This window comes from Rhineura floridana, chromosome 9 (genome assembly GCF_030035675.1).
Source record: "Rhineura floridana isolate rRhiFlo1 chromosome 9, rRhiFlo1.hap2, whole genome shotgun sequence".
NCBI classification, from domain to species: Eukaryota; Metazoa; Chordata; class Lepidosauria; order Squamata; family Rhineuridae; genus Rhineura; species Rhineura floridana.
The window spans coordinates 109,529,788-110,594,381 of record NC_084488.1 but is presented as its reverse complement, the minus strand read 5'-3'; the positions used below and the strand labels follow the sequence as shown (position 1 = coordinate 110,594,381).

At 43.5% G+C, this 1,064,594-nt stretch overlaps 6 protein-coding genes, 2 non-coding genes and 3 pseudogenes across 17 annotated transcripts; 7 read left to right on the top strand and 4 right to left on the bottom strand.

Moving 5' to 3' along the window:
* The first annotated feature begins 81,351 nt into the window (after nt 1–81,351).
* Nucleotides 81,352–87,389, top strand: PRDM8 (PR/SET domain 8). The gene is made up of 3 exons (XM_061584796.1): nt 81,352–81,570; nt 83,414–83,645; nt 85,930–87,389. Exons 1-3 carry the CDS (start codon nt 81,352–81,354, stop codon nt 87,387–87,389), a joined length of 1,911 nt encoding a protein of 636 aa, XP_061440780.1.
* A 74,905-nt stretch (nt 87,390–162,294) lies between these two features.
* Nucleotides 162,295–202,954, top strand: FGF5 (fibroblast growth factor 5). 2 transcript variants are annotated; one of them, XR_009757928.1, is made up of 3 exons: nt 162,295–162,683; nt 167,967–168,176; nt 179,170–179,247. XR_009757928.1 is itself a non-coding variant. In XM_061584794.1 (3 exons), exons 1-3 carry the CDS (start codon nt 162,308–162,310, stop codon nt 202,952–202,954), a joined length of 834 nt encoding a protein of 277 aa, XP_061440778.1. In that variant the 5' UTR covers nt 162,295–162,307. The 2 variants fall into 2 exon arrangements, 1 of the variants encoding a protein (XP_061440778.1); XM_061584794.1 differs by lacking the exon at nt 167,967–168,176 and adding an exon at nt 202,601–202,954 and having other exon boundaries at nt 179,170–179,273.
* Nucleotides 195,742–195,860, bottom strand: LOC133364614 (5S ribosomal RNA; annotated as a pseudogene).
* A 49,577-nt stretch (nt 202,955–252,531) lies between the features above and the next one.
* CFAP299 (cilia and flagella associated protein 299) lies at nt 252,532–720,530 on the top strand. 3 transcript variants are annotated; one of them, XM_061584792.1, is made up of 7 exons: nt 252,532–252,673; nt 273,858–273,988; nt 401,259–401,385; nt 634,569–634,711; nt 712,864–712,993; nt 717,572–717,713; nt 720,483–720,530. In XM_061584792.1, exons 1-6 carry the CDS (start codon nt 252,554–252,556, stop codon nt 717,665–717,667), a joined length of 747 nt encoding a protein of 248 aa, XP_061440776.1. In that variant the 5' UTR covers nt 252,532–252,553; the 3' UTR covers nt 717,668–717,713; nt 720,483–720,530. The 3 variants fall into 3 exon arrangements, with proteins under 3 accessions (XP_061440776.1, XP_061440777.1, XP_061440775.1); XM_061584793.1 differs by lacking the exon at nt 720,483–720,530 and having other exon boundaries at nt 401,259–401,349; nt 717,572–718,218; XM_061584791.1 differs by lacking the exon at nt 720,483–720,530 and having other exon boundaries at nt 717,572–718,218.
* LOC133364641 (5S ribosomal RNA) lies at nt 267,859–267,977 on the top strand. Its single transcript, XR_009757992.1, has one exon. It is a non-coding gene; the product is annotated as a 5S ribosomal RNA (ribosomal RNA).
* On the top strand, nt 630,315–630,433 carry LOC133364748 (5S ribosomal RNA; annotated as a pseudogene).
* A 27,239-nt stretch (nt 720,531–747,769) lies between the features above and the next one.
* Nucleotides 747,770–812,856, top strand: BMP3 (bone morphogenetic protein 3). Its single transcript, XM_061583222.1, has 3 exons — nt 747,770–748,561; nt 784,084–784,994; nt 807,170–812,856. The coding sequence occupies exons 1-3, from the start codon at nt 748,237–748,239 to the stop codon at nt 807,359–807,361; spliced, it is 1,428 nt and encodes a 475-aa protein (XP_061439206.1). The 5' UTR covers nt 747,770–748,236; the 3' UTR covers nt 807,362–812,856.
* Nucleotides 812,857–819,737: 6,881 nt separating this feature from the next.
* On the bottom strand, nt 819,738–910,580 carry PRKG2 (protein kinase cGMP-dependent 2). 5 transcript variants are annotated; one of them, XM_061583217.1, is made up of 19 exons: nt 910,514–910,580; nt 904,996–905,526; nt 885,666–885,832; nt 874,221–874,334; nt 871,768–871,873; nt 869,211–869,274; nt 856,679–856,756; nt 852,266–852,360; nt 848,171–848,239; nt 843,723–843,821; nt 839,893–840,043; nt 838,522–838,658; nt 838,181–838,270; nt 833,121–833,262; nt 830,884–831,047; nt 829,484–829,606; nt 826,321–826,383; nt 826,045–826,111; nt 819,738–824,044 (listed from the first exon to the last, which is right to left on the bottom strand). In XM_061583217.1, exons 2-19 carry the CDS (start codon nt 905,511–905,513, stop codon nt 823,949–823,951), a joined length of 2,343 nt encoding a protein of 780 aa, XP_061439201.1. In that variant the 5' UTR covers nt 905,514–905,526; nt 910,514–910,580; the 3' UTR covers nt 819,738–823,948. The 5 variants fall into 5 exon arrangements, with proteins under 5 accessions (XP_061439201.1, XP_061439202.1, XP_061439203.1 ...); XM_061583218.1 differs by lacking the exons at nt 869,211–869,274; nt 871,768–871,873; nt 874,221–874,334; ... (1 more) ...; nt 904,996–905,526; nt 910,514–910,580 and adding an exon at nt 857,019–857,179; XM_061583219.1 differs by lacking the exons at nt 856,679–856,756; nt 869,211–869,274; nt 871,768–871,873; ... (2 more) ...; nt 904,996–905,526; nt 910,514–910,580 and adding an exon at nt 852,718–852,787.
* Nucleotides 872,998–873,115, top strand: LOC133364663 (5S ribosomal RNA). The gene has a single exon (XR_009757994.1). It is a non-coding gene; the product is annotated as a 5S ribosomal RNA (ribosomal RNA).
* Nucleotides 910,581–947,210: 36,630 nt separating the features above from the next.
* LOC133364672 (5S ribosomal RNA) lies at nt 947,211–947,329 on the bottom strand (annotated as a pseudogene).
* A 50,134-nt stretch (nt 947,330–997,463) lies between these two features.
* RASGEF1B (RasGEF domain family member 1B) lies at nt 997,464–1,044,101 on the bottom strand. 3 transcript variants are annotated; one of them, XM_061584776.1, is made up of 14 exons: nt 1,043,552–1,044,101; nt 1,026,315–1,026,497; nt 1,019,748–1,019,870; nt 1,018,225–1,018,362; nt 1,012,151–1,012,363; nt 1,011,941–1,012,015; nt 1,011,056–1,011,151; nt 1,010,187–1,010,289; nt 1,009,448–1,009,527; nt 1,007,590–1,007,685; nt 1,004,642–1,004,737; nt 1,002,108–1,002,231; nt 1,000,977–1,001,049; nt 997,464–999,455 (listed from the first exon to the last, which is right to left on the bottom strand). In XM_061584776.1, the coding sequence occupies exons 2-14, from the start codon at nt 1,026,489–1,026,491 to the stop codon at nt 999,431–999,433; spliced, it is 1,419 nt and encodes a 472-aa protein (XP_061440760.1). In that variant the 5' UTR covers nt 1,026,492–1,026,497; nt 1,043,552–1,044,101; the 3' UTR covers nt 997,464–999,430. The 3 variants fall into 3 exon arrangements, with proteins under 3 accessions (XP_061440760.1, XP_061440759.1, XP_061440761.1); XM_061584775.1 differs by having other exon boundaries at nt 1,043,577–1,044,101; XM_061584777.1 differs by lacking the exon at nt 1,043,552–1,044,101 and adding an exon at nt 1,042,156–1,042,175.
* Nucleotides 1,044,102–1,064,594: the final 20,493 nt, after the last annotated feature.

The window sequence follows — 1,064,594 nt, the reverse complement described above, 5'->3', positions numbered from 1 at the left end:
CTTGTACCTCTTATGTAGAGTTGCTTCTCCTGAGAGAGACAGAATCACAGAATAATAAGAGCTGGAAGGGACTTCAGAGGTCATTTAGTCTGACCCTTGGCTGATGCAGGAAAATTTGCTTCTATATTATCACTGATGGGTAACCAGCATCCAGCCTACTAGTAGAGTAATGCTAGGCTTTGCAATTTCAAACTAACAGAGAACCTGGAAGTTTGTATTTAGGCTGGCAGCTGAAATCTGGGAGTTTGTATGTAGGCTGGCCCCACCACATGCACTGCTGCTGCCTGCTCTGACAAACTAGTCCAGCATTTTGTTTCCAACAGTGACTAAAAGTTTCTTGTGAGCCACCTTGGGAGGCTTTGTATCAAAGGTGGGATTATAAATAATGATGGTAAATAAATAAGCTCAGGTAGCTTAGGTGGGTTTCCCTCTACCCATTTTATCCTCAACCCTATGGGATAAGTTAGACTGAGAAAGAGTGTCTGGCCCCAGCGAGTTTTGTGGCTGACAGGACTGAACCTGTGTCTCACTGGTCCTAGTCCAATAGTCTAGCCACAACACCACAGAGTTCCCTGGAAACAGGGATTGATTGTTAAACCACTCTGAGAATCGCAGCTGTGTGAAGGGAATAGGGATCTCCTAACAGCTCTCGGTGCTCTTCACAAACTAGAGTTTCCAGGATTCTTTGGAGGAAGCCATGACTGTTTACAGTGGTATAATACTGCTTGAAATGTCTAGTGCAGATGGAGCCTTAGAGAAGATCCACAATAGCTCCCCCTGCCCTGTTATTACTGTTTCTGTTTGTGATGCATGTGATACATACTCCCACGTGTAATACTGCTAGTTCTGACCCTTTGTTTCTGACCCTTTGTTGTGGGATTTTTCAAACTATTACATTATGATGACTTCTTTGAGTTTTTTTACTTTGGCTGAGAGGCAGTGACTGGCCCAAGATCACCCAGTGAGCTTCATGGCTATGTGGGGATTCGATCCCGGGTCTCCCAGGACATAGTCCAACACCTTAACCACGGCACCGCACTGGCTCTTTTTTTCATTTTCACTTCTGCTCATGTCATGTGTACCTGCTGCATGGTATTATTACTACTATCAATTAAAGTAACTTTGATCCAGCAAAAACAGTTTGGCACCCTTTTCACCACCTCGCCTGCCACTTCTTTGACTTCTAGCTTCAGCTGGTGCAAGTGTGGCATTTTGAAGAAAATTATAGCAACTGTTTAGTGTTTTACTCATGAGGTTGAATTGAAAGGGCTAGATTTCAATGATGCACGTGCACCTCTGCATCTGTGCATGTCAAACCCCTTTTTTTCCTTCACCATTCATGGGGTGGGGTGGGGGTGCAGGAACTTATGGGTATCCTTCCAACTTCAGGGTGGTGGTGGATTTTTGTGTGTTTATTTTCATCTCCTTCCTTTGAGGGAGTGTAAACACCACTGCTGTGCATTAGTCAGAAAACAGAAAATGTTGCCGCTTCAGTAATCACTGATTCATTCAATAGTTGAATCGCTGATGCAATAGCTCTGTCCCAAGAACTATTTTGATGCAAGGAAGAAAGGGTGATCATGGCCTACTGAGGCACAATTCCTCATTTCTATAGCCATACCCATAGGTAGAGGAAGCTGACAGCTCTCTTCAATCCTTTTTCCTGCAGCAAAACTGCAGCCAAGGGCCGCTATAGTGCCTGACAGTTCCACTCCCCTACATCTGTTGTTGCTCTTATTATCAGATTTGTTTTTAGCCATTCAGCACACACCAAGAAAAACAGCCCTCAGTTTAAATTCACTGCACATATGTAGCAAGCAACAAGTCATGTCAAGAAATGCAGCTGTTCTGATATGGAAGAAAAATGTGGTATTACTTAATGTTAGATGGCTCCTGATGATTTGAACATGCAGCAGATGTTCCAAGATGCAGAAATTAGTTGACTGTGATAGTTTATTACACCTTTTCTTCTATCAGCTGTCAATTTTCAGCACAATTAAATTCAGCTAGTGCTTTGGTACCCCAATCCTAACCATCTAAGCCCTAAACAACTTTGGTCCCAAATATCTGAAAGACCGCCTCCTTCCCTACAAACCCTCCCGGGTGTTGAGCTCAACAGAGAGAGCCCTTTTGGTAATTCCACCACCCTCAGACGTTTTCAGGGGTGGTGGCCTGGGAGAGGGCATTCTCTGTGGCAGCTCCTGAGCTGTGGAACTCCCTCGCCACCAAGGTGCATCTGGCAACTTCATTGTACAACTTTTGGCAAATGCTGAAGATGCACCTCTTTACCCTGGCCTTTGACACCTGAAATGTATATTTTTAGGACCCACCTTATTTTCTGGGATGTTGTTTAGGCTGTTTTTAACAGTTTTTAATTATGTGTTTTAAAATTGTTATAACCCACCCTGGGACATTTGTGTGAAGGGCAGATAAATCATCATCGTCTTTACTTAACCATAAGACTCATTGATTGGGATGGAATTTACTTCTGTTTAAACAAGTTTAGGATTTTCATCTGAGGCTGCAATGCTAAGCATACGTAACAGGAATTAAATCCCATTCAATATAATGGGTCATACTTTCCAAGTCAGCAAGTTTAGGAGTAGGCTACAACTCTCCTATGGCATACCTACACAACATATATCAAATTAACTCTTTAACTATCATGGTTTCCCCCTAGAGCAGGGGTTCCTAAACTGTGGTCCATGGACCACCAGTGGCCCACAAGCTTCATTCAGGTGGTCTGTGGCACATCTGTGGATTTGTCGCTGAAGCCTCCGACCATGAAGGTAGAGCATAGCCATCATGGCTAGTAGCCACTGATAGCCTTATCCTCCAAAAGAGGATTCAACTCTCAGTCCGGTTAGCTTCTGATAGGGAAGATGGAATCATCTTGTCCTTTACCTCAAGCAACCATGTCTCTGGGACTGGCCCTGACCTCAACCACTTTTTTTCCCCATGCTGAAGCCAGTGTGGTGTGGTTAGAGTGTTGGACTATGACCTGGGAGACCAGGGTTGGAATCCCCACACAGCCATGAAGCTCACTGGGTGGCCTTGGGCCAGTCACTGCCTCTCAGCCTCAGAGGAAGGCAATGGTAAACCCCCTCTGAATACAGCTTACCATGAAAACCCTATTCGTAGGGTCACCATAAGTCGGGATTGACTTGAAGGCAGTCAGTTTCCATTTTCACAAAATGGCAAAGGGCTCTTTAACCCCTTCTCATCCAGTGTGAACTGCAAACAAGCTCATCTTCAAATTGTCCCTGTATTACATCAGCTACTCGCTCCTGTACACAAGCCGAGAAGAGATGGGGGAAGAATCATGAGCATCCGCAAGGAAGAGGTCTGTCAAAACCTCCATTACATTGGAGGATAAGGGATAAAGAGCCCTTTCAGTGGTGGGACTTCTTTTTCAAGAATGAATCAGTGGGTAGACCCCATGTTGTTGGCCCCTCTTCAGTCTTTGCGCAGTTGAAAATATGGCCCCCGTTAAAATGTAGTTGACAGCCAGAGGTCTAGAAAATGACTTGCAGCCCATAATATATATCCCCAGGCCTCAGCAATGGCCAGCTGTACCATACAGAGTCTCTGAAGAGGAATAGACCTTTGTGAAGGTAATGGATAACAGCTAGTGCCTTTGAATGCCAAAACATTTTTCAGAGAGGGGAAAGCTCATCCTTTGAATGACACTCTGGCAAGTTTCGCAAATCCATCTTTTGAAGCTATTTGGCTACCATGAAAAGGCAGGACTTCCAACAAAAATTTCATCTGCTTCAATGTCCAAACAGTGAGACATAACTCAAGAGGATTCTGACAGTCTGAGATGAATGTCACCAATAGGTTATTTTGGACAAATATATTGCTTTACAGAGTAATTGTTTAGTTTTTTTTAACCTCGTTAAACCTCCACTCTTTGAATTAACAGCTTTCTTGTTCATACATGATAAAACACAAGAAGAATCATGCAGCAGTCACACCAGTGATAAGCTAGCAGAGCCTATACCTTTAACATCCATCATTTCCTTGACACTTCTAACAAAATTCTTTCCCCACACTGAACTGACAGTAAAAAATGAACGGAGGTGGAGGACTTCACACAGAATTTTAAACAATGTGCTTGTTAGATTCAATCACAACACCATTCCACTCTTGTGAGATCAAACACATCATTTCTGTTTTCCCCGATGTAGCATTATGAGCAAAAACAATCATTTAGCAAGAAGCCTACAGTTTAGCAAGACACTGCCTTCTAATGGGGACCTTAGGATGCTCATAGCAAGTTTTCAAGTTGCACAGAATCGTTCTTGTGCTTTGGATGTTTGGGGGGGGGATGTTTAAAAACAGATTGTGTGTGGCTAAGATGAGGTCTATCTGGCCAGGTCTATTATTCTAAAGAACATTCACTTCCTGGCATCTCTAGGTAGGACTAGGAGAGACTCCTGCCTGAAACCATAGAGAGCATCTGCCAGTCAGGGTTGACAATATTTGGCTAGGTGGACCAGCGGTCTGACTCAGGCCCCATCTGCCCTATACATTTAAAGCAGTATATTACCACTTTAAACTGTCATGGCTTCCCCCAAAGAATCCTGGGAAGTATAGCTTGTTAAGGGAGCTGAGAGTTGTTAGGAGACCCCTATTCCCCTCAGAGAGCTAAAATTCCCAGAATTCCCTGGGAAGAGGGATTGGTTATTAAACCACTCTGGGAATCGAAGTTCTATGAGAGGAATAGGGTCTCCTAACAACTCTCAGCACCCTTAACAAACTACACGACTGTTTAAGGTGTTGTGATACTGCTTTATATGTATAGTGCAGATGGGGCTTCAATAAAAGGCAGCTTCCTGAGACAGATGTACCCACATCCAACAAAAGCCGCACCTCAGGGCGCAGCCACGTGTGAAGGATGTAGAAGGTTCTACCACATTTTTTAAAAGTTAATAGTAGTCTGTTGAGAATATAACCTAGAATGAAGAAGTTCAGCCAACATGGTGCCCTAGAAATGTTGGAGTCCAATTCTCATCAGCTCCAACCAGCATGGCCAGTGGTCAGTGATGATTGGAGATGTAGTCCTGCAACATCTGGAGGGTACCACATTGGCTATCCTGGACCTATCAAATCTGCTGGTTCACCGCTGGGTGATTGGTGGTAGAACAACAAGGTTTTCTAACTCTCAACAATTTAACAATACCAAGAAAAAATAGTGATTAATTTTTTTAAAAAAATCTTCCATGGTTGGTTGGTTATTTCTCAGCATCGGTGTTCCTCACCAGTAAAACAATAACATTTGAGTATTAATTGGTTGCCTTTGACCTGCTCTTTGTGCAGCATTCCTGCTCAGTTTTAGAGGTTTATATTAGAATCCCTGTTTTATAGTGACTTAGATGTAGATTTGCACATTTATTTATTTATTAGGTTTACATCCCACCCTTTCTCTCAGAAGGAGCCCAGGGCAGCAAACAAAAGCACTAAAAATACTTTAACACATCATAAAAACAGTCTTTGAAATATATTAAAACAAAAGAACCATTAAAAACATATTAAAACAAAACATCTTTAAAAACATTTTTAAAGGCTTTAAAAACATCTATTTTTAAAAACAGAAAGTTTAAAAACATATTAAAAAGCAATTCCAACACAGATGCAGACTGAGATGTCTCCACGTAAAAGGCTTGTTTAAAAGAGGAAGGTCTTTAGGAGGTGCTGAGAAGATAACAGAGATGGCGCCTGTCTAATATTTAAGGGAAGGGAATTCCAAAGGGTAGGTGCCACTACACTAAAGATCCATTTCCTATCTTTATTTATTTATTTATTTATTTATTTAATTCAATTTTTATACCGCCCATAGCAAAGCTCTCTGGGCGGTGTACATCAAGTAAACACTTTACATTCAATTTAAAACCACCTGGTCATCAAATCAACAATTTAAACATACAACAAAAACTAAGATTAACATAATTAAACCCATTAAATACAAGTCAAAAAGTAATTAGAAAAAGATGAGCATATAACTATCTTTACAACATTAAATACAAAATACTAAAATATTAAAATACTAAAAATACTAAAACGCCTGGGTAAAGAGGAAGGTTTTCACCTGGCGGGCGGAAAGATAGTAATGTAGGCGCCAGGCGTACCTTGTCAGGAAGGGTGTTCCATAGTTCGGGGGCCGCTACCGAGAAGGCCCTCTTTCTTGTAATCGCCTTCCGGGCGTCTTTCTGAGTAGGCACCCGGAGGAGGGCCTTCGATGTTGAGCGCAGTGTACGGGTAGGTTCATATCGGGAGAGGCGTTCCATCAGGTATTGCGGGCCCGTGCCATGTAAGGCTTTATAAGTTAAAACCAGCACCTTGAATCGAGCCCGGAAACATATAGGCAGCCAGTGCAAGCGGGCCAGAATCGGTGTCACATGTTCCGACCACTTGGTCCCAGTTATTAATCTGGCCGCTGCATTCTGCACAAGCTGCAGTTTCCGAACCGTCTTCAAGGGCAGCCCCACATATAGTGCATTGCAGTAGTCCAATTTCGAGGTTACCAGAGCATGAACAACTGAAGCAAGATGTTCCCTGTCCAGATACGGGCATAGCTGGGCACCAGCCTAAGTTGGTAAAAAGCACTCCGTGCCACCGAGGCCTCAAGTGACAAGGACGGGTCCAAAAGGACTCCCAAGCTGCGCACCTGCTCCTTCAGGGGGAGTGTAACCTCATCCAGAACAGGTCGAACATCCATCTGGTCAGGGGATCCATTTACTAACAGCATCTCAGTCTTGTCTGGATTGAGCTTCAATTTGTTCGCTCTCATCCAGTCCATTATCGCAGCCAAGCATCGGTTTAGCACCTTGACGGCCTCACCTGAAGAAGATGAAAAGGAGAAGCAGAGCTGCGTATCATCAGCGTACTGATGAGAACGCACTCCAAAACTCCTGATGACAGCACCCAGCGGCTTCATATAGATGTTAAAGAGCATGGGGGACAGAAACGTTGTGCAGAATGGACCCCTGGTAAGATGGTATGTGCAGGAGGCCCTAACCTGCAGAGCACAGTGATCAACTAGGTATATAAGGGATAAGGCTGTTTTTCAGGTATCTTGGTCCCAAGCTGTATAGGGCTTTGTACACCCAAATTAGAACCTTGAACCTAGCCTGGTAGCTAATAGGTAGCCAGTGCAATTCTTTCAGCAGCGGGGTAATGTGTTGGCGATACCCTGCCACAGTGAGCAGTCTCACAGCTGCATTTTGCATCAGCTGCAGCTTCCAGACCAACCTCAAGGGTAGCCCCACAGAGAGCACATTACAGTAATCCAGCCTGTATGGATTACTGGGATATGTAGATTATCCCAGCATATGGTTTATTGAGGGTTGTGTAATAAATAAGCCTCCACCCACTATGCCATGAATTTGCACCTGGCTCCACCTCCTGCCACTGTTTTGTGATTGGTTCTGGTTGGTGGACCTTAGGGCTCCAGCTTTTAAAGAAGGATATGCCACAAGCCTAAATCTGTTCCCCTCTGTCCTAGAATGTGTCCTGTGCCCATCTGGTGTAGCGGTAAGATTGTCAAAGTAGGACTGGGGAGTCCCAGGTTTAAATCCTCATGTAGCCATGAAGCTTGTTGGGTGGTGGTGGGCCAGCCACCTACTCCCAGCCTAACCTACCTCACATGGTTATTGTGTGGATGACCATGTACACCATCTTGAACTCCTGGGAGGAAAGGAAATATCTAAATATAATAAATATAATTTGGTTGTGCATTGCAGAAAAATACCAGTAATTGTAGACAAGCTATCTTCCAAGCAAAAATCATTTGCGTAGAACAGAACACTTTAAAAACACATCAGCTGTAGCCTAGATAAGTTATACAAATTTGTGAGGACTAGCCTCAGTGACTCATTTCCTGTGTTTTACAGATTTGCAAAATCTACCTCTATACACATTGGGTTTGTAACTTAAATGATGAGACAATCCTCTTAGACCCCTCCCCCATATTCTCTACTATGTCAGAGTTTATTTCTCATTTATAGTTACTTACAACTAATCACTGCAGTGTTCATGTCCAAAGTCCTTACCATCATTGCCTTGTTTATCCTCATAAAGATGCTGATGTTTGTGATCTTTTTTATTTTTGATAGATGCTGAAATTTGGAGATAGCAGCTTGGCCAAAGGCCAGCCAATGGGTACATGGATAGTAGGGTTGCCAGGCTCAGGGCCTGAGACTGATCCTGTATCTTTAGGAGAAGAGAAAGTCAGCCAAGTGCAGGTATTCTTTCAACACTGTAATGGGAAAAACCACAAGGTGGAATTCTCCTTTCCCCCTGCACAACTTTTAAAGATACAGAAGACCTCTTGGAGGCTGGGCCTGGCAACCAAGAGGTCTTCTGTATCTTTAAAAGTTGTGCAGGGAGAAGGGAGAATTCCACCTTGTGGTTTTTCTCATTACAGGATTGCAAGAACACCTGCACTTGGCTGACTTTCTCTTCTCCTAAAGATACAGGATCAGTCTCAGGCCCTGAACCCGGCAACCCTAGCCACATCCTGTAGCAACCCAGGGGTAGCCTTGTGTCCTCCAAACTCCAGCTTCCATCAGCCCTAGCAGTCATGTCCAATGGTGAAGGGTGATGGGAGTTGTAGTAATCAAACAACATCTAGAGGGCATCTTGCTGGCTAGCCCTCTAGTAATATAATCCCTTCAGTTTGGGTTCCCCTAAAATCTGCAGCCTGTTCTACTAGTGCCAAAAACTCTTGCTAGAGAAAGTTAACATCTGTGTTGTCTTTTCCCATTGCTGGCTACAACAAAACTGCTGGCTGCCTCCTCCCTGAACCTGCAAAATCTGGGGATTTTTCTGCCAGTCCTCACTCTAAAAGGAAACTGCATTGAGCCAGGATGTGAAGAAGGTGACTACCAGGAAGTGAGGAGAGAAGCCACTGAATGCAATGAGTGCCTCTCCATTTCCTGACACTCTCATGAATTAACATGCTACCTCGACTCTGCTTCTTGTTGATCTCAGAAACACAAAAGACAACTGGAAATAGTAGGATTTTATTTCACTTTGTCTAGGTTGCATTGCAATGTTCTAGTTCTCAAAACTGACATCTGTTAGCTGGGCTTAACACTGATTTGAATACACTTTATTTTAATCCCTCTCCCTTGCACACTTTGTACCCGTTCCTCCTAACTAATAACAGAATGAGAAGATGGGTGGGCAGGAAGGATTTGGTGCTAATTTCTCCAAGACTACCTACAATTTTCAATCAAACGGGGGAAAATACCAATGCTAAGTGAAATCCAGTACTGCTTTACTGCTTGCAGAATGGCTTTTGATCCAGCAATGGCATCCACTAACACTTTCCAATTCTCCTCTTGCAGAATATTTTTGACCTTGGGTCCCCAGATGTTCTTAGACTGCAACTCCCATCATCCCCAGCCATCTTAGCCAATGGTCAGGGATGATGGGAGTCACAGGCCAAGAACATCTGAGGGCCCAAGGTCAAAAAGTTCTGCAAGAGGATAATTGGAAAAGGTTCAGAAACAGACAACCGAAATGATAAAGGGGATGGAGCAACTCTCCTGTGAGGAAAGGTTGCAGCATTTGGGGCTTTTTGGCTTAGAGAAAAAGGGACTAAGAGGTGACATGATAAAAGTGTATAAAATTACGCATGGCATGGAGAATGCAAAGAGAGAAAAGTTGTTTTCCCTTTCTCATAATATTAGAACTCGTGGACATCCAATGAAGCTAAATGTTGGTGGATTCAGGACAGACAAAAGAAAGTACTTCTTCACACAGTACATAGTTAAACTGTAGAATTTGCTCCCACAGAAGGCAGTGATGGCCACCAACTTGGGTGGCTTTAAAAGAGCATGAGACAAATTCGTGGAGGAAAAGGCTATCAATGGCTACTAGCCCTGATGGCTATGCTCTCCCTCCAGTATGTTTCTAAAAACCAGTTGCTGGAAACCACAGGAGGAGAGAGGGCTCTTGCGCTCAGGTCTTCCTTGCAGGCTTCCCATGGGCATCTGGGAAGAACCACTGGTGAGAACAGGAGGCTGGTTAGATGGGCCATTGGCCTCATCCAGCAGACTCTTAGGAGGAGAGGAGACCATTTTCTTTAGTTCTGCCATTCCACTACAGCTCTTTACGCTTCTGCGCCCCGTGAAAATCTATTCCAGAGGGCTGGGGAAACCTCCAGAACAATGTGGAAGGTGGCATGGAGGGGGTTGCAGAGGGAAGGAGGAATCAGAGAACGTTGCTTCTCCTCCTCTCCCATCAATGGATGATTCTGCGGGATAGAAAACAGTTCCGCAAGCAGGGCAGTAGTAGTGGGTTTCATACAGACGTATAGCATTGCAAGTGTTTCTCGCGTATTGCCTCAATAAGCCTTATTACAAGCCTGTAAGTAAAGATGGAGAGAAATTTGACTCATTTTGCATTTAAAGGTGAACCTACCTAATGCCTATTTCTGAAACAAAATGCGAACTGAAATACATGCATAGTTCCAGATTCACACTTTTCTGAATTTTGCAATGCAGTTCTCCAGCCATGTGTACAAAAATGCACGTATTAATGAAAATAACACCAAAAAAATGCATTATCTTAGGGATCTTTGCTTTGCAAAAACATGAGTATTAGGCAAATGTGCATACAAAAATGCATATATTAGGAGAAATTCACCTTAAAATGCTGGTGAATTTTCATGACTTAAAAAAACCCATAAACTGATGTGGAAATATGGAGAAATGAACTTAAGAAAGGAAAAATGAGAAACTGGAAAAATGAGCAACTGAGAGTATCCAAAACTGACAGATTCAGCCATCCCTACCTGTAAGAGAAGTCTGTCTGATTTATCCCCATGATGCAGATGTGGTGGGCTGAGGGCTGAGACAGATTGGCTCGCCTAAGGCCTCCTAAGGTGAGTGTATTGTGAGCCGGAGACGTTGCATAGCTCATGTTCATAGTCATCTTATTACAGCAGTGATTGCACTAGAATGAGTACCAAAATCACATGACCATCCTGAACGTTTGTCGGCTGGCTGTTTTCGTTTTATTTCACCCTCAAGGATGTGATACAATCACATCTGCGTGCAGTTGGCCACATGTGGCTAACATGTTAAATGTGGAAGCAAAAGAAATACTGTCAAAAATATTGCAGATGTGACTCAGATTTACAAGACAGGAAGTTTGAAGCTGTCAGTGTCCTTGCTAGTCAATTATTTTCTGTATTATCTCCTGATGAGTATCTGCAAGAAGCCCTCAACAGGAGAGTGCAGTGATTGACTGGATCTATAAGGGGTAAGACGATATTTCAGGTATCCAGAAGGGGGGAGGGTTCAGCCAGGCAAAACTACTGAGGGGGGGTTCAAAGAAGGGCTGGTGAGAGGTGTCGCCTGGTGAGAGTCCCAAGGACCAACTAGAGAAGCCTGGGGAGCCTCATTCAGCCCCCCAGTCCTGAGACTCCCCCTCCCTTGGGTTGCCAACCCCCCAGGAAAAAAAATAGCCAGACCTGCCTCTAACAACAGGCAAAGCTGCAGTGGAGTCTTTCCATAGCACTGAGAAAAACATCACCAACTGCTAAGGCCTGCCTATAAAGCCTCTGTTAGAGACACAGCTGCAGGAGCTCTCTGAAATATTGGCAACCTGAATCCACATGGCTGGCATGAATAGGCACAAGGTCACAACAGCATGCTTTGGCATCAGTGCCACTTATTCTGCCATCTGGAGGCAAGAGGGAACAGAGTTATACATGTCTAGTAATACATGACAGAGTAGTTTTGTAATCTGACTGTTTTATTATCAGGGCAACTAAATGGCTTAAGGCAATTCTTATGCAAAAATAACAGTCATGTTCTAGTGAGTAAGTTGGGAAATCCCATTGAACTCGGAAGGGTATACTTTTGAGTGAACATACTTTGGGATAATGCTGTTAGATTTTTATTTTACCTAAAAACTCTGAATAGGTACCAACATTTCAAAAACCATATATAAATGACAAACAGCATCCAAAGTGTTTGGAAAATAATCTCACTGAGGAAGAAAATATCCTCACATCTCCCAATAAGCAACACAAGCCCAAACAAAAAGAGATTGCATCGTAAGAGGTTAAAAGATAAATCGTACTGGATCTTCAAAAATATGACAGGTGGTGAATATCTGTCTAGACAAACAGGGTGGGGCTTATGTAAGTTTTAAATTCCCCAGCAAGCAGTCTTTACATGGATGATTAAAAATGTCTCTATGTAGAGTATTTTTCATTAATTCTTCAAATAATGGAGGTGGGGAAAGTCTCCACATACTAAATTGTGCTTGAAGAAATTAAATTTGTTAGGGCAATACAGCACGCTTGTAGAGATTGCTCAAACTAAGGTTCTGAAATGTTGGGGATTCCTTATACACCAATCCAGGCTTCCCCGACATGGTGCCTGCCAGAGGTTTTGGATTACAACTCCCATCAACCCTAGCCAGCACAGACTTTTGGGTTGCAGTCCAAAACACCTGGGAGGAACCAGGTTGTGGAAGACTACTCTAATCCAACAGCATTAAGCATGCCTAAACTGAAATAAATGAATTTAAGGCTGCAGTCTGATACTCTTAATTGGGAGTAGCAAGCAGAAAGCCATGGAATGGAGTATTGCAGGGGCAAGACTCTGGTAGCTTTGGATCCACCTGATCCAACCAGGAGTGTAGTGGCAAATTCAGACGTGCAGAGTCCCTTCATAATAATCACAGCCATGCCCTCTCACAGGCACGCCCCCTTCTAAGATAGATAATATAGCCAGGCTTGAATACTGTTTTCTGTTTCCCTGTCACTGTCACCATTTCACCGTCCTTTCTCACTGTCGAGATATTGCTTGAATTACTGGATTCAGGGCCTCCACATTTCTCTCCAGCTGCTGCCAAACTGCTTAATGATGTCTATGGGATGCTAACATTGGGATTCACTGTCTCTTCTACTCACCCTCCAACTTGGCTTTTTGAAGTAGGAACTAATCCCTAGAGAGGACCAATCCTCAGACCCTAGACTAAAGTCAGCAGAGCAACAGGGAGAGAGAACTGTCCTTCCCCTTCTGTCCAGGATGGAGCAATGCAGCAGGGCTTGGGACGTGGCAGTCAATATCTGCTGCTCTATTCCTCCCTGGCCCCATTTACGAATTACTTTGCCTGCTACTTTGAATTCAGTGGGATTTCTCCCTGAGTAAGCTTGCATAGGATCAGGCTGTGATTATGGCGCCATGAAGTCCTTCCCCTCCATTTGACTTAAACGTTCTTGACATAACACTTTTCATAGTCTGTTTTTAATGTGCGAGGAACAGAAGCAATATCATTACCATGTGGATCAACATCTGGAACAGATGCAGATGCTGAGCATCTGTTCATAAAACATCATCCAGCTATCCCTTTGATGGGCTGCTACACTGAAAATGGAAATGGACTGCCTTCAAGTCGATTCCGACTTATGGCGACCCTATGAATAGGGTTTTCATGGTAAGCAGTATTCAGAGGGGGTTTGCCTTCCTCTGAGGCTGAGAGGCAGTGACCGGCCCAAGGTCACCCAGAGAGCTTCATGGCTGTGTGGGGATTCGAACCCTGGTCTCCCAGGTCATAGTCCAACACCTTAACCACTACACCACACTGGCTACACTAAGAAATAAGAATGAATGAATTGCTTTATTACAGTCAAAGACCAGCCTAAGAAATAAGAAAAAGAGCCCTGCTGGCTCAATCTAGTCCTGTTTCTCCTTCACCTTCAGGCACCTTCAGGAAACCCACAAGAAGGGTGTGAAGAGAACAAGTTCCCCTCCATTTCTCTCCCTCCCCCAGCAATTGGTGTTTGGTGGTATACTGTCTCTGAATGTGGATGTTCCTTCCATATAGCCATCTTGGCTAATAGCCAGACAGTGATAGGCCTCTCCCAAGAACATAAGAAGAGCCTGCTGGATCAGGCCAGTGGCCCATCTAGTCCAGCATCCTGTTCTCACAGTGGCCAACCAGGTGCCTGGGGGAAGCCCACAAGCAGGACCTGAGTGCTAGAACACTCTCCCCTCCTGAGGCTTCCGGCAACTGGTTTTCAGAAGCATCCTGCCTCTGACTAAGGTGGCAGAGCACAGCCATCATGGCTAGTAGCCAAATTCCTCAATGAATTTCTCTCGGAAAGATTCCAGTATGAAACTCTGAAGAGCCACTGCTGGTCAGTATCGATCTGAGTTCCTGAATCTGGTGCTTTGTTGATGCACTTGAATTGGGGGGGGGAGAGATGTAAATGAAATATTGTTTTATCCTTCCAGTGCTTTAAAAAAAAAATCTGTAGAGTTTTAGTACTGCAAGCACTCTTAAGTGTAGGGGTCCCTCTCGCAAGGATGGGAGAGAAATCTGATTGAGTTTGCATTGAAAGGTGCATCTCCAAAACAATATGAAAACCAAAACACAGACATCCTTGAAAATTCACACATACCTGAATTTCACAATTCAATTATCCGGCCAATGTTTACAAAAAGCATATATTAGGAGAAAGTGTGTATAAAAATGAATATATTAGTGAAAATAACATACAAAAATGCTTATTAGGAGAAACTGCAAAATGTGCTCATTAGTCAAAACTGCATACAAAAATGTGATTATTGGGAGAAATTCACCTAAAATGCTGAATAATTTTCATAAGAATTTTTTTTAACAGCAAATTACCTTAGAAATGTGGAGGACTGAATTTAACAATGGAATAATGAGAAATTGAAAGAACTAAAACTGGCAGATCCTTCCACCCCTACCCTCTAGACAACCTATTTATTGAGCATTCATCCTGATTTGCTTGCACAAAGCTTACACAGAGATCAGACTCTATGTGTCTTTATAGAACATTTGGTCTGTGTTCTTTATGAGAGAGCTTCAGCTATGGGGCGGTATACAAATGAAATAATGTTTTTGATTGCTGTAAACCGCCCAGAGAGCTTCAGCTATGGGGCGGTCTACAAGCGCAATAGATAGATAGATAGATAGATAGATAGATAGATAGATAGATAGATAGATAGATAGATAGATAGATAGATAGATAGATAGATAGATAGATAGATAGATAGATAGGGTGGTTATATGACAAGGATCATTCATCCTGCATTCATCCTGATTTACTTGCAGGGTGTTTACACATCTTCCTATTATTCATTCATTCCACACTTTTCAATGTATTTCCCCATCACTTTCCAAACCACAAAAAGCCTGGGAGGGTTTTAAGTGGATTTGTTGCGCTAGGGCAACAGGGTGCTTTAATCCACTTTAAATGCACAAACTGAACAATCTGGTCTGAGCTTTTTCTCCCATAAAATATTGACATTCTCTGGAGGCACCCTGGATCTATACGACCTCTCACCTAAAAAAGTGACAGGGAACATGACTGTGATGTATTAAATTATGCATGGTGTGGAGAAAGTGGATACAGAGACATTTTTCTCCATCTCTCATTATACTAGAATGCAGGGTCATCCAAATTGGTCTGGTTCACATAGAACGCTAAGCCCTGGTTTATTAAAACATGGATTAGTGTTATGTATGGACCCAGTACAGCAGCTTAACTATGGTTTATTAACTATGGTTAAAGGTTGCTCAACCAAGGGTTGTAGCTGGTAAACCTTAGTTAATATTAGCCATAGTTTAGCATTATATGCGAACCCCCGGACCTCTTCCTTAACTGCCCAAAAGCTACTGAGCCATGAGTGAAAAGCAGCAAAAATTCAAACTGCTGTCAACGCTCAGCTGCTCTGTGATGTAATAAACCAAGGTTTAAGTTATCATCTGCCAGATGCCTCAGCTTTAACTACAGTTTATTAACGATGGTTAATGTTAATCATGGCTTAGCATTATGTATGAATCAGGTCAGTGAAGCTGAATGTTGGAAGATTCAGGACAGAAAAAAGGAAACACTTCTTCACACAGCACAGAGTTAAACTATGTGTACCACAAGACGTAATAATGGCCACCAACTTAGAAGGCTTTAAAAGAGGATTAGACAAATTCATGGAGAATATGGCTATCAGGGGCAACTAATAAGGCTGGCTAATTTGCCTCCAGAATCAGAAGCAGCATGCCTCCGAATGCCAACTGCCAAGGAACATGAGTAGGAGAGTGTTATTGCATTCATGTCCTCTTTGTGAGCTTCCCAGAAGCACCTGGTTAGCCACCATGAGGACAGAATGCTGGACTAGATAGGCCTTTGGTCTGACCCACCCACGCTCTTCCTGATAGTGTCTGGCCCAGGGTCACCCAGTGACTTCTATGGCTGTGAAGGGATTTGAACTTCCCCGGTCTTATTCTGATCACCACGCCACGCAACCTGTCTTTAAACACCTATCTTTAAACACCCATGTACGTATATATAGAAGCCCAAGCCAAATGAGAATTCCTAAACAAATGTGGATGGTTGTTTAAAGATATAGGGTGTGTCATGCACACTAGTGTACATACAGCAATCATGTTTGCTGCATTGAATACAGAACTGCCCCTGAGTTTTGCTTTAAACTTTCCCAGTTAAGAATTAACCAATGTTTAATTAGCACGGAAGGCATTCTTCCAGAGAGAGACAGAGAGAGAGGGAAAGGGAAAGTGAGAGAGAACAGGATAGAAGGCAAATATTAGGATGTTAAGTTATTTCCTCTTTCTCGGGATCAGGAGAGGGAAGAGAGAATTGCACATGGGAAGAAAAGTGTTAAAAACAACTGCTTCTAGTGCTGCTGCCTGGAGAAAATTATGTAAATATTTATGCAGAGACATCTTTGCTGAGCACATCGAGCGGCATCTTCTTGCCAGGGTGCACATTCAGCAACACAGTTGGATCAACAGCCTGAAAAGCAGATGTGCCATTTTCCTGTATCTGATTGTGATGATTCCTAATTACAACAGAGCTGTGGCAATGTCCTTTCCTCCTTGTGTGACTCCTTGTCTTATTCCGCTTTGGGTTCTTGTTAGTGCAATCAAGGCTAGATTAACTAGGAAACATCCTATATCGCAGGTGTGAGAAACCTTTCACCTTCCAGAGAGTGCTGAACTACACCTCCCATCATCTCTGGCCATTGGCCATGCTTGCTGGGGCTGATGGGAGTTGTAGTTCAGCACCATCTGGAGGGCCAAAGGTTACCCACTGCTGCTGTATTGTAAGATTCCATCCCACCATATTAGATGGTTTTAAAAGAGGATTAGACAAATTCATGGAGGATAAGGCTATCAATGGCTATTGGCCATGATGGCTATGCTCTGCCTCCATATTAGGAGGTAGTATGCTTCCAAACACCAGTTGCTAGAAACCGTAAGAGGAGAGAGTGCTCTTGCAATCACGTCCTGCTTGTAGGCTTCTCGAGGACATCTGGTTGGCCACTGTGAGAACAGGATGCTGGACTAGATGGGCCACTGGCCTGAGCCAGCAAGCTCTTCTTATGTTCTTATATCAAGACGACAACAACAATTACTAAGGCTTTGTTTACATGGTTATTTATTTCAAGGGCACCATCACTTAGTTCATTGATTTTCTAGGTGTATTTGGGACAGCCTCAGGCTTCCTCGGAAGCTTGTTGGGGACTTATCAATGAAAAGATCAAGAATGACAGACAAGCATCCCTGACAGACAGAGAGCTTATGGCAATTGATCTTTCCCTGCAGTATACAGCCACACAGAATGTAGACTGTGTGCTGATGTGCACTCTCATTTGTTCACATGCAGCAACGATGAGGCTGTATAGTCTTCACTAGAGCGCTCTGTGAACTGACTGTGTGCTGTAGAAAATGGTTCTTCAGCCTTGGATCCCCAGATATTCTTGGACTATAACTCCCTTCATCCCCAGTCAAGGGTCAAGGGATCATGGGATTTATAGTCCAACAACATCTGGGGGCCTAAAGTGAAGAACACTGTGTAGAATAATGATGAGGAATCTGCAGCCAGTAGCGGATGATGTGGTGGGGTTGTGCCACACACCTGACCTCTCTCAGGCTGACTCACTGCTGCGTCCTGGGATAGAGAGGGGGAGTGGCAAGGTCAGCACAGTGCCAATGGGCCAGCAGGAGCACCAGTTAGGCTTCACCAGCATTTTTGCCCCTCTCCCTCTCCATCCTGGTATGCAGCAGCAACTTGGCCAGAGGAAGATCAGGGGAGCAGTGCAGCCCAGCTATGTAGTGCAGCCCTCCAGATATTGTTGGATTACCACTCCCGTCATCCCTGATCATTTACCAAGCTGGTTGGGGCTGGAGGGCTATAGGTACCCCCCATCTTTGCCATGCAAAGTGCACCAGAATCCTTAGGTGATGTATAGGAACTCTTGAGTAGATTCAGCAACGTTGAAACTAAAATGAGGTAGCAAGTCTGAAAGCCACTGGCCGATCTTGTTGTTGCATTTGTGGATTTGTTCCAACTTCAGATTTCTTTGCACAGCTGTGCCCTTGCTGTGGCATGCCTACAGGTGGAAGGAAGGTTCTTCTGCTGGTTTATTTCTTGTTGTTGTTGTTATGTGCCTTAAGTCGATTATGACTTATGGCGACCCTATGAATCAGTGGCCTCCAAGAGCATCTGTCATGAACCACCCTGTTCAGATCTTGTAAGTTCAGGTCTGTGGCTTCCTCTGTCCATCTCTTGTTTGGCCTTCCTCTTTTTCTACTCCTGTTTTTACCAGCATTATTGTATTTTCTAGTGAATCAGGTCTTCTCATGATGTGTCCAAAGTATGATAACCTCAGTTTCATCATTTTAGCTTCTAGTGAGAGTTCTGGTTTAATTTGTTCTAACACCCAATTATTTGTCTTTTTCACAGTCCATGGTACCCGCAAAGCTCTCCTCCAACACCACATTTCAAATGAGTTGATTTTTCTCTTATCCCCTTTTTTCGCTGTCCAATTTTCACATCCATACATAGAGATTGGGAACACCGTGGTCAGAATGATCCTGAATTTGACCTTCTTATTGCTGGGATGTGATGCCCTTGGAAGAGCCATTGCAAGTTAGAGAAGACACTACTGTTCTAGACAGAGCTTGGAAAAGTTACTTTTTTAAACTACAATTCCCATCAGCCCCAGCCAGCATGGCCACTGGATTGGGCTGATGGGAATTATAGTTCAAAAAAGTAACTTTTCCAAGCTCTGGTTCTAGATAGAACAATGGCCTGACTCAGCCTAAGGCAGCTTCATATGTGGCATATATGATGAATGAAAATGCTATCCTGTGATACTCAAAGGAACACAGGAAGTTGTCTATACCAGGTCAGAGTATTTGTCCACCTAGCCCAAGATTGTCTACTCTGACTGGCAGGAACATAGGGCACTGTCTTTTACTGAATCAGACCATTGGTCCATCTAGCTCAGTATTGTTTACACTGACTGGCAGTGGCTCTCCAGGGTTTCAAGCAGGGAGTCATTCCCAGGCCTAACTGGAGGTGCTGGGGATTGAACCTGGTACCTTCTACACGCACGGCAGATGCTCTGCTACTGAGCGATGGCCCTTCCCCTCCAGGGTCACAAACAGAGGCTTTTCCCATCGCCTGCTACCTGATCCTTCTATGTTGATATGTCTGGGGACTGAACCTCAGACCTTCAGCATGCAAAACATATGCTCTGCCAATGAGCTGTTCTTCCTCCCCAAAGGGCCATGGAAGGAGGATGGAAACTAAACCACACCCAACTCTAAAGATGGCCTAGATGGCCCACAATAACCCAACAGATGCACACCGGGAGTGTGCTTCTAAGACAGGAAAAATGCAACATGTAGGTGGCTCAGCACAAATGTGATATATGTAAGCTGTGTGGATGGCACAACCCCAGGAGAGTGCAAAAGAGCACAGGATGTGGTACAGGATGCAACTTTCAGCTTCCTCAGATGCTCAGCTTTCATTTTAAAAAGCAAGATTCTACCCCTTGCAGACACTGAGAGCAAAGATCATGTGTGTCCGGTATGAGAACCAAAGGCAAGGTAAGGGGAACAATGCAAACTGTACAAACTATAACCAGGATATACTGTAGTAGAAGCACAGCCTAACACATGGAGAAACTTCTGTCTCGCTTATCATGGAAATAAAGTGTTATGCCTTCATTTCCATTTTGTGGAGGCAGCGCATATTAATTCTCCCCAACACACTAGTACTCCCAACTTCCATGCACTACATCCCATCTGAGCAGAGAAACTATGACAGGAGTGTGTGGGTGTGTGTGCATTCAGGAGTGTGTGTTGTGCTAAAGTCGTAGCAAATATACAGGCTTAGGAAAGATGGGGAGGATTGGAGAAGGGCTGCAAAAATAGATTGCTCCCAAATCGCAGATATAGAGAGTCTGTTGCATTCCTAGCCTCCCGTCAGTTTTAATGTTGCAACTATTTTTTCCTAAAGACATCTGCTATGAATGCCAGTGCAGGATTGGCCCAGATGCCCATGACTGTCTAATGCCTTGTTGAGCCCTTGGCAGGGGTCCTGCTACTCAGCCTGTCTGGAGCGCAGATGGAGAAGTTGAGTTCTGGCCAACACGTTCGACCATCGTCTCTTCTCTCCTAGAACATCCACAAATGGGTAGATTGCCCGTTCCCGTTATGTCACCTCCCCAGGCTTTACTCTCAGATGGGGATGCCCTCCTAACAGTGCCATATTTGCCAAGGGTGCAATAACAAGCAGTAGTGTAGTAGCAAATTCAGAAGTGCAGGGTCCCTTCATGATAGTCATGCCATGCCCCCACCCCTTTTTTGCTGCCGGGTTGAGAATGAGATCTTTGTTAACACCTTCTCCCACAACAAAGATGTCCCTAGGAGCCAATAAGCAAGAACAGGGGGAGTGTCAGCTACTCAAAAGGGTCTTCTTAGTGGCTGATTTACCTCCTTGCACTCTGATTCTTCCAATCAGCAGGAAAGGACAAGGAAGAACGTTAGAAGACTCTTTTCAGTGGCTAGCATAGTTACACCCTTGAATATGATGCAACACATAGGAGGGCCTTCTCAATACCAGCACCCTGACTGTGGAGTGCCCTCCCCTCATAGATTCTATTGGCTCTGACTCTGCCACATAAGAACACACATCCAGGCCTTTGGCCAAACTGGATGTGGAGTAGGGTATCCTCCGCATCCACACCATGCATTTAAAGCACTCTTATACCCCTTTAAACAGTCATAGCTTCCCCCAAAGAATCCTGGGAACTGTTGTGTCATATTTATTGTATTTTTAAATGGTTGTAACCTATCCTGTGATCTTTGAGTGAAGTGCAGGGAATTGATGATGGTGATAGCAGTGTGTTAATGGTGCTGAGCGTTGTGAGGGGACCCCTTATCAAACTACAGTTCCCAGCACCTTTAACACATTGCAGTTCCCAGGATTCTTTGGGTGGAAGCCATGCAGTGGCATAAGAATGCTTTAAATGTCTGGTGTGGATATGACTCGCTGAATTGTTGTTATTAAATTTATATTCCTCCCTTTCTCCTAAGGAGCTCAAGGCAACAACAAGCGATAAAACAATAGACAAAAATCTTTAAAACAATTCCAGTACAGCTGCATGTGATGATAACTTTACTGGTGTTTTTTAAAAAAATGCACTTGGGTTTTACTGTGTATTACATGTTTTATGTTTTATATTGAACCCTGCTCTGGAATTATTTTTAAGGAAGAGCAGACTAAAAATCCCCAAATACATAAACAAACATGAGGCATTTCACCTGCAAGTAATTTTATTATATATCATTCCCATGAGATCCTGCGTGTGTTTGCTCGGAAGCCTACAGTGTTCAGTAGGGCTTTCTCCCAGGTAAGTGTGCATAGCCTTTCTGTACACACCTACAGTGTGACACTTAAAATGAATGTATGTACATATTGCAACTTTAAAAGATGGGGCTGCAACTTTTATTAAATTAAGCAAGTAAATAAATTTGGCTTTAAGCGCTTGAATCAAATAAGAGGGTACTGTCATGGATAGGGATGGGGCTGACATTCCATTCAGTTTGCATTTAAAGGCAAGCACTTTCTGAAACAACATGCACATTGAAACACAGCCAGTCTATGAAATTTGCACTTCTCTGGATTTTGCAGCGCAGTTCTGCAGCCAACTAATCTTTTTTTTTTTAAAAAAAGAATTTATATTAGGATAAAGTGTGCATAAAAATGAATATATTAATGAAAATAGCACACAAACCTGCATTATATTAGGGAATGTGTATACTATGAGAAACTCACACTAATACACTGATTAATTTTCATGGGGACTTTTTAAATATATATATATATAAAACAAGCTAATGTGGACATGTGGAGATCTGAACTTCACATTAGAAAAATGAGAAATGAAGAGAAACCAAAACTGACAAATTGGCCCATCCCTAGGCACAGTTTCTGGGACCCAGCCCCTCAGAGCTTAAGGCAGCTGTTCCTTGCTTCATCGAGAACAAGCTGCACTCCGCTGTCTGTCTTCCCATCAGACCACAGTAACCGTCCTCATGGAGAGAGAGAGATAACCCAGTCTGCCACTCCCCACCAGTTCTGGGGGGCAGATTCTCTTCTCTTCTCCCCATGTCCTTTTCCCTTTCTGGAACTGCCTTTGTGGCTAACAAGCCATCTGGGGGCATCTGTACACTTGCAGCCTTTCATCAGCTCTATCCTTCCTTGCCCATCTGGGCTGATTACTGGTCAAGCTGTCCAAGCGGCCGGTCTAGCAGCTTCTTACCTGCAGGTACACCCAGGTGACTGGACAGCAGATTTTAACATGTATAATGGTTTTCTTAAATAAAAAGAATGTGGAAAAATTGCAGATGGTGAGCTCTATCCCCAAAAGAAGGTACTTGTTCACGCAGCACGTAATTCAACTGTGGAATTCACTCCCGCGAGATGTAGTGATGGCCTCCAGCTTGGATGGCTTCAAAAAGGCTTTAGACAAGTTCATGGGGGAGATGACTATCCATGACTGCTATGTTCTGTCTCCACTGTTGGAGGTAGTATGCCTCTCAGTATCAGTTGGGTCCTGTTTGTGGGCTTCCCAGGGGCATCTGGCTGGCAACTATGAGACCAAGATGCTGGCTTAGAAAGGACTTGGGCTTGATCCAGCATATAAATAGATTTATATTAAGTTGGTCTGCCCCTAGAGACTAATGGATCTGGATGGTTTCCAAACAGCTCTGGGGAGTTTTCCGGCTGATAGGGCTGGAGCTCCTGTCAAAACCCTGGTTGATCTGTGGAATACAGAAATGACCCAGGTGGTTGACATGATTGCTCCTGAGCGCCCTCTCCTGTGTAGAGCTTGTACAGCTCCATGGTATACCCCAGAGCTGAGAGCAATGAAACAATATAGGAGACGGCTTGAGTGCAGATGGAGATGAACTCCTAGTAGATGCAATTACACACTGGTAAGTGCCTATGGTAAGCTGTATTTAGGGGCACTCAGGGCAGCAAAAAAACTATTTTGCTGCCACTATCAAATCATCAAACTGTCGCCCAGCGGAGCTCTTCGGGATTATCCGTGGGCTATTACATGCTCGCCCCAAGGACATGGTAGAACCATCTGAGGCCCGCTGTAATGAATTTGCTAGGCACTTCCAGGATAAAATCTTTAGCATTCGCCAGGACTTAGATTCCAGTGTTATAGCAGGTGAACCAAGCGGGGTATCCAGAGCACAGCCTTGTCCCAATTTTCTTAGATGAGTTTCAGTTGGTACAGCTTGAGGATGTTGACAAGGTGCTTGGACAGGTTCGTGCAACCACTTCTGTGCTGGATCCTTGCCCTTCTTGGCTAATAAAAGTTAGCTGGGATGGAACAGCCGGCTGGGCCAGGGATGCGATTAATGCCTCTCTGCGAGAGGGGGTGGTTCCTGGCTGCCTGAAAGAGGCGGTAGTGAGACCACTCCTGAAGAGACCCTTCCTGGACCCAGAAAATCTTAATAATTATAGGCTAGTGGCAAATGTTCCATTCCTGGGAAAGGTCCTTGCACAAGTGGTGGCAGGCCAGCTCCAGACACTCTTGGATGAGACCGATTATCTGGATCCATTTCAGTTGGGTTTCAGGCCTGGTTTTGGCACAGATGATGACCTCTGTCACCCTATATGATGACCTCTGTCGAGAGAGAGACAGGGGGAATGTGACTGTTGATTCTCCTTGATCTCTCAGTGGCTTTTGATCAGAGCTTGGAAAAGTTACTTTTTTGAACTACAACTCCCATCAGCCCAATCCAGTGGCCATGCTGGCTGGAGCTGATGGGAGTTGTAGTTCAAAAAAGTAACTTTTCCAAGCTCTGCTTTTGATACCATCGACCATGGTATCCTTCTGGGAAGACTGGCTGAGTTGGGAGTGGGAGGTGGTGGTTCCGGTCCTACTTGGCTGGTCAGCTCCAGAAGGTGGTGCTTGGGGAACAATGCTCAGCACTCTGGACCCTCCAGTATGGGGTTCCGCAGGGGTCAGTTCTGTCCCCCATGCCGTTCAACATCTACATGAAACCGTTGGGTGAGGTCATCCGGAGCTTTGGAGTGCGTTGCCATCAGTATGCTGATGACACGCAGCTCTATTTCTCCTTTTCATCTTCTTCAGGGGAGGCTGTCAATGTGCTGAACCGGTGCCTGGCTGCGACAATGGACTGGATGAGGGCTAATAAACTGAGGCTCAATCCAGACAAGACTGAGATGCTGCTACTGGGTGCTTCTTCTGACCGGATGGTGGATGTCCAACCTGTCCTGGATGGGGTTGCACTCCCCCAGAAGGAGCAGGTTCATAGCTTAGGGGTTCTCCTAGAACCATCTCTGTCGCTTGAGGCTCAGGTAGCCTCGGTGGCATGGAGTGCCTTCTACCAACTTTGGTTGGTGTCCCAACTACGGCCCTATCTGGACAGATATGACCTGGCTTCAGTTGTCCATGCTCTGGTAATCTCCAAGTTAGATTACTGCAGTGCACTCCACGTGGGGCTGCCAAGTTCGGAAACTGCAGCTTGTGCAAAATGCAGCGGCCAGATTGGTAACAGGGACCAGACAGTTCAAACATATAAAACCAATTCTGGCCAGCTTGCATTGGCTGCCTGTATGTTTCTGAGCTCGATTCAAGGTGCTGGTTTTAACCTATAAAGCCTTACACGGCTTAGGATCACAATACCTGATGGAACGCCTCTCCCAACACGAACCCACCTGTACACTACGCTCAACATCAAAGGCCGCCCTCCAGGTGCCTACTGTGAAGTAACCTGGGAAGCTAGCAACAAGGGAGAGGGCCTTCTCAGTGGTGGCCCCCAAATGATGGAATGATCTCCCTGACAAGGTGCACCTGCCGCCAACACTGTTATCTTTTAGGTGCCAGGTCAAGACTTTCCTCTTCTCCCAGGAATTTTAGCATATGTTTTTAAATTGCTTATTAAAAAATGTGTTTTTAAATTGGTAAATTTGTTTTTAATGTTTTTAATTGTTTTAAACCGCCCAAAGAGCTTCGGCTATGGGGCGATATATAAATGCAATAAATAAATAAATTATATCCCACCCTCCCTCCCAGTAGGAGCCCTCTTTGTGTTCTTATGTTCCATTTAAGAAGAGGCATTCTGTACTGTGTGTAAGAGAAGCAGGAATGCAACCCCCAGAGGATGCCTGCTGTGACATGTGCGCATCAGGATCCAACCCTCTTCCCCAAAAATAGGTTTCCCTCTTCCTCCTGATTCTTCTCTTTTTCCTCCATTTCATTTATAATCATTTCCTATGAAGTGCCTCAAAGCGATTTCACAATACAACAAAAACCGCATACAAACAATTGTATATAAAAAAACAATTTTAAAAATTGCATATAGGAAATACAGTATATGCAACTGTATATATGAAATATTAAAATAATTTATGTATAAAAAGAATTGCATATATAAAAACAATTTAAAACAAATATGCAAAGAAGACAAATAATTGGGTGTTAAAACAAATTAAACCAGAACTATCATTAGAAGCTAAAATGATTAAACTGAGGTTATCATACTTTGGACACATCATGAGAAGACATGATTCACTAGAAAAGACAATAATGCTGGGAAAAACAGAAGGAAGTAGAAAAAGTGGAAGGCCAAACAAGAGATAGATTGATTCCATAAAGGAAGCCACAGACCTGAACTTACAAGATCTGAACAGGGTGGTTCATGACAGATGCTCTTGGAGATTGCTGATTCATAGGGTCGCCATAAGTCATAGTCGACTTGGAGGCACATAACAACAAACAACTGTAAACAGATTTAATTGATTAATTAACCAGTCAATCAATTAAAACTGATACAATGAACTGAGGGTTTTTTTCAGCCTGTAAGGACAACCTTGCTCTTGGAGGTCACTGATTCATAGGATCACCATAAGTCGTTGTCAACTTGGAGGCACATAACAACAAGAAAGGACAACCTAAGACCTAGTCTCAGGTGGTTGTTAAGAAGAGGAAGTGCTACACACCTGGCCCCCCATCAGCTGTGTCGCTGCTCTTTATCAGGTGGGGGAAGGCAAGGTAATGGGGAGTGTGGTGCACTGCAGCTGCAGTGACAGGGAGTGCCAGATTGGCTCCACCTCTCTGCTCATACCACGCCAGCCTCCCCACCACCTTGCCCCTCCCCATCTCCCTCCTGGTAAGCACAGTGACACTGCAGCAGGGAGGCCTGGTGCATGACCCTGCTCCTCACCCCCAGCCGCTCCTGCCTAGTTTCAGAAATCTTTTTTCCCTTTGAGAGATCCTCGCATAAATGTATGCAGCACCTCACAGGATGAAGTACTCCACGACACTGAATACAGCAAATCTGTAAACAGTATCTTGAAAATAGTTTGACAGGATGTTAACAGATGTTGGCGAGGAGCGTGAACTAATTACGCTGCTTCTACATCACGAAGCTGCTTTGCCACACAAAGCTGCTTATTAGTTTAATTGCACAAGAATGCAAAACAAAACATACACAAAACCCCACTCTCGCCAAACCTGTGATAACTTCCCAGAGGCATAGAAATAAGGTTGCTGGTTTGAGGGGAACAGGTGTCCTGTGTTTTCAATGGCAGCAGGGCAGGCAGAAATTCAACTGAGGAAGCGTTTTCCTACCATAGATATTCAGTGATGAGGAATGCTTTACCTATTAATTTTTTTCCTGGCATGCAGCTCTCAGGCGCAGGAACCCTGCCTGCATTTAAACCTCTTGCCAGATTTATGCTGGAGGAGGACAACTGGATGTGTGAAAGAATAAAGTATCAATGCTGACAGGTTAGGATGAGGTTAATTAAATGTACAGTTTGCTTTCCACTTAAGAAGCCCCAAAGCGATTTACAATCAAATTTAAAAATGCAGTGATAAAATCATGTAATCGTATTAACAACAGATTTAACAATTCAATATCATATCTTTGGTGCTACTCTAATACCCAGGAAACCAAAAAGGTTGTCTGGCACACAAACAATGACAAGGGTGATGCCAGGTGAGATTCCCTGGGCACAGCGTTCAATAAATGCAGGGGGGCTACTACCAAAAAGGCCTGTTCTCTCATTGCCACCCTCCAGACCTCCCTCACTGGCACACAGTGAAGGGCCTCTCATGAGGGTCTGGGCAGGTGCATGTGTGGAAAGGTTGTCCTTTAGGTATAGCGTTGCGTGATAGATACTGTGGAAAACTCATCCAGGACCGAGACAATGTAAAGCTGACTCCATTTTAAAGATGGGTGAGAAATCTGATTGTTTGCATTTAAAGCCAAATTCATCACATCTGCACTTTCTAAACCAATATGAGAACCAAAACACAGCCATTCTTTGAAATGTGTACTTATCCGAATTTTGCGATGCAGTTCTCCAATCAACCAGTGTTTATAAAAATGCATAGTTTAAGGGGCAATTTGTGTAAAAATTGATGTATTAGTGAAAATAACATACAAAAATGCATTACATTAGGATAAATTGCAAAAATGTGTACCTTAGTCAAAACTGCATACAAAAATGTATTTATTAGGAGAAATTTGCACTAAAATTTTGAAGCCTTTTCATGAGTATTTTTTTTAAAATCCACAGATTGCTGCAGAAATGTGAAGAACTGAATTTAAGGTTAGAAAAATGAGAAACTGAGAGAACCAAAATTGACAGATCATTCCATCCCATAATTTCAGCGACATCTCAATGAAGGTTATGCAATTAAGATACACTTATACATACTTGCTGCACAAGGCAACCACATTTAAAATGAATCTGTCACAGTGCAGTATACATGCTAGTGGTTATTCAGAAGCTTCTCAGTGATGAGATTGCTAGCTGAGGGTATAGACATATGTGGCTAGTGACCCTGTGTTGAGCTCTCTCACCCTGGGGTAACTTGGCCAGTTTATTTATCTATTTGCAAACATTTCTGTACGGCCAACACTAAGAAAAACTATCATGGCAGTCTAGAAGCAGGGAATCAAGAATTGTTTTGTGAGCGTACACAGAACTGAGCAATTACACAGAATCATAGAATCACAGAATAGTAGAGTTGGAAGGGGCCTATAAGGCCATCAAGTCCAACCCCCTGATCAATGCAGGAATCCAAATCAAAGCATTCCCGACAGATGGATGTCCAGCTGCCTCTTGAATGCCTCCAGTGTCAGAGAGCCCACTACCTCTCTAGGTAATTGGTTCCATTGTCGTATGGTTCTAACAGTTAGGAAGTTTTTCCTGATGTCCAGTTGAAATCTGGATTCCTGCAACTTGAGCCCATTATTCCGTGTCCTGCACTCTGGGATGATCGAGAAGGTGTAGGGACTCTATTGACCTTTACACCATTCACGATTGTATGATACAATGTCAATATACTGAAGCTGAGATTCCATACCATATAGTCACTGTAGTACAGTGGATCCACCTTTCAATGTTTTAAAAAAGTAACCATAAAAACCAAGTACGGTCTGTGCACTCATCTGGGCCCAAGTGTCAGCAAAGTTGCTGCAACATTAAAACATTTTTTTCAGTGCAGGCCTGCTGGTGACTGGAACAACTTTTCAGCCAATCAGATGTTTGGAGTGTACTTTCAAACTTTCACTCCACCTGCTGCTATTTATAGAGAACTGCATGTAAAGGATAATTCTTTGTTATGTGATCAGTTCCTTTATTTTTCTGGGTAGGAAGGCAAAGTCTGTTGCCATTCGTGTGCTGTGGGTGCTGCTGCGTTAAACAATTTATAGATGGATGAAATGAGACCAATCTTATAATTTTGAGGATCTGTGTAAAAGGCAGTATGCTTATATCCACCACCACCACATCAAATATTATTAATCAGATTCAAACAATGGATGAAGAGAGGTGGGGCAGTGGGGCAGAGCACATGCTTTGTATTTAGAAGGTTTCTGGTTCAATTCCTGGCATCATCAAGTTGGGCTGCAAACGGCCCGTCTGAAACTCTGGAGAGCTGCTGCCTTCACCAGCCTGGTCCTCGCCAAATGGCTAAGCTGACTGGGGCTCATGGTTGAAAACATCTGCAGGGCAGCAGATTGGTGAAGGCTGGTGAAGACAATACCGAATTCCATGGGCCAATGTTCGGACCTGCTATAAGGCAGCTGGGAGGGCTGTCATTCAGTGACAGAGCATCTGCTTTGCATGCAGAAGGTCCCAGTTTCAGTCTCTGACATCGCCAGCTCCGGGTACAGCTGAGAGAACCTCCTGTCTGTAACCCTGAAGAGCTGCTGCCAGTCAATGTAGACATTACTAAGTTAGATGGGCCATGGTCTGACTCACTATAAAGCAGCATCTGGGTTTATTCTAAGCTTTTTTTCCCCCTACTGCACGAGCAGCCAGCACACTTCCTGCCCCCAAACTAGTCTCACAATGTACTATTAATATAAGGTCATGAAGAATTTAAAGGAGCCAATATTTATTTTCATTTTCTATTTCTTTTTATATTTTGTCATCTATTTCTTTTTTAGAAACTACCTAGCTCCTCATTAAATTCCATATGCTCAAATGCACAAAAATGTATTTTACATAGCACTCTTTTTTTTTACACTGCATAAAATGTGTCTAGCTGCACTTTAAAATAAATCCTGGGCAGTTTCCTGTGTTCCTAAGGAGTGGACTTCTTGTGCAAGGTCTGTGAGTTCAGCTCAGTTGTGGATCTGAAAACAAATTCCTAGGCTCAGAGGTGCCCTGTTCTTTAACCCCATTGTCTTTTGCAACTTCCTCTGGTTGATAGATTTTGGGATTCCTACACAAAAAAAGTAGATCAATAAAGCCTGAAGTCTGCATATTTAATATGAAAGTATATCAGGAGGAAGGCCGAACAAGAGATGGACTGATTCCATAAAGGGAGCCACAGAGCTGAACTTACAAGATCTGAACAGGGTGGTTTATATCAGATGCTATTGGAGGTTGCTGATTCATAGGGTTGCCATAAGTCGAAATCAACTGGAATGCACATAACAACATATCAATATACTATTTATAAATCTTCTGACTCTAAAGCACTCTGATTATTTTTTGTTTGGTAAAATTTTTCAAATTGGTCTTTTAGACTGTCTTGCTTTAACATATATATTACATATTTCCTTGTTGGTTGCCTCAGATTGGCTGTTTTAGAGTACAATCCTGCTGGTTTTCCGTAATTTACACTGCAAGCCTACCCATGTCTATCCATGTAAGTCACATTGCATTGGGTAAGCAAGTGGAAGAGCACAGCCTAGTTCAGCTTTGAAGGACATAAGAAGATCCCAGCTTGATCAGACTGAAGGCCCATCTAGTCCAACATCCCGTTCTCACAGTGGCCAACCAGATGCCTCTGGGAAGCCCGCAAGCAGGGCCTGGGTGCAAAAACATTCTCTCCACATTTTCTGCACGTGATTCCCAGCAACTGGTATTCAGAGGCATGCTGCCTCCAACAGGGTAGGCAGTAGCTGAGGGGCTATAGGATTTTGGCAGACATATGCCACTGCCGTGGAAAATACACCAGCTGAGCATCTGTGGAAGGCTTCACCAAAGGTGTTGTTCCACCAGAAAAGTGGCTATAATGGGGTTGAGCTGTGAGTGGAACATGAGTGGCACGGGGAAGGAATACTCTTACACCATATACTCCATCTCTTCATTCTACAGTCATGTTTCTCATCAGTGGCACAGCTTGATAGCAGGCCCAGACCAGGCAGGGAGAATTTCCCTCCCATTGATTTCTACACCCTGTTTTAAAACAATAACTTTTGATGACCTTTTCATATAATGCAAAACAGGTGCTGATGGGGCACTTCCAAACTGAGGACCTAGATATGATTCGTCTTTGTACTCCTTATAATTAACATCTGTATGAACATTCTAAAGCAGGTGTGGGGAACCACAGGCCTGGGGGCTGAATGCCACCCTCCAGGTCTCTCTCTCGGGATTCTCCCTAAGCCACACCTCTCCCCTGTCCTGCTTTGCACCCTCCTTGTGTGATTTGCCCGACTGGGACATGCCTTCGATACTGACTCTTGCTTGCCTGAATGGTGAATAGAGAGGGGTGTGAGAATAATAGCCTACTGTAGAAAGGTAAATTATACATTCAGATTGTACGGCACATTACATTACATCATAGAATCATAGGGTTGGCAGGGGCCTATAAGGCCATCGAGTCCAACCCCTGCTCAGTGCAGGAACCCAACTTAAATCATACCCGATACATGGTTGTCCAGCTGCCTCTTGAATGCCTCCAGCATTGGAGAGCCCACCACCTCCCTAAGTCATGGGTTCCATTGTCGTACCATTCAAAAGTTAAGAAGTTTTTCCTGATTTTCAGCTGAAATCTGGCTTCCTGTAACTTGAGCCCATTATTCCATGTACTGAACTCTGGGACAATCAAGAAGAGATCCTGGCCCTCCTCTGTGTGGCAACCCCAAATACTTGAAGAGTGCTATCATATCTCCCCTCAGTCTTCTCTTCTCCAGGCTAAACATGCCCAGTTCTTTCAGTCTCTCCTCATAGGGCTTTGTTCCATTCCCTTGATCATCCTCGGTGCCCTGCTCTGAACCATTTCCAGTTTGTCTGCATCCTTCTTCAAGTGTGGTGTCCAGACTGATGAGGATGAGACCTAACCAGTGCCAAATAGAGGGGAACCAATACTTCACGCAATTTGGAAACTATACTTTTGTTAATGCAGCCTAACATAGCACTTGACTTTTTTATAGCCACATCCACCCTCTTTTGCCTCCACCTACCACTGGAGTCCTCCCCCTCCCTTTTGAAGATTTCCCAGAAGGGAATGTGGCCCTCAGGATGAAAAAGGTTCCTCACCACCATTCTAAAGTGCTTCACAGATGAACATTTAGAGCTTTTTATTTTACAAGAAAAGATGGCTAAGGAGAGACACAACAGAAGTTTATAAAGTCACATGGTGTAGAGAAAACAAGAGAGACTGAAATGTTTCTCTGAAATAACAGTAAAATTCATGGTCAGCCAGGAATTCTGACTGGCCATAGATTCAGAGGCCCTCCAGACCAGGTGTGTAGTCCTCTAGGGTCTCTGGTACCTGGGCTTAGACCCCTTACATTTGGGGAAGCCAGGCCCCAGCAGAGTCCCTATGTCTCCAGCATTGTACAAACCAATCAACGTGAAAGGGGAGTGTGTGAGCCACTGAGAAGAGTCCCAATGAATGTCAATTGCAAGCAAACCTTTTTTTAGTTCCTACTTCAAAAAGCCAAGACAAGTTGTGGAGAGTGAGTATGCTGTAATTTCAGAAGAGACAGTGACTCCTGGTGATAGCATCCCATCTACATCATCAAGCAGTTTGGCAGCAGCAGGAGGTGAACGTGTAGACAGTGAATTCAGTAACTGAAGCAATATCTCTGACAATGAGAAAGGACAGTCAAATGGTGACAGTGATAACGAAGCAGAAAGCAGTATTCAAGCCTGTCTAAATTATTAGAAGGTTGTATAGTCTTAGAAGGGCGCATGGCTGTGACTGTCATGAAGGGACCCTGCACTTCTGAATTTGCCACTACACTACTCTTCTGCTGCAGATGACCTGTTTACTGAGCATTCATCATGATTTGCTTGCACAAAGCTTACATGGTGATTAGGCTATGTCCGGTCTTTATTGAGCATTAGTTCTGATTTGTTTGTAAGGTAGTTATATGACAATGAGCTTACATCCTGTATTCATCCTGATTTGCTTACATCCCTTCATCCATCGCACACTTTCCAGCTTTGCTAACCACAAAAATGCCATTGTTGATGCTTTGTTGTTTCTGAGGAAATCAACTTGTTTATACAGGTATTGGAAGTTTGGAATTATTTGTTGTTTTGATTATTGTTATAATTGGTTTTAATCTGGGGACAGTTTTATATGTGAAATGTTGCTTTGGTTTCCTGACTTTTTGTCAAATTGACTGCCCCAAAACTTTTATAGGTGCAAACAGTATTGAAAGCAGGTTTGCGTGTGACTGTCCCAATATCATCATAAGCATAAGTCATCACGAATACAGCCATTAGTTTGTGGTTTTAATTTTTGTGTATATGTTTTTATATTGAATGTACCATGTATTTTATTGTACGCCGCCCAGAGTGGCAGGACAACCTGCCAGATAGGCATCTAACAAATCCAATAAATAAATAAATAAACAATAAAAAGATGTTGTAAGATTATTTTAAAAGAGATTAGACCAGGAGTAGCCGACATGGCAGGGTGTCCACTTATCAGGGATGTTCTACCAGTGGATTTCCTTCATCGGCACGTGTTGGACTGGATGACCCTTGTGACCCTTCCAGCTCCTACGATTCTATGTTCATGGCATCATGTGATGTAGTGGTTAGAGTGCTGGTCTAGGACCTGGGAGACAAGGGCTCAAATCCCCACTCAGCCATGAAGCTCACTGGGTGTCCACAGCCCAATCACTGTCTCACAGGCTAACCTACGTCACAGGGTTGTTGTGTGGATGAAATGGGGAGGCAGAGAACTATGTGTGCCACCACAAGCTCCTCGGAGGAAAGGTGGGATATAAATGTAATAATATTTTTAAAGTATTTTTCATGTTTTAAAACTTATATCCCACCTTCCTTTCATCAAGAAACCCAAGGTGACATACATGTGGTTCCCAGATGGCTTCTCATTCTGGCATTGCCCAGACCCAGATCTGCTAAGCTTCAGCAAAGTGGTGGCCTCATGTGCCTTCAGTCCATACCCTGGTATCAACAACTATTACCCATGGCAGATAAATGGAATCTCCAGGTCTTATATGCAAGTAGCAGTGGAAGGCTTTTACCTTCATGTCCTGCACCTGGGCTTCCTCCTCAAAACTTCTGGCTGTATTCAGCTGGAAATTGGATGCTGGACAACTGTAGAGTTTTGGATTGATCGACAGATCTTTTCTTATGATCTCAGTGATGTTTTTATAGAAATCTATATGGTAGGCTGATGTTATATTACAGGTGGGAGCTGAGAGCTAGCCACTTGTTTGATAGGGCTACCTTATAAGTTTATGGTTTGAGATGTGATTTGGCTCACAGGTAAGGATGGGGAAGACACTGGGTTCAATTAGTATTTTAATGCAAACCTCCCCAATTCGCACTTTCCAAAGCAATGTGTGAACCAAAAAACAACTGTCCTTCAAAATTCACACTTCTCCAAATTTTGTAATGCAACTCTCCAACCAAACCATGCATACAAAAATGTGTATATTGGGGAAATGTGTGCATAAAAATGCATATATTTGTGAAAATAACATATTGAACGTATTAAAGTAGGCAACACTGCTTGCATAAATGCGTATCAGGCAAAATTGTCCATTAGGAGAAATTGGCACTGAAATGATGGCAAATTTTAATGAGGTTTTTTTTTTCCATTTTAAAAATGTACAAGCTGATGCAGAAATGTGGACATCCAAACTTAAGGCAGGAAAAATTAGAATCTGAGAGAAATTGACAAATTCATCAGATTCGTACGAGTCACAGCTCACACACTATGATATGCCAGTGCTAATTTTATCTGTCGTTGTTGGGGTAGTATTTTTAATTCTTGTATTATTATTGTGAATCACCTTGAATCAAGTTTTGATGAAACGTTTAAAAGGAATAAGTGGCCAGCCCTGGGACAGATCAGAGTTTCATATAGAGCTGGTGTAAGCTAAGTCTGCAATCCTGAACACACTTACCAGGGAGTAGGGATGGAAAGATCTGTCAATTTCTGTTCTCTCAGTTTCTCAGTTTTCCAATCTTAAATTTAGTTCTCCATATTTCTAAAGCAATTTGCATGGAATTTTTTTAATTCTCATGAAAATTCATCAGCATTTTAGTGCACACTTTCCCCTAAGATATGCGTTTTTGCAAACATTGGTTGGAGTACTGCATTGCAAAATTCAGCTAAGTGCAATTTTCAAAGATTGGCTGTGTGCTGGTTCTCATATTGTTTTAGAAAGTGCATATTTGATAGATTGGGCTTTAACTATGAATCGAAATCATTCCCCACCCCATTGGAATAAGCCCCATTGAATATATTGAGATTTCTCAGTAAATATGCATGGGCTTGTGTAGCATAACACATATGAATCAGGAAGTCCCTGGTTTGAATCTTGTCTCTGCCATGAGCTCACTAGGTAGCCTTAAACAAGCCACTCTCTCTCAGCCTTATTCTCCCATCTGCAGTGGGTGTGTGATGATTATGATGATAATAGTAACAACCTTACAGGGTTGTTGCAAGGATTACATTTAGATCAGAGGTCACCAACATGGCACCCATGGGTGCTGTGGTGCCTTTGAGATCTTTTCTTGATGCCCACAAAGTCTCTGCATCCCCCCATCACTGCCCCCTTCATCATGAGGTGGTGAGAGTGGTTACCTTTTTCTCCCTTGAAAAGTACATAGAGCTGAAGGAGGAAGTTGGAAAAGTGACACTCTTTCCTTCTTCCTCTTTCAGTTGTTTGTGCCTTTCAAGGCTCAGATTAATTCTATGATCCAACTTTTACACAGAACACTTGGAAACGCAAAGTGTGTGCATGTGCATGCTCTCTACCTTTCAGTCTCTTATGGGGGTGACTGTCTCGGTGGGGGTGACTGATCTGGAGGAGGTGGTGAGAACTGACTAGAGGCAGTGGTATCCACAGCACTCGCTCAAAACTCCAAATGTGTCCATGCACCTAAAAAGATTGGTGACTCCTGATCTAGATAATGCACACAAAATGATTTGAATACTTGAAAGCAATATCCACATGTTAAACAGCACTGGCTTCGTATGTATCCTGCTAATTTCTGTGTGAGCTGCTGCTGATTAGACTTCATAAAACAGGTGCTCACCCCTATGAGAACATTCTCCCCTCCCAACTTGAATCTATTTGTCTGTGAAAGAGAGTTAAAAAAGAAAACACAAACGTCAGTAAACATCCGATGCTTAATAAAAAGAAACTTTTTCAAAACCAGAACTGAAGCAACTGTGGCTTTGTAGCTGCACTAGTTACAGAATGGACAGCATATTGTATGTGCTGTGTTAGGGTATGTTATGAATAACAAAAGCACTGGAGCATTTACATATTTGTTTTCAGCAATGCTGGCAGTTGGGTTTCACCATTCCACGCCTCTCTGCCAGAATCGCTAAACAGCTCTACATATGGCTTCTGAAGTACCATATGCCCTCGAAAATGTTAGCTGATGCCTAATGCTGCTGCTAGGGGCTGCAGTGGGCCACAGTCTTTATTTAGATTTGCGTTTGCAGTTTTGAACAAAGAATATGACTGAGCAGGCAGCAAAAGCCAAAGTATTTGCTGTGTACTCGAGAGGACCAAAAAGCAGGACATATTTTTATGAATTAGGAAAAGTGGCAGCCATTGTATTCGATGCTACGAGTTCCATGCTAGGAAGAGCAGCTCCCTGTTATTGCAAAGATGGCTCTCTGCCTGGCATCAGAAAAGCCACATGCAAAATGAAACAAGGGAAACATACATTCAAAAATCCCGTGGAAACGCAGCTATTGAGTCCAGTGACTCAGAACATTGCAGCTGCATACACAGCCTCCTCTCCTTTACAAATGAGGTGATTTGCTATGGAGGAGAGAGAAAGGGGGATGCTTAACCCATTCCCTGCCAGCAGATTTGCCCTGAAATTCCGTCTCCCCAAGGCATTTTTTTTACCCCCATCCGATTCCAGGCCTGTTTTCTGTACTAAAATCTATGCCAAGATCTATTTTAAAACATAATGTAGAAGAATAATCTTGTTACCTGTTCAAACAATGCAAATCTGAAAGTGCTTGCTGGTTTTCCGTAATTTACACTGCAAGCCTACCCATGTCTATCCATGTAAGTCACATTGCATTGGGTAAGCAAGTGGAAGAGCACAGCCTAGTTCAGCTTTGAAGGACATAAGAAGATCCCAGCTTGATCAGACTGAAGGCCCATCTAGTCCAACATCCCGTTCTCACAGTGGCCAACCAGATGCCTCTGGGAAGCCCGCAAGCAGGGCCTGGGTGCAAAAACACTCTCTCCACATTTTCTGCACGTGATTCCCAGCAACTGGTATTCAGAGGCATGCTGCCTCCAACAGGGTAGGCAGTAGCCAGGCATCACAGCTTGTGGGCAGTGATGGCTGATGGCTCCGTGTCAGTGGAGCACTAGAATCTGCTGAAGCACCTTGGATAGCTTCTTGAAAGTTTGGATTAAAACCTGGAACGGATTCCACTGCCATGGAGCCACCAGCCACCACTGCTTGTAGGGATGACTCCACAGTCTTTCCTTTAATAGAGCTTCCTTTTTTTCTGTCCTTAATATCCAGTATTCCATTTCATTGGATATCCCTGATTTCTAGAATTATGCGGAAGGAAGAAAAAGTCTCTCTTTCCACTTTCTCCACAACATGCCTAATTATATGCTCCTCTATCATGTCCCGCCTTGCTTCCCATTTTTCTAAACTACATTGGATACCAGGACAGCTTCCTATCTTCCAGATACCTTATACTGAGTATGATCATTGGGCCATCTAACTCAGATGCTCAAGTATTTTTAAATAATGGATACTATAAAAATGAATAAAATGCAATAAGAAATAAAAGAAGCCCAGTTTGAACCTTTGACCATTGAGCTAAATCCTACCACACTGACTTGAAAGTTATCAAGCCAGCATCTAATCACAGAATCCTGAAATCATAGAATCATAGAGTTGGAAGGGGCCTATAAAGACATCGAGTCCAACCCCCTGCTCAATGCAGGAATCCAAATCAAAGCATTCCCGACAGATGGCTCTCCAGCTGCCTCTTGAATGCCTCCAGTGTTGGAGAGCTCACCACCTCCCTAGGTCATGGGTTCCATTGTCGTACCGCTCCAACAGTTAGGAAGTTTTTCCTGATCTTCACTTGAAATCTGGCTTCCTGCAACTTGAGCCCATTATTCTGTGTCCTGCACTCTGCGATGGTCGAGAAGATATTCTGGCTCTCCTCTGTGTGGCAACCTTTCAAGTTCTTGAAGAGCGCTATCATATCTCCCCTCAGTCTTCTCTTCTCCAGGCTAAACATGCCCAGTTCTTTCAGTCTCTCCTCATAGGGCTGTGTTTCCAGTCCCCTGATCATCCTCGTTGCCCTCTTCTGAACCCATTCCAGTTTGTCTGCATCCTTCTTCAAGTGTGGTGTCCAGAACTGGACACAGTACTCAAGATGAGGCCTAACCAGTGCTGAATAGAGGGGAACCAATACTTCACGCAATTTGGAAACAATACTTCTGTTAATGCAGCCTAAATAGCATTTGCCTTTTTTGCAGCCACATTGCACTTTTGGCTCATGTTCAGCTTGTGATCAACAACAATCCCAAGATCCTTCTCGCATGTAGCATTGCAGAGCCAAGAGCCAAGCACTGCAGAGCCAAGAGCCAAGATCCCCTATCTTATAACTGTGCATTTGGTTTCTTTTTCCATTTCAGCGAACCAGTAATGACCTGTTCTTCAGTGGGCACCTCCAGATGGGTTTTTGTGGGAGCGTGAGTAGGTGTATGCTGCAGCATGCCACTGATACAATGATAATGCATTAGCTGTGGATTTATACACATCATTCCAGTTTATTAGCTGTTCTGCAGTGCTTTCCGAATGCTACTGCATTATCACCATCTGGAGAAGCAGCAAAAGTGGGACAAAAAGTAAACCGGAACATTTCTGGTATAAAAAGTTTCAGGATTTCAGCAGGAAGTTACAGGACACGCAGTGATTGAAAACGAGGCAGTATAAACAGTAGTGTAGTGGCAGTCCAGAAGTGCAGGGTCCCTTCATGTTAGCCACAGCTATGCCCCCCTTTTGCTGCTGGGTTAAGAATGAGATCCCTTCTCCCACAACAACAGATATCCCTACGAGTCAATCAACATGAAAGGGGAGTGTGTTAGCTACTGTGAAGAGTCTTCTCTGTGGCTGACTCACCTCCTTTCACTCTGATTGGCTCCAATCAGCAGAAAAGGACAAGGAAGCATCTTCTCAGTGACTAACACACTCCCCTTTCATATTGATTGTCTCATAGGATGCTACAAACATCGGGATCCTGCTGAGACCCTGCTCCAAAAAAAAGTAAGGGGTCTAAGACCCCCCAAGACCCTGGACAACTACATCCCTGAGTATAAACATCCCAAAACGTTTGCAGGCACAAATAGTATTGAAAGTTGGATTACATATAACTGCCCCAATACCATCATGAGCACAAATCAGCATGAATACACAATAAAAAGGACCTCTGGAGGAGCCCTGTGAGCCAACAGCTAAGAGGTATGTGGTTGAGGGAACTTCCTGAACTGATAAGCTCAGTGTTGTCAGCACACTAGATGGAGTCTAAACTCCACTCTGTGCTAACCAAATAGGCCATGAAGTGCATGGTTACCTCACTGGCCTCTTCTCACTGTCCTTGCCCAAGTTTGGTGCTTCAGCCCCTTCCAACCATTGCTCTGCCCCCAATTTGTACCCCGGCAGCAGCCATGCCTGGAATTTCCCCATCGCCGTTTTCACATGTCTGTGAGTTGTTAAAGAAGTGCATGCTCCCCTCTCGCCGGCCACTGCATGAATGGGCCATCACAGACATAACACCGCCAAGACAGAACTGTCATTGTTCAGCGCTTTTGAATGGAGATTGTTCAGATATTTAGCTGCCTGCTATCAAGCTTACAGTATGTTAAGAATAGGGGTGTATAAGGGGGACACAGACACACACACACATTTATTTCATTCATTTTTATTATTACATGCTTCATGTGTTTAAAATTCATTTATATGGTTGTTCATTCATTACATTACATTACATTACACTCTCATCTTTTCAAAAGGTCTCTCTCACTCACTCACGCATGCACGCACGCACTCACTCACAAACACACACACACACACACTTTCCCAAGCACTGCTTAGCAGTGGAGACTGCTGGCCCTGATGTCAGTGGGACAGTGAATCTACTCCAGGTTTTAGTTTGAACTTTTGAGGAGGTGTCCAAGGTGTTGAAAGCTGCCCCACTGACATTGGACCACCAGTCTCCACTGCTGCTTGGGCTGGCAGTCACAGCAAGATTATTTCAGTAAACCAAATAGATCCCTCCCCACACCCCTAGAGGTCAAGGTGCAATGGACCCCATGGCCTGTCAAGTTATTTTGGCACCTGAGGCAGAAACCCCCACAGCTATCTCTCTGCCTTTCTGGCAGTAAAAATGTGACAATAAAACATTAAATAATTAACAATTTGATTGCCGTTTCATGAAACTCAAAATTTGTTCCCTGAGGCAGCCATCTCATTGTGCCTAATAGTAGGGCCAACCACGCTTGGAATAATGTAACTGTGATGTTCCATATTTCTGTGTAAATCATTGTTGTGGATTTATTTCAGTGTTTATTGTAAGTGAGGTTTTAATAGGTTGTGTATGGTAAGTAGTGAGAGTTGGGAGGGGGAATGAGAGTATGGAATGTTGGTGAATGCTGCGCATGATTGGCTGGGTGAATGTGGAATGGCTGATATATATTTCAAAGGTTTGACAGTTGACAATTGGGTAGGGATTAAAGTTGGAGAGGGAAAATATTTAACGTTTGCAGGGAGAGGGCTGGAGGGTGTGTGTGGGTGTGAGGGAGTTGCAGAGGGTTATATGGGCAGGTTAGTATTAACTGACAATACAGTAAAGACTGTTGGAACTGTATAAGAACATATTTAGAAACCACATGCTTGAGTACTTGAAATGTAAACAATCTTGCTTAGGAAACATCTGTTAAACAAATAAACTTATTTGTTCGTGTTAAACATGCCTGGTTCTTGGCCAGCTATTACAAGACTACAAGGGTGGCAAAACATAAACAAAAAGGGGAAAACCAGTATCAATGGTGGCAGCGACGTACCTGAGAAAGTAACTGTAGCAGGTTACAGAGGACCAACCCAGGTCTGTTATCTTTGAGAGTCATAACAATACGCACAGGGATCGAAGCTTGACTGGAAACCTGGATGCTTATAACAAGGGCTGGGGGAAACAGGCAGAGCCCCTAACAACAGCTTTGTTACAAAGGGTCGTGGAAGAAAAGGGAAACCACGTCTCCCTCTGCTTAAGGTGGAGTATTGGCAGAGTGGTGATGTGACAGTCACGTCTGGTGCATTCTGGGAAAATAAAACTGTGCTCACACAGTAGCCACCTGCTAATTTAATTTACCCCGAATGTCTAGCTGGGGCACTCCATTTTGGGTAAACTGAATCGGCAGGAAGCCCAAGTTTGCCTCCTGTTCAAAAGCATCGCCACCACCTGTTCACCACTAAGATAGCCATCCAGGGGCCCAGCAAGGAGGACAATAAGGCTGGACAGGAGGATTGGACCAGTGAGGAGCCTTTCTGAGCCACTGGAGCCCTTGGCCAGAGCCCGACCTAGCTGACTGCTGGCACCAGGCCCCGTCACTAGGGGCTGCCACTGAAATCAACTCCACTGCCAGAGAAACATAACTCCCCCTGACCCGAATGAGTGACAAATGGGTATAAATATGAGTGCTAAAACCAAACCCATTTGTATTACTCGTGGCTAGTAGTGGAGGAGTAATTTGATTCAGTTCATATTTAAAGGCAAACTTATCTGATTCACACTTTCTGAAACAATATGCGAAATGAAACACAACCATCCTTCAAAGTTCACACTTCTCCAAATGCTGCAGTGCAGTTCCCCAGCCAACAAAAGTGTACAAAAATACATCTACTAGAGTAAAGTGTGCATAACAATACATGTATTAGCAAAAATAACACACAAAAGTACATTGCATTATGGAAAATTGCTTTGCAAAAGTGTGTGTGTTAGATAAAAATGCATACAAATATAAGTTTATTAGGAGAAATTTGCACTAAAATGCTGAGGATTTTTAAAAAAAAACAAAAATTGCAGTCTGATGTGGAAATGTGGAGAACTGAATTTAAGATTGGAAGAATGGGAAACAGAGAAAAACTAAAACTGACAGATTTGCCCATACCTAACCACTGCATTCATTTTGGATCAAATGAAAACTGAACCAAGCTCCTTTTGATTCCTCCCCTCCCTCTTCTGCCATCATTTAATCCAAATCGCTGCAGCAAAGGGAGAGACTGGAGTGAGAGACCACCTCCAATTGGGTTCTCTACTTCCTGAACTGCTGCCATTCAAACTGGTCATTGTAAGATTTTTGTAGCTTTAACAACTGGTACCTGAGTGTGCTTGGTTTCCTCTTCCCATCTCATCCCTTTTTCCTTTTGTGATGTGTCTGTTCAATAATAACCCTTCTACAGAACTTATGTAAGCCACTCTGGAACCTTTTCAGCTGAAAAGCAGAGTACAAATGCTTTTAAATAAAAGAAATAATAACATTTATGAGTCGAATGTTTGACCAAGCGCCATTGAAAAGCCTTACACTCCATTTTGAGGTGATGAGTCAAGAGCGTTTTATCCGGGGCACTTGATCTGCAATGGCCCTTTCTCGCATGCAAGTTATCACCAGGGAATTTTCTGAATATCTCACTGTCAAGGTTATTTGCACAATTTTTTTTCTAGTTGCCATCTTGCTCTTTGACTTCAATGAGAAGTGAGTTGTTTTTTACTGGTTCCACTAAAAATCCAAAACAGTTTTTGCATAATATACACATTATTATATGCATTATTACACTCATTAATATACATACAATATTATTGTAAATAGTCTTGAGACACGTAAAAGGCAATCCATAAATTAATAATAGTAGTAGCAGTAAATACATGCACTCCAGGTTTCCTAAAGCAGCCAGTGCATACAAGCAACAATGCATATAATTGTATAAAAATACTCATATCCTAACGGCTATAAAATTATGCTGCAGAAATATAGTACCTCATGGGGTTTAACAATTGAATACATATTATTTGTATAATATAATATGCATCATTTTCAGCATATTCATAATTAACCGGGGGGGGGCAGTGCCAATGCACAGGTGGTTCAGACATAAACTGGCACTGGATGCAAGAGTTGGTCCAGTGCAGACAAAGCTCAGTCAAGTCAGAATCACCAAGTTCCATGTATATATCCATTTGTAAAATCATCTTTTTGCCCAAGTTTGCTTTGATCCATAAGATTGTGCCTTGTTTTTATCCGTTTGAATTCCCCAAATCTCTGTTTTTATTAGTTTTCATACACTTTTATATTACTGTTTTACTGGTTTTATGTTTTAATGATATTGTTTACCACTTAGAGCTTTTTAAAGCGGTTTATAAACGTTTTAAAAAATAAAACAGATCCTTCCTCCACCCCTTGGTTATCAAGTGATGAACGTGCATGTGTGACACAAGTGATTCGTGTCACTTCTCCAAGTGCCTCTCCTTCCCCCCCCCCCATGCAGTTGTCTTCATATGACTGGCAAATCCAAAGGCGAACAAGCCATCCCTTGCAGGAACCATTTCTGCCCCCTCTAGGGCCTTAAACCAGAGGAAGCACCCAGTGTAGAATATGCCCAGCAATTTCCTCTGTGCCCAGAGCCAAGGTGTGGCAAGATGCCATCCCCAAATGGATTGGAGAGCTTCTGGATTGGCAGCAAGCAAACGAATGGCATCAGGCACTGTGGCTGTCAGGACTCTGGCTTCTCCGTGAGTCGAAAAACCTTGGCTAATGGACGCTACCCACACCTAGCAGATGTGCCACTCTGTGACATTCCAAATCTTTGACACACTAGAGCACAGCTGGACACCAGACAGCTTTAGGAAAGCTGTGGCAGTTTTCCATCCTGTTTTAATGGAGATCCAACCTCTCTGCAGGTGGGGGGGGAGGTACAGACCAAAAGAGCAGCAATAAACCAACGCTTCCACCTCCATCCCATAATTTAATGCTCTGCATAAATCATATTAGTGTCACCACCACACATACAACGGAGTCTCCCCTTCCCCCCCCCCAAAAAAAGCAGAACAAGAACGCACTTGCAAAGCTGGCATAACATGCCAGTTGTTCTGGAGCAGCTCCTAGTAGTGACTTGGCTGCGGCTAGGAATAATGTTCCTTTGATGGAAAAGCACCCAGAGCCCCATCCAGGCCAATTCAACATTGAGCTTTCAGTATGGGGCAATACAGAAACGTAAAGGCTCTACTCTTGTATATATTTAAGACTGAATTCCACACAAAGTGTATTTTTAAAGTATTGGTTTGTTATTATTTTTTATGGGTATGCCACGATTCCACAACAGGGTAGGAATCAGTGCCAGTCCCAGAGAGAGAGAGAGAGAGAGAAACAGTTCTAACTATGCCTGCTCAGAAGTCAGCCCTATTGAAGTCAATGGACCTTACTCCTAAGTAAGTTGTGTAAGGATTGCAGCCTGATTTTCTAAGGCTGCAATCCAATACATGTCTGCTCAGAAGTAAGTGCCATTGGGTTCAATGGGACTTACTCCCAGGTAGATGTGTATTGGATTGCAGCTCAAGTCTGGTCATGAAGAGCACCGAGCTTGAAAGTGGGTGAACCATGCCCACTGACCTCTCATAAGCCAGAAGAGTGGCTGAATACAATTTCTCAAGTTGCTAGGCAGGGCTTCAGTGTTTGTACGCCTTGCCCCTTGCATCTCCCCACCTTCCTCCCTAGCAAAACCAGAATAAATTCTACCAGCTTGTACTAATGGCAGGGTAATTGTGCAAATGAAGAGGGAATATGCAAAAGCTGCATAATTTGTACAATTGATGCAGGCCACAGAAAACTGAGCTTCTCTTGGAGCAGAGTCTGGATTCGCTTAGTGAAAATGTCTCTTCTTTTTGTAGCAGGAAGACCAAAGAGCCTTTGCCACAGCCCAGCAGAGAGCATCTGTTTTGCATACAGGAGGGTCCCAGATTCAATACCCAACATCTCCACTCACAACAATCTGTGGAACAGCAGACTTGGGAAAGGCCTTCGCTTGGAGATCCACTGCCACTCAGAGTAAACAGGACTAGTCATAAGAACATAGGGAGAGCCAGTGGTGGCTGGTGCCCGTTCGGACTGGGAGGGCAGAAGGCAGGGAAACCAACAGTAGGTGGAGCCGGAGCCAATGACAGGCCAAGCCGAGCCATCCTCCTCCCTGCTGAGTTCTATAAGGGGCAACACCGAGAATAGGGAGAAGGAAGATTGCAGCCAGGGCTACCTTCTGGAAAGATTGTAAGTAAGAAGGCAGGCAGGTGGGGACTGGTAAGAGTAGAATGAGGTTGGTGGGTCAGTGCCGCATTTCCCCGAAAGGATCAGCCTCCAATAGGAAGAACTGTGCTGGATCCGGCCAACAGCACTTCTAGTGCAGCATCTTGTTCTCACAGTGGCCAGCCAGATGCCCCAATGGGAAGCCTGCAAGCAGGGCTGGAGCACGAGAGCACTTTCCCCACATGAGATTCCCAGCAACTGGTATTTACTGCCTTGGACAGTAGAAGCAGAACATAGCCACCATGGTTAGTAGCCTCTGATAGCGTTCTCCTCCATGAATTTGTCTAATCCTTTTTTACAGCTGTCCAAGTCGGTGGCCTTCCCTGCATCTTGCAGGAGCAAATTCCATCCTTCAATTACTTGTTGTAGGAAGAAATACTTTCTTTTGTCTGTCCTGAGTCTTCCAACCTTGTCAAGAAGGATGTGAGGTCCAACATAATATAACAAACCCTGAAAGTTAAAACAAAAACAGAGGCAACCATGGCATTTAAGCCACAATCCTCCATCTATTTACCTGGGAGACAGTTTCATTGAAGTCCATTGGAGTCATTCATTGGTGATCACTCGTGGCCGAGTATGATTGTCTTCCAGGGTAAGGTCTTTAACAGTGGGTCCGTAAGTGACTTGTGGAGGCCAATTCTGGATCCACACAGCCTCCCACAGTGAGGACATAGGTTTCCAGATGGAAGATGGTCACGATGAGGATTTGCTTGACGTGCCTTCCGCTTAGCTCGTTTGTCCCTTTTGCCCTGTACTCGTGTTTCTTCAAAGTCCATAGCACCTTTGATAAAGGCCAACCTCCAGTTGGGACGCTCATGGGCCGAGGCTTCCCAGTTCTCTATGCTCATGTTACATTTTTTTAGATTAGCTTTGAGAACATCTTTAAACCTCTTTTGCTGTCCACTGATATTCCGTTTTCCATCCTTAAGTTGGGAGTAAAGTAGCTGCTTTGGAAGACGGTGATCAGGCATTCAAACAACATGGCCGGTCCAGCGAAGTTGATGTTGGAGGATCATTGTTTCAACTCTGGTGGTCTTTGCTTCTTCCAATACGCTAACATTAGTCCGCCTATCTTCCCCCATTTTACCAATGGGACTTTTAAATTGGTTAGAACAGGAATCTAAGGTTCTTGGCTTAATAAACTCTACTGTGCATGAGGTGCATTCTCAGGGAGCCCCAGCTGATGAAGCGTCAAGGCCCCAGCTGACAAAGCGTCAAGGCGAGTTAAGCAGCAGAGCGAGTTCAGCAGCAGGGCGAGGAGGCCAGGGCCCCCTACTCTGCCCGTCTGTTCCCTGACCTCAACTAAACCGCAGTCTCCAACCCATTGACGTAATAAACCTTAAACAAAACTATGCAGGTAAGAAGCCAGCAGGGGTGTGGGGGCTTTCCAGTGTTTTGCACCGCCTGCAGCATGTATGACTATCTGCCTGTTGGACAGAAGTTGTGGGTGTGCTCTCGGTGCAATGAGCTCCTGGCTCTCCGGGAACAACTTCATTTCCTTGAGGCCAAGGTGGCGGACCTGGAAAAGCTGAGAGAGGCAGAGAGGTGTGTGGAGGAGGCCTTCAGGGACGTTATAGCTGTGTCCCACTCCAGTGATGATAGCTCTCCTGCTATCATGGAGAACGATGGTCTCGGGGAAGGAGAGCATCCAGCTGAGGAAGAGGGAAACGATCCCTTAGAAGGGACCCATTCCTTGGGGGATGAGCAACTATCCTCTCGTGCCGAGGATATATCTCCAGGGTGTGGAGGGATCCTTGTAGTGGGTGATTCGATCATTAGGAACATAGACAGTGGGGTGTGTGATGGGCGTGTAGACCGCAAGGTGTTTTGCCTGCCTGGTGCGAAGGTTGCGGATATCGCCCGTCGTTTAGATAGTTTGGTAGACAGTGCTGGGGAGGAGTCAGTGGTCGTGGTGCACATTGGCACCAACGACATGGGGAAATGCAGCCGTGAGGTCCTGGAAGCAAAATTTAGGTTGCTAGGTAGGATGCTGAAAGCCAGGACCTCCAAGGTGGCTTTCTCTGAAATGCTACCGGTTCCACACGCAGGACCAGCCAGACAGGCCCAGCTTTGCAGTCTCAATGTGTGGATGAGACGATGGTGTCAGGTGGAAGGGTTTGGATTTGTTAGGCACTGGGGAACATTTTGGGACAAGCCGGGCCTGTACAAAAGGGACGGGCTCCACTTGAACCAGAATGGAACCAGACTGCTGGCACTTAAAATTAAAAAGGTAGCAGAGCAGCTTTTAAACTGACTGAGGGGGGAAACCCGACAGGAGCTGAGAAAGGTCCGGAATAAACCTCCCCCCTGGGATAAAAACCAAAGAAATGATGAAATTTTAAAAGGGGTAGGCCTAGAAGTAGGCATTGTGAGAGCAGGGGCACAGGATATCAATTCAGAAGAGCAAAATTACCACAGGCCAAACCACAAGTGCCAAAGACACTTGAAGAGAGACACTGCTTACAAGTGCCTGTACGCTAATGCTAGGAGCCTCCGAACCAAGATGGGAGAACTGGAGTGCTTGGTCTTAGAGGAGAGCATTGATATAGTGAGCATAACGGAGACCTGGTGGAATGGAGAAAACCAGTGGGATACGGTTATCCCTGGATATAAACTATATCGGAAGGACAGGGAAGGATGTATTGGTGGCGGAGTCGCTCTATACGTGAAAGAAGGCATTGAATCCAGCAAGCTGGAAACCCCAAAAGAGGCAGACTCCTCCACAGAATCGTTGTGGGTGGTGATACCATGCCCCAGGAGGGACTTAATACTGGGAACGATCTATCGTCCCCCTGATCAAAATGCTCAGGGAGACCTTGAGATGAGATATGAAATTGAGGAAGCATCCAAACTAGGAAATGTGGTAGTAATGGGTGACTTCAACTACCCGGACATAGACTGGCCGCATATGTGTTCCAGTCATGACAAAGAAGCAAAGTTTCTAGATATTCTAAATGACTATTCCCTAGACCAGTTGGTCATGGAACCGACCAGAGGTATGGCAACCCTGGACTTAATCCTCAGTGGGGACCGGGACCTGGTGCGAGATGTAAGTGTTGTTGAACCGATTGGGAGCAGTGACCACAGTGCTATTAAATTAAACATACATGTAAATGGCCAATTGCCAAGAAAATCCAACACGGTCACATTTGACTTCAAAAGAGGAAACTTCACACAAATGAGGGGATTGGTAAAAAGAAAGCTGAAAAACAAAGTCCAGAGGGTCACATCACTCGAAAATGCTTGGAAGTTGTTTAAAAACACTATATTAGAAGCTCAACTGGAGTGCATACCGCAGATCAGAAAAGGGACCGCCAGGGCCAAGAAGATGCCAGCATGGTTAACGAGCAAAGTCAAGGAAGCTCTTAGAGGCAAAAAGTCTTCCTTCAGAAAATGGAAGTCTTGTCCGAATGAAGAAAATAAAAAAGAACACAAACTCTGGCAAAAGAAATGCAAGAAGACAATAAGGGATGCTAAAAAAGAATTTGAGGAGCACATTGCTAAGAACATAAAAACCAACAACAAAAAATTCTATAAATACATTCAAAGCAGGAGACCATCTAGGGAGGCGATTGGACCCTTGGATGATAAGGGAGTCCAAGGTGTACTAAAGAACGATCAGGAGATTGCAGAGAAGCTAAATGAATTCTTTGCATCTGTCTTCACAGTGGAAGATATAGGGCAGATCCCTGAACCTGAACTAACATTTGCAGGAAGGGATTCTGAGGAACTGAGACAAATAGTGGTAACGAGAGAGGAAGTTCTAGGCTTAATGGACAATATAAAAACTGACAAATCACCGGGCCCGGATGGCATCCACCCGAGAGTTCTGAAAGAACTCAAAGGTGAAATTGCTGATCTGCTAACTAAAATATGTAACTTGTCCCTCGGGTCCTCCTCCGTGCCTGAGGACTGGAAAGTGGCAAATGTAACGCCAATCTTCAAAAAGGGATCCAGAGGGGATCCCGGAAATTACAGGCCAGTTAGCTTAACTTCTGTCCCTGGAAAACTGGTAGAAAGTATTATTAAAGCTAGATTAACTAAGCACATAGAAGAACAAGCCTTGCTGAAGCAGAGCCAGCATGGCTTCTGCAAGGGAAAGTCCTGTCTCAGTAACCTATTAGAATTCTTTGAGAGTGTCAACAAGCATATAGATAGAGGTGATCCAGTGGACATAGTGTACTTAAACTTTCAAAAAGCGTTTGACAAGGTACCTCACCAAAGACTTCTGAGGAAGCTTAGCAGTCATGGAATAAGAGGAGAGGTCCTCTTGTGGATAAGGAATTGGTTAAGAAGCAGAAAGCAGAGAGTAGGAATAAACGGACAGTTCTCCCAATGGAGGGCTGTAGAAAGTGGAGTCCCTCAAGGATCGGTATTGGGACCTGTACTTTTCAACTTGTTCATTAATGACCTAGAATTAAGAGTGAGCAGTGAAGTGGCCAAGTTTGCTGACGATACTAAATTGTTCAGGGTTGTTAAAACAAAAAGGGATTGTGAAGAGCTCCAAAAAGATCTCTCCAAACTGAGTGAATGGGCGGAAAAATGGCAAATGCAATTCAATATAAACAAGTGTAAAATTATGCATATTGGAGCAAAAAATCTGAATTTCACATATACGCTCATGGGGTCTGAACTGGTGGTGACCGACCAGGAGAGAGACCTCGGGGTTGTAGTGGACAGCACGATGAAAATGTCGACCCAGTGTGCGGCAGCTGTGAAAAAGGCAAATTCCATGCTAGCGATAATTAGGAAAGGTATTGAAAATAAAACAGCCAATATCATAATGCCGTTGTATAAATCTATGGTGCGGCCGCATTTGGAATACTGTGTACAGTTCTGGTCGCCTCATCTCAAAAAGGATATTATAGAGTTGGAAAAGGTTCAGAAGAGGGCAACCAGAATGATCAAGGGGATGGAGCGACTCCCTTACGAGGAAAGGTTGCAGCATTTGGGGCTTTTTAGTTTAGAGAAAAGGCGGGTCAGAGGAGACATGATAGAAGTGTATAAAATTATGCATGGCATTGAGAAAGTGGATAGAGAAAAGTTCTTCTCCCTCTCTCATAATAGAACTCGTGGACATTCAAAGAAGCTGAATGTTGGAAGATTCAGGACAGACAAAAGGAAGTACTTCTTTACTCAGCGCATAGTTACACTATGGAATTTGCTCCCACAAGGTGCAGTAATGGCCACCAGCTTGGATGGCTTTAAAAGAAGATTAGACAAATTCATGGAGAACAGGGCTATCAATGGCTACTAGCCATGATGGCTGTGCTGTGCCACCCTAGTCAGAGGCAGCATGCTTCTGAAAACCAGTTGCCGGAAGCCTCAGGAGGGGAGAGTGTTCTTGCACTCGGGTCCTGCTTGCGGGCTTCCCCCAGGCACCTGGTTGGCCACTGTGAGAACAGGATGCTGGACTAGATGGGCCACTGGCCTGATCCAGCAGGCTCTTCTTATGTTCTTATGTTCTTATGGAGCCCAGCAACTCCTAGGGTTACCGTTACCTGTAGATGCAGCCAGCATGTAGAATCATTGGGTTGGTCAGATACACTTGAAGAATAGATACATGTAGCCTGAAACATAGGTGAAGAGCCATAGCTCAGTGGTAGACCATCTACTTTGCATGCGGAAGGTCCCAGGTTCAATCCCTGATGGCATCTACAGGTAGGCTGGGACAGACTCTGGCCTGAAACCCTAGGGAGCTGCTGCATCAGTGCAAACATCACTGAGTTACATGGACAAATGGTCTGACTCAATGTAAGGCAGGTTCCTATGTGGGTATTTGTGTCTCTCTGTGATTAAACCAGAACTATCACTAGAAGCTAAAATGATGAAACTGAGATTATCATACTTTGGACACATCATGAGAAGACATGATTCACTAGAAAAGACAATAATGCTGGGGAAAACAGAAGGGAGTAGAAAAAGAGGAAGGCCAAACAAGAAACGGATTGATTCCATAAAGGAAGCCACAGACCTGAACTTACAAAATCTAAGCAGGATGGTTCATGACAGATGCTCTTGGAGGTCACTGATTCATAGGGTCGCCATAAGTCGTAGTCGACTTGGAAGCATATAACAAAGTAAGTGTGTGAGAGACAGAGATACCAAATGTCTTCCCTAAGTGCTGTTCCTGAAGCCAGTCAGGTGGTTTTTCATCTCCCTCCCTCCCCCTGCCAAATCCTCCAGTAAACATTAATCAAAATGGATAGCGAATACAAAATATGTCCCTTTGCTATATGTGCCTCTTAATCCCGAGAGTAATTCTGAAAAGCAGCATTATACAATGCCTCCATTAATCCTTTACAGGAGCAAATGCCTTTTGCTGACCCACTATGTTTATGCTAGCAGGTCTTTAAAGTCTGCCCAGTTGTTAGGGAAATGTCCATATGCAAAATAAGGAAGGGGAGGGGAAGCAAGGACGGCCCATTAACATAATCTGATGCACGTTTTTCATCAAACCATTTTCTCTTATGGAAATAGATAGCTCAACACTTAATCCTGTATAATTACACCAGGGCAAAACTGAGTGTATGGCTTGTATTGTTTTTTAGAGGAGGCATTTGTGTGCATTGGGTTGTTTGGGTGTAGTGATCATGCTGTTGGGTTTCCCTTGAGCAGCCTTTGCCAACCTTGTGCCCTCCAAAGGTTTTGGACTACGACTCCCATCAGCCCCAGCCAGCACAGAACAGTTTTGTAGTTCTCTGGAGGGCGCCAGGTTGGGGAAGGCTGCTTTCGAGTGAAAGCTGGTTTGCTTCTGGATTTTGAATTGTGGTAGGGAAGAGGCAAGATATTATCACTGTGTATTTTCACTATGCCAAAGAGGCAAGAGGAATGGGACATGTAAACTGAGTGTGAATCCAAGAGGCTTCTGCGAGTCAACTTCATGCAAGCCAGCCAGATCACATGTCCAGTTCAGGGCAGGCAAGAGAAAATACTGTTTAATGTTGTTGTGTAAATTTGTATATTTGTTCAGAGAACGACAGCGGTCTAAAATGCGTGTGTGCCAGTGTGTGCGTTTACCTAAGAAAGCAGGCTTTTACCCTGCTTTGAGATCACTGAGACTTAAGACTTAGTAAAATAAGAAAAGCTACTTTATTTATAGAAATACATGGTAGATAGGAAAGGCATACCTAGTTCTAACTAACTCACTCAGTTGGAGGCGCAACGCCCAGGCTTGGGAGTTGCCCTCATGGCTAGGAGAGAGAGAGCAGAGACAAAGGTGTCTCCTCTCTCTCCGACAGTGGAGAAGAGAAGAAAGGAAAGGGCGGAAGGAGGAGGGGCAGGTAAGCTTCCCTAAACATATCAGTCTTAGACGGAAGGAAGTCAGTCAGAGCATCACAGGTAAAGGTAGTCAAGCCTAGCCATCTGGAGGACCCTAACTCTGTCTCCCTTCTGGAACATCAACAAAAGAACAAAGCAGGAGTTGCTCTTGCCCCACTTCCAACGTTTAACACAATGTATACTTAACTTATGATATTTGCTGCCACTATTAACTGGCCAATATGGCTTTAAAAGAGAATCAGACAAATAGAGAACAGGTCATTTACCAGTTTAGCTAAATGAAACCTCCAGGAGTAGAAGCAGTATACCTCAGATGCTGGGGGCATCTAAATGACAGGAGAGAACTGTTACTGTCATGACTTGCTTCTGGCTTCCTGGAGTTGGCTCAATCATCCATACTGTGCATAAACACAATTGTTAGCCAGCCTTAAACCGGGTAGTTGTACATCAGCAACATCTGGAGGGCCAAAGGTTCCCCACACCTCCTTTAAACCATGGGAGCTGGCTTACTTATTGTGGTTTGCTAATACCTTCAACCACTGAATGAAACATGGATGAGTAGAACTGCTTAGCTCCACTTAAGAATATTTTGCCAGAGAGAGAAATGAATCTACTTTATGTATTTATTTATTTATTTATTTATTTAAAACATTTGTCTAGCACCCTTCATCTATAATATGGGCTCCTACTGGGAGGAAGGGCAGGATACAAATTTAGTAAATAAATAAATAAATAAATATAATACCCAGGCAATTCACAACAGAATACACTTCCAATAAACTCAAGACATCAAAATACAATAAATTATATCAGGCTAGTTGATCAAGGGCCACCTATAGTCAGCATTATCAGCTTTCAAGTGCCTAGAGAACAGATAAGCCTTTAACAAGCATCAGAAACAACAAGGATGGTGCTTGCCTTATTTTAGCGGGGAGGTGATTCTGTAAACTGAGTGCCATGATGAAAAGGTCCTCCCTCAGATGTTTGCAAGCTGAATCTCAGCAGACTGCAGCACAGCCAGGAGGGCCTCACCTGAAGGTCTTATCCTACAGGCCGGTTTGTACAAAAGAAGATGTTCATTTAAATATCCAGATCCCAAGTAATTTAGGACTTTATATGTCAACAAAAGAACCTTACATACCCCTCGGTAGAAAATTGGCATCACTCTCTACCCAGACTCTGGCATGGATTCTGCAATTCAGAAAGGTGCATGGGCTTTGTGATGCCTTGCACAACTAAACCTCTTTGCACATGCCCATCCTTGGAGTGTGGGAAGTTACAGTCCAGCACAGCCTTAGGGCTGAGCACACGGTGTCTATCTCTTTGAAAGTCTGTCCCAGGGTTGCCAGGTTCATGGCCTGAGACTGATCCTGTATCTTTAGGAGAAGAGAAAGTCAGCCAAGTGCAGGTGTTCTTGCAAAACTGTAATGGGAAAAACCACAAGGTGGAATTCTCCCTTCCCCCTATACAACTTTTAAAGATACAGAAGACTTCTTGGTTGCCAGACCCAGCCTCCAAGAGGTCTTTTGTATCTTTAAAAGTTGTGCAGGGGGAAGAGAGAATTCTACCTTGTGGTTTTTCTCATTATAGTGTTGCAAGGACACCTGCACTTGGCTGACTTTCTCTTCTCTTAAAGATACAGGATCAGTCTCAGGCCATGAACCTGGTAACCCTGTACCTCTTCTCCTACCTTCCTGGACTAGTGCTAGTAACTAACAGGAGTGAAGTCATCTGGCGTTATGGGCAGTCATAGACCCATTATTTTTTTGGGAGCAGGGTCTCAGCCAGGTCCCTATGTATGAGTATACTTATTGTTGTTTTGTATTATATGTTATATTTTGCTCTATGTTATATTTTAATCTATGTACGCCGCCTAGAGTGGCCGTTAATTCAGCCAGATAGGCGGCCTAGAAATACAATTTTATTATTATTATTATTATTATGAGCCAATCATCATGAAAGGGGAGCATGTTAGCCACTGAGAAAAGTTCTTGTCCTTTCGTTCTGATTGGCCAATCAGAGTGAAAGGAGTTTAGTCAACCCCTGAGAAGACTCTTCTCAGAAGCCCCTTTCATGCTGATTGGCTCCTAGGGACATCTATTGTAGTGGAGTGCTGACTTGGAGACAACACAGAGAATAAGAGAAACAAGGGAAAGGGAAAGGGGGCCATGGCTGCGAGGGGGCACAGTGCAAGTATCATGGAGGGATCCTGCACTTCTGAATCTCTCAGTACACTACTGGTGGCTAATCTTCCTCTGTGCACATGACTGAATCCCATGTGTCTCAAGTGTAGCCAATGTACAATGGTTGCTGTTATTTATTTGTTTGTATATTTATTTATTTTCTTGCCTTTCTTCCATCATGGAACCCAAGGTGGTGTGCATGTGGTTCCCCAGCAGCCACCCATCCAGGTACTGACCAGACTCAGACCTGCTTAGCTTCAGTACAGTGGTGGCTGCCTGTGCCTTCAGAACATGTCCTGGTTACATCTGATTGGTCAACTGTCACTCCACCTTTTCCCCTATCAGCTCTTCTCCTTGAATCTCCAGCATAAAGATGAGGCCGCTGTGGTTTAAGATTGTCACCTGGCCAGCACTCATCACCCCCCTTTGAAGATACTTTTGCTCTCCTTGAATCCCTGGGTGATCCACAGGGGCAGATCGGTGGCTTTCTTCATCATGATGTCCCCAAGCTGCATCGCATTCATGCCTGGCATGTTCTGAGGTCCAAACTAGATGTCATGACAGCAGCACCAGGTCTGCCACCCTCACCTATTAAGCAGGAGTCCAATGTTAACAGCACATGGGTGAGAGAAGCTGAGCCCTCTGTGCACTTTCTGCTTACCTCCCCACAGCCCCTACTCCAAGAACGTTTCTCCCAGCTCAGTCCCGCCTGGAACTGTAGCTCAGAAGAAAAGCACCTGGAGGGAGTTCAGGAGAAAAACACCTAGGGGGAGAGGACAGACAGTGGAGAGGAAGGCCAGCAATAGGGGGTCAGCCAGCATTGTCAGGCACTGACTAAGGCTTACACCTTACCAAGGGACCCACTGCTGCCCATGAGCGCCTCCCTGATCTTCTTGTCCTTCCTCTTGCTGTTGCTGCCTGCTTGGCTTCTCCCTCCCTCTGGCTTAAGGAAGAGTGCAAGTGGGTGACAGGATCAAGAAGAAGGAGCAGTCAGTGCCACTCCCTGCTCATTCACTTATCCTTTCCTCCTTGGCAGCAATGGGGATTGGACCCAGAGGCGGACAGAGAGCAAGTGGGTGAATATGGGAAAGAAGAGACGGCTCACGGAGAGCACCTTGCCCACCCCACCCCACCAAAAACCCTAGAGTCAGTAGCACAGGCAGAGGGATAAATGCCAGGATGGGGGGAGCAGATATATGGGGCGAGCCCATCCACATGTTCTCCTGCTCCTAAAAAATCATTTCCTCACACGCTGCTTTATTTTTATTTCTTTATTAGATTTATATCCTGCCCTCCGTCCTAGTAGGAGCTGAGAGCAGCAAACAAAAGCACTAAGAACTCCCTAAAACATCGTAAGAACAGACCTTAAAATATATTACAACAAAGCATCCTTAAAAACATGTAAAAAAAAAACACTTTAAAAACATGTTAAAACAAAACATCTACAAAAACTCCTTTTTGATCCCGGCAGGCTTGGCATCCCATCAAGTTTGGCCCTGAGCCTTGAGCGTGGAAAGTTAATAAAGCTTTCCCTGCTTGCTTGTGGCTTTGAGGTTAGGTGCATTCCAAGTGGCAAATCCATAAGCAACAGCAGGATTTCCCCAGGATGCCACCTCACGCTGTTCAGGCTTTGGTTGCGGTGAAAAACACAGCCTGCTCATCATGCTAAAGGCACCTTGGACAGCCCTTTGAAAGCTCAGACTAAAACCTGGAGAGGATTCTACTGCCCCGCTGACATGGCGCCACCAGTAGCCACTGCCTTTAATCTCACCTTTTAAAACAAGACCTCCCCTCCCACCAGGCCATGCACCTCACAAAGTAAGCTATTGCCTACTGAAACTCATTGCCAGGACACATTAGCTAATCTTTCAAGTGCCCTCAGACTCTTTCTTTAAAGATCCTCTTGGAATGTTTGGAAATTCTGGTTGACAAAAGGGGGGGGAGAGAGAGAACCCCACTCCAAATTAGACAAGGGCCACTTAGTGAAGGAAAGAAAGAAAATGATTGGCTCCCACCTGTGTGGAACCGGCGCTGTGCTGACGAATGTGAAACATTTTGCCTCTCTCCTCCGTTTTGCTTCAACCTCTTTATCTTGCGATTGAAAACCAATTAAAGGTTTCTATAAATCTGTTAGTCCCCCCCTTTTCACAAGGGGACCTCTGATGCATGCTCCGGTTGCCCTTTAGATGCCTCGACCCTTTGGGGTTTTTTTTTGTTTTGCAATTGTTGTATCAATATAATGCTTCCTTTCTCTCTCTGTCTCTATAGATACACATTTACAAGGAACTCTAAAGGGCTTCCCCTGCTATTCAGAGCCTCCTCGTTTGTCCCCCCAGCCCGACATAGTGCTCTCCTTTCTCCTCAGGCTGCTTTCCCCCTCCTGCTTTGGGGACTGCTGTTACGGCAGAAGCAGATGGCTACTGATTGGGTGAGCTTTGTGGCTTTAATACTGAATACTTTATGGAAAAGGACTTTCGCATGCTTCATTGGGCAGAAGAACGAGGAGACAAGATTTACGACTGGAGAAAATAAATCTTTCTCCTCTCTTTTTTTTTTTAAAGTTTCAAGCGCCTTCCACTTTTCTCTAGCAAGACCACATCCAAATCCTCTTCCCTTTTTCTCCTCCCCCATGTTGCCTTCTCCTTCTAACATGGAAGGAATGGTTTGAACATTTTAGGGCTTGCCAGTCAAGCTTCTTCTGCTTGCAGCTGTCTCGGCCCTTAGGGTGGGGAGGCATTGGCAGGAGACAAGCCACTCTTGCATGGCTATTTATTTGTAGGCCACACTTGGATAAAAATTCAGCAAGGTGGTATACAGCATACAAAAGTACGATAAGGTAAATAAAAACATCCATAAATACTGGTTGGTAAAAAGAAATTCAGATTGCAAAGGCCTGTCTGAATACCATTTTAAGGCAGGGATGATCCCTGCTGACTCTCTACTGGCAGGGAGTTCCACAGGGCCAGGACTGCCACACTACAAGCACGATCCTTAGTAAAGGCCTCAGAGACCAGAAGTGCTCCATTAGAGGATCTCAGGGATTGAGGTGGAGCATAAGGAATCAGAATATGGTATGGAGAGAAGCAGGGCCGGCGCCAGGCATGACTGGGCCCTTGGGCACCAGCTTGCCCCAGGCACATGGCTCCTGCCTGTTTCACCTACCTCTCTCTTGTCTCCTGTTACTGGGAACGGCTGCGTGCACAGGGCTGCCATCAACCAAGATGGCAGTGGAGGCTTCTCTAAGGGGCTGATGTCCTTGCCGCCATCTTGGTTGATGGCATGTATGTGTGGTATGCTATGCACATGCCTGCCATCAACCAAGATGGCAGTAGGAGCATCAGCCCCTTCAAAAAGCCTCTGCCGCCATCTTGGTTGATGGAGAGAGAGGTAGGTGGAGTGTGCGAACGGGTGGGCAGCCTGAAAGCTCCCTCCCTGAGATCCGCAGCAGGCTCTGCCATGGATCACGGAAGGGGAGTGCTACTCTCCCACCCTAATGAAAGGTTCTTCAGGGGGCCCTGTGGGCCGCAGGGCCCACAGCCAGGACCCAACCTGGCCACCCTTTGGCACCGGCCCTGGAGAGAAAAGATGGGATCCATTGGCTGGTGCCAGTTTTAAAGTATTCCATCAACCTAACAGGCCGATATAAATTTGAGTTCATTCTTTGTCCACTAGCCACTGCTTTTACCAATCCAGTTTTCCACTCACAAACTAATACTGATATTTTTAAAGGAAAGAACAATAATTTTAAAGGAAATACTAATATTTCAAAAGGAAATATCAGTATTTTGAAAGGAAATATTAATAAATGAAAGGAAATATTGATTATCTTTCTTAATATTGATATTTTAGAAGTTTTTGTATTTAAAAATCCATTTTCAAACATGGCTGTGGAAAATTGCTGCATAAAATCCAATCTGCAATGATAAGAGAATAACTGAATTAATGGGAAATTTGGTACCAAAACTGAATTGGGCAGAATTCTAGCACATCCCTAATGGAAAGAAAGGGGTTTTTTAGCCCCTCCTTCCTCTCCTATAATACTAAAACTCAGGGTCACCCCATGAAAATGATTAGCAATAGGTTTGGAAGAGCCAAAAGGAAGCCCTCATTCAAGCAATACCTATTAGTTCCTTTGCAGAATCTACTGTCAAAATTATATATTTATTTATTTCAAATATTTCTAAGCTGCTTTCCAAGACTTTAACCTTCCCAAGACAGCTTACATATGCAATTTTATCAATAACACGCATGAAAACACCCTGTTCACTTTACAATAAAACAGCTTGAAAAAACTCAGCACAACAAAAACAAAAAATAAAAACCCCAGCAGCCATCTATGCTATAAAAACGTCCCATTAAAAACTTGCTGAAAACCCTGAACTGACAGAGCCAGGTATTTATCTCTCAGGAGTGAATTCCATCGGGAGTAAGAGCCATCATCAAGAAGGCCCTGTATTGCCTTCTGATGATTATGCCTGACAATGTAAAGATTATCAGTAGCTTAGGTGGTTTTTAAAAGTGGGGAACAAATTAACAGAGAATCAATCCTTCAGTGTCAATCAACCACATATAACCTCCTCAATACCAGATAGACCTGTGACCTAATTCAACAGGAATTTTATTAAGCTGTTAAACCTAGAAGCTGACAATTATTCTGTGTGCATACTTAAATACACATCTGTATTTAATCATACTGGAAAGTATACAGCTATAATTTTCTATGTAACATAATTTTCAGTGAAATTTCAGTTAATATTTGGATTAGTCACACACAGCGTGGGGTATACAATGCAAGGTGTTTGGCAGCTGCATGATAGCGTTTGGAGTGTTGCCTTTAACTTCAAAAGACCAAAGTCAACATCCCTGCTCAAAAATAAAAATTAACTTGGAAGAGGCCTTCATCAAGATCTCCAGAACTGAGCTGAACAGCTAGCTGAAGGGTCCTTAATTCGCCATCACATGTCATATTTTGCAGGAAGGTCTCACAAAGGCCAATAATACCATGAAGGTATTTTTAAAACATTAAAATAACATCTAATTGGTCCCAGTCTCACAGGAAAGGTCTGAAAGTGGCCACCACCTTGATAAAACTAAGCAAGTCTGGATCCATTCTATGCTTGAATGGGTGAGTGCCCTGGAACCACATGTACACTGCCTTGGGTTCCACGATGGAAGAAAGACAGAATATAAATGTAAGAAAATAAATGCATGCAATAAATCTAATTACAAAATCCTCTAAAAAGTGCAGACAAGATTATGAGTTTCAGGGTAGCAGAGAGACCATAGAGCTTGGCATTAGTGCATAAGGGCTACTGCTTTGCGTGCAAATAGTTCCAGGTTCAATTTCTGGGAGGAGATCACTATCTGAAATCCCAGAGAGCTCCTACATTCAGTGCAGACAATACTGAACTACATGGACTAATGGTCTGACTTGGTATCAGGCATTTTCTATGTTCCTGTGTTAGTTCTGTCTTAGTTTAGTTTAGATATAGGAGTTATCAGTGCCCACAGATGTCTCACAAGCCAGAAGAGTGGCTGAATATGGTTTCTGGAGATCCTCTGTGGGATTTCAGTATTTTTATACCTTGCATCATCTCCTCCCCCTCCCCCCCCCACTGCTACTAGCAAAACCAAAATGCATTATATAAAATCCTACTAATTGCAGGGTAATTGTGCAAAGTTGCTTAATTTGTACAATTCATGCAGACCACAGAATTGAACTTTTCTTGGTGCAGAGTTTAGTTCAGTTGTGATGTTAGTTTTGTGACAGGCAGCAATTCTCCAGTGCCTCGGGCTGGTATCATTCACATCACCTCCTGGTACCTGATCCTTTTAGCTGGAGATGTCAGAGACTGAACCTGAGACAACCTCCTGCATGCAAAGCATGTGCTCTACCACTGAGCTACGGCCCCTCCCATAGACAACCACAATCCACACAACAGTCACTAGTGTGTTGAGACATAGAGACAGAGGAGAAATTCAGTTTGGTTTGGATTTAATGCAAACCTACATAATTTTCACTTTCCAAAATAATATGTGAACCAAAACACAGCTATACTTCAAAATTTTCACTTATAAAAAAATTGTGATGCCATTCTCCAACCAAATAATGTGTACATATTTGAGGAAAAGTGTACATAAAAATGCATATAGTTGTGACAATAATAAACAAAAATGCATTATGTTTGGGGAGACGGCTTACAAAAAATGTGTATATCAGCAAAATTCCATGCAAAAAAAATGTGTCTATTTCAAGAAATTTGCACTCATGCAGAAATGTGGTGAGCTGAACTTAAGACTGGAAAAATTAGAATCAGAGAGAAACCAAAATTGGCAGATTCATCCCCCCCTTGTTGAATGGGGGGGGGAGGACATTGCATTTTCAAAATGAGAATCTATTTTTCAATATGCAGATTTGGGGTTGTTGTTAAATCTGGGATGGGAACAGTGAAAAATTAAAGTCTAGCCTATATTGATCTTATTGATTTATTATTTAATTTATATCCCACACTTCCTCCCAGCAGGAGCCCTATAACCCACAGTGGTACAGTCCAGGGCAAGCTTCATCACTTGGTCCTACAGAATGTATAAACTGGTCTTCCATAATATAGGGGTGACACTGTAAAGCATGCTGCAACATTTCAGAATTGTTTCTGCCCCCTCCTCCTTGCTCCCCAGCAATATTTTGATTCATTTGGTGAACTTTCACAAAAATGATTGATAAGCACATATGCGCTTAAGTTAAACATACGAACTACAAGCTCATCTTTCCATTATTTTGACATGAGTAGAGGCAACACAAGTGTGCAAATCCATTCTTGATCTTATATTACCCACTCCGCTATTACTTCTGTTTTATGCCTCATAAGGAACCTGAGTGTTCCAAACAGTATCAGAGGCTAATTTAAAAAAAAATCTTTGCAAAGGGAACTACATTATTTCTTCATGCAAAAGAATTGTTTTATTATCAGCAGCAACTGTATCTCAGTGAGTTCAGAAAGAGGAAGGTAAGTGACTTATCACTGAAAAGTATCCACTTTCTAGCAACTTATGTTATTATTTATTATTACTTTACTATCCCACCATTCCTCCAAGGAGCTCAAGGTGACATAACATGTTTTCCCTCTCTCAGTTTTGCGCTCTCAACAGCCCTGTGAGCTAGGTTAGGCTGAGAGATCGCGACTGGCCCAAAATCTTCCAGTGAGCTTCATGGCCAAGCAGGGATTTGAAACCTGGTCTCCCATGTCCTAGTCCAACCACTTTGTCACACTGGATTGTACAGACAGCTAATTCCTCCTGGGAATGAATGAATCACTTGAAATAACAACAACAACAACAACACAGGCAGGCAGGCAGGCAGGCAGGCAGGCAGGCAGGCAGGCAGGCAGGCAGGCAGACAGACAGACAGACAGACAGACAGACAGACAGACAGATAGATAGATAGATAGATAGATAGATAGATAGATAGATAGATAGACAGACAGACAGACAGACAGACAGACAGACAGACAGACAGACAGACAGACAGACAGACAGACAGATAGATAGATAGATAGATAGATAGATAGATAGATAGATAGATAGATAGATAGATAGATAGATAGATAGATAGATAGATAGATAGATAGATAGATAGATAGGAAGCTGCCTTATACTACGTCAAACCATTCATCCATCTAATTCAGTGTTGTCTATACGAGTATTTGCCAGCCTGCGGGTTGTGAAGCCTGTGCAAGTGAACCACAAATTGTTTGTAATCCTCAACTGGTATGATGCATACTTCTTACAACCTTTTGTTTTGTTGGCATATTACAATGCTGTGTTGACAGCTGTAACCAAATGTCGGAAAGGCTTGAATCATACATTTCAACACTTGGGATTCACTCTCTAGTGGCTCGCAGCAGAGAAGATCTAAGGTCCAAAATTCACGTAACCGTAAATCCATGGATCACCATGCCAAGTAAATTTGGACTTGTGGATGCCCATGCCCAAAAAGCTGGGAACCACAGGTCAACACCGACTGGTAGGGTTTCAAAGAGGGGTCTCTCCCAGCTCTATGTTGAGATGCTAGAGACTGAACCTGGAATCTTCTGTATGCAAAGTAGATGTTCTCCCACGGAGCTGTTGGAATGTATGAGGTTCAACGCCAACTTGGTGTGTTGAGGCTGCATGGGGTTAATAAGGGTAGCTAGGGAGGAGACCTCTGTGTTGCTAGGCTATACCTGTCCTTTGATCCTTGTGTGTGTGTGTGTGTGTGTGTGTGTGTGTGTGTGTGTGTGTGTCTGTCTGTCTGTCTGTCTGTCTCTCTCTCTCTCTCTCTCTCTCTCTCCTTCCTGCTAGGCTGATAACCAAAGGAATGTTGATCCCAGTTCCTTCCTGCCTTTCTCGGTGTTCTCTTTCTCTTGAGAGGGGAGCAGACATCTTCTCTTTGTCTCTCCTCTCAACCAGGATGAGGGCCAGCACTGGGACCAGTGCAGGCTGCTCCAGCATAGCCAGTTAGCTAGATATAGAACTCTTTCCTATCAAGCATGTACTTCCAGAATAAAGTAGTTGTTTTTTATTTTAAAGCTTAAAGTCTCTGTGTGACTAATTTGCAGGGAAGGTAGAATCTTTGCAAAGATTCACACACACACACACACTAAGCTCGCTCAATACCCTCTGTTCCGCAGCGCTACGCAACTCTGCTACGCATCTCAATAAATTCTGACAGGAGCGATAGCCCTTTCCTGAGTCAGACCATTGATCCATCTTGCTTGGTATTGTCTACACAGGCTGGCAGTGACACTCCTGGTTTTGGAGAGGCAGTCTTTCCCAGTCCTACCAGGTGCCTGGGATTGAACCTGAAACTTTCTGAATGTAAAGCAGGTGAGCTGTGGCTAAAGTGGCAACCCTCATAACTCCTTTTACCTTCAGTTCTCTGCTCAGGTGTCTTCTGGTAGGTCCCGTCACTCAAAATCTTCTCCTCCACCTGCCCCATGGCAGATAAGGGAGAGAGGTGTGCTATAGAACCTAGCAAGACACTGGACAGGAGGCTCATGAAGTGGGGGGAGGGGAGACTCCAAACACTATGATGTCACACACCGCTCATTTTGCTGGACATTGAAATGGAAATGGACTGCCTTCAAGTCGATCCCTGTCGCAGAGTGGCAAAATTGGGAATGAAGAGACTGAGTGAGCCTTTAGGTGTGTTTGAATCTTTGCTAAAGGTTACACTTTCCCTGGAATTAGTCAGACAGAGACTTTAAGCTTTAAAATAAGAAATAACTACTTTATTCTGGAAATACATACTTGATAGGAAAGAGTTCTACATTTAGCTAACTAGCTAAGTTGGAGATGCAAACACTAAGCCTGCTGTTTGCCCTCACGCTTGGAGGAGAGGTAGAGACAAAGAGAAGATGTCTGCTCTCCCTCTCAAGAGAAAGAAGGAGCAAGGAGATGTGGTCACCATCCTATGCATATCAGTCTAGCAGGAAGGGAGAGACACCAGGAGATCAAAGGATAGGTATTAGCCTAGCAATCAGGAAATCTCCTCTCTAGCTACCCTTTTTAACCCCATGCAGTCTCAACCCACCAGTTTGAGCTGAACCACATATTCCAACAATCCCAATTTATGGCGACCCTATGAATAGGGATTTCATGGTAAGCGGTATTCAGAGGGGGTTTACCATTGCCTCCCTTTGAGGCTAGTCCTCCCCAGCTGGCTAGGGCCTGCTCAGCTTGCCACAGCTGCACAAGCCAGCCCCTTCCTTGTCCGCAACTGCCAGCTGGGGGGCAACTGAGCTCCTTGGGACTCTGCAGCTTGCCCACAGCTGCACAGGTGGCAAGGCACGTAACCCCTGAGCCACTCACTGTGAGGGTGATCTTTAGCTGGCCCTTGACACCCAGGAGACACGAGTGGGGATTTGAACTCACAGACTCTGGACTCCCAGCCAGACTCTCCTCCCCACTGTGCTATACCAGCTATGGGAGAGAAAAGGAAGACGGTGATGCAGGACTGCTGTCTTCTGCAGCAGCCTCTGTAATATTTAATCCTGGCCAAAGCATGATACTTTGGCCAGTCTCCCTTCCTTGCACTGCCCACATTCAAGAGACGGGTTTAGCTGCACCAATGCACTATGGTGGGTGTCACATGCTACTCTTGACTGCTGTGAGTAATCACTTGGATCAAGGACATATCCGGGGTCTAGCAGCATCTATGGTACACTGCCAAGCAGTAGCCCAGTGGCAATTTCAGAAGTGCAGGGTACCTTCATGATATTCACCCCTGTACCACCTCACAGCCACACACCCTTTAAGATTATAGAATAATCTAGCTAGGCTTGATTATGCCTTTCTGTTTCCCTATAACTGTCACCATTTGACTGTCTTTTCTCACTGTAAAAAATATTGCTTGAATTACTGAATTCCGTCTACACATTCATCCCCTACAGAGGCCAAACTGATGATGTCGATGGGATGCTATCATCAGGATTCACTGTCTCTTTGGCAATTAGAGCATCCTCACTCACCTCAACGGTTCTTGGCTTTTTGAAGAAGGGGCTAATAAAAGCTTGCTTGCCATTGGCACTCATTGGGGCCTGCTTAACTGACTCAGAAAGCCCTACAGCAATAAAGAAAAATACAAACATTAAAAAAAAACTGCTGGGTGCATAGTCTCTCTCTCTGGCCTTTTTTGCCACTGGGTTAAGACAAAGCAGGAAATGACAAGGAAGCATGTTAGAAGACTCTTCTCAGCAGCTAACACTCCCCTTTCAGGCTGATGGGATGCTAGAGACATAGGGACCCTGCTGGGACTGTTCCCAAAAAAGTAAGGGGTCTAAGACTCCCCAGACTCTGGACACCGCTGCCCAAGATCATCTCCACAACAGTGTTTGTTCTGGCAGCCAAAATGTGCGTGTGCGTGAGCGTGTGCGCGTGTGATGCCAAGATACATCATCAGCCATCACCCAGCATCTACCCTCCCCCACCCGCAATATCACATGCTACGATGCTGAATTAAACGCGAAGGCTCAGGGCAACGAGCCTGCAATCGGGTTTGCGCCCCTTCCAGCAGCAACCGGGCCGTCCACGCGGCCCCCGCTTGCTTTCCTTCCTCTGCTCTCCTCAGCAAATCAGAGCCTCGTCGGCTATTTGCCCTTTCTCGTTGCCCGCGGAAGGCGAGAGACCCCCCTCCCCGCGGACCGTGGATGAAGTCCCGGCTGCCGACTCCTTTCCGCTACTGCTGCTAGCTGGCCGAAGGCCAAGCGGGATCCGGCCCCTCCCTCCTTGCAGGCGTTGCGAATGGCGCTTTCCGGGGAAGTGTCGCCTCGTGCACAATCCGGAACAAAGTTGCCATTAAGGAATTAGCCTCGCTCTAGGCTGTCCCTGGTCGACGTGCGGGCAGCGGGGAGGGGAGGGATGGGCGCCTTGCCAAACAGCTGCTGGGGCGGAAATGTTCCCTTCAGGCCAGCCCAAGTGGCAGGGGTTTTTAAAGGAATGAGCTGCAGGGTTTATCAGCTGTCCAAAGCGTCTTTGGTCTTCCTGGTGCCATGTGTCCAAAGGAAGGTGACAGTGTCTCTGAGCATGGGCAGAGTACCTGTCTACCTCCACTGCCGCCACCCAACTGGGTGCGTGTGGGTCAGTTACCTTTTAAAATCAGCCGCAGCCCAGTCATTACCTCAGCTTGAAAGATTGTTTTTTTTAAAAAAAAAAACATTTATCCCTGGGAGAGGTAGAGAGGTAGCCAAATATCTTTATAAGCAAAGGCTACAGAGGGACAAGCTTACAGCCTTAAATTGTACAAAACTTGCCTCCTTCATAACTTACTTCTTATCATGGAAACACCTTGCCCTGTTAGGTACACATCCTTGCCCTATAGACCAATGGTGGGGAGCTGTTTTCACCCTCCAAGGGCTGCACTTCCTGCTAGGCAAACTTCCTGGGCCAGATGCCAGTGTGGGCGGAGTCAAAGGCAAAAGTGGGTGGGACCAGTGGAGACTGGTGGCTCTAATGTCAGCAGGGCAGTGAATCCGCTCTGGGTTTTCACCTGAACTTTTGAAAATTCAAATGAAAACCCGGAGCAGATTCACTGCCCCGCTGACATCGGAGCCACCAGTCTTCACTGGGTGGGATAACAAATGTTTCCAGCCAGCCAAAAACACTAGGGCAGGGGGAAGCAGGTGCCAGTGTGAGGGGTGTGGCCAAGGAAATTTCCCAGGGCCAGACAGAGAGGCCGAAAGGGGCACATTCTGCCTCCAGGCTTAAGGTTCCCCACCTCTCCTGTAGGTGAATTGCAAGCAACTTACATGGGTGCAGATATTTTGGCATCCTGGATCAAGAGTAGGGAACCTCAGGCCTAGGGGGTCGAATGTGGCCCTCTAAGTGCCTCTACTTGGCCCTTGAGACTCTCCCCCAGCCATGGCCCTGCTTTGCACACTCCTTAAGTGTTTTTGCCTGGCTGGATGCATCCTTCAACTCCCATGATGCCTCTTGCTTGCATCATATGGAGGACAGAGAGGGGTGTGATTCTGTGTAGGAACCTATTATACATAGGTAAAATTTGTATTTGTTGTTCCACCCACTTGTGCCTCCGGCCCTGCCCACCACTGGCATGTAGCTTTTGGAAGGTTGCCCAGGAAGGAATGCAGCCCTTAGGCTGCAAAAGGTTCCCCACCCCAACCCCAGATGAAGTTTGCACATGAAAACTCCCCCAGCCTTGGCCCTCCTTAGTATCCTGCTGTCTCTGTGCCTGGCAGCCTCTCCTCACCCAGCCCATCTGACCTCTGTACTGGAGTACTCCTCTGGCCTTCTTTCCCACCAGCATCCATCCCTGCTGTTCCCCACACTTCACACATCTCTACACAGGAGCTGTCCATGGTCTTGCCTCCGTGCCTTAATGGTCTTGATGTGCCTCATGGTTGGGGTTGAGTTGCTATTCGGATATAGGCTTAGGACCAATTCAGGGCCAGCCTTACCATCAGGTAGAGGGGGGCAGGTGCCTCAGGTGGCAGGGTGGGGAGTGGCAGTGAGTGTACTGGATAACAGAACTGTGTGTTGCCATGCAACCTGCCCTGCGCCTCCTCAACTAGCCTGCTGCCAAGGACACGGTCCCATTTCTAGTGCTGACGTGAGATTCAAGCTCCCGTCCAATCAGCTTCCGTTCATGAAACTGAGGGTTGGGAAAATCTTGTCCCCCCCCACATACAGCAAAGTTTCACAGGCCTGCCCTGGGACCATTTCACACATTCATTATGTGGCTGCAAACCAGAGTATGCCATTGACTGTACACTCTCTAGGGGGCAGCAGGGAGTCCTGGGCTCCCTGTCAAATGTATGATTCATGAGTTTGCAAACAAATGTTTGTTGGATATAGCACAAGACAGCTGGTATAGCAAAGTGGGGAAGAAAGCCTGGCTGGGAGTCCAGAGTCTGTGAGTTCAAATCCCCACTCGTGTCTCCTGAGTGTCAAGGGCAAGCTAAAGAACACCCCCACAGTGAGTGGCTCAGGGGTTACGTGCCCTGCCACCTGTGCAGCCATGGGTAAGCTGCATAGTCCCAAGGAGGCCAGTTGCCCCCCAGCTGGCAGTTGCGGACAAGGAAGGGGCTGGCTTGTGCAGCTGTGGCAAGCTGAGCAGGCCTTGGCCAGCTGGGGAGGACTAGCCTCAGAGGCTGAGCTTGGAAAAGTTACTTTTTTGAACTACAACTCCCATCAGCCCAATCCAGTGACCATGCTGGCTGGGGCTGATGGGAGTTGTAGTTCAAAAAAGTAACTTTTCCAAGCTCTGCTCAGAGGGAGGCAATGGTAACCCCCTCTGAATACCGCTTACCATGAAATCCCTATTCACAGGGTAGTCATAAGTCGGGATTAACTTGAAGGCAGTCCATTGCCATTTTCAGGTGGGCACACTTAGAAAAGAGAATTTGTGAAGCGTTTCATATTTCACGCACACCCTGCTTTCTTGTGCCTTTATTATATTCTACTTATTACAAACAATTATAACTGATGTGGAAAATCTTTTTCAGCCTGAGGGCCACATTCACCCATAGGCAGCCTTCCAGGGGCCGCATGTCAATTGGAGGCCGGGTCAGAGGCAAGACCTGGGTGGAGCCAGAGGCAAAAGTAGGCGGAGCAACAGCTGTGGTTCTTTGTACAGCACTCACACTCATCTCTGTCCTTTATCCAGGTAAACAAGAGGCGCTTGTTTCAAGGACACTTTCCAACCAGGCAAAAGGAGTTGAGGAGGGGAACAGAGCCATGGCCAGGGGGAAGAGAGACTGGCATGGAAAGAGCCACAAAGTCCAGAAAAAGAGGCTGGGAGAACGTGAGCCTGAGGTCCCCCATCCATGCCTTATAAATTTAACTCTGTTCTGGCATTGGGCACTGAATTTATCCCCCCAGCCCAGCACCCCTGCACAGTTTTATATATATATATATATATATATATACGAGGGTGAATGAGAACCTGTGTGGTGTAGTGGTTAGAATGTTGGACTGGGACCTGGGAGATCAAGGTTCAAATCCCCACAGGACCATGAAGCTCACTGGGTGACCCTGGGCCAGTCACTGTCTCTCAGCCTAACCCACCTCCCAGGGTTGTTGTGAGGATAAAATAGGGTGAGGGAGAACCATGTTTGTATGCCACCTTGAGCTCCTTGAGGAAAAGGTGGGATACAAATATAGTTAGAAGAAAAAAGACAATGGCAACTACATCATCGTCATCGTCGTCTTCATAATGTGTTATTTTCCCCACAAAGCAACCCAAAGTGACTTACAGCAACAATAAAACACTAAAACCAATTATAACAAACAAATAAATCTTAAGAACACATCTGTGCAAATAAAAGACAGGTCTTGCAAAACCTGCCTCCACAATACTTATCTTACTCTAAGAATTCTTAGCATCTTCAAAAGTTAACCACAAAGTTGGATCAGTTTGCTTGCTTGCTGAATGAATGAATGAATGTTTATTACCGTACATAGACCAGCAAGAAAGAATACAAGATAAAAAATTCATAAAAATAGAATATAAAATTTAACAATTAAAACAATTGAAACAATTAAGCCAAGGATACTGCTGGAGATAAATTCATGTTGAAATCAGTACTATATTAGTGCTCTGTGATCAAGATCCTTCTGCAGTGTATGGCAGCCGCGCAGAAGCTTGCCACCTTGGTGGTCACTTGAGAGGTGGAGTCCGATAAAAGAAATTGCACATAAAAGGCCTCATCCCAGCCAGGTATACTTTGAAGGATAGGGGTAATTAGGGCAGAACGTAAATCACGATAGAAAGTACGATGGAAAAGAACATGGTCCACTGTCTCGATTGTTCCTTCACCGCAAGGACAGAGCTGCTCCTTGACTGGAATTTACAAGCATGATATGAAATCAATGTGTCTCCTTTGTTGGTTCTTAGGAGCCAATATTCTGAGATATATTGCCCCTGCACATGGAGGTTCTGTTTAGGTACCAAATAGCAACATTTGTCTGATCCTTTAAAACAGTTATTTGAGCCAGAAGCTCAGGCCATTACTTGTGACAGTGAATTTCATACTGTAAGCTAATGACCTGTAAAGAAGTACTTTATTATGTCAGCCCCAAATCTCAAATGTAATTGGGTGAATCCAAGTTCTCATCTTCATCTATAACATTTTTATCCCACCCTTCTTACACAGAGATCAAGGTAACATACACTGTTTCTCTGCCCATCGTGGGAGGATTAAGCATGTGATGAAACGGGGTAGGGGAACAGATTGGTAACATACATGCTTAAGTGGGTCTTCTTTTTTTAAATAAAGCCATACAGGATGAAACTTTGTCTCTCTCACTGAACTGAACGAACAGCATGAAACCACCCAGGAGGACCATATCTTTTCCCCTCTCTAATCATGTGCCAAAGAAGCAGTATGGTATAGCAGGTGGAGTGTTAGATGACAAATGTGAAGACCACATGCAGGAAATGCATCTAGGTGTTCCAAGAAGGAAAAAGTAAGGGGGGAGGGGGAAATCTACGAATCACCTGGGAAATTTGTTAGCAGTTTTCAGAACATCATCAGCCCTTTAGGAATCAGCCCCAGAGTGCCCCAGGACAAAATCCACCTCCCAGTTGCTAACTTGGAGAAGAATGTATGTGCAGGAAGAGTTCTTTGTGGCCCAGTGGGAACAAGGTCCCAGCAAGATCCCTATGTCTCCAGCATCCTGTGAGTCAATCAGCATAAAAGGGGAGTGTGTTAGCTGTTGGAAGTGGGGCAAGAGCAACTCCTGTTTTATTCTTTTGTTTGTGCTCCAAAAGGAAGATAGAGCTAGGGTCCTCCAGATGGATAGACTTGTTTACCTTTTACCTGTGATGCTCTGACTGACTTCCTTCTGTCGCTAGACTGTGACGCCTTTAGGGAAGCTTACCTGCCCCTCCTCCTTCCGCCCTTTCCATTCCATTCTTCTCTGGCTGTCCATGAGAGAGGAGACATCCCTTTGTCTCTGCTCTCTCTCGGAGCATGGGGCTGACTCCTACACCTGGGAGCTATGCCTCCAATTTAGCTAGTTAGTTAGAACTAGGTATGCCCTTTCTATCTACTATGTATTTCTCTAAATAAAGTAGCTTTTCTTATTTTACTAAGTCTCCAGTGATGCTGATGCAGGGTGAAAGCCTGCTTTCTTAGGCAAACGCACGCACACACTGGCACACTCACATTTCAACATCTGCTGTTACTCTCTGCTGCTGTGGTGCTTCTTTTAAACGAAATTAAGCAACACAACTACACACAGCGCAACAAGGGTTATGGGCCCAGCCTACTAAGTTGAATGCAAGTAGTAGCTGAAGCTAAAAGTGCTTGTGTGTCATTTACAAGGGAGACTTTGAGTTAGAAAGAAAAGTAGAACAGAGATAGAAAAGATGGCTGAAGTATCTTTGCTGGAGAGACGCATTCCAAAGCTGGAAAAGGATAACTTCGAATTATGGGACCTGAGATTTAAAGCGCTCCTGGAAGGAGAAGGGCTGGAAGGAGTCCTGACTGATCCTGAACCCTCGGCTGAGGATGTAAACACAAGGGCTGCATGGACAGGTAAGAACGCAAAAGTAAAAGCTCTTCTTATTTCTGCTCTATCAGATCAAGCTTTGAATGTCTGTGCAGGCTGAAGAAGTGTTAAAGAATTTTATGAGAAGCTGCAGGGAGTCTATACCAAGAAAACAAAGAGCCATATTTTATATTTGTACAAAGAGTTGTTTTCTCTGAAAGAAACTAATGAAAGGGGAAGCCTGAGTAAATTCATAGAAAAGTTTTCAGAACTTTTAGCAAGATTGGAAAGATGTGGCAGAGTACTTGATGAAGAATTAAAGAAAGGATTGCTTTTAAGCTCTCTTAATCAGGATCATTAATTAATTTGCTGTGTACTAGAGAATTCTGAACAAAGCCTGCATCAGATCAGATCGTATTTAAAGGACCAGGACTTTAGGGAAAAACAGGATATGCAGGCTGTCTCTGAGCAAGCAAACTTTACTGTGGGGAAACAAACAAAAGGAAGCCGCATGGGTCATCAACCCAATCCACAAAAGAGTCAAGACAGATGGGATCTGTGCTTCAAGTGTGGCTCTCCAAGTCATTTCCAAAGGGATTGCAGTAGAGGGCAGATGAGAGCAAAGGCTGACTTTAAACATAGGCCAGCCGAAGTGACAGATGCCTCCAGGCAAACTTTTAAACAAAGGCAGAGAAAGGTGGAAAAAGAGGGTTTTAGCTTCTATGTGCCTCATGAAGGAAAGAGTGATCCTAAAGGCAGATTTTTAATTGACTCAGGATCGACCTCACATGTAATAAATGATAGAAGTCTGTTTAGAAATTTTGAGAGTCATAAGCAAAGGATACTGACAGCGTCTGGAGAGGAAATCTTCTCTGAAGGAAAAGGAAGTGTCCAGTTATTGTGTAAAGTGGGAGATTTGGAAAGAAAGATAGAATTTAAAAATTGCTTATATCTTCCAAACTTTAGAGACAATCTAATCAGTGTTACCAGGATATTACAATTTGGAGGAGAACTTCATATAAGTGGAGAATTTTGCCATGTTCTAAGTAAAGGAGTAATAAGTTGCACTGCAAAGGTGGAAAATGGACTTTTAGTTCTTGATTGCTTGGAACCTAAGCATGCAAATGTGGTCAAGGAAACCAGTGATTCTCAGTGCATTCATACTTGGCATAGAAGGATGGGTCATGCCAGCTTAACAAGAGTAACTGCTCGTGAAAAAGAGAATTTGGCAAGAGGCATTAAAATGAAACAGTGCAATTGTACACAAGCTTGCGAATGCTGTATTAAAACTAAAAGTGTGAAGCCAAAATTTCCTAAGAAAAGTGAGAGAAACACCAAAAAGCCTCTAGAGTTAATTCACACAGATCTATGTGGGCCAATGAGAATGCCATCCCAAGGTGGAAATTTTTACATGCTGACCTTTATAGATGACTACTCCAGATATACTACAATGTATTTAATAAGGGAGAAAAGTCAAGTACTTCAAAAACTGAAGGACTATGTAAGGATTGTGTCCAACAAATTTGGCAGAAAGCCACAGATCATAAGATCTGACAATGGAGGGGAGTATGTGTCTAGAGCTATGCAAGACTTTCTTTGTGAGGAAGGTATAGAGCACCAGACTACAGTTGCATACAACCCAGAGCAGAATGGGGTCTCAGAGAGAATGAACAGGACCCTTGAACAAATGATTCATTCCCTGTTGGATGATGCACAGTTACCAAAGAGGTACTGGGGAGAAGCTGCAGTTACTGCCACTTACCTGCAGAACCGGCTTCCTGCATCTACAACCAACAAAACACCATTTGAACTGTGGCATGACAGGATACCAAGTATGTCACACCTCTGTGTATTTGGGTGCAAGGCTTTTGTGCACATGCCAAAGGAAAAGAGATCCAAACTTGACAACACTGCCAGGGAAGTGATTTTTATTGGATATTCTCCAACAAAAAAGGGATACAGAGTAATAGATCCCAAAACTGGCAAAGTTGAAGTATGCAGAGCTGTCCACTTTGATGAAAGAAAGTGTGCACACTGACCAGAAGGGGCGCCACACCAAACAGATGACAGTGAAATGGAAGAAGAAGCTGAGTTATTCTTCCACCACAGAAGGTATAACAATATACCTGCAAAGGACGGTGAGGAGTCTGAGCCAGAAGAGGCAACAGAGCCAGAAGAGGCAACAGAGCCAGAAGAGGCAACAGAGCCAGAAGGGGCAGCCGCAGCGCCAGCACCCAGATGCTCTGAACGCACCAACAGAGGTGTACCACCAGAGAGACTTGCTTACCTCGTAAGAGATGAACTTCCAGAACCAGAGACTTGGAAAGAGATTGATGCCTTACCCAAAGCTGAAGCTGAGAGGTGGAGGCAGCCAGCCAAGCAAGAGCTGGAATCTCTACACCAAAGTAAAACTTGGACACCAGCCAAGCTTCCTCAAGGAAGGAAAGCTGCAGGCGACAAGAGGAAATTCAAGAAGAAGCCAAATGCTAAAGAAAAGCCTGCATATGAGTACTGTTACCAAGCCAGATGTGGTGGAAGCAGTGGGATACCTGTGCTGAAGAACCAGCTCGCCAACCAAAAGAGACTGGGAAGCAAGCAAGGATGCAACAGACTCTTGGAGTCAGAAGGGGTGAGTTAAAATGTTTTATTATTTTAATTTTTATGCTGCTATTAACTGGAAGGGGTTTTTTAGATTACTCATTGATTGTGGTTTTATATTGTATTTTATTGTGTAATGTATGTCGCCTAGAGTGGCCGTTAATTTGGCCAGATAGGCGATTCAAAAATAAAATTTTATTATTTTATTATTTTATTATTTATTATTATAGTTCACGCACCAAGTATATATATGTGAAGCACCCACCTACCACAGGGGACTACTCAAGATGGAGTATTGTCCAACAGAAGACATGACTGCAGACGCACTCACGAAGGCATTGGGCAAAGTCAGACATTGCAAGCTGTCAGACAAGAAGAATCTCGTAGACTGAACCAAACACTCGTTGAGAAGGGGTGTTGGAAGTGGGGCCAGAGCAACTCCTGTTTTATTCTTTTGTTTGTGCTCCAAAAGGAAGATAGAGCTAGGGTCCTCCAGATGGATAGGCTTGTTTACCTTTTACCTGTGATGCTCTGACTGACTTCCTTCTGTCGCTAGACTGTGACGCCTTTAGGGAAGCTTACCTGCCCCTCCTCCTTCCGCCCTTTCCATTCCATTCTTCTCTGGCTGTCCATGAGAGAGGAGACATCCCTTTGTCTCTGCTCTCTCTCGGAGCATGGGGCTGATTCCTACACCTGGGAGTTATGCCTCCAACTTAGCTAGTTATTTAGAACTAGGTATGCCCTTTCTATCTACTATGTATTTCTCTAAACAAAGTAGCTTTTCTTATTTTACTAAGTCTCCAGTCTCAGTGATGCTGATGCAGGGTAAAAGCCTGCTTTCTTAGGCAAACGCGCGCACACGCTGGCACACTCGCATTTCAACATCTGCTGTTACTCTCTGCTGCTGTGGTGCTTCTTTTAAATGAAATTAAGCAACACAACTACACTCAGCGCAACATTAGCCACTGATAAGAGTCTTCTCACATGCTTCCTTCTCATTTCCTGTGGATTGTATGTCGCAGAGTGGCAAAATTGGGAATGGAGAGACTGAGTGAGCCTTTAGGTGTGTTTGAATCTTTGCTAAAGATTACACCTTCCCTGCAAATTAGTCAGACAGAGACTTTAAGCTTTAAAACAAGAAATAACTACTTTATTCTGGAAGTACATACTTGATAGGAAAGAGTTCTACATTTAGCTAACTAGCTAAGTTGGAGATGCAAACACTAAGCCTGGTGTTTGCCCTCATGCTGGGAGGAGAGGGAGAGACAAAGAGAAGATGTCTGCTCTTCCTCTCAAGAGAAAGAAGGAGGAAGGAGGAAGGAGATGTGGTCAACATCCTATGCATATTGGTCTAGCAGGAAGGGAGAGTCAGCAGGAGATCAAAGGATAGATATAGCCTACAATCAGGAGGTCTCTTCTCTAGCTACCCTTTTTAACCCCATGCAGCCTCAACCCCACAAGTTGGAGCTGAACCACATATTTGCATGGAAGGTAGAATCTTAGGAAAGATTCAAACACACACACATAAGCTCGCTCAAAACTCTCTGTTCTGCTATGCAACTCTGCAGGGTCCTACAGGACATTGGGCCTAACGTCCTATATAATTTCTGTCTGGGCTAACTGGGAAGTAAATGGAAATGGACTGTCTTCAAGTCGCTTCTGACTTATGGCGACCCTATGAATAGGGTTTTCATGCTACACAGTATTCAGAGGGGGTTTACCATTGGCTTCTCCTGAGGCTGAAAGGCAGTGACTGGCCCAAGGTCACCCAGTGAGCTTTGTGGCTGTGTGGGGATTTGAACCCTGGTCTCCCAGGTCGTAGTCCAACACTCCAACCACTACACCACACTGGCTCTCTAACTTGGAAGTAAGTCCCGTTGAATTCAGGCAATGGGCCTGTCTTTCTCTGGACCGGAATCCAGGAACTCTACCGCTGGAGCCAGAGTTTGTCGGTCTTGCTACTGGACGAGCCGTGTTACGCGGAGAGTCAGACGGAGAGTGGGGCGCCTTATAGAAGCGAGCCGGCGAGGGGAACGTGCTAGGTGGCGCGGCTTTAGCGCACATGCTTTGCAGGCTGAGCGTCCCAAGTTCCACCGCTGGCACCTCCAGTTGAAAAGGACCGCGGCGGCGGGGGGGGGGGAGACCGTCTCCTCCAGAACCTTGGAGAGTTGCTACAGTCAGAACAGAGCCTGGACTAGGCTAGACCGGCTAATTGCGTCAAGGGGCTTCATACGTCAGGAGGCCCCCATGAGAACGCGCCTTCCGGATCACACAGGCCAGGACGTGCGCCTCGGTTCGCCACAGCTCCCCTCCAATACGTTTTAGCTCCATCCTCACAATGCACCACCCTTCCTCTCCCAGGAGCCATCCTATAGTACAGAGATCTGTCCGGGGTGTGAGTGGGTGGGTGGTGGTGGTGATTACGATGATCATAGCTGATAGGCTATGAAAAGAAATATCATCCCTACAGAATATATTTGCTGCCTGTTGCATTATTTTGTTTTCTTCACTGTTTGTTCTCCTAAGGCACATCACAAATGACTGACGACGTCCTCGCTTCGGTTTCTTCTCCTTTGGAAATACCAATAACTCTGCACTCCTCTTTCACACAAAATGGGGGGGGGAGGGTTCCCACTGAACTTACTTCTGAGTCAGCTGACTTGGGATGGGGCCTGCCCAACAAGGAAAAGGAATATTCCGTCGAAGAGTTCTGCTCCGCAAATGTTTAAAGAGAATATTAAAAGGGATGGTTATACTTAAACTAACCCCCCCCAAAAAAACTAATTAATTGTAATTGATGCCGCCAGAGCAAATAACCAGTAGGGCGTTTTTTTCCAACTAGGGCACAATCTACCGGGAAATCCCATTGAAATGAATACGAGTCGCCCAAGAGCGCGGGACTCTCATTCCTTTCAATGGGCACCTGCACAGAAGGACCTCGCCAAAGGGAACCCCTCCTACATGCCCCCGATGTCAGTCGCCTCCTTCATTTCTCTCCCTTTGCCCTGAGCGGAAATAAGCATCACTTTGGCTGGGATCCTGCCTTATTTTATGTTATTAAAAACTCGCCTTCTTTTTTTTTACGCAGATCCGAAAGGCTTCAGCTGGTGAGACGCGAGCCTCTGGCGCGGGGGAGCGGAGAGCTGGAGAGAGGAGGATCTCCCCAAAACTGCTCTGGGGGGAAGAAGAGGGGGAGGCGGCTGGCGGGGCCGGGAGGGGAGAGGAACCGCCGGCGGAGCCCAGGAAAGAGTTAAACGGGAGGGGAGGTGGGGCTGTCACGCGTCATTGGGCAGATGATGTGCCGCAAACAAAAACGGTGTGTCTGGGTGCCAGTCAGCCACTGCATCGGGTCCATCTGCGCAAGGCTCGCGTTCTGCCGCGCGCGCCCTTCCTCCCAGCGCCTCTGCCGTCTTCTCCTTTTTCGCCCCAAGCCCGCAAGAGCCCCGAAGCGCTTCCCGCGGCCATGGGAGAGATGCGCTGAGACCAGAGACGCTGGCGCTTCTCCCCACCCCCACCCTAAAAGAAGAAGGGGGCCTCTCAACTCGCCTCCCCCCTTCTTTTTCCCTCTTTTGCCACTTTCTGCTGGGGATTGTTCATTTTTGGTGTGGTGTTTTTTTTTTTTTTTGCTTGCCGGTCCCCTCTCCGCTGCTGCCTTTAGGATTACAATCCTGACCTTCTTCCTGGTAAGTCAAGATGCGCGCGTCCTAGAAGAGCGGAATAATTGTTCTAGGGCTGTTTCTCCCTCTCTCCTCCCCCCCCCCGCCCCAACAACCCTTCCTCCTCTCGGTTTGATTTCCTGGCACCGACAAAAAAGGGGGGAGGTGCGAGGAGGGAATCCGCCACGCCGAGCGGATCAATACAAAGGGAGAGAAGCGAGAGCAGAATGTTCGCGTTTATTTTTGTTGGGGGGACGAAATCATCGGCCAACGGGTGGAAGTCGAGGTTGCCTGTGGAATTCGGTTTGGTCTGGTTTTTTAGCAACCCAAACGAAAAGGGGGGGGGACCAAAGCGGTCGGAAAGGGAGACAGAGAGGAGGGAAGAATTGCTGCTCTGGTCCTTTTCGGGGTTGGGAGCTCGTGAGAGATTTCCGAGAAGCGGCAAAAAGCCAGCGTGGGTTGATTCCCTCCCTCCCTCCCGTCCTTTCTTTCGGCTCATCTTCCAGTCGCGTCCGCTGCCTCCTTCTCCTGCAGGACGGCTCCCTTGCATTGTTAGCATTGCATTTTAATGATCGCGGTCCCGCTGCTGCCCGTCGTACCGTCGCGACCTCCAGCAGAATTGTTTCAAAAGGAATCCTGGAGAAAGGGAAGGCGTGTGTGTCTGGGGGGGGGCGCGGGAGGCTATAGAATGATCATTATTCATACACACACAGATACAGGCAGGGACAGATAATCTGATCTAAAGGGGAGCAGGCTAAAAGGCATGGATCCGTTCCGCTGATGGATTTGGTTTACTTTTTTCCTCCGCCGTTTGATGGCCGTGTGAACCCGCAAACACACGCACAAAAGCAACCCAGAAACGATGACCCTTCGGCCTGGTCAGTCAAGAGATGAACTTGGCACCGGCCGGGAGAGAAACTTCCCCCACTTCCTTCCTAAACCTGTAAATGTGGGATGGACTGGAGCGGAAGAGGGGATAAGAACAAATTGAGTGCAGGCCAGGATTTATTTATTTTTTAAAATTCCAGTTGATTTGCCTGTCGGATCATAAATCACGAGGTGACAACTAGCAAGCCATCGCAAGGATATTGTTCTGTAATCACTCATTTTCGGCAAATGATTAGAATCTGCTGCTCCCACCCCACCCCACCCCCCGCGTACTAATGTGCAAAGCCATCGTGCCCAAAAGGCGCAGTATTCTTAACCAGAATAAAGACTTCGAAAGGTGTGGCGCGCAGTCCGAGGTGGAAAAAGTTTTCTTTTAAAAACACCACCACCGTCGCCCGCCTTCAAAATGGAAAGACTAAGATTTCTCTCAGTGAACTGAGCCGGGAGCCACAATCCCGGGGGAAAGTCTCCTGCGCACGCCCCGCCGAAGTGGCTGGCCCTTCTCCTTCATGCCCGCGGGTCTTGCGTGGGAGATCTTCCAGCGTGATCTCTGGGAACAGCCTTCCCCGGAACGGCTTCTAAAAGCGGATTCTTTTCCTTCTAGCAGGCGGTCATTTCCTTTGCAGAAGAAAAATTAACACACGGCAGATTTGGAGGCAGTGGTATATATTCTCGATTTTCTGTTTAGGATCTTTTTTTATACAGCAACCCGAAATTATTTTTAAGATAAGTTCGAAACATATTATTATTAATATTATTATTCCTAATAAATGTATCCCTGCTTACAGTTCACAACTCTCGCATTTGACTTGGATGCATCCGCGTGCATAACAAGGTAACTGGCGTTCGCCCGCCTCCCATAAATAAGCGTGTCGAGGTAAGAAATAATTACCTCTGCTCGCTGCTTTTAATTAAAGTCTCCGAGGGAAAGTGCTGGATTATGGTAATGAGCAGACATACGTTCCCTCTTGTAGACTCCAGCGAAAGGTTAGCTGACATCAAATCAGCGACACTGACAAGGCACTCCAAATCCATTTGCTATGCCGGTCCGTCACAAGCCCTGCGCTGGGCGGGGAAGAGAGCTCTGGACCTGTCCAAGATCTTGGGGAACTCAGAGGCGTCCCAGCTTTGCTGGGATAGGAGCTTCTGATATGGAGAGGCGGAGGGAGGGAAGCGGGGTGGGGGCGACGAGGTCCCCTTGCGAAGTTGCAAGAAAGCAATGATGAATCGCTGGAAACAGATCTGTGAAGCGCCACTGGGAGTTTTGCCATTGACTTCAGTGGCATCTTCAAGCGGACTGGGGTGGATGCAATCCACATAAACAGGGTTATCGGACTGAAGTGTTGCCTTGGATGGGGACCCTGTGCCGGTCGCTCTGTCTGTCTGTCTGAATGTCTCTCCGTATCCCTCTATGTGCTTTATTCTAGCTATTCAGTATCCAGGATTCCCCGCTCCCTCACGTCTTGCCTTTCGTTTCTTTCTTTTTTTAAAAAAATCACACCACCCATTCATTATTATTCGGGTCCTCCATATGATATGTAATTCCTGTTTTGTTTTTAGTCCACCAATATTGGACTACTTTGAAGTACGTTTCATTTAAATTGTGGAAACGTTAATTCCAAGTTACTGAGCTTAGAACAGGGCTTTAAATAAGTTATCTTTGGTCTTTATTATTATTATTATTATTATTATTATTGCTGCTGTTGTTGCTGCTGCCGCCGCCACCGAGTTGGCATTATTCACCCAGTCAAAGTTATGCACTTTTAAGCCCTACTGATCTGAGCGAGACACAGCGGCATTCCTTACTCCATTTGTCGGAGAAAGCGAATCCCGTGCTGTTCAGTGAGGCTTCCTTCCAGGTAAACGCGCACAGGATCTCAAGCTTAAGCATATGCTTAAAGTCCTCCCCTTGGAATGCGTGGGACTTCAGAATGCTTAACTTTGGGCAACCTGTGCATTATTATTCAGTATGAAGTTCCCAACTGCTTCTCCCCTCCAAATGGAAACATACTGCCTTCAAGTCGATCCCGACTTACGGCGACCCTATGAATAGGGTTTTCATGGTAAGCGATATTCAGAGGGGGGTTACCATTGCCTCCCTCTAAAGGGGTACATTATAGATGCATGTCTGGATTTTTTTTGTCCTGGCTTGGGAGAGACTCCAAACCAGCGGCCGTCTTTCGAGACAGTCTCTGGAAGCCACCGAGGGCGTCCCGCCCAGTAGTTTATCCACGACTGAGCTCTCCTTCCCTTTCCTTCCCTTTCCTTGCTCCGCTCCTCCTCATCCCCCGTTTCCAGTGATGGAGGACTCCGGGGTGCACAGAGGGCTATGGGACGGAGACGCCAGAGCTGTCCAGCAGTGTCTGACGGACATTTTCACCAGCGTTTACACCACTTGCGACATCCCAGAGAACGCCATCTTCGGCCCTTGCGTGCTCAGCCATACCTCGCTCTATGACAGCATCGCTTTCGTCGCGCTCAAGTCCACGGACAAGAGAACCGTTCCCTATATATTCCGGGTAAGGGGTGGGGATTTGTCTCTTGTCGGTTCGGCCTCCAATGTTCCGTGGCTAAAAAGCATCGAGACCCACCAGTCCAGTAATCTTGGGTTTAAGGTAGCGCGGGTCCTGAACATATTTCCAAGTAAATGGTATTTAATAGGATCGCGAAATCTGCGTCTCTTTCTAATCCCAGACACATTAATTCGGAAGTAAATCCGATCGCCTTGAAGAGATGGTGGGGTTTGCTTCGAACGTCCCAATCCTAAATTTCTTATTATGGAAGTTTAATTGAAACCAAATGAATTACTTCTGAGTTACTGTACTTAAGGCTGGGAACAAAGTGGCTTAAACCTGATGTGAAGCGAAACCAATAGGCTTTGCTTCGAATATGTTGAGGCTCTAGGGCTGCCAATCAACTTAATCCGAGGTTTGCGTCTTAATCGGGCTGGAGACCAGGAACTGCATGCTTATTCCTCGGGGACGGAGGTGCGATTTTTTTAAAAAAATCGTTTTAGCAAAAGCCGGCATTTGAATGTGAACTGTTGTAGTGAATGAACAGAGGATTCCCAGTGAACATTTGGCCTCTATTTAAATAGGACGTTTCCTTTTAACCCCAAACACCCCCTTCCGGCTCTTGGGATACTGGGGGGAGGAGGGAGGGAGGGGGGGAGGAGGGGGTCGAATTCTGCTGGGTTTGCTCCGTGTGCCATCTGCCCTTGCAGAGTTTAAAGACAAGGGTCTTTAGGATTAGGAAATCCCTGGGGACTTTGCTTCCGTCAGCTGCTCCTTCATGCTCTGGCTCAATTCATAGGAGAATTCGGCGAGGACCAACCCGATCCAACATCTGAATTGATCCGAAGGGCTTGGATTTCATTTAAGCCTCTATTGGGCTGCCACCCTAGGCAAAGCTTTCTTCCACGGTGACGTCAAGCAGAAATGGAAGTGACGCCTGTCCAACAAATGGAACCGAAGTGTAAACGGTGTTGGTTTCATGAGTAAACATGGTTCCAATAGTTTTCAAGAAGAACGGTTTCTGAGTAATTTGGTTAGGGTGCGGATGTAAACTGGACACATGTCCGAGTTGTGCGTCATAACTGGGTACAGTGCAGGTTTCCTCCCCTTTTTAACTGCTGAGATTCAACAACTTTAAAAAAAAGTCCAGATTAGGAACTGAGCCGAATCTCTCTCTGCGTTGTTGTACAAAGGCTGATTTAGCAAGCGTTGAGAGTTGTTGTTGTTATCCAATATTTTTGTGAATGAGTCCATAAAGCTGGGTGAAAAGCGGTTTCGAAAAGGGCTCTTTGCCTCGTGCCCCTCTCGTCTTTCAGGCTGCGGCCGGGTTTTCAGGACAGCGTGTTTATGAGCGCAGAGAGGAAATTTGTTGCCAGCAGCGAAATATATTCAGTTCTCCGTATCCTCATTTTCCTCTTCCTAGCTTGGTTTATCCACCATCACCCTCATCTCAGCGCATGTCCGCCTCCGCAGCCAACAAAAGACATCTAACGAGCCAAAGCTCTTCAGGTTACATTGCGCCCAGGCAGTTTATTCGGGAGCCAGCCTACCTGAGCTCCACGGGACTGGCTCCTAGGTCAACGCGCTCAGGACCGCAGCCTTAAGCCCGAAGCTCCGAGGGTCTTGCTTCCGGATTGCCACAAGTTTGAGGGTGGGGCTCCTGCTATCGAAGTCAAACGCAAAACTCCCATTCGCGCCTCTCCAGCTTTAGGCTATCGGTCGGTTGCTCATGAAAACGCTAGGGGTTGTGTCAGGCCAGCCCGCCTGCTTTCTTGAGGATTTGAGGAGAGTGGGAGCGAGGAGCGTCCCCTCCTGTTTTAATCCCGTCCTTGCCGCTCTTCCCCTTTAGGTGGACACCTCCGCCGCCAACGGCTCCTCCGAAGGCTTAATGTGGCTGCGCCTGGTCCAGTCGGCTAGAGACCAAGAGGAACAAAACCTGGAAGCCTACATCAAAAACGGACAGTTGTTCTACCGCTCCCTGCGAAGGATTGCCAAAGACGAGGAGCTGCTGGTCTGGTACGGGAAAGAGCTGACCGAGTTACTCCTGCTGAGCACGGCCAGGGCCCACAGCAAAATGAACGGTAGGTCGAGGTTTGTCCCGGCGGCGTCTGTCGGAGGGGGAGGAGTGTTTCTGGGGTCATTGTCTAGACACGGCGAAGTTCTAAAACTGAAAAGGAAACGGGTCTCCTTCGGGAAGAGGATAAGCCAGACTGGCAGGGAAACCGTGCGGCTGAGCAAACTGAGCCGGGTCGAATGAAAATTAATTGCTGCATCCGACTTTGAGCCGGCTGGAAGCGCCAGATTGGTTGGGAGACTGCAACCGCTTAATATTATTAAACTCCCACGGCGTTGAAAGGGGAAAGGAAACTAGGGGAAGACTCCGAAACACCCCAAAACAGTGGGTGCTGGAAGGTTTTGACATTTTCAACACTCTGACGCCCCCCCCCAAAAAAAAACAAGGAGAAAGGGAAACTTCTTTTTCTCCCTCTGTTGTCACATTGTAGTTACACAGGCCTCCCCCTTCTTGTCCCCACTGAAATGCAGTTTGCAACCTCCTTGGAACAGGGAGAGCCAGTGTGGTGCAGTGGTTAGATTGTCAGACTGGAACCTGGGAGACCAGGGTTCAAATCCCCGCTGGGCCACAAAGCTTACTGGGTGACTTTGGTTTCTCAGCCTAACCTACCTCACAGGGTTGTTGTGAGAATAAAACCAAGACAGGGAGAACCAAGTTTGTATACTACCTTGAGCTCCTTGGTGTATAAATGTAATAAGAAAGGAGAAGGTGCTCTTCTTGGCTGCAAATCCTAAGCACACATTCTGAGAGGAAGTCCCACTGAACACAATGAAGCTGAGCAGGCTCCTAGGAAGGAGCCCTTAGCATTAGTATTCTTTACTGTGCTCTGTATCTTGATGGTGATGTATCAACATGTGGGAGAAAGTGGATCAGGGCCCACTGGTGAAGGACCGACCCATTTCCCAGCAGCTTGCTTGTTGCTGTAAATCTTGCAGTGCTGGAGCAGACACTCTTGACGTGCTCTGTTCTTGTGAAAGGAGGATCTCTTAAAACATTTGGGCTTGAGAATGTTCTGTATAAAGATAAAAACATTTGTAAATTGCAGGGATTCCTGTTTTTTCAAAAGTAGACCCTAAGGATGCAACTAGCCCATCCCTCTATTAAATAATAATAATCCAGCTCCTGCTGTGTTGGGTGAAACTGGCGCCCCAGATAGTAATGTCCACCATCTCAGCACTTAGCAGTGAGGATGGATAAGCCTCTATGCACATTCCCACCCAGATGTGCACTTGTGTCACTCAGTTGATCTGTTGCTGGACTGAAATAAATAATACATCAGGTTGTTGGTGTTTTGTTGTAGTAGTAGAGTCTACAGAAGTCCTATTAAACAAACAGCCAGTGCTACTCTACACAGGGTTCTTAAAAGCTAGTTGGCCTTCCTACACACTAAAAACTAGTTGGACTCCTAAATGGTCATAATATAGTAAGAAGGTGTGATGCAGCAATGGGTTTGGCAATGGGGAATCATGTCCAATCCCTGCTGAGCTTTTAGGTTTACTGCATAGACACTCTGCCCTATCCACAGAGCAAGCCCCAGTCTTGCAGGGCAGCCTACCTCAGAGGGGCTTTGTGAGGCTAAAAAGGACTCCTTGGAAGTTCAAGGTAACCATTATATTTTCAGATATGAAGGTAGCTGCATAACATCCAGAGAGCCAGTGTGGTGCAGTGGTTAAAGTGTTGGACTATGACCTGGGAGACCAGGGTTCAAATCCCCACACAGCCATGAAGCTCACTGGGTGCCCTTGGGCCAGACACTGCCTCAGCCTCAGAGGGAGGCAATGGTAAACCCCCTCTGAATACTGTTTACCATGAAAACCTTATTCATAGGGTCACCATAAGTTGGGATTGACTTGAAGGCAGTCCATTTTTGCGTAACATCCAATGAACATTTTTGGGTATTGTTTTTTTTATTGTGCAACTGATCATAGACATTCAGACTCTTGACACAACTCTTCACAAGAGATGACCATAATGACATCTAAGATCATTCAGAAGACCCAACTATAGGAGGAAACAGATGTTGGGTTTGCTATAGGGGCAAAAAGCTTCTTACACGGTGCTGTTATCTAAGCTATGATTCTGGGAGATGTGGGGATTCCAAAGGCCTGACTGAGGTTTTAGATTTTGTAGATTTTAAATTACTGGGCGCTTTTATCATTAGGGGAAACTGAGCTTTGCCAACTATTTCTTTCCTGTACAAGGGGCTCTTTGGCGAGGCGGGTTACTAGAGCAGGCGACTAACGGGCTCCTTTTTTAACGCCTCTGTGTGTTGTCTCCTCCATCGCTGCAAGGTTCGCCCCCTTACAGTTGCCTCGAGTGCAGCCAACGCTTCCAGTTCGAATTCCCCTATGTGGCCCACCTGCGGTTCCGTTGCCCCAAACGACTGCCCGGCGCAGACAACAGCCCCGCCGACGAATCCAGCACCAAGGACAGCAGCAGCGCCAAGGACCCGGAAGACGCTGTGGTGCCGGGAGCCACCAAATTCCACAGCAAGCCCAGCGGGGCCCAGCCGCAGATCCAGCGCCACCACTACCACGGCGCTCAGGACAGCAAAGGCGGCGGCAACAACGGAACCGTGAGCAAGCCTTCGACGGACTTCCACAACCTGGCGCGAGAATTGGAAAACTCGCGACCGAGCAGCGGCTCTCCCAACCGCCGGGAGCAGCTGGAGGGCAGCCCGGACGCCAGTCAGAGCCAGGGCAGCCGAGCTAAAAGGAAATACCCGGCCGACGAGCAGCTGCCCGAGGAGCGGGGAGCGGCGGCCGCCAGGGGTCGCCTGGAGCGGCCGACCCCTTCTTCGCCGAAAGAGGAGCTGGTGTGTACCCCGCAGCAGCAGTACAGGCCTGCGGGCAGCTATTTCGGCTTGGAGGAGGGCGGCCGCCTGTTCGGACCTCCCAGCCCGGAGACTGGGGACGCCAAGCGGAGCGCCTTCGTGGAGGTGAAGAAAGCCTCTCGGGGGCTGGACGCGGGCGAGGAGGAGAAAGAGCGCGGCTCTCCGGGCAGCGCGCAAGCAGGCTGCGGCGCGGCGGCGGACAAGCAGCCCCAGCACCTCCTGGGCGCGCGCTCCGGAGGCAGCGCCTTCTCGACGGTGCCCTCCTCGCAGCCTTCCAGCGTGGGAAACCCCGAGGAGAGGAAAAGCGCCTTCTCCCAGCCGGCCCGCTCCACTTTCGCCTCCTCCTCGGCGGCCTCCTCCTCGACGGCGCACGTGACGCAGCTCGTGCTGGGCCAGAAGCTGAGCGCGCTGGTGGAGGCCGGGTGCCACGCAGGCGCCGACGGGGCTGCGCGCCTTTACGCGCCGGACCCGCTGACTGTCAAGCTGCCGAGCGCGCCCGGGGAGCCCGGCGGCGGCGGAGGAGCCGGGGCCGGAGTTGGGGGCGGGGGCGCCGCGGCCGGAGGTGGGCTGCCCAAGCAAAGCCCCTTCCTCTACGCCACCACCTTCTGGCCGAAGAGCTCGGCGGCGGCCGTGGCGGCGGCGGGGCCCCTTCAGCTGCAACTGCCCTCGGCTCTGACGCTGCTGCCGCCCTCCTTCACGTCGCTCTGCCTGCCGGCGCAGAACTGGTGCGCCAAGTGCAACGCCTCCTTTCGCATGACCTCTGACCTGGTCTACCACATGCGCTCCCACCACAAAAAGGAGTACTCCCTCGAGCCCCTGGTCAAGAGGCGGCGCGAGGAGAAGCTCAAGTGCCCCATATGCAACGAGTCCTTCCGGGAGCGCCACCACCTCTCCAGGCACATGACTTCCCACAACTGAGGAGGCCTGGCCTGTGCTACGCCTTGCCGCTCAGCTTTCATGGCCTCCCGCCCGCTAGCCCGCCCGCCACCGCCTCCTCCTCCTCCTCCTCCAAGGAATTCTGGGGATTGTAGGTTCTGAGACGTCTCTGGTGAAGAATGTCCACATTCCTGGGCCACAGTATAATTTCCCAGAATTCCTTTGGGGTATGCCATGAAAGTTAAACCGGTTTCAAACTGGTTTACGTCATTTGTAATGGTGTCTGAAGAGGGGGAGGGCAATGCAGTACACACATGTGCACACACACCTGTAGGTTTACATCCCTGTGGTGATATATGCACTCACAGGCGCATAAAATGCAAAGTAGGATTGGGGTGATGGAGACCACAAATCACACATTCCAGAATAGTTCTGGAGTTGTTTCCTAGATTCCACCGGTGCTTCAATGGGATGCTTAAAAAGGTCCTTAGATGGAAGTAATTGCAGAGTCATTGATTTTAACTTGACACCTCCTGAATATTCCACAAAGCTATTCATTCTGGCATAGTTTGATCACCCTCAGATGAATGAACTTCTAGAAAAGCCTGTATCCAGGCTCTTCTTCTTAATTAGTTTTTCTGGAGCAGCCACAAGATTTCAGAGATGATGATTATTATTATTACTATGCTGCTGCTGCTACTCCTCTTTTGGGAGAGGGGATTGTAACCAGAGGCAACAAATCACTTTCACTGGAATAGCCCAGACCGCAGTGAAAGTGTTGTGGGATGTATCAAAAGAATGCCTTGTCTTTAATAATTTACATTTGGGAATGGGACCTTCAGACCTAGCACATCCAATGTGCATTTGAAGCATATGAGTTCCCCCAAAGAATTCTGGGAACTGTGGTTTTCCCCTCATAGAGCTACAATTTTTCAGCACCCTTAACAAACTATTGTTCCTGATATTCCTTGGGGGAATTCATGTGCTTTAAATGTGCGTTGGGTGTGCTTTAAATGTATGGTGTCGACATGCTGCAAGCGGGACTTAGGAAACATGCATACGATTGGGCTGTATGTCTGCAGTTCTTTGCATGCTTACTTGAAATCCCACTGAACTCTATGGGACCTTGCTGTAAATGAGATAGTTTACAGCAGGGGTGGAAACCTCAGACCTAACAGATGAATGTGATCCTTCATGTCTCTCTCTGCCGCCCTCTAGCACTATACAACTTAAGCCACATCCCTGTCTACAAGCCACACCCCTCACTGCACCTGCTGCAAACCCTCCCCCTTGAACTCTGATAATGCCTCTTGCTTGACTGGTTGGAGTAATACATGGGTGTGTGTGTAGAAACCTCTGATTTATGCATGTCTGGAATGTAGCTTACCGTACAAAGGTAAAAGTTGCATCTGTAGCTCCGCCCACGTTCCCCTCTCACTCTTCCTGCCACTGGCATGCAACTTTCCAGAAGCTAGCCATGAGAATGTGGCCCTCAGGATGAGGAAGGCTCCCTAGCCCTTGTTTAGAGTGAGCAGTATGACTGCTCTAATGTTTACAGGCCTTCCTAGATAAGACCATGCATGACTGTGAGCAGCTTAACCCTTTCTTGAAGGCCATGGGAAATGATGTAATGGAAGATGCAAGTCAAGTTGAGGGTCCAAACCAGTTCCACTGCTCCAATAGAATGGAAGCCATGGGAAGTAGTGAAATGAGCATGTCCCCATGGGTATGAGCAGAGGTGTAGTCATCCAGGGTTTCAGGAGGTCTTAGACCCCTTACTTTTTGGGGAGCAGGGTCTCTATGTCTACAGCATCTTACAAGCCAGCACAAAAAGGGAGTGTGTCAGCCACTGAGAAGGGTCTTCTAACTTGCTTCCTTGTTCTTTCCTGCTGATTGGAGCCAATTAGAGTGAAAAGAGGTGAGTCAGCCACTGAGAAGACTCTTCTCGGTAGCTAATACTCTCTAATGCTTATTGGCTCCTAGGGACGTCTATTGTTGTGAGAGAAGGCATTAGCAAGGATCTCATTCCCAACCCCACAGCAAAAAGGGGGGCATGGCTGTCACTAACATGAAGGGACCCTGCATCTCTGAATTTGCCACTCCACTACTGGGTATGGGTTTTGCCATTAAGTTACCTGTCCTGCATGTGGTTTGTCCCAAACCTCTATTTCTCTTCTAATACAAGTGAACCGAGTATCAACAACCTATTCAAAAAGAGAGAGAGCAAAAATAGATTGGGAAGGTGTGATGGAAAGGATCAAAGCAAGAAAATCTGAAGCAAAGAGAAACCTGAGAATCCCTCACATATTCATTCTTTGTAAGCATAATCCTATCTGAGGAACCTTAATTTTTTTTCACTTCAGAAAGAGAGGACACTTTGGCTTAATTTATAACAACTTGCTCATGAGTAACCCTGTGATCATTCCAACAGCTGGTAAGATTGCCATAGCACCATCAGAAGATGAATTTTTGGCTTCTATAAAAACTCATGGGCTTTGCATTTTTTAAAATTTTCACTGGAGCTCCTTGCAAATTTAAGATTGAAATCTTGTGCACGCTTACTTGGTAGAAACTCCCATTGGGCTAAATTGGGCTTACTTCAGAGTAAACATGAAGAACTTTGCACTGCATGTGCATTTACAATTGTTACAGTCACTCAGTCTCTGCATATGGAAAGCCTTTGTATATCTCTTGGGCATTGCAGCCAACCACAAATGAAGCAAAACACCCCAAACCATTGCTGAAATTCTTATGCCTGTGCATATGTTTACCTTGAATAATTTTTTCAAAAAAACTTAAAAGGTGGTGGGTGGGTTTGTTTTTTTCCTCCTTTTGTTTCAAATGCACGCATTTTCACTTTCCAAAAAAAGTAAATAACTTTTAATAGTACATTTTTAAAATGTCATATATTGCAACATATTGATGCATTTGTCATACGTTTCTACTTAAATTATTAAGCACTTATGGTTTAGCTGTAATAATAACTATATGTATGGGTAAAAAATTTATTTTAGATATAAAGCAAAATTTTAAAAAAATACTGAAAGAGGATGCAATGCTTTTCTTCATTACTTGATGACAGTTTTGTCATCTCTCTCTTTGCAAAAATAATAGTAATAAAATCCACAAAGACTTGAATTCATTTTATGTTTCCAATGGGGAAAGTGCATGTCCCACATCAAAAAGTTATGGACTTTGATGCAGAATGCCCTCAATTCTGTAAATATGGATTTCCTTTTAATACAAAGTGTAATTTTGTGCCAGTGAAATGAAGTCTGAATAGTTATGTGTTTTTTTCTTTTCTTGAAGAAAAAAGATTTATTAAACTTTATAGTTTATCTGGATATGTTGGATGCTTTGACAATAAATGACTTTATTTTCTTCAAAAGCACTTGAGTGTGGTGAAGGACTTTTTTTAGAATAGGTGAGGGTGCACATTTAGAAAGGGGGAATTCAAATGCTGCACTTGGCTTACAACACAGAGAGTGAGGGAAATATTAAGTGAAGTTCAGAGTACCACACAGTCAATTATGTCTGCCATTGACCCTTCAGGGTCAATCATCATTTCACCGCAGCAGTGCAAATTAGAATTTTTTACAAATGATTGGCAAGTGGAAGCCGTTGGGTAACCTGATCTATAAAGCAGAAGGATGTGCATGTGTTTGCTGTTGGAAGTGTTGGGGTGTAACTCAGCTTGGTGGGTTTGTACAGGGGAAAAGCAGATAGAGAGAGGGGAACCTCAAGGCTGACCCTTTCTTCAGGTGCTAGACTGGTACTCTTAGGGCTGCTGACCACATTTTCTAACTCCTCTTCCCACCTTGGAAGAGGGGAGATACCTTGCCCTTCTCTTTCTGTCTCCCTCCTTCAGAGGTGAAGGAGCCAGCGTGGCTCCTTGAATGTCCAACCGAGTTAGGTAGTTAGAACCAGGACCCTATAATAAAATAACCTTTCGGATTTTCTGTAACAAAAGTCTCAGCGTGACTGAAGCTGAAGGGAAGGGCTCTCACAAGGCATTCAGTATACAGTCAGGGCCAAGCTGTGTGTGCTGACTCTGCTAAGCGAATCCAACATTTACAACATTAGGAACAGAGAGAGGAAGCTGCCTAATAATGGTTCATCTAGTACAGCATTGTCCACACTGACTGGGAGCGGTGCTCCAGGATTTCAGGACGGGTTTGCTCCCAGCCCTACCTAACCTGGAGACGCTGGGGCTCGAACCTGGGGCATTCTGCATGTAACGCAGAGGCTTTACCACCGAGCTACAGCGCTGCCTGAATACTGCTTTTCCTAGGATTTCTGCGCCCACGAGCCATCAGCATCCTTGCAGACTTTTGAAGGGCTAAAGCGGAATGCAGCCCTCCAAGTACTTTAAAAAACCATCGAAGAGCTGCCTAAACTTTATGGAACTGCTCCACCGCGGGGCATTGATAATTTTAGCCTCGCGTTCCCTGATGACCCTAAGTGTATTGGGCACATCCTAGCACGAGCTGTTTGCGACTCGGTGCCCCCTAGCTTGGGAGCCAGCCCCCACGCAGCCCAGAGCAACCTGCTTCCCAGTAAACGGCATGCACAGACTTGGACTCCGCGACTGCAGTTCTAGGCACACTGACTTGGGAGGGAAATCCCACGCAGTTCAGAGGGACTTCTAAATGAGCACGCGTATGATCAGGCTGCATTTGGAGGTGACTGATGGGAAGACTTCCCATTGATGAAACACAGACAGATAATATCCGCGGCAGTGGAACTCGGGACCAAACTAACAAGGTAGGCAGTTTGAGCCGTGACTGGGTCGTCTTCAACATTTTTTGTTCTTACTTTAACGCAGTCACGATGGGGTTGTTGGTATTACTTCAAATCACCACTCACGTGTAGTTTGACTCTTAGCTGCACAGGAAGTTACTGCCGACTAACAGCGCAAGCCTATGTCTACTCAGAAGTTGCCTTGTTGAATTCAGTGGGGATTAGTCTTCAATGGGGATTAGTTGAATTCAATGGGGATTAGTCTTCTATGGGGATTAGTTGAATTCAATGGGGTTAGGACTGCAGTATAAATCCAACTGAGGCCTGTGGGATTTCATCCCGAATAAGTTTACAGGGCTGAACTCCTATGCACGCTTACTTGAGACTAACAGCACAATCCTTAGCCCCACTGAGTTCAATGGAGCTTGCTCCTAGATAAGTATGTATTAGGGTTGCCAGGTTCAGGGCCTGAGACTGATCCTGTATCTTTAGGAAAAGAGAAAGTCAGCCAAGTGCAGGTGTTCTTGCAACACTGTAATGGGAAAAACCACAAGGTGGAATTCTCCCTTCCCCCTGCACAACTTTTAAAGATACAGAAGACCGCTTGGTTGCCTCCAAGAGGTCTTCTGTATCTTTAAAAGTTGTGCAGGGGGAAGGGAGAATTCCACCTTGTGGTTTTTCCCATTACAGCATTGTAAGAACACCTAAAGATACATGATCAGTCTCAGGCCCTGAACCTGGCAACCCTAGTATGTATATATGTGTAAGATTGCAGTCTTTCTTATTGAGAACAGTAGGACATGAAGCCTGATCCAATCCGTGTTTACTAAGAAGTAAGTAATTCCCAGGTAAGCATGTAGAGGATTGCAGCCTTAATTCCAAGCCAGCTATTTAGGATGGGGCCGCACATGGGACCTGAAATCCCAAAATGGGTGTCAGAGTACTATAAACCAGTTAATTTTGCCTTTTGGTTGGCAACCCGTTCCCAATATGCATCTTAAAATGCATTCTGTCTTAAACTAGTTCCGCTGCCTTCAGAGCAGGGCTGTAACCCTAAATGGGGACTCTAGAAATCCTTGTCACACGATCCTGCCCAACCCTAACTAAGAAGTAAGGTCCTCCTGTTGAAACCCTGTGGCCCTTACTTCCACAGAAGTGAGCTTAATGTCGGGGTACCTGTGATGTGCCATAAAGATGGGCATGGAGGGGTCTTACTGACTGCAGTAACACTTCACTGGCATAAATTTAAACAATCCGTGCTGGATCCTTCATCAGGATCCTTCATCAGAAAAAGCCTCAGTGCCGACACAAAGCCAAGGAATATCTCTTATTTTTGCCTGTGTTTTCAGATGCTGCCTTGAACACGTGAGTCCAAGCCAAAGCTCAATTTATCTCAGACATATGTGAAGAGAAAATGTGATGAGGTGCAGCCTAGGCATGTTTACTCAGAAGTAAGTCCACTCACCTGCAGCAACGGTTGCCATCCTATACTCACTTGGGAATAAATTCCATAGAACTCAATGGAACACTTCAAAATAAAAGTGCATATATGCTATATATATTATTCATAAGTGTGTCCAAGGGCACCTCTGTGGGTAACCAACTGTCATGCCAAAAATCACACTGTACATGGGAGTCGTCACTGCAGTCCTTCCAAAGTGGTACATACCCATCCTGATTCACATGACCAAGCACTAGATTGGAAGCTGAATTCATTCCATTAAGGAAGACGAGTAGCGTAGTGGCGAATTTAGAAATGCAAGGTCCCTTGATGATAGTCACAGCCACACCCCTTCCCCCCTTTTTTGCTGCTGAGTTGAGAATGAGATCCTTGTGGATGCCTTCTCCCACAACAACAGATGTTCCTAGGAGCCAATCAGCATGAAAAGATAGTGTTAGCTTCTGAGAAGAGTTTTCTCAGTGGCTGACTCACTCTGATTGGCTCCAGTTGTCAGGAAAGGACAAGGAAGCAAGTCAGAAGACTCTTCTCAGTGGCAACACATTTCCCTTTCACGTTGATTGGTTTGTAGGATGCTGGAGACATTGGGACCCTGCTCCCAAAAAAGTAAGGGGTCTAAGCCCCCCCCAGTCCCTGGATAACTACACCCCTGATTAGAACATGCAGGTGCACCCTCCCCTGTCCATTTCAGGAACACCTATATCTTCTTATGAAACATATTTAAAATATGCTGTTCAAATAGGCTGCGTTAGGGCAATTTGGTTTTGAATATCTCTAAGGGTGGCCCTTTGGTTTTTCTTGCCGATTCCTGTTCACCTTCTGGATACCTGAAGTAGCGCCTTCAAATGAGCACTCAGGAAGGAACCTAGAAGGCTGCCTTATATGGAGTCAGCATTGGCCTATCTTGCTCAGTATTGTCTACCCTGTCTGGCAGCAATTGTCCAGGATTTCAGCTAGGAATCCCTCCCGGGCCTACCTGGAGCGGAGATGCGGGCATTGAACCAGGGCCTTCTGCATGAGACACTGATGCTCTACCCCTGAGCCACGGCCCTTCCCCAGTTGTGAAGCAGCAGCGCAGAGTCCCAGTTTACTCAGATTTCAGCTGTGCTTAGTGCCATGCCAGGTGAATGAGCAGTGGGTCGCAGGTTTTAAAAAAACACCTGGGACTCCCCTGACAGGAAAAGGAGGAAAGGAAGTGGGCGTAGCAACCAAAAGAACACAGGGAGCTACCTTAGACCGAGTCACCTCATTAGTCCATCTAGCTCAGTATTATCTACACTGACTGGCAGAAGTTCTCCGGGGTTTCCAGAGAAGTCCTTCCCAGCCCTATACATGGAGACGCCAGGGCTTGAGCCTGGGACCTTGGGCATGCAAAACAGGTGCTCACTCATGGAGCTAGAGGACCTTTTATCCATAGAAGTGTGCAGTGAGTGTGGGTCCTGGTGGAAATGGACATGAAAGCATAATCGGTCCAGCTGCCACCAGGGCTGTCTTCTGGTGATGCTTTAAATACGCTGCAACCCTATGCACATTTTCTTGTGCAACCCCCATTGAATTCATTGGGACTTACTTCTAAGAAAGCACAAAGAGCCTTGAGCATTAAGGCAGCAATCCTTGATACACTTATCAGGGAGTAAAAAGTCCCACAGAGCACTGTGCGCCTTACTTCTGAGGGTAGTACGCATGGAATTGTGCTGTAAATGTTGCAGAGTAGCAAAATTAGGCACTTGAGCATCTGAGTGAGCTTTGTGTGTTTGAATCCTTGCTAAATATTACACCTTCCCTGGAATTAGTCAGACTGAGACTTTAAGCTTTAAAATAGGAAATTTTACATACTTGATAGGAAAGGGTTCTACATCTAGCTAACTAGCTAAGTTGGAGATGCAAACACCAAGCCTGGTGTTTGCCCTCATGCTGGGAGGAGAGAGACAAAGAGATGATGTCTGCTCTCCCTCTCAAGAGAACAAAGAAGAAGCCGGAAGATGAGGTCAATATCCTGAGAATATCAGTCTAACAGGAAGGAAAAGTCAGCAGGAGATCAAAGGATAGGTGTAGCCTAGCAATCAGGAGGCCTCCTCTCTAGCTGCCCTTTTTAACCCCATGCAGCCCCAACCCACCAGTTTGAGTTGAACCACATATTTCAACAGTAAATTTGTAGGAATAACAGTGCAATCCTATACATGTCTACTCAGGAGGAAGTCTAATTGAGTTCAATGTGGCTTACTCCCAGGTAAATGGATCTATGTGTGCCCACATAGTAAGCCTAATTGAACTCAGTGGGTTTTACAACTCCATCCTATGCATGTTAATCGGGAACAACCACAGGATTCAATGGAACTTACTCCCAGGTAAATGCACCTAGGATTGGAGCCAGGCAGTACTTTGCGAGTTTACTTGAAAGTGAGCCCTGCTGTGTTCAATGGGATTTAAAACTGTGCTTAAGGCTGCAATCCAATACATGTCTACTCAGACGTAAGCTCCATTGGGCTCAAGGGGACTTACTCCCAAGTAAGTGTGTATTGGATTGCAGCCTAAGACACTTAACTGTGATTAGGACTACAGGTGAAGTTCTCGAAGAAATGTGCTTAATATTGGGTTGCATGCTTTGCAGCTACAGAGAAAGCGGCCTTCAGGTTCAAAGTCTTAGAAAAAGTTATTAGGAAAATAAAATAAAATCGATAAGGTTACAGGGCTCAGTGGTTTTATGTGTTGTGCGGATCGAGCACCTCCTCTGTAGTGCCATCATTTCTACAATTATATTCTGTGGATTTTGCAAACCTAATTTGTTTTGCATCATTTGGAATAAATAGATGCTCAAATTCATTTATTGCATGTTATTTGACCTTCCAACCCAGCGCAGGGTGGGGGTGGTGAAGGAAGGCCCTCATCGATATCAATGTAGTATCATAGAAGGTGTTGAAGTTGGGGGGGTGAGGAGAAAGCACGTGCTCGAAAGAGGATTCCAGCGCCCAGGAAACTTCCGCTCCAAGGTTCCCATTGAAATGTTTGCGGCTTTCCATTTGGAGTGTCAGCAACAGCCTGCTCCTTCCACGACTTGCGCTCCTCCATTTTCAAATGAATGAGATGAATTCCAGCAGCAAAGTTGGGAGCCTGCGATTGTAACCGCGCATTTCCAGGCGCTAACTTCGGGTTTAGAGCCCACAGAGATTCTCTTGTTGAAGATGGTTAGTTTTCCAGGTCTCCCATTGATGTTAATAGAAAACGGAAAGTTGCATTTCGGGTCACTGTCGTTACCAGCCATTAATGATTCCTTAAGGCGTGGATCATGAAGGACCCTCACATGGATGTTCTCAACACACGCATGCCATTTAAAGCTCCCCATTGGTCCAGATTTTTTCCTTTGCATCTTTCCTAAATATCATGGAAAAGTTACATTTCTGAAACGGATATATGCTTTCCTATTATGTGCGGTGCAGAACTTGCATACCCAGGCCTTGTTGGAATATATGTAGTTTAACTCCAACTTGTGGGTTGAAGCTGCATGGGGTTAAAAAGGGTAGCTAGAGCGGAGACCTCTTGGTTGCTAGGCTATACCTGTCCTTTGATCTCCTGCTGTCTCTTCCTTCCTGCTAGACTGATATGCATAGGATGTTGATCCCAGTTCCTTCCCTCCTTCTCAGTCTTCTTCTTTCTCTCTAGAGGGGAGCAGACATATTCCTTTGTCTCCCCCTCTCCTCCAAAGCATGAGGGCAAGCACTGGGCTCAGTGTCTGCAGCTCCAACTTAGCTAGTTAGCTAGATATAGGACTCTTTCCTATCAAGCGTGTACTTCCAGAATAAAGTAGTTATTTCTTATTTTAAAGCTTAAAGTCTCTGTCTGACTAATTTGCAGAGAAGGTAGAATCTTTAGCAAGGATTCAAACACATACACACAGGCTCGCTCAGAACTCTCCGTTCCCAGCATCGCGACTCTCTGCCAGGCCTGGACTTACGCAGCAGGCAAAAGGCAGTGGAATCCTGATGGAGCGCCTCCAACGTCATAAATTGTGCCGCCCTACAAGATCTACCACTCAGGGCCTCCTCTCAGTCCCATCAACTAAAGTGATTGGGTTGGTGAGGACTCGGAAGAGGGCCTTCTCTGTGGCGGCCCCCACGATTTGGAACTCCCTCCCAATAGATCTTCGACATGCCCCTTCCTTATATATATTTCGCCGAGGCCTGAAGACTTGGCTTTTCCATCAGGCCTTTATGAACTTGAGACTTCTAAGGTGAACTAGCTTCAGAATTGTATTACTGACAACTTTACTAAATATTGTAATTTTGCATTGTGCTGTACTGGTTATATTGTTTTTATTGTATCATATTTTACCATGTATTTTATCGTGCTTTATTGTACGCCGCCTAGAGTGGCCATTGGCCAGATAGGCGGCCTATAAATTAAAGTTTATTATTATTATTATTAAGTTTATTAATCCTGAAAATCCAGAGGAAGGGAAGAATCCCTAGTCGGTCTTTCCTTTTTCCCACTCCCCGGCCCCTTTTTCTGCTCCCTACAAGTGAATGCGTCCTCTCTTTTCTTCCCCTCTCCAAATAGTTACTAGCATGGAAAAGGCAGACCTTGGAAAAGTTACTTTTTTGAACTACAACTCCAATCAGCCCAATCCAGTGGCCACACTGGCTGGTGCTGATGGGAGTTGTAGTTCAAAGAAGTAACTTTTCCAAGCTCTGGAAGGTTTGCCTTTGGGAAAACCTTGAGAGCTGGAGGGCCCACTGAGCACAACCATGATTTATTTTTCACTTGCAATCTTTTTCCTTTGGTCTTCCAGTTGTTGCTGAACTACAACTCCCATCAGCCCCAGAAAACATGGCAATGCCTAGCGATGATGGGAATTGTACAGTGCTGTAGTGGCAAATTCAGAAGGGCGGAGTCCCTTCATGATAGTCACAGCCAGACCCCTTCCCCTTTTTTGTTGCTGGGTTGAGAATGAGATCCTTGTTAAAGCCTTCTCCCACAACAAAATACATCCTTCGGAGCCAATCAGCATGAAAAGGGAGAGTGTTAGCTACTAAGAAGAGTCTTCTCAGTGGCTGACTCACCTCCTTTCACTCAGATTGTCTTAAAGCAGCAGGAAAGGACAAGGAGGCATGTTAGAAGATTCTTCTAAGTGGCTAACACACTGCTCTTTCATGCTGATTGGCTTATAGGATGCTGGATACATAGGGATCCTGCTCCCCCAAAAGTAAGGGGTCTAAGACAACTACAGCCCTGGAGTTGTAGTTCAGCAACATCTGCAGGACCAAGGGTCCCCCACTGTTGGACACTGAAAGACTGGGTGGCTAATCTGTGGCCCTCCAGATGTTGCTGAACTACAACTCCTATCCCCACCACCACCATTGGCCAGGCTGGCTGGGGCTGATGGGAGATGTCGTACAGCCACAAATGGAGGAGGGCACCACATTGGCTACTCCTGCTGAAAACCACTGAGAAGAAAACCCTCCTGTTCTATGCATCATTCATTTTGACCAGAGCTAGGAAAAGTTACTTTTTTGAACTACAACTACCATCAGACCCAGCATGGCCACTGGATTGGGCTGGTGGGAGTTGTAGTTTAAAAAAGTAACCGTTCCAAGCTCTGATTTTGACCTTCGGCAACGTTCATTTTGACCTCTGGCAGCAAATAGCTTCATACCCACAAGCACACACACACTTGCGGGGGAGTGAAAAGGAGGGATTGGCGTTTAAGTTTTGAAGGAGCTCCTGTCATTTATAGCTCACCTTTGATGGCAAAGCCAAGCCAGTGGTCTCCTGGCAGTGGTGTGACAAAGCCCCCCTTTCACCATCACATGTTCTAGGATAAGGGCGTGAACCTATTCCAAGCAAAAGAATGGGACTGATGCTGGGTTTTGCAGCCCAGTTCACAAGCACCTTACAAATGAAAAGTGGGGAGTCCAGACTGTTTGCAGATTGCACATGGTCGGGATCAAACCAGCAGCAAGTTGTCAGAAAAGCAAACTTGTCACCTTGTTCCTTTGGGAGGCTGAACTTGGCTACTAGTTTCTAGTCCCAGGAAGAGCCACCCCAATGATCAGCCCCAGTTCAGTTCCCCCTCAGCCCTATGATAAGCTTTGAGCCACCCCATATTCATGACCTGGGGGCGGTGTTCACCGTCTTCATCCAGAATGACTCTCTCCCCTCAAACCCCTTGTTTTTGCACAATGCTGTACTGCGCCTGAGGTGACCACTGCAAATAAGGGACCATGAGTACTGCCCCAAACTCTTCTTTTGCAAGCGATCCTATGCGTGTTCAGGTGGAACCTACCAAGTTCAATGAAGTTGATGCCCCAGTGTACCTAGGGTGGCAACCAGGGATGTAATCGTCTGGGGGCTCGGGGGTCTTAGATCCTTTACTTTTTTAGGAGCAGGGTCCCTATATTGTCAGCATGCTATGAGCCAATCAGCATCAAGGGGGAGTGTGTTAGCCACTGAGAAGAGTCTTCTAACATGCTTCTTTATTTTTTCCTGCTGATTGGAGCCAATCAGAATGAAAGGAGGTGAGTCAGCCACTGAGAAGACTCTGAAGAAGAAAAAGTCCTGCCTGATCCTGAACCCTTAGCAGAGGATGAAGAAGCCACTGCCTCCTGAAAGTGTAAGCATTATTATTGTTGTTGTTGTTATAGATTTATTTGTACCCCGCCTTTTGGCCAGAAGGCCCTCAAGGCAGCTTACAAGTACATCAATATAAGCAATACAATTCAAAATCAAGTAACATCATTAAAAAAGCTACAACAACAACTATTAGAAAATGTACAATGTACAATGTATACAATACAGTAACTAGATATAAAATAAGGTAATTCCCACATCATATCAGAACAGTTATCAGAAAACAAAAACAAAACAAAGCAGTAAGAACAAAGAATCTTCCATGGTCTTCTTCTCCAAGGCAACCCCAAGATGATTCCATGTCAAAGTGAAGTCTGTTCTTATTTCTCCTTTTTCAGATGAGGCACTAAGTATTTGCATGGGCTGTAGAAATGCTAAAGAAATATGGGGAAAGCTTGAAAATGTGTATGAGAGAAAATCTAAAAATCATTTCTCTATAAGTCGCTGTACACACTGAAACAGTCTAGCAATCTGAATCCATATCTGGAGATGTTGCTCCAAGAATTAGAAAGATGTGGGTGATCATTGGACAAAGATTTGCAAAAGTTATTTTGCTGGCCTCTCTAAATGAACATCATCAAGTGACTGCCTTCATACTAGAACAGACAGATCAGATCAGATCACATCGTTTGAAAGATCAGGACTATAAAGAGAGACAGGAATGAACTCTGACTGAAAAACCAAATTTTACTGTGGGCAGAAACAACAACCAAAGACAGGATAGAAAGATGAGTCATGCCTTGAAGTCACAGCAGGGCACAGACAAATAAAGGAAGAATTGCTTCAAATGCAAATCTCCTAATCACCTTCAAAGAGATTATCCTGGAAAGGACAAAGGAGAAAATGTTGCTTTTAAAAAGAAGCAAAAAACACATAGCCAAACTAAAGTGAAGCAATTCAGTTACTGTGTATCTGATGGAAAGAGTGATGATTATAAAACCAGATTTTTAATTGACACGCGTTGTACCGCACATTTAATAAATGATAAAAAATTGTTTAAGAACCTAAGCCGCCATACGTAAGGACAGCATCAGGAGATGTTTTCTGTTCTCAATGAAGGCACGGTGGAGTTAAGGCATGGCAGAGTTACTTTGCAAAACATCAGAGGGCAACAGAGAGCTTGAACTGAAAAATTGCCTATTTGTTCCAGCATTTAAAGATAATTTAATAAGTGCCACTAAAATAATGGAGCTTGGAGGTGAACTGCACTTATATGAAAAAAATTGCCAAGTTTTATATGAAGGACAAGTATGTTGTACTGCAAAATTGAAAAATGGACTTTTGCATTTGGTATATTTTGAAACTATGCATGCAATTACAGCTAAAGAATCCTGTAATTCTGGATGTTTGCATGTTTGGCATAGAAGAATGGGACATGCCAGCTTAGCCAGAATCAATGCTACAGGCATTAAAATTGGACAGTGTAAATCTATAGAAAAATGTGAATGTTGTATAAAGACAAGAAGTGTGAAACCAACATTTCCTAAGAAAAGTGAAAGAAAAACTACAAAATCTCTAGCATTAATTCATGCAGACCTTTGTGGACCCATGAGAATGCCATCATAGGGTGGATATTTTTGGAAGTGGGGCAAGAGCAACTCCTGTTTTGTTCTTTTGTTTATGTTCCAGAAGGGAGATAGAGTTAGGGTCCTCCAGATGGCTAGGCTTGACTACCTTTACCTATGATGCTCTGACTGACTTCCTTCCCTCGCAGACTGATATGCTAAGGGAAGTTTATCTGCCCCTCCTCCTTCTGCCCTTTCCTTCTTCTCTTCTTCGACTGTCCGAGAGAGAGGAGACATCTTTGTCTTTGCTCTCTCTCCTGAGCCATGAGGGCAATACCCACATCTGGGCATTGCCCTTCCAACTTAGTTAGTTAGTTAGAACTAGGTATGCCTTTCCTATCTACTATATATTTCTATAAATAAAGTAGCTTTTCTTATTTTACTAAGTCTTAAGTCTCAGAGATCTAAATGCAAGGTAAAAGCCTGCCACTTAGGTAAACGCACACACTGGCACACACGATTGACGTTCCCTGCTCATTTATACAAATTTGCATAACAGGAATGTATATATGCTTACTTTCATAGATGATTACTTGAGATATACTACAATGTACCTACTGAGAGAGAAAAGTCAAGTACTTCAAAAATTGAAGGACTATGACAGAATTGTATCCAACAAATTTGGCAGAAAGCCACAGATTATAAGATCTGACAATGGAGGAAAATTTGTGTCCAGGGGTATGCAAGACTTTCTACATGAGGAAGGCATAGAGTACCAGACTACTGTTATTTATACTCCAGAACAAAATGGGGTCTCGGAACGCATGCGTTTGAAGAACTTGACTTTTCTCTCTCAGTAGGTACATTGTAGTATACCTCTCTTCTGAGCCATGAGGGCAATACCCACGTCTGGGCATTGCACTTCCAACTTAGTTAGTTAGTTAGAACTAGATATGCCTTTCCTATCTACTATGTATTTCTATAAATAAAGTAGCTTTTCTTATTTTACTAAGTCTTAAGTCTCAGTGATCCTAATGCAGGGTAAAAGCCTGCCACTTAGGTAAACACACACACTGGCGCACAAGCATCTCAGACCATTGACAATCTCTGCTCATTTATACAAATTTGCATAATTTGCACTGCCAAGGAAGGAATATTCATTAGATATTTTTCAACGCAGAAGGGATTCCGAGTCTTAGAACCCCAAACTGGTGAAGTTGGAGTACACAGAGCTGTCCACTTTGGTGAAGGAAAATGTGCACACCAACCAGAAGGGGTGCCACACCAAACAGATGACAGTGAAATGGAAGAACAAACTGAGCTATTCTTCTGCAACAGAAGAGATCACAGTAATACACCAGCAGAGGAAGGTGAGGAGTCTGAGCCAGAAGAGGCATCAGAACCAGAAGGGGCAGCTGAAGCACCAGCACCCAGACACCCTGAACGCACCAACAAAGATGTACCACCAGAAAGACTTGCTTACCTCATGAGAGATGAACTTCCAGAGCCAGAGACCTGGAAAGAGATTGAACCCTTACGCAAAGCTGAAGCTGAGAGGTGGGTGCAGGCAGCCAAGGAAGAGCTGGAAGCTCTACACAAGAATAAAACTCGGACACTGACCAAGCTTCCTCAAGGAAGGAAAGCTGTAGGCTGCAATGTTCAAGATATTCAAGAAAAAGCTGGACACTGAAGGAAACATTGAGAGATACAAGACAAGCCATCTATGTATCAGCGCTGTTACCAGACCACATGTGGCAGTAGCTGTCTGATACCTGTGCAGAAAAACCAGATTGCCAACCAAGAAGGACTGGGAAGCAATCAAGAGAGTGGCGAGATATCTGAAGGGCACTGCAACCATGAAACTGAAGTTAGAGGCTACCCGAGATCCCAGACTAGTGGGATATGCAGATGCTGATTGGGCTGAAGAAACTACTGACTGAAAATCCGCCAGTGGAAACGTCTTCTACTATGGAGATTCAGTGATCAGCTGGGCAAGTAAGAAACAAGAGACTGTAGCACTCTCATTCACAGAAGCAGAGTATGTGTTAGCTACTGAAGCTACAGTTGACATGGCAACTTGAACTGTTCAAAGATTTAGGCATCTCTATACCTGGGCCTGTTGTGATGCATGAAGACAACCAAGGATGCATCAGACTCATGGAGTCAGAAGGGGTGAGTTCACGAACCAAGCACATAGATGTGAAGCACCAATTCAGTAGAGATAATGCAGAGGACTACTCAAGATGGAGTATTGTCCAACGGAAGACATGACTGCAGACGCTCTGACGAAGGAGGTGGGCAAAGTCAGATACTGCAAGCTGTGAGACAAGATGAACCTCGTGGACTGACCCAAACACTCGTTGAGAAGGGGTGTTGGAAGTGGGGCAAGAGCAACTCCTGTTTGGGTTCTTTTCTTTGTATTCCAGAAGGAAGATAGAGTTAGGGTCCTCCAGCTGGCTACGCTTGCCTACATTACCTGTGTTCTTCTCTACCTAACTTCCTTCCATTGTAAACTGATATGCTTAGGGAGGCTGACCTGCCCCTCCTTCCTTTGTCTTCTTCTTCGACTGTCCAAGATGAAACATCTGTCTTTGCTCTCTCTCCTGAGCCATGACGGCAATACCCAAGTCTGAGCATTGCACCTATAACTTAGTTAGAACTAGGCATGCCTTTCCTATCTAGTATGTATTTCTATAAATAAAGTAGCATTTGTTATTTTACTATGTCTTAAGTCTCAGTGATCTAAATTCAGGGTAAAGGTCTGCTTCCAAGGTAAATACACACACTGGCACATGCAACTCAGACTGCTGAGGATCTCTGCATGTTATACAGCCATGAGAGTGGCTGTATACTATAGCCAGCGTGGGTTTTTCACATTCTGCAATGTTAAATTGAAAATACCCCCATGCCATTCTGATGCTTCCCATAAGCTCATTTCAAAACAAAACCTTCCAAACATACAGTTCTGAACTCAGAAACGCTTGCTTAACTACCCTGTCAATTTTCATGGTGATACACAAAACAGTCAGAGAGAATAGAGAGTTCAAAGTCTAAAAAGAGAAGAAAAAAACCCCAGCACCCTTTTGGACTTTTTTCTCTGACAGCTCATAATCTGTTGAAATTCATTAAAAATCAGCCATATTCACAGAGTACCTGTAATCCTAATACTGACCTTGCTCCATACTCTGACCTTCATCTTCTGCAGTTTAAAAGTTAAAAAAATTGCCTGGCTGGTTTTTAATTAATTTAATAAATTTTGGCTGGCAGCCTATGATAACGAGGGGCATGCTCAGTAAGAACCAACTGTCAGAATTCTAAAAGCCAGACTCACAGCTGCTGGGCTTTGCAATCAGGGGGCCACACCCACAGCAGACTTTGATTTCACTTGAGACAGTCATGGCTTCCCTCAGAGAATCCTGGGAAGCGTATTTTGTGATGGGTACTGTTCCACTGAGAGAGCTCCAGCGGCTAGACTGGTTTAACAGTCAGCCACTCTAATTGAAGGTCTGTGAGGGGAACAGGGCATCTCCTAGCAACTCTCAGCACCCTTCACTAACTACACTTCCCAGGATTCTTTGAGAGAAGCCATGACTGTCCAAAGTGACATAAAGGCCTGGTGTGGATGTGGCCAGGGAAAGCTTTGGTTTAAATTTGGGTGGGAGGCTACATGTGCCTGCTGTAGAATAAAAAGGTGGGTGAAACCCTGAAAAAGAATGTTACTGTTCACAATGTTTTCCTTTTGGAAAGGAAAGGGGCTTCCCTTCTGCCCAGTGCTCACCCACCCAATCTCCTCCCCCTCCCTTCCCTGCCCCTTCCCTGGGTCAGTGTTGGACTATGACCTGGGAGACCAGGGTTTGAATCCCCACAGAGCTATGAAGCTCACTGGGTGACCTTGGACTGGTCACTGACTCTCAGCCTCAGAGGAAGGCAATGGTGAAACCACCTCTGAATACCGTTTACCATGAAAACCCTATTCAAAGGGTCACCATAGGTGGGGATAGACTTGAAGGCAGCCCATTGCCATTTTCAAACATGATTGCACAGAAATAAATCCCATTGAACTCAAAAAGTATGCAAATGATCAAACCCACCCTCCCTTCTCCCTCCTATCCCTTCCTTCTTGCCCCTTCCCTCCCCCTTCCTTTGCCCCTCCCTCCCTATCCCCATCCCCTTCCAATCCCCTCCTTCCCCTTCCCGCTCCTCTTCCTCCTCCCCATGGTCAGTTTTACATATGTTAAGCATGATTGCATGGAAGTAAATACCACTGAACTCTATAAGCATGCAAATGATCAAACCTGCCCTCCCCTCCCCCCTCCTTTGCCCCCTCCAATATGCTCCTTTCCCTTCCCACTCCCACTCCTCCTCCCCCATGGTCAGTTTTTCCTATACTAACCAAGATTGCATAACAGTAAATCCCATTGAACTCAATAAGCGTGCAAATGATCAGACCTGCTTTACCCCTCCTTCCCCTCTCCTCTCCCTTCCCCCACCCCTCTTCCTTCTTCCTCCTCCCTTGCCCACTCCAGCCCTCCCTCCCTTCCCCCCTGGTCAGTTTTACCTATCCTAAGCATGATTGCATGGGAGTAAATCGCACTGAATTCAATAAACATGCAAATGATCAAACCTGCCCTCCACCCCTCCCCCTCCTGCCTGCTCCCCTCCCAGTCCTCCCCTCTGTGTTTCCTCCCCTCCCTCCCTCCTCCTCCCCTCCCCAACCTCTGTGGTCAGTTTCACCTATCCTAAGCATGATAGCAGGGGAGTAAATCCCATTGAACTCAATAAGTATGCAAATGATCAATCCATTCTCAGCAAACTTGCACAGGATCCCATTTCTTACCTCCCGGATTAAAAAGCAGGGAAATTCACTAATAGGCAAAAAAAAAACCTCGCAGTTTAACATACCTATAGCCCACAACTATTTCTATCAAACTTTAAAAAGCAGGGAAATTGGGCAGCTATAGTGAATGCACCAGGGGAGCAGGAGACCTGAACTCCTCTCTGAGATATTGTACTGCCCTATAAATTGGTCAAAATGCAAACACCATCTGGGTTGGTCTTTCACAGTCCAATCCACTTCCTGTGTTGTTGTTGTTCTGTGCCTCCAGGTCGACTACGACTTATGGAGACCCTATGAATCAGTGACCTCCAAGAGCATCTGTCATGAACCACCCTGTTCAGATCTTGTAAGTTCAGGTCTGTGGCTTCCTTTATGGAATCAATCCATCTCTTGTTTGGCCTTCCTCTTTTTCTACTCCCTTCTGTTTTTCCCAGCAGTTTTATCTTTTCTAATGGATCAGGTCTTCTCATTATGTGTCCAAAGTATGATAACCTCAGTTTCATCATTTTAGCTTCTAGTGATAGTTCTGGTTCAATTTGTTCTAACATCCAATCATTTGTCTTTTTCACAGTCCATGGTATCTGCAAAGCTCTCCTCCAACACCACATTTCAAATGAGTTTATTTTTCTCTTATCCACTTTTTTCACTGTCTAACTTTCACATCAATACATAGAGATTTGAATATGTCTGATTTCCTTTGCAATTTTAGTGAAGTTTCCTATAGGAAATCATTTTCTTTTTTTTCTGTTTCTGTGAATATGTGAAGTACAGCAACACTTTGCAAAATTTACACTAAAAACACTCCAAACATAATTGTGGAATAATGGCACTGGCTTCTACAGAATAGTCTCCAGTGGACCTCAGGAGTGTCTCAATTTGCACAAGATAAAACAGTGGGAGGTGAAATATATTCTAGCAAAATGCTAGGTGTGCTCTATATTTTTAATTGACCACGCCCCCCTTGCCTTAAATGAAGTGGTTTAAACATAGCAGGCTGAAAACATGCATCCTCTTTTTTCCAACAGCTAGAGTCATTGCTAAAGTAGCAACATATTGGAATCAGTCTGATTTTACTTCAAACTGCAGTTTCAGATTCCACTGTTAACGCACCCAAAATAGAAATAGAACATAACTTCCAATTTGAAACAAAAAAATGCTGTCTTCACCATCATATGGCACTGACCAATAAAAAGGCTTTGAAATTAATAAAAATAATTTTGACACAGATTTCTAGGATGAACAATGAGTGAAATAAACTTTTCTAGTTTAGATTCTCTGTAGAAACATTAGTAACACAGGAAAGAAGCAAAGTAAGAAGAACACCAACAAACATACAAAAATATAATTGTCTATCTTTGGAGATGGCAGGTGTTGCCACCACTCACCATACTCTCAGAGGCACATGTTACCAAATTCTTCCAAGCTACACAGGAAGTGGATTGGACTGTGAAAGACCAACCCAAATGGTGTTTGCATTTTGACCAATTTGTAGGGCAGTCCAATATCTCAGAGAGGAGGTCAGGTCTCCTGCTCCCCTGGTGCATTCACTATAGCTGCCCAATTTCCCTGCTTTTTAAAGTTTGATAGAAATATCTGTGGGCTATAGGTACGTTCTTAAACTGCAAGGTTTTTGCCTATGAGTGAATATATACATATTTCCATAACATGTTGTTGTGTGCGAAGGCATGCGCAAGGATCTCATTCTCAACCCAGCTGCAAAAAAAGGGGGTGGTGGCTGTAACTAACATGAAGGGACCTGAATTTACCACTACACTACTGGTCCCAAGTTCAATCCCCAGCATGGACTCCCTTGTCTGAAAGCCAGTAGAGCTGCTGACACCAACTGGAAAGTGTCATGGGGAGGGTTGGGCTCTTGGTTTTAAACTGCAGCTTCTGGGTTCTCTTTTTTCCTGCCAAGCCCCACTCCAGGTAAAGTTTCTGCATTTTATAATACTTCTTTTCCCTAAGCAACTTCAACTTCCCTCTGCCCCCCTCAGGTAAAAGAGAAAAAATGCAGAAGTTGCCTCCTGGAACCAATTCTATATATCATATATGTAACTGCGATGAGGAAAACAGAGGTTTTTATTTTACTAGCAAAACATTTCGGCTTCCGCCTTCATTAGCTGCTAACATACAAATGCTGCTGCCAAGGTGGCAATTATAGAGCTTTGAGGATGGAATGCTCAGCGGGGCTTCCTTTGAAGAAGCTAGGTGATGCTGGTACTGCCCTCCAGGTTAAGGCCACATGGTGCCAATGTGTCCAGGGAGTATATCAAGAGGTTCTCCCTCTTAGTCAGTGCTGTTGGATCTGTTGGCATCTCCATAGCTGTTACAGATAAGTCAAACAGGCTGTGGCCCTCAGTGTTGAAATGTTTTGCAACTGGTTACTCCACCTTTTTAGTCAAGATTGCCGATTTGTGGTTTCTGAAGCATGTGCGTAGGTCTGTTGTAGTTTTTCCTACATATTGGATATGACATCCTGGTTTTTTGCATTCGAGGACGTAAATTATATTGCACAACCTGCAGGTGATGTTCTGTTAGATGTAATATGTTCTCCCCATCCTACACACACCCCTTCAGAAATGCCACACGACATCCCAATGCCACTCATGCCTAACTGGCTTTGGGGCCCAAGAGATGTAGGTAGCATCTTAAACTAAATTATGGACTGCAGTTGAGCCTCCATCCAGACATTTGCCTTTCATGCTCAGCGTTTCTGTGATCTACAGTCGCTCTCATGTAAATAATATCTATTAAAAATTTTAAAAGTAAGTAATACCTACTTGGTATTAGGAATACATTTATATCCCACCTGTTTTATTTAAGAGTGAATCCATCCAAGGTGGCTGTCAAATGCCTTTAATCGCCCCTTCCTCCTAGGGTGACTGAGTAACCGAGAAAGTGTGGGGGCAGGGAGGGGGGAGAAGCATATGCAACCCCTCCCAAAAAAGTAGGAACATAGGAGAAGACATAACATTCAGAGGAGTAGCTACTAATGATAAGTAGATGCCATCTTATCAGGAGGTCCATTCCCCACAGTATAGTGTGATGACACCTACCATTTGGGATTAAATATTTGACAGGCTCCCCCTCTCTGTTGTCTTTTTGGCCCCTACTGAAGACCTTCCTCTTCCAACAAGCGTTTTAAGCAGAGACCTTTATCCCCATCTGCATCTGCACTGGCATTGTTTAAAAAAAAAATTAGATGTTTGATTGCTTGTTGTTTGCAGCCCTGAGCTCCTTTAGGTGGAAGGGTGGGAAACGTTGTTATTGTTGTTGTTGTTGTTGTTGTTGTTATATAGCAGCACTTGATCAGATCTCTTGACTTTGTATGGCTAAACACGACATCCCTTTGGCTGGCTAATGCCAGGAAAAAGGGTACAGCACCCTCTTGTGCTCAGCAAGCATATCCTGAGGCTGAATTCATTCTTCCCAAAACAAGCGCATTTTGAATATACAGTGTTGTTTGTCATCTTCATCACAGACTGAAAGTAGCAATCCCCTCTCCTATTGGGGTCTGTAGTTCTATGGCAGGAGGGGGGGAGTTAAGGTTCTTTAACAGAGTTATCAGCACAGCCTCACCACATGACCATATTCAAGAGCCTTTCATGGGGAGGCAGAACGTAGATGAGAATCTCTGGGTGATTTGCAGTAGAAAGACAAGTTTTTTCTGATTTCCAATTGTTTAACTGTGGCAACAACAAAAATGTGCTTTCGCTCCCCCCCACCCCTGCTTAAATTAGATTGTTCAAAAGAAGAAAGTATGGGATAATGTTTGCATTTGTAAGGAGAGTGAGCCCAGCTGAGTTCTGGTAGTGAAAAGGCATTCCAAGGTTCAAAATGTGCTCAGAGGTGCTTCATTCCTTCATTTTGCACCTGACTCTGATTGATAGATCTTTAAGTTCCAGGGGTGAAAAAACCATAGTAGATCCCATAAGCCTGAAATCTGCCCATCCCTGCTTTAGGGAGAAACCATGACAGATGGGAAAGTGCTTTAAGTTCGCAGTACACTGCAGTGGAGATACAATTTTAATGTGGAAGACACTGTTTCAGTTTGGGACTGGTTGACACTGCTGGAGCCCCTTCCTATACTATGTCTCTGGGGTTGTTGGGTTTTTTTGCCTCTATACTTTTGGCCTCTGTAGTCTTGCCATATTAGCACCTCATGTGATGCATTCTGGGAAAGTAGCTGGTGTGATGAACTCTGGGGGTTGATAACAGCCACCATCCTTTCTATCTGCCTGCATCCAGTGGGGCAGTTAAGTAATTTTAGACTCTGAACTTAAGGGTCTTATAGGAGAGGGGCTCTAGGGTTTTTATTTGTTTATGTATGTATTACATTGATATCTAGGGTTGCCAGGCTCAGGGCCTGAGAATGATTCTGTATCTTTAAGAGAAGAGAAAATTCAGCCAAGTGCAAGATTTCTTGCAACACTGTAATGGGAAAAACCACAAGGTGGAATTCTCCCTTACCCCTGCACAAGTTTGAAAGATACAGAAGACTTCTTGGTTGCCAGGTCCAGCCTCCAAGAGGTCTTCTGTATCTTTAAATGTTGTGCAGGGGGGAGAATTTCACCTTGTGGTTTTTCCCATTACAGGGTTGCAAGAACACCTGCACTTGGCTGAATTTTCTCTTCTCTTAAAGATACAGAATCATTCTCAGGCCCTGAGCCTGGCAACCCTATCCCACCTTTCCTCCAAGGAGCTCAAGGTGGTGGACATGATTCTCTCCCTCACCATTTCTGTTGGAAGTGGAGCAAGAGCCACTCCTGTTTTGTTCTTGTGTTTATGTTCCAGAAGGGAGATAGAGTTAGGGTCCTCCAGATGGATAGGCTTGTTTACCTTTACCTGTGATACTCTGACTGACTTCCTTCTGGCTACTAGACTGATACATCTTTAGGGAAGCTTACCTGCCCCTCCTCCTTCTGCCCTTTCCGCTTCTTCTTCTCCGACCATCCAGGAGAGAGGAGACACCCTTTGTCTCTGCTCTCTCTCTCCTAGCCATGAGGCCAACTCCCAAGCCTGTGCGTTGCACCTCCAACTTAGTTTGTTAGTTAGAACTGGGTATGCCTTTCTATCTACTATGTATTTCTATAAATAAAGTAGCTTTTCTTATTTACTAAGTCTCAAGTCTCAGTGATCCTGATTCAGGGTAAAAGCCTGCTTTCTTAGGTAAACACACACACACGCTGGCACACTAGCATTTCTAACCGCTGTTACTCTCTGCTGTGCTGCTTAACTAATTTAGCAACCAGCAACAATTTCATCTTCACATCAACCCTGTGAAGTAGATTTGGCAGAGATACAGCGCCTGGCTCAAGGTCATGCAGTGATCTTCATGGCTGAGTGGGGATTTGAACCAAGCTCTCCAAGGTCCTCATTCAACACTCTCTGATGGTAGCATGTATTATTTTACTGGCTTGAAAATGTGGTAAACCAGCCCAGCTTATTCTGCTGAATGGGGCCCTAGACATCTACCCCAACTGATCTAGTTTGCCTACATCTCATCAAAGACGGAAATGGAAAGGGGGGGGTTATATTTGACTCTGTTCAAAAGGCTTATCTGATTGCACTGACCTCTCCACAAAGCAACATGGCACACTGAAACACCCCCTTGTACCAGCATGCTTGGCTTTAAGTCCAAAAGCCAGGATTCCATTTTACAAAGGAGGGGTGGGGAGCCTGTGGCCCTCCAGATGCTGCTAGACTGCCATTCCCATAATCCTTGGCCATTGGCTATACTGGCTGGATGATGGGAGTTGGAGTCCAGCAATATGTGGAGTAGGGATGGGAGAGAAGTTTGGCTCACTTCACATTTTAATGCAGCTCTCTGTTATTCACACTTCCCGAAACAATATGCAATTTGAAACACAGCTATTCCTAAAGATTCACGTTTTGCAATGCAGCTTTCCAAGAAAACAAAACAAACGTGTAGAAAAAGCATATATCAAAGGAAAACCATGCATTAAAATGTGTAATTAGTAAAAACTGGTATATAAAAATGAACTTAAGATTGGATTGAGAAACTGGGGGGGGGAACCTCACATTGTTGGATTAATCCATTTATCTAATCTAGGAAGCCCTTTGTAAGACAGCATCCCCCAGGACCGCTCCCTCCTGCACAATGCTGTTTTTTGCAAAATAGCATCGGGAAGGATAAATTGACCCTGCACTTGAGTGGGACAGTGGGGGAAGGAGATGCAACATCTCCTACCCGTCCATATGCTTAATTGGGGGTTTTTTTTACCCTAATTAAACATGAGTCCCACCCCCAAACATATTCAGGAGTGGATCCGAGCCGGGGTGGGTTGTCCCTGGGTCGACACAGGCAAGTTGGCCTGATGCCCTGTAACATCATCCCGTTACTTGCTGGGTCTGTGTGTTCTTTTAAATTTATTCATGTAAGCAATGAAAGTTGACACCAGCTATGTTAATTGAGTTGCTTTATTCAGCTAACAGCAGCACTACATAGGCTCAATTCTACAAAGCAGCTAATACTTCACCATTTAGCTACTGGGGAGACTCCCTTCCCTGATACTACAGGGAAGGGGGAGCCTCCCATGGTTCAGTTTGACAGGCCTCCAGGACACCGTACTATGTTCAGTGTTTGATGCCTGATGTGCTGCACTGTACTCTGTGCTGCCCTTTATACCAGAAAGAGACTGAATTTAATATGTCACTTCTAGTCTTGTAAGTGTCCAATAAGTGGCACTGCCACATCATGTTGACCATTGAACCGCACTGTCACTGAGTCTGTTTTCCATCAAGTCTGAAAAACTGTAACTAGGGGGAGTTATGTCTTTGCCCAGTCTGGGAACGGACTGCCAAGGCCGTTGCTATGGTAACCATCGCGATAGACTGGGAAAAGTTCTAGCAGCTATCTGTGTTAAGCTGTGTCTTCTGTGTATTGCCTCTGAACTGAGAGGTTCTCTTCTGTGTTTACCTTTGGAGAGAGATGTACCAGAAGGGGGGTGACTGAAGAAACTCTACATGTATTTACTCTTAAGCCTTTGGCCGTAATGTCTTAATAAAGACTCTTAACATGATCTAATGCTCTGAAGAAGTTTCTTGCTCAACTTAACGCCAACGTAATGTATGCTGTTTCACGCAACAACGCACACACGTCAACAGGGTTATGGGCCCAGATCCACAGCGCATTACACGGGAGTAAGTTGCTGGTCTGAACGGCAGACGGCGTTCCAGAGGGCAGCTTGATTGATTGTACCAGACAGAGGTGAGCAACATGGCTGTAAACCTGTCTGGGGGAGGCTTGTCAATGGAAAGATTGACGGAAAAGAATTATGGCAGCTGGAAGCTGAGGATGTGGGCTTTGCTGATAACAAAGGATTTATGGGACATTATAGATGGACCACCCCCGGCGGTATTGACCACGGCCTGGAAGTGCAAAGATCAGAGGGCGCAGGCATTTATAATCTTGGCTCTATCGGATTCTCAACTGATGTGTGTGAGAGATGAGCCGTCGGCTAAACAGATGTGGGACGCGTTGCAGGATTTGTCCCAGGAATGGCAGCGGAGGCAGAAGGCGCAGAGAGCCGAGCTGATGGAAGCTGTCAGGAGGAGAAAAGTGCCGAACCGGAGGAGGCAGCCGAAAGCAAACAGGATTACAAGCAGCAGCTGTTAAAGGCTTGTTATGCCTGTGGGGCTCGTGGGCATCTCCGAAAAGACTGTGCAGTCAAGCGAAACTCCAGGGACGGAGGCTTGAAGCAGGGAAGTGTGAACTTTGTTTGTAAACAGAAGTCTCAAGATTTAGGACCTGTTAACTGGATTGTCGACAGCGGGGCGAGCCATATATTAATTAAAGACAGAAGTTTGTTTTATGCTTCAGAAGACGTGCAAGATTTTGTGCAACTTGTAGATGGATCACAGAAAAGGGTGGAAGCCCGAGGACTGGTGAGATTTAATAAACTTGGGATAATGTCAGAATATTTGTTTGTTCAAGAATTGGCTCATAATATTTTATCAGTTCAAAAACTGGTGAATTCTGGGTATTGTGTAACATTTGATAGAGGAAAATGTTTTGTACAGAGAAGAGGCAAAGTTGTCTGTCAGGGATTCATGACACAGGGGCAGTTTAGAATGACCGTGGGTGTGAAGTGTGCTGATGCATTGAGTTTAATGGGGCGGAAAGAGAATGACGGTCAGTGCTGTAAGAAGACAGCTGTTAAAAGCACACAGCCACAGTATTCATGTAATGCAGTCAGGCTGATGCCTGAAAGAGTGCATCGCAGCCGAGTTTACAAGCCACAGGGTAAGAGACGTGGCAAACGTGCACCTAGAGCACAAGAGAATGCATATTTCAGAGCTTGGTGTCCAGAAACGCAAGCGCAACCATTTAAACCAGATCTTGACATAAATCTGAAAGGCACGAAGACAAAGAGTCTGGTTTTGTCAGGAGCAAAGACAGGAGGTCTTGAATGTTTTGTGGATGCAGATCATGCAGGGGAACTGAGCAGTCGTAAGTCAACCTCTGGCATAGTTGTGCTGTGGCACGGGTCATGCATTGACTGGAGCAGCAAGAAACAAAACATGGTGGCTGACATAATGACCAAGCCTTTGTGTGAGGAGAAATCGGCAAACTGGTGACAAGGCTTGGAATGAGCCAAAGTTTGATTGAATAAAGTTCTAGCTAAATGTACAGTGATGTTCTGAAATGTACTGTAATGTACTGAGATGTAATTTGGAACTGTATTGCAAGATGTATTGGAGAAATGTATTGTTGTTATTGTAATGAGTTACAGACATGATGGGAAAAAGGGGGGATTGTTGACCATTGAACTGCACTGTCACTGAGTCTGTTTTCCATCAAGTCTGAAAAACTGTAACTAGGGGGAGTTATGTCTTTGCCCAGTCTGGGAACGGACTGCCAAGGCCGTTGCTATGGTAACCATCAACTGGGAAAAGTTCTAGCAGCTATCTGTGTTAAGCTGTGTCTTCTGTGTATTGCCTCTGAACTGAGAGGTTCTCTTCTGTGTTTACCTTTGGAGAGAGATGTACCAGAAGGGGGGTGACTGAAGAAACTCTACATGTATTTACTCTTAAGCCTTTGGCCGTAATGTCTTAATAAAGACTCTTAACATGATCTAATGCTCTGAAGAAGTTTCTTGCTCAACTTAACGCCAACGTAATGTATGCTGTTTCACGCAACAACGCACACACGTCAACAGGGTTATGGGCCCAGATCCACAGCGCATTACACGGGAGTAAGTTGCTGGTCTGAACGGCAGACGGCGTTCCAGAGGGCAGCTTGATTGATTGTACCAGACAGAGGTGAGCAACATGGCTGTAAACCTGTCTGGGGGAGGCTTGTCAATGGAAAGATTGACAGAAAAGAATTATGGCAGCTGGAAGCTGAGGATGTGGGCTTTGCTGATAACAAAGGATTTATGGGACATTATAGATGGACCACCCCCGGCGGTATTGACCACGGCCTGGAAGCGCAAAGATCAGAGGGCACAGGCATTTATAATCTTGGCTCTATCGGATTCTCAACTGATGTGTGTGAGAGATGAGCCGTCGGCTAAACAGATGTGGGACGCGTTGCAGGATTTGTCCCAGGAATGGCAGCAGAGGCAGAAGGCGCAGAGAGCCGAGCTGATGAAAGCTGTCAGGAGGAGAAAAGTGCCGAACCGGAGGAGGCAGCCGAAAGCAAACAGGATTACAAGCAGCAGCTGTTAAAGGCTTGTTATGCCTGTGGGGCTCGTGGGCATCTCCGAAAAGACTGTGCAGTCAAGCGAAACTCCAGGGACGGAGGCTTGAAGCAGGGAAGTGTGAACTTTGTTTGTAAACAGAAGTCTCAAGATTTAGGACCTGTTAACTGGATTGTCGACAGCGGGGCGAGCCATATATTAATTAAAGACAGAAGTTTGTTTTATGCTTCAGAAGACGTGCAAGATTTTGTGCAACTTGCAGATGGATCACAGAAAAGGGTGGAAACCCGAGGACTGGTGAGATTTAATAAACTTGGGATAATGTCAGAATATTTGTTTGTTCAAGAATTGGCTCATAATATTTTATCAGTTCAAAAACTGGTGAATTCTGGGTATTGTGTAACATTTGATAGAGGAAAATGTTTTGTACAGAGAAGAGGCAAAGTTGTCTGTCAGGGATTCATGACACAGGGGCAGTTTAGAATGACCGTGGGTGTGAAGTGTGCTGATGCATTGAGTTTAATGGGGCGGAAAGAGAATGACGGTCAGTGCTGTAAGAAGACAGCTGTTAAAAGCACACAGCCACAGTATTCATGTAATGCAGTCAGGCTGATGCCTGAAAGAGTGCATCGCAGCCGAGTTTACAAGCCACAGGGTAAGAGATGTGGCAAACGTGCACCTAGAGCACAAGAGAATGCATATTTCAGAGCTTGGTGTCCAGAAACACAAGCGCAACCATTTAAACCAGATCTTGACATAAATCTGAAAGGCACGAAGACAAAGAGTCTGGTTTTGTCAGGAGCAAAGACAGGAGGTCTTGAATGTTTTGTGGATGCAGATCATGCAGGGGAACTGAGCAGTCGTAAGTCAACCTCTGGCATAGTTGTGATGTGGCACGGGTCATGCATTGACTGGAGCAGCAAGAAACAAAACATGGCGGCTGACATAATGACCAAGCCTTTGTGTGAGGAGAAATCGGCAAACTGGTGACAAGGCTTGGAATGAGCCAAAGTTTGATTGAATAAAGTTCTAGCTAAATGTACAGTGATGTTCTGAAATGTACTGTAATGTACTGAGATGTAATTTGGAACTGTATTGCAAGATGTATTGGAGAAATGTATTGTTGTTATTGTAATGAGTTACAGACATGATGGGAAAAAGGGGGGATTGTTGACCATTGAACTGCACTGTCACTGAGTCTGTTTTCCATTAAGTCTGAAAAACTGTAACTAGGGGGAGTTATGTCTTTGCCCAGTCTGGGAACGGACTGCCAAGGCCGTTGCTATGGTAACCATCAACTGGGAAAAGTTCTAGCAGCTATCTGTGTTAAGCTGTGTCTTCTGTGTATTGCCTCTGAACTGAGAGGTTCTCTTCTGTGTTTACCTTTGGAGAGAGATGTACCAGAAGGGGGGTGACTGAAGAAACTCTACATGTATTTACTCTTAAGCCTTTGGCCGTAATGTCTTAATAAAGACTCTTAACATGATCTAATGCTCTGAAGAAGTTTCTTGCTCAACTTAACGCCAACATAATGTATGCTGTTTCACGCAACAACGCACACACGTCAACACATCATAGGAAATACTCACAGGATGTTTCCCTCTTGTTTTCCCACACAGTTGCTTCTTATGATCTCACCCTTTGTAGTCAAAACATCACTTGTCTAATTAGACACCTGTTGTCCTTTAGCTCAGCCAGTGTTCCCAGGCTGTGAACTGAACCTGCACTTTACAGTTGATCACTGGATAAGCGCTATGAGACAGCATTTTGCCTCCTTAAGGGGGGCATTGTATTAATTGCTCTAATTAGCATGGATCCGGGGCCCTGAATACTGTTGGGAATAAGCAATCTTGTGTTATTCCTCTTCTCTTCTTCCCATTGTTAGAGCTGTTGTTGTCTTTTTGCATATCCTCCATTAGCCTCTGGAGAGCAGATACCAAAGGCTGCTCTACAGGACACTAAAGATCATGAACTGAATCTACTACCTATTTTTACCTTTTTCTCTCCAAGTTAAAGCCTATGTTTCCTGAACATATGAGGTTTTGAGTAAAGATTTCTTTTATACCTATTTACTAAGACTGCATTCCTTTATTCAGCTAGTCTGTATGAGGGGGAGATGGGCTGGATTATTTCTCAATTCCATTTTTGCCAATTATACTCTGCTAAGAGATAGAACTCCTTAGCTATTTTTATCTCATTAACCCCATTAAATACACCACCCAGGCATGCTATAGGGAAGTTGCACAAGTCACTTAACCCATGAATTTAATCCCTTTGTATTACAGTGCATGCCATCCCTTCTGATTGGAGCCATGGGGTGGATAGAGATATCTAGTAAAGGATGTGGAGCCCCCAAATATTCCATAGTACTTTCACACAATGTATTTCACTCCAGGTACCATATGTTCTCTTCAACATGAAGTTCCAGATTCAATGTAATTTAGAACAGATATTTCATTAACAAGACAACACCCACATATATACAACATCCATCAACTAGACTCAACCTTCTCTAACTGAACAAGCTAAATGACAGGCTTGCTGTTAAGATTCTATTCATCTTAAAGTTGCAGCAACATATATTTGCACAAGGGAGGTGTGTGCAAAGGGAGCTGCAGAATAAGAGAGGGGGAAGGGGGCATGGAAATGAGGCTGGTCTGTGTGCAAGGGGGAGTTGAGAAAAGGGAGGAGGGGGAAGGGAAGAAAAGGGGTTGAAGGTGAACATGGGGGTGCAGATGGGAGTTGCAAAAAAGAAGGACATAAGAGGCATGGGAATGGGATGAAGATGAAAGCAGGGGCACAAAATGGTCTGTAGAATCGTAGGAATGTAGGATCGTGGCTTCATTGGGTGGAAGGTGAAAAGTGTGCTTAGCAGTTGCAGGAAGAATGACAGATGTGCTTTGTTTTTTCTTACATAGGGATAAGGGAATAAGGGTTGGGTAGCTCTGCTCCTGAGTACCTTCTCCAAATGCCAAACTCCTTCTGGCAGAGCGTTAGTAGTTGCAGGAAGAGGAAGGGCTTATCCACCTTGGCATAAATTGACCAGGTCCTGAGATGGGTGATGGGGAAAGAGAGTAGTGACCCTGGTTTGTCGAAACAGATCCACCTTTTATTATATATGTTTAAATCACTATGTGGTGATTTCTTCTCCTTCCCCACACTTTATTTCCTAGGGCAAAATAAACAGTCTGGCTTTGCGCAGGAAAGTGCAGTGGGCCTGGTCTCACACCACTCCTATGCCTTTCCCTGGGATAACTGCCACAGAAAGAGAGAGAGAGAAAGGGAGAAGAGTAATCCTCTAGGGAAAGAGAACCAAAAATAGCCAAACAGCGACACCCAGCCCAGAAAAATGTGTAGCTCACTCAGCTGGGAAAATCTGCCTTGCAAAATGCAAGGGCTTGACGGTGCTCGGATGACTGAGTGCGCAGTGGTGAAGTGAGAGGTATGCTGGATAGGCAGAAGGGCAGGCAGAACTGCTGGGCAGGGTCAGCTTACACCCCAGGAAAAGGTCTGAATTGATTTCCCTTGTCTTAGCCAAATCTTCTCACCTTTAAGATCATTCTTCAAGGTGAAAGAAGGAGATTGTGCTTCTATAACTCGCTGGTCAGATACATGCTTTGCATGCAGGTAGAAGAGCTCAGGTTCACACCCTGGCATCTCCAGTAAAGAGAAACAGGTCACAGGTGATGGGACAGACCTTTCTGCCTTAGACCCTGCCAGTCAGGGCAGACAATATTGGGTGAGATGGATGAATAGTGTCAGCTGGTACAAGGCAGCTTCTTTTGTATTCTAAAGCTCCAGTTTCAAGCAATTCTTCCATTAGGAAAATGTGATCTATTCCAGAGATAAACTTAAGCCAGTGGGTTCCCAAAACTGGGTGCAGTTAGCATGGCTGAAGTGGGCCATAAAAAAACAACCCACCATGTTGGAAGCATCCCGCATCTGCTACTCATACTCAAAGGGAAGCCTCATAAGCCCACCTTGACAACATGCTTGCTTACTGGACTGCCTTCAAGTCGATTCCGACTTATGGTGACCCTATGAATAGGGTTTTCATGAGGCTGAGAGGCAGTGACTGGCCCAAGGTCACCCAGTGAGTTTCATGGCTATGTGCGGATTTGAACCCTGGTTTCCCAGGTCACAGGGACAGTGGAATCACCCCAAGAGAGGGAGGAAGGAGGCACTAGGATTCACTGATACAGGGGAGGGTTGTAGCACAGTGGTAGAGCATTTGCTTTGCACGCAGAAAGTCCGTGGTTCAATCTGCAGCATCTCCTGGTAGAGCTGGGAATGTCCCCCTGGAGATCCACGGCCATTTAACACTGAGCGACATGAACCAAGTCAGTGAGAGGCAGCTTCCTCTGTTCCTAACCATCACCATCATCCTGCAAAGCACATGCCTGCCCCTTGAGCCCCGACTGACCAAGCAATAGTATCTAGGCTATCTGTCTGATGCATAAAAAATGCCTACCCACTTTTCTGGGAGCAGAGATATATGTGTGTGTGCCTTGCATGTACAGATAGATATAGGCAAGAATGAAATGTATAATCCCGGATGGGGGGGGGTAACTTCAGGAAAAAAGCTTCCTTAGTCAATGGTGGCAATTTTATTTATTTACTGTGTTATTAATCCCACTTTTCAGACCCTGATTGTCTCCAGAAGCTACTTACATTCATTAAAACGGGGGTGGAGGTTGCCATCAGGCATATTAGTAATCAATATCACGATCATCAGAACAGAATACTCTCTCGAAAGCATTTTTGACTGAGACCACTGCACGTGTCCAGACATTCAGTAGTTGCCCCTGATGAAGGCTGTATATTGTTAGCTGAAACACGTTGGGCTTTTTACAAGAATTTTTAAAAAATACATGCTCCTAAATAAACTTTTGGTAATTTCCTACCTACGTTTTCCCCTTTTTTCTTCTGTCATTCTGGGGCAACCCCCCCCTCCATTCTATTGTTCCTTTGGCCAACGACTGATGAAGAGGGCCAGAGTGTCCTTTGCCTTTGCCTTCTGCAGTCCCAGGGGGACTGACCATTGGGGCAGAGTGTCCTTTCTGGCCCCGGACTGAGAAGCAAGCTCTCTGCAGCTGCTGCTGCTTCAGCCAACGGATGTGGCTAGGCAGATCTTTTCCTTACTATGATGTCCTTCCTAGGAGGAGGGGGATAGCACATCCTAGTGGTCCTTCACCCCCTGGCTGATAGCAGAAGCCAGACTGTGCTGCCCTTCAGCTCTCCATCCCAGGGCCACTGACATTTGGAATAGTGTCTATTCTGGCAGAGAGGGGAAGTGCACCATCGTGATGATATATTATTGCCTGTCATATAGACGACATGTGATCTGTTGTGGACGGGGTCACAGCTTTGGTGTATGCTGCTAGAACCAGCTTTGCACCTGGATGCCCAGGAGGCAGTTGTGGACAGCCAGGAGTGCTTTTTCTAACCATTTTTTGTTGGTTTGTTACCAGCTTCCTCTCTTGAGAGCTGGGAATTCAGGGCCAAGATACACGTTCCCATTTTACATGTCAGTTTTTAAAAATGCAAAATGGCATCAGCTTGGGGGGGGGTGAGGTGTTTCATTATCAGGATCACAGCAGATGTGGAGGAGGAAGAGCAACTGAGCACTCACCTCCCCTGCCTCTCCTCCTCCTCTGAAGCTGGTTTTTGCATTTGGAGGAAATCCTACATTGGCCCTGGAATCTGTCACCACTGAAGTGATGGGGGCTTTTGCAACAGTAGGATCAAACTGCATGCTTGTCAAAGGATTTTAGGAAGTGTAGATGCAGGTTATGAACTGAGAAGGGCCTATCTGGGTGGAAACAAATTTTTATTTCCTCCCTCCCTCCGTATATTGGAGTTATCAACACAGCACCACATATTTTCTTTTATCATATAGTCTTTTTATAAAAGAGATGGAAGAAACACACTTAGTTCTGTCTTCCTGTTTTTTTCCTTGGTTGTAAATTATGGCATGACTGAATACATCAGTCTTTTTTGGTAACATTCCATTTCCTGATACATGTGAAAAATTATATGCCGGCCTAAAAATAGCTCACTCATGTGCTTAAAAGCTCAGTGTCACACACATATATCATAATATAAATAGTCTTCAGTGTTCCTATGTGTGAAGTCATTCTAGCCGGTAAAATCCAGACATGCAAAAGGCTTAAAAGTTTACCTTATTCTTTTCCCAGGCCATTTAAATAATTTTAATCCCTGATTAAATTGATTTGAATGCGGCTTTTATCTGCTGGTTAATTTTATATGTCTGTATTTATTTTTATTGGTTGCATTTTTGTCTTTGATTGTTTTGTAAAGCTCTCTTGGATAATTTATTTTGAAGGATTGGATAAAAATCCCTTAATTAATTAATGCAAATAAGGTAAAAGGAAGAACGATCAGCAATCATTTAGGGTTGACACTTAGCCAATTCTTGATGAGCCTGATCAGGACATTGTCACATCCACACCATACTACACATGTAAAGCATGTGGCTTCCCCTAAAGAATCCTGGGAACCATCGTTTGTAAAGGGTGCTGGGAACTGGTGCTCTGTGCAGGGTAAACTACACTTCCCAGGATTCTTTGGGGGAAGCCATGTCCTTTAAATGTTCTTTAAATATATGGTGTGAATGTCATTGGTCACATCCACATCATACATTTAAATAATTCTTATGCCACTTTAAACAGGCATGGCTTCTCCAAAAAACCCTAGGAACTGTAGCTTGTTAAGAATGCTGACCTCATAGACTTACAATTCCCTGCACCTTTAACAAACTACAATTCCCAGGAATCTCCATGACTGTTAAAGTGGCATAAGAGAGCATTAAATGTATGATGTGGGTGTGACCTTGTGTGGATCCTTATGCAGCCAAAATGGCACCAGGCACACAAGAAGAAGGTATACACAGGAAAATCCCAAGGTGCGCAGAAGCACAAACATTATTTAAAAGGGGAGAATCCCAAGGAAAGGAAACCAAAAACAGTTAAGTGAGGACTAAGCATCCTCAACGGGCATGGAATGCTTACTGCTAGTTGCAAGTCTCACTGATTAGCGCATCATAGTGGTCCTTCACCCCCTGGCTGATGGCAGAAGCCAGACTGTGCTGCCCTTCAAGCTCTCCATCCCAGGGCCACTGACACTATGCATAATTTTATACAGTATACCTCCATCATGTCTTCTCCCATTCACCTTTTTTTAAATTAAAAAGACCAGAATGTTATAATCTTTCTTCATAAGGAAGTTGCTGTAACTCCTTGATCATCATGGTTGCCCTTTTCTGCAATCAAATAAATGGAAAACTTTGCCACATTTACTCCACTTCACCAAAGGGGTGATGGTGCACAAAGTAAGCAACTCAATTTGAAAAGAAATTGATACAGCACCACCTAGTGGAAACCAGCAGACACTTCCTCCTCATCCCCTTTGCTGTCAATTTGTCATCAGCATGTGTGTATTTTTTAACAAGCATTAAAGGTTGTGACTGCATCTGTTTGCACACACTGCAGATGCTGAAATATTTGTGAAGCCAATTCTGAACATTATTATCAAACATTTGTGAAGCAATTTTAGTGCACCTAGGGTTTTGTGCTGTTGACTCCTTTCAGTCTTCTGCACTTCCAGCAACAGGTTTGTACCACGTGCCACCTGCCAGTAGGGGGGGGAGGGGTCATCCTAATTTTGATGTTTGAGTCTGGAATAAACAGGGACTGTCAAGTCCTTTTCAGGCTAAAGTACGAGACTGATAGGCTGCAGTAAATGGCTTGGTGGGTTATGAGCAGTGGAGGCTAGTGGCCCCCATGTCAGCTCCGGGTTTTAGTCCAAACTTTCAAGGAGCTGTCCAAGGTGCTTTCACTGGCTATGAGCTGTGCAGGCCTGAGGAAGCTGCTTGTTCCCATTCTACAGAAAACTAAAGAATAGTGAATTGCTTGGACTACTTGATGATACTATGGTGCCTTCCTTATATCTCACTAGACTGTCTCCCACTTTTGCATCAAACTGGAAACTTGGATGAAGATCCCAATCTCGTGTCTGCCATGGCTTCTATTCCAGTGAAATGTCTGCACCACTGTCTTTTTTGTAGTTTCCTCTGTGCATTGTCTGACACAGCTGTATAGATGTACAGACATAACTGTCCAAAAGTCTGTAGCTCTGTGCATACTTACTTGGGAAAGCACCCTATAGAATATAGTGGGGCTTACTTCTGAGTAAGCACACATAGGAAAGGGCTGAAAATTGCACAGTTTAGAAAATTAGGCAAGAGGAATCAATATCAAGCATTTAGATAGTGCTTTTACGCACTCAGAGAGCATCACATATAACAACATTGTAATCCATATAACAACAGGCCTTTGTAGGATCAGTAGTGGATGCAGCAAACTCCACAATATATATAGAAAAAGTATGGTCAAATGAAGTCAAGCTGAGGGCGTATGCTGTGTATGCCCACACAGGCACATCATGCAAGTACCAGATTTGGTATTTTTCAGAGAATCCAACATCTTGAAAATACTGGCTTTTATTTTTTTTTAAAAAAATAAACAAGATTCTAGCCCTCATTGCAGAATAAAGTCATTTTAATTATCACTATCCCCTTCCTCTTCACAGCCATCAATCAATAAGGCAATTCACAGAGTATCATAAGCAAAGCAGACAGGCTTCTGCCCCACAGAGCTTGCAATAAAAAATTGACAGTGGGGGAGAATCTTAAATACATGGGGGCAATACTTGATGAAACTACAGAAAATGGAGATGGGCTAAGAAAGTGCTGAAGTGACTTGAGGACAAGGCACTCCTCCATGGTAGTTGAAGTAAGTGAAAACCTGTTCAGATTTAAGTGAGCAATTTACAATGCAGAAATTGGATTACTTTGTCTCAGAATGAAACAGCGGAGATTGGTGGATCTGATGTCAGTGGGACAGTGAATCCATTCCAGGTTTTAGTCTGAACTTTCAAGGAGCTGTCCAAGGTGCTTCAGGAAAAGAGGAGACATTGTTGAATGGCGGCTGAGAAGGAGCAGTGTGGTTGCTGGTTAAAATCTTGCCTTGGGACTGATGGAAACAATAGTCCAAAACAGCGGTGGCTGGTGGCTGCATGTCAGTGGGGCAGTAGAATCTGCTCCAAGTTTTAGTCCAAACTTTTAAGGAGTTAAACACTTTGGACAGCACTTAAGCACTAAAACCCAGAGTGGATTCATTGCCCCACTGGCATCGGAGCCACCAGTCTCCACTGGAATGAAATATACCATTTCTTTATTTTTGTGCCTTCCAGTGTACACCAGTACATGAATGATATTAGTTTGGACCAAAGATTTGTGTGCTGCTGCTGCTGTTTTTTCCAGTGTAACATGCTCTGTTTGTACACAGTGAAACAGCCATTACTGCTGACAAAATTGTAACTGACAGGTCTGCAGGCTGTGAAGGAAGTGGGGATTATCAGAGCATCCCTTGCCTATTTCCTTGGCTGAACTTAACTCTGGGGTGATTCATGTTGCAGGGTACAGTTTCTGATTACACACCTCAGACCTAAATATATCAACTGTATAAAAATATCCACTGTGTATGTGCAACTAGATTTGCCGAGCCTTGTTATTTATAATGGCAAAGGGAAGAGAAACTGGTCTTGAGCAAGCGAGGCGGCTATTTTGAGCCAGTGTTGTGACCTCTAAACTAAGGCACACACAGTTTAGCCATCAGCTTTTCTTCTTTTCGTCTCAGTCAGACTTGAACAAACATACTTCCAAAAATTCTCTTTAGGTTTTTTTCTGGTGGATCTTGATGCCAAATATTCACTGGATATCCTCTGAGCATTGGCTGAATATCCAGGGAGAATTTGATGTCCAATTCAATTTGAATTCAATGCTTTTTATATTTGTATTTGGTAGCTGGCATATATTTTATCTTTGACAGTAAGCATGCAGTAATATTTAATAATTTATTGCATTTGCTAGCAGGAATGCAACTTTATTTAGTATCCGACAGTATCCGATTGCTAGCAACTTGCAAGAGCTCACATTTTACATCCTCCAGCAAATAAGGGATGCTAACAAATCTAAACCACTTGAAGTTTCAGGGTATTTTTAAAACTAAGTTTCAAAGGCCCTGTTCAAAATTTGATGATAATTTTGTGAATTTCAGCTTACCTGTGGATATTTGTTTCAGCTCCAAACTTTCTAAGGAAGGGGACCATTTAAAGCAAAGGTGGGGGTCTTTTTCACCCCAAGGGCCTCATTCTTTTCTAGGTAACCTTCAGGGGGCCACATGCCAATGGTGGGTGGGGCCAGAGGCAAAAGTAGACAGAGCAATGTATGTACATTTTACTTTATTCAGGAGGTGGCTTTCTACACCCCTCTGCCCTCCATGCAGGGAAGCAAGCAAGAAGCATCATCAGAGTTTGCCTGGCACAATCTAATCAGGCCAAAATGCTCAAGGAGGATACACAGGGTGAGCAGAACGGCACACCACACTGAGAGCAAGTGCGTGACTTTATGTGTAGGAGCAGAGTTTCTCTTTGCATACAATCCCCGAGAGTAAAATTAAAAAAGCTTGTTTATTGAAGGAAATACATACTGGATAGTACAGACTATAGCTGTGCTGGAGATGCAAAGACCAAGCATGGTCTTTGACCTCATGCTGCAGGAGAGAGAGAGACAAAACAAAGATGTGTTCTCTGCTTGAGAAGATCAAAGAAGAAGGAAGGAGTAGCCAGAAAATGTGGTCAGCATCCATAAGAGTATCAGTTTACGCCAGAAGAAGAGTTAGCAGAAGAACAAAGGACAGGCACAGCCTAGGAACCTCGAGGTCTCCTCTCTTATCTCCCTTTAACATGGATGTAGTTATCTAGGGTCTCGGGGGGGGGGACTTAGACCTCTTACTTTTCTGGGAGCCAGGTCCTGGCAGGGTCCCTATGTCTCTAGCATCCTATGAGCCAATCAGCTGGGAAGGGGAGAGTGTTAGCCACTGAGAAGAATCTTCTAACATCCTTCCTTGTTCTTGCCTGCCGATTGGAGACGATCAAAGTGAAAGGAGGCGAATCAGCCACAGAGAAGACTCTTTACAGTAGCTAACACAGTCCTGTTTCATGCTCACAGAAGGCTGTATAATCTTAGAAGGGAGCATAGCTGTGAGGGGGCATAGGCATGACTGTCATAAAGTGACCCTTCACTTCTGAATTTGCAACTACACTACTGCCCTTCAAATATATAGACACCAACCCCATTCGAATTGCATTCCCACAATTGCAACACAAAGTACAGCCAGGAAGGGGTGTGGCTAGGGAAGGGGTGTGGCTGGGCAATGTGTGTGATCTGGCAACTGTCCTAAGGGCCAAATAGGGAGACCTGGAGGGCTGCCTTTGGCCCCTGCACCTGAGGTTCCCCATCTCTGATTTAAAGTCCTGATACTTTGTGTCCTCAGTCCATGACAGACTGATCCACACAAAATATTCATGCTTGTGGATCTCCCTCACCACCACCACCACCTGCACCTCATGAACAAGAACCACTTGCATTGGCTGCCTGTATGTTTCCGAGCTCGATTCAAGGTGCTGGTTTTAACCTACAAAGCCTTACATGGCTTAGGACCACAATACCTGATGGAACGCCTCTCCCGACACGAACCCACCCGTACACTACGCTCAACATCAAAGGCCCTCTTCCGGGTGCCTACTCCAAGGGAAGCTGGGAGTCTGGCAACAAGGGAGAGGGCCTTCTCAGTGGTGGCCCCCAAATGATGGAATGATCTTCCTGATGAGGTGCACCTGGCGCCAACACTGTTATCTTTTCGGCACCAGGTCAAGACTTTCCTCTTCTCCCAGGCATTTTAGCATGTGTTTTTAATTTTTTTAAAAATTGTGTTCATAAATTGTGTTTTAAATTTTGTATATTTGTTTTTAATGTTTTTAATTGCTGTAAACCGCCCAGAGAGCTTCGGCTATGGGGCGGTATATAAATGTAATAAATAAACAAACTGTTGAATGATTAGGGGATTCTATGGATTTTCTCTTCCCAGGTCCAAATCTTCTCTTCAGATTCCCTTTCACAATCAGAGCTCCAGCCCTTGCCCCACTCTTCTCCTAAAGGAGGAGGAGGAGTTGCAGCCTGGGAGACTTCAGTGGAATCCGAGAACTGGAGCAGGAGAGCCATTGGCTACAAAGCAGCAAATTACTGAGAGGCAGCTCTGGGCCCTGTTCATGGGCATTGTCAGGAATGCTCAGAAGCAGGAGGGCCTGTTACATGGCTAGGTTTTGCTGTCAAGCACAAGCCACACCACTTGGTAACACTGCAAAACTGAGAGGGTGTCTATTTACACACTGCCAAGGAAGAGGAAATGCATCACTGGGATGGGGAGGAACAATAGAGGGCACAGATTTGCATAAAATCTACATATATTTTATTATATATATATTATATAGCAAATATATACATATATTTTATTTGCATAACATTTACATATGCAAAGATACGTGTGTATGTGCAAATTTAGTTGCTATAAATTAAATAGAAAATACAATCATCTCACTGTAGTAGGGAAGACTTTGACGTGTGTACCTGCTCAGTCTGCTGCAAAAGGTGCTGCTTGTTGATGGGCAATTTCAAGGCCACCCCTTGCTCTCCCCTCTTAGGTTTTTTTTATCTTTAAACCAGAGTCAACTGTCCTTCAACTAGAGTACTCTCCTCTCTAAGATAGGATGCCTGGCTAACCCTAGAAACTGACCACAGTGGGGCATGAAAGACGCTCCATATCCAAGGGACTATTCATCTTAGGACTGGTCCTATTCCCAAGTAAGTGAACATAAGGCTGCACTATAAACCTAACAAGACATCTGCAAAAGGCAAAAGGGGGGGGCATCCCCCCTCAAAAAAAAGGGAACAGTGATTGGCCAGGGACAGGTACCAGAAGTAAGGGTGTTGCTAGTAAACAGGGCCGTTTGGTATATTATTTATGTAACAAAAATTCTTACCTACTCTTCTTTGCAAATGCAATTCCAGAGTAGGTTACCGTCAAAATACATATCACAAACACAATGCAATCCATTAAAAAACTAAGCAGATTAATTACAAGGAGGCAATTATATAATAAACTTCCATCCTGGCACTGTTGTCTTTTTGGTGCTGGCTGAAGACTTTCCTCTTTCAAAAAGCCTTTTAAGTAGAGACCTTATCCCAGTCTGCATCTGTGTTGGAATTGTTTTTAAGATATTTTTTAATATTTTTAAAGTGTGTTTTTTAAGTTGTTTCGTTTGTCTGATTTTTTAAAAGATGTTTTGTTTATATGATGTTTAAGATGTTTTGTTTTAAAGATGTTTTATAAATGGTTTAAGTGTTTTGTCCTTTGTTTGCCATCCTGAGCTACAGCATAGCTATGGCAGGCCCCTGTGGAATTCTGGCTCCAGGGATTGACTCCATGCTTAAGAGCACTGTGCCAGAACCAGACCAAGACATGCTGCTACTTTAAGCAGAGCCCAAATGTTGCTCTCCCCCCCCACTGCCAGTCGTCTTGCTACAACTTCCAGACACTAATTCCTGCCTTGATCTATTCTCTGTTTCCCACAGTGTCACCTGAAGCAGAACTCTTTAATGGGACCCATGCCCATTTGCCCACGTGTAGACACACAAACATGGACTTGCATTAAAAATTGAGATCCATCAACCTGAACTAAAACTAAAAAAAAACCCTACAAAAACAAACATGAGCTGTTGACAATGAATTTATGAACTTTCATATTTGCACTTCCAAGGAGCTGCTTACCATATGCAAATGTGAGGGTTTAAAATATTTATTTCATCCTGAAATGGTCTTTTCAGTCCTGAGTCAAAACCATGGAATTGTCTCACAAATCATTACTTAATCACATTTGTATCCATTCCTGTCTCTTCCTTTCAGGAGCTCTGGGTGGCATACATGGGAGTTATCCACATGTTCCTTTCTCCCAGCAACCCTGCCATGTAGGCTGAGAAGGGGAGTGGCTTGCCCAGTTACCACTCATTGTGGGTTTTGCAGCTGAACATGGATTTGAATCAAGGTCTTCCTCCTCTAAGTTCAATACCCCATCCACTAAGCTGCTTGGGATGGATGAATATACCAGTTTCAATCTCTCTCCATTTCTCATTCTTTCCAATCTTCAGCTCTCCACATTTTCCCAACAGTTTGCACATTTTAGTTTTAAAAGTCCTAATGAAAACTCATCAGCATTTTAGTGCAAGTTTCTCCTAGCATACAATTTTCCTTAACACATTTTTTGCAAAGCAATTTTCCCTAACATGCTATGTTTTTGTATGCTATTTTCAGTAAAAATATGTGCATTTATATGCATGCTTTACCCTAGTATATGAATATTTATACACACTACTTTGCTGGAGAACCGCACTGTAAAATTTGAAGAAGTGAAAATTGTGACGGATTACTGCGTTTCAGTTTGGTGGTTGTTCTGGAAAGTGCAAATTAGGTACATTTGCCTTTAAATGTAAATGGAATCACATTTCTTCCCCATCCCTCTAGGGCGGCATTGGCTCATCAGAGCAGTGTGTAAGGAAACCAAGGTTTGCCATCTTGAGCTTGTCAGGGATTTATGCAGCAGGAAACAGTGTCAAAAGCTGTGAACTCATAGACATTTCCTCAGTTCAGTTGTTTGTGTTCTAAAGGAATCCCTCATTTTAGCCACAAGGATGCCTCATTAAGCATTCCTCAATGCCTCCTGGTCCAGACATTGTCTTTGTCTCCATCTGTCTGAATAGAATTAGTGCACGACAACTGGGCTCTCAAGAATGAAAATAGATGAGGCTTGCCCAAGGGACCCCCCCCCATTTCCTACCAAGTTGCTTTCTGACTGACTAATGGTAGACAAAATAAAATCAATTCTAACACTCCTAACACATTCTGATGTAGGGCTGGAGTTAATCAGTAATCGGAACACATTACAGAGCAGGACTCAAGAAATTATGTTTCCAGTATTTTGACCTCTTATGAGGCACAAAGGTATGATAGCAGTTGGGGCTTCCGAGGAAAATGATACCCGTTGACTTAAAGGCACAGCACTTCAGTATGGGACATGGGAAGGTAGCCATTCTAAAGGAGAGTGAATTAAATCCACAGAGCTGTTCACTCAATGTGTTTAACAATAAAATCAGAATTCTGGGCCAATCCCAATATTTCTTTACTTATTTTGAATAATTATGGGTAGTATTTAACACTAGTCCTATTCAGAGTAGTTTGTAAGAACATAAGAACATAAGAAGAGCCTGCTGGATCAGGCCAGTGGCCCATCTAGTCCAGCATCCTGTTCTCACAGTGGCCAACCAGGTGCCTGGGGGAAGCCCGCAAGCATAACTAATTTACATTCATTAATTCAAATAGGTCTGCTCTGAATAGGACTTAACTGAATACAACCCTTTACTTTTGTGAATCATGGGAATGGCTAAATAATAGAATTATAGAGCTGGAAGGAATCTTAGAAGTTAACTGGCCCAGTCCCCTACTCAGTGAAGGATCTACCATGCAGGATACAATGAAGGCATCTCTTGCAGATGTCCACCCAGCCTCTGCTTAAATACCCCAAGAGAATGAGAGATCACTGTTTTGCCAGGGACAATTTATAATGTCAATGGCTAAGGTTCTTTGTGTGAATTTGGATAAAATATTAACAGAAATGGTGTAAAAATTCACAAGTTTATTAACTACTAAGCAAATTATAGAGATAAAGAAGCAAAGCAGTTACTCTTACATTCCTTCTATTGTCAGGAAAGCCTTCAGCATTACAATGACCAGACCCCTATCGGAGCTTTGGTATACAGTACAGTCTTGGGTCTATACTGAGTTCCAAAATGGGATGGTTTTGCAGGGCTTTTTATACTCTTGGATGCTAATGTTGTTTATGAGTCATTGTGAGAATGTTTGTTTTCTACAAGGATGAGGCAGCACAGTAGACAGAACTCCTGAGAAACAGCTGAGGTCTGTGGTTGACTAGTTGAGTTTCCTTAGTTCTAAACAACAGGTGTAGAGTATGAGACTATGAGCTCATCCCATGTGAGAAGACTGAATGGTCTACCTCAGAGGGAGATATTCCCTGGTTGTTTTTACTATTCAGCACAGTTCTCACACTGAGTGCTGAGCTGGCAGTTCACAGCAGAGAGCTGTGAGAACTGTAAGCAAGCTAATTTACCTCCTGAATGAAGGCCTCCTATTTGCTAGCTTTGGTTACCACTATAAGCGTCATATAATGGCTTCTAATAAGTATGGGTTCAAGCCCCTTGAATACACTATAAACTAAGCATCCTATAGGGAATACTGCATGCAACACTTATATATTTATTTCCTGCTCTCTAAATGGTCCTTTATCAAGAAGCAGTCATCCTTTTATGGAACTTTATTGCCTTGGACCATAAATTGCTTTCAATTAACAGAACTCAGGTTCAGAAAAAAATAGCACTTGGGCCTTCCCTCTGCAGCCCCCTGTACTTCCTTGGAGAAGCTTGGGAATTATGTGAAGCTACAGATGAGCAAGAGTAATTGGCAATAATCACCACTCCACTTGTTGGGAGTACATGCTTGTAATGAGTAATCTGAACCAGTGAGAGGCAATAGACAGAAAGGCAATGTATTCTTTCCTGCTGATTCCTTCTTTAGTAACTACTTGTTAGCATGTAGTTTGTTTCTCAGGCTTTACTTCCTCCCTCCTTCTTGTTAGCTATAGAGCTAGAGTTAACCTCATGACTCCAAAATGGCCACATGTAAGTCTGTATCCAAAATGGCTATATTTCGCATGAGTAGTGAACCGTAAGTTTCTTTATTCTTACAACCATCAGTCTTACCATTTCTGCCCTCTTCCAAATATACCAGATATGCCCTCTGCCATATACCCCTTCCATAAACTCCAACACCCCTTCCCTAAACAGATGAGCAATTTAGAATCCAAACCATTCTGTATTGTCTCTGTTATAAGCCACTATGAAGGCCTTTTTGGATATTTATTTATAAATAAATTTGTATACCACTATTTCATTTAAAAACATCAAGGTGGTTTATATTTATTTATTTACTCACTTATTTATTAATTATTTGATTTATATCCTGCCCTCCTCCCAGCAGGAGCCCAGGGTGGTTTACAAGTACAAAAATATAAATGTGTTAAATCAGGGCTGAGGAACTTGGTGCCCTCGAAATGTTGCTGGATTACAACTCCCATCATTCCTGGATACTGGTTAGGGCTAATAAGAACTGCAGTCCCTCAACATCTGGAGGTCCACACAAATGAATAAATGAATGACCAAATTTGGCTTCATGGAATGAGTCACTTGAAAGAGTTTAATACTTTTAACATCTTGGCCAAGGAAAACTCTGTTGGTTTTTGTTTTAACCACTAATCGCTGCCAATAATCATTTTCAAGCCCACAATAGTAAAACAATCAGGAAAGAAATGGGGGACTTAGAGAAACAAGTTTCAAGTCCATGCCTTTAAAAAAAATGAAAGGGAAATAAGCCCTGATTAAATTAAAATGCATACCCGTTTCTATAGCAACTGTTAATTACCCTTACAAAAGTTTCGCTTGAAGACAGCAAAAAAAAAATTAAAAATGGTAATGTGTGTTCTTGAAGCACTGACAAAAGTATACTATTCTGTTTTGGGAATTAGCAGCCTGCTGTAAAAAATTCAAATGGAAATTGAATATATTTGGTAACATTGTAGCAATTGCTCTCCACTGCTATTAATGCTAGGAAGCATTCAGCCTTTCAGTTGAGGGAAACTCCACCTGCAGTGAAATGGAAATGACTGCCTTCAAGTCGATTCTGACTTATGGCGACCCTATGAACAGGGTTTTCATGGTAAGCGGTATTCAGAGGGGGTTTACCATTGCCTTCCTCTGAGGCTGAGAGGCAGTGACTTGGTCAAGGTCACCCAGTGAGCTTCATGGCTATGTGGGGATTTGAACCCTAGTCTCCCACGTCGTAGTCCAACACCTACCACTATACCACACTAGCTCTCTATCCACCTGCAGTATTTGTATTTAATTAAAGGCAAATTACAGTTGATAAACAGCAGCCCCTCTGGCAAAAAAAGTCTGTGATAATGTTCCACAGCTAAACATTCAGCAGAAGAAATTGGAACACTGCTTGCTTGTAGTCCAAGACACCCCTTGATCCCTGTCCAAGTTCAGATCCTGTTCCTGTGTTGCATCCACCATACCAAAGACCAATTAATTTTGCAAAGGACATTGACTGGCTGTCAGTTGGACATTGCAAGGCTGCAGTAGGAAGTAAAGGAGAAACACTGGAAAAGTTAGGCAGGGAGATGGAAGTGTTGGTAAGCGCACTGGCCAAAAATGAGATGCATCATCACTTTCTGTTTGTGTGGATACCAAGTAGGGAATGAGGGTGCTGAAGACCTCTCCCTCTTCCTCGAGCAATCCCAGCTTTCTTTCTATGAAATGGTAGGGACATGGGACTTGCCCCTGTAACAAGATATTAGTGATGGTGAACCTGTGGCCCTCCAAAAGTTGTTGGAGTCTAGCTCCCATCAGCCCCAGCTGGCACGGTTAGGGAGGAAGAGAGTTAAAGTCCAGCAACATCTTGAGGGCTATAGGATCCCCACCCATGGTCTGTACTAACCAGTGACAGCTCTCCAGGGTTGCAGGCAGGAGTCTTTCCCAGCTCTGCCTGGGAATGTGGGGGATTGAACCTGGAGCCTTTTGCACACAGCGTTTGTGCTCTACTCCTGAGCTAAATTCCTTGCTCTTTCTTAATCACCACCTCTTCTCTCAAACAAGGCAGTAAGAATCAGTTTGATTACAGAACTCATATTGTTGCCACCACCCCAATCTCTTTGGAAAGAAGGTCAGTGGAGACTGTGGTGTCTTAAGGATATATGGTTTTTATTTACACATATTCACAACCTGAGCTTAAGATAGAGGGGCTCTTAGCATTAACAATCCATCAGGTCTTGCTCCCCATTGCCCATAACTTTGGGAGTTCAGATACAGAGAACAGGCTTCTTTCCAGCTTCACCTCAAGACGAGACTAAAAAAATCCACAAGCCTCTCATTGGCTCCAGGATGGGAGGGAGGAGGGCATCAAGAGAGTTCCAATAGCAACAGACTCTCTCTTAGCCACATCCCTTTGGATATGCAGACTGACCACTCAATAAACTCACTAACCCATTAACTCACAGGCTGACTTGGCTAAACTATTAACTAAGGAAACTAGTCTGAACAGTGGAGCAGGTTTCTTCCTTTGCAGATTGTATTTCTTACGGGTACAAAATTTTAAGCTAGAGGCGTCTCACAGATATAATCCAAACCCACCCCACAATCCTATACTATGCTTTATAGAAGAGAGTTCAAATTTCATTGTAATATAATGAAATTAAAGCAATACTAAAAACTAAAGAAAAGCCGGACTCTACAAGAACGGCAAAATCAAGAGCAATAAAAACATCCATATAGAAAGGCCTTAGCGTGCTTTGTAGAGACTCACAGTGGATAGACGGGCGTCTTAAAGCGCTGGAGCATCAAGTAAGATGCTCTTGCAGAGGCCAATCAGGCTGCAAAATATGAGGAAATGTGCCTGGAAGGATCATTATTCCACTGGAGCAGCTAGAGCAGATGTAGGGAATTTGTGGCTCTTCAGATGGTGTTGGATTCTAACTCCCAACCCTGCCCTGCCAGCATGGCCAATGGTCAAGAATAATGGAAATTATTGTTTAGCAACATCTGGAGGGCTACAGATTCCCCACCCCTGGTGTAGAGCAGCCTTTGCCGACCTGGTGCCCCCCAGATGTGTTGGACTCCAACTCCCACCAGTCCCAACCTACTAGAGTCGTAGTCCACCAAACCGGGAGGGCACCAGGTTGGCAAAAGCTGGTGTAGAGTGTAACCTTGGAATATATCACACAGGAATGCCAACTGGTCATGGGAAAAAATGGTCTAACCTGCTTCAGTGTTTAATCTGCAGAAATCAGCAGGCAAAGCTTCTCATACAAACAAACTGGAACAGGTTCAGAGGAGGGCAACAAGGATGATCAGGGGACTGGAAACCAAGCCCTATGAGGAGAGACTGAAAGAACTGGGCATGTTTAGCCTGGAGAAGAGAAGACTGAGGGGAGATATGATAGCACTCTTCAAGTACATGAAAGGTTGTCACATAGAGGAAGGACGGGATCTCTTCTCGATAGCCCCAGAGTGCAGGACATGGAATGTGCAGGGGGTTGGACTTGATGGCCTTTTAGGCCCCTTCCAACTCTACTATTCTATGATTCTATGATTCATAGTTTGGAGGTCCACCTGATCACCTGCTAATTGTACAAATCAAACTGATGTTAAAAGGACAGTGACAAGACCCATCTCAAAAGACGGCAGCCCACCTCCCAAACCCAGGATTTTATTTAGCCTTATGTCAAGCTACTACTGCAAATGCAGTCCTGTGTGGGGCTTTGCTTAGCCTTGAGCACCTTAGCAGTTTATAAGGGGAGCTCACAGCCTCCTGTTGCAGCTGCTGGTTGTCATCTGCCCCTCTGAGCACTCTCTTCCTCACAGCCTAGAGATGTGCAACCCAATCCCTTCCCCCTTCTCCTGAATGTTTTGTTTAGGCTCTACAAAGCCCTGGAGCTTGGACTGCAGTTGATCATTTGTGCAGCAGAGGCTGGGCCCCTGCATAGACTAGAATGGATGTCCCATGATGGTAACCTGAATCCAATACTAGTTAATTTGTTTCAGAAGAGAGGACAACTTGATGCTCCAAATTTATACAGCCCAAAAAACTCCTGAGCACCTGTTAGAAGCCAGAGAAGATGGAGCAGCCCGTTGGTGATTCCTGTTCTCTTTAAATACTCTCAGCAATGTTAGGAATCAGGGATCAGAGAAAAGCGATGAAAACACAGACCTGTGTCTAACATTTCAAAGCCAACCATGGGGGGGGGATAGACCTGCTGCCCTGAGGCAAGACTTCCACAGCCATTGCAACTGTTGTAAGGACAATGAGATTTCTACTTGTCTGTTCTTATGTTCCCATAGGGTTGCCAGGTTCATGGCCTGAGACTGATCCTGTGTCTTTAGGAGAAGAGAAAGTCAGCCAAGTGCAGGGGTTCTGGCAACGCTTTAACGGGAAAAACCACAAAGTGGAATTCTCCCTTCTCCTTGCACAACTTTTAAAGATACAGAAGACCTCTTGGAGGCAGGGCCTGGCAACCAAGAGGTCTTCTGTACCTTTACAAATTGTGCAGGGGGAAGGGAAAATTCCACCTTGTGATTTTTCCCACTACAGTGTTGAAAGAACACCTGTACTTGGCTGACTTTCTCTTCTCCTAAAGATATAGGATCAGTCTCAGGCCCTGAACCTGGCAACCCTAGTTCCCAACTTAGTGCCCTCATAAGAACCTAAGAAAAGCCTTCTGGATCAGGCCAATGGCCCATCTAGTCCTGCATCTTGTTCTCACAGTGGCCAACCAGATGCCCATGGGAAGCCTGCAAGCAGGACTAGCATCTCCAGATGTTTGGGACTATAACTTCCATCACCCCAGGCTGCACAGGCATTCTCCTTGGGGCTGATTAGAGTGATAATCCAAAACACCTGTAGGGCACAAGGTTGGGGAAGGATTGTGTAGATTACCTATCCCCTGTTTTACTCTTATTCTCCACTATAATTAACCTGAAACAGTTACAATCCTAGTTCAACACTCACAATCACTAAAATCACTAAGACTTTAGAAATCCAAATCGCTTCTGTGGCTTGAAGCACCTTTCACCAGCTGAAGCTGGTATACCAGCTGCAACCCTTTCTGGACAGAGATTGCCAGGCTACAGTTATCCACACACTGGTAACATCTCATTTAGATTACTGCAATATATTGTATCTGGGGCTGCCTTTGGAGATTGTTCAGAAACTACTGCAGCAGCAGTACTGTGACGGAACATATTGTGCCAGTTATGGAACAGCTACACTGGCTACTAGTCTCTATCCAGGCATTATGTCCAGACAACAATAATGTGGGAATATTGGGGAAGCATCACAGAACAACTAACAAAACAGAATGATTTGTGGACGGCCCAGCATAAATCCAGCACTAATGCACTATTATGGCATTGATGACATGTTGCAGAATTTGTTGGTGTTATGTGCCTTCAAGTCGATTACGACTTATGGCGACCATATGAATCGGCGACCCCCAATAGCATCTGTTATAAACCACCCTGTTCAGATCTTGTAAGTTCAGGTCTGTGGCTTCCTTTATGGAATCAATCCATCTCTTGTTTGGCCTTTCTCTTTTTCCATTTCCTTCTGTTTTTCCCAGCATTATTGTCTTTTCTAGTGAATCATGTCTTCTCATTATGTGTCCAAAGTATGATAACCTCAGTTTCATCATTTTAGCTTCTAGTGACAGTTCTGGTTTAATTTGTTCTGACACCCAATTATTTGTCTTTTTTGCAGTCCCTGGTATGCACAAAGCTCTCCTCCAACACCACATTTCAAATGAGTTAATTTTTCTCTTATCCGCTTTTTTCACTGTCCAACTTTCACATCCATACATAGAGATCGGGAATAATCTGGAGGGGGCCCTCGACTGCTATCCCTGCCAGTCAGCTGCATTCAGCACAGGCCCAGGTCCTTGGGACCAGCTCTTATGGTTGCCTATAACCTCACATGCCGTGACTTGACAGGGTGAATTCTTCTTTGGCATACTGATAGTGAATGTAGGCATTTAATGTGTGCAGTGGGTAACTAATCTGCATGTGGTGAGTGATCTGGAGAAGATGTGTGTTCATGCACGTGTGCATTCCATTAATCTGCATCAATAGCATAAAAGCACAGAAAACTCTTGAGGCTAGGGACAAGGGTCTGTGGCTACCCCATGCTGTCCGGAGATAGGATTTACCCGAGGATTTGCAGCTCCCTTTCCTTAAAGCATCAGCTGCTGCAGTGAGGGAAAGGTGCACTAGGAAGCCTGTGCAACTTGATCCACATTCTAGCATCCTGGAAGGCATAACTTCTGTGTCTGACCTTCACAGCGCTCAAGGGTCCAACAAGGGGAGCAGGTTCTGCACTTGCATGCACAGTACTTGCAGTTGGGCAGGCCAGGAGCAACAGCAGGGTGATTTCTTAACCGCTCCAAATGAGTCTTGCTGTTTCAGTGCATCTGTCATTGCAGAAAATGGGCAGGCAGCTCATGCATCAGAAGGGAACCATTGCATCCCACATTGAGGTCCAGCTGTCTGTGAAATGGTGGCTGCCTGCAACACTTCAGACTGCAGATAGAAACTAGCATGACTGAATGCAAGATCAAGATAGATATAGATATAGACATGGATATAGATACCGATACATACACACATATATCCTTGCATGTCAAAAGTAAATGTGTAATTGAGACGGCTACATATATTTTCTATGTGGTGGGTTTTTTGTAGGGGAAGGAGGCAGGGCATCCCACCCTTGGTAAGGGATAAGGGATACAATGGGATGTTGATAGGGGTGTAGTGATCCAGGGTCTCAGGGAGTCTTAGACCCTATACCAGCCTTTCCCAACCAGTGTGCCTCCAGATGCTGTTGGACCACAACTCCCATCAGCCTCAGCCAGCATTGCCAATGGTCAGGAAATATGGGAATTGTGATCCAACAACATCTGGAGGCACACTGGCTGGGAAAGGCTGCCCTATACCTTTTGGGAAGCAGGGTCCCAGCAGGGCCCCTAAGTCTCCAGCATCCCAGAAGCCAATCATCATGAAAAGGGAGTGTGTTAGTCACTGAGAAGAGTCTTCTAACATGCTACCTTGTCCTTTCCTGCTGATTGGAAGCAATCAGAGTGAAAAGAGGTGAGTCAGCCACCAAGAAGACTCTTCTCAGTAGCTAACACTCTCCCCTTTCATTCTGATTGGTTCCTAGTGATGTCTGTTGTTGTGGGAGAAGGCGTTAACAAGGATCTAATTCTCAACCCAGCAGCAAAACAAGGGGGGTGTCTGTGACTATTATGAAGGGACCCTGCTCTTCTGAATTTGCCACTATGCTAGTGGAAGCCCAGGAACCAAATGCGGCCCTCCAGGTCTCTCTGCCTGGTCCTTGGAACTCTCTCCAGGCCATACTCCCCACTGGAGCCCTGGATTTCTGCCCATACCCAGAGTGTTTTTGCCTAGGTGGAACGTTTCCTTGAACTCAGATAATGCCTCTTGCTTGTCTAGATGCAGAACAGAGACGGGTGTGTGAGTGTGTGTAGAAACGAAGCTACTGGACAAAGCTCAAATTTACATCTGTTGCTCTGCCCACTTTTGCCTCTGGCCCCACCCACCACTGACATGTGGCCCTTGGAAAGTTGCCCAGAAAGAAATGTGGCCCTTAGGCTGAAAAATGTTCTGCACCCCTAGGATACATCATAGAGACACAGAGAGGTGGGAGTTTCATTCTCTGCCTTTCCTTCCCTTGGCCCTGATGTTTCATGCATTCACACTACAAAACAAGCAGGGCTGCCAACAAGTTAAAGATTTTTAATCAATTAACTCTCTGGCTATTGATCAGAAAACAAATTAACAACTTGGTTGAATTTCATTTAATGTACATCCATCAGAATGCCAATGCAAGTGCCTTGTTGAAGATCTTGAAGGAAAGAAAGGATTTCTTTCCAATGGGAAATAACATAACAATTTCACTGGGGAAAAAGTTATCATTCATTGTTAATGTTGCCTTTTTCATCAGAATTAGACAAATAAAGTATTTCCTATTAGCAAAAATGGCTTTGAAAAACCACAAACAGGTTCAAGACCTATCAGTATTTCAGAAGATCCAGATTTAAAAGATGTATTGACATTTCAGATGAACAATCTCAGGTTTCAATTGCATATCATTCTTATTGTTGGGGGGAAAGCCATAGGTCTCAATCCAGATAGTTAGTCATGATAAACTCCCATTGAAAATAATCACACTTGTTAATCATGGCTAACTTGTTCCATTGGCTTTGGTGGGAATCGCAACTAATTCTAGTTAGACTGAAGCCACTGTATTTCTCACCTTGAATAACAAATGATCCACTAGCTTTGGATACAATCTGGAAGACAACACCATCTAAGTTTATTTACTCCTTCATTCAAAGTGAGTGCACTAAAATGAGGGAGACAGATCATAGCAATAGCAGGCCTTTCTGTGATCTTGGCCTTTGAATCATTGCTTGTTGTCACTTCCATGAAGTAATAACTAATCATGGGGCAAATTTTAGCCTGAGCCGCACAGAAAACTTTGAGTTGACTAATCTCAGTTAAAGTTTGAAACCTCCAAATGATGATTTGCTCTTTTTTTATCCAGCTTTCTCCAGCTGATGCCTCTCAGCCTTTAACTCTATCCCCCCCACCCCCCAAAAAGAATACTCTCCTAAAAGGATCTGGTAATAATCTGCAAAGCACATGAACTGCTAGATGGCTAGCAGTCCTCAAATCCGTTCCGCTCTATCCTTTTCCAAAGGAATGTCTCCAATCTGATGACACTCATTCCCCTTTGAACAGATGTTGGGGCCACGGGCTGCTGGTCCCAAGGGGAGAGGAGGCCTGGCGTGTCCTTTATTGACATCCTCTGTCAGAAGTCAATAAACTGTCATTGGGTCTTCAGTAGTCCCAAACAGGTGTTTTCATCTTCTCTCCGTCTCTCTAGCAAAACCTCCTAAGATCCTGCCTATCGAAGGCCCCCCTGTTACCACTTACTGCTTCCACTGACAGGTGTTTCTCTCTATAACCAGACAACAGGTGCTCCCTTCTCAACTCCTGCCAAATACAAGGAAGACTCAGCAGCAAACAAAGCCCATTTGCAAAAAAATGGATTGCTGTAATTAAAAGGTGCAGAAAGTCCATACTGTGGAACAGAAGAGAGGCAACTATCAGTGACAAGAGTTATAGGCCACAGATTGCATTGTGGCACATTTTCCTTCCAAGGCAGCGAACATCTAAATACACGCCTTTAATTTTAAGGGATGGATTAGAAGGATGGGAAATCTTATTGTCGGGGACGGTCCCTCACATCCTAAAATGGAAACAGGCCTCTTTTTAAATCTGTTCCTAGTGATTCTTTCATAAGATTTTTGCAATGTCTGAAATCACAGTGGCAGCCCAGTTATTACAGGGTCTTAGCAGGTGCAATGCCAGACTGAAATTTTATCTACACAGAGCACTAGTGCCAATTTCTTTTCTCCTGGAAAAGTTACTCCCATGGCAACTTTTGTAGCGCACATATATGCTTCACTTTCAGAATGCTGCAACCACTAACCATTTATTGTTAACTAGCTAAAGGCTTGTCAGGTTTACCATCCAGGGGAAACTGGGAATAGAACTGCCAGCTTTAAAAAGAAAAAAAACCACAGAATGATAATGAACATTTCCATGCTGTGAAAAGCTTTGCCTGCTTATTTCTGCAGGTCAGACTTCTGTTAAAGGCATAAGAGCAAGCAAGGACAGCCTTTGCTCTGCCCTATAAAGGAGAGACTATATAGCTCAGTAGCAGAGCAAGGTATAAAATGTCCCAAGTTCAATTTCTGGCATCTCCATTTAAAAAAAAAAACCTGTCTATTTTTAAAAACATATAACCTGGTTTTTCTCAACAACAAAAAATAAAGCAAAGGGCTTGCAACAAACATTTTTTTCAAACATAAAACAAAACAGTGTTTTAAAAATAAATAAAATGAAACAGTAATTTGAGACCAATAACATAAATCGAATTATAAACCACTAATTCAGCAGATTGTTAAAAAATAAACCAAAGCAGCAGAAGAAAAAACCTCCCACGGGAAGTGGGAGAATACCAAATTAATTGGGATTAAAGCCTTTCCTAAAAAGCCAGGGGTAAGAGTGGGTGTCTGCTCAATGCAACGGGGCTTCTTCTTCCTCTCTTCCCCCCTGATCCCCCCCCCACTTCTCAAATCTGCTCCAGAGAGTTGGGGGACCTTCAGGAGTAGATTTTTATGGGCACATGCAGAGTGGAGGGGAGAGAAGCAAAACTAGGAGTCCCATTCTGCAAATAGATCTCCATTGTGCAAGCAGGTGGGCATTATTTTTATTATTTTAATTTTATTTATAGAAACATTTATATATCACCCTCTTGCAAACAGAGCAGCGTAGAGCAACATAAAACATTTAAAAGCAATAAAAAACAATCATGAACATGACTGGCTACTCAAAAATGTTTTTAAAACAGAAGCTGCATAGGCCTGTCAGCATTTCAACAGACACTTGAAAGTCAAAAGTGAGGTTGCCTGCCGAATCTCTGCTGGAAGAGAGTATTCCACAGCATGAGGCTGGTGACACTAAATGCCAACTTCTGGTTGAGGCCAGTTGGGCCTCTGTAACACAGGCAACAAGCAACTAACAGCACTCCTCCACATGATCTCACTGATCAAGCTGGCATATAAGGGCTCAGGCAGTCCTAAAGGTATCCTGAACCCAAGTTGTTCAGAGCTTTGTATATCAACACGAGCCTTGAACCTGGCCTGGTAGGATATGGGCAGCCAGTGTAGACCTTTTAGCAAAGGTGTCACATAGCGTCAGCCATCTGCCCCCGTCAGCAGTCTAGCCACTGCACTCTGCATCAGCTGGAGGTTCTGGATGAAGCCCAATGGTAGCCTCATTGTGCATTACAGTGCATTACAGTAATCCAGTCCTGAGGTTACTAGTGCATGGACTACAGTGGTCAAGTTATCCTGATCCAGACACAGCTGGATCGGTGTACTAGACAAAGCTGGTAAATGGCACTCCTAGCCGACAAGATCATTTGGCCTCTGATGACAAAGATGTATCCAAGATGTCACCCTAGGTCTTGACCCTGAATTATTGGAGCTTGATAGGTCTTCCTGGTTGTATCCAACTAGGTTCTACTCAGAGAAGACCCAATGAAATTAATTAACCTAAGTTAGTTGTGTCCATTATTGCCACTGAATCTATTCTGAGTAGGACTAGCATTGGATATAGCCCAAGGATGGCACCACAGCTGAAAAGGCCCTGCTCCTAATGGTCACCAGCTGCTAGTAGTATAGTAGCAAATTCAGAAGTGTTGGGTCCCTTCATGATAGTCATGCCATGCCCCCACCCCTTTTTTGCTACCAGGTTGAGAATAAGATCCTTGTTAATGCCTTCTCCCACAACAAAGATGTCCCTAGGAGCCAATAAGCTTGAAAGGGGGGGGTTAGCTACTGAAAAGAGTCTTTTTATTGGCTGATTCACCTCCTTTCACCCTGATTGACTCCAATCAGCTGGAAAGGACAAGGAAACATGTTAGAAGACTCTTCTCAGTAGCTAACACACTCCCTTTTCATGCTGATTGTCTCATAGGATGCTGGAGACATAGGGGCCCTGCTGGGACTCTACTTCTAAGTAAGGGGCTAAGACCCCCTGACACTCAGGACAACTACACCCCCCCGATACCAAATGAAATAAATCTATTTCTGCAGTTTGTTGTATACCTGGTTCTAGGTAGTTGTAGTTGTTGTCATTATCATAATCATTTATTACTCCTTCCCAGGGCAGGTGACAACAATTTAAAACAAAATATTAAAAACAATTTAAAAACAACCTAAAATCTCAAAATAGGGTGCATTTTAAAAATACATGTTTCAGGTGTCAAAGAGGTGCATCTTCAGCATTCACCTAAAACTGTACAATGAAGTTGCCAGACACACCTCCATGGGGAGGGAGTTCCGCAGCTTAGGGGCTGCCACAGAGAATGCCCTCTCCCAGGCCACCACCCCTCAAAACTTCCGAGGGTGGTGGAATTACCAAAAGGGCCCCCTCTGCTGATCTCAACATCTGGAAGGGTCTGTAGGGAAGGAGGTGGTCTTTCAGATATTTGAGACTTTAGTCATTTAGGGCCTTAAATGCTAACGTAAGCACCATGAAATTTATTTATTTATTTATTGTTTTATTTATATCCTGCTTCCTCCCAGCAGGATCCCAGGGCAGTGGAAATGGGCCCGGATACAAACTGGCAACCAGTGCAGCTAAAAGGAACCCCAGCCAGTAATCTGGTTGCTTCATTTTGGACCAGTTGAAGTTCCTGAGTCTTCTTCAAGGGCAGCTCCACATAGAGCGCATTGCAATAATCCAGTCTGGAAGTTACCACTGAATGGAGTACTGTGGCCAAGTCATCTCTGTCCAAAAGAGGCCGAACTGGCCAGAGCAGTGACACAGGAGGTGGGGCAGGCAGGCCTATTTAAGCCCACGCCACCTGCATCTGAAGGGGTGAGGGGGTATATGACAATGTGGGCCCAGAGCAGTCTGGTGCCCAAGGGCCTTGCCATGTCTGGTGCTGGCTCTGGCAAAATGCCTCTGAATGCCAGTTGCTGGGAACCACAAATGGGGTGAGTGCTGTTGCGCTCAGGTCCTGCTTGGGGGCTTCCTGCGGGCATCTGGTTGGCCACTTTGAGAATTGGATGCTGGACTAGATGGACCATTGGTCTGACCCAGCACGGCTCTGCTTATGTTTCTTATGTTATTAATAGAATGGGAAGGAGACAATGCTTGCTTGCTTTCCTCATCCTAATTTAAGTTAAACTTTTTGGGGAGGAGTTGTCAGAAAGCATTTTCTCCTTCAGAATAAATGACCATCATTCACTTACAGAAGGAAACGTAAAGCAGTGCATTCAGGAATCACAGCTTTAGGGTTCAGGCTATACTCTGCTAGTGCAGCCTTTGCCAACATGGTGCAGGGCTGATGGAAGCTGTAGTCCAAGGCATCTAGAGGATACCAGGTTGGCAAAAGGCTGTGCTCATGGTATGAGGCAGCCTGCAATCACCTTGGAGTCCATCTTGGGCCTCACAACCCATATTTATGTTCTGGCTAGCCAAACAGCAAGGTCTCAGCTTGAACTTGATATTTCCTTAGCCTGTTAAAGGTGGATGATAGCACATGACTCCTCATACATGCCCAGGTATAGCTATCTCCCAGTAGACTGGCATTGACCAGATAAATCACCATGAATAATGCCCCTAAGAAACAACTGATATCAGCTAATGCCAATTGTTGTGTTGCAGTTATATTCCACAGATTACTTTGCCCTGAACAATTACACACCTGCAGTTGAATGCACAGGCCATAGATGTGCACACATCTAAGGAAGAATATTCCCTACTGGCCTCATCCACAGGTAGAAAGGCACAGTATTAAATCAGCAGCACATGCTATCTTCAAGATGATACATGATGAGCAAGCAAGGCTATGTAACTGTCAGAAAGACCACAGCACTTTGGATTACTTCCCAAAACACTATCTGATTGCACCAACCAATGTGTCTTCCCTACAATGGAATCTAGAAAGCTTTGGAATCCCCAGAACAGCCTTGCTGAAGCCTGGCCAATTTCACATCTGTCTGAACCAAAGAACTGGTAAAGTATATATTATATTGCTTTTCTTAGTGTTTGTTGGAAGTGCACTTCTTGTATGTTTATTATATAAGTAAATCAATTTGATCTATGGTATAAGACAATCCTACTCTTGTCTGTTAATTCTACCAAGGTGAGAGACTGATGACAAAAATATTCAGAGTAATACCCCCTGACCCTGGCAAACCCAACCATAGAGAGTCAAGCCAGCTCCTATTTGTGTAACCTTATCTTGTTGCTGCTACTGTTGCTGGTATTGTTTACATGATCATGCTAGAGTAGGATGAAATGTTATGAACTTGCTGTCATGTTATGAACTTACTGTCTAGGACAACTAGCAAAATGACTGTCATTATTATAATGAATGGAAACTGACTACCAGCAGGTGCCTCCAGCAGTCATAAGAAGAGCCCTGCTGGATCAGACCAAAAGCCCATCTCGTCCAGCATCCAGTTTCTCACAGTGACCCAACCAGATGGCTTTGGGAAGCCCACACGCAGAATATGAATGCAACTCTCTCCACTTATGCTCCCCAGCCACTGATATTTGGAAGTAGACTGCCTTTGATATTGGAGGTAATTTATGGCCATCATGACTAGCATGATCTACTAAAGTATAACTTTTCCTCATAGGGGATTGCCCAGGGCATAGGAGCATAGGAATATAGGAAGCTGTCTTATACTGACTAAGACCATTGTCCATGTAGTTTAGTATTGTCTACACCAGGGGTGGGGAACCTTTTGGCCCTCCAGAAGTTGCTGAACTACAACTCCCATCAGCCCCAGCAACTACTGCCAATGGTCAGGGATGATGGGAGTTGTAGTTCAGCAACATCTGGAGGGCCAAATGTTCCTCACACACCTGGTCTACACTGACTGGCATTGGCTGTCCATGGTTTCAGACATTCCCAGCCCTATCTGGAGATACCAGAGACTGAATTTAGGACTTCTGCATACAAAACAGATGCTCTACCACTGGGCTATGGCCCTTCCCCATTTTTTAAACATATAAAGTATAGTAATACCTCAGTTAACCAATCCTTCAGGAACCAAGCTCCTTTTAATGAAGACTTTTTTAAAGGTGAAACTGACCAGCTTTGCTTTGCTGTGGATAAACTTTCAAGCCTGTACCTTAGCTTTATGGTGAAACTGACTAGCTTGTGTCTTTGCTTTGCTATCAATAACCTGATAGGCCTGTGCCTTTGCTTTGCTAGGGTGAAACTGACAAGCCTGTGTGTTTGCTTTGCATTAAAGAGATTTCTTGCTTTCTCCCAAGGCTGGGGAGGGAAGGATCCAATAGGATTCAGAGGAGGGGAGAGGAAAGGAAGGGGTGGGTGCCAGGTAGGCACCTTTTAAAGCCCCTGTTGAAATTGCCCCCACCATCTATGAGTGGGTGTAGGAAAATTTCCCTATTCTGTCCATGTTATTCTTACATCTGGTACCAAAGTTTCTATTAAAGAAATAATGTGCAGGAGCACATCTACTTTCTTAACTGAGGTATTACTGGGAAATTCCTCACCCACCCTCATGAATTCTCCACCAGTGCACTCAAATTTCCCCAACAGTAAATTGCCATTTTCAGTTTGCTCAGCTCCTTTCTTCCATATGAGGAGGTGGGTCTCTTTGCTCCTCTGCCCACCTGACACAGCCATTGCCCCTTTTCAATGAACTCAGACTTCCTTCTCAGGAGCGCATTTCACACTGCTCCCTTCCAAAACAAATCATTCAGAGCACCACACACAGATAGGAGATACTAAACCAAATGGCAAGAATGCCCATTGAAAAGAATGGGACCTGATCTGAAGGCCCATTGGAAATAAAGGGAGTGTCAAATATCCATTGAGATGGCAGGCCTCTTAAAGGCCAGCCTGAACATCAAACGTGATGAGAATGTGATGAAATATTATCTGCCCACTTGAATAACTTTCTATCTTAGAACAGAAAGTGGACAGAAAAGAGTTCAGAAGGTTTTCTGGTATCCAGGCTTATGTGTTTGTTCCTGGTGCTAGAAGGCTTTGACAGTGCAGAAGTGGACACCCTGTTGTTCATCCATCCTCTGGTTCAAAATAGGAATTAAATCATGATCTCCTTCCCCCTCATTTCTCAACCCATTTGACTTGTTTAATGGGATGAACTGGTGGGGAAGACAGAGACGCAACTTGCATTGATGAGATGTATGAGGTGCAGAAAGTCAGCTCTCTGATGTTTGCAGAGAAAACCAGGTTTTGTCTAAACTGGGTGTGTGTTTTACCAGGACCCTGAACCTAGCCATCAACTGGGTCTTTTTCTTGTGCGTGGAAAAAATACAACTTAATTCATTGCTTCATTCTAAATGCTGTTACCCAGCATTTGCTCCCAATGCAATAGACAGCAAAAATAGCATTACATAAATCATGATAAATAATGTTATTATTTACATTAAAAAACACATGGTATGAATTCCATTGTTGACGTGGGTGATGATGACCCACCCTTCTGCATAAGTCCCCAGGACAGGCTGCAACAATATACAAATACAATATTAAAATTAGTTAAAACAATTTACAACCGGAAAGGTGGATCCAAAAAACATACATCTCAGGTGTCAAAGGCCAGGGTAAGGAGCCTATGATGGAAGCTATACAATGAAGGTGCCAGACACCCTGCTATGGGAAGGAGATCCCACAGCTTAGGGGATACTACAGAACATGCCTTCTGCGAGGCTGCCATCCCCCAAACCTCTGTAGGGTGACCTCCTCCCCTGAATGTTTTACAATATCCAGCTTCAGAAACTCAGCGGCAGAAAGCATCCAGAAAATTCTCCTGCTGCCCATTATAGCCACTACAAAACAAAAGCTCTTCCTGAACAATTCTTTTAAAGTACACTCATTTTCCATTGTGCCAGGATCTAACATGGACAGTGTTTGTAAATTGTAGGAAGCTGAGCTGTAATATTCTTGTTTGGGATGAGATTGAAGTCCACTGGCTCCTGTTTTCTTATTTAAAGTTCCTCATTCTGAGTGAGGAAGTTCTCTGTTTGATTCAAGGATGCAGATGAGTTCTGAGCATCTACCTGTACACTGTAGAGTCTACAGTGTACTGCCTGAAGTAAAAACAAGATGGTGCCCCCAGCCTATTCCATCATGCACAGAAGCCATCTGAAAGTATGTGTCCATACCACTGGGAGGCTGTCCCTTTAGTTTCAGCAGCATGTCTAGCCAAAAGCTTTATTTCAGCACAAAAATGACTGCCCATCTCCTCCGCAAGGAACAGTATTGATAAATAATCTTCAATCAGATTTGCTCTGCAAAATAAGTTCTGGTCCAATCCACTGGGAGATGCTCTCCTATGAGATGTTCCAATGTCTAGCAACCATTAGACAAGCACAAATTCAAATAAGTATGGTTTCCACAATCACAACTTCTCCATGCTGATGAAGGGCTGTGCCTGCTGAATTTCTGCCTGAATACATAGGAACGCTGCTAGAAAAAAGTGGCAACTTTATAGCTAGCTAAAAGAATGTACACATGGCAGTTTAGAGTGGATGCGATGCATCCCACCCCGTGTGCATGGTTTTTGCACATAAATACTTGTGTGCATGCCACAACAGACTTCAGGTTTCCAGAATGTCCAGAAAGCAGGAAAGTAGCAATGGGAGGGAGGGAAGAACAACATATGCAGCAGAAATATATCCCATCAAGCACTGTCCACTACTGTGTACAGGAAATTGAGAGAGATTTAAATGGAAAGCGCTCACACATGGACAAAAGCAGAGCTTGGAAAAGTTACTTTTTTGAACTACAATTCCCATCAGCCCAATCCAGTGGCCATGCTGGCTGGGGCTGATGGGAGTTGTAGTTCAAAAAAGTAACTTTTCCAAGCTCTGGACAAAAGTGAACAAAAGCACATACGGGAAAATTGGATCTGTGCAATGCATGTGTGCATTAACGCCCTGGTGCATACACAGCCAAATATACCTTCACACATGGAAAAGACTGCATTGCTGCAGTAGAGATATAACAGAATCTACAAGAATCTGCCCCAAGTGAGGGATGTGGTGGGAGCTGTTGCTAAGGCCATTTGGCTGCTGTAGCTGGTTGGGCCTGCTGTTCTTTTTACCCAGGAATTTGGTTAACTGGGATTTCTAATAGTTGTCCCAACTACACTTTAGTTTTGTTGGATTATAGAAGGGAGTTGTGAATCTGCTTATGTTCTTTCCTTGACTTGTTTTTGTGGGTTCTGTCATTTTTGTATGTTATCTTTTTTCTGTCTACTTTTATTATTCTTTTATTTCATTGTTCCCTACTCTGGACTGAAATATTAAATGAAGAGTGGGTTATGCATCATAACCACAATAACAGCGACCACCAGCTCCTCTCCAGCTTCATATCCCAGTCTCTGCATGTGTTAGGGATGCAATGTTTAGTTAACTGATCAGTTAATTTAACTGATCAAAAACCTTTGGATACTAAAAAAAATGACACTGATTCATTTGGACTTGGGTTTGGGGGTTGTTGTTTTTGCTTCTTTCCTTCTAAGGTGGCATCTGCTGTGATACATACATGCCTCATCTAAAAACTACTATGGCTTTCCCCTGAAACTCTTCGGGTAGAAACACATTCACTGCTCTGCTGGTTCCAGTGCATCTCCATCTCTCTCTTCTGAAAATGAGGGCACACAACCCCTTTTTACTGTAAACTCTGGTGGGAGTCACTTGAGTGTTTGTGTGTTTTAAATTCTGCTTCAAAGAGATTTTGCAACTGATCGGCAGGTCAACCCTTTCCCCCTCCAGGTGTGGCTGATGAAAACACTTTGCTCTGGTGACTAGTGTGTTTAACAGCCTTGGTTTTATTCATATGCTATTTGTGTGGAGTTAATTGGTCAGTCAGTTAAGAAAAACAACCTTTGATTGAGCAAGATTGAGCAACAGGTTCAGAGGAGGGCAACAAGGATGATTGGGAGACTGGAAACCAAGCCCTATGAGGAGACACTGAAAGAACTGGGCATGTTTAGCCTGGAGAAGAGAAGACTGAGGGGAGATATGATAGCACTCTTCAAGTACATGAAAGGTTGCCACACAGAGGAGGGCCGGGATCTCTTCTCGGTCGGTCGTCCCAGAGTGCAGGACACGGAATAATGGGCTCAAGTTGCAGGAAGCCAGATTTCGACAGAACATCAGAAAAAACTTCCTAACTGTTAGAGCCATATGACAGTGGAACCAATTACCTGGAGAGGTAGTTCAAGAGGCAGCTGGACAGCCATCTGTCAGGAATGCTTTGATTTGGATTCCTGCACTGAGCAGGGCGTTGGACTCAATGGCCTTATAGGCCCCTTCCAACTCTACTGTTCTATGATTCTATGAAGATTTGACAGTCCTAGTGCATGTATGTGCAATCATATAATGTGAGCAATCCACATACCCCATTGATGTCAGTCAGTGGAGGCTGGTCCATTTAGTAACATGGGGCGCTGCCTCACCAGCCTCAGTCTGCCCTCAGCCATTCCCCAACCTATCTGCCTTCTTACCTACAACCAATGAGCCCCTCATTGACTCTGGCTCCACCTACTGTTGGGCTCCCTGCTTTCTGCCCCACCAGTCCCACTGAGCACCAGTCACTATTTATTTTATTTATTTAATTAATTTAATTTATATACCGCCCTAAGCCAAAAAGGCTCTCTGGGCGGTGTACATAAAAGATAAAACAAGCACAATATATAAATACAATAAGTATAACAAAATCAAAGATCAAAACAAACAATAACAAAGAACCAACAATGTCAAAATACAACAATAATGAAAATACTGATAAAATACACTATAAAATACAATTTAAAATACACTTTAAAATGCCTGGGAGTATAAAAAGGTTTTCACCTGGTGCTGAAAGGATAGCAGCGTCGGCGCCTGGCGTACCTCATCGGGGAGACTATTCCACAGTTCGGGGGCCACTACCGAAAAGGCCCTAGTTCTAGTCACAACCCTCCAGGCTTCTCGATCGGATGGCACCCGGAGGGGGGCCTTAGATGTTGAGCGCAGTGTACGGGTAGGTTCATATTGGGAGAGGCGTTCCACCAGGTATTGCGGTCCCATGCCGTGTAGGGCTTTATAGGTCAAAACCAGCACTTTGAATTTAGCCCGGAAACAAATAGGAAGCCAGTGCAGATGAGCCAGAACAGGTGTTATATGAGCAGACCTTCTGGTCCGCGTTAGTAATCTGGCCGCTGCATTCTGGACTAGCTGTAGTTTCCGAACTATCTTCAAGGGCAGCCCAACGTAGAGCGCATTGCAGTAGTCCAGCCTAGAAGTTACCAGAGCGTGAACAACTGAGGCGAGGTCGTCACTGTCCAGATAGGGACGTAGCTGGGCTACCAGTCGAAGATGGTAGAAAGCATTCCGTGCCACCGAGGCCACCTGGGTCTCGAGAGACAAGGAAGGATCGAAAAGAACTCCCAAGCTACGAACCTGTTCCTTCAAGGGGAGTGTAACCCCATCAAGAACAGGATGAACATCCTCCATCTGGGCAGTGAAGGCACTCACCAACAGCGTCTCAGTCTTGTCAGGATTGAGCTTCAGTTTGTTAGCCCCCATCCAGTCCATTATTGCGGCCAGGCAACGGTTTAGCACGTTAACAGACTCACCTGAAGAGGATGAAAAGGAGAAATAGAGTTGCGTGTCATCAGCATACTGATGACAACGCACCCCAAAACTCCTGATGACCACACCCAGCGGCTTCATGTAGATGTTAAAAAGCATGGGGGACAGTACCGATCCCTGCGGGACTCCACAATGGAGAGTCCAGGGTGTCGAGAGATGTTCCCCAAGCACTACCTTCTGGTGACGACCCACCAAGTAGGAGCGGAGCCACTGCCAAGCAGTACCCCCAACTCCCAACTCCGTGAGTCTTCCCAGAAGGATACCATGGTCGATGGTATCAAAAGCAGCTGAGAGATCAAGGAGAATCAACAGAGTCACACTCCCCCTGTCCCTCTCCCGACAGAGGTCATCATACAGGGCGATGCCAGCGCCACCATTTGTGGGGATATGAATGAATCTGGGTTACACATAGTAGATGGAGTGGTGGAGTGGCGACACTCACCTAACCTCCCAACAGCTGAGCTGCTGCTGCTTACCAGGAAGGAGAAGGGGGGTGGCCAGGTGACAGGGAGGTTGGTGTGGTGCAAACTCCCTGGCTGGAGTGCCAGACTGGCTCCACCAGTGTATTTGCACTGCAACAACTGCTCTGCCACCTCACCCCTCTTCCACCTGGCAAGTTTTGCCTTATTTTCAAAAGCCTGCTGCCAGCCATCAGTTCAGCCCTCTGGCAAGAGTGACATGCCCCATCCCTGGCAGCCCACTGGTCAGAACGAGAGAGAGAGTGATGGAAAGGGGACAGCGGCACCCAGGTTTTGCTCTGGCTGTGCCTACCACTGGCTTCAGCCCCATCCACCACCAGCATACAGGCCCTGCCAGATAACTCCTGAGGGAATGTGTCCCTCACGAAGAGGGGGAAAAAGGCTTATCTGCCCCAGTGCTAAATACTTGAGCATCAGAGTCTCTACCCAGCAGCCAAGAATGATCATAAGACAGGAAAGATGTCAAGGAGAGACTGATGGTTATTGGGATGAGAAAAAACGGCATGTGAGGTGTGATAGCAATGGGGGAATGGGGCAGGAAAACATAGACTACCGTGGTAATGTGTCAGTGATTTGCTTTCATTAAGACACAAAATCATAACAAAGCTATGATGCATTTCATGGGTGGTTGAAAGCAAAATATTATGTATTAGAATAACGAAAATGTTTGCCCACCAGTACTGTTAATGTTGTGATGTTGATGGATTTTCCATTTAAATAGTAAACATAGTAAATTTAGGCGCTGATGTTTTTTAATTTGAATTTATTGCTGAATGAGTGTATGTATTGAATTGTCCTTTGGGGAGTAATTTTTGCATATTAATCTTTTCAAAGTGTGTATGGAGTTTGGGGAGGGGTTAGTAAAAGGAAGGCCAGGGAAAGGGAAATTAGTAGAGGAGATGCGTTGGGGAGATTCAATTGAGAGTGTATCGGCAGGCAGTCCTTACCTGACCTCCCGGCAGCTGAGGCGCTGCTGTTTTGCAGGAGTGGGAGTAGCAAGGCGATGTAAGAGCAGCACAGCTCAAAGTCACCAGCCAAGCCATTCCAGTGCTCCTGCTGGTGTGTTTGCACTGTGTCACCACCACCTTGCCCCTCTCCCTTTCCTTCCCAGTAAGTAGCAGTGACTCACCTGTTGGGAGGTCAGGTAAGTGCCTCCACCCCAACACACCATGCACTACTGTCAGTAGGTAAGATAATGCCAGAACAGTGACTTATAATACCTTAAGAAGGAAATCTGTTTCAATTTGGTCATTTGAAGTTCCACGTGGGTTGAGAAACCCAATGGCCTATTTTATCTGCTTTCCTTTGTGCTGCCAGGGTCCACCCCCCCATGCCAATTTCTTACATCACTTTAAGGCCCAGAATGTTTGTGTGAATACACAGTTTCACTCAACTACACACTGCATTGTGGGTTTTGTAGTCTTACGGCTGCCTAAACAGTTTTTCTTCCGCATGCATCTCTGGCTCATGAGAACAAAGATAGTTTGTCATGAAGGGGTAAAAAAATTAAAATCACACCAGCACAGATGGTTTGGCATGAAAGAGGTTAAAACAGCATGAGAAAGCACAGATGGCTCAGTGCAAAAATGTCAAAGAAAAATTGTGAGAATGCAGATATTGCAAGAACACATAATGCTTGTTCTTGTAAGCACAACTTGTAAGCAGATTTGTCAAAGGCATCGTGGATTTCTATGAACAGCTGCGAATGTCTTTGGACCCAGGGTTCAGAAGTGGCAGAACTGCTACATCCAACCCAAATTCCACTGATTTTCAAATTTCAGGAGCAACTCTAGGCTAAAACATGCTGCTTTCAACCTGGATAGATTCTAGAACCTGCCATCCACAAAACTGTGTGTGGATACTTGGTATGTGTTTGTAAACACTTCTCTTGGTTAGGTTATCCATGCCTTTTCCTCCCTGTGTATGCCCCAGACGAATGAAGAGGGAAGTGGTGAATGTGATTTTGGTATATACCCACCCACAACGACATTGGCCAGGTGTAGATATCCCTCCCTTGCCAGACCGTCTACCTCTGTTTTCAAATGGACACACTGCAGAGGAATGCAGAATCAATCTGCACTGTGTTTTTACTTTTGGAATAAAACCAGTTTCTCAAAAAGCACTTTTGGGGGGGATGTGCAATAGATCTATAGATCTTACTGATTTGTATTTTGTGGGTTTTTTAATCACTGTGTTTTAAATGGTTTTAATTTTATAGTTTGTTTAATTACATTTTAATTTTAAAATGGATGTGCTGAATCATTGCCTGACCGCGATAATGGACTGGATCAGAGCTAATAAACTGAGACTCAATCCAGACAAGACCGAGACACTGTTGGTGAGTGCCTTCCCTGCTCAGATGGTGGATGTTTACCCTGTTCTAGATGGGGTTACACTCCCCTTGAAGGAACATGTTCGTAGTCTGGGGGTTCTTTTCGATCCTTCCTTGTCTCTTGAGGTGCAAGTGGCCTCGGTGGCAAGGAATGCGTTCTACCACCTTCGGTTGGTAGCCCAGCTACGCCCCTATCTGGACAGGGATGACCTCGCCTCAGTTGTTCATGCTCTGGTAACTTCTAGGCTGGATTACTGTAATGCGCTCTACGTAGGGCTGCCCTTGAAGACAGTTCGGAAGCTTCAGCTAGTGCAAAACGCAGCAGCCAGACTGCTGACGAGGACCAGCCGGTCAGCGCATATAACACCTGTTCTGGCCCGTTTGCACTGGCTACCTATTTGTTTCCGAGCCAGATTCAAGGTGCTGGTTTTGACCTATAAAGCCTTACACGGCATGGGACCGCAATATCTTGTGGAACGCCTCTCCCGCTATGAACCTACCTGGTTACTTCGCTCAGCATCTAAGGCCCTCCTCCGGGTACCAACTCATCGAGAAGCCCGGAGGACAGTTACTTGATCTAGGGCCTTTTCTGTAGTGGCCCCCGAACTGTGGAATAGCCTCCCCGAAGAAGTACGCCTGGCACCTACGCTCCTATCTTTCCGGCGCCAGGTTAAGACCTGGCTATGCTCCCAGGCATTTTAAGCGTTTATGTTATAATTTAAAAAAAAAATCCTTTTCTTTTGTTCCTGCTTGTGTTCATTGTTTGTAGGCTGATTTTATTGTGATTTTGTATTTTAACCTTTTGTACACCGCCCAGAGAGCCATTCGCTATGGGCGGTTTATAAATGAAACAAATAAATAAATAAATAAACTTCTGTATGTTTTATTTATATTTTTTTTACTGTACTTGTTTTAATTTTTGTAAGCCACTTTGAGTCCCAGTTCTGGGAAAATGGTGAGATGTAAATTTTATTATTATTATTATTATTATTAAAAATAAATATATCTAGATTGTATATGGACTACATAGCAAAAACATTCCTCCACCCACTTTTGGCCTCTGACCCTACCCACTACTGGCAACCTCCTTCCTCTCCCCCCCTCACAAAGGTGCCCATGCACCCTCTGGCTAAAGAAGTTTTCCCACCTCTGAAATAAAGTCACATAGGATTGCAGTCCTAGCGAGTTCATGGCCTAAGTAAGATTTGAAGTGCCTTCACAGGACCTGAGAGCCAGTGTGGTGTAGTGGTTAAGGTGCTGGACTATGATCCGGGACACCAGGGTTCGAATCCCCACACAGCCATGAAGCTCACTGGGTGACCTTGGGCCAGTCACTGCCTCTCAGCCTCAGAGAAAGGCAATGGTAAACCCCCTCTGAATGCCGCTGACCATGAAAACCCTCTTCATAGGGTTGCCATAAGTCAGAATAAACTTAAAGGCAGTCCATTTCCATTTTCACAGGACCTAAGTTTGTATGTATGAATTGCAAGTTAAAGCAGTTTGTGGCAGTCCTGCAGGTGTTCTTACACCAGTTGAAATCAATGTGTGGGATTGTGCTTCAAAATGTCGTTTCTTAAAACAATACTTCTGGTTGTCTTTGATTCACCAGAGATACTGAGGACTGGGGCCGAACAAACACACCATTTCCAAGACACAGCCAGTTGTGTCTAGTGCCTGTGATGTCATGGGGCAGTGAATCCGTGCCAGGTTTTAGTCTGAACTTTCCAGGAGCTGACCAACGTGGTTTGCACAGCTCCTTTAAAGTTCAGACTAGACTGGATTCAGCAGCTGTTCCAGTGCTGCAAACACACTACACATGTAAAGCTTGCATACACTCACACACGCTCACACACACGCCCACACACACAAAGAATCCTGGAAACTGTAGTTTGTTAAAACTGCTGGAAGCTGTAGTTCTGTGAGGGGTAAACAACAGTTCCCAGGATTCGGGGTGGGGTGGGGGAGGTTCCCCTTGGGACTGATGGAGCAGAAGGCAGGGCCCCCAAACAGTAGGCAGGGCCCTACCCAAAGACAGCAGAGGCAGCTAATTCTGGGTTTGTCCCCATCTTCTGCCTTGCTGAGTTTTACCAGGGCTACACTGAGACGAGGGAGGCGGAAGGCAACAGTCAGGGCTACTCCCTGATCTGGTTATAAGTAAGAAGGCAGTCAGGGCTGAGGGCAGATTGTAGTTGGTGGAGCAGTGCCCCACTAGCCCCAATAAACAAGCCTCCCCCGGGGGGCAGATGTGCTTTAAATGTGCAAGAATGCTGCTAGCAAGGTATATTGTGCGATCAGCGGGGGGAAATCGTCACCACGCCTAGGAGTTATTTGAAGAAAAAAATTGGCAGCTCCATAATTTAATGAATCATACATTATTATGGTCCTCTCTGGGAAAGAGATGGGGGGGCGGAGGGGAGAGACGGCTGCTTCCTGGTCGCTTGCAGACGAGGAGACGGCCAAGGTCTCACGCACAGGAGTCGTCCTAACCGAAGGCTGCAGGCGGCTGCTGGATGGGAGGGCGGGCGTGCCTTTGATCATCGCACACGGCGGGTGAATTATTCATCGGCCCGGGGAGGGGCCCGCGGTACGATGGGCGACCCAGAGCTCCTTCGCCTGGACTCGACTGTAAAACAGGCACGTCGCCTGAAAGCCTGATCCTGCGGCGGTGTACGCACCGGCAGGAAGTCTCACTGAGTTCAGTGGGGCGATCCGCTCCTGCCAACCCGCCCCACCGGCCAGCCGGCGAAATGGAAGTTTGCTCAATCGGTTCTTATCGCCATCCACACACGCGCACCCCATGGAAAACGATCCCCGCTGGTTTTAAGCAGGGGGACGACGACTTCCAAGTGAAGGGGTTCAGGGTCTCAGGCTGCTCCCCTCCCCAGCAGCTCCGCTAGATAGGCTGTTTGGTGAGCTTTAAGCCGATTTGCTCCTGACGCATCCCGATCCACAACTGAGTTGGAGGTAATACAAAGGCCAGGTGGTTTTTAAATCCCCCCAAAGGTTCAGTCCCAGATCCCCTTTTGCAATGTCATCCCTTGCCGATAGGAAGCACTGATAAAGAGGAGCGTGCATCTGGGCATGTACAGAGTGGTATCTCTCCTGTGATTAAACACAGCCAGTCTTGTACTTCTGGCGATTGAAAGAGGAGGTTGTCAGCTCAGAGAGGTCAGGGTTCCCTGTCAAAATCTGAGCCTCGGTATCTTTTCGCAGTCATTCAACCACTGCTCTAAAGTAGCTCTAACTTTCATCGATGAGGCTTATCCCCAAGAAGGTGGCGAGTTTTCCTTTCCTTTGCCTTCTGTCCCTTAAACAAAGCTGCTGGAGCGTTTGACCAAGCTCAGCGAGACTTACTTCTGAGTAAAGTCCACACAGAATCGCGCTGCTTCCAGATCGGGCTGCCAGTGAAACAAAGGAACCTAAACAGAGCCTTGCTGGATCAGGCCAGTGGCCCATCCAGTCCAGCGTGCGGTTCTCATGGTGGCCAGCCAGATGCCCCAATGGGAAGCCCGCAAGCAGGACCTGAGCGCACGAGCACTCGTCCTCCTGCGATTCCCAGCCACTGGTCTTCAGAGGCATTTAACCGCTTGCGCAAGTCAAGGTAGAACACAGCCAGCGAGAGCCGCTGACAGCTTCAGCAATGCATAGGAACGGAGGAAGCAGACTTATACCGAGTCAGACCGCTGGTCCATCTAGCTCAGTATTGTGTACACTGACCAGCAGCAGCCCTCAAGGTTTCATACTGGAGTGTCTCTCAGCCCTGCCTGGAGATGCCGGGGAGCTACGACCCTTCCCCACGATCCAAACGTTTAGGCTTAAATGGTTCCTGCATCTGGCCTGTCAGAACCATCCTTGCTAGAAACTTTTTTCCAGACCTGAAATGACTTTCCACCGGAATTGGTCCTTCCGGTCCTTTTCCGACTGGGGGGGGGGCGTTCCGTGCTCTCAGTTGAGCCGCTGCCAGTGATAACCCTGCCTCTCGTTTATTCCCCCTTCCCCAGGCTGCAACCTGATCCTCTACCTAGTTATTTATTTATTTATTTATTTATTATTTGATTTATATCCTGCCCTTCCTCCCAGCAGGAGCCCAGGACGGCAAACAGAAACGCTAAAAACACTTTAAAACATTATAAAAACAGACCTTAAAATACATTAAAACAAAACAACGTCAAAAACATTTTTTAAAAAGCTTTTAAAACATCTTTCAAAAAGGGTTAAGAACATATTATTAAAAAATCCCTCATATTAACAAGCAATTCTAACACAGACGCAGATTGGGATAGCTCTCAACTTAAAAGGCTTGTTGAAAGAGGAAAGTCTTCAAAAGGCGCCGAAAGGATAGCAGAGATTCAAGGGGAGGGAATTCCACAGGGTAGGTGCCGCCAAACTAAAGGTCCGCTTCCTATGTTGTGTAGAACGGACCTCCAGGTAAGACGGTATCTGCAGGAGGCCCTCACCTGCAGAGTGCAGTGATCGGCTGGGTATATAAAGGGTAAGACGGTATTTCAGGTATCCTGGTCCTGAGCTGTATAGGGCTTTGCACACCAAAACTAGAGCCTTGAACTTGGCCCAGTTCAACAAACCAGCTCCTAGGGCAGGTTCGTGCTGCAGTCTTCAGCACGCACACATGCGGCAGGGGGAGGGTACCCATTGCCCTCCGAATGTTGCTGGACTACAGCAGCTCCCATCATCCCTGACCCTTGGGCATGCTGGCAGGGGCTGATGGGAGTTGGTGTCCAATAGCATCTGGAAGGCCACACAGGGTTCCCCACCCCTGCGCAAGGGAGAAAGCTCCATGGCACACAAGGAGATTTACTTCCGAGTAAACATGTTTAGGGTTACACACTGCTTGTCTGTGTCTAACCTAGCGCGCGCCTACATGCACTTTCCGCCTTCCTCTCTTCTGTATTCTCCTTCCCGATCCACAACCCTGGTAAGCCGGATTTTATAATACCAGGAAAGAGCCCTGCAAGATCGCACCGTTGTTCTGTTTCTAGAAGGCAGCTGCACCAAGGCAGAGCGTGAATGCAACACCCCATATAGACAGACAGAGCATTTCTATTCAGTGGTATACTGCCCCTGGGGATGGAGGTTCCATTTGTTGGAATGTATGAGGTTCAACTCCAGCTTGGTGGGTTGAGGCTGCATGGGGTTAAAAAGGGTAGCTAGGGAGGAGACCTCTTTGTTGCTAGGCTATACCTGTCCTTTGATCCTTGCTGTCTCTCCCCTGCTAGACTGATATGCAAAGAATGTTGATCCCAGTTCCTTCTTCTCTCTCGAGAGGGGAGCAGACATCTTTCCTTTGTCTCTCCCTCTCAACCAGCATGAGAGCTGCACAGACTGCTCCAACATAGCTAGTTAGCTAGATATAGGACTCTTTCCTATCAAGCATGTACTTCCAGAATAAAGTAGTTGTTTCTTATTTTACAGCTTAAAGTCTCTGTCTGACTAATTTGCAGGGAAGGTAGAATCTTAGCAAAGATTCAAACACACAGGTAAGCTCGCTCAATACTCTCCGCTCTGCTACGCAACTCAACAGAATTCCGACACCATTCAGCTACCACAGCATCTAGGCACTGGCAGACCTCTCCTCCTCCATGAATTTGTCCGATCCCCTTGTAAAGCCATCTAAACTAGTGGCCATGTCCCACCTTTTGTGGCAGTGAATTCCACGGGACCCTCTCGGCTGCAGTCAAGTCATTCCGGCCCACGTGGTTTGTGGATCGATCATAAAGGCCTTTGGGATCAATTCCGTTCCCATGCAAGTTGCCAGTTGCATCCAGCGAATGTGGGCTGGTGATAGGCTATTTCTCCCACCCCCAGAAGAGATCACCGTTTCCTTCCTTTCGGCCCCCTTTCCCCGGGGAGCCCCTTTGGCCTGTCTCGGTTCATGAATTGTTCGCAGCCCGCCAGTCTTGACTGGGGTGGGGTAGGAAATCAGCCCTCTGGCGTGTAAAAGGGCCGCCGGCCGAGCGTCCCTGGTGCGCCCTGCGCCTCTCCGGCGTGGCCAGGGGTGACCCTCGCCTCTCCGCCGTCCTCTTCCTCCTCCTTTCTCCCTCCTCCCGCCGGGGGTCCTGCGAGGCGTCCTTGTCTCCCGCCCCCCCCCTCCAGTCCCCAACCTCGGAAAGGCTGGCGAAGAGAGCCTCGTTTAGACTCCAGGCATGTAGGGGAGAGCTGTGAGATCACCCGGGTTATAAATATCTCCGTGCGAGCGCCGCGCTCTCGGATCGCGCTCTCCCTCCAGCGGGCCGGCGATGCCTTCCCAGCGCGGCGGAGCGTACGCCCGCTTGCCCCAAAGGGGCAGCATTAGCAGCTGCCTCCGCAAAATGCCCTGCGCGTCCCTCCCGCTGGAAGAATGAGCTTGTCTGTCTTCCTCTGCCTTCTCTTCCCCAGCCACCTGATCCTCCTCGCTTTGGCACAGAAGGAGACGCTGCCCCACAGAGCGCAACTTGGAGACGCGGCTTCCCGTGCCATAAACAGCAGCAGAAGCAGGACTGGAAGCAGGAACGCCGCTTCTTCTTCTTCTTCCTCCTCTCCCTCCTTTTCAGCGCCTTCCTCTTATTTTTCCCCCTCTTCGGGAGCTCACGACAGCGGCTCCGAAAGGAGCAGTTTCCAGTGGAGCCCATCCGGGCGCAGAACCGGCAGCTTGTATTGCAGGGTGGGCATCGGTTTCCATCTCCAAATCCACCCCGATGGGCATGTCAACGGCTCCCACCAAGACAGTCTCTTAAGTAAGTGCGCTTTGCTCCTCTTCGCCCCTTGCTTCGGGTACTGGGGCCACCTGGGGATGTTTAATTCCATGTTGCAGTTTAGGGTGTTAATTTGTTTCAAACAAACAGACATTTGACTGGTTGCTTTTATAGGGACGTGTGGGAGCTTGCTTGTTCTTAAACATCATTTTTAATTCATGCTTCACATTTCTTAGAGTCTTGTTTGGCTTAAGTGTGGCTAGCTACCTGCCCGGATCCCTAAGGACTGGGTGGGTAAGAACTTAACACAATAAATGGCACGGGGGGGAATGAAAAGCTTGGCTTTTAGGCACCCTGAAGTTTGTGTGGGCAGTCCAGAGCCATTCGGAGGGTCCTGGCTCTTCACTACTGACTTGGGCAGAATCTAGATGGCACCCAGAGCAGGTGGAAATCCTAATAATCTGGTTTCGTTTTGCCAGTGCCAAAGGCTGTGTTGAGGGAAATGCAGAGAAGAAAACTGCCCCCCTCTCTTCCTCTCTGGCATGTTCTTAGATTGCTAGTCCCTCCCTATAGAAGTTAATATCCTGGTTTGGGTGACCTGGGAACAGAGGTCATGCTATACCAGTGGAATAGTCCAAATGAGGCCTGGGGGTGGTGGTTCTGCAGCATTTTGTAAAAGTGCTGGAAAGATGATGATGATGACCATGATAATTTGAAAGAGGACACAGGATACCTTAGGTTTTGCTTTCCACAAATCCATCTTTTGTTGTCTCCTTTGCTATTGAGTGCCCTGCCTTCACTTCATCCCTGTCCCATATGTATTCCTGATTAAGACTCTAATCTGATACCCTCCTTGAACTCACTGGGAGTTACCTTTGAGCAGACATGTATAGGACTGCACAGCACAGCACAGTACAGCTGTCGTCTTCTGGCCATTTTCGTGGAAATAAGTTCCACTGAGCACGATGGGATATACATTTGATACATAGGACTGGGCTGCATGTGATTAAAAAGTAAAACACACCAGTATGAGCCACAGAACAATCACAAGCGAGCATAAACATTTTATGTTTGGCCAATAGGAAATGCAGATTTGCTTGGTGATGGGAGTGGTGGGGAAATCACCTTGAAAACCCCAACATGGATAGGAAATGCCAGTTTATCTATCCCACAGTCAAATGTTAAAGCTTTCTCTTGGACTGAGCCACTTCAAGCTGCAGGGGGGAGGAGCATGTATTTAAATGTTTCCAGCATCGAAAAATCCTTGCACATTTAAAACTTGCAGGCGAAGAAGAAGGGTTCTGATTAGCTTTCTCTCTGATATACTGTTTTGCTACAAGGATTCCCCCCCTTTAAAAGGATTCCCCCCCTCTCTCAGGAGGAACTGGTCCAATCCAGGAAGAACTTCACTGCTCAAGTTTCTGTTGCAACTGATCTTGTTATGGAAATATGTATATATATGCAGAGATACTCAGCAGTCTTGTGCATGCCAGTGTGTGCATTTACCTTAGAAGTAGGCTTTTACCCTGCATTTAGATCACTGAGACTTAGGACTTAGTAAAATAAGAAAAGCAACTTTATTTATAGAAATACATAGCAGCAAGGAAAGGCATACCTAGTTCCAACTAAGTTGGAGGCACAATGCCCAGACTTGGGTATTGCCCTCATGGCTCAGGAGAGAGAGCAAAGACAAAGATGTCTCCTCTGTCCTTGGACAGTCAAAGAAGAAGACAAAGGAAGGAGGGGCACGTCAGCTTCCCTGAGCATATCAGTTTACAATGGAAGAAAGTTGGATAGAGAAAATCACAGGTAATGTAGGCAAGCCTAGCCAGCTGGAGGACCCTAACTCTATCTTCCTTCTGGAATACAAAGAAAAGAACCCAAACAGGTGCTGCTCTTGCCCCACTTCCAACACCCCTTCTCAACGAGTGTTTGGGTCAGCCCATGAGGTTCATCTTGTCTTGCAGCTTGCAGTATCTGACTTTGCCCACCTCCTTCATCAAAGCGTCTGCAGTCATGGCATGACAACATTCCATCCTGAGTAGTCCTCTGCAGTAGGTATCTCTAATGAAGTTTACACACTAGGGTTTCTTTTCCTGGAACTTCAAACACTGGTAGTTGTTGCATGTAAATTTCCTCTTCTGTTTCTCCATGCAAGAATGCTGTTTTTATATCCATGTGTTCCACCTGCATTTTCTTGTTAGCAGCAACACTCAGAAGAGTTCTGATGGTAGTGTGTTTGATTACAGGAGCAAAAGTTTGATAGTAGTCTTGTCCATACTTTTGAGAGTATCCTTTGGCTACTAGTCTTGCCTTGTATCTCTCAATGTTCCCTTCAGCATCTGGCTTTTTCTGGAATATCCACTTGCAGCCTACATCATTCCTTCCTTGAGGAAGCTTGGTCAGTGTCCAAGTTTTATTCTTGTGTATAGCTTCCAGCTCTTCCTTGGCTGCCTGCCTCCACCTGTCAGCTTCAGCTTTGGGTGAAGCTTCAATCTCTTTCCAGGTCTCTGGCTCTGGAAGTTCATCTCTCATGAGGTAAGCAAGTCTTTCTGGTGGTACATCTTTGTTGGTGCATTCAGAGTGTCTGGGTGTTGGTGCTTTGGCTGCCCCTTCTGGCTCTGATGCCTCTTCTGGCTCAGACTCCTTGCCTTCCTCTGCTGGTATATTACTGTGATCTCTTCTGTTGCGGAAAATAGCTCCGTTTCTTCTTCAACTTCGCTGTCATCTGTTTGGTGTGGCTCCCTTTCTGGTTGGTGTTCACACTTTTCTTCATCAAAGTGGACAGCTCTGTATACTCCAACTTCACCAGTTATGGGATCTATGACTCGGTATCCCTTCTGCCTTGAAGAATATCCAGTGAATATTCCTTCCTTGGCAGTATTGTCAAATTTTGACCTCTTTTGTTTTGGGATGTCCACGAAGGCCTTGCAGCCAGATACATAAAGGTGAGACACACTTGGTGTACGAACATGCCATAGCTCGAAAGGTGTTTTGTTGGTTGCAACTGCTGGAAGTTGGTTCTGCAGATAGGTGCCAGTAACCGCTGCTTTCCCCCAGTACTTCTGTGGTAACTGTGCATCTTCCAACAAGGAACAAATCATCTGTCCAAGAGTCCAGTTCATGCGTTCTGTGATCCCATTTTGTTCTGGAGTATAAACAACAGTAGTCTGGTGCTCTATGCCTTCCTCATGAGTCTTACATAGCCCTGGACACAAATTCTCCTCCATTGTCAGATCTTATAATCTGTGGCTTTCTGCCAAATTTGTTGGATACAATTCTGACCTAGTCCTTCAGTTTTTGAAGTACATGACTTTTCCCTTAGTAGGTACATTGCAATATACCTCCAGTAATCATCTTTGAAGCTGAGCATGTATAAATTTTCACCCTGTGATGGCGTTCTTATGGGTCCACAAAGGTCTGTATGAATTAATTCTAGAGGTTTTGTAGTTTTCTTTTCACTTTTCTTAGGACATTTTGGTTTCATACTTTTTGTTTTTATACAACATTCACATTTTTCTGTGAATTTACATTGTCCAATTTTAATGCCTCTAGCCGAATTTTCTTTCTTTAAAGCATTGATTCTGGCTAAGCTGGCATGTCCCATTCTTCTATGCCAAACATGTAAACATCCAGAATCACAGGGGTGTTTTTGTTTTTTTTGCTATAATTGCATGCATAGTTTAAAAATATTCCAAATGCAAAAGCCCATTTTTCAATTTTGCAGCACAACACACTTCTTGATCTAAAACTTGGCAAATTCTGTCCTGTAAATGCAGTTCACCTCCAAGCTTCATTATTTTAGTGGCACTTATTAAATTATCATTAAATGCTGGAACAAATAGGCAATTTTTCAGTTCAAGCTCTCTGGCACCGTCTGGCATTTTGCAAAGCAGCTCCACTGAGCCTATTCTTTGAGAACAGAACACATCTCCTGATGCTGTAATTACATTCTGTGTATGAAGGCTTAAGTTCTTAAACAATTTTTTATCATTTATTAAATGTGTGGTACAATTGGTGTCAATTAAAAATCTGGTTTTATAATCATAGTTCTTTCCATCAGACACATGGTAAATGGAATGCTTCACTTTAGTTTGGCTATGTGTTTTTCTTTCAGCTTGCTTCTATTTAAAAGCAACTCTTTCTTCTCTGTCTCTTCCAAGACAATCTCTTTGAAGGTGATTAGGAGATGTGCATTTGAAGCAATTGTTCCTTTATTTGTCTGTACCCTGCTGTGGCTTCGGGGCATGACTCATCTCTCTGTCCTGCCTTTAGTTGCTGTTTCTGCCCACAGTAAAATTTGCTTTTTTAGACAGAGCTTGTTCCTGCCTCTCTTTATAGTCCTGATCTTTCATATATGACATAATCTGATCCATATTCTAATCTGTTTGTTCTAGTATGCAAGCAGTCACTCAATGATGTTCATTTAGAGAGACCAGGAGTATTAATTTTTGTAAATCTTCATCCAACGATCTACCACATCTTTCTAATTCTCAGAGCAGACTTGTAAATCTCTCTAGATGTGTATTCAGTTCTTCTCTGTCAGACTGTTTCAGCATGTAAAGCAACTTATAGAGAAAACATCACATGATTTTTAGATTTTCTGTGACACACATTTTCAAGCTTCTCCCATGTTTCTTTCACATTCCTACAGCCCGTGCAAATATTTAGTTCCTCATCTGAAAAAGCAGAAATAAGAAGAGACTTCACTTTGGCATGCTTATGCTTCCAGGAGGCAGTGGCTGCTTCATCCACTGCTGAGGGTTCAGGATCAGTCAGGACTCCATGCAGATTCTCCCCTTCCAAAGTGCCATTATTCGGAGACTCCAAATCATATAATTGTCCTTCTCCAGCCTTGGGATGCTTGTCTTAAGTGTTGATTCTTCAGCCATGGTTTCCTATCTTTTGTTCTGCTTTTCTTTCTCTAACCTAGAGTCTCCTTTCAATCTGTTTGTAAATCACACACAGTACTTAGCCTTTTTAGCTTTCAGGCACAACTTGCAATTCAGTTTACCTTTCTGGTGGCCATAATCCTTTTGTTATGGAAATATGTATATATAGGCAGAGATACTCAGTGGTCTGAGCTGCTTGTGTGTCAGTGTGTGTATTTACCTTAGATGTAGGCTTTTACCCTGCATTTAGATCACTGAGACTTAGTAAAATAAGAAAATCTACTTTATTTATAGAAATATGTAGTAGATAGGAAAGGCATACCCAGTTCTAACTAACTAACTAACTAACTTGGAGGTGCAATGCCCAGATGTGGGTATTGTCCTCATAGCTCAGGAGAGAGACCAAAGACAAAGATGTCTCCTCTCTCCTCAGACAGTCAAAGAAGAAGACAAAGGAAGGAGGGGCATGTCAGCTTCCCTGAGCGTATCAGTTTACAATGGAAGAAAGTTAGGTAGAGAAGAGCACACGTAAAGATAGGCAAGCCTAGCCAGCTGGAGGACCCTAACTCTATCTTCCTTCTGGAATACAAAGAAAAGAACCCAAACAAGAGTTGCTCTTGCCCCCACTTCCAACAGATCCAAGGTAAGTAAGAAAATTGTGGAGAAAGGCAAACTGCAGAGAATAATTATAATGTTTCATTGGACTTAGTAGAACTGAAACTAATTGGGAGGAGGGGTTACATTTCTTGTGGAAATTCTAAACACCTTACAATAATATGTTGTAATATGAAGCCATTTGGGAATATAATATAATATAATTTGGATTTCCCCCTTCAGCATTCTTAAAGATGTAAAAGTCTTGAACTAGCAAACTGAAAGTAAAGTTTATTACCCTAAAGTTTATCAAGAGTTTTAAGTTTTCCTTGTGTGCCACAGAAGGAACAGTGAGCATCCCTCCAAGTTTAATTTTAAAAGAGGAAATTGGAAATGTTTCAAAATTCACAAAATTCTGGATTTTTGTTGAATATCGGATTTGCATGACATTTTGTTCAGCCCTGACTCCTAGTGCAGTTGCTTTAGGCCTAATTATTTGAAGCTTGCCGCCCTGGGCTCCTACTGGGAGGAAGGGAGGGATATAAATCAAATAATAAATAAAAAATAAAATAATTATCACTGACAAATCCATGGATGATAAAGCCATCAGTGGCAGGAAGCCTCTGAAGTAGCAGTTGCTGGGGATCACTCAAGTCCTGCATGCATGCTTCCCACAGGCATCTGGTTGGCACCTGCGAGAACAGGAGACTGGGCTAGATGGGCCATTGGCCCTTCTTATGCTCTCATGTTCTTCCTTACAGCAGAATTATTTTGCTGGTTTCCAGGCCTGAGCTAAAATCTCCTAGAATCCAGCAGGAAGAGGATTGTCATGAAGCTGGTCAGTAGGAGAGAATACTTCCTACGTATTCTCTCACTTGTAACTCTGTAAGGAAAAGAGCCAGGCTCATTTGAAATAAACGAAAAAAGGAAAGGTTACAACATTTGGGGCTTTTTAGCTTAGAGGGGGAAAGGGAAGGGAGGGGGACATGATAAAGGTATATAACATTACTCATAAAATGGAGGAAAGGGGTAGAAAGAAGTTTTCCCCTCTCGTGTAATCAGGGGTCTAGTCGTCCAAGGTCTCAGGGGGGTCTTACACCCTTTACTTTTTGAGGGAGCAGGGTCCCACCAGGGTCCCTATGTCTCCAGCATCCTGTGAGTCAATCGGCACGAAAGGGGAATGTCTTAGCCACAGAGAAGAGTCTTCTAGCATGCTTCCTTGACCTTTCCTGCTGATTGGAGCCCATCAGAGTGAAAGGAGACAAGTCAGCCACTGAGAGGAGTCTTCTCAGTAGCTAACACTCTCCCCTTTCATGCTTATTGGCTCTTAGGGATGTCTATTGTGGGAGAAGGCATTAACAAGGTTCTCATTCTCAACCCTGCAGTAGAAGATGGGGAGGGGCATGGCTAGGACCAACATAAAGGGACCCTGCACTCCTGAATTTGCCACTATACTATTGCATGTAATACTAGAACCTGAGGTCATCTGGTGAAGCTGAACGGTGGGAGATTCAGGACAGACAAAAAAGGAAGGACTTTTCCCCAGAGTGCATAGTTACCACAAAATGTAGCAATGGCCACCACCATGAACAGCTTTAAAAGGGGGTGAGACACATGTATGGATGATAAAGTGATCAGTGGCTAGCTGTCATCATGGGTCTATATTACTTGCAGTATCAGAATATGAGTGGGAGGGTGCTGTTGCATTCATGCCCTGCCTTGGGGCATCTAGCTGGCCACTGTGAGAACAGGATCCTGTCTTAGAGGGGCCTTTGGCCTGATCCAGCAGGGCTCTTCTTATATTGTTAAGGGAAAAAATGAACTATCAGGAAAAGAGCCTGGAATATGACTCATGGGGTCGGCCCCTACAGAGTCCATGTCGTGTAGCAGCTAAGGTCAGAGTAAGCCTGAGTCAAAGTCCTTAGTCAGCCATGAAGCTCACTGGATAATCTTGGGTCAGTAACTATCTTTCACCCTAACCTACCTCAGAGGGTTGTTGTAAGTATAAAGTGGGGGGCAGAGCTTGGAAAAGTTACTTTTTTGAACTACAACTCCCATCAGCCCAATCCAGTGGCCATGCTGGCTGGGGCTGATGGGAGTTGTAGTTTTAAAAAAGTAACTTTTCCAAGCTCGGGGGGGGCAGGTGAGCTACATGTATCATCTTGCGTTCTATGGAATAAAGGTAGAATGAATGAATAGACCTATAGGTACAGCTCTCTGTACAAATGTTTTAGAGAACGGTCCCTGGTCACATTAACTGCTGTGTAAGGCCTAGATGTTTTAGCATTGTGGCATGTGAACTATGACTGATTGGACTTAGCCTGGGAACTCTGGGGGGCTGGAGGAAGTAAGGAAATGCTTCCCTATAGGGCTTTAGCTACAGGGGAGCCTGTGGGGACCTGCACCCTTCAGGGATATTCCAGCTTCGCTACCCCCCAAAACTTTCCACTTTCTAAAAAGTACATTTCTAGACTTATTTGTGAGGAATAAAGAAGAAAAACCCACCAGTAGCAATCCTACCAAATTACTCACAAAGAATTGATACAACTAAATAACATTAAGCTTGTTATGCTGCCTATATTTACGTTTTGACTGTTCTGCGATAAATCCTCAACCCCTTAAGCCCCTCTCTGGATACAATTTCTGGCTAAGGGGCTGGTTGCCTAACACCCTCACACCCCACATCAATGTATTCAAGGATACCAACAGGAGTTTCTGGGCCCAGTACCTTGTATGTGGATTGGACCCTCTGACCCACTTGCAAATGAGGACCAGATTTGTATAACATTTGCTTATGATTTGTGTAATATGAAAATTTGTGTCCTCTTGTACAGGTGAAGGAAATAAAATAAAAACAGAGGCCACACATAATAAAATGCCTGACAGGCAGAATGTGAACTGGCTAAGCTTTTCTCATCATTGTATTTCCACACTAGAAAAGGCTGTTGAATTTCTGCCTGCCACAGCTGTTAAAGGTACAAGAACCTTGTTTTCCCACAATGCCAACCATCAACCAAAGCCTAGCCTGCCACCCTGTACCCACTTACCTGGGAGTAAACCCCATTAAACACAAAGAGCCTTGCTTCTGAGTAGACGTGTACACATTGTACTGTAAGTTAACTATACAGTGAGTTTTTAATGAATGCCTGCTGTTGAGCTCCTGTACGGCAGGAGACACGCCTAAGCCTCTTTGCAAAGTTTTCACCTTTTGCATTTGCCTGTCGGATGGGTGGATTCTTTAAAGCCACCCACAGTTCTTGTGTAATAGTATTTGCAGAAAATAACTTTTTAGGAGTGCCTGATTTCAAATGAACCCATCACTGAAAACCACATACTGGTTGCTAGGGAAAAAAGGAGGGGCACACTATGGAGTTCCCAGGACTAGAAGTGGGAATACACTAAAGGGGAGGAGAAAACATCAGCTCTTTGGGACCCCCAAGGGATGTCTATTGCCTGGTGTTCTAGCAACTCACTCGTCAGTCACAGTTCTGACTTCTCTCATTGGCTAAAAAGACTGAAAGGTAGGAGCAGCTGGGCTGGCTCATCTCACAGAAATCCCTTAGAACTGGTACCTGCACATTTTGTGTCCTAACTTCTATTCCAGGAGGAATAAAAATAGAGACATGCTTTTTAAGAAAAGAAAGTTCAGGATTTGGGGGCCCTGCTGGCTGTGGGCACAGTCCATCTGTACCCCCTGTACTCACCTCTCAGTGGTCCTGTGTGCAGTTAACACATAGCATTGCATCAGCACCAGTCTTACTGTTCGTGAGAGCCAGCTGGTTTTGAGAGTCAGCAAGGACAGCAGATTGTTCTTAATAATAATAATAATAAATTTAATTTCTGTGTCGCCTATCTGGCCAAAGGCCACTCTAGGCGACGTACACTCTAGGCGACGTACAAAACAGTTAAAACACAATGAGATAAAATACAATAATACAATAAAAAACAGTATGAGAATAATACAGCAGCAACAATATTACAACAGGGTAGGAGGCATTTCAGTCACAGTAATTAACCCTCCCCGGAGATCCCAAAGGCCTGTTGAAAGAGCCAGGTCTTTAAGGCTTTACGGAATACATTTAGGGAAGAGGCGTGCCGGAGATCTTGTGGGAGGGAGTTCCAGAGAGTGGGGGCCGCCACTGAGAATGCCCTCTCTCTTGTACCCGCCAATCTAGCTGTTTTTGTCAGCGGGATTGAGAGAAGGCCTTGAGTGGCTGATCTTGTCGGGCGGCATAATTGGTGGCATTGAAGGCGCTCCGTAAGATAAACTGGGCCGAGACTGTATAGGGATTTAAAGGTTAATACCAACACCTTGAATTGGGCCCGGAAAACAACTGGAAACCAGTGTAGATCGAACAACACTGGTGTGATGTGATCCCGGCGGCGACTATTCGTAAGTAGTCGAGCCGCCGCATTTTGTATAAGTTGTAATTTCCGGACCGTTTTCAAGGGTAACCCCACGTAGAGCGCATTACAGTAGTCCAAACGAGAGGTGACCAGGGCGTGAACTACCAGGGGGAGCTGATGAGCAGGAAGGTAGGGTTGCAGCCTTCATATGAGGTGTAGTTGATACCAGGCTGCCCGGCTCACCGCCGAAATCTGAGCCTCCATGGACAGCCTGGAGTCAAGTACAATCCCAAGGCTGCGGACCTGGTCCTTCAGGGGTAAACTCACCCCATTGAACTTCAGGTCAACATCTCCCAACCTTCTTTTGTCCCCCACAAGTAGCACCTCGGTCTTATCGGGGTTCAGCTTCAGCTTGTTCATTTGTTTTATTGCACAGGAGAGGTGCTCGTGGGGTTTTAAAAGAATGTGGTTGGTCTTGGGTAGTCTGCATCATGAGTTAGCTAGGGGGAGGATTTGCTATTCTCCTGCAGGCAGCAACATGCCTTGAGTCATCCTTGTACATTGCAAAGGTGTATTTAAAGAATGTGTCGAGGATCACTCTAATCTTAGGGCAGAGAGTTAGACTAGATGAGCTTCAGGGACTTTCCCATCCTGAGGAATCACTTCCAGAATAATTGACTTTGGCTTTGTTGTTGTTGTTATGTGCCTCCAAGTCGACTAATACTTATGGTGACCCTATGAATCAGTGACCTCCAAGAGCATCTGACATGAACCACCCTGTTCAGATCTTGTAAGTTCAGGTCTGTGGCTTCCTTTATGGAATAAATCCATCGCTTGTTTGGCTTCCTCTTTTTCTACTCCCTTCTGTTTTCCCCAGCATTATTATCTTTTCTAATGAATCGTGTCTTCTCATTATGTGCCCAAAGTATGATAACTTCAGTTTCATCATTTTAGCTTCTAGTGATAGTTCTGGTTTAATTTGTTCTAACACGTTTGTCTTTTTTGCAGTCCATGGTATCCACAAAACTCTCCTCCACCACCACATTTCAAATGAGTTGATTTTTCTCTTATCCACCTTTTTCAGTATCCAGCTTTCACATCCACACATAGAGATCAGGAATACCGTGGTCTGAATGATCCTGACTTTAGTGTTCAGTGATACATCTTTGCATTTGACCTTTTCTAGCTCTCTCACAGCTGTCCTCCCCAGTTCTAGCCTTCTTCTGATTTCTTGACTATTGTCTCCATTTGGGTTAATGACTGTGCCGAGGTATTGATAATCCTTGACAAGTTCAATGTCCTCATTGTCAACTTTAAAAGTTACATAAATCTTCTGTTGTCATTACTTTAGTCTTCTTGACGTTCAGCTGTAGTCCTGCTTTTGTGCTTTCCTCTTTAACTTTCATCAGCATTCGTTTTAAATCATTACTGGCTTCTGCTAGTAGTATGGTATTGTCTGCATATCTTAAATTATTGATATTTCTCCCTCCAATTTTCACACCTCCTTCATCTTGGTCCAATCCTGCTTTCCATATGATACATTCTGCATATAGATTAAATAAATAGGGTGATAAAATACACCCCTGTCTCACACCCCTTCTGATGGGGAACCAATCGGTTTCTCCATATTCTGTCCTTACAGTAGCTTTTTGTGAAGAGTATAGGTTGCGCATCAGGACAATCAGATGCTGTGGCACCCCCATTTCTTTTAAAGCATTCCATAGTTTTTCATGATCTACACAGTCAAAGGCTTTGCTGTAATCTATAAAGCACAGGGTGATTTTCTTCTGAAATTCCTTAGTCTGTTCCATTATCCAACATATGTTTGCAATATGATCTGTGGTGCCTCTTCCCTTTTTATTCCTCTTATAGAAGCATCCTTATGAGTTGCACTGATACTGATGCTGTTTAACCAAACCTTTTATTTACACAGCAAGAACCGGCACGCATGTGCTCCTTTTGAGCAGTTCCTGCTGGGGGAAAAAAAAGCTTATTGTGTCAGCAGTTACTGCTATTCATCCCACTTTTCTCAACCTCTTTATTTCACTGCATGGTTTGCCTCTTGTCAAGTGCTTTAGTTTGAATTATCCATCTGCCTCCAGCTGTTCATATCAAATCTCTCTCTTTTTATTTTTATCTGCTCATTTCTTTCAGTGTCTACAAATATTTACACAGCAAAAATGAACTGTAAAAATAGTAGGAACAAGTCAAAAGCAATCAGTCACAAATGCCAGCCAAACAAACAAACATGAAAGCAAAGAATCACGGGAGGGGGGATACACCCTCTTCTGTATTTACGCATTTGGATTTGCATCGTTCCTGATGCCCAGTCTAATGGTCTCATTGACAGCCAGTGTCATTCCTTACAGTGGCGACTGGTGGCGCCATGTCAGTATTGCAGTGGAATCTGCTTCAGCACCTTGGAAAGCTCCTTGAAAGTTCAGACTGAAACCTGGAGCAGAGAACACTGCCCTATTGACATGGCACCACCAGCCGCCCCTGGTTCCCTAAATAATTATCTGATGCTGGAATCGCATGATTAGGGCTCTGGCACTGTCGCTTGTGAATCCCCATGGCCAACATGGCCAAATCACTGAGGCTGCTTCCAGATTGTTGTTATTTCACAGGTGGGATTCAATTACATACCAGCAAATCCCCAGGTTGTGTAGTTGAAGTGGATTTGGTGCTCTTGTGCAACAAACCGGCTTCCACACACCCCCACCCCTGCCCAGAAGTTCTGTGGTAAGGAGTGATGAAAAATGCACTAGGAAGTGTGGGAGAACAACTGTTTGACACGATGTGTCCTGTATTTATGTGTCTGTGTCCTGAATGTTTGGGCATGTGTGGTGTGTTTGTGAGAGTGTGTGGGTGGAGTGGCCATACCCAGTTACAGCCACGTATACCACTGGTATATAACCCCCAGAAGGTTGTCCAAGGATGGAGAAGGACCTCTGGCTGACAAAGGCTTAACCAGCCCTACTTTAGCCCCATGGCTGGTGCCCATAGGGACTGGTGGGGCAGAAGGATTGGACCCAACAGGAGGTGGAGCCAGAGCCAACGATAGCCAGAGCCAACTCATTCTAGTCTCCATTGTTTTCGCTTCAGATTTCCAGCCCAGGACTAAGAAACACTTTCTCAGGTTTTGTCTTCTCTGAGGTGTGGGGCAGAGCAGTATGTAGATGCTTTTACATTAGAATGTTCTGCATTGAGGAAAAATGCTCTCTACCGATTTTCAACCATTTACTTTTTGCCTCTCCTCTCTCAGGGTATTTCATAGTAACTAGTACTTAGATCGTTTCTTCCATAGGTTCATAGCGCTACAGGGGGGATTCAAAATGCGGCACGGCTATGTAAAAATAGTACCAGCTGCTCTCTCTTGTTCTCTCTTTTTAAAAAGAACAGATCCTTGTGCAGTTTCAGAGGCAGCTTTGCTCACCTCCAGCACAAAGTCAATCTGCTGCTATCTTCCTTTCACTTCTGATAGACCTCTGAACCACAGCAACAGAAGATAAGAGCAAAATGCGCTCTCTTCAGAAGCAAATTGCCAAAAGAATTGGGAGGCAGGCAGTAACGGAGTGGCAAATTCAGAAGGGCAGGGTCCCCTCATGATAGTCACAGCCACACCTCCGCCAATCCTTTTTCTGCCCTGCTGTGTTGAGAATGAGATCCTTGTTAATGCCTTCTCCCGCACACAATAGACATTTCTAGGGGCCAATCACCATGACAGGGGAGAGTAACTACTGAGAAGAGTCTTCGCAGTGGCTGACTCACCTCCTTTCACTTTGATTGGCTCCAAGCAGCAGGAAAGGACAAGGAAGCATGTTAGAAGACTCTTCTCTGTGGCTAGCATACTCCCCTTTCATGTTAATTGGCTCATAGGACGCTGGAGACATAGGGACTCTGGTGGTACCCTGCTCCCAAAAAAGTAAAAGCTCTAAGATCCCCCAAGTTCCTGGACAACTGCACTCTTGGAGGCTGGATAAAGTGAGGACAGGAAGAGGAGGAGGAGTTACCTATACCAGAAATTCACAGTGATGAAAGGCAGAGCTGGATCTCTAATGTGATCCATCACACATCATTCAGCCATGCCTATGAGGGCTCATAAGGAGATTCACTCACTCAAGACATAGCTTGACAAAACCACAAAAGGGAATGGAAGTGATCAAAATACAGAAGCCCAGTGCTAGCTCTAGCTGGCACTTTCATATGTACTATTTTATTTATTTATTTGATACATTTTACACTGCTCCATCGGGGGGGAGGGCAAAGAACAGATTACAAAGTTCATCCATAAAACAATGTCTGCCTTCAGGCACAACACAAAAGGAAAAGGCAGTGGGAGGGAGGAGAAGATTAAAACCTCAGGCATCAGTTCTTAGTTGCAGAGTTTTTGTAAGGATTAGCTGGAATGGGAAGTGTGCAAGGACAGGAGGAGCCAAACATTGCTGATATCTCAGCAGAGTCAACAGAGAGGCCTTGCAGTCCTCTCTCTCCCTCCGCTGCAGCTCGATGAAATGGCTGCAAGTGGCCTTGGATAGGGATGTGCACCATGATCCACCTCTGACACTTGCATCAAGTTCAATGAGAACCTGGAGTCCAGATGTGCATTACTGTGCACATACTCTTCTGTTTCAGTTGTGCATATGGATCACTCATGCTGCATGGGGGCAGGAGCAGAAAGGGTTAGGCACATAGGAAGCTGTCTTATACCCAGTCAGACCATTGGCCCATCCAGGCTCCCTGAGAAGCTGGGAGCATTGCCCCAGCACTGGTCTGAGCTGACTGATAAAAAGGGGAAGGGAATTCATGCCAATCCTCCATGCATTCAAAGGGTGAGCCCCTTCCCTGTATCTAACATTGCCTGGCTAGAGCATCCCCCTCCCCATCCACACATCCTGCAGACATGACAAGGGGCTCTGCCAGCATTTGCACACAGGGTAGAGACTCACTTGCAGGATTGCTAGCTTCAATGCACCTCCATCTCCATTTTCTGAACGGGGGAACACACACTAGTAAAACTCCGTCCTCTTTTCCTCCAAAACCTTGGAATGTGCAGCTCCAGGCCAGTTTACCTTGATGTCAGCTCCACACAGACTTCAAAATGGATTGGCCATCAACCTCATGGCCACTCCAGGTGTGTCCAATGAACAGATGAAGGGATCATGCATGAAGGGGATTGGGAGCAGGGTGCTTCCTTCTTTTCCTCAACCTAACACTTGATTATGGTTGTGACAGTCCTGTCTCCTTGCTTGTCTGCATAATCCTTTCCCACCAACAGACCACAGCACCCTCTGTCAACAAGCCTGGTGCACTTGCACTTTCCTCTCCTCCTGAGCAGTTAGAATGGTCATGAAAATTCCATGGCATCCTACAACTCATCCATTTGCTGGGGAGAGCCACATTTGAGGGGAGGGAGCAGAGTATCAAGCCAGAGCTTTTCAGCTAATTGGAGGACAGCAGAGTGACAGCGTTCCCCAAAACTGTGTAATGCGGCTGAGATTTGGTTGAGGTCTAGTCCTGTGCATGTGTGGGATGTGTGTGGTTAAAATAATTTGCAACTGATGCAGAAATGTTAGTTGGGGTGTGCCCAAGGCTCAACCTTGCTCGAATAGGATGCTCTTTATCCTGAAAGTAATGTGCTCAATGCCAGTTGCACAGAGGCAGCTGTGTTATGTTATGGCTTATTTATATACTTTTTGGCCCAAAGGCTCCCAAAGCAGTGAATAGTGTATTAATACAAAATTAATAGTGTATTGATACAAAAGAAAGATATAACAGAAGTACAGCCAAAGCAATCAATAAATCAAAACAATATAAAATAGCAAAATCACAAAAGACCTACTGATCACCCTGGATTTGTATTAGGAACACCAGTTAACGCCATGGCAAAGAAAGAGAAAAAACTATCAATCAGGCCACCCCTATCTTTCAACTAGGGTATTTACACTCCTGTCCCATCTCTCGCCCAAAGGTATTTGTTCCACCACCAGGTTCTTACCTGGGGGAGAAACCATTATTTATTCCCACTACAGCCAACCAGCAAGCAGACTAAATACCCATTAACCCCACATGATAATAACCAGAGCCTAGGGGCGGGGGACAAATCTTACAAACCAAATCCCATTCCCCTCCTGTCTCCCTCCCAAGAGTGAGATCCGGAACAAGCTGTGGTTATTTATTTGCTGGTAAGAGAAATGCATTCTGTGCATCCTCAGAGACTCTCTTGTCTATCTAACTATGTCAGTTGTCCCAGCATTATGGCCAGCCACTAAAAACTGTTTCCAGGACTGAGCTCATAGGGCACAAGATTCAAGCTGGGGGAGGAGAGGGGTCCTGGTTCAAACAACCCTTTCTGGTTTTGAAGGCTCCTCCGTTCTCCCCTTCCATAATCCTGTACTGACGCCTTCCCATTGAGGGCAGTATAAGCAGCCATGAAATTCCACCCGCATCTCACACTGGTTGTGTCCTTTAAAACCTCAGGACATCTATAAATAAATGTATATTCAGATAACCCAAGCAAGAAGCAATCAAGCATGAAATCACTGGTTAAGCCTAAAATGACAAAGCTAGTCCTTCTTCTTAAGGAAAGACAAATGCATAAGATTTCTTTCTCTCTTCTTTTTTTTCTTTGCAGTGCTCTGAAAAACAAAAACAAAAACGAATTGTGTTTTATTTTGGGATTTCTGTCATCCTAGGTATTTTGGAAATATTTGCTGTGTCTCAGGGGATTGTAGGAATACGAGGAGTTTTCAGCAACAAATTTTTAGCGATGTCAAAAAAAGGAAAACTCCATGCAAGTGTAAGTAAAAACAAAAATAAACTGCATTTCCAGGATATGTGCAAATGTTTCTGTGACGTGCCTTTTTTTAAAAAAGAAATACCGCAAGGTCGTCTGCACTGCGCATCATGAGATTTGATTCTACAGCCCTGCATACTTATGAAAATTCAGAAGAGGAAGAATGAGGTCCCCTTGCCCTTTAAATACCTCATCCTCATCCAGTATAACTTTTGATCCAGCTTGCTGAATATAGCTCACCAGACAGTGGAGACTGGTGGCTCCATGTCAGTGGGGCAGCTCCTTGAAAGTCTGGACTAAAACCCGGAGCGGATTCACTGCTCCACCGACACCTGAGCTACCAACCGCCACTGCCACCAACCATGTATGGCAACCCATCAAGGACTTGTTCAATGTACTGAAGCTGTCGTCTGCACCAAGGGTTGAGGTTTTAAAGACCTAACAAATCACCAGTAGTGTAATGGCAATTTCAGAATTGCAGGGTCTCTTCATGTTAGTCACAGCCACGCCCCCTGCCTCCTTTTTTTGCTGCTGGGTTGAGAATGAGATCCTTGTTAATGCCTTCTCCCAAACCACAGACATCCCTAGGAGCCAATCAGCATGAAAGGGGAGAGTGTTAGCTACTGAGAAGAGTCTTCTCGGTGGCTGACTCACCTCTTTCACTTTGATTGGTACAAATCAGCAGGACAGGACAAGGATGCATAAGACTCTCCCCAGTAGCTAACACACTCCCCTTTCATGCTGCCTGGCTCATGGGATGCTGGAGACATTGGGACCCTGGTGGGACTCTGCTCCCCAAAACCTAAGGGGTCTAAGATCCCCCAAGACCCTGGATGACTATACCCCTGCATGCCACTGAAGCTTTATTGTTTCTTAATGACTCTATATAGGCATTAGCAAAACTACTCCTGCTTCCTCCGCCATATCCTGCTAGTCCAGTAGACGACCATCAACAGACTAGCCTCTAAACAGGCTCTTCTGGAATCCTTAAGGGATGGATCCATCATAAATACTGTAATGTAGGGGTGGTGATCATCAGGCCCGTGGGCCAAATGCGGCCCTCTGGGCTTCTCTTCCTGGCCTTCGGGAATCTCCCTGGGCTACCCACTCTCCCCAGGCCACGCCACTCCCTGACTTTTCTTCATGGCCTCCTTGAGTGTTTTTGCCTGACTGGAACGTCTCCTGAACTCTGGCCATGCCTCTTGCTTGTCCAGATGAAGGACGAGGGTGTGTAAGTGTGCATAGATACTAGCCTACTGGACAAAGGCAAAATTTTACATTCCTTGTTCCACCCCCTTACGAACATAGCAAGCCGCCTTATACCGAGTCAGGCCCTTGATCTATCTAGCTCAGTGTCGTCTACACTGACTGGCAGCAGCTCAACAGGGTTTCAGGGAGGGGTCTCTCCCAGCGTGACCTGGAGAGGCCAGGGATTGAACCTGCACGTGTAGCAAATTCTCTGCCACTGCGCTACTGCAGCCCCTTCAAACATTTCTTTCTGGCCCAGCATGTGGCCCCCTGGAAGGTTGGCCAGGAGGGAATGTGGCCGAGAAAGGTTCCCCACCCTTGCTGTAATAGAAGTGGCACTGTCAAGCGCTGTCCTGGCAGATCACAATACATGGCTGGTTGGCTGCCTTTGGCTTGGTGGGCTTGCAGGTTGCGCTGGCCTGACACACCCCTTGCCCTGACTATTTAACCTTGGATGGAAATAAAGCCAGTGAAACCGGGACAGATATTTTAATATCTGAACTGATTGATATAAGAAGCTCTATTCCCATGGCATAACCTGGGTGAGTGAATGAGCATGGGTGAGTGAGTGGAGATTAGGATAGTGGCAGCAGGCCCTGCCCTCAGCCTATGTGCATTCAGCTAAACATATCTATGGATCCTACGTGTTTAAAAGTACTGTATGCATGTATGGCTCCCTTTGCTTGATCAAGAACCCAGGAAAGCCAGGTTTCTGATCAGACAGAAAGCATCCTATATATGTGCAATTTGTACACCAGTAGGTTTCTTGGAAATGTTTAACTGAATGTATGTAGGTTGCCCACTCACACTTGAGTCAAAACTCCAGGCCTAAATGTTGACCTTTATTTGTGGGCTGCAAAGCTGGGTCCCCTTTGATCAATTCTTGGGTGGGCTTTGAAAAAGGGCACATAGTACTGAGGGCATGGGGAAGAGAACACATCCCCTTTCCCCGTTGTCCAGCCAGCACTGTGAAGGGATAGGGCCTTCTTAGTGGTGGCTCCTACCGCATGGAATTCCTTTCCAAGAGATATACACCTGGCTCCATCAAATTGGGTTTTAAATAAAGTTTTTAAAACATACTGGTTTCCCCTGGTTTTTAATTAAATGTCTTATCGCATATGTTGCTGCTGGGTTTTTTTGTTGGTGACTATTGAATTTTATTGCATTGTATTTACTTTAACATATTGTAATCTGAACTGTATGTTTCAATGCAGGGGCTGCCAGCATGATGCCTTCTAGATGTTGTTGTTCTCCAACGCCCATCATCTCTGGCCATTGGCCATGTTGGCTGGGGCTGATGGGAGCTTGGGTCCTGCAACATCTGGTGGGCACCACGTTGGCTGCTCCTGTTTTAACATGTGTTACTGTAAAGTATATTTCCTATTAATATAAGCCACCTTGGTGAGGCTATAGTCTTGAAAGACAGCTTAGAAATATTTGAAGTAAAGAAATACATAAAAGGAGAAGGGCCACAGGTCAGTGGGAGAGCATTTGCTTTGCAAGCAGAAGGTTCCAGATTCAGTCCCTGGCATCTCTGGGTAGGACTGGGGAAGCGCTGCCAGTCAGTGTAGACAGTACTGAGTTAGAGAGAACTGGGGTCTGGCTCGATGTAAGGCAACTTCCTACGCTCAAGTGTAAAATGATGCTTGTGAATGCCACAGCACAGCTTGAGAAGAGTTGGCTGATTGTCTGCTAGGCTTTCTATGCGGTGCTGCAAATTTGCTTCTTTCGTATCTGTGACGTTGGTGAACTACTGGAAGCAAATGGAAAGGTGCAACAGTGAGGGCACCCTGCAGCCCTCTCTCTTTCACTCCAAAGTTTCCCCGAGGCTGCACTTCAACTCAACACATGTTCACTCATCATGCTTATGTCATTACATTCGGAGAGCTGGGAGGAATGAACAGAGATACGTCCTCAACATTCTCAGGGCAGGCACAGTGTGTGCTTCTTCCATCATCAGAGGGGACCCTGTGGGCATCCTCTCAATTTGTGTGGGCCTGCAGGATACAAAGACCATGCTGGCTGGGGACGATGGGAATTGTAGTCCACGACATCTGGCAGCTCTAAAGCATCTGAAATATAGGGAACTGCCTTATATCAAGTCAGGCCATTGATACAGTGCATTGTTTATAATGGTAATTGCCATTAAAAATTTAAGCATTTTTGCTATTAGAGATCTCTACAGACTATTTTATCCCCTGGTGAAGGACCAATATCCTGAAACGCATTGGGCTTTCCCAAGTAATAAATTTTTCTCAGCATTTTGGGATTTTTTCCTCCTTTCTTAGTAGTTATAGTGACTGGCATCAACCTTCTCAGTTTTCAGAGAGTGGACATTCCCAGTCCTACCTGGTGATGCCAGGGACTGAACCTGGGAATTTCTGCATGCAGAGCAGATGCTGTGGCACTGAGGTGTGTCCAGTGCTTTTGTATTTTTAAGTAAAAAAAATGAAGTGCCGGTACTTATATCTTGATAAAGTGCCATGGGTGCAGAAAATAGCTGCTACGGGCTAGGGGGAAAAGTGCTGGTACTCTGTACTGACAAATACCAGCAAAATAAAAAGCACTAGTTATGCCCCTTTGGGGCAAATCCCTTCCCAGACTGCTAGTATGATCCATGCCAATGCATGCTAGAAGCTCAGGGTGGCTTTTCTGAGTGTCCGCAGCTACATAATACCCAACGGGCCATGTGAACAGAAGACTTTTCTCCTTCCCACTAGTGCAAAATCATTTTGTTATTTCATGTTATAAAAATCTGACATGATTCAGCAGCAGCCAAAATGACATTAATCCCCTCTTCTTGGCTCCTGGCTAATTGCTTGGGAGCAAGACGTAGTGTTGCAGATGGACAGTGCTTCAAATAGGTCATCCTGAAAGGCGAGGACCTGTGATTTCTTCAGTCAAATCAGTGCAAGAAATTAGTTGAAACCTGAGTCAAATGTCTAAAGATCACTGGTCTAAACAATGCCAAAAATGTAAAAACAGCATCTGTTGTTCTTTCCTGCTTTGGCAGGATGAAGTTATTTCATGGGCTAATGAGTATGAGGAGGCACAAGCAAGCATTGTGCCTGTCACTCATGCATTTATTTATTTATTTATTAGATTTATATCCCATCCTCCCTCCCAGTAGGAGCCCAGGGTTCATGAAACCTCTTTGATTTTAACAGCATTTTGATTACTTCTAGCTAAACTAGAGATCAAATCAAGTCAGTAGGGATTGGTGGCTCCATGTCAGTGGGGCAGTGGAATCCACTCTGGGTTTTAGTCTGAACTTTCAAGGACTAAAGGAGCTGAAGCTCCACTAACATAAAGCCACCAGCCACCACTCAGTAAAGTGCAGCTATTATTTGTGGAGGAGGGTGAAGGAAGCAATTTTGTGGGCTGTAATAGGTTTCCCCTTCTATATCCTAGCTTCAGCCTTCCATTTAGGTGGACATTTAATGAAATTATAAAGCACTTTATTTTTAATAAGGAAACTGGATTCAGAAGCAGTATTAATCCTGGCAATTATCAGCTTCCCAAACAGATGGCTCCGTGTTTTTTTTCTTAAATAGCACCCTTTCCCACTGTGATATGTTTTAGGCTAAGATCCTCTGCACACATATATGGGAGTAAGTCCCATTGATTTCAAGGGCACTTTCTTCCAAGAAAACATGCAGTGGGTTGGGCTGTGTAACACATTGCAGCTGTTCAAATGGCCTTTTGTGAGGTTGTGCTCTCAGCAGAAAGCTTTATCATTTGTTTCATGGCAAGAAAGGGGAAAATATGTTCGAAAGGGCAAAATTATTTCCCCTCTTTTTACATTTAAGTTGGGAAGCAAAAGGGAGAAAACAGATGTAACATTTGTAGAGCACTGGGGTGTGTCCTTGGAGTGTTCAGTTCAAATATATGTCCCAGGCTATGGTCTGAAGGCACATGAGGCCACCACCTTGCTGAAGCTAAGCAGGTTTGCATTTGGTCAGTGCCTGGATCGGAGACCGCCTGGGAACATGTATGCCGCCTTGGGTTCCATGGTGAAAGAAACGTGGGGTATAAATGTAATAAATAAATAATAAATAATATACTTTTTCCTCTTCATAGTGAAGCTGTAGGGAAAAAACAACAGTCCTTCAAAGTTGTAGCAAAACAAACTGGCTGGTAGGGATGGAAAGATCTGTCAACTTTGGTTCTCTCAATTTCTCATTTTTCCAATCTTAAATTCAGTTCTCCACATTTCTGCAGCAATCTGCCATTTTTTAAAAAAAACCCTCATGAAAATTCTTCAGCTCTAATTTCTCCTACTAAACACATTTTTGTATGCAGTTATGACTAACGTACTAGGTTTTGCAAGCAGTTTGTCCTAATACAATGCATTTTGTATGTTATTTTCACTAATATTAATTTTTATCAACTCCCCCCCCCAATATATGCATTTTTGTAAACATTGGTTGGAGAGCTGCATCACAAAATTTGGATATGTGGGAATTTTGAAGAAAGGCTATATTTTGGTTCTCATATTGTTTTGGAAAATGTACATTTGATAAATTCAGATTTAAATGCAAACCAAATCTCCCCATTATTAATTAATTAATTAAAAATACTAAAAGCACTTTACAACATTTTAAAAACAAAATACTTTAAAACATATTAAAACAAAACATATTTAAAAACATATTTAAAAAACAACTTTGAACACATTTGAAAAAGCAATTCTAACACAGATGCAGACGAGGATAAGGACTCTACTTAAAAGGCTGTTTAAAGAGGAAGGTCTTCAGTAGTCACCCAAAAGATAACAGAGATGGCGCTTGTCTAATATTTAAGGGGAGGGAATTCCAAATTGTCGATGCCACAGCACTAAAGGTCCACTTCCTATGTTGTGTGGAACGGACCTCCTGATGAGATGGTATCTGCAGGAGGCCCTCACCTGCAGAGTGCAGTGATCGACTGGGTAAGATAATATAAGGGGTAAGATGATCTTTCCTTACTGGCTGGTTCCTCTGATGTCACTTCCTCACTAGCAGCCCCCCACATGTCGTCCAACCATTCAAGCACGGTTAGAAATTGTAGTAATGGGTCATGATAGTGTGAAACATGATCTCCAGTTATTATGGGCTGGAGCTAAGACTCTACCCTTTCGCTTTTTCCTGTTTTGCTCTCAGTTTCCTAGTTGCTTGTATGTTAGCCTGTTCAGCAACAAACAGCCTCTTGTTTTGGGTATACAAAGTAACTGCTCTTGTTTATATTACAAAATAATTTAGCAGAAATGTTTCTGGTTTTGTTTTGTTTTGTTTTGTTATAAGCAATAGGATGAACATATAAATGCAGTCCTTTAGTGTTGTAGCGGAGGTAGAAAAAAAGTAGATGTCATTCAGTATAACAAGTGGTAGGAGGGAGGTGCCCAGAATGACAAAACAATATGATAAAAAGTCACAATTTTATTCCGTTTTTATGAATAAAAATTATATAAAAAGCCCAACGCGTTTCGGCTAATCACATATAGCCTTCATCAGGGGCTGAAATAAATAAATATACATTTAAATTATTAAACATTCTGTTCAAAATTGTAACTTACAGTTTCAGTTTTTTGGGAAAGGCGGGTGGGGTGGGAGTACAAACATTTTTCATCACTATGTTGTTATTACTGTAAGTTACAATTTTGAACAGTATGTTTAGTAATTTAAATGTATATTTATTTATTTCAGCCCCTGATGAAGGCTATATGTGATTAGCCGAAACGCGTTGGGCTTTTTATATAATTTTTATTCATAAAAACGGAATAAAATTGTGACTTTTTATCATATTGTTTTGTCATTCTGGGCACCTCCCTTCTACCACTCTTTAGTGTTGTAGCACCTACCCTGTGGAATTCGCTCCTCTTAAATAATAGATAGGCACCATCTCTTGTTATATTTTCAGTGCCTACTGAAAACCTTTCTCTTTCAACAAGCCTTTTAAGTAGAGATCTTATCCCAGTCTGTGTCTATATTGGAATTACTTTTTTAGATTTTTTAAAAAAAATTAAAATATTTTTGTTATAATATGTTTTTTAAAGATGATTTGTTTTAATATGTTTTTAAAGATGTTTAGTTTTAATATGTTTTAAAGTCTTTTGCTTTGAAGATGTTTCAGAGTGTTTTTAGTGTTTTGTTTGCCACTGTGGGCTGCTTCTAGGAGGAAGGGTAGGATATAAATTTAATAAAAAAATAAATTTTTAAAAATGCATAAAGGTACGTGCGGAGTTTAGAAGAATAAAATGGCAGGTGAGGCAGCTGGACAGCCACATGTTGAGTATGCTTTAAGTTGGATTCCTCCATTGAGCAGGGGGTTGGACTGGATGGCCTTATAGACCCCTTCCAACTCTACTATTCTATGATTCTATGAGGCAACCTTCCAGAAGCTTGGAGGATGTGAAGTGGGAGGGTGGCAAGACTGATCCTGCGTTTGCCTTACTGGAATGTTTGCTCGACATAAAATTGAGAAGCTGGAATGAAACTGGGCTTGTATAACCTGCTTACCATTCAACCAAAGAGTTTAGAGAGGTATGTTCTTTTTCTCTTTTTAAAAAAGGAATAAAATAGCAGTGTGACTGTTCACATGATCTATCATTGATTGGAGAACAGTCATCCAGTTGTGGGTCATGATGATCGATCCACCAACCAGGGCTGGCCCAAGACATTTTGCACCTCAGGCAGATATGAGGCGCGTGCAGTTATGCTACCCTGTGGCTTCTTGAATGATTTTTGAAAATAATCATCATCTTTATTTGGATATTTGCACTAGAATTAGAAACTAAAGTTCAGTTAAATATTTTGCATTTTGACAAGTTTGATAGCTACTCTAGTTATCAGGTTTTATATTGAAGTCCATGGATTACAGATGCCACTGAAGAGGACTTTAGGTTGAAATGTGTCTGGCTGATTCATCTAAGGAGCAATTACTTTTAATTGGCATTTGGTCTATAAGCAGAATATAGGGATGCATTCGTAATATTCATCTATAGCACATATTTTATCGGAGGGAACGCTAAAAGTTTATGTTTGTATAAACCTACAATAGAGTGTTTTACCTTAACTCAGTCTCTTTGAGGTTGTATTTTGTTAAGAAGAATGGAACTTTTTAGGAACATAGGAGCTGCCTTATCCTGAATCAGCCATCTCGCTCAAGTGTCATCTACAGTGACTGACAGGAGCTCTCCAAGGATTCAGGCAGGGGTCTCTCCCAGCCCTACCTAGAGATGCCAGAAATTGAATCTCAGACAATCTGTACACAAGGCAGATGCTCTCCTGCTAAGCTACAGCCCTTCCCTCTTTTCTTGTTGCATGCCAAGACATGTTGCTATGTCTTGAGATGATGGACAAGATCCCATTCCTTGTGCAGAGGCAACTGGACTGGCAGCCAGAATTCAGGTCTGTGGCTTCCTTTATGGAATCAATCCATCTCTTGTTTGGCCTTCCTCTTTTTCTACTGCCTTCTGTTTTCCCCAGCATTATTATCTTTTCCAATGAATCATGTCTTCTCATTATGTGTCTAAAGCATGACTATGTGTCCAAAGTATGACTACTCTGTGTAGGACTAGCATTAAACATCATCCCCAAGAATTAGAAGATAGTGGAGAAGCAAAATATGGCTAGGCTGAATGGCTTAGAAAAAGACAATGGACTTAAAAGTGAAGGAAGTGGTGAACTGAGAAAGGAAGGCTATGCTGAGGAGAGGGAATGAATTTAAGACAAAGGTAAGGAGACAGATACAGAAGGAAGAAAAAGCAGGCCAACAACAGACAAGCTTCCAAAGGAGAGTGAGTAGAGTTGTGAGGAGAAACAATGAAGAATGTCTAGTTAGGACAAAGCAGTCACTGTAAGGGCTAGAAGCTTCATGCTGAAAGTGGACTGTGTACACACCATGCACTTAAAGCACATTTAAAGCACATTACTTTCCCCAAAGAATCCTGAGAAATGTAGTTTGTTAAGTGTGCTGGGAACTGTAGCTCTGTGAGGGGTAAACTATAGTTCCTAGGATTCTTTGGAAGAAGCCGTGTGCTTTAAATGTATGGGTTGTAGGCAGCCAAGGACCTTAGATGTGCTTCAGGAATGTAGTGTTATTGTTTGCAAAATCGGGGTCTCTTTGCAGGATTTGGGATGTTTTTGTAAGAAAAGTCTGAGGGCCAGGACTATGAGACCACATCATGGTCCATATTTTAATAAAAAAATGGTTTCTTCAATGCCTCTTATTTTCTTAAATCCTTTTTATGAGACCCGAGAACCTTCCAGGTGTAAACTCATATATAATATAATAATCTCGGGATTTAACAATGCAGCAACTAATCTCAACTGACACACTCATAAGGGAATACCTGTTAGCAAGGAAGAGGCTGGCTTGTGGATGTTCCCAACTTGTACAAAAGCAAAATTGACAGAGGCATTTTGAATGTACCATCCAGTTTTAATAATTCTTTGCTCATTGATTGCAAAGGCAGATGAGCAAAACTAATGTCCCAAGGGACAAAGGATTTGCTTTTCTGGTTGCCACAGATCTTGGCAGGAAACAGAAGACTTGCTTCAGTAGCCTCCGACAAGATCACATCAATAGTTTTTCATTCTTTTGTACTAACCCGGATGGCCAGACATAGATTAGAAGGGAGAAATGACCTTCAGAAGACATCTGTTGTGTCTGCTGTAGTCACTGTTAATACGCTCTTGGGATCCATCAGTCAAACTAGTATAGAGGTAGAAATCCCAGCAATGTCTCTCTCTGGAGCTTATGTCTAGAAAAGCTTTGCAAAATCTAGACACCCCCTTCCCCTCATTGTATAGCTGAAGTCAGATAGAGATGGAAATTATAAAGAGAGACTGTAGCGCTTGTTTGCACCTTACGGCCATGTTGGAATAACCTCTTAGACTATACATGTGTAAGAGCTCTGGCTCAGTCTTGCAAACCCTCCCAAAGTACTGGCTTTGCCTTTACTCCATGGGAAACCACAGAGGTACCTACCTCAAAGGTAGAGCTCTCCAGGGTATGTGAGAATTACTTGTAGAAACATCACCCCAATGTAGAGTGGGGGAGGGGAATTCAATTCAGTTTGCATTTACAGCCAAATCCACCAAATTCACATTTTCCAAAACAACATGAGAATTGAAACACAGCCATCCATCAAAATGTGCACATCCGAATTTTGTGAAGCAGTTATCCAGCCAGACAATGTTTACAAAAAATGCATGTATTAAAGGAAGGTATGCTTAAAAATGAATTATATTATTGAAAATAACATACAAAAATGCATTGTATTAGGAGACATTGCTTGCAAAAATGTGTAGATAAGTCAAAACTGCATGCTAGATTGTGTTTATTGGGAGAAATTCACACTAAAATGCTGAAGAATTTTCATGAGAAATTTTTTTTTAAATCAGCAAATATCTGCAGAAATGTGGAAAACCAAATTTAAGATTGGAAAAATAAGAAACTGAGAGAACGTAAATTGACAGATCCTTCCATCCCTAACATAGAGCAGAGGTAGGGAATGTTTTCCAGCCCAAGGGCCACATTGCCTCCTGAACAACCTTCTGGGGGCCACATGCCAGTGCTGAGAAGGGAGGGGGCAGAGGCAAAAAGTGGGTGGAGCAAGAGATCTGGCTCTTACCTTTGTACAGCAGTCTACATTCCAGCCACACAAAAGCCAGTGGTTTCTACACACGCCCCTCTCCATCCATCCAGCAAACAGCTTTATCAAGAACGTATTTCAGCCAGGCAAAAGCACACAAAGAGTATGTGGAGCAGGGCTACTGACAGGTGTAGTGGCTGAATAGAGAGGCCTGGAGGGCCTCATTCAGCCCTTGCATCTGAGGTTCCCAGATCCTGGGTTCCCCAAAGCTGACCAGTTCAACTCACTTTTTCATCCCTTAACTGAAATGGAAATGGACTGCCTTCAAGTCGATCCCAACCTATGGCTACCCTATGAATAGGGTTTTCATGGTAAGCGGTATTCAGAGGGGGTTTACCATTGCCTCCCTCTGACGCTAGTCCTCCTCAGCTGGCTAGGGCCTGCTCAGCTTGCCACAGCTGCACAAGCCAGCCCCTTTCTTGTCCGCAACTGCCAGCTGGGGGGCAACTGGGTTCCTTGGGACTATGCAGCTTGCCCACGGCTGCACAGGTGGACACATAACTCCTGAGCCACTCACTGTTGGGGTGATCTTTAGCTGGCCCTTGACACCCAGGAGACACGAGTGGGGATTTGAACTCACAGATTCCGGACTCTGAGTCAGGCTCTCCTCCCCACTGTGCTATACCAGCTATACCTTAACTACATAGCACTAAAAACCTAATGATTAGTGAATCAAAGGATATTTGTAAATAAAAGATTGGTACATGGAAAAAGGAGGATCCATTGCAAGATTTTTAAAAGATGGCACTGCAAACCCCTTCTGGGCCACTGCTGGAGATAACAGTATACTACCTTCTGGTGTATTTGCTTCTCTAGTTATGATGTCAGCCCATGCCCCCTGTCCTTACCCAGGTGGAAAGACCAGAATTCAGCCTAAACCCGTTGATTTTATTTACTGCCAGGCCTCATGGCTGGCTTTCCCTATACCCAGTAGGTTGTCCCATAAGGACTTTGTTTTCTGGCTTGATACATTTCCACTTTGAAGCTATGGTTGCAACATTGTCACTCAGCCATCCATCCATCAAATTTATATCTCACTCTTCCTCCCAGAAGGAGCCCAGGGCAACCCATGTCTTATCACCGCCACCTTCCACCTGAGAAAGTGTCATTTAGGTCCATTCATTAGATCACAATATAGAGAAAAAAATGGGTGCATGTACAGATGGAGAAGAAATTTGATTCAGTTCACATTTAAAGGTGAACTTACCTCATTTGCACTTTCCAAAACAATGCAAGAAAAGCTGTATCTTCTAGTATGATAAAAGACTATTAGAGAGAAAATTTGAAGACTGCAGTTGGGAGAGTAGAGAGGGAGAGAGAGACAGAGTGGAAGAAATGTTGTGTAGTGGGTGTGTCTGACTAGGAACTGGCAGGCCAGTGTTCAAATCCCCACTCAACCATCAAGGCATTTTTTAAGTAATAGTTGTGTATCCAAATGGACACCCAGTCCTAGCTTTTGGACACCCAGTGGACACAAATGGACACAAAAAAACTAATCAATGAACCAAGAACACAAATTCTGATTGGAAGCCACTGAAACAGTAGAGTCATGACATTTTGGTAAAATTAAATTGAAACAGTAGAATGCAGGAGCACATTATACAATAATTCCTAGGGCTACTACAAACCACCAGTCTTTCTGAAAAACTTCTTAACAAAATCTCTCTCCTTGTACACTGTGATGTCCGGTTCTCCGGAGCTTCATTCTTCCCCCCCCCCATAAGAATTCTGCTACAACAGGGCACAGATCATAAGCAGCAGTTTTTAATTTTACTTTGCTTTTCAATTCGTATAGTTACTGGTGGGTAGACAGGCTAGTAAGAACTTTGCTAGACTAGTAACTTGTGTAAATGCATTTGCAAGGCTATATTCACACACACCCCAATTTTTTAAAATTTGAACCACTGTTGCCTCAATCCAAATGTCAGGGGTTGTAGAGAGACTTCCACATACAAGCTATTTGAATGGGGGGGGGAATGGACACCCAGTAACAATTCCTTTAAAAATGCCCTGCCAACCATGAAGTTCACTGGGTGACCTTGGGTCTGTCATTATTTCTCACCCTAACCCACCTCACAGGGTTGTTGTGAAGATAAAATGGGGAGAGCTCCTTGGAGGAAAGGTGGGATATACATGTAATAATAATGAATAAATGGTGGGGTCCCCCTGGGTATGAATGGCCAGACTTTCGGCTTGTCAGGGCTACTTTGCTTTGTTCTAGAAGCCAGATATCTGCTAACCAGAGGCAAGTGCAAAGTAGTGGCTGAGGGAGCATAAAGCCAGATGCACAATGGTGATCCAGGAGGCATAGCCAGTTACTGACAACACCCCTCCCCATCAGCCTACATATAGAAGTGCATATCTACATCTGAGTAGCTACAGATCAGGGATTCTGCAAAAACTCTAGAACTTGGCAGCAGAGCTGTAGAAAGACCTGGTCAAAGGCAGCCAGCTGATATGCACATTTTACAGATGAGGAACACCAAGGATGAAAGAGAAGTGAATGTTACAATACCAGTCATGGCAGAAATCTCTCTCTCTTTTTTTAACTTGTAGTTTTACTTGCAATTTTTAAACTATTGGGAGTCAGAAATCCTTGGAAGAATCTTTGCTGTTATATTTGAATATTAGGCAGGCTCTGCTATCTTTTCAGCACCTTTTGAAGACTTTTCTCTTTCAACAAGCCTTTTAGGTTGAGACCTATCCCAGTCTGCATCTGTGTTGGAATTGCTTAATATGTTTTTTAATAATGCTTTTAACCCTTTTAAAAAGTTTTTTAAAAAAATGTTTTTAACACTGTTTTGTTTTAATGTATTTTAAGATCTGTTTTTATGATGTTTTAAAGTGTTTTTAGCGCTTTGTTTGCCGTCCTGGGCTCCTGCTGGGAGGAAGGGCGAGATACAAATGAAATAATAAAATAAATACATACATACATACATACATACATACATACATTATTCGCCCTTCACCAGCAGGTCCCAGGGCGGGTTACAACAGCTGAAAATTCAGTATTAAAAACACTTAAAACAGTCTCAGGAATATCCTGCCCTTTCTTCCAAAGGAGCCTAGGGTGGCAAATCTGCTGCAAATCACCCAGAGATCTGCCACTGGATCCCAATCTACCAGTGCATGTTCCTGCCCTGGAAAGTCCACGGGGTATCTTAAAAGCTAAGATGCCCAGAGTGCTGAATGGGGAGATTATCACAGGACAAGCCCTTAATGTAATCAGAGATGGGAAGGAAGGATATTCAGCTGCTAACCTCTCCATTCCTCTCCCTTAATGAGTAGACCCTTGACATCAGTACCCTCTCCCATCTACCCAGACCGAAGAAGTCCTGTTGATGGATGAGGCGCACATTTCCGTGCCAAAACAATCCAAACTCCTTTGGGAGGCAATCATGTGGAATTGTCTTCTCAGATTTATAGTGAGCAAGTCAGCAACAGGAATTCATTGTAATGCTATCATCTTTCAGCTCCGCTATATTGTTAGTAGCTATTATTTAGCGCAGTCTTTTTTTGGGGGGGGGGGAGAGACCATAGGGATAGGGAGAAAAAAATCTTCCTTTAACTGCAACCCGTCATGGTGAACAATAACAGATGAACATGTAGGAAGTCCTTTGTTAAAACCATTGTCTCCCTTTATTTCAAGCAAATGTTAAAGGAGGTGAAAGCCAGGGTGTTAAAAAAGATTGCAAATCAAGCAGGAAAAGTGTTTATTATTATATTATTATATTTATATCTCGCCTTCCCTCCTTGTCCATTTTATCCTTACAACAATCCTGCAAGGTAGGTTGGGCTAAGTGACAGACACTAGTCCAAGGTCACCCACTGAAATCTTCATGGCTGAGTCTGGGTTTATTTTATCCTGATTAGGCCTTCTAAAAGTACACCATAGCTTTTGTATGTGCAAACAAACATCAAACATCACTGTTTAACAAAGATAATTTCTGTGAATATGCCCAAGACATCAAGCTGAAGAGATTGGTATCTTGGATAACATTGTTTGGAAATAAAATGTGGACATTTTACAACTCCCCCCCCCTACGCTTGATGTAAAAGTGTGGAAAGATGGCATGCAGGGCATACTTCCATCAACTTTTCCCCAAGACTTTAACAGAGTGGCCATATTCTCTACTTAACAGAGGGCAGCCCTCTATTGGAAGCCCTCTATTGGAAGGGCAGACAGGTCTTTTTGAAGGCCTGCCTGGTCTGGTTTGGTTTCAAAGCCTGCTTTAAAGCTAAAGTTAAAAGCCAAAGAACCCTAAGCAGGAGGGGGCTTGAAGTTGCCCACCAACAGTGAGCACCTGGGCAGGCACAGAGTCACCTGGTCCTCAGTCTTCCTCACCCTAGTATATTGTATTTCTGTTTAGATTATAGTGAATGGGTGATATCCAATGCTAATCATACTCAAAGTAAATTTCAGTGGGTCTGCACTTGAGTTTGAGATGCCTATCACCCATTATTTCTAGATCTGCAACTATATTATAATTGTTATTGTTGTTAAGTGCCTTCAAGTCAATTACAACTTATGGCAACCCTATGAATCAGCGACCTCCAAGAGCATCTGTCATGAACCACCCTGTTCAGATCTTGTAAATTCAGGTCTGTGGCTTTCTTTATGGAATCAATCCATCTCTTGTTTGGCCTTCCTCTTTTTCTACTCCCTTCTGTTTTTCATTGTCTTTTCTAGTGAATCCTGACTTCTCATTATGTGTCCAAAGTATGATAACTTCAGTTTCATTTTAGCTTCTGGTAATAGTTCTGGTTTAATTTGTTCTAACACCCAATTATTTGTCTTTTTCGCAGTCCATGGTATGCCCAAAGCTCTCCTCCAACACCACATTTCAAATGAGTTGATTTTTCTCTTATCTGCTTTTTTCAGGTCCAACTTTCACATCCATGCACAGAGATCGGGAATACCATGGTCTGAATGATCCTGGCTTTAGTGTTCAGTGATACATCTTTGCATTTGAGGACCTTTTCTAGTTCTCTGACAGCTGCCCTCCCCAGTCCTAGCCTTCTTCTGATTTCTTGACTATTGTCTCCATTTTGGTTAATGACTGTGCCAAAGTATTGATAATCCTTGACAAGCGTAATGCCCTCATTGTTATTATAATCATTATTATAATTAGCATGTGCAAATTGTATGCAAAACTTTCTTTTTTGGGGGGGTGATGCTTAAGTGACCACCCTAGTCTCATATGAAGGTGGTTCTGGTGTATATTAGGTATATAGGCATATAGGAAGCTGCCTTATACTGAGTCAGAAGATGTGTCCATCTAGCTCAGTATTGTCTGCACTGACTGGCAGTGGCTCTCCAGGATTTCACACAGAGATCTCTGACAGCCCTACCTGGAGATGCCAGGGATTGAACAAAAGACCTGCAAGCAAAGCAGGTGCTCTACCACTGAGTTGTTGTTGTTGTTATATGCCTTCAAGTCGATTACGACTTATGGCAACCCTGTGAATATTTTTTGGAAATATTCATAGAATCATAGAATAGTAGAGTTGGAAAGGGCCTATAATGCCATCAAGTCCAACCCCCTACTGAGGTATTCAGAGGTGGTTTACCATTGCCTTCCTCTAAGCCTATGACACCCGGTACTCCCAGGAGGTCTCCCATCCAAGTACTAACCATGCCTGACCCTGCTTAGCTTCCAAGATCAGACAAGAATGGGCGTGTTCAGGGTAGAATGGCCGTAGGCTACCACTGCCTTAATAGCTCCTATATTACTCTCAGTGGCCAGATGAGATGAGATCAAAATTGTTGAGTTTACCAACCTTCCAGCTTCACTACTTTCACATCTCCTAGTGGGTTGTCCTGTGAGGCCTGTGCGATCAGACCAAAGGCTCATCTGGCCCAGCATTCTGTTTCTGCCCATAGCCCGCCAGAGATGCCTCTCGGGATCTCATAAACAAAGCCCAAAGGCAACTGCACATCTTTCTTCTTTTCCCCTAAGACATGCCTCTGAATATATAGAGCCCTGTGAATGGGCCCTTAGAGTACTCAGCACATATAAATAAGATCAAGTAAAACAATCATTTTTAAATGCTTATCATCTCTCTTAGGCTACAGTTAAGTTGCACATTTGTATGTCATCTATCTTAATGGTTCAAGCCAAATATAATGAATGGTTATGTGCCACTGTAGTCAGCTTTCTTCCATTAAGAAAATAAGCTACACTTCACTGTACTTTCATGCAGGCTAAAATTGGCTTTACTGGTGACTTGAAGCATCAATATGGAGAAGTGCATACCTTATATGCCCTTTATGGTTGGTTAAGTGACTGTTTCTTATCTTGCATTATGCTAGTCATGCAAAAAAAGAAGACAACGAAGAAGTGTTTCTGCAGCCTCATGAGAAATTTCAGGGAACTATTCAGAAACAATGGACAAGAGAGAGCCTAATGAATAATTTGAAAACTGGGGAAATGCTTCAACAGCAGCAGCAGCAGCAGCAGCAGCAGCAGCAGCAGCAGCAGCAGCAACTATTATTATTATTATTATTATTATTATTATTATTGTGTAGTACGTTCAAATGTTCAAAGTGCATTATCTAGTTGTAATCCTTTTAACAACGCTGTAAAGGAAGGGTAGAAACACACTCACTGTTCTGCTGGTTCCAGTGCGTCTCCACCTCTGTTCTGAAAATGGGAGCACACAACGCTAGTCATCTCTTTTGACTGTAAAACCTGGTGGGAGAAGCTTGAGTGCATTTTTTTTTAATCAGCTTCAGAGAGATTTCACAACTGATCAGCAGATCAACCTGTTCCCCCTCCAGGTGTGGCTAATGCAAACACTTAGCTCTGTTGACTAGTGTGTTTACGTGCTAGTCAACATTATTATACCTCCTACTGAAGACCTTCCTCTTCCAACAAGCCTTTTAACTAGATCTCTTTCCCAGTCTGCATCTGTATTGGAATTGTGTGTGTTTCATAGATTTTTAAAAGATGCTTTTAAGATTTTTTTTTTAATCATTTCATCACTTGTTGTTTGCTGCCCTGGGCTCCTTTTTAGAGGAAGGGTGAGATACACATTCAATAAATAATAAGAACATAAGAACATAAGAAGAGCCTGCTGGATCAGGCCAGTGGCCCATCTAGTCCAGCATCCTGTTCTCACAGTGGCCAACCAGGTGCCTGGGGGAAGCCCGCAAGTAGGACCCGAGTGCAACAACACTCTCCCCTCCTGAGGCTTCTGGCAACTGGTTTTCAGAAGCATGCTGCCTCTGACTAGGGTGGCACAGCACAGCCATCATGGCTAGTAGCCATTGATAGCCCTGTCCTCCATGAATTTGTCTAATCTTCTTTTAAAGCCATCCAAGCTGGTGGCCGTTACTGCATCTTGTGGGAGCAAATTCCATAGTTTAACTATGCGCTGAGTAAAGAAGTACTTCCTTTTGTCTGTCCTGAATCTTCCAACATTCAGCTTCTTTGAATGTCCACGAGTTCTAGTATTATGAGAGAGGGAGAAGAAGTTTTCTCTATCCACTTTCTCAATGCCATGCATAATTTTATACACTTCTATCATGTCTCCTCTGACCCGCCTTTTCTCTAAACTAAAAAGCCCCAAATGCTGTAACCTTTCCTCGTAAGGGAGTCGCTCCATCCCCTTGATCATTCTGGTTCCCCTCTTCTGAACCTTTTCCAACTCTATAATATCCTTTTTGAGATGAGGTGACCAGAACTGTACACAGTATTCCAAATGCGGCTGCACCATAGATTTATACAACGGCATTATGATATCGGCTGTTTTATTTTCAATACCTTTCCTAATTATCGCTAGCATGGAATTTGCCTTTTTCACAGCTGCCGCACACTGGGTCGACATTTTCATCGTGCTGTCCACTACAACCCCGAGGTCTCTCTCCTGGTCGGTCACCGCCAGTTCAGACCCCATGAGCGTATATGTGAAATTAAGATTTTTTGCTCCAATATGCATAATTTTACACTTGTTTATATTGAATTGCATTTGCCATTTTTCTGCCCATTCACTCAGTTTGGAGAGATCTTTTTGGAGCTCTTCGCAATCCCTTTTTGTTTTAACAACCCTGAACAATTTAGTGTCATCAGCAAACTTGGCCACTTCACTGCTCACTCCTAATTCTAGGTCATTAATGAACAAGTTGAAAAGTACAGGTCCCAATACCGATCCTTGAGGGACTGCACTTTCTACAGCCCTCCATTGGGAGAACTGTCTGTTTATTCCTACTCTCTGCTTTCTGCTTCTTAACCAATTCCTTATCCACAAGAGGACCTCTCCTCTTATTCCATGACTGCTAAGCTTCCTCAGAAGCCTTTGGTGAGGTACCTTGTCAAACACTTTTTGAAAGTCTAAGTACACTATGTCCACTGGATCACCTCTATCTATATGCTTGTTGACACTCTCAAAGAATTCCAATAGGTTACTGAGACAGGACTTTCCCTTGCAGAAGCCATGCTGGCTCTGCTTCAGCAAGGCTTCTTCTTCTATGTGCTTAGTTAATCTAGCTTTAATAATACTTTCTACCAGTTTTCCAGGGACAGAAGTTAAGCTAACTGGCCTGTAATTTCCGGGATCCCCTCTGGATCCCTTTTTGAAGATTGGCGTTACATTTGCCACTTTCCAGTCCTCAGGCACGGAGGAGGACCCAAGGGACAAGTTACATATTTTAGTTAGCAGATCAGCAATTTCACATTTGAGTTCTTTGAGAACTCTCGGGTGGATGCCATCCGGGCCCGGTGATTTGCCAGTTTTTATATTGTCCATTAAGCCTAGAACTTCCTCTCTCGTTACCACTATTTGTCTCAGTTCCTCAGAATCCCTTCCTGCAAATGTTAGTTCAGGTTCAGGGATCTGCCCTATATCTTCCACTGTGAAGACAGATGCAAAGAATTCATTTAGCTTTTCTGCAATCTCCTTATCGTTCTTTAGTACACCTTTGACTCCCTTATCATCCAAGGGTCCAATCGTCTCCCTAGATGGTCTCCTGCTTTGAATGTATTTATAGAATTTTTTGTTGTTGGTTTTTATGTTCTTAGCAATGTGCTCCTCAAATTCTTTTTTAGCATCCCTTATTGTCTTCTTGCATTTCTTTTGCCAGAGTTTGTGTTCCTTTTTATTTTCTTCATTCGGACAAGACTTCCATTTTTTGAAGGAAGACTTTTTGCCTCTAAGAGCTTCCTTGACTTTGCTCGTTAACCATGCTGGCATCTTCTTGGCCCTGGCGGTACCTTTTCTGATCTGCGGTATGCACTCCAGTTGAGCTTCTAATATAGTGTTTTTAAACAACTTCCAAGCATTTTTGAGTGATGTGACCCTCTGGACTTTGTTTTTCAGCTTTCTTTTTACCAATCCCCTCATTTGTGTGAAGTTTCCTCTTTTGAAGTCAAATGTGACCGTGTTGGATTTTCTTGGCAATTGGCCATTTACATGTATGTTTAATTTAATAGCACTGTGGTCACTGCTCCCAATCGGTTCAACAACACTTACATCTTGCACCAGGTCCCGGTCCCCACTGAGGATTAAGTCCAGGGTTGCCGTCCCTCTGGTCAGTTCCATGACCAACTGGTCTAGGGAATAGTCATTTAGAATATCTAGAAACTTTGCTTCTTTGTCATGACTGGAACACATATGCGGCCAGTCTATGTCCGGGTAGTTGAAGTCACCCATTACTACCACATTTCCTAGTTTGGATGCTTCCTCAATTTCATATCTCATCTCAAGGTCTCCCTGAGCATTTTGATCAGGGGGACGATAGATCGTTCCCAGTATTAAGTCCCTCCTGGGGCATGGTATCACCACCCACAACGATTCTGTGGAGGAGTCTGCCTCTTTTGGGGTTTTGAGCTTGCTGGATTCAATGCCTTCTTTCACGTATAGAGCGACTCCGCCACCAATACGTCCTTCCCTGTCCTTCCGATATAGTTTATATCCAGGGATAACCGTATCCCACTGGTTTTCTCCATTCCACCAGGTCTCCTTTATGCTCACTATATCAATGCTCTCCTCTAAGACCAAGCACTCCAGTTCTCCCATCTTGGGAGAATAATGCTACAGGTTGGGGTGGAGGAGTGAGGTTTAGAGAGAGTGGCTCACCTGAGGCCACCTGGTGACTTCTTGATGAAGGTGAGAGTCAAAATTTGAACCACAGATTTTGTTGCATACCATGCTATACCAGCTCTGTGGTATGCATAGCTCCATGATGGCTACTCTCAATGTGCTGTAAGGGCATATAATCAGTGTCTAGCAAAGGCTCAGAAACCACTGGGTTCTCTATGGAACCTCCAGGGATTAGCCTTCTTCTGAACACTCCTACCAGTTTCTTTCCACGGCTACCATTTGCCCTTCATTCCTGTCCATTCTCCTCCCCCAATACACACACAATGTCTGATGCACACATTTAGCATTGCCCTATGGCAGAGGTTCCCAAACTGTGTCAAGTGGTCCGTGGTGTGTCTGCGGATTTGTGGTCGAAGATGAAAAACAGCACATCCATCACCTGGAATATTCATCTTGATTTTAACTTGAGCTTTAATTGCTTTCTTTACTTCTTACTTTGCACTACAGTCTGAATTCAAACTGTAATACAATAAAATACAACATATAACACAAAAGAAGCCATAAGAACAGAATTAAAAAAACCATACAGCATCGAGCACAGCACATAACAGTGGTTACAACAGGTGGGGAAAAAAAGTTTAAGTGGTCCACCAAGAACTTCAGCAATTTTCAAGCAGTCTGTGGGATGGGGAGAGCTTGGGAACCGCTCTCCTATGGCATAACTAGCTTCAAGAAACCAGACGGCACAAAAAGACATCCTGAAAGCACAACCTGCTTTGATTGTGCTCCCCAGGAGCTATCCATATTTTATATCTGATGTACAATCAAAGATTCAGACATTCACAGAAAGCACCTTATTGCTCCCCACGTCAAACCACTCTGGAGTCCCTTATTCTGTACTGCTGCTGGCTATAAAGGGTTAATTCTCCTCTGCCCCCTTCCTGAGAAGGGGATGGGGCCCCCACCTCCACTCCATCACGTGCAAAGACTTAGCAATCAATCAGCTACATAGCAGGCTCCTTCTTTGGTAAGACACAGAGCACACTTTGCCCATGTGTCACTCCCCCCCCATCCTTTCTACTTATACAATTCCTGCCCTCAAAATGAAATGCATTCCACTGGGCAATGCTAGCTTGGTGGGCAGGGTATATCCCTTCCTTTCCCTGAACTGTATACAGGCCCAGGCTGAATTCCTGACAGCTCCAGTTAAAATAATCTCAGGTAGCAGGGCTGGAAAATGACCCTGCCTGAGATGTTAGTGAATTGCTGTCAGACAGCTGGTTGGATCAATGGTCCTAATAAGGCTTTGTGTATAAAATGAGCCTAAACTCAGTGGTGGCTGATGCTCATTGGGACTAGTGGGGTGGAATGCAGACAGCCCAAGCAATAGGTGGAGCCAGAGCCAATGACAGGCAGAGCCAGAGAATTCCAGCTTTGGTCCCCATCATCCTCCCTGCCGAGCTCTGTAAGGGCAACACTGAAACTAAGGAAGCTGACAGGTCATGCCACCACACCCTGGACTGGTTGTAAGTAAGAAGACAGGCAGGTGGGGGCTGGCTGAGGGTAGCACCCCACTTGCCCTAATGGACCAGCTTCCACTGCCTAAACTGGTGTGGTTTGACCTTCAGAAACGACTGCAAGGTCTAGGTCAGGGGCAGATGGGGAACCAGTGGCCCTCCAGATGTTGCTCAGCTACAGTTCCCATCATCCCTGAGCATAGACCATTCTGGCTGGGATTGATAGCTTGAGTTCAGCAACATCTGGAGAGCCACAGGTTACCTACCCCGGTTCCATATCAATGGAATTATTGTTTGGAGGTTCTAAGTGGGGTTGCTATTTATTGCTGTCTTAATTGTATTATGTTTCTATCTGCTGTAACTCACCCTGGGACCTTCAGGGAGAGAGTGGGTAAGAAAGATAATAATAATTGTGCATATCTGTCTGTCTGTCTGTCTCTCTCTCTATATATATCCCAACACAGTTATATGATGCTCCATCAGATCACATCGTACTAGGAACAGCCTTCCCCAACCTGATGCCCTTTTCTGTGGCAGTTCCTAAGCTGTGAAACTCCCTCCCCACAGAAGGGTGTCTGGCAACTTCACTTTATAGTTTTCAGTGAATGCTGAAGATGAACCTCTTCACTCTGGCCTTTGACACTGGAGATGTACATTTTTAGGACCCATTATATTTTTGTGATGTGATTTTGGATTGCATTTAACTATTTTTAATGATTTTTGAAATATATATATAGTGACCTGCCCTGGGACCTTTGGGTGAAGGGCAGGTAATAAATGTAAATAATAACACTACTAATAATGATCATATAATAACAATGTGTAACCTGGTACAACAACCTTTTTAAGTAAGTGACTGCTGCTGTTGTTTCCCCCCCTTTCTTTAGACCAAATTTACAGATGACTGCAAGTTCAGGGAGAGGTTTCAAGAGAACAGCTATAACACATACGCCTCAGCGGTTTACAGGACTGAAAAAACAGGAAGAGAATGGTATGTTGCTTTGAACAAAAGGGGCAAAGCAAAAAGAGGATGCAGTCCCCGGGTAAAACCCCAGCATATTTCAACTCATTTCCTCCCGAGATTCAGACAAGCCGAACAGCCGGAACTCGCCTTTACTGTCACTGTCCCTGAAAAGAAAAAGCCACCTGTCATCATCCCAGCAAAGCCAAAGGTTTCATTGCCGGTGCCTCGGAAGAACCCCCCTCTGGTCAAATATAGACTCAAGTTTCGCTTTGGATAATACTCGCTAAACTCGTCAAGAAAGGAATGTTCTTTTTCTCGGGAGCTGCTTTCTGTATGTGGTTCCACGGTGCAGAATAGTGGGTGAGAGTGTGCTGCGTTCAGCTCCATTGGGGGATCCTTTAAGAAAGATGCGCATTCATTTTGACCCTGGCACCCAAGTTTAATGGCTTCTTCGGTAGTTAAAAAACAAGTGGAATTCTTCAGCTGTTCTAAGGTGAAAGGTGCCAAAGGGGTTCAGATGAATGGAAAGGTCTGTTGGGTGGGTGGGGGTGCCTTAATTTTCAATCTCATCTTTCTGCTTTCCAGTTGTTGAGCATGGATCGCAGTTAAAATGGCTATTCAGATCTGGTAGGAGTTGGTTTCCTGCTTCTGAATGGGGTTGGACTACATGGCCTTTGAGGTCCCTTCCAACTCTTTCTGTGACTGCTGCAAGATGTGAAAGATTACCTCACATTTGAGTCTATTTTTTTTACTCCTAATAACTGAGTTCTTACTGTGATATTTTCCTGTGAAGAGGAGGAGGAAATTGCTTGTGTCATTTCTATGTTTCCCCCTTCACTTTTTTCTGCACTTTTGTGATTTTTTTTCTTACATACCTCAGAGAAATAGGTTGAAGGTGGATTCACCCAACTGGTTTAATCTCTTGATTTTGATTATAAAGACTCCATGAACTTTGAAATACAGCATGAGGAAAACAATGATGCAATACATTTGTCAGTATGAAAAGGTCCTATATGAAAATGCAAGGTCAACGTTTGTGCTTTAAAATTTGCACAGAGTTTTGTGTACACAGGAGCTGCCCTGTTCTCTTCTGTAAATCAAGGAGCACTTTGTATGAGTGTGGGCACCAAATTTTAGCCAAAAACAAAATTTAAAGCCAAACTGAAGTGTATGTGTTCCTCTTCAGTCAAAATAACCAAGGAATTTCAAGGGAAGCCAACACTGTTTAGACTAGCAACATTTAATGAACGGGGTGTGATTATTCATCTCTATTTCATATATACCATGGGCTCCTCCAGATGACCTTCGTATTAAGCATTCATCCTGGTTTGCTTGGACAAAGGTTATGTAGAGATTAGACTAGGTCTAGTCTTTATTGAGCATTCATTCTAATTTGTTATACAACGAGAAGCATTAATCCTGAATTCACCCTGATTTGCTTGTGCAGCGGTTATAAGTCTTCCTGTTACTCATTCATCCATCCCACAGTTTTCTGTGTATTTCCCCATCACTTTCCTAACTGCAAAAAATCAGCTTTTTTAAAAAAGTGGATTTGTTGTACCAAAGCACAGAGGGCTTTAATCCACTTTAATTGCACAAACCTGCAGTATGTGCTTGAAAGCCTCTCGCAAAATACTTAAGAGTCTGGAGAAGAACTCTGTGTTTGTGTGCGCGTGTGCATGCCCACATGCAGGGCTGGTGCCAGGCATGACTAGGCCCTTGTGCACCATCCTGCCCTGGGCCGCAGCACTGTATGGCCGAACACCCCCACTTGATACAGGCAGTGTGGGACCTAAATAAGTCCACCTGCCCCACTTACCTGTCATGTCAGCACACACACCCCACATGCTGTGCATGCACATATGTCATCACCCAAGATGGAGACAGGGATGTCAACCCCTTAGGGACACTCCCGTTGCCATCTTGGGTGATGGCAGACATGTGCGCTGATGCAACAGGTAGGTGGGCAGGGTTATTTAAGTGCCACACCACCTGTATTGGGGGTGGGGGAGTGCCTGAGAGCTCCCACAAGTTCTCGCTTTGCAATCCTTGGCAGTGTTGGGCCGCTGAGTCCCGCAACCCAATGCTGCTGCAGATCACTGAGCAGGAGCTTCACCCTCCCACCCTAAGGAGGGACCCCTCTGGGCCACAGAGGCCCTCAGCCAGGGGCCAATCTGGCCGCCTGCTGGTGCTGGACCCGTGTGTGTGTGTGTGGCTGTTCCCTCATTACTTTCCAAGGAGAAATCACAATCTGGTATGAGTCTTGTGTAAGCCTCCACCCCTCTTTATCCCTGCAGAAAAAAAGTAATGGATGGATCAGGTGTTACCACTTTGGTTTGAATGCAGCTTTCCCCTCATCCCCTGATAGAAAGACCTCATTTCTGGGACAGATGAGATTATCAGAGAGGTATTATGTTCTAAATAAACACAGTACACCCCTGCTCGCTACATTCTCACTGGTCTCACCATCCTGTGGAGGGGAGCAATACACAAGGACCCCACTACATTGGGATGAAATTTCTTCCCAGCAAGTAAAGAGGGAACAAGCCCAGAAATTCTCCCAATACATAGGCAGGGCATTTCCCAACAGACGACATGAGCAGCCATAACACTCCATATTTCAACATGCATATTCAAACCCTGGAAAACTTGGGCAGTGTTCATAATGTGAAGGGTGGGGGACCAGAGTTGTGTGACTCCATCTTTACCTCTGTTTTTGTTTTTTAAACAAGGACTGATTCCACTCTTTGTACAATTGAGTTCATGTTTCTTTTTTCTCTTTAAAAAAAAACTCCTACCTTTGAATTCTGTGCTATAACATTGATTTCCGTCTGTCCCTTTCTTTTCCTGCATATGTTCAAGGTAGAACGGTTTCTGTTTCATCTCCCCTGCCTCACCCCACAGGGACACAAATGAGGGGATCAAGATTGAGGAAGGGAGTTCTTCCGCTCCAAATGACCCTGATCCCATTCCCTCTCCTGCTGTTCCTTGGACAGCTGGAAGAACAAGCCTTACTCTGTCCATCAACCTCATTGCTTCAATGTCTGCGTTTAAAATACCTCTGCCATGACCCTGTGGAATTCCTGCTATTATGGGTCCAAAGAGACTAAGCTGCTTTGTAGGAGAGATGGAAGGAGGCAAGACCCACCCTATAGGTGGATCAAATAACAACCATTGCTGTCGCGGCCTCTTAACAAGTGTTTTTACTCAGCATGCAAAACTCTCCTGAGACTCCATTTCCAAAGGTGAAGGGTCCTAGTTGTTCTTCCTGCTGGTGGCAACTATTTAAAGGCTGGGCATGTGTCACACAGGATCTGACCACCTCTGAGGTTACATGGACTGCTCTTGAAATCCAAACAGATCAACATATATTACAGTAGTGTAGTGGCAAATTCAGAAGTGCAGGGTCCCTTCATGACAGTCAAAGCCACACACCTCCTTTTTTGCTGTTGGGTTGAGAATGAGATCCTTGTTAATGCTATCTCCCACAACAACAGACATATCTCTAGAAACCAATAAGCATGAAGGGGGGGAGTGTTGGCTACTGAGAAGAGCCTTTTCAGTGACTGACTCACATTCTTTCACTCTGATTGGCTCCAGTCAGCAGGAAAGGACAAGGTTGCATGTTAGAATATTCTTCTCAGTGACTAACACATTCCCCTTTCATGCTGATTGGCTCATAGGATGCTGGAGACATCAGGACACTGCTACCAAAAAAGGGTTCTAAGACCCCCGAGATCCTGGACAACCACACCCTTGGATACACACCCCCATGGTTGGGTGTTAACTTATGGGTGATCTTCTGCTGTAACTTTAAGTTAGGCACCATCTCTGAGACCACATTCACACCATACATTTATTCCACTATTATCTCATTTCACACCGTCGTGCCTTCCCCCAAAGAATCCTGGGAAGTGTGGTTTGATATGGGTGCTGAGAGTTGTTAGGAGGCTCCTGTTCTCCTCACAGAGCTACAATTCCATGAATTGTTTAACAGTCAGTCCCTCTTCCTGGAGAACTTTGGAAACTGTAGCTCTGTGGGGGGAATTGGGGTCTCCTAACAACTTTTATCACCCATCACAAAGTACGCTTCCCAGGATTCTTGGGGGGAAGCTGTTTAAAGTAGAATAATAGTGGAATAAATGTATGGTGCAAAGGTGGCCACAGTTTGGCACCTGTAGAAAATAAGGTTGTGCCCAGTCAAGGTCTCTTAGCTCGCCTGAGGAAGTCAAGGCCATGACTGTACACAATCTGCATTTTTTTAAAAGTAGAAAAATACTGCACCAATACAAAATCAGTTCTGCTACAAGAAAATCTGGATTATGTGATATGCACATGTTACACACACCTTTCTGATTTCTTTTGTACTTTACACAGTTTGTTCTGCTTCTTGGGGTGTGGGGGGCTATATTTTTCTGGCCCTATGGGCCAAAGGCAAAAAGCAATAGAGGGCACTGAAGCAAAGCTGTACTCTGCTCAACAGAAACTGTAATTCTTCGGCTCTCTCAGCCTCCTGAGATTTCAGCAGGCATTTGTCACACACTTGCAAACATATCATTCCATCCATAAGGGCTAGAAACTTGAATACAGGCTGAGAGCAGGATTTGGTCCTTTGTCCTGCTCGATCAGAGACTGAACTGGTGTAAATGGTTACAGCTCCAATGAAGATTCACTTACTGCCTTTACACCAAGGGCTCAGGGGAAGGAATATTCAACCCTCCAAAACGTACTTCTGCTGGCTTCCCAAATACAACCCAGAGGATGCTCATACACCTTTACATCCCCTACTGCAGCAGGAGACACCTGCAGGGCAACACACCTGGTATCCTGCTCACCACAGGAGATCAGTAAGAGGGCTGGGGAAGGAATGGGCAGTGGGGCCCTTTCTCCTGCTATACTGGGGGACTTAAGATACATCATATTCTCTAGGTTGCAACCAGTAGTATAGCGGCAAATTCAGAAGTGCAGGATCCCTTCATGATAGTCACAGCCACACCACACCCCTCTCCTCCTCCTCCTTTTTTTGCTGCTGGGTTGAGAATGAGATTGTTGTTAATGACTTCTCCCACCACAACAGATGTTCCTAGGAGCCAATGAGCAGGAAAGAGGAGTATGTTAGCTACTGAGAAGAGTCTTCTCAGTGGCTGACTCACTCCTTTCACTCTGATTGGCTCCAATCAGAAGGAAAGGACAAGAAAGCATGTTAGAAGACTCTTCTTAGTGGCTAACACTCTCCCCTTTCATGCTGATTGGCTCATAGGATGCTGGAGACATAAAGACCCTACTCCTGAAAAGGTAAGGGGACTAAGACCCCCTGAGACCCTGGATGACTATACCCCTGGTTGTAACCTGTCAACTACAGTATGAGTCTTTAGAAGAGAAAGGTGAGACCCAAGGGTATTTTGCAATTCCAAGAGATGGTGCGATACTTCTAGTTTTGAAACTGAAATCAAAGATGCGGTGGTTTTATTGTGACCACCTTCACACCATACATTTATTCCACTATTATTCCACTGTAAACAGTCATGGCTTCCCCCACAGAATTCTGGGAAGTGTTGTTTGTGAAGGGTGCTGAGAGTCGTTAGGAGAACCTTATTCTTCTTACAGACCTGCAATTCTCAGAGTCCCCTGGGAAGAGGGATTGACTGTTAGACCACTCTGAGAATTGTAGTTTCCCCACCCCTGGACTAGACTATCTAAAGACATTATCCATACATAAAGATTAACCTCCTGCCCATCTGGTTAAGAACATAAGAAGAGCCTGCTGGATCAGGTCAGTGGCCCATCTAGTCCAGCAACCTGTTCTCACAGTGGCCAACCAGGTGCCTGGGGGAAGCCTGCAAGCAGGACCCGAGTGCAAGAACACTCTCCCCTCCTGAGGCTTCTGGCAACTGGTTTTCAGAAGCATGCTGCCTCTGACTAGCGTGGCAGAGCACAGCCATCATGGCTAGTAATGTCACCCAAAGTGGTTTAACAGTCAGTCCCTCTTCCCTTGGAATTGTAGTTCTATGAGGGGGAAGAGAGAATCTCCTAACAACTCTCAGCACCCCTAACAAACCACAGTTTCCAGGATTTTTGGGGGGGGGGAACCATGATTGTTTAAAGTGATATTGTTGCACGCCTCCCCAATCTCCGAGCGGTGAGATTCCAGGGGTCCCTGTGCTCGTCCAGGGTTTGGTTTCCTTGGGAAGAAGGTCAGCGGAGACTGTGGTGTCTGTTGTTGTGTACATTTGTATATTTGTTAAGCAGAGAACAACAACGGTCTGAAATGCATGTGTGCCAGTGTGTGCGTTTACCTAAGAAAGCAGGCTTTTACCCTGCATTGGGATCACTGAGACTTAAGACTTAGTAAAATAAGAGAAACTACTTTATTTATTGAAATACATAGTAGATAGAAAGACATACCTAGTTCTAACTAACTAAGTTGGAGGCACAACGCCCAGGCTTGGGAGTTGACCTCATGGCTAGGAGAGAGAAAGCAGAGACAAAGGTGTCTCCTCTCTCTCAGACAGTCGGAGAAGAGAAGAGAGGAAAGGGTGGAAGGAGGGGCAGATAAGCTTCCCTAAGACGTATCAGTGGAAGGAAGTCAGTCAGAGCATCACAGGTAAAGGTAATCAAGCCTATCCATCTGGAGGACCCTAACTCTATATCCCTTCTGGAACATAAACAAAACAACAAAACAGGAGTTGCTCTTTCCCCACTTCCAACAGTGTCTTTATGAAATATGGTTTGTTTATTTACACACATTCCAACCTGAGCTTAGGATGGAGGGGTTCAAGGCATTAGCAGTCCAATACCCAGCTTTTCCATCAGGGTTACAGGAGGCATCCTAAAGCCATGGTGCAGAGAGCCAGTCTTTCTGCCTGCATCCAGTTCCCAGCCTTTCTCAGACACAACTAAAAACACAAGCCTCTCCTAGGCGCCAGGAGGGAGGGAAGGTTTTCCTGAAGAGTTTCAACGAGAAAAGGGTCTTCCTGGCCACTCTATTAGCTTAACAAAAGAAACTCATCTGGCCAGCAGAGCCAGCCCCTCACCCCAAGGCACAGGATTCCAAATCAGAGGCTGGAAGGGGACTCACAGGAATCATCCATTCCAACCCTCAAACTCACAACAATATAATACTGCTGTAAATGTAAAGCGCAGATGTGGCTTTAGGGAGCAATAGCCATAGAGCTTGAAACTATGACACTAACTTTATATATGTAATGGATTTTACCAAACTCAAGTGTCCTATTTGAGAGTCACCCCATACTTGGCAAAGTCGCACATCTGGCCCATGTATACTAAGAGGTTCTTTGCAATGTCAATACAGGAGAACCTTAGAATGCTTTTAAAAATAATAAATGTGAGATTTGAAAGACAATGCTGTTTAAGAGCAATATACCTCTTTGTACTAGGTCTGAAACAGGTGAAGAGAGGATGGGTTTCGTGAATTCATGCCTTGGCTGTGAACATCCCAGAGGCATCTGTTCGGCAGCTGCAGCTGCTGGAAACAGAATCCTGGGCTATATTGTACGTTAATTGAACTGATCCCTTTGATGGTTCTACAAGGAGAGTTCCATGGACAACTCTTAATTTGTGTGATTTTTTAATCATTATTATCTATTACACTGCATATTGAGAAAATATGGTTTATTTGCTTTGCAACAAGGCGTTCTGGCAGTAAGCAGTGGTGTAGATATTTGAAAGGGCTTTTTCCAAATGTTGGAATGTATGTATGAGGTTCAGCTCCAACTTGGTGGGTTGAGGCTGCATGGGGTTAAAAAGGATAGCTAGGGAGGAGACCTCTTTGTTGCTAGGCTATACCTGTCCTTTGATCTCCTGCTGTCTCTTCCCTTCCTGCTAGACTGATATGCAAAGGATGTTGATCCCAGTTCCTTCCCACCTTCCCAGTTCTTCTTCTCTCTCAAGAGGGGAGCAGACTGTGATTTCCTTCCCTGGTTCTTCCTGTCAGGTTCCCACCTGCTCTGTGGCTACTGCCTTTCACTAGGCACCATGAGGGACACCACCAGTCAGGACCGTCCTTTATATGGTTTCTCACTCTGCTCTAGCACACATCTCACTAGATCCCACTGTTAGGCAGCAGCACCTTTCACTTCCTGTAACCAATACTCCCAGAGACTTTGCCTAAGTCTCTCTATAGCTTGTTACTTTGTGACTGTGTGCCTATGCTGTTCCCAACCCCCTTGTATCTTGATATATAAAGCATACAACTCTGGGTTGCTCTGGATACTTGACTTGTTACAATATCTCCCTTCACCGCTGCCACAATTAGATACAGTTTCTGTTCAGCCTTGGTAATTACCTTGCCCTTTCTTCTGGTCTGTATATTCCCCCAGACAAGGATCAGGCCTTTGGTAAACCAAATAAGTATTTATTTACTAACAACAGGAAATAACAAGATTACTTTAGGAATGTTTCACAAGCGTATGGTTTCATATATGGTCACTCTTTATGTTTCTGTTCATATATACTGTTTAAATATCCACCAAATACAATCCAAACTTCCCTCAGAACTCTGCCAACCAACCCTCACCAAACGACCTCACTCCAACCAACTCAACAACTTCCCTCCCTTAACCGACTCACTCCTCATCACTCACAAACTTCCATTTATACCTTCAGCCAGCCAGCCAGCCACTCAGCCAATCATCATCCAGCATACTTCAGCTTCTCACCCATGTACTCCCCCTTTCTCTCTCAGTCAATTACCATATATCACCTAATAGACCCGCACTTACCATATTTACAGATGCTTAACCTACAGGAACATCACACAGACTTCTTTCCTTTGTCTCTCCCTCTCAACCAGCATGAGAGCTGCACTGGGACCAGTACAGACTGCTCCAACATAGCTAGTTAGCTACATATAGAATTTTTTCCTATCACACATGTATTTCCAGAATAAAGTAGTTCTTTCTTGTTTTAAAGCTTAAAGTCTCTGACTAATTTGCAGGGAAGGTAGAATCTTAGCAAAGATTCAAACACACACACACACAAGCTCGCTCAAAACTGTCTGATCTGCTACACAACTCAATAGAATTCCGACAGGTTATGGGCACCAGCCCGGCTAGGACTCCACAAACTCATCCCCGGAGAGTGGAAGCTATGGGAATTCCATATGAAAAATCACCTATGACAACAGAAGCTGTTGGATGTGATTGCAGGATCAGAACCAGGAGAAAGATGAAGCAGTACAGGATCTTATCACTAAATCCGTGAGTAATTCACAGATTCCTTTGATCATGAAATGTGAAAACGCTAGAGAGATATGGTCTGCCCTGGAATCGAGCCTTCAGCCCAAAGGCCAGGCACATCTGATTGCAATGTTAAGAAGTCTTATTAATTTGCAAATGAGGGATGATTCTTTTGAGGAACATCTTACAAAATTCATGATGTTAGTCCAAGGGATTGAGGAAGCAGGAACAGAGTTAGATGAACCAATACAAATAGCTTTATTTCTAGACTCCCTTCCAAAGTACATGGAAACTTTTGTACTTGTTTTACAACAGAAAAAGACTCTAAACGAGATTATTTCAGAAGTGAGAGAGCAGTTCTCTCAGAAAGCAGCTACGGAAAAGGATAGCGTCTCCTCTTTCCTAAATAAACAAGCTAGCAAAGAAGCTGCTGGACAGGCAGCCAAATGCAGATTTGGGGAACAAAGGAGGCAATCATCAAATGTTAAAGCCAAGCATTGTTTTCTATGCAATTTGGAAAAACACCGACTTCCGGGAAGGGTGACTTCGCTTGTGCCTGCTTTTGAGATGGGCTCCCGCCTCAAAAGAAGCTTATTCAGATATAAATCAGTCAGAACATTTTTTTTTGACTGATGAAATTTCTCCCGGGCAGGGAGAAACGTAGAGATCAACCTCAAAAGCCTGTTTTTGTTGGGAGGACTGGATTTCATTAATTTATGAGAAAAGGTCCAGCCAGCAATGCCGGACGGACTTCCGAACAACCTCTATCTGATTAATGCGATATGTTTATCTTTTCTTCAAAGAGAAAATGGACTAACAGGCAAGCACCCTTCTTTCTATTATTTTTTTTACTTGGTTTAAATTCTTGCAGCAAAAAGAGATTTGTCAAATGAATCAGCTTTAAAGAACTTCTGGGTGAGCTATAACTCTTCTCTGTTATTCACGAAATTAACAGCTTATCTCTGTTTCTATTGCAAAAAGCTGTCCTGGAAGTGCATTCTAAAGTTATAAACAGAAGAGGGATTTCTATTCTGAGGAACATTATATTGTCTGGGACTATTCTCTTTTTGGTCTATTTTATTTTGACGAATCTGCTTCTTCACGACGCCACTAACTGTTTTGATGCTGGGAACTAAATTTGTTTTGTATTCTTGAACATAGAGAGATAAGGCAGGCTGCTCTGTTTATACTGTGATGTCATCAAGCCTGGAATATTAACCCAATTGTTGCTGAAATAAGAAGTGGTTCTTCTTTATTTTTGTTTTGTTTTGTTTTCGTGGTTTTAAGAATGGCAATCAAGAAAGTGGCTGAGAATCTGGAAGTAATTATGTTTCAGAAAATAATGGATGAGATTGAGATAATGAAACAAACCCTGCGACAGGGCAGTAAGGAGCTGAAAATTGAACTGAGCAAAATGACGCAGGAGCTTAAAGAAATAGGGGATCCTGTGAGAGAGGAGAATGAGATCAGAGATGAGAAAAGAAAAAATAAAGGGAAGATACAAGCCTTGGAGATTGGAACAAATGTGGAATTGGAAAAAGATCTGGAGTTTATGGATATTAGAAATAAAATCTACTGTTTGGAATTTAACGTTATCTCTGAAGAAATTAATGAAGATATTAGAGATAAAGTTATCAATGGCTTGGATAATCTTCTGGACTGGAATGACGTGATGGAGCTTGATATAGAGAAAATCTATGGAATTAACTGCAGCCATGTGACAATGGAAAAACTCTCAAGAGATGAGCCAGTGCATTTTGTAAAAAAGAAGAACACAGATATGACTTTACAACAATATTTCAGCAACTTATTCAGAATTGATGGCAAGAAAATATTTGGGATAGAGGAAATTCCCATCAGACTCTTATGGCTATGACAGCAAGATTATTATGGAATACTGATAATGGAAGATTGGACACTGAAATTACTGGACTTAACAGGACTATTGAAGATGGAAGATGGAATTAATAGGGATAATGGAATAATGGCTATTGAAATTATTGGACCTAACAGATTTTGATGAGATGGATTAATCGATATGTTTATTTGGACTATGGTTATGACAATAAGATTATTATTATTATTAACGAGATGGATTAATTGACATGTTTATTTGGAGAAAAATTGATAGATATATTTCTTAAAGAATTGAAACCTCTCTTTGACTTTTTGTGGAAAGAATAAAGTAATGTTTATGAGATTTGATGATTAATTAAGATAACTACTGGAGGAAAGTGATTTTATAATATAATTTAAGAGACAGGATTGTTATATATTGTAGACTTACAACTGATTTGATCTGCGACAAATGGGAAGTCAACATTTTATTTTTTTGTTTAATCATTTTTGTTTTGTTTTGTTTTTTGTCTTTGAATGTTTTATGATTTTGTTTTGTATGTTTTATGAAAATTTGAATAAAAATTATTGTAAAAAAAAAAAAGCAATTTGGAAAAACACCTTAAAAGTCAATGTGACAAGAGAGAAGGAAAGTTTGAAAAACAAGATAGAGGATTTAAAGGGACAGAAAAGAAAAATGCAAAAGGCTTTCAAGTAACCCATGTTGAAAAATGTTATAATGATGCAAATTTCTATGTGGATTCAGGGGCTAGTGCTCATCTAATAAATGAAAAGGCTTTGTTTGAAGATTTAACCCCATATGAAGGAACAGTTAAGCTGACGGACTCGAGAGTCCTGCCCATAAGGGGGCGGGGAGATGTTAAGCTGATTTGCGGCACTGAGGAAATTTATCTCAGAAATGCGCTCTGGATCCCAGAGATTTCTAACAACTTAGTGTCTGTTAGTGAAGCTAACAACAATGGGTGCTCAGTGTTATTTGAACAAGATTCCTGCACAATTTCTAGAGATGGTGAAATTTTATGCACAGCTACTAAGCGAAAGGGAATGTATGAAGTTGATCAACAAAGTCCACAAGCTAATGCTGTGAAAGAATGCTGTAACAAGTCATGTTTGTAGGGTTGCAGATTCTTGGCCTGAGACTGATCCTGTATCTTTAGGGGAAGAGAAAGCCAGCCATTACAGAGTTGCAAGAACACCTGCACTTTGCTGACCTTCTCTTCTCCTAAAGATACAGGATCAGTCTCAGGCCATCGACCTGGCAACCCTACATGTTTGCATATGTGGCACAGACGACTTAGGCATAGAGACATTGCAAAGATAAATACCCTTCAAAAGAACAATTTAGTAAGAGGCATGCAAATTGAACCCTGCCAAGAAAAGGGGAAATGTACTTGCTGTGTTAAGGCAAAAGGGGCCAGACCCAGTTTTCCTGAGCACAGTGAAAGGAAGACTAAGCGCCCCCTAGAGTTGATTCACAGCGACATTTGTGAAATGCCAATTCATTCACATGGTGGAAATCGATATGTTCTTAGTTTTATTGATGATTTTTCAAGATTCACTGTAATATATATGTTGAAGGAGAAGGGGCAAATGCTTCAGAAACTGAAAGAATATATTGCAATGGTGACCACTAAATTTCAGAGAAAACCACAAATTCTACGTTCTGATAACGGAGGGGAGTACATGTCACATGCTACCCAGCAGTTTTTGCTTGAAAATGGGATTGAGCATCAAACCACTGTACCCCACAACCCAGAACAGAATGGAGTCTCAGAGAGAAAATTCAGAACCCTAATTGAGATGGTGAGATCCATGCTAGAAGATGCCAATCTCCCACAGAAGCACTGGAGAGAGGCAGTGTACACTGCCACCTATCTACAAAATCATTTGCCAACAAACGTAAATGGTAACAAGACTCCATTCGAATTATGGTATGGGCGCATACCCAGTTTGGCTCATTTAAAGGTGTTTGGATCAAAAGTGTACGGTCACATTCCACACCAGAAGAGAACCAAATTGGACAACACTACAAAGGAAGGAATCTTCATTGGATATTCCAGAGCTTGGAAAAGTTACTTTTTTGAACTACAACTCCCATCAGCCCCAGCCAGCATGGCCACTGGATTGGGCTGATGGGAGTTGTAGTTCAAAAAAGTAACTTTTCCAAGCTCTGGGATATTCTTCAAAACAAAAGGGATACAGAATCCTAAATCCCAAAACAGAAAGGATTGAAATCCAAAGAGCTGTCTACTTTGATGAAGGTCAAGGTGCATTCCAACCAGAAGAGGCACCATCCCAAGACCACAACAGTGAAGAAGATAAAGCAGAAATACCATAAAGCACTACAGATTACAGCAACATGCCAGTACTGGAGGACAGTGAGGAATCAGAGCAAGAAGGGGAACCTGCACAGCCAGAAGGGGCAGCAGAGAGTCCTGCACCAAGGCGCTCTAACCGCACCAACAGAGGTGTACCTCCACTGAGACTGTCCTACCTGGCGAGAGCTGCTGAACTTCCAGAGCCTGATACCTGGAAAGATATTGAAGCCTTACCCAAAGCTGAAGCTGAGAGGTGGAGGCAGCCAGCCAAGGAAGAGCTGGAAGCTCTACACAAGAACAAAACTTGGACACTTACCAAGCTTCCTCAAGGAAGGAATGCTGTAGGCTGCAAGTGGGTATTCAAGAAAAAGCCAGATGCTGAAGGGAACATTGAGAGATACAAGGCAAGACTAGTGGCCAAAGGATACTCTCAAAAGTATGGACAAGACTACTATGAAACCTTTGCTCCTGTAGTCAAACATACAACAATCAGAACTCTCCTAAGTGTTGCTGCTAACAAGAAAATGCAGGTGGAACACATGGATGTAAAAACAGCGTTCTTGCATGGGGAAATAGAAGAGGAAATCTACATGTAACAACCACCAGGCTTTGAAATACAAGGAAAGAAAACCCTAGTATGCAAACTGCAAAAAAGCATCTATGGACTGAAACAAGCTGCAAGAGCATGGAATGACAAACTGAACCAAATGCTCTTGAAACAAAGCTATAAAAGAGGCGAAGCAGACCAATGCCTATCGATTCAAGAACAACAAATGGACTTATATTTTGATTTATGTAGATTATTTACTGCTGGCTTATGAGAATCCACAAGACAAGCAAGAGTTAGTAAATAATCTAAGCAAGGAAGTTGAAGTGAAATGTCTAGGTGACATCACATACTACCTTGGAATACAAATTGAAAGAGAGGGCGATGGATCCTTTCTTCTAAACCAAAAACAAAAGATTCAAGACCTGCTTGAGAGTCTAGGACTGAAGGATGCACATCCAGCACCTATACCAATGGAAGTAGGATACTTGAAACCAGACCAGAACAATCAACCCTGGGAAGACAACGAAAGGTACAGACAAGCTATAGGGAAACTCCTGTACATCAGCACAATAACCAGACCAGATGTGGCGGTAGCAGTGGGATACCTTTGCAGAAAAACCAGCTTGCCAACCAAGAAAGACTGGGAAGCAGTCAAGAGAGTGGCAAGATATCTGAAAGGCACTGCAGACTTAAAACTAAAGCTATCAGCTACTCAAGATCCTAAACTTCTAGGATATGCTGATGCTGACTGGGCTGGAGCCACCAAAGATCGTAAGTCAACCAGTGGAAACTTGTTCTACTACGGACAGTCACTTATCTGCTGGACAAGTCAAAAGCAAGAGACTGTAGCACACTCATCTATTGAGGCTGAATATGTATCAGCTGATGAGGCATGCAAGGAAATGCTGTGGCTAGGCAAGCTTCTAGGAGACTTGGGCATATCTGAACCAGAGCCTATCAGAATACTTGAGGACAATCAAGCCTGCATAAGACTCGTGGAATCAGAAGGGAAAAGTTCTCGCATGAAGCACATTGATGTGAAGTTCCACTACCTAAAGGACATAAGGGAGAAAGGACTTCTAGAGATGACCTACTGTCCAACAGAAGAGATGACAGCTGATGCTTTGACCAAACCATTGGGCAAAGTCCGACACCAGAAACTACGAGGCAAGATACACCTTGTAGAATGAACCAAGTTCTCATTGAGAAGGGATGTTAGAATGTATGAGGTTCAACTCCAACTTGGTGGGTTGAGGCTGCATGGGGTTAAAAAGGGTAGCTAGGGAGGAGACCTCTTTGTTGCTAGGCTATACCTGTCCTTTGATCCTTGCCATCTCTCCCTTTCCTGCTAGACTGATATGCAAAGGATGTTGATCCCAGTTCCTTCCCGCCTTCCCAGTTCTTCTTCTCTCTTGAGAGGGGAGCAAACATCTTTCCTTTGTCTCTCCCTCTCAACCAGCATGAGAGCTGCTCTGGGACCAGTGCAGACTGCTCCAACATAGCTAGTTAGCTAGATATAGAACTCTTTCCTATCAAGTACGTATTTCCAGAATAAAGTAGTTCTTTCTTGTTTTAAAGCTTAAAGTCTCTGTCTGACTAATTTGCAGGGAAGGTAGAATCTTAGCAAAGATTCAAACACACACATACAAGCTCGTTCAAACTGTCCACTCTGCTACACAACTCAATAGAATTCCGACACGAAATCCATTGTAAATCTCTGCAGCTTTTGTATGTCAGCAGTGAAACAATTTATACATATGTTCAGTGTAAATAATTATGCATAAAACTGTGCTGTGTTGTATAGGTAAAATAAATATCAGAAACTGGAATTAATCACCAAATAAGCCTTAACAGATTTTCTTTTTAAAACAGTGGCTTGCTCTGGTCAATCTCTGAATAACTGTCCCTTTATCAGCAGTTTTTTCTGCACCAATTAGCAATTGTAACATTTAGCTCTGTGCCATTAAAAGCTTCGTCAGCTGAGTTTGACAGATCAGACCTCTGCTAAAGGAACAGGAAAGGAGTGTGCCAGGCCTTTCTCCCCTCCTGACTGACTCCTGCTTGCAATAATGGAACATATGCTTTAATCCTGTTACTTATACTAATATATTTCAGTTGTGTATCAGCAACAAAAAAGGTATTTGATCCATTCAGAAGTTGACTGCAAAATGAATAAGCAAGCCAAACAATACCCCCCTTCTGCTTTTGGGAAGAATGAATTCTCCTCTCTCTCTCTCTCTCTCTCTCTCTCTCTCGCTCGCTCGCTCTCTCTCTTTTCCTGAATTATCACAACTAGGGTTGCCAGGTTCAGGGCCTGAGACTGATCCTGTATCTTTAGGAGAAGAGAAAGTCAGCCAAGTGCAGGTGTTCTTGCAACACTAATGGGAAAAACCACAAGGTGGAATTCTCCCTTCCCCCTGCACAACTTTTAAAGATACAGAAGACCTCTTGGAGGCTGACTTTCTCTTCTCCTAAAGATACAGGTTCAGCCTCAGGCCCTGGGCCTGGCAACCCTAATCACAACCCCCCCTTTTTTTCTAACAGTGCCTCATTTCATACCATGTCTAAAAAGCACTGTTCAGCATTCTCTATTAGTAAGGGATGAAAAGAGATTTTCATAAGATCATCCTCCACTAAGAATATTGCAAATGGCAGCAATGCCATAATAAAATACAGTCATGCTGATTTACAAACAACACTGTATAATTGTGGGCCTTTTCTTTTTAAACTAATAACAAGACAATCATGTTTCCAGTATGCATTTTATGCATTTCACACATCAGAACACAGGTAGATCGGCAGAGTATTAAGTTAGTTTAGCAATCATTTCCTGTCCCTAGGGAATCCTGGAAATTGCAGTTCTTTGAACTGAGGGAGGTAGGGATGTCTCACAGAATTCCCAGCAACCTCATTAGAATACAGTTTCTAGGATTCTTTGGGGGAAAGTTACCTTAAGAGCGTTATCACTTTTTCCTATTGCCCAGCTTTTACACCTTTAGCAAAAGAAATTTAGCAGGTGAAGCTTTCCCAACCAGTAGTGTAGTGGCAAATTCAGAAGTGCAGGGTCACAGCTATGCCCCCTTTTTTTGCTGCTCAGTTGAGAATGAGATCTTTGTTAATGCCTTCTCCCACAACAACAGAGGTTCCTAGGTGCCAATAAGCATGAAAGAGAGTGTTAGCTACTGAGAAGAGTCTTCTCAGTTGCTGATTCACCTCCTGTCACTTTGATTGGCTCCAGTCAGCAGGAAAGGACAAGGAAGCATGTTAGAAGACTCTTCTCAGTGGCTAATGTACTCCCGTTTCATGCTGATTGGCTTGTAGGACGCTGGAGACATAGGGGTCCTTTCAGGACCCTGCTCCCAAAAAAAGTGATTAAGACCCCCCCAAGACCCCGGACGACTCCACAAAGTTCCCAACACTTACCTCTACCGAGAACTAGAAAAATGAACTATTTTAAACTGTTTAAAATTCTGGAGATGCTATCTAAACCTAAGAGCTCTCCTATAGAAAGTTCACGGACTTCTCTTAGAGAAGATTCGCAGACCCAGGAGCACTATGGCTCACCTTCTATGCCTTGTCCTGAGATAATTCCTTCTCCTGTGGATCCGTTATCATTAGCTCATGAGAAAGTATCATGTATGCAGCACTCAGAGCTGAGAATCTTCTCGGAGCAGAGAAAGCGTTGGATTTTACAGTACAGCCAAAATAAAATAGTTTTGCTTAATTATCATGGGATCAACTTCAGAGACTCTTATGCTATGCGGAAGTTACATATTTTTAAATTTTTGCAATCACTGGATCTGGTCCAGATAAAGACGTCAGACATTGTTAAGGTGGAACATCTTTGTAATACCTCTACAAGATCAACGGTTTTACTTACCTTTAGGAATTCAGAGCCAGTAAGCCTTCTACGTATGAAACGGCATCTCTTATATAGGCAGGGCATAGTTTTACAAAGACACTTCCAAAATATAGCGGACCCACAGCCTTTATTTCCACCTCGGAAGCCATTTCCCTTAACATCAGATGTTCATACTGTTCACTTTGGTGCAAAAGTCCCGGACAAAGGATCATTTGCTACACCTATCAAGCCCCCCAAAAAGACTAATACAGCTGACTCTGACTCTTTACTTAGTGAAAAACAGATTAGCTCCTTTTGTGAGGAAGAGGAGTTCCTTCTCACTAATTTTGCTACTTTTCCAGTACATACCCAACGGGATGTCATTTCTAGACTGTATACTCTGTCCATCCGCTTACAAGCATTGATGACTTTAGCTGACCCTGTTCCATATGTGAGGATGGAATCTCAAATTCCTTTAGATGTGAAGGATACCTCCTCTCTTCCACATGACCATTATATTGAGACTGTTCATTCCACTCCTACCCTGTCTAGTGCTTGTTCTTACAGGGTATCTTTGAACACCAGTTTCGACTCATCTTCGTCTGACTTAGAGAATACAGAACAGGGGTCATCAGCTAGATGTCGAGGACTGACCCCACTAACTTCGCTAGCTTATTTATTTATTTTATTTATTTGTTTCATTTATAAACTGCCCATAGCGAGTGGCTCTCTGGGCGGTGTACAAAAAGGTTAAAATACAGACTATCACAATAAAATCAACTACCAACAGTAAACATAAGCAGCAAACAAAAAAATAAAAGATTTAAAGTTATAACATTAAACGCTTAAAATGCCTGGGAGCATAGCCAGGTCTTAACCTGGCGCTGAAAAGATAGAAGCGTCGGCGCCAGGCGTACTTCTTTGGGGAGGCTGTTCCACAGTTCGGGGGCCACTACAGAAAAGGCCCTAGATAGAGTAACTGTCCTCCGGGCTCCCCGATGGGTTGGTACCCGGAGGAGGGCCTTAGATGCTGAGCGAAGTGACCGGGTCGGTTCATAGCAGGAGAGGCGTTCCACAAGATATTGCGGTCCCACGCCGTGTAAGGCTTTATAGGTCAAAACCAGCACCTTGAATCTGGCTCGGAAACAAATGGGTAGCCAGTGCAAACGGGCCAGAACAGGTGTTATATGCGCTGACCGGCTGGTCCTCGTCAGCAGTCTGGCTGCTGCGTTTTGCACTAGCTGAAGCTTCCGAACTGTCTTCAAGGGCAGCCCTACGTAGAGCGCATTACAGTAATCCAACCTAGAAGTTACCAGAGCATGAACAACTGAGGCGAGGTCATCCCTGTTCAGATAGGGGCGTAGCTGGGTTACCAACCAAAGGTGGTAGAACGCATTCCTTGCCACCGAGGCCACTTGCGCCTCAAGAGACAAAGAAGGATTGAAAAGAACCCCGAGACTACGAACTTGTTCCTTCAAGGGGAGTGTAACCCCATCTAGAACAGGGTAAACATCCACCATCTGGGCAGGGAAGGCATTCACTAACAGTGTCTCAGTCTTGTCTGGATTGAGTCTCAGTTTATTAGCTCTCATCCAGTCCATTATCGCGGTCAGGCAGTGATTCAGCACATCCACAGACTCACCTGTAGAAGATGAAAAGGAGAAATAGAGCTGCGTGTCATCAGCGTACTGGTGGCAACGCACTCCAAAACTCCTGTTGACGGCACCCAGAGGCTGCATGTAGATGTTTAAAAGCATGGGGGACAAAACCGACCCCTGAGGGACTCCACAATAGAGAGTCCAAGGTGTCAAGCAATGTTCCCCAAGTACTACCTTCTGGCGACGATCCGCCAAGTAGGAGCGGAACCACTGCCAAGCAGTGCCTCCAACTCCCAACTCCGCAAGTCTCCCCAGAAGGATACCATGGTTGATGGTATCAAACGCCGCTGAGAGATCAAGGAGAATCAACAGAGTCACACTCCCTCTGTCCCTCTCCCGACAGAGGTCATCGTACAGGGCGACCAAGGCTGTTTCAGTGCCAAAACCAGGCCTAAAACTGGATTGAAATGGATCCAGATAATTGGTCTCATCCAAGAGCACCTGGAGCTGACCGGCGACCACCCGCTCCAGAACCTTGCCCAAAAAGGGGACATTCGCCACCGGTCTATAATTGTTCAAGTTATCTGGGTCTAAGGAAGGTTTCTTTAGAATAGGTCTCACTACTGCCTCCTTGAGGCTACTAGGGACTACTCCCTCACTCAAGGAGGCATTTATCACTTCCTTGGCCCAGCCGGTGGTACTAGTCCTGCTAGCCTTCACTAGCCAAGATGGACAAGGATCTAGAGCAGACGTGGTTGCCCGCACCATTCCAAGCACCTTGTCCACTTCCTCAAGCTGCACCAACTGAAACTCATCCAATAATGAAAGACAAGACCGTGTTCTGGACACTTCAATGGATTCATCTGTCATAACATCAGAGTCTAGGTCCCTATGGATGCATGCGATTTTATTTTGGAAGTGCCCTGCGATGTCGTTACAGCGAGCTTCGGATGTTTCAATGGTATCTCGAGGACCAGAATGTAAGAGTCCTCGTACAACCCTAAAAAGCTCTGCAGGGCGGCAGAGAGATGTCCTGATAGAGGCAGCGAAGTGAGACTTCTTCACCGCCCTTACCGCTTTTATATACGACTTAGTGGAGGCACTTACCAAAGCATAATTGCATCCGTCTGGAGTTCGTCTCCATCTGCACTCCAGCCTCCTTCTCTCTTGCTTCATCACTCTCAGCTCTGGGGTATACCACGGAGCTGTATGAGCTCTGCATCGAAGAGGGCGCGCGGGAGCAATCGTGTCGATAGCCCGGGCCATCTCCGTATTCCACAGTTCGACCAAGGCCTCGACAGGAGCACCAGTACTATCAGCTGGAAAAACTCCCAGAGCCCTCTGAAAACCAATAGGATCCATAAGCCTCCGGGAGCGGACCAACTTAATAGGTCCCCCACCCTTGCAGAGGGAAAGAGTCGTCGTAAGTCTAAAACTCAGCAGGCGGTGATCTGTCCATGACAATGGAGTAGATGAAAAACACCCCACCTCCAGATCACCATCTCCATGACCAGTGGCGAAGATCAAATCAAGAGTGTGACCTGACACATGCGTTGGGCCAGTAACAAATTGAGACAGCCCCATGGTTGTCATGGAGGCCATGAAGTCCTGAGCCGCCCCAGATAAGACAGTCTCGGCATGAATGTTGATATCCCCCAACACCACAAGTTTGGGGGACCTCAACAACACCTCCGAGACTATCTCTGTCAGCTCAGCTAGGGAAGCTGTTGGGCAGCAAGGTGGGCGGTACACCAACAGGATTCCCAGTCTGTCTCCTTGGCCCAGCACAAGGTGGAGGCACTCTAGACCAGTTGCCATCTGGACAGGATGCCTGGTGAGAGAGAAAGTACTCCTATAGACCACAGCGACCCCGCCTCCCCGACCCTCAGATCTACCATAGTGCTGCACTGTATACCCAGGTGGGCAAAGCTGAGAGAGAGCAACTCCTCCCTGCTCACCCACCCAGGTCTCGGTTATACATGCCAGGTCGACACCCTCATCCACAATTAAATCGTGGACAAGGGAGGTTTTATTATATACCGACCTGGCGTTCAAAAGCAGCACCTGGAGATCTAAGGGCTGGCTGATAGAACAACCAGCAGTTCTGTGGCCTTGAGGAGAACCGGAACAAGGCACAGACACAACTTGTCTGGGGCGAGTTCCCCTTACCTGGCACGTTCTCCTCCTAGCGCCATACCTCCCATAGCCCGTCACTACGCTAATTGGGCCCCCCGAAAGCCCCCCCGTTAAATACAGAGTATGCTCTCTCAGGCACATATTTAAAAATACTTAAACACAAACAGGCACATTCACACGACAACACATAAAAATGCACATAAGCTTCTCTGAAGTGACAACACATAAAAATGCACATAAGCTTCTCTGAAGTGTTTTCCCCCTAATGTTTGTAGGCTGACACATACTTTTCCTTCTCCCTGACTGCCTCTGTCCCACTTCCCTAGTGTAGAATGGTCATTTAAGTCTGTGGATGAGTGGGCAAAGGAGGGGATCCAAGGGGTAAAGCAGGGAATCCAAGGGGCTGCCATTAATGTTGTTGAAGGCAGAGGGAGATACAAAGTAGGGAGACAGCTATGCTATCGAGGGAGGGTAGAGTGTAACCGATTGTTGATAACCCCCAAGCTGTTTTCCCCCTCAAATAACCTGGATGGTCTTGGTGACAGTGCCTCTGGGTTGAAACTGCTGCTGGTGAATGCCAGGTCGGTGAACGGAAAATCGATGCTCATTCAGGATTTGGTCCTCGATGAGCATGCCGACCTGACCTGTATTACGGAGACCTGGTTGGATGAAGCTGGGGGGGTTAATCTCTCCCAGCTTTGTCCACCTGGTTTTTCAGTACAGCAGCAGGCGAGATCTGGGGGACAGGGAGGTGGGGTCACAGTGGTCTATCACGACACCATTCCCCTGACGAGGTGCCCTCTCCCACAGTTCTCAGGGTTTGAGTGTGTGTACTTGAAGTTAGGTAGCCAGGACAGAATAGGGATTCTGTGGGTGTACCGCCCACCCCGCTGCTCCACAGTCTCCCTACCTGAGCTAGCCAGGGTAGTCTCGGGGTTGGTGTTGGAGTCCCCTCGGCTTGTGGTACTGGGTGACTTCAACATCCATCCTGAGACTGCTCTGTCGGGAGTGGCTCAGGACTTCATGGCCTCCATGACAACCATGGGTCTGTCCCAAGTATTATCTGGCCCCATTCATGTTGCTGGTCACATCCTCAACCGTGTTTTCTGTGTTGGTCGGGATGACGGTGATCTTGGTGTGGAAGAACTTGTGGTGGTTCCGCTGTCATGGACAGATCACTACCTGGTCGGGTTTAGACTCACTGGGACTCAGAACCTCTGCAGGGGTGGGGGACCGATTAGAATGGTCCGTCCCAGGAGGCTGATGGAACCGGATGGTTTCCTGACGGCTCTTGGAGATTTTCCTGTCACCTTGGCAGGCGATCCTGTCAAAGCCCTGGTTGACCTCTGGAATAGGGAAATGGCCAGGGCTGTGGACACGATCGCTCCCAAGTGTCCCCTCTTTCGGAGTGGAGCCAAACCGGCCCCATGGTTTTCCAAGGAGCTGGTGGTGATGAAACATGTCAGACGGGGACTACAGCGACATTGGCGGAAGACTCGGAGCGAAGCTGATCGATCTCGGGCTAGAGCCTATCTGAAGGCCTACTCCGAGGCAGTGTGAGCTAAAAAGAAATCTTTCTTCTCGGCCTCCATTGCTTCTGCTGGGAGCCGTCCAGCAGAACTGTTTCGAGTGGTTAGGGGGCTTTTAAGTTCTGCCCCCCGTGAGGGTAATTCTGACCACTCAGCAGACCGCTGTTGGGAATTTGCATGGCACTTTGCAGACAAAGTTGCTCAGATTCGCTCCGACTTGGACGCTAAAATTGATACAGTCTCTGAGGATGTAACTTTGGCACCTGTTTGTCCAATTAAAATGGATTCTTTTCAACTTGTTCTGCCCGAGGATGTGGACAAGATCCTTGGAGCGGCGCGTGCCACCACTTGTTCACTGGACCCTTGCCCTTCCTGGCTCATTAAAAGTACCAGAGAGGGACTGGTCGATTCGGTCAGGGGAGTGTTTAATGCCTCTCTACAACAAGGCAGAATTCCATCATGCTTAAAGGAGGCAGTTATAAGACCACTGCTGAAAAAGCCCTCCCTGGATCCCTCTGTACTGGGTAACTATCGGCCAGTCTCCAATATTCCATTTCTAGGCAAGATAATAGAGGGTGTGGTGGTCGCCCAACTCCAGAGATTCTTGGATGATACGGATTATCTGGATCCATTTCAATCTGGTTTCAGACCTGGCTACAGGACAGAGACGGCTTTGGTCACCTTGGTGGATGACCTACGCAGAGAACTGGACAGGGGGAGTGTGTCCCTGTTGGTTCTACTGGACCTCTCAGCGGCTTTCGATACCATCGATCATGGTATCCTTCTGGGCCGCCTTGCTGAGATGGGACTTGGGGGCACTGTGTTACAGTGGCTTCAGTCCTTCCTGGAGGACCGAACACAGAAGGTGGTACTGGGGGACTCCTGCTCGACCCCTTGGCCATTGACCTATGGGGTCCCTCAAGGTTCAGTTTTGTCCCCCATGTTATTTAACATCTACATGAAACCGCTGGGAGAGGTTGTTCGGAGTTTTGGGGTTCAGTGCCATCAGTATGCCAATGACACTCAACTCTATATCTCTTTTCCACCTGAAGCCAAGGAAGCCATACAGGTCCTAAACCAGTGCCTGACATCAGTGATGGACTGGATGAGGGCAAACAAGTTGAGATTAAATCCTGATAAAACAGAGGTACTCCTGGTCAGTCGGAGGGCAGATCAGGGAACAGGGATTCAACCGGTGCTGGATGGGGTCGCACTCCTCCTGAAGTCTCAGGTTCACAGTTTAGGTGTATTACTGGACTCAGCTTTGAATTTGGAGGCCCAGATTACTGCTGTGTCCAGGAGCGCATTTGCCCAATTAAAACTGGTGTGCCAGCTGCGCCCGTTCCTGGACCTACCTGATCTGACTAGGGTGATGCATGCCTTGGTTACATCCCGCTTAGACTACTGTAACGTGCTCTAAGTGGGGCTGCCTTTGAAGACTGTTCGGAAACTTAAATTGGCACAAAGAGCTGCAGCCAGCGTGCTAACCGGGGCTGGTTACAGGGACCATACAACTCCCCTGTTACAACAGCTCCACTGGCTGCCAATTTGTTTCCGGTCACAATTCAAAGTACTGGTTTTGACCTACAAAGCCCTATACGGCTCAGGTCCAGGTTATTTGACAGATCGTATCTCCCTACATGAATCTGTCTGGGATTTGAGATCTTCAGGTGAGGCCCTTCTTGTGCTCCCCACACCTTCACAAGTACATATGACAGGGACATGAGATAGGGCCTTTTCGGTGGCCGCCCCTAGGCTATGGAACTCCCTTCCGAGTGAGGTGCAATTAGCTCCCTCCTTGCCGTCTTTCCGGCGACAAGTGAAGACTGTTTTATTTCAACGGGCATTTGGGATAGAGAACGGCCAGGATTAAGTGTCATAGGATGGGTGACTACATTATGATCTTATTATTTTAAATTATCTGCTGTTCTTAAATGTACGTTTTATAGTTTTTAATTTTTCTCATAGTTTAATTCTATTTTTAATTGTATACATTTCTATGTTTTAATGGTGTGTTATCTTTTAGCTGTAAGCCGCTCTGAGTCCTATTGGAAAAAGGGAGGGGTAGAAATAAAGTTTATTATTATTATTATTATATTACCTGTTATCTCCATGCCAAGAAAAGTTTCACCCACTTTTCTCTGAGTCAGGTTGCTCTTAGGAGCAGAGAAGCATGGCTCTGAAAATCACACTCTCTAAACCAAACAGAGCCCGTATTCTCTTAATTGGAGGACTTTCACAAAGGTTTTGCAATACTATGCAAATATTTTAAATACAATCATAGGAAGCTGCCTTAAACAGAGTCAGACTAGTGGTCCATCTAATTCAGCACTGTCTACACTGACTGGCAGTGCTCTCCAGGGTTTCAGGCAGGCGACTTGCCCAGTCCCACCTGGAGATTGAACCTGGGACCTTCAATATGTATAGCAGAATTAATCAGTTGATTGACTGGCAAAGTAATCAAAGTTTTAAGATGAGAGACTTTCTGCATCCCAAAGAGAGATTAACAAAATACGCAATCTCTCAGTTAATCATGTCTAAGACTGTGGTCTACACCCAGAGCATATCTGAGGACACAGGATGCTGCAATGTTTGCTGAAGCCAAGTAGATCTTTGTGTGGTGGTATGTGCCCAGATCATGGCAGCACCCAGAACTCTGTGTGTGCCGCCTTAAATGTCATGGAATCCAATACGGATATAAATGTAATAAATACTAACTTTACTCTAATCCTTTTAGCCTTTGCTGGGAAAGGCGTTAACTTGCCAGACCTCAGTGCAATCTGGTGAGATTTTACAGAAAAAGCAGTACAACTCTTGCTTTTTTCATCTTTATTTTTCTTCCTCCTGGGTAATTAAAATAGTGCTCCCTTAGCATTATTCTACCTGACTGCAGGTTTCTTTCCAGTGCTTTAGAATTCCAAAACCTAGCCTGACACTTTTGTGCCTCTCTTTGAAAGATGAACACGAAAATCTTTTCCTAATTGGTACGTGCATTACAAAGAAGTGCCATCCATACAATATATCCATATGAAATCTCGTTGGGCTGCAGAATAACAATGCTCCTGGAATAGCCTTTGCAGAAACCCTACCATTAGGCAGGATAGTGGTCTGGCCTTGGCAACAGATTTTGAGTAGATTAAATAGCAGGAAATTGGCTATTATTTAGTTTATTAGTTACCGTTTTCTTACACCCAAGAAAAGCCAGCATTTGGATTTGCTGCCTCAGGCACTAAAATCTCTTGAGCGGATTATAGTTTAAGAAAAGCTGTACCATCTAACATGATAAAAGGCTATTAGAGACAGACAAAAATTAAAGACTGCAGTTGGGGGAATGAGGGACATACACACACAGAGAGAAAGAAATGTAGTGTAGTGGATTGTATGTCTGACTAGGACTTGGGAGACCAGAGTTCAAATCCCCCCACAGCCATAAAGCTCACTGAATGCGCCTGGGCCAGTCACTGTCTCTCAGCCTACCTCACAGGGCAGTTGTAAGGATAAAATGGGGATGAAGAGAACCTTGTACATCACCTTGAGCTCCCTGGAGGAAAAGTGGGATATAAATGTAATAACAAAATACAATAAAAAGGAAGGATTAAATAAAAGTTAAGTTACCTGCCTTGAGGCTGTTATCAGAGGGACAGAGGTGGCTATGAATCAGTAGGCTTAATTGATGGAATGCAGTAGGTGACCAGTCAGAGCTATAGCAACATCTAAGCTTTGCTCATGAGGTTTTCATACTTTGGACACATAATGAGAAAACATGATTCACTAGAAAAGGTGTTATAAGAAATATGTTCATGACTCGCTCTGGTCAAATAAGTTGCAGGCCTGCAGTTTAGAGGAAAAACATATTAAAAAGTTTATTAAAAAGGCACTCACAAGAAACAACTAGCAATGTGGGTGTGGTCAATACCGACTGCCTTTGTCTGCTGCCTTTTATACCCCTCGATAAACAAGTTACAGGAAGAACTCCATAAAGGTAATACTGCAGTTTCCACACTCTGGTTGGCTAACATCCAGCTTGCAACAATACAGCAGTCCTGGCATACTTCCGGTCGTTCACTGATCACTCCCTGATCATTCCCTGAGTACGTGACCAGCTTAGATTGCTGAGATGGCGGATACAGGACATCCGTTGTAAACATGGAGGTGCTAAGTCATAAGAACAATAGCCCTCAGGGAGGTGCTATTCTGCTATAGGAAATAGCTTCCAACAAAGGCAATAATGCTGAGAAAAACAGAAGGGAGTAGAAAAAAAGGAAGGCCAAACAAGAGATGGATTGATTCTATAAAGGAAGCCACAGACCTGAACAGGGTGATTCATGACAGATGCTATTGGAGGTCGCTGATTCATAGGGTCACCATAAGTCAAAATCGACTTTAAGGCACATAACAACCACATGCTTTGCTCATAGACAATGAATGTTAAAGAAGAGTCTTGCACAAATATAGCTGAAATAGATGATGGAACTGTTTGGTGTGTCGTGCCCATTATCAGAAAAAGTTGGTGGCATTCAGCATTTGTCCAAGCATAGAACATGAATTACTTAGCAGTGAGTGAACCTCTACATTCTAAGGCAGCAATCCTATACCCAGTTAAGAACATAAGAACAGCCTGCCTTTCTCATCCTGTGCTCATTCACAGTTCATTCCACACTGCTGGTCCTGTCATACATGAGCACAATGAACTTCTGGACCACACTCACTGCCTCATCTACTTTGGTTCCTGCCATGGTCAAAAACTCTGGTGTGAACTCAGGAAAAGCTCTCTGGGTTTTTCAAGTGGTTTTCTTGTCCTTGCTGCTAACCTGGGACAGAGTGTTGCAGTCACTAAAGGCAAGCAACACGGGGGACACTGCTGACTTCTCTGGGGGCAAGGCTGCTGAAAGCTCGTGAGCTGCCACAATCTGCTGATGTTTCCCTGTGCTGATGGACACCCAAAGCTCTTCCACACTTTGAAGGTGACTCACTAAAGATACGGTGAGTTATATTGATCAGGATGAGACCGAGGATAACATAGAGCTTTTTTATTGAATAATTCTCAAACAGTAAAACATCTGAGCTTGTTCTGTGCTGGGCCTCACCTAGCACATACAACACTGAGTCCCTAACTCCAGTAACCAAATCAGTCTAGCTCCCCCTAGGGTGTGTAATGCCCTCTAGAGAAAGTGATCTCTTTCTTTGCTGTGCATCTAACTTAAAGCCACATTTCACTACAATGAGGGCATATATGTCGGTGTCTATGGTTCTGATCAAGATTTTGGAACAGCCTCGAGATGCAGCATCTGCAGAATGGAGTATTAGTCTTGTATCAGCCTCTTCATGATCACAGGAACTTAAACGTTCCATATCTTTACAATTTGAAGAGGCGAGAACCTTTGAGTGCAACATGGTGCATACCTCTCAGTAATTTTACCCAGCTGGATGGTGTTTGTCCCAAGATATTTGAGTTCTTTCTTGTCTTCACTGTCTCTGAGAAAACTGTCAACTAAAAGGGATTTTTGTAGAACTCGTCACATGTATTCTCATTCTGCTGTCTTAACCCATGCAGTATTCTTGAGACTGTCGCAACCTTTGGGTCCCCATATGTTGCTGGACTACAATTCCCATCATTCCTGACCATTGGCCATGCTGGCTGGGGCTGATGGGAGTTGTAGTCCAACAACATCTGGGGACCCAAAGGTTGGGAAAAGAGTATACCTATCCTGCTATGATGTCAAGTCTCTTAGTTGGCTGGCCTCTGAGGTAGAGTCGGTAGATATCATCCACATAATCCTGACTGAAGGTGCACCTCTGGGTTGGAGCATGTGAACAACTGCAGCTCCATCCAGGTGAACTGCATTGACTGGGGGCAATGCAGAGAAGCTTCTTGCTCAGCTGTAGTAAGAAGGCAGTTTATTGGGTCAGATTTTCAGAAGCAAGATGGATGTCACCACTGACTGAAAGCAATGGTGAGTATGGCTGGTTCTCATTCATGAAATATTCTTCAAAATCACTGCATCTTGTCTGGCATCTACTGAAAAGAGAGCAATAATTTTTCAGTCCTACAAGTTTTGCATCAACTTTACTCTTTGTAGATTTCTTCTGCTTGCTGAATGTCGGGAACTTGTTCAAACTGATGGTTTCCATTACACTCTTACAGAGCTTGGAAAAGTTACTTTTTAAAAACTACAACTCCCATCAACCCCAGCCAGCATGGCCACTGGATTGGGCTGATGGGAGTTGTAGATCAAAAAAGGAACTTTTCCAAGCTCTGCACTCTTAGAACATCATTGCAGCCTTTCCTTCACAAACTTATAATTAATTAACTAATTAACTAATTAATTATATGTATATCCCACCCTCCCAGTAGGAATCCAAGCTGGCAAACAAAAACAGTAAAAACTCTCTAAAACATCTTAAAAAACAAAGGTAAAAATATATTAGAACAAAACATCTTTAAAAACATCTTTAAAAAACGCAATCCCAACACAGACGCAGACTGGGATAAGATCTTTACTTGAAACGCTTGTTGAAAGAGGAAGGAAAAAAGAACTTGTCATATTGCTGTTTCCCATCTACCTCAGTTCTCTGGACTCCCATCACAACAGCAATATCTGCCACCTGCTGTGTGTATACATTGTACAGATCTGTGCTCTCTTCAAAAAATGGATTTCCTATTTTCCATCTTTTTCAAATCGATCCTTGGCTGATTTGTTATGTTATGGTTTCTTTCTAGGCCGCCTTTTAGCCAAAAAGGCCCTCAAGGTGGCTTACACACAAATAGAAAAACACAAATACAAATAAAAACAATACAGTTTACAAATATTCAAGCCAACAAAACCCTAGCATTTCTAAAAAGCAACAACAGCTAAATACCAAAAGCATTCATCTTCCTGGTAAAGGGCAGTCCCCAGAAAAATGTCAGTAAGAGCAGGGGTGAGGGGACAAACCAGGTGGAAAAGCCTGCCCCTCCGATGGTCTCAGTAAAGTCCCACCCCTGCAGCAGTACCTCTCAGTCTGTAGCTTCTCCTTATAAAAGTCCAGGCAGAGGGGTGGGGCAAGGCATCCTTTGTTGTCCTGGTGATGCTTGCCTGCCACAGGATCCGAATCAGCTGACATGGATTCAAATTTCTGAACCATGGCACACAATTCTGGGCTGGCCATGATCCATTTTTCAAAGGATTTAGAATTCTCAGTGAGACCAACTATACCTCCATCTCCTTTTATAAGAGCATTAACCTGTTCATGGGCTTGATCTAAAGCGATGCTAGAGAATGGTCTTCCAGTTTTCCTTGCTACAAATGAGCCTGGTCTAAATTGAAGTGCAATATTGAGATCCTTCTCTTCCAGGTTTACCATGTCCCAAAAGTGAATTGAGGCACACATAGTGGGTATGATCCAGGGCAAAGAACTATGGCAGCACAATTTGCTTGATCAATGGCATGAATGAACTGCAGAATTATAAACTCCATCTAGGGAAGTGCTAGAATTCCTCCCAATTCAGATTTGGTACTGGATTTTCCATTAATCTGCTTATTTTCAGTAGTTGAGGATCAGGTTTTAATGTAGCAAATTTCAGCTGCTCTTTTTGAAAATGGACTTTTTAAAAAAAATCTGCCTCTAAACATGATGGTAATATTTATCAATATTTCCTTTAAAAATATAAATATATCCTTCAAAATATTGATATTTTTAAAGAAAATATAGATATGTCCTTAAAAATATCTATATTAATATCAATATTATTTTCCGAGCAAACCCCCCCCCCCAAACATGGATCAGGAAAAGCAGCTGCTAGCAGATATAGAATGAACTCAAATCAATACCAGCCTGTTAGGTCAATGGAATGCTTTTGAACCACCACCAACCAACGGATCCTATCCCTAGCTCAATCTGCATCACTAAGTTCCAGCTCTGATGCTGAGGATAGAGTCTGTACCTTTCTTCATCCTATTTTTCAAGTGTAAGGTGACATGGATCATCACAGCCTTCTCTGTATGCATCATATGCCTTCTTTTTCAGGGAATACAGAGCAGAGATAGTAACTTGATTAGCATATCTCGTGCATGTGATGTGCGATGCTTTGATCATAGCCTCTGCCTTGCCCTGTGTCACTCCTTCAGCTTTACAAGAGCTCCCACACACACACTGCCATCAAGCCAGTGGCCAACTGCTCTAAAGCCAGCCATTTCTGTATGTAGTCCACCATGCATCATAACAAAATGATCTTCACCATGTTTTTATGGTCTCAGAAATTATATTTGCTTGCTGATTGCAAAAAGAGAAAAGTTACAGGGGAAATATAGTATGTCCAAGTTTTCAGTATCATAAAATATCAAGGGGGCTACTGGCCTCCTTGGGGGTGGGGTGCATGCCACCTTTTCTCTTACAACCAGCATTCAAAATGTTAAATGTTGAGACCAGAATTATTCTTGTATCTCAAATAGGAGCCAGTTACAGGGGGAAAACTAAATGTCTGCGTTTTCACTATCATAAAATATCAGAGGGGTACTGCTTCCCCAGGGAGGGTGGCATAATCCAACTCAGTGAGGCTTACTTCTGAGTATACATGATAGAATTGCACTGTATTTATTTGTTTATTACATTTATATACCGCCCTATAGCCAAAGCTCTCTGGGCAGTACAAAAATGTGGATATATAGGTAAATAACACTTTTGTGTTAGGAAATTCCTGGTTTGTTGTTACTAGTGAGAACTGATGGAAATGACCACGTCCTAAAGATTTTTGGACTTTAAAAAAAAAATCAGGTTATGGATGTATTCTGACAGATTTTGAACTTTACATTATTAACCCACTGGTACCCCTAGTTCAGATCATCTACTTATCTCGCCTATCTGCCTATGATACTGTTGTAACATCTCTAGAACTGCATAGTATCATGATTTCTTACTTGGGGCTGCAGTAGCTGTTAACAGATCCCATCCAATCCTAGGCAGTTATCAGCTGGGTTGAAACATCTTCGGAATGCAGACTCCCCTTGTTCCAAACTGGGCATTGTAACACTTGGTCAAGAGAGCATCACAAACCTTTTGGTTAAAAAGGGAAGTGCTTTCCCCCCACAGGGTAGCCCTCTCTAACAGCAGGAATCCAACTGCAAGGATTGTTCAGCTGTCAGTCATATGAGGAGTAGGCAACCAACACAAGTCAAGCAGCCTACAGATTCAGATCATTAATGCTACAGTATGAACGCCAACTTCTTCACAGAATATGCAACAAACCCATGGAATTAGGACCTAAGGAAGCCTTGTACTAAGTTAGAGCCACTGAGTCCTTCTCGCTCCTGGAGACATCAGGGTTTAAACCTGGAACCTTCTGCTGAGGCCCTTCCCCATTCATTGCCACAAGATGTGGTGATGGTCATTAGCCTAGCATTTTTTTAAAAAAGGGGGCAAGACTAATCCACAGAGGACAGATTTGCCAATGGCTTTTGAGAATAACAGCTGATTTTATTTAAATTACCATGGTGAGAGGCAGTATAGCTCTGAACATCTAGTCCACAGGGCCAAACGTTGGAGCAGATGACCAGGGCCCACTGAGATTAATGAACAGGAGAAACCCCAAACCACATTCTTGTTGAGATATGACAAGCACCCATTATCTGCATTTCCTGGAAACAATTGAAGACACTTTTGTCACAAGTCTTCCCAACTGGATGAATGGGTCTCTGCCACAGATGCCTACTTTGCATTGTTTTAAAATTTATCTGCTGTTATTTTCTATGTTTTTAGCTGCTTTCATTGTATTTTGTACGTCACCTTGAGACGTGTGTGGAAAGCAAAATAGCTGCAGCGGTGGCAAGATGAGTGGTTTGCCACTTATTTGGAAGAAAGTGAAATAATATACATTGCTATCTAAATAGGGCAGCGTTTCCCAACTAGTGGGCCACCAGATGTTGTTGGACCACAACTCCCATCAGCCTCAGCCAGCATTGCTAATGGTCAGGAAAGATGGGAATTGTGGTGCAACAACATCTGGTGGCCCACTAGTTGGGAAAGGCTGAAATAGGGTGACCCTGTAAGACCATTAAGTCCAGAGTCTAAAATTATCTAACTGCACCACTGCCTCTGAATACCAGACATGCAGATGCTCCCCGGTTTAATCCCTGGCATGTGCAGGCATAGATGGAAATGTTCCCCATCCTGGACAGCCATGCCCAGCCAGTGTAAACCAAACTTCCCCAAGCTGGTGCCATCCAGATGTTGCCGGATTACAACTCCCATCATCCCTGACCATTGGCCATGCTGACTGGGGCTGATGGGAATTGGAGTCCAAAGCATTTGGAGGGCAACAAGTTGCCTTATACGGATTCAGGCCATTGGTCCATCTAGCTCAGTGCCATCTACAATGACTGGTGGCAGCTCTCCAGGGTTTCAGGCAGGGCTCTCTCCCAGACCTAACTGGCGATGCTGGGGATTGAGACCTTCTGCGTACAAGGCAAATGGTCTACCACTGAGTTATGACCCTTCCCCAAACTAACCAACAGGGGAGGGTGTCTGCCTTCATACCCAGTTTCAACCAGCCACCGTTGGATTCAAATACTGTGCAAGATGGAATTTTATTTTGATTTAGTAGAACTTTTCTTATATCCTGAGGCTGTTTGGAAAACTGACATTACAACATGCGCACATTACTGCAAGGATCTTTTTTTTCTCCTTTAGCAGTAATAAACCAGTCAAGGAACAGCTGTCACAGCAATTCAGTGCATATGCAGTGATTACTGTGCTGGGGGGACATTGTGGCTTATGGCATCCGGATGGATGCAAGGCAAACAAAGATGAGATTTCATGATGGAAATGTGGATCATTAGACTTTTTTAAACCCAGCTAGTAAAACATTTTCACCCCATTTCAGAACACAGAATGCAATATGTCTGTCTTCAGCCTTCGCCAAACCCGTGCTCTCCAAATGTTTTGGAATACAACTGCCATTGGCCCCAGCCAAAAAGGGTAGCTAGAGAGGAGACCTCTTGGTTGCTAGGCTGTACCTGTCCTTTGATCTCCTGCTGTCTCTTCCTTCCTGCTAGACTGATATGCATAGGATGTTGATCCCAGTTCCTTCCCTCCTTCCCAGTCTTCTTCTTTCTCTCGAGAGGGGAGCAGACATATTCCTTTGTCTCTCCCTCTCCTCCAGCATGAGGGTGAGCACTGGGCTCAGTGCTTGCTGCTCCAACGTAGCTAGTTAGCTAGATATAGGACTCTTTCCTATCAAACATGTACTTCCAGAATAAAGTAGTTATTTCTTATTTTAAAGCTTAAAGCCTCTGTCTGACTAATTTGCAGGGAAGGTAGAATCTTAGCAAAGATTCAAACACACACACACAAGCTCGCTCAATACTCTCCGTTCTGCAGCACAACTCTGCAGGGTCCTACAGGACATTGGGCCCAGCGTCCTATAGCCAGCACCAGGTTGCGAAGGACGAGCTAGCTGTAAAGTAGATATTTGGGAGTGAACTCTGGAGGTGCCATACTTGGAGGGGGCAGAATAGTAGAGGCTTCCCCAAAAGTCAACCCCCCCATCTTTGTAAAGCGGATCTGGGTTGAAATGACCTCCTACCTCTCCTTCCCATGTACCTTCACTGCAAAGTGTTGCAGACAGGGGATGCACATGCACATTTTCTTCAAACTACCTGGAACCTCTACAAGCAGCAGCAGCGGTGGCTGGTGGGGCCCATTCGGTCTAGGAGGGCGGAAGGCAGGGAGCCCAAATAGTAGGTGGAGCCAGAGCCAATAACAGGAAGAGGCAACAACTGACTCTCATTTGGTCCCCACCAGTCCTTGGGCTGGTTGTAAGGAAGAAGGCAGGCAGGCGAAGGCTGGCCAAAGGTAGACGAGGCTACGTGGGGCACTGCCCCAGTAGCCCCAATGGACCAGCCTCCACTGACCAGGAGAAAGCGCACAGGCAGCATTCCTCGCCTGCTGGGTCAGAGATCCGAGCACAGAGATCGATGACAAAGAGATTGTGGGTAAGGAGGTGGAGTTGTGCCCAGAGACTGCATTCCTACAAGTAGCTGCATTGCCTTCGGTGGAAGTAGGCCCTTTAACAAGCAGGGTGTGCTGTCTCTGAGCCCAGGGATGGCTGATCTATCCCTTAGCTTCTGAAGCAATTGGGGGTGGGGGATTAGATTCAGTAGCAACAACAGACAGTGTAAAAGGCATAACAAAAGACTCCTTTGCTCCCCCCCAATGCCTTGTTGGTTTTGCTTGTTGTACGTATTATGCAGATCATAGAATCATAGAATAGTAGAGTTGGAAGGGGCCTATAAGGCCACTGAGTCCAAATCAAAGCATTCCCAACAGATGGCTGTCCAGCTGCCTCTTGAATGCCTCCAGTGTCGCAGAGCCCACTACCTCTCTAGGTAATTGGTTCCATTGTCTTTTGGCTCTAACAGTTAGGAAGTTTTTTCTGATGTCCAGTTGAAATCTGGCTTCCTGCAACTTGAGCCCATTATTCTGTGGTCCTGCACTCTGGGACAATTGAGAAGAGATCACGGCTGTCCTCTGTGTGGCAGCCTTTCATGTACTTGACATAGATAGTGTTAGGATAGTGAAACCAATGTCACTTCTGTGGGTGTAAACATGTATAGAGGGTCCTAGTGATTAGGAATAGGGGAGAAATTCGGTGCAGTTAGGATTTTAATGTGACCTTACCTAATTTGCATTATTGAAAACAATATGTGAACTGCATTGAGTAGGGGGTTGGACTTGATGTCCTTATAGGCCCCTTCCAACTCTACTATTCTATGATTCTATGAAACACAGCTATCCTTCGAAATTTGCACTATTGCAAATTTTGTGACACAGCTCTCCAACCAAATAATGTGCACTGAAATGTGTGTATTAGAGGAAAGCCTAAATAAAAATGCATATAGTGGTGTAAACAACAGAGAAAACTGCAGCATATTAGGGAAAACTGCTGAAAAAATGTGTATATCTGGCTAAATTGCATAAAAAATGTGTGTGTATGCACTAAAATGCTGACAAATTTTCTTGAGGAAAAATATCAAACTGATACAGAAATGTGGAAAACTGAACTTAAGACTGGAAAGATGAAAAAGTAAGAGAAAATGAAATTGATAGATTTATCTAGCCCTACTAGTAATTTAACAGATGGTATAGCACAGTGGGGAGGACAGCCTGGCTGGGAGGCCAGAGTTTGTGAATTCAAATCCCCGCTCAGTGTCTCCTGGGTGTCAAGGGCCAGCTAAAGATCACCCCCCACAGTGAGTGGCTCAGGGGTTATGTGCCCTGCCACCTGTGCAGCTGTGGGCAAGCTGCATAGTCCCAAGGAGCCCAGTTGCCCCCCAGCTGGCAGTTGCGGACAAGGAAGGGGCTGGCTTGTGCAGCTGTGGCAAGCTGAGCAGGCCCTAGTCAGCGGGGGAGGACTAGCCTCAGAGGGAGGCAATGGTAAACCCCCTCTGAATGCCACTTACCATGAAAACCCTATTCACAGGGTAGCCATAAGTTGGGATCAACTTGAAGGCAGTCCATTTCCATTAGTAATTTGGGATCCCAGATTCTGAGCTCTACCCGCCAGAGCTTGGAAAAGTTACTTTTTTGAACTACAACTCCCATCAGCCCAATCCAGTGGCCATGCTGGCTGAGGCTGATGGGAGTTGTAGTTCAAAAAAGTAACTTTTCCAAGCTGTGCGCCTGCCCCCCACTTCCATTGAAGTTAAGGTAGTCTTTGGGGAGTAAAATTTTGCATGTGTGAAAAGGACAATACATCTTTAATCCAACTGAAAATCCTCAAAAGGACAATCCTGCAAGGCTTCTTTATTGTCCTCTTTAAAGTTGAGAGCACGCTTTCCTTTTTGAATCCCTCATCACTTTCTCAGCTCTGTGCATCCCTAAATAATAAAGCCCTGGGAATCTATCTGTCCTTGAGGATAAATGTGATAGCGGCAGAGTTTCTTCCTTTGATCACAGTTCATGGGTTTTGCAAAAGCTTGTACAGCAGCCCCTCTCAGAGTGCTTCTGTTTTATCAGATGTGCCTGTTTATTATTTCTCCCCATGACATGTTCTCATTGTTGATTGTTCTTTGCAGCTGGCACTGAAAATGAGTCCAGCATTCAGAATCATTCACCTTGGAAGGCACTGTGGTGCATACTGGGATCAGACACTTGATTTGGAGTATCTGCATTTGGAGTTCTACCTGACCCTGAAATACAAAGGATGAATGCAGATTAGCCTTGACTCCTCATCCACTTATTGATATTTATCTATTTATTTAAATAATGGGGAAAACAGAAGGGAGTAGAAAAAGAGGAAGGCCAAACAAGAGATGGATTGATTCCATAAAGGAAGCCACAGACCTGAACGTACAAGATCTGAACAGGGTGGTTCATGACAGATGCTGCTGGAGGTCGCTGATTCATAGGGTTGCCATAAGTCGTAGTCGATTTGAAGGCACATAACAACAATAACATACCACTTAATACCATTGTTTCTAAGCAGTGCACAACAGAGATGCATCATTCATCATAAAATCAGTACAAAAATTAACCATAAGATCAGAAAAAACATACACCTCCCTTAATTGCCTGCTGAAATAAATAAATAAAATTCACCAAGTGCTGGAGGTTCAAAGGGGATGGGGGCCTGTTTGATCTCAGCCAAGAATTCCACAGAATTAGACCCACAATAGCGAATGCACGGCTCCTCGTGGATATGAGTCGCTCAGCTGAGTCTCAGGGACCACTAGCAACCACTCACAAAAGCTGCTACGTTGATACTTGTGTAACTCTATGCAAGTAGCAATTCCTCTGTCCCATCACAAAATGATATAATGTTGGGACGAGAAATTGTTATGTGCATGAGTTTAGATAACTTTCAATGTGGCAGCTTTTCTTAAGAGAATGAGGAGCCAAAGCATCAACTCCTACAGGGTGCCAAATCTCCCACAGCAGGAGCCAGGATCCTTGCATAGCCTCCACCATTAAGCCAGGTGAAAGTGTCTTAAAAATGAGGAAGGAGTTTGGCACAGCTTCACTCAACCCATGTTCTCAACTCCCATAACCTGTCTGGTATAAAAGGGCCCCCCAAGTCTAGGGGCTGCTTTACCCACTGCAGCATATTGCAACAGTAGGGCTGAAGTTGAGGGAGAGTAGTTTGCCCATAGCCACATAAGAGGAGAAGGATATGCTGTTACTACAAACATGGGATGCCTCCGAAAACTAACTCCAGGTCTAACCCCCATTCCTCTCTCTTGTAATGTGTAGAAATTAGACAGATATCATAATCACTCTTCTTCATCATCATCATCATCATTATTATTATTATTATTATTATTATTTATTAAAATTTTAAATTTATTCACTGACATATGTCAAAGTCTCTAGGGAGCCTTGCAATAAAATTGGTTAAAAACATCCAATATAATCAGTACCAGTGTCAAATCAATATAGCAGGAGGCTCCTCCAGTCTGCGTATTCCCCCCCCGATAGATTCAATAACACATCATTAATGCAATAACAGTGTATTAGTGATGAATTTATACAAGACCATAAGAGCGTAAGAAAAGCCTGTTGGATCAGGCCAATGGCCCATCTAGTCCAGCATCCTGTTCTCACAGTAGCCAACCAGTTGCCCATAGGAAGCCCACAAGCAGGACCTGAGTGCAAGAGCACTCCCCCCTCCATACCTCATTCTGCCTGTATTAGCTGTTCTGCAATGCCTCCTTAATGTTATTGGACATACGTTTCAGAGATAAATGTGAAAGATGAAAGCAATCACCATCAGACTAACAGTGAACATGAATAAATGATGTTTATTGACGCTAAGCTAGTAAAATATGTAAAAATGATCTCATGATTTAAAAGGCCTGGAGGAAAAGAAATACCTCACCTGGTGCTGAGAGAATATTAAAGTGGGTACCAGGCAAACATCTTTGGGAAGGGCGGCATTCCATTTCATGTACCCCTAACCGCCTCACCTGCAGCAGCCAAAATCAGAGGTAGGCAAATGTGGGATGGGATGAAGTGATAGCATGTGTTTTCTCACAACATGTTATAGGGAAGAAGAGAAGTGTGGCAGCACCTATCCTGTGGAATTCTCTACCCTTAAATATTAGACAGGCGCCATCTCTGTTATCTTTTCAGTGCCAACTGAAGACCTTCCTCTTTCAATAGGCCTTTTAAGTAGAGACCTTATCCCAGTCTGCATCTGCGTCTGCATCAGAATTGCGTTTTAATATGTTTTACAACCTTTTTTAAAAAAACAATATGTTTTTAACCTTTTGTTTTCTTTTTAAAGATGTCTTGAAAGCTTTTTAAAAGAATGTTTTTAAGATGTGTTGTTTTAATGTGTTTTAAAGTCTGTTTTTATGATGTTTTAAAGTGTTTTTAGAGCTTTTGTTTGCCACCCTGGGCTCCTGCCGGGATGAAGGGGGGGGATATAAATCAAATAATAAACAAATAAATAAATACATAAATGAGAGCCAGTGTGGAGTAGTGGTTAAGGTGTTGGACTACGACCTGGGAGACCAGGGTTCAAATCCCCACACAGCCATGAAGCTCACTGGGTGGCCTTGGGCCAGTCACTGCCTCTCAGCTTCAACGGTAACCCCCCTCTGAATACTACTTACCATGAAAACCTTATTCGTAGGGTCGCCATAAGTCGGGATCGACTTGAAGGCAGTCCATTTCCATTTTCAAATAAATAAATATGAGGGGAAGCGTGAGGGATGGCTGCTGGTTTCCATGGCAGCTCCAGAGATCCAATCAGGTCTAGTGCTGCCCTTTGTGACTTTGTGGCCCAGATGAGATTCAAGCAAGAGCAGGGGTGGGGAACCTTGTTCACCCTGAGGGCCACAGTCCCATCTGAATGACATTCCGGGGCCCACATGCCACTGGCGGATAGGGTCACTGGGAAAAGTGGGTGGAGCTATGTGCCTTTTGTCCAGCAGGCTAGCTTCTAGACACACTCGCCCACCCCTCTCTATCCTCCAACCAGGCAAACAAGAGTCATTGTTAGAGGACACATCCCAGCCAGGAGGATGTGAAGCAGGGACAGTGACAGGTGTGGCCTGGGGAGAGTGTTGGTGGGTGGGGAGGGGGTGGGTGGCCTTGCAAGGGGGCCAGACAGAGACCTGGGAGGCTGCATTTGGCTTCTGGGGCCTGTGGTTCCCCACCCCTAAGCTAGAGACTTTTTAGCACACACCCTTAGATGCTATGCTAGACCAGTTTAATTAGTTATTTACTTCATTTATATGCTTTCCCATGAACAAAAGCTCTCCAGGCAGCCAACAATAAAAGTAAAACAGGAACATAAAAAGGTTAAACCATAAACATCTAAGATGAGAAAACCAATGGGTTGCATTAAACTGAGTCCCACTCAGAGTAGACCCACTGAACTTCATGAATTTATGTTAGTCATGTCTGTTAACGGCAATGGTCTACTCTGAGTAGGACTAACATTGAATACCTCTCAGCATAACAAAGTCCATAGGAACACCAATAATTTTCTCAAATCTTAAAACGCCAAAAGATCAATACATTACTTAGGCTGCCATCTAGCACATGTCTCCCCAGAAGTAAGCTCCAATGAGTTCAATGGGACTTACTCCCAGGTAAGTGTGCATTGGATTGCAGCCTAAAAGGTTTTAAGATTTAAACGTTTGCAAAATTTAAGACCAAAGTGTAGGCGTCAGGTTAATCTCTCTGGGGAGGATGTTCGATAATTGGGGAACCACCACTGAAAAGGCCCTTTCTCTGGTAGCTACCTGCTGCAGTTTGTAAGGTGGGGACACCTGGAGAAGGACCTCTAAAGACCTTAAGGTCCAGGTAGATATATGTGGGAGGAGGCAATCCTTTAGGTCACATCATGAACAGTTCAGATCATGAACTGAATCAGCATGTTGGACAGCTTAGAAAAGATGGCAGAAGTGTTTTTGTATTTTAACCTGTTTTATTATGCTGTACACCGCCCTGGGAGCTTATTGCTATAGGGCGGTCTAAAAATGTAATAAAATAAATAAATAAAATAAATAAATAAACACAGCTGCCTTTTCCTTCTTTATTTGAGCAATGCAGGGAGATTTCTAACAGGCATGGGTGTCGACTTGCTGCTCCAATCGTGCTCAGCATATGCTTCCTGTCCTTTAACAGTTCAGTACAGCATCATTTTTATGTGACTTATTTTTCTTTTTATAAAGACTGGAATGCTGAGGTTAAATACCTATCCTGGCCCACCAGTGGAAACACACACACTTTTCTCTCTCTCTTTCTTCCTGTGTGGCTGTAACTAAAAACCTACACTGAGAGGTATCATCTTTCCAGAGCTCATTAGTTACTTTTTAGCTAGCATTCATAGCGCTTTCTGCCATCTTTTTGTACAAACGCTGGCAGTGTGAGATATACTAATAACAGGAAGAGAAAGCTACAAGAGAGAGAGTCACATTAGGTTATTCTCGCCATATGCTTCCAGACCATCAGCTGGTAAGAGGAGAATCTCTCATTCTGATCAGGCAGGGTTAAGATTCAACTTGCTGACAATCATCCCACTTCCTTAGGGAATCTCTTGGGAAAGCAAATGCTAAATGCTGTTCAGTAGAGTTTCTTGAGGCTTTAAAATTAGGTTGTCAAGCAGTTATGCTGTAAGAGCACCATGTATGAGAGCTTTGCATCTGGGATACAAAGCTGGCCCTACCATTAGGCAGGATTGAGGCAAGCCTACCTGTCAGCTTTGGAGTATAATTGAAGCAGAGGTAGTCATCTTCTGTCATGCATGATCTACTTTTTTCTTATTTTACTAGAATCCCTGCGGTTCATTGGAACGTGGTTTAAATGTATAAAACCAGAGTGTAGTGGCTCTCTTAATCATTAAGGCAAAGCTTATCCATGTTAAGCAATCCTCAGAGTGCAACTTTTAAATTAAAAATGTAAGTACCACTTTCCTGAATCAAACTGAGTTCTATCATTAGTTGAAAGAATCCCAGCAATCAATAAGCACAACGGGTGATATCCAATGTTAGTCACACTCTGAGTAGACCCTCAAATAATCCGGTCATCGTTAAGTCCATTGATTTCAGTTGGTCTACTCTGAGTATGACTTAGCGGGGTATCACTCAATTAGTTCTACAAAAAAAAAAATTAGCTGGTGGAACACAGTCTCGCCTCTACACAATCTTTCCTGAATCAAACTGAGATCCATCATTAGTTGAAAGAATCCCAGCAATCAATAAGCACAATGGGTGATATCCAATATTAGTCACACTCCGAGTAGACCCTCAAATAATCAATGGTCATCGTTAAGTCCATTGATTTCAATTGGTCTACTCTGAGTATGACTTAGCTGCGTATCACTCAATTAGTTCAAAAAAAAAAATTAGCCGGTGGAACACAGTCTACCCTCTAGCCATTCTTTTGCTGATGCATTATTATATTTTAATCATCAAGCATGTGTGTGCATGTCTGCCATTTGGACTTTTTGTCTTGGGCATTAAAACGGCTTGGGCAATGTCTGCTGGGTAAGGCACTCTTTTCTACTGCCTGGACCTATGGTTTTGTCTTTGGATTTCTACAGTGAATTTTTTTAAAAAAAGAAATAAAGGGCTCATCTACACAGGGTTTTACTGTGTGTCTGGTGCTACTTGCATCTCCTTTTAATTTGCATGGTTCACGTGATGTGACTGGCAAACAGAAGCTATCTTGCCATTTCTCCCCTGTAAATCCATACTAACCCAGGCCTCTGATAATCAAAAAAGGGAAGGAAAAAACATCTTCCCTCCGTATCTCTGGGCTTGCAGATGCTTTGCTCCAATGCTTTTAAGTGGGTGTGTCAATTGTTTCCCTCTCCATGCCCAATACCTCCTCCTCCCTTCTTTCATTTCATTTCCTGTGGGCTGAAGAGAAACTTCCGCTTCTCCTTCCCGTTCTGCAAGTTTCTTTTATGTTGCTGCAAACAGTGCCTTTATTTTCTCCCCCCCCCTAACTTGTGCACAAAAGCATAACACTGCTCAAACAAAGATTTGTATTTCATCTGTATTGTACCAGTGAAAATACAAATAATCGCACTTTTGGGTTGTTGTTTTTTTTAAATGAAACTTACTGGTAGAACAAACTGAGCATGCCCGGTTGCCAGGTAAACAGAGGGAGTGGAAATGTTAAATTAGAGAGTGTGGTCTTTAGGAAATGGTGTGATTGAAGTTTCCTCAAGTGTGACTAGAAAACACTGTGTTTGCAGCTGGCATTGATCCCTTACTGTACACGGTGGAAACAGAAAACGGAAGTAAAAACAGCGTCTTTAGCACAAAGTTATGCTTCCATGTGTATAAGCCCAACAATGCATTATAGTATCTTAAAAATATTTATTTAATATACATGTAAACTAGAAATAGCAAACAACAAAAAAGTACCACACTTAAGATGGATCCATACAAGCCACCAAACCTGGGGAAAGGGCTACACTGAAGCTGCAATCCTATACACACTTACCTGGGAGTTAATCACACTGAACTCAATGAGGATTGCTTCTGAGCAAACATGTATATGCTTGCACTCTGAACTATGGGGTGGAAAATTACAAAAAAGGTTGGTTAATGCTTTAATGTCAGCAACCAGCAATCAACTTTAATTGTGCCCCGCTTTGGAAATCATTATGACTGAGAAGCAGGTTAAAAATAACCTTAGTAAATAAACAAGCAGTCAACAGACCCAGTGTACTTTGAGCTAAACAGTTATCCAAAATGGCACACAAACTGGATCATCTTCCATAAGGAACGAACACTTCAAGGGCAAGGGAGACTGAAATGTATTTTGTGCTTTGAAAGGGACCGATCCTATGCATGTTTTCTCAGAGGGAATATAAGACTTACTACCAAGTAGGCATGCATGGGATTGTAGCCACCCAGAGGGATTGCTCATGGGGTCTGAACTGGTGGTGACCGACCAGGAGAGAGACCTCGGGGTTGTAGTGGACAGCACGATGAAAATGTTGACCCAGTGTGCGGCAGCTGTGAAAAAGGCAAATTCCATGCTAGGGATAATTAGGAAAGGAATTGAAAATAAAACAGTCGATATCATAATGCCGTTGTATAAATCTATGGTGCTGCCGCATTTGGAATAATGTGTACAGTTCTGGTCGCCTCATCTCAAAAAGGATATTATAGAGTTGGAAAAGGTTCAGAAGAGGGCAGCCAGAATGATCAAGGGGATGGAGCGACTCCCTTATGAGGAAAGGTTGCAGCATTTGGGGCTTTTTAGTTTAGAGAAAAGACGGGTCAGAGGAGACATGACAGAAGTGTATAAAATTATGCATGGCATTGAGAAAGTGGATAGAGAAAGGTTTTTCTCCCTCTCTCATAATACTAGAACTCGTGGGCATTCAAAGAAGCTGAATGTTGGAAGATTCAGGACAGACAAAAGGAAGTACTTCTTTACTCAGCGCATAGTTAAACTACGGAATTTGCTCCCACAAGACGCAGTAATGGCCACCAGCTTGGATGGCTTTAAAAGAAGATTAGACAAATTCATGGAGGACAGGGCTATCAATGGCTACTAGCCATGATGGCTGTGCTCTGCCACCCTAGTCAGAGGCAGCATGCTTCTGAAAACCAGTTGCCGGAAGCCTCAGGAGGGGAGAGTGTTCTTGCACTCTGGTCCTGCTTGCGGGCTTCCCCCAGACACCTGGTTGGCCACTGTGAGAACAGGATGCTGGACTAGATGGGCCACTGGCCTGATCCAGCAGGCTCTTCTTATGTTCTTATCCTACATCTGTTTATTGAGAGTGTGGTAGATCTTTAGCACACTTACAGTACAGTCCTATAATGTCAACTCAGACGTAAGCCTCACTGAGCTCAATGCAATTTACTCCCAGCTAAGTATGTATAGGACTGCAGCCATTCAGGCAGATTGCACACAAAGTAAGGTGTGCCTAAACCCACTTATTTCCCCCCATACGTTAGGTGTAATAGAACTGAGCTTTTACTTGGCAGCAATCCCAATGAAGACAGTGGGCTCTCTCCTGAGATTCATTTAAGCTATGCATTGGCTCAGACTGCATGAGGTACCAAGGGGAAAAAGGAAGTCAAAATGAAATGGATGTTTTTGGGGCACTCAAAAATTTTAATTATCACCTAATGGTTTTAGAAACAAGGAATTCCTTCCTCAGGGGCCATCACCCTTATTTGCACCTTGCACAAATATATTACTGTAGCTTCTTCCTTTGCCAAATGCATTTCCCCCTCTGATTTATTCCTGCATTCAGCGCTTCTCCCATTTTTTTGGTACTTGGGGGGAAAAAAAGTAGCCATCCCAAATTTTAATGAAACACTCCCCATAATGCTTATATTCCTTGTTTGCTGAAGTTTATTATTCACAGTGCAATTCTTAAGTATACATGTCTGCTTTTATGCACACTTACCTGTGACTTTGGGGCCTTACTTCTAAGTAGGCATGTATAAGAGTGCACTGTTAGCCAAACAACTCAATCAAAATACATGCTTGCACACAGCAAGCATCTCTTTTACAGACCTCTAATCTAGTCTTTGTTTGCACATTTATTACCTGAACTTACAAGCTCTGAACAGGGTGGTTCATGACAGATGCTCTTGGAGGTCACTAATTCATAGGGTCGCCATAAGTCGTAGTCGACTTGCAGGCACATAACAACAACAACAAATGACAAAGACACTTGTGGCATCTTAAAGATTAACATTTATTGTGGCATAACTTTTCATGAAAAACAAAATCCCACTCTGTTCATGCATCTGCAACAGACAGGTAGCCCAGTACTGCACAATTTTACCTAGAAGTAAGTATCACTGATTTCAATGGAACTTATTCTTGAGTAAAAGTACATGAGAAAAAGCTTCATAGAACACAGTATACTTTAGTACTTCTGAGTAATCCTGATAGGATTGGGCTATTGACTCCCATGGCTGAAATACAGCACCTGAAGGATTGTAACTTGTTCAAAAAGAACAGAAGGAATAAAAAAGAAGGCAGAGTCGCTTTATATGTTAAAAATATATATCCCTGCAGAGAAATACAGGGAGGATTAGCTTGGTAGCTTAACCGAGAGAATTTGGATTAAAATTAATGTGGCAAGGAATAAAAGGAAAATGGTAGATGGAGTCTACTACCGACCACCCAATCAAGGGGAAGACAAAGATGAAACTTTTGCAAAGCAAATTGCCAGTGTTTTGAGGAGATATGATGTAGTAGTAATGGGGGACTTCAGTTACCCCGATATCTGTTGGGAGACAAATTCTGCCAAACATGGCCCCTCCAAGAAATTCCTGACTTGTGTGGAAGCAACTAGAGGATCAGCTGTCCTTGACTTGATTCTAACCAACAGAGATGACTTGGTGGATGAAGTGGCAGTTACGGGAACTCTGGAAGAAAGTGACCATGCTATATTAGAGTTCTTAATTTCAAAGGAAGCAAAAGCTGAAAGTAGCCATAAGTGTACCCTGGACTTCAGGAAAGATGATTTTAATAAACTCAGAACAATGGTTCCGTGGCAAGCAGTCCTAATGAGAAAAGATGGGTGGGAGTTTCTAAAAGAGGAAATTCTAAAGGCACAATGGCAAACATTTCTGTTAAGGAAAAAAGGGGGAAGAAAGCAGAAGAAGCCAATGTGGCTTCACAAAAAGTGACCTGGAAATAAAAAAGAACACATACAGGAAGTGGAAGGAAGGCCAGGCCACAAAGGAAGAGTACAAGCAGGTGACTCGGAATTGCAAGGATGGTGTCAGGAAGGCTAAAGCTGAGAATGAGCTGCGGTTAGCGAGAGATGCCAAAAGAAACAAAAAAGCTTTCTTCAGGTATCCATACTAAAAGACAGAGAAAATAAATGGTGGAACAGTTACTCATTGAGGATGGCAAAATGATAACAGATGACAAAGAAAAGGCAGAAGTGGTCAATTCCTACTTTGGCTCAGTCTTCTCCTAAAAGAGGGTCTAGGACCCTCCTGGGAAATGTGAAATTGAAGGGGCAGGATTGCAGCTTGAGTCTGATAGACAAATAGTCAAGGAATACCTAATCACTTTGAACAAGTTCAAATCGGCAGGGCCCGATGAACTGCATCCCAGAGTACTGAAGAACTGGCTGAAGAACTCTTGGAACTGCTGTCTATTATATTTGTGAAATCGTGGAGGATGGGTGAAGTGACGGATGACTGGAGGAGGGCTAATGTTGTCCCTATCTTCAAAAAGGGCAGAAAGGAGGAACCTGGGAACTACAGACTAGTCAGCCTGACATTGATCCCTGAGAAAATTCTGGAGCAGATTATAAAGCAGTCAGTCTGTAAGCACCTTGAAAACAATGCAGTGATTACTAGGATTCCAACATGGATTTATCAAGAACAAATCCTGCCTGACTTATCTTATCTCATTTTTTGATAAGGTAACCTCCCTGGTAGACTATGGGAATGCTGTGGACATAATATATCTCGACTTCAGCAAAGCTTTTGACAAAGTGCCTCATGACACTCTGATTAGCAAGACAGCTAAATGTGGGCTGGATGGAACAATTATCAGGTGGATCCACAGTTGGCTCCAGAATCGTACTCAAAGAGTGCTTACCAATGGTTCCTTCTCAAACTGGGGGGAGGTAATGAGCGGGGTACCGCAGGGCTTGGTCCTGGGCTCAGTGCTCTTCAACATTCTTATTAATGACTTAGATGAGGAGGTGCAGGGAATGCTTATCTGATCTGCAGATGATACAGAATTGGGAGGAATAGCTAATACTTTGGAAGATAAAAACAAAATTCAATGGGGTCTTGATAGGCTGGAGCATTGGGCTGAAAACAACAGAATGAAATTTAACAGGGATAAGTGCAAAGTTCTACACTTAGGAAAAAGAAACCAAATGCACAGTTATAAGATGGGAGATACTTGGCTCAGCAATACTTCATGCGAGAAGGATCTTGGAATTGTCATTGATCACAAGCTGAATATGAACCAACAGTGCGATGTGGCTGCAAAAAAGTCAAATGCTATTTTAGGCTGCATTAACAGAAGTAAAGTTTCCAAATCGCATAAATATTGGTTCCCCTCTATTCAGCACTGGTTAGTCCTCACTGAGTACTGTGTCCAGTTTTGGACACCACACTTTAAGAAGGATGCAGACAAACTGGAATGGGTTCAGAGGAGGGTAAAGAGGATGATCAGGGGACTGAATACAAAGCCCTATCAGAAGAGATTGAAAGAACTGGGCATGTTTAGCCTTGAGAAGAGAAGACTGATGGGAGAGATGATAGCACTCTTCAAGGACTGCCTCAGAGGAGGGCCAGGATCTTTTCTTGATCAACCCAGCGGCAGCACAAGGAATAATGGGCTCAAGTTACAGGAAGCCAGATTTCGTCTGAACATTAGGAAACACTTCCTAACTGTTAAGAGAGGTACAACAATGGAACCAATTACCTAGGGAGGTGGTGAGCTCTCCAACACTGGAGACATTCAAGAGGCACCTGGACAGGCAGCTGTTGGGTATGCTTTAACATGGATTCCTGCACTGAGCAGGGGGTTGAACTCAGTGTCCTTGTAGACCGCTTCCAACTCTATGATTGTATTGGGTTTCAATCCTATACAGACATAGCTGGGATCGAGCTCCATTGAAGACTATGGGACTTACCAGAAAAATGCAGAGGATAGCAACTGATACAAAATCCAGCAACTAGAACATTTGGGAGATCTGGCCACTTCAGACCATATCACACCTATTCTGTATCAGAGACACTGCTTATTTGTTTCCAATCCCAATTAAACATGCTAGTTCTGCCTTTTAAAGCTCTAAATTGTTAGTAGGGACCAAGTTATCTGCGCATGTATGAGCCTGTTCAAGCATTATTTTTAATTATTTATTTAAGACATTAGCATTTCTAGTGGTGTACATAAAAATGAACCATACAGAAAATAAAACAATAAAAATTCATCATAAAACCAAACACTACCTTAAAATGTCTGCTGGGACAAGGAAATCATGCACTTGGAAGTTCACAAACTGAGACTGGGCTCTGTGACCTGCCAACAAGAGCTCTTGGCCTTGCAATTATTAGGGACAGGGTTTTTTCAGCGGTGGTTTGGAACCCTCCTCCCCAGGGAGATTGGTATGACCTCGTCGCTGCTGACCTTTAGAAAAAACCTCTGAGGACACATTGATTCAAGTCTGCATGTAGAACTGTACTGTACTGATGACTTGTGTGTGCTGGAGTTGTAGTCCCATCTATCCCATACATTTAAAGCACATGTCTTGCCCCAAAGAATCCTGGGAACTGTAGTTTCTCAGGTGTACTTGAAATGGTAGCTGGGGTGGTGGTAAACTACGGTTCCCAGGCTTCTTTGGGAAAATATATGTGCTTTAAATGGGCTTCAAATGGGTGGTGTAGATGGGAGATGTGTTTTCAAGTACCTGAGCCTTGTAAGGGCAGTATGTCTTGAAATGCAGGTTTAAAACCTTTTAGATAAATAACTAAGATCAGATCAGGCTTGCACCACACACACCACAATACAAGTAACTCTTCCAGCCTAGCTGAGAGTTATGGGACGGAGAAACTGGAAACTGGGGCGCAACTTCATAAGAGAATCTACTCAGCGATTGGGCACCAGGAAGCCAGTAGGCGGGGTTTGTCTCGTACGTTAATCATTTGCTCTACCTGGAGAGCGCGAGCATGGACGGAGGAGTTAAGGGCGCAGCTGGTGTGCTTGGGGGCGGAGCTAACGAAAAGTTCTGCTGAGCAATTGGTTGATTTGATTACTGTAGGAGGTGCTAATTCGCGGAGCTGTTCAGCGATTGGTTGCTCGAAGGACAGCGGGCGGGTTTGTCCGCGGCGGCGGCGAGGCGGCGGATGGTTGCTAGGGACGCCGCGGCCTTGACCAGCCTGAGCGGGCGCCGTGTCGCCGATGGCGGGCATGGAAGGCGACGATGCTGGGGCCGCCTTGGATCACATCGTCACCCAGTTTAATACTTACGAGGATTATCTGGACTCGCAGATCACCACGCAGGATCTGTTTTACTTAGAGGTGAGCGGGGCTTTTAATTCGCGTTCCTCCAGGCAGAGAGTGCCCCTGATCACGTGCAGAATGATCGCCGCTGTGGAGAACTGCAGCCCTGATGTCTGGAGGAGGTGCGGGGAGGACTTTCACATCAGAGGTTGTGGAAGCCTGCGCTGGTAATCACTGCGGCTGAGGCTGGGCTGAGTCCCGCTGTATATCGGTTGCAAGTATACACCTAAAAAGCAAAACGTCTGAATTAAATAGACACGTGCATTGGAAAAGGTATGCTCATCAGGGAGCCGTGATTGGCTTCTCCCCGTTGAGAATGCCCAAGTTTGCAAAAAGTGTGGGTTTGTTGGACCCCCACATACACACTACAGCTTTAGTTGTAGGGTCAAGAGAAAAGTGGGGCTTGGCATAGCCTTGGTCTCCAGCTCCAGACTGGGTCACAGCCAGATTTAAGTTGGGTTGCACATATACACGTATGGTAAACAGCAGAAGAAGCAGGCCTGATAACGCATGGATGGTGGCTATGCTGAGGTTGAAGGCTTCCAGGGTTTGGAGACGGCAAAGTGGATGGATCGGGAAAGTTGGAGTATTTTGGGCCAGGGAGGCAAACACAGTTCTAGTTTTGTTGGTGTTGTTGTTTTGCAGCTAAAGCGCTCCCCTGCCTTCAAGAGTCACCTAGGAGGGACAATTCTGCCAGATGTCTGGCTTCCTCACATAGCAACGCCATGCCTCTTCTGGGCAGCTCGCTGAGGTTCATGAGTCTTGTCTGGAGGTCCCCATGGAGAATTAAGAAGGATGCTGAGATGCACTGGTGGGGGAGATGAGCTTCACAAATTGGCCTGAAGCAACCAGCACCAACAGAGGGTGGCAGGAGAGGCCAATCCTGGGCTGTGGCTATCCCAGGCAGGTCCTCCTTCAGTAGTCCAGGAGAACTTGGGTGGTAGCTGCCCAGTCTTTTGGTGCCTCCCCTTCCACTTTGGCAATGGCAGGCATTTTGGTTGCAGGCTGAAAACTGGCCAAGTTCTTACCCCTATCCTTTCAGAGCTGTACTTAAACAGGTGGGCTACACTGCTGCGTTTGTTTGTTTTTTATTTGTTGACTGCACTTATATCCCACCCTTTGGCCAAAAAGGCTCTCAAAGTAGTTTACACAAATCACCATTAAGACATTGCTGCCCTTAGGCTTATGTTCTATAAGGATATGACACACAAGGAAAAAGGAATCGGAGGGAGGAGGAAAAACTATGCTCAAGCGCAAGTTCTTTTTGTTAGAGTTCTTATAATGGACATAAGAGCAACAGCTCCTTGCTAATGCTGGTGGTGGGTTTGACTCTCGTGATCTCCCTGGAAGCACTGTTTCCCCCCAGAACTGATCCAGGAGCAGAGGAGGTGCCAACGTCCAGGCCAGGAGGGCAGAGCAGTTCCTGTCTTGCTTTATGTCTCTGATGTTATTGGGTGGTATTCAACAAACTTTTTGTGCTAGAGCTAGCACAACAGGATTCCCCTGTGTTTGCCTTGCACTGTCCCCAAATCTGCTCTGGAGGGTTGGGGGAACCCCCAGAACAGTTTTCAGGAGTATGGGGGAGGGAAGGAGAGGTGGAGATCATTTTGCTACACAAGGAAAAATCCTGATGAAACAGTCGACTTTGATTGATCTACCATTGATTCCATGGTCCATGGATCAAAAAGTCTGATTCTAAGAAAGCTCATTTTGTCTCTAGTGGCATGTTAGCACAAGTGCAATTAAGCCTGTGTAACTGTTGTGTCTTCTCCATCAAAAGAGAAAAGAAAATTGCGGTTTTGTGGAAGGGCCTAAGAGTTCTGTTGTAGAACTCCACATAGAACTACAATTCCTGGAGTTTTGCAAAAACAGTCCATGTAGGAGTTAAAAGCATTTCAAATTATCATTGTAGGTGTTCCTGCAGTTGTTGTTGTTATTATTATTTATTCAATTTGTATGCCACTTTTCCTCACAAGTGCGCTCAAAGCGGCTCACAACACAAAAGAAAAAAAGTACATCAATATAACATTGCAACCACAATCCAATGTCCATTCAAACACAAATCACAGACGAAATAAAGAGTTATGTATTAATTGTTTTTATTCTACCCTTCAGTCAAAATGTACCCTCAAAGTGAATCAAAATAGAAGCATATCTTTGCTCTGTTGTTGAAATAACATTCTCTTTTGTTCTTGATTTGTGGGTTGATGATCAGAAGTAGTAGAGAAGAGGGTGCCTGTGCTGTTAATAGTTGCATCGAAGTGAGATTTTTTGGTAGGCATTGCTGAAATTCCCTCTACAACACAACTATGAAAGATATGGGAAACCCTGGGTTGTATTCAGCTGAGTCTTACTCAGAGCAGACTCACTGAAATGAATGAACCTACATTTGTCATGTCCGTTAACTTCAATGGGTCTACTAGCATTGAATACCACCCACTATTTTCTGGTCACCCTGTGCAGCAGTGCCTGTTCTTTTATATGACATGCTATGACGATTCTACATATTCTTTTTACAGTCTTCCCCTCACCCCCCCCCCGGGATTTCCCAAGTGGAATGAGCAGTTACCACTATCCTCCAAGATGTTGTCCAGACAGCCCTCCTTTTGAACATTTATGGTACACGTTCAATGGGGTATACTCCCCACTCTTTAGGATCACAGCTTTAAACAGCTAAAAACACTCACATGTTACCTAACAACCACAACTATTAACTGTCTATGTGTGTAGCTGTGGGAATGACAATTGTATTAGTACTGTTTTATTATTATTCAGTTTATTTATATCCTCCTTTTCTGCAAGTATAAAACAATACAATTAATACATAACGACAACAAACCTATACAATTGTTATTATTTTTACAAAAAACTAATTAGCAGCAATAAAACAAATAAAACAGTAGAAATCGTACATCAAATGCCATTTTTTTTTGGGGGGGGAAGTTTTTTGAACCCATCTAAAAACAGGAAGAGAAGGAGCCTATTGGATCATCCCATGGAGGCAATTCCATAACTGTGGCATCACCACTAATAAGGCCCTGTCCTTGGTACTTGCCAGTTGAATAAAGGCAGCCCAGAGAGGAGTACCTCCAAAGCCAATATTAGGGTCCAAACAAGTGAGACAGTTCTTAAGATAGCCTGACCCTAGGCTGCTAAGGGCTTGGGTAATACTAGGACTCTAAATTAAGCCTGAAAATGAATATGTAACCAATGCAATCTGTATACTATCCATGCAATATGCTCTAATTGCTGCATTCCTGCTAACAGCTGTAGCACTGGGGGACTGGAGAAGACCTGCCCTGGGAGTGAGTACCTGAGAATCTGGGTGCTTGCTTGCTTGCTCCTCTGGGTTGCTGTCTCCTGAGACAGCTGAAGTCCCTGGTAAGTGCTGCAAGGACTGGGACCCCCTGCCTGACCCTGACTCCAGAGAGAGGCTGCAGTTAATCTTGCAGCCTCTTGAATTAGCTCCTGGCTGGGTCAGGTGGCATAAAAGCCCAGCTGCCCTCGGGGAGTCCTGAGGGCGAGGGCGCTACCCCCTTCTATTTTTTTTAGACCAATCTAGAGGAGATTGGTAGTGGGGAGGGCGTATGGCTTATGTGTAGTTCCTGCGCAAGGTGAGATCCTGTGCAGTGAACTGAATGATAGAAGAAAGCCAGATGCCTTCAGAGTGAGAGTCTGCAACAGGCAGAAGGCTGGCCCTCCCTAGGTGTGAGACGGGGAGGGGGGAGTACATGTTCCCTGTGTGAAAGATATTGAGTGGGGCTTACTGTTCCAAATTCTCTCAGAGGCCTACTGGAATAACTGGTTCAGGCAGGTTTTGTTGGTGGGCTCTTGTTGGTCCATATCAGGTGTTTAGAAGTTTTCTTAGCAAGGAGGGACATGAGTGATGCCACCCCAATTCCAGTGATCATGGGCAAAGGGAGGCATAACCATGGGAGGTAGTAAAGTACCATAAAAGATGAGGGCAAGGCTATCTACACGTTGTTCCTCGCTCCCACTCTTCTCATGGATGGGTTCCTCATTGCTCATCTGCTGTGCCCACTGGCCTGTGTGTGTTCTTGTTTAATGCCAGATCGGTACATAATAAGACCGCACTCATTATCCATAATAAGACCACACATCCATGATTTAATCATGGATGAAGATGCCGATTTGGTGACCGTTACCAAGACTTGGGTGTGTGAACTGGGAGGAGCTGATTTGACCCAGCTTTGGATACTCGGTGCAGTGCCATCACAGGCTGCAGGGGTGGGGGAGGAGTTGCTGTGGTCAACAGAACTTCCACATTGTGGAGCCTGGTTTCCACCCTGGTATGCTAGTGAGCTAAGGGCAATGAAACAGGCTGGATGACAGCTAGAGAGCAAGTGGCAAAAGACATGCTGTGAGGCTGATTGAGCATGAGTAAAACATCATCACCGTGTATACTGTGTGGTGGTGAGGTTGGTGAAGATGGCCCACTTCTCTGCCTCCATCGCATCCTCAAGTAGACGTCCATTGGAGCTTTTTCATATTGTCAGGGGTCTGTTGACATCAACTCCAGAAAGTGGAGTTTTAGACCCTTCGGAGGCCCACTGTGAATTGTTTGCAAGGCACTTTGAGGGTAAAGTTGCTCGCCTCCATAGCAATCTTGATGCCCCATCGACATCTACTGTAGTCCCTAATGAGATGTCCAGTGCAACGTCTGCTGCAACTTCTTGGGATTGGTTTCAGTTGATGCAGCCTGATGATGTGGACAAGGTGCTTGCAACGATGTGGCCAGCAATGTGCGCTCTCAACCCTTGTCCTTCTTGGCTTATTAAAGCTTGCCGAGGGAGTTTGACCGAGTGGATCCAGGGTGTGGTCAACGGGTTGTTGCGGGAGAGAGTGGTTCCTGCCACCCTGAAAAAGGTGGTGATCTGACTGCTCCTGAAAAAGCCCACCCTGGACCCATAGGTTTGTGACAACTACCGCCCAGTTGCAAATATCCCCTTTTTAGGGAAGGTGATTGAGAGGGTTGTGGCACAGCAATTGCAAGTACTCTTGGATGAAACAGATTATCTTGACCCATTCCAGTCTGGGTTCAGGCCTGTTTATGGGACTGAATCGGCCTTGGTTGCCCTGATGGATGACCTTTAGGAGAAGGACAGGGGGAGTGTGATCCTATTATTCTTACTTGATCTCTTGGCAGCTTTTGATACCATTAACCATGGTATCTTCCTGGGCTTACTTGGTGAGATGAGTATTGGAGGCACTGTTTTACAGTGGTTCCGATCCTATCCAGGGTCATGTTTTAGAGAATAGCATTGGGTGATTGTCTTTAGGCCCCCTGGCAATTGTGCTGTGGGGTGCTGCAGGATACCATCTTGTCCCTTATGCTATTTAACATCTATATGAAGCCCTTGGGAGTGGTCATCAGGAGATTTGGGGCAAGGTGTCAGCAGTATGCTGACGATTCCCAGCTCTGTTTCTCTGTAACATCTGAATTGGGAGAGGCCGTGCAAACCCTGGACCGCTGCCTGGACTCGGTGGTGGGATGGCTGAGGGCCAGTAAACTGGGTCTGAATCCTACCAAGACAGAGACGCTGTGGGTTGGTGGTTCCTGAATTCAGATAATTGGTCAATTGCCTGCTTTGGATGGGGTCGTACTCTCTCTGAAAGAGCAGGTTTGTAGTCTGGGGGTGCTCCTGGATTCATCTTTGTCACTAGAGGCCTAGGTGACCTCAGTGTCTAAGAGTTCCTTTTACCAGCTTTGGCTGATAAGACAGCTGCAGCTGTTTCTGGACCAGGATGGCCTGACCACTGTTATCCATGCACTGATAACCTCCAGGCTGGATTACTGTAATGCGCTGTATGTGGGGCTGCCCTTAAGGTTGGTCCGGAAGCTGCAGCTGGTGCAAAATATGGTGACAAGACTGCTCACTGGGGCAGGGTATTGCCAACATGTCACCCTGCTGCTCAAAAAATTGCACTGGCTACCTATTAGCTACCTGGCTATAAGTTCAGGGTTCTAGTTTTGGTGTGCAAAGCCCTATACAGCTTGGGACCAGGATACCTGAAAGGCTGTCTTACCTCTTATATACCCAGCAGATCACTGCTCTCCTCAGGTGAGGGCTTCCTGCAGATACTATCTTATCAGGTTGTCCATTCAGCGCAACATATGAAATCGACCTTCAGTGTAGTGGCGCCTACCCTTTGGAATTCCCTTCCCTTACGTATTAGACAGGCACCATCTCTGTTATCTTTTCGGCACCTACTGAAGACCTTCCTCTTTCAACAAGCCTTGTAAGCAGAGCCTTTATCCCAATCTGCTTCTCTGTTGGAATTGCTTTTAAAGATCTTTTTAAACCTTTTTGTTTTAAAGATGTTTTTAAAGCTTTTAAAAAAATGTTTTTAAATATGTTTTGTTTTAATATGTTTTTAAGGATGTGTTTGTTTTAATATATTTTAAAGTCTGTGTTTATGATGGCTTAAAGTGTTTTTAGCGCTTTTATTTGCTGCCCTGGGCTCCTACTGAGAGGAAGGGGGGGATATAAACAATAACTGACTAACTAACTAACTAAAACATGTTAGGAGCCAAATTTTGTACCAGTTTTAGTTTCTGAACAGTCGTTTAAGGCAGTCCCATGGGGAGAACAGTCCATAAGCAACTATAATGATAAACACAGTGTGCCATTAGCTATCCAACACATTACAGGCCCCTCTCCTGATTTTGAATGGCCTGACCATTTTCCATTGCTTCTCTCCCTTTACATCTCTAGCACATGGCTGCCTGAACTTAATGAAGAAAAGAGTAATCTGCTTCAAAGAGAGTCTGTCCCTCAGCAACGGGCTAGTCCTGCCCTCTTTCTGTTAGAAAGAGATGAGGAAATTGTTGCTTCTGGCTAGTACCAGTAAAGTGCTTCGTGTGAGAAGCATTATTCCCAGGCGCAAAAGCCAGTTTTTGAAAAAGTCCTAATGCAGTTTAATCCTACAGGTTTTTATTGCCTTCTCTTCTGACTGCACATCATATCTCATCACTGTCCTTCATTAAATCTCTTTTTGTTTCCTCATTCCCTTTCCAGTAGCTACTTTTCTCCCTCTTATGCTGTGCCAAGGCTTCTCTGCTTTGACAATGAGAATCCAAGGGCAAGCATGCCGTGCGAGAGTTTCCAGAGATATTTAAGAAGATTGTTGAGAATGTGGAGGAAAGTTGGGGCAGGCAAGGGACTAGAATGGGGGAGAGATGAGTCATAAGACTGACAGGGCGACTGACAACTGAAATCAGGTGTGAGGATATACATGGGTTAGGGGTAGAATTAGATATATTAAATATAATTAGTTGCTTCAGTGGAGCAGTGAATTAAGAGCTCTCTGCAAAAACATTCTTTCTGTGTGGTTCTTTATGAAGAGGAATGTTAAACTCTGCTCTTGAGATTAAAAATGGGGGAATATGAAGGATAGCAAAATTGGAAAGCAATTTTGGATCCATTGTGCTTTGACATCCTTTTTCTCCATAATACTATTTTGATGAAGTTTGGGAAGTCTGTGGCCTTCCAGATTTTGGTGGACTCCAACTTCCATCAGCCCTAGCCAGCATGACCAGTGGTCAGGGATGGTGGGAAATATAGGCCAACAATTCTTGGAGGCCGCAGGTTCACCACAAATGCTTTAGTCCTTGAAACGTTTTGCTTCCTATCCATGAAGCTGTTGGTGGACATGGGTGTGAACTGAATCGTTATGGTGTACCTGGTCTATTCGCATTATGGCCCAGGGATTATATTCACTAATAGGCAAAAACCCCTTGCAGTTTAAGAATGTACGTCTAGCCAACATATATTTTTTATCAAACTTTAAAAAGCAGAGAAATTGGGCAGCTATAGTGAATGCACCAGGGGAGCAAGAGACCTGACCTCTCTGAGATATTGTACTGCCCTACAAATTTGTCAAAATGCAAACGCCATTTGGGTTGGTCTTTCACAGTCCAATCTACTTCCTGTGTAGCTTGGAAGAATTTGGTAATGTGGGGAAAGGTGGGGGAGAGAGAGAGGGGAGTGCTCTTGCCAGGGGAAAGAGCTATTAGGAATGTGGAGGATCAGGGAGTGATGTTACATTGCACTGGCGAGTTGTGATGGAATGTGGAGTTTTTTTTTTAAAACCTTGGAGGACAGTCTAGTGGGGCTAATGTGAAGTGAAATTTTGTGAATATGAATTGTTTCTGTAGGTAGAATCATAGAATAGTAGAGTTGGAAGGGGCCTATAAGGCCATCAAGTCCAATCCTCTGCTCAGTGCAGGAATCCAAATCAAAGTGTTCCTGACAGATGGCTGTCCAGCTGTCTCTTGAATGCCTCCAGTGTCGGAGAGCCCACTACCTCTCTAGGTAATTGGTTCCTAGGTAATCAGGGTGTGGAGTCTTGCACCTTTGCTAGATGAAGATTTTGATGTATAATTTGTAGAAATTACGGATGCTGCCGATTTACGGCATTATCCAAAATAGAAGAAGCAAAGGATGTCTAGAACAGATATCTCTCTTCAAAAGGTGGCCCACAAGTCACATTATTTTTATTTTTATTTATTATTTGATTTATTATTATCCCTGCTTTGTTTGTCTGCTGAGCCTCTGCCCTCACAGTTTGCTCTTCTTGATGATTGCCCATGATCTTCTTGGCTGCTTTTTTTTTTTAATTGCACATGTCTTGAGGAAAGAACCTCTTTGATGATGATAATCAGGAGCAGTAGTTGGGACATGATAGCCAGTGGCCCCTGGCTTTAGCTAATTGGAGAGTGAGGGAACTTGTGTATGTTTGGAGAAACCCTGTCTTAGTCTGTACAGTACATAGTCCTACTATTTACATAAATGTATGCACACTTCCGTTTAGAAATGCTTAGAACTAAGACCCCGAAGGACTGTATTGTGCTTGGTTTTATAAATGGCTTAAAATAAACTCTACCACTTTGAATCTTGTTTCCAACAGGGAGCCATGATATCCCAAATTGCTCCTGCAATCAAAGTAAAAACTGCAGACTTTTTGCTGAGCTTTGTCAAGTATGCAAGGCTGGTAAATGAGATGGAAAGCATGTCAGGCATTTACATTTGGACGGAGGTTCCTTGGGTCACTGTCTGTATGCAAAAGGGAGTACTCTAACTCTCATCCTTTCCGATTCCTTGCTAGCGTAATTAATTAGTTCTTATTAATTATTCACTAATAGGCAAAAAACCTTACAGTTTAAGAACGTACCTATAGCCCACACATACTTCTACCAGGCACATGTTACCAAATTCTTCCAAGCTACACAGCAAGTGGATTGGACTGTGAAAGACCAGCCCAAATTGTGTTTGCATTTTGGCAAATTTGTAGGGTAGTCCAATATCTCAGAGAGGAGGTCAGGTCTCCTGCTCCCCTGGTGCATTCATTATAGCTGACTGTGATGATCCTGTATTAGTGTAAATATGGTAAGTGCTGTTTGTATAGGAGATACATGGTAAGTGGAATGAAAGAGGAAGGGGAGTGAATGGGCAGTAGAATGCTGGATGATTGGCTGAGTGTTTAAAATGGCTGAGCGTATAAAAGGAAGAGTGACAGTGGAATCTGGGTGGATGTGATGTGATGAAAGTGAGTGGGTTGTTTTGGTGGGTTTTAGAGAGTTGTTTGCCAGGAGAGCGTGGAGAAGGAGGGGGGTGGAGTTCGGATTAGTATTAGATAAAACCATATGCTTATGTGCCTTATGAAGAAATCTTGTTATCTTTGTTATCTTTGTTATATCTAATAAAAACTATATTTGGTTTACCGAAGGCCTGATCCTTGGCTGGGGTTTCACAGACCAGAAGGGAGGGTAAGGTAATGACCAAGGCTGAAGGGAAACTGTAACAAATGGTGGCAGCGGTGAAGAGAATAACACCACAAGTATTCTGAGTCTCTGGGAATACTGGTATTAGGACGTGACTGGTGGTGCTGCCTAGCAGGGGGAATCTGTTGAGATCTGTGCTAGAGCGGGGAGAGAAACCATAAAAAAGGACAGTCCGGACTGGGGGAGTCCCTGGTGGTGCCTAGTGACAGGCAGTAGCCACGAGCAGGTAGGAACCTGACAGGGAGAGCCAGGGAAGGGTGTCACACTGACCAATTTCCCTGCTTTTAAAAGTTTGATACAAATATCTGTGGGCTATAGGTACGTTCTTAAACCATAAGGTTTTTTGCCTATTAGTGAATTTCTCTGCTTTTTAATCTGGGAGGTAAGAAATGGATCCTGTGCAAGCTTGCTGAGAATGGACTGATCATTTGCATGCTTTATTTATTTATTTATTTATTTATTGCACTTGTATACCGCCCCATAGCCGAAGCTCTCTGGGCGGTTTACAGCAATCAAAAACATTAAAACATACAATTTAAAACACATATTCTAAAAACAATTATTGAGTTCAGTGGGATTTACTCCACTGCAATCATGCTTAGGATAGGTGAAAATGACCACAGGGGATGGGGATGGGATGGGGAGGGGAGGGGAGGAAGGGCAGAGGGGAGGAGGGGGAGAGGAGTAGGAAGGAGAGGGAGGGGAAGGGAGGTGGACAGGTTTGATCATTTGCATGTTTATTGAGTTCAATGGTTTTTACTCCCGTGCAATCATGCTTAGGATAGGTAAAACTGACTGGGGGGGAGGGAGGGATGGCTGGAGTGGGCAGGGAAGAAGGACGAGGGGAGGGGTGGAGGAAGGGAGAGGAGGGAGAGGAGGGGAAAGCCAGGTCTGATCATTTGCATGCTTATTGAGTTCAATGGGATTTACTCCTATGTAATCATGGTTAGGATAGGTAAAACTGACCATGGGGAGGGGGAAGGAAGGGATTGGAGGGGGAGGGGATTGAAGGGGAGGGAAGGGGCAAAAGGGAGGGGATAGGAGGGAAGAGAAGGAAGGGTGGGTTTGATCAGTTGCATACTTTTTGAGTTCAGTGGGATTTATTTCTGTGCAATCATGTTTGAAAATGGAAATGGACTGCCTTCAAGTTGATCCTGACTTATGTTGACCCTGTGAATAGGGTTTTCATGGTAAGTGGTATTCAGAGGTGGTTTACCATGGCCTTCCTCTGAGGCTGAGAGGCAGTGACTGACCCAAGGTCACCCAGGGAGCTTCATGGCTGTGTGGGGATTTGAACCCTGGTCTCGCAGGTCATAGTCCAACACTGACCTGGGGGAGGGGCAGGGAGTGTAGGAGGAGGGTAGGAGATTGGGTGGGTGGGCACTGGGCAGAGGGGAAGCCCCTTTCCTTTCCAAAAGGAAAATATTGTGAACAGTGTCATTGCTTTTCATGGTTTCCCCCACCTTTTTATTGCACAACAGGCACATGTAGCCTCCCACCGAAATTTAAACCAAAGCTGTCCCTGGCCACATCCACACCAGATATTTATTTCATTTTGGACAGTCATGGCTTCTCTCAAAGAATCCTGGGAAGTGTAGTTAGTGAAGGGTGCTAAGAGTTGCTAGGAGATGCCCTTTTCCCCTCACAGACCTTCAGTCAGAGTGGCTGACTGTTAAACCAGTCTGGCCATTGGAGCTCTGTTAGGAGAATAGGAGTATCCTCTCAGTACCCTTCACAAACTACACTTCCCGGGATTCTTTGGGGGAAGCCGTGACTGTCTCACGTGAAATCAAAATCTGGCATGGGTGTGATCCCCTGATTAGCCAAGCCAAGCAGCTGTGAGTCTGGCTTTTAGAACATTGACAGTTGTTTCTTACCGAGCATGCCCGACATTATCATTCAGTTCAATGCAAAATTTATTAAATTAATTAAAAATCAGCGAGGCATCTTTTAAACTTTTAAACTGCAGAAGGTGAAGGTCAGCATATGGGGCAAGGCCAGTAACAGTACTCTGTGAACATGGCTGATTTTTAATGAATTTCAACATATTATGAGAACTCTGACACAAAAGTCCAAAAGGGCTCTGGTGTGTTTTTCTTTCTCTTTAGAATTTTAACTCTCCATTCTTTCTGACTGTTTTGTTTATTGCCATGAAAATTGACAGGGTTGTTAAGCAAGCGTTTCTGAGTTCACGACTATAAGGTCTGTAAGGTTTTGTTTTGAAATGAGCTTATGGGAAGCATCAGAATGGCATGGGGGGTATTTTCATTTTAACATTGCGGAATGTGAAAAATCCATGCTGGCTATAGTATACAGCCACTCTTGTGGCTGTATAAAGACTTTTTATTTTTGTAGGGTTTATTTAGATGTCCATTCTTAAGAACAGTATTCTCAGAATACTGAAGGTTTCTGAGCTTGGTTTTAGAGAGCGGTGTGCAGAGACAAACGTAGACCTGAACAGCTTATGATACACCAGGCAAAATGCAGCCAGACATGCATTATTGGCTGCCACATGTTTGACACCTCCTTCCCAGACCTGGCACCAGCATGGTTGGGCAAATGCTGGTCCCTGCTGTGTTGGTGATACTTGCTGGGGCCCCTCTTTGCTCCTTGCAGTGCCTGCAGTTGCAACTGGCATTTTTATATTCCCAAAATGCAATGTGTTAGAAGTTCCAGGTCTGGTGCATTGTTGGTTTAAAAAAATGGCTTGGCATGTTTTTGTGGCAGCGGTTGCCCACCCAAATGCCTCCTCAACCCCTGGACTTAGCCCCCACCCTAGGACTTTGCAAATCCAGGCAGGCAGCAAATCCAGAAAGTTTATCCAGCCTCTGATGGACTGCCATGCCATAACTGTTACTTTTTTGAACTACAACTCCCACGAGCCCAATCCCTGCGGCTGATGGGAGTTGTAGTTTAAAATGTAACTTTTCCAAGCTCTGGATTCACGTGGTGGTGATGAAATGCCTTGTGCTACCATTTTACTACAGTAAATTTGTTATTACTAGTTAATATACATTTGCCATTTATGAAGGAATCGGAATCAGAGTCGGTACATTTCTACCGACTCCAACTCCACCCAAAATTGCCTCCGTCTCCACGACTCCGACTCCACAGCCCTGGGTCCAGGGTCTCAGGGGGGTGTCTTAGACCCCTTCCTTATATGGGAGCAGGGTCCCAGCAGGGTCCCTATGTCTCCAGCATATCACATGTCAATCAGCATGAAAGGAGAGTGTGTTAGCCACAGAGAAGAGTCTTCTAACATGCTTCTTTGTCCTTTCCTGCTTATTGGAACCAATGAGAGTGAAAGGAGGTGAGTCAGCTACAGAGAAGACTCTTTTCAGTGGCTAATACTCTCCAGTAAGCATGCTTTCATGCTTATTGGCTCCTAGGGATGTCTGTTGTTGTGGGAGAAGGCATTAATAAGGACCTGATTCTCAACTCCACAGCAAAAAAGGGTGGTGGTGGCTGTGACTATCATGAAGGGACCCTGCACTTCTGAATTTGCTACTATGCTAGTGATTTCAACTGGCATTCCACTGAATTCAAAAAGTAATGAAATAAAATACAATGTAGGAAATAAAAGTAGCAATAAAATACAATAAAAAGCCAACATGAATGTTTAATAAAAACATGGCGTGGACTAGGGAAGCTCACAGACCACAGTTTGGGAACCCCTGAATTAGATACTTATGGTATGTTGATGGTTTGAAAGAAGAAAAAGAGCCAGTTCTACTTGATTACCTGGGGCTGATGCTTGTTCCTTACAGGCAGGTGGCCATAGGCAAGCGTGTTACAGCCCTTATGTGAATAGTTCCATGATTTAATAAATTTCTGTAGCTGCTCTGCAGCAAATAAATGGCTGTCCATTTGCTACCTGGCCAAGTTCAAGGCTCTAGTTTTGGTGTACAAAGCCCTATACAGCTCAGGACCAGGATACCTGAAAGACCGTCTTACCCCTTATATACCCAGTCGATCACTGCACTCTGCAGGTGAGGGCCCCCTGCAGATACCATCTTATCAGGAGGTCTGTTCTGCACAACATAGGAAACGGACCTTTAGTGTGGCGCACCTACCCTGTGGAATTCTCTCCCCTTGAATATTAGGCAGGCACCGCTCTCTTTTTGGCGCCTTTTGAAGACTTTCCTCTTTCAACAAACCTTTTAAGATGAGACCTATCCCAGTCTGCGTCTGTGTTAGAATTGCTTACTATGTTTTTTAATAATGTTTTTAACCCTTTTTTAAAGTTGTTTTTTTTTAAAAAAAATTTTTTAACGCTGTTTTGTTTTAATGTATTTTAATAAGGTCTGTTTTTATGATGTTTTAAAGTGTTTTTAGCGCTTTGTTTGCTGCCCTGGGCTCCTGCTGGGAGAAAGGGCGGTCTACAAATTAAATAATAAAAAAATTTAAAAAATAAAGATTTACGTTATACTGGAAACCTAATTTACTCTCCGGCTTCGCCTACTGTCAGTCTAAATTGTCTCTTATGCCTTTCTGGCAGAAAGGCCAGGCACAGAGCTGCAGCAGTTTTCTTATCTCTTGTGCGCCTGTACCAGCCCCCTCTTCAGCGGTCGGTTCAGGCTGTCAGGGCTGCACCACTGCCTGCACCAAGCTCCTTGGTTTCACATTCCAGGTTGGCATCCCGGCCTTTAGTGCCGCGCCACAAGTTGCAACATCCCTATAGAAGACTGGTGAATTAAATTGGGCTGCTGTTCTCCAAGCTTGCCACCAGGTGGAAGTATTATTTCACTTTTGGTGAAATGGTGCTGTTAAGAAGGTTCATTGTGTAGAGAAGGATTGCTGTTATGTTGTAGAAGAGCAGGCTTGACCCGTGTGGCCAGAAGGCCAATGTTGGTGATCCGCAAGCCATATGATGCCCCTCTTCCTTTCCTTATTATGGTTATTTATATAGTGCTGTGATGTCTACATACATGGAGTTTTCAGAGTAGCAGAAGCAAAATAGGGTTGTGCCTTTAGGAGACCACAAGCTTTTTTTTGTGTGGCAGCTGGCACCCCAATCCTGCCTCTTAGTTTTCCTCATAAGGGGCAAAGGGAGTGGAGCAATGGCAGCCACTATGAGCAGCAGAACTATGGGACAAGTTGTGGCACCCCTTGGGGAAGATGGTCTGGATAAAACTGCCTCATATGTTTAGATCAGCCTTTCCCACCCTTTGTGTTCCTAGATTTTGCTGGACTCTAACTCCCATCAGCCCCAGCTAGCATGGCCAATGGTCAGGAATGATGGGAATTGCACTCCAGCAACATCTGGGGACCCAAAGGTTGGGAAAGGATGACTTAAATTGAAAGTTAGGAGTAACTGGCTCTGTTAAAGGAGCCCTTAAGAACACTGCTGTTAAGTTGGAGTACTTTTTTTTTTTTTTTACAGAGTAGGAATATATTAGCCTACGGCCATGCTGCCCTGAACACGCCCAATCTCGTCTGATCTTGGAAGCTAAGCACGGTCAGGCCTGATTAGTACTTGGATGGGAGTCCGTCTGGGAATACCGGGTGCCGTAGGCTTAGAGGAAGGCAATGGTAAACCACCTCTGAATACCTCTTACCATGAAAACCCTACGAAGATATCCAAGAAGGATTCGTAATTGACTTGAAGGCATATAACAACAAATAATATATTATAATACAAGGTCTAGTGAGTGCAGTGCTGGACTTGGACAAGGGAGATGCAAATGGGATTCTCAGCTCTGCTCTGGAGTCTCCAGGTGGCCTTTGAGAAGCCACCCTTTCTCATCCTTAGTTCCTCAATGGCAATATAGAAATAACAGCAGTCCATTGCTGCTGGTGTGAGGATGCGGGATAAAGAAATGCTAATGGCCCCAAGCAGGCAGGAATATGGCTTCACCTGTGCCCTGTACAAAAGTAAGTTCAATGGCTCCTAGTCCCAGGCCTTCTAGACTACACTTGCATGTGGCTGTGCTTTTGAGTTTTCCTTAGCTAGCATTTATTTTCTCTGTTTATCATTTTGTTTGGTCACTTATTTTATTTATTTATTTATTAAATTTATTAGTCGCCCATCTTGCTGGCTGTCCAGCCACTCTGGGCGACGTACAAAATAAAAACATACAAATACATTAAAACATTAAACATCTCAACAATAATAATAAAACCTAACCCACCCCAAAAGCCTGCCTGAAGAGCCAGATCTTCAAGGCCCGGCGGAAGCTCATCATAGAGGGGGCATGGCGGAGATCATTTGGGAGGGAATTCCACAAAGTGGGGGCCACAATTGAAAAAGCCCTCTCCCTAGTTCTCACCAGTCTAGCTGTTTTAACTGGTGGGATAGAGAGAAGGCCTTTTGAGGCTGATCTTGTTGGGCGGCATCCCTAATGATGTTGGAGGCGCTCCTTCAGATAGACTGGGCCAAAACCGTCTAGGGTTTTAAAGGTCAGAACCAACATCTTGAATTGGGCCCGGAAAACAACCGGTAACCAGTGCAACTCCTTCAGCACTGGAGTGATGTGATCTCGCCGGCGGCTGCCTTTAATCAGGCGAGCCACCGCATTCTGTACCAGTTGCAGCTTCCAGACCGTTTTCAAGGGTAATCCCATGTAGAGCGCATTACAGTAGTCTAGGCGAGAGGAGACCAGGGCATGTACCACAGATGGGAGCAGATGGTTGGGAAGGTAGGGGCGCAGCCTCCATATCAGATGGAGTTGATACAGCGCCGCCCGGCTCACAGCCGAGACCTGAGCCTCCATGGACAGCTGGGAGTCAAGAATGACCCCCAGGCTGCGGTCCTGGTCTTTCAGGGGCAATTGTACCCCATTGAGCACCAGGTCAACATCCCCCAACCTTCCCTTGTCTCCCACAAACAGTACCTCGGTTTTGTCAGGGTTCAGCTTCAGCTTATTCCTTCCCTTCCAGCCACTCACCGACTCCAGGCACTTGGATAGGGTTTCTACAGCCAACCTCGGTGAAGATTTGAATGAGAGATAGAGCTGCGTGTCATCGGCATACTGGTGACACTGCAGCCCAAATCTTCTGATGATAGCCCCCAGTGGCTTTATATAGATGTTGAACAGCATCAGGGAGAGGATGGAGCCCTGTGGCACCCCACAAGTGAGAGGCCAAGGATCCGAAACCTCATCCCCCAATGCCACTCTCTGGTACCTACCAGAGAGGAAGGAACGGAACCACTGCAATACAGTGCCCCCTATGCCTAACCTCTTCAGGCGGTCCAGAAGGATACTGTGGTCAACGGTATCAAAAGCCTCTGAGAGATCCAGGAGGACAAGGAAGGTGCATTCGCCCCTATCCAACGCCCTCCTCATATCATCCACCAAGGCGACCAAGGCCGTTTCAGTCCCAGGTCCAGGCCTGAAGCCTGATTGAAATGGATCCAGAATGGCTTCTAGGGCAGCTCACAACAATATTAAAAATTATAACATGAAGAATATATCTATTTTAAACAATTTTAAAAAACAGCATTATAGCTTCACAATTAAACATTCATCAGCCTTAGCACTACTCATTTCTAAAACTCCAAACATGTTCCTGAAAAGGAAAGGCCTTACACTGGCTTCCTAGAAAGCCTAAACTACAGATAAGGCTTTGCTCCTTGTTGACAGCAGTCTAACCTCTGATGCTAACTGTTACGATGCCAACTTGGGATAAATGTGTGGAAGATTTGAAATATATATTTTTTTGAAGTTACTGTTGAATGTTTAACTTAGGTGTCCAGGTGTGGTTGTAGAAATTCAGCATTTTTTCATGTTTAAAATATTAATTAAAAATCAAGATTTAAAAAATCTAGGCTTAATGGACAATATAAAAACTGACAAATCACCGGGCCCGGATGGCATCCAGCCGAGAGTTCTCAAAGAACTCAAATGTGAAACTGCTGATCTGCTAACTAAAATATGTAACTTGTCCCTCGGGCCCTCCTCCGTGCCTGAGGACTGGAAAGTGGCAAATGTAACGCCAATCTTCAAAAAGGGATCCAGAGGGGATCCCGGAAATTACAGGCCAGTTAGCTTAACTTCTGTCCCTGGAAAACTGGTAGAAAGTATTATTAAAGCTAGATTAACTAAGCACATAGAAGAACAAGCCTTGCTGAAGCAGAGCCAGCATGGCTTCTGCAAGGGAAAGTCCTGTCTCAGTAACCTATTAGAATTCTTTGAGAGTGTCAACAAGCATATAGATAGAGGTGATCCAGTGGACATAGTGTACTTAGACTTTCAAAAAGCGTTTGACAAGGTACCTCACCAAAGACTTCTGAGGAAGCTTAGCAGTCATGGAATAAGAGGAGAGGTCCTCCTGTGGATAAGAAATTGGTTAAGAAGCAGAAAGCAGAGAGTAGGAATAAACGGACAGTTCTCCCAATGGAGGGCTGTAGAAAGTGGAGTCCCTCAAGGATCAGTATTGGGACCTGTACTTTTCAACTTGTTCATTAATGACCTAGAATTAGGAGTGAGCAGTGAAGTGGCCAAGTTTGCTGACGACACTAAATTGTTCAGGGTTGTTAAAACAAAAAGGGATTGCGAAGAGCTCCAAAGAGACCTCTCCAAACTGAGTGAATGGGCGGAAAAATGGCAAATGCAATTCAATATAAACAAGTCTAAAATTATGCATATTGGAGCAAAAAACCTGAATTTCACATATACGCTCATGGGGTCTGAACTGGCGGTGACTGACCAGGAGAGAGACCTCGGGGTTGTAGTGGACAGCATGATGAAAATGTTGACCCAGTGTGCGGCAGCTGTGAAAAAGGCAAATTCCATGCTAGCGATAATTAGGAAAGGTATTGAAAATAAAACAGCCGATATCATAATGCCGTTGTATAAATCTATGGTGTGGCCGCGTTTGGAATACTGTGTACAGTTCTGGTCGCCTCATCTCAAAAAAGGATATTATAGAGTTGGAAAAGGTTCAGAAGAGGGTAACCAGAATGATCAAGGGGATGGAGCGACTCCCTTACGAGGAAAGGTTGCAGCATTTGGGGCTTTTTAGTTTAGAGAAAAGGCGGGTCAGAGGAGACATGATAGAAGTGTATAAAATTATGCATGGCATTGAGAGGGTGGATAGAGAAAAGTTCTTCTCCCTCTCTCATAATACTAGAACTCGTGGACATTCAAAGAAGCTGAATGTTGGAAGATTCAGGACAGACAAAAGGAAGTACTTCTTTACTCAGCGCATAGTTAAACTATGGAATTTGCTCCCACAAGATGCAGTAATGGCCACCAGCTTGGATGGCTTTAAAAGAAGATTAGACAAATTCATGGAGGACAGGGCTATCAATGGCTACTAGCCATGATGGCTGTGCTGTGCCACCCTAGTCAGAGGCAGCATGCTTCTGAAAACCAGTTGCCGGAAGCCTCAGGAGGGGAGAGTGTTCTTGCACTTGGGTCGTGCTTGCAGGCTTCCCCCAGGCACCTGGTTGGCCACTGTGAGAACAGGATGCTGGACTAGATGGGCCACTGGCCTGATCCAGCAGGCTCTTCTTATGTTCTTATGTTCTTAAATCTCATGCAGTTTCAGGAACATAGGGTGTGCTAACAAAAAGGCGTTAAGATAGTTTCAGTCAAAGATGAAGAAAGTGAAATGACTGAAAGACAAACCACATAAGGAGGCCTAAGGTGCAAGGGCATCTGAATGGGGAGGCCACTCCCAAAGAAACCGGCCCTGGATTCCTTGGATTGGAGTAACTATTGATCAGTTGCAAATGCCTCTTTCTTGGCGAAGATGGAGGAGAGAGCAGTGGTGGGGCAGCTGCAGGTGTTCTTGGCAGTAGCTCCCTGTGCAAGGTTTTATTTTTGGGCCCCTTAATTTTTTTGGGGAAAAAATAATAATAAAACAAATACGATATAACAATTGTTTATAAATAATTTTCATTTCAGCAAATCCATTTCAGGGGCCCCTTTGTCCTGTGCCTTGTGCCTGTGCACCTGTTGTACCTGCCTAGTTATGGCACTGGTTCTTGGAGGACACAGGTCATCAAGATCTGCTCCAGTCTGGGTTCAGGCCTGGCTATGGGACTGGGTCAGCCTTGGATGCCCTGATGGATGACATCTACAGAGAGTGGGTCAGGGGGAGTGTGTCATTGCTCCTGTTTCTTGATCTCCCAGTGGCTTTCAATACCATTGACCATGGTATCCTCCTGGACTGATTCAATGGAATGGGAATTGGGGACACCGTGTTCCAGGGGTTCCAGTCCTGCTTGTAGGACTGAGTCCAAAGAGTAGTGTTGGGTAATTATTTTTCACTCCTCTGACAGTTGTGGTGTGGGGTGCCACAGGGTACCATCTTATCCCCAATGCCATTTAATATCTATATGAAGCTGCTGGGAGCGGTCATGAGGGGTTTCACAGCTAGGTGTCATCAGTGTGCTGGTCACACTCAAATCTACTTCTCCATCACATCTGAATCAGGAGAGGCAGCATCGGGACACAGTGATGGGATGGATTAAGGAAAGTAAGCTGAGCTTGAATCCTGGCAAAGCAGAGGTACTCTGGGTGAGTGGTTCCCGTGTCTGAGAAATTGATCAGTTGCCTACCCTGGATGGGGTTGCAGTCCCCATGAAGGTGCAGGTATGCAGTCTGAGGGTGCTTCTGGATCCAGCTCTGTCACTGGAGGCCCAGCTAGTCTCAGTGGCTAGAAGAAGTGCCTTTTATCAGCTGCCCCTAGTAAGAAAACTGCGACCATTCCTGGACTGGGATAGCTTGGTCACAGTAGTTCAGGCACTGGTGACTTCAAGACTGGATTATTACAATGCACTCTATGTGGGGCTTCCTTTGCCCTTGACTGGGAAACCTGCAATTAGTGCAGAATGCTGCAGCCAGATTGCTGATGGGAGCTAGACCATGCCAGTATGTAACACCTCTGCTGAGAGATCTGCACTGGTTGCCAATTTGTTACCGGGCCCAGTTCATGGTGTTACTACTGGTATACAAAGCCTTTAACAGCTCGGAACCAGTTTACTTGTGAGAGTGACTTACTCCATATGTGCCCGTTTGAGCACTTTACTCTGCAGAACAGGCACTGTTACAGGAGCCATGTAATACTTGTTCCGCACTTGTAAGAAACCATTCTTTGCGTGCGGCAGCACCTGTTCTTTGGAACTCCCTGCCTGTTGACATCAGGCAGGCACCTTCCCTGTATTCCTCGTGGCACTTGCTTAACACTTTTTTGTTTAGGCAAGCCTTTCCAGACACATAGATGTTGATCTCTTTTCATTTTTTTATTTAGTAACTGTTTTAATTATTTTAAATATGTTTTTAATTTCTTGTTTTTAACCGTTTTACTGATAAAAAAAGGCTCTCAGAGAAGCTTACAGAACTCAGCTGTAATAAGTGACAGCCCTGTAGCGTCAGCTTCTAATGTTGGTGCCTGCTAAATGCATAGTTGTTCCTTCTGATTCAGCTGATCTGCTGTTTGCTCTTTCAGAATGAAGAAATGGCCCGCCAGCTGGTGGAGCTAGGTTTCCGAGGAAGTGGAGAAGTGCTAAAAAGGGAAGACTTTGTAGCTAGGAAAGTCGCTGCTGAGGCTTCGCGGCTCTCGGAAAGACACCAGCAAAAGTAAGAGTGACTGCGTCTGTGTGTAAAATGAACCACGTCTCAAGATTAGGAAGAACAGAGGCAAACTGTTTACTTCCATTTTGCAAGACACACTAATAGTCAAAGCCTTCTGTGAGCCCGTAGTCCCCACTGGAGGAGGCTACCCTCTGAATCTCTGCATGGTTCAGTGCTGAACCATTTCAGTGCTTTTGGAGCACCTGCTTTGCATGCAAAAAGTCACAGGTTCAGTCCTGAGCATAGAATCGTAGAATCACAGAATAGTAGAGTTGGAAGGGGCCTGTAAGGCCATCAAGTCAAACCCCCTGCTCAATGCAGGAATCCAAATCAAAGCATTCCCAACAGATGGCTGCCCAGCTGCCTCTTGAATACCTCCAGTGTCGGAGAGCCCACTACCTCTCTAGGGAATTGGTTGCATTGTCGTATGGCTGTAACAGTTAGGAAGTTTTTCCTGATGTCCAGTCGAAATCTGGCTTCCTGCAACTTGAGCCCATTATCCCATTATTCCAGGCATCTCCAGGTAGGGCTGAGAGAGACCTTGTTCTTAAATCCTGGAGAGCTGCTGCCAGTCAGTGTAGACAATACTGAGCTAAATGGACCAGTGGTCTTGCTCAGTATAAGGCAGCTTCCTCTGTTCCTCTGAGTCAGCCTCTGCTGAAGATAGAACATTTTACTGCGTTATCCTATTTGATGCAATTGCTCCTTCAATCATCCCTAATGTAGAGATGTGGCAAATGACCTGCCGTTGGAGAAGGCTGCATGCTGAATTTGTACATGGCTTGCTCCTTTCCAATAAGGAGGCACACCTGTATCAAGGATTCATGCAGAAACTCAAGGGTAGGGCTCTTCTGCAGGCAAATACATCTTACTCATATGTACAAACTTGAAAAAAAGTTAAATGGTTTTTGTACAGTGGAGTGTGCCTGTTACTTTTTTAATTGGGAAAAATACCATGCATTGGCTACTGGATGTTTTGGGAAACACTTAAGGTGCACAAACAACTGTGATTTTTCTTGTCCCAAGCTTGAAAAACTATAGCAGCTTGGATGAAAACAATACCTGCGGGGAAAACTAAAGGAATACTCTGGCCTGCTACCCACTTTACAGCAAATAGTGGATAATTTTGTCAGATGAGGAATGGGTTCAAGTGGTGCTGTCCTCCATATCCCTTGCTGCCCCATGTGGCATCCCAGAACCATCTCAGCAGATGCAGCTTGTCATGCAAGGGTGAGAAAAGCTGCACCTGCAAAATACCCTCTTTGAACCCAACCCTTCAAGATACAAGTGGTTTGCTTTCTTGGCCCTGGCCTCCTTAGCCAGGGGGCACTTTTAGCAGTGGGCCACTGCCAGCACATTAGAATTTGTCAACGTTCCCCTGCTGCAATACAGTAGACCTACACCGCATCCACCCCAGACATTTAAAGCGCATAGCCTCCCCCAAAGAATCCTGGAAACTGTAGTTTGCCCCTCAGAGAGTTACAATTCGCAGGATTCTTTAGGCGAAGCCATGTGCTTTAAATGTCTGGGGTGGATGTGACCCTAACTACTAAGTGCCACCAATGGCTGCCTGCATTGATTTTTAACACTTGCAGCAAACCAGTTCCTTAGCTCTGTGGTGGTGGATTTAGACTTTTTCTCTCCTCCAGTTTTTTTGGGATCAAAACTCTTACTTTGCTTGGACAGCTGTCAAGCATATGCTGTCACGTTAGCTGTGAAAATGAAAGTGAAACATGTGCCAGAGCAAAACATTTTCACTTATTTTGATCCATATATATGCATAATTGGTAATTAACCTCTGCCTTCCACATGCTTTGGAAGGTCATAGAAGGAAATGCTTGAAACTATGGCTGTTAAAGGATTACTCTTAAATTTGAGCTAACAATTTAAGCATTTTTTTTAGGTACTATATTTTTTTTCTTGTGTCATCTGGGCAATTCCTGGACTTTGGGTGCTAATGCTGGTTTCCATGGCTCTTTGTTCTAGATTAACAGTTTGCCTCCAATGACACGTTAAGCACTCCGCTTGCTCAGACATGGATAACTGAGGAGGTTTGATGTACAAAATGAGTTAATATGATTTTTAAGTATTGGAACTTTTATCTAATATTGCAATTACAATATTAATGTAATATGCAGTTTACTCTCAGTGGCCTTCTGTTTTTCCATGACTTCTAATGCATGTAGTTGTTTTCTATTTTTATTATTGTAACAATGTTTTCAGCAAATTCCCAAGCTTGCACATTTCTAATCCAAGATGAATGGGTTTATGAAGTACAGAGACTCGTTACAATACGGTTTAGTAAGTGGTGAGCTCATTTGGCGAACAAGATCCCTGCCAAGCAGGAAAGAGAGATGAAATCTGCTTGGGGCAAGCCAGTCAGTCAGCACATCATGTGAATGTGGCCTTTCCTTATTTTGAGTCAATCAGGGTACAGAGAGTGAGTGGATAACCTTACACAGGGCCTACAGTCTGGAAAGCATATCAGTTGCACATGGATTTCGCATAAGTGCCAAAGTAAGCCGACTAATCTTTAGTTGCTGGCCTCTGTTTTTGTTTTCTTTAATCACAAGGGTTCCTTCTTACTTTCCTTCTTTCCTCCGCATGGGAGGCATTTCTTCACTGCAGTCTCCTAAGTATCCTAAACTTGTAATATGTTTTCACTTTTATTGAAAACATCAGTAACAAAGAAAAACTAATGATAAAGTTCGCTGGGGATTTTATCATATCTTCATGCACTGGGCTAGCTACTGATAGCACTGTTAAAACAGTTGTAGGTCTGCGCTATCTCTACCAATCCTTATGGCAAGTAAAAAACAAAATACAATAGGATTAGCAATGCTTTCTAAAAATAACTTGCACTATTGCATAAGAGGGCTTAATTTGACTACCTTGAACAGCTATGAAATGTAGATGTGTGTTCTGACTAGCAGGGGCCTGTTTCAACCTGCTTTAATCAAGAATTTCTCCTTCTCATAAGATGTGAATTTGTCTTCCTTTTCCTTCCCTCTGCCAAGGGGTGGTTTTGGTTATAGGATGGTTTGGCTAAAAACCCTTCTTTTGAAGGGGTCAACAGGTTGTGCCTGGTTTGCTTTGATATATTTCCACAAGAATGGAAATGTTGCTGGGCGGGGCTAGATCTCATGTTGCACAGAGAGCCAGCTCTTTTGCTGGAGCAACAGAAAGGCAGGATTTGGGCTCTGCCCTTTCAGCGCTGGGTTGGTGTACATGGTTCTGCTCAGGAGCTGAACAAGGGATGGAGGCCCAAATGCTTTAGGGATGCGAAGAAGGGCCCAAGGAACAGATCAACAGAACAAAAGTAAATGGTTGGAAACACATGGACCTTGGTGTGGGTAAACTCTCTGCGTAGAACATTTTTGTGTGACAGAAGATAATCAGACATATTTCTGGTAGGTTAAAAACAAATCGAAACACATGAGATCCGTTGCTGGTTCTTCCTGTTACAGGACTCGTGAATCAGCTGCTTATGTCAACATTCTTGCATCTTTCTACATGCCTGGAGAACACCTGGATATTTGTGTTGCAGTTTTCAGAAACTGAGGATCTCTGTGCAGTTGCCAACTTGCTTTGTGTAGGAAGGCTTGTTCTAAAGGCAAAGATGTGGACAACCTTTTCTGATTCAGCTGATTACTGATCCTGTGCCAATGTGTTGCCCAGGAGAGAATAATTCTAAGGCTTCTGGTGAGACTTCAGACTTGTGTTAGTGGCTGGAGAACAGGACCACTGAGCTACTACAGTACTAGGGTGCTGCAGTAATTCTTTCCTCCCCCTGCAGCTCAGTAAGCCTACCCACATCTATCTGCACATGCCAAATCAGCCTTGAGCTGTTGTCTCTTCCGTTCCTCATCCCACTATACCAACAGCATTTTCTAATCCAAAAGTCACCACTACATAACTGGAATTATTGGGAAAGCCTTCCATATTCAACAGTATTGTTTCTAAGGGGTGTTGAGCACTCACATTTCTTCATTTTTATCCCAGTCTGCATCTGTATTTGAATTATTTTAAAGATGTTTTTATTGTTTTATCACTTGATGTTTGCCACCCTGAGCTCCTTTTGGGAGGAAGGGTCGGATATACATTATTATTGTAGGAAATAACTTGAGCAATTTTTATTTAGACCTACCTGCCAGGATGACTCAACCTGGATTTCATGAACACCACCAGCTTTCTGAAGTTGTGGTGCCAGCTCGACTGGATCAATAGTATCTCCTGTTGTAAATCCAAAGCGTCAGGTACACTTCACATATCACACTGTGGAAAACATGTGATGTGTGTGTTCCCTTTTTGCGTTCATGCGAGGAGGAGTTGTGGCCAATCCTATCTTTCAGACATGTGAACCTCTATCATACACATGGTTAAAATTATGTTAAAATGTTAAGCTTTTATGTATTCATGTAAAATGCTTTAAGTGTAAAGTGCCATGTCAGACTGGAACTGGCCCAGTAGTTGGATTTTTAAGCTGTGAAGTTACTGCCGGTTCTGCTTTTTGTCCACAGTACTAGGGAAGTGTTGGAAGTGTGGCAGCAATTGGCTGGAAGAATCAACGTGACAAACAGATGGGAAAGGACTGTAGCTCAGTGGTAAAACAACTGTCTTGCATGCAGAAGGCATTGGGTTCAATCCCTAGCACAGCCAGGAAGGGCTGGAAAAAGCTCCTCCCTTCCTGAAACCATGGAGAATTGCTGCCAAGCAGTATAGACAGTACTGAACTGGATGAGCCAGTGGTCTGACTCAGTATAAGGCTGCTTCTTGTGCTCCTATGTAAGGTTTCTCCGCCCTTCTGAAAGGATAATTTGAATCCTCCAAAATAATCCTTTGCCTTGTTCTGGCTGCCCTTCACCAACCAGACAGCATGTGCCTGGGCTCAGCTTCCAATTGTCATTCCACTTTCCAGCCACTGGCTCTTCTCCCTGTCCCACCAACATCTGATGTGCGTTTGGTGGAAACTCTCGAAAGGACTTTCTTAGTTGGCCCTGCCTAGACTTTGAAACTCCCTACCAAAGGAGGTTCGCCTGGACCCCGGTCTTCCACTGACAGGCCTTTTTAAAAAAATTCAAACAGATGTTTGGCCTACTGGGCTGGCTTGTTTTGTTTTTCTCTGCTGTGTGTTTATCTGTATTTGTAATTTAATTATGTTTTAACTAGCTGCCATTTGTATCTGATTTTGTTGCCCCATTCCTTGTTTGTTTGTGAATTAGTTATTTTTATTCTGAATTTTATTGTTAGCCATCTTAGACATTTTTATGGAAATGCAGGGTAAAAATGAAGCAATCAGTTAATACCTTCCACACGTATATCACATTGGTTCCAGTCGATCCATATAAACAGGTGCAGACTCTGAGACCAAACTCTGTGATCCCACTCCCAAGTTTCTAAAGTAGGTGGCAATGTACCATAGTGTATAGAACTTACCCCTGGCACTGGAAAGACAATTTAGATTTATTTCCCCCCCCCCCGATAATTGCATAGCACTTGCCAGACTTTTATAGTATAGTTTTGCAAATACGTCTCCACAAGTTACTGCCCACAAAGTTTACTAGCTTGTCAGCCCATACATGGGCATGCTAGTACTTTGTGATACATTGATGTCCTGAAAGAGGGGGCAAATACCTCTTCTAATTTACGAAGGGTTTCCTCCTGGTTGATCAAATGGAAGCAGTTCTGACTCCCCACAGACTCACTGACAGGCAACAAGGCAAGGGCCATATTCAAGTGTGCCTCACAGCCCTAGCAAAGAAACCATGTGTGGCCTGGGACTTTGGAAGCGGAGATCAGAGTTCGAATTTCTGTTTGGCCATAAAGCTCACTGGCCTTGGACCAGTCACACATTCGTTCAACAGCCTTGTGACGTAGGCCAGACTATGAAGATGAAACTGGAGTAACCTGCTGCATCTGTGTATGCCACCCTCCCTGAAGTCTTTAGAAGAAGGAAGGGTACAAAGGGGGCGGTGATGGTGATATCTTAATGTTGTTGCCACCGTGCCACATACATTTCCCAGTCTTAGCACTGATGTAGGGCACTCCTCGCCGAGAGCAAATGTGTACTTAATTGAAAGGCACAAATGTAATAGGAAAGGAACAGGATAAGTCTTTACATTAGGTCAGAGTTATGTCTTTGAGTTTCATCTTCCACATGAAAAGTATTTGAATATAGCCTCCAAAGAGGAAACGTGAAGGGAGCGGAAAGGGATGTGTCTTTTCTAAACGTTGCCTTTGGTTTTGGCATCACAGATTCACCCACTGAAATACAATGGAAAGAATTAAGCCCTGGGATCCGACAGTAGTTATTATTCTAAACGTTTCCATGTATTTCAGTGACTGGGACTACAGGAAACGGCAAGCCCCCAAGCAATTATTTACACAGTAGAGAATGGGACATCTTAACAATGATTAGCTTCGTGTGAGAGAAACTTTGCATCCCTGTGCATATGTGTGGCTTGAAGGCTGTCCCCTGATGATCTGGCACTGAGGACAAATTGCAATACAGTCTGTATGGCATTAGAAACCAAGCCTTTGAATGTCTTTTGACTTTGAATCCCACTAGAACCAGCCGGAGTCTCCCTTTCAGTATACGTGGCTGTGCAGCTTCTTTGTTTACACCTTTGTGTATTTAGCATCTCCACAGAGTGGCTATGCATAGCTGGAATCTGACATTGGCACAGCATTGACATTCTCATAACCATGGCTCTTTGGGATTTTTTTTTAATTGAAAAAAAAACACCAATTTCTAAGCCCTCTTTGCTGTGGAGTTGGAAGCCAGGCACCTGTGCACGCCATCTCATGGTGGTTTCAGCAAGGTGGTGAGCAGCCAGCATTCTCAACCTCAGCATGGCAACTGGGTCATGCAAAGCGTCCCTTCGTTTGCATTAGAAAGGAAACAAAATGTTGAGATGCACTTTATTTAATGTGCTTTTGTAGGCAAAAAGGTCCTTTGAGTAGACACATGGGGAGTTTTCACACGAGACACTGAAAATGTATGAACCTCTTTTATCCTGTTTGTACACGTGTGTGAGTTATTGCAAGACAAGACCATTTTAAATGGGACTTACATGTTGATCAAAGGGCCTCCGGCCTCCAGCAGGCTATTCTACCCCTCCCCCAGGTTTCCATTTTTGCATTCCAACTGATGCTGAACATTTGATGGTTACCGAGCACGCTCAGCCCTATCAAACTGTTTTGCCCCGTTTAGGGTGCACCTTTTTGAAAGGGTTTTATTTCTGGGGTGGGGGATTATTTCTGGTGCTCCTCTGAGCATGCTGGTACCTTTCTCATGTTTCTCAGTGTCCCTGTTTTGGTTCTATTTCTGTCGGCACTTACCACTTTAGTTTGCTATTAAGAGGGCACAATCGTATGTGGGATTTTCCTTTTCTTTGGAGACATGTGGGTGAGTGTTTATACAGAGACATTGGATACAACTATTTTAGAAGTCTTTTCCATTTGCTATGTTTGCAGGAGAAATATTGAAGTCTTTCTTGTTTTACTGCTTTATACCCTCTGCCAGCATTATTCTCAAATCGGGCATGAAAGGGAAAGGGAAGCAAATGGTGAAATCTGAATAGGTTGCCATTTACATTAAGTAGCTGAGGATGCTTTTCTGTTTGTAACACACATTCACAGAAAAAAACCCCTTCCTTTTAAATAGCACATGGAGGCCATGAACTCTTTTTGATGACTCCAAATGTTCTTGTCCTTAACACGTTTACTTTAATACAATATTAAGTCAGTTTTTGAAAAGCTGCAGGTGTGTTTGGGTAGCTTTTCACTCTGAACAAGTGAATTTGTTACATTCACAGAAATGTTTTTGCACCTGGAAATAGGCAGTGATAATCAACATGCTCAACCTTAAGAATAAATTGCTCCTGTTCTCCCCCCCCCCCCCTTCTGCTTTTAAAATTCTGAAAGGTTTCGGTAGAAATTCCCTGGGAATAAAGAACATTTGTTTCAATAGGTATTGCAAAATATTTCTGTTTTATGGGTGCTTTTGTGTTTTTTTTTGACAGCAGCTATCAAGCGAGTTAAGCCATAGTTCAGAATTCATACAGAGTTCTCTGTATGTAGTCATATGTAAAATATCTGAAATGGTGTAACCTGTTCTGAACCTTTTGGGGTAAGGTAGGATAAAAATACAAATAATTAAAGGATGTCATAAGTGACACTGAATGAGATGTGAACTTCACCAACATGAAGCTAGAAAAACTCTTGCATGGAGCCCTGCGTTTTTGGTTCCCAATTGAAAGCAAACATATAGCATAACGGAATATAAAAACATAAGAAAAGCCCTGCTGGATCAGACCAAAGGCCTATGTAGTCAGGGCTGGTACCAGAGGACGGCCAGCTTGGGCCCTGGCCGAGGGCCCCTGTGATCAGAAGGGCCCCTAAAGGGCCCCTTATTAGGGTGGGTGGGTAGTGCTCCCATTCCATGATCTGTGGCAGTGTTGGCTCCCTACCCTGCCGCGGATCGCAGAGAGGGTGCACCCAGGCACGTCCCTACAACTGTGCAAGCCTGCAACGCCTGCCTGCATGCCCCACCTACCTCTCTCATTGGGGTGAATTCTGGCCGCTCCGTGCACATGCCTACTATCAACCAAGATGGCAGCTGAGGCTTCCCTAAGGGGCTGATGCTTCTGCTGCCATTTTAGTTGATGGTAGGCATGCGCGTGCAGCACAGCCAGCATTTACCGCAGCTGGAGAGGTAGGTGCAGGTGGGTGCCATGGGCCCAGGGCAGGCTGGTGCCCAAGGGCCCCGTCATGCCTGGCGCTGGCCTTGTGTCTAGTCCAGCTTCCTGCTTTCCACAGGAATCAACCAGATACCTCTGGGAAGCCCACAAACTTGGCCATGAGGACAATACTTTTAACTTTCCTCATGTCTTTGTTACCTGCCCCTTTGCCTGACATTGGTGGCTCCTCCAAACATGGCTCTGGCCAATCTACAGTGCTGGAATCCCACAGATGCTTAACTTTGTTTCTCTCATTTCTATGTGAATTTTTTCCTGAAGAGTTATTAGTAGCAAATTGCTTGAACAGATCTGAAATGCAGTTGTAGTGTTACTTAAAGCCTGTCTTTTCTGTTGCTGTTTGTTTCTTCCAGCTGATCCCGCAGCCAACACTTTTATTTTTAATGTTGGCCGGCTCATGCCACAGTAAAGATTTTTTCCCCACTAGTATTTTTTGTAGCCACAATGCTAAAGACAATCCCTTGTCTTGTATACCTTTAGGTTTCATTGCATTAAACTTTCCAAAAGGGGAAGGAATTATATCAAGTGGTACTAAAATGTGCTTCCCTTCTTCTGGATCTAGAGGTAAGTTTTTTGCCCCCCTCAATGGAACTATTCCTTTGTTTTGATTATTGGTTTTGGAGCAAAGCATGCTTATTCTTTGTTGCCAAACATTTTGCTAAAGATAGCTGTTGCATATTTGAGAGAAGCCATGGATTCTAAGTTAAAATGCAGAAATGCTGAAAAAGGAACCAAACTAAACTGTGGCATTGTCTTTTAAAGTTCCAGGTGAAGGACAAGAGCCAAGTCTGGGGGAGGGGCTATAGCTCAGCAGTAGAGCGTCTAGGTCCCATGTTCAATCCCTGGCATCTCCAGCTAGGGCTGGCAGAGACCCCTGCCTGAAACCCTGGAGAGTCACTGCCAACACTGTAGACAGTACTGAGCTAGATGGACCAATGGTCTGACTTCCTGTGTCTGTCTTGCCTCTTCCTATTTTCATCACATGTAAGCAGTGGCTTTTGACCACAGATATGGTTGTTTGTTGTGATTCTTGTAGCAGCTGCCTTTCTCTTTGTATTTATGTGATATAACTACCTGTAGTTTTGTGCTCCGTTATGACTGTTGTGATCCACTGAAGATGTCCTCCTAATAAACCGTTTATGCATGTGGTTCGGCCTGCAAGGCATGAAGAAAGATTTCATGGTGGCTGTCACTATGGAATCATCTTCCACAAGACTCACTAGGGTCAGTCTGAGCACCCTTCATAAGCATTGTAAGAGCTACCTTTATGAGAAGTTAAGTTTGAAAAGAGTGTGGGAATCTCACTCTGTGCTGTTGTTTTTTCTTTGTTACATGCCCAAGATTAAGCTGTAAATTTAAAGATATAAATCTTGTGGAATTTATTATTGGATGACCCTGGCTTCTAGTATTATGAGAGAGGGAGAAAAAAAAGATATCTGTATACTTTCTGCAGGCATAGTTTTATACACCTATATCATTTCCCCCTTACTCACCTTTTGTTTAAATTAAAGAGTCCTGGATTTAGTCCTGGAAATTGCACATGCATACACACTTGAGTATGTGATTTCCAGGCTAACAGGGGACACTCAGTCAGAGGCTTGCTTCTATAGGTGTACTACCGTTCCTGGATTGGGGTATCTAAGTGCACATTATGAGGATAAGGATCTAACTTTGTCCTGGTGGTGTTACTAAGTAGCCATCTTAGGACTCTCTGAGAGATGCAAGGAGATTGATAGGTGGTGGAGGCACCAGTCACAGAGGTAATAAGGTGGCAACCATACACCTGTTACTTGAAGAGCATAATCCTTCTATTATTTTCACTGCTACATGTGCTGGTAAAATCTGTATTGTATATAAACAAGAGAATCTGGATGTAATTCATAACTGCCAAGGTTTATCATTTGAGATGAAGAATATATTAGGTTTAGGTCTGCCACCCAACAGAATAACTGCATGCATGTTCTGTGTTTCACATTGCTATTTGACTGCTACAGATTCCAGTTCAGACTGCATTAGTGGAAGTAAGCTACATATACCCTCTGAGGCAGGTACTCTTAAGTACAAGATTGCCTACTCCAAGTAAACTTTAAAATCACCTGCAGCAGTCAAGGCAGACCTATATATGACAAATTGTTTGTCTCAGTCATCTGGGATTCAGTGTTACGCAGTCTCTGAACGTACAGGACTATGCCAGTATCGTGGCTGATCACTTCTCATGGGCTATGCACATGGAACACATGCTACCCTTTGCAGATACAAAGGAGCTCTCTGGATTGCAGCTAGGGTATTGTGTTTCCAATAACTGTAAAACTTACTCCTGAGGCCACAATCCTGTATCTACTTTTCTGGGAGTAAGCCCCATTGAGCTTGGGACCTGCTTCTGAGGGTGCAAACTAGGATTGTGCTATGAGTGGCTTACTTGGTAACACCCACTCACAAACAACTTGGGAGAAAAACCCCCAAATTATTTAAGTAATGTGGTGTGTAACAGAGCAGCCCAACCCTAAAAAATCAGTATATTATCTCTCTTGGTATTTTATTACCACAGGTGTACAGCAGCTCCCAATCAGAGGCATGCTGTGGGCAAGACTGCTATAAATTGAGAGCAATTCTATTTATATACCTGCCCCCACAAAAGATTCCAAAGGTAGAGAGTATGCCAGAGAAGGGAAAAGCCATACTGACACAGTTGTAAATTTTATCTCCTCCTCAGGGGAAATGGAATGGAAGGGTACAAACAATTCTCCAAAGCAGTTTTACTCCTACTCCAGAGGTGCAGGTGTTCAAAAAAAATTTCAAGGATGTTTACCAATTGATTCCTACAGCTGCCAGAAAGGTTGCATCCAAATCCTTCTGAAAATGTGTTTAAAAGCAAGCAAAAGTGCTCCACTGTAGCTCTGCTGTCTTTTCTGTTAGATGAAAGCAAAAGAGGAAGAGATGTACTGTATGTTTTCTACCTTTTACAATTTTCATTTCAATTTTCAATTGCACATTTCGAACATTTATCTCTAAACTCAAGTCATGGCATGCTCTAATATCATCTTTTAAATATTAATTGAAACTGTAATTTTTTTTCCAGTCTGGCAATTGACAATTCCCCCCCCCCAACCATTCCCATGAAGGTCGGTTAAGTGTCTCCATAATGTTGGAATTACCATTCCGTTGATTCAATTGCTCGTTCAAGACTCCCCTTAATACAACCAAAGGGTTATTTCTCCTTTTAAATCCTGTTGTTTGATAGATTGTATGTAAAAAATAAATCTTTTTTTATAGAAAAACTCAATCCACCACACTTCATAGCTAAAGCTTAATCTAGATTAGGCATTGCCAACCTGGTGACGTCCAGATGTTTTGAACTACAACACCCATTCTGGCTGGGGCTGATGGGAACTATAGTTCAGAATATCTGAAGGGCACCAGGTTGGCCAAGGGTGGTCTAGATAGATACTGTACCATATGGAACACTATTCCTGGAGGGAAATGCTTCAATTGGCATGTGGGGATTGTATGTATGACCATTCCTTATGAAGAAAATCCTCTCTACACATGAAAAACAAATGTGTTGGAGAAAAGGCAGGGACAGATGTCTCCTTAACATCTAGTTCTTTTGTGTGTCAGGATTTTTTTTTATATGGGGAACATTCAGTCAACGTCATTTCTTCCACCTGTACTCTGAAGTGGTGTAGTCTAGGGGGAAGCTATACCATGCCTAGACTGTTTCTAGGTAAGATTTCAATCAACCATATACAGTTACATTATTGATCTTGTTCAGCCATTGCAGTGTTGGCTACCAATGAAAGAGCACTTTGGACTGAGAGTAAAATAAACTTGAGAGCCAGTGTGGTGTAGTGGTTAAGGTGTTGGACTATGACCTGGGAGACCAGGGTTCAAATTCCCACACAGCTATGAAGCTCACTGGGTGACCTTGGGCCAGTCACTGCCTTTCAACCTCAGGGGAAGGCAATAGTAAACCCCCTCTGAATACCACTTACCATGAAAACCCTATTCATAGGGTTGCCGTAAGTCAGAATCGACTTGAAGGCAGTCCATTTCATTTTTCAAAATAAACTTAAGCCGCTGTTTCCATGATGGAGAGATAGTCACAACATTGCCTAATTGTCTATCATGTTATTTTTAAAAGGTTGAATTTATACTTTTTATTTGTAATTTTACTTTCTGATGCTTAGAGGATATTTTGTTTAGTTGTTTACTATGTTTATTATGAATTTTTCTTGTATTTTTGGTTTTTATGTGTAATGTTTATTTTGATACTAAAGAGGATGTTCTATTTAGTTACTAATTGTGTTTTATAGAAGGCAGAAATTACTTAAGTTTTTTTGTATTTGCTGTTTATTTGTTTTAACTTATGTTGTAAACTGCTCAGAGGTTTGTTTAAATATAGGTGGTATATAAATTGTCCAAATAATAATGATTTTAAAGAGTTCATGCCCATTGATCAGAAGATTTCACCCTTGGCAACATGAACCACTGGAGAGGTTTGGTTAAAACTAGTCAATTTTTAAGTTGTAGATGAGAGAGTTGGAGCTGCCATTATAGTTATTAGAGAAAGCCCTGTGGAGTGTTATTGGTGGGGCAGTGATCCCAAGGCAGGTGGTGTCTTCCTCTTTTTTTCACCAAGACCTGATTGCCCACTGGCAGCAATCCACACTGGATTAGATGGGGTGTCCCTCCACATCGTTCCAATATAATTGAGAAGGGAGTATAGCAGGAGCTGCTGTTTTGCTGTTATCTTTCTCTGCATGTGGCTTTGCTAATGCCATTATGGGATTACAGCCCCAATGCATAGGAGCAGGCTATATGCCGGCAACCAAGTGCAGCAATCTCTGCACCTTCACCTGTGGTGCAGATGGTCTGGGAGGCCCTAGAAGACAGAACAAGTTTAGAAAGGAGGATCCTGAGTTCAAAAACTTTAAAAGAAATACATATAAAGATATTGGCAGGCAGTTTAGTTGCATTTTAAATACTGCCACAATCCAGCATATATTTTAATGGGTTAAAGCCTGAAAATTTCAAAGGGCTTAAGTATACTTAATTCAGGGTTGGTTATGGCATAAGATTTTGTAGGCAAGAGCCTACTTTGTCAGATATGTCTATATTGTTTTGCTACAACAAATTAACATGACTATGGGGGTATTCACACGTTACTGTGTACCCAGGTAAAGCCCCCTTGTACCTGGGTTCAGCTGCTCTTGAGAAAGAGTCTGCACGTGGTGATTTGAAAACTCACCACATGTACTGGTATCCTGAAGAAAGAGGTTTCTCATTCACGTGTTGATTCTCCCTGCATGTTGTTCATGTGGAGCTGATCCTGAGCAATTAGTTTTCCTCCTAAGGGAAACATTTTGATCTACTTTCTGCCCACCCTGCGTTTAAAGTGCTATCCAAAAGCTAAACATTATGACATAGATCATAAAAAGAGATACTGATGATCACTTTTTGATACTGAGCTACAAAGGTTTCCACTGAAAAGCCATAAAAAGCACAGCCCAGAGCTTTCGTGTTTCCCAAATACTAGGAAAGGCTTTCCAGGGGACAGAGTATGTTACAGTAGGAGCAGCAGGCTGGAAAGCCCAATTGATAATTTCCCCCACATTTATATTTTGAGTGTTTTTCTGTGTATTAAAACACATGATCTCCTCAAGAAATAATCATGTGTACCATGATAGAAGAATAATTTCAGTTCATATTAAGCAGCTTGTTTTTGTTGCAGCCCCCTCCTCCTCAAAATATTTTCATAAATAAATACACAGATTTATTTATGAGTAAGTTCTATTGAACTCTATAGGATTTACATCTCAGTAGACATGTATAGGATTGTTCCATGAAAGCCTGCGTGAAAAACCATGCATACGTTAAGAATAACAGGCAATGAAAAATGCAATATTGTAATAGCTATAATTATAGTTACAGAAGTTGGAATTTTCTTTTTCAAAGTTGGTGTTCTGATTTTGCTTATCAATGGTTCCTTCTCAAACTGGGGGGAAGTAACGAGTGGGGTACCACAGGGCTTGGTCCTGGGCTCAGTGCTCTTTAACATTTTTATTAATGACTTGGATGAAGAGGTACAAAGCATGCTTATCAAATTTGCAGATGATACAAAGTTGGGGGGGCATAGCTAATATTATTATTATTATTATTATTTATTACATTTATACCCCACCTTTATTTTCATGACAGAAACCCAAGGTGGCTTACATATGGTTCCCAGGCAATCTCCCATCCATACCATGGAAGACAGAAACAAAATTCAAAGGGACCTTGATAGGCTGGAGCATTGGGCTGAAAACAACAGAATGAAATTCAACAGAGATAAGTTCTACACTTAGGAAAAAGAAACCAAATGCACAGTTATAAGATGGGGGATACTTTGCTCAGCAATACGACATGTGAGAAGGATCTTGGAATTGTTGTTGATCACAAGCTGAATTTGATCCAACAGTGCAATGTGGCTGCAAAAAAGGCAAACACTATATTAAGCTGCATTAACAGAAGTATAGTTTCCAAATCACGTGAAGTATTAGTTCCCCTCTATTCATCTGTCGGGAATGCTTTGATTTGGATTCCTGCATTGAGCAGGGGGTTGGACTCGATGGCCTTGTAGGCCCCTTCCAACTCTACTATTCTATGATTCTATGATTTTAAAAACTTAAGAATCTGCAGGAAAAATGAAAAGAGTAGAACTACATTTCCGTTTCTGCCAAAACTTTCTATTGAATGTATGCCTTAATAGGAAACAGTTTCGGGAAGTATAACAGTCCCAGCATGGTTTGCCTTGTTGCCAGTAAAAGCATATTGCTTCAGTGGCGCATTTAATAAGTGTCATTGAAGCCATTTTCTTTTTCTGGCAGCAAATGTGTATATAACGGAGACTGTACACTTGTTGAATGTTACATGTGAATAACTGTACAGCTCAACTACTTGTGTACCCAGGTACATAGACTGTACACTCATACAATGTTACATAATAACTGTACGATTGTACATCCCAACTGCTTGTGTAACGAGGTACACAGACTGTACACTTGTTGACTGTAATGAGTGAACAGGTTCTATACCTGTGGAATTATACACCCTGTTCATTTGCATATTTACTCAGAAGTGTCCAGTGGGAATTACTCATGTAAGGGTGCATAGAATTGCAATCACAGCTTATTGGGATCTTGAGATCCAGCTTATACAATAGCCTACCTTTTCCCTCGTTGTGTGAGTTGGATTTATCAAAACAAATGATCCCTGCCTAATCAGAGCTTGAAACCATATTCCATGTCCTAGATATATCAATAATCTTTGAGCAATGTGCTACATGTTTTTTTTGGAAACCAAATAAGCCAGTAATGTTCAAACCACCAGAGTGTACTTCAGATGATTTTTAACAGGACTGAGTGTATTATTTTTTAAAATAAAAGGATCAGCCAGTGTGAATTTTTTATTTTCACCTGACTCTTGAGTAGTAGCTCTGTATCTGGAATTCTTTACTTGGGCCTGTTTTCATAGCAACCTAGCAGACTTCACAGCTCAATGTGAAACTCCTCCACAATAGTTTTGTTACTTTTTTATGGGAACCTTTTTGGTTTCCCTTGAAATTCCTCAAGCTGCTTTGCCAGGTTTGCTTCAGATTTTGCTTTAGGTGAAATTTAGGTGGCTACCCTAGTGAACAGCAGCAGAGGTTTTGGCAGAGCCCATTATTATGTTCCTCAGCAGGTCACTTCCATGACACAGGACGAGGACACTTTCCCCACCTCCTGAGTGTGAAAAGCAACAGAGGAGTTGTCAGAATTTTTCCCTCTAGGCGTGTGCATGAGACAGTGTGTGTTGGTATCATTGACTTTGCTGTTTTAGAGCCTTTCCCTAAATGTGGGCTGGATGGAACAACTATCAGGTGGATCCACAGTTGGCTCCAGAATCATACTCAAAGAGTGCTTATCAATGGTTCCTTTTCAAACTGGGCGGAAGTAATGACCATAGGGCTTGGTCCTAGGCCCAATGCTCTTCAGTGTTTTTATTAACGACTTGGATGAGGAGGTACAGAGCATACTTATCAAATTTGCAGATGATACAAAATTGGGGGGCATAGCTAATACTGTGGAAAGCAGAAACAAAATTCAAAGGGACCTTGATAGGCTGGAGCATTGGACTGAAAACAACAGAATGAAATTCAACAGAGATAAGTTCTACACTTAGGAAAAAGAAACCAAATGCACAGTTATAAGATGGGGGATACTTTGCTCAGCAATACGACATGTGAGAAGGATCTTGGAATTGTTGTTGATCACAAGCTGAATTTGATCCAACAGTGCAATGTGGCTGCAAAAAAGGCAAACACTATATTAAGCTGCATTAACAGAAGTATAGTTTCCAAATCACGTGAAGTATTAGTTCCCCTCTATTTAGCACTGGTTAATATTGAATACTGCATCCAGTTCTGGTCTCTGCACTTCAAGAAGGATGCAGACAAACGAACAGGTTCAGAGGAGGGCAACAAGGATGACCAGGGGACTGGAAACCAAGCCGTATGAGGAGAGACTGAAAGAACTGGGCATGTTTAGTCTGGAGAAGAGAAGACTGAGGGGAGTTATGATAGCACTCTTCAAGTACTTGAAAGGTTGTCACATAGAGGAGGGCCGGGATCTCTTCTTAATCATCCCAGAGTGCAGGACACGGAATAATGGGCTCAAGTTGCAGGAAGCCAGATTTCGACAGAACATCAGGAAAAACTTCCTAACTGTTAGAGCCATATGACAATGGAACCAATTACCTAGAGAGGTAGTTCAAGAGGCAGCTGGACAGCCATCTGTCGGGAATGCTTTGATTTGGATTCCTGCATTGCGCAGGGGGTTGGACTTGATGGCCTTATAGGCCCCTTCCAACTCTGCTATTCTATGATTCTATGATCACCTGCCCTGACAAAGATACTACAGGTTTCCAGTATGCTCTCCTGCAAAGGACTTTGGTCCTGTAAAGGGTGCCTTGCAAATCCTACAAATAATACAATAGAACTTTCATAATGAGCATTTCTAGAATCTGTATAGGCACATCCACATGGCTTTTATTTAGCATGGGGAGAGGGAATCTGTGGCCCTCCATACATTGTTGAACTCCAACTTCCATCAGCCCCAGCTAGCATGGCTGGTGATCAGGGATGATGGGAGCTGTAGTCCAATAAAATAAATATAAAGAGCTACAGTTTCCCCATCTCTGATCTAAATTATCTATTTATGTTTGCATCTGATCCTTGCTGGCAACATGCTTAGGACTTCAGTCTGGCCTGCATAGAGCAGAACTGCCTGACACAAATGTGCCTCTTTGGGAGGCGGCAATTTGAGGTAAAGAAAGTGGGGTGGCACTGCTTTTCTACTACAGCCTCCTCCCTGTTGCTTTCCCACCCCATGTGGTTCCTGATGCGTGTTTATTACATATGTTGCAAACTTATTGTTCGTCCCTAAGTACTGATTTTTATGTGATTTTGCTTCATTCAGATAAATGAGTTTGCATTGTCTATCTAGTTCTCGATGCCACTGTGAGGTTCTTAGAGTGACTGCTGTGATATGAAAGACTATTTGAAGGTTAGCTGTAGTGTTCACTTTAGAACTGTTTTCCCTACTTGCAGTTGCGGGCTTGCTGTAGCATTATAAAATACATTAATTTAACACAAGGAGTTCCCATAGCAGGGCATTTCCATAGGCAAGTATAAACTCTAATGTGTTCCATTATCAGGATGCATCTAAGCTATGAGATTGTTTCAAACTGGCAGTATGTTGTCTGTATCACAGATGATCTGCAGGATTACAGCACAAAATGACAGACTGCGTGCACAGATTTACTGTTATGACTTATTTGCAAAGACAGACTTGTCAGCATGATAAAACATTATCCTTGCACAACTCAAAAGGCATTTTTGATGCACCATCTTATGATCTAAACTTTAAAGGGTTTATAAATGACTTTCCTGTGCAAGGACTACCTCATGGGAAAATCACCCAGTATTTTTCAGTGTAAGTCATATATTTTTCTGAAGAACATGTGTTTCTGTAATCTGGGTACCACGAAACATCAGTTGCCTTGAGACGCACTGATCACACGCTATAATTTATTATCTCTTAAGTCATGCCACTCAAAAAAAAAATACTGTATAGACGATATTATAAACCCAAGTTGCCTTCTGTCCATTTCCCGCCTTCATTTGTATAGCTCCCAGTAATTGTGCTTGCTTTTAGTTGCATTAACTGAACATTAATTAAAGCATTTCAGATAAGAATTATGCCAAAGTAACACTTTTTGCTGCAAGCTTTCCTTTGTGCAAAATTGTGGCCCACTGTATTATAGTTTTTCTATAGCATTTACTCTGTACTGGTGCTCACCATAGCTGAACCATAGAGACTGCCTTTGATGCATGGGGAGCAGGGGTGTAGTTGTCCGGGGTCTCAGGGGGTCTTAGACCCTTTATTTTTGGGGAAGCAGGATCTCACCTGGGTCCCTATGTCTCCAGCATCCTATAAGCCAATCAGCATGAAAGAAGAGTGTGGTGGCCACTAACAAGTCTTGTAACATGGTTCCATGTCCTTTCAATCAGAGTGAAAGGAGGTGAGTCAGCCACAGAGAAGACTCTTCTCAGTAGCTAACACTCCTCCTTTGTGCGTATTGGCTCCTAGGGATTCTATTGTTGTGGGAGAAGGCATTAACAAAGATCTCATTTTCAACCTCACAGCAAAAAAAGGTGGGGTGTGTGGCTGTGGCTAACATGAAGGGACCCAGCACTTCTGAATTTGCCACTACGCTATTGATGGGGAGTGCCTCTCAGAATGAACAGCAAGCTTTCATTCATTAGAGGTTAGAGTACAGGTTCCCAAGGCTGAGGTCATGACTTCTAGGGAGGCTTAAAATCTTGAATATTTCACCTCTATCCTCTTTTCAATTCCTCTACCACTCCCTTCTATAGTGATGGCATTTTAAGTCACATACTATAGATACAGAGATACGATTAAGCTATCAAAGTAAAGCACAAGAGCACACTGATTTCTTGAATAAGGGTGACTTTGGCAACTTGCCATAAAAGATTGCAGAGGAAAAAGCAAATGCAAGAGCTTTGTTTTTCCCTGTGTACTCTTGTGTGGCAAGTTTTTCTTTCTCATAAGACTAGAACCAGGGACTATCCAATGAAGCTGAACGTTGGAAGCTTTAGGATAGGCGCAAGGAAGTGCTTCTTCACGCTGCACATAATTAAACAATGGAATTTGTTCCCACAAAATGTAACTTGGATAGCTTTAAAGAGTATTGGACAAATTCATGGTGGATAAAGCTATTGATTGTTTCTAGCCATGATAGCTATCTTCTACCTACCAGAGTATGCCTCTGAATACCAGTTGCTGGGAATTGCAAGTGGGGAAGAGTGCTGTTTTGCTCAGTAGAAGGGCCTGTGGTCTGATCCAGCACGGCTTTTCTTGTGTTCTTAATTGTTGTAATGTTAGTTTGATTTTATATTTTATGGAGTGGAAACTGGTCTATTGGGGCAAGCGGACCACTGCCCGCCATGGTCCGACTGTCCTCCGCCAGCTCCCACCTGACTACCTCCTTGCTTAAAACAGCCTAGGGGGTGACACTGACTCTCAGCTCCCTCCTTAGTCTCAGTGATGCCTTTGTATTTATTTATTTTTAATGATTTGATTTCTGTCCCTCCGTTCCTCCCAGCAGGAGCCCAGCAGACAGGAAGATGGGGACAAAACCCTTACTGAACCTTTCCAGATTGCTTAGCCCAAATCTGCTGCCGTAATGCCAAACCATGCCTTTAGGGTCAGGGTACCAAAAAGAAGCTAGACTGGAGAGGACAGTGGAAGAGTTATAAGTGTGTGTGTGTGTGTATGTACACACAGACATACACTCTTCAGTATGGAATCAGTAAACACTGGGATTCCTCCATAATTATGACCTTCGCTCTGGTTGGCGGCCACATGTGCTGTTGGGGAGTGATCTGTGTCTTCCTTTTAACAAGATATCTGTTGTTTGTCTCTCATTGGTAAGGGTTTGTAGCCATATCCGTTTCCTCTCATTGCAAACAGGGCTTTTTATGGCTTATGTGCATTCATCAGCTGTTCGGTACATTTTTGTGGAACAAAGTCCTTCCCACACATTTCTTTACTACAAAAGCAAACATATGGTCCTTCCTAAGTATCTAAACAGTAGTGGTTTTACAGGAAAACTTAGCATCTGCCCTCTTAGCGTTAAAGGCTCTGTCTTGCAGGAGTAAGCTAAGATGCAAAAGACTGCAGTCCTGTTGCACCCCTATTATAAATAAGCTCTAACTCAATTTTGATCTGAATTCTGTCTTTGCATCTTTTCAGAGTAAGATACCCTAAGTAGACTCTTGCTTTTGCCTTTAGATCAATCTCCCTTTTCTTTTTTCTTTTTTGTCTTTTCAGAGGTATAGACCTTGTAGTTACTGAACCAATACAGAGAACTGTGCCCTGTGGGCTTTTGACTTACTTGAATAGCAGTGTTCCATCTTGTTTGGCAAGCTGCTTTTGACACCTGAGAACTTCAAAAGTAGTTTGCAATGCAGATGCAGTTATTGACATTCAAAATGTCCGGTCCCACTCAGTGCTAGAAACTCTTTGCCAAGCTGAGGAGGGGCATATATTTGGAAATATTGGCCATAATATTTCCAATATTCAAGAAAAATTAAAAATGAATACTATAAGCAGACTCAGAAAGTAGAACACAAAGAAATTTTCTCATCTTCTTCTTCTCACCTCTCCCCTAATTTGTCTCTTGAAATTAAAGATATGTCAAAATGGAAGTAACGAAACAGGAAAATTATTTAAATGTGGTTCAGTTTTCAAAAATCTGGGCTCCTGCTGGGAGGAAGGGCGGGATATAAATCAAATAATAGATAGATAGATAGATAGATAGATAGATAGATAGATAGATAGATAGATAGATAGATAGATAGATAGATAGATAGAAATCTAACAGATTCTGGACATGCTTTGCAAGATGGGAAATTGCACTTAATGAGCAGTTATACAGTATATTGGCTTGTGTATTTGTACATAGGAATTTCTCTTTTGTCCATGCTGGTGTTTTACCACCAAAAGAAGCCAAATGAGAAGACATGATGACCTGACATAGCAACCCACATTTGCTTCTGTCATCCCCCATCCATTATGTAGATGGGTGGCGAATAGGATTCAACCATCTCTTTCTGTTTTCCTGACTATTGGAACTATACTGGCAGATTGGTAACCAGCATCTGATAAGCAGTGTCTGAAAACATGCACTATATCTAACCCAGGTTCAATCCTCAGCATCTCCAGGTAGGGTTGGGAGAGACCGCTATCAGAAACCTTGGAGAGCCAATGGTGTAAGTAATACTGAGCTAGGTGGACCAAGAGTCTGGCTTGGTATAAGGGAGCTTCCTGTGTTCCTGTTATCAGATTTGACAACCACCCCCTGGTCCCTCTTAGGGAGGAGGAAAGGAGGGGCAGCACAGGGGATGGGGGGAGAGGAAGATTGTCAAGGTGGTGCTCAAAAGAAGTAAATTGTTATAAATAAATTGCCTTAAATGTTTCAATAGCAATCTCCCTTGGTGACACTGTAGATTAATAGTGTATATTAAATAGATGTTGAAATGAAGGTGAAATGCTAAAACAAATCAATAAATGACTGCCTGAAGACGGAAGATATCCTCTGAGCACTAAGTTGAGGTTCTGCCTCTCCTCTGTCCCCCATCTCCATCTAGGAAGCTGGTGTTTTCTAATAATGTGTATGGTTCAGGGTTGGAAGGGATGAATAACATCATCTGCTTCTTCAGAAAAGTTCCTTGGAAATTTCTGTAAACGATCTTTCACTATGCTGCATTTAGACATGTTTTAAATCTGTCCCACCCTCTGTCGCTAGGGTATAGAGAGCACTGGGAACACAGAGGCGGGAAGCCTTTGTCTTAGGGATACTTCAGATGGTCTAAAGAAAAGGCAAGAGAGACTGTGTGAACCCCTTCTCTCTACCCCCCGCCCAAGAATATTGAAACTGCTTCTTGCCATCTGATAATTGTCCCATTTAGCTGAGTACTGACTATTACGACTTCCAGCAGCTCTCCAAAGGTTCAGGCAAAGGCTGTTGTCTAGTCGTCCTTTCTGATACCCTTTTAACTGGAAATGCCAGGACTGAATCTGCAACCTTCGGCATGGAAAGCATTTGCTTTTTCACTGAACTACGGCTTCTCCCAAGGCCTGTCATATGTATTCCCTGATTGGTATCCGACTAAATCATATTCTGACTAGATCCACTGAAATAAATGGAGAAATTACTGAAGTCCATTGATCTCAGCGGGTCTACCCTGAGTAGGATTAGCTTTTGCTGTCATCTCCTGTGTTGCCACTTCTTTAGAAAGTTCAAAGCACTTTCCAATATGGGTTATGTTGACCACTTTCTGTGAACTTACGGTGAACTACTGGCCTTACTTTAGCACTCTTTTCTTTTTATGGTGGCATGTAGAAAATTGCCCTGGCTGCATGTTGGAACTCTACATGGGCTTTGGGCTCCTTCTGGAAAGAAGAGTGGAATATAAATTTAATAATTAATAAATAAATAATAAATGCCACAGCGGCTTACAGCATGGACTTAGCTGCTAATTGGGGAGCAGCCTTAACAACATATGCACTGCCCCAAGTTAGCACAATGGTTTACAGTATTTGCTCAGCAGTGGGGATTCCTAATGAGCAAATGTGTGTGTCATGTAGTGATCATGCCTTGTGGGGAGTTCACAACCGATATGAAAAATCATAGTTCCAGTAGCAATTCTCTTAACAAATGTGTTGACGGATAATCCTGGATAGCACTTGTGTCAGAACTGGCATGCTCCTGAAACCTTCTTTCCTGCATTGACTAATATGTTTCAGTTTGCTTTGGGGGACTTTCTCTCTCTCTACCCTCCACCCCCTGTTTTCACATTCCTTCGTTCATGCATTATGTCGTATATGTGCATTCATATGTTGATCACTCAACAGCAGATATATGGCTGGCTAAATGAGGTTGGACAGTACTTGCTGTCACATGGGTCAGAAGTAGCTTGACTCTGAATGCAGGGAAAAGCATGCCTCATATTATTTCTTCTCATGTGTCATTTTGGACAAGGTTTTTATATAAGATATGCCTCCTCCAAGTATGTCGCTTAATATCCGTTTTCCAGCCAAGCTGAACCAACCAAACTGGATGGTGACAACTAGGAGAATTCTAGATGTTGCCGTGTGAGATGGAGGAGCTGCTGCCCTCCCGGGCTTACAGAACCATCGTTCTTAATATTAAGCTTACCTTCCCTAACAAACTGCCTTCTTGGTACATAGTCTGATTTGTTTAGTGGAATAACTACAAAATCCTTGATATACCAATGAAGTTTTATTTGTTATTTGGAATAAACTTTCAGTCATATCTTCATTCGGTGTTCAGATGAGAAATCTAGAGAATTGTCTTTTTAATTATTATTAATGTTGATTTATCCAAGATCCAAACAACCCTGGAACTAGTTCTGTAAGCCCAAGGAAGCTATAGACTTGCTTTTCACCACCACCACCATCATCATTGCCATTCCACATGGCAAATGGTTTTTTAAAACCGAGGGGAGCTTCAAAAGCACTTTGTGATATGGAATTGGGGGGTGGGAATGTCCAGCTGTTCACAGGGAAAAAACACTAAAATATTCCACTGTTCTAGTGCAAAGTCCCATGCGTGAGCCTAAGCAGCTCTTTGGATCCTGGCCTAGTTCTTTTTCTAAGCTTTTAAATAGAGATCTGGGTGTTGTCTGCCAGCAGACCAGAAGTATTAGGAATTACAGTTGCTGTAATTGGTTTCTGCAATTATTTCTATACTATGATCCAATATTTTTCTCCATGCTTTTCTGTTTTAGTTTCCTAGGTTTTGAAAGAGTGGGAAAGTTGGGTCTTGTGGCTTGTTTTTTAATTTCATCTGTAAATTCAGTATGCAGTCTATTGTTTAGTTTAATGTACTCATTATTTTGTCACAAATAAGTGAGTCAGCTTTTTTTATGCAAATGATTGTTTGGCATTAACAGCAGTGATTTTTCTAAAGCACCTCAAAAGATCTAGGTGCTGTACAAGAGGTAAAGGTATAATGTAGTCCCTGCCCTCAGGGTTACAATCTAATAAAATGAAATTTCTGGTAGCAACAGTATGTGGAATTCAGCACTGCTCATTTGGACTTCTTAGCTACAGACCACCAGCCATCAAAGTTCCTTTGCCTGTTTATTGGCTCCTACACTTGTAGTTGCTGCCCCCAAACCCTCTAGGACCGGTAAGACTGATTTTCTCCAGCTTTACTATTCTTGAACTTGAGTGTCCACATCCGTCTTTCTAGCTTCTCATCCCTGTGGCTTCTTTTTGTCCCTGTTTCCTAACCCACCAGGTACTTTGACCTTCTTGTATCAGTGATTCTACCTCTGGACCCTCTTTCTACTCGATTTCCAGTTCCTACAGAGCTTGGAAAAGTTACTTTTTTGAACTACATCTCCCATCAGCCCCAGCCAGCACCATGCTGGCTGGGGCTGATGGGAGTTGTAGTTCAAAAAAGTAACTTTTCCAAGCTCTGCTTAGTCATCTTGCTTCTGTCCACCCCCTTTTCAGCCAACAGCAAGCATATCCCTTTGATCCTTAGCAGAACCTTACTTTCATTCTTGACCCCTCTTTTTTCCACCCATTGTTTTGTTGGGGACCTGCATCTTCAGACTACAGCAGTGATGACAGCAGATTAATTTGGGGCTTGCACCTGTGTGTATTTTAGTATCTTAAAGCACATGGGGACAATTCTAAAGTCATTCTCCAGCCCCCCCCCCGGAAAGAAGCTCAGAGGCTGATGACAAAAAAGAGGGCCTTTTCAGGTGTGGTGCCCAGTCTGTGGAATGCTCTCCCTGGTGAGGTTCACCTGGCATTATCACTGACATCTTTTCAGCAGCAAGTAAAGACTTACCTTTTCCCCCAGGCTTTTAATAGACTGAGATGATGATGTATTAGTGTGCTGCCAAAGCTTCATGTGGCTTTTATGGGGGGATTATTGTTGTTGAGGTGGTGGTGTGTGTGTATTATATATTTTGTGTATATATTTAAAGAATGGCAGGTGTTTTTATGGTTTTTTAAAAAATGGTAAATGTATATATGTTTATGTTTTTTAAATGTGTTGTAAGTCACTTGGAGACCTGGAGCATGGTGGGCCCAGCCTAGGTCTCAGTCTCACCAGGTGGGTGGGAGGCTGACCTTGATGGCCTTTGGGGGGGTGGTTGGAAAGGGAGGGGAGGTCTAGTGACCCCTGGGGGAGGTGGAAGGGTCTAGTGACCCTGGGGGGAGAGCTTCAGTGAAGCATGTGGGGGGAAAGGGTGGGTTGATAATGGTAGGTGTGGTTGCCGAGCGAAGTGGACTTCATACTTTCCACAGAATCACAGACTGGAACATCCCTTTGAAGTGATGGTGGCACCTACCCTGTGGAATTCATTCCCCTTAAATATTAGGCAGGCGCCATCTCTGCTATCTTTTCGGCACCTTTTGAAGACTTTCCTCGTCCAACAAGCCTTTTAAGTTGAGACCTATCCCAGTCTGCATCTATGTTAGAATTGCTTTTAACATGTCTTTTAATATCCTTAACCCTTCTTTTAAAGATGTTTTTAAAGGTTATGTTTTTAACGTTGTTTTGTTTTAATGTATTTTAAGGTCTTTTTGTGATGTTTGAAAGTGTTTTTAGTGTTTCTGTTTGTTGCCCTGGGCTCCTGCTGGAAGGAAGGGTGGGGTATAAATAAAATAATAAATAAATAAAGTGATAGCCTTGGGAGAATAGCAGCTGTGGACCCCCAAGTCTGACTGCGACTGCAATGAGAGTGAGCTCTTTCTCCCCCCCCCATATTTTTTCAATGCAAATTGTGCTTGTGGTGGGAGTGGGGAGAACAAACAGTAACTGTGTGTTTTATCCAACAGGGCAATGGTTCCCAAACTTTTTTCCGCCTACAGACCACTTGAAAATTGCTTAATGATTTTAAGGCCGGATGGAGCAATTGCAATGCATTATTGTAGATTCTGTATGATTTTTAATCGTATTCATATTCATAAGAACATAAGAAGAGCTTGCTGGATCAGGCCAGTGACCCATCTAATCCAGCATCCTGTTCTTACAGTAGCCAACAAGTTTCCCATGGGAAACCCGTAAGCAGGACCTGAATGGAAAGAGCACTGTCCCCTCCTGTGGTTTCTAGCAACTGGTATTTGGAAGCATACTGCCTGTACTTATGGAAGCAGAACATAGCCATCATGGCTAGTCGCCATTGATATCCTTTTCCTCCATGAATGTGTCTAATCTACATTGTAATACAATAAAATACAATATGAGAAAAAGCAATAAAATACATTAAAAATCAATATGAATATTTGAAGTGATGGATGTGCTGTCTTCCATCTTCAACCACAAATCCACAGACACATCATGGACTACCTGAATGAAGCTCGTGGACTACTGGTGGTCTGTAGACCGTAGCTTGGGAATACCTGCATTAGGGCAAATCATAGTTTGGGAGGAGGGGATATATATTGGAGAAACAATGTGGGGAAAAGGATAAAAACCTCTCCTTGCATCACTGTGTCCTGGTTGGATTGCCTCCCACTCTTAAAAAAACAACAGTGGGAGATCTGACCACAGGTCTCCCACTGTTTATTAATTAATTCAATCATTTATAGACCACCTTTCATATAAAATAACAAGGCAGTTTAAAAAATAAAACCAGTACAAAGGACAATGAAATATTAAAGAAATACAAATATTGCAGATATCCACAATTTCTAACAGTGCTTGGGAATACCCTCCCAAATCAATATGTTTTAAGAGCCGGCAGAACGCAATCACTGTATCTCTGGAAGATGGTTATTCCACAGTATGAGGGCCAATGTGGATACGGTGCTGCTTTGAATCACCACGAGATGAATCTCTGCCAGGTGCACCTCTAGTTGCACTATTAGCCTCATCCCTTGGTCTGTAGTATGGGGACAGTAATGCTGACTTGCATTATAGAGTTGTAAGATTACAGGAAGACAGTTTATATGAAGTACTTTTGAGTATTCAAAGTGTTGTACGGATGCTATTATTCTTAATTAAAAAAAACAGATTACAAAATAGCAAACAGTAAATAATAACATGGAAGAAGGCATATGGTCAGATGTATCTTGAAATGCATCATTCAAAAAAGTTATGAAAAGTATCAATTTCCCACTGAATTCCAGGCTATGCTCTAATACAACTTTTTACAGCGCAATCCTATTTATGTGCAATCAATGTGATTTTACGCCTATGTAATTGTGTATAGGATTGTAGCCTCTGAAAATAAGTCAGTCCTGACATTTAAACCATGGTTCCATAGTGGTCTTACATTCTTTCATTTGGTAGCTATACATATTTTTGCTGCTGTTAATACATTTAGAATTAACTCTTTCAATTAACATTGATATCAAGAGAAACTCTTACATAATGCAGCAAAAACTTTACTGAGTCAAGTGGAATTAAATATCCTGTTTCCTTAATTATGCCACGTACTTACTTTCTGATATAATTGAATAATTGGGGGCATTAGCCTTGGTACTGCAGTAGTTAGATAATTGGCCTTATCTGGGTTAAAGAAGCTCCATATACAAGCATGTTTTGTTATATATTGCTTACTGTTCTTTACCACAGGAATTGCACATCTTTGCCAAATTCACTGTTGTCCTGCTGTGAAACCCGTTGAGTTTTGCTATAGGGTTTAGCTTGGGCATCTGGGATTAGAATAAAATCACTGTCTTGCTGCCTTTATGGCTGTGATGTTTTTGAAGGTCACTGATTCAAAAATATGGCAAGGTTTGTTCAACATTTGGAGATGTGTGGTGTGTGCAATATAAATTGCTTTAAAACAAAAGGATTAGAATGGGTCAGGAAAGGAATCTGTGACTCATCTAATGCAGTCAACCTATTGACTCCCCCTCCCCCATCCAGTTCACTTGATGTCCATTGGGAAGATCAACTTTCTTTTAAGACCTTGGCATTGTTGATATTATACTGGTATTGAAGATCGAAGTCAGACTTTTCCCCATGCTCTTTTCCACCACAAGCTTGTTCGTGGAGGCATCTGATTTCATCATGGCACCATAAGGGTCCTCTGCCTTCAGTGCATAAAAGCTAAGGAAAACAATGGTCATCCCCAACGAGTGCTGAATACAGAGAAAGTGGATGGGCCATTGAGCTTTAGTAACTGCATCAGCCAACGAATAAAGTTGCATGTAATAAACTTCTCCAAAGGTTCAGCAGAATCTTCAATACAAAATCCTCTGGAGACACTCAAAAGCCTTTTTAACATTGAGAGTCTTGGCATGCTTAGCATATGTGGGGAATGTTGCCCGACACCTGCCTACATTATGCCTGAGCCCAGCCAACACTATTAATCTCTCACTTTCCAAACTTCTCAGAAATGACTGGGAAAGTGTGTGTTTTTTTTAAACCAAACAGCCAACCTGGCTAAGAGGCCACTTCTGTTCATCTGTGAAGCACTGATATAGAGCATATTCTTTATTCTTCTAGCCTGGCCAAAAGCTGGCTATTGCCTTCCCTCCTCGTGCATTGTGAACTTTAATTCTAACTGTAAGCAATTGACAATAACTTGCTTAGCAGGTGCATGAATGGCCCACCTCATATGTTACATCGTGTACAGCTAATTTCTATGGGGTTTTTCCTCTAACCCCTTCCTCTCTTTTGAAGGAGAAGATTTATGCAAATCATACACATGTATGCATGGAGTGGCCCTTCCAGTTGGCAAACTGAGGTAATGGCCTACCATCAGCAGACTTGTGGGGCAGCAAATTGATAGACTTGAGCTTGCTGCTTGCGACTCCTGGGCCTGGCCAGCCCTGCTGCCTCCTGCACACCTAGTGGCAAGTCTCTCCACTTCCTCCCTTGCTGTAGGAAAGGCCAAGGTGGTTCTCAGAATGAGGCATTCTGTGCAGGGTGGTTGTGAAAGTGCCTGTGTTGCTGCTGAAGCTAATGATGCCTAAAATTAAGGGGGGGTCATAGCCACCCCACCCAGAATGCTTTCTGCTGAGGATCCCCTTAGCCCCTCTTAGAGTGAGGCAGGGAGGAAAGAGGTGGAAGGCCTCACCTGTGCTGCTGCCATTTTAAAAAACCAAAAAGTAAGCTTGGGGGAGGGATTGCCATAAAGGGGTGGTAAAGTGGGGAGAGATGAAGAGGTGTCAGGGCATCAACTGTGGCACTGGCACAGTTTCTTGCACCAGCCCTGTGTATGCATGTATCATGTGTTCCATTTCACCTGTGGGCATACGGGTTCTGTACAAAGAGTATTATTATTTTTTGTGTGTATTGGCTCATTTAGCTAGGGTATTTAAAATTATGGTTCAATTCAGTCATTATACAGAACATGGTTAAAGAAGCTTAACTGTGGTTTGGTGTGGTCTGAACTAACAAACCACAGTTCACAATAGGCTAACAAGTCAGAAACCATGGTTTGGAATTGGATTTTCAAACCATGTTTTTTTCGATTATTTGAAGATGGTTCAGAAACCTGAATTGGTTTTAAATGCTGCTGCCCGTCAGTTGGCGGGGGCTAGGAAATTTGAGCATCATTCCAATATTTTATCATCGCACTGATTGCCGGTGCATTTCTGGTCTCAATTCATAGTGCTAGTATAACCTTCAAAGTTTTAAATGGTTTGGAACCAATTTACTTGAAGGGCCTTCTTCACCAAGACCAACATGCCCATGATCTGAGATCAGCTGCTGAGATTCTGCTTGTTTGTCTACTTGATGAAATCATTCAGGCTGGCAGACATAAGAGACAGAGTGTTCTCAGTGGTGGTCAAATACTTGTGGAGTTCTCCTGAAGTATACTTGACCTCATCACTACAGGCCTTTAAAGATCCAGTTGTTCAGAATCCCTTTTTTAACAAGGTGTTATTGTGATGTTGGTTAGCTTTGGTGCTGATTTTTTAAAAACTATTTTTACTGATATTGATGCCTGTCTGGTCTGTATGTTGCATTTGTTGGTACTGCTGCTTTTATTGATACTTTATTGTTAATTCCACCATTGTTTTGTGGTGTTCTATGGTTAAATTTGAGTGTTGATTGTATTTTTACATGTTGGAAGCTGCCTTGTAAAGGATTGACTCTAAAACATTGCTTAATGATAATCTTGAATAAACAAATAAAAGGAACATTTTAGCCAGTGTTAGCTGTGGTCTTCAGTAAACCTATTCTGGCTTCAGGCTATCTGGCAAGACAATCTTGTGCAGCACATGCAAAATACAGCTTGGATGTAGCTCCTACAAACTTGGTTTAAATCCACTCTAGGCTGATTCAAGCATATATAAGAAGGACATTATATAGTCCCTCATAGGATGCACCAATTCAATCTGCAGGTGTGGTTTGAATGTATGACAGTTCTCCATGTAAATTTCGGCCAAACTAGAGTGACAGATTCTAATTTTCATGTTCTGATTCCCAGCATTCCCCTCCTCCCCACCAACTGAAACCCTTCCACAGGCTACTGCAGAAAGAAGGAATGACACTGTATATTTATTTATTTATTTATTTAATTTAATTTATATACCGCCCTAAGCCCGAAGGCTCTCTGGGCGGTGTACAAAAAGATAAAAAAACAAGCAATGTATAAATACAATAAATAGAATAAATCAAGAAAACAAAACAAACAAACAATAAAAGAACCAAACAACATCCAAAATACAAATAATGATGAAAATGCTATTAAAACACACTTTAAAATGCCTGGGAGTATAAAAAGGGTTTCACCTGGCGCCGAAAAGATAGTAGCGTCGGCGCCAGGCGCACCTCATCGGGAAGGCTGTTCCACAGTTCGGGGGCCACCACAGAAAAGGCCCTGGTTCTAGTCACCACCCTCCGAGCTTCTCGATGGGATGGCACTCGGAGGAGGGCCTTAGATGTTGAGCGCAGTGTCCGGGTAGGTTCATATTGGGAGAGGCGGTCTGTGATGCGTCCTTCCCTGGCTCTCCCTGTCAGGTTCCTACCTGCTCGTGGTTACTGCCTGTCTCTAGGCACCACCAGGGACTCCACCAGTCCGGACCATACTCTCTTATGGTTTACCTATCCGCTCTAGCACAGATCTCAACAGATCCCCCTGCTAGGCAACCACCAGTAACGTCCCAATACTAGTATTCCCAGAGACTCTGAATACTGGTATTGTTATTCTCTTCACCGCTGCCACCATTTGTTACAGTTCCCCTTCAGCCTTGGTCATTACCTTACCCTCCCTTCTGGTCTGTGAAACCCCAGCCAAGGATCAGGCCTTTGGTAAACCAAATTAAGTATTTATTACAGATAACAAAGCTAACAAGATTAACAGGATTTCTTCTTAAGGCACATAAGCATATGGTTTTACTCAATACTAATCCGAACTCCACCTCCCTCCTTCTTCACGCTCTCCTGGCAAACAACTCTCTCAAATTCACACCACATCCACCTATCAACATCCACCTCTTTCTCTTCTCCCCCCCAGATTCCACTCTCACTCTTCGATTCCACTCTCACTCTTCCTTTTATACATTCAGCCATTTTAAACACTCAGCCAATCATCTCGCATTCTACTGCCCATTCACTCCCCCTCTTTCACTCCACTTACCATGTATCTTCTAAAACAACAACACTTACCATATATACATTAATATAGGAACATCACACGGTCCACCAGGTATTGCGGTCCCATGCCGTGTAGGGCTTTATAGGTCAAAACCAGCACTTTGAATCTAGCCCGGAAACAAACAGGAAGCCAGTGCAGATGGGCCAGAACAGGTGTTATATGAGCGGACCTTCTGGCCCGCGTCAGCAATCTGGCTGCTGCATTCTGGACTAGTTGTAGTTTCCGAACAGTCTTCAAGGGCAGCCCAACGTAGAGCGCATTGCAGTAGTCCAGTCTAGAAGTTATCAGAGCATGAACAACTGAGGCGAGGTCGTCACTGTCCAGATAGGGACGTAGCTGGGCTACCAGGCGAAGATGGTAGAAAGCATTCTGTGCCACCGAGGCCACCTGGGCCTCAAGTGACAAGGAAGGATCAAAAAGAACCCCCAAGCTACGCACCTGTTCCTTCAAGGGGAGTGTAACCCCATCAAGAACAGGATGAACATCCTCCATCTGGGCAGAGAAGGCACTCACCAACAGCGTCTTGGTCTTGTCTGGATTGAGCTTCAGTCTGTTAGCTCCCATCCAGTCCATTATCGCGGCCAGACAGCGGTTTAGCGTGTTAACAGCCTCACCTGAAGAGGATGAAAAGGAGAAATAGAGCTGCGTGTCATCAGCGTACTGATGGCAACGCACCCCAAAACTCCTGATGACCGCACCCAGCGGCTTCATGTAAATGTTGAAAAGCATGGGGGACAGTACCGATCCCTGCGGGACTCCACAATGGAGAGTCCAGGGCATCGAGCAATGTTCCCCAAGCACTACCTTCTGGTGGCGACCCACCAAGTAGGAGCGGAGCCACTGCCAAGCAGTACCCCCAACTCCCAACTCCGTGAGTCTTCCCAGAAGGATACCATGGTCGATGGTATCAAAAGCAGCTGAGAGATCAAGGAGAATCAACAGAGTCACACTCCCCCTGTCCCTCTCCCGACAAAGGTCATCATACAGGGCGACCAAGGCTGTTTCGGTGCCAAAACCGGGCCTGAAACTGGATTGAAATGGATCAAGATAATCAGTGTCATCCAAGAGCCCCTGGAGCTGGCTGGCAACCACCCGTTCTAGCACCTTGCCCAGGAACGGAACATTCGCCACAGGTCTATAGTTGTTCAGGTTATCTGGGTCCAAAGAGGGTTTCTTCAGGAGCGGTCTCACAACCGCCTCTTTCAGGCAGTCAGGAACCACTCCCTCTCGCAGAGAGGCGTTTATTATCTCCTTGGCCCAGCCAGCGGTTCCGGTCCTGCCAGCTTTCACCAGCCAAGAGGGGCAAGGGTCCAGCACAGATGTGGTCGCCCGCACCAGTCCAAGGATCTTGTCAACATCCTCAAGCTGTGCAGACTGAAATTCATCCAATAAACAAGGACAAGACCGTGTTCTGGATGCTTCATTAGATCCCACTGCCGTAATATTGGAGTCTAAGTCCCGGCGAATGCATGCAATCTTATCCTGGAAGTGCCTCGCGAACTCATCACAGCGGGCTACAGATGAATCTATAATGTCCCGAGGGCCAGAATGTAAAAGCCCTCGAACGATTTTAAAGAGCTTCGCCGGGCGGGAGAGAGATGCCTTAATTGTGGCAGCAAAATATCTCTTTTTTGCTGCCCTCACCGCTACTACATACCGCTTAGAAGAGGCACTCACCAAGGCATAATTGCATTCGTCAGGAGTTCGCCTCCATCTGCACTCAAGCCTCCTCCTCTCTTGTTTCATCACTCTCAGCTCCACGGTATACCATGGAGCTGTATGAGCTCTACATAGGAGGGGGCGCATGGGAGCGATTGTGTCAACCGCCTGGGTCATCTCTGTATTCCACAATCCAACCAGGGCTTCGACAGGAGCGCCAGTCTTCTCAGTCGGGAAATTCCCCAGAGCCCTTTGGGAACCCTCAGGATCCATTAGTCTCCGGGGGCGGACCAATTTAATAGGTCCCCCACCCTTGCAGAGGGAAAGGGTCGCCGTGAGCCTAAACTTCAGCAAGCGGTGATCTGTCCATGACAATGGGGTAGATGAAAAACCCCCAACCACCAGATCACCATCTCCATGTCCAGTAGCGAAGATCAAATCAAGAGTATGTCCCGACACATGCGTTGGGCCAGTAACAACCTGAGACAGCCCCATGGTTGTCATGGAGGCCATGAAGTCCTGAGCCGCCCCAGATAAAGCAGTCTTGGCATGGATGTTGAAGTCCCCCAGTACCAATGGTCTAGGGGACCGCAGCAATACCTCCGAGACTACCTCTGTCAGCTCAGTTAGGGAATTTGTTGGGCAGCAGGGTGGGCGGTACACCAACAAAATTCCCAGTCTGTCTCTCTGGCCCAGCACAAGGTGGAGACACTCCAAACCAGTCGACACCTGGACAGGGTGCTTGGTGAGTGAGAAAGAACTCCTATAGACCACAGCAACCCCACCTCCCCGTCCTTCGGTTCTACCATGATGCTGAACCGTATACCCAGGTGGGCAAAGCTGGGAAAGAGCAACTCCTCCCTGATCGCCCACCCAGGTCTCAGTTATGCACGCCAGGTCGGCCGCCTCCTCCACAATTAAATCATGAACAAGGGAGATCTTATGGTGAACCGACCTGGCGTTCAACAACAGCACATGGAGATCCGAAGGCTGACTGATAGGACAACCAGCAGTCCTGGGGATGTGAGGAGAACCAGAACAAGTCACAGACACTACTTGTCTGTATAATATTTGCCCAACAAATATTTCCTGCTTATTTTTTTAATTTCCCATTTCTATGGGTTGCAAATTGTCTGGAGTGCTGTGGTGTAGAAATGCAAATCTCCCCCAAGCTCCTGTAAACCCCATAAGGGAAATTAAAATGGTGTAGGGGAAGGGACCCCAGTACCATAGTCTCAATCCAGTTTGGTGTCTCCGATAGCTTATTTTTAAGATGCTTTAAAGAAATAAGAGTTTACCAAATGGAAATCTCCAATTTCTAATCTAGCTTGGTGCTAGATGTGAAAAACTCCATGTCAGTCAAAACGGTATTTGTCTGGCTATTCCTTTGGCCTGATAGCTTTCCATGCTGAGGGATACTTTGTGGGGGTTAACATTTTGTGCATATGCAAGTTCTTTCGCTATGCGATTCGTGTCGCTGGCGGTCTGAAGTGGTACAGTCCATGAAGACTTGAACCATGTGCTGTTTCTGTGCTTTTGAGCTGGCTGTTCTATTTACTTATTTTATAAACACACACATGTATGCATAAGGAAACACACAGCCTCCTGACATTTAGCAAAACTGGATGCTCCAAAAAGGCCAGCAGCTTCAACTTCCTACGTACATAAAATAATCTTTGTTAAATGCCAGTAAATGAGGTGGTAATAACCTCAAACAACTTCGCAGAGTACGAAAAGAGGCCTTGTGGAGAGGAGGATAAACTCAGTAAGGCAATCTTGGCCTCTCTCATCAGCAGCAAAAATGGTCAGGCAGCTATTGGAACATGGGGGCACAGGTAAAAAAGTTGATTCAAAGCAGTAAGAGTTGAGGTATATAGTTTAGCCTCCCCCCCCTTTAATTGTAGCATTCAGATTCAGCAATGTGACTGCCAGTGTTTCCCTGGCTGCTGGGTGGAGTAGCCCCATCCACTTTCCTTCCACAACACCTGTGTTTACATTGAGGCCTTGGCAGTACACAGCCTTGCCGCAATCCTTCACTCACAGCTTTCAGTGTGCTTTCAGCCATGGCAAGAAACGCTGCCCCTGCACTTTCACTAGCACCGTTGGCATGTTGATTTAGTAGTCCTAAGCTTGGAATCTGATATAAATCAGTTTGCTGGAAGCTCTCTCCCGTTGGAGAATGCTGCCCAGACATCTCAGATGGGAATAAAAATTTGTCTTGTAAACCTGGCTGAAACTATTTTATTTATGAGTTTGCTTGATAAACTTATTGTTGTTTTCTGGTTGTTTCTCAAGCTCTTTTTTTCTTTACTTTTTTGGGGGGGCTTAAAATTGGGTTTACCTATTTTTGGCCCCCCAACACCACGTGTGATTACAAATGTTAGATTATTTTTTAAAAAAATTGCAAGAAACAAATTTATTGTGTATTCAACATGAAGAGGAGCAATCTAATCAGGTCTGTAGTCATGATTGGGGGGGAGGGCAGTTTTGTTGCCATAGAGCACGGATATCCTCCAAATGATGTGGACTGTGACTTCCATCATCTCTGACCATTGGCCGTGCTGGCTGGGGCTGATGAGGGTTGTAGTCCAACACATCTGGAGGGCACCAAACTAGGTACCTTTTTCTTAGAGGATCCCCCATTTCAATTTTCAGGTTTTTAAAAAAGGTTTCTGCCCCCTTTCTGTTCTTGAGATGCAAGAAAACACATGCAGGCAGTTTCCTGCTCAACTGCTCACTAAGAAGTTAAGCTGTCTTGGTCTGGCCAGTTAGTGCCAAGGCAAGGAATGACAGGCATATAGTACTTACTTTATTATTATTTTTAATTGGTATTATTATACTAAAATTTAGATCCGCTCAGTGAGGTGTCCAGACAGTGTTTTATTTATTTATTTATTATTTAATTTGTATCCCGCCCTCCCTCCCAGCAGGAGCCCAGGGCGGCAAACAAAGCGCTAAAAACACTTTAAAACATCATAAAAACAGGTCTTAAAATACATTAAAACAAAACAGCATTAAAAACATTTAAAAAAAACAACTTTAAAAAAGGGTTAAAAACATTATTAAAAAACATATTATGCAATTCTAACACAGACACAGACTGGGATAGGTCTCAACCAACATTCAGAATTGACTCTGGTTACCTGGTAGATGACCAGAATTGAGTCTGGGAGAGTTCCTCTGCTGATTTTTCTGGCTTTCTCAGGGGCTTTTGATACTGTTGACAAGTCCTTCTGGATTGTCTGGTGCGCTTGGGAGTTGGGAACACTGTTTTCCAGGGGTTCTTCTCCAATCATCAGGAAGTAGAAGACTGCTATTCTTTCTCGTGTGTTCCATCTTCTGGTTTCAGGCTTTGTAACACACAGTGTTAAATCACTGGATGAAGTTGTTTAAGTATTTAGAGTGCAATGCTATACTGATGGCATACTGTACTATTTCTTGCTTTCTTTAGCATCCTTTGTACACAGGCTGCTCTGTGAATGACTACCTGAGGTCATTAATATACTGGATGAGTGAGAATAATGTGAAACTCAGTCCAAACTAGACAGATACTGATGGCGAGTGGATACACTGATCTGGATACTGTGAATATGCCTATTCTCATTGGAGCGATCCTTAAGGATGAAGCATGGAACTTGGCAGTGTTCTGGGACCAGGCATTGCTGTTTTAGAGATCAAGATGACTGCCACATCCAGAACCACATTCTTTCCATTCTGGCTGATTTGGCCGCCATGCTTCTTTCTAGAAGCAAAGAACTTGACTTGCATGCCCTGGTAACTTATTGCCATGGCTTGATTACTTCACTGTGCTGTATGTGGGGCTACCCTTGAAGGATGTTCTGAAACTGGTCCAAAATGGTTTTATTCTGGGGTAATACATTGTATGTAAACCTCAAGGTTAACGTGTAGAAATGCATATTTTTGACGAAATAATTTGGAAAATAAACATGCATCTAATGAATTAATAAGTAGCAACAATTGTGGGTACTTGGATACATTGTACAATATCACAGAAGGGTTCAGTGTTATTTCTTTGTCAGTCACAGGAAAGCTGCACCTTTGTGCATGCTTATTTGAGAGTAAGAACTTGGTAGGGTTTTTATTTATCCAATCTGAATCAGTGTCTGGAAGATCCACAGCTTCTGAACTGAGTTTCATGGATTTCAGAAAATGGAAGGTACTCATGCATTCAAATAAGCTCTTCAACTCTTTTAACATGTTAGCTTGTTAATAGTATAGGTGAGAGCCAGTGTGGTGTAGTGCTTAGAGTGTTGGACTACAACCTGGGAGACCAGGGTTTGAATCCCCACACAGCCATGAAGCTCACTGGGTGACCTTGGGCCAGTCACTGCCTTTCAGCCTCAGGGGAAGGCAATGGTAATCCCCCTCTGAATATCACTTACCATGTAAACCCTATTCATAGGGTTGCCATAAATTGGGATTGACTTGAAGGCAGTCCATTTCCATTTAGTAGTATAGTTAGACGACTAGTATTGTTCTTTGATTGAATGTGTGAGTATTTTCAGAAATTGTGTCAACTCCCCCTCCCAATTGATGCAGAGGAATCTGAGGGAGGAGTGAATCTGTGTTTTATACAGGCTTTGCAACTGTGATGCAAGAGCAATGTTTGACAAACTCTTACATTTCAGTCTAACATTGAATACCTGAAGGTCTTATATTTTGCAACATTTAAAAGTACCTGGAAAAGGCATCTGGAGAGGCCCTGACTCGACATCCACAGGGCTACCCCAGCTCTATCTCCTCGGTCGTGGGAATCAGATGCTGAAAGATAACTAGATCAAAGGGCAACTGTGTTTTGAATGCCGTTCTCAGTCCAGCAATCTGTTTACTTGACTGTACTGGCACAGCAGGTAATCATTAAAATCTAGCATGTAGAATTCCTCGTAAAGATTTTCCCAGACCGGCTGTTGCATTTTTCTCTCAAACGGTAGAGATGGAGGAGTCATCTCTTCAAAATGGGGTGTGTTCTTCCAACCTGGGGCTTCCTGGGGAAACAGCCAAGACTCAGACACCGCTGCAAGCTCCCTTTCCCTCCATGCTATTTCTGTTCCTTCCCTTTTCCAGGCAGCCCAGCTACTTTAATGAGTGGAGATGGCAGCCCGGGTTCCTCCCCTGCTACCCCTGCTCATTCTCCCATTTCCAAGGAGTAAAGAAGGCAGAAATTACTCAGGAGTAGCATTAGCACTTGCATAGATCTGTGCCTGGAGAGGTGCCCTGTTTCAAAGAGGGTGGCTGCTTCATGGCTTCCGGAAGCGACTCTCCTAGCAGAATTGTTTGGTTTTATGCCTAATTTGCCAATTCTTTACTAGCAGATTCTCAGTTGTAGCTTCTGTAGAAGCATTTCTGTGAATCAACCCTCCTTTTTGCTGACTTTGGGGGCTTTTGTTTTTTTTCCTCAGATGTGCTATCAGCAAACACCACCAAGGCCTGGGTGTCGTAATAGATAAGCTTGTCAGGAAGGGTCCATGACTACCTGAGGCCTTGGAGAGTTGCTGTCAGTCAGCCAAAGAGAGTACTGGCTCAGGGGGACCACTGGTCCAATTCATTATATGGTATTTTCCTATATTGCCTTATTCTGCTGCTTATTCATATATTCATTCAAAGCTCAGTTTCCCCTTTGCAGATACTATAATGTTTAGTGAAGGAGTAGGTAATGTCTCATTATCCATTATTATTTTATTTTTAAAATGTGTTTTCTATATGCTAGATTTATTTTGAAGAAAAAGCAGCTTGAATGTGCACCTGATCTGGATTAAGAACATAAGAACTCCTGCCCCATATTATTAGTTTTTTGCTGAAAATTATCCCTCCAGCTGCTGTTTGCTCCCAAAGCATTTTTTGTAGCATACTGTAGCTTCAGCAGCAAATAGGAGCTGGGGGAAGGGGTTTGGCAGGAAATCGGCATGAGACCCAACTGGATCAGTTGAACGTTCTGCTTTTTCTTTAAGATAAAAGTGTCCATTTTAAGCATGCTTTTTAAAAGTGTGGTTATCATAATATGTAGTTTGATCCTGACATTCCCCCAAACCCAGATTTTTCCACCCAGAATGGCTTCACAAATGTATGCAGCAGTTGTGTTTGCTGCGAGTATCCTGGTGTTAACATTGGATGCTTGTCTGGGTGGAACCAGGGTCCAGGTGTGTACCCAGGATACTTGCTGGTCATTCACACTTGAAGAAGTACAGGGCTACTCAAAATGAGCTTCATGGCTAATTTGAACCCTGTGCCTCCAAACTGGGTCCAGTACTCTTATCCAGTACACCACACTGCCTCTCTAATATAAGAGTTTATTAATTTGCCTTGCATATTCTTGACCCTGCATTCTGGAGATCTGGGTTATTTTCTTTCGAAGCTTCTATTGACAGTTCAGCTGAAAGTGGATGGAGCCACATCAGGACAGAAAGGTTGTACCAAAATCACCTGCCTTGGTCATGAGAATCTAAGATGCCTGAAGGTCAATCACTTGGGAGGCAGCTTATGTACAGGGAAACCCAAGTTCAGTACATAAATGTGGGACTGAAATGACTCCAAAAAGAAAATACACTTCAGAGGAAATTAGAGCAAATCATTCATCAAGAATGGGCTTTTGTGTGTCCCCCCCCCTTTTTTGGAGTTTGGCTGACTAGATGAGGCATATCGCTGAGCCTTATTTATCAGCCCCTTGGCCTGGGTGGGACCAAGTTTCTATCATGGAGCACTCATGCATTAGAATTGGCTGCTTGGAGAAGGGAGTGTCCTGAGGCCATGAGATGGGATGATTCTTCCTCAGATGCTCTCCTTTGGCACCCGATTGTTTTGAGAAACATCACAGCATTGGATGAGGCTCATTATCCAGGTGTGTTAAATTAGCCTTGTTGATGCAAACTTTCAGTGAACGTTTCAATTAACTCTTTTGATGTTGAGAGCCTTCATTTCATACAAGGATATGCTTCAGGTCAGAGTTCCCTTTTAGCCTAAATGCCAAGGGGGTGAGGTGGGTTGCCCCTCCCCACACCTGGCTTTTTCAAGCCAAAAAGGGGATGAATGTAGGGGCCTTAAAAACAAACATAAGTACAAAAAGTCAGGAAACTCATTGTCCTTTGAATTTTCTTATTCTCTGCCTTTCTGTCCCTAATATCTTATCCTGTTCTCCCCTGCACTCCATGCGTCTGTAGACCTGTGGGCTTGTGCCATGTAGCCATAGCAAAGTGTCCTTCTACTGTGTGACCACTAGCACTGTTTTTTTACAGACTGTGTTTTTTTCAGTAACTTTAGTTTCACATGGTGCCTGCTATGGAAAATGTCAGTGTACGTGCAGCAAACATGTCTGCTTTTAAAGTGGGAGATGGACTTGCTCTTTAAACAGAAAGCATATATTTGCTGGTTCCTTAAATCAGTCAGTGACCTTTAGCCTTCCTTGCCTTTGCAGTTTCTGGTTGTATACATCTCTCGTCGCTACTATTTTTTCACCATTTCCCCTCCCCATTCAGGCTTGATTCTCTGCCCTTCTCTTTTAGCCTTCATTCTTCTGGGCCATTCTCATTTCTGGCCCTCCCTGCTTCTCTTGCCCTTGGTGGCAGTAGAACAAAACTACCCTCTCTGTGTCTAGACCCTTCTGCCTGCTCTGACCTTCTGTGTAGGATGTGGAGAGCTCAGCGCATAATAGCCAAAGACTCCATAGGTTGAGAGTAGCTCCACCAAGAAGAGTCAGAGAACCACCCATATGTCCTGCCCTCTGTGATACCAGGATGCATCCAATCACTGTATCACATCCAATCACTGCCAGGGGCTTTATCGCCACTATAATTAAATCTCTTAATACATCACAATGCAGGTGTGTGTGATTCTTGGATATTTTTACCAACCAGTTAATCCAGTTTGCTTCCTATATTTTTTGTGTGTGGTAGAACCCAGCTGTGTCAATTTGTTGTGTCTGTGGTCTACCAACCAACAGAAGCTAGCTGATTTATCTTTTTGTTAGTCTTATGTGCTTTGAACACTTGGGGAAATAACCTCCCTCATGGAATGAACAGGTGTAAAAGACCTCTTCCGTTAGTCCTTTTCCTCCCCTTCTATTAAAAGCAGTCAAAGCCCTTCTTGTTGTTGCATTAGGTGATTTGTAACGCGAGAGGCCTGCCCAGCTCTCAAAATGAGTGCAACCTTTTATTGCTTGGTTTCCACCACTTGACTTGTTTGTAACTAAATTTGTCCCCAGTGTATTTTCTTAACCCGATGAGGGCAGTGTTGTGTGGTTGGCGAGGGCGTTCTAGGGTTAGAAATACAGAAATGGGATGACTGTCAAAATAAATAGACGTAAGTGTGATACAGGATGCTGGTCTGGAGCTATTGCCATGTAACACCTCTGCAGCAAACAAACAGTTTAGAAGGTTAACAATAGCAATCTGACACATTGGTGTGAGTGAAAGCAATGAAGAAGCAGACGCTTCCTTTGGGTGCATCCTGCATGTGGCTGCAAACATAAACAGGACTGTGCATACCATAGTCCCAGTTGAAGATAGGCATGTATGGTTAAAGGGGATGAATTCATGCTATTGAAGCTGTTTCTGAAAATAAGCATTGAGTTTTCTTTGATGGGTGCAAGGTTGGTCTACATTACTTGTGGCCAATAAAGCTGAATATAGCCCATTAGGCAGAATTTGCCAGTTGTTGCAGAATGTAAAAACAGAGGGGAGGTTCACTGGCAAGCTATGGTTTGTTGAAACCAGGATTTATTCCTGGTTTGTGATCTTGGGTTTCTGGGATAACTAAAGTTTACTGAATTTGAACATGTTGGCATAATGAGATTTGTTGTGAACCTGGAGGTCAGTTTAGAAACTGCAGCATGTGAGGGGAGAAGAGAATGGAAGCACATGGTTCCGAGGGTCAGTGTTGCTCATGCATGTAATGCCAAACCAATGTTTCATGTTTCACCAGGATGTGTTTCTTATGTATTTCATGTCTTTGCCTCAAGCAGGCCTGCTTGGAGACCTCATTATTATTATTATTATTATTATTATTATTATTATTATTATTATTATTATTATGTTAAACTTATATACCGCCCGACTAGCAAGCAGCTCTCTGGGCGGTGAACATAAAAACATATACAATAAAATTACAGGATCTGATATAACAAATACATAAAAACCATCTAAAATGAAATTACAACATTTACTTAAATGTTGCTATCATTTAGACACCAGCCAAAAACATTTCTCTTTTCCCAGGCTTTTAAGAACTGCTGGTGGAAGTATTCTTTAACTCAAATCAGTCTGATATTACCAGCTATTTAAATTGGCTGCTGCTATTTTTAATTTGCTATATTAGTTTGTATGCTTTTTATTTATTTTAAATTACACTTTTTGTTTCTTGCTACTCTGTTGGGAACATCAAACTATGTTGACCTTGTGGAGTTCCCCAGAGTCTTCTCAGATGGAGAGGAAGACCCTTTAGCAGCCCCACAATGGTTACAGAAATCAGCTGTTACTGAAAGAATTCGGAGAAAAATAGGAACATAGGAAGCTGCCGTATACTGAGTCTGACTATTGGTCCATCAAGCTCAGTATCATTTACACTGACTGGGAGCAAATCTCTGGGGTTTCAGACAGCGGACATTCGCAGTCCTACATGGAGATGCTAGGGAACTGAACTTAGGACCTTCTGCATGCAAAACATATACACCACCTCTGAGCTTTGCCTTTGCTTCACCTGCTGCTTTTAGTATAGATTTCTCTAATATGATCTATGACACTTCTATATTTTATCCAACTTAAGTAATGGAGGTTCAATGTTTGTTTTTACACCTGGGCCACATTCACACCATAATTTATTCCACTATTATTCCTCTTTAAACAGTTATGGCTTCCCACAAAAAATCCTGGGAAGTATAGTTTGCGCAGGGTGCTGAGAGTTGTTAGGAGACCCCTGTTCCCTTCATAGAGCTACAGTTTCCAGAATTGTCTGGGAAGAGAGACTGACTGATAAACCACTCTAGGAACTGTAGCTCTGTGAGGGGAATAGGAGTCTCCTAACAACTCTCAGCACTCTAAACAAACTACACTTCCCAGGATTCTTTAGGGGAATCACAAAGACCCTTTAGCAGCACCACAATGTATGGTGTGATGATGGCCCTGATTATTTGGTTTATGTGTATGCATATGGATATCTGATTGATTGTAAACTGTATACATATTGAAAATAAAACATAGTATCTCACAACAGCTTGCTCAGGTACCCATTGCAGGCCAGCCATCGTAAACAGAGCCTACTTACATCAGTACTATGCCTGGCAATGACTTCTATAGCATATCTGAGATTCCCAACTGTATCTCTTGTTAACTACTGCATGCAAAGCGCTCTGAGTGTGTTTATTTGAAATCCCCCTGATCTCACTGGGACTTACAAATAAGTGTGCATAGGATTTGCCCTCTGCTGACCGCAATAATTTTAAAAGTCCGCTTGGAGGGCTGTTGTTTTTCCTGCTTTTGCTTCTTCACATTTTCTTTCAGTTACTTACAAGGGTGTGTGTGTGAGTGTGAATTCGCTTGAGGTGAACCAAATTTGCCATGGAGCAGAGTCTTTCTTAGATCTCTCAGACTCTAGGCTGTGGCCCATAGACTTTAATAGTGAGGGAGACGGGTCAGAGCTGAATTGTCTTTCTTTGACGTAGACATCTGGCAAGACAAGCTCTTACCTGGTTGTTTCAAGTACAGATGGGCAAATCACTGCTGTAGTTTCAGGTTTCCCATCCTACAGTTCGTATTCAAGATGGGAAATGTCCCACAGCTGGAATTATTGCATGGGAGGAGAAGCACAGTGGAAAACTGGATAGCAGTAAAAGTAACCGGTGGGGAAAGCAACTCCAAGAAGCTTATAAAATGGCTCAATAAGTGCACAGGTGGCAGCTCTGTCTGGGAGTATAAAATTTGAGGCTGTTTTTTTTATGGCCCATGAAATCCCTTTACCAGAGGGCGTTGTGTGGGGCATGAAGGCAAATGATACATTTTTTCAAGCGTAGAGGTATCAGTCCACCCAAGTTAAATGGCACTGACCTTCTCCTCCTCCTCCTCCTCTTTTTTGCATATCTGGAGAGGAAAGTGGGGATGTCGCAGGGAAAGAGTGTCTCACCTCAGCATGCAATTATTTCCTTAATTAGCAGCATTCCTGCCATTGTGATGGCTGCAGGGACTGGCAGGTGTACACGCAGCCTGCCTGTGTGCTTTGTTTCAAAACATTTTGTCCACAACTGCAAAATTCTTTCTGGTGGGGCTGGCCCCCTTAGTATCAGTGTGGAAGGCAGCTCATGCTCCCAGTTGTAGTGCTTTCTTTCCCCATATGGGAATAACTGCAACTCTTCTTATATATGGGCAAAAGTAAAGGGATGCTATTGCAGATGCCATTCAGGAGGAGTGGCCTATTTACTTTTTTACTTATTCGGTGGAAACCGTTGAAAACCAAATGCACACCCAATACAAAGAGAGACAATGCTTTTATTGACTGAATCCTGACTCCTAACTGAGCAGAGCAGAGGGAGCTGTCTCAGCTGGTCCACAGGAGAGGAGATATAAGCAAGCCGGCTTTCAGAGAGCGAGCAAACAGGGAGAGCAAACAGGACTTTGACAAAGGAGTTCGACAGGGGAGGTCCCTAAAGAAAATATTACTAATTCTTCTTGTACAGTGCACCACATATCAGTGGGACTCTCAAGTTTACCCTGAGGTAGAACAGGACAAAGCACAGGCCACTCCAAAACAAGTAGTTAGAAAGAAACAAAAGGTAGAAGAGAGTATGAACGGGAAGGATTCTCCAGTGGTTGTGACCTGCAAGGTGTGTGCCATGTTTGTTTTCTTGCCTGAGAACAACATGGCGTACACATGCAACAAGTGCAAGCTCGTGGCACTGTTGGAAGAAAAGGTGAGAGGCCTGGAATGGCGAGTGGCCACACTGAGAAGATGAGGAGTTCTTAGAACGCTGGAACAACAGCAGCAAAGAGAAGGGAAAAACAACAGCATGTGGTAGCAGAAGAGGAGACTGCTTTGGAGAGGAACAACGAAGTGGAGGAAACTCCGTGGGAAAGAGTGACAGGAACAGAACAGCTAGAAGACACCCTTCCCCAATGGAACTATGGGACCGCTTTCAACCACTTGAGGATGAGACTAGAGAACAGCCTGTGGTGGAAGAATTACAGGAGACCCCGTGTGACAACGGGCAAGAGGCTGAAGCTCTATCAAGTAGGGGCAATGAAACCACACCCCACAACAAGACGAGAAGAATACTAATAGTGGGAGACTCCCTACTGCGTGGGATTGAAACCCAAGTATGCCGAGATGATCTGTGAACTCGCCAGGTATGCTGTCTACCAGGAGGATGGATTAGAGATGTGACGGAAGGGTTGCCATCACTCATCAAGCCCACCGACAGATATCCCTTTCTCCTCATCCATGTGGGAACAAATGATACTGCCAAACGGAGCTATGAAGAAATCACATTAGACTTTGAAGCTCTGGGAAGGAAACTCAAGGACTTTGGGACCCAGATAGGTTGTTTCATCCATCCTTCCAGTACTTAGAAGAGGAGTAGAAAGGGAAAGAAAAATACTCCATGTGAATGAATGGCTACGAAGGTGGTGCCGACGTGAGAGATTTGGATTCTGGGACCACGGGCTATGCTTCCTGGAAGATGGACTGCTGGCAAGTGATGAGTTGCATCTCACAAGGACTGGGAAGAATGTGTTTGGCACAGCATGGAGAAGTTCATCAGGAGGGCTTTAAACTGAATCCTAAGGGGGAAGAAGATGTAAACTTGATGGTAACGACTGATGAAGGCTTGTGCACATTAATGGGAACAGAGAGATCAGCTCTAATAGGGCCCAGTAACAGTCCTCAGAAAAATGTAGTAAGGAAGCCAAGCCACAAATCACATAGTCTTTGATGTCTGTATACTAATGTGCAGAGCATGGGAAACAAGCAGGACGAACTTGAACTCTTAATACAGAATGGTAATTACGACTTGATAGGTATAACTGAAAATTGTGTTTTTAAATTGTTTTTTGTGTTTTAAAATTTGTATATTTGTTTTTATTTTTTTAATTGCTGTAAACCGCCCAGAGAGCTTCAGCTATGGGGCGGTATATAAATGTAATAAATAAATAAATAATGAGAAAAGGAGTCCAAGATGGGTGGGAGTTTCTAAAAAAGGAAATTCTAAAAGCGCAATGGCAAGCAATTCCAACAAGGAAAAAAAAAGGGGGGGGGGAAACAGCAGAAGAAGCCAGTGTGGCTTCATAAAAAGCTTAGAGATTACCTGAAAACAAAAAAGGACACATACAGGAAGTGGAAAGAAGGCCAGGCTACAAAGGAAGAGTACAGGCAGGTATCACGGAATTGCAGGGATGGTGTCAGGAAGGCTAAAGCTGAGAATGAGCTGCGGTTAGCGAGAGATGCTAAAAGCAACAAAAAAGCTTCCTTCAGGTATGTCCATAGTAAAAGACACAGAAAGGAAATGGTGGCACAGCTACTCAGTGAGGAAGGCAAAATGATAACAGATGACAAAGAAAAGGCAGAAGTGCTCAATTTCTACTTTGGCTCAGTCTTCTCCCAAAAAAGGGTCTATGACCCTCCTGGGAAACATGAAGTAGAAGGGGCAGAATTGGAGCTTGAGATTGATAGAGAAATGGTCAAGGAATACCTAATCACTTTGAATGAGTTCAAATCGGCAGGGCCCAATAAACTGCATCCTAGAGTATTGATGGAACTGGCTGAAGAACTCTCAGAACCACTGTCTATTATCTTTGCGAAATCATGGAGGACTGGTGAAGTGCTGGATGACTGGAGAAGAGCTAATGTTGTCCCTATCTTCAAAAAGGGCAAAAAGGAGGAACCGGGGAACTACAGACCAGTCAGCCGAACATCAATCCCTGGAAAAATTCTGCAGCAGATTATAACACAGTCAATCTGTAAGCACCTTGAAAACAATGCAGTGATTACTAGGAGCCAACATGGATTTATGAAGAACAAATCCTGCCAAACTAATCTTATCTCATTTTTGGATTGGGTAACCTCCCTGGTAGACTGTGGGAATGCTGTGGATGTAATATATCTCGACTTCAGGGATAAATGCAAAGTTCTACAGTTAGGAAAAAGAAACCAAATGCACAGTTATAAGATGGGAGATACTTGGCCCAGCAATACGACATGTGACAAGGATCTTGGAATTGTTGTTGTTCACAAGCTGAATATGAGCCAACAGTGCAATGTGGCTGCAAAAAAGGCAAATGCTATATTAGGCTGCATTAACAGAAGTATAGCTTCCAAATTGCGTGAAGTATTAGTTCCCCTCTATTCAGCACTGGTTTGGCCTCATCTTGAATACTGCATCCAGTTCTGGTCTCCATACTTCAAGAAGGATGCAGACAAACTGGAACAGGTTCAGAGGGGGGCAACAAGGATGATCAGGGGACTGGAAACCAAGCCCTATGAGGAGAGACTGAAAGAACTGGGCATGTTTAGCCTGGAGAAGAGAAGACTGAGGGGAGATATGATAACACTCTTCAAGTACATGAAAGGTTGTCACACAGAGGAGGGCCGGGATCTCTTCTTGATCGTCTCAGAGTGCAGGACACAGAATAATGGGCTCAAGTTGCAGGAAGCCAGATTTCGACTGGACATCAGGAAAATCTTCCTAGCTGTTAGAGCCATACAACAATGGAACCAATTACCTAGAGAGGTAGTGGACTCTCAGATACTGGAGGCATTCAAGAGGCATCTGGACAGGCATCTGTCGGGAATGCTTTGATTTGGATTCCTGCATCGCGCAGGGGGTTGGACTCGATGGCCTTATAGGCCCCTTCCAACTCTACTATTCTATGATTCTATGATTGTATGACTTGATAAAGTGTGAGAGAGTTTACCTTGCTATAGGAGGTAAGTTTTCCTTTTTAGGTGTGTGTTTAGGGTATTCATATTTATTATGCCAGTTCTTCTCAGTGGCCTCTAGTTGGGAGTGGGCGGTACCCACTCTGACTGCATCTTGCATTAATTTAATTTGATCTTGAATTAGCGCTCTGAATCATACTGCAGGCATTGCTGTCTCTTGTAGTGCTTGGCCTTTTGACCTCACTTTGTAAGAAAGCTTACGTTAGCCTTTCCCAACCTTTGGGTCCCCGGAAGTTGCTGGACTATAGTTCTCATAATTCCTGTCCATTGGACATGCTGGCTGGGGCTGATGGGAGCTATAGTCTAGCAACATCTGAGGACTCGAAGGTTGGGAAAGGCTGGCTTAAGTTTTTGCTTGCTGTCATCCAGGTGTATATAGACCTACTTCAGAATATAAGAAGAGTTTTGCTGGATCCAACCAAAGGCCTATGTAGTCCAGCATCCTGTTTTCCACAGTGGCCAACCAGATGCTTAGGTGATTACTTCTATGCGTTTGAGAAAGTTGGCTTTGGCCCTTGACGCTTATGCCTGAATAGATATGTTTAGATGTTTTAATTGTCCTTTAATTTCTGTGCTTGCCACCCTGGGCTCCTTTGAGAGGAAGAGTGGGATATAGTAGTGGTAGTAGTAGTAGTAGTAGTAGTAGTAGTAGTAATTATAGACTGCTTTCAAGTCAATTCCGACTTATGGTGACCCTACGAATAGGGTTTTCATGGTAAGCACTATGCAGAGATGGTTTACCATTGCCTTCCTCTGAGGCTGAGAGGCAGTGACTGGTCCAAGGTCACCCAGTGAGCTTCATGGCTGTGTAGGGATTCGAACCCTGGTCTTTAAGGTGCAGCAGGACCCTATGCAGTTTCTTTTTCTGAGTGATGTGATCTTTATTAGTCAAGGAAAACATCTTGGTACTGTCTTAGACAGGTTGACGACATGGGAGGATGTTTTGGTCTGCTGGGCCAGTAATTACTAGGTGAAGCTGTGTTCATGCTTGATAAGAAAAATCACCCTTTGTTTTGAGAATGTTCAAATTCACACACACAGAGTGTCAAGCAGGAGCTTCCTTTTCTTTTGCTCAGTTGTTATTTCTTGGGCTCCCTCTCCCCCCGATTGGGCATAATGTCTGGCCTAAGTACAGAATTTCATGCTCTTCTACCCCTAAAACATTTTTGTTTGCTTTGGGATGCCTATTATTTGAATTGGCCACATTTGAAAGTGCTTGTTTTAACAAGGCCACATCTTTAAGGTTGTGCCGGTTTATAGCTCTCATCCTTTATCCTTTTTTATATGTACCTCCTGGGCTGGGGGCTGGTGGAGGATGTACCTTTGGTGCCTGGTGGGCATGATCCTAGCTTTGTGTTCCTCTTGGGTAAATTATTTATTTTCATATCCTCATTTTGGAATGAGGTAGCTTGACACTTCTGAGTCAGTTCAGTTGCTTGGCCCTCTTTGGATGAGTCGTTCTGTTATCCTCATCAGGCATGGCTGGCATAGGTTGTTTCCAGGTCAGCCAAAAATAATTGGTTGACTGACTTCTGGCTGATCCTGAAACACCCTGGCTACAGTTGACCTATTAAAGAATAATGCAATGTTTAGGGTGCTGCCAGCTTAGATACAAGCTGAAAACAATATAAAATTGAGGAGAAGAAGGATGCAGGGTGGATGGAGCCTCACACTTGTCTTGGTACAAGGTTGCCTTAGGCTGCCTTGTGTATATATATATATTTATTTATTAGATTTATATCCACCCTTCTTCCTAAAACAAACATATTTTATTCATCACACATTGACTGTAGCATCTTGTGACAGCTTGCACACATAAATCCAAAGTTGTTAACTAGAGCCAGACACCAGGAACCTGTCACAGTGTGGGTGAAACAGTTACATTGGCTTCCAGTTGATTCCAGGCCCAATTTAAAATCCTGGTTATTACATTTGAAGTCTTATGCCAGGGATGGGGAACATCCTGTGGGCCATTTGCCAGGTGGGCAGAGCTGGGAGAGAGAAAAGCTCCCCTCTGTCCACTTTCTCCACACCAGGCATAATTTTATACATCTCTCTCTCTCCTTGCTGCTGCTCCGTACTGAACTTCCCCCCCTTTTTCAGAAGCCCTGAATGTTGTAACCTTTCTGCAAAGGGGACTTGATCCAGCTCCTTGGTCATTTTGTTGCCCTTTTCCATTCTACAGTATCCTTATTAAAGTGACATGACAAGAGCTTCACACATTATTCTAAATGGGACCACACCATAATTTTGTGTAAGGGCATTATGATGTTGGCAGTTTTATTTTCAGTCCCTTTTCTAATGACCCCAAATATGGAGTTTATACTTTTCACAGTTGCCGAAAACATGAGCTGATGTTTTCATGGAGTAATTTATCATGACCCCAAGATCTCTTTTCTGGCCAGTCACTTCTAGTTTAGAGTTCATTAGGATATAGATGGTTAGGATTTTTTTGCCCCCATATACTTCACTTTACGCTTGCTTACATTGAATCACATTTGCCATTTAAAGCCCATTCACCCAGTGTGGAGAAATCCTTTTGGAGTTACTCACAATCCCTTGTTATTCTTACCATCTTGAACAATTTAATATTATCACTGAACTTGGCCACTTCACTGCTCACCCCAAACAATTAACAAGTTAAAAAGCACAGGTCCCAGTAATGATCCTTGGGGGAACCCCTCTTCTTGCATGCTTCCATTTGAGAACTGTCTATTTATTCCTACTTCTTCCTTCCTTCCTGTTCTTTAACCCATTACTGATTCATAACAGGACCTTCTCCTTCACCCACGACTGCTATGCTTACTCAGGAGTTTTTGGTGAGGGACTTTATCAAAAGCTTTTTGAAAGTCCAAGTACACAATGTCTACCAGATTACTCCTAGCCACATGCTTATTGACATTCTCAAAGAACTCTAAAAGGTTAGTTTGGCAGTATTTATCCTTGTGGAAATCATGTTAATTATTTTTCACTGAGACTTGACAGTTGATGGGTTTTTACTGCCATTCTTATAGTTTTATCTTTCTACGCAGACTATTAGTGGGAGCTGTACTTAAACCACCAATCAGCAATCCTGGATTACATCCTTGTGAATACAAACAGTATCACCTGCGTTTATCCCATGGAGACAGTTACCTTCAAGAGCACAGTACTGGCAGAACATGTATTAAACAAAATATAACTTGCAGGCCCTGCAGTGCAATTTATACCATGTCCAGGGTGCCATATTCAGTATGTGGATAAAACTACATGTGACCTATGCATGTGTTTTAGGAACCAAAAATCCACCATCTTGACAGAAAAACTGGAATGAACTGGAAGTCCAAAGCACTTCAGTTAAGAGAATCACAGCCTCTCTGATTTCTCAGTTATTGTAGCAGAGGTGCCATATGATCAAGGAGCACAGGAAGCAAGAGAAATTCTGAATGGCCTCAGTCTAGAGAGAGACATCACTCACCAATGTGAGTAATGCAAATGCAACACTTCTGAGGTTCTCTAGCAGCCACCTTGGCTACAACAACTTTCCATTCACATCAGAGCAGCTGAAGAAGGTGGAAGCTGAAATGTTTTTATTTTAGTGATTAACTGCATCCTCCCACCAGAGCAAACAATGCTTTTAAATCATGTGTGTGTATGTATACATATATGTATGAAATTATTATACGCACATGCACATAAAATTAACAAAAAAAACCCCTTTCAGTTTAACATGTTGTATTAAGGGCTTTCTAAGTTTTCTCAAAGCTCCAAAAAGCCAAGAAATTACAGCTACTAAGGACTATACCCTTAACAGATGTGTTATTTAGATAATATTGATATGAAATTGTATCCTGTCTTTTGGTTAGGACCAGCGTCAACACCGCCTTAGAGCTGGATGGTTGCTAGTGGCAGAGTGGTGGACCTGAGTCCCATATTTGTCTGTTGACTGGGATAGTCACATAGAGTCTATGCAACTGAAGCTGTCATTCCATGACACGAGCACCCATCTGGCAACCAGTACCATCCATATAGAATCATAGATTTGGACTCTGCATTGAGCAGAGGTCCAACCCCTTGTTTAATGCTGGAGAGCCACAGATGAAGCATTCCTCCTTATTCTTTCTGTATATCTCCTACACAAGATTTTGGTTAGTTTTGTAATCCTCAAACAAAAATCCTGTACGGAAGGTCAATATTTCCCTATGGTGTAAAATGGGCAAAAGAGCTGAGTGCCTTATTTTTCCGTACTTTTGAGTATAAGGCACAGGTAGGATTCAGCCCTTTGAGCAGTATTACTGAGGAACATTGTTTTTGGTGATACAATTCAAGTGGAGGATTTTACTTTTTGCAGGCCATGCTACCACTGTTTTAAGAAGCCAAAAAACATTGCACTGGAAGTTTTTCGCCTAGTTGTTCTCAGCCTTCATTCCTTGAACAGATGAATGTCAGAAATTCATTTCTGATCTCTGAAACATCATCAAATTGCTGGAAGCTTAATAATTAGTTGTGCTTGGGTATTGCCTCAAAAGCAAGGTAGTAAATAACTTCCAGATGTGCTTTTTCCTTATGTACCTCTCTTGCTCATCTTTCTGCAAATAGTTATTATCCAGGTTGAATCCTTTGTTCTTTCTATTTAATTTTAACTTCAATGGAGTAAAAACTGTGTGAAATATCTATAGCACAGAAATAGAATTAAATCTTTGAGAGCAGTTGTGAGGAATGTAAGTGGTAATACAAATAACTTGCTGAATCTATAGCAATATTTCTATCAAGGGTGTGATACCTTAGGATCATTCACCGTTCAGCTTACGATGTAATGAAGCAATACTAGAACAAAATTTATCTTAATGGTAGCGTAGAGGCTCTGGTATATGCAGACTGTACCCATTACACCTGATACAGTAGACTATTGTGGCATGAGCTATCATATGACAAGTTGGCAGACCAACACGGGCCATAGCTCAGTGGCGGAGCATCTGCTCTCCATGCAGAAGGCCACAGGTTCAATCCCCAGCATCTCCAGGTATTGCTGGGAAAGACTGTCTGAAACCCTGGACCAACAATGGCTGCATACGTACCATAAATCTAAAGGGCTTCTTCTGGGGGGAAGGGCAGAATATAAATTTAAAAATTAAATCAAATAATAAATTAATAAAATAAATAAAGCACATTGTTTCCTCCAAAAAACTGGGAACTGTAGTTTATCCCTCACAGAGCTACAATTCCCAGCACCCTTAACAAGCTGCAATTCCAAGGATTCTATGGGGAAGCCATGTGCTTTAAATGTATGGTGTGTATGCAGCTAACACTGAGCTAGATAGGCCAATGCTCCAAAGCGGCTTTCACTCTACATCATGTCAAAACAATAACAGTATCATTTTTCATTAAGTAACATAGAAATAATTTCAAACCTTTCAGTTAGACAGAGGTTAAAACAGCCATGGCTGAAATATAAGATCTAATCAGCTCGTAAGCATGTGAAAAGCCCACTGACGGTGATGTGTTTTTACTGCCTCTCTGAAAGGCTGGCAGAGATGGAGTCAAGTGAATGTTGTGCCTTCAGAATGGTAGATCTAGTTGCAATGAATTATTTATTTATTTAGTTTAATTTAATTCCAGGGTAATTTACTTCCTTGTACATTCATTTAGGATTTTGCAGCCATTGTGGGATTTATTATTTATTTTAGAGTCCCCTTTTTATTCCATCTCTCCCATTGTTAGGGCAGCTTATTTAAAATAACAAAAAATAAATTTCTATTGAGGTCTAGGAAATAGTTACTGGGAAGGAACAAGCATTTAATTTTAGGACATTGCAGAGAAAACAAAACAAAACAAAAAATTAAGTTCCTAGATGCCATCATTAAATTTCTAGGAGTCCTGGCAACCTGGTTACCTAGGATTTCTCACCCAGTCATAATTACAATAATTATATATGTTTGCCCTCACAAGAACCTTGAGGGTTAAGGTTGCTGTGACTGATATTTTCACCAGGGGGGCCTGAGGCTGCACGTGTGAGCTGCTCAGTGAGTCTGGCTAATTTGAGTATAGGGCTTCAAAATCCAACACGTCACTACCCTATAGAAATATGACTACTAATAGAGTCTGTTGAGACATTCATGTTTTTGTTGAAGATTTCTTTCCTCTTCATGACTGTGAACAAGTAATATGTGCATTGTTTGCAAACCTCACTACACCTATCTATGGTGTAAGGAAGATCCCTAAAATAGATAATAGTGTGTGTCTATGTTACTTTATGTATATATGTGTGTGTGTGTTTATTGAAATATCGCATTGAAATCAACACAATCACGACGCAAACTTCATTGATTTCAATGGGAACTTTATTCAACTTAGTCTCGATCCAACTCAGAATTGTTATGTCTAGGGCTATCACAATTAATCCACTAATTTAAATCAAGTAAGAGTTTCAATTAATTAAAATAACATAGTTGGCATACATTTGCATGTAACACAATTCTAAATAATTTTTAAAATTTGTTTTTAGATGATACACATGTATGTCTCACATAGGCAATATCTTAGAAGAAGCATTTTCACTTCACTTCTGTAGCTTTTATAGTTTTTTGTTAAAAATAATTTTAAAAATTAAAAACCTGATCCCTGATTGGGTATATCTTTTTAGACTGCAGTCTCCCACACACTTACCTGAAAGTAAATCCATTGAACTCAATGGGTTTTGCTTCTGAGTAAACATATTTAGAGGACTGCACTGTAAGTCAGTCAAAATGTTTTTATATCTGTTGATCTAACTGATTGACTGAAGATTGCAGCCTTTACTTATATTGTCTGTATATGGAATAACCCACCAGTACTATTAGATCAGAATGTGTGAAGTGGCTCTTGAAAGTGAAAAGAGCCAAGATGTCATGTCTGAGAGTCAATTGTAGTCTTCATGTCTGGGCTGCCAGAAGGAAAATGAGAGCTCAGAAAATGCATATGTTATTCCAATATATTTCAGTATATATGAATAGTAACAATAGTGTGTTTGGATTCTTTTAATATGATCTAGCGTTCCAGGGGAGTTCTTAGTTCTGTTCTTAATGTGATGTGGAAGATGAAGGGGAGCATCTCTTGGAACATGTCTGGAACATTAACCTGAGGGTGTGAAAAATATTAAAAGGCTTATTGGCCTTCAGGGATGTGGAATGTGGAACACAGCCACCTGGAAGTTTGCAGATTAAATTTCTGGGTTATTTTCTTCCAGAGGAAAGGAAATGTTTGGTGCTGAATAGCAGATCACTACACACTAGCCACAAGGTTTTGCAGTAGCTCTTCTGTGCTAGAGAGGCTGATAGCGTGCAGGGCAATTGAGGAACCATTTTATAAATTCTGTTCGTTAAAATGATCCACACTGCTTGTTAACTTTTTTTCCTGGGTTTGTTGATGAGATAGAAACCCCAAACCGAAACTAACCTTTGTTGACGTTTTGGATGCAGTTTGTAAACTGCTGGTTGCAGAATAGCTTAAATTAAATAGCTTATGAGGCTGTACTTGGGAAAATGGGGCTCAGTCCTTTTATATGCTGTAAACTGGAGCAAACTCTAAGGCTATCTATGTCAAGAGATTGGCGAGTAGGCTGAAATCCATCTGCGGTGAAGAGGTGAGTTCGGATAGCAGAAAATTCCCATACAGTTTGCTGGGAAAGAATATGTGAAACTGGCATGAAAAATAAATGAAAGACTCCTTTGAGCTCAAAGTACTGAGGCACAGATAAGGGTACTTGCTGCATCTCTGCATGATTCATTCCAGGCATTTTATGCAGAGGGGGATAATCCTGTTGTATTTCTGCACTGATTGGATCATCACTCCTGGTACAGAGACATAGAAGTTTTGCTACAGACATTGCTACAGAGGAGGTTGTCAATTACCAACTGACACACTCTTAAGTAGGGCTGCCAATATCTGTCATTAGGGTGGGCACTTACATGTTGCCCAAAAAGAGGAAATGCATAATCAGAACAGAGGACACACATTTACACACAATTTACATAAATCTACATTTAAAATGTGCACATATCAATTTACTAGATGCAAGTGTGAGGAGAGGTCATGGAAGCATCCTCTCTAGTGCACCAGGGGTCAGAGCCTAACCAGAAGGTGAGCCATTTGGACTGGAAGTGGCTTTGCCGGGAGACAGTGCTGAGATCACAGTGCTGCTCAGCCAAACAGAGGTTAAAGGTAGGGTGAGATCAGGTGTGGATCCCAGCCATTGAAAAGGAGAAAGAGTTGCTGATGAACCGAAATACAGGAAAAGAAGCAGGAGTGAAAAGAGGAGGCAGCAGAGAGAGTGAGGATGAATGGACAACTGTGAGCAAGGAGGAGAGTGAAAGAGAGTGTGCGCATGAAGGTAGAACAGGAACCTGGCATGAAGGGGAGAGAATGAGAGTGAGGGGACCGGAGGATAGAAAGGGAGCACAAGTATGTGAATAAGTGTGAAACAGAGGAGGAGGAACAAGCAGCGCGCCAGGTCGTGAACAGGCAGAAACTAGGGAAAGTAACAAGAGACACTAGTAAGACATTTGACGAAAGCAGAAAGAAGGGGGAAAAGCATTACCTGTGGTGAATTAAGAGAGGCAAAATTACTGCTGAGAAAAAGGGGTGGCAAGCATTACCCAAGAGGAAGGAAACTAGTAAGAGAGGGAGTCTGGGGCACCATACCCCACAGGTGGGCCAAGTGGGAGGAACATAAATAAAGGAGCTTAAGAGTGTGCCTGTGGATGAGACAAGCTGTAACCTCGAAAGGGAGAGGGGGTCACCATGTGGCTCTGAACATAAGAGACATGCTGGAGCTCTGAAGGCACTTGGGACCCACCAGGGAGTAAGGTAGGAATCCTCACAGCAAGTTTAGAAAGAATTACTATAATTTCAATAGAAATGCATTACATCTCACCTTAGTGAGGAAGACTGAGCAGATTACTTGCGTGCCTGCTCAGTCTGCAGTCCAAGTGCAAACTGTTGATGGGCAAATTCAGTGCCGCTGCTGCTCTCCCTTAGGATTCTTGAAACCAGACAGCTCTTCAAAGAGAGAGGGATCTCTAAAATAGAAGACTGTCCTCTGTAAAGGAGGGCGCATGGCCACCCTACCTAGCATCCTTAAGTTGAGGCTGATTCTGGGTCTCCTGTGCTGGGTGACTGGACCTGCCAGTGGAGCGTTGCTCCCATGGAGAGGCTGTTATTCCAATCAGGCCTAATCAGAGAGAGAGGCAGGTAAATGTGCTGTACCAGCACTGGGCCCAGAGACCTCATGAAATGAGACGTAAAAACAAAACAAAAAACGTGCAGGCATCGTTCTAGCCAATCACTTTGTGAGAAATGAACCTGCTCCCACCTTCCTGTGTTTGTAGTCACTGAGTGAAACTCCAGCTGTGATGGATGATAGTGAAGCCATATAGCAAAAATCTAACGAGTTTCTCACGCAGCTATCGCCTAGTGAAGGAACATCCTGGTTCATTTTGAAGCCATTTTTTAATCTTCCCTGGTAGAGAAGTAATTCTTGCCCGAAGAAAACAATTGATAAATCCAGGACTTTAGTGTAGCCGCTGGAGCTAGCTAGCAGGTCCACCCAAAAGCAAAAGGTAGCAGCAAAAACTCTTTCATGCTCTTTCTAACTCATGTTTAATTTCATGTGAAAATATTATTTTTCCACTCAAGTTTGTACACATTAAAAAAATACCCTGCAAATGCAAATTAAGTCCATCACTATTTATTTATTTCTTACATTGATATCCCACCTGTCCTCCAAGAAGCTCAGTCGTAAGTATATCCATATTGCATAAGCATTGTGGTTGAGAGATTTTGGGTTTTGCCAGCCCTGCAAAGTAGAATACCTGTTTTGCTGAGCGAGAGAAGTTTTATTATGGCAGCAGCACTGGGGGATGAGTAATCAGGGCTGTCCCGATGGGGGGAGGCAATGGGGTGACCACCTGGGCCCTGCACCTGGTGCTGGTGACCAGACCCAGCAGCCAAACTGCCTAGCCGATCCTGCTGTCTCTCGCCCACCCAGCAAGGCTCTCCTCTTCCTCCCTTCCTTGAGTAAGGCAGGTAAGGAGGAAGTGCACACCTTGCTGGCATGGATGCCGCTGAAGCAGCAGCAAAAGGAAAAATGAAAGGGGTGGGGGAAGGTGCCCCCGCTAAAGTGGCAGCAAAAAAATAGCAAAACCCAAGGAAAAGTGTCTGTGTGTGGGATCCGGTTGTCACTACTGTTACCACTACTGAAGAGGAGGAGGGGCAGCAGAGGCAGTGGGGGGGGAAGCAATGGGGAAGACCACCCTGTGTGTTTTACTCTACCTCTCGTGACGGTCACTTGGCTTCGGGGCTGACTTAATTGCTTTCCTACCCTTGTGGCAAAGTTGAGGATCTCTTGTGGATAGTGGCATTTTGATTGCAAAACAACAGTTTGAACAGAAAGTGTTAATCGCCCCTCTCCCAGTGCCACTGCTTCAATCATCAGCATGTTAATCGTGTTGGAAGTTTCACTTCAGTCAATGCGTTGCCTCTCTGTGTGCTCTGAATCTGTTGACCATTAGGGGCAATAGATATAGTTAGTCAGTTGAAAGGGCCTCTGCTTGAATTCTCTCCTTGTTACTTTCCTCAAGTTTAAGCAGGCCTCTGATTGGTTAAACTGATATTCTCAGGGCTGTCATCCTCCTCCTTCCTCCACCTTCTTTCCACAATTCTCTCTTTTGAATTTAGCTAGAGTAGATGATTCACTAATAGGCAAAAACACCTTGCTGTTTAAGAACGTGCCTATAGCCAACAGATATTTCTATCAAACTTCAAAAAGCAGGGAAATTGGGCAGCTATAGTGAATGCACCAGGGAGCAGGTGACCTGACCTCCTCTCTGAGATATTGCACAGAGCTATAATCTCCAGAAAAGGGCTTGACTGTTCAACCACTCTGGCCACTGGAGCTCCGTCAGGGGTATAGGAGTCTCCTGACAACTCTCAGTACCCTTCACAAATTACACTTCCCAGGATTCTTTGGGGAAGCCATGACTGTCCAAAGTGAAATAAAGGTCTGGTGTGGGTGTGGTCCCCTGATTAGCCAAGCCAAAAACCTGTGAGTCTGGCTTTTAGAACCCTGGCAGTTGGTTCTTACTGAGCATGCCCGACGCTATAATAGACTTCAATGTTAATTTTCTCAAACTAATTAAAAATCAGCCATGCATTATTTAAACTTTTGAACTGCATAAGATGAAGGTCAGAGTATGGGGCAAGGTCAGCAAGAGGATTACAGGTACTCTGTGAACATGGCTGATTTTTAATTAATTTCAATAAATTATGAGACCACTGACAGAAAAAGTCCAACAGGGGTCTGGATTTTTTCTCTTGTTTTACACTTTACACTCTCAATTCTGAGTGTTTTGTGTATTGCCATGAAAACTTAGAGGGTTGTTAAAGAAGCATTTCTGAGTTCAGGACTATACGTTTTGTAAGGTTTTGTTTTGAAATGAGCTTATGGGTAGCAGCAGAATGGCATGTGGGTATTTTCAATTTAATGTTGCGGAATGTGAAAAATCCATACTAGTGATAGTATACAGCCACTCTTGTGGCTGTATAATTAGGCTTTCCTATCCACTTGTACTTTCTTAATAAAATGACTTTATTTTGTTTAAGATAAACACCACTCTTTCATATTCTTTTATATCTCAAATGAACTCTGCTGCATAAAGCAACTCTCTTCAAATCCTGTGTATGTTTACTAACAAGAAATTTCCTGTGGGTTCAGTGGAGCTTACCTCTTCAGACATAAGAGTTATTATAATATATAATTGTTTTATTGTTTCATTTCACTTTTGAAGGTTCAAATGTACATTACAAACAAAGCATAAAGTATCTAAGAAAAGCCCAACTCTCTCTGAATCACAGGGGTGATTTGGAGTGAGAAAGTAGTGTTTAGGTTGCTTACATATATTCCAACATGAATCCTAATTCAGAAGAAAAATGGTACCTCAGCTATTGGATATTTGGCATTAAATGCCATGATAAGACCAGATACACAAGTTGCCACATTGTCTGCAGTCTGGAAATGAGAATTGGCTGTTCCTGGACAAGTGGATGAATAGCAGCATCTGACTCTCACTCTCTTAAATTAGTTTTCTTTATTTTAGTAGTCATGCCGATGCTGTTGCAGTTTTCCAAGATATATAGCGATGAATGAGTTCTCAACTTACTGCAAGTACATGTGTTTTTGAGAGTGGTCAGACTGAGCAGGTGGGTCCCACTCTTGATGTTCTCTTCCATGAAGGCACAGTGCTTTTAGTAAATGGACATCCCTGATTGGGGGAGCAGTGGAACGTTGGGGAGAAATCCTTAGAATTCACTAAATAATCATCCCAAGTCACATTTCTAATTGTATACGTAGAGTGACTGCACATTAAAGTTAGGTTATTTTTGCTGAGATGTGGCATGTGGAGGGCTTCCTTCTGCCTACGGGGAAGAAGAAAAATTGCCTCTAGTCTCTCCATAGCGCTGCATGATAACCCTATTAGCCTAGCCTCTGGCTGACCTTATTTCTTACCCAGTTAGGTGAAAACATGTGTCTTAAGATAACTTGGTAAGAAAAGTCGGGGGGGGGGGAATAATTCAGAAACCATCCCCTTACTACACTACTTTTAAGACTTATAAAACAAAGTCCCTTGCATTAACATTACCTCCAGGGCTTCACATTAATAAAAAGAGACACAATGATGAAGACTTCACATTCCTGAAGAGCTGCCTTGAAATTTATTAGGAGACAAAGATTAAATATTTGAATTTCAAGAGTTTTGCATTTGCACTTTATAGCCAGGTGGCTTGGATTGGAATTCTTGTGGTGGCAAGTATCCAACACTGAAAAGATACAGCCCAGGATGTGGAGCTCAAGCTGCAAAATGATAGAGTATTCTAGTGTGTTTCCAATATGATTTCATCTCATGAGCTTCAGTACCTGGCTAAAACAGCCTGATTTAGGCCTGTCTTTGGATATATTCAAGATTAAATTGCAAAAAAGAAAAGGGTGGGGGGAAAGCAATGCATTTTAATAGATGGTGTGGGTTTTTAATATTTATATTTCATAATGATAGCAAGGTAATTAACAGAGGTCAAACAGCCCCATGTACATACTTCCTCACACACCCACATTCTTTTAGCGAAGGAATTTGTGACCTTGGCATTAATGTCTCGTACAAACGCCGATTTAATGGTTTATGTAACAATAGTTAACTCAGGGTGTGAAACCAATGGCATGGCCAGGAATATAGGTTAATCTGTGAAATAATACATGTCTGCTCTGGAACTAGTCGATGGAAGTCTCCACTCGCCTTTTTAAATGGTGCCCATGGATGAGATGAGGCCAACTGTTTCCTTTGGCTAACTCAGCATAGAGTGGCTGCAGCCATGAGAGAAGCTTTATAGAGAGTTTTTAATTTGTTTTGGTTAGAAGTTTATAATGAAAAATATAATGTGGAAATGAAAGACATATTTGGAAACAAAGAACCAAATGTAAGTACGTTAGTGGCAAACCCAGTTTTGTTGTTGGGAGGAATGAATGGAATTGTTCACAGAGATGTCCTTTCAGCTTCCTTTTGAAAGATAGCCGGTTGGGCAACTTGTTCACTATTGAGAGCCTAGAAATTCTTCATAGGCCAGAGGACCGCAGCTAACTTCCATATTTCACCTTGGTTTAACATAAATTGCATATCATTTCCCTCAGCATTGTGGATGTCAAATTGGAATTAGTAGATATGTTGGGCCTATTAATCTGAATTTTTTCACATAAACTGGCCTTTGTTTCTAATAATCTTGAGTTAAAAAATACCATTGATTGAGGTTTCTTTTTGCTGTTATTGCCAGGTTCTGAATCTTTAGATTCCACTCCACATTTTCAAGCTTATTTTTGCATCTGTGACTACAAGAACCCTTTTAAAATGAAATATGGTGTTCTCCAGAATTGAAGCAGAGCCCAGTGACTGCACATATAGTAAACTGTCCACAAGTTCATATATAATTATAGGAAAAGAAAAAAAAACTTATGGAGATTTGACACACCTTTCAGACAACGTATTGTAGGAGTTGTGGCAAACAATAATTAGCTATGCCTTGTATTAGGGGTGGCTAAACTGTGGTGCTCCATATTCTGATGGACTCCAACTCCCATCAGTCCTAGCCAGCCTGGCCAGTGGTCAGAAATGATGAGAACTATAGTTCAGCAATATCTGGAATGCCACAAGTTCCCCATCTTTGCTTTCTATCCCCATCTCTGCTTTCTATGTGAAAAATACTGGGCAAACGTGGCATAGTAGTTCATGACCACAGAACAAACTTAGTTAGATCCTCTTAAGCCTACTAATAACCAGGGAGAGGGCTTTTTGGTAATGGCACCCCAACTATGGAACATCAGGAAGGGTCACCTGATGACATACTTGTAGTATCTGTGGCATTTTTCTGTTTACTTAGGCCCAATAAATGATTTAACATAGTCTGTACCTCTCAGTTTTTATAGTTTTGAATATGTTGTGAGATTTGTTTTTGTTGTAGCTATTTGATTTTGATTTTGTGTTATATTTTATATTTACATTGTTTTTTAATTATTTACTATAAGCCTCCCAGAGAACTTTGTATTATGCAAACAAATGCAAAAAATAAATAATAAGAAAATAAGGGATGTGAGTTCAAATTCTTGCTTAGCCATAAAAACCACTAGGAGACCTTTGGCCAATCACTCTTTGGCCACCTAATTTACTTTCCAGGGTGATTGTGAAGATTAAAAAAGAGAGAAATCTATGGTGCGGCCGCATTTGGAATACTGTGTACAGTTCTGGTCGCCTCATCTCAAAAAGGATATTATAGAGTTGGAAAAGGTTCAGAAGAGGGCAACCAGAATGATCAAGGGGATGGAGCGACTCCCTTACGAGGAAAGGTTGCAGCATTTGGGGCTTTTTAGTTTAGAGAAAAGGCGGGTCAGAGGAGACATGATAGAAGTGTATAAAATTATGCATGGCATTGAGAAAGTGGATAGAGAAAAGTTCTTCTCCCTCCCTCATAATACAAGAACTCGTGGACATTCAAAGAAGCTGAATGTTGGAAGATTCAGGACAGACAAAAGGAAGTACTTCTTTACTCAGCGCATAGTTAAACTATGGAATTTGCTCCCACAAGATGCAGTAATGGCTACCAGCTTGGATGGCTTTAAAAGAAGATTAGACAAATTCATGGAGGACAGGGCTATCAATGGCTACTAGCCATAATGGCTGTGCTGTGCCACCCTAGTCAGAGGCAGCATGCTTCTGAAAACCAGTTGCCGGAAGCCTCAGGAGGGGAGAGTGTTCTTGCACTCGGGTCCTGCTTGCGGGCTTCCCCCAGGCACCTGGTTGGCCACTGTGAGAACAGGATGCTGGACTAGATGGGCCACTGGCCTGATCCAGCAGGCTATTCTTATGTTCTTATGTTCTTAACTTTGTATATTACTCTAGACTCCAGTAACTGCTGGAACAGAGTTTCGGCACAGGAACTAATTCAGTGATTTCCCCTCCCCACTCCCAGCAAAATGTCCTGCTTATTTTAGTATATACCTTTTAAAGCTTTTCAGATTTTCTTGGATAGCTAAATAAAGATGAATTGCAGTGACTTAAAGAACAGTACTGATGATAAGGCAGCTCTCCAGTTCTGTTTTATGATGCAAAGGGGAGTTTGTGAAGTGTTCTGTTGAAGAAGGAAATAAGCTAACATGCAAAAGTGTGGAAAATAAGAGTTTCTGAGATGGGCTAGCTGCAGCAGCAATGTTTGAAACAGACTGAAGTTGGAATTAAACCATGTAATCCTAAACTACAAGACATTCTCCTTGTCTGCAGGAGAACGTCTTCAGTCCCCACGGTTTTTTAGTAACCCAACGAGGTAGGTTAGACTTGCATTGAGCTTCATAGCTGAGCATGATTTGAGCCAGTTTCTTATTATCCAGAGCCACCATTGCATCCCGCTCACCACACTAGCTTGAGCACCAAGCCAGAAGTCTCTCTCTTTCGTATCCCCCCATCTCTTCCTCCACGAAATCATCTGCAGTGGAAGCCTTGCTTCAGTCTCTCATAGAACTGTGGGTGAGGAGCACAAGAGATTGCGCCTTTTGTGGAGCCCTAGTAAGGTGTGTCAGGCTCTGTATTTCCTAGTTTTTAGGAAGGCAATTTAGAATTACCTGCTCAGGCATTTGTGTTTGAGTTGCTGTATAAATATTGTTCAGTCTGGCTTATTCTGAGGCTTTTCCTGAAAAGTTTAATTGGCTCATTCTGACATTATCAGGATTCTGATTTTGTTTTAATATTTGTATTTATTGTTAGGCACCCTGAGCATCCTTGCATAGGAAAAGCAGGATAGAAATCTATTCAATAAACAAACAATGAATGAATAAATAGAGCAACATTTTGGGCCATGCATCGGTGTTGTCTGGATTCCCAGACAGAGCTGCAAATTTGTAGATGCACCACATGCTGTAGCAGAGCCTGAGCTGGCTTGTCTTTCATTATTCGCAGTGAGTCTAGCCGACCTCTGCCTACAGTTATATATCCTGTCCATCGATAAAAATAAAAACAAACACTTAGCAGCACAAAACCAATGTATAAATCAACCTTTGCTAACCTGACGCCCTCCAGAGATTTAGTTCGGAAAACCTGAAGAACAAAAGGTTGGCAAAGGCTGATATATAGAATATTTAAACACATGCTAAACATTCCACAAAATGGTATCAGAGTATTCCAGTCAGCATGCCACCAACCAAGTAGGGTATTTCTGCTGTAGTCCTGCTGAATGAGACCAAAGGTCTACCTCAGGTATGGGGAATGTTTGGCCTTCCAGAGGTTGAGCCTACAAGTCCCATCATCCGTGACTATTGGCCATGCTTGCTAGGGCTGATGGGAATTGTTCATCAACAACTGGAGGGCCAAAGGTTCCCCACTCTTGGCCTATGTAGTCCAGCATCCTGCTTCCACAGTAGCCATCCCGAGACGCTCACAAGCAGTGCAATTGTATCTTGCAGTTGTTCTCCAGATGCTGCCCATGATCCTAGATCATTTATATATATATTTATTTACAAACATCTTTGTATACCACTGTTTCATTTAAAAAGTCAAAGCAGTTTACAACAAATAAAAAACAATGTAATAGAAACCATTAAAAATACAATAAAAAGGTCAGCTATTGCAAAGAGACAGACATCTTCTTAACCGCCTGCATAAGCCTGGCAGAACAGAAAGGTTTCAGCAGGCATTTAAAGGTTAAAACAGAAGACGCCTGCTGAATGCCTGTTGGCAGAGCATTCTAGAGAACTGGGCCGATAACACTGAAGGCTTGATTTCATGTCGATGTTAAATAAGCCTCGCCAACTCGGAGGACGACCAGAGCTGCTCCTGCGGATGATCTCAGTGATAGAACTGTGATACATGGTTTCAGGCAGTCCCTAAGGTGCCCTGGCTGTCATATATAGTTGTCATTACTAATCTCCTTTTCAAGTCATCTTAGCTGGTGAGTGTCACCTCGTTGTGTGGCAGCAAATTCCATCGTGAATATGCGCTGTGTGAAGAAATACTTCCTTTTGTCTGTCCTGAATCTTCCATCCTTCTGCACCATTGGATGACCCCAGGTTCTAGTATTATGAGAGAGCACTTCCATGTTAGGGGAATTTGTCCGTCCCCCTGCCCTCTAAATCATACCCTTTCCACGTTAGTTGCATCAGCCCTCTGATAATTTTGGTTGCTGTTTTTTGCACTTTTTCAACAGTGATGGCACTCAGAGAATAGCCTCTATTGAAGATCTTAGGCACGTATAGAGATACACAGTCCTTCAGATTCTCTTGTCCCAAGCTGCAAAGGGCTTTAAAGGTCAAGACGAGTACTTTGAATTGAGGCCAGAAAGAAACTGGGAGCCAGTGCTATTAGTGAAGTGCAGGCAAAATGTGATCATAGCATCCAGTCCCAGTTAAAATCCTTGCAACCGTATTTTGGACTACTATTTGTAGTTTCTGAATCCTCTTCAAAGGCAGCTCTACATATAATGCTTATAATAGTATAATCTGGAGGTTACCATGCTATAGATTACTGAGGCCAAGTTACCTCTGACCAAGTAATGTCTCAGCTGGTGCAGCTGCCTAATCTGGTAGAAGGTACCATGCGCAATGGAGGCAACCTACATCACCAGTGATCAAAACAGATCAAATATCACCCCTAGATTGCAAACTTGTTCTTTCAGGGGGAAAGCGAACCCAGCCAGCCCAGGGTTACCACTGCTAATAATGTGGACTACATCTGTCATATGAAGATTTCAATGTTTCCTTCATACCCATTTTGTTCTCATTCTTAACAAAACATGAGAAGGTTTGCTGCTGCTTCAGTAACTAAACAGTCTGTTGTCTGACATCTGTTTGTGTTCCACTTTTTAGAATAACAACTAATAGTATCAGAATTTCTCCCTTGGCCTAGTAACACTAGCTGCTGCTTGTTAATTACATTGTTTTAACTACATCCAGCAGGTTCTTACAAGGCTAAGCAAGACTCAGTGCTTGTTTTACCATCTACTTTTGGGACTCATCACACCTGTTTTATGTCAGAAATGATGTAGTTTGCTAGTGAGTATCTTGCTGCCAACAGGATGTGGATAAATTCTGGTTATAATTTTCAAAACATATTTCAGGTGACTCTTTACAAGGCAGGAAACTTTTCTGATCTGAAAGCTGCTAATGTTGTTTTTATGATCTTTGCAGTGCACTTGTCTTAAGAGTTGTGTTGGTTGTCAGCACAGATAGTTTAAAAATTAGATAAATTCATGGAGGATAGCTGTCGGCCACTAGCTATACATGCTAAGAGTGGAACCTCTTTTTACAAAGGCAGTCTAACTCTGGTTATCAGATACTCTGGACAAGCAGTCAGGGATGCCTGTTGCTATCATGGTTTGGTTTTGAACTTCTGTGAAGCATCTGGCTGGCCACTGGAAACTAGTAGTGCAATTCTTATGAATGTTATGTATAATGTAAGCTTCTTCAGTTTACTTGGTACCTAAATACAGGATTTATGTCAACCAAAGTCTGGGCCAAGTCCACAACCATTTGTGTGTGTGTGTGTGTGTGTGTGTGTGTGAATTTACTAGAAATAGACAGTTTTCAGTAGATATCAGCATGTTATTTATACTTTAAAAAAAACAACAACCTGAACTGCCAGGACAAGTTGCTTTGTGAACACATGTAGTAGTATTTATCATACCCTTTCAACAGTTGCAAAAGTACCACAAAAGTAAACTAATGCTGACTTGGACATTAAAATGTTGTTCTGAGTTCTCCCTGTTGTGTGGGCTACCCCTATATCTGCTGATTTTAATGAATGACTTTCCATGCATTTAACTGACTCTGGATTGGCCCAGCCTTGCTGGCTTCTTCTCTGCACTGGCTTGGACTGACTGTTGTGCTCAGTACGTTATGAAGTATGGTCCTCAACAATTTGGAGTTGTGTTGTGGTTGAATTACTTGTCACCTTAGTGTGAAGAGTGCATATATTCTGGGGGGGACCATTCCAAAGTTGGGGTGCCACAAATAGAAAAGCCCTGTTCCTGCTCACCATCAACCTTGCTTCTGAAGCTGGGAAACATGGAGAAGCTTCAGCAATACTGTTTTTCCAGGGAATTTTTCGCACTTGGTATGCAGTTACCCAGTGACACACGTGTTCCTGACCTTTCAATGTTGTTCATATAAAAATGGGTTGGAAGCCAAAAGTTAATACCAGCGTCTTAATGAGCCAAGCTATCACAGGAGCCAAGATAGGAACTGAGGCATTGCTTCAGCCCAGTATTAAAAACAGCATTCACCCTGCCAAGGTTGCAGAGTTTTGATCCTGATTGTAGGCATATGGGCAGCCGTCATCACATGTTACTTAGAACGAATAATTGTACATAACCACAGATGCAGATTGAAAAAAGACTAATGCATTTCATAAGCAAGTTTCTCTTTTGAAAATTCAGCTGTCAGATCCTATGACATTGTTTCTAAGGGAAATGAACCTTAGAAAAATATGGCCAAAAGCAGAAAAACTTGTGACTTTTGGCAGTTAAGAAAATGAATCTAATTATTTTGAACATACACTTTAAATAATTGCTGTATGCATCCTTTGTGCCACAAACATATATGGGATAAATATTTCTACATTATTAATACTCACTGATAGATCAGTTAATAATTTTCTTTATTCTTAGTCAAAATATTTAGATGGTAGATTTTTAAACTGGTGTTCCAAAAGGATCAGTATGATCAATTAGGTTTATTTTGAGGTATTAGAGGGTCTCACAGATGATGTCACAAAACAGCTGTACTGAACTTCATATTAAAACTATTTATTGACCTCTGACATTTTGCAAAACAGCAGAGAAATAAATATTAGGATTACGTTTCTGCTCCATTGAGTAGAGCGAGAACCTCCACCACAGACAAGCTTAAAAATCTTGTTAGAGGTTGCTCACAATTTTGGCTTTGGATGGCTTGAGAGCTTTGACACTAGGGCCAAATTTGTCTCTTTGGAATAAGGAAAGTTAAAAGATTACTCACAAGTCAAACTGCAGAGATTTCTGAATGTCTCATGTGGCCTGATCAAAGGCAATGGAAAGAGTGAGGCATCATATTCTTATGCCTCATTGATCTTCCCAAGTTACTTTTGTAGATTTCCTTTTCTCAAAACTAGGCAAAGAAGCCGAGCTTGGAGCTGAGTCTTCAAACAGAAACATTTGGGGCAACACCTTAAAAACTAAAGTGTGGCAAGATTTGCAAAAATAGATTAACCTCCTAGGCAGTGTCTGCTTGCTAAGATGATCTCCTTTTTATTTAACTCATGATTAGGGATGACAAGATATCCCAGTTTTGGTTATCTCAGTTTCTCGTGTTTCCAATCTTAAGTTTAGTTTTCCAGATTTCTGCAACATGAAATAAAATATTACAATATATACAATAATAAAACAAATTAAACATCAGAATCTGCAAGATAATATCAACATGAATTATACATCTGCTAACACATCTGTATCTCAATCATTCTACAAAATCCAAAAACCATAATGCAGCAAAATACAACATAAAATAGTCAGCAAGCCAATTTCAAAGCATAACCAAGATACAATGACCATAAAGCATCAAATTTCAAACACAGAATAGTCAATAAGCCAATTTCAAAAACATAACTAAACACAAGATAAATAAACTGGATTAAAAATAATGAAAATAACAATACTGACCTACCTTACAGGGCTGTTGTAGAGATTGTGTGATAATGTGTGTAAAGTGGTTTAAAATATCCAACAGCTAAGTATAATATTCACTCATAGGCAAGAAACCTTGCTGTTTAAGAATGTACCTATAGCCCACAGCTATTTCTATCAAACTTTAAAAAGCAGGGAAATTGGGCAGCTATAGTGAATGCACCAGGGGAGCAGGAGACCTGAACTACTCTCTGAGATATTGTACTGCCCTACAAATTGGTCAAAATGCAAACACCATTTCGGTTGGTCTTTCATAGTCCAATCCACTTCCTGTGTAGCTTGGAAGAATTTGGTAACATGTGCCTCTGAGCATATAGTGAGTGGTGGCAACACCTGCCATCTCCAAAGATGGAGAATTATATTTTTGTATGTTTGTTGGTGGTGTTCTTACTTTGCTTCTTTCCTGTGTTACTAATGTTTCTACAGAGAATCTAAACTAGAAACTTTTATTTCCCTCATTATTCATCCTAGAAATCTGTGTCAAATTTATTTTTATTAATTTCAAAGCCTTTTTATTGGTCAGTGTCATATGATGGTGAAGACAGCCTTTTTGTGTTTCAAATTGGAGGCTATGTTCTATTTCTATTTTGGGTGCATTAACAGTGGAATCTGAAACTGCAGTTTGATGTAAAATCAGACTGATTACACTATGTTGCTACTTAAGCAATTCCTCTAGCTGTTGGAAAAAAGAGGATGCATGTTTTCAGCCTGCTATGTTTAAACCACTTCATTTAAGGCAAGGTGGGCACAGTCAATTAAAAACATAGAGCACACCTAGCATTTTGCTAGAATATATTTCACCTCCCACTGTTTTATCTTGTGCAAATTGAGACACTCCTGAGGTCGACTGGAGACTATTCTGCAGAAGTCAGTGCCATTATTCCACAATTATGTTTGGAGTTTTTTTAGTGTAAATTTTGCAAAGTGTTGCTGTACTTCACATATTCACAGAAACAGAAACAAAAGAAAATGCTTTCCTATAGGAAACTTCACTAAAATTGCAAAGGAAATCAGACATATTCAAAGTGACCATCTCAAGTATATCAGCTGTCTTAATAATGTTTCTTCCTCCCTGCTAAAACAAGATCAGCACAGCACATGTCTTCTTTCTATTATTTGGGCTGATTGCAGGTGTTGCCACCACTCACCATATGCTCAGAGGCACATGTTACCAAGTTCTTCCAAGGTACAAAGGAAGTGGATTGGACTGTGAAAGACCAACCAAAATGGTGTTTGCATTTTGACCAATTTGTAGGGCAGTACAATATCTCAGAGAGGAGTTCAGGTCTCCTGCTCCCCTGGTGCATTCACTATAGCTGCCCAATTTTCCTGCTTTTTAAAGTTTAATAGAAATAGCTGTGGGCTATAGGTACATTCTTAAACCGCAAGGTTTTTTGCCTATGAATGAATTTCCCTGCTTTTTAATCTGACAGGTAAGAAATGGGATCCTATCCAAGTTTGCTGAGAATGGATTGATCATTTGCATGCTTATTGAGTTCAATGGGATTTACTCCCCTGCAATCATGCTTAGGATAGGTGAAACTGACCACAGAGGATGGGGAGGGGAGGAGGAGGAGGAGGGAGGGGAGGAAATGCAGAGGGGAGGAATGGGATGGGAGCAGGCAGCAGGGGGAGGGGTGGAGAAGGACAGGTTTGATTATTTGCATGTTTATTGAATTTACTCCCATGCAATCATGCTTAGGATATGTAAAACTGACTAGGAGGGGGAGGAAGGGAGGGCTGGAGTGGGCAGGGGAGGACGAAGAAGGAAGAGGGGAGGGGAGGAGGAAGGGAGAGGCGAGGGGAGGGGAAGGAGGGGGAAAGCAGGTCTGATCATTTGCATGCTTATTGAGTTAAATGGGATTTACTCCTGTGCAATCTTGGTTAGGATAGGAAAAACTGACAACTTCCCAGGAGGATCCCTCCGCCTGTGCTGCCTCTGAGACGGGCTCCCGTCTTGGATGAAACTTTTTCAGTTTTAAATCCAGTCAGAAGGGTTTTTTTTTTACTGGGAATAATTTCTTCCGGATAAGGAAGAAACGTGAGATTTCCCACACAGCTTTGTTGTGTTTGTTGGAGACTGGAATTCATTAGAATTGTCTGTGAAAGAAGGTCTTCCAGCAGCTCGGACGGAGCTAGGATTTCTAGCTAGCTCAGCTGAATAAGTGAGCCGTTTTTTTTTTCTTCAAAGAAAAATGGATTAACAGGCAATCTTTCTCCTGTCTATGCTCATTATTTTGTTATCTATATAGCTAAAGAGATTTGTCAAAGAACCAGCAATTTAAAAAACCTGGGTGAGTCAAAACCTTCTCTTTTACTCACGGGACTAAGGGGGAAGAAAATAAAAATAGCCTATCTTTTTTTTTTATTGCAAAAAGCTGGCATGGAAATCAGCATTATAAAGATTACAACGGATGAGGGGTTTCTGATTGGATTTTTTTTTAATTTATAAGACTTTTGTGTAATATATGTCTGGGACTATTTTTTCTGGTCTACTTTTTTTTTTGACGGATCTGCTCATTCTTTCTGCTACTAGTTATTTGGATGCTGTGAACTAAAGCTGTTTTTGCACTTCTGGGCATATAAGAGATAAGGAAATCCGTGCTGTTTAGAGTGTGACGTCAGTTGGTTTGAAAGATTAACTCCTTTGTAACTGGATAAAGAAATAAACTGCTCTTTGCTTGGGACATTGAAAATTGAAGGAGTTTTGTTCCTTTGGTTTTAAGAATGACAATTAAGAAGATCATGGATGTACAAGAAGGGACTTTATCTTTAGATATGTTTCAGAAAATAATGAATGGGATTAAGTCAATAAAACAAGAACTGAGAAATAATAGACAAGTGTTGAGAATTGAATTTGACGAAATGAGACAGGAGCTGAAAGAAATTCAGGATTCTATGAGAAAGGAGAATAAAGATAGATCTGGAAAACCAAAAAAGGATGAAAGAAAAATTAAAGGCAAGGTTCAAGCTATGGAGATTGGATTAAATATGGACTTGGAAAAAGATTTGGATTTCCTGGCTGTGATGGATCCTGGAGACAAATATTATGGTTTGGAACTCAGCGTTGTCCCTGAAGGAATTGATGAAGAGATTGGAGATAAAGATATTATCGGTTCGAAAAAATTCCTGGACTGGAAGGATTTGATGGAACTTGAAATGGAGAAAGTTTACAGAATTAATTCCTGTTTTGTGTCAATGGAAAAACCTTCAAGAGATGTGCTAGTGTATTCTGTAAAAAAGAGGAACAGAGATGCGGCTTTGCAACAATACTTCAGTGATACGTTCGGAATTGATGGCAAGGAAATATCTGTGATAAAGGAAATTCCTATCAGACTCTTATTATATGACTATGACAGCAAGATTACTGGGTGCGTAAAGATGGAAGATGGAAGATGGAACCAACAGGGATAATGGAAGAAGAGCGATTTGAAATTACTGGACTTAGTAGACTTGATGAGTTGGATTAATTGACATGTTTATCTAGGGAAAAAATGATGGACATATATCTCAAGGATTGGAAACTTCTCTTTGACTTTTTGTGGAAGAATAAAATGATATGATGTTAATGAGATTTGATACCAACTAAGATAACAGCTGGAGGAAGGTGATTTTATAATCTATTAAGAGACAGGCTTGTTATATATTATAGATTTATAGCTGAACTACGACAAATCGGAAGTCAATATATTTTTTTCTTTTTTTATTGTATTAGTTATTGATTTGTGTTTTTTCTTTTTGTATTGTTTTGGTTTTGAAAATTTGAATAAAAATTAATTGAAAAAAAAAAAGGATAGGAAAAACTGCCCATGGGGAAGGGGGAGTGGGAGTGGGAAGGGGAAGGAACGTATTGGACGGGGGAGGGCAGGGCAGGGCAGGTTTGATCATTTCCATGCTTATAGAGTTCAATGGTATTCACTTCCGTGCAATCATGCTTCAGATAGGTAAAACTGACATGGGGAGGAGGAAGGGGAGGGGGATGAGGGGGAAGGAGGGGATTGGAAGGGATGGGAATGGGGAGGGAGGGGCAAAGGAAGGGGGAGAGAAGGGGCAAGAGGGAGGGGATAGGAGGGAGGAGATGGGAGGGTGGGTTTGATCATTTGCATACTTTTTTAGTTCAGTGGGATTTATTTCTATGCAATCATGTTTGAAAATGGAAATGGACTGCCTTCAAGTCAATCCCCACCTATGACGACCCTTTGAATAGGGTTTTCATGGTAAAAGGTATTCAGAGGTGGTTTCACCATTGCCTTCCTTTGAGGCTGAGAGGCAGTGACCGGCCCAAGGTCACCCAGTCAGCTTCATGGCTGTGTGGGGATTCGAACCCTGGTCTCCCAGGTTGTAGTCCAACACTGACCCAGGGAAGAGGCAGGTAGGAGAAGAGGAGGGGGAGGAGATTGGGTGTGTGGGCACTGAGCAGAAGGGAAGCCCCTTTCCTTTCCAAAAGGAAAACATTGTAAACAGTATCATTCTTTTTCAGGCTTTCCCCCACCTTTTTATTCTACCGCAGACACATGTAGCCTCCCACCAACATTTAAACCAAAGCTGCCCCTGGCCACATCCACACCAGGCCTTTATTTCACTTTGGACAGTCATGGCTTCTCTCAAATAATCCTGGGAAGTGTAGTTAGTGAAGGGTGCTGAGAGTTGCTAGGAGACGCCCTGTTCCCCTCACAGACTTCAATCAGAGTGGCTGACTGTTAAACCAGTCTGGCCACTGGAGCTCTCTAAGTGGAACAGGAGTCTCATCTCAGGACCCTTCATAAACTACACTTCCCAGGGTTCTCTGAGGAAAGCCATGACTGTCTCAAGTGAAATCAAAGTCTGGTGTGGGTGTGCCCCCCTGATTAGCCAAGCCCAGCAGCTGGGAGGCTTTTAGAATTCTGACAGTTGGTCCTTACTGAGCATGCTCCGCATTATCATAGGGCCCAAGCCAAAATTTATTAAATTAATTAAAAATCAGCCAGGCATTTTTTCAACTTTTAAACTGCAGTAGATGAAGGCCAGAGTATGGGGCAACGTCAGTATTAGGATTACAGGTACTCTGTGAACATGGCTGATTTTTAATGAATTTCAACAGATTATGAGAACTCTCAGAGAAAAAAAGTCCAAAAGGGCTCTGAGGTTTTTTCTCTCTTTTTACACTTTGAACCAGAGCTTGGAAAAGTTACTTTTTTGAACTACAACTCCCATCAGCCCCAACCAGCATGGCCACTGGATTGGGCTGATGAGAGTTGTAGTTCAAAAAAGTAACTTTTCCAAGCTCTGCTTTGAACTGTCTATTCTCTCTGGCTGTTTTGTGTATCACCATGAAAATTGACAGCGTTGTTAAGCAAGAATTTCTGAGTTCAGGACTATAAGTTTTGTAAGGTTTTGTTTTGAAATGAGCTTATAGGAAGCCTCAGAATGGCATGGGGGGTATTTTCAATTTAACATTGCGGAATGTGAAAAATCCCCGCTGGCTATAGTATAACACAGCCACTCTTGTGGCTGTATAAAAAGAGATGGTTTGATTCCATGAAAGAAGCCACAGACCTGAATTTACAAGATCTGGACAGGGTGGTCCATGACAGATGCTATTGGAGGTCGCTGATTCATGGGGTAGCCATAAGTCAAAATCAACTTGAAGACACATAACAACAACAAAGTTCTAAGCTTAGAACTTCCTCTCTCGTTACCACTATTTGTCTTAGTTCCTCAGAATCCCTTCCTGCAAATGTTAGTTCAGGTTCAGGGATCTGCCCTATATCTTCCACTGTGAAGACAGATGCAAAGAATTCATTTAGCTTCTCTGCAATCTCCTTATCGTTCTTTAGTACACCTTTGACTCCCTTATCATCCAAGGGTCCAATTGTCTCCCTAGATGGTCTCCTGCTTTGAATGTATTTATAGAATTTTTTGTTGTTGTTTTTTATGTTCTTAGCAATGTGCTCCTCAAATTCTTTTTTAGCATCCCTTATTGTCTTCTTGCATTTCTTTTGCCAGAGTTTGTGTTCTTTTTTATTTTCTTCATTCGGACAAGACTTCCGTTTTCTGAAGGAAGACTTTTTGCCTCTAAGAGCTTCCTTGACTTTGCTTGTTAACCATGCTGACATCTTCTTGGCCCTGGCGGTACCTTTTCTGATCTGCGGTATGCACTCCAGTTGAGCTTCTAATAGAGTGTTTTTAAACAACTTCCAAGCATTTTCGAGTGATGTGACCCTCTGGACTTTGTTTTTCAGCTTTCTTTCGACCAATCCCCTCATTTTTGTGAAGTTTCCTCTTTTGAAGTCAAATGTGACCGTGTTGGATTTTCTTGGCAATTGGCCAGTTACATGTATGTTTAATTTAATAGCACTGTGGTCACTGCTCCCAATCGGTTCAACAACACTTACATCTCGCACCAGGTCCCGGTCCCCACTGAGGATTAAGTCCAGGGTTCCCAGTAGAGTTAAAACATGAAAGAAATCTTCAGCTCCTTTGGCATTTTCCTCTGTGTGTTGCCATAGTCTCAGCAACCACCTGAAAGTGCACCCTTGACAACAGTTTGATAAAACACCAATCGGTAAAACCAGCTAGCTGGGCATAACTTTATCATAGCCTCCAGCTGCTTCCGATGACAACTCTTTGACTAGTGTACAGAAGTTCTGCTTGGTTGGTCTCATTTTTTATTTATTTATTTTATTTATTTATTTTATTTATTCAGCGTGTATACCGCCTGACTAGCAATAGCTCTCTGGGCGGTGAACAAAGTACAATAAAATCACAAATACAATAAAATCGCAGAATACAATGTAACAGAGCATATAAAAACAACACAACTAAAATCAATACAACATAAAATTAACTTAAATTAAGATTAAAATGCCTCGGAGAAGAGGAAGGTTTTAACTTGGCGCTGAAAGGATAATAGTGTCAGCGCCAAGCGCACCTCCTCGGGGAAACTATTCCACAGTTCGGGGGCCACCACTGAGAAGGCCCTAGATCTTGTCAGCACCCTCCGGGCCTCCTTATGAGACAGGACCCGGAGGAGGGCCTTCGTAGAAGACAGTAGTGTACGGGCCGGTTCGTACCGGGAGAGGCGTTCCAACAGGTATCGTGGTCCCGTGCCGTATAGGGCTTTATAGGTCAATACCAACACTTTGAATCTGGCCCGGAAGCATATTGGGAGCCAGTGCAGGCGAGCCAGAACAGGTGTTATATGCTCGAACCGCTTGGTCCTAGTTAGCAATCTGGCCGCCGCATTTTGCACTAGCTGTAGCTTCTGAACTGTCTTCAAAGGTAGCCCCACGTAGAGCGCGTTGCAGTAGTCCAAACGCGAGGTTACCAGAGCATGTACAACTGATGTGAGGTCCTTCATGCTCAAATAGGGACGTAGCTGGGCTACCAACCAAACTTGGTAGAACGCATTCCGTGCCACCGAGGCTACATGAGCCTCGAATGAGAGGGAAGAGTCTAAGAGGACTCCCAGACTACGCACCTGCTCCTTTAGGGGGAGTGTAACCCCATCCAGGGCAGGATATGTATCCACCATCCGATCAGAGAAACCATCCACCAGCAGCATCTCAGTCTTGTCAGGATTGAGCCTCAGTTTGTTAGTTCTCATCCAGTCCATTGTCGCGGCCAGGCAACGGTTCAGCACATCGACAGCCTCACCTGTAGATGATGAAAAGGAGAAGTAGAGCTGCATGTCATCAGCGTACTGATGGCAACGCACTCCAAAACTCCTGATGACCGCACCCAACGGCTTCATGTAGATGTTAAAAAGCATGGGAGACAAAACCGACCCCTGCGGAACCCCACATTGGAGAACCCACGGCGTCGAGCAATGTTCCCCAAGCACTACCTTCTGGAGACGGCCCGCTAAGTAAGAGCGGAACCACTGCCAAGCAATGCCTCCAACTCCCAACTCCGCAAGCCTCTCCAGAAGGATACCATGGTCGATGGTATCAAAAGCCGTTGAGAGATCAAGGAGGATCAACAGAGTTACACTCCCTCTGTCTCTCTCCCGACATAGGTCATCAAACAGGGTGACCAAGGCCGTCTCAGTGCCGAAACCAGGCCTGAAACCCGATTGAAATGGATCTAGATAATCGGTTTCATCCAATAGCGCCTGGAGCTGGTCGGCGACCACTCGCTCCAAGATCTTGCCCAGGAAGATCTGTCATTTGGGAAAGACAGTATTCCTTCACACATGGGCCTCATTTCCTGGATTTATGTGTGGAGCTCTCTTGTCAAATTCTGTTCGGAGAAACTATTAGGGATAGGATACGCATGTTGGTGTCCTGAGATTCATGGCTTTATTATATTGCTGTTGTGTCTTCCTGTAATGGATGAGCTTTACACCTGATTTCTATTTTATATGCATGATCTCCACGTATCCTTAAGAATGCAGGCATTATTTGAATCTGATTCTTGGAATCCTGCTAGTTCCAGTCCACTGTATCTACTTTAGATGTTTTAGGTGCACACCAAGAAGTGTAAAGTATGAATGCAACTAACATGTGACTGCAAGCATGTACATCATAGAGGAACACTAATCATGACTGGCTGCATCTCCTTGTTAGGTGTATAGGGCCAAGTGAGATGTGACATTAATTGCATGAATGCCATTTAATGTACACTTTTTTGTTTCGTAAACAACAGTGGTGGGAGAACCTGAGAATCTGTGACTTCAGGGGATGGGGAGGGAGGGTTTAACTTCCTCTCCATTGAAAATACCCCCCTCCCCAGCGGCTTTTTCCATTGGGGGGAAACCTGTATTGGCACCAGAAACAATATAGGTTCGTCTCTGCATAATGTGTGAAATGGTCCACATCTTCTTAGGAGAATAATGCAGCAAGAATCTAGGCATAATGGTTGGGGGTGGGAAGCTTCTAGTTTCTGCTCTCTGCCCACTTTCAAGTAAGATTATTAGCCTCTACAATCCAGGCCCCTTTATGCTACAACTAGTATACAGTTGCATTGCTAAGGTCTTGCAGAGCAAAAATCTGTAATGATGGAGGTACATGATTAAAAGTGTTCAGACTGTGCCAGAGACTACCTCGACTGTGAGCACTGCAAGACCTTTTCCCTGTTTCTTTTCAAGTCACTAATGAATGCGCAGCATACTAGGGCAGTTCCATGGATTCGAAGCACATTCAACATACATTTGAAGCGCATGAATCTCACCACAGAATCCTGGGAACTGTTGTTTGTTAAGGGTGGTGGGAACTATAACTGTGAGGGGGAACACTTCCCAAGATGCTTTGGGGGAAGTCACGTGCGTTAAATGCGAGTGGGATGTGCTTTAAATGTATTATAAGGATCTGCATTAGTTCATAAACTTTACCTGCATATACAGTAAATCATTTTAATTAAATTTTAAAATGGAAATAAGCTGCAACGTTTACTGGATGATCATGGGCTACGCACCATCTCTCATCCTAATCTGCCCCTCAGGGCAAGGGCAATTTAAAAAGATACTTTTTAGAACAGGGCTGTAATTCAGTGATAGGGCACATGCTTTGCATGCAAAGGTCCGAAATTCAATCTCTGGAAGAGACTATTGCCTGGAATCCTGGAGAGCCAATGCTAGCCCATGTAATCAGTACTGAGCTAGATGGTACCAAACGGCCTGACTCGATATAAAAGAGGAAAGAGAGTCAAGGGCCACAGTGACTCTGCAATTTATTTATGTATTTTATTTACAACATTTATATACTGCTTTATTGTAAAAAACCTCAAAGTGGTTTATAGAAGGAATTAAAACAATAAAATTATTGGCAAAAACAGTTAAAGACAGGTATTTAAGAACATTCAAAATAATAAACCCAACAATGAGTTAAAAACAGATAGAAAACATAATAGCTTCTACATGCCTGGGTAGGCTTGCCTAAACAAAAATGTTTTTAGCAGTGCCAAAATGAGTACAATGAGGGCTCCTGCCTAATGTAAATAGGCAGGGAGTTCCAAAGCATAGGTACATGGGGTTACGGCCAGCAACACTGGTCACATCCACAACATACATTTAAAGCACATTTAGCAAACTTTTAAAGCACATAGCTTCCCCAAAAGTATCCTGGTAACTGCAGTTTCCCCCCCACACAACCTAAATTCCCAGCACCCTTAACAAACTACAGTTGCCAGGATTCTTTGGGGAAAGCTACATGCTTTAAATACATGATAAATGTATGGTGTGGATGGGACCTCTGTCATTGAATAATATCAATTTATTCTGTTATTTTTAGTAGAAAATTTCTGTTGCATTATAATAAACATCTGACAAGCTATAAAATGTCTAACCAAAATGTTATGCTATGTCTCTAGGGACAACTTAGTTTTGTTAGGTTGTGGAAATTTCAGAAGACCTGAAATTGCTTCACAGCCGTTAATGGCCAAACATCAGCTTCTAGAGAGCAAAAAATTTACTGTAATAAACACAAAGCTTGAGGGATTCAATTTTGTACTTTCGAAACCACAACATTTGTCTTGGATACAGGGTCCTGGGGTCAATGGTAGTTGAATTACAGATCTGCACAACCTGTGACCCATTAAGTCAAACATAGCCATATATTGTTACTTCTTTGGTTTTGCAGGTTTTGGCAGATAACAGAAATACTGTTTATTGAGGCCCTGGTGGGATGGCATAGATGGTTTGTCAGCTGCACTGGCCTATTGTACTATGTCAAATTAGTAGAACAGCAATATAGAGATTATGTGGTGTGCAGGGAGCTGAGCTGATAATTCACAACCTCAGTAGACGTGCAGCCAGTTTTTTCCTTAGTATAGTGTGGTTCTTGTGTAGGGGCAAATTAATAGTGATCCTACTGTTGTTTTTGTTTTATGATAATGGCTGTGTGCATGCATCCTAAACCATAGTTTAGCATGACATACACAAGCCAGAAGGAGCCCTAGAAATCCTTGGGCTCTCACGCTCTCCCTTCCCCTGCTTCTCTTACAAAGCTATGTTTAGTTTCACTTTCTTGACTTGTCATGTCTTCCCAGCCAGGGATCATGATTTGTAAGAAACTCTGGTTAGTTTAACAAGCCACCTTCACAACCCATAGTTTTGAAACTGCCATAAGACTCTTTGTTTTTGCTCCAACTGACTAACATGACCACCCCTCTGGAAGTTGTAGGAAACAGCAAATAAAACTGTTCAGACTAAATGCTAGGGAATTTAATGAATCCCTCTAAAAAGAAAGGTCTTCATGCAGCAATAGAAGGCTGTCCAAGAGGGGACGAGACAGGTTTCCCTAGTAAGGGAGTCCCACTACCTAGGTGTGGCTGCAGAGACGGCCCTCTTCCATGTCTCAACTAGAATGTGAAGGAGAGCCTCTCCAGAAAATCTGAATGAACGAGCGGGCTCATACAGATTTAAGGTTCATACAGAACAGAACACCATCTTTCTGTATGTTAGATTCTATGACATTATTTTAAAATTGTAAACTGCCTTGAGTGCATTTGCAGAAAGGTGGCATATAAAAGTAGTACATAAATGACTTGCTCTGCAATGTATAGCCACTAGGGAGAGTTGAGCATGTTCTGGATTGCACTCTTAGTTCACCCGAGTGACAGTGAAACCCAACAGGCTTGTGTGTATGCAGCCACTCGGAATTCTTTGTGATGGTTCCTCAGCAGGCATGGCAATATAAAAGTTAAAAGACAATAGCTTTTCCAGCATTTCAGCACCTCTAGACTACTACAAGACATTTTTGATGGCCTAAGTCAGAGTTACATCACTGTTTCAAAATTGCAGCAAAGGTATTTTTACAAAATAATGTGTTTTATTCTAATTTCATTCATTTGTTTGTTCTTTCATATTCTAATTATGTATTTTATTTTAGCCCTATCAGAATCCTTGTAAATTACATGTTAGTCACAATTTAAGTTGAAAGACAAGAGGTTGAAATATCATTGTTCTATTCTAATAAATATGAAGTGGGCGTTACAGAATATATTTTCATTTTTTCTGCCCAGAATACTTTGTCACACAATCTAACTTCAGAGCTGTCTTAGCCTGACTGATGCAAGAGTGATTGGCTTGAAAACATTGCAGGCATTTTTTTCATTTTGCCTTCTATTAAGAATTCTGTAACATTATTACTTTTTTGGGGGGAGGAGTACTTTTCAAATAATTTTAGATGCTTTCAAGTAAACTAATTTAAAGTTTGTCAGTGCCTGGCTTTCTACCTCATCTAATTAGCTTATGACTGCTGAAAAGAGTGGTAAATTTGCTTCTTGCTTCTGGTTGCCCCGTAAGATGAGAAAATTAAATGGGCAAACTTAACAAAGTAATGATTATGTAGACAGGGGTGCCAGCCCATGTATTTATTATGGCTGAATAATTAACCATTTGCGCTAAGAATCTCTACTGTCAAGATAGCCTATTTTATTGTATCTTAATGGGGTAAAAGTGAAGACTTCTGAAAATCTTTGGCTGTTTGCTTCAGAGACGTGTTACATGCTATTTCTATAAAAGTTTTGCATTCCAGATGGAGTTGCTTGCCTAATTCACATCATGAACTTTGACCCTTAAGTGTGAGCTTTGGTTCTGTATGTAAGTGTGTTCTTTTTAAAAAAATACTCATTTTTGAAACAGAGTAACCAGGCACACAGTTTATCAGGTAATAAATTATTGGAGAAACTTTACTCCGTGAAGGAATGTAATTAATACTGCCTCATATAGAATTAACTGTTGCAGATGTTAATATTAGCAAATCGGCTACAGAACGGACTTAATATTTTCCTGGAGAATTAAAGGGACTCTTTTGTCAAATACAATGTACACATTTTGCTTTTATAACTGGAGCTGGGTTTGAATGGCAGCTCTTAGAACTGGGTTCCTTGAGTTCCAAAATCTGATAATTTCACCGTAGGTTTTAAACTAATTGTCACACAGCTTTGTCTTGCTGTAGTCATGCAGATGCTTGAGAACTGGCATTTACTAAGAAGATAGGGCTCACTCTATCATGTTCTACTGAGCAAGCCCTAATGAAATGAATGGGAGCTGCATAAGAACAGAGCTTTGTTAGACTTTAAGTGTGCCGGAGCCAATTAGTGTGTCTTGGATGAACAACTGGTATGCTAATAATAGTTAAATAATGAAAGTGAGTACACTCCCTCAGAGGAAACTGCCAGCTGCATCTATGCATGATTTACTGCTCTGCCCTTGCCACCTTCCAGTTGCCTTGTGCTGGTGGGAGGTGAAGACTAGTAACTCTGCTGCATGTCTGCACTGGGTGTGGTTAAACTATTCAATCACTGTGGGTTCAGAGATGCTGCACAGTTATATGAGCCAAGAGTAGGCTGCCCTGTTGTGTGTGTTAATACTCTTGTACCCCCTTCCAGTCTAAAATCACAGTGGAAATTATATTTAATGTTGTTCCCGTATACTCCCTTGTGATTTTAAATGAAAGGCAGTATAAAATTGTTTTAAATAACTAGAACCTGTAGGTTCAGAGGCAGTACATATCTGAATACCAGTTGCTGGATAACAACTATAGCCTTCATCTTCTGCTTATTGATTTATGAATTTAATATATATGTGCACGTAGCCCTTCATATTTCAAAGAAAATCTCCAAGCGGTTTACAAGATCCTCAAAATATTACAAGTAATGCCTTCTTAGAGGTGTCTGGTTAACAAATGGACATTTGTTCTGATCCAATAGGTCTCTTCTTACCTTCTTAATGTTTCTGTGTTTATTCAGCAGGCTTTCTCAAATCAGTAACTCCTGCAAAAACCAACAAGTTGGGGCTCCTCTGAAGATGAGCAATTCATACTCTTACATGCTCAAAATCCTGGTTCACCCATCATGTTAAACCATAGTTAATGTTTAACTATGGTTTAACATGAATAAAGAGTTTGTGATGTGCCTACCAGAGCTTGGAAAAGTTACTTTTTTGAACTACAACTCCCATCAGCCCAATCCAGTGGTCATAGTGGCTGGGGCTGATGGGAGTTGTAGTTAAAAAAAGTAACTTTTCCAAGCTCTGGTGCCTACCATAGCATTGCCAGAAGCGTGGGAGGAGTAAAGTGGGGACTCTTGAGCAGTGTTCACCAGCATACTGCTGATTCACATTAAAACACAGTGAAACATTGACTGGGCAATTCTATGAAAGTGTCAACCTACAGGACCATTTTTCATTTTCATATATAGTTAACATGTTCTATATTATTTTAAAGATAATTTTCCAAAGTTTTATTATCTGGCAATGATTTTTCAAAATAGCATTTTACACATGAGTAAAATAAAATCGTGGCATGCAAGATGACTCAGAATTTCTCTGGCTTTTTCCCAGTCTTCAGTTATAGATCTCTCCCAGAAAACAGACAATAAGTTAATGACCCTTTATTGTATTGATAGTTTTGCTTTCTCATTTGGTAAACTGAGAATAGATTTTATGTTAGGAAGAAAATCAGATAAGCTTAGGACAATAAAACTTATGTTGGTTGAGCATGTTACGTTGGTCACAGAAACATATCCTTTTTTTCCTCCTCAACAAATGAGAAGAAAATTCTGTGAGTTTTAACTTTATTCTCTTCTTTGAGTTCGTAAGCGTTAAGAAAATGTGATGAGATGTTAACTGAGATATGTTTTATATGCAGCAGTTCTTGTGACCAATGTAACACCACAATGTGCAATTTACATAGAATAAATTTGTTATCATGTGTGTTGAATCCCTTTTCAGGACTGTCATAATTCTTTCTCATTAGGCATATTATTTGTACCATACTGTCAAGGGCATCTTACAGAGTTTTAACAAAAAGAGGTATGTCCCTGCCCTCAAGAAGCTTACAGTCTAAAAGACAAGTCAGACAAAGGCAGGGAGGACATACGTTATTGCTTTTAGAATATAATCTCCAGGCTAGATTACTGTAATGCTCTCTATATGGGGCTACCCTTGAAGTTGGTCCGGAAGCTGCAGCTGGTGCAAAATGCGGCAACGAGACTGCTCGCTGGGGCAGGATATCACCAACATATCCCCCTGCTGCTGAAATAATTGCACTGGCTACCTATTAGCTACCGGGCTACGTTCAAGGTTCTGGTTTTGGTGTACAAAGCCCTATACAGCTTGGGACCAGGATAGCTGAAAGAACGTCTTATCCCTTATATACCCAGTCGATCACTGTGCTCTGCAGGCAGGGCCAGTGCCAAAAGGCAGCCAGGTTGGGCCCTGGCCGAGGGCCCCTATGGCCCAGGGGTGTGTGGGGGTAGCGCTCCCCTTCCATGATCCTCGGCAGGGTCAACTCCTGACTCTTCTGCAGATCACACAGATGGAGCTCCCAGCCCCCCCGACCATATGCATGTGAGCCCACGGCACCTGCAAACTCCACCTACCCCTCCTTCCTTTCTGTGAATGCCCTGCGTGCTGTGCATGCAGCTGCAATCAACCAAGATGGCAGCAGAGACTTCTCTAGGGTGCTGATATCCCTACCACCATGTTGATTGATGGCAGGCATGTGGGCGCATGCAGCGTAGTGCACATGCGTGCCATCAACAAAGATGATACAGGGGTATTAGCCTCTTATAGAAGCCTCCACTGCCATCTTGGTTGATGGCAGCTACCTGTGTACCCAGCGCTTAGGGTATTCACAGAAAGAGAGAAGAGATAGGTGGAGCAGTCTTGCATGGTCTGTAGGGGGGGCTAGGAGCAGGGTGCTTGGGGCAGGCTGGCGCCCAAAGGCCCAGTCACATCTGGTGCTGGCCGTGTCTGCAGGTGAGGGCCTCCAGCAGATACCATCTTATCAGGAAGTCCGTTCTGCACAACATAGGAAACAGGCCTTTAGTGTAGTGGCACCTACCCTTTGGAATACCCTCCCCCTTAAATATTAGACATTTTAAAGTCTGTGTTTATGATGTGTTAAAGTGTTTTTAGTGCTTTTGTTTGCTGCTCTGGGCTCCTACTAGGAGAAAGGGAGGGATATATATCTAATAAATACATACAATTATATGTTGATATATTTAGTAATTAGATAACCTTTTAGGTTAATTATTAGTACGCTTCAACCTAGTGTGGTTTACAAAAATGAAGAACTGTTATTTCCGTACTAGATCCTCCCACATTTTCTTGAAGCATGTAGAATTTTCTACCAGCTTCCTTTCATATGTAAAGGAGGCAAGCATGTCCTGATTGGCTCTCCCTAGCTTTGCTGAGTAGGTGGGGTCAGGGGGTGCCAACCTTTCTAACCAGAGGGCACATTTCAAATTTTCAGTGAGTGCTGGGGACACCAGTCACAAAATTGTTATCATGGTGGTGTGGCATAATATAAAATTAGTTGTCATACTGAAGCCTTTCCCATAAATGTATTCTCATATGAGAAAAGGCTTGATCTGTTGAATTGCTGCCTGTCATACAGCTTTTAAAGGCACAAGAACCCAATGCCAATCCTAATATTTCCAAAGTTTTCACATTTGCCTATTGTGTGGAGGGGGATTCTTTAACATTTACAAACATTTATTGTGTAGTAGTATTTGCAGAAAATAATTTCTAGGCACTACCTGATCTCAGATGATTCCAGCACAGGAAAGATGCATCCTGGGTGCTAGGGAAAAGGTGCAAACAATGAAGATTTCAAGAACTAAAAAAAAAAAGATGCAGGACAAGTGCACTAAAATGGAAGGCAAAATAGTAGCTCTTTAGGACCCCAGGGATTCCTATTGCCTGGTGTCTAAATAACTCACTTTTCAATCACAGCTCTGATTTCCCATATTGACTAACACTGATAAACAGGAACAGCCAGGCTGGCTTATTTCACATAAATCACTTAGAAGGATACCTGCGCATTTTGCACCATAACTTTCTGTCGAAGAGGGTTAGAGACTTACTTTTAAAAAAAATTAAAGCTCAGATTTTGGGCTACCTGCCAGGCATTCCACTGAAGGCCTTCGTGGGCGCCCTGGCACCTACAGGGCATGGGTTGGCAACCCGAGATACAAAAGTTCACCTCAGGAGCTGAAGGTCTCTTGCCTTGCATCAGAGAACAGTACAACCCTGGAGAAGTTTGAAGGCAAGTCTTCAACACAAATTAATTTTTCACATAATTTAAAATATACACCACAAATACAGGGAATAATGCCCTTATGTGAGATGTGATTATCCTCAAAGAAAGCACTGAAGCAGAAATATCCATTGAGGTACTGGTGTCAATTGGCAACTTTGATATTGTTGAGTTTGAGACAGAGAACTTAAAAAAAGAACATTTACTGATGAAAATTTGTTTGATCATTAATATTAAATGTCTTGTTAAAAAAAAGAGAACTTCTGTGACATTTGTCTTTCCTGCAAATTATGAAAAATGTTGAGTTGAAAAGAAACAAATAATTAGGGTGTTGGCACAGCCAAGTGTGAATTCCAGTGGGCTTTACACATCCCCACATGGCCTTCATGCTGACCTGCAACTTGTGAATAATGCACAGGATCTTGCTTTTGGAGGCATTATTTGTGGGTGTCTGTCATTTAATTGTCACATGTTACATTGATCATGTTCAGCCCTGTAGCCAACTTTCCTTGTTAGGTGGGGCAGTCACATTTCTAGGTGGGGCATTTGAGGGGGAGAGGCAGATGGTGCTACCCAATCCCCCTTAACTGATGGAGATGATATTAAGGCCAGGCCAGGGGAAGTCACTTGTCCTCCATCCAGAGAATGTGTTAACTTACATGAATGAAGTTTAATCTGTTGAATTGTCTCACTCTTTTTTGAGAGATCGCCAGGAATACCAGACTCAAAAGCTTGACTTTGCCTATAGCTATAGCCCTATTTCACCTGTGGTCTCTCCCTGTGTCCTGATTCTTCATGAACTGAACTTCTTTCTTAATGACAGTGAGCTTCTGAGCTTGCCTTTGATGGTGCATTAGTTATCTCAGTTTTAAATTCCACCTGAAGAACAAAGTTGTCCACACTACAAGTTTAGGGAAGGACAGAGCGGAAAAAAATACTCTGTCCCCTGCAAGGGGGAAGGGAGAATTCCACCTTGTGGTTTTTCCCATCACAGTGTTGCAAGAACACCTGCACTTGGCTGACTTTTTCTTCTCCTAAAGATACAGGATCAGTCTCAGGCCCTGAACCTGGCGACCCCTAAGAATAAGTCACTATGATTGTGAGTAAAGTGAGTGCTTTAAAAGAGTAAAGGGTAACTTAAGGTAGCCATTTTTTTCAGATCACTTTATCTCTGTATTTCACCCTTTAGGAATAAGCACCCAATCCTGTACTACTCATTGTTATAACTGCAGAATTAAACGGTTACTTTTTATTGTAGACAAGCAAACATGCTTCTTTATTGCTGGCTGGATAGAGAACACAACTGAAACTGAAACTGAAAAGCAGAACAAATCAAAGTCCAAGGGTTGGAGTCCAACTTTAGCCCATAATACTGTACAAAGTTCTAATACAGTATTTAACTTTTCAAGGGTTATACAGGCTGGATTGTTTTTAGGATCACTGGGTGACTGTGGTCATGAAAAACCCACCCTTAGGCAGAGAAAGTCTTGAGTGGCTAGATTTTGGGGGGCTCTTCCATATGAGGCTTTTGTTGTGCCCTCACTCTGCCTGCTCACTAAATTTTTTAGAGGGTCCTATTCTTAAAATTGTTCCTGTTCTTAAAACAAGCTATCATTCTTTAAATGGAGATTGTCATTGTCTGTCATGTCACAAATTAAAAAGACAACCCCCCAAAAAAATTGGAGGGGGGGAAGCACAGCTCTTGGGGCATGCCCCTATTTGCTCCCTGCTGGCTACAGGCCTGGTCATGTTACGTTGATCACGTTGATCACAGATCATTTGCCAGAACCCCATTTTTCCACAGTTTCCAGTAGACATTACCATAGATCTGACACTTGCCCATGAATCATTAGCTGTTTATGTATGTAGCTACCAGTGGAATTTATTTGTTGATTCATACTTTTAGAGAACACAATTGTCTAAATTACATAAAAATTAAGGTAGCAAAACCATTACATTTAGAGTTACCAGATCTCCAGTTTTCAGCTGGAGTCTCTGGTTTTTTTGGGGCCCCTCCGGCTCTACGGCTAGCACCCCTTAATCTCCGGACTCTCAGCCTCAATTTTAAAAAAAAAAGTTTCTAGGTGGTCTGGTTCCCGAGATATACACCAAAACGTCAGCCGCTGCCCCCGCTACTGTTTAATCTATTTAACTGATATGACGCTGAAGTTGGTTCCTAGTTCCCAGTTCCTTATTTGCTTGAAAGTTCAAAACACTAAAAAAGAAGAGTTGACAACTACAGCAACTTCAAACCATACTTAACATGTCTCTGAACCCCAAAATATATGTTGGGGTACCCTGTATGATGTATCACTGTGATCGGGGGACTCTCCCCGTCAAGAATAACAATACATTTATGCAATCAAAATCATCAGGCCTCTGATATTATCATTAATACATAATGATGTCATAAAATCATAAAAAATAAGTAACTGGGGGTGCCCACCCCAAACTCTGCTGTGGGACAGGACAAATCATATACCCCAAGAAAGGGGAGGTTGTCCTCTACGAGATGCCACTGTGTCCCACCTGGCCCAGAGCTTCTGCTGGGCGCAGGGCACGGAGGAGGGCATCTGAAGGAGCGCCTCCAGCATCACCAATTATGCCGCCTGACAAGATCAGCCACGCAAGACCTTCTCTCGGTCCCACCAGTTAAACTAGCTAGGCTGGTGCGGACTAGAGAGAGGGCATTTTCAATTGTGGCCCCCACCCTCTGGAACTCCCTCCCGTTTGATCTTCGCCATGCCCCCTCCCTGACAAGTTTCCGCCGCAGTTTGAAGACCTGGCTGTTCAGGCAGGCCTATGGGACTTCTGGGGTGTGTTAGTCTTTTAATTGTTGTTATTAATTGTGTTTTCATTAATTATTGATTACGCTCCTGGTTTTTATATTGTATTTTATGCTATTTGTACGTCGCCTAGAGTGGCCGTTCATTCGGCCAGATAGGCGACTCAAAAATAAATTTTTATTATTATTATTTTATTATCTATGCAAATTCAAAGCACACCGAAACATACAAGAAAAAATAAATAACTGGGGGTGCCCACCACAAAATCTGCTCTGGAACAGGACAAATCATATACCCCAGGAAAGGGGAGGGTGTCCTCTATGAGATGCCACTGCGTCCCACCTGGCCCAGAGCTTCTGCTGGGCGCAGGGCACGGAAGAGGGCATCTATGTAAAATCAAAATGGACAAAAACACAGAAAAAAATAAGTAACTGGGGGTGCCCACCCCAAAGTCTGCTCTGGGCCAGGACAAATCATATACCCCAGGAAAGGGGAGGGTGTCCTCTATAAGATGCCACTGCGTCCCACCTGGCCCAGAGCTTCTGCTGGGCGCAGGGCATGGAGGAGGGCATCTATGCAAAATCAAAGCAGACCAAAACATACAGGAAAAAATAAGTAACTGGGGGTGCCCACCCCAAACTCTGCTCTGGGCCAGGACAAATCATATACCCCATGAAAGGGGAGGGTATCCTCTACAAAATGCCAGTGCATCCCATCTGGCCCAGAGCTTCTGCTGGGCGCAGGGGAAGGATGAGGGCATCTATGCAGACAGAAAGGGTAGAGAATCTTCTTACTCTTACTCATTTCTCAGACCTCTTTCTGAAGTGAAGGGTCAAATCTGTAAAGAAGTTTGGAGCAGCCACATTAAAAGATAAGGGCAGGGCATTCCAGGCAGGGGGTTGCCAACCCTGCTTGGATATGGATGTCTTTGCAGAGGATCCCTAGTCAAGCTTTACCAACAGCACAATCCAAACTATATCTACTCAGAAGTAAGTCCTGTTGAGTTCTATGGGGGCTTAGTCCCTTAGTACGTGTGTTTAGAATTGCAGCCTTGAGGGGCATCCATCTTTACTTCCGAATGCTCCCATCTAACATCTCTACAACACTAGGCTCCTTTCTTCCTACAGTGGCCTTCTGGTGACTGGCCTGGCCTAAAGGCACTTACCCTTCTTGCCGAAAGCAAGTAGGCTAGCTTAAATGTTCCCTACCCAGGCTCCATCTTTTAGCTAAGATGTCTAGCTTAACTTCCAGTCAGATTTTTTTTTAATTGTACGCTCCAAGCAACTGTGATTGATGCTTAATGTATCATGCTTAATGACATCACTCGGGCCCGCCCCATGACATCACTCGGGCCCTCCCCTAAAATCTCAGGTTTGGGGATGCTTCTGACCTGGCAACTGTAATTACATTGGTCACATCTTTTAAAACACAAAAGGAAATAAGTAATTGTTTAATTTTGTAGGGAAGACCAATCCAGTTAACAAACAGTTTATTGTTAATTGGAGTTCAAATAATATTAGTTAAAACACAAAATATTGTGTAAAGAAGCTTACAAATGTTATGTTGGGCACTACAGAATTTCCTGACTATGGTTCAATGTGATGTGTGAACACAGCTGTAACCCCTTTCAGCTGTGTCAAATGACTCCAAATTTAATTTGGGGTATTGTGCTGTGACCAACAGAAGTTTGGGAAACACTTTTTTTATGGTGCTGCAGTACTAGGGTTGCCAGGTGTCTGGTTTTTGCCTGGAGACTCTGGATTTTTGGGGTCCTCTCCAGGTCTCCGGGTGAGTTAGCTTAATCTCCTGACTCTGAGCTTTCTTTCTTTCTTTCTTTTTTTAAAGTTTCTAGGTGATCTGGTTCACAAGATATACACCAAAATGTCAGCCGCCCCCTGCAAGTTGTGTGAAATGATATCTTAGCTGGCTACTCTAATATAGCTTATTGCTATAGGGCGGTCTAAAAATGTAATAAAATAAATAAATAAAATAAATAAATAAATACTCTAACCCTGCCTGTTCAGGTTTGTAGCCAGTAAGTGAAGTCAGGGTTGTGATTGACAAGGGATTTCTGGGCCTCCAGGAAGTACCTAGACCCCATTGCAAAGGTAGAAAACTATTGTTTTTTTCCTGTTTATTGGAAAATTGTATAAATTGAGTAAGTATATAGCTTTCAGCAGTACCAAAAGCCTTTTTTTCTCTTGTGTGCAGGAGAGTAACAGGTTTAAATTTTCCTGGGTGGTTGAAGAGGGCAGTGTTTTGAAAACCATCCCAATATGAAGCTTAAATCCAATGCTTGCTTTTCTGGGAGTAAAACTGCAATGCTAATTTTATTTATTTGTTTGTTTGTTTATTAGTTGATATCCTGCCCTTCCTCCCAGCAGGAGCCCGTAATCCCTCATACCCAGAGTAAACCCCATTGAATTCAATAGGACTTACTTTTGAGTAGACATGGTTAGGATTGTGCTGTAAATTAATGGGATTTTTGAGTGAACGTAGCAAAGGATTGTGCTTGTGTTGTAAATCTTTCTCTTCCTCTCCAATCCTATTTTTTAAAACACTTAGGCAGGGATTACTTAGATATCACTGCTTTTATTATGTAGGAAACTAATACTGATTTTATTTTTTTAGAAAATGTTCTGCAGTAATCAACTGGTTTTGACAATAAACTATTATATGGGGTGTATGGAGTTTTACATCTCCGGTATGTGTGTGTTTATGTGGAGTCTTCCCAACAATGCTGTGAGATAGGATTGCCGATTGGAAAGTAAGGGAGGTCACACGAAATAAATTCCTTCAAAATCCAATAACCATAAAAAGTATAAACAGTTGCACAACAGCTTAAAGTGGCATGATTCTGAATTTTGGGTTGGGTGAGTGTTCCTTATCAGTTGAGGCTGCAGTTCTGTGCAGGTTTCCCTGTTTGAGTAAGCCCCTTTGAATACAACTGCTTCTGAGTAAACAATCATAGGATTGCACTACAAATATCTTTACAGGTTGTGTAAATAATAAACATCTGACAGTCATGCTTATATAAATATTTCTTCATACTATGTCCCAATAAATATTTGATTTCACACTATGGTTGTATATTATTGCTTCCTCTACATTTTAAGTGTGCTCTCCTTCCTTGGGGTGGTCATGGTTCCCCTCTGTTGTTTTCATCCTGGGGGGCAGATTAGGTTGAGAGATGGTGAGTAGCCCATGGTCACCCAGTAAACTTTATAGCTCATTTTCATTTTTAAAAAATTAGTTAAAACTATTTACATGCAGACAAAGTTTATTAAGTAGATCCACACAATACCTTTAAAGCACATCCAACTTGCATTTAAAGTGCATGACTTCCCCTAAAGAATCCAGGCAAGTGTAGTTTTCCCTTCACAGTTATAGTTCTCACCACCCTTAACAAACTACAGTTCCCATGATTCAGTGGTGGGATTCATGTGCTTCAAATGTGTGTTGAATGTGCTTTAAATGAATGGTGTGGATCTGCCCTAGATATGCATTCATTAGTGAACAAAATAGTAATTTTAAAAGATACTTTTTTAAACAGGAAGGGCTGTAGCTCAGTGGCAGGGCATATGCTTTACATGCAAAGGTCCAAAATTCAATTTCTGGAAAAGACTATTGCCTGGAATCCTGGACAGCCAATGCTAGTCCATGTCATCAGTACTAAGCTAGATGGTATCAAATGGCCTGAGTCAGTATAAGACAGATTCCTTTTTTCCTAAAAGTGGAAAGAGACCCAAGGGCCACAGAGACCCCAACATTTATTTGTGTATTTTATTTACAACATTTATATACCACTTTATTGTAAAAATATCTCAAAGGGGTTTACAGAACAAATTAAAACAATAAAATTATTGGCAAAAACAAAGACAGGTATTGAAAAACATTCTAAATAATAAAACCATCTATGAGTTAAAAACAGATAAAAAACACAATAGCTTCTACATGCCTGGATGGGCTTGCCTAAACAAAAATGTTTTTAGCAGGTGCTGTAAAGAGTGCAGTGAAGATGTCTGCCTAATGTCAGTAGGCAGGGAGTTCCAAAGTATAGGTGACGCCACACTAAAGGACTGATTTCATACAGGACCAGAACAAGTACTATATGGCACCTATAACATGGAAAGCACAGCTTGAACTTGGCATGGTAGCAAATCGGCAACCAGTGCAGATTTCAGAGCAGAGGTATTATGTGCTGATAGGATCTCACTCATGTCAGCAATCGTGCCACAGCATTCTGCACTAACTGCAGCCCCCAGGTCATGTTGTGCTGCATGAGGATTTCTGTGACCTTGGCTGACTGGCTGCCAGGATTTTTTTAGTTTTGGTTAGGAACCTGATTGGTTGTGGGATGCTGACTTTTCTGCCTTACTCATAGGAATTTTGTTGTGGTTGGTATGGTATTGCATTTTGGAAATCATCACTGTGTTTTTCTGTTTGCATTTCATTTACCTTTAACCTCACTCCCTTATATCTATAGAAGCAACAACAGTGGTTCCACGTGCTCAGCTCAACCCCGTTAAACCCACTGATGATTCATCTCCTTGATTGCATCACGGTTTGTTTCTTGCCCAATAGTGGAGAATTCAGATAGTGGGAAGTTTGGCTGCAACTGTTGTTGTTCCCAAGCTGCTGTCTGTGAAGGTAGATCAAACCATGTGTGTTTTCTCTCTGTCAATTATTACTCACTGGAATTGGGTTCGCTGTCAAAGTGAGTTTATAGCAGCCCACAAGGTAGACAGAAAAGGATAATCTTCTTCTTGTTGTTGTTACGTGCCTTCAAGTCGATTACGACTTTTGGCGACCCTATGAATCAGTGACCTCCAAGAGCATCTAGAGAATCTTCTTATTCTTCTTCATTTTTTAAACCTCTTTTGAAGTGAAGGGTCAAATCTGTAAAGAAGTTGGGAACAGCCATGTTAAAAGATAGGGGCAGGGCATTCCAGGCAGGGGGTTGCCAACCCTGCTTGGATGTGGATATCTTTGCAGAGGATCCCTAGTCAAGCTTTACCAACAGCACAATCCAAACCATATCTACTCAGAAGTAAGTCCTATTGAGTTCTATCGGGCTTAGTGTGTTTAGAATTGCAGCCTTCAGGGGCATCCATCTTTACTCCTGAGTGCTCCTATCTAAATCTCCACAACACTAAGCTCCTTTCTTCCTACAATGGCCTTCAGGTGACTGGCCTGGCCTGAGGGCACTTAAACCTTTTTGCCAGAAGCAAGGAGGCTAGATTAAATGTTCCCTACCCAGGCTCTAGCTTTTAGCTAACATTTCTATCTTAATTTCCAATCAGAGAAATTTTTTTGAGTTGTATGCTCCAAGCAACTGTGGTTGATGCTTAATGTATCATGCTTAATGACATCACTAGGGCCTGTCCCATGACATAACTAAGGCCCACCCCTGTGACATCACTTGGGCCTGTCCCTGTGACATCACTTGGGCCTGCCCCTGTGACATCACTTGGGCCCGCCCCTGTAACATCACTTGGGCCCGCCCCTGTGACATCACTATGGCCCGCCCCTGTGACATCACTATGGCCTGTCCCCATGATGTCAATTCAAGCTGCCCCCATGACATCACTAGGGCCCGCCCTTGAAATCTCAGGGTTTGGGATGCTTCTGGCAACCCTATGCAGTACTCTTTGTTGTTCAGCATTCTCTTGCCAAGTTGAAGTGGTTACTGAAATGGTGAAAAGAAGATGAGGAAAAAACATTACCTTTTAAGTAAAAAATTAGGAATACCACTGATTGTTGAGCTTTCAACGTTATGCAGCTCACCAACTGTGTTAAATTCTGAATTAAGAGAATAAATGGGAAACTAGCATTTGCTATTTATTTTGCCTAATTTTTAAAAAACGTTGTTGTGCTTCTGATTAATGGATGTAGGAAGTTTGGAAGACTGTAAATAGGAAACAGATGCCATGAATCTTTTGCTCTTAATTTTTATTTCCTTTATTTTACAAAGAACACTACTGTGTTTTTAAAAACAAAATTAAACCACAATAGTCACTACCACTTAGCCACTATCCTAAATAACTGTAGTGGTAAGAATGTCTAAAGTACAGCATTAGGAAAAGATTTACTTCTTGGCAAAACTTGAGATGCTTGGATTAACAAAAGTCAACAAGCATTTTGGGGGGTTATGTTTGAAAGCTGAGTGTTGTACAATCTTTAAATCGGAAGCAATTAAAAATGTAGACTTTTAAGAGCTCATGCAGCAGTTCTTCAGATTCTAATTGATTCGACTTTTGTTAGAATTCTATTCTTTAATATTTATAGGTAGATTAGTGTTTGTACATAAGTATGCATTTGTTCTATGAACCATAAATATGGTGTATTTGGGGTAGTGGCCTTCCTCATTTGGAAGGGTGAGATTTTCTGAGTTCTGAGGGTAATTCATATTGATTAATCAAAAGGGAAGCCTTCAACCCGTTTGGGCAATGCAAGGAGTGTTTATTTTCTCCTACAAGCAGGGATGGGTGAGAAATTCAATTCAGTTTGCATGTCAAGCAGAATCTATCAAATTTGTATGAGAACCAAAACACAGCCATCCTTTGAAATCCACACTTATTTGAATTGTGGGACTGCCTTCAAGTCGATCCCAACTTATGGCTACCCTATGAATAGGGGTCTCATGGTAAGTGGTATTCAGAGGGGGTTTACCATTGCCTCCCTCTGAGGCTAGTCCTCTCCAGCTGGCTAGGGCCTGCTCAGCTTGCCACAGCTGCACAAGCCAGCCCCTTCCTTGTCCGCAACTGCCAGCTGGGGGGCAGCTGGGCTCCTTGGGACTATGCAGTTTGTCCACAGCTGCACAGGTAGCAGGGCACGTAACCCCTGAGCCACTCACTGTGGGGTGATCTTTAGCTGCCCCTTGACACCCAGGAGACACAAGCAGGGATTTGAACTCACAGACTCTGGAATTGTACAGTGCAGTTCACTAACAAAACAATGTTTACAAAAATTAATATATTAGGGGACAGTGTGCATAAAATTAATATGTGAGTGAAAGTAACCTACAAAATGCAATATATTATGAGAAATTGTTGCAAAAATGTATACCTTAGTCAAAACTGCATACAAAAATGTGTTTATTAGGAGAAATTCTATCTAAAATGCTAGAGAATGTTTATGATTTAAAAAGAACCTGCAAATTGTTGCAGAAATGAGGGGAACTGAATTTAAGATTGGAAAAGTGAGAAACTGATAATTGAAATTGACAGATCTTTCCATCTCTACCTACAAGACACCAAAGTTGTTGTACTTCATGGTTGGGAAGTCTAGAACTTGTGGCGGCTAGTTTAGGGGGCTCTTGGGAGACCTTTGGGACAGGAAAGGACTGGCAGAAGAAAATGCAAGAATAACCCCCTTTTTTTTTTTAAGAGACAATGGAGAAAGCGCTCATTCTTAGTGTATATCCTGTCGATCACTGATGGCTGGTAGACTCTGAACTTGATGGGGCCAAAGGGGTCACATGGTTGAGGTCAAAAATTATTCAATGTTAGAATGTAGATAAAGCCGAGCAGGAGCAGACCAGTGACTCATCTACATTCTTTTCCGTACCAGATGCCTATGTGAAGCCTAATAGCAGGACATCAGCGCTCTCCCACTCATATTCCCATTAACTGAGCGGTGTCCCCCAGCAAGAGAGCAATCACACAGCATAATCCTGTGGATGTTTGCTCAGACGTTAGTCCCATTGTTAGATGGAGCTTACTCCTTTGTAAGTGTGCATAGAAACCAGATTTTGCCAGTGTCCTTTTTACGTCTTGATCCAAGACAGCTGGCAACAAACAAAAATAGCCAAACCAGGATTTCTTAGGATTTCCATAGATTACCTACAAGATACCCCAGAACTTTCAAATAAGTCACCCACAACAACAAGAATTAACACCAAATACATTGCATTATATTTATAGGTCTCTAATGTCTGAAGTCTCACATTATCAATTTAACAGGTCATTCCTGTGGCTTCTGAACAAGATCCAGAGGGGCTGTAGCATTCACACTACACAATACTTGTGTAAATACGTTTATTCTTGAAGAAGTGCAATTCTAGAAAACCCCAATGTGCTACACACGACCTTATGAAGTAGTCCAGAGTTTCTTGGGGGAGTGGTTTATAGAACAGCTCTCCACATCAGTGCAAATAACTGCAGCCTGCAGCCTTTAACATTGGCTACCAAGCAGGTCTCACCTATATCCTCAATTACAAATGGAATCTTCACACCACAACCTCGGCCGGCTGGCTGAGGTGGCCTGGGAGACCCAGGGCCTGCAGGAGAAAGAAAGCATCGCTCCAAGGGAAGGAGAGGCTGTTGCTGCTGTGCTGCTGCTGTGCTGCTGCTGCTGCTGCTACTGTGGGACCACCATCTCCACCACCCTTCCCTGAGGGACTTCTGCCTGGCAGGACCAGGCCCCAGGTACCCAGCCAGCCAGGACTGATTCTTGCCACCTGTCCCTCTTTGGAGGGATACATAAGCCGGCTGGCTGAGGTGGCCTGGGAGACCCAGGGCCTGCAGGAGAAAGAAAGCATCGCTCCAAGGGAAGGAGAGGCTGCTGCTGCTGCTGTGCTGCTGCTGCTGTGCTGCTGCTGCTGTGCTGCTGCTGCTGTGCTGCTGCTGCTGTGCTGCTGCTGCTGTGCTGCTGCTGCTGTGCTGCTGCTGCTGTGCTGCTGCTGCTGTGCTGCTGCTGTGCTGCTGCTGTGCTGCTGCTGTGCTGCTGCTGTGGGACCACCATCTCCACCACCCTTCCCTGAGGGACTTCTGCCTGGCAGGACCAGGCCCCAGGTACCCAGCCAGCCAGGACTGATTCTTGCCACCTGTCCCTCTTTGGAGGGATACATAAGCCGGCTGGCTGAGGTGGCCTGGGAGACCCAGGGCCTGCAGGAGAAAGAAAGCATCGCTCCAAGGGAAGGAGAGGCTGCTGCTGCTGCTGTGCTGCTCCTTTCTTTTTCTTTTCTTTTCTTTTCTTTTGTGTGTGTGTGTGTGTGTGTGTGTGTGTTGATTCAATTTGAGATGAATGGGTGCCTGATTATATGAATGTATGTCTGAGTGAGTGTGTATGTTTATATGTTGTATATATGGCTGTATATATAGCTGTTTTTATACGTTTAATTGTTGTATATTTTAGTTGTATTATGTGCTTCGGAGAGAGTTTTATCCATCAGGCGGGGAGACTTGAGGGGGCCCCAATTGCCGTAGTGACGGGCAAAGGAAGGTATGGCGCTGTGAGAAGGACGTGCCAGGTAAGGGGAACGCGGTCCAGACATGTTGTGGCTGTGCCTTGTTCCGGTCCTTCCCACACCCGCAAGGTCGTTGGTAGTCCTGTCAGCCAACTCTCAGATCTCCAGTTGCTGTTATTAAATGCCAGATCGGTATATAATAAAACCTCCCTCGTCCACGATTTGATTGTGGATGAGGCAGCCGATCTGGCATGTATAACCGAGACCTGGGTGGGTGAGCAGGGAGGAGTTGGTCTCTCTCAGCTCTGCCCACCGGGGTACTTGGTTCAGCATCATGGTAGATCTGAGGGTTGGGGAGGTGGGGTTGCTGTCGTCTATAAGAGTTCCATCTCACTCACCAAGCACCATGTTCATTCAGTTACTGGCCTGGAGTGTTTGCACCTTGTGTTGGGCCAGAGGGACAGGCTGGGAATCCTTTTGGTGTACCGCCCACCTTGCTGCCCAATGGCTTCCCTAACTGAGCTGGCGGAAGTGGTCTCGGATATATTGTTGAGGTCCCCCAGACTAATAGTACTGGGGGATTTCAACGTTCATGCCGAGACCACTTTGTCTGGCGCGGCTCAGGACTTCATGGCTTCCATGACAGCCATGGGGCTGTCTCAATATGTTAGTGGTCCAACACATGTATCGGGGCACACTCTAGACCTTGTTTTTGCTACTGAGCATGGGGAAAGTGATCTGGATGTGGGGAGTTTTACAACACTCCCTTTGTCATGGACAGACCACTGCTTGCTGAAGTTTAGACTTTCAGTAACCTCTTCCCTCTGCAAGGGTGGGGGACTTATTAAAATGGTCCGCCCCCGGAGACTAATGAATCCTGAAGGTTTTCAAAGGGCTCTGGGGGATTTTCCGGCTGATAGGACTGGCGCTCCTGCTGAAGCCCTGGTCGCTCTGTGGAATACGGAGATGACCCGGGCTGTAAACACGATCGCTCCTGCACGCCCTCTCCTGTGTAGAGCTCATACAGCTCCATGGTATACTCCGGAGCTGAGAGCGATGAAGCAAGATAGGAGGAGGCTTGAGCGGAAATGGAGACGAACTCCCGACGGATACAATTATGCACTGGTTAGTGCTTCGACTAAGCTCTATATAGGAGCAGTGAAGGCAGCTAAAAAACATCATTTTGCTGCCACTATTAAATCATCTCTTTGCCGCCCAGCGGAGCTCTTTCGAGTTGTCCGGGGGCTTCTCCATTCAAACCCTCCGGACACGGTGGAATCATCGGAGGCCCGCTGTAATCAGTTTGCCGATCACTTCCAGAATAAGATCTCATGTATCCGCCGGGACCTAGACTCTCAAGTTATAGCAGTAGATCCTAGTGAGATGTCCGGAGCACAGTCTTGTCCTGTTTTGTTGGATGAGCTTCAGTTGGTTCAACTCGAGGACGTGGACAAGGTGCTTGGACAGGTACGTGCAACCACTTCGGTACTGGATCCTTGCCCCTCCTGGCTGATAAAAACTAGTAGGAATGGAACAGGTAGCTGGGCCAAGGAAGTGATAAATGCCTCTTTACGAGAGGGAGTGGTCCCGGGCTGTCTGAAAGAGGCAGTGGTGAGACCACTCCTGAAAAAGCCTTCCTTGGACCCAGACAATTTTAACAGCTATAGGCCAGTGGCGAATGTTCCATTCCTGGGCAAGGTCTTGGAACGAGTGGTTGCTGGCCAGCTCCAGGCGCTATTGGATGAAACTGATTATCTAGATCCATTTCAATCGGGTTTTAGGCCCGGTTTTGGCACTGAGACAGCCTTGGTCGCCCTGTACGATGACCTATGTCGGGAAAGAGACAGAGGGAGTGTAACTCTGTTGATTTTCCTTGATCTCTCAGCGGCTTTTGATACCATCGACCATGGTATCCTTCTGGAGAGGCTCGCGGAGTTGGGAGTTGGAGGTACTGCTTGGCAGTGGTTCCGCTCCTACTTGGCGGGTCGTCTCCAGAAGGTAGTGCTTGGGGAACATTGCTCGACACCGCGGGCTCTCCAATATGGGGTCCCGCAGGGGTCAGTTTTGTCCCCCCTGCTTTTTAATATCTACATGAAGCCGTTGGGAGAGGTCATCAGGAGTTTTGGAGTGCGTTGTCATCAGTATGCTGATGACACGCAGCTCTACTTCTCCTTTTCATCTTCTTCAGGTGAGGCTGTCGATTTGCTGAACCGTTGCCTGGCCTCGACAATGGACTGGATGAGAGTTAACAAACTGAAGCTCAATCCAGACAAGACTGAGATGCTGTTGGTGGATGGGTTCTCTGATTGGATGGTGGATATATACCCTGTCCTGGACGGGGTTACACTCCCCCTAAAGGACCGGGTTCGTAGTCTGGGAGTCTTTTTAGACTCTTCCCTCCCACTTGAGGCTCAAGTAGCCTCGGTGGTTAGGAATGCGTTTTACCAACTTCGGTTGGTAGCCCAGCTACGTCCCTATTTGAGTAAAGAGGACCTTACATCAGTGGTACATGCTCTGGTAACCTCACGTTTGGATTACTGTAATGCGCTTTACGTAGGGCTACCTTTGAAGACAGTTCGGAAGCTACAACTAGTGCAAAATGCGGCGGCCAGATTGCTGACAAGGACCAAGCGGTCCGAGCATATAACACCTGTTCTGGCCAGCTTGCACTGGTTGCCAATATGTTTCCGGGCTAGATTCAAAGTGTTGGTATTAACCTATAAAGCCTTATACGGTGCGGGACCACGATACCTTGCGGAACGCCTCTTCCGATATGAACCAGCCCCTTGCACTACGTTCTGCTACGAAGGCCCTCCTCCGGGTTCCAACTCACAGGGAGGCCCGGAGGGTGATGACAAGATCTAGGGCCTTCTCAGTGGTGGCCCCCGAACTATGGAACAGTCTCCCTGAGGAAGTACGCCTGGCGCCGACTCTGCTCTCCTTCCGGCGCCAGGTCAAAACCTTCCTATTCTCTGAAGCATTTTAAATTACACTGATTTAATTTTAAAAATGTTTATTGTGTTGGATTGTTGCTTGTATTTTAGTATTGTTTTGTTATTTATTGTATTTTTATGCTGTTTTATGTTCACCGCCCAGAGAGCTATTGCTAGTCGGGCGGTATATAAATTTAATAAATAAATAAAATAAATAAATAAAGAATGCCTTTATCATAACACCAGGTTTTAATACACAAGGGCGGCCTCAGAAAAAAGGTGATGTTCTCTCTAATCCAGCTTTCTTCACCCACCTATCCCCTGGAACTGGACAGGCTGGACTCTCCTTTTGGGGTATGGTGGATCTCGGACTCAGAAGCAATGGGGGCAGAGAGAGAACTTGAAGCCTCTGCTGCACCCACAACAGACTCTCCATTTAGGCAGAATAGGCCTGTCCTACTCACCGCACGTAGCAGCACTGCAGCAGATCCACAATCTGAAGACTATGTTAACCTCCTCTCGGCTCAAGGCAGGCAGCAACACAAGCTGATGCAAATTGCAGCACACACGCAAGCTATCTGCAGTCCACCATTTTTCCTCCCAATCCTCCTATCCTTCATTTACAAAAATGCAATAGTATAGAAAAAGTATAAAAAAAGGAAAAGCTACATAAATATTTATCATAAACACTGTGTCTGCTGCTTCCACCAGGCAAGTGTTCTCTCTCCCTCCCTCCCTCTGTCTCTTACCAAATTCTGATTTGCAAACCTGCTCAGCTAACAGCCACACCCTTCTCCTGCCCACCTACCAAGAGTGTGCTTCAGAGTTTGGAGTTGTGGCCCAGGGGGAAGCAGCTCTGGAGTCTGGACCATGCTCAGAACAGCTCCTTCGGCTGCCCAAAAAGTAGCCCAGTTAAGGGTGAGTGAGGAGTGAGATAAAGACAAGAGGAGGGAAGGGAAAACTGCACATTTGCCCCAGTAATCTAAACAAACAAACAAAAAACTATAGGTTTTTTCGCCAGGAGACAGGTAGGTGGGACCTCCTGGCCATAGCAATACTTTTGGGGTTTGAGTGGCTGAGTGGTGCAGAGAGCTGATTGGCCAGAGCATGGGAGATTAACAGAAAAGTATCAAGGATTCTGTCTGGAAGGATATGTGGTACAGGGAAGAGGGTGGCTTTGAAATTTTGGGGGATTTTCTTTTTATTTATTTATTTATTTATTTATTTATTTATTTAATTTAATTTAATTTATATACAGGCATTTCATTTGGCATTTCACCTGGTAGGGCTAAGCCCCAGTAGCCATTATAGACTAGCCTCCACTGCTGTCAATAGATATAAACTTTTTTTTTAGCCAAATGAATGGTTTGAGAGCATCTGATATGATGGAATTGTTGAAACTAAACAGGTATGGTGGCCCTGTTCAAGAGTCTGAATAGAAAACACTGGGAGGCCAACGTAAGCTGGGCTGAGCTTTCTCTGGAGGAGTTGGATATAAATGTGAATAAAAATAATACTTTTTTAATTGCTTCCCCATTGAAATTCCTCAGGTATTTGCCAATGCTACTTCTATGGCTACTCTCTCCCCCCCCCGAGTATGGAAGTAAAATTATCAAGGAAAACAGAATACAAGAACCTTATATATGTTTGTGGGTGTGACTCAGAACATTCAAGGAGGTTCAAGGACAAAGAACAAATGTTACTGCAGTGCTGGCCCTGATTTACTGGTAAAGTTAGAACTCTTTGTTCTTTGTTTCTCAGCTGTTGAGTTGATGGTCTATGACCAGGACTGCTGAGTTTGGTGCCCAAGGTGGCCACCTCTTCCTAAATATGGCTTTGAGTTCATGATGGGTGTAGTCATCCAGGGTCGTGGTTGGTCATAGACCCTTTAATTTTTGGGGAGCAGGGTACCAGCCAGATCCCTGTGTATGAGCCAATCAGCATGGAAAGGGAGTGTATTAACCACTGAGAAGAGTCCTTGTCCTTTCGTGCTGATTGGAGCCAATTAGAGTGAAAGGAAGTGAGCCGGCCACTGAGAAGACTCTTCTCAACAGCTAACACACAGCCTCCCAAATCATGCTGATTGGATCCTAGGGATGTCTGTTGCAGCAGAGTGTGAACTCACAAGATGATGGAGAGCAAAGGAGACGAGGGAAAGTGGAAAAGGGCATGGCTGTGAGGGGAGCATGGCATGACTATAGTGAAGGGACCCTGCACTTCTGAATTTGCCACTGCCCTATTGGCCCATGGAGATGGTGGTGGGGATTTGGTCCAGCTTGCCATGCTTGAGCCTGGAGACTTTCTGAACCCCATTCTTTGTGCCAAGAGATACTTTTCACCTGAACTAGAGAGCAGAATTCATCGGTGGGTCAGTCTGTTGTGGCTGAATGCCTTGTAAATTCTGCAAATTATGTTGGAACCCTTGGACACAATCCTGATATATGTAACTTGTGAAACTCCTCACGCTTGGTCTGTAACTTCTCAGTCTTCTTATTCAAACTTAACATACTTCGGTATGGATACCAGAGTACAAAATACAAGTGTGCCACGATTGCAGGGAAGGATGCATATTGTATATTTGTATATTATCAACTACTTTTTCCTTTTATAATACAAGCAATAATGAAAGAATTGACCCCCACCTTGGTGTTGTTTTTCACTCTGTATTTCTTCTCTCATTTTGTAAGTAGCAGAAAAAGGAATGTCCGAACTGGTTCTTGCTCTCAGACTACTAATATAATCAGATGTGCACCTTTATAGCACTCACTACCTGCAAGTGGCTATTGTTTGCATGTAATTAGGTCAGAATCAGGCAGAACAGTACATTGCATAAAAATAATAGGTGTAATGCATAAAAGGGATAGGTGTAATACTAATATTTCATATTATTTCTGTCATTCAATTCCTGCCCACCGTTTTATACAACCCCTTATAGTCACCTCTCTGTCAAGATTGAAGTTGGGCGCGGTGGTGGATGAAGGCTGAATCTGGCCTCAATCAAATTCTTGATTCTTAATTTTTCAATGTAATTATATAGTTTAAAAGAGTATTTCTGGTTGTTTTCAGTATTGGCTGAAGTTAATTTGTTTGGTGATGACTGAGCTATCAAGCTTTATTAGAGTGATTCTGTGTGAGTTGATTGTTATTTCCAAGTGCTGCATTTACAGGGTTCTTAATATTTCCTTTTCTTTATTTCATTTCTGTGCGCTCCCCCTGGGTTCTAGGCTCGAGAAATAAAAAAGTGCTGCAAGTACATGGACATTTTTCATTAAAATGAAACTTCAAAATAAAATGTAACATTTAAAAATGTCTCTCAAATTGAACTATAAACATTGCTTTTCAATTCTTTTTTCTCAAGGGTAACTTCTAACCCAGCTGTTTTCCCCCACCTCAGAGCTGATTCCTTTCCTTTCGGCTCTGTCTAGATGGTTTTACACCAAGAATAACACAGGCAAACTTGTACAAACACACAGATCATCTTTGAAAATCCTGAGGAAATGTGATGTACGTCAGTGTTGTAGAAAGGTATATTGGACTGATTATCTCCTTTTTAAAAAACTGTCATCTTGGGAATGTGGAGGGGATGGAGCAGAAATACCACTGTTTCCACCATATAATTTTATAGTAAAATATTACTTATGTTCTAGAACAGGGTTACCAAACATGGTTCCCTTCAGATGTTGTGGACTACAACTCCCATCAGTCCCAGCAACATGGCCAGTGGTCAGGGATGATGGGAATTGCTGTCTACAACATCTTGAGGGCACCATATTGGCTACTCTTGTTATAGAAAATGAGCACTGCAAAGATATATCTGAGTATGTTTTATTACTGGCCAATCTGGTCTAGTATTATCAACTCTGGTGAATAGTAATAGTTCTTCGCCAACCTGGACCCATACAGATGTTTTGGACTATTATCTAGTTCTGCTGAGATCTTTTAATTGCAGGTACTGGAGACTGCACTTAGAATCTTCCATATTCAAATGGGGCCCTGTGGTTCTATGCTTATATCTAACAGCGTGTAGACTTTAGTCTCAGTGTTCATGAATCTGCTTGAAGGCAGGATCCAGTTTTTGTTTTTTTGTTTTTTGCATTGCTGGTTGCCAAAATGCCAAACATATCAAGCCCATATATACTGTAGATATTTCATTGGCACTAAGTGGGTAGTATAGCACAGTGGAGAGGAGAGCCTGGCTGGGAGTCCAGAGTCTGTGAGTTCAAATCCCTGCTCGTGTCTCCTGGGCGTCAAGGGCCAGCTAAAGATCACCCCACAGTGAGTGGCTCAGGAGTTGCGTGCCCTGCCACCCGTGCAGCCGTGGACAAGCTGCATAGTCCTAAGGAGCCCAGTTGCCCCCCAGCTGGCAGTTGCGGACAAGGAAGGGGCTGGCTTGTGCAGCTGTGGCAAGCTGAGCAGGCCCTAGCCAGCTGGGGAGGACTAGCCTCAGAGGGAGGCAATGGTAAACCCCCTCTGAATACCGCTTACCATGAGACCCCTATTCATAGGGTAGCCATAAGTCGGGATCAGCTTGAAGGCAGTCCATTTCCATTTCCTTATCCTTATCCTTGAGATCAGGGCTAAATGTTCTGCATCCATTTGAATTCTTTGCAAACTGTTGTCCCAGTTGAAAAGGTACTTCACCTGCCTGACTGTAACCTGAGCTGAGCATTCCTGCACGCTTCTCTGCTGTAGAACAGGATTTAAGACCTTTTTAGGAATATTAAATATGGAGGCAAACACAGGTGCATGACTTCTGGCTTCCATCTCATTTGCATAATAACGGGCTGGTAATTGAAGTGGAGAATGGTCAGGCAGCCAAGCATGAAGAGATAAGAGGATTGTGGTGAAGTGTGCTCACTTAAGGCTTCCCCCCCTTACAAGTGCTGTATTCATTCATTGTTACTAACTGCGCCACCTGTTAGCTAAAGTGCACAGGTATGTGTTTCTTCCTCCCCTTTTCCTCGCTGAGATCATTTTAAGTGGAGCTTTGGCCAGTCATCTTTTGTTTAAGCCTTCAGCGGTTCAGAAAAATAAAAAAAGCTATCCTCAGTTGGGTTGTCTAATCAAGACAAGATGTTGGTTTCTGTTGCTGAAAATGGAATGTGGGAAAAGTGTATAAGAGGATAAGAGGATTTTACATATCACTTCCTGCATAAGTGTTTTGACTGACTTAAGAAAAATACTCTTTAACATACATTGTTATTTATATGGCTTGGGACCTGGATACTTGGAAGAGCATCTTTTCTCACATGTACTTTCCTTTGCATTAAGATCTATGCCAGATCCTCTTGTCTGCAGGTCCCCACCTTCTGAAGTTAAGTGGATGGCAACTGTGTTGAAAGGGCCTTCTCTGTTGTGGTGCTTTATTTGTGGAACACTCTCCACAGGGAACCTTGCATGGCACTTTCTTTGCCTGGCTCTAGAAAGACATACTAGTATTTTCTCCAGACCTCTTAAAATACCAGCTGAATGATTTTTAACTTGGCATTTTTTGTTGATGTTTCAACGTTTTATTTAGCCTCTGCTATTTTATTCCTTTTTTATTTTTGTCAAGGTTATTGATTTATTGGTTTATTATTTAAATTTTTGGTCATAGTGGTGCTGCCCTGTACATATTTTTCTAGTGAAGGTGGGGTGCAAATTGTAAATAAACATTTATTTATTTATTACCCATTTAAAAAAGAAAACAGCCATTCCTTTCAGTCTCAGGGTTGGATCCTGATTCAGTTACTTTGCTTAGATCCTACTGAAATCAATGGGATGAAAGTTGCTCATGACTTTTCCCATTGATTTCAATGGGGCCTGAGCATGACTATCTTATTTTGGATCCAACCCATATAGTCCAAATCAAAGATACTAAGAAGGAGAAGGAAAGAAGCTGCAATGAATGGGTCAGGGTGAAAAGATATGTCTTATGGAGGCGCTTAAATGTTGTTATACCGGAGATATGGCATGTGGCTAGACATTCCCGTAGTAAGCTCTAGAAAAAAGGGACATGGACTGAGAGAACAGGATAATCGTAGATTTAACTAGACTGCCTAGTAACCTGCATGTCTTACGCTGATGCAAATGTTCTGTCAGTTAGTTAACTCTAACAAATAACTGGTCACATGAACAGTTTACATGTATGAGCAGTGTGCAATACTCATGGACATTAGAACAGGTCCTTCTATGAGGAGTATGTGTTGGGGACTGAGAGATCTCCATTCATGGAAGTGGTTGCTCTCAGTATCCATGAATATCTGATGTTACACTGCTCATGCGAAGGTTAACTGAGGATTTATGGGCTCAGTTTCTGGATTTGAGTTTTTAAACAAGTTTGAGTTATGAGGAGGAAAATATATTAAAAAGTTGGTTTTGAAAAGGGCCTAAAGAAATGGAGCAAACCCTCACCTTACCATTGTAGCATTGTTAAAAAGAGACATCTTCTCCTATACTTAAGGTCCTGGATTATGCTTTCAAGTGCTTTCAAATGGGCAACATTCATTTTAACCAGAAAAATTCCCTCAAGAGCAGTCTAAAATTTCAGTCAGGGCTCTTATGGTGTCATGTTGAGTCTGGGGTGCTTCCACACTCGCCATTCATGCTGGAATTACCACCCTTTGTTGACTTGTTTTTTTATGGAGAATCCAGACAGTTTTGCCAGACCATTGCATCCCAGTGTTTATATATCCCAGTGTTTTTCAAGGACTGATTTATAATTCAGTGCACTTTTGGCTGAGTAAACAATATAGAAGGATCCCAGCCATGGGGAAGGGCATTAGTGAATGAAATAGCTCTATATTGACTACTGCTCTCAGGTGAGACCAGGGCTGCACATGTGCACTGATAGGAGCACCACATTGGCTCTGCCACATTGGGTTTAGTGCAGAGCTTGGAAAAGTTACTTTTTTGAACTACAACTCCCATCAGCCCAATCTAGTGGCCAGGCTGGCTGGGGCTGATGGGAGTTGTAGTTTAAAAAAGTAACTTTTCCAAGCTCTGGTTTAGTGGTGTGTCTGTGTAGTCCCAACCCCACTGCCGCCTTGTTCCTCTTGCTAAGTAGCAGCAGCACCCTTGCCGGGAGGCTGTTTGTGTAGTTCCACCTCGCCAGGTGTGCTGCTCCCGGTGCTGTGTGGAGCCATCATTTGAATTCCAGTCCAGCTAATTGTGTAAATGTAGTGCCTCAGCACCATAGGGTGGATTAAGGCTTCTAAGCGTATTTTTGGCTTAGTTCACTCAGGGACTTGCATTGTCTGTCAGGGCTAATGTACTTGTGTCTATATGTTAAGTACTCCAGAATGTTTTAGAGATTGGCCATATGGTCAGGTCAGTATGAATCATGGTAAACTTGGCCCGTGTGAAATCACTCTGGTAGGCAAATCCTATGCATGTGTGCCCATGGGGGACTTCTCCTACTTTGCCATCCGTTGCAACGGTGCATTTAGCAACTAGTGCCTAGACAGCTGTTGTGCTCCACTATTTGCTGTGTGGACCCTTTTTGGCCCAGTAGATTTCTTTCTCATCTCTCACTGCATCTTCCTCTCTGATCAGGAAGATGACTATTTCAGGTCCAAATCATGCAAGAAACAACTTGTGCAAGGCAAAAGATGCAGAGGTGTAGGAACTAGGTTTTTCTCTTCTTCAGAAGAAATCTGTGGGATTTTTGTGCAAGAGTTGCAAAAGCTGATTGCTTGTTTGCATAGCTTTTTAGAAACATGTAACTTTGAGAGCGAAAAGTTGAAAATCTCTTGAGATTATTATTGCTAAGCTTTTCATTTGTTACCCTTCAATAAGTGTTGTTTAGGTCTTGATAAGTATTTTTACTTTGATGTCTTACTTTCCAAGGCCTGCTATGTTACAAGAACTGATGCCTTGTATAGCAAAAGTGCTTAATCGTATAACAGATGCTTTATTTTTCCTTAAAATAGATTAATATTATGATTTGATCTAAAAGTGTTTATTTTTAAAAGTGCCTCTTGTATAGTATGATCCAAGGTTCATGCATTTTTTATACTTTTGATGTCTGTGCTTCTTAGATTTTGCATAGTTATTTCTCCAAAGCTGCCTGTGAAAATATATTTATAAGATTCCAAGGCTCCTCAAACCACAAGCTTTCTTTGAAAAGCAAGTTTAATGTTAGAAAAGCTTGTGCTTTAAGAGTTTAGAGGGCTTCAACTATGGATGGAGAAATTTTGAAGTGTCTTTGGGATAAAGGTTTCACATGTTCTGTATTAAATGTTCTGTGTTCTGGGAGCCGCAATCCTATGAGGAGTATTTCACATCAGTTCACCGACAGCCACAACAGCTTTCTTGTAGGATTTTTATCTTTCAAGATCATGTTATACTGGATATAGGGTTGTATCCAGTGTTAGTCATAGAGTAAACCCATTAAAATTAACGGACATGACTGACTTGTTCATTCATTTCAGTGCGTATGTTTTGCGTATGACTACCACTGGATACAACCCATAACCTGTATATGAAGCCAAGATATTACATACATCACAACTCAAAAATATACTGGTCAAAACATTAGGATAATCAAATCACTCTTTTTTTTTTAAAAAAAAGATCTTTTTCATTTACCCATGTTTCCAATTTCTGTTTCTTAAATTACACACTGGAAGCCTTACAATGTTTACATTTAAGACAAATGTCACATTTTAACTTGGACGTTAACATATAACAAGGAAATTAGGTTGTATTGGTTACCACTCTGCCAGTTCTCTTGGTTGTCTGTTTGTGAGGCCAGTTAATAATACCAGTCTCCATATCACTTCTACATTTTTAATCTGACCACGAAATAAGTGATCTTTCTCCAGAGTACAAATATTAACTATTTGCAATTTATAAAATACAGCTTATCTTGAATGAACATTACTGCCTATTACTGTATTGATACTATATACAGTTCAGGCAGCCTTCTGGTTTTTATTTTTAAAAGTTTGCTAAATTATTTTTTATTTAAAATATTTCTAAACTGTACTTTCATCTAAAATTGCAAGGCGGTATACAGATTAAGACAGGTTTGTATTCAACTAAGTCCTACTCAGAGTAGACCCATTGACATTAATGAATCTAAACTAGTCATTCCTGTTAACTTCAATGGGTCTGTTCTGGGAAGGACTAGCATTGAATACCACCTGTTCATTTTATATATTACAATAAAACGATTAATTATGCACACCTAACCTACCATTGTGTTTCCAGCAATGGCTGACCAGAGGCCCCTGGCAACTAGCAAGGAGGGCATAAAAACAATGTTCCCTGTTACTTGTTCCCAAGCACCTGATGTTCAAGGGTATACTGCCTCTCCACATGGGATTTGCATTTAGCTATCATGGCTAGTAGCTATTGATAGACCCAGGACTGATGTAAGTCATTTTGCTACCAGAGGCGAAAGACAAGATGTCACCCTCTACTCATTCCACGAACAGAAGCTGACTGGTACTGGCACTTGACTCTTAAATGCTGGTGACGGGGTAACGTCATCCATCATATCTGAGATTTATTTCTATATGTACTTCCTTTCCGCAGAGAGCTGTGCCCAAAGCAGTTTACAACAAGCATCCACTTATTGTCAAAATACAAAGCTTTGGGTGGGGTGGGGAGAAACCAGTTTGCAAAACATAATAAATAATTTCAGATAGGGGAAGAATCAACAATATATTAAACATAGAAGAAATTCAATATTATCAAAAATTATTTTGACGTAACTTTCTTTGTTCTTAGGTACTTGACAAACAAAGTTCCAGCTGTTGGTGCTGGTCTTAGTGCACTCCAAGGAGCCTCAGCAGCTTGCCTTCAATACAGTTCAGAAGGGAGGTGGGGTCTTCTTACCAGGCTAGACGATTAACAGCTGGCGCCCTCATATTTCCTCCAAAGGAGACAGATGGCAGCACAAGGGAAATGGTGGGGAGGGCATTGAGGCTCCCAGAGGTTCTAGCTACAAGTGCTGGTCTCTCTTAATTTGTGCCCTGCTAGGCCTGCATAACCGCCAGCTACGGTGAGTTGAAAGCAGACTGGAGAGCAGCCATGATGGATTAAGATGGAAGACACTGTGTAGTCTTTGTGTCATTTCTGTGTAAGCCGCATGGAACTTTGTGCTAGATTTCACTTGTTGTTGAGAACTTGACATCCTGGAGAGTAGCAGAAAAACAACCATGAAACTAAAGCAAAAGTGGAAACACAGAGGGTGTCAAAGAGCTCTGCTGATGAAGCAAGGGTCCCAGGTACTCGCTTCCTTCCCCCTCCCAGGTAAAGGTGTAAAGGTGTCCCCGCACTTGTAGTGCGAGTCGTTTCCGACTCTTAGGGTGACGTCTTGCGACGTTTACTAGGCAGACCGTATATATGGGGTTGGATTGCCAGTTCCTTCCCCGGCCTTTCTTTACCCCCCAGCATACGCCGGGTACTCATTTTACCGACCACGGATGGATGGAAGGCTGAGTGGACCTCGACCCCTTTTACCGGAGAGTCGACTTCCTCCTTTTGTTGGAATCGAACTCCGGCCGTGAGCAGAGCTTTCGGCTGCGTTACCGCCGCTTACCACTCTGCGCCACGGAGGATCTTCCTCCCAGGTAGATTATGGTAATTCAGGGTCTACATTTTATGTGAGTCTGCCCGCATGAATAATGAAATTGATGTCAAAGAGAGAAAAAGTTCAACCCCTTGCTCCACTTTCTGATCAATATTAAAGGCTTATAGTATGTGTGGTTAATTATTTCTGGGAGGGAGGTCTTCTTTCCTGATCCCTGCTACCTGCCCTGTTTCGCCTTGCAGAAGGCCACAAGGCCTGGCCTACTGCTTTAGATGGGTAACTATGAATTATGCTAGGAACTTACAACTTGCTTTGTCAATGCTATTAATTAGTTCATACCAATAAACTATTAATTCGTTTATATAATTGTGTCATATTAAGTTGCTTTAAGTTTCATCATATGTAATTTAAGTTGCCTTATTTGCATAAATTCCATAGTTTTATTTTCTAAAAGTTTTATTTTATTATCGTTATTTTTTTACATTTCACAGTATCATTCAGCTTTGTACACCGATGGATTTGTTTCGGTCACAGTCTTGAGTTTAAGGTTACTTCCTGTTCCACTGGGTTGCTAGCTGAGCAAATCTGAACATTAATTGGAGGACCCAAATAACTTTAGTACATAGGCCAGAGATTGGTATCCCGATTGATTGGATCCCAAATTCACAGTCTTGCTTGTATCTGAGGCAGCAGGCCAGATTAGGGAGCTGGGGAGAGGGGGGCTGGGGGGCTCTGGAGGAAGAGCCAGGGGGCTGCTACTGATTTCTCCCAGCATCTGCCACCTGAGGCAATTCCCTCACCATTAAGCAAAACAGGTCTATTTGGGTAGACTGGCTTTCTATGCATTTGCCAAATTTGAGCCATAGCTAGTAGGCATCACCACACCTTGTGATACTGAATCCCATACATTAATGATGTCCTGTAGGAAGAAGTGCTGCCTTTTTTGAAATGGGTAGATTACTACATCCAAGTCAGACTTCTGGCTCTGGGCTGCCATCTGATTGCCCGATTTATTACTGTGAGTTGGGCACTTTATCTGGAATCAGAAATTCAGGACAAGGTCCCCCCTTCATGTTAGCTCTGTTAATCACATTAGGAAGCACATTAAAGCACTTCTTTGAGAAAAAAACAACAACCCAAAAAAACCTTGACAGCAGTGGGTTTTTTCCCTTTTAATGAACTTAGCCTAGAGCTGATAAAATAACCTTTTTAAAAAGTTGTGAATGTTGGATAAATGACAGGCCCACGTTGCTGGTAGCTTGCTGTTAACTGTTCGTGATATCAGTGCCAATATTATGTCAGGTGTAGGTTTCTTCTTGTCAGCCAAAGCTATGATAACCATGGAAACTGTTCAAATAAAGTGCATAAGCAACCAAAGTATTTTCTAAAAAAAAAGAAAAAGAAAAAAGAGTCTTCATAGAGTTTCATGTATCATATACTACGTGTAGTTTTTACAATTATTTGTTCATTTTATTCAACAATAAAATACGTGGGATTAAGGTCCTTCCAAAGGTATTTCCTGTGTGTTAGATTATGTAAGTAGCAATCAAGAGTTTTATAGCTCATTTTTCAATTGAATGTGTGCCAAATATGTCTGAAATGGTAAGAGTTTAAGCTTTCTTTTAAAAAGTAACTTCCTAATCCAATTAGTCATTGTAAAGAGTAGCTCTCTCTTAACGCAGGCCATGTGAGGGAAGAGTGTTTGAAAGCTGATATACCTTCCTTCATATATAGAAGTGCATTGCTACATGTGTATGAAATTTCTCTATAATACAAGTGGTGGGCCCACTCAGATGGATTCCTGAATGTTCTGGGGGATTTTCTAGGGGTGAAAGCTGACAATCCTGTCAATGTCCTGGTCTTGCTGTGAACAGCAAGATGAGATGGGCAGTTAACATGATCACTTCTGAGCATCTTTCTCTGGCTTTGTTGGCTCCTGGTATTCTGGGGAGCTACAAGCTATGGTGCAATCTGGACAAGCACAAATGGTGCAGGTCTCACATTGGTTAGCGCACATAGTTGTGCCTATCAGTGACAGTGCAAGTGGCAAAGAAGGTGCACTTGGCAGCCTACATTGCATTCTTAAGCAGCCAGCTGGCAGAACTCTTTTGGGTAGTCTAGAGGTTGCTGACTCCCACTCTGGGAAGGACTCCTGGAGCCTCGAAGTCCTGCTATGATTTGCACATTTTGAGGATAAAATCATTCAGCCAGAGAGACCTTGGCAGTTCCAGTCAAAATGTCCAGTGCCGCAGCCTGTGATGTGTTACGGTATCACTTGCACTTAATGCAGCCTGATGATGTGGACAAGGTGCTTGCAGCTCTGTGTCCGACCATATGCTCTCATGGTCTCTGTTCCTCTTGGCTTATTAAAGCTAGCTGAGGAGGTTTGAGTCTGAAACATGGTTTAACCCTTCATTTCATGAGGGAGCGTACACCTTGAAAAAGGCAGTGATATGGCCACTCGTACAGAAGTCAGCCGTGGATGCCTTGGTTCAGGCTGCAGACCCTCCTTTCTTTGGCTGGCTAGTTTGCAGCACTTCCCTTTGCAGACTGCCTTGAAGTCAGTGTTTGTTTGAACAATGTTCAAGACAGTCTGAAAGGAATAATAATAATAATAATAAATTTTATTTTTCAGTCGCCTATCTGTCCGGGTTAGGGACACTCTAGGCGACGTACAACAAAATTAAAAACAATACATATAAATATCAGCATAACCAAATTTAAGCTAAAAACCCACTATGAACCTACCCGTTCGCTGCGCTCGACGTCGAAGGCCCTTCTCCGGGTTCCAACTCACAAGGAGGCCCGGAGAGCAATAGCGAGATCTAGGGCCTTCTCAGTGGTGGCCCCCGAATTATGGAATGCCCTCCCTGACGAGATACGCCTGGTGCCTTCTTTGATATCTTTTCGGCGCCAGGTAAAGACCTACCTCTTTGCCCAGGCATTTTAATCTTAGTTTTAATTTTAATTTTATAATTAATTAATTGTAATCTCTATTAATTTTGTCTTAATCTGTTTTTAATGTGTTTTTATATCTATATGTTGTAATCCACATTCGCTGGTTTTTTAAATGTGGTTTTATTCTGTTGTACACCGCCCTGAGAGCCTGTTGCTAAAGGGCGGTTTAAAAGTGCAATAAATAAATAATAAATAAATAAATAAATCCTTCAGTTCATAATAACATAAAATTAATCTGTCCCAATCTGGTAGGCCTGCCTGAATAGCCAGGTCTTTAAGGCTCGTCGAAAGCTTGACAAGGAGGGAGCATGTCTGAGATCAAAAGGGAGGGAGTTCCAAAGGGTGGGGGCCACAATAGAAAATGCCCTCTCTCTGGTCCGTACCAGCCTAGCTGTTCTCACTGGTGGGACCGAGAGAAGGTCTTGCGAGGCTGATCTCGTCAGGCGGCATAATCAATGATTCTGGAGGCGTTCCTTCAGATATACTGGGCCGAAACCGTATAGGGTTTTAAAGGTCAACACCAACACCTTGAATTGGGCCTGGTAAACAACTGGTAGCCAGTGAAGATCTAATAACACTGGGGTGATATGATCCCAGCGGTGACTATGCTTAATCAAGCATGCCGCCGCATTTTGTACCAGCTGTAATTTCCGGACCGTGGGTAACCCCACGTAGAGCGCGTTGCAGTAGTCTAAGCGAGAGGAGACCAGGGCATGTATCACTTGGGGGAGCAGATGAACAGGAAGGTAGGGTCGCAGTCTCTGTATCAGATGTAATTGATACCAAGCTGCCTGGCTTACTGCTGTAATCTGAGCCTCCATGGACAGCTGGGAGTCAAGAATGACCCCAAGACTGCGAACCTGGTCCTTCAGGGGTAAACTCACCCCATTAAGTGTCAGGTCAGTAATTCCTAACCTTCTTTTATCTCCCACAAGTAACACCTCAGTCTTATTGGGGTTCAGCTTCAGCCTATTCTCTCCCATCCATCCACTTACGGATTCCAGGCACTTGGACATGGTGTTCACAGCCAACTCCGGTAAGGATTTAAATGAGAGATAGAGCTGAGTGTCATCTGCATATTGATGACACTGCAACCCAAAACTCCTGATGATAGCCCCCACCGGTTTCACATAGATGTTGAATAGCATGGGAGAGAGGATAGAGCCCTGTGGCACTCCACAATGAAGAGGCCAAGGGTCTGAAACCTCATCTCCCAATGCCACCCGTTGCTGCCTATCCGAGAGATAGGAACGGAACCACTGCAAAACAGTGCCTCCTATTCCTAATCCTTCTAGGTGATTTAAAAGGATACCGTGGTCAACGGTATCGAAAGCTGCTGAGAGGTCCAGGAGGACAAGGAAGGTGTATTCACCTCTATCCAATGCCCTCCTCATATCATCTACCAGAGCGACCAAGGCTGTTTCCGTTCCATGACCAGTCCTGAAACCCGATTGGAATGGATCTAAATAATCCGTTTCCTCCAAGTGTGTCTGTAACTGCGCAGCCACCACCTTCTCAATCACCTTGCCCAAGAATGGTAAGTTAGAGACTGGGTGAAAGTTGTTTAGCTCTTGGGGATCCAAGGACGGTTTTTTTAGGATGGGCTTTATAACCGCTTCCTTGAGGGCTGATGGCATTGCACCCTCTTTCAAGGATGCATTCACCACCGCCTTGATTCCTTCGCTCAGTCTCTCTTTACAGCTCATAATGAGCCATGATGGGCAAGGATCAACCAGACAGGTGGTTGGCTTCACAGTACCGAGCACCTTGTCCACTTCCTCAGAGAGAAGAGGCTGAAACCGATCCCAACAGACCGGAATGCAACTGGCTGACTCTGGCCCACTTCCTGTCTCCATGGCGAGCGGAAGCATGCTCTTCAGGCGCTTGATTTTATCAGCAAAGTGTTTAGCAAAGGTATCACAGGAGGTTTTAGAATGTTCCATGGGTTCCTGAGCAACTGGACCGACCAGGCTTCGGACCACTTGGAACAGTCTCCTGGGACAGCACTCTGCTGACGCAATAGAGGCAGCAAAGAAATCTCTCTTTGCTGCCTTTGTTGCCACTTGGTAGGCAGCTATTGCTGCTCTAACCCGTGTCCGATCGTCTTCAGTGTGAACTTTCCGCCACCGGCGCTCAAGTCGTCTCACCTCCTGTCTCAGACCCCGCAACCGTGGCGTATACCAGGGTGCTGTCTGAGTTCTATTCAGGTGGAGAGGACGTTTCGGAGCCACCCGGTCCACTGCCCTAGTGATCTCCTTATTCCACTCCATCACCAGGGATTCGACCGGGCGCCCTTCAGTCAGCTCCATATCACCCAGCGCATTCAGGAATCCATTGGGCTCCATCGGGCGTCTGGGGCGGACCATCCTAATAGGTCCTTGTCCCCTGCGGAGGGCGTGTGGCATTGAGAGATCTATATTCACCAGATGGTGATCTGACCATGACTCGGGGTTAGAAGAAATCACCCCCATTTTCAGAGCACTTTCCTCCCCTCCCGAGACAAACACAAGGTCGAGAGCATGACCGGCTACATGGGTAGGCCCTATATTACTAAGGTGCAGATCCCAAGAAGTCATGGTTTCCATGAAATCCCGAGGGGCTCCTGTGAGGACATCCTCGGCGTGTACATTGAAATCCCCCATCACCACAAGATTGGGGGAGAGCAACCGCACGCCTGAGATCACCTCGAGCACCTCAGTCAGGGATTCTGCTGTGCAGCGGGGTGGGCGGTACACAAGTAGAATCCCTAAGCTGCCCTTTGGGCCCAGCCTCCAGTACATGCAATCAACAAACTTGGTCTCGTGGAGAGGGGGTCTGGTGAAACACAAAGATTCCTGATAGATGACCGCCACTCCCCCTCCCCGCCTACCAATCCTCGGCTGCTGTGCATATCGGAAACCGGCCGGACACATGGCCCCAAGCATAGGAGCTGAGGCCTCATCCATCCAGGTCTCCGTAATACACACCAAGTCTGCGTTCTCATCCAGGATCATATTGTGGATGAGTGATGTTTTCTGTACCACAGACCTGGTGTTACACAACAGCAGTCGAAGATTGGATGGAGTTCTGCCTTCCCCAGTTATCTTCTGGTGGTAAACAGGCCCGGAACAAGGGATGGATATTAAGCATCTATCCCTGGTTCCCCGATGCCGGCTTGGCCTGCTACCCGCGCCTCTCCAGAATCTGCCGCCTAGCCTCTGAATATTGTGGCTCTCCACCCCTCCCATATTATCCCCTTCCGGTCTACACATAGCTCCCTCCTATTCGCCAACAGGCAGGCAAATGTTCCTTTGCTTGCGTGGTTTGAAAGCAAATGGCGTGGGCAAAGGAAGCAGAGTTTGCAGCTGCTGCCAGTCAGCTTTTGGCAGGGATCAGCTCCTGTTGGGAGCTTCCCCATGGAACCTATCCCAGTGGACCTTGCATTTGGCACCAGATATAAAGATGCTGAATACAAGTCCCACTTGCCAAGTGCAATTTAATGATTATGTACAAATAATCATGAGTATGCAACAAATAGAAATATCCCCCACCCAAAAGCAGAATACGCCAAAAATCCCAAAAGTAGAAACCAGTAATTAGCAATGGTTGGACAAGAACATGTGCTTTTAGTAAGGGTCTAAAACATGCTACTGTTGGTGCCTCCTGGATAACAGGTGAGATATTATTTAACCTTAAGATACCAGCACCAGATTGAAAATGTATGTGAGAATTCAGTCTTCAGTTTGAGGGAGCAGTCCTAACTATGGGAAGCTGGTGCAATTTATGTTGGTTTACGTTAAAGGGTTGTAAAGTATCCCAGATCCAAATCCCATTCAGGAGTGAGGCTATTGCCAGCTGAGCCCAGGAGAGAGAAAAAAGTCTTTTGTTGGTGTAAGTTCTGTCTGATTGGTAGGTCACTTGACTAAGCTGAACAGAGTTAGGATCCAACATAAATCCCTCCCTGCCTAGTCCTACCCCTTTTTTGCCATTTAAGATGGCTTCGGATGAACCATGGCTCAGCCGGGATGTGGGACTTATGGTGATGTATCTGGCTGAGCTCAGAGTTGGAGGCTGAGCTGAGGGTCTGCTAGATCTTAACTTGCTCTTCCCAGCTGAACTTAGATTTGGATTGTCCCCTTAAAGTGTTTTTGAAATGGAGGTTTAAATGGATCTCTTTCTTTCTTTCTTTCTTTCTTTCTTTCTTTCTTTCTTTCTTTCTTTCTTTCTTTCTTTCTTTCTTTCTTTCTTTCTTTCTTTCTTTCTTTCTTTCTTTCTTTCTTTCTTTCTTTCTTTCTTTGGTACATCGAACGATAAGTAACATCAGCCAAAGGTAAGTAAATTTCCATTCCCACTCACCCCAAGCCATGGAATGAGTCATGCTTATAATTATACAGGGCAAATATTTTTTTCTTATATAAAATAATTGCAGGGTTAACAATACTGTGTGTTTTCTATTTCATTTACAGGAGAGTGTTGATATTTGTCCCATAGCCGGAGGAAAACAGTTGACAGGTCCAGTTCTTGCATATATGCTTTGATGTAGTCTGCAAAGAGATACTAGAGAGTGAAGAAATCATTTGTCTTTACTTTTTCTTTAGCTACCTTAATATTAAATGGATTTTGTTTTTTTAGTCAGTCCCCAAAGCTAGTGAAAATTTACATTTGACTATGAATTCATTTGGTGGTTCTTCTGAATTGTGAACTGTGGCCTCTCCCCTTAACGCCATTCATATATGGCACAAAGCATACAAGGGAGGAGGCTCAAGAGCGCTACCTTATGTCATATATAAAAGCCTGGCCGGAGTCTAACCTAGCACACCTTAATTACCAATGATATTTATGTGCCCATCACTGTGGGATGTAAGCCTAGAACTGCCGCATCATCCTTCATCCCATGTAACACAAAGTTCTTGCACTTTTAGCCTGTAGATATTTAAAACATATGCTGTTCTGCCATCATTTCCCACATAGCATCATTTGGCCATGCCACTGAATTGGACCAGTCCAGCTGGAACAACCAGTTCCAGGACTCCTCCTCCAGCTCATCTGTGAGTCCTTGAAAGTCCTGTGTCCCAGCAGTAGATAATGTTAGCAGATTTTTTTGTTTTGCATCCGGCAAATTACTGACCTCCAACAGTTTACAAAAGGTTGTTCTGAGCATCTCTGCGTGCGGCCTGCTGATCTCATTGAAAGATCAATAGTGAATATACATCACCTAGAGAGCAAAGACAGTTTCATTACTGTTTCTTTGAAAGTTGAAAATGTATTAGATTAGCTGTTTTAAAAATGCATTGCACACAGGAAGATCTTCCTCTCTTCAGCTGAAGAGTTAGCTTTATTGTTAACAAGTAAATGCTTGTAGAGACCAGTTTTGCTAAGAAGAGGTGGCATTTGAAATAATTGTTGATGGTCCGAGGCTGATGTCTTCTTGTAAATGTAAATTACTGCCTTCAAGTCGATTCCGACTTATGGCGACCCTATGAATGGGGTTTTCATGGTAAGCAGTATTCAAAGGGGGTTTACCATTGTCTCCCTCTGAGGCTGAGAGGCAGTGACTGGCCCAAGGTCACCCAGTGAGCTTTGTGGCTGTGTGGGGATTCGAACCCTGGTCTCCCAGGTTGCAGTCCAACACCTTAACCACTACACCACACTGGCTGTCTGATGTCTTCTTACTTACTGTAACATTGTCCCTCTTCATGACCCTTTTTCCAGTGCTGTTTTCCCGTCAATATTTGTCAATGCTAACGTGCCACACACCATTTCTCCGCTTCCTTCTGCTTCTGCCACAAAAAGTCTAGAACCCAAAATTTTGCAATTGGAACCTGTTTTGAATTGCACTGATTATGTATACAAATGGAGTGGTTGAATGTTAGGATAAAATATTTGCCACAAGTGTTCTCAAATAGGTCAGAATCTCACCTTGTGCTGTAGAAATGTATAACTGAATTGGAAGAAATCCTTAATATGTCTTCAGTGCCAGTATTTTGAAACTCACATAAAGCGGTGTGTTGATCCACAGTTTCTTTGCTTTATAATCAACTATAAACCAGTTCTCCACAGCAGGTGTCTTGTGGCCAACTTTGTTTTTGGAATCCCCTGTTCTCATGGGAAAAAATGAAAAACAATGGATAATATATGCAAAAACTCATTATTTTTATCACTCTTAATGATTAGATACAAAAATGTGATAAGTACTCACCAAGCAAAAATTTTTTTTCTTGAGTGAACACCTGTTTCTTAAAAGAGATTAGATTGCTGCGTTTCTGGTCGATGGATTCCATGTAGCCACAGTACTATAGCCTCACTTGCATGGTTGTCACTAATAATTCCAACACAGTGATCTCATCTGTCAGTAGCAATGAAGGAGGCAAAAGAAAGAATTCTTGAAAAAATTGGCAGCCCATCCTTTGTTGAAGAAACAGTTGGCTCTGAAGAATTAGGCAATTATCAGCTGGTGTCTAATATACATTTTATTTATTTATTTTAGAGTAAGATAATTGAACATGTGGGTTCAGTTTAACTCTAAATACAACAGGCAGCCGTGTTAGTTCATTTAGAAAATAGTCATAAATAACAATAAGGCAATACTTTTAATAGGACCAGCTAACATGTTCCCAAGCAGTGAGAAGCTTTCAAGTTCTGAACTGGATGTTGCAGGGGGAAAAGGGTGGGGGAGGAGAAAAGAGCAAGAAAAGAAAAGGTGAGCCAAGGGAAAGAACTGTGTTTCAAGATTTGATGCAAAACGCAAGCCTTCGCACTCCTATTGCTGCTGGTGAAGGGCCCTAGGATATGGCACACGTGCTGCTCCACTAACGGAGAGGGAAGCCCACCAGTGATGTGATCCTCATGCCACTTGGAGGTCCCCTATTCTAGTACTTCTGCAGAAAGCTCGCCTGGTGTAGATATTCTGCCAGAAGGGTTCTGCTGGTGGAGCTAGGGTGGGAGGTGAAAATGGAAAAGCCTCCTCCCTTGGCCGCAGCAAAATGTCTGGACGCTGGATGTGCTGGTTGGTTGCTCTGTCACGGGATCTTCCTTTCCCTTGTAAGGTAGGATTTTTCTGTCTGTATAGTGGAATGGAGAAGGTGTTATGCAGACTTAATTAGGTTTGATGGTGTTAAAACAGATACAATGTACCAAAGGATAGTAGATGAAAAAATAATAGACACTTCCTTTGAAAAATTCTGAAAACTTGCAATTATTTGGATCTGTCTCTAGTGCTAAGCAGGGCACACAGCACCCTTGGAAAGTGGTGAGTAGAATAAACATGTTGCAGTCCTTATATTAACAAATCTGGGATCATTGTTAGGTAGTACACTAGATAAAGGGTTAATAAAAGCCAGACTAGCTGTATCCCCTAGTGGTTTGTTGTTGTTGTCATGTGCCTTCAAGTTGATTACGACTTATGGCGACCCTATGAATCAATGACCTCCAATAGCATCTGTCATGAACCACCCTGTTCAGATCTCAGGTCTGTGGCTTCCTTTATGGAATCAATCCATCTCTTGTTTGGTCTTCCATAAGTGCTATAAGCAAAGTCCCATCATTAGGTCGCCATCTTCCAGTCCTAGGATCCTTCTTCTGACTGGTTAAATTTTATATTCTTCACAGTCAATTTGCCAGAGACTTTGTTGGCCCATTAGAAGAAAAAACCAATACTTTTATTGATGCCAACTAAAATGTCACAAGGTAGAAAGCAGTCTTTCAAGTTTCCTAGAACTCTTCCTTAGGCTGGAACAAAAAAAAAACAGTTGCTAGGGACGGGGAGGGGGAGAAATATGCTCCTAGGCATGGGAAGAAAGCCCATCTATAGTTGTAAAATGGAGTGGAGGAGGTGTTATATAGACTAGGTTAACTCTAGGCCGTCCTGGATATTACACAGTTCTTCTGTATGCATTCTGGTCTGGTTTTAGGTTTGGCTTTTGACTGTGAATTTGGTTGCCCTGCAATGACCTTTGTCATATAGGGAGTGTGACTTTGTTGGGGGGATTTTAGACTTGGTAGTGGTAGTTGATGCAGGACTTGGTGAGGATAATGGGAATCGCATCTAGTCCTTCTTTACAAGGCATTCTCAAAGGCTGGTGCTTGATGATGATTCTTCAGTTGAGGGTCAGCACAAGCAGCCCAGGCAGTTGCTTTTAGGGGCAACATAGTGAAGTAGCATTAGACACAGAAGACTACTGCAGAGAACACCTTCGCAAACATGAAATTTGCTTCTGGCTGGAAAGCAATGTGTGTTTGGGTGAAATGGCTGGTGCCATTTTATGTAACCTTTGTCATAAAACTCCATTAATGAATAACTTGCACATGCTAGTATTTTTCTGTAAGATGGCGGGGAGGGCAGTGACACTTTTCTCTTGGGACATCAACAAGGGCTGGCCCTGATTAGACCTCCATCTTATTCTCATAAGAACATAAGAACATAAGAAGAGCCTGCTGGATCAGGCCAGTGGCCCATCTAGTCCAGCATCCTGTTCTCACAGTGGCCAACCAGGTGCCTGGGGGAAGCATTATTGAACCTTCTGGTTGGGATTGTCATCCGTATTCTATGATGTCAGCAGTTCGCCAATGGCACTTAGCATTTTTCCCCACATCAAAAGATGCAGGAGTAATAGACTGAAGTAATTCATACATGCAAAATTCACATAAAACCAAAGTAATTTGATTTATTTATTCCTGTCTTTTAATACATACCCTGTCTTTTTTCACAGCTTTGAGCTGTGGGGAAAAAAGCAAATAAAAATGAATTCCATATCTTCCATTATGATGAACATTGCCACCAGCATCCTAGATCCTTCTCACTGTCTATAACTCTGACTGTTGAGCATGCTACAAAATATCCCAGATGGTTGTGCCTGAAATTTAACTTGGGGTTCTTGCACGTGTTCCTGTGGAACATTTCCTTTCTGATAAACGAAAATACAATTAAGATCCCACAACTGAAGGACTGAAGAAATGGGCTCTAGAAGCACAAGCACATTACCTCTTAGACTGTATGTGTTGCACTGTAATAGCATGCATAACTAACTAGTTAACCATTAAACCATTAAACACAGCTTTCAGTTTTTGTCTTATCGGCATTGCCTTTGTCCTGCATTGAAAGGGTGCAATTGCATGAATACATTAGCAATAGAATAACTGAGTGTTTACAAACCAGTTAAAAAGTGTAGCTCTGATCCTTTGTAAAAAAAATAAATACTCTAGTTCCCCCACTTCCCCCCCCCCCCGAGGAAATAACTTCTTTTCAGTATTTATTTTTACAGGCTTTTTCAGGTCGCTGAGTGTTAAGTAAACTTAGTCATACAGGAGAAATGCATAGCAGGGGCTAAAGAATCCCTTCCGACCGTTTTTCTTTTTCTAGTTGCCACTTTCCCCTTCCTCGGGAAAACAGAGACTGTGTAATAAGACTGTATGAAGCTTGACTGTTCCCACCGGAAATATATCCAGCAGTTCCCTGTGGGCATGCGGGCTCCTATGTGCATGTGGAGCTCTCTTGCCTGATAGGCATCTTTTTCTCTGGAGGTCCACTTTTTATTAAGATGAATGGGGAAGGCCAGTCATGTTTCTGGTGTGCATTGGAATTTTCACACTGCTTTGATATAGATGTGTGCATGCACATGCACTTACATGTATTTGTAATGGGACTGTAATGTTCAGACCCCACCATCATGGTGGTTACCAAACTTTCATTCGAGTGGGTTGCAAATAATATGCAAGTCATTCCATATCAGTGGCAAAGCTGGGGATTTAGTGGAGTTCCCTGTTTTTTCTATATTTAATAGGTACTCCTGTGCTTTAAATTTTTACATTTAGAAGAACAGCATAACACAAAGGAAAGTCTGCTTTAGTCATATCACACCCAGCTAAGGAACCACCTCATCAGGAAGCAAGCCAAGATGGCTTTTTAATATCAGGGATCCCATGCATTGCTCTGATCCTTGCAGTCAAATCATAGATTCATGGTTACACATAGTATGTACAACTGCCATGGGGCTGTTGAATGCACATCATTAGAACATCTGATCATTCGATCAGACCAAAGTCTTATCTAGTTCAACATGCTGTTCTTGCAGTGGCTGACTAGATGCCTATGGAAAGCCCACAAGGAGCTGCTGGATCCTAAGTTAGTCCAGCTACCGGTGATGGTCCTGTTCTGGACCTCTGCTGCATCAGCCTGGACCCCCTTTTATTGCCCCTATTTTTGCCTTGGTCAGCAAGGGCTGGTTCACACGGAGATTTAATGTGAGATGGGTGCCACCTGCACCCCCATTTAATTCACATGGTTTACATGACGTTGCAGACAAAGGGAAGGTGTGTCACTGCTTTTCCCTTTAAATTTGAATCAAAGCAACCCACTGAAAATGTGATAAGTGAAGGAAAAACGGTCTCTGCTTCGCTGCCCTCCTCCCATATAGGCTGTTTCCTCTGAAGTTTTTTGCTGGGGGGTGGATCGTCACTTCAGATACTCCCCTTTCTCTGCCCACTAAACTCTCCATGACCATTTCACTTCCCGTCGCTCAAGAAGTAACTTCCGACTGGCTGCTCCCAAACTGCTGCAGCCCTCCTTTCTTTTGCCCCTTACTTGCGGAGTAAACTGCCTTCCTTCAGTCCTGTTCTTTCCAACTCTTTCCACCCAAACTCCCTCAGGCTTTGCAAAAGCGAAGCTGAACTACCCCTGCGATTTTCCTGCACAGTGGGGATGGGGGTGGCAACTTTTTATTGCAGCATTTTGTGCGCACACACACACACAGACACACACAAACACACACACCCCTGTTTCCAACTACCTAATTTTTAAAAAAGAAAAAGGATGAAAGGGTTTTACTAGGAATAGGAGGGGGGGTCTAGTCAGTGTCATGTCAATTTCACGCTGAGGCGCTCTCCTGGCTTCAGCCTTTAAGCCCAAACAGTCTTGGGGATTGCACCCCCCCTTTCCATTCTGAGTTCCATATGCCCAATTACTGATGTGACAGAAGGCATGTGCGCACGTGCACACACACACACACTTCCACTAAAAATTGCATTTCATAAGTACTTAATAAAAAAGGGGTTTTTCTATAAATATGTCAGGAGGAAATGAAACTGACACTTTTTCATGTAAATTGCACCCCCATGCTATCCCGGCTTCAGCAAACCCGTTTTCCTTCTCCATTAGCAATACTCTGGAAGGAGCAAACATCTAAATTTGGGGGTGGGGCCACAAGGAAACAGTGATACTAAATGTGACTGGAAAACAGCGGATTGGAAGATGTGTGAACGTTGAAAATCTAGCACGATGGGAAAAGCTTTGTTTTCCATTCGAAGTTTAGCTCCTGTGTGAATCAGCCCCAAGTCAGGAGAGCTTTGGTGTGGTGGTGATTCTGACACTCAGTTCAGCCTTGCTGTTCACAGCTGGGATTGTGCCCCAAAACCTAATTTGAGAGGTTGGGATTGTGTTTAATAATTAAGACTTTACTAAAAATCTGCAGCCATTTTTAATATGTTATCTTGGTTTGGAACGTTGTCAAGGTGCTGCTGAATCTCCTCTTGGATTGATCCCTTTTTGTTGTTCTTGTTCATTCTTGTTTAAAGTGGTCTGGATTAGGACGAAGATAGAAAAATCAGGAAATAAATGTATTCTGGCTTTTCTTTTCCAGAACTATATCAAGTGCAGGAAAAGAGCTAAAAGACAACTTTCTAAAGGCATTGGCAGAGAGGGAGGAAGCCAACCGCAGCGGCAAAATGTCTGTGAGTAAATTTGAAATGAAGGTTCTGTACCACAATGTGAGTTTGTAACACAAAGCCACCATCCAAACCCTGCAACTATTATGGGTTCTCAATGTGGAAATGTTAAATAGAACTAAGCTTGTGAATTTCCTGTTGGAGTGACCTGGGAAGATTCAGAAGTTTCTCAAGTGACATTTGAATTTTTACTTAAAGACAATGTCAGTAGGCTGTGTGATGGCATGGAGAGGATGGAGTAGATCCTATTGTCCTATAGACAAATAAGATCTGCATGAAAGCTGCTCTCTTAGTTTCATGTGTGTGTGCATGGGGGATACATTGGGGATATTTCTCTGAATAACATTGTGGCAAACTTTCACAGGCTTTGACAGGGGCCTTTGGGGAAGGTTGCAAACGTAGCTCCAATTTCCTATACTCTGATTCAGATATTAATCTCTGCAACCAAATATTAAGATATAAAATTATGTGTAGTTATTCACTTTTTTATATTTCCCTTTTAGTACTATTATAATCAACATTCTGATTTCTTGCCTATTCTTGGATACTTTGTTGTTCTGATTGGTTTGGTATTATACTGCTATTAATATTACTTTATCATTTTGCTACTGTTGAGGAAATTTTAATCGGCAAAGAATGCCCACTGCTCACCTCAATGCTCCCGGGCAGGAGTGCAAGCTGAGATAGAATCCCAATTATTCGCTTGGCTAAAAGCCACCCAGATATCAAGTATGACACAGACAACTTCTTGATCAAAAAGGGCTTTCACACTCACACGGGCACAACAGCCTGGCAAGGATGAGAGCAACTCTTTATTGTTCAGCATGACAATATATAGGTTTCTGAAACGTACTATCAATAAACAAAATGTAACTAAAACAAGAGAAAAGTAACAGGCCTAAGCTACATATCACTTGCTACATATCAAAGTCAGGAAGTTTCTCTTTGAAAATCAGAACCCATGTCCATCTCATCCTGAGATAAGGAATGGTATGTTGGGGTGAAGTAACACTTTGGGCCACCATAAACGAAAGACACATATACAAAGAGATACATATGGCCCTGAGAACTATCTTCAAGGAATATTCTATTACACACTTCTAAAGGGATATTGACACATTGGGGGAGACTGTAGTCATTTATTTTGAAGGAAAACAGCATGGCATGAAAGGGGGTGAGAATACACAGAGTACATGAAAATAAAACAGTCAAGGACAGCTGAATGATTATCTCGTCCGGAACATTGTTGCAGCCTGGCAGGCATCATATCACGTACATTCCCACAGTGAAGAAACGAAACTTAAAGAGTGCTTTCCTGCCAGTTGGGCTCATGATGCTTTGTAACTTTGGTTCTACTGTTTTGTTGTGCCATTAGGTTAAGACTTAACTGAGGCCTTACCCTGACATTGTTCCAACAATTCCCCCCTTTCAGCGCTATTAGACGTCCTGCGTCTAATAGATAGCTGCTTCATCCTCCTCCGGCCATGGCGCTTCATACATTAAGCGAAAAGTCATATCCTGTAAAGCCAACTCCGTTACTGAAAGAGGCTTTTTTAGACATGTCGCAGTGCACTTCGCACAACAAACGGAGAACGTGGAAAAAAGTCTAGGCAAACATTGGATGCAACAACAGCAAACAGCTATAGCACATACTCCAAAGATGATGTAAGTCATTATTTTATGCCAGCTGGGCCAGCTGTCAAACCACTCAGCGACATTAGGAAGGAGGGAAGATTCCTTGATTTTTTCAACATCGTTATACACCTTGTCGAGGTGGTTCAGATGTTGCAAAACATCAGCTTTTGTGTCAGTGATGGATGTGCAGCATTCCATTCCAATTAACGCGCATATGCCGCCTGAACTTGCCAAGAGGTAGTCTATGGCTAACCTATTTTGGAGGGCAACCGTTCTAATTTGCCCCTGTTCATTGGTCAGGTCCCTGATGGAGACTGTGGTGTCATTTAGGAAATCCTCAAAGGAATTGGACAACTTTATTAAGTCCATATAGTTTTGCCCTTCCCCATACTGTGGAAAGAGGCCCCTGAGCACCGCTTCCCCCGCTTTTCTCCGGTTCCAATGTTGGGCCACCGGGGGGGTATTTGTTACGCGGAGTCCAGGGACCACCCTGCCCAAGGTGCAGGTCCAACTGTCTCCTGTTGGCAGGTTTCGTAGCGCCTGATGACCGCACAGCCACCAGAGACCCTTCGGTGTAGATCTTGTCTGTAGATGTAACAAGAAAGGGAACAATTCCGGGTCGGGGGAGTCTTGGGACAAGAATGTGTACCATGCCTGCAGCCAGGTGGTGTTTTTCAGAAGTCCCGCATTAAGGAAATGAGTATCGTTGAAGATTCCCCACTTATTTGGCTCGAGTTGGCTTATAATGAAACGGCAGTGCATGCCAGAATAAGCCCTTGGCTTGCTGCTTACGCAAATTTCTCCCTGTAATGGGCTGCTGGTTTCCAAGGGCCCATCCAATTCTTTGGCGGGCATTCGCCGCAAAAAAGTGGGGATCTCTTCAAGGGAGAGAGGTGTGCCTATTAAAGGGACTCCTGCCGCTCCGTGTGGGGGTGTGTGTACACACACGTAGCATGTGCCGTTTTTTGGTGCTGTGGCTTCTAAGAGGGAGAGGAAGACATTGGCCTTCCAGCTATCTCCTTGATAGACCGGAGGGGGTGGCGAGGGTTGGTGAGCAAGAGTGGGTTCCTCTGGGGGAGACTGGTATCTGGCCGTGAGCCCCTTCTCTCTTACCTCCCTCAAGGTGTTGTAACATGTGGTATGTTCCAGCCCAATGCAATACTTTGGCTTGGGAGTTCCTTTCTCCCTATAGGTAAACATGGAATATTCTTGAACTACCGAGAAGGCATCCATGTTTGTAGGGCAAGGAGAATATCGGGCTAGTCCCCTTGGCCTAACACAACCCAGAGCCAGATGGACCGCCCATGCCACTTCCGCCCGCACACATTGTGTAACTTCAGGGCCCAAGTACCTGTGCTGGAACACCACTGCTGCTTTGTGGCACCTTGCTTTCCATCCGGCAATATCAACAACAAAGGATTGGTTGTGCGTCTGAAAGATGCGATACATGTATGGGTCGGGACATTCTCCTGGGACCTTTGGGTCAGGGAGTCCCATTCGGGTTCCTGCTGGGGGCACATTATAATCAGCTGCGGTGCAAATCTTTATTCCATCCGGGCAACAGAGGGGTGTAACTGAAAACAGTCCTGTATACATGAGGAGAGTCAGAGTCACTGCTTTCGGAGCCGGGAGGCGGCTGCTGTCTACCATGGCTCTGCGTCACGGAAGGGAACGGTGTTGGGCGCCCACAAATCAGTCACTGGATCTCGTCGCAAATGCAGCTTCGGTACTATCCGGGTTTCCGAGGTGAGCGGCTCCGACTCTTTTCCGGGACGGGTCCAGCTCGACAGAAGGGCTGAAATCCGTCACGGCTGGCTTGACATGTGTCAGGATACAGGATTGGGGCCCTGATGTTTCAGAAGATGAGGAGAGGGAGGGGGTCATTTGTCCAGAGTCGTGTGAAGCAGAAGCAGAGGAGGGGGAGGAATTCCCAGAGACAGAACTGTCTGCCAGCCAAGACCTTGAGAGTCCAGCAGACACAGCTCCTTCCTGTGAACTTCCCACGTCTCCTTCCCCTCCTCTGAGTTTAGAGCAGCCGGAGAGGGAGGAGGGGCAAGGGGGAATTCAACTCCCTCCTGATTCAGAGAAAAGCCAGGAGAAGCAGCCTGACGGTTTAAGCATTGCCCCCCCACTTTCCCCCATACCTGAGTCAGAGGCTTCAGAAGGGGAGGGGGCAGTGCTTCCCCCTTCACCACATACAAGAAGACAGTTAAAGAGGAGGCAAAAGAGGGAGAAGAGGAGGGGTGGAGATGAGAGCACTTTGAGGCGGAGTGAGAGAATTCGCGCTCGAATGCCCCCTTCTTAAGAGACGGGGGGGTAGTGGCTCCTTGTTCTGTCAAATCTCTTCTATGTCGCAGGATATGTTTTTGTACGGCAGCTTAATGAGAAGGCGCAGTTTTTGTCTGGATATTACTCTAATAAAAACTGATTTGCTTGCACCACCTGGTCTGATTCCTGAGTCCCGTCCTGGACACGACAACATGCGAATGGTGGATCCACGACTTTTGGCCCTCCAGGAACACTGCCGACTGGGTAGTTAGCAAAACTTGGTGTGGACCCGTGTATCCCGGCTGGAGCAGAGTTGACTGGGTAAACTTCTTGGCCCACACGAAGTCTCCGGGCTGAAATGGATGGACCTGCTCTTCCAGCGGGATGGTCTGTGTGTACCGTGCCGTGCGCCACAGCTCTTGCAACCTGCTATGCAAGGAAAGAAACTGAGAAGTCGTCATGTGGTCCCCCCCCAGAAGGGAAACATCTGGATTCGGCAAGGCTCCACCCTTGGAGGGCGGGTGCCCGAATACCAATTCATACGGTGACAACCCCAGAGCCCTGGTGGGCCGAGTACGCATGTGAAACAATACAAGAGGAAGCACCTGTGGCCACTTTAACTCTGTTTCCTGTGTTTATTTAGACAAATACATCTTAATTTCTTGATTTTGTCTCTCGGTCTTACCTGAAGACTGGGGGTGGTAAGGGGTATGTAGGAGAGGAGAAATGCCTAATCCCTCTTCTACGTGGGTCAGTACTTGCCCTGTGAAGTGTGTTCCTCGGTCCGAGTCAATAGTTTCAGGCACTCTGAACCTGGGAATAACTTCCTTTAGGAGGAGCCTCGCAACGGTGAGGGCAGTAGTGTTGGTTGTGGGGTAGGCCTCCACCCATGAGGTGAGGGTGCAAACGATTACAAGAAGATGCTTCTTACCCATGGCCTTTGGTAGGTCTACAAAATCCATCTGTAGGTGTTGGAAGGGGGCAGCGGCTGTCGGGCGCCCCCCTTTCGGTGCTCTATTGGGCCGAGCTGGTCCGTTCGCTTGGCATAGGTGGCATGCTTTCACAACTGCTGGGCATGCTGCCTGGATCCTGGGGGTGTACCAATATCTGGGGACTGTGTCTACTAGGGCATGAGTCCCGTAATACCCCCCCTTTTTGTGATGCCAAGCCGCTGCCACTGGGTAAGGGGAGCGAGGAAGACAAACTCTCCTGTCTGGCATGATCCATAAGCCGTTGCGGTGGTTGGCTCCCAGCGCTTCCCATTTCTGTACCTCTTTGGTGGTCACGCAGGTGCTGTCTGCTGGGCAGAATTCATCAGTAATGAGGGCTAGCGTGGGGAGGGCGAGCAGCAGCAGGGCTGCTTCCTTAGCCACCCGGTCAGCTAGAGCATTGCCCAAAGTCACTGGATCTTGATCCCTCGTGTGTGCCCTGCAATGTACGACCACCACTTTGGTTGGCAGCTGCACTGCATCCAGGAGCTTCTGCATTAGGGATAAGTGTCGTATGGGCTTCCCTCCCGCGGTCAGGAATCCCCTATATTTCCAGAGGTGGATGTGACAATGAATTACTCCAAACGCATACCTGCTGTCGGTGTAGATGGAAACGGTCTTACCTGCTGCTAACTGACAGGCTCTTGTCAGCGCGTACAGCTTGGCTGCTTGCGCTCCCCATCGTCCTGGCAGGGAGGCCGCTTCCACCGGTTCCCACTGGCTAGTGATGGCGTAGCCCGTGTATCGGATCCCATCCTTGTAAAATGAGCTCCCGTCCGTGAAAAAGACAAGATCTAGGTTAAGCAAAGGCTCGTCAGACAGGTTTTGTCTTACTTGCAGAGTGGTGTTGATAACAGTCATGGAATCATGGTCGTCTGGAGGCGCAGGTAAATCGGGAAGCAGGGTAGCAGGATTAAGGGGGCCGCATCTTTCAAACGTCAGATTAGGGTCCTCTAGGAGTTCTGCCTCTAGCTGCTGCTGGCATTGTGCTGAAAAAACCTGTGTGGTTCCCCTCCTAAGTAACGCGGACAGAGCATGCGAAGTCCAGATGACGGTGTTGTGTCCCAAAGTGAGGCTCTTGCTCTTCCGAACCAGCAGTGCTGCAGCCATGAGCATGTTTGTGCAGGAGGGGGTACCCTTCGCTACACTGTCTACTTGCTGTGAATAGAAAGCAACTGGGAGATGGTTGGGGCCCCATTTCTGTGTTAGGACTCCGCTGGCCACTCCCTCTCGCTCATGCACGAATAGCTGGAAAGGTTTGGAGTAATTGGGCGGTTTCAGAGACATAGAGACGGCCACGCTCTCTTTTAACCGCTCAAATGCCGTAATAGAATCGGGGTCCCATGTGAGGGGATCTGTGGCTTTCTTTGCGGTGAGGGCGTGTAGGGGCTTACAGAGTTCCCCACATGACGGCAGCCACTGCCTACAGAAGCCGATTATGCCAAGGAACCCCCGTAGCTGCTTCTTGGTGCAGGGCAACGGACATTGTTGGATTGCCGCCACCCTGCCGGGGTCCATATGTCTGCCCTCTGGGGTGAGGAGAAAACCCAGATACTTAACCTTCTGTTTGGCCCACTGTATCTTCTTGGGGTCTACCTTGTGTCCCCGGGAGTGCAGGTAGAGTAAAAACTCCTTACCGTCCTTCCGCAATCTGTCAGCCACTGCATTGGTTAATAAAACATCATCCACTTACAGCACCACACTGGATCCTTCTGATGGGCTGAAGTCCTCCAGGTCGCCCTTTAGGCACTGGCTGAATATTCCTGGAGAGTCGCGGTAGCCCTGTGGAATTCGGGTCCAGACGAAACTGCGGTGGTCCCAGGTGAACCCGAACAAGAACTGCGAGTCTGGGTGCAAGGGGATGCTAAAAAAAGCATTTTTCAAATCAATTACGGTGAACCACTGGGCGTCCCATGGTATTTGGCTCACAATGGTGGCTGGGTCTGGAACTACTGTGTGGAGAGGGACTACATACTTATTCAGGGTGCGCAAGTCCTGGCAAAATCTCCACTTGACTGGGTCTCCTGGTTTCTTGGGGGGTTTCTTTATGGGTAAGATCGGGGTGTTGCAGGGCGTGCGCTGTGGGCGTATGATCCCTTCTTGTACGAATCCCTCTATGATGGGCTGTATGCCTTCCCTCGCTTCTAAAGACAATGGATACTGCTGGATGCAAGGCAGGGGGAGCGATGGTTTTACCTGTATCCAGACAGGTTGTACTGATTTCAACAGTCCCACGTCAGTGTCTTTGGTTCCCCACAATGACGGGGGCAGATTGCTCAAGTCCCCGGGTAAAGTTAGATCTCCTAAGGGGGCCGTTGGTTCCCTTATCCCAAACACACTGAGGAGTAATCCCACCCCCCAGGAGTGCAGGTTAAAGTGGCCTCAAGTTGACAAAGCATATCACGCCCCATTAGGGAGATGGGACAGGCACTGGAAAACAGAAAAACATGATCAAACATTTTCCCTTCACACTCGACTCACAATGACTTAGTTACATACAATGTTTGTTGGACCCCACCCATCCCCATTGCTAGCTTGGAATCCTTTGCGAGCCACGCACGTGGCGCCTTATTCAAGAGGGAATAGGTCGCCCCGGTGTCTATGAGAAAAGAGAACTCAATGCCCTCAACCCACATTGTCAGGAGTGGCTCAGTCGTTGGAGAAGACAGGAAAAGAAAGGTGCCGGCCAGAGACAACAAGGCAAGCATTCCCCAATCCCCTCCAGCGCCGGGCGGCCGTTTGTTAGATAGTCATTGTTGAGGGGGACGACGTGGTGTTGCTCCCAGCTGGTTCCATGCGGCTGGTGTCAGTTGCCGCGGTGGCTGTTGTTGCTGAGTTGGCGCGCTTGGTGGTGGCGGGGGAGGCAGTGCACTGGTGTCTGAAAAACTGAAAGAGTTATCATACCCATCTTGGGTAAAATCTCCTGCTGCCAGCGGGCAGTCCCGTTTGTAATGCGACAGGTCCCCGCATCGGAAGCATCCCCTTCCCCGTCTCCTCCTCCCCATGTCTGTCTTGTCTGTGCTCTGCCTCATCCCTGCTGGTTCTGACCCCTCCCTCCTCTAGGGAAACGAATCCCTAGACCACCGCGTATGGCCGTGGCCAGCAGTTGATACTGCTTTCTTCTCCTTTTTCTTCCCCTTCTCCTTCTCGTTTTCCCAAACCACATCCACCACCTCCAAAATTGCAGTGATCGGCTCCACTCCCCACACTGGTCTGAAATGTTGGAAATAGTCTCTAATATAGGGCAATGCCTGGTGAACGAAAGACGCGACCAGGGACGGCTGATCCTCCGGCTTTTCTGGATTCAGATTGGTATGGCTTCTGGCCCCCTCCAATAATCTCGTCCAAAATTTGCGCGGAGGCTCAGTGGTTTCTTGTTTAATAGCCATAAATTTGGTTTGATTAGGAGGTTTTTGAGACATTTGTTTTAGGTGGGAAAGGAGCCGCTCTCTGTCATCCCTAAGTTGGGTCCTTCTCTCTACGGTCCAGTCATTACCTGTCCATGTTGTGGCTTCGTCAGTGCGTCTGTCCCATGACCTCCTGTTGGTCAGGTCCTCGACTGCCCAAGCCGTTTCGAGAGCCCAAAGTCTGCTGCGTTCCTCACCTGTTAGTACTCGGTCCAGGAGGTAGTTGACGTCGGTGTAAGTGGGGTTGTGGCTCACGAACAGCCTGCGCAAGAGGCTCTGGATTTTTCTGGGTTTTTCTTCAAACGTACCTTCCAGTAGGCTCCATTCCTTGAGATCCCATTCCATCCATGCCTTGTGTTCCGCCAGGGCAACGTGTTGCAGCAGCCCTTGGGTGTCTAGGTAAGGCTGGTCATGGACTACCAGGGGGAGCATCGCACTTGCCCCGTCTGCTCCTCCAGGCGTACCGAATGTGCACGGAAGCCTGGGAGTGGCTGGGGGTTTCGGGTCATGGGATTGCAAGCTCATTCTCTGGTCCTCAGGAACCCCCCCAACCCTGGCTTTTCCTCTTTCTTAGGGAGGAATGGTTCAACCTCGGGTGCGTGCCTAAACAGAAATCCATCGACCCGCGGATCCGGGTCGTCCACCTGTCCCTGCAGGGACCCGCCGTCCTGAGGAGGTGGCGGCGATGGGGCAGATGGAATAACGGATCGGCAAATTACCTGCCGTCTAGGTGAGTCGTCGGCAAAATAGCCAGGGGGGGTTCGTTTCCAGAGACAGACCTTCCAATCATTACCTTTATGCCAGTCCATTTCTGCACTCCTGCTTGCCACAGGAGCCAGAAATCGGAGTGGCTGGGGTGGTCCATGTCTATCCGATTTCTTACCCCGGATAAGCAAACGGCATCAAAGGATCCATCCTGAGGCCACCGGTATTCGGGGGCCCCGACCGCGGTCATCTGTGTCCATTCCTTGACACACAACTTTACCATGGTTTTATTTTTCATACCTGTCTTGATTGGCAAACATCCTTCATCCCAGAACCTGCACATAAGACTCAAAGGGGTTACAGCATCAGCATTGTTACACGTTTTACTGTGCGTTTGACCCATGATATCTGGTGGGATAATTCTCGGCTATGCCTTACCCCGTAGGATCGACGGCTGACTGTGACACGGACGGGAGAGAAATCTCTCCTGGCATCTGAACGTGTGTGCACAGAACTTTCCCGCGGAACCCAGGGAGCACACTGTATCCTGGACGAGCCCCCAATTTGTTGAGGAAATTTTAATTGGCAAAGAATGCCCACTGCTCACCTCAATGCTCCCGGGCAGGAGTGCGAGCTGAGATAGAATCCCAATTATTCACTTGGCTAAAAGCCACCCAGATATCAAGTATGACACAGACAACTTCTTGATCAGAAAGGGCTTTCACACTCACACGGGCACAACAGCCTGGCAAGGATGAGAGCAACTCTTTATTGTTCAGCATGACAATATATAGGTTTCTGAAACGTACTATCAATAAACAAAATGTAACTAAAACAAGAGAAAAGTAACAGGCCTAAGCTACATATCACTTGCTACATATCAAAGTCAGGAAGTTTCTCTTTGAAAATCAGAACCCATGTCCATCTCATCCTGAGATAAGGAATGGTATGTTGGGGTGAAGTAACACTTTGGGGCACCATAAACAAAAGACACATATACAAAGAGATACATATGGCCCTGAGAACTATCTTCAAGGAATATTCTATTACACACTTCTAAAGGGATATTGACACATTGGGGGAGACTGTAGTCATTTATTTTGAAGGAAAACAGCATGGCATGAAAGGGGGTGAGAATACACAGAGTACAGGAAAATAAAACAGTCAAGGACAGCTGAATGATTATCTCGTCCGGAACATTGTTGCAGCCTGGCAAGCACCATATCACGTACGTTCCCACAGTGAAGAAACGAAACTTAAAGAGTGCTTTCCTGCCAGTTGGGCCCATGATGCTTTGTAACTTTGGTTCTACTGTTTTGTTGTGCCATTAGGTTAAGACTTAACTGAGGCCTTACCCTGACATTGTTCCAACACTACTGACATCATTGTGATGAAAATAACTAGAAGAAGCTGTACATGGGCTCCACATGGTCTGTACTCCTGGGGGCACTGCCAAGGCCTTATTGCTGACCAACACCTTGACAGGGGAGCAATGGATAGTCTAGGTCACGATTCTTCAACCTTGGGCCCCCATATGTTGTTGGACTACAACTCCCGTTATCCCCAGATAGCATGATCAATGGTCAGGGATGATGGGAGTTGTAATTCATCAACATCTGGGGACCCGAGGTTGAAGAACACTGATCTTGGTCAACACTGGCCTTCTTGCAAGCAATGTGAACACAAACACATGATGATACCAGTCTGTACTGGTTGCGTACCATTTTAAATGTAAGCACCAAAAAAGAAAAGGAACAGGAAGTATGTGTGGTTTGAATACCCCTCTAAATGTACTTCAGGTCCAGTGGAGATATATGATTGCCTCTTCCACACAAAACTCTGAAGTTGTGTATGCCCAAATCTTTGCAAATAATGTGCAGTGGTTTTTCCTAACAAGCCACCAACACACCTTTGGATGCAGATACTGTTTCACTGGTATTTCTCTTTAATTGGGACTGTGGTGCTGAGGTCTGAGTACATTATCTATAGTATGCTGGACTAAAATAAGCTAAACTCTAAACTCACTATAATATCTACCATATGTTACTATAAACCCATCTATCATGTAACTTTGGGACCATCCCCCAAAATGAAGTTATCGGATGCCTTAGATGTATGGAAGTGCTTATTTCTACAAGTCAGGATTAGCATTTTACATTCGTCTTTTCAAATACCTACAGTTTTGTTAACAAGGTTCCAATTAATGGTTCGATTGACTTGATAAATAGCCTTTCATACTTTAGGTCTATTAGTTTGTACATCGCTGAGATGTTTTAGCACTTCTTAGGAAGTTGGCTAAATTTTCAATCAGTTATCAAGTTACAAATGGTATAGCTTGAATGATTAGGAATTCTCTAAGTAAAATCTGCCCAGACAACTAACTGTAACATCAGATTGGTGTGGGAGAGTGGAACTCATGTCAGGCTATGATTTAGCTGCTAAATTTTAGTGTGACATCTGCACTGGGCCATCAACATTATCACTGAATGTTATCTGTGTCAACTATTAATTTGTAGGGTAATCTTGGCATTGCAATGTGAATTATTTAAGGTAGTATAGAACCACCCATTAGGGCTTGGCTTCCTATTTGGAGGAAGGGCAGGATACAAATTTAATAAATAAATAGGGCTTTGATTGTATACACCTAAATTTTATTCAGATCAGACCCATTGAAATTAATAGACCTAAGTTAATCATATTCATTAATTTCAATAGGCTTACTTTGAGTAGGACTAACATTGGCTAAGACCTCTTATTACCATTCAAAGCGGCCACTGTTCTTGATTCTGGGTTGGGTTGTTTTTAATACACCAATTTCCTGTGTTGAAAATGTCATGAAACATAAGATTACATTGTATATCACCAAACATATTGTGCTGACATGAACTTTTGCTGAGTTGCTGTTTCCCAACTTTCATTAAAAAAAAAAATGCATGGGTTGAGGAGAGAGGGATGGTAGTGTGTTGCTCAAGACAAAAAGAGGGTATTGTCAAAATGTTTATCTCCCTTCTGGTTGAACCCATGTTTGTGCAATTAATACTTCCCTGGAGAGATTGTATGATTCATGCAGGTAATCATAATTTAATTTCAGACAAATCACTTCTGTGCTTGGAATACAAAGTGCACATCACATTCCAATTCTCTGCAAGCAGAGAAGTATAAAAGATCGTAAGACCGTATTTCCTGGAACTCGCTGTTATTTGTCTTCTAGCAGCACAAGTACCCATGTTTAAACGTAAAAGAAATGTGAAGCAGTTTTAATGAGAAATGGCCTTTCGGCAGCTTAAACATCATGGGTTTCAGTCATTAAATATATATTTTGCTTGTAGTCCTTTCCCAAAGAAGTTGTGTACTTTTCCTTTGCTCTTTTTTTTTAAAGTATTTTTGCAAAGTTTGCATGCTCTCTGCAGCAAAAGTAGAGTCCAGTAAAAGATACCTTCTTAGCTTGTAGAGTTCAACTCACATGACCCTGCAGGTCCCTTCTAGCCATTTTCTAGGGGGAAAACAGTCAATCTAGGACTATGTAAAGTGAAATCTTGGAGGGGAACTAAAAGACAAGTTCATTCAAATGTTGAATTGGCAGTGGTTTCAGAACCATCAACATTTCCACCGCTGACATTGCTCTGACCAAATAAGGTAATAAGTCTCTTGGATGAAAGTTTGCAGGCCTAATTGGTCTTTCATATGAACTCAGGGTTTGGTGATGCTCTTATTCCTGATGTTTGCTGCAGTTATGCCTACCTTCTCCCTTTTCTCTGTCTTACCATGCACTACCTCATCTCTGTTTCCCACCTTTCATTGCCAACTTCACTTCACCCTACTCAGCTTTGACGTGCTCCCAGGAATTTGTCTCCTGTGTTGGTAAAAACTGACTCTGACAGCAAGCACATGTACACACAGAGGAGGGAATCCAGCGTTGGAGGTACACTTCTTAGAGGGAAAGGATATTCAAAATTTGCTATGTTGGGAGGTATGCTTCCTTAATCTGAGACTTTACTTTCAAGCACCAAATGGGGAGCACAGGGAAGCTCCTGTGAGCTATACCCATACAGGTAGGGTAAGGGATACAACCTAACAGGTACTTTTTATACAGTTTTGATTGACTGTGTAACTGGATAATTGTGAACAGGATCCATTATTGATAGTGAATATGCACATAGCTCTGATATTCAAAATTAAGTGTGATGTTGCATTTTGCCTTACAGAATTCATTGGGATGCTATTTCCTATCTGAATTTAAGTTCATGGAAGCCAGATAATAATTGGAAGTACTGTGTTTTTGCATTATGGGAAGACAGTCCTCCTGTGCAAAGATGGCGTGGGTGCATGACTCAGCAATCCGTACATGCATACTAATCCCTATGCAGGACTGAAAAATAAGTAGGGTTAGAATAAACGGTGAACTAGGAATTTGGCAAGCAACCCATAAATTCTGTGGCTCAGAGGAAAACAAGGGTGCAGAAGTAGACTGGTCACCTGAGTCCAAATTTGCCCAAAGGTGGGTATGTGTCAATCCATTTTCACCATCTTGGTCAGAATCTGAAAGTCCCTGTAAGTAGAGTTACATGTGGGCATGCACATACACAGCTTCTGCACCGTATCTTCATCAAGCCCACCAAACCATCTCATCAGCTGCGCATACTCTCCAGGGCTGTGGAGTCGGAGTCGTGGAGTTGGAGTCAGAGTCGGGAGCAATTTTGGGTGGAGTCAGAGTTGGAGTTGGTAGAAATGTTCCGACTCCGATTCCAACTCCGCCTCCTTCATAAATGGCAAATGTATATTAACTAGTAATAACAAATTTACTGTAGTAAAATGGTAGCACAAGGCATTTCATCACCACCACGTGAATCCAGAGCTTGGAAAAGTTACTTTTTTCAACGACAACTCCCACAACCCCAATCCCTGGAGCTGATGGGAGTTCTAGTTTTAAAAAGTAACTTTTCCAAGCTCTGGATTCATGTGGTGGTGATGAAATGCCTTGTGCTACCATTTTACTACAGTAAATTTGTTATTACTAGTTAATATACATTTGCCATTTATGAAGGAGGCGGAGTCGGACAGTAGAAAAATAGAGGAGTCGGAGTTGGAGTCGAAGGTCTGGCGTACTGACTCCACAGCCCTGCTTCTCTCCTACTAGAAGGATGTGGGGATTTAATTTGAAGATTGACTCTTCAGAACCTGAGAGCCACATGATACATTCAGCAGAACTGAGTGGTAATACCTGCTGGAACGCCTCTCCCAATATGAACCTGCCTGTACACTACGTTCTACATCGAAGGCCCTCCTCCAAGTTCCGACTCATAGAGAAGCTTGGAGGGTGGTAACAAGAACTAGGGCCTTCTCAGTGGTGGCCCCCAAACTGTGGAACAGTCTCCCCGATGAGGTGCGCTTGGCACCGACGTTACTATCTTTTCGGTGCCAAGTCAAAACCTTCCTCTTTTCTAAGGCATTTTAATCTAACTTAATCTAGTTTTAACATGTGCTGTAACTGTTTTTAGTTTTCTTATTTTCTTATATTTTTGTTGTATTTTATTATGGGATTTTATTGTATATATTTGTATTTCTTTGTTGTACACCGCCCAGAGAGCTATGCTAGTGGGGCAGTATAAAAATTTAACAAATAAATATAATAAATAAATAAATAAAGCTTCTTGTGAACTGTACTACTGTAGGATGCAGGTTTGAGGTTTCCTCTTAGAATCCTCCTCCATTAAAAAAAAACACCACAATAACCTCCCCACACATACAGAACTAGCATGTTTGGCCTTCTCTTCTTCTCTGCCATTTTCCTATGTTCTGGGGGCCATGTTTATGCTGGAGAACTTCCTCCTCCCTACCACCATCTTCAGCCAGACTTTGTTACTTAATCCTGTTAAATATATCAAGTTTTACCACTTGATCCTGCTAAATGTATAATCTGGTCCTCAGCAATTTAGGGAGAGATTTCAAAGTAACCTTCCTCATGTCATTGAGTAAATATTTGATTGACTTCCCAGTCTCTATTTCTGGATCCTGGATCTTTAAATTACTACTACATTTTCCAAAGATTACCTTGATTTATTGCAGAACTATTTAATTTTGAATACATAGGGGTTGGTAGGGGCCTCAGAGGGCTACTGGCCCAGTTGTTTGGAGAGGCAGAATTCCTTAAATCTTTTCCAAAATATTTTCATGCTGTTTTCCCTTGGGCAACATGTTAAGTTGTACAACTGTTCTTACAATTAGGAAATTTTACTTCAAAGCTAGTCTTGCTAGTGGTTTTTTAAACCCAGGGAAGTCTTTATCAAGCTTCTTTTAAATAGTAGCTGATGATTTATTTATTTTTTTAATAGTTGAGGTGAAATTTTTGCTTTTTTGAAAACAGTGGCAAAATTCATTTAGCTATTCATTTGACCCTTTTATTTAATATAAATCTCTAAATATGGCAAATGTTTGTGCTGAAGATACATTCTTGCCGAAAATGCAACGGCAGAATGTAAAGATAGTGGGTTACAGGCAATTGTAACTACAACTTTCCAAAACTATGCAGTAGCCATTCTGTGGAATATATATGTAGAAAAACTTGGCATTTATTTAACATCGAGCACATGAAATGAAAAAATGCAGCCCCAGAGCCACTGGCTTGAGGAAGTAATATTCCCAGAACTAGGAAATGCCTTTGAAGTGGCTAACACTACCGTGCTATAAAAATCACATTGTTTCAAAAAGAAAATTACAAGCTAAAAACAGACAAAAACCAAAATTGGAAGGCAAACTATAGTAGTTGGAAGCCTGATCAGCTATTACAAGATGAGCTTGTAATATTTGCTAAAATATCTTCCTGAAACTTCCCTCAGGATGAAGACAGATGTGACATTTCTTTAGCAGTAGGTTCAGTTTGGAGGTACCCTTACTACACTGAATACAGACATTCTGCTGACATTGGCTAGTGCCAATGACACTTCCCCAGAATATGTTCCCCAACCTTTATTTGCAGTTGTTTTAAGAATATTTTCTTGTTTTGTTTTAAATAAGGTAAAGGATGAAATAAACTAATTTGCTGTTTTAAAATATAAAGCACACAGAGCAGACAACATGGAATAATGGGCTCAAGTTACAGGAAGCCAGATTTTGGCTGAACATCAGGAAAAACTTCCTAACTGTTAGAGCAGTACGACAATGGAACCAATGACCTAGGGAGGTGGTGGGCTGTCTGACACTGGAGGCATTCAGGAGGCAGCTGGACAGCCACCTGTAGGGTATGTTTTAAGTTGGGTTGCATTGAGCAGGGGGTTGGACTCGATGGCCTTATAGGCCCCTTCCAAATCTACTATTCTATGATTCTATGATAAAGCAGGAGTGGGAAACCTGATTTAGCTGGTGGGCCAGATCCTTATCTCCTCTACCCCTTACTAGCCAAATCTGACTGGTGGGTGGGGCTGCACACCTGCTAGTCACCTGAATTCACAGTGACTTCAGGTGATGATTGCTGGGGCTTCAAAACACCACACAGGACTTGCAGAGCCCTGTGCAGTGCTTTGAAGCACCCTGCAGTGGTGGACAAGACTGTCTGAATCAGTGTTCAGCTTTCTGCTATGTATGTATGTGAGAGTTAAGTTTTACACCCTGGATTAACAGCTCACTATGACCACTGTAAAGATATTATGTCTGTCAGCCTGATATATCCTTCCTTCATTTATTTTCACAGTGCTAGGCAGGTTATGAGTCACTCCCATTTTATAAACATATAACCAAGGCTGAGGGAAGTTGACTTGCCTATGGCTGCTTTGAATCCATGAGTGAAAAGAGATTTGAACTCCAGAGGTATAATTCAACCCTAGTCTTACTCAGAGTAGAGCCACTGAGGTTAATGGACATGGCTAACTTAGGTGAATTAATTTCAGTGGATCTACGCCGAGTAGGACTTAGTTGAAGATAACCCAAGTTGTCTAGATGCTTGTCCCTGGACCATGTTGTCTCTTGGTAAAAATGTTTAAAGGATAGTATTCTCAATGGTCTGATTTGCACATAATGCTAAATCTTGGTTTCGGATTATGTGTGAACCCTGCCCAGCAACTTAATAATGGTTTGTTTAATGCAAACAAACCAGGATGTGAAACCCTAGTTTATTGTTGGCTTATACAGCTTGTTTTAAGTATGACTTCATGTTATGTGTAAACCTAGCACCCTTCCTTAACCGTGGTTTGCTTGACCTTCCCATCCCAGATGTTCAGTTATCTAAAAAGGCACAAGGCAAGAGCAGCTGGAAAATTAAACAAAATAGAGAAACAATTTGTGGTTTGTTTGATGGTCTAATTCATGGTTAACTTGTGGTTTGTCAAACAAGCCGTGGCTTAAACCGAACTATAGCTTAGGTTTTTATGTGTACCAGGTCATTATATGAGCTTTTCCAGAAGTTTCTGTTTAGCATTAGTGTGTGCTCTTGATTCATGCAATATTTCTTTCTTTAAATTCATAACTAAAGAAAATAAAAACCCAACCATATGGCTGTCTAGTATTGCCATCAGAATAAATTGCATACTATGAATGATTGGCTTTAAGGCCAGGGCTAGGAGAGGAGGGAGAGAGTTGATGCATGAATGCTTCTAAAGGAAATAAGTGAAATAAACAGTTCTTCTGTCAGCAGATGATTTTCATTTTCTGAAATTAATTAACAGTCTGATAAGTGAGACTTCTCTGAAGGCCAACTTTCAAGAAGGAGGTTCAAGTAATGACTAAATATACACTAACAGGTTAATACAATTTGAATAAGAAATGGCAATGAAGCCAATACTTTTAGAAATATTAATTAAAAATCATAGCTGCTTGTGTCTTTTTACTTGGCTATTCAGTAATGTATTTGGCCAACCAACTGGTGAAATTTGTAATTTGTTTATAATTTCTTTTAACTGTTTTTAATACTGAATTTTAAACTGTAATAGTAGTAGTTCAATCAATCAATCAATTTTATTGTGTGTAGCCATAGGCCTTTGCAAAATACAGAAAATAGTAGTAGTAGTTAGTAGTAGTGATTATAATAAATTGTTCCAACAGTATACCTATATTTTGGGGATTTGTATCTTGTGTAAGCATCCCAAGGACTCTTATGGTAATTTTTTAAAATTTTTAAAATAGTTTAAACTGGACAAGATGGCAATAAGATAATGAATAAAACTTGTATGTGGCAGCAGTCCTGTACCTATTTACCTGGGAGTAAGGCCCATTGAACTCAGTGAGATTTATTTCTGAGTAGCTATGTCAATAAGTTGTTTGTTCTAAAATCCTAATTCTATCCTTTAACGTGCAACCTATGAAAAAAACTGCTTATCTCTTCACTGAAACGGGATGTAAGTTTAGGTAACTAGCATTGCACTCTTATACATGTCTACTCAAAATAAGCCCCACTGAGTTCTATGGGGCTGACTCCCAAATAAGTGTGCAGATGATTATAGCCATCATTTGCTGTTAGGGTTGCCAGGTCAGAAGTATCCCAAATCCTGAGATTTTGGGGGCAGGCCCTAGTGATGTCATAGGGGCAGGCCTGAGTGATGTCATGGGGCAGGCCCAAGTGATGTCATGGGGCAAGCCCGAGTGTTGGCATTAAGCATGATACATAAAGCATTAACCACAGTTGCTTGGTGCATACAATTAAAACAAAAACATTTCTCTGATTGAAAAGTAAGATAGAAATCTTAGCTAAAAGCTGGAGCCTGGGTAGGGAACATTTCATCTAGCCTACTTGCTTCTGGCAAAAAGGGTTTAAGTGCCCTCAAGCCAGGCTAGTCACCAGAAGGCCATTGTAGGAAGAAAGGAGCCTAGTGTTATGGAGATGTTAGATGGGAGCATTTAGGAGTAAAGATGAATGCCCCCAAGGCTGCAATTCTAAACACATTTACAAAGGGAGTAAGCCCCATAGAACTCAACAGGACTTACTTCTGAGTAGATATGGTTTGGATTGTGCTGTTGGTAAAGCTTGACTAGGGATCCTCTGCAAAGATACTCATATCCAAGCAGGGTTGGCAACCCCCTATCTTTTAATATGGCTGCTCCCAACTTCTTTACAGATTTGACACTTCACTTCAGAAAGAGTGTTGAGAAATTAGTAAAAGTAAGAAGATTCTCTACCCTTTTCTGTCTCCCCTGTGGGCTGCTATAAACTCACTTTGGCAGCCAACCCAATTTCATTGAGTAATAATTGACAGAGAGAAAACACACATGGTTTGATCTACCTTAACAGGCAGCAGCTAAGGAACAACAAGTGCAGCCACACTTCCAAATATGTGAATTCTCTTTTACCGCTATTGGGCAAGAAACAAACCATCATGCAAACAACAATTTGCATTGTCAGGTGGTTTAAGAGGGTTGAGTTGAGTGCATGGAACCACTATTGTGCTTTGATGTAAGGGAGTGAGATTAAAGGTAAATGAAATGCAAATAGAAAAACAAAAACAAAAGACAGTGATGATTTCCTAAATTCAATACCATACCAACCACAACAAGATTCCTATGAGTAAGGCAGAAAACTCAACATCCCTCAACCAGTTAGGATTAATAACCAAAATGAAAAAATCCTGGCAGCCAGTCAGCCAAGGTCACAGAAATCCTCATGCAGTACAACCTGATCCAGGGGCTGCAGATAGTGTAGAATGCTGTGGCACGATTGCTGACAAGAGTGAGACCCTATCAGCACATAATACCTCTGCTCTGAAATCTGTACTGGTTGCCGATTTGCTACCAGGCCAAGCTCAAGCTGTGCTTTCCATGTTACGGGTGCCACATAGTACTTGTTCTGCTCTTGTAAGAAATCAGTCCTTTAGTGTGAGGGCACCTACGCTTTGGAACTCCCTACCTATTAACATTAGGCATATGCCTTCATTGGACTGTTTTCAGCACCTGCTAAAATCATTTTTGTTTAGGCAAGTCCATCCAGGCATGTAGAAGCTATTATGTTTTTTATCTGTTTTTAACTCATTGTTGATTTTATTATTTTGAATGTTTTTAAATACCTGGTGTATTTAACTGTTTTTGCAATAATATTATTGTTTTAATTCCTTCTGTAAACTGCTTTGACATTTTTTACAATAAAGCAGTATATAAATGTTGTAAATAAAATACATAAATAAATTTTGGAGTCACCTTTGGGTCTCTTCCCATGTTTAGGAACAAAGGAATCTGCCTGACTCAGGCCATTTGATACCATCTAGCTCAGTACTATTCCAGGTAAGAGTCTTTTCCAGAAATTGAATTTTGGACATTTGCATGCAAAGCATATGCCCTACCACTGAGCTATAGCCCTATTTTAAAAAGTATCTTTTAAAATTGTTCTTTTCAATTCACTAATGAATGCACATCATGCCTAGGGCAGATCCACACCATTCATTTAAAGCACATTCAACACACATTTGAAGCACATGAACTGTAATTTGTTAAGAGTGGTGAGAACTATAATTGTGAGGGGAAAACTACACTTGCCCGGATTCTTTAGGGGAAGTCATGCACTTTAAATGCAAGTTGGATGTGCTTTAAAGGTATTGTGTGGATCTACTTCATAAAATTTGCCTGTATGTAAATCTTTTTAATTATTTTTTTCAAAATGAAAATGAGCTATAAAGTTTACTGGGTGACCATGGACTGCTCACCATCTGTCAGCCTATCTGCCCGCCAGGATGAAAACAACAGAAGGGAACCATGACCACCGCAAGGAAGAAGGGCACACTAAAATATAGGACTGGAGGGAGAAAGAACAATTTACAACACAAACACAGTTCTTTGCTATGTTCACTCAAAAGACCCATTACTTTACAGCACAATCCTAACCATGTCTACTCAAAAGTAAGTCCTATTGAATTCAATGGGGTTTACTCTGGGTATGTGAGATTAGCATTGCATCTTACTCCCAGAATAGTGAGTATTGGATTAAAGCTTTATATTGGGAATGTTGTCAAAACACTACTCTCTTTAACAGCCCAGGAAAATTTAAACTTATTTGACTCCTGCACACAAGAGAGAAAAAAACTGAAAGCTATATACTTACTTAATTTATATACTATATACTTACTTAATTTATGAGATTTTCAAATAAGCAGGAAAAAACAACAATTTTTCTGGCATTGCAATGGGATCTAGGCACTGCCTGGAGGTCAATGAATCACAACCGAGACTTCATTTATTGGCTACAAACCTGAAAGGGTGGGGTTAGAGCAGCCTGCTATGAGCTGATTTAACAGAAATTGCGGGGGTCGCAGCAACTGACAGTTTGGTGTATATCTTGTGAACCAGACCACCTACAGACTTAATTTTTAAAAGATTTTTAAAGCAGAGAGTCTGAAGATTAAGGTGACTCACCCAGAGAGAACCCCCAAAATCCGGAGTCTCTGGGCAAAAACTGGCGTCCTTGCAACCCTAATTGCAGTACTGTTTAATGCTCTTGGTGTTTTTAGATGAGCAGTGATTTGGGAATGTAAGTTTTATCTACTTACACTACACTTGATCTTAGCCAAAAGGCCGAGAATCTACTTGAAAGCAAGCCCCATTTAGTTTGTTGGAACTTTCCCCCAGGAAATTGGGTGTGGATTGCACCTCAATAACATTCAATGAACAACTTGAGAGCTAAGGATGATGTGTAATTGAAATATTTGGCTGTCTTACTTCCTTTTCTCAATGCTCGACAATCCCTAACAGGCCTTGGATGGTCACAGGCTTCATACAAGGATGAGTCACATCAATATTCACAAATAGTGTGCTCCAATTAAGAAGAGAAGGAAGCAGGGTGGGGGGAGGGAATTAAATGAACATTCAACCTCACGGCCTCTCAGAGTCTTAAAAAGGTCCTGCAAACCAGAGGCTGGGTTTATATCAGTACGGTGGATGAGTCTTGAGGGAAGTAGAATGGCTTGTACCACTTAAGACTGTAGGTAGGAGAATCTATTTATTTATTATTTAATGCATATATTAGTCAGCTAACTAATTCTCAAAGCAACTTACAAAAAAACCCATTCACGTTACTCTTAAAAATGTAATAGCATTAAGAGCTAGTCTTGCTGGACAAGAATCAACATGGCATCTGCAAAGGTTAATCCCGTCTCACTAACTTTTTAGAGTTCTTCAAGGGTGTCAGTAAGTATATGGCTAAGGGGGATCCAGTAGACAATGTGTGCTTAGGCGTTCAAAAAGCTTTTGATAAAGTCCTTCACTAAAGACTCCTAAGTAGGCTTAGCAATCATGGGAGAAGAATACCAGTCTGCTTTTGGATGGGTAACTGGATAAACAACAAGAAGCAAAAGGTAGGAATAAATGGGCATTTCACACACTGGAAGATGTAAGTTCCTCAAGGAATCTGTATTGGGACTGGTGCTTTCTAACTTGTTCATAAATGATCTGGATTTAGGAATAAGCAGTGAGGTGGCCTGGTTTGATGGTGATAACACAAGTTACAAGTTACTTGGCGATGACCCAAGTTACTCATGGTGGTAAAAAACAAAACAAAAGGGATTGTGAGAAGTTCCTACAGAATCTCTTCAAACTGGGTGAACAGGCATTAAAATGGTAAATGCAGTTCAATATAAGTATATGAAATGAGATCTTAATTTCACACACAAACGGAGAGATTCTGACCAAGGAAGAGATTGTGAGGTAGTGGTGGATTGAAGATGTTGGCTCAGGTGTGACAGTACTGAGATGACAAATTCTGTGTTATAGGTCATTAAGAAAGAGAAATTAAAATAAAGCTACCAATATAATAATGTTATTATACAAATCTATGGTAAGCTGCACTTGGAATAAACAGTTCTGGTTGCCTCACCTCAGAAAGGATATTGTAGAGATGAAAAAGGTACAAAAGAGGACAACCAAAACAATCAAGGAACTGGAGTAACTCCCCTATGAGGAAAGGTTACAGTGTTTGGGCTTTTTATTTTAAGAAAAAAGGCAAGTAAGAGAGGACATGATAGAGATGTATAAAAATCAGAGCTTGGAAAAGTTACTTTTCTGAACTACAACTCCCATCAGCCCCAGCCAGCATGGCCACTGGATTGGGCTGATGGGAGTTGTAGTTCAAAAAAGTAACTTTTCCAAGCTCTGATAAAAATATGTATGGTGTGGTGAAAGTGGATAGAGAGAAGTTCAGGATCTGCCAAAGAAACAATATGGAAATATTCAGGTCAGACAAAAGGAAGTTCTTCTTCACACAGTGCATAGTTAAACTGTGGAATTTACTACCAATTATGTTGTAATTTTAAAGCTTAGATGGCTTTAAAAGGGGATTAGGCAGATTTATGGATGATAAGGCTATCAACGGCTACAGGTCACTTCCACGTTCAAAGGCAGCATCCCTTTGAGTACCAGTCACTGGATACCATCATTAGGAGAGGGCTGTCCTATTGATTGATTGATTGATTGATTTGATTGATTGATTTGATTGATTGATTGATATCCTGCCCTTCCTCCCAACAGGAGCCCAGGAGCCTCCTTATTTGTAAGCTTCCTGTAGGCATCCAGTTGGCCAATGTGGGAAACAGGATTGCGGAGCCTTCTAGCTGTTGCAGACTACAATTCCCAGCAGCAACAGCTAGCATGGCCAGTTGTCAAGAATTATGGAAGCTGTAGTTCAAAACATCCTGTCGGCTACCCTGTTATACGTATTTGGCCTGATCCAGAAGGGCTACTCTTTTGTTCTTACCTTCTTATGTACTCTTTATTAGCCTCAAGTGGGCTGGCTGGCAGTTAAATGGTCAGGGATGAAGAGGGTAGATATCAAGGAGCCACTTATACTCACATTTTAATGCTCTCCCACATTTTTTACACCCCTCCCCCCGAAAACACAGACTTGCAGCAAGCAGGAAACTAATATAGCACAAAGCAAGTTGAACTAGAATTTTTCTCTTAGTTTTCAACTCCAGGAGTTTTTTTCTTATCATGGGGAAGCATTCAAAGATGTTATTCCTCCACCTATCTTCTGAAGTGGTAGACTCCATTCTGCCATCTCAAGATTTTACCACTTTATTGCCCTGGATGTGTACACTAGACAAAGGAGATTTGGTCTTCATGCCCATTCCTCCTCATCATAAGAACATAAGAATAGCCTGCTGGATCAGGCCAGTGGCCCATCTAGTCCAGCATCCTGTTCTCACAGTGGCCAACCAGGTGCCTGGGGGAAGCCCGCAAGCAGGACCCGAGTGCAAGAACACTCTCCCCTCCTGAGGCTTCCGGCAACTGGTTTTCAGAAGCATGCTGCCTCTGACTAGGATGGCAGAGCACAGCCATCATGAGTAGTAGCCATTGATAGCCCTGTCCTCCATGAATTTGTCTAATCTTCTTTTAAAGCCGTCCAAGCTGGTGGCCGTTACTGCATCTTGTGGGAGCAAATTCCATAGTTTAACTATGCGCTGAGTAAAGAAGTACTTCCTTTTGTCTGTCCTGAATCTTCCAACATTCAGCTTCTTTGAATGTCCCTGAGTTCTAGTATTATGAGAGAGGGAGAAGAACTTTTCTCAATGCCATGCATAATTTTATACACTTCTATCATGTCTCCTCTGACCTGCCTTTTCTCTAAACTAAAAAGCCCCAAATGCTGCAACCTTTCCTCGTAAGGGAGTCGCTCCATCCCCTTGATCATTCTGGTTGCCCTCTTCTGAACCTTTTCCAACTCTATAATATCCTTTTTGAGATGAGGCAACCAGAACTGTACACAGTATTCCAAATGTGGCCGCACCATAGATTTATACAACGGCATTATGATATCGTCTGTTTTATTTTCAATACCTTTCCTAATTATCGCTAGCATGGAATTTGCCTTTTTCACAGCTGCCGCACACCCGGTAGACATTTTCATCATGCTGTCCACTACAACCCCGAGGTCTCTCTCCTGGTCGGTCACCACCAGTTCAGACCCCATGAGCGTATGTGTGAAATTAAAATTTTTTGCTCCAATATGCATAATTTTACACTTGTTTATATTGAATTGCATTTGCCATTTTTCCGCCCATTCACTCAGTTTGGAGAGGTCATTTTGGAGCTCTTCACAATCCCTTTTTGTTTTAACAACCCTGAACAATTTAGTGTCGTCAGCAAACTTGGCCACTTGACTGCTCACTCCTAATTCTAGGTCATTAATGAACAAGTTGAAAAGTACAGGTCCCAATACTGATCCTTGAGGGACTCCACTTTCTACAGCCCTCCACTGGGAGAACTGTCCGTTTATTCCTACTCTCTGCTTTCTGCTTCTTAACCAATTCCTTATCCACAAAAGGACCTCTTCTCTTATTCCATGACTGCTAAGCTTCCTCAGAAGTCTTTGGTGAGGTACCTTGTCAAATGCTTTTTGAAAGTTTAAGTACACTATGTCCACTGGATCACCTCTATCTATATGCTTGTTGACACTCTCAAAGAATTCTAATAGGTTACTGAGACAGGACTTTCCGTTGCAGAAGCCTTGCTGGCTCTGCTTCAGCAAAGCTTGTTCTTCTATGTGCTTAGTTAATCTAGCTTTAATAATACTTTCTACCAGTTTTCCAGGGACAGAAGTTAAGCTAACTGGCCTGTAATTTCCGGGATCCCCTCTGGATCCCTTTTTGAAAATTGGCGTTACATTGGCCACTTTCCAGTCCTCAGGCATGGAGGAGGACCTGAGGGACAAGTTACATATTTTAGTTAGCAGATCAGCAATTTCACATTTGAGTTCTTTGAGAACTCTCGGGTGGATACCATCCGGGCCCGATGATTTGTCAGTTTTTATATTGTCCATTAAGCCTAGAACTTCCTCTCTTGTTACCACTATTTGTCTCAGTTCCACAGAATCCCTTCCTGCAAATGTTAGTTCAGGTTCAGGGATCTGCCCTATATCTTCCACTGTGAAGACAGATGCAAAGAATTCATTTAGCTTCTCTGCAATCTCCTTACCGTTCTTTAGTACACCTTTGACTCCCTTATCATCCAAGGGTCCAATCGCCTCCCTAGATGGTCTCCTGCTTTGAATGTATTTATAGAATTTTTTGTTGTTGGTTTTTATGTTCTTAGCAATGTGCTCCTCAAATTCTTTTTTAGCATCCCTTATTGTCTTCTTGCATTTCTTTTGCCAGAGTTTGTGTTCTTTTTTATTTTCTTCATTCGGACAAGACTTCCATTTTCTGAAGGAAGACTTTTTGCCTCTAAGAGCTTCCTTGACTTTGCTCGTTAACCATGCTGGCATCTTCTTGGCCCTGGCGGTACCTTTTCTGATCTGCGGTATGCACTCCAGTTGAGCTTCTAATAGAGTGTTTTTAAACAACTTCCAAGCATTTTTGAGTGATGTGACCCTCTGGAATTGATTTTCAGCTTTCTTTTTACCAATCCCCTCATTTTTGTGAAGTTTCCTCTTTTGAAGTCAAATGTGACCGTGTTGGATTTTCTTGGCAATTGGCCATTTACATGTATGTTTAATTTAATAGCACTGTGGTCACTGCTCCCAATCGGTTCAACAACACTTACATCTCGCACCAGGTCCCGGTCCCCACTCAGGATTAAGTCCAGGGTTGCCGTCCCTCTGGTCGGTTCCATGACCAACTGGTCTAGGGAATAGTCATTTAGAATATCTAGAAATTTTGCTTCTTTGTCATGACTGGAACACATATGCGGCCAGTCTATGTCTGGGTAGTTGAAGTCACCCATTACTACCACATTTCTTAGTTTGGATGCTTCCTCAATTTCATATCTCATCTCAAGGTCTCCCTGAGCATTTTGATCAGGGGGACGATAGATCGTTCCCAGTATTAAATCCCTCCTGGGGCATGGTATCACCACCCACAACGATTCTGTGGAGGAGTCCGCCTCTTTTGAAGTTTCAAGCTTGCTGGATTCAATGCCTTCTTTCACGTATAGAGCGACTCCGCCACCAATACGTCCTTCCCTGTCCTTCCGATATAGTTTATATCCAGGGATAACCGTATCCCACTGGTTTTCTCCATTCCACCAGGTCTCCGTTATGCTCACTATATCAATGCTCTCCTCTAAAACCAAGCACTCCAGTTCTCCCATCTTGGTTCGGAGGCTCCTAGCATTAGCGTACAGGCACTTGTAAGCAGTGTCTCTCTTCAAGTGTCTTTGGCACTTGTGGGTTGGCCTGTGGTAATTTTGCCCTTCTGAATTTATATCCTGTGCCCCTGGTCTCACAATGCCTACTTCTAGGCCTGCCCCTTTTAAAATTTCATCATTTCTTTGGTCTTTATCCCGGGGGGAGGTTTATTCCGAACCGGACCTTCCTCAGCTCCTGTTGGGTTTCCCCCTCAGACAGTTTAAAAGCTGCTCTGCCACCTTTTTAATTTTAAGTGCCAGCAGTCTGGTTCCATTCTGGTTCAAGTGGAGCCCATCCCTTTTGTACAGGCCCGGCTTGTCCCAAAATGTTCCCCAGTGCCTAACAAATCCAAACCCTTCCACCCGACACCATCATCTCATCCATGCATTGAGACTGCAAAGCTGGGCCTGTCTGGCTGGTCCTGTTCGTGGAACTGGTAGCATTTCAGAGAAAGCCACCTTGGAGGTCCTGGCTTTCAGCATCCTACCTACCAACCTAAATTTTGCTTCCAGGACCTCACGGCTGCATTTCCCCATGTCGTTGGTGCCAACATGCACCACAACCACTGACTCTTCCCCAGTACTGTCTACCAAACTATCTAGACAATGGGCGATATCCACAACCTTCGCACCAGGCAGGCAAAACACCTTGCAGTCTGCACGCTCATCACACACCCACTGTCTATGTTCCTAATGATCGAATCACCCACTACAAGGAACCCTCCAGCCCCTGGAGATATATCCTCGGCACGAGAGGATAGCTGCTCATCCCCCAAGGAATGGGTCCCTTCTAAGGGATTGTTTCCCTCTTCCTCGGCTGGATGCTCTCCTTCCCCGAGACCATCGTTCTCCATCGTTCTTCCTTATATCTAGTCAATGCTGTCCATTTCCCACCCAGCAGAAATAATCTCCTCCATGTTTTAATATTTATTTCAGTATTATGTTCCCTTTCAGAACAGAAATCCCTCTCAAAGTGGACTATAATCAATATCATAAAATCAATTTAAAAACATGTAAGATTTCTAACTAAAACAGAAACATGAAACTCAGCCCTGCAATCCAAATAAGTTAAACAATTTGACCCTGGACACTACCACTAGCAGGATATCTTATGCCATATTGAAAAGGAAAGTGTTTCTGATGGCCTAGAAACTAGCAAGTCGTCAATTCCCTGGAATAAAAAAAGGAAGCAAGTTCTACATACTAAAGCGGCTGAATGTTGCTCTATACAAAAACATTCCCTGCACACAGAAAACAAGTAAAACAAAGAGAAGGTTAGGCTAGAAGCCCCCTCTTACTATGCTAGGTTTTTTTATGTGCGGGGTAATTTAATTCAATTAATTTTGTGTGTGTGGAGAAACATTTAGTTTTGTGAAACCACTTGTGTCTAGGCTGTATTCTTCCAGATTGCATGTCTACTGTCTCAGTAAGAAGTATGCCTTAGTCATTCCATTGTCACTCTTGTTCCACACACCTTCAATTTTCCAGTTATTATAGCCATATTGCATTCATTCGTTGTTTTAAAATGTTATAGTTACTAATTTGAACAATCAAATGATGATCAGATGAAAGTTTTAAAATTATCTTCGAGTGTAGACGTTCCCTCAAATTTCTCCAAATTTTGACATGGTGGGGAGGGGGACCTTTGATCTCCTGCGAGATACAAGTTTTCATTCTGAAGTTGTACATTGCTTTGCTCTTTTACTTGTGAAGAGCTTCTGTTTTTTCCCCATCACAGTCAGTGGAACTTAATGGTGGAATAATTTTACTGAATATAGTCAAAGAATCGGGCTATTGCCAAATATAAGCTATGGGAATGTTTTAACAATATTAAAAAACCAAGTTCGATTGTATACAGAATGGTAGCTTATAAATTGTGAATGTGACACCAAACAGGGCAATTTGTATAAAAGACCTTTGCTTATTTTCATATTTTATGGTATTTGTTTTGAGCTTTTTTGTTGAATCAGTTGCAATTATAATATTAGTGAGAAGTCTAATATGTGCGATGATGAAGATAAAGGTAATAAAAAAATCAGTGGAACATTCCCCTTGAATTTGGTGGGATGAGATGAGATACCCATCTGACTTGCTCTTCTAGTTAAAAGGTTTTGCAAATTAATTACAGATTAAGGGTGTGTCTCACTAACTGCTCTTAATATTTCCCTGTGCAAATATGCTTCTGATGTTGGGTAAAAATGCACTGGCATGTTCTAGCCATCATCCTTAGGCAAGTGCAAATAAACCTCTATCAGATCGCTTGAAAACACACTGTAAATCTTTACCACTGTGTAGTCAAATGCAAAACTGCATGACCACATGGCTTAATTCTCCTGAGATAGTACATGTAATTCTGTCAGGTTTTTCCATGCTCATTCATCAGTTTGGGGCTTTCATCTGCTTTTAAGTCATGGTTTTTCAAGCGGGGTGAAATTGCTCCTGTCAGTAATATATGTTCTTGTTACTCCATCATTCTGTCAGTTTATCAAAGAAACTATGAAAAGGGACATCCTTCCACAAATACCAAGAAATTTAGGGAAGTTTTTTTGAGCTAATATAACAGCCATTGTGCTTGACACCAATGCAAAAAGGCTTTAATTTTTGTTCACTACTAGGCAAAATTGAAGCATATGCTGTTGCAATTAGTTATAAAGTAAAATATGTGTTCCCTCTACATGTGCTTAGACCCACAAAGAAATTTGGAGGAATGAATTCATTTCAAAAGTATTTGGTATGACAAAGCAAACTCTGTGAGCCTGGGGACTCATTTGGAAATCTAAGAAACTGTCATGGGCACCAGAAAATACCCATTTCACTGAAGAAAAACTGGCGATGCTCAACACCCCCTACCCAAGGACAGAAGCACATCTATACTACACATACAGACAACCCCACAAAACAAGCAACCCCCTAACAACCAATCCCCCCAAATTTTTTTTAAAGTAAAAAGTTTTAAACATTAAAAAAAGCAGAGGGGTTTGGCAGGCAGCAAAGGGAGGTGTTGGCAGGTGCCATAAACACAATTATTGTTTAAAGGCCTTCTTTAGGGACCATAAAATATTTTTGATGTATTGCCTTTGTTTTTTATAGCCACTGAAGAAGCCCTTTAAATAATAATTGGCCAAAATGCATTGGGCTGTTTTGAAAATAAAACTCTCATTACTTCATGGAACCAGCCAGCTACCATGTGGCATTCTTAACATTTACACTTATAGTTAAAGACCTAAGTGGAGGGGCATAAACTCTGCACTTGCCTCCATGTGCATATCAGGTACTCAAGACTAGAAATGTGAAAGCCTGGAAACAACCCCAGAAAATTAGAGGGAAACAATGGTCAGTTTTTGTTTTCCCAGCCTTCTCTTCTCAAGACTGGCCTGGTTAGACAACAAGAATTGAATCTAACACTGAGTTAGACCATTGATCCATCTAGCTCAGTACTGAGCCGATGAGAGGAACTGGCACATGTGCATAATAATTGTTTTATATCTTAATTGGTCAGTTTGTCTCAAAGCAACACCTAGGGGAAGTTGGGCTTCCAAAGTTCAAGAAGATGAGTGAGATCTGCTTGGTCCACCCACCCAAAGCTTATACCAGAAACTTATTATTATGATTAAATTAAACCCAATGCTAGTTCTGCTTAGCTTTTTGGATAACCTGTTCCCATGTTTTATTCTACTTAACCTCAGTGCATGTCTTCATGAACAGTTTAACACAGTTATTTCTTTTATTTAGTTATGTGCTGATATAGTTTCATGGCTAACAGTAAAGATCACATAAACAGGTGCACCCAAAGAGCTTTCTTAACAGTGGAAGCAAAGTTAATGTTTTACCCAATCCACATTAGGCCTGGGCTGATATAGAACTAATAGGTCAAGGATCTGCCTTCAGAAATAATTTTGTGTGTGTTTTATGTTCAAGTGTGGAGGAACTGATCTTCTCATGAGTGCTGGTGTTGGTTTGAACTAGGGAAGTGATGGATCACGATTAGGTCATCAGGAGGACTTTGCATTTCGCTTTTTGATGCCGGACAAACTTGCAGTGGATATAGGCCATGTAAAATATCTGCTGTGAATTGTTAGTTCAGTTGTATTACCACATTAGTTTTTTCAGAAGTGTTGGTTTTGCTTCCTCCTCTGGAGAAAAATTTGAAAAGCTAAACTGTAGGAAAGGCGGGCATTGTTGTAGATAAATGGATGATCTAGCCATGATTTTTTGTCTTGAAAATACTAAGCTAATTGGATTCTAATGTACACCTCATAGTACAGAAGCACTCAGCCAGACACTAACAAACACTGTGTATTCCAGCACAAGAATGCCTTTCACTTTCAGGGTCCATTCACTTTATTATTTCTGATGTAGAAGACTGCAGTGGTACAGTCCCCCGGGTATTTGTGTAGACTGGCAATTAGATGTCTTGATTTCTATCAGAAATGTATTACTAGTACCCATAAATTGCTCTATTTTTGCAAAGAGATCTTAAACACTTCTTGGTGTCTGTGGGTCCTTGCTCTGTTCTTTTTCCACCAAGTTTTGGTCCCCAGCACCACCTATTTCTCCATTCTGATGAGTTTAAAGCATTTTGTTATTGCTGCTGCTGTAATAGTTGTATCACAGCTTTGGGTGCCTTTTCCTCCTTTTCAAATGAAGCAAACAATGCATTAGCTCTAGTATTACTTTGAAGTCTGTGTTTTCCACTTGGGCAAGCTGCAGTTTGGTTGTTTATATTTATTGCGTTTGTACCCCACCTTTCATCCAAGGCGCTCAATGCGTCATACACAGTTCTCCCCCTCATTTAATCCTTACAACAACCTGTAAGGTAAGTTAGGATGAGAGGCAGTGACTGGCCCAAAGTTACCCAGTGAGCTTTGTGACTGAATGGGGAGTCAAACTCTGGTCTCCCAGCTCATAGTCTTAACACTCTAACCACTGTACCACACTGGCTGTCCCACCCCATCCCATTTCTAATTTGAACACATGACTCCTTCACAGTTTTCAACTATATTTTAAATTCCTTAGCCTTTTCAATAATAATATTTCCATTAAGATATACAATCCATAACGTGGGACCAAAGACAGCTATGGCAATTCACTGACCATGTTCCCATGTAAGGCTATGCCAAACCATGGTTTAGCATGAACAGAGGTGATTCCAGAGAGAAGACTGTGGCTGCTTTTCTCCTCCTCTAGTCTCATTGCCACTGTGCTGTAAGCCATGGTTTGGCTTAGTATATTGCCTGATTTTTGCCCAGACAAACTACAAGCTCTAACCAAGGCTCGTCCTTGGTTTACAGCTTATGGTTTGTCTGGAGGAGACAAACCATGTGCAGGAGTTCCAATGACATGCTTAGACAAACTATGTCTTAGCTCACTGCAGGACAGCAGCTTGACTGGAGGAGGTGTCAAGTAGCTGTGAGATCCTCTATGGCAGCTCATCCTTTCATGTTATTCTAAGGGTTTTTTTTGGTGGCATGAGATTTCATAGGCAAAGCACCAGACACATGGTAAAGTTCTGCAAAAAGGGAAAGACCATAGTGCAGTTGAAAATCACATGTTTTAAATGCAGACATTTCCAGGTTCAGTTCCTGGCTTCTCCAATTAAAAGCACCAGGTAACAACAAGAGTTGGGAAAGACCTTTACTTGAGACTCTGGAAAGCTGCTGCCAGTCTGAGTAGACAGTGCTGGGCTAGATGGACAAATATTCTGATTGGGCATAAGGCAGCTCCCTATGTTCCTATGTGTGATGATGAAGTTCTGTATCAACCACACCGCCCCTTCAGCTTCTTTCAAAGTTTGTTCTGTGGCTGCCAGTGTTTACATGCTGAATAATACAGTTAGACTAGAATTATGAACTGAATAAAAAAGGCTTGCACAGTTGTAACCCATCAAGTTGAATGCAGCCCACCAGCCATGCATTGTGGCCTGCCACATACTTGTCAACTCTCTTATTTCTGTGTTGCTAGGTCACAAAATATTGAGCCTCCAGCAAACCACCAGATGTTGCTCATTGGGCAGCAATCAGCAAGTTGTGTAGGCCTGGAACGCAATAATGATGATTAGAAAACTTGGTGCAGATCATTGGAAAAGTTGCTGGATTGAAATACTCCCTAGAATTTTGTAGCTACAAGATACAGTATGTTTGTGTTGGTCAATGCCTTTTATTTTTTTTAAAAAAAATCTATACCATGGATTCTCCAGCAGGTGGCAGATGCATGTCTAGGGAGCTGTTCCACATACCAGCACTCCTTGATGTTCTTTTCTCTCATTGGACATGTGCTTTCTCTAGGTCTGCCAACATTCTTTCCCTTCCTACAGGGATGATACACTGTTTCCCTTCCTCCCCTTAAAATGGCTGTTCAAGTGGAAGGAATGGGGATGGGGGGGAACCCTTGTACAGTCAAGAAAATGCTTCATACCCGTTTGGTCTCCTGAAGGTTTTGTCTTCAAAATAATAATAAAAAATTAATGTTCAAATTAAAAACACCAACAACTTTTAGAGTGGCCATTGCACAGGAAGTGTTGGTTTGTAAATAACAAGCAGCACAGTTCAGTGAACTGGATGGGAAGTGTCAAGAGAAATGGCTTCCATTCCTGGTTTGCATAGGTAACCTTAAACAAGTTGCTGTGTCTCATTGTGTGCCCCTTTTTGTGCCTTGGAATTTGTCTTGATGGACTGTTTAGCCTGTACATTTTTAAAGTGAAGCACTCCTACAAACCATTGTAAATGTCTATTTGCCTTGGATGAAAATCTTGATCATTCTGGCATATAGCAATCATTGTGAAGTAGAAGAACTTGTTTCTGGAGGATTGTGTTTTTATATTTCTATATCCTGCAAAGACATCTACACTGATGGGCTTAATGGCCTTATAGATTAGTATCCCGTCTCTGTAATCACATAGTTTCTAGACTGTAGCAGCCTCAGATCTTGTGCCTAACTCAGATCCTGCTGTTTTCTTGGATCTCCATGTTGGACTTGCAGTCTAGTTCCCTGCTTCTCTCAGAATCTCATCGAGCAATACCTGAAGTTAAACTCAGGTTCTCTTCATTCAGAATCGCATCTTGGTTGTGCCAAGCAGTTAATTGTCTCATCAGCATAATTCCTTCCTCTGCAGATCTACTTTGCTGCTTTTAGAAGTTCTCTGTTTTTGAAGTCCAGTATTTTCTTTCAGTTAGCCAGTTACTTCTGGAAGCTCACAGTCAAAGCACAATGGGGAATCATCCCCTGTTGTTATCCCCACAGCATCCCCTTGCTGGATCGTCACCTTGTAGTGGTGAGTGGGCTTGTGTGTTCCAATGAACCCTGTGAGTGATGCCGTTGGGAGTCATGTACTCCCAGCAGGGTCACCCATGGCGGTAAGGTCAAGGGAGAGGAACCAGACAAAGAACGATCCAAGAAAGTCCTCAATGGCAGAACAGGTGGAGGATAACAATGTGTACGTTACAACGGCTGTGAAGGCGGATGAAGGCTGCAGCAGATAAAAGACTTCCAATCATCATGGTATCCATGCCATTGGATCAAAGCCTTTTTCTGTCAAGATTGTGTGTTGATCGTCATGCGCCGATCTCCCCACATAAAACAAATTCACGCACAGGCATCTTCCAACATTTTGGGACAAGCCGGGCCTGTACAAAAGGGACGGGCTCCACTTGAACCAGAATGGAACCAGACTGCTGGCACTTAAAATTAAAAAGGTAGCAGAGCAGCTTTTAAACTGACTGAGGGGGGAAACCCGACAGGAGCTGAGCACTGGTCCAGCACCTCAACTGCCTCTCCCAATTCAAATGGAAGAGAGATAGAGTTGGGTGTCATCTGTATATTAATGACATCTCACTTCAAATCTCCTGCTCCACGAGCTAGAGGGAGCCCCAGCTGACAAAGTGTCAAGGCCCCAGCTGACAAAGAGTCAAGGCGAGTTAAGCAGCAGAGCGAGTTCGGCAGCAGGGCGAGGAGGCCAGGGCCCCCCACTCTGCCCTTCTGTTCCCTGACCTCAACTAAACCACAGTCTCCAACCTATTGACGTAATAAACCTCAAACAAAACTATGCAGGTAAGAAGCCAGCAGGCGTGTGGGGGCTTTCCAGTGTTTTGCACAGCCTGCAGCATGTACGACTATCTGCCTGTTGGACAGCAGTCGTGGGTGTGCTCTCGGTGCAATGAGCTCCTGGCTCTCCGGGAACGACTTCATTTCCTTGAGGCCAAGGTGGCAGACCTGGAAAAGCTGAGAGAGGCAGAGAGGTGTGTGGAGGAGGCCTTCAGGGACGTTATAGCTGTGTCCCACTCCAGCGATGATAGCTCTCCTGCTATCATGGAGAACGATGGTCTTGGGGAAGGAGAGCATCCAGGTAAGGAAGAGGGAAACGATCCCTTAGAAGGGACCCATTCCTTGGGGGATGAGCAGCTATCCTCTCGTGCCGAGGATATATCTCCAGGGGGTGGAGGGATCCTTGTAGTGGGTGATTTGATCATTAGGAACATAGACAGTGGGGTGTGTGATGGGCGTGTAGACCGCAAGGTGTTTTGCCTGCCTGGTGCGAAGGTTGCGGATATCGCCCGTCGTTTAGATAGTTTGGTAGACAGTGCTGGGGAGGAGTCAGTGGTCGTGGTGCACGTTGGCACCAACGACATGGGGAAATGCAGCCGTGAGGTCCTGGAAGCAAAATTTAGGTTGCTAGGTAGGATGCTGAAAGCCAGGACCTCCAAGGTGGCTTTCTCTGAAATGCTACCGGTTCCACGCACAGGACCAGCCAGACAGGCCCAGCTTTGCAGTCTCAATGTGTGGATGAGACAATGGTGTCGGGTGGAAGGGTTTAGATTTGTTAGGCATTGGGGAACATTTTGGGACAAGCCGGGCCTGTACAAAAGGGACGGGCTCCACTTGAACCAGAATGGAACCAGACTGCTGGCACTTAAAATTAAAAAGGTAGCAGAGCAGCTTTTAAACTGACTGAGGGGGGAAACCCGACAGGAGCTGAGAAAGGTCCGGTTCGGAATAAACCTCCCCCCTGGGATAAAAACCAAAGAAATGATGAAATTTTAAAAGGGGTAGGCCTAGAAGTAGGCATTGTGAGACCAGGGGCACAGGATATAAATTCAGAAGGGCAAAATTACCACAGGCCAACCCACAAGTGCCAAAGACACTTGAAGAGAGACACTGCTTACAAGTGCCTGTACGCTAATGCTAGGAGCCTGCGAACCAAGATGGGAGAACTGGAGTGCTTGGTTTTAGAGGAGAGCATTGATATAGTGAGCATAACGGAGACCTGGTGGAATGGAGAAAACCAGTGGGATACGGTTATCCCTGGATATAAACTATATCGGAAGGACAGGGAAGGACGTATTGGTGGCGGAGTTGCTCTATACGTGAAAGAAGGCATTGAATCCAGCAAGCTGGAAACCCCAAAAGAGGCAGACTCCTCCACAGAATCGTTGTGCGTGGTGATACCATGCCCCAGGAGGGACTTAATACTGGGAACGATCTATCGTCCCCCTAATCAAAATGCTCAGGGAGACCTTGAGATGAGATATGAAATTGAGGAAGCATCCAAACTAGGAAATGTGGTAGTAATGGGTGACTTCAACTACCCGGACATACTGGCCGCATATGTGTTCCAGTCATGACAAAGAAGCAAAGTTTCTAGATATTCTAAATGACTATTCCCTAGACCAGTTGGTCATGGAACCGACCAGAGGGACGGCAACCCTGGACTTAATCCTCAGTGGGGACCGGGACCTGGTGCGAGATGTAAGTGTTGTTGAACCGATTGGGAGCAGTGACCACAGTGCTATTAAATTAAACATACATGTAAATGGCCAATTGCCAAGAAAATCCAACACGGTCACATTTGACTTCAAAAGAGGAAACTTCACAAAAATGAGGGGATTGGTAAAAAGAAAGCTGAAAAACAAAGTCCAGAGGGTCACATCACTCGAAAAAGCTTGGAAGTTGTTTAAAAACACTCTATTAGAAGCTCAACTGGAGTGCATACCGCAGATCAGAAAAGGTACCGCCAGGGCCAAGAAGATGCCAGCATGGTTAACGAGCAAAGTCAAGGAAGCTCTTAGAGGCAAAAAGTCTTCCTTCAGAAAATGGAAGTCTTGTCCGAATGAAGAAAATAAAAAAGAACACAAACTCTGGCAAAAGAAATGCAAGAAGACAATAAGGGATGCTAAAAAAGAATTTGAGGAGCACATTGCTAAGAACATAAAAACCAACAACAAAAAATTCTATAAATACATTCAAAGCAGGAGACCATCTAGGGAGGCGATTGGACCCTTGGATGATAAGGGAGTCAAAGGTGTACTAAAGAACGATAAGGAGATTGCAGAGAAGCTAAATGAATTCTTTGCATCTGTCTTCACAGTGGAAGATATAGGGCAGATCCCTGAACCTGAACTAACATTTGCAGGAAGGGATTCTGTGGAACTGAGACAAATAGTGGTAACAAGAGAGGAAGTTCTAGGCTTAATGGACAATATAAAAACCGACAAATCACTGGGCCCGGATGGCATCCACCCGAGAGTTCTCAAAGAACTCAAAGGTGAAATTGCTGATCTGCTAACTAAAATATGTAACTTGTCCCTCGGGTCCTCCTCCGTGCCTGAGGACTGGAAAGTGGCCAATGTAACGCCAATCTTCAAAAAGGGATCCAGAGGGGATCCCGGAAATTACAGGCCAGTTAGCTTAACTTCTGTCCCTGGAAAACTGGTAGAAAGTATTATTAAAGCTAGATTAACTAAGCACATAGAAGAACAAGCCTTGCTGAAGCAGAGCCAGCATGGCTTCTGCAAGGGAAAGTCCTGTCTCAGTAACCTACTAGAATTCTTTGAGAGTGTCAACAAGCATATAGATAGAGGTGATCCAGTGGACATAGCGTACTTAGACTTTCAAAAAGCGTTTGACAAGGTACCTCACCAAAGACTTCTGAGGAAGCTTAGCAGTCATGGAATAAGAGGAGAGGTCCTCTTGTGGATAAGGAATTGGTGAAGAAGCAGAAAGCAGAGAGTAGGAATAAACGGACAGTTCTCCCAATGGAGGGCTGTAGAAAGTGGAGTCCCTCAAGGATCGGTATTGGGACCTGTACTTTTCAACTTGTTCATTAATGACCTAGAATTAGGAGTGAGCAGTGAAGTGGCCAAGTTTGCTGACGACACTAAATTGTTCAGGGTTGTTAAAACAAAAAGGGATTGCGAAGAGCTCCAAAAAGATCTCTCCAAACTGAGTGAATGGGCGGAAAAATGGCAAATGCAATTCAATATAAACAAGTGTAAAATTATGCATATTGGAGCAAAAAATCTTAATTTCACATATACGCTCATGGGGTCTGAACTGGCAGTGACCAACCAGGAGAGAGACCTCGGGGTTGTAGTGGACAGCACGATGAAAATGTCGACCCAGTGTGCGGCAGCTGTGAAAAAGGCAAATTCCATGCTAGCGATAATTAGGAAAGGTATTGAAAATAAAACAGCCGATATCATAATGCCGTTGTATAAATCTATGGTGCGGCCGCATTTGGAATACTGTGTACAGTTCTGGTCGCCTCATCTCAAAAAGGATATTATAGAGTTGGAAAAGGTTCAGAAGAGGGCAACCAGAATGATCAAGGGGATGGAGCGACTCCCTTACGAGAAAAGGTTGCAGCATTTGGGGCTTTTTAGTTTAGAGAAAAGGCGGGTCAGAGGAGACATGATAGAAGTGTATAAAATTATGCATGGCATTGAGAAAGTGGATAGAGAAAAGTTCTTCTCCCTCTCTCATAATACTAGAACTCGTGGACATTCAAAGAAGCTGAATGTTGGAAGATTCAGGACAGACAAAAGGAAGTACTTCTTTACTCAGCGCATAGTTAAACTATGGGATTTGCTCCCACAAGACGCAGTAATGGCCACCAGCTTGTATGGCTTTAAAAGAAGATTAGACAAATTCATGGAGGACAGGGCTATCAATGGCTACTAGCTGTGATGGCTGTGCTCTGCCACCCTAGTCAGAGGCAGCATGCTTCTGAAAACCAGTTGCCGGAAGCCTCAGGAGGGGAGAGTGTTCTTGCACTCGGGTCCTGCTTGCGGGCTTCCCCCAGGCACCTGGTTGGCCACTGTGAGAACAGGATGCTGGACTAGATGGGCCACTGGCCTGATCCAGCAGGCTCTTCTTATGTTCTTATGTCCAAGCAAAGACCTTATCTTGCAGCCATGGTATAGCCAAGCTTGACTACTTGTAGGATCAGGCTAGTGTTGACATGAAGCTGCAATGGTTGTTGACCCCACATTCAATGTACCACTAGAAAGGAGCTGTCCAACAACTGAATCAGTCACTAGCCACGATCAAAGCTTGAGATAGCACTCCAAAGGGAATGAAATGCAGCAGAAAAACAGGGAAATGAGTGGCCTGAAGTGGTGGACAAGGAAGTATTACATCAGAGAGGCAAGGCCGGAGCCAGAGCTTGGAAAAGTTACTTTTTTGAACTACAACTCCCATCAGCCCCAGCCAGCATGGTCACTGGATTGGGCTGATGGGAGTTGTAGTTCAAAAAAGTAACTTTTCCAAGCTCTGGCCGGAGCTAAACCGTTGCCTAGGCCATGGAGAGTCAAAATGCTATCTGAGGATTGAACCATGATGGAGCCTGATGGGGATCATACTGCCCTTCTGATCTGCTGCATAGTTTGGCTCCCCAGAGGGGGCAGCAGTATGTAGAACAGGAGAGGGTTCTCATTCAAGTTTCAGCTGATTCTGATCTCGTTCCAGGTAAAGCCAACTAAGCTAGTAGTGGCCATCACCACATCTTGTGAGTTCTCTAACAGAGATCTGCATTCATCTGTTACAGAAAAATTTGGTGGTACAGATCCTACTTCAGTGCAAGGGAAATGACCATGCAATTATTCAGTTTTGCATGGTTGTGATTCTGTTGTGCAGGGTAGCTTCACCAGATCTTGACTGAGCAAATGGGACCTTACTAAGCATCTGCTTGGGGAACTTCATCCTCTTCCTTATCTACTTTATTTTGATCTCATTTATCACCTCTCCTTTCTCTTGAGTTCAGCTGTTCGCTTTTTCCTCTTGAAGTTTCTTTTTTATTCAGGTCTACCCATCATCTGTTTTCTTGCTCTTGCCATGGAGGCCCACTGAATCAGCACACCCCTGGGGCATCCCCTTTCAGTCCACTGACTCACAGAGGGTGCTTTTTCTGGCAACATCATCTCAGTTCTCCTGGGGAGGAAGGAGTGTCAGATGCAGCTGTGGTAGCTTCAGGATGAAAAATAGCTCAAGCTCTGAATCACGCAGTAGGAAGGGAAATACCAGCACACTTGGGATGTGTAATTTTTATAGACGAAGCAGCAAAGACACACCTTTCTTATGTGTGCATGGATTTACGCAGCTGCTCATTAAAGCTGTCTTGAAAAATATACTGTTCCTTGTGCATACAGTTTTTACTGGTTATCATAAAAAGCAGATTTGACACAGCATCTTTTTAACTATGCAGGCATTTGTCCACATGTACCTAAAAACAAGAGAGAACTGCTGGACTCTTTGTTTCTTTCAAATTCTACATCAGGTTCTTCACTCAAAATATGTTAGACAATTTTGCATGTGTTCAGCTTTGCTGTGTACACACACACACACACACACACACGAGTCTTGGACGGTGTGAAGACCCAGTGTGGTACATTGGATACAGCAATTGCCAGTCAGGTTCATATTCCAGCTCAGCCAGAAACTCTCTGGGTGGCCCCAGGCACTCATGATTTTGTAGCCTAAGCCAGGATGAAACAAATAAGATTAGGGTATCTTATAACTCATCTTGAATCCTGAGGATGTGGGGACTACGTATAAGGAATAATCAAAGAGAAAATATTTACTAAATCTCTTTTCCCTAATTTATGCAAAGGCTTTGTCAAGTATTGGTTAGTTTTGTTTTTTCAAACAATTTTTAGGAAACTGACCAGGAATTCTGTGAGCTCTATTCCTCAATGAATGGCCAAGCAGCTGGGTTCTCTAAATTCAGGCATTCGACTGGCATGTTTCCAATTTTAATACATGGGAGGGAATGCTGGGGGACAGAAATTGGCAACAGGTAGCAGTCCATTTAGTATTCCAATGATTTGAGTGTGGGGCAATCCCTCCCCGCCTTATTAACTCCTTTCATTACAGCCTTTTGCCAGTTCTACTTTTTTGAGTTAAACTTCATTCAAAGTTGAGGGGAAAAATCACACTAATGATTTTTTGAGTGTATTTTCTACCCCAATGAGATTTCAAATGTATGGTGGTCTAATATCTTGTCCTCAGATAACATTTGTGTCTGTGGTGCCAGAAAACACTTCTTTGGAGGAGGCAGAATGTTTCTGTACATTTGACTCCAGTCCTCTTTGTTGACCTGTCCCTGACCATTTTTCTATCAAAAAAGGATGAGGTGTTTTTACTGCCCCAATCCACTAACATTGGCTGGGGAGTAAATACACCCGAGTGCATTTCTGGGACATATTTTGCCCCAGGTGGGTTTTTATTTCCAGAAGAAAAATGGCAAGTGGCAACTGACTGAAATTTGGGGATGTTGACAATTTATGACAATGTCCTTGAAAGGCTACCACACAGGTCTACTTATGTGTAAACTGCACAATGAAAACTATGCTAGGGATAGGTTTTTGCCTCACAAACCTGGATGATTAAAGACCTCCTTCCAAAAAAACCAAACAAACCCTCAACAGGTATTGCAAACGTTTTAATACATGTTTCCCCCCTTCTGGGTTTTATTGTCTGTTGAGTCCTAGCATGCATTCTTCAGATGCATACTGAAAAAATGGAAATGGACTGCCTTCAAATCGATCCTGAGTTAAGACTACCCTATGAATAGGATTTTCATTGTAAGCGGTATTCAGAGAGGGCTAGTCCTCCTCAGCTGGCTAGGGCCTGCTGAGCTTGCCGCAGCTGCACAAGCCAGCCCCTTCCTTGTCTGCAACTGCCAGCTGGGGGGCAACTGGGCTCCTTGGGACTATGCAGCTTGCCCACAGCTGCACAGGTGGCAGGGCACGTAACCCCTGAGCCACTCGCTGTGGGGGTGATCTTTAGCTGGCCCTTCACACTCAGGAGACACGAACGGGGATTTGAACTGACAGACTCCGGACTCCCAGCCAGGCTGTCTTCCCCACTGTGCATACTACTTAGGGCCTATTTTTTGCCCAGGCCTTTCCGCATTGTATATTTTCAGCACAAGAGCCCTAGAATATGTGAGTATGTACCAAGTACCTTTTCCTTTAAACCCCTTGGGACTAAAGAGCAGAGACAGACCGCTGTTAAACACAGATCCATATACAACAATACCGATTTGTCTTGCCTGATCGGTAGCACCTCTCCAAAATCTCAGGAATTGAGGGGCTTTCCCAGCTCTGCTGCCTTTAAAACTGGAACTGCAAAATATGTGCTTCACCACTGAGTTGAAGGCTTCCCCCAGCAGGCTCAGGCCCCAGCATTGTTCTTTTTGGAAATGAAGGCAGATGTTTTGCTATGTGTTAATCACCCTTAGTTAACAAATAATCCTCAGTTAAGAAACTTGTGGACTGAAGAGCTTTAGAATTGGGAAGTAAAAGAATCCATAATCTCCAGTCTGTAAATATGGCGGCAAAGTTGGAGGAGGCACTTATTGCATTTTTCATATATTGCAGGGAGTGCCAAAAAAAAGCATCTGGTAAGACTGTGGGTTGAAAGAATAAAGAAACTTAAGGTTTATTACTACTGGGAAATAAAGTTTTTCTGACTTGTGGCCATTGTAGAGCTGTGAGGCTCACATTCACAGGCAGTGACTGAGTAAAAAGGAAGAGGAAGGGAGGAAGTAAAGCCTGAAAAAAACAAGTAGTTACTAAAGAAGGAATCAGTGAGGGAAGAAGAGGATGCTTTCCTGTCTATGACCCCTCACCACCGGTTCATGTTACTTGTTGCAAGCATTGGTGCTTTACTCCCAACAGCGCTTTGTCTCAGCTATATGTTCTAGCAACTTCATTTTCACTAGGGCTTAGCTTTCACTGAGGTGGCAAAGTTGGGCTTGTGCTGTACCTCTTCATACTGTTTATGGAGGGTCACATTACTGAGTGCTCCTCCATATAGCTGGAAAATCTCATCTGCCTGCCCATAGAAAACTAGCCTGTGAAGGAGAAAACAAAAGCAGAATCTTTGTTCTTATGAAAGTTTTCTGCAGGGAACATTTTGTTTGTTTGATTGTATGGAGGAGCATTCTATCATGTAAGCGTACAGTCTGGTATGTTGCAGCCCCAGACACGAGTCTGACATGGCCCATGTATCATTACATATTTGATTGCGTGTAAGAAAATTGGAAGGTGCTCGTTAACCAGAGACCCATTGTGCATTTAAAAATCAGTACAAACCCTAAAAATGAAGTCCTAAAACAGTTATAGAGCCAGTGTGGTGTAGTGGTTAAGGTACTGGACTACAACCTGGGAGACCAGGGTTCGAATCCCCACACAGCCACAAAGCGCACTGGGTGACCTTGGGCCAGTCACTGCCTCTCAGCCTCAGAGGAAGGTAAACCCCCTCTGAATACCGCTGACCATGAAAACCCTATTCATAGGGTCGCCATAAGTCAGAAGCGACTTGAAGGCAGTCCAAAACAGTTATAAGACAGAACCTGACACAAGAGTAAAATAATAAAGGCATCTTCTTTGAGGACATTTTTTTACAGCCCCATAGAGAATTATGAGCTATATTCCTGTGTTCAGTACATGATAGAAAATTATTCTCTTTGCTTTGGTCTGACTCTGAAGGAGGTAAATCATTTGTTTTCCTTCCACTGTCCCCTTTTACCCTCTGTGTCAATCTTTCATTGTGGCATCATTAAAATTTGCTCCATGTGGACAAACTCTGGACAAAGGAGTAAGTTACTGTAAGATGTACAGCGAATTTTGAAAATTCCATGCAAATATAAGTGAATTACCAAAAACACACTTGGCTTTGGTCTGTTTAACAAGGTGCTGAAGTGCATAAATGATGTGTGTGATTATAGTTTAATCTGATGCTTCCCTGGTCATCTCTATGGAGACTCAGCAAGAACTTTTGTTTATAATCTCCTAAGAAAAAAAGGTGCCTGCCACATCTAGAGTGATCATCCAGGGATGGCATGATGGCAGAGGCCATTGCTCAGAAGTAGAAAGTTCAGTCCCTGGAATCTCCAGTGAAATGGACCTTAAGTAGCAAGGTTTGAAAAAATCCTGGAGAGCTGTGTCAGCAGGGTAGGCATTAATGGGCGAGCTTGGCCAGTCATCTCTGACTCAGCTTCATATGTTAATATTCCCACTAGTTTTTCATGAGATGCTGTGGGCAGCCCTATGTCCCAGTTTTGATGTTACTTAGAAGGGATTCAAAGAATCATGAAATTAGCCCATTCGGCCAGATAGGCGGCCTAAAAATAAATTTTTATTATTATTATTATAAGAGGGCTTTAGACATGCCCTGCATGCCACATAACAAGTGGCTTTTTGAAAAGGAGGAGAGAATAAAAGCAGCTTGTGGTATGACACAGGGAATCAGCTTTCCAAATGAATAAGGTCAAAAACAAACCAAAATCAGCTGGGCTACTGTACAGGTCTTAGGAAGGCTTTTCCAGTGACTCTACAAAAGGAGAGAACAACATTCAAAAGCTCCCATGATATGTAAAGCCTCCACTGTGTGTAGCAGTTGAATAGCATTGGAAGTGATGGCACTGGCATATATCTGCTACACACACTGTGCACACACTTATTTATTTATTTATTATATTTATATACTGCCCCATAGCCGAAGCTCTCTGGGCAGTTTAAAGCAATTAAAAACATTAAAAACAAATATACAAATTTTAAAACACAAAAAACAATTTAAAAACACAATTTAATTTTAAAAAAAACAATTTACCTTGTCAGGGAAATCGTTCCATCATTTTGGGGCCACCACTGTGAAGGCCCTCTCCCTTGTTGCCAGACTCCCAGCTTCCCTCCCAGTAGGCACCTGGAGGAGGGCCCTCGATGTTGAGCATAGTAGATGGGTGGGTTCATGTTGGGAGAGGTGTTCCATCAGGTATTGTGGTTATAAGCCATGTAAGGCTTTATAGGTTAAAACCAGCACCTTGAATTAAGCTCAGAAACATACAGGCAGCCAATGCAAGTGGGCCAGAATCTGTTTTATATGTTCGAACCATCTGGTCCCTGTTACCAATCTGGCCGTTGCATTTTGCACAAGCTGCAGCTTCTGAACCTTCTTGAAAGGCAGCCCCATGTAGAGCGCATTGCAGTAATCTGACTTGGAGGTTACCAGAGCATGGACAACTGAGGCCAGGTTATCCCTGTCCAGATAGGGCCGTAGCTGGACCACCAACTGAAGTTGGTAGAAGGCACTCCATGCCACCGAGGCTACCTGAGCCTCAAGTGACAGAGATGGTTCTAAGAAAACCCCCAAGCTACGAACCTGCTCCTTCAGGGGGAGTGCAACCCCATCCAGGACAGGTTGGACATCCACCATCCGATCAGAAGAACCACCCACTAGCGCATCTCAGTCTTGTCTGGATTGAGCCTCAGTTTATTAGCCCTCATCCAGTCCATTGTCACAGCCAGGCACTGGTTCAGCACATTGACAGCCTCACCTGAAGAAGATGAAAAGGAGAAATAGAGCTGCGTGTCATCAGCATACTGATGGCAATGCACTCCAAAGCTCCGGATGATCGCACCCAATGGTTTCATGTAGATGTTGAACAGCATGGGGGACTGAACTGACCCCTGTGGAACCCCATACTGGAGGGTCCAGGGTGCCGAGCAATGTTCCCCAAGCACCACCTTCTGGAGCCGATCTGCCAAGTAGGAGTGGAACCACTGCCATGTAGTCCCTCCCACTCCCAACGCAGCCAGTCTTCCCAGAAGGATACCATGGTCGATGGTATCGAAAGCCACAGAGATCAAGGAGAATCAGCAGAATCACACTCCCCCTGTCTCACTCCCAACAGAGGTTATTATACAGGGCGACCAAGGCTGTTTCCGTGCCAAAACCAGGCCTGAAACCCGACTGAAATGGTCCAGATAATCAGTCTCATCCAAGAGTATATGGAGCTGGCCTGCCACCACTTGTTCAAGGACCTTGCCCAGGAATGGAACATTTGCTTCCGGCAAAAACCAGATTTTCTAGATCCAAGGAGGGTCTCTTCAGGAGTGGTCTCACTACCGCCTCTTTCAGGCAGCCAGGGACCACCCCCTCTCCCAGAGAGGCATTAATCACTTCCCTGGCCCAGCCGGCTGTTCCATCCCAGCTAGCTTTTATTAGCCAAGAAGGGCAAGGATCCAGCACAGAAGTGGTTGCACGAACCTGTCCAAGCACCTTGTCAACGTCCTCAAGCTGTACCACCTGAAACTCATCCAGAAATCGGGACAAGGCTGTGCTCTGGATACCCCGCTTGATTCACCTGCTGTAACACTGGAGTCTAAGTCCTGGCGGATGCTAAAGATTTTATCCTGGAAGTGCCTAGCAAATTCATTACAGCAGGCCTCAGATGGTTCTCCCATGTCCTTGGGGCCAGCATGTAATACCCTGGACAATTCTGAAGAGCTCCGCTGGGTGGCAGATTGATGATTTGATAGTGTTTTTTTGCTACCCTCACTGCCCCTAAATACAGCTTACCATAGGCACTTACCAGTGTGTAATTGCATCCACCAGGAGTTCGTCTCCATCTGCACTCAAGCTGTCTCCTGTATTGTTTCATTGCTCTCACCTCTGGGGTATACCATGGAGCCGTACGAGCTCTACACAGAAGAGGGCGCTCAGGAGCAATCATGTCAACCACCCGGGTCATTTCTGTATTCCACAGTTCAACCAGGGTTGTGCTAGCTCCATTGCGACTCCACTTCTGTTTTGTAAATCCGGGTGCACATGGTGCTAGCCATGCTCCGCCCTTTCTTTTCCCCAAACTCGGGATTTTGTGTTTTGATGTGTTTTCCCTCCAAGCCAGCTTCACTCTCGACTTGAAAAGTATTTAATGGGTTAAGTGTTGTGACTCCAAGGTGTGCACAATGGGAGTACTTTGCTGAGGGTGCTCCTAAATCTCTGATGTCAGCAGGGAGGGTTAAGCAGGAAGAGAAGGTACAGGTGGCAACATTCAGAGATAGGGATTCCTAGAGAGGCTCCTGCAATGGCTGGGTACAGCTATGTTTACTGAAAGGGTGAGGCGTCTTTAACCCAATAAAGCTATTGTTTGCATTTGCACTAATCTTGCAGTGTAAGAGATTGGGGAGCCCCTGCACAATGACCAAACGCTATTTTACAGGATTCTTCAACACACCAGAAAAAGTCTATTTACTATTTCTTCTTGATGGCAATATGCAGAGACAGCAATTCCTAGAGAGACTCTAGTAGGCTGAGTGCAGTTAGGTTTAATGGAAGTGACAAAGAGAAGTAGAGCTTCCGGTATATAGCAACTGCTGAAAACACAAAGGGAAAAAAGGGAAAGTGATGATTTCCAGGGGGGGTGGAGTTGGAGGGATGAAAGCTTCACCAATAGCAGTTGGAGTGGGTGAAGGTGCAGGGAAACCAGGGGCAGGCAATGGGCTCTTGGAAATGTATCTAAGCATTATGATGTGTACAAGGATTTGCAAAATCGAATTGCAATGCAGCAAGAAAGAACAGCCTCATTGCATTTTAAGCCACTGTGAGAGCAGGATGCTGGACTAGATGGGCCACTGGCCTGATCCAGCAGGCTCTTCTTATGTTCTTATGTTCTTAAGCCTATAATGTGTACATAGTCTAAGAAACTTGTCTCAGGATAAGGAAACTTTAAAGACTGCTGTCCTGAATACACTTACTATCAAGCAAATTCTTGCATTTAACAGGACCTATGTCAGAGCAAAGGATCAGGTTTTGCATAGGATCAGGTTTTGCACTTTGCTTTCCCCACATGCAGTGTTGGTAGAAGCAAGGTCTTCTCCACAACCTACATCTGGGGTACATAGTGTTGAAATTCCAGGGCAGTGTCTCAAGCCACATAATGCGGTGCGATTGATTTGGGCCTGGATGGGAGACTGCTGGGAACCCTGTTTGTTCATCTTAAGTTCCAACATGACAGAGGGAACACAGGATCTATTCTAAATATATAAATTTGCCATATTTTATGGACAAAAAGTCCATACACAGAAGTGACCATTCTAACTAAGCTGTACTGATTTTTTTTTCACATTTAAGGTGTCCTGGAACTGCATCCAAAGTTTCTCACAGCAATTGTTACTTATCCTGTAGTTCTTGTGTTACACTTCCATCAGATGTGGTGGGTGTGAACCACACTTGCACACTAGTGTCTTTTAAGAAGTATTGCGAGAACCCGCCTTTCATTCCTTTTGCCCCATGTATTCCACATTTCCTGTAAAACAAAAGAAGAGCTACTTCTAGCATCCTCTCCTCTCCCCAGCCTTTCTTTTAACAACTGTCTAATTATTCCTGCATTTTCCTTTCTCCTTTTGGCTAATTTTCCTATCTTGAGAATGAGTGCTCAGGAAAGAACATATTAAGTAAGTCCCAGGTTCTTGGGGTAAGGGAGAGATATAATCAGGCATGCTGATCCCTTCCTTCCTGTTCTGTAATTAGGGATACTTAGTGCTTGTGGAATTACTGTGTGCAATTGCATAAAAACAAAGTCACTCCCAACATAAGGTGCTGGATTGGACTAAGGAAAGAGTGGTGCTGATGGAGAACTAATGTTTTCCTTCAACTAACAGAGCTACACCTGTAAATCTAGAAGGTGTAGCTGGAACATTGAACGGTAGTAATATAAAAGACAGATTAGAACCTACTTTTATGGCTAAATTCTGTTACTGATTAACAGAAATGGGGGCCTTGCCATTGCTGCGCCCCATGACTGGTACGGATGTCATGAATCCACCCAACAACTTTGCATGGAAGGCAAGCCAAGGTGGCACTGCCAGTAGAATATCATTTTCTTTGGGAGGTAGTCAGTGCTAATTTTTCTCAGAGTAGACCCATTGAAATTAATAAACGTGACTAACTTAGATTCATTACTTTCAAAGGATCTGAGTAGGACTTAGTTAAATACAACCCATTATACTTTTGCCAGCATCCCAAAAGGGATGTACATGTGTGGGAGAGAATTATGTGGATAGGTGGAGCTTTGCTTCCTTCTTCCATTGCAAAAATCCACACTGCTGAAGAGATAAGCCACAGAGAAGTTTAAAAAGAGGCTTATCTCTATGGCTTCAGTAAATCTCAGTGTACAGGTTTTCTTCTGTATTTGCATGTTTGGACTACAGTTCTCTTTATTTTAGACATTAGTGGAGAAGATAGTTAGCAGGCTCTGCACAAGTTAGGAAGCACCCAGTTTTCTTCAGAAGTGACATGTGCTTGAGCAGCCTTATCATGCATCAGTGGTGAGCAGTAGTTTCTCTCAAAGCCAGGAATACTCTGACCACAATCTCAGTTTGGTTTCTTAAGTTAGAAAATAGTTATAAATGAAAGCAGATAATCAGAAATCAGATTGCTTAACATCATATCGGCTTTATATTTTAGATGAATTGGTGGACTCCTGGGTGTTCTATATCTTCTTACAGAATTCACTTTGATTTATCCTACACTTTTATTTCATTTCTCAGTGTGTGTGCAGTTGCTGCATGCAGAGCCTATCACATCAGTTTAATTCTATGGCTAATAAGAGAGACTTTGTCCAGCTGGTTCATCTAGCTCCAAAGGTTCCATTGTGCTCATTTGATTGGATCATAAATGACTCTACAGATTTTTGTGCTACAAAAATACCTTTCTGACATCCCTCTACCACATTCAACAGTATTCAAAGACATGCAGAACACCAAAAGTTTTCTCCAGAAAATATGTCCACATCTTTGAGTGGCTTGTCTGTATGATGGCAAACCTTTCCATGCAAAAAGTGTGTTTCTTTTGCAAATGACACAAATAACGCATGTTTGTTCCTAACATATTTTTTAAAAACCAACATCAAAACACTTACGACTGTATTCCAGTGAGCATGCACTTTCCTTTTCCCATGACTAGATGCAGTTTCAGAGATGCATTACTGGCTGCCAATTACCATTAATGCCCACTGTCAAAAGCAGTACCAAAAATGAATTCTGTGTTTTGCTGGAGCTCTAAACACAGTAATGAATGTGGATGAAATGCTTTATCTAATACCCTAAACATTTCATTGGTACTCTAAAAACTGTCCATTCCTATTCACCTTTACTAGATGAACAGCAACTATCACATTTGTTAAAAGCATAGCATCTAAGCCTTCATCCTTTGGTGTGGCCTCTCCTGTTGGTGGTTCGCCATGCCCCTGAGGTTCAGTTTGCCTTCACCAGGGACTGAGCCTTTAGTGTTACAGGCCCTGACCTGTTAGACTACCCACCAATATAGGTTCGATGGGAACTAGCTCTCCCTTCATTCAGATGTCTTGTGAAAACGATATTGTTTAGACAGGCCACTGTTATCTGATCTTTTTTTTCTTTTTTTTCCTTTTTAACCCATCTGTATTAAAGGTGTTGAGTTACAAGCAATTCTATAGCCAGCATTATATATCTTCCCTTGTTGGTGTTCTTGCTTGAAAAGTAGCTGTTGGCTCTTCTTTCTTTGGCCGATGGTTGAGGACAGAACGTCCTTTCCTTTTGGCATCTGCAGCCCCAGGGCAACCAGCAGGTGGAACAAAGTGTTCTTCCGAGTCAGGGTGAAGACACAATCTCTCTGCTGTTGCTCCTTCTCCAGCAAATGGATGGGGCCAGACCAGCCTACCTTGTTCTGTGATGCTCTTCCCAGGAGGCAGGGGGTGCAGTTTCCCAGTGCCCTTGCTCTTAATTGGTGGCAGAGATCAGAGTGTGCTGCTTGTCAGCTCTGCAGCCTTACAAGATACTTATGTATTTCCTTTCAGCTGAAAAAAGGCTCCCACAGTGGATTACTCAGACATAATTGATAAGACAGTCTCTTTCTTTAGGTTTATTTGAAGTATTTCTACACTGCCTTCCAGGTGGAAAAAGGCTCCCACAGTGGCTTACATGTGTCAATGCTAAGACAGTTTTTGTACTCAGGTTTACAATCTAAAAAGCACAACACAAAAGGAAAAAGGGTTTGAGAAAGAGGAGGAAACAAGCAGACTCAGGCACTAGTTCTTAGTTACAGAGCTTTGCAACAATCAGCTTGAATGTATAGCATACCTAGCATGACCATAAACCTGTCCCTTAACTTGCAGACTTGGGGAGTCAACATGTGACTGTCTGCTTTTTTTTTTTTAACCATGCAAAAATATAACATTTTTAAAAATAAAATACTAATGGTTCAGGGGGAAAGGGATATTTTTATTTTCTTAATGTAAGCTTACATACATATAAATGTGCAATAAGTGCACATTCTCTTCTTTAACTTCCTTCTCCTTCCTCTGTGCTTCCCCTTGTTGAATTTTGGATTTTTCGCTTTTTGGGGCAGGGACCTGCTTGCCCTCTTATATTCTGTAAAGTGCCACGTATACTGAATGGAAATACATAAATGATAATCCATTTATAGCTTGATCTTATGTATGCTTAGCCAGAAATATGCTTAGCCCTATGACTGTTCATCCCATGACTGTAAAAGATTAACAAAAAATCATTGTCAGCAGCCGGTAATGGATACAATCTAATGTACACTAAAAGGTAGTACTGATAGACAAGCAAGTTCTCTCCAGCAGAACTCTTGGGCTTTGGAAGGCAATGGTTGTCAATGCCTGTGTATTTTTTTGACAGGAGATACCATGCCATACAATGGCTGTGTCTGTTTTTGGTCTGTGGACCTGGGACTCCCAGTGTCGACGGGACCTTGTTCAGCAGAGGGGATAATAAGGAGGTCAGTCATGCAACCCGAAGATCAAATTTAAAGTTGAAATGGAAGATGAATTCCCAGCACTATCCCGTTTCAGCTTTGTGTAAAAGAATTCTTCCACTTTGTCCAACCTTGTGCCCTTGTCGTGGGCCTTGAAAGGTTAGAAAGTGTACCTGGAAAGGTGGACTTGGAAAGGGAGAAACTCATGCAGCCAACCTGTCAAATGAATGAATTGGACAGGGAGCATAAAAGAGTCCAGGTAGGAATGGGGCTTCCATTACTTCCATAGAATGGACATTTTGAAGGCAATTCTTATCTGGGCTGTTTCTTTGGGGGGGGTGAATTTGCACCCTCTCTCCTGGTTCTCTAGTACTATCATCCTGGCAAGTGCTGCATAGCTGGTTTCCCAGCATTCACATGATACCACGAATAACTATATATTGTTTTCCTCTCTCCGTTTCCATTCCTTTCCTCTGTTGTTTACCCTCTTATCTGTTTCAGATTGCAATCCCCTTGGGGCAGTGACTGCCGTTCCTGCTGTTTGTAAAGCATCATGTATCGCTTAGGTCGGTGGTTCCCAAACTTTTCCCCCCATGGAGCGCTTGAAAATTGCTGGGGGTCGTGGTGGACGACTTCATGATTTTTCCACCTGTTGTAGCAATCCTAGTGCACTGTGCTAGATTCTGTATGGTTTTTAATTGTATTTTGTTTGCTTCTTTCATTTCTTATTTTGTATTATATTGTATGTTATTGTATTCCATAGAACTCAAATTGTAATACAGCAAAATACAATATAAGAAAGAAAAGAAACAATCAAAAGACAATTAAAAATCAATATGAATATGTAATGTAGACATACTGTGTGGACCACCTGAATTGAAGCTCTGTGCTAGATGCAGTATGATTTTTAACTGGATTTTTGTTCCTTCTTTTATTTCTTACATTGTATTTTATGGTATCACAATGTGCATTCCATAGAATTCAAATTGTAAGAAGATAAAATAGAAGAAGTAAGCGAAGCAATAAAATAGTTAAAATGAATATTAATATTTAATGCAGACATAAACTCTTAGCTAATAAAGGTAATAAAATAAGAAAGATCAAGAACTGATAATTCCTCCCATAAAAACACAAGAAGGATTAAAGATAAAAAAGCAATATATAATAACTGAATCTGAAAATTGGTTTTTAAAAAATATTTATTTATTTACTTATATTAAATTTATATCCTTCCCTTTCTCTCAGAAGGAACCCAGGGTAGCAACACATCAGATAACCCAACAGATGGAAATATTGAGAAGTTACTGAGAAATATTGAGTTCCCTAGAATAAATGAAAGTGAAATGTGAAAGAATATGTGCGAGTAAAAGCTAGAAGAAGAGGTGAAGGCCGAAGAAGTGAAAGAAATTAGACAAATTGACATAACAAATGTCCTGGTTTGGAGAGGTTAACTGTGGAGGTTAGAGATGAGATAACACCTGTATTGTTAAAGTAATAAAGAATGTGATAAAAGAGAAACAAATACCAACATCACGGTCCTTAACAACAACAACATAGTGTTAATTTGAAAAGATCCAATGATATAGACCAATAGTTTTTCCAAATCAAGATCATACGTTTATGTCAAAGATGATCAAGCTGCAATTGTGAAAGAGATTCTTAAAGAATACTAAAAGTAGAGCAGTTAATATAATTTATGAAAACAGTGAAAAACATCAGCCATCTGACATTTGTAGATGTGGAGAAGGCATGTAATATGTTGGAAAGAAAATTTCTGGTGGAGGTTTTAAACAACTTTGGTGTCAGTAAGTAATCCCAAGATTGGGTAACAACGTGTTGTTATAATGCCAGGGTCAAAATATTAATCAGTTTGGAAATGATCGAAGAAGGTCTGTTTAGAAAGAAGAACCAGACAAGGGTATGCCGTATCATCTGCTCTTTTGTTCTCTTTATTGAAAGCCTAGCATTAGCGATTAGGAAAGTGTGTGTTATAAAAGAATAATTTATTTATTAGATTTATATCCCACCCTTCCTCCCAAAAGGAGCCCAGGCCAGCAAAAACACACACTGAAATCACTTTAAAACATCTTAAAAACAAAGGACTTTTAAAACACATTCAAACAAAATATCTTTAAAAAACAGCCTTCTCTTTCTCTTTGTCACTCTCCTGACTCCAGCGGCACCCCATGTTCTCCCCCTGCCTCCAACCAGTTGCTAAATCAGATAATTGAAGAGCAGACCATTGGTCCATCTAACTCAGGATGATCTACTCTGACTAGCTGCCAGCAGCAGCTCCCCAAGTTTTCAAGCAGGAGTCTCCTAGCCCTACCTGGAGATGCTCGTGATTGAACCTGGGACTTTCTGCTTGCAAAACAGTTGCTCTGCCTCTGAGCTATGGCCGTTCCTCATGTCTCAGTGGCTCCTCTTTCTGTTCAGGTGCTTGGGTGTCAATGTGAGCCTTGAGAAACACAGAGCTAAAAGGGAATGTGGGAGAGAACATCACTTCCAGAGTCCTTCAGCTCTATGTACTTTTCAAGGGAGGAAAAGGTAACTACCTTGCCATATCATGGCAAACAGGGAAGTGAGTTTGTGGGTGGGGGTGCAAAAACTTCATCAGGTCCAAGCAAAGGCCTCAATGACACCACTGTGCCTACAGGTACCACACTTGTGGCCCCAGGATTAAGTGGAGCAACACTTGTTATTTATGGTTTCATTCTGCAGATTCCTGCTGTTGCATGTGGTTCCTTTCAGCTTGGCCGTCTGGGTGGGCTCTTCTTGGTAATGTTTTTTACCTAAGGTTATGACATGAATTTTGCCTAAAATTGCACTTTTAATAATAAAAGAAGATATAGCAGTTGGAAATGTAAGACTCTATTGTAGTGCAAACAATCCAGCCCTGGTCCTCCGCTGTTGCAGATTGTGGAAGTTCCAGACATTTAAGTCTGGTGAGCAAGTCCTACCTAAGCCAGACTCCTAGAGATGGGATTATATGGCTAAATCTTAAGTGCAGCTGCTTTCTATCCTGGATGTTTTGCTTGCTTTTTTATGGATGTGGGAGTGGTGGAACACCAGGATTATTTTTGTCAGAGGAGACTGTATTGGAATGTCTTGTGGGAAGGAATGCACTTCCTTTCTCATGTCGCACTGCTTTACTGCTGAAACATCATTTCCAAATGTATCCAAAAGGCCTGAAATCATCAGTAAACCTTTATTCTGCCACCAACTGAAAGAAGCCAGGGTCAGAGAAAATGGCAATAAACGATTTTGAAGAGAAATACATTAATACAAGTTAACAATAATGATCAAATGCAAAGATGTATCATTGAACACTGAAGTCAGGATCATTCAGACCATGGTGTTCCTGATCTCTATGTATGGATGCGAAAGTTGGACAGTGAAAAAAGTGAATAAGAAAAAAATCAACTCATTTGAAATGTGTTGGAGGAGAGTTTTGCGCATACCATGGACTGCAAAAAAGACAAATAATTGGGTGTTAGAACAATTTAAACCAGAATTATCATTAGAAGCTAAAATGACGAACCTGAGGTTATCATACTTTGGACACATCATGAGAAGACATGATTCACTAGAAAAGACCATAATGCTGGGAAAAACAGAAGGGAGTAGAAAAAGTGGAAGACCAAACAAGAGATGGATTGATTCCATAAAGGAAGCCACATACCTGAACTTACAAGATCTGAACAGGGTGGTTTATGCTATTGAAGGTTGCTGATTCATAGGGTCGCCATAAGTCGTTATCGACTTGAAGGCATATAACAACAACAACTATATGAGGCAAGCTTGTTGTTCCTTGCAGAGTCCCATAAAATTATTTTATGTCTATAAGCATTGGCTTAGCAGCCTGGAGGTTTGGTTAAGTGGGTAATGTGTCATATTGTATGTTATGCTGAGCCTGTCTGTTGAGGAGACTTGACTTAGCCTGGTAACTGATGGGTAGTGAGCTGTCCCAAGCACCTGGAACACAAATAATGCCCATCTCCAAAGCTGGTGATTTGCTTTGGGTGTGGCAAAAAAGAAGAAAAAGAAGAACATGCAGCTGGCTCTCACTTTCCCTCCCCATGTTTCTGGGTCACATCCAAAGGGAATAAGTGTATATATTTCCCCCAGGAAGTTGTGCAATCTGCCCCTACATCAGGAGAATGAGAATCTCTCTCTAGCCAAAATGTGCATCTTTCCTAGTCCCAGAAGCATGGGGAGAGGAAGTGTGAATCACTTGCACTTGTTTTCTCACTTCTCCTTTTGAATTTTGAAAGTATCTCTGAATTAGTCAGAAATTTAAATAGTATTGTATGTGGGCTTCAAGTTAGTGTGGAGCACATGCAAACAGTGAGCACAAGAGGGATTTATGTTGGTTTGTAAGCAGTAAGATCTGTCAAGCACTGGTAAACTTACCTTAAAACTCATACTACATACTTAGAGTGAGTCCCCCATCCCACCCCCAGTTGAGCTGAACTGGTGCTATTCCTTATTTTTGCTGTCTTGAGAACCTGTAGATGCCTGATACCAAATTAACCACATTCTTCATGTGTGGTGGATACTTCAGGTCATACATTTATTAGAATGGGAGATTTTATATGCCAAACCACAACAGTAATTTCCAAACTCTTAAGTCAAAAAGGGAGCTGACACAAATGCATGTGTTCCCCATGTGTATGAGATAGCTCAGCCCTAACATTTCTTCAGCCCATGCAATATTTGTGAAATAATAGAAGAAAAAAGAGTCGGCTATGCTACATTCTGATGTGATATTTAGTCAGCTTGGAAATCTTTTGACCATGGTTTTGGTTTTCAGTACCCATTCCTGCACTCACCTGTCTTTAATTTAAATTGACAACTTGTTGTGACTTGCCACAATCTCATATCATATTTTAATTATTGGTCTACTATGCAGGGGAAAAAATGTGTGTCGGGCTTAGGATAGAATCCACAACCAAATTAAATCAAGTCAATTGAAAGTAAGTGTGTTTAAACTGGCCTTCCATTTAGCTGGATTGTGACAATATATTGAAAGTGAGACCATTTTTATTTTTGGAATGCCAACAATTCATGCCCTTAAAAAGGTCTCCCCAATTGCAAATTCACTGATTGCAATGGAAGTGGTGATCTTCAAACTGTTCTTTTGAAAGTGTAAACCTCATCATTTTTATATAAAGGCCAGTTCCCAACATTCCCATCACCCCACAAAATAGAATTCAGAGTAGTGGTCTGCATGCAAACTGGTGGGGCTATGCACTACAGACTGCTTGCTCAGTTCTCAATGGCCTTTACTATTTTCTAGATGTAGTAAATAGGATGCAATGTAGAAAACACCTGTGGAAAGGCAGAACCTGCTCCATAACCTTCAAGGAGACAACCTGGGAAATAGCAGAAACACCAGTGGGCCCAGCGAATTTCAGTCCAGTGTAGTTCCTTTGTCAAACAACCAAAGTAGAAGTCATACAACTGGTATAATCTTTTTGCTCTAATGATCTAATAATAGTCCTACTAGTAGCTTTCATCCGAATAGCTCAGCATCAGATGGGGAGCAGCTATTGCATAGGGATTGCTCGTGCTGCAATGACAGTGGTAATTCTAGTGTCAATCACACCGTGAAAACGGGTAAAGCTGTACTGCAAATGCTCTCTTATAATTCATCATGAAGCTGAGTAGTCTGGAGAATGGCTTTGAGCATTGTTAGCCCTTAGCAGCTAAGCAATGTGAAAGAAACAAGAAACTCTAACTAATTACTCTATATTACAGAAAATATTTAGACACTGAAAAATAGCCACAGGCCAAGCATTTCCTATTCTCTGCATCTGCACTACAGAAGGCGAAGAGGGGAAGGAGAAGCAGCAAGCCAGCTAACCTGTCAGTCCAAACTAGAATCGTATAGCAATAAAGAGATCTGAGATCTGTGCAACAGTAGACGATATCTGTTAGCCTTTGAGCTCATTCGTCTGAAAGGGACAAAAAGGGTTGCTCACCAGAGAAGTTGCAAGCTCTACCTTGCTTGCTGTCCCATCTCTCTGAAGAATGGTGACGGTGGGGTTTAGGTACAAGCTGTAAGCTGGCTGATATAGTGTCTGAAGTGTTAGGCTTGGACCTAGGAGACTTGAGTTCAGATCCCTGCTCTGCCACAGAATGTACTGGCCTATTTGTCACAGAGTTGTTATAAGACTAAAATGTGTATGCTGCCCTGAGCTTTTTGGATATAGAGATAACAAACAAATAAAGATTGCCCTCCAGGACTGACCTTACACTAGGAATGAGCAGATCTCCCCATTCTATTTCATGGCTAGTTCAGAGGTTTTAGTGTCTAAGAATTCTGCTCCGCTGAAGAGAGTGGTCCAGTCTGGACTATTAACCAGCAATCTGCTAACAATGGCTGATGGTCAGGAAACAGCATAACAGTAAATATGTGGGGAGGGAACAGATACAAGTACATCCATACAGATATATATACTCATAAAGAACTCTGGAAACTAGCACTGGGAAAAACTGCCTCAGTTGGTTCTGTTCTGCTTGCAGGCCAAAGCGTTTGCAATAACAGGTTCTGGAGAGAAAATCAATAGAGGTGAAATTCAGGAGCATTCATACCCAAAACTGCTTGCCAAGTCTTATCTTTGTGTGTGTTGAAAAGCACCTCGGAATTTGAGTGGTTTTTTGATACTCTTGAAATGTTTATGATGTTTTTATGCTGTTTTGTTCCATTTTATTTCCCTGGCTGCTGCTGATCTTAGTATCATTTTTCCATATTCTTCTTTGCAGTCATTGTCCTCTGGCTCACTTGCCTTCACTGCTATTTAATCCAATTGGCTGTGGCTAGGGATGGGGAGAAGAATTGATTCAGGAACCTACCTAATTTGCACTCGCTAAAACAATATGCAAACAGAAACACAGTCATCCTGCAAAATTCGCACTTCTCTGAATTTTGTAATGCAGTTCTTCAGCCAAGTAATGTGTGTAAAATACATTTACTAGGGTAAAGTATGCATAAAAAAGCATATATTTGTGAAAATAACATACAAAAATGCATTATATCTGGGGAAATTGCTTTGCAAAAATGTGTATTTAAGGCAAACATTTGCCTATTATGAAAAATTCACTGACAAATTTTTATGAGGATTTTTTAATTTAAAAAAATCACAGACAGATGTGGAAAAGTGCCGAACTGAATTTAAGATTGGAAAACTGTGAAAGGGAGAGAAACTGAAAGTGACAGCTTTGCCCATCCGTTTTGTCTCTACGATGTGATGATAAAAGGTCCGCTGTGACAACACTGTGGGCATACATAAAGGAGGGTCATCAGAGTGAATCTGATTAAACAGCAGTGAGACTAAATGAAGCTAAGTAAAAGTAAAAAAGAAGAATGGTTCCAAGAATCAAAAGGGTGCCAAACAGCTTCAAGCAAGATGAATACTCATTGAGATGAGTATTTTTCCAGCAATTAGTTTGGCTGCATTGGAAATTTTTCAAAGTAAATCTCAAAATTACAGAACATTCAGCACACCCCTGGTAAAAACCCATTTTCTCCCATTTACATGTGAACAGCAGAGTGAGTAAATCAATCACCCAACTCAAATTAGTTTTATGGTTGCTTCATATAATAAAATTTCCTACCAGATATAAACATTAGCACCAGGCTTGAGTGGGCTGTTGGTAAAGTGCTGCTATTGCCTCCTGGTGCCAGTCAGACACACCCACACCCAGAACCACAATGATGTCAACTGGTGGTGACTCCTGATCTGCCTGGGACCTTCTTACAGGCTTACCTGACAGTGCTGGGGTTCTTTGTATGAGAGCTGAATCTCTGCTCAGCTACAACTAGCGTTTGGCTACTGCATTAAGTTCCCCAGAGTACAATGCCGAGGATCGTCCGATGTATCTGTAATAACAGGGGAGCCCAGGCAGGGCCATTATCAGCACGACTGGGACCTGCTTGGCTGCACGGTCCCCTGCCGCTGCCCGAGTATGCCAGGTGCTGATGCTGGGCATGGTACCCATACTGTGCCATATGAAATATAAAGTGAAATTAAAATAGCAACTTAACGTATCTTGTGAAGGTGCCCTATGATTGTTCTGTCTCCATCTTGGATCACTGGCACAATATTTTTCTACAGTTTCACATTGGCTACTGCAGAACCTTGCTGAAGGTGACTTAGAGGCCATCCAGATAATTGGGGAGGAAAGGTTACAGTTGGATTTGGGTGGAGGAGAGTGCTAAGTTAACACAATGGTATTGCCGAGCCATGCATTCTTGGGCAATTTTTGCTGAAACATTGACTTACTAAGGTAAATATTTCGGGATCATTACAGGAAATAAATTTCATGGTGTTTATAAAAAGCTAGAACGGACACTGAGCAGACAGCAGTGGTCTGGCAGATAGACCCTAGAGCTGTGTTGGCTTCCTAAATGTTTTGCGTGTGCCATTTTCCAAGAGGAAATAACCAATACAACACCCCCAAAATCCTTCCCCAATTCCATTGTCTTCCAGGATCACGAGAATTTTAATGTAATAATTGTGTCAAAATATGCAATGCATTTTTATCATTAAACGTTTCAAATAATTAGCAGAGATTTCAGCACTATACAGCAGCTGTTGAGAAAATCAGGCAGAACAAAATCTCCAAAATATTTGCAAGAAGTGAAATTGCAATTATGTAAATCCAAGCTACTGGAATTGTAAACATGGAAACCCAGGAGAAAGCCGTCAGCTGCGTCTTAAAGATATGCTTCATTTTTTGGCAAGTCTCTTGCTAGCACACAGATCATCTCCCTGATCTCTCAGCCACTCATTTCTTCTTTTTCAGTTTGAAAGTCAAGTGGCTGGAAGTTGCTTTCTTGAATGATTTCTTCCTCTTGTTAATTGCAGTGTGAACAGCCGTACAGAATTCTGCAACACCATTTTCTGTATGTACTGGCCTATAGTCAGCTGAGATGAAAAGGAAAAACAATATCTTCCAACATGTCTTAAAGTTTGCCCTTGGAAGAAATAGGAAGTGAAATTACAGTGCTCAAGCAAATGCAGAACAAATTACTGTTACAGTTTTGACACCATCTGAACCTAAATCATGAACTCCTTTCGCAAGGAAGCTTTAGAAACCTATTTCAAATAGCTGTTAGGTAGACAGGGCCAAATTTGAAGAGGTGCTTTCCTCTCCAGCATTAAAATAGATCAACACTGAATCAGTCAAAGAGAGCTATAGCTATGGTATATAAATCCAGAGGCAAGCCTTTGAAAACCAGGTATAGACAAACTTTGCCTCCTCTGACCCTTTCTGCACTATACATGTAAAGCAGTATCATACCATCTGAAACAGTCATGCCTTCTTCCAAAGAATCCTGGGAATTGTGGTTGTTAAATCCCAGAGTAGTATAACAATCAATCCCTCTTTGCAGTGAACTGCAAATTGTAGATCTGTGAGGGGCATAGGGGCCTTCTGAGAGCTCTCAACACCCTTAACAAGCTACAATTCCCAGGATTCTTCAGGGGAAACCATGGCTATTTAAAGTGATATAATAGTGCTTTAAATGTATAATGCAGATGGGGCCTCTGATCTTCCCACCCCCTGAATCTATTATTTTGTCCACAATGAAAAAAAAGACAATAAAAATGGCATCTGTATTTGAGTATTTGTAATATTCAAGTCTTATTCTTAAAAACAGAGTTTTAACTCTCAAAGAGTACATTTGAATCCTTATTTGACTCTGTGAATTGTCAAAATCTCCTCGAATTTGCACCCTGAAATGGTAACCAAAGCTGGAGCCCCTGATCTGGATCAGGACCACAGCACCCAGGAAAGTGAGGTTTAACTCTTCCCTCCTCTGCTCTTACTCTGGAAAAAACTCCCCACCCCTGCAGCAATTAGCAATAGTAAAAATAAAAATAAAATTCATTGCCTCCAATGGAAGGAGAGGTTCCCCCCCATAAACTGTTTATTTATATTTATAAAATAATTTATAGACTGCCCCTCATATAAAATATCAGGGCAGTGTACAACAAAAAGCATAAAATCCCATGAAAGTATGGTATAATCAAAAAGTGACTGGCTCATCTTGCCATGCAGTGGGTGGTTTGAAGGTTTACAATTCCCTTCCCCAGCTATGATCCCAATCTGATCTAATTAAAACATGGATTTAATTTATAACAATTTTTAAAAATCACCTGACATTGCGATTAACGTAGCATGTAGTTAGCCCCAAAAGTTAGGCGAGGTCTTACAAGAGGTTCTTTTTTGATCATATGGCTTAGGCTTCTCACGGTTTGTTTTAATAACCTTATAGAGAGTTATTGCCTGGCAAAATATTTGCTGTGATCTAGCAAACTCATTTCTTGCCTTAATAGTCACTAACATTGTTTAAGAAACTTCAGTGAAGGAAAATAAATCTGAACAGTGTTTAGTAGTCAGTGAAGATCAACCATCATCAGCAGAGGGGGGAATCTAAGATAGACAAACCTTCATTTTCAATTGCTGCTGCTACTGCTTTCAAAGGTAGCGGACTCTTAAATTGCAGAAAGAGCAGCAACATTCAGTTGCTCTCCGTTTTTATCACTGCTGTTGCCATTGAAAACCTAATATTAGCCGATGATGACAATAATGTTAATAATAAAACCAAATAAAAGTTTTGTGGCATAACCAAAAATGTGTCCATCACAGAAAAACAGAAAGTATATTTAGAGCAACAGGCAACATATTATAGTACATGGATTCCATCAAAATCCAAAATAGATATTTAAATCTACTCCCAACAGGTTAATGATCACTGTAAAATGGAAATGGACTGCCTTCAAGTCGATCCCGACTTACGGTGACCCTCTGAATAGGGATTTCATGGTAAGCGGTATCCAGAGGGGGTTTCCCATTGCCTTCCTCTGAGGCTAGTCCTCCCCAGCTGGCTAGGGCCTGCTCAGCTTGCCACAGCTGCCCAAGCCAGCCCCTTCCTTGTCCACAACTGCCAGCTGGGGGGGGCAACTGATAATAACTAATGATCACTACATGAATGTAAAAGAAATACTATGCTGCTTTTACGAAGGGGGCAGCTCAAGGAGGGGGATGTATTGACGATCTTTACCTTATACTTCATTAGATTCAACATATACCCTTCTCAGTATTTGTTCAGCTGTTGTAAATTTGGCCCACAGTACATTTCAAGCATTTTATATACTTAATCTAAGAAATTCTTGCAACTGTCCTGTAAAGTAGGCCAGTTTTGTTACTTCCCCCTGTATTGCACACGTGTGGATGTGTGAGGCTGAGAGAAGAATGGCCTCCCTGAGCCCCTCTAGGGGGCAGGAGTGGAGAACCCTTTAAAGCCCAAGAGCCACATTCCTTTCTGGGCAACCTTCCAGGGGCCACATGCCAGTGGTCAGCAGGGTCAAAGATAGAAGTGGGCAGAGTGAAGAGCGCACATTTTACCTTTGTACAGTAGGCTTGTTTCTTCACATTCATGCATCCATCTCTGTCCTCCATACAGGGAAGCAAGAGGCGTTATCAGCGCTCAAGGACACATTTCAGCCAGGAGGGTGCAAAGCAGGGCTGGTGAGAGACGTAGCCTGGGGAGAGTCTTCAGGGCCAGGTGGAGAGCTCTCCAGGGCCAGAGCCTGGGGTTCTCCATCCCTTCCCTAGGGAGTCTGTGGCAGAGGCAAGATTTGTGTTGAGGGACTTACCAGCTCAAGCCCTTATTCACTGGCTAGACCACCTCTCTCTTTTCCCTGTTCTTATTCCTCTGTATCTTATTCCTCAAGCACCTTATTCCTCAAGACAGTCATGTTCATCAAGCCTTTCCCCTTCTGTTAAGGAAGAATTCACTAATTCTTAATTAAGAAATAAAATCCGATGGAAGTTAGTGGAGATAAGCCCACGGAAATACATAGGCCTTAAGCACATCCCTATGTGCACAAGTCCCATTGGATCTTCTGAGACTCAAATATGCTTAATATTCTTTGAATGGCACACATGGTACTAGTCCAGCCTCTTCTCAAAAAGCAAGATTCCACACCTCCTCTGTACTGCTTCCAGGTAGTCACCTGCACAGTGATTCTGTGTTCTCTCTCATTTCTTTAAGCAATGGCTTCTCTTTCATTTGGAAAGTTTTCCCCACCCCCACCCCCAAATTTCAGCTGCATTCTTTGTTATGTGCCACCCACATGGAAAAGGGAGGCAAGGCTGAGCACATCAAAGCAGGGGAGCTATTTCAAGGGGCATGCTTTCCATGTGAGTCAGTTTCAGGTGCAAGTGATCTCTATCTCAACTCTTTTCACCTTAAACTGACTCTGTGGTCATATCACTTGAAAGGGTTCCCCCCCTTCAAATCTGAATTGTCTTTGAGTAAATATGAGTACCCCACCATCACACACACTCTCCACTCAAACCTTTCTATCTAATGCAGCCCTGTACGTGACCCTTACAAAGAATTCAAGTGGTATTCTTCAAAGTTTAGGGGCAGGGTTAATATGACTAGATACTCTCCTCTGTACTAAAATAAAATTCTATACGCATACAAATCCAGCATATTGGGAGAAGGCAAAGCAAAGCCCTCACTGGTTTCTTCATTTGTTTATATTCTGTGGGGAGGAAATGTGTATTGAGGAGAATTCAGTTGTGTGATCCTCTGCTTATAATTTGAAGTTATAAAACCCAGGCACAAGTTTTTCCACCTGAAGAACTAGGTAGATTTCAGACATTCATGCAAACCTGCCAGTCTTTTACAGTTCATCACTGTTTTTGATTCTGTCTCCTTGTGTGTCGTAACAGCTGTCTGTTATGCAGGAATATGTTATCTAGTGATGTTTTTCCAAGTATGGTGATAAAAGTGGAGGGAAATTAAAGGTTCACTACCTTGTTATCCACATGCCAAAAAACACAAGAGCTGGGCCAGATTATTTTAGAAGTGTGTAACCCTGGTGTGAGAAACACAGAACAGGGATAGAAGAAAAAAGTTCTGTTCTGACTAACACCATGTGTTTCAGGAGAGTCCATCTTCTACAGTGTCCTTTTTCTCCCCAACGTCCGGAGTGACCTGTTGGAAATGTTTATTTCACTCAGTTTTATCATCTCTGCCACTTTGCATAACTTAATATTAATAATTTAATATTCCTGTAAGGTTGAGGTCTCAGGGTTACGCCAGGTTTTTGGCCCCTGAACTTATGGCAGCCAGCAACATATTCCATCCTAGGTCTTGATTTTTCTTTCTTTGTGCTGATCCAAATATTCAAGTAAAATGGCTGTAGGACCACTAATGAGGGGTCTCATGATCATTTGGGTGATATCCAAGTAAAGCAGGTTTCCATATTGTTTGAAATTGTGTTAAATTCGTTTTTGGGTTGTGCTGCTTCTTTGTTTATTGTTTTGGGGGTTTTTTGTTTCATTTTGCTGTGTTGCAAGAGCCAGTGTGGTGTAGTGGTTAAGGTGCTGGACTATGACCTGGGAGACCAGGGTTCGAATCCCCACACAGCCACAAAGCTCACTGGGTGACCTTGGGCCAGTCACTGCCTCTCAGCCTCAGAGGAAGGCAATGATAAAACCACCTCTGAATACCGTTTACCATGAAAACCCTATTTGTAGGGTTGCCATAATAATAATAATAATAATTTAATTTTTAGGCCGCCTATCTGGCCGAAGCCACTCTAGGCGGCGTACATATTAAATTCAATAAAATACAAAATACAGTAAATACAATAAATACAATAAAATACAAATAATCAACAGTGACAGAATAGCAGCAATTGTAATACATAGCAACAGGCATTGAGTATATAATTAGCCCATCCCGATAGTCCCAAAGGCCTGACCAAACAGCTAAGTTTTTAATGCTCGGCGGAAGGTATCCAGGGAAGGGGCATGTCGAAGATCGAACGGGAGGGAATTCCAGAGAGTGGGGGCCGCCACCGAAAAAGCCCTCTCTCTAGTCCCCACCAACCTAGCTACTTTTGTTGATGGGATTGAGAGAAGGCCCTGCGTGGCGGATCTTGTCGGGCGGCATAGTTGGTGACGCTGGAGGTGCTCCTTCAGATAAACCAGGCCGAAACCGTATAGGGATTTAAAGGTTAACACCAACACCTTGAATTGGGCCCGGAAAACTACTGGAAGCCAGTGTAGATTAAATAATACTGGTGTAATATGATCACGACGACGGCTGTTTGTAAGTAAACGAGCCGCCGCATTCTGTACCAGTTGAAGTTTCCGGACCATTTTCAAGGGTAACCCCACGTAGAGCGCATTGCAGTAGTCTAATCGAGAGGTGACCAGGGCATGTACTACCAGTGGGAGCTGATGAACAGGGAGGTAGGGTTGCAGCCTGCGTATGAGGTGTAGTTGGTACCAGGCTGCCCGGCTCACTGCCGAAATCTGAGCCTCCATGGACAGCCTGGAATCAAGAACAACCCCCAGGCTGCGGACCTGGTCCTTCAGGGGCAATTGTACCCCATTAAACCTCAGGTCAACAGGACCCAGCCTACCCCTGTCTCCCACAAGCAGTACCTCGGTCTTGTCAGCATTTAGCTTCAGCCTGTTCCTTCCCATCCATCCACTCACGGATTCCAGGCACTTGGACATGGTCTCCACAGCCAACTCTGGTGAAGACTTAAATGAGAGATAGAGCTGTGTGTCATCCGCATATTGGTGACACCGCAGCCCAAATCTCCTGATGATAGATCCCAGCGGCTTCATATAGATGTTAAATAGCATGGGAGAGAGGAGAGAACCCTGTGACACTCCACAAGTGAGGGGCCAAGGGTCTGAAACCTCATCTCCCAATGCTACCTGTTGGTGCCTGTCAGAGAGAAAGGAACGGAACCACTGTAAAACAGTGCCTCCAATTCCCAGTCCTTCCAGGCAATCCATCAGGATACCGTGGTCAACGGTATCAAAAGCCGCTGAAAGATCTAGGAGGAAAAGAAAGGTGAATTCTCCCCTATCTAATGCCCTCCTCATATCATCCACCAGAGCGACCAAGGCTGTTTCAGTTCCATGTCCAGTCCTGAAACCCGATTGGTATGGATCCAGATAATCCGTTTCATCCAAGTGTGCTGACAATTGGTTAGCCACCACTCGCTCAATGATGTTGCCCAAAAATGGTAAATTCAAAACAGGGCGGAAGTTGTTCAGAACTTGGGGATCCAGGGAGGACTTCTTTAAAATAGGTCTTATAATTGCCTCCTTGAGGGCCAGTGGCATCACACCCTCCACTAAGAATGCGTTTACCACCGCCCTAATCCCTTCGCCCAGTTTCTCCTTGCAATTCACAAGGAGCCATGATGGGCAAGGATCAATCAGACAAGTGGTAGGCTTCACAGATGAAAGCACCTTGTCCACTTCCTCAGAAGGGAGGATCGACTTAAAGGCAATCCTTTGCTGTGTTGCATGTTGTTACTTTAACTACCTTGTAAGCCACCCCAGAAATTATGACTGAGAGGCAGGGTATAAATACTTCAAATAAATAGTAGTGTGATGTGTGAGCTGGGAAGTCCATACTTCAAATCCTGTCTCTGCCATGAACTTTCTAGGCAAACTACTCTCTGTCTCTCTCTCTAGGCCCCAGCTTCCTACTGGCAATTTGGGGATAAGATTGACTTACTTTGTAGGGTGCTATTTTACTGAGAATGAATGTGAAGTGCTTTGGACAGTCTCTAAAGTGCTTTATAAATGTGCTGCTATTGCTGCAGATTTTCTTTTCATTTGCATCATACCCAGCTCTGCTGAAAATCAGGCAGGCTTGTGTATACCTTTGGCTCAGCCACATGGATGGATTTTCTTGTTCCAGAGTTTCCATCATATACCTCCAATCAGTTGTGAATGAATCTTCAATTTCAGTTCAAGCTCCATTGCAGCTTCTCAAGAATTGGGCACCTGGTGTGTACTGACTCTGCTGTAAAAACAAAACAAAAACAGCCTGATGGGAAATGTGACCCAATCCTGGGGAACTGAGCGTCTGCCAGTTGCACTACATTGTTGCATTCATTATGTCATACCACACACATCTGATAAGGGAAGGCATAATGCCGCTGGATAAGTTATTGTATGCAAGAGCTCTGCAGGTCAAGCAGAGCGAGCGAGCCAGAGCACTGATTTTTATTTAATATCAGCAGTATGCAGATGCTCATTTATAAACCACATGGAGAAGGTGAAAAAGCAAGAAGTATTGCCGCATAGTATAAGGAACAGGATTTTGATGGCAGATGAGGACCTTCTTATTGTTTAGTTAACATTTTTATTTGTAAAAATATGTATTTGGTGGTTGCAAAATTCACCCATTTTTGTTACTGTTGCTATTTGCCTTTTAGTACCCGACTGCCCAGGGTGCAGGGTTCCAAGGGTATGTGTGGACATGCATTTAATGCCCATTCTCCCCTTACCATACTGATGCCACTCTGGCTCCTCATCTGCCCTTCCCTCTTCAGCCCACCAATAAGAGGAACGGGGCAGGGATAATCACTGGACTGGTGAGGGGCAGTTTGCAGACTGGGACTTGATATCCAGCAGTTGAGAAAAGTACCTCTTAATATCTGCAAAAGTTTACCACCACCAGCAGCACCAATGGAGGTGGTGGTGAGGAGTAAAACTGAGAATGGGAGAAATTGTGGATGTGCCTTTAGTAATGTAATATTTTCTTCAGCTTTGATTCACTTACCGTATGACACTTAGTGTACAAAAACTGAATTGGCAATGGATGTGCCACTGGATGTGATCCTGTTTCTCACAAAAGCAGAGTGCTGATTATGGGTTTAATTCTTAAGTGTGCTTGGCTATTTTTCTATGAGAGTCAGACCATTGATCCAGCTAGACCAATAGTGGCCAATGTCACTGCCAGTGGCCCTCTGAGGTCTAAGACAGAGAAGATATTTCCCAGCCCTGCTGTTTGTAATCCTTTCACTGAACATGCCAGATACTGAACTTGGGACCTTTGTCATGCAAGGTATGGTAAGGGTACGTTATGCTTGTTACTGCTTTAAGGACATTGAGCATGAGATGAACCCCATAACACTTGGTCCCACCAAATGCAGCCTTCAAGTTGATGTCTATGCCTTCCTCACATAGGGCAGTTGGTATCTGTTGACATTGTTAATCTCTTCTTTTTAAGTTTTCATATTGGTAATTGCAGCATTGCATTCTTATTCTGAATTGCACCCCCCGCCCCCAATTATTGATGTTTTCAGCCATGTTTACAAAATCAAGACTTTCTAGTATCTTCCAGCAGCTACTCAGCTCTGCTCCTCAGACTTCAGTATTGATCCTATGGACCAGGGTCGGTTCCAAAGGGTAGCCAGGTGGGGCACTGACCAAGGGCCCCTGAGTGTTGGCGTGTGTGCGTTGTTGCGTGAAACAGCATACATTACGTTGGAGTTAAGTTGAGCAAGAAACTTCTTCAGAGCATTAGAGCATGTTAAGAGTCTTTATTAAGACATTAAGGCTTTTCAGCAGTTTCCCCCCCCCTCTAGCTCTACAGCACATTTCTCTCTGAAAGCAAAAGTAAGACAGCCTCTCAGGTCAGAGGCATGATGCAGAAGGACACAACTCACAGACTCTGTTAGAACTTTCCCAGTCTATATCTTGATGGTTACCATAACAATGGCCTTCACTGTCCGTTCCCAGACATAACTCCTCTTAACTGTCAAAACTTTCAGACTTGATGGAAAACTACTAGGCCTCATGCCAACAAGCCCCCCTTTTTCTCATCATGTCTGTCAATTACAAAGAAATCTCAACAATACATAGTCATACAGTAATACATTTCTACAATACATTTCAGTACATTGCATCATACATTTTCAGTTCAGTACAGTTCAAAATTACATCTCAGTACAGTTCAAAATTACATCTCAGTACAGTTCAAAACTTTATTCACTCAAACTTTGGTTGAACACATGTCAAATAAAGTGTCTCAGCATCCATATCTACAACTTTATTCATTCCAGGACTTGTTATTAATCCCACGGTAAATCTTTCAGGCGGTTTGCCTAAATTTGCTCTTGTAGAGCGTCTTAAAGCTGGAACTTCTGCCCTCTCAGCTCCTCCATCTGAGCTGCTTGTACTTGGTACAGCCTGATCAGCCAATTCCATTTCCTCAGCCTTGCGTTTCTTATTTCTACTGCGTTTCCCACAAATGAGCTCATTCAAAGCATCTCTGAGAGGAATTTGTGTGCCTTCCACTTTAATGTCAAGATCTGGCTTAAATGTCTGTGATTGTGTTCGTGTTTGTGTGTCATCTGACCCTGTAAGAACAACTGTCTGCCTTTGATCCCAAGGCTTTTCTGAGACTTTAATGCTTCTGCTCAGAATTAACTGCTGTGTTTCTGGACACCAAACTCTGAAATATGCATTCTGAAATCCCAAAACAAAACCTTGCTGTGCTCTGGGCGCAAGCTTGCCCCTCCTTTTTCCCTGTGGAATGTGGATCTTGCCCCGAATTTTTGAATGTGTTCTATTTTAGGCTTTCTGCCAGTAAGTTTCTCATAAGGAGACATTCCAAGTGCACTGTGTAATACCCTGTTGTGAATATAATTCGCATAAAGAATTGCTTCTGCCCAGAAAGAATTCCCTAAACTGCAATCCATCAGCATGGCTCTCATTGCTTCCCCAAGCACCCTATTTTTTCTCTCAGCAGTTCCATTGGAAAACGGGCTAAATGGAGCAGTGAAATTCTGGTTTATTCCCTTACTCTCAAGAAAGTCACTCAATGCCTTATTCGTGAATTCCCCACCTTGGTCCGAGCGTATAGCCCCCACCGTGACGCCGTGTTGAGTTTCGATTCTCTTAATGAACAGTTTCAGCTTCTGCTCAGCTTCACTTTTATGCTTTAACAGAAAAACATAACAAAATCTTGAAAAATCATCTACCAGTACCATGAAGAATTTCGCACCTCCTCGTGAAGCATTTATTGGCCCTGATAAATCAACATGAACTAGCTGGTAGGGAGCTGTTGTGGTTCTCTCAGCCTCCCGGTTTATTGGTGCAATAGTCATTTTAGCTTTATTACATGCATCACAATCCATTAACTGTCCACAATCCTTTAAACGCATGTTTTCACTGTGCAAAGGGGTTTTCTTTATCGTGTCAAAATTTGCATGCCCCAGCCTTTGATGCCATTCATGGACGCAGCCCTGATGTACCTGTGCCTCAGCATTTAACACAGCACACCCTGCTTGACTGCTCTTTATTACATACTGTGAATCATTAAGGCTTCCCTGCAAACACACTTGATCTCCCCTCATTATATAACATTGGTCTTTGTGGAAAAATATGGAAAAATCACAACTCACCAGTTTTCTGACTGACAATATGTTATGAGCCAATTCCGGAACAAACAAACAATCTGACATTATCCCAAGTTTGTCAAACTTCACCAGACCTTTAGCTTCCACAGATTTCCATGATCCATCTGCCAGGTGCACAAAATCCTGCTCATCTGTAGACGTGTAAAACAAACTTCTGTCTTTGATTAATATATGGCTTGCCCCACTGTCAAGCAGCCAGTTAGCAGGTCGTAAATCTTGAGACTTCTGTTTACAAACAAAGTTCACACTTCCCTGCTTCAAGCCTCCGTCCCTGGAGTTGCGCTTGACTGGATATTCCCGCTGTAGATGCCGTCGATCTCCGCAAACAAAACAAGCGTTCAGCCTTTGTTGCTGCTCCTGTTTATAATCCTTCGGCACGGCATTTTTCACCTCTTGCCTCCTGACAGCTTCCATCGACTCGGCTCTTTTCGCCTCCTGTCTCCGCTGCCATTCCTGGGACAAATCCTGCAATGCGTCCCACATCTGTTTAGCCGACGGCTCATCTCTCACACACATCAGTTGAGAATCCGATAGAGCCAAGATTATAAATGCCTGCACCCTCTGGTTTCGACGGTTCCAGGCCGCGGTCAATACCGCCGGGGGTGGTTCATCTATAATGTCCCATAAATCCTCTGTTATCAGCAAAGCCCGCATCCTCGGCTTCCAGCTGTCATAATTCTTTTCGTTAAGCCGTTCCATCGGCAAGCCTCCCCCAGACAGGTTTACAGCCATGTTGCTCACCTCCGTCTGGTTCGATCAATCAAGCTGCCCTCTCTGGAACTCCGTCTGCCATTCAGACCAGCAACTTACTCCCGTGTAATGCACTGTGGATCTGGGCCCATAACCCCTGTTGGCGCGTGTGCGTTGTTGCGTGAAACAGCATACATTACATTGGCGTTAAGTTGAGCAAGAAACTTCTTCAGAGCATTAGAGCATGTTAAGAGTCTTTATTAAGACATTAAGGCTTTTCAGCAGTTTCCCCCCCCCTCTAGCTCTACAGCACATTTCTTTCCGAAAGCAAAAGTAAGACAGCCTCTCAGGTCAGAGGCATGATGCAGAAGGACACAACTCACAGACTCTGTTAGAACTTTCCCAGTCTATATCTTGATGGTTACCATAACAACAGCCTTCACTGTCCGTTCCCAGACATAACTCCTCTTAACTGTCAAAACTTTCAGACTTGATGGAAAACTACTAGGCCTCTCTGCTCCCCTTCTGCGATTTACAGCTGGATCGCTGCTGTGGATTGCACGGCGAGAGCTTGGGAGCTCCGCCATTCCCTTGCTTAACCTACCTTGTTCTGCGGTTGTGCACGCAGCACTGCCCTTCACAAAGATGGTGGCTGAGGTTTTCCTACGGGGCTGAAGCCACTGCCGCCATCTTGGCTGATGGCATGCATGCGTGTGCAACCGCAGAACAGCTGAGAAAGGTAGGTTAAGCCAGGGAATGGTGAGGCGTGCGATCCGCGGCAGCGATCCTGCCACGAATCATGGAAGGAGAGCGCCAGGGCCTGGGGCAGGCTTGTGCCCAAGGGCCCCGGCATGTCTGGGGCCAGCCCTGCTATGGACTTCCAAGTAATATCTCAGATTGAGAGTGATACAATGATGGTATGTCAAGACACCGTCTTGTGTAGCACATCTCACATTGTAATACCTTCCTTAGAATTGACTGTTAATGTATACAGAAATGATCTATTGTTTCAGGAAATGTCTACTGCACCAGCTGTAAAAGTGAACCAGTGGTAATGTGCTAACTTCTCAGTTCATTCTTGGACATTTCTCCAGCCCACCCACGCATATTAGAAAAAATAGCTTTTCTTTTTTTAAATAACCAATTCTGAATTCAACCCCTATCACATTCCCAATGACAATGTGATCAGGAGTGTGACAACAGCCCAATGCCTCCCCCATCCCCTGCATCCTCTAATCCCTCTGTGAGCCTCTAAACCAGCCTTTCCCAACCAGTGTGCCTCCAGATGTTGTTGGACCACAACTCCCATCAGCCTCAGCCAGCATTGCCAATGGTCAGGAAAGATGGGAATTGTGGTCCAACAACATCTGGAGGCACACTGGTTGGGAAAGGCTGCTCTAAACTGCTGCTCTTTCCCCTCAGAATTCATCTGCTGGCAGTTATTGGGTCTGAGACTGTATAATAATAAATAAAACAAATCTGGTGGCAGGGCAATCTCTGCCTCCCTGCCACCGCATGAGAGAACCCAGAGAAGCTGTGTTGCCAAGCTTGCATGTGAGCAGCAAGGAGCCCTGGGACATGAAGTTTCCAGTTCATCTGAGTCCACTTTAAAGACTTAGGCCCCATGGGAAAATTCTATTTCCCAGGGTCCCTGACACCTGGGATGCTGCCACTCAATATTCAGTGCACACCATCTCAGTGTGTATTCTAAGCTAAATAAGGTTTCTGGGGGAAGAAATGGAGCTCACTTCATAATGGAGGCAAGCTGGGCAAATTCATATTCTGAATAGATTTCAGTGACATTATTATTATTATGGTCAGAAACTTTTGACGAGCTATTTCTGTTTCAGCTGCAAAGAATTAAAATATTAGCCCAGTGGTTTCTTGCACTTGTAGAACCTCCAATATGCCCATAGAGTTCTTCCTCCCATAAAGACTTTGACCTTCACTTCAACAGGGAGGAGGAACTCTTCATGAGCAGAGAAATGCACACATGGACTTGTATCCATGTTAAAATGAACCAGGAAATCCATGTAGTTTGCATCTCTGAATGCTCATTGCAGCATGTGTATGCTGTGTGCTCAAGGATACCATTGGGGTGGGGACTAAACTTGACCCCTATCCCATGATCTCCATTTGTTAGGGGGAACAGGTTTTGCCCATCTGGCAATGGTCTTGCTGACTGTAGCCTGTTTACATTGTTCCATAGAATTTAATTGAGAATCGAGCTCATTGTACCTGCATAGCCTTTGCATCTGTGGGACAATGATTAGAATATCTTTCATTATTCATCACTGTGGTGGAACAATATTTTATGCTGATGTGCTGGAAAGAAAACCAGAACAGCAATGTTGTTTTACTGGGATTTTCTTTTTTTCTTAACCAAAGGGTGGGGTTTGAAAATTCTATTGGTATCAGACGCATTCAGTGTGATCATTACGGGAAGAGAAAAGCTGAATGATGAGGTGAACTGCTGAGATACGAGTGCTTTTAATTTACTGTAATTGGTAGCTTATTCATGGGTCAGCAGACTTAATGAAGATGTAATATGTGGTCAGCTTGACATTAGCTACATTCCCTCGAACCATCAATGGGAAGATGTTTGATTTTTCTTGTGATTTACCTCTGCTCATATAGCCAGATGGGAGATAGGGTAGGCTTCCATGTGGACTAACAATGGACTGAGGTGATGATATCCAGACTTTGACAACGACCAGCTGTGCAGCAGATTCAGTCAACACATTTCCTCACACATATACTTAAGCCTTTGAAAGAAAGGTTCCAAATACCTGTTTTCCAGGTCAGGTGGACCCTTGCTGAACAGTTTTATGAAAGAGGTTTTCATTTTACCATAGCAAATAAGCAAGGTAGCCTTTAGACAGGATGGATCTGCTTTTAGAAAATCAGGCATGTGCTGTGCCTTTGCTGCCTTTATTTAGCCTTGATTATTTAAAGCAGGCCTTCATGGGTCATGTTTCTTCAGGTAAAACAAGCACTGCCCCAAGTATGTGGCTGGAGCACACAGTTGTGGTGCTAGAAAGCGGTGAGGGTGCTGGAAAGAACACGTCAGTGGAACAGCCAAAGGCTCTGTCCTATAGGCCCAAAGTATCTCTCTTCAGAGGAGGCTGTTGCATCCTTGTCTCCTTCCAATCACAGGGAGCTGCCTTAAACCAAGTCAGACGATTGGTCCTTCTAGCTTAGTATCGTGTATGCTGAGTGGTGGCAGCTCTACGGGGTTTCAGACAGGGGTTTTCCTAGCTCTACTTGGAACAGTTTGAGCACTCAGGAACTTTTATATAAATAAGGGTGATTACTTCTGCTATCACCATCACCACTGAGGACTGGGTGATGCAACGGCTTGTGGGCAGGAAAATGTCTTGGACCACCTCTGCTTAAAGGGCCACTTCCATGAATTTACAGCAACAAGATTTGGACCCTGTATAGACAATATAATGATCCATGGCTGCAACAGCAGCAGTCCATCAACTGGGGTTGTCCTAGAGACAAATCTGGCTGCACAATCTCAGAAATAGCTTTGTCTTTTCCTCTGAAGAGTTCTTTGTGAATGAAAATGTTACATTGCTCTTTGGAGGCTGTCCACATGCTATATATACCAACATTTCTCCCAGCCATAGCTACTGACCTGTGGAAACATTCTGGTTAACAGACATCAACGTTTACCATTAAACTATAACCTACTTTGTTGCCATTTATAACCAGGTAGTTTGGAGGAGGTCATCCAGTTTGAAACCAGGTGAGACTGGAAGCTATAACATTAAGAATATATTCAAGTGGCCAAACCATTTGGCCATTATATTCTCCTACTGTTATACTGATCAGCTATATTCTTTGGTTTCCTTGTAAAGATTTATTCCATGTTCTCCCATTCTGACTATGTAACTTGCCTGGGGCAAATAGCTATCAGGCTGATGATAAATACTTGACCAGTGAGATTTCAGAGTTCATGATGGCTATATCTGGAAACACTAATTTACTGAACTAGCAACTGTACCATGATAAATGGAATTTGGCTTCTGGATTGCTCTAGGAGTCAATCAGCTAAAAGCTGTGATAGCTAAGTGGAGCGTCCGTGTTCAGAGGCAGCATACTTCTGAATATCAGATAGTGAGAATATACAGCAGAGCCCGCCACCGCCGCTGCTGCTGTCGTTTCTTCTGCTGGGCTCAATCGCACCAGCCCGGTGTGAGAGTTGGCAGAGCGGACTGGGAGGAGAGGACAGGACCTGAGCCAATGCAGTCTGCGACCCTTTTCTTCCACCTTGAGAGCTTGGAGGATCCAGCCCATCACCGCCTCTGAGCACTGGTCCAGCACCTCAACTGCCTCTCCCAATTCAAATGGAAGAGAGATAGAGTTGGGTGTCATCTGTATATTAATGACATCTCACTTCAAATCTCCTGCTCCACGAGCTAGAGGGAGCCCCAGCTGACAAAGCGTCAAGGCGAGTTAAGCAGCAGAGCGAGTTCGGCAGCAGGGCGAGGAGGCCAGGGCCCCCTACTCTGCCCTTCTGTTCCCTGACCTCAACTAAACCACAGTCTCCAACCTATTGACGTAATAAACCTCAAACAAAACTATGCAGGTAAGAAACCAGCAGGCGTGTGGGGGCTTTCCAGTGTTTTGCACAGCCTGCAGCATGTACGACTATCTGCCTGTTGGACAGCAGTCGTGGGTGTGCTCTCGGTGCAATGAGCTCCTGGCTCTCCGGGAACGACTTCATTTCCTTGAGGCCAAGGTGGCAGACCTGGAAAAGCTGAGAGAGGCAGAGAGGTGTGTGGAGGAGGCCTTCAGGGACGTTATAGCTGTGTCCCACTCCAGCGATGATAGCTCTCCTGCTATCATGGAGAACAATGGTCTCGGGGAAGGAGAGCATCCAGCTAAGAAAGAGGGAAACGATCCCTTAGAAGGGACCCATTCCTTGGGGGATGAGCAGCTATCCTCTCGTGCCGAGGATATATCTCCAGGGGGTGGAGGGATCCTTGTAGTGGGTGATTCGATCATTAGGAACATAGACAGTGGGGTGTGTGATGGGCGTGTAGACCGCAAGGTGTTTTGCCTGCCTGGTGCGAAGGTTGCGGATATCGCCCGTCGTTTAGATAGTTTGGTAGACAGTGCTGGGGAGGAGTCAGTGGTCGTGGTGTACGTTGGCACCAACGACATGGGGAAATGCAGCCGTGAGGTCCTGGAAGCAAAATTTAGGTTGCTAGGTAGGATGCTGAAAGCCAGGACCTCCAAGGTGGCTTTCTCTGAAATGCTACCGGTTCCACGCGCAGGACCAGCCAGACAGGCCCAGCTTTGCAGTCTCAATGTGTGGATGAGACAATGGTGTCGGGTGGAAGGGTTTGGATTTGTTAGGCACTGGGGAACATTTTGGGACAAGCCGGGCCTGTACAAAAGGGACGGGCTCCACTTGAACCAGAATGGAACCAGACTGCTGGCACTTAAAATTAAAAAGGTAGCAGAGCAGCTTTTAAACTGACTGAGGGGGAAACCCGACAGGAGCTGAGAAAGGTCCGGTTCGGAATAAACCTCCCCCCTGGGATAAAAACCAAAGAAATGATGAAATTTTAAAAGGGGTAGGCCTAGAAGTAGGCATTGTGAGAGCACGGGCACAGGATATCAATTCAGAAGAGCAAAATTACCACAGGCCAACCCACAAGTGCCAAAGACACTTGAAGAGAGACACTGCTTACAAGTGCCTGTACGCTAATGCTAGGAGCCTGCGAACCAAGATGGGAGAACTGGAGTGCTTGGTTTTAGAGGAGAGCATTGATATAGTGAGCATAACGGAGACCTGGTGGAATGGAGAAAACCGGTGGGATACGGTTATCCCTGGATATAAACTATATCGGAAGGACAGGGAAGGACGTATTGGTGGCGGAGTCGCTCTATACGTGAAAGAAGGCACTGAATCCAGCAAGCTCGAAACCCCAAAAGTGGCAGACTCCTCCACAGAATCGTTGTGGGTGGTGATACCATGCCCCAGGAGGGACTTAATACTGGGAACGATCTATCGTCCCCTGATCAAAATGCTCAGGGAGACCTTGAGATGAGATATGAAATTGAGGAAGCATCCAAACTAGGAAATGTGGTAGTAATGGGTGACTTCAACTACCCGGACATAGACTGGCCGCATATGTGTTCCAGTCATGACAAAGAAGCAAAGTTTCTAGATATTCTAAATGACTATTCCCTAGACCAGTTGGTCATGGAACCGACCAGAGGGACGGCAACCCTGGACTTAATCCTCAGTGGGGACCGGGACCTGGTGCGAGATGTAAGTGTTGTTGAACCGATTGGGAGCAGTGACCACAGTGCTATTAAATTAAACATACATGTAACTGGCCAATTGCCAAGAAAATCCAACACGGTCACATTTGACTTCAAAAGAGGAAACTTCACAAAAATGAGGGGATTGGTAAAAAGAAAGCTGAAAAACAAAGTCCAGAGGGTCACATCACTCGAAAATGCTTGGAAGTTGTTTAAAAACACTATATTAGAAGCTCAACTGGAGTGCATACCGCAGATCAGAAAAGGTACCGCCAGGGCCAAGAAGATGCCAGCATGGTTAACGAGCAAAGTCAAGGAAGCTCTTAGAGGCAAAAAGTCTTCCTTGAGAAAATGGAAGTCTTGTCCGAATGAAGAAAATAAAAAAGAACACAAACTCTGGCAAAAGAAATGCAAGAAGACAATAAGGGATGCTAAAAAAGAATTTGAGGAGCACATTGCTAAGAACATAAAAACCAACAACAAAAAATTCTATAAATACATTCAAAGCAGGAGACCATCTAGGGAGACGATTGGACCCTTGGATGATAAGGGAGTCAAAGGTGTACTAAAGAACGATAAGGAGATTGCAGAGAAGCTAAATGAATTCTTTGCATCTGTCTTCACAGTGGAAGATATAGGGCAGATCCCTGAACCTGAACTAACATTTGCAGGAAGGGATTCTGAGGAACTGAGACAAATAGTGGTAACGAGAGAGGAAGTTCTAGGCTTAATGGACAATATAAAAACTGACAAATCACTGGGCCTGGATGGCATCCACCCGAGAGTTCTCAAAGAACTCAAAGGTGAAATTGCTGATCTGCTAACTAAAATATGTAACTTGTCCCTCGGGTCCTCCTCTGTGCCTGAGGACTGGAAAGTGGCAAATGTAACGCCAATCTTCAAAAAGGGATCCAGAGGGGATCCCGGAAATTACAGGCCAGTTAGCTTAACTTCTGTCCCTGGAAAACTGGTAGAAAGTATTATTAAAGCTAGATTAACTAAGCACATAGAAGAAGAAGCCTTGCTGAAGCAGAGCCAGCATGGCTTCTGCAAGGGAAAGTCCTGTCTCAGTAACCTACTAGAATTCTTTGAGAGTGTCAACAAGCATATAGATAGAGGTGATCCAGTGGACATAGTGTACTTAGACTTTCAAAAAGCGTTTGACAAGGTACCTCACCAAAGACTTCTGAGGAAGCTTAGCAGTCATGGAATAAGAGGAGAGGTCCTGTTGTGGATAAGGAATTGGTTAAGAAGCAGAAAGCAGAGAGTAGGAATAAACGGACAGTTCTCCCAATGGAGGGCTGTAGAAAGTGGAGTCCCTCAAGGATCGGTATTGGGACCTGTACTTTTCAACGTGTTCATTAATGACCTAGAATTAGGAGTGAGCAGTGAAGTGGCGAAGTTTGCTGACGACACTAAATTGTTCAGGGTTGTTAAAACAAAAAGGGATTGCGAAGAGCTCCAAAAAGATCTCTCCAAACTGAGTGAATGGGCGGAAAAATGGCAAATGCAATTCAATGTAAACAAGTGTAAAATTATGCATATTGGAGCAAAAAATCTTAATTTCACATATACGCTCATGGGGTCTGAACTGGCGGTGACCAACCAGGAGAGAGACCTCGGGGTTGTAGTGGACAGCACGATGAAAATGTCGACCCAGTGTGCGGCAGCTGTGAAAAAGGCAAATTCCATGCTAGCGATAATTAGGAAAGGTATTGAAAATAAAACAGCCGATATCATAATGCCGTTGTATAAATCTATGGTGCGGCCGCATTTGGAATACTGTGTACAGTTCTGGTTGCCTCATCTCAAAAACGATATTATAGAGTTGGAAAAGGTTCAGAAGAGGGCAACCAGAATGATCAAGGGGATGGAGCGACTCCCTTACGAGGAAAGGTTGCAGCATTTGGGGCTTTTTAGTTTAGAGAAAAGGCGGGTCAGAGGAGACATGATAGAAGTGTATAAAATTATGCATGGCATTGAGAAAGTGGATAGAGAAAAGTTCTTCTCCCTCTCTCATAATACTAGAACTCGTGGACATTCAAAGAAGCTGAATGTTGGAAGATTCAGGACAGACAGAAGGAAGTACTTCTTTACTCAGCGCATAGTTAAACTATGGAATTTGCTCCCACAGGATGCAGTGGTGGCCACCAGCTTGGACGGCTTTAAAAGAAGATTAGACAAAATCATGGAGGACAGGGCTATCAATGGCTACTAGCCCTGATGGCTGTGCTGTGCCACCCTAGTCAGAGGCAGCATGCTTCTGAAAACCAGTTGCCGGAAGCCTCAGGAGGGGAGAGTGTTCTTGCACTCGGGTCCTGCTTGCAGGCTTCCCCCAGGCACCTGGTTGGCCACTGTGAGAACAGGATGCTGGACTAGATGGGCCACTGGCCTGATCCAGCAGGCTCTTCTTATGTTCTTATGTTCTTATGTAGTTGCTTTCATGTCCTGCTTGTGGGCTTCCCAAAGGCATCTGACCGGCCACCGTTGGAAGCAGGATGCTCAATTAGATGCACCTTTGATTTGATCCAGCAGGGGTTGTCTTATGTTCCTATGTGTAATTAGTTTTAAAAGTAAACAGAGAAAGATGGATGGGATGTCCTGTCTTGCCTCTAAGGTATAGGAAGAGCTCAGTAGAGCTCCAGATGCAGAGATGGCCCAAACCCCCTATGCAGCTATGCGAAGCGTCAGAATTTCAAGAGGTGCCCGGCTTCTCTAGAAAGTCTTAGTGGGATGGAATACTGTTTCTCCCACCCCGCCCCGTCCCTTAGCCTTGGAACCATACAGTGTGCCCATCCACTTTGATTTTCCCAATGGGAGCCTCTTCATCTTGCTCCAACATGCAGGATGTGTGCAGCAATATTAATATTCACTTGGGACCAGAGCTTGGAAAAGTTCCTTTTTTGAACTACAACTCCCATCAGCCCAATCCAGTGGCCATGCTGGCTGGGGCTGATGGGAGTTGTAGTTTTAAAAAGTAACTTTTCCAAGCTCTGCTTGGGACAGCCATCTATCTTGAGCCGCCTTTGTTCAGGTGGTGGGATCCCTTGCCGCAAATTACCAGCCAGCACCCTGTGGCTCTTTTCCTTTCCCCTTCCCATTATGTTTCCATTATTTCCCTGCTGCTTGGCTGAACATGGGCTGCTCTTTGGACATGGCTGAATGCTAAACAGTTCAAATAAACTGTTTCTGTTGATGAAACTGACTGACATATCAAATAGCTTCTGCATTTTTTTTTTGGTAAAGGTATGGAATTTACCATTTTCAGGTATGCACATGCCACAGACAGTGCTGCACTGGGAGACTGTCCTGGGCTCTGTTTATGGGCCTGCGGTAAGAGTTAGCCCTACTAGGATGTGTGTGTGAGATGCAGCTATTTCTGTGTGTATTTCAGCATCCTAGAACATCCATTATTCACACTTCCTAAAGATTAAATAGGCATAGAAGCTAAGCAGTTTCTTCCACTCCATTTTGAGATACTGTTTGTGGGGTGGGGCTGTAGCTCACTCCTAAAGTTCATGCTTTGCATGCAGAAAGTCTCAGTTTCAGTCCTTGGCTAGTCCAGTTGAAAGGATCTCAGGTAATAGGACCTCTGCCCAAGACCTTAGAGAACCACTGCCAGTCAAAGTAGACAGCATTGCACAAGCTGGGACAATCCTCGGACTAATTATAAGGCAGCCTATATATGTGCATATATGTGCATGCTCCCAGATCTGACTAGCATTGGGCGTGGAGGCCTTAACAATAATTTCCAATGCATAAGAGTATTGACATTGCAATTTTCATTATGGCTATGCACACACACAGCCCAGTGAGAAAAAGAAAAATGTGGAGAAAAGAAAATACACCTGGGGTTGCAATTGTCCAGGGCAAATACATAGCAGTACAAAGAAAGAAAAGCAGATGTTGCCCAAAAAGCATTAGTCACGTCTCATATAAAAATGTGGATGCATTCTATTTGGCTCTCAGCTGAAGCTGTTAAGGCAAATTCTACTCAAAGGCACCATAAATGCATCCTAGTAAAAAGCATATGCATGAATAGGGATGCAGTTTGTAGCCAAACCTTTTGATATTACACTCTTCCATCTTTACGTGAAAAAAAAATCAAATTGTACAACACACTTTTGGTTTGAAGGTACTTTATAAATAATATGGGCAGATGTACGTTCTTTATGCTGGACCAGGGGTACGCTGCTACTCATTTATATTATTTTTAGTTGGGAGAACTTTTTCTTTAACAGAGGAGCTCACAAAATCTTAAAAATGTATTTTTTACTGCAGCTATTGCAAATTGATGAAATAAGTTTTTTTCAAGGCAAAAATGTGGCTGTTTTAAAAATGTGGAAAGCAGTGGAAAAAGGTAGAGCCACATTATCAGCAGCTTAAAAAAATAACTTTCCTATAGGTGTGCCAATAGTAGCTTGGCAATCTGCAGTGGACAGACCTGCACGTCCCCATAATTTGCTCCAGAGGGTCTCTCAACGCTATGGAGATGATTTTGAGGATGTGCAGGGAGATGGAGGGGACAGGAGAGGTGGACGAAGTTCCACTGCATGCATGGATGCCCGTTGCAACAACAGGACTACAGCATTGATTCCACCCAATTACAACCATTTTACATCTAAAACCTCAACACAAATCAGAAAGATAAGAGGAAAATATGAGAACCACAGGAATGTAACAGGATGGCTTGTGATGTTTTCTGGATTCTCTGTGACAGGCTACATGCGACACTCATGGAGTTCCCTGAATGTTCCATGTTCTTAATTTTGCTGCCACCAAACTTTGTGGCACAATTGCAAAGGGAGGATGGCACATGGGAAGGGTCATCACCACACTCCCCATGTAAATCATGTTCCCCACCCGAGCTTGATTAACAGCTGTTGATAAGTAAACACAACAGCTAGATCGGAAACAACCTAGAAACGTAAGGATAAACAAAATAGTATAACAGCAAAACATTTTTTGATGTTCCCTCAAAGTCCAGAATGAAACAGATTTGTTTGGTCTTTAAAAATGAGGTGCAGAAACATTGATTCAAGTGAAATTGTGGAGATTTATCAAGTTCAGGATTTATAGGTGTGTCAGACCCATATGTTACCAATTGACAGTTCTACAGATACAAGAATGATGCCTGCATGTTCCAAAAGCAACACCTGAATCTGCTCACGTGTTTATAAAGAGCTGTGTGAGTATCATGTTGACCATTGAACTGTACTGTCACTGAGTTTATTTTTCCATCAAGTCTGCAAGTCTGGAAATCTGTAGCTAGAAGGAGTTATGTCTTTGCCCAGTCTGGGAACGGACAGCCAAGGCCATTGCCATGGTAGCATCAAGATAGACTGGAAGAGTTCTAGCAGCTATCTGTGTTGAGCTGAGTCTTCTGTGTCATGTCTTTGAACTAAGAACTTCTGTCCTGGGGGGGGAGCAACTCTACATGTAATCTTAAAGCCTTAAGCCATAATGTCTTGTAGTAAAGACTCTTAACCTGATCTAATGCCTCTGTGATGTTTCTTGCTCAACTTAACTCCAATGTAACGTATGCTGTTTCACGCAACAACGCACACACATCAACAGGGTTATGGGCCCAGATCCACAGCGCGTTACACAAGAGTAAGTGGCTGGTCTGAACTGCAGACAGAGTTCCAGAGGGCAGCTTGTACCAGACAGAGGTGAGCAACATGGCTGTAAACCTGTCTGGGGGAGGCTTGCCAATGGAAAGATTGACGGAAAAGAATTATGCCAGCTGGAAGCCGAGGATGCGGGCTTTGCTGATAAAAGAGGATTTATGGGACATTATAGATGGACCCCCTCCGGCGGTACTGACCGCGGCCTGGACGCGTAGAGATCAGAAGGCACAAGCTTTTATACTTCTGGCTCTATCAGACTCTCAACTGTTACACGTGAGAGATGTTACAAATGCCAAACAGATGTGGGACGTGTTGGAGGCCCTACATGTGCAACAGACCGCGGGATCTAAATTGTGTTTGGCAAGGAAGCTGTACCAGATGCGCTTCACGGGTGAGTGCAAAATGAGTGAGCATCTCACGGAATTCAGGCGCCTATTTGCTGAGTTGCAGGATCGAGGCATGGAACACTCTGAGCTTCAGAAGACCTATTTGATCCTGGCTTCACTCGATGGGACTTGGAATAATATGGTCATGGCTTTCGAAGCCATGCCTGACGGAGGTCTGAACGTTGCGTTTATTGAGGAAAAACTGTCCCAGGAATGGCAGCGGAGACAAGAGGCGAAAAGTGCTGAGGAAAAGCAAAGAGCCAAGCTGAAAGAAGAAAGCAGCTGCAGACAGGAAAACAAGCGGGAGCAGCAGCAGCTGAAATCTTGTTATGCCTGTGGGGCTCGTGGGCATCTTCAAAGAGACTGTGCAGTCAAGCGTAACTCCAGGGAAGGAGGCTTGAAGCAGGGAAGTGTGAAATTTGTTTGTAAACAGAAGCCACAAACTTTAGCACCTATTGACTGGCTTCTTGACAGCGGTGCAAGCCATATATTAATCAAAGACAGGAGTTTGTTTTACACTTCAGAAGACGTGCAGGACTTTGTGCAACTAGCGGATGGATCGCAGAAGAATGTGGAAGCCCGAGGGCTGGTGAGATTTGATAAGCTTGGAATACTGTCAGATTGTTTGTTTGTACCAGAACTGCATCATAACATGTTGTCTGTGAGAAAACTGGTGAGTTGTGATTTTTCAGTCTTGTTTCACAAAGACCAATGTTTTGTAATGAGGGGAGATCAAGTGTGTTTGCAGGGAAGCCTTAATGATTCACAGTTTGTAATAAAGAGCAGTCAAGCAGGGTGTGCTGTGTTAAATGTTGAGGCACAGGTACATCAGGGCTGCGTCCATGAATGGCATCAAAGGCTGGGGCATGCAAATTTTGACACGATTAAGAAAACCCCAATGCATAGTGAAAACATGAAGTTGAAGGACTGTGGACAGTTAATGGATTGTGATTCTTGTCATAAAGCTAAAATGACTATTGCACCAATTAACCGGGAGGCTGAAAGAACCACAACAGCTCCCTACCAGCTAGTTCATGTTGATTTATCAGGGCCAATAAACTCTTCACGCGGAGGTGCGAGATTTTTTATGGTAGTGGTCGATGATTTTACGAGATACATTCATGTTTATTTGCTTAAGCAGAAAAGTGAAGCAGAGCAGAAGCTGAAGCTGTTCATTAAGAGAATCGAAACTCAACATGGCGTCACTGTGAAAGCGATACACTCAGACCAGGGAGGGGAATTCACGAGTAAAACATTGAGTGACTTCCTCGAGAGTAAGGGAATAAACCAGAATTTCACTGCTCCTTACAGCCCGTTTTCCAACGGAACTGCAGAGACAAAAAACAGGGTGCTTCAGGAAGCAATGAGAGCCATGCTAATGGATTGCAATTTAGGGAACTCCTTCTGGGGAGAAGCAATTCTTTATGCGAATTACATTCACAACAGGGTATTACACAGTGCACTTGGAATGTCTCCTTATGAGAAAATTACTGGCAGAAAGCCGAAAATACAACACATTCAAAAATTCGGTGCACGTTGCTGGGTCCACATTTCACAGGGAAAAAGAAGAGGCAAACTTGCACCCAGAGCACTTCAAGGGTTTGTTTTGGGATTTCAGAATGCATATTTCAGAATTTGGTTGCCAGAAACACAGCAATTAGTTCTGAGCAGAAGCATTAAAGTCTCAGAAAAGCCTTGGGATCAAAGGGAAACAGTCATTCTTACAGGATCAGATGACACACAAGCACAAACATTTAAGCCAAATCTAGACATAAAGGTGGAGGGTACACATATTCCACTCAGAGATGCGTTAAATGAGCTCATTTGTGGGAAACGAAGATCGAAGAAACGCAAGGCTGTGGAAATGGAAGATCCTGGGCAAGCTGTGCCAAGCACAAGCACAGATGGGGGGGCAGAGAGAGCAGAAGCCCTAGTGCCTTTAAGACGTCCTACAAGATCAAACATAGGGAAACCACCTGAAAGATTCACAGTGGGGGTGGTGACCAGTCCTGGAATGCACAAACAGGTTGAAATGGATCCTGAAACGTTATATCTGACTTGTGTTCAGCCAAAGTTTGATTGAATAAAGTGTTAGCTAAATGTACAGAGATGTTCTGAACTGTACTGAAATGTAAACTGTATTGCAAGATGTATTGTAGAAATGTATTATTGTTATTGTTGTCATGAATTACAGACATGATGGGAAAAAGGGGGAATTGTTGACCATTGAACTGTACTGTCACTGAGTTTATTTTTCCATCAAGTCTGCAAGTCTGGAAATCTGTAGCTAGAAGGAGTTATGTCTTTGCCCAGTCTGGGAACGGACAGCCAAGGCCGTTGCCATGGTAGCATCAAGATAGACTGGGAGAGTTCTAGCAGCTATCTGTGTTGAGCTGAGTCTTCTGTGTCATGTCTTTGAACTGAGAACTTCTCTCCTGGGGGGGGGAGCAACTCTACATGTAATCTTAAAGCCTTAAGCCATAATGTCTTGTAGTAAAGACTCTTAACCTGATCTAATGCCTCTGTGATGTTTCTTGCTCAACTTAACTCCAATGTAACGTATGCTGTTTCACGCAACAACGCACACACATCAACATATCATGCCTTGGAAGGGCATCTCTGCTGGATAGAGGGATCAGTCAAAAGGGCAGGCACTACTGCCTGACAATGGGGTGGGTGTGTCTTTCCAAGTAAGCGAACCAGGCCAAGGGACTTAGAATGCAGGGAAGAAAACAGATTTGTGGTTGAGAAGCCAAGCCAAACTCAGCTACAGAAAAGGAGGTTGGGGAGGGAGTGCGAGCTGGTGGGGCTGAGGGTCGGGAGGAAATCTAGTAGGGCCACAGAACAAGGCGAGGTACTGGACCTGTGAGGTACTTTGCTAGGCAAGAAGTGTCAGCTCTTGAGATAAGGATGTCTGCAGGGAAGTAGGGAAAGGGAGTGCCCAATAGGGATGAGTAGATTTGTCTGCTTTGGTTCTCTCCGTTTTTCCTTTTTCCAATCTTAAATTCAGTTCTCCACATTTCTGCAGCAATTTTTGATGTATTTTTTTTTAAAAAAATCTCATGAAAACTTACCAGCATTTTAGTGTGACTTTCTCCTAATAAACACATTTTTCTATACACCTTTGCCTGATACACACATTTTTTCAAAGTTGTTCTCCCCAACCTAATGCATTTTTCCATGCCATTTTCATCAATATATGAATGTTCATGCCTACTTTGCCCTGGTATATGCATTTTTGCACAAATCACTTGTCTGGAGACCTGCGGTGCAAAATACAGAAATGTGCACATGTTTGAAGGATGGCTGTGTTTTGGTTCTTATATGGTTTCAGAAAGTGCAAGGTAGGTCATTTCTCCTTTAGATGCAAGCTGAATCAAATTTCTCCCCCATACCTAGTGACCACACACATAGGGAAAGGGGAGAGCAAGGAGGAAAGCTGGTGAAGCTGCTTAGGCCCAAGAATTCCCAGTTCTGAAGTAGAAGCTCAGGGGAAAAGGCTCAAGCCCAGCTCACAGATGTTCAAGACCATCAGCAGATTTGGTAGGGCAAAAGTACATATGATGGTGGCAGACTTGTGCTATGTGTAAAGTAAAAGGGCAGGCAGGCAGGCAGGGAGGGGATGCTGAATACCCACCATCACCATCTGTTCTCCTTCCAACTAGCCTTTGATGCCAGAAGTCAACCTGGATGGGAGAAAAGCTCCTGCGGGGAGGGAGAGTGGAGGGAAAGGTGTCAGGCAGGTGGAGGGTTCATCACACCCTGCCCACAACCTCTTTGCAAGTTGATACCATCTCCACTCTTTGACGCGATTGATGTCGACCCAAGGCTGAAGTCATAGGCTTGCTTCCATTGCATCTGGTTTAGGCCTGCAGCATTTTGGATTGCCATGTTGGATTGCCGGAGGAGGGGATTATAGCCCACTATTCTAAACACTTATTGCCTTCCACCTCTCTCTCTTTTACTAGCTATTAAGTTTCCACATTGGAAATCCTGCCCAAAGGTTAAGTGAAGCTAAAATGTTTCTATTTAATTAGGCACATGTGACCATTAATATCCTATGTGGCCAAGGCAGGCCATAGTTTATAACTTGCACATGAAAAAACAGAGCAATCAGCTCATAAAGTGAGGAGAGGTGGACACAAATTGTCATTTTAATAGCATTCCCTATCATTTATTTTCACATGAAAAGACTAGGAGAGCTAAAATAGGTTGTCTGGGGAGGCAACTCTAACCCTCTTCCCTCCCCCTTTATTTCCCCATGCTAACCCCCTTCTTCCAATTAGACTCTCTAGCACCATTAAACTTCCCCATTTCCAAAATCTGCTCCGGCTTGAGGCTTAAGGGCCCCAAACGACAATAATTTTGCTCCTGGCTGTCACTTGATATTGCAAATACAGTATGCTTACAGTGGAGCCCTGGAAGTCCCACATGGAGCGCATTCTTTGGAATCATCTTTGTTTTATCATTGCAGAACAGCCCACAATGATTTGTATTATTGCACCTGAATAAACAGAGCTCTGCCTTTCCCCCAATGAGGTCAATGTGTGCGTCTTCTGGAGGGGGGCATTTTTTCACATCTTTTCCTACTGTTTCCACTGAAGACCAACAGCTTCATCACCCGTGCCATCTGACCAGATGTCAGAAAGGGCATGTTTTTGATTCTTATCTTGAAAGGCCAGCTGCTGACCACCAGTAGTTTTATATACAGGGCTGTTTTTCTTCTTGCGGGCAGAAGTGGTGTACATCGGCGTAGCTTTCTGTTACAACTACCAGTATAGTTTCAAAAGGGTAGGCCTGCCAAATTCTCCAAATACTTTCATTTCATTGTCATGCACAATAGCAGGTGGACAGCGTTGCTGCCAGTTTCTTTGTGCTGGCGGGAGAGTGAATTATTCCTGGCCAAGAGAGAATGGTATTTAATTGATATTTTAGGACAGAAACCAATAACAGCCAAATACACAAGCTTCAGAAGAGATTTCTTGCTTATTATCTTTTTTTGGGGGGGGGGGAGGTAACTGCTCCTCTGTGTGCTTGGTGTGAAACAGGGGAACTACATCTGGATTTTCCAGAAGAGCCCAAATATCTGAGGGACCATCTCCTTCCCTGCAGGTCTTCTTGGGTGTTATGATCAGCAGAGAGGGCCCTCTTGGTAGTTCCACTGCCCTCGCAAGCCTGGAGACGGGTGACCAGGGAGAAGGCATTCTCTATGGCAGCCCTTAAGTTGTGGGATTCCTTCCACACAGAGCTGTGTCTAGCACCGTTACTGTATAGTTTTCAGCAAAAGCTGAAGATGTACTTCTTTATCTTGGCTGTTGATGCTTGAGGCATGTGTTTTCAGGACTCGCCCTATTTCTCAGACTGTAATTTGTTTTATTTTTAATGCTGAATGTTAAATGGTTGTACTCCACCTTGGGACCTGCTGGGGAAGGGTGGGTGGTAGTAACAACAGCTAGAGATCTTATTTAGCGGCTCCTTTGGCTTTCAGCAAGCATTGCCAATATGCTTTCAAACATACCTTTGCAGCCGTAAAAATCACTGAATTTTTGAAGAAGCATCTTAACAATAAGAATTACCTAGAGGGGTGGTGGGATCTCCATCTTTGCGGGTCTTCAAGCGAGCCTGGACCACCATCTGCTGGAGATGCTGGATTTCTTGCATTGAGTAGGAAGGTGAACTAGGTAGCCTACAAGAGCCACCTACATGGCTCGGGACCTCAGTTCCTCAACAAGCGACTGTTCCTATATAACACACCTATGCCTGAAGGTAATTGACAGAATCTCTTCTACTGCTACCGCTGCCAACTTAGCAGGCCCAGCACCAGCAGTCAGCCAGGTTGGGCACTGGTCGAGGGCCCAGGGCTTAGAAGGGCCCCTCCCTGGCCCAATCTGCTGCCCACTCAGTCACGGCTGAGACCGGGTGGCTGGGTGTGACACAAGCTTGGCTACCATCTGCAGCTGGCTAGCCACCTGCCTCCTCCCTTGTGCCTCACTTGGGCTCTGAGAAAAGGCAGGGAGGACAGCAGGAGGAACTGGGAGAGGCAAGGGGGAAAGAGGAGAATGGCAGCTCTGCCACCGCAAAGAGAAACCACAGAGGGAGAGCACTGGCAGTGGCAGAAACATCAGCAGCGGAGGGACAAGGAATTGGATGAACGGTGCCAAGGGCCCTCTGAAGTCTGGTGCCAGCCCTGCATCTGAGATGAGGAAGAGGGATTTTTCAGAGGTGACACCCTAGTTACAGATTTTAAACCTTACTTTATCTTTTCCGCACCATGCAAAATCTTTCTTTTGTTCTTCCAGGTTTTTTAAGTTCACTAGCTCAACCTATTGTAACTGCTCTTCTATTCTTGGTTTTATTGTGCTTGATTTACTTTGTTGTATTGTATTGACTTTATTGTGTTTATTTTACTCTTGTTTTGTAGTTCATTATGAAGTCCTGGGAGCTATTTGGTTGAAGGACTTTATACAAATATATTAAAATAAACTAAAATGCAGTTGAAACACGCAACTTTGGGCAGGTTTCTGTATAGGCCTATTTGCATTAGGAAGCTGCAGCTGAACCCCATAGGAATTATGTATAAATGTGTTAAGTTTTAAAAACATGATTAGGATTATGTTGATGATGATCATGTTACATTATGATGTAATGTATTGCCTACCCCCCATGTGACACTAATATATGTTCTCTTTGTATAAGGCATAACAGATTATAGGGTTATGCATCAAGATTCCAAGACTAGGCTTTTCCAATTTAACATCCCGATGGATCACTGTACCCCCATTTACCATATGCAATTATTGTGACTGCTTTCACTAATCTATCAGAATCTTCTTGGATGCACACTTGGTCATTTGCAAGTCACTTCCCACCTGTGATAACTGCACACACAATTTAAGAAGTTTTGAGTACATGCCTAGTGGAAACAAAGGTTCCAAGTTGAAGCTTTCAAAAGCATTTTAAAAGCAAGTTCAGGAGTCCAAAAGCCATATCAATTTACCCCCACTGAGGTTCTAGGCCCAAGTATCCATCTACAGCTATTGTTAAGCTCTCACAATGTTTAACGTGGAACTTTGCCATTTCAGAGCTTTTTTGAACACTCCTGTTGCTAAGATCATGAACATCCCAGCCAGACTTTACCTGTCAAGAAGACACAGCTAGTCGTTCTGATTGAGGAATATAACTCTAGTACAGCAGTAATAAGCAAAATGCAAAATAAAAAAAAAGACCCTGAATTCTCATTGTTTTAAAAGACAGTTTTATTATTTTAGTGGACTGATTTACAGCAGTTACAGAGTTAGCGTTGACAACTCTTCTCCTGCTGTGCGCAAAGGCTTGAGTTTAAAATTCATTTCACCCCCAGAAGACGTGACTAAATCATATTGCAGAGTGATAGGAATTTCACATTATTTCCCTGATTAAGAAAATGGTTTATATAGTCTTCAGCAGTTCCTGCACCAGAGGGAGAGTCCAGGATCTGTTAAAAAAATTCTTTATGCTTGAATTCTTAGGTTACATCTTAAACACAAGAGTTTTAGAAAGTGAGGATGATTGCTTGGGCAGTGGTCTGGGACCAAAGCGTGCTCTTAAAAGTCCTGATTTCAAGAGTTTTGAACAACACATAGTAATATTTATTGCTCCTCAGAATCAGCAATTGGCCGTAACTCTGAGAGTGCAAAAAGTACTGTAAACGCATCATATCTTTTGTCTCAGTGATATAGCTTCCCTATTGTGGAAAGTGATCTATCTATTTATTACCTTTCAAACAAGCTGGGAATTTAGAATCCTTCCGTGTTTTTGTAGCACTCTTTTTTTGGTCCTTGAAATGTAACTGAGCTTGTGGGTGGCTAATGGAAGCAGGTTTTCATGTGATTGTAGAATCCACATACAAGTCCAGCAGCCTCTGAACTTCGTTCTTTCAAGGGGCTATAGAGCTGGGAGAGGATACCATGAGGCCTAGGCACTTGCTTTGGCAATGTTGACCAAGACACTATTCCAAACACAGACAGAACAAAGTGCAAGTAAAATTACCCAGTCAGTACCTTCAAGGGTTGATATTATTTATTATTTATTTATTTATTACATTTGTATACCACCCCACAGCTGAAGCTCTCTGAGCGGTTTACAACAATTAAAACATTAAAAACAAATATACAAATTTAAAAACACATTTTTTAAAAAACAATTTAAAAACATGCTAAAATGCCAGGGAGAAGAGAAAGTCTTAACCTGGCGCCAAAAAGATAACAGTGTTGGCGCCAGGTGCACTTCGTCAGAAATAGCATTCCATAATTTGGGGGCCACCACTGAGAAGGCCCTGTCCCTTGTTGCTTCCCTCGGAGTAGGCACCCAGAGGAGGGCCTTTGATGTTGAGTATAGTGTACGGGTGGGTTCGTGTCGGGAGAGGCATTCCATCAGGTATTGTGGTCCCAAGCCATGTTATGCATTATAGGTTAAAACTAGCACCTTGAATCAAGCTCAGAAACATACAGTCAGCCAATGCAAGCGGGCCAGAATCGGTTTTATAAGTTCAAACCGTCTGGTCCCTGTTACCAATCTGGCCGCTGCATTTTGCACAAGCTGCAGTTTCCGAACCGTCTTCAAAGGCAGCCCCACGTAGAGCGCATCCTTTTCTTCCTGCTTAATTACATGGATGATTCCAGCAGATCATACTGGACTGGATGACATCATGCAATTTCCAATTTTATGGAAGCAGATTCTTATTATCAGTGTATACCAGAGCTGTGCTTGTATTTAAACTGCTTGAATATATATTTTTATTATAGTCAGGGTTCTCAGAGTAATTCCACAAGGTGCTCAGGCAGCTGGATATATTATTGCTAAAGCATGCTGAGCAGCCATAACAAAACACTTTGGCCCCAGTTTATGTGCATGCGTGTGCGTGCATGCGTGCGTTCACATGTAGTTTCCTTTACAGACACAGAAGAGCACCAATCAGCAGTTTGGTGCTGAAGGGACAGCAATGAGGATTTAATCCACCCCCACTTCCTTGCCTGAAAATTGGGCAAGGAAAGTGCACAGACAGTAGCCATGCAAGTTGTCTTCTGTTATTGCTGTTATTTATGTAGTACCAACAGCATGCAAGGCACTCTAAAGAGTATAAGAGGTCAGATCCTTATGCCGAGAAGCTTAAAATCTAAAATTCAACACTGGGGAGGAAGGGATCACAGGGAAGCAATATGTGATTGTTGAAGTTGCACATATCTATGCTTTGTTACAGTAAGGGAAAGGTAGGGGACCTGTGCCCCTCCCCCCAAAAAATTGTTGGACTTCAGTTTTGGCCAAAACTCAAAGCACTATGTGTGGTGCAAAGCTAACACTGCCAATGCCTCAAGACACACCATCCCTACAGAGAAGGATGGTGGTGGCAGCATCATGCTGTGGGGATGCTTCTCATCAGCCGGGATGGGCATCTTGTTAAAACTGAAGGAAGAATGAATGGATGGAGCAAAATACAGGGAAATACTGCAAGAGAACCTGCTTCAGTCCACTAAAAAACTGAAGCTTGGAAGGAAATTCACTTTTCAGGAAGGCAATTATCCCAAGCACAAGGCCAAAACAACATTGGAGTGGCTCAAGAACAAAAAGGTGAATGTCCTACAGTGGCCCAGTAAAAGTCCTGATCTCAATCCCATTGAGAATCTGTGCTGGTCTTTGAAAATTGCAGTCTACAAGTGATGTCCAGCCAACGTGAACGGCGTGGAGTGAATCTGCGACGAAGAATGGGCCAAAATCCCTCTGACACTATTGCAAAGCTGGTACATACCTACTCCAAAAGACTTAAAGCTGTAATTGTAGCAAAAGGTGGCTCTACCAAATATTAATATGTGAGGGTTGAATACTTATGCAAGCAACATGTTTCAGTTTTTTGTTTCTTACAAACATATCCCAACATAAAACCAATGTCATCTTATAATAATTGATTTTGAGTTTCAGTGTTTCAAAATAAAATATCATACAGAATGAAATTACAGTGTACCATTTGTAATTCAGTAATGTGAGAGCATTGGTCAGGGGTCTGATTACTTTTGCAGGGCACTGTATATATGTAGAATTAATATGATGAAAACTCTGGAATATATTTAAGGGTAGAGATGCACTTACTGTTGTGCTGGTTCCAGTGTGTCTCCACCCCTCTTTTTTGAAAATGGAGCACACGATGCTAGTCAAACTCTGCCATTTTTTACTCTAAAACCTGGTTGGATCAGTTCCAGTGCATTTTTTTTTTTAAATCAACTTCAGGCAGATTTCGCAACTGATTGGTAGATCAACCCATTTACCTTCCAGGTGTGGCCAATGGAGAGAGACAATGTTGCACGCTCAGGTAGAGACAGTGATTGGCCCAACACTGTGCTGTGGGTGGTCCTGAAATGTCTGAAGTCAGCAGTGGGGAAGAGAGGTGAGGCCAGCAGGGGTCAGAGTCGCTTCAAAATGCGGACAGAAAAACCATTGTCACTGTTTTTGAAGCGACCAGTGTGCCCAGAGCCTTAGTTTCCATACTACTTCAGAAGCTACTGTGATGGATGGCAGGCAAGCTTGACACTCACAAGTTATCACTAAATACAAAAAATAATAATTAGCCACAAAAACCCAGCTATGGCCAATAAGTAGCCAATGTTGTTCACTTGTCCATCACAGTATACAGCTCACCACACAAAGCTAAAATTTCCATTGTGTTCTTCCCTTTATTATATTTTTCTCTCTTGGGCTAAAAACTAAACAAATGAAAATCATGACTAATTTTGGAAAATGGTGAAAAAGGCTGAAAAATCAATGTCAGTTTTGGAATACAAACATTTACTGGTTAGAACTCAGAAATTAGTCCTTGGGCTTGGCAGTAATAAATAAAGAGAGAACATGATACATTAAGGGAAATGTAGAGTGAATAAAGAATAAATTTAAAAGGACATCTTAAGAAATATTTACCAGAAAATAAAGAACATTCATTTTAGGGTCAGTGCATTCTAACAATAATGTTTAATCCCTTAAACTACAGCACCAACAACATCCAAGGATTTGTATTCTGCTTTTATGTTTGATTAATGAAACAAAGGCCCCAGAAGTTAATGTTTCATTACCAGTTTTCATATTTACTTTAGGCAATGTTTAATCTAACGTTCAATTGAGATTTTTAGGTCAACTTTTAAAATTCTCATATTGGTATAACACCACCAACGAAATCAAATTGTACTGACAATGCCTTTCCCCAATTACCTTATGAATCAAGGCTCCCTTTGCATGCAACCTGCAACAGCAGAAGAGGCATTTCCACATCACTGGGGATTTGCATTATTTATTCACACAAATGCACCCTCCCTGGTGAAATGGACTAACACCATGTGGACACAGCTTTTACACTGTTTGCGTGTCGAAGGCCGTGAACACACTAGTCTCCAGAGCAGAGCTTGGAAAAGTTACTTTTTTGAACTACAACTCCCATCAGCCCAATCCAGTGGCCATGCTGGCTGGGTCTGATGGGAGTTGTAGTTTAAAAAGAGTAACTTTTCCAAGCTCTGCTCCAGAGCAAGGCATTTCTGTTAGCCACACCTGGAAGGGGAATGGATTGATCTGCTGATCTGTTGTAAAATCCTTTTGAAGCTGAATTTAAATAATAATAATAATAATAATAATAAAACTTTATTTTTACCCCGCCCTTTTCCAATAGGATTCAGAGCGGCTTACAACTAAAAACAACATCGTTAAAACATACAGAATATATTATTAAAAAAGAATTAAACTATCAGGGAAAGTTAAAAACTACAAAATATAGGTTAAAACAGCAAACAATTTAAAATAATAAAACCATATAAAGTCAGATCACCTAGCAAGGGAGCCTGCTCCATGAACTAGAGGGAGCCCCAGCTGACAAAGCGTCAAGGCGAGTTAAGCAGCAGAGCGAGTTCGGCAGCAGGGCGAGGAGGCCAGGGCCCCCCACTCTGCCCTTCTGTTCCCTGACCTCAACTAAACCACAGTCTCCAACCTATTGACGTAATAAACCTCAAAGAAAACTATGCAGGTAAGAAGCCAGCAGGCGTGTGGGGGCTTTCCAGTGTTTTGCACAGCCTGCAGCATGTACGACTATCTGCCTGTTGGACAGCAGTCGTGGGTGTGCTCTCGGTGCAATGAGCTCCTGGCTCTCCGGGAACGACTTCATTTCCTTGAGGCCAAGGTGGCAGACCTGGAAAAGCTGAGAGAGGCAGAGAGGTGTGTGGAGGAGGCCTTCAGGGACGTTATAGCTGTGTCCCACTCCAACGATGATAGCTCTCCTGCTATCATGGAGAACGATGGTCTCGGGGAAGGAGAGCATCCAGCTAAGGAAGAGGGAAACGATCCCTTAGAAGGGACCCATTCCTTGGGGGATGAGCAGCTATCCTCTCGTGCTGAGGATATATCTCCAGGGGGTGGAGGGATCCTTGTAGTGGGTGATTCGATCATTAGGAACATAGACAGTGGGGTGTGTGATGGGCGTGTAGACCGCAAGGTGTTTTGCCTGCCTGGTGCGAAGGTTGCGGATATCGCCCGTCGTTTAGATAGTTTGGTAGACAGTGCTGGGAAGGAGTCAGTGGTCGTGGTGCACGTTGGCACCAATGACATGGGGAAATGCAGCCGTGAGGTCCTGGAAGCAAAATTTAGGTTGCTAGGTAGGATGCTGAAAGCCAGGACCTCCAAGGTGGCTTTCTCTGAAATGCTACCGGTTCCACGTGCAGCACCAGCCAGACAGGCCCAGCTTTGCAGTCTCAATGCGTGGATGAGACGATGGTGTCGGGTGGAAGGGTTTGGATTTGTTAGGCACTGGGGAACATTTTGGGACAAGCCGGGCCTGTACAAAAGGGACGGGCTCCACTTGAACCAGAATGGAACCAGACTGCTGGCACTTAAAATTAAAAAGGTAGCAGAGCAGCTTTTAAACTGACTGAGGGGGGAAACCCGACAGGAGCTGAGAAAGGTCCGGTTCGGAATAAACCTCCCCCCGGGATAAAAACCAAAGAAATGATGAAATTTTAAAAGGGGTAGGCCTAGAAGTAGGCATTGTGAGAGCAGGGGCACAGGATATAAATTCAGAAGAGCAAAATTACCACAGGCCAAACCACAAGTGCCAAAGACACTTGAAGAGAGACACTGCTTACAAGTGCCTGTACGCTAATGCTAGCAGCCTCTGAACCAAGATGGGAGAACTGGAGTGCTTGGTCTTAGAGGAGAGCATTGATATAGTGAGCATAACGGAGACCTGGTGGAATGGAGAAAACCAGTGGGATACGGTTATCCCTGGATATAAACTATATCGGAAGGACAGGGAAGGACGTATTGGTGGCGGAGTCGCTCTATACGTGAAAGAAGGCGTTGAATCCAGCAAGCTCGAAACCCCCAAAGAGGCAGACTCCTCCACAGAATCGTTGTGGGTGGTGATACCATGCCCCAGGAGGGACTTAATACTGGGAACGATCTATCGTCCCCCTGATCAAAATGCTCAGGGAGACCTTGAGATGAGATATGAAATTGAGGAAGCATCCAAACTAGGAAATGTGGTAGTAATGGGTGACTTCAACTACCCGGACATAGACTGGCCGCATATGTGTTCCAGTCATGACAAAGAAGCAAAGTTTCTAGATATTCTAAATGACTATTCCCTAGACCAGTTGGTCATGGAACCGACCAGAGGGATGGCAACCCTGGACTTAATCCTCAGTGGGGACCGGGACCTGGTGCGAGATGTAAGTGTTGTTGAACCGATTGGGAGCAGTGACCACAGTGCTATTAAATTAAACATACATGTAACTGGCCAATTGCCAAGAAAATCCAACACGGTCACATTTGACTTCAAAAGAGGAAACTTCACAAAAATGAGGGGATTGGTAAAAAGAAAGCTGAAAAACAAAGTCCAGAGGGTCACATCACTCGAAAATGCTTGGAAGTTGTTTAAAAACACTATATTAGAAGCTCAACTGGAGTGCATACCGCAGATCAGAAAAGGTACCGCCAGGGCCAAGAAGATGCCAGCATGGTTAACGAGCAAAGTCAAGGAAGCTCTTAGAGGCAAAAAGTCTTCCTTCAGAAAATGGAAGTCTTGTCCAAATGAAGAAAATAAAAAAGAACACAAATTCTGGCAAAAGAAATGCAAGAAGACAATAAGGGATGCTAAAAATGAATTTGAGGAGCACATTGCTAAGAACATAAAAACCAACAACAAAAGATTCTATAAATACATTCAAAGCAGGAGACCATCTAGGGAGGTGATGATAAGGACCCTTGGATGATAAGGGAGTCAAAGGTGTACTAAAGAACGATAAGGAGATTGCAGAGAAGCTAAATGAATTCTTTGCATCTGTCTTCACAGTGGAAGATATAGGGCAGATCCCTGAACCTGAACTAACATTTGCAGGAAGGGATTCTGTGGAACTGAGACAAATAGTGGTAACGAGAGAGGAAGTTCTAGGCTTAATGGACAATATAAAAACTGACAAATCACCGGGCCCGGATGGCATCCACCCGAGAGTTCTCAAAGAACTCAAATGTGAAATTGCTGATCTGCTAACTAAAATATGTAACTTGTCCCTCGGGTCCTCCTCCGTGCCTGAGGACTGGAAAGTGGCAAATGTAACGCCAATCTTCAAAAAGGGATCCAGAGGGGATCCCGGAAATTACAGGCCAGTTAGCTTAACTTCTGTCCCTGGAAAACTGGTAGAAAGTATTATTAAAGCTAGATTAACTAAGCACATAGAAGAAGAAGCCTTGCTGAAGCAGAGCCAGCATGGCTTCTGCAAGGGAAAGTCCTGTCTCAGTAACCTATTAGAATTCTTTGAGAGTGTCAACAAGCATATAGATAGAGGTGATCCAGTGGACATAGTGTACTTAGACTTTCAAAAAGCGTTTGACAAGGTACCTCACCAAAGACTTCTGAGGAAGCTTAGCAGTCATGGAATAAGAGGAGAGGTCCTCTTGTGGATAAGGAATTGGTTAAGAAGCAGAAAGCAGAGAGTAGGAATAAACGGACAGTTCTCCCAATGGAGGGCTGTAGAAAGTTGAGTCCCTCAAGGATCGGTATTGGGACCTGTACTTTTCAACGTGTTCATTAATGACCTAGAATTAGGAGTGAGCAGTGAAGTGGCGAAGTTTGCTGACGACACTAAATTGTTCAGGGTTGTTAAAACAAAAAGGGATTGCGAAGAGCTCCAAAAAGATCTCTCCAAACTGAGTGAATGGGCGGAAAAATGGCAAATGCAATTCAATATAAACAAGTGTAAAATTATACATATTGGAGCAAAAAATCTGAATTTCACATATACGCTCATGGGGTCTGAACTGGCGGTGACCGACCAGGAGAGAGACCTCGGGGTTGTAGTGGACAGCACGATGAAAATGTCGACCCAGTGTGCGGCAGCTGTGAAAAAGGCAAATTCCATGCTAGCGATAATTAGGAAAGGTATTGAAAATAAAACAGCCGATATCATAATGCCGTTGTATAAATCTATGGTGCGGCCGCATTTGGAATACTGTGTACAGTTCTGGTTGCCTCATCTCAAAAAGGATATTATAGAGTTGGAAAAGGTTCAGAAGAGGGCAACCAGAATGATCAAGGGGATGGAGCGACTCCCTTACGAGGAAAGGTTGCAGCATTTGGGGCTTTTTAGTTTAGAGAAAAGGCGGGTCAGAGGAGACATGATAGAAGTGTATAAAATTATGCATGGCATTGAGAAAGTGGATAGAGAAAACTTCTTCTCCCTCTCTCATAATACTAGAACTCGTGGACATTCAAAGAAGCTGAATGTTGGAAGATTCAGGACAGACAAAAGGAAGTACTTCTTTACTCAGCGCATAGTTAAACTATGGAATTTGCTCCCACAAGATGCAGTAATGGCCACCAGCTTGGACGGCTTTAAAAGAAGATTAGACAAATTTATGGAGGACAGGGCTATCAATGGCTACTAGCTGTGATGGCTGTGCTGTGCCACCCTAGTCAGAGGCAGCATGCTTCTGAAAACCAGTTGCCGGAAGCCTCAGGAGGGGAGAGTGTTCTTGCACTCGGGTCCTGCTTGCGGGCTTCCCCCAGGCACCTGATTGGCCACTGTGAGAACAGGATGCTGGACTAGATGGGCCACTGGCCTGATCCAGCAGGCTCTTCTTATGTTCTTATGTTCATATAATATGATCACCAAGCCTATAAGACATTAATCCTGGTCGTTCTCTGTCCCAAATGCCCGCTGAAATAAAACAGTCTTTACTTGTTGCCGAAAAGACGGCAAGGAGGGAGCTGATCGTACCTCACTCGGGAGGGAGTTCCATAAGCTAGGGGCGACCACCGAAAAGGCCCTATCTCGTGTCCGCGTCAAATATGCTTGCGAAGGTGTAGGGAGCATAAGAAGGGCCTCACCTAAAGATCTCAAGTCCCGGGCTGGTTCATGTAGGGAGATACGATCTGTCAAATAGTCTGGACCTGAGCTGTATAGGGCTTTGTAGGTCAAAACCAGCACTTTGAATTGTGACCGGAAACGAATTGGCAGCCAGTGGAGCTGTTGTAACAGGGGAGTTGTATGGTCCCTGTAACCAGCTCCAGTTAGTACTCTGGCTGCAGCTCTTTGTACCAATTTAAGTTTCCGAACAGTCTTCAAAGGCAGCCCCACGTAGAGCGTGTTACAATAGTCTAAACAGGATGTAACCAAGGCATGCATCACCCTGGTCAGATCAGGCAGGTCCAGGAACGGGCACAGCTGGCACACCAGTTTTAATTGGGCAAATGCGCTCCTGGATACTGCAGCAATCTGGGCCCCCAAATTCAAAGCTGAGTCCAGGAGTACACCCAAACTGCAAACCTGAGACTTCAGGGGGAGTGCGACCCCATCCAGTACCGGTTGAACCCCTATTGCCTGATCTGCCCTCCGACTGACCAGGAGTACCTCTGTTTTGTCAGGATTTAATCTCAACTTGTTTACCCTCATCCAGTCCATCACTGATGCCAGGCACTGGTTTAGGGTCTGTACGGCTTCCTTGGCTTCAGGTGGAAAAGAGAAATAGAGTTGAGTGTCATCAGCATACTGATGGCACCGAACCCCAAAACCCCGGACAACCTCTCCCAGAGGTTTCATGTAGATGTTAAATAACATGGGGGACAAAACAGAACCCTGAGGGACCCCATAGGTCAATGGCCAAGGGGTCGAGCAGGAGTCCCCCAGTACCACCTTCTGGGTTCGATTCTCCAGGAAGGACTGGAGCCACTGTAAAACAGTGCCCCCAAGTCCCATCTCAGCAAGGCGGCCCAGAAGGATACCATGATCGATGGTATCGAAAGCCGCTGAGAGGTCTAGTAGAACCAGCAGAGACACACTCCCCCTGTCCAGTTCTCTGTGTAGGTCATCCACCAAGGCGACCCAAGCCGTCTCTGTCCCATAGCCAGGTCTGAAACCAGATTGAAAAGGATCTAGATAATTTAAATTCTCTCTCCCTCCCCCTCTCAAGGGTGGGGTGTGACTAGTGTTGTGTGCCCCCGTTTTCAGAAGAGAGAGATGGAGATGCAATGGAGCTGGCAGAACAGTGAGTGTGTTTCTACCCCGAGAGAGGTAACTGAGAATGAAACATACTTCGTAGATTGTCTCATTTCTTGTAGAAGGATTCAAGAATTGAATTTATTTTTCTGTAAGTTTATGCTCATACGCTATGTTTAGTTCCATCTCAAGTGGAAAGCAGATAACTGGTCACTCTGCAGATGCCATGGCAAGTATTTTCTGTTGAATAGATAAACCATTTGCCTGTGAACTAAGCCTATAATTTGTGGGGAGGTTTGAGAAAAGTCTGAGATGCTCAAAACTTGAACAATTACATTTATTAAGCATTACCTGATGGATTTTGTTGTTGAACGTTTGCTCCTCATCCTGGCCTCTTCACTCTTGCCCCCTTTATCTCTGCCACCGAACTATTTGATTGATTTGCCTCTCTTGAACAAGTGTGGTTCTGTATTGACAAGGGGAGAGCAGTCATAGTTCCTCTTGCTGTGATTGGCTTAACTGCTCTGATATCAGAGATGTCTGGGGAACCTTGGAGCAGGCAACTATGCTAGCGGAGGCAGCAGAAGAAAGTCCGCGAGGCACTTAAGCTATGTGAAAGACAGTGTGCAGGACAGGTCATGGTCTTTCAAATGGCACCTTGATGCAAATCAGTTGAGTAGTTCAGTTTTGGAACTTGTCATGCTCAGTCATTGACCACAGATGATGTTTGCTGCTTATGAATTGTTTTTTAAAGATGTTTTTAAAGCTTTTTTTAAAAAATGTTTTGTTTTAATATGTTTTTAAAGATTTTTTGTTTTAATATATTTTAAAGTCTGCTTTTAAGATGTTTTAGAGTGTTTTTAGTGTTTTGTTTGCCGCCCTGGGCTTCTTCTGGGAGGAGGTGCGGGATATAAATTTAATAAATAAATAAAATAAAATAAAATAAACATAAAATCTTAAAGACAGAAATAGTCCATAACAAAATTTCTTCCAGCTTGCTGATCTAATGTCTGTGACCCGGCCTTGCAATTTGTGGACTAGGCGAATTGACTGTGTAATGTGTCTGTGTATTTTGAATAAAACCAAAAGCATTTGGGTCAAATTTTTGTCTGCAGGACTTTGGTTTTGAAGCTTTATTGGAAAAATTCTTAAGAGCAGATGTATCTACAGGAGTTTGCCATCACAGACAATTTCCTGCTTTGTATTCTCTGTTTTCTTTCCCCTCAAGCACTGTATAAATTCTCTCTTTGAGCAAAACAGGTGCGATCAGATTTAGGGATGTTTCATACAGCGATGGCAGAATTTATACAGTGACATTGGAACAGAACCATATGGGGAGAAAAAAACACCTTCTCTTAAATGTGAACACTAAATTGTGTTTATATGCTGGATAGAGGGGACTAGAATGTGCAAGTGGGACCATGCAAATATATTCTCCAGTGAAATTAACAGTGTCTAGCCACTGAACTTCAGTCCACCCAGATATGTTTATGACTAAATCTTTTTGTTGTTTGAGCTCCTGGCTACTGTGCACACCTTGATTAGGACAAATAATATTAGGATGGAAGATTCTGTGCAGGATTTACATAGAGTCTTAAAACCCTAAGGAAGGTAGCTGCAGGGGTGGGGGGCATGCTACAGATCATCAAGGAAGCTTTACCTTCTTTTGTCTCCTGGATACTCAGTAGAATAAGTTATCTGTTAACTGTCGGTGCGTGCGTATAGATACCATACAAGTCAGAAATTCTGGTGTCGAATAGATCCAGTAAATAAGCCAGGCCAGGCAAGTTTCTTGTAAGAGTCTTTACTGACAAAATACAAAACACAGTTCTCTCACTCCAAACGACTATCCCCCCACACCAGAGCTTCTGCGAGAGCAGCTTCTTATCTACCCGGTTGCCCTTGCCAACCACCTGCTGGCCTTGAGGAACCTGGCAACCCCTCTTGCTCTGTTTAACCCGTTTATTGCAGGTTTCATTCTCCTCCGAACAAACCTCTGTCTGTGAGTCTCATAACTTGCTTTACTGAACAACAGCCCCCACCTGAGACTCACAGATTAGAAAACTACATGTTCATTGTTACATTTATACAATATTAACTTTTCATTTCAATACACATCAGTACATGGTTTTTTGTTTCATTACAGTATCTATTTACATTTACATTTCTGATTTCTTTATTCATACAATTTATCATACAGCATGTCTGTTGACTTTATTAGATAACACTCATATATATATTTCATTCTTCAATAAAGTATTTCCACATTAGATCCATAGTTTCTTTGTCTATTGGCCCTTCTTTTTCCCATTCTACAGGATATTCATCTGTCTCATCATTCTTTTGTGTAACGTTAAATGTGAATCTATGAGGTGGTTTTCCTTTCGTTTTTCTTTCTGACCGTCTAACACTATCTATTTCCATTTCTTCATCACTCTCAATTTTACTTGGTCCTGCACCTGATTCTGCACTTGTTCCTGCGCTTGTACCTGGCACTTCTTTATCTTGCATTGCTATGTCTTCACTCCTCAGTCTTTTCACAGTACGTTTGCCACTCTGAATTAAGTCAGTCAATGCGGTTCTTAATGGTATTTGATGACCAAAAGGGACATCTGCTGCTTCCTGCTTGCTTGTATCATCAAGTACTACTGTTTGACTGTCTTTCCAAGGTTTATCTACCACCTTTATGCTTCTACTTAACACTAATTGTTGTTTCTCAGGCAACCAAACTCTATAATATGAATTCTGAAATCCCAAAATACAACCTGCCTGAGCTCTTGGGGCCAATTTACCATGCCTTTTCTGCTTTGAAACATGCACCCAGCATTTTGCTCCAAAACGCTCTATGTGTTTTACCCTGGGTTTTCTTCCTGTCAATTTCTCATAGGGAGACATGCCTATTATTCTGTGCACAAGGCGATTCTGAATGTAAGCAGTGTACAGAATACATTTACCCCAATAGGTGTTATTCATGTCTGCATCAGCCAGCATGGCTCTCACTGAATCCTGCAGCGACCGGTTCCTCCTCTCTGCAGTTCCATTGGAGGATGGTGAGAAAGGAGCAGTGAGACTTTGTATTATTCCTTTCTTTTCTAAATATGTTTTAAACGAATTACTGGTGAATTCTCCTCCTTGATCTGATTTGATATTTTTGATAACAACCCCATATTGTGTCTCTGTCCTCTGTATAAATGCCTTTAATTTATCTGCTGCTTCACTTTTCTTTTTCAACAAGAATACATGTGTAAATCTGGAAAAATCATCTACAATCACTAAATAAAATCTTGCCCCACCTTTTGAACACTGGAAAGGTCCAGCCAAATCCACATGAATGAGTTGATAGGGCTTAGTGGTAGTACTTTCACAGCTCTTATTGATAGGTGCCACTGTCATTTTTGATTTATAGCATACCTCGCATTCATCCACATGCTCACAATGTGTTAGTTTCAAATCTTGACTATGCTTTGGGGTATTCTTCACTTTCTCAAAATGTGCGTGCCCTAATTTTCTGTGCCATTCATGTATACAGTTTTCGTGTATATTTTTATTTACTCCTATCCAGGCACACGTGGGTTCATCAAGCTTACTCTCTACTATATACATTGAGTTCTGTAATTTCCCTTGCATACAGATTTCATCATCTTTCCATATAAAACATCTATTCCCTTCAAATGTAATTTTACAACCTATTTGAGTTAGTTTTCTCACTGATAGAATGTTATATTTTAAACCAGAAACTAATAACACATCTGTCAATATAGTTCTCAAATTATTTAACCTGAGCGTGCCTCTTGCAATTGCGTCCCGAGTCGAGCCGTCAGCCAGATAAATCTTCTCTTGCACTGGCTTTGATGTGTAAAACAAGCTTGAGTCATTGATTAGGCAATTAGATGCCCCGCTGTCGAGAAGCCATTTAGAGTTAATTAGTTTATTGTCCTCCTTAGTAATAAAGTTCACACTTGGTCTCTGACGTCCAAAGTCCCTGTTACTTCTCTTCTTACTTAAACAATGTCTCTGTATATGTCCCCGGGACCCACAAAAATAACATATTTTATTCTCTTGCCTGTTTCTTTGATATTGTTGTTGTACAGCCTCAGTCTCTTTTAACTCAGTCCTCTTACTCTCTTGTCTCCTATTCCATTCTTGTTGAAGTTTCTGCTCTACAAAGTCCAGAGATAAAGTTCCGTCTGGTAATGTTTCCAAACTAGAGACCAGTACATCCCATTTTCGATCAAATGAAGATAACAGTATATAGACCATCTGAATGTCACTATGATGTACTCCTCTATCTTGAAGTTCAGCAAATAATCTACGAAATTCAGCCAGATGCTCTGTCATAGTCACTTCATCTGTAAAACGCATCTGATAAAGCTTCCGCGCTAAACACAGTCAGCTCCCTGTGGTTTGCTGCACATGAGCGGCTCTTAGCTTCTCCCACATTTGATTAGCTGTCGGCTCATTACTCACCAGCAACAGTTGAGAATCAGACAGCCCCAGAGTAATAAAAGCCTTCGCTTTCTCGTCTTTCTTCGTCCATGCTGCTGAAGGAGCTGCCGGAGGGGGGTTTTCCACGACATCATTCAAATCTTCTTTAATCAGAACTGCTCTCATTCTCCATTTCCAGCTGGAGTAATTTACAGCATTCAGTCTCTCCATCGGCATCCCGGATGACAGGTTTACAGCCATATTGTCCACTCTTTACTTGCCTCTTTCTGCACTTTCTTTTCTCCGCAGCAACACTTGAACCCCTTACTTTGTGTGATAAGCTGGGCCCGTAACCCCTGTCGGTGCGTGCGTATAGATATCATACAAGTAAGAAATTCTGGTGTCGAATAGATCCAGTAAATAAGCCAGGCCAGGCAAGTTTCTTGTAAGAGTCTTTACTGACAAAATACAAAACACAGTTCTCTCACTCCAAACGACTATCCCCCCACACCAGAGCTTCTGCGAGAGCAGCTTCTTATCTACCCGGTTGCCCTTGTCAACCACCTGCTGGCCTTGAGGAACCTGGCAACCCCTCTGCTCTGCTTAACTCTTTTGCTTCAGGTTTCCTTCTCTCACTGAAAACCCTGTCTGTGAGTCTCATAACTTGCTTTACTGAACAACATTAACCCGTAAGCTCACCCAGGTTTCCTTCACTCTTGGTGGAATATATGTTCTTATGAGGGTTCACCAGGTGTTCCTGGAGCTACTTTCTCAGAAAATTCTTAGTTGTCCATTATGAGCTGCTTCCCAGTTGGCAGCTAGCTCTGTCTTGATTCCAGATGTTGTCCAGACTGCCCAGTTTTCAGGGCATATAAGCCTCCTCTGACCTTGCCACAACCCTGATGGTGCTAGATGTCTCTCTTAGATTTAGGCTTTTCAGGATTTCTGGCATCTTCGGAGCCAGTTCTCTTAATACTGAAACTGTGAAGAAGATTACTGTAGGACACTAGCCTCAGAAACCTTTGAGCAACCTTGCCTCAGCTGCATGGGAGCAAATGTTTTGCTGGGATGGCATCCTATGCAAGTATGGATATGCTGCTCTGCTATTCACATTAGTTGGTTAATATGAGTTTAACATGCCAGGCAAGTGAGTGCTTTTGACTAAAATCAGCTTTACTTTGCTTTTACTTTGCTTTTGCCCTGAGAACATATGTCCTTTAGCACCATCAACATCAGAAAGCATCTGTTCATACTTTGAGAACCAAAGCAGATTGTAAAGCAGGGTAGGGAACTTGTGGACCCCCCAGATATTACTGAACTACAATCATCCCATCATCACTGACCACTGGTCATGCTGACTGGGGTTGATGGGAGTTGGAGTCCAGCATCATCTGGAGGGCCACAGGTTCTCCATCCATGCTGTAAAGCATTTAACAGATACCTGGTGGGAGCTGTTGTTCAAAACATCTGGAGGGCACCAGGATGAGGAAGGATGAAATAGAGTAATATAATTAGGATATGAATTTATATCATGATTGGTTAGATATTGTCTGTAACAATTGATTTAATATTTAAAATGAGGCTATATTTTGTTTGCCTCTGGAGAACTCATGTTCTGTACCTCTTCCTTATTTGATGTGCTTCTGACTGTGTCTTGCTAGTAGCTATGGGGCACAAATCAATGTGCCCTTTTGCTTTCAGTGTCCTTAAACGTGCTGAATCTTGCTGCTGAAAAGTACTCACGTTCTCTGGATTCCAAGAGCTGGGACTGGAACAATTAAGTGACTTGCAGGTATGGAGGTGGGGGAAGAACTCCTGGCTAACAGCATTAGAACTGTAAAGGAGATGGCTATGGAACACCAGCATCAGAGACCTGTTGAGAGACATTTCTGCAGTTGCAACTCAACTTTAACTATTGATGTGGAGTTGCTCAGCAATGTTATGTGCACTTCTCAACCTCCGGTCATTAGAGATTCCTGTTATCACTATGGAAGGAAGCTGTTATCACTGTGGAAGGAACAACAGGTTCAGAGGCATTGCAGAGCTAGGAAAAGGGACGTAAAGACTACGGGAAAACAGAACCTCAGGTCAGCCTATTGCTTCAGGCTCCTGACTGAGATTAAGTAGCTGCATTAGGAGCAAATATATGACACCCACAGTTTACCTCATCACTTTCTTGGCCAGCTCGCACACTAGCCCCTGGGTTTCCAAGGTGTGCAGCCAAAGGAAATCCCCTGCCACTTTGCTTGCTCCATGCCATGGTGGCTTAGCTGGGCAGGCCACATATGTTCATCATCCCTCAATGGGTGCCCCAGGCATCACAAGATGTCTGTATTGAAATACTGCAAGAATAAGAAGCCTTGCCCTCTTGGGATCTCCCGATCAGCTTGAATCATGGCTGCAGCTAAACTGGTCTCCTAACCTTTCCTGTATGCCCCCAAATGCCATTTACATTGATATTAGCTTGATTTGCCAATGTTCAAAAATCCAACGGATGTGAACTATTTTGCTGGTCTTGTACCGAAATAAACAAATCAATCAATGAACTATGGAGAACTCTCTACTGCCTGTACTGTGAATGATTTTAGAGGTGGGATAAGATAGGGTTGACAGGAATGAAGGGAAGCTTTCTGTGTGTGACTGCTTTTCTGTGGGCCTAATCTGTGTTAGGAAAGCTGGCAGAGGAAGAAGTTATAGGTGAGTGAGAAGGAGAATATGGCTCCCCGTAGGGACTCTGTGCTTATGAGCTGCTCTTGTTTCCAGCCACTGATGTGACTGTACCGTATTCTTGCTACAGTTTTGTTGCATGTACATTTTTTGATATGACGTAAGGTATAAGATATTTCATAAGGGGCTCCCTGGACCACTTTAGGACACCACTGCAAGGTTGATTCAACCTATGTGAGCTCATTGTGTTGTCTGGAGAACGTAATTTGCTGCTGGAGTTAATAAGCAAAGAGAGCATCCAGCTAAATCCGTCTGCTCATTGGGGGATGTTGTGCAATTCTGTGCCCTCTTTTACAAGTCAGTGGGGCCCCCAATCTACATACAGTGCACTGCGCCCAGAAAATGCTGTGGGCATCCCTGGAGTCCAGGGCCTGGTCTTTTAGCTTTGGCTTCAATATTCTCCATTCTCTCTCATGGTTATCTATCATTGGTTCTATCTATAATTTAGATCAGTGTTCTCCAACCTTAGGTACCCAGATGCTGTTAGACTCCAACTCCCATCATCCCCAGCCAGCTTAGCCAATGGTCAGGGCTGATGGTAGCTCTAGTTCAAAAACAACTGGGAGCCCAAGGTTGAAGAACACTGTTTTGGATCACTATATAAACTCATAGATGGAGATGCTAAATTATAAAATGTGTGTTCTCTGTGTGTGTGTTTTTAAATCCATTGCAGTTTTCTCTTTATGGTCTTGACAAGACTTGTCACGCATTATTCAGCGTAATAAATATACAGACTTAAAATTCACTTTCAGTAGCCAATAAGATCTGCTCATCTTTGTCATTTGGCCTTTTATTTAATAGCCAAATGTTTGCAGAGCAGGAGAGCATTCTCTCTTGCAGTTTTCAGTGATACCTTCTGCTGTTTCAGATGGGAGATTTAGGCAGATACCTTACTCAAATACGTTATGTCTCGGTCTCAGAGAAAATTGAAACAGTAAGTCATAGCTTATTATTTTGTACTTTTAAAAAGTTCTTTGTGCTGCTGCAAGTAATTGAAAATTACAGGAAGAGGGCCTTTTACGCATCAATAAGGTGAATAAATGGTACAAACAGTGACCGTATTAAATAAATTAATATAGGCAATTACTTATATCAGTTCCTCACTCACGTAGATTTTTGTTTGGTGACAAAGAGGCCTCTCAGGCATGGGGGGAAAAGAGATTCAGTTGGTGTATTGTCCTGAAATTTGTATTTACAAGTAAAGACAATTTCTTGATGAATTTAGTATCTTGCCGTGTTTTTCTTAGCTATGGAGTAATACATGAATTTCGTTAATAAGTTGACTTCCCAGATATTTATCCACTTAAAGCTAAATATTAGAAGCTTCTGGTAATTTCCAGAGTTGTTCAGTGAGCAACCTACCTGATGTTTGTAAACGTAACAATTTATTCCAAAATTTTTGTACATATAGACAAGTCCAAAAGATATGTATGAAGTTTGCTTTTGATGCTTGGCATCTCCAGTATGTCTGAGCTGGAATGATATTTTGATTAGAGATACTGTTAGTCAATATTTTTTGAGGGGGGAAATCCTTTAAGTTTGTGCTTGTTTAACGTTGCAGGGATATTGTTAAATAGTCACGTACTTTCTTCTTGAATTGATAGCTTTAGATCCTTCAGATCCTTTTCTCATTTCCATGCTAATTTTATGCACATCTTGAATTGACCACCAAAATTAAATTCCTTCAAAGTTCTGTCTAAAAAGTCCCTCTCCACTCAATCAAAACCTTTTGTGGTGTCTGGAGAGATAATTCCACTTGTTCTTGTCTTCAACAAGATACCTCTATGCAGTTAGTCAGTCATTTGTATTGATTTGCATTTTTTGGTTTTTAATGTTTGATCTGGGTCAGTATGAAGTTGCTAAGTCTGTAAGAGGTTATTGTTGTTCATATTTTAACATCCTGATTCAGCAGTGATATTGGACAAAATGAGCTTGGTATTGAGGAATCTTTTGTAACTTTTATCATCTCCAGAGAGAGTTGATCAATATGGTAACCGCTTTGTATCTTGGATCATGTGAACATATTCAGAATATTAACTTCATATGACCCAATTGGAACTGTACCACCTCAGTCTTAAGATGGAAGATTGCACGTCTAAATGATCCCCTGTGTTAAAAACCTCCCTCTAACACATCATGGAGAAACAAGAAAGATTCTAGCCTAGTTTTATACTTGTCTGTCACCCAGGCAATCATTCACCTATTGTTTGACATGGAAGGTACAGCCCCATCAGGGATTTACAGAGATTATTCCAGGTGCATAGATAAACTCTAGGATTGTGCCCTCACACTAAGGATGGGATCCTTTGGCCAGTGCTGGTTCGAAAGCATTCCGTTGGCCTAACAGGCCAGAACTTAGATTTTCTTTGTCCACTATCTGCTGCTTTTACTGATCCATTTTTCCCTCCCCAAAAATATTGATATTAATATCTATATTATGAAAGGAAATATTGATATTATGAAAGGAAATATTGATGTGAAAGGACATATCAATAAAATTATTGTTCTTAATATTGGTATTTTAGAGGCAGCTCTTTTAAAAACCATTTTTGAAAATAGCCATGAAAAATCGATACATCAAAATCCAGTTCACAATGATAGAGAATAAGAGTATTAATCGGAAATTCAGTACCAAATCTGAATTGGGCAGAAGTCTAAAGGTAAAGGTAGAGGTGTCCCCGCACTTGTAGTGCGAGTCGTTTCCGACTCTTAGGGTGACGTCTTGCGACGTTTACTAGGCAGACCATATATATGGGGTGGGATTGCCAGTTCCTTCCCCGGCCTTTCTTTACCCCCCAGCGTACGCCGGGTACTCATTTTACCAACCACGGATGGATGGAAGGCTGAGTGGACCTCGACCCCTTTATTGGAGATTCGACTTCCTCCTTTTGTTGGAATCGAGCTCCAGCCGTGAGCAGAGCTTCGGCTGCGTTACCACCCCTTACTACTCTGCACCATGGAGGATCTTGTTGGGCAGAAGTCTAGCACATCCCTAATTCACACACAGGCACAACATTAAAAAAAATGGCATCACCTATGGGCATGCGGAGGCTTCGTCATATTTGCTTTCGATCGCCACATTTTTACATAGTACATAAATACATGTGAACAATCATAAGAGAGAACTTAGAAAAATAAAGCAGCTTTCTCCTGTTGTCATTAAAGCTCCTGCAATGAATTGCAGCAAAGAATAGTATTGGTAAGTGGCTGACAGCTTCCAGGTTAGATTAATGCAGAATGTTGTATATGGAGCAGCCTTTGAAGACTGTTCAGAAACTTGAGCTAGTTCAAAATTCAGCTGCAAGGCTATTTTGACTTGAACTAACAGTGGGAACTTATTCAACTGAGTGAGGCAGGTGGCAAACGGGGAGAGGGCCTTCTCCGTAGTGGTACTCTGTTTATGGAATTCTTTCCCCAGGAGGCTCACCTGGTGCCTACTTATTTATTTTATTGTATTTATTATTTGATTTATATCCTGCCGTTCCTCCCAGCAGGAGCCCAGGGCGTCAAACAAAAGCACTAAAAACACTTTAAAACATCATAAAAACTGACTTTAAAAATGCATTAAAACAAAACAACTTTAAAAACAACTTTAAAAAGTACTTTGTGAACTTTTCTGACCAGGTGAAGAACTTTTTATTTTCTCAGGCTTTTAATTGTGAATCTCTAACAGTTTTATTGCTGACAGTTTATTTATCTACTGTTTTATGCATTTAGTTTTGTTTTATATTGTAATGTTTGTTTTTGTAGTGTAAGTCATCCTGATTAATAAATAGATAAAATGTGTGGGATCAGGTTTGAATTCTAAAATCTCAATACAGTCAGCCTTTTTATTTACAGTTTTTCTAGGAGAATAAAGGTATCATGAGAGATCTTCTTGCTAGGGGATTTATCTCCAATTATATTCAGAAAAGTAAAGAAAGTCAATATTTTTAATTGGATAGTTAAATACAGAGAAAACATTTGGTCCTTGGGAACAACTGCAGCTGGAGAAGACCTGCCCTAGGAGTGTGTAGTTAAGCATTTGGGTGCTTGCTTGCTCCCCAGGGTTGCTGTCTCTTGAGACAGCTGAGGTCCCTGGTAAGTGCTGTAAGGACTGGGACTCCACCTGACTCTGAATCCAGAAAGAGGCTGTAAGATTGAATGCTGGGTCAGGGAAATAAAAGCCCAGCAGCCCTTGGGTGGTGGGTCTGCCACCGACAGGTCAACACCAAAGGGGATCTTCCCTTGGGGATTCCCTTAGGGAGTACCAAGGGCAAGGGAGCTATCCTCTTATGTTGTTGTTTTTAAACAATCTATAGGAGATTGGTAGTGGGGAAGGTGTAAGGCGCATGTGTGCACCCTGCGCAGGGTGAGAGCCTGAGTTTGGAAGGTGGAAAATAAGATAGAGCTGTGTATCATCAGCATACTGGTGATATTGCAGCCGATACCTTCAGATGACTTCCTCCAGGAATTTCATCTAGATGGTAACTCTGTAAGTCAAAGGCCATAGAGAAAAGCAAGAGTCCCCCAGCACCAGCATCTGGGTATGCCATTCAGAAAGGACCAGAACAACGGTAAGACAGTGCCCGCAAAGCCCAACCCCAGCAGAGAAGCTAGAAGGATACCATAGTTTATGATACTGAACGCTGCTGAGGGTCCAGGAGGACTAACGATAGTACTTCCGCCATCCATTCTCCAGCATCTACCAGGCCAACTAAGGCTGTTTCCATTCCATAACCGGGCCTGAAGCCAGACTGAATAGATCCAAATAATCAGCACAAATAAGCTTTAACAAGCTTAACTGTGGCCAGGATGGTGCATGTTGTTTAGTCACTGCAGATTGTGTGGACTAAAGACTTTTGCCAATTTTCTAATTTTATGCTTTATCTGTAGTTTCCATGCATGAGTATTTGCTGTTGTTTCTGCTCCAACGTAGGATGTAACAAGTTCCTGAGGCAATGAAGTGTTTTTGGGGTAGATGCTATGCCTTGTTAATGTTCCATGGTTAATTTGTCAACTAAGTGATTGCTGTCACTACCTGGAGGAGATTGTAATCATTCTGAAGTACAACTAGTTTGCTGCCTAAATTTGGAGAGCTAAAGAGAATATGAAACAGCTTTGCATACTGCAGGAGATGAACTTCGGTACTGTTGGTCTGTGACAAATTCTAAGCTGCTAGCTGCAAGCTATTTAATCAACACTGAATTAAGCCAAAAAAATACCAGGATTAGCTGGTATAGATTCCTTTTGCCTGCAAAAACTGGATCCGCTAAATGGACTGAATAATTGTTAGCAGAAGTCTTTTGCCTGTAGCTGTGTTGGTGGGCCTTAATAATATCTGTGAACTTATATTACATCCTTTCCTGCTCCCACCTTCTTTTCTTTTTCTTTTTGGCTGCAGCAATGTTTTTGGTGGGAAGTCTACACCAGGTCATGCTGAGCATCCCACAAACCCCGTCTGCTGCATCAATTTTGGAGGCATGTGAAATGGAATGAAAATAGCAAACAGTATAGTGCAGCCCAATCATCCTGGATAAACATGATCAAGGGCAAAGCAGGCCATGCTGAAGACTATCTTGAAAAGTGTTACAGCTAGCTGAGCTATAAATGACATTAGCGTGTGTTAGTACAAGGTGACTAACCTGTGGGGCCCAGGATATTTGTAGACTTCCATCATCCCTGACCATTGGCTATGCAGGCAGGGGGTGATGAGAGTTAGAATCCAGCAACATCCAGAGGGCCACAGGTTCACCATCCATGTTTTAGGAGCTGAGGTTAGATGTCTCTGGTTCACTTTGAATCTAAAGTGCCACTGGATAGCCCTCATCGGTGCTAAATCCAAAGGGGAGAAACGTGGCAAACACAGGACTCAGGTTCTAGTTAGTGCTAAGAGAGACTCTTTTTAAAGACACTGGGAATAAAAGTTTGGAGTCTGTTTTTCCCAGCTGCTTATTTTACATAGTTGTTTGGGATTTTCCCGTTACTTGTTTCTACAGCTGTTTGATCTGTTCCCCCCTTGCTTTCCCCCTACCAGGTTTCTCCCTATGCCCCCAAGCAGCAGACTTAGTTATAGTGCTACATCAGGTCCTGTCAGGGCAAGGGTTACCACTAGTGCAGCGGGATGTCCCCCCCTCTCCTCCCCTTGTGCACCCCTTAAATCTGTTCTGAGGTAGATTTGGGCAAGGTGCCAGGTGTGCATGAAGGGAGGGGGGAGTTCAGTTGCTCTAGCGGTAACCCTTGCACTGATGGGATGCATTAGTAGAATACTGCCCTCAATAATCCTGCACTGGTATGGAGCTGGCTACAGCAGCACCTCTCTTTACCACCACTACCGTCCAGTGCCTCAAACAGGGGTGGGGAACCTTTTCCTTTGAAGGGCTATTGGCCCACTGGAAAAGTCAGTTAAGAACACAAGAACAGCCTGCTGGATCAGGCCAGTGGCCCATCTAGTCCAGCACCCTGTTCTCACAGTGGCCAACCAGATGCCCCAATAGGAAGCCCATAAGCAGGATCTGAGCACATGAACACTCTTTAATTATGAATTTAACTTAATTATTGCATTTACATCCCACTTTTCCTACAAGGAGCTCAAGGTGGCGTACAAACATTGTTCTCCCCCTCCCAATTTTATCCTCACAACAACCCTGGGAGGTAGGTTAGGCTGACAGACTGACTGGCCCATGGTCACCCAGTGAGCTTCATGGCTGAGCAGTTTCTGCAATTTCTGTCGACTGGTATTCAGAAGCACACTGCAGAGCATTGCCGTTGTGGCTAGTAGCCATAGATAGCCTTATGCCCATGTATTTTTCTAATCCTCTTTTAAACCATCCAAGTTGATGGCCATCGCTGCCTCCCATGGGAACAAATTCTAGTGTTATGAGGAAGGGAGAAGAAACGTTTCTCTGGCACTTTATGTCACTTTATGTCATGTCACTTCTTACTTGCCGTTTCTCTCAACTAAACATCCCGAAATGCTGCAACCTCTCCTCATATAGGAGTCGCTCCATCCCTTTGATCATCTTGGTTGCCCTTTTCTGAACCTTTTCCAACTCTACAGTATCTTTTCTGAGGCGAGGCAACCAGAACTATATGCAATGCTCCAAATGCGGCTGCACCATAGATTTACAGTATACAATGGTGTTATGATGTTGGCAGTTTTATTTTCAGTTCCTTTCCTAATGATCCCTGGCCTGGAATTTGCCTTTTTCACAGCTGCCGAGCACTCGGTCAGCATCTTCATTGAGCTATCCACGACTATCCCAAGGTCTCATTCCTGATCACTCGCCACCAGTTCAGACCCCATAAGTGTTCGAGTTCTGAGTTGGCTTTGGGAGCTGCAGCTGGTTGTTGGTGAAGTCAGAGGTGATGGTGGGCAGAGCTAGAATCTAAAGTGGAGAGAATTTGCAGTACTGTAGGACTCTCTCTCTCTCTCTCTCTCTCTCTCTGTCTCTCTGTCTCTCTGTCTGTCTGTCTGTCTGTCTGTCTCTCTCTCTCTCTCTCTGTGCCACCACATCCCTCTCCCTCCTCCCTCATTTCTTCGGGCTGCAAGAAATTAGGCCCACGTTAAATTTGGATGATGGTCATAGGTTCTCCACTGCAGGCTTAAAGATATGGATGAAAATTCCCTTCCCACTTGATTGCCATGCAGTAGCTGTCAGTGGTGTTATTTAGCAAATCTCCTCACCAGTGGCTGGACTAAGTATTTTAATAAAGCCTCTAAGCTATCACGATACTTTTTGTCAAACCAGGTTTGGGAGAATGATGCAGAATCGTTTATTCATATATCTGTATGTGTTCCAGCAGTGTGCATGGCACTGTATTAAGTACAAGAGGACAGGTCCCTGCCATGAGGGGGCAGGATTGCAGTCCAGCTTGACTCAGGGGAAACAGCAGAGAGATGGGGAGTAAAGTGAAGGCATACAGGAGAAGGAACGCTTATTTCACTTGCACATTTTTATATATACCTAAAATAGCCATACTTATTAAGAGAGTCAGTGGGATGTCATGGCCAGAGTGGATCATGGAGGCCTGAGTTGACATCCCTGCTCAGGCATGAATCTTGTTGGGTAGCCTTAGGTCATGAACTGTCTTTCCCCCAACCTTCCTCAAAGGATTGTTGTGAGGAAGAATGTGGTAACTCTTAAATATGTTACCCTTTACAGGAAGGATCAGCTTTAAAAAGTGTAATAAATTGTAAAATGTTCTTATTTTGTGCCCCCCCTTCCTCCAAGGCAGCATTTTAGTCTCCCACCAAGAAGGTAGGTCAGACTGAGAGAGAACGATTTGCTTAGGCTGGCCTGAGAATTTCACAGCTGAGGAGGGAATTTAAACTTGGATATCCCATATTCAAGCTCAGCAGTGCAAGAGTGCATCTTTGTGAATGGATATTTTGCCATATATATGGTAGTTCTGAAGCTGACTGTCTGGATGAATGTTTCTCTGTATGCCTCATTTGTGTATCCAAATCAGAGAGATGGAACAATGTCTATGAAATTCATTTTGCAGGTGCAAAAAGCAAAAAGCGGGGGGAGGGGGTGAAGGAAGAAAATGCACCACCTGCAAAAATTCTCTTTTCTCCTCCCTGTACAGCTGGCCTTCATTCTTTATTATGATGAGTGCCAAGGGAAAAAATATGGTCTTTGAGTCTTCCTTCATATTTCAATTTGGGAAAGAACCTTATTGTTCTGTTCTTTTCCAGAATGATTGTGGAACGAGATAATTGTTATATCTGAACCCGATTGTCCTTCGGTAGCTCATCTTATCTTAGCTGCCAGAGTTATCATTCCAGCTGATAGCTTGCTTTTGATGGGGGGGGGAAGTACAACCCAGGCTTTATGGGCCCTTTCTCTGCTTTCTTCCCATTTCACCCTGTTCAACTAATGGCTCACATCCTTAAAAATCTTAAAATGTCAGTGACCCAACAAACATCATTTATGGGCTCTCAGAGAACTGTACACAGAGTATTTAGTCTGTGGATGCTTTTGTACTCCTTTTGAAAAAGAAACCATGGGATTCACTGTTGTGTAGCTGTAGCAATAATTGCTCTTCTTCTTTACGTCCCTCCTAAGTTCCACATCTTCAGCAAAGCCTTTCCTGAACTTTTTATTTATTTATTTTTATTTATTTATTAAATTTATATCCTGCCCTTCCTCCTAGTGGGAGCCTATCCTGACTTCACTTTGAATAAATCACCTCTAGCTAGGGAGGGATGAAACCTTCCGACTGAAAAGATCAGGAAATCGCTTAGGTTATTCATTGCCAAATTTGAGTCAAATGGGACCCTGCTGTGCCCAAATTTCTCCATAAATCTCCAAACTCTCCCACCAGTCACCAACTACCTGAAAGTCTCCAGCCTTCATCTCTTTTCCCAACCACCCACTTACCTTGCTATTACAAAAGGGAGAAACATAGAGTTGTCTCTACCTCTGCCCCCCCCTCCACCCAGCATCTGGGGCTGGGCACTGCTATGGTGGCAAACTAGGCATCAAAAAGAATGGGGAGGGGGAGAGATCTTTTTCTCTTTCTTCCTCCTGTCATCAGCGACTCAGCATCAGGTAGGTGGGAAGATTGCACTGGCTGCCCATTTGCTACTGGACCAAGTTCAAGGTTCTAGTCTTGGTGTACAAAGCCCTATACAGCTCGGGACCAGGATACCTGAAAGTCCGTATTATCCCTTATATACCCAGTCAATCACTGCGCTCTGCAGGTGAGGGCCTCCTGCGGGGACCATCTTATCAGGAGGTCCGTTCTGACCAACATCATAGGAAACAGACCTTTAGTGTGGCGACACCTACCCTGTGGAACTCCCTCCCCTTAAATATTAGACAGGTGCCATCTCTGTTATCTTTTCTGTGCCTTTTGAAGACTTTCCTCTTTCAACAAGCCTTTTAAGTTGAGACCTATCCCAGTCTGCATCTGTGTTAGAATTGCTTTTAATATGTTTTCTTTAATAATATGTTTTTAACCCTTTTTTCTTTAAGATGTTTTTAAAGCTTTTTTAAAAAAATATTTTAACGTTGTTTTGTTTTAATGTATTTTAAGGTCTTTTTATGATGTTTTAAAGTGTTTTTAGCATTTCTATTTGCCGCCCTGGGCTCGTGCTGGGAGGAAGGGTGGGATATAAATCAAATAATAAATAAAAAAATAAGATCTTCTTTGACTTTGATTAAAGTCTGAGTTGGAGAACTTACTGGGGAGACATATTTGAGGTGAGCATTGTGAGTTGCCAAGATTAGCATACCTAGCCAAGGAATATGAGCTTCAGGTGACATCTCTACCCCTAGCTTAACCTTGCTTGAACCATTCTATACCCACTCTGTCTGCATTTCCATAGTAAGTCCTGTTGGTGGGGCTTGTATCCTGTCTATGTTCTAGACTGTATCTAGCATTATGTAGCAGTTGTGTTGTAGTAGTATTCAAGCATGGGTGTCATTACATAGTCAGTAGCATCAGAAATAAAGAGGGGATTAATGTCCCCATACGCAGCCTGAAGTGATACTGTCCGAAATAAACACTTAGTTCTATTGATGGTAAAAACTGGCCCAGGTTTAAAAAGTACCAACCATACAACCAATATAATCCCCCATCATAAAGTAGATCCATTCTCTCATATTAGTGGTGATCCCCAAGCTTTGTTGCTTCTGAGGCCTGCTTGCATATCTGCTTCAAAACACAAGAAGAGCTCTGCTGGATCAGATTAAGGCTGCATTTAGCCCAGTGTCCTATTTCTCATGGTGGCCAGCCTGACATCTCTGGAAAGTCCGCAATCAGGACATGAGGGCAGTAACTCTCTCATTGTTGCTCCTTAGCAACTGGAATTGAGAGGCATACTGGCTGCCATACAGGAAGGTTATTTCTGGCCATCTTGACATGTAGCCATTGGTAGACTCCCCACCTCCACCCCCTCTCTCCCCAAATTTGACTTAATCCCCTTTTAACCGTCTAAAATAATGGCCATCCCTACATTCTGTACAAATTAGCTATGCACTGGGGGGGGGACCTTTCTTTTGTCTGTCTTGACTCTTTTGCCAGTCAGTTTCATTCAATACATTCTCACCCACCCCCAGCTCTGGCAGCTGAGAGAGGAAGAAAAAACTATCTCTGCAACATGTTATAAACCCCTTTGCCGGTATCAGAGAACTGGAGATGAACATTTAATATGTATGTAGACAATATGATATTAATGTTGGGGGATCCAAAGTCAGCAGCACAACCTCTTAAAGAAGAGTTGACTAAGTCTGCAGAGGTAGCAGGGCTCCAAATTAACTATAGTAAATCATCAGGTATGTTTTTTCATACGCTTCCAGGGCATCAATTAGAAGTTTGGAAAATATTGGATATACCAATCTGTAATACCCCATTTCATTATTTGGGAGTGCAAATTCCAAAGAAAATATCTCGATTACTATGCACTAATTATTATTCATTGATAAGGAAACTTTAAAAAGATATAAAACGATGGTCTAAACTTAATCTTTCTATACTAGGAAGAATAGCCTCTGTTCGTATGAAGGTAGTTCCGAGATTTCTGTATCTTTTTCCCATCTTCCTTCAGCCAAAACAGATTAATAAATGGCAAAATATAATAAATAGATTTGTGTTTCAAAAAAACACACCTCGGTTAGCATATAAACTATACTACACACGTACAGATGAAGGGGGATGGGGACTCCCTAATTTACAGATCTATTATGCAGCCTTTCAATTGCGTCAATTAAGTTTTATAAACTAATAAAACATGGATTCAATTGGAGGATTATATGTTACAGTCCAGACCATTGTGGTCATTACCATTTACAAATTTACAATATTCCTTTATACGCTCTATTAGTAATCCGTTTACAAAAGCTACTATTCTAATCTGGAAAAATTGGCAATCAAAAATCTCATAAATATACTCTCCATTAACCCCATTGCAATCCTATCCTAGTATTAAAGACGAGACATTTAAGAAATGCATTGCAAAATGGGAACAGTATGGTTACTTCAGGCTTAAAGATTTTTTCATACCGGACTGTCCAATTACATTGGATCAACTCAGAGCAAATATCCTGAACTTAAAATTGGGATGGCTTCATATATTTCAATTGACTCATATTCTTAAAGACCCTGAAATCAAAAGGTATGCCACTCGCCCACTTACTGGATTTGAACATTCAGTGTTATCATTGGGGTTTAGAGGGAAAGGTATCATGTCAGCGTTTTATAAAATATTATTAAACTTACAAATGGGACAATTTACAGGACTTAAATCTCAATGGGAACAGGATTTAGGTTTTAAATTAAATAATATGGAATGGAAAGATATTTGTTCAGCTAAATATAATAAATCTATATCTGCTGCCCATAAAGAAATTAATCTTAAAATACTACATAGATGGTATTTAACTCCAACTTGTTTGTTATATATATCGTCTAATATGAGCCCACTTTATTGGCGAGGATGTTCTAATAAATTTCATTATTTTCATTCCTGGTGGACATGTCTTAAAATTGCCCCATTTTGGAACATGGTGCATAAAGAACTTATAAATATTACAAAAGAGAATATTATATTCACTCCGGAATTATTTCTTTTATTAGTGCTCCGTGGCGCAGAGTGGTAAGCGGTGGTAACGCAGCTGAAAGCTCTGCTCACGGCCGGAGTTCGATTCCAATGGAAGGAGGAAGTCAAATCTCCGGTAAAAGGGGTCAAGGTCCACTCAGCCTTCCATCCATCCGTGGTTGGTAAAATGAGTACCCGGCATATGCTGGGGGGTAAAGAAAGGCCAGGGAAGGAACTGGCAATCCTACCCCATATATACGGTCTGCCTAATAAACGTCGCAAGACGTCACCCTAAGAGTCGGAAATGACTTGCACTACAAGTGCGGGGACACCTTTACCTTTAGAGGAGTAAATGCTAAATTGAAATCTAAATTATTGATCTCTAAACTATTACTGGCAGCTCGCCAAACGGTGGTACAAAATTGGAAAACATTAGAAAATTTGGAAAAAACGACATGGTACAGAAATATATGGAATTTGGCTTTATTAGACAAAATTACTCATAATTTACATTTTTTACAAGAGAATACTAAATCTGATTTATATAATGCTACATGGTGGTTATTTATCGAATATGCAAATAAATATGGTTTACATGACTATCTCTCATCTATAGTTAGATCTATATGGTTTACTTAATTCTTGGTAATTTTATTTTTGTTAATTAATTTACAAATATGGAAATGTTTTTTAAATGGTATATCCATAAGTTTATTACATCTCTCTTCCAATGTATTGAAAATGATGTTTATTATCTTTTTTCCTTCTTTTTTGTTTCGTTTTATGTTATACATGCGTTCATCCTCTGTAACCTGGTTGGGGATTGCTGTTGTTTGTCTATGTTGATGTGTTGTTGTTTATAAAATAAAATTAAAAATATATAAAAAAATAAACCCCTTTGCCACATTTGTTCTATATCAGGGGTTCTCAAACTTTCTAGCCCCTGGGCCAACAAGATGGTTGAAAATGACTGAGGGCCACAAGCCACAAAATGGTAATTCCGGGTCGGAGCCAGTCACAAAATAGTGGTTCATGAAGGTAGTGTTTGGCATAATCAGCTGGCAGTTACTGACATGACTTTCTACTGATATCTAATCAGAGGATACTGGTCCATTAAGGTGAATGGGACACTGCCCCATCAACCTCAGTCTGCCCTCAGCCAGGCCCCACCTGCCTGCCTTCCTACTTACAACCAGTCAGGGGATGGCTCTGCCACTCATTGGCTTTGGCTCCACCTACTGTTGGTCTCCCTGTCTTATGCCCTACCAGTCCCAATGCCCTACCAGCTACCACTGTATTTAATCCATCTTTGGAGATGGCTAAATTCTTTGCCACAGTATCTTTCTTGTGCCAAGCAGTTTAGCAGCTCAGGCTAAGTACAGACCTTTGCTCTGGAGGTATTGTGCCTTAGCCTCCCTATTATAAGCAGAATGTACTGGTTCAGAGGCTGTAAATAGAGAAGGCTTTTCTTTTATATTTTTCCCACTACAACATATCTTTCAAAGTATATTTACTCATTACTTGTAATTTCATCTTCCATTCTCTTTTCACACTTATCTTGCACCTTACTCGTACCCTAAACTGTCACTTTCTTTCATCCCTCTTCCCTGGTCCTTTTACATTCAATCTTTCCTCTTCTTTCCTCTCTTATCCCTTCCGTTCTATTCCCAATGCATGATTGTTACTATTACTATTATAACAACAACAACAATTATTAGGGAAGGACCATAGCTCAGCTGTAGAGCATCTGCCCTGCCTTCCTTCAACTCCTCCTCTGGCCCTTTCCCGTTGGACAAAGAAGATTGTCCTTCCCTCCTCCCAGCCCCCCCCGCTTCTTTCCCTCCCAGCCACCTTTACTCTGCATGCAATGAGTTGTTGATGTTGCCATTGGTCTAACCAAAAGACTATGGCATGGCTAGGGGGTGGGGCAGGAAAATGAGAAGACACTGAGCAGGCTGTGGCAATTATAGGACGTTGGGCCCAATGTCCTGTAGGACCCTGCAGAGTTGCGTAGCGAAACGGAGAGTATTGAGTGAGCTTATGTGTGTGTGTTTGAATTTTTACTAAGATTCTACTTTCCCTGCAAGTTAGTCAGACAGAGACTTTAAGCTTTAAAATAAGAAAGAACTACTTTATTCTGGAAGTACATGTTTGATAGGAAAGAGTTATATATCTAGCTAACTAGCTATGCTGGAGGAGCCTGCACTGGTCCCAGTGCTAGCCCTCATGCTGGTTGAGAGGGAGAGAGACAAAGGAAAGATGTCTGCTCCCCTCTCGAGAAAGAAGATGACTGAAGACTGGAAGGAGAACTGAGATCAACATTCCTTGCATATCAGTCTAGCAGGAAGGAAGAGACAGCAGGAGATCAAAGGACAGGTATAGCCTAGCAACGAAGAGGTCTCCTCTCTAGCTACGCCTTTAGCCCCATGCAGCCTCAACCCACAAGTTGTTGAACCCCTTATATTCCAACAGCAATGAGGCCCACCTGAAAGAGATCCAAGGCCCATTGATGGATCCTGTCCCACCGTTTGAGAAACATTCTTCTAAACAAAAATTTTGGATCATTGTAGGCTTTCCTCACAGAGAAGGGACATGTCTCCCATGGACCCCCTGTGTGCCTCAGATTGTCGCCATTGATCAGTTCATGTGGTGATCAAGCCAGTCCTAGATCTCTGGCCATTTCATAGCTTATGTTTAACAAGGTTTATGGGACTTCCTTCATTGAGTTATTAGAGCTCCTCAGATAAAAGTTGCTAGGGAGATGCAGAGCAAAATATTTGTGTTCTTTCTTTCTTTCATTGATTGATTGATTGATTGATTGATTTCTATTCCACCCTTCCTCTCTGAAGGAGCCCAGGGCAGCAAACAAAACACTAAAAAACACTCTAGAACAACTCAAAAACAAACTTTAAAATACGTTAGAACAAAACATCTTGTATTATTATCATTATTCATTGGCTCCTAAAGAAAAGTACGTAAAACAATCTTGTATTACTGAGGCACTGAAATCCAGATTGATGCAGCTCTAGTGAAGTGTTGTGTAACTCTCAGCATTTTTGGTTGGCCAAGGATCACACGTTTCTGAAATTATAAAAATGGCATGCCTCTTCCTAAACCTTTTAATTATCTGCAAAAAGGTAATTGTTGGTAGAAAATGTGCCAAGTTTTTATGGAACTTACAAAAGTGGCAAAATGTATAGGGTGCTTTCCTATCCTTTCCTTTGGAAATTTAACTGGGCTTGGGAGAAGCTATTGAAGTATCTGTGGAATGATCTCGCTGTACCAACTGGCAGGGTTCGCCGCTTTACTGATTGTAAGTCTGTCTTTGATTTTGAAATATTTGACTACTTTTCTTTAGAAATCCAAACAGTGTGTCAACCTGATTAGACTTATAAATATAAACAAGTCTATGTTGTAAGCTTTCTACTTTACTATGGGCTATGTTCCTCTCCTATTTTTTGTGATTTAAATATCCTTAGTTGAGGTACTAGATAAATGCCTCTTAAATGCTAAAAATGAGTAGAATAGGGGTTTTTTGTAGTCCCACTCAAAGATATGAGCACCTTGACTGGTACTGAGGGCCACAGTGAAAGTATGTCATGAGTTACAGTCAGGATGCATTTTTAGATTTAGCAGTAATGATAATAATAATAATTATTAACATTTGCATAGTAATTATTAGCATGAGCATTCACATACATTATCTTGTAATCCTTACAACAACTCTGTAGGGTATTTCTCCCATATTGCTCATGGGGGCACTGATGCTGAGAGAGGGAGTACACTGTGGGGGAGAGGGGGGCATCTAGTGAGGTTTTGGCAGAGATGGGATTCAGACTCAGGTCTTCCTGGTTTTCAGCTCAGTTTTTTAGCTGTTACACTACACATGTGCCACCAGCACTAAATTATGAACATTATTTGCATTCCGTTTTAATGAATCTATTATGTGTAATGTAAAAGGTGCCAAGTTAAGTAGCTGGGCTTGTTGTACTTATTTGACAATATCCTGTAAAACTGGGAGAGAGAACTTCAGAAGGAGGTTATTCAATGTGCTGGAGGGGGTATCAGAGAACTGGCAAGTACATACAGATGCGGTGGGTATGTCAAAAATTGCAAATTTGGGGTATCTGTGATTAAGGAGATGGAACAGTTAACACACAAAAAATTACATTGACACCACAGTTAACAATATTGAATTTATTTCTGAATGAAGATCTTGTTATTAAAAATAAGAAGTTGGTGAGTTTTTTGTTGGCAGCAGCAAGGATGACTATTGTACAATTTAGGAAAGACCTTAAAGGAACAAATATAGATTCTTGGTATAAAACAGTTTGGAATATAGCCCTATTGGAAAATAATTGTAATTGGACTGCCTTCAAGTCGATTCCAACTTATGGCGACCTTATGAATAGGGTTTTCATGGTAAGCACTGGGTGCCTTTATGTTTCCGAGCTCGATTCAAGGTGCTGGTTTTGACCTATAATGCCTTACACGGCTTGGGACCACAATACCTGATGGAACGCCTCTCCCGATACAAACCCACCCATACACTACGTTCAAGATCAAAGGCCCTCCTCCGGGTGCCTACTCCGAGGGAAGCTGGGAGTTTGGCAACAAGGGAGAGGGCCTTCTCAGTGGTGGCCCCAAATTATGGAATGATTTTGTTGACGAGGTGCGCCTCGTGCCAACACTGTTATGTTTTCCTCTTCTCCCAGGCATTTTAGCATGTGTTCTATATTGTTTTAAATTTTTAAATTGTGTTTTAAATTGTTTTTAAAAGATGTATTTTAAATTGTATTTGTTTTTAGTTGTTGTAAACCGGTCAGAGAGCTTCGGCTATAATAATAATAATATAGTAATATTTAATTTGTTTGTCGCCTATCTGGCAATTAGCCACTGTAGGCGACGTACATTAACAGAGATAAAATACAATAATAACAGATGTAATCACATTAATAACAATAGATAAAATACTGGACAGTCATCAATACATATAAAAGCAATTATAATAACAACATACGATAAATGACAGAATCATGGTGATTTACCCAATGACCTCAAAGGCTTGCTGGAATAGCCACGTCTTCAGGGCCTTGCGGAATACATCTAGGGAAGGGGCATGTCGAAGATCATATGGGAGGGAGTTCCAGAGAGTGGGGGCCACCACAGAAAAGGCCTTCTCCCTAGTACCCACCAACCTAACTGTTTTGGTTGGAGGGATTGAGAGAAGGCCTTGTGTGGCTGATCTAGTTGGGCGGCATAATTGGTGGCGGTGGAGGCGCTCTTTCAGGTAAGCTGGGCCAAAACCAGGTTAAAACCAACACCTTGAATCGGGCCCGGAAAACAACCGGCAGCCAGTGTAGGTCAAACAACACTGGCGTGATGTGATCCCGTTGGCGGCTGTTAGTAAGTAAGCGCGCCGCCGCATTCTGTATAAGCTGTAATTTCCGGGTCGTTTTCAAGGGTAACCCCACGTAGAGCGCATTACAATAGTCCAATCGAGAGGTGACCAGGGCATGCACTACAAGCGGGAGCTGTTGAACAGGGAGGTAGGGTTGCAGCCTACGTATAAGGTGTAATTGATACCAAGCTGCCCGGCTCACAGCCGAAATCTGAGCCTCCATGGACAGCTTGGAATCAAGAACAACCCCGAGGCTGCGGACCTGGTCCTGCAGGGGCAACTTCACCCCACCAAACACCAGGTCAACATCTCCTAACCCTCCCTTGTCTCCCACAAGTAGTACCTCGGTCTTATCAGGGTTCAACTTCAACCTGTTCCTGCCCATCCATCCACTCACGGATTCCAGGCACTTGGACATGGTCTTCACAGCCCTCTCTGGTGAAGATTTAAATGAGAGATAGAGCTGAGTGTCATCCGCATATTGGTGACACTGCAGCCCAAATCTCCTGATGATCTCTCCCAGCGGCTTTACATAGATGTTAAATAGCATGGGAGAGAGGATAGAACCCTGTGGCACACCACAATTGAGAGGCCAAGGGTCTGAAACCTCGTCACCCAATGCTACCTGTTGGCGCCTATCAGAGAGAAAGGACTGGAACCACCGTAAAACCGTGCCTCCCAATCCCAAACTCTCCAGGCGATCTAAAAGGATACCGTGGTCGACGGTATCAAAAGCCGCTGAGAGATCCAGGAGGACAAGGAAGGTGAATTCTCCCCTATCCAGTGCCCTCCTCATATCATCTACCAGAGCGACCAAGGCTGTTTCAGTTCCATGTCCAGTCTTGAAACCCGATTGGTATGGATCTAGATAATCCGTTTCATCCAAGTGTGTCTGCAACTGATTTGCCACCACTCTCTCAATGACCTTGCCCAAGAATGGTAAGTTTGAAATTGGGCGGAAGTTGTTTAAAATCTGGGGATCCAGGGAGGACTTCTTTAAGATGGGTTTAATAATAGCCTCCTTGAGGGCTAGTGGCATAACACCCTCTTGCAAGGATGCATTAACCATTGCCTTGATCCCCTCACCCAATCTCTCTTTGCAGCTCATAAGGAGCCACGATGGGCAAGGGTCATTTAGACAAGTGGTAGGCTTTACAGATGAGAGCACCTTGTCCACATCCTCAGCAGGAAGAGGCCGGAATCGATCCCATTTGACCGGTTTGCAACTGGTTAACTCTAGCTCACTCACTGTATCCACGGCGCACGGAATCGAGCTCCTCAGGTGTTCGATTTTATCAGAAAAGTGCTTTGCCAATTTGTCACAGGAGGCCTTAGACTGTTCCAAGGGTTCCTGAGCAACTGGACCGACCAGGCTTCGGACCACCTGGAACAACCTCCTGGGACAGCACTCAGCTGATGCAATAGAGGCAGCAAAGAATTCCCTCTTTGCTGCCCTTACCGCCACTTGGTAGGCAGCTATTGCTGCTCTAACCTGTGTCCGAGCATCTTCGGAGCGTGACTTCTGCCACCGGCGCTCTAGTCGTCTCACCTCCTGTCTCAAAGTATGCAACCGTGGAGTGTACCATGGTGCTACTTGAGTTCTATTCAGGGGGAGAGGACGTTTCGGAGCCACTCGGTCTAACGCCCCGGCAATCCTCTCATTCTACTCCATCACCAGGGCATCGACCGGGCGACCTTCAGCAGGTTCCAATTCCCCTAGCGCCGTCAGGAAACCGTCTGGATCCGTCAGGCGCCTGAGGCGGACCATTCTAATAGGACCTTTACCCCTGCGGAGGGCATGCGGCATTGAGAGATCCATCTTTACCAGATAGTGGTCTGACCATGACACAGGGGTAAAAGAATTAGCCCCTAACTTCAGCACACTACCCTCCCCCCCCCGGGACAAATACAAGGTCAAGAGTATGACCGGCTACATGGGTGGGCTCAGTATTACTAAGGCGCAGTTCCCAGGAAGCCATGGTTTCCAGGAAATCCCGAGGGGCTCCAGTGAGAGTGGTCTCAGCGTGTATGTTAAAGTCACCCAGAACTAACAGCTCTGGGGACAACATTCGCACATCTGAGATCACCTCGAGCACCTCGGCCAGGGAGTCTGCCGTGCAGCGGGGCGGGCGGTACACGAGCAGGATCCCTAAACTGCCCTTCGAGCCCAACCTCCAGTACATACAATCAACAAAGCTAGTCCCACGAAGGGGAGGTCTGGCAAAGAACAACGACTCTCGATAAATAACTGCCACTCCCCCTCCCCGCCTTCCGACCCTCGGCTGCTGTGAGTAACGGAAGCCTGGTGGACACATAGCCTCAAGAATAGGAGCTGAGGCTTCGTCCAACCAGGTCTCCGTAATACATGCCAGGTCTGCACATTCATCCAAGATCAAATCATGAATGGTAGATGTTTTTTGTGCTACAGACCAGGCATTACACATCAGCAGTCGAAGGTCAGTAGGAATCCTGCGTCCCCCAGCTTCCTTCTGGTTCTGGACAGACCTGGAACAAGGGATGGATATTATGTATCTATCCCTTGTTCCTCTCCGTTGACATGGTCTGCCCCCAGCACCATTCCAGCGCCTGCCGCCCAATCTTGTTATACTTTGGCCCCCAACCCCTCCCTCCTCTTCCCTCCCTGGTTTACACATGCCCCTATGGGGCGGTATACAAGTTTAATACATAAATAAATAAATAAATAATAAACAGTATTCAGAGGGGGTTCACCATTGCCTTCCTCTGAGGCTGAGAGGCAGTGACTGGCCCAAGGTCACCCAGTGAGCTTCATGGCTATGTGGGGATTTGAACCCTGGTCTCGAAAACCCTATTGGAAAAACTAACCGATAATTTAAAGAGCACAAGAACAACGTGGATTTAAGAACTATTTTTCACATTAAAAAATAATCAGTGGTACAATCCTGGGCTGTAACACTTCAGACTACAGGTGTGGGTCAATTCTATAAATGCACAGTCCACACAGTAAGCAGCAGCAGCAGCATTAGTAGTAGTTGTTGTTCCTGCATGTAGTAAACTAGCATAAGGGATAAATGCTGGTGGCCAATAGGCTTTTGTCTCTTCTTATCTCACCTGGCTTATTCTTCCAGCAACTGAGAAGCGGGAACATTAGCTGAGTGAGGTAGCCAGAGAAAAAGGCCAGCAGCAGTTCCTTTTGTCTCTCAGCATAATGTCAAGCAAAAAACATCCAAGCTTCCTCTCAAGCGCCAACAAACAAACATCAAACCTGGCTACTTTCCACAAGGTGAAAGCAACGTGCAGTCAAGTGCTAACACTAATCTGAGAGGCTACATAACAGTGCCACATAGCGTACTTTACCTGCCCATGCCTTAAATCAAAATATATATATTTATATTTGCTGTGTTAGGAATTTATAAAAAGTCAGGGATGGCAATAGTATGAATTTCACACAGTAATGCAGTCTGATTATTTGTGCTCACATGGAGGAAGATTACCTTGCCTGTGTTGCCAAAAGCAAAAAATTGCCTGGGCATGTCAGCAAATGCTCATGACCTGCTTGCCACAGAGTGGGACCTCACACGGCCAGGTTCTTATCACTTCCTCAATTTTGATGTCCTCCTTTTTCTCAGTGAACCACTTTAATGGTCTCAAACCAAAAGGGGATGCATCCTTAAGGCCCTGTGAAATATGGGGAGCCTGGCAGTAAGGCTGATAAGCTATTTCAGGTATGGTAGACTTGTGGAACTGTATCACTGCAAAGTAGCATTTGCTTACATCCATATCTGTTGATTTGTATGCTTCTACTCAGTTTGTTTGTATCTTTCATCACCCCTGTGCTGGAAAAGCATCTCAATTAAAATGATTCCGTTTAGTGCAACTCATAGATTAGAAGATACATCTGTTACTCGTTGCCCTCTGGTTTGGAAACCTCAGTTACAAACAATTTTTGTGGTTAATTGCCATGCTTCATTTCAGATTGTGTCATTCACATTGTTGTGTTTCCCCGAACAATAGCATTAAAATACTTTCCCCAAGAGATACTTTGGTATCAGATCTTTTAAAAGGGGAAATGCATGCAAGCAGTATATTCCATGCTGGGTTGTCTTTGCAGGGACAGACATGATCGTTTATTAAAGATTGTGCTGTAACACCAGTAACACCAGTTTCCACTGACGTATTCCTGTTCTTTCTATACACCAGATTACCTGCATGCTTTGTTACTCTTCATTGCTAAGTGACCTGCTTTGATGGCACAGTGGGCCCAGGCCTGGGCAGAAGGAATCAAGATATGGGCCCTTTGGTTTCCATTGGTTTAGCTGCTCTGATGACCAGAGGGGCATGATGTTTCTGCCTGCCCAGCCCTCTTCTGGCATTATAGTAGATCCACTTCTGGATTCTAGAGGTTTGAAACCTAAGGTCCATGAACAGATTTTGTTAAATTAAACTGAGCTTGAATCCTGGGTGAGTGGTTCCTGTGTCTGGAAGATAGGTCAGTTGCCTGATCTGGACATGGTTGTACTCCTCCTGAAGGTGCAGGTATTCAGTCTTGGGGTACTCCTTGATCCATTTCTGTCACTAGAGGCCCAAATGACTTCTGTGGCTAGGATTGCTTTCTACCAGGTCTGGCTGGTGTGGCAGCTGTGACCATTCTTGGACCATGATAGCCTGACCACAGTGGTCATTCACTGGTAACCTCAAGACTTGATTACTGTACTGCAATGCACTTTGTGTGAGGCTGCCCTTGTATGTGGTACAGATGTGCTGCTAGTGCAGAACACAGCAGCCAGACTGCTCGCAGGAGCAGGCTACTGGTGACATATTACCCCACTGCTGAAAGAGCTGCACTGGTTGCCAGTTTGCTGCCCGGCCAGGTTCAAGGTACTTGTGTTAATTCACGAAGCCGTAAACAACTTGGACCCAAAATATATTAAGGACTGTCTGATTCCTTATGCTTCACCTCTGTCACTGAGATCCTCTAATGGGGCACTTCTTGTGGTTCCCCACACTCCTGAGGTTCAGTAAACCTTTACTAGGGTACAAGCTTTTGGTGTGGCAGGTCCTGACTTGTGGAATTCCCTGCCAGTAGAGGTTTGGCAGGAACCATCTCTTCCTTCTTTTAGATATTGCCTAAAAACGGTGTTATTTAGACAGGCCTTTGAAATGTGAATTTTAGTTTAACCAACCAATATTTATGTATTTTTTCCTGATTTGTTTTCTGATGTTTTCCTTGTTCTTGTAATTTTTGTACAGTGTACACCAGCTCACATTTTTACAAAAATGTGGTTTATAAATATTTAAATAAATAATAAAGAAACCATGTATTTGCCTGGAAACCATAAGGTTCCAAATGGCATCTTGTTGGTTTAGTTGAATTAGCAAACACTATTATAACAAAATTACATTCTCCAACTTTTAACCATGGATCATATAGTGAAGAGAGGTCATGGGGGTTTCGGAGTTGCTGGAGGAGCCTAGATCTTCCTTGTTTTTATTTTTACTCTTTTCCTATCCTTGTTGATTCCAGATTTCCAGAGAACAGAGATTGTGGTGACTGGGATGAGGAACCATCTCTCTCCGCTCATCTTTGTCTTGGTTCTTCTTCCTTACCTTCTCCACCTGCAGTTACTGTTGGTGTTTCCTGGATGTGGCATCCATAATCCCAGTACCAGTGGCGAAATGATAGCAGCCGTTCAGCGCTCCACCAGGGCCAGTAAACAAGAGGAAATCCCCCATTTGCATTCTTATCCATCTTCTTTCTTACAAACAAGATTTGCCAAGTTCTTTAACTTATAAGCAGGTACATCTTTCCATATGGGAGTCCCAACAAATATTCAGAAATCTCTCTGATTCCTTTTTAGCTAACTTTGGGTGGCTGTATTGTGAACTGTTTGCAAAAATCATCAATATGTTGCTCACCCAATGGCACCTGAATTTTAAAAATCAATAATATTTCATGGAAAGCACAGCTTTCTTTATAGTGCAGGAGGGTAGCTAAGTTATTCATTCTGAGTCAAGGACCTGGCATGAGGTATGGACTGTAGCTCTTAGTTGGCATCTCTTTTCCTTTGTGATTTTCCATTTCTTCATTAATTAAAAACATTGTGAAGGCTTACTGCTTTACTTTCCAGTAATAAAGATTATGAAAACAGTAGGCCAAAATGAAATGCTAATCCAACCCATTTGCAGGTGAGGTGGGATTAAGGCACAACTTCTGCAAAAGGAATGCATCAACTTGTTCCCAAACTTTTTGTTCTGGTAGGAAAAATTGATGTATGGTTCATATATGCATTGCTTTAAAATCCACAGATTAGACTGGTGTGCCAAATCTCCAGTTGATGGAAGCACATGGAAGAAGTCAGCTGCCATTTTTCCTTTTTGTTTCCTGCAGTGGTACAGTCTCCTTATGCTTGTATGTGTTAAAGAGCATATACAGGTTTGTTGCCATCTTCTATGTCTTTTGTTGTATCCAATAAGATGAAGGCTTTCTTGGCCCTTTTATTTCTTTAAGGATGCATTCACCCTTGCTTTTCTTGAAAAATGGGCAAAATAATATGTAATATATGCACAAAAAGCAGGAATAGCCTTGCACAATAATGAACCCAACTGGTTTGTAAAAGTGTGTTATAAGACTGTGTGTTATTATATTGCAGCTCTACTTCTAGCCACACATTTGGGCCTCTAGAGATTTTTTCCATGTTTTCAAGAGTGATGGCCAAGTTAAAAAGAAAAGAAAGTCACCCTTTTCATTGCTGTAGGCCTGTCACTTTATATCCCAGAAAAATCTTGTGTAGTTCTGAAGAATGTTCATTAGTTCAGTGAATGCACTTGGACGTATTGAGAAAAGCTGCTTGCTCTCTGATAACCATATCTATTGCAGAGACTCTGTTCTTCCACAGACATGCTTTCCATGACAAAGGTCAGGATTTGGTCCAGACTCTTGCGTCAGTTGAAATGTACCACACTAATTATTTTCAGTGACCCTGCAACCAATATCCCAGATTATAGGGAAGTATAGGGCACTCCACATTTTTCTATGTAGCTCCTCAAATAGTTGAAGAAAGCAATGTGAAGTCTACCAAATGCGATGGAGAGATGATCAAATTGTGATGCTGCTTTTGTTTGTATGCTCAGTTTTGCAAGTTCATTTGTGACCATTATGTAGGTCTGATTGCACACAGCTGTGATGAGCTGTATAGTTTTCATTGTTTCTAAAACTGAAGACAGTGATGTTGAACATATTGATCTGAGGTAGATCAGATCTTCTGCAGGTCAGTGAGGTTGTTTTTGTTTTATGTTTTGTTCCACGATATCCATCCATCCGTGGTCGGTAAAATGAGTACCTGGCATATGCTGGGGGGGTAAAGAAAGGCTGAGGAAGGAACTGGCAATCCCACCCCATATATACGGTCTGTCTAGTAAATGTTGCAAGATGTCACCCTAAGAGCCGGAAACGACTTGCACTATAAGTGCAGGGACACCTTTACTTTATCTACATCAGCCAGTCTCTAGAGGAGGTGCGGGGAACCTTTTGGCTCTTCTAGTATTGCTGAACTACAACTCCCATCATCCTTAGCCACTGGGCATGCTTGTTGGGGCTGATGGGAGTTGTAGTTCAGCAACATGGCTTTAAAAGAGGATTAGACTAGTTCATGGAGGATAAGGCTATACTCTACCTTCACTATTGGAGGTAGTATGCTACTGAATACCAGTTCCTGGAAACTGCAGGAGCTGTTGCACTCAGGTCCCACTTGCACTCTTCCCATAGGCATCTGGTTGGCCACTATGAGAACAGGCTGCTGGACTAGAAGGGCCACTGGCCTGATCCAGCAGGCTTTTCTTATGTTTTTAACAACTGAAGGGCCAACGGTTCCTCACACCTGCCCTGGAGTGATAATGATATCATTCAGAAGTACCTCAGAAGTCTTGATACTTGCATAATTTGGAAAGGTTTCCTCTTGAAAGAAATCTGGCTAAATCTTTAGTGTCTGAGAAAGTTTAAAAGAGACCTGATCTTTATGGGCTGAAGAAAAGGGTGGAAAGAGTGTCTGATTGGGCGGAAAGCCCTCTTAAGATAATGCCAGATTTTATGTATTAGGACACATTTTTTACCCAGGTTAGTATTTTTTTCAGCCACGCGCCATATGATATAAACAAAGGGTATTTGAGGTGGATTATTACAACAGTCCCTCTTAAAATGATCTTATAATTTATATTTTATTCATTATGTGTAAGGATACATTTCCATACAAAATTTGGAGTGCCTTGTAACTTAAATGCCCAGAGGTTGTTTAATAAGACTCACATTTCTGGTATATCTGTGCAAACGTCCCTCTGTTGCAATGGTAGGGGATAGTTTGGATAGTTTAGATAGTAGGGATCACATTGGATAGTTTTGAGCTATAAAACTCTGCTCAGCCATGAAGCTCATTAGATTTCCTTTGACAAAATAGTGATTCTGAGGCTATGGTCCTGTACACACTTGGGATTAAGTCCTGTTGAAGCCAATGGGGCATGCATAGGAATGCACTGTCAGCCTAACATAAATGATGTAATTTGGGTGAGGATAAAGGAACTAAGAATGTTAAATCACTTAGTACACAGTTGTAAAAAATTATATCTGTCCATCACAACAGAAAGATGGGTTTACTCTAAAAGGGTTAGTTAAAAGTGTTAATGACATAGAGAGAGAGAGGTTTATCTTCGAATATTGTTTGCAATCATATTTTAGAACCTGTCTCATGCATACTTTTTTCATTTTGTTTTACATGCAGTCAGCTGTTCTGAAGCTTCAATTTTCAAAAATCAGGGCAAGTCCACATTTTATTTATTTTATTTAACCATCTCTCTCCTTTCAGTAATATATTCTCAAATCAGCTCACTCCTCACCCTATCAGCTCAGTTTAAATTAACAAGCAGTGAGGAGTTATATGAGTAGGCTGCATAGATCACAAATACATGTAGACAATACCAATTACTGTGTGTGAAAAGTTTCATGTCCACTAATCCCATATATGCTGCAACATCAACGCATCTTGGGGCTGTTGGAGACAGCCCTTGGGCTGGTGGTAGATTCTAGAAACCTAACAGAAATTTCAACCTTCATTGAGTTCCTGCCCATTATATGAGTCATGTGCAGGTCCCAACAAGCACATGGTTTTGCATTTTTGCTAACCCATATTGGATTGGCTTGTTAAAAACAGCTTAACTCTGAAAATTTCAGCTGAACTGGGTTGTGGAGGGGGATATGTATTATGCATCAGTCCTGCTCAGTTCCATTTTCTTAGACTAGCTCAGTGCCAAGAAGGAGCAAGGTCTGGTTTGCAATAGCCTCAACATCCTGGATGAGATCCAAGAGGGGGGAACGTCAGTGGGCCTTGTTAAGAAAGTGTGATAGGGCCCCGCTATTGGTTCTTTTTTCTCTTTTTTTGGCTGTTCTTCTGTTTTAATTTTATAACTCCTGACAAATTAGTTTGGACATTTAATGATTGTAAGCATGGCTTTTGAATGAACCTGAAGCAAACTGAGTCATTGGTCTGTTTAGGTCAGTACAGTAGGGCCCCGCTTTTCGGCGGCCCGCTTTTCGGCATTCCGCTAATACGGCAGTTTTCAATTAGAGTTAGGCCCCACTCATACGGCGCTTGTCCCGCTTTTACGGTGTTGTTTGGGCGTTGGGCACCATTCTATTGACGGAATTCCAGTTTTCGGCAGGTTTCGCTTTTAGGCGTGGATCTGGAACGTAACCCGCCGTATGAGTGGGGCCCTACTGTATTGTCTGCTCTGACTGGCAACATATTTCCCAAGATCTCAGGGATCTTTGCTTCCTGAGCTTTTTTTAATCAGGTAGCTTGGGACTGAATCTGATGCCTTGTGCATGCAAGGCATGTGTTCTCCAGCTGAGCTATGGGAACGCATAAGGATGTGCTAAAATTCTGCCTGATTTGGATTTGGCACTTAATTTTCCATTAATTTACTTATTTTCTATCATTGCAGACCTGATTTTATGTAGCGATTTCCCATGGCTACTTTCAGAAATGGATTTTTAAAACAAAAATAATTTAAAAATCAGCCTCTAAAATATTCATATTAAGAAAGATAATTTTAATAAATATTTCCTTTCATTTATCGATATTCCTTTTCAAAATATTGATATTAATATGAATATTTTTTGCAAGGAAAAAATGGATCAATAAAAACAGCGGCTAGTGGACAAAGAATGAACTCGAATCGACCTAACTGTCCTGTTAGGTCAATGGAATGCTTTCAAACCGGCCATCTCTAGGTCTGCATGTTGTCACTCATATTGACAGTCACCGTATGCTGTTGGGAGAAGCAGGGTAGAATTATTTTTAATAACATTACTCTTTTGTACATTGCCCTTTCGAAAACAATCTTGTTACCCAAGGGGGTTGACTTGCATTAGAAAGTTGCTACCTGGTTCACGTGGCTGTTGTGGTGTGCGTGGTGCACAGACACTTGGAGCAGGAAGTAGAGGGAGACCCAAATCTGATTGGAACAGAGCCAGAAGAGGAGGGAGCTTTGAAGGAAGCAATTCAGTTGCGTGGTTTTCCTTAATAAATGTTCATGTTTACTTGGAGGAAAGCCATAGGCTCTCAGAGGGCTCGGTTCAAACGCAGCACACCTGGAACTGTTCAGTTATGTATACAGGCTGTTTTCAGAGGCACACTGTGTCCTGCTACTTCACTCCCTTGAAACTCCAAACTGACCTGTTAGCATTCAGCCCACACCAAATAATCAAAATTGCCCTAGACCTTTTTCCTTGCTGGGGATCCCAAGGCAGCCAACTGAACAACAGTGCTTGTTGCTACCGAGACAGAAAGAAAAACACATTTGGAACATTTTCTGGCTTCTCAAGTCCTGCATGCAAAGACTTGTTGGCTTAGTTTATAGGTGATGTGTTCTTATCGCTTGAGGTCTGACAGTGTTCTCAGAATAGACGTTTCCCTCTTTAATCATCAGCTGCAGCAAAAAAATTGAGGCCAATCTTAGTCTTTGCAATAATATTATTCTCTGGGGAAAGCAGAGAATCTTAGCAGTAATGGCATCCAGTGAAAGTCAAGTGCCCCAGACCATCTTCATTCCCTCTTTTTTTTGCTTCACTTTCCCCCCTTTTTTCATTTTTCATTTTCATTTCTGTATTCCACAGTTCGACCAGGGTTTCAACAGGAGAGCCAGCCCAGCAGCCGGAAAACTCCCCAGAGCCCTTTGGAAACCATCTGGATCCATTAGTTTCTGGGGGCGGACCAACTTAATAGGTCCCCCACCCTTGCGGAGGGGAAAAGCCGGGACTGATGTAAGGCCCTCCACACTCAGATCACCAACTCCATGTCCAGTTGCAAAAACCAGATCTAGAGTATGCCCTGCTACATGTGTTGGGCCAATGGCGTATTGGGACAGTCCCATGGTTGTCATGGAAACCATGAAATCCTGAGCCGCCCCGGATAAGGCGGCCTCGGCATGAATGTTGACATCCCCCAGAACCAACAGTCTGGGAATCTCAACAGTACACCCCAGACCACCTCTGTCAGCTCAGCTAGGGAGTCTTTTGGGCAGCGGGGTGGGCGGTACACCAACAGAATCCCCAGTCTGTCCCGTTGACCCAACATAAGGTGCAAACACTCCAGACCAGTAGTCACGTGGACAGGGTGCTTGCAGAGGGAGATGGAGCTCCTATAGACCACAACAACCCCGCCTCCCCGACCCTCAGGTCTACCCTGATGCTGGACCAGGTACCCTGGTGGACATAGCTGGGAGAGACTGACTCCTCCTTGCTCACCCACCCAGGTCTCAGTTATACATGCCAGATCGGCTGCCTCATCCACAATTAAATCGTGAATGAGGGAGATCTTATTATGCACCAATCTGGCGTTTAGGAGCAGCATCCAGAGGCCTGAGAGCTGGCTGATAGGGCAATCAACAAACCTGAGGGTGTGGGGAGGACCGGAACAAAGCACAGCCGTTAACTGCCTGGGCAGCGTTCCCCTTACCTGGCAAGTCCTCCTCACAATGCCATATCTCCCTCTACCCGTCACTACACTAATTGGGGCCCCCTCAAGTCTCCCCACTTGGCTCTGAATCCTCTCTCCCAGGCACATGATTCAAGACCCACAAAAAGGCAAACAAAGCAGGAGCCACCTCAGTCAGCTGGCTTATGTATCCCCTCCGAGGAAGGGACAGGTGGAACAATATCGGCTGCAGCTGGCTGAGTATCTGGGGCCTGGTCCTGCAAGGTACCAACCTGCAGAGCAGAAGCCCAAGAAGGAGAGGGCGGTGATGGTATCCAAGCTGCAGCAGCAGCAGCAGCACAAGCAGGCAGATGGTTAAACAATATTATTTGAAACTGAAGTTCTTGATGATAAGAGGCTGGGACTTCCTGTAAGGATAACAGCTTCGCCAGGTCGCCTCTAAAACCCTGAGGCAGACTTGGGACTGTGAAGGAACCTCGGCTGCTGAAGGTTGCCTAACCTTTGTAAAGGGAAGGGAAAGTGTAACGTATGGGAAGCAATTCAGAAAATGGAATCAAATAAATAAACAGATTGTCCCCTGCCCACCCATGCCGCTGCCACCACCCCTCCTCTTGTTGTTTCCCTGAGTCTGTTTTGGATTGTGAGCCCCTTTGGGTAGGGGCTGTTACACCTGTTCTTTGTGAAGCACCATGCGCGTAGGTGGCACTATGGAAATAAATAATCAGTGCATACAAGAGTGAGCTAGATGCACCAGTCGTCTGCCTTGGTTTAACACACTGAGCAGCTGTACACAGAGCAGTGGGTTCCTCATTCTAGCTCCGGCAGCCCCTGATGCCAAACTCTCACAGTTGCAATGTGGATGGGTGTCTGCCCCTTGTCTTGGGAGCTGATCAAGAAGACACACGTTTTTTGAGTGCTAGGGGGATATGTACCTCCAGCTATTCTCCAGGAAAAAAAACCCCTGTGGTCCAGATATCAGAGGTTTTGGAAACATGGCCTTATTTGTTTGGAGCTGTTCCCACACATAAGAATACCACACTGGGACCTGAGTCCCTTTTCTTCTCTTTTAGGATACAAATGAATAATAACATACATGTGGTTAAGCAGGCGAGTTTAAAATGTGTAAACATATTTGCGGAACTGCCTTAAAATATGCATTTAAAGGTCAGAGGGCTACATTTGTTCAATTAAAACCATATGAACATTGCTTACAAAAGGGCTGTGTCATTTGGGACTCTTGAGGAAAATAATAGAGATATATCACAATATATATGTGATGCCCTGTGTTCTTCAAGTTGGCATGTTATTAAATATTGTCATAGATTCTGTTAATGTTCTTCCAAAAGGATATTAGAAAGAACATCCTCATATTGTGTCTGTGTAGTTTAAGAGAAGTTACTGCCTACCACAATGGTACAGTAGGATCTTGCATGTTCATGGTCCAATAGTTCATTCAGTTTGCCCTTGTGGCTAGTTTTGTCTTGTTAGAGGTTGGAATAAGAAAGAAATGCAAAATATGTAAGATAAAATTTGGAATATGGCCTTTGTTCTGTCATTTGGCAAAGGAAGAACTGCATTGTAGGGTGTTTTCAGGAAGCTTCCTGGGTGGCATGGAGCATTTTTCAGTCAGGGTACCACTACCAAGAATGCTCTTTCCTTAGTCACCAGCTTCAGCCTTGGAAGGCAGGGGGACCTGGAGAAGGGCCTCTAAAGAATATCTAAATGACCAAGCAGGCTCATGTAGAAGTGATCTCTTGCATACCCATGTCCTGAGTTTTAGTGGCTTTAAAGGTCAAAACCAATACTTTGAATTGTACCCAGAAACACTTGGGAAACACCCAAGAAATGTTTTAGCAGGACATGATAATTGCAGGATATGCTCCATGTGATTAGTTCCAGTCAATAATCTAGCCAGTGCATTTTGCACTGATAAAAGTTGCCAAGTAGTCTTTGGTCCTGCAGTGTGTTTTATATGGGGTTAGCGTTGAAGACTACTTGGCAGTTTCAATCAGTGCAAAATGCAGTGGATAATGTTATTGGTCAGGCTGTTCCCACAGTTGTTGTACCAGCCTTAACTAATATTTATTTATTTAGGACATTTATGAATCACCCTTGCTCCAAAGGAGCTCAGGGTGGTATGCAGCAAGCACAAAAGCAACATAAATGGAACATCCATAAAAGCATGCACAACCTAAACATTAATTATTGAAATCATTAAAACACAGACACACGGTGAAAGGATATTATAGAGTTGGAAAAGGTTCAGAAGAGGGCAACCAGAATGATCAAGGGGATGGAGCGACTCCCTTACGAGGAAAGGTTGCAGCATTTGGGGCTTTTTAGTTTAGAGAAAAGGCGGGTCAGAGGAGACATGATAGAAGTGTATAAAATTATGCATGGCATTGAGAAAGTGGATAGAGAAAAGTTCTTCTCCCTCTCTCATAATCCTAGAACTCGTGGACATTCAAAGAAGCTGAATGTTGGAAGATTCAGGACAGACAAAAGGAAGTACTTCTTTACTCAGCACATAGTTAAACTATGGAATTTGCTCCCACAAGATGCAGTAATGGCCACCAGCTTGGACGGCTTTAAAAGAAGATTAGACAAATTCATGGAGGACAGGGCTATCAATGGCTACTAGCCGTGATGGCTGTGCTGTGCCACCCTAGTCAGAGGCAGCATGCTTCTGAAAACCAGTTGCCGGAAGCCTCAGGAGGGGAGAGTGTTCTTGCACTCGGGTCCTACTTGCGGGCTTCCCCCAGGCACCTGGTTGGCCACTGTGAGAACAGGATGCTGGACTAGATGGGCCACTGGCCTGATCCAGCAGGCTCTTCTTATGTTCTTATGTTGAGCATCTGAAGCAAGTGTAATGGAATCTCCAAATTGTGCCATTTGTCTAAACTGTGTTGTAAACCACCTCCTTGGTGAGATAAACGACCTACCAACAGCCACCTTCATTTTATTAGCACTGGTTTTACTTAACTTACTCAGCATGACACAGAAACAAAGACTTTGGCAGAGTGCTGAAGCTTCAGCCTCAGACACTGGAAACCCAATTCAGTTCTCCCTCATGGTTTTGATATTTTACTAGGCCTTTCTCATACAATTTCAAGCTTTCTTTTGACACCATAAGGTCTAGAAATGTTCCTTTTTCAAATAAAAGTTGAGATGCAAATGATGGACTTTTTACCAAATTTTTCACTTTTGCAGTGCTTGTTGCAGAATATTCAGAATCCCAAGGGTAGCCCCTAAACTGACTTCCAGTTAAATTCTTCTCTATCATGTTATCCTCAGTGCTACTGACAATTACCCAACCAAATTACCTAATGGATCCTAGTGAGTTCAATAAAAGAGAGCTGACAAAATGCATTGTATCATAAGCATCAAATACAGCGACTAGTACATAGGGACAAAGAGAACTACTACAATAATTATTGTACAGAAATAGAAGAACAAGAGCCCTATTCCAAAAGATTAGAGAAATCAAAGGGAAATTCAAACCAAGAGTAGGAATGTTGAATAATCAACAGGGGAACATACTCTGTGATCGAGATAAAATAAAAGGAAGATGGAAGCAATACACTGAAGAATTGTATAAAAGAGATGCCAGGATGACAGATGCATTCACAGAGGAACCTTATGACGAAGAACCAGAAATTCTAGAATGTGAGGTGGAAGCTGCTCTTAAAATACTTGAAAGAAACAAATCAACAGGAATAGATGGCATGCCAATAGAATTGCTACAAGTTACTAAGATTGAATGTGTCACCAAATATGGAAAATTAAACAATCGCCCACAGACTGGAAATGTTCAATATACACCCCAGTTCTAAAGAAAGGGGATCCTAAGGAATGCAGCAGTTATCGAACTATTGCCTTAATATCCCATGCAAGTAAAGTAATGCTCAAGATTTTACGACAAAGGCTCTTACCATATATGGAGCGAGAAATGCCAGACGTCTAAGCTGGATTTAGAAAGGGAAGAGGCACCAGAGATCATATCGCAAACATACATTGGAGAATGGAACGGAGCAACGAATTTCAGAAGGAAATCACCCTGTACTTTATAGATTACAGCAAAGCCTTTGATTGTGTAAATCATGAAAAACTATGGAATGCTTTAAAAGAAATGGGGGTGCCACAGCATGTGATTGTCCTGATGCGCAACCTATACTCTAGACAAGAGGCTACTGTAAGGACAGAATATGGAGAAACTAACTGGTTCCCCGTCGGAAAGGGTGTGAGATGGGTGTATTTTATCACCCTATTTATTTAATCAATATGCAGAACATATCATATGGAACGCAGGATTGGACCAAGATGGAGGAGGTGTGAAAATTGGAGGGAGAAATATCAATAATTTAAGATATGCAAACAGTACCATACTCTTAGCAGAAACCAGTGATGATTTTAAATGAATGCTGATAAAAATTAAAGAGGAAAGCAGAAAAGCAGGACTACAGCTGAACGTCAAGAAGACTAAAGTAATGACAACAGAAGATTTATGTAACTTTAAAGTTGACAACGACATTGAACTTGTTAAGTATTATCAATATCTCGGCACAATCGTTAACGATAATGGAGACCATAGTCAAGAAATCAGAAGAAGGCTAGGACTGGGGAGGGCAGCTATGAGAGAACTAGAAAAGGTCCTCAAATGCAAAGATGTATCTCTGAACACCAAAGTCAGGATCATTCAGACCATGGTATTTCCGATCTCTTGTGTATGGATGTGAAAGTTGGACAGCATAGAAAGCAGATAAGAGAAAAATCAACTTGATCAATTTGAAATGTGTTGAGAGGAGAGCTTTGTGCATACCATGAGCTGGGAAAAAGACAAATAATTGGGTGTTAGAACAATTTAAACTAGCACTACCATTAGAAGCTAAAATGATGAAACTGAGGTTATCATACTTTGGACACATCATGAGAAGACATGATTCACTAGAAAAGACAATAATGCTGGGGAAAACAGAAGGGAGTAGAAAAAGAAGAAAGCCAAACAAGAGATGGATTGATTATATAAAGGAAGCCACAGACCTGAACTTACAAGATCAGAACAGGGTGGTTCATGACAGATCTATTGGAGGTCACTGATTCATAGGGTCACCATAAGTCATAATCGACTTTGAAGGCACATAACAATAACAATACATAACGGGGTTGCTGTAAAGGTTAATGAGATAATGTAGGTGAAACACAGTGGACACTAAAAGCATTATATAAATACTAAGTATTATCATAAAGGAATGAAACTGAGCACACAGTCTGAAAAATAGATTCAGTACTTAATATCTCTCAAAATGTCTTTCTCAACTGTTTTTCGGCAATCTATAAAGCCACTCTTGGTCTTCAATCTATAGTAGATGTTGTGAAAGGTGACAGTAGTGGCTTTCATCAAATTCTTGCTTGGGATGCCATTTGTACTGGATTCTGACATTGGGATACTGACTTGTGGATTTTGAGCCATCTTTATGAAGAAGCGTTACTCCTGTGAACCATAAAATGAACACAAATTAAGATATATGCAAGTGGCAAATGTCAGACATGCATCAGAAACAGTGTGAACGAAGCTCAAATGTCTCTCACAAAAGTCATGTAGGAGTACATAAAGATTTGTCTTTACGCAGGATTTGGTGTATTTTCTCCTCCTACAAGATCTGAACAGGGTGGTTCATGACAGATGCTATTGGAGGTCACTGATTCATAGGGTCACCATAAGTCGTAATCGACTTGAAGGGACATAACAACAACAAACAATCCAGCAAGAATAACTGCTGAGACCATTATTTAAAAATGGTTCCAGACTTTAAAAGTTTGAAGAGCTATATTCCCAAATTGACCTAAAAATGCAGTTTTTTTTAAAATGTAAATAACTGTGTGGTTAATCATATATTAAATCCCTGAAACAAAATATTTTTGCAAACCACTGTGTAGATTTATTTTGTGGTGAAAACAACTGCTCTGGGCATGTCTGAACACATCTACTTGCTTTCAGTATAGTTGAGGGGAGAAAAATATGATGCTGTACTAATTAATTAAATCAAATCACTGCTTTCTGAATTGTGTTGTGCAAATACTTCCATAATAAAGCATGCCATCTTCCTCAGGGTGTTAGATCCGAGATGATTGTAAATTTGAGTCTGAGCATTTAAAAGCTTAACTGAAAGAATATCTTGGAGATCAGCAATCGCTGCAGGATGTTGGGCTTTGAAAAAGTTGGGTGTAGTGGTTAAGGTGTTGGACTATGAACTGGGAGACCAGGATTCGAATCCCCACACAGCTATGAAGCTCACTGGGTGACCTTGGGCCAGTCACTGCCTCTCAGCCTCATGAAAACCCTAGTCATAGGGTTGCCATAAGTCGGGATCGACTTGAAGGCACTACATTTTACAATATGCTTTGGTCCCATTTGTTACATGATTATGCTATTGTATTTTTGACTTACTCATTTTAGCAATAGCATCTTTTACAAAGATGCATGTATTGAGGTTTGAGATTTTGTGGGGGTGGGTGAATTGCACTGTTACTAAATTTCTGTGGATAGCAATATACAATGAATTATTGTGTGTTAGTTTGCATGTGATGTATAGGGGGTATAATGTATATCAATGTTTGAAACATGTCTTTTGCTTAATCAGACTGTTGTTTCATCTAGTCCAGTATTGACTATTCTGACTGGCAAGCATCTCCCCAAGATCTGAGGCAGAGGTCTTTCCTAGCCCTGCTCTTGAGTGCTGTTTTAATTGGAGATTATGTGGCTTGAACCTTCTGCACAAAGCAAGTGCTCTCTGCAACCCCAGCAATATATGTTGTGGTATGTCTCATACAACCTCTTATACATCATAGTTTTTAAGTCCTCTTCCATAAATGGGGATGACACTTGATCTCTCTGTTTTCTAATGATCTCTAGCTATTGGTTTCTGTGTGCTGCACATAGACTATTTGTTAATAGTTTTTAAGTTTTGTTGTTTGAAAAGCAGCTGAGATTGTTTGGAAACAGCAGTGCCTGATACTCAGCATGACTACTATATACTTTCCTTCCTATCCCCTGCTGACATCTGTTAGTTTTCGTATATCATGGAGATGTTTTGGTCACAGATGTATACATGATAGCACATGTTTGTGTGATCTCACTGCTTGGGTTGTTTACTGATGCCAAACTAAATGACAGAATCATAATTTTTGGCCTTGTTTTATCTCATCACATTAGAAACAACAATAATTCAGTTTTGGGGATTCCTCAGCCATTAATTAGATTCCACGTGTGGTGCTATGTTGCTGGAAACCAGCCGTAATGATTTGGATTCAGTCAGGGAGCACCTGTCCTTCAGGATAAAGAGACCCTAGTAAATATATCCTTTCTCTCTAGTTTTTAATCATCCTGCGGCTTTGGAACTATTAAGCCTAATAGCAGCTGAGTTGCTCATTGCCTGTGGTTTGTTTTATTATGTTATGCAGCTCAAGTTGATCTGTAAAGAGACTGAACTACAAATTAGGGAGCCTCTGGTTTGAATCTCGCCTCTGCCATGAATGCCCTAGGTGCCCTTAGGTAAGTCACTAACTCTCTCAGACATAGTCCAACGTCTGGGATTATAGTCCAACATGATTGTAAGGATTGCGGTAAGATGCTATGTTTGAAGTGCTTTGAACACTGGATCTGTCGTTTTGTCACTCACTGCTGCTAGCTGGGAAGGGAAACCATCTTTCCTTCAAGAGTAGCAAACTACTAGTAAGCAAGAGCAGCACCAAGGTGTGGTGTGTTGGGGTAAGCTCTGCTCCAAACAAGGAGCTCCCCCCCACCCCTCACTCACCTAGAAATATTCTGTGCCACCTCCCCCCCCCCGATTTTTTTTCTGGTGCTGCTTCTTCTAGTAAGTAAATCACTCCAAAACAGAGGAGTAATTAAAGCCCATTGGGCAATTGAAGTGTCTGCTTGGTGAATAATGAATGAAATAGCCTGACAGCTGGAAAGGTCATGCCGAAGAGTGCGTGGGCAAAACCTAATGACATAATGACATCATTCCTGCATTGAGCAGGGGGTTGGACTTGATGGCCTTATAGGCGCCTTCCAACTCTACTATTCTATGATTCTATAACAATCCAGAGGACTTGCTGAATCATGTTTCAAAGAGTTAAGGCAGGTGTGGGGAACCTTTGGCCCTTCTGATGTTGCTGAACTACAACTCCCATCAGCCCCAGCAAGCATGGTCAATGACCAGGGATGATAGGAGTTGTAGTTCAGCAACATCTGGAGGGCCAACGGTTACCCCCACCCGGGTGAAGGGGTAGGGTTTCAGTACGTGGCTCTTTACTCCTGGCAGAAACAGTTGTGCATCATGGTAAAAGCTGCAGAATAAATTCTGCAGTAAAAGAGAGAAGGAAAATTTGCAGGACCCAGCTTAGCTTTTCTTGACACAATATGGATTGCCTTGACAGTGACACACACACAAAATATTTTATATAGGGCAGAGTGTGCACAACCCTGACTAGTCCTGAATAGTTCTAGACCCTACTTCTGGATAGGTCTGAATTGAACACAGCATTTTTCTGAGACTGTATCTCCCTATACGAACCTGCCCGGGCCCTGAGATCTTCAGGAGAGGCCCTTCTCTCAGTCCCAACACCTTCACAAGCTAGACTGGTGGGGACGCGAGATAGGGCCTTTTCGGTAGCGGCCCCTAGGTTGTGGAACTCCCTTCCTAGGGAGGTAAGAATGACCTCCTCTGCGCAGTCCTTCCGTCGGCAGGTAAAGACTTTTCTCTTCCTACAGGCTTTGGGACCTGAAGGTCTTAAGGACAGGGCTTGAAGTGGGTGCTGTACTGTCATTGTTTTATCTGCATGGCTATTTAAACTGAGTTTGCAGTATTTTAAATGTTGTTAAATGGTTTTAATATTTCAATAGTTTAATTATATTTTAATGCAGATTTTTGTATGTTCTTAATTATGTGTACTTTTTATCTGGAAGCCGCCTTGAGTTCCAGTTTGGAAAAAGGGTGGGGCATAAATAATAATAATAATAATAATAATAATAATAATAATAATAATAATAATAATAATAATAATAATAATAATAATAATAATGTGGCTAATGTCCGTTGAGTACTGCAGTGCCAGTTTTCCATCCAGCAACCTGACATTGTCACATCATCTGTGACTTGGCTGTACTTGGCACACCCTTTCACAGCCACTCCTGCTCCTCCTCCTCCAAATAAGCATAGGTGGGATATGACACTGCTGTTGCTGAAACATTATTTATTAGTATCGCAAAGTGACTCAATGTGTGCTAGGAGCATGCACTGAGTGGCTGTGCTGAAAGACTACAGGCTAATGATGTCTGTCTGCTTTATATTTGAAGCAGGAGTTGGTTGAGACTTTGTACTTGCATTTTCTTCTCTTGGTTGCGAAGTCTGCCTGGTAGGGTAGAGAGGATATTGAGTAACCACTAGGGATGGAATGATGCGTCAGTTTTGGTTCTCTCAGTTTCTCATTTTTCTAGTCTTAAGGTTCTCCACAATTCTCAGCAATTTGTGAACTTTTTTTTAAAAAAAACCTCATGAAATTCTGCAGTGTTTTAGTGGGAATTTCTCCTAATAAACACATTTTTGTATACAGTTTTGACTAATATACACATTTTGTGCAAGCAAGATTGTAATAGAATGCATTTTTGTATGTTATTTTCACCAATATATGCATTTTATACACATTTCCCCTAAATATATGCATTTTTAGTAACACTGGTTAGTTGGAGAACCGCATCACAAAATTCAGGTAAGTCCAAATTATGAAGGATGGCTGTGCTTCGGTTCTCATAATGTTTCAGAAAGTGCAAATTTGATAAATTCGGCTTTAAATGCAAACAATCAAATTCTCATCCATCCCTAGTAACCACACCAGGCTTAGGATTTGAATCTAATACAAGTGTACACATGGTGCAACAGAGGACCTGAAAACCGTCAATGACTTGCTATCTGATGTGCCATGTTGAACATATATTTTAAATTGGTTTATTTCATCTCAGGGCCTTTCCAAACACTGCACTTCAGTGACATATACAGTCATCCCTTACTATGATTGTTGCTGCTGTTATTTCATTTCTTAGTTGTCTAACACAGGATAGTCTCTTAACTCAGTGGTTCCTAAACTTTTTCTCCCCGCAGACCACTTGAAAATGGCTGAGGGTCTGGGCAGACCACTTGATGACTTTTCTGGCTATGTAGCAATTGTAATGTGCTGTGCTAGACGCTGTGATATTTTATTTATTTATTATTTTATTTATATCCCCCCCTTCCTCCCAGCAGGATCCCAGGGCGGCAAACAAAAGCACTAAAAACAGAGTTTAAAATACATTAAAACAAAACATATTTTAAAACATTTTTTTTAAAAAAGCTTTCAAGACATCTTTAAAAAAAAGGTTAAAAACATTTTTTTAAAAAGGTTTAAAAACATAGTAAAAAGCAATTCCAACAAAGACGCAGACTGGGATAAGGTCTCAACTTAAAAGGCTTGTTGAAAGAGGAAGGTCTTCAATAGGCACCGAAAAGATAACAGAGATGGTGTCTGTTTAATATTTAAGGGTAGGGAATTCCACAGGGTAGGTGCCGTCACACTAAAGGTCCGTTTCCTATGTTGTGCAGAACGGACCTCCTGATAAGATGGTATCTGCAGGAGGCCCTCACCTGCAGAGCGCAGTGATCAACTGGGTATATAAGGGTTAAGACAGTCTTTCAGGTATCCTGGTCCCAAGCTGTATAGGGCTTTGTACACCAAAACTAGAACCTTGAACTTGGCCCAGTATCAAATAGGCAGCCAGTGCAATTCTTTCAGCAGTGGGGTGTCATGTTGGCAATAGCCTGCCCCAGTGAACAGTCTCACCACTCCATTTTGCAGCAGCTGCAGCTTCCGGACCAACCTCAAGGTCAGCCTCACATAGGGTGCATTACAGTAATCCAGCCTGGAGGTGTCCAGTGCGTGGACAACAGTGGTCAGGCTATATTGTATTTCATTGTATTGTATTCCACAGAATGCAAATTGTAAAACAATATAATACAATATAAAAAATAAAAGAAGTAATAACAATAAAAATAAATACGAACATTTAATGTAGACATGCTGCGGACCACTGATGGTCCACGGACTACAGTTTGGGAACGTCTGTTGTAGACATTGTTGTACAATGAAGATAAAAACATAATAACCATCCATTTACAATAAAAAAATCAACAAAGGCATCAACAATAGTAAAGCATCATCAGTGCATAGCTCATCACATTTCATTGAATGCCTGGGAGCTTAACCTGACACCAAAAATACGTTGATGTTGGTATCAAATCAGCCTCACTTAATCCACTTGGGTGGTGGTGGCAACAGAAACATTCTACCTGACTTTATGTTGGTGTATTCCAGTGCCCAGGCCTAATTGCAGTTGCTATGAAGCTTGCCCCAGAAAATGCATATGAGCCTGCCCACTTATAAAGGTCATCAGAGGTGGCCCTCTTGTGACTCCCACTCACATCAAAAGTATGTTGGGTTGGGACCAGGAAGAAAGAAGGGTTTTTTCAACAGCTGTGTCTGATCTTTGGAACACCTCCCCCAAGGGAAGGCCACCTTGCTCCTTCCATAATGGTTCTTTGCTGTATCTTAAAGATCTTCCTTTGCAGGAGAGTTTTTGGGCCATAAGGTCCTTTGCACGTCATTTAAGACCAATTTCTTAATTGTTTTGCAGCAATTTGTTTTATGTCTTCTTGGACTCCTGTTTTAGCTGGTGCCACTCTTTGATGTTGTTTGTGATACACTGTGCTGCTTTGAACTTTTTATTGTTATTTTAGATATTGCTGATAGTGTTATTCGTATGATTGTTCTCTGCTTTGACCTATTGGCTGAATGGTTTAATGGCTTCTACTGGGAGGAAGGGTGGGATATAAATTTAGGAAGGAAGGAAGGATCATATGTAGTTTTCCCTGTGGGATTGATGATTGTATTTGTGTCACAGGAACCTTACTGAAATGAGAATCTCCCTGCCAGGGGCATTACAAGACCCACCTACCCCGCTTACCTCACTATTCTTCATGGCCTATCAGTTTTTTTATTGTCTTTTTGCTGTTGCTTTTCTCCTCTTTTCATTGCAGGCTATGCATTCCCTCTCTTCAGTGGCGGAGCACAAACCTCCTCCAATTCAAAACTAGCCACCCCCTTGGCGAGGCTAGTCCACTTACCCCAAGGGAGAGAAATCACTTCATGCTTCTAGTACTCCTACCATGTTAAAAGAGAAAAGTCTTGTCCTTTAAGCAAATCAGAACATCTGGAATTTCTTTTTATTTTCTCCACAAGGACTTGTTTTAGATTAGCAATATTTTATCTCAGTGGAATGAAGTTGGAGTGCAGAGTACTTAATGTTCTCTTTCTTTGTCTGAATGCAACTGCCAACAGAAAACCTGGTAAAATAAAAAGGAAAGATTTAGGGAAGCATGACTGGAGACTAGAGAAGCCTTAATCTTTTAGATTAAATTCTTGGGAAAAGGCTTTCCATTGAAGTTCTTAGCTGCAACCTCGAGACCAATAGTAAACAAATTCCTCCAAATGCCAACTGATCTGGGTGGGAAATGGACAGCCACTTATAATCCAATTAATCACAAAGAACTGGATGCTCCTTTCTCAAAACTGAAAGCAACTTGCCCACTGAGCGTGCTCAGCTGTTATCTTTCCCAGCAAGTAGCACAGTTGCCATTAAGAGTCTCCTGCCAGCAAAAACATCCGTTGGGTTCGTTTTACCTCCAAATATTTTTACACTTCTGCTCCAATAAATATAAGCTGTCCTAACTGGAGCAGACAGACGTACAGCTCTCCTCATGGCTGTAGCCCAAACCGTTTACTCTGGAGCCATCTTCAGATTTTTCATAATGTTCAATGTGAGGCAATTCCAGGATAAAGGCAGGGCGGGGGTGTTGCAAGTTATGATTGACATCATCTTGATCCACAACCCAGTAAAGACCCAAGGTACATGGATTTTGAAGAAGCAATTAGCAAGGGTCTGTGAGGTGATCAAAAGCAGCCCAAAACTGAGGGAGGCTTAGTGCTTACTTCAGTCAGTGCAGCTTGGGATCAAGCAAATGGCACCAACCTTGTGTTGTGGTCCTCCAAGGCAGGACACCCCCCCTTTGTTTATTTTGTGTCCCAGGAAGGCATGAAAAGACAGCAGGTTGACCAGTCCTTGGTCACATGCCCCTGTTTTTCAGGAAATGTAGGAAGCTATCTTATACTGAGGCCATCTAACTCAGTATTGACACTGACAGAGGCTCTTCCCAACCCCACCAGTCATAGCAGGAGAGCCTAAGAAGAGCCCTGCTAGAGATGTTCCAGGGCCTAGCTAATCAGAAAGCACCTTTCGCAGCCTGTTTTCTCCTCAGCTGAACCTGTAGAACCAACTTTTTGGAGCTCAGCCAGGAGAGCAAAAAGTACATTTGCACCGAGGGTGTTCCCAAACCAGCTCTATCGCTCTAAAAATGCTGCATCTGTCTTCACCCAATCGACCACCGGATGAAGTGGAAGTACTTCTTACCCTTAGAGAGGCTCAACAAGATATATTGGGAAGCTGATTAGAACAGGGTTTGGATGCTGCTGAGAAATTTGCTATTTTAAACAATCCTTTCCATTTCACATTCCCGTGATTTAATTAACCTGACTGCATTTCTCCACTTAGACATTTTTGCATTGCTGACATCCACATTTATTTTTTTAAAAAAATATTATTTTGATTTCAGAAGTTCAATTTAAATTTTGCTAAAGTCTTATATAAACATGAACACATGCATAACTAAACAGCACTCCCCTCCTGGAATCCAGCTCTTTGCTTCTGGGTGGTCACAACAGTATGCTTTTATATGATAGAAAAATAGAGAGATTTCTCTCTTACGCACAGTATTATTATTATTATTTATTACATTTACCCCACCTTTCTTTTCATTACTGAAACCCAAGGCGGCTTACATATGGTTCCCAGGCGGTCTCCCATGCAAGCACTAACCACGCGTGACCCTGCTTAGCTTCAGAAGGGAGCTGGCCTTCTGTGCCTTCAGACCATAGCCTGGGACCAGTATAGTACTATAGAGGTCCTTCCAGATGGGTGGGTTATGTGCTGTTTCTGTATGCAAAGTTTTTTGCAGCATTTATGCCAGCCTGTATTTTTCTCCCATTCAGTCTGGATTTACCCTTTCTGGGGAAAAAATATTTTATTTTATTTTTTTAATCCTGTTGCCATCAATCCATCTGCGATACCTGAATGGCCCATTTGCAGTGTGAAGTCTCCATTTGGAAGCACCTTATGAAACGGATTAAGAGTGGATCCAAGACAGACAAAAGAAAATATTTCTTCATGCAACACATAATTCACTGATGGAATGTGTGACTATAAGGTGTTGATTTTCAGTAGCCTATTTAGATTAGATAAATTAATGAAAGATTTTTATATCAGTGGCTAGAAGCCACGCTATCTAAGTGAGTCTCTGGGTGCTATGTAAGCCCCTTAGGTTAGTTGTAGATCACTGCTTTGCATGAGGAAGATCCCAGGTTCAGTCTCTTTCATCTTCAGCAAGGACTAAGAAAGTCCCCTGTCTGAACCTCTGGAAAGCTGCTTCAGTGCCGATAATACTGGGTTAAATAGACTGATAGTCCAACTCAGGATAAGTCAGCTTTGTATGTCCCCGTGCAAACCATTGAATGCTAGTTGTTGGGAACAAACTACAGGGGCTATCATCTCCATGCCCTTCTTCTGAGTTTTCAGAGGCATCTGGTTAGCTGTTTTTGTAGACAGAATTGGGTCTGATCTAGCAAGACAGTTCTTACATTCTGTTCTGATCCCCATGTAGGTGATTGACGTTGCTCTGTGGCAAATTTGCTAGTGACCACCATTAGCCAAACGGTAACTCTTATAAACCAAATGTACTGAATAAATGCTAGTAACTGCCAACACCAATAATGATAAGAGTGCATATCCTAAGTATGCACATGTTCACAGTAGTTAAGGGTTTTAAATAGTATTGCATTCCAAAATGTGATATGTGAGCATTCAGATTCCACTGCTGCAGAGGAAATGGAGACAGAGTTTCCCATGCAAGAATTAAACTGGGAACTCAGTTTCCCAGCGCTGCCAAGTTTTGCTTCTAAAAGTGCTCCTTCTCCACATCCGCTGTTGCTGGTTGTATCTACACTCGGTCACTGAGCGAAAAACCACTTCGCATCTGGATTTTCCCATGCTAATGTGAATAAAATCTCTCTCTCTCTCTTTTTGTATAAACTTTTTAAAAAAGCAATCAGAGATTTGAATAGGAGATGTACTACTGTGCCCCCCCTAAAAAAACCTGACATTGGTTTGGCAGATAACCAGGTGACTTTCTCTCTCTCTCTCTCTCTCTCTCTCTCTCTCTCTCTCTCTCTCTCTCTCTCTCTCTCTCTCTCTCCACACACACACACCTCAAACCTGCATAAATATTGCAGTGTAGCAACAGCCAAACCACATTCCACAATGGTATCTAATGTTTGGGTTGAAGCAAGCAGAAATGTTAGTCAGTCCCACCAGATGCCGTTATACTAGCCTCTCTTACCAGACTTACCTGTATCTTCTCAAGTCCATTTGTCAATACAAAGTATTTTAAACAGATATATAATCTTACTCTTTGGTTTATGTGGTCCTGGTGAGTTAAACATCATGCTTTTCCACATTTGACAGTTGAAATCATTTTAACCATCACGACAAGGTTTCCGGCTGCTGACTCTCCGTTACCATGTAGAGACTATTTCATACATGGTTACTGAGAAAGAAGTCCTGCTAAATTCAGTTGGATTTGCTCTCAGGGAAGTATGTGCAGGATTGCAGGATTAATTCGTAAAGAATACACAGTCTTCAGTGCACCAGTGTGCTTGTCCATATACCAGTCTATTTCCCCACATTATAAAGAGAAAATGATTACTCAAGGCCACAGTGTGAATCCATAGAAAAGTCTTGGCCCCAGTTTGCACTGTTCATGTAGTGAACTAGTCTGGCTTTCCTATCAAGCAAATCCAGATGCATCCAAACTCAGAGGAAGGCAGTGGTAAACCACCTCTGAATACCTCTTACCACGAAAACCCTATGAACAGAGTATCAAAAATGCAACATGAGATGGTGCTGGAAGATGAGATCCCCAGGTCAGAAGGCACTCATCGAGCTACTGGGGAAGAACAACAGACAAGCATGAGTAGCAGTGTGACTAATAACGCAACTGGGTCAAAGCCGAAAGGAAGCCCAGAGGCTGTTGCGCATAGATGTGAAAGGAGAGTCCAGAGTTGTACAATAACAGATGCTATTGGAGGTCGCTGATTCATAGGGTCTCCATAAGTTGTAATAGACTTGAAGGCACATAACAACAACTGGCAGATAGTAGAGCACCTAACTGCCTTAGAGACCCATTGTTAGATAGAATGAGCCTTAAACAGGATTTCTGGGAATGTATTTATTTACATATTTAAAATATTTATATTCCTCCCTTCCACTGTATTTGCAGCATTCAGGGTGGCTTACAACAATATAAAGAACAATAAAATAGAACAGATAATTACTATTTAATGTTCTCATCTAACTATTTCATTATTATTATTATTATTATTATTATTATTTCTATACTGCTTGTCCATCGCTATAAAACCTATCAAATTTGTTTGCAGAGATATGTAACAGGGCCTCCTTAGTTCTTGTCCAGTACTCTACATCAAACTGGTATAATATATAAGCACTGGCAATGGGTATGCTTCCATATAGTCTGCATAGACTACTCTTCCTTTTAGGTCCACACTGCAGACCCAATCATCATATGAAATTTATTTTTATCATGCATGTAATTTAAAACTACCTCTGTATGCTAGCTGTCAAAGTTCAAAGCAGCTCCCTGTTAGAACGACCTCCTTTAAAGGCTATCAGCTGATTGATGCTGAGAGCATGCCTTCAACAGGGGTTACTATAATCACTGATCAGCTGATTGATTATGAGGGAGCTCTTTTGAAGTCCATTTGAAGTCTGCAGAGGAAAAATGCTCCCTTTGTGAAAGTGGTTTGGATACAATCCTAAGTGTTTAGGATTGCATTTTTGCACTGTTCAGGACCCAGTAAATTAAGAGAAGGCCACCAGTCAGTGGATTATCTGTGTGCTATGATGTGGTCTTTGTCTCTGGAAGGAGCTCAGCTCTATATTTACCTTTTCTTTGCCCTGAGGCTGAATCTTAGGGAAAGGTGTGGTGAACTTTAATTAGCTTTTTGCATTTGCTGCAGAAACTACAGCTGCTGTAACAGAAAATAGCTGGAAATGGAGCTTGTTTGAGGGCTGTGCAAAGCTAACAGGTTAGTCAGCAAGCAAAAAAAAGAAAAGGTCACCTAACAAATGTTCAGAAGCCATCTATTACGGCACATGTATTTATTTATGAAAAAGCATTTCTAAACCATTTAACGTTTCAAAAATCTCTAAGCGGTGGACATTACATATAGTATAACAACATCGTTTTGAACAAAAATGCAACCTAAAATATTAAAACATTATAAAAAGATATAAAAGCAAATAAAACAAAGATTCAGGGGATTTATATACATAAACCGGGGACTAATTTATAGGTCAGGGAAAGTCTGGGCAAAAAGAGAAGTTTTCGCAACATTTCTGAAGCCATTGCTGGTTGCTGCTTCACATGTGGCAGAGGGAATTGCATTCCACAGTACAGCTGGGCAACAGCACAAAATGGTTATTTGTGGGTCACCACCCTGTGTTCCTCTGTAGGGTGCGATGCCACAAGTAGAATTTCCCCAGATGATCTAAGTGATCTTACAGGTCTACACAGGAGCAGGTGGTCTTACAGGTAAACTGGCCTCACATGTTCTTGGGCTGAGCCATGTTCTGGACTGAGTTCTAAGGGATGATGTACAGACATTCACCTGCAAAATCTACACATTTTTGTTGTAAATAGGTGCCAGTTTGGGCAGAAAGAAATTTTTGTTTCATCTTTGGTCAGATTGAATCTGTGGAGGGGAGCTAGCACTGAAAGGCAACTGTGCCCATGATTCCTCTATATATTCCTTTACATCATTGTAAATAGATATATTAGTTCCCAAATATTTTTCCCCTTTGGGATTTCTTCTTTTGGTTCTTCTTTGTCTAATGTTGTAATTCTAGAACAGCTAGATTTTGTAGGAGCATCACCACAATCCCTGAAATAGAGCCGTTTGAATTTACTTGCATATCAGTAGATAGGCTACTGACATAGAAGTAATAACTTTTTGAGGGGGGGTTATTTTCAAGGTTGTAGATACATATTTTATTTAATTTACCCTTTGGTAGTTGGTAATATCAATTATCCATCTCCCTGGATTATGCACAAGGAGCAGAGAGATTTATAAGCACTATTGTCCTCATGTATTTTTGGATTGGGTTTACTATAATGTACAAGCAGCAGCCTTGGAGAGTTCTAGTCCACAAAGCTGTGATATTTTGAAGCCTCCTAAATAAATCTCTCCGCACCAATTCTGAGATTGCCTTATAAATTTTGGGAACTGAGACTGATGGTGTTGGAACGGACATCTTGACTGAGTTCCTTGCACATCCTTTGGAAGATTCACATGCAGCTGAGAGAAAGACAGCAGAGTCATGAGATGGCTGCAGTAGCCAGGGAATATAGCATGAGAAATGGATACAGCAGGCGAGGCAGCAACCACCCCCCTTCTGACCCTCACCCATTCACTGTGATGCACTCCCATGCTTTGTCCAAATCTGTGTTCTCTTCACACCTGTAATCCTAATTATACCAATGACATTTTGTTATTCTGGTGCTCAAAGATGAAGCTTATGCACATGCTAAGTTAAACTAGATGCTTGCACCTGCTTTCCTTCCATTCATGGATACTGTTTGCACCTGGTGATAAGATGATTAGGCAGAGAGCCTTAGCCCACAATCAAATAATAATTGTTATTTAGATATACTCTTAAACCCAGCATGGTCTAGAGGTCAGAATATTAAAATAAGCCCTGGAACACCTGGGTCCAAATACCAGTTGCAGCCAAGGACTCCGTGGGTGGCCTTAGGCAATCTGTTTAGTTCAACAATGGCTCAAAAGCTGAACCCTGGAAAGAACAGCACAGTTTGCAAGGCTTTTCTGTGAGGATTAATCGGATGATGTTTACAAAATATAAAGAGATTTTGGGAGGTGGGGGTTAAAAGATAGGTTGGAAGCTGACCATATTCTACTAGTACAGAGATATAGGAATGCACATGTTGGTTCTCGCAAATCATTTTTTCTAAGAATTCTAACTAAGAGAGTTAAAGACTTGCCTTTTTCAGATATAAAATAGAGCTGAAAGTCTATATTTAGTGTGTGTGTGTGTGTGTGTATATATATATATATATATATGTGTGTGTGTGTGTGTATAAAGTAATTTCCTTTATGTTTTGATGCTTTCTGACTGTTTCTTTTGTAATTTTTGGAGAATTGCTGTCAATTAATATGTTGTTTTGCTCTCTGTTTTATAGCCTCTCCAAAACATTAAAATGTTAGAAAACTCTATGAAATCCATTCATTATGAACAGAGAGGGCTTGAACTGGATTGTCTGTGCCCATGCCAGTAAATAAACTGGCCAAGAACATTTAGCTTCAACCATCTTTTACTTTTCCCTCTTCTACTAAGCCAGATAAGAAGTACTCCATCCATAACGAATGTTCATACTTTTGCCACCTCCATCTTCCTGGGAGTTCTTAAGTCAATTCCCTCTTGGATCTAGAAGGTCAGAAATATTGCCGATAGCATGTTCTACTTCATGCAGCTTCAGAACTGTGTCAATTCTTGACCTCGAATATTGAACCAAGTTTTCCACAAATGATAAAAATAGAGACTAAGATGAAAAGGGCACATCTTGCTTTGAATATTGGTTTTTTTCCCACAAAAGTCACATGAAAATCACTACATGGGAATTCCATTAAATCTTTTGACCTAGAGAAAATTAGCAGATAGTTAACTGCTTATTTGCAGTGTCTTGCTATAACATATTGGACAATTTTCTCCATATCACCAAGGGCTTTTCATTTTTACTGTGGTGAAAAGGAGAAAATTGCTCAGGCGACATGATGACTATAGACAGTCCAGGATCCCAGAGTATCTGAAGGACCACGTGCTGCCATTCAAGCCTTCTTGCATATTCTACCTCCATAGTTGGAGGCGGTATGCCTCTGAATGCCAGATGCTGGGAATCATAAATGGGGGAAGTGCTGTTGTGCTCAGGTCCTGTTTTGGGGCTTCCCATAAGCATCTGGTTGTTCACTGTGAGCAGGCCTGGCTCCACCAGAGGGTCAGGTGGGGCACTGACCAGGAGGGGCCCAACAGGTCAAGGGACCCTCATTGGCCCAAGGGAGAAAGGATGGGGAAATAAGGCGAGTGCACAGCAGAAGGAAGGCAAGCAGTGGAAGCGAGCAGACAGTGCTCTGGGTGACCCATGGAGTCACTTTGTGGGAGCCCTCAGTGTCACTACAACAAGGCCTCCCTTTCCTCCAAGCCATGGGATGGTGGTGGTGATGCGAAGGCAGGTAGGTGAGCAATACTGGGCAGAGAATGAGCGGCGGCAGGTAGAAGCCTGCACGAACTGTGGAGCCGGTTCGTTGGAGACCTCAGCATTTCTATGTTTTTGTATGTTTTTATTTTGTACGTCGCCCAGACTGGCTGGACAGCCAGCCAGATGGGCGACTAATAAATTTAATAAATTAAATAAATAAATAAATAAATACTGTGAGGCCTCCCTTTCTTCCAGGCCATGGGGTGGCACCTGTCTGGAACACCAGTGCAGCCTGTCTCCCCACCACCACCGGGGAAGCTTCCTTGGCTCAATGCAGCACTGGAGGAGGAAGGAGGTGGCGGGGAGCAGCTCGGGCAGGCCACGGAGGAACACTCCTGACAGGCTGGTCTGAAGGGAAGGGGGAAAGTGAGGGGAGTCTTAGCCAGGTCTGAAGGGGAGGGGGAAACAGAGGGGCTTAGCCAGGTCAGGATTTATTTTACTTTAAAGCAGTGGGGGCAAGAGGTAGGAGGAGTGTGGTTTGAGGAAGTAAACAAGGGGCAAGGGCCCTACTGATAGCCTGTGCCCAAGGGCCCCCAGAAACCTGGAGCCAGCCCTAACTGTAAGAACAGGATACCTCAGAGGTCCCTTCCATCCCATTCTGTGCAGATACTTTAAAACAGGTGTGAAGAACCTTTGGCCCTCCAGATGTTGCTGAATTGCACCTCCCATAAGCCCCAGCGAGCATGGCCAATGGCCAGGGATGATTGGAGTTGTAGTTCAGCAACATCTGGTTTCCCACACCTGTTTTAAAAGAATACACAAAAAGTTTGCATTTAAATTGTAACCATTATTGTAGGCATTTCCCCTAAAATAAGTACTTGTAAGTGCATTTTTCTGTAAGTAAGTAGTTAGTACACATTTTGACCATAAAATACATATTTTCATGCCCACTGTTTGTGCATCAAAACTGCACTGCAAAATCTGGAGAAGCGCGTAATCTGATCAAGAGTTGTGTTCCAGTTGCAACGGGATCGTTGGATTAGGTCAGTCCACTGTGAAAAGTGGGCTGGATAAATTCTTCCTCCATCTCTAATGACAAGCAAACAGCTGAGACCCCATTACACGTGAACTTGCAGGAGTTAAATGTACTTTGGAAAGCTGCTCAAAACATAGCTATCCTTCAGCCCTTTGTTCCTTTTTTAACAAAGTTGCAAGCAACCAACCAATTTTCAATTAATGTAAAATTCAAGGGAAATCTAGTGCATTCTTCTGTGTAATTTTTTCAGTAGGATTGGGAATTTTAAAAAAAGGAAAGTTAAATTTTTCTGTAAGTTTTGCAAACATTTCCCAGGGGAGCAGAGTTTGCACATTTGTCTACTTGAAGACACCTACATGTGCCAAAGAGTCTATGCTATATTAACAGAGGACACCCCTTCCCCTCTTTAACCACCAACATGAGGAGTCTTGCTATTTCTATGGAGAGGGAATTGTTTCTGGGCCCTGAGCAAAAGGCACAACATTGGGAGCAAGGTTTGGGCTTGCGAGATTTTGGCCTGTAAAAACAGGCTTTTCTGGGCTGCTCATTTGTAAACAAATGTATGCTTCAAAACGAGAAAGGTCACGTTTGTGATCTTATTGCTTCAAATGTTCCAACATATTCCTGTAAGTGATCTGGATAACAATTTAGAAATACACTGAGTCAACAAAATAGATGCTAAAATTTGTGCTTCTCAGTGGTGCTGTCATCTATGAAATAATTTCATAGAAGCATAGAAGCATAGAGTTGGAAGGGGCTTATAAGGCCATTGAGTCCAACCCCCTGCTCAACGCAGGAATCCAACTTAAAGCATACCTGTCCAGCTTCCTCTTTCCAGTGCTGGAGAGCCAATCACCTCCCTACGTAATTGGTTCCACTGTTGTACCACTCTAATAGTTAGGAAGTTTTTCCTGATGTTCAGCTGAAATCTGGCTTTCTGCAACTTGAGCCCATTATTCCATGTCCTGCACTCTGCGATGATCAAGAAGAGATCCTAACCCCTCTGTGTGGCAACCTTTCAAGTATTTGAACAGTGCTATCATATCTCCACTCAATCTTCTCTCCTCAAGGCTAAACATGCCCAGTTCTTTCAGTCTCTCCTCATAGGGCATTGTTTCCAGTCCCCTGATCATCCTCGTTACCCTCTTCTGAACCCGTTCCAGTTTGTCTGCATCTTCTTCAAGTGTGGTGGCCAGAACTGGACGCAGTACTCAAGATGAGGTCTAACCAGTTCCAAATAGAGGGGAACCAATACTTCACACGATTTGGAAACTATACTTCAATGGGATTTACTCCTGTACAATCATGCTTAGAATAGGTGAGAATGACCTGGGGGAGGAGAGGGAGGGGTGGGTGGGCACTGGGCAGAGGGGAAGCCCCTTTTGTTTCCAAAAGGAAAACATTATGAACAGTCTCATTCTTTTTCAGGGTTTCCTCCACCCTTTTATTCTACAGCAGGCACATTTGGCCTCCCACCCAAATTTAAACCAAAGCTGTCACAGGCCACATCCACACCAGACATTTATTCCACTTTAGATAGTCATGGCTTCTCCCAAAGAATCCTGGGAAGTGTAGTTAGTGAAGAGTGCTGAGAGTTGCTAGGAGATGTCCTGTTCCCTTCACAGAGCTTTAGTCAGAGTGGCTGACTGTTAACCCGCTCTGGCCACTGAAGCTCTGTCAGGGGAATTGGAGTCTCTTCTCAGCATCCTTCACAAACTACACTTCCAAGGATTCTTTGGGAGAAGCCATGACTGTCTCAAGTGAAATAAAGGTCTGGTGTGGGTGTGGCCCCCTGATTAGCCAAGACCAGCAGCTGAGAGTCTGGCTTTTAGAACTGTGACAGTTGGTTCTTACTGAGCATGCACGGGCTTATAATTAACATCAATGCTAAATTTCTTAAATTAATTAAAAATCAGCCATGCATTTTTTTAACATTTAAACTGCAGAAGATGAAGGTCAGACTATGGGGCAAGGTCAGTAATAGGATTACAGGTACTCTGTGAACATGGCTGATTTTTAATTAATTTCAGCAAATTATGAGAACTCTGACAAAAAAGTCCAAAAGAGGTCTGGTTTTTCTCTTTCTCTTTTTAGACTTTGAACTCTCGATTCTCTCTGACTGTTTTGTGTATCGCCATGAAAATTTAGAGGGCTGTTAAGCAAACATTTCTGAGTCCAGGACTGTAAGTTTTGTAAGGTTTTGTTTTGAAATGAGCTTATGGGAAGCATCAGAATGGTATGGGGGTATTTTCAATTTAACATTGCGGAATGCAAAAAATCCATGCTGACTATAGTATACAGCCATTCTCATGGCTGTATAAGTTTTAACATGTAGCATGACTATGCCACTGTTTCTATTCCTTCTGTTCTTTTAGAAGAAGTTATATCCTTCCATCACTGTATTCCACTCATGGGAGCCATCCCACCTTAAGTTATTCCTATCAAGTCGTATTTACTCTCCTGTATTAAGAATTCAAGTTCGTCCTGTTTATTTCTCATACAGACATCAAAGACCATGTGATTTACAGCCTGGCTTCCTTCCTACATTTTTATAAAGACAATTACTAAGCCCCGTTAGAGCCGTTCCCTCAGTTCCTTACTGTTCAAGTCTTTGTTAGTTGTTACTGACAAGTTTACATCTCCCGCCGCCCTTAGGATTCAGTTTAAAGCTCTCCTGATGAATTTCGCCATGCTATGGCCAAACATATTCTTCCCAGTCCTTGTGAGGTGCAACGCATCACCTGCCAGTAGGCCATCTTCAAAGGTCCTTAAATTTCCTTCCCAGAGCTTCGAAATCTGACAAATATCTCTTTCTTCTAATCCATGTGGGCACGAATGATACTGCCAAGTGGCGCTAAGAAGAAAAAGTCATTCGCTTCCACATGGATGAGAGAAAGGGATATCAGTCAGTGGGCTTTATGAGCGATGGCAACCCTTCCGTCACATCTCTAATCCGTCCTCAAGGGAGGCAGCCTACCTGGCGAGTCCATGGATCTCAGCATACTTGGGTTTCAATCCCATACGGTCTCCCACTACTACTGCTCTTTTCTTCTTCTCGTCGTGGGCCATGGCTTCATTGCCTCTGCTTGACTGAACTTCAGCCTCTTGCTCGCTGTCGTGTGGGGTCTCCTGTAATTCTTCCCCTGCAGGCTGTCCTCCAGTCTCATCCTAAGTGCCTGGAAGCGGTTCCATGGTTGCACCAGTGAAGGGTGTCTTTTAGCTCTTTTGCTCCTGTCACCCTTTCCCACAGAGTTTCCTCCACTTTGTTGTTGCTCTCCACAACAGTCTCCCCTTCCACTTCAACATGCTGCTGTTCTTCCACCTCCTGTAGTTCTCTTTGCTGTTGTTGTTCCACTGTTCTATCTAAGAACTCTTCATTTTCTCTTATACTCTTCAGTGGGGCCACCCGCTGTTCCTGGCCTCTCACTTTTTCTTCCAACAACACCAACAGCTTGCACTTGTTGCACGTGTGCCATGTTGTTCTCAGGCAAGAAAACAAACATTGCACACATGTTGCAGGTCACCACCACTGGAGTGATCTTTCAGCGCATAGCCTCTACTGCCTTTTGTTTCTTTCTTTCTACTTGTATTGCAACGGCCTGTGCTTTGTCCTGTCCTCCTTCAGGGTAAACAAGAGAGTCCCTCTAGTATATGGTGCGCCATACAAGGGAAACATTTTTAGGGACCTTCCCCTTGACCTCTGAACTCCTCTGCCAAACTCCTCTGTTTGCTCGTTCTGTTCGCTTGCTGTCTGAGAGCTGGTTCGCTTTTATCTCCTCTGGACCAGCTGACACAGCTCCCTCTCCTCTGCTCAATTAGGAGTCAGGAAACAGAATTTGTGGTATTGCAGCATAGATGATGATTTTGGCAAGGGTGCCCCCTTTAAAAAGTGTGTTTTTGTTGTTAAATGCTGGTATTGGTACCATCCTTTCCAAGCTCAAATGTTCTCTTGCCAACAGTAATACCATGTCAAGTTGTTTGAAACTGAAATTAACATTGGTAGTAAGTTATCCCAAGGCATTAGTTCCCCCCCCCGAAATATTCATATGCCTTTTCAGTGGAGTATATGCAGGCATACGCGCGCGCACACACACACACATACACAAAACTGAATTAGCAAATGTATTTCAAATAACACAATAGTGAAGCTTCCTGCGGTGTCCCTAGCTTTGTGTGTACACGAAGTGAACAGCCAGGAGGAAGGGTTGCTGCCTTCCGTCCTTGGAGACATGGCGGCTGTAGTTTCTCTGCAGATTCCCTTCCCACTTTTGCCCATGAGCAGGACTCTGAGCTCACTGTGTAGCATCTGGGGGGGGGCATGGTGGACAATGGAAGCAGATGGGAGAAGCTACAGCTGCATTATCTGCACTGGAGAACTGAAAGGTATAAAATGACGCCTGGGCTGAAAAATTGTGCTCCCAATGGAGCCATTCCTTTATCCTGGCCAAACAGTGACCCAGGCTTGAAAGTGCTTCCATACCTGGCCAGTGCAGTTTAGATCAATTGGATCTGTATGATGTATTCAGCCTAGTAGTTTTTTTATGTGGTAAGATGGCTCAGTCCATATCCTATTATGTGTTGTGGTTTAGTGCTCCACATCCTTGTGCCCTCCCACTTCCTAGCATTGTCCCTTCTGTTTCCATCATCAGCCTCTCATTCTTGTTGGTATAACATATTTCTGCCCAGTTCACAGCAGTTCACCTGTTCAAATTTTAACCCAAGGTAGTGGCCCAGTGTGTATGTGCACCTTACTCTGGTTTATGAGCACATGAGTGAGCGACATACAGATTAAGTTGTATGGGGATGAGCCCACTTCCGCCATGTGTGTGCACCTTCTTCAACATCTCTCTCCATCAGAGCTACTAAATCTCATTCCCTTCTGTTCCTTCTCTTATTTCCACCTGCCATCCCACCTACTGCTTTCTGCACTCTTGGACAGCCCACTGTCCTCCTGTCTCTCCCATGATCTTGTCTATCTCTTAGAACTTATCTGTATTGGATGCATCACAAGATTCTGCTGCTGATACTGCTCCTTCCTCCCCATTTTACTTCTTTATGAACTTGATCCCATATCAAGCCATGAAATTAGAGCTGGAGTAACCAATGTGGTGTCCTCCAGAGATTTTCAGCATGTCCTAGCATGGCCAAAGAGTTGCAGTCCAACAATATCTGAAAGGTAGCCATGCTGGCTATTGCTGAATTAGAGCATTGTTCCCCTAAGACACCTGCATAGTAGGAAATTATACATTTACTCTCTCTAACATGTCAACATCTGCACTGTGACTACCCTTTTATTTGTTGTTTTAGATAGGCCACCATCTTCAAAGGTGTTAAGGTTGGTAATGACATCTATATATTGACTTTGTGTGGAGTATATTATTTCTAAACTAGGTCACTAGTATGCAATTTATACAGACGGGTCTAGAGAGCCACAGGGCAGCATGTGGGTGCATGCAGCCTTTTATGTTCCAGTGCTTGGAGTTCAAAAGGCCTATTGATTGTCTGATTCCTTTGCAGTAATGATTGCTGAATTGATGGCTATTCTCTTGGCTTTGGGGTGGGATAGGGATGTGAAACCTGATAGGGCAGTTGTGTTCACTGACTCCTTGTCAAGGTGGAGGCATGAGATGTAAATGTAATCTAGTAAATTGAAGGATGGCTTTTGAATCCTGAATTGCAGCCAATGGGTCTTCTGGTTTGGTTTTGATGGGTTCTGTCCTATGTGGATGTTGTTGGAAATGAGGTGGTGGATCAGGCAGCCAAGAAGGCTTTGGGACATAGGGTCATTGACCTTGTGTTGCTGTTGTCCTTTTTGAAAGTTAAAAGTTGGGTTAGTTGGGAATTGTTAGGTGAGTGGCAAAGGCAGTGAGACGAACGTCCACTGGGTAGGAGAGTATTCTTTTGTACATCATTAGAGGATTGTTAAGTTAAAAGGACATAAGAGGCGGGTCAGTTTGTTCAGAATTTTGACAAGGCATCGTGCTCTTCAGAGTGATATGTCCAGGAGGATTGACTCTGGGTGTTGTGAGGTTTGTGGGGTAGAAGAAATGATTGGCCACGTTATATCGGACAGTTTGAGGTATGTGGGGAAAATACAGCCTCTCCTTCGTAGGTTTAGTGAGTTGGGTCTTGCAAATTTGTCCTTGGGGGCTGACTTTCAAGGCAAAAATCTCTGGGGTTCAGTGTTGGACACTCTATGGAGTTTTCTGAGAGATACAAGGCTTCACTGTGAGTGAAGTCTAATAATATTGCAGATAGGTGGCAGTAATAGGGCCTTTCTTTTTGCCCTTGCAATCCCATTTAACCCAAGGAGAAGAATATTAGTTTTTGTGGGTTCCTGGCCTCAAAGCATTTCAGTTGCATTACAATGCAGATAACTTGGGGTGTGTGTATGTAAATGACGGTTAAGCATTAGCAGTCCAAACTGTTCATAATTTAATAATGCAGTTATTTCTTTGCTAATGATATATTTGCAGTGCATCAAAATCCTGCCTAATTATTTTAAAGACTCTGGAACAAGGCTAGGGTTGAGTTTGAACATTGTCATATGCTATCTTGCCATTTCATCCTTTACTTCCTGGAACTATGTTGAAAATATTTGTATCACTTTTCATCACGATGATCTGAATTTTACACTAGGTAATTTCTAATTGCATCCTCCGTGGCGCAGAGTGGTAAGCGGCGGTAACGCAGCCGAAGCTCTGCTCACGGCCGGAGTTCAATTCCAACGAAAGGAGGAAGTCGAATCTCCGGTAAAAGGGGTCGAGGTCCACTCAGCCTTCCATCCATCTGTGGTTGGTAAAATGAGTACCTGGCATATGCTGGGGGGTAAAGAAAGGCCAGGGAAGGAACTGGCAATCCCACCCCATATATATGGTCTGCCTAGTAAACGTCGCATGACATCACCCTAAGAGTCAGAAACGACTCACACTACAAGTGCGGAGACATCTTTACCTTTTTTTAAATTTCTAATTCTTCAGTCATTTAAGCTCTTGACAGTTTTGAAAACAACAGCTAATCTTAGCATAAGCAGCCCATTATCACATGCATGCAACTTTAGTAGATTGAGGACTTATCCACATCGGAGCAGTGCTAAAGATGCTGTTTTTACCTCTGTTTTCTATTTGCACAGTCCACAGTAAGGGCTCAATGCCAGCAACAAACAAGGTGTTTTCTATTCACACTAAGGGGAAGGATCAATCACACAGTGTCCTAATGACCATGCCCTCTAATTTAACATTGTCACTCCCTCTGGTTGCTTGGCAACTGAGCATACTGTAGTGGGTTCCTTTAAAAAAAACAAAAACCCAGAAGTACAAATATCTGTGTTTTCCATAGTAGGATAGTAGGATAATGCTGAAATATAAATCTTTGTTTGAACGGTGTTATGCTTTTGCGCACAAGTTGGGGGGGGAAGAAATTAAAAGCACTGTTTGCAGCAACATAAAAAAGGCCAGCAGAATGGAGGAAAGCAACCCGAAGTTGCTTGTCAACCTACAGGAAGCAAAATGAAAGAAGGGAGGAGGAGGGAGTGGGTGTGGAGAGAAGGATTGACATACCCACCTAAAAGCATCAGAGCAAAGTGTCTGCAAGCACTAGAGAAAGGGAGTGAAGAGGGTTGTTTTCTTTCCTTTTCATATTATCAGCAGATTGGGTTGGTATGGATTTATGGGGGGGAACTGTGATAGCTTATGTTTGTCAGTAACATCATGCGAACCATGTGAATTAAAAGTAGATGTGAATAGCACCAAACACATAGAAAACCACTGTATAGATGAGCCCCGGTGGGGTTTTTTTCTCAGCACATCCAAATATGATGCTGAGTCACATCCAACTCATGATATGGAAGGATCAAATGGGAGAAGATACAGAGAAAATGATAGAATGGATAGAATCCAGTTTAGAAAGCAATATATTTGTATTCAGAAAACCTCCTGCAGAGCAATTTGTAAAAGAACTTAAGTATACAGTGCTGTAGGGTTTTTGTTTTGGGGGGGCAGCAGCAGGGGAGAATTATGCCCATGATTTCTGAATTATAATGTGGTGTTCAGAAATGCAACAACCCACACATGGCTGATGAACAGAAGTGGGCCATTGGAAACCCTTTTGCTATCCATTTGCAAGGTGGACAGTGTTGCTACATGTTTATCAAGATGTTTGTTTTTATGTATTATCTGCACAAACAATATATTTCTACATATACCAAAGCATGGAGGAATTGCTTTCCAAAATTACCTTGCTTTAGAACGATGGCTCCCAAACCTTTTTCCTCCACTGACCACTTAAAAATGGCTGATGGTCTTGGTAGACCACTTAATGATTTTTCTCCTTGTTGTAGCAATTGTAATGCACTGTATGAATTGTATTTATATTGCTGCTTTTATTTCTTACATTGTCTTTTATCGTATTACACTTTGAATTCCAAGTAAACGGCTTAGAGGTCTTTACATTCAAGCAGTGTATAAATGTTGTTAAATAAAATAAATAAATAAAAATAAAATACAGTGTAAGAAATAAAAGAAGTAATTAAAATAGAATTCAAAATCAATATGAACATTTAATGTGGGCCCGCTGCGAGCCACTTGAATGAAGCTCGCTGGTGGTCCATGAGCTACAGTTTAGGAACCCCTGCATTAAAAAAACTAACATGTGGGTTGTTCCTGAGGTATCCTAGGTATCTTTCAGGCCCAGTGGATTGTACTAATGATGAGTAATAATGATTTTAATAATGATGAGTGAACTACCCTCAGCTCCGTTCAGAATTGGTTCTTATTTTTTCTTGATAACTTCTGCATTATTCATCATCCAACCAGGGAATGCATGTGACAGTAACACATTTTTACTCCTCTGGACTCTATTATTATTATTTATTGCATTTGTATACCCCCCCATAGCCGAAGCTCTCTGGGCAGTTTACAACAATTAAAAACAAATATACAAATTTAAAAACATTTTTAAAAAGCAATTTAAAAACACATGCTAAAATGCCTGGGAGAAGAGGAAAGTCTTGACCCAGCACCGAAAAGATAATAGTGTTGGCGCCAGGTGCACTACGTCAGGAAGATCATTCCATAATTTGGGGGCCACCACTGTGAAGGCCCTCTCCCTTGTTGCCAGACTCCCAGCTTCCTTCAGAGTAGGCACCCGGAGGAGGGCCTTTGATGTTGAGCATAGTGTACGAGTGGGTTCATGTTGGGAGAGGCATTCCATCAGGTATTGTGGTCCTAAGCCGTGTAAGGCTTTATAGGTTAAAACCAGCACCTTGAATCGAGCTCAGAAACATACAGGCAGCCAATGCAAGCGGGCCAGAATTGGTTTAGTATGTTCGAACCATATGTTGATCCCTGTTACCAATCTGGCTGCTGCATTTTGCACAAGCTGCAGTTTCTGAACTGTCTTGAAAGGTAGCCCCACGTAGAGCACATTGCAGTAATGTAACTTGGAGGTTACCAGAGCATGGACAACTGAAAGCCAGGTTATCCCTGTCCAGATAGGGCCATAGCTGGGCCACCAACCGAAGTTGTTAGAAGGCACTCCATGCCACCGAGGCTACCTGAGTCTCAAGTGACAGAGTTGGTTCTAGGAGAACCTCCAAGCTACCAACCTGCTCCTTCAGGGGGAGTGCAACCCCATCCAGGACAGGTTGGACATCCACCATCCGGTCAGAAGAAGCACCCAGTAGCAGCATCTCAGTCTTGTCTGGATTGAGCCTCAATTTATTAGCCCTCATCCAGTCCATTGTTGCAGCCAGGCACTGGCTCAGCACATTGACAGCCTCACCTGAAGAAGTTGAAAAGGAGAAATAGAGCTGTGTGTCATCAGCATACTGATGGCAACGCACTCCAAAGCTCCAGATGATCGCACCCAACGGTTTCATATAGATGTTGAACAACATGGGGGACAGAACTGACCCCGCGGAACCCTATACTGGAGAGTCCAGGGTGCCTAGCAATGTTCCCCAAGCACCACCTTCTGGAGCCGACCTGTCAAGTAGGAGCGGAACAGTCCCTCCCACTCTCAACTCAGCCGGTCTTCTCAGAAGGATACCATGGTCGATGGTATCGAAAGCCACTGAGAGATCAAGTAGAATCAACAGGGTCACACTCCCCCTGTCTCTGTCCCAACAGAGGTCATCATACAGGGTGACCAAGGCTGTTTCTGTGCCAAAACCAGGCCTGAAACCCAACTGAAATGGATCCAGATAATTGGTCTCATCCAAGAGTGTCTGGAGCTGGCCTGCCACCACTCATTCAAGGACCTTGCCCAGGAATGGAACATTTGCTACCGGCCTATAGTTATTAAGATTTTCTGGATCCAAGGAGGGTCTCTTCAGGAGTGGTCTCACTACCGCCTCTTTCAGGCAGCCAGGGACCACCCCCTCTCGCAGAGAGGCATTAATCACTTCCCTGGCCCAGCCAGCTGTTCCATCCCAGCTAGCTTTTATTAGTCAAGAAGGGCAAGGATCCAGCACAGAAGTGGTTGCACGAACCTGTCCAAGCACCTGGTCAATGTCAAGCTGTACCAACTGACACTCATCCAAGAAATCGGGACAAGGCTGTGCTCTGGATACCCCGCTTGATTCACCTGCTATAACGCTGGAGTCTAAGTCCTGGCGGATGCTAAAGATTTTATCCTGGAAGTGCCTAGCAAATTCATTGCAGCGGGCCTCAGATGGTTCTCCCATGTCCTTGGGGCCAGCGTGTAATAGCCCCCGGACAATTCTGAAGAGCTCCGCTGGGCGGCAGATTGATTATTTGATAGTAGCAGCAAAATATTGTGTTTTTTGCTGCCCTCACTGCCCCTAAATACAGCTTACCATAGGCACTTACCAGTGTGTAATTGCATCTACTAGGAGTTCGTCTCCATCTGCACTCAAGCGGTCTCCTATATTGTTTCATCGCTCTCACCTCTGGGGTATACCATGGAACCGTACAAGCTCTACACAGGAGAGGGCACTCAGGATGAACATGGGCTTTTTATGGCCCAGGAACAATGGCTGGCATCCACTGTCCATTCCATATGGCATAGATGAAACATGACACTCCAAAAAGATCTCTGTTGAATATTTCCCTGCATGGTTGTTTTGGTTCTAGACCACCTGCACGGGTTGACATTGGACTTGGATGCCATTGATTGAGAAAGCAGAAGAAAAACATGTTAAAAGCTTCATCTTGGTGCAATAAAACAGCAGTTAATTACACTGGACATGTTAGTTTCTGGTAAGTTTGTTGGCAGGCTTCTTTTTTAGCCTAATATCTATCATACATTTCTCCACTACATTAAACATGTAAATCCAATCAAATTCTTATTTCACGAACTCATAGATATTCTTTTAGGTTCATGCTCTGTGAGCAGCCAATGCAAGTGGGATTTTTCACACCAGACTGGTGGCGACTAGCAAATACTTCTGATTTTTTTGCCCTTGAAAAACATTGGAATAGAAAAAGAAAACATGTGAGTAGTGAAAGAAATGTAACATAATTAGTTAGTATGGGACAAGGAGAACAGTAGCATGTGTGTTACAGTGCCCAAATGAGATTCTTTTTCACGTCCCACTTTTTTATGAAGATGGGAAAAAAGGCAATGCATTTATTCAGCCAGACTAGTCAATTTGAAGGAAAGCTATGAAATTATTGAATTATGTAAAATAGCCCATCCGTGAGTTCCACAAATAGCTACCCTACAATGACATGTTGTATGCAGCAGAGGAGCCTAGCTAGCTTTTCCTGGTTGTTATCCCTTCTAAACTATAAAAGTTATGAATAATAACCATGGTCGTGACAACTTTGTGAGGATGAGTAAGGAAGTGGGCAGTGAATGTTGCATGTGACCTTGAGAGACAGGGTTGCATGTTGTGAGTTAGCCTGCATTCACAGCGAGGGCAGGGGGGTGTTGGAGCACAGGTGAAAGGCCAGTCTCTAAAAAGGTTACCCACCCGCCCCCGCATCCTGTATCCACAAGGGCCTAGATTTCAGCATATGTGCCCTCAAGTGGCTGCTTTGGAATATAGTTTTTCCCCAGTGAACTCATACCAGATAGGTAAATGCTCAAGGGTCCCATGGTTAGCCTTATAGTGATTACATAAATCGGTAGGGGATCATGCAGGGCAAGAGTGGGTGTCTATGGCAGGAACTTTTGCCTTTGCCAAAAAAAAAAAAAGTACGGGACAAACCCACTACTGCAGGGGCGGGGAACCTGTGACCCTCCAGATGTAGTTGGACTCCATCACCCATCAGCTAGCCAGCATAGCCAATGGCCAGGGGTGTTGGGAGCTGTAGTCCAGCAGCATCTGGAAGGCACCAGGTTCCTCACCACTGCAATACTGTATGAATGCAAGTGCATGTATGGGTATGCACATCTGTTTATGTGTGTGCATTCATGCTCAATGTCAGTGAAAGGGTTGGGCAGATGGAGCCTTTCCATTCCACTCTTTGTCCTCACCTTTCTATCTAGCTTACAGGCCTCTACCCTGTGGTCTGTGCAGTTCATTTCCAGAGGTTACCTGTGGGTTGGTTGAAAGCTCAAGCTTCACCCATCTCCTCTACAACAAATTATTGCCGGTCTCATTTTGTCTGTTAGTACTTGCATGTTCTTTTCTTGAAACTCTTCAGAGTGAACTTAGTAAGAGCCTGGAAGTCAGACAGATTGAGGACAGGGCTTTAGTCCAACCCAACTAGACTAAAGTCACAGGAGCCAAAAGAAGTCTCTTGCCTCTTTTGTCTCTCTAAGGTGATTACTGTGCTGAGAGAAAACCTAGGAGAGAGAACGCGCGCAGTAAAGACCTTCAGCCACCAACCACCGTCATGGGATGTTCACAAAGGACAGCAGGAAATAGATTCTTAAGAAGCGAGATGTTGATTCTTGTCTTTCCATAACATCTTTTTTTGCATTTCCCCTTAGTTCCATTTTCTGAAGAGCATATAACAGTTTAGTTGCTTGGAGGCACAGGGCGTTAGCGTGATATAAATATTTACTATTGCTACTAATAGCTGAGCAAGTACACTATCAAAAAGATCAAGTGTGACTCATAGCATGTTAGTATGTGTTGTGAATACACTGGCTTGGCTACAGTTCCACAAGCTGAGTCCCGAATGTTCTTATTTTTAGCTTAGAGAAACAGAGTAGTAATGTACTGGGCGGGAGAGGCAGGGGGCAGTTGTAAAAGGTGTGTTTTTGTTTTCATAATGATTAGCCTGTAATTCTAAAGCTGCTTCAAACCTTGTGTTGAAGTAAGCCAACTACATTTTATAACTCAGATTGCCAAGGTGGTGCCCTCCAGGTGTTGTTAGAACTCCCATCCTCTCTGACCATTATCCATCCTGGCTCGAGCTGATGGGAACTGTAGGTCAACAATATCTGGAAATCATTATATTGACTATATAGGACGCTGGGCCCAATGTCCTGTAGGACCCTGCAGAGTTGCGTAGCGGAACGGAGAGTATTGAGCGAGCTTGTGTGTGTGTGTTTGAATCTTTGCTAAGATTCTACCTTCCCTGCAAATTAGTCAGACAGAGACTTTAAGCTTTAAAATAAGAAACAACTACTTTATTCTGGAAGTACATGTTTGATAGGAAAGAGTCCTATATCTAGCTAACTAGCTAAGTTGAAGCAACGAGCACTGAGCCCAGTACTCACCCTCATGCTGATGGAGAGGGAGAAAGGAAAGATGTCTGCTCCCCTCTCGAGAAAGAAGAAGACTGGGAAGGAGGGAAGGAACTGGGATCAACATCCTCTGCATATTAGTCTAGCAGGAAGGAAGAGACAGCAGGAGATCAAAGGACAGGTATAGCCTAGCAACCAAGAGGCCTCCTCTCTAGCTACCCTTTTTAACCCCATGCAGCCTCAACCCACAAGTTGGAGTTGAACCTCATACATTCCAACAGACTACTTCTGGTTTATAAAATGCCTGGACATTCAGTACTGGCTTTCCATTTCTTAAACATGGCAGTGGGTCTGTGTATTAAGGCAGGTCACATGGTCAGCTTCTTCAGCCTGGGATTGAGCCTTTCTGGGCAACCTGTTGGGGAGAGGGGGATATAGTGTTGCCTGCCATGATATCATTGAGAAGAAGGTATGCCCAAAGGCCCCATCTGCACTATCTATATAAAGCGGTATTATACTACTGTAAACAGGCATGCCTTGACCCAAAGAATTCTGGAAACTGTAGTTTATTAAGGGGGCTAAGAGTTCTTATTCCCTTCATAGAAGTTCCTAGAGTGATTTAATAATCAATCCCTCTTACTTTTTGCAGAAAAGAAAATGATGGAGAAATGCACTGAGAAGTGTGGGATAACAATTGTGGGGACGTGTAGCATCCCCACAAACAAATTAGAATGAATGCTCAGTAAACAGTGGATACATAACCTTCCCTTCCCATAAACATTGTGCAAACATATCAGGCTTAATGTTCAATAAACAGATCTGTGCATTCACCCTAAAGTTATCAAGTACTGAGTAACCAATGAGAAAACAAATGATATATATAGCCTCTGATAACTAACCATACAATTTTGAATATTCACACAGGATCTTTTCTATTGTGTCTTGAGCTTCCTACTCTCTTGCTACTCTTTGCCACTGGAAATTTGCCTGAAGCAGAATTTGAAGCAAATTTGGGAGATTTCCTACTGAAGAGAAACATATGGAGAATTTCAAGGGGATTTTGTCACAGGATTACACCTAAAGCAAAATTTGAATATTCCTCTTTGTTAAGGCAGTTCAAGGCACTTTATAAAAGTGCCAAGAAGACTAGTAAAGATGGGAGGGATGGTCATGCATTTCTACTTAAAATTAGGCAAGTCTGAAAAATTAGTTATCCTTCGGAATAGGGATGGGTGAGAATTTTGATTCAGTTCACATTTCAAGCAGAATTTGTCAAATTCGCTATTTCCAAAGCAATATGAGAACCAAAACACAGCCATCCTTCAAGATTCGCATTTATTAGAATTTTGGGATGCAGTTTGCCAACTAAACATTTTTAAAAATGCATATATTAGGGGAAAGTGTGCATAAAAATGAATACATGGTGAAAATAACATGCAAAAAGGCATGAAATGGTAGGAAATGGCTTGCAAAATTATGTACCTTAGTCAAAACTGCCTACAAAAATGTTATTTATTTGGAGAAATTCGCACTAAAATAATGGAGAATTATCATGAGGATTTTTTTAAAAAAAATCAGCAGATCGCTGTAGAAATGTAGAGAACTGAATTTAACATTGGAAAAATGAGAAACTGAGAGAACTGGAAATATAGATCTTTCCATCTCTACTTGGGAAGCTGTGATTATTCTTCAGGCTAAAGTGTGTCCCTGTGCTTGGGGGCATGCCACCACTGTGAAGAATGAATCCCGTGTATCCCTTTGAACACCTCTTTTAAGTTCAAACATGTTCTATAGTCATTTTGACGGTTTGGCTTTCAGAATAACGAGGCTGTCAAAAATACAATAAATTACCACCAACACTGTTGACTTGCTTTTCCTTCTAGCAGAAAACATTCTTTTCAAATTGAAACGTGATTACGGCTTGATCTCCTCTAAACATTTTATTTAACCTGACTGAAAATGATGTTTTCCACAAGCTGCTTTCAAGTCTGGATAGGGAAAAAGAAAGAAAGAAAAGATGAAAACTTATTAAAAGAGCCCTCACCTGATTATAGGAACAGTTTTCCTTGAGGAGATTTGCAAGCATACTGTGTGAGACATTTTGACAGCTATTTTGTACTGGAAGATTTTCAGTCCCATCACAGATCAAAATACTGGAATACTTAACATGGCAGGCCACCAAATTTCTAACTGTCCTAGCCACTATAGACAAATAAAATATTGGAGACAAGCTATATCACAGATTCATCAAGTTAGTCCTACACTAAAGTAGTGAAAATTACTGGTGCAATAGGTCTCCCTACTCTAGTGCTGAATGGTTGTGCGCTTAAGGCAAGGGTGGCTAATCTGTGGCCCTCCAGATGTTTCTAAACTGCAGCTCCCATCAGCCCCAGCCAGCATGGCTAATGGTCAGGGATGGTGGGAGTTGCAGCAGTAGTATCTGGAGGGCCACAGGTTAGCCCCACCTGGTGGCCCAGTTATAGTCCCCTGCTCAGTCATGAAGCTCACTGGATAGCTTTGTGAAAGTCATTATGTTACAAACTTAAACATTATTTTGAGCTCCTTAGGTGAAGGGTAAGATACAAATGTAATACTAGACATATCGAAAACAGTTAAGAAATGCAGCAGGTGCACTTTCCCTCGCATGGAGGTGCTGTGCTGTGCTGGGAAAAACTGCACCAACTGAATTTTTCACATCATTACAGTTTCCTTAGGAAAAAAGTTGACACCCTGGTTATACCATATAATAAATTACCTATATGTCATACAGTCCTTGGTGAGAGCTTTGAGGAAGATGTGCCTCCATCCAGGTTACAACTTGAGCATTCCTCCACAACCAAAGAGTTACCAAGGATTTAGTATATAAACACAGTTATATACTTTTATCTTTGTGGGCTGCCATCTGGGCTTTGGTTTATGGTCAAATATATATCAGATATCATTTTTTGCCACTGAAATGATCATTTTACCATTTGGTTTTCATCGATAACAAATAGCAGTTCAGTTGTTCAACAGTCACTTAGACTCATGTGCCGTTTCTTTCTCAGCTGGACTCCTGGTTGCCATCTTTTTCCATCATGACCTCAAGAATGGCAACGCCTAAGTGGCCATGCAAAAAAAGAGGAGATTCCGACACTTCCGCTTCTTTCTGCTTAAAACTCAATAAAAATGCTCAGGTTTGGGATGGGGCGGGGTTCTCTGATCCAGGAGAGGAATCCATAAACTTTTTAATTGGGCATTATGAAAGGGGATAGAGAGCTACTTTTGTTTACTCCCTCCACCTCTTCCTTTAAGATTCAGCTCTGCAACCCTCCTCCTAATAAGTCACCTGGTGTCTATTTTTTCTAGATAAAGCCACAGTGCTCAAGAGTCTTCTTCCAATGTTCCCTCACCCTTTCCTCACCTCTACACCCTTTATAGCTATGGGATCGGGTGCCTAAGGTGAGCAAATTGGAAAGACACACTATGTTATTGCAGAAATCTTTCCTTTGAACACATACATTAATTCTGATCAAGTCCTTTGGCTACAGTGATTAGATAAGAAGCTCATTATCTCATCAAAGCTGGGGGAATACAGCCTTATCCACTACTTCAGTTTATCTTGCCGCCATGGGGCGCTGCTCTGATTTCATACATCCTTATCATTAGTTGTGATACTTATTTTATTTGTAATCTGAGTCAATTCTAAGGTAGATTTTGGGGTATGGAATTATTTAAATATTATTATATTTATATTTCAACAGGGGAGGATGCACAATTTGGATTTTGCCTATGGGAGAGGAAGCAGCTGAGCTAGAAGTGGGCACTAGAATGTCTTGGGACACCTCTGAGCATCAGATCAGCATGGCAAGTTTGCAAGCAAAGACAAATGACCAAATCTGCCCCACTGAAATGAATGTGAGGAGTGCCTAGAACACAATACAGCATCTGCAGCTCTTGTTCATTTCAATTAGACCTATGCAGGAGAATATCCTAATGAACTATGCCTTGTTTTCTTTAATCCACTCTATGCCCTTGGGCCATAGTGAGCTATTTATCAGATTAACCTAATTTTCCCTCATGACAGTTTAAGGGGTAGGTTACAAAGATGTAGCCAAGTGGCCCAATCCAGTTAAAGTTAGTCTTGTCAGCCTCAGTGGAACCATGTTAGTTGTTGCTTTCAGTGGGAGTTAGTCACAGCTTCCTTCAGATGGACTGGGGCATAAAGAACAGAGGTTTTTTTTAAAGAGCTCTCATTATGTCATGCATCTTTCATTTCTTCCCACCCCACCCGCCATAAGCTCCTAAGGACTGTAAACTTGCAGTAAGCTTCTGTGAACCAGGGAAGTTGGGATCCTGCGATAGTAAATCAAATAAACAGAAAAGACCTTTGCATTTAAAATGTGCTATAGAAATAATTATAAGTTAAGAAAAGGGCTCATATTATTTGCATCGGGATTGCAGCAAGTTTTGCCAGAAGGTGTAAGTGGACTTTGCTTTTATGGGAAATTTTGTGTGGCTGTTGCCACTTGCTTGTTTTGGCTATCTGCATACAGATTCAGGTATCAAGTTTTAGACACCATGAATTTTAGAAGCACAGCCATTGAAGCCACATTCACACCATACTTGCATTCCACGTTGAACAGACTTGGCTTCCCCCAAAGAATCCTGGAAAGTGTTGTTTGTTAACGATACTGACAAGACCACTATCCCCTTCACAGAGCTACAATTCCCGGAGTTCCCTGGGAAGAGGGATTGACTGTTAAACTGCTCTGGGAATTGTAGCTCTGAGATGGGAAGAGAGATCTAACAGCTCGCAGCACCCTTCACAAACTACACCTCAAGTTTCTTGGGGGGAAGCCATGACTGTTTAAAGTAGAATAGTGGAATAAATGTGTCGTGTGAATGTGGTCTCCATCCTCCACACACACTCTGTCTCCATCTGCAAGTACAACTCTCACCATGCCACGGCAGGACCTCCTGCATCCAAGAAGTTTTCCTGGGCAGCCTATGGTCTTTTATTAAGGTCGCAGCAATTGTTCTAATGCTTGTGTGGTAGCTGAATTTAGGTCCCATTCGCCAGCCAAAGAGGGGTTGTGTTGAATCAACTTCACACCGCCTGATCAGCTTTCCTGACTCCTGATCTGAACAGTGCTGGGGAGCCATTTGCACAAATCTCTCCCAGAACATCATTGTGCTATTCTCTATGGCCACAGAAGAACCTGGGTCAATTCTGGGCCAATGTGAAAGAAACCCACAGCTGGAGACTGTTCTCTCAGAGGGAAGGCCTTGCTTGTACCTTACATATTTGAGACCACTTATATGGCTTAGTGATTTTTACATACATTACGTTCCTTCTTTTTGCACCCCCGAGATTCTGGGTTTAGATCTTATGCCAAAATCTGTCAGGGAGTTCTTTATACATACAACTGAGAGAGGCCATCACAGAAGTTGGTTGATCCCTGTTGGAATAGGTGGATTTTGGCCTGATCCAACCCGGCAGTTCTTGTTTTATGCTTAGGGTGGCAGAAGGTAGCTTGATCCTCCAGATGTACTTTCAGAATTCACAAAAGTTTCCCATGAGGTAGACATGTATTTTTAAAAAACTTCCTTTTGCTTTCTTTGGGAAACGCATTTTGGTTCTTTAAAAAGGATTAGTTCACTTTCCTTTCTCACCTGAAATCTGCTATTTGATTGTTGAGGATTAAAATTTCAGGAGAGGAATACAGAGGATTTAGGTGCAGAAAGTGTAGCATAAGCTGTTCCCAAATGGGTGGGGAAAGCGAGCGAGGAGAACAGAACACCAAAAAGAAAGAAAGAAAATCCACCCCACCCTCTTCATTTTTATGTAAACATCCCTATCTCAAACAAATGAAGGGATAAACTGGAACTTGAAGGAATAGATGCTAAATTGTTTCTAAATTGCCACATGCAATAAAGGTTCAGCAAAAAGTACTGGCATGTATTCAAACATAAAATTAACCATTTCTGATTCATCAGAGAGAGGCTCATCAGAGCAGCTCAAGGGGGTAGGAATTAAGTCTGTCTTGCATTTCTTTCAGACATTTCCTGGGGACGACAAACTGTTTTACAAAGGGGTTATAATCATTTTAACCAGTTATTTCATTTTTCTTCCCTCCAGCAAAATTGAAACAAATTTTAAACACAAAACTACATAGATATTAATATCATCAAATGCTGCAGTTGCAGGGCACAAATAGTGCATCTAATTAAGCAAGAACAGGAGGAATATTTTCAACTTTTGAATTTGATCCTCAAATTTGAATCCTTCAAACCTGAAAAAGGGTTTGGTCTCTTTTTGCTATGCCAAAGATTGGTTCTCTGTTACATAATGTTGTGTGGCCATTTGGACTATTTCTATTATCTGTTGCACGCTTACTTTATTCTCCTGTTTCAGAGCTTTCTGCTTTGCTTGTTGATGGAAATTTAATATTTGACTTAAACGTCTTGCTGAAAACTGGAAGCATGATTCCCAAGCACAGGGTCGTGGTTTATTTTGCCCTAATAACCAGAGCTTGGAAAAGTTACTTTTTTGAACTACAACTCCCATCAGCCCCAGCCAGCATGGCCACTGGATTGGGCTGATGGGCGTTGTAGTTCAAAAAAGTAACTTTTCCAAGCTCTGCTAATAACATATTCACAGAAAGGTTTGGGCATCTGCCCTCCAACAATCTCCTTACTCTGGCACTTAACATCTTCAGATGAAGGCCTGCTCTGAATCCCATTTTGTGGGAAGTCTAGATTAGCCTCCACTAGGGAGCAGCACTTGCTGTGAGGGAGTAAAGCATATACAATTATATACTGCTTTTCCATGAAACATACACTTGCTACAGGCGCACTTCTTATCTGTATATGCAAAATATGAGGTTGATGGGATAAGGCATTGCATTCAGTGGGTGTACCCGGAATATGATTCAGTGAAATCATCCTGTATTTTTATGGCTGTGTTACTGTATTGTATTTTTCGTTTGTGAACTGCTTTTGAAATTAATACGGGGAAATTATATATAAATGGTTTATAATAAATAATTAAGAATAAATTGCAAAGGTAGTGTATTCTAAGATGAGTTTTTGTTAATACTTTTTATACTTCCTAATAGCCAAAGATCAACTGGGTGTTCACAAGGAATATTTTTGTATAGTCTGAAACATGCTCAAACAGTGGGAAAATGGGGCACTCCTAAGCATCACACATGAATATTAGAAAGCATGAGGGCATGAGGTTGGTTCACTGGGGTTGCATATATGAATCCTGGTGGAAAATGTGATGACTGATTCCCCAAAGCAGTGGTTAGGGGTGGGATCTATGGCCAGTGGTGGTTCAAAAGCATTCTGTTGACTTAATACGCCAGTAATGATATAAGTTCATTCCTTGTCCTCTAGCTGCTGCTTTTACCAATCCATTTTTCCCTCACAAAAAAATGATATTAATATTGATATTTTGAAAGGAAATAATTGATAATTTGAAAGGAAATAGATAATTTGAAAGGAAATATTGATATATTAAATGAAATATGAATAAAATTGTCATTCTTAATATCTATATTTTTGAGGCAGATTTTTTTTAAACAATCCATTTTTGAAAATAGCTGCAGAAAAAGCTACATAAAAATCTGATCCTCAGTTATAGACAATAAGCAAATTAATGGAAAATTCGGTTCCAAATCTGAACTGAGTGGAGTTCTAGTACATCCTTAGCAGTGGTCTTCAACTTGTCAACAGCTGAGAACCATCTGGGTTCAGGTTATGGGACTAACCAGCCTTGGTCACCCTGATGGATGACTTTTATCAGGAGAAGGACAGGGGGAGTGTGATCCTGTTACTCTTACTTGACCTCTCAGTGGCTTTTGATACCATTAACCATGGTATCCTTCTGAGCCTACTTAGTGAGATGGGTACTGAAGGCACTGTTTTACAGTGGTTCCGATACTATCTCCAGGGTCGTTTTCAGAGAATAGCATTGGGTGATTGCCTTCAGACCCCTGGCAGTTATGCTGTGCGGTGCTGCAGGGTACCATCTTGTCCCCCATATTGTTTAACATCTATATGAAGCCCTTGGGAGCGGTCATCAAGAGATTTGGGGCAAGGTGTCAGCAGTACGCTGATGATACCACCTCTATTTTTCTGTAACATCTGAATCGGGAGAGGCCGTGCAAGCCCTTCACCGCTGCGTGGACTCAGTGGTGGGCTGGATGAGGGCCAATAAACTGAGTCTGTATCCTAGCAAGACGGAGGCGCTGTGGGTTGGTGAATAATTGGTTAATTACCTGCTTTGGATGGGGTCATACTCCCTCTGAAAGAGCAGGTCTGCAGTCTGGGGCAGAGCTTGGAAGATTACTTTTAAAAAGTAATAAATTACAGTTACATTTACATGGCCACCCAAAAGTAGTAATTACTGTCACAATTACAATTGCTCTGAAAGTAACTGATTACTTTACTTTTACTCAAAAGTAATTGCTACAATTACATTTTAGTTACTTTTTTTAAAAAAAATTGCCTACAAGGTGCTGGCCTTGGCTGCTGCACATCTGAGTAACCTAAAACAACATTAAAAATAAGCACACACACACACAGAGGGTAGTAGAATAATTTTTTTATCCGTAAGATTAACAGAATGGCATAACAGAATTTCGCATTCCCTCACCCCACCCCCAGCAATGATGATACCCCAACATACATATTCTTTGTGTATATATATTGCCTCCAGCTCTTTTCTCCTTCCACTCCTGTCAATTGTTAAACAATTGTTTTCTCCACGCCGTCTCGCTCTCCACCTCCTCCCTCGTTGCCTCCTAACCACCCATAGAGCATGAAGGAAGAACAACGCTGCACAGAAGCCCAATTTGAAGCACATGATTTTTATTCACAAATCAGAGGAGCAGAAGACTTACCCTGCTCCCCCCCAAAGTAATCTACAACGGTAATGCTGGAAACATTACAATTACTCCTCAAAAGTAATGAAGTTACTACTCATTCTATTACCAGCAAAATGTAATGAAGTTACCCACTCGTTACTCAAAAAAGTAATAAATTACTTGTAACTAGTTACTTACAAGCTCCGGTCTGGGGATACTCCTGGATCCATCTTTGTCGCTAGAGGCCCAGGTGACCTCAGTGGCTAGGAGTGCCTTTTACCAGCTTCAGGTGGTAAAACAGCTGCGGCCATTTCTGGACTGGGATAGCCTGACCACTGTTGTGGCAACCTCCATGCTGGATTGCTGTAATGCACTCTATGTGGGGCTGCCCTTGAGGTTGGTCCGGAAGCTGCAGCTGCTGCAAAATGTGGTGGTGAGACTGCTCACTGGGGCAGGGTATCGCCAACATGTTACCCTGCTGATGAAAGCACTGGTTACCTATTAGCTACAGGACCAAGTTCAAGGTTCTAATTTTGGTGTACAAAGCCCTATACAGCTTGGGACCAGGATACCTGAAAGACCGTCTTATCCTTATATACCCAGTCAATCACTGCACTCTGCAGGTGAGGGCCTCCTGCAGATACCATCCTCGCTTGAGGTCTGTTCTGCACAACATAGGAAATGGACCTTTAGTGTAGTGGCACTTACCATGTGGAATTCCCTCCCCTTAAATATTAGACAGGCACCATATCCACTGAAGACCTTCCTCTTTCAACAAGCCTTTTAAGTTGAGACCTTATCTCAGCCTGCATCTGTGTTGGAATTGCTTTTTAAGATGTTTTTAAACTTTTTTTTAAAGATGTTTTTAAAGCTTTTTTTAAAAATGTTTTAAAGATGTTTTGTTTTAATATGTTTTTAAGGATGTTTTTGTTTTAATATATTTTAAAGTCTGTTTTTATGATGGTTTACAGTGTTTTTAGTGCTTTTGTTTGCTGCCCTGGTCTCCTACTTGGAGGTAGGGTTAGATATAAATTAAATAAAGAAATCTGGAAACTTAACCCAGCAATGTGGGACCCACTCTCAAGAGCCCATGCACTCAGGGGGCGAAACCCATTGGTAAAGAGGAGGAACCCATGCTCTCTCTAGGCCAAAAGGGGAAGCTAGTCAGCGCACCAGTAATGCACGCTCAGCTTTCAAGTTAAAGTATAGTAGGGCCCCGCTTACCGGCGCTTTGCATTCCGGCGTTCTGCTAATGCAGCGGCGGAAAATTCCCCCTTTTAAAGCCAATTTTGCAACATTTTCGTGTCATTTTCGTGCGACGTCCCCATTATAGTCTATGGGTTCCGCTTTATGGCGATTTCTGCTTTACGGCGGGGGCCTGGTCCCTAACCCGCCGCATAAGCGGGGCCCTACTGTAGGAGGAGGAGACCCTTCCTCCTCAGAAAACAAGGGTGATAGCAGCAGAGCTGCTATCTACTTGGGGTTGGGCTTTGACCCAGCTGTTGAAGGCCAGTGTCCTAAAGGAAGCAAAAAATACTGTCAAAGCATGATGACTCCAACAGTCAGACTTACAACAATCTTCCCTTTTTAGGAAAGCTGGCTGTAACTCTTAGCATAATATAGGCCATGCTTTTTTTGCCAATGGAAGAATTGGCATTTGCATGGAGCTTTTGTTATTCAGTGGATATAATTCTTTAGAAATGTGTGTGTGGTTATTTTCAAGATTGGATGCAACGCACGCACACACGTGCACACACATGGTACAGTAGTGCTTGCGTTCCCCCCTTCTCTTTCCTTCTCCTTTTATCATATTTCTTTTCTATAAATTAAAGGTTTCTCATAGAGTTTTCAATAACATCTGCAACATAAACAAGGCTGACATTTGTTTCATTTGGGTTAGTCTTCAAGTTTTCCAGAAACTTTTGAGCTCTCTTTGCAGTTGAGGCTTTCAGCTGTGCTGGAGTGTGGTTTTATATGCCTTTGAACTTGGAATGCTGCCATCTTTGGAAGAACCTCTAAGAAAGCTATCAAAAAGTGAAGGGGAAACCCCCAGAAACATTACAGTTATTGAGAAGACCTCCCACTCCTCACTTCAATCCCCTTCACAATGGGAGTCCTCCTCCTGTTTCCAAAGTGAAAACTGCTTGGCAGTGGAAAGCGAGCTTCAAATTTTATCATTAGTTGCTTCCGGAAGTAAACGTTTTGTGGGTTGTGGAGGGCTCAAATGTGGATTTGTGTAGGAAATAATTTCTGGAACATGTTTCAGTACTCAGTAGCCTATGATGTGACATATAAGTGAGGATCCCAGCGCTTGGTTTCCTTAAATGTTAAACAAGGTGGATTGATTTAAATCAAGGCAATTTAAATCATTAATTTAAACCACCAAGAGAAACCCTTGATTTAAATCAAGTTTGTCACTTGGAGTTCTTCACATATTTCTTAAACAATGGTGCAAATCTGATTACTAAAACACGTTAATTTACAACTCAATATAGCATTTTACAAGGAGGGTACACTTTGTGTAATTGTTTGGATAACTTGATTTTATTCATTTAGGAAATAGTACACAGTAGTGCCTGTGTCAAACTGCAGAGGCAACAGCTGTATGTTAGGAATCGTAAGAACTAAATCACAAACGCAATAGCACTTACTTTATTAAACTAACTCTTGAATGTTACATAAAAGTTACATAAATGTTTTAACATTGCAATTGCAGCAGTTTTCTGGGTTACCGGCTGATGGCTGTCCTTAAACTCTTGTTTTTAACTTCCAGATCTTATTAACTCTTAACAGGCAGATCATCACAACAGTAAACATACACTGCCCTTAAAATGTCTACAACTAGATAGGGATGGTGTAGAATATTTGCAACATCAGATTTGGTATCGAATTCTGGGATAATCTGCAAGTTCATCTCATCGTTGAACAGGCTCCCACTCTTTGCATACATTCACGCCTGTTAGTGCCACTATAATTTTTTTAAAAAAATCTGCGATGAGAATCACGTAACTTTTTACGTAATTTTTTTGTAATCTGCTGCTGCTGTATATATTATATAAATATACAGCAGCATAAGGAATAACAGGGAAAAAACTACGTAATTTTTCAGAAAAAAATAATGGGGGGAAAGGGAGAACTGGGAATCGCGTTAACTAGTGGAACATCGAATAGGAACTGGCAGCCCATTTGACAAATTGAAAAATGGAACAGAATCAGATATTGAACCCCATCCCTACAACTAGATTTCATCTTCCTCACTCCCATGGTTATTTTTATTCATAGACTGCATAAAAACAGAAATAGGAGTTTTCCTGCTTTTTGAATGCATGCTTTTCTGCCCAGGGAAGGAATTTCTTCAGTATATTCCCATATAGGGTCTCTCTTAATGTCCAAAAGCCATGACAGTTCTTTTGTGGTAGAAGTGTGGGGGGATATAGGAACTGTGTCTGTACTTTTATGTCTTCCCTTTTTTTCTTTACAGTCTTCTCTGTTCCTTTCTACTCACCCTCCAACCATCCTTTTCTATATTGTCTCTGTCCTAATTCCTTTGCCTTTTGTGGCCCAGCTTCACCACCGCATAAGCTCAGAACAACAACAGTCCCATTCCCATTCCGTCTGTGTCTTTGCACATGTAACTTTAGTCAGAGAAACAGAAATTGAAAGTCCTGAATTGCCAAGAACCAAGAGTTATAGTTAGGTCGGGCAGAGCCATTTTCATGAGATGAAAAACTGAAGTGAATGCCCATGTTTGATTATATAGAATCGATTTATTGCTTAGCCGTAGGCCATCGCATATCAAACATCACATATAAAATTTGAACAATAAGACCAATACATTTAAAAGTGCAAATATATAACAAAACAGTTACAATAAAATAACAGTTAAAAATCTAAAATCCACTAGCTAATCTATTACGAGAAATAACCATAAAGTGACCTTATAGAAGCAGGAAAACTATCTAGCCAATAACCAGCACTGGTGAATTATCACCTTAAGGTGTCGCCCTGGCAATCAACCCCATGCTCTAAAATGAATTTGGCACGAATCTTTTGTGCTGCCAGCGCAAAGAGGGAGACCTTGTATGTTACAGAAAAATCCGTATCAGACATAAGGTAAGCAATCCTATTGTCATCATGGTCCCACAACGAACAAGCCAACAGGCTTTCCAAAAATTTGGCACGGGGTTGTGAATACAAGGGGCAGAATAACAGGTAGTGGGGCAAATCTTCGACCTCCGGGGCTCCACAAATACAAAAGCGCTGAGACCAGGGAGAATGAAAGTAGCGTCCCTCTAACACAGCATTTGGCATTGTTTGAAATCGGAGTGCCGTGAAGGCCTGCCGGAGTTTTAAAGGTAAAGGCCCGGCCAAATAAGATGATCTGCAGTGGTCATTCTTGTATAACCTATACCATTTGGAGAATTTCGAGTTGATGATAGCCAGCCTATCTAAGTAGGCACTATGGCGGAAGATGGCATTCCGTAGGTTCCCTGTGGTGTTTAGGGAGGGAAGTTCCTGCGGAGATATATGGTACAAATGTAAGAGGGGGTTTATTCTTGCAACCCAATACTTGGCTCCTAGTAGATGTTCAAGACATGATTTAAGTATAGTCTTGTAAGGGGGGTCTTTTATAATTCTCCCAAAATTTATCAGAGCAAGATGGACACGCGCTTTAATTGAGGGCAAACCGGTTTCTGCGCGAAGCAGGGTGGCGGGAGTACCAGGGGGTAAGTGCAGGAGTCTTTTCAGGAAGCTGTTTTGAACCACCTCTAGGCTTACTAGGTAAGTATCTTCCCATCCCCAAACTGCTGCACCATATAAAATCTGGGGGAGTACTTTGCTTTGGAAGATTTTCAGGGCAGGGTCAATTAAATTGCCACCGGATGAATGGGCAAATTTAAGAATAGCCCCGCTAGTTCTTGCTGCTGTTAGTTTGGTCATGTGGGCGTGTGTTTTCCAGGATAAGTTTTCCGAGAAATAAATGCCAAGGTATTTGAATTGTCGACATTGTTCGATTGGATGACCATGGATTGAACAACTGAAATTGACATGTCTTTTACCAAACACCAACACCTTGGTTTTAGCATAATTAATCTGTAGCTTCTCTTTTACACAATAATCATAAAGCCTTGACAATAGTCTTCTTAGTCCAATGCAAGTGATAGATAACAATATATCATCTGCATACAATAGAATTGAAATTTTCCTGTTGCCAATTGAAGGTGGAAAAAAGGCTGGGTCGATTAATTCAGATACTATATCATTTATATAAAGATTAAAAAGTATGGGAGCTAAAAGGCACCCCTGTTTGACCCCTTTATTTGTAGAAATGGGATCTGTTAATATACCAGATGTCCCCGCCCTTACTCTTGCCGTGGTATTTGTGTATAGGGCTCTAATTAGAAATAGCATCCGCCTATCAATGTTGGTGTTGGTCAATTTAGCCCACATCATATTCCTATCTATTGAATCGAATGCAGCAGCTAAGTCAACAAAGGCCACATAAAGGTGTTTAGTGGGACCGGTAATAGTCTGTTTAGCAAGAAAATACAGGGTCATACAATGATCAGTAGCACTTTGGCCTTGCCTAAAACCAGCCTGCTCTGGGCAGATAACTTGGTTAGCGGATTCCCAATCTTCAATTTTCTAGAGAAGATATTTACTATATAATTTAGAACCAATGATTGGTAGGCAACTCATTGGGTGAGAGTGTGATAGAGCCATTCATTCATCTCTATAGTGTAGGTTTAGCAAGTTTGTAATGATTGAATTGAATGAGAGAGAAATTTACTATTACTTTAAAAAAATCAAAACATTGAAATTAAATTAAAAACTTCTTTTTTTAAAAAAAAGTACTTATTTTTATCCACCTTGATGTTTGAGTAGAGTTACTCTGCATCAAAGAGCTGAGAAGCCAAAATAATGGTCAGTCTTTCAGCAGGGGCTCATGGCATATTTTCAGCACTGTCATATAGAAATCTTAGTCAATTAATTATATGAATGTTAATCAGTTGATTGACAGTGGAATTCTAGACGTGTATTTAGGTTCAATGGGAGTTTGGCATGTACTTAGGTTCAATGGCATTTTGATCATATCTTAATTCTGTATAAATGTTGATGAAAATTGGGGGGATAGTTGTGACAAAGAAACCACAGTTTCTTAGATGATGCATGAACATGGGGGCATCTCAGCATTGCCTCTTTGTGGGGAAAAAAGAGGAAGGTTTATTTTAAAGAAGCATCTGCCGCCGACAGTTTTTGTATTTTATTTATTTATTTAAAACCATTTATATACCACCTATAATTCAGAAATATTAAGGCAGTTTGCAGCAAGGAAAATGCACTTAAAATGATACATTAAATTGCAATTAATAGCTGATTAATAAATAGTAGCATCCTCAATAGAACTAAAGTGCAGTAAGTACTATTGGGTTCCAAAAGGTTGAGTAAACAGCCAAGTTTTTAGCAAGCATCAGAAACACAGTATCATCAGCGTTGGGGCACCTGTATTAAAATAATTAATTTTTAAAAATGGGGGCATATTTTTAATAGACCTATTAGATCAAAATGGATAAATCCAAAACCTTAATTGACTAAGCATTGCAGTTTTAGATACTTTGTTTCTTACAAGCTCCTTCCCCTCTCTCTTCCAGTGCAACTTCTAGTGCAGAGGTAGGGAAACTTTTTCAGCCTGAAGGCTACATTTCCTTGTGGGTAACCTTCTCGGGGCTCCATACCAGTAGTGGGTGGGTCCAGAGGCAAAAATTGGCAGCGCAGTGGAGGTGGCATAAGGTGACATTCCACCCTTGCAAACGTTAGTGGAATCTACATAACACACATCTCCATCTTCTTTCCAGGGGCCTTCATAGTTCAAGGACACATACCCTCCAGGCAAAAGCACCCAAGGAGGGGGTGTCCTGGTAAGGGGGTGTGGCATGAAGAGAGGCCTGAGGATCAGAGAGAGAGGCCTGGGGGGCCACATTTGCCCCTCAAGCTTGTGGTTCCCCACCCCTGGTCCAAGGGCAAGGTTTGACCATCAACTAAGACTAAAGGGATGCATTGAAGAGCATATTACAGCTGCATAAAAATGAACACAGGATATTTTCAGAAAAAAAGCCTATTGTTATCAACCCTCAGCTGTTGGGGATGGGGAAATAAGACATTTTAAATACATGTAAGATGTTATTCCATCTTTTTTTTAAAATGAAGTTGCTATGTCTGAAGAAAAATCCTATGGCATTACAAAGCAAGCAATAGGTTTGAATAATGATCTGATTCTACAAAATAAATAATACCTGTTCTAGGTGCATCTCAGTTTTCCTTAAAGCAGCATAATCCTTTGTCATGTAGGTGAAAAGCATTTGACCAATGATAGCAAGTCATGACAGCTTTATGGAGCCTCCATATTGAGAAGCAGTATACTTCTGAATACCAGTTGTTGAGCAGAGGAGGCAACAGGGGAGAGTTGTTGCCTTCATACCTTGCTTCTGAGCGTCTCAAAAGCATCTGGTTGACCATTGTTGGAAAGGTATCTTTTAATCCAATAGGACACTTCATTATGTTGTCCTGGTGTGTTCAGACTGTTGGATGATTACAGGCATCATGTTTCAGTAAGGCTTCTGTGTGTAGCACTGTTCTCCAACCTTGGGTCCCCAGATGTTGTTGGACTACAACTCCCATCATCCTTAGTCATTGGCTAAGCTGGCTGGGGTTGATAGGAATTGTAGTCAAACAACATCTGAGGACCCGTGGCTGAAGAACAGTGATGTAGACCTTAGCAGATTTTCTTGTAAAGGCCTGAATTTCTGGTCATTTTTAAGGCAGAAAGCTTACTTGTTGCACACTGCCATATAAAAAGTCCTTGGAGTAACATATCGCCCTTGGATAGTATTAGTAATAATGCAAATTGTACTCCAAATTCATGCTCACATTGCACACTTCTTTGCTCAACATGCTTTAATGCTGAAACTAGTTGCTTCTGGATTCCCTCCCTCCCTTCCTCTCCACAAACAATTAAATTGTTTCACCACAGCAATGAATCCATAATGACAAATTGCTAGTTGGTCATGATAATTTACTTGAAAGCGAAACAATAATCCACTCCTCTTGGAAAAGTGAATCTGAATTAACATGTTGTGGTACGCACTGAAGGCTGATCATTTCCCGATAAGGACAGGTTTTACAGCTTTTCACCCCCTTTGCCTGCAGCATCACTAGGTTATCTGTCTCCAATGTGCATGTTAACTAAGAGTCACTTGCTTAATCTTTATTACTAGAAATTATACATAAACCAGAAAGAATCCAATGTGAGTTACAAGATCATATGTTGAGAGAAGGAAATTGTACCCTCCCTAAGCACTGTAGCAAGTTTATGGGTTATTCTCCCCCTCCACACACACTCACATCATTTCATATAAGCCAGCCCTGTAAAGCACAACTTTGACCCAGTAGGATTAGGTATAAAAAACCCTAGAACTGGTCCATAGCTTAAGGTTACTATTTACATTAAAGAATGGCCCTCCGAGAATCTTCCCCACACACACACAAAATAAAAGAGCACAGCTCAGTGTATGGCATCCCCCTTCAAGTGGCTTGCCCTGTAGTGGGCAAAGCCACCACTGAGTTTAGGACCCAGCTGGGAACATACAGAGGCATTGATTGCACAAACTGGTGCCCCTGCATTTTGTGTGTGGTGGGGAGGCAGACATGCCACTGCCACATTTCTGTAACCAGATAGCAGCTTTAAAAAGAACACTTACAATTCAACATATGGCATGAGCAGCAGTTCCATGCAATCCTGGTCAGGTTGGGAGCCTGGCAACCTCACATGCTGATGGAATGCATCAAATGGAGGCTACTGGGTGCATGAAAACAACCCTTTTACGTCCTCACAAAGAAATGGCACCTGGAGGTTGAGAAAAATGTTCTGGCCAACTCAGGAACTTGCCAGGCGGGAGCCCTAATGAGCTGCTAGGAAAGGGGCATAGCTCAATGGTAGAGCTCATGCTTTGCATATAGAAAGTCCCAGGTTTGGTCCCCGGCATCTGTAGTTAAAGCTTGGATGGGGAACCTGAAACCCTATGTATGTTGTTGGACGCCAGCACCAATCATCTCTGAACACTGGCCGTTGTGGCAGGGGCTGGAGGCAGTTGGAACAACAACATCCAGAGTGCCACAGGTTCCCCATCCCTGAGTTAAGTGACCTCAGGCAGCAAGTGATGGGGAGGACCTCTCTCTGCCTGAGACCCTGCCTGTCAGACTAGACACAACTGGGTTAGATGAACCAATGGTCTGACTCCGTATAAAGCAGTTTCATGTTCTGTTGCACCAGCATTTTCCTCTCTATTGCTCTGCTATATCTGAGTGTTTACACCATGGGGATGGGGGGGGGCTATAAGAGATGTTCCAGTGACATGTATTGAGAAGGAATAATGCCTCAGAAGGGAGAGCATTTTCCTTGGGAGCCCACATGTTATGAGAGAATTCTGTGAATTTGTGGCTAACTTTATGTGCATTCTTTGGGCAGGCATCTTTCCCTCAACTTATGACATCTTGATGCCTGACCTAAAGACCCCATAGGCAATGGCTAGCCCTGTCATTGTCTCTGTAAACCATGTGGATGTTTGGGGAGCAGGCTGAAAGACCTCTCCACAAAGACTGCAGGAACTGGATTCGCATTAGGTAATATCTCCCATACTGCAGATGGAGGGACCAAGGATGGCTAAAGGCCAGATTGAGTTCATCACAGTTGCGAGATTCAAATGGGGGACAGCCTTTTAGGTAGTTATACCACAGCAGATGTTTATTTATTTGTTTGCTCCGCTCTTTCTTTAGGAAGCTACGAGTGGCTTAGGTGGGCCGCCTCAGAGGCAAGTGATAGACATGATGACAACTTTTCCAAGTGTTAAAATTGGGTTGCTGCCAAATTCCGTTAAAGTGGGGGGTGGGGCAAGTTAAAGGGCGGCATGGGCATGGAGGAGGGAGTTCTGCCCCCTTTCCCTGACCATATTCACCCCTCCCCAAACAGCTGGGTTTTTTTCTCCTTGAGGATTCAGGGACTGGAAATAACTCCCACCAGAAGCAAACAGCTGGTGGAGGAGGGGCTTGGGGAGGAGCATGGGCAGGCCAAGGGTGCTGCACATACATCTCCTGCCCACCAAATCAACCCCCGCACTTGAAAACAGTTGCCATTTTGTTCCATTCTTCACACCCGCCTCAGTGTGGAGCCACTGCGTGGCTGTAGCTTAGCAGAAGAGAAGATCTGCCCCCGTGACTCTTCCTTGCGGCCAGTCATTTCTGGTGTGGTTCTATTTCGCGTGGAGGAATATATCAAAGGAGAGCGGATAGTCATGATTGGAGGTGCCCTTGGGGAGAGGAAGGACTTGTTTATCTTACTGTTTAATTACCTTTTCTGAGGCCTTTTGGAGACCTGTATGAATGGAAAAGTGAGATCTAAGTGTTTTGAACTGAACAAATAAATAGTTAACTTTTCTCAACATGTATGCTTATCAGTTCATGTGGCAGATTATAAGGACCCAAACAGATCTGTCAGCCAAAGATCTTTGATCCAATTTCTTGCTGTTCATAGAGTTTAATAGTAGCTGTGGTGAGGCAATTTGGATTGGGATTATGGAACTGGAGAATATGATTTAACTCTTCCCTGCCCCCCCCACTTGTTACAATATTCCTAATTAATATTGCCTCTCAAAGGTGCCCTGTGGCGCAAAACATGCAGGCACCATTTGCATTTTGCCATACAGGGTAAATAGCAGTTTTTGGTGAGGAGACAACTTTTATCAGAAAAATGGTACAGGGAAAAAACCGTCCCCTTGCAGCTCAGTGGTAGAGCATCTGCTTTGCATGCATAAGGTCCCAGATTCAATCCCTGTCATCTCCAGGTGGTGCTGGGAGAGAACCTATTCTGAAATCCTAGAGAGCCGCTGCCAGTCAGGGCAGACAATAGTAAGCTAGATGGACCAATGGGTCTGACTCAGTATAAGGCAGCTTCCTACATTCCCATATATGCCTGCTGTTAAACTTCTTAAAAGCAGTTGGGTATCCTATCAGAGTTCTCCTGCTGTCATGTCTCCGGGCCAAGTTCAAGGCTGTAGTTCTGGTGTACAAAGCCCTATACAGCTCAGGACCAGGATACCTGAAAGACCGTCTTACTCCTTATATACCCAGTCGATCACTGTGCTCTGCAGGTGAGGGCCTCCTGCAGATAGCATCTTATCAGGAGGTCCATTCTGCATAACATAGGAAATGGACCTTTAGTGTAGGGGCACCTACCCTTTGGAATTCCCTCCCCTTAAATATTAGACAGGCACCATCTCTGTTATCTTTTCAGCACCTACTGAAGACTTTCCTCTTTCAACAAGCCTATTGAGACCTATCCCAGTCTGCGTATGTGTTGGAATTGCATTTTAATATGTTCTTAAACCTAACCCTTTTTAAAAAATGTTTTTAATCTTAGACAAAGAATGAATGAATAAATAAGTTTTATTACAGTCATAGACCAGCATAAAAATATAGATCATTAAAAGGAGAACATCGATTTTCAATAAAAACAGCACAGAGGAATTAAAATCTCGTTAAAACCGGTTGTGGGACTCCAAATTAACAATCAAATTAACAAAGTAACAAAGTTCTTCTGCAAAGGATAGCAGCGGCACAAAAACTAGCTACCTTGGCTGATATTTGTGGGGTTTGGTCAGATAAAAGAAAATCAACATAAAAAGCCTCGTTTCTGCCAGGAATGTTATGTAGGATTGGAGTAATTAGTTTGTATCGAAGATTGTGGTAAAATAAACAGTATAGTAGCACATGCCCCACCGATTCCACTGCCCCATCACCACATGGACAGACCCTCTTGTCATAAAGGATTTTTTTGAATCTGCCCTCCAAAAGTGCCGAAGGTAGGATGTTAAACCTGGCCAGTGTGAACGCTATTCTAAATTTAGGAATAGTCAAAGTTGTTAAATAATGGGCGGGTACAAATAGCCTTGCATTAAATCTAGATTTTGTTGCCGACGACAGATGGCCTTGGAATTCGATGTCGAGAATTCGTTGAAGAATATACTCTTTTGCTTTTGCGTAACCCAGATTGAGGACCATGGGAAATAGAAAACCCTAAACTTAGTAGTTTAGTATTTATTGACTTTTTCCATTTGGACTGGAAAGCATCAGTTAGAGTATAAGGGGCCAAGCCCACCGGAGCACACATCATCTTTAACCATGATTTAATTCTACACGTCCACATACGGGATTCTGTTGTAGGGAGCCCAACTTCTAGGCATAGAATATGGTTGGGAACACAACATGGGATGGCAAGTATAGATCGTAGAAATTTGTTTTGAACTATTTCAAAGGGGGCATAATTATCATAGGCACACACTTGTGCACCATACAGCAGCTGTGCAATAACTATTGGCACAAACACCTGTATGGCTGCTGGAAGATATTGGCCCCCTTTAGTATAATAAAAGGAGAGGAGCGCCTTCTCACTTCTCTGGGCATTGGCAGTGGCAGTCTTTACTCGGAGTCGCCACACTCCCGATGAGTGAAATATCATCCCTAAATATCTAAAAGAGGCTACTTGGTCAATTGGGTGCTCATTTATCCGCCAACAATGCTTTGTCCTCTTGTTAGAGAAGACTAAGACTTTTGAGTTATCATAATTAATTGTCAGGAATTCAGTTCTGCAATAGTTAGCAAGGGCACTCAACAAGCGCCTTAACCCAATACTCGACAGCGATAGGAGAACTATATCGTCTGCATACAGAAGGATGGACAGAGGCCTCTTAGATAGTCTGGGCAGATGTAAACAAATCGGTATCAAGCTTTTAACTAAGGAATTAATATAAAAGTTAAACAGTAAGGGGGCTAAGTTACACCCCTGCTTGACTCCCTTAAAAATGGGAATAGGTCTAGATAGATGCCCAGCGTTGTTACATCTTATACGTAGGTAGGTGTTATCATATAGATCATATATTAGTGATAGGAGGCGCTTATCTATATTTGTAGCCTCAAGTTTCTGCCAAAGTCTGTCCCTAGAGATTGAGTCGAAGGCTGATTTAAAGTCAATAAAGGCCGAGTAGAGTGCTCCGCTGGGGTTAGTTGTATATTTATCCAGCAGGTGCTGCAGGACAAGAGCATGATCTATGGTGGAACGTTCGGCTCTAAAACCAGCCTGTTTGTCTGCTAGGATGTTTTCTTGTTCAAACCGGTCTTTCAGCTTCTCATGCAGATGGCTGGCATATAGCTTGCTAACAGTGTTTAGAAGACTGATAGGCCTGTAGTTGGAGGGATCATATCTTGAACCTTTTTTATAGATTGGGATGATTATAGCGAGACCCCAGTCTTCTGGAATATAATATAGATAGAGTGGTCTATAAATGTAAATAGGGCCGCTAATGTCAGAGCCCACCAGTCTACATTAGATTTAAATACCTCGGCAGGGATGTTATCCGCCCCAGGAGCTTTGTTCAATTTCATTTTAGCAATGAGATTGGAGATTTCCTTGATGGTCACGGGTGGCCATTCAGGGAGGTCCTTTATATCAAATTTGAACATGTGTTGTTGTGACTGTTCTCTTGTATATATTTTATTAAAATGCGACTCCCATGTGTTTACTGAGATATAACAGTCCAAATTTAAAGATGATTTAGGCCATCCCTTTGCAACCAACCTCCAAAATGAAATTGAATCTTTTAATCTAGAGGCTTTTAGCAACCATTGCCATTTTTCTTTTTGCGCTAGTTTCTTTTTCCGGGTAGTTAGGTGTTTGTATCATTCTTCAGATCAAAATGTTCCATAGATAATGGCTGGGAATTATTGGTTCTATAAGCTTTGTATTTAGCAATTAGTTGTTTTTTTTAGCACTACACATTCATGGTCAAACCATGATTTAGATTTTGGTACATTATTAAGAGATTTGCTCTTAGGTTTAAAAAGCAGAACATTTTGCAAGGCCATAATCAGTTGTTGGAAGGATCCGAGTGCCATTGTTGCCGAGGTCGCTGTAACTACATGTTCACTGAGACAGAGGCACCTGTACGAGTTTAATGTCTCTTTTAAATCACTTTCTATGTTGGGCAACCACTTAATACGAGTTGGTCATATTTCAAGGTCTGTATCTAGAATTGGTTCCTGATCTACATAGATAGTTTGGTTGCCATAATCCAGAGGAAGAGCTAGGGGAAGGTGGTCACTTTCAGGACGGTTATCAACCGTACACGAAGACACTGCCCGGAATAACTCATGGGAAACTATGAAAAAGTCAATGGTGGAGGATCCAAGGCCAGATAAAAAGGTAAATTCACCGTTAATGTCACCTTTCACCCGTCATTTGTCAATATCAAATTCAGATTGTTCAACATTTGCATAAGACATAGTCCAGAGTAGTTAGTGCCATTATCTTTTGATCGTCTAGCCAGGACATTAACAGGCCCATCCACTAATAGAACCGGCATCTGGAAGCTCGAATAGAGGGCCTCATCACTCAAACCAATTCTGGCATTGAAGTCCCCCCCTATGATCACCAGTGCTTTGGGGTAAAGAGATGTCAGTTTGGCCACATATTCTTCGAGTCTTATCATGTTAGCCTTTCCTGTTTTTTTGTGGCGGCATGGAGGAGAATATACATTAATGAGCAGTAAAGACACCCAGGCAAATTTGATCACTAAAGAAATAGCAAGATCCCTAAGGGGGTCTGATCTGGTAATAGAAGCATGCAATTTTGTAGGGATAAGCGGGCATAGTCTGCCCTTGGGGCGTCCCCCCTTGGTACTTGGTGTAGCTTCCAATAGATGGGTTGTAAAGCCATTTAGATCAAGTCCCCCTCTGAGCCAGATCTCTTGCAGGAAAATGATATCATATTTTGTAAGGTATTCCGAGAAAGATGGGTCAAATGCTTTATTTCTCCAGCCTGAAATATTCCACAAAAGGATCAGTAGATGCAAAGTAGTTGACTTGCTCTTTGTCAGAGTGGGACAGATTGAAAGGGCAGTAGATTCTGCTTTATATCTGCAGGATGTAGCAGATCGGCCTCCTTCTCACAGGGGGCGATTTCATCCAGGGTTGGGTCAAGTCTGCTTACATTTGACAGCACTGGTTTTGAGAAGTTGGATGAATAGCTCGTGGGGGCAATTGCCTTCTGTGCGGACCCCTCTTCGTTTGTCTCGAGCCCTCTCATATCTGTCCAGGTCAAAGGTACACAATCAGGAGCTCCAGCATTATGGACGATAACTGCCTGTTTCTTCTTGAAGTAGCATTGCATCGTGTCTGGAGCTAGTAAGTTCATTTCGGCTGTAGTCTGAACTAAAAGGTTAGCCTCTGTCGATCTTTGAGGTGATCTCTCTGAAGGTTTAAGATAATCAGTGCGTACTACCTCTTTGTCCTTCGGTCTACCGAGTTCATTCTCCTTAGAGGCCCCACGTCTAGAAGTCGCCAATCTCATTTCTAAGTGAGTTATTAAGCTATAAAGTCTTGCCAGAATTTCCATTTGGGGAGCGCAGGTAGAGCAGAGAACGAATCGAGCAGGGTCTTCTCTTCCATAAACAATTCCTTCTCCTTCTTTATCACTGGTGAATGCCCGATGTTGTCTGCTCCTTTCAGGTCTTCCTGAACCTGTGGGTCCCGAGCTTGGAGGGATGTTGGTTCGGACTCTAGGTCAATCAAGTTATTTCCTGCCTTGCTGTCCGATTTTGCCAGAACCTCATTTGTACCTATATCAGAATGGATGGTTAGCATCTGAGGTGGAGCTAGGTTCTCGAAAACTCTTGACACAAGTAAGCCGCGTGTAGAGAGAGAGTCTCTGTTATCAAATACCAGTTTAGCTTTTCCCATATCAGTGAAAGACACCATGGTACAGGCATTGGCGTAGTTATAAAACAGATATTCTAATTGAGTTACATTGTCAGCATTTAAAACCCCAGGGATGCTGCTTTCAAGAATCTCTAGTAGGTGGATTTTACATTCTTTTTGAGTTAGAAAGCCTACCGGTTTAGGATAATTGGACAGAGCCAGCTTATGATTTAAAACTAAGGACCATTTCGTACCCCTCTCCAACCTCGGGGATAGTTTGGATTCCTTAGGTAGAATTGACCATGGATCTTGCTGGTCAAGGACCTGACTCTGTAATATAGTGTTAGGCAGAGATGGAAGCGGAGGAGCCACAAGAGCTTTTTAATCTTAGATGATGTTTTGAAAGCTTTTTTTAAGACACGTTTTTAAAGATGTTTTGTTTTAATGCATTTTAAAGTGGCGCAGAGTGGTAAGCGGCAGTAACGCAACCAAAGCTCTGCTCCCGGCCGGAGTTCAATTCAAATGAAAGGAGGAAGTCGAATCTCCGGTAAAAGGGGTCGAGGTCCACTCAGCCTTCCATCCATCCGTGGTCGGTAAAATGAGTACCTGGCATATGCTGGGGGGTAAAGAAAGGCCAGGGAAGGAACTGGCAATCCCACCCCATATATATGGTCTGCCTAGTAAACATCGCAAGACATCACCCTAAGAGTCGGAAACAACTCGCACTATAAGTGCGGAGACACCTTTACCTTTTACTAAAAATTTTAGTGATTTTGTTTACTGGCCTGGACTCCTACTGGGAGGAAGGGCAGGAAATAAATCAAATAATAAATAAATAAATAATGTCTCATTGTGCCATAAGGCAATACCTCAGCACAGTCATTAACCAAAATGGAGACAATAGTCAAGAAATCAGAAGAAGGCTAGGACTGGGGAGGGCAGCTATGAGAGAACTAGAAAAGGTCCTCAAATGCAAAGATGTATCACTGAACACCAAAGTCAGGATCATTCAGACCATGGTATTCTCAATCTCTATGTATGGATGTGAAAGTTGGACAGTGAAAAAAGCAGATAAGAGAAAGATCAACTTATTTGAAATGTGGTGTTGGAGGAGAGCTTTGTGCATACCATGGACTGCGAAAAAGACAAATAATTGGGTGTTAGAACAAATTAAACCAGAACTATCACTAGAAGCTAAACTGATGAAACTGAGGTTATCATACTTTGGACACATAGCGAGAAGACATGATTCACTAGAAAAGACAATAATGCTGGGAAAAACAGAAGGGAGCAGAAAAAGAGGAAGGCCAAACAAGCGATGGATTGATTCCATAAAGGAAGCCACAGACCTGAAGTTACAAGACCTGAACAGGGTGGTTCATGACAGATGCTGTTGGAGGTCACTGTTTCATAGTGTCGCCATAAGTCATAGTCAACTTGAAGGCACATAACAACAACAACAATGCCGTAAGGCATTAATGTATGTGACACATTTTGGAACTCATGCATGTTACATTGGGGAAAAGATCCTGTGCAACCTTACATATTCTGTCTGGTTCTTGCTGTTCTTAGTAATTTCAAACCTTTTAAAAAGATGGCAAATGCGCAGTGTGTGCCATCTTCTTCATCCTGGCATAGCAAGTAGTGTTTTCAAACACAATCTGTTTCACATGGATTGGGACCAGATGGCTACAGATAGTGCTGGGAAAAACAGTTCAGCTCAGAATGCCTAATTGCAGCAAGGATATAGTGGCTGCATAAAATTCTCTTGCTATTTATACTCAGAACTGTCAAAAGTTTAAAATAAACTTCAAGAGTCCGTCCCCCCTCTGCTTGCAACCACATTTGCTGTATGATTCTTCTGGTTAATTGCGGGCTGCTCCAGCTTTCCATGAAGACATCTGCACAGTGGCACACCCTATAATTATATGTGAAGGCATCTCTATCTTGTGATTTTGTTGATAGCTGTACTTGACTGGTCTTCTGATGAACATGATTGGGAAGAACAGATCATTTTCACTAAGCTGCGATGGGGGCTCGCTGCAAAAAACAAAAACAAATGAGAGACTGAAGATAGAAATTGCTTGCTACAGAACTTTAAAAGTTTGCTTTAAAATGGGAGTTATTCTCCATTCAGACAAATCAAAGAAATGTAGCAATATCAGTCTTTGATGACTAAAAGAGCATTGGACCTGCGTTAATGGTCTTACATGCGGTGAAGACTACTTTCAGCCCTTGGGAAGGTCCACACATGCTGATGTGGATGATATTCAGTGTGAGCCTGGCACTTGTGCATACATGCATGCAGTTTAGCCAGTATTTATATATTGCCACCTCTTTGGAGGGTTGAAGAATTTTTAAAGCTATTTTATTATTGTCTTACTGTTTTATCGTGTTAACTTCTTTTTTTTAAAAAGGCAGGATATGAATTTCTTAAATAAATATTACACATGAGTGCACACACTTGCCCAGCTCACATGTACACTCCTTTGCCCATGGCATGCAAGCATGTTCCAGTGGCATTGGTCCACTCCCCACCACAAATGGGACACTTGACATCAAGCCAAATGGAGCAGCACTATGTGTACCACTTCCAAGAGCTGCTTCGAGCTCCACAAACAATTCAGCTGCCTCACTGCTTCTTGGTGCCGTTCTAAAACTCAAAGCCAGATTCAAAGTGTTGGTTCTTACCTATAAAGCCCTAAACGGCATCGGACCGCAATACCTGGTGGAACGCCTCTCTCGCTATGTACCTACCCGTTCACTACGCTCGACGTCGAAGGCCCTTCTCCGGGTCCCAACTCATAAAGAGGCCCGGAGATCAACAACTAGATCTAGGGCCTTCTCGGTGGTGGCCCCCGAACTATGGAATGCCCTCCCAGACGAGATACGCCTGGCGCCTTCTTCGTTATCTTTTCGGCGCCAGGTAAAAACCTACCTTTTCGCCCAGGCTTTTTAAACATTTTAAATTTAATTTTAAACCTAATATGGATTTTAATTTATAAACTCAATGGCAATTCTATTTCGGATTTTTATCATGTTATATTTTTCACACTTGCTCATATTTTAATTGTGATTTTATTTGTTGTACACCGCCCTGAGAGCTTTCTGCTATAGGGCGGTCTAGAAATGTAATTAAATAAATAAATAAATAAATAAATAAAGCCATTAAGAACATTTTTTTTTGGCTGTTCATGCAGTTGGTTCAAAAGTAGTTACATAATAAAATAAATAAATAAATGGCATGTGGATAGACAACTTTAACCAAGTGCCAAAGTACTTGGGATACACCCATCGCTTATTTTGGGGGACTGGATGTGCCCATTTGATGTACCCAGTTCCTGTACTCTTGGTGCAGAGAGAGACTTCAGCCTGCACCTGGTTCCCCAGGCATCCACATGGCCAACAGAGACAGCACACCTCTGACTTGCTATTTAATTGTCTGTGGCTGGTGACAGAGCCGTTCAGAGCAGAAGGCTGCCTTTAAATCTGGGAATTTCCCACACAGCAAACACACACCTTGGCAGTAAAAGCCACAGGTGTAAAATACACAAGGAGGTGAAAACATAATTGCCATGATGACAGTTCTATATCCATAATGCACTTCAATCAAAGGGCAGTTGGCACCAGTGCTCTGGGCCTCGTCCAAGGCTCACTAAAAGCAATAGGAGCTTTCCTCTGACATCAGTATGCTTTTGACTGAACTCTTAAACACCACATTGATTCATGGCTGTACTAGGGATAGGTGACTGGAGGCCCAAGGGCCTAACCCAGCCCCAGTGACCTCCCATCTGGCCCCCACCGTTGCAAGCATTACACACCTCAACCCCTTCTCTTGAGATAAGTTGCAGTTAAAGGGCTCTTCCTTCCCAATATGAACAGTACCAGAGGTTTGGCCAGAGATCTTCCATTATGCACCCCTGCTATTCAGCCCTGTTTATGAGCCAAATGTAGGCATATTGGAGAGAGCACTTGAGGTGCATTATGGGAGAACTTTGCCAAGCACAAACCAGTGTTGCTATTCATTCTGGGGGTAGGTAAGGAAGAAAGATCCTTTTGCCTATAACAAATGTTCTTGGACTCCATCTCCCATCATCTCCAGCCAGCATGACCAGCTGTCAGGGATAATGGGAGTTGTAGTCCAACAACAACTGGGGGGGGCACAGTTTCCCCACCCATGGCCTACAGTGTAACATAGGAGTGAATCAGTGGGTTGGTGGACCTTCAGCCCTTGTTCAGTGCAAAATATGTCCCTTGTTAAAAATTAGTTGCTGACCAGGGGTTATGTAATAGGATAGCATACACTGTGCAGAAGTGTTTAAAGCAAGCAGATAAGGGAAAGTTGAACGTCCCAGTGAAAAAGTTAACCATTAACAGCTATGCTGCCTAAAAGAAGTCAGAGTTGGTTTCCAAGAATAAGCCGTAAACACTCTAGGTGGTTGTAAAAAATGGTCTTGTACCATTAAAAATAATGGTTTCCAAAGATTTGTTTCATGTGGTTACTTAATCTAGTTGTTTATTCCCACCTTGCTCTTGTCAAACTTCACTTTTAGTATAGCATCAACCATGTGAAACTGGACATTCCCTGAAGGTTTTCCCAATAAGGCCCAACTGATATATTACTTGGGTGGTGTGGTTGCTGCAGAGAACTCAAATTACATGTTCCCTCCTCTGCATGGTAAGCTGCTTGTATGAAGTAGTACTTGGGAGGCCTGTTTTGATCCATCAAGCCTTCCAGGGAAACTCCATGTACTTTGTCCTTTCCAGCACTGTGGCCCAGGTAACATATGAATTTGCCAATAGAAGATACTCAGGATGTCCGACTCCTCCATCCTCTCTTCTCCTTAGTCTTCAGCACTGAGTCGGAATCTTCCATACCTACTAAGCTTATCATTGCCATATCTGCTAGTGTGGCATAAAAGACAAAAATAAAAATTTCCAGCCTATTACTTGAGCCGGCATCCCAACAGTTAGGTCGCTTCTTTTTTAAAAAATAAAAAACTATTAAGCATTTTTTCAGTTTTCAAGAGAAGGCTCCCATATAGTGTTAGGACAACCAAGAGAACTGGAGCTGCACCAGATGTCGCCTGGTGAATATTTTCAGCATGAAAGAGGGTCTTTTAAGAGGCCCAAATTAGTCCCCAACTTTTCTAGCCCTGTATCTGTTTTTTGTTTTGTTTTGTGCAATTGTTTACTTCCCCTCTCAGTAGCTGTTTTAGCACTTTTTAAAAAATAAATGAGGGCTGCTGCTTCTTGGCTCTGTGATCCAATCCAGTCAGGGATTGTGCAGTCAGCATCATGATATCACAACACCAGATAACCAAATTGATTTGTCTATGTGATGTTACAAAGCCAATTCAGAGTGATGTCAATGCTTCTTATCTGCACTTTGAAAGGGAGAAGACTTGTATTTCTTGTCATCTAGGCATTGAGAGTGCAGGGACACCTTTATTTATTTATATCCTGCCTTTCCTCCAAGGAGCTCATGGCATACTTGTCCCCTCCCCTCCACAACAACCCTGTGAGGTAGGTTAGGCTGACAGGCAATGACTGGCCCAAGATCATCCAGTGAATTTAATGGCCGAGTGGAGATTTGAATCCTGGTCTCCCAAGTCATATTCCAACACTCTAACCAATTTACCCCACTGGGCAATTAAAAGAGGCCAGAGCATCATAGGGTAGATTTATCTGGGGAGCAAAATCTAGTAGCATGTTGCCAGAGCAGGCACGAGTAGGCAGAGTGTGAAAGACTCAAGGCACAGCTTTATAACTAAAAATTAAATTAAATGGCATCTCAAAAGGAAAAGGAAGAACATTTAGAATACGGCACAAAAATTATAGTAACAAAAAGCAAGTTTACTCTTCATAGCCTTTTAAATATCAGGCTAGTAGGCCTTCCCTGAGATTTTAGTTTACATGAAAAAATAAGCAGAGTAGCTGTAGGTGTCAATTCCTACATTATAGTCTTGTGCAATCACAGTCATGGCTATTTCTTCAGTCATCCATATCATTTGACATCCTGGTCGAAAAAGGACCCAGAATTAAGCCTCATAGAGAAGTATATGGACCAGGGTGTCAGGCTCTGAGGGATGCAGACATGCAGACTGTGTGGCAAAACATAGGGCTTCTTCCACACTGAAGAAAGAACCCCCTTGGGGAAAAGAGATGGCTGAAAGCTCTTGCAGCTCTGGCTTGGTCAAGATGGGAGCATACAGAGAAGTAACCGCAGCCACATTCAAAGGTGTTGGTTTCCCTGCCTCGTTACTTGATCCTTTCTTCCAGTCCTGCAGGGCCTGAGATGGTGCCAGGGCACACTGGCAAAAGCTACAATGATTTTATAAAAGTTGGAAAAATCATTTTTTCAGTCGTCATAAGAGGATCAAATGGCTTAAGAAAATATTTAAAATTAAAGGCAGTCTTCCTCCCGCTCACCCCCAAACTTTGTTTCATTTGATTGTTTGAGGTTATGGGGTTCTCCTCCCCCCCCCCCATTTTTGAAAACCTCATCTTTATGGGAACAACAACATTCAGAAAGATGCAAATGAACGCTTCATTATTTTTGCAGAATTTCTTTTGGTGTGGAAAACAAACTATAAACAGACTTCTAAGGAGAGGCCGGGGAGTGGGGTGTGTGGGGACACCCACCTCAGAACCAGCAGAGGAAGTATTTCTCCAGTGGAACTCAGATGAAAAGACCAGCACACCTGCCTCCATCTGGTTTCTGTCCTGCGCATGGCTCACATGGGTCCTGTTTTGTGTGTGAAGTTCCTTCCAAGTTAAACAAGAAACAGTTTTTAAGTAGCACCTCCAGAGGAACCAACGTAAGGCCTTGCCAATGGAGCCCCGGACCCTACAGGTTCCTGCTGTACAGGCTTTGTTTTCATTTCCTTGACCCATTTGCACAGATTTGTTGCTGGTGGCCTGCGCTGCCTTCCTGTACACAGCAAACCAATAATAAACAGAGGCCAGCTGACACCCAGAGACACCTGCAGCTGCAAACTGCACAGAGCGTGATTGTTCGCTCCCAGAGGAAAACCTGGATGGGGGAGGCTTCCATAGGTTTGAAGGACACGCAAGTACACATACACACGCTGACAAGATGTTTTAGCAACAAGACTTCAGAAATTCAAAAAGAATGCACTGGAAAAACATTTCCACTTTTTTACCCCCAGAGGGGGATGAAATAGTTCTTTCTGCGATAGATGGCTGTCTTAGGGGCACAGGAGTCCAGTAACCTTAAGCGCTGCAAGTTCCAGGCCCTTATAGAGGAGTGAACACATCTTGCTACTCATCTGATTGTTAGGATCTGTTGTGGCCTTCAAACCACCTGAAGCTTGCCTAGCTCCCTCAGAGGTGGGGAAGACACCATTAGGTAAACTCTCACAGAGATTTTGAAAGCTACCCACCTGGTGCTGTGTTTGCCAGAATGCTTTACGGATTCATATGGGAGCGCTTCTCTCCTAAGCAGGCTCCAGCCACCTATCATTGCGGCAGCCTGTTATTGATTAGCCAGGGCATCCACATTCTCTGTGATTTTACTGTGTGTTTCAACTTGCTTAATCCAATGTGCGTGTGAATTTTTTTAACTTGTAACATGCTTAAGACTTACAGTAGTGTGGAGTTAAAACATCATCAAACAGCATTTTTTTAAACATGAATTAATGGGGCCATCCTTTAGCAACTTTTACAGCCCTAGCTCAGACATGGCAACAGTGGAATGAGTGGTCACTGTGGCAGCAGTTCAGTGCATAGTTAAGCACCCTTTATTCCCACCAATATCAAAGGGGCTTCTGAATTGTGCCCTTCGAAGCAGAGTGGTGCAGTACAGAATGACTTGATGCCAACTGCTCCTCAAACAGGAAGATGCCAGAACAGTAATTCCATCCGTGTTTATTGCATTGAGTTGCTATGCAGACAGCCTTTGAGGTGAAAAATCTTATTCAGCCAATGCTTGGGTAGCAATTGCACAACTCCATTCTACAAACATGACCTTTGAATTCCAGTTTCCCATGCTTCATCTGCATATTTTTTTTCATAAGGTCAGTATTTAGTCATTCAAACTACTTTGGGGCAGCAATGTCTGAGTGTCACCACCAATCAGCAACTGAGAGAGGAGTGGGCCAGTGGAAATACCAGCTGCTACCAAGTGCCAGCAAGGTCATAGGAAGCTACCTTATACTGAGTCAAACCATTGGCCTAACTAGCTCAGTACTGTGTACAATGACTGGCAGTGGATCACCATGCTTTCAGGCAGGGATCTAAGAACATAAGAAGAGCCTTGCTTGATCAGGCCAAAGGTCCATCTAGTCCACACTCAGTTCTCACAGTGGCCAACCAAAAGCCTAAATTTCTTCCCCAGCCCTACCTGGAGGGTGCCAAGCATTGAACTTGGGACCTTCTGCATGCGAGACAGATGCTCTACCACCAAGCTTACAGCCCTTCCCCAAAGTTCCAATGTCCAACAGCTGGAGAGGCAGCAAGTACATAAAGTTAGGAGGAGAGGACAGTGCGGGGAGCCAAACCATCTGAAGAACCTAGTGGCTACCTTTCAGTTTAGACTGAGAATATTATATACTAAGCAGTGGGGCATAGGATTGGCTGCCTGAGATCACATAATTCCCAGAAACAGGAGAATTCCAGTCTCCGGTACTAGCATCCAAGTTTGGATTGTCTGCAGTTCTCTCTGACCCAAGGTCACATGTTGGTGCCATTAGCAGAGAATCAGTGCCTGACCCACAGCATTTGAGCTTTATTTTGCTTCACACTCTTTGCACAGTGTAAGTGCTGCCATGCTGTGCCTTTGCAGGGGCCCATAGCAGTGTACATGGGCAGATAGCATCACTGGGTCTTTGCTGGCTCAGGTTCTGCCTCTTCAGATGCCACTCAGCAGCATTGGCCAATATATGCTTCCCTCACCTACTCAGTGTCTACTTAGCAATGATTGCTGCGGACTACTGCTACCTCCGCTGGTGAAATACACATGTGAAAGATCTCTGAAAAACCGTAAACAATATTTGCAGATGTCTGGAAGTTTTCTTCAAATTCTTGGAAAGAGGATGTTTGTTCTTTAATTGCAAAGCCTCAAACAGGAAATCTTTTATTAACAAAAACATATCAATATGACTTACTTGTTTCTATTAACAAGGAGGAAATACATTAGCAAATTTAAGTAATTGCTCTCAAGAATGTCTGGAGATGATGGGAAGATGTCATGCTCATGGTTTCACACACACACACACACACACACACACACACACAAACACTGTTAGTAGCATATGGAAGAATTGCTGAAGGATGTTTAATATCTCTTCTCATTTTGGAAGATAATTTTTCCCTTCCCCTTTCTTTCCATCCTGCACACCTCACACCTGTACTACCCAATTAGCACTTGCTGCAAATCGTACATTATGGCATATTGACCAATTTACTGTTTGTATAATCCAGTCCCCTCACCGCTACCATGTAGCTCCAAGGAGGTAGAAGGGTAGTCAGAGGCAGACATGCATCTGGACCTTCCTCAGAATTGGACCAGGCTTGGAACTTAACCTCACACCCTGTAGTTTGTCTTAATTCAGAATTGTTCATGCTCATCCTCAACATGCTCCTTTCAGTCTAGATTGGTTCTAGATGTTCCTGTTCACAAGGATGGGCATGGTTTCCTTATAAACATTTGAAAAACCTTCCTTGATTAGATTATCCATGTCTTTTCCTCCCTGCACATGCCCCAGATGAATGAAAAAGGAAGTGGTAATTGTGATCTTGGTGCACACCCACCCACAATTTCATTGGGCAGGTATGGATACACACACCCGCACACACGTTGCTGGGATGCCTACGGGTGTTTTCATCTGTTTTCAAATGGACACTGCAGAGTAAGACAGAACGTTACCAGAATGAGCGTTCATCTTTTGAATGAAACCAGTTTCTCAAGGAGCACTTTTCAGTGGCAAAAAACGTGCAATAGATCTAGATTGTGTGTGGACTACATAGAAAAAACAAGTACTCAGTCTGTATTGATTCTAGAATAAAATATAATGTGTACACACCCTGGACATGCTGTGCTCTCCCCATCAAAACTTTTCCAACAGCATTGCCAAGTTGCCACCAGGTTCACTTCTTGTAATACCTTGTATGAGCATGGATCCTTTGACCATCTGCCATCCATAGTAACGATAATGGCTGTGTATGCTCTCCGGTACATTAACATATGTTCCTCCCAGCAGACACTCAAGTCAGTATCCGTGTCACACTTGTTGATATCAAGCTGTCTTTCCTCTTTCATGTTCTTTCTCAGCTCTTACTTCGTCAGTAAAATCCTCGAGGAAATCTTTTGCTCCTGTCCTTCCTATCATTCCTAATGATAGGCATCCTGCCTATGGCTTCATGTAGGTCATTTCTTCATTTCCTAGCAACAGATGATAGAAGACTATAAGGCTCTTGAGCTTAGTGAACAAAACTGAGCCTAGTTGGTGATATAGAGAGCTGTTATTAAAATATTGGTAGAAATTAAAGGAGATTGTTAACACATGCCCAGCCAAGTTTGTTGGATCTTTTTCACCAATGTGTTTGGCAAAGTGTAGTCTGACGTGGGAGTCTGCTGTAAAAAGGAAGAAGATTGGAAATCCAAGCAATGTTTTGCCACCTGGAGACACTGGAGCTGAAAGACTATAAAACGTTAAAAGAAAATGGTGAAAGAAGTCCTTGTTTGAAGCAGGTAGAAAAGATCATTCAGAATTTTCACACATCAGATGACAGATAAGCTTTTTTGTTTTTCAACCAAGTCTTTAATAATCCTTAGGCTGGCCTTAGGCAAAAGTGAATTAGCAGCACTAATCAAGTGGTTTAGGGATAATTTTCACATTACAGCTTAAAGATACAGGAGCATTCCCACAAGTTCTTCAGAAGACACCACAGTGGAACCTAAACCACCCGGTCGTCACTTGGCAAACTCTTGGTTATAGCTTTCCTGCTTAGTTTTACTAGGTGACAGCCCTGAGAACTGCTCTGGAGCTGAAAGAGAGGATACAGTCACTGCTTCTCTTATTCCATTCCTCTTCCTCCCTTTGTGGCATGATGACCTGGGCAAGAACTGAGAACCCTTGGTTTGGAGCATTTTGAGCACCTTGCAGGACAGAGATAGTCATCAGAGTCCTCCAGGTGTTGTGGACTACAATTCCCATCATCTCTGATAATTGGTCATGAGGGGGGAGGGTGTAATTAACTGGAGAGTACCACGTTTGCTGAAGTGTTGACCACTTCAGCTGCCTGATAAGCCTGCTGCAGTCCTCCAATACAAAGCAGTCCCATCAGAGGGCACTTTATCAAGGTGGCCCTGACAGCAAGGGCTATAAAGGACATTCTGATTGGGCTGAGACTTTGCCTGAGCAACAACAGTCTTCCTGTCTCAGTTGAGTTCCTGTGTGCTGCTCTCTCTGATTCCTGGCTTGGTCTCTTGGCTCTGACTCTCCAGCAAAATGCCTGGCTCCCCTCTGACTGCTGTCTACTGCTTAACCCTGTCATATTTCTGCCTGCCTGTTTGCTGTCAGGCAATACACGGGTCTTATTTGTTTCAACCAGCAAGAGGTGAGGACAGACCATAAGACAAGTGTGGGGAACCTTTAGCCCTCCAGATGTTGAACTACAGCCCCCATCATCCTTTGCCTTTGGCCAGGCTCCCACAACTGCCATAGGATATTTGATTGTGATAGTTCTCCAGATCGTGTCCTGGCAATCCTATTCCTGTTGACGCTTAGAGCCCTTGTTATTCCCTTTATAAATCATAACTTCTGTTTGTACTTTGCACCCTATTATTTCTGAGTAGCAGAAGTATATACACAAGGTGGTATTTTCCCTTCTGTTTGTCAGCTGATCGACACATACAAGTTCATCACTTGATGACTGCAAGATTTAAATGATTAACTGCAAGTGTGAATAAGCCATTAGACACAGAACATCACAAGTAGAGCTCTTGTATGCAATTCTTTACAGTGAGGTCAGTTCACAAATTTAGGCGCCGGTGAAGGGCTGGTTCACACATGCGTGTTCATTACTCATCACTCATTACAAGTGAATCGTCATTGATCAAACACCTCAGATGGCACTTTCATATCACACCATCTGTGGGATCAATTCACACAGTCTGCTGTAAGTCATCAATGGGAAGGGAGTTTAAAGATGGATGAAGGAGCCTGTCCCTTTAGAGTGTGGGCAGTGTGATGCTAGAAGAATTGGCTTAATCTCAATTGGCTTTGCTTGCCCTCAGAGACATTATCCCAAAGTTGAATCTAACAGGCTATGTAGCATGATGATGTTGTATGTTCACTATGAGATTCCTGATTGCCTGGGATGATTTGCAGGAGGATAAGCATGAGGTGAGAAGCATGAAACCAGAGCAGAAGCTGAAAGAGAAAAAATGGCTGGGAGCAACTAAGAATAGCTACAAAGAATGGTATGATTGACTTTGTGTGTGTGTGTGTGTGGAAACTTCACCTCCTTTGAAAACACTAATCACCCTAAAAAACAAGATGGATATTCAGCTCAGCCATAAAACCAAGTGCTGCACACACTTGTGTGAACTACTGTGTCTCTGCATCAAATGTGCTACTCTGGGATACCTGCTTTGGCTGCTTAGCAGTAAAGGGGTTCAGATATAGGTCTTCTCCAGTTGCATTCTTTACTGATTTACTGAAATCAGGCTAGAGGAACTGTGCATTGTACAAGGTCCATGCTGCTTTGGTGGCGCCTGAAAAGTACAGAAGGCTTTTCAGTTTTTAATGCCATCTGAACGAATACAAGAACACACACTCAGGAGCCTGTTCTCACTGTGAATTACTACTTGCAAATACAGCCAACACCCTGTTTACACAGATAAGCAAATCCGCAGTCTGCTGAGCTTCTTCCATTCAGAGCAGCAGCTGTGGAACACTCTGAATAATAGTTGACTGGAAAGCACATGTTGCACACACAGTAAAAACAGTTCTTCTTCTGTACAGGGCAAGCTGCTTTTCTTTTGAAGACTTAGCTGTGACATCTGCTGCTCAGCCTGCCACTGTCTCCCCTATAATTTTGCTTCTGAGATGCAAGGCGGGGGGGAGGGTATTGTTTTTTCATGTGTTCCTGTGAACTTTCATGTGTGTGTTTAAAAAGGGAGAGAGAGAGAGAAGACACAAAATACTTCAAAACAATGGGCTATGGAGCAAGCATCCATTTATATGATCCTGACACTTGTTGGTGTGCAATAACAGTCCCTAAACATTTCATACAATGTGCTAACTTTATTCACCTTTTAAAATTGATTATAACAGCCATCAGGGTACTATAGAATAACTACTGGAGAGCCAAAAGTATTCTACCTGTTAAGACTGAACATTATTCATTATTGCAGTTTTTTTTTTTAAATGCCCATAGCAGTGAGAGCTAGAAACCTCCTCCTTTTTAACAACAGAAAAGCTAAAATCCCAAGTATTTCAGATATATTGTTCTGAATACAGCAGGTATCACATGCACTGCTTTATATGACTATTTGCACGCATATACTAGGTATGTAGATGGCCACCTTTGTCAGTCATCACCTTGTTCATGAGGAAAACTACACACACATCCAAACTGGTGGTGAATACTTTCAAAACTGACTTCATCAGCCATCTTGGGGGAGGGGTGCATGTGCAGAACCATTCCAGCCTAGATTACTAAACTTGCGGTCCCAGATGCCCCCCCAAAAATTGTTTTATTTTTCTTGATTTTTTAAAATTTTTATTTATGTAGGAGCAGATCCGGAGTGTGAACTGTGTCCTGTGGTTTGCTTCATTGTAGCGATCACTGTCACTTTATTGGGGTGACAATCTTGCATAAATGTTCCAGGAAATATGTTCTGAAAAATTAACCCCTAACAATTCTCTTTCCTTGAAACCAGCACCCTTACATTTCATGTAGGCAACGTAGTGAAATGTATGATCATATTCTAGCCAGCTTTCATCCCTCTTCTAGGCAGGACCGTCACTTTGAACAGAACAGAACTGCTAAGGCCATCTGTTTTTAAGATATGGAAGGGAGGTCAGTTGCCTTCACTACCACAGCCTGGTGGTATTTTTGCTAGATGTAATTTGATCTACAGGTGACAAATTAGGCCAAACGGTATTCAAGAAAAATAAATGGGCTGTCATTAAGAATTTATTTTAACTGGTAATGTATTTTAAGCCTCTCCTATTCAGTCAGATTGTTGCTTCAGACCCTTGGGGCACCACCTGTGAAACTGTCCATGTTTTGGTGGGCTGCCTTTTTTTTTTAAGCTTCCTCAGTAAGTTAATAATTGACTCCTAAATATTTCCTCCCTTTTGCTTTCCAGTCATTTACCTTTCATCCCTTCAAACGTTTTCCAGTGAAGACTGTTTCACTAGGTGACATAGCCAAGACTTCAGTTCCCCACCACCCCAGGTTTTCTTTTTCCACTTGACTACAAATACCAAAACAGGATTTCTCATGGCAGTCTGTATGCCATTGTGTAAGGGAAACCCTCAAAGAGCAAGGCCCTTAACCCTTCACATGTAACTCTCCTCTCTCTTAAAGAACAAACAGCCAGCCAAAGTAGGAATGAAATAGTAGAATATTGGTGTGAGTCTCCAGTGTATATTGAGCCCTCCATATGAGTGTCCAGTCATATGCAGGTCTAGTTTGGGCAATTTTTCCCACTCAAGAAGTGACAGAAGAATCTCACATTAAACAGGCCTTCCGACATTTGGGTGCTCATGTGGAAGGCCTAGGTCAGGCTGGAGCCTATCTGTGTGGTGGTGGGGTAGAGAGGGACTTTTGCAACTCCCATGTCCCACATTATTGTTATTTTTGTTGTTATTAATTATTGTTTTGTTTGTTTGTTTATTTTATTTAGTATATTTGTACCCTACTCTTCATCCAAAAAGGCTCCCAGATAGCCCCTGCCCACAGGCTTGCAATCTAAACAACACAGCACAACGCACAAGGCGAAAGGGTTAGGGAGGGAAGGGGGGGTGAAACAAACTCAGGCCCTTAAATTCTTAAATAATAGTTCCTATCATGACTAGCTGGCATAGAAACAGTTCAGGGCAGAGAAGGTGCCTGATGGAGCTGGTCTTGTGGCTTTCCCATTCAAGGAGCCTGATGGATATATTATTATTATATATTACAATATTTTACAATAACGAAACATAGTACAACAACTTAAACAGCATAAAATATGATCATGCTGATGATAAATAGAAAAGGAAATGATTTATAAGACATTGAATCCTTCTGCAGTACATTATATTGTTCCTAATAATACAGCTGGTTTAATATTATCTTTTATGTTGTTACTGACAGCTGTTAATAGATGAATAACCATTTTCACAATCCTCATTTCAGACCAAGTCTTTTACGTAACCAAACAATAGGAGGCATGGGTCTACTCACTGTTGTAGGTTTAATTTCATGTATGTATGTATGTATTTCATGTAATGACATTTATGTCATTATTTGGGGGCATGGCCAGACAATGTGGGATAGGCCAGCACTGTTGCTTTACATCTCCAAAAAGTATTATTTTTCCGTTTATAAATGTGGTTGAGTCTTAAGGGTGTCAGATACCAAAGGAGCATAAGTTTACAGAAGCTTTCCTTGAGATTGTAAATGTGGTTTACGCTGGGATGTGTTGAGATCTATTGCTATACCCAGTTCCATATATCTTATTATATATCTTGCTGCAGGTCCTCATGTATATTGATACAAATGTCTAGGTGTATCAATATTATTAATATTGTATATAATTTACTCAGTAAATTTGTGTTTTCTCTTTTGACATTAAAATTTCAACATCTGTTCTCTCTGAGATAGCCATATGCCTGCAATTCCTGCACACGCACACACACCCCTCTTAAGCCTGTTACAAATTTTATCCCCATTTTATCTTTGCAAGCTACACTGAACCCCTTGCTAGCTTGCTGTCACCTCATTATCTCCAAGTCTATACTCCTTGGTGTTCTTCCCGAGCTTGCCTTCTCCCACAACAGACATCCCGAGGAACCAATCAGCATGAAAGGGGAGGTCTTCTCTCAGTGGCTGACTCTCAGTGGCTCAAATCAGAGCATGTTGTTAGCAAGACAAGAAAGAAGACTGTTCTTAGTGGCTGTTGGCTAACATGCTCCCCCTTTCATGCTGATTAGGATACTGGAAATAGGGACCCTGCTGGTCCCTGGCTGCAAAAAGTAAAGAGACAACGCCCCCTTGGGCCCCTGAAGCACTACACACCTAACTATGTAATGAAAGTGTGTCTGGCTATATAATATATACTGTATTGTTAAATATGTTTCCCAACTCAAATCAACCCCTTATTTTCCCATAATTGCACATCACCTAAGAAAGGTTTATCCCCAAAGTCCTCATTATATCTTAAATCTGTAAGTGACAATAATCTTGGACTTAATTTTCCTCCAGATATATTCCAGATGTTAGACCAACTTTTAGAGCATGTGTTTATTTAAACCAGGTCCCTGTCAAATTTACTACAGAATCATTGTGTGTTTTTGAGCTCAGCAGATATATTGCTCCAAAATTAGTGCCTTGCCCAGGTGGAATCCTACTTTCAAATGTGTTAGCATGATCACATCAAAGGGGAAATGTGATTCTGTTACACTTGCTCAGTCTCTCAGCAGCTTTTGATACCATTGTTCAGGCATATATCTGGACTATCTTCATGGATTGGGAGTTCTGTTATTATAGCCCTACAGGTGGTTTTAGAGAGATGCATTAAGTGACTATTTGTCAGTCTTCTGGCAGTTGTGCTGATGGTACCACATGGTACCATCTATTTCTCTCTTACATTTGAATCAGGTGTGTCCATGCAAGGTCTGGACTGGTGCCTGGATGTAGTGGTGGGCTCAGTGAAGGCCAATAAACTGAATCCTGATAAGATAGGGGCCCTATGGGTGAAAAGTCCCCAGGTCTGGGAAATAAAGAGTGTGCCTATTATGGATGAGGTCACAGTCCCTCTGTGGGAACACATAGATGGTCTGGGGGTGCTCCTGTATTCATCTTTGCCTCTGGATGCCCATGTGACCTCAGGGGCTAGGAGTGCCTTTGCCAGCTTTGGCTGATGTGTCCTTAAGACTGGTTTGGAAGCTGCAGCTGATGCAAAATGCAGCAGCTAGGTTGCTAAGTAGAGTGTCCAATCATGTACATGAAACACCTGTGTTAAAGGGATTGTACTGGATGCCTATCTCTATAGAACAAAGTTGAATGTTTTTATTATTAACTTGTAAAACCCTAAACAACTTAGGTCCAGGTTATTTGAAAGAACGTCTTCTTCCCTTAGACCTGCACATTCACTAAGATCTTCGTAGAAGGTCCTATTGTTTGTGTCATGGCAGGCAGTGGCTCACCTTGTTGTAATTTGGGGAACGGCCTTCTCCACAGTGGCCCCCAGCCTGTGAAATGAGTTTCCCACCTAGATATGGCAGGCATCTACAGTGAAAAGCTTCCATCAACAGTTAAAAACTTATTTACTTAAGCTTTTTCAGGCCTCTGATATCAGTTGAATGGTTCCTGGTTCTTGTAATTGTGACTTGCTGGTTTTATTGTATATTGAATTGTTTTATTGCACAGTGCCTTCGTATTACTTTGATGAGAGGAGGTGTATAAATAATAATAATAATAATAATAATGTGTGGGTGGGTAGGTGGGTGGGTAGGTGGGTGGGTGGAAACAAAAGTTATTCCCTCATTTTCCATTGATTGGGTCAGAATTTTCACTACTATTCTTGGTTTCTTGGTATTACTAAGGAAGTTGTCATTATTTTTACCAATTTGTGATCACTTTAAAAGTCAATTGGAGTGGTATTTTTAAAAATAAAAACAATATGAAATTTTCCCATCCAAGGAAGTTTCAGATGTGCCCAACATGTCCAGTCTTCCTTTACCTTCTGCATAGGTTTATCATGAGTCACTATGGCTAAGCTTTATAAATATTGTGTTATCCATATTCCTAAGTGTTTAATTGGATAATTGTCCATGGAATTGAATGGCATCTCATTATTTTTTCTTTTACAGTCTTATTCAGATTAAAACCCATCCATTCAGATTTTGTAAGATTACTTTTATATTTAGAAATTACACTGAATTCTTTAAGCAAGTATTAAAGTTTCTGAAAAGAATTTGTAGGATCATGTATGTACAGTGCAATATCATCTGCATATGTATTAATTTAAATCTTATTTTGTCCTAAGTTTACACCACCTGTTTCCTTATTAGTTCTTGCTTCCACTAAGGTTTAACTAATAATGAAGATGGGGATCATCCTTGTCATGTTTCTCGTTTAAGATAAAATGTATCTAAGCTTACACCATTGACTGTGGAGAGCTATTCCACAAGATCAGTATTTTTAAAGACTTGGTATAAATAGCTCCATTCTAAGTGATCAAAAGATTTTTCTGCATCTAAGAATAAAATTCCATATGGTTGTTTAGACTTGGCTATCCTATCATTATATTCAAAAGCTTCCTGGTGTTAATTGATAAGTTACAAGTTTTAATAAAACTATCTGATCTTCAACAATGCATTTCCCAACAGTTGCACTGGGTGTTTGGGTGTTTTTTTTTGCCAGAATAGGGGACCTAATTTTAAAATCCTGATTTTTAAAAAGCAATAGGTGTGTCTTTGTTTTGATTGATTGTCTGCATTGCAATCAATTTAGTTTATTTCCATGTTTTCAAGATGCGTTTTTGCATGACTTCATTTAAAGCATCCAAGAGAGGATGTTCTATGGTATTCAACAGTGCCTTATAATATTTCTTCAGTGAACCACCTAGTTTTCAATTCTATGGACATTCTGTCAGTAGCAGCATGTGTGGTGAGGTGGAGCCTGGGACCAACCTGCTGACACCAGTGTCACTTTTACTTACCTGAATGGTGATGGGGTGGGCTGCTCCTGCCAGTGTAACTGCCTTCCCTGGCCTTGCCACTGTCCCAGCGCCATGGATGTAAGCAGCGGTGTTGTCAAGATCAGGAGAGTGGATCCACTTCATCACATACATTGCTACTGAACTCTGTGCCGCTCAGAAATTGTGATTGGCTTCGTAGATCTTCAGTGTTAGTTTTTATTAAATGGGTCTAATTCCTTCTTAAGGGGAATGTTCTGAAGAGGAGTCTCATAAAATTCTCTAAGTTTGCTCTCATAGTCTTGATATTATGTAAGTCCTATCTCCATGTGTCAGTTGCAAAACCATGTTGTTATTATTATTTCTTTCTGCACAGATAATACTTTATTTGGCTTGTTGCCCTTTTTAAAACCTTGCTGTTCTAATAAACATTGCTTCCCCCCCCCAATCTAGGAACAGTTAATTAGGTCTAATTGCATTCTTGAAGTTTCCAATTTTCTGTAGATTATATTAGAACATGTTTATGTTTCTGTTCCAGCTGTTGAATTTTAATTTTAATACCATTCATGTTCTTTTCCCTTTCTTTTTTTAAGTATGTTGCTTTTTGAATCATTAAACCTGTCGTTACTGTTTTTGAAGCCTTCCAGATGGTAACCTTAGCCATCTCTGAGCAATATTTATCTGGAAATGTTTCTGTAACACTACAGTTAGTTCTTGAGTTGATTTTGCAATAAGAAAAATGTCTAACCACCAGCATCCACTTCCCAGTTGTTCCATATACGTCTATCCTGTCAAAATAGTGGGATGGTCAGTATGTGCCAGGAAAAGTCTGTTTTTATGATGTTTTAAAGTGTTTTTAGTGCTTTTGTTTGCTGCCCTGGGTTCCTACTGGGAGGCAGGAGGGGATATACCGTATATTCTGGCGTATAAGATGACTTTTTAACCCAAAAAAATCCTCTCAAAAGTTGGGGGTCGTCTTATACGCCCAGTCGTCTTATACGCCGGAATATTTCTCCTGCTCGCAGCCTGGCCCGGCGTCCCCTCCCCTGAGGGGAATCCCCATTGCTCCTCCATCCCCGCCATCTCCGCCTCCTCCACCGCGGCGAAGGCGGCGCCCTGCGCGGCCTCCTCCGCCTCCTCCTCCGTTGCAAAATGGCGGCCGGGGTGGGGAGCAGCAGCAGCAGCAGCCTCCCCGCATCCTTCTCCTCCGTGGCGGCCTCGCCTGCGCCGCCTCCCGCCGCTGCTGCTGCTCCTCCGCCCGCAGCTGCTCAGGCGAGCGACAGGGCCGCGGCGGCTGCTCGTCCTCGGGCGGCCAACGGCGGGCCGCTTTTGTTGCTCTCACCGCCGCACGCCGCGCCGGCGCCTCCACTGACGCACAACCACCAGGCAGCGGCAGCAGCAGCAGCAGCGGGAGGCGGCGGAGGCGGGAACCTGCTGCCGACAGCTGCCCCTGTGGCCTCCTCCTCGGCGCCCTCCACCGCCGCCTCCGGCCCGCTGGCGCCGCGGGAGCCGGCCTACAACTGGCAGGTGACGAAGCCGACGGTGCAGGAGCGCTTCGCCTTCCTCTTCAACAACGAGGTGCTCAGCGACGTCCACTTCTTGGTGGGCAAAGGCCGCGCCGGGGCGCAGCGCATCCCCGCCCACAGGTCGGTGCGGGCTATGGGGCGAGGGGGCACTGGCCACGCAGGGAAGAAAGGGGAGAGGGACGCTGGCTTTTTAAACGGGGATCAGGGTCAAAAGTTGGGGGTCGTCTTATACGCCCAGTCGTCTTATACGCCGGAATATACGGTAAATCAAATAATAAATAAATAATAAAATAAAATATGTTTGTGCCTCTGTTTCTGTATTCACAACCAACTGAGCCAGGCATGGTGAAGTAAAATATAGATCTATTCTTGAATATGAATTATAAAGAGTAATATCTTCATAATCTATGGATCTAAACACACTATTTAAGATTACTCGAATAGATTACATTTTGTTGAAATACAGTTTCATTACATTAGATGAATTAAGAATAAACAAGGGTGCAGAAAACTCCTAGTGTTATTAATATTTGCAGCTTAGGAGTTTTATACTTAAAAATTTAAGAAAGAAAAAGGTAACTACAGATTAACAACATTTGAGAAAATTGTTAAGCAGGAAAAGCCTTAATGCTGACACCCACCAAATACCAACTGCTGTTGTCTAAGGAGGATATTAAAGGTATTGATTTTAAAAGCAGATGGCAAATAATAATGCAGAGGAACATCTCAGAAGGAGAATGGAATTATATATTAAGAATAAAACTAGAACTGTCACCTTGTGTGATGATGATGATGATAGTTATTAGTCGCTTGATGTGGAGCATTGGAAAAGGAATGGTTTGAGAGATCTTAGTACCTTTTATGATTTATATGAAGCAACAATGTATTTTTTTTTAAAAAAAGGATACCTTCTCACTGCTGAGATTAGTAACATAAGAATTCCAAAGTTTGAGTTCCAGAATATTGGAAACATATCTAAATAGAGATTAAATGTAATAATTCATTCATTCATAATGCAATAATATATAATATAATTTATGTTTTTAAAAATGATTATAATATTATTGTGTATATGTTTATATGACATATCTGGATATATTGTATATGATTTGTAGGTTATCGGCACTATATTTTATAATAATTTAAAATCTGCAAAACAAATTATGAGGAGCTGAGCTGCCACTCAGATTGTTCATGCACTGGTAACTTCCATGCTGGATTACTGTAATGCTCTCTATGTGGGGCTGCCCTTGAGGTTGGTCTGGATCTGCAGCTGGTGCAAAATGCAGAAGCACGATTGCTCACTGAGGCAGGGTATTGCCGACATATTACCTGCTGCTGAAAGAATTGCACTGGCTGCCCATTAGCTACAAGGCCAAGTTCCAGGTTCTGGTTTTGGTGTACAAAGCCCTATACAGCTTGGGACCAGGATACCTGAAAGGCCGTCTTATCCCTTATATACCCAGCAGATCACTGCACTCTGCAGGTGAGGGCCCCCTGCAAATACCATCTCATTAGGAGGTCCATTCTGCACAACATAGGAAGCAGACCTTTAGTGTTGTAGCACTGACACTTTGGAATTCCCTCCCCTTAAATATTAGACAGGCGCCATTTCTGTTATCTTTTTGGTGCTTATTAAAGACCTTACTCTTTCAACAAGCCTTTTACGTAGAGACCTTATCCCAGTCTGCGTCTATATTGGAACTGCTTTGTAAGATGTTTTTAAAGATGTTTTGTTTTAATATGTTTTAAAGTCTTTGTTTTTAAGATGTCTTAGAGTGCTTTTTGTTTTTGTTTGGGCTACTTCTAGGAGGAAGGGTGGGATAATAAATAAATAAATAAATGTCTGATCTATCAGTTCTTGGGCTCACCATTGAAATATCTTCCAATCAAAATTTCTTTATTAATGCAACCTTTCAAGTAAGTTTTGCTCGTTGCTTGTCAGATGTCCAAATACAAATAATCCAAATACAAATCGACTTTATGGATCCTTCATCCATTCCAAAATTAATATGGAGGTGGATTTTTTCCACAATATTTAGCTGTGCCTTTTTCTTTTCTTTCCTGAACATGCTGAAAAACATCCCCCAGTTTTAAAGCATCTAATTGTCATTGTCATGGTTCCCATCCCAAAACACCACAACAAGGCTTCTTTTTTAAGAGATTTATTCAGGAAAGCTCAATACAGATTTAGCAAAAAGTTGAGATTACTGGGGTTGCAAATCAAGAGTCTAAAGAGTAGGATCTGGAGTTGGAGACTGGATGGTAGCAACAAAGATGCCCTGACAAGTCTCTATGCCCTTCCCACCTAGCTTTAAAAAAGCTAATTCGTGGGACTCTTGCTCCACAAGGAAAAATGCGCTCAGAGGCGGGCTCTTCTGTGAGAAGAGGGTTTATATCGGCGGAGGCAGCACTGGGTTCTTGGTGACAGGACAGTAACCTGTACCCAGGCTCCTCCTCTTCTTCCTGCTCTGCCGCACCCAATGACACCTCCTGCTGTAGGGGTAGGGCAGGAACATTATTGCATATTTGACCATTTAAACATTTAAAACTTGGCTGTATCATTACCACTCAGAAACACCAGACAAATTAGCTATTCTCCTATTTAGGTTACAGCAGAGATGGCTAACCTGTGGCTCTCCAGATGTTGTTGGACTACAACTCCCATCAGCCAAAGCCAGTGTGGCCAATAGTCAGGGATGATGGGAGTAGTAGTCTAGCAACATCTGGAAGGCCACATTTTAGCTGTTCTGTAGCAGTATTCCAGACACAAATATATACCTAAAACCTCAGCACCACTCTCATAACTGAGGGCTCATCCAGACGACTGCAAAATGTGTGACACGCCCGCTATGTGTGTTCATTATTTTTCGGTTGTCCAAATGACGTCTCACACTGTTATGCATTTTCGCGGGTTAAATCCGCTCCTTGCAATACCAGCAAAAATGCGATTTGCTGTTTAAAATCGGGAATCATCTGCTGTGCCTTCAGGAGTTAGGATGCAATACCGCGGACTTTACAGCTGATGGGCAGTTCTTGGGCGTTTCCCCTTGCCCCATCTCCTCATTCCAGCCAATCACGTATCTGCAGTTTTGCGCATGTGCGAGAATAAGCCCGGGAAAATTGAACCAATCATCGCAATGGTGGGGTGTTGGGGGGGGGGGTCTGCAACTACTGTGCAGATGCATTTTATTTTTTGCCAGCCTGCAAACTGGGAGGCCGCTCTGGGTGAGATCAAAAGCTTTGTCAATTTCATTCTACTTGCTGGGGTTTTTGCTTCAAATCAGAAACGCATACATTTGTTTAAGTGTAATATCGCAAATACAAACAAGAAAAGGGCTGCTGGTCGGTTTCACGCCTGCTCCGGAAAGCTTTGTCAATTTCATTCTCTGTGGGAAGGAAAGGGAGAAGGAGGGAGGGGTGACACGTTTCTTGCTTTTTTGGAGAAATAAGTGCAATTGCCAGCGTGTGTATCTCCTTAAATATCAATTAAGGCAGAAAAGCATACATTCGTTTAAGTGTAATATAGCAAATACAAACAAGAAAAGGGCTGCTGGTCGGTTTCAAGCCTGCTTCGGAAAGCTCTCATTCTCCGTGGGAAGGAAAGGGAGAAGGGGTGTGTGACACGTTCCTTGCTTTTTTGGAGAAATAAGTGCAATTGCCAGCGTGTGTATCTCCTTAAATATCAATAAAGGCAGAAAAGCATACATTCGTTTAAGTGTAATATCGCAAATACAAACAAGAAAAGGGCTGCTGGTCGGTTTCAAGCCTGCTCCGGAAAGCTTTGTCAATTCCATTCTCCGTTGGAAGGAAAGGGAGAAGGAGGGGGTGTGTGACACGTCTCTTGCTTTTTTGGAGAAATAAGTGCAATTGCCAGCATGTGTATCTCCTTAAATATCAATAAAGGCAGAAAAGCATACATTCATTTAAGCATAATATCACAAATGCAAACAAGGCAGGCGTGAAACCGACCAGCAGCCTTTCCTTCCGAGGCAAAAACTCCTTTACAGCCATATTGTGCTTCGTTGCAAAGGGGAAGAGGAGCATACATAATTTTTTTGCTGACTAATTGGTTGATAGGGGGAGGTTTTAGAGGCGGAGCTTGGAAAAAGCGAAAAGAATGTAGGGGTCTTACCGCTGCTTGTGCGGGTGCAAAAAAGCGTTGTTTTTTTAATTGGGAAAGAGCGAACTAAAAGGCAAAGTGAGGACTATCAGATGACAAACCGAATATGGAGACCATGGATTATCCCGCTCCATTTGGATAAGCCCTGAGACTGCAAAGACAAGGCACCTCAAATGGGTAGGCAAAAGAAGTGGGAAGCTCATCAGGAAGGGAAACACATATATTAAAATATGACACTTGAACATCCTTCATTGCTCTACATTCAGTACTAATGTGTGAAACAAAACGAAATGGACTGCCTTCAAGTCGATTCCGACTTATGGCGACCCTACGAATAGGGTTTTCTTGGTAAGCAGTATTCAGAAGTGGTTTACCATTGCCTTCCTCTGAGGCTGAGAGGCAGTGACTGGCCCAAGGTCACCCAGTGAGCTTTATGGCTGTGTGGGGATTCGAACCCTAGTCTCCCAGGTCATAGTCCCACAAGGAGAGCCTAAAACATCCATAGCCATTCTACTTACTTAACAGTTTGCAGCAGTGTCTTTCTACACTGGGGGTGCAAGGTAGGTATATACAATGCAGACAGGACAACTCTGTTCACAAACCTTCCAACCTAGGTTAGGACCCAACCTGCTTGTCATGACCTGGAGGTGAGGTGGGGGAGTCTGGCTTCCCCTCTTTGGGGGACAAGGTTGTGGAGTTGGAGGAAAAAATCATAGGGTGAGGTATCCATAGAGCCATCAACAATGGTTCCCATTGCCCTGGGAGCACCATCATAAGAAGAAGCTGTTCTGCCAAAACCAGCCTGAAGAGATCACATCATTGCTTCCCTCTAACTCTGAAGGTTCCAGTCCAAAAGCTCCAGCAGAACCACCACATCCTCTACACTGGAGGAGTCTGTGGCTGCTGAAATAGGTAAGACTCATTTAAGTAGACCACCTTCACCCCCTGGAAGGTGGAGCTAACAACCAGAGTGAGTTGCAGCTTTTTAAAGGCATAATTTGGGATAAGCTATTGCTGAAGTAATATTCTAAACATGCACAAGCATCGCATGTGATGCACCACATGCCCTCGGCTTAGAAAGCATCTTACCCTTGGTATTATAGAGAGTTTGATACAGATTAATATGTTTGCTTACATCAGAGGCTTATTCTGCTTTCATATCATTGAGTACAGGCTGATATGTTTATTATTTCATAAGGTTGATATCCCACTCATACCTGAAGCTATTTCCCTAGTGTTTCTACTCTGCATGTAGATTTCTTGCTATCCCAAATGAAATCATCACAGTTTAGAAAGAAATTTGAGAGGAGCTTCTGAATAGAATAATCTTGGAAAACTGCTTGAGTGCATGAATATTTACTTCTTCATTGTGGCTTAGGTCTGTGGATATTCACTGTCAGCTGGCTGGTTGTTGCAAGCCATGTTTTAGAACAGTAGGAAGCTTGGCATGATGTGGGCATAGCATCAGCTGTGCCACGCTGTACTGAGCTTATCACTGCCTTACCCCCCTCTTGGTAACTGGTAGCGACATGTAGCATTGGGAAGCCAGGAGAGCAATGCAGCCCCACCTATGAAGCTCTGCCAGCCGCTACTGCTTTTAGTCTGTTCTAAAACAGATGCATGCATTTTTACATCCTGGCTTAATAAATGAAAATACGTGGGTGAAGTACAATTGCAAAGCTCTACAATATTCACTTCTCTCCAAGTGTTGGGGATCTGCTTTATCTCTTAACACCATCCAACAATTGTTGGGTGAATTCTGCTTTAATCAAATTTTGAAAATTCTGAAGGGGATTTTTCTGTTGTTTTCATTCTGACACACTGCTGTAAGCATTCAAAGCATGAGACTAATCACACCCAAAAAAAGTGGCTTCAGTCCAAAGGACTGCATGATTAGCTTTGTGCATCATGGGGCTTTGGACTTGTATTTCTTAAGAGCAACTTGCCCACACAGCACAACAAGCAAGCAAACTGAAAGTTGGGGATGTTTCAAAAGCAGTTTGTGATACACTATGGGCTCAGTTGTTTGAGAAAAAAGTAACCTTTCATTGGGCAAACACAAGCTCTTGGGCACTCTTAAAGTAGGTCTCTCAATGGCAGTCTGGGTTTTTCTTAGTTGCAAGTAGCAGCTCCCTAAATCCTTTTATGATATAGAAATTTCTTCTGGAGGCTGGGGTGGATTTTTGTATGAATCATTGGGTGTGTGCATTGCCCAATAAAATGGCCTCCCGCCATTTACAGTTGTCAATGTATAGATTTCCAGAGGGGTTGATTAAGGTTTGTGATTCTAGCAGGATTATATATTCAGAGCAGGTGAACCTTTTGCATTTGGTTTGATTGCAATCCAAAGAAAGGTAATCTTATCCCTTATATACCCAGTTGATCACTGCACTCTGCAGGTGAGGGCCTCCTGCAGATACACACAATATAGGAATTGGGCCTTTAGTGTTGTGGCACCTTTGTATTCCCTCACTTTAAATATTAAACAGGCACCATCTCTGTTGTCTTTTCAGCCCCCACTAAGACCTTCCTTTTTCAATAAGCCTTTTAAGCATCCCAGTCTGTATCCCAGTCTGCATCTGTTTTGGAATTGTTGTAAAGATGTTTTTAAATATTTTTAAAAATATTTTTTTATTTTTTTAAAAAAATGTTTTGTTTTTATGAGATTTTGAAGATGGATTTCTGTATTAAGCAGAGGGTTGGGCTCGATGACCTTATAGGTCCTTCCATCTATTTTATGATTCTATGTTTTTAAAGAAGTTTATAGATGTTTTTAATGTTTTGTCATTTGTTTGCTGCCCTGGCTCCTTCTGGGAGGAAGGGCGGGCTATAAATTTAGTAATAAATAAATAAATAATAACATATGTATAGTTGCTTGACGTTAGGCAACATGCTGCTGGATGTTATTGGACTGCAACTCCCATCATCCCTGGCCACCGGCCGTCTTGGGGCTGATGGCAGGGGAAGTTCAGCAACATCTGGAGGGCATCATGTTGGCCCCAGCTTTAAGTTATCACTTGGGGTCACATTACACAGGGCAATATTCCAACATGGATATCTATCCCATATAACAACTGTGTACACTGTCATGTATGATAAAGATACACAAGCATCCCATAGCTGGACTTGAAAAGAATTAAGCTTTTGCAAGTGCTTAGTGTGAAAGGCATTTGCAATGAGTACACATCGCAGCCACCTATACCTTATCTATCCTCAAAAGTCATTACTTTCCCTCTGGGTCTGAGAAAGCAGTGAGTCCTGCGCATTCCTGGCGGGAAAAGCCACTCTGCCAGGCCTTGCAGCATGCCCTCCACTTTCCCCTTTTCTGTACTCACAGATAAACTCTTGCCTTTGGGGACCAGAGATGGGAGTGTGTGTACGTGGAGCCTCATCACTAGTAAGTGATGAATACATAATGTCTGTTTCACTCTAACCACGTCCAGCACTCGCCCATCCCAAGTTCTAAATCACTCAGGAGCTCTACCCAAGTAAAGCAGGCTCCCTGCTCCAGAAGTTACTTTCCAACACATGAAGGAATGAAGCCATGTGACGGGAGCATGATGGAGGAGGCAGGGCCAGCAAACACTCCCCTGCTCTCCCCCTCAAGCAAATCTAATCATGGAGGTGATGACTGCCTGAGCAGTGCTTATGGGTAGTGTAGTGATTAGAGTGTTAGACTGGGACTTGGGGGACCAGGGTTTAAATCCTGACTCAGATATGAAGCTTGCTGGGTGACCTTGGGCCAATCACAGTCTCTCAGCCTAACCTACCTCACAGGGTTGTTATAAGGGTAAAATGGAAAGAGAGGAGAACCATATACGCCACCTTGAACTCCTTGGAGGAAAGGTGGGATATAAAAATTCATCAGCCAGGGATATGTATGCATTTGTCAGATGTATGTTATAGAGTTGACATCCCTGTAGGAAAATCATCCTAAATGAAACAGCCTTAAGGCTGTTAAAACAACGATGTGCATGTTATAATCCAGGCAGAAAGTAAAAAAAAAAAAAAAATCATCATCATCCTGCAGAGAGAACTGGCCTTCGAAACATCTCATTCTTGTTGCTTTTGCATGATAGTCTTCATGTTACTAACTGAACCAGAAATGCAACTGCACTAATGACTCAATTTTTAAAATTGCTGTGTCAGCTAATAAAAGCTTAGGATCGAAGGTATTAACTACTACACCAGAATGACATCACCATCATTATTTCACTGCAGGGATTAAAAGTGTACGAATTAACTTGCTCGTTTCATTTTCTGTTTCCAGCTGAAGCTCACAGGCAGGACATAAAGGCATTCACCTACTTCTGAAATGTGCCCCCTGGAGTGGGTACCCAGAGATATACTTCCACTATTACTGAGGTCTTCAGTGTTGTAATGTTGGGAAGTCCAGTCCATGTTTTGTGTGTTCAAGTTCACCAGGGCCTGGAGCAGTTGCAGCCCAGGTCTTACACAGAGAGATCAGGCCCTGAGGCAGCTACTGTTCTGATATTTTTGTTCCGTATTTGCTTTAGTGTTAATATTTGCTTGGTTTTAATTATAGCTTTCTGATCATTTTTATTATTCTATATTTTGTGAGCTGTCCTGGAAGTCTGTAGATTGAAAGGCAAGATGAAATGTTTGAACAAGAAAATGACAAAGAAAAATAATTAGCCACAATGGCACATAGTTAATTGCCTGATTTATTCAGACATTGTGGGCAAATTTGCCAGTGCAAAAGAGAAATCTACCTATACTTTCACTTCTGGTTTTAGGAGTGTGTTCTCTGGCCAGATTTTAAGAGTTTCAGTGTGATTTTCCATACATTTATTCCACTATTATTCCAGTTCAAACTTTGGCTTCCCTCAAAGAAGCCTTGTAAGGGTGCTGAAAGTTGTTAGGAGACCCCTCTTCCCCTCACAGAGCTACAATTGCCAGAGTTCCTAGGGAAGAGGGATGGACAGTTAAACCATTCTGGGAATTGTAGTTCTGCATCCTTCACAAAGTACACTTCCCAGGATTCTTTGGGGGAAGTGACTGTGTAAAGTGGAATAATAGTGGGATAAATGTATGGTGTGAATTTACCCCTTGTCAGAGGATGGAACAAGCTAGCAGGGAGCACATGAGGTGCTGCAATCCATCTTTGCAGGAAAAACGTGCATCAACGTATGGAGGACTATTCCCTGCTCAGCACTAACACACACACAGAGTATCCAAAGAGCTACCTGCTCCCATTCAAACCTGCTCTGGAGTTAAGACGCTGATGGGAGGTTCACCTCTGGGTGTCCCGCTTTCTGAGATGAGATGGGAGGTTACAGAGAATGGGGCCTTCCTCATAGTGGCACCTCAGTTATGGAACTCACTTCCCTTATCTACACAACTGCCAATATGGATGGCTTTTAGGCTCCAGCTGAGAATGGTCCAAATTTCCTGGTCTCTTAATGATGTTTAAGTGGCTTTAATGCATCCCGAGATTTTACTTCTACTTTTGACTCAACTGTGTGCTGCTGCTTTACTGTGTTTTCTCGTGGTTGTCTTTCAGTGTTTTAACTGATGTTGCAAGGCACCTTGGGAATTTTATATTAGAAGGCAAGGTGGAAATGTTTTAATAAACGTGTGCTCCGTATGCAAAGGCCTAGGGCTAAGCATGGAATAGGGACAAATGCCCTATAAACTACTGATGGTACATCCCGTCAGTGGAGGCTGGTCGATTAGGGCAAATGGAGGTCTGCCCAACCAGTCTCCATCTGCCCTCAGCCAACGCCTACCTACCTGCTGTCTTACAACCAGTCCAGGGGGGTGCTTCTGTCTATCATTGTCTCTGGCTCTACTACTGCTGGTATCCCTGCCTTTCACCCTACCAATCCCAATGGGCATTAGCCACCACTTTGCAGCCACGCCCTTAAAATCATCTTGTGAAGTTCACATTGACGGTTTACTTATTAGTATGATAAGCATTATCTAAGCCTATGGCCATACTACCCTGAACATGCCTGTCCTCATCTGATCTCGGAAGCTAAAAAGAGTCAGGCCTGGTTAGTACTTGGATGGGAGACCGCCTGGGAATACCGGGTGCCGTAGGCTTAGAGGAAGGCAATGGTAAACCACCTCTGAATACCTCTTACCATGAAAACCATATGAAAATATCAAAAAAGATTCATAGGGTTGCCATAAGTCATAATTGACTCAAAGGCATATAACAAAAACAACAAAAGCATGATCTGCCATTGATCATTCTAAGCGGAGGGGGGGGAGATGTTTAAAAGACTGCATATAAACAGTCTGAGGGGGAAAGGTGTGGTAAAACTGAAAAGCGACAGGGAATCCACCCAACACACTTGTGCATTTTATGAATGAAAGCTTTATAAGTGCTTCTAAATGAGTTTTAGAGAGGTGCAGAGGAAAGAACAATGAAGATGAATGCTGACAGGTGATGCAGGATCAAAAGCAAAAGGGAAGCCTTTGTACCTTTATCACAGGATTTCTTTTTCTTCTTCTTTCAAATAGTCTTGATTGGGTGTTCGAAGTTACCAACAACAACAACAAAAAGAACAGGAAGAAAAAAGACACTGAGACATCCGCTTTCCTGTAGAGCTGTGTAGATTTGTAGTTTTCACATGGCAGGCCTGTGTGAAAACGCAGACTTTAGGGAATTAATTTTACAATCAGGTGGGAGCTGAAAGATGTCCTTTATGTTGTACGCTGAACATAAGACGTTTGCCAACTTTTTAAACATTGGAACATCCTATATAATTTAAGTTGTTTATTTGTAACCTGTTCCTTCTTCTTAGAAAGTATGAACCAATTATTCATATATTTGCCACCACCTTTCTGTCTTTTATCTTCTCACAGCTGTAATATATTGTATGTTACAGCTCTTGCCATTTAGAGGAAACACTCTTCCGCTAGCTGTAGAAATTTTTATTACAGCTCAGTCTTTCCGCTTCTGAGGCTTTCTCGGCAGTTGTTGGAGGAAGAGACATTGCTGAGTTTTGTCTCCAAGGCAAACCCCCCCCCCATTTTTTCTGGTTTTTTTAGTCTGGGATATTTACTCTGATAAATACACAAGCCATATACGGCTCTTCTTTTAATGGTGGTATCATGGCTTCCTTGTTCACATTCCGGACATCCTCCAGCTCCTCCTGAACTCCACATATGAGTGTAAATGCATCTGATGAGCGTCTGTGTTGGAATTGCTTTTTAATATGTTCTTAAACCTTTTTAAAATGTTTTTAATCTTAGATGTTTTGAAAGCCTTTTTAAGTAATGTTTTTGAAGATGTTTTGTTTTAATGTGTTTTACGATCTGTTTTTATGATGTTTTAATGTTTTTGGTGCTTTTGTTGGCCGCCCTGGGCTCCTGCTGGGAGGAAGGGTGGGATATAAATCAAACAACAACAACAAACAATAATAATAATAACAATAAATGACAAGTGTTTGTTTTAATCCAGCAACCAAATAGTGTGGCTTTCCTTTTTCTCAGAACATACAACAGTCATCTACAACTTCCCCCCCACCCCCAGTTTTGCATGCCTCCACGTAAAAACACAATTCCAAGCTTCCTTCTACAGCCACTGGGATGCAGGTTCCTGCTTTGAACGTACCCCAGAATGTAAGGAACACCCCTGCATTTCTGCTCTGAAGCCCCTGAACATTACAAATGGTTTAGGAGAGTGTTGTGTGATTTGTCATAGTTCACATGTAGCATTGGTCAAATCTGCTGTGCCTCACAGTTGCCTCCTGAAGACCAAGAGTGTTTCTTGAACACCTTTAACATTCTCCGGTGGTGGCACATTCCACAAAGAGATCTGTAGTGATGCGTTAGTCTTCTATAGGAAACCTTGTCTGCCCTTGTTTTCTGATCAGGAAATCCCTGAAAACCTCCCAACAACACCAGAGTTTTCTGAAATTCAGCTTGAAAACCAATTGGAGTGTCTCAGGCTTGAAAATTAGTTCACAAAAGTTACTATTTTTTGTTAGGTACCATGTACTTTGATAGCACATTGTTGTTGTTCAACAATCTTGATGGAAATGTGTGTTAAGTAGTGGGGATAAGGCACCACATGCAGGCTGTTCAAACTGCCTTTGCACAATGATATTTTAACTGGCCTAATTATATAAAAATCAACTCATTTGAAATGTGGTGTTGGAGGAGAGCTTTCCAGATACCGTGGACTGCGAAAAAGACAAATAATTGGGTGTTAGAACAAATTAAACCAGAACTATCACTAGAAGCTAAAATGATGAAACTGAGGTTATCATACTTTGGACACATAATGAGAAGACATGATTCATTAGAAAAGAAAACAGAAGGGAGTAGAAAAGAGGAAGGCCAAACAAGAGATGGATTGATTCCATAAAGGAAGCCACAGACCTGAACGTACAAGATCTGAACAGGGTGGTTCATGACAGATGCTCTTGGAGGTCGCTGATTCATAGGGTTGCCATAAGTCATAGTCGACTTGGAGGCACATAACAACAACAATTATATATATGTGAATTTTAAAATCATGTTCTGTGGTGGAGACTTTAAATTCAGATTTTTGAAAGTTACAGGTTTAAAAAGCCATCTCTCGGATCACCAAACATTCAAAAAGGAAGGAGAAATAGTGGAGTTTTTTTAACCTTTATATAAAGAGAGAAATAAAAATTACACTTTGTTTATTGTATGTATTCCCTCAATTCTCAACCAATATTGGCTCCCAAGGCGTTGTAGTAGCAGAATAATTGCCTAGGAGTAGCTAGTTCCTTGTTTACACCAACCATAGATGAAATCAACATTTTTACCTGAACTGGCACCTGCTTACAACAAACAAAAACTATGCAGGCTTTGCATGGGGTTGTCTATACCATATCTCCTCTCTACTCCCCAGGACTCAGGATGGAACTTGTTTTTACTTCCAGAGCTCAGTCCAAGAATACATGTAGTAATCAATATACTCTGGGCATTTGCAGACTGTTCCCCACCACCACCAAGTAACTAGAATAATATTTCATAGCCTTCAGATATTCATTATATAAAAGCAGCATCAAAGCTATTTCCTGTTAAGGCAGCTGCAATTTCCTAGCAAATGCAAAGAGCTCTCACACCTTTTCGTAGGACAGCCTCAGGGCAAGGATAAGGTAAATGAAAGGAGGTCCTTCCAAAGACAAGGACTACACTCACAGAGCATGGTAAATCCACTGATTCCAAATCTTCATCTGCACTTATAGGACCTCACATAAAAAAGATATGAGCGGCAGGGCTCTTTGCAAACCAAAGGAGGAACCTCTGCCCCTCAAAGTGCTGGCTCAATATTTGATGAAAATTCAATTAGAACTTGAATGAACATGTCCAATGGCTTTTTTAAAGGGCAAAATTCAGGTGCAGAATGTATTGCAAACTGGGGACTCTGTTCCCGCTTGGTTGCCTTGGGACAATTTCTAGCTACAAATGGCAACTAGGCAATTTGTTGTTTCCCCACTATTGGAGTATGAATATATTTCTGTCGTCTATATATCTTTGTAAGATGCCATGTACATTGATGGTATGTGGTTGTTATATACATGTGCATAAAATCTGTTGCAGCGTAGAGGCTGTTTTAAACCACCCCACATGATGAATACACGTTTACAAATAAATTGGATTCCATTTGTAGAGATGGAAAAGCAGTATCGGGAAAATTAATAACTAAATAGGAAAAAGGATGGAGCAGAATATAAAATATTAATTCCCAGAAATCCTGTTCAGGGCTCATTTTCTCTAAAAAATGGGTCTCCAAGGCATTTACTATCTGATACTACTGGAATCGCTAGATTCCCTTGATAAGAAAGCCAGACTGGCTTAGTGCATAGACTTATGTGCAAGCTAGGTCCAAGACTTTTCCATGAATTCACTCCGTGGCCTTTTCTCTCTCTCTAAAGTGGGGAGGGGGTTGATGCAAGAACAAGCACGCTGGAGTTTCCAAATGAAAACAGTTGTCCAATATGCTTATCTTTGAGAGTAAACCCTATTGAATTCCGTAGGATTTTCTTTGCAGTAAGCATACACTGGAGATTTGGCTAGACATGCGGCATGAAAGATATATGAGGATGGTATGAAAAAGAGACTGTACAATAATGGACAGAAGTGAAATCTTGTCTTTATGTTCAGGAAAGCACATAATCTGTATAAATTGCAAAAGTCTTTCTTGTTAGACACTTTATGGTAGTCATACTTATATCTCTCCCCTCCCCGCCAGTCCATAATCTTCATTCGGGATCGAAATGCTCGCGGTCAAGAAGTGTCTGCATATATCGACTATGCACACCGGTTAAAGGTGGATGAATTTGAAGTATACTTCAATGGCAAGAAGAAGCTTTTCCCCAGGCGCACTGATCTAAGGTTTGTTCATTTTCTTCCTATTTATGCAATATATGCAGTTGAAGTTTCCTTCGGCACCTGTAGGAAGGTCAAGGTCTGCTCCTGAATCTTTGGGTTGTATCCAGTGTAGAACTAAGTAACTTTTCTTGCCAATGCAAGGATTTACACTTGTGCAATGGAACTCCCCCCCTCCCCCTTTGCCATCTACCAGAAAACAGAAGGGAAGGGAGCTTCTCGGGGACAGGGCATGGAGCAGCACTCCCTCTGAGAATCTTAACTGGCGAGCAGTCTCATGTGGAAACAAGTAATCCTGTAGGTACCTGGGCCCATGCCATTTAGGACTTCAAAGATCAAAATGAGAACTTTGAATCGGACTCAGAAACTGACCAGGAAACCATGTAACTGGAAGGGTATTGGAGTAGTATACTCTCAATATAGAGAAAGAGTGTCCATGAGGATCAGAAAGCTCTAAGGACCTGTTTATATGTACATGTCTATTGCTTGATTTCTCATCAATTGATTAGTTAACAATTGGTGGCTTGCAGCTGAATGTGTGAACGAAGTGTGCTGGAAAGCACTTGTGTTTTGAAGTGTGACAATCTGTTGTCGTGTTTTGTCTCTGATGGAAGTTCTACACGTGCAGGTCATTGCTTAACACTGTAGTTATGAAGTCTGTGAACTTGCCCTCAAAATACATATTTATTTCAGATTCATCTGCCAGAGCCTCATACTCAATTAAAAGCTTATTCCTGGTCATCAAAAGCCAATGTAAATAGAAAGATCCTTGCAGATATTTTCAAAAGGATTTTCAGTCAGGTTCTAGCTTTGTTGGTTCTTCAGAGAAAGGGGGTTGTACAACAGAGGGGCAAGCACCTCAAATATCTCTCTGTGTGCCTTTGCTGTCCCAATTTAGCATGTAGATAGGACAATCATTATCATGTATTTGGTAGATCTAAGAGAAGTAAGTAGGTCTAAGGATATAAGTGAGGAGGCAATCTCAAAGCTGCACAGGGTTCAATCCCTTTAGGATTTTGCAGGGTAAAATCATAATCCTGATAGGGCTGGATGGAATTATCTGAAGACAGGGAAGAACCAGTGCAGATGCTGAAGTATTGGTCTAATGTGTTCCTGGCATCTCTTTCCCCATCAAGAGCGTGAGTTACCAGATGAAATGTTCAAACAGTTAAGGACAGCCCTACGTAGGGCATGTCATAGTAGTCCGACCTTGGAAGATGATAGCACAGGAGGGACAATTGCCATGTTCAGTGTGAGGACCACAGAATATTTAATCCAGTTTATAATCCAGTGTATAAGAGTAAACTCTGTTTTAGCCTTCATCAGAGGTTGTTTTTCTTTGTTTAATGTAGCCAATAGACTTATCCCAGTTTAAGAATCTTCAGTTTTGGATGCAAATAAATGACTAAAACCTTTTCTCCTATTCTTTGGATGTCAGTAAAAAGGCAGTTAAAAAGCTGGCATTTCCCATACAATGTAGGAGTTGGTAATTAGAATGACCTTTTCCACTCACATTTACCAAGGGGATCTAAGGGATTGGTGTTCCATATGTTATATGCAGCTAGTGGTTGTCATCCATTGGCTGATGCTCGAGTCAAAGTTGAATGCCTCATTCATCCAGTCACATCATAGCCAGCAACACCGGAGAACCTTTTTGGTTCAAGTTTGCTGTCTGTAGGAAGTGTTACTATCCTCTTTCTGCTTACATGCCTTGAATTGGAATAGCTGAAGGCATTTAGCAAACTTCTTATCTTACTAGCTTCTGTCTTAGCAGGCAACAATGGGGCACAATATGACAACTCCCTCTTTGCATTCCCCCTTAATTGCTCCAGTTTTTGTGTCAAGATTAAAGAGAAATGCAGCACAAACTTTTAACATCCCTCCAGTGCTCTTGTGATTTTGGAAGGTGTTCACTTTCATGTCTCGCTAGCCAAGTGCTTGCCTGGACTCATTTCTGTTTATTTTGCCATTATTTGTGAGCTGGTATACACACGCACACACACTCACACAGTGTTATCACTTGGTAAGCAGGCTGAACCAGTGATTTTACAGTTCTTGTGAGCTTACCAACGCAACCACATGGTCACAATAACACGCTAAAGTATCAGTCCCAGTAATGATTAACAAGTAACAGAATGTCAGGGTCAAATAAAATATAACAACAGGAAGTGCATCTCTTTAAATCAGGGATGGGGAATCTGTGGACCACCAAACTACAACTCCCATCATCCCTGACTGTTGTCCTTGCCAGCTGGGACTGAAGGGATTTGGAGCAACAGTATCTGGAATGCCATAAGTTGCCCATCCCTGATTTAAATGCTGATCAGTAACAGGTGGCATGCAAAACATGGGGTAGAGTTTGATTCAAAGAGCCAAAAGGGTTGTGTTCTGATGGATGCTAAACCTTTCCTGGTTCCACCATTTACCTCCCTACAGCCCCTCCACCCACAATATTTTCCCCTTTCTGGGTTCACTTCCAGTATTACACCGGAGCTGAAAAAGAACGGTGAGGATCCCACCTCAGACCTCCACCTGTCAGGTCCCTCCAGTCAGGATCCTGGGTTTTATTTGTTCTCTCACCGGCTCTAGCACAGATCTCGCAAGATCCCACTGCTAGGCAGCACCACCAGCTACTCCCTGTTTCACAATATTGCCTTTGGACTTTGCCTTAGTCCCCTTCTGGCTTATTGTTACTTTGTGTCTGGGTGCACTTGCAGGCCACAACTCCCCTGTATCTTTGTGCCTATAAAGCATATAGCCCTTGGTTGCCCTCGATACTTGATGATACACTATCTCTTCACCGCTGCCACCATTTGATACTGTTTCTGCACCTTGGTAATTACCCTGCCCTCCCTTTTGGTCTGTGTAAACCCCAGCCAAGGATCAGGCTTTTGGTAAACCAATAAAATATTTATTTATAAACACCAGGAAATAACAAGATTACTTATGGGATATTTAACAAGCGTATGGTTTCATATAGTGTCACTCTTTATGTTTCCAGTCATATATAATCTGCTTTAATACCAGCCAAATATAATCCAACCCACAACCAACTCCAACCCACAACAACCCACCAACCGACTCAACCAACAGAACTCTTTCTCAACTGTCATCCTCTCATTTATACCTTCAGCCACTCAAACACTCAGCCAATCACAATACAGCATTCTCCAGCATTCTAGCCCATGTACTCCCCCCCACTCACTTTACTTACCACATATACCTTAATAAACCTGCACTTACCATATTTACAGTAATATCTATATACAAGGACATCACAAGAACTTCCTGATAGTACAAACTATTCAACAGGGCAGTAGACACCCTCAGAAGGCAGTGTATTCTGTTTTGTTAGAGGTTTTTAAACAAAGGCTGGATGGCCACCTGTCAGTGTTGCTGCAGGAGCAGATTTCCTAAATTGACAGGAGGTTGGACTACAGGACTTTTGAGCTCCCTTCCAACTGTATTGTTCTGTGGTGTTGAAGGACAGACTGTAGCCCATGGGCAGTGGGAAGGGAGTTCAGCAACCCTTTTGCTCTTAAGATTCTTCCACCCTGTTTTATACATGACACACATTTACTGTATATAAAGTATCACATCTATTTTGAGCATCTCCAGACTAGATGTCATTTCCTGAGTTGAAGAAGGGCTCTTAGGGGGCCTGCCCTGAACATGTAAAGAAGTACCGGAATCTGTTCGAAATGGATTATCAAGTGGATTTCATTCCGTCCACCCATTCAACCCCCATCGTGGGATAGACTTTTGCCATAAATGTGTTTTGCCTTGGTTGTTGAAAGTTTGGTGTTTTTTAACATGGACGCATTATACGATCTGTAAATTGCTTTTCAATTCATGTTATTTATATATTCATTGATGTATAGTTGCTGCTGTCCCAGCAGGGGTCTCATTGCTTTTCTTTTTTCTGAAATGTTGTTTTACTTCACTTACTTATAGGTGTGTATTATTATTATTATTATTATTATTATTATTATTATTATTATTATTATTATTTCCATTTATAGACCGCTTACTATCTAAAAGATCTCAAAGCAGTTTACAATAGAGTACACAAGGTACAATAAAAATCATGTCAAATTAATTTGCAAAGCAAAATACATAAACAATATCCATATACATAAACACAGTATAAAAGTCAGAATTCACCAAGGGAAGCCAAGTGCACATATATTGAATTCTATGGGCTTACTCCCAGGTAAGTAGAGTTATGATTCCAGTCTTAATCTGCTTCCTACTGTGAATTTTAATGGAATGGATAATTCATTATTGTTCTTTTTATATGGAAAGTGATATCTTTTGTTACCTAATACTTTTATCTGTGCTTCTTAAAGTCTAAGGATTTCAAGCTATCACACACAAAATGATGTTTACTACAAACATTTTTACACATAAATTAGCTTTAGTGTTATGTTTCAACAGATTCACACACACAACCATTTTCTGTTTGAAATATTTATGAAATAAAATGTGGATTACAAAAAGGACTTATAGAAGTGGCATTTCACTGGAATTAGAGTGCCTGGAAAATGTTTAATATGCCTCCAGGAATACAGTCACATCCACGCCATACATTTAAAGCTCATGGCTTCCCCAATGAATCCTGGGAACTGTAGTTTATTCCTCAGAGAGCTACAATTCCCAGCACTTTTAACAAACTACAGTTTCCAGGATTCTTTGGGGGAAGCCATGTGTTTTAAATGTATGGTGTGGATGTGACCATGGTGAGAGAACTGAAGCAGAATTAACGTTAGGCGTAACTGTAAAATCAAGATAGCAAGGCTGCAATCCTAACCCCATTTACCTGGGAATAAACCCAATTGAATTCAGTGGGACTTATTTCTGAGTAGTCATTGTTAGGACTGCAGCCATGGATGGCTTTGTGATAGGACCATTATCTACTTCATTAACTTTAAGCTGCTACAGTAAATACTCTTTGTTATTTTTGCTGCAAAAGACTAACAGGGCTACTCCTCTGGAAATCCATTAACTTTGAAAGGGAACACACAATGATGGTAACTGATTTTTAAATATTGATATGCATGTCTATTGCAAACTAAGAGTTATGTTAAAAAGTATGTGTATTTGTGCATCAGCAGAAAATGAGATGGCAGAAAGACTTGTGCAAAATAAAACCAATTGCAGCAGAATGGAAAATACCAGATTAAAATGTGAATGTGTCATAACTGGTTGAGCCTTATTTGTACATCCGTAGCTGTTTCTCCCAATTTCTCAGGGATTCCCCCCCCCCGGCATTCAGTTTTGATGAGAAATGGTATACATGTGGAAATACCACACATATTGGGACTGTCACCCAGTAAGTAAGTTGCTTCCAGAGGGGCAGTCAGAATATGTAGCAGAGTGGAGATGCTGCACCCTTTCCCCAGCAGTTTTTCTTTCTGTGTCTGGCCATATTTGAAACTCCATGATAGCAAAAGCTGCATGGGTGGATGACCTGAAGTGGGGAAACAGCAAGCAGGGAAAGGGTTGTGACAATGTTACTGGACTACAGCTCCTGTCATCCCTGACCATTTGCTATGCTGGCAGGAGCTGATGGGAGTTGGAGTCCAACATCGTTTGGAGCGCCATAGGTTCCCTGCTTCTGGATTAAGCACTCCTCTTCTGGCTGTTTTCTGGTTCCAATTGCTTCTGCAGAAATGGCTTTTCTGTTTTAAAAGGTGCTTTCAGAGTAATATGTGCATAATTTTGGCCATAAAGAGCTTATAGCCCAGTTTGCTGATTATGTGGCGATATCTAAAAAATAAGAATATTCCCAAAACATCAGCATGTTTGACTTTTCAGGATACTGAAGGAGAACTAAAAATGTGATAAACAAAAGCAACCAGTCATTGTCAGAAGAAAAGCCGTCCTTGAATATTTTCGCTTAAGCTGCTCAGAAGAGCGAAACACCAAAACCAAAAATAGTCTTACAAAAATAAATAGACTTATCCTTTACTGCAACTTCACTGATTAAAATTTGTGTTTGCCCATAGGGGAACTGCCTAGCCCCCTGATGATTTTGGTTACCCTTTTCTGCATCTTTTCCAGATCCAATTTCCTTTTTGAGATGTATGGACCAGAACTGTGCACACATCATCCATTTGCGGTATTAAGAAATAGGCTGTTTTATTTTTGAGCCCTTTCCTAATGATTCCTAACATGGAATTGCTTTTTCCTAGCTGTACTCCACTGGGATCTGCATTTCCATTGGGCTCTCCACCATGACCTCAAGATCCCTTTCCTCTTCAGCCACTGCCAGTTCAGACCCCAGTAGTGTATAGATTTTTTTGCCCCTAAATCCATCAACATATACCTACTTACGGTGAACCACATTTGCCATTTTATTTCCCATTCATTCAGTTTGAATATTCAGCAGAGGAAAGAGGTGGTTAGAGAGATGTGTGCATATTTCAAATATACATATTTCGGCTTAGTTCCAGGAGCGTATAGAGACAGAGTTCTGGAAAAGGCTTCATGGAAGTTTAGTTCATTTGTACATATAACATTATTAACGTATTATTTGACTCTTTTAGCGTATAATACTTTTGCCATCTCTGTGTAATTTTAGACAGTTCTGGTGTTTGTGGTTTTCCAATGTGGTGTTTCAAGTATCCGGAGCCCGCCCTTTCCACTTCCTCTCCCTGCCACATTCATTGGTAAACAGAAGTCTTTGTACGTAGCTCAACTTTTATTTCCATTTACCCTGAGTAAAAATAAAATAAAAAAATAAAAAATGCAGATAAGTAGCCTTCCTTACAGACAAATAGCAGGTAGAAACAAAGGTGGCCTTTAATTTTGGTTCATTCCCTGCCTTCTCCCAAACAAAAAGCTCAAATGCAAAGTTTTGCTTATTTACTGAGGGTTCTGCGGTTGGTTTCAGTATACTTTCAGGATATTTTCATTGCTACTGGACTGGCATATCTGATATAAAATTATTGATGCTGAAAGGATATTCTAAAATAAGACTCCAATTTGTTCAGGGATGGGATAAACCAATGATATTAAGGTCATGCCTGTGCTAATGTTGGGAACATGAGACTTGAATTGGTTTTTAGTCTGTGTCACTCTAAATTCTAATCTTGACATAGAATCCAAAATGGTGGGATTTTTTTCTAGCATGGTTGCTACTCCCTCTTAATAACATACTCTTGGGAAAGTATTTCCGTTTAGCCACATTAAATTTGTTGCCCTTTAATTTCATTGGATGCTTTTCTGTGCTTATAGCTGTGACAGTTTATAGCTGGGCTGGCTAACTTCTGGATTCTTGTGGCTGCTCTATCCTCTAGACTATGGCCCAGATGATGGATGTTTGTTTTGTCACACAGCCTGAACATCTTATGGTTGGTTGGGCTATGTAATAAGGCTGGCACCATTTGCTGTTCAGGAACACATATGCTCAGATGTGGCATTATATGCAAATGCACACATTTCCATATTACACGCATGTTACATATTAAATTAAATGTTATTATATGGAATATCTTCATTTCATATGTCTGAGATCTTCATTTCTTAGAACAGCGATGGGAAACCTCCTGCCTGAGAGCCAATCTTGGCCTGTCAGGGGATCCAATTTGGCCTGTAATGCCATTCCTCTCACACTGTGCCCACCTGTCAATCAGCTGATGTCGCTGAGTGACATTAGCTGATAGGTGAGGGACTTGCTTCACCAGCACATTCCCTGCATGGAACATGCTTGCCAGGCAGACTCCTGTAGCCAGCAGGATTGAACCCTCTGCTCATCAGCTGAATAATCCTGCAGGGTGCTCCTGTGCCAGTGTGTCTCCTGTGGGGAATGCTCTGACCAAGCAGATCCCTCCCACCACCACCTCCATGGACCAACTTTGACAGGTGAGCAGGACTACACCCCCTACCAGTCAGCTGAAGTCATCATGGCATCAGGTGATGGACAGGTGTGAGGCCCTGCCCACCTGTGTTGGTCGGTGAAGTGGTGGTAGAGAGATAAAGATCTGGTGTGCTAACCCAAAAAGATTATCTACCCTGTCTTAGAAGCTGAAAACTGTGGACAACTTGACATATCATGATGAAAATACAGTAGAGCCTTCAAAGGCTCCTCAACCATGCAGAGGCTATAATCACTGGTAACATATGAGTTACTGCATATTATTAGACAAGTTTCTATGGCAATCTCATAATTTCATAGAATGTTACTATAAGAAAAGACCAGGCCAGCCAGGCTCTCTGGATGGGTCCTGAACCTGAATCCTATGAAAGCTACCTGGACTTCAGTTGCCTAAACTGTGACAAATAGGTGACCTTCCACTGCTGTACCACCAAAGAACCCACCTCTTGAGTACCACAGGCTTGTCATACATCCCCTAAACCAGCCTGCTGTCCTCAGGATGATATGCCATTGCCAGTACCGAAGGTCCTGTCAGCTTCTTTACATGGGAGGGTGCCATATCGTCCTTTGCCTCAGGCAGCAAAATGTCTTGGGCTGGCCCTGGCCACAAGCAGAAGACAATACAAAGATACCTCTTAATGACCCAAGCCAAAGGAAATAGTAAATTGCAGCTCTCGTCATTAGAACTAGGTGGGGAAATTTAAACCCTGTCCTCAGCTGTCCAAATGTAGCTCCATCCCTGGGGTTGTATGAGAGGTCCAGATCAGGGAAACGTATGACATGAAGTCACCATATCATGGATTTCCCTATTCCCTTCCCACATAATTGGTTGCCACTAGAGCAATGGGGTGGCAGGAGATGCACAATGTGATGGCATCATATCACAGATTTCCTTTATTAAAATTATATGGAGGGAAGGGGAACCTCAGCATGTAGCTGCTTTCCTGTCCCAGTCAGATTTGAGACCCTCCCGGATATCAGTTTATTATATTTGGATCATCCCCTTAGTCCCCTGTACCTTGTTGTAACTAAGCCAAAGTATGTGTAATTGAAATAATCATATGCTCTTTCTCTCACTACCTATGTCTCCATTTCTCCCTTCCCTCTGTTGTTTCCCTGTGTTTACATTCGACTGTAATCTGTTTGGGGTAGGGACCTGTCATACCTGTCCTTCATAAAGCACACATGGCACACTGGAGGCATTCAAGAGGCAGCTGGACAGCCATCTGTCGGGAATGCTTTGATTTGGATTCCTGCATTGAGCAGGGGGTTGGACTCGATGGCCTTGTAGGCCCCTTCCAACTCTACTGTTCTATGATTCTGTATAAAGTGTTGTTAATAAAATTGGCATATAGACTATTGGTGGTATCATTATTGTTGTTGTTGTTAATTTTCCACATACTTCTAAGGCCACAACATGTCCGTGCATGCTGTTTTAGACTGCTTGCTTGTTGGTTAACACAGCTTCAGAAATCTGACTCAGGTTTTTCTTCATCCTCTTTCCAATTTGTAATGGAATCGATATCTTTCAGAATCTTGATTGTAACACACCACAACAGAGGATCTAGCCACAAGATTTGGAAATTTCTTCCAATGGTTAATTAACCTCACTATTAGACATTGCTGATTTATACATCTAGCTATCAGATGTTGTCCAGCTTTTTTGTCTGCTCGATTAAAACAGCCTTATGCTATCACCTGTTTGATCTCTTGCACAGATAGCGTAATCATAGCCTGCAAGTATCTCCTGACCCTCCCTTCAATAAGCTAATTAGATTGAACTCCCTTAAACTCTCGATCAGACGCTAGTACTAAGAATTGAGGCACCATGACACTTCATTGTTATTACAACATGTACTAACCACAGTGACATTCAGGCAGTCTTTCATACAGCAGCATGACCTGGCCAACAAAGGAGCTACGAGCCTGTTTTGCTGTCAGGTTTTCACTTAGTACACTTTTAGGAAGAGATCTGCATGGGCCAGTAAATAGCAACTCAGGTTCAGAAGTTTGCAACAAAACTGGGAGTCTGGGGTGTGAATCCCCTGGTTTTGTGACAAGATCATGGCTGTTACTGATTAGAGGCTGACAGAGTTCAGTGTTTAATGACACTCAATATATCTAAAAGTTATGCAGTTACAGAATAGTTCATAATGGGCTTGTGACAGAACAGAGCCAGTTCTCTCTGGCAATGTAATGGTGAATGGCCTCCAGAATCTGAAGCAGGCAACTGGAGTTCAGAGTCAGTTGGGGGTTTTGGAGTTGTGAAAGGAGGCCAGGAATGGATAGTGCTCAAAAGGCCTTATTGTATCAATAGGTTTGAGATCTGCAACTCAAGCAGCAAGACGATATGCTTATCATTCTTGCTAGTAATGAACTGATAATGTGCTTTCACTTTTGTTTAGTCTAGATGTCATTAATAAATGCTATTTTCTTCATAAATGGTTTAAATCAGAGTGGGAGCTGGCCTAACACAATCCCCACCTATCTTCCACAAGTGATCCACTTCCTAGGTTGCAGTTTCCTGAAGGGCAAAATCTGTAATGGCAGAGAAAGTAGTCACAGGGCTAGAATAGGGAAATAAGCTCACACACAGAGGTGGTAACACAAATTTTGACAGGTATTATTTCTGCAACATGCCAAAAACTGATTGTGTCTCTATGTCTAACACACAGAAACACATACATTGCAAATATCAACACAGAAGAATAAAACAACACAATTATTTAGAGCATTTGTACCCCACTCTTCAGCCAAAATGGCTTCCAAAATGGCTTATACAGTATATAAAATTGAAACAAGAGAAAAGGAAACAAAGGTCAAGGAGGGAAGATTGGGGGGCGGGGGCAGCAAATTTCTTAAACCTGTTCTTAAAGTTAAATAGTAGTTCTGATAATGTCCAGCTGGAATGGAAACAGTTCAAGGCAGGAGGTGCATGATGGAGGCGGTCTTTCAGCAGACCTGGTGGAATGAGCCCTGCTTCTCTCATCTCTCCCTCTGAGGCAGCTGCTACCCGGCAAGGTGGCTAGAGGCCAGACGGAAGTGGCCTTTCAGTTATCTGCATCCTGCTTTGCCTGCTTCTTGCGGCATAACCATGACCAGATCATGTGGTGATGGTGAGGCTCACACGAGGTCATCTCTCAGTTGCTGGATGTTGAGACAAGAGTGTCATCCAAACAAGCAAGGTTGAGCTTGTGTAAACAGCTATAAGACCCTTGGCCCCCAAATTGTGGAATGCCCTTCCCTCCAAAGTGCATCTGGGTTCATCACTGCATACATTTTGAACTCAGGTCAAGATGGATGTTTTCGCACAGGTCTTGTGCAAAAAAAAAGGATATAAAGCTACCCCAAGTGGGACCTGAGGCTGCAAAGTATTCTGCCCCACAATCATAGGAGAAGTTGGAGACATGCCATAGTTGGCCAGGTAGGCAATATGAGACGTTACTGGCTCTCCAGCCTGGCATTTTGCTTCTTCCTTTACAAGTGCCAAAGGGAACCATTGGCAAGTCCAACAAGCAGTGATCCCTGATGATTTTAAACAAGACAAAGCTGAGCTACTCACACCCCAGATTGTAGCACTACAGTGTCCGACTCATGCCACATACCAGCACTAATATGTAGGGAGCAACTTATCACAGTGTTGGATGATCAGGATTCTACCCTGGTGAACTTAGGCAGTTGAAACTCTAGCAAAAGTGGAAGTTGAGGCCCTTCCTCTAAGATCTCTTTTCGTGTCGCCATAGAAGCAGACATCATTATTTTAATCTCATCAATGTCAATCATGTCTCATCCATGACACTGCAATATATTTCCTCATACTGGGAGAGGCTCACACCAGCTAGTGATATGAGATGGTATGGACCCAGCAGATCACAGTAGCTACAGAGCAGAATGTGCATGCTGTCTGGGACCGTGAAGATGCTCTAGAGAAGGAAGAGGACTGCTGGTGCTTCATGGTGATAAGCCATTTTAGAGCGTAACATTTTAAAAAGGCATTTGTGTCACCATAAGCTAGCTTCTTCTGATGGACCCATTGACTTCAGGCTTTTAGTCTGCTAATGGATATTTTTTGTTTCCAGTAGTATCGTGGCATTCTCATATGGGGGGGAGGGGAGCAAAGTTTTATTGGTAGAGATTATATTATGATTTAGCTGAATATCTTTGGGTAGCATTTATTTCTAAAGATAACTCTATATCACATGTCAGTGTTGCACTTCCAGACTTCAGTCCCACCATTAGGTAACTTAGGTGGCAGAGTTTAAGATCTCAGTAGCAAATGGTCAGTTATTTATTTATTTATTTATTGCATTTGTATGCCGCCCCATAGCCAAAGCTCTCTGGGCAGTTTACAACAATTACTTGATTTTATTTGATTTTATTATTATCATTTATTACGAACTGGATATAACTGTATCACCATGATGGGTGCCATTTAGATTTTCTGCCTCAGGCTCCAATATTTATTGGGCTGTCTCTAAATAGGTGGTGTCAAAATACTGCTGTTTGTTTTTTAAAAGTAATAGATTGGCATACTGAGCAGGGAAGTGAGACAAAGCAAGGTTAAGTGTGATTTCCCCCATCAAAATTTTGCGATTGTGTCAGCAGCTATAGGACCCTTGGCCCCCAAACTGTGGAATGCCCTTCCCTCCAAGGTGCATCTGGCCTCATCACTGTATACGTTTTGAACTCAGGTCAAGATGGATCTTTTTGCACAGACCTTTGGGGATAAAAAATGAAAGTAGAATATCCCTCCCATTACATGCTTCTGTATTATATCGTTTAATTTTATTGAGCTGTATTAACCTGTCCTGGGGCCACATGATGAAGTGTGGGCTTGTAAATGTTTATAAATAAATATGTCTTTGCAAAGTCTGTAATAATGGTAGGACAACCACAGAAAAGGGGCTACCATTCCACCCCTGGAGAATCCTGCATTGATTGGTAGGACTGTAACTGTTGGGAGTTGATATATGACTTGCGGTTTCAGTGATGTGTGCAGCACTGACACTGAATGGAGGAACTGTGCACAGTAGGGCCCCACTTTACAGCGCTTCGCTAATACAGCTGTCTCAATTAGACACAATTAGACTAAAGCCCCACTCATACGGTGCTTGTTCCACTTTTACGGCAGTTTTTGGGCATCACGCCCCATTCTATTCCATGAGTTCCTCTTTACAGGCGGCGAGGATGGAAAAAATGTATCACTGCAGTGCTGCTTCCAATTTCCAGCCCCAGCCGCCAGAAAGCCGCCCACTGGCGGAGCTTAGTGCTTCAAAGCCGCCTCCCTCACGCTAAGGCAAGGCAAAGCAGCGAACTTGCCACCTGAAGAAGGCGGGTGGGGTGGGCGGAATCAGGTTTCTCATCTGCCTTTCCCATTACTAAGCCATCAAAGCTTCGGCGAAAGAGGAAAGCCCAGCCCTCGACATCTTAGCACTTCCCAGGGATACTGCAGTTCAAAAACACCCAATAGTTCCCCTTCACCAACTTTAAGAACATAAGAAAAGCCATCCTGGATCGGTCCAGCGGTCCACCTTAGTCCAGCTCTCTGTTCCCAGTGTGGCCCACCAGATACCCGTGGGGAAGCTCGCAAGTGGGACTTTGTGTCACACTTGACTTCAGCGCTTAATTTCTCATGGCAAATGCTTGAGGCCAGTTTACTTTACAGCAGTTTTCGCTTTACAGCGGGGGTCCGGAACGTAACCTGCCGTATGAGTGGGGCCCTACTGTATAAAGCTGAGATCCAGAGTGGGACTCTGCTGTGACTGAACCTACAAGGTTACTCTTCCCAGCTATGGCAGATAGAGCAAGGCACTCACAGGGTGTTTTCCTTCGCACCGTTCACAGCACAAGTGCCCCCCCATGCCCACACACACTTTAGAGGCAGAACCACACCACTAGATTGCAACCTAAATGGGGCCCATCAAGCTGGAGCCCACCATAAGGGTCCATAATGGTATTACATAAAACAGCATGTGAATTTTTTAATTTATTTATTTAATTTAATTTATATACCGCCCTAAGCCCGAAGGCTCTCTGGGCGGTGTACATAGAAAATAAAAACAAGTACAATATATAAATACAATAAATACAATGAATCAAAAACCAAAAACAGACAAACAATACAAGAACCAAACAACATCAAGAATACAAAATAATGCTAAAATACTGTAAAATACACTTTAAAATGCCTGGGAGTATAAAAAGGTTTTCACCTGGCACCGAAAAGATAGCAGCGTCGGCGCCAGGCGCACCTCATCAGGGAGACCATTCCATAGTTCGGGAGCCACAACTGAAAAGGCCCTATTTCTAGTCACCACCCTCCGAGCTTCTTGATGAGATGGTACTCGGAGGAGGGCCTTAGATGTTGAGCGCAGTGTACGGGTAGTTTCATATTGGAAGAGGCGCTCCGCCAGGTATTGCGGTCCCATGCCGTGTAAGGCTTTATAGGTCAAAACCAGCACTTTGAATTTAGCCCGGAAACAAATAGGAAGCCAGTGCAGACAGGCCAAAACAGGTGTTATATGAGTGGACCTTCTGGTCCGCATCAACAATCTGGCCACTGCATTCTGGACTAACTGTAGTTTCTGAACTATCTTCAAGGGCAGCCCAACGTAGAGCGCATTGCAGTAGTCCAATCTAGAAGTTACCAGAGCATGAACGACTGAGGCGAGGTCGTCACTGTCCAGATAGGGACGTAGCTGGGCTACCAATCGAAGATGGTAAAAAGCATTCCGTGCCACTGGGGCTACCTGAGCCTCAAGAGACAGGGAAGGGTCGAGGAGAACTCCCAAGCTACGAACCTGTTCTTTCAAGGGGAGTGTAACCCCATCCAGAACAGAGTGAACATCCACCATCTGGGCAGAGAAGGCACTCACTAACAGCGTCTCGGTCTTGTCTGGATTAAGCTTCAGTCTGTTAGCTCCCATCCAATCCATTATCGCAGCCAGGCAACGGTTTAGCACGTTAACAGCCTCACCTGAGGAAGATGAAAAGGAGAAATAGAGTTGCATGTCATCAGCGTACTGGTGACAACGCACTCCAAAACTCCTGATGACCGCACCCAGCGGCTTCATATAGATGTTGAAAAGCATGGGGGACAGTACTGATCCCTGTGGGACTCCACAATGGAGAGTCCAGGGTGTTGAGCAGTGTTCCCCAAGCACTACCTTCTGTTGACGACCCACCAAGTAGGAGCGGAGCCACTGCCAAGCAGTACCCCCAACTCCCAACTCCGTGAGCCTTCCCAGAAGGATACCATGGTCGATGGTATCAAAAGCAGCTGAGAGATCAAGGAGAATCAACAGGGTCACACTCCCCCTGTCCCTCTCCCGACAAAGGTCATCATACAGGGTGACCAAGGCTGTTTCAGTACCAAACCCAGACCTAAAACCGGATTGAAACGGATCGAGATAATCAGTGTCATCCAAGAGACCCTGGAGCTGGCCGGCCACCACCCGTTCCAGAACCTTGCCCAGGAACGGAACATTCGCCACAGGTATATAATGGTTCAAGTTATCTGGGTCCAAGGAGGGTTTTTTCAGGAGCAGTCTCACAACCGCCGCTTTTAGGCAGTCAGGGACCACTCCCTCTCGCAAAGAGGCATTGATTACCTCCTTGGCCCAGCCGGCGGTTCCGGTCCTGCCAGCTTTCACCAGCCAAGAGGGGCAAGGATCCAGCACAGACGTGGTCGCACACACCAGTCCAAGAATCTTGTCAACATCCTCAAGCTGCACCAACTGAAACTCATCCAATAAAAGAGGACAAGACCGTGATCTGGATACTTCATTGGATCCAACTGCTATAATATTGGAATCTAAGTCCCGACGAATGCAGACGATCTTATTTTGGAAGTGTCCAGCGAACTCATCACAGCGGGCTACAGATGAGTCTATAGTATCCCGAGGGCCAAGATGTAAAAGCCCTCGTACAGTTTTAAAAAGTTCCGCTGGGCGGGAGAGTGATGCCTTAATACTGACAGCAAAATATCTCTTTTTTGCTGCCCTCACCGCTGCTGTATATCGCTTAGAGCAGGCACTTACCAAGGCATAATTGCATTCGTCGGGAGTCCGCCTCCATCTGCACTCAAGCCTCCTCCTCTCTTGCTTCATTGCTCTCAGCTCCAAGGTATACCATGGGGCTGTATGAGCTCTACATAGGAGGGGGCGCATGGAAGCGATCGTGTCAACCGCCCGGGTCATCTCCGTATTCCACAGTTCAACCAGGGCTTCAACAGGAGCGCCAGTCTTCTCAGTCGGAAAATCCCCTAGAGCCCTTTGGAAACCCTCAGGATCCATTAGTCTCCGGGGGCGGACCAATTTAATAGGTCCCCCACCCTTGCAGAGGGAAAGGGTCGCCGTAAGCCTAAACCTCAGCAAGCGGTGATCTGTCCATGACAATGGACCTCCAGATCACCATCTCCCTGTCCAGTGGCGAAGATCAAATCAAGGGTATGTCCCGACACATGCGTCGGGCCAGTAACAAACTGAGACAGCCCCATGGTTGTCATGGACGCCATGAAGTCCTGAGCCGCCCCAGATAAAGCAGTCTCGGCATGAACGTTGAAGTCCCCCAGTACCAACAGTCTAGGGGACTGCAACAATATCTCCGAGACTACCTCTGTCAGCTCAGTTAGGGAATTTGTTGAGCAGCAGGGCGGGCGGTACACCAACAAAATTCCCAACCTGTCTCTCTGGCCCAGCGCAAGGTGGAGACACTCCAAACCAGTCGTCACCTGTACAGGGTGCTTGGTGAGTGAGAAAGAACTCCTATAGACCACAGCAACCCCACCTCCCTGACCTTCAGCTCTACCATAATGCTGAACCGTATACCCAGGTGGGCAAAGCTGGGAAAGGGCAACTCCTCCCATATCACCCACCCAGGTCTCGGTTATGCACGCCAGGTCGGCCGCCTTGTCCACAATTAAATCATGAACAAGGGAGATCTTATGCTATACCAACCTGGCGTTTAACAACAGCATATGGAGATCCGAAGGCTGACTGATAGGATAACCAGCAGTCCTGGGGATGTGAGGAGAACCGGAACGGGTCACAGACACTACTTGTCTGGGACGGGTTCCCCTTACCTGGCCTGCTCTCCTCACAACACCATACCTCCCATTACCCGTCACTACGCTAATTGGGGCCCCCAAAGGTCTCCCCGATTGATGTATAATACTCTCTCCCAGGCACATATTAAAACAGATAAAAGCACCAATACACACACACCTGATCACATTCATACCAAATAATCAGCACACTTAATCAATAATGCAATACAATAAACATGCACTCAATACACTCAAACAATATTAAAACTACAACGCAATTCCAACTAAAGACTCACATACATTAACAGCTCAATCGTTCACAAAACATAAAACACATTCAAGCCTATTCATTACATCCAGGTGGCAGCAATGAGTTAAAATGTTGCAATCTCAGTGCCGCAACTATGTTAACAACACTGGCCGTTCTTAAAGAGGCCGTAATAGCAGCAACACACTGATGACACGATGACGATGGGACAGAAGGAGCAAAACCGCAGCAATATCCCAAAATAGGAAAAATCGACGTTCGCGTCCCAGAACAAACGGCGATCCACTCCGTCTCCGATAACAGAACAGCGAAGACAATGATGGTAGAGACGACCAAGCAACCAACAAACAGCAACGATGATCGACAACGCAGCAAGGCGGAGAGCACACAAAGGACGACAGGGCAGAGCAGCGCGCAAGCGGCAACAACGGCACCCACAACGACAGCAGCCCGAAGCAGCAACGCCACACCGACCAAGAGCCAGCAACCCGAAGAAGGAGCAACGACTCCAACGGTGAAAGACGCCCCGCGGCGACAGCAAGCGGCAGCAAGCAGCAACCAGCAAGCGGCGAAACAGCAAGTGGCAGCAAGCAGCAAGCAGCAAGCGGCGAAACGGCAGCACCCAAGCCGCCCGAGCGCAACACAACAGCCCGGGCCACAGCACAACGGCAGCGGGGTCAAAGCCGTTCGAAGCCGCGGCATCCCAAAGGCGAAGGCCGCAATGCCGGCAGACCAACTCGCACTTGACCACACTCTGTCGCCCTCCGTCAAGAATAAAAATAACAGTGGTTGTTTGGATACATCAAAATCTATCCAGAGTCCTGGGATAACAGGTAAGTTGGTAACATTAAAATATGAAGATGTTAAAAAGCTAAATGCGGAGCTCTAAATGCGGAGCTCTAAAACAAGCTTCCAGCTCAGTCGCCATTTCCTGTAGACATTTATTCATTGGCGATCACTCGTGAAGAAGTTATAGCTCAGCTTGACTTCTGGCACTGCCCTCAGTTATAGGAGTATCCCCTCCCTTCATCTCAGGCATTTCGAAAATGGACTTGTGCATTTTTTAAAATATAGAACAACTGGGTATCTGTAGCAGAACTGTGAAAAATAATAATCTTATACTGTGGAAATTATCACTTCCTCGTGGTCTCATATTTCCCCATTCAGCGGGATATTTTTTTCCCCATAAACTGAGATTAAACCATATGTTAAGAGTGCCATCCAAGTCAAATTCTCCCTCCCAATAGAGAAAGAAAGATTTGGACAATTAAGAATTTAATGTAATACCCGTACTTGAAATCCTTTGGGCAATACCAGAGGGTCTTGTATTTGATGTGTATGGTTCCTGAGGGTATTTTTTTCCATTTTGTAACAATCCTTTATCAATGGAGCATTATGCCTGTGTTATAATACTCATTTAGTTCTAGCATTTTAAAGGAAAGGAATGTGTTAGCACAGGCATTTGAACTGAAACATGGACCTGAAATCTGGGCTGTAATTTAATCCACTCCTCTTTGTGTAATCTGATGGGGTACAAGTGCAATTCAGTTTGTTTAAGGAGAATGGAGTGTTTGATTTGGAATCCTATCACCTTTATCCCACGCACCCCCCAAAAAACCCTAACTAAAATACTTTAATTTTTAAGTGTTTCATATACCACCCATCCCCAGTAGGCCCGAGAGCAGGTTACATCTCAATAAAAATGTAAAACAATACAAAAGACTAAAAATCAAATATAATAAAAACATTTCCACTACTCCATCACACAGAAGGAAAAGGAAAAGGAAAAGGGTAGCATTAAGAGATTCATCAGTTCCATGAAAATCTGACTGTAAAAACCTGGGAATTCTTCATCACACTTCCCTTCCAAAAGGCTGCTAGAAGAGCTGTGTTGTGACCTGTTTTCTAGAAAAGCATAATGAAGAGGGCAGGTGCACCTCAGTGGGGAGATAATGCCACCAATATGGAGCAACTCCCATAAAGGCACACACACCGTGCACGACATACTTCACCCTGTTCAGGGTCCCACCAAGAGGGCCTTGTCCACAGATCTAATATGAATGATTACAAACAGGCAAAATATAAAATCACTTGACTCAATGAAATGAAATATAAACAAATGTCAAAAATTTGTTCATAATCACCTTTATATCAAACACTGATTGGCAGTCTTAATCCCAACAGCAAGACAATACTCAAAGAGACAGACTACCATTATTATATATGGCAATCCTGGTCTCAAGCTTTCTTACGTACAGCTGATAAACCTCTTAGTGAACTTCTTACGATAAATGCTATCCTTTACTGATGATGAAAGAGCTGGTGTCTCTTTAAAACTAAATATATACAGCAATGAGCTAATGAGAATCCCAGCAAAACTAGATTAGCTACTTTTCAAGTACAGTTCCAGATACCTGATAGCAAAAATTCAGATGACGAAATCGTAAAACTCAGCATCTAAGCCAACTGATCAGGCCCTTGACTTGGTTGGCTAACATTCCTTACCTGGAGAGTATTCACATGACTCCACGTGAGTTTGTTGTATATGAAGAGCAGATTGCGGCATCAAACCCTGCCATAGTCACTTGTCTATGCATGTCTGCAGCATACCTAAGTATATAGAAAGTGTATATGTATAGGGTTCTTCATGTGATTGGAAACCCAAAAGCACAGTCCACACTGTTTGTAGACATGTGTGCCGTGCGAATGAGGTTTTCCTGGTGCTGCAATCCTGTTTCCCCCCATGCATATTTATTTATTTATTATTTAATTTGTATCCCGTGCTTCCTCCCAGCAGGAGCCCAGGGTGGCAAACAAAGCGCTAAAAACACTTTAAAACATCATAAAAACAGATCTTAAAATACATTAAAATGAAACAGCGTTAAAAACATTTTTAAAAAACAACTTTAAAAAAGGGTTAAAAACATTATTAAAAAACTTATTAAGCAATTCTAACATAGACACAGACTGGGATAGGTCTCAACCTAAAAGGCTTGTTGAAAGAGGAAAGTCTTCAAAAGGCGCCAAAAAGATAGCAGAGATGGCGCCTGCCTAATATTCAAATATTATATTCATATATAAGATCATATGTGCCTGACAGTTCTAACCTGATGCAATGGCACATGCTAATAATTCCTTGGAGAGACAGATTAAAGCTGGACATCTTCAGTGGTCAAATCTTCATTTACTGGTCATTTTTTTAGGATTTTCCTGGAGCTGGTGAGAGTTTTCCTGGGGAACAAGAAGTTCTAATGGGATGGATTGTGCTAATGACTGATAGCTGCTGTTACGTATAAAGGCAACAACATTAAAGAGTGGAAGCTAAAGAAATTAGAAGAATATCTGTTTAGACTAATGCAGATAAGAGCTGTCATCTTCAACATGAATTACATAGACCAATCAGCATTCTTTAATTTCTCTAATATGTTTTTTCCAACTTCTTTCCAAAATCTAAAACAACCCAATGAAATATGGTTTATATTAGGCCAAGGATTTTTTTTTTAATTAAGAATGGACATCCAGGAGAAGATGAAACCTTAGAAGTGTGTAGTGGCTTAAGCCATTCAGAGATGCTTTGTGTGAGGGAGGGAGAGACAAGGTGAGAAACACTACTTAATTCTTTTCATTGATAGGGCATTTCCACAATGACTTTTACTCTTTTTGCAATGAGTTCTGAAAAAGGATCCCTTCTCCACCACTCCCACCTAATTAGTATCCAGAGAATATGGATTTAGAATGAAATTCCAACTTGTTCTAGTAACAAGTTTTGGAAATGAAACAACAGAGCAGAGATCCAAGCTGGCGGCAGAACTGGACCAGAAATGCATTGTTTGTGTCCTGCATCTGGATGATGCACCTGCGCCTATACATTACAACCACCACGTAGGACTGGGGGGGAGGGGGGCAGAGGGAAAATCCCTGAAAGCTGCTTCTCATTACATCCCTGGATCAAAATGTTCCTAGTAACGATGTGGTTGGAGGCCAGCTTTCTCTTCAGCACTGATGTTTGCGGGATGCTGCTTCAAAGACTCTCGGAGGGGTTCGGGAGCTATTATAAATGTCTAATTCTGTGGATGTATTATTGCAATATCCAAGTGACAGTGACAATAATTCAAGGGGAATAATGAAAAGGGGGTGGTCAAGGTTAGAAAATGAGAAGTTAGAAACAGAAAGTCCTACTCTGGCTTAGTTCCCATGGAGATGGTAAACCTGTATCTGGCCTGCACCACTTTAGATTGCAGTGGGGGCTCTCACAGCTGAATACTCGTCCACACAGAGAAAAACAATCCCTTCACACAGATTACTGGAAATAGGGAGAAAGATTCCAAGTTAGCATTGTCCTTGGTTTGCATGTTTTCCATGTGCAGAGATTATATGTAACATGGAGGAGTATTCAGACATGTGAGCCTCCACCTGCAGTCTGAAACAGTGCATCCCATTCATAGATTTATCTTGTTAGTGTCAGCTAGGTCTATAAAACTCTTGTCGTGTAAGGGGCATTCAAATAACCCATGAGTTAAAAGGGCGGGGGACTTCCGGCTACCTCTGTTCCGGTAAGACACGCTTATATGTGTTCTCGGTCTTTTGCTTTTAACGACTTGTAATTAGCCTTCATTTTTGAAAATTTAACTCGCTTGAGTATTTGACTGGAAGCCGTAAGCCTGTACAGCACTAGAACATTTTATATACGGGACGCTGCTTATTAAAGACGGCTGCAAACTGAAGGAGTCGAACGCCATTAATCTCCGGCTGTAGACTCAGCCATTAATCACTCCAGTTTACGACTTTAAATGCAAGGCGAAAACGACCCGAGTGCAGAACTTAAATAAATGCACTATATAGTCTGCGTGAAATAAACTTCAAGTGCAAAGTTTCCGAGACACTCCTTGGAATTAAAAATAAAACCTACCTTTTATATTTTATTTTTAATTTGTGTATCTAAATGGTTCTAACAAGGAGGCAATATCAGGAGCTGGGAATAGATACTGAGGTTGATGTTTTGACAAGTAACCTTCAATCCAAAATCACGAGCTTCTTTCCATACATTCATGACTTATCGCAACCTCCATCACAGCCCCAAAGTGCGCAGGAAGTGAACCCTCTGCCGGAAATGTCACATGAATGGACTTTAGGTCAACCCTTCTCAATAAAAGCATATGCTGCCAATACAGCTGCTTAAAGTCTGGCTGAGGAGCTGTTAGATGCTGGCTTCAACTGTACCTTAAATTCAGTGAATGGTGGGCCTCCTTTGGAGGTAATTACTATCGACTCATATCATGAACCCCAGAGGCAACCAACGTCCCTACCTGAGATGAGACTAGAGGCAAATTACTCAATCTCTCCATCTCCCGCTGCTCCTAGGACTCCCGGTCCGGGCTGGCAAGCTCTCTTGTTCGAAGAACTGAGCCTAGTTAAAACGTATATCACAGAAACTAATAACTTACTTACCATGCTGGTGCAGGCACTCGGGCCTCGCCTTCTTAAGAGTACTTTTGATCATGGAACCTTGATAACTTCTCCACCTACTTGTGTTCAACAGAAGTTGACCTTAGGAGGAGCTGGCAAGAATAAGAATAAGCCTTCGAAGAAAAACTCCTCAGGTATTGGGAGGCAGAAGCAAACAAAGAAATCAAAGAATATTAAGAACTCTAAACCTAGTCAGTCAGTCAGTCAGTCAGTTTTATTGCCTAGCCATAGGCCATTGCAACATACAGAATCGCTGATCATTATATAAAACTACAGTTAAAACATTCTTTGGTAAATTTCAAGAGGTGTACAGGGCAAAACTTATCCTCTATGAATTACTCGACAATTGAGCCAGCTGTGCCGCACGGATCTTATGTGCAGCACAGGCAAAGAGAGCGACCCTGTGTGTAACCACAGAATCTTTGTCTGCTAAAAGGGAGATGATGATATCCTGCACAGACCTCCCCCGTATTAGAAATTCACCCAGAATTCTGGACCTCGGATGTGCATAAAGGGGGCATTCTAATAAGTAATGCGGGAGGTCCTCAACTGCCTTGGTCCCACAAATGCAAAATCGCTGGGTCAACGGGGTCTGGTTATAACGGCCCTCCAGTACAGCATTCAGCATTGACTGGAACCGGAGTGCTGTGAAAGCTTGTCTAAGCATTGATGACATGGAATGGGCCAGATAGTTTGCCCTTCGGTGGTCCTTTTTTATAGCCCCAAACCATCTAAAGGGTTTGGAGTTATTGATTGCTAGCCTATCTAACCAGTGACAGTGGGAAAAAATTGCCTCTTTCAGCCTTGTTCTATCATGGATACCAGAGGCCGGAGGTGAAATGTGGTACAAATGGTATATACTAAGGATTTTTCCACCCCAGAATTTGTCTCTGGAGGCCCACTCGACGCATAATTTCAAAATGAGCTTAGACTGAGAGTTTTGGATTGACTCCCAAAAACTGAGCAATGCGCAATGGATATGAGCACTGACAGGAGAAGTACCCGTCTCAGCTCGCAACAATGCCGCTGGCGTGCCTATGGGCAAATGCAAAAGTTTTTTTAAAATGCTGTTCTGGACCACCTCAAGATTGCGTAGAAGGGGACCCTCCAGGCCCCAAACCGGGGCGCTGTACAAAATCTGCGGTAAAACTTTGCTGTTATAAATTTTCAGTGCTGGGGGGATGAGATTACCACCTGTGGACCTGTAAAAGCTCAGGATGGCACCACATGTTCTAAGAGCAGTAACTTTGGTGTGGTCAACATGTTTTTTCCATGCAAGATTATCCTGGAAAATTATGCCTAGGTATTTAAAGGAGCGGCATTGCTCGATTCGTTGGCCATCCATAGACCAAGGAAAATTTCTGTGCCTTTTACCGAAAACCATGACTTTAGTTTTGTCATGGTTTATCTGTAATTTTTCCTTTAAGCAAAAGGCACTGCATTTTGAAAGTAGTCTCTTTAACCCCATGCATGTAATGGAAAGCAGGATCATGTCATCTGCGTACAGGAGGACCGAAACCTTCATGTTCCCAACTGCTGGGGGGAGAAATTCTGGCCCCGTCAGCTCAGTGACTATATCATTAAGATAAAAATTAAAAAGTAAAGGGGCTAACAAGCATCCCTGTTTTACTCCCCTATTTGAAGCGATGGGATCTGAAAGCGAACCCGAGTAACCCACCCTCACTCTTGCTTTATTATCTGTGTACAATTCCCTAATAAGGAATAGAAGTCGTTTGTCGATGTTTGTGCTAGCTAACTTAGACCACAGCATTGATCTGTTGATGGAATCAAATGCCGCTGCCAAATCTATAAATGCAGCGTAGAGGTGTTTCGTGGGGCCTAGCACACATTGCCTTGCAATAGTGTAAAGAGTTAGGCAATGGTCAATCATGCTTTGTCCTTTGCGGAAACCCGCTTGTTCAGGAAAGATGACATCATTGGCTATCTCCCACTCTTCCAATTTCACTAGGAGAAATTTAGCATATAGTTTGGCGGCGATGTCAAGGAGACTGATAGGGCGGTAGTTATTCGGGTCCTGCCTGTTCCCTTTCTTGTATATAGGGACAACGACACTCTGTTTCCAGCCCTCTGGGAAAATGCCAGTGTTGTTCAATTGTGTGAACAGCCGGGCTAGAATGGGGGCCCACCAAGCAGGAAAGTTTTTAAAAAGTTTGGGAGGCAGCATATCTTCCCCAGGTGCCTTGCCATCCCGCAGAGTGGATATAAGTATTTTAACCTGCTCTACAGTTACTGGAGGCCAGGCAGGTAAAAAGGGCTCCAAAGAGCAGCAGGGAATTATAGTGGCTTCATTTGGGGGCGCATAAAGTTTGGTAAAATGGGCATGCCAAAGATCAGCCGAGATCAAATTAGGACTGAGGGGTCTTGACGTTCGCATCCCCCTGGCCACTATTTCCCAGAACAAGCACTCGTTTTTCCCTATGGCCACCTGTGCTAGTTGCTGCCATTGAGATCTAGCGTACTGTGCTTTTTTCTTTTTTACCAAAAGCTTATAAGAAGCGTGCAGTGCCACTAGATGAGCTCGCGCGAAGTTATCAGGGTCTCTGATCATGCATCATGCGTAATTTGCAAGCTGTTTCCTGAAGCTTTTGCATTCGAGATCAAACCAAGTGGGTCTTGAACGCCACAGAGCCACAGCTTGTCTACTCTGGGTCAGCATGGGTCTGAAAAAGGATGCGATAGACTGGTACAGCTCCAGTGCATCTAGTGCTGGGTCTGCCAAAGCACTATTAATGGAGAGAGGGAGATTAGAAGTCAGAAGGCTAGAGATGGAGGACTGCACAGAAGTGGACCAATGGACTCTCCGTTCTGATACTAGCGTTCCCTCTAAATTCGTGTGAACAACAGAGGGAACGGGGTGCTGGAGCTTTAAAAGCATTAAAAGGGGGAAATGATCACTGTCAGCCCTGTTTATCAAATCAAAAATTGAGACTTGCGGGTAAAGCGTATTGTCTATAAAGATATAATCTATAACACTAGCGCCCCTACTGGTTATACGCCCCTTTGGATGCATCTATGGGGGAGCCGTGCAGACATTCAAGATTGTACAAGAGTGAAAGGTCTAATAGCCTGTAGCCTTGCTTATTGGTTATTAGATCAAGGGAGACTCTGTCACTCCATGCCAGGTGGGGACTGGGGCCATGATTTGTAGAGGCCCCGGGCTCCTACCTGGCGCTCCCCAGTCTGACGTTAAAGTCGCCACACAGGATCAGGTTGGCATGGGGGAATTGTTGCTCTAACTGTGATAAAGCGTCAGCAAGAAGGTCCCATACATTACCGGGGCTCATAGACTTAGCTAGACTCAGTGGGAGATAGACGTTAACAATAATAAATGACCCAGTATAGAGCCCCTCTAGTCTCACTGCCATGAGGTATTGGGTACCTATTAGCTCAATTGGGTAAATCTCGACCGGAAAGTCAACAGAGACGGAAATACTATCAACTCATATCATGAACCAACGTCCCTACCTGAGACGAGACTAGAGGCAAATTACTCAATCTCTCCATCTCCCGCCGCTCCTAGGACTCCCGGTCCGGGCTGGCAAGCTCTCTTGTTCGAAGAACTGAGCCTAGTTAAAACGTATATCACAGAAACTAATAACTTACTTACCACGCTGGTGCAGGCACTCGGGCCTCACCTTCTTAAGAGTACTTTTGATCATGGAACCTTGATAACTTCTCCACCTACTTGTGTTCAACAGAAGTTGACCTTAGGAGGAGCTGGCAAGAATAAGAATAAGCCTTCGAAGAAAAACTCCTCAGGCATTGGGAGGCAGAAGCAAACAAAGAAATCAAAGAAATCAAAGAATATTAAGAACTCTAAACCTAGTCCCGGTAGGAAAATGAATTTTAAGCTCTGTTTAAGCTGCTGGATACCCAGACGTTGAGTGACACCCTGAGGGAGCAGTGCCCTATAAAACCTAATAACAGTCCCTTACAAAAAAAGGGTATGTCCCTAAATCAAGAGAGCCAAACTTCCAGAAATGACTCTATAAATAGGGCTTTGGAAGAAAGCCTTTTATCATTGACAACTCCACCGGATACAAGGCCATCCTTTGTTAAAACTCAGTTTCTCCCCTGGAACCCTGTACTACAATCTGAAAAATTGGTTGTTTTATATCATCGGAGGGCCCCTGGACATCGGCCCTCCTTCCCGAGTATTCCATTTTTGGATAACTGTTTTGGCCAATCTCTCTCTGCACTACATCGCACAAACTATATCAAGCCTATGGCTAACATATCCATCAATCCTGACTACTGGCGTCTGATTGTCACCTTTCACTCTTCGTCTATCGCCAGTCAGATCTATCATGTAAGGGAGAATCTTAAGAAAAGGGGCTTAGTAATACAGCATTATTACATTAATACTGCCCCTCTTTCACCGTTGGTGTTCTACACTTCACAATCCCCCAGATCGACTACTTCTGAGCTAGGGAGGACTCTAACTCATGTCCCCCAACGGAATCCTCTACAGCTCAGTCCTGCAACGTCAACTTGATCCTGTTCTCCCTAGTGGGACACAAGCTCTGTCAGCTTTAATGCAGGAATTGGAGCCTGAGCTCCAACTTACGGAACTATATTCCCATTTACCTGATACTGAGCGATCGATGATTATCAATAAGCTATACCAGCTAATACAACGACTAGCTGCTATGAAACCTGATGCGATTCCGTCGGAAAAATGTTCTTTTACTTCCCCATCTGAATCTGACCTTTCTCTAGTTAAGACAATACAACCAGTGAATACATATGCAGTTCCCACTAAGATATCTGGTGCAATCTTTGCGGATGTTACAGGCTCCTTAAATCGGATCAGCGAGTTACTTTGACATTCTCCTTCTTTAATAAACTCTACACATGGATCTATAACAGCCTCTTCCGCAACATCCTTCTGCATACGTCGGAATGCCTTGTTGTCAAAGCCTGCACTACATCTCCTATCGTGGAACATAGCAGGCTGGAATGCAAGCAAAACAATCTAGAACTGAGCACTTACCTGAATGAATACGATATAATTTTCCTCCAGGAGACCTGGTCTACCCATAACTTATTCCTGGATGGCTTTTCCTCTATTGATTTACCAGCAGTTCCATCCCTGGGCAAACAGAAAGGTAGAGCAAAAGGAGGTATGGCAATACTACTCTCTACTACATTGACTGCTCATTTCAGAAGCCTCCATCCGTGCAATAATGCTGCTATGGCTGTCCTGTTGACGTTTCATACATTGTCTCTTCTCTTAATTAATGTTTATATGCCTCCATGTTCGTCAAGGGAATACACCGATCAATTATGGGATGATCTAGACAGCTATATAACAGAACTTGAGTCCTGGTTTCCCAAAGCCCTATTAATCATCATGGGAGATTTTAACGCCAGGATTGGACCTAATAATGCTACACTTTTTGCATCGAAACTGGGGGGAGTGAGGATAATGAACACTATGTCCCTGCCCATGATAGGGCCTCTAAGGACCTTAGGGTCAATTATCTGGGAATCTGTCTAACCCGCCTAGCTGGAAGCCGTAATCTTATTATCCTTAATGGCCTTAATCCACTGGATACTTGCACCGAATACACTTACATCTCTGGTAGAGGAAGTAGTGTAATTGATTATGCGCTAATTTCCCATCAGCTATTAAATTCAACAATTAATTTCCTTGTGGGCAAGAGACAAGATAGTGATCATCTCCCTCTAACCCTTTCAATTCAATTAAAAGAGAAGAGCCGCTTAGATATGGAGTACAATCCGGCAGCCAATTCAGCGTATTTCATATATAAGAGATCCATTTGGTCTCCACGTGTAGCTTCTATGGTCGCAGCCTTTATCTCCTCCCCTTCTGCTTTGGCCATTCAAGAACAATTAGTGAAGGCTTCCAACCTCCAAACGGCCCTAAATGTCTACGATACCCTGACTGTGACTCTAAATTCCTTCTTAGTCCCCAATTCCTCCTCTTCTAAAACAAATTTAAGATTAGGTCCTCCTATATGGTTTGATAAAGACTGTCTAGCTGTTAAGAGACAATTAAGACAGACCTATCTACAATATCGCCAACAAAATGCTAGTACCCTTCCTTCCGAGTACTTCACCATTAAAAGAAAATATAAGGCATTAATAGCCATTAAAAAGAGGCAAGCAGTACACGATGGCTGGAAAGCCTTAATTTATGCATCCAGGACCAAAAATTCAAAAACATTCTGGTCTCTTGTTTCTGGAACCTTGAGGTCCACTAATCCCGCTCCATGCAATATTCCCTCCCACATATGGGAACAATACTTCACAGATATGTATGAGGATACCCGATATACTCCCTCAAACTATCCCTTTTCTTTTGATTTTGAAAATCTCCCTGTTTGGCCATCTGTTTCCCAGAGTGAAATAATTGATTTGATTGGTGGCTTAAAATCTGCTAAGGCCCCGGGTTGTGACAATATACCCCCGGAGCTCTTGAAATGTCACCAAGACTGGTGGGCTCCCATACTAGCTAACCTATTCACTCTGATAAATAATACCAGCCATTTCCCTGAGGCGTGGCTCGAAGCCATAGTCATTCCTATATATAATAAAGGTCCAAGAGATGATCCCACAAATTATAGGCCAATCAGCCTTCTCTCGGTAGTAGGAAAACTTTATGCTAGCTACCTGAAGGGGAAATTGTCCACTTGGTTAGAGGAGGATGACATTCTGGGATGGGAACAGGCAGGATTTAGGAGGGGTAGATCTGTGCTGGATCATTGTGTACTTTTAAACCATCTGGCAGAAAAATATAGGAACCGAATGGGAAATGGCCTATACATCACCCTTATTGACTTAAAATCTGCGTTCGATTCCATCCCAAGGGGCAAATTATGGGCTAAGCTTGCAAAAACAGCAATTGATAAAAGGCTTCTTTTCCTAATTTTCAGCCTGCATCTGCATACTTCTCTCCGTGTTCGTTGTGGGCGTGATGGTGGCCTAACAAATTCGATCTCCACAACAAAAGGGGTTAGGCAGGGTTGTATCCTGGCTCCCCTTTTATTTAACCTTTTCTTGAATGATTTGAAAATAAGGTGTCATTCCCCAGACTTCCATCCCCCCAAACTTAGTGAACACAGATGTCCCATTCTGCTATATGCAGATGACGCTGCCCTCCTATCAATCTCCAAAGTTGGCCTTAAACGCCTATTTCGAGCTTTTATGTCCTACTGCTCTGATAATCAGTTTACTATAAATTTTTCTAAAACCAAAATTCTAGTTTTCTCAAAGTGCACCTCTGTTTCTGAGTGGACAATTAATGCCCAACAAATTGCCCAGGTTACGTATTATAAATACCTAGGCATTACGTTTCATTCTTCTCTCTCCTGGGCTCCCCATATTCGTGCGGCTGTCTTGACTGCCCGGAACACAGCAAAGGGTATTCTTCAATATTTTTACACCAAAGGGGGGCAGTATATTCCCGCTGCTATCCAGGTTTTTAGAACCAAGATTATTCCCCAACTTTTATACGGTGCCCCACTGTGGATCCGTGCTTATAACTCCTCTGTAGAATCAATACTCTCTAATTTTTTATGACAAATTTTTGGTGTCCCAAGGTGCGTCCCGAACGCAGCTCTCAGGTTAGAATCCGGCCTAGCCTCGATTGAATGTCAAGCATGGTCTCTTGCGTTCAATTACTGGATCAAATTATCCTATGAATGCCCTCCTGGCTATCTAGCATCTCTTTGGAAAGATCCTTATCTTTCCACATGGATGAAAACATTTCATGCTAAACTTCCCAGGTTAGGCTTTTCCATAGAATACTTTTCCTCCCAAGCTCTAGCAATGGTTAAATCTACCATTCGAGCCCGACTTAGGGATATAGATCTCCAAAGTTCAACTGCTGCAGCATCCAAAGTATGCTCTCCCATTCACTTCAACCTGAGTTTTGACCCTCTGAATTGTGCCTCATACTTGGATTTTCTTACTGTTCCCAAATATCGACTTGCATTCATCAAGGCCAGATTTAATTGCTTAACTTCAGCATTATTGGAAGGGAGATACCGGGGTATAGCTTATGACCAACGCCTCTGCCCCTGTAAGGAGGGTGGTACCGAAACGGTCTTACATGTTTTTTTTGTCTGTCCATTATATACCTCTGAATGTTTTAAATATTTATCTCCTATCATAAAAAAGCTTCCTAATGAGTCTTCTGATCGTTTGTTACTCTATCTTTTGACAGGCTCAAACAGGACTTTTACTATGTCTGTTGCTAAATTTGTTCATGCTGCCCAACTTAAACGGTCAAAATCTTTGTCCTGAATGACCTACTACATGACTTTAGCACGTTGATCCTATTTAGATACACAGTATTTGTATTTTATTGTATCCTATTTTATGCTACCCTTGTATTTTGTATTTTATTCCTTTGTGTGATGGGTCTTTGACCGCAATAAACAAACAACAACAACAACATAACCCCCACACACACACAATCAATGAACAAGAAGGAGTAGTGGGAATCTTCCTGCTGGCCACAGTGCTCACACCCCAGCAAGTCTGCTGGTTGGGTATTCACGGCTATTGAGAAAGGGGCCCTGTAGTAGGGCTGTACGCTGTCTTTATACAAATCACAAATAAACCAATTTGGGCTGATTTGTGTCCTGTCCGGATTGGGTTGAAACAGCTACAAATCTCTACAGAGTGTATCGGCTAGTCCCGAATTGATTTGTAGAAATTTGTAGCTCACAGCAGTCTCTAATGAACCCACACAAGGTGTCTCTGAAATGAAGCAATTACAACATCCAAAGGGGAACACCAGGGAAGGGGGCAAGAGAGGAAAGCTAGAATGACCCCACTCAACACTCCCACCCAACTTAGCTATCTCACTGCTCACTCCTAGTTGTAGAATTACTTATGAACAAGTTAAAAAGCAGATCTCTGGGGGCTCCACTTTCTACATCCCTCTGTTGTGAGAACTGACCATTTATTCCTCCTCTCTGCTTCCTGTTCCTTAACCAGTTACTAATCCATAAGAGGATCTTTCCTTTTATCTCATGACTGCTAAGCTTACTCAGGAGTCTTGCTAAGGTTCTTGATTGGGTAGAGAAGACTTATGCCCATAGGGCTTGTCTCACTAACACACAAGGGATGTAGCCAGCGGGCACATCAGTATGTGAGGGCTGTGTGGCCTACTAGCACACTCTCATTACTCTAACGCCTTCAGGGAATATTTGAGGAGATGCATTTGAATACCCTACATCAAGTTGATAAATGTCTGCCAATGGTGGCAACACACAAGAGTATCTTCTCTACAGTGGCAGCCATAAGTGGAACTCCCTACCTCAAGATGTTACGTTATCTTCCTCTCTATTTGTGTTGAAATAATTGAAAACATTTGTTTTTAAACAAACCTTTGAGGTCCCCACATACACACATAAGACATTGATTGAGTGCTGCTCTGTGTGTGTGTTTTGTTTCTGCTACTGTTTTTAATTCAATTATTTGTGTCATGTTGGTTTGGATTCTTGATGTTTTTGATATTCACATTTATACTTGTACACTGTTTTGAGCAACTCCTCTGTGGAGGGGGGAAACAGTATACATTTTAATAATAATAATAACAGCAGCAACAACAGAAGACTCATGCATGTTCACCCCTGAATACTGGAGTGTCACTATTTTAGATCAGACATCACAGACAGAAATTCCGTATCATGTCACCTCAAGCACATGCTTTTCGATGAAGTCAGTTCAAGCATTGCATATGAAACGGCATAATGGGGTTTTTCTTAATACCTTATCTGTTATGTTTTCTTGTTGAATAGGGAAAGTGGCAACAAATAACTCTTTTCTAATGAAAAGGCAGGAACTCCATCATTATGGCACAACTTTTCTGTATATATATAGCGTTGGGAGGCTTAAGTGCAAATCCCTGCACATCTGGAGCAGAACATAGCTGCCTCTATAAATATTCCATTTAGCACACTAGTATTCCACAGTGTGCAGAGCAATACACTCTCAAAACTTCCAATAATCAAATTACATTTAACTGCATTAAACAGACACTGAAAACTAGGTGATGACATCAGTTACGTAAACAAAAAGAATCTAATTTGACTCATTGTGCAGCAGAACAATTCGTAAGCATGTTTTTATTAATCCTACAGAGTGGGGTTGTAGACTGCCAAAAGACAATTAACCCCACTGGGGTTTAATTTTCCAGTCATTACATTTGTGTATTGAATTTAGTCTAGCTCCAAATTCTTCTTTGGGGAGTAATTTACTTTTGTGTGTGTGCTTAAAAAGAAAAAAGGAAATAATAATTCTGTCTCCATCGGAGACAGGCTGCTATATTTGACAATGTTTTACTCCACCGATGCCTTTCTGCCTCCATAACGATTAATATATAAATATATTAATAAGAAGCTTTTCCTATTCTTCCCAGTCTCTCAACCTGTCTTGCAGCTTTAGTGTCTAGTCTTCCATACTTTCTTCCTGACTCTGTCCTCATAACTGGTTATGAATGGACAGTCTCAACATTTTACAGCTTTTTGTTTTCATCCTCTGCTTTTGATCTTTGCCTTGCTCCCCAACTGCTTTCTCTGTTGCGACCCCTATTCGTTTGAGGGGCTGGCGGGGAGAGGCTTGTACAGAAACGGAGCTTAGCGGGATACCTTTTTGGTCCTCCTTCCTCTCTGCTTCCAGACTTCTCTCACCTCCCGCTCAAACCAAACCAAAAGCTGGAACAAATTAAGCTTTCTAAACTACTCAGCTATGTTATTTCTTTTTTCTTTCTTTTTTAATGCTGGAAGTCAAGTTGCTAATATGATACTATACGATTTCATTTCTGACATCCATATTATATATTTTTAAACTTCTATTCTTTCATCATCGTGAAATAAGGAGTAAGGCTCCATTCCTAATCCCACTTTACCTAGGAGTATGCCACACTGAATTCAACAGAATTTACCTCTGCGAAGACAAGTTTAGACTTGTGTTGTTAGTGTAGGCTTCAATTTTGGCTCTACCAAATCAGGAACTGAATTATTCAGTTATTCAGAGATGTCACTGAATTCAAAGTTTCCCTGGGATACTGTGCTCTTGTCCTACCCAAAATACTGTTGTTGTGATTTATACATAAATGTGCATAAGATCACCTTGCCGCACCACCTCACTAAGGGTAGAGTTCTGTTCTGCCGATTCCAGTGTGTCTCTACTTCTCTCTTCTGAAAATGGGGGCACACAACGCCAATGATACCCTGCCCCTTTTTATTGTAGAACCTGGTGGGATCAGCTCGAGTGCATGTTTTTATCAGCTTCAAAGAGATTTCGCAAGTGATCGGCAGATCAACCCATTATCCCTCCAGGTGTGGCCAATAGAAACACTTTGCTGTAGGCAACTAGTGTATTCACAGCCTAGCTAGTGCATAGCAAGTCTGAGTATAGCAAATATCCAATGCAGTGTTTGAAACCCTGTTGGCTGTCAGATACTATTGTGCTAAATACCACTGCATGTTATCTGCCAATTAAGAGTTAAGGTTGGCCCTATCATTTAGGCAGAGTAAGGCAACCCACTCAAGAAGCAGATCATGTGGTACCCTTTACGAAAAGCAAATTATAAATTATATAGCTTATTGTTATAGTTTGATCACTATGTGACATGCCATTTGAATTATTGACTTCAGGAACCCTAAAACATCTTGGCCTATCTCTGAAAAGAGTCAAATAAATACAGCCAAATATTACATGCCTACTCAAGCACTGTGTGTATCATCTGAGACTCTCCTCCAGATCCCTGCACCAGTTTCTCACAATACAATTCTGCACTTGTTTACTCAGACCAATTTATATTTATTTATTTATTTATTTATTATATTTATATTCATATTCCACCTTTCCTTCAAGAAGCTCAAGGTGGTGTGCAAACATGGTTCTCCCCCTCCCAATTTTATCCTCAGAACAGCCCTGTGAGGCAGCTTGGGCCGAGAGTCAGCGAGTGGCCCAACGTCACACAGTGAACTTGAACCCCGGTCTCTCAGATCGCAGACTGACTCTGCACTACACCGGCTCTCACTGGGACCTGTTCCTTTGTGTGTTTAGGACCGCAGCCACAGCCAATTTAATGTCATTTCATTTTATTTGATCAGACTTTTAGCAGATAATACTAATTTATGGGTAGATGTTTTCATCTGCTTTGCTGAAGTTTTATGCTGAACTTTTACATAATTGCTCTGTTCTGCGTGTTTATTTGTGAGTTTATGCTTTTATTATTCTTACTGTGCATTGCCCTGATAGTTTCACTGAACGGCACTGAAAAATATTTTAAACAAATCAACACCATTGCATGCCAGGTGACAGATATGGGGCCATTTCTTAGGCTGCATGGCAGCAAACCTGGGCTTGCCTCTGAGTAAACAGTACAAGCCTCACTTCCATGCATGTCAGCTGGTATCAAATGTCAAGCCAAAAGCGAATAGCAAATATTTGGAGATCATCAAAACTCAGATGAGGAATTTGGGGGGGGGAGGAGAAGCACATTTTTGTGAGCAAATTCATTTCAGCTGTATTACAGATCACTTGAGGACACAGTCTAAGATGCAAAATCAAGGATCTGTAGTACTACAGCAGATTCTTGATCTCTCATGCGGCTTCTTTTGACAAGCCATTGCACTGAAGCTTTTCCAAAACAACAAGGAAGTGACACATTCTTAGTAAAGCATAATGAAGACATTTCTTTGATACAATCTGGATTCACGAAGACTGTGATTTAAAACCCAATGAAATTAGTAGAAAGTTTGCAAATGAGGGTTATTTGTTTCTGGTTCTGCCCCTCCCGCCAAAAAAATCCTTTCTGCTGCTTCTTTTTTTTTTTTAAGATTGAATCATATAGCAGCTGATTTTCTCTCTCACACACATACAAAAATCCTTACACTGGCCTGTCTCCAGCATAATGCTGAGCATGCTGTGATTTTCACATGAAAATTCATCTCAATGTGCACTCTCACATTCTTGGGTAATGCATGTGGATAACTTTGGCACCAGAAGACGTCCTGCAAAAGAACAGGCTTGGCCCTAAGGCATGACTATGTAATCCTGGAAGTATGGGTTTAGGTGGGATCAGTCTAACCCAGTGGTTCTCAAACCTGTTTTTGTTTGCGGCGCACTGTAAAACATATAAAAAATTTCTGGCGCACTTCATGTACAAAATTAAAAATATATTAATATATTTAATAAAAATAACTTAAACTATAGAAAACTATTGCTTACCCTATACAAATGGGTTTCTTCTCATTTTTAAAATATACTTTCATAATATTTGAGGCACACCTAGCCACCTCTTAGGGTGCACCAGTGTGCCTGGGCGCACCGTTTGAGAATCACTGGTCTAACCCTTTGATCAAGCACACCCACTAGATGGATAGTGGTGACAACATATCTTGCACATTTTTAGTGATGATACTGCAAAGAATCCATAGTCTCATAGATTTTGTCAGCTGTTTTATACACTCAGCATGCTGTGAGTCTTGTTTGTTTGGCAGAGGAGCATATCTAGACAAGGGCATCTGTAATGTGAGTGCAACATATGCACGTAGACCTGACTCGTTAGCATATAGTACCATGGTCACATGTTACTTTGAGTAAATAGTAGGCTGTGTGTGCATGCCCACTTCTTGACCATACAAACATAGCATGTGAATGAGATCCTAATTAGCAAGGGAACTGAAGTGTGTTAGCGGTAGCTCAGTTTAATGAAAACCCCTTATAATTTCTCCTTTTGCCAAATCTGGCTCTTGAGCAGTAATGGGGAACTTATTTGGCTCACCCTGTGGAACAACCCATGACATTATTACAGCATCACATGTCAAAATCCCTTGTGCAGGGTTCTCAGCCCTATGTTTTGCAAATCTCCCTGCACTTCTCCTTTGTACCTCCAGTGTCAAGAACTACATAGGAAAAGCATGGGGAGGCTTGCGAATGGCTTTGAAGTTCACAAAGAGCTTCAAAGAACAGCACTGTGAGAAAGGTGTGCTCCTACCACCCATCAGTCGATGGGAGTTGGGAGCACATCTTGCTCCAGCAAAGGAACAATTGGAAGCCCAGTTCAAGCTCCAGAGTTTTCCTTTGAAGACCCACCCCACACCTGATGTCATGTATGATGTTAGGAATATATATTTATTTAATTTATATCCCACCCTTCCTCCCAGAAAGAGGAAAAGGAAATACTCATATTGGGAAGGAATTGGGTGAGGTGGGCATGGCTTCCCCAAAGTTGCTTTGCGGGTAGGAATAGGATCCATTGGCCAGTGCTGGTTCGAAAGCATTCCGCCAACCTAACAGGCTGGCATCAATACAAGTTCATTATTTATCCACTAGCCACTGCTTTTATTGATCTGTGGGGGGGGGTTTCCCTTGGAAAAAAATGTCGATATTAATATCAATATTTTGAAGGAAATACTTATATTTCTTTCAAAAATACCAATATTTTTGAGTTGAAATTTGCTTCCATTGTAACCTTCTAAAATTCATTTCAAAAATTATTAATATGGAAGTACAGTGGTCATGCTCCCACATCTGGAATGTTTACAAATTCATTTTTTTCTAGTTGTCATATCTTAAAATAAGATACTTTTCAAGCCTATGCCAAACTCCTTAGTTCTCATTTTCTCTTCCTGGGAAATTCAACCCAAAAGAAATTCCTGATAGACCGGAGAAAGGTCGGTTTCCATGTTGTTGATCTTTCCTGCTCAGCTATAAGCAGATGGTAAAATTTAAAAGTACATAGAGAAATACCATTTCACTCACCAGGAACTTTGGGTTTGGTTCCAAATAAATCATGAAGTTAAAGACACAGAGATATCAAACAAGATTTTAATTTTTTTCTCATTATGCTTAATAAATTGAATCCCTGCAATATTTAACACTGTAATCAAAATGTAAATTTGAGAGCTGACATGCAAGGAGCCTAGAGCAGGACTTGAAGGACCAACAAACTTTTTATTAGAAGATCTGGCAATTTTACTGCTACACAAGTCTCAGTACTTGCTGCCATCTTGAATTGTACTGTTTATTTGGGGCAATATGAGTGCTGCTGCCATTTTGGAATTTCAAGTCATAGTTTGGCCTATACTTGAGAACAGTGTGTGTGTATAGTATGGGGAGGGGATGTGAGGATGGAGTGTACCACCTGGTCTTCATCTCTGAGCATCAAGCAGTATGTGTGTAAAGGACACCATCTGGTTAGTGGAGGGAATCACATGGCAATGACAGAAGCAGGAAGGAAGTCTGCTCTGACCCATTGTCCCTGCTCAAGCAGTCTACAGATTGCCAACACTGTGGATTCTTCTGAAATTCCCTTTCTAAATCAAATTTGAAACTTCTTGCAGTGAAGGAGCTTAATAAGGACAGAACAAGCAGGCCAGAATCAGCCCATCTAATTCTTGGCATTTTTCAGCATGCTGATTGAAAAGAACACCTTGCATTATACAGTTTTTGGATATGGTCCTGCAAAAATTACAGCCATTCACATTTTGAGAATTTCCTTTCCAAAAACAGAACTGTGGAACTTTTCAGGCCTACCTATCTTCCTTAGTGACAACCACTTTATCTCCAATCCATTAGGGATGGAAAGAGCTGTCAATTTCAGTTCTCTCAGTTTCTCATTTTTCCAGTCTTAAATTCAGTTAAATTCAGTTTTCCACATTTCTGCAGCAATTTGTTATTTTAAAAAAACACATTTTAGTGTGAATGTCTCCTAATAAACACATTTTTGTGTGCAGTTTTGACCAACGTACACATTTTTTTGCAATCAATTTCTCCTAATATAATGCATTTTAATATGTTATTTTCAGCAAGATATTCATGTTGATGCATACTTTCAGTGTGGTGTAGTGGTTAGAGTGTTGGACTATGACTTGGGAGACCAGGGTTTGAATCCCCACACAGCCATGAAGCTCACTGGGTGACCTTGGGCCAGTCACTGCCTCTCAGCCTCAGAGGAAGGCAATAGTAAACCCCCTCTGAATGCTGCTTACCATGAAAACCCTATTCATAGTCGGGAACCATAAGTCAGGATCGACTTGAAGGCAGTCCATTTCCATTTTCCATGTTCTCCTAATATATGCATTTTTATAAGCATTGTTTGTTTGAAGAACAGCATTGCAAAATTCAGATAAATGCAGATTTTGAAAGATGGTTATGTTTCGGTTTCTCACATTGGTTCAGAAACTGCAGATTAGATCGAACAGAGAGGTAGAATTGGGTGTCACTTGCATTCAAAATGCCCTATTGACTGCTCCCAATTTAAACACCTGGGATCATGTGTGCTCAGGCATCTGAGTTCTCTTTAGCTGCAGAGGTGAATGTGTGGGTACTGGCCACTGCAATTGGCAGAGGATATTAAGGGAATGAATTGGCCAGGTCTGTTATAAATACTAGAAGTCTAGCCTTCTACCCTTATCAAGTGCCTTCTGCCCAGCACTGTTTCCCAGCACTGGGCACTGATCTTAGAGATCTTGGTTTGGTGGACAAAATAAGGTGTGGATTGGAGTACAGCTGTCCAAAGAACTGGACTACTCCTAAACATAAAAGTACACATGCCAGAGAGCTGAGTTTGAACCTCAGTCATTGCCTGTGAAGCAGTCCTAGGTGGCACTTCTCCAGGTCTAGAACAGACATCTCTTCCTCCTGTGGTCTGCCAAACCCTGAGCTTTGAATGTATCATATGTATAACATTTTGAAGCTGCAATTTTGTGTTTAGAAGGTTCTTACTTGCCCTGAACCTATGTAGATAGGAGGAACTGTAAATCAAACATAAGATTTATAAAGGCTTCGAGAAGTGAATGATCTACCATCAATAGGATGAAAATGAGATTTTCAGGAAAAAGCACTGGATTTCCTTTTCACCTGAAGCAGCGGAAGTGTTTCAAACAACAAAAGGGAAAAAAACCCATTAGCTTGGCTGGCGATTAGAAGTTTTGTGCACAATTCTGCGACTTGATTCTCTCCGGATGAAACTTCTTCATTGCCTAAGGAGATTAGAAGGGAAAAGCAAGAAGCCCCTTTGAAGAAACCACAGAACGAGAGAGAGAGATGTGTATATTATGTGTGGCTTTGAAAACATGCCTTCAAAAAGATCAAGAGTTTCCATCTTGGAGAGCACATCAATCTTTGATCAAAAAGACTGATTTATTCACGGATGTTAAATGCTGCTTCCTTAAAAGGGGAAATCGTTCATGAAGGTGGCCCAGCTCCAAAAAGGAAAAAAATAAACATATCAAAATCAGATTGCCCAGAACTACTCTACTCCCTTTCTTTTTTGTTTCTTTGTCCCCGCAGGGTCTTCCTGCTTCTCATCATGGTCCCAGCTTACAAAAATCTCAGTGGTTTTATTTTGCTACGACTTAAGCACAGGTTTATGTATTTTATTTATTTATTACATTTATATCCCCACTTTCCCCCAAAGAACTGAAGGTGGCATACAAACATGGTTCTTCCCCACCCAATTTTTTTTCTCACAACAACCCTGTGAGGTAAGTTAGGCTGAGAGACAATGACTGGCCCAAGGTCACCCAGTGAGCTTCATGGCTGAGTGGGGATTTGAACCCTGGTCTTCCAGATCATAGTCTGACACTCTAGCCACTACACCACATTTTTTAAAACTTCACTAGAGAAGGACTTTTATTGCACACATATACCTAAGCATGTTCTAAAAGAGTCATGAATTTCTGTTCTGGCTATCTAATAAGTCTCTCATATTACCAAACTTTTTGCCCAACTAATTCTATCCAACCATTCTTTCAATGAGTCACTGAATTGGCCCACATATTTTTTTAAAAAAATATCAGGCCGTAGGCACAGAACAAGACGGCAATCAGGCGGTGTGCTCTGGGAAAACAAGAGAGTGAACTTAGCACTCCTTTCCATGATAAAAGTTTAGGGCACAAGAGTGCTCTCATGTCAGATTGTCCAGCAGCCATAGAGAAGATCTTTGTTATAGCTTGTAACTTGGCTTACTTGCTTGAGAGGAGTTTTTAAAAAACTAGACAAGCCGGTTCATTTAATAGGGTCCCACTAATGACTGTGGACATGTCAGTATCTATTAGCCTCATTTTCCATCACAGAAATCATAACAGCTGCTTGTGCAGTCCCCAGAGTGGAGGCACCAGTACATACCAATGGTGCACCCAAGGTGCTTGCATGGGAGTAGACTAAGGCACATAATTGGGTATGAGTAAAAATATGTGTGAATTGTTACTAAAATATGTAGCAATTCACTTTTTTTACACATACCCAATTTTGTGCCTTAGTTTACCTCTTAGGGTTTCGTTTATATTTTATTTGCACCTTTGCACATGGGAGTAGCCATCAAATGTGAAAGGATCCTTAACTTCTCTCTCTCTTTAAGGTTGTGGGTATAAATGAGCTAAACACAATCCACATTAAATCTCTGTAGTTTTCAATGAGTCAATAGATTTCAGAATATTGATATGGATTTGGGCTATTCATCTCTTTTTTTCTCCCCAGCCACTCTATACCCACTTACCTCTGTTGTCTTGGCTTTACTAAAGAACAATCTGGTTTCCATGGCTATAAATAACTTTTTTTCGTTGCTAGGTAGAGAGAACTAACAAGGTAATAAATTTTGAGTGATTACCAAATAGCTTCTGCAGCCTGACAGTAGTTTCATCATTTTTGGGACTGGGCCTATACCCCTGAGGGTTTTAATTTCCTTTTTATTATTCTTTTTTTCATTATTCTTCCCCTTCATCCTCAAAATGTAAATGTATCATAGCTCCAAAGGAATTCCACAAGTACGAAGCACAGTACAGAACAAAAAGAAGGGAAAACTCAGCTGCAGTCCCCAAATTATTATTGAAACGCCACCACACTCCCCATTTACCAGACCTTAGTTAAACTCTCATTTATCCAAGTCCACAGTGCCCTCCTTTCCATTTCACTGTAACTGCTATGTTAATAATACTCACTTTTAAGTCCCTGTGTCTTAAACAAGCCTACTCGTGAGAAGGGATAGGTGAATCTGTCAATTTCCAGTTTATCACAATTTTTCATTTTCCCATTCTTAAATTCAGTTTTCCACATTTCCATAGTCCTCATGAACATTGTATCATGAAACTTTGCCTAATTTACACATTTTTTGCAAAGCAACTTTCCTTATTATAATGTATCTTTGTATGTTATTTTCACTAATATATGCCATTTTATGCACAGTTTTACCCTAGTATGTGCATTTCTGTACACATTTTTGTACACATTTTGAAGGATGGCTGCGTTTCAGTTTGTGTATTGTTTCAAAAGGTATGAATTAAGTAGGTTTTAAACTGAACTGTTTCTCCTCCATCCCTACTCATGAATAAGCCCATTTGAAATAAATTACCACATCACCACAAATACTAATCTTGCATCCCAGCATTCATATTCAGAGGGCTCATTCAGGCTTGGTGTTACTGTTCCTGATACCAGGAAGAAGGTAGATGGAAGAATGGCTGAAAGCAGGACAATGTTTGAAGAGGGTCAGTAATAATCTACCACAAAAACTAACCATGATGCAATGTTAATAGGCTGATTAGATTCTTCGTCTGAGCCCTCTTAGATGTTCTAGAAAGGGTTTGCTCCACAGAGCTTCACAGATTGCATTAGCAACTATAAGGGACAATGCTTTTTGTGTAGTTGTGGCTCTCCTTCCTATAATAATGAGAAATGTCAGAGTTACAATTAAGGGTAGTATTCACTGCTAGTCCTCCTCAAAGTAGACCCATTGTGGTTAATAAGCATGACTAACTTGGGTTCATTCATTTCCATGGGCCTTCTCTGAGGAGGACTTGGTTGAATACAATACAATTGATAAGTAAGGTCCCATGGCAAATGACCCTAATGAGAAAAGGAGTCCAAGATGGATGGGAGTTTCTAAAAAAGGAAATTCTAAAGGCACAATTGCAAACAATTCCAACAAGGAAAAAAGGTGGAAGACAGCAGAAGAAGCCAATGTGGTTTCACGAAAAGCTTAGAGATGACCTGAAAACAAAAAAGGACACATATAGGAAGTGGAAGGAAGGCCAGGCCACAAGGAGTAGAGGCAGGTAGCACAGAATTGCAGGGATAGCATCAGAAAGGCTAAAGTTGAGAATGATCTGAGGTTAGTAAATGATGTTAAAAGCAACAAAAAAGCTTTCTTCAGTTACATCCATAGTAAAAGACAGAGAAAAGAAATGGTGTTTTAACTATTAAATGAGGATGGCAAAATAACATGGCAAAGAAAAGGCAGAAGTGCTCAATTCCTACTTTGGCTCAGTCTTCTCCAAACGAGGGTCTAGGACCCTCCTGGCAAATGTGAAGAACAAGTTGAGGGAGCAAGATTGCAGCTTGAGATTGATAGATAAATGATCAAGGAATACCTAATTAGTTTGAACGAGTTCAAATCTCCAGGGCCCAATGAACTTCATCTTAGCGTAATGACAGAACTGGCTGAAGAACTATCAGAAACACTGTCTATTAACGTTAGAAAATCATGGAAAATGAGTGAAGTGCCGGATGACTGGAGGAGGGCTAATGTCCCTATCTTCAAAAAGGGCACAAAAGAAGAACCTGGGAACTACAGACCAGTCAGCATGACATCAATCTCTGGGAAAATTCTGGAGTGGATTATAAAGTGGTCAATCTGTAAAAAAACAATGCAGTGATTACTAGAAGCCAACATGGATTTGTCAAGAACGAATCCTGTGAGTCTAATCTTATCTCATTTTTTGATCAGGTAAACTCACTTGTGGACTGTGGGAATGCTGTGGACATAATATATCTTTTTGACACAGCACCCCATGAAATTCTGTTTAGCAGGCTAGCCAAATGTGGGCTGGATGGAACAACTATCAGGTGGATCCATAGTTGGCTATAGAATTGTATTCAAAGAGTGCTTATCACTGGTTCCTTCTCAAAGTGGGGGGAGGTAATGAGTGGGGTACCGCAGGGCTCAGTCCTAGGCCCAGTGCTCTTCAACATTTTTATTAATGACTTGGATGAGGAGGTGTGGGGAATGCTTATCAGATTTGCTGATAATACAATATTGGGAGAGATGGCTAATACCCTGGAAGACAGAAACAAAATTTAAGGGATCCTGATAGGCTGGAGCATTGGGTTGAAAAAAAAAAGAAATTTAACAAGGATTGGAGATGGGGAATAATTCTGCCCTATTTGGATTTATTGCCAGATTTTATATAGTTCGCAAGGTCACTCTGTTCTGCAGAGTGAACATCCTTGCTGCAAACTCAGCAGCAAATGATACAGGATTTGCTCCCCACCTCCCATGCTGGTCCTTTTCACAAAGTTCAGAAAACAAAAATAGAAAGTAGCATGGTGCAGCCTCTTTCTCTCTCTGTCTCTCACACACAACTCACCACACCACACCACTTGCATGCACTCCGTTTTTTTCTCAAGGGGCTGAAAACCAGGGCTGGCTCCAGAAATGCCGGGGCCCTTGGGCATCAGCTTGCCCTGGCCCCTGGTGTGTGCATGTGTGTGTGCGCATGCATGCATGCGGCCCCCACGCCCCCACCTACCTGTCTGCTGTCTTTTACCATTGCCCTTAACGAAGATGGAGGTCGCGGTTTCCCTAAGGGGATGACGCCTCTGCCACCATCTTTGTTGATGGCACACGTGCGTGCTATTCGCGTGCATCTCTGCCATCAACTAAGATGGTGGCAGGGGCTTCAGTACCTTAGGGAAACCGCGGGTGACATCTTCGTTAAGGGCAATGGTAAAAGACAGCAAACAGGTAGGTGGGGGATGTGGGGGGGCGCGGATCACGGAAGGGGAGCGGAGGGGTGGCTGAGGGGCCCCCTGTAGCTCCAGAGGCTGTCGGGCCAGTGCCCCACCTGGCCGCCCTTTAGAACCGGCCCTGCTGAAAACATTTTCTCCCCAACGCACCATGAATAAGATAATCACACACACAAATGCAAAAGGGGATGGAGAGGGAGAGCAAGTGAGGGAGAATGACAGACTCCAACTATCCAACTCCCAGTGGGTACCTGCCAGTCTTTTCATGTTTGTATGTGTCTGTGTGTGTGTGTGTGTGTCCTAGGGTCCCAGGCATAGCAATTAAAGGGTTAGAATATTCAAGTTTAAAGAAAAAGTCCAGAGAGTATCTCCAGGCTTCCCTGTTAATCTCTATAGTTATTAGACATTAAAAGAGAAGTCAGAGAGTCTGTCTATCCTTCCTTGTTAATCTCTATAAAAGTAACCCTTTAAATGCCCTTCCACCTTGTTCCTAATTTCTACTTTGGCTTCTCTGCACCAATTCGAACTAGATGAACTTGAAATAAGGGGGGGGGCGAAGACAGGTCCAGGCTGCGCTCCAGTTTGAAAGAATGCTAGCAGGCCGGGACCAGCCATTGGACCCCAACCCAAGCAGGGATAAGTGCAAAGTTCCACACCTAGGAAAAAGAAACCAAGTGCACAGTTATAAGATGGAACATACTTGGCTTAGGGACACTACATGCAAGAAGGATCTTGGAATTGTTGTTGATCACAAGCTGAATGTGAGGCAGTAGGACGATATGACTGCAAAAAAGGCAAATGCTATTTTAGGCTGCATTAATAGAAGTATTTTTTCCAAATCACATGAAGTACTAGTTCCCCTGAATTCGGCACTGGTTAGGCCTCATCTTGACTACTGTGTCCAGTTCTGGACACTGCACTTTAAGAAGGATGCAGACAAACTGGAATAGGTTCAGAGGAGGGCAACGAGGATGATAGGATCAGACTCGATCAGGGGACTGGAAACAAAGCCCTGTGAGGAGAGACTAAAAGAATTGGGCATATTTAGTCTTAAGAAGAGAAGATTATGCAGTCAGGTTACCCACATTTGGGGAAAATGCAGGCGTCAGCAATGGACAGAGTGCAATGGATGATAGCAGTGTTCAAGTACTTCAAGTTGTCACACAGAGGAGGGCCAGGATCTCTTTCCGATTGTCCCAGAGTGCAGGACATGGAATAATGGGCTCAAGTTACAGGAAGCCAGATTTTGGCTGAACATCAGGAAAAACATCCTAATGTTTAGACCAGTACGACAATGGAACTTAATACCTGGAGGTGTTCAAGAGGCAGCAGGAAAAGCCTTTTGCACCCGTGCTAGTTGTATAAAAGAGGGAATATATGTACACATGCATACAGACAGGGACACTGACAAATGGGCAGAAAGGGTCCATTTGTAGTGGGTCTAGAGTCGGCAGGGGCCCCATACTGTTAGCTTTCATTTAAAAATAAAAGTACGTTTCTAATTGTTGTGGGGGGGAAAGCTATAGACCAAAATGTGAGCTGCGTCCTTCCATAATTTCTGTGAAATCAGCTAGCTGGCTGTTCCAATCCCTGCCTTTTCAGGTTTTTAGCCAATGGGTGAAGTCAGAGTTGTGAGATTTGTTGAATGCCAGGCAATAGCTAGAAACTCATGCAACTGCTGAAAAAAGCTAGATTTTCTTGCTTCCCTCTGCAGATTGGTTAATGGTATGCATGTGCACATCACACAAGTTGAATAATGTTTTATAGTGTTTTCAGTGTTTTTGTTTGCCACCCTGACGAAGGGCGGGATATTATTGTTGTTGTTGATGATGATGATAATAATAATATAAAAGCTTATAGCATTGAGCAGCAGCACAAGCATCTGCCTGCCTGCCATTGAACACAATAAGCATGCAAATGTTCAAACCTGACCTTCCCTCCTCCTCTCTCCCATCACCTCCCTTTTGCCCCTTCCCTCCCCCTTCTTTCACCTCTCCTTCCCCCTCCCCTTCCAATCCCATCCTTCCCCCTCCCCTTCCAATCCCATCCTTCCCCCTCCCACTCCTTCTGCTCCCCTCTCTCCCCTTCTTCCATCCCACTCTCCCCTACCCCCCTACCTCCCATGGTCAGTTTTACCTATCCTAGCCATGATTGCACAGTGTCAGGCCCAGGATGCGACTCAGGAACCAGACCAGAGGTTGTAGTTAATTCGTGTTTTATTAGAGTAATGTCCAAACAAAGACTGCGCTTTCTCATGAAGCAATACAGGGATACAGGTCCTGCGACATTGGGAGAAAGTTGACAGAGCAAGGGGCTGCTTCCCGCCTGTTCTTTAAGAAGGGGCTAAACGGGCGCGCAACCTTTCGCTCCTCCTTAACTCCCCCTCAGGTACTGCCCACCTTCCCCCCCCTTCTCTCCTGTCTTTTCAACCGTCTGCGTGTGCGTGGTGAGGGGGGAGGCATCACCTCCTCCTCTTCTGAAGTGTCCGATTCCACTATGGGTTATAAAGGAGGAGCTGAGGGTAAACCACCTCTCCGCCTTTCTGCTGTGATCAGCCCTCCCTCTTGCTCTGAGCTGCGGAGAAGGGAGGGCCTGGGAATGTCTGGGGGGGATTCTAAAACTTCAAGGCTCTCAGGCTCCCCGTTGCTAGGCGACCCTATCTCTGGCATGTCCTCTGTTTCGGCTTCGCTCCACAGAGGGTAAGTTCCTCCCTCCTCCCTCTGCCAGCCATCTGAATCCTCTTCTGACAACCCCCCAGGAGCCCAGCTCATCCTCCCGACACACAGGAGTAAATCCCACTGAACTCAATAAGCATGCAAATGATCAGATCTGCCTTTCTGCTCCTTTCCCTCTCCTCTCCCTCCTCCCTTCTTCCAATACTCTCATCTTCCTTCTTCCTCCTCCCCTGCCCACTCCAGCCCTCCCTCCCTCCCTCCCAGTCAGTTTTACCTATCCTAAGCATGATTGCACGGGAGTAAATCCCACTGAACTCAATAAACATGCAAATGATCAAACCTCCCCTCCTACTCCTGCCTGCTCCCACCCCCCTCCTCCCCTTCCCATCCCCTGTGGTCAGTTTCACCTATCCTAAGCATGATTACAGGGGAGTAAATCCCACTGAACTCAGTAAGCATGCAAATGATCAATCCATTCTTAGCAAACTTGCACAGGATTCCATTTCCTACCTCCTGGATTAAAAAGGAGAGAAATTCACTAATAGGCAAAAAACCTTGTGGTTTAAGAACATACCTATAGCCAACAGATATTTCTCTCAAACTTTAAAAAACAGGGAACAAATTTGTAGGGCAGTACAATATCTCAGAGAGGAGGTCGGGTCTCCTGCTCCCCTGGTGCATTCACTATAGCTGCCCAATTTCCCTGCTTTTTAAAGTTTGATAGAAATATCTGTTGGTGGTAGGTACGTTGTTAAATGGCAAGTTTTTTTGCCTATTAGTGAATTTCTATTAGTGAATGTGTATGGAGTCTTCCCAACAACCCTGTTAGGTTGTTTAGGCTGAGAGTTGTTTAGTCAAGCTGTACATGCTTAACTGTATTTACATGTATGTGTGTTGGCAAGTTTTTGTTTTGGTAATTTGCTGTAAAATATCTAGAATGTTGCAGTTAAAACTATGGGGGGCTGCCTTTGTGCATGCTGTCCCCCCCACTGCATATCTTGTGAATATGACATGATATGCTTGCATCTCGCTTTTCTTCCTGGGTTCTGCCCCTCCCTTTTATCTTTGCAAAAACCTATGAGGTAGATTAGGCTGGCAGTTGGTTCAATCAAGCCGCATAATTTTTTTTAGCTGCTCCTATCAATGCTATTTTAATATTTAAATGCTATTTAATAATTCTATGAAAATAATGCCTTTTAGGGCAGAAATTCCATAAGGCAGGATGAAAATCTGTTCAATAAATAAATCTTAAATCAAGGCTGTAGATTCAAAATAATTGTTCATATTGGTAATACATGTACATATGTAGAACCGATTACAGGAAGGTAGGAATGAGTGGGAATGTAGGGGGGGCAATCTACTTGGAGTGTACTGGGCCCAGGAAATTCTATTGGCACCCCTGTGTGTGTGTGTACGTACGTGTACGTACATGTACGTGTACACACACACACACACACCGTACATTTTGTTTCTAATTCATATCTCACTCCTTGATCGCAACAAGAAGCAAATTGGTAATTTTTGTTCCAGTTCTGCTAAAAACAAGAAGGGTTCCTGCATGTTATGTGCATCATTATATGCATTATTATATATATAATATATACATATACGTTGCAGGTGCCCTAAAGCAACCAGCACATAAACAGATATATACAACAATGCAAATGATTGTATGAAAATACTGACGTATTAATACTTACACAATTATGCTGCAGAAAAACAGTATGACATGAGAACTGACTCTGATACATAATGTTACATACTTTTTGGTATAATTTTGCATTTAATTAGTCAGGCTTTTAAAAAAAAAATAGAGGAGCAGCTTGGATATTCGTGAGCATTTACTGCAAGAGGTGGTTTGGTGAGGAAAAGCTTGACTGGGTTGGACCTGCCAAATTTTGTGTAAAAATCCATTTAAAACTGATTCCTCCTCCGTCCCTAATCTTAACAAAGGGAACTAAAAGAAGTTAAAGGACACCAAGCAGTCCTCTTAATTTTTGAGAACATATGAGTGATCATGGGAGGGGGGAAACATAATGACAATTGTGCCCTGAGCCCTGCCCAGTGTGGATTGGGCCCTCTCTGCTAGTCACACATAGCCTCAGTCTTTGCTGAAGATAAGGATGAAAGGATCTGTCCCATTTTGGTTCTCTCAGTTTCTCACTTTTACAGTCTTAAATTCAGTTCTCCACATTTCTGCAATTTGCAGGGGGTTTTTTATCATCATAAAAATTCTCCAGCGTACATTTTTATATGGAGTTTTTACTAATATACACATTTTTGCAAGGAATTTCCCCTAATATCTGCATTTTTGTAAACATTGGTTGAAGAACTGTGTTGGAAAATTCAGAGAAGTGTGCATTTCAAACGATAGCAGTGTTTTAATTCTCATATTGTTTTGCAAAGTGTGAATTTGATAGATTGTGCTTTAAATGCAAACTAAATCGAATTTCTCCCCCATCCTTAGCTGAGTACATAGGATCAGACTTGACCATCTTCTGAAGACCAAGGCTATGGATGTTGTCGTGATAATTTTTATAGAAAATCAGGCAAACACACCCACCTCCCTTCCCATCAATCATCCCACTGAGGCACACTCCCTGATTTCTTCAAGTCAGCTCCGTTTTTAAAAATTAAACTATAATTCTTCCCTCAAACCAGGCCAGTTGGGGTTACATTCCATAGGACTTCGCAGGACTGATTGTCTTTTGACTCATGCAGAATGTCAAGGCATAATCATTTTTTAATGATGTGTTGATTATTTGTATACCTTCCCTCCAGATTCAAGGTAGCTTTCCTTGAATCTACAGATAAAAAGTATGTTATAAATCAATAAATAAGTAAGTTGAAATTCTAATAAATGTATTGGCATTCATTAAAAATCAAGAGTGCCAGTATAAATCAGATGATAACAAGTTGGGCTTGAACCCAAGAGATGCAGAACTGTTGTAGGCATTGAAAAATCACATGGCACAGCCTCAGTGGGGCTACTTTTTAAGTGTGTTTCGGATTGGGTTGTCACTGTATCTCACAGTGTTAGACAAAATGTCTTACTGTTACCCACAGCTTTTTGAAAGAACAGGCTTCTGAGACTTATAGGTGCCTTTCACTGATTAGAATTAAGCCCTAGACCTTGTGCAATTAATACACCCTCTTGATTATACTAGAGGCTACTCTGATCAAAATGGAGCAATCCAGATCACAGTAGGCAGCCTATAAGACCACACCCTTAAGAAGACAGGCAAGTACCATTTCGCCATGGGCCAATCAAGATGTAAGGCAAAATTTGGCTGCTTGGCTGTGGTGGATGGCTTCATACTACAAACAAGCTAGAATTTGACATATTAATCCCAGTGTGCTGTCTGGATTTGTACACAAACACAGAGAAGGGACCATTGAGAAACGTTGCTAGTGCTACCAAAACTTCTTAGGTTTTTCTTAGTATTCTTCCAGCGCTGTGCCCATACAGGAACCTTGGCATTTGCCTCAATATTTCACTTCATGCAAACAGCCAGGATTCAGATTCTGTATCGCAGGAGATATACAAAACAGATGCAGGTGTGGTTGCCATACATAGGTCTTATCACACTTCTATTAGAGACAAGGATATTTAAAACTCAGGTGTGGCAAAGCCAGAAGTCTCTTTTGTAGGTTATCCCAAACTCATGCCAGTGAAATTGCTACATCATATATCACACCATAGGCCAAGTTTCCCAGGGAACCTTTCCATTTGGTGTGTGTGTGTGTGAGTGAGTGAGAGAGAGAGAGAGAGAGGGAGGAGGGGGGCATTTTGTGAGAGACATTCAACAGTTACTGAAAACTAAGAACATAAAAGGAGGCCTGCTGGATGAGGCCAACAGCCCATCACAGTGGCCAGATGCCTGTGGGAACCCCACGAGCTGGACACAAGCACAGTAGCACTGTTGTCTCTTGTGGTTCTCCAACACCTGCTCCTCAACTGCAAGTAGCCATTGATAGGTTCCTTGGCCACTCTGCATCACGTCTGGCTTCATGCTGTCTCCCAAGCTCTCCAAGCACCAGCTTCCCCTCTACGTGTTCATTCAAAACACCTCCTTCTTCAAACCCTTCCTTGAAATAGGCAACTCTTCCTGCACCATCAACAGCCAGTCTTTTTATGTACTTTCACCTTCCTGCTACCAGCTTTTCCACCCTGCAACATGTCTTCTCTGCGGAGTATGCATGCCTGAGATGTGTCCATTTATCACATGCAATAAGTGTGTTTCCCTCTGTAGAAAACTCTGATGAGTGTTGGATTATTTTTAATGTGGAGTTTCAGTTGCACAAAGGGTTGTTCCTCTCACTCTCACACACATATACCATACACACACCCTTTTGCACCTTCAGGTGCCATAAAAATCATCATCATCATCATCATCTAGATCTTGTTTTGTTGTTAATTTTATTTTTCTTATGGATATTGCAGGTTGTTTATTTATATTTGTTTGTTTATTAAATTTATATCCCGCCCTTCCTCCTAGAAGGAGATTGGCACAGCCAGAGGAAAGGTGTGTTTGACTGGGTCATTTCTGCCTCTATAAAAAAGTCTCTTGTGGAGACTCAGTGGCTGAGTTACCATGCTTGGGGTGGGGGAAACAATGTTTTCACCACGTCAGGGGTTGGTTACTGGCTCTAAGGTAGCAGTGGGCGATTGCGTCTCTCATGTTAGTGTGTGGCTTTGGCTGACTTGAGTGAGTCATTTGGAACAATCTGTTCTACAGGTATGTTTGACATGTATTGCTCCCTTGCAGCACGGCATAATCTAAATAATGAGGATTTAGGGCAGGGCCTGGGCTTGGCTGCTTTCTGGCAGGACAGAGGAAAGGTCTCCGTCTCTGTCTTTGTGTTTGTATGATTACCTCTGTGTGCTTATGTGAATGCATGGCATATAGGTCAGAAAAGTTAATAATGATAATAATAATAATAATATGCCCAGTGACAGCCTTTCCCAACCTGATGCCCTCCAGATGTTTTAGACTATCGCTCCCACCACCCATAACCTTTGGCTGTGCTAGCTGGGGCTGAGGGAACAGTAATCCAAAGCATCCAGAGGACACCAGGAATCCCAGGGTGCTATACAAAATATACAAAGACAGCCCAACAATATTCAGGGCCAGTTCAAATGGCAATTTAATCTGAAATGGGTTCTACTTGCATGCCTGTTTAATTCACAGCTATCACGTGACATAGGAGGCAAAGGGAAGGAGTCCCAGCGCTTTTAGCTTTTAATCTGCAGCAAATCGATCCAATTTTAAGCCAAAAAAAGAAGGAAAAACTGTCTTTGCTTTGCATCTCTAGGGGCTTGTAGATGCTTAGCTCCGATGCTTTTGTGAGTCCATGCCCACTCCCTCCTCCTCCCTTTGTTATGTCATTTCCTGCTGGCTCCCGTTCTGCAAGCCTGCTGCAAATGGTGCTTTTTTTTTCTTTCCCCCCTGCCTTGTGCAAAAAAGCATAACATTGTTCAAAAAAAATTGTATTTTTTCTGGATTCTGAAATACAAATAAACTTGAGGATTTTTTTCTTTTTTATGAAACTTACTCTGGAACAAACTGAGCATGCTCAATTGCCAAGGTAACCAGAGGAAGTGATAGTTTGACCTTAAGAGGGTGTGGTCATTAGGAAACTGCTTAATTGACTCTTTCCTTCAGTATGAACAGAAAACAGCAATTGAAAGGTAGGAAGTGTAATCTTTAAACTCCCATCGTGATGGAAAAAGCTTCATCTTTAAAACAGAGTTCAGCTTCCGTGTGAATGAGCCCCCAGTCACAAATATGTGTTATGATCTGAAATAAAAACTTCAGTGGTCATAAAATATGAACAACTGATATTTTAAAAACCTTGCTTTCTAATGCCTGGATAAAAAGATGCATTTTAAGCTGATGCTGGAAAGTCAGTAGAGAGGAAGACACTCATCTCTCTAACAGGCAGGAGTTCCATAAACACGGTGCCACCACAGAAAAGGCCCTATCTCATTTCACCACACAATGGGCTTCAACCATTGGTGGAACCTAGAGAAGGCCTCCCCTGAAGATCTTAACACCCAGGTTGGCAGATATTAAGGAGAAGTGCTCCTTCAAGTATTTGACTCCCAAGTTGTTTAGGGTTTTGTATGTTGTTAATACCTTGAATTTGGCCTTGTAGCAAATAGACAGCCAGTGCCGTTTCGGAAAAAATCTGTGTTATATGATTCCATTGTACTACACCACTCAGAACTCTTGAAGTGGATTTCAGGTGTTCTATAATACACGTTGGTACTAGTCTTTCTTCATTTTTTTGATAAATTTACACCATAAATCTAAATCAGTTGCATACAGAATGAAGGCTTCCCTCCTAATCCGAATGGCAACCTCAGAGGAGCAATTTTCATTGGGATTATGGCAAAGGAGAAAGAGTTTAAAACAACAACCCGGCCCCACTGTTGCCTGGGCCTCTTTGCAGCTGCTATTTACATTTTTGAAAAATGTGCACATCATCCATATGCACATTAAAGGTAAAGGTAAAGGTGTCCCCGCACTTATAGTGCGAGTCGTTTCCGACTCTTAGGGTGATGTCTTGCGACGTTTACTAGGCAGACCGTATATATGGGGTGGGATTGCCAGTTCCATCCCTGGCCTTTCTTTACCCCCCAGCATATGCCGGGTACTCATTTTACCGACCACGGATGGATGGAAGCTCCAAAACGAATTATCCAAATTAGGTGAATAGGCAACAAAATGGTAAATGGGATGCAGTTTACCTTATATGTGAAGTGATACATACTTGGGCAAAAAAATCCTAACCTCACATAAACACTGATGGGGTCTACATTGGTGGTGACTGACCAGGAAAAAGATCTTGGGACCATAGTGGATATCTCAATTAACTTAGCGTCCTGCATTGGTGAAGAAAGCAAATTGCATGCTGAAGATTATTAAGAAAAGGATAGAAAATAAGATGAATAAGATAGAAAATAATAAAGCCCTTAAATAAATCCGTACTACAGCTTCATCTGGAATACTGTGCATAGTTAAGTCTTAAAAAGGACAAAAAGAGCTAGAAGAGGTGCAGACAAAGTACATCTCAACTTATCAAAGAGTCAACACTTGTTCTGTAGGAAGAAAGGCTAAGTGTTTAGCTGTGGAGAACAGATGATGGGCAATATGGTAGAGGCTTGTAAAATTATGCATGGAGTGAAGAGAGGACTTGTGGTCACTCAGTGAAACCAATTGACAGTAGATTGGGCAATAGAAAATAGATGGGACATAGAAATGACCAAAGACTGAGGTGGCTTTAAAGCTGGATTACACATATTTATGGAGGGTAGGTCTATCAGTGGGCAGGGCTGCTCTTACAATGTTAAAAAAGAAATTTTAGGGTTTACATATACTACTGACTACATTTTCTAGTAGCTAGTGGTTTATTTAAATGTGCGTAAAACATATAATGCATTAATGCCCATGATACTGACAGTGCATCAGACTTCATTTGTGCCTATCCAAGTTCAATTACTACTTTTCCAGGAAAACAGAATCTTTGTGTTTTAGAAATTAGATAAGGCAGTCATCACGCTGTACCACACTGCACTGCGAATTCAGGCAAGAAGGAAAACAAGTTAGGAGGATGGTATGTTGTATTTTCCACTGTGCCCTATCTACTTTTTAATGGGATTGACCTTTCCCGATTTTGATCAGACCCATTGCTTAAAGAGCTCCCTTTGGTAGGAAGGGCGGGATATACATTTAATTTAATAATAATAATCTTAACCTTTATTTTTCTTCCTTATTGGTTTCAGTAGTTTACCCACCAATGTGATAAACCAAACTGAGCCTGTGGGTTTGTGCATAGAATGGTTCTGCAGTATTTACCATGTATAAATTAAACAGTAACCAGCTGTTCCCATGTTCCTTATGCCTGAGGAATACCCTGGTTTCTTTCTGGTACAGCTAGAACCTGGGGACAAATTGCACTGTATACACATCCCTTAGGTCTGCAGCTTTCAAATGCTTTGAGGATACATACAACTCTAAAGGACATAAAAAGAAGCTCTGTGTGCTTCTCACTGAAAGCCATGTTCCACCTACCCACCCACCTCACACCGCTGTTCCTTCTGGGTTTGGGGGTGAGAGCGGAACCCAAGTGGGAGAGGAAGGCTCAGTGCTGTGGCTTTGGGGATATCAGGACTCAGTGAGGAGAGTTGGTAAGATCAAAGAGGAACAGTGCTGACAGGAGCTGTACAGAACCCTTTGATGTGAGAGCTGCTCCAGCACACCACTTAAGATGTTAAATAAAATCAGGGCTGAAAGCCAATCTCTGCAGCACCCTGCTGGACACCTCCCATCATTTTAATATGATACTGCCATTAATCTTCCCCTTCTGTTTACATGGCAGGGTTCTCCAGAAGAAGACACGCCTGGCAGTGCATGTCTGTGAATCCTCACTTTGCTGGTTTGCTGGCGCCGGGGCAGGATTTGGCCATCACTGTGTATTATCATTTCCTTGGGTTATTAAAAACCAATGGAAAGCTTATGTAAGAGGGTTACAATGTGACACATGACTTGACTGATTAAGATCTGTCACGTAGGGTGTGTCTGTTGACTTAGTATGTGGCGTGTTAAGCAAAGGCTTTTTAATGTAAGGGTTTATGAAACCACAAGGCAAAGGGTAGACAAATCCAAGAATCTCTTTGGAGTGGGCATATTTGGATAATAGTATAATAAGCAATTAAAACTAAGAAGGGAAATAACATATAAAAAACAATTATTAGTATAAAAGAATGGAAAGTCAAACTATCTTAACCATGCTTGGTATCACATATCAGAAGCAGTGAGTATGCTGTCAGTATGTTTCCATCAAAATACTCCAAAACCACCCAACTATTCTGCACAAGCTATGGATCATTCGAAGGCCCATAATATTTAGACAATATTAATCCAGTTTAATGTAACAACGTTTCTAAAGGAAATCTGCACCCACCCAGGTCTTTCTGTGTTGCCTGTTTGAAGGCTGCCTAAGCCCTGTGAGATGCCAGAGTAGCTTATCCAGTGGCAGTCAGAACTGTTGGGACAACTTTACTGCAAAGCCCCTCTCTGACACCACAATAGATCAACCAGTGATGACAGGGCAAACAGAGATGTTAAAGAGATGAAGAGGAGATAGAGTGAAAGAGGAAGAGAGGACAACATTAAATAAGGACACCTCATCATACTGGCAGGCTCTTAGCACTTATATACAACAGCCTAAAATGATATTTCAAAAGTAGCCTAAGGCTGCAACTATACACTGCATTAAGGGTGTGGCTGATGAAAATGGCAATCTTGCATTTCATTCCCCACCTTCCATAATCTCTAGGACAAGTGACCAATGTCCTTCCCACCCATCCCCTCCAGCAGTGCCGTTCAATGGCATAGGCACGGATGGCAGCTATGTCAATTTTCCATTTTAGCTGCAGCCCCGCACATTGGATGCATTGGATGCTGCTCTGGAAGGCCCCTCATCATCCAAAAGCAGATTTTGGAAGGGCACAAGAAGCTGTGGCAGGAAAGGCAGCCCAGGAAAACCCCAGTGCATGTTTGATCTTTGAATCCTGGCAGAGGAAACTTCAGAGCACAGGCCCATGACACAAATTTGTGTAACATTTGCATATGCTAATTTACATATGCAGCTATTAATTTAGGTGTCAGCAAATTAAGATGGTGGGTGAGTGGAGTCTCACTGGCACTACATTTTGTGGAGTTTGGAGGTGTGATGGGACAGAGATCTGGGGCCCAATACAAAAGACTTGGGGTTGGACCCTTTGACCCATCCTCCAATAACACCCCAGATCCTGTCCAATATGCTTTCCTTTCGCCCACACCTGCCTTTTTCATAATTAAACCAGAGCTTGGAAGATTACTTTTAAAAAGTAATAAATTACAGTTACAGTTGCATGGCCCAAAAAAGTAGCAATTACCGTTACAATTGCTCTGAAAGTAACTGATTACTTTACTTTTACTCAAAAGTAATCACTACAATTACATTTTAGTTACTTTAAAAAAATTGCCTACAAGGTGCTGGCCTTGGCTGTTGCACATCTAAGTAGCCTAAAACACATTAAAAATAAGCACGCACACACACACAGAGGGTAATAGAATAAATTTCTTTATCCGTAAGATTAACAGAATGGCATAACAGAATCTCACATTCCCCCACCCCCCAGCTATGATGATACCCCAACACACATATAATTCACTTGAAATCAAATTTTACACTCGAAATGCTGCTTTTACAATACATTTCTGTTATGTCTCAAAAGATCAGGATGCTCAAAGAGCACGTCAGACAAGTAATGTCTTTTTACATATTATGTTGCCACCAGTACTGGATAGGTGTTCTACTGCGGCGCTTGAAGGCATGTGCTGCAAAAAACAACACAGCACCCCTTTCAACTAAAACACATTTTGATCAATATGGCAATCCCCTGTCATCAAAGAAAAAATGCAAACTTACCAGGAAGTAAGTCCCATTGAACTCATTGGGTAGACATGTACGCACAATTGAAGTAGAACTTAAGAGACATAACGCAGGTAAAGAGAAAATGCACATATCAAAAGTAATCCTCCAGAATAAACTTTATCCCTTCTCCTGCAATTAAAAATGTGGTCTTGCCCAGCATATAGTGAAACTATGGAATTTACTATCACAAGTTGCAGTCATGAGAACCAACTTGGATGACTTTAAAATAAGATTAGACAAATTCATGCAGGATAAAGCTATCAGCGGCACCTAGCAAAGATGGCTATGTTCTACTTCCACTGTCAGAGACAGTCTGCTTCTGAATAACAGTTGCTGGAAATACAAGTGAGGAGAGTGCTGCTTGTGCACTCAGGTCCTGCTTATGGGCTTCCCTTTAGGGCATCTGATTGGCCACTGTGAGAACAGGTTGCTAGGCTAGATGGGCCACTGGTTGGATCCAGCAAGCTCTTCTTATGTTCTTGTATGTATTGCAACAAACAAAGAAAGTTTATTGTGGGGGCTTACAGGTCAGGGATAGCCAATGTGGTGCCCTCCAGATGTTGTAGAACTACAATTTCCATCATCCCTGATCATTGGTTATGTTGTCACGACGCTGAAGTTGGTTCCTAGTTCCCAGTTCCTTATTTGCTTGAAACTTCAAAACACTAAAAAACAAGAAAAGTTCACAGCTACAGCAACTCCATAGGAAAGTTAACATGTCTCTGAACCCCAAAATATATGTTGGGGTACCCCTTATCACGCTGTAATCTGGGGACTCCCCTTCAAGAATAACAACAAATTTATTCAGTCAAAATTATCAGGCTTCTGAAATGCTCATAAATGCATAATGATCATAAAATCATAAAAAATAAGTAACCGAGGGTGCCCACCCCAAAATCTGCTCTGGGCTGGGACAAATCATACACTGCAGGAAAGGGGAGGGTGTCCTCTATGACATGCCAGTGCTTCCTGCCTGGCCCACAACTTTTGCTGCATGTAGGGCAGGGATAATGACATCTATGCACAACCAAAGTGGACAAAAAGATGCAGAAAAAAATAAGTAACTGAGGGTGCCCATTCCACAATCTGCTCTGGGCCAGGACAAATCATACACCCAAGGAAAGGGGAGGATATCTTCTTCTTCATCTTCTTGTTATGTGCCTCCAAGTAGACCACGACTTATGGCGACCCTATGAATCAACAACCTCCAAGAGCATCTGTCGTGAACCACCCTGTTCAGATCTTGTAAGTTCAGGGCTGTGGCTTCCTTTATGGAATCAATCCATCTCTTGTTTGGCCTTCCTCTTTTTCTACTTCCTTCTGTTTTCCCCAGCATTATTGTCTTTTCTAGGGAATCATGTCTTCTATTACGTGTTCAAAGTATGACAACTTCAGTTTCATCATTTTAGCTTGTAGTGGCAGTTCTGGTTTAATTTGTTCTAACACCCAATTATTTGTCTTTTTCGCAGTCCGTGGTTTCTGCGAAGCTTTCCTCCAACACCACATTTCAAACAAGTTTATTTTTCTCTTATCTGCTTTCTACACTGTCCAACTTTCACATCCACACATAAGAGATTCGGAAATACCATGGTCTGAATGATCCTGACTGTAGTGTTCAGTGATACATCTTTGCATTTGAGGACCTTTTCTAGTTCTCTCACAGCTGCCCTCCCCAGTCCTAGCCTTCTTCTGATTTCTTGACTATTGTCTCCATTTGGGTTAATGACTGTGCCGAGGTATTGATAAACCTTGACAAGTTCAGTGTCCTCATTGTCAACTGTAAAGTTAAATAAATCTTCTGTTGTGATGCCAATGCTTCCCACCTGGCCCAGAGTTTCTGTTGGATTCAGGGTATGTATAAGGGCATCTATGCACAACCAAAAGAGACAAAAAGCAAAGCAAAGAATAAATATCTGTGGGTGTTCATCACAAAATCTTCTCTGGGCCAAGACAAATCAGACACCCCAGAAAATGATAGGGTGTCCTCTATGCTATGCCAGTGCTGATGGCCAGTGCTTATGATCTATGTGGATTTTTAACATTTTTGTATTGGTCTTCCCTGTTACCTACTTTCTTATAGCTCTATTATTATTCTTTTTAAAAGCAATTGATGTTGGTGACAGAAGGACCTGTGGCAGGGTCAAAAAACAATCATTCCTTGAAGAAGATGTAATTTCATAGATGGCACTCTAATGTATGCATGGCTGGCATCTCATAGAACACACTCTCCCAGATGCATGGAAGTATGATAAGTGGTGCCCCAAATCATCTTTTAGGATGGGCACTCCAGTTTCTTATTTTCTTTCCTCTACATATTTGCTATTTTTCTAATACATATATGCCCTTCTCTATACCATACATACAAAAGAAGCTCTGAACTGGGTGGGAACCCTCTCCTGCATGCATGGATGTATGACTTGTAGTGCCCAAAGCATGTTTTGGGATGGGAACACACAGTTCCTTATATACATTCTCCATTGCTTGTTGTGCATAGATGCACATATCCGTTTTGTGTGCACAAGAAAATCCATTCCAGGAAGAATGCAGTGGCATCTCATTGAGGACATTCTCCCCTTTGCTCAGGTGAATGATGTTTAATGGCCCACAGCAGATCTTGGTCACCCCAAATTACATATTTTTCTCTACTTACTCTTCATCATTTTAGTTCTGCACAGATGACCTTGTGAGTGGCCTGCGCCCAGCAGAAACTATGGGCCTGGTACCACACTGTGTACCTGGCAGAAGTACTGGCATCTTGTAGAGGTCACCCTCCCCTTTCCTGGGATGTATGATTTGTCTTGCCACCAGGGGTGTAGTTGTCCAGGGGCTCAGGGAGTCCTAGACCCCTTACTTTTTTGGGAGTAGGGTCCCAGCAGGGTCCCTATGTCTCCAGCATCATATGAGCTGATCAGCATGAAAGAGTGTGTTAGTCACTAAGAAGAGTCTTCTAATATGCTTTCTAGTCTTTTCCTGCTGATTGGAGCCAATCAGAGTGAAAGGAAGTGAGTCACCCACTGAGAAGACTCTTTTCAGTAGCTAATACTCTCCCCTTTCATACTGATCATCTCCTAGGGACATCAGTTGTTGTGGGAGAAGGCATCAACAAGAACCTCATTCTCAACTGAGGAGCAAAATAAGAGGGGAGGAGGGTCTGGCTGTGGCTGAGACTATCATGAAGAGACCCTGCACTTCTGAATTTACCACTACACTACTGCCTGGCACAGTGCAGATTTTTGGGTGGGCATCCCCAGTTTCTTATTGTTTTCTGCATATTTTTGTCACTTTGGGTTGTGCATAGATGCCTTTATCCCTGCCTTGCACCCAGCAAAAGCTCTGGGCCCTGGGGTGTATGAGTTGTCCTGGCCCAGAACAGATTGTGGGGTGGGCACCCTCAGTTACTTATTTTCTTATGATTTTATGACATCATTATGCATTAATGAGCATTTCAGAAGCCCGATCATTTTGATGCAATAAATTTGTTGTTATTCTTGATAGGGAGAGTCTCCAGATCACAGCGATATATGATACAGGTACCCCAACATATATTTTAGGGTTCAGAAACATGTTAACTTTGGCTTGGAGTTGCTGTAGCTGTGAACTTTTCTTCTTTTTGTGTGTTTTTAACGTTCAAGCAAATAAGGAACTGGGAACTAGGAACCAACTTCAGCGGCATTATGTTATCTGAGACTGATGGGAGTTGTAGTCCAACAACATCTGGAGGGCACTGTGTTAAAGACCCAACTCCCTTTCCACCTACCCATCTGTTTCAAACAGATCTAGAAAAGTATGTCTCTTATATTCTATGTCTGACAGTACGTTCCTTCAGAGGTCAAAATTAATCTGCAATCCTATATATTTATCCATTTAACTCAATGAGGTTTAATTTGGAGTAGACATATATAAGACTGGACTCTACCAGAATACATTTCAGCATTTCAGGGGCTATACTTTATTAATGCTGTACCAACTACAACTACCAAATGCTGCTTATGTACATATATTGTCTCAGCCTAAGCTACCTCACAGGGTTGTTGCAAAGATATGTTGACCATTGAACTGTACTGTCACTGATTTTATTTTCCATCAAGTCTGCAAGTTTGGAGAAGTAACACTGTTATGTCTTTGCTGGCTTGAGAGCAGATACTCCAAGGCCAGCCGTTGTCATGGTAACGTGAGATAGCAACTGGGAAAGTTCTAACAGAGTCTGTAAGTTGTGTCTTCTGTATTTTGCCTCTGAACTGAGAGGTTTGTCTTCTGTGTCATGTCTTTGAACTGAGAACTTCTCTCCTAGGGGGGGGGAGCAACTCTACATGTAATCTTAAAGCCTTAAGCCATAATGTCTTGTAGTAAAGACTCTTAACCTGATCTAATGCCTCTGTGATGTTTCTTGCTCAACTTAACTCCAATGTAACATATGCTGTTTCACGCAACAATGCACACACGTCAACAGGGTTATGGGCCCAGATCCACAGCGCGTTACTAAAGAGTAAGTTGCTGGTCTGAACGGCATACGGAGTTCCAGAGAGGGCAGCTTGATTGATTGTGCCAGACAGAGGTGAGCAGGATGGCTGTAAACCTGTCTGGGGGAGGCTTGCCGATGGAATGACTTAATGAAAAGAATTATGCCAGCTGGAAGCCGAGGATGCGGGCTTTGCTGATAAAAGAGGATTTATGGGACATTATAGATGGACCCCCTCCGGCGGTACTGACCGCGGCCTGGACGCGTAGAGATCAGAAGGTGCAAGCTTTTATACTTCTGGCTCTATCAGACTCTCAACTGTTACACGTGAGAGATGTTACAAACACCAAACAGATGTGGGACGTGTTGGAGGCCCTACATGTGCAACAGACTGCAGGATCTAAATTGTGTTTGGCAAGGAAGCTGTACCAGATGCACTTCACAGGTGAGTGCGATATGAGTGAGCATCTCACAGAATTCAGGCGCTTGTTTGCAGAGCTGACGGACCGAGGCGTCGAACACTCTGAGCTTCAGAAGATCTATTTGATCCTGGCTTCACTCGATGGGACTTGGAATAATATGGTCATGGCTTTCGAAGCCATGCCTGACGGAGGTCTGAACGTTGCGTTTATTGAGGAAAAACTGTCCCAGGAATGGCAGCGGAGACAAGAGGCGAAAAGTGCTGAGGAAAAGCAAAGAGCCAAGCTGAAAGAAGAAAGCAGCTGCAGACAGGAAAACAAGCGGGAACAGCAGCGGCTGAAGTCTTGTTATGCCTGTGGGGCTCGTGGGCATTTTCAAAGAGACTGTGCAGTCAAGCGCAACTCCAGGGAAGGAGGCTTGAAGCAGGGAAGTGTGAACTTTGTTTGTAAACAGAAGTCTCAAGATTTAGGACCTATTGACTGGCTTCTTGACAGTGGTGCAAGCCATATATTAATCAAAGACAGGAGTTTGTTTTACACTTCAGAAGACGTGCAGGATTTTGTGCAACTTGCGGATGGATCGCGGAAGAATGTGGAAGCCCGAGGACTGGTGAGATTTGATAAACTAGGAATACTGTCAGATTGTTTGTTTGTACCAGAATTGGCTCATAACATATTGTCAGTCAGAAAACTGGTGAATTGTGGGATGTCAGTCTTGTTTGACAGAGACAAATGTTATGTATTGAGGGGGGATGAAGTGTGCATGCAGGGAAGCCTTAATGATTCACAGTTTGTAATAAAGAGCAGTCAAGCAGGGTGTGCTGTGTTAAACGCTGAGGTACACACACATCAAGGCTGCGTCCATGAATGGCATCAAAGGCTGGAGCATGCAAATTTTGACACGATTAAGAAAACCCCGATGCATAGTGAAGACATGCGTTTGAAGGATTGTGGACAGTTAATGGATTGTGATTCTTGTCATAAAGCTAAAATGACTATTGCACCAATTAACCGGGAGGCTGAAAGAACCACAACAGCTCCCTACCAGCTAGTTCATGTTGATTTATCAGGGCCAATAAATGCTTCACGAGGAGGTGCAAGATTTTTTATGGTAGTGGTCGATGATTTTACGAAATACACTCATGTTTATTTGCTTAAGCAGAAAAGTGAAGCAGAGCAGAAGCTGAAGCTGTTCATTAAGAGAATCTAAACTCAACATGGCGTCACTGTGAAAGCGATACACTCAGACCAGGGGGGGGAATTCACAAGCAAAGCATTGGGTGACTTCCTCGAGAGTAAGGGAATAAACCAGAATTTCACTGCTCCTTACAGCCCATTTTCCAATGGATCTGCTGAGAGAAAAAATAGGGTGCTTCAGGAAGCAATGAGAGCCATGCTGATGGATTGCAGTTTAGGGAATTCTTTCTGGGCAGAGGCGATTTTGTATGCGAATTATATTCACAACAGGGTGTTTCATAGTGCTCTTGGAATGTCTCCTTATGAGAAAATCACTGGTAGAAAGCCTAAAATACAACACATTAAAAAAATTCGGGGCATGTTGCTGGGTCCACATTTCACAGGGAAAAAGAAGAGGCAAGCTGGCGCCCAGAGCACAGCAAGGTTTTGTTTTGGGATTTCAGAATGCATATTTCAGAGTTTGGTGTCCAGAAACACAGCAATTAATCCTGAGCAGAAGCATTAAAGTTGCAGAGAAGCCTTGGGATCAAAGGGAAACAGTCATTCTTACAGGGTCAGATGACACACAAGCACAAACATTTAAGCCAAATCTAGACATAAAGGTGGAGGACACACATATTCCACTCAGAGATGCGTTAAATGAGCTCATTTGTGGGAAACGAAGATCGAAGAAACGCAAGGCTGAGGAAATGGAGGATCCTGGGCACGCTGTGCCAAACACAAGCACAAATGGGGGGGCAGAGAGAGCAGACGCCCTAGTGCCTTTAAGACATTCTACAAGATCAAACATAGGAAAACCGCCTGAAAAATTTACTGTGGGGGTAATTACCAGTCCTGGAATGCATAAACAGGTTGAAATGGATCCTGAAACATTATATTTTACTTGTGTTCAACCAAAGTTTGATTGAATAAAGTTTTAGCTAAATGTGCAGAGATGTTCTGAACTGTACTGAAATGTAAACTGTATTGCAAGATGTATTGTGGAAATGTATTATTGTTATTGTTGTCATGAATTACAGACATGATGGGGAAAAGGGGAGATTGTTGACCATTGAACTGTACTGTCACTGATTTTATTTTCCATCAAGTCTGCAAGTTTGGAGAAGTAACACTGTTATGTCTTTGCTGGCTTGAGAGCAGATACTCCAAGGCCAGCCGTTGTCATGGTAACGTGAGATAGCAACTGGGAAAGTTCTAACAGAGTCTGTAAGTTGTGTCTTCTGTATTTTGCCTCTGAACTGAGAGGTTTGTCTTCTGTGTCATGTCTTTGAACTGAGAACTTCTCTCCTGGGGGGGGGGGAGCAACTCTACATGTAATCTTAAAGCCTTAAGCCATAATGTCTTGTAGTAAAGACTCTTAACCTGATCTAATGCCTCTGTGATGTTTCTTGCTCAACTTAACTCCAATGTAACGTATGCTGTTTCACGCAACAACGCACACACGTCAACAAGATAAACGGGGGAGAGAATGGCAGTGGTCATCGCATTCACAAATCAAAAATAAATCTGGGGAGGGGGGCACACACAAGTAATAAGATGTCTGACAGATAGAATGTTAACAGGTGACGCTTTCCCCGTAATTGTATTTCCATACAAAAAAGGCTTATTTATTGCATTTGTATATCACCTCATAGACGAAGCTCTTTGGGTAGTTTACAACAATTTAAAACATTAAAAACAAATATACAAATTTAAAAACACATTTTTAAAAAGCAATTTAAAAACACATGCTAAAATGCTTACACCATTTAATTTCTACCTGCCCCACAGCTGTCCATAACAACCTGATCTCCTGCAATGCCACCCCTAAACCATGCAAAGAACTCAAGTAAAAAAAAAAAACCCATAGAATTTGGGCATTTTTTTAAAAAAAAAGAACATCTGTAACAGTAAGAAATACGACATTCTCAGGCAAAAAGAAGTTATGAGACAGTAGACATAAAAACCTACACACAAAGCCTTGACAAAGAGCGACAAAAATACTCTTGAGCATGAGCATTTTCACATTTTAAATTTTTACTCATCATTGTTTGCTTATTTATTGCCTTAGGCCAGTCCCTAACTCTCAGCCTAACCTACCTCGTGAAGATGCAGAAGGCAGAATTAAAATGGGGGAAAAGGAAACTAAGGCTACAATCCAATACATGTCTACTCAGAAGTAATCTTTATTGGGTTCAATGGGACTTACTCCCAGGTAAGTGTGTACTCAGTACACACTTGCCTAGGAGTAAATCCCATTAAACCCAATGGGACTTACTTCTGAGTAGACAAGTACTGGATTGCAGATTAGTCCTTGTATTACATGCATCAAATTTTATTTGCCTTAACCAGATTGCTGCATCATTGTACTATAAAGGGTCATATTTTTTCTTCCCCCCCCCCGCAAATTGGTACAGCTTCAGCCTTCACAGTCCTTATGTTGCCTAATTAGTGCAATCCTATACCCAATTTGATTTACCTTGGAGTAAGCTCCATTAAACATAAAGAGACTTACTTCTGAGTAGACTTGTATATATTGTACTGTAAGTCACCTATACAATCATTTTTAACACGTGCTTGTTTGGAACTCTGCATTTGCCATGGGGAGAAGAATTTGCACAAAAGAGCTTCCAGGGAATATCTTCCTCACAAGATGAAGATGCATCCTGCTTGTTAGGAAGAACAGAAGGGCAGGAAAGAAAACTGGAAGCAGCAGCTCTTTAGGACCCTGGCTGCTTGCTGCTGCAACTTCTGCCTGCCCCTCGCTCACCCTGAAGCCTTTCTTTTGGCTCTGCTCACATCTCTCTGTTGGTGAGAGGAAGGCAGAAGCCACCGCTGGAGCTTTGAGTGCCACACACGCACACACGGCATCGTCTCTCACCTCCGCAGCCAGTTCATGTCCATTTTTCTGCTGCCTCCTTGTCCTCCGCCTCTTTTCTCCCTTCACTCCTGTCCATTATTAAACAATTGTTTTCTCTATCTCGTCTCACTCTCCACCTCCTCCCTCGTCACCTCCTCAGCACCCATAGAGCATGAGGGAAGAGTGACACTGCACAGAAGCCCAATTTGAAGCACATGATTTTTATCCACAAATCAGAGGAGCAGAAGACTTCCCCTGCTCCCTCCCAAGTAACGCCCAAAAGTAACGCTGGAAACGTTAAAGTTACAGCTCAAAAGTAATGAAGTTACTACTCATTCTATTACCAGCAAAATGTAACAAAGTTACCCACTCGTTACCCAAAAAAGTAATAAATTACAAGTAACTCGTTATTTGTAACAAGTTACTTCCAAGCTCTGAATTAAACCCATTAATTCTTCTAATATATGGCAAGTATCTTGTCTTTTTAACCTCATTTCCTAGTAGTTGAGAGTGGCAGTTTCCCTGTCCCCTCTTGCTCCTCTTTTCTCCAGGCTTCCTACCACCTTCCCTCATAAAAAAAAGTCTTCTAAAACTTGTACACATCCTTTTAGCTCCTTTCTGAATCCTTTCCAATGAGACAACATCTTTTAAAAGCTGCTCAGGCATTACTCCCTTGAAAAGAATGAAAAGCAGCAAACCCACCTTGCTTTTTCAAAAATAAGGCAAGACAGTGAAAACACTCTATATACCATTGTAAACATTTGACAGCTGTACTTATTTCAACAAAGTATGCTCAATGTTTATAGACAAATACCAAAACCCAGTATCGCAAACTGATTTCCTGAAAGGCAGCATGTGCCTCTGCATTATCCAGTGTGTGTCTGCATATGTCCCACTGAAGTAAGCAGGAAAATCTACCCTGAACAAAAATTGACAGGCAGACTCTGTGCTGTGCTCTTCAATGTCCTATTTGGCAAACCCATGAATGGTGCCAGCAAAAATGATTATATAGTAGTCAGAAATCAAAATGCCTGATGGGTCTGATTTATGTTTCTCACCCCCATTCTTTCTGTCTGCTGTCACCACCCTTTTATTTCACCACTCGTTTGTGGAAAGGCAGGAGTTTCAGTTGCGAGAGGCTGGAAATCAAGCCGGATGACTGACATCATAAACTTGTGGAACCGCAAAGTGAAAAAAGCTGTTGAGCCATCATTGTTCGTAATTAGTTTTTGACTGAATTCCCATTCTGCTATAGGGAACAGTTTTATCTGGATGTATTTGTGTGGGTGGAGAGAGAAAATTGGAGAACTGAAGGAAAGGAGCTCTTCATCTGGCAAAAGAGATTGAGAGAGACAGAAAAACAAGCAGAATTTAAATAGTGCAGTGCACCATGAGGAAATTCACATGCAGCCATCTTGTCTTCTGCTGTTTGACACAGCAGGTATCACCTCATTTATTTATATTCATATATTACATCTATATCTCAACCTTCTGACGAGTTCAGGGCATGGTACTCATGACATTATCCCATTCTATTCTCTTCAAACATAGTGAGCTTCATGTTTGAACTGGAATTTGAACATGGTCTGCTCACTCCAAATCCAGCAGAGTATTTGCATTGTGCCACACTAGCTTTCCATTTTTTAAGCCACCTGGCATAAACGAAGAACGTCCCTAATATACATGTTTTGATGAGAGTGGCTGTATACTATAGCCAGCATAGATTTTTTGCATTCCGCAATGTTAAATTGAAAATACCCCATGCCATTCTGATGCTTCCCATAAGCTCATATCAAAATAAAATCTTACAAAACTTACAGTCCTGAACTCAGAAACACTTGCTTAACAACCCTTTAGATTTTCATGGTGATACACAAAACAGTCAGAGAGAATCGAGAGTTCAAAGTGTAAAGAGAGAGAGAGGAAAAAATAGACCCCTGTTGGACTTTTTTCTGTCAGAGTTCTCATAATATGTAGAAATTAATAAAAAGTCAGCCATCTTCACAGAGTACCTGTAATCCTATTCCTGCCCTTGCCCCGTACTCTGACCTTCATCTTCTGCCGTTTAAAGTTTAAAAAATGTGTGGCCAATTTTTAATTAATTTAAGAAATTTAGCTTTGAAGTCAATGATAAGCTGGGGCATGCTGAGTAAGAACCAACTGTCAGTGTTCTAAAAGCCAGACTCACAGCTGCTTGGCTTGGCTTGGCTAATCAAGGGGCCACACACATGCCAGACCTTTATTTCACTTTAGACAGTCATGGCTTCCCCCCAAAAATCCCAGGAAATGTAGTTTGTGAAGGGTGCTAAGACTCCTATTCCCCTGACAGAGCTTCAGTGGCCAGAGTGGTTTAACAGTCAGCTGCTCTGATTGAAGCTCTGTGAGGGGAAAGGGGCATCTCCTAGCAACTCTCAGCACCCTTCACTAACTACACTTCCCAGAATTCTATGTGGGAAGCCATGACTGTCTAAAGTGGCATAAATGTCTGGTGTGGATGTGGCCTGTGACAGCTTTGGTTTAAATTTGGGTGGGAGGCTACATGTGCCTCCTGTAGAATAAAAAGGTGGAGGAAACCCTGAAAAAGAATAAGACTGTACACAATGTTTTCCTTTTCAAAAGGAAAAGGGCTTCCCCTCTGCCCAGTGCCCACCCACCCAATCTCTTCCCCTCCCCTCCCCCTTTCTGCCATCCTCCTCCTCTCCCTCTTGCCCCTTCCCCCCTCCCCCCATGGTTAGTTTTACCTATCTTAAGTATAATTGCATGGGAGTAAATCCCATTGAACTCAATAAGCATGCAAATGATCAAACCTGCCCTCCCCTCCTCCTCCTTCCCATCACCTCCCTTTTGCGCCTTCCCATCCCCTTCCTTCGCCCTCCTCCCTCCCCTTCTAATCCCCTCCTTCTGCTCCCCTTTCCCTTCCCTTCCTCCTTCCCTCTCATCTCCCCTCCCTCTTCTCCTCCCTCAAGGTCAGTTTTACCTCTCCTAACCATTATTGCATGGGAGTAAATCCCATTGAACTCAATCAGCATGCAAATTATCAGACCTGTCTTTTCCCTCCTTCCCCCTCCTCTCTCTTCCTCCCCTCCCCTCTTCCGTCTTCCTCCTCCCCTGCCCCTCCCTCTTCTCTTCCTCCCATGGTCAGTTTTACCTATCCTAAGCATGATTGCACAGGGGTAAATCCCACTGAACTCAATAAGCATGCAAATGATCAAACCTGCCCTCCTCCTCCCCTTCTCCTCCTGCCTGTTCCCATCCCCCTCTTCCCCTTTCCTTCCTCCCCTACCCCTGCCCGTCCTCCCCCTCCCCTTCCCCTGTGGTCAGTTTCAAAATCCTAAACATGATTGCAGGGGAGTGAATCCCACTGAACTCATTAAGAATGCAAATAAACAATCCATTCTCAGCAAACTTGCACAGGATCCCATTTCTTATCTCCTGGATTAAAAAGCAGAAAAAATCACTAATGGGCAAAACCAAAAACCTCTTGAGGTTTAATAACATACCTATAGCCCACAGATATTTCTATCAAACTTTAAAAAGAGACCTGACCTCCTCTCTGAGATATTGGACTGTCCTACAAATTTGTAAAAATGCAAACACAATTTGGGTTGGTCTTTCACAGTCCAATCCACTTCCTGTGTAGCTTAGAAGAATTTGGTAATGTGCCTCTGAGCTTATGGTGAATGGTGGCAACACCTGCAATCAACCCAAATAACAGAAACAAAACATGTGCTGTGCTGATATTATTTTAGCAGGGAGGAAACAACAATATTAAGACAGTTGATATAGTTCAGATAGTCACTTTAAATATGTTTGATTTATTTTGCAATTTTAGTGAATTTCCCTATAGTAAATCATTTTCTTTTGCTTCTGTTTCTGTGAATATATGAAGTACAGCAACACTTTGCAACACTAAAAAAAAGCTCCAAAACAATTGTGGAATAATGGCACTGACTGTTCTGCAGAATAGTTTCCAATGGACATGAGGAATGTCTCAATGTATTCTAGCAAAATTCTAGGTGTGCTCTGTTTTTAATTGACCATGCCCACCTTTCCTTAAGTGGAGTGGCTTAAGCATAGCAGGCTGAAAACATGCATCTTGGGCACGCCAAGTTTTTTTCCCCCATCAGCTAGATTCATTGCTTAAGTAGCAACATATTGTAATTCGTCTGATTTTACATCAAACTGTAGTCTCAGATTCAACTGTTAATGCACCCTGAATAGAAATAGAACATAACCTCCAGTTTGAAATACAAAAGGTTGTCTTCATCATCATATGACATTGACCAATAAAAAGGCTTTGAAATTAATAAAAATAAAATTGACACAGATTTCTAGGATGAATAATGAGAGAAATATAATTTTCTAGGTTAGATTTTCTGTAGAAACAGTAGTAACACAGGAAAGAAGCAAAGTAAGAATACCAACAAACATACAAAAATGTAATTCTCCATCTTTGGAGATGGCAGGTGTTGCCACCACTCACCATATGTTCAGAGGCACATTACCAAATTCTTCCAAGCTACACAGGAAGTGGATTGGACTGTGAAAGACCAACCCAAATTGCGTTTGCATTTTGACAAATTTGTAGGACAGTCCAATATCTCAGAGAGGAGGTCAGGTCTCTGCTCCCCTGGTGTGTGCACTATAGCTGCTCAATTTCCCTACCTTTTAAAGTTTGATAGAAATATCTGTGGGCTATAGGTACATTCTTAAACTGCATGTGTTTTTTGTCTATTAGTGAATATTGTTAAAAGGCTTTATAGTGGAGCATTTTAATTGCAGATAGCTTGGGGTGTTTTGAGTATACTAATTTACTAATTTGGCAGTTAGTTCTAATTTGGCAAAGCCATTCAGTTCATTCAGTAATCTTCCATTCCATAATTGGTTCTATCAATTATATAAACAAACAAACACAAATAAACAAACAAGGATGATGGTATGGTTACCTTTTCTAAGTGCCAAAGCCTTATGTCTGAAGCAACAGGATTGCACGCTTACCCATACATATGAGTAAGAATGCCAGCCTGTTTCAGTTCCTTTGCTGAGTCTCTGACCCTTAATTACTCCTATACTATTCTTTACATGTATGCAAAGAGCACCAAAGCCAGTGAGATGATCAGATAATAAGGAACCATAAACAGAAAAAGAAAAAAGAAATTTAATGAAAAGCAATAAGGGCCAATGAGAAGAATGCCAGATCCTCCTACTACCATGGGGATGTAAAGCGCTTAGAGATTTCTTGAAATATAAAGTGTTATACAAGATAAATAAAGTAACTACATGGTGCCTTTCTGAGACTCCAGGGAAGGCAGAAGAGACAGGTAAGCATTCTGCTATTTAGTATCCTTCCAGTGTAGAAGGAAACATTTGATTAGTTCTTTTTAGCCAAAGTTTGCATTGGGCCATAAAGATGCTCTATGATTGTACCAATCAGCACTGATTGCTTGGAGTTAAGTAAGTTCACCAGCCTAACTGAAATTACTTTCAAGAAATCATAAATATGCTGAGGAAAATGTCAGGGGAGCATTTATTTTCTTTTTCACAGTTCTGGACAATTCCCAGTCTGTCCTTCTGACATTGATCAGTAAGATTTGGAAATTAGGTGTGTGTGAAATGGGTCTTTTTGTGTGGCTTGAAGGTTCTTGAAATGCACCAGAAACTGATAGAAATTGTAACATGTTTTGGATATTCATCAATGTCTCTTGGCTGGTAAATGCCCATCTTTTATAGGTAAAGCATGTAGTGAGGATGAAATAGCCACCAGCTTGGTTGGCCTTGTAACTGATCAGTAACTGTTGGAATTGTTTGTGCCATGAGACTGGTTTGGTTTCCAATAGGCTGTCCTGAACAGTGGCCTTCACTGATAAATGTTGGAAATTATGATGACACTTCATCCATTTTGGCACATGTTTAGTCACAAAATAGGTTGTGTCTGACTATGTCATACTGAGGGTAGCCTCTTTGAAATCAATGGGTCATGATCAGAGCTTGGAAAAGTTACTTTTTTAAAACTACAACTCCCATCAGCCCCAGCCAGCATGGCTATTGGATTGGGTTGATGGGAGTTGTAGTTCAAAAAAGTAACTTTTCTAAGCTCTGGTCATGATTAACTCATGACTGATTTCAGTGAGTCTACCCTCAGTATGATTTAGTTGGATTCGATCCATTGCCTATGCCCTGGAGAGGGCTATTTGATCCTGAAAGGTGGTATAAAACACATGGGGTTTTTTCCCTGTTATCTTTTCAGCTTATAGGTTTTTGTAGTTCAATACAATTTGATTCATTCTGGAAGAACAACCACCTTTATTGTAGCACCAACTGTAACCTAAGAATCGTGATAGCCCTAATACAACTAAATCTAATTTGGATTAATAGAATTAAAATGGAAATGGACTGCCTTCAAGTCAATCCCGATTTATGGCTACCCTATGAATAGGGATTTCATGGTAAGTGGTATTCAGAGGGGGTTTACCATTGCCTCCCTCCAAGGCTAGTCCTCCCCAGCTGGCTAGAGCCTGCTCAGCTTGCCACAGCTGCACAAGCCAGCCCCTTCCTTGTCCGCAGCTGCCAGCTGGTAGGCAACTGGGCTCCTTGGGACTATGCAGCTTGCCCATGGCTGCACAGGTGGCAGGGCACGTAACCCCTGAGCCACTCACTGTGGGGGTGATCTTTAGCAGGCCCTTTACACCCAGGAGACATGAGTGGGGATTTGAACTCACAGACTTACCCCTGAAGGACCAGGTCCGCAGTCTTGGGGTCATACTTGAATCCCAGCTGTCCATGGAGGCTCAGATTACAGCAGTGAGCTGGGCAGCTTGGTATCAATTACATCTGATACGGAGACTGCGTCCCTATCTTCCTGTTCACCTGCTCCCTCAGGTGATACATGCCCTGGTCTCCTCTCGCTTAGACTACTGCAATGCGCTCTACGTGGGGTTACCCTTGAAAACGGTCCGGAAATTACAGCTGGTACAGAATGCGGCGGCACGCTTGATTACGCATAGCCATCGCTGGGAGCATATCACCCCAGTGTTATTAGATCTTCACTGGTTACCAGTTGTCTACCGGGCCCAATTCAACGTGTTGGTGCTGACCTTTAAAACGCTATACGGTTTCGGCCCAGTATATCTGAAGGAACGCCTCCAGAATCACCGATTGTGCCACCTGACGAGATCAGCCTCGCAAGACCTTCTCTCGGTCCCACCGGTGAGAACAGCTAGGCTGGTGCGGACCAGAGAGAGGGCATTCTCTGTTGTGGCCCCCACCCTCTGGAACTCCCTCCCTTTTGATCTCAGACATGCTCCCTCCTTCTCCAGCTATCGCCGAGCCTTGAAGACCTGGCCGTTCAGGCAGGCCTACAAGATTGGGACAGATTAATTTATGTTATAATTGAATTAACGGATGGTTTCTTTAGCTTAAAATTTGATTATGTTGATGTATATGTATTGCTTTTATTCTGTTGTTCGTCGCCTAGAGTGTCCCTAACCCGGACAGATAGGCGGCTGAAAAATAAAATTTATTATTATTATTATTATTTATTATCATGTCAAGAATGGACTTGCAAAGGGGGCTTTGACTCACTGGCAATGTATGTGGCCAGACTGATAACTGGGACCAGGCGGTCCGAACATATAACACCGATTCTGGCCCGCTTGCACTGGTTGCCTATATGTTTCCGGGCTCGATTCAAGGTGCTGGTTTTAACCTATAAAGCCTTGCACGGCACGGGGCCACAATATCTGATGGAACGTCTCTCCCGATACGAACCTACCCGTACACTCCGCTCCACATCGAAGGCCCTCCTCCGGGTGCCTACTCAGAGAGAAGCCCGGAAGGTGATAACAAGAAAAAGGGCCTTCTCAGTGGTGGCCCCGAACTATGGAATATTCTTCCTGATGAGGTACGCCTGGCGCCAACATTACTATCTTTTTGGCGCCAGGTAAAAACCTTCCTCTTCTCCCAGGCATTTTAGTTTCAGTTTTTAGCTTTTTAGCATCTTAGTATTTTTAGCATTTCAGCTTTTTAATATTTAATATGCATTTGTATGTGTATATATATGTTTTTAATCTTTTTGATATTATTAGTGTATGTTTAAATTGCTTGATATGTGGTTTTAATTGTATATCAGATGTTTTACTTGTTGTGAACCGCCCACAGAGCTTCGGCTATGGGGCGGTATATAAATTGAATGAATGAATGAATGAATGAATGAATAAATAAATAAATAAATAAATAAATAAATAAATAAATAAATGTGTGTGCCTGGGGTGCCCAGGGTGCAAAACTTGGCACATGAAAGAAGTTATTATCCCGCAGCTGATGAATGGTTCTTTCCCTGCAAGTCTAATTTATTTTTAATGATTAGGGGGAAATCCTTCATAGGAGAGACATCTTTTTCTTCTTTCAGAATGAGAGGTAGAAAGTTTTCACTTGAAAGTGTTTTTTTTTTCCTTCCCAGCACAATTTCAGTTGCACAATCTGTCTGTTAGCTGAGCTGCATTATGGTGAGTGATGGAGACTGCAAGGCAGCAATGCTAGATAAACAGATATATATAACTATTAACACCTGCAATCCAAAATTGTGGCTTGCTAGTTCAAATCTATACTGTATGTGAAACTGAACATGCACGTCTACACACAGAGAGAGATTTTCTCTTTGGTCTCTTTAGCCCACAGTTTTCCCATGTCTGCCAGTTTCCCTTCCTGAAAATATCATGCTGCATAGGTTGTCCCCAATACATCTTTTTACATAGCCCTTTCTTTTTCAATGCCACATATTTTCCATTCCTCTTTCCCTCAAGTTCTTGCCTCCTCCACTTCTTCTATACTTCATTCCTGCTTTTCAGCCTACTTCCAACCATTCTGACTGTTGCCCCCCCTTCTCAGCTTCCCAGCATTCAGCTTCCATGCATTCAGCCTCCTCTTCTGTTTTCTTCCTTTACTTCTCCTGTTCCTGGTTCTTCCCAACCAAACTGACATTTCATTTCCCTCACTGAAGCAGCACTATTTAGCAATATCCTATTGCTCGTGTTTCTGTGATGAGCACATAGAATGATTGCAAGTATGATGAAGGGACAGCATCTCCCACCTTCCTTGCAGAGTAGACCAAGCTGAGAGGTGCTGCCTCCTTAAGTAACCAGCTGCCACCACCCATATTCTTTCTGAAATTTGGACACATGGGAACCTAGACCTACAGCATTTACTTGTGGAGAATGGACAGACCGTAGCGAGTTCCCTTTAAATCCCCTTAGGTAGCTTAAACATGAGCTGCCCAGATCCTGTGATCTAGCAAAGTTAGTCAGCTTTAAACTTGCTGTTCCAGACTGTATGAAATGATTCAGGATGAGTGAGCAGCACAGGAGAGGAAAAAACTATAAATAATTTCTGGCTAATCTAGATTATTATCTCAAAGTTAGTTCAGCAACCTACATAAAGCACAACATTCTTGGTACATGCAGAAAGCATAAGACCAATTTTGAGGTTAAAGTGAGCAGGCAGAATTCCTCAGGGCAAACCGGTGAAAAAATATGGTAAAACCACCTCATTTTTATTTTGTGTTCTAAGAAGGGTGATGATTGACTCGGGCAAATCAAATCAAAAGGTAGCAAGCAGAGGCATTGTTGGGGGTTGTCTTGCATCTTGTGTGCTGAGGCCCAGATTGCCTGCCTCTTCCTTCCCCTTGAAAAAATGTTGCTTACTGGGCACACTCCAGAGTATATTGCCAATGAGACCCCAGCCACACACCATCTTTATGCTTTAATTCGGATATGCTTTAATTCCTGCATTGACTGTCGGGAGTCATGTACTCCCAGCAGGGTCACCCATGGCAGTAAGGTCAAGGGAGAGGAACCAGACAAAGAACTATCCAGGGATGTCCTCAATGGCAGAACAGGCGGAGGATAACAATGTGTATGTTACAATGGCTGTGAAGGCGGATGAAGGCTGCAGCAGATAAAAGACTTCCAATCATTGTGGTATCCATGCCATTGGATCAAAGCCTTTTTCTGTCAAGATTGTGTGTTGATTGTCGTGCACCAATCTCCCCACATAAAACAAATTCATGCACAGGCATCTTCCAACCAAACCAAACCAAACCAAAAGTCCCATGGCGATCAGCGAATGGCGACGGGCAGGACTGTGAATGAAAGAATGAATGAATGGACTCAATGGCCATATAGGCCTCTTCCAATTCTATTATCTTAATGTGTCCTGAGACACCCATTTTTGTTTAAATATGCACATAAGCAGCAGTTCTTGCCTATATATCACAGGTGGGTGGAGGGCCCAATCCATATATAGTGGATTATAGATATTTCTATTAGCATCCCCACAGCTCAGGGTGAGCCCTCAGAGCTGGTGTCTGAAAGTCAGCCTATGTATGTATGTATACACACACAGTTATATATGCAAATATTATGCAAATCTGTTTCATGGGCCTCTTCCCCCAAATCTTTTATGTACCTGAGTGCATATAGACTGAACAGATGGGAAAAATGCCTTAGCATTAGCCATGCACAGGCCTTTGGGAAAGAGAACTGGGAATGATCTGTCTTGAATTGCTGTCAGGTGGGATTAAGACCGAGTACACACCATACATGTAAATCGTATCGCCCCTCCCACCCAAGAATTCTGTGAACTGTAGTCTGGTAAGGGTGAGAGAAAGGTTGGCACTCAGCTTTCTGAAAACTTGCTTGCTTTCTGTTACAGCAAGCAAGCCATAAAATTGCAGCAGCCCAGCCAGTGGCTAGGGAGATGACAAGCAGATGACAAGCAACCACTGTTTTGACTGCCATGGCTTTCCTGCAAGACGTCCTGGAAACTATAGGTTTCAGTTAGCCTATTTGCAGAATTCCTTTTCTTCCTGGGGACCCTGAGAGGGAAGACAGGATAGTTAAGTGAACTTGCATTGATAATGCAGACACACACACCCTGCCGGCATTCAAAGGGCTGCTCCTGACATGATGCCATTTTTCCCCACAGTAATGCTTTGAAATGGTTCCTGTGGAGACATTCAGATGGAAAGCATTATTAGCAATTCATGTAGATTTTTGAAGATAAGAGCTAGAAGCAAGATACCAGATTCTCGGTGGCTGCTACTCACAGATCTTTCCTGAGCTACTCTTGCCGTGTTCTCCAAATTTGTTCCATCATGGAAATCTTTCCAAAAAGGATACTCACTGAAGAAAGGCTTATATGGAATCATGGAGTAAACTGTCATATTATAGTGCAGTAGTTGGATGGGTGGGCTTACACGTGAAGCATATAGGTTTGCATCCTTAACAGGATTTTAACCCAGTCCAGAGCTGGAGCTACGTGTTATTACCAAGATGTGGTTACTGCTGAATATCGTGGGCCTACATCTCTTCCCTCAGTTTATAAATGCAAAATGTCCGCCGTGATCTCATTGCATTGCAAGTTCCCCTCCCTGCCACTTTGATTGGCTGCTGTTCACAGGGGCGGGGGAAACCTTGGCGCAGTGACTCCATGGTAAACATTTTGCTGTTCTACTGAGTGACGAGTGTGGCACTGCTGGAAAACCACTTGAGGTAGAGGGAATGTGAAGTAAGCGCTCACCATGATTGTAAGATTAGACCAAGCCCAACAGTCTACACACTCCATCGCAAACAGATACTTTGCACTGATTACGCTTTGCTTTTTTGCAGTTTCTACAATTGGGATAGAAACATCTGCTGCTTGAATTCAAGTCCAAATTACCAAGTGATTGCAGAAAATGTGTGTGGTGTGCTCTTCAAGAACAAGTCTGACAGAAAGGTCATTAATGTGGACCCTAAGGTAGAAACGTTACTTTCAATATTTCTGATTTCCCTCAAACAACATCCCTGTCTGTATCAAAGACTGCTTTTTCGGTGCTCACTTCATTGACCAAACGAGAGTGCATAGGTCTGGCATTTGTCGTGTCGAGAAGTGATATTCTGAAATAAAAGATATTCCTTGGATATATGACATTCTTAACATAAGACGTCTTGTAAATGCAACCAAAGTAGATACATTTGTGCAAGCCATCATATGAACGTATGGATCTGCACATACAGGTGGTCCATATAGTCTAGTTCAGGGTCTCAAGGTGGGTCTTTCTTAGCCACCTGTGATCCTTTTAACTAGAGTTATCAGTACTCTGCCATGGATCTCTCACCACCTTCCTGTAAAACTAAGCTGTAGGCCTCACATAATGGAAATGTCATGTTTTCATTCTGTTTGAATGAGACTTTTTTCCCATGATGATAGCAGTGGGCTGTTTCATTAAGCACAACATATATCTACAGAAACATCTTAACCTCCCCAGATTCCCCTGGGCATTTCCTTATGTAATAGCTCAGTAATCCTGTGCAGAAACTGGGTGCACCTGTAGTCACAGAGGCAACAAGCAACCTACACAAACATTATTAAAATCATTATTGCATGTCTAGGGTCTCAGCAGTCCCAGTCCTTCCTGCCTGGAATAAATCATAGGATAAAGCATGTATTGAGCAACCTATTTTTATTTATTTATTTATTGTATTTATATACCGCCCCATAGCCAAAGCTCTCTGGGCGGTTTACAGTAACTAAAAACATTAAAACAAATATACAAATTTAAAACATCTTTTAAAAACAATTTAAAACACAATTTAAAAATGCATGCTAAAATGCCTGGGAGAAGAGGAAAGTCTTGACCTGGCGCTGAAAAGATAACAGATCATTCCATAATTGAGGGCCACCACTGAGAAAGCCCTCTCCCTTGTTGCCACACTCCCAGCTTCCCTCGGAGTAGGCACCCGGAGGAGGGCCTTCGATGTTGAGCATAGTGTACGGGTGGGTTCATGTCCGGAGAGGCGTTCCATCAGGTATTGTGGTCCCAAGCCATGTTTTATGGCTAACTTCAAGGCCAGGGCCAGTGAGATAATCTATGGGTCCCGAAGCAAGCATGGGTCAGCTGGTGTCCTGTGTCTCCCCCTCTACCAACACACACACCAGTGTTGCTAAGAAGACTTGTGTGTTTGTACCTCTTGAAACAAAATGCACACAAACCCACATTGGCACCTTACTCCATTAGGAACATAAGAAGAGCCTGCTGGATCAGGCCAATGGCCCATCTTATCCAGCATCCTGTTTACTTATTTTATTTATATATCCTGCCCTTCCTCCCTGTAGGAGCCCAGAGTGGCCAACCAATTGTCCTCAGGAAGCCTATAAGCAGTAAGAGTGGCGGAGCAGGGTGGGGTAAGGTGGGGGTGGCAGTCTTTTTCCCAACTGCTGTTTGTGTGTTACTGCTAGGAAATCCAGCTTATCTATGTACATGCATGTTATTCACAGCCTGCAGCACCAGATGTGTCTTTTGACATTGAAACGTGGGCATTTATTATACCAAAGTTTGAAGGGCAACCTCTGGATTGATTTTGCTGGGGGGGAGGGGGCTTGATTATACAAACAGGTGTCCATAATGTACCCTTTCCCATTAGCATTCTAGCTAGAGGCCTGTAGCCAAAGACTTGGCTAGTGATTTTGAATCAGTACGGGACCTCTCTAGGAAAGAGGGCCATAGCTCAATGGTGAGTCCCAGGTTCCAACTTTGTCCCGTCCTGGTTGGGCTGGGAAAGGTTCTTGCCTGAAACCTTGGAGGGCCATTGCCAGACAGCCTAAATAATACTAAGCCAGGTGAACCCATGGCCTGAGTTGGTATAAGGCAGCTCCCTTTATATCTCCCAGGTTTCCTTCCCTCCTCAGAGTTGCCTTGTTCCTCTCTCCATTCTCCAGTCTTAAGTCACTTTGCTGCCTCTCATGATCTACTGCTTTCTTGCTCTCTTGTTTTGATCCTTTCCTTAACTGCTCCTAATCCTTCCTTCTGCCTGCCCCTCCTCTCTGTAACAACCAATGACTGCCAGAGGCTGCTTCGTTACCAATTACTTAGTGCATCACAGTATGGATCATTTATAGCCATGCAAAATTGTGACCAGGCCCTTGAATGTATTGTTTTTAAGAAGTGTATAGAGTAATATGCCTATGCTGAGCATTCACATTACGTAAATCAGTAAATCACCTTGACACGGTGTGATATAAAGTAATATATGAATAAATTACTCTGGTGAGACGTTATAGTAGGCAGGTTGCTTTGCATCTGATCAGTTGGTTGGGAACTGATAATCTGTATGCTGCCTGAGAAACATCAACATCATCCAAGGACGGTAGCAGGCATGCTAGTTAGCCACTCGCGAGACATGAGAGCATTTATCAGACCAAACCCTGCTCACTTTAGTGGCTCTAGAAACCTCAAGCCAACTGCACACCCCTGTGGTTGTGGTTGTGATGCATTCAAATGCCTGCCCTCTCTATTTTGGATTCTGCTTCTGGTGAGAAGAACTCCCAGCAGCCTCTGGCAGTCTTCCCTTTGCACTGCAGTTTGGATAAGAAAGGTTTGCCCTGCTGTTTCTTTACTTTCCCAAGCTTCTGTACAGGTGAAGCAAAACCCTGCCTCTCCTTGAACCTCTCTGTGTTTGTTAGCCCTCTCAAGGAATTGGTAAAGTGGACAAATAAAGAGTTGGCTAACAAGCAAGGGCCAAGGTTGGTGTGGTGCAAATGCACCGATGGAGCCAATCTGGTTCTCCCACCTATGTATTTGCACAGTATCAACCTCTCAGCTTCCTTGCCCCTTCCACTCTCCCTCCTGGTATGTTGCAGTGACATCGGTGATGGGAGGTCAGGTAAGCGACAATGCCCCGGTGACAACTACTGCATGTTAACAAACCCTAAACCAGGGGAAAGCAGGTCCCAGTAGTTGTCATTATCACCGAGTGGTAGTAGTTCCCCAGAGTCTCAGGCAAAACAAGATATTTCACTTTTAACACTGGATTTCAGAAAATGGCCCCCTCTCTAGCAAGGCAGCGGGGAGGGGGGACTGAAAAGTGGCTGTGATTCAAACAAACTTAAATATTTGACATCCCACTGATTTCATTTGGAGAGAGCCAAATGGGACTTAAGATGCTTAGGTTTGGTTGAATCATATCCGTGTCAGTTGCTTCTTCTCTGTCTTACGAGAGAGTTTCCTTATGAACAATGGTCTTCTGTTGTGATCTGAGTGTGTCCATCTGTAGTGATCTGTGTGTCCATCTGTTCTTCATTGTCCCTTTGAAAACTTCATATTTGAAGTCCTTGGACTATAGATTGAATATGGCAAACACACCCATGCTTTGGTTCCTCTCAAAACCTATGCAGAGTAAGCCGGGCAGTAATTTGTTTGGGTTTGCACAGAACAGCTCTCGGATGAGGGTTTCTTTGAAGTACTTCCCACGAAAGATGGTTGCATATGAATAGTAACGGTACAAAATATCAAATTATACACATCTTAAAATGGAGTGCATTGGTTTGCAAGACATTTAAAAATGCATACCTAAAAAAAAGTGTATTTGGTTGCATTCAAAGTGGGTCACTGGTCTAACTTCCCACAGCTGTGGAACATCTGTAACAAATAAGCAGATACCCTATTGCTGTATGAAATATATACTTTAAGCATTGAGAACCAAATCAAGCACAGAAGGGGTTTGGGGCTCTTTAAAGTTATACATATTGCATTTCTAGCTTCTTTGTGTGTATCAGCTGCACACTGACATAAATATCAATGGAAATTATAAAACATGGATGCCTCCATTGGTGTACATAACAGGGGCAGGGGAAGGCTGCACCCCACAAAATGGCAGGGAGGAGACAAAGAATCATCACCCACTAAGGACCCCTGGGGCAACACAGAGTAGGCTATTGCCTTCATCTCAGCGATTGTGGGAGGTGCTGCCTTTCCTTGACCCTTGCCATTTAATGGAGACATTGAACAGACAAAGTCATTTAAAATAGCTGCCCTTCTGAACTGACCCTTCTCTACCAATCTAACTATGTCATTGTGGCTGCTATTGATGACGGAAGACAGCAGGATGTACACATGGAATAGTTGCAATATCCTCAAAGTGTAGAAAATCAGTTGCCATCTCACTTGTAGCATGCAGCAGAAAAGTGATGACTAGGTGGCACTTGGAGCTTCCCATCTGGAAGTACCCATCTAACTATTACTTGCCCAACTTTCCATCCATCATGCACCCAGAAACTACTGGAAATCAAACTTTGCTTCTGGATAGGAATTCCCAGCAAATTGGACCTTTCATAAGACGTAGCTCTAATGGTGTATTTTACCATGGGATGAGGGCCCAAGTCAGCACGTTTAAGGGATTATGTCAAGTGATTCAGCAATGATCCAGTACTGTAATGCATAATCTAATAGGTTCTCGTGCCACATAGACTGCAGTGACACAAGCTGAAAATCTGTTTCTTTTTTCTTTTTCTCTCTCTCACTCCTCTGCCTGGTGGTGTCCAACATTCCATTCTCAGGCTTATCCAGGGGACAACACGACAAGGACTCCAATCGAAACAGACCTGTACCTGCAAGTGGTTATCTATGATCATGTCCTCAGAAGAAAGCTCTAGCCATCATTTCTGACGAGGAATAAATGCACTGGAAGAAGTCTTGAATGTGTGTAGCAGAGGTGGAGAGAGGCGGTAGTTTTCCCAAGGACCAGATGGATAGGGGCACTGTAGGCTACTAGGGAACAGTCCCCAAAGAGCACACTTTTGCTGTGGTTGCTCATTCTTCTTTCCTCTATGCAGAAGAGTGCTTTAAATCATTTTATAGCCCTAAAATGCAGCTTACCTTTAGAAACTTGTGTTAACTCAGTGTGAGATTATCTACCTCTTACTATGTTTTAAACCACAGGATACCTTCCACATTAGGGCTTTGTAAGTGCTATTAAAGGAAGAGGAAAGGGATCACACTTCTGAAAATTTATGCAGGTTTCAGGGAATGTAACTCCTAGTAATGTAGCAAATGTGTGTGAATCAAGCAGGGCAACCAGAATGATCAAGGGGATGGAGCGACTCCCTTATCAGGAAAGGTTGCAGCATTTGGGGCTTTTTAGTTTAGAGAAAAGGCGGGTCAGAGGAGACATGATAGAAGTGTATAAAATTATGCATGGCATTGAGAAAGTGGATAGAGAAAAGTTCTTCTCCCTCTCTCATAATACTAGAACTCGTGGGCATTCAAAGAAGCTGAATGTTGGAAGATTCAGGACAGACAAAAGGAAGTACTTCTTTACTCAGCGCATAGTTAAACTATGGAATTTGCTCCCACAAGATGCAGTAATGGCCACCAGCTTGGACGGCTTTAAAAGAAGATTAGACAAATTCATGGAGGACAGGGCTATCAATGGCTACTAGCCGTGATGGCTGTGCTGTGCCACCCTAGTCAGAGGCAGCATGCTTCTGAAAACCAGTTGCCGGAAGCCTCAGGAGGGGAGAGTGTTCTTGCACTCGGGTCCTGCTTGCGGGCTTCCCCCAGACACCTGGTTGGCCACTGTGAGAACAGGATGCTGGACTAGATGGGCCACTGGCCTGATCCAGCAGGCTCTTCTTGTGTTCTTATGAATCAGAACAGCAGGAGGCAAAACTGAATTATCAACTGCTGCCTGCATGGGAGTGAATTCTTTGTTCCCTGGCTCCAGGCAGCACACACATAAGCCCTGCTTCCTAGTTTCACTCAAGCTCCGTGTAAAATATTAAAGGTGCAGTTCTGTACCCACTTACCTGGGAATGGGCTCCATTGAACCCAGTGGCACTTGCTTCTGAGTAATCTTGATTATGACTGCACTGTAAGAGATGTTTTGGGAGATACTGCTGAAACCACATATATCATGTTATAATTTGGGTTACTTATAGTCTGCTCTATCTGCAAGCTCAGTGAGGCTTGCAGACAACACGACACACACAAAACACAACAGGAAAATGTTACAAAAATGTATATTAGCAAAAGGTAATAAATAGCAAGAGATAACACTTATTGCACCTGGGTCCCACTGAAATTGATGACACTTAAGTTAGTCGTGACTAATTTCCACACTGATTTCAATGAGACATACGTGTGACTAATGTAGTGGATCCAGCCCAATGTTAAAAGAGTAGAATACAAAATGGAAGCTATCTTCAAATCATAATATATCACTAAAGGCCTTTCCAGAACTGCAGTGCAAATCTTTGAAATATTTAAGCTTGGGACTGAAGCGGTAATTCAGGGGTGAGAAGGCTGTGGCCCTCCAGATATTGTTGGGCTACAACTCCTGTCATCCCAGACTATTGGCACAATGGCTGGGACTGATGGGTTGGAGTCCAGCAACCTCTGGAGGGCCCCAGGTTTCCGCACCCCTGCAGTAGATGCTAAGACAGCCAATTTTTAAAACCCCACCTTCCCGATACCATTTCTGTTATGTGCCTGGCTCCGTATAGAGCAACCTTCCCCAACCTGGTACCGTCTAAACATTGTGATTCCAAATCCCATGGACCTTGAACAGCATGGCCAATGGTCAGGGATGATAGGAATTGTAGTCCAAGACATCTGGAGGGCACCAGGTTGGAGAAGGCTGATACAGAGAATGGATTATAGGACTGAGGGGAACCTCATTTTCACTGCAATGTCTCATCTCCGCAGTGTGGGCGGGAAGATTATGGTCTTCTGAGCCCTACAACCCTGCATGCACATAATTTATTTTCTCATTATACTGGAAAACAGTGTTGGAGAGAGGTGGTAGCCTTTCTTCCTTTGGTTTGGTTTGAGCTTCCGCTAGCACCAGATGGATTTTTGACCAGTGTGGCAGAACAGCAGAGAATGCACAGGCACCTGCTCCATTAACAGAATAAACTGGTGTTGGGCACATTAGAGAGAGAGTTGTGTTGCTCTTTGCTTAATGCTGTCCATTGAATGAAACTCAGGGCCAAACTACATGTGATCTTTAATGTGTCACCCTTGAGTTGAGCGAACCTTTTAAAGCAGGGGTAGGGAACCTGTGGCCCTCTGGATGTTGCTTGACTCCCAACTCCCATCATCCTTGACCTCTGGTCAACATCTAGAGAGCCACAGGTTAGCCACCCTTGCTTTAAAAACTGTAAATCTGAGCTGCTAAGAGGCTGGATCAGGACCAAGGTACACAGAGGGTAACTAAATCCGCCCATGCTGCAGCCCCCACCCCCCAAAATAATTTGGAAGAGGAGCTTACAAATTGAATCTGGAACTGTTAACCAACAAATAATTTCCTCAGTGACAAATTATTGCAGTTTGAACCCTGGGGAATTTTTTGTCCCTTTGGATCCCACTTAGCAAATGAACAACTGCATGGAAAGGCCCTTGGTGTGAGCTAGACTATTAAACCAAGATTTCTCCCTCCCCTCCCTGTTTTCTTTCTTTTTCCTTGCTAAGGGTCTCGCACCTCACCCAGGAAACTGGATTTTGCATCTCGAAAGGAACAATTCCCTTGTCAGTTTGCAAATCTCTAATTAAAAGTACCCACCTAGAAAAGATGTGTCTCTTCCTGCAGGTGGGGGACAGATGATGCCATGGGCCAAATGTTCAGAGGGAGGGCTGGGAGAATCCAGCTTGGGAATTAGCAAAGAGCCAAAGAAATCACATAGTAGAACAGCTCTAGGGAAAGGGCTACTGTCAATAAACCCATAAAGAGGGCACCCAGAGGGAGGGCTGGGATCTCTCACAATGAGTAGCTTCTTTAAAGTACTGCACTGCTTAAGAGGCGCTTGAACGGAGGCAAGCTCATTAAAGGGTGGGCACAGTTCCAGTAACATAGCAAGATCTAGGCCACATGGGAGGAGCCCAAGATATGGCTCCTTCTCCTGCCAGGATTGTCTCAGTTCCCAGGAAGAGCAAGGGAAGGAATGGCACGGTGAGCTAGAGATTCTTGATGTAACCAAAGGAGCACTTGCTGCAATGACTCCCATGCCACTAAGGCAGCCTTGTGTTTGACAACTCACCTGATAGCTACAGGCAATCGGGAATTCCATGCGTGTGGGTGAGATGGTTGATGGAGGAAGGACAGGATGCCCCGCCCCTCCTCCAACAGCTCACTTGGTTTCTGTGCTTGCCATTGAGGAAGGAAATTCTTTTCTCAGTGACTATAATGGAAATTCAGGCGGCTGGCTCTGTGCCCTCTCGGCCAGTCACTTGATAGAAGGTTTTTTTGGGGGGGGGATTACTAGCCTGCTAAGAAGCAGGTCACAGAGGATGAGGCTTTCCCCCTCCCTTTGCACAGCCAACGTGGAAATTCATGCTATAGCCTCATTGCAGACAAAGACCATCTGTGGGCTTATTTACAAGGCTGCACTATGGTACCATCACAAGGGGGTTGGTGATATAACCATGTGGCAGATATATCCATGTGGCAGAGCATTTATGTGCAGCAGCTCTCTATGCAGATTACATAATTAATCTATCCCCACCACCACCCAAAAAAAAAATCCACTATTTTGTCCATTTGCTGTAGGATGGGGAAATCAACCAGTTTCATATAAAGATCTGCTATACATGAGCAAGGGTTGCATTTGCACTGCACCTGGAGGTAGAGATTTCAAGGTGTGGTCTTTCTCAGAGAATGGGTGGAGAGTTTTGTTCATCCCTAAAAACTTTGATAAGACTCATTTTTGACTGTTTTCTTTTAACAAAATGCCCAAGAAGTACTTACCCAGAAGCAGAGTTTGAGTTTGCAGAGGGGGTGGGGGAGAGAAAGATATCAAACCAGTCTCCCCTGATTCTGGTCTGGATGATTTAAGAGCATGGAGTTAAACAAAGAGGTGCACAGACAAGTGCCTTTGGTGAGGCCCTTTGATGAAAGCCTGAGTGGGGAAGACATAAAAGAAGGATAAGAAAGAAGCCTAAAAAGAAATATCATGAAGGTAAGTGTTCTTTATGTAATTGGACTGATAGTGTATTTATTAAAGTATTTATAGGCCACACTTTTCATAAAAGTGAAAAGCACCTTTCACTTTTCATAGTTGCATTCTGAAGGACTGATGAAGCATGATTAAATTTTTAGGTGATTAATTGAATATTGTACTGATTCTGGAATTTGAGTAATGTTATTGCTTTAGTGCTATTTAGCTGGGGAAAGAGATTTGCTATACATTCTGAATGAATACTTGGAATAAGATTAGCAGTTTATATACAGTTTAAGAGAGTTGGCAGTAATTCCATCTCCAGAAACTTACTTGCTGGTGGGTGGCAGCAATAGCAGCACAGAGCTTGGAAGTAACTAGTCACAAGTAACGAATTACTTGTAATTCATTACTTTTTTGAGTAACGAGTGGGTAATTCCTTTACATTCTGATTGTAATAGAACTAGGAGTAATTTTACTACTTTTGTGGAGTAATTGTAACGTTTCCAGAATTACTTTTGGGCATTACTTTGGGGGGGAGCAGGGGAAGTCTTCTGCTCCTCTGATTTGTGGATGAAAATCATGTGCCTCAAACTGGGCTTCTGTGCAGTGTCGCTCTTTCCTCATGCTCTGTGGATGGGGAGGAGGCGGAGAGTGAGACGGGGTGGAGTGGAGAAAACAATTATTTTAAAAAATGGATAGTGGTAGTGAAGAATGGAGTGGAGGGAAAGAGGATCCAGAAGTCAAGAACATGGATAAAGGAGGAGAAGGAGGCAGCAGCAGAATGGAGATAAAAGAACTGTGGAGGTGAATGATGACAACGTGTGTGTGTGTGAGAGAGAGAATACTGTGTTTGCACTTGGCACACAAAGTGGCCTTCACCACCCTTTCTGGCTACTGTGCTGCATTTACAGTATTTTACCTTTTTTGCATCTCAGGGGAAAATGTTTGCTTGAGTGAGTGTCCCTTAGTTGGTGGCAGGGCAGAGTCTGGGAGGTGGTTAAGTGACAGAGATTATGCTTGCTGGCTGAGGGGGGGGTTGCACTTGGTTTGACGTGCAAAGATCTGAGTAGTGGCCTCAGCCTCCCTCCCCACCACCCTTACCAGCGGAGAGACCTCCATTGCTATCTTATGAATAAAAATAATTATTCTACTACCTCTGTATGTGTGTGTTTATTTTTAATGTTGTTTTAGGGTACTTAGTTGTGCAGCAGCCAAGGCCAGCACCTTGTATGCGTTTTTTTAAAGTAACTGAAATGTAATTGTAGTGATTACTTCAGAGGAAAAATAAAGTAATTAGTTACTTTCAGAGCAATTGTAATTGTAACAGTAATTACTACTTTTTGGGCCATGTAACTGTAACTGTAATTTATTACTTTTTAAAAGTAACCTTCCAAGCTCTGTGGCAGCAGCAGTGCTTGGAGGAGCACACCAAGCAGTGCTGAGAGTCTCAGTATAGCCACCATTGTACTTTCCAACAATGCCCCGACATAGGGTCACTCTGGAGCATTGTGTGAAATTAAAATAGTGGCTAGCTCCAGCCAGCCAGCATTTTTGCCCCTGGCCCAGCCCTCTGAACAATGTAAAGGTGGACCCAAGCATCAGCAGTGGACCCTATACAGAGATGCTGGGTCTGCAGCAGCTGCCCAAGGATCCTAGGTGCTGACACCAGCCCTGGGCATGCAGAAGGGAAGGGAGAGACACTCCAAGAATAGGATTGCTTCCAAAGTGATGAATATGTATTTCTGGTATTTAAGATGATTCTTTGTATAATTTCATGGCTCAGTTCAGCAGTTGTTAAAGTTCAAATAAAATATTATTTGAAATCATTGTTTGAAGATTTCCAAACCATGGTTTGGAGGCAACTCTGGTTAGCATTAACCACAGTTTACCAGATTCATGGCCAAACCAATATTCAAGATGGAAGGGGAGCCCATGACACATGGACACATCACTGAATCATGGTTTCAAAGATTACTAACATGGAATCTGAACTGACTCAGCGTAACTGCTACAAGTAATTACATATGGAGCTATAGTATAAACAATTTCCTTATAATTGGCATGGATTAATTCAATGGATTTTTTAGATTTGGTTTTTATTTTAAAATAATTTTTGCTTATTTTATGTTATTAATTTGGACTGCTGTGGTTTTTAAAATAAAAAATAAATTGTTTAAACATGTTTTATTCTTCACAAGTGTAATATGATTGATAGATTATTAATTTGTCTAGAATTAGATACTAAATTAATTATATTGTGAAGAATGGAAGAGCTAAACCAAATCCTGAACCTCAGGGTTCTTCATCAGTCCCTTGCCAACAGAGGGCTAGTACAGGCTGTGGACTTCCTGCTTGGCCTCTTACAATACTTTTGAGAGCATCTTAGGGGTAAAGATAGCTGCTTTTACCCAGGGTGTTTCATGCACTTGTGGTTGTGTGCTAGGAAACTGCCATCTAGACATACTGTATTTGAACCACGGGACAGAAAATATTACTCCAGGTAGTAAAGGCAGTTTATATTATACTCTTAGAAACAGATGCAACCTTCCAGCTTCAAGTGACTGGCTACTCCTTGCTGTTTTTCTAAGCAGGCCAAAGATTGAAAATGTGTGTCTTTTTTTAATTATTTCTGGGGAATAATCATCTTACTACATAGCTGTTCAGTAAGGGAACCTTTCTGCTTGTAAATACTGACCAGCTGCAATCACATGCAGGATTTATTTTGATTTGCACTTTGTATTGCTAAGGCATGTTCACCATCATCAGAAAAACAAAAACTATGATACATTTTCAAAGCTCTGTTATCTTCTCTGAAATCCTGAGTACACTGAGAATAGGTTGATGATGGTTTTGTTGGATTGGTGATGAAGGGCAAGTACATTTTCCCATTCCTTTGAACCAGTTATCTCACGCTTGCGCTCTCTCACTCTCTCTTACCTAATTCCCCCTTAAAGTAATAAAAACCTGAGGTGGAACACAGCCCATGGAATGCAAGCAATGTTATCTAAACTGGAAAGACCCAAACAACAACAACAACCCCCACACACTAAGAAATCAAGAGATAAAATTAAAAACTTCCAAGGATGTTCAAGGTTCATTCAGTGTTTTCTTCCTTCTGCCCTATAAATCAAAGCTTTTGATGTTGGTTAAATTACAAGATTAGAACACCATGTCTGTGCCTGTAGGGGTCTCTACGGAGGAAGGATTAACATGGGCTTTAAATTACAGTGCTAACTTATTAAGACCATCATCATAAAAGTTCTGATGACTGAGATGCAGTGTGTGTGTGTGTGGCGGGGGGGGGGGACTAGGACTGTAAGAAGCGATGCACCACCTAGGAAAGACTGGGTTGATGCCATTTGTGGGTTGGAATGTGAGAAATTCTGGTGAGAAATGTAATTTGGATAGTGGTCTTATAGGATAAGATGGTTCCAGATCTATCAGAACAGAACAAAACAAACAAACAAAATCCCTGAACTCCTTAGTCCAGTGATTTGATGATGGTCCATAGCACATATAGGGATACCTGTCCCCGGAGAGAGATCTCCATCCTGCTCAACAAAGCATGTGCATTGTCGCATCTTCTGTTCATGAATGTGGCAGCCTGCAACTAAATCAGAGTTCCTGCTGGGGTCTGAATCAGAGCACCCGAGATCTGGCACATAACTGCTATCTTGAATCAAATCAAGGGTCCTCCCATTCTAGCACCGCATTTCCAACAGCAGCCTGTCAGATGTCCCTGGGAGCTCACAAGCAGGGCAATAGAGAAAGGAAGTATACAGTTGAAAAATGAAATGAGTTATTGATATCCTCTGTTACATGCTGCACACTTTTAGTACTAACAGGGCTTGCTGCCTCTGATCAGGAGGCCTTTCCAGACTATTATTTTTTACATGCAACAAATGTGCAAGAAGTTGCTTATTTATTAGGGAAACATGTCAGGCTGTTCCCCAAGGAATGACTTCTAAAGTGGGAATATTCCATTTCCCCCAATGCTAAAACTAGTCTTTTATTGCTAGGAAAATGCAGCTTTTCTCTCAGGTAGTGCATTTATTGAATGGAATGTGTGCTGTGGGTACGAACTGAACACTAATGTGGTTATTTTTAAATGTATCTCCCTGCCTGGAGTCCTCTAGAATAGACAGCAAAGAAATCTAAATAAATGAATGTTTAGACACATGTGCATTCTTCTCGCTACTTCTCAGCAGCCACCTTCATTGAATATGACACCAGTATCTCATGCAACAATAAATCGGTTATTCTCTAAGGTGTTTTAGCAGCAAAAAGATGCGGTCGTCATTATCCTGATTATTCCTAGCTCTGTTTCTCTGTACCAACTGACAGATGAAGCTGTGCAGTTCCTGGACTGGTGGGCTGGATGAGGGCCAATAAGTTGATGTTGAATCCTGGCAAGACTGTGATCCCAGGTCTGAGAACTGGAGAGGTTGCCTGTGCTGGATGGGGTTACACTCCCTCTGAAGGAACAGGTGCCTAGTCTGGGGTGCTCCTAGAGCAACCATTGTCATTGGAGGCTCAAGGGTCCTCTGTGGCTAGGGATGCTTTTAATCAGCTCTGGCTAATTTCACCAGCTGCAGCCATTCCTGGACAAGGAGAGCCTTGTCACAGTGATCCACACACTGGTAACCTCAAGAGTGGACCATTATAATGAGCTCAATGCGGGGCTGCCCCTGAGGAGGGGAGTGATCTGAAAATTGGGGGTACATCCATCACCCCCTTGTCATGGTCAGATCACTACTTGGTGAGGGTGGACTTCTTGGTGCCACAAACCCTCCGTGGGGGTGGAGGACCCATTAGGATGGTCCGCCCCAGACGTCTGATGGATCCAGATGGATTCCTGAATGCACTTGGGGATTCTTTGGAGCATGCACACAGGCACTCAGTTGAGACCCTGGTGGAGGGGTGGAATGCTGCAATCACCGGGGCATTAGACCGGGTGGCTCCAAAACACCCTTTCCCCCTGAATAGAGCTCAGGCGGCACCGTGGTATACTCCACGGTTGCAAACTCTGAGGTGAGACAGCTAGAGCGCCAGTGGCGGAAATCTCACTCTGACGACGATTTGACACGGGTTAGAGCAGCTGCGGCAGCCTACCATGTGGCGATGAGGACAGCAAAAAAGGATTTTTATGCTGCTTCTATTGCATCCACAGAGTGCTGTCCCAGGAGGCTGTTCCAAGTGGTCCGGAGCCTGGTCGGTCCAGTTGCCCTGGAACCGATGGAACATGCTAAGGCCTCCTGTGATGAGTTTGCAAAGCACTTTATGGAGAAAATTGATCGTATTAAGAGTGCTATTCTGTGCGCTGTGGACACAGTGAGCGAGCCAGAGGCAGCCAGTGGTGCTCCGGTGGTGTGGGATTGGTTCCAGCTTCTTCCTTCTGATGAAATGGACAAGTTGCTTTCAACCTTAAAGCCATCCACTTGCTTACTCGACCCTTGCCCGCCGTGGCTCACTATGAGCTGCAAGGATAGACTGGGCGAGGGGATCAAGATGGTGGTAAATATGTCCCTGGAAGAGGGAGTAATGCCATCAGCTCTCAAGGAGGCAGTGATAAAACCAATTCTAAAGAAGCCCTCCTTGGATCCCCAAGATCTGAACAACTTTCGCCCAGTCTCAAATCTGCCATTCCTGAGCAAGGCGGTTGAGCAGGTGGTGGCGAAGCAGTTGCAAGTGAATTTGGAGGAAGCTGGTTATCTGGATCCATTTCAATCAGGTTTCAGGCCTGGACATGGGACTGAAACGGCCTTGGTCGCCTTGGTGGATGATATGAGGAGGGCATTGGATAGGGGCAAATGCACCTTCCTTGTCCTCCTGGATCTCTCAGGGGCTTTTGATACCGTTGACCACGGTATCCTTCTGGACCGCCTGAAGAGGTTAGACATAGGGGGCACTGTATTGCAGTGGTTCCGTTCCTTCCTCTCTGGTAGGTACCAGAGAGTGGCATTGGAGGATGAGGTTTCGGATCCTTGGCCTCTCACTTGTGGGGTGCCACAGGGCTCCATCCTCTCCCCGATGCTGTTCAACATCTATATAAAGCCACTGGGGGCTATCATCAGAAGATTTGGGCTGCAGTATGCGGATGACACGCAGCTCTATCTCTCATTCAAATCTTCACCGAGGTTGGCTGTAGAAACCCTATCCAAGTGCCTGGAGTCGGTGAGTGGCTGGATGGGAAGGAATAAGCTGAAGTTGAACCCTGACAAAACCGAGGTACTGTTTGTGGGAGACAAGGGAAGGTTGGGGAATGTTGACCTGGTGCTCAATGGGGTACAATTGCCCCTGAAAGACCAGGTCTGCAGCCTGGGGGTCATTCTTGACTCCCAGCTGTCCATGGAGGCTCAGGTCTCGGCTGTGAGCCAGACGGTGCTGTATCAACTCCATCTGATATGGAGGCTGCGCCCCTACCTTCCCAACCATCTGTTCCCATCTGTGGTACATGCCCTGGTCTCCTCTCGCCTAGACTACTGTAATGCGCTCTACATGGGGTTACCCTTGAAAACGGTCCGGAAGCTGCAACTGGTACAGAATGTGGCAGCTCGCCTGATTAAAGGCAGCCGCCGGCGAGATCACATCACTCCAGTGCTGAAGGCGTTGCACTGGTTACCGGTTGTTTTCCGGGCCCAATTCAAGGTGTTGGTTCTGACCTTTAAAATCCTATACGGTTTCAGCACAGTCTGTCTGAAGGAGCGCCTCCAACATCATTAGGGATGCCGCTCAACAAGACCAGCCTCAAAAGGCCTTCTCTCTATCCCACCAGTTAAAACAGCTAGACTGGTGAGAACTAGGGAGAGGGCTTTTTCAATTGTGGCCCCCACTTTGTGGAATTCCCTCCCAAATGATCTCCATCATGCCCCCTCTATGATGAGCTTCCGCTGGGCCTTGAAGACCTGGCTCTTCAGGCAGGCTTTTGGGGTGGGTTAGGTTTTATTATTATTGTTGAGATTTTTAATGTTTTAATGTATTTGTATGTTTTATTTTGTACGTTGCCCACAGTGGCTGGACAGCCAGCCAGATGGGCGACTAATAAATTTAATAAATAAATAAATAAAAGTTGGAACCTGCAGCAAGTGCAGACTCTGGTGGCTTCTCTCTGGGCGGCCTACCATGAACATATATCACTAATTCTAGAAGAATTGCACTGGATACCAGAGACAGAAGAATTTCAATTCAGTTTGCATTTAAAGGTGAACCCACCTAATTGGCACTTTCCAAAACAATATGAGAATCGAAACATAGCCACTCTGAAATTTGGACTTCTCCAAATTTTGTAATGCAGTTCTCCGGCTAAGTAATGTGTACAAACTGCTTTGTTCATTTGTAAACCACTTTGAGGTTTTATTACAATCAAGCAGTAGATACATTTTGATAAATAAATTTTTAAAATGCAGGTACTGGAATACATTGTATATACATGTATATGCATATAGTAGTTAAAATAACATTATGAAAAGTTACTTCATAGTGAAAAGGCCTTATTTTAGGGAGCCTTGCTTTGCATAAATGTGCATATTAGGCAAAACTGCATGTAAATTGCATGCAAATGAAAAACTGAAAATTGGCAGATTCACACATTCCTTGGTAGTCTACATGATGCCAAACCAGTTTCAAGGTACATTAGGGTTGCCATGCTCAGGGCCTGAGAAAGATTCTGTATCTTTAAGAGAAGAGACAATTCAGCCAAGTGCAGGTGTTCTTGCAACACTAATGGGAAAAACCACAAGGTGGAATTCTCCCTTCCCGCTGCACAACTTTTCAAGATACAGGCCCAGCCTCCAAGAGGTTTTCTGTATCTTGAAAAGTGTTACAATGTTGCAAGAAAACCTGTACTTGGCTGAATTGTCTCTTCTCTTAAAGATACAGAATCATTCTCAGGCCTTGAGCCTGGCAACCCTAACATATATATGCTTCCGGGCCAGATTCAAAGTGTTGGTACTTACCTATAAAGCCTTATACGGCGCGGGACCACGATATCTGTCGGAACGCCTCTCCCGATATGAACCGGCCCGTACACTACGGTCTACTACGAAGGCCCTCCTCCGGGTTCCGACTCATAGGGAAGCCCAGAGAGTGGTGACAAGATCTAGGGCCTTCTCAGTGGTGGCCCCCGAACTATGGAATGGTCTCCCCGAGGAGGTGCGCCTGGCGCCGACACTATCATCTTTTCGGCGCCAGGTTAAAACCTTTCTCTTCTCTGAGGCATTTTAATTCCTGTTAATTCTAAATTATTATATTTTGATTTTAGACTGTACAGTTTTGTGTACAGTTTTGTGTTATTTTTATTGTATTTTTAATGTTCACCGCCCAGAGAGCTGTTGCTAGTCGGGCGGTATATAAGCTTAAATAAATAAATAAATAATAAAATATATAGACTTAGAAATCCCTATACAACTTGGGACCTGGATACCTGAAAGAACACCTTCTCCTATCTGAATGTTAAGTTCTGCCAGGGAGATTGTCTTCGTTATGGCATCCTTAGCTGAGGCCCACTATATGGGGACATGGGAGAGAGGGACTTCTTGGTGGTGGCATCCTAGCTTTGGAACTTCCTTCTGAGATTTGACTGGCACCTATCCTTTTAACCTTTTGATGCCACCTGATGACCTGGTTAATTACCCACTTCAGTGGCAGTGTTGATGTTTGTTTTAGTTGGCTGGTTGTAACTATCTGCCTTGTTTTCAGTACTTTTGTGAAAGTGGTAACTGTCAGCAGAGCCACCCCTAGGCACCGGGAAGCAGGGCAGTTGCCCTGGGCCCCATGCTTTGGGGGGGCCCCGCACTTGGCGATCTGCATATAAAAGCAGCAGCCGCGTCCTCCTCATGGCCACAGTAGTGAGCTGAGGGGAGCGTAGAAATGAGCCGGGAGGAAGAGGTGCAGCGGTGGTCTCTTGACGGCCGTGGTAGCGAGCTGGGAAGGAGAACACCTCGCAGCAAGAAATGCTAAGCGAGTCTACAACAAAGGATGCAAAAAAGGGAACCGCAGCCAAAAAATACAAAGTAGCAGCCAAAATACAAAGCCTCCACCGCTGCCTGGAGGAAAGGATATATAGAGAAAGAATGTGGGGGGGGCAACTATGCTTTTGCCCTGGGCCCACACATGCTAAGGGAGGGCCTGACTGTCAGGACCCCTCCCGTGTTCACCACCTGTCATGGTCCCAGCTCAGGGTCCTGGTCTCTTAACGGTTCTCTCACCAGCCCTAGCACAGATCTCTCAAGATCCCACTGCTAGGCACCACCACCTGACACTCTCTGTAAACAATATTGCCTCGAGACTGTGTCCCAGTCTCCTCCTGGCCCACTGCTATGCCATGTCTGGGTGCACCCACAGGCCACAACCCCCCCTGCATCCCCGTGCCTACAAAGATTACAGCCCTGGGTTGCTCTGGACACCCCCTGATGCCACCACCTGTCAGGACCCCTCCTGTGGTTACCACCTGTCATGGTCCCACCTCAGGGCTTAAAGGTTCAGTCAACATGCGTGTGGTTTCATAAGATGTTACTCTTTATATTTCTTAGTCATAAATAACCTGCCTCACTACCTGCCTAAATCCAATCCACCCCTCCAAAACGCAGAACCAACCACCACCCTCTCCAAAAACCCCTGTCAGCACTCGAAGCCTCTCACAACTGTCATCCTCCCATTTATACCTTGACACCCAGACGCTCAGCCAATCATCATACAACACTCATCAACATTCCAACCCATGTACTCTCCCCTCTCACTCAGTCTACTTACCACACATACTCTAATAAACCTGCACTTACCATATTTACAGTACAGTAGGGCCCCACTCATAGGGCAGATTACGTTCTGGACCCCCACTGTAAAGTGAAAACCGCTGTAAAGCGGAACTCATTGAATAGAATGGCGCGCAATGCCCCAAAACTGCCATAAAAGCGCCGTATGAGTGGGGCTTTAGTCTAATTGCATCTAATTGAGACCACTGTATTAGCGAATCATTGTAAAGCGAATCGCCGTAAAGCAGGGCCCTACTGTAATTACATTTACAGGGGCATCACAGTAACCATCATGGTGCCCTTCACATTTTTTTTTGCTACAGCTTCCATCATCTCTAGCCAGCATGTCATAGGTCAGGGATTATGGGAGTTGTAGCCCATAATATCTGATGAGTGCCACATATGCTACTCCTGTTCTGTGGTGTATCCAGATTTATTTTAATTTGTAACCTGCTCTGGAATTGCATTTGCAATGAAGAGTGGGTGAGAAATGTTTTAAATAAAAAAGTAATGCCAAGCATTAACACAGCCACTCTTCTAGAATTCGTCCCCCATGTGACATAACATATGCTATTAAGAAATTATACGCTATAACACCACCCCTTATGCCATGTCCTTGGCACTTTACCAGTCCTGATAAAGAACACATGTTCTGGATCCACAATCAGGTTATCTTCATCATTTCAGTAACAGATTAACTTCAGTGAATATGATAAGGAGATTGAATCTAATGTAGTCCTTCCTCATTCTTCTTGGAAATCCTTTGCATCTCAAATACAATGCAGCCACCATGTCCCATACACCTTGCTTCACTCCAATTAAATTCTAAGAACTAACCAGTGGCCAGAATCTCAGCAGAAGGTGTTTATAATTAAATCGACAGCTACTGTTCAGTTAGAACAGTTAGAATTTCCTTAAGACTGAAACCATTCCTACTGGTTTCTGAGTGTTGTAAAGTTTTCACATTTGTTGCAAACTTCTATCTGCAGGTAGGTGTACACATAAACATGACCCCCAATCCAGCTAGACTTGCATTATGTCCTATTGAAACTAATGGAACACACTCATGAGTATCTTTAGTTGGATTGAGGCCATGGGCATTTCCAAAAATTGTCTATAATACACACAGTGTACTGGATGGCATGTTGTGCAGTACATGCACCTGTATGCTCATAGTGCACATGATGCTGAATTGCAACAACCCAGCATTTGCTAAAGTCATACAATGTGGACATTCTTTACTTGTTATGTGTTGGTGTGAGCTACTTGGAAGACAGTTTTCTAAGATGATAATGTATCCCAGCTGCAAAACCTTCCATGAAACTCTAAAGTTCAAACAGAGAAAAGAAAGCAAACTGAAATGAATTCAACACGTGTTTCTCTCACGGCTGGCCGGGACAGACCCTGTAGGCTAGGTAAATGTTCTCACAAAGAAAACAGAAATGCAGGTGCAGAACAGGCTAGAGATAGTTAGACTGGTACACACACTTTTACAAGAAAAACACTCTTCCTGTTTTGGGGCCATCATAAGCCGGTGACTTCTTCATTCCTGTTCAGCTACAAGCTAAATTATGCCAAAACCTGTAGCGTATATCTGTTGATATCACAGAAATATGCAGCACCAAAGAATAACTATGGTTCCCAATAATTATTAAGCTACAAAGTGCCAGGAAGTAGACTGGAGGTTCATATAAATCCAATTTAGGCTGAGTTAACTTCTATGGGATCTCAAAAGGCCATTTTCTAGGTTAAAGGGGAGGGAGAATTGGTGGTGCTCTTTCCAAAAACCCTGGTGCCACTTTGAAGCAGGCTTATAAATAGCCACTTGCCAGGTCACTTATAGCAAGTAAGAACTGTCTGCAGGTTACCAATCAGGAAAGCTTTTGCAGGGATGGTCCCTTCCCCATCCCTTTTATGTCACAAATGGCTAATTTTAGGTATGGGAAAGCAATCCCCTTTGTGAGCTTATTTGTATGAGTAATTTAAAATAGCATCCTGGGTAAGAAATGGGCCAAGGAGATTTACTTCATTTCATATTATTACTACTGCTTTTTCTGCACGCATGCATTCAAAGCAATGTACAATTAAGACTATAAAATGAACAAAGCAAAAAAGCCTGTTTAACTACAAATGCCTATTTAAACAAACCTGTCTCAGGCTACTGCATATGGGAGTTAGGCCCATTTAACTCATCGGTCTTACTTCTGAGTAGATATGCCTAGGATTGTGCTATTGCCACTTCACCCAAGGGGAGGTAAAGGAGATTCCTCCATGGAGTGTGTTCTACTATTGTGATGTCTGAATTTGCCCTGCAACCAGTTACCACCAGTCATATAGCCAGCGGAGGCAGGTCTGAAAGCAAGACCTCTGCAGCCACTCAGTTCATATGGGCGAAAGCAATCTTTCAAATAGCCTGGTACCAGACTGCCTTAAAAGGTCAAGGCCAGCACTTTAAATTGGGCTTGGAAACTAATGGGCATCCAGTTCAGTTGGTACAAAATTGACATAATGGGCTCTGATTGATGCGCCCGCCAGCATTCTGGGCACCACATGTTGCACCAGTTGCAGTTCCTGAACAATATTTAAAGGAAGGCTCCCATAGCGAGCACTGCAGTAGTCCAGTCTAGATGCAACAAAGGCTTGCATAACTGGCCAGATACACATGGTGGATCTGTTCAGCCAGCAGAAGTTGGTAAAAGGTACTTCAAGCCATCTGAGAATTTAAAGATTGTTCCAGCTCCATGAGCACCCTCAGACTGCATATAAGAACGTAAGAAGAGCCTGTTGGATCAGGCCAGTGGCCCATCTAGTCCAGCATCCTGTTCTCACAGTGGCCAACCAGGTGTAATATACTACACTGGTTGTAATATACTATACTGTAATATACTATACTGGTTGTATATTACAACCAGGTGTAATATACAGTAATATACGTTACTTCAGGGAGAGGGGTGCACAACCACATCATGGACAATTGTGTTCCTGTACCAGAATCGAAAAGAACCCCTGACCAACAGAACCTTTGTCTTAATTGGAGTTTTGGGGACTCAAGAGGGTTGCATTCCCTCCCCTCTAACAGACCACCTGTAATTAGGCCTGCTAGATCTACGCTCACCAATCCAGTGTATGATTCAATGGCTCAGAACTTAAAGCCACACCTGCAAAGGAAGAATGAGGAGCGTGCGCCAAGTCTTTTTTGTGTGTTTTGAATTTTGCACCCTCTTCTGTCATCCTGCATTCATGATTCTTCCTTGCACTTAGGAAACACAGGAAGCTGCCTTATATTGAATCAGACTCTTGCTCCATTTGGTTCAGTATTATCTACACTGACTGGCAGTGACTCTCCAGGATTTGAGACAGGATTCTCTCCTAGCCCTAACAGGGGATGCCAGGGATTGAACCTGCGACCTTCTGCATGCAAGGCGGATGTTCTACCACTGAGCTGTAGCCCTTCCTCATACTTGGTCTGAAGTTTTCCATGCCTGATGGGAACGCCCTTCCCTCTGCCACACATGAAGCAGCAGCTATCAGTTGCTTCAGATGTCTTGTAAAGACTTATCTTTTTCCCTAGGCAGTCCCTGACCCTTAAGATTGGACTCTGTTTCACATATTTGAATCCCCTAGAATTGTTTTATTCACTTTCATATGGTTTTATGTGCTTTATATTGCTGTTTTACAGGTTTTAGGTTGTGTTTTTGTTTTAATGATATTTTGTTGGGTTTTTTGGACATGTTTAAGAGATTTTGAAATATTGAGCTGTATATAAATGATTTTAAATAAATAAAATAAAAATATTATGTCGGGTGGGCAGGCCTGCAGAGGACTGGCCACTTTTAGATCTGGCCCTCTAACCAAAAGTGATTCCAACACTGGAAACATTCAAGAGGCAGCTGGACAGCCATCTGTCGGGAATGCTTTGATTTGGATTCCTGCATTGAATTGGACTTGATGGCCTTATAGGCCCCTTCCAACTCTACTATTCTATGATGCCCCATCCCTCTGCTAAGGCAACTTCTGTTCCCAAACCATAGCAAAAGCTGGACTGGAATGAGAAGTGTTGCTGATGCTTTAAAGCTATAAAGCAAAAAAAAAAAAACTGGGAGTCTGCCTATCTCATATGGCCTGCTCCCTTGTATTTTGTCCAGAGCAAGACCATGTGGTGAAGATAAACTTATGCATGATCCCAAAATTCCTCCTGAAAACCTACCCCCCAAAAATGGAACCTGGGCATTCTCCAAAAGTGTTATAATACCACTGGCTTTTGCTGGCTAGGTCTAAACAAGCATGGTGTATGCTTGGACTTGATTTCTGTTTAGTGCGTATTACACTTTGTTGTTTCTCTTCCTGAGATCCCTGGTAGATTTGATACCTAAATCAGGTGTGGGGAAACTTCAGCCCTCCAGATGTTGCTCAACTACAACTCCTATCAACCCCAGCAAGCATGGCCTATGGCCAGGGATGATGGGAGTTCTAGTCCAACAGCATCAAGGCCAAAGTTTCGCCACATCTGACCTAAATAAATACACAGCAGTAGCAAGTTATGACACGACTAAGGAACAGTGTTGAAAAAAATGTAGTAGCCAAATGAATAGTGTAATCTATCCTTATGGCTCTTGATAGGGCTTGTAAGCATAATGCATGCATAGCACTGAGAGGAACTGCAAATACATAACAAGCCAATGAGGAAAACAGGTTGAGGTCAGAGCTTGGAAAAGTTACTTTTTTTGAACTACAACTCCCATCAGCCCCAGCCAGCGCCATGCTGGCCGGGGCTGGTGGGAGTTGTAGTTCAAAAAAAGTAACTTTTCCAAGCTCTGGTTGAGGTTATAGACAGAAGTCCATAGTCTCTCTTACTATTCCCATTGCTACAATGTGAAATATTCAATGTGTTAAAAAATCTGGGCTAAATAACATTCACACTATATAATCCTAGTCGAGACAATCTTCGTTTCTCAAAACCAACAAAGCGAAGCAAAGGTAACAATGCTGGCCCGTAAGGAAAAACAACAACTCCAAAATTCATAGTTGGCAGTACCTTTACTAAGACCAACCAAAATTTGACGCAAAATAGTTGTAGCTTTTTAGTTCTCCAGGACTCTTAATCAGGCAAGGGATTGCACAACGCAGAAGAATGGAGGACCAGGAACAAAGAGGCTAGATATTGTACCCATAAGGTCAGTTAATCTTTTACACTCAGTTCCAAGATGGAACTAAGTAAGTCTCTGCTAGGTGTTAAAGCCTCAGCTTGTTCACTTAGGCCTCTGGGACAAAGAAACAATAGCTGCTCTCAGTTTTTTAAAACACAAAGGTCTGCTGTTGCCCAGTTTTGTCCCACATTCTAAGCAAAAAGCATGAGTTCCCAGTTAAGCAGAGAATAGAAATAAAGATGAGCATGGCAGTTTGGGAGTTAATTTTTCAAGAGTGTAAATGATGGAATGTTCTGTAATTCTAACACCTCTCAGAGCCAACACAATTCCCTCCACCCAAGTTCATGCCAAGTGTCTATACGCAAACACACCTCTATGTGCCTCCATTTAGTGAAAATGTAGCTGTTGAGCAAAGCTTTGCTTTCATCACGAGCTGACACCTGGAAGATCCCTTGGGAAGTGTAATGTAAGCATTACTACACTTGTCCAGTGGTGCAATTAAGAAGCTTTCTTCATTAGACAGTAGATGCATAGGCGTTTTAAATCATTAGCTGATGATAATTATAGGGTAGGAAATGTCTTGCGTACATAAAAATGATCTCAGCTAAAACTCTATTTGGACCTTATATTGAAATTCTTAGAACACTTCAATTCTGCAGACACAGTGAAAGACCAGTTGCTTATTCATGCCATTATTGCAATCAAACTGCATGATGGGAAAGCAGAGATGGATGCAGGTAAGTTATGAAGAGGGCCAGGAAACAAAGTGCAGCCCAATTTAACAAAGTCCATTGTAGGCCGTATCAGTATTTTAAAATATACATTAATTTGAAGCCAGTATATCTGTCCTGTGAAGAAGCTTAGAATTCTGCTAAGGTATCTCATGATCAAGTCAAGGGAGGCAGCCTCACAGAACTACAATGCAGCTTAATTACCATCACAGCTTCCCGGAAGGAACTATAGAAGTGAGAAAAGGTATGGAGGGCAAATCCCTCCTTGGACAGTTGAGGTGGAGGGTCAAGTGTGAGCTCTTCCAGCACTCTTTTCCTGTGGAAAGCCAGCATTTCAGGGATTAAGAGTTCTAGGCTGGACTGGCCTAGCTGTCTCTGATATAATTAGCTTTTTACAGGCAGGGAGTCCTTTTTGTGGGGAAGCGTTCAATCAAGTGATCCTTCACCATTCTGACTTGATCTCAGGTGCTTTTTCTGAACATTTTACTTTTCACTTCTGTGAAGAACTATAAAAGTGGTTCCCATCATATATTGAACAATACCCATATAATAAAATAAAATCAAAAATAGAAAACTATGACATGTAGATTGTTACTGAAAGTCAGATATTATAAAGGGGGGGATTTGTGAACAGTTTGCTTTCTGCTGTGTAGCACTTTCACAAACACCACGCATTGCTGCTTTATCCCAAGGATTAGTGCTAAGGACCCAGTAAATGAAATCACCCAGTGGAAGGTGTCCTGCCTCTGGAGAAACCTGATTCCTGCTTCTGGAGTTGCCAGAGGCGGTGAGCAATCATCAATGGGCTATTATTATTATTATTTAAATTTATTACCCGCCCTTCACCCAAAGGTCCGGGGGGGGGGGTCACAACTATTTTAAAACACATCATTAAAAACACATAACAAAAAATGGGGTGGGTCCTAAAACTATACATTTCAGGTGTCAAAAGGCATGGGGCATGTCTTCAGCATTCACTGAAAACTGTACAGTGAAGTTGCCAAAAGGAAGGAAGTTTCACAACTTAGGGGCTGCCACAGAGAATGCCCTCCCCTGGGCCACCACTCTCTGAGTTTCTGAGGGTGGCTGAACTACCAAAAAGGCCGCCTCTGCTGATCTCAACACCAAAGAAGGTCTGTAGGTAAAGGAGCACTCGATACCAGTCACACTGAGGGTGAGCATGTAGGTGGAGGAGGGGAGCCTTGTTCTGACACACCCATGTGAGTGTCAAAACCATGAGCGAGCAACATTGCTGCCATTTAGGTTATAACCAGAAAAACTCCTTGTTTTTTGTGTTAGCCATTTAAAAATCCCTTTGTGTGTGTATGTGTGTGTTTAATGCAATCCTAATGCATGGTGTGGAGAAAGTGGACGGAGAAAAGATTTTCTCCCTCTCATTATACAGCCACGAGAGTGGCTGTATACTATAGCCAGCATGGATTTTTCGCATTCTGCAATGTTAAATTGAAAATACCCCCATGCCATTCTGATGCCTCCCATAAGCTCATTTCAAAACAAAACCATACAAAACGTATAGTCCTGAACTAAGAAACCCTTGCTTAACAACCTTCTAAATGTTCATGGCGATGCACAAAACAGTCAGAAAAAACTGAGAGTTCAAAGTGTAAAAAGAGGGGGGGGGAAAACAGATCCCCCCGCTGGACCTTTTTCTGTCAGAGTTCTCATAATTTGTTGAAATTAATTAAAAATCACCCATGTTCACAGAGTACCAGTAATCCTATTACTGACGTGCTCATACACTGACCTTCATCTTCTGCAGTTTAAAAGTTTTAAAAATGCCTGGATGATTTTTAATTAATTTAAGAAATTTAGCATTGAAGTCAATGATAAGGCCAGGCATGCTCAGTAAGAACCAACTGTCAGTGTTCTGAAAGCCAGACTCACAGCTGCTTGACTTGGCTAATCAAGGAGCCACACCAGACTTTTATTCCACTTTTTACAGTCATGGCTTCCCCCAGAGAATCCTGGGAAGTGTAGTTTGTGAAGGGTGCCAAAAGGAGACTCATCTTCCCCTGACAGAGCCCCAGTGGCCAGAGGGGTTTAACAGACAGCCGCTGATTGAACCTCTGTGAGGGGAACAGGGCATCTCCTAGCAACTCTCAGCACTTTCACTAACTACACTTCCGAAGATTCTTTGTGAGAAGCTATGACTGCCTAAAGTGAAATAACGGCCTGGTGTGCATGTGGCCAGGAACAGCTTTGGTTTAAATTTGGGTGGAAGACTACATGTGCCTGCTATAGAATAAAGAGGTGAGGAAAACCCTGAGGAAGAATGATACTGTTCACAATAAGGGGCTTCCCCTCTGCCCAGTGCCCACCCATCCAATCTGCTCCCCTCCCCCTTCCTGCCCTCCTCCTCCCCTCCCTGCCCCTCCCCCAGGTCAGTTTCACCTATCCTAAGCATGATTGCACAGAAGTAAATCCCACCGAACTCAGAAAGCATGCAAATGATCAAACCTGTCCTCCCTCCTATCCCCTCTTGCCCCTTCCCTCCCCCTTCCAATCCCCTCCCCTCTCCCCTTCGAATCCTCTCCTTCCCCCTCCCCTCCTTCTGCTCCTCTCTCCGTTCCCTTTCCCCTCCTCCATGGTCAGTTTTACCTCTCCTAACCATGATTGCATGGGAGTAAATCCCATTGAACTCAATAGGCATGCAAATGATCAGACCTGCCTTTCCCCTCCTTCTCTCCTCTCCCTTCCTTCTCCCTTCTTCCCTGCCCACTCCAGCCCTCCCTTCCTCCCTCCCTCCTTCCCTTGGTCAGTTTTACCTATCCTAAGCATGATTGCACAGGAGTAAAGCCTACTGAACTCAATAAGCATGCAAATGATCAAGCCTGCCCTCCTCCCCTGCTTTTTAAAGTTTGATAGAAATATCTGTTGCCTATAGGTACATCCTTAAACTGCAATGGGTTTTTTGCCTATTAGTGAATATAATACTATTATCTGGTGACATGCAATGAAGCTGAATATTGGAAGATTCAGGGCAGACAAAAGACAGTATTTCACACAGCACAAAGTTAAACTATGGGATTCACATCCACAAGAGGCAGTGATGGCCACCAACTGAATTACTTTAAAAGAGGATTAAACAAATTCATGGAGGATAAGGCTATGTTCTACCTTCACTGTTTGTTTATTTTATTTATAGAACAAGATTTATATGCCGCTAGATTATTAAAAATAACTCCAGGCAGTATGCCTCTGAATGCCAGTTGATGGGAATCACAAGCCCTTGTGCTCAAGTCCTGCTTATGGCTTCCCATGGGCATCTGGGAAAACAGGATGCTGAGCTCGAGTGGCCTTTGCCTTGGTCCAGCAGAGCTCTTCCTCTGTTCTTAATGCTGACTACCCCTCAGTGGTAATTTTCTTTTCATGTGTTTTATTGTTGACTGCTTTGTATACAAAACATGTAAGATGCTTTATGTTAATATAGAAAAGCAAGGCATATGTTATATAAACAAATGAGTAATAAAAATGCTAATAAAAGCACATGCAGCAGCTTTCAGCAGCTTGAGAAATCTTGATTGATATTCACAGCAAACCCCGTACAGAGGACTATTGAATTCTGGAATAGCCTGGTGATTAGCCATGACAGTTAAACCAGTTTGACTTTTTCCACTACTGGTATCATCTTGATTTTGCACTTTGCTGTCTGTGCATTCAGTCATCAGTGTGGTGAGGGGGTTAGAGCAAGTGTGGAGAACCTTTGCCCCCCCAATATTTCTGAACTACAACTCCCATCAGCCTCAGCAAGCATGGCCAATAGTCAGGGATGATGGGAGTGGTAGTTCAGCAACACCCGGAGGGAAAAGATTCCTTAGAGCAGCCTTTCCCAACCAGTGTGACTCCAGATGTTGTTGGACCACAACTCCCATCAGCCTCAGCCAGCATTGCCAATGGTCAGGAAGATGGGAGTTGTGGTCCAACAACATCTGGAGGCACACTGGTTGGGAAAGGCTGGGTTAGAGTCATAGTGGGGCTGTGCAAACTCAGCTCCCTAAGTGACTTTGGGCCAGTCACTTTCACTCAGTCTTAACCCACTTCACAAGGTTGTTGTGAAAATAAAGAGAGGAGGCCCATGTACGCTGCCTTTAGTCCCGGAGCAGGGGGAGACATGAGAGAAATCAATAAATATGCAAGCTGCCCAATATTCAACTTAACAATAATTTATGGTGGTGAGACTTTCCCCCCAAAGCAGTTGTGCACTGTTTTTCTTTTGGATAACACAGTCTGAGATATTTGACTAAAAAACACTGTAAAGCAGGGGTGTTAATGACTTGCCCAGCTGAGTGAATCCTGAGAGTGTAATCCAATTATTTCAAGTGGCTCAGGGCGTTTTTGTAACTTGGCCCGCAAGGAGATGTGAAGGATGCTTTGAAGGCTGGGCTTATTTTATTAAATGGTTTTCAGTTGTTGCAGCCTAAAGATGCTTGGTGCTTGCAGAGGGGCAGCCAACTACCTGTTTGCTCAACCCTTGGCCTACATGACTAACAATGCCTAGCAGGAAGGGTTTGGCTGGCTAGGTTCACATAGCAGTGAATGCCTTGTTGTGTGAATGGGCTGCCTTAAAAGAGGAATGGTAAGAAATCTGGAGGGGGGGGCTGTGGACCCCATGGACTGCAACATCATGACCCAGTCATCATTATCCCCTTCATTGTCAAGGTGCTTCAGCAGAGGGTGGCCATTCAACTCCAAGCACTCTTGGATGAAATTGCTTGTCTGCATCCATTTCAATCCAGTTTTAGGCCTCATTTTTGTACAGAAACCACCTCAATGATCTATCTTTCAAGAGGGTTGGGAGCAAGGGTGTAGTTGTCCAGGGTCTCAGAAGGTCTTAGACCCCTAACTTTTTTGGGAGCAGAGTCCCTATGCCTCCAGCGTCCTGTGAGCCAATAAGCATAAAAGGGGAGTATGTTCGCCACTGGGAAGATCTTGTAACATGCTTCCTCGTCCTTTTGTGCTGATTGGAGCCAATCAGAGTGCAAGGAGGTGAATCAGCAACAGAGAAGTCTCTTCTCAGTAGTTAACACTCTCCCTTTTCATGCTTATTGGCTCCTGGGGATGTCTGTTGTTGAGGGAGGAGGCATAACAAGGATCTCATTCTCAACCCAGCAGCAAAAAAGGTGGGAGGGGGCATGGCTGTGACTAACATGAAGGGACCCTGCACTTCTGAATTTGCCACTAGACTACTGGTTGGGAGTGACCTTGCTCATTCTCCTAGACTTCTCAGCAGCTTTCAATCCTATTGACCATTCTATATCCTTACGGATAGCCTTCCTGGGCTCGGGATTAGCTGCTCCATGCTTCAACAGCTCCAAGGCAGCACTGAGAGGCATTTATGCTCTGGAAGCCTCACAAGGTCCTCTTTGGTTTCCCATGCTTTGTAGTATCTATATGAAGCCACTGGGGGTGAGGTCATTTGGGGATTTGGAGTTAGTTGTTTTCAGTATGTTGATGACACCCAACTCTGGGTTGTATTCAACTAAATCTTACTCAGAGTAAACCCATTGAAATTAATGAACCTACGTGAGTCATGTCTATTAGCTTCAATGGGTCTACTCTGAGTAAGACTAGCATTGAATACCACCCATTGTTTCTCCTTTACATCTCAGTATGCCAAACTGATGTCTATCTGGAATTGGTAACGGACTGGATGAGGGAGAAAAATTTAAGTTCACTTTAGACAAGACGAAGGTACTCTGGAAAAGTCATTTATCTAGCCAGGTTTCTCAGCCTCTTCCAGTCTTGATGGAGTTGAGTTGCACTCCCCCTAAAGAATCAGGTTTGCCATTTGTAGGAGTGGTGCTCATGGACCCAGTTTTGCCATTGAGAGTTCAAGCTCTGTCAGCTCACTAGGACTGCCTTTCATCAGCGAAGGGTAGTGTACTGGCTGTAGCCCTCTGCAGCTTAGGTTACTGGATTGTGTTGCACATTGGACTGCCTTTAAAGACTGTAAACTTCAACTAGTCCAGAATGCTGCTGCTCTGCTTTTGACCAAATCATCAGTTTTTCTGTATCACATAGCTAGGATTTTAAAAAAAGAACTACTTTAGGTACGCCCAAGAGCTTGTGTGTAATTTGTTTATTAATTTTACTTGCTTTTTCTTTTGAATCGTGGACCTGTGTGTTATATATCAGAACTTTCTTTTGAAACTCTCCTTTAAAGAGAGTTTTCCTACAGCCTGGAGGGCGACTGTTTTGGTAAATGCACATCCAATGGCTGGGGAGGGGGTAGACAACTAGCTGCAAGGCTCTGTAGAATCTATGCTGCGATGTTTGAAGTTGTTACTGTTGTTGTTATTGCTATTAATTATACTGTTATTATATATTACTTTTTGGCTCAAAGGCCCCCAAAGTGAGTCACAATATATTAAAACAACAAAATATACAGTCAAGTACAAGAAAATTCTGTCATCAATCACAACAATGTAAGGCAGCAAATCACAACCCTACATCCCATCCTACACGTTTAGGGTCTAGAAACCTGAACAAACAATGGGGTATATTAAAAAGTCCTAATTCTTAGAAGAATTAAGAGTGTTCTCATAACCTTCACCATTCTACCTATCCAGGGGTTTAGAATGAACAAGTAATCAGTGCCAATAACTGCCCCAAATATGTAGTGTACAGTCTTATAATATCCCTCCCCACTGCCTCTCACTCTCCCAGGCATGGTCCAATCAGTGCCAGAACTCCAGCACCAAAAAGAGTGTGTGCTTTGGGGCGAAAGGAGTCACATTTCTCCCAGTCCCATTTAGACACACTTCCTAGGATATCTGAATGCCTCCTCCCATAATTTCAAATGAGAGGGGAAATGTTACATATATTAAACCAGAAAAGAGACAGTGGAACATAAGATCATTCCTCAAACTTCACTTCCACCTTTCCAGCTCCAGCCCCACCCCAGCAGACCATAGGATAAGGGGGTTGAACCACCTTGGTATGTCAACCCTCACCTCCACAAGCCTTAAAAATAAATTTGAAAATGCTAATTTACAATCGCTGCTGGGAATACTGTGAAATAGTTATTTATTGAAGTAACTGGTACGTGCATTTATATTTATATTCTTTAGGTGGTTATATATTGCATATTTACAAATTGTTACCTGTCTGTTACTTATTTTGTTAAACAATACCTTACTCTTTCTAATTTTTCTTCTTTGTTTAGTATTGCTAACAAGCACTCAATATTAATAGATGCCACAAAGAGAAATTCCGATCCCCCACCCCATGCAAGCAAAAAAGGCATTGCCCTTGCCCTTAGGCCAAGCTGACAGGATGACCCAAAAGGGCCTTCATCAGTTATCAACCATGATGCCAGCTCATGCCTTCTCACATGCTTGGTGGCTGCTAGTCTCCGCATGTGGTTGAAATAGAAAGCTGCTACTCAGCTGCCCAGCTGCTCTGCCTCAGGCCAAGAGCCACAAGCTAAGAACCAGAAGCCAAGACCCTTTGGGGCTTAATTTATCAATGTATTAGAATCATAGAATTGTAGAGTTGGAAGGGGCCTATAAGGCCATTGACTCCAACCCCCTGCTCAATGCAGGAATCCAAATTAAAGCATATCCGACAAGTGGCTGTCCAGGTGCCTCTTGAATGAATAAAATTGAATTAATGTTCAGTAAATAAAACTGAATTAATTTTATTCAATAAAAACTGAATTAATAAAAATAGGTTTATCAATATACTTAATATATTTAATTTGTATGCTTAATATATAAAATCACCCACAGATAATGAGCAATAAATGAAGCAAGAATCAAAACAATGAAGCAAACAACATTGAAATGTAGTTTTCCTCACCAGTTGTTCAGGGTCAAACAGGCACTTCAATAAAATGTAGGAAAAAATAGCTCTCCCCTCTGTTTAATCTCTGGTTTCATTAATTGATTGTGTTTCTGTTCACTTCCAGATGTGTGAATTAAGAGTTCCAGCTGACTGGGACTCCATTCCTGTTAAGAAATGCTCTCTGGAGCATAGCTGAAAGAGGCCATTACTGTGTGTTTCAATGAGTTGATAGGGGCAGGGAGAGTTGAATGTATTTTTTTCTTTGGCTGGCTGTGAAAGGGAATTGGCAAAGCTGGGGGATAACTGAGGCCTGTGTATGATCCTGTATCAGGAACCTCAAAACCAGACTGTGATATGCAAACTGTGTTTAAACATTATTATACTCAAACACAAAAAGAAGACAAGGAAGGAAGGAAGCTTGCATCACTTTAAGTGCTGCTCCATCCTCAAAACCCTTAAGTAAGACACTCTGGCTGCAATGCACCCATCAGTTAAAGCACAGTATATCCCACTGATTTCAACCATTTACATCCATAGAATTTAAGTGTTTGTTCCATTCATTTCGAAGGAAATTAATTCCCCCCACCTTAATAGTCCATCTAAACCAGCTGAAATAAGTGGTTATTATTTGGACTGCCTTATAAGTCTGAGACCATAATCCACAAACCACACACTCCAATGTAATCGTGCAAGAGGTGAGCCAAAATTTCCCAGAAGGAATTTCTCTGAGAAAACTTCATAAGATTTTTCTTTTACTTACCCATCTGGAAAAAAGTAGGCTACATTGCAGAATTGTCTTGGATCCCCTTTTAAGAATAGGATTTTTTTTAAAAAAAATTGGATACCATTTCTCCCTGAAGTGTCCTGGAATGATGCTAGGTTTCAGGCATTGTGGTCAGACCGCAAAATAGGTCAGGCTGCCACTTGCAGTAGCAGCAAAACAACAACAAAATAAACACCTTAGGGGATAAAAAGAATGAAGCTCTGCTGCTGCTGCTGCTCCTAACGGTGATCCTCACCCCTCAGAAACTGCTGGAGAATTTCTCCTTCCGTTGGAGAACGTTAGTGAAACTGGTAAAAGTTGCAGTTTTTCTGTCTGCAAATAGGGTGGAGAATTTCATGAAGCCCTTTGCATTGATGTTTCTGCACTATTCTGGAGAAAGTGATTAATGGATTGCAGTCTGAGTAAATCAGATATACCTTTTATAGTTTCACCTGATGGTGTAGAGGAAATTAAAGCATGACCGAGCAAGGGGAGTGACACAGGTTATGTTTGTTTCCAAGCATCACCTGGCAAAGTGCTAATGTGGACATGCTCTGAAACAACAGCCATCCACCAGGTCCAGTACAGCAGCGGGAGGAGAACGAACACTTTATAAGGGGTTCTGCTTACAACAGGCATTATTAGCAACTCCAGTTTTCCTTTATTTTAAAGGGCTGTTTTTGGTGTAGCACACTGGCAAGAAGAGGATGATCCCAGCCTGCCCTGAGTTCAAAAACACTCACTTTAACCAGAGGTTTACTATGTGGCATGAAGCAAGCTGTTCTTTTAGTCCTAGTTCCCGGTCCCCACCTGCAATATGGGGATAATTCTGGCCTACCTCACAGGACTGTTGTGAAGTGTACTTTGATCCTTTCTGAACACTTGAACCATCTGTATAGAAGAGAATGAGCAATTTGTGCTCCGAGCAACCAATCAGGGGTGTTACTCTCAAGGGGCCAATTTCTAAAATGTCCTGCAAATCAAATGAAAGAACCACACTGATGAAGACACAAGTCTCTTGATTTTGAAGCTGTTCTCTTCCATTTCTTCTCTACTTTATGAACATCATCCAAAAAAGATATTCTCACTCTAAAACATACCTTAATGCCCTAATTTAAAAAGGCCCGCAGAATAATCCACGCGCATACCCCTGGATGGAAAACTGGGGGGGGGGATATTGCCCAACTCAAAGAGAGGGGTCTGAGCTTTAGGGATGGAAGTGTCTTAAAATGAGCTGGCTAATTTTCCGCTTTACGACGTTGATCCCACAAGCGGAACTCACGGCAGGCATGCAAGAAAGACGATTCCGCTTTGCGTTTGGTTTTCAAGCCTTTCTTCGGTTGTTCCCCGTCCCCCCGCGGTCCCCGAGGAAATTAACCAGGTGGGTAGAAAAGGAAGCCCGTCCCTTCCCCCGCTCCTCCTCCTCCCCACCTCTCAGCCTCTCCTCTCCTGCTGCTACCGCCTACGGCAAGGGACACAATCCAGGGGAGTACTCGACTTGGCAGCCACAGAGAAGCGCGTGTGTGTTTCTTGCGGGCGGTGTAATTCCAGCACCACCGCCACCCCTTGACTTTCTCGCTTGCAGCCGGCTTGGCTAAAAGGAGAGAAGGCGGCGCGATTGGCTGCTCATTACCCAGCCCTGGGACTTCTGCGCGCACGCCGTACAAAACTCAGCCCAGGGCTTCATCTGCCCCACTCGAGGCAGGAGCGAAGGAACCTGCGAGAGCTGCCGCTACACACGCGCCCGCGGTTTGCGCCAGTCCGCCCGCCCTTTGCCCTCGCGCCGCAATCACCTCCGGCGCCGAGAAAACCTCCCCCAGCCGCGATTGGAAAGTGCCAGTATTGTTACTGGGGGGGTGAGGTGAGGGCGCGAGCTTCTCTCCGTCTGTCTGTCTGCGCAGAGTGTTTTGGAAGCACCCACCTGCCGCTCCCTCGTTTTCTCTCTCCCGCTCTCTTCGGCTGGGGGTCGCGCGCGCCGCTTGGACGACGCGCGACTCCCCCCCTCCCCGCTTCACTCGGAAGAGGACCTAGTGCCTGACGGAGAGTCGTCGTCGTCGTCGACCCCACCCGGCTCGGGAAGGCAAGCGGAATGGCGGGCTGTCGCCGCGCGCTGCTCCTGTGCCTTTGCCTCAGCTGGACCATAGTGGTGGCCCCCGGGGAGCCGGGGCGGGAGCGCTCGGGCGGGCTACGCAAGAGAACCGCCGGCGTCCGCGGTGGTAGCAGAAGCCGGGCAGTATCGGCAGGTGACCAGCACGCCTCGCTGGTCTCCCCCGAGGACAAGGTCTCGGAACACATGCTCCGGCTCTACGACAGGTACAGCGGCAGCCAGCCGGAGGATTCGGCGCCTAGCGCTCCCCAGGTGCTTCACCTTCGCGAGGGCAACACGGTGCGGAGCTTCCGAGCGCTGCCAGCAGGTGAGCGGAGACGCCGCGCGCGCGCCCCCCCGACCGAAAGCAAGCAAACGCCGCGGGCAACTTGGCCCGCCGGCGGGGTTGCTCCCGTGCGCAAAAGCCAAGGGTCCCGCGGGCCCGTAAGAGTCCCCGTGTGTTTGGGAGGGAGGGAGAGCGTGCAGAGGGGAGACTCGTGCAATGCGCTCGTCCGCTCGCATAATGAATGACAGATCCTAGAACTAATGAAGTCACCCGCGGCTGGGCGCAAAACGCCGCTGGGCGTCGTGCGCCCCGGGTCACCACCGGAACCCCCACAGCCAGGCGAGGCACCTCAGTGCAGTGTCCATGCTGGGGGCGGGGGGACGCCGGAGGAGGAAGAAGAAGAAGAGAGAGAACTTCCCTGAGTACCTCTGCAGACGACCGGCATCTCGCCTGCAGCCTCGGCGCGCCACGGATCCGGCACCACGGGCGTTGTATTGGCGTCCGAAAATTGCACGCGGGAGCTTGGTTTACGCGAGACGATGGAGACGCGCACCGCCCGGCGTCACGGTTAAATCAGGCCTGGGTGCTCAGGGGGCACCGAAGCGTGTGCTCTCTCGGTGTGCTTGTGCAATGTTGTTAGTATGTATTAGCGCGCTAAGGATACCTTTCCCTCTTGAAGGGCTCTTTGGTATTAAAAGCAACAATAACAAAACTTTTCCAATTAGTGGGGAGGTTTCCCATCCCACTTTTCTGTGTGGTTGCGGTGAAGCTGGTGCTTTTGCAGCCAGGTGGGTGTCTCATGCCCGCTGCTGCCTGAGAAATCGGATACATTAAAAGGAAGAAACTGCAGCAAGCCACCGCTGTGTGGGTTTTGGAGAGTAAAAACTGTGTTCCTGCAGAGGGAATGACCAAGAGCAAAAGGTGGAGGAGTTCCATGCAAAAACAGTTTTTGTTTACACAGATAGCTTGAGGTTTCCCTCCCTCTCTTTGTCTCTCTCTCCCTTTTTTGAGATTTTCCAAGGCTGTCTATCCAGTGTCTTCTTGGAGACCTCCTAGGTGACAGTAAAAGCAACAAGCAAACAGCTTCAGGAGGAGTCAGCCGAGAAACTTTGATTGTTGTTTCCTTACAAAAAGTAAATGATAGTTATGGGCTTTAATTTCTTTACCAACGAGTGGGTGCTTTATTCAACCTATTTTTCAGTGTAGAATTGGTTTGAAATAAATTATTACTCACTAGAAGTCCCCCTGCTACTAACAGAGTCCCTTTCTAAAAGCTCTTTTGTAGGTTAAAGCCAAATCATACATGATAACATCCAATGAAGGATAAAAGTTCATTGAGACATCAGGAAATGGGGAATCTGTCTTGCTTCTGCTCCAGTGAACTCTGTAGGGATTTGGTGAATGATTTGACAGCTGGACCAAGACCACAGCTTGCACTTGTCTCAAACCACTGCAGAGAGATTTTCCAAAAGTTGCTACATGCTCAAACCTTGGAAAGTCTATTCCTGGGCACATACCTGAAATCCGCATTATAAATATACTCTGAATGCCACTGACAAAATGACATGGATGGATGATGGTTTGACTGACACCCCAATCCTTCACCCAATGGACACAAACCAGAGAAAATTAGCTACACTTAAGACACACTGAAATCTATATTTGACCTAAGCATTTAGCTGTGTGTTTTGCAGTCTGATCTTGCACATGTTTACTTGGAAGTAAGTTTCATGGAATTCAGTGGACCTTGCTTCCTAATAAAGGTGCTTAAGACTGAGAGCCTCACTCACATTGGGCATTAGGTCCATTTAATTTTCTGTGTATGGCATCCAGTTATTGGGATTAACTTTAATTGATTTCAGTGAGACTTATTTCCAAGAAAACGTGTGCAGGACTGTGGTGTTATGGGTGCCATAAACAAAATGGTTAGTCCATGATTAAGGAGGGGTTTAAGATCATTTATGTTCATTGTTGTCAATACATTGCTACCAGTAGGATTGATTCCCTAAAGAATTTACTTATAAAGAATGTACTTAGACTTTCAAAAAGCGTTTGACAAGGTACCTCACCAAAGGCTTCTGAGGAAGCTTAGCAGTCATGGAATAAGAGGAGAGGTCCTCTTGTGGATAAGAAATTGGTTAAGAAGCAGAAAGCAGAGAGTAGGAATAAATGGACAGTTCTCCCAATGGAGGGCTGTAGAAAGTGGAGTCCCTCAAGGATCGGTATTGGGACCTGTACTTTTCAACTTGTTCATTAATGACCTAGAATTAGGAGTGAGCAGTGAAGTGGCCAAGTTTGCTGATGACACTAAATTGTTCAGGGTTGTTAAAACAAAAAGGGATTGCGAAGAGCTCCAAAAAGACCTCTCCAAACTGAGTGAATGGGCAGAAAAATGGCAAATGCAATTCAATATAAACAAGTGTAAAATTATGCATATTGGAGCAAAAAATCTGAATTTCACATATACGCTCATGGGGTCTGAACTGGCGGTGACCGACCAGGAGAGAGACCTCGGGGTTGTAGTGCACAGCACGATGAAAATGTCGACCCAGTGTGCGGCAGCTGTGAAAAAGGCAAATTCCATGCTAGCGATAATTAGGAAAGGTATTGAAAATAAAACAGCCGATATCATCATGCCGTTGTATAAATCTATGGTGCAGCCGCATTTGGAATACTGTGTACAGTTCTGGTCGCCTCATCTCAAAAAGGATATTCTAGAGTTGGAAAAGGTTCAGAAGAGGGCAACCAGAATGATCAAGGGGATGGAGCGACTCCCTTACGAGGAAAGGTTGCAGCATTTGGGGCTTTTTAGTTTAGAGAAAAGGCGGGTCAGAGGAGACATGATAGAAGTGTATAAAATTATGCATGGCATTGAGAAAGTGGATAGAGAAAAGTTCTTCTCCCTCTCTCATAATACTAGAACTCGTGGACATTCAAAGAAGCTGAATGTTGGAAGATTCAGGACAGACAAAAGGAAGTACTTCTTTACTCAGTGCATAGTTAAACTATGGAATTTGCTCCCACAAGATGCAGTAATGGCCACCAGCTTGGATGGCTTTAAAAGAAGATTAGACAAATTCATGGAGGACAGGGCTATCAATGGCTACTAGCCATGATGGCTGTGCTCTGCCACTCTAGTCAGAGGCAGCATGTTTCTGAAAACCAGTTGCCGGAAGCCTCAGGAGGGGAGAGTGTTCTTGCACTCGGGTCCTGCTTGCGGGCTTCCCCCAGACACCTGGTTGGCCACTGTGAGAACAGGATGCTGGACTAGATGGGCCACTGGCCTGATCCAGCAGGCTCTTCTTATGTTCTTATGTTCTTACAAGATGAGAGCAAGTCCTTTCTATTTCAGTAGGGTGTACCACTAGTCCATTTAGGATCAGAGTGCACGTCTAAGTAGATAAGAGCCCATGGAACTCATCAGTCTAACACTAACTTGAATAATATCCAGCCAGGTGCTTAGCAGAAATGTCTGAAGCAGAATATGATGGAGATACCCATATCCTGCAGTTTGACTCCAGTCTCTGGTAATCAGAGGTATACTGCTTCTGAACATAGATGTTCTACCATGGCTAATCACATTGACAGAACTAACATCCCTACATTTGTCTATACTTTTTTATTCTCGTGCCCATCACTATATCTTAGAGCAAACCAACTGTATGTTAACTGTGCATTGTATGATGAGATTCTCCCTATACATTTCTTCTGAATCTCTTGTTAGTCTATTTCATTAGATAACCATGTGTTCTACTTTTTTGAGCATGATAATAGTTTCTTCCTATTTACTCTTTATGTATGCCTAAGAATTTCATAATCCTGTATTATGTCATTCCCTCCGCTTTACACTTTCTTTTTCTAAACTAACAAACCTTTAGCCTTGAAGATTGGGCAACTCAAGGTATTGTGAGTGTGAAAGGCATACCACGTGGTTATTGCAATCTAATTATAATGTCATCAAAAGGAAGGGGGATCCACAAGGCTCCCTACTCTTAAACCAAAATGTTTTCTAACTTTTATGCCTTCCTCTTAGTGATATGTGTGTTTGAGTTCCATGGGAGGAAGGGCGGGATACAAATTTAATTACATATTTTTTTGAAATGTAAAGCTGAAGAAATGGATGCAGTGTATTATGGAGTATGCTAGTTAGTAAGTTGTTTTCAGCACACTGTTAGTAAGCCACTAAAAATATGGCCCTATTTGCAATAATTGCACTGTTGGTGTACGTGAAGCTTGGACAGTTTCTACTGTGTATTGTGTATCTTGTAGGTAAATTACTGGAAGTTTTCCTCTCTTTCTCTTCCTTTTTTCATACTGTTTTTAAGGATTGGAGAATACTTACACAGAGTAGCAATTTCTTAGTGATTGTTGCTGCAAAGGAAGATAGCTTTATTCTAAGTACAATTACGCCAGTGCCTATTTAAGGAGCATGCTGCTCAGGATCTATAGACGTCTACTTAGCATTGAGAGCTTAGCCTGCTGATACGTTTTAATTGGTGTTCTTCTAGTCCTGGTATGTCCACACATCCACAGTTACAAATTAATGCTAAAATCAAACCACTTAATTGCAGGTAGATTTGGTATTTAAGTGGAGTACTTCAGCTGCAACAGGGAATAAAATCAACCTGGACAGACATTCAGGCTAGACTGCCTCCCCCAACCCATAAATTTACTCATGCTTTCCTAGGAGTATAGGATACCTTCCTATTATTCAGTCCATTTAGCAGAAACAGTACTGGATTAGGTGCTGTGCATTACTTACAGGTTTAATCAGAAGTAAGCCCCAATGAGTTCAGTGGGAGTCACTCCCAAGTCAGTATGCATAGCACTGCAACTTTAAATGCAATTCAATGCATGTTTAGTAAGTCCCACTGTTGGCAGTCATGCTTACTCCCTAGTAAGTGTATTTAGGATTGCAGTCTTAAGAGTGATTTTCATAGCCATTAAAACCAATAGGATTTTTGTTGTGTTCTTCAGTGGAATGTGGATCCCATGGCCACAGTCAAATCTTGAAAAAAAACTGCACATGTATCATCAGTTCACATGAATGATGCCTTACCAACTTGATTCTGGTTTTATACTATATCAGTATAAAGTCAAAGTCACTGCTTAGCTTTCATCAATTTTGTCACTTCTGGGGAGCTTCATGTCTTTAATTAGAACAGTATGTGGTTGGTCAATTTCTAGGTAGCAGTATTTACTACTTGTGTATGTATGTGCATTTGCCAGTTTTCATAGTAGAGAATGTTTTTCGTACCCTTCTAACCATGCATCCTACAATTGCTGCTATTCCCAACATTTTAGTTTTCTTGCTTTGTGTGAATTTCCAATACAGAGGTGCCAAATATACTGCCAGGAATTTTCTGCTTGCTTTCTTGAGCCATCTGGGTTTCTTCTACTAAACCTTAATTCTACAGTGGTCTTTAGCTTAAAACCCACTCCTGTCCTCTAACTTTATAGCTGAAATTCACAAAACAAAGCACCGAAGGCGAGTACTTTAGTTCAGGGATGGGGAACCTTTGGCTGTCATGATGTTGTTGGACTCCAGCTCCCATCAGCCCCAGCTAGCATGGCCAATAGTCAGGGATGATGGGAGTTGTAGTCCAGCCACATATGGAGGGCCAGAGGTTTTCCAGCCCTGTTTTAATAGAACTGCTAATACTCACTTCCAAGTAAGAGGAACACTGCCATTCCCACTTTTGCAATCCAGCAAACTCCCATTGAAATAAATGCGGATTTAAATCACAACCAGATCCCCTTCCATTGCTTTTAAAGGATCATAGGCAAAGTTTGCTGACCTCTGTCTGTTGTCTTTAAGTTCATAGCCAGGCATCTCAGTCCCAGATGCAATACATTGATGTATGACTCACTGATTTCAAAGCTATCTTCCATGTATGTACCCCAGTTGAAATCCGCAGTCCATAACCCCTTTTGTTCCAGAGCATATCCAGTTATTTTAATGAAACTACTATGCTATGTGTGCATATAGGTATGAATTGTAGCCAAGAATGCTTCATTTTAATTGTTTTACAGCAAGTTTGTAAAATGATTTGCCCCTGGCAAGTCAGAATTGCCACCAGGCAACTCAGCTGTGGTATTTGAGGAGCCCAGAACGATAGTCCTGAGTGATTTCAGTGCCCATGCTGAGGCTGCCTCTAGTGTTCCAGCTTGGAACTTCATGGCCTTGACTTGGTTTTTGCTCCAGATAGAGGTCTGGAGATAGGGGGGATGGATGTCACCCCATTGTCATGGTCAAACCACTTCCTGGTGAAGTTTAGACATATGGCTCCGATCCTCTGCTGCAGGAGTGATGGACAGATTAAGATGGTCCGCCCCCGGCTACTAATGAAATCCACTGGATTCCTAAATGCCCTGCGGGAGTTCTGAGTAGACAGAGCAGGTGACCTTGTTGAAGCCCTTGTCATGCTGTGGGACAGCGAGGTGCATCGTGCTCTTGACAGTTGCCCCTGAGTGCCCTCTACAGCATTGTGGAGCCTGGTTTGCACCTTGGTACGCCACTGAGCTAAGGGCAATGAAACAGGCTGGACAATGGCTAGAGTGCAAGTGGCGAAAGACATGCTGTGAGGCTGATTGGGCACGAGTAAAACCTCATAACCGTGCCTACTGTACAGTAGTGAGGGTGGCGAAGAAAGCCCACTTCTCTGTCTCCACTGCATCCTCATGTAGGCGTCAGTGGAGTTTTTCTGTATTGTCAGGGGTCTGCTGACATCAACTCCAGGAAACGGAGTTTTAGACCCTTCGGAGGCCCACTGTGAATTGTTTGCAAGGCACTTTGAGGATAAAGTTGCTAGCCTCCGTAGCAATCTTGATGCCCCATCCACATCCCCAGTGAGGTGTCCAGTGCAATGTCTGCTGCAACTTCTTGGGAATGGTTTCAATTGATGTGGCCTGATAATGTGGACAAGGTGCTTGTGATGATGCGGCCAGCAACGTGTCCTCTTGACCCTTGCCCTTCTTGGCTTATTAAATCTTGCCGATGGGGTTTGACTGAGTGGATCCAGGGTGTGGTCAGTGCATCATTGCGGGAGGGAGTGATTCCACCCACCCTGAAAGAGGTGGTGATCCCACCGCTCCTGAAGAAGCCCACCCTTGGTTTGTGACAACTATCACCAGTCACAAATACCCCCCTTTTAGGGAAGGTGATTGAGAGTGTTGTGGCACAGTAATTGCAAGTACTGTTGGATGAAACAAGATTATCTTGACCCATTCCAGTCTGAGTTCAGGCCTGGTTATGGTGCTGAATCGGCCTTGGTCGCCCTGATGGATGACCTTTTTCGGGAGAACAACAAGGGGAGTGCGACACTGTTACTCTTACTTGTTCTCTTGGCGGCTTTTGATACCATTGACCATGGTGTCCTTCTGAGCCAACTTGGTGAGATGAGTATCGGAGGCATTGTTTTACAGTAGTTCCGATCCTATCTCCAGGGTCATTTTCAGAGAATAACATTGGGTGATTGTCTTTTGGCCCCCTGGCAGTTGTGCTATGGGGTGCCGCAGGGTACCATCTTGTCCCCCATGCTGTTTAACATCTATATCAGCCTTTCCCAACCACTGTGCCTCCAGATGTTGTTGGACCACAACTCCCATCAGCCTCAGCCATCATTGCCAATGGCCGAAGCTGATGGGAGTTGTGGTCCAACAACATCTGAAGGCACACCGGTTGGGAAAGGCTGATCTGTATGAAGCCCTTGGGAGCAGTCATCAGGAGATTTGAGGCAAGTGTCAGCAGTCCGCTGACGATACCCAGCTCTATTTCTCTGTAACATCTGAATCAGTAGAGACCGTGCAAGCGCTGGACCGGTGCCTGAACTCTGTGGTGGGCTGGTTGAAGGCCAGTAAACTGACTCTCAATCCTAGCAAGGGGATTGCTGGGTTGGTGGCTCCCAATTTCAGATAATTGATCAGTTGCCTACTTTGTATGGGAGCGTACTCCTTCTGAACGAGCAGGTCCGTAGACTGGGGGTGCTCCTGGATCCATCTTTGTCGCTAGAGGCCCAGGTGACCTCCTTGGCTAGGAGTGCCTTCCACCACCTTTGGATGGTAAAACAGCTGCTGCTGTTTCTGGACAGGGATAGCCTGACCACTGTTGTCCATGCACTGGTAACCTCCAGATTGGATTACTGTAATGCGCTCTATGTGGGCTACCCTAGAGGTTTGTCCAGAAGTTGCAGCTGGTGCAAAATGCGGCAGCAGGACTGCTCACTGAAGCAAGTTATTGCCAACATGTCACCCCACTGCTGAAAGAATTGCACTGGCTACCTATTACATACCTGGTTAAGTTCAAGGTTCTAGTTTTAGTGTATAAAGCCCTATACAGCTTGGGACCAGGATACCTGAAAGACTGTCTTACCCCTTATATACCCAGTTGATTACTGTGCTGTGCAGGTGAGGGCCTCTTGCAGATACCATCTTATCAGGAGGTCCGTTCCGCACAACATAGGAAATGGACCTTTAGTGTAGTGGCACCTACCCTTTGGAATTCCCTCCCCTTAAATATTAGGCAGGCGCCATCTCTGTTATCTTTTCGGCGCCTTTTGAAGACTTTCCTCTTTCAACAAGCCTTTTAAGTAGATACCTTATCCCAGTCTTCATCTGTGTTGGAATTGCTTTTTAATATATTTTTAAACCTTTTTTAAAATGTTTTTAAAGCTTTTCAAAAAATGTTTTAAAGGTGTTTTGTTTTAATATGTTTTTAATGGTTGTTGTGTTTTAATATATTTTTGAAGTCTGTTTTTATGATGTTTTAGTGTTCTTAGTGCTTTTGTTTGCCACCCTGGGCTCCTACTTGGAGAAAGGGTGGGATATAAATCAAATAAATTAGTAAATAATAAATAATAAGCCAGGGACTTTTTATACGCTGGAAAAGAGGTGGTGGTTTTTGATATGCCACAAATGACTAATACATGCAGAGGTGGGCAGAGGTTCTAAATCACTGGTGCCTTTGCCAGTCACTTTGCCATCTTTGCAACAGATTGCTAGTCTGGGTCTATTTATCATCTCCAAGTAAGGCTGCAATCCAATACACACTTACCTGGGAGTAAGTCCAATTGAACCCAATGGAGCTTACTTCTGTGTAGACATGTATCAGATGGCAGCCTAAGTGATATGTCATTAATTGTGTGAATGCAATTTAAGTGCATTTTTTGGTTTTGTAAATAAAAGATGTGGTGACGCCTGAGCAGCCTCGATACTTCGTGGGGGTGGAGTAGGGAAGGGAAGTTTTTCTCTCTTCCTGCCATGGTCTCAATAAAAAACTACCTCTCTGAAGCAGCTGTTTGCATTTCAAGGAAAACTTTTGCTGGCACCAGTAGTGCTTTTTTTTGCCCTTTTTCATATGATTCTCGGCAATCTCTCAAATTGACGTGTGAATAGGACTTCATGTTTAATAGTTCTTGTTCTGCAAGGAGGACATAAAAGGCCTGAATATAACCTAATATCTTTAACACACTGTCTTTGTATTTCACCTGCATCTGAACGCCACTGAGCTGAGCTCCACATACACCTGCAGCCAACCCTATGGATGCCCATTCAGAAGCAAGTCCCACAATGTTCAATGAGACATGCTCATAGGATGGCTTTCCTTATGAAGCTTCTTTGTGCTCTTTAAGGCCTTGTATGCAAATTAAAGAAAAGTAAGGCTCATTTGAGTGAGTCTTAGTGAAGTCAGTGGGATTTAGACACATACTAAGAGCTTAATCCCCATTAATTTCCTTGGGTTGTAGGTGCACTTCAGCTATCTCTGGTTAGTACCTGATGGCTTCAGCACAGTGATCCTGGTTTGCATTAAGCTAGAATTCCTCATTGCATCCAAGAAGGAACTCTGCTTTAATGTCAGATAACAAACCCAGTAAAATGGTCCAGGCCTCCTGTCGTGTTGTATGCAGTGTGCCACTGATTGAAAAGTGTGCAGGTACAGCACAGAGAAAATTATCTTGGCTCCTTTCAGGATACCTGATTAAAAGGTATTTATTGTTCTAAACCTAAAATGTCTTTGGAAGAGAGCCCATCTCTGCGGTCTTTTGGCTTGTATTTACTCTGTTACTTGACTGTGGGTGGCAAAAGTCCTATAAACACACAGTTCACTCGCCCTTTCCTCCTCCTCCCTGATCCTTTCGCAGTTCAAGTGCCAAAGAAATAAATTTGAAGTAGCTATAAGTTTTTTGACACTTTTATTAAGTATTTATGCAAAATATTTAACCAGTTTGGTGTTATCTTTCCTGTCCCTTAGGATGTGACAGCTCATTTGTAAGATTATTAATGGCAAGTGGAAATTGGATATTTTGTTTCCATTTGTAGGTATTTTATATTGAAATTTATCCACAATACACTGGATGTTAGCTGGAATACACACAGAAAATTGTGCCCATCTGCATTTTCTACTTTTGGTTCTTAAGCTTACACAAATATTAACTGCTTTGGCCATCTTGAGCCATTCAAGTCAATGGGGATTTTGGCATTGCCTCCAGTGGCATGTGGATGCAACCCATTTTCACCGGTGTTCTTTCACTGGCAACATTGATTCATCAATGCATGTAGGAAATTAAAAGGTTTTTGTTCACCTTTACTGAAAGGTTTCATATAGATCCATTATCAGTGGTGGCTGGGGCCCAATGGGACTGGTGGGGTGGAAGGGAGGGAGGCCAACAGTACGTAGAGCCAGAACCAAGTAATTCTAATTTTGTTCCCATCTTCCTCCCTGATAAGTTCTTCAAGGGCAACATTGAGACTGAGGAGGAGGATGCTGGCAGCCAGGGCCCACCCCCTGGACTGGTTGCAAGTAAGAAAGCAGGCAGGCAGAAGCTGGCCAAGGACAGACTGAGGTTGATGGAACGGTGCCCAAATGAACCAGTTTCCAGTGTCCATTTTTATTTAACAGCCATTTTATAGATTATGAAGAGTAAGAACATAAGAATAGTCCTGCTATACTAGGCCAAAGGCTCTTCTAGTCCATCATCAAGTTTTCACAGTGGTCAATCACATGCCTTTGAGAAAGGCACAAGCAGGACCTGAGTGCAAGAGCACTCTCTCCCCATTTGTCATTCCTAGCAACTTCTACTCAGAGGCATACTTCTGTGACAGTGGGGTTAGAAAACAGATGTTACTGGTAATAGACATAACCCCCAAATACGAATTTGTCTGATCCACTTTTAAAACTGTCTGAAGTTCGCGGCTATCTCCGCACCTTGTGGCAACAAATTCCACTGATTTAATTCTGTGCTATGTCAAAAAGTAATTCCTTTTGTCTACCCTGAATTTTCCAACATTCAGCTTCATTGGATGGCGTCAAGTTCTAGTATTATGAGAGAGGGAGAACAGCTTCTTCCTTCGCCACACCATGCATAGTTGTATGAGATGGTGAATTGAGGTAGCAGAATTCTGGACCGTCTTATGTCTGATAGCAGGCATGTGTGTGCACGTGTCATATTTTTTCCTGTACTTCAACATGGGTTCTTTGTATGTTCTAAATTGGTATTTTTGAAGAAGGCTGTTCTGAACCTTTTTCTGTGATATGCTAGTTTATCCCTGTGTATAAAGGGAGTTTTGTACTTTGGGGGCATGCAGAAATATCCCCTCACTTTCACACATCTGTAGTCTATAAATAAATACTACCACCTCATTATTTTGGTGTAGAAATGCTGTTGTTTGTTAATTGTAACACTTTTCCCACAAGATAAGTTTTTCCTATTTGTTTGATTCTGTTTCCTCGGGGGCCAGAACAATGCAGATACTTCTCTATCTATGTTAGGTTCATCTAGAGATGTGAAGCCCCAGAAAACCCCCCCCCCCCAGAAAAATTAGGAAAAAAAGGTGTTTTTCCCGAAGCCTTTCCCCCCCAAAATTTGGGGGAAAAAAATAAAAATAAAGACAAAATTGATTATGGAATGTTTTATTTTTAACATGATGAATAAAATGTTTCATTGAATCTTGGTTCCCCGCTCAGTTCTTTTTATGGGAATGGATGCTTTATGTTTGCTTAACACTGTGGAGGACTAGTGAAGACATAAATAATTCTCTTCGTTATTAATGTTGATGGTTCCTTCTGTTGTTTTTTTTAAATTGTTTTTTGCCTGCTCCTCATAAACTGGCAAAACAAAAGAGGTTTCTTACAGTTCAGGTGATCCTTACAGTTCAGGATCTTGTAGATCCATTTGTTACAAAAAAAAGTAAAAATTTAAAAAAGTAAATTCCAGTTGCAATAATTGTTTGAATAAAATGTGCTTTTAATATACCAAATGTGATAATTTTATGCCAAACTAACTTGTACATAATTACATTTGATGTTCCTGAAGTAACGAAGTGCCTTTCAATCTGTAAAAAGTGCTAATATTGAATTTTTCTGAAAATTTCCATTTTTTTTCTGGGGAAAAAAACCCAGAAAAAAACACTGTTTTTTCCATAGCTTCAAAATTTCTGGAAGTTTTACACCTCTAGGTTCATCCTTATTAAATATTTTTGGCAACTATAGAATATAGTTAACGTTTGCCACTGGCTGCCCATTTGCTACTGGGCCAAGTTCAAGGTTCTAGTTTTGGTGTACAAAGCCCTATACAGCTTGGGACCAGGATACCTGAAAGACTGTCTTATCCCTTATATACCCAGTTGATCACTACCATCTTATCAGGAGGTTCGTTCAGCACAACATAGGAAGCAGACCTTTAGTGTAGTGGCACTTACCCTTTGGAATTCCCCCCTCTTAAATATTAGGCAGGTGTCTCGTGCCTTTTGAAGACTTTCCTCTTTCAACAAGCCTTTTAGGTTGAGACCTATCCCAGTCTGCGTCTATGTTGGAATTGCTTTTTAATATGTTTATTTTAAAAAAACAATATGTTTTTAACCCTTTAAAAAGATGTTTTAAAAGCTTTTTAAAAAAATGTTTTTAAAGTTGTTTTGTTTTGGTGTATTTTAAGGTCTGTTTTTATGATGTTTTGATGTGTTTTTAGCTCTTCTGTTTGCCGCCCTGTGCTCCTGCTGAGAGGAAGGGCGAGATATAAATCAGATATAAATCGAATAAATAAATAAATAAAAATATGAATGACTCAAAGAAAAAGACACCTCTTTGCTAGATGGCTTAACATTTAAAACAGATCAAAAAGCAATCTGGTTACAGTCTTTGCATGGCTTCTTTCCTGAATTGGTCCCTTTAACTTCAGTAGCGAGAGAATGTCTGGATAAATGGAGGTCACAGCCTCTAAGTAATAAATTGTGCGTCCATCAGAATATCACCAAGATTCAATCATGTAGGGGGAGGAGGAGATACCATCTTGAAATAGCTTTGGGGAAGAACCAATGATAAATGAAAAGATACATAGCTGTAATTACTTTGGGTGGATACTACAACGTTCGGAAGCAGCCAAGAAGGGAACCATTATTTATGTTTGTCTTTGGCACTGAATACCCCAGCGGACACTGGGCATAAATTCTCCACTCACAACAAGGCACAGTTAATCAGGGCCTCTTCACATATTCAGTGTATACCTAAAAATATAAACTCATGAATGCAGCAAACAGGATGTGGCAACAGATTCACTGTACAGGTGTTATCAGAGAACTGGGATTAGCTGGAGCTCCCTGTTGGGTATATAGGGGGAAACTGTTTTCTCCAAGGCGTCTGGCAGAATATAATCATGTTGCTTTTAAAATCTGTTTTTAAGGCTCTTTCTGTTTCTACTCAGTTTAGAAATTAATGGGCCTAAGTAAGCCATGTCCTCTAATTTCACTGTATTCCAGCCAGCTGTAGTGTGCTATCAGCTGTAGCGCCGGGAGCTCCAGCTGCCAGGCTCTAGCTGACAGTGATCAGCTGGAGCACACAATCACCTGTAAGGCGGGGAGCTCTCGCGCTCCAACTGATCGCTGTCAGCTAGAGCCCGGCAGCTGGAGCTCCCGGCGCTACAGCTGATCGCATGCTACAGCTGGCTGGAATACAGTAGGGCCCCACTTTCCGGCGGTTTTCACTTTTCAGCGGAGGCCTGGAACATAACCTGCCGTTTGAGTGGGGCCCTACTGTATTGGGCGGGTGTCCTTCCGAGGCGGGAATGATCCTTAGCAAGGACAAGACAGCCAGAACCACTGCTAACATTAATGAGGAGTTGCTTGTCTTCTAAATAGCAAGAACTTGCATAGTCAGAATTACATAACTGCATTATAAGAAAAAACTTGTGGTTGAGCTTGCTTTTTGCTCCTCCCTCCCAGTATTTTTTCTTGTGTCATGTTATTTTACTTTGTGAGCTGAGGGACAGGGATCATCTTAGTACTGTTTTTTAGTAAGCCGTTCTGAGAGCCTTTTGGTTGAACATACAAATTTTTTATTTTATTTAACAGAATTTGTATACCACTTAAATTATAAATAAAAGTAGTTTACAGATAATAAATTTTATTCACTGTACTCTTATAGACTCACGATAAAAACTTTTCTGTTTTGGTGGGCCTATCCAGACACATGATTCGGTTACATACGTTCTTAATTTTGTTTTAGATGTTTTATTGTATTTTTAGATATTTTTAACAGTTTTTTAAATGTTTTAAATATGTTTTCATTTTATTTTTAATTGTATTTATATCACATAAGTGTTTGTCACTCTGGGCTTCTTTGGGATATAAATTTGATAAAGAGATAGAATAAAGTGACCGTTTATGCATTGCCAGAAAAGAGGATACAGATTTGCATAAAATTTATGTGTGCTAATTTATACATATAGCTGCAAATTTAGAAATAATTAGTATAATATAAATAAAAATGCCGTTCATCTCACTGTCATGGGGAACACTGTGACCAGGTCCAGATGTTCACTATAGATGGCCCCTTGGCGCTTGCACTCACCTCTTATGTTTTTTTATCCTTAACTAGACTTGGAACAACATACCTTCATTCAGAGAATACCTTCAAATAGAGGATTGTCCCCTGTAAAACAGGACACAAGGCCACCTTAGGGGCAGCTATCTCAGGCTGCTAAGTTTGAGTTTCATGGAAGGGCAATAAATTATTTAATTTATATATACAATAATTATTATTGTATTTTTTTTACTCCCAGGAAGAGGTGCTTCTGTGGATATCTACCTCAGCTGCCAAAATAACTTGACCCAGCCTTGCGTACTGTTGCATCTTGTTGCTCAGACATTTTGCTGGCCAGGGTAGTGGGGGAGAAAGTGTTTTTTAAGAGGAGCAACATTCTTGGCAAAGTTCATATCTAGCAGCATATTCAAAGAGCATTGGTTGTGATTACATTAGTGACTTGTCTGGATAACTTTATGTAAAAAGTGGCTGCACAGACTTTTCCACTCCAGCCATGACCACTTTGATATGCAACCCCCGGAGGGTTGGTGATGGGTCATTGCTTCCCTCAACCTGGAACAAATATTAGAATGCAAAGCATTGAGTTGAACAGAAATATAGGTGCTCTTGAAAAATATAATCACATGCAGCCTGCAACTGGAGGGATAATGCAAAGACACGTCAACCTTCCTCAAATGGCACTTCTGTGTAAGGCCATCAGGTAGTGAGGGGTTAAGAAGAACCAATCAGCAGTGGCTGGTGGCTTAATGTCAGTGGGGCAGTGGAATCTGCTCCGTGTTTTAGTCTGAACTTTCAAGGAGCTATCCAAGGTGCTGAAGCACATTGCTTGGACTAAAGTTTGGACTAAAGCCTGGAGCAGATTCCACTGCCCCACTGACATGGAGCCACCAGCCTCCACTGAAAGCAATATATTCTAGACCAGAAAGATGTCATTTTGCAATATAGATATCAATGGCACAACTTAGATTTATTATAATGGAGTATGATTCCTGGGCTCCTGCTGGGAGTAAGGGCAGGATATAAATGAATGAATGAATGAATGAATGGTTGGCACTGGAATTAGGGTGGCTACACGCAAAAGAAGGCAGGGCTCCAACATCTTTAACTGTTGTGCAGAAGAGGGAATTTCAGAAGGTACTGTTGCATGACAAAGAGAATGTCAGCAGATGGAGCTTGCACAACAGCTATTGTTTGTTTGTTTGTTTGATGAATTGCTTCCCATGAGACATCCCGAAGCAATTTACAATATAACATACTGTATATAAAAGAACTGCATATATAAAAACAATTATAAAAAAACCATTATAAATGTAAAAACAGTTAAAAACAATAGGGCATACAAAAAATCAATTCAAATCCAAGACAACTGGGGTAAAGATTTTTGAAGGCTTGTTGAAAGAAGAATGTCCTTAGCAGGAGCCAATAAGACAGTAGGGAAGGTGCCTGTCTGATGTGCAATGGGAAGGAGTTCCAAAGGGAGATGCTACCACACTAAAGGCCTGGTTCCAACATCGTGTGGAATGGTTCGCCTGGTAGGATGGTGTCTGTAGGATGCCCTCTTCTGCAGAACACACTCATTAGTTGGGGATGTAGGGCAATCTTTTAGGTGTCCTGGCCCCAAGCTGTATAGAGCTTTGTACACAAATACGAGAACCTTGAACCTGTCCCAGTGGCTAATGGGCAGCCAGTGCAGCTATTAAAAGAGCAGGAGCCCTGTCCTGATTTGCATCTGAGCACCGCGGCTGGAATGTACCCATACAAGAGATTCCAGCTAATGTATTGGGCTTCATTGATTTCTGCACATCTGTGATCCATACTTTGATGCTTCCTTTTGGAGGAAGGGCAGGATATAAATTTAATAAATAAATGTAAATCAGTTTTGAATATGAACCAAATTTCATTTACATAAGACCAAATCTATGGTGTAACCCAACCAAAGTTAAACAGTTGCTTTCATTGAGAAAATTTAAGCATAGAATCATAGAATAGTAGAGTTGGAAGGGGCCTATAAGGCCATCAAGTCCAACCCCCTGCTCAATGCAGGAATCCAAAGCATTCCTGACAGATGGCTGTCCAGCTGCGTCTTGAATGCATCTTAGCTCTGTTCATCAATGAGGATTAAAATTGGTTAACTTAGGCTATATTGCGCCTTACATTTCCTTTGAGACCATCTCTTTAGCAATCCTGTGTATGTCTACTTAGAAATAAATTGTACTGTATGCAATGGGCTTATTTCCTAATATGTGTATTTAAGATTGCAACCTTAAAGAAGGCAAAATAGAGGGTGAACAGCTCTATTTAAAATGAACACAGTTAATTTATATCCATCAGAATAGGGAAAAAAACTTCAATGTCTGCAAAGTCATTTTAGGTATTACACCTGCCCTTGAGCCAATTCTTGTGGTTTTACAACCATATGGTTTCTTCCTCTCTTTTTTAAGGCTTTTTTTTCTTAGTTCAGTTTGAAACACCAGTCAAAAATAACACAGGAAATGAAGTACAGTGAACCTTACTAAAAAGCACAAAACACTATTGCGGAAGGAAAGAGAAAAATGACTGGGGGGGGGAGTTGCAGAGGAAAAAGAGAAAGGAAAACAGATTTTTTTCTTCCCTATTGCTGCTATGTTTGCTTCAGTAAAGTTTGGCAAAAATATTCAGAACATGATTTCAGGGGTGGTGAATCTGCAGCCTTCCAGATGTTGCTGGACTCCGAACCACCATTATTTATTTATTTATTTATTTATCATTTGATTTATATCCCGCCCTTCTTCCCAGCAGGAGCACCATCAGCCTAACCAGCATAGCTAACGGTCAGAGATTAAGAGAGTTGTAGTCCAGCAACATGGGGGGATGCACAGGTTACCCACCCCTCTGCTAGTGTGTTTGTAGTCCTGTATGTGGCAGTAAGATAGCCGAAAAAGTATATAACAAGGCTGCAGTGCTAAACACAAGCCTCACTGAAAGTGGAACTTACTTCAGAGTACACATACATCGGATTTGCACTGTTAGTGCAAATCCATAAAGCCACTCCATTCTCTGCAGATAGGATGTGATCCAATGCACTGCAGGCAGCAGACAAGGTATGAGAGGGTCTCAACAGGCTTTAGTATCGCCCTTATGCATGCATGCATGCATGGATGGAAGTACCTTCTACACCTGCATTGTTGGATGTTCTCCATGATTTTTTTTTTAAATCTGGAATAGAGTTGCATAAAGAAATCTAAAGACAGAGGCTTAGATCCTAACTAAGCTTCCACTGGAGAGCATCCCATGAGGACAGTTAACTGAGTGCTCATGGGACACTCCTACCAGTAGTGGTGGTTGTCGTGGGCATATGACTTTAGCCAATCTTTCCTTCCCCCTGCATGCCCTTTGCCCTCACAAATCCTTGGAGTCTCTCCAGAGCAGCATGAAAAGCAGCAGCACAGGGGACTACAGGGAGAAATAGGCAACAAAATGCTGCCCCTCCTCTACGGAAGGGGAAATCTATCAATTTTTGGTTCTCTGTTTCTCATTTTTCCAATCTTAAATTCAGTTCTCCACATTTCTGCAGCAATTAGGTTTTTTTTAAAAAAATCCTTACGAAAAACTTCCAGCATTTTAGTGTGAATTTCTCCTAGTAAACACATTTTGTATGCAGTTTTGACAAATATGCATTTTGCAAGCATGCTTTCCTAATATAATGCATTTTTGCATGTCATTTTCATTAATATGGCATTTATATGCATACTTTAATATATGCTTTTTTTTTTACACATTGCCTGGCTGTAGAACTGCTCTGCAAAATTCAGAACAGCGCAAATTTCAAAGGATAGCTGTATTTCAGTTTACACATTGTTTTGGAAAGTGCAAATTTGATAAGTCCTCCTCTAAATGAGAACTGAATTGGATTTCTTCCTCACCCATACCCCTTTCTATACTCCTGTGGAAGCCTCCCCTGGACCCTGTTCCCCCAAAACAGAAGGAGCCCTTCCATTTGGGGAGGGCTAATTTGGATCCAGAGAGCCAGTGTGGTGTAGTGGTTAAGGTGTTGGACTACGACCTGGGAGGCCAGGGTTCGAATCCCCACATAGCCATGAAGCTCCCCGGGTGACCTTGGGCCAGTTGCTGCCTCTCAGCCTCATGAAAACCCTATTCATAGGGTCGCCATAAGTCGGAATCGACTTGAAGGCAGTACATTTACATTTAATTTGGATCCAAGCCACAGAGTGGTGTGGGGGAAAGTAGGACATATACAAAGAGATAAACTATAGTTCGGTGAGGGGTGCTGGGGAACTCCTAACACATTTTTAGTAGAGAACGACTACCAAAGCACATTCCCCAGGATTCTTAGCAGGGAGTAGCCATGACAGTTAAAGTTGGTATAAAACCAATATAACTGTTTAGATTTACTCTTTGGAACCAATATCTTATCGGCATTCTGTACATGAATCTTCATAGCTTTATTCTGACAAAAACTTGTTACTTGAAATATTTTGTTCATTTATATTTACATATTATATTTGTGAGATGCCTCCATAAAATAATTTCTCTAGGCATCATATAATAGAAATATAACAAAAGTGTGCTATGATAAAACCACAATAAACTTAGCAGACTAGTAGCATAAAACCCCCAAATACAAAACCAGCATAGTAAAATACTACTTACACCACAGAATTAAAGCATCCTGAGGGCTTCAGTATTAGTATTTTAGTCCTACTCACAGTAGACCTACTGAAATTAATGAACCTAAGTTAGTCATGCCTATTAACTTCAGTGGGTCTCTTCTGGGAAGGACTACTATTGAATACCACCTGCATATATTTAAAAGCACCACCTGTACTGCGGAGACTTAAAACCAGATCTTAAATTACCCTGGGAGACCAGAAAGGACTTAGCCTTGTGCTGAGATAACAGCAGTGTGGATGCCAAGTGAGCTTCCCTAGGAAGAGGAAGGGGCCACTCCTGAAAAGCCCCTCTCTCTCGTTGCCACCTTCCAAGATAGAGATGGCATGGGAAAGGGTCTCTGTAGATGACCATAGGGTACATTTGGCCTTTCCCAACATGCTCCCAGAATGCTTGGAGCCCTGCTGGTGTCAGAGGTTTCTTTTTTTTTTTTTTTTACAATAATTTTTATTCAAATTTTCATAAAACATAGAAAACAAAATCATAAAACATTCAAAGACAAAAAACAAAACAAAACAAAAATGATTAAACAAAAAAAATAAAATGTTGACTTCCCATTTGTGACATATCAAATCAGTTATAGGTCTACAATATATAACAATCCTGTCTCTTAAATCTTATTATAAAATCACTTTCCTCCAGTAGTTATCTTAATTAATCATCAAATCTCATAAACATTACTTTATTCTTTCCACAAAAAGTCAAAGAGAGGTTTCAATTCTTTAAGAAATATATCTATCAATTTTTCTCCAAATAAACATGTCAATTAATCCATCTCGTTAATAATTATAATAATCTTATTGTCATAACCATAGTCCAAATAAACATTTCGATTAATCCATCTCATCAGAATCTGTTAGGTCCAATAATTTCAATAGCCATTATTCCATTATCCCTATTAGTTCCATCTTCCATCTTCAATAGTCCTGTTAAGTCCAGTAATTTCAGTGTCCAATCTTCCATTATCAGTATTCCATAATAATCTTGCTGTTGTAGCCATAGTCATATAATAAGAGTCTGATGGGAATTTCCTCTATCCCAAATATTTTCTTGCCATCCATTCTGAATAAGTTGCTGAAATACTGTTGTAAAGTCATATCTGTGTTCTTCTTTTTTACAAAATGCACTGGCTCATCTCTTAAGAGTTTTTCCATTGTCACATGGCTGCAGTTAATTCCATAGATTTTCTCTATATCAAGCTCCATCACGTCATTCCAGTCCAGAAGATTATCCAAGCCATTGATAACTTTATCTCTAATATCTTCATTAATTTCTTCAGAGATAACGTTAAATTCCAAACAGTAGATTTTATTTCTAAAATCCATAAACTCCAGATCTTTTTCCAATTCCACATTTGTTCCAATCTCCAGGGCTTGTATCTTCCCTTTATTTTTTCTTTTCTCATCTCTGATCTCATTCTCCTCTCTCACAGGATCCCCTATTTCTTTAAGCTCCTGCGTCATTTTGCTCAGTTCAATTTTCAGCTCCTTACTACCCTGTCGCAGGGTTTGTTTCGTTATCTCAATCTCATCCATTATTTTCTGAAACATAATTACTTCCAGATTCTCAGCCACTTTCTTGATTGCCATTTTTAAAACCACGAAAACAAAGCAAAACAAAAATAAAGAAGAACCACTTCTTATTTCAGCAACAATTGGGTTAATATTCCAGGCTTGATGACATCACAGTATAAACAGAGCAACCTGCCTTATCTCTCTATGTTCAAGAATGCAAAATAAATTTAGTTCCCAGCATCAAAACAGTTAGTGGCGTCGTGAAGAAGCAGATTCGTCAAAATAAAATAGACCAAAAAGAGAATAGTCCCAGACAATATAATATTCCTCGGAATAGAAATCAGGAATAGAAATCCCTCTTCTGTTTATTATCTTTAGAATGCACTTCCAGGACAGCTTTTTGCGACAGAAACAGAGATAAGCTGTTAATTTCGTGAATAACAGAGAAGAGCTATATCTCACCCAGAAGTTGTCCAAAGCCGATCAATCTGACAAATCTCCTTTTGCTGCAACAATTTAAACCAAGTAAAAAAAATAATAGAAAGAAGGGTGCTTGCCTGTTAGTCCGTTCTCTCTTTGAAGAAAAGATAAACGTATCGCTTAAGCAGATAGAGCTTGTTAGGAAGTCCGTCCGGCATTGCTGGCTGGACCTTTCCTCATAAATTAATGAAATCCAGTCCTCCCAACAAAAACAGGCTTTTGAGGTTGATCTCTACGTTTCTCCCTGCCCAGGAGAAATTTCATCAGTCAAAAAAAAAATGTTCTGACTGATTTATATCTGAATAAGCTTCTTTTGAGGCGGGAGCCCGTCCCAAAAGCAGGCACAAGCGAAGTCACCCTTCCCGGAAGTCTGGTGTCAGAGGTTTCCATGGCCATAGTAGGGACATGTCCATACACTAACCACCTTCTCTACCCGTGGAGGAGTTCAACAAGATCCAAAGGCCCCTCAGCTGCCTTTCTTTAATTTGAAAATAGTTATTAATGAAAATGAGTTCCTGTGCATGCCTATTTCCATCACTGCCTATGAAAAGTATATTTTTATTCAAACCTCCAGCCAGCTCATGGGCTGTAACACTTATCTTTGTTTTTTTAAAAAAATTCAACATAGTTTTTGAATAGCACAATTGGTTTTATTTTCCTTGGCTAGAAAGGAAAGTTTTTTCTGCATTTTATTGTTTTTGCAGTGATTTAACTGCAGTATTTTTTGTATTCCAGTTTTGTATATTGTTCTTTGAGCTGCCCAAATAACATATGCCTGACGGACAGCCTATACAAATTAAGTAAACATAAAAATTGTGTCACCCTATTTCATAAAACCGATTTATTAAACACCCTTTAGGTTGTAACCTGTACTTTTTATTTTTATGCGGGGAGTTTCTGGGGAAGGGAAAGCAAATGGGCTTGAGAAGAAAAGGGGAAGGCCCTTTCTGCTTTACCATTGTGCTGTACAGCACACCATTGGGAACTGAGTTATAATGCCGGGAAAACAGGGTTTAATGATGGAATGCTGGGGCAAGCATGCTGCTTTAATATCTAATTTCAAGTAGAGCAAATGATGACTATATAACTAAATAGCCCTCATTATTGCATCCTTTTCAATAGCTTGGCAGTCCATAAAAATGTCAGTATAGTCTCAATAAAAGTGAACACGCCACATGCTTGTTCTAGCCTACTGATGCACTGGAATGCTCCCTTGAAACATGAATGTTCGTTTGTTGGTGGTGATGTCTGTTCTCACAGACCTGGCATGCTTTTTTAGCCTACATTTTCACTTCGGTAGTAAACTTGTGTCGAGGGTATTCCACTTCTCAGTGCAGGTGGTGGTGGTCATGATGGAGACCTCACCCAGTTGAATGCTCCTCCATGCAAAACATCCATATATAGAAAACAACCATGTCAGTCAGAAGGGCAGCTGCCTGCCCTTCTTCCTGACATGCTAGCTTTCTATGTGCAGAAGCTTTTATATAATTTATCTCTGTATGGAGGAGTATTCAATCATGTGAGTCTTCAACTTCAGTAGTGGTATAACCTAGAGATGTGAAGGCCTGGAAAAAAATCAGGGGGAAGCCAGTTTTCCTCCATTTTTATTTTGTTTCATTTTTTCCCAGTAAAATAATGGGAAAATTCAGGGGAGAAACCCAGGGTGTTCTTTTTTCCATTTTTTATGGGTCCCCCCCCAGCCTTTACACCTCTCAACAGCCTAGACATAGCTTTTCCCACTTTACAGAGAAGTGGTGTCCCAGTACATCCCTGCCTGTGTTCTTTGATGCTCCAGCTTCACCACCTCCCATCATCCACAGGCCTTCTGTGCCCTCAACGGACTCTGCTCTTTCTCCCTTGCTGCCCCATCGGGTTGGAACCGCTTCCCAGAACACCTGTATGGTGTAGCAGTTTATTCAAATTCTTCAGATTCTGACTTTTCCATGAAACCTTGGGCACAAAGCCCTTGTCCTCACACCCTACTGCGGGGACAGGTAACCTGTGGCCCTCCAGATGTTGCTAGACTACAGCTCCCATCATTCCTGACTGCTGGCCAAGGCTGATTGGAGTTGGAATCCAACAGCATATGGAGGGCCACAAGTCCCCTTGCCCTGTCCTGCTGTAACTAACTCTAAGCCAATGTAACTAAAGCATATTCTTTCTGAATATAACTGAAGGGTTTCCTTTAAAAAGGATATTTTAGAACTGGAAAAGGTCCTTGAAAGGTTATTGTAGAGTTGGGCAACCAGAATAAGGGGATAGAAGACTTCCCCTATGAGGAATGGTTGCAGCATTTGGGGCTTTTTAATTTAGTGAAAAGGTAAGAGGCAACTTGATACAGGTGTATAACATTATGCATGGCATGGAAAAAGTGGATAGAGAAAGGTTTTCCCCCTCTATCATAACAGTAGAACTCATGGACATTCAATGAAGCTGAATGTTGGAAGATTACAGTTTGGTCTCTGACCATAAATAAAAATCAATCAAGATTAAAGTACTTCTTTACACAGCAAACTATGGAATTAACTCCCACAAGAGGCAGTGATGGCCACCAACTTGGATGGCTTTACGGAAAGATTAAACAAATTCATAGAGGATAGGGCTATCAATGGCTATTAGCCACAATGGCTGTGCTCTGCCTCCATAGTTGGAGGTGGTATGTTCTGAATACCAGTTGCTGGAAACGGCAAGAAAGGAGAATGCTCTTCGCACTCAGGTCCTGCTTGTGAACGTCCCATGGGCACCTGGTTGGTCACTGTGAGAACAGGATGCTGGGCTAGATGGGCCGCTGGCCTGATCCAGCAGGATCTTCTTACGTTCTTATGAACTTTCCCTAGTTACCCCTACCTTCATTTCCTCTCCTTCCTCTGTTTTCCCTGAGTCATTAGCTTCTCAGGTAGGGACCTGTTGTCGTGTGCTCTGCAAAGTGCTCTATATGCATGCAGATAGCACTATATACATATAATTTATTTATTAGGATATCTAGGTAAAGATGTAACACTACCACAGTAGCAAACAATACAGTGACCATCTGTACTGGTCTTCTTCCCTTGGTTTTCATTTATTCCTTTGTACAACCAAATAAGCTGTGATGCACATCTTGAAATAGCAAGACGTTCATTACTTTTACATCAGTGAGCTCTCTTTGCAAACATTTTTTCCTCGCAAATGGCATTTTCTGCCAGCAGTAGTGGCTGGCAGGCAACTGGCACAGCTGTTTTAAGGGAAAGGAAGGCTTGCCCAATACATTTTGATGTCTGAGCCAAACAAGAAGGTGCATAGAAGCCAAATGGATTGGCAGCCTGTCTTATCTATCAGCTGAATCACTGGCGATGAGTTGGCGATCTCCACCACAACTGAGGGTAGGAGGCTTGAGACAAGGCTGTGTGGCAGCAGAGGAGAATGGTTGGAGGCCTGTTGCCTGCCTCATGGTAGGTGGGGAAAAAAGAGAGGCAAGCTCTTGGAACAAGAGTTTTACGCCTTGAGAATAGTGTTGTGTGGTGCTTTGGTAAAAGATTGTTTACATGCTTTTTTGCTCTTCTTTGGAATTTGATAGAACAAAGAGATTAAATGGCTTCACAGCTCCCGAAGAAAGAGACTTTATATCCAAAACACATACAGCAAGTAAATAAATCATCTTCATAGCACTGGAGCTTGCTAATCTCCCCCACCCCCGGTTATTCAGTGCTTTTCGCCTCTTTGCTCCTGCCTCATGGTAGAGCCAGATATGAGAGAGAAGAGGGAGTGAAACTGGGCACCGGTCAGGAATCAGCTGTTGCTTCATTGCAGTCCAAATATTACTAAAACAATTATAATATTAAATTTTATTTCTATTATGTCTTCATTGGAAAATCCTATCTTGCAAAAGAGTATCCAGCAAAATATTAATTAACGTCCAATTTTACTGCCTTGCACCATTGGGAAAGGCCAAGAGGAAGCAGGATTATTCCAATGTCTTCAGCTAGACATCCATTTGGGCATTTCTTGCTTGCTCCAGGCCCTGCCCACATAGCTGTGAGGTTCGCAGAACATAACCGCAATAATATTTGTAAGGAGGGAAACCCATATTGGCCCAGTTTGCATGTTACATAGTTTTGTGTGAATGAGCAAAAATGTACAGGCTCCCAGAGAGGAGATTGTGTCAGCCTTGCGCCTCCCTGGTTGTTTTGCTGCTGTGCTGAGCTAAGCCATGGTTTAACTTGGATTCTTGCATTGAGCAAGATTTGATGGCTTTGATTTGATGAATTTTGATTTGATGGATTTGATGGCCTTATAGGCCCCTTCCAACTCTACTATTCTATGATTTGCGTGTCATCCAAACCAAGCCTCATATCGTAGCTCTGTCCATATTAACCACGAGCTGAAACCAAGATTTGTCCTATGGTTTGCAGCTCATGGTTTGTATGGGACAGCTAAACCATGAGGCTGGGTTCAGATGACATGCTAAGCCAACCTATGGCTTAGCTCAGTGCACCAAGGAAGCAAAGTGACTGGGGAGGAGCAAAGAGGCTCTAAGCCAAAATATTGTTGCTCATGTGTAAGTTCTGAGAAACTTTATACAAAAGCTACATGGTCCTGCAACTTCTTGTTCCCCTTTTTCCTGTGCGAGATAATCTTCCTCTTAAAGCAACAATTATATTTTCTCTAGCATGTATTTACATGGGACCCTACTGGAACCATGGTAGAGTTCATATATCTTCCCATGTGTGTTATCTTATTGAATTGTCTTATCCAGTTCTACTTCCCACTTTGGGTACAGTGATAAAGCCACATTTTAAATCCAGTTTTAAAATCACCCTTTTTAATAAAATGGAGAAGAAAAAGGGGGAAATACACCTAAACAGGTGTGGGGATCCTTTTTTTTCTATGAAGGCCTCTTGACCAATGGGAAAAGGCACTTCAGAGCCACATCCAATGGCTGGTGGACGCAGAACCAAAAGGGGGCTGTATTACAGGACTGTATAGCTCTGTTTTACCTCTCTGTGTGCGCATGCTCAGGGCCACTCAAAGGGGAGGGGGCAAGATGGACATTTGGGCTGGGCCTTAATCTCAAAGGTGGGGGGCTCAGATTTGGACACCTGTTAGTTTTTTTTGTCATTTCATATGTTTTGCAGTTTGGTGTTATGCACATCAGACCAAAATGTGACACACATCCTCAGCTAGAAAAGGCTAGTATTTGCTAATTTTTTAAAAAAATCAAATTATGTCTCTCACTCTGTGTGTGTGTGTGTGTGTGTGTGCCTTATTTTGTTTTTATCCAGTGACATTATTTTTTGTTATGTTCAGGGGCCTCAAAAAAGCTGTAACTGGCCCAGACATCTCTGCCTGTGCTACTTTATCTGCATGCAATTAGGCTAAGGGCTACAGGTTCACCACCACCAAAGGGTCCCAACGTTGCATTACCTAAAGCAGGTGTGACCCTCCAGATGTTGCTGGACTACAACTCCCATCAGCTCCAGACATCACAGCCAATGGCCAGGGATGATAGCAGCTGTAGTCCAGCATCATCTGGAGGGCCAAAGCGATCATGACTATTTATATATTATAAATATTGTTATCCCGACTTTCATCATAAAAAATGCCCAACACAGAATATTTGGTGCCTGTAGCTATAGCTCTTGGGCATGCCAGTCCATACATAACTATCTGCAGAATCCAGTGGAGGACTTTTCTTGGGCTATACTATATAAAGTGATGTATCCATGGAAATGTATGCTTCCCTGCCATGTTGGACAAACAAGCAGACAACCCCTCCCTCTTTTTAATTTTAAAGTGGGGCATCATTTGAACATGCACGCCCCCACCTGGAGCCTAATGCGGAGAGGCCTTGCCACTGGATTCCATTACATGTATAAATGGAGGGTATGCTGAGGTGTTTCTTGTTTTCCTACAGAAGGACAAGCAGCTTCCAGAGAAAGCTGAAATGCTCCTAGCGAGTGGCCTGGAGACCAGCCCATCACTTGCCTGTCTACTCCCCTTCCCTTGTCTTTTTAGTTTGTTTGCCTGAGGCAGCGTTGGCTGTTTCTGTCTGTCTGTCTCTCCCACATACTCGCACACACTTTTTTAATTAATGTGAGGTACTTTGGGAGACACAGTTGTCTGGAAAGCAGGAAAAAAAAAACAGTAAATAAATGAACTGCCTGCAATGTTTCCTAACGCTTGTTTATTTATTTATTATTTGATTTATATCCCGCCCAGCAGGAGCCCAGGGCGGCAAACAAAAGCACTAAAAACACATCAAAACATCATAAAAACAGACCTTAAAATACATTAAAACAAAACAACTTTAAAAACATTTTTAAAAGCTTTAAAAACATCTTTAAAAAAGGGTTAAAAACATTGATGATGATGATGATGATCATAATAAAAGCAATTCCAACACAGACGTAGACTGGGATAGGTCTCAACTTAAAAGGCTTGTTGAAAGAGGAAATGCTTCCTAATTCTACACTCCTAAAACTTTCCATTGGCACACTTTAATGCAATACCAGTATCATGCACCTATAATGTTTTTATATTCTCGTTTAGAAATAGTTGACCTGCTTCAGCGATCAACATGCCCCATCCTGAAGTGTTTACTTTGCCAATGCCAAATTGGGCCAGTATGAGGGTGTTTTTTTTTTCACAAACAGAACTGCCCCCACTATTTCCTGATATGGAGCTGGATATATTCTGTGTATATTCTCACAAAGCATATGTGAAACACATGTGAAAATGGCAATCGGGCGTGTGGTGGTGGGGAAAGGGTATAAAGCAATCATTCTGCAAAAATCTGTTCACATCCATCCATCACTCCATCATCACCTTGACACATTTGTCTCCTGGTTAAGCAAAATCAGCCCTGTGCCAATATGGAGACAGAATCAGCCATGTGAAAATACCCCACATGGCAGGGGGTAAATGAACAGGGTGGGATACAGTAAGGAATGAAGAAGTTATACACTTGCAGTAAGTTACTTACTTTTAACACTGCTGCAAATAAAAGTCTAAAGAAATTCTATATTCAGGGATCATCCTATACCCATGCTGATTCTTTCAGTAGGGTTCTAGTTGTTTAATGCACTTGATTAATATCTACACTATCTTGAAGACTCAAAGCAGGTAAATATATTTGTAAAAATTCCTATTAAAATCAGCCAAGACCCAGTAAAGCTTTAAAAAAAACATTATAGATTAGTTCCCAGGTTTAAAGCTCACCCAGCACCAACTCCAAGCAATACTTTGTACTAAAGAAGGGTAGGAAGCCTGTAGCTCTCTGGATGTTGTTGGACTACAGATCACATCATTCCTGAGCATTGACCAGGATGGCTGAAGCTGATGGGAATTGTTGTCCAAGAACAACTGGAGGCTGCCACTTTGGATACCATGGCCGAACTCCTACTGCACTACTATAGTCCTAATCTACCTTGCTGTGTGTTTTTATTTATTTATTTTTTAACAGAGGTCATGCTAACCAATCAAGGAGTTTTTAACTGAATGAATAAATGCAACTCTGGGCTCCATTCTCACTTACTTACTTATTTACTTACTTACTCACTTACTTACTTACTTATATCCTGCCCTTCCTCCCAGCAGGAGCCCAGGGTGGCTTGATTCTTGAAATCAAGTGATTTTTTAAAATAAGCTATTTTCTCTCTGTTCATAGGGTTTTCGTGGCAAGAGATATTCAGAGGTGGTTTACCATTGCCTTCCTCTGAGTTTGGATGCATCTTAGTCTAGTGTCTCAGCTTTGACCATTCCGCCTTGGGTGCCCCTGCTAGGAGTCTAGGAAATCAGAAGAAGGGTAGGACTGGGGAGGGCAGCTATTAGAAAACTAAAAAAGGTCCTCAAATGCAAAGGTGTATCACTGAACAGTAAAGTCAGGATCATTCATACTATGGTATTCCCGATCTCTATGTATGGATGTGAGAGTTGGACAGTGAAAAAAGCGGATAAGAGAAAAAACAACTCATTTGAAATGTGATGTTGGAGGAGAGCTTTGCTCATACCATGGACTGTGAAAAAGACAAACAATTGGGTGTTAGGACAAATTAAACCAGAACCATCACTAGAAGCTGAAATGAGGAAACTGAGGTTATCATACTTTGGACACATCATGAGAAGACAGGATTTACTAGAAAAGACAATAATGCTGGGAAAAACAGAAGGAAGTAGAAAAAGTGGAAGACCAAACAAGAGATGGATTGATTCCATAAAGGAAGCCGCAGACCTGAACTTACAAGATCTGAACAGGGTGGTTCATGACGGATGCTCTTGGAGGTCACTGATTCATATGGTCGCCATAAGTCGTAATCGGCTTGAAGGCACATAACAACAAAAAATTTCTCTCTGGTCTTAAATCAGTGGTGGGGAGCCTTTGGCCCTCCCCAGATGTTACTGAACTACTACTCCCATCAATCCCTGGCCACTGGCTGTGCTTGCTGGGGCTGATTGGAGTTGTAGTCCAGCACGATCTAGAAGGCCAAAGGTTCTCGCACTCCTGTCTTAAACTGATTCTTGGGCAGTTAAGTTAAATCCCACTGAGTTAGATGAGACTGACAAGCAAGTATACCTAGGGTTGCTGCCTTGATCTGGAACTTGTCACATGTTAATGTTGCTAATGCAGAAATAAAAAAGCAAAAGAGAGCTATTTTAAATTCAGCTTGTGTTCCAGCCAGGTATAGGCATGACATTAGAACTACGGACATAGGAAATGTAAAAAAAGCAATTTAAGCATCACTTATGAGAGCAGCCTTAATCTTATGGTTTGGCTTCTGGGTCATGTTTTCTACTTGGGCTGCTGTCCATAATTTAAAAGATGATAATTAGCAAACTGTGTATCTGTTCCATTGAAAAGTTATTTTTCTCCTGCTCTTCCAGAGTTATGGGCATGTGTTCCTTTCTGCTTTTGCTAAATCAAAGCTAATGCACATCAGAGCATTTGTGGTGACATCTAATAACCAGCTTGAAGGAGTTCCCATAGCATCGCTAGCTGAAATGCAGGAAAACAGTGACATCTATTGATAAAGAGTAGCAAGTTTTAAAATATCACAAAACTTGCTTTGAATAACTTTAGGGGAATGGTTTTAAAAGTAGAATATGTCCCTCCTATTTCTGCTTCATTTCATAGGTTTTTCACAATGTGCTATGACTAGAATTGGAGAAAACGTGTCACAATCTTCTGGCAATTTCCACCTGATTTAAGTTCAACATGAAATTGGGCAATCGTCATAATGTTAGTAAAGAAAACGACTCCTGAGTACAGATTATTATTTTGCTACTCACCTACACCTGAAGTATTCTAAAATCCTAGAAGGATGATACAAATGATTAAGCTATTCAGGGGTGAGAGACTTCACCCTGGGTTATTTTGATAGGCTGTATGGGCTCACAGTTTTTGTAAGAGGGGTGATAAAGTTATTAGACATTGCAGAGCACTAAGGTTGTTTCCAAATGGCACTTTCCTCTACAGCTGTTTTAATGCTGTAGTTCTGAGCTGGAAGTTGGGAGGTACCAGCTAAAGCAGAGATTTTGTTCTATAATTCCTGGTTCAGGCAGCTCCACTTGCACTGATCCCATTTTCCTTTGGGGTTATTTATTTATTTATTTATTGCACTTGTTTACCGCCCCATAGCTGAAGCTCTCTGGGCGGTTTACAGCAATCAAAAACATTAAAACAAATATACAATTTAAAGCACATATTTTAAAAACAATTTAAAACACAATTTTAAAATTTAAAACAATATAAAAACAATTTAAAACACATGCTAAAATGCCTGGGAGAAGAGGAAAGTCTTGACCTGGCACCGAAAATATAACAGTGTTGGCGCCAGGCGCACCTTGTCACAGAGATCATTCCATAATTTGGGGGCCACCACTGAGAAGGCCTTCTCCCTTGTTGCCACCCTCCGAGCTTCCCTTGGAGTAGGCACCCAGAGGAGGGCCTTTGATCTTGACCGTAGTGTACAGGTGGGTTTGTATCGGGAGAGGCGTTCCATCAGGTATTGTTATGAGAAATCACCACAGCAAACAGGCTCCAAGTGACTAGCAGTTATCAGGTGGACTCACCTACCCACTTACCATCAAATGGCTGCAATAACTGCTTCTTAATATGCTATTTTGAGGAGCCGAGGTGCTTTTGATGCTCCACTCAGATGCTGGAACTGACCTAAAAAGCTCTACCTTTCTTTTCCATCTGCAAATCCCAGGGGGGCTGTGGAACTCTGACCCGAGTGCATGTCTGGAGGCAGTTTTGGAGTGGATTGGAGTATGCAAGCTAAAGCTTAATCCAGACAAGACAGAGGTGCTGTGGGGGGGACATGGGCTGATCTGGATGGAAATATGTGACTGGTTTTGGAAAAGGGTTGCACTCTACCTAAAATACCTAGTTTGTAGCTTGGGGACTTCCTGGACTCAGTGCTGTCTGTGAAAGTACAGATGGCATCTGTAACTAGGTGTACCTTTTACCAACTTAAGGTTATAGCTGAAATCAGACCTTGCCTCAGTTATCTATACTCTAATTACATCTCGATTAGACTACTGTAATGCACTCTGTGTCCTATTCTTAGAGTTACTCATAACTCTGGGTGTTCTGGATTATACTACTAAATTTTAAGGCTCTCCGTATGAATTTCTATATGCTGAGATATTAACAATATTCATAATGATCTTACCCTCCTCCTACTTTTACTCCAAACCAAGAGGCAATTATTTAGCATTTATTTTGAAGACCCTGCCTTTCAATTGAATTATTCTCAAGGTGGATTACAACAGGTTATAATCATATTACACAGAGTCAGTAAAAAAAAAAAAAACCTCACAAAGGCTCAGATACATGGGAAGGATCCTCACTGGTTGAGCATCTGCTTTGTATGCAGAAGGTCCCAGGTTCAATCCCAGGCATCTCAAGATAGAGCTAGGAGAGAACTCTGTCTGAAATCCATGACAGCTGCTGCCACCCAGTGGAGACAATACTGGGTTAGATGGAGCAATGGTTTGACTCGATATAAGGCAGCATCTTTATGTTCCAGTTCAAGTTCCCTTAGTCTTCTGGCTGATGGGACGGAGCATGCTTCCTTTTGGGTCTGCAGTCCGACAACAGCTGACAGGTGGAGCAGAGTGTGCTTTTTAGCAAGTGTGGAAGGAAGGGAGCTCCTTTTCTGGCCAGTGGATGGAGCCAGGTTGGTCTTGCCCATCCCATGATGTTCTTCCTGTGAGGCTGAAGGTGTCAGTCAACAGCTCACGTGTTGTTAGGTTGAAGATTTTAAGAAGATTCCTTGATCTTCTGTATTTCTCAGCAACAAGGTGACAGCGCTATTGAATATTATACACCACACGGCCTATACATCTTCCAAAAAGGCAAGATTTTTTAATGTGTCTCTTTATTTTGTTTTGTTATATTTGACTTAAGAGCTGAGCAATTTCCAGCTATTAATTATATTTTATTTACTTAAGACATTTATATACTGCTTAATCCTTCACATTTCTAAGAGGTGTACATAAAAACAAAGCATATAGAAAAATGAAACAATTTTTAAAATTGAAATTTGTCATAAAGCCAAACACTAATTTGTTTGCTTATTTATTTAAGGCATTTATTATGTTATAGGATAACTTATCTGAATTCTATGCATATAACTTTCCAGCATCAGGGTCAGTGATGGAGTTAAATTCTGCTGCATCATTTAGATTCCAGACTTAAAGGTCTTATGGGATTTCCCCTTTTTAGATGGTATTACTTCACTTACTTTAAATGCAGTAAGCTAGCCGTGTTCTGTTTGGGACTTCTCCTGCTCATTTTGCTAAGTAGGGCCCTGTACATCTGCCCCATAGTCCAGCCCTGACCCTAATGGCATCACTGACCAGGGTGGACACGTCTATAGTGGTGGCTGGTGGCTCCATGTCAGTGGGGCAGTGGAATCCACTCTAGGTTTTAGTCTCAACTTTCAAGGAGTGGATTCCACTGCCCCACTGACATGGAGCCACCAGCCACCATTGCATGTATATAGATATACTTTTCCTCCCCCCCTTTTTTTTTAAAGGGTGGTGAATATGATTGTCTCACCTTATGAAGCCTAGTAATCTCTTCATGGATTGGGTATTGAGTGCAGATTTGCAGGGCCATTGTGCAAAAGGCAATATTCACTAACAATCCTATGCAATCCTATGTAATATACTGAGAAGTATGCCCCATTGAGTTCAATGGGACTTCCTCCCACCTAAGTGTGTATAACAGAGATTCCCAAACTGTGCTCCATGGCATGTATGTGAAGAATACTTACAACTTGAATTCTATAGAATTATTTGGAATTCAAATTGTAGTACAATAATATACAATATAAGAAATAAATTAAGCAATAAAAACACAATTAAACATCATACAGCATCTAGCACAGTGCATTAAAATTGCTACAACAAGCAGAACACACACACGTGCGCGCACACACACACCCAAGTCAGAGCTTGGAAAAGTTACTTTTTTGAAGTACAACTCCCATCAGCCCAATCCAGTGGCCATGCTGGCTGGGGCTGATGGGAGTTGTAGTTCAAAAAAGTAACTTTTCCAAGCTCTGCCAAGCTAGGTGAAAACAGAATTGCTTCATTAAGGCAGATAACTCACTACTTAGATCCCCATGTTTTCCCTCTCTCTACCTTTAGGTGTCATATTACTACCTTCCATAGTTCCAATACACTCAGCAGGACTCTTGTGTAACCAAAGAGAACAAATAGGGGGACCCCCTGTTTTAACCCTTCAGGAGTTTTCACAAACAAAAGGCTATTTTAAACATTCAAAACCTGCATTTGCTGCCTCATCTAAACGCAACAGGAAGCTACAGCTACAACTGGGTGACTCTGTCAATTTTGGTTTTCAGTTCTCCACATTTGCACATCAGTTTCTGATTATTATAATTATTATTATTACTAGAGCTCTTTTTGTAACAGTACTCACCAGCACCTCCTTTTTGGTGCCCACAGCAACCATTTTGCGCTGGACTCCACAGCACTTTTATGAATATACGAGTACCTGCACCTCTTTTTTTTAACCAAAAAAACCTTATTGTTATTATTATTACTACTATTATTAAAACTCTGCATGAACATTCATCAGCGTTTTAGTGTGCATTTCTCCCAATACTCACATTGTTGTATGCAATTTTGTCTAATACGATGGCATTTTTCTACGTTACCTTTCACTCATGTATGCATTTGTATGCACTTACCCCTAATACACACATTTTTGTTTGGTTGGAGAACTGCATTGTAAGATTCAGAGAAGTGCGATTTTCAAAAGATAGTTTCAACGCAGTTTGCATATTCGTTTCGGAAGTGTGGATTAGGTAGGTTTCCATTAAAATGCAAAACTGAACTGATTCTATATAGGAACATAGGAAGTTGCCTGACAGTGAGTCAGACCCACCTCATTCTGTATGATGTAGAAAAATGCATTGTGTTGGATAAAATCGCATACAAAAATGTGAATATTAGGAGAAATGCACACTTAAATGCTGATGAATGTTCATGAGGACTGGCAGCAGCTCTCCAGGCTTTCAGGCAGTGTTCTCTCCCAGCCAAACCTGGAGGTGCCAGGGATCGAAACTGGGACCTTCTGCATGGAGAGCAAATGTTCTACTTGCGAGTCACTGTCCTTCCCCAAAGCTAGGGATGAGGTTTTCTCTCCTATTTTAGCTACAGCCAATCGGAGATTCCTGATAGTGAGTAAATTTGCATATTACCAATAATAAACATTAGGAGCCTTTTTAAGCATATTGAAAGAAGTGTGAGGACCTGGAAATCTAATAAACAAGAGCATCTGGTCCTTGTTAAAAAAAAGACAGACCATATCTAATGTTTCCCTTTTCATTCCCAGAAAGTATCGGAGCCAAATGAAATGTGTCCTTCCCTCTCAGCCCCACTGATGAAAATGCACCCTTACTAATTAAGCAACTTGAGTTCTGATTTGTCCATATACCAAATTAAATCAGTTAAAGGCAATGAGTGAACATCTGTTGTAAATAAGAGGAAAGTTTGCATTAAATTGACTTATAAAAGTACAAAAGCCACTGACACTTCTGACCTTTTCTGTCCTCATGTAAATGTTTCTCTTCTCTTAGGGACCCCTGGCAACAAAGAAGTGCACGTTTTTAACCTGACCTCCCTCACAAAGTCTGAAAACATCTTGTCAGCCCTGTTGCATTACTATATTGGGGATCTCCAGAACAGTAGCACAAATTGCCCTCAACTCAAGGGCTGTCCTTCCCATGGGCACAGGAAATCCGACATGCAGATTAGCCTCTCTCTATTGAGTTTTCCTTCATCAGGAAACCCAACTCGGACTCTGGGGCATTACTCAATCAACATCTCCGCTGCTTATCAGGATGTCCTTTCTTGGCAGTGGAAGAACATCACTCACGTCTTGAATAAGGCAAAGCGAAACAATGACCTGCTCATTGGAGTCAAAATGGCCTCTGTTGGCCGGCACCCCTGGAAGAACATGCGTCCCAACTATGAACCATACATCCTCGTTTACGCAAACGACTCTGCAATTTCAGAACCAGAGAGTGTTGTCTCTAGCTTGCAAGGGCACTGGAATCCACTGCCGGGTAGCTTTCCAAAATTGGACAGCCATTTGAAACATGGCTTGAGTGAACGGCGGCAAAAACGCTCCACCAGCATCTTGTTGCCTTTACAGAACAATGAGCTTCCGGGTGCTGAGTATCAGTACAGTGAGGATGAAGGATGGGAGGAGAAAAAGCACTACAAAACGCTGCAGCCCCGACTGGCGGAGAGGGCCAAGAACAAGAAAAAGCAGAGAAAAAACAACCATCAGAAAAGCCAGACGCTCCAGTTTGATGAGCAGACCCTTAAAAAGGCAAGGAGGAAGCAGTGGAATGAGCCAAGATACTGCGCCCGGCGCTATCTCAAAGTGGATTTTGCAGATATTGGCTGGAGCGAATGGATTATTTCCCCTAAATCTTTTGATGCTTACTATTGCTCAGGAGAATGCCAATTTCCAATTCCAAAGGTACAGTATCTCTCTGTCTGTCTCTTGCACACTCACTCGCTTTTAAAAAATTATTCTTGCTTTATCTGTACACAGTGCAGGAAAATGCATCACCATCCTTTTAACAAACTGCATGTGGCTTTGTTAAAAGCATCAATAAAATCCAGCTTAATTTTAACTATAGTATGCAGCAAACAGGCATTTCTTTTAAAGAAAAAGTCTGTTACTTATAATGCTAAAATGGCTAAGCAGGAATCCAGAACTGATTTACACAAAGATATACAAATAAAGAATTACAGGAGGCTTTTGTACAGAATCCAAGTATAAATTGCATATTGGGTAATAATAATGTGTGAACTCATGACTGCCTAGTTAATCATCCCTAATGTTCCCTCCATGCCCATTTCTAAAAATACAGCAGTGCTTTATATGTGCTTTATGAGTGGTTTATAGAAGTTATAGCCCATACCTAAAATATGCTGTACTGGAAAATAAGTGCTTTGGGTTTGGGGTATAGGATGCCATAAGATTCCACTAGGGTTGAAGAGAAATAACCATGATCAGTTGCAACTATCAGATGGGTTCCATGGGTGGCTGCTATTGTGTACTGTCACACCACAAACTCCCACCTGTCCTTCTGCCTCCTTCAGGAATGCAAACTTGAGGAGGCCAACATTGATTCTGCTACCTCCAGTGCTTAGTCTGGACTGGAGAACAAAAGAACATAGGAAGAGGCTGCTGGATCAGGCCAATGGCCCATCTAGTCTAGCATTCTCTTCTCACAGTGGCCACCCAGTTGCCTATGGGTAGCTCGCAAGCAGGACCTGAGTGCAAAGAGCACTTTCCCCTCCTGCAGATTATGGCAACTGGTATTTGGAAGCATACTGCCTCCGAGTATGGAGGGAAAACCCAGCCATCATGGCTAGTAGCCACTGATAGCCTTATTCTCCATGAATTTGTCTAATCCTCTTTTGAAACCATCCAAACTGGTGGCAATCACTGCCTCTTGTAGGAGCTAATTCTATAATTTAATTATGCACTGTGTGAAGAACTACTTGTAGGAATCCACTAAGTAGTTCTCCCAGCTGTAGTACAAAGAAAACAAACATTCGTGGGAATAAAGGCAAACCAGTTTAGTGACATGAAACCTTGACAGTGTACAATTAAGTTGTCAAAGTTCAGCTTCATTTTGACATTGAATATTTTAGCTAATCCTCAAGCTAACCACAAATGGCATCAGCAACCTGCCCTGTAGCATCAGGTTTGTATCAGCGGGCGACCCTGCAACAGCGATGAGGAACTTGTGGCCCTGCAGATGAAGTTGGGCTCCAAGTCTTGTCAGTCCCAGCCAGCATGGGCAATGGTCAGGGATAATGAGCACAGGTTCTTCATCTCTGCTCAACAAGCATGACACATACATCAAAAGTGTCTTGACTTTGCATGGCTTTTAGGAAGGTGTACTTCATTTTGAAGTCTTACACGCTACGCACAGGGCCAGAATTAATGTGACATGGCAAGTGGTATTCTCAAGGAATATTTTTAATTCAATTTGTGATTTAACTAACTGGCTGAAAGAAATCTGAGGACATTCTCAGATGTGTTCTAATCAGGCATATAAACTCATATGGGAACTACATACATTCAGCAAGGTAACTTGGTAAGGCCCAAGGCATGCATAAACAGCAGCAATGTGGTGGCTGCTTGAAATACAGCCATAGAGCAGCTGCTTGTATCTTTATATGTAGCTGTTCAGAGTATCCGTCTGAGTCATTGCCCCCATCTCACATCTAGTGGCGAGAGAGAAAAATTCGATTCAGTATGCATTTATAGGAGAACCTACCTAAATCACACTTTTGAAAGCAATATGTGATCAGAAACAGAGCCTTCACTTTTAATTTGCAGTGCAGTTTTCCAGCCAAGCAATGTGTACAAAAATGCAAATGCTAAGGTAAAGTGTGCATAAAAATGCATATATAAGCAAAATTGCATATAAAAATGCATTGTATAAGGGGGAATTACTTTGAAAAAATATGTTTGTTGGATAAAATTGCATACAAAGATATTGGGAGAAATTCGCACTAAAATGTTGCTGAACTTTCATGAGGGCTTTTTTTTTTTTAATTGACAAATGTGGAGAGCTGAACTTTAGAGCAGAAAAATGAGAAATGAAGAGAAACCGAAACTCACAGATACATGCATCTGCACCTTGTATCCTGCAGTTGCAGAACCAAAACCTGGAGTAAGATCACACTGATACGTCCTTTCAGCATAGAATTAGACTTCCCATTCCTCCACTTACCTGGCAGGATAAAGGGGGGGGGGATGACATGCTTATGTCTGGAGATTCCCATCATGCTGGAATAAACTATTGGGAGGCAGAGGGAGGGTTGTGCCAGTATGGTAAAAATCATGAGATCCACTGAACATGAACACCTGCAAGCTGTTATTTCCAAACATGAGCAATGCTGCTCATTGCATCAGTTGAGAGGGAAAAATACATCAGTGAAAGATGAGGTTACAGACCATAAGAACATAAGAAGAGCCTGCTGGATCAGGCCAGTGGCCCATCTAGTCCAGCATCCTGTTCTCACAGTGGCCAACCAGGTGCCTGGGGGAAGCCCGCAAGCAGGACCCGAGTGCAAGAACACTCTCCCCTCCTGAGGCTTCCGGCAACTGGTTTTTAGAAGCATGCTGCCCCTGACTAGGGTGGCAGAGCACAGCCATCATGGCTAGTAGCCATTGATAGCCCTGTCCTCCATGAATTTGTCTAATCTTCTTTTAAAGCCATTATGTGTCTGTGTCTGGAGAAGTTCACCTTCTGACACAGTAAGGCTGCATTTAGAACTATCCAGGTGGTACTGAAAAGGTTTTTGTTCTACTGGGAACTCATAATGAGTGATAAGGAGTAGGCCCCATGATTTCAAAAGCAAGTTAGGATGGCAGCCATGAAGTGCACTGCTCCATCTTTTCACGTGTGTCTGCTCCATCACATCAATACCTCAATAAATAAAATTGGAGGAAATTATCTATTAATGTCGTGTACTGATGGAACCAACATCCAAAATTTTGGAAAGGTCAGTTTTGTATGGGGAGATGCTAGCCCCCTTCTCAAGTTCAGGCCCACCTTCTAATGGCTCATCCGGGCACCCTCTTGCCACTACTCACCTCCGTTCACAAAACGTATCCTAGTGAAGGAGAATGACAGCAGGGCAGGCTTGTGTGGAGAGTTTTAGAAGCGGCAGCAGCAGCAGCCTCATCTTTAACTCTTGGATGCTCCTGACAGAGCTGGCCCTAACATTAGGCATGTGTGGAGGCTGTCTCAGGCAGCGGATGCTAGTGAGTAGCAGCAAGGCGTTGGAGGGCAGAATGCTGCAACTCCTAAGCTAGCTTGCTGCCCTCAGCTGCTGAGAAGGACATTGGCCCATTGCCAGGGTTGGAATAAGATTCAGCTGCCAGGCTAGTCAGCTTCTGTACATGGAATGGGAAGGAGGTGCACCATCTTTGCCTCAAACTTTGCCTGTAAACCACCCAGAGAGCTTCGGCTATGGGGTGGTATACAAATGCAGTAAATAAACAAAAATAAACAGCAAAATGTCTTGGGTCAGCAGCTCTGGCTCCTACATTATTCTTTGCACGCTCTAAAGTGCCCACTGTCACAGAGGGATGGAGTTCCCAGTTCCTGTGTTCTTAATGAATTGAGCCTAGCAACGTTAAAACATTTTCTAGGCTTCCTGGTAGCAATGAATACAGAGCATTCCGTCCTTAAAAAAGAAAAAATGAAGCCTCATTTTGCTGAAGCCTTATGCACCTCTACCGCCTATTGCCTAGCTCCTCTCTAAGTTTTAGGAAGGGATGACCAGCAGAGGCTGAGGATGAGCTCTTGTAACCATTGATCTTTCCATGCTTTTTCAGAAAAAGTTTGTGAAAACATCCAGTTCCCGCTCAGAGTTCCCAGATAAATATCAGAAAAGAACAAGCAAATTTGCTGACCAAACATGGAAGGCTAAGAGTACTGTCCCTCAATTAGTTTAGCAGTAATTTAACCTGGTCTACTCCAACAATAACTTCATAGCCCTACAGCAAGAACACAGAACTGTGGCCCACCAGATGTTGTTAGACTCCAACTGCCATCAGCCCCTGCCAGCATGGACAACTGTCAAGAATTATGAGAACTATAGTCCGACATTTGGAGGCCAAAGTTCAAATCCTTGCTCGGGCATGAAGCTCATTGGGTGTCCTTGGGTCGGTCACTGTCTCACCCTAGCCTTCCCCATAGGGTTCTTATGAGGATAAAATGAGGGGCGGGGAGGGAGAACCATGCATGCCATCTTGAGCTCCTTGAATGATGGGTGGAATGTAAATGTAAATATGAGTAATAATGCAATTCAGCTAAAGTGTCTTCTAGAAATTCAGTGTGTCTGAGCAACAATCATGTATGTGCAATTACATGCACAATTAAATTGAATTAGTTTGGTTTCTAAGTGTACAGGGATACAAGAATAGATTCATTTCTTTTTTTAAAAAACAACAGCCTGCATTAGCCATATATAGGGCTGCTGTCTGTTTTATTGGTCCTGCTCCTGTAGGTTTAACAGCTGCCTCAAACATAGAAATTTAGCAGGTGAAGCATTTCCCACCCCTTTTATATCCATGCCCAGAAAAGCTTCACGTGTGCCATTCTTGTGGGTCAGGCCGATGTTAAATGATACCAGAGTAGGACTAGTTTTGTTTTTAAATGAAAATGCTAGTTATAAACCACAAGCTAAATTCTGGTTCATGTGCAATAAAATATTTTCTTTAGGAAGACTTAGTGGATGCTCTTTGCTCAGGCCCCGACTGATGGCTCTTTGGTTTTGGAAGCAGATTTCCTCTGCTCATGTTGCCTTGTGACAACAGTGGGGGGCGGGTTGGGGGAGTATTCTGACTATTTATAGGTCTTTATTTTATTCCACCACTATTTGACCTTTCCATGGCCCTTAAGGCTACTTACAATTTAAAATCACCCCAATAATACGGCATAAAATCACAGTAAAATTACCAAAAAAAGAGAGAGTAAAAACCACATTTAAACAGAACAGGCTAATGCACAGCATTAGTAAACTGAAATCATGTAGAGTCCCCTTAAAGCTTGTGAAACAAAAGGTTTTATCATTTTTTCCCTAAAATATTTCAATGGATTGCTTCTAGCAAACATCTTCCTTTCAAAGGAAGTCCAAAGGAAAAGACATTTATTACCCATTGACGTAATAAACCTTAAACAAAACTATGCAGGTAAGAAGCCAGCAGGGGTGGGGGGGCTTTCCAGTGTTTTGCACCGCCTGCAGCATGTACGACTATCTGCCTGTTGGACAGAAGTCGTGGGTGTGCTCTCGGTGCAATGAGCTCCTGGCTCTCCGGGAATGACTTCATTTCCTTGAGGCCAAGGTGGCGGACCTGGAAAAGCTGAGAGAGGCAGAGAGGTGTGTGGAGGAGGCCTTCAGGGACGTTATAGCTGTGTCCCACTCCAACGATGATAGCTCTCCTGCTATCATGAACAACAATGGTCTCGGGGAAGGAGAGCATGCAGCTGAGGAAGAGGGAAACGATCCCTTAGAAGGGACCCATTCCTTGGAGGATGAGCAGCTATCCTCTCGTGCCGAGGATATATCTCCAGGGGTGAAGGGATCCTTGTAGTGGGTGATTCGATCATTAGGAACATAGACAGTGGGGTGTGTGATGGGCGTGTAGACCGCAAGGTGTTTTGCCTGCCTGGTGCGAAGGTTGTGGATATCTCCCGTCGTTTAGATAGTTTGGTAGACAGTGCTGGGAAGGAGTCAGTGGTCGTGGTGCACGTTGGCACCAACGACATGGGGAAATGCAGCCGTGAGGTCCTGGAAGCAAAATTTAGGTTGCTAGGTAGGATGCTGAAAGCCAGGACCTCCAAGGTGGCTTTCTCTGAAATGCTACCGGTTCCACGTGCAGGACCAGCCAGACAGGCCCAGCTTCGCAGTCTCAATGCGTGGATGAGACGATGGTGTCGGGTGGAAGGGTTTGGATTTGTTAGGCACTGGGGAACATTTTGGGACAAGCTGGGCCTGTACAAAAGGGACGGGCTCCACTTGAACCAGAATGGAACCAGACTGCTGGCACTTAAAATTAAAAAAGTGGCTGAGCAGCTTTTAAACTGACTGAGGGGGGAAACCCGACAGGAGCTGAGAAACGTCCGGTTCGGAATAAACCTCCCCCCTGGGATAAAAACCAAAGAAATGATGAAATTTTAAAAGGGGTAGGCCTAGAAGTAGGCATTGTGAGAGCAGGGGCACAGGATATAAATTCAGAAGAGCAAAATTACCACAGGCCTAACCACAAGTGCCAAAGACACTTGAAGAGAGACACTGCTTACAAGTGCCTGTACGCTAATGCTAGGAGCCTGCGAACCAAGATGGGAGAACTGGAGTGCTTGGTCTTAGAGGAGAGCATTGATATAGTGAGCATAACGGAGACCTGGTGGAATGGAGAAAACCAGTGGGATACGGTTATCCCTGGATATAAACTATATCGGAAGGACAGGGAAGGACGTATTGGTGGCGGAGTCGCTCTATACGTGAAAGAAGGCATTGAATCCAGCAAGCTCGAAACCCCAAAAGAGGCAGACTCCTCCACAGAATCGTTGTGGGTGGTGATACCATGCCCCAGGAGGGACTTTATACTGGGAACGATCTATCATCCCCCTGATCAAAATGCTTAGGGAGACCTTGAGATGAGATATGAAATTGAGGAAGCATCCAAACTAGGAAATGTGGTAGTAATGGGTGACTTCAACTACCCGGACATAGACTGGCCGCATATGTGTTCCAGTCATGACAAAGAAGCAAAGTTTCTAGATATTCTAAATGACTATTCCCTAGACCAGTTGGTCATGGAACCGACCAGAGGGACGGCAACCCTGGACTTAATCCTCAGTGGGGACCGGGACCTGGTGCGAGATGTAAGTGTTGTTGAACCGATTGGGAGCAGTGACCACAGTGCTATTAAATTAAACATACATGTAAATGGCCAATTGCCAAGAAAATCCAACACGGTCACATTTGACTTCAAAAGAGGAAACTTCACAAAAATGAGGGGATTGGTAAAAAGAAAGCTGAAAAACAAAGTCCAGAGGGTCACATCACTCAAAAATGCTTGGAAGTTGTTTAAAAACACTATATTAGAAGCTCAACTGGAGTGCATTACCGCAGATCAGAAAAGGTACCGCCAGGGCCAAGAAGATGCCAGCATGGTTAACGAGCAAAGTCAAGGAAGCTCGTAGAGGCAAAAAGTCTTCCTTCAAAAAATGGAAGTCTTGTCCGAATGAAGAAAATAAAAAAGAACACAAACTCTGGCAAAAGAAATGCAAGAAGACAATAAGGGATGCTAAAAAAGAATTTGAGGAGCACATTGCTAAGAACATAAAAACCAACAACAAAAAATTCTATAAATACATTCAAAGCAGGAGACCATCTAGGGAGACGATTGGACCCTTGGATGATAAGGGAGTCAAAGGTGTACTAAAGAACGATAAGGAGATTGCAGAGAAGCTAAATGAATTCTTTGCATCTGTCTTCACAGTGGAAGATATAGGGCAGATCCCTGAACCTGAACTAACATTTGCAGGAAGGGATTCTGAGGAACTGAGACAAATAGTGGTAACGAGAGAGGAAGTTCTAAGCTTAATGGACAATATAAAAACTGACAAATCACCGGGCCCGGATGGCATCCACCCGAGAGTTCTCAAAGAACTCAAAGGTGAAATTGCTGATCTGCTAACTAAAATATGTAACTTGTCCCTTGGGTCCTCCTCCGTGCCTGAGGACTGGAAAGTGGCCAATGTAACGCCAATCTTCAAAAAGGGATCCAGAGGGGATCCCGGAAATTACAGGCCAGTTAGCTTAACTTCTGTCCCTGGAAAACTGGTAGAAAGTATGATTAAAGCTAGATTAACTAAGCACATAGAAGAACAAGCCTTGCTGAAGCAGAGCCAGCATGGCTTCTGCAAGGGAAAGTCCTGTCTCAGTAACCTATTAGAATTCTTTGAGAGTGTCAACAAGCATATAGATAGAGGTGATCCAGTGGACATAGTGTACTTAGACTTTCAAAAAGCGTTTGACAAGGTACCTCACCAAAGGCTTCTGAGGAAGCTTTGCAGTCATGGAATAAGAGGAGAGGTCCTCTTGTGGATAAGGAATTGGTTAAGAAGCAGAAAGCAGAGAGTAGGAATAAATGGACAGTTCTCCCAATGGAGGGCTGTAGAAAGTGGAGTCCCTCAAGGATCGGTATTGGGACCTGTACTTTTCAACTTGTTCATTAATGACCTAGAATTAGGAGTGAGCAGTGAAGTGGCCAGGTTTGCTGACGACACTAAATTGTTCAGGGTTGTTAAAACAAAAAGGGATTGCGAAGAGCTCCAAAAAGACCTCTCCAAACTGAGTGAATGGGCGGGAAAATGGCAAATGCAATTCAATATAAACAAGTGTAAAATTATGCATATTGGAGCAAAAAATCTTAATTTCACATATACGCTCATGGGGTCTGAACTGGCGGTGACCAACCAGGAGAGAGACCTCGGGGTTGTAGTGGACAGCACGATGAAAATGTCGACCCAGTGTGCGGCAGCTGTGAAAAAGGCAAATTCCATGCTAGCGATAATTAGGAAAGGTATTGAAAATAAAACAGCCGATATCATCATGCCGTTGTATAAATCTATGGTGCGGCCGCATTTGGAATACTGTGTACAGTTCTGGTCGCCTCATCTCAAAAAGGATATTATAGAGTTGGAAAAGGTTCAGAACAGGGCAACCAGAATGATCAAGGGGATGGAGCGACTCCCTTACGAGGGAAGGTTGCAGCATTTGGGGCTTTTTAGTTTAGAGAAAAGGCGGGTCAGAGGAGACATGATAGAAGTGTATAAAATTATGCATGGCATTGAGAAAGTGGATAGAGAAAAGTTCTTCTCCCTCTCTCATAATACTAGAACTCGTGGACATTCAAAGAAGCTGAATGTTGGAAGATTCAGGACAGACAAAAGGAAGTACTTCTTTACTCAGTGCATAGTTAAACTATGGAATTTGCTCCCACAAGATGCAGTAATGGCCACCAGCTTGGATGGCTTTAAAAGAAGATTAGACAAATTCATGGAGGACAGGGCTATCAATGGCTACTAGCTGTGATGGCTGTGCTCTGCCACCCTAGTCAGAGGCAGCATGCTTCTGAAAACCAGTTGCTGGAAGCCTCAGGAGGGGAGAGTGTTCTTGCACTCGGGTCCTGCTTGCGGGCTTCCCCCAGGCACCTGGTTGGCCACTGTGAGAACAGGATGCTGGACTAGATGGGCCACTGGCCTGATCCAGCAGGCTCTTCTTATGTTCTTATGTTCTTAGGAAGCATCCACCAGGCTTAAACTGAGTCTGGCCAGGGCCTGCATGGCAGGCTAGGAATGGGGGAGGCATTTGGTTCAGTTTGCATTTAAAGATGAACCCGCCTAATTCACACTTCCTGAAAAAATAAAAAAACCCAAAACGCAGCCATCCTGTGAAATTCACACTTCTCTGAATTTTGCAATGCAGTCCTCCAGCCAAGTAATGTGTACAGAAATGCATATGCTAGGGTAAAGTGTGCATAAAAATGCATTAAATTATAACTATTATTTATTTGTTATTAAAATATTGATAAGCTGCACTTTTCACAAAAATATATCAAGGCGGCATTAAAAAGTAAAGGTGTCCCCGCACTTGTAGTGCGAGTCGTTTCCGACTCTTAGGGTGACGTCTTGTGACGTTTACTAGGCAGACCATATATATGGGGTGGGATTGCCAGTTCCTTCCCCGGCCTTTTTTTACCCCCCAGTATATGCCGGGTACTCATTTTACCGACCACGGATGGATGGAAGGCTCAGTGGAGCTCGACCCCTTTTACTGGAGATTCAACTTCATCCTTCCATTGGAATCGAATTCCGGCTGTGAGCAGAGCTTCGGCTGCGTTACCGCCGCTTACCACTCTGCGCCACAGAGGATCTTAAGGCGGCATTACAATGTAGAAAAACACAATAGAATTAAAAACCAATTTAAAATGATTAAAAACAATAATAAAAGCATCCATAAAGTACTGCACTGGTTGGAAAAGAAAATTCATATTAAAAGGCCTGTTTGAAAAGTCCAGTTTTCAGGAGGCGCCTGAAAGAAAGAATGGTCCCTGCCGAATCTCTCTTGGTAGGGAGTTCCACAGGGCAAGGCCTGCCACACTAAAGGCTCAGTTCCTGGTGGAGGCCAACTAAACCTGAGGGGCGTGAGGAACTAAGAGTGTCCCATCACAAGATCTCAGTGATCAAGGTGGAACATAGGAAGTCAAGCAGTCCTTAAGGTGTTTTGGACCCAAGTTGTTTAGGGCTTTGTGAATAAACACAAGTACCCCGAACCTGGCCATATAGCAAATTGGCAACCAGTGCAGCTCTTTCAGCAGCGGGGTAACACGTTGCCAGTAATCTGCTCCTATGAGCAGTCTGGCTGCTGCATTCTGCGCTAGTTGCAGCTTCCGGACCAGATACAAGGGCAGCCCCACATAAAGCATGTACAGTAATCAAGTAATTAGGGGACATTGCATGCAGAAATGTGTATATTAGGCAAAATTGTATACAAAGATGTATATATTAGGAGAAATTCACATTAAAATGCTACGAAATTTTCAGGAGGACTTTTTTTTCAAATTGAACTTCAGACTGGAAAAATGAGAAAGAGAGAAATTAAAACTGATAGATTCACCCATACACAATGTATTCTTATTTTATTTATTTATTTTATTATCTTTGTATCCCACCCTTCCTCCCGAAAGAAGCCCCGGGTGGCAAATGTACTAAAGAAATACGTTTTATTTCAGGGAGGTCAGGATCATGCCCACTCTCTTCCTCAGTGCAACTACCCCTTCATGTGATTTATGCCCCATTTGCACAGGGGCCTATAAACACATGCCCTAATGCAGGGATAGCCCATGTAGTACCTCCAGATGTTGGACTACAACTCCCATTAGTCCCAGCCAGCGTGGCCAATGGTCAGAGATGATGGGACTTGTAGTCCAGCAACATATGGATGGCCAAACATTCACCTGTGGTAGCAACTTATGCATCACCAAAAATAGGACACCAATTTGTATAGTTGCAAACGTAGAAATTATTACTACATTTTAAGCAGTAGTGTAGTGGCAAATTCAGAAGTGCAAGGTCCCTTCATGATAGTCATAGTCATGCCACACCCCCTTTTTTGCTGCTGGGTTGAAAATGAGATCCTTGTTAATGCCTTCCCCCACAACAACAGATGCCCTTAGGAGCCAATCTGCACGAAAAGGGAGAGTGTTAGCTACTGAGAAGAGTCTTCTCAGTGGCTGACTTACCTCCTTTCACTCTGATTGGCTCCAGTCAGTGAGCACAAAGGGACAAGGACTGTTCTCAGCAGCTAACACACTCCCCTTTCATGCTGATTGGCTCATAGGATGCTGGAGACATTAGGATCCTGCTCCCAAAAAAGTAAGGGATCTAAGACACACACACCCAAGACCCCAGACAATTACAACCCTGATTTTAAGTAGAACTACAATACATGCCACCTGTGTACCTGCTCAGTCTGCTGTCAAAATGCTAACTATTGATGAGCAACTTCACGGCCTCTGCAGCTCTCCCTTCTTAAGGCTTATTTTATTTATTTAACAAAATGTATATACTGATTGATTGTACGAAACCTTTAAGCAGTTTATAAAGACCTTAAAATTTTCAATACAAACAGTTAAAAACAGGTTACAGTTCTTTAGATTTAAACCAGGCTTGTACTCGACAGCCCTTCAAATAGAGGATGCCTTTCCATAGAGGACTGTACTCTGTAAAACTGGAGACATGGCTACCATATCCTAGACCTTAATGGAAATAAGCATCTTTGCACATAGATACAGCATTCATCAAGCAAAGCCAAAAATATGTCTTGTGCCTATGGGCTAAATTAGCACGCCTTTTTTTTTCTTTTGAGAGGGTCCACATCGCATACTTGCTGAACTGAAAAAATATGTTGACAGTGAATTAAGGTGTATCTCAACTCAGATTTCAGGTGCTTCCTCCCCCCCCAATCTTTTTTTCTTTGAAAACAACTTAAGCATTGCTATTCAGGACCTTCCCCCTGCCACTTTACAGCTACATACCCCAGAACAGACCAAAACTTGATAAAAGGTTGCTCAAAGCCACAACAAACCAATTATTGTTTCCTGAAACACCAGGAGAGTACACTGTACTTTACAGAATGGTGTAAACAAAGAGGAAGTCCCTGCTACAAGGCGCTAACAGTATACATTTCGATAGTGAAAGAAACTAAGCAAGTGGAGAGAGCAGAGGGAAAGGCACAGGTAACAGGGAATGAATGAGACATGCAAGCACAATCCGTTGGAAGTTTACCGAGAAGTTAAAATAGAGGTAGAATATTAATGAGTCAAAAAAGAATGTGCCTCCAGAGAGGCTAGAGATGAAATGAGTATACTGTACTACCAGAGCCCCCAATAACCATGGAGGAATTGTGCCAGTATTTCCCAGGCTTCTAATGCAGCACATTTCCCTCCCTGAATTAAAAGTGGAGGCCCCTACTTACGCTTCTAGCTAAAAAGCGTTACATTTTATAGTGAGCAGAAATTAAGAATTTCCAACTCTTGGAGGAACACCCCCCCCCCATCTTTCTGCCCAAATCACTGTTCTGGGCATCCCTATTGGCTTGAAGGAAGCAAACTCAAGGCAATTATGCATGCAGCAATACAATGACCAGCCGCTCTTGAGTAGTGGGGAGGGGGTGTAATTCTGCCCTTCTTTGTATCAAAAGGAACTGAATGACCTAATCACAGTTAACGTAGAGATGCAGCAGAATCAATTGCCCCCACGGGAGGCTGGATGCAATAGCCTGAGCACTGAGTAATCCAGAGTTGCAGCAGGCACACTCCTTTGCAGGTCGGTCCCTGCATCTCCAGGTAGAATTGAGAAAGGGTTCCATCTGAAACCATTGGGAGTCCCTGCCAGCCACTATAAATATACTGAGTCAGATGGATTGATAAGGATGGATGAATCTGTTTTTCTCCGTTCCTCATCTTTTCTAATCTTATGTTCAGTTCTTCACATTTCCACATCAGTTTGCATTATTTTTAAAAAAGTCATGAAACTTTGTGTGAATTTCTCCTAATACACACATTCTGAAATACAATTGTGCCTGATATAGACATTTTTGCTGAGCAATTTCCCCTTATATAATGCATTTTTGTATGTTATTTTCACTAATATATGTATTTTTATGCACACTTTACACCAGTGCATTTTTGGTAAAAAAAAATATGAGGTGCCACTTCATATCTTGATTAAGGTGCCGTGGGCACCAGCACAAAATGGTGGCCTGAGGCAGCAAAAAAAAAGGGGTGCCTACACACTGTAGCAGTGAGTACTGTTACACACACAAAAAAGCACTGCTTTACCCTAATGTATGTATTTTTGTATATATTGTTATGAGCATGGGGGGGCTGGAATGGATGATTTCTGTGGGTCACCTTTCCAGCCTCTGATTTGGAATTCTATGCCTGGGAGGCTGGCTCTGCTAGCCAGATGAATCTCCTTTGTTAATCGAATAGAGTGGCTAGGCAGTTAATGGTCCTATTTAGTTGCCCCGGCAACTGGTGAAAGGGGCTAGGAAGATCCTTTTTGTCATTTTAAACTCTACTGGAGGAGAGTCTCCCCCCCACTCCTGGGCAGGGAGAAGTGTGTTTGGAACTGGAAGTGGGTGTACTGGAGAACTAGGGCGGCAGGCATGCACAGAGGCTGGCTCCCTGCATCGTGGCGATAGGATGCCCCTGCACCTAGATGGAAAAGCTGGATATTAGACTGCTGATGCCTTGAACCCCTCCACCCTAAGCTCAGGTTGGAATGTGCGTACATAAATAAACCATATTTCATAAAGACACCGCAGTCTCCGCTGGCCTTCTTCCCAAAGGAAACCAAACCCTGGATGGGCGCAGGGACCCCCTGAAATCTCACTGCTCGGAGATTGGGGGAGGCGCGCAACAATATTATTTAGCTGGAGAGCTCCTTTGCAAAATTCAGTGCCAATTGGGAAGGATGGTTGAATTTCCATTTTTATTTATTTATATATTTAGTATTTGATTTATAACCTGCCCTTCCTCCCAGCAGGAGCCCAGGGCGGCAAACCAAAGCATTAAAACACTTTAAAACATCATAAAAACTGACTTTAAAATACATTAAAACAAAACATCTTTAAAAATATTGTTAAAAAAGCCTTCAAGACATCTTTTTTAAAAAAAAGATAACAGAGATGGTGCCTGTCTGATATTTAAGGGGAGGGAATTCCACAGGGTAGGTGTTGCCACACTAAAGGTCCGTTTCCTATATTGTGCAGAGCGAACCTCCTGATAAGATGGTATCTGCAGGAGGCCCTCACCTGCAGAGCGCAGTGATCGACTGGGTATGTAAGGGGTAAGATGGTATTTTAGGTATCCTGGTCCCAAGCTGTATAGGGCTTTGTACACCGAAACCAGAAGCTTATACTTTGCATGGTAGCTAATGTGCAGCCTGTGCTGGGGATTGAACCTCGGACCTCCTGCATGCAAAGCAGATACTCTACCACTGAGCTACAGCCCTTCTCCAATGCTGAGCAAAACATATGGAAGGGACATGTTACCAAATTCTTTCAAGCTACACAGGAAGTGGATTGGACTGTGAAAGACCAACCCAAATTATGTTTGCATTTTGACAACTTTGTAGGGCAGTCCAATATCTCAGAGAGGAGGTCAGGTCTCCTGCTCCCCTGGTGCATTCACTATAGCTGCCCAATTTCCCTGCTTTTTAAAGTTTGATAGAAATAGCTGTGGGCTATAGGTACGTTCTTAAACCGCAAGGTTTTTTGCCTATTAGCGAATACCTTATGTATTTGCTGCAGGAAACACCTGTGTAATGCTGGCTATACCTAGTGACTGCTGTGTAAAGTGTGGAGATGGTCTAATGCAGAGCCAATTCATACATGTAAAAAAGTATTGCAGGTAGAAGTTGTATGTTCCAACAGTCACACACATGAAAAATTATCATGCAAGGGAAAGCTAGTATAACATTTCTTCTGAAAATTCTTCTGTCTCTTTCTTACCTACTCTGTTGCTTCAGGGTGGAAAACCTCAAGCCAGAAAGAGCAGGAAAAGCTTTGCATCTTGATTCTAATGTTTATGCTGGCTCTGAGTAACCAGAGGTTTGTCCATATCTCTCAATACAGTACCTGGAAAGGAAAACCAAGGGTTTGAAATTTAAACTTAAAGCTGCATTTGAGCAAGGCTCTCCAGCAAATGGAGAGTAGCTGCTTTGATGCCACAATCATAGAGGAAGGGTACCACAGGCCAACAAATGTTTTTGTTGCTATTTTGTGCATAAAACCACAAAAGCAAACCAATAAGCTCATAACACCTTTCAGAAACTGTAACAGACTTTGGAGGAGCTCAGCCTTGCAACTTTCCTAATAAAATAGACTCAACATAAGCAGAGCACCTGCTTGCAATTCCTTCTACTTCGTAAGACACAATGGACATTTCATGGATCCCTAATGTAACCTATTGTTACTGGCATTCAGTCATAGCAGAAGGACCTTAGAAAATGCCTGTGGATGCCTAGGGATAACATAAGATTTCTGCACAAAAATCCTAATTTTGTGCACTTGGAGTAAAATAGTCTTTTCCTGTTTTCTGACTTCTTTTTGTATATACGCTAGAAAAGTTTCTGAAGAAATCCAGACAATGTGCTCTAAGTTGTCATTCTCTCCCCACACCCTAATCCCATTCCACATTTTATGTATTAAAGTATTTAACAAAAACAGAATGCAGTTGGGATGTAGCTGGCACAAGACAGAACAATGTATTTTAAGTTCCTTTTGCATAAAATAATGACTGGATCAAATAACAGTGCATTGGGGAACCCCCTTTCCCCATTTTGGGGTGTTTATAGATGCGAAAGAGATCTCATTATAAACTGAAACAAATATTACATCTTCCATTTTAGCAGATCATCTGTGGGAGAGAAAGGTCTGCTGGCATTATGCTCCATTTTGGAGGGGAATTTAAAGATTATCGACAGGGAAATTGCATCTTGCATTGAAATTGAAAAGAGAACTTACCCACCTGCTCTTTAATTGAGTGAGAGGTCAAATCCAAGAAAGTGCACATGCCACAGCCAGTGATGCACATCCATAGCATGATAAAGGAAGTTGAAATCCAACTGATCAGCTGTTTGATGGGGAAGGGGTAGTAGGGGAACTACATCTAGTCCCCCCATTCTTCCTAAAGAACTGATTCAAGCATTGCTGCTTACTGGGCTACAAACATGTAGTCCTGGTAACTGGAGTCAGCTGGGGAAGTGCAATGTTCAGCATCTATTGTACACGTTTCTATATCCAGTTAGGAAATCTGCTTTTGCATAAACATGGCCCCTAATGATTACAGCAAAATATCTTATAGATAAAGGTGAGGAATCTTTTTCAGCTCAAAGGATGCATTCCCGTCTGGGCATCCTTCCAGGGCCCATATGCTGGAGGTGGGAGGAGCCAGAGGCAAAAGTGAGTGGAGCAACAAATGTTAATTTCTATGCACACTCACACATCCCTCTCTATCCTCCATCCAGACAACCATGGACTTATCTACCCGGTGGTTTACTGTGTATTTGGTGCTGCTCGCATCTCCTTTAAATTGGCATGGTTCACACAATGTTACCAGCAAACAGAAGCTATCACGCAGTTTTCCCCCTGTAAATCCATACTAACCCAATCCACTGATAATACAAAAAGGGAAGAAAAAAAGTCTTCACTCCCTGTCTCTAGTGCTTATAGATGCTTTGCTCCAATGCTTTTAGGTGGGTGTGTCAATCATTCCTCTTTCCACACCCACTCCCTCCTCCCTTTGTTCATTTTATTTCATGCAGGCTTAGGCTGACAAGCAACTTCCAGTTGCTCTCCTCCATTCTGCTGGGTTTTTTTATGTTGCTGCAAACAGTGCCTTTATTTTCACGTTTAGTGTTTAAAGCCCTAAATGACTAAACATCTGAAAGACCACCTCCTTGCCTACAGTCCCTGTTAGCAGAGGGGGCCCTTTGGGTAGTTCTACCACCCTCGGAAGCTCAGGGGGATGGCCTAGGAGAGGACATTCTCTGTGGCATCCCCTAAGCTGTGGATCCCCCTCCCCACGGAGGTGTATCTGGCAACTTCATTGTACAACTTCCAGTGAATGCTGAAGATGCACCTCTTTACCCTGGCTTTCGACAACTGAGACGTATATTTTAGGACCCACCCTATTTTCTGTGATGTTGTTTAGGTTGTTTGTAACTGTTTTAAGTATGTGTTTTAAAATTGTTGTAACCCGCCCTGGAACCTCTGAGTGTAGTGTGGGTAATAATAATATGCATTGTTGTATTTTATTTTCACAAATACATTCATTTTTTGCACTTTCCCCTAAAATATACATTTTGTAAATATATTTTGTAAATATTGGTAGAAGAACTGCATAGCAAAATTCAGATAAGTGTGAATCTTGAAGGATGGCTGTGTTTTGGTTCTCATTGTTTCAGAAAGTGTGAATTTGATAGATTTGGTTTTAAATAGGAACTGAATTGAATTTCTCCCCCATCCCTATCAATAAGTAATATCAAATAATAAATAAATAATATCCAACAAACAAAGGATAACAGTTAGACTAAAACCTCTGTCGCCAACCCTTTGTTCCAATCCAGGTGGTTTTTCAACAGAGCTAGTTTTCAGGTTACTTAGGAAAAGGTGCAATGTCCAAAGAAGTCTTGTTTTTTTTCACTTACTTAAGCAGAAATATGTAGAATTCATGAGTAATGTTATTTATTTATTTATTTATTTATTTATATCCCACCCTTCCTTTCAGTAGGAGTCCAGGACAGCAAACAAAAACACTAAAAACAGTTTAAAATAAAGCATCTTTTAAAACATTGTTTTAAAAAAACTTTAAAAACATCTTTTTTAAAACATATGTGAAGGCACACAGTACCCTAAGCATACTTACCAGGATCTCGTCAAACTCCCGCAGACAAAAACTTGTTTAGGAGTGGGCTGTACATTCAATGTCATTTCCCACCCCTCCAATCAACCTGAAATAATATTAAACCAAATTGAGATAATAGCATATAAGAACACAAGAACATAAGAAGAGCCTGCTGGATCAGGCCAGTGGCCCATCTAGTCCAGCATCCTGTTCTCACAGTGGCCAACCAGGTGCCTGGGGGAAGCCTGCAAGCAGGACCCGAGTGCAAGAACACTCTCCCCTCCTGAGGCTTCCAGCAACTGGTTTTCAGAAGCATGCTGCCTCTGACTAGGGTGGCAGAGCACAGCCATCATGGCTAGTAGCCATTGATAGCCCTGTCCTCCATGAATTTGTCTAATCTTCTTTTAAAGCCATCCAAGCTGGTGGCCATTACTGCATCTTGTGGGAGCAAATTCCATAGTTTAACTATGCGCTGAGTAAAGAAGTACTTCCTTTTGTCTGTCCTGAATCTTCCAACATTCAGCTTCTTTGAATGTCCACGAGTTCTAGTATTATGAGAGAGGGAGAAGAACTTTTCTCTATCCACTTTCTCAATGCCATGCATAATTTTATACACTTCTATCATGTCTCCTCTGACCCGCCTTTTCTCTAAACTAAAAAGCCCCAAATGCTGCAACCTTTCCTCGTAAGGGAGTCGCTCCATCCCCTTGATCATTCTGGTTGCCCTCTTCTGAACCTTTTCCAACTCTATAATATCCTTTTTGAGATGAGGCGACCAGAACTGTACACAGTATTCCAAATGCGGCCGCACCATAGATTTATACAACGGCATGATGATATCGGCTGTTTTATTTTCAATACCTTTCCTAATTATCGCTAGCATGGAATTTGCCTTTTTCACAGCTGCCGCACACTGGGTCGACATTTTCATCGTGCTGTCCACTACAACCCCGAGGTCTCTCTCCTGGTTGGTCACCGCCAGTTCAGACCCCATGAGCGTATATGTGAAATTCAGATTTTTTGCTCCAATATGCATAATTTTACACTTGTTTATATTGAATTGCATTTGCCATTTTCCCGCCCATTCACTCAGTTTGGAGAGGTCTTTTTGGAGCTCTTCGCAATCCCTTTTTGTTTTAACAACCCTGAACAATTTAGTGTCGTCAGCAAACTTGGCCACTTCACTGCTCACTCCTAATTCTAGGTCATTAATGAACAAGATGAAAAGTACAGGTCCCAATACCGATCCTTGAGGGACTCCACTTTCTACAGCCCTCCATTGGGAGAACTGTCCATTTATTCCTACTCTCTGCTTTCTGCTTCTTAACCAATTCCTTATCCACAAGAGGACCTCTCCTCTTATTCCATGACTGCAAAGCTTCCTCAGAAGCCTTTGGTGAGGTACCTTGTCAAACGCTTTTTGAAAGTCTAAGTACACTATGTCCACTGGATCACCTCTAATCTATATGCTTGTTGACACTCTCAAAGAATTCTAATAGGTTACTGAGACAGGACTTTCCCTTGCAGAAGCCATGCTGGCTCTGCTTCAGCAAGGCTTGTTCTTCTATGTGCTTAGTTAATCTAGCTTTAATCATACTTTCTACCAGTTTTCCAGGGACAGAAGTTAAGCTAACTGGCCTGTAATTTCCGGGATCCCCTCTGGATCCCTTTTTGAAGATTGGCGTTACATTTGCCACTTTCCAGTCCTCAAGCACGGAGGAGGACCCAAGGGACAAGTTACATATTTTAGTTAGCAGATCAGCAATTTCACCTTTGAGTTCTTTGAGAACTCTCGGGTGGATGCCATCCGGGCCCGGTGATTTGTCAGTTTTTATATTGTCCATTAAGCTCAGAACTTCCTCTCTCGTTACCACTATTTGTCTCAGTTCCTCAGAATCCCTTCCTGCAAATGTTAGTTCAGGTTCAGGGATCTGCCCTATATCTTCCACTGTGAAGACAGATGCAAAGAATTCATTTAGCTTCTCTGCAATCTCCTTATCGTTCTTTAGTACACCTTTGACTCCCTTATCATCCAAGGGTCCAATCGCCTCCCTAGATGGTCTCCTGCTTTGAATGTATTTATAGAATTTTTTGTTGTTGGTTTTTATGTTCTTAGCAATGTGCTCCTCAAATTCTTTTTTAGCATCCCTTATTGTCTTCTTGCATTTCTTTTGCCAGAGTTTGTGTTCTTTTTTATTTTCTTCATTCGGACAAGACTTCCATTTTCTCAAGGAAGACTTTTTGCCTCTAAGAGCTTCCTTGACTTTGCTCGTTAACCATGCTGGCATCTTCTTGGCCCTGGCGGTACCTTTTCTGATCTGCGGTATGCACTCCAGTTGAGCTTCTAATATAGTGTTTTTAAACAACTTCCAAGCATTTTTGAGTGATGTGGCCCTCTGGACTTTGTTTTTCAGCTTTCTTTTTACCAATCCCCTCATTTTTGTGAAGTTTCCTCTTTTGAAGTCAAATGTGACCGTGTTGGATTTTCTTGGCAATTGGCCATTTACATGTATGTTTAATTTAATAGCACTGTGGTCACTGCTCCCAATCGGTTCAACAACACTTACATCTCGCACCAGGTCCCGGTCCCCACTGAGGATTAAGTCCAGGGTTGCCGTCCCTCTGGTCGGTTCCATGACCAACTGGACTTTATTTATTTACAACAACCCTATAAGGTAGCTTAGACTGAAAGATTGAGACTGGACCAAGGTCACCCAGTAAGCTTTGTGGCTGAGTGGGGATTTGAACCCTGATCCTAGTCCAATATCCTAACCACTACACCACAATGGCTCTCACTTATCAAAGTTTCTGCAGGGTGGGTACCACTATAGAAAAGACTGTAGCCCATGTTACTGCTAGCTAGTCTCACTGGGTGAAGAGATCAAGGCCAGAGCCTCAGATAATAGCACCTACAGGATGAATATACAAAACCGCATGCACACACACTAACATCACTACCTTTTCTCATATCTACTTGTAGCATCTTTCCTGTGATTTATGCAACTTCTTATATGCTCAGCACTAAAAAGCAGGATATTCCTATCATGTAGGTCTCCACTGATTAAATTTAATCAGGAATTGCTGTGTTCTATTATTGTTGTGATTAATATACTCATCATTATCTGTTGTAATGTTTTGCTATTGTACTGTATTATTGACTAGATTCCGCCTCATGCCTATTGAAAAAGTGTGGAAAATGCATATTATAATACAATAAAATTAAAAATATAAAACTTGCTGCCATCTACAGAATTCTGTAATGTACAGATCAATTTCTCAAGTAGCTTACCTCTTGAAAAGGTATTTTACCTACCTTATTTCCAGTATAAACCAGCTTTCACCAACCTGGTGTCCTCCAGATGTTATAGACGCGAACTCCCTTGAGGCTTAACCAGCATGGCCAATGGTTAGTGATAATGGCGTTTTAATCTGAAACATTTGGAGGACACCAGGTTAGAGAAGCCTAGTATAAACACACAAGTTGATATTGTGGAATAACAATTCTACTCCGTCGCCCAGTGTAGTGACTTGTATATCTATATCTTCATGGTGCCCTTGCCAGGTTGCATATGAATACATTTTTTATTAGGTGCAACAGAAAGGGACTACTCAGATCCGAACATGCAGGACATATTTTCCATATCATCAACCAAGCCAGAATGTAAAAGAGCATGCATCTATATAGCCAATGTAACAGCCAAGTTCCAGATTCCCCACCACAATTACTGTCACAGAGTTTGGGACTTTTGTCAGATGCAATGTCTACTAGTAGCACAGGGAGTTGGAGCATCAAGGACAATCGAAAAGAGTCCCTCTAACACAGCACTGTTTTTCCCACATCTTTTGATGTGTCCTATGAGTGGGTTATGTCTGCAACTGCAGATTCATTTAAATATTTGGAACCCTGGGAACTAGACTTCTGTGAGGTGGCTCAGGATCTCTTAACAAATAATTCCTAAAACCCTTCCTATTAAAATTCAGTTCCCAGAGTTCTTTGGGGGAAGCCTTGACAGTTAAAACCTGGTATGAAACCAGTCTAGCCCTGTTGTGCAAATCTGTTTACAGTGACGCTGCTGTGAAGGATCAGTTGTGTTGCCAGTCCAGTTAATTTCTGTTGTTGTCTTCTGCAGGCCTTGAAGCCATCAAACCATGCTACCATCCAAAGCATAGTGAGAGCTGTGGGTGTTGTCTCTGGGATACCTGAGCCTTGCTGCGTCCCAGACAAGATGTCATCTCTCAGTATCTTATTCTTTGATGAAAATAAGAATGTGGTACTCAAAGTCTACCCAAATATGACAGTGGAATCTTGTGCCTGCAGATAACACCTCCCCCCATCCCATGGAGCCTTATCTAATCACCCCTGCATTGACTTTGTTGCTTAACAATTCCCCCCACTCCTCCCCATTTTGCACTGCCAATGCATTTCATTCTCCAAAGATTTATAAACAAATATGAATGAAAAGAAGTGCAGGAGTCAAGAAGGAACACCCCATACGTTTCCATAATGTGGAAGGACCAGATTATAACTTTCTTACTGTGAGAATATGATGGAGGAAATATGCACCAGTAACAAGTGTTGCAAGCTCTGCATGAAAAAAAGAATGAAATCTACAAAGAACTCAGCAAGATGATTTGAAGATTGGTAGGAAGACCCTTTGGTATATTTCTGTACAAAACAGTTCACCCAAACTGCTGATTTCCCCCCCGACCCATTCTTCCAGAAACTCATGGTGAAGGAATTTTAAGATACACATTATGTGTCTGTTTGAAGCGAAGCTTTCTATCTTAGGTTACTGGAAAACTCCCCAGAGTGCTAAACAACTAATCAGTCTGACTTATCTGAAGAGCCTAAGAAAATCCAATTTAAGATACTTATTTTCTTGTTGTAGCATGTCAGTGGTGCTCCAGTGGTTCCACAAGCAAAGGGTTTCTTTCACAGAATATTGGGAGCCTTTCAGTTGCAAGCAAAAATGTTCTTACATTTGCATACCTACTAAAGACCAACAGTAAATTGGGTGTGGGGAACCTTTGGCCCTCCAGATGTTGCTGAACTACAACTCCCATTAGCCCCAGCAAGCATGACCAATGGCCAGGGATGATGGGAGTTGTAGTTCAGCAACATCTGGAGGTCCATAGGTTCCCCACACCTGAAAATCTTACCCATTGCCCTAGTGCAAATCCCTGCAGGAAAATGATGAAGGGAGATGTCAAAGAAGAAGGTATGGGACTGCCAAGAGGATATTGTGGCCAACCCCTTAGGCAATGATAGCTCCTTGTGCTGGCAGTAAATCCTATCAGGTCTGGTTTAAACATGATTGTGTATGTGCATATATTTTTTAATTTACTTATTTGGGGCTCCATGTGCTCAATGACATGTAGAAACCTGGTCACTAATACTTATCCATGCAGTGTCAGCCTGGTAGAATCGTGTGTTCCTGAGCAAGGAATACTTGACAGGCTGCAAGCTGGTTGATGTGCAAACGTAAGAAGATCCCTGTTGGATCAGGCCAAGTGGCTAACCAGATGCCTATGGGAAGCTTGCAAGCAGGACCTAAGTGCAACAGTGCTTTCCCTACCTGTAATTCCCAGTAACTGGTATTTAAAGAAATACGTCAAATGAAATACCAAGTGTGTAGAACCCTGCCAGGTAATTCCCACCCCCTAACATGTGCTATTACATTTAAGGCAGCCCCCTCACTGATGAGGGGTCGAGTGCAGTCCCACCAAAATATAACATAAATGTAAGCAGAGCTTGAGCTGACAACGCCTAAGAATCAAGCTGATATAAAATCATATCATAGGATGAATTTTACATTCCAGTTACGGTAAAAACCCATTTCCTTACGTGGACCACGAGAAGTTGAGAACGTGGGGTGGGGGAAGGTTGTATTTCATATAGAATATTTACTCTTGCCTGCAACAAATTCCATTATCTTGCACTACTGAGTTCTGTTCTCTATTCCCTGATCACTTGTTAGCAGTAACTTCCTCACACAATTCTTGATCAAGCTGCCCCTTCACTGGTGCCCTGAATGAACCATAAAATGGATACAGAGCTCAATGAATTTAACTTCCATGGCCTTAGAGCAATACCATGTCCTTAGATGGCATGAAGATACACAGTGTGCAGCACAAGGCAACTTAACTGCATATCCAGGAGCTGATCTTTACTTGGTGAAGCCAAGGACTAAACAGACATCTAGTCATAAGTGCATGACCTTCTTTTCCAAATTAGTCTTGCCTACAGTCAGATATCATGGTTAGGCAGTTGGATCAGCAGACTACATTGCAGTTTGGTCTCACACTGGATGGGTTCTTTGCAAATGAAAAAGGATGTGACCTACATTAGTCAGAGGGAGTTGGTGGTGCTGAATCCGTTGCGCCCTTGCGTGTTGCAGAGCGTTGAAAATGTGTATGTTGTGACCACACGACCTGGAAATGCCAGTGTTTGGGGTGGACTTTGACTTGTAAATGCTACTCATCTCACAGAAGATACAAGTGCCTTCCAGTCTCTGCCAATAAAGCACTGTGCTACTTTCTTGTATTCAAGTGAAACTCTAGTGCTTGGAATGGAGCCGAAAGCTTTCATTTCTAGCTCAGTAGAGTTGTGGTGCAGCTTCAAAGGGCTTGCTCCTCTCTTACTGAGGAACTGATACATTCATTATTAAGCTATTTCCTTCTTCATGTTAAAAAAATAAGACTTTGTACATTTTTATTTTTTTGCTTAGGAATTAATGCTTGTACAGTGTCAGTAAAGTTAAAAGAAAAAACCCAAAGGATATTTGTATATAGAAAGAAGCTTCTATTAATGCCTTTAATTTATTTTATGTCTGTTGCCTTCCTGTGTGTTAATTAATTTTCACTTTTTAGTATTCTTGAAAACACCGGTTTTTACATTAATTTTACAAAATTGTATATCTATAATTAGAGGATCTGCATGCCTTCAAAACCAAATGTACGCGATGGAGACACACTGAGAAGGGCACTTTTCACTACTGATGTATAAGCTTGCCTGATTTCTATTTGTTTCCTTCAGTAATAGGAATTTTTCACTGCAAACTACTATGTACAAGTTTAAACAATTTTTTTTAATGTAAAGCTTCATTTTCTCTCTCGATTTCTAACAGCTACAAAGAATTTTCATTTTGAAATGGGATAAACAACCTCTTATTGTTTTGAAAAGGATCAAAAACAGTTTTTCAACAAATGGGTTAGGAAGCAAGTGAAAGAGCCCAGGTTCAGTTCCTGGCATCTCCAGATAGCTCTGGTAATGTTTCCTCTCTGAAACCTTGGAGAGCCCCTGCTTGTCTCTGTAGAGAATGCAGAGCAATGGTGTGACTTGGTATAAGGTAATTTTGCATGTTCCGACACCCCATACAGACTTCTTGCAGTTTCAGGTAGACAACAGAAGTCCCTAGAAGATCACAAAGCATGGTGGATGGATTGCACATACCTTAATGAGCCAAAGATTGGGCAGGACTGCAGTCAAAACAGAAGGGCTGAGACTGGTATTGATGAGTTAAAACAAATGTTAGGATTTTCTGGGTCAGTTAAGCAGTTATTGGGCAAATTCCAATGGAAATTATTACTAGTTTGTGACTCACCAGAAAGGATTAGTTTATGAGAAGTGGATTCTTCTCAATGGATTCTTTGCACTCCATATCACCATCAAAGGGAATGATGAGATGATAGGAAGAATGCAACTTTTTCAGGAAAAAGCTTTTGGGGGGGAAAATCCCCATGTGGTGAAGGAAGGGGCAAGAGAAGTCTTTTATCTAAGATTTCCAAAGATCAAAGTTCTCTTTTATTTTACATTCTTCAACACACATTGCAGGTTTTCCCCAAAATATGAGGTAAGACCTGAGTAAAACTTCAAAGGCCAAAAAATAAAATATAAGGCACTATGTTGAAAACAGGCAATTCAGGTGAAAAGGGGAGATAATATTTATGTGCATGCATTCCTTTATCCTGTAGTAAAATGCATGTTGCTTGCTCTCTGGGATGCTCAAAGGTGAACATTAAAAAACATGGAAGATCAAACATGTAGCTTGAATCCAGAGTGCGACAACAATACTAGACCTGCACTCCTGGATCAGACTGAAAGACCATCAAGTCCAGTATTGTTTGTCCAAGTGGCCAACCAGATGTTTCTGGCCAGTTTCAGGTCTGAGGTGCATCTGGTACCTCCCTGGCATCACTAAACGGCAGCAATGGTGGGCAGACACTGGGCCTGGAAGTAGTCATCTTCATGTTAAATTTTCCACAAATTCCTCGAGCTTGTCCACCTCATACAGCATGATGAAGAGATCTAAGAATATAAGGCAAACCAAAGGCCCATCTAGTCCAGCATCCAATTTTTACAGCCAACCAGATGCCTGTGGGAAGCCAAGAAGCAGGAAATGAGTGCAACAGCCCTCTCCCCAGTTATGATCAACAGCAACTGGTATTCAGAGTAAGGATGGGAAATTCGATCCAGTTCACATTTAAAGATGAATCAACTTAATTTGCATAGTCCAAAACAATACGTGAACTGAAACGGCAATCCTTCAAAATTCACACTTCTCTGAATTTTGCCATGAAGTTCTCTGGCTGAGGAATGTGTACCAAAATGCATATACTGGAGTAAAGCATGCATAAAAATGTCTATATTAGTGAAAATAACATAACAGAATGCATTATATTAGGGAAAATATAAATATTAGGGGAAATGTTTATGTTAGGCAAAATAGCATACAAAGATGTGCATACTGGGAGAAATTGGTACTAAAAAGCAAATTAATTTTCATGAGGACTTAAAAAAAATCAGCGCACTGATGTAGAAATGTGGAAAGTGATCTTAAAATTGGAAAAAGGAGAAACTGAACTTGACAGATCTGTCCATCCCTAGTTCAGAGACATGGTGCTTCCAATACTGGAGGTAGTGTACATCCATCTTCACTAGTACACATCTGAATCATGCAGATCTTTTTAAGGTGCTGGCTCTAATGGTTGTCAATTAGAACATTTTGTTCTGGGCATCAAAGTGTCTTGGACCAACACTGAGAGAATGTTGTTTTGGGGGCATTGTTGGAATTTCAAATGATGGCAGCTGCCAGACCCAAGTATCCAGTGCTCACTGGGGTGCCAGAAAAAAAACTTTAAATGGGGTTAGGGGCACGATAGGCACCAGTGATGGACCCTGCCTGGCTGAGTCCTACAGCTGCCCAAGGATGCCATCTGATGGCATGGGGCCTATTATAATGTACCCTTTGGGATATTATTTGTGACGAGTGGTACAACTTTCCACACTCACATTTTCAACCCATGCCGGCACCTTTTTGTAACAAAATGTTCAAGGTTCTAGTTTTGGTGTACAAAGCCCTATGCAGCTTTGGACCAGGGTACCTGAGATATAGTCTTACCCCTTATATACTCCGTTGATCATTGTGCTCTGAGGTGAGGGTCTCCTGCAAATACCATCTTATCAGGAGGTCCGTTCTGCGCAACATAGGAAACGGATCTTTACTGTGGCAGCACCTACCCTGTGGAATTCCCTCCCCTTAAATATTAGGCAGGTGCCATCTCTGTCACCTTTTCAGAGCCTATTGAAGACCTTCCTCTTTCAACAAGCCTTTTAAATAGAGGCCTTATGCTAGTCTGTGTCTAGACTGGAATTGCTTTTAAAGATGTTTTTAAAGTTTTTTTAAAAAATGTTTCATTTTCATATGTTTTAAAGTCTTTTATTGTTAAGATGTTTTAAAGTGCTTTCAGTGTTTTTGTTTGCCGCCTTGTGCTCCTTCTGGGAGGAAGGGTGGGAATTAAATTTAATAAATAAATAAAGGCCCAGCCTAACTCTGGAGGCAGTGTGGTTTTTATCTGAAGCTGCATGCATAACTCTAACATGATAACATCACTTGGAGAAACATGGAGCAGATCTCTGGCCTTTAAAGAGAAGGATTGAATTTTGTCACTTTCTAAAATAATATAAGCCTTTGGGACTTCTCTGTTTTCCGGATGCTTTGGCCTCTCACTTTTCTGTCCACTGTAAATGGACCACGGTTACATCAGTGGGTTACCCTGTTTAAAAAAGTATCTTTAAAAATTGTTCTTTTCAATTCACTAATGAATGCACATCGTGAATAATGAATGCAAGTGGCAAAAGACGTCCTGTGAGGCTGATCGGGCACGAGTAAAGCATCATAAAGTTCAGTACAAAAACTTTATTGCGTGTAGCCATAGGTCTTTGCAAAATACAACATAACACAAGTAAACATCAAAAAGCTGAAAAGTTTATACAAGATTAAAATGATCACAAGATATTATAAGTCTTAATGTGGTTCACCTGTAATTTCCTAGCAGCCAAGGCAAAGTTGGCTGCTGCAACTGTTATTTGTTTACTGCTGTCGGCCAGTAGCCTGACAACCATGGCTCGGGAGCTTTTCCCTGCGTGCATAAACAGACGGATATAGTAAGCTAGAAATTTCCTTCTGGGATCCTCGTATAGGGGGCAAAATAGCATGTAGTGGGTGATGTCCTGTAACCAGTTGCATCCAAAGATGCATCTCTGATCCTTGACTGTGATCCCTAGGTATCTCCCGTCCAAATAGGCCGAGGGCATCAGTTGGAACCTAAGTTCCGTGAATGCCCTACGGAGGTGGGCTTGCGTCAGGACTTCAAAATAAACGGGTCTAGCGTGATTGAGTTTGACTAGGGGAAACCAGGGGGAGAAAGGGGTTACTGCAATTACTGCCTGATCTTGGCTCGCATCACGATCAAAGACCCAGTTTCTGAGCGCCTGCTTGCTAAGGCTCAGATATTTCCCCATGGAGAGATTATAGATCTCTAGTTTTGCTTGGATCATATGCGCCCATCTTATGCTCCGTCCAACAGAGTTTGGGTAAAGAGCATTCGTCCAGCCTAAGTAGTTTCCGCCAAAATCTTGCTGCAAGGGAGGGTAAACCAAGCTCCGCTCTCAGATGGACTGCCGGAACCCCCTGAGGCAAACCCAAAATCTGGCGCATGAACTTATTTTGGAGGGCTTCCACTGCCTGCTTTGGCGACTCCCCCCACAGTTTGGCCCCATAAAGGGTTTGGGGTAGAATTTTTGCCACATAGATTTTGAGCACGGGGTTAATTAGTTGCCCACCTCTGGTGTAAAAGAAACTTCTAATTTGGCTGATTGACCTGGAGCAAGAGAGTTTGGTTGCCACCAGATGGTGTTTCCATGAGAGTTTCTCGCTAAAGTGCACACCTAGATATTTAAATGAATGCGCCTGTTCCAATTTGTATCCATTCAAAGACCAAGTGGACTTGGGACTCTTCTTGCCAAAAATCGTGATCTTGGCTTTGGAATGGTTAATGGTCAGATGCTGCTCTTTACAAAAATTCCCCAGTCTGGTAAGCATCCTTTTTAGACCGATTTTATTCAGAGAGAGTAAAACCAGGTCGTCGGCGTAAAGCAGGGACGAGATCTTGTGGTTCCCAGCTGATGGCAGGAAAAAGGAGGGGGAAGCCAGCTCTGGAATACTGTCATTAATGTAAAAATTGAATAAAAAAGGGGCCAAAATGCAACCTTGCTTTACTCCTCTCTTGATCTGAATTGATCGAGAAAGAGTACCCTGCGGGCCTAGCTGTACCTGCAAGGTGTTAGCCTGGTGGAGAGACTGAATGAGCCAGAGCAGCCTTTTGTCAATGTTAGTCTGGCTCAGTTTGCGCCACAGTAAGTCCCTATCTATTAGGTTGAAGGCCGCGGTGAAATCTATAAAGGCCACAAAAAAGTTGCTTGTCTCCGTAGCAGTCTTGAGTAAAAGCCAAACTCAGGAAGGTGCATTAGGAGAGGAGAGGTCATGCCTTTTCCTCAGGATTTGAAGTTGAGGCCCAACTGTGAGTCCCTGCGTAAAATGGCGTCTCTCTCTCTCTTCCAAAAACAAGTTGTTGAACTAAAAGTCAAACAATGAGGCAGTGGCTCTGGTGTAAGGTATTTCAGCCCCCCCCCCGCATTTCAACCAGGCAAGGCTGGTTTGGGAGCTGACAAGAAGCCCCTTCCCTTCCTAAAGAACCTTCTCAGCCAGGAAGAGAACGACAGTCACAGTGGAGAAGGGACATGAAATCACAGCCTTCAGTTCTCATTTGACCAGCACCTTGTCCATCAGCCTCTACAGCAGGGCCAGATTATCCATTAGGCTTAGTAGGCTGAAGCCTAGGGGCCCAGACCTCTTGGGGGGCCTGTGCATAAGCTAAAAAAAATTATTGTGGGACAAGAGCTTCTGAACCGCCCACCATCCCCCCACTTCACTTACCTTTTTCTCCACTGTTTTTTGCGGTTTGCCATCAATCAAAATGGCGGCCGAGGTTTCCCTAAGGGGCTGAAGCCTCTGTCGCCATCTTCGTTGATGGCAAACCTGCACAAAAAAAGCAGAAAGGTAGGGAGAAGGGGCCCCCAAACACCAATCAGCCTAGGGGACCTCCTCAGCTTAATCCAGCCCTGCTCTACAGCAGGGATGGCAGGCCGGGGGGCTAAATGCAGCCCACAGGAGACTCTGCCTGGCCCTTGGGACTCTCCCAGGTCATACCCCTTACCAGCCTGGCTTACACCCTCCTTGAGTGTCTTTTGTCCAACCAGCATGTGTCTCTGAGCTCTGATAATGCTTCTCGCTTGCCTGCCTGGAGGACAGAGAGGGTGTGAATGCATGTAGAAAAACTAGCCTAGCACAAAGGTAGAAATTAGTGTTTGTTACTCCACCCATTTTTCCATCTGCCCCCAACCACCACTGATTGTTTATTTATTTAATTGATTTATATCCCACCCTTCCTCCCAGAAGAAGCCCAGGGCAGCAAACAAAACACTAAAAACACTCTAAAACATCTTAAAAACAGACTTTGAAATATTTTAAAACAAAACATCTTTTAAAACATTTTTTAAAAGCTTTAAAAACATACTGAAAAAGGTTTAAAAATATATTTAAAAGCAGTTAAAATATATTAAAAAGCAGTATTAAAAAGCAATTCCAACACAGATGCAGACTGGGATAAGGTCTCTACTTAAAAGGCTTGTTGAAAAAGGAAGGTCTTCAATAGGTGCTGAAAAGATAACAGATGGTGCCTGCCTAATATTTAAGGGGAGGGAATTCCACAGGGTAGGTGCCTCCACACTAAAGGTTGTTTCCTATGTTGTGCAGAATGCACCTCCTGATAAGATGGTATCTGCAGGAGGCCCTCACCTGCAGAGCGCAGTGATCAACTGAGGGATAAGGGATAAGACAATCTTTCAGTTGGCCCCTGGAAGGTTACCCAGAAGGGAATGTGAAATCTGGCTGAAAAAGGTTGCCCACCCCCGATCTACAGCTTTATCGTCATTTAATTTTAATCATATTCCATGAGAAAAAGGGAGGCTGGGAAAGCCCACTTCAGCTCAACTTTCCCGTCCTGCCGTATACAGGGCAACTGACCATCAACTGTCCCATGGGAAGGATTTTTATGTGTTTTTTATACGTTCATATTATTTGCTGTGTTTGAAATTCAATATGTAAATGAATTGCCAGACCCCCCCCCTCCACGAGACCAAGTTTGTTGACTGCATGTACTGGAGGTTGGGCTCAAAGGGCAGTTTAGGGATTCTGCTTGTGTACCGCCCACCCTGCTGCACAGCAGACTCCCTGACTGAGGTGCTTGAGGTTGTCTCTGGTGTGCGGGTCCTCTCCCCCAACCTATTGGTTTTGGGGGGTTTTAATCTGCACGCCGAGGCGGCTCTCATAGGAGCTCCTCGGGATTTCATGGAAACCATGACTTCCTGGGAACTGCACCTTAGTAATACTGAGCCCACCCATGTAGCCGGTCATGCTCTTGACCTTGTGTTTGTCTCGGGAGGGCGAGGTAGTGCTCTGAAAGTGGGGGCTGTTGTTGCTAAACCCATGTCATGGTCAGATCACTATCTGGTAAACATGGATCTCTCAATGCCGCACACCCTCCACAGGGGACAGGGACCTGTTAGAATGGTCCGCCCCAGATGCCTGATGGAGCCTAAGGGATTCCTGAATGCGCTGGGAGATTTGGAGTTGTCTGAAGGTCGCCTGGTCGAAACCCTGGTGACGGAGTGGAATAGGGAGATCACCGGGGCTATAGACCGGGTGGCTCCAAAACGTCCTCTCCCCCTGAATAGAACTCAGACTGCACCCTGGTATACACCATGGCTGCGAGGTCTGAGACGGGAGGTGAGACAACTAGAGCGCCGGTGGCAGAAATCTTGCTCCGAAGGCGATCGGACACTGGTTAGAGCAGCAATAGCAGCCTACCAAGTGGCAACAAAGGCAACAAAGAGAGATTCCTTTGCTGCCTCTATTGCGTCTGCAGAGTGTTGTCCCAGGAGGTTGTTCCAAGTGGTCCGAAGCCTGGTCAGTCCAGTTGCGCAGGAACCCATGGAACATTCTAAAGCCTCCTGTGACACATTTGCCAAACACTTTGCAGATAAAATTGAGCGCCTGAAGAGCACAATTCCGTATACCGTGGATACAGGCAGTATGCCAGAGTCAGCCAGTTGCATTCCGGTCCGGTGGGATCGGTTTCAGCCTCTTCCTTCTGAGGAAGTGGACAAGGTGCTCTCTACTATGAGGCCGACCACTTGTTTGCTTGATCCTTGCCCTACATGGCTCATTTTGGGCTGTAAAGAGGAACTGAGCAAAGGGATCAAGGCAGTGGTGAATGCTTCCTTAGAAGAAGGGGCAGTGCCATTCGCCCTCAAGGAGGCGGTAATAAAGCCCATTCTGAAAAAGTCCCCCTTGGATCCCCAAGAGTTGAACAACTTTCGCCCAGTCTCTAATCTACCATGCTTGGGCAAGGTGATCGAGCGAGTGGTGGCCAATCAGTTACAGACACATTTGGATGAAGCAGATTATTTGGATCCGTTCCAATCGGGCTTCAGGACTGGACATGGAACTGAAACAGCCTTGGTTGCTCTGGTGGATGATTTAAGGAGGGTATTGGATAAGGGAGAACATACATTCCTCGTCCTCCTGGATCTCTCAGCGGCTTTCGATACCGTCGACCACGGTATCCTTCTAGATCGCCTGAAGAGAATGGGAATAGGGGGCACTGTTTTACGGTGGTTCTGTTCCTCTCTCTCAGATAGACATCAATGGGTGGCATTGGGGGATGAGGTTTCAGACCCTTGGCCTCTCAATTGTGGTGTGCCACAGGGTTCTATCCTCTCCCCCATGCTATTCAACATCTATGTAAAGCCGCTGGGAGCCATCATCAGGAGATTTGGGCTGCGGTGTCACCAATATGCGGATGACACCCAGCTCTATCTCTCGTTTAAGTCCTCACCAGAGTTGGCTGTGGAGACTATTTCCAAGTGCCTGGAGTCAGTAAGCGAATGGATGGGAGGAAATAGGCTGAAACTAAACCCTGACAAGACCGAGGTGCTGCTTGTGGGAGATAGGAGAAGGTTAGGAGATATAGACCTGGTGCTCAATGGGGTAAAATTGCCCCTGAAGGACCAGGTCCGCAGCCTCGGGGTCATTCTTGATTCCCAGCTGTCCATGGAGCCTCAGGTTTTGGCAGTGAGCCGGGCAGCTTGGTATCAATTACATCTAATACAGAGGCTACGACCCTACCTTCCTGTTCATCTCCTCCCACGGGTGGTGCATGCCCTGGTCTCCTCTCACTTGGACTACTGTAATGCGCTCTACGTGGGGTTACCCTTGAAAACAGTCTGGAAATTACAGCTGGTACAGAACGCAGCGGCACATTTGATTAAGAACAGCCGTCGCCGTGATCGCATCACTCCAGTGTTAGAAGACCTACACTGGTTACCAGTTGTCTACCGGGCCCAATTCAAGGTGTTGGTATTAACCTTTAAAGCCCTATACGGTCTCAGCCCAGTTTATCTGAAGGAACGCCTCCAGCATCAACAAATGAGCCGCCTGACGAGATCAGCCACTCAAGACCTTCTCTCGGTCCCACTAGTTAAAACAGCTAAGCTGGTGCGGACCAGAGAGAGGGCCTTTTCGATCGTGGCCCCCACCCTCTGGAACTCTCTGCCTTATGATTTCCGCCATGCCCCCTCCCTGCCGAGTTTTCGCCAAGCTTTGAAAACCTGGTTATTCAGGCAGGCCTACTAGATCCCTATCTGTTATGGCTATGGGTGGTCTTAGTTTAAATTGTATTAAGGTTCTCGGTTTTATATGTGTATTTTATATATTGTATGTCATTTTAATTTGTACGCCGCCTAGAGTGGCCGCTCATGCGGCCAGATAGGCGGCTTAGAAATAAAAATGTATTATTATATTACTTGTAAGCCGCCTTAGTAGGAATAAAAGGCCGGATATAAATAAGTGCAATAAAATAGAAATGAAATCACACAGATATATTGAGGCCCATACACCAAGCTGTTGTATAACAGGCAGAAGGAACTACTGGCTGTTCTGATCTACCATGTGTAGTCCTGAGGAGGCGGGTTCTACAGCCCGTTTCGGCACTGATCTGGTTTTCAACAAGACATAGATTACATTTACTTTCAGTAAAGACTCACTGATTGCAATACGTCCGGAAGATCCACTGTTGTAATGAAGACCAGATTCTGGTCTGCCATATCTATGAGAGTGTCAGAAAATACAAACCGATGAAGTGGAGGGTGCTGGGTAATAGATTTATTTGTGCACACAATGCATTTTACAGCCAATTTAAAAAGGACAAAGGCATGTTCTCTCTGTCTGTACACTTCAGCAGCACTCTGCATAATAAAACCTACCATCCTGCATACTTTCTCATTTAAAAAATAGGCATATATGAAAATTACGCATATATACAAATAAACTGGAAAAAAACTACCTATATATTTTTAAAAAAAGCTTTTAGAGCTTTTACATTTTGATACCTTCTAAAAATATAGGGCACAAAATATAGATGATGTGCACTAAGAAGATATAGCTCTGGAGACACCACACAATCTTTGGTATTACGAACTGGTACCTGTAAGCACTTTCGGGGGGGGGGGAGGTCTTCAGACCAGGAATGGGACACCAGTCATCCTCCAGACATTGATAGATGGCAAACTCCCATTATCCCTGGACATTGACCATATTGGCTGGAGCTGGTGGGAGTTGGAAACCAACAACACCTGAAAGGGCACAGGTTCCCTATCCCTGCTTAAAGATGAACATATGCAGCGGCCTTATATTGTGACAGACCATCTTGCCCAGTAAAGTCTCCTTTTTGCCTAGAAACAGCTCTCCAAAATCCCAGGCGGAGACCTTTTAACTGGAGGTAGTGGACCTTAAACCTGCCTTTTGCACATTTAGCTGTCCTGCTGAGATGTAAAAAACAAAATACTTCTTTAAAATTGTTATTAACAGCCGGGGGCGTTTTGCTTCATCTAACACACACAAAGGCAAGTGGAAACTATGATTTATAGTGATAACGCATGTCTGAGAGTTCTGTCGAAAACAGAAACGGAAGCAGAAATTGTTGATGTTTGCTTATTCATCCCAAGTTCAGAATGGAAATCAATCCAACAGTTACGATTGGTATTCACAGTTTTTGCTGCTTTCAGTCTGCAGACAATATGTAAATTGATTACAGCCCTCCCTCCCCATTTGCATTGTTTCTTTTTCACTGGAATGAACGGGGTGGAATAACTTAATAACAATACAACTTGTCATTTATGTAAGTTAAGTAATTAATTATGTAAATTCTGTAAGTTACACAATTTTGCCACCATGGACAGCAAGATGAATAACGTTGTTTTCAGCAAAAGACAACCTGTAGCGGAACAGACACAGTGCTGCATGCGATGAATACCGGGTTAAATGTAAAAGGATGCCCTCTTATATCCCTAATAGTGATGTTCCTGATACAGTCTGCCCTTTGCTCTATTTTGCAGCCCTGGGGAATATGTGGGCCTTCTACATGTTGTTTGACACAGACTCTCATCCATTCCAGATATCAGGGCTAATAGTCAGGGATGATGGGAGTTGTAGTCCAGCAGTATCTGGAGGGCCGCATGTCATCCCCTCCACACACACTCCATGGAAAGAATCTAAGCATGTTGCACAGCCTCTCACATACGTTTCTTGTGCCAGCCAAAGCTTTCAGTTGGTGACTGATCTTCTCAACTTGACCCCTCTTCAAGGAATGGATTCAGGCTACCCATTTGCTCTCAGTGTCTACTTGTAAACCTAAATTGCAGTGGGACTGTTATCTGGAGCATCCAAGTTCCTGGACTGTTATTCAGGCAGGCTTCCGACTGCTACATGAGTTCTGTTTCTTGATTGCTAGTTGATCTGTATTTGGATTTGTGTGTGTGTGATGTGTGTATACTTGCACTCAGCACATAGTTAAACTGTGGAATTTGCTACCACAAGATGTAGCGATTGCCACCAACACAGGTGGCTTTTAAAGGGGATTAGACCAATTCAAGGCTACCAGTGGCACTAGTAATGATGGTGATGTATTAACTCCAATGTCAGGGGCAGCACACCGGTGAATTCCAGTTGCCGGGGAACAGTGGGGAGAGCTATTGTCCTCATGTTCTGTTTGCGGGTTTTGTAGAGGCCTCTGGTTGGCCACTGTGCTACAGTCAGGGTGCTTGACTAGATGGACCTTTGGCATGACCAGGCAGATGGTGGGAGCATAAACTCTTTCAGAGCTTGGAAAAGTTACTTTTTTGAACTACAACTCCATCAGCCCCAGCCAGCATGGCCACTGGATTGGGCTGATGGGAGTTGTAGTTCAAAAAAGTAACTTTTCCAAGCTCTGCTTGTCTTACACTGCACCATGCAGTCAAAAGCCAAAGACAACTGGCTCCACACATGGTTGCGGTAGCAGTTTAGAAGGAAAGCCACTCTCTTTGTACCCATCCATAGTCAGTCAGCAACAGCAGGCCACGCTGAAGCTGGGTGTGACATCCAACAAGATTTCATTACACCACCATTGTGGGATCATTGATATCAGTCCTTGGATGAACATTCAGGGCTATGAAAGCCACAACCCTTTGGCTGTTTTGTAGTCAGCCGGTGAATTTTAGGCCTCCATAGTCCCCAGCCACAATGGGTCACATAGGTATCTCCTTCATGATGCAATTGCCACTGGCACTAGAACAGCCTCCCCGAAGAAGTACGCCTGGCGCCGACACTTCTATTTTTTCAGCGCCAGGTTAAGACCTGGCTATGCTCCCAGGCATTTTAATGCGTTTAATGTTACAATTTTAAATCTTTTTGTTTGCTGTTTATTTATTGTGATATTTTGTATTTTTGTATTTTAATCTTTTGTACACCGCCCAGAGAGCTGCTCGCTATGGGCGGTTTAAAAAAAATGAAACAAATAAAAAAAATAAAAAATAGATATCAGAAGTGCCCTAGTTCAGTGACAGAGAACATGCTCTGCATGACATTTCCTGGTAGAGCTGGGGAAGACCCCTGGAAGCCACTGTCAGTCAACGTTGACACTGACAATGCTGAGCTAGAGGTCTGATTTAGTATATGACAGCTTCCTATACCCTTATCTGTATTTTTTCTATCAAGCCACTGCTCCACAATGGAAAAAAGTCTTTGATTTCTAATTCTGGACCACTTATTAAAAAAAAGCTTAAACTGGAAGACTAAACATTTTCTACAAAATATAGGCAGGATCTATGCTTTTTTAGAAAAAGTCTTTTAAAACATAGCCACCTAACATATACTACCAAAGAAAGGAAAAATGCTTTATGCCAAAGCGGGGAATTTGTGGCCCTCTAGATAGTTCCCATCAGGCCCAGTCAGTATACCCAGTGGCCAGGCATGATGGAAGTTGAAGTCTAGCAACATCTGGAGACCCAAAGGCTCTTCAGCCCTGCTTTGCGCTCATTAAGGAGGTCACAGTGCTTCACATCACTAAGATCTCCCTAGCTGTATGTACTTGGCAGATCCAGAACAATGGAGGAGAAGGGACTCTCACTTGAGAAATGTCTTGGTCTGATGAAAAGATTAAAACCTAAGGGCCATTTAACACATTAAAGGGCAACTAGGACAAGGTCACATCCACACCATACATTTAAAGCACATTTAACACATATGGCCTTCCCCAAAGAATCCTGGGAACTGTAGTTTGTTAAGGATGCTAAGTACTGTAGCTCTGTGAAGGGTACACTACCGTTCCCATGATTCTTGGGGGAGGGGCATTTGCTTTGAATGCGTGTTAAATGTACTTTAAATGTATGGTATGGATCCACCCCAAGTTTCCCATGAAGAATACAAGCAACATGGCACTGCAGCCAATCCCAGCTCTAGGATACCATACTTCAAGTGTTTATGTGAGTTGTAGTCCAGCTGCATCTGGAGGGCTCTCCGCATCTGTCTTAGGGAGTTATTTCAACTTCCACTTTTAAGTATGGATTTTGTTTACCTTGTAAGACAGATAGGTGTGGAGAACCTTTGGCCCTCCAGACATTATTGGACTCCAACTCCCATTGGACATGCTGGCTGGGGCTGGTGGGAGTCGCAGTTCAGCAAAGTCAGGAGGGCCAGATGTTCCTCATCCCTCCTGTGAAATGACAAGGACAGAAACTGCCACCTCCACAAAGCTACTCAGAATGCTGCTCTGATTCCAGCATATCCGTTGCCCCTTCATTCCTCCTCCAAGATTACTCCCAGTGGCATTTTATGCAAAGCACACCAGAGCAAGGATTCTCACGCCTCTGTAAGAGAGGGATGAAGAATTCCGTTTGCAGTTAAGCCCAGAGTGATGCTTCCTGTCTTTCCCTCTCTCTGTTCTGTCCTTCAAAGTGCATACTGTTAGAGACAAACCCTTCATGCTGTGAAGTTACAAAAGAAATTCGGGTGCGATCCACATTCACTTGAACCTATATGCAGAAGTCCTGCTGATCTGAATTACATGAATAGCGCAGACAATCTGTGAATGCTTATAATCATCCATCTATAAGCTTGGCTCTTCTCTTCTTAGAAATCTTTGTCCCAGCCGGAGAGCTCATCTGGTGGGACTCCCTGTTCAGGTGGGTATCTGTCGAAGTAGCTGTAATCCATCGGACCTGCCAGCTAAAACAGAGTTGCAAGAGAAACCAGTGTAAAGAAAATCTTAAGGGTGTCACTGGGCAAAGAGCAGCTATGCACATATGTCAGGCAGGTAGATTGTGCCTGACTTCCTAGCCACATTCCCAAAGCATGCTGGGATATCATCATGCCAGACAATGATGAACACCGCACAGCACATTAACCATTAATCTTGAAGGCTTTTGTTTCTTCCCATCCAAAACTCAGCCAAAGTAGATATAACTGCATTCATGCACATTCATCTCTAGCCTAGAACTGGCCATTTTTTAAAAAAAATCAAACGTGCCACCACACTCCAAGACGGCGCACTCACCTATAAGCTCCACATGCCCTGGTGTGGTTTTTAACTGTAGCCCAGGGAACTGGGGAACAGGCACTGGGGAAGGGCAGCAGCTCAGTGGCAGAACACGTGCTTGGCATGCAGAAAGTCCCTTGTTCAGTCCCTGGCATTCCAAAGTCAGATTGGGAAAAGCATTCCCTAGGCAGCGGCTGCCAGTCAGACAACACTGAGGTAGTTGGACCAGCGCTCTGAGCTGGTATAAGACAGCTTCCAATGTTCAGCGTGGGGAGGGCAGATGATGGAGGTCTGACATTCGTCAGGCTTGTGGATCACCCTACTCTTTTCCAGATGTGCCACCGTCCACCCGCACTGCCTACCCTATGCCGTCCCTATTGTACTTTGGCTTTGCCCTTTTCTCCCGTTTTCCCGCACTGTAAAAATTTAGATTGCAAGCTCTGTTACAGCAGCAGTCTGCTTTTTTGTTGTTGTTGCTTCTGTTTTATTTATTTATTATTTATTTATTATTGGATTTATATCCCACCCTTTCTCCCAGCAGGAGCCCAAGGCAGCAAACAAAAGCACTAAAAACACTTTGAAACATCATAAAAACACACTTTAAAATACATAAAACAACTTTAAAAACACTTTCTAAAAAAAAGCTTTGAAGACATCTTTAAAAAAAGGTTATATATATATATATATATATATAAAAGTTTAAAAACATATTAAAAAGTCTTCCAATGCAGACGCAGACTGGAATAAGGTCTCTACTTAAAAGGCTTGTTGAAAGAGGAACGTCTTCAATAGGCGCCAAAAAGATAACAGAGATGGTGCCTGTCTAATATTTAAGGGGTAGGGGGTTCCACAGGTTAGGTGCTGTTTTGTGTCATAAGTCCTAGAAGAACACGGGAAGCTGCCTTATACCGAGTCAGATGATGGGTCCATCTAGCCCAGCATGGACACTGACTAGAAGCAGCTCTCCAGGGTTTCTCCCATCCCCTACCTAGGGATGCTGGGGACTCAGCCTGAGACCATTTGTCTACAAAGCAGATGCTATGCCACTCAGCTATGGCCCTTCCCTCTGGCTGGCCACTGTTGGAAACAGGATGCTGGGGCAGATGGAACATTCGCCTGATCCAACAGGGCTCCACTTATAAACATTTGATTGTGCTGTATTAATGCAGAATAATCATCTTGGAAGGTTCACTCCATAGGCTAAGCGACTGGTGACTGCCTCATTCATAAACAAGGATTCTCCAATAGTTAGCAACCACAAGAAACTCCATTTCTCCCCATCCCCATTCCATTTTCTCCTCCCTCTTCAGTTTACCAGGCCCTGCCCCATTTCCCTCATTTGGATACTTAAATCTACAGTTTGGTTCACATCATAGCTGAGGGGCAGGGCTGTAGCTCAGTTGTCATGCAGACGGTCCCAGGTTCAATTCCCAGCATCTCCTGGTTGGGCTGGGGATGTCTCCTGTTTGAAGTCCTAGCAAGCTGCTGCCAGCAAGCACAGACAATGGCTAAGCTGGATAGCCTGGCTCAGTATAAGATAGCGTTCTATGTACTTTGATACCCCAAATCTGAAGGGACAAACTCAGCAACCACAAATCCAGGTTCACCAACACGAATGAGACTTTGCCCTGTGCAAACTGTCACTCAGCTTAAAACATTTAACGTTGTATAAATATGCTGGGTTCAGTACCTCTCTTTTCAAAGGAGATGGTAACTTCCTTGCCTTGAGCCCATCCCAGTTAAAGCCATTCAGCCACCTAGAAAGGAAGTTTAACAACAAGATGGTTATAATCATAAACTGTTTCCTTGCTGTATGTTGCAAGGAAACTGCATTCCACCACCCCACACAGCACAGTCTTCAGATTTTGCTTTGACTTGGAGCATTAAAAACAAAAGCAGGTGAAAAAAGAAGAGACCCTGCTTACAGGAAACCCCACTTGATTAGCTCCTTATGCTTATTCCTTACCTATGCCTCTTAATATCAAGGATACCATTCTTCAGATTTCCTAACCTCTCTGTAGGGTTTTGTCTACAAAAACAAAACAAAAAGCAAAGTAAACATCCCATAATTTGGAAGTTTTTGTCATTTAGTAATACTATCATTGTCAAGATATTGTAACCAAGTTTTGCATAGAGGTTTCTGCAGTAGCGTAGTGGCAAATTCAGAAGTGAAGGGTCCCTTCACAATGCTTACAGCCACGTGCGCTCCCATCCCCCCCCTTTTATTTGCTGCTGGGTTCGGAATTTGATCCTTGTTAATTCTTTTCCCACAACAGACATCCCTAGGAGCCAATCAGTGTGAAAAGAGTGTTAGCTACTAAGAAGAGTCTTCTCAGTGGCTGACTCACCTCCTTTCACTCTGATGGGCTCCAATCAGCAGAGAAGGACAAGAGCGTATGTTAGAAGCTACTTCTCAGTGGCCAACACACTCCCCTGTCATGATGATTGACTCATAGGATGCTGGAGACATAAGGATCCTGCAGAGAACCCTGCTCCCAAAACAGTAAGGGGTCTAAGACCCCCCAAGTCCCTGGACAACTACGGTGAGATCGAGCTGATTTTTGTCCATGTTTGGATACAATTGGATGCCATTTTGAATGAATATGGTTGACAGGAGCTTTCAAAACTGCATTGATTTTAACCACTGGTTTCAAAACCACGCTGAGTTTTTGGTGCCTTAGAATTCCTGAGCAACGCCAGGTACAAGGCTGCTAGAAATTAAATACATAATTAGATGCTGAGTGAAAGGAACACATGGGGATGAGGGTTCACAAATAGTCTTGAAACATAAAGCGCTTTTCCTAGAAAATATTCTCCATTTCCCCCAGCTGTGTTCCTGAGCTGAAAGTTGAGACAGAGGAACATAATTCATAACTTTAAAAATAATGTGCTTTGGGTACAGCCCCCAGGAGGGGGGACCAATTTCTAGCAATGCTCATTTTGATGGACTCCCTGTATTTGCAAGCCACCCGTGGCTTGAAACACAACCTCTCTCTCAAATGAGAGTTAGAGAAGAACTGATAAAAGCTGAAGGTGACCTGTCCAGACTGCAAAGGGTGTGGTACCAAGGCCCTGACTATAGTTGTCTTGCACACTCAGGCCAGAAGGTTTCCATAGTTCATGTGTAATATTAAAACTGTTGCAGGCTTATAGCTAATTAAATGAGAAGAGGCTAAGGGCATGACCAGATGGGGGTTGTTCTGAACACTGAGCTGCTGACTCAATGCATCCAGTCTGTTCAAGTGTGGGAAACAGAACACCTAGAAGAAAGGTCCTGGATTAGGTTTCATGCACCCTTCTGCGTTCAGGACTGCATCACCCTTGATCTTCCAGTTTGCCTGGTCTACTCTCCCTTTCTTCCATGAAAGGTATCAAGGCAGTGTCCTCAGGAGGTCTCTCATCCAAGCAGAGCCTAGACCCAGCCTTTCTTAGCTCCAGCAAGGTTGCTGCATCATGTGCCTTCAAAACCTGCATGTGCAATGGGGCCACGTGACTCGCAAGAATGGGGTGTGCCAATTCACAGCCCCAAGCAAGCCTTCGAACTGAAGACACAGCCTCAGCACCTCAGTCTTCAAGTGGCAAGTTGGCAGCAACTTCCACTCCAGGTTTTCAGTTTCATAATATTTCACTGCTAAGTGCTCAGTTTAGTTGCCTAGCAACTTGCATGGAAGATTTATTGTAAAGCCAAACTACAGCTGATTATGGTAGACACCATTGCAGCCTAATCTTAAGAGAAGAGGCAGAGAGACAGCAGGCCAAAGTAAGGCTTGATGTACGACCCCTGTGAAGATAAATTGCAGCTGGTACAAAATGCGGCGGCACGCTTGATAAAGCACAGCCGTCGCCGGGATCATATCACCCCAGTGTTGATCGATCTACACTGGCTACCAGTTGTTTACCGGGCCCAATTCAAGGTGTTGGTATTGACCTTTAAAACCCTATACAGTTTCGGCCCAGTTTATCTGAAGGACCGCCTCCAGTATCACCAATCATGCCGCCTAACGAGATCAGCCTTGCAAGACCTTCTCTCGGTCCCACCGGTGAAAACAGCTAGGCTGGTGCAGACCAGAGAGAGGGCATTTTCGATCGTGGCCCCCACCCTCTGGAACTCGCTTCCTTTTGACCTCCGTCATGCCCCCTCCCTGATGAGTTTTCGTCGAGCCTTAAAGACCTGGCTATTCAGGCAGGCCTATCAGATTTCTGAGGGGGATTAGTTTTAATAGTATTTATTGAAGATGGTTTTAGTTGAATTGATGCTGATGTTGTCTTTTGTTGATTATGTATTATTTTATACTGTACTGAATTGTTGTATTGTATTGTTGTACGTCGCCCAGAGTGTCCGTTTACTCGGACAGATGGGCGACTAATAAATAAAATTTTATTTTATTATTATTTATTATATAAAAATTGCCTTAGTATAAATAGGTAGCCGGGTTATTTACTTTAAATGTACATCTCTGCTTTTACAGAGAATGCCCAAAGACGACAAAACTGTCAGGCAGCAATTATAATGCGTCACAAAGGTTCGGGACCAGCCCAAAACACTTTGCTGCCTGAGGCAAAGGGCAAGGTGGCACCCCCTTCCTCTTCCATACACAGAAGCCAACTGGCACATGAATACTACGTCAGCACTGGTTAATGGGACTGCATTCCCCTCTGCGCTTGAGAGTAGCAGGATAGTTTAGGCACACTAAGCTCTGTCCTCCAACAGAGGGGAATGGCTGGGGGCTGAGAATTGCCACCTGACTTTGCCTCACTCTGCCTAATGGATGGGCCAATTCTGATAAGTCTACAGTCCTATACCTGGAAGTAAGCCCCACTGAACACAGCGGGACCTACTTCAAAGTAAGCTTGAATGGGATTGCACTGTAAAATATCAAAATAATTATAAACTATCATGTGTGGGAAAAGTTAAGTAAACAATAACTTTAAAAAAGACAAGTTAATAGTTAACACTCTAAATGACTATCTAAACAGGAAGGATCTCACATAATACTTTGCTTCCAAAAAAACAACAAGTGAGAGATTTGATTAAAATTCAACAAGCTTTGATTTTGAGCACCTGGCAGAATCTAACACTGCTAAAGTATTCTTTTCATATCTTTGCAACCAAAAATTGCCCTTCTTACCTGCAGAGTCGCCGAATCAAATCTTCAGGCCGCTTTGTTATTGTTCTGGGAAAATCCAGCCTTTCAACGCCTTTCAGAATCAAATTGTAGGTCATCATTTGATCAACCCCAGCAAACGGAGGACTACAGTAGATGTCATAATTTTAAGGAATGCATTTCAAAAAAGAGGGGAAGGGAGGAAAAAAATGGTTCAGAGAAAAGGAGCTGGTAATTTCTAAAGGGAAATTCTATGCTGTCTACAGTCAACATTCTCTAGGGTCACTTCCATCATCAGCTACCCGATGCCTTTCACTGGAGATGCCAGGGACTGAACCTGGAACCTCCTGCATGATGCAAAGCATGCGCTCTACCGCTGAGCAATGGTATTTTCCTGTTCAACACCCATGGACATCTGATCAAACAAGATGAAAAAAAGGAAAGAGAAGAAAATTGGGACCCCAATTTCAAACTGCCTAACAAGTTTGGCTACACCGAACCTTAAAGGGAGATGGTTCTGAAATATGAACATAAGAAGCTTATGAGTCCACCTAGCCCAGTACCATGTACTCCAGAAGTGAGAACATTTGTGGCCCTCCAGATGTGGTGGGACTCCCAAATTCCATCAGCTCCAGCCGGCACGACCAATGGTCAAGGAATATCTGGAGGGCCAGAGGCTCCTTATCTCTGGCCTCCCCCAATTGCCTGTGACTCAAGCAGAAGGTATTTCCTAACTTTGCTACCTGAGAACAATGGGGAAGGGCTGTACTGAGTGATAGAGCATCTGCTTTGTACGCAGAAAGTCTCAGGTTCAATCCCTGGCATCTCCAGGCAGGGCTTGGGAGTATCTCCCATCTGAAACCCTGGAGAGCCACTGCCAGTCAGTGCAGACAGCACTGAGCTGGATGAACCAATGGCCTGACCCACTACAAGGTGGCTTCCAGTGTTCCTAACTGTCTACTAGAGATTGCAGTTAACTGAGCCTGGGGTTTTCTGCAGGGTGCTAACCTGGACCCTTCCTATAAACCAGTGGTGGCAGCCTGTGGTCTTAGATATGATTTCAAAAGCTCTCTGAAAGTTCAGTTCAGATCTCTGGCTATAGTGATCCATCGCTCCCCTGTATGTCCCAGGGCAGGGAAGGAGAGAGAGAGAGAAGGAGAGGGGGGGGGGACTGGCAGAAAGAAAGAAAGAAAGAAAGAAAGAAAGAAAGAAAGAAAGAAAGAAAGAAAGAAAGAAAGAAAGAAAGAAAGAAAGAAAGAAAGAAAGAAAGAAAGAAAGAAAGAAAAGAGGTGACTCCATCCGCTTTTGGCTTAAGCCCCACCCAAAAGTGGTTTAAGTCCCGCCCAGTGCTGGCTTGCAGCCCCAGCAGATTACTCCCAACAGAATACACCTCTTAATTTTTTTTAAAAAGGTTCTTCACTTACTTCCCTGTAAGTAGTTCATACACAAGGATCCCAAGCGACCAGAAGTCCACACTGAAATTGTGACCTTTGTTCAGAATGACTTCAGGTGCAACGTATTCAGGAGTGCCACAGAATGTCCAGGTCTTTTGTCCAGGGCCAATCTTCTTAGCAAACCCAAAATCAACCTCACGAGAAAGAGGAAATACTGGCATCAGAGAAGGATACATAGGCCTGGCTGTTCCTTGCTTCCAGCACCACAAGGGTCAGACTAAGAGGCACAGGTCCAGAGCATTGCACTGGCAAGGGGGCCTTGTGCAGCCCATGGAGTTCCCAAGTGGGCTTGGCCCTTCAGAGGGATGGGGGGAAGAGGGTGTCATTTACATAAAATGTACAAGATGGCCAAAAGTCGCTTTTGTTTTCCTTCTCCCTCCGCCAGTGCGGTGCCTACACTGACTGCATGAAAGGTCTTCAGAGCAACATGACATCATATGATGTCACATCGTTCCAAGGCACTCGAGGAAGCGTGGCAAGCCAGCTGCACTTCCTGGAGTGGCTCTAGAGCAGCCTTTCCCAACCAGTGTGCCTCCAGATGTTGTTGGACCACAACTCCCATCAGCCTCAGCCAGCATTGCCAATGGTCAGGAAAGATGGGAGTTGTGGTCCAACAACATCTGGAGGCACACTGGTTGGGAAAGGCCGCTCTAGAGCATTGTGATGTGCACTGCATCCCTCTGAGGACCTTCTAGAAGCCAGTACAAGAGCTGCTTTTTTAAAGATTAAAAAAAAGTGTCTTCCCTTCAAGCAACCCTCAGCCATCTTGTACAATGGTGTGGAGCAGGGACCACAAGAGGATGAGAGAATAGAGCGGCCACAGCTAGGGGGCCTGGAAGGTGCCTGGCCTGGGGCTAGGGACAGGGAAGAAATTAAACCCGGTTCACATTAAAGTCAAATTTGCACTTTCCGAAACAATGAGAGAACCCAAACCATAGTTTGGAAAAGTTACTTTTTTTGAACTACAACTCCCATCAGCCCAATCCAGTGGCTATGCTGGCTGGGGCTGATGGGAGTTGTAGTTCAAAAAAAGTAACTTTTCCAAGCTCTGACCCAAACACAGTCCTCTTTCAAAATTTGCATTTATCCGAATTTTGCAGTGCAGTTCTCCAATCAACCGGTCTACAAAAATGCATATATGAGAGGACAGTATGCATAAAAATATGAAAATATAGAAAAATGCATTATATTAGGAGAAATTGCCTGCACAAATGTATACAGCTGCATACGAAAATGTGTTTATTAGGAAAAATTTGCACTGAAATACTAAAGAATTTTCATGAAGATTTAAGAAAACAAATCACAAGTCGCCGCAGAATTTAGGATTGGAAAAATGAGAAACAGAGGGAACTGAAACGGACAGATCCTCCCATCCCTAAGTCACATCCTGTTGCACCAAATGGAGCTCAAGAGGGTTAGCTAGCTTAGGAGCATAGGATGTTGCCTTGCGCCACATCAGGCAGGCCACTGGCTCACCTCGCTCAGTACTGGCTACATTAACTGGCAGCAGCTTCCCAGGATTTCAGACTGAAGTCTTTCCCAGCCAGGGATTGAACCTGGGACCTTCTGAGTGCAAAGCTTCTGCTCCAGCAGTGACCTATGGTCTCTTATCCTTCGTTTTCCCCTGGCACATTGAAGGGCCAGTTCTGCTATGCTGTGCACAGGCATGCCAAGAACCTGTCAAGAGGCTGGGTGCAAATATGGATGTAATTCCTTGATCAGCAACCAGTTAATAGGAAGGTCAATGTGCATAGGGGCTTGCAGGTGCAAGGCTGATTTCCATCCTCATCCCACCCAAGTGGACTACAAGGAAGTTTCTTTACTATGTTACTGTTACTCTCCTATTGTCTTCTAGGCTAACAAATTCCTCGGAGGGCCAGATTTGACCCACAGTTGCGTGCTGATCCCTAGCATCATTACTTCAGCTCTGGCCAAGCATGTAATTTGCAGGAAGATTCTTGTGAATTGAAAATGGTAACATGAGATGGGGGAGAAATCAAAACATGCAGGGGAAGATGGATCCCCCTGATAGTGGCAGTCCTTCCTAACCCTCAAAGAAAAGTAGTATTGAGTCCAAGGTGGCAAAGGCTCCAAGAATTAAGTGCTCTCAAAATTTCCCTTTGGTGGGCACAGTGCTAGATGAAAAGCAAGCTTCTCCCTGCAATTTGGCTATGAACACTTAAAAAACAAAGAAACCACAACCTTACCAGCTTTACATATCCTTGAGCATCCAAAATTAAATTTTCTGGTTTCAGATCCCTGTAGATCACACCGATGTAATGTAAATATTCAATAGCTTCGGTCACACACCCAACACAGAACTTTGTAGTGGTTTCATCAAAGCTCCCTCTGGAGGAAAAAAAAATACAACCTCCCATCTTTTTCTCTGATTATATTTCTATAGTCAAATATTTTTAAGGTAACATGGGTTTCCTAAGCCAGTATTAGAATGGCAATGCTAACCCAGGAGGGGACATTTGCAAGTGAGAACTGGGGAGGGAACCGGCTGCTTAATCCTTCCCTCTACCCATTGATTTTTCAATTAAAAAACTCTGATCCCTAGACCAGTCTTCCCCAACCTGGCAACCTCCAGATGTTCTAGAGTATAATTTCCATCAGCTTTAGCCAGCTGAGCTGTGATGGTTGTGGCTGATGAGAGTAGTAGTCGAAAATATCTACTGGGCAATAGGTTAAGGAAGGGTGCCCTTGACTATTTTAATTTTTAAAAAAAGCCAAACTGGGAGGCACATTTAAAGAGGAGTGGCAGGCACCGGGAGGGGAGGAGCATTAAGAACCTTTCCCTCCCAGCAATTCTCTCCTCTCACATTCTCACCATGGAAAAGCACATCTTGGGGTACACACCAAGGTAACAAGTAGTTCTGTCTTCAGGCTGCAATGCTGAACCTACACATAAGAACCTAAGAAGAGCCCAGCTGGATCAGGCCAATGGCCCATCTAGTCTAACATCCTGTTCTCACATTGGTCAACCAGATGCTCATGGGAAGCCCACAAGCAGGAGCTGAGTGCAAGAGCACACACACACACACACACACACACTCACACTCACACGTGCGTGGTTTCCAGCAACTGGTATTTGGAAGCTTTTGCTGCCTCTCACTATGGAGGCACAGTATAGCCATTGTGGCTAGTAGGCATTGATGCCCTTACCCTCCATGAATTTGCCTAATCTGCTTTTAAAGCCATCCAAGTTGGTGGCCATCACTGCCCCTTGTGGGAGCAAATTCCACAGTTTAACTATGTGCACTTTCTTTCGTCTGTCCTGAATCTTCCAGCATCCAGTTTAATTTGATGTCCGTGAATTCTTGCGTTATAAGAGAGGGATGTGCATTATTTGGATGTAAGTACCAAAGAACTCTGTAGGACTTCTCAACATTGTACATGGTGGAAACGTTCTAAGGCCCAAACTCTTAAAAAACCCCAATATATTTAAATAAATAATCCCTGTAATGAAATAGACAAAAATGCCATAGATATATTTTTAGAAATCACATAAAATGAAGTTATTTCTTTTCAGTTGTTTCTGTCTTTACCCTTCCTTTTTAAGGATTCTGCCAAGCAAAATAATCTGATTTATACAGTCATTATCACTGAAAGTAAAGGCACAAATAGCAATCTCTTTCTATGTTGGCATCCCCAAATCTCCTTGTGATGTTTGTTTGGGACTTTTAAAAGCAATACACCTATGTTTATTACAGCAAATAAAATAATCCATACAACTTTACAACGAGGAGAAATCTTTTTAAAAATGGTATTTTATAATGTATTGGTTTTATGATTTGGTACCTGCTTTGGTCATTCTGAAGGAAAATATACAATTCATGTTTCACAAATAAAATAAAGCCAAGGCTACATCCCTATTCATACTTACTTCGGAATAAACCACATACAAAGCAGTAGGACTTGCTTCTAAGCAGACACGCAAAAGATCAGATCCCTCTAGATCCCCCAATATTTGATGCTCTTCCCATTCAACAGTATTCTACAGGTATTTGTTATTAAATCACTCCCAGTATAAAAATAATGTTGCATCCCTCTTTTTGATATCCCTTACAGAACATCACTCACTGAGCTTATAGAACCCAATGCCCAGAATTAAGAGTTTAGGCTTATGTACATCTGCCACCCCCACCCCCACTCCCACAACTGCAGCTTGACAGCATTCATAGCACTGAAGCTATTAGCCAAAACGTTTATTCTTGCAATTGGACTATTGTAATGCACTTTACATGGGGCTGTCTCTCAAAATGATGCGGAAACTTCAACTGGTTCAAACTGCAACAGCCAGATTTCTGGTTGGGGTTGCTTTTAAAACTCATATAACCCCTGCCCTAAAACAGTTACTAGTCCATTTCTGGGCCCAATTCAAGGTGTTCATATTCATGTTTGAAGCCTTAAATGACTCAGGTCCCAATATCTGAGAAACCACCTCCTTCCCTACAGACCTTCTCGGGCGTTAAGATTAGCAGAGGGGCCTTCTTGGTAATTCCACCACCCTCAGACGTTCAGAGAATGGCAGTCTGGGAGAGACCTTTCTCTGCAGTAGCCCATAAGTTGTGGAATTTTCTCCCTGTCGAGGTGTGCCTGGCACCTTCTTTGTACCGCTTTCAGCAAATGCTAAACATGCACTTCTTTACCCTGGCCTTTGGCAACTGTATGTTTTCAGGACATACCCTATTCTTGTGAATGTAATGTGTTTTTATAATGCTGTTTTTTAAAAATTCTGTCCCCTGCCCTGGGACCGACTGGTGAAGGCAATGATAATGATAATGATGGTGTCCTGATACCTGTACTCTGGACAAGAGGCTACGGTAAGGACAGAATTTGGAGAAACTGATTGGTTCCCAATCAGAAAGGGTGTGAGACAGGGGTGTATTTTATCACCCTACCTGTTTAATCTATATGCAGAAAATATCATACAGAAAGTGGATTTGGACCAAGATGAAAGTCAGGATCATTCAGGGATGTTGAATAATCAACAGGGGAACATACTTACTGACCAAGATGAAATAAAAGGAAGATGGAAGCAATACACTGAAGAATTATGTAAAAGAGATGCAAGGATGACAGATTCATTCACGGAGGAACTGTATGATGAAGAACCAGAAATTTTAGAATGTGAGGTGAAAGCTGCTCTTAAAATACTTGGAAGAAACAAATCACCAGGAATAGATAGCATACCAATAGAGTTGCTACAAGTTACTGAGACTGAATCAGTCCAAATTTTGACAAAAAATTGTCAACAAATATGGAAAACTAAACAATGGTCCACAGACTGGAAGCGTTCAATATATATCCCAATTCCAAAGAAAGGGGATCCCAGGGAATGCAGTAATTATAGAACTATTACCTTAATATCCCATGCAAGTAAAGAATTCTCAAGATTCTACAACAAGGCTCTTGCCATATATGGAATGAGAAATGCCAGATGTCCAAGCTGGATTTAGAAAGGGAAGAGGTACCAGAGATCATATCGCAAACATACATTGGATAATGGAACGGACCAAGAAATTTCAGAAGAAAATCACCCTGTGCTTTATCTATTACAGCAAAGCCTTTGATTGTGTAGATCATGAAAAACTATGGAATGCTTTAAAAGAAATTGGGATGCCACAGCATCTGATTATGCTGATGCACAACCTATTCTCTGGACAAGAGGCTACTGTAAGGACAGAATACGGAGAAAACAATTGGTTCCAAATCAGAAAGGGTGTGAGACAGGGGTATATTTTATCACCCTGTTTGTTTAATCTGTACGCAGAACATATCATATGGAAAGTGGGATTGGACCAAGATGAAGGTGTGAAAATTGGAGGGAGAAATATCAATAATTTAAGATATGAAGACGATACCATACTATTAGCAGAAACCAGTAACAGTTTGAAACGAATGTTGATGAAAGTTAAAGAGGAAAGCACAAAAGCAGGACTATAACGGAACATCAAGAAGACTAAAGTAATGACAACAGAAGATTTATGTAACTTTAAAGTTGACAATGAGGACATTGAACTTTTCAAAGATTATCAATACCTTGGCAAAATGTATTACTGAACACTAAACTCAGGATCATTCAGACCATAGTATTCCCGATCTCTATGTATGGCTGTGAAAGTTGGACAGTGAAAAAAGCGGGTAAGAGAAAAATCAACTCCTTTGAAATATGGTGTTGGAGGAGAGCTTCGCGCTTACCATGGACTGCGAAAAAGACAATTAACTGAATGTTAGAACAAATTAAACCAGATCTATCATTAGAAGCTAAAATGATGAAACTGAGGTTATCATACTTTGGACCCATAATGAGAAGACACGATTCACTAGAAAAGACAATAATGCTGGGAAAAACAGAAAGGAGTAGAAAAAGAGGAAGGCCAAACAAGAGATGGATTGATTCCATAAAGGAAGCCACCAGCCTGAACTTACAAGATCTGAACAGAGTCATTTCTGCTATTGGAGGTCATTGATTCATAGGGTCGCCATAAGTTGTAATCGACTTGAAGGTACATAACGATAGTGATGGTGATGATTTAAAAATATACATGTGTGTTGTACAACAGTTCATCTGTTACAGAGGCCTCATACAGAGTGACTTGTTGCATTTCCACTTCAATGCTGTACATTTACTATGCAATCCTATGGTCCCTGAGGCCACAGGAAGCATTGGATCTTTTTGAGGTTGGAGAGAAAGCTCTGAAATCTGAGAGGGAGCTCTGATATCCGATTCCCACTCCCAGCCTGCTTGGCAACTTCTGCAGCCTTTGCCCTGCCAAAATCAGTTTATACTTGGAGGGGTCAAAAAGGGGGTGTATTGGGGCAGTTTGGAGTCCCACTGGACAACAGGATTTTGGCTGCACTGGGGAAGCATTGCACACCAATTAAGAAAGCGGAATACACTCACCACCTATGCAGTATTATTGTGTTAAGAACAGAATAAAACACCTGTCTGGAGCAGCCTTGAGCATCATTAAACAGTCCTTGAAGGTTTATGAAGTGCTTTTATAGTTGCAAACCCTTTTGTCCAGCGACTACAGGAGAAACAGAAGTCTGTTCTGATGGCCAACAATAACTCTTATCATACTGAAAACCTATAGTCTGTACATTTATCTCTGAAAACCTGTAGTCTGTACATAGCTTCAGCATGGATCTTAAGACCTGCATCTTCTTTCCTTCCTCTTTTTAAAATCCCTTTATAAATGTTATTCTTCATACAGAAAACAAAAATGGAGCTTGAGCAAAAAATGATTAATTTTACCTGTCCCTCAGGATACTCCATAGCTCACCCCCAAGACAGGCTTCCAACAGCATGTAAACGTATTTGTTGTCTTTGAAAGTGCGGTATAATCTGAAACAAAGTGGGGGCAAATACTTCATTAAAATATTTCTAGGCCACCTTTATGAGCAAAATTCACTCAAGGGGGCTTACACAATAACAGATTTAAAAAATACAATTTCCAGTAGGAATAGAATACAAAAGATGCCATAAAGCTTAAACATTTGGGCAAACTGGACAATTATTAAAATAACCCATACCTGGGCTGTGTCATTTTATATAACTGTGGTTAAAGCAAAATAGAAAATAGAAAAACGATTTACTTCACAATGAAGGGAGAGCAGGCCTCTTCTAGAATTTTCTTTTCGGAGTGAATGTGCTCCTGTTGTTTAGTATCCACTACGTGCTTCTTCTTAATGCATTTCATAGCAAATGCTGTGTTCTCATTCTTAACTTTCACCTGAGTTCACACACACACAAAAAGCTCAAAAGGGATACACGGCAATACATTCCCTGCCCCTCCCAACTCCCTCTAATTTGTTCAGAGTAAACAGAATATAATTCAAAGTGCTGGCCATAAGGAAAGGAAGGTGGGTGGTGCCATTATTGTAATAATAATAATAATAATAATAATAATAATGATGATGATGATGATGATGATGATGATGATAACAACAACATCAATAATATTTATGTCCACCCTTCCTCCCAAGGTGGCATAGGAAAGGGTTCCCAGCCATATGAGTTATACCCCACAATTAACAAGAATGTGGGAGATAAATAACTTGCAATATGATGAGTTTTATGTAAGCCATTAAAATATAAATGTACTGCCTTCAAGTCAATTCCGACTTATGGTGACCCTATGAATAGGGTTTTCATGAGGCTGAGAGGTAGTGACTGGCCCCGGTCACCCAGTGAGCTTCATGGCTATGTGGGGATTCGAACCCTGGTCTCCCAGGTCGTAGTCCAAAACCACTACACCACACTGGCTCTCATTTAAGCCATTAGGAGTCTCTTTTTTTTTTGCAAGCAGGGGGCATAGGATCAGTCATCCACAGAACATTAAGCACACTGAAACTGTTATGGAAAACAGGAATTAAGGATATAACAAGTGGATGCTGTAACAAAATGTGGAAGTATGAAATGCTACTGTTCAAGATTCCAGCCATTGCATTCCATTACTCATTAGTTTCCAAACATTCAGCCAGCATTCTGTGGCAACTGAGCAAGCCAGTCCTCATTGGGGTTTAATTACTAAAGATTTTTTATTTTTCTGCAAACTGTATGTCCCACCCCAAGACTGCTGATATCTCCCGCATGGGTGTGTGATAGCAAAATGCAACAATACTCACAACCTGATTATCAGAAATAGAGGGAAATGACAGACTGGTTAAGCATTAGCTTCAGTGGGTCCTAGCCAGTCTTTTTATTTTTTTTAGGAATCCCCATACTGCAACCAAATCACCAGCTTAAATCCAGAATTGGGAGCTTGCCAGCTGTGTTAATGTAATGGAGAGAGGGTAACTGGGGGCAAGAGCCACATTATTTATTGTAGGCATTATACAATTCATGCCTTAGAGAATGCCCTTCAAAACATGGGGGTCTTGAAGCCTCGGGTAATGTAAGGTCATTGACACTGCCAGGTCAAAACATTCAGATCAAAAGCTGCAGTTCAAAAGGCAAATTCTTACAAGTTCAACTCGTCCAAATCCACCAACACCCAGCGTAGCAACAATTTCCAGGTTCTGAAATGGGGAACAGGAAGGGAACTGGGTTACTTTTTCTTTCAGCTGTATCCTCTCCAAAGAGACGTCACTGGGTAGTTGCTCCAAGGAAGAAACTCTGCATTAAAAGGAATAAAATATCCACTTCAGTTCAGTCTCACTGAGTGTGCAAAGACTCGCTGAGGTGGTCCGACAGCTTTGCAAAAAGCATTTCTAATATCCCCATACATTGGCTTGGATCCAAAGGTGCCCTTCCTCCAGCATCTGAAGCACTGTGCTCACAGATGACCCCAAATCTGTTTGCACAAGCTGTTGCACACAAGCTCTCTTTCAATCCCTTTTAATGGCTCCCTGGAGTGGGTGTAGATACACTATGTGTATGTAGAGGTGCCTACAGGGTGCCATCCTCCCTCTGAAATTAGGCTTTAAAGAAGCATTCTACTGGAGCCAATAGAATAGGTTGTGATATATGCTTGGTTGCAGAGAGTATGTGGTGCCCCCAACAGCTTCTCCAGTTTGCAAGTGTGCCCATGTCTCCAAAAAGACTGGCGGCCCTTATATGCCACAGCCTCATCTTCTCTATTCAGCACTGGAACATAGGAAGCTGCCCGTGTTCAACACCTAGCTCAGTGTTGTTTACTTTGACTGGTAGTGGCTCTCCAGGGTTTCAGACCGGTTCCCATCCCTGTCTGGAGACCTTCTGCATGCAAAACAGATGCTCTGCCACTGAGCTAAACCCTTTCCTTACCAAATTTCTCATACTATAATGTAACCCCCAATACACCGTGGCATTTGTGCAACGGCACAAGTGCATTTGTTTCTCCCACTGCGTTTCTCCTTCCACATACATTTCATTGGAGCCAAGCCATTATATATGCCACACCCTTGACTGAAGCAGCATTAGCTGAAAGAGGGAATCACTAGTTAAAAATACAACACTGATTGCTTAGAGACTAGCAGATTTAACTTCCTTAAATGAGGTTTAAGCACCTAAGGCTCCAAGAAGCATTATGCAGTGTGAAAACTTGCAAAATATTTCAGGTGACTAAAGGTGTCATAAGAAATGTTGTATCTAATCATTCCAGGTTTCTGATGCTGAGAATTATTCATGCTAGGGATGGCTAACCTATGGCCCTCTAGAAGTTCTTGGACTACAACTTCCATCACCCCTGAACCAACATCTGGAGGGCCACAGGTAGCTACCGCTGATTTATGGATCAGATCTCATTTTTCTCTGTTTAGGAAAGCTAATGTTTGTATCCACCTGCTGGTTCAATTCTGTATGAGGTGTATTTCACTTGCAACCTGGATTTAGTCTCCCTTGAGCTCCAGCTCTTGGTTCCGGCTTCTGATATAACACAGCAATTCTATGCAATAGTTCCTATGCTGCGGTCAAGATATGTGGCCTGATCAGCAATTCCTTGTGAACATGGACAGTGTACTGCAGACCGCTTCTGCCAACCCTGAGCAGGACAGAGACTACCAGCAGTCAGGGCAAGGAATGAGCCAGCAGCCTGAACCAACAGGGAGCTGTCCAGCAGAATGCAGACTTGGGTGAGCAAGGCTATGTGAAGAGATTCCACGCTGAGCTGACGCACTAGCAACTAGCAGGCTGAGATGGAGGAGTTTATAGGTACCCAGCAGCCCACCTCTCCCTGGAATGTGATCTAGGGTGTGAATCAGTGCTTGCCTCCTTCCAAGTGGTGCTGAGGGAGGTGAGGTCTTGGGCTGGCCAACATTTCTCATGCTGGGCTTTAGCATTTGGGCATGACGCTACCTCTGGTTCTTAGCATGTAAAAGGGAAAGGTGAATATGAACAAAGAGATTTCTGCATCTTCCGACATGCAAAAAAGTTACAAAATATAAATAGTTGGAAAACAGGTGGTGTTTTTTTTTTTTTAAAGAAAATCTGATCGGAACAGTATGTGATCTATACAGTATAGATTTCTAATGAAGTTCAGAGGGTTCCCCTCCTCTTCAGATGTCAAAACTGCATGCCGATGAGTTGCAGTTGTTGCCTACTGTTCTATTTAAAGCTTCGTTTTAATTGCAATATTTCATGAGACATTAAATATTGATTGCATTCTCTCTGTCTGGATACCTCAGGACTGAAATGGTAATTTGTTTGATGAGCAGTCATCTGGCTTTATTGCATCACTCAGTGGCCTTTTTTGAGTTTACAGTAATGAAATGAGGGTCAAATTACTTCTCATCGGAATGCCAATGGTAATTTCTTCAACTTGAGCACTGATTCCTGTTCTGCATTAATGCTTTTTTGGACAATCCATTAAAACTGGAAGGATTAGGAGAAAAAGGAGACTGCACAGCACTGCCTACTATTGCTGTGACTGATGCCTTTGCTCCTGTGGTTCAGATCAGCACTCCCCCTCCCAAAAAAAGTACAGCGCTAGTAGCAGATAAAGCACATTTGGAGCCATTATCTTTTACTAGAAAAGTGTTCCACTTCAGTCTTTACTTATGATGGCATCATGTCTGCAGTGAGTGCACAAATACAGTCAGTGGTGGCTGGTGACTCCAGTGGAGCAGTGGAATTCTCTCCAGTGCCTTGGGCAGCTCCTTGAAAGTTCAGACTAAAACGTGGAGTGGATTCCACTGCCCCACTGTCATGGAGCCACCAGCTGCCACTGAATACAGTGATACTACAAAGCAAGTTATAGTAAGCAAGTTATTAAAGCAAGTTAATCTGCAATTGTTTGCAGATTAAGTCAGGCTAAGTCAGTTTCAACAGGGTGGGAATGACTCAAACTGCATGCAGCCCGGCTTAAGATTGCATGCAGCTAGGTATGTTTGAGAAGCATTTTCAACCTCTGTTCTTGAGCATTTCCTATTATTATGTATGGTTAATGCAAAGTGGAAAGCATTCATGCAAATAGAATGGGAAACTTTAAAACATGAGGAGAGGGGAAGGATCTGGATTGTGCCCGAGAGGGGAGGGATCTGGATTGTGCCCAGTGCACTGGACATGGAAATGGACTGCCTTCAAGTCGATTCCGACTTATGGCGACTCTACGAATAGAGTTTTCGTGGTAAGCGGTATTCAGAGGTGGTTGACCATTGCCTTTCTCTGAGGCTGAGAGGCAGTGACTGGCCCAAGGTCACCCAGTGAGCTTCATGGCTGTGTGGGGATTCGAATCCTGGTCTCCCAGGTTGTAGTCCAACACTCATACCATTATACCACACTGGAAGTCCCCCTAAAATGCCCAGCGATTCTCACAGTGGTGCCATATGTTATGGCAACACAACTGAAATACTGAAAAAGATAGCTAGGTTGGTATATATCATTGCTGAGTAGCTTTGCTGGAAAACAGCTGAAAGCAAAAGACAACAGCATGTCCCCATCAAATGAAATATTTCAATACTGTAATCTCTATTGCTCTAGCTGTATCTGAGATGCCACAATAGTCTGCAAGGTTCAGAGCTTGGAAAAGTTACTTTTTTGAACTACAGCTCCCATCAGCCTAATCCAGTGGCCATGTTGCCTAGGGCTGATGGGAGTTGTAGTTCAAAAAAGTAACTTTTCCAAGCTCTGGCAAGGTTTTAGTTAGCTTGTAGATTTGAGGACTTGAAAGTGGCTGGCAAATGTTGACCAAAAAGTAAAAAATAAAATCATAGCAAACTGGGTCACTCACGAGTCCTAAATCAGAGGTGCTGCAGTCTGTATGTCTTTTGAACAAGCCTGCTGTTATAACGTAAAAATGGCACTTGTGCTATCTACCCTGCACAGTGTTGACGAAGTTATTTTCTATGCAGTTTTGAGGATCGGTTAGAAGACTTACTGAGCATGCCTTTTTTCATCGTCGCGAGCCAGAGTAGCCACATAGCCCACAAGATATGCCTGGAGTTCTTCAAAAGTCCCCACTGTTTGATTGAAGGTTCTGCAAGCACAAAAAGAATGGAACCAACATGAAAAATTATTGCTAGAAACAATGGTATCTACCTTTTGTCAGTTTGTTTTTCTCAATTAAATATACTATAGAACAATCTTTGATTTCTATTTAGCCTTATTAGCCAGATATACTGTAACAAATAAAAACATCCAGAGACAATTTCAGGACACTGCAGTTGTTGACATCAGGATGCTGTGCTTGAATGGAACAGCTTCGACAGGCAATCAATGCATGTGCCTGCTATACACTAATTCACTGGGGGGGGGGGAAGGCTGACTGAATCATCTTGTGTAAGATTGTAGGAAACGATTGCTCTATGAAAGGCCTGCACAATTTATGACCCACCAGGGCCACATCTGCACCATGCATTTAAAGCAGTATTATATCACCTTAAACAATCACGGTTCCCCCCAAAGAATCCTGGGAAGTGTAATTTAAGGGTGCCGAGTGTCATTGGGAGACCTCTTCCCAGAGAACTCTGGAAATTGTAGGTCTGTGAGGGGAATAGGGGTCTCCTAACAGCTCTCAGCACCTTTAACAGGCGCTCTTGGATGAAACCGATTATCTAGATCCGTTTCAATCCGGTTTTAGGCCCGGTTTCGGCACTGGAACAGCCTTGTCGCCCTGTATGATGACCGTTGTCAGGAGAGAGACAGGGGGAGTGTAACTCTGTTGATTCTCCTTGATCTCTCAGCTGCTTTTGATACCATCGACCATGGTATCCTTCTGGAGAGACTCGCGGAGTTGGGAGTTGGGGTTACTGCCTGGCAGTGGCTTCGCTCCTACTTGGTGGATCGTCTCCAGAAGGTAGTGCTTGGGGAACATTGCTCGACACCCTGGACTCTCCATTGTGGAGTCCCTCAGGGATCGGTTCTGTCCCCCATGCTTTTCAACATCTACATGAAGCCTCTGGGTGCGGTCATCCGGAGTTTTGGAGTGCGTTGCCATCAATATGCTGATGACACGCAGCTCTATTACTCCTTTTCATCTTCTTCAGGTGAGGCTGTTGATGTGCTGAACCATTGCCTGACTGCGATAATGGACAGGATGGGAGCTAATAAACTGAAACTCAATCCAGACAATACTGAGACGCTGTTGGTGAGTGCCTTTTCCGCACAGATGGAGGATGTTCATCCTGTTCTGGATGGGGTTACACTCCCCCTGAAGGAACAGGTTCGTAGTTTGGGGGTTCTTTTCGATCCTTCCTTGTCACTCGAGGCTCAGGTAGCCTCGGTGGCTCGGAATGCGTTCTACCATCTTCGTTTGGTAGCCCAACTACGCCCCTATCTTGGCGGTGACGACCTCGCCTCAGTTGTTCATGCTCTAGTGACCTCTAGATTGGATTACTGTAATGCACTCTACGTGGGGCTGCCCTTGAAGACGGTTCGGAAGCTGCAGCTAGTGCAAAACGCAGCAGCCAGATTACTGACGAGGACCAATCGGTCCTCACATATTACACCTGTTCTGCCCTGTTTGCACTGGTTGCCGATTTGTTTCCGGGCCAGATTCAAGGTGCTGGTATTGACCTATAAAGCCTTACACGGTGTGGGCCCGCAATACCTGATGGAACGCCTCTCCCGCTATGAACCTACCCGTACACTTCGTTCGACATCTAAGGCCCTCCTCCGAGTACCGAGTCATTGAGAAGCTCGGAGGGTAATGACAAGATCCAGGGCCTTTTCTGTGGTGGCCCCCGAATTGTGGAACAGTCTTCCCGAGGAGGTACGCCTGGCGCCTACATTGTTATCCTTTCGGCGCCAGGCTAAAACCTTCCTATTCTCCCAGGCATTTTAATTGCATTTTAATACATTTTCATATTTTGTTATGTATTTTAATGTCTTAATGCTTCAGTTATCTTAACTATTGTTCTGTTATTATGTATTTGTATTTTATACTTGTGATTTTTGCCGATTTATTGTATCATAATGTATGTTGTACACCGCCCAGGGAGCCACTGGCTATGGGCGGTTTATAAATGAAATTAAATAAAATAAAAATAAATAACAAACTATATTTCCCAAGATTCTTAGGGGAAGCCATGATTGTTTAAAATGGTATTATACTGCTTTGAATGTATAGTGCAGTTAGAATTACAAGTGAGATCTGCAGCAAAAGGCCTAATTAGAAGTTAGCAAAAGGCCTAATTACAAGTTAAATTAAATGCACAACATGCAGTGCCATTAACTTTTTTAAATGAATACTGAGTGTGGAGGGAGCAGTGTGAGGGCTTTAACCCTTCCCGACCCAGCCACAATCCCCACAAAAATTACCCTCGCACAGCAAATTACCCTTCGAACAAAAGCTCCCTATGGTGCCAATCAAACCACATTCACACCATACATTTATTCCACTACAATACCACTTTAAACAGCTTTGGTTTCCCCCAAAGAATCCTGAGAAGAGTAGTTTGTGAAGGGTGCTGAGAGTTGTTAGGAGACCCCTATTCCATCAAAGTGCAATTGCCAGAGTGGTTTTACAGTCAGTTCCTCTTCCCAGAGAACTTAGGGAATTGTAGCTCCATGAAGGGAACAGGGGTCTCCTAACAACTCTCAGCACCCTTCACAAACTACTCTTCCCAGGATTCTTTGGAGGAAGCCATGACTGTTTAAAGTGGAATACCAGTGTGGTAGGAATGTGTGGTAGGAATGTGGCCCAAGTTGAACTCAGATCACCAGCTATGCAGTGCAGCCTGTGGGGAACTTGAAAAACCTCCTAGTTTTGCTGACTGCCTGGGACTGCAAAAACACAAGAGGCTTGACAAGAACCTGGCAGAGGCGATATGAGTTCAGCTTGCTGGGTCATGAGATGTGCAGGCCTCTCATAGAGTGATAATTTCCTATAATCTTATCCAAGCTGATTCAGTCATACTTTTCAATGAATTAGTGCACTGCAGCCTCATGTAAAGATTGCCCGCTGAAGTTGTCTCTTTCAAACACAGCACACTGAATGTCCCAACTGCAGTGTCTTGAAGTCTCTAGATGTTTTGCTTCATTACAGTATGTCTGGCTAAGAAGACTAAGTAGAAATTAAAGACTGTTCTATCCTATATTTATCAGAAAGAGGGAGGGAGGGAGCGCACTTCCAGACTGTTGCTATTTTCAGATGGGACCAGCAAATTCGGGTTGCATAATTAAAGCTGATTTGGCACTTTTGTGCAACAAACCCACTCCCCCACCCCAAAATAGGACTTTTTGCAATAAGGACAGTGAGGAGAAAATGCACTGGAAAGCATGAGATAACATTTACTTGACACAGTGTTATATAACCACCCCTCAAATCAGCATGAATGCTCAATAAATAGCTGACATCATCAAACCTCCCTGCAAACGTTGTGCAAACAAATCAGGATAAATGCTCAATATACCTGGTTTCTGGACATGGAGGGAGGGAGGGAGATGTGTGGCAGAGAAAGAAAATGAACTTAGTGAAAGTTACTAGGTGATTTTTTTTAAAGTTGTTTTTGGTAGTCCTATAATGATGAGGATGAACAGAAAAGAAGGATTTCCCCCACAACTCTAGGTCGTTCTCTAGGGATCAGTACCATGAGATGACTGCAAAAAACATTGTCTCATAACAGTAAATATGAATCTACAGGGAGCCTGCAGATTATAAAAGGAGCCTCACTATTTGGACAGAGAAACAGAGGTTAGGGGATGGTAACTCTGAGGCCTTCCAGATATTGATGGACTATAACTCCTATCACCCTATTGGCCATGTTGGCTGAAGCTGATGGGAGTCAGGAGTCCAACAACATCTGGAGGGCCACAGTTCCCTGGGCTCATCCATATATCCATATAATCTGTAATGTAAGCCCCTTGTGACTCCATTAATTCATCTAATCACTGCCTTCCCACACTTCCCACACCTTGATCTGCAGCTTCCAATACCAAGTATACACTGAAAAGGAGAGAAACAACAATTGCAAACAGTTGCTAAGGAGGCAGGCCAGTTGCTTTGACTTGGTTGGTTCTAACTCCACCTCCTTCTATACCTCCTGCTTCTGTTGGGTTCCCGTTGGTTCCCTCACCCCTCTCCCTTCTGATCTGAGCCAATCAGCAACATAACAAGATTAGGAGGAGGTTGTAAACCAAAAAAGGCATGCCTACAGGTATAGATGAGGAAAAAGTTTGATTCGAGTACAAAGAAAGTACAAGGCAATCAGGTTTGGACTACCAGCAGACAATTCCAATAAGGAAAAATGTGGATTCTTTTTTTAGGATGGTCTGGATGAGGCCCCTGACCTAGGGGAATGCAGAAGGATTGCACCTTTGACATATAGCACAAGTGTATTTGAAGAATTGTGGGGGAGAAGGCAGCAAAAGTAGGATACTACTTACTCTCTGTCTATAACAAGGCACTCCACGTCATTTTCATCTGCAATTATATTAGCAGAGCGGACATCATCACTGCAAATAGAAATAAATCAAAGTATTACTTTAACAAAAACAGAAGTTCAAGGGATGGTGGCCCAGGAGAGGGCATTATGTAATTTTTGTCGTGTGTGAAAATGCACCTCTTCACCCTGGCCTTTGACACCTGAGACATATGTTTTCAGTACCCATCCTATTACTGTGATGTTAATTTGTTTACATTTGTTTTTAATATTGAATTCACTTGCTGGTAAAGGGCATGCAATAAATCTAATAATAATAATAATAATCTGTCAAATATATATATTAGATGCCAACTTGTGTACGACTGTCAGCAGTGATGCTTGAAGAGGGGTGGAGCAGCAACAGAGCTTGCTCAGCAGCATTATGGGATGGGGAAAGGGGGTGGCATACCCTGGACTTCAGGAAAGGCAATTTTAATAAACTCAGAACAATGGTAAGCAAGGTTCCTTGACAAGCGACCTTAATGAGAAAAGGATTCAATGATGGGCAGGCGATTCTAAAAGAGGAAATTCTAAAGGCACAATGGCAAACAATTCCGTTAAGGAAAAAAGGGGGAGAGAGCAGGAGAAGCCAATGTGGCTTCACAGAAAGCTTCGAGATGACCTGAAAATGAAAAAAGACACATTACAGGAAGTGGAAGGAAGGCCAGACCACAAAGGAAGAGTACAGAAGGTAGCATGGAACTGCAGGGATGGTGCCAGGAAGGCTAAAGCTGAGAATGAGCTGAGGTTAGTGAGAGATGCCAAAAGAAACAAAAAAGCTTTCTTCGGATATATCCATAGTAAAAGACAGAGAAAAGAAATGGTGAGGACGGCAAAATGATAACAGATGACAAAGAAAAGGGAGAAGTGCTCAATTCCTACTTTGGCTCAGTCTTCTCCCAAAAGAGGGTCTAGGACCCTCCTGGGAAATGTGAAGTTGAAGGGGCAGTACTGCAGCTTCAGATTGACAGGTCAAAGAATACCTAATCACTTTGAAGGAGTTCAAGTCTGCAGGGCCGATAAACTGCATCCTAGAGTATTGAAGGAACTGGCTGAAGAACTCTCAAAACCACTGTCTATTATATTTGCGAAATCATGGAGGATGGGTGAAGTGCCGGATGACTGGAGGAGGACAAATGTTATCCCCATCTTCATAAAGGGCAAAAACCTGGGGACCAGTCAGCCTGACATCAATCCCTGGGAAAATTCTGGAGCAGATTATAAAACGGTCAGTCTGTGAGCACCTTAAAAACAATGCAGTGATTACTAGAAGCCAGCATGGATTTATCAAGAACAAATCCTGCCAGGCTAATCTTATCTCAGGTAACCTCCCTGGTAGGCTGTGGGAATGCTATGGATATCATATATCTCGACTTCAGCAAAGCTTTTGACAAAGTGCCCCATGATATTCTGATTAGCAAGCTAGCTAAATGTGGGCTGGATAGAACAACTATCAGGTGGATTCACAGTTGGCTCCAGAATCGTACTCAAAGAATGCTTATCAATGGTTCCTTCTCAAACTAGGGGAGGTTACAAGGGTGGTACCACAGGACTTGGTCCTGGGTGCAGTGCTCTTCAACATTTTTATTAATGACTTGGATAAGGAGGTGCATGGAATGCTTATACAAAATTGATACAAAATTGTGAGGGATAGCTAATTCCCTCTGTCCCTCTATCTTCTATTCTCTTGGAAGATAGAAACAAAATTCAAAGGGATCTTGGTAGGCTGGCACATTGGGATAAGTGCAAAGTTCTAAGGAAAAGAAACCAAATGCACAGTTATAAGATGGGGGTTACTTGGCTCAGCAATACTACATGCGAGAATGTTCTTGGGATTGTTGTTGATCTCAAGCTGAATATGAGCCAGAGTGATATGGCTGCAAAAAAGGCAAATGCTATTTTAGGCTGTACTAACGGAAGTATAGTTTCCAAATCACATGAAGTATTGGCTCCCCACTATTTGGCACTGGTTAGGCCTCATCTTGAGTACTGTGTCTAGTTCTGGACACTGCACTTTAAGAAGGAAGCAAACAAACTGGAACAGGTTCAGAGGATTATCAGGGGACTAGAAACAAAGGCCTATGAGGGGAGACTAAAAAAACTGGGCATGTTTAGCCTTGAGAAGAGAAGACTGAGGGGAGATATGATAGCACTGTCCAAGTACTTGAAAGGATGCCACACAGAGGAGGGCCAGGATCTCTTCTTGATCGTCCCAGAGTCCAGGATATGGAATAATGGGCTCAAGTTACTGGAAGCCAGATTTCAACTGAACATTAGGGAAAAACTTCCTAACTATTAGAGTGGTACAACAATAGGACCACTTACTTAGGGAGACAGTGGGCTCTCCAACATTGGAGGTCTTTAAGAGGCAGCTGGACAACCACCTGTCGGGGACGCTTTAAGTTGGATTCCTGCATTGAGCAGGGGATGGACTCTATGGCCTTATAGGCCCCTTCCAACTCTATGATTCTATGGTGGGGGAGCTCTGGGTAGGAGATGGCAGCCTGCAGCTGTGCATACACCTGTGGGACATCAACATCACCAACCCAAAGCTCCTCCCTCACAGACACCTCACCCCATCCCTGTCCCAGTGAATGCAGCCTGTGGGAGGATGCCCCTGCTGATCCACCACCCTCATGAGTCACTGTGGAAACTGATTTCCAAACATTACTAAATTAATCACAATAGAATACTTAAATGCCATTGACACCAATGAGTTTTAGGCTGCAGTCCTACACACACTAACTTGGAAATAAGTCCTACTGAGCAGAGTGGGACTTACAGCCGAGTAAACATCTGTAGGAATGCAGTTGAGCTATTAGGTCAACCTTCCCCAATCTGGGGTCCTCCAGATATTCTAAACATACAAATCTTATCATCCCTTTCATCATCAAAAAATGAGCTAGATATCTAAAAAACTTTTTCTATAGATCTTAATCACACCTAAAATCCTCTGAAGTGCAGCAATGACTTAAAAATCAGAAAGGAATTGCAAAATGAAAAAAAGGGAAAAGAGAATTAGTCAACTAGGAAACAACTCTACATTTAAAAGTCTATGACATAGCAGAGAAATATGGGAAATTGCTTTAGCAGTGGAATATATTAAGTTCCATTCTTGTCATATAAGCAATGTTTAAATCAGCAGTCACCACATCACATCAACAAGGCAGCCACCATCTTGAGTGAACCATCTCAATTCATCCCAAATGCCTTCCCAAGCTTTGAAAGATGTGACAAGTCACCATCATCATGTGGACATGGAGAGGGAGAAGATACCCTGTTGATCCTATGATTACAATTGCAAAGCTGAGAGCCAATTCACATATTGTGCCTATGGTCTCTACTTTCTAGAGGTCAAGCTCAAGTTCACATTTTTGCAAGAATGGTTACTAGAATGATGCCATTCCCTTTGCAAGGGCATCTAAAGCAAGCAGTAATTAATTAACAATGCAGCTGCCAAAGAAATGTGCTTCTCAATGCCTCACTTTGAGCAATGGTACCTTGCCATAATAAGCAGAGCTTGGAAACGTTACTTTTTTTGAACTACAACTCCCATCAGCCCCAGCCAGCATGGCCACTGGATGGGGCTGATGGGAGTTGTAGTTCAAAAAAGTAATTTTTCCAAGCTCTGATAATAAGCTGAGATATGAATGAGCATTTTGCCTGCACACATAGCCCCTTTGTTCCATCCTTTGCAGCATGAGCAATCAAATCAGGAAGCATGTAAATGTTGAGGATCCATTCTGGATCTTTCAGAAATGTCTGGGCCTTTTTGGGGTAGAAGAAAAAGCAATTTTTTGAGTAAACTATTCTGGAATACTAGCTGAATAATGATGATGTTGTATAGCAGCAAAAAATCCCCCCAAACAGTAACTCTACCACTATAAAAGATCAATCATAGAAACTTCCCACAGATATCAAGAAGATTAGTCAGTTTTCCCAAGTATTGCGCCCGCAGCTCATATTTCCAGTCCCTGAACTCCTGGCCATCCCACTTTATAAACACTTTTAGAAACAAATGTTAATGTTTGCAAATCTAAAGTAATTTTGAACTAACCTGATCAGGGCCTTTTCCCCAAAGTAATCTCCCTTCTGCAATGTTTTAATCATCTGAGGCTGTGCCTGCCCTTCTGCAGTTTGGGTAACCTTAACCTAAGAAATGGAGGGTTGCAAGTTACACAATTACTTATCAAACACAAATGCAACGATACCTTGTTGTTTCCTTTGCTATAACACCCATACAATTCATCTTCATAGCTTATCAACAGCCCCAAAATGCAGGCTTTTATCAGGTGGAGTTGAACCAAGGCAAATATTACAATAAAAAATACAACATATAACTATATATATTGCAATGTTGCAATGCTATATACATTATTAATAATTTACAAAACCCTGTGTGTTTCATTATTTTCATCTAAAAAAATAAGGTTATCACACAGCTGGAATAGAAAAAGACAACTAAAATGATAAATTGGCTGGAACAGATTTCTTAAAAGGAAAGACTACATTATTTCAGACTTCTTAGTTTAGGGGGAAAGCTCATCTCTTAGTAGGGTTGCCAGGTTCAGGGCCTGAGACTGATCCTGTATCTTTAGGAGAAGAGAAAGTCAGCCAAGTGCAGGTGTTCTTGCAACTCTGTAATGGTAAAAACCACAAGGTGCAATTCTCCCTTCCCCCTCCACAACTTTTAAAGATATAGGCTGGGCCTGGCAACCAAGAGGTCTTCTATATCTTTAAAAGTTGTGCAGCGGGAAAGGAGAATTCCACCTTGTGGTTTTTCCCATTACAGGGTTGCAAGAACACCTGCACTTGGCTGACTTTCTCTTCTCCTAAAGATACAGGATCAGTCTCAGACCCTGAGCCTGGCAACCCTACAAGGTATAATGGACTGGCTGACTTTGCAAACCCAGGATATAGTGGTGTCCACTCCCTTAGGTGGTTTTAAAGCAGGTAAGTCAAATACATGGAGGATAAATCTCTCAATGAATCCTAGCCATGTTGGCTAACGAGGTATTCAAGCCCCACTTGTAGGCTTTATGGAGGCTTCTGATTGGCAACTCTGGGAAGGAGGCTGGATGTGATGGATCTTTGGTCTGACCCAGCAGAGCTCTTATGATGTTTTAAAACAGAAATGGGGAACTGTTGGCCCTCTGGATGCTGTTAGACAAGAGCACCCATCATTCCTGACTATTTCCCATGCAGACTGGGGCTGAAAGGCGTTCATCAACGCCTGGCAGGCCACAGGTTGCCTATTCCTGTTTTAAAACATTTGATTATAGTTTGGAATCCACCAACTCCCCCTCCTGTTAAAGTGTCTTGCAAAAAGCCCAATTCATTTGTCCCCCCCGTCCCTCCCTCCCTCCCTCCCTCCCTGGGATCAGACTTGTCAGTTCCCAGATTCAGTAAATAAATTGCCTGAGCAGCACCCAACAAGGAATGATTCCTGCCAAAGCACATTTCCTTGCTTCCTTTAAGCAGGCTGCAGAAGTGTTTATCCCTGGATGTTGCCAAGTGGCAAGGCACCATCTGTGTCTATTCCTGCATGATTGCTGATCTGCTCATTCCCCAACAGTTAACACATAAATGTTTTTTTGATTAAGCCCCTTCACCCTCTGCATAGGAAAGTGAAGATTTCATTCTGGTTGTTTTTAATGAAGCTTTTGAAGGCTTTGGCTGCAATCCAGAGTTATTTTAGGCATGCCTAAAAGCTTAGGCACATCAAGTGGGATTTTGACTCTCCCATCTTAGAACAGCAGACCAACCCTGCACCGCCATGCCATGTTACAAACTACTTTTGACATCTGATGACAGTTTTGCAAAATGCTTTACGATGGTAGTGTGCACCGTATTTATTTTCAGCCATCTAAACACTTAATGAAGTAACTATAAAAAAATTAATACGTGAAGATCTACGTCCATTTCTGCAAGCAATTTCCCCTAATATAATGCATTTAATGTGCGTTCTTGTGCACACATTCGGAGAAGTGTGAATTTCCAAGGACAGCTGTGCTTCAGCTCACATATTGTTTTGGAACATGCAAATTAGGTAGGTTTGCATTAAAATCCTCACCAAACCGAATTTCTTCTCCATCCATAGATGAATGTGCTCTTGTGCAACAAACCTGCTCCCCCACCCCCAAATTGGACTTACTGATATAAGGGAAGTGAGGGGAAATGCAGTGGAAAGTGTGGGATAACATCTGCTTGACACAACAACCTCTAACCTCCCTGCAAACAAATCAGAATGTATGCTCAGTAACTAGTCTAATCACCCCAAAAACTTTGTGCAAACAAATCAGGATGAACATTCAATAAATGGATTTATTAAGGGACAATGTGCATAAAACATATAAATTAATGAAAATAAAATACACAACGCATGTTAGGGAACATTTCTTGCAAAAATGTGAATATTAATCAAAACTACATACAAAATGTGTTTATTAGAACTCCGCACTAAAATGCTGACAAATTGTCATGAGAATTTTAAAAATAACAATTCACAAATTGCTGCAAAAAATGTGAAGCACTGAATTTAAAATTGAAGACATGAGAAAAGTAAAGAGCCAAAACTGACAGATTTGTCCATCCCTAGCCACACTTCAATAGCTGCCCAAATGTCTAAACACTAGGCATTCACAGGATTTCAGTTGGTAATTGTTTCCAAACTAACTGTAAATGAATCACAGATTAATTCAGAAACTGTACAGAATGGATCTATTAATGAGCACATGTGAAATTGACATGTATCAGAAGCGGCCTGCTTTGTCTATCCCTAGCAGCAGCTAGAGGTGGAATTGTTAGGAATGAATCAGCAAATGAGCATCTGGGTCTGCTGAGCTGCTAGCCTATGCATGAATGAATTAGTAGTTACAATGCCAATAAAAGTGGGGAGGGACTCCCATTCATCACAGGCTGAAGGATATCCTCCTTGCCTCTCTCACATGTTCTTTTTCATTAAACACCATTAGTAGTAGTAGTAGCAGTAGTAGTAGTAGTAGTAGTAGCAGTAGCAGTAGCAGTAGTAGTAGTAGTAGTAGTAGTAGTAGTGGCATTTATACTCCACATATATATGCATTTTTGTACATATGTTTGGTTTGAGAACTGTATCACAAAATTTGGAGCCTTTTGAAGGATAGCTATGTTTCAGATCGCATATTGGTTTGAGAATTGTGAATTGGGTAATTTCTCATTAAAATGCAAATAAAACTGATTTTTCCTCCATCCCTAAGGGCGCAATCCAACTCATATTTGTGCCAGGCTGAGGAGAAGTGGTTATGGCAGACCCCTGGCTGAGCTGGCAGGGTCCTAGTGCCACCAGGCTCTGCTGGCAGAAGCCCCTCTGCTGCGGCGGAGCTGGGACCCTGCTGGGGGTCCACCAGGGAAGTCTAGCCCGGCAGAAGGGGTGCCAACGGAAGCCGGTGTAAGGCCCGAAAAAGGGGCATTCCAGGGGTGTGGCAGAGGAGGGGCTGAGGGGGTGGCCTTGTGCAACATCCAACTCCCATTCACAGCACTCCTGTGGGTCCCAATCCAAGCCAAAGTTACACTGAGAAAAAGGTCCATCTAAGAAAAAAATTGTAATGGCAGTCAATGAGGAGTGCTTACTCACTGGCAGGGGTATTTGTGAGTGCCAGTTTTTTCTTTTCCATTCATGCACGCAGCTCCTGGCTGAGCCAACATTTAGCTGGCCCAGCAGCTCCTGAAGAGCAAATGGATGCCACGGACCTTCTGGCCGGCTCCTCCTCTGCCAGCCTTCCTTCTGCCGGTTTCCCACGAGTTGGATTGCTAAGTGTGGACCAGTCATTTTATAGAATAATAATTGCACAACTGCAGAAATGGTTTCATTGCTTTCAGTGCACTGAGTTTGTGATCTTTTTGTAGTTTATCTTATTTCATTGCGTTGTACACCACTTTTGGTAATTTTTGGTTGTGCAGTAGTTTTATAACTCTGCAAATAAAAAACTATAAACTTTTTTAAAAACATGAAAATTCATATTTAAATATGTATTTTATCACATATTATCTGAATACATAGAGTATTTTATCTCAATAAACACATTTTAAAAAGTATTTCATCCTAAAATATGCATTATTTAAAATTTATTTAATTTTATTTAAATTTTTTAAAAAATAAGTTTTTTGGTACATTTTTGAGCAGAGAACTGCATTGGAAAATTCACAGAAATCCAAAGTCTAACTATGTTTTGGTCTGTGTATTTGTGAAGGAGCTTCAAGTTGGGTAGGTTGGCTTAAAAATGTAGACTGAACCAAATTCTCCTCCGCCCCTAGTTGTAGCCTTTCATTTCAGTATGGTACGCGTCCTTGCAAGAGGCAGATTGATAATCTATTGTGACTGCATTATAGACTTCATGCTGTCCCCAGCCTCCATTCAAACAAACTGGAAGACTACCACTTTATGTTCAGTCCCTTTGACAAATATAATTGTGCATTTCCCCTGGCATCTTACCTTCCCTTTGGCTATAACGAAGAAGGTGTTTCCTTCCTCTCCCTCACGAATAACATAATCACCTTTGTCATAGTATTCCTATGGGGCAGAAAGAATGCAGATTATAAGCAGATGCAGCAAGCCATTTAGAACCTTTCAGGGGCCTAAAGTAAAACCATTAGCATTTTATAGAACATTGCCAAACGTGTCAGTTTTAATACAGAAAATGATTTCAATTTATGCAAATCCCCACCATTCAGACACAGATAAAAAGGTTGTATTATTCAGTCTGCTTAAAGCACAGGTGGATTGGAGCATACACCTTCAAGCAGGGATAACTGCACTGCTACATAACTGCTACCTTCCTTGAAGAATTTCTGAATCTGGAGAGCAGAGTATCTCTGTGCAGGGAAAACAAGGCAAATTCTAAACAAGCCAGGGCTAAAGCTGCTGCTGGGCCAAGAAAGAGGGAAGGACAAGGGTCAAGCACTCAGCAGCACTGCCTGCATTTTCTTTGAAGTAAACTGCTGTTAACTCTACATGCTGCCATGCTGCTGTGGCCTAAAGGTGGGGAAGTAAAATAAGGATAGGTGTAGCCGTGAAAATTGTGACCAGTAGGGTTGCCAGGTTCAGGGCCTGAGACTGATCCTGTATCTTTAGGAGAAGAGAAACTCAGCCAAGTGCAGGTGTTCTTGCAACACTGTAATGGGAAAAACCTCAAGGTGTAATTCTCCCTCCCCCCTGCACAACTTTTAAAGATACAGAAGACCTCTTGGAGGCCGGGCCCAGCTTCCAAGAGGTCTTCTGTATCTTTAAAAGTTGTGCAGGGGGAAGAGAGAATTCCACCTTGTGGTTTTCCCCATAACAGGGTTGCAAGAACACCTTCACTTGGCTGACTTTCTCTTCTCCTAAAGATAGCCTGGCAACTAGTGACCAGGGATGAATGATGCAGGGGTGCCTATTATGTAAGGAATTACATAAGAAGAGCCCTGTCTGGAACTACATCAATGGCCCATCTAGTTCAGCATCCCGTTCTCACAGTGGCTGACCAGATGCCCATGGAAAGCATGCACGCAGGACATGAGTGTAACAGTGCTCTCCTCACTTGCGATTCCCAGCAACTGGCATTTATAGGTATACTGCCTCCGATGATGGAGATGAAACACATTGTGTCTGCACTGTCATTTTATAGCTTTAAATCATGGGTGAGGAACAGGCGGCCCTCTAGAAGTTGCTGGACTCCAACTCCCATCTTCCATGTCCATTGGCTGTGCTGACTGAGGCTGATGGGAGTTGCAGTCCAACATCTGGAGCGCCATATGTGTCCCTGCTGCTTGCATTAAATCAAGCTAGATTTGCTGAAGCCAGCTTATGTGCCCAATCGTTAACTAGGGCTGTCATATCAATTAACAGATTAAAATATGCATGTCACAATCAATAGTTTTACAGAAAAGAAGAACGAAGATGGCATATGCATATGTTGCAACAGGGGTCATCTTAGAAGAGCTGTCCCTCTTTTGTGTGCCTAAAAGATATAAAAACTGCAGACATGACCAGAGCAATCCTAACTATAGGATGCCACTGTAACTTAGGCCAGAGCAAGTTACCCCAATTCCAAACTCCATTCAGGAACCTCTAGGAGGGGCCACTGCATGTTAAGCCAGCAGGTGAGCATGGGCTATCCAGTGGCCATGCTGGCTGGGGCTGATGGGAGTTGTAGTTCAAAAAAAGTAACTTTTCCAAGCTCTGCCACTGGCTGAGCTCTGGCTGACCCAGCACAGCCCTGGCTTGGCCAAGTTGAGGGACTTATGCCACCACAGTCCCAGCTTAGTTAGGACAGCCCAAGATCCCAGAGGAAGTTGGGTTTGGATTGCATTGTAAGGAAATAATTAAGACGGCAATACTGACCACACTTACCTGGGAGTAAGCCCCAATGAATTCAATAGGACTTACTTCTGAGTAGACATGGTTAGGATTGCGCTGTAACAGTTAAAAATGCATTGCCCACTTAATTGTGGGTGCCTTTTTAGTCTGTTGAAAGGGTTTTTTAATTGATTGCTCAACAATCAATTGCTACTTACATGCTGAGATTCCGCAGCACTGGTCAATAAGATCAAGGGCAGAAGCTTAAGTGCTGAATAATCAATATAACAGAAACAATTTGTGCAGAACCAGATTTTGCTCCTCATTTCCAGGGAAGCATTTGCTCCCATGAAAGTCAGGGAATTCTGCTCTTTTTGGGTGGTGTAGAAGAAATTCCATTATGTATGTGCGGTTTGGTTTACCATATTTAAATGTGGTGGTAAGGGCTTTTTTTCTGCCTTTATACTTTTAAAAAGCTTTGCACAGCTGCTCGAAACAAGCACTAGGTGCGCTAGGCCCCCTGACTGTATGACATCTCCTGTTCACCCACTCCCACCCAGTGGTTAGGGTCGACAGCTTTTATTTATTTATTAAATTTAGTATTTTGATTTATATCCTGCCTTTCCTCCCAGCAGGAGCCTAGTGCGGCAAACAAAACCACTAAAAACACTTTAAAACATCGTAAAGCAGACATTAAGATACATTAAAACAAAACAACTTTAAAAACATTTTTTTAAAAGCTTTGAAGACATTTCTTTTTTAAAAAGCACTTTTAGCACTTTCTCTCGGTGGGCAGGCAAGGCTTTTATAAAAACTTTAAAAAAAAATCCTCACCAAGCACAGGACGAGGATTTCAGCATCGCTTAATTTCATCTTCGCTTGTTGTCATCTGGACCAGGCCCGTGGCTCATAACAAGCTCTGGTTCATTTAACAAGCTAGTTTCAGAAACCATAACTAGACCCCTGGTCTGGATGAAAAGCAAGCAGAGATTCACTGAAAACGAAAACAATGCCAAAATCCCCTCCCAAGGAATGTAGCAAACAAGTCCAAGGCTTGTCCTGTCTTTTTCCTAAAAAACAGCCATAGCCTTGCTGCTCTACAAGGTCAATTCTGTCCTCAGCGTCCAGTGAAATAGTTGCATTAGTGCCAGGGCTTCTGGCTGCGCAGTGGAACTTCCTCTCTCCATGTGCCCCCCGCATGCCCCTTACATCTGTTCTGGGGATTCCCACAACTCTCCAGAGCAGATTTGGGGAGGGTTCAAGGGGAGGAGTGGAAGGGAAATTCCACTGTGCAAGCAGAAATCCTTGCACAAATGGAACTAATTTGTTGGATACCACCCCTTAAATCTATGTGTGGCATTTAGAAATGAAAAATAATACAAGAAAAATCTAAGATTAGACATAGATCAAGCTAAGGGTAGAGGCTATAGTTGTGAACCAAAAAGGGCTGTTGAAGAACTGAGCAGGCAAAAGGAAGTTTCTGCTGCATCGTTAGTTCTTAAGGTGCTACGAGACTCTGCACAGTTAAGGAAATGATTCTGTCCTTGAGTGAAGATGGGGTTGAAAGAAGGAAGAGAAGAATGAGGGGAAAAACCAATTTGAGAATTATTCATTTATTTATTTATTAGGTTTATATCCCGCCCTTCCTCCCAGTAGGAGCCCAGAGCGACAAACAAAAGCACTAAAAGCACTTCAAAACATCATAAAAACTGGGTTTAAAATATATTAAAACAAAACATCTTTAAAAACATTTTTTAAAAAGCTTTAAAAACATCTTTAAAAAAGTTTTTAAAACATATTAAAAAGCAATTCCAACACAGACGCAGACTAGGATAAGGTCTCTACTTAAAAGGCTTGTTGAAACTAAAACCTTGAACTTGGCCCAGCAGCTAATAGGTAGCTAGTGCAAATTCTTTCAGCAGAGGGGTGACATGTTGGCGATACCTGTGAACAGTCTTGCTGCTGCATTTTGCACCAGCTGCAGCTTCTGGACCAACCTCAAGGGTAGCCCCACATAGAGCGCATTACAATAATCCAGCCTGAAGGTTACCAGTGCATCGACAACAGTGGTCAGGCTATTCCGGTCCAGAAATGGCTGCAGCTGTCTTACCACTGAGGTCACCTGGGTTTCTCACGACAAAGATAAATCCAGGAACACCCCCAGACTACGAACCTACTCTTTCAGAGGGTGTGCAACCCCATCTAAAACAGGCAACTGACCAATTATCCAAACTCGTGAACCACCAACCCACAGTGTCTCCATCTTGCTAGGATTCAGACGCAGTTTATTGGCCCTCATCCAGCCCACCACCAAGTTCAGGGCTTGCATGGCCTCTCCCGGTTCAGATGTTAACAGAGAAATAGAGCTGGGTATCATCAGCATACTGCTGACACTTTGCCCCAAATCTCTTAATGACCACTCCCAAGGCCTTTATATAGATGTTAAACAGCATGGGGGACAAGATGATACCCTACGGCACCCCACAGCACAACTGCCAGAGGGCTGAAAGACAATCACCCAATGCTATTCTCTGAAAATGACCCTGGAGATAGAATCGGAACCACTGTAAAACAGTGCCTTCAATACCCATCTCACCAAATCGGCCCAGAAAGATACCATGATCACTGGTATCCAAAGCCACTGAAAGATCAAGTAAGAATAATAGGGTCACACTCCCCCTGTCCTTCTCCCGATAAAGGTCATCAGAGCGACCAAGGCTGCTTCAGTCCCATTACCAGGCCTGAACACAGTGAGTCAAGATAATCTGTTTCATCCAAGAGCACTTGCAATTGCTGCACTACAACCCTCTCAATCACCTTCCCTAAGAAGGGGGTATTTGCGACCGGACGGTACTTGTTGTAAACCAATAGGTTCAGGGTGGGCTTTTTCAGGAGCGGTTGGATCACCAATTCTTTCAGGGCAGCTGGAACCACTCCCTCCCACAACAATGCATTGACCACACCCTGGATCCACTCAGTCAAACCCCCTTGGCAAGCTTTAATAAGCCAAGAAGGGCAAGGGTCGAGAGGACACATTGCTGGCCACATTGTCACAAGCACAAGCATCAGGCCACATCGACTGAAGCCATTCCCAAGACGTTGCAGCGGATGTTTCACTAGGCACCTCACTGGGGACCACAGTAGATGTGGATGGGGCATCAAGATTGCTATGGAGGCAAGCAACTTTACCCTCAAAGTGCCTTGCAAACAATTCACAGTGGGCCTCTGAAGGGTCTAAAACTCCATTTCCTGGAGCTGATGTCAACAGACCCCTGACAATACGGAAAAGCTCCACAGGACGGCTACTTGAGGATGCAATGGAGGCAGAGAAGTGGGCTTTCTTCGCCACCCTCACTGCCACACAGTAGGCACAGTTATGATGTAGGAGGAGAATGGGGAAGGAGGGGGTTGGAAGGGGATGAGGAAGGGGGATGGAGGGATGAAGGAAGGGCCAGGAAAGGGGCAAGAGGGCAGGGATGGGAGGGAGGGAGAAGGAGGGGAGGACAGCTTTGATCATTTGCATGTTTTTTGAGTTCAGTAGGATTTACTCTTGTGCAATCATGTTTAGGATAGGTGAAACTGACCTGGGGGAGGGGAGGGGAGGGGAGGGGGGGAGGAAGGCAGGAAGGGGAGGGGAGGGGAGAGGAGGGTATTGGGGGGTAGAGCACTGGGCAGAGGGGAAGCCCCTTTCCTTTCCAAAAGGAAAACATTGTGAACAGTATCATTCTTTTCCAGGGTTTTCCCCACCTTTTTATTCTACATCAGGCACATGTAGCCTCCCACCCATATTTAAATCAAAGCTGTCCCTGGCCACATCCACACCAGACTGTTATTTCACTTTAGTCAGTCATGGCTTCTCCCAAAGAATCCTGGGAAGTGTAGTTAGTGAAGGGTGATGAGAGTTGCTAGAAGATGCCCTGTTCCCCTCACAGAGCTTTAATCAGAGTGGCTGACTGTTAACCCACTCTTGCCACTGGAGCTCTGTCAGGGGAGTAGGAATCTCTTCTCAGCACCCTTCACAAACTACACTTCCCAGGATTTTGGGGGGGAAGCAATGACTGTCTCAAGTGAAATCAAAGTCTGGTGTGGGTGTGGCCCCCTAGGCAAGCCCAGCAGCTGTGAGTCTGACTTTTAGAACAGTGACAGTAGGTTCTTACTGAGCATGCCCGACATTATCATTGAGTTCAAGCCAAAATTTCATAAATTAATTAAAGATCAGCTACACATTTTTTTTAACTTTTAAACTGCAGAAGATGAAGGTCAGAGTATGGGGCAAGGTCAGTGATAGGATTACAGGTACTCTGTGAATGTGGCTGATTTTTAATGAATTTCAACAGATTATGAGAACTCACAGAGAAAAAAGTCCAAAAGGGCTCTGGAGTTTTTTTCTCTCTTTTTAGACTTTGAACTCTCGATTCTCTCTGACTGTTTTGTATATCGCCATGAAAATTTAGAGGGTTGTTAAGCAAGCGTTTCTAAGTTCAGGACGATAAGTTTTGTAAGGTTTTGATTTGAAATGAGCTTACCAAGGATCAGAATGGCAGGAGGAGTATTTTCAATTTAACATTGCAAAATGTGAAAAATCCATGCTGACTATAGTATACAGCCACTATTGTGGCTGAATAATAATAATAATAATAATAATAATAATAATAATAATAGTAGTAGTAGTAGTAGTAGTAGTAGTAGTAGTAGTAGTAGTAGTAGTAGTAGTAGTAGTAGTAGTAGTAGTAGTAGTACCAGAAGAGACCCACTGAAGTTAATAGACATGACTAACTTAGGTTAATTAGTTTCAATGGGTCTACTCTGAGTAGGACTTAGTTGCTTCTTGGAGGGGGTGAACTGGAACTAATTCCTTTTTAAAATAAATGTTCCAAGCACTGGTCTTTTTAACAATAAGCATCTTAGCATCTTCTAAATGTGATGGGTGGAGGAACCAGCCACAGATCAGCTTCGCTTTCTTTTCCCAGACCCCTGACGTTATTAGCCTTGGAGGACCCAACAAAGATTTGTTCAAACTGCTCCCCCCTCCCCTTTTGCTAAGCACTTCAATGATGAGGCAGAATCACCCTCTCCTCTCATCTCCGGAAAAAAAGAAATCACAGCCTTTATTAATATCACCCGCTCTTTTTTTATTAAACTTTAAAAGCCTCCCTTAAATAAGAATCTGAGTCATCTTTGGCTGTCAGCCCTGGAAGCTTTCACAAAGTGGAGGTATAAGGGGGAAACGGTGGCACAATCTGTGTTTGGACAGATAGATAATGCAGCTTGTTTTGGCTTTTTCCCAAATGCAATGGTCTTCAGAGAAGTAGCAAATGATGTAATATTTATTCTGTGTTCCAGGAGTTGCCAACCTTTTTGGACCAGAGCGCACACTTAAAATTTTGAGAGAGCTCTGGGGGCACCAGTCACAAAAATGGCTAGCATGGGGGTGTGGCATATCACAAAAGGGCTGCCATGAGGGCATGGCATAACACAAAATAAGAGACTAGAAAAGGCTTGACCTGTTGAATTTCTGCCTGCCATATAGCTGTTAAAGGCACAAGAACCTTGTTTTCCTCAAATGCCAAGCCCAAACCAAAGTGTACCCACTTACTTGGAGGTAAGCTGGATTAAACTCTAAGAGACTTACTTCTGAGAAGACAAGTATACAATTGCATTGTGAGTTAACTAACTGTACAGTGAATTGTTAACCAGTCCCTGGTCTTTCTCTCCTGCAAAGCAAGAGACATGCGTAAGTCTCTTTGTAAAGTTTTCACATTTGCCTTTTGGGGAGGGGGATTCTTTATTATTTATTATTTATTAAACTTATATACCGCCCGACTAGCGATAGCTCTCTGGGCGGTGAACAACAAAAAATACAATAAAATTACACAGTAATACAACAGAGCATATAAAAAGTACAAAATCTAAAATCAGATTACAACACATTTAAAATTAAATTAACTTAAATTAAAATGCCTCGGAGAAGAGGAAGGTTTTAACTTGGTGCCGGAAAGATAATAATGTCGGCGCCAAGCACACCTCCTCGGGGAGACTATTCCACAGTTCGGGGGCCACCACTGAAAAGGCCCTAGATCTTGTTGCCACCCTCCGGGCCTCCCTATGAGTCGGAACCCGGAGGAGGGCCTTCGTAGTAGACCGTAGTGTACGGGCAGGTTCATATCGGGAGAGGCAATCCAACAGGTATCGTGGTCCTGCGCCGTATAAGGCTTTATAGGTTAATACCAACACTTTGAATCTGGCCCGGAAGTATATTGGAAGCCAGTGCAGGCGAGCCAGAACAGGTGTTATATGCTCGGACCGCTTGGTCCTTGTTAGCAATCTGGCCGCCGCATTTTGCACTAGCTGAAGCTTCCGAACTGTCTTCAAAGGTAGCCCTACGTAGAGCGCGTTGCAGTAGTCCAAACACGAGGTTACCAGAGCATGTACCACTGATCTAAGGTCCTCCTTACTCAAATAGGGACGTAGTTGGGCTACCAACCGAAGTTGGTAGAACGCATTCCGTGCCACCGAGGCTACATGAGCCTCAAGTGACATTCACACATACTTATTGTGTGGTAGTATTTGCAGAAAATAATTTCTGGGCACTGCCTGATCTCAGGCAAACCCAGGACAGGAAAAATCCCTCCTGTCTGCTACGGGAAAAAGAAGAACAAACTATGGAGATTCCAAGGACTAGGAACAAAGACAGAAGCAGGAAACGTGCACTAAAAGGGATTCCTGTTGCCTGGTGTCCAAACAACGCCCTTATCAGTCACAGATCTGACTTCACTGGCTAATAACACTGACAGACAGGAGCAACCAGGCTGGCTGGCTCATCTCATAGAAATCACTTAGAAGGGTCCTTGCATATCTGTTAGACTGAAGTCTGATCTCCTCAGCTGTGGGCACAGTTGGCCATCAGCCTAAGCTGGGCAGAGGCACTCCAGGTTCCTGCTGCCACCTGGTCACTCAGATGCAAATCCAAATCCACCTGCATACTATGAACTTGATTTTTCAAGTGTAGTACAAGCCCATCCAAAATAGGCTGAGTCCCTATTCCAGAGTCTGTCTCCCTCTTGACTAAGAGCACATCTGTCTTGTCTAGATTAAGCTTCCATTTCCCAGCCCTATCTGGAGATGACAGAGATGGAGCCTGTGACCTTGTGTATCAAATACATGTGCTATAGTCCTTCCTCTTGAAAAGAATGGCAGATGCACCTGGTCCCTTCAGGGCCTCAAGCGGACAACCTTAGTATTGTTCACAATATGCTCTGATCAACTGGCTAAGTGGCCAATGGGGCTTTCTTGGATCATGTGCAGCCTCCCTGGGGAAGGGCTGCAGTTCAGGGGTAGACCACATGCTTTGTATGTTAAAGGTCTCAGTCCCTGTCCCTTACAGGTAGGTCTGGGAAAGATTCCTGTCTACACATCTGGAGAGCTGCTGCCAGTCAGTGTAAACAGTACTAAGCTAGATGGTCCAATGGTCTGACCCAGGCAAACTACCCATCTTTCTGGTGCCTCCCCACAACATACTGCAGTCCAATTGTTTGGGCTGTTTATATAGTCAGGCCAGTCCAGCAAACAATCTGTGCTAGACTGTTGTTTCAGTGCTGGCAATGCCAAATGGAAGGAGTGTGTTGCAAACAAAACACTAGCTTGGAAGAAATTCAGATCACCCACAGGAAGGCGTTAGCTTTGCCAGCACAGAAAGAAAACGAAAAGCAGGTATCAGTCAATACACAAATGGTGGGCATAAATCTCACCTGAAATATTTTAAATGTATCTCAAATTACATTTCATCGTTAACAGATTACTCTGCAAGAAGAAAAATACGTTCCACTGAATTAAATGGCACGTTTAAGTTCAGGACTGGTGATATGGGAAGCTGAATGAGTTCCTTTTTATCATTTGTTCTGCTGGAGAATAAAGTTATATATGTACACAATAATAATGTGCACAATAAACCAATGTGCCTGGAGCTGTTCTGCTCATTTACAAGGACAAATAAATAAGCAAGAATCAACAAATTGAAATAATAAATAAAATAAACAAGCAAAAAAAACCCTACTAATAATGTAGGTTTCAAATAATTGTTCCAATTGCAAGATCATCATTGTATTTGATAAGTATAACTGAAGAAGGGAGGTTGTGTAGTGCAATGAAAACTGTGGCATTTATTCTGAAAGCCTTTGCCTTTCTGTCTTATCAGTCACTATCACTACCTCCATTCATTCCTGCTCCTGCTCCTTATATAATTGTTGCCATTTTAGGTCCTCCTTAGGTCTCTCTCTCTCTGTCTCTCTCTCACTCTCTCACTCACTCACTCACTCACACACACACACTCACACACACACACACACACACACACACACAGTTTAACGAATTAAAAAAGTAACACTTCTGTCCTGATTTCTAAAATTCCTTTCACACTGCAGTACCTGTTGCATAAAGGAACAGCATTTTTTTCAGCCAATATACTGGCATTTTGTGCAACTTTCTTTTGCACAGCTGGTTTTCATCCCTCACCCATTATACACATGCACCCTGTTCTCCACTGTGTAGGAGGTCTAGTATCTCACCCCGTCGCCATGCAAGCCCTCTCCCTTTAGGATCTGACTTTTAAAATTATTTTAGTTGTATTGACACAGGGGTGTGTGTAGGAAATGCTGCTGCTATCTGCGCTGATGCCGGAATACCGGTACAATTTTCATCAGGCAAAAAACCCCAATGTGCGACTAAAGTGTGGGAATGCACTGCATGCTGGGATGCCTGTCACGTGAGTGGCTGCAGCTAGCACAAATCTCCTGCAATCTTCCGGGTTCCCAGCCTTGCTAACAGATTTTTTCTGATATCATTTATCACACAAATTTGCACTAAGCTTGCACTACATCCCACTAGAATTCCGGAGCTAGCTTGTACGTTGTGTGAAAGATCAAATATAATGCACAAATTACCAAGTAAGAAATCATCAGAATAACGGAATAAAGTGCAGTGTGAAAGCACACACACACACACACACAATCTTTTTGGAACAGCATTGCCCACCCACATTCATTCTATTTCTTAAATAAATTAATTGCTTGCTTTACATCAGTGGTTCCCCAACTTTTTTTCTCACAGACCACCTAAAATTGCTGAGGGACTTTGAGGACCACTTAATGATTTTTTCTTGACTGCTGCAGCAATTTCATGTACTAGATGTTACATGATTTTAACTGTAGTTTTACAGACCACCTGAATGAGGTCCATGGACCACAGTTTGGAAACCCCTGCTTTACATTGCAAAGCAGATTCCCTACACTGTCCATGATCACCTCTTTGTGCTGAGCTGTTTTTATCTTGTGTTCCCCAACACAAGACAAAAACGGCTCTGCATAAAATTATCACATCAGACTAGGTATAACTTTCCTACTAACATGCTATCTGCCCAGTGCCACAGGGCAGGGTGTTTCTTGTACTTCTTCTGGTATACTTGGCCATGCGCTCTACGTGGGGTTACCCTTGAAAACGGTCCGGAAATTACAGCTGGTACAGAATGCGGCGGCACGCTTGATTATGCATAGCCGTCGCTGGGAGCATATCACCCCAGTGTTATTAGATCTTCACTGGTTACCAGTTGTCTACCGGGCCCAATTCAAGGTGTTAGTGTTGACCTTTAAAACCCTATACGGTTTCGGCCCAGTATATCTGAAGGAACGCCTCCAGAATCACCGATTGTGCCGCCTGACGAGATCAGCCTCGCAAGATCTTCTCTCGGTCCCACCGGTGAGAACAGCTAGGCTGGTGCGGACCAGAGAGAGGGCATTCTCTGTTGTGGCCCCCACCCTCTGGAACTCCCTCCCTTTTGATCTCAGGCATGCTCCCTCCTTGTCCAGCTATCGCCGAGCCTTGAAGACCTGGCCGTTCAGGCAGGCCTACAAGATTGGGACAGATTAATTTATGTTACAATTGAATTAACGGATGGTTTCTTTAGCTTAAAATTTGATTATGTTGATGTATATGTATTGCTTTATTCTGTTGTTCGTCGCCTAGAGTGTCCCTAACCCGGACAGATAGGCGGCTGAAAAATAAAATTTATTATTATTATTTATTATTTCTGTTAAACTTCAGCCACTCAGGCTGCTATTTGTGACCCACTTACTTGTGAGTATGCCCCCCACTGAATTGAATGGGCTGAGTAAATATGTATAGGATTGTGCTGTTAGGCAGCATAATTTGCCCACATCATATGATGCAATGACAGCCCTTCCCATTGGTGGCCTTGAACTCATGGAAGGGCTTTTAATCCAATGGAAGCATCCACTAACCAAAGAGGAGAAGTTTTGCTGATTCCCCTTGGAGCCCTCGTATGGCACCTTCCATCCTCTTCCAGAGGTTCCCCCCAATTCTCTGCAGCTGATTGTCAGGAGGCACTAGAGACTTAAAAGCCTTTCTGAGAGCACAAGGGCATCAATTGGATAGTAGACTGCACAGTGAAAAAGTTCTGCCAAATTTTGCACTTACTTAAAGTGGATACAAATCTACATTATCTTTTACAAAACAATCCCTGATTAAGTATTGTGCATCTGGGCTATGTGATTAAACAGAAAACACTGAAGTAACTAACTTGGTATGACTCTGTCCCACAACAACTTTGGTGAAGATTTAAACTAGCATAAAAGATGTCTTGTTGGAAGCCCATGCAACTGGGTATAAAATTACTTACCACTTCCAAGCAGTCTATAATCTTTGTCAATTTATCTTCAGGTAGATTCTTCAGCAAAGATACACTTTAAAAAAATAAATACCAAATGATTGCATTTAAATCAACATGTATATAGAGTTTCAACTTTCCTGTTGTAAACAGTTATTGTTTGGCTAGCTGGATTCTTTTTAGTTGCTGTTATAGACTTCAAGCCAAAAAGATACCATGCATGATCAATCTTAAACAGAAACCAGAGTAAGCAGATGATGGTCAGGTTTAGCAGTGTCAAGTTTAGCAGTGAGTGGTACAGGAGAGCTACCCATAGAAAAGTTGATAGAAAAGTTTTCCAAAAAAAATGTGTGTGTGTGTGTGCGTGTGTGTGTATTGGCACACTTCTCCCAATGGTGTGTGCATCACTGTAGATATTACAGGATATTTTATTGTTATTTAAGTTGCCTCTTTCTTTGAAGAGGGATGCTGCTGTATTTGTTGTTGTTATGTGCCTTCAAGTTGATTACGACTTATGGTGACCCTATGAATCAGTGACCTCCAAGAGCATCTGTCGTGAACCGCCCTGCTCAGATCTTGTAAGTTTAGGTCCGTAGCTTCCTTTATGGAATCAATCCATCTCTGGTTTGGCTTAAAGAGAGGAGAATGTAAGAAGAGCCCTGTTGGATCAGGCCAATGGCTCTTCTTGTCCAGCATCCTGTTCTCATGGTGGCCAACCAGATGCCCCAATGAGCATGATGTCCCCAAGCAGGACCTGAGCACAACAACATTCTCCACACCTGCAATTCCCAGCAATTCAGAGGCATACCACCTCCAACAGTGGAGGAAGAACATAGTCATCTTGGCTAGTAGCACTTGATAGCCATGAATATGGAGGTGGAGCCCCAGGGAGTGCAGGCTACAAGCCAAGATCAAAAACACCTGCAAGAAATATTTCCTTCTTCTGATTTTTTAAAAATGTAAATACTTTTAACTGGTTTTAATACTGTATTGTTGTGGTATTGTAACTCGCCTGTGGTGAAGGACGAGTAAGAAATTTCATAAGTAAATAAAATTCTCTCAACCTGCAAGACTGCTCTCAAGGCTCTGTCTGTGTCATAAATTTTGTTTACCATATATAGATTAGCAATTAAAATCAGTGAATGTCCATGGTAAACTTGCAGATACTTCACCCACAACCAGTGACTCATTAAGTGGGTGCTTTATAACAAATAGCTTGCAGTAAAGAATTAAATAAAAGCATTCAAATCTTAATTTCTAGAGAAGGTAAATTTTACTCGGCAATCGGTTTCAAATCTAAGAACAAGAGAATAAGAATATAAGAAGAGCCTGCTGGATGAGGCCAGTGGCCCATCTAGTCCAGCATCCTGTTCTCACAGTGGCCAACCAGTTGCCCATGGGAAACCCTCCGGCAGGACCTGAGTTCAAAGAGCACTCTCCCCTCCTGCCGTTTACATCAATTGGTATGCAGAAGCATACTGTCTCCCACCATGAAGGCAGAGCATAGCCATCATGGCTAGTAGTGGATTTAATGACCAACTGATCAGTGATAATCTTGGATCTTTGCTAATCTTCAGTAAAATATTGTTTGGGCACTTCACATCACCTGCTGATATTAAACATTCACCCCTGATTTGTTTGCAGGGAGATTAGACGACAATGGTTATTTAATCAGCATTCGTTCTAATTTGTTTGCAGGGAGGTTAGATGAAGTTGTGTCCAAGCAAGTGTCATTCCATACTTTCCAGTGCCCCCATCACTTCCATTATCACAAAAAGACTAATCTTTTGGGGCAAGTGGGCTTGTTGTGCAAGACTTTACAATCAGCTATAATTGCCAATCTGAATTTGCCAGTGTGTGATTGAATCCCACCCGAAAATAGCAACAGTCAGGGAGCACCACAAAACTAGTATAACTTTACGAGAATGAGCCTAGCCTCCCCCTGCGCTCCCCGCCCCCCATCCCCAGCATGGCCCTGAGGAGGAATTTGGAAGTATTCTCTTCTGCTTTTCATTTCCCACAGCTTGTCATACCATCCAAGTGGCTTATGAAGCAGGTCTTTTTTTCACTAACCATAGTTAAAATTAACTACTGTTTATTATTTGAATGACATGCTAAGTAGTGGTAAATATTAAACAGAAATGGAAGGTTCTGATTTCCTCCTCCTGACAGCCATGTCGGGAGAGCCAGTGTGGCATAGTGGTTAGAGTGTTGGACTACGACCTGGGAGACCAGGGTTCGAATCCCCACACAGCCATGAAGCTCACTGGGTGACCTTGGGCCAGTCACTGCCTCTCAGCCTCAGAGGAAGGTAAACCCCCTCTGAATACCGCTTACCATGAAAACCCTATTCATAGGGTCGCCATAAGTCAGAACTGACTTGAAGGCAGGCCAGGACAGCCATGTCAGAAAGGAGAGGAGGGGTACAAGCCCAGGGTGAGGATAGGCTGGTTCTTGTAATGTTCAACCATTATGTTCAAATACAGCCAATGTACCTACACAGATGCCCCCCTAAAGGCAATAAGCAATACCTGCCAACCTTGAGAAATTAAGCGTAAGCTGTGATTACCTTCTGAGGAAGTTTCTGTATTGCTCATGTCTTGTTTGTGCCGTCCTCCTCATGATATTTTGGAAGACCTCTCTGTCTAAAGCCCATGTTTTCACACTGGTGACAGCTTTAGGAACGGGGGGGACGGGAAGAGAAAAGCAAAAGGTAAAAGGTCAATGATTCTGTAATACACAAAATGTAGCCCATGGTCAGCCAATACAAGCCCACTGAAGTAAGCACAGTCGCTTAAGTTCTTCGTGAAACTGAGAATGTGTTCACACTCTCACAGGGGTATATTTGTATCATCGTTTTATAGCAGGAATTGTCACCAAAGTGCTGTTAACAGCTTCACACCTTGCTAGTGTTATGATACGATTTTACATTGCGATTACTTATTCTTTCACCACGTACATTCCCCTGAACAATTTCTTTGTGAAGGCAGCTTCTAAGTACTGCAAATAGATAAAAGAAATTATCGGCTGCCTCTCATATTAAAGATCCAAGAATAGGTCAAGCGTAACCAACACAGTGCCCTCCACATGTGGCTGGACCTCAACTCCCATAATCTCTGACCAATGGCCATGCTGGGTAAAGCTGATGGGAGCTGGGAGCCCAGCAACATTTGGAAGACACCACAGTAGCTACCTTTGGTTAGAGTATCAAGATAAACTTAGATTTTCCATAAGTTTTAGACTCAGTAATGATGTTCAAATAGGCGACCTTTGGCCTTTGACAAGTCAAACCACCAGGATGTTCCTCCACATCTGCCTACCTCAATTAGGGATGGGGGAAGAAATTAAATTTGGTTCACATTTCAAGGTGAATCTACCTAATTTGCACTTTGCAAAACAGAGCCATCCTTAGACATTTGCACTTCTCCAAATAATGCAATGCACCTCTGCAGCCATGTAATGTACACAATAGTGACTAAACAAAGGTAAAGTATGCCCCAAAATGCATAGATTCATGAAAACAACATACAAAAAGGATTATATTAGGGAAAATTTTATATTCTCTAATATTATGTTCCCTAATTTATTTGGGAAAATATGCTTTGCAAAAATGTGTGTATTAGGCAAAACTGACTACAAAAAATGTGTATATTAGGGGGGGAAATCACTCTCCAAGGCTGATGAATTTCCATGAGGACTTTTTTAAAAAGAAATTTGCAAACTGATGTGGAAATGCGGAGAACTGAACTTAAGATTGAAAAATGAGAAACTGACTGATTTGCCCATCCCTAGCCATGATCCCTACGGCCTACTACCCTGAACACACCCGATCTCATCTGATCTCGGAAGCTAAGCAGGGTCAGGCCTGGTTAGTCCTTGGATGGGAGACCGCCTGGGAATACCGGGTGCCGTAGGCATAGAGGAAGGCAATGGTAAAAACCACCTCTGAATACCTCTTACCATGAAAACCCTATGAATATATCCAAAAAAGATTCACAGGGTCACCATAAGTCTTAATCGACCTGAAGGCATATAACAACAATAAGCCATGACCCACCTTTTCAGCCAAGAAGGCCTACTCCAATTTTGGTATTTCACTTTCTCACTCCCTTTGCAACACCTTGTTCCACCAAACTCAGCTGTGTAAGACCTCAGCCACAGCTAGACGCAGAAGCACATAAGAAAAGCCTGCTGGATCAGGCCGATGGCCCATCTAGTCCAATCTTGTTGTCACAGTGGCCAACCAGATGCCCACTGGAAGTGGAAAGTCCACAAGCAGGTGCAAAAAAGGAGTCACTACCCAGTATGAGGTAAAGCAAAAAAGGGGATTCTACATACCACTGTAATGCAATGTAAACAAGTGTACAAACAGCCAAAATACAATGGAAATCGCAGCAAACAGTAAATAAAATTACAGATACCAAAGACAATGAAGTGTAACACTGTAATCCTAATAATACAATGCAAACATATATTACAAATGGCTTAAATGCAATACAATGGTATTATGATATTGGCAGTTTTATTTTCAATAGCTTTCCTAATGATCTCTAGCATGGATTTTGCCTTTTTCACAGCCGCCACACACTGGGTCAACATCTCCATCGAGTTATCTGCTACAACCCCAAGATCTCATTCCTGGTCAGTCATCGCCAGTGCAGGCCCCATGAGTGTATACGTAAGGCAACATACCTGATGGTGTACACCGGAATCTCTATGGGAGGGATAGGGAACCTGTGGTCCTTCAGATGTTGTTGGATTACAGCTCATTGGCCAGGCTGGCTGGGGCTGATGGGATTTGGAGTCCAAGAACATCTAGAGGGCCACAGGCTTCCCATCTCTGCTCTATGGATTCTTGGATCAACCCAAAGGTACAAGGTTAGACTCATAAGACCCCAACATGGCTGTTATATAGCTCTTCCCTTTTTGTCTCATTATCATCACAATCTCTGCAGTCAGTGAAGAGCATCCTTTTGATGTTGTTTTCCTGCTTTTGCAAGCTTTTGAGGGATGCGCACACACCTTTCACTGAGGCTGTCCTTGTGCAGTTGTACAAAATTGCCAACTCCCCAAATGCTGTCCACACAGGAATTGATGAGAGAAGTTTGTTCTGCTGAAAGACCTCCAACCTGCCCTCTGCAGTGGAAAAAAAACAAGCATCAAGAAGGGGGTTTAATTATAATACAGACATGCACATGATTTCTCTTCCTTCCTCCACCAAAGCTCTAGTTAAAAACTTCCATCATTCTGAGAAAAAGTGTCACATTTACTGCATGGTTATTTGTGTCCTTTATGTGCTATTGACCTCCAGCAAGAAGGTGTAACACAATGGTAAGGCACATGCTTTGCACGCAAAGAGACCCAGGTTCAGTCCCTGGCATCTCCAGTTTTTAACAAAGGATCAGGTTAGCAGGCAATGGGAAATATCTGTGCCTGAGACACTGGAAAGGCCTCTTCCTCTCTCTGCATGAAACCATAGAGATCTGCTGCCAGTCAAAACAGATAATACTGCACTAAATGATCTACTCACGGTTAACAGAACTACGATACCCTGTACGTTTGTTGGTTTGTTTATTCTTAAATTTATATCCTGTCTTTCCTCCCAAAAGGGTGGCAAACAGCAGGTGATACAACAATAAAAACATCTCAAAAACAAGACTTTTTAAAAAAAGCCTTAAAACAATTCCAGGACAGATGAAGACTGGGATAAAGGTATCTACCTACTTGTTGAATGAGGAAGGTTTTCAGTAGGCACCAAAAAGACAGCAGAGACGGTACCTGCCTAATATTTAAGGGGAGTGAATTCCAAAGGGTAGGTGCTACTACACTAAAGGTCTGATTCCTATGTTGTGTTGAGTGGGCCTGATGAGATGGCATCTGGAAGAGGCCCTCACCTGCAGAGCACAGTGATCAACTGGGTATATAGGGAGGAGATGATCTTTCAGGTATCCTGGTGCCAAGCTGTATAGGGCTTTATACACCAAAACTAGCACCTTGAATGTAGCTCAGTTGCACTTGAGCTGTACCTAATGTTGTGTTCACAGCAGAGTTATTGCCACAGTGTCAATGGCATGAATGTTGAATCATGTGGTTAACCAATTGTGTGGTTCACAACGATTAGGAACATAAAACCCCAGCATAGAATGAGTAAGATCATTGGTCCGTGTAACTCAGCATTGTCTACAGCAACAGCAGCCTTCACCAATCTAGTATCCTCCAGATGCTTTGAACTACAACTTCCCATCAAGCTCAGCCAGCATCTGGAGGGCATCAGCTTGGGAAAGGCCCATATACAATACACGGACTGGCAGCAGGTCTCTAGGGTTTTGAACAGGGACCTTTCCCATCCCTACCTGAATCTGGGGCCTCATGCATCCAAATCATGTGCTCCACCACTGAGCTACCGCAGTATCTAGAGTTGTTTAGATTACCTAAGAACAAACCCAAGACCCCAGCACCTTTAGACATGCCTGAAATCTCAATCTCAACATCAGCCTTCAAATGCTGGCTGAACAGGTTTGCTTTGAACAATTTCCAAATGTCTTATTTAACCATCCCTTGATATGGTGCCCCACAGCCTTGGTGCATAACAACATAAGAACAGTTCATCCAATCTACCATGCTGTTTGTCACAGCCACCAGTCAGGTGCCTCTGGGAGGCTGACCAGCAGGGCATGTTGATAATAGCCCTCTCCTGTTGGTATCCAGAATGTCTCTGAACCTGGAGATGGCATATCACCATCAGGATTTGCAGCTGTTGATAGCCTGCAGAAGAACTTAGGAAGAGCCTGCTAGATCAGGCTAAAGGAACATTCAGCCGACCACCCTGTTCACAAAGTGGCCAACCAGAAGCCAATAGGAAGCCAGGAAGCAGGACATGAGCGTGACAGCGTTCTCCCTCCTTGTGGCTCCCCAACAATGGGAATTCATAGGGATGCCGCTTCTTGATTCCGGAGACAGGCATAGCCATTGTGACTAGTAGCCACTGATAGACTTACCCTTCATTAATTTGTTTAATCCCTTTCTAAAGGCAACCAAGTTGCCTTAGTTACTACACCTTGTGGTAGCTAATTCTAGACTTAAACCATGCACTGCCCAAAATCTTTCCACATTCAGCTCCACTGGATTACCCGGGTTCTAACATCATGAAAGGGGGGGAAATTTCTCTCTATCCGCCTTCTCCAGAACTAAGTTCACACACTCTGTCATGATTCATGTCCTCCCTTTCTTGCCTTTTTTTATACTAAAAAGCCCCAAATGTTGCAATCTTTCCTCTTAGGAGAGTTGTTTCAGCCCCATGATCATTTTGGTTGTCCTTTCCTGAAACATTCCTGGCTCTATGACATCCTTTTTTAGCAGGGTTGCCAGCTTCATGGCCTGAGACTGACTCTGTATCTTTAGGAGAAGAGAAAGTCAGCCAAGTGCCGGTGTTCTTGCAACACTGTAATGGGGAAAACCACAAGGTGGAATTCTCCCTCCCCCCTGCTGTCAGGCCCAGGATGTGACTCAGGAACCAGACCAACGATTGTAGTTAATCCGTGTTTTATTAGGGTAATGTCCAAACAAAGACTGCGTTTTCTCATGAATCAATACAGGGATACAGGTCCTGTGGCATTGGGAGAAAGTTGACAGAGCAAGGGACTTCTTCCCGCCTGTTCTTTAAGAAGGGGCCAAACGGGCGCGCAATCTTTCGCTCCTCCTTAACTGCCCCTCAGGTACTGCCCGCCTTCCCCCCCTTCTCTCCTGTCTTTTCAGCTGTCTGCGTGTGCGCGGTGAGGGGGGAAGCATCACCCCCTCCTCTTCTGAAGTTTCCGATTCCAGGATGGGGGATAGGGGAGGGGCTGATGGTAAACTGCCTCCCCGCTTTTCGGCTGTGAGCAGCCCTCCCTCTTCCCCCTCTTGCTCTGAGCCTGAAAGAGGGGGAGGAGTGAGAATGTCCAGGGAGGGCTCAGGCTCCCCGTTGCTAAGCGACCTTATCACTGGCAGTTCCTCTGTTTTGTCTTTGCTCCAAAGGGGGGAAGTTCCTCCCCCTTCCCTCTGCCATCCATCCGAATACTCTTCTCACAACTCTCCGGGATCCAGCTCCCCGGGATTGGGACCCCAGCTCTGCCTTCCGACACCATCCCCCCTCCCAGGCTGTGCCCCCCTCCCCTTGTCTGGCTTGGGACGGTGGGGAAAACGTTGATGGAAAAGTTTTACCAATTCTGGAGCATGCACATCAGCTGCATCTTCCCATGATCTGTCAGCCACCCCATAGCCTTTCCAGTGAATCAAGTACTGCAGCTTGTGGCGTCTGATCCTGGAATCTAAGATCTCCTCAACTTCAAACTCAAGCTGCTCATTTACCAGGAGTGGAGCTCCGGGAGGTTCCTCCGGCCGTAACTCACTGGGAGGGGCGGCTTTCGTTAAGAGGGATCAATGGAACACAGGATGTATTTTAAACGTGTCAGTCAGCTTCAGTCGGTACGCCACGGGATTGATTTGAGTTTCTATTTCGAAAGGACCCACCCTCTTGTCTTGTAATTTTCTACATTTGCCCGGCATCTGGAGGAAGCGGGTGGACAGCCATACCTGGTCTCCCGGTTGAAGGGGGGGGGGCTCTTTCCTGTGCAGGTCAGCAACTCGCTTGTACTCCATTTTGGCTTCGTTTAACTGCTGTTTCAGTGTCTGTTGCACCGCTTGCAATTCCTTAAGGAAGTTCTCAGCTGCCGGTACCAGCATTCCTTCTGAGCTGCTTGGAAAGACTTTAGGATGGAATCCATAATTAGCGAAGAACGGGGTTTGTTGAGTGCTGGAGTGCAGAGAATTGTTGTAGGCGAACTCTGCAAAATGCAAATATGATACCCAGTCAGTCTGTTGATAGGACACATAACTTCGTAAATATCTTTCCAAAACGGCATTCAAGCGTTCCGTCTGCCCATCTGTCTGGGGGTGATGGGCGGAGGAGAGTTTTAATTCCGTCTGCAACTGTTTCCACATTGCTCTCCAAAATTTGGCTGTGAACTGAGTTCCTCGGTCTGAGACTACGCTGTTTGGCAATCCATGCAGCCGGTAGACTTCTTTTATGAATAACTTGGCCGTTTCTTTAGCCTCTAAGGCCCCTGCACAAGGAAGAAAGTGTGCCATTTTGGTAAGTAGATCCACCACTACTAAGATGGCTGTCATTCCTTGGGACTTGGGTAGATCAGTTATAAAATCCATGGAGAGGTCCTTCCAGGGTTCGTGTGGGACAGGCAACGGTTGTAACAGTCCTGCTGGTGTCCCTGTTTGTGTTTTTGTCCGCAGACAGACAGAGCAGGACTTTACATAACTCTCAATATCCCGACGCATTTTAGGCCACCAGAAGTCCTTGGCCACGTTCTGAATGGTCTTGTAAATCCCAAAGTGTCCCGCTGTGATGGAATCATGACACTGGCATAGGATTCTGAGCCTTAATTCCCCTTCTGGCACATATCTGGCGGTTTTGAACCATAACAGTCCATTTCTCCAGTGAAAGGTTACTTCTGAGTCTTGACCTTGTCCCGTCTCCTGCTGATATTTTAGCATGTCTGCATCTTCTTGTTGTGCCTTTTTGAGTTCCTCTTCCCATGAAGGCTGGCATACTCCCAACGTTAATTTCTCTGGCGGGATTACGTACTGAGGCTGGTCCTCGGATTCACTTTCTTTGTATTGTGGCTGTCTGGATAAGGCATCCGCTCTCTGGTTTTTGGCTTGGGCATGGTAAGTAATCTGGAAGTTAAACCTAGTGAAGAACTGGGACCATCTTATCTGTCTCTGGTTCAGCTTTCTGGCTGTTTGGAGGCTTTCAAGATTCTTGTGGTCGGAGCGCACTTCAATTCGATGAGAGGTCCCCTCTAGGTATTGTCTCCAGTTTTCAAAAGAGTCCTTGATGGCCAGCAGCTCCTTCTCCCAAACTGTGTAGTTCTTCTCTGCAGGCTTTAACTTCCGAGAGAAGTACGCACAGGGGTGCAGCTCCTTCCCTTCTTGGTCTAATTGTAGCAGGACCCCCCCGATGGCAAAATCTGAAGCATCTGCTTCCACTACGAAAGGGCGGTTCGGATCAGCAAAGCACAGAATGGGCTCAGTAGCAAACCTTCTCTTCAGCTCCTCAAAGGCCTCGGTGGCGTTCTCTGTCCATTGAAACTTCTTCTTCCCCCTTAAACAGTCAGTCAGAGGAGCTGTTAATTTGGAAAACCCTGGAATGAACTTTCTGTAATAATTGGCAAACCCCAAAAACCGTTGTACATCCTTTTTGGTGACAGGTTGGCCCCAGTCCAATATGCAGCTTACTTTCCCTGGGTCCATCTCCACGCCTTCCGCTGAGATTCGATATCCAAGGAAGTCTAGAGACTTGAGGTCAAATCCACATTTCTCTAATTTAGCATACAGGTGATTTTCTCTCAGTCTCTTCAACACCGTCTTCACATGCTGGTCGTGGTCTTCCTGGTTCTTTGAGAACACCAGAATATCATCTAAGTAACAGATTACATACGTGTCCAACAAGTCTCTAAACACGTCGTTCATGAATTTTTGAAAAATTCCTGGACTTCCACAAAGCCCGAACGGCATGACCAGGTATTCATACTGTCCGTAAGCGGTCAAGAATCCTGTTTTCCATTCATCTCCCTCCTCCATTCTGATCAGATTGTACGCTCCTCTCAAATCCAACTTCGTGAAGATTTTTGCAGAGCGCAGTCGGTCCAGCAACTCTGAGATCAGGGGCAGCGGGTAGCTGTTGGGGATGGTGATCTGGTTCAATGCGCGATAGTCGTTACAGGGTCTGAGTTCCCCCCCCTTCTTTTTCACAAACAATAGTGGCGCTCCAGCAGGGGATTGTGAGGGGCGTATGAATCCTCGCCTCAGGTTTTTATCCAGGAATTCCTTCAGGGCCTCCCTCTCATTCTCTGTGAGAGAGTAGATTCTCCCTGATGGGACGCTGGCTCCTGGCACTAGATCAATCGCACAGTCGTAAGGGCGGTGGGGGGGTAAAGTCTCTGCCTCTTTTTCATCAAACACATCTTTGAATTCTTCATACTTTAGCGGCAGGGTCACTTGCTCGATCTCTTGCACTGCCCCCGCTAAGGTGTTCTTGATTCCTTCAGGTTGACAGTTCTCCTGACAATACTGTGAGGTGAACCACACCACCGCCTCCTTCCAACTTATTTTGGGTTCATGCTTTGCTAGCCAGGCCATTCCCAGAATCACCTCAAAGTTCGAGAGATCTGACACGTATAGCGAAATGAACTCTTCGTGCCCAGGGATTTGAAGTTTCACTTCCTCTGTGGCTTGTGTCACCCCTCCTGACTTCAGGGGTCTCCCATCGATAGTCTCCACAGCTAGGGGAGCGTCCAGTTTCCACCGGGAAATTCCATGACGATTGACTAACTTTGCATCAATAAAATTTGTGGAGGCTCCACTGTCAATTAAGGCAGTGGAATTAAACACCACTCCTCTGGAAGTTGTAATCCGAATAGGCAAGACCAACACCCCCTTTGAGGGAGGTTGGATCGTTGGGGGGCCTTTATACAACGCTGCCCCCAGTCCACCGGCCTGCACGTGGACTGGGTGTTCTAGTTTCCCGACGGCTCGGCTTTCCCCCCTTTCAGTCCACAGTCTCTGGCCACATGGCCCGGCTTTGAACAATAAAAGCATAAACGTTCCCGGCGTCGTCTTTCCTTTTCTTCTTCCGACAGTCTTGGCCTAGCCCCTCCCTGTCCCTCAGTTGCATTACCTGCCATCCCTGTAGTGGGAAGGGTCTTGTTGCGGGATGCCGAGGCTGAGTATCTCGGGACCTCCTGCTTCCTTTCCAGGCGCCTTCCTTCCATCCGGTGATCTATCTGTAGGCATAGCCGGATGAGCCCTGGTAGGTCAGCGGGGGGGGAGGTCCTGGCCAACTCATCCAGGATTTCAGCATTTAATCCACTCCGGTACATAAACATCAGGGCGGCATCATTGTAACCAGTTTCCTGGGACAGAATTTTAAAAGCGTTAGTGTACTCGGAAACAGTCCCTTTAGCTTGCTTCAGAACGCCTAGTTGCTGCGCTACTGTTTCAGCCCTTTGCGGGTCTTGAAACATCTCGGTCATCTCCTGTATAAATCCTCTGTACCTTCCTAAGACAGTATCCTTTCTCACGAGATACGGAGTCACCCATTTTGCAGCTTCTCCCTCCAGGAGGCTAATCACGAAAGCTACTTTAGCCCCATCGTCTGGAAATTCCGTGTGCCTGACATCCAGATATAACTCACATTGAGCCACGAAGGTTGCCAACTGATCACTTTGTCCCGCGTATTTTGGGGGCAATCCAATGGGAACCTTTACTACGGCAGCTGGAGGGGCTGTTCGCATCTGGTCTATCGTGGCCTTCAAGGTTTGATTATCCGTCTTCAGCGCCTTGACTGCTGCTAGCAGGGCTTGAACATCCGTCTGCAAATCAGCTACCTTAGTCCTCAGGAGTTCCACTTCTTCCGTCTCAGAAGTGGGGTTCGTCCCCCCCCGCTGCTCCCTTTGACATCTTGTCCCAGTCAAGTGAAGAGAGCGTTGAGGGTGATTTAGGTGGCTCTGTCAAGCTGTCAGGCCCAGGATGTGACTCAGGAACCAGACCAACGATTGTAGTTAATTCGTGTTTTATTAGGGTAATGTCCAAACAAAGACTGCGTTTTCTCATGAATCAATACAGGGATACAGGTCCTGTGGCATTGGGAGAAAGTTGACAGAGCAAGGGACTTCTTCCCGCCTGTTCTTTAAGAAGGGGCCAAACGGGCGCGCAATCTTTCGCTCCTCCTTAACTGCCCCTCAGGTACTGCCCGCCTTCCCCCCCTTCTCTCCTGTCTTTTCAGCTGTCTGCGTGTGCGCGGTGAGGGGGGAAGCATCACCCCCTCCTCTTCTGAAGTTTCCGATTCCAGGATGGGGGATAGGGGAGGGGCTGATGGTAAACTGCCTCCCCGCTTTTCGGCTGTGAGCAGCCCTCCCTCTTCCCCCTCTTGCTCTGAGCCTGAAAGAGGGGGAGGCGTGAGAATGTCCAGGGAGGGCTCAGGCTCCCCGTTGCTAAGCGACCTTATCACTGGCAGTTCCTCTGTTTCGTCTTCGCTCCAAAGGGGGGAAGTTCCTCCCCCTTCCCTCTGCCATCCATCCGAATACTCTTCTCCCAACTCTCCGGGATCCAGCTCCCCGGGATTGGGACCCCAGCTCTGCCTTCTGACACCTGCACAACTTTTAAAGATACAGAAGACCACTTGGAGGCTGGGCCTGGCAACCAAGAGGTCTTCTGTATCTTTAAAAGTTGTGCAGGGGGAAGGGAGAATTCCACCTGGTGGTTTTTCCCATTACAATGTTGCAAGAACACCTGCACTTGTCTGACTTTCTCTTCTCCTAAAGATACAAGATCAGTCTCAGGCCATGAACCTGGCAACCCTAGTTTTGAGGTACAGTGACCAGAACTCAACACAGTATTCCAAGTGTGGTTACACCATAGATCTGTATAATGGCATTATTCTATGATATTGGGAGTTTTATTTCCAAAGCATTTCCTGATGATCCTTAATAAGGACTTTTCCCTTTCCCCCATTTACACACAGACCACCACAAGCATGTGTGTAAATGGGGAAAGGTCATATGGAAAGAAGGAGACAGTCACTTCTACATTATATGCTACCAAAAAGGGCAGCCAGGTAATCTGATATCTTGCCTAGTACGTCATTGTTTGTGTGATCTATCCCTAGCAGAGAACTAAGAATAAATCTCAATGGATTATAAAGCCTACGGCTTAAATCTCCTACATGAGCGTTAAACTCTTTCAATATATACAGCGAGATAAATTACAATCTCTCCATGAAGATTCTGCTCCAGGCAATTTCTTTTACACATTTTTTATATTAGTTGAAAAATGGATTTCATTAGTGTTAACAATATTTTACCACCTTCTGTAAGCTAAACTTTATTTCTTTCTTCAGCTAAAGGCGGGTTTTCATATGGGAGAGACCTCTAAACATGACTCTGTCTTTCTTTGTTGCAATTGCTTCCTTCAGCATAAAATAGTTGAATAGATCACCACACACTGTCCACAAAATAGCTATTTTGTTAGATATAAGAAGATGGTTGCGGCAATGGATGGAGCCACTGGAAATTTGAGGTGCACATTTTGGGGGGAGGAAAGAACAGCTTTGCTCTTAATGACATGTATGACTCCTTAGTATTGATTTCAGTGGCTTAATTAGGAGTTAACTCAATTCAGCTTATTGACTAGAGTAGAACTATGGCACTGTAAATTGTACCAAGGGTCGAACTATATGTGAAGGTGGCAGCCATGTTTATTTAATCACTCATCTTGCCCCATGCAATGCGGGTATGCTTGTGTGCCTGACATCAAAAGAGGTATGGGGGTGAAGAGCTGAACTCTCCCCACAGCCTTTCACACCAGACATTATTCTTGCAGCGCAGCTCACTTCCTGTCCCTGCATCATAAGGAGAAAAGCCTTGCTGGATCAGACGAAAGGCCCATCTAGTCCAACATCCTCTTTTCGGGATGGTCAACGAGATGCCCCAATGTGAAGCCCACAAGCACGAGAGGAGCACAACAAAGAAAAAGGACTTTGAAATTAAAACTGGGTCTCTTGCATTATAAAATTGAATTTTTTGGTTTGAAATTGTATACTTCACCTATTGGGGGGATTCTTTTTGATTTGTTTGTTTCTTATGACAATTCCAAAATAAAAACATATTTAAAAAAACTGGGTCCCCTGCATTATACATGAATAGGACAAGCAGACATGAGAGCTGAGAGCTGCTGTCATATCTACTGTAGTTTGGCCCTCAGGAATGCAGCTTAAGAGGCATTGCAATGATTAAATATTAGTCAAGCAACATAAGGTTGTATCCAACTAAGTTTCACTCAGAGTAGACCCACTGAAATCAATGGACCTAAGCAAGTAATGCTCATTAATTTAAGCTGGTCTACTTCAAACATGATACAACCCATACTTTGCAAGCTGCGGCGAAGACGCATTTAACTTGAGCAAGATATGGCTTTTGGCTGCTTGTGGCCTTTGCAGCCTCACTATGAGGCTAAGAACTGCTTTGCTGGATCAGACCAAACGACCACCCAGCCTAGTGCTGCAAGAATGTCCAGTCAGATGTTCAGACCCAGTTCCAGCAAGAAGCTCATGGGCAACAAAAAGTGATAGCAATCTCCATTGTTCTCATGAACATCTCTGGGATAGGGAAGAGTGGATAAGGTATCTAGCCGGCCATATATAAATGGATAATTGTAATGGCCTATCTCATAGGGCTGCAGTGATGGATGCATGAGGGAGGAAGGCACTTAAAGCACAACATACGTTATTACAAGTATCTCCATACAGTCATAAATAACAGCAGATGCGCCTAGAAAAATCGTTAGCCACAATAGCTAATGGAACTTCTGCATTCAAACTAGGGATGGGATCTGTTGGCTGGTGTCGGTTCACAAGCATTCTGTCTGCCTAACAGGCTGGCATCGATTTGAGTTCATTCTGTATCCACTAGCCACTGCTTTTACCAAACTGCGGGTTTTTTCACTTTTTTTTAATGGAAATATCGATCAAATGTCATTCTTGCAATTGATGTGATGTTTTAGAGGCAGTTTTTAAAAAAATCAGTTTTCAAAAATAGCCATGGAAATTTGCTGAATTATAATCCGATCCTCAGTAACTGAGAATAAGTGAATTAATGGAAAATTTGGTACCAAATCTGAATTGGGTGGAATTTTATACATCCCTAATTCAGACGCGGCATGCAGTTGCTGAGACAGGAGGGCGTTAACAAGAGGAGAGGTAGGTTGCCCTCTTGCAAACTATCAACAGGTCAGATGCTGGATGAGATGGAGCCTTGACCTGACCAAGCAGGGCTTCTCTTACATTTAGGCTGCAATCCCGACCATGTCTGCGCAGAGGCAGGGATAAGAGAGAAACTCAATTCAGTTCACAAAGCGTGCAAACCGAAATAAAACCAGGCTTCAAAATTCACACTTCTCCGAATATTGCAGTGCCGTTTGCCAGCCAAGGAAAGCATACAAAATGCACATATTAGGGGGAAGTATGCATAGAAATGAAAATATTGGTGAAAACAGCATACAAATATGCATTATGATAGGGAAAACTGCTTGCAAAATGTGTGTATTAGTACAAAACTGCATACAAACTTTTGCTTAATAGGAGGAAATGGCACTCAAATGCTGATGAATTTTCATGAGGACCTTTTTTTTAAAAAAATCACAAAGTGATGTGGAAATGCAAAGAATTGAACTTGGAAAAATGAGGAATGTAGAGAACTGAAATTGACACATTTCTGCATCTCTGCTCAGAGGTAAATTCTATTGAATTTAATGGGGCTTATTCCCAGGTAAATGCAGCCTAACACATTCATACTAAGCTTTAGCAGCACAATTCCCAGCATCAGCTATTTCAATGCACAAATTAACATAGTTACTAACCTGCCAGTACAAATATATGGTTGCCAGGCTCCCCTTGTTTGATTATATAGCTCCCCTGCTGGTATGTTCTTCCGTACATACATTCTACCATATCTCTGATCTGCTGCGGGTCCAGTCTCTTCAGAAATTGGTTTCTACTCAGGGCATCTGTGATGAGCTTTTTCTCACTTTTATTCAGTAAACCAAGAGAGAGAGAGAGAGAGAGAGTCATATTCATTTGCAGCACATAAATGTTCCTCCATCATGGTATTCACAGTCTAGTGCCCATGAAGGTAGTTTACATTTTTAGCTGCAACCTAAAATCTTCAGCACACAGGAAGCTGTTTGCTGTATTTCAGGTCCAGCAATTTGTCTATCTAGTTGAGCACTGACTGGCAGCAGCTCTTCAAGGTCTCAGGCTGAAGCCTTTCACATCACCTGCTCCCTGATCTTCCAAACAGGATATGCCAAGGACTGAGCCCAGTGATGTGGGGTGGAAAATTTTCCTGCCGGTGTATTTTCCACTGAATTTGCTTTCGCTTTTGGAAATGCATTAAACAAATTAGTAACACAAATTAATAAATGAACTCAACACACGTCAAACTGGGCAACAGAATGCCAGTCAAACCTAAAATCAAAGCTGTAATGAACTTTTTGTTGCAATTAACTTTTCTGATGTGACTGTCCCTTGGAAGCACAGCTTGTCAGATAGGTTCATCGAGTCAATAATAAAAATTTGTATTGTATTGTAGCGTATCTTCAGGCATGGTAAAAGTGGTATGTTAAGAGTTTATAGAGCCTTCATTTTCTTCTGAAAATCTACACAACTCAATGCTATTGAGTTGTCATGTTTTCAAATATTTACAAGTGTTGTTTAACTACAGTAGGGCCCCGCTTTACGGCACTTCGCTTTACGGTGCTTCGCTAATGCGGCGGTCTCAATTAGACGCAGTTAGACTAAAGCCCCCGCTTGTTCTGCTTTTACGGCGGTTTTCAGGGGTCACGCGTCATTCTATTCAATGAGTTCCGCTTTTCAGCGGGGGTCCAGAACGTAACCCGCTGTTTGAGTGGGGCCCTATTGTATAACATTTAAAGCACATTTACTGATTTTTCCATCTCCTGATCAGATATTTTAGCTGAATTACTTTGGGCTGATGGTGGTGGTGGGAATTCAGATATTTATACAGTATGTAAAGTTAACATGATATACTTTTTAAAAAAAAAAAAAGTTTTGTTTACTAAATGGAACTCAAATTGGCCAAATCAAGAACTTCCGTGACTTAAGAAAAAATGTTTGGGACAACTCATATCACTGATTGAGCCTGCAAAAACCAGAGCTTGGAAAAGTTACGTTTTTGAACTATAGCTCCCATCAGCCCAATCCAGTGGCCATGCTGGCTGGGGCTGATGAGAGCTGTAGTTTTAAAAAGTAACTTTTCCAAGCTCTGGCAAAAACATACATGCAAACTATGTGTTCTACCACTGACTTGTGGTCTCTCCATTCGAAGGACAATGGTCATGTCAGGGTCTCAAACATGCCATCTTCAGGGAACCTTTTCTACACTGCAGCTGCATTCTCACATAATGATAAGTCAAGATGTTTGGCTTAATAAACCCTAATGTGCATGAGGTGCAGGCTACATCATGCATGGAATCCAGTCATCCCTGCTTCCCTCTTCCTTTTACTTGACCAGCTAGGTGGGTCAGGGCCATGAAACTGCCCTCCTGACACAAGTATTGCTGCTGCTTACCTGGATGGGGTAGAATAAGGGGATGCCAAGGTCAAGATGGTGTGGGCAGAAATCTGACACGCCCACCAGTGTGCCCACATGGCCCTGGTCTCACCACCACCTAGTCCCACCCCTACACCAGCCAGGTGAGCGGCAGTGATGCTGGTGCCAGGAGGTCGGATGCACAGCACTGCACCAGCCACTCCTGATGAGCAGGTAAACAAACTAGGAAAGGGGATAAGCTTCTCGTCATGTCCAAACATGTGTTTGTTTCTCCCCAACAGCCAGGATTCATTAGCCAGCAGCAAAGGCTAGTTGGTGATCCTGGCTTATCAGGGAGAAGCCCCAGCCAGGATGGCTGTAGGAGAGGAATGATGGGAATGGTAGTTACTAGGTTACTTCCCCTGCTATATTTCAACATGCTTTCCTTTCCTTTACAGTCCTTCACATTATTTTATTAAGCATAAGTGGACATTTAGAAATGTCTACCAAAGGCATATGGCATATTTCATCAAGAGCAAAAAAATGTTCCACATCCACCACATATTCACCACTATAGTACATCACTAGCTCCTCAGATCACGTTATTTCATCCTTGCCCAGAGGGCTCTTATTCTAGAAATTTATTTATGCAGTTCCGTCAGCATACATTAGCTCCTTCCGATGAACTGTTCATTGAACATTCATCCCGATTTGCTTACACAAAGCTTATGCAGAGGTTAGATGGCACCCAGCCTTTTTGAGCATCTGACCCGTTTGCGGTTATACAACAACACACAATTCATCCTGAATTGCTTGTGGGAGATTCATACATCTTCCTCTTAATTGATAGTTCATCCCACTCTTTAGTGTGCAGTTTCCTCATCCCTTCTCTAATTGCAAAAAGTCTGCTGGTTTTAAGTGGATTTGTTGAACCAGGGCAAAACAGCAATTTAATCCACTTTAATTGTGCAAACCTTTATTCCTGGTATGCAGCTGAATCCTTCCTACAAATTTGTGACAAGTCTGGAGGCACCCTTTGAGACTTTACTGAGTAAAGTATGCAATAGCAACAAAAAGAGGTTGGTCCCTGCGTACGGAACAGATTGTGACAGTAAAGGAGGCAACAGAGAAAGGAGGAAATGGCAGAGATAAGTATGAAATGGATTGCCTTCAAGTCAATCCCAATTTATGGGGACCCTATGAATAGGGTTTTCATGGTAAGCAGTATTCAGAGGGGGTTTACCACTGCCTTTCTGAGAGGCAGTGACTGGCCCAAGGTCACCCAGTGAACTTCATGGCTGTGTGAGGATTCGAACCCTGGTCTTCCAGGTCGTAGTCCAACACTCTAACCACTACACCACACTGGCTCTCTAGAGATAAGTATAACAAGCAGTAAAGAAAGGATGGAAAAGACAAGAGTTGGGATGCTGGAGAATTCCAATGGAAACAGGAGCAGAAATTGCGATCTTTGCTTATCCAACCCAAGTCCAGAGCAATCAGTAGTTGCTACTTTCAATCCGCTAGTGATATGTAATTGGTTACTCTTCTCCCTATTTGCATGGTGTTTCCTTTGCATTGAAATAAATGGAGTAGATTACTGTACTGACACTTACTTAATTTACGTAACTCATTATGTAAGTTACTTAATTTTGCTATAGCAGACAGCAAGATAAATAATGCAGTTTTTGATGGAAGATGAACTGCAGCAGAACGGAAACAGTGCTGCTTGTGACAAATAGAGGGCAGAATGAAAAATGATACCTTCTTAAATCCCTACCCATATAGTTGCTGTATTTAGGTCTGAGTCCTGGGAACTGTAGTTTGTTTGGGAATGCTGGGAATGGTAGCTCTGTGAGGGATAAAGTACAGTTCCCAGAATTCTCTGGGGAAAACAATGTGCTTTAAATGTATGGTGTGCATGCAGCCCTAGTGTAGCAAATTCATCTATAGCACGATGATATCAGCATGCAAGAAGAGATGCAGCTACTCACAGCCGCTATCATTAAAATTATCCCCTGAAGACAGCATCACATATGCTTGTAAACTAACTTCTGAAATCTATGTTGCTATTCTGACTATAACAAAAGAACAAGCTGTAAAGCAAAGGCTATTTCAGAACTGCAGTATGCTTTAAAGGATGTAATGCTGGAGGGAAATCGCAGGAATACCAGGTGAAAATCAGGAGCATTCATCCTGAATTGCTTGCACAAAGCTTACACAAGAGTTAAATAACATTCGCTCTTTATTGAGCATTTATTATTTTTTGTTTGTAAGGAGATTCCATGACAATGAGCATTCATCCTTACTCGCATGTATGGTGGTTGTATGTCTTCCTGTTAATGGGTTTATCTCACACTTTTTTCTGCATTTCCTCATTGAATTTTAAGAGACATGGAGGGCTCTGTCCCCATTTGCTTTGCTCACCAACGCCCTACTCCCAAACACACACATCCTGAGGCACCCCTGAAACACAAACAGACTCTCTCTCACACATGCAAATGCACCCACCCAGGCAGTTGCAAATGCTCCCCATGCACCCCACTCCCCTCACCAACCCCCCTCACAATTTCCCCCAGTGCCTCCAGGTGTTGGCACGCACTGGTCGCCATGGGCTCACAAATGCTAGTTGCCTGTTCCTGTGCTGCATCGCTTCCCTGCACCGCCACTGCCCCCTCAACACATGGTGCTCCTGCTCATCTCTGCACAGCGCGCCAAGGCCGCCTCCCCACCTAAGGTGTTTACCTGCCTCCCACCCAGGCTGCTGCTGCCGCCACTTGCTCCCCCGGCCGCTCCCCCTCCCCTCCAGCTGCTTGCCTGCGCACTCCACAGCTGCCCACACACCTGGCTTGCCCTAAACCCTGCCGCCCCGCCCCATCTCGCCCCCATGTGACAGTTGTGTGACAGCTTAGGAGAATATTATATAGTTAGATTTATTGTGCCATGTGTTGCGACTGAATACTTCCTACAAAATACTGACAGTCTGGAGATGACCACACACAAGAGAAGATTGTATTTTGTTGGCACCATTATGAGACTCAGTAGAGAACTTTGAACCATACGATTAATATGCAGCAACAAGGGTGTTGTAATATATCAAATCTGGCTCAAGTTGCATTGTTCCATCAGAGTGGCATACTGCTCTGAAACAGCAGACAGAGTTGCAGACATCAGTAATTCTTTCATCACATTAGCTATGCATTGCTCCAAATATTTTCTTAGAAATTGAAGTACCAAAGCAACATAGATTCTGTATTTTTGCAATCTTTGAGCCTTAGAGGAGTCCTGCTGGGTCAGACCAAAGGTCCTGCAGCACAGTCTCCCAGATGCTTCTGAGAAACCAAAAGAAACTCATGAAGGCAAGTCTTCTCCTGCTGTTTTTCCCAGCAACTGGTATTCAGCGGCCTTTGAACACAGAGATTGCACACTGTCATAATATGAAAAGCAGCTACTCCATGAGTCTGCATGGGGACTTCCAGACTGTTGTATTTTTGGGTGCAATTCAATCACATACTGGCAAATTCAGGTTTTGCAATTAAAGTTGACTTGGAGCATTTGTGGAACAAGCCCACTTCCTTCCTACCTCCAATCAGACTTTTTGTGATAAGGAAAGTGTAGGACAACATTTGCTTGGGGCAACATCATATAATCTCCCTGCAAACAAGCTAGAATGAATGTTGAATAAATGCTGTAGATGATGATGTCAAGTCTCCCTACAAACTTTGTGCAAACCAATCAGGATGAATGTTCAATAAACAGATTGTCTGGAAGTGACCTCTAACCCCCTTTTCAAGTAAGCTAAGCTGGTGGTCGTCACCAAATCCTAGGACAACTCCCATTGCTCACAGAGCTGTGTGAAGCAGTTATTTTATTTTCCCTGTCCTGGATCTCTAATCAGAAACAATGGATGAAAATGAGTTCTGGTATTATGAGAAAGGGAGACAAACATCTCTCTCTTCTTTCTTCATACCACACATAATTTAGTAAATCTTTCTCATGTTCTCCTTTGGTCGTATTTTTTTCTAAATTAAGATGATCCAAACAACGTAGCCTTTCTTCAAAAAGCAAGGAAGGGGAACCTGTGGCCTTCCAGATGTTATGGACTTCAACTCCCATCAGCCTCAGTCACCACGGCCAATGGTCAGGGATGATGGAAGCTGTAGTTATTATTATTATTATTAAATTTTATTTATACCCTTCCTTTTGGCCAAAGGCCCTCCAGGCGGCTTACAAAAAAAATAAACACAGGTATAAAAATACAATAAAAGCAATACAATTTACAAAAATTAATTTAAATAACAAATATCATTATCATTATCGGCACTGTCAAGAAAGAGGAGGTGGTGTCAGCGGGGGCAGCAGTTCTCGAGAGGCAGAAGGGCGACAGGCATTTGTTACAGCGAAGCTGTTTGCTGTTTCAATGTTGTCTTCCTCTCTGTGTCCTCGGGCTCACTCAGCTGCTACTCCCCAGGCTTCTGCTGCTGGTTTATGTCGGGGGGCGGCTGTGGGAGCTCGGGCTCCTGGGCCTTGCATTTGGTGTTCTGGCCACTTTCGCCTCTGGCCGCAACCACTGTGGGCATGTGGCCCTCAGAAAGTTGTCCAGGAGGGAATGTAGCTGAAAAAGTTTCCCACCCCTGCCATAAAAGCTGTTTGAGAGTGGAACTAGCTGCCTTTGGGGAAAGGGGGGCACTTCTTCACTGGAGGTATTTTAGCAGGGCCTGGAAAGCCAGCTGCCAGGGATGCCGGAGTTCAATTTCCAACACTCCTAGCCAGTTCAACCGTGTTAAGGTCCTCACCCCTGATCAAAGGGAAGGTGCTCAAGCCCTCAGATCATTTTGCTTGCCTTCTCCATGAGTGCCGAAAAGAAATGCTGCCTGTGTCAGTTGAGGCCATCAATGCTCTACATCATATGCGGGGAACTTGTGGCCTTCCATGTGTTGATGGGGCTCCATCTCCCACCAGCCCCAGCTAGCATGGCCAGCGGTCAGGGATGATAAGAGTTGGAGTCCAGCAACATCCAAAGGGCCACACAGGTTCCTCATTCTATACTAGATGAAGCATACACATGCCATGAGACAATGAAACTGAGACATTAAAATGTATTTAACGGATTCGTTTGGAAACGTACAGATCTAAATCCATAACTATGTTGAAGGGCAACCTTTGCCCCTAGAGCTCCACGCTTTCATAATTGCTTCCGTGAGGCTCATCCATCTAACAAAGCATATCTCAACACAGCACTCTGAAAACCTCCAAGGTCTCTTCTGACATGGATTCATAAAACAAAGCAAAATTGTCCCAGAGAACCAGGCTTCACAGCAAAATCTCTGGAGGGCACCTTAAGAGTGGATGATCACTTTCCATTTTGCAGCTGGATTTATTTCCTTTATTACCTGTACAGCAAGCTTGAAAATGAAGGATGGCAATGATAAAAGTCTAGAAAAATTAGATCAGAGGCATAGAATCATCATGTTTGCAGGCTGAAATGGAAACCTCAAGAATTTAGTTGCTGCATAGCAAGTTGCCTGTATATAGGTCACAATGTTCAGTTGAAAAGAAATTTTCTGAGCACAGGCTAACCTCTACCGTCATTTTGCAGAAGTGTTTTTTTTTACCTAAGGAATACCTAATTAGGCCTGAATATTAAAAATTTCCACAGAGTTGGCCAACACATTGATACAGTCTCTAAGGGACCAATTCAGGCTACCTAACATTTCACTTGGGAAGGCATCTGAAAATGGTTCTGCATGAAAACTCTGTTGTGAATTTTGTTTTCCCTGATTTACGGGGTTTATATGGCTTCATATACTTGTTCTTCCATCTTTGTTTTTTTCCCCTGTATGGTTCTGTTATATATTAAAAGTGCCATATAATAAAAGAGAGAGAGTTTGCTCCTGGAGCTTGCCATTTCCAACAGAAGGCTAATTTCTGGCCATATCCGCACTTTACATTTAAAGTGCTATTATACCACTTTAACAGTCATGGCTTCCCCCAGAGAATCCTGGGAACTGTAGCTTGTTAAAGGTGCTGAGAGTTGCTAGGAGACCCCTCTTTCCCTCACAGAGCTACAATTCACAGAGTGATTTAACAATCAATCCCTCTTCCCAGGGAATTCTGGAACTGTAGCTCTCTGAGAGGAATAGGGGTCTCTTAACAACTCTCAGCACCCTTAACAAACATTTATTTATTAAATTTATTGCCACAAACACATCAGCACATTTTTATCAACAACACAATTCAAAAATCACAGATAAAAACATCCTTCCATCCAGCGATCTCTAGATTGCTAGGAACAGTCTCCTTCAGCCATCAACTATAGTGCCCAGGGTTTTGGTTTTTGGTTTTTTTGCTGAAAAAACAGGACTTCTAAAAGTGGTATAATAGTGCAGATGTGTCCTCTGAATGGTGTTGTGAGTTCTGAGATTGTTACGTGGTCAATTTCAGGCAATAGCCTCACCACATGAAACCATAGTTATGCTCACAACCCAGGAGCGTCTGCAATATGTCTCTTCCCTAGAAGCCAAAGATAAGAGCAGAAGTGCTGGACCAGCACTTGGCTCTGTTTCTGTGAGGGTTGATTCTACCATGGGGAAGAGGAGAGACACTTCCCATGTGACCTAGGGCTTCTGATGCTACCTTCGTCATACTTAGGGGAGCCATGCTGCAGCAGCGGCAGCTCTGGCACTGGGAAGATAATGTGAGAAGAGGCACCGAAGGAGCTATTGTTCCAGGAAAAATAAAAAGCCTGTATCACTGGTATTTTGCCTGGGCAAGAAATTCTATATAGTTCACATTTCCAGCTGAATCTACCAAATTCGCACTTTCTGAAACAATATGAGAACCAAAGCACGGCCATCCTTCGAAATTTGCACGTATCCGAATTTTGCGATGCAGTTCGCCCACCAAACAATGTTTACAAAAATGCGTATGTTACAGGAAAGTGTGCATGAAAATGAATATATGGATGAAAACAATATATGATATACTGCATTTTTGTGAGAAATTGCTTGAAAAAATACATAGTCAAAACTGACTACAAAAATGTGTTTATTAGGAGAAATTTGCACTAAAATGCAGGAGAATTTTCATGAGAATTTTTTTTAAAAAATTCACAAACTGCTGCAGAAATGTGGAGGACTGAATTTAAGATCAAAATAATAAGACACTGAGAGAACCAAAATTAACAGACCTTCCCATCCCTAATCATAGCCTAAATGTAACAGCTTTATGGACACAGATGTTGCTATAGAAACACCATTCTGAATATGTACCAGGACCACCTTACATCAGGAGTGGGGAACATGTGGCCTTCTTGATGTTGGTGGACTATAGTTCCCATCATCCCTGACCATTTTTAGGACCCACCCTATTTCTTTGACGGTATTGTTTAAAATTTAGTGATATTAATACTGACTTTAATACTGTATTTTTAGGTTGCTGTGATCCGCCTTGGGACCTTATGGTGAAGGGTGGATAAAAAAAATCAAAAGAAACAACAACAGGAAATCCTTGCTCGGGCTGATGGGAGCTGGAGAGCCACGGGTCGCCACCTCTGTCTTCTTCCGCACGTGTTCTTGGTCCCAGCTCAGATGCAGTCCTTTCAGAATTCCTTCCCTGGGGTCATCAACGCCTCCTTGAAATGAATACCGCACCACCTCTTTCCCATGGATTTTTATCTCCATGTGTAACTTCAGCTGCCTGGTTGTATCAGCTCATTAAGTCCCACAATAAATACAAGTCTTCAACTCCAGACCGAAGTTTCACCATCCATATATCAAAACTGTTGTTCAGGTCACTATCTTTTGCAGAGATGGAAACTTTCAGATTTGTGTCATTGCTGTAAATCACTCCGGCTTAAATGAAGGTTATGTACATACAGGCCATGATCCTCAAGCATGCACATGGAGGGAAAACCATAGCTGAATGGCAGAATGTATGTTTTGCATCTATTAAGGTGACAGTTCAGTCAGCAGCATCCCCAGTTAGAAGCATTCAGGTGGCAGGGATGAGGACATGTTTCTTGAGGACACGTCCCTTGAGATCCTGGAGAGTTATCACAACCTGGGGTTGATAGTATGCTAATGTGACATAAGAGAGCCCCTCATATATATATATTTCTAAGCTGATGAAAGATCTGAGAGGAGTGAAACATGCAACAGCCCTCCAGCCTCCCCTCAGCAAACAGTGTAATCATGGAGATCAGGCCAGTGGCCCATCTACTCCAGCATCCTGCTCTCAAAGTGGTCAGCTAAATGTTTGTGGGAAGCCTGCAAGCAGGACCTGAGTACAACAGCACTCTCCTCTCCTGCACTTTCCAGCGATTGGTATTCAGAAGCATACTGCCTCCAACAGTGGAGGTGGAAATTTGTTCACCTATTCATAGAATCACAGCATTGGAAGGGAACCCAAAAGCTCACTTAGTCCAGTCCCCAACCGATGCAGGATATTCACCACTACGCTACATCATCCCTAATAGGTGGGCATCCAGCCCCTGCTTTCTACTGTTGAGCAACTCATTCCGTCAGGAAGTTCTTCCTAATGTTTTTATTGAAATTTGACCCCAATGATTTTGGTTCCTACCCTCTGGAGCAGCTTCCCCAACCTCGTGTCCTCACAATGTTTTGGAAGAACTTCCATCACCCTTAACCACTGATCATGCTGGCCCGGGTGGTGGGCTTTGTAGTCCAAAACATCGGGAGGGCACCAGATAGGGGAAGGCTGTTCTGGAGCAGTAAGAGAACAAATTTGTTAGATCATCTATGTGACAGCCCATCTCTGAATTGTCTTTTTTCCTAGATAAACTTGGTCAGCTTCTCCAACCTGTTCTCCTACCATCTTTCCTGCCATGCTCTGGGCATGCTCCAGTTTGCTGTCAGTATACTTTGCAAACTGTGGTGCTCACAAGAGATGGACAATGCTGTCAATTTCAGCTTCTCTTCGTTCCTCATTTTTTCAATGTTAAATTCAATTCTTCACATTTCTGCAGCATTTTGTGTATTTTTTTTACACATCCTCACCATTTTAGTGCTAATTTCTCCTACTAAACACGTTCTTCTATGTCGTTTTGACTAATATGCACGTTTTTGCAAGCAATTTTCCCTAATATGTTTTTTATTTTCACTAATATGTGGGGTTTTATGCACACGTTTACCTAATACGTACATTTTTGTACACATTGGTTGGAGAACAGCATTGCAAAATCCTGGGAAGCGTGAATTTCAAAGGACAGCTGTGTTTCGGTTTGTATATTGGTTTGAGAAGTAAAAAAGGAGGTAGTTTCTTATTAAAACGCAACCAAAATTGAATTTCTACCCCCTTCCTAGGTGGCCATAACTGGATTCAGTAGTCCAGGTGAGGTTTGGCCAAAGCAGAATCAAGCGGTGCCATGACTCCTCGTGATCTGCAGAGTCACTTTTTGTTCCAATCTGCTACATCACAATGAACCGAAACTTTAGTGTTTCCCCTCATTATCACTTTCCTATCAACTTACTCTTCACTCCACTCCCATAGCCAACAATTTAATTTGTACTTTTTTATTTGCACTGGTGTACTAATTTATTGCTGAGAACATTAGGAAACATTAACTCCATTAAAGGCCCGTCTGGTGCAGTTACTTTCTCCCTATAGACGTTGATTGATGAAACAAAAATTACAAACTTCGCTGTGATTTCCCATTAAATCTTCTCAGGGTAATAATTAGTGGGTGTATAATCGTGCACAGTAAGAATTATCCTCTGTTATATGATATTGAAGTGGAAAAAACAAATTACAAGGTTCAAATATCAAGAGCAGAAAGAGAAATGGAAAACAAGGAATTAAAGACACAATCCGCTGGGAACCTCTCCTACGTAAACCCCACTGACATTAACAGGAGTTGTTTTGTGCAATGGCATTAAGCTGCTCTTATGCAGCTCCCATTCACTTCAATGGTGTTTGGGTGGATGCCCACAGGAGGCCGCACAGATAGAAACAAAGGGGTTGTGCACAGCAATAGATCAAGTCTGCTTCCATTGAAATCAGCCCTAAACTTCTTAACGCAGCCATTCCCAACTTGCTGTCCTCCAGATGTTTTGGACTACAACACCCATCATCCTTGACTGTTGGCCATACTAGCCTTTCCCAAACTTTGGGTCCCCAGATGTTGCTGGATGACAGCTCCCATCATTCCTGATTACTGACCATGCTGGCGGGGGTTGATGGGAGTTGTAGTCTAACAACAACCAGGGAACCGAACATTGGGAAAGGGTGGGACATACTAACTAGGGCTAATGGGAAGCTGTAGTCTGAAACAACAGGAGGGCACCAAGTTGGGGAAAGCTGTTCTAAACAAACATAGGGTCTTAGGGGGCACCTTCAAGCTGAACAAAACAAGGGGGGATCAAACGAAAGAACTTCAAAAAGGAAAGAAGAAATCACTGTACAAAGTTAGCTTCAGAAACACAAAACCAAGTCAACATGGCACAAAACAGCATCTTCATTTCATAGCACTGACCGTGGTGAAGTAAGGGGGCTAGTCATGACCAGAGTTGCCATGTTCATTTTTCATGTGGTCTAATTTTTATGACAGAAGGTGGATGTGGGTCTCCCCACAATCCAACAACCCAGCCCTTTGGTCCTAGTCTGGTTCCAGTACCAGGAGCAAACCAGCATGGTGTTACTGGTGCCCTCAGGTCCTCCAGCTGTTGTGGGCAGCCATCATCCCTGATCATTGCCCATGCTGGCTAGGGCTGATGGGAGTTGGAATCCAAAACAGTTTGAAGCCACTAGATTGGGTAAGGCTGCTCTGTAGCTATTCTGTGTGTCAAGGTAAGGCAGGGGAGGGGTCCACTCCCCTCCCCCTGCAAGCCTTTTGTTGTTAAAATCATACCGCTTCTCTCCTGCTATATATGCAAACAGGGCAGATGAGTGAATAAGGAAATGTGGCTGCTCCCACTGCATCTTGTTTGGCTCTCAGATTGAATATGAGGGAGTGGGTGGGGAAATCAAATAGGCAATTTTAGGCTACATCTGCACTATATACATTTATTCCACTGTTATACCACTTCAAACAGTCATGGCTTCCCCAAAAGAATCCTGGGAACTGTAGTTTGTTAAGGGTGCTGAGAGTTGTTAGGAGACCCCATTCCCCTCACACAGCTACAGTTCCAGAGTAGTTTAACATTCAGTCCCTCTTCCCTGGGAAGAACAAAGTAGAAGCAATACAAGTTTATTCATTACATAGAGACTTTTAAAGAGGCCTTGCGTCTTTAAATATGCAGTCTTTAAAGGTTGTATCCAGCTAATTACTACCAGAGCTTGGAAGGAACTAGTTACAAGTAACGAATTACTTGTAATTTATTACTTTTTTGAGTAACTAGCGGGTAACTTCATTACATTTTGCTGGTAATAGAACGAGTAGTAACTTCATTACTTTTGAGGAGTAATTGTAATGTTTCCAGCATTACTTTTGTGCATTACTTGGGGGGGGAGCAGGGGACGTCTTCTGCTCCTCTGATTTGTGAATAAAAATCATGTGCTTCAAATTGGGCTTCTGTGCAGCGTTGTTCTTCCTTCATGCTCTATGGGTGCTTAAGAGGCAATGAGGGAGGAGGTGGAGAGCAAGACGGCGTGGAGAAAACAATTGTTTAAAAATTGACAGGAGTGGAAGGAGAAAAGAGCTGGAGGCAATATATATATACAAAAATATGTGTGTTGGGGTATCATCATTGCTGGGGGTGGGGTGAGGGGATGTGAGCTTCTGTTATGCCATTCTGTTAATCTTATGGATAAAAAAAAAATCTACTACCCTCTGTGTGTGTGTGCTTATTTTTAATGTTGTTTTAGGCTACTTAGATGTGCAGCAGCCAAGGTCAGCACCTTGTAGGCATTTTTTTCAAAGTAACGAAAATGTAATTGTATCAATTACTTTTGAGTAAAAGTAAAGTAATCAGTTACTTTCACAGCAATTGTAATTGTAACGGCAATTACTGCTTTGTGGGGGCCATGTAACTGTAACTGTAATTTATTACTTTTTAAAAGTAATTTTCCAAACTCTGATTACTACTCAAAGAAGATCCACTGAAATTAATGAACTAAAGTTAGACGTGCCCATTAATTTCAATGGGTCTATTTTGAGTGTGACAAGCACAGGACAGAACCCTAAATATGGAGAAATTCTGTTTATTGTAAAGTTAAGCATATAATTTAGAGGACCTGGATGCTAAGAAACTTGTAAAGTGCACTTTAAAACAAGAGAATTGAACATTCTGAATGATGGCCTCAAGTACAAACCTAAACACCAACGTCAGGCAGAAAATTTTTCAGTGCTCTGGATCCTAATTGCAAATACAGTATTTGGCAAGTTTGGCAGTTTCAAAGTTTTTAGTTTTGATTACTAAATGCAAATAAAATAAGCATGCTAAACTAGATCACTCTCTACGGCATTTCTGAAGCCAACTGAAAAATTTCCAATGCAAACTACTTTATGCGAATTAGAGTGATTTGCATAGCCCCCCCTCAAATTTCCAATTTACATTTTTCCAGGAAACCCACATCACTGGTCCTATGAGACCAATATTAACAACAAATAACAAGTGTTCTTCCACACAGATTCCATAGTCTGAAGGATAGACTCCTCTGAGATAATTTTTGAATTTCCGTGCCAGGCAATTCCTTCCAAGTTATTCTAGAAAACCCTGGCTTTCTTTCCTTGTATTGTTGCTAACATGAGTAACACAAAGCACAAATGTGCTCTGTAATATATATTTAATATATTTGTTGTTGTTGTTGAGATTTCTTATCTACCCTTCAATATGAACTCACCAATTCTACAATATAATATTTTGGCACGTCTCCCATAAGGAGGCAACTAACTTGCTGGTTACATTTTGTGTTTTGCTGTTCACTTGTGCTGACTTCACTGATAAATTGCCTTTTTTACCAAAGAAGAAAAATGGGGCTACTGAACACACAAAGATGTCTTATACCATGTTGGGCCATCAGTTTACCTGGCTCAGCATCATCTACTCTGACCAACAGTTGCTGGAGGAAGGGCGGGATATAAATCAAATAATAGACAGACAGACAAACAGATAGATAGATTGACCCAAGGTTGCTTGAGTTTCCTAGTGCTACTATCCAATATCCTCAATGACTGGATATGCTAGGGCAAGGATAGCTAACATGGTGCGCTCCAGATGTTGTTGAACTACAACTCCCATCAGCCCTAACCAGCATGACCAACAGCCATAAGAACATAAAAAGAGCCTGCTGGATCAGGCCACCATGAATTCATCTAATCCTCTTTTAAATCCATCCAAGTTGATGGCCATCACTGTCTCTTGCGGGAGCAAATCAGGGATGGTGGGAGCTGTGGCTTTCTGTATGGAGAACATGTGGGAGTAGAGCTGTGAAGGCGTGGGAAAAAACCAGAAAAATTTTTTTGGGGAAAACTATTGGATTGCATTATTACTCAAATTTTCAAACACATTATTTGGAAATATATCCCACTGAAATAAATGGGACAAATCACATAGAAGCATATAATAGTAAAGTTGGAAGGTCATTGAGTCCAACCCCCTGCTCAGTGCAGGAATCTAAATAACCAAGAAACGTGTTTAGGATTGGGGCGCTAGTGATTTTTTGTGTATGTTGTTTATTGGATAAAAATAATAAAAATTCAAGAATTTGTGTCAGAAAAAAATGTCTATAATAAATATAAATAATATAATAAATATATTTAGCAAACATCCCATGGCAAACATATAGATCAAAGAAGGAAAACAGATCCTTTCATAGTTCTTCAAGTACAGATTTATACTTTTTATAAACTTATGCTTAATTATATTGGAACATGCGACAGAAGGAACGAGTGAGCATCTGAGAGAGGTCACAACTTGCGAAGTGTAGAGGTCAATCAATACCAGAGCAAATGGAAAAAGTCAGAAATGCCTATGGGTATTTTGCACGGTTATAGTGACGGCTGCAGCTCCTCTGACATCTGGTGGATTTCAAGGTTCTCTTTATGTTCATAAGTCCACTCTTCATATTTACAAGGACGGGGGCATGCCACTTTGAAACAAGGGGTAAGTCCGGGCATAGGAAGCTGCCTTATACCAAGTCAGACCATGGGCTCCTCTAGCCACATACAAAGGTGAGAAACCTTTTTCAACCTGAGGGCTGTGCTCCCTTCTAGGCAACCTTCTGGAGGCCACATGCTAATGGTGGGTGGGGCCAGGCGCAAAAGTACTTGGAGCAACAAATGTTAATTTACCCACATATCCCTCTTCCTTCTCCATCTAGGCAAGCAAGAAGCATCGGTTGCCAGTTTATTTCTGGGCCCAATTCAAGGTGATCACATTAGTGCTTAAAGCTCTAAATGACATAAATCCCAAATATCTGACAGACAGCTTCCTTCCCTACAGACCCTCTCGGGTCTTGAAATCAGCAGAGGGGACCTTTTTGGTAGTTCCACTGCCCTCGGGAGCCTGGGGGGGGGGGTGGCCCAGGACAGAGCATTCTCTGTGACAGCCCCTAAGCTTCCTTCCCAAAGAAGTGCATCTGGCAAACTCTGGGAACTGTTGACAGTTTTCAGTGAATGCTGAAGATGCACCTCTTTACCCAGGCCTTTAACACTTGAGCTGCATATTTTTAGGACCCATTCTATTGTTGTGCTGTTGTGATTTTAGGTTCTTTTTAACTGTTTTTAATGATGTATTTTAAAACTATTGTAACCCATCCTGGTACCTTTGGGTGAAGGGAGGTTAGTAGTAGTAGTAGTAGTAGTAGTAGTAATAATAATAATAATAATAATAATAATAATAATAATAATAATAATAATAATAATAAAAAACACATTCCTTCAAGGACAAATACTCAAGTGGGGTAAAAATCCCATACCTGTGTCTGTGTTAGAATTGCTTGTTAATACGGTTTTTTAAATAATGTTTTTAACCCTTTTTTAAAAGATTTTTTAAAGCTTCTTTATAAAAATATGTTTTTAACGTTGTTTTGTTTCAATGTATTTTAAGATCTGTTTTTATGATGTTTTAAAGTGTTTTTAGCACTTCTGTTTGCCACCCTGGGCTCCTTCGGGGAGGAAGGGCGGGATATAAATCAAATAATAAATAAATACCTTAGGAGATGGTGGGCTCTCCAACACTGGAAGCATTCAAGAGGCAGCTGGACAGCCATCTGTCAGGTATGCTTTATCGTTGATTCCTGCACTGAGCAGGGGGTTGGACTCGACGGCCTTACAGGCCGCTTACAACTCTACAATGTTATGATTCTATTTGTTTATTTATTAGATTTATATCCCGCCCTTTCCCCCAGGGATGTGTGGCCTGGAGAGAGAGTCTTGCAGCCAGACAGAGAGGCCTGGAGGGCCACATTTGACTCTTGGGCCTGACATTCCCCATCTCTGGTCTACACTGACAGGCAGAATCTCTCCAGGGTTTCAAATTAGGTACATTCCCAGTCCTGCCTGGAGGTCTCCTACCTGGGACCTTCTGCATGAAAAGCGGATGCTCCACTACTGAGCTACTGGTACTTGGCCTTTTGTTATGCATTTAACCCCTGCACTTCAACTCTCTCTCTTGCTACACACTACAGGTAAGCCGTTATTAGAAGTGAGGCATCTCAAATGCTTAACAGTTGAGTTCCTGGGATCCATAACTCCCCTTTTATTTTAATTCAAAGGAAATGCCAGAGGGTGCAATGTTAGGAAACTGGAAAACTACTTGTTTAGCTCTGGAGCTCTCACATGCCCACTGGCAATTTCATATCCAGAGTGGTTTAACAGTCAGTCCCTCTTCCCAGCAAACTCTGGCAATTGGAGCTCTGTGAGGGGAACAGGGTCTCCTAACAACCCTCGGCATCCTTAATAAACTACTGTTCCCAGTATTCCTTGGAGGAAGCTGTGACTGTTAAAAGCGGTACAATAGTGCGCTAAATGTATGGTGCGAATCTGCATGGAAAAGGCTATTAGTGCTGTCATTCTATTGAAACCAAGATATTACTTCCCAAGAGGGGGAGGCATCCTTAAAGAACAAAAGTTGCAGAAGAACAGGAGGGGAGGACACAGTGGGAGGGAAAGACAAGCAAGAAGAAAATGTGTATCTTAACTGACAGTAGGCCCTAACAGACCCACGGTAGTCATTTGTGGCATATTGAGGGTCTGCAAAGAAAATAATAAACTCTCCCAGTTTACAAAAGCTCCCCTGCTCTACTGTATAAAGGCAATTCTCACTCACTAAGAGCAACAATATTTACAAGATTGGGATAATATTTTGTGTTTCTGTTCAGCAATAGGCATCAGCTAGAAATAAATTGTCTATTGTGCACACAGAACACTATTATTTAACACTGCAAATCCATACATAAATCCCATTGGCAAACATACACACACGCACCACCACCATCACCAGCTAGAGCAGAATTAAAGCGCAAAGTGTCAGACACATCTAAACACAACTCATCACCTCCATCTCCAATTCCAAATGGGCATTATGCAAAAAACAGCAGCAGCCACCATCTCCCCATTTTGGACTCCTGTTTATGAGTACTGAAGTCTACTCGTAAGGACTGGTGTCACCTCATGCGCACCAGTCCATACGCCTGGTATGTAAGCTCTCTCTTCCCTTCTCCCTTCACCTGAGTTGCCTTTCCCTCTTGCCCAACTACAGACAAATTCCTCAGAGACAAGATGCTCCTTTTAAATCTGCACTCTGAAGAATTATAGCTTCACTGTGGCAGCATGAACAAAAAAGGTATTCTCTCACAGTCAAGGTCTACATTTTAACTAAACAACAATGCACAGCGCTACTCCTGATATAAACAGTGTGCGCACCAGCTGGGAAAGCCCAACCATTAGCATGACACGTAGCGGTGCAATCTTGCAGAGTCTCGTACAGCCCCCCTTCTTGCAGCAGATCTTCTTACAGAGCAGGGAACTGCAATTGCATGCTTTGGACAACATCAAAGCCCTTTCCCATTTCAGCTGCTCACTGATGAACAGGGAGGAGACCCACAGATCTAGATGAAATCTGGCTGCTAGTTGCATCTGCCCCCCCACCCTTGTGGGAGACCAGTGGCTCATTGGCACACCAGTAAAGATATAAACAGCCACAAATGGGCACCCAAATGCAGACATTTAAAGCACATGACTTTCCTCAAAGAATCCTGGGAACAGTAGCTTACCTCCCACAGTGCTATAATTCCCAGCACCCTTAACAAACTACAGTTCTCAGGATTCTTTGGGGAACGTCACGTGCTCTACATGCATGGTGTGTATGCAGCCGAAGAAACAGCATCAGTGCTAGTCCGTATTCTTATAGCTATCACGCAGATGCTGCTTGAAAAGCAAAATGACCTTTGTAACTGACTGTCGTAGCACACCGAGTCAGTCACCGCCACGCTGTCCTTCTGTATTGCATGTAAATGCTCCCCTGCCAGCGCCACCTCCCACTGTGCTGACGGAGAGTGCTTCAACCTGAAGTGGAAGCACAATACAACGGGCTCAATACGTTACGGCAGCAGCAGGAGATGGTCAGCCTCTGAAGACCACATCCAGCTATGCATATTGCTATGTGCTATGCAGACAAATTGCCCAGTCACAATGCAACATGCCCTTTAGCCTGCATTACCAGCCCGTGAGACTCTCTCACCTTGAGGCCTTTCGGACTCTTGCCTTTTCAAAGGAAAACCGAGGCTGCTCAGTCAGGTCATAAGTCCGGGTCGTTGGTTCTGCAGACACGCCTTCCTTGGCCCCTCTCCTCCTGTTGCTGCAGCCTGTTTGGCTGGCCCTAGGTGCTTCTTTAAGTGGGGAAAATATGAAGGGATTCGCTCCCTGGGTGTCCACGACATCCTGCAGCTTGTTCAGCTGGATGCATTTACACATGAGCTCTTCCGTAAGGTCTGCGATGGTCCTGGTTTGCTTGGCCAGCTGCTCCTGGAGCTCAATGATGTGATAATTCCGCTCATTTAACTCTTCCTCCTGCCTCTTCAGTTCCCTTTCAAGCTCCCAAACTTTGCTTCTCAGGATCTCTGCAGCACCTGTTATCGTACTGATGTTCAAAGTTGGGTCTTTCAAAAACTTGCTACCACCTGAGCAAGCAAAAGGGCAGTTTCCCGCATGACTGTCTGGCCTTTTCAGGTACTTGGGTTTCACTGAGCCGTTTCCCATTTGGAATGGTAACCTGAGCAAAGAAAATTTTAAAAAGCACATCAAAAACTTGCTGTGATAATGGCAGCAAACAATCAAAGCATTATTTACTTGGAAGGTGAATGCTAAGACCAGCAGATTTTCTCACTACACAGAAAGAAAACCTCAATAATTTTTTTAAAAAATCCCTTTATAAATCCATCTAGCAGGAAGTGTCGGCTTATGTGCCACTGTGCGTTCAAGTTCAACACTGTGTGTTCAGACTCGTGTCTTGTGGAACCTGTTGCTGTTGTTGAACACATCAAAGAGCTTCACACATGAAAACTGAAATGTTGGTGTCAGACTGGAAGTGTGAGAGGGGGGAAATAGAAAATAAAAACAAATTTTCTCCTTTCTTCTGCAAGAAAGCTACTGATGTGGTTTAGAAAAAGTACCAAAAGTATCAGGATTTTTTAATATTTAATTCCAAATCACACTTTTTTAAATCTATATCTACATAGAAATATATGTATATATCTCACAGGAGAGAACTTGAAAATCAGTTCAAATTATTAGGCACAACTTGCACGCATCAAATATTGAGCTGCCAAACCTACATAGGGCTGAAAAACACTTGAGAGTCCTAGATAATCAAGCTACCAGGGGTTCTTCCAGCTCTTCTGCTGCTACTTTTCCCACCAAGTGGATTTTCCTCATGCTGTCTTGTGAATTGTCCAGCGTTTTCACATTGCAGCAACATGTCTTAAACAGCAATATGTCTTAAAGATTTTTTGAGAATGTGTGTTGTTGGTTTTTTGGTGAATAAAGCCGGACAAATACTGAACAATTTATTGTTCACAGTATGGACATGTCCTCTGGAAGGTAGCTTGCACTGAACACAGCATATGAAAATGATGGTGTGAATTGCCACTTAGGAAATCCAAGTATCACTTGAGGTTATTTCCTGATCTCAAGGGATCCCAACCTCATTCTGGAAACTGGTCATCCAGTTAGAAACATAGTCAGCAGATTGTTCTTCTGCCCTACCTAATGTGGACCGTATAATAAGTGGTACTGTAGCGTGCGTGGCTTTGGTCTATTGTTTAAGGCCCCTGGAGTAATATTTCTAAACAAGCACTTTTTATGGCAGATGCACTCTCTGCTGCTTGCACAATGTAGGCCGCATTGATATGCAGGGTATGGGTGGTGAATAGTCTTGCTTTTGGGCAGGACAGAAGATTGGACTGGATGGCCTCATGGGTACCCACAGGAATTTTTCCAGGGGTGTGTGTCAAACACTGAAAGGGGTGAACAGGCTAATTTCTCACAAAAAATGAGAAGAATACTGTCTGTACATTTTGTCTCATATCTCAGGTTTTACAAATACTAGAAATCTACTCAATTTGGGGGGGGCAGAATCTGGGGATTTTGGTTAAGTAGAGGGGTCAACTGCTCCCCCCTCCCCACAGTGGATGCCCATGGATGGCCCTCTGGTTTTTCAGGTCTTGTGATTCGACAAATTGTACAAAGGGTGGATGGGAAGCAGGAACCGCCAGCACTGGCCTTTGCTGGCTGCTGCTAGCCCCCTCCCAGGTGCAATCCTGGCCTGCTTGCTGTTCAGCAACACCCTCCAGTAAGGGCAGGGATTCCTTCACCCCTGGCTCAATCAGAAGCAGCGGCTAAGCTATTCTTTCAGGAGACTCTCCTTGGCACACGCTACCATGGAGTGATTTTCACAAATGTACGCAGGCGGAGATACAGCCTAAAGTCAGCTCAGGGCTGGGGAACTGGAGGGTCAGTCCACCTTTCAGAGACTGGGAGAAACAAGGCTGGGCCAAGACGTTGTGCTGCCTCACCTGCCTGCCCCCATTCCACATACAGAAGCCAACTGCCCTTCGGCACTGGTCAGGGGACAGCATCTGCCGTGCCGTCTCCTGGGTATCTGCAGCCAGGGAACAAACTTGGGAGGACTTCCTTGGACGGTAAACCTGAGCTGTTTTACTGCTCTCACAGAGGGACGTTTCAGTACTGGGCAATATAAAAGAGAGCCCTGGGTTCTGTGTGCGGAAGGAAGGGCCTCTTGGAGGCCACAAAGTTCTTCTCATGACTGAAGAACACAAGGTCAGCCTGCTGTCAAGAACATAAGAGGCAGCACCCTCTTCTCACAGTGACCAGCCAGATGCCTACAGGAAGCCTGCAAGCAGGACCTGAGTGCAAGAGCGCTCTCCTCTCCTGAGCTTTCCAGGAACTGGCATTCAGAAAGTGGAGACAGAGCATCTCTCTCTTTCTCCCCTGCCTTCTCCAGCAGATGCATGGAAAAGGGGCTGTTCTGTGACACAGGAGAGCCCTCCCAATCCCACCGCTTCTCCTGTTTCCCTCTAATCGCACCGCTTCTCCCTGTTTCCCTGGGCTCCTGCTGGGAGGAAGGGCGGGATATAAATCAAATAATAAATAAATAAATAAAATTATTGTGGCCCTCAGGACACCCAAAAGCTAGGCTTTGCCCTTGGTAGGTGCCCTCAGGGTCTCCTAAGAAGATGGAAACCTGCTTCCCCACAGAACTACCAGCCAGTGATGGTATTGCCTACTGTGCCATTATTCCTGTGAAGCTTTTTCTTTCTTATCCCCCTCCATTCAGAAGAGTTGGTTCCCTCGCACAAACCTTGATGCAAGTGCAGTTTTATGAATGCTCGTGGTGGGAAACACATTGGGACCCAAGCTTCTCCTGGGAAGCCTGCATCCTATGGGTCCTGTTAGCAAGTGCGCTGAATGCTGAGCTATGGAGGCCTGCAAGAGGGGAAAGTGTAGGGTTGGAAGGATCTGCCAGTTTTGGTTTTCTCCGTTTCTTGTTTTTCCAATCTCAAATTCCCAAAAGGCTCTGGCTGACAGGCATAAGGGCTCTCACTTCATCCTCAAAAGAGCCCTATGAGAAGGTTAGGTCAACTGGCCCAAGACAGCCCATAAGAATGTAAGAAGAGCTCTGCTGGATCAGGCCAAAGGCCCATCTAGTCCTGCATCCTGTTCTCACTGTGGCCATTCAGATGCCAATGGGAAGCCAGCAAGCAGGATCTGAGTCCAACATAGCTCTTCCCAATTGTGATTCCCAGCAACCGGTAATGAGAGACATACTGCCTCCGACAGTGGCTAGCAACCATCTTTAGCCTTATCCTCCAAGAATTTGTCCAAATGGCCATTACTATGTCCTGTAGGGGCAAATTCCATAGCAACTATGTGCTGTGTGAAGTAATACTTTCTTTTGCCTGTCCTGAATCTTTCACCACTGAGCTTCATTGGATGGCCCCAAATTCTAGTCAACTTCATGGCTGAATGGGGATTTGAGCCTGTGCCTCCCTGGTCCAGATGCAACACTCTGCCATCCATGCCATGGGCTTACATGCTAAAGAACTTTGAAAAAGCAGAACCAGTGGCTCCTTGGACTTTACCAGATGGATCTGCTTCATACCACATACATCTCCACAGTGATGCTAACTAGCTAAAAAAACCAGAGATATTGACTACAGAGAGGGATTGGGTTGCTCTGAAAACTCTTCCATCTCTCTCCTTCGTTGCTATGCTATTTAATTAATCAACACAGGGGCCAGCGTGTAATCAAGTCACATCAGGTCTCCATCTCCTCCTCCTCCTCCTCCCTATCCCCCGAAGGAACAGAAATGCATGAACTCCTTCGCTCCATTCTACTGCACATCTTTGGAATGGAACAACTACTATAACTGCTCCCACCAGTGGTTATTTAATACATGGATATAGACATGTTATATAAACTTGATTTCCCCATTATATACCAACAGAAAGGAAGAAAGCCACATGCATGTACACACACATTCTCAGCACTGATACTTAGAAGAAACACATGCTCCACTCTCACGCTGTCCGCCACTTTCCTCAAAAAAGAAACATATCTAGGAAATATCACATTTTGTAGTTGAAATCCTAGCCCTTATGCACTTATACACAGATAGTGAGGTGAGGTGCCACAGTTTAGCTCAGACAGCGTCTCCTAGATGTGTGAAATGGTGCTAACTACATTCTACATCAGTAAAAGCCTACCACCGATATCAAACACGGGTGAAATACAAAGACTTTGGACTCCTGATAAAAAGCTGTGTGTACTTTTGAGTCTGAAGATGTCACACTCCACAGAAGCATGCAATCCCTAGTTTTCCCCACAAATCTCTTCCCAGGTAGACAACTGTAAGCCCAACATTAGTTAGGAAGTCTCCCCTCTCCCCATTGCACACAGATGGGAAGCAGCCTCTCGCACAGAGTGCCTACCCAGCCTTAGATGGCACGGACTGGTTACCCCCAGAATATCCTTCAGCAACCCTTTCAGCTGGAGCCATGCAATGTCAATGTCAATTGAAAGTAAATAATAATAATAATAATAATAATAATAATAATAATAATAATAATAATAATAATAATAATAATAATAATGCTCTCAGGTCAATTAACATTGTTAAAAGCTGGGATTTGTGCCCTTCCTTCCTTTCAATCGATGCATGCTTCAGATGAAGTGGGCTTGCTTTTTAAAAAAAACAAACGCACATTAGCAGTGTTAATAATCCCAGATTAATTAATGCAGAATACAATGATATGTGTGTGCGCGCTTGTGTGTATCAGTCATACTTGTGAATTCTATTACAATGGCACAAGACACCACTTCCAAAACTGATGGGTATTTCTCCCTACCTGCTCCCCTCATATAAAAACAAAACGAAACGAAACAAAAAAAATCCTGGACAGGCCAGAGTTCCGTGGCAGAGCATCTGTTCTGCCTGCGGAGGTCCCCGATCCAAGCCCGGTGTCTCCAGGTAGGGCTGGCAGATCTCCCTGCCTGAAACCTGGCCAGCCGCTGCCAGACAGTGCAGGCAACACTGAGCAGAAGGCAGCTTCCTCTGGGACGCTACTGCACCCGCAGCCCACCCGCCACTCTGCCCTCTCCGGGCTCTTCCTCCCGCCCCGCCGCCCCATCTCCAAGAAGAGCCCGGCGGCTCGCTCGGGGCCAGCTGCGGCGCACTCACCTGCCGGCTCGGGCGGCCGGCCAGCGCTCCCGCCGCTCCCTTCCTCTGCCTTTCCAGCGACGGAGTCGGCCCCTTGGCCAGAGCAGCGGGGCCCGGGGAGAAAGAGAGGCGGGCGGGCGGGCGGAGGCTGTCGCCTCGGCTGCTTGCAAGAGGCTGCCTGCCTCGCGCGGGGGAAGGGTACGGAGCAAGCGGCCGCCGCCGCCGCCTGTGCCAGCCCAGCCGCTTGCCCTCCGCTCGTATCCCCCGGGCCCGCGCGCAAAGCTGGGTGGCAGCGGCAGCAGTAGGTGCCCGGTTGCCGACTCCCTGGAGGGCGCGCGGCGGCGCACCGCGAGAAAGAAGGAGGAGCCCAGCGGCGGGATTCACACACGCTTCGCGGCCCGAGAGCACTGGCGCGTGTGAATGCTCCGGCACCGACACAGCACCCCCGCTAAGGTCGTTTCACTCACACACCCGGCGCCTCAAAGGCTTCATCACCTCAAAGAAAGCCTGATGTTAGGCAGTTCACACGTTCGGTTGTCGCCCGCCTCTTATAAAGCCACATAGTCCGAAGAGATCAAGCGGCCAGACGCTCCCTTCAGTAGAATATATGGACCGACATCTTCGGAGGAAAAGCCTTGGGGGTATGAGCCCTATGGAGTTACATCCGCGATGGCCCCTTTCACCCATGCAGGTAGATGCTCGAGGTTGCCTTGGTCGGGTGATAAACACGCATCTGCGACCCAGCCGTGAGTGGCCCCTCTAGCTCTAGAGAGGGCTCCTGTGACATTTAAGGGTCATTTCACATGTTACAGAATTCAGGTCCTGGGATTAACAGGTGAACCCTCTGTGCACCTTGTCCTGATTACACAAATGGTCCTGGATGGGAGACTGCCCGGGAACCATATGTAAGCCGCCTTGGGTTTCAATCATGAAAAGAAAGGCAGGGTAGAAATGTAATAAATAAATAAATGTGTTTATCTTATTGGACACATGGGGGGGATGTAATGTAGGATAACTTCCCTACATTGTACATCAACGTTTGTGATGCATGAAGTACCTCTAGTTAGGAGTACATACATTATAATATTTTTTTCTACCCAGAAGGGACTTCTGTGCATGAAGCAACATACAAAATAGATACGGAACTTTCCATGACATGATCAAACATGCATGGTGATATATGTGTAAAATAGATTACATGTTGTTTTCTTCATGGAAATGCATTTGGAATCGCTCATGTAGCACGTGAAGCAAAGGGATACTTTCTCTTGGTTTAGCTTTCCTCATTGCAGTTCACAGGCAAGGAGAAAATCCTCAGCACCTCCAGACAGGCCTTGGAGAGTCACTGCTGTTCTGTACTAAACTAGATGGACTAATGGCCTGACACAGCATAAGGCAGCTTTCTGTGCTTTCTAAAAACCACCACCAAATTTAATTTCATATTGTAGGAGATCCCAGGAAGGTAGAAATCACAGTGTAGTTTCTTATTGCCATGTAATTTATAAGCTATCTTTCTTGAGTACTCGGGTGTATGCCAGGAGATATGCAGTGCAAACCAGTGCATACTTTTATATCATTTTACTTATTAAAGATATTCATAACCCACCCTATGTGAATTCAGATACCAGTGCAGGGTTGTTTTTGTTAAGTTGATTACCACTTATGGCGACTCTATGAATCGGCCACCTCCAATAGCATCTGTCGTGAACCACCCTGTTCCGATCTTGTAAATTCAGGTCTGTGGCTTCCTTTATGGAATCCATCTCTTGTTTGGCCTTCCTCTTTTTCTACTCCCTTCTGTTTTCCCCAAGCATTATTGCCTTTTCTACTAAATCATGTCTTCTCATTGTGTGTCCAAAGTATGATAACCTCAGTTTCATCATTTTACCTTCTAATGACAGTTCTGGTTTAATTTGTTCTAACACCCAGTTATTTGTCTTTTTCATGGTCCATGGTATCTGCAAAGTGCTCCTCCAACACCACATTTCAAATGAGTTGATTTTTCTCTTATCCACTTTTTTCACTGTCCAACTTTCACATCCATACATAGAGATCGGGAATATCATGGTCTGAATGATCCTGACTTTAGTGTTCAGTGATACATCTTTGGATTTGAGGACCTTTTTTAGTTCTCTAATAGCTGCCCTCCCCAGTCCTAGCCTTCTTCTGATTTATTGACTATTGTGTCCATTTGGGTTAATGACTGTGCCGAGATATTGATAATCCTTGACAAGTTCAATGTCCTCATTGTCAACTTTAAAGTTACATAGATCTTCTCTTGTCATTACTGTAGCCCTGCTTTTGTGCTTTCCTCTTTAACTTTCATCAACATTCATTTCAAATCATTACTGGTTTCTGCTAATAGTATGGTATTGTCTGCATATCTTAAATTATTGATATTTCTCCCTCCAGTTTTCACACCTCCTTCATCTTGGTCCAATCCTGCTTTCCATATGATATGTTCTACATATAGATTAAACAAATAGGGTGATAAAATACACCATAGTCTCACACCCTTTCTGACTGGGAACCAATTGGTTTCTCCGTATTCTGTCCTTACAGTAGCCTCTTGTCCAAAGTATAGGTTGTGCATCAGCATAATCAGATGCTGTGGCACCCCCATTTCTTTTAAAGCATTCCATAGTTTTTCATGATGTACACAATCAAAGGCTTTGCTGTAATTGATAAAGCACAGGGTGATTTTCTTCTGAAATTCCTTGATCTGTTCCATTATCCAATGTGAGTTTGCGATATGATCTCTGGTACCTCTTCCCTTTCTAAATCCAGCTAGGACATCTGGCATTTCTCATTCCATATATGGTAAGAGCCTTTGTTGTAGAATCTTGAGCATTACTCTAATTGCATGGAATATTAAGGTAATAGTTCTATAATTTCTGCATTCCCTGGGATCCCCTTTCTTTGGAATGGAGATGTATATTGAACACTTCTAGTCAGTGGGCCATTGTTCAGTTTTCTATATTTGTTGACAAAGTTTTGTCAAAATTTGAACAGATTCAGTCTCAGCAACTCTATTGGTATGCCATCTGTTCCTTGTGATTTGTTTCTTCCAAATATTTTAGCAGCTTTCACCTCACATTCTAAAATTTCTGGTTCTTCATCATATGGTTCCTCCGTGAATGAATCTGTCATCCTGGCATCTCTTTTATAGAGTTCTTCAGTGTATTGCTTCCATCTTCATTTTATTTCATCTTGATCAGTCAGTGTGTTCCCCTGTTGATTATTCAACATCCCTACTCTTGGTTTAAATTTCCCTTTCATTTCTCTAATCTTTTGGAATAGGGCTCTTATTCTACCTTTTTGTTGTCCTCTTCTATTTCTATACAATAACTATTATAATAGTTCTCTTTGTCCCTATGTACTAGTCACTGTATTATTGCATTTAGGGTTCTGACTGTGTTTCTATCTCCTTTTGCTTTCCTCTTTCTTTAACCATTTTAAGAGTTTTGTCAGTCATCCATTCAGTTCTTTCTCTCTTTTTAACTAGAGGTATTATCTTTTTGCATTCTTCCTTGATAATGTCTCTGACTTCAATCCATAGTTCTTCTGGTTCTCTGTCAACTAAGTTTAAAGCCTCAAATCTGTTCCTTACTTGATCTTTATATTCTTCTGGGATGTTATTTAAATTGTATTTTGGCATTATGATTGCTTTGTTGTTGTTCTTTAGCTTTACTCTGATTTTCGATAGGACCAGTTCATGATCTGTACCGCAGTCTGCTCCTGGTATTGTTTTCGCACAAAGTATGGAACTTCTCCATCTTCTGCTACCTATTATATAATCAGTTCGATTCCTATATTGACCATTTGATGTACAGTCATCTTTTCAGTTGCTCAAAAAATGTATTTGCAAGAAACAAATTATTGGCTTCACAGAATTCAACAAGTCTTTCTCCTGCTTCATTTCTATCTCCAAGCCCCATTTCCCCACATTTCCTAGTTCTTCTCTGTTCCATACTTTTGCATTCCAGTCCCCCATGATTATCAGAATATATTGTTTTTATATGTGATCAATTTCTTCCTGAACTTCTGTGTAAAATCTCTCCAATTCCTCTTATTCTGTGTTCGCCGTTGGACTGTAGACTTGGGTGATGGTTATGTTAATAGTTTTCCCATTTAATCTCATCGATATCACTCGCTCAGACCTTGCATTATAGCTCCAAATTGCTTTTGCTACATCACTTCTCACTATTAAAGCAACCCCGTTTCTTCTTAATTTCTCATTTCCTGCATAAAATATTTTGTGGTTGCCTGATTTAAAGTTTCCCATTCCCATCTATTTTAATTCACTCACACCAAGTATTGTAATGTTGATGCATTCCATTTCTTGCTTGGCAATTTCTAACTTTCCCTGATTCATCCTTCTCGCATTCCAAGTTCCTATTGTGTACGTCGTACAACTCCAGACTCTCCTTTCGTATCTGAGTGCATCAGCCTCTGGGCTTCCTTTCGGCTTTGACCCAGTGGCGTCATTAGTCACAGCGCTACTCGTCCTTTTTTCTTCCCCAGTAGCTCGGTGAGTGCCTTCTGACCTGGGGGTCTCATCTTCCAGCACTATCTCGTGTTGCATTTTGGATACTCTGTTCATAGGGTTTTCAAGGTAAGAGGTATTCAGAGGTGGTTTACCATTGCCTTCCTCTGAGTTTGGCTGCATCTTAGTCTGGTGTCTCAGCTTTGACCATTCTGCCTTGGGTGCCCCTGCTAGGAATCTAGCCTTTTGGTCTAGACTCCTGACAGCATTGCTCTCAGCTTCTTCAACATTCTCAAACCCCCTCACCACGTTAAGGTGTGCATCCTAGAGGAGTACCAGGTATCAGGGCAGGGTACAAAACACAAAGCAGTCAACCAAATCAAGAGCAGGTCCCATTGAGTTCAGTGGGGGTTGCTCTCATGTAATGTAAGTGTGGATCAGCTTACAGTCCTAAACTAATTTCAGAGACAAATCCAGACTGGAGGTGTAACAGATCCATTCCTCCAATGGGGGAGGAGATGTGACTTTTTTCCTGTAAAATATTATTACAGAATAATTCCTAATCATGTGACACCAGGGCTGCATTACAGTCCCATTTACTAGGAGTAAGCCCCCATGAGCATAAGGGGACTTAAACCATTGCTATTCTACAAGTGGCTGTATCCCCCCCCCGGTCAGAGCTTCAGCACCTGCGACATTTAGATAACAGGGGGAGAATTCAAGAGATAAAGGCTTTGCCCTCATGGTATCCCTGTGCTGGGACAAAATTTACCTGTTGAATTTTTATCTTCATGCTGCTTATAAAACCTCAGGAGCTCTACTAGAAAGGAAAGAGCTGAAAGCACCTAGGACAGCTCCTTGAAAGGTTGGATTAAAACCCTGAGAGGATCCACCGCCTTACTGAAATTGGAGCCACCAGCCTCAACTAGATAGTACTCAATTCTATGCACAGAAGCCAATTGGGCAGGCAGAAGAATCTTACTTCAACGCTGGCAATGGGATAGCATCCCCACCACATCTGAGGCAACAGGTGAGATTAGGGGGCTCAGGGCATGCCATGTGGTGACAAAAGGGAATTGCTGGGAGCTGTTGATTCTGCTGACTAGGTTGGTTGCCTCACTCTGCCTAATGGTTAGGCTGCTCGATTAAATCCACACTTAAGGTGAATCTACAAATTCGCACTTTCTGAAACAAGGTATGAACCAAATCACAGTCATCTTTCAAAATTTGCACTTAACAGAATTTTGCAGCACAGTTCTGCAACCAATGTTTACAAAACTACATCTGTTAGGGGAAAGTGTGCATAAAAATAAATATATTTATGAAAATAACATTAAAATATATTCGCAAAAATCAGTTGCAAAACTGAGTACATTAGTCAACACTGCATACAAGAATGTGTTTATTAGGATAAATTCACACTGAAATGCTGATGAATTTTCACAAGGCTTTTGTGTAGTTGTTTTTTAAAAAATAAAATCACAAGTTGCTGCAGAAACATGAACAACTCAAAGACTGGAAAAATTAGAAACCTAGAGAACCAAAGTTTACAGATCCTTCCATCCCTACCAATGGTAGGCTCTGATACAACCTTCTCTAACTGAAACACACATAGAAGCTACAAGTCCAGAAGAGTATGCTGCTTGAATTAAACACGTCCAAAACAGTCGCAATTAAAAGTCTGTTGTCGTTGCTTTAAAGTAGGAGTCCTCAAATTGTTCAGTAAAATCATTCTAATTGCTGCTGCCCATGCAAACAAACTCGTAATAGGAACATTCCTTAGAGGCCTGCCCTATCTTTCTTCTCCCTCTCATTATATTTTGTTCTAATTAAAAACGACAAAGTTATTACATGAAATGCACTAATTATGTCTTTCACTGCTTTCTTGGCACTTCAGAGTGCAAATCCTGTGGATGATACTGTGAGAATTATGCAGAAGAGAGAGGGCAGAAATAGGCCAACGAAAAACTTCGCAAAATTAAACTACCTTGTGCAGAAGGATATTGGCAAGGAAGCTTCTGCCAGTAGGCCTCACATCTAAGGCCACACTACCTGTGAGGTTAGTCGCATGTTTAAAACAAGCATGCTTAATCTGGTTCTCTTATTTTAGAGGAAAAGTTAATGTCACATATAGTTTGGCCCTTAAATGCTCTTCTCTGTGCAAGCCTGTGCATACACGTGATATGGAGCTGTCCAGCTTTCTGCAGTATGTACAAGGAGCATCACATAACTTGCAGAGCTTGGAAAAGTTACTTTTTTGAACTACAACTCCCATCAGCCCCAGCCAGCGCCATGCTGGCTGGGGCTGATGGGAGTTGTAGTTCAAAAAAGTAACTTTTCCAAGCTCTGCACATAAGAACATAAGAAAAGCCCATCTGGATCAGGCCAGAGGCATCCAGCACTCACAGTGACTGTCCAGAGGCCAATAGGTCAGTGCTTCCCAAACTTTCTTTCCTCATGGACCACTTCAAAATTGCTGATGGAATTGGCGGACCAATTCATGATTTTTCTGCCTGTTTTAGCAATTGTAATGGGCTGCGTTAGGCACTTTATGATTTTTAATGGTATTTTTACTGCTTCTTTTATTATATATCGTATTTTATTGTATTACAATTTGAATTCCATAGAAATCAAATAGTGATGCAATAAAATACAATATAGAAGAAATAAAAGGAGCAGTAAAAATACCATTAAAAATCAATAGGAATTATTTAATACGGACAGGCCACAGAGCACCTGAATGAAGCTCACGAACCACAGTTTGGGAACCCCTTCCAAAGGAAGCCCACAGGCAGGGCATGAGCAGAACAGCACTCTCCCTACTTGGGCCCTCCAGCAACTGGAAGCAATACACAACCAGAATGGCTTGAAAGCCTTATCCTCTATGACTTTGTCCAAAGCTCTTTCAAAGCTGTCCAGGTTGGTGGCCATCAATGTTTCTTAGGGGGTTAACTCCATAGTTTAACTATGCACTGTGGGATGAAGTACTTTCTTTTTGCCTGCCCTGAATTTCCCACTATTCATCTTCATTAGATGACCCTGGGTTTTAGAATTACAAGAGAGGGGGGGAAACCTGTTTTCCCACACTGTGTAATTGTAGGTACCTCTCTTCTCACCCTCCCCTCCCTCAGCTTTTTATGTTTCTTACAACCATTTCCCAACATAAAACCAATGTCACCTTACAATAATTAATTTTGAGTTTCAGTGTTTCAAAATAAAATATTATACAAAACGAAATTATAATATACCATTTGTAATTCAGTAGCATTGGTCAGGGGTCTGATTACTTTTGCAAGAGACACTGTATATATATATATATGAGTGCTGTTGCATCATAGATTTGTATTCACTAATAGGCAAAATTCCTTGCGGTTTAAGAACGTACCTATCGCCAGCAGATATTTCTATCAAACTTTGAAAAGCAGGGAAATTGGGCAGTTACAGTGAATGCACCAGGGGAGCAGGAGACCTGACCTCCTCTCTGAGATATTGGACTGCCCTACAAATTTGTCAAAATGCAAACACAATTTGGGTTGGTCTTTCACAGTCCAATCCATTTCCTGTGTAGCTTGGAAGAATTTGGTAACGTGCCTCTGAGCATATGGTGAGTGGTGGCAACACCTGCCATCTCCAAAGATGGAGAATTACATTCTTGTATGTTTGTTGGTGTTCTTACTTTGCTTCTTTTCTGTGTTACTACTGTTTCTATAGAAAATCCAACCTAGAAAATTATATTTCTCTCATTATTTATCCTAGAAACCTGATTGCCTGGTTGCTAGGCCCAGCCTCCAAGAGGTCTTCTGTATCTTTAAAAGTTGTAGAGGGGGAAGGGAGAATTCCACCTTGTGGTTTTTCCCATTACAGGGTTGCAAGAACACTGGCACTTGGCTGACTTTCTCTTCTCCTAAAGACACAGGATCAGTCTCAGGCCATGAACCTGGCAACCCTAAAGCCGACCCTGTTGGATCAGGCCAATGGCCCTTCTAGTCCAGCATCCTGTTCTCACAGTGGCCACCCGGATGCCTATGCGAAGCCTGAAAGCAGCTCATGAGCACAAGAGCACTCTCCCCACCTGCGGTTTCCAATGACTGGTAATCCAGAAGCATACTGCCTCCAACCACAGAACATTAGCACAAAATGCTGCAGAACTGTAATTTGGTTATCCATCCACGAATCATTCCATGCTGAGTTATTAGTAATAACTGGCAAAGAATCCAGAAATGTCTAAGTGTTTTCAACTATGTTGGGCCAACAGTCTTTCATAACAGCAACAGATGCTATAAAGCACTAAAATATTATTTACAGAAACATTCTCCCTCCCTGAATTTGTCACAGAACTCTGCAACCTAATAATAGCGTTAAGGAACAACTGACCCAGATTAATTTCTGAGATTTGCTGCAGGATAAAATGATTCCTTTTTGTTCCTTCAAGGAGGACTATCATTATACGTTGGGATTCAACAACAATGACCAGGAAGGAATTATATACTAATTAACCAGTTCTAGAAACAGAAACCACTATTGCTTGTGCTCCTGGACTAACCTGCGCTCATACTCAGTGAGGTTACTTCCAAATCCCAGAAATAATCTGAAAGTTGGCAATGGCTTTGTGATTTCATTGGCAGCTGGTTTGTCTCAAACCAGACCAAGGGCTTAAAGAAGATCAGAAGAGTCTATCTAGTCCAGCATCCTGTTTTCACAGTAACCAACTAGATGCCTATGGGAAGCCCAAAAGCAGGACCTGAGTGCAACAGTACTCTGCCCACTTGCAATTCCCGGGCAACTGATGTTCAGAGGCCTCTGACAGCGGAGGTAGAACATAACAGAATCCCTGCAACAACAAGAGCACTTCTCCACATAGCACATGGATGGAAATGCCTTCAAGTCGATCCTGACTTATGGCGACCTATGAATAGGGTTTTCATGGTAAGCGGGATTCAGAGGGGCGTTACCATTGCCTTCCTCTGAGGTTGAGAGGCAGTGACTGGCCCAAGGTCACCCAGTGAGCTTCACGGCTATGTGGGAATTTGAACCCTGGTCTCCCAGGTCGTAGTCCAACACCTTAACCACTACTCCACACTGGCTCTCCTCACATAGCACATAGTTAAACTATAAAAATTGCTACCTTGGCCAACTTAGACGGCTTTAAGGGAGGGGACGGGTCAATTAATGGACGCTAAAGCTTTCGATGGCCACTAGCCACAATGGCTGTACATTCTATTCAGGATCAGAGGCAGCATGACTGTAAATGCCAGTTGCTGGAGAACGTGAGTGGGAGAAGACTATTGAACTCCTGTTTGTGGGATTCCCATAGATACCAGGCTGACTGGCAGTAGCAGATGGTGTGGCGAGGAGCTTGCATGGCTTCCCAGCAGGTGAGTCACTACTACTTACTGGGAGATGGGGAGGGGTGAGGTGGTGGGGTGGCACAGTCCAAACCAGAGCTCAGTGTTGGGCCAGAGCCCAGTTGGTAGAATAGCTGCTTTGCATGCAGAAGGTCCTACGTTCAATCCCAAACATTGCCAGGCAGGGCTGGGAATGCCCCCTACCTGAAAACCTGGAGAGACACTGACTAGGGTTGCCAGGTCAGAGCCATCCAAAAACCTGAGAAAATGGGGGCGGGCCCTAGTGACATCACGGGGTGGGCCCTAGTGATGTCATGGGGCGGGCCCTAGTGATGTCATTAAGCATGATACATTGTATCAACCACAGTTGCTTGGAGCATGCCATTCAAAAAAAAATCTCTGGAGATTAAAATAGAAATCTTACCTAAAATAGGGTGTTCCTAGGTCCATCTGAAGTGACAAGGTCATTCTTTCTCACAAGCTTAGGGTGATGCAAAATGGAAATGGACTGCCTTCAAGTTGGTCCCAGATAGGGTCTTCATGGTAAGCAGTATTCAGACAGAGGTGGTTTACTATTGCCTTCCTCTGAGTCTGAGAGGCAGTGACTGGCCCAAGGTCACCCAGGGAGCTTCATGGCTGTGTGGGGATTCGAACCCTGGTCTCCCAGGTTTTAGTCCAATACTCTAACCACTACACCATACTGGCTCTCAATGCATAATACAAAGTTCTAATATTTAATTCCTCAATGGCCATGTTACTATATAAGCTTTTTTTCTGGATCCCTTAATTATAGGGTGATTGTGATAATGAAAAATCCACCCTCAGTCAGGGAAAAGTCTTGAATGAGCATAGTTTGGGGGGCTCTTCTAGATGAAGCTTTTGTTGCGCACTCGCTCTACCTTATTCACTGAATTTTTCAGAGGGTCCTATTCTTAAATTGCTCCTGTTCTTAAAACAAGCTGTCACTATTTAAATGGAGACTGTCATGTCACAAATTAAAAACACATTTTTTTAAAAAAAAATGGGGTGGGGGTGGGGAGAAAAACACAGCTCTAGGGGAGGGCAGTGCACCCATTTGCCCCACGCTAGCTACAGGGCAGGACCAAGTGGGCAGAAAGTAGATTGGGATGAATCTCTTGGGTGCTTTGCTGAAGTTTCTGGCTCTGTAGTTGGATGCAAGGAGGCAATCTCTGCCACACTGTAAATTGCCAGGTGACATTCACCGGCTCCAATGAGTTCAAGGACCAGTGGCAAAAGATCAGCTAAGAATCAGGCTTCCATAATAAACTCAGTTTTGCAAAAGCTGTTGTGTATCCTTAGCAGTTCTCTACAGTTCAGTAACGTGACATGGCCTTTGTTAGGGAAGGCCAGACAAATGAGAGGTGATAAAGAAAAGAGGGTGAGAGAAAGAATGAAAAGAAGGGTGTCCAGCTTGCTTTTGGCTTTATGTTCACCTACTGCCAGCTCTGTCAGAAGTGACAGTAGGAAGAAAGAAGTGTGCATGTGTGTGCCCACACCACAGCAAGCGAAATCTCTCTCTCAAGCCACCTCCTGTTTTAAAAAGGACTGTTTATGTTCAAGCACAGTGGGTTTTATTTCTATAACGAGAGGCGCCAAGGTTTTGAGCATGTTGGAAAGCTTATACCCCCTGACCAGGATGCCCTTTGGCCTAGTTCTTAATGTATGGCTGAGGGTGGCTATAATCACTTAGCAGCAAAAGAAATGCACTCTGCACACCCTCAGAGGTACTTTGCTTCACTACTGCCATAGCTGAGCACTGTCATGGAAAAGTGGTTTAGGGGTTGAGCACTGACTCAGATTAAGCCCCGGTCTAAGGAGGGCTAATGTATCTGGACAAGAACACACCCACACCGCACACTAACCAGTTAACCACTCTATATGAGATTCAGTGAGGTTGGAACACCCCAGGATCAAATCCCTGCTGGGCCATGAAGCTCTCAGCCTAGCCTACCTCACAGGGTTGGTATGAAGATGTGTGGAGGTCTTTTCTTTTTAAAGAATATGTTTATTCAAGATTTTCTTCTGTCTGTCCTGAAGTTCTGCTAGTTAATTTCATTGAATGTCTGAAGTTCTAGTACTGTGAGAGAGGGAAATGAACTTCCCCACATCATGCATAATCTTTATTATGCCCCCCTCCCTTGCACACACACACTTAGTTGACTTTTTTGTACACTAAAAAGATCCAAACACTTTGCCCTTTATGAAGGATGGCTATATCAGTCTATTTCTGGCCTAAGCCAGTTTCACATACCTTCATTCCTAAATATTTTCTGTCCTGTTTCCATATAAATTTGTGATTTTTTTAATGCACAGAATGCATTTCATTTTTGTATTTTTTTAAATAGGCATGTTGTGGGGATTTTGCCTTATTTATTACCTTATTGTGGGCATTGTTCATTTAATGACATTTGTGTACTGCTTAATCATAAGAAACTTCTAAATGCTTTACATCAAATACTAATTGGTGTATGCATGCATTTTTAGCCTAAAATATGCCATTTTTTCCCGACACACTTTCAGTAAAATACAGATTTTATATGCTTTTTGGTACATTCTTGGGATGGGCCCCCCCAGCCAGAGGGAGGATGGGTGAAGCCGCCGGCCGTCCTTTCCAGAGCAGGAGCTCCGGGGCTAAGAAGGAGCTGGCCCGGCCTGCCCTCCACGGCTCCTGCTGAGGCTGCTAGGCCGCGTGGGCCCCGTCTCGGCAGCGGTTGCTAGGAGATGGGGCCCACGCGGCCGGGCAGCCTCAGCAGGAGTGGAGGCCGGCCAGGGCCGGCTCCTTCTTAGCCCCGGAGCCAGTTCCCCTGCTCAGGAAAGGACGGCCGGCGGCTTCACCCCTCCTGCTGTGGGCGCTGCTGGGCAGCAGCGGCCGCGATGGGCCCCCCCAGCCAGAGGGAGGAGGGGTGAAGCCATCGGCCGTCCTTTCCGAAGCAGGAGCTCCGGGGCTAAGAAGGAGCCAGCCTGGCCTGCCCTCCACGGCTCCTGCTGAGGCTGCTAGGCCGCGTGGGCCCCGTCTCGGCAGCGGTTGCTAGGAGACGGGGCCCACGCGGCCGGGCAGCCTCAGCAGGAGTGGAGGCCGGCCAGGGCCGGCTCCTTCTTAGCCCCGGAGCCAGTTCCCCTGCTCAGGAAAGGACGGCCGGCGGCTTCACCCCTCCTGCTGTGGGCGCCGCTGGGTGGCAGCGGCCGCAATAGGCCCCCCCAGCCAGAGTCTGCTGAGCCCGATCGCGGCCGCTGCCACCCAGCGGCACCCACAGCAGGAGGGGTGAAGCGGCCGGCCGTCCTTTCCCCCAGCCAGAGACTGCTGAGCCCCAGGGGAACTGGCTCCAGACCGGGGCTAAGAAGCAGCCGGCCCAGCCTGGCCTCCACTGCCACCGCTTGCCTCCACCCATCACCCTCACCTGTACTTCTGTGGGTGGCGGGAGCGGGCAGGGGCTGTTGCTGGGGGTCCCTGCAGGGGCGGCGGCGCTCAGTCCTCCTCGTCTCTAGTCCCTGCCTGCGACTGCCTGACTGAAAGAGGGCGGGAAAGCGGCCAGCCACAGCCAAACGTATGCGTGTGTCAATCACGCATGCGTGGCTGAGGGGGCCAATAAAAAGCCGGAGATCCACCTTTTAAATTGAAGTATAGCCGGAGGCCGGAGACGGCCCCCTTTTGCTGGAGTCTCCGGCAGAAAACCGGAGACCTGGCAACCCTAACACTGACAGTGTAGACTGTGTTGAGCTAGATGGACCAATGATTTGACTCAATATAAGTCAGCTTCCTGTGTTCCTATGTTGCCTTTGGTCTGATCCAGCAGGGCTCTTCTGGTGTCCTTGATGGGTTCAGATGTTTCATCACTATCATAAACTGTTGCACAGAGGCCTACTGTGTCAGAGTTATACGGTGTTGTCATTGTGCACCATTGTGCTATGCAATATACACTATCAACAAAGCATCCAGAGTTGCTGTACCCCATCAGCAATGCAACCAAGACCACATCCACATACCATGCATTTAGAGCATTTGGCTTCCACCAAAGAATCCTGGGAACTGTAGTTTGTTAAGGGAATTGCAGCTCTGTTGAGGCTACAATACAGTTCCAAATATTCTGTGAGGGTAGCCATGTGCTTTAAATTATACAGCCACAAGAGCGGCTGTATACTATAGCCAGAGTGGATTTTTCACATTCTGCAATGTTAAATTGAAAATACCCCCATGCCATTCTGATGCTTCCCATAAACTCATTTCAAAACAAAACCTTACAAAACTTATAGTCCTGAACTTAGAAATGCTTGCTTAACAACCCTCTAAATTTTCATGGCAATAAACAAAACAGTCAGAAAGAATAGAGAGTTCAAAGTCTACAGAGAGAGAGAGAAACACCCAGACCCCATTCGGACTTTTTTCTCTGTGAGTTATCATAATCTGTTGAAATTCATTAAAAATCAGCGATGTTCACAGAGGACCTGTAATCCTGTTACTGACCTTGCCCCATACTTTGACTTTCATCTTCTGCAGTTTAAAAGTTAAAAAAAAATGCCTGGATGACTTTTAATAAATTTAATAAAATCTGCATTGAACTGAATGATAATGTTGGGCATGCTCAGTAAGAACCAACTGTCAGCGTTCTAAAAGCCAGAGTACCAGCTGCTGGGCTTGCCTAATCAGGGAGCCATACCCACACCAGACTTTGATTTCATGTGAGACAGTCATAGCTTCCCTCAAAGAATCCTGGGAAGTGTTGTTTGTGAAGGGTGCTGAGAGGAGACTGCTATGCTCCTGACAGAGGTCCAGTGGCCAGCGTGGTTTAACAGTCAGCTGCTCTGATTGAAGCTCTGTGAGGGGAACAGGGCATCTCCTAGCAACTCTCAGCACCCGTCACTAACTACACTTACCAGGATTCTTTGGAGAAGCCATGACTGTCTAAAGTGAAATAAAGGTCTGGTGTGGCCGTGGCCAGGGACAGCTTTGATTTAAATTTGGGTGGCAGGTTACATGTGCCTGCTGTAGAAGAAAAAGGTGGGGGAAACCCTGAAAAGCAATGATACTGTTCACAATGTTTTCATTTTGGAAAGGAAAGGGGCTTCCCCTCTGCCCAGTGCCCACCCATCCAATCTCCTCTCCTCCACCTCCTCCTCCCCTCCCTGCCCCTGCCCCAGGTCAGTGTTGGACTACGACCTGGGAGACCAGGGTTCAAATCCCCACACAGCCATGAAGCTCACTCGGTGACCTTGGGCCAGTCACTGCCTCTCAGCCTCAGACGAAGGCAATGGTAAAACCACCACTGAATATTGTTTACCATGAAAACCCTATTCACAGGGTTGCCATAAGTTGGGATCGACTTGAAGGCAGTCCATTTCCATTTTCAAACATGATTGCACAGAAATAAATCCCATTGAACTAAAAAAGTATGCAACTGATCAAACCCACCCTCCCTTCTCCTCCCTCCTATCCCCCCTCTTGCCCCTTCCCCTCCAATCCCCTCCCCTCCCCTCCGCCTCCCCTCCGCCTCCCCATGGTAGTTTTACCTATCTTAAGCATGATTGCATGGGATTAAATATCATTGAACTCAATAAGCATGCAAATGATCAAACCTGCCCTCCCCTGCCCCTTCCTTTGCCCCTCCCCCTCCAATCCCCTCCTTCCCCCTCCCCCTCCTTCTGCTCCCCTCTCCCCTCCCTTTCTCCTTCCCTCTCCTCTCCCCACCCCCTGCTCCTCCCCCATGGTCAGTTTTACCTATCCTAATCATGATGACATAGGAGTAAATCCAATTGAAATCAATAAGCATACAAATGACCAGACTTGGCTTTCCCCTCCTTCCCCTCTCCTCTCCATTCTTCCTCCCCTCCCCTCTTCCTTCTTCCTCCTTCCCTGCCCACTCCCTCCCTCCCTCCCTCTCCTGGTCAGTTTTACCTATCCTAAGCATGATTGCACAGGAGTAAATCCCACTGAACTCAATAAACATGCAAATGATCAAACCTGTCCTACTCCTCCCCTCCCCCTCCTTCCTGCACCTATCCCCCTTCCTCCCCTCCCTCCTCCTCCTCCCCTCCCCATCCCCTGTGGTCAGTTTCACCTATCGTAAGAATGATTGCAGGGGAGTAAATCACACTGAACTCAATAAACATGCAAATGATCAATCCATTCTCGGCAAGCTTGCACAGGATCTCTTACTTCCCAGATTAAAAAGCAGAGAAATTCACTAATAGGCAAAAAAATTGCAGTTTAAGAATGTACCTATAGCCCACAGATATTTCTATCAAACTTTAAAAAGCAGGGAAATTGGGCGGCTATAGTGAATGCACCAAGGGAGCAGGAGACCTGACCTCCTCTCTCAGAGATTGTACTGGCCTACAAAGTTGTCAAAATGCAAACATAATTTGGGTTGGTCTTTCACAGTCCAATCCACTTCCTGTGTAGCTTGGAAGAATTTGGTAACGTGCGGTAACAATATCTCAGAGAGGAGGTCAGGTCTCCTGCTCCCCTGGTGCATTCACTATAGCTGCCCAATTTCCCTGCTTTTTAAAGTTTGATAGAAATACCTGTGGGCTATAGGTACATTCTTAAACTGCAAGGCTTTTTGCCTATTAGTGAATATGCTTTAAATGTATGGTGTGGATGTGACCCCTGTAGGTGGAACCCAGATTGATTTCTTGTTTACATTTCTGATATTTGCCATAATCTAAAGTCAAAATTCCAGTCTAGTTGAATGATTTCTGGAGGTAAACTCAGTAGTTCTGTCCCTCTCTAATATTGCAACAAGACTGGGCCATAACTTGCTCCTAAAGGAGGGGAGTTCTATCAAGTAGAATAACACATACAATGTTGAATATAAATGCATGTTGATTGTCACCCACAATATAGACTAGATTGTTGTTAAGAATAACCTTGCTCTAATCTAATTAGAACAAAATTCCAGACTTTCAGAGAATGATGTCATAAGTGTGTGATTTGCAGAGATGCAATTAAAAAATCCCCCTACATTAACTAGAATAAACATGCCTGCTTTTATTTTAGAATCATAGAATCATAGAATCCTAGAGTTGGAAGGGGCCTTGTAGGCCATCGAGTCCAACCCCTTGCTCACAGCAGGAAATCCACAGCTAGAGCATCTCCCGCAGATAGCTGTCCAGCCTCTGCTTGAAGACATCCAGCGAAGGGGATCCCACCACCTCCCTAGGCAGTCAGTTCCATTGCCGAACTGCCCTTACTGTCAAGAAGTTCCTTCTAATGTCCAATCTGAATCTACGCTCCTGCAACTTAAAACCATTAGACCTAGTCCTACCCTCTGGGGCAGCAGAGAACAAATCTGTACCCTCCTCTATGTGACAGCCCTTCAGGTACTTAAAGAGTGTAATCGTGTCACCCCTCAGCCTTCTCTTCACCAGACTGAACATGCCAAGTTCCTTCAACCTTTCCTCATAAGACTTGTTCTCCATACCGGCTATCATCCTCGTCGCCCTCTTCTGAACCCGCTCTAACTTGTCTATATCTTTCTTAAAATGAGGCGCCCAGAACTGAACGCAGTATTCCAGATGAGGCCTGACTAATGCAGAATATAGTAGGACTATTACTTCCCTCGACCTGGAAACTATAGCTCTGTTTATGCATCCCAAAACCGCGTTTGCCTTTTTTGCCGCAGCATCACACTGCTGGGTCATGTTCAACTTGCGATCCACTACAATTCCAAGGTCCTTCTCACATGCACTACTGCTAAGCCGGGTATTTCCCATCCTGTACCCGTGCATTTTGTTTTTGTGGCCTAAATGCAGAATCCTGCATTTGTCTTTATTGAATGTCATTTTATTAATTTCAGCCCAATTTTCTAGTCTATCCAGGTCCCTTTGGATTTTATTCCTGTCTTCCATTGTGTTAGCTATCCCTCCCAGTTTCGTATCATCCGCAAACTTCATAAGGCTTCTCTCCACCCCATCATCTAAGTCATTGATAAAAATGTTGAAGAGTATCGGCCCCAGGACAGAACCCTGTGGCACTCCACTCGAGACCTCCTTCCAGTCCGAAGCAGAGCCACCGACAACCACTCTTTGAGTACGGTTTTCCAACCAGTTGTGAATCCACCTGACAGTATTTCCATGTAGTCCGCATTTGACCAGTTTGTTAATCAAAAGGTTGTGGGGGACTTTGTCAAACGCTTTGCTGAAATCTAGATAGATGACATCTACAGTATTTCCACCAGCACTAAGCTAGTGACCTGATCAAAAAAAGAGATGAGATTAGTTTGACAGGATTTTTTCTTGACAAACCCATGCTGGCTCCTACTAATCACAGCATTGTCATCTAGATAGTTGCCAATGGACTCTTTTATTATCCATTCTAATATCTTTCCCGGTATTGAAGTCAGACTGACAGGCCTGTGATTCCTCGGATCTTCTTTTTTACCCTTTTTAAAGAGCGGGACGACGTTTGCCCATCTCCAATCCTCCGGCGCCTCTCCCGTTCTCCAGGATTTCTCAAAGATGATGGCAAGAGGTTCCGAGAGTACATCCGCAAGTTCCTTCAACACTCTGGGATGCAATTCATCAGGCCCTGGAGATTTGAACTCATTTAGGTTAACTAGGTATTTCCTGACTATCTCCTTATCAATCTCGAACTGCAATCCCAACCCCTTCCTGAGATTGCTACCAATGCAAGGTTGCACACTGTTCCCTTTTTGGGAGAAAACGGAGGCAAAATATGCGTTGAGCAGTTCTGCCTTTTCCTTGTTATCTATCAACATTTTGCCATCCTCACTGAGCAGCAGTCCCACCGTTTCCTTGGTCTTTCTCTTGCTTCGAACATATCTGAAAAACCCCTTTTTGTTGTTCCTCGCTTCCCTCGCCGGCCTCTGCTCATTCTGGTTTTAGCTTTCCTTACGCTATTCCTGCAAGCCCGAGCCGCTCGTCGGTACTCTTCCTTGGCGATGCGTCCTTCCTTCCATTCTTTATACATGCTCTTTTTTACTTTTACCTCCTCCACCAGTCTTCTGTGTAGCCACATTGGCTTTTTCCGATGTCTTCCGTTTTTCTTCCTCTTTGGAATTGTTTGCGATTGCGCTTTTTGTAATACGTTCTTCATGAACTCCCACGCTTCTTGGGCTCCTTTTTTCTTTAGTCTATCTAGCCACGGGATCCTACCCATCATTTCCCTGAGCTTGCTAAAGTCGGCTTTCCTGAAATCCAAGGTCCATGTTTGACTATATTCTTCTTTGGCTTTCCCCAGAATCACGAATTCCAGCATTACGTGGTCACTTTCCCCCAAGGTACCGACCGCTTTAATTCCTGTGACCAATTCGTCCGTGTTAGTTAAGATCAGGTCCAGAATTGCCGATCCCCTTGTTCCTTCTTCTACTTTTTGAAAGAGGAAATTATCAGCAAGGCCCATCAGGAATTTGTTGGAGGTTTTGTGCTTCACAGAGCTTGTCTCCCAGCAGATATCCAGGTAGTTGAAGTCCCCCATCACTACTAGCTAGGAGAAAAAATATTCATGATGCAACTTGACTTTCACATCTGTATTATACAGTCACAGTAAACACAGTTCTGTAATCTTTGGCAACTGACAGACTGTTTCATCATTAGTTCAGTTGAATTACATGCTGAATTAACTGTTGTTGTTGTTATGTGCCTTCAAGTCGACTAAGACTTACGGTGACCCTATGAATCAGTGATCTCCAACAGCATCTGCCATGAATCACCCTGTTCAGATCTTGTAAGTTCAGGTCTGTGGCTTCCTTTATGGAATCAATCCATCTCTTGTTTGGTCTTCCTCTTTTTCTACTCCCTTCTGTTTTCCCCAGCATTATAGTCTTTTTTAGTGAATCATGTCTTCTCATGATCTATCCAAAGTATGATAACCTCAGTTTCATCATCTTAGCTTCTAGTGATAGTTCTGGTTTTATTTGTTCTAACACCCAATTATTGGTCTTTTTCACCATCCGTGGTATGCACAAAGCTCTCCTCCAACACCACATTTCTAATGAGTTGATTTTTCTCTTATCCACTTTTTTCACTGTCCAACTTTTGCAGCCATACATAGAGATTGGGAATATCATGGTCTGAATGATCCTGACTTTGGTGTTCAGTGAAAGCATTTTGCTGTGTCATAGATTTTGACAGAAAAACTGAAGCTATTGCTTTATGTGCTTGGTTGGAAACAAAAATCCCATTCCTTAAAAGTTAGGCCAGGGCTATGAATGAGGTGATAGACCACTGAGGTGGTATAATATGAGTAAAATGTGGGAAATGCCAACTTTGAACCCTGCACTAAAAAGAGCTGCTCCTTACATGTAAATTACATGCATATCAGGAAAACAGTGTAGATTCCCTGTGTGCTCTTTATAAAAAAAAATAGTTGTAGGGAATTATTTATGTAGAGAAGTATTTAAAATGTGATAATTCCTCTGTAGTCTGAAGTGATAGAGCCCATCCTACCACTTCAGGACTCTGCCATCTCATTCCCATCTCATTCTGTCATATGTGAATGAGCCTCAGTAACACAGAAAGTTGATCCAGATGGGTCACCATGTTAATCTGACAAAGCAATATGAACAAACGCCACAATCCACATAGAGTTAAATGCTTTTAATTCTGTTCAGTTCAACACAGGGTTGTGGCCAAAGAGTCACATGGCACCTTAAAGCGTAATACATTTATCATGGCAATGGCATACATTTTTGTGGGCTAGACCTCATTTTGCCAGGCACATGAAGGGGTCAATGGATAGTTACTGGTTGGTGTACATAGGCTGTGCTTCAGACAAATGCGAGCTTTTCCCACAGAAGCTTTACACTAGGATATTTTCTTTTTTTGTATTTCAGATGTCACGTAAGTCAACTGTTGCTTTGACATAGGGGGATGTAGTGCTATAGGTCATACCCAGTCTCCCCATCTTCAACCCTTGCAGAAAGAATAGCAAGTCTATAAAGAATCTCTACAGAGAACTCATAAAGAACATTACAATCTAGTCCCAGATTGCCAGCCTTTTTCATCCAGTGGGCACATTTGGAATTTTGAGGATACCGCAGGTGCGAGTAACAAAATGGCTGCTGTAGGGAGTATAGCATAACACAAAATTGCTGTTGTGGGGTGTGTGAGAGAGAAATTGAGTCAGTGCAAACAGGAAGAGGGAAAGAACAAACTCTCTCTTATGCATTGTGGACTTTTGAGGGACTATTTACTGAGACCATTAGAGGGAGAGAACAAAAACATTCCTCTGTCCACTTTCTCCATGCCATGCATAATCTTATAGCAAAGAATGTGTGTGCATAAGCGCCCTTGACAGGGAAAAGTTTCTCTGCCCATGTCCAGAGGTAAGAATGTGGTGCCCTCCAGATGTTGTTGGATTCCAACTCCCAGCAGCCAAATATCAGGGATGATGGGAGTTGGAGTACAGCTACATCAGGAGGGCCCCACATTGACTATCTCGGTCCTAGAACCTTACTCCAAATTCTCTACAGTGCTCAGGGGCCTCCATGGCACTAGCGCACAGAGGACTAGCACATGTGAAAAATGTTTCCCAAAGGTATCAAACCTATTGAAATAGACAAAACAATAACTCAATGGTACAATTTTGACAGACTAAAACAGCTACAATCTTGGGCATGCCTAGACCCTTCTCCAAAGGATTAATTCATTCACTTTTATCCTTATTTGCTTGCACAAATCTTACGCAGAGGTTAGAGAAGGAAGCAGTCTGTTCTCTTCCTTCCACAGGCAATTACCTTGCCAGCTCTCAGGGGCTTCTCCCTAGTCAGGAGGGTGAGACACCATCTGCTCCTTGCTTCCCAACAGCATCCAATGCAGCTCAGCTTCCCCCAGATTTTCCAGCTGATGTCTTTCCTTCTCCCATCTCCTCTGATCATCTATTGCAGTGATTCTCAAACAGTGCGCCGGGGCACACTGGTGCGCCGCAAGAGATGGGTAGGTGTGCCGTGAATATTATGAAAGTATATTATTATTAAGTTATTTTTATTCATAGTTTAAAATATATTAATATATTTAAAATTTTATACACAAAGTGCGCCCGAAATTGTTTTTATGTTTTACAGTGCGCCGCGAACCAAAAAAGTTTGAGAATCACTGATCTATTGGAATACAAAGAGAATCCAACCTAAAAATCATCTGTTTGTCAAAGGCAGAAAGGAACCTTCCGCTGGGTTGTGCACTTGGGGAAGAGGGCAAAACCTGGGGACGGGAGAATGAAATGGAGCATCCTGGAAATGGGCATGGCTGGCTGGCACTGTAAATAGGAGCACTTCACGCGGCAACTACAGGTCCCACTTGTTGCACTGTGGAGTGCTCCAATTAGAGTGCCATCCAGCCAGCCATGCCCACTCTAAGGATACTTCATTCCACCCCCACCTCAGTTTTCTGTCCCTACCACGCACTCATTCAACATTTCATGCCTATAGAACATATCACTGGGAGGTTTGGCAGATTTTTTCCCAACTGCAAGAGTTATTTTGCCTTTTAAAAAAAGTGTGTACTTCTGCAAGCCCTTGGGTCCCCTCTCCTCCCAAACCTGTGGATACCTCCCTCTTGTGTATTTGTCTGGTGCTGTTTTGGCTACATAAGAATGAGGTCGTTATTATTAAACAATGATATTCTGGTTGTTTTAAGGGATCAATGCATTCTCAAACCTTATCAGATACATCTGAGATCCAGGAAAATCACTCAGGACTTCTGCTTGCAAGGTGAACCAAAATCCTGCCTCTTCTTCACGCTGGTGCATTGTCTTAGTTCGCCTGAGGACAGCGCACATACCTTTAAAGCACATGACTTTCCCAAAGAATCCTCGAAACTGTAGTTTGTTAAGGATGCTGGGAATTCTGGGTCTGTGTTAGAATGGCTTGTTAATATGTTGTTTTTTAATAATGTTTTTAACCCTTTTTGAAAAGATGTTTTAAAGCTTTTTTTAAAAAATGTTTTTAATGTTGTTTTGTTTTAATGTATTTTAAGGTCTCTTTTTATGATGTTTTAAAGTGTTTTTAGCGCTTCTGTTTGCCGCCCAGGGTAGTGAGCTGGATGAGGGCTAATAAACTGAATCCTTGGAAAACCAAGGCCCTGTGGGTCTACATAATGGGACCGGCACCACTAAACTCCAGTGGGGGCCAGTTGGGCCTCTGTAACATGGAGGACAACTAACAGCGCTCCTCCGGAGGAACTCAGCGATGGAGTTGGGATAGAAGGGCTCAGGCAGTCCATAAATGATGCTGAATCCAAGCTGTTCAGGGCTTTGCATATCAACAGAGGAACCTTGAACCTGGTCTAGTGAAATCAAAGTACAGACTGCTTCCTTAATCCTTTTCAGCAATGCTTAATTCCTTAAAAGAATATCTATCTGCTGGCACCACAAGGGCTGTTTTCGTTAAAATAAAGAATATTTATATATTTATATAAATATAACCTTTATATCAAACTGCATGTTATGACAGATATGGGGAATCTCAGCAGCCCTCCAACACGTTCTGCCCAGCCCTCAGAAATCTTCCCAGGCCATACCCCTTACAGGCCCAGCTCCAAACCCTCCTCAAGTGCTTTTGTGTCCTTGAACTATAATGATGCCTGTTGCTTAACTGGACTGGAGAGATGGGAAAGTGCAGAAACTTTTCATTTTTGCATAGTCACGGCCATTGCTCCACCCACACTTGCATCTGGCCATGCCTACTTTTTGCCCCTGGCCCTGCCCCCCTCTGGCATGTAGTCCCCGGAACGTTGCCCGCAAGGGAAGGCCATCCTTGGGCTGAACAAGCGTCCCCAGCCCAGTATAAGTACACATGAAGGGTGGGCTATAAAACTTTTTAATATTAAAAGAGCAATCAAATAAATCCCAGCTGAGTTACACCCACAATTCTGAGGTGTGTGAAGAGATGATGATGATGAGGCCTCCCCAGCTGTTGCCATGGGCTGTGGACTGCCTGTGACATCAGAAAAGCACATGGCCGCTGTGTGGATATAAAGGTGAGCCAAGTGGAAAGCCAGTGGACTGAGGCAAAAGCATTGCCTGGTCTTCTTTCACTTGGAGGAGGCGAATTGGTGAATGCAAGGAGGTGATCATCTGGCTGCGGGATGCCATCATGGAGCGATAATGAGGTAAGTTTACTTGCTGAGTGGGGTCGCGGCTTGAAGGTGGCTGATACTCACATCTGAAGCTGGCTGATGTCTAGCGATGGACCTAGCGGAAGGTGGATATTTGTGGGTTGAAGCCGGGGCACGAATATGAATGGATGGGGGGGCGAGAGAGGGGCGGATGTTGCCACTGGCGTTCTTCATGGATGTCGGCTGGCCATGTGTTTGTGTGTGAGTGGGGTTTCGGATGCGGCCGAGGGGGGTGGTGGTGGGTGGGTGTAAGTGTGTGAATGTGACAAACTGGTGGATATTCATGAATAAATAAAACCTGTGAATGTTGGCAGGTGGAAGCTAGTGGATGAAGTTGCCAGGCGGACGCTGGTGGAGGTGCCTGGGTGAGGCTGTTGGATAGTTGCCATCCCCCTCATTGTCTGTGTTTTTTTCCTTCCAGGGATGTCTCTGAAGCTGGCGAGGTTTTGGAAGAGACCACCTGTGCAAGCAACAAAGAGGACCGCAAGGCTTAAGAAGCCAGCTTTTATTTCTAAATAAAATGTTTTTTTGTATTCATCTCCTATGGAGTCCTTTGTTTTATTCAAAAACAGATAATGGGAGATCAAATCCCAGAGTGTTACAGTGTGCCTCTCCCTGGTATCAGTATACATGAAGCCATGAGTATACATGAGGCTACAAATATGTTAATAATAAATGAATAAATCACTGCTGAGGTGTCCTTACCATTGTCAAGCCGAGGGTGGTTGTGCTGTTATTGTCGGCAAGGGACTGCCTGTGATGTCACAAAAGGACATGGTGGCTGAGGGGAAGTGAATATATAATCTGGAGAAGCTGGGCTGGCTCCCTCCTGTGTACTTGAGTTGCCAACATTTTGTTCCCTCAGAGCTCCTGTGCCTGTCTCACCCACACTGCTGGCAAAAAAGGAGTGTAACTGAGCATTCTCCTTGCCTCCATACACACCAATAAACACCTGAGGAGGATCTCATGGGTTTGGAAAGCTTTTTTAGTTGTAATATGCCTGCTGGGGTTGGTGAGGGGCTTGCTTCAGGATCAATCGATGACAACTTTGAAGAGCCTCAGGGTAATCTAAGAGCTCAGCGTCTGAGCTATGAAGAGGACCTGGGTTCAGATCTCATTGCTGCTCCCAAACTCATGCCTGCACGGGAAGATGTTCTTTTCTCAGCTTCCCCTTCTCCCTCCCTGCCCCACATATTTACAAAATGGGGTTTGTGTGTGTGGTTCCTCCCCCCACAGCTTTGTAGTGCCCTTTTGGTCTGTTTGGTATAATTATCCCCATTTTGCAGCCTGGAGCTGAGGCTGAAGGAGAGGAGGCCAGCTAAGGCTATCTGCAGAGGCTATGGGACAGCTGCAATTTATTTATTTATTTATTGTTTGATTTACATCCCGCCCTTCCTCCCAGCAGGAGCCCAGGGCAGCAAACAAAAGCAGTAAAAACACTTTATAAAATCATAAAAACAGACTTTAAAATACATTAAAACAAAACAACTTTAAAAACTTTTTTAAAAAAAGCTTTGATGACATCTTTAAAAAAAGGTTAAAAACATTTTTTATAAAAGGTTTAAAAACATGTTAAAAAGCATGGAGGTACTGGTGAGCACACTGGTGCGTGCAGGTGTGGTGTTGGCAACCCCTGTTTAACCAGGATTTCATAGAAAGTCAAGATTTAGACAAGGCTCTAACGGCACACACCAAACTCTTTGCAAAGGCAGGACTTCCATATTGTATAAATTCCGGTCCCACCTTCTTAATTTGAGAACACAGTGCTCAAGTGGAATGCAAACCAAGTGATATAGAAATGTTAAGTTTCCATTTGCTTTTGCATCCTGACTTTTTGCAGAGGATACATTAGTCTTAGAAGAATATCCAATTAAGAACAATCAGAGTTTTAAAGGATGCTTTAACACTCATCTCTTCCACAAGCAAAGTTGTAGCCTTCCACACTAAAAACAATAGTTGCTTGGTTATCAAGTACTCTTAGGAACTGCTTTTTTGCCCTTAGTTTTGCAAAAGGTGGGATAGTTGGATATGCTACTTTTGAGAACAGCAGATCATTTATATTTTAAGTACAGTGGTCCAGCTTAGAAAATACCTCTTTCAGCTCTCAGGCAGATGATGATTTAGGTTTCTTATCATATGCAAGATTGATTCCATCAAGGAAGCCACAGACCTGAACTTACAAGATCTGAACAGGGTGGTTCATGACAGATGCTGTTGGAGGTTGCTGATTCATAGGGTCGCCATAAGTCATAGTCGACTTGGAGGCACATAACAACAACAACATCATATGCAAGACTTTCAGAATATGGACATGGAATCAACGTTTAGTTTTGGATTTTCCAATATGCTCTACACTTCTGAATTTCATCTCTTGTCTGATCTGGTAGCATGAATCACCAGTGCTCATTAAGTAGTGAAATAAACTATTCCTTTCCATTTCATCCTGAACTGGTATTTTTGGCCCAGGGTCTTTGGAGCTATATTTGGTGTGCTTGAAAACCCGGAATAGGCTGACTCACTGTTCTGGCCAGTCACTCATAGGCAGTTGCTATAATGAGCTGAATTAAGCTTTTTGCATGTATTTGCAAGTGTCACTTTTCTATAGGGAGCTTGAACCTGCAAATGATGGCAACCATGCCAGACTGAACATGACCACCTGCCAAGGATTCCAGATACACAGGATTTAAAGCAGCTGCCATGTGCAGAAGGTTAGGCACATTAGCCCTAATTATCAAACTTTTAAATAAATCCATTCCTTTCCTCTCTCATTTGCACTCTCCGTCTTGAAATCAATCAGAGAACGCTTACAAGGACTGCAGGGGAAGTGGCAGCCTGCAAAGATCTGGCATTTGGGTTGCTTTTTAATGTTCAAACATTTTAGATAAATCTACATGTGATATCAAAATGTTGCTTTTTTTTTGCAATTGTACATTTTAAAAGCTTGGGATTTGTAAAATACTAGTAGCACTATAGAATCATAGAATAGAATCACAGAATCATAGAGTTGGAAGGGGCCTTGTAGGCCATCAAGTCCAACCCCCTGCTCACAGCAGGAAATCCACAGCTAGGGCATCTCCCACAGATAGCTGTCCAGCCTCTGCTTGAAGACATCCAGCGAAGGGGATCCCACCACCTCCCTAGGCAGTCGGTTCCATTGCCGAATTGCCCTTACTGTCAAGAAGTTCCTTCTAATGTACCTTCCCATCTCTGATAGCATTTCTAAAGGCATACTTAGCTTTTCATTAGGAAACTAGTTTTTAAAGCTCAGTCCGCAAGTGCTCTCAGACAGAAGGCATTTTCATACATGAGGCATAAACTGTGAGCGGTTTTGTGTTGTTGTTGCCTAAATTGGATTTTAATGCAAATACAAAACTAACACTGGCAGAAATACAAATGCTTCTCTCTACATTGTATTCAGTGTTGTATTGGGAAGGGCCATAGCTCAGTGGTAGAGCATCTGCCATAGATGCAGATGGCCTCAGGTTCAATCCCCAACATCTCCAGATAGGGCTGGGGGAGACCCCTGCCTTAGATCCTGGAGAGCTGCTGCTAGTCAGTGTAGACAATATAGAGCTAGCTAGACCATTAATCTGACTCAGTATAAGGCTATGTCCCCATGAGAGCCAAAACACATCCATCCTTCGAAATCCACACTTATCTGAATTTTGCAGTGCTTCAACCAGTGTTTACAAAAATGTATATATTAGGTAAAAGTGTGCATAAAAGCAATAGTGTAATGGCAAATTCAGAAGTGCGGGGTCCCTTTATAATAGTCACAGCCATGCTCCCTCATAGCCACACCTCCTTCTAAGATTATACAGCCTTCTATTAGCACGAAAGGGGAGTGTGTTAGCTAGTATCTGACTCACTTGCTTTCACTCTGATTGGCTCCAATCAGCAGGAAAGGACAAGTTAGACGACTCTTCTCAGTGACCAACACACTCCCTTTTCCTGCTTATTGGATCATAGGATGCTGGAGTCATAGAGATTCTGCTGGGGCCGTGCTCTCAAAAAAGTAAGTGGTCTAAGACTCCCCGAGACCCTGGAAGACTACACTCCTGCCTGCATAAAAGTGAATATATCAATGAAATAAAACACAAAAATGCATTGTATTAAAAGGAATTGCTTGCAAAAATGTGCAGTCAAAACCATGAAAATAACTGGGAGAAATTCACACTAAAATGCTGAAGAACTTTCATGAGGATTTTTAAAAAATATCACAAATTGCTGCAGAAAAGTGAAAAGAACTGAATTTAGGAATGGAAAAATGTGAAACAGAGAGAACTGAAATTGACAGGGCCTTCCATTCCTAACTAGGGTCTAGGTGTTTCTTAACTATAAGCTTAACGTAAGCTGGTGCTCTCCAGACATTTTGGACTACAACTCCCATCACCCCGCTGGCTGTTTTGGACTCCAACTGGCTGTTTTGCACTCTAACTCCCATCACCCTATTGTAGTCCAAAACCTCTGGAGGGCATCAGGGTTACTGAAGGCTGCTGTAAGCAACCAACATTTAAGGTGCCCCCACAAACAAATCGTCATCCTCTGTACAAAACAAAGCTGTGTTTCCCATTCCTTCATAATAGTCTTATGTGGGTTCCTTCTCCTGTCTTCAGGGAGTGGCTGGAAGCGGAGAAGCAGAAAGAAGGTCCTTCTTTTTCTTCTACTCTACAAACAAGCAAATGAAAGTCTGGATTCCTCCCCCCATTCCCTCAGATCACATTGTTCTGGTGCAACCTTAATTGAAGAGAATGCAAACAGCAACGGTGCGCCTGGCAGTCAGGCCACAGTGGGTTGGGTCTGGATTTTTCTTTTTTCTTTTTCCCATGATTGGGAATATCAGAATCCACTCTACAAAAAAGGGGGTAATGGATTTTGGTTGAAGGCGATGTCATTTGAATAGCACCCAATTCAAAGTCAAGTCCAGCATGGACAAGCCTTTAGGAGAGACAGCCCTTCAAATAGAGGAGGTAAGAACATAAGAAGAGCCTGCTGGATCAGGCCAGTGGCCCATCTAGTCCAGCATCCTGTTCTCACAGTGGCCAACCAGGTGCCTGGGGGAAGCCCGCAAGCAGGACCCGAGTGCAAGAACACTCTCCCCTCCTGAGGCTTCCGGCAACTGGTTTTCAGAAGCATGCTGCCTCTGACTAGGATGGCAGAGCACAGCCATCATGGCTAGTAGCCATTGATAGTCCAGTCCTCCATGAATTTGTCTAATCTTTTTTTAAAGCCATCCAAGCTGGTGGCCATTACTGCGTCTTGTGGGAGCAAATTCCATAGTTTAACTATGCGCTGAGTAAAGAAGTACTTCCTTTTGTCAGTCCTGAATCTTCCAGCATTCAGCTTCTTTGAATGCCCACGAGTTCTAGTATTATGAGAGAGGGAGAAGAACTTTTCTCCATCCACTTTCTCAATGCCATGCATAATTTTATACACTTCTATCATGTCTCCTCTGACCCGCCTTTTCTCTAAACTAAAAAGCCCCAAATGCTGCAACCTTTCCTCGTAAGGGAGTCGCTCCATCCCCTTGATCATTCTGGTTGCCCTCTTCTGAACCTTTTCCAACTCTCTTTTTGAGATGAGGCGACCAGAACTGTACACAGTATTCCAAATGCGACTATCCTCTGGCAGCCCTTGAAATAAAGAACTGTTCTCTGTAAATTGGGACACATAGCCACCCTACGTTCGAGCTAGGAATGGGTGAGAAGTTCGATTCAGTTTGCATTTCCAGCTGAATTTATCAAATTTGCACTTTCTGAAACAATATGAGAACCGAAACACAGGCATCCTTCGAAATTCAGACTTATTCAAATTTTGCGATGCAGTTTGCCAACCAAAAACTGTTCACAAAAAGGTATACATTTGGGGAAAGTGTGCATAAAAATTAATATCTAAGTGAAGATGACATGCAAAAATGCATTATATGACATGAAATGGCTTGCAAAAATGTGTACATTAGTAAATACTCCCTATAAAAATGTGTTTATTAGGAGAAATGTGCACTAAAATGCTGGAGAATTTTCATTAGGATTTTTTTTTAAAAAAATGCAGACTGCTTCAGAAATGTGGAGAACTGAATTTAAGATCGGAAAAATTAGAAACAGAGAGAACCAAAATTGACAGATCTTTCCATCCCTACTTCAAGCAAGATGCTCAGAATTAACACATGCTCATTTCAATAAAGGATGGACCGTTGGGCCTTTTATGGGCTGCAAGAGTAAGTTTATACCCCCCCCCAAAAAAACCCACTTATTTTTCTGCACAACTACTACAAAGAATTTGTTAGCCTAACCCTATTAAGTATTTCAAAATCTCAGTCATGCAGAGCAGGGATGTAGTTATCCAGGGTCTCAGGGGGTCTTAGACCCTTTAGTTTGTGAAGCAGGGTCCCAGCAGGGTCCCTATATCTCTAGTGTCCTACAAGGCAATCAACATGAAATGGGAATATGCTAGCCACTGAGAAGAGTCTTCTAACATGCTTCCTTGTCCTTTCCTGCTGATTGGAGCCAATCAGAGTGAAAGGAGGTGAGTCAGCCACTGAGAAGACTCTTTTCAATAGCTAACACTCTCCTCTTTCATGCTGATTGGCTCCTAGGGACATCTGTTGTTGTGGGGAAAGGCATTAACATGAATCTCATTCTCAACCCAGCACCAAAAAAAAGAGGGGAGGGTGTGTGGCTGTGACTATCATTAAGGGACCCTGCACTTCAGAATTTGCCACTACATGACTGATTCAGAGCCCAATAAGATTATATTATGATATGAGAAATGTCATCTTGACCTAAAGGGCTGACAAATGATAGCAAATACAAGCTTTACAGATACAGAGAAAGTCAGGGGAAAAGAAAACAAGGAAAAAGTTATAACCAAACAGTAACTTGTTTTCAAAAACAACATGAAATTAGGTTACCATCATTCTGTCTACAGGCATTAGACCTGATTTATATGGAGGTTTTTTTCCTTAACAGGGAAGCTTCTGTCTTCAGGCTGTAGCAATCTTTCATCTTTATTTTATTTATGTGATCACTCAAACAGCATTTTTTTCCCAGCAAAAGAAAAACCTTTTCAATAGACAGACATTTACTTTCCAGTGCTAAAGAACTGTGTTTTCTCAACAGAAAGCATATAATTAAGGTGCACAATTTCTCCCTGCCATCACACATTTCATCATTTCTGTGAAATCCTTTAAGCACAATGAAAATAAGGCCAGTTTTAAATTTGGGTTTGTTGTTTTTGTACTGCTGATTCCTGCAACTGGCATCAGGGGACTGTGCACTGCACTCTGGCATCACAGATAGCATCAAGTGTGTGGATGAGTTCACACTACCATCAAGACATGAGTGTGTGTATGGTGGCAGGGGGCTCCCAGAACATTCCATATTCAGGTACATGTGTTATGAGCTTCCATGTAACCATTTTTTTTACCATATGGCCTTTAAGATACTAAAGATATGTCAGAAGGAATACTAAAACAGTGACATTGCAGTGTCAGTCTGCAGTCCCATCTGCACTATACATTTAAAGCAGTATTATACCATGACTTCCCCTAAAGAATCCTGGGAACTGTAGTTTGTTAAGGGTGCTGAGAGTTGTTAGGAGACCCCCTATTCCCCACACAGAGCGACAATTCCCACGAGTTCCCTGGGAAGAGGGATTGATTGTTAAACCACGCTGGGAATTGTAACTCTGTGAGGAGGACAGAGGTTCCCTGACTCTCAGCCCTCTTAACAAACTACCATTCCCAGGATTTTCCAAATATTTGCTTCCATGGGTCGTGGGGCAGTCTTGGCAATCTGGGCATACAGCCAGATATAAATCATAAGTTTCCTGGGCAATCTGCTGAATGGCATGGCTTCCCCTTCCATAGCTGTCTTCTATTTTGAAGCACCCTTATTTCTCTAGTGACACAGGAAGATTAATATTGGTGAAGCTGAGCATCCAGATACGCTCACATTATTTTTGCAGTTCACTTCTATTACTTGTCTTCTCTTTTAAATGCCTTGGCTGTTTCTGTTTTATTTGATTTCTTGTACCTGTCCTTCCCCCCCCCTTTTGTTTTTCATTCCAGCTTCAGTAGGAGTAAAGTGAGAGCTACTGGAGCTCCATGTTTATTTATGTATTGGAGCCATATGCTTTGGGGTGATCCACACTCCTCCTTCGGACAATGCAAGGACAGAAATTGAATTGGGTGCAGAATTCACATCCTGAGAATCTCAGAATCTTAACTTAATTTTTAAAGCAAGCTTCTAGCCCTCAAGGATGCACAGATAGGCCTGAAAGAATATCAGTGGTGTTGACGCCTATGCAGTTGCCTAAGCAGTGCTGCAGCCTGTCGAGTTAGGTTGCCAATGGACAAAAAAAAAAATCTGTGCCTGCTCTTGTGTCTTTTAGAACAGCTTGTTATAGCAGCAGGAAAAGCTTTTCACAGCACATTCAGCCCCCACTGCCTGTCATCTGCCTCCTCCTTAGTTCCCATGTTGCCCTTGCAGAACTCAGCAGAGAGGAGCATATGGACAAAACTAAAATTAGCTGGCTCTGCCTGTCATTGGCTCTGGCTCCACCTCCTGTTGGGCCTTCGTGCCTTCCACCCTACCACTCCCAATGGGCACCAGCCACCATAGCATATTTTGTTTGTTTATTTATTTATTAGATTTGTATCCCACCCTTCCTCCCAGTAGGAGCCCAGGGCGGCAATATAACCCATGACATTGCATGTCGTGGCTTTCAAAATCAGCAAACAAACCACAGTAGCTCAATGAGCAGCTGATACCATTTTACTCTTACATGATACAAGAAACTGTTGATCAGTGCACTGACCACTTATTTTTAAATTTTGTATTTTATATATTTTGCACTGTGGTGCTGATCCTGCCTGAGGAGAAGCTTTTCTCATTTTAGGGAGAAGACTTGTTTTCTTTCTGTTCACTTGCTAATATCAGTTGGTAAACAAACCGAAATGAAACACAACCTTTTCCTGCCAAGGCAATTTCTCAACACCTTCTTCATATCCCATTTAATATTTTACTAATAATTATACTGAGTAAAGTTCCTCACAGTTTTATTACCTTAACATTTCATCTATGGTGGCTATGTGCAATCTGTTCCTCTTTATAATGATTATAAAAGTTTATGAGAGGGGATATTTGCGTGTGTGTGTGTATGCACGCCCATGGATGTGTCCAAGAGGAAATTGAATTGCACCCTTATTTCCAGAAAATGTAATTATAGGAGGTAGTTAATATTTATTGGCCACCTTCTTTTCCCTATCTTCCTTTGCTAGTTCATTGACCATACTTTTTTTAAAAAAAAATACTCCGTAGCTGACAGCTTGATCCTCTGGAAGCCGTGTCAATGGCACAAAAAGGGGTGCTTGAATGTTGCATGAAAATCCAAATCCTTTCCCCTCAGTATATCCAAGCATCTTTGTGCAAGACGTATATGCATATTCATGCAAATAGTGGCAGGTCCTGTCATGATTCTAAGGTCATATCTCCAGACCTCACAGTCCTGAGCATGCTTACTGTCTTGCTGTGGTCTCATCCATATCATACATTTAAAGCACTCTTATATCACTTTAACAGTTATGGCTGTTTTTTACCTCAGCAATGGCTTCACCTCATCACTGCCTTTTACCCTCAGGCTATAACTTGGCTCAGCAGATCTCTCCACACCGTCCAAGAGGGAGCAACTCTATGTGAGGCCTGGTTCAAGCCAAGGTAGCCAGAGGCCATGCTATCAAAACACATACAATACGAAAATAATAGCTATATATGAAATAACTACAATGTGGACATAACTACCTGCACAATATTCCAATAAATAAAAAACAATAATGTACACCTTAGTTTATAAATCTCTGCTTCTGGTGGTTATTCATTCAATACCTCAGTGTCATATAATCAATTCCAAAGCCTTCCGTTTCTAATTCTCTCTTAAACAATACCACAAGGTGCTACCTGTTCTAATACTTCTCATGAGAGAAAGCTATGATTATCACACAATTGTCCTGCTCTGTAGCTACACACTTTGCACAGCTGTGGCACAGCCTGATGGGGTGTCTACATGTGGCACATCGCTAGAGACTCCTTGAGGTGCACCTCCGACACTGAACCCAGTGTCCTTTTGCTGACGAGGATTGGTCACATAAAATGAAACTTTACAACATGAAGATATTAACTTTCACAGGAGAAGAGCTGAATGGTTTCATCACTGAAGAAAATATCAGCATACTCATTGGAAGAACAGCACTGAGGAGCTTACAGAACCTGACATTGTCCCACAAGGATTACTCCCCCCCATACTTTACCACTGCAAAAGATTCAGATGCCTCCCTTTTTGTCTCTGTCTGCAGCCAAAAGCCATTCCCTAGACCAAAGAGTATGTAATTTTAAAGAAGACAAAGGGCCCTATGTATGAATTATAGAAGAGCTTCTGCAGTTACATTGGCTGAAATAATAATTACAGGGGCTTCTCCTCCTTCAGTATACGCTGAACTCCCAGCTGAGAAGAGAATGAAATTTCCCTTTGTGGTATGGTATTGCATATTTAGGCACATTATGTTGGCTTTATGACTTCCTGTGAATCATCTGGCTCTTAAGTACTTTTGGAGAGGGGATACTAAGCTGAAAAGGCATGCTTATGTTACATAAAGTAGTCCCTTTCCTGCATTCCCAAAGCTTCCTTCCTTCCTTCCTTCGAGTGGAAGAGGAGACTTCAGAGTAATAGTTCCTTCTCAGTGGCTACATTCATAAGAGCTGGGGCATCATTTCCATATACACTAGCTGCTCTGATTTACAATCCTGGCACTCCTGAGCAGTACTCACAGGTGATCTGAGAAATTATTATTATTATTATTATTATTATTATTATTATTATTATTATATATCCTGAAGGAGCCCAGGGCAGCAACCACAGCAACTATTAAAATGTCTTAAAAAATCTAAAAAATAGTTAAAATATTCTAAAAACAGTTAAAGACATAATCTCAGCGTTGCCAGGACCAGTGTCTTTCAGCCATCAAATGCTTGGATAAACAGTGAAGGTTTTAGATTTCTCCACAAGTTAATAATGAGAAAGACTGATGCATCTCACTAGGGAGAGCATTCCACAAGCGAAGAGTCGCCACTGAAAAGGTCATGTCATGGATCAAAGCCAATTGGGCAACCCCCAGTGGCAGCACCACTAGCAATGCCTCACTTGCTGAAAGTAGGATCCAAGATGGTTGATGTGTGTTTGCTAGCTTTAAAGCAATCTTCACCAGCAGGCTGGGGCTGATGGGAGTTGTAGTCCAAAGCATCTGGAGGGCACCCAGATGGTAAAGACTGATTAAGTTAAGGCCCATCTTATACATTATAGAAGTATGGGAGGGTAGCCAAGGAGAGGGCCCTCCCTGTGGCAGCCCCTAAGTGGTGGAATCACCTCCCCATAGAGATGTGCCTGGCATCTTCTCTGTACAACTTTCATCATATGCTGAAGAGGTACCTCTTCACCTTGGATTTTGACAGTTCAGAAGTATATATATTTTAGGACCATCTCTAGTTGTGACTGTAATTTGTTTTAAACTGTTTTTAGTTGTGTATTTTGTGTTGTTGTGGTCCACCCTGGGATCTACTGGTGAAGGTCAGGTAATAATAATAATAATAATATAAAAAATAGGCAGAAGAACATAAGAAGAGCCCTGCTGGATCAGACCAAAGATCCAGCTAGTTCAGTACCCTTTTCTCACAGTGGCTAGCCAGATGCCTATGGGAAACCTGCAAACAGGATATGAATGCAACAGCAACTAGGATCCAGAGACATACTCGTGGTAGTGCTCATGGTAGCATACAGTACATTGGTTTTGACATACCCATTGTCTGTCCTCACAATAACCCTGTAGGTTAGTCTGAGAGATAGTGACTAGCCTAAAATCGCCCAATGAGCTTTATGCCAGCGTGCGGATTTGTACCTAGTCTCCCTCTCTAAGCCAGTGTTCTTCAGCCTTGGAACTCCAGATGATGTTGGGCTACAGCTTCCTTCATTGGCTAAGATGGCTGGGCATGATGGAAGCTGTAGTCCAACAACATCTGGGGACCCAAGGCTGAAGAACATTGCTCTAAGGCAGCCTTTCCCAACCGGTGTGCCTCCAGATGTTGTTGGACCACAATTCCCATCTTTCCTGACCATTGACAATGCTGGCTGAGACTGATGGGAGTTGTGGTCCAACAACATCTGGAGGCACACGGGTTGGGAAAGGCTGCTCTGAGGCTAAGCACTGCATCTCCCTGTTCTGCAGGTATTAAAGGCACAGAAGTACAGCTAGAGAACAAGCAAGAACTCCTAACTGCAGAAAGCAAGAGGCCACAGGTGGAAGATTGGGGAGGAAGCCAAATTACTAGGATCCCTTTCTGATCATCCCTCTTCCCAACCTCGCAGTCTGGCTTGTTTGGACAGCCTACCTCAGGAATAGCCAATTTGGTGCCCTCCAGATTACAACTGCAATGAGCCCCACCAAACACGAGCAATGGTCAAGGATGATGGTAGTAGTCCAACCACATCTGGAGGGCACCACATTGGTTATCCTTGACAAGTCAATAAAGAATTTTTGAATGGTTTTTAACTTCATACTCTTTGCCACCTGCATGCTGTGTTTAGTGGGTTTTTTTTTAAAAAAAAAACAACCACAACACTATTGTTGTTGTTATATGCCTTCAAGTCGATTACAACTTATGGCAACCCTATGAATCTTTTTTGGATATATTCATAGGGTTTTCATGGTAAGAGGTATTCAGAGATGGTTTACCATTGCCTTCCTTTAAGCCTATGGCACCCCATATTCCCAGGCAGTCTTCCATCCAAGTACTAACTAGGCTTCACCCTGCTTAGCTTCCAAGATCAGACGAGATTGGGCTTCTTCAAGGTAGTATGGCTGTAGGCAAACAACACTATAAAAGCATATAAAAACGTAATCTGGTATCAGAGCAGTGAAAGGTTTAACACTCCCCATTCCTATATACTTCTTCACCATCCCCCTCTTCCCTTTCTCCTTCCCCTTATAGGAATGTCCCCCACCCAGCTGTGGCCATGGGATGTATTAACATCTAATTCCCACCCCACTCTCCATTCATCTTTAAAGGAGAGTCGACAGACCTCACCTTTCTGGTGGAAATCCTGTGTTCTTTTCCAGCACCCTTAACAAGCACCTTGCTTCTAGTGCAAACAGATGTGTACCACAAGAGCAGATGAAAGGCATTTCAACCGAGAAGAAGCGGGGGTGGGTGGGGAGAGAGAGGGGTTCTCTTAAGCCCACACTTCATGCTCTTCACTCTGCACTTAGCTCTGCACATCTGCCAGAGCAATACGTTTTATGTACAGAGTACTCTAGCAGGTGCACTTCATTTCCATTGTGGAGAAGGCAAATTGGAAAGGGCGTAGAAGATGGTGGGGTGGAAGAGAAGAACAGAATCAGGGTAAAGGAAGTTTAGTCTGGTGTGGACAACAACAACAGTCTGAGTGGGGGTGGCTGGTGCCTGTTTCAATTGGTGGGGTGGAAGGCAGAGAGGCCTAGCAGCCAGTGGAGCCAGGGCCAATGTCAGGAACAGCCAACAAATTCTAATTTTGTCTGCATCTACTTCCCTGCCCATTCCTACATGGGTAACACTGAGACTAAGGAGGAGGAAGCTGACAGCCGGGCCATCCCCTGGACTGGTGGCAAGTAAGAAGACAGGCAGGTATGGGCTGGCTGAGGGTGGTGGAGAGTACCCTGTTTGCCCTAACGAAATGGCCATTGGGTCTCAGATGGCAGAGAACTCCTCTGTTTGGTTGGAGAGAGGAAAGGCTGACAGAAGGAAAAAATATTTTAAAGAACAGTCAAAGCAGCTATTTGAAATAGGGTTGCCAGGTTCATGGCCTGAGACTGATCCCGTATCTTTAGGAGAAGAGAAAGTCAGCCACGTGCAGGTGTTCTTGGAACCCTGTAATGGGAAAAACCACAAGGTGGAATTCTCCCTTCCCCCTGCACAACTTGTAAAGGTACAGAAGACTACTTGGTTGCCAGGCCCAGCCTCCAAGAGGTCTTTTGTATCTTTAAAAGTTGTGCAGGGAGGAGGGAGAATTCCACTTTGTGGTTTTTCCCATTACAGGGTTGCAAGAACACCTGCATTTGGCTGACTTTCTCTTCTCCTAAAGATACAGGATCAGTCTCAGGCCATGAACCTGGCAACCCTAATTTTGAAAGCAGGGCACAAACCAAGAATATTTTCCGTAAGGCCTAGATCAGCTTTACCCAACCTTTGGGTCCCCAGATGTTGCTGGACTACATTTCCTGATGATTGGTCTTGCTGGTTGGGGCTGATGGGAGTTGTAGTTCAGCAACATCTGGGGACCCAAAGGTTGGGGGAAACTGGCCTAGAACTCATTGTAAACCTGTGCTCGAGCTGCACCAATTCAGACTTAAAGTGAGGGTTTACGAAACTTTACATGATGGATTAATCCTCTGTGCAACAAGCTCCCTTGCACTTTGAAAACTCGGTTATGAGGGAGAATGGTTCATGTTCTCCTTGACACAGTAGATTCCTACATGGAAGGGATTCTTTTGTATGGAGGAGCACTCCACAATGTCAAGTTCACACCTGCATATCTTTGTGGTACAGTCCAGGCATAGGCCGACTACCTCAGTAAGAATTATGGATACTAAGGTTTGAACTGCTCCATTGTTGGTGCCTGGTTCCTGTAAAGTGTAAACAGCAGTTTGATCTGAAGCAATTAGCAGGTGACAATGTATATCTCCTGTGCTGTGGAAATCTTCATCTACTGATTCCACAGATCAAGCCCACACAACTAGCAACCGTACTTAGACTTCTACATTGCTGGTGTCAGCATCCAGCACAGTTGGGCAGTTGTCTAAGGTCCATGGATATTTGAAGGGCCAACAAAGCTATGCCCCAGACCAGTCATAAAAGTCTATTATTAAGTCTGGTCAAAAGATATTGTAAATAACAATGCTTTGGAACTTGTAACAGCTATGATACTTGTGGCTAGGCTAGTAATAAATAATTGGAAATCAGATAAACCAGTGGACATATTGCAATAGTACAAGGTATGCGACACAGCATTGTTAAGAAAACTTACCTACTACAAAAGAGCTATTGAAGGGCATGCATGTAACAAATTCACTGCAAAATGGGAGCTTGTTTGTTAATTAATGGAATATAATATTATAGGATAAAGCCCAACCTTATATACTCTTTTCACTTATATAACCAGACATTTTGCATATAATCATAACAAGAAACAGGAATACATCAAAAGTAACAAATGTATGCTTCCTAAACTTTATTCCATGTTATTTGTATTATGTCATTAGCATGTGCACATGCACAAAATTATTTTGGTCTAATGCTATTATTTTTAACAGTATATCTATATCTATTCCTATGTACAAATATGCTTTTCTATTACTTAAAATATTGGGATGCAGGAGAATGGATTTAAAGTTTTAGAACTGAGAGAGCAGCATCCTCTTGCTGGAGGATGGGCAGGTCTTTTGATCTGGGGAATTCATGTAGGACTCTTACCAAGAAGCCACAGCAATGTAGAGCTAGCCCTGAAAACTATGAATTGCCACCATAGACTTTGTATGCTTCCAAACACCAGGATTAACTCTGATTCACTACTAATTGCCAGGACTGGCATCAGGGTTTTGCATTATTGGTGATCTGGCCCACATCACAACAAGGGGGGCCCACTGACAAGAACCCCCCAGGACTAACTCCTTTTTTCCATCATTGCAACTTGCTTGCTCACCTGCCTCTTGCTGAAACCTAGACAACAGCAGTAGTGAGAAGAAAGAGTAGGAGTTGGCATTGCCTGCTAGCTCATTGGCTCTCTTGCCTAGCAACAGTAATTATGAAGAAGACTAGCAGCCATGGCTGGTGACAACGGTGGCAAGGAGGTAGACTCCTTGAAGAAAGGAGGCCCATGGAAGGGGTCTTGTCCACTGCCAGAGGCAGTATGCCTCTGAATACCAGGTGGTGGGAATTGCAGATGAGGAGAGTGCTGTTGCATTCAGGTTCTACCTGCGGGCTTCCTAAGGGCATCTGGTGAGAACAGAGGGCTGGCCTAGATGGGCCTTTGGGCTGATCCAGCAGACTGTTGTTCTTAAGAGCCATCCAAAACCTGGAGCCCACATTGCTAATTGCACAATAACAACATAAGAATATAAGAAGAGCCTGCTGAATCAGGCCAGGGGCCCATCTAGTCCAGCATCCTGTTCTCACAGTGGCCAACCAGATGCCCATGGGAAGCCCAAAAGCAGGACCTGAGTGCAAGAGCACTCTCCCCTCCTGGTGCTTCCGGCAACTGGTTTGCAGAAACACACTGCCTCTGACTATGGTGGCACAGCACAGCTGTATCCTCCATGAATTTGTCCAATCCTCTTTCAAAGCAATCCAAGTTGGTGGCCATCACTGCCTCTTGTGGGAGCAAATTCCATAGTTTAATTATATGCTGAATGAAGAAGTATTTTCTTTTGCCTCCTCTGAATCTTCCAACCTAGCCCCAGTGCAATGCAGGGGGGCTGCTAGGAATAGTTCATCTTGTTCACTCTTCTCTCTGTATCTAGAGTTCCGACTGCATGCTCAGAGGTACGTTACCAAATTCTTTCAAGTTACACAGGAAGTAGACCAGTCCAAATTGTGTTTGCATTTTTACAAATTTGTAGGGCAGTTCTCAGACAGGAGGTCAGGTCTCCTGCTCCCCTGGTGCATTCACTATAGCTGCCCAATTTCCCTGCTTTTTAAATTTTTGACAGAAATAGCTGTGGGCTATAGGTACATTCTTAAACTGCAAGGTGGCTTTTTTTGCCTGTTAGTGAATATGCAATGGTTCAGGGGAAAACATCAGCTGGGACTTTTCAGGAATATGTGAACAAGCAAATGAGTAAGGAAAATGACTGGAAACATATCCCCAAAACACTCTGGAGCCTGAGAGTCTGGTCTGGACTAGTTGGAGGGAAACTGCTGGCAATAACAACCTTGCTTTACCTTTTTGCACCTATGCAGTTTTGCAGACTCAGATCGCAAAAGATATTGTTCCCCATGTTCTAGGATTCACCATTCCTTTCTGTGCTGCTGTAGTTTGATAGCTGCTTGAAATATAAATGTGAAGTTGGGTCTGAACTATGCACATCCACCATAAGGATTTGGGGTTGCAACACAGGAGGGTCTCCCAACCCCCAGGTCTTTAAACATAGATCGTGGCTCTCATTTCACTTCAAGGACAAAGCTGATCATTAGAGTAACAACATTCATTGTTTTTCCCTGCACAGTGCTGACATCTGGTGGTTGAGGAGTTCACAAGAAGCAAATTTGGGAGTTCCTGCTCAGGCAAAACGTTAAGGCAATTTGTCCAAAAGGTTAAGGATTTCAGTATGACTACAGCCAGTGTGGTGTAGTGGTTAAGGTATTAGACTATGACCTGGGAGACCACAATTTGAATCCCCACACAACCATGAAGCTCACTGGGTGACCTTGGGCCAGTCACTGCCTCTCAGCCTCAGAGGACGGCAATGGCAAACCACCTCTGAATACCGCTTACCATGAAAACCCTATTCGTAGGGTTGCCATAAGTCGGGATCGACTTGAAGGCAGTCCATTTCCATAGCACAGTTACTTGAAAGTGGGGGTTGCATGCCCTTAGATTGCCGCTGAATTCCACCCCATTGGACCAACATGGCTACAGTTTCCTTTTTACAGTTCTACATGTTATCCTTTGCATGATAATCCAAGCCAAGATTCAAAAACAGGGGTACAATATGCCATCAATATGTAAGGGAAGAGAACAGAAAGCAAGACAGCTGTACTGCTATTCCTGCATTTTTATAGGGGGCAGAATAAACAACATAGATAGATGCTCTAGAGCTGGAGGTGAGAACATCCAACCAGCTTTCATAGAACTAACTGAAACGAAGACAAAAGGCTCACAAGATAGCAGTGCATCGCTAGAGAAGGAAGGAGCAGCTCAGCTAGTGAAAAAGGTGGGTAAACAGAACTACCTTATAGGGAGGGAGTTACACAGCATTGGTTTATTGACCCCAGTAATTTTTTCTCTCTGAATGGCAGTGGGTCTCCAAGACATCAGGTAGAGGAGTTTCCCTAGGGCTGCTACATCGGAGGAAGAAACCTCAAGCCCAGGGGGAAATGTAGTCCTGGCGTGCAAAGGTAAGAGTCACATCCATTGCTCCGCCCACTTTTTTCTGGCCCTGCCCACCACTGGCATGCAGGCCCCAGGAGATTGCCCATGAGTGGATGTGGTGATAGGGGTGGAGGAGAAATTAAATTCAGTTCACATTTAAAGGTGAAACTACCAAATTCACGTTTTCTGAAACGCTATGTGAACCAAAATTCAGCCATCCTCCAAAATTTGCACATCTTAGAATTTTGCAGTGCAGTTCTCCAGCCAAGCAACATTTACACAAATGCATATATTAGGGGAAAGTGTGCATAAAAAATGCATGTATTCATGAAAACGTGAATGGATTCATTAAAAATCCATTACATTAAGGAAAATTTGCTTTGCAAAAATGTGCATGTTAGGAAAATTGCATATAAAAATGTGTATATTAGGAAAAATTCACAAGAAGCTGATGAATTTTCACAAGGACCTAAAAAAAAAATCACAAACTGATGTGGAAATGTGGAGAATGCAACTTAAGAAAAATGGAAAAGTGAGAAACAGAGAATCTGAAATTGACAGATTTCCCCGTCCCTGCCCATGGGATAGATGCTCCTTGCAGTGTGTGTGTCTGTGTGTCTGTCTCACAAACACCAGCTAGGCCTGAAGATTAAACAGGGCCTGAGCCTGAAGAAAAACAAAATCCTGCTCAGCCATGTGGAGTAGCAGAGACCACCTTTGGCTGAAGCACCATTCTGACTGAGGTTGTGTAGATCAGAAACAATAAAACAGAGCTTGAATGCCCTGCAGTTCAGAGCTGTCTGAATTGTCCCAGGACCAGTCAGTTCTTCTGTTTCACTAGGCACGCACGCACTCACTAGGCTCATGCCTGCATGACCTTGCCCCATTTATATTTTAATACAGACTTATGCAAAATGTGAGTGTGTGTGCGTGCGTGTGTATGTGGGACAAACAATTCCATTCTGTGCCTTTTTGCAAGACATTGGGACACAAAATCCAGATGTTCCTATTTCAGCTTGTCAAAAATAAGGTTTTTTTTTTAAGAACCAGAGAGAAGCAGAAGGAGGTGAATTGGATAGATCACATTTGCAAAAGTGGGGGATGAAATTCAGGAAGATTTATTAGTCTTTTGAGCATTGCTTGAGGAGATACAGAAATGTTTGACATCTGTATCCCCTCCTTAATTATTCTGATGTTCTCATGTTGAAAGGGGGTGCAATTTGCTTTCCGCACTGGGTTATCCACAAAATGCAAAAGTAATGGGAGAAATTAATTACATGGAACTTCCCAGGCTTCAAATGTCATGACTTTGTTACACTGAAAGTACTTAACTGCAGTTTAAGAAAGGTATCGACAAACTGGAACTTGTCCAGAGGAGGGCAACAAAGATGATGAGGGGCCTGGAGGATAAATCCCAAGAGAAAAGGTTGAAGGAGTTGAGATTATGAAGAGACAACATAATAAGCATCTCCAAATATTTGAGGGGCTGCCCCATAGATGATGGAGCAACTTTGCTCTCTATTGCTCCAGAGACTAGAGCCTGAATCGGTGGGTTTAAGTGATAAGAAAGGAGATTTAAACTGATACATCCTGACCTGATGATTATCAGCTGATAGCCAGTGTGGTGTAGTGGTTAAGGTGTTGGACTATGACCTGGGAGACCAGGGTTCGAATCCCCACACAGCAATGAAGCGCACTGGGTGACCTTGGGCCAGTCCTTGCCTCTCAGCCTCAACCCTATTCATAGGGTCACCATAAGTCAGAATCTACTTGAAGGCAGTACACACACACACAGTAACACGGAGGTGGGCTGTTTCACTGGTGGCACCAATGTTGTGCAATACCCTCCTTGGTGGAATACAAAAGGTCTGATTGGCATTGGCATTCCACCGGCTCTTGAAGGCGCACCTGTTTAAAGAAGCATTCCCCTAATCTCCTGACTGAACCTCCTGTTTTAATGGTTGCTACTGCTGTCTTAACTGTTATGCTGTTTTAATTGTCTTGTGTGTTGCACATTTTAATTATGGAGATTTGTTTTAATATTTTGATGAAATTGTTTTATTGTATGTTTTAATTACAGCATGTGTGGCCATATCTTCATAGCTGGTTTTATACTTGTAAACTGATTAGAAGCCATTTGGGGCAAGTAAGTGGTATGTGCATGAATTTAACAATAAAAAATTAGAAAGAAGAACAATGCGGGCTGTTTGCTAGTGGAACAGGCTGCTTCAGAAGGTGCAGGACTCTCCTTCATTAGACACTTGTAAACAGAGGGTGGATGGCTATCAGGGATGCTCTAGCAGGAGATTGTCTGTTGAGGTCCCTTCCAAATGGATCATTCTATGATTCTAAGAAAATATGTCAGAGCCACGCTTAGATATAAAGTGAGATAATGGTGTGCACATGGAGTGAAAGGCCTGTGATTGTCATCTGTGAGGGTGTTATGATTTTTCATAGGTACATGTGCAGGAAGAGGTGGGGGAGAAATTAAATTTAGTTCGTATTGAAATCTGAATCCATCAAACTCACCACCTAGGGGGTGGTGGTTGTAAGATGTAGCACCCCCATATAGGGATGAAAAGATCTATCAATTTCAGTTCTCTTCGTTTCTCATTTTCCCCCATTTTAAATTCACTTTTCCACATGTCTGTAGCAATTTGCACATTTCAAATAAAAAATCTTTATGAAAATTCTTCAGCATTTTAGTGTGAATTTCTCCTAATAAACACATTTTTGCAAGCAATTTCTCCTAATATAATGCATTTTTGTGTTATTTTCACTAATATATCAATTTCTATGCACACTTCCCCCTAATATGTCTATTTTTGTAAACATTGGTGGGTTGAAGAACTGAATTGCAAAATTTGGCTAAATGTGAATTTTGAAGGATGGCTATGTTTTGGTTCTCATACTGTTTTGGAAAGTGCAAATTTTGTAAATTTGGCTTTAAATGTGAACCAAATCAAATTTCTTCCCCATCTCTACATGTGGCAAACTGAACTTAAAATTAGAAAAATGAGAAACAGAGAAACTGAAATCGACAGATTTACGCTTGTCCAACATAGGCACAATGCTTTGCATTATCCAGCAAAGAGTGTCCAGGAGGAAAGGAAGAAGACATTCCCTCAGTTTACACCACTTCCAGAAAATGAGCAGTGCACTAAGTATTGGAATCAGTCTCTCTGCAAACCCTGAAGCAGTCAGAATCTTCTCTGATTAGATCCTTGTTCTCTCCACGCAATCTTTGAAAGTCACCCCATAAAAATAGCATATTTTTGTAAAATAACTTGTCTCTGTGCTCAATTACCCAGAGGAACTCCATCTGTCGTCTTTCAACAATGGAACCATGTCTTAGTCTGTAAGGATGCTCTGCTATGTAAGCATGCCATTCGCTTAAAGACAACAATGATGTGCAATGTCAAAAATTGTGCATGCTTACAACTTACTCTAGGTGCACCCACACTTTTCCTTCATCTTTCAGACCTGAATCCAGAGGAGAAGGATGGAATTCTTGGGACCAGGAAAAATGCCCTACATTGTATGGTTGCTCTCTCTCTCTCTCTCTCTCTCTCTCGTGTGTGTGTGTGTGTAGGGGATGGGTTTGGCTATGTGGTGTATTGTTGCATGTTATGTGGGTGGTTTTGTGTGTGGGAGTAGTGTGGTTGTGTGGTTGCAGAGTTGTTGGATGTGTATGGTGTGTGTATGTTTGCATTTTGTATGTTGTGTGGATGCAGTATATGTGTGGTTGTGTGATATGTTATGTTGTGTAGTTGCAAGGTGTGGTTGCAGGGGTGTGTGTAGTCTGTATGTGTTTGCATGTTTTATAGTGATTGTGTGTTTGTACTCTGTGGGGGGGTTGTGGGGTGTGTGTGTAGTTGCATGGTTGGGATGTTGGTGGTTTCAGGATGTGTATGGTTATTGCTTGCGGGGTTGGGCATGGAGTGTGACTGCGGGGTGTGTGTGGTTTTGTGATTGTGGGGTCTCTGTGTGGTTGCACAAGGTGTTTTTGCGTCCTGGCCTCTGTCATTAGAATCAGACTCAGAGCCACTTTCCGTTATGTTTAATGTGAAACTCAGCACCAAAACATTTCATAGATCAGATTACAGATAGCACAGGTCTCTGAGGCAATACAGGAGAGTACTAAGCATGGCTACTCAAGTGAAGTCATTGTTGTAACAACCTGCCCCACCCCCTGGGACCACTTAAATAGGGGCAGGGCTATCTGTCTGTCAGATCAGGACTGGGCAACAATCTGGCGCACCATTGCACAGACGGGAGTAACTGCTGCCTGTTTGTTCCTGCGTAGCTGCTGGCACATCCTTGGTAATTGGAGGAGGAGAAACATCAGCCAGTTCTTCCCCAGTCCCCTCCTCCAGTCTCACCACGTGTTCCTCCCTCTTTGGAGGCAGCTCAGGAAGACTGGTGGATTCTGGAGGCATGGTGAGAGGAGGCTCATTGGCCAGCCCTGTCTCTTCAAGAGCCAGCGGCAGCTAGGGGATGGGACTGTCATTGCCCAGACTACCAGTCTTCTCTGGTTTCAGCCACTCCCTCTGCGGCCCACTAGGGTCCTCCCCAGGATCACAGCCCACCTCCTCCTCTTGTTCACTTTGCCAAGAGTTCTCCATGAAGCCATGCAAGGTTGTGCATTTGAACGGTGTGGGTGGATGCATCGTTGTGCTCTGTGTGTGGCCTCGCATGGTTCTATGGGGTGTGCAGTTGCATGGTTGCAGATGTGTGGTTGTGTGGTGTCCACAACAGTTTCTCATTTCCAAATGTGCCCATGGGTCCAAATATTTTGGCGACCTCTTGTCTAACCGGACAGCTGGTATAGCACAGTGGGGAGGACAGCCTGGCTGGGAGTCCAGAGTCTGTGAGTTCAAATCCCCGCTCGTGTCTCCTGGGTGTCAAGGGCCAGCTAAAGATCACCCCCACAGGGAGTGGCTCAGGGGTTACGTGCCCTGCCACCTGTGCAGCCGTGGGCAAGCGGTATAGTCCCAAGGAGCTTTTCTATACTTGGGAATTGACAAATTTGGCATATCATTTGTTGTTGTAAATATTCTCGCATAATCTCCATAGTTAAAGTGCGGCCAAGCTCAAACGATTTTGTAGATCAATGTCCATGATTCTCTGGGAGACAGCAGTTTTCGCTTGAGTATAGCCTAATGCCGGAATAGTGGCAGCAGAAAAACCCAAATGCAGCAATTTCACAGGCAATTCTCTTTTCCATCTAGATCGAAAAGGGTCTGTCAGAGCTAAACCCACTGGGGAAAAACATCAGCTTTAGCCAGAAGTTTATCTTATATATCAGTGCATGTGCCTCTACAGAGATTTGGCACCACTTGGAAAAGAGCACCAGACTTAAGGGGGCCATCTGGAAGTCCTAACCACTGTCTGGATAATAAAGTGGTTCCCAGAATATAGAAGTTGGTCATGCATGGCTTGCAGCTTTGGAATCTTTATGCAATATTCACCTCCTCCGATTCCCGAAAACCTGCCTGCTAATACTATCCTGGTTTTTTTACAACTGCTGCTGCAGCGGAAGTATTGCCCATTTTAAAATGCTGTTCTAGGTAACTACCCAGAGACATTTAAGTGGTAAGGTCAGACCTGATTTCGCTCTGCATTATGATGGGCTGGGAAGGATGAAGTACACAGGTAATATTTATCTTGCTGGTTAAAGAGAAAATTGGTTACAGATGTCTCACAGCTGTACAGGATACCTTTGATTCATTTGAAGCTTGCTGTAAATCTGGTTGCTTAATGTACCTGCTCCAGTGATTTTAATTTAGGGGACACTGGGAACGTCCCTGCATATGACCCTCATATATTATAAAAAGAGGGGGCTTTCGTTGGGTTTGAGGCATCTCAAGGGAAGTGCTTTAGATTTATGTTACAATGAGGAGTTCAGAGAGTACAACAACAAAAATCTTTCATTGATTAGCAAAGAAGAAATTGGTGGAAATGGTTAATATATATCTTTAAATATATAAGTAAAATCCTCTATTGGATGTATGTTCCCCTTCTCTCATGCATACAGTATGCATGTCTATGACTGACTTGTAAACTTTCCACCTTTAGATAATGTTTTTTCATCAGTTTGCCTTCTCAGAAGCATTGCAGAGCATTCTGGGGCATGTTTGGGGATATGTGCTCAGTTAAGGGCTCCTCCCTTCTGGAATCCTTGTATTCAGCAGCATTCCAATTTGCTTGCACAAAGCTTACACTGTGGTTAGATGACATTCGGTCTCTACTGGGCATCCATTCTGATTTATTTATTTAGTATTGCACTTACATCCCACCTTTCCTTCATGGTGAAAGCTCAAGGTGGTGTACATGGTTCTTCCCTCCCCGTTTGATCTTCACAATAATTCTAGGAGGTAGGTTAGGCTGAGAGACAGTGACTGGCCTAAGGTCAGCCAGCAAGCTTCATGGCCGAGTGGGGATTTGAACCCTGGTCTCCCAGGTCCTAGTCCAAGAGTCTAACCGCTTTGCCACACTGGCTTTGGTTATGGAGTAGTTATATGACAATGAACATTCATCCTGATTTGCTTGAAGGGTTTTTACATCTCTTCCCATTAATCATGAGTTCATGCTACATTTTTCAATGCATTTCCCTGTCTTCCAAACTGCAAAAATACCAGGTCTTTTTTTTTAAGTGGATTTGTTGTGCTAGGGCAACAGTGACCTTTAATCCACTTTAAATTCACAGACCTAAAGTTTTGGTATGTATCCAAAATACCAGCAGCCTGGAGGCACCTCAGGCCTCAGCTTTGCTGTGCATGATAGGAGTGCATAAACATAACTGCCCCATCTCAACTAAAAGCTTTCTGAAACAGCCATGTTTTGGCCTGTGCCTAAAATAATAGAATGTCAGTCAGGGCTTGGCAAGCTGAGCCTCCTTAAGGAGGATGTACCACAACGTGGGTGCCCCCACTGAAAAGGTCCTGCTCCTAGTGGCTGCCAACTGCCGCTCATTTAGCAATGACACCCAGAGCAAGGTCTCCAAAGTTGAACAGAGCACATATGGAAAAAGGTGGTCCTTAAATAGAGTGACTATGGACTTATCCAAATGGAGCGGGATAATCCACGGTTTCCATATTCAGTTTGTCATCTGATAGTCCTCACTTTGCCTTTTAGTTCACTCTTTCCCAATTAAAAAAATGCTTTTTTGCATCCGCACACGCAGCGGTAAGACCCCTATATTCTTTTTGCTTTTTACAAGCTCCGCCTCTAAAACCTCCCCCTATCAACCAATTGGTCAGCAAAAAAATGATGTATGCTCCTCACCCCCTTTGCAACGAAGCACAATATGGCTGTAAAGGAGTTCTCCCCGTGGAAGGAAAGGGAGAAGGAGGCGGGTGGTCGGTTTCAGCCTGCCTCCAGAAAGCTTTGTCAATTTCATTCTACTGGCTGGGGTTTTTGCTTCAAATCATTTCGCAGCGGGAAGGAAAGGGAGAAGGGGGGTGACACGTTTCTTGCTTTTTTGGAGAAATAAGTGCAATTGCCAGCATGTGTATCTCTTTAAATATCCATAAAGGCAGAAAAACATACATTCGTTTAAGCATAATATCGCAAATACAAACAAGAAAGGGGCTGCTGGTCGGTTTCACGCCTGCCTCGGGAAAGCTTTGTCAATTTCATTCTACTGGCTGGGGTTTTTGTTTCAAATCATTTGGACAGGTTTCTTTTTTTTTTTGGAGAATTAAGTGCAATTGCCAGAGTGTGTATCTCCTTAAATATCCATAAAGGCAGAAAAGCATACATTCGTTTAAGCGTAATATTGCAAATACAAACAAGAAAGGGGCTGCTGGTCGGTTTCACGCCTGCCTCGGGAAAGCTTTGTCAATTTCATTCTACTGGCTGGGGTTTTTGTTTCAAATCATTTGGACAGGTTTCTTTTTTTTTTTTTGGAGAATTAAGTGCAATTGCCAGAGTGTGTGTCTCCTTAAATATCCATAAAGGCAGAAAAGCATACATTCGTTTAAGCGTAATATCGCAAATACAAACAAGAAAGGGGCTGCTGGTCGGTTTCACGCCTGCCTGGGGAAAGCTTTGTCAATTTCATTCTCTATGGTTCTCCAGTCTCTAAGGAGATACACACTCTGGCAATTGTACTTATTTCTCCAAAAAAGCAAGAAACGTGTCACACACCCCTTCTTCTCCCTTTCCTTCCCAAGGCGAAATAATTTGAAACAAAAACCCCAGCCACTAGATTGAAATTGACAAAGCTTTCCCCAGGTAGGCGTGAAACCGACCAGCAGCCCCTTTCTTGCTTGCTGTGCATTGCAGATCTCACCCAGAGCGGCCGCCCAGTTTGCAGGCTGGCAAAAGATAAAATGCATCTGTGCGGTAGTTGCAGACCCCCCCCCCCAACACTCCACCATTGCGATGATTGGTTCAATTTTCCCGGGCTTATTCTCGCACATGCACAAAAGTGCAGATACGTGATTGGCTGGAATGAGGAGAAGGGGCAAGGGGAAATGCCCAAGAACCACCCATCAGCTGTAAAGTCCGTGTTATTGCATCCTACCTCCTGAAGGCACAGCGGATGATTCTCAATTTTAAACAGCAAATCGCATTTTTGCCGGTATTGCAAGGAGCGGATTTAACCCACAAAAATGCGTAACAGCGCAAGACGTCATTTGGACGACCGAAAAATAATGAACACACATAGCGGGCGTGTCACACATTTTGCAGTCGTCTGGATGAGCTCTATGTGTCCTACTTTGCAGAGGACAATCTTCTAGTTCAAAGATGTCTGAGGACAGTCCTCTGTTTTAAGGTGTCCTCTGTCAGAAGGGCTATCCAATCAAATTCCAGTTTAAAGATTAAAAAGTTTCACAAGGGATATCAGAGACCTTGAAGTTGCCCATCAATAGTGAGCAGCTTGATAGCAGCCTGAGCAGGCACATTATACAGCCACGAGAGTGGCTGTATACTATAGTCAGCGGGGATATTTCGCATTCCGCAATGTTAAATGGAAAATACCCCCCATGCCATTCTGATGCTTCCCATAAGCTCATTTCAAAACAAAACCTTACATAACTTATAGTCCTGAACTCAGAAACGCTTGCTTAACATCCCTGTCAATTTTCATGGCGATACACAAAACAGTCACAGAGAATAGACAGTTCAAAGTGTAAAAAGAGAGAGAAAAACTTCAGAGCCCTTTTGGACTTTTTTCTCTGAGAGTTATAATCTGTTGTCATTCATTAAAAATCAGCCATGTTCACAGAGTACCTGTAATCCTAATACTGACGTTGCCCCATACTCTGACCTTCATCTGCTGCAGTTTAAAAGTTTAAAAAATGCCTGGCTGATTTTTAATTAATTTAATAAATTTTGGCTGGGACCCAATCATAGCGCGCAGCATGCTCAGTAAGGACCAACTGTCAGTGTTCTAAAAGCCTCATAGCTGCTGGGCTTGGCTAATAAGAGGGCCACACCCACACCAGACTTGATTTCACTCAAAGACTCCTGGGAAGTGTAGTTTGTGAAGGGTGCTGAGAGGAGACTCCTATTCCCCTGAGAGAATGGTTTAACAGTCAGCCACTCTGACTGAAGGTCTGTGAGAGAAACAGGGCGTCTCCTAGCAACTCTCAGCACCCTTCACTAACTACACTTCCCAGGATTCTTTGAGAGAAGCCATGATCTGATGAAGTGGACAAGATGCTTTCAACCTTAAAGCCAACCACTTGCTTACTCGATCCTTGCCCATCGTGGCTCATTATGAGCTGCAAAGATAGACTGGGTGAGGGGATCAAGATGGTGTTAAATGCATCCCTCGAAGAGGGAGTAATGCCATCACCACTCAAGGAGGCAGTAATAAAACCAATCTTAAAGAAGCCCTCCTTGGATCCCCAAGATCTGAACAACTTTCGCCCAGTCTCAAATTTGCCATTCTTAGGCAAGGCGATTGAGCGGGTGGTGGCAAAACAGTTGCAAGCGCACTTGGAGGAAGCGGATTATCTGGATCCATTTCAACCGGGCTTCAGGCCTGGACATGGGACTGAAACAGCCCTGGTCGCCTTGGTAGATGATATGAGGAGGGCGTGGGATAGGGGCGAATGCACCTTCCTTGTCCTCCTTGATCTCTTAGCGGCTTTCGATACCGTTGACCACGTTATCCTCTTGGACTGCCTGGAGAGGTTAGGTATGGGGGGCACTGTATTGCAGTGGTTCCATTCCTTCCTCTCTGGTAGGTACCAAAGAGTGGCATTGGAGGATGAGGTTTCGGATCCTTGGCCTCTCACTTGTGGGGTGCCACAAGGTTCCATCCTCTCCCCGATGCTGTTCAACATCTATATAAAGCCGCTGGGGGCAATCATCAGGAGATTTGGGCTGCAATGTCATCAGTATGCAGATGACATGCAGCTCTATCTCTCATTTAAATCTTCACCGAGGTTGGCTGTAGAAACCCTGTCCAAGTGCCTGGAGTCGGTGAGTGGCTGGATGGGAAGGAATAAACTGAAGCTGAACCCTGACAAAACCGAGGTACTGTTTGTGGGAGACAAGGGAAGGCTGGGGGATGTGGACCTGGTGCTCAATGGGGTACGATTGCCCCTGAAAGACCAGGTCCGCAGCCTGGGGGTCATTCTTGACTCCCAGCTGACCATGGAAGCTCAAGTCTTGGCTGTGAGCCGGGCGGCGCTGTATCAACTCCATCTGATACGGAGGCTGCGCCCCTACCTTCCCGACCATCTGCTCCCACCGGTAGTACATGCCCTGGTCACCTCTCGCCTAGATTACTGTAATGCGCTCTACGTGGGGTCACCCTTGAAAACGGTCCGGAAGCTGCAACTGGTACAGAATGTGGCGGCTCGTCTGATTAAAGGCAGCTGCCAGCAAGATCACATCACTCCAGTGCTGAAGGAGTTGCACTGGCTACCGGTTGTTTACCAGGCCCAATTCAAGGTGTTGGTTTTGACCTTTAAAACCCTATACGGTTTTAGCCCAGTCTATCTGAAGGAGCGCCTCCAGCATCGTCAGGGATGCCGCTCAACAAGATCAGCCTCAGAAGACCTTCTCTCGATCCCACCGGTTAAAACAGCTAGACTGGTGAGGACTAGAGAGAGGGCTTTTTCAGTAGTGGCCCCCACCCTGTGGAACTCTCTCCCAAATGATCTCCACCATGCCCCTTCTATGATGAGCTTCCACCGGGCCTTGAAGACCTGGCTCTTCAGGCAGGCTTTTGGGGTGGGTTAGGTTTTTATTGTTATGGTTTTAAATGTTAACATTTTAATGTATTGTTTTTATCTTGTACGTCGCCCAGAGTGGCTGGACATCCAGCCAGATGGGCGACTAATAAATGTAATAAATAATAAATAATAATAATAATGATTGGCTTTGAGCCATGGCTTTGAGAGAAGCCATGATAAATTGTTTTAAATTGTTTTTAAAAGATGTGTTTTTAAATTTGTATATTTGTTTTTAATGTTTTCGTTTATTGTAAACCGCCCAGAGAGCTTCGGCTATGGGGCGGTATATAAATACACTAAATAAATAGATAAATAAATAATGATTGTCCAAAGTGTAATAGCGGCCTGGTGTGGATGTGGTCAGGGACAGCTTTGTTTTAAATTTGGGTGAGAGGTAGGGTTGCCAGGTTCAGGGCCTGAGACTGATCCTGTATCTTTAGGAGAAGAGAAAGTCAGCCAAGTGCTGGTGTTCTTGCAACATTGTAATGGGAAAAACCACAAGGTAGAATTGTCCCTTCCCCCTGCCCAACTGTGAAAGATACAGAAGACGTCTTGGTTGGCAGGCCCAGCCTGGTCAGTTTTACCTATCCTAATCATGATTGCATAGGAGTATATCCGATTCAACTCAATAATCATACAAATGATCAGACCTGCCTTTTCCCTCCTTCCCCTTTCCTCTCCCTTTCTCCTCCCCTCTTCCTTCTTCCGCCTTCCCTGCCCACTCCAGCCCTCCATCCCTCCCTCCCAGTCAGTTTTACCTATCCTAACCATGATTGCACGGGAGTAAATCCCACTGAACTCAATAATCAATAAACATGCAAACGACCACATCTGTCCTTCTTCTCCCCTCCCCCTCCTGCCTGCTCCCCTCCCAGTCCTCCCCTCTGCCTTTCCACCCCTCCCGCCTCCCTCTCCTCCCTTCCCCATCCCCTGTGGTCAGTTTCGCCTATCTTAAGCATGATTGCCTGGTGTGTGTGTGTGTAAATCCCACTGAACTCAATAAGCATGCAAATGATCAATCCATTCTCAGCAAACTTGCACAGGATCCCATTTCTTACCTCCCGGATTAAAAAGCAGGGAAATTCACTAATAGGCAAAAAACCTTGCGGTTTAAGAATGTACCTATAGCCCACAGATATTTCTACCAAACTTTAAAAAGCAGGGAAATTGGGCAGCTATAGTGAATGTACCAGGGGAGCAGGAGACCTGAACTCCTCTCTGAGATATTGTACTGCCCTACAAAGTTGTCAAAATGCAAACACAATTTGGGTTGGTCTTTCACAGTCCAATCCACTTCCTGTGTAGCTTGGAAGAATTTGGTAACATGTGCCTCTGAGCATATGGTGAGTGGTGGCAACACCTGTAATCAGCCCAAATAATAGAAGATATGTCCTGTGCTGATCTTGTTTTAGCCGGGAGGAAGCAACATTATTAAGACAGTTGATATAGTTCAGATGGTCACTTTAAATATGTCTGATTTACTTTGCAATTTTAGTGAAGTTTTCTATAGGAAATCATTTTCTTTTGCTTTTGTTTCTATGAATATGTGAAGTACAGCAACACTTTGCAAAATTTATACTAAAAAAACTCCAAGCATAATTGTGGAATAATGTCACTGACGTCTGCAAAATAATCTCCAGTGGACCTCAGAAGTGTCTCAATTTGCACAAGATAAAACAGTGGGAGGTGAAATATATTCTAGCAAAATTCTAGGTGTGCTCTATGTTTTTAATTGATTGTGAACACCTTGCCTTAAATAAAGTGGTTTAAACATAGCCGGCTGAAAACATGCATCCTCTTTTTTTCCAACTAGATCCATTGCTAAAGTAGCAGCATATTGGAATCAGTCTGATTTTACATTAAACTGCAGTTTCAGGTCCAACTGTTAATGCACCCAAAACAGAAATAGACCATAACCTCCAGTTTGAAACAAAAAAGGCTATCTTCACCATCATATGACATTAACCAATAAAAAGGCTTTGAAATTAATAAAAATAAATTTGACACAGATTTCTAGGATGAATAATGAGGGAAATAAAATTTTCTAGTTTAGATTCTCTGTAGAAACATTAGTAACACAGGAAAGAAGCAAAGTAAGAAGAACACCAACAAACATACAAAAATATAATTCTCCATCTTTGGAGATGGCAGGTGTTGCCACCACTCACCATATGCTCAGAGGCACATGTTACCAAATTCTTCCAAGCTACACAGCAAGTGGATTGGACTGTGAAAGACCAACCCAAATTGTGTTTGCATTTTGACAACTTTGTAGGGCAGTACAATATCTCAGAGAGTTCAGGTCTCCTGCTCCCCTGGTGCGTTCACTATAGCTGCCCAATTTCCCTGCTTTTTAAAGTTTGGTAGAAATATCTGTGGGCTATAGGTACATTCTTAAGCCGCAAGGTTTTTTGCCTATTAGTGAATATGTATCCTGGTCACCATGGCGAGATGTATTGAATTTCTATTTAAATTATAGCAATGTCCTTTTTCCCTTAATTTTTTCAATTGCATGCAGTGATATAGACTAAAGTACAATTACCTTTATCATACTCATTGTTTTATTTAGAAAAATTCATAGACAATATTAATGTTTTTATTACGCTATCATTAAAACAAAATCAGCAAAACCTTTTAAAAACACAAATTATATGTCTCTGTAGGCTTACTGAAATAAAAACATTTTCAGCAGACATCTAAAACCATACAGCGAGGTTGCCTGCCTATTGACGTTAGGCAGAGAGTTCCAAAGCACAGGAGCTGCAACACTAAAAGATCGGCTCCTTGAAAGCATGGAATGAACATCATGTGTCATTTGTAAAAGTAAAATTCCACAGGTCAAAGTGTTAGAATAGACACATATGGAGCAAGGTGGTGCCTCAAGTTAGCTGGTCCCAAACTATTAACAGCTTTATATACCAACAGTAAAACACTGAAGGTACCGTAGTAGCAAATTGGCAGCCAGTGCAGATCTTTGAGCTCAGGTGTAACATGTTGACAGGATCTCACTCCTGTCAGCAATCGTGCTGTGGCGTTCTGTGCTGTCATTTCCAAATCAACTGCAAGGGAGCCCCCCACAAAGTACACTGCATAGAACTGTGGGCACATTTTGATTTTGGGGTGAGTGCCATAAGTGCCACCCCCTCTGGTGACTTCTCTCCGCCATCTCACTGATCAGTCCCCCCACCCCAAAAAAGGAGAGAGTGACAAAGACAGAGCACACACATCAGTTTTCCAGGAGATCTAGATAAAAGGTGGATACAGTAAAATTAATGTGGGCCTTGAAAGGCACAGAGCTGAAAGAGGAAGTGAGAAAGAGCAATCACACTTCCAACTTCCTTCTTCAGCTCTATGTACTTTTCATGGGAGGGAAAAGGTAACCACCTTCACCACCTCATGATCCGGGGCAGCAGCTTAGAAGCTTTGTGGGTGTCTAAGTAAGATGCCAAGGACACTATTACACCCATGGGCGTCATGCAGGCAACTCCTACCAGTGATGTAGTGGCAAATTCAGAAGTTCAGGGTCCCTTCATGATAGGGACACACTCGCAGCCCCTTCGAAGATTACACAATAAAAATGAGCTGTCAGTCGCTTGCGTAGCCATTTTCGCAGTTCTCCTCATCTGCAGAATCCAGTATTACAGCAAATAGAATCACAGGGCTGGAAGGGGCCTCTAGAATCATTTAGTTCAACCTAGGGATGGACACCGATTTTTTTTTAAAAAATGGATTTAATACCTGATTTTTAACAAAATCCATATGTCCACTCTGATTGCAGACAGATCGTGGACTCTTCGAGTTTCTGTGGAAAATCTGTGGATTTTTTAAAACATTCATGCCATTGCACACAAAAAAGTGTACATTCAAGTGTTCATGCCATTGCACCCAAAGAAGGGCCTTGGGGGCAGGGAACTGAACAGAGGCTCCCCAGACCTTCCCTTCCCTTCTGTTTCTGCCAGGTTGCCTGCAGCAGCACATGATGTCACAAGCTCCCATGGCCATCTTTGGAGCATTGGAAAGGGCTGGCAAGGCTGCAGCCTGGGCCAAAGAGGTGGTTCTCCTCCACCAGTGATCTTGCTCCCCTCGCTCTCCTCCAAAGAGTCTGCGGAGAGAGCCACAAGCTGATGCTGGCTCCTCTCTAAATAGCCTCTTTTCTCTCTCCCCCCCTTTGAAACTTTTTTTTTAAAGAGAGAGAGAGAAAGTGCACAAGCTAGCTGAGGCTTGCTCCCTGGCTACTGGAGCTGGAGCTGTCAGGAAGTCAACACAGTAAGGATTGGAGGTGGTAGACATTTAAAGGGTTAATAAACGTGGCATAGTGGTTAGAGTGGCGGACTACGACCTGGGAAACCAGGGTTCGAATCCCCACACAGCCATGAAGCTCACTGGGTGACCTTGGGCCAGTCACTGCCTCTCAGCCTCAGAGGAAGGCAATGGTAAACCACCACTTACCATGAAAACCCTATTCATAGGGTCGCCATAAATTGGGATCGAGTTGAAGGCAGTCCATTTCCATTTTCAAACTAGAGATTAAAGGAGGAATTTAGAGTGTCTAAGGCAAGGTGCTCTAGGCTACCCTGTTAATCTCTCTGGTATTAACCCTAGAGCTTGGAAAAGTTACTTTTTTGAACTACAAATCCCATCAGCCCAATCCAGTGGCCATGCTGGCTGGGGCTGATGGGAGTTGTAGTTCAAAATAGTAACTTTTCCAAGCTCTTATTAAATTTAACCCTGTAAAACCTTGTTTCTAGTTAAAGTTTCAAACTGGATGAAAGCTGAAGGTAGCAGAAACCAACGAAGCCAAGTCAGGAACTACATCCCGGTTCAGCGGAATGCTAGGAGATCCCAACCCTAGACTGTAAACCCAAATCCTATTAGAGTATGTATATGTAACTGAGGATTATACGTCATGCTTCTCCTGAAGTGGACTCTAGTCCACAAATGCTTGTCCTACTGAAATTTGTTTGTCTTCAGGGTGTCACAAGACTGCTGATTTCATAGCATTGATTCTGCCTCCACCTACACTTTGCTTGTATGTTAGTAAATAAAGCAAATATTATCAAATGGCTATACGTCTTCAGTGTTCCAACATCCAAAGGAAGCTGCTCACTGCTGGTGAAATGTGAAGAAGGCATGACAGTGTTTTCTCTGAAACAGTCACCTGTGCTACCCTTCCCACATTACATGTTCACATAGCTGTGAGAAATGGAGGGCTGCCTCCCCTTTCTCCCTAGGCGGCACTGCAGGCCCAGTCCTCCCACTGCAGTGCTCAGAGAGGATGAGCAAGAGGGGGGAGGTAGGAGCAGCCTCCTTCTCCTCTTGCCTGCACTCTTCCCGGTCCCTCCCCTCCGAAAAGCAGTAGAACTTAGAGGAGGAGGAAGAGGCACCCCTGGGGAGTTTGGGCACCAGAAACCTCTGGAAGAACCAGTGGCAAAGACAGAAACTGTGAGTTGGGCAGGGAGAAGGAGAAGAGAGAGCCATGAGAGGCAGCTCTCTTTAACTTCTTCCTCTAGGAGCCAATCAGCATGAAAGGAGAAGCATGTATTAGCACTGACTAGAGTCTTCTCAATGGCAGACTCACCTCTTTTCACTTTGATTGGCTCCAATCAGCATGAAAGAACAAGGAAGGATGTTAGCCAAGTGAGAAGACTCTTCTCAGTGGCTAACATGCTCCCCTTTCATGTTGATTGCCTTGTAGGACTCTGGAGACATAGGGACTTGGGTGGAACCCAGCCTATAAACAAGTAAACAATCGATGACCCCCCCCCAGAACCCCAGATGACTACACCTCTGCCCTAGAATTTCAGTTGCCTTGGTGTAGAATCTACACTGCCAATGATTGCCCTGGCATTTAGGCTCTTTGCTTGAACTGTTTTGAGCATTGACTGAACCGAAAGTGGCATTAACCAAAGACTGTTTAAAATAAATTGGGATTCGGGTAAAGGGTGGTAGTGGAGGAGGGACTCTTACATGCCTCAGCTCTGCTATTTGCACCCCTATATTTTGAGGGTGGGGGTCAAAGGTTACACATTTGTGCAAGAAGATGCCTTGCTAGAATAATGCTGTGCACAAAGCCAGCTCTCTTTCTCCTTGTCTCATAAAAATCATTTCAGGAACTGGAGACCCAACGACAAGCCTTTGGATCTGCCTCAAGAAGCTGTCAGCCTGGAAAACCCGCTGTTTGCTACTATTTTTGTGTGATAAGCAGAGCCTCATAAGAAACACACATATAAAATATCCTAAATGTGGGATGGGCTCATCATTGTCAGTGATTCATGTGCTGGAGGTGAGGGGCCCCTCTCGGCCAGGCTGGCTCACGCACACAGCGCTTTGGCAGAAGAACTGTAGATGTTTCCAATTAGGTGAAAAACAAAACCTCCAAAGAGCATGGCTTTATCCCAAATCAAACCCCTCCTGAATATCACATTTTCTGCATCAGGAAAGTGGTTGAGACAGCTGCACCACACAGGTGGTATCACAGGCAGTAAATTACCCTGCTTTTATAGACGGCTCGGAGACATGTGGTCTCAGAACAATTAATTTTACCACTGGAACTTTGACCCCCAGAGCACTTTTTATTACCGCAGGAATTTCTTATCGAGTTCTTGTGCGCAGGTGCAACATGGATGCTCTGGGGAAGAGGCACAGCTTTTAAGACAGGTAGGGCCGAGAACAAGAGAGGGGGATGGCAATTCAAAGTGCAGTCTAGGGAAAAAGGAAAAAGATCACCCAAGTGTAAAAAGGGGCGGTGGAGAGACACAACCTCAAGGAAAACCATCCCCTCCTAATGAGTTTATTGCCTACCCTCTCACCCAGAATTTGTGCTAGGAAATCTCCAGGGTGCACCTAATGGCTCGCCGAAATGCCACTGAGAGAGAATTATAAGCACAGCTGCAAGCCGTACGCAGCAGGGTTATCGCAGGGAGCCAACCTGGGCCCAGTTCCAAACAGAAAAGAGTCACAGGTGTGATGTTAATCTTTCTTCTTGGGGAGATTTGCTGGGCTTTCAAATGCATAACCTCCCAGGGTACTTTGCAAATGATAAGAAGATCCCTTCCAGTCTAATTAAAGAAGAATTCACTGAAAGTGCCAAACAAACATGAACAAACCCTCCAATGATCCCTCTTTGCCAAGAATAGCTTTGAGTTTTGGTACCCGCCCCCAGTAAATCTCTACCTTTGTTTTGCCTTTTGGGAACACCTTCACGTTTATTTTATTTTCAAGCATGAAGTACATGAGTTGCCACTGCCTTGGGTCTCCACTAGACGTGAGTCCTCTTGGTGCTGGGGTGTGTGGTGGTGGTGGTGGTATGTCGATACATCTTAGGAGGGGCTGGAGCTCAGTGGTAGAGGGCCTGCTTTGTATGCACAAATTCCAGGCTCAGTCCCTGGCATTTCCAGGTAGGAGCAGGAAAGACGCTTGGTCTGAAATGCTGAAGAGCTGCTGCCAGTCAGCAGATAGACAGTATTGGGCTAGATGGACCTATGTCTTGTTGAAGGCTTCCTATGATCCTGTAACATGAATGGGGCACCTATGGCTCCCCAGACTTTTTTCATAGAATCACAGAATAGTAGAGTTGGAAGGGGCCTATAAAGCCATCACGTCCAACCCCCTGCTCAATGCAGGAATCTAAATCAAAGCATTCCCGACAGATGGCTGTCCAGCTGCCTCTTGAAGGCCTCCAGTATCGGACAGCCCACTATCTCTCTAGGTCATTGGTTCCATTGTCGTATGGCTCTAACAGTCAGGAAGTTTTTCCTGATGTCCAGTCGAAATCTAGCTTCCTGCAACTTGAGCCCATTATTCCATGTCCTACACTCTGGGATGATTGAGAAGAGATCCCGGCCCTCCTCTGTGTGACAACCGTTCATGTACTTGAAGAGTGCTATCATATCTCCCTTTTGGACTCCAGCTCCCTTCAGCCCCAGGCAGCATTGTAGTTCAACATCAGCTGGAGGGGTCCAGGTCCCCACCCTTGTCCTATAATCTTGCCTTTAGTGCATAGAAACACCAAAGTACCATGTAACGCACCGCCTGCAATTTTAGAAACCAGCAAGGTTCGTTTTGAACGCTTGTCAATAGCTGATCTAGGACAACTATATTTTGCTAGCATGTCTTTAACCAAACAAGTCACAGCACCCGTTTGGCTCTGAAATACTTGCAGGGCAGGCCGTACATCTGTACAGCAAGTGGAGCAAACCCCATTAGTAATGTATGCTTTTTATTTATTTTGCAGAATGACAGAATTGGAGTGGATCTTGTAGGCATTCAAGCCTAAATTCCCTGCTTGTTGCAGGAATTTCAGAGTTAGAGGTAGAGTTATTTAAAAGGCTTTTATATGTTGCAGGCAAGATTGGTTTCAAGCCAGTTTACAACACTGTTAAAAGCAAAAATAAAAATAAAAAATACACCATACCATAAGAACAAAACAACAACTACTCCCATATAGCCACAGGAAGTTTTGGCAGCATCTAATAACAATACATCATCATCTCAGGGAAGAGATGCACTCACTGTTCTGCCTGTTCCAGTGTTTCTCCATTTGCCTTTTCTGAAAATGGGGGTGTATGATGCTAGTCAAACCCCGCCCCTTTTTACTGTAAAACCTGGTGGGATCAGCTCAGGTGTTTTGTGGTTTGTTTTTTTAATTCGCTTCAGATTCCACAACTGATCGGCAGATCAACCCATTGCCTCTCCAGGTGTGGGAAACACTTTGCTGTAGGTGACTAATGTACTCAAAGCCCCTGTCTATCAAATGTCTGGGGAAAAGGTAAGCCTGTACTTGGCACCAAAAAGACGTCAATGAAGGTGCCAAGTGGACCTCACTGGGAAGCGCATTCCACAGATGGGGAGCCACAACTGAAAGGGCCCTCTCCCTTGTCACCACCCTCCAAGCCTCTTCCAGAGAGGGGATCTGGAGAAGGGCCTCAGAAGAAGACCCAAAAGTTTGGGTAGGTTCATATTGGGAGAGGTGTTCCAACAGATATTGGGATCCTGAATCATAAAGAGCTTTGTAGGTCAAAACCAGCACTTTGAATTGGGTTCGGAAGCATACAGGCAGACAGTGTGAATGGAACAGAATTGGTGTTATATGCTCTGTTCGCCTTGATCCTGTCAACAGTCAGATCATTCTGCACTAATTGAAGCTTCCAAGCTGTTTTCAAAGATGTTTTCATGTAAAGTGCATTGTAATAATCCAATCTTGGATTAATCTGCCAGAGCATAGATTACAGTGGCCAGATTATCCCTGTGAAGATAGGGTTTTAGTTGGGCACTAGCCTAAGTTGATGGAAGGCACTCCACACCACTGAGGCCACCTATTCCTCAAGTGACAGCAATGGATCTCGGAGAACCAGACTACAAACCCACTCCTTCAGAGGGAGTGTGACCCCATCTAGAGCAGGCTGCACATCACTTAGTTGGTCAGAGGAACCACCTACTAACAGCATCTCCACCTTGTCTGGATTAAGCTTCAGTTTATTGGCCCTCATCCAGTCCATTATCACAACAAAGCATTGATTCAACACATCCACTGCCTCACCTGCAGAAGATGAAAAGGAGAAATAGAGCTGTGTGTCATCAGCAGGCTGATGACATAGAACATTTATTTATTTATTTATTTATTACATTTATACCCAGCCTCTTTTCATGGTAGAAAACCAAGGCGGCTTACATATGGTTCCCAGGTGGTCTCCCATCCAGGCACTGACCAGACCTGACTCTGCTTAGCAGGAAGCTGTGCAGTTACAGGTGACTACCATAATCATATCCACATTCTAAATTGCCCCATCAGAAAAGAATGGAAGGACCAAAATATGGAGAAAACTCATGCTTCTGGACAGACACTCTAAAAAAAAGGACATCCAACAACAACAACATAATAGAATCATAGAATAGTAGAGTTGGAAGGGGCCTATAAAGCCATCAAGTCCAACCCCCTGCTCAATGCAGGAATCCAAATCAAAGCATTCCCGACAGATGGCTGTCCAGCTGCCTCTTGAAGGCCTCCAGTGTCGGAGAGCCCACTACCTCTCTAGGTCATTGGTTCCATTGTCGTATGGCTCTAACAGTTAGGAAGTTTTTCCTGATGTCCAGTCAAAATCTGGCTTCCTGCAACTTGAGCCCATTATTCTGTGTCCTCTACTCTGGAACGATCAAGAAGAGATCCTGACCCTCTGTGTGACAACCTTTCATGTACTTGAAGAGTGCTATCATATCTCCCCTCAGTCTTCTCTTCTCCAGGCTAAACATGCCCAGTTCTTTCAGTCTCTCCTCATAGGGCTTTGTTTCCAGTCCCCTGATCATCCTTGTTGCCCTCCTCTGAACCTGTTCCAGTTTGTCTGCATCCTTCTTGAAGTGCGTAGACCAGAACTGGACGCAGTATTCAAGATGAGGCCTAACCAGTGCTGAATAGGGGGGAACTAATACTTCACGCAATTTGGAAACTATACTTCTGTTAATGCAGCCTAATATAGCATTTGCCTTTTTTGTTAGGGATCATTAGGAAAGGTATTGAAAATAAAACTGCCAATATCATAATGCCATTATACAAATCTATGGTGTGGCTGCAGTTGGAATACTGTGTACAGTTCTGGTTGTCTCACCCCAAAAAGGATATTGTGGTGTTGGAAAAGATTAGAAAATGGCAACCAAAATGATCAAGGGGATGGAGTTACTCCTCTAAGAGGAAAAGTTGCAGCATCTGGGGCTTTTTATATTAGACATGACAGAAGTGTCTAAAATGATGCACGGCATGGAGAAAATGGATAGAGAAGAGTTTTTCTCCCTCTCTCATCACACTAGAACTCTTGGACATTCAATGAAGCTGAATGTTGGAAGATTCAGGACAGACAAAAGTACTTCACAGAGAGCATCATTAAACTATGTAATTTACTCCCACAGGAGACAGTGATAGCCACCAATTTGGATGGCTTTAAAAGAGGATTGGACAAATTCATGGAGGAAAAGACTATCAGTGGCTACTAGCCCTGATGGCTACGCTCTTCTTCCATAGGTGGAGGCAGTATGCTTCTGGAGGGATCTCCAACCATTAGTCCGCCTATCCCAGACTAACTGCTGGCAGAGGCTCTGGAAGCTCAGGTGACCATAACATTTGTCATATAAGTAATTTGGAGAGCCTATGGACAAAGAGGAGTACACAGAACCCTCAGCCTGCTGCATGCATAGGAGAGAGGCCCTTTAGGCCATTTCAAGAGTCTGAGGAACTGAGGCAAATAATGGTGACAAAAGATGAAGTTTTAGGCCTTACTGACAAATTAAAAACTGACAGATAGCCAGGTCCAGTTCTGAAAAAATAGTCTCTTCTCTGGGCTGAGCATGCCCAGTCCTAATACATGCCATGCCAGTGAAGAAGCATACTGCACATTCTCAAAAGTGATCAAGGTAAGAAAATGTTCCCTCAATTCAGACATCACACCAAATCTATTTAAGAAATCTTAAACGTGGTTTAGTGCAATGCTTGAATGGATAAATCATGATTTGCTATTGGCCAGCATATGAGAATGACAAACTATGCTTTGAAGTAGGACTGCGCACCAGCACACCCTGTTTTGTGCAAATGCAATTTAGCGTGATGTAGGTATTGATAAACCATAGTTTATTAAAACAGCTTCAGAAGCTGCATATATGAAGCTGAAAGAATCAAATACAAAAGCAGGCAAATAGCCCTAAGTTGTCTGTTGCTACTCCTGGAAGTTCAAACCATGGGTTGGATGCTAAACTATAGTTAATGCAAACCACCATGTGGCATGGTGTTTGTACAGAGTTGTATTCTCTTGGTCCACACTGATGCCCAGAAGTCCAAGGAATAGCTCCAATGGATGAGATGTGCAATGTGTGAGTAGGGCACAAGTGTAGATGCCCCTAGCATGACTCTGTAGGCATTCCACTGAATGTTTGTGCAAAAGAGTGTACACTTGTTGATATGTGCAGCTTAACTGTCGTGTACACAAGTACAAACTGTACACTCATTGAAGGTCACACGTGAGCAATTGTGTGGGTGTACAGATCAACTATTTGTGTATACAGGCCCACAGATTGTATACTTGTTAAATGTATTGTGTGAATATCCTGTTGTCTTTTTAAAGGGCTGTGGTTTCAACATGAGCAGCAGCATATAAGGCAGACAAATCTCTCTCAGCTCAGTAAAATTCACTGCAGTATAAATTTTGCTGGGAGTGCCATTTTGTGACTTATAGCTTTAAAGAAATATTAAATATTAACAAAATACCACTGAAATGAAATATTCTTATAGCACTATTATGTGATAATGCTTTTGAAAGATGATAATTAAACAACAAAAAAACAAACCTGTTTGGTCACCACTATTTGAGCAACACTTCCTCATCTTGTAAACTACTGTGGCACAGAGGTTGAAGTGTCTGGATTTAACTGTCAGATTTTTTTTACTTTGAGGCTCTTGCTGCTTTACAGTTAGCCTCTCTAGCCCTCAAGACAAGGAGGCTCAAATGAAGTCACTGAAAGCAATAACGCAAGCCCATTGTATTACAAAGACAGTTTCCATATACAACATTCTCTTTAAGTGAGGGAAGTGCTGTGGAAGCAGTTGAAAGGACTATACAATATGCAACAGTTGGAGGGACATTATGATGGCAATGTCTACCCAATGATCTGACAGATGTACAAGCCAGGTTTTTAGTTCCTGGCAATCACAAGTGCGGAGAACATTGTTGCATTTAGGTCCTGGTTGTCGGCTTCTTAAGGAGGCCTTCTTGCCTCTAATAGAAATAGGCTCTGATAGTGCAGGGATATACAATAGCAATTCAAAGAGACCCAATCTCCACAGGGCAAAATGCATGTGACAAAGACATTTGGAGGCTGGGCCTGGCAACCAAGAGGTCTTCTGTATCTTTAAAAGTTGTGCAGGGAAAAGGGAGAATTCCACCTTGTGGTTTTTCCCATTACAGGGTTGCAAGAACACCTGCACTTGGCTGACTTTCTCTTCTCCTAACGATACAGAATCAGTCTCAGGCCCTGAACCTGGCAACCCTAATTTGGAGAGAGAGACCATGTATAGTTGTTTATATCTAATGCTACAAGCCTCTGAGCGAAGATGGGTGAGCTGGAGCACTTGATCTTTAAAAAGACAGCACGGATAGAGTGGTCATAATGGAAATGAGATAGATCGGAGAAAACCAGTGGGGAACATGGGATATGAACTCTACAGGAAGGACAGGAAAGGGTGTACTGGAGGTGGTGTCATTCTGTACATCAAAGAGAGCCTAGAGCAACAAACTAAAAAAACCCAAAGGTACTGATTCATCCACAGATTTGCGGTGAGTGGGTGATATTGGGCCCCAAGAGTAATTGGGCCCCAAGAGTAAAAATGTTCCCATGACCAAAATGCCCAGAGAGATCTTGAGATGGAGAATGAAATCATAGAATCGTAGAGTTGGAAGTGGCCTATAAGGCCACTGAGTCTAACCTTCTGCACAAATCAAGGAGGCATCCAAAGGAGGAAATCTTAAGTGACTAATTTAGGTTCATTAATTTCAATGGATCTGCTCTGAGTAGGACTTAGTTAAATACAACCTATGAAGTTTCATTCTCGTTTTCCAATTATATTGCTAACTTCTTCATTCATGTATCCTTTTCACCACAAGATGGCACCATCTGCCAATTTGTGCTAAATTTTTTATTTCATACCTAGACTGTTAAAGATGGTAGGGTGGGATGCAGGGAAGGACAAAAAAATCTAGCAGGCATCAGCAAGAGACTTGTTTGCCTGTCCATGGCTTGTTATTACATGATTTAGGCCCAACTAGATTTAACACTTTGTTGCATGTATTTTTTCCCCAAGTTGGTTTTTTTTTTTAAAAAAATCAGTGGAATGATGAGAGGAGCTGTTCCACTTTCCCCCATATAACCATTTTCCACACTCAAAAGCTCCCTTCCCAAACTGCTAATCTCCCCAGCTACAACTGGATGGGGGTGATGTTTAAAATGCCTCACTGTAGCTATTGTATTTTTGTATGCTGCCTGTGAAGAGACCATAGAGCACATAGTTTGCATGCAAAAGGTCCTAGGTTCAATCCGTGGCATCTCTATTCAAGGATTACCTGGCTGGGGAGGCAAGAGAAATTCATTTTTGTTAGCATTTCAATGAGAAATGACCTAATGTGCACTTCTTGAACCCATATACAAACTGAAACATAATTATCCTTTGAAATCTGCCCTTCTTCGAATTTTATGATGCAGTTTTCTAGCCAAACAATGCATACAAAAGTGCATTATATTAGGGCAAAGTGCTTTCAAAAATGTGCATTAAAACAATACCCATTAAAATGTTGGGGAATTCACAAATTGTTGTGGAAATGCAGAGAACTGCATTTAAGATGAGAAAGAGGAGAGAAAATGAAATCATCAGACTTGTTCATCTCTACACATAGCAGACTATAAGAACATAAGAACATAAGAAGAGCCTGCTGGATCAGGCCAGTGGCCCATCTAGTCCAGCATCCTGTTCTCACAGTGGCCAACCAGGTGCCTGGGGGAAGCCCGCAAGCAGGACCCGAGTGCAAGAACACTCTCCCCTCCTGAGGCTTCCGGCAACTGGTTTTCAGAAGCATGCTGCCTCTGACTAGGGTGGCAGAGCACAGCCATCATGGCTAGTAGCCATTGATAGCCCTGTCCTCCATGAATTTGTCTAATCTTCTTTTAAAGCCATCCAAGCTGGTGGCCATTACTGCATCTTGTGGGAGCAAATTCCATAGTTTAACTATGCGCTGAGTAAAGAAGTACTTCCTTTTGTCTGTCCTGAATCTTCCAACATTCAGCTTCTTTGAATGTCCACGAGTTCTAGTATTATGAGAGAGGGAGAAGAACCTTTCTCTATCCACCCTCTCAATGCCATGCATAATTTTATACACTTCTATCATGTCTCCTCTGACCCGCCTTTTCTCTAAACTAAAAAGCCCCAAATGCTGCAACCTTTCCTCGTAAGGGAGTCGCTCCATCCCCTTGATCATTCTGGTTGCCCTCTTCTGAACCTTTTCCAACTCTAGAATATCCTTTTTGAGATGAGGCGACCAGAACTGCACACAGTATTCCAAATGCGGCCGCACCATAGATTTATACAACGGCATTATGATATCGGCTGTTTTATTTTCAATACCTTTCCTAATTATCGCTAGCATGGAATTTGCCTTTTTCACAGCTGCCGCACACTGGGTCGACATTTTCATCGTGCTGTCCACTACAACCCCGAGGTCTCTCTCCTGGTCGGTCACTGCCAGTTCAGACCCCATGAGCGTATATGTGAAATTCAGATTTTTTGCTCCAATATGCATAATTTTACACTTGTTTATATTGAATTGCATTTGCCATTTTCCCGCCCATTCACTCAGTTTGGAGAGGTCTTTTTGGAGCTCTTCGCAATCCCTTTTTGTTTTAACAACCCTGAACAATTTAGTGTCATCAGCAAACTTGGCCACTTCACTGCTCACTCCTAATTCTAGGTCATTAATGAACAAGTTGAAAAGTACAGGTCCCAATACCGATCCTTGAGGGACTCCACTTTCTACAGCCCTCCATTGGGAGAACTGTCCGTTTATTCCTACTCTCTGCTTTCTGCTTCTTAACCAATTCCTTATCCACAAGAGGACCTCTCCTCTTATTCCATGACTGCTAAGCTTCCTCAGAAGTCTTTGGTGAGGTACCTTGTCAAACGCTTTTTGAAAGTCTAAGTACACTATGTCCACTGGATCACCTCTATCTATATGCTTGTTGACACTCTCAAAGAATTCTAATAGGTTACTGAGACAGGAATTTCCCTTGCAGAAGCCATGCTGGCTCTGCTTCAGCAAGGCTTGTTCTTCTATGTGCTTAGTTAATCTAGCTTTAATCATACTTTCTACCAGTTTTCCAGGGACAGAAGTTAAGCTAACTGGCCTGTAATTTCCGGGATCCCCTCTGGATCCCTTTTTGAAGATTGGCGTTACATTGGCCACTTTCCAGTCCTCAGGCACGGAGGAGGACCCGAGGGACAAGTTACATATTTTAGTTAGCAGATCAGCAATTTCACCTTTGAGTTCTTTGAGAACTCTCGGGTGGATGCCATCCGGGCCCGGTGATTTGTCAGTTTTTATATTGTCCATTAAGCTTAGAACTTCCTCTCTCGTTACCACTATTTGTCTCAGTTCCTCAGAATCCCTTCCTGCAAATGTTAGTTCAGGTTCAGGGATCTGCCCTATATCTTCCACTGTGAAGACAGATGCAAAGAATTCATTTAGCTTCTTTGCAATCTCCTTATCGTTCTTTAGTACACCTTTGACTCCCTTATCATCCAAGGGTCCAATCGTCTCCCTAGATGGTCTCCTGCTTTGAATGTATTTATAGAATTTTTTGTTGTTGGTTTTTATGTTCTTAGCAATGTGCTCCTCAAATTCTTTTTTAGCATCCCTTATTGTCTTCTTGCATTTCTTTTGCCAGAGTTTGTGTTCTTTTTTATTTTCTTCATTCGGACAAGACTTCCATTTTCTGAAGGAAGACTTTTTGCCTCTAAGAGCTTCCTTGACTTTGCTCGTTAACCATGCTGGCATCTTCTTGGCCCTGGCGGTACCTTTTCTGATCTGCGGTATGCACTCCAGTTGAGCTTCTAATATAGTGTTTTTAAACAACTTCCAAGCATTTTCGAGTGATGTGACCCTCTGGACTTTGTTTTTCAGCTTTCTTTTTACCAATCCCCTCATTTTTGTGAAGTTTCCTCTTTTGAAGTCAAATGTGACTGTGTTGGATTTTCTTGGCAATTGGCCATTTACATGTATGTTTAATTTAATAGCACTGTGGTCACTGCTCCCAATCGGTTCAACAACACTTACATCTCGCACCAGGTCCCGGTCCCCACTGAGGATTAAGTCCAGGGTTGCCGTCCCTCTGGTCAGTTCCATGACCAACTGATCTAGGGAATAGTCATTTAGAATATCTAGAAACTTTGCTTCTTTGTCATGACTGGAACACATATGCAGCCAGTCTATGTCCGGGTAGTTGAAGTCACCTTTATCTTGAGAGCTGGTAAATAATTGGGTGTTAGACCAAATTAAACCAGAACTATCATTAGAAGCTAAAATGATGAAACTGAGGTTATTACACTTTGGACACATAATGAGAAGACATGATTCACTAGAAAAGACAATAATGCTGGGGAAAACAGAAGGGAGTAGAAAAAGAGGAAGGCCAAACAAGAGGATTGATTCCATAAAGGAACCAACAGACCTGAACTTACAAGATCTAAACAGGGTGGTTCATGACAGATACTATTGGGGGTCATAGATTCACAGGGTTGCCATAAGTTATAATCGACTTGAAGACATATGACAACAGCAGCAATATTGGCTTTGATGGACAAGTAGCCTGGCCTGGTGCAATGCACTGCCCCATATTTATTTATTTAATTTATTATTCAATTTATATCCCGCCCTTCCTCCCAGCAGGAGCCCGGGGTGGCAAACAGATTCCTAATGGATTTTGCATCTTTCTTCTTAAAAATGGGTATAGAGTTCAATCTGGTAATTAAATTAAACTAGAGAATATGTCATAACCTTCCCTCAAAACAAATACCCACCGAAAGCAAAAATATTAGGAAACGGTGCACACAAAAATGCATACGCTCTAACACGGGATTCCCAGCACCCTTATGAGACTACAGTGCCCAGCAGTCTTTGATGGAAGCCATGGCAGTTAAACTGGAATAGTAAGCCTCCGTAGCTTTAAGTCTTAAACCTCTTCTCTTTCTTTAATATAGGGATTCATAAGTTTTTCCCCTGAAAAGCACTAGGAGGCGCTAGCATCCCAGTGAGGTGCTCACATTTCCTCCTAGGATTTCAGCAGACTATCTCAATCCAAGCACGATTGGCCCCGAGAACTCTCATAAATTGTTCTGCTTTGTGACATTTGCTGAATCAGCCAAGAAAGGCTGGGCAGTAAAACTGGAGAATGAAACAACACAACAATTAATAGCACCATAACAAAAGCCTCTTCCTCCATCTCTTCTAATACCAGTGTGGTTAGGGGCAACAGTTTATTTATTTTTTACCTGCTTTCAACGTTTTGATTTACATTATCAACAGTGTGTATGTATGTATGTCCGCATTGCAGGGACAGACGGCTTCAAGCTGCAAATGGAAAACACCAACAAAGAATTATCAGCAGAAAGAATCCAGGAATTAGACATTTAAATGTGTCTCTTAGGGGAGGTAAATGTGGTTGTTTTAAACAAGGGGTAGCTGGTCTGCTCCCTCTAAGATGCACAACATCTTAACATGGTGAGGGGATTTGAGAGTGTTGAAGAAGCTGAGAGCAATGCCATCAGGAGTCTAGACCAAGAGACTAGATTCCTAGCAGGGTCACCCAAGGCAGAATGGTCAAAGCTGAGACACCAGAATAAGATGCATCCAAACTCAGAGGAAGGCAATGGTAAACCATGTCTGAATACCTCTTACCACGAAAACCCTATGAACAGAGTATCCAAAGTTCAACACGAGATTGTGCTGGAAGATGAGACCCCCAGGTCAGAAGGCACTGAAGGCACATAACAACAACAAAGCTGGTCTGATGCCCTCCACATGTTGCTGGACTCCAACTCCCATCAGCCTCAGCCAGAATGACCAATAGCCAGGGATGATGGGAGTTGGAGTTCAGGAACATCTGGAGGGCACCACATTGGCTACACCACACAGCCATCCTTCAAAATCTGCATTTATTTGAATTTTGCAATGCAATTCTCCAACCAAACAATGATTACAAAAATGCATATATTAGGGAAGGAGTGCATAAAAATGAATATATTCATGAAAATAACATACAGAAATGTACACTATTTGGAGAAACTGCTTGGAAAAATGTGTGCATTAGTCAAATCTGCATACAAAATGAGTTTATTAGGAGAAATTCGCACTAAAATGCTGAAAATGTTCATAAGTATTTAAAAATTATATTATTATTATTATTTGCTGCAGAAATGCGGAGAACAGGATTTAAGATTGGAAAAATGAGAAACTGAGTTAACCAAAATTGACAGATCCTTCCATGCCTGTTCCCGGGTAACCCTCCCAAATCATTCCCAGAAGTCTTTCTCCTGCTATGAGAGGGGATGGCACATGGGGAGCCTTTTAGCTGTGTTGTCCCCAATGCCCCCCCTTTATGAATACGATTAGTCCTGGAGCCAGAGATGCCGCTTATGGATCATGAAAAAGGACAAAAGAGGATACCTATTTGCATAAGGCTGGTGTGTGCTTAGTTTGTATAGAGAAAAGCTTAGAAGCAATTAGTAATAGAGGGAAAGACCATGACCAGGTGAGCTGTGTGCCTGTCCGTGGGCAACTGCAAGGCTCTTGCTGCTCTTCCTTGTTAGGGTTCTCTATCTGTAAAGCAGACTTAGACCAGGCAGCCCTTCAAACAGAGGACAGTCCTCGGTATAGTAGGACGCACAGCCACCTTACCTGGAGCAGAACATCCTATCTTCTGAGAATCTGCACCAGCTGTTTCTCCCACCTTTCTCAGAAAACTAGCAAGGAAGGAAATCCCACCTCCTCCAAGGGTAGCTTGTTCCATTAAGAAATGTCCGCAATTTGGAAATACTTCCTCAGGTTTGCAGTCTTAAGTCTCCCTCCCTATGCTTCAACCCAAATCTCACTGTCCTGTCCTCAGTGACTTAAGATTTTTTCTCTTTACATATATTTGAAAACCACCATATCCCTCTCTGAAGCTTCTTTCCATACTAGGCTCCTTCATCCTGTCCTCAGACTCTTTGCATTCCAGCTTCAGGAAGGTACTTGCATCATGTGCCTCTGGACTCTATTATTCTATGATTCTATGACTGCACTCCGGGACCAGAAGTTACATTCAAGCCATTCAGAGGATGCCTTTTGGGTTATTGAACTCAGTCCAGAGCTCTCTTGCTTAATCTTGGAAACAGAGGAGAGACCAAGATGACATCCCTGCAAATTGCATGGGCTGATCTGAACATGCACTGCTTTAATTACTCACTCCTGTGTCAGCGTCTGCACTTTCAGGGGAGCCAAAGGACTGATACTTAATGTAGAACAGTGCTTTCAAAGCATCCCAAGTGTTTCACGTGCATTCTCCAGTTTGTAACCCTTACAGTAGTGCTTCAAGAGGAAGGATGGTCAGCATCTTTGGGTCCATGGTCACAATTGCAGGGGGGAAGACCTCCTCCAACAAGGAGCTCCCCCCACTAGTACATTTAGCTCACATAGGAATATAATTTGCCCCTTCTCTCCCCCACACACATTTTTTTCCTGGTGTCATTGCTGCACATTTGGAGTCTTGAGAATGCGCCACAGATGCTGTTAAAATGGTTGCGCGGGGGGGAATGCCCATTCACAAAAGTGTCATAGTGGGCAGGGCCAGTCATAAAAGGACTCATTTCACAGAAGGCAAACTCTCCACACATACACACGGGGCACACAAACCTAGCCCCAGAGAGAGAGAAACAAACACATAAATTGAACCCCAGAAAGACACAGCCCCAGACAGGGAAATGCATACACCCTCCACTCCTTCCCCATCCCTCCTTTGGGTTGCCACACTCCCCCCCCATCACACCAAGTATGGTTGCTGCTCACCCCACAAGTTTACCTTTTTCTGTCTTTTTAAGCTTTTTCCCAGGGTGCTGTCCCTGCTTCCTGCTTGGATGCTGAAGTCAGCCTGGAAAAGTTCATAGAGTTGAAAGAGGAAGTGGGAAAGAGCAACATCCTTCTCACTTCCTGCCTCACCTCTAAGGTACTGTTTGAAAGCTGGGTTCCTTTTCGGAGGAGGGGCAAGACAGACATTTCATAAATAAAACTGTGACGACCACTCTCCACTTCTGAAGAGAAAAGAAAATTCAGGGGAGCAGCATCCTGGGCAGAACAGCAGCTGTGTTGGGAACACAAGCTGTAAGTCGGTCAACGTTATTAGCCTCCATATTGCCGATGGGTGGTGGTGGTTTAAGGCTCAAAGAACCAACAAAGACGTTCCTTGCTGTGCCCTTGCATTTCTTAGATTAAGAAGATGAGAACATCTCTGGTGGTTCAGACCAAATGCTGATCTAGCCTCTAGCATCCTGTCCTCACAGTGGCCAGCCAGATGCTCCAATGGGAAGCCTGCAAGCAGGAGCGAAGCGCAAGAGCACTCTCCCCACTTGTGATTCCCAGCCACTGGCATTCAGAGGCATATTGCTTCTGACAGTGGAAGCAGGACACAGCCGTTGTGGCTGGTAGCCGTTGATAGCCCTGCTTTCCGTGAATTTGTCTAATCCTCTTTTAAAGGGGATTCACTACATTCCGTGAGAGCGAATCCCATAGTTCAAGTCTGCACTTGTCAGAAGGCAGAGCTGGGGTCCCAATCCTGGGGAGCTGGATCCCGGAGAGTTGGGAGAAGAGTATTCGGATGGATGGCAGAGGGAAGGGGGAGGAACTTCCCCCCTTTGGAGCGAAGACGAAACAGAGGAACTGCCAGTGATAAGGTTGCTTAGCAACGGGGAGCCTGAGCCCTCCCTGGACATTCTCACGCCTCCCCCTCTTTCAGGCTCAGAGCAAGAGGGGGAAGAGGGAGGGCTGCTCACAGCCGAAAAGCGGGGAGGCAGTTTACCATCAGCCCCTCCCCTATCCCCCATCCTGGAATCGGAAGCTTCAGAAGAGGAGGGGGTGATGCTTCCCCCCTCACCGCGCACACGCAGACAGCTGAAAAGACAAGAGAGAAGGGGGGAAGGCGGGCAGTACCTGAGGGGCAGTTAAGGAGGAGCGAAAGATTGCGCGCCCGTTTGGCCCCTTCTTAAAGAACAGGCGGGAAGAAGTCCCTTGCTCTGTCAACTTTCTCCCAATGCCGCAGGACCTGTATCCCTGTATTGCTTCATGAGAAAACACAGTCTTTGTTTGGACATTACCCTAATAAAACACGAATTAACTACAATCGTTGGTCTGGTTCCTGAGTCACATCCTGGGCCTGACAGCTTGACAGAGCCACCTAAATCACCCTCAACGCTCTCTTCACTTGACTGGGACAAGATGTCAAAGGGAGCAGCGGGGGGGACGAACCCCACTTCTGAGACGGAAGAAGTGGAACTCCTGAGGACTAAGGTAGCTGATTTGCAGACGGATGTTCAAGCCCTGCTAGCAGCAGTCAAGGCGCTGAAGACGGATAATCAAACCTTGAAGGCCACGATAGACCAGATGTGAACAGCCCCTCCAGCTGCTGTAGTAAAGGTTCCCATTGGATTGCCCCCAAAATACGCGGGACAAAGTGATCAGTTGGCAACCTTCGTGGCTCAATGTGAGTTATATCTGGATGTCAGGCACACGGAATTTCCAGACGATGGGGCTAAAGTAGCTTTCGTGATTAGCCTCCTGGAGGGAGAAGCTGCAAAATGGGTGACTCCGTATCTCGTGAGAAAGGATACCGTCTTAGGAAGGTACAGAGGATTTATACAGGAGATGACCGAGATGTTTCAAGACCCGCAAAGGGCTGAAACAGTAGCGCGGCAACTAGGCGCTCTGAAGCAAGCTAAAGGGACTGTTTCCGAGTACACTAACGCTTTTAAAATTCTGCCCCAGGAAACTGGTTACAATGACGCCGCCCTGATGTTTATGTACCGGAGTGGATTAAATGCTGAAATCCTGGATGAGTTGGCCAGGACCTCCCCCCCCCCCGCTGACCTACCAGGGCTCATCCGGCTATGCCTACAGATAGATCACCGGATGGAAGGAAGGCGCCTGGAAAGGAAGCAGGAGGTCCCGAGATACTCAGCCTCGGCATCCCGCAACAAGACCCTTCCCACTACAGTGATGGCAGGTAATGCAACTGAGGGACAGGGAGGGGCTAGGCCAAGACGGTCGGAAGAAGAAAAGGAAAGACGATGCCGGGAACGTTTATGCTTTTATTGTTCAAAGCCGGGCCATGTGGCCAGAGACTGTGGACTGAAAGGGGGGAAAGCCGAGCCATCGGGAAACTAGAACACCCAGTCCACGTGCAGGCCGGTGGACTGGGGGCAGCGTTGTATAAAGGCCTCCCAACGATCCAACCTCCCTCAAAGGGGGTGTTGGTCTTGCCTATTCGGATTACAACTTCCAGAGGAGTGGTGTTTAATTCCACTGCCTTAATTGACAGTGGAGCCTCCACAAATTTTATTGATGCAAAGTTAGTCAAGCGTCATGGAATTTCCCGGTGGAAACTGGACGCTCCCCTAGCTGTGGAGACTATCGATGGGAGACCCCTGAAGTCAGGAGGGGTGACACAAGCCACGGAGGAAGTGAAACTTCAAATCCCTGGGCACGAAGAGTTCATTTCGCTATACGTGTCAGATCTCTCGAACTTTGAGGTGATTCTGGGAATGCCCTGGCTAGCAAAGCATGAACCCAAAATAAGTTGGAAGGAGGCGGTGGTGTGGTTCACCTCACAGTATTGCCAGGAGAACTGTCAACCTGAAGGAATCAAGAACACCTTAGCGGGGGCAGTGCAAGAGATCGAGCAAGTGACCCTGCCGCCAAAGTATGAAGAATTCAAAGATGTGTTTGATGAAAAAGAGGCAGAGACTTTACCCCCCCACCGCCCTTACGACTGTGCGATTGATCTAGTGCCAGGAGCCAGCATCCCATCAGGGAGAATCTACTCTCTCACAGAGAATGAGAGGGAGGCCCTGAAGGAATTCCTGGATAAAAACCTGAGGCGAGGATTCATACGCCCCTCACAATCCCCTGCTGGAGCGCCACTATTGTTTGTGAAAAAGAAGGGGGGGAACTCAGACCCTGTAACGACTATCGCGCATTGAACCAGATCACCATCCCCAACAGCTACCCACTGCCCCTGATCTCAGAGTTGCTGGACCGACTGCGCTCTGCCAAAATCTTCACGAAGTTGGATTTGAGAGGAGCGTACAATCTGATCAGAATGAAGGAGGGAGATGAATGGAAAACAGGATTCTTGACCGCTTACGGACAGTATGAATACCTGGTCATGCCGTTCGGGCTTTGTGGAAGTCCAGGAATTTTTCAAAAATTCATGAACGACGTGTTTAGAGACTTGTTGGACACGTATGTAATCTGTTACTTAGATGATATCCTGGTGTTCTCAAAGAACCAGGAAGACCACAACCAGCATGTGAAGACGGTGTTGAAGAGACTGAGAGAAAATCACCTGCTAAATTAGAGAAATGTGGATTTGACCTCAAGTCTCTAGACTTCCTTGGATATCGAATCTCAGCGGAAGGCGTGGAGATGGACCCAGGGAAAGTAAGCTGCTTATTGGACTGGGGCCAACCTGTCACCAAAAAGGATGTACAACGGTTTTTGGGGTTTGCCAATTATTACAGAAAGTTCATTCCAGGGTTTTCCAAATTAACAGCTCCTCTGACTGACTGTTTAAGGGGGAAGAAGAAGTTTCAATGGACAGAGAACGCCACCGAGGCCTTTGAGGAGCTGAAGAGAAGGTTTGCTACTGAGCCCATTCTGCGCTTTGCTGATCCAAACCGCCCTTTCGTAGTGAAAGCAGATGCTTCAGATTTTGCCATCGGGGGGGTCCTGCTACAATTAGACCAAGAAGGGAAGGAGCTGCACCCCTGTGCGTACTTCTCTCGGAAGTTAAAGCCTGCAGAGAAGAACTACACAGTTTGGGAGAAGGAGCTGCTGGCCATCAAGGACTCTTTTGAAAACTGGAGACAATACCTAGAGGGGACCTCTCATCGAATTGAAGTGCGCTCCGACCACAAGAATCTTGAAAGCCTCCAAACAGCCAGAAAGCTGAACCAGAGACAGATAAGATGGTCCCAGTTCTTCACTAGGTTTAACTTCCAGATTACTTACCATGCCCAAGCCAAAAACCAGAGAGCGGATGCCTTATCCAGACAGCCACAATACAAAGAAAGTGAATCCGAGGACCAGCCTCAGTACATAATCCCGCCAGAGAAATTAACGTTGGGAGTATGCCAGCCTTCATGGGAAGAGGAACTCAAAAAGGCACAACAAGAAGATGCAGACATGCTAAAATATCAGCAGGAGACGGGACAAGGTCAAGACTCAGAAGTAACCTTTCACTGGAGAAATGGACTGTTATGGTTCAAAACCGCCAGATATGTGCCAGAAGGGGAATTAAGGCTCAGAATCCTATGCCAGTGTCATGATTCCATCACAGCGGGACACTTTGGGATTTACAAGACCATTCAGAACGTAGCCAAGGACTTCTGGTGGCCTAAAATGCGTCAGGATATTGAGAGTTATGTAAAGTCCTGCTCTGTCTGTCTGCGGACAAAAACACAAACAGGGACACCAGCAGGACTGTTACAACCATTGCCTGTCCCACACGAACCCTGGAAGGACCTCTCCATGGATTTTATAACTGATCTACCCAAGTCCCAAGGAATGACAGCCATCTTAGTAGTGGTGGATCTACTTACCAAAATGGCACACTTTCTTCCTTGTGCAGGGGCCTTAGAGGCTAAAGAAACGGCCAAGTTATTCATAAAAGAAGTCTACCGGCTGCATGGATTGCCAAACAGCGTAGTCTCAGACCGAGGAACTCAGTTCACAGCCAAATTTTGGAGAGCAATGTGGAAACAGTTGCAGACGGAATTAAAACTCTCCTCCGCCCATCACCCCCAGACAGATGGGCAGACGGAACGCTTGAATGCCGTTTTGGAAAGATATTTACGAAGTTATGTGTCCTATCAACAGACTGACTGTGTATCATATTTGCATTTTGCAGAGTTCACCTACAACAATTCTCTGCACTCCAGCACTCAACAAACCCCGTTTTTCGCGAATTATGGATTCCATCGTAAAGTCTTTCCAAGCAGCTCAGAAGGAATGCTGGTACCGGCAGCTGAGAACTTCCTTAAGGAATTGCAAGCGGCGCAACAGACACTGAAACAGCAGTTAAACGAAGCCAAAACGGAGTACAAGCGAGTTGCTGACCTGCACAGGAAGGAGCCCCCCCCCCTTCAACCGGGAGACCAGGTATGGCTGTCCACCCGCTTCCTCCAGATGCCGGGCAAATGTAGAAAATTACAAGACAAGAGGGTGGGTCCTTTCGAAATAGAAACTCAAATCAATCCCGTGGCGTACTGACTGAAGCTGCCTGACACGTTTAAAATACATCCTGTGTTCCATTGATCCCTCTTAACGAAAGCCGCCCCTCCCAGTGAGTTACGGCCGGAGGAACCTCCCGGAGCTCCACTCCTGGTAAATGAGCAGCTTGAGTTTGAAGTTGAGGAGATCTTAGATTCCAGGATCAGACGCCACAAGCTGCAGTACTTGATTCACTGGAAAGGCTATGGGGTGGCTGACAGATCATGGGAAGATGCAGCTGATGTGCATGCTCCAGAATTGGTAAAACTTTTCCATCAACGTTTTCCCCACCGTCCCAAGCCAGACAAGGGGAGGGGGGCACAGCCTGGGAGGGGGGATGGTGTCGGAAGGCAGAGCTGGGGTCCCAATCCCGGGGAGCTGGATCCCGGAGAGTTGGGAGAAGAGTATTCGGATGGATGGCAGAGGGAAGGGGGAGGAACTTCCCCCCTTTGGAGCGAAGACGAAACAGAGGAACTGCCAGTGATAAGGTCGCTTAGCAACGGGGAGCCTGAGCCCTCCCTGGACATTCTCACGCCTCCCCCTCTTTCAGGCTCAGAGCAAGAGGGGGAAGAGGGAGGGCTGCTCACAGCCGAAAAGCGGGGAGGCAGTTTACCATCAGCCCCTCTCCTATCCCCCATCCTGGAATCGGAAACTTCAGAAGAGGAGGGGGTGATGCTTCCCCCCTCACCGCGCACACGCAGACAGCTGAAAAGACAGGAGAGAAGGGGGGAAGGCGGGCAGTACCTGAGGGGCAGTTAAGGAGGAGCGAAAGATTGCGCGCCCGTTTGGCCCCTTCTTAAAGAACAGGCGGGAAAAAGTCCCTTGCTCTGTCAACTTTCTCCCAATGCCGCAGGACCTGTATCCCTGTATTGATTCATGAGAAAACGCAGTCTTTGTTTGGACATTACCCTAATAAAACACGAATTAACTACAGTCGTTGGTCTGGTTCCTGAGTCACATCCTGGGCCTGACAGCACTGCATGAAGACGTACTTTCTTTTGCATGTCCTGAATTTCCCAACATTCTGCTTCATTGGATATCCATGACTTCTAGTGTTACAAGAGAGGGAAACATTCCACCTGTCCACTTTCTCCTCACCAGGCGTAATCGTATACACTTCTATCATGTCCCATCTCATTAGCCTTTTTTCTAAATCAAAAAGGCCCAAATATGGTAACCTCTCCCTCTTAGGAAAGATACTCCTCTTGATCATTTTAGTTTCCCTTTTCCAGCTCTATTGCACCCTTTTTGCAGCGAGGCAACCAGAACTGTACCACAAAATCTATGGCACGACCACCCTTGGAATCTTGTCCCTTCCTTTTTCCAACACAGTCTCTCTTCTGCCTCCTCCTCCTCCTTCCAGATTCGCATCATCATCATCACATCTGCCGCACAGAATGGGAAACAGAGAGAAAGGACAGTGGGGAAGGAGGCGTCTATTGTTGCAATCCGAAGCCAAGCTCATTTGCATCCAAAGTGAAGGGCCTCCAGCTTGCCTGGGGCAATCGTATTTGCATCTCTTTTCAAAAGAGGGAGTCCCACGTCTGGCTTCACCTGCTGCCACTAATGTGGCAAGGCTCCTGTCACTCAGGAAAGCTGCTTTGGTATGCACACACTCAAATTGCAAGCCAGATCAACAGTCTCCATCCCCAAACAGTGGCTGCTTTTGACTGTCAACACTATACCGTCTTTTAATTCTCCCTACCACCCCTTCAAGGATTCATTTAAGCACTATAAACAGAACACATTTACCCCAGAGAGCTTGAGAGCCAAAAGTGTTGTCATCATGGAACACGTAGAGGAAAATATAAAGTGTTTCCACAGATAAGTTAACTACTGCGTCAGAGGAGGTAGAAGCAATCCTAATACAATTATATTTTATTATTTTATATGAAGCCACCTTGGAGAGCTTCCTGGGGTAAAAGTTGGGATGGAAACCAAATAAATAAAGAAGCCTTAAATAACACACGGCATATAACCAGTTGAGAGTCAGTGTGGCGTAGTGGTTAGAGTGTTGAACTACAACCTGGGAGACCAGGGTTTGAATCCCATGAAGCTCACTGGGTGACCTTGGGCCAGTCACTGCCACTCAGCCTCAGAGGAAGGCAATGGTAAACCACCTCTGAATACCGCCTACCACGAAAACCCTATTCATAGGGTCGCCATAAGTTGGAATCGACTTGAAAGCAGTCCATTTCCATATAACCAGTATGACTAAGTGCAGTCCACACTTATTTCATAATTGTTTTATATTTAAAATGTTTTTGAAAAAATATGATTGTTCCGAATATTCATTTGAAAAGCGTTTAAATCAAACTAATATAAGTGCAATATAACCCTATTGCAAGCCATTTGCTTCAGAAATAAAATAAAGAAACAGGCACTTTGAGGATAGGAGAGATATAAACATTCATCTGTCTCCTCCTGAATTTGATAATGGTCTCTTTTGCCATACTGGTACACCTACTGGTGGGTTCCCACCAGTCTCAGCTGGCAGTTCTACTGACCACCCAATGAAGGAGATTAGGATGAAACTTTTGAAAAGCAAATTGCCAATGTTTCAAGGAGGCATGGCATAGTAATAATGGGGGACTTCAATTACCCCAATATCTGTTGGGAGACAAATTCTGCCAAGCATGGCCCCTCCAAGAAATTCTCGACTTGTGTTGGAGATAACTTTCTCCTACAGAAAGTAGAGGAAGGAACTAGAGGATCAACTATCCTTGACTTGATTCTAACAAATAGAGATGACTTAGTGGATGAAGTGGCAGTTATGGGAACTCTGGGGAAAAGTGACCACACTATACTTGAGTTCTTGATTTTAAAGGAAGCAAAAGCTGAGAGTAGCCATACACGTACCCTGCACTTCAGGAAAACTGATTTTAATAAACGCAGAACAATGGTAAGTAAGGTTCTGTGGCAAGCGACCCTAATGAGTAAAGGAGTCCATGATGGGTGGAAGACTAAAAGGCAGAGCTTGGAAAAGTTACTTTTTTAAACTACAACTCCCATCAGCCCCAGCCAGCATGGCCACTGGATTGGGCTGATGGGAGTTGTAGTTCAAAAAAGTAACTTTTCCAAGCTCTGCTAAAAGGGGAAATTCTAAAGGCACAATTGCAAACAATTCCAACAAGGAATAAAGGGTGAAGACAGCAGAAGCTGCCAATGTGGCTTCACAAAAAGCTTAGAGATGACCTGAAAACAAAAAAGGACACATACAGAAAATGGAAGGAAGGCCAGGCCACAAAGGAAGAATACAGACAAGTGGAACAGAATTCCAGGGATGGGTTCAGGAAGGCTTAAACTGAAAATGAGCTGAGGTTAGTGAGGAATGCTAAAAGAAAAAAAGCTTTTTTCAGGTACTTGCATACTTAAAGACAGAGAAAAGAAATGGTGATACAGCTGTTCACTGAGGATGGCAAAATGATAACGGATGACAAAGAAAAGGCAGAACTGTTCAATTCCTACTTTGGCTCAGTCCTCTCCCCAAAGAGAGTCTATTACTCTCTTGGCAAACATGAAGTTGAAGGGGCAGGATTGCAGCTTGAGATTGATAGTCAAATGGTCAAGGAATACCTAATTACTTTGAATGAATTCAAATCTCTAGGGCCTAATGAATTACATCCTAGAATATTAAAGGAACTGGCTGAAGAATTCTCAGATACACTGTCTATTGTATTTGCAAAATCGTGGAGGATGAGTGAAGTGCCAGATGACTGGAGAAGGGCTACTGTTGTCCCTATCTTCAAAGAGGGAAAAAGGAGGAACCTGGGAGCTACAGACCAGTCAGCCTGACATCAATCCCTGAGAAAATTCTGGAGCAGATTATAAAGCAGTCACTCTATAAACACCTAGAAAATTATGCAATGATTACTACAAGCCAACATGGATTTGACAAGAACAAATCCTGCCAGACTAATCTTATCTCATTTTTTGATTGGGTAACCTCTCTGATAGACTGTGGAAATATCTCGACTTCCGCAAAGCTTTTGACAAAGTGCCCCATGATATTCTGATTGGCAAGCTAGCTAAATGTGGGCTGGATGGAACAACTATCAAGTGGATCCACATTTGGCTACAGAATCGTACACAAAGAGTGTTTATCAATGGTTCCTTCTCAAAGTGGGGAGAGATAATGAGTGGGGTACCGCAGGGCTCAGTCCAGGACCCAGTGCTCTTTGACATTTTTATTAATGACTTGGATGAGGAGGTGCAGGGAATGCTTATCAAATCTGCAGATGATGCAAAATTGGGAGAGAGAGCTAATACCCTGGAGGACAGAAACAATATTCAAAGTAAACTTGATAGGCTGGAACATTGGCCTCAAAACAATAGAATGAAATTTAACAGGGATAAGTGCAAAGTTCTACACCTAGGAAAAAGAAATCAAGTGCACAGTTATAAGTTGGGGGATACTTGGCTCAGGAATACTACATGCAGGAAGGGTCTTGGAGTTGTTGTTGATCACATGCTGAATAAGAGCCAACAGTTTGATGTGGCTGGAGAAAAGGGAAATGCTATTTTAGGCTACATTAACAGAAGTATAGTTTCCAAATTGCATGAAGTTCTAGTTCCCCTCCATTTGGCACTGGTTAGGCCTCATCTTGAGTACTGCATCCACTCCTGGACATCACACTTTAAGGACAGAAGAAGAGCGTAGCCATCAGGGCTAGTAGCCACTGATAGTCTTTTCCTCCATGAATTTGTCCAATCCTCTTTTAAAGCCATCCAAATTGGTGGCTATCACTGTCTCCTGTGGGAGTAAATTACATAGTTTAATGATGCTCTCTGTGAAGTACTTTTGTCTGTCCCGAATCTTCCAACATTCAGCTTCATTGAATGTCCAAGAGTTCTAGTGTGATGAGAGAGGGAGAAAAACTTTTCTCTATCCATTTTCTCCATGCCGTGCATCATTTTAGACACTTCTGTCTTGTCTAATCTAAAAAGCCCCAAATGCTGCAACTTTTCCTCTTAGAGGAGTAACTCCATCCCCTTGATCATTTTGGTTGCCATTTTCTAATCTTTTCCAACACCACAATATCCTTTTTGGGGTGAGACAACCAGAACTGTACACAGTATTCCAACTGCAGCCACACCATAGATTTGTATAATGGCATTATGATATTGGCAGTTTTATTTTCAATACCTTTCCTAATGATCCCTAACAAAAAAGGCAAATGCTATATTAGGCTGCATTAACAGAAGTATAGTTTCCAAATTGCGTGAAGTATTGGTTCCCCCCTATTCAGCACTGGTTAGGCCTCATCTTGAATACTGCGTCCAGTTCTGGTCTACGCACTTCAAGAAGGATGCAGACAAACTGGAACAGGTTCAGAGGAGGGCAACAAGGATGATCAGGGGACTGGAAACAAAGCCCTATGAGGAGAGACTGAAAGAACTGGGCATGTTTAGCCTGGAGAAGAGAAGACTGAGGGGAGATATGATAGCACTCTTCAAGTACTTGAAAGGTGTCATCCAGAGAAGGGTCAGGATCTCTTCTCGATCATCCCAGAGTGCAGGAGATGGAATAATGGGCTCAGGTTACCGAAAGCCAGATTTTGACTGAACATCAGGAAAAGCTTCCTAACTGTTAGAGCGGAACGACAATGGAATCAATTACCTAGGGAGGTGGTGAGCTCTCCAACACTGGAGGCATTCAAGAGGCAGCTGGACAGCCATCTTGTGTATGCTTTCAGTTGGATTCCTGCACTGAGCAAGTGATTGGACTCGATGGCCTTATAGGCCCCTTCCAACTCTATTCTATAATTCTAGACTTAACACATGTAGCCAAAGAAAGATCAGGGCCGTTCTCTGTGTGTTTGGAAATCACTTGAGTAAAAATCATTTGAGTATTTCACACACACAAAGGGATCAGAGGATTGAATTGTGCTGTCATATTGATGCATTTGCTTCTCCAGTTTCTAAGAGGTGTCTACATGGCCCTACCATTAGGCAGACTGGGGTGGTTGCCATAGTGACAAAGCAGCAGTAGCTATTTTATTTGATGTTACTGCATTGTTACTGCAAAAACTGTGGGGTAGGGGATACTAGTCAGAGTTTCTGGCCCAATTGCTAAAATAACTTGACAAGCCTTTGATAGCATGCACCTTGACTTTGATGGGCAGGTGCCATTTACTATTCTGCCTTGCCCAAGGGGGGAAAAATCATTGGACTAGGCCTGGGAGCAAAGATACAGATTTTTTTGTTGTTGATTACAAAGGCTTTCAATGGATTAACATAAGCAATTAATCCAGCGATGAGGAATCTCTAGCCCATGGGCCTAATTAGGCCTACCAGGCCTCTGAATTTGGCCCATCAGGCAATTCTGAGCACACCATGGTCAGTTACCCAACCAGAGGTATCATCATCCAAGGTCTCAAGGGGTCTTAGAGCCTTTACTTTTTTGGGAGCCAGGTCCCAGCAGGGTCCCTATGTGTCCAGTGTCCTATGAGCCAATCAGCATGAAAGGAGTGTGTGTGAGCCACTGAGAAGAGTCTTCTAACTTGTTTCCTGCTGATTGGAGCCAATCAGAGTGAAAGGAGTCCCTATTAGTTCCTGCTTCAAAAGCCAATTTGTGGAGAGTGAGAAGTCTGTAAACTGCAGAAGAAGAGACAGTGAATCCTGATGATAGCATTCCATCTACACCATCAAGCAGTCTGGTAGCAGCATGAGATAAATGTGTAGACACTGAATTCAGTAATTCAAGCAATATGTCTTGACAGTGGGAAAGGACATTCCAACGGTGACAGTGATAGAGAAGCAGAAAGCAGTATTCAAGCCTGGTCAGATTATTCTCTAACCTTAGAAAGGTATAATTTGAGAAGAGGGCAATGGCTGTGACTGTTATGAAAGGACCCTGCACTTCTGAATTTGCCACTATGCACTGCACCCAACACTGCATGATGTCAGGCACCAAGATCTATTAATTCCAATCTAAGCACTAATGCTACGATCAGGAAGATCTCTTATCTCCAGCGTTAGCATTAAGCACCACAATGCTAAGACCAGAGATAGGTTCATGGTACCACAGTACTAAGACTGGAGGTAAGCCTCTGCTTGCTGCCTTTTAAAGGACAGAGGCACATCTATGATCTTAGCACTGTGGTCCCATTAAATGTCAAAGGCTTTAGCCCTAAAAATCTCACTGTCTGTATTCTTTTTTTAATGCTGCAGAGCCATACACTTGGGCATAGACTCCATCCACGGTGACTGAGAGAATGGGGACTGATGGATGGAAATGTACTTTAGCCAGTTTGGATGTTATTTGCTCACCTGCAGAGAAACTGGGAACAGCCGACAGAATGCTACATCCATTTCCCCCAAGACAATGAAGGCATGCATGCAAATTCTGTCAATACAGTTGTGGTCATGGGTGTATGTGTGTGTGGGGAGGAAGCCTTTCTTCAACATTACAATCCTGCACATCTCTTAAGGAATAGACACTCCATCCCTTTCAACATTGGGAGTCTGGTTTTTTTTGTAGAAGTAGTGGGGGGGGGAGTAGAGAGAGAGACAAGCCTTGAACTCCTTTTCCAAATCTACAGGTATGCAGGGCAATATAAGTATATATACTTTTTATTTGTTTTCAATTTTGGATGGTGGCACTGATTACATACAAGTCCCTGTGCTTAGAATATGATTTGGCAAATGAAAGACCTCCTTCAGAGTTAGGCTGCCAAATGCTCAAGGGTTTTGCTTCATTTACCAGAATTTCCTAGGGGGCAAAGTACAACGCTAAGCATTCAGAGTACTATAGCCTCCATTAAGATGTCTACCAAAACGGCCTCTTTCACAGTCAAAACAATGCTTGTAAACTCATGAAAAAAAACCCAGTTGTTTTCAATTCACAGTAGTACTTTACTTGAGGATCTTTCCTTTGACTGTAGGATTTAACAATTTCAGTATAACTACAGCAGTTACTTCCAAACTTTTTTTTTTTTAACCCACAACTAAATAAAGGGATAATTTTTATATTCAATCTACCTACAGTCTTCTGAGCTGAGATTTCTGAAGGGAAAAAAGTCTAATTGTTGAACCAATACTGTAGGCTGGGGGGAAAGGAGGAGAAAAGATAGTCACAAATTTAAGCCAGGCTCAAACTGGTTGAAATGTTTTGGCTCCCCCAGAAAGGAACTTCAGGAGGAACGTTTTATGAAGTGAGAGAGGAGTGGGGAACCTGTGGCCTCTCCAGATGTTGTTGGACTCCAACTCTATCAACCCCAGCCGGCATGGCCAGTGGTCAGAGACGATGGGAGTTGTATCATCTCTGCAACATCAGCAGGAACATGGGTTCCCCATCCCTGTGCTACAGGCTTCTCCCCTGAATATTTTCACAGAACTACAATTTGCATGGCTCTTTGAAGAAAGCCAGAAAGTTAAATTGATTTCATACCAGATTTAAGGCCACATCTGTACTATACATTTAAAGCAGTATGATACCACTTTAAACAGTCATAGCTTCCCCCAGAAAGTCCTGGGAACTGTAGTTTTCTGAAGGGGGTTGAGAGTTGTTAAGAGACCCCTCTGACCCTCACAGAGCTACAGTTCCCAGAGTTCCCTGGGAAAAGGAATTGATAGTTAAACCACTCCGGCAAATGTAGCTCTGTGAGGGGGGAATAGGGGTCTCCAAACAACTCTCAGCACACTTCAGAAAACTACAATTCCCGGGATTCATTCGGGGAAGCCATTAAAGTGGTATCAATGTGTAGTGCAGATAGGGCCTAAGTTTGCAGTGTGCATGTGCCCTTAAACACCAAACAAAAACACAAGAGTAATTGTAAATAGGTGATTTTTCTACACAGCCTAGTTACATTTGCTACATTTCCTTCTAGTGTCTGCTTTTCCTATCACAGCACTGAGTTTAACGACTTTTTATTTTTAAATAATATACAAATAAGAGTTTGCCAGCCAGCAGCTAACTCAAGGAAGAAACAAAAAAAACCTCCACCCACCCCCAGAATAATAATTATCTCTCTTGCATGACAAATAAACACAAATCTTAAGCATCCCATTTTGCTGTGTTGTGAACTTTTTTCTCTTTCCCCAAGAAGGAAACCAAAGTTCCTAGATGCGCTCAGCAAAATATCAGCTGAGACAGTTTTCCTTTCCATTCTTCATGAAAGACAGGATGTCAACAGTTGGAATGAAAGTTTGCTTCAGACTCTAGCCCACAAGTAGCAGCAAGTTGCTAGCACAAAGGAACAGCGAGGCAAAAGTTTAAAAAGATGCTTGTGGTGATGGAATCCCATCCAGGTGTTTCAAAATGTTTCCAAGAAGAGTCAGATCTTCAAAAGGGTTTCCTCATCACTGCCCTTTTGATCAATCAGCTTTTAATCTGATCCATCAGGTCTGAGAAGTCAAGTCTGTTTCTTCTCAAGTTAGGTTGCACTTGTTCTTAACATAATAAAGTCCGGACATGTCTTAACCAGCTGCACAGCTCTCATAACTTAAAATGTCACGATTGAAAAAGAGGGAGGGGGAAAATAAATAAGTGGCATCAACGGCCTTCAATAATAATGTTAGCGCAGCAGCAACAGCAGGAAGCCAGTCACATATTAAACCCTTCCCAGAAGTGTTGACCTGAAAGAGATAAAAAGAGAGAGGGAAATACTCATTAGGACCAGTGGGGGTTGGTGCCCATTGAGACTGGTGTGTGGAAGGCAGGGAAGTCAACAGTAGGTGGCGCCAGAGCCAACGACAGGAACAGCCAGCTCATTCTAGTTTTGTCTCCAACCTCCTCCCTGTTTACTTCTACAGGAACGAAGGAGGAGGAAGCTGGCAGCCAGCACCACCTCTGGGCAAGCTCTAAGTAAAAAAACAGGCAGCTGGCAGCTGGCTGAAGGCAGCCTTGAGGATATTGGGCAGTTCCCCATTTATCCTCACGGACCAGCCTCCATTAATTAGGACATTGGGAAACCGTTCCTGATCATCTGCAGACTGTCGCAGACTTTGCCTGTTGTCTGTCTCCCTGTGAACTGTCACCAGATGGGTCTGTGTGCATTTGTGCGACTACAACCTTGCAGCTCTTGGGAGCACCACAGATAGCAACCCCAAAGTGTGTCACATACATGTTTCAAAAGTGCAGAGGAGGGTTGGAGGAACATCAAACCAGGGGCGGCCCTGCATGCCTCCATCAGGCCCTGGGGAGCCTCTCCAGGCCACACCTTCTCTTCCCATGCCACACCCACAAATGGCCCCGTTCCAAGCAGTCTTCAAGTGCTTTTGCCCGTAGGGAATACGCTCTTGAATTGTGATCATGTCTCTTGCTTGCCTGGGTGGAGAGGTGTTGCGTGTAAGAACCTTTGATTTTTACATGGCAGGAACGTAGTCTACTGTACAAAGGCAAGGGTTGCATCCCCTCCTCTGTCCACTTTTTGCCTTGAGGGCCAGACAGAGATGCTCGGAGGGCCACATTTCCCCACCCCTGCCCTGTGGGCGCGCAAAAACACTGTGCAACATCCTCGGGCCAAAAGGTACTATGTGAGCATGTTTAATTCCCCAGTTGCCACAGGCCTCTCTGTTATGACTGGCACGTTGTTTCATCTCGGCATGCCTCAGTTCCCTAACTGTCAAAGCAGGTACAAAACAGGGCTTTAAGCAATGCAGCCTTCAGTTGTTCGCAGACTCTAACTCCCATCAGCCCCAGCCAGCATGGCCAATGGTCAGGGATGATGGGAGCTGCACCCACTTTAGGAAGCCTGAATTAACGTACTGGTGCAATAATAACAACAACCGTTTCATTTCATTTAATGAGTCGGCTGAAGCTTTAGAAGCAGAACTTAGAAATGATTAACTGGACAAAAACCTTCAAACAAGAAAAGGCAAGGGAAAATGGAAATACGTATTCCTTCAAATTTTAAAAATGGAAGAGTACATTGGGGATGGGTGGGTAAGGGAGAAAAGGAAGATGAAACGGCCTGCGCTAATTCTTGGGGAAAGCCCAGAAATTAAAATGAGAGGTTTTGTTTGTTTTTTAAGTTCACGCTGTGTCCATCTGTTGAGGCATGCAGCAGCGGAACATTTGGCACTGAAGGCATCCAATGCTAAAGCGAGTTTGCAGTCTGCTAGTTGATTTGATGGCAATCCCCTTTTGACACTGACCTGAGAGCCTTCCATCTGTCTTTTTCAATGTGGTTCTCGGGGCCTTCGCTCTCATAGGAAGCCAAGTAAAGTGCTGCAATCAGAGGAAACAAAAATGTCAGAATTACAGGCATCTTTCAATCTTTGCCTCAGAGGACTGTACTGCCATTCCAAGGCAGGGGGACCTGTCACAGTTCTGAGTGTACAGTAATCACGCCGGGATGCAGCATCTTATATGGTTAAAAAAACCACACAAATTGCAGACTATTCTATCCACTCTGATCCTCTGTTACAGGGGTGTGGAATCTATGACCCTCCAGATGTCACTGAACTACATTTCCCATCAGCCCTAGCCAGCATGGCCAGGAGTCAGGACTTATGGGATCTGTAGTTCAACAACATGTGGAGGGCCAAAGATTCCCCTCCTCTGCTCTATTATGATTGCTCTGTTGTTGCTGCTATTTGGTTAGAATATTTGCCTATGGATTTTCAAGTTAAAGTGATTAAAATAATGACATCCCTTCCTTTATGCCTCAGCTGGGATCCTCAAGGCAACCAACAACCATTATTTGAAACACAGCACTAGATAAAACAGCATTATTTTTAGATTTGTATAGTTTTTAACTCTGAATCACATGCATCTCTGTCTTGCCTTTGCTTTTGATTGTTTCCTAAAGGGCCACATGAACCCTTTATTTATTTATGCCTGCATTTATATCCCACCTTTCTTTCAAGGAGGTCAAGGCTCTACCCCTCTCTATTTTATCCTCACAACAACCCTATAAGGTAGGTCAGGGTAAGAGACTGTGACTGGCCCGAAGTCACCTAGCAAGCGTCAGGGCTGAGGGGGGATTCGAACCCACTCAAAAAGGTTTGAAAAGAGCAATTGGAAATGGAGGGCATCTCGATGACGCTACAGATGCTAGCCTGTCAGCATTATATATAGTTGGACTTGGCTGCCAACTTGTAGAACTGTGGGTTTTTCAACCCTCTTTCCCAGAACCCAACAGATCTATCAAACACAAACTCCACCTTTCCCCCACAAGAGGCTACATCCAATAAAGCTGTGCCAGTTTTCTGTATTTCCAAAAAATAAAGGAATCAATGATGGTGGGTGCATGGCACAGTTACTGAAGCTTGCACTTTTCTCACCATCCTCACTGAAGACTGGAACAGTGAGCAGATACTGAAGGATTTTCCGGTCCCTTTCAAAAGGGCACTCCACTTGTTTCCACGTCATAAACTCACTCACTTGTTTAGCCAGTTCCCAAAATTTCTGAAATTAAAAAGACAACAGAGAAGATAAGGAAAAACATGTTTGCAAAAACAAAAGGAACCCAACAAGTAATCAGAATTTGAGTCAAGCAAGAGGAAAGAATGCATGGTGTAAATTCCAAATCAGTGTTTCCTATAGTTGCAACAGAGGTACACTGCTTTTTTTCTAAAATAACAATTGAAGACACCACTTCATCCTTATATCCCTACCACCCACCCCACCCAAGGCCCTCCAGAAGTTGTTCGACTTCAACTCCTATCAGCCTGGGCATGGATAATGGGAGCTACAGTTCAACAACATGAGCCCACAGTGCGATGTGGCTGCAAAAAAGGCAACTGCTATTTTAAGCTGCATTAACAAAAGTAGTTTCCAAATCATGTGAAGTACTAATTCCCCTCTATTCAGCACCGGTTAGCACTTCAAGTTGTGGACACCACACTTTAAGAAGGATGCAGACAAACTGGAAGAGGTTCAGAGGAGAGCAATGAAGATGATCAGGGGACTGGAAACAAAGCCCTATGAGGAGAGACTGAAAGAACTGGGCATGTTTAGCCTTGAGAAGACTGAGGGGAGATATGATAGCACTCTTTGAGGACTTGAAAGGTTGTCACACAAAGGAGGGCCAGGATCTCCTCTCAATCACCCTAGAGTGCAGGACATAGAATAATATGCTGAAGTTACAGGAAGCCAGATTTCAGCTGAACACCAGGAAAAACTTGCTAGTTTTTGTGGTGTGACAATGGAACCAATTACCTAGGAGGTGGTGGGCTCTCCAACACTAGAGACATTCAAGAGGCAGCTGGACAGCCACATGTCAGGTATGCTTTCATTTGGATTCCTGCACTGAGCAGGAGGTTGTACTCGATGGCCTTATAGGCCCCTTCCAACTCTACTAGTCGAGTCCCTGAGCTAGGTGTGCCTCCTCTCTGGAAGGAGGCAGGTCCAGAAATAGGTTGGATGGAGAAGGTTATTGGTGATTACTGGGATGGAGAGGAGCAGGTAGCAGGGAGGGCAACATGGTGGAAACACAGCCTTAGAGCCAATCCTGTGCTCCTGCAGCCGGGTTTGCACTGTGCCAGCCTCCCTGCTGCCTCATCCTTCTCCCTCCTGGTAAGCAACAGCACCCCACCTGCTGGGGAGCTAGAGCAGTAGCGCCCCACCTGCTGAGCTGCCTCTGAACAGGTCAGTACAGTGACTCATACAGAGACGTGACAGGCCAGCTCCTTTGTGTGTCCAGCTCTCTGACAAGGAGTCAAGTGGGGAGGGGCAACAGAAGGGAAGCTGAAATGGACAGCACAATGGAACAGTTAGGGGAAGCCTCCTGAAAGCAATCACTGAAGACCTCTGGCAAGAGTGATCTTCCCCTCCTCCATCAGCAGCCTTGGCCTAAGGCCCCGCCCACCTTCAGCATGTAGCCCACAACAGAAAAAAAAAAAAAGAGACTCCTTCCCTCCCTGTCCTAGAAGGAAGATTTGCTCCTTAAGGACATAAGCAGAGCCCTGCTGGATCAGGCCAGTGGACCATCTAGTTGTTGACCATTGAACCGCACTGTCACTGAGTCTGTTTTCCATCAAGTCTGAAAAACTGTAACTAGGGGGAGTTATGTCTTTGCCCAGTCTGGGAACGGACTGCCAAGGCCGTTGCTATGGTAACCATCGCGATAGACTGGGAAAAGTTCTAGCAGCTATCTGTGTTAAGCTGAGTCTTCTGTGTATTGCCTCTGAACTGAGAGGTTGTCTTCTGTGTTTACCTTTGGAGAGAGAGGTACCGGAAGGGGGGTGACTGAAGAAACTCTACATGTATTTACTCTTAAGCCTTTGGCCATAATGTCTTGATAAAGACTCTTAACATGATCTAATGCTCTGAAGAAGTTTCTTGCTCAACTTAACTCCAACGTAATGTATGCTGTTTCACGCAACAATGCACACACGTCAACACTAGTCCAGCATCCTGTTCTCACCATGGCCACAAGATGCTCGTGGAAAGCCCACGAATAGGACCCGGGTGCAAGAGCACTCTCCTCTCCTGCAGTTTCCAGGAACTGGTATTCAGAAGGCAGAACACAGCCTTCTGGTGAGTAGTTGCGTGCTCACTAGTGGACGAAAGGCCTTGTAACTCTAAAAGCAATTCAGCATTCTGTATGTTTGCTTTTAAAAGGAAAGGCACGACCAACTATGAGAGGAGAAAGACAAAAACCAGAGCAGAAGTTCTCCACTGAAGAGTGCTGTCCAGGCACGCCAACAGACACCAAACGTCGAAGCCTGTATCTCCAGGCCTAGTCTTAACTCACAATTAGCATCAAGAGACCGGGGAGCCAATCCTCCGGCAAAGCTTTGTGCTCATCTTTTAATTAGCAAAGCTTGACAGTTTTAAAAACACATTAGAGAAATTCCAAACACGCTCTACTTACTTCGAAATTGACATGGCCGTTGGGTAAGCGGTTGGCACAGCCCTCGTTGAGGAAGTAAATGTCCTTGATGAGCAGGCTGAAGAAAGGGATGACAATCTAAGGAAGAGAGAAGAACAGGATTCCAGGCTCAGCATCAGATCCAGAACTGAGGCGGCACAGCAGGCACAATGGCTGGCAAACTCAAGTTGCTCCAGTAAAAACCTGAAAGCAACTAACGTACATAGCCTGGAGGAGGAAGAACCTCGGAAGCTGCTTGTGCAGAGTCAGATCACTGGTCTATCCAGTTCACTATTCTCGACACTGACTGGCAGCAGCTTTCCAGAGTTTCAGACAGAGGGTCTTTCGCAGTCCTACCTGGAGATGCCAGGGATTGAACCTAGGAACTTCTGCATGCAAGGCGGATGCTCTACCACTGAGCTACGGCCCTTTTCCCTAGCCCGGCAGAGCGGAAACTAGCATGACAGTGGCACTGTTAGCCAAGGTGCAATGGCCATTGGCTCACCCAAGTTGTAGTTAGTTAATTTATGAGTTAAGTGTATTATAAAAACCATGAACAACAACAAAATTGTAATGTCTAGGAGGAAGGTGTTGCCATCTTCTAAAGCTCTGCCAAAGCTCTTTCTCTTTATGCCGGCCTTTGGCCACCAGTCCCCGCGAATGCCCAGGGCCCAAGTTTTAAATGGTCAAAGTTTAACATGTATGTCATAATACAAGCTCACATCACTTCCCCAAACCTATGTACTTTATGTCTATGCCCACCAATGATGTACATATGGAACATGAATGTACGCATGCAAGCATCACAATCATAGTCAGATCAAATAGCGTAAAAACCTTTAAAAAGCCACGCTGGATAGGGAGTTAGATCATATTATCTTTCCAATCCGCTTTCGCAGTTTCTATTCCAAGCATTCCCCACTCCAAAAACATTTGATCATGTAGGTAAAGGCTGGCTTTTGAAAGGCTTAGCTGAGCCCCTGGGTGCACTGCTTTTCCAAAACTTCAGACATTCAGAGAATATCTTTGGCCAAGGAGCAGCCAGAAGAGCCTCGCTCCATCTGTTTTCATCTTTACACCTTTCATCCAAAAAAGAGCAAAGAGTTTCTTTCTTAATCTTTACAGCTTTGCTTCATTTCTTTCACAGGCCAGGCTATTGGGGCAGGAGATGGAAAAGAAGAGAGAACCCCGTTTAGAAACTGATCCTCTGTGAAAGGCGGCAAGGGCAAAATTTGAGGAACTGCACAGGAATAGAACACATTTCCATCAGGGCGGAAGTGAAAGGCTTGCCAAAGAATTCGTGTTCCAGCTTGATTCTTCTGCATTCTTCTGAAGTGCGGATGGGGAACCTCCAGATGTTGCTAGACTCCAGTTCCCATCTTCCGTGACCACCGACCATGTCAGCTGGGGCCAACGGGAATTGCAGCCCAATCACATCAGGTTCTCCTTCCCTGTTACAAAGCCCTCCTCTCTGCTTGATTAAAATTAAAGTAGAGTCTCTGATACCACCACCAGCCGGCCATTGATTCTTCCAGTTTCTCTGGGTTGGGTATCAAACCTTTCCTGTCCCTTCTGCCTTTGCAAGAATCACATTAAAGAGGCCCTCACATCCAATCCCTTGCACATAGAGGTGTCCCTAAGCTAGGGAAAGGTGAGGCATGGGAAAACCTCTGGCTCCAGGGCTGAATGCTCCCCTCCAGGCCTCTCTCCTCAGGGTACGCCCCTCACTAGGCCTGCTTTGCTCCCAGAGTTTGCCTGGCTGAATGTGTCCTTGAACTCCAATATTGCCTCTTTCTTGTCTGGATGGAGGACAGAGAGGTAGGGGTGTGTGTGCGCACGTGCGTGGGTGAGCGCATGGGCCAACTAACCTGCAGGACAAAAGTAAAATTGACGTTTGTTTTTCCACCCACTTTTGCCCCTGACTGCCTCCGCCTACCACTGGCATGTGGCCTTTAGAAGGTGGCCCAGAGGGAAAAGTGGCCCTTGGTTTTAAAAAAGGTTCCCCACCCCTAAACTAGGACCTACTGATTGAACTGATTTCTTTGAACTAGTGCAGCCAATCATAATCAACAGAGGCTTACTGATGGGTTCCCATGTCAAAGTTTAAAATTTATCCTTAGCACTAAAATGTGCTATTAGCATGAGTTTATACAGGTTTCCATGTTAGCACTCAAGGAAAGGAACTGTGTTCCAGGATACAGAAGGTGGTATGAGTTGAGCCTCCTGAACCTCCTCTGAGAGAGAGAGAGAGAGAGAGAGAGAGAGAGAGAGAGATTCCCCTTGTATTCCCTATTCCTGCATAACAAGGTTAAATCATGTTGCTGTATTGAATGTTACATATTCAAAATGCAAATGCGTTTGCATGATCACCATATTCTACTATAGAAGCAGAGCTGTGTGCAGGTGAAGAATTCAGCTTCCCAGGAATCAAGCCTTTCATTTTAAAAAAAGCAAAAACAAGAAGTTTTTAGGCCTTACGATTTGCAAATATACATGCCACAATCTCAGGAGCCAAGGGATGGTCGAAATTGACTCTTAATGGTGAGGGAGAGCATTTAGTATGCTGCACAGCACCTAGCTTCATCTCATGACTAGCAAAACTAGAATAAATAATCCCAAGAAAGAGAAATATGCAAATTGTCTTAGCTTGCATAATTTATACAAGTTGTAAGAAGCGAGATTTACTTGGCACGAGACTTTGATTACCTTGGCACAGAATTCAAGGGTGCCTTTCCCCCCCCCTGTGCAGAGCGCACAGAGTGCTATAAAACTGGCCAGATGTGATGCTCCTTTTTATGAAAAAAGTGGTGATTGGTGACCAAAAGTGCACGTTTTTCAAGGTTTCCCAGCAACAGGAAGCTGTGCACGAGGCAGATGGCTCACCTGGTGCACATAGACTTAATGAGCACATTTTAGCCCTGGCCAGACACAAAGATAGTTGTAAATCATACCTTCTCCCTGTTGCTGTGTGCTGTCAAAGACCTCTGAGCTGCTCCACGCAGAGCTGTGCGGTAATTGTAGAAATTGCTGGAAGGATCCATTTGATGCTAGATGGGGGAAAGAAACAGTGGATATGTAGATCACAATACAACGCCAAACACAACAGACACCATGAACCTGCATTCTAGATTATTTAGAAGTCCCAGCATTTAATTCAGTGATTAGCCTGTTTTAAGATGACATAAAGGCTCATCTAAACTGCAAGAAGGCTAGAGATGGATAGGTGAAAGCCACTGTAAAGTTCCACATTTAGATAATAAGAAATTTGATTTAGGCCACATCTGTGCCATATATTTGAAGCAGCAATATACCACTTTAAACAGCCATTGTTGTTGTTGTTGTTATGTGTCTTCAAGTCGATTACAACTTATGGCGACCCTATGAATCAGTGACCTCCAAGAGTATCTGTCATGAACCACCCTGTTCAGATCTTGTAAGTTCAGGTCTGTGGCTTCCTTTATGGAATCAATCCATCTCTTGTTTGGCCTTCCTCTTTTTCTACTCCCTTCTGTTTTTCCTAGCATTGTGGTCTTTTCTAGTGAATCCTGTCTTCTCATGATGTGTCCAAAGTATGATAACCTCAGTTTCGTCATTTTAGCTTCTAGTGATAGTTCTGGTTTAATTTGTTCTATGACCCAATTATTTGTCTTTTTCGCAGTCCATGGTATGAGCAAAGCTCTCCTACAGCACCACATTTCAAATGAGTTGATTTTTCTCTTATCCGCTTTTTTCACTGTCCTACTTTCACATCCATACATAGAGATTGGGAATACCATGGTCTGAATGATCCTGACTTTGGAGTTCAGTGGCACATCTTTGCATTTGAGGACCTAATCCTGGGAGTTGTGGTATGTTAAAGGGAAGGGCTGTAGCTCAGGAGTGGAGCATACTGCATGTCCCACATTCAATCCCCAATGGCATCTCCAGGTAGGGCTGGGTGGGACTCCTGCCTGAAACCCTGGTGAGCTGCTACCAGTCAGTGCAGGCAACACTGAGCTGGGTGGACCAATGATCTGGCTCAAGTATAAGGCAGCTTCCCATGTTCCTAAGGGTGGTGAGAGTTGTGAAGAGACCTCTATTCCCTTCACAGAGCTACAATTCCCAGTCTGGAATCCCCTCTTCCCAGACATCTCTGGGAATTGTAACTCTGTGAAGGGAATAGGGGTTTCCTCACAACTCTCAGCACCCTTAACCACAGCTCCCAAAATGCTTTGCAGGTAGCCATGACTGGTAGAATGCTTTAAATGTATGCTGTGGATGTGGCCTTAGGTAAGTTATCTGGAAGTAACAGCAAATTTAACAAATTCGTCAACACAGAGATCCATAGTCTAATCCTTTTATCATCTTATATTTTGTTTAATTGTATTTTGTTTTCATTGTGTCTTATATGTTTTGTGATTTTATTATTATGATGCATGTATTTTATCCTATTCTGTTTACCGCCCTGAGAGCTACTTGCTATGGGCGGTATATAAATGCAACAAAATAAAATAAATAAAATAAATAAATAGTCAACGTCATCTCCCATGCACACTACATTCTATTACAATGGCGTACGGAAAGTATAGATTACTAGATTTTTCTACTAGCTTTTCTTCTTGCTACTTAGAGCGTAGCAAAATGTAGTCAGGACATTTATTATATCTTCCTCCATCTTTAACAGAACATCAAGGGTAGATAAAATGCACAGAACAGGAGGTATGTTTGCATAGGTGATGGGCCCTTAAGAAGATTGCTCCTCTCCTCACCCCTCCCTGAATGCAAGTAGATTAGATAAAATGAGACTTCAGATGTTCACACCAGATTTACCTCCAGAATGTCAAACTTGGCTGTCTTGACCTTTGACCAGGTTTTCTTTAGTCTGGAAACAGGGCTCATGTTCATTCCAGCTTGTAGTTCAAAGGGTGGCAAGGAAGATTGGGAGATAAGAGTGAAAGAACACATAAATATTTAGGAATACATATATTTTAAAATGGAGGGGGAATCAAATAATTGCCAAAATGACAAACCGGCTTCCCCGCAGAACTATGAAGATGTAACTAGGACAATGGGGGCTGCAGGACTGGTAGCAAACACAGCCCTGTCTCCTTCCCTCCTCTCCCAAGAGCTCATATAGCATAACAACCAACAGCTATGAATCAGGAAGTCCCGGGTTCAGATCTCGCCTCTGCCATGGTGACCTTAGGGTAAGCCACAGTCTCTCAGCTTCAGTCCTTCCCCTTTGCAACATTGGGGATAAGACCCCTGGTTGCAGGGTTGTTGCAAGGATTACAGCTAGATAATGCATGTGAAGCAATCTGAACAATCATCATCATCATCATATTTCTCAACCACCCTTCACCGTAAGGTCCCAGGCAGGGTACAGCTATATAAAAATACAACATTACAATGAGTTAAAACCATTTACGCTCAGAAGAATAGCAAGGGCCCTTACTGAAAGTGCTACACCAATGTTGTATCATTAGGAGCTTGTCTGTTGGTAAGTAGAAGGAAAAGATTCTATTGAAAAATACGGTATAAACTATAAGGGACATCTGTTTATACTCACAAATGATGGCCATTAACGAGTTGAAGTTGCCAATGTTAAAGCACTCCCGAGCCACATCGATAAAGTACTCAATCATTCTCGCTCTGTGTTTTTTCTTCACTGGCTGAAGGAGGAAAAACAAACCAAACAGGGAAGGGAGACATCATTTGCTTCTTGTAGGGACATGTGTAAGCAAAGGGGCAAAGCACATATAGGTACACTTGTACCATTTACAGCACTATAATTTAACATTTTATAGATGCGGTGAAAGACTGTGCCGGACAAAGAGAGGACTGAAGGTTGTTCTACAACCTCAAGCCTTGGCACATTTGATCCACACTCTAGGGGCTGCTTCAGCTCTCCACAGAGCTGACAGAGAGCCATGGTTGGACTGGCATCCCACTTTCAGTGAAGGGCTGTCGACAGGTGTTTCTAGCAACCGTAGTTAAGCACTTCAGACTCATTTTAGTTTCTTTGTGTCAGCAAATTAAAATCTCCTGAAAAAGAAAATTCTCCCAGGGACTGAAATGTAGAGTTGATTCACACACATGCATTCACAGGCCTGGCGTCATTAGCTAGCATAGCGGGGCATTTGCTGGGGCCCACGCACCCCAGCAGGGCTCCTTAGCACCAATGCCCTGCCAAACCCAAACACTGGAGGAATATACTATTTCAGACTGGGGGCGAGGTATCATATTTTTAATTCTCCTTCATGTTAAAAAAACAAGCTGAAAACACTCTCATCATAAGCTAGCACATCAGAGGAAGATTTAGCTTTTTTTTTTTTTAGTTTACTATTTTGCAGGGAGCTTTTTATGCGGGACTGTTTTACAAATACGACCCCCCCTCTCCGCTGCACAATGATCTATAGCCTGAAGCGATTTACTTACCATGCATATTTCTGTGGCAACCAAGTAGCTGAGCCTGTTGAACCATTCCACGTACGCTTCCAAGTTCCGAGTCTTCGTGCGATCACCGTAGCAGCTCTGAGAAGACAAGCTCACACATTCATCACCTACACCGCATTTCCGGGGTGCAGGGTGGAAATTCTAATCCTGCAGCCATATTACAGTCTTAACTGGCTATTCACGAGGCTTGTTGTTGTTATGTGCCTTCAAGTCAATTACGACTTATGGCGACCCTATGAATCAGTGACCTCCAAGAGCATCTGTCATGAATCGCCCTGTTCAGATCTTGTAAGTTCAGGTCTGTGGCTTCCTTTATGGAATCAATCCATCTCTTGTTTGGCCTTCCTCTTTTAGCCATTGTTTAAATAAGTTTTCACTTGGAAGTCATCACTGGAAACATGCACTGTGGCATACAACCATCTTCTCCAGCCTGGTGCCCTCCAGATACTTCAGACTACAACTCCCATCATCACTGACCAAGGACCATGTTGGCTGATGGGAACTGGAGTCCTAAACATCTAGAGCAGTGTTTCCCAACTAGTGGGCCACCAGATGTTGTTGGACCACAATTCCCATCTTTCCTGAACATTGGCAATGCTGGCTCAGGCTGATGGGAGTTGTGGTCCAACAACATCTGGTGGCCCACTAGTTGGGAAAGGCTGATCTAGAGGGACAGGCCTGGGAAAGGTGGCATAGCAACAGTTGGGCCTTTTCTGCCGTGGCACTCAGCCTTTGGAATCACCCCTCTGCCCCCAGCGGAGTTAAAACAGAGACCGTCTGTGACTTTGTGAGAAGGACTGCAGCTCAGTGTTAGAGCATCTGCCTTGAATGCAGAAGGCCCCAGATTTGCAAAGGCCCCTTATTTACCTTGTCATTATCCAGTGGGTCTTTTTGTACAAACGCTTGGACGAATTCTTGTGGTCCAATGTAATTGAGCCTCTCCTGTAGAAAAAGGAAGGAAGGAAGGATTCGATTGCATGTCCGAGGGCAAAACTCACACACAGCCGTCAAAAAGGGTGAACAAGTAATGGTGGTAAGGTGAGGTGAGGAGGAAAGGAGGGATGAGCATCAACTCACTAGCTCTATGTGAGTCAGCTGCTGGGCTAACATGTAGGGGTCGCTGCAGACTGTGATGATATCCCTCTGGATGGCCTGGGGTTTGGTCTTCAGGACTGTCAGTCTGTCTGTCGAGGTTGCATTGATTTTTGCAAGCACTTCCTCGTACTGGCTAAGAGAGGTCAGCTTACGAATGAGACTCTGGATGATCTGCTGTACATTTTTCCGGTACATCTGCCAAAGGAAAAGAGGAACACATTTATTTATTTATTGCATTTATATCCCGCCTCTCCTCCAAGTAGCTCAAGGTGGCACACAGGCTTCTCCCCTTCTCCATTTTGTCCACACAACAACCCTGTGAGGAGGGTTAGGCCGAGAGGCAGTGGGGGAGGAGGTACCCAGTGGCCTAGAATACCGGCCTTGTGAAAAACCATCCTGCCCGCCAAATAAGCAGACTGGAATTGGAATTGCAAAGCCAAGCCCTGGAACTACTTGCTATTTCAGTGCAAGAAACCCATAAGCGTTCACAGTCCTGCAGGGCAGTCTCAAGAGTTTAAGAGGTTGATTTGGGAACAAAATATGTTTACATTTTTGCAGACTTCTGACCCAGATCACAAACTAATAGAAATATTGAACTGTTACTAACTAAGTTTTACTTGGAGTAGACCCACTGAAATGAGCCTACGTTAGTCACAGTGGCGGCTGGTCCATTATGGCGAATGAGGCACTGCTTCACCAACTTCAGTCTGCCCCCAGCAAGCCCCACCTGCCTGCCTTCCTACTTACATCCAGTCCAGGGGGTGGCACAGCCTGTCACTTTCCTCCTCCTTAGCGTTGCCATTGTAGAATTCAACAAGGAGGGGGGGAGTAGAACTAGTTGGCTCTGCCTGGCACTGGCTTCTCCCTACTGTGTGTTGGCTTCTCTGCCTTCCACCCTACCAGACACAACGAGGACCAGCTACCACTGGCTAGTCATGTCCATTAATTTCAATGGATCTACTCCAAGTAGAACTTAGTTGGACACAAGTCATTGTTTTGAAGAATTGCTCTTTGAAAAACCACCACCACCACCAAAAATGGGTGTGCAAGTTAACACTGTGCAAATGGAATGGCACACACACTGTTTTCCAGGAAAAACCACAGACTGAATTTTGCCTTCTCTTTCGGTTTAACCTCTTCCCTGAGTCAATCAGCTTGTGGTTGTGCGGGCAAACTGCTTGGACAAATTGTACTGCCAACACAAGTGGTTTCTGGATATTTTTGAAGCTATGATGCACATTGACCATGCAAGATGTCATAGAGCAGATCATTATATACAAAGATAACCCGTAAGCTGGAAACACACACATCTCCGAGGGTGGGACATGGAATAACAGGCAGACACCAAGTGGCAGAATTCAGCTTTCTGTTATAGAAATCAAGGCTCCCCCCACCCTCAAGAAAAAAAGAAAGAAAAAAGGCAGGATCAAGCTGTGAAATACAGTGGTCCAGTTAGGACACAACGCTAAGCTAAACCGTGGTTTGGTGCAAACAATTGGGTTCTCAGACAGAAGACTGTGACACTTTGCGGCTCCTCCTCCAGCCCCGTTGCTCAGCATTATACCCAAATCTGGGCTTGTGGTTTGTCTTGGTCCAAACCACAAGCGGTAGCCAAGGCTGGTTCTGTGGCTTACTGTTTGTGTTTTTTTCTAGGGGAGATAAGTCACAACTCAGGTTTGGGTGTAATGCTAAGCTAAACCATGACTTGGCTCACAGAAGCAGGAGGACCAGACAAGGAGTGAAACAGCTATGAGAGTCTCTCTGGGAACCTGCATGCTTACTCATTCACACTAAGACATGGTTTGATTTAACATTATGTGCAAACTGGGTCAATGACAGTTTAACAAAGAGTCTTGTGGCACCTTAGAAGACTAACAAATTTATTATGCAATAAGCTTTTGTGGACTGGGAAATTATTTTTTCTGAAAGGCACTGTGGGACTTCATGACAGATTGGGAGACCGTAATGAGAGATGGCTTTCCGTGATCACTGTGGAGATGTATCTCAGCCTAAAGATTCGTTCATTCATTCATGCATAAATAAATAAATAATAAAATAAAACAAAGACAAAAGGATACCCTTTTCACTGGTTGTCTACTTTATGAGCTATGTATACTAATTCATTAGGGCCAACCCCACAATTTGATGGTGACAGCTAATAAAGGTCAGTGCAAAGGCTGTGTGTATGTGTGTGATTATACCTGTTTTATACATACACAAAAGTAAACTCATGTTATCAATCTCCAAGGGGTGGGAGGGATTTTAAGTTCATACACAGGAATGAGCCTGTTTGTTCATTCAAGGCCCACACTACACATTACATTTTTAGATATACAACTAAATAAAGTGATGTGTGACTACAACAAACACTCTATACTTGCACAGGCACCACGGAGATGTTAGCTCCCCTCTGAGTGCACACTCTGACTGGATACACACCACACATTTAAAGCACATGTAAAGTACATGACTTCCCCCAAAGAATCCTGGAAAGTGTAGTTTACCCTTCACAGAGCGACAACTCTCAGCACACAGAACAAACTGCAGTTCCCTGCATTTTGGGTGTGGGGGAAATCATGTACTTTATGTAAAGTGTGTACCCGGGTTGAAAACTCAGGTTTGTTTCTGAAAACTTGTGACCCTCATACAAATGGTCAGAGAAAGAAACAAAAATGGAGATGGAGGGGGGAGAGGCACATCATCCATGTTGCAAAATATGGGATTGGGCAAGTGGCACCACCCTATTTCAGAACTTGTTTCTTTGAAATCTGCTTTTCAAGTTGTACATTTAGACAGGGAGAACTTCCTTGTCTATGAAGCAGGGAGAAGGTTTATTTGTTTTTAGCCCAGTCCTTGCCACCTGGTGGGCAGGCACAAATATTATATGCATTTAATTTGCACACACGTTTGTCCCAATCCTACCTTATATTTTGAAGGCGTACCCACATAAAAAAAAGTGTACATGTGTAGTAACACTCAGACCTGAGCTCAAAATGGCAGAACAACAGAGTACAAAGGGGCTAACCTGTCCAACTCTCCCAGAACATTTGTGGGCAGGATCGCGACAGACCCAATCTTAAACCCAAGACTAATTGCAGGCTTAGTGAACTTAGCTGTAATTTCCTCATTTTGCTGCACCACAAAATGTGTTTGAAAGCAATCAAGATTGGGGGGGTAGGGCAAAAAGCACTAAAGGAGGGGGTCCATTGATTCACCTCGGGTAGAAATGGGAGGGCAAAAACCTGTGAAGGAGGATTCAGTGGGCAACCAAATTTCTTAGGCACCCCACATTCTTGCAGTGATCTGCAATGCAGTGCAAAAGAAACAAGGTCACCATTGTCTGCATTTATCCTTCCAAGAGAATTATTAGCCAAGATAACTAATAATTTATGACATCCAGTAATGTACTGCGACGCTGGCTTTCCAAGTGTTCCCCCTCCCTTTCATAGAGGGAGAAAAAAAGCAGAGTCACTTTGAGATGGCAGAGATCTAATGTGACAATCCCTCGCTGCCCATTCTCCACAGAGCCCCCATGGAGGTGCAGGTCTCTTTCAGATGCTCTCCCACTTCCTAAGGAGAGGGTGGCAGGGGTGGGAAATGGGCCAAAATTCAGCACCTCCCACTAAGGACATTTAAGGAATTTGATTTCTGTGAATTCCAGTGCAAGCTGACCTGATCTGCACTCCTCCAAAATATGGGGCACAGTTCTTGGCTCAAAAAATAAAATACCAGAATGCATATTTTGGGATAAAAATGCTATAAATCTTATAAATAAATTATGTATTTGAACACTACAGTCCTCACAGAGCCCTTTCTACAACAATCTCATCTGCTGAGGAACCCATGCTAAGGAACCCGTGTTGTGCTGGGACACTCTGCAAAGGTGACTCTTGGGCCACTAGCCAGGCCTGAGTTAGGGGTCTTAGCCTGGTTTTCAGTTTCATTCTGTACGCCTTTCCTTTTTTTTAAACCAGAACTGATCTAATCCATTTAGTGACAGTTTTAAAATGTAATATATATATCACACAGCCCTAGGTATAGGAGCATTTGTGCTCCCACATGCTTGCTGACAGGCACCAGCTGGTGAACAGGTGGCTTATCAAAGGGGGAAAAGGCAGCTGGGTTGAAGCAGGGGGTGGCATAGAGGGCCCAAAGGGATTTCAGAAGCAGAACAAACACTGGGAGCAGCTTGATAGGTTGGAGGTTGTGGGAAGAGATCGGAACGAGAAACAAAAGTCACAGAGGAGAGTCCAAGGATGTGATTGTCATAGTCCATTCAGAGACCAGGAGCATATGGGCAGATAAAAGCATTTGGGAGGCTGGCCCATTAGGGAAAAATGGGACACTGGCCCACCAACCTCAGCCAGCCACCCTCTGCCCCCAGCCTGGCTTCCTTCTTACATCCCATCTCAGGGGTGACATTGGCGGTCAGCTCTCCACTTTTCCTCCAGTCTCAGCGTGGCCCCCATGGAACTCAGCAGGGGGGAGGAGGATGGGAGCAAAAGCAGAATTAGTTGGCTATGCCTGGCACTGGCTGCGACTCTCTGCCTACCGTTGGCCTCTCTGCCTTCTGCCCTTCCAGTGCCAATGGACACCAGCCAGTGCTGGATAAAAACAGTCCTTTAAAAGGATTTTGAACCACCAATGGTCCCCAAACGCTTGATACCCGAGACACAGAGTCCTCCTCTCCTCGCCCACCCCCGATTAAAATGTGTGCAATATGAAACTCGTAGGGTGGCATTCAAGGCTACTCCTACTCAAAGTAGACCCATTGCCATTAATGGGCATGACTAACTTCAGGCCATTCATTTCAATAGATCCAAGTAGGACTTAGTTGAATACTACAGGATACATTTTCCCAGCTCAGCTCCCAGAATAATGGGATGACATTCTCCTTGTGACAATGGGGAAGTCCTGCCACTGTTGCCTCCACAGCCCCTCCAGAGTCCTTTACTCCACTGTCTTTCGTCACTCAGGGCTGAGGGATGGAGCTGTGTTCTGGGGCAATGGTGAAACTCCTGGGTTTCTCCAAGACCTGTCAGATGTGAATCAGGCTTGTATCAGGAAACCCCACAGCATCCTTACTACCTCATTCAGGATGATGTCAATCCCCATACACGGGCAGCGTTACCACATGTGCTGACTGGCAGAGAAGGGGAGGAGATTTATATTTGTTTTTAAGTACTTACATCACCACCCTTTAAAAAAGTTCTCAGGGCAGCTTACAGAAATCAGACATACATCCGAGCTGCCTCCCTGTTCAGAGGAATGCAAAGTGACAGATGGGCCCGCCATGGTGGCTCCCCCCCCCCCAGCCGTGTAATGGCAAATTCAGAAGTGTAAGGTCCCTTCATCACAGTCATGCCACACCCCCTCACAACCACACCCCCTTTCCACTCTCCCTTGTTCTCCTTGTTGTCTCTCAAGTCAACACTCCATTTCAACAGATATCCCTAGGAGCCAATCAGCATGAAAGGGGGAGACTGTGTTGGCTGTTGAGAAGAGTCTTCTCCATGGCTCACTCACCTCCATTCACTCCAATTGGATCCAATCAGCACAAAAGGACAAGAACTCTTCTCAGTAGCTAACCCTTTTCATGCTGATTGGCTCATACATTGGGACCCTGCTCCTGAAAAAGTAACAGGTCAACGGCCCCCCGCAAACCCAGATGACTACACCCCTCCCCTTGCAAGACATTCACAGTTTTTGAATCACTCAGAGCCACCGCTGAACAAAACATACACAATGGGCTTTTGCATTTCTTGCATACGTCATTTGTTAGTATAGCCTATAATGGTTAATAGACCAAATGGCTTCAAAGCAGAGGTGAGGACCCTCTGGCTCTCCAGGTTAGCTTGACTACAACTCCCATCATCCCTGAACATTGGTCACACTGGCTGGAGTTGATGGGAGATGGAGTCCCACAACATCTGGAGGTCCACAGACTCCCCACCCCTGCTTTAAAAGCACTTTAATACAGCATGTGTGAAAATCTTCTACAGTAACTGGACATTCTGAAGCATCAGCAGAATTATTCATGCCCACGAGTACCTCACCTCATCCCCACTAGCAATTCGATGGGCCAGCTCCTTTAAATTCCTCATCATTCGCTCATCTCGAAAATCGTACGGAAACGTCTCGGTCCACTCTGTTAACAACTGCAGAATTTTGGGGGCAATTTTTCGTAACTGGCTCTGGAGAAAAAAAGAGAGAGAAGGGACTATGGGGTGACCTCTTAAGAACATAGGTTCAACATGGTACATAATCCTCGGAGTTTATTAAAGCACCCTGACTGGTGGACACAAAACTACGTTCACAGTATTACTTCACCTAAACAAACCCTTAATTATTAGGGATGCTTGAGAATTCAGTCTGCATTTAAATTGATGCAATTCACAGTATGTAGATTAGTACACGGATTGGAACAGTTATTCACGTTTCTCCAAGGAGTACAAAATTTTATTTTATTTTTTATTTATTTATTGTATTTATATACCGCCCCACCGCCGAAGCTCTCTGGGCAGTTTACAATAACTAATGCATCTTTTAGGAGAAGTAGGAAAATAACACAATTTTTTGTGCAGTTCAAAAAAAACACAGAGAGATTCAGAAAGGGGTTCAAATGGACTTACGAATGAACACATGCAAAAACTGACATGGACCAGAAAAATGGATCCAATTAATCCATCAGTACTATTAAATGTGTTGCCACTCCTATTCTGACTGAGGGTGGAAACAGGTAACCATGATCCATATGGTAGCCACTTAGAAGTGTTTTGTAAGGCAGCTGTAATCACATAGTAAGACGGTCATCTGTAGCCTCCAAGAAACTGGTAAGCCTAGCTTTAATAGAAGCCCCACCCCTTTGACTTCCTAAATGTCAGCAAGAGTAATACAGATGGGCTCTTCATACTGGCCCCATCTGCACTATACATTTCGGGCATTCTTATACCACTTTAAACAGTTATGGCTTGCCCCCAAGAACCTTTGGAATTGTGGTTTGTTAAAGGAGCTGAGTGTTAGGAAACCACTATTCCACTTAAAGAGCAGCAATTCCCAGAGTTGTCTGGGAAAAGGGATTGATTCATTGGTGTAGTTATGAGCCTAGGAATAGCCAATCCGGTGCCCTCCAGATGTTGTTGGACTACAACTTCCATCAGGCCCAGCCAGCAGGGTCAGGCTCAGGATGATGGGAGCTATAGTCTAACAACATCTGGAGGATGCCATGCTGGCTACCCCTTGGCTACAGCATTGGACTAGGACCCTGGAAGACTTGGGTTCAAATCTCTACTCAGCTACCAAGTTCACTGGGTGAGCTTGGGATATTCACTCTCTCTCAGCCTAAACTACCTCACAGGGTTGTTGTAAGGACAAAATGGAAGAGGAAAGTATGTCACTTTGAGCTCTTTAGAGGAAAGGTGGGATACAAATTGTAATTAACAAATAAACACTTCTAGCCTCCATGCCCCCAGAGTTCAGGGCCAAAGCACCTGGCTAGACTTGACTCCCTGGCCTGTCTCTCTCCAGTAAGCAACCATGGTGAAACCCTAAATTACCATTGATCAGGCAGGTCACTTACTTTATCAGCCACGGGTTCATCCAGCCTCTGCTGCTCAGTACACAAATGGCACACTTTTGCCATCAACTCGTAAGGGTGGACAAAGAGGCGTGAGCTGAGCAGGAAGGTAAAGATGTATGTTCTCTGCGAGCAAGAAGGAGACAAACAAGATGCATATCTTAACTTCACAGATGCCATTTAGAACCAGTTGCGTGTTTGTGCAGAGGCTAACTTGTTGTGTTATCTTGGGAGGGCACCAATTCTGCATAGGTAGGCATTTTAAACGTCATTGCACCAAACATCATCCACCTTGGATACATCACACACCCTGGTTATGCAAGGTGAGACAAGAGACAGGGCAAGGCACAACACCCAGCTGAGCCGAAAATCCTTGTGTAATAAATATGCAATGAATTCACTAACTGAGAATTGCTTGGTATGCAATCTCAGAATCCCTCCCCTTGCAAAGCATGCAGTATAGCATAGGGAAGACTTTCCGAGCCTTTGGGTCCCCAGATGCTGTTGGACTACAACTCCCATCAGCCCCAGCCAGCATGGCCAATGGTCAGGAATGATGGGAGTTGTAGTCCAACAACATCATGCCCCTTCCCTGAATGTTTTCTGCCGGGCCTTAAAGACCTGGCTCTTCAGGCAGGCCTATGGGATTTGTGTGGCGAGTTAGTTTTGCTGCTGCTGTTAATTATAGTTCTTGGTTTTAACCTATTAATTATTGTGTTTAATTATTGTTATATTGTATTTTATTAATGGATTGTACGTCGCCTAGAGTGGCCATTTTTTGGCCAGATAGGCGACTCAGAAATAAAATTTTATTATTATTATCTGGCGACTCAAAGACTGGGGGCTTAGAGCCTCTACCTTGAACTCACTGAGTGGCCTCTGGTAAGCCACTATCTCTCAACATCAGCCTTCCGTGAGAGACCACAATGGGCTTATCTTAGAGGGTTGATGTAAGCATTGAAGTGAAGTTAAGCCAGCACGATATAGAAACAGAAAAGGTGAGTTTGAGGTCCCCTTTTCTGATACGGCTGGTGCTACCTCCATTCCATCACCACCCATGCAGGTCTACGTCCATGTAAGGGCTCCTGTATGTTTAATAGCCCGAGAAGACCCTTGCTGGATCAGGCCAAAGACTCATCCAGTCCAGCATCCCATTCTCACAGGAAATAACCAGATGGCCACTGGAAGCCCACAAGCAGAACCAAAGTGCTCCCCAGAAACTTGTATTCAGAAGGATACTGCCTCCAACAAAGGAGGGAGAGGATAATCTTAGCCACTGACAGCCTCGCCTGGCATGCAAGGGGAGCACAGGGCCATGGGAGTTGCATCACTTGTGGGTTATGTCGACATACAAAGAAAGCAACTATGGACACCTTTACATGTCCCCATATTGTGCAGAAGAAATCATGGAGGTGGCTATGCCAATAAGCGCTAGGTACTGTAGAAAACACCGAAGGCTTGCATTGTTGGGAGATCCACTAGGTGCATTGGAACTTACTACTGATGACCACTAGGCGAGCCTGACCCCTGCGGTAGTACTTGCAACTGATCAGCCCTAGTTTGGTATTTAATGACGCTCACAAATCCCAGCAACAATCTTTGCTGTACTATTTGCTGTACTATTGGGTTCCTGCTGGGAGGAAGGGCAGGATATAAACGGAATAATAAATAAATAAATAAAAATAAAATTTTCCTTTAGGGGGATGTTTGAAAGAGACAGTACAGACAATTCTGGGCTGAAGTGTAATTATGACTGCCTTACCAATCTGAAGAGGGTTGGGGAGCACAATAATCCCATTCAAAGTCTGCATTCCTGTGTCCCACTGAAGTGCACAGTAATGAGGAATGCAGACTTTGAATGGGATTATTGCGCTCCCCAACCTACAATTAACCTACAGCTGAAATTTGTAGGGGAAAGGACTAATGTCTGAATAGGTAGCTCCCCCAAACATTTTTACTATAAAACAGGTATGTTTTAAAAGCTACTTATGAATCTTACTTCTTAAATCCTGGATGTAGTTCCTTGGTGCCTTCACCACTAACTTGATGCCTTTACCATTTATGCTGACCTTCCCTCCAGACTGTCAACTCCCCTCTTCTCATTCTCTCAGATTCGTACCAGCCTCTCTCTCTCCCTCAAGTTTGTAGGTAGCCACTCAGCTGGTCACCCATGGGAAGTAAGAACTGACTTTAGGTGACCAGGCAGAAAAGCATCTAGACAGCTTTTGCACATCACAATATATAGTGAAAAGCAGATGCACGAGTGCTCTTGCACTACTGCATCTCAATGTATATTATGATTTCCATAAAATAGAAACAAGTCAGGAATGACTTGCTACAGTATGAGGCTTGCTTGGAAGTAACCCAATTTAAAAATCAATGGGACTTACTTCCAAGTGAATGAGCTTTAGGTTGCAATACTGTTTCCATATCATGGCCCTGTGGCCGTTAAGAAATTAAGTAACAATAATACAGAATACTGAACTGTATGAAAACCAGGTAGAATGAGCAACTGATTCACCATCCCAAGCCTTTAGCAAAACAGACACATCAACAACATTTTGACTTTACATTTCATTCCTTTTCAGTGTACATAGAATATTGCAATTCTTATATAATTTATTATTTGCGAAATAAATTTAAGCTGCAGGGTAGCTTTTACTCTCAGTCCAGCCAGCTCCTTAATGATCTTCACAGCTGCAGCTTCCTTGACTAAAACTCACTGTACTTCTCTCTGCTAGACTGCACCAGTCCATCAGCAAGGATCTTAAGTAGCCCCTCCACAAGTACCTGCAACCCACAAATGGATCCCAGCAGTCCATTTGGGAATAGTTATGCCAAATTCCATATTCACAATGGTTGAAAGAATCTACTTTACATCATTTCTGCCTAACAAGAAAATACAACTGAGGACCAGACAGTTTCCTATAATTCTTCCTACATCTTTCCAGTATGGAACGCTTATTGTTCTGTTACCATAACGGATGGAAAGAGCTGTCAATTTCGGTTCTCTCAGTTTCTCATTTTTTCAATCTTAAATTCAGTTCTCCACATTTCTGCAGCAATTTGCAATTTTATTTTTTAAAAATCCTAATGAAAATTCTCCAACATTTTAGTGCAAATTTCTCCTAATAGGCACATTTTTATCAGGAGTTTTTATTAATGTACACATTTTTTGCAAGCCATTTCATGTCATATAATGCATTTTTGCATGTTATTTTCACTTATATATTCATTTTATGCACACTTTCCCCTAATACATGCATTTTAGTAAACACTTTTTGGTTGGCAAATTGCACTGCAAAATTTGAGTAAGTGCGAATTTCAAAGGATGGCTGTGTTTTGGTTATATTGTTTCAGAAAGTGCAAATTTCATAAATTCGGCTGGAAATGTGAACTGAATTGAAATTCTCACCCATCCCTAGTTACCAACCCTCAGTCAATCAGGGAATGGAAAATCCTACAAGGCTTCAAGAGTTAGCCATCACCATGTGAATTTTCAACAAGGGTGTCATTCAGTTCATTAGCATGGAATGCTTGTTGTTCTGTTGCCATCACCCAGTCAATCACGGGATGGAAAATCCCACAAGGCTTCACAAGAGTTAGCCATCCCCATGTGAGTTTTCAAGGGTGTCATTCAGTTCATGACACAACTTCCATGCATGAACATGAATCAGCCATGAAAGGCAGCAGGGAGTGTTTTTGAAGTGAGTGTTTTGAGTATATATTAATTAAATATCGAAGGAGTCCAAGCGAATGCAGAAGTCACATTATGAAATCTCTTCTAATTAATTGCATATCGTCAGGAATATGCTGAGCAGCTGAGATCAAAGGGAAAGCTGGAAACTGAGTTCACACATAGACAGAGGATTTAAGCAAAACTATTATAAAGAGGGCCACTTCACTTAAGGCTACTTCTACATGGATGACAATGCCCATACAAGAAAACCTTATGTAGACTCAGATTTGATGAGTACACATGTCTGTTGTGCTAGTAAGAAGCATCTATTCCCCAAAAGGTGTCCTGATGGGCAGGCATCTGGAAATCTATTCAGTGGGGGCAAATAGTGCTTGCTCTATGGCAGGGGTGTGCTCCAAGTGCGCTCCTGATTCCTTCCTTCTAGCCCAGCTTCAGAAGCTGCAAGCCACAACTGCAAAAGAATCCTGCGCTGCTTTCACTGATGAAAGCAAGACTGACATTTAGTGGCAAATTCAGTGCTGCAAGCAAGCCGTGGTTGCAGCAGGGATCAGCTGCATTCAGGAGCTCCCACGTGGAGCCAGTCTGGTGGTGCTAAATTTAAACGTTAATAAATGCTTGCAGAGGAACAATTCTTTGCAGCCACAGCTATACCAACGCCACACCTCATGTCACATGAAGGCAGACGGGCAGAGGTTGGGGGGGGGAACGGCTTTGCAGGTCAAAGTGGGACCACTGGCAGGCCTAAATAAGCCCATGGCTCAGAATTTCCTCACCCATGCTCTATGGCAGGGGTTCCCAAACGATGGTTCGTGCTTCATGCAGCTGGTCCACAGCATGCCTCTGTTAAATATTCATACTGATTTTTAACTGTAATTTTTACTGCTGGGTTTATTTCTTATACTGTATTTTGTTGTATCACCACTTTAATCCTATGGAATGCAAATTGTAGCACAATAAGATACAACAGAAGAAAGAAAAGAAGAAAGAAAAGTACAATTTAAAAAATAATACAGCACCTAGCACAGCACATTAGAATTGCTACAACAGGCAGAAAAATCATTAAGTGGTTTGCTAAGACTATCAGCAATTTTCAAATGGTCCGTAGGGGAAAAAGTTGGGGGGTCGCTGCTCTATGGACAGAAAGATGTCCAGCAGAAGACATGCACCACCCCCAGAGGTACTCCTTTGCTCTACAGTCTGGAGAAGATAAAGTCCTGCTCTTTTCTCTCTATCTCCTTCTTGCTTTTTCCATAGTCCAGCAGAAATGGGAGAAATGACCCTACTTCTTCCCAAAGCCTTCTAGACCATGCAGACAACTTGGGAGAGGGGGGTGGGATGGTGGAGAGCACAAAGAGAGGCTACCCAGTAAGCTAAGCCCATACCTGCAAGTGGGAAAAGAAATGCATGTGCCTCACACTCTGCATGTGGCCATCCTGCCCAGAACTGGTATCGGTAGAGCTGATGTTGCCATTGGGCCTGATGTGAATCTGGAAAGTTACATCTCTCAAGGAAAGTCAGAAGAGTTTTGATAAGGTTAGGAAAATTTCACAGGCAGGAGGTTTCTTCACATCCTTTGATCCCAACGTAGGAAGCCACTGCACATCAAGTGGCCTTTGAAGGACCGTCATCTTGCCTTTCTAGATACAAGTACATTTTCAGAGCAGCTGCTTCTAAATTGACCAAGAGCGGAGGACAAGCAGTTCTCTTCTCATCTTTTGAGTTGTGCACAATTGACTTTGCCTGCAGTTTTGACACAGAGCAACTATACTGCTGAATTATCAACAATCCCCGTGTGCCCTGAATCCCTGGTCAGGAAAGTATTAAAACTGAGGAGGTGGGGAAAGAAGGGGGGCACTGACCCCTTACGGTATTTTCGTGATAAACATTGATAGTTTGCAACATTGCTGGATCTCTCAGGGGCCCAGCTATGTCCCTACCTGAGTAAGGAGGATCTTACATCAGTAGTACATGCTCTGGTAACCTCACGTTTGGATTACTGTAATGCGCTCTACGTAGGGCTACCTCTGAAGAAGGTTCGGAAGCTACAGCAGGTGCAAAATGCGGCGGCCAGACTGCTAACAAGAACGAAGCGGTCTGACCATATAACACCTGTTTTGGCCCGCTTGCACTGGCTTCCAATACGCTTCCGGGCCAAATTCAAAGTGTTGGTATTAACCTATAAAGCCTTATACGGCGCGGGACCTCAATATCTGTCGGAACGCCTCTCCCGCTATGAACCGGCTCGTACACTACGGTCTGCTACGAAGGCCCTCCTCCGGGTCCCGACTCATAGGGAGGCCCGGAGGGCAGTGACAAGATCAAGGGCCTTCTCAGTAGTGGCCCCCGAACTATGGAATAGTCTCCCCGAGGAGGTTCGCCTGGCGCCGACACTATCATCCTTTCGGCGCCAGGTTAAAACCTTTCTCTACTCCGAGGCATTTTAATTTTTTGTTAATGATTGTAATGTTTGTAATTTGATTTTAGCCTTTGCTGTTTTTAGATTGTGAAATTTGATTTTAGACTGATGTTTTTGTATTATATTGTATTTTATTGTATCTATGTTCACCGCCCAGAGAGCTATTGCTAGTCGGGCGGTATATAAGTTTTAAAAATAAATAAATTATCAAATGGAAAAATACAGGAAACACTCTGTGGCCCAATTTGATGGAGAGAGGCTGAACTCTGGTTCAACAAGAAAAACCACTGAAGACTGTGGCTGGCAGACTACTCACCTTCCCAATAGGACAACCCATTCTCCATAACGCACACAACACACCTTACTGAGTAGGCCACTGCCCGCCCCCCCATTTCATCCTCTTCTGATGAATGGTAGTTCAGGCCAACTTAACTTGCAAATGGAGGAGACTTACATCAGGGTAGTAATCAACAGTGGGCACCAAGTGCTGGATGAGGGCTTCCAAGGATCCCGACAGCAAGTTGTTGTCATGGTAATAGAGTCCTCCACAGCTGTCCTCTTTCGATTGATACAGGTTTCGATTGTAACCACTGCTGTCAAACATAGCTGCAAAGGGAGGAGTCTGCGGCATGTTTTCCTAAGGAAACACAGAGCAAGGAGAAACGTTTATACACAATATTTAGGTGAGTCAAGTAGTTTATGATCCTAGTCCTCCTCAATCCCTACAAGAATCCTTTGTGATAACTCATTAATCCCATTTTATACCTGCGAAGGTGTGGCTAGACTAGACAACAGAGACATGTTCTAAACTGTGCAGGATGGCAATGCCAAAGAGCTGGTAGTTGAACTCAGGCAGGTATGTAGATGCATCTATTGGGGAACATGTGTGCCACAAGAAATCTGGGGGTCTTCATGGTGCCACATGATTTAAATAAATAGAGTACATGTGGGGAACCTTTGGCCCTGCGGATGCTGCTGTACTACAACTCCCATCATCCCTGGCCCTTGGTCATGCTTGCTTGGGCTGATGGGAGTTGAGTTCAAGAACATCTGCAGGGGCAAACATTCCCCACACATGGAACAGAACCTCTGCATGGAATATGAAGACTGGGTCATGACTGCACAAACTTCAGAAATTCCACATCATCCATTTTCTCCAGCGATGTTACTGGGAGCTGTAATCCCAAATCAATCATTTTTGTTTACACAGGCAGGGAATCTTGGATTACACCCTCTGCTAGTCGCTCACTGACTCAGGCCGCATTATGAGCTTCCATTCCCATTACTGATACATGAATCCTACCCACCTTTTCACGCCAGAGATATAATAATGTTTTATACAGAGATGTTTGCAGAGATAAAATAAATTACTCCAAGACTCCCCCCTCCCAATACATGTTTTTTCATGCTTTCGCTTCATCTTAACTCTTGAATAAGGACTAATTAAAATCACCTTTGAAAAAAATACATTTGATGTGCATGAATTTGCATGGGCTGCAATGTAAAGTTGTTGTGAATACACCAGATTCAAGGAATATTGTGCCCGGGGTGCCCAACTGCACAAACAAACTTCAGTGTCAACACTATTCACTTTGGAATTCCAAATCCCACTGAGGGAACTAAGCTCATGGAACTCCACACAGGGTCACTGGTGGGGGTTAACCAAGTATTTCAACGGTTTACAAAACCAAACAAGGAATGCAGCAAAACGGAAGTCTTTATTGCTGATAGTATATGAACCCTTGGTGTGCTTCTGGACTGGCTCTTGGTATACATCATAGTAGAGCAAATAGCATAATGGAGCCTGGTATGGCATTTGTTGTTGTTATATGCCTTCAAGTCAATTACGACTTATGGCAACCCTATGAATCAACAACCTCCAAGAGCATCTGTCGTGAACCACCCTGTTCAGATCTTGTAAGTGCAGGTCTGTGGCTTCCTTTATGGAATCAATCCTTCTCTTGTTTGGCCTTCCTCTTTTTCTACTCCTTTCTGTTTTCCCCAGCATTATTGTCTTTTCTAGTAAATCATGTCTTCTCATGATGTGTCCAAAGTATGATAACTTCAGTTTCATCATTTCAGCTTCCAGTGATAGTTCTGGTTTAATTTATTAAACCCCAAATTAATTTGTTAATTTACTAACACCCAATTATTTGTCTTTTTCGCGGTCCATGGTATGCGCAAAGCTCTCCTCCAACACCACATAAAACGAGTTTTCTTCTCTTATCCGCTTTTTTCACTATCTAACTTTCACCTCCATACGGAACAGACATGTGTCACAAGGTCTTGTCACATTTTTTCCCATATACCCCTAAAACAAACTGCATTTTGGTTCCCCCAACTGCACTCCACCCCAGCAAAGCCTTAGAGTGGCATTCTCTGCATTCAAATACATGACAATAAATTAAGAAGTGGATCCCCCAGATGCATGTTTGGATTAAAGGAGGGTTCTGGGTCTGAAAAGGTTGGACTATTTGACAGGCTACCTGATCAGAAATGGGTTTAAAGATTAAAAAAACACAAGCAAGGCAGGCAGTGGGAATCCCACAGCCTCTAGCCGAGGTGACAAATAAACGGGCACTAGAAAGACAAGAGTAGAGTGAAGAAAAACCAATTGCTAGTGAGCTACCTACTGAGTTGGTGCTAGAATGAGTTCTGCCACCTGTGACAAGGGGATTTTAGCTCCCTCAGCTTGTGCCCCCACCACCCTGCAGCCCACAAAACTTGAATCAAAGGTTTTTAGCTGACAAATTCCATCTCTGCACTAGCTCCTGTTGTGGTGGCCAGGACCAGCCCTATCATTAGACAGAATGTCCTGGCTATTTCAGGCAGATGTTTTGAGTGTCATGACAGGGCAGCAAATGGTTATTTTTAATTCATATTATTGTATTTTCACAGTGGGCCGGGGGGGAAGAAGCATGGGAGATGTTCTGCCTCTGACACCAAAATAATTTGGCTGGCCTTGGGTACTATTTACACTTTGACTTGCAGGGGAGTGCTCTTTTCTGCTCCTCCTCAGACGGAAATATGTCAGGGGCCAGCCATAGTAGCTATGCGTATATTGATACAATGTTCCATGATGCCTTAAGATTTTTATTGTGAACAGCCTCCAGTGCAAGCACCAAAAGCCTGACAGTGCATTCTAAAAGGTTTCCTTCTGTTCCCCAGTCCTCTGCAACTATTGAGGTTCTACCTCCTTGGCTTATCACGTCTTCCAAGCTCTCTGCCCTCTTCCTCCCGGGAGGCATCATTCTCAAGCATCCTGGGCTAAGCCAGGTGGCCAGCATGAGGAAGAGCAAGATATATGTTGACACCTCCTCCTGGGTGACTTATCTGCACCAGCTGCTTTGTTTTGGCTAGTGCAGTCCAGATAGCATCCTGAGCAACTATCCTGGTCTAGCGTTTGCACATCAGGGTTTTGTCATGGGGGGGGGGCAGGGAAGCTTCCAGACTGGTGGTTCCAAGTGCTACTTAATCATTGCTCTTCTGTTGTACACCTTGAATGGAATTGCAGTTGACTCCATAGATTTTTAGGGCACTTTCCCCCTATGGGTATATTCTGTTATGTTCCAGTTGCATGTCCCAGTACATTCCATCCATGACATGGCAGCATGCACAGGGAAGAGGAATTAAGTAGTGCTCAAAGAGTCCTCTGCTCAGCGTCCCCCATTAAAATCCCAGGTACCAGCACACACTCCATATTTCAAGCAGGAAGTTGGCATGCCTCCCTGCAAGTGCATCCACAAAGCCTACCCATATGCAAAGGATGAAACAGGTAGCAGCGAGGACTTCTCTGGAAGCAGACTAAAGCCTCAAACTGAAAACAGGAGAATCTGCCGTGTAAAAACCCTCAGTGACATTCATCCCAAATTGTGCTGCCTGCCCTTGATTTATCAAGACCCAAACAATTGTAATCTCCAGATCTGATGAAGGAAAGGACTGCAGCTCAGTGGGAGAGCACATGTAACAAGGCCCCGGGTTCAATCCCTGGCATCTCCAGTCAGGGCTAGGAAAAGACTCCTCTCTGAAGCCCCGGAGAGCTGCTGCAAGTCAAGTGCCAACATGGACCGATGGTTTGACTCGGTATAAAGCAGCTTCTGTTCTTTCTAGGAGGCCAGCAACTCATAGAATCATAGTAGAGTTGGAAAGGCCCTATAAGGTCATCAAGTCCAACCCTCTCTGCTCAATGCAGGAATCCAAATCAAAGCAACTCCTCCCTGAAACCCTGGAGAGGTATTGCCAATCAGCAGAAGGCAGCTCGATGGACCAATGGCCTGTCTTGCGTTCAGGCAGCTTCTTATGTTTATTCTTCTCTCCCACCAGCTGAGACTCCTCTGAGCAATCAGACAGGGAGGAACTCCAAACTGCCCTACTAATTCATGCAGGGCAGCCGCTGCGCAAAGAATCTTGGCACACTGCACACCCATGTGCCCGAGAAAAGCTCATGCCCCTCTCAAGCCGTCATTGTAAGCGCAGGTGCTGCTGCTTCTCTCTCTTCCTCTGTTGTGTGCCAAACCCTCTTGAGATGGGGGAGTGGGGGAGAAGAGGGGAGAGAAAGCGCCTTTCTGAAATTAAAAAAAAAATAAACGCAGGCCTTGGTGTGTGCCAGTCTGGAAGACACCTGATTTCGGCAAAAAAAAGGGGTGAGAGGACAGCCTGTGGATAAGTAGCTCCCCTCTCCATCTGTGCGCTCTGCAACTCCCAACAAAGCACTTTTCAGAGGGAGACAAGAAGCTATTAAGTTATTAGCTGGATTCCTGGGGACAACAAAAAATCCGAGAAAATGCACTGCACGCACAGAGAGCCAAAAGGCTGGCTTGCTTCTGGCAGCAGGTCAAGACAATGAAGGCATTCAGACCCCGCAGGAGACTTGGAGGATCCAGAGAGTAAACAATAAGAGAGAAAGCAAAAACATGCCACTCCGGGAGCGACAGGGAGGATGGAAGGTGCACTGAGTGGGGGAGCCTCCCCTGACCTATGAGGCCCCCTGCCTAAGCCCTTTTGTCAAGATGCCAAAGGAGATTTGCATCAAAATAAGGAAGCCAAGCAGGCTCAGCATTTGAAAAGTCACATTCGTTACTCCAAGCAGCTGTTCAACGGGGGATTGGATGCCTCCCAGCACCACTGAAGTCAGGAACGGGGCGGTAGTGAAAGGGAAGAATAAGCGTGGTCCACGTGCCTTAGCAGAAGGGGAGAAAAGTTTCTGCTGAAGTCCAGTGCAAACAGCTGCGGTGACAGAAGTCCAGCAGGTGAAACTTAGGCAGTATGAGAATACCCCATGCTGCTTCAGAAGCGTAAGAACAGTTGGGAAAGAAGAAGGGGTTAAAAAGGCCTTTTGTGTTCGGAACTGATCACCGGTGGTGGAGGAATAAGATGAATGGCACTTGGTCACTTCATGATCATGGATGGGCTGTTTCTTCCCATCATTTCTTTCCTTTGTTATTTTGCAAAAACCCAACAAAAAACAAAAACATCCACCAATTCCCCCCCCCAAAGACGCTTCCCATCAACATCACCTCCTCATCCTGTTACTTTAGAGGCAACAGAACATCCACAGTGTCTCTTTCTTACATCACCAATATAAAAAATTTGGATATGAAATTACGGACAGGAGCCAAAGAACTAATTTAGATATATAAGGGCTGAAGCATCCTTGTTTTTTAAAAACAAGGGATCTGCAGATTCCAATACATTTATGGATGTAAAAAGTTCAGAATACATCACCATAAGACACTGATAAACATGCTTGAATTCAGAGTGGGAAATGTTTTGTAAATGCTTTCACTGACACGAGAGCGTCCGCTGAGCCGGCACGCATTAGGGATTTGTACAAGTGGGAGTGTATAGGAATCCTATTACTACCTTCAAAAGGACTCAAAATTTAGTATAAAGACAACTGCAGTCCTGATCTAAATATGGAAGCAGTATAGATGGGATAAAGATTTCCCGTCTTCATGAAAAGGTGGATTCAGCTGTTTTAATGGAGCCCAGAGGAACACCAAAATGCAGATGAAAGGGGAAGGGGCATCACAGTGCATGTGGGGAAGGACTATGGCTCAGTGGTTGCACATCTGCTCTGAATGCAGAAGGTCCCAAGTTCAATCCTTGGCATCTCCAGGTATGACAGAGAGATGCCTGTCTGAAATCCTGGAGAGCCGCTTGGGTCCCCAGATGTTCCTCAATGAAACTCCCATCAGCCCCAGCCAGCGTAGCCAATGATCAGGAATTATGAGAACTGTAGTCCAGCAACATCTGGGGGCCCAGAGGTTGGGAAAATCTGGTGTAGACAATACTGAGCTAGATGATCCAGGTCTGACTCAGTGTAAGGCAGCTTGCTATGCTTCTAAGTGGGCATCAAGAGGTACTCATCTATATAAGCAGTACCGATACGCAAGTCTGCTTTCTGTGCCCAACTCTTCTTTGTTGGATCAGGATGCCTGAAAGTTACTATTATGGAAGCATCACATTCATCTTCCGCAGGCGGCTAGTTACTGCAGTGGCATTGACGCAGCTTGGCCTGCCCCATAATTTAATTCAATAATGCATCGCTTCTATGTCTGCCTGTACATTGGAGTGCAAGGCGAGAGGTGATGGTACAATGTTATTAGTTGGGAGCATACCACTCACTCAGGCCTAGACATCAAATGACACACAGGTTGCATCGTCCAAATGTCAGTGCTGATATGAAAGCGTGAAGAGGATAAATATACCCTGTCCATCAATGGCCTCATCTAACACAAATGCGGGGGAGAGAAAGGGGGGGAGTCTTCAATGTACTGGGCTCCATAGGATTTCAACAAGGATTAATAGAGAGAACAAGATTTTTCATAGTTTTAAATCACAGAATGCCGCTTTTTTTTTGCTCATTATTAAAAAAACAAAATGCACTAGCTAATGTCCAGTTCTGGTTGTGCAATGGGACTTCCCCTTCCTCCTCTCTGCAGCCTCCACATGCCCCCCCTTATCTGCTCTAGGGAGTTGGGGGACCCTCTGGAGCAGATTTGGGGAGGTTCACAGGAAGAAAGGGGCATTGCACTCGTCCAGCATTGGATGGCTGTCCACAAGCAGTACCAGATTTTTAAAGACCAGTTTTACTTTCATATTATTCGGAACGCTTCTTTTGCTCCCTTCATGTTTTCATCACAGAGGCCTTCTGCACTTAAACCAACTGAGCTTTCTTGAAATGCACCTATCTCACTCTTCCTTTAACCAGGAAAAAAAAAATGTGTAGAGCTTTAAGAGAAGATGAGTGTTTCTCAGAACCCTGAGATCCAGCCAGCTTGCATAGCATGGACTAGCAGGGCAGTCATTATAGAGGTGCTGACATATGACTCCACCAAAGAGCATGAAAGAGTCCTGCCTGTTGCCCATTCTGTTGCAGGGTGATTTATGGGATGAATTAATTTGAAAGGCATGCACAATAGACTTAGGCTAGCCGAAGCATGCAATAAAACACTGCCCCTTTCTCCATGTAGCAGGAGATCGTCCAAGGCAAAAAGCTGCTTTTCCACATCATTATTTATGACCAACCAGCTGGAGGACAGAAAAGGGACTCTTAGACAACAGTCCATGTTGAAGTGTGGCTTTAGGAAGGCAGCACACAAAGCATGTTGCCCATGCAGCTTTTCTGCCTAGAAATTCTACTTTTGACCCTCACAGTTCAAATTAATCCAAAGGTTGATGCTTGGATTTAGACTTAGGTGTTTGAACCCAAATGGTGAACATGCATTAGAGCAGCCTTCCCCAACCCGGTACCCTTCAAATGTTTTGGATTACAACTCACATCATCCCCAGCCAGCACAGGTGTCTGGAAGATGCCAGATGGGGAAAGGCTGTAATAGAGTAGCCTCGTCCAGCCTTGAGTCCCCAGATGTTGTTGGACAACAATTCCCATCATCCCTGACCATTGGCCATGCTGGCTGGGGGGAGTTGTAGTCCAACCACACATCTGGGGACCCAAGGCTGGGAAAGGCTGCATTAGGGAACATGTCAAGGGTGGCGTCTTGGCTCAGTGGTAGGCCACATGCTCTGCAGGCAGGCAAGGTTCAAATCTCCCATGTCTCTGATTTCAATGATGCCGGAGAGCATGGCTCAGAAAGAGGCCTGAGGCTTTTGGTGAGCTTCCAAATAAGATTGCGCTGGGCTAGATGAACCAATGGGCTAAATCTGTCTAAGGCAGCTTCACATGTCAGGTGTATCGTAAACACATACCAGATCAGATAGGCAGATGTTAAATGCTGCAGGGGACAAGGATCTCAAAGTCTGCCACTTTTGCCAAAAGGGCATTGACTAAATTTGGTTTGGATTGAAGCTAGCCTGATAACGTTTTCAGATGTGCTCACCATTGTTACTTTGCATTAGATGAAGGGAAGCTATTTTCTGTAGAGGGCTGCAGTCCATTGGTGATGTTTATAAATGCTAGTGTTTACTTCTCTCTCTCTTTTTAATGAAGGGTTAGAGGTCTTGACGTATTGGGCTCTTCCTCTGTTTAGGGTTGCCAGGTTCATGGCCTGAGACTGATCCTGTATCTTTAGGAGAAGAGAAAGTCAGCCAAGTGCAGGTGTTCTTGAAATCCTGTAATGGGAAAAACCACAAGGTGGAATTCTTCCTTCCCCCTCCACAACTTTTAAAGATACAAAAGACCTCTTGGTTGCCAGGCCCAGCCTCCACTTGGCTGACTTCCTCTTCTCCTAAAGATACAGGATCAGTCTCAGGCCAGGAACCTGGCAACCCTAGCTCTGTTGGAATAGGGGATGTACAGCAATAAGCAGGTGTTCAGTTCCCAGTTAAGTTTGAGTACAAATGTAAGGTGGTGCTCCGGAAAAGAGCTGGAAGTGGGTGTGGCCACCCCTTCCCCCATCCTCTCCTTTCTTTGCAATCCTCATGAAATTAGACCAAGGAGCTGCAGTTTGCCCTCCCATCCTCAGATAAACTCCTATCGGAAGCAGCTTTTGGTTCTGTTAATCAATGGAACGCAGAAGCAGGAAAAAGTGTGATGCAAATCCAAGTGATCCAAGTTTGTCTTTTGAAATGAATTTATTCAGGACCCACAACTAATATGCGTGCCTGCATTTGCCAACACATGTAAATTTGCCCCTAGTTGTTGTTCATACGCTTACAAATCGTACAGGGGTCCAGCAAAGATGCTTGACACGTACATGTTAAAATGTTTGAATTAGTCACAGAATGAGTTGCAAAGAAAAGGGTTCAGGATTTGCAGAAACGCAGAGACTCAAGACTTCCTTGTCTGGTGAAATCTCATCTGATTGCACTGATGCTAATTTCTTCCAATGAAAGACTGGGCCAAAAGGAGGTGAAAGAAGAATTAGTTACACTGCCAGCCTTCAGCTGTTGGATTATTTTAGCTGCTGCCAATTCTCCTGTTGAACAGAAGGTGGGACCTGACTCTAAACCCTTGGATCAAAGTCTCAGCCTTTCAAATAATCACACCTACAAGGTCAACAGATTAACTAGGATATTTTAAAGACGCAGAAGAGAGACAGCAGATGGGAAAGAAAAGGACTCTTTATTTCCACGTACAGATTTATGGAGGGGAATGGGAAGATGCTTTTAGGATGAATAAGAGTCTTAACTTTTAACCTCCTTATCCAGACATTCTTAAAGCATACACACCCACACATTTCATGGGGGCACTTGAAAACAAAACACTTTAGAACAAGCAGAGCAGATCTGAGTCACTCTGCTATCTTGAAATATGTCTCAGGAAGTTGGCTTCACTCTGCCTATTTTTACATCAGGCTAGACACACACACACACACACATACACACAGCCAAGTCCACTTACAGCAGACTTTGCCAACCTGGTGCCCTCCTGAAGTTGTGGACTAGAATTCCCATCAGCCCAGACAGCTCTAGCCCAAAATAGCTGGAGGGCACCAGCTGGCAAAGGCTGACATATAACAAGATGTCTTTCTTGTTGAGATTAAGTTTTACATCTCAAAGTGATAAAAAGGAGATTTAAATAATGCCTTACTTTGGCCAAGCCTGCAACAAACTGAATCCAAATCAGGGCCAGTGCAACACTAGTGTAAGTTACAGAATCTGGAGAAAGTGACCCAGGAGAATATCCCATCTCTCATAATACTTGAACCCAGAGTCATCCAATTAAATGGAATAGTGGGAGATTCAGGACTGACAGAAGAAGGCATTTCTTCACACAGTGCATAGTTCAACTATAGAATTCACAACCACAAGATTTAGCGATCACCACCAACTTGGATAGCTTTAAAAGGGGATTAGACAAACTGATGGAGGACAGGCTATCAAAGGCTACTCATCATGATGGCTATATACCACCTAAGGAGCAGAATATCAGCTGTCAGGGCTCACAAGCAGGAGAGGCCATTGGGCTCAAGTCCTGCTTGTGGGCTTCCCATAGACATCTGGCTGGCCACTGTGGAAACAAAAGCTAAATTGAGATGGGTTTTTGTTCTGATCCAGCAAGATTATTCCAGTACAGGTACATAATGCACTGTAAAGCACAGGACTACTTATCAGAACGACTGAGCCAGGGAGTAGATATAGCCAGGCTGCATTCCTTTCGACTCCAAGTGGGACCAGCTATCACTAGCATTTTCATTTTACAATTAAAAAGGTACCAAGCTCTGATCAACAGCTGGCTTACTCTAGATCATCCAGCACACCCATGGCTGACCTGTGTTATATCCCCAGATCTATCAGGCCCAAATATACTGGGCCACTTTAAGCTGATTTGTACACCTCCACTTCTGGGCAATCCCATTCCATAACACTTTGTTAAGAGTATAAAAGCATTTGCTGCCTTTCATTTTCAGCCCCCGTCCTGTAAGAGCCCTAGAGAGACTGTTCCAACAGGTATTACTAGAAGAACCACACTGACTGGCTGTTTTGCACCATCCGTAAACAGAACCAGGTACGCCCACACAGACAACACAACTGCTCCAGAGAAAATGATTTCAAGACCACAGCCCAATTGAAAGCCATCTGCGTAGAAACATGCTTGGGAGCAAGTCCACTTGTTCAAACCAAACACATATTCAACAGTGCTCTGCCACATCCTTGTTCCTACAACTTATTCAAGATACGGAGCTTAAGGTTGCTTACATAGTTCTCCTCCAACTTTTTTATCCTCACTGCAGCCCTATGAGGTAGGCAGGGCCGATTTAAACTTGTTGTGGCCCTAAGCTATAACATGAGGCCCTTCCCTCTTCAACAAGTATGTGCATTACTTATAGGGTTAGCCCAGTCGACATCAGTGCCAACACACGGGCTGTTTTCTGCATGAATCCAAAAGGCCGCATGTGTACAACGTTCTCTAGAATTGTTTACTGTTTACTGTTGTCAGCAAGTGAGCCGCAACAATGATATTTAATACCTACCAAAAATTATCTTCACTTTGTATGATGCTTACGGTTTCCCGGTGGCAGTATTGTAAAAGTTCTTTCTTTCTTTCTTTCTTTCTAATGCAAGGCCCCTCGTAATGTGAGACCCTAAACTGTAGCTTGTTTAGCTTGTACTTAAATCCGGCCCTGGAGGTAGGTTAAATTAGGCTGAGAGACAGCACTGGCTCAGGCCATCCAGCATTTGAATCCAGATCTCCTCAGTCTTCACCACTGCACCACACTTGATCTTACTATTATTGGGGGTGGGGGGAGATAAGGTGTTCCAATCTCTAAACACCTTGGATATTAACAAGACCTTCTCAGCCAAGTTATTCAACCTTAACTCGGTGTAAAGATTCAAACAGCGTGGGTGGGTTGATGAATAATCTGGATGCTCTTTCCCCTGTTAGATCCGTTTAAATAGCTTATTTTTCCACATCTTTCTAGAAACTAGTTTGTATAGAGGCACATACTAACCCGTCTTTGGGAATACTGTTGGTAGCCTTCTCAACAATAAGTAAAATGAAAGGTTCACCCTGGTCCGACACAGGAGGGAAAAACAACACATTTCTTCAGTAGATTTCCCTCCCAATAGCAATACATTATAATTGAAGCCCGTGTTTTTCACACTTCTTGTTATCACCCTGACCACAGGAGCCACATTGATGACAAATCTGGTAGGTCTCAGTATCACCATGCAAAATCCACTTCTATATACCATTTAGCATATTCGTAACAGCTTTCTTGGGTACTTAAAAGTTTCTCCCTCCTTAAAGCATTCTTCTTCTCTCATCATGCAACTGCATCACATTCGGGGGGCCACATGCCTATGAATGGTGGGCACAGTCAGAATGGGTGGGAAAACAAAAGTAAGCTTACAATAGGCTACTTTCTACACACACTCATACCCCACACTCTATCCTCTGCACACACAACAAACATTGAAAGCATACTATTGTCCCCAAGAATCCTGAGAACTGTAGTTTACCCCTCACAGAGTTATAATTCATAGCACCCTTTACAAACTAAAGTTCCCAGGGTTCTTTGGAGTGTGTGCAAAAATGCACTCTCAATGTGTACAGCCCAAGAGGTATTCCCACAGTTTAAGGACACATGTTGACGCCAGGCAAGAACACTACAGAAAGTGTGAAGCAGGGCTAGTGAGGGGCATGGTGTGAGGGGAAGGAATGTGGCTGGGGAGGACCAGACACAGAGGCTTGAAAGGCCACATTTATCTCCTGGGCCCAAGGTTCCCATCCCCAGCGTATACAAATCATTACACACTAAGTTTGGGAAGGAAGGTCCGAGTCACTGGTTCCCATCTGAGTGTTACTTGTCAAATCATTGTCTTATGATCAAAACAAGGCAGGAGCCCTCCTCCCTCCCTCTAAACTCCACTCGCTTTCTCTGTTATGCATCTCGTCCAGTCCTAAATTTAGAGGACATAGCAACAGAAGGCCACGCCGTGGGAGGATGCTTCCGTGTCTCCAGCCTCGGCAAAGTGAGCCAAAACAAACCCGTTAAGAGACAAGAGAGTGGAAGGCAATTATTACACACTCTGCCCATGGAGGAGGAAATCCCCCAGCCAGACAAGATAAATCTAAAGCTTGCCGCCTCTGTAGTTTCATTTCTGAACGATAAGGTTTCAGTTCTCCTCGATTCTTCTCTCTCTTTGCCAGGGCCACCCATATGCAGAATGCTTCCAGTTTTGATTATTCCATTAAAGGGGGCAATCTGTTGGGAATGGAGGGCCCTTCAGTTGTTGTTGGCCTATTTATCATATTTATTATCATTATCACTATCAATGAAATTTATATCCCGCCCTTCCTCCCACAGGGAACCCAGGGCAGCAAACAGATGATAAAGCATTAAAAACAGGGTGAGCCTGACACTTTTATGCTCTTTATTTTTAATTTTTATTTTTTGAGTCATTTTAGTATCACTCCCCCATATATCTATGCATATATATACATGTCTGTCTGTGTATATATATATATGCATATTGTATTTTATGTATTTTAATTTACTGTAATGTTTTGTGTTTTTATTGTGTATGGTTTTATTATGTATGTGTGTTATTTTATTGTAAGCTGCCCTGAGTGCCCTACTGTAGGGTAGAAGGGTGGGATAAAAATATTTTAAATAAAGAAATAAAACATCTTGAAGACATCTTTAAAAATAACTCCAGAACAGATGCAGACTATCATCCCCTGTTGAAGAGCAGCCCTCCTGAATCAGACCATCACATCCAACACCCCGTTTCCAACAGAAACCCTTTGGATGCCTTGGGAAGCTATGCAATCAGAGTATGAAGTCAGTAGCTCTCTTCCTTGACTGTCCTCAGAGTCTTGAACAAAAAGGTGAAGCTGCCTCTGAACATGAAGGTTCTATTTAGCCATAACGACCAATGGCCATCAGCGGACCTATCTACCATGAATTCAGTCAATCCCAATTTCAAGATTTTAAACAAGAACAAGCAAACCTGAAAGCCGAGCAGCTGATTAAAAAGGTTTAGGCTACAACCCTTACTGTACATTTTTAACTCAGTGGAATTTACATCCTAATGAATATGATTAGGGATCAGGTGTAGATCAGAGAAGCACCACTCATTACATAGCTAGGGCCAATGTCATCATCTCCTGGGGCAGTATTTACCAGATAAGCTATTTTCAGAAAGAAACCTACCAGATATGCTCAGCAGAGGACGAAGGGAAGTTACATCAGCATGCATAGCTAAGGAGTTTTTTGTTGTTATGTGCATTCAAGTCGATCGCGACTTATGGCGACCCTATGAATCAGTGACCTCCAAAAGCATCTGTCATGAACCACCCTGTTCAGATCTTGTAAGTTCAGGTCTGTGGCTGTTGATTGGCAAGTTAAACGACCACTTTTATTCTGAAAAATTCCAAGGTCCCTTTAACTATGAGCAACCAAAACAGTCACAAAATAGAGAGCAAGCTTTTGAGGCCACCTGAACTCTTGATCAGGCTGGATGTTAAGCAAAGAGGGAATGGAAGGTTTGAGTGGAAAAAACTGCATTGGCATTGTACAGTATATCTGTACAGTTTATTGTACGGTCATAGACCCGTTATACAAATAAGAAAATTAAAACAGGCAAGATAAAAAAGGATAAACAAGTAGATACATCTAGCACAAGAAAATCAACACGAAATACTAGAAATGTATTTACTGCGTAAAAATTGGGCCGCATGGAGAAATTTGGCAACCCCAAGCGATATTGATTTATCTGTGCCGGATAAAAGGAACTTCAGTTTGTCCAAGGTTGTACCTCCAAGAGAATTCATGATCAAGGGATTTCGGAACTTGATGCGTTCAGTGGAGTAAAGAGGACAAATAAAAAGAACATGAAACAGAGATTCAATTTCATTAAGTCGGCAGGGGCAAAGGCGATTAGCATGTGGGATGCCCCGAATGCGACCTTCAAGAAGGGCTGATGCTAAACAGTTAAATCTAGCCCTGGTAAAAACTAACCTATAGCGCGGCAGATCTAAAAATTCAAGATAAGGGGCAGGAACGGGGGAAAAGAACCTCAATCCAGAGTGGAGGGGGGAACAGGTTTTAGCGGCGTTGGCTATGTCACACTGAAGATCTATGTCCTTTAGGCGCCTGTTAATGGTCATTTTGGCAGTGCCAAAATCGAGTGTGGCTAAAAACTCCGTAGAGGCCAAGAGAAGAAAGTTTGTGCTGAACCACTTTGGCCCAGGAACTGCTGAAGCGGTCAATCTGCATGGCATTGAGATATCCCGGCGCAGGATCAGCGAATGCTATCTTGGACCAGAAACACAATGTTCGGGACCAAGAAAGGCATTCTAAAGAGGAGAGCCCAGCCTCGAGTCTTAAGACTGCATTAGGGACACAACGGGGCACTCCAAAAATGGAGCGGAGGAAATTGGAAAGAACAGCCTCAATTTTGGGGCAGAAATTCGCGATCCAAATTGGGCTTCCATAGAGGAGCTGGGGGGCAATTTTAGCGGAGAAGACTCTGGTGGCAGCAGGTATGAATTGCCCGCCTTTAGAAAAGAAATAGCGGAGTAGCGCTTTAGCCAAGAACTTGGCCGTGGGTACAGAGGAGCGTAGGTGGGGGGTCCAGGAGAGTGAAGAGTGGAACATTATCCCAAATACTTATACTCCCTGACTTCGGAAATCCTCTGACCATTAATTCGCCAACAATAATAATAATAATAATATAATAATAATAATATTAACCATGATAGAAGGTTAAGCAGAGCATTAAAACTTTCAAGGTTGGGCAGGGGGGGCTGGGGAGGAGGGCGGAGAGGAGGTAGGTCGGGAGAGCAAGCTATAGGTTGTCAGTGGATCACCTCAGGAGTGGGGGGGGCGGGGAGTGAGGCAGGAATGGCATGGGGATCATGTGGGGGAAGGGAATTCAAATTGCCCAAATTATTGGAAAAAGGTAAGGCGGGCGTGGCAAAAGGCGCGCAGTTCGGACACAGACAGTTGGCAGAAACTCCGGCGTCTTATCTTAATAAAGAATGTTAAACCTCCAAGAAGTGTAGGAGGCTGTAATATATTCTGGCAAGACAGCCGAAGAGCGATAAAATGCAGAAAATAAAACAAAAGGTCGGCGGTAGTAAAACTAGGTCAAAAAGAAAAGACAGGAGAAAGCTGGAGCACGTCTTATCATGGCGGCTGCCCAACCTGAAGCCACCGCATTGGCATTGAAGCCAGAATGTCTGCACTGATCAAAAAATCATTTTTGTTGTATAGTCTCAGAAGGGGTGTGGAAATGGGGCATCTCATGAAAAGCACCTGCACTTAGAATTTACCACTCCACCACTAGGGAATATAACAATAACAATATCAATATCAATAACAACAACAACAACAACAACAACAATAATAATAATAAATTATTTGTTGTCTGCCTCTCACCTGGAGTGCAAGTCCCAAGGCAGATTACATAAATTTAGAAATACAAAGCATACCAGTTAAAAGTCAACTCCAATCTCATTCATCGCTGACTGCCAAGTAAACAGCTTAAAGTGCACAGTAAATGCATTTCAGTCTACTTGACTCAGGAAAAAGGAATCAGTTTACTGTTTACAAAATCACTTATAAAGAAGACCAAGCTGGAATTACCCAATGACTCTCCCCTGCTGACAGCAACCTCAATTCCAGAAGATGTTTTAAACCCCATCAATCCGCCTTTCAGGCTGTTCAGTGTTCTGCTCCAAGGGCTGCCCCCTTGAAATGAAACCCTGACCCTCTTCTTCTCTCTCACAGTAAATTATCTCCCATACATCCCCTTGATTGCCAAATCTGAAAGGGGAGTCTTTTGGAAACAGACTAGTGTTTGTTTACTAATAAATAAATAAATAAATAATATGCCCTAGGAAGCCAGCCCTAAATGAGGAGAAATGCATTCCTATCCATTTTACAATGCATGGAAATGAACGGGAGGGGGCAATCACGAATTTAAGTGAGCAGAAATGACTTCTGACCCCCTTAAAAAAAAAAAGCAAAGAAACGTAAACCAGGCAACCTGCCAGAGTAGGGGATTCTCAAACTGTGGTCCTGAGCTTCATTCAGGTAATAGGCAGCATGTCCAAATTCAATATGCATTTCGATTTTCAATTGCTTTTTTACTTCTAAGACTGTGTTTCATTGCTTGCTTTATTTCAAGGAATAAAAGCAGCAATGAAATTATAATTAAAAATCACACCACCTAGCACAGCACATGACAAATGATACAACCAGTGGAAAATCAGTAAGTGGTCCCCCAAGACCCTTCCCCGTTTTCATCTGGTTCGTGGGAATAAAAATTCTGGGAACCACTGATTCAGGGCAACCCTTAATGGCAAACTGGTTTCAAGAGCGACAGTTCTGGTTTATGTGACCAGGGTATGCGAGCCTATAGCTTGAGAATCAAGCCCTCTTCCGAGCCGATTTCCCAGTCTCTGTCTCCCCTCGTTGCACCTTGCAACAAGCGACACCGAATTCCAAAGAGTGGGATTCCTACATGTCACTAAACCTAGTGTGCCACTAAAGTGCAAATCACGTGTTATTATGGCTCTACTTCGCAGCAAGTGATTTGCTGCATGCAAGCTCTGATGCTCTACACAAGTTTGGAAAACATAAAAAGAAAAGGCTGTTGAAATCAACGGTGGTAATTTCTGGCGAGTTCAGGCGGCTGCAATCCAGACACTGGAAAAGGAAACTCTGTTGAAATCAATGGAACTTAACGGGCGAAATGCAGAACACGGTCAGCGTCATCAGAGCGTTCAGACACTACATCAACCAGAGGATACTAACAGACACGGAAACTTACGTTCACACACACGCGCGTCTTTTACCTGGCTCAAAGAAACAGAATCGCTGGATAGGGTACAAGTTCGCCCCTTTTCCACCTTTGGGCAAATCGTCCCAAGCCAACCAGCCTCTTGGCCGGGAATTTCCACTGGAGATAGAAACTCCTCTTTCCGGCCAGCGCCACACCAACCTCCCGGGTGCTTGAAGAGGAAAGGGAACTCGGATCCCCTCCCTCCCCTTCTCGTCCCTCTAGGGAGAAACCTGCCGACCCACGCGCGGCTCTGCACAAGATCCAGCCTCTTCGCGCGGCTCTCCTCGCCAGAGTCCAATCAGCACCACGCACTGGGGCTGTGGCTTGTTCAAGGCACCTCCGTGAAACCTTCCAACACTCCCTCCTTTATTTATTTTATTTGCTTAAATCATAGTTCTATAATAAATATTAATCTAAAGCTAGCAGCCAAGTAGCACAGACGGAACAACTAGCCCGCCCTTCCTCAGTTGCTAAACTGATCCGTCGCTCGGCGGCGGTGGCTGCCTTAGTAGGGTACCCACGCCCGCTTCTTCCAGGTCCTTTGGCTCCTCCCCTCCGCGAATTCCCCCACCAATCCGAGGGCCGGGTCTCGCCACCTATGGAGACGGGGGAGGAGGAAGGAGAGCGAGTGAAGCGGAGTTTTTGGCGGAGCGCAGTTTACTTACAGGGCTACGCTTTGTTTCCTTCACCTCTAATCCCCGCCCCAAGCTGGGCAGATAAACAGGAGCAAGAAAGATTTTGATGAGGGCAAGGAGCGTGTGCGATACGTGCCAGTACTCATTATTATTATTCCTTACATTGATGTAGTGGTTAAGGTGCTGCACTACGACCTGGGAGACCAGGGTTCGGATCCCCACACAGCCATGAAGCTCACTGGGTGACCTTGGACCAGTCATTGCCTCTCAGCCTCAGAGAAGGGCAATGGTAAACCCCCTCTGAATACTGCTTACCATGAAAACCCTATTCATAGGGTTGCCATAAGTTGGAATCGACTTGAAAGCAGTTCATTTCATTTTCAATCAAGATTGTATGGGAGTAAATCCCATTGAACTCAATAAGTATGCAAATGATCAAGCCTGCCCTACCCTCCAGCCCCTTCTCTCCCCCTTCCTTCATCCCTCCCTTCCCCACCCCATCCCCTTCCAATCCCCTCCTTCACCCTCCTCCCTCCCCTCCCCACCTCCCCCACCCTCCCCTTCTCCCCCATGGTCAGTTTTACCTAGCCTAGGACTACGACCTGGGAGACCAGGGTTTGAATCCCACACAGCCATGAAGCTCACTGGGTGCCTCCCACCCTCAAAGGAAAATGATAAAAACCCCTCTGAATACTATTTACCATGAAAACCCTATTCACAGGGTCGCCATAAGTCAGAATCGACTTGAAGACGGTCTATTTCCATTTTCTTTCATCACAGAACCCAAGGCGGCATACATGTGGTTCCCAGACAGTCTTTGATCCAGGCCCTGGCCAGACCTGGGCCTGCTAAGCTTCAGCAAGGTGGTGGCCTCATGCCTTCAGACCATAGCCAGGGACCATGCCTTGGGGGAAAAAAGGGGCTGTGGGTGCCAGCACAAATGGTTGCCAGCACCAAGAGATGCTGGTACTTGGTACCAGTGTGCTGATCACAAAAAAAGCTGCCCTGGGCTGCTACTGGGAAGAAGAGAGGGATATAAATCAAATGATAAATAAATAGGCCATATATATACACACACACACATGTACACATGTGCACAAGCAAACTCCTAAGACTCTGGTCGCCTGGCTCTTTGGAGATGGGGTATGTGTGTGTTGGACTCACCTGTGCTATATTTATTCATGCAGTGGAAGGGGTGGAATGGACTTTATCACCTTGAGGTGGGGTGGGATGAGGAGGTCATATTTTAATAATGAATTTTTTAAAAAGTTGATCTCATTGTTTCACAGTAAGGGTTCACTAATTTGCTTCTGCAATTAGCATAAGTATCAGACCCATGGATGGCTCAAGTATCTTTCTGTTGTTTTTACAATCCTATGCATGTTTCTTCGGAAATAAGGCCCACTGAGTTCAGTGGAATGATAAATGACTAAGGAGGGAGGGGTGGAACAGGTGAGGGAAAGAATAGAATGGGGTGTACTGAATAGGAGCACATCACACTGTGACATTGTGTTGCAGGTTCCATTTCTGATTATTGTTTCCATTTAAAAGATGGCAAACTGAGGCAGAGAGGAGAGCTAATAACTTGCCCAAGGCCACAAACCTCAGGGCAAGTGGGGAGAGTGCTGTTGCACTCAGGTCCTACTTGCAGGCTTCCCATAAACACCTGGTTGGCCACTGTGAGAACAGGATGCTGGACTAGATGGGCCTTTGGTCTGATCCAGCAGGGCTCTTCTTATGTTCTTAGGGCCCCCTCAAGCAGACTGGCAGAGGCTCTACATGGTTTCAGGCAGGTGTCTTTTTCAGCCTGACCTGGAGACACCATGGGGTTGAATCTGGGACCTTCCACGTGCAAAGCATGCGCTATACCATGGATATGCTTTCCCATATAATGTATGTACAACAGACATTTGAGTCCTTATGTACCTATTATTATTATTATTAGTAGTAGTAGTAGTAGAAGTAGTAGCAGCACTGTAGTAATAGTAGTAGTAGTAGTAGTTTGATTTATTACCTGCCCTTCCCTCTAAAGTCCCAGGGTGGATCACAACAATTTAAAACACAACATTAAAAACAGTTCAAAACAATATTAGAATCACAATATTAGAAGTATATGGTGGGTCCTAAAAATATGCATCTCAAGTGTCGAAGGTCAGGGCAAAGAGGTGCATCTTTAGCATTTGAGGAAAACCATTTGGATGGGGTCGTAGTTCCTCTGAAAGGTCAGGTCCGTAGTCTGAGGGTGCTCCTGGATCCATCCTTGTTGCTAGAGGCCCAGGTGACCTCAGTGGCTAGGAGTGCCTTCCACCAGCTTTGGCTGGTAAGACAGCTAAGGCTGTTTCTGGACAGGGATAGCCTGACCACTGTTGTCCATGCACTGGTAACCTCCAGGCTGGATTACTGTAATGCGCTCTACGTGGGGCTGCCCTTGAGGTTGGTCTGGAAGCTGCAGCTGGTGCAAAATGTGGTGGTGAGACTACTCACTGGGGCAGGGTATCGCCAACATGTCACCCTGCTGCTGAAATAATTGCACTGGCTGCCCATTTGCTTCCAGGCCAAGTTCAAGGTTCTAGTTTGGGTGTACAAAACCCTATACAGCTTGGGACCAGGTTACCTGAAAGACCATCTTATCCCTTCTATACCCAGTCAATCACTGCGCTCTGCAGGTGAGGTCCTCCTGCAGATACCATCTTATCAGCAGGTCTGTTCCACATAACATAGGAAATGGTCCTTTAGTGTGGCGGCACCTACCCTTGGTATTCCCTACCCTTAAATATTAGACAGGCTCCATCTCTGTAATCTTTTTGGGCCGTACTGAAGACCTTCCTCTTTCAACAAGCCTTTTAAGTTGAGACCTTATCTCAGTCTGCATCTGTGTTGGAATTGCTTTTTAATATGTTGTTATACCTTCTTTTTTAAAAAACAAATATATGTTTTTAATCTTTTTTTAAAGATATTTTGAAAGCTTTTTTAAAAGGAATATTTTAAAAGATATTTTGTTTTAATTTTAAAGTATTTTAAAGTCTGTTTTTATGATGTTTTAAAGTGTTTTTAGTGTTTTTGTTTGCTGTCCTGTGCTCCTGCTGGGAGGAAGGGTGGGATATAAATCAAATAATAAATAAATAAAATAAATAAAACTGACATTCACGCACTACTGGCTTGCCACAGGAAAATAATTCCAGTGACCATGATTTAGAGCACACTTAAAGCAGATGACTCCCCCCAAAGAATCCTGGGAACTGTAATTTACCCCTCATAGAACTTTAGTTCCCAGCCCCCTTAACCATCTACAGTTCCCAGGATTCTTTAAGGGAAGCCATGTGCTTTAAATGTACTGTAGGTGTACGCTATGGATGTTGCCTTTTACAGCATGATTAAAAATACTCAACAGAGAAGTAGGGGATGAACTGTTCAGATCTCAGATCAGTCTGAGAGGAGAAAAAGGGTTTCACATAGCACCAAAATGATGATGATGAATGCACCAAGTGAGCTTCTCTGCAGAGGGTATTCCACTACTAGGGAACCACCACCACAAAGGCTCTGTCTCTGGTTGCCGCCTGCCTCACTTCACTTCATGTGAGCATTCAGACTAACCCTGGTCTCAACCCATTAAGGGCTTTAAAGGTCAAAACCAGCATTTGGACAATGTTTGCCCAGGTTTATTGGCTGGCTTGCCAACCCTAATGATCCATAACAACTCATCATGGTAGTGACTAATGGCATTCACTCTAGCTGAACGGGACTACCTATCCACCATCTAATTCACCTTTGTGATGAGAAATATAGAATGCCTTATACAGGAGGAAAATATGTTGTTACAGAAGAGATGGCAAGAACCAGTCTAATCGCCCCCTCCCCCCAAAGCTTGGGATTCTGTTGTGAATTATACCCAGAGTATGAATGAACAGGCCTGCTTGAGTAGCTCCAAAGCAAAGCCCTATGGCAGCCTTCCCCAAGCTGGGGCCCTCCAAAGGTTTTGGACCAAGGCTGATGGGAGTTGCTGTCCAAAACCTTTGGAGGGCTCCAGCTTGGGGAAGGCTGCCCAATGGCAATGCAGAATGTTTTCTGATCTCCACTTCTGCGTGGTAAGATGTTTGAGACATTTGAGGGGCAACCCTGGCCGTTTCCGTTTCCTATAGACAAAGGAGAATTTGGAGTTCTGCGGTGCCTTCACTTTGTTTACAGAAATGCAAGCAGAGCCCAAGCGGAGGCAAATGTACTCCTTCAGCAGAAAGCACACCCATTAATCCTGGGCTGCATCCTCAAAGAGAGCCACCGCTTCAGCAATTCCCAGAGTTCTTGCGTTTCAAAACATTGCGTTAAATTGCCTGCCCTCCCTGGCAGAGCTTCTGACACCGACTGGAGAAATGGGCAAAGCCCAGAGCCCCTTGGAGACCCTTCAGCAGAAAACAAAATTAAACGGAGCTCTAGCAAATAGAAAGCTGCCTGATACAAAGTCAGGCCATTGATCTATCTAGTGAAGTGTTATCTAGGCTGGCCGGTAGCTGCTTTCCAGGGCGTCCCCAAGGGGACTGCCAGCCCTACGTGGAGATGCCAGGGGTTGAATCTGGGACCTTCTGCATGCAAGGCAGATGTTCTACCACTGAGCTCTGGCCCTTCCCTTAAATATGTGTAGAACTGGATGGCAATTCTGCTCCCCCTCAACACAACCAGCAAGGAAAGGAGGTGAACTAGAGGAGCCAGGTTCAATCCCCAGCAGCTCCAGGCATCACAGAATCATAGAATCATAGAGTTGGAAGGGGCCTACAAGGCCATCAAGTCCAACCTCCTGCTCAATGCAGGAATCCAAATCAAAGCATTCCTGACAGATGGCTGTCCAGCTGCCTCTTGAACTCTTCCAGTGTCGGAGAGCCCACTACCTCTCTAGGTAATTGGTTCCATTGTCGTATGGCTCTAACAGGATGCTGGATGCTGGATCATTGAGGAAAAAGCTCTGTGGTTATGCACAGAGGAAGTCTTTTCTTTATGCAGCTTGCTGATGTAAGACAGGGGAGTTACTTGTACGGGCAGTAGCTTCAGTGCTCGCTCCTCAGTGGGAGCAACCCATCTAGCGTGAGGACTCTGCTTCACTTCTGCTGCTGTCTTTTCATAGAATCATAGAACAGTAGAGTTGGAAGGGGCCTATAAGGCCATCAAGTCCAACCCCCTGCTCAATGCAGGAATCCAAATCAAAGCATTCCCGACAGATGGCTGTCGAAGTGCCTCTTGAATGCCTAGGTAGGAGGCCTAGGTAGGTAGGACTGGAAGAGAACCCTGCCTGAAACCCCTTGAGAAAGCTTGAGAGCCGCTGCCAGTCAGTGCACACAATACTGAGCTGGATGGACTCAGCAGAAGGCAGCTTCCTGTGGCCATAAATGGGCAGGAGAATTTCCCCCTGGCAAGGTACTGAAAAGAGAAGCATTGAACCATTGATCAAGGCAGGCCTTTGTTGATGCAAAGAGGGCAGGATCACCCATTGGGCAACACAGACATTTGCCTCACACCCAAAGCTTGTGGGAAGTGTTATACAGCGAAGTTCCTGAGTATTTTTTCACTCAGAGTGGTGGCAGTTCTTTGGCCATCCTGCTACTGTCAGACATCTCAGAATGGTGATTCAGAGATAGTCTCGAGTGCTGGCTCATGTGTCCTGAGGCTCTCGCAGGTGAGGTAATTGGACTAAGGTCTGTTGGCTGGCGTTTCCACAGCCAAAAATGTGCAAGGAAGGCTAACTGTGGAAGAGGTGTGTTTGAAGTGGAACAAGCTGCTATGTCATTGTCAGCCACTCATTTCACATCCTCTGAGCTCTTATCCTGGGGAAGAAGGAAGGAGATCAACCAGCCAAGACTGAAGAAATGCAGATGTAGAGATGCTAAGACAAAAGACACAAGCTTCACCTTGCATGTGTGAGCTACTGACGAGACAAAGGCAGAAAGGCCATGTTTTTCTATCATCAGCTTCATTTTTATTATTAATTTACTTTTCTCAGATGCCTTATATTTAACAGGTCTCAAGGCAACGTACACAGCATATATAAAAATTAAAACATAATAATGAAAACAATATAGTATTCAAAAATCCTGCCCCCCAGGTTCTTGGTACAGCAGCTGACTAACAATACCCAACAGATCCTAACATATAAAATAACCCCCAAAAGCCCATCCAACCCTCCTGAATGCCTAGGAGAAGAGAAATGTCTTAACCAGATGGTGAAAAGATGTTCAGGTTGGTGCCAGGGGGTCTCGCTAAGGAGAGTTTAGCATAGATGGGGAGTGCTACCAAAAAGGCCTTCTTGTTCATGGACACCCTCTGAACATCTCTTGGAGGGGGCACTTGGTGGAGTGTCTCAGTGCTTCAGTTCCAGCTGTGGATTGGCAATATGTGTGTGATTGTGTGTATTGGGGTGTGTGTGGAGAGGATCAATTAATTTTTCAGGATAGGAACTGGCACCCTTTAGCACCACTAATGTTTTCTGGTCTATAGTGGCTAGCCATACAATCAAAGCCTGCAGTTTCCCATTGGCAATTAAAAAGACAGGTGATAGGCTATTCTTAACAGGACAGGAAACTGAACCTAAAAAAAGCTGTCAGTTTAGCTAGCCTGATTTGTACAGAGCTTGGAAAAGTTACTTTTTAAAACTACATCTCCCATCAGCCACAACCAGCATGGCCACTGGATTGGGCTGATGGTAGTTGTAGTTCAAAAAGTAACTTTTCCAAGCTCTGGATTTGTAGGTTGATGAGAGAAAGGTGAAGGGTGAGGAATGCTGATATGTGGATGGTAGAGTTACCAAACCACACAGTGAATATTTTGCACTTTTCTTTCAATGTTCGGGGCGGTGGCTTCTTCTGTCCCATACCCCCACTGGTCCCCTCCCTTGCCCTCCTCCTCTGGCTGATCCAGGGCAGAATAAATAAAAGAAAACAAATGAATAAAGAGATCACACCCATTGCTGAGACATTATCATATAGATTAAATAATAAGGTATAAACACAATAAATGTTTAGCCAGCTCTGCATTTCCAAAGTGACTGATGGATGGAGGTGGTTGAGGGGCTAGGAAGGGAAAGTGTATGACTATTTTTCATTTAATTTATAGACGCACGCCATATATAAGCAGTTCATAAAGCAAAAACCGTAAAATCGCAAAGCTAAAATACAAATAAAACAATATATAAGAACATAACAAGAGCCCTGCTGGATCAGGCCAGTGGCCCATCTAGTTCAACATCCTGTTCTTAAAGTGACCAGCCACAGCCTAGGGGAAGCCCGCAAGCAGGACTTGAGCACAACAGCATACTCCCCTCCTGTGGTTTCCAGCAACTTGTATTCAGAAGCATACTGCCTAGACCCACACCGGCTCTGCCAATATCAACATTTATTTATTTTTATTCATTTAATAAAATGCCTATGCCGTTTGATGGTAAACAAACCTCTGAGCAGTTTACAAGAACTATTCTGTCAATATCACAATAAAAATCCAGGATCATATTGAAACAAAATACTGGGCAATGCAATCTAAATAGTTACAATCAGGTCTGCAACAAGTGGGCCTGCAACAAAATGTTGCAGTGTGGAGAGCTCCTGTTCATGGTTCCAGTCAGCCACGCCCTCCTTTAGGATGTTCCTTCCATGCCCCCTCCCACCCAGTTTTCTGTTCCCCACTCATCATGGCAGCCAGTCCGCATTGGGCTGTTTGAGGAGTTTCCCCTCACTTGGGTTCCCCTCCACCTAAAAAATTGTATTTCTGCAAACCTTGGGTTTCCCCAATTCTGCAGCTTCTCTTTTGTGCGTGGGTGCTGTTATTTTGTCTACCAAAGTGCTATCCCTCTCCCCCAAAGATTGAAAAGGGAACAGAAGATGATGACGATGAACTTAAAGGGGTACCAATCAAACTGCATTCTCTAGAAAAGACGATAATGCTGGGAAAAACAGCAGGGAGTAGAAAAAGAGGAAGGCCAAACAAGAGATGGATTGATTCCATAAAGGCAGCCACAGACCTGAACTTACAAGATCTGAACAGGGTGGTTCATGACAGATGCTCTTGGAGGTCACTGATTCATAGGATTGCTGTAAGTCGTAATCGACTTGAAGGCACATAACAACAACAAAGAACAAATTAAACCAGAACTGTCACTAGAAGCTAAAATGATGAAACTGAGGTTATCATACTTTGGACACATCATGAGAAGACATGATTCACTAGAAAAGACAATAATGCTGGGAAAAACAGCAGGGAGTAGAAAAAGAGGAAGGCCAAACAAGAGATGGACTGATTCCATAAAGGAAGCCACAGACCTGAACTTACAAGATCTGAGCAGGGTGGTTCATGACAGATGCTATTGGAGGTCGCTGATTCATAGGGTCGCCATAAGTCGTAATTGACTTGAAGGCACATAACAACAACAATCAAACAGCACAGGAAGTATAAATCATGACTGTCTGCAAGAATTTTTCCAGGTTGCAGAGGAGGGCATAGTAAAAAAAAAGGGGGAGCAGGTTAATTTCTCACAAAAAATGAAAACAGTGTCTTCTGTGCATTTTGTATTGTCTCGTATATAAAGTTCTACAAATGCTAGAAACTCTTTCATAAAAAAATAAATAAATCTGGGAGCTTATGGTACATGCGAGAGGAACTGCTCCCTCTTCTTCTTGCCCCCTCCCACTATGGAAACCCATAGTATCAAGTTTGACGAAGCCTCTGGAAAAGTGAGTCTGGTGGGTCGATATGATGAGAGAGCAAATGGGCAGGGAGAATGGAGAGGGCTTAAAATCATTTTCAGTGCTGGTTCTAGGGAATTTTTAAAACCAGTTGCAACAGAAAGAGAGGGAGACTAATAATAATAAGCAGTGAGTTCACAGGAATTCCCTGAAATGGGCACCCTTGGGAAAAACCCTCCCTCACTCAAAAGAAGAATTTGGAATCCCCTTTACCAAGAAGTGTAATTAACTTCCTTTTCATTTTATTAGGTGGTCTTACTGCAAAGACACTATAACTGAGAAGAACTTTCTGACCCTGGCCTTTCCCTCAGCCCCCACTTGAAAAAAAAACTAAATTCCAGCTCTGCAGCTTGTGGGTGTCACTGTCCAAAAGGGGAAGGTGTCAGGTTTCGTTTGTATGTGTCATATTTCCACTTTAACAGGGGCTGCCTCTTGCTGAAAATAGCTTCCTTACCTCTACCACTACTACTACTACACTTCTATCCCACCCTTCCTCCCAGAATTATCTAAAATCCACAATATGCTTACTAGGACTGTTGGCTTAAGAACGTACAGTTACATAAAGTGAGGAGTGATATAAAAAAGCCATCCTTCGTTAAGCAGCCTGTTAAGGAAAGCTGAGGTTTCAAATACAACTCAGTCAAAATCCTACATAAGAGAAAATCACACTTTATGGGGCTGGCAGCTACAGATGAAAATGAAACATGATTCAGCAAGGCAGCTCAACAGAACCCTGTCTTTGTACAGGTCTCAACCGGTTGTTCCCTGGCCCCAAAATTGCACAAGTAATTAGCATTTGTTGCATGTAACAAGACAGACAGCTTTAATTACTCATTTCCCACGATTCTTGCATCCTGCGTGGTGAATCCCAGGTTCATTTGGGTGATCCACTTTTAAAGTCAGGATCATTCAGACCATGGTATTTCTCATCTCTATGTATGGATGTGAAAGTTGGACAGTGAAAAAAGCGGATAAGAGAAAAATCAACGCATTTGAACGTGGGGTTGGAGAAGAGCTTTGCGGATACCATGGACTGGAAAAAAGACAAATAATTGGGTGTTAGAACAAATTAAACCAGAACTATCACTAGAAGCTAAAATGATGAAACTGGGGATATCATACTTTGGACACATAATGAGAAGACCTGATTCATTAGAAAAGATAATAATGCTTGGAAGAACAGAAGGGAGTAGAAAAAGAGGAAGGCCAAACAAGAGATGGATTTATTTCTTAAAGGAAGCCACAGACCTGAACTTACAAGATCTGAACAGGGTGGTTCATGAGAGATGCTGTTGGAGGTCGCTGATTCATAGGGTCGCCATAAGTCGTAGTTGACTTGGAGGCACATAACAACAACAACAAACATCCGCTACAGATGAGCTACTTTTAATAAGAGCCCATAGCTTAGTTTTGTATGCATAAGTTTTCTGCCTACTGCTCTCATGAATAATCTGCCTCCTCTCTTTATACTTCCGCATATACTCCTTCCTCTCCTGCCATGTGCCTTCATCTCCTTGTTTTTGTCAAGCTAGTTCCCTATCGTGGAAGTCCCCCACCCCCCCGCTGCCACCTGTTTAACAAAGACATTCTCCAACCATCCGAATCCCATCTGATCAGTCCTCAGGGCCATTCTCAGATTGGCATTATCAGGCAGGTGCCAAGGGGCCAGTGGCCCAGGAGGGCTGCTTCCTACCCAATATCTCCTGATGATACTAATGAGATTTACTTCCAGATCATAATGTCTAGGACTGGGGTATCAGAATCTTATTGAGTGGAAGCATTTTAATCATTTTATTATTATTATATATTTAATTGGGTAGCTGACTCCATCCTAACTTTCAGGTTGGCAAGAATGGATTAAAAGACATAAAATCTCATCACATTTCCAGTTTAAATCCAGTCTCATTGGGATATTAAAATCTACTACAGGCTCCAGTGTGACTGCCAAAAAACAGCCAAAATGCAAAGATGTCACAGCAAACGTCATTTATTTATTTCAGCATTAATATCCCACTTTTATTCCCAAGGAGCTCAAAGTGCTAAATATAACTCTCCCCTTCTCCATATTATACCTCACAACAACCCTGTGAGGTAGGTTAGGCTGAGAGCCGGTGACTGGCCCAAGGTCACCCAGTGAGCTTCATAGGTAAGTGGAGATTTGAACTCTGTTCTCCCAGGTCCTGGATCACATTGCACCTTACATTTAAAGCAGTATTGTACTACTTTAAACAGTCACAGTTTCTCCTAAAGAATCCTGGGAACTGTAGTTTGTTAAGGGTTCTGAGAATTGTTAGGAGACTCCATTTCCCCTCACAGAGCTACAATTCCAGAGTTCCCTGGGAAGAGGGATTGGCTGTTAGACCACTCTGGGAACTGTTGCTCTGTGGGGAGAATTAGGTCTTCTAACAACTCCCAGCACCCTCACCAAACTACCTTCCCAGGATTATTTGAGCGAAGTATTGACCATTTAAAGTGGTATGATACTTCTTTAAATGTAAGGTGCAGACATGGTCCTACTCCAGCACTCTAACTGCTACACTACACTGACTTGTACTCTAATTAGTCAAAGCTGCAGATATGCTGGAGGGACCCTGGTGATGGAGGCTGGTGGCAGCGGTGCAGAGTAGGGGCCTTTGGGAGTGGGAGCCAAAGAGGTGTCAATCTCAGTGATCCCTGCTGGGACGGATGGGCCCTGACACCTGCTTGAATATGCGGAGGGATGATGCTGGGCCTCCTGGTGGGCTTCTTTGGCTTGGTAGCTCATATGTTGTACATATATATGCTATGAATCCCATATGTCAGGTTGTCCCAGCCAGGGCTGGCCCTACCATTAAGCAGAGCCAGGCAACTGCCACAGGCATCAGATCCCTTTGTTGGGAGACTGTTCTGACTATGGCCACACAGCCTGTTCTGAACCTCCTAAATTTAGCTGCTGCCCTCAAGTGCTGCGGAGGACACTAACTATACCTTTGTCAGTGTTGAAATGACATTCAACTGCCAGTTTAGCTGGCTTCTGCGTTTATTTTATTTGTTACATTATATCTCATTTCAACCCCATGAAGTACATTTTATCTCCATTTTATCCTCACAATCACCCTGTGAGGTAGGTTAGGCTGACTGGCACAAGATCATCCAGTAAGCTGCGTGACCAAATGGGGACTCGAAGTTCGAACCCTGACCTCCCAACACTGTAACCACAACACTACACACTACATTGGCTCTCACACTGTATATGGAATGAGGGCTCCCATCTTGTCCTTTGCCTCAGCCAACAACATTTTTCAGGCCAGCCCTGGCCCCACCTAATCACAGCTCTTTCTCAAGTTGTGCTCACAGTTTTAAAACGGGCATGTATTTGCTTCAAACTGTACTTTTCTACATTAGTTACAGGCAAAGAGTCCATTACGGCTGACCTGGAAGCTGCAGCTAGTGCAAAATGTGGTGGCTTAACTGTTCACTGGGGAAGAATATCAGCATCACATTACGCTAATGCTAAAGAATTACACTGATTGGCTATTAGCTACCAAGCTAGATTCAAGGAGCTGGTACTGGTATACCAAATCCTATACAGCTAGGGTTGCCAGGTTCTTGCCCTGAGACTGATCCTGTATCTTTAAGAGAAGAGAAGGTCAGCCAAGTGCAGGTGTTCTTGCAACCCTGTAATGGGAAAAACCACAAGGTGGAATTCTCCCTTCCCCCTGCACAACTTTGAAAGATACAGAAGACCTCTGGGAGGCTGGGCCTGGCAACCAAGAGGCCTTCTGTATCTTTTAAAATTGTTCAGGGGAAAGGGAGAATTCCACCTTGTGGTTTTTCCCATTACAGGGTTGGAAGAACACCTGCACTTGGCTGACTTTCTCTTCTCCTAAAGATACGGGATCAGTCTCAGGCCATGGACCTGGCAACCCTATATACAGCTTGGGACCAGGATACCTAAAGATTGTCTCATCCCCTATACACCGAGTGGATCACTGTGTACTGCAGGAGAGGCTGTTGGAAGTGTTGGGATGCAACTCAATTTGCTGGTGGTTTGCATGGAGTTAAAGAAGATAGAGGGGAAGCTCCAAGCTTTCTGACCTGACTTGTGCTGACCAGGTGCTAGACTGGTACTCTTAGGCTTGCTGATCTCATTTCCTGACTCCTCCTCTCTACTTCATTCCACCTCGGAACAGAGGACATCTTTCCTTCCTCTCTCCCTGCAGAAATGAAAGAGCAACTTAGAACTAAGCACTTTCTATCCAAATATGTATTTCCTATCATAAACTAACTTTTATTTTCCGTAACAAAAGTCTCAGTATGATTGAAACAAAAGGGAAGGCTAATTATACAGCATTCAACATACAGCCACCTTCCGAGCTATGTGTGCTAACTCTGCTAAATTAATCCAACAAGGGTAACCTGCAGATACCATCATCAGGAGGTCCATTCCACACAATTGCCGGAATTAGGCCTTTAATGCGGTGGGCGCTACTCTTTGGAACTCACCTCCTTCCCATTAGATCTCAGACAAGCACCATCTCTATTGTCATTTAGGCACTTATTGAAGACTTTCCTCTTGCAACAAGCCTTCTAAGTACAGAATGCTATCCCAGTTGGTATCTGTATTGGATTGGAAATCGATTTTATATATATAATTGTTGTTTAATTATTTTACATGTGATTGTTTTTTATTTTCAAATTGCTTTTATGTATGCAGTTGTTTTGACATTCTCAATATATATAAAAACCCTATTCATAGGGTCGTCATAAGTCATAAGTCGGAATCGACTTGAAGGCAGTACATTTTTTATATGAAATTTCTATTTGTTTTAACAGCCTTAATAATAATAATAATATTCATCCACTATCACGTAATGTGTGAAACTGTCTTCAACTTCTGTAGATAAAAAGAGTGACATTAAGCTCCCCTATTAAAATGTTTCTATTGGTTTTAATAGAAACTTGATTCCAGCCTGGTGGGGAGGGCTGGCATTTGCACTCTTGCTGTCCTTCTGCTTGTGGATTCTGCAGATGGCCCCAGATCATTTCAACGCCATATGTCTGCCACTTTTTTAAAAAAAGGACAACAAAACAGAACTTGGAAGCCTGAAGGTTACAAAAGATTCTTGATTCTCTTTAGCTTTGGATTTATTGTGGGCATTGCTGGAGGCAGTTCCTTCCTTTTAGCCCCCCCCATTTTAAACCCTGAAAATCCTTCACTCTCCCCCCTCCTCATCAGACTTTTTTTCCTTTCAGCCTGACAACCAAGCTCAAATGCTACCTGACAGACTGCAGCGATCACTTTATGAATGGTAAGTAATTTCCTCACTGACAGCCTCCCATTTACTCTGACATCTGCCAGCGCTCCCTGACACTTGAATAAGCATTAAGACATTAACAGTCTGGCACAGATTTAAGAGCTGGAATAATAATGTTTGGTGGACTCAGAAAGGAAGGGGGGGGTGGAACCTGCACACTTCCCCCATGTGGAAGAGCCTCACATTTTAGCCACCCATCTGCTTTGAAGGGTCTAAATAAGGAAAAGGCAATTCCTGGTGCAATATCTGGGGGAGTTAGAGAGTTTGGCTCTTAGAGCACCCTTCCTCAGCATAGCACTCTCCAGATATTTTGGCTTGGGCTGATGAGAGTTATAATACAAAACATCTGGAGGGCATCAAGGTGGCAAAAGTTGGGCTAGAATAGTGATTTCTGGGCACAGATGTGGGGAAGGTTCAAACGGTTGTTGATCTGGGGCAAATCCTTGGGGCAAGCTGCTATTCCTCAACCTAAGCTCCCTCCTAGGGTTGTGGTGAGCACAAAATGGCAGCACCTGCCACCACACAAGGTGCTAAGAGCATCCTAGAGAAAGGGTGCGATACTAACACAATCCATCCCGCATGCAAGAGGCATGATCTCAGTTCAAGAAGCCATTCCAGCCAGGCAAAAGGAGGAGGGGTTGAAGCAAGGTCAGTTTGGGCATGGCCAGGTGGAAAGTCCCAAGGGAGAGGCTTGGGAGGCCACACTTGCCTGAAGCACCCCACCTGTCATGCCTCCCTCGGAGGACTCAACAGAGGATGAAGGGGAATGGGCGATCTCGGACCCAGGAAAAGGGACAAGGAGAGGCAGCTCAAGACCCTTCACCATTAGACAAGGAGCAGGACCCTGCAGAAGGTGACCTGTCAGAATCAGGGAGCGACCAGGAAGCTACTCCAACCCCAGGAGAGAGGAGACACCAACGGCTGTTGGAACAATGGGGGCAGTCGGCCCATTTAAGAACCGCAAGCTCTCAAAAGAGGGAAAGCTGACTGCAAACACCTGGCCTCAGATGCTGAGCTTAAAAGGCTGTGAGTGGCTTGCGTCTTGCTGGAAACAACACCAGACCTCCCTGTCAGACCATTGCCAGCCCTGCTCATGATCCCGTTCCTTCAACCCTGCCCTGCTGGACTGCCCCAAGGACTTGTCTGTTCTGTACTCTCTCAGCTCTTCCCACCCCATCACTCTTAACTATTTCACCACCCGTGGTCTATGCTGATGGGCATTGATTCTCCAGGTGTTCAAGCAGGAGTCTTTTCTAGTCACTCTTGGCGATGCTTAGGATTGAACCTGGGACTTTTTATTCCGCTTGTGCTACAACCCTTCCTAAGGGGTGAGGGGACACTCCATTGAGATGGTAGCCTAAGGATGTGCCTTTCTTTACCATCAGGGGGTTTCTTACTTTATGGAATTCACACTTACACAGAAAGGGCCTGCTTCCCCCGCCCATGCCTGCTTCTCTTGCATGTTTGTCTTCGATCTTCACCCCTTTCCACCCCTTGAAACACACCTGACTTCTGTCCCATGAAGGAAAGCACAAAGCAAGCTACCTTTCCTGCAGTGATCATGATTGTCAGCCCACCCATAGCATATCTGTACTTGGAAGTGATGGTTTCCAGAGCCTTTGAGCATGATGTGCTCTTTGAGGGTGGAAGCGTGTGAAGTGCATCCAGAGGGCTGTTGGAAGGCATGGAGATATTTATTAAACATCTGGGAGGAATATTAGATTTCCTGGAATTAATGTTGAACAGAATTCTCCCGCTCGGTTTGGCTTTGAAATCCAGCTGGGACTGTTTCCCCTTCCAGGTCATGCTCGGGAGCTTTGAAAGAGTTCTGAAATCCTGACAACCCGGCACAGCAGCTTGTGTCGGTCTGACCTGGGCCACAACCTCCTTAGAAAAGGGGATGTAAATTAATCATTGTGATCTCCCAGCATCAACCAATTTCATTCTGTGTTGTTCTGCTAGTGGCCCAAATTGTTCAGCATTTGCCTGCCTTGCCCATGCCAGCATTTGCCCCCCTCCCCATTGTGGAGATAATGATGCATAGAGGCTTCTTTTGTACTTCTTGTTGGTGTCACATTCAACAGAGGACCTGTAAGGACAGTGGGATCTTTGCTGGCCTTGGATCTTGGAGCCTGTAAGATCAGGCAAATGCTGGGGGCTAGAAGCCTAAAAAGCAGGAGTTGACATCCTGTGACCCTCCAGATGATATTAGACCCTAACTCTGATAAGAGCTGTAGCCCAGCAACTTCTAAAGCAGTGGTTCTCAACCTTTTTTGCTCCATTCCCCCCTTTCACCATTGTTCAGAATATAATTCCCCCCTTCCCAAGATAGTCTCTCATAGTGTGTTGACGTTTCGCGAGTGACGGTGGTGTTTCTCGTGAGAGAAAAATTTCTTAGTTTATATTATAACAGAATTTCTTGGAGCACTTTCTGGTTTTTAAATAATAATTTAATTTTGCAAATGAAAATAATGCTGCATGTTCAAGAATCGATTTTAATCTGTGACATTCAATAAACTTTATTGAATGTCGCAGATTAAATTAAAAACAAACTACAATTTTACAGATTGTACATAATCTACAGGACATCACACTTTGCTGAATAGTGGTCCCAATTCCTCCCCTGGAACCCTAAAATTCCCCCCTGGGGGGGAATTCCCTCCTTGTTGAGAACCCATGTTCTAGAGGGTACCACGTTTGCTACTCCTGCCCCAAACTAAGGCGACCACAACCTAGTTTGTGCAAAGCCCTGTTCATTTCAATGGGGCTCACACAGGAGAAATCCCTCTTTGATTGTGCTGTTAAGAGTTCCATTCGGCAGATTCCTACAACATCTGGAGGTTTCCCATCCCTACCACAAAGGGATGAAGGGCCCGGGCACCACATCTGTCTTGTGCTGCTTCCCTTCCCTCTGTCTTGCACATTAGTTGGCTTTCCTGAGCATCCCCGATCACATAAGGTGGGGTGTTTGCATAAAATCTGCATGTGCAAATTTATATGTACAGATGCACATTTGGAAGCAGTTACTATCATTTAAACAGAAACACAATGTATCTCACTAGAGCGGGGAAGGTTGTGAATAGGTGACCTAGGTACCTGCTCAGTCTGCTGCCAGTTGCTAACTTTTGATGGGAAACTTCAAAGCCCCTCCTGCCCTTGCTTTATTAGGGTCATGCACACTCCCCCCTATCTGCCTAATGGCTCCAACATCAGACCAACCCATCTAGGTCAATAGGGGGGCCATCCATCCCCACTTGGAGCCACTCCTGATTAAGTACATGTTTTAATTAGGGGCTTGTTTAATTAGGATTTTTAAAAAACCCTGATTAAACATATGGCGGGGAGGGGAACAGAGGAAGGACACATTGGGTCTCCTTTCTCCCCCCCCCCACAACAGCGAGTCAATTTATCATGGGGGATGCTGTTTTGCAAAAAGCTTTCCTGTTGCAAAACATCACCCACACTCCTGGCGGATCACTGCATATGCTCATCAGGCAGGAAGAAGAGCCACAGCTGCCTCCCCTTCCTGACTGTTGTCCTGCCCTCCGACAGCTGTGGATCACTCTGGGTCATCAAATCCAACCCATAGCAATCAATGGCTGTCAGAACCCAACTTGGCCGAGGCCCAAAAATGTCAGAATGGGTTTGATTGGGCTCGAGAGTGGGCCAGATCTGGTGTACAGTCCTAGCCTTTATCTTTGAACTGGACCTGGACTGGACAGCCCTTCAAATGGAGGTTTCCTTCAACTGCAGAACTGTCCTTTGCAAAGGACAACACGTCGCTACCCTAGTGGGAATGCCGGTGCAAAATGAAAGACCCCTCCCCCTTTTGAATTCTCTGCCAAGAACTTGGTTATGGATGGGATCATGCTGGGTTAGAACCATGTAGTGCCAGAATCAAATACATGGCGGCCACTGGCAAGGGGATTTGTGGAGATTCTGAAGCCAGGAGAAACTCACCACCAGCCTACTGGTCCTGCAAAAGCCATGGCACTCTGGCTCCCTACAACACCATGCAGGTTTCTAATATGGTAGGTAGAAGCTCCTGGGATGGATAAACTCTTGATGAAGTACAGGAAAGGTATTCCTCTGTTTTTAACCAAAATAAGTTCTTAACAGCAGCTGGCTGCTCTATGAGAACCACATTGGACTCCTCTAGGTTTCCTATTTATTGAGCAGTCATCCTGACTTGCTTACACAAAACTCCCATGAAGGTTACATTCTATCTGATCTTTATTGAGCATTCATTCCGATTTGTTTGTAGGGAGGTTGTATGACAATGAACATTCATCCTGCATTCATTCTGATTTGTCTGCAGGGTGTTTATACATCTTATCATAGAATCATAGAATAGTAGAGTTGGAAGGGGCCTATAAGGCCATCAAGTCAACCCCTTGCTCAGTGCAGGAATCCAAAGCATTCCTGACAGATGGCTGTCCATCTGCCTCTTGAATGCCTCCAGTGTCTGTCCAGTTCAGAGCGGGAAACACGAGTTGGAGACAAGGGTGCAAGGAACTCTTGCTTTATTAACATAATGGATACATCGAAGGCTGAGCGCCTCATAGAAAAGACCCTATGCTAACTCACTACAAGTCCCTAACTACCCTCTAGACATGCTCTGCAATGTGTGATGAAAGTTGACTCAGCGTGGCAGTCTTAAATAGGAGAGGTCTTGGAGCGTAACCTCTCACTCCTTCCCACTCACGCCCTCTGCCCTGTCTGCTTCTCCCTACGTCGTGAGTGCGGTGAAGGGGGGCGAGCCTCCATGGGCTCATCTGATAGAACAGGGTCCTCATCTGCAGGTGGGGAAGCAGAGGGTTGGGAAGTGTCGGGCGTCTCTAGGATACTGCTTGGCACAGGAAGAGTTACTGCTCTTTCGGAATCCTCCCCTAACGGCTCCATAGGGGTGCTTGATGGCTGAACGCTGTCCCATTGAGGGGCAGGGTCATCTGTGGGAACCGGCGGGGCGGCTAGCTCGTTCTCTTTGTCAAGGTCTGGTCTAGACTCAATAACAGCTGGATCATCCATGCCTGCTGACGGCTGAGGTGCCTGCAACTCATGCCTTCCCCCTCCTTGATCCTCAGAAGAGCTGCTGGGCTCAGCACCCCTGAGCTAAACAGTGTCGGAGAGCCCATTGTCATATGGCTGTAACAGTTACAATGTTTTTCCTGATGTCCAGTCGAAATCTGGCTTCCTGCAACTTGAACCCATTATTCCGTGTCCTGCACTCTGGGATGATCAAGAAGAGATCCCGGCCCTCCTCTGTGTGGCAACCTTTCATGTACTTGAAGAGTGCTATCATATCTCCCCTCAGTCTTCTCTTCTCAAGGCTAAACATGCCCAGTTCTTTCAGTCTCTCCTCATAGGGCTTTGTTTCCAGTCCCCTGGTCATCCTTGTTGCTCCCCTCTGAACCTGTTCCAGTTTGTCTGCATCCTTCTTGAAGTGCGGAGACCAGAACTGGATGCAGTATTCAAGATGAGGCCTTCTTGTTAATCATTCATTCATCTCACACTTTTCACTGCAATTCCCCATCACTTTCTTAACCGGAGATAGTTTGTTTCTTTTTTAACATGGATCTACTGCTCTAGGCCCTTTGAAGGGGTTTGCATTGAAGCTGCTGCTAAAACAAACGGGGGGAAATCCCCTTCATTTTAGCAGTGCCTTTCTGCCTGCACAGGACTTTGAAAGTGCCAAATCACCTGACATCATTGTGACATCTGGAGATTGGAAGGTGGGCAGCCCCACCCACCTGTCAAATTTGTCCCATGAGGCTAATCCTGATAAGCATCTGATTGATAGAGTCAAAAAGGTTCTCCAACCCTGCGCTAGGGTGACACTGTACTTTTATCCACTTTGATTGTGCAAACCTAAGTTTCCCAGCATATGCTTGAATCTCTTCCACAAAATACTGACAGCCTGGGGGGTGCCCACAGTTACATTATGGGAAAAGATTGACCAGCAGGAAGAGCTTGGAAAAGTTACTTTTTTAAACTACAGCTCCCATCAGTCCCAGCCAGCATGGCCACTGGAGTGGGCTGATGGGAGCTGTAGTTCAAAAAGTAACTTTTCCAAGATCTGCCAGCAGGCAATTGCTACATTAGGACTCAAGTTTCAAGTTATTATGGCTCCCACTTCTACTCTCCTTTTCTTTTTTGGCTTGTTTGCTGAGATGGTATATCGGACTCTGTCTTCCTGCACTGTGTCTTGCACGGGTCAGAGAGGTTATCTTTCTCGTTGTGTGTTGACCTCTATGGCACAACAATCCAGACCAGCACTTATATTCTGGAGGTAATTCCTTTAATAAAACAATGCAACAGTGGGCAGATTCGAATAAGGTAAAGGCTGCCTTGGCACCATTCTTCCAAGGCTGCAGGCAGGTAA

Bases quoted from the DNA above. Each gene is read 5' to 3' on its own strand.
- PRDM8 (XM_061584796.1), top strand. From the start codon at position 81,352: ATGGAGGACTCCGGGGTGCACAGAGGGCTATGGGACGGAGACGCCAGA. The intron at 81,571-83,413 runs GTAAGGGGTGGG...CTTCCCCTTTAG, and splicing joins CCGTTCCCTATATATTCCGG to GTGGACACCTCCGCCGCCAA. The intron at 83,646-85,929 runs GTAGGTCGAGGT...CATCGCTGCAAG, and splicing joins GGCCCACAGCAAAATGAACG to GTTCGCCCCCTTACAGTTGC.
- PRKG2 (XM_061583217.1), bottom strand. From the start codon at position 905,513: ATGGGAAACGGCTCAGTGAAACCCAAGTACCTGAAAAGGCCAGACAGT. The intron at 869,275-871,767 runs GTAATCACAGCT...ATTTTTTTAAAG, and splicing joins TACAGAAACTTCCTCAGAAG to TGTATCTTTGCTGAAGAATC. The intron at 848,240-852,265 runs GTTAGTTCAAAA...TTCTATTTGCAG, and splicing joins GGGGAAAAGGCCCTGATCAG to TGATGATGTCCGCTCTGCTA.
- RASGEF1B (XM_061584776.1), bottom strand. From the start codon at position 1,026,491: ATGCCGCAGACTCCTCCCTTTGCAGCTATGTTTGACAGCAGTGGTTAC. The intron at 1,004,738-1,007,589 runs GTATGATTTACA...TCTCTTCCTTAG, and splicing joins CACACAGCAACAGGGAGAAG to ATTGTCATCCCTTTCTTCAG. The intron at 1,001,050-1,002,107 runs GTGAGAAAAGTG...CTCTGATTGCAG, and splicing joins TCCAGTCTTCAGTGAGGATG to CACTTTACTTGGCTTCCTAT.
- FGF5 (XM_061584794.1), top strand. From the start codon at position 162,308: ATGAGCTTGTCTGTCTTCCTCTGCCTTCTCTTCCCCAGCCACCTGATC. The intron at 162,684-179,169 runs GTAAGTGCGCTT...CTGTCATCCTAG, and splicing joins CCACCAAGACAGTCTCTTAA to GTATTTTGGAAATATTTGCT. The intron at 179,274-202,600 runs GTAAGTAAAAAC...CCCTTTCTTTAG, and splicing joins AAGGAAAACTCCATGCAAGT to ACCAAATTTACAGATGACTG.
- CFAP299 (XM_061584792.1), top strand. From the start codon at position 252,554: ATGGCGGGCATGGAAGGCGACGATGCTGGGGCCGCCTTGGATCACATC. The intron at 401,386-634,568 runs GTGAGTTTGTAA...CCTCCCCGCCAG, and splicing joins TGAAGGTTCTGTACCACAAT to TCCATAATCTTCATTCGGGA. The intron at 634,712-712,863 runs GTTTGTTCATTT...GCTTTTTTGCAG, and splicing joins CCCAGGCGCACTGATCTAAG to TTTCTACAATTGGGATAGAA.
- BMP3 (XM_061583222.1), top strand. From the start codon at position 748,237: ATGGCGGGCTGTCGCCGCGCGCTGCTCCTGTGCCTTTGCCTCAGCTGG. The intron at 748,562-784,083 runs GTGAGCGGAGAC...CTCTTCTCTTAG, and splicing joins CTTCCGAGCGCTGCCAGCAG to GGACCCCTGGCAACAAAGAA. The intron at 784,995-807,169 runs GTACAGTATCTC...TGTCTTCTGCAG, and splicing joins GCCAATTTCCAATTCCAAAG to GCCTTGAAGCCATCAAACCA.